We start from the raw sequence: 1153433 nt of genomic DNA, 5'->3' as shown, positions 1-1153433 counted from the left end.
ATCTAGGTTTAAATCTTAAACTCGTGGATGAACTTTGATCGCGTGTCCGAATCGCTTTCCTCCTTTTTTTGAATTGTAAAATTATATAAGCATATCTAACGGCAGATTCTTTGGTGAAATTACAGAAAAATGACGACGCACAAAGGGATTTCCACGTCGTGTGAGGACGGTCTCGATGTCTCCGATAATGAGAAAAAAGCGAACGAGAATAAAGAAGAGGAGACACCGATAAAAAGGTCGAGGTGCAAACTCGACGCGAACGGTCGACTAAACCTTAAAGATATTCTACTGTCTTTCAATGGACCGATCAGCCAAGAGCAAGCATGGGCCTTGTGTTATCAAACCGCCAAGAGTTTGTCACGTTTGTCAGAAAACAATTTCTACGAACTTTCGGAGTTATCACAGATCGTCCTTCACAAGGATGGCGATGTTTGGCTTGGCGATCTAATCGGTGAGCTGATATAATCATTTGGTTTCTTCAAAGAAACACTCAACTATCTTTTATCGTGGAATATCTTATCGATGTATTGTTTTGTAATCAGTAACAGAACAGATATAGAATGATGATACGATATATATGTACATATACATATATATATGTAAATTAATTCAAATCGATAAAAATGATAGTAAACATGGAATGCATTATATAGTAATTCTCCGTACAATATGTTGTTTAATATATATATAATATAATATATAGTTGTATAATATATATATTACACGCGTCAATTATAATATAATAATTATTGCCTAATAATTGTGCTTCTACTGAGTAGGAAAGGGTTGCACCAAGGTTCACTGTATTGCCGAATGTAGTTGCAATATAGTTATCGCATTATATGTCTATGTATAATTATTGTATAGTTGGCATATTTTACGATTTATAGTATAAATATCATACAATTATTATATAGTCATGTGCTATAAATTATAATATGATATATGTATATAGTATGGTATGTGGTATATAATCTTCTGTTATACATATAGCATTCTTTTGTACAGTTATGTGTATAGTAATATATTTAAGTACAATATGTATCTATAGATATTAGTTATGTTAATGTAATATAATATTTTAGTATATATTATAATATACCAGTAGACGGTAAGTAATTGTATAGTAAATTATACAGTATACGTTTACAAACGCTTATAATTCAAAATATTTCAAATGTTACATAATTTCTAACATTCGTTTGTAAATCAAGTGCAAAATTTACGAATGACTCAGGGTGTTTGTATCGTAAGCTTGTAGGCTGATTAGCAATACTAATTAATTGTGTCTGTGAGCAGTTTTCTCGATAAGACTATTAATATACGTGATCGCAAAAAAGAGACGATCGAAAGTTATTGAACTTCGTATGGAAATAATCAATCATCGTTTCTGATCATGTACAAAGCATTTTATAATTTTAGAATCCACTTTTTTTTTTTATCTATTTCCTGATGTGTTTGTTACAGAATCGGAAAAACCACGCGTATCCGAGAAAAAGGTAAGCAATTTTAAATATTATTTTTTAATGAAAAAGCTATGATATTTTATATTATTTCGTTAATATGAAATATATATAATATATATAAAATAAAAGTATATTTTCATTTTTTGCAGGCAATGTTCTCACTAGGCATGATGATATTCAAAACGCTTGATTTCGGCCTAGATGAACAAGAAGAAAGGCCTTTATCACCGGATTTAGAAGCCCTTATAACATTAATGACAAGCGCCGATCAAGGTACAATTAATTTATAAAAAATAAAATTCAGTAAAAACATACACAGGAGTCATGTAAAATTAATTATTTTTCTTGTTGCACAGAAATTGAAGGAGAAACGGAAGAACGTCCGCAGGAAACGGACGACGAGGGTATTGAACGTGATTCCAGTGATGCCGATGTAGATGAATTTTCATCGCAAAAAAGTAACGATATGTATGAGGAAAGATCATCGGTGTATTCATTAAAAAATGTAATGCAAGTAAGTAAAATAAGCAAATATATTTTTTATTTACTTTATCACATATGCAAATAATACATATGATATGAAGATAATATAAACAAAAATTCGAAATTTGTATAATAAACTCTATGAAAATATATAAACAAATGTATATATAGTTATGTACCAGGCATATGCAAACTTCTATGGAATCTGCTGAAATTCATTATAAGGCTGTAATACGGGCTTTGGTAGCAGAGGCTTTGGAACTGTCGCACTTTTTGGATACAGTAGCGGCTGATAAAGTACATGCTAGTCAAAGGGAATCTGTTACTGATGTCAATAAGCAAACCTCGATGTCTGTTCAAAACCTTGATACGTTAGATTTTATTGATTGGGTAAGATTTCACAATGGATCAACCACGAAAAATATATTATATGATTCATGTTGCGAGCTTATGCAAATGTAGCATTGTTTCTTGTTTTACGAAATTGAGATAGAGCGTTTCGAGATACGAATATTACGTGTTAAAATTTCACGTGAATTAAACGTGTTCACGTAGTCTGTAAAAATATTTTTGTTGTACTGTAATACAGAAACATCTTGTTAATAATATCTATGTATATCGTATATCAAGTTTGTTCGATATTTCTTGATATTTTCTTAATAAGAATGAGTAAATTTCAAAATATAATAAAATAATGAAATAGTCGCATTTGAATTGTGTTATAAAACCACGCATAAATACGTGCTATAACTCGCGTAAAATAGAACAGTTGACATTGCTGTGTCGCATAAAGTTATTTGTCACTTTGCAGAGATAAGATATTTGCGATTTATTGACTTGACTCTCTATCGTTATAGACTGACATTAGGATTTGGAGGGCTATACAAGTACGTGATTGTTAATAATACTTGCGCATGTGAAAGCGATATGTTAGAGCGATATGTTATGTACTTAATTATTGAGCATGTAGCATGATTAGTCTCACTATTATCAAGCATTGTTTTCTACATAGTTAGAACAATATTATCGGTCATTATATTTTAAATGCATGTGCTGATTTGATTTCAAATTTATCTATGCAAAATATTTCAAAAGTTAGTCAATTTTTATGTTTCTAGTCTATTTTACAAATTCAAGTATTTAATGGCTTTTTGAATACTCTGTGTTATATAAGTAGCATTGGTAACATATAATATATTTATAAGTAAAAACAACAAAAAGGTACTTAGTAAAATTTAGAAAAAATGTTCATCTAATATATATGTATGTTCTCTTTTTAAAGCTTCAATTGCACTTACGAGATCGGAAGAATTAAAATAACTATTTTAATAGGCAAGATTTTGGGTGCAAGTTATCCAGGAATTAAGGAAAGGTGTAAAGCTAAAAAAAGTGGAAGCTAATTTGGGTTCAAAGAATACTACACGTGGACGTGGAAAGGGAGCTGAGTTTGAATTAACTCCGTATGAAATTTTGATGGACGACATACGAAAAAGGAGGTATCGTTTGAGGAAGACACCATCCCCGACGCCACATTTGCGAAAAGACGCGCATGCTGTTATTCTTGAATTTATTCGGAGTAGACCGCCTTTAAAAAAGGTAACATGCTATTGAAAACAATGCTCTATTCAGACTTCATTAATGAGATTCCAATATAAGAATGGTAAAAATTGCAGTTTTTTAAAGTTTTACTAGATTTTAGAGACATAATTTTATACAGGCATCTGAAAGGCAGCTGCCACCCTTGCAAAAGGAATGGACTCTCCGGGAATTACTTATGGAAAGTATAAAGAAGCCGCCAAATTTAAGGTCGTCGCGCAATAGATACGTTCCTAAGACCGAAAGAATATCTCTTCAGAGTGGTAAGTTGTATTTCATATTTACATACACAACGATAACTTTGTGCATGTCATACTGCTTTATAAGATATATTTCCTCTGTTCGTGTACAATTATATAATAAATTCATGAAACCAACGCATTCAGTTCATATTTCGTACACCAATAATTGCGACATTACATATCAATCAATCGTACTGGTTATCGGTTTTTGTGGTACCTCAATAAATCTTCGCTGAACTATAAAATGAGCGAAAATTTCAAAATGTGTAGTGATATATTTCTTCTGCCTAGAATGACGATTAAAACTAAGAACCACAATACATATGTGAGCCATATTTTATTCTGTGTCTTCTTTCAATTTCTAAACAAAACTTTTAACTTCATTCCTCGTATAGAAAATAGATAATAGTATGTAGTGTTTGAAGTAAACAACTTTCGTATTCCTGTAGAAGCATGCATAAAGAGAAGAGATATATGCTTATATATCGATCATAAGCAGAAACATTTTAACCGAGATGCATCAATACCGTTGCATCCGTATGCTTGGAATTTTATGGACCAACATGGTGTGCATACACAGCCACGCGTTGCACACGTGCGATTGCATTTTTATAGAAATATATTCAACCGAGAATACACATGCGCGAGGAGATGAGCGCGAGCGCAGTGCCCATACAGGGTCGCACATCTCTCAGCCTTAACATACTCTTGCGGGATAGGATTTGACAATTGCACCGCAGTGCGGCCAGGGCAGTGGTATCTGTGTCTTCATTTTTTTCCAATAATAATAATCATAATAATAACAAGAATAATGATAATCATTTAATGTTCGTATCCCAATTCTTGAGAGTAGAATTTGACAACTCGAACGCAGTGCGACCAGTACAGTGGTATCTGTGTCTTCACATTTTTCCAATAATAATAATAATACAAACAATAATGATAATCATTTAATGCTCGTATCCCAACGATACTTTGATATTTCGATATATGTATTATTAAATATTCTCTAAATTAAACACATTGGCTACTTTGCAATAAAGAGACCAGTGTAATGATTTTGGTCAACAGAATATTAGGAAGATAATAATTTTCGTGTTTAGTCATCGTCCGTTGGGGGTGGTACGGATCGTGACGAATATTTTTTATCGCGATAAAGAAGGGTCGATCTGTATGAATCATGATTGGCGACGGTAGGCCGGCTTAAAGCATCGCAAGCCCCAGACCGTTTGTGCGATCAATAACCGAAAGCGCACAAGAGGGCGAGAGCTGACGTCGCCCGAAACGTCATCGTACAACGCGACCGCTAAATCTTTGCTTGATTTCTCGCGTGTCGCTCGCTCATACTGTTGGCCTCGCTCATTCGTTTCTTCGCTTCAACCGTATTTCCTTGTTTCTCGTTCTGTCTCGTTCGCGCGTTTCCGGGGAAAAAGTAAAAGGTGCAGCTCGAGCGTGAAATTCAATCGGGTTGCGTCTAAACGTGTACGAGTAAGTCAAGTGCAAAGGAGGATAGGCACACTAACGAGCACGTGTGCTTGATGTACAGTCCCTACCAGTGGATCTGCAAGCATCACGGTGGGCCAAGGATTTGACAGGATGGATAAAACGAACAGATGAACAAGGAGAACAGCTTGGACGCTGGTAATCCAATATTTCTGATTGTTTATCGAACGAAGAGAAACAATGGATTTATGAGATCTTAACTGGAACGTTTCAAATTGATGAACGTCTTGATTCACAGGCTGTGAGATCGTCAAGTCGAGCCAAAAGATTGTAGAAGAATCAACAGAACTAGTAACTTCCGGTTGGACGTCGCGATCGTCGCAAGTAGAGCCATTGTAAAGAATTATGTTGACACGCAGTATGTTCGGTTTAAATGTGCACAGCCATTTTGTTACTAAACTGTTTAACATGCAAAACACGTTTAAAATCGTTAATAATTCTTCTGGAGTGAATACTTCGTTTAATTCTGCAATCCTTTTAATCCTGTACTGGGGAAAAATAAGTAAAGGTAGAGAAAAGTATAATTTTAACGATATAATCTCCACTTTAAACAAATTTAAACCTGCGTCTAAATAATCTTGGCCTTTCTATATTAAAAGACTTATCAGAAAGTATAAATAAAAAGAAAGCATCAGCTGTTAGAAATAGTAGACAAAAATGAAGGAAAACATCGAGGAATGTAGTATTCCACTCTAATATTCTAGAATTCAAATCATGATACTTTGTTTGACGTGGGATTGTTTGGATCATTGTTTATGTTGAAACATTAAAACACTGATTGCCATACGTGAGACAGGCCAGAATGAGGAAGATTAAACCGGACATACTGTATATATTAGCAGAAGAAAAGAGTAAATATAGAAAAGAGGAATAATATTACCGATCGTAGGCGGTGAGTCCCGCATGATAGTCCTGGGTGAAGTTCCACCGTCGCAACCGGAGCAGGAACAGGAACCCGCGCAGGATGTGGCGGCACAGTGGTTGCAGGCAGAGAATCAGACGAATGCCGCGGTCACGACTACAGTTGGCTCGGTTACGACCAACGTACCGACTACCGCGAGTCGGAACAGAACGAACGTACCACCGGTTCCGCAGCCGAGGCAGAGAATCGGCAAGCCAGAAATTAGGGTTCCGGGAAACAGGAATCGTAAGTCGCGTAGAAGGCGCATTACGGTCGCAGGTAATCATACCATTCATCTTTTTTTCGGCCAGTAACATAACAACGGGTAATATATATAGAAATGTTTTTGGGCTGCAGACGATGAATTCATTTTAGCTATATTTCAATTGATGCAACAGCTACTTAAAACAAATTTCACGGATTGTTAGCCTGATTGCGTTTTGCATAATAACTTGCATAATATCATAATACTTGAAATGTAGCGATCAGAATTTACTATGAACATTGATCTGAGTTTTATTGAATTATAGGAGCATTAGTTATTTCTGATACTGAAAGATCTAAGATATTTTTCTCTTTTATAAATATTTCTATGTAATTTTAATGAGTGTATTTATAATCTTATGCGTCCGCGCAGGAGGCAATTATGTATGTATTTAGGATTTACTGAGGTACCACAACTTTGTGAATATTTAACCATATTTTTTTTGTACAATTTTACGGTCACGTGTCATGTTCATTAGTCATCAACATACACGCAACTATTCTTCCGATAACAATGATTGATGTATATTTTGGGATCCATCTCTATGAATGACGTTTTTTAGATCAAATCCAAAGTACTGCTGATATCAAGGATAGTGAATCACCTACAGTACCGAAACCTCCTCGAAGGGATTTGGACAACACGAATTCTACGACAAATAAAAGAAAAGTAATACCTGTAGATTTTGATTTAAAGGTAGATTATAATCCTTCATTTCTTGTATCTTCGTTTCGAATTCTTTTTACTTAAGTTAGTATATATTTTGAAAATAGCTCGATGCAGAAGACGAAGATGATGACGAAGATTACAACGATGAATTGGCAGTAACAAGATTTGAAGAAGAGGATGAAGGATCAAATTACTGGCAACTAAAAGAAGATTACACATTTGTAGATAGGGGTAATGCTCGCAGTAGGCATAAAGATCAAAGGGATGACGACGAAGCAAGTTCTGCTAATCCTTGGCGAAAAACTGGTGGTTTACGTTTGACGAGGAATGAATATCATCGATTTTGTGATGCGCAACTTGAATGTAATTATCGTAATTATTATGTGTTTTAATTCATAATGAATGAAACCGGATATTGGAAAATATATATATCCAAAAATAATTACTTTTAGCATATGATCTCGCAACACAGTGTCCATCTAGAAGAGCATCGGCTCGAAAACACGCAGCAAGACGTAGTATAGCACTTACAGCGTTAACTGGTACCACGTCTCTTCCTCACTCAAGGCCACAGAGTCGTACTCAATGTACAGGTGCAACAGAATCATCGTTAAGTCAAGGTCCGAGTCCCAATATCAGCGTAAACCCTAGTCCGAGTTTGAGTCCTCAGCCGAGAGCAAGACAACCACGACGATCGCAAACCATTGTCGAAGGTACAAAGGATAGAGAAGATCAAAATGAAGACTGGCAAGATGATAAAGGACAGGTATTATGTTACAGAAATCAGTCTACTATTGGAACAATATATTTCAAGAATAGAGAAACCGTCGTTTATATAAAATACATTTTAGAAATTTTACTGAACGTAAATTGTTTAATAACAAATACATTTTTTTTTTGTAGAAGCCTACATTGGGTGACATGTTCCTGGATGAAAGACTTTCTTTAACCCTAGAAGAGATTGTGCATATTCGTAGTGTATTAACTAAAGCAGAACTGGAATCTCTGCCCGTAGAAGGTCGCGTAAAGGAAGATGTAGAAAAGAGACGCGTTTGTTTCCTTTGCCTAAAAACTAGGTTCGGACTGTTAGGACCATGGGGGCAACGTTGTCGCTTATGTGAGAGGACAGTATGTGTAAAATGTTATTCCAAAGTAAGTTACCGAGATTTTTGTTAATTTAGTCTTGATTAATAAATTTCGATTAAAATATTACTCTTGTTATAGATGCGAATTCCAACAGAACATTTCGCCCACGTTCCGGTAGTTTTATTATCCCCTGGTCTTCTTCTTTCTCCATCATCTTCAGAGCCAGATACTAGCAAAAGTTCATGGCTAAGAGGCACTGGCGCAGCTGGATCTGCACCGGCATCACCGGCTTCTAGACGCAAGGATTCATCATTGAAAAGTGTGACACCTTCATCTACGCCTACTACTACACCTGTTTTGATACTTACACCGACTTCCACACCGCCTTCCCATGCTCGTCGCGAAACAGAGAATCAAGATAAAAGGTTTACTTTTTACTTGCGGTTTTTACTTTAAAAATGTTTGCTCTTTATGTTAACATTAGAGATACCTATTTTTTTATAATTTGCTATTTTCCATAACAAAATTTGATCATACAGGAGTTATAAAAGCACTGGCAGTCCAGCCAATGTGCCATCACTGAAGGCATTCTCCAGTTTCACTAGTCAAAGCTCGGAACAACGATTGGCCGCGGAAAGATTGAGAGGCGTCTCTATGGTAGTCTGTCATGACTGCCGCATTATGGTGATACAGATAATTAAGAGTTCAAGAACAACACGAGCTACGATACGTAACAATGTCATTTCGCGACTTACTTTGAACCTTTCGCCAGCCTATGTTTGAATTTTCTCTGAAAAAACGAAGTTCCATGCACGAGATTTCTGTTGGATACAATGGCGCATCTCATTTTCTATTTAACTAATGCGTAACATGCTATTTATGCCAATAAGTGAGGCACGTAGATTAGATTTCTTCTTCTTGTACCGGTGTCTTCTTGTGCTCCTTATGCCATTAATCTCCTATGAATAGTCATGGATATCTCTAAAAAAGCGAGCCCATCAGATGCTACATATTGTGATTGCATTACACGAGATTGAGTACTCAGTACTGTATTGGTTCTAAAATTTATCATTTGATAGTGATGGAATTATTCTATTATTGTCATGTAACTTTGTTTCGAGAAATGAAGTTCTTTCTAAATAAGTTTGTTCATTTTTTTATGTAGGAACATATTAAACAAAGTAAGTGATTATTTATACAAACTGATTAAAAATTTTGTTTGGAGTCTACAAAGTACGATTTTTTTAATTAAAGTATACAAAGGAAATTAAATCTATGATATATTTGAGCATGAATGGTGGAATTTAAAGGATGAGTCTAGTACGAAATCGGCACAGAGTGGCATTTAATATAGTCTACGTACCTACATTCAGGCTTACATCTAAGTAGATCGTTAATGCATGCAAATTTGAAAATGATATGATTAGAGTCAAGTATTTAATTACGACGGCTAAGGTTCCGTTTGGTTTTCAATAACGGTGAACTATTTTTCGCTTCCCATTTCAATAATTACTAATAATAATAACTGTATTAATAAAAAAAGATAACAAGCTATTGTGCGATTGCATTGCGCATTATGTGCGTTCTCAGTTCATAAAAACTGAGAATCCATGTTTAACCCGATCAGTTATCTCGGGATTTTGAGAATGTGTACATATATGTTCCTTTTGCTCCCACATTGTTGTGAACACTAAATCTAAAAATAATATCACATTTACCGTAAAATTTAGTTGAGAGAAAGAAAATTATCATAAGCGAAAATCAGCGAAGAAAAAGTAAAAATGTTGAGATATTAAATGTAATCTACGTATATGTGCCAGAAACATTGTTTCACGCAATAGTGATCGAATTATAATTAATTCTGATCTATCAAGCTGTGCGATAGTTTCGATTATGCGACTACTAATTCGAATCATTGAAAAATTCTAATTTTCTTCATTATTCGATTCGCTAATGTATTCATGTAACACATAGTTCTTGCGCGATTATAGATTTTATATTTCATATATTGATGATGATTGTGTTTGAAATTCCAAGTGTCTTTACTTTTGTCAGTAATTTTTGTTAATAATCTAATTAAGGCGAGAGGTACGCATACATAAGCACACACATATTATAAACTAGCGAGAGAATCAAATACTCTGACAACCCCGAAGGAAAAGAATGTTATTTTTTTGCGTCCGCGTGACATTAGTTTATTTTAAGAGAATATATTTAATTCGTAGAGTGAGTCAAAGTCGGAGCACAATTGTACTATAAATCCGTTTTAATGGAATTCATTAATTTAAATTCTTTTGTATGATGTTTGTGATATTAATTTATTGCTTTCTATGTCTACTATTTATTATATTTATTTAATTCTGCGAATTAATTAATAGCTGTGTTCCTTTATAATTGTATATATAATTATACACCTATATGTTATATATTTCATATGAACATGCTGTGCAATTTTCATATTTTGTTGCATATTATTATTCGTTGAAATATTTTTTTATTTATATTATTTATATTTATATTATTATTGGTATCAAAACTATGAAGTTTACATTTTCGTTTGCGTTTTAATCTCACGTAAATTAATTATATTGCGACACAAGTTAATAAGCGGAGAAGAGAAAATGAATTTAAAAAATAAAAGAAGAAAATAGTGGCTCTTGTTACGGCCACGTTTATAGAAAATTAGTACAATTAAGTGGCTGTTCGCTTGCACTGGTTAAAGGTGTGCTATTAACGAGGAAATGTACAAATGTAAACCTATGATGGTTCAGAGTACAAACAAAGAATGCGAATTGCACTATGACGATTAAAATGCTGGTACAACGTCTGGCACCGGGTTATATACATAAAAACAGCGTGGTTATAAATTTATTCATACGTGTAAAGTGCATTGGTGGATTTTACAAACGGGTGAATTAGTTTGATTGAGGATGAAGTTTATTTATTTTTTTAATCACACAAGTACTTAGATTTCCCAATAATTTCCAAGCAAAAATCAAAATAAATATAGTTCGTATAGTACTTCAAGAAAAGCAATGTACAATAAACAGATTTTTTCGAAAACCATGTAAAAAAACACCACGACACTTTATGAACAATACGAACATAAAATTCTATTTGTAGAAAATTATTACAATAAAACTAAGCTGAGAAAAACTGCTAAATAACAGAGTCACAATGGTATGACATTATAAGACATAAACGACTTACGTGATGGCAATTGAAAAAGATCGTTTATTATATTAATTTATTGTTTTTTATGTACGATGTATATGTATACCTATAAATAATTAGAAATCTTGTTTTTATGATGAAAGCGACCAAAATACATTCTATTCCGATTCATTACTTAAACCGTTATCTTTCTGAACAAAAGCATTTCTCTTATTTTCTACTTTTATACCAACAATAAGAAATTTTTATTTACATAAATTATATATTACTGAAATATTTTTCATATATAACGACACACCTTGTAAAAAATATAATTTCTTTTAAATATTTTTTATTCGTATTATATATTAATTAATACTAAAATGTAAAATTTTTTAGTTAAAGTGATATTTAAAAAATATAACGGAAATTATTGTATAGATGCTAATTCGTATAATAATATTAATATTTTGGCATTAATTCCTCAAATGATTAAGGTCCCTAAATATTTGAATTAATTATTTAGAATTTTTCACACAAAAATTTTCGTTTGGAAATAAACAAAAGTTGAAACGTAAATAAATGAACCAAAAATATTAATGAAGAAAATCTAAAATATAGACAAAAGAGATCTAAACGTAAACGGTTTTTACTATCTTTACAATAAAATTTACCAAATCTTTTATGTTATCTTAAGACATCTATTTACATATTAATTGATGCAATATATGTTTATGCTTGTACATATGATACAGAAATAAGGTAATATATACATACGAGTACAAAGTTTACAATGAATTTATTTAAAAAAATGAAATTCGCGTTAAAAAATGAAATACAATATGGCGAAAATTCCAAGGAAAAATATCATCACAGCCGTTGATTCTATTAATTGCTAGAAATGTAAAATCGTGCAATTATAAAATATCAAAACATTTGTTTAAAACATTAAAATGATTCAAATATATATGAATAAGATATTCCATGCACGATAATAATGTGTTAAAAGATAATACAAATTTTTTAGTATCCGTGCCAAATTTGAATGCCAAAACTTATATCTTAGAAATAACAGAATCCTTTATCTTCAGTATTATGTTGTAACTTCCGTGATGAACTTAAAAAGAAAAGATAAAAATAATCTCATGGTTTGAAAGAAATACTCTTTTATCTGACTTAATACTACTTTTTTAATTTCAGCATTCTTAAATATAGAATACCTTTGTACATACATGTTAAGTAGCTATTGCTGTTTCCGACAGGTAATGCGTTATCGTATAAAGTACGAATTCAGCGTACGTTGCATTGTGACGAAGTATACTTTGCAGATATTTGAAGATGGTTCTGGGTCTCGTAACCGCATCAGAAACTTAAAATTGCTCTGCTCCATCATACCGCTTAGGTGTTGTTTTCCCACAACGCTCACGATCGCCAAATCCGCACTTTAGTCATCACGTACACTGCGCATATTAAACGAATATGATTTTATTTACATTTGAGCGACAAATACACAATGGTTGTTCTATCGAATCGCAATAATACTACATACTCTTATCTATGATTTCAAAGAAACATATCAGTACGAAAATTTATCTTTATATACCTATATGATAAACACAATTTGTATGTTCGATCAAAGTCGATGACACATACTTTTTTTAGCGAAACATGAATCATGTTATTGTACTTATACACAGACGCAACGATCGTAAAATATTTGGCTACAATTGCATAAGAAAATAATATGATAGTAGCTCTTAATTTTTCGAAAATCTATTTCGTGGTAAAATAAGAATCATATTCTTCGTAAAGATTCAAAAACATATATAAAAACTTGGACATCTGTAAAATGCGAATTATGTACACAATGTAAAATGTTGGTTGTGGAACTATGGTTTTTACTTTTATGCGTTTTCTTGTTCCATACTTCGTTTCATGATATTTAATTTCATGTTAACGTGAAGCAAATAACATATCCGATATTTATTCTAGAAAATCGTTTACAACGAAGTAAGAGATAAAGCTAAAATATGTAAATTCTACCATTTATCTAATTAGATTTCATCACTGCAATAGATTAATAATATTAATCATCAATAGTTATCCTTAAACAACATTCCTGTACAAGATGTTCCATTATAGTAAGTGTCCCATGATGAATGAAAACTTTGTCCTTGCACTTAAAAAACTATGTTAACAGAAATGAGTACGAGAGAGCATATAAGAATAAGTTTCTGACTTTCTTTAATAAAAGTTGAGATCAGCATGTACAGGAATATCTTCTAGGTAATAAGAATAAACTCAAAGTTCTACTAATAAATAAATAGTACAGACGTATGTTGAAAAATGTGATGCTTACTGGAAGACGGTATTAGAGTCTGACTATAAGAGATTTATTTTTTTTCACTCTCTTTGATGAGAATTACAAGAATACAGTTGTAATATTTCAATCATTCAAATCATCAATTATACATTATATACAATCACCAATTAAAGACATAAAAACCAATCAAATTATTTTACAAAAATTTATTTTATTAAAATTTTGGCAAAAACCATTCATTGTCATGAAACAAAATAAAATATATTAAAATACAGGGCAACATAAAGAGAAGATTTTACGCACAAGCAACCGCAAATTAATACTGAAAAAATAATCACAGAGAATACAAAATTACAGATTCAGAAATGTTTGCAACTGTATTCATTGATTCTCTCTGCTACATGAATTACCACTTACATTAAAGTGCTGAACAACAAATTCGGTTGCCCGTACGAGGTCTTCCAGCTTTATTTTCAAATTCATGCAATATATCATTTTTGATAAAGACTCCATCCAAAATAATATGTTTATTCGTAATTTGATACTCAGCACTCTGCACGGCCTCTTTTTAATTTATACAGAAACAATTGTTAAACAATGATTAACGTATCAGACAGGTAGCACAGATACGTTGAGGCCCGATGCAGTCATCGTGACAAAACGCGCCACACTGTCGACATATTACCATAGCACCTCGCATATTACATTCGCAGGGAGGTGGTGGATCTCCACCCATGATCATACCAGGTGCTCCGGGTTCGGCGCCACCGCCTCCTCTACCATCGGTGCCCCTTGCTTTCAACGTTACGGCCTGATGCGAACCTTCTCCTGCACTGGCTGGTCTACCACGTACTAGATGCACCCCGACTCCCATTCCCGCGATCTGAGGAGGTAGAGGTGGTGCAGAAGATGCTCTTGGTGCACTGTCTCCAACTCCTGTTCTCTGTACTAGTATATATTGACCTAATCCGCCTGTTGTAGTGGATCCTAATTGTGCTACGGTATTGCTTTCTGGAACCTAAAATGTTGTTTAACAATTAAACTTTTTAACAATTTTTTTTATTTTAAAGCAGTAATTTAAATTTATATCCTTCTCTCATAGGAGGTATAATTGCAATTGGTTGGTCACGAGTAAAAATATATGACGCCCAAGTATTTTTATTAATATATGTAATTTCTTTTATCCTTGTTCTGTTTATTTTCAAACAAGAATCGTTCTGTAAAATAGATCACTTTGATATTTCATTTTGATTGTTGCTCATTTTAAAAATATCGCGATATTGTTTCTACTACTTTTAGAAACTCAAAACTAGTAAGTAGATTTATTTATTTAGGTACCTGTATGATACAGTGATCATCACAAACCACCCGCAAGATTAGCACTGTACACACAGAAAAATATGAAATAATATATGATGCAATCTTGAGTTTCTACTTTATGTGTGAATATTCCAAACATAGATTGCAAGATTAAATAAACTTTTGAAACATTTAAATTATAATGATACCCCTAATATTTTTCTGTTCTATTTTATTTGTATTTATAAATAAGATTTTGTATTTCCTTTTAATATACTTAGGACCTAAATAAAACTAAATTAGACAAACAATGCACCCTTGTTTTCAGAATAAAATAGGAAAAAAATGTAACATGTAACATGCTACTATCATATAATTTCTACAAGAGGTATGTCATACCTCTGTGGAAGTAGCTTGGCGTGCTGTTGCAAACACGTGTCTTAACATAACTGCTTGCGTTTTATTTTGAGCTTGTTTATTTTGTATCGTCTGTGATGGTTTCTGAGTTTTGACAGTCGTAATTGTACGGCCACCAGATTTATTCGTCGTAAACGCTCCATCACCTCTGGCAAGTAAACTAGGCGGAGGTTTCAAATGAGCCTTCAATTGATCTCTATTTGGTGAACTTTGTATGACCTACAATAGCACAAATACATCTTATTTCACATAAAACAAAAATTAAATTCCAAACTCTTCTAACAAAAGTTAATTTGTTAAAATTACCGCTTGACATATTTGATAGCTGCGTTCTAAGTTAACTGCACCAGGAGGTTCTTTTGTAGTACTACGAGATCGACCTCCTCCTTGTTCTTTATTACTATTCCTGGAACCTCTTTGACTACCTTGATTATTAGAACGCGAAGATCTTGAGGATACAGCGACCGCCGTACCAGGATATTGTTGTTGCTGTATGGTTGCTACAACTTGTCGTGGTTGCGTAGGAGCCGACGCTTGATGTTGAATAACAATAGTATTTTGTGCACGATTTTGTGGTTGTACACCAATCGCGGCCGTTACGGTATTCGGAACTTGATTTTGAGTTACGGTGTTTCTAATATTCCGTGTGGTGCTATTTTGAGTATTTAATTGAACGACTTCTTCTTGCGTTCTCATTATATTCACTTGCGAGGTTGTATTCTGTTGATTCTGAATTTGAGCAGTAATTGGAGATGTGCTATTCAAAGTCGATGTAGTGTTTTGGTCAGAAAAATTTGTTTGTACAAATCTGATGGATTGCAGTTGTGGAAAGGTAATAATAGGTGGGCTTTGAGACTGAAAATTCTTCATTATACAACTCGTTCCTGGTGTACCGATTGCGAGACCTTCTGACTGAAACGGAGTTCCCTGAACAACTGGTAGTTGAATACAGTTGACTGATTCTACATTAGAATCTGCATTAATAAATTGCTGTGGTGGGTTAGCTGAATCAGTCGAAGTAGGTGTCTCGTTGCATTCGTCCTGAGTGGTTACCGTAATGTTAGCGGCCACAGATCCATCAAGAGCTGCAGCTACTAGTGGCCATGGAACTTGAAGCTCTTCCTGAGTCTTCATAAAATAAAATTAACTTTTTTCAATATAAAGATACATTGTTGATGATTATACATTAAAAAAAAAAGGAGATACGAAATTATTTGAAGTTTTTATCAGTACACTTACCCTGTTATTATTGTTAATATTATTAACTGTGGGGTCTACCGACCAACTACATTCTAACATTTCAGAACAAACGTAGTTATTTGCTTCTCGAAGAGCTTCATCTTCGTTTCCACTATTTACATCTTGCTGCTCTCTAGTAACTTCCGACTGCCCCGAGACCACTTGCGTTTCAGTTTCTTCGGCATTATTCGACCCCATTTCCATTCCATCAAGAATAGGGTATATTATTTCTTCAGAACATCCCGAAATCTCTTCGTACACTTCGCGCATTTCTCCCCTTACCTGAAAGAGGTGTATCATATTTGTTTTTTAACAGAACTTGATAATTTTATGTTGTAAATCTTTACAAACAGTATAAATTATCACCTCCAATTCGTGAATACGTTGCAACGTTTCACTGTCGATTTCCATTCCTTCAGGAATTTGCGATTCACCGTCCGTTGGATTCTCATGAGAAACCTGTGTTGCTTCAGTTTGATTGTTATTAATTAACGTAGAATCATCCATAACGATTTCGGTCGGTCTAACTTGCTCGTGCGATGGTGAAGTCTCGAGTATAGTTGTAGTCTCACAGTCAGACATTGGATAAATTTGTTCTTCCGACATTTGAGATATTTCCTGTTTCGAAATTTGCGGTACTTGATCTATGGAAGTTTGAGACGTACATTCTGTTGATAATTGGGACGATGTCTCCCTGGTTGTATGAGGGATTTGTTCTGTTTGTTCACTGGATCTTGGTGAAGTATTCTCTTCAGGTAAGAGTATTCTATTTTCCTCGGATACTTCGAGGATGTGGTTCTCCATTGATTGAAGATTCTTTTCATCTTGAGGTAAATGAATTTCTTCGTCATAATTCGTCGTGTTTGAAATACTTTCTTGACAAACCTGAGTTACTACTTCATTCTCTTCAATTATATCTTGTTTTTCTGGAAGATCAATAATTTTCTCGTCTTCCTCTAATTTATCCTGATGCATTTCAGTATCAGCTATCGTTTCTACAGAATTTATGTTTACAGATTCTATATGTTTTTCATCGATTAATGTATGCGTTGTTTCGTTATATTCTGCTGGTAATAATTCTTGTATTTCTGTTGTTTCGTTCAATTCGTCTGAATTATTTATACTAGTTTCAACTTTACAATTATCTTCTTCGACTTTATCTTCAGACATAATAGGACAGGGAGTATCTGATACAGGTGTATCTACATTAGATTCTAAACGAAGTCTTAAACTTGAACGCGTTACAGCTCCGCCAGATCTTGTTTCAGTAATACAGTGAAGACCTGATCTAAGTTTAGGTTCACGTTTCTCACCCCATATGGGTTCAAAATGTTTAACTTTCCATGGATCCAATTTATTCTTATCTCTCTCTGCCTCCATCTTCAATCTTTGTTGATTCTCTGGAGTAAACTCTCCTTCTGCCAAACGTTTACGCCATTCTAAGCAAGCTCGTGCAAAGAATTCATTATTTAATCCAGATGTAGCAGCATCCTGGTAGCAACAGATAAAATAAAAAGTTTTATAAAACAGACATAATTTTAAATATTTCAAAAAAATAAATAAGTAAGATAATAAAGCATTATAAGTTAAGCATTATTAATAAACACATTGTTAAAATTACCTGTCTATCTACAGCCGGTAAAAGTTGTGCAAGTTTCCTTTGATATAAAGGTGGTAAACCTTGAAAGGTATGCCTATTTAAAAGAGCACGTAAACTCGTACTTGCTAAGATACTTGCTGGAGACTCAAGATCTACAAGACCAGCCTCTAGTTGTGCAGTTGCTGATAATCGTTTTGTTGATCGTCTACGTCCAGATTTTAAACTAAATCCTGGCAAGCTTGCTAGGACTTCTCTCATTGTGGCAGCAGGCTCCTCAGTTGCTATATTTGAATAACGTTATACTAACATATATAACAATAAACTAGTAAATCAATGTATATTGAAATTATTAAAATGTTATATCATTTTATTTATTTATTTATTTAAGCTTATGTAAACATAAATTAATAAATATATCTGACTTACTAGTATTAATATGTTGTACATTATTAACAGGAGAAGGAGGATCATTCGGTGGAGGTGGAGGTAGTGGTTTAACGACAATCCTTGGAAGAGTACGAGAATTGCCAGCTGCAATTGTAGTATTTTTTCTACGCCTCTTAGCCTGCTGACGTAGTGCATGTTTAATAACTTTTTTACTGTGCACCATGCTAGAATAGCCAGAGCAACCTGGACTAGTTTCACACCCTTCACCTTTGGCAAGTTCTACATCTGTGTCCATGACAGTACCTATACTGTGAACATCGTTGATTGAAATGCCGGCTAATCGAACATGAACTCACAATAACACTGTGTTCGACCAAAAGCGGATTTTTCACGTTTTATTTCATATTGTAGGAAAAAATTAAAAAAAGCGATTACTCTGATTGGAGAGAAATAAACATTCTTTAGTAGTAGCGCCTTACTGACATTTCGATATAATCAAGGAAACTTGAACGATTTATACAGTATCGTTTAATCCGTGTCATTTAAAGATTTGTGCACGTAGAAAATTCGAATGAATTTACAAATTTCACAGCTTCTTAATCCATTGGCAAAATGCCACTCGGAAAAACTCGCAAAGTTCCGCTTCTATCGGCCATATTGTATTTACATATTTATACCATGAAAGCGCTATCGACATAGAGAGCGCTTCTTAGTTCCAGCAGGTTTCATAAATATCTGTCTATACGTCGTCTATACTAAATTTAATAAATACCACACAATTTTTTCTGATGAATCATAAATTTAAACTTTGACAGATTTTGAAAACACAAATATAAGTACAAGCGAAGTTATCATATGATACCTATATTTAACATGTATGGTTTAAAATAAACGAAAAAAAAATAGATATTTTCAACGATGTAACATAAATAAGAATAACAGAAAGATGAATGTGCTAAAAGCATCTTGCTTTCCACCAAATACTTTTTCACAGGTAATGCAAGTGCACAAATATTTACACACATATATATATATATATATCACTATAGAAGACCAATAAGAACACATCATTTTAAATTACAAAGAGTAAGATTTTGACTTTTGATTGGATAATATGTAGTATCTTAATAAAAATTTCGTGGATTCTATTAATGAATAATTTAACACATAAATTAATCTTAATCAATTTATTATTTATACGTATGATAACATTTATAAATAACAAACAATACGTTATACTCCTCTAAAATTAAAAAAATATTGTCCGAAAATTTTACCGCCCATTTTGGTTTCATTGTTTCAAAGATTGTAAAAACTACCAATTCGTATTTAATGTTTAGGAATTTTTTAAACGGACATTTTCTCATTCTTCCTGTAATCCAAGATATATTGCATAAAATACATTATTTTGAAAATAAGTCAGTTGCGGAATATATTAAATTTTCGTGCAAAATCGACCTAAGGATTTTTTTCTTATAATTGCTATTCTACATTTCCCGCCAACATGGCAAATATGGCGGAGCTCGTGTCGTTTCCCGCCAAGCCCTCACGGAGCTCTCGTATGGCGCACCTCACTTATATATCAGTATAAATTAATCGTGTTTTTTTGTGGCTTTTCTCAAGTTTTTAGATAAAAATGGGGCAGTCAGATGATGTAGAAGACTCTACTTACAGTAGACATCAAGATTTGTGTCAGAAATTGAATATGGATGCGACTGCTGCATCTGAAGCTTGGAAATCTTATGAGACTATTCGACAAAATTATACTCTTGAGGTATTTTTTGAATTACTCATTATCTTAATCATTTCACATTCTATTCATTGTTTCAGATTAATTACCGTAGTTTCTTCATCTTTGAACTATAAATCGAAAATATGTTTCTTTTACTGTTTATCTACAATATACAAATCGTTTAACTCCCCTGCTCAATGTTTAACGTTATTGAATTCGCGGTTTGTTTTACTCAACCGATTAAAGCGCACCAATTTAAAACAATAAGACTAAATGTTAGTTGCTTATATAAAGTATTTTTATTCAAACACAATAGTTAATTTATAAAAGAACCTGATGTAGAACTACCATAATTTGATCCTCTACTATTTAAAAATTGACACTGATTTTAAATATTATTGCATTCATCAATGTTTTACAATGTAATTTACTTTTGTCTACTGTTATTTACAAAATTCTATATCAGATTTATGTGTATATTTTTTAAAAGCAATATGTATACATGTATCTGTGTAATCATACACGCATAGAAATTCCTGTCTGTTTTTTCAGGGTGATCAGTTACATTGGATAGGGTGTGCATTATATGTAGCTTGCCGTAAGTCATCTATACCTACTGTTGGGAAGACTGGTACTAATGTGGAAGGAAATTGTGTTTCATTGACACGTTTATTACAATTGTGTAATCTTCCTTTGATACAGTTTTTTACAAAAAGTAAATCTTGGGCTGACATGGCCAATATGTCGCAAGATTTTCGTTCAAAGATTGAAAAACTTGAAGGAAACTTTGCTGTGTCAATGGTTATATTCAAAAAGTATCAGCCAATCTTTACTGACATATTTAAAGATCCTGTAGATGATATTTCACGGCCACCAAGATCAAGGAGACACAAAGCAATGCCATGTACACCTGCAAGAGTATTTGAATTTTGTTGGACATTATTTATTTGTATAAAGGGTGCATTTCCAGATATCTCTGATGATTTAGTTAATTCTTACCATCTTCTCCTAGTGTGTTGTGATCTTATATATAGCAATGCTTTGTTGGCTAACAGGAAGGACCTATTAAATCCTAATTTTCCTGGTAAATATATGCTGGTTATGTATGCAAGAAGAAATAGATTTTTACTTATATATTTTTTGACAGGTTTACCATCAAATTTTAATGATGAAAATTATATTCCACCACAGACAGCAAATTGTATTGTTAGCTTATTATGTGAACGTCATGAAGCTATTGCTGTTGAAGCTAAAGTAATTAAGGAATATTATCTGAAAAATCATATTAATAAATTGTTCAATGAAAGAGTTCTGCGTGGTGATCAGACAAATTTCTCTGGTATTTTAGAAGCTTTATATTTTGATGGAAATAGCAAAGCTATTAACAGAGTGTATGAACAACATGTACTAAGTGTTGGAGACTTTGATGAAAGGATTTTCTTAGGTAATTTTTTTTTGTTGTTACTCTATATTAACCTTTTTTATAGCTTTTAAACTCGCTTACTACTAAGGAAACAATGCTTGTAAATAAAATAGTGCTCTTAACTGTATGCCTGTATGCTTGTTGTTATACATTTTTGCTTTCATAAACATAGGTTGCTTGTAAATCATAAATTTGAGTAAGATATGGATCTTATTATTTATTTTATCCTATATTAATTAATATAACTTATCATATATGTATGAAATTACAAATTCAGATAAAATGATATACTATTATTTCTATTTTTGTTTAGAATGTTCATAAATAGCAAATTTTCTTATTTGTATATACAATAATGCTTAAAGCGCAAGCGTGTTTTCTTATGAGTTGAAAAGAACAAGAAATGAAAGAGAATGAGAAGCAAATTCATTCAGTTGATTCTTTTAGTCACTAAATAATAGCTTATTACTTTGACTTATAAAATAATGAAATCAATATACTTATCCTTTTATCACAACATGTAGATTCTTAATGAATCTGTGAAAATTCTCTGGGACATTACTGTAATTATTTGTATAAAACCAGTAAGGTTATTTTATAGATTTGCTTATGTTTTTTTGATTTGCATTTTTTAATAAAGGACAGTTAAGGAAAGTTAATGAGTTAACAATCTTTATTTTGTCTTTTTGAATAATTTTCATTTCTTGCTGTTAATCAATTTGTGTCTGCTTTATCTTGATTGTGGTATAGCTGATTGGAGAAGAGTGAGATTAAATGGAATATCAAGTTTGGAAATTGTTGGAGAAGATATAACTTATCATGCTAAATTATCTAAACGTATTTTCATGAAAGGTAGGTTTATAGTACACCGAAAGCTGCTATAAGAAAGTAATAAGCTTGGTAGTAAATAGCATAAGGCTCTGGCATGAATGCATATAAATTCTAAATTGTTTATAAGACAGCTGTATATAATTTATCCTAAAATACTCGAAAAATGGAATATTAATATGTTACAAATATTATACATAATTTTATTTCATTTCAGGTCATGATGCCAGTAATAACATCGGTTCACCTACACAGATGATGAATGTTGGTGATCTTCATGAACAGTTTCAAATGAAGAAAGAACAATATAGCGGAGTAAGTATTAAAATAATTATATATATGCATTTATCATTTTTATAAACCTTGCAATTTTAAATAAATTTTTATTGTAAAAAAATTGATGTATATTTAATGTTTATAGCAGATACAACACTTAGCTCCGCCCACTCCATTAACTGGACGCAGTTACCTCAGACCAAAAGATATTACCAATGTGACACCAGTATCCACTGCAACGCAGAGTGTAATTCGACTCCAAGCTATGTTAGCAGGTCAAACATCACCGAGCGAAAATTTGTTGCAAATCTTAAATAGTTGCTCTCAAGACGTAAAGACGCTCGTCGAGACGAAAGTCAAAGAGCTCGGAGAACTATTTTGCGCCAACTACAACAAAAGTACAAACGCGAATGATACCACGTCAGATTTTGGAAAGATGAGACTTTATTTGGGTCAAACCCTTTTCTATAGACTTCTAGAAATGATTTTAAATGACGAGAAACGCAAGAAACCAAATTATGACGTTACGGTATGTTGATTAGCGATTTAAAATTTTAATAAACTAAATCAGTAGATGAATAATATCTTATCTTGGTATGTTGTAGAATCTTCTCACGAAAGAAATCTTTATTCAGTGCTTATTTGCTTGTTGCTTAGAGATAGTCATTTACTCGTATAAAAGCAACGACAAAATCTTCCCTTGGATTTTGAATGCCTTGAGTTTAGATGCCTACTATTTCTATAAAGTGATAGAAATTATAGTTAGAGCAGAAAATCAATTATCACGCGATGTTGTAAAGCATTTGAATCAAATAGAGGAAAAGATATTAGAATCGCTTGCATGGCAAAGTGATAGTCCTTTGTGGAGTGCCATTCAATCCACGCCTGAAGGTGTACCAAGCTGCGAAGAAGTTTCTTTACCAGGCATGTTGGAAACTGTTGACCCAAATATTCCAGGACAACCCGTATTGAGAAGAATCGCTTTGGACCGTGGTACTCATCACGATGTTCAACAAAGCCCTATTTCCTCTGCTTCAGAAAGATTTCAGTCTCCTGTTGCAGCATCTGGTGTAGCTAAGAAACGTCTATTTCCTGACACTAGAATTGGTGGACAAAGCGTCTTACGAGTGACAGGTCAAAGTGTTTTACCATCAAAAGTTTTGACCATTGATGGCAATTCAAGAATACTTCTCTTACCTGAACAAATTACAGTTCCAAGATCATCTAGTGTACAATCTACAGGTACTCCGATGCAAACTGTAGCAGTTAACAGAGAGCCAGCAAAACCAAAACGAACCGGTTCTGTCGCACTATTTTTCAGGAAATTCTATAATCTAGCTAGTGTACGCATGCTAGATTTATGCGGTTCGTTAGAAATAATGGACATCGATTTAAAGAAGAAGATATGGACAATCTTTGAGTACTCTATTAAGGAACGAACAGAATTAATGAAGGACCGTCACTTAGATCAAATTTTAATGTGTGCAATTTACGTCATATGCAAGTTGGCAAAGATGGAGAAGAATTCGTTCACTGAAATCATGCGATGTTACCGATTACAACCACAAGCAGAATCTCACATATATAGATCAGTACTTATAGCTAAAACACCGTCCGGCGAATTACAGAAGAATAATGAAGAGATCGGGCAGAAAGATGTATCCGATAAAGAAACCAATGCGGCACCTCCTACACCTACAAACATGGCTGGGACTTCGCAGAACTTCGGAGAAGAAACACGTGGGGATTTAATTAAATTTTACAATACAGTATACGTACCACAGGTGAAAGAAGTGGCGAATAAGTTGGGACTAGCACGCGGAAGCGTAATGAATCTATCATTAAGTCCACTACCGAAAGGGAAACCTCCCGCGAGTTCACCGGTGAGACGTGTCACCAGTAGTATTATGACACGTACATTAGATCCGAAAGCTATTTCTGCTTCTCCAGCACCACAACTTAGTTATTGCTTTAGTCGTAGTCCTGCTAAGGTAAATTAAAATCGCATATTTCTTATGTAAAATTTTATTGTTAAATCATGTATTATACGTATTTTGTTCTTATTTATAGGATTTGGAGGCTATTAATAAAATGATGATTTCTGTCGACCCGAAAAGATCTGTGGGCAAGCGACTTTTAACGGATGAAACTGACGTGGAGATGTCAGATGGAGGACCATCTCCGATCAAAAAAACAACTACATTTGTTGCGCGTAAATTGGAAAACATAATTGGCGAACGACGTACGCAAAATCAATAAGAGAATTTAATTGAACGTTAAAATAACTTATTGAAAATATGGGTAATGAAAGGAAAACTATTTTTTTGAGACGTCGTTCTCATTGAATAAAAAAAAATTAATTAAAAAATCAAACAAATAGGAACAATCATTTTGAAGTCGAATTTTTGTTTCTTGGCTGTGTGGCTTAAAATAAATGAAATGTTCGCTCGAAATGTTCTCAGGTATGATCATGTTAGAAACAGAGAAAAAGGCCGTGTAATAACTGATCGTACGTAGAAATAGTATAATGTCATATTAGGTAAAGACAGAATTTTATTTCCAGTGCGCTTTTTTAATTATTTCAATGAATTTAATTGAAAGAAAGTTATTTTAAGCATTGTTTCAAAGGCAATAATTCCGGGATGTAAAAAAGTTAATTTGGGCATTAGATGTAGTTTAATTTTAAATATTATATTTTTGTTGTGTAAGTATTCTATATCACATGTTAATAGAGAAGATACGAAAAACATACAAGGTGGTTGGTAACTGGTGGTACAAGCGGAAAGGGGGTGATTCTACGCAAAAAAAGAAGTCGAAAATATAGAATAAAAAATTTTTTTTTTAATTTTTTTAAAAATCTACAGTGAGATCCATTATAACGAGACGTGATAAAGTGTACGCGTACCGTACCGCAAACGAAAAATTTTTTATTCTATATTTTCGACTTCTTTTTTCGCGTAGAATCACCCCCTTTCCGCTTGTATCACCAGTTACCAACCACCCTGTATATTACGTGTCTATCAATTGATGATTATGAATGAATTGTTCGATTTTCGTATTATACTGGAAATGATTCTGACTTTTATTGATATCGCTGATCAGTGATATTTTAATCAAGCTATGTACTATCTTTACAATTATATATATTAACTTATATATAATATATGATGAATTTGTAAGAGTTACGGTCATAGACGTTAAAGAAATTTTATTTTACCAGTAGATTTAAACATGCTACAAAAGCAGTCGAGTGCTCGAAGCATGCAAATACGATCTGGGTGATATTTAATTAAATGTATGATCATTTAATGTATACATATATATATTGTTTGATCTTTCGATTATAATAAGTTATTCGCGTGTCTCGGAGATTTCGTTTGTTTCGTGAACTGAGACTTTTCAATTTCCGATCACACCTAACTAGGTGCGTAATGTTAGGATGTAAGCGTTCTTTTTTCTTTTTCTTTTTCTTTTTTCAAATTTTACATTTGATCTCATTAAATTTGTCTTTTTATTGTCAAACAATACATATTAAATTACAGATAATATTATTATTAAGATTAGATCGATATTTAAATGACTTAGGGTTTAAAGGAAAGCTCTCATTTGTCCAAGAAATTTTGCATAAATGCGGAACAAAAAAAAATTTTGTAAAAAATTTGTAAGTAAAAAAACGAGTCGATTATCTCGAAGAGAAGTCGTAACGCGATTGTAATAACAATATTTTCAGTATCGTTATTACGCATGATAGTTTACAGCACAAATAGTGTACTTGAAAAGTTTTCGAACTAGAACAATATAGTTCAGTGAGGAAGAGATCTTGCTTCTCATACACATACGGCAGTTCCTCTAATGACTTCTTTTAGATAAAAAAGAAATTGTAAAGAGTTTTATTGGCATATAATAATTATTAAATAGTTTATGTGTACATAGTATTGTAATTCGAAAGTAAATTAGAAAAATAAAAGGCGAAAATTTTATATGTTACATCTGCTCTAATATTACTGTGAATCTTTATGCAAATTCATATCTTTATAAACACGACTAAGGGGATGGAATTTAATTGGAGATGTGTTTCACCCTCAAAATATTATAACAAATATTTTGAATATTTTACACATTTTTACATATATCGTACATTCTGCAATTTAATTATTTTATTAAAAATTTTTGCATATCAAAAGTATTTTTAAAAATATAAAGAAATTTATAATAATTATTACATTTTTCCTTTTTATTTACAATATTTTTAATCTAATATAATGAACATTAATGACAATTAAAGGTGACTCGATTATGTAAAAGCAAATTAATATTCAGAGATTTATAGGTTAGAAAATTGAAAGATTGATTGCATGACTTTTCTCTAACCTTAGTAATACAAAACAAAAGGTGATTTCACACTAAATCGATTGCTTTTTTCTTTCTCGATATCTGGACTTTTATTCCAAATGGGATATGATGTAGTTCACATGAAATTAGAGGTTTAACTCATCATTTTAAAAATCATTTAAGAAATACAACCTTTTGAATTTTGCGATCTTTACTCATCTTTGAAAAACTTATATATTTATATTTTTAAAACTTATTTTTTAGTTGGAACATCGAAAACTATGACATTGTAAGCAAAAGAAGTCAATAATTTTGTGTTCCCTAAAATAAAACATAGCCATAAAACTGTGTTAAAAAAGTAGGTTATATTTAAATAATAAAGACATCAATTTATTTTTACTGAATTAATTAACAGTTAAAGGATACATAAATGAAATACATAACCTCAATACATTCATAGTAAGTATACAAAGTTTGTTGTAACGGCAATTTGTAATAAATCTAATAATTTTATATTATTTTCATAAAAAGAGTGCTTTTGTATTATATTTAAATTACTTATGTGAAATAATATGTAAATCAATGTTTTAAATACAATATCGTATTGTGTCACGAAAAATACATCTCCACAACAAAATACAAAATATGGAAATATCAACAGTAAAACAAATTTTTCGACGCATTTTTACTGACAGCACAAAATATGATATAGTGAAACAAGCAAAAGTTATGAATAAAATTATGAACAAAAACAAACCAAAAAGGTAGTACACTCTACATTTTCTAAGCAGATGTAGATTTTATTTATTATTTCTTAATCTCCTTTTAACTAAATGGTGATTGTTTTATTTGTAAACAGGGAGTCAATCAATGATAACATAAATCCTTATGCACATGCAACTTCAACAAGTAAACTTTCTATATATACAGTGCGAAGGATGATTGTTCTAAATAAGGTTTTTATGAAGTATATTACAGATTTAATGTCAACTGGAGAGATAGTTCCTGAGATTCTAAATAAGAATATAGAGATTTCTCATGTTAAAGTAACTGCAGATTTTAAATTCATTAATGTATATTGGATAGACAATAATACTGAGAATACTGATATAGTGGAACTTTTGCAAAAATGTGCCTCTCAATTGAGGCATGAATTGTCTCAACTCCGTGTTATAGGGGTTGTACCTCCTATTAAATTTGTCAAATGTAAAGGTACAAGTATTTTAAGGGAAGTAGAACAAAAATTGAAGATTATGGACTTTGGGGAAGATCATGTATCTAGTCCATATCCAGATGCTATACAACAGATCATTACTGCTTCTGAAACTTCTGATGTTAATCAAAATGTTGAGAATGTTGAAAATAATAACTTTAGTATTACTTTGCCAGTAATGAGACATGATGTATTTGGATTAGATCATTTTCGAATTATGTCTCAGGTATATTATGTACATATGTATAATAGCTATGATTATTAATATAATATTTAAGAATATTTCTCTTTTTTGCAGATAAAATCCTCATTAAATAAATCAAAAAAAGTTACGATAAGACAAATAGAAAACATGCCATCCTCGAATTCATATTCTACATCAAATATAAAAAATAGCCCAAATTTTGTAACTAATAGGGAAGAACAGAATGAGTTTAAGCAATTTTTATATCACAGACGAAAAGAACAGAGAAAGAAAATGAAGAAATATCGAGTAGATAATTCTATTTATGATTCTGAAGAACAAAGTGACAATGATGATCTTGGAAACGATTATAATGATTTCACTGAAGACAATTATGATGAAAACATTGATTATTACAAAAAACAGTAAGGACATGATAAACAATAGGGAATTGATAGCATATAAACAGTTAGTATAGCAAATTTGTTTTATACAAACATTAATAAACTAATGTTAATGATATTTATTTTCCCACAGTTCATTTTATTTTATGTTACATTTGTGCATAATGTACAATTCAACTTCCCTCTGTAAGACCCATGTAAGTAACATGACATATTTGCAATATTTGTCCAAATTATTGATCCCATTGACTCGATTTGATTCTGATGATTTATTATATGTTTTGTTTGTGATCAATCTCAAGTATTTAAATAATTCCGCACATGTACTGTTATTCCCTTTTTCAATATTTATTATTTATTTTATCATATCTATAATCATGGCAAGAAATTGAAATTTGTACAAAAATCCAATACTCCAACATTCAACTAGTTTTCGGAAACGTAGGTGGTGGGATAATAAACTTAAACTAAGAATTGAGTACTGTCGTCCTTGAAACAATTCAAGAAATTATAAATTATAAAATTAACAAAGTAAAACATAAATTAGAAATTAAATTGTACAATAATATTAATCAACACGTGATTCTTGTTTGGTATACTGCAGTACATGTATACCTAATCTAAATCACATAAATCATCCAATTCGTCCGAATGGATATTAAAGTCAATAGAGTATGATTTAACAATAAAATTTTATACTAAATTTCAACTAGATCGCGTTTGTGGCGTGTTCAATTCCTGTTCCTGAACGGTTTTAGAGTCAACTTCCTCGTTAGTTAAAATAAGTGGAATTTGTTGTTCATTTATATTTTTAATGTTTGAACGAATATCTGATACTGTTAAATGGGATATCGAATCACTTAGATTGCATGCTTCTAATACATATTTATTGAAAATTTCACTTTTATCAGCATAAACATGATGTCCTGCTCCTGTTATGGCCTATAATCAATCAAAATATACCATTGAAATAACTTAAAATTCATAATTCGTTCTCGAAATTCTTTCTAGATCTTTATATCTTCTTTTTTATGTTCTTACCTGAACATTAATGTACGACAATGCTCTAGCTTGTTTAAGTGTTTCCCAAGATGAATTATCGACCCAAGATCGACTACCATATAATAGAGTTATGGGAATATCTGGACTTAGTTTATCCATTCTCCTAACAATAGGATTTTTGGCCCAACCAAAATGTTGCATCATCGCATGAAATGCACTCTCACCACTTTTCATTGGACATGTGAAAATGTAACTTTTACATTTTATATTTAAAAACTCATATATGAAAAATTCGTTCAATGAAGTTAAGAACGTAAGACTTCAAAATCTGTGTGAATTCAAAAATTTTTATTCTATATTTAAAGATTTTAAATACTTACGATGGTGTTTGGGCATTACATTGATGCAAATACTGTGAAATCACAGCAGTGTCATCCTTTAATACAGGTGCAAATTTTTTTACTATATCTGGCCTTGTTTTTTCAATTAACCACTGCCCTAAAAGAAATAACATTTTATATACTATGAAATACTACATATTTTATATAAACATGAATACATATTATATACTACTATATATACCAATAGTACAAAATTTTACATCTCAAAAATTGGCACATGAAAATGTGATAGAATAAGAACTAACCAAATGGACCAGCTACTCTCACTGGCCATAGTGGGTTTAATGGTTCCATTATATATGCTATAACTTTTACCCACATAGGAGCTCTGGAAATTCGTTCTACAGGTCTTTCAGGGAATCCCCAAGGATCAGCAAGAATTAGATGTTTTATTCTTTCAGGGTATTGCATACTATATGATGCTGCAAGGAAACCGCCCATTGAATGACCTAACAGCACAAATTTCTCTAACTGCATCTCCCTGCGCCACTCCTCTATGGAACGAACTAGTTGACTCTCAGCTACTTGTGCTTCATTGCTAAAAACAGGACGACTACTTCTACCAAAACCTGGATAACAAGAATTAATTGTTTTACATAAAACATCAAATACACAAAAACATAATTGTACATTATAGATCAACAAATCAATTTAATACTAATTTGTGATTATATGATCTTATAGGTAAATAAATACAGTGATACCAACTGTCACTCTTTGAAAAATATGCAACATCATTTGTTTCACAAATTATATATAATTCCAAAGTTCAATCTCAGTCATCTATGAGTCATGCATGATAGCTACTGTATTAAAGAACAAAGTATATATCTGAACAGCTTACTTTGAAAAATAATTGGATAAAATTGAAGATTTATATCTATTATATGTAATAAGACTTTTAAGAGATCTATAATTTCCTTCTATTTTTACCTAATATATCAATGGCATACACTGGTCTCTGTGAAGCCAAAGCATCAAGATTTAAACACCATAATGCTACACCTGCCCCTAAACCATGCAACAGAACAATTGGTGTGTTTGGTGATTCTTCATTTAAAGAAATGGTCCATATTTTATCTGACGTTCCTACAACTGGTCCTATGTCCACATACCATCCTCGATATGCAGTTTTCAAACCTACATTGTCAAAATATAGTAATTGTTAAATCAAATAATCATTACCCTATTTGAAATTATCCTGTTAAGTTGTAAATCTACTTTACCGTATAAACATTAAATGGGAAATAAATAATTTAAGTAACTTACAAGAAAGAATTTTTTTCTCAACAGAACGTAACATAGCTGAAGATGAGCCAGACCAGCTAAACCATTCCCAAAACCAGCTAGTGAATAAAAAAAGATTTATTATTCATGAATAAAAAATGTTTTTCATAAATAAACAATAAACTTTACTAAACCTTTCATAAATTTTACATTATATCATGCATTACATATTTATAAAATTACATTTTTATAACAGTATTTTTTACATAAAAACAATATTAATTATTAAAAATAGAATAATAACAAGAAGGATTTTTAATTTAACGAAATTTTTCATGGTACATACCATTGATCACGTATCATTGTATTTTGTTTTTTTTCGATACTGTTACAATGTAGTTTTACAAATGTCATGTTGCAATTTATATGACACTGAACTTGAAAAATTGCCTCATGTTATATAATAAATCCTGACAAGCATGTTAAACGTGAGATCTGTGTAGTTTCAATTTTGAAGACTTGTAATGCGTAAATTACGAAATAAATTACCTACGTGCTTGTACGTAAAATATAACTTGAAATCGGATTAACTACATATTTCTTTGGTTATGATTCTTCGTGCTAAAATTGTTTGGCGCGTGACCTTGAAATGCAACCCAACATAATATAGTTAATTCTTTGACTTCCATATTCATTTTTCTTTCTATACATCTATGTAATGTTTCAAAATACTTCTATGTGTGCGGTTATCTATAATATAAATCTATTAATTACAACGATAATTTCTATTGCCAACATTGAAACGCGCGTCGAAATTTTTTAACTTAAATCTTGAACACGAAAGATGATGCAATCGTGATAATGAAATTATAATAAATTCTGAACGACGCTGTGTGTTTGATGTCGCCGAAACACATGGAAAAACCAATCAGTTTGAACTAAGAAAAAAATAATAATGTGATTGACAGTCATGAAGGAGGAGATATTTAAAATCGTTTGATTCGTACCTTTTCGATCTGACAATTTCATGATTTGCCATTAGCTTTTACGGTGCTGTCGTTGTTCGAATACGATGATTTCTTTGTAGACAATGTTAGAAAAACAGTGCGTCGACGTAGCCAATTCTATTATCTAGTCTGTGTCGATTCGAGTATACTGTCTGTTGAAGAGCGAAAGAGTGGGAGAATCAGCTGATGTACATATGTGCTGATGTGCTGAAGAATTTGTGGAGTTTCTTCTTTCATGAAATACAAAATACAAGTTTTATCGTTTATTGTTATATGTATATATATAAATTTTTTTTCAAACTACGCAATAATTACTTTATTATCAGCACATTAGTTTTCGAAAGTTCTATTACGATAATAAACAAAGTGTTGCATCTAGCGAATGTAATTTAACCTAAAAACTTTCACGATAACCAACATTAACATGTAGATGTATATATTGTATATTATGAATATTTTAGTTTTTTTTAAAGGAAGAAAGAAACTGATTGTTTGTTTACTAGCATTCGTATTATTCTAGCGTAGTTTATATTATTCGTTATCTTGTAAGTTAGAGAAGTTCATGGCGATTTGATATGAACGATAATTCAATTTTATAATTCCCATTAGATAATATTATATCTATATTACTTACAGTTTCTTTTTAACATATATCGTTTTATATTTAAATTCTGGCATATAAATTAATGTGAAACTTACAGAGAATAAAATATATTGGAAATGATAGAATATATCGATTTGTGAAAGACAGCGATTAAAGATAAAAAAAGAATGTCGTATATTGTTGTCGGAAAAGGTATAGAAATAGGTGTTTTATACATTGATAAGAGGAAAAACAGGTTAACATCGATTACATCGATTACACAAAATTAATGGTTAAGATCTTATTTTTGTTTCCAATTAATAATTTAAAATATTTTCAACTTTTGAATAATTAAATTATCCGCATGATTAACATTGGTCTTTATAGTCTCATAAAGTAAATGAAACTAATACTTTATCTTTGTAACACGCAACAAAGTGTAAGCGTAGTACAATGAAGAATACCAGACAAGGCATTTTATAATGATCAGAGAGCTTCTATACACAGGCTCCTGGGTGCTTTTGGCTCTCCCGACAATATGAGCTATTCATCCCAATCAGCACATCCTCATTGCACCCATGCACAATTCTCATTACTCGGTCCTATTGTTTCGGGAATTCAGACTTATACGATAAGTATAGTTTTATACTTGCACTTCTATTAGAAGTAGTATCTATAAAAACATGATAAAACTGGATTAACAAAGTTAAGCGATAAAAAATAATAATTAAAAAAAGAGATATATATGTATATTTGTCGTCCTTTTGTTAACGAAAGATACAACCGATAATATACAATAAGAAAGTCATAAATGATAATGGAAAACGAAGGGAACTGTAAAACACGTTCAATACCACCAGAGCTAGAAATCGATAACTTTGTTAACTGAACTGTAGACCATTATAAATATTTTTCTTAATTGATGTTTATACAGTATTCAAAATATAATTTCATTTTAGGTACAGTAATGTATGTTTCTTGATAATATGTAAACATAGGAAAAAGATTGGTTAGTGAAGGAAAAAAATGAAATGCTCTCGTATAATATCCCCACCCATTTAAAAGAGTAGATCATATTGTTTTCATTTCATTAGATATAGTAAAAGAAATATATAAAGGACATAAGAAAGGTAACAAGTATTTACATTTCGATAAACGTATTCAAAGAAAAATGATTGTGCCTATATCTATATTCGATGTAATGCATAGCGTACGTGGCGCAAGGATACAAGTACAATTCGGGCGTCGTCTGCTGGCACTACTTTCTTGTCTGCCAGTCAGAAAGGAGAATCTCGAATGAAACGAATAATAATTTCCATGCGTAAGACTGCATATTGCATTGAATTGCCATTTCATTAATCCTGAATAAATTATGTCAACTCTAACCCATAGGTAATTTATCTTTAAAATCATAATAGATAATTCATCTTTTGTTCAAGTAAAGACAGTTTTTATTTCCTGAATAAAAATTTTCTACATAATTATATAATAATTCTTACTTTTCATGCTTTTTAAATGTTAATTCTAACCTATTGTAATGGCAAATAATAAAGTAAAAACTTACTTTCATTTTTATTGTTTTTATGTTTATGGTAAAAATGTATCTTTATACTTCATTTTTGTGGGACAATGGCATATGCTTCAAACTAATCGATAATTCACGAATACAATTCGAAGCTTGTTTTCAAATATCGTGAATATATATGCATCGCTCATTCTCCATTGTTCTTTGACGACGCAATTAGCTATCAACGTGAAAGAAACCACTTTTCTTCGACGTATCTGCGTTAGTGATTCACGATACAAAGGCGTACCCCTCAAACTTTATGCCTTTCTGTACTATCGAATTAATTTCCACGCGTAACTCTCTCTCTCTCTCTCTCTCTCTCTGTCTAACGTTTCAATCGCATTTTCTATTCGAGAAGCGTTCGTTTAATCCTGAATCCGTTATTGGAATAATTAATTGAAATATTTAATTCGCATAATTCCATTTTTAACGATATAGCTCAATTATGCAGATAATTGATTTTATTCATTTTAGCCATCTTCATGTTATATCTACGTTTACATATCTACTAATATTAATCATCGATCTCGTACAGAGTAAGTTATTCGTGACTTTATTGCGAACAGTATAAAAAAAAGCAATCATTTAGATGCCTTATAATCAGGCATAATATACAATATTTCTTAGTAATGACCTCGATACCATGATCAATGAGAACACGAATTTGTTCGTATTTTTTCTTCTGTTCGCATGCAACATTATACTACAACAATCTATGATAGATGTGGAGTCTCATAATCAAACATTAGTCATTGTTAGATTATGGTAAATGATATCATGTTGTTTTGTAAAACAGGTTTCGAGTACAATACATAGTTAATGCAAAACGAGGAAGTTCACCTAGAAGATAAAAACATTTATTCAATCTTATCGTTAAAGATCGTTTGTTTAATATGGTTCAATCTTGTCAACTTATTATCATCCATTTATCATTTATCACTGAGCGTTGACTGCCACTCGAATTATATATATTTTGTCCTGTTGGTGTCACAATAAATTGAAATATACTATACCATAAGATTTAATTTTTGAAAAATATTATGTCACATTTGCGCACTTTCTTCTGTCAATGTTACTTGAGTCATTCACATTGTTGACAATTTGCTAGTCCAGAAAATTTATTTTATTTTAATGATTCCAAAAAATTTAGTAACATGGCTCACCAATGACTAGAATACGAATTTTTATACATTTATGGGAAACTTGAAGATGCAAAAATGCACAAATTGCATATAACGTATATAAAATATTCCATAAAACATGTATTATGACGTGCAATAAATCTCTATTTAAATACCATTTTTTTCGTTGTATTCATAAAAATTTGGATTTGCATAAGCATCCTTAGTCTATCGATAACCACCATGGCAGCTAACATGTTAAAAAGGATGCATGACAAGCATTGAATCGATCGATTCGAAAATCGTAGTCGAAGATGCGTGGGTTAATGCAAATTTACCCAGAGGAGGGGAACTACTTTTTAATCGCGAACACCAATGTTCCACGACTCGCGGCACCTGTCATACTATGCGCAATGTAGTTTAACGTAGCGGTGAACGGTGGGACGCGCAGCTATATTCTGATTGGTGGGTTGTAAGGGGCGCGCGGTTGCTAAGCAACGGCAACACCGCGCGCGTCACCGGCCGGCGTAGCCGGCACCAAACGTTCCCTGCCACTGTGGCGGAAAATTGCGCAGAACAACGTTAGCTCTCGTCGGGTGCAAACGTGCTAGCGGTCTTGATTAACGCGGTAGGGATACAGAGAGAAAGAGACAGGACTCATTGAGGCATTTTCCTTCTTTCTTGCTCCTGTCAATTTTTTCATTAATTATTAATACAAAGGCAAAAGAACCCTTCGTGGTCGTTCTATTGAAAAAGAAGTTACGCGCTTCTAGCGAGAAAAAGGAGCGATAGAGCTACGTTTTTGAGTAGAGCGAAAGAAATCGAGAGGAAAGATGGCAGAGGACAAGAACGAGACAAGCCCGAGCGCCGAGGGTGAAAAGCCACCTCAGGAAGCGACGCCGTCTAAGCAAGAGAAAGAAGAGCCAAAGGAAAGCAAAGAAGAAGAAAAGAAAGTCGAAGAGAATGGCGACGGTGATAATAAACCGAAGGAGAACGGCGAGGAGAAATCCACGCCAGAGCCGAAGGACATGCGGGCTATTGTACTGAATGGTTTCGGCGGATTGAAAAGTGTCAAGGCTTTGAGGAAGCCCGAGCCCACCCTCGCGGAGGGAGAGGTCCTCATCAGAGTCAAAGCATGGTAAGTTTTATTTTAATCTGTATGCACGTATTTTCGTATTATCTATATATAGTACTAGAATGCGGATTTCATATTTTTGAGAATATCATTAAAAAGGTGGAACGTTAGTGGGAAATTGTTTTATTTATAAAGAGCACTATGCTTTGGATATTTTATATAGTTTTATATTATTTTATATATTGTTCATATTACGTACATTCTGTGCAAATTTGTGCCCTCAAATTTCTTATAAACGCATAAAAATCCGCAGTTTATTTGCTACCAATTGATCGAATAGTTTAATAGTCAATTGGTCGAACAGTTTAATGATCCGTACAGTAGTGCTTCTCTAAGTGATAATAGTTGACACTATCTGGCCAATTATTGGATATATTGAGAATATATTTCTTGGAAATTCACCAGAAAGAACACTTGATATATTTGTCTATTCTACATACGTAATACAAAAGGGCTACTCCAAAAAATCACCAATGGTAGACATAATGACGGTTAGCCAATAAAGCAGAATCTTGGTTGGTTAATGTAGTACTACTATATAAAATATGCAATAAAATACGAATAACGCGTCAGTTAATGCTAAAAGTTCTAATCTGACTAAAATTTCATAATTCATAATTCTTCATAGAAGTTGATAGATTTATAGCAGTAGATTTTTTGCATCGCTTGAATGATTCTTTTTATAAAGTATATAGCAAAGAGGTTTGATTTCTTCCTTCTATTTTTTTATGTACTTTTTATTTTTATTCCCTTGGTACAAGTTTACTTTAGTCGTAGATAGTTCCGATGTAAAATCAATAGTCGTATTAACAATTTTTTCATTTTATCGATAAATTCGTGTGAATCGGATGAAAAGTAAAGGAAGTTAATTAAGATTAATGTGACGTTAACGGAATCAAGCGACATTTTGATAGCGTCTCTTATCCTGTTTGAATATAAAGCAGTTAAAGGCCGCTAAATATGGTTGGTTTTACTAACCAGAGACCCGTATTAACACGTATAGAATATCTTTCCTTTATTTCTTTAGTTTTATACCAGTGACTGATAATAATTGTTCGTTATCGAAAAATTTTCAAGTAAACCTAAAGTTTATAATTCATAATACGTATATTATGTAGATACAACTCGCATTACGTTTCGGTAGTTTGTTATTCGTTTCAATCAAGGTGAATCGCCGGGAAGAAAACAAAATAGAAAATATAGTGTCGAGGTTCCGATCTCCTAGCGAACAGACCGTTACAATACCACTGCATCTTTGAAATTTAAGGCGTGGTATCTGCTCCCCGAGACGTTGGTAATTAGAATTTCATTGCTACGTTACGAAGCGGATGAGTAATTTTATAACGGATACGAAGGAATTTTAATAAAAACATTTAATGGTTTTGCATGCGTACATGTTCCACTCGTTTAGTTTAAAATTATGTCCTAAGTATTTCTCGGCACAAGGTCACTTTAATATACAATCAATTTCTAAACAAGATTTATTCCTTATTCCGATACTAGTTGAATTTCGTTTAATATTTTATACAATATATTATTTATAATTTATTATATGTAAATGAAAAATTAAATAATATTTGGTAAATTTTTTAATGAACATTTTTTAAAAATATAATTCACTTCTAAAATTATTTCTTTCTGTTTTAAAAGCAAGAATGTAAAGAATGAGTAATTGAAGAATATTTCCGGATTAAGAATAAAATTCATTCGAAAGAAATCCAATACGGTATAAAGAAATCACTATTTTCTCGAGAAAACAACGTACCTGCATCTAATGAACCGATGTATTGAAAATTTTGCATCATAGAATATTGTGCACTGAATATTATTAGCAACAATTGTCAGTCGTCAGAACACGATGCAGTCTGTAGGCTAAACAGGCAGTTACATTTATAGAATACTTATCCATGTGTTTAATGTCCGTGTATGCGTCCGCAATATACGAAACGGAGTTTGATAAGCCGTTTAACTGCAACTTTGTTGAGTATCCGGGGGTACAGTTTTGTCTTGTCCATCTATCTTTACAATTCACATTGAGAAGTTCAATCGTGTTGCTATGTACATGTTCGTATGTAAGTGTGCACACATTTTAGTATATATATATATATACGTACATATGAAAATGAATCGAATAAAATTAAAATGTTATTATGGTTATGGCTATGTATTACATCGGAAGTAGCCAGCCTTTGGAAAACCGCGTCTGATAGCTCTATGTACGATCCATTAATTCGGACGTGGGAAAAAGGATTATTAGATAGGTAACCATGCCATTAATGCATGTACTTAACTACGACATACAAGGGATATTCGGGAATATTTAGTTCCTGCATTACGTTTATACATTATGTGATACATAGCATTGGTTTGTTCTAGGGAATTGATATACTACAAAAATCATCAATTTTGAAATATTTACAAGAATAATTATTGTGAAAGTAAGTTATTTATTAAGATAATTATTGAACAAAATACTATTTAATAAGAACGATATTATAATTCGGAGCAGGATTGTTTTTAATTATTTTGTAATTATGTAGATTTTATTAGAGATTTCCAAAATCTAAAGAATATTGACTTAATTGTAAAAGAAAACAGATTTTTCTTTCACTAAATAGTTGAATAATTGATAATTTTCTGTTTCAAATCAATTCCTTAAAATATGTTTTTTTCTTATCTGTGTCACTCTTCTAACCGATATTATTCACATAAGTGAATTACAATTGCAAAAATCCAAGATTTCGACCACTTTTAATACCCTATTTTTTTCTAATAAATTTCACTTTCTTCGTTACTTACATTTTGAACTCTTTTTTCATTCTCCGCGATCGTACTCGTGTCACCGTAGCGTTACAAATGGCGTGCGGATATTACGACTAATTTTCAAGCGATAAACCAGCGCTATCTCCCGTACCTTACGATGTATGCTGTAAGGTATTTCAATATTTTTACGATTATGAAAAGACAAAAATGTTTCTATTTTCCTTTCTTTTGTGCAATTATATAAAACACTGAGTTCGTTCGCGAAACTTCGTCTTTTAGAAAGCGTTATATGTTCGTAAAATTCGCACGACCATTTGCGCAGTACTCTAATCAATGATGATGTTATGGAGATGCAAAAGATCTGTTCAACATTTCGAATCCTACTTTCTTTGCTTTCTTTGATTTATTATTACATATTGTATTTTACGTAAAGCTCTATTCTTAGCCTATAAAGCCTATTTCTCGCAAGAGAGCTTATAATATTAACAGTCCACTCGAAACAAGTTTGCTTAAATAATTCAAACGTCAATGTTATTGCCACTTGTCGATATTCGTAAGATTGCTGCTCTGTCAATAGGGAAATTCTGATAACATCCGATGACAATACTTTTTCTTTGCCGAACAATTGAGTAATAAATACTTTACAAACGGATTTTCTGAAAAATTTACTTTTCGTAATTTCGTCGTTCTTTTATTCGACATTATGTGTTTCTCCAATACAAAGTCGCATCCGCTTCTGCACCATGGTAACGGGGTTAATGATATTGGGGCTGCTAACGCCTGAAACTCACTGTTCGCTAAATAGTGAAGGTTAGGTATCCAGAATTCTTGACCATGAAAAAATCAGTTCTGAGTATATACGGCTCTTTTTCCTATTTGCAGATAGCTCTAGCTCGTGAAGCGTGTTTTTTTTTCTCTTCTCGAAGTGACCATAGTATGTACATAATATGTAACAGAAAGAGAGAGTAGTAGAGAAGGATAGCGAATATAGGGGGAGAATCGGATTCGCCAAAGGCGTGCGGACCTTTTCACGCGTGAGTCACGTTTCATAAAAGCGATTGGGATTGATGAGAAAATAGCCCCCATAGAAAGATATCACGCTGCCAATGCTTGCTCGAATGAATTTGTCTGCACGACTACAGACGTTCGTTACACGCTGCTGCTGGCACCCCTGCGTATGCGCGCGACGCGCCCAGAGAAGAGTGCCTCGCTTGAAATCGCTGGGAGAGAAATCCGGGCCACTCTAGGTAATTCGATTGTCTTTAGAAAATGTTTGTCAATGAGTATTATCGAAAGTACTCTTGATTATTTCTTAATGAGCAAATGGATACTCCTTTTGGAGGAACTATAACGAGAACTTATAATACTACGTAATATAAATATATATGTAACAATAATTTCACTCTCCGAGGTAATAAATTAAAAATTGCTTTCGATTAGAGGTTAGAATAAAACACAACGGAAACTGACAAACTTTTCAGTATGAAACAAATTTTCATTTATACGATGCTGACTATAAGAAGAGTTGTTGTTCACATATGCAGCGATTTGGCAAAAGTTTCGTGTTTTAACGATCGTTAAGAATTGTCTAGAAAAATTGAATACACTAAAGTAATTTGAAAGGGGATGAAAATTGAAAGCGTTCCAAGCGTTGGTCATCAGGTTGGCATGCCTGCGTAGAGAAACGTCTCGTCTCTGACGCGTAGACATTAGTGATTGAGACTCCGGACAATTCAGCTCTCATTTGAAAATTTCCCATCTCCGCAAGCGCCAATGATCGTTAGCTGGCAGCCAACGAGAGAAATTGAAATGCGTATTTGTTGCAGCACCACGAGTATTTGTTAGGAATAATACGAATAATATAAAAGTAAATGTAAATGAAAAAATTATCTACAGGCTAGATTATCGGTATTGGTGATTCACTCTCATCATCAACAGTCTATTCGTTAATAAATTTTAAAAACTATATGTAAATATAGTCATGAGTATTGTTATTGTCTATATTTGAATGATGCTCTATCTATAATATTATAAATTACATTCTTTGTTTCATAATTATCTGTTCATTTATTTTTAGCAACAAAATTCTGAAAGAACATAGAAAACGATTTATGTTATATAAAGTTGCGGTATTTAATTTTTAACAATATACATGAAATAATTTACGAGTGGTTCATTAGATGCGGGAAGGGTAAAAATTAGACAGGGTACCCTTCTCGAGAGAAAATGAACAGTTTCATTTTTCCAATTCTTTTTATTTCTTTCAATTACAAGAAACGAAAAATTTGATAGATTAAGGTTAGACGCTTCAAAGAAAAATGTATAGAATCATGAAAGAGGTCAGTTTGGAAGAGATTCTAAGAAATAGACTCAATAAATTTTACGACCGTTCTTTCCGTAAATTGTACACGTGAGACTGTCAACAGATAAAGGGGAATAAAACTATGAGAAATTATGATACGGGGATAGTGATCCCCACTTGCACGTATGAGTCACCGCTATGAAGTTGGGAAATGACTGATTGGCAGTTGATCGGATTTATCCAAATTTCACGGTATTATGTAGAGTATACTTCTAATAACATATATAGCGCCATTTTAAGCCTAGTAATTTTTCTATTTCATAATTTTTTTAATTTATAGCCAATTAAGATTATAGATCTCTTCCTTTTATTTTTCAAAAGTTCTACCCAAATAATTTCACCTAAAACTAGTCTAAAACATTCCTTAAGCTAGCATTTCGAAGAATCGATAACGACATGAAAGAAACTTTTGTCGGTTGTTGTGTTGATCAGTTTTCTACGTTTTTTATTCCACTGCGCTTTCTAAGTACACCAAGTTTCTCTCCGTTGTAAATCGCGATAAAAACGAATTTTACCAATCGTGGGCCGGTATTGCGCTCGATTATGCCAGCGAAAGTTCTAGCGAATCAGTTGAATCAGCGATAAGATAAATTTTATTTACACGCGGCAATTTTTAATGTTTCGATTCGTTCCCTCTTTTCTATATAGAATCCATAGAAGGATTTGTTTTATCTTCTAAATTCTAAGTATTATAATCGGTATCTCAAATACTTGATATAATTTTACATATTACGTGTAACTTGCACAATTTTGCATATGTAAATTTACTATAAACGCATAAACATGTGTAATCTACTACAATTCGACCTGAACGCATTTCCACGCCTACAATCGTTGCTTTCTCTCAAACTCCGTCAAACATGCTCTCATAATCACGAAAAAGAAAAGCAGAGGGGGAGAGGGAGGGGGGGAGCAAACTTACAAGCACATACGTAAAGGAAATATCCTACTACGTTTGCATTATGCGCGGAAACACGAATAGCAAATAACGTCGTAAATTTCATTAGAGCAGTACTCGAGGTATACAAACTGGTATCGTTCCGCATGAAACTTTTTCTCGCTTTCATCCGTGCTATTTTCCGGTTGAAAATGTTAACACGGTGGATGAACCACGTTTCTGGAGGTGTATACTCTGCATGCGCAAAGCATCGTCGGACAGTGAATTAGTATAACACGATAATTCATCCGCGTGCTTTTCTAAGATGCAATTTTCCACGGTGTGACCGTGCGTGCGCATACCTACGTTACCTATCGTGTTCCAGCCCAAGTTGTGTGTCACAAGTGAAGCGTGTGATTCAGACAGCAATCTCTGTGATCCTCAGTTACACTGCGTATATGCTCATAACCGTTTCACGCGATGAAATGGGGATGATATAGACGTTTTGTCGATACATATTTTAATATCGTTACTTCGTCTTCTATTTTGTGGATTTTCGATAAAGAAAATTCAATACAAATGACAGTATATTGTTTCGAATCCGAAGAACGTTTTATCATATTCTTTGTGCCATCCTGCATTCAATTTCAAATACTTTAGTCGTTATATCATTATTAACAGGCTGTATAATACAACTATGCTTGAAAGGTAAATGATAGGGGTAACTTCCAATATTTCAATGTATCTCGGAAAATGGGAAATTTCTACGGTTTCGTCATCTAATTAATATTCACACGAAGCGTTGATCCTGACAAACCTTCGCGGAAGAAATCGATCCGTAGCTAGTGCGCCTGGTAAATCAGTTTGAAATTGCGCTTGCTCGCTCTCACGAGTGGATTACAATAAGCAGATTAGAGCGTGTAGTTTCCCCGTGTATAAACCTATTGTTTAAAGTTCGTTACGAGAGAACTCGTGAATCGCTGCTGGACTCGTTCCAGGGTAACCGATTCTTGAAATCGCGTTTTCTTTTTCAAAAAATATTCTCGCCGATATCCAGCCGATCCATAGAGACAACATTCTAAAGACATGAAATTAAAATTGTTTCTAACGTCACGGGCCAGGAATTTCTTATTTTATTCGTAGAATAAAAGTTTTGTAATCAATGTTAAGTTAATTATGACAGGTTCTCATGAAATCACAAATTGTTTTCTAATTCTACTCTTTGATTTTGGATTTCTTTTTCTACATGATATTCTATATATATATATATATATATAGTCTGCGTAATTAATATTATGGTTAATACATACATTTTAATAAAAGTAAATTTTCTTTCATAAAGTGTACCTACACGGAGACTTTTGTGTGTGATAAGTTACAATGACCTGAAATTGTGGGTCAGTGTACGCCTTTTACGCGAATAAGCAGCAGTATACCCAATATTTGTCGATCTAATATTTGAATACCAGTTGAGCAAACGCTACTCGACCTTCCTAATTCCGGCTTTGTGACAGCGTGTTTCCTTTACCATAATTTCTTCTGTTGCTATCGCAAAAGTATTTTAGATTTATTGGAAAATTAGTCCCCTTTCACTCTTACGCGATTGCGTTGTGTAACAATTAAGCATAATAAAAGGAAGAAAAATGGGATTAGGATTGTATGCGTTTAATGATAAAACTAAACATATACAATCTTTGATAATTGAGAAATGTTAGAATGTTAGGTTGACTTAGTAAGATAAAGCCCTCAAATGTTTAAGTAAAGAAAACTTTTATAACCTTTATGTATATATACATATTATGATATATGTATAAAATAGTGAAAGAAAGTTATGCCAATGTGTACTCGCCTTAATACGTTTAAGTACTTATAGGAACACTTAATTTTGCTGTTCAAACGAAACCTCGAAATTAGTCGTGGGCATAACTCACTTTATGTCTCACAATACACAAGACAAAACGTATATTAGATTACACGATAGGAATATATGTATATTCGGTATTTGTACACCAACTTTACCAAGCAACCTTTCAACGTGCTTAATGAAAGGCGCCATTATATCTGACTAACCGGCTTTATCACATTAACGAGGTCTTAATATCGGGGCTATGGGAAACTGAACGGATACCATTCAACAGTCGATATACCGTAATCTCTTCTCCGTGCAAGCCTCATTTCCGTCGGGTTTTACTGACGATTTTTCTGCGCGAGACCCACACAAACACGTCCTATAGGTTAGGTTTAAAAATAACTCTGTCGAACATCTGTTCGTTACATTTCTTCCTTTGTAATAATAAAGTTGTTGATCATTTCTAGAATGTAATAAATACGATCATAATCATAATATATAGGTTTCGAACACTTTATGATATCTTAACCTCAAAATTTATTACCTTCCTCTATTACAATATATAATACAATATATAATACAATACAATATATAATAGCTACAATAATTATTAGAAAAATTGACTTCTGTCAATATTATTACTATTATCAGTATTTGAGTATAGCAGGTATTGAGCGTTGCAACTTTATCTTAAAGATTTGTTAACTCTCGAAGATATATATTTTACGTAATGATAAGGAGTTAAAGGTAGGATTTTAAACTGAAATAACTTTTATAGACGGTCACAATTTGAGGTGAATCACCTCAAACAAACGTGTATACCTGAGTGAGGCACGCACCGATGGATCCATGGGATGTTCGTATTGATCGAACCACACCCGTATTTTCTACATCCCCTCCCACACACACACAAACGCACAAACACGTACAGACGCAATGCACACGGATTACGGATGCATGCGCACAAAATTCATGGAACACCATGAACCCCCTACCCCTATTACAGCTGAACCCCACTCTTCAGACTGAACTTCGGGATTCAGCAAATGCTCTTTCAGTCGGATATAAATTATTTTCTACAATATCGATCCGTTTGTATTTTTTTAAAATATTGTCGACAAAAATCATTACTTATTGTCAAAAATAAATTAAAAATTGTACGTTACAATTTCAATTTAAAGCTTTCGTCGAACAATAGGTTATGTCATTTCTACCTTTCCTATCTTTCGAATTCATATCTTTCTTCTCCTCTCAATAATTTCTTAACTTGTAGGGGGATTTGTATTTCGCAGAACATGTAGCTCTTTACTGTCTACTATAGATATTACTGATCGGCAATATACTGCGAAATAATGGTTCTTCTTAAAGGCTGTCAAACACAGTTGCTTTGAAAGTACGTCGGAAAATAGTTCGCAGTTGAACAGAAGCGACACTTCTGTTGACATTCCGTTATTGCCACTCATGAGTCAGAAAAACAATAACAGCTCGCGTTTGGAACCGCAGCTGTTCTTACCGTTTCAATTCTTCTCGTCTACATCTGGTCAGTCATGTACCGGGTGTTCTAATAGATTATACCTATGAAATATTTATAAACGTGCCAATAATAGAAACATTTTTTTAATTTACTACTTTTATTATCCCCTATACAATTAACCTCAAAACAAATATTTTATATTAAATATAGTCAATAATAATTCCCTATACAATATTCCCTATACGATTAACCTCAAAACAAATATTTTATATTAAATATAGTCAATAATAATACAAAAATTAGTAATTTATTTACATTATTCTCGGTAGTTAACCTTCGAATAATCTTTAATGTTATGTAGCCGATAATAGTAAGAAGATTAATAATTTATTTCGGATATCTTTAAAATAAATATCTTTTAAACATCTAGCTGTCCTTGTTTAATTATGAAAATGTTTAATGGTACTATTAATTTTTGACATTAACTCGTGCATTTCTCATGTTCAGGATCAGAGGAAAGTAAGTGTCCCGTGTAATTAGACGTGATGCAGCGTATTCACGGATGATTTGCGCGGTGGCACATGATTTCCGCTTTTCCCTTTGTTCGTAATCTTCTATCGCTGGTGGACCATGTCCATTCGTTGTCTATTTAAGCTGGACACATATTGTTCGGATAGAATTTGTTAATCCACTCTCTTATTAAACGTCAGCACACATATATTTCCATTGAATAGATGTTCTTTATAATACGTGCTACCATATGTTAACATATTAGCATTAATGTAATATACAGCTGTTTATAATTAAACTTCCAAAGTATGTAGCATATTGTAGCTTTTGGCTCAAAAACAGGACGTTGAACTTTATCTTCTCTCTTTTTAACCGTCGTTATAAACTGATTTTGTAACATGTAGAGGTCACCAGTTGCAGAAGAAATGATACATACAGTATGCGACGAATTAACCGAACCCCTGGATGCAAACCCGGATCTTTCGTTTCCCGGTGGGCTACTCTAATCAATTGGCCTATTCAGGTCGTGACAAATTCTTTCTCCCTGTCTTTAGTATTCGAAAATGACTATCACCTACAATAGACCTAACTACGTAATTAACCTCGTTCGAATCGTGGACTGGAAACTAAAGTAACCTAAAAAGGTAGATTACCTAATCTAGAAGCAAAAAGTATTCAAGAACAAACGTTACATCCGAAGACTGTAAAGCGAAACGGAAGTGGCTTATCGAATTACTATGTTGGAATTCTTTTGTTTGCCCGACGACTACTCTAATCAATATTCTCGTCGAAAGATGGCCACCACTTGCGGATCAGCACTAACAATAATCCTGTATCAAATTCGAAGAAGTACTTAACAGCAGCGGCAATGGCGGAAATAGAAAAGGAAACAGTAGGGAGTAAAAATTTTGTTCCCCAGTTTCCTGTGTCCTTTGAAAGCAAAGACACATTTGGTGTTAGAATGAAGGATCTATTTTCAGTCCTGTGCCCAAGCTATGCCTGGCAGCAAATTAACCTTCCCCTCTTATGGTCTGGAATAGTATGTATACGCTACTAGTGATATACCACGTTGTATAGTCGAATACAAATGCAGTAAGGCATGCAGAGGGGAGATGACGAACCACGTGAGGGTTTCAATTGTGGACAGGATTGATCTATTTGAAGGAATCGATGGTTAGGCAGGAACTCGTGGGAATGAGGATTGATGGGTGTCCCTCTGATAGCCAGAGTAGAGCTCATGGAAATTGACATTAAGGGCATGAAGGACAAACCATGTTTTTAGAAATTGCGCTTTAAATATATGCTACTAGGTTTTAATTTATCATGTCAGTGCTTACGGAAGTATTTGAACACTTATAGAAATAAATCTAACTAAATCCATATAAATTTAATAATCCAATAAATTCTTATGAATCTAATATACTGGATAATCGACTATTTAAATAATTTTGGGATCTCTGCGAAACGTATGCTTCTTCTGTAAATACATATCTCGTACATTTTGTCTTCGTACATTTTGTTTTGTTTCGAACTTTACCGATTTAATCTTGGCAGTCATATTTTATTGAAATTTCAAAATAGTTTCTATAATACATGTAATATATTCGTAAATATTTTCTATATGTATTGATTTTCATGACTCAAATTGCATATGTGTATTGTATCATACAAGAAAGCGTGACTGACAATTGTGATAGTTTTCTAGAGTTTTCTCGTAAAGGTCAATTTATTATCCGTTCATTTTATCTTGGCTTCAATTAATTCCCTTCAGAAATGTGGCACATGTTATCGCGGGCTTCAACATTCATCGAGGTCAATGCCTGGTGCATAGAAAAAGCTAGGGAAACCACCCTTTACGAAGCGATTCGTCTTGATCGGGACTCGCGCACATATGGTGGTTGCAACGAAGACGATAAAAAATAACAAAGAGCTTCTGTATCAGTATTCTCGCCCAGTTTGAAAACAATTGATAACTCCATGATGACGGCGGGGTCATCTATCGTGCAAAATAATTATTGCTTGCTGATATGTTTTCCATGCTGTTTCTGTGCCTCGTGTTTTTCCATTCTTTCAACGCGCGATGGTGACCTACAAGAAATCATGACATCTCGTGGGTCGTTCAATTTCAAAAATTTCTTTTCCACTACGCTTATAACTGTTAAAATATTTTCTAACTAATATCATTGAAATGTCGATGGAACATTGAATTACAGATTGTTTTGTGCATATTAATTCGAATGTTAAATTACTATTTTTGTATATACGTATGCTAGAAGAATTATCTAGAATAATACTCGTTCATCGTTCGCTGTAGAGAACCCGTAGATGGGTATCATGGTTCATGATCGTTTCGTCGTAATTTAATCGGTTGATATATACAAACGTTGAGGATAGTTCCTCGATTTGCACTCAACACAACAACGAAAACAAAGAGTTCCGATTGGAGAGTGACTCGTAAACAAATCGTTGGACGCCTCATACGTCATGAAGACGTCTGATGTATGCTTCATTTAGCCGAAGATTGCCGCAGCCTGTTCTGCGACTAGGTGCGTGTATCCCACTCCTTAAATACTAGTCGTATTTTGACCCTTTGTACCAATAATTATACTACCTACAACGACGCCCCACTATGCCTACCGCACGTCACGTGACCAGCAATATCTTATTCCAGATCTTATTAAGAAGTTGAAATTTACTTCTATTTTGCATAGAAAGTGATGGTTAATTAAAATATTTTTTTTTTTATAAAATCAATGTAGCAGAACGTTTTCAGTTATAGTTTATAGTTCGTTGCTGATGACGAGTATAGAGTAGACTGGAAATAATCGTCGCTATATTTCTTATAAACGCTTAAGGAAGCTGCATGGAAGTCTTAGCAGCGATAATTGGGGGTAATGCGTTCCTACTTAGAAGCATATTAATTGTTATGGGTTAACGTCATACTGACCGTAAGTCCCACGGTGATGACTTAAGAGCAAGAGGACGTCGGTCAATTTTAATTTAATGAGAAGTATTAAAAAGAGTTTCTGAAATTCTATAATGTAACTTACATTGGATCCAATGAAAGTTATCAATGGGCATTGGTAATGAAGGTCATCTCCGATGTAATTGGTAATTTATTTCAATTATTCATCATATTAATGTTTCAGAAAATCGGAAAAATTGGGTAATGTTTTGAAGTATAAAGTCATTAATAGTATTGCATCGATGTTTGATTGGGCATTTATTTATAGCAGATGCAAACGCGTGACCAGATAAACGGCTCACATCTCTCCGTGCGGGAAGATAAATGACGTTCGTTGGAAAGAAATTAGAGGAGTAGGATATGTCGAATCGATTCGAACATGCTGTTTTAATTCCCACCCGATGCCACGATGTTGGCTGCTCCTATGAAAGCCAACGCACTACCACCGCTGAGTCTTTTTTAGACTCACGCTTTGTAATTCTAATATTTATTATTATTTATGCAATTACGCTCATGTTAAGCTATCGATGGACTTTCGTTTTCTATTTCTCTATAATCTCCGTTGATTGCTAGCTTTAACGACAAACCTTTGCATTCTTGGATCGATATTCATATTAACGATTTCAGTAAGAAAGAAAGTCTCTTCAAAAATTTCGTCTTGACACTTGTATACACTTAATCGGATTTCGACTGCATACACATGTATACGTATTTACATAAATTAATCTGTCTTATCTGCTAATCCGGATCTTATCTTGAAATTCAAGTCAATGGAATGTAATTATTCACAAAAGATTTAAAGAAACCAGAAATCTTAAAGTCTTGTAAACTAATTTCTGGGTCTAAAGTTTAAAAGGATTCATTGCTAGACGTGCGAGTATTAACCTAACCAAAACCTGTACGCAGAAATTGCGGTACGAACATGAACATCGTCAGACAGCCGGACTGCACTTTCGCTGCGTGTTGAATCAACTTCACTTTGATATATATATATATATATGTGTGTATATATCAAGTCACGCGAGATTCGTGCATGCGATTTTGCTTGGAGGTTATGGTTTCGCAGGCGCCTTGATGTCTTCCCTGTCGATCGATTGAACGACCGACGACCACGCTCCTCCTGCAGGTAAACCTATCCGACTGCCATCTATCACGTAACAATACGTAATAGCAATTGAAATGACTGGGCGATACTGCTTCGCATAAACGATATCCAGTCATTTCTTTTTTCTTCTACGTATTTTTTTATACGGGTTCATCCATGTTCATGCGATCTCTTGTTAATACACGGGTCTTGTCACTACGTATATAAATCTCTTACGCTCTTCGTCGTACTTACTCTCTTTTATATTTTCGCTTCTCTTTTATACTTGTCCCTTCACGCACACTTACGCGTGCTTCCTCCCGGTTCAGTGCGTTCTCTCACGGTCTGGTTTGTAGAGGGATCGCGGCGTTCAGAGGACTCGATGGTCGAAAGTCGAGTTGAACTACAGTTCGAGGAACAAAGGTTTAATAACATCAATGATTAATAATACTGATTTAATTAATCAATGGCGATCTATCAATTTTTATTTTGTGAAACTATTTTTACTATATACTTGATAATACGATGGTTAGTATTATCAGTTTTCTCAAGTGCTCGAACAGCTATATGCTTCTTCTCTTTCCAACTTTCTCTCAGTTTCTGCCCTCTCTATTTTCTTCGACTTCTTTGTTTTATGTTTTTACTTCATCGCTCCCTTTTCGTTCGTCCTCCTCGCACTCTCCATCCCTTTCGCTTTCTGTTCCCCTTCGTCCTATGGTCTCCCTTTCTCTGGGTCCTCTAACTGTCTTCTTTTATTCGCGCACATGGTGTGCGTGACCCTGGGGTGCGTTGTTGCATGTCGTCGTCCACGATGGTCGCCGTTCTTCCTCCCGTACAATTGGTCGGTGCCAAGAATGGAGAAAATTATTCCCCTCAATTCCATGCAATTTAGAGGAATTAAGCGATCGCGAATCGTGCCTCACGTAGTAGTCCCGTAACTCCTGGAACCTTTCCCTTTCGCCCTTTGCTGGGAACTCGTTTCATGCTCGATTTTAATATCAGAACGGAACAAATCCGTTTCTGATGGTTAACTGTGTAACATTCATGCAAATGACGCAATCATTGATAATCGAAGCTTTGTAAACTGTCATAACGAGAATTTGAAAATTATAATACATGATTCTATCGTAATATATGATAGACTATTCTGATAATATATATGATGTAATATATATATTATGTTATTCTACTATTCGTTATGATTTAATGTAAACTAAAATAATTGATTATATATAGGCATCACGAACTAGGTTCTGATATAGAGGCTTGTTTCTATCGATTATAAGAATCTCAAAAGCATTCTGAAAGAATTAACATACTAGTTCACTGATCACGAGTTTCTTGAACTGAATCATGCAACAACTAAAATGCAGGGTACTCTCGTATCTTATCATCCAGTAACTATATTTGGTATTTTGATATTCCCGTTCGATTTAGCGCTGAATTCCATCTTCGGTTGAATTCCGGTATGCGATTCGTGTTACGCTCCAGAAATTGTCTGGCAATTATACAAAAAGCGAAGGAAAATAACTGTTCCTCGTTATGAAATGCAGGGAGGAAATCGTTGGATTGCAAAATTTTATAACTCCTACAAAATTGTCTACGCCTGTACAGCTTTCTAGCGTAATTAATACTTCCGCGCTGAAACAAACGAATATTTGTCAAAACGTATAAACGTGTTACGTACGCACACGTGTAAACGATAAAACGCATTGTTCGAATTAATTTTGAATTATGATGATTATAATTTGCGACTTGCGCAAATATTTGAACATACACAGCAGCCTTTTGTCAATATATTATGTGTATTGTACGAAATATTTTGAAATTTCATTAGTACCATAATGAGACTCGATTATTATGATTATATCGGTAAAGTTTCCTGGAATTGTTTATTATATATATTCAAGACAACTTCATACAACAATTCGTGCTTTATATTAATATTTTTTATCAAGTTCATGTTTGCTGCGTATGCCTTGTAACTTTTATGTACATTTTCGGATTGATTCCAAATTTTACCAATATAATCATGATAATGGTTTCGTCACAATGTTTAATAAAATCTTAACATGTATCGTATAGCTCAGATAATATACGTATACATGATAGCTTTCTACGATAAGCTCACTATATCAAATACCTTCGTGAGTCAATGTATCGAATCAGCATATTTCAAATCTGAATCGTCGAACGATTGAGAACAACAAGCGATAAATCATATGGAATGTAATGGAAGATTAAGCGCCTTTCAGTGAATGAAAATGTTTTGTGTCACGCGATCGGCTTTGAATCACGTACAATTTGTCCGGTTGTCGGTAATAATGACGCATTAAGCAGCATTTTCATTGTACAGAATCAAAAACTATATCATTAGATGTAACTATATATATTCAAAAAGATAATTAGAAGATCACGCATCATAGTCGTCGTGTATAAGTCTTTCCTTAATAATTGACTTCAACTAAATCTTCCTTTTGTTCACTTCATTAGAATAAAATTGTTCGTAGTAGCGATTCTCCTATTACTACAAACGGTGCAGTTTCGTACTATCTTTTTCTCGTACCATTTCCTTTGTTCCTTTCTTTTAACTTTGTAATATTGACGGGTCAAGTTACACGGAGAAATAAGAGGGAAGATTTTGTTCGTTCAAGCGCGTATATTCGTTTCTTTGCGACGAGACGTTAGTGGATCCGCCATGTTTGTTCTACTCGATAGAATATTTACCCATGATGTCTTTCTGTGTATATGTTCGCCGAAGGATTAACTTGTATCGTTCTGTTTACATAGAAGTATCCACATTGGTTAACGGAAACGGTGCTGCCACTTGTGACGTGGATGTATACTTTTATTTCCAATATTCCTTCGTATCGGATGAGAATCGAAGCATGAAATATAAAATTTATGACTTTTTTTATCGGTTACAGTTCGTTCAATTCATAAATTGAGAAAATGAAGTTGGTCTGGTGAAATCCATTAAATCCGCAACAAAGTGAAACGTAACTCGATGCTATTTCCTTGCTGTCGATAACTTTAGCGGGTGAAATTATTGCGTTTCATGATTCGTTGCGATCAGGCCGCTTTCATCTTGAATGCTGCTTTCATCATAGACGTGAGGCTTTTATCAAATGACATGGAAATAACGTGTATCGATAGAATGAATTCTTCCAAGCAGAAAGGATGTTTCGTTATTGAAGAAACTTCCAAGAATTTAATTGAAATGTCCGATGACTGGTCATGTCAGAATTAGTCGTGAATCTAGTAGAACATAAAATGTACTTTTACTTTTTTTTACATAGAAGGCAAACTCCGACGTAATTTCGACGTGGTCGAGACAAACAAAGAAACGTTTTAGTGACCATTTTTTGTATACATAATCGTATATATAATTACGTATAGAATTGTTGTACGAGATCTGCTTGTATGTTGCGCTTGATAATTCGACCAACAGATTCGTGACTCACTGCAAATTGCAGGAGCATAATACATACATACTATATATGTATAATATACAACATATGTTATTTTGAGGACATGTATTACATTTTGCTACATCGTAATCGACGACCTGTGCGATTCGTTAGTGTCGACAGTGTAATTTGGAGAGTAATTATTTGATTTTAATTATTACGTTTAACTGAAATAATGGAAAATTACTAACTACCAGTTACTAAACTATTGTTACTTTTAGTTCGTTCGATTCTGAATAATTATCTGACAAAAGTAAATTTTTACGCACAATTTTTTAGCAGAATAACATTGAACGATATGATTATTCGACAGAAATTTCCTGGCCCGTTGTTTTAAATATTTTTTATTGAGATAACAATGACAATTTTCTCGTCTATTATCGCTCTTGCGTGATATTTCTCGATTCAAGCACAATGATTCATCGCGCTGGTCATTCCCAGGAAATTATGTGACACACACAGGTCATCGATAAAGCTTTATCATACATCTCGCAATCAGAGAACTCGCTGAAAATTCGTTTCCAGACCAATGACGTCCTAGAAAATAGAGAATGGATGACGAGAAAATGGTAGCGGAGGATTCGATGTTCCCGCGCAATTTGACTCGATTTTTCTCCTACAATTACTTACTTTGGAATTATGTATTTTGGAAATCGACCCAACATCACACTAACATAAAACTTTATAATTCTTTCTTCTCGATCAATCTATATTTTGGAATTTTTTGACATATAATGGTTTCGACAGAAAGTTTCGATGATTTTCTCCATATCATTTTCGCCGCATTAGATTAGTATTAACTCTAACAATAAGTAACAGCCGAAGCTATGAAAGGCGAGACATGCGCAAGTGTACTGTTCGCATGCTTAAAATTCCTGTATCCCCGAGTGTATTTGTAGAGAACTGAGTAATCCCCCGCTGATAGGAGGGACAATTGCATTATCCCATTTCCGTTCCAGACAACTGTACAGCAGACCTCTACCACTTCCCATCACTTCCCTTTCTGTATGAACATTCTCCAATCTCTTTCTCCGCGTTACTAAGTGCCATTTCTAATTTTGGCTTTTTCCGAGGCCAAGGACAGCTACGTCTGCGAGGTCAGTCTACCTGGAGATAGTACCAGCTATGTCAAATATTAACCTAAGCTAGGGAGAAGTATTGCTTTTTTCGCTCGCTCCTAAGTCTCTTGAACTACATTTTAACACGAAATTAATATATATAATAGCAAATGTTATCGGAGATCTTGACAAAGAGAAATCAAAGGAATCTTTCGCTCTTATTAAAATGTACATGGCCGCAGTTTCGTAACAAACGAGAGAAACATTCATATTCGAATCCAGTCACGCCAACCGAGTCGATACCAATTCTTTTGCCGCGTACGCTCGTAAAGGATAAAAATAGAGACTGTTCGGAGGGAGAGAGAATTTTTCCAGTTCCGGAGTTCCGGGGAATGATAGTCTCGAGTACGAGTCCCGAGGAGGCGACAGAGCCGCACGTGAATGCACGCGCGTGAGGTGTAATACTACGCCGCCTCTGTCTCTGTGTGAGTGTTGCGCGTCATTAAGCCGCGATCGCATGAACGTTCGAAACAGAAATTATTAGAAACAAACGTCATTCTCGACGGATATTGTTACGGGGAGAGTTAACGAGGAAGAAGTCTCGGCGAGGACTCTGTTGAAAGAATCACGTAAAAGACGAGGAAAAATGTAAAGATCGTCTGAAACGATTCGTAGAGAAGTTTCACCATTTGCTTAATACGACTCAACATGAACTGAGAATAAGTAATAAAGTTGATGTAAAAAAGAGGTAAAGGTAACGTAAAAAAAAAAAATAAATGCAGCCGCGTACGAATACTTTTTGTAGCCACTGTACACGCAGAATAAAGAACAACGTGACTAATATGAACGCGGCTTAAGGGATTTTAAAAGCGGCTGAAATAGAACATTTCAGATGCGTGTGCAGTCCCACGCGACTTGTGCCTCCGTTTCGCCTCGTATAAATACACGTGTGCGGTTACCTTCGAGCTTCTGTTTAACCCTACCGTGGCGACTGACAGACGGGGAGGGTAAGTCGAGGCGCCACGACGCCTAGACCGACGCCTGGCGTCGCACGCAACGCACAACCGGTGTCTCTCTCGTGGCGACCACGTCGGGGACCGTGAAACAACGCCGGTACATGCTTTATCAGTGCTTCCTATAGTACTGACGCCGCTCGTTCAGGTTGCTTCCTGGAAAAGCGGCGCGAATACTGCCCACGAATATTTTATCTGCATCGATTGCCGCCTTTCCGACGTTATTACGTGAGAAGCGGACAGGCACGCGTGTCTACGGTACCCGTTACTGCATAATGCGATAAGCTTTGCTAAGTGGTACAGTACTTTTATTCTTTTGTCCCGATGCTATCACAGAATATAACGGCAATGCAGGACAATTGCAGAGAATTTTAGCGACGATGCAGGACTATCGTCTCTTCTTCGGGCGTAATCGTTCGGAATATCGAGGATAAATTTACTATGGTATATAACTATATCTACTAAATATACTTGTCGCGATAAGACAATGATACCTATGAGGAGCTGCACTAAAAATAGATTTACCAAATTAGCCCTCGTTTCTTTTCTTTTCTTTTTTTTTTTTTTTTTTTTTTTTGACTATAGCGTCGGTTTGTCGGAAAGTACTAAAAACTTATACCTACGTCATACGGTTAATCCATATCATCGATCGTACTCGCGGTTCGTGTTTGCAGAATTGGTTGTTTCACGGAGTCGTAAAAAGAAATGTACAGTGCTAACCATAAGTATTAGGACACTTAGACTGAGGTAGTTTGTTAATGCGTTGAATTATCTTCAACATTGTACCTGTATTAATGCGTACATAGAGTGTTTACATTAATAGCAGGTTTTTTTTAATAAAATGTATTTCTATGTCTTTTCAGTGGATTGAATTTCCAAGATCTGATGGCCAGACAGGGCGCTATCGATTCCCCACCAAAAACTCCTTTCATTATGGGATCCGAGTGCGCAGGTGACATCGAGCAAGTTGGCGAGGGCGTGGAGAACTTTAAAGTAAGTGAACCAAGGAACATCCCAGGCAGAAAACTTTACATCCAGCTTTGTCGGTTGTTTTATCGGCGAACAGTCTTTAAAAAGCAGTTATCTTTAACTTATTCTCAACTCTCAGCGCTCTATCCAAATTCTGCGAACCATCAAATTCAAATCTTCAACGAAGTATCATCACCTTTGCTTATCAACGTCAAACGAAGAATTTCAAACGATTCATCGAAATAATTTCTAAAAATCTTCACGAAGAATTATTTTATCTTATTTTATTTATTTATTTTTCCATAGTCTCTCCCCTTCGAATTCTCACGCACTTCTAATTGCATTTTTCTTTGATTTACGCCCATGGTGTACTTCCAACCACCAACCTTGGAACATCTTTCATGCTTTGAACAAAAGTTTTTTAATAGGTAAATGTTTATCAGCGATTTAATGCTAACCTTATCACACCCGGTCAAGTGACCGTTTGGAAAATTTAATGTAAAATTGCACATTTGTTATTATCGTTGTTCGTCTAACTTTATGTAAATTCTTATATTATCTGATTAATCGATTTCTCAATTTTTGTTAACAGCAGGATTTACATAAAGTTAGACGAACAATAGAAATAACAATAAATGTACAATTTGAAATTAAATGTCGAAACCGTTCATGTGACCCAGGTCTGGTAAGGTCAGTGTTAAAACGATATATTTATCTGTGTGTAGCTCTTTTATTCGTGGCATAACAGCGTATAATCTGCATCAACAATCCCCTAAAATATGTATGAAAGGGTGGCTCAAGAATCGCTTGATATGATAATAAATGCAAATTTGTGTTAAGGGGAAAAAAAGAGGCGTGTACTTTCGTTCTTTTCACCTGCAACGTAATATACTCTAGTCTCGATAGTTATTCCTTTGAGCTGGCTCGATTCCTATCGATTTTTCCATGGTTGCCTCCGGACAGAAACGACGTCTAATATTTCCCAGCGACATATCGAGCCAACGCAACGTTGTGTCATGGAAAATATTGTGTCCACTGAGGAAAAAGCGACGCCACGCTTAGGAACGTTATTATACTGTCGAATCATCTTTCTCCCGTTTTGCCCCGGACGCCACGTGGTTATCCGTGAAATATCAACCGTTTCAGTTTTTGATTGTCGTATTTAGCGAGACGGAGAGAAATTTCTTCCGATAAAGATAACTAGAAGTAGATTGTGGTGACTCGATTGATAGACTGCGGCTGTTGATGTACTTTTGAGAAATTTAAGATTCCAAAAATCTATGTACAACATGCAACGATATATACGATATTTAAAGTACTTGAACGCTCGTTATACTTAGCAGGCAAAACAAATTTCTATCGATATTCCATTTCTGTAATTACGTTCGTAAAGATATAGAGCAGCATAGACATTTACGATCTATCGATTAAGATACACACGAAGGATTGAGAATTCTAACGCCATAAATTAGCTCACTGATATTTCTCATAAAATGATATTCCGCGTTTATCGTTACCCACGAATCGTTACACTCCTTTAAATTGTAGAAACGTACTCCGACAGAGAATAGAATTGTAATTTAATGGACCGTGAGATTAGAGGGCGATACCTTGACGAGTTGAAACACGCGACTCCCAGACTCCAGATTTGAGAAGCTAGATTCTCAAAAGCTTGACTCAAACCAATATGATTTTCAACCGTTCGATTGTCACTCGGAACGTAAGAAAATGCGTATGTACGTATTTATTCCTGTTTTACTCGCTTTATGATAAATACACGCAAAGTTACAGTCACTCATAATTTATATTTTCGTTCTCGTAAGCAAACAGAATTCTTTCTACGAGCTCAACCATTCCTTCGAGTCGGTGAAAAAAGTCAAGAAAAAAAGCCGTCAAAGGAAAAAGGTTTCTCAACGAAAAACGCGTCCGGTGCTCATTATGAAGCAAGAAAAAGCGATCGTTTCACTCTCAGACAGAAAACGTCTGGCGGCAAAGCGGTAGCCCGCCCGAAGGAAAATTCGTTCTCGAAATAGTCGTTCCGCGTTCAGTCCATCGCGTCGTCCTTGAATTTTTCACCCACTAATCTTTCCGCAAGGGTGGAGTCCCACGGTACTCTTCGAGCTGGGTACTCTGGTAGACGCCAGAGGAAAACGCTTCTTTCTCCAAACTCTATTCTTCCTCCTTTCTCTCTGTCTCTCGCATCTTGGGGTGGTCTATTTTCGCGACTCGCGAAACTGCTCGAGGTCACGAGGGGGAGAACCGAGGAGAAGATGCCAGGTTTAAGGCTTTAGGGTCAAATATCCGAGCAGCGCGTGTAAACGACCGGCCAGCCTATACGGCATATACAGGATGTTTCAGAAATATTACCTTGCAATAGGAATAATCTAAATAACGCGTAATACGAGTCAAACTGATCACTTCTCCGCTTCTTTAGAAATTTCCGGTTTCGTTGTTTGGATACGTGGCTGGAATCGAATTTCCACCTTTTGAAACCGGCACAGTTTTGGAGAAATAAATTACACGCGTAAAGTTGTTTGTTATCGAGAAACGAATAAATAAAGCAAACAACGCCAATAAAGTTTCGTTAGTTAGCGCTTTTCTAACGTTCTAATTTTGAAATTGACCGTGCAAAATGTTTTGCGTAATAAATTACGGTATATGTATAGAAATTTCGTATGGTAAATGTTTGGATATTTTCACGAGCCGTCGTTATGCGTAACAGTATACGCACGTAAAATTTCGAAACAAACAAGGAGTATTTATATCTCGAAGAGGAAGATTTTCCAGAGACTAATGTTTATGTAACATTTTCCCTTCCTGAGGGAGAGTAGAATACAGTACCGAAGATTGGCCACCTATTTTTGAAACATCCTGTATAGAGAGTATATACGCGAAAGTGGGAAGCTTTTCGAGATGGAATATTCGAGCACGCAGCGCCCTCTAACCCAGACCTTTCCTTCCCCTCTGGCTCGCTTCCTCGAGTTCTTGGCATTGTTGGGTTTATATGTGGCGATCTTCCCTCTCTCTGTTTTATTCATTTACTCGCTTCTTTATGGGATAATCTGCCTTGCCGCAGGGGTTCTCATTTGAAGATGGTTAATCGCTGTTTGAAGGAATTATCGGGATGCGTTATATCACGCTGTTGCTGCAACGATGGCGGCAAGCGTTATGCTCCTGTGTACAGATATTTGAAGATCGACGACGAAGCGACGCGACCATAATAATTTGTAATACTTGTTTGATCGTGATAGGTTCGTAAAAAGATTTGGAAAATTTAGGAAATATGCTTTGGGGTGCGGATACGACGGAGGGTGTAAATAGAGGGAGTTGGAAGTCGATACCTTTTAAATTCGGGGATACGAAGTGGATCCCTATTTCGTTCTGCTGGGGAACAGGGATAACGCGCAATTTTTCGAATCTGAAATTTTTATCAGATCGAATGGAATTGGTTTTCAAATTCAATTGCCGAATTGTTACATAATCTATACGTGTTATGTGCCCTGGGCTTCATACCAATCATTGTAAGAACGTTACATCATTGAAAATCGCGTGAAAGTATCTATAGTATCTATAACCTTCGTTCGTTTTATACGTGTTAATGTATAACTGAATACGATGTATAACCTAACCTGAACCTAACATAAAATCTAACTCTAACTTCAAATTTGTCACAAATGATAGTCACAAACGAGAAATTTTTAAAATATTATGAGATTACCAAACAGTCGTCGGAAGCATATGTATTAAACATACGTATTAAGCCTGCTGTATCTTTTACGTTATTTAGAACAGAATTGTATTTTTCTACCGTTAGAAAATTTCACAGATTTTTGGAAAATATAAGAGAATCGTTATTGGTACATGTTTAATTTCTTCTGCCAATGCTACAGTTTCGAAAAAAAAATTGAAAATCTTTCTTCGGATTGAAAGCAAAGCGAGAGTGAGACGTACATGTTCAAGGACTGCGGCAGGGTCAATAAAATCGATTTAGAAAAGCGTACGAAGACAGTACTAATTTTAAAGATGAAAAAAAAGAGAGATGGTAATAAAGTTAATGTACAGGAAACATTTGACTACTTATTTTCAGGTGGGCGATCGAGTGGTCGCACTTCCTGATCACAAGGCGTGGGCAGAGCTCGTCTCCGTGCCGGCCACCTCCGTTTTCGCGCTACCAGCCGGGATGAGTTACCTCGATGCAGCGGCAATCACGATGAACTACACTGTTGCTTACATACTGCTGTTCGAACTGGCCAATTTGACGCCTGGAAAGAGTCTCGTGCTTCACAGCGCCGGCGGTGGTGTGGTAAGTCATCTCTTCTCTTTGATGTAGCGATAAAAAGCGCCGCAATTATCTAACGTGAAAAATATTCCAAGAGACAACCGCACTGTGCGTCAAAGACGGAGACGACAGAAGAAAATGATATAAAGAAACATTGTAAAATCTTGCTCTGGAGAATTGAAGATGATCGAATTAATTGTTAGGCTGTTAAAACGTTTTATGCAACCGTTAAGTGATCGTTTGCTACTCGTTAATCATATAGATTGATATAGTTGATACGCGATTATTTGTTGCGCGGTTTACTTGCTTATTTGTACTTAGGTTCCGTTACGTAAAAAGATCGAAGAGAATTATTCACATTTTCTTTCATTGTTAACGAACTATGTTTGGTTAAACGGTTCAAAAGCTCCTAGTTATCAAATATTTACAGTACTTTTTCAAAGAGAGAGAAAAGAGGGAAAATGTTCTAACGCGTTAGTAAGAATAGCATATGTTTCACCTTTTTTCCTATCTTCTTTCGATAACACGATCTGAATTACGAATTAAATTTAGCTAGAATTTTAACCAATTAAAAATATCCCTAGACTAGTTACCAAAGCCTTGCGAATACTGCGACTACCACGATAAAACAAGGGAAATGTAATCGCAACTAACGCTTATGCAAAATCAAAGCTTCTCTTAGAAATGAAATATACAAGTACCTATCACAGCCCTTACCACCAAAGTCAGAACCATCAGACATCTCGTGTCCCCCAACGAAAATCACGAGATACTTCTATCCGAAAATTAAAAGCGTCCTTCCATTGTAAACGTCCCATCTTCAACGTGGTGAAAGGTTTATCCAAAAAATCATTCACCGTGTCTCGTCGTTACTCCTGGGGAGGGAAAATCGCATTTTAGAAAAGCGGAAAGAAGAGGGATAGGATCGCGCGGCAATTACGACCCATCGAGATAGATAGATAGATAGATAGATAGAGAGAGAGAGAGAGAGAGAGAGAGAGAGAGAGAGAGAGAGAGAGACCGCTACACGATGCAAGGTTACTGCCCCTTTCGCGAAGTCTGCTCGAGTCACATCCGTGCAACGCTTTCTCTCTCAATGTCGTCGAAGGAGAAGGCGGGAGCAGCCGACTAGGTACGTCGGGATCAATACGGCTCAACAGGTTACATTCGAAGCTAACTACATCGCCCCCGCGACTCCTACCTCCCCCTCTCCGCATCCCCTCTCTCTCCTAGTCTACTCTACTTCACCCCCCTCTACTCTGCCCTCCACCCCGCGCCACTCATTGGTCTATACGCGTCGCGTAGCATCGTTGGAAGTTGAGACGACGAAAATCTACGGGGGATGCTGCCGCCGCTGGTGCACGGAACGACAGGGGTGTGAGGGTTGCCAAGCAACCCTTCGTTCTCTCATCGACCACCGTGACGGGCCGCGCCCGTCTGAGACCACACCACCACAACTGTTACCACTACCGTCATGCTATCACCGTCAGTACGTGTTGTACGCTGGCTCTTAAGCCCCGTTTGCACGAACGAGTACTGTGGCCAGTTCGATTTTTAGTTGATCGCATTATGAAGGATCATTATTAATGTTATTAACTTTCAGATTCCAAAGGAAAGGAATATCGAGCTGAATCGGTGGCCCTAACTAATTGTAATGTATCTGAGTCTGACGTACATCGCACCGCGGTCTTTCAGTTGTGAGAATTTTTTTACATATTTTGAATACGTAAAATGATTCTGGAAAAACTCAGTGAAATACATGATATGTACAATAGTTGAAATACTTGGTATGTAGTTTCAGAGTATTCAGAGTTCAAACGTGCGTAGAAACGTTAAGGAATTTTTCCACTTGCAATTAGTTTGCAATGCAGTAACCAAAACCGGTATCCTGTTACGATTATGAAAGGCCTCCGTGTGCCAACTTCAGGGTTAATATCGTGGTTTTATTAAAGAACGAACGAATAGATGTAAGTGACAGCGATGTAAATAGAAATTATTGTCTAATAACGTTTAAGGGTGTAAATGTAGAATGTATGATTTGATAAGTGTGGTTCTTTTCTGGCTGTATCGGGAGGATTCTTGGATAAACCGATTTCGGACTTATCTTTCGATGACCCTATCCTGATTACCTAATCCCGTCAAACTATCGCATCTCGATTTTAAGTATTTATGTAATGCCGTTTTAATCAGGCAAGAAATTCACTTCTGATAACCAGTTTGAACTCGAATCCCTGCGCGCGTCTTTGTTACGTCATTCTTCGGTTTATCGAAAAATAAAACCCACCGAAACAAAGATTCTTATATCGCTTTAAAGACACAGAAAAATTATTTGTCTTATTGGGTAAATGTTATTTGTTCTTTTACATAGAAAATTCAAACAGCTTAAGGTCATCTGACAAAGAAAAAGCGAAAGAAGAGAGACAGAAATCTGTTCAGATTCGTTATTTCATTAAAACTTGAGATTGTCGACGCGTGCCTCAAATACGCTTTTCCGCGTGTATCATCGTCGGAGAAGGATTTAGGCGAGTCACGTAGACGAGAAAAGCTAGAAAAAGCACTTGACTTGAGAGATTGCATTTCCCGATCACGTCGGACTTTTCCTCTTTCTTCGAACTCGCTGGCGCTACCACACCATATCAGCTCATATTTTCCTTTGCCCTGTATTGCCATCCCCTAGTTACGTATATTCTTGTCGAACTAACTGGTTTCGTATACTCGCGGCGTTTCGTTCGACTTAACCGCATGAAATATGTTCGTTGCTGTCAATGATGCGTGGAGAATTTCACAGTAGTGGTGGTGGTGGTGGTGGTGGTGGTTTGAGGAAATGTCGTTTGGAACAGATGTGTATTGCGATAACATCGAGAAACTTCTAGAAAGTTTGATCTTCGGGAATCTTTCGATATTATTAGGATGTTTTTACGAGGGGAAATTGATCGATCTGATATTTATACATGATATATTATACAAATTTTGAACACATTTTGTTTGTTTTTTAATCTGCTTACATAAAACTTTTACGACAGCCTTTACTCTAAGAGATTGATTCGTATAAACTACCGGAATCTGTTGTGCATTGTTAGCTAGGGAACGAAATATTATTTATTATAAATAGACTGTGGATTTTTATGCATTTAGATGAAAATCTAAAGGCGCCACAAAGCAATATGCAAAAATATGTAAAGTATCCAAAACACTGGTTGTAACGTTTAATACGTGAAATACGATCGTCTTTATTTTTAGTTATATTTATAAAAATATGAAATTGTATAAATATCCGCAGTCTAATTATGAATAATATGATGATAGAAAACGAGATTCCTTCTAAACGGTTGGCAATGTGTTACGTTATGACGTACAATGTAGAGTGGCTTCTTAACATTCTGGCCCTCGTCCGCGCTCTTTCCCTTTTTGCTACCTCTTTTCTTCGATTTTTTCGTTTTCTTAAATTCTTGCTTCTCTTCCCTTCGAACCTATCGTCCTGTCTCTGTTCCTTTCGCCGCGCCACTCGAGGCTCTGGGATTGGTCAACGTTATTGGGTATCGAATTCTCGACAGAACGGTCAGAGTGGAGAGACAAGGAGAAGAGAAGAGAGAAGGGCGGTCAGCTCTCTTGATTCTCGGAAATAATGAATGCTGCTTCTGTTGAGAAAATCTCCAGCAGCTCCGCTTCAATTTTTTCTTCCTCATCGTGTGTCCTGCCCCGGCTGTTCTTTCGCGGTCGCGCAATGAAAAGACTTCAGAAGACGCTTTTTCTGCCTTCTGCCACCATAATGGGATTACGAGTTTGGTGAACACGATACGAACAGCCGGGCAACTAAAAATAATTTAAGCGCGCCCCTGGCCGCCGCTTCTGAAGTTTTTAAAAGATATAACTCGCCGCTATATCCTTTACACCGTGAAAAATTCTCGTACCACGGAGTTAACGAGTTTTGTTCAAGCATGTTAACAGAAAATAAAATTTCCTTTAATGAGAGAAAAGAGGCGATAAGAGATCTCTAAAAGATTAGTGAAACACGATGGCTACGGAATTTAGATGTGAACATTAGAATCGAGAACTTTTAGTCTTGAATAAGGAATGTTGCATTTGAATAATTCTTCGAATCATACGCGGTTTCTGTGTACTTTAGAAAGCTGAAATTTACGCGTATTTGCTATATCCAATCTCAAATTTATCATTTGAACGTACTAATAAAGGATAGTTCCTTTTTCCTATCTTCAGTTATTAGTATTCATTTAATGAATTCTGTTTTAGGGTCAGGCAGTGGTCCAGCTGGCCAAGACCGTGAAAGACGTGACCATCTTTGGTGTGTGCAGTAAATCAAAGCACGAAGCCCTGAAAGCAGCTGGCACCATCGACCACCTCTTGGAACGAGGCACAGACTATAGCAACGAAGTCAGGAAGTGTGTAACGAACTCTATAATTTATCGTTTTTTCCCTTCATGGTGTGTTTATATATCATAGGATTCTTTATCGGCCGTTTCGATTCTCTTTTGTTCTACAGGATCTCCCCAGAGGGCGTAGACATCGTTCTGGATTGCCTTTGCGGCGAAGAATGCAACAAGGGTTACGCTTTGTTGAAACCAATGGGGAAATATATCCTTTATGGATCGAGTAATGTGGTCACCGGAGAGACTAAAAGCTTCTTCTCGGCAGCGCGATCAGTACGTCACAGAAATTTAACTTTATTATTTTTTATTATTTTTTTCTTCCTCTCTCCGCATCGTTGTACAAGGAGTTATTTCCTCCTTGTAATAGCGGTAACTAATTTATGAATAGGACCAGTAGTTTAATCAGTAAACGCGCTTAATCCAAGAGGTACGAAGTCAAGGAAATTAAGTACTTTTATAAGGATGAGAGGCTTTTTAGAGATCCATTAGGTAATTTAAATATAAATTAGAGAATGAATATTTCAAAATCATTTACTTTTCTCTTTAATAAACCACGATATATACATGTATACTAATAAATGAAATTATTTTAACACAATAATCTCATCCTTATAAAATGTTTGGAAATGCATTTAATCGCAAAACAGACTTGGGCTATCTTATGTATGACAATATATTACATCAATGTTCAAAATCTTTCATGTTTATCATTTTACAGTGGTGGCAAGTAGACAAGGTATCCCCCATCAAACTGTTTGACGAGAATAAAACTCTGTCTGGGTTGAATCTGCGCCACTTGATGTATCAACATGGTAGCCACGCGTTCGTGCGACGAGCAGTAGAACGAGTGTTCGCCTTATGGAACGATGGTCAAATAAAGCCTATGGTAGATTCTACGTGGGCTTTGGAGGACGTCCCGGAAGCCATGCAGAAGATGCATGACCGTAAGAACATTGGTAAGATCGTGCTGGATCCGAGTCTCGAGCCAAAACCGAAGCCAGCCACCCCAGCCAAAGGAAAGACGAAGGATAAAAAGGCGGCCAGCCAAGAAAGCCAAGAGAAAAAAGCGACGAGCGTTGAATCTGAGGAGGGGGAGAAGAAGAAAGAGCCTGAACTGACAAATGGAACATCCGAAGACAAATCCGATAGCGGTAAATAAAAACAGAAAAAAAACGTTCTCTAGCTTGTATCGTTCCTGGAAAAAAAATTATTTGTCGTTGCGCGCTTTGTTACCCGCAAACGGTAACGAAATATTCAATTGCCCAGTCAAATATTTCGCGCGTCCTTTCGATTGACCGAGCCTCCTTTGTTTGCTTTCAGATTCTAAAGAAAAAGAATCGAGCTGAATTAGCGGCGCTAGCTAATTTTAATATACGTATATACATAAAAATACATATATATATAAAAAATGTAAAACACTGATATCTCCCGTGAAGATCAAGAATTTTGCAGATAAGTACTCTATTATTCCTCACTATCCAGAGATCTACTACGTTTGTTGCGCTATACGACGCTTGATTATTATGTGACGAATATCCGTAAAGTATCATCGTGCTATGCAGATGACGAATTAATTTGGAAAAAGAAAACAAAAAAAGCAAGACAACAAAAACAGAAACGAAAAATAAGGATTTCGAAATATTTAGTTTGTCAAATTCAACCAAAAAAAGAGAAAAGAAGGCTCGTTTCCCCAGAATTCATCTGCATGCCTCTCTCCTTCCGTCTGTTTGCGCTGAAAGAATTCTTCAGTGGAATTCACGAGTGAAAGAGTGGGCGTGAAAATACACGTACAGGTTCATTCATGTATGTGAACCAGAGGGAAACAAAAGTAAAAACAAAACATACAACCAAATATAAGGAAACAATATCAATCTTGACGTGGTCCACAGTAGTTTGCAGAATATAAGAATTATTATTTTTATTTTTTCACACTGACCAAAACATAAGATTCATTTTCATATATGATAGACTAAATGAATCTGGTAGATGCTAGACTTATTGGACGATCTCTTAATAATTTCATACTTCCTTTTTTATTTTTTATTTTTTAAACATCATATTTCGTACTTATCGAATATAAAATGAAATTATACATACGATAAAAAAGACGGGTCGTCTAATGATTCTGCATTGACCAGCAAATTGCTACTTTTATCTACTTACATCGAGAACTATTACTGCTGCAATACATATATACAATATAGGTACATATTATATATATGCAGTGACATTTTACACACTAAAATAGTACCATTTACTGTAATTTAAATAGAGTACGATGGCAATGATAATCTAATCAGCTTTATAAAGAAGGGAAGAAAAATTTATTAGATGAAACCCTGAATATCAAAAGGCTGAAAGAAAACAAACGACTGTGTTACTTTTTACGTGTATCTCCTTCTTATCGAGAACGTGTCTTTTTTTTATTATTGATTGTATGTAACTTAAAGACCACTTTAACAGTAGCCAGCCTAAACGATATAGTTGGATAATAAGCTTGTTGTACACTCTGTGTACCAGGATTCGCTGTATTATTTTAGATAAGTAATTTTTTTTTTAATTTTAACCACTGAAAGTACTGAATCGCCTAACTGCCTAAAAAAAAAAAGGAAAAAGAAAATTATTGGTGAATAGCTCAAGAGAAGAAAAAATTAATAACTTTTGCAACGATTCACCAACGATATGCTATCTTTTTTTGTTGTCATGATTTTAATGTTAGAGCTACGATATAAAAAAAAGAATATAGCGTAGTTTTCAATAGACTTTTTATATATGTATAAACAATGAAATTTTGCTTTAAGCGAATAATTATTTAAATCGATATTTAGAGTTGAACTTTAATGCTCTGTAAAAATGTTTTTAAATTTTTATTGAAATTATCAATTTCTTTTATTTTGTAACGAGATATATTCCATTTTAATTGTGCTTAGGGGAATGAATGACGGTGTGAAACTAATACTTCATTTTCTATGCGTGAATTCTGTGAGAAATTGAGTATCAGTATATTTTAAATAGAAAATTCACAATCGAGATCGAATTTTTCTAGATCTTTAATTATTGTATAATTTAATGTAAGAGATACACGACCGATCTGTCGAATCAAAGACAAATGAATTTCCTAATGGATAATGATGATAATGATGATGAAGATCATGACGATGACGTGAAAACGAGGTTTTTAATAATGTCATGAGGTTGAGCTAATTTATCTAGAATGATGAAACAAACAAGAAAAGAAGTCTAAGAGCAAAAGGTACATTAAACGAAAAGAAAAGAGAAGAAAATGACTCTGAAAAGAACGAGTAGATGCAGAGTGAAATGCATATCTCTCCGAAACGGTTGGAACAATTTTTACATAGCATCGATTCTGTTAGAATTTGATACTAGCTCTGTATACCGATATATCTATATATGATTAAAAAAAAGATCGCTATTAACGAAAAAAAAGTTACGGACACGGGCGAACTATACATATTATATATATATATAAATATAAATATAAATAAATGAATAAATAATTAATAAAGTAAGTCGATAACATTCTTCGAGTCTATCGGTACGAAGAAGTGTAAGAATTTATAAGAATTATTATTATATTATTATTATTATTAATTATTATTATTAATTATTATTATTACTATTACTACTATTACTGCCGTATCGAGTCTCAGTCCAAGAGTACACTGAATACTGTATCTCAATTTCAAGGACATATACCAATCTCCGCTCTATTAACGAAAAGAAAAAAAGGGAAAAAGATAGAAATAATAATAAAAAAACGAAAAAAAATGATCGTAAAAAGAACGTGGCTGCATATTTTGAGACGTCTTTTGAACACGTATAATAAATATATATATATACATGCTCTCTGATAAAGTTCGACGTGTAACGTAATTATTCTCTATACGAGAAAAACGAATGATATAAAACCACATACACACATAACACACATACACAGGTACCACACGATTTTATCATACATGCGTGACGATACACATCATACTGTATATTTTATGTAAGGCTTTAAATGTTTCATCAAATAACTATTATAATATACCTATATATTTGTATCGATCGTTTTCCCTATCCTGGTCATAATTTAGGTCCGAAATTGTATCTGCGTCTGAAAGTAATTTGTAATTAATGTCCGACGATATTTAACGAAGATCCTTGAAAAAAATTTTTTTTTTAAATGATCCTATTCGTAGTTAGAACTTTACTAGCTAATCTCTACACGGTTCTCACTATGACGATATTCCTTGTTAAAACGCGCAACCAACACACCGTGTTTTCTATTATTGTGCTGATAATACTAAGGAGGGGAAAGTTAGTCTGTTTTCTCATAAAGTAATCCGTCACTGGGATTTATATCATTACGTATCTGCGTAAGTAAGGAAAGAAATATGTATTGGATAATCATAAAACAGCAATTTATGGAAAATAATTCATGGAATTACGTCGTTAGAAGCCTCGATAGTCGGGCCTTAATTACAGGGACATCCCCTCGGATCTCTGCTTTTCAATTTTGTTCAAAGTCGACTTTTTCTTGCACCGTTTGATGTATTTTGAACGCACGTATCTCTGCGAACGCGTACGACTCTTTCTCATGCGCTTTAAAATCCAGAAAACTGGAACTTCTTGTGATAGAGTTTCAGCGTTCGCCTCCGCCATTGAGAATGGAGTGGATAGAGGAGAATCGGCGTCGTGGAGATCGGACGGTTCATTTGTGATGAAACTCGTGACGCATTCAGCTCAGAAATGTGTACTCGAAACAAACCCTCGTCTCACTGACATCTTTTCAACGGACATTTACCATACCCAAAATGTTTCATTCGTTTAAACTATCTTCTTTCGGATATAACGTTTACAAATTGGCTTATTAACGAATAGATGGCGAATGTTTGTACAGATCCACGTTTTTATGTCTTAACTTAAGCGAAGATTTGTTTCGTCCATTAAATGTTACAACTAATGCTTTACATTAGATATTTTATATGTTTTTATATTACATTATGTACGTTTTCGCATTTCTTTTAAATTTCTCGTAAGAGTATAAATGTTCGCAGTCTATTAATGAAATATACATTTTTTCCTCATTTTCAGTTTTATAAATAATGAAGTTGCCGATAGAGTGGTCAGATGGAAAATATTTCAACGGCATAATGACACATTTCTGCGCTCGTTGTTAGATTGCAATTTTTCAGCTATTGATTCAATGAAGGGTTCACCGAAAGTAGGACCAACAAAATATCATTCCGTTGCCGCGGCGAAGAGAACGCGGTCCATATACATTCTTTTCTCCCTTAACGTTCTTTCGTTTGTCGACACCTGCATCGTGGGAGAAACAGGACCTACAGTTTTGCAACGTGATACATCATATAATTATATGTAAAATTGTAAAATTCGTCTCAAGAGTTCGGGCGAAATGGTCACGTGTTTTCCTTCTCTGCCGCGAGATGCGGCCTTTCTTCGATCCTTTTCGGTCCTACAATTCGTTTCACGAAGGAAAACAGAAATCATTTTTCGCCCGTTCTCCAGAAGCTCGATATATAGATTGTATTTTTGGCTTATTATTGTAAGACTGACTATGTTGCTATATTAAAGATTGCTTCGAAAATAATTACAGCTGTTTCGAATAATCCAAATCCAAATTTCCACCCAAAACTAACATAGATTTATTCCAGACGTCAGAAGTAAAAAATACAGTATTGAAAGTATGTTATTAAAACAGAGCTGTTACATGTGCAAAATTATTAAAAGCATGGACTTTAACAATATATTTCGGGATCATTGAAATTTTGTAAACAATAATTGAAGGATCTTTTGTAAAATAAAAGATGATGAGTGAAATATCTTTTTACAGTTTTATTTGTATAAAGATTATAAAACTTAAAAATACGTTCAACGCATGTTAAGTGCTATTTTCTTTTCGCTATTGTATAAATATACTTTCGGACGGATTATATGTTTTCGAGCAACCAGTTTCATAAAAAATTGATTTACAAATAATTTAATATGTATTATAATATGTTATCCTTAAATAAAAAGTTATAACTTCATTTAATATGAGAACTTCATGATAAAATACATTCGATAGCTGTATACGCTCGCATGTTAAAACAAGTTAATTAATATTTTATTGTGTTTTATTATAAAGCAGACTTTTTATATACGGTATTAGTAACGTTATATGCGTTATCATATTATTTGAAAATTTGCGACGATACTTTTAAAGATCTTTCATCGTTCAGTAACTCCATTTGTTCTTTTTATTTTATCGAAGCGACTGTTTTACTTAATTACACGAAAAAAAGCAAATACGAATATTAGATTATTGCTTCGTACATGAATAAATTATTAACTAAGTAATTAGGTCGCACATTTTCAAAGTATTAACGATATAACATTTCCTTTTAAAAGACTTACAAATTATTGTATTACCTTATTGTAAGTGCTATATTACTAAAAATAGATCTTTGATGTTCGAACAGACAATTAACTATACAAAAGAATATAAAGTTTCTTTGCAGAGGCAAAATACCTTATTTGAACGAATGCCTTACATATTTTCACATTTCTTCTTTCATGTGAAAAAGTACACGAGCATGTGTTAGAATGACATCCGTATTCATAGATCTTTTTCTCTAGCCTACTATTTACAAATTGCCAACCAATAGCAACTTTTCTTAACCGGAATGTAAATCTTTGATTCATAAATTGATAGTGTTCAAGGGGCATTGCGAAGGCACAATTTATGAGCACGATTTTCAAATTATAATTGTAGAATTTAAATAAAAACTCTTTATAGAAATAGCGATACTTATGATTTCTCTAGTAATAACTTAATGCTAGCACAATTGAAGCTTCACATGTAAGTGGAACAGAAACGTTGCAGCATACTTTTTAAATAGATCTAGTCAGAAGAGAGAAAGAGGGAGAGAGAAAGAGAGAGCGAAATTCAAGCATAAAATTGTAAAGAGGTAAATTTAAAAATCTGAATTTTTTAAATTGATTAGAATAAGAAGAAATCATGAATTTTTAATATCCATTTAACTAGACATTATTACTAGAACATGTATAAAGATGTTTTTTTGGTGTATCATACTTACAAAAATTCGATCTCGACTAATTGTAAGTTTCATTTGTACTTAAAAATTCTTTGCCTCCTAGAACACATTGCTCTAACTACGGTTTTAAATTGTTAAACTATACAGAATGAGTCGCGTAAAACAAAACACCTAAATATCTCTGTTAATATTGAAGGTAGAGATGTCAGAAAGGACAGATATACTGTTCAAGGAGAAAAATATGATGAAACTAAAAGGTCTGTTGATTGACGTTTCTTTCAAGATCTGGAAAATATTCAGGTGTTCTATTTTTACATGATGCACCCTGTACATGGAATGTTGAAAACATTCGAATAAATTGACATTCATCGATTAACAACGTGAATAAAAACACACGATATGTTTTAAATTATATAACATATCAAATATTGTAAAGTTAAAAAATGTATAAAAATATGTGTTTTATTAAAATTTCTATACTTCCACGCTAAATATAAATTTCCGACATATGTTAACAAATCACAAATGGACGGTTTCTTTTTCGTAAGTAACTTGATGTAATGTTACAGTAAAAAAAAGAGAAAGTATAATTGCAAATAAGGATAACTGGAACTTCATCTTATAAATTAATTATTTTTACTCCCGTGTACCTGTATTTTCAGGTACTGTTCCAGTTGTGCACCAGACTTAAGGACGGATATAAGAATAAAAGTCGAGAAAAGATGACAATATAACGTAAAATATAAAATCGAGAATATTCACCTTTCTCTTTCCGTTTTTCTGTTAAATCATCATATGTTATATATGAGAATTAACCCACACTAAACTCCTGTGTTCGAAAATATCTTGTTACAACAACGAGAACAGAAATTGCAAGCAGACAACCTGTTGGTGTGGCCAACATCGTGGCGGTATTATAAATCGGACAGTAAGGACACTGGGAACTACCGCAAACTTCGCAAATATTTAGCGTATAAGTCGGTAGAGCATCAAATATAGTTTCGTTGAAACGCTCTAAAAAATATAATGAGTAACGAATAAAAAACGATTGCTTCTTGTAAAAACATTAATATTATTTAATTATGTGTATTTACCTGGAGCATAATAGTCGTAAATTCTGATAGGAAGATACCGTGACATATTTGCAACCGGGAACCATCTTTCTATCGTGAAATTTACGCACGTTTCTTCTTGGTCCAAATAATCGAAATAAAAGAGCACTTTCTTTTCATGGAATCGTGCTCTCTGAAGATTTCTTACTTGTTTCGATTGAATATACCTATCCAAAGTTTGTTGTTGTATTATATAACCTGTTGGAATAGCTACATCCAACACTGCCATTCCAGAACGAGAAGATTCGTTCGTATTTATCCACCTGCGAAAAAGAGCTGGTAAATTTTATGTAAAGACTAAAAGAATAAATTACAGTATTTATATATCAATATTATACCTCTGACAACTGAGATATGATATGTGAGACTGATTTCTGCCATGGAAATTTGCTCTCGTTACCAGATCGAAAGATTTAACAGGCGGCTGTGTTTGGAATTTTGCGATATCCACATTGTATTGTACTGACATTTGAAGAATTGCATATCCAGCACCTTTTGCTTGTACTTTTACTGTTCCCCATGCTTCAGGTATCTACGATAATGTAATAGAAATTAAATAGAATAAGAAATATATTAATTTTTCAAATATGGACCTACCTCTATAGTCTGAAGCCTTGCAAGATTATTGTCATTGACAAATAGTGTTTTAGTCTGTCCTGGAAGAGCTGTGGCTTCTACAGTAACAGCCAATGAACTAACATCTCGAATTCTCGATCTGACCGTATAATCCATTAACGCTTTCATCGCCCAGGCAGTGTCTTGTGTCGAGGCCCAACCACCGTCGGTTAATCTCTGAGAATTCAACCATTTTACTATGGGTTCTAACATTATCTCTTGTCGAGCAACGTGCACCAAAAGAGCATACGCAGTGGTTTCGATATTTTCTGAGTCGTACATGTATGGTAAACGTGGAAGGAGGAATGGTTTCTGATTTTCCAGTTTGTAAGGAGGAAGAGGTACTGATTCTCTGCCCCAATAAGTTAATCCTCCTTCTCTACGGGCGTGTCTAGATAAAATATTAAAAGCTTGTCCTGCAGTAGAAGCTTTTGCCAATAGCAGAGCATACGATACTATCGCTATCTCGTAAGGCTTCCCTCGTACTTCTAATAATTTCAAATTTCTCTCCAACCACTTGATTGCACCAGCAGCACTTACAGCAACTTGAGTTCCTAGACCCTCAGGCAAATCTTTCACACTTTGTAATGTGATTAGAACGTGAGCTGTAAGACTGATATTTCTATGTGTTATTATATCATCGTCGTAATTTAGAGAGCTGTTCATCTTGCGATCAGGCATCCATGTAACTTCATAGAACGATCCTTCAGGTGTTTGATATTTCAATAACCAAGACACAGCCTGTGCTATTACTTCAGGGTCAATGTAAAGATAATTTTCCCACTCGTAGAAGCGTGCTTCTTGTAAAACACGAGCACAATATGCTGTTAACCAAACGCTTGGTGACGATTGGTTCCAATCGCTACGGAATAAGCTGAACGATCCATCGGGATTCATAAACGAAAGTTGTCTCTGATAGCCAATATTCATGTAATAGAAACTTTGTTTCTCTTGCGTTCTATTACGTTGATTAAGTAAACGCATATACATTGTCGTGTATAAATTAGCAGCGAAACTGAACATATTTTGTTCCGCACAATCCATAGGGAGATTCATGAGACTTGTGGCGTTAACAGGCATCGTCGGAAAAATTGGTCCAACGACATCTCCGACCAAACTTATCACAGCCTTGTTTGATCCAAATACGTAGTAACGATTTTCGTCGTAGGGTATGATAGGTGTTTCCGTAATGTTCACGTGCATGTATTGGAACACATATGCACGATTACTAAGATCGAGCAGGATAGATTGATGTCTGTGCTGAGGAAGGCCATCAGCTTCTACGTGCAACGTACGCGTAACCGAATCCCTTCCGATTACGGTAGTGGCATAGATGTGTACTTTGATATCTCCAAGCCTTATCGGTACAATAGGTAGATAAACAATAGAAGCATCTTGAGCAGGGATCCAAATAAAGAACTGGTGTTCACCAAAAGATGTACGAGGCTTGTACGATTGTACAATACCATTATCTTCAACGTGAACGAATTTATAATCCTTGGAACCAGTTAAAACTACTACAGCTTCTATATTATTGCGTAGGTAATTGAAAACGGAGACGCGGATACCAATTTGTTCTCCTTGTTTACTATGAGTAGGCATTTCCACATTAATATAGAATGGCAAGATACCCATATATGCAATGGCTTTTGGCAGCATTCCAAAGCCCATACTTGGAGACATACCGAACGCTGTAACCATCCACAGAACTGGTCTTCTTGGAACGTCTATATTGAAAATGTATCTACCATGAGGACCAATATTGATATCTTTCCATAACCATACGTTTTCGTATTGTCTCTGTAACCTGTTAAACCGCCACTTTCTAAACTGTACAATGTCTGTGACATTTCTGCGCTCGCAGCCTACTTCATCAGTGCCATCATCGCAATCGTATACACCATCGCATTTTTTGTCTAGTCTATAACATCTTCCAGAGAGGCATTCCCCATATCCTTGAGTTGTGTTACAGTTATCAGGTCTTCGGTAAATAATGGCGTCTGTGAAGGCTACTAATCCAATGTATTCGAACGTTCTATTGACGTCTATACCAAAGGTTGAAGAAGGGAAGTAAACAACTTCATCCGGATCACCTTCATGGTACAACCAAGTGTGGGCATGAGTTCCATTCGTCTCTTCGTCGAAATGTGCCATTTTTGATATAACATTGGCGTAAGTCAATTCATTTCCTGCTTGCATCGTGAAGAAAGATCTATCTATACCTGAAAGAGCGACGTACGCTCCTGGTTCTCCGTAAATGGCTACTTCGACATTCTCACCTGTTCTAGATTTTTTATTGTTGATGAATACAGTGAAATTATTGCGTGAAATGCCATTTACAGAGAAGGTTAAAGAGTCTGCTACTACATTGCCATATTGCCCAACATGATATACGACTGCAGTTGCAACGGGAGCCATTTCCGCACTTAAAGGAACGGCGATCGTTTTTATGTTATGTTGCATATTGTCTTGTCCAGTTAAAAGTATTGTACCTTTTGCCATAATGAGATAGTTGAAAGTATCAATATAGAAATTAGTTTGAACATGGAATATCATGTATTCTCCAACTTTAGGTTTTTCTGTGGACGTTGAGATTTTTATGTGCTGTTGATTCGGCGATTCGTGAGCCAATAACAATAATTCAGTTTGCGTTCTGTAGCCTTCTCCATCGGTAAGATAAGCAAACACTTTCATAGAAGAGATATCATTGAGAATTTGCTGTGCTTGATTCGAATTATGGTCAAGTCCAAGTTGTTTTCTTAAATCGATTCTGGTAGACCAAATACCTTCATTGTCTGCCGAATGTTTTAGATATTGAGTTTCTAGCGTTCTATGACCACCTGTTCTCATTTCGATATCCGCGCGAATTTCCATTACAGCCCCTTTTAATTGCGTTGGTCTCAATACTGAATTATCATGAAACGACGCCACTAAATTCAAGGTAAATGGCATTGCTGGCTTAAAAACTTGCGGTGATCCGCCCAAAAATCGAACTTTTGAGGTAGAGTTATATATTCGGGCTGTGGAGTAACCTGTAATTATTTCGTCTAGAAATCTTTCACCGACCGTTGCAGTCACAGTGATCTCCACTCCGCTCGCAGTAGGTACAAAACTTAGCAATTCTGACATTGGATATCGGAAGTGATAAGTTCCATTAAAAAATCTCAATACAGGAACCTTATTATTCAAATAATTTGAAACTTTCAACCACGCTGGATAATACTCATCAAAATAAAAATATCTTTCTGCAGATTCAGAATCAGATTCTGTATATGCTCTATCTAGTGATCTAATGCGTGCTTTTAGAGTTAAGTTTCCCCTCACTGGTGCACCACTAGTATAATTTGCTTGGACTATACCATTTATATATTGATCATTATCAAAAAAGAATGCAGGCATTGTTACATTAACTTCGAAACGTGTTTGATAGTATTCCTCAACTAGGAAAGTTTTCTCTTCTACCTGGCTTTGTGCTATCACTTGTATAATCCATTCTCCAAAAACTGGTTGATCAGAAAGCTGGTATGATAAAGATACTGTTCCCAAATTGCTCTGTCTGCTTAACCATCTTCTCATTACTCTCCTATATGGATCTAACATGTACACATCTATAGGATTATTAAATGCTTTGAGTTCAGTATCTATGGGTATAGTTCTAAATCGCACAGTTTCTCCTTGCATATATACAGGTTTGTCCAATTGAATAAATATAGTCATTGATCTTTGTGAAAATGTAAGTTTGGTCTCATTTAAAAATGCTTGGCCACCAGTTAGACTATTATATGTTCCTTCTACTCTCAATCTGTATTCCCCATTAACAGACGTAGATGGCAATCCCATCATTAGAGTTTCTGGTATGCCTTCCTTTACTTCTTGAAAATCTGCAGCTACCTCCACTCCATTTCTTTGAATGGACGAACGTACTATGATTGGAATTGGGCTATATAAGACATTTACATCTACACGGTAGATCTGTCCTGGTCTAACCATTCGAGATGCGACCACAAAGTAGGTACTGCCAAAAAAAAAGAGTTTCAGAATTGTTATTTTGTTGTTACATTTCTGATTCATTTTGCTCTTATATATTCAATTTTTATACTTTGAATTATATTGAACATTACTGATATTAAAAAGTATCATTTATGATACACCACATGCATATTGTTTATCTCCAATCATATATATTTTATTGCCTAATTATTATATGTAAAACTTACGCCTCTTTTATTATAATACTGTCAGTTGGATTTCCAGAACCTCGTAAACCAAATCCAGCCTGATCTCTATCATCGAATCGATTCCAAGGAGAGCGCGTCGATTCAGTCGATTCTTGCGAGAACTGACTATTCCCGTAAGCGAAGGTTAATATCAAAATCCAGATCCACATTTTCTACAATATACGACAATTAACGATATATGACAATTTACAACAATTGATACAGTTTACTTCATGAAAAAAACGGAGCTAAGAAAGAAAATGTTGTGTTATGTATCATGATTAAAACTAGCGGTCAACGCCCAAAATACACATTTAAGATAACTGGTATTTCATTTTAATTTACCTTGGATGAATAATTTTTTCTAATCAAATCCAACCGTCACTGACACACATCTACGCAAAATTTCAAAAACCTTCTTTTTAAATATTAAACTTATCGTGTGTTTGAAAAAATTTCATGATTAGGAGTGGTCACTTATACTATTACATATACCTCACAAACACTGAATGTATTTGGTTGGGCACTCGGCACTCGACACTCAACACTCGGCACAGAAAGTAAGTTACTCACTTATACCTTACCCCTTACTCCGTCATGAAACTGTGGTAGTCCACAGAGTGGGGATAGAACAGTGGGGAGCAAAGTCACCAACGCGCGGCAGTTGAATTGGCGCCATACTAATGGAGGGGCTCCAAAGCATACCGAGAGGATCAACAGGGAAAAATATATTTTTCTGTCTTTACTGTGGCCATGTGGCCATATATTTGTAACTTATGTGATCCGATAATCTTGTTGCATTTTATTCTTTAAAGCACTAAAAATTATTAAAATCTCCTTTGATCATTTATTTAAATTTGTTGTATAATTAACAAAATATATAATAATAATACTAAAAAATTTTTCATCAATCCTTTTACAATATTTATTTTCTTTTTACATTTTTTTCTATAAAATATGTACCTAGTTTTAGTTACATTTTGTTAATTTAGTCCCCTCATTTTTATTAAATAAAATGATTGCTACTTTTGTCCAGAACAAATATTACCAGCGCATCCAATATTGATACACGCTCTATGTTTTGCAGCAAATTTCGTATTGACGAAGACATCAGGCTCTTCTTCGACTAGTTTTTTGAACCCTCTCCGTCTTGCTCTATCGGCATCAAACGGAATTTCTTCAACGTATATATCCGGTATTTTCAACGGATAATTCGGGGGAATTATATTTAGAGGATATCCGTCTCTTTGTGATAATTCTTTACAAACTAATACTAAAGCAGCTATATTTACTGGTCTCGGAGGAGTATCCAATTCACTTTCCTCGAATATTTTTTCAGGCAAACAGAATTTCGTGCCCGTCTCTGCGGCTCTTCTTTCACTTTCATCCGGATATGGTACTTTTGTACATAAAAATTCATTAAACGAACCCGTATTCTTAAATAATAATTTCTTCTCAACAATAGAAAATGGATTGATCGTATATGTCCCGAAACATATCATTCTGAAGAAAATACTTATGTAACCAGTTGGTTTGTATTCCTCGTCCACGAGACCAAAAGTGTTTTTTATTTCATATGCTTTTGGTAAGTGAAATAGGTCGTTGTCTGGCATCATCACGTGGTCACAAAGGCAACCTGGTATTGGGATTACTGAATTTCCTAATGGATCCTTTAATACTTCCTCGGGGCAAATAACGATCTCTCTAATTTTGTATACATCCAGTAACAATGGTTTCGATCGCATTTTTTCAACCAGTTCGCCAGGATTCCTTGTGAACAGGTATACTTTACCGACGTTGAAGTTCACAGTATGCATCCCCTGCCCGCGAATTATTTCCTTCGGTCTATCCGGTTTGGTCAAGAGGAAGTTACTTTGAAAGATTCGAAACAATGGCATGTCGATAAATTGTAGATCGACGCCTAATTCATTCGGCGAAATTTTCTGCAATTTCTCGGCGTACAAGGTAACAGAATCGACGAAGACTTCTAGGATGTATAGCTTCTTATCTTTTACAGAAATGCAGGCTTTGAGATTCGCGTTCATGTTAAATTTGGAAAATATTTTATTTTCATGAAAGAAGTAGCACGAAAGTTAATTAACGGGATAGTTTCGAATTTATTTAAAATTTTCTACATAAAATCAGCTAAAATGTTTGCTTGTGTGTTAATGTTTCGATTAAAAAATGATGAAAACAATTGAACTGAAAAATTGATAATTCGCCACGTTTTATGTTATATTTCCATGATTAACACAAGCACATTCAGTTATTATGTACAATCATTATAAACATAATCGGTGATAATATATTTTACATCAAACTGATATTTGTCATAATTATTTTCATGCAATGCTTTATATTTATCCTTCTCTATCTATTGGTTCCTTGATTTCGAATGGATTGTTGTGTATTTTAATATGGAAAATATATAACACGTGTATAAAACATGTATATATTATATGATATGATATGATATGATTACATTATGCATATGTATATAATATGTATATAACATGTGTTAAATTTCTACCCACTTCACTCAAATTCTGATACTTGCAATGATAATACATGAAATGAAATATATTGTTATCATTTCATGAATTATTATACATTAATGCATTTTTGCATCCATGCGTAAAAAAATATGTTGTAGATGATACCAGGTAATGAAAAATTAAAAATTATATTATTATATATTAAAATTTTTACATTATAAATTTTAACTAAGAAACAAAACATATTGACATAATAAAGTAAGATTTTAAATATGAGCAATACAAATGATAATACTATCTTTGATTGTATATGAAAAATTGTGTCTTAAATTTTTCCTAAGCATTTGAGCAGGTTATTTTTTCTAATTTCATTATCAAAAATAAAAAATATTCTTGGATTATATATTTTTGCCATATAAAAAATATTTATCTAAAATATATGGGTATCCCTTTCCCTATTTGATCGTGATGGAGTAGAACTAAATATATTTTTCATGTTCTCTCTCCACTCGGGTAGACGAAGTTCATCGTCACTCATTAAAATTCGATCTCCCCAGTAAGCCTTTTGCTTAGTCGGAGTAGTGCTACAACTATCAGTAACATTCGCTGTATTGCTCATACTGCAAGTTTGATAACCAGTGTCTTGTATAGAATTCGAAACGCTCTGCTGACCAGAAATACCTAGCATCGCGTTAGTCTGTTGGATCATACAACTTTCGTTTGTACTCGTCTTGTACAATTTAAACGTGTTGGTAGCATTACTGTATTTAACATCAAATTCTGTAGTTTTGTTTTCGCAATTATGCTCAACGTGAATTGAGTTCTTTGCTAGGACTTTTATTTCTGTATGGGTATCATCTTGAGTACTCGCAGATTCGCTTTGTAAATTTAAAAGATCACCTGCCTTTTTGTCTGCATTTATTTTGCTAAGAGATTCATCTAAAAGATATATCATGTAAGTATTATAAACAATAACATTATTTTAGTAATATTTTAGTAAAGGATAATTAAATATTAAATATTATTGATGTGGGTGAAATAATTACCTAAAGAGTAATTGTTTGATAGATCTTTAAGTTGCGTATTTGATCTATCTATACTCATGTCCATACTGAAGTTCAGTCGAGCAACCGAACGAGATCGAGATTCCCCGCTTTCATACGACATGTTATTTACTGTACTGTGTATGGGAGATATACTAGGATGCGATAAATTTCCTGTGTCTATTTGCGACGCGTTGTAATGACAATTTTCATTTGGCGAGCACTAGAAGGAAAGAATTTGATAATTTTTGGCTTCAAAACTCACATGTGTAATGTGTGTAAGATAGATAAAGATAATTAAAAAAGCTGTAATTTACCTTCAATGATGTACCATGAATTAACATTCCACTTTGTGGAGGACTGGAAGATAATACTAAAGATCCATCCATTTTTACTGGCGACGATAAAGAGATTGAAGAATCTTCTTCATTATCTACACAATCATCAAGATTAGAGAATAACTTCCGTCTTAAAGAGTTGTTACTCGAATTTGCATCGTCACTCTCAACATTTTGCTCCTAAAACAAAATAAGAGACGTTTAAAGGCGGAGATTTAATATTTAAGTAGTTTAAATGATGACTTTAGCTTTGTATTTACTCGAATGAATGTAAGGTAAGGTTTTAACATTTCCATAACATGAGCTGGCAATTCAGATGGAAATGTTAATACTGTTTGACTCCATCCTAAAGCAATTAAAATCAAAATTAAACTATGAAAAATATTCCTTGATTAATTATAATAAATACCATCTTTTTTCAATTTGGAAGATTCTGAATTCAGTTCACTTGAACCCTTTATATGAGTATCTACATTAACTATTGTTCTATTCTCTTTCTTCTTTATCTCCCATGGGCTTGGAATTATTTCATTTTTATTAAAAAATTGATCAATAGCTGCTTGAGCTTTTATTTCAATCTCTGGGTCTACACAATGTATTTGTTGCATAGGAAATTCTTCTATTTTCGCTGGCTGTATTAATGCCAACTCATCCACACTCCATGCAAAGTCTGGTGATTGATGAGATGGATTTGAAACCTAAGAATGTTATTAGCAGTTACACATAATCATTAGGAAATAATATAAAAAATGATTCTATTAAATCATTTTATAAAGAAACTAAATCTTTGGTTTTAATAAAAAATTTAGAAAATTACCTTACTGAACACAGTTGGACTAATCACAGATAAATGCAGTCTATTAGTTAAATCAGTCTCAAATGGATTCCTTGCTATAAATTTTGTTAAACCTGAAGGGGGTGTAATGTGATTTGGAAGCACATTAAAGGAATTTATATTACTTCGATATGTTGTGTGCTTTGAACTTGTATTATACTGCTTTACAGGAGTTTTATAAATCACAGGACTCTTGGTTGACAAATTTTCACATTCGTTTCCATTCTTAATTGGTGTTGTCCACTTTAGATGCTCCATTCCAATATACCTATAATTATCCATTAAATTCAATTTGTACTTAAATTATTTATCACTATTATGAAATTATTGTTACGAAACATGTTTTTTTTTATAATACGTATAATACGGAAACAATATTTTTATTTATAAAAGACATTTAGAAATTATTTGATAAACTTACTTATGTTAGTCTCTATCTTTTAACGTCTTTTTCAAGCTCGTTCTTCTAATTTCTGACTACAAGAACGTACAAATGGTACAAATATTTTATAGACTTCTCTTGTCGAAATATTAGATTTAATTTACGTATTCCGATTTTTACATTATAATAATATTACCATAATTCGTAAACTTGTATACAGTTTGAATTATTTTAAAACGAACATAATCAACAGTCATGGATAATGTAAGTATATACTAGAAGATAACCGAAGTATAAACGTTGAATTCCAAGAATAGTTTGATAATTTCAATTAAATTACTATGCTCTGTCCATGGACTTATCTGAAGACACGTAATCCCTACCTAACCCCAATCTAGGGGAAATAGGTTACATTCATAAGTCAGATTATTCTTGACATCGTTGCAGGAATTCTGTTAGTCTGCATTGTGTTAAATCACCTTCGTGAAATACGTATATATACAAATTTGAAGATTTTTTATTGTATTTAATTAAAGTGTTTTAATTTGTGTTAAATCCCTAGAATATTTATCACCAAACTAGTGAAATAAATTTGGGAACCATCATCTTAAAGAAATTACAATGGTTTGTTCTATTTCATGTTTAAATGTTCTGTACAAATCATTTAATAATAATAATAATAGTAATATTAATGTAATAATAATATGTTAACATATTTTATTTCGTATTGTATTTGTGATACATATAATGAAATTAATTAGTACTTGAAAAAATTATACATAATAAACAAACGTAACCTATAGAACTACAGACTTTGTTGATTGTTTGACAAATGATCAACTACAATATTGAAAAAATCCTGATTTTAATATTAGCAAATATTAGTAATGAATGTGAAGTGATATAATCGTTGATGTCAATATTTATCTGGTAAACTTGTTGTAAGTCTCACACTACATGCTATAATGCTATTAATGTAATTTGCAATTAGTAGAAGTAGAATATTAGATAAAGATTTGTATTAAAAAGGTCTCAATACATAATTATTGTGAAATAAATTTTACTATTTTAAACGTATCAAAGATAAAAATTTTGTTATAAACATATTATTTATTTCTAATGTGATGTTTGAAATAGTTATAATTTATGCATTATTTTTAAGTTAAAAATAATATATCACTTATTATATTCTTTTGTATATACTTTTTCTGATATTTTAAAGAGTGGAGTAAAAATGGTTGCTGGCCCTACAGAACATGGCATACAAGCTGATGTAATATTTGTGATTGAAGGAACAGCTGTTAATGGAGCTTATCTTAATGATTTGAAAACAAATTATCTTACTCCTACACTTGAGTAAGTTATGTTTTCTATATTAGATCATATTGAGTATTTTTTATTTTGTTTATAGATGCTTATTAATTTAAGACATTATATTATATAGGTATTTCAGTCAAGGTGGTATTGAAGATAGAGAATATGTTTCTGAGGTAAAATAATGATATTAACCATTTTTATAATATTTCTTACCTTTTTAATTTCTTTGTTCTTATATTTAATAATAAAAATCATTTTTTAGCAAAATAGTACAACGTTATATGGAATAGTAGTATATCATGCTGCTGATTGTTTACCAGCACCATGTACAGAGACTTTTGGACCATATGCAAATCCTCATAAATTACTCCTTGTATTAGAAAAACTAGAGTATGTAAAAAATGTATCAGATTTTTAATTAATGAACTTTTAATCTTATTAATGAACATTGCTGATATTCTTGTTTGAATAGAATGGTTGGAGGGAAGGGGGAATGTTTTGCCAATATTGGAGAAGGACTTGCAACTGGACTTCAATGTTTTGAAGATCTACAATTAAGACGTGAACCAAATACAGCATCGCAGAAGCATTGTATTTTGATTTGCAATTCTCCTCCATATCAAACAGTCATACAAGAATCATATAAATTTGCTGGACACACTATAGAACAGTTGGCTTCCCTCTATCAAGAAGTATATTGCAATTAATTGTGTGAATAGAAGTCGTCATTTAAGCCTATATAAAAAAATCATTTTTTTTCTTTCAGAGGAATATTAATCTTTCCATATTATCACCTAGAAAAATACCTGCCTTATTTAAATTATTTGAAAAAGCGGGAGGAGATTTACAATCGTCACAAACCAAAAATTACGCTAAAGATCCGCGACATTTGGTCCTCTTACGTAATTATAATTTAAAAGAAAGACCTGTCAGTCCAACAATTGGTGGAGCTGTTCATACTACACCAGGTACTGCTGCACAGATTCCATTGAGCCCATTGCAGAGTAATGACAGTCCAAATACAAATCAAGTGCAACAGAATATTGCACAACCAACTCAACCTCAAGGTCCTCCATTTAGAGGTCAAACTCCTCAAAATATCGCTTCAGTTCATCAAACAGTAGTACCAATGGCTGCTGCGATGAACGCTGGTCGACCTCCTTATAATCCCCCAATATCCGCTCCGCCAACTTATCATCCTAATGTAACAAGAGCAGGTCACCCTAGATGGAGACCTTTCGTGACACCAGGGGCAACAGGTCCAACAAATACGCAAAGTAGTGCTTTAATAGCGCAATTAAATCAACCACCTCCTTCAATTGGGCTCAATGTAACTCCATTTGGACAAAGAATGGATGGTAAAAGTGATAGTACTTTGTAAAGTTTTATTACTTATCCTTGTTTCAAAAGTTAATGTGTTAATGTATATTTTATATCTTTAGTGACAAATAGCAATGTTATGGCTGCAAATGCACAACAGCAACAGCAGCAGCAACAACAACAGCAGCAGCAGCAATTAACTCAACAACAGCTAAGATTAACAATGCAATTACAACAACAACAGCAAAATGTCCAGCAACAGGCTCAAATGCCAATAACAGCTCAACCAACGCACGGACAAGCAGGACCGCAACTCACGGTATCCTGCGTGAGCCAATCTATGCCAACTCAAGTACCACAAACAGTTACAGCTTCGCAGACACAGGCACCTGTATCGTCGGTTACTCAACAACAGCAAGTAACGCACTCTCAGACACAGGTATTTTAAGTTGCTTAAATTATTTATAAGGAGAGACTGTTTTAATGTTGTAATGTTCGAATGTTGATTTTGAAACGAAAGGAAAAGATATGAATCACATTAATATAACTGTTTTAAAGGGTAATGTAACAGGTGGTACAGTAGGACCAGGACCACAAATTAGTACACCACGTGAGAGACAAACGATATGGCAAGGTATTATTGAATGGGTTGAAAAAGCTAAAACAACTCCAGATGCACCAAAACAAACTAGGCATCTTCCATGTCAAGTTTCCGCAAATTCCAAAGATGGAGATCCAGAATTGTAAGTTTTTGTGGATGTTAATAATCATAAATTGTTATAAATCAATACATTAATATATTATAGGAAAGCTGATACGTGGCCTCAGAAATTAATTATGCAGTTGATGCCCAAGCAATTAATAGGAAATATTGGTGGAACATATTTGAAAAATTCCAAGTCCGTTTTGTTTCATCCTACACCTTGCGAAGCGTTAGAATCGTTAACAAAAGTTATGAATTCGGGATTTGTTAGTATATTACACTATATCTTTTCAGTACAATAAAATGAAAAAAATATCTTTAATTACTGATAAAAAAATATTTCAGGCAGGTTGTGTTCATTTCACATTCTTGCAAGCAGCTTGTGATATAAAAGTACTTATCCTCCTCTACACGGCTGAAAGAAGAACCTATTTGGGATTTATTCCAAATGATCAAACAGGTTTCGTAGATCGTCTTCGAAAAGTGATTCAGCAACAAAAAACATCGCATGCTTCTATGAGACAAGGACAAGTAAGTAAAAATTTATACTCTAAGGTATATTAAATGTTTCTTAATATATTTACAAATATAATTACTATATCAGGCTGGAGCTGCTCAAGGAAACGCAATAGCTGGCACAATGCCTACTACAGGTACTTCTCAAGGAGGTATACTTATGTCACAAACAAATACTATAGCTATGGGAGGAGGCCAAATAACTCAGAACGTAGTTTCTACAAATGCTCCACAACAAACATTAACTTCATCTGCTGGCCCTCAGAATCAAATAAACATGCAGGTAAGGTTTACCACATGTATACAATGAAGTAAAATGGATTTAAAACATATATAATTAGCTTTATATATAGATAATATATTTAAAGAATTATGAGTTAGAAACAAATGCTATCTATATAGATATACACAGATATCAAAATGAAAATAAACCATTCTTTTTATTGATACGCTGATAGAGTGGTGGTATTACTGGTCCCCAAGTGGCTCCAGCTTCTGGTACGATGATAGGACAACAAAGACCACCATTTGATGACATAGAAATAGCTAGGCAACAAAATTTATTAAAAATTCAACAACTACGGCAAACGTTAGAAGCTGCGCAGCAACAGGAGGCGCAATATAAGTCACAACTGGAAGTAAATGTAAGCCAATAAATATAACAACAAAATACGAAAAAAAACAAAACACATATTAAAATAAATTTCACAGAATTCATATAATATAATTAACTTTATAGATTCAACAGAATCTAGAAGTAGCACAGCAACAGGAAATGCAATATAAACAACAGTTGGAGGTGAACTGTTTTTTAGAAGTTATCATACATTCTGTTGTATAGCTTCGCACAAATAGGGAAACGAAATAAATGAATAAAATTTGTTACAGGCTCAACAAGCCCAAAGAGCACTAAATCCTGCCGCTATGACGAATCAGCAAGCAAATGCTCCAAGGTTGATGAGGCCTGTCCCGAATATAGGTCTTAGGCATTTATTGCAACAAGTATGGATTATCATGTTCATTATCATAATTATGAATTGGTAATTGTATATCAGAGTTAAATTATATCTGCAATTAAAAATAATTTGGATTTTGTAGCCACAACCGCCATATAGACAGGTACTTGGATTACAGCAACAAATGGTTCCTAGAGGGCAAATGGCGACAAGAGCTATGGCTCCTGGTAATCCACAAAATCAGCAATTCGAGGACGTCTCTAATTATGATTTCCTTGGATAGATAATTTAAATAAATATTTTTTTTATGGAAATTCTACTGTAAATATTCGATTAGAATAAATTACACATCGAAAAATACAAGAGCATTTTAATGGTCTTTACTTCCAATATAAATTTTATAATATTTATGTATCTCTAAATATATACACGCATATAACAAAACAATTTATAAAATATACATATTCATCTTTATACGAAAAAGAGAAGTTACTACATATATATTAGGATCGATAAATTAAATTAAAATATTGAAATATTCTTTTATTACTTTAAAATTTTTATCTATATCAAAATTTTTAAAAGCATGTGGTAAGAAACAGCAAGGTTATGCATCGTTTCATTAATTCCATAACACGTGGAAACCTGTTGCTTGAAAGATCAGAAAATAAAATACACACTATTTGTATATATTGTATATATTGTATATATGTTGTAAATGAAATATCGTTAATAGCAAGTAACTTTACTTTCAACTATTATTTCGACGATATTTAATACTACATAATTTAACTTAAAATTCTATTGTGCAATTCGATTATTTTATTTGCGTTTAAAATATTTTTGACAATAATATTCTTCCATAGAACTTTATACCCTTGTTTCCTTTTGTTACATGTTTACGAAAATGTATTTTTCTTTTTGTTTATAGCTAGTACGATAACGTCTGTTTTGTAAAACATGACGTAAATATAATCCAAATATTATTATTAGTTTCGTTTAAAGATTTTAAATGGTATCAATATCTATATTTCATAATCGAAAATATTCAAAAGTATTTAATTTTAATTTATTTTTAACAATAAAAAATACAATTGAAATATATAATTTCAGTAAAAACAGAGAATACTATATTGAGTAACATGCTCTTTTGACCTCAACTCATATTTTTGATATTATTGTTATGATACAAGCATACTATTTTGCAATTATTACACTGATAAATTGAGATAATTCAGTGACTCGCTTGCCAGTTCACTCTAGGGGGTCTTAATAATTGTAATTAATTATCAGTTTAATATATCATATTATATTGTCACGTTTACTACTCTTATCCTTTTGTATTGTGTTTTTTAATTCTTTTATGTACTTTATCATTTTGTAATTCTCAGTTTTTAGATCATGGATATTATAAGGTTCTACAAAGTACCTGGTTTAAAGTCAGGTCAATTTAAAAGCAAATTTAACAGTCTTGTTCAAATAACAAATCTGATTAGTGGTTTGGAAACTGAATTGTGTTACTATATTGAAGTTAAAGAACCTCTGAGTGAAGAAGAATTGGCAATCTTAAAATGGATTTTAACTCCTCCTTTGGAATCACAAAGTTTGAAGAATTCCAGTGCATTTGATAAAAAATTAAATAACTGCTTTATTATTGAAATTGGACCAAGGTAAGATAAATGATAAAAAACTAACTATTTAACAATAATATTTAAAATTGAAATTAATTAATTTTTATGTTGTTACAGATTGAATTTTTCTACAGCATTTTGTAGCAATGCTGTATCAATTTGTAGATCTGTGTATTTAGACAAAGTAACAAGAATTGAAGCAGCAACTAGATACTGTATTAAATACAATGGAGTAATTGATAAAGAAATTGAAGATGCTGTGTGTAAATAGAATAGTATTTATTGAATATAAGAAATATACATCTCTTACATTTGTTTCTTTATTTAGATAACAGATGTACTGCATGACAAGATGACTGAATGTAGATATATGAAACCAATAGAAACTTTTGATCATGGATTTAGACCAGAAAATTGGTTTGAAGTTAATGTCTTGGGAGATGGAAGAATAGCATTAGAAAAAGTAAATTCGAAACTGGGTATGTATTCAAAATGAAATATAATAAAAGATAATAGGTAACTTAAATATCATTTTCAATATTATTTGAACATTTTATTTAGGTTTAGCATTTGACAATTGGGACTTAGATTTTTACACAGATCTATTTCTTAATAAATTAAAGCGCAATCCAACTAGTGTGGAGTGCTTTGATTTAGCACAATCTAATAGTGAACACAGTCGTCACTGGTTTTTCAAAGGTCAAATGATTGTTGATGGTGAAAAGATGAAACAATCTTTAATCGATATGATTATGGAGACACAAAAATATTCCAATCCAAACAATACGATTAAATTTAGTGATAATAGTAGCGCAATTAAGGGCTTTCAAACAAAAGTTCTACGGCCAATGAAGACTTACACATGTAGTCCTTTCTGTTTGGAAAATGTAGATCAAGATTTGATATTCACTGCAGAGACTCATAATTTCCCAACTGGGGTTGCTCCATTTAGGTAAATAATTTAGAAATTTCATATAATGTACTTCACTCTATGATATGTTTCATAAATATTATTTCAATTTACAGTGGAGCTACAACTGGAACTGGAGGAAGATTGAGAGATATTCAAGGAATTGGTAGGGGAGGATATTACATTGCTGGAACGGCCGGTTATTCCGTTGGTAATTTGCATATTCCAGGTTTGTACTTTATATAGCTTATTTACTTTTATAAAAATAGAAAAACGTCTTCATTAAATTGTCAATCTCTTTCTTAGGCTATAATTTACCATGGGAGGAAAAGAATCTACAATATCCCAACAATATGGCTTCTCCATTAGAAATTATAATTGAAGCCAGCAATGGAGCATCCGATTATGGCAATAAATTTGGAGAACCAGTCATATCTGGTTTTACTCGTTCATTCGGTATGACAGATGAAGTTGGTGTGCGACGTGAATGGATTAAACCCATAATGTTTAGTGGAGGATTGGGTACCATGGATGCCAATATGTCTCAAAAAATTTTGCCACAGAAGGGTGAGTAGAAAATAAAATTTAAATGGTTTTTTTGTACAATGACATTAAAAGAAAAATTAAAAATTTTTGTATATCAGGTATGGAAGTCATTAAAATTGGTGGTCCTGTTTATAGAATAGGCGTAGGAGGTGGTTCAGCTAGTTCTATTGAGGTAATTTTATATTCCAAAGAATAATGTAACTGATTGATATACATTCTTAATGATCCATTAAAAATTACGAAATCTATTATTTTGTTAGGTGCAAGGTGATAATAAATCAGAATTAGATTTCGGAGCCGTACAAAGAGGTGATCCTGAGATGGAACAAAAATTGAATAGAGTTGTTCGTGCTTGCACTGAGATGGGACAGCAAAACCCAATACTTAGTATACATGATCAAGGAGCTGGAGGCAATGGTAAATAAACATTCTTAGAAGATCAGGATATAATTAGATCGTATATTATAATGTTGAATCATTAACTGTTTGAAATTACATTAGGCAACGTTCTAAAAGAATTAGTAGAACCAACGGGTGCAGTAATCTTCACAAAGAAATTTGACTTAGGCGATCCAAGCATTAGTACATTGGAATTATGGGGTGCCGAATATCAAGAAAACGACGCAATTCTTTGCAAATCAGAAAGCAGTAATTTACTTAACGAAATAGCAGCGCGAGAAAAATGTCCCATAAATTTTGTAGGGATTGTCACAGGAAATGGGAAAATCATTCTTTCAGAAGAGGATAATTGTGATTCATCGAAATATCTAAATGAGAATTACGAATATAAATCGAGGCACCCAGTCGAGTTAGATTTAGAATTAGTACTTGGAAAAATGCCTCAAAAGGTGAACATGGAAATATAATAAAATAAATTAAATATAATAATGTTTAAGTAATAATCTTTTTGTACTTTTATAGTCTTTTAATCTGCAAAGACAAGTAACTCAGTTACCTGCTATCAAGTTGCCCGTAAATCTAACTGTACAAGGTATCTTAGAAAGAGTCCTACGATTGCCTTCAGTAGCAAGCAAACGATATTTAACTAACAAAGTTGATCGTTGTGTTACTGGACTAATTGCACAACAGCAATGTGTTGGTCCTCTGCATACTCCCCTTGCCAATGTTGCTGTGACAGCAATATCTCATTTCTCTACGGTAAAAAATATAAAAAATAAACAAATAAGAAAAATAAAATCAATCAAAGTTAAACAAAAATGCAGCAAACGTAATATTATGTGTTTTATCCTACAGGTTGGTATAGCAACTTCTATCGGAGAACAACCGATAAAAGGCCTCGTAAATCCAGCAGCTGGAGCCCGTATGACTGTAGCAGAAGCGTTGAGTAACTTAGTTTTTGCACAGATTTCAAATATACAGGTAATTTATGAGTATGTATTAATTTAATAAATTTGTATTCTTAGTATAACTTATTTTTATATATTTAGGACGTTAAATGCAGCGGAAATTGGATGTGGGCTGCTAAATTACCCGGAGAAGGTGCAGCTTTATATGATACATGTTCTGCTATGTGTTCAATTATGAATGAATTAGGAATCGCAATTGATGGAGGAAAGGATTCTCTTAGCATGGCTGCACGAATTGGGGAGGATGTCGTCAAAGCGCCTGGTACACTTGTGATTTCTTGCTATGCTCCTTGTCCCGACATACGACAAGTAAGTTGAAATTACTTTTACTTTTCTATTTAATGTTATTTTCTATTATATTTTTATTATAGGTTGTAACACCCGATTTAAAAGCTCCTGCAGCTGGAAAAAATGGTTACATATTATTTTTAGATTTATCAAATGGAAAAAGTCGAATTGGTGGCACAGCTTTGGCTCAGGTTTATAAATCCCTCGGAAACGAAGTTCCAGATGTACAACGCGTTGACATGTTAAAGAATGCTTTCAAAGCTATTCAACAATTAATTGCAGGTGACTTAATAACTAAAGTAATTTATGAAATTTATTCTTTTATTTCAATGGAGGAAATTACTAGTATTTGAAATATTTTTCACTACAACAGAGGGAAAAGTACTAGCAGGTCATGATATTAGCGATGGTGGACTTATTACATGCCTGCTTGAAATGTGCTTTGCTGGTATATCTGGAATGAACGTGAATATTTCTCATAAATCAGGATCTCCTATTGAAATTTTATTCACCGAAGAAGTAGGATGGATACTAGAAATTGATTCAATAAATTACAATTATGTTTTGGAAGTATTTAACCAGTTTGATGTTCCTGTATATTTAATTGGACGATCGGAAGGATTTGGATTGTCATCGAAAGCATGTATTTTATACATTGCGTAAATTTACAAAATTATGTTTATGTAATAGATATTTTATGTCCTTAGATAAAAGTTCAAGTACAAGAGAAGATTTTTCTGGAATCAACAGTATTACCGCTAATGAGTCTATGGGAAGAGACGAGTTATCAATTAGAATGTCGACAAACGAATGTTGAATGTGCACTTCAAGAATTCAGTGGATTACAAGATAGAACTGCACCATGCTATAAATTAACATTTAATCCTGACGTTAGATCTACGGCAATTTACAAACATTTATCTTGTTAGTAAAGATTTAATTCGATGTAAAATCTAAAAATTGCTGGATCGTATTTATATTTGTTTGCCATTTTTTCAGCAAACATTCCAGTTGCTGTAATAAGAGAGGAAGGCATAAATGGTGATAGAGAAATGGCAGCATCTTTGATAGATGCGGGTTTCGAAGTTTGGGATGTTACAATGCAAGACTTGTTAAAAGATAAAGTCACATTCGATAGATTCAGAGGAGTTGTATTCCCTGGTGGTTTTAGCTATGCAGGTAAATTATTAATAGATTAATTTTTGTTTTACAAAATGGAAACGAATAAAAATTAATTTAAATTTATTTCAGATGTTTTGGGTTCTGCTAAAGGATGGGCTGCGAGTCTTTTATTCCATCCATCTCTTCAAAAACAATTAAAATCATTTATTTCTCGAAAAGATACGTTTAGTTTAGGAGTTTGCAATGGATGCCAATTAATGTCTTTGTTAGGATTGATAGGAAATGAAGACGGTACTATTGCATCATTAAAAGAACATGTTTATAAAATTATTAAATACAATTAACGTTTTTAATTGCTTTTTTATGTTGCAGATGATACTAAAGAATCAGATATTTTTCTAAGTCATAATGTATCGGAAAGATTCGAATGTCGGTGGAGTACTGTTAGAATTGATAAATCGCCATCGATTATGTTAAATGGAATGGAAAATAGTGTCTTAGGTGTATGGGTCGCTCACGGTGAAGGAAGGTTTACGTTTAGAAATAATGAGGTTTTACAGAAACTAAAGGAAAGTCATTGCTTGGCTATTAAATATACTGATGATTATGGTAATCCAACCGAACGATATCCACTTAATCCTAATGGAAGTACAGGTATTATTTGATTAAATACTTCTCTTAGATTATATAATATTAAAAATAGGGGTTAGCTACATAACATGATTCGTCTTTAAAATCTTTCATGGAGTTTGTCTTTTTATAAATCTACAAAGATACTTTAATTTTGCCTTATATACAACTATTCATTTGCAAATAATACAAAGGAATAATAATAACGAAATTTTATCTGGTTATATACAATTAATCCTGTGATCTATATAATATTTATGATTAATTACAGAGGGTATTGCTGGTATCTGCTCTGCGAATGGACGACACTTAGCAATGATGCCACATCCTGAACGCTGTTCACAAATATGGCAATGGCCTTGGAAACCCTCTAATTGGGAATATACTATTTCGCCATGGCAACGCATTTTCGACAATGCATACGCGTGGTGTGTAACAAAAGATTGAGACAATAACTTTTTTTTATAATATCTTGCATTAATGCAGTCATTGTGTAAATAATGTAATCATATATTTTCTAAATAATCTATATCACGTTGTTTAACAAATCATAGAGTATTACAGATTACAAAATTCTTTATTTCCTACTTTCTTAACAAAGTATGGTAACGTTCTTTTATCAAATATTACAAAAAGAGAAGTAAATTACAGATTAAATTCGTTAACGCTTAGTTCGTATTATTTAAATGAGTTCTGTCTAACCTTGAACAATTGATTTGATGGCGTAAATTGCGAAAATTGATTTGTGGAGAAAATATCCTCTAAGTGTAAATCGCACCGTAATATCACAACTCCAGAAGGATTAACTTTGACTTTTATTTTTGTTTGCGGCGTTAAAATGCCATAATTCACATCTTCATATAGATCCTACAAATATGAATGGTTACCTTTAACATTTTATTACAAACGGTCAAGCGAAAATTTGTATTAAGTTTTTGTAATTACATACCTCTACATTGTATCCTCCAGGATATTGTAATCCGAGTTCTTTTAATGTAACGGACACATCAGACGGGGTACCATCCGTTCTTCTGTTTACGAACGCTATGGCGTAAGAGTAGTAATTCTGATAAACGGGAGTTATAGGTCTTGCCCAAATTTCAATACCTTTGTGCTGAAATTATAATAAAGTTCACATACATTCGAGTTTGGTGTCAATTATTCACATAAGAAATGAATTTACTAACTTTATAAATTCGTCGACCCTGTATACCTAACGGGTCTTGATCTACAGCAATGATTTTCCTATTTTGTAAAATAGCTTTGTACTCGGGCCTAATTGTTCGTAGATCAACGGACATTAATAGAGGCGCCGCTAATATTGCCCATAACGCCATTTGCGTTTTGCTCTGCTCATAACTTAGTCCAAAATTTCCAATAATTAACATATCAGGATCATTCCAATGGCCAGGACCAGCATTTGGTACAATTGCATCTTGATTATTTCCATAATAATCTATTATGGTCTCTAAACTATTCCACGAATCTTGTATATCATCAAAATTTCTCCATAAATTACAATGTTCTGTTATAGCAGTGAAATTTGGCTAAAATTTTGTGCAACTTAGAATTTTATAGCTTTCAGTCTACGATGATATTATATCAGTACCAACCTGCATGCCAGCATAAATTTGATAAACTGGCCAACTGCAGGAATATACCATTGGCCGACCAGTTTGGTTTAAATAGAATCCAAATTCAGGATATCCTATAATTTTTCATGAATTATAAAGTTAGATCTCTTTCAATAAACATGTAATTATTGATGTTTTAATTATACCTCTATCCATTTCTGAAGGATGTGAATAACATCCATCTAATTTTACATAATCAACATCCCATGATGCAAAAGTAAGAGCATCAGTTTCTAAGTACCCCAATATTCCAGGATATCCAGCACACGTGTAGTTACCAAAATCCTCATAAATTCCAAACTTAAGACCTTTTGAATGAATCTATATAACAGAAATACATAATAATAAGTTTGTAATTCTTGTGGCAAAAAGTTGAATGGTATATTAAAACTTACATAATTTGCAAGATTTTTCATACCATACGGGAATCTTTGCCTATCTGGCACCAGCTGACCATTAACACTTCTATCTTTTTCCAGCCAGCAATCATCAACATTGATATATTCATATCCAACTTCTGCATAGCCTTCTGCTACAACAATGTCTGCCATTGTACGAAAGAGCCGATCACTATAAAGTATAAAAATATATTCCTCAAAATTTTAAACAGATTCATTTCTGTTAAATTGTAATTTGCAATTCATTATATCTTAAAATATGCTTCACTTGTAATATATTAATCTTTTGTTACTAATAAAACTCCTTGGACTAAGATACAGATTTATATAATGGCTATAACATAGCTCTAAGTTAAGTTATTAAGAATCATTCTTAAGGTCAGATAACGATGAATCATATTTAATATCTTGCAATTTATTCTAATTGGTATCTTGTGAATTGAATAACTATAATTTCATGATTTCAGTATTTCCACCTTTGAATATTTTCAATATGATATTTATCTTTTTTTAAATGTTCTATTATTATTGATGTTGAATAGTTTAATAATGAATATAATAATAAACAAATTACTATAGATTTGAGAAAAAATATACAACTTTGAAAGTGTATTTGATATTATAAATAAACACATTACACAACAAAACAATTTAAATGTATATTAAATTAAAAATTCTTCATATGTATGTCTATAAATACAAAGAAGCTAAAAATTCCAATAAAATATTTTTGACATACGTTTTTTGTGACCAAAAGCATTTCAAAATGCAAAAGTATTATTGCATTATATTTACATAAATAATGAATAATATTTTATATTCAAAACAACATTAAAACAAAAAGAAAAGTTTCAATGTTTGTATATTTACAATCCAAAAAGAATTCATAAGACACTTATAGATCATATTTCATATTTTTTCTTGCTACCATTAACAATTAGAGTTTGTAATATTAATCTGTAGACATAAAGCTATATAACAAAGATGCTAATGAAGTTTCACTTTATCTTTAAGAATCACATTATAATGTTAAATATCATTCAGATAGAGAGTAGATAATGCTCCAGTGTATAACATACTCACAAATATTAATTGAAATAGGCTTGCGAAATTCAATTAAAAAAAATGTGCAGAAATAAACAAAAAAGAGCAACGCTTACCTGATACAATTATCTGGATCATTTTTGCAGTCTGTGTTACACCTGAATCGTTCCCAGGCAAGCCAGCCCATGGGCGGTGTTTTCACCAGACCATTTTCAAGGGCCAATGTCAAATCTGCCACTGACACAATCAAACACCATATCCATATAATCTGCGACATTCTGCAAAAACGAACACGTTTCTTTCTAACTATTTGAAAAGAAAAACTTTCCACCAATTTTTATAAAACACCAAACACTAAATTATCACTGATTTTATGACTCCGGTAGCATAATGCTTGGAAAATCTCGAATAATTTAACAAAAAGAAGAAACACCGTCGGAGTCTAAGTAGCAAAAAGATCTGATCATTAGGAGCAAAGCAGCATCGCCATCCACATCCTGCACGGCTGTTTGCAGACTGATCTGATATAAGACCTCCAAGCCAGGAGTACTTTCACCCAATGCCCCATTTCATTTTTACACACAATCACCGCGTGCTTCAGTAGTGTGAACATTGATTTCCTTTCGTACACATAACGAGGCGGCTTCGTATACTAACACATTAAATCGCCGTTGTAACTATTACAGTGCAATTACGCCTAGCAAAGACAATCGTAGCTATTTTACGTCGCGAATCTCCTTCATTTTTGATTACCTCGAGCGATCGTTGTACTTTGCAAGTGCTATATGTAAGTTTCATGAGGATGAACTACATGATGCTGTTACGACTTTACAGTGGGGACACTATGATTCGGCACTCGGCAGCTTTATAGTTTTAACACGTTCCATGCCGCCATGAACGGCTGTCAGACGTCAATATTTCTAGCGCATGTAAAACAATTGACGGAATGTATCTTCGATGGTACACGTGGATTAATTTGAATAGTGCGACATTCAACATATTTAATAACAGAATTGTGTGAATGCGTGTACTGTATCCTTAAAAATATGTATGATGAAGTTATCAAATTATATCGCATAGCATTGTTGTTGCAATAAGATTGCCTCGCTTGTTTGTACCAGTCTTTAATCTTTCGGTGCACATATTCTATAAATTCTTTTCAACTGAAAATATTTGATTTTCAATTACAAATTATTGTTATATTGAATTGAAGGATGTATTTTTCGAGATATTTTAATGGGAAAAATCTATTTTGTGGAAACATGATAAGAAGTAAAGAGAAAAATAGTTGTTACGTAATAATCTGGTGATTAAACGGATGAATGGTTATTAACTTCGAGCCTCGAAGTTCGAGGAAGCTGACAAACGTTCATTCGAGAATTACAGCGGTTTACGACACTAGGAATGTTCGTATACGAGTTGCATACGCGAATATAAACTTGACATTTCAGTGACTGAGAGGGATAACGAGTAACGAGACATATTGGATTCCAATATAAGGCGGACGCTTGGAACGTGCAACTTTAAGATTCGAGATTATTAGCTTGGAGAATATGTGAAAAAGTTACAAAAATGAAACATAAAGAGATGTTGTAAAGATTATATAAAAAAAATTGTTTGCCTTGTATGTATCTACAAAGAAATGTCATGTAGTTTTTTATCTATTATTTATTTTTTAATCATCGTGCAAGATAGTCTTTTATGAAAAGCAAAAATGTGTTTAAAAAGTGATGGAGGCGTTATTTGGAGCCCAATTCTTAGTATCCACCGGTTTTACGGCAACTGGCAACGTAACTTTCCATACTTTCATTTTGATTATTTAATCGAATGGAAAAATCAATAGTAATAAGATGAATTCAGATATCCTTTTATCGACTGATGATATTGTAGTGATATCAATTTAAAAATATTTTCTAATTAAAATTCTGTAAACAAGAATATGAAGTAAAATAATGATCCTAAAAATTGTAATATTGCGAACGAAAAGAAAATTGCAAATAAAAAAATTATATGAAAATATGGATGCTTTTACAATCGTAATAAATCGATAACAGGATTGATTTTTAATACATATTCAAATGATAATCAGTTTATAAATCTTTTTAAAAGATTTTGATGATATATTAAATTTCTTCTTATTAAGTAAATAGTTGGATTGTTATTATATAACCATTATTATATGTGATCTAAATAAACTCGATTTAATAAACTCAATCAATAAAATCTTTGGCGTTTACTTATGATACTTATTATGTCATTTATATTATGTGTATCTTTGAAATCCATAGGATTACTGAATAACGATCTCAAAAGGAGCTTTTAATATTCGCCTTGGTATCTTTCACTTCACACACTTACTCGTTATAGCACAATGATTTTGACACAAAACGCATGTTTAGACACCGCGTGTCGTTTATATACCTGGGAATTTGTATCGATAAGACAAATTCACACAAACAATTGTTTCGCTATCGCATAATTTGTCATATTTTGTAGATAACAAATTTTTCTATCGTGCTGCTATTTATTTCTTACAAAACGATAACGATAAGAATAATATTTGAATTTGTTTTGTTTCATTCATATAGCAAATAAATTATATTTATTTTTAAACTTTTCTAAATATATATCGAGAGGTTGATAAATCATTGCAAACACAATACGCGGTAGTTTATCAAAGTGAGAAAAATAATACCATAGATGTTAAAAAAATAAAACTTCGCATACTACATTCTTTTGCGTATTATACACATTCCGTATATTTTTGCTTTTTTAAGTTCCCCATAAATGTGTAAAAATCCGTAGTCTAACAATAATATTTTTCAAATTATTGGATGATTACGCGAGCGAGATTCGAATGTGGCGCCGCGGCGCGTCACACCCCCAAATTATTTATTGTCCATCTCACTCGCGCTATGCCTTTCTTTGTTTAACCTCTTCCTTGTTCCCGTTCGGTCGTTCCCAACCCCCAACAATCCCGCAGCCACCGTCTAACGCGGGGCTGCTGGAGGGACAGTCGGTTTTACCTTGTAAACGAAAACGTGCTCGCCGCACTCCGGTCGCGCAAATTTTTCTCGTGTCGCGTGTCGAACGTCAATCGAACCGCTTATCAAACGGTTCATCGGTTTAATCCTGCCGATGCGACATGTCATGTGAGTAACTCGTCGCGCGTTTCTGACGTGTTATGGCGTGGAAGTGGTGGCGAACCATTGCAGTGGCATCGTTCTCGTCCGACGACACCGGGATATATTACCGCATTGACGATCAACTGTGTTGAGCCTCCATGGGAACATGAAGATACCACCCCTGTCATGACCCAGGTACGCGTACATCTTCTGATTTTTCATCCTTTGTCAATGTATGCCGTTGCTTGCCAGATTTCGTAACAAGGGTTGCGTTTTATTTCGTTAGGTGCTTTTCTTTTTTGCGATTCGATGCTACATTGCAAATATATCAGGTATACAAGCTTCATTAAACGATTAATAGAATGTTTCGATATCTAAGATCGACGTTGATTAATTTGGTTTTCGATGGATGTCACAGTGACGTTTCAAATGTCATGTTGACAGATTTAACGAAGAAATGTGTTTTAAAAAGGTATTCAGTTAATCTTTAGATTATACAAATTCATGGTATTTTAGGTTAGCTAATTTAAAGAAACTTTTTATGGTTAGTAATTATATGTAGATCGTGTGGTAGGATGCATCTGCAATCTGTTGGTGCATCACATAGCGTATAGGGGCATCTAGGAAGTGTTTCACGAGATCAGTGACTCAGGGATGGTGTGTTTCTGTCTATTATTTTCGTTGAATTCGAGCAGTAGTCGGAGCTCGATGTTGTGCGTTATCGTAAAGGGGCTGGGCGTTCTTTTGAATGGTAGATTTCGGTGCCATTGACGCGCAAGGAACTCGGACAAATCGCATGAATGGGTAATGGCGGCACCCCAGGACAATAATTTTAGGTAGTGACATAAGTACGTATAGCGCTGCGATCGTTCCATTGATCTGTGTTACATCGAAGTTCACATTTCCTGAGTCTAGTAAAACGTTTTGCAAATTTCCATTTCGCTTTACAATCTATGTATGGTTCGACTTTATGCTCGATTAAAATAATGCAAACTTTTTTACGATTTTATAAAGTTATACCGACAGTATATCAATATCGAAGTAAGAATAAAATAGTTACTGTTTCAGGTTATATTTGTGCTTTTCCATCGTCCAAAGATTTCTTAAGTTTGGAAGAATTATGAAAAAGTTGTTAATGCACAAGAATTTTCCGTTTCAATTGCTTTGCCGAAGTTTCTCTTGAATTTTTTCGTTTGTTGAAACGAGAGCGAGATTGGGACGTGAAAATTCGTAGCCGGTTTAACAATTACTATCGGTCAATTTGTCAACTGCGTAAAAGTTGGTCGCATTTGCTTGCAGTCATGAGCGTCCACCTTGAATTACTTTTTATTGCAGTGCTGCGCGTGTGTGATGTACGTAGCACACGTATGACGTATGACTTTAACGTGGTACGTAATTCCTGTGTACTACGCGAACCATGCAAATTATTCAGAAGTAAAAGTAGCTTAAATATGGACGTATCGTTCATACTGGCAGAGTAATAGCGACCGTTCAACATGAATCGAACGATATTCTTTTACGCAGTAATTCAACAATTATATAAAATTCTTCTTCGTATCCGTATACTAGCAATCTATTTAACTTGCGGAATATGCATTAAGAGGTTCGCCCTGAGTATTCTTGCAAAAGAATCTGCTATTCATTTTTTTCTATCATGATCCGGTTCTGTTCTACACTTTTTCCATGGATGATTTTGCTATGTTCGTATGTATGATACGTATTAAAATTCGAACTGTGGCGTTTCTGTATAATCGAATATGGAGAAAAATACTTGATAGCTGGACAAATAAGTGGCGTTATGCGCGATGACGTTCTTCGTTCGTAGCCCATTTCGGCTCACTATTTACCATATTTTATCTAGGGCGGCGCGGGTAAATCGATACGCGCTACTTTCATTCATGGCTGCTTCCCCTCACACGGTTAGCACGTTGCCTCTGCGTACCACCACTGACGAGCAACCTCCACAACCCCTTATCCCCACTATCGGTGCCACCACCACTATTTTGCCCATTAGTGGCTATCTCTGTTGCAGTGATTCTCAAATTCCTTCTCCTTTCTTGGTAGAATTCCTTCTCCTTGGCGCTTGATGACGTCATGGAATTTAGTCCTACGCTGTACTTATATATACGTATATATTCATGTATAGAAAGACCAACGTATTGAAATCGACGATTATAAGTATACAGAAAAGTTGATAATTTTTTTTATAAATAAACTAATCTATTGTATATGTTATTATTCAATTAATTTATATACTGTCGTGCATTTATAAGAAAACTATCAGCTTCTTTATATTACTCGTAGCTCATCATAATTATAAATTAACGAATTTCTAAGAGATAATTATACATTTCAAAATCGGATTTAAAACGATTTTTAAAATTTGAATGCTTAAACATTTGAATGATCATTTGAAGATTCAAAAATGGAATAATTATTATGGAAAGTGAATTTAAAAGTTGTTTCGTGGAAATGAAATTGAAAAACAAAGGCACATCGTCTCTTCAGAATTTAATGGAAATGTCTTATGATTTTCACGAAGCCGATTCGGTCGGTTTGAAAATGCAACTTTGTTAACAAGCTGTTAGAGCGAAGCCAGCGAATCGGGTCATTACCGCGCGGTAATTTGTCAAATTACCTTTACGAACCAGGCGTGCTATGGATCGTAACGTTTCGCACATAAACTTTTAGTCTTTGCTATGTTAAGTGCACGTAATTCGTAGATTTTCACGGGCAATTTTCTTCAAGAAGAAATTAGAAACAAACCTCCGAGTCGACTAGAAATTAGATTAACTTTGAAAGTTCGAGCAATCGGAGATTCAGATGTTCGATTACTTGGGAATTCCAAAAATTTGATAATTCGTGAACCGAAAATTTGTGAAACCAAAAATTTCCGAGATTTAAGAGCTAAAAGATCTCAAGATTCAACGATTGAGATTATCCAAATTTTGTTGAAGTAAAAAATTTGAAAATTTGCGAATTGAAAAATTTAGTAATTTGAAAGTTAAAGAATTTGAGATTTGAATGTCTCTCTAATTTCTGTAACCTTCTTCTAGACAGAAATTCTCTATACATAAATTCTGTGAATAAATTGTCTTTAAGCAATAATTCTCTGTCAATGGAAATTTTCTTTGGTAGCGTCCCATCGTGACGATTCCTAGTCACGAGCCTGTTTAATATTATTCGAAGGTATTCAGAGAATCAGACGGGCGGACAGTGCGACCGAGATTATAGATTACATTTGCAGATTCTATTTGCATACTAGGTTAAGAAGGGCTTCTGTTAGTCTGTGTTCAATATCGTATCACGACTGAAAAGAATTATCCTTCGGTAGGAAATCTCGTTCTCTTCGATTGTCTCTTCTCTTACTTTTTTTCTTTGCGTTTATCGTTTATCCGAACGATATACGTAACAGGTAGCTTTCAATAGGGCTAGGCATTTAAACATCAGCTTTCAACTGAAACGTAGCGCAGAGAAATAAGAGGTACTTATGATGCTAATGGAATAATCCGATGCTTCTTCGCGAATTAGATTAAATCCGAGATTCCAAGTATTTCGAGTGTTCTCGTTAATCCCTTATTCTCTGTATCGATGTTCGAATAATTTAGTAGGTCGTTTACGAGCCAAATTATAAATAATTCTTGGCGATCAATATTTAACAATATTAATTATTTACTCTAATCGATCATATATTAACTTAATGATTATAATATAATTAGTAAGCGTGTAAATTAACTTTTTAATTCACTCTAGTTTTAGTAATTATTTGTAGTTCAAATATCGTTTCGTCTTATTTTTAGTTTCGCTTGCATAATTTCACGCGAGATAGCCGAATATAATAGAGATTATTTTTTTAATTAAGTTTATATTACCTGACTTATAAAAGGAATTTCATTTCGTTTAAAATTAGTAAATTGCTAGTTTTTCACCAATTCGTATAGTAACGTAATGAGTAATAAAAGTGAATTGATAGTTGTATCCGTTCGGTAAACTACAAAGTAGCAAGTTGAGAATCAACGTTCTGCTACCATGTTGATATCACTACCACGTTCACCACCTACGGGATCATCCTCGTTGGCGCATGGTTGCAAGAACTTTCCAGCACCACCTCCGCTACCATCGCTACTAACGATGAAGGTGATGATCTCGTGATTTCGAAGCTTGATTCTCTCGTATACAATTTTCAATCGCTTCCAACAGTTTATTAACGATAAAAACACATTATTCAAACGTGTAGCATATTTTAGTCGGATTATAGGTAAAATATATCAATAGAAAAATTAATCCAGAAAATCAGATTATCATCTAGTATTATTTATCGATACAGTAAAATTATAGAACGCTACCAAACTCTCAACGACGAATTCGTCAAGCTGCCTTACTACTCACTCTTCGCGATATTATTTTCGAATGATTAGAAAGTCTGTAATATCCGCACATCGTACTGACACATGTATATTATAAAACGAATAACAGACATAGTTCCAGATATAGCGAAAGAAATACGAAGAAAGACAGTGTTTCATTTCCATCTGAATAAACCTTTTGAGACTTATACATATGCATCGAGCTTTTGTTTAACCGAGGCCACGTACGTGTACGATATTTCTCTCGCAGATATCAAAACATTTTCCAATATCATCTGTCTTCTCCGACGCTTATAAAATACACTCTGAACAGATAAAAACGAAACATAAGAGAAATAATTATTCCTTGCCTTGATCCTCCTATATTTCTCATATTTCATATCTGCCAATTACGCGTTTAATAACTTTTTCTTCTACTTCTCGTCTCGTATTGAACAACGATAAGACGTCTAATTTCACTTGTGTCTAACGTTATTACGCTTTTTAATCGTCACATTTTTAAGAGATATTGACATTTAAGAGATCGCTGCGGTCAGTTTGATGCTCCTTCAAAGAGTTCAAATAAATAATATGGTTACGTATGGACGAACAACGTGTTTTCTGTAACGAACGTAATCTTCTCTAGGGATTGATATGAGTCATGCCAGGAAGTTGGCTCGAAGCCATCGCTATACACCATATCGCATCGCCGGGCTACCCCCACTATTCGCTATCGTCACCACGTCACTGCTGACGCCCCTTTACACCCTCGCAGCCGAGTATTTCAATCGTTCGTGGCTGGCTGAGTCTTCCACCCACCCATTCTCCCACCCTTCGCTCACCCTTGCCCTGACCCTTCTTCGTCTCTGTTTCCTCGTCATCGGATTACCACCCTCTATTTCCCTCTCTCTCTCTCTCTCTCTCTCTTATACGTTAGCTATCCCCTTCTCTGACTCAGTCGTACACGCGATTCACCAACGCTCTCTGTCTTCCTATTTTTAGAACAGTCCCCATAACCACCCTGTTCTCGCTGGCTGCACGGGGGTAGAATCGACCGTTGAAACTTTGATTTTACTTCTACGGAAGTTTAGTAGTTGAATTATTGGGGCGGATCAGTTAAGCGAGGGGAAAAAGCAACGATCGAGATATAACGAACTTGAACTACTTAGGGTAGAATTCCAGTTACAGCGGAATCCGCTTATTACGATCGCTCTGGCATTTCTTGCAACTCTCGATAAGAGCAACCGGCTGATAACATAGAAATACACGGAATACACAGAGGATGGAAAGTTTCCATTGTCGAGTTCGATTTATTACCAACGATTACGATATCTGTACAATTTGTATCTTTCGCGAAAATAATATAAGAAATTTATTTGAGAAAGATATTAAATCGCAACTCCTACGCGTTGTAACTGCTGAATGTAATTCAGCAATGTAATGTCACAACGCATTTCGAAGTTCGTCGCTCCGTGTAACGTGTGAAAGTTACGAGATAAGATAAGAAAGGTACGAATTTGCTGCGAACTCTTGTCCTTTCTCTCTTATCTATTGCTCAAGTGTCATGCTCGATATCAGCAGCCGTAGTTTGATTACAACAGGCGGATTGTTTTTAACTGTTTTCACTTCTAATTTCGCTTTCACCTAATTTTAACTAATTTCCTTTTGGGATCCACTCATTATCATAATAATAGGCGATTAACGACGTTATCCGTGATTATCACAACCAGATGACCAGTTCACTGATTCTTCCCACTGTCTGTAATTTGTTGTTGTTGTTATAGCAAACGATAAGCCAAGTTTCGTTTCAACAAATAGAATTCGTGTCTTTCGTGTTGGTATCTTGGAGTTCGTATTTTGTGAATGAACGACGCGTGGGAAAGGTGTTCCGTTAAGGTTGGTCAGGTTTCTTTAATCTGATCTCCTGGTTTCCGTAAGAGCAAGAACCACGTGCGAGGGCAAGATACGGTCAGATTATAGCAATTAGCAATATAGCAATATGAATCGAATATTCAAACTCCAGAACGAGATGACGTTATCAAACAATTTTCGTATTTCGCTTGTTAATTGTGATTCGTTTCTACCGAAGTGATAACGATTTATTATAATATTACTGGAAATAAGAATCCCTGGCTGAAAAATATCTTACCGAAAGAAATCGCACGCAGAAAGACAAATTTGTTTCTCAGTGCGCATCACGCATACTTTTGAACTAACTTCTTCATGAAAGCAATCGTATCGAGCGTTGCATCTTGTTACTCGCACATCTGTATTTACATTGGAAGGGGGGCGGATCTGGTGGGTAGTTTGCAATTCCGAATCGATTTTATCGTATCGCTATAATAACAGTACGTGCGTGCGTGAATCAGTTATAAATATAGAGTTGCCGTGTTCAAAGATTTCTCGAATGACCCTCGTGTTATATGTTAACTGCGTTCCTCCTTCTTTTCCTTTTTCTATTCTCGTAGGGCCATTGCGTGGGTGTAACATTCGAGGGCGTAATACGTTCGTAATATATCGCAGAGGGGGTGTTGGAAAAGAAAGACACGATAGAACACGAAATTAAGGATAATAAATGTGAAACGATCCGTTTATCAAATTTATCAAGTTTAGTCAACTATACATGATTCGCAGGATTTGTCTGACTTAAAGAAAAAAAAAAAAGAAAAATGTATTGCCATTCACCACGAAAAAGAAAAGAAAGAAACCAACCTTTCCATCCAGGATGTACTTCCGTTTACAGGAGATAGGTTTTATAAAGCTACAATATTTCATTTTTTCGGTCGTTTATTCAGTCGCGATCACGAGTCGAACCCAGTTGCAGACTTTAATCTCGTCTTGAAACGCTCTCCTATTGTGCCTGGTGGGTCCGATTAGAAAGGATACTAGACTTTTTTCCTGTCGATTCAATATGCTCGCGGCCACGATGAAAATCTGATTGCGAGGCTCACCGTGTATCTAGTTGCAGCAGTGTCACCGCTTCCGTCTTTTCATACTTTCTATCGTATCATCTCGTTTCGTGGTTTTCGTCTACAGCTTGGAACAAGTACGCCGTGATGTCGAATCGAACGTAAAATTAACCATCGTCGGTTGGAACTGGGTAATTTTGGGGAGGAAAAGGGGACCATTAAGGAGGATGATCATCGTTAATGATTGGATTTACCAGACAGGAAATTGAGATTATCGGGAATAGATTAGATTGCTTTGTCGAATTGTTCCTCGATCACTTTCTACTTTACAGTCTCCGTTGGTTGAAATTGAAGTTACCGATCGATTTAGTCAATTAATTAATTTAATTAGCCACCGATCAAGTTATCGATGTAGTTCCCGTTGCCTTTCCGTATTTCCATTATTATTATATTATTTTATTTTTCATTCTCAGCTAGCGAAGCATTCATGCAGAAACTCGTAGATCAACGAGTGATTAAATATAGATATTTTTATTTTTTATTCTACCAGCTCGGAGAATTATTTTTTAATACTCAGTTTTACATCTCGCATATTTTTGAATTTTTGATTAAGCGTCCAGACAAATGAAATTCGATCAAAAATCGTGGAAATTCGTTTCTAAAGCAAATCGGCGAGTAATAAAATTGATAAACAAGCTGAGTGGAAAGTACTTAAGAGTAAAATTTCCAATTCCACGGTACGATCTCTCGTTCCTGCCTCGCAATTAATTTTCTACCGAGCATCCAGACTAATTAAATTTAATTATTAATCGTGGGAAATGAGTTTCAAAATTCGTTTCTAAATAAATTCGACGATCAGATAGTCGCTATTCGTGAACTAGGAGAGATAGAGGGAGAACGATCGGACTATATCGTAACTACGGTCTGAGAGTGGAGAACAGTAGAACACGAGCGTTCGTGATCAGCCACATTGAAAGTGCCTCGCCTATAAAGGTCAATTCTCCTGCTTTGAAATTAATATCTTGAGCGAAGAAACGTAGCTCGTTGGCTCATAAAGCCAGCCTTTTTTCGAGCAATTTCAACATTCAGTCAAAGGCAACCTACATACCTCTGTACAATTTCAAAGTGAAATTTTCTTGTTTCGCTTGTTTGTCGCTTGACTCGGCTATACAGAGTTTCACGATTTCAAAGTGGCTTCGAGGAACAAAGTGAAGGAAGACAATGGGCACTGCCATATTTGGGACGTTGAATATCTGAAAAATCTGGTCGGAGAAAGACGTATAGATTGCTAGAAATTTTGTTACGCAACGAACATATCGGATCGTGAATTAATTTTGTATTATGATTTGCTACCAAATCTCGACTCTTTAGTACGTATAGTAATGTATAAGTAATGCCAGATTTGATTAGATAGGCGATCATTAGGCAATTTAACTAGATAGAAAATTATTCGTTTATTTCCTATGAAAGTATTGGTATTTATTTTGTACGAAAGATCGAAGCCACGTTATTTTTATTCGACACTGAAAATACAGCAAAATTGTTCTTTAAATCGGTCGGTTTATATTCTTTGTTATTTTATTACACCATCAGAAAATTAAATAACATTATCTGTTAATACTGATAAAATCGCTTCGACGTCAAAGCTTACACGTTGAATCGGAACGAACGAATTGGCAGGAATTTAAGATAGCGAGCGTCTAAAATTTCAGTCACATCGCGTGAGTCATTAGTCGTTCTTGTAAAATGTACAATCTTCAATTCACCTCGCTATTTTATGCTGTAATTTACCATCTCGCTATACGTACATAGTATGAACCACTATAGAATATGAAGTCTCATTAGTTAGTTTCATCGCTCGTTTACCAATGGAGAAAGTGATGTTACGAGCGATTACTCTTCTTTATGCCATCGAACCGTACAAGACAGGGTTTGCTACAATCTGCCAGTTAACGCACGTTAAAGACGATAATTAAGATCGTTCGAGTAACAGCTTCTCGAGTTGTACGAAGACGAGGTTCATCCTTTGCGAGGAATACAAATTGTACTGCAATCGTTCCAACGTTTCAATAGATATGTTTTATGAACGAAAGCAAATCCGATGTTACAAATATGGGAAATTACGCGTATAAGAATCGTATAATCTGCTCATATAATCCAAAATGCTGGAAGTTATCACTCGAGCGTTATTAAAATCGTTGTACAATATTTTAGATTTTAGATCGAGGTCGAACGCGTTGCGTTACATTCGTGATTGTCTCGTAATTGGAGGAGTTTTCAACATTTGAAGGTCGTCATTATGCTTCATTTCTCTTTTTTCATTTAATATGGAATCGCGTGATTTTCTGTACGTGCAACGGCAGGAAAGACAAAAACAAGGCCCGTGCAATCAAGGTTATTCTGCCAATTAAGTAATTGCTCGTGATTTCGTTAAGCTTAATCTGTCCCTCGTACGATTATCAGCAAACAATCTTGGCTGGATAGTGCAGAAACTCCACACCGTATTTGTGCATTTATATTTCCAAATACAGACAAGATATTAATCTTAAAAATGAAATCGCAACCAGATATTTAACATTTAAAAGTGCAACAGTTCGAAAAAGTTAAAGGGAGTCGTTAACGATTTTCCATTATATTTATCTCAGGCACGCGTGCTTCACTTTTCTAAATTACCTTTTACAGTTCATTTTTCTAAATAAAAACATAAATAAATAAATAAGAAAAAGATAAATCGGTCGACAATGTTCTTTGATCCTACTTTATCTGTACACGTGTACGTTTAAAGTTCCCGAGTCTCCTCCCACAGTTCTCTTTCACAAGCAACGTAAGACAAAGAAAATCAGAAAATATCGCGACGATACCAACGCTATATAACATCGTGTACGCCTAATATTCCCGAAGAAGCAGAATCGATCCCAAAACATCGATCCTTGAACGTTATATAGGCCGAGGACATTCTTTTCCGAGAACGAAAGCAGTTTTTAGAGAGCGATCTATTCTTGCGCGTGAGCCGAATAGCGCCAGAGAAATTGTAATAATCTGCCGCCAAGTGTACCAACTGAAACAAAAAGGAGGCTCTACATCAATCGTGCAACGTTAAAGCAACTGCGTTTCAACGTTAGAAATAGCAGCGGGTATTTTTCAAGGTTCAAAACCGTTCCTCGTTGTTCCATTGATAAACGCCAACTAAATTAATTCGAGTGACTCTCATCCTACGCGGTTTTTATTTTTCCTTCTTTTTTTTTTTTAACATAACGAGTTATGACACGTGGAAAATGTCATGATCGAAATGTCCACCGGTATTTTTTTTCTGCCCCACGGTCGGTTAAGATCATTTTTCTGAGAAATTCCATCCTTTGTCCTTCGTCCAACGTGTTTTCGCGTTTCTTCGCCGCGGTTTATTAATAGTTGTAACGTCCACCGTGAAGTTTTTGTCGCACCATTCACGCAGACGACGTTGAAAAACATAGCGGACGTGGATCTCCTTTGGTGCATCGATGCATTCTTGAAGATTTGAGGGGGCAGCCTGACGCGTACAGTTCATCTTGACATTGAATTTCAATCAGTCTGGATCGTTGGCGAATTTGGAAATTTCAATTTCAATGTTTTGCCTCGCGTGTGCTTATTTGGATATTTTTGCTGAAATATTTAACATCGAACGTGTAAATCGGAGGATTTCGACTCTTTAAACTTTGCATTTTAAACGTCGATTAATCGAAATAAATGAGACTTGTTTCTCCATTCGACTGTATATTTCGTAAAATGTGCCAATGTAACGTACGTTTATTCTAACGTTGCCAAATTTTAACAGAATTCCAGACGAGTCGCGCGTTACGTAAGAAATGGAAAGAGGGGAAGCTTTAATGAAGATTTCGTCTTATCTATCTATCGTGTTTTGAAATTTATTGCAAAAGATTAAACGAGATTTAGTACGGATTTTACAAGTCTGTTTTTAATGCAAATGAGAGAAAAAGATGTTACGACCTGACGAAAGAAACGGCTACTCACAGGCACGTGTTTCTCTTTTCCATATTTAAGTTGATGCTGTTAAATAACGATCAACCGTCTGCAGGATTCTGTATCAATGTTTGCAACACGCCTTAAAAATTCCAATGTATATCGTAATTTAGAAATTCAAAGTCGAAGATTTGAATTTAATTCCGATTCGTTCGAATTGTAAAAAGTTATGTTTCCAGCCAACGTATACTATTTTCAATAAGAAGATATTTTCTAGAGAGCTGTCTCTTTCTAATTAATTCTGTTACTAGTCATTAGACGAAATACGAAGGAGCAAGAATGCACAGAATCTGCAGAAATATATGAAATACCCGAGATAAATCACTCGTTACAATATCTACACACAATAAGTGACAAAAACTTGTATCTATGTTCGATCTCTTTAGCTACGTTTATGAAAATATAAAATTGCATAAACATTTGTAATCTCCTAATCCACGATATCCAGCACTTAGATTAACATTCACGTATCGAAGCTTCAGAGGCTATAGTTTATATAAACAGAAAGAAATAATCAAGCTTCTTACGAAATTATTTTCTCCAGCGTAAAAAGATTAGATACTGTATCTAGCATATTGCAAATTAGAAACGATCCACGAAGTATACCGTCATCTTTAGCAAATCTCATCTTCGTCGCCAGCCTTCGAAGTCAGCCGTAAATACACCGTTGTCAACCATAAAAATCCTACAAAGGAGGACGAAAACATCAGCGTCCGATCTTTTGTGACCCACTTGGTGGTGTCCTTGCACCTGCGATGGAATGTGGGTCGAGTCGAGCGCCTCGTCTGGATCCCTTCGAAATTCAATTGCCATTCGTTATTCCTCGGCTAATAACTATCCTACACGATGATTTCTTGTAGCCTCACCTCAGACGAAACCAAGATCGAGGAAACGAAACGAAAAAAAAAAAAGGAAAAAGGGAGGATCAGGCTATCACTTCCCGCTGGGCCACCGCTTTACACCACGTTCACGGGTTCAACATACGTACTAATAATTTGTCGTCCTCTCAGAATTTTCAATTCTGCGTTCGTGCCTCGAAAAGAAGAAAATTTATTTATTTATTTTTTCGACCTGACAGCCTGGAAAAAGGAATTGGCTTACGTATACGTGTACGTAACTGCCATTCATTTCCATGTGGATCTTAGCGGGTGCAAACATCTATCCACACTCTTACCCCATACATATATATCCTCTCTTACACCTGGTGCTACAAGTTAAATATATATCCTTATTTCTGTTCATCTATATACGTTATTTTTTCACCTAATCTGTCGTATACTATCATACATCTACCTTCGGCTTACAATTAGTTCCTTGCCTATCTGCAGAATCTTCTTCCAGAATCCTGGCATTCTCGTAACGATAATAAAAGTAAGTGATTTCTATGATTTCTTTTTCAGGCTGACTACTAGTTACGCGGGGTCATTGGACTTTCTTGGGACGTAGATAGTGCCGAATACAAATCAAATTTTTTTATTTCACTCGTTTATTTCGTTTATCGTATGTTATACAACTTCTGTGATCATCTTTGACGATGTAATCATCGTTGGTGCGCTGCACAGCATCTGCCACGTCAGAGGCATCGGAATACAAAATTTAAGAAATTTCACGAAGATGTTTACGTCCCGAAAAAGTTCTACTCCCATGTAACCAGTAGCTGATGCAAAAAAAAAGGTCTAGAAAAATCTCTCGCTGTTGTTACGCGAGAATTCCCTCTTTGAGCAGCCTCTTATCATCGTTTCAATTTTTTACAAGCATAACGCGTGCACGCGTTCCGAGATGCTAACATTCCTGAAAGGGTTCACTTGCTGTTTACCGTTTGTTCAGCTGCTCGTTCAGGTTTCTAGAACTGGAATCTGATTCCACGTTTCTCGCGTTTCGATGCAATTATTCCATCTGCCGATACACTGGGTGACCGTGCTTACAAGCGAAAGTCCAGTCCATTCTTCGCTTGTAGTTCGTTCGAGACGCTCCACCGCCCTCGTCATTCTCGTTCTCTCCTTTCCCACACCTCGCATTCGCCTTGCCTGCGGTGCATGTTTGTTTATTTAAACGAAAAGCAGAATAAATGCCTTTGCTGTATGAGACGACAAAGCAGGAGAAAGTTACTGTTAACATATGCACATATGTTACATATGGGTTTAAAGATACGGATACAGGCATAAGAATAAGTTAAGGTATACTTCCAGCGAGTGTTTTAAGGCTTCTAAGTGGACTAAGGTTCGTCCAGGTAGATTTACCGTCGCGTGGGAGGAGTTGGTACGATTTAGCACACGATTAGAGCAATTAAAATAACTATAAGTTGCGCGGCCTTGATTACATATAATTAGACAATGGATTGTTACGCATTCTTAGGTAATTTAAAGATGTAAATATGTAAATTCGCGTGATTGTGACTATAGAAATTATTAGAGTTGCGCCTCCGACCAGTAGAATAACAATTAGTCTGTGGACATTTATAGGAAATAAAAGGTAATAAGGATACCAAACAAAGCACGGAATATGCAAAAATACGTGAGACATTGAAAATAAATTGGTGCTTATAATATCTATATAAATGCATTTATGTAAATTTTACAAAATATCTACAGTCTAATGATTGTATGTATTTCTTTTTATTATTTTGAAATATGTACAGTGCTGTCTTGTTAGTAAATGGCCACGGGACGTGACCTTATCTGGCCAATTATAGAGGGAGATATTTCTAGGAAATTCCAAGTATTTCTCTCTTCTGGTGCGGTTCACGGTATACCTTCACCCTCTTGCACGTTAATTTACAAACCAATATCAGAATATTAACAAGCTGATAAATTACACAACTACGTTTCTCTTAAATTTTATAATTTCATTTCAAACCTTCTCGACCAGGTAACTCGTAAAAATCACTATCCCTGTCAGTAAATTTGATAGCGTCTTAATAGAGAATCTGCTAATAACAATGAAATATTGCTATTATTAAATCGATCGTGCAAAGAAGCTCCGATATATCTTTTCATTCGACGTACATAATTTCGAAGGACGCTTTCACAAAATTTATTTCAAGAACAGACGGGGATAGAGACAGACAAAATCTTGGCCAATGTTTAACTCAGCGTTAACGTACTATGCTGTGTATCCAGTGTGGACGAATCCTTAATGGAACGGAGGTCCTTCGATTTTGCACCATGCAAACTCAATTTGTTCGCCATATACCGGCTGACCTAGTTCAATGGTTACTCGGATTATGCGATATGATATGTACATGCGTATAACAGTTCGTAGAAGTATACGCCCAGTTTGAAGAGAATGAGAATATCGAGCCAGAGAGAGAGAGAGAGAGAGAGAGAAAGAGAAAGAAAGAGAGAGAGAGAGAGAAAGAAAGAGAGAGAGAGAAAGAGAAAACTTGCAATTTCTAATTAAGATTTTCGACGAAAAGATAGGCTAACGACGAGCCAAGGATGTCCTTGAAGATTCCTCTTGATCTTGTTAATCCTGTTACGATTTATTAATCTCTGTAATATATATATATTTCGACTTATCTGTGATCAGTAAACAAGAAAGCTTTGTAATATTTTAAGAAGACGTCTAACATCTACGTTGAGACGCGAGATCATGCGTGTCAATAGAAAAAGATAATTGGATCGAAATCGTAATAAAATTTCTGTTTTAAGAGAGAAGAGAATTTCCTGTAACTTCATGGTGATACTTAATACCTTAGGTGTTCTAATAAAAAGAAGCGAGATCGAGACAAAAGAAAGACTTTGCAGAGCTACATACAGCGTACAGCTTAACATAGTTTAACAGTTTAGTACTGTATCTGCTATAGAAAGTATTCGAGCTGGAAGAAATTGATCAGAGTTGTTGATTGATATTTAAAGAAAGGTATAGCGATTAAATTGAAGGATATCGTTTCATTTTACTGTGGCGTTGTAATTAACCGCGTCTCGTGAAACTGAAAGAAATCGCAAGATCGTGGGTGAAAGTGGCGTCGATTCTTGCGACTGTTGCGTGAACAAGCGGCCGATCGGTGAGGACAGGTCTGCTGCTCTCAAAGGTTCCTTCGTTGCATAACTTTGTAACGATCGTTTACGATTACGTTTATAGTTGGACGAACGAAATCGTCCATATTTCGTTACGATTTATTTTCACGTACGCTTTCGCTTGCCGCGTATAAATCTTCTCTCTTTTTTTTTTTTTTTTTATTCAATCTAACTCTTTCACTTTGTTCCATTAACTTAAATTTTCATCCAGTTTTTTTTTTATTTCGTTTTATAAATCCAATACATAATGTAACGTATGTTGTTTCATATTGTCTGATCTATTGTTTTATTTTATTAACCTAACGGTTAATCTCCATTTTATGCGACCATTTCGATTTTCAATTCGGTTCTTTCATTCTATATCGTTGATTCAATTTCTGATCTAGTTCCATCGGTTTGTTTTATATTATATTCACAGGCGCTCACGTACAATTACGTCTTCTCATGACCTATATCTGGTTGACGTAAAATTACGTCATTCTATAAGACAGTAGAAAGATGTAAGGCAGGCAATGGGCAATTGGTAACCCGTACGAGCAATAAGATCCTCATCATGAACAATGGTATCGTAGTGGGGCAATCTGTGAGTGTAGAAACCACAGATCCCGTTGAAATAACAAGATGGCCCAGAAATGGAACGCGATGAGATGACAAACGTCAAACCTATAGAGATATTACAGATTCCTCGATATTTTTCGTTTTTCCTACAAGAATGCAACGTTGTAGATCGATGCAGATCGTAAAGATCGATGAAAGGTAAATTGATGATGATTTATGAAAATTCAAAAAAAAAAAAAGAACAGGTATACTTACACAAGTAATAAATTTGAAGAAAATACTTGTCTACGACGAGGAATTAATTTACATAAATTATGACGAAATGATTTAGTGGTGATATTTGAACTAAACTACACATAGATAGGAACCGATTCGAAAATACACAGTTTAGATAGAAATACATTAGAATTAGATAATCTTTTTTTCTTTTTCTTTTTTCAATTTGAAACAATAGCTAGTTACGATAACGTTTGTGATTTGTATCCCTTTGTTAATAAGACTCGGTTAAAGACGACATAAAGTGAAACTTATTTCTCGAAGCATTCTAGTTGTCAACTATTTTGGCGCCGTAAAATGGTAGCGTCTTCGAGGGTAGTGGCGTTACGACGCTTTAACGCTGCTAATAAAGTAAACTTAACGATTCCATAGCGCTTTAACGCCTGTACACTGTGATTCACTTAGAACGCGCATAATTCAGCCGCCGTGAAGGAATATTTTACTATCGCTTAATCGCGTCGAGTGTGTCGTGATTTATCGTCTGTTAAAATTGTTGCCGCTTCGCTCGACCGAGGAAAAAAGTCTAAACACGAAGAATATTAATTTTGGTCACCTTGAATCAGCGTCGATTCAAAGGCGGCAGAAAAAGCAGAAGAAAAAATGAAACAAGGAGCGACGAATCGATTCGTTTACAGGGTGACTCAGGAGATGAAAACCTTTCGAGAAAATTAGTTTGTTTTTTCAGAAAAATAATCTCGAATTGTAAATTATTTCAGCAATAATTTAGTATCGTTAAACGGACAATTTGTAAATATTTATACAAATTCGCATTAAAGAGACGAAGCTTGAACAGAGATTCCTTGGAAGATTTCTTCCTGTGAATTTTTTGGAACGTTTCTGTCGTAGATATAATTTCAGAATCAGCTGCATGATCTTTTTGCTAATAGAAAACACCGGAAGGTTCTCGCGTTTTGAGTGTTTTGCGAACTTCGAACGATCTTGAAATGTTCATTAATTTGATCACAAAGAATGTGCTATGTACTTTGAAACGTCTTGTATAGCTAAAAATATTCTTCCGACTGCAGCAGACTGTTAGCCAAACATCAACGTCTCGTCTGTCCAATTAACGAAAGGAAGGAACAGAAAAAAGTTGACAGAATCGATCTCTGAAAGAATAAATTTACACAATACATAGAAACACATTACCGGTTAAATTATTTAATTGCCAAATCACGTTGATCCAATAGTTTTTTTCCAGTCGGTAAATAATACCTCTAGTCACAAAATTGAAAATTAAATACCGTGAGTCAATATTAGGCTGATCCTTATTCTTGCGCATGCAAATATGGCGCAAAGTATTCTGAATACAGATATTACGATTTACAAAATCCAGAAATAGCGAATAAATTATCACGAATAAGATATTGGCAACGCTAGTAATAAGACGTATCTTATTATATTCTACATGGATTGCTATGCATATAATATGCACAGAGAAGCACAGAACAAGCAAGCAAACTCGAACGAACTAATAATATTCCATACGATCGTTGGAAACCACTTTAACGTTAGCTACGAATGTTTAGTCAAGAAACAGTTAATTATCTGAACCGTATTCGTTCTAATTGCACGAAAGATTTTGAATTATCGTATAAATATCATTGATAAGAAAAATTCGAATTAAATCGTTGAAGCATCGATTGAAAAATTGCCGAACGACTGAAAAAGTGATCGGAGTAAAACGATAAATGGAAAACCGTAGGAAGGAGAAGAAAATCGGTCTCGACGTTGTGTAAATTGTAATTAGGTTAAAGTTGCAAGTCGGAGGCGTCTATTGCGTTGGAACTGGGACTCGATCGACGAAGGACGTCTATAGAAAAACGGGTAAAAAGGACCTCGATACAACTCCGTCGCGTAAATAGGTGACAAACTTGAAACTCGTCGGTGAAATCGTTCGGAAGAGACATACCATCTCGAAACGGATCTCCGCGAGATTTCATCGATCATTTTACCGCCCTATATTTTTCTACAATTTCTACAATTTCTCACGATCGTTAACATTCGCAGAATCTTTCAACTTTATCTCTTCGTGGACGTTGAATCGTCGAGAAACCCGAGAGACTCTGTTTCCGCGATGTGAATTATGGATTATGCTATAGTTACTTCTTCGTCGTAATAATTGTTAAGAATCGTAATCGATTCTCTCTCGTTCTGAAGTTTAAATTTCTCTGAGGAAATTTCGAATGTCCTACTTCTATTCTTCGCTTAATTTGATTGATTTATTTAACCGCGGCAGGAAAAACCACTTTGCTATCTTCGATGCAGAGGACAAAAGTATAAGTTTCAAGACAAATCAAACGCAAAAATTCAGTAAGCGTGTTACAGAGTGTTTTAACGAACCGATGGATTGATCAAATAGATGAGTCGTCGTATGTACAGCGTTAGAAGGAATAGCTGTGCGATTTACGCAATTAAAATAGCCATATGTTATACGGTGTTGTTCAGAATGAAGCAAATTGTAATTCCTTGGACTTCTACAAGCAGCGTTTAGAGGAAACAGCTGAATCACGTCAGGTCAAGGTATTACGCCCTTGAATATCTTACAATCGAGCAAGATATCAAACATCATCCTTCTACTGCTCAGTGGCTGAAGGTTCAAGTTGCTAAGAACAACGTCATAAATGTGAGAAAAAGGAGGCGCGGGACAGCCACGATGTTCAGCAGTGTGTCTCAGGAATTTATATATTACATTATTATAATATAATATAAATATAATACATTTATATTAATATATAGATATTTAATTATTTTATTTATCAATTATTATTTATTAATATTAATTATTTATATTATATAATATAACTATAATAAAACTTCTTTGTTTCGACAGCTTTTAAGAATCTCGATAATTGCAATTTTTGTGCGAAATCCAATTACTTCAAGTGAAATAAATATTCGAATAATTTTATTTATCATAGGAAATTCATCTTATTTAACCGTGTTCCGACGTACAAACAGATTCGTTCTCTATAAAGAAAATAATCGGAGAATTACACCGTCGATCTTGAAATCGTGTTTCAACGTGGAGCGCGTGCCTGAAACGTTTTCCGCGCTATCTTGCTCCTATCTTCTCCTTTCTCCTCGACACTTTCACTATCACTTGCAACAGCTGCGAATTCTAGCTTACCCTAGGTATTTCTATTCACTGCCTCCGGACGTAATACGCGTCGTCGTTGCCGACGAGCCATTACGCACGCCTTTTGTCACAAGGAAACTTTTCAACGCGTTGCTTCTCCACAGCTGATCGACGTATAGAAACCTTACAATTATTGGCTTGGCAATTAAGTGATTGCGGATTTTGTCATTATCATCCAGTGACAAAGGCCGCAATCACTTAGTTGCCAACTCAATACATATCTCCGCTAAGATTGCTCGTGAATTTCATTCGAAGATTACTTACGTCACGTTTAATATATAAATCCCGTTATGGAATTATTTAAGTAGGTTACATTTACGTGAAATTCACGTGGAATTTACGTGGAATTACGTGGTCTCATCGGCGAGTTGTAATTTATTTCACGAACAACGTCCGTCCAGAAATCATTTCGTCGTATCGTGACGGTGAAAGCGTAAATGGAGTAAAAGCGGTTTTTCTTTCAAACGCTCGGGCTATCGTAGTGAGGATCGAAGCTCGAAGCGGATTGAAGGATCGTGCATGGAAATTGCGTGCGTGTTTCGGCCGAGAGTGGCCAATACAGCGTGCGACGTTGGTCCAACGTGCGTCGTTAAATTAGTTAAACTAGCGCACCAAAATTAACCCGGTTATGTGAAAGAGGATATCGAATAAATTCAACGCGCAGCCGCGTATTGGTGGCGTCAGTATATGCGCGTATGTGTGTGTGATAGGATGTATCAGTATACGTGCGTTAGTGACACAGAGCGGTGAGGAAGAGAGGAGAAGAGGAAGAATATCATGAATGAAGAACGGAGAAAGGCACACGATCACAGGCGAGTTAAACAAAAAGTAGAGGGGAAATAATCGAGAAATAAGATTAAGAAAAGGAAACGACCGAGTGGAAGCTAGTTAATAAAGCTAGCTGATAAAAAATAATAGAAGATTTTACGGCGAAAGACGCGAAATCGATAAGAAAAAGAGAGTGAAATGGGAGCGACTAGGATAAAAGGAAATGTTAAGGTAAAGATCCTATGGTAACCGGTTATGTTTTGTAATAAAGCCATAATTTAGTAGAGTACTGGCAGAACAAGCCCCGGAGATTGAAACAAAAAGGGCGTCGCAAGATGAAATGGACAAAAACGAGAACGAATAAAAAGTGTAATAGAGAAGCGGACACGCGTAAGGCGAGACAGGGAGTTTAGTTGATGAAATGGACAGAAGTAAGAGAGATTCATAACGCGTAATGGTGGAACAACCGCGCAGGGTGGGAGAGGAAAATTCTGTTGATTGGATAGGTCACGGAAATATAAGATTACAAGCAGTGGCTGAAACCGGGGACGGTTGAACCCCAAGGTACTGTATTTGCTGGAATAAACTGGAATGAGAAGGAAGGTGACATACAGAGAATAGCAGAGTAATATTTTACTTGATAGAGCAGAGTGTGAGCTAGGAAAAGCTGCCCATAGAGGATAACAAAGAACTAGGAGCACCAGAAAGGAAGTTCGTGTACCAGAATCAGAAGAACTGTAGAGAGTAACAAGTAATCGCAGAAGCTGGAAGAAGATTTCGAAAAAGAGAATTTCCTTACTGGTATACGTTTCTCGCAAAGGCTAACAAGAAATCGACAAGACGAAGAAGAAAGAAATTTTGTAACAATTGACAGAATTTCGGTGCTGGAAACAGACAGTTCGACCACTGCATTATATGCTTGAAAATAAGAAAGAAAATCGCGTAGACGTGTCAAGACGAAGAACGAAAGATTCTATTTCTACGGACGGCTTGAAAAAGACAGTTCGATTACTGCTGTATGTTTCAGAGTAAGAAGAAAAATCGCATAGATGTCAAGACGAAGGAAGAAGGATTTTATATCTAGAGAAACACAGTTTCGATTACTACTGCGTCCTGCAAAGTGAGAACGGTCTGTATAAAGAGTAACGTACGGAAAATCAGGAAAACTGAAAAAAAGGAAGATCTTGATATAACATATTGTTGGTGCAACGAGAGATTCATTGTTGGTACAACAGAGAATCGTTCAGCTCTGTTCCATGCGAAGCTCCATTTTTCAGCATGTGTCTGCACAGGACCACGATGTCTCCGATAAAGAGGGGCAGAGACGCGTAAAGCAGAAGCTGGCCGTGGGTTGGAAAGAGATCGAGTATAGGCGGCAGTGAGAGAGACGGAGAGAGCAGATAGATAGAGGGAGAGAGAGAGAGAGAGAGTGAATAGCGCGGTCGAAGCGAGGGAGCGACAGAAAAGCAGAGAAACGAGGCCTCCTCCGTTCCCTTTGAAGGCTTGCTACCACCTGCTACCACCGCCGCCTCTATCGGTGGCTGTCTGTACAGAGAACAAGCGGGGGCGGCGGTGCAGCGTCACGAATGGAGAGCAGTGACGCTGTTCACGGTTCCACGGATTGATCCTGCCGTTCCCTGTTCTTGGAAACGGGCAAGTCGAGGAGAACTCGAGGAGAAGCAAAGTGTGTACCGTTTACCTTTCACGGCGGATTTTTGTGATCCGTGCACTCGTGGTGCGCCGCTGCATCGATTCCGGGGATCTGCCTCTCTGATTACACGCCGACAGTGTAACCGGCGGTTTCGCCAACCACCGATAACGTTTCCGTACGTCAGAGATCCGATCTGCCCGTTATTTCGTGCAGAGTATGAGCAAAGGAACGATTCGTTGGACGAGGCAGCCTCCTTTCGATCGGTTTGTCGTTGACGTCGAAACAGGAAGATAGGCGACCGTGAAATCAAAGACGGACGATTCTGGAGCGTGAAGTTGTAAAATATATTTCCATATATGGTAGCGGATAGGAGCAAATAGTAGCAAGGGGAAACAGATTCCAAGGAAGAGTCGTAGAAACGAGAAACTGGAAGGATTAAATAGACGCTGAGATGATAAGAAGAAACAATAGCTACGGTGAGAGACAAGTATAAAAAGAATGATAAAAGACAAAAGATTGTAGGGTGAGGATGAGTTATAAAAAGAAGGAAATATGAAAAGATTAAGTAGAAGCAACCGTAGTAAAAATAAGTGGATTCTAGAGGGAAAAGATGCTGTGAAAAGAAGGAGACAATTGTAATAGAAGATAAAAGATCGTAGAGGAGCCGTGGCAAACTTATGATTTAGTAGAATACTAGAAGAAACGCGAAGATTGAAATAAAAGGGGACTTCGAAGATGAAACGGAGCAAAATGAGAAGGGAATCCATAAAGTGTAATAAAGAAGCGCGGGGATTAAAGAGAAGAGTTTTTAGTTGATGAAATGATATCATACGTGTTCAATAAGGACACCGTTGAGTTGGATAAAAATCGGATTAGATTTTTTACTTGCTTGGATAAGAATTTATCTCTGTTCGATTTTAGAATCGAGAAGTTGTTTGATGTTTAATGACATCTGTTCGTCGAACTGTCGACCGAATCAGCGGATGGGTCTGTTTGAACGTTCCACAGACTTTGATCGATGTGCAGACAGTAAAATGCGAATTTATCGGTACGCGATAAGGAGATGAAAATACTCGATGTTGATCAAATATCGGGATGTTTGTATCGAACTTTTGTAAATAGTGGATTCTTACGATGATTACATTAGGTTAGCGACGAACCTCTGACGAAGATTTTACTGAACATTTAAAATATTGGATGAATGGAAACGCAGACCAATTAAAAATCGTCTGAAAGATGGTTGTCTTTTAATTTAAACCTTAACTTTAAAAAAAAAAAGAATTGTTAGGATCATGAATTTAGTATCAACTATGAAACAATTACGAACTATTTCATTTATAAAAAGCCTTTAACGAAGATTCCATTAAACGTTTAAAAGATCAAAGGACGCGATATCAGCATTTTCTCTAAAGCGCATGAAAAGGAAAGAAAAATTCACGAAATTTATAAAGAGTTAACTGAACATTCGTAACACCAAAGCCCCTTTAAAAATCAATTCAAAGTCGTGAAAAATCTATTAAAGAAAGGTCGCTAATTCCAAGCGATCATTCGTTGCAGGTGCTAAAACATAGGATAAAAGAAAAGAAGAAAATACGCGAGATTAAGAACAATAGAATTTTTCGAAGAAAGAAGATTTTCAAAACGATCGCCTACTCATCGATGGGGAAGAGCGTCGTCGACCTGATGATGTTCCTGGACGTCTGCCAGCTGTACCTTCAAACGAAACGGAAGTCGCGGAACTTGTGCACGCTTTGGGCCATCGTCACGTTCATTCGCACGGAAGACACCGGTGAATTTCTACGTTGGTGCCGAGCGTACACAGTTCCTTATCTACGTTACAGGGACAACTATGTCAGTTCTAGCGCCAAAGAAAAGCAGAGGGTCGATAAACTGATTCTGAAGGTTCTGCAAGAGTTGTTCTATTGCGGATGCATACCACCATCCGATATCGGTCTATGAATGAAATTTTCTCACACATATTTATAAAAATGTTCTACCGTACATGGTGGATTATTTTAACGAAGATTTTCCTGCTCGGTATCTTCTTCTTGGAGATGTAAGTGTGTACGTTTGCTAATAGCCATTTTCCCCGAATTTTTCTGTTTTACGAATTTTACCAATGATCAAACTCTAAATAAGAATCGCGAATCCAGAGAAAAAGAGAGAGAGAGAATGAACAGGTAAAATGTTCACGAAGGAATCGTTACACGATGATTATTATTTTATTGGTGGTAGTTTGCAACGTCTTTGTATCGCATCGTCGACGATAGACTCATTTAGACCCTTTTTGATTAAACTGTGAATGGAATTATTTCATATCGGTTACTTAAGATCACTCCTTTTTTTAATCAATGTACGCTTACGAATTTTCCTAAGTATAATTATTCAAAGACTACTACGTATCTTAACAAATATATACATAGATGCATAATCGTTTCATAATATTTCATAAATGAGAAACGTAGTGCTCAAGAAGGCACGATAGTTGAGATTGTGTTCGATGCACGGAGAGCGTCGAAGAGCAGCGTCGCTCTCGATTTTAATCCCTCTGGAGGATCGATCTACCTGTGGATTGCTCTTTCAATTCGACGTTTCTCCCTTCTCAGCTGTTATTCTTTTCTTGCGTCGTTCTTCACGTGCTCGTGGCTCGTACAGCCACGAGCGGACGCGTCTTGCAGAATTCCTCTTTCGTTAATGGAAAGACCACTCGACCTGTTTGTGTCGTCCATGTTGACAACGAACGTCGACGACGGCCATTTCGACGAGGGTCCTCCACCGTTGCCAGGAACAGAAGCTTTAGAAACGTTGCTCGAAGGAGAAGAAGTTATTGTTCGATGGTCGAGCGTGGTAAGTTTTCACTAGTGGCGCATTCACGCGAAATACGAGAGGAACAGGCTTAGCATGTCTTGTGCAATTATGCGGTATTTCTGGCTCATAAATGGCCACAACGATTTCAATTAGGTTTATTATATCAGATTTATATTAGATTCGGCTATTGGATTCTGAAATACTTGGTCCTTTCGTAGTTCTATATTTTACCTGATAAATATCATCAATGTGACGTTTACGATACTCGATTACATTTATTACAAGCACCGTATCGGTATCGATAGAAATACCAATAACGATTAAATATTATAATTCGCAATTATATATATAATTAATTAACAATTATATATACATAATTATAAGTTGAGATTTTATATCTCGGAATAGAGAGACCAAACGCGTGGATGAATGTATTATAGAAATTCTTTATTCAGAAATGTTAGAACTTAGAATTTCCAGTGGTTTCTATCCTATGTGATAATACATTGATAGATGGATTTATTACAGTGGATTAAACAGAAAACGATGATTGTTTAACTTGGACTTAATACAGTAGCGTGATATGACAACTCTCGGTTAACGATTCTTGACTCTTGTCTCTTCCGGTGGCTAAGTGAACGATCAACGGCTGCGTTGCCGAAATATATCGATTGAAGTTTTCCCTATTGAAGTTTTCCGACCCTTTCGGTTTGTCGCCATTTGCGCTTTATCGTCGATATTGTCTGTATGTCGGCGATCTTTCCGCGGTACTATTGGGTTGGCAACTAAGTGATCGCGGATTTTGTCAACACCACCTAATGACAAAATCCTCAATCGCTTAGTTGCCGACCCAATACAACGGAGGAACAGCTGCAAAGAGAATCGTCGTGCCAAAAACTAAACACTAGAGAAGACGTAGAGTTTCCCTAGAAGTGAGACCCACTTGAACAGATACGATTCACGAATAACGTTCAGGTATAAAGTATTTGAACTATAACCGAGTTATTAGAGTCTCGAAGAATCTTTGGAAGCTATTAATTATTGTTACGAGTATTACGTTAATTGCTCGCCTTTCGTCAAACGAAGTACTCTAATTGCCTCGTATTCCTCTTTTCTTCGAATTCAAACACCTCTATATAAACTTGATTGAACGTTCGCCTAAAGTTTACATGGCCGTTTATTCGAAAGAAAGTACAATTAATCTCCACTGCGATCTAATCTTCACAATGAGATCTGCTACGTTATTTCTATGTAGCTGTCGTAATAAATTTAGCTGTTTTGTTGTCCGATTCGCGATCGCAGAAAATGTTACCACGCTAAGATATTTAGATGGAGACATTGCTGCAATTACGAAATCTAGAATACAGTTTCACGATCGTTCCAATCGTCGTCCTTCCTTTGGACAAACTAATATTGCACGCCTGGGGAAACTCATAGGAAAAAACAGCGTTGATTGATCGATGGATTGACGTATATGGAGCATTTCTCTTTGGACGCGATAAAACCCGTTCGTATTCACAGGCAGATATACTCTCGGTATCTCGGTTTCCCTCCCGTACCTTTTGTTCGGTTTGTCAAACAGCCAATTATAGATAGTCCGATCGATTTTTCAAATCAACACTCTGACGCGTTGATGATGATTCCGTTCGACGAAGTTGATTGGTAGAGAGCCGAAGAGTAAGACGATTTTATCGCCTGTCTTCTCTCCTCTTCTCTTCCCTCTTTTCCTCTACACATTTACGGAAAATTTAAAACCACGAAAGAACACGTAATACCGTTTATCGTTGCATCGATTATTAGTAATTTTCTCGATTCTTGATTTACGACTAGACAGGAATTGAATAAAGTTCCATCCATCGGTAGCGGCGCTATGGAACGCGTAACTAAGCAAAGTCCTTGCCATACGATTCATCGATTCTCGACCATCGTCAAACCGAGGAAACTAAGGAGGAAAATAAATAAAAAAGCAGAAAATAATACACGAGGCGATAGTAACAGGCGCAATGTCGCACGTAGCGAAGAACCTCACTGCACGCGATCACGTGGCAATATCAATTTCGAGCGTGGATATCAGTTTGGAACGTACGTTTAGTCGAACATCTCCTCTTCTCTTTTTCAATGTCCAAAGCTATTGTTTCGAACTGGTTTCGCGACAGCTGTCGACCGATAATCTCGTGCGTGCAGCTCAGTTGCACTGGTCAATACGCGATTCATTAGGATGTAGGCCAACCAGCGACGATTAATTAGGTCGAACATGCTACCTGTAGATTCTGGCCCGGTGTGTTCCGCCAAAACGCTCCACGGACTATTCCCAATTTCACGGTTTTCAATTTTTGCGAAGCGACGATCGGAATAGAATCGCTTTTTAACACGGTTGCAACAGTCGAAAAGTTTAACGACCATAATGGCCGTATTTTTATTCTCGTTTCGTCATTCTATGATTTATGTGAATATTTCGTTGCAGTTCGTTGGAAAGGTGAACGCGTTTTGGTTACATCAAAAAGTAAGATCGATTAGGCTTTGACCGTGGAGGTGAACGAAAGTCGAGGACAGATATGTTCACGGATGATTTTCCTTGAATTCGATGAAAGAGCTTGGAGGCTCAGCGTTTAAAAATATCTTAGGTCCTCTTAAGGATGAACCTCCGGTGAAACATACACGGAATACGGAAGTATTTGGAGCTGTTATTTTAGCGTTAACGGAAGTACTTGCAGACGACTATTTTTAACCCTCCTTTGCGTCGTTCTTTTTAAAAAAACGCGCCTCTAGACTCTTGCTGGCATTTTTAAACTTTAAAGCCTTTTAAACTTTAACCTTTCCGCCGGCTCTGCCGCTTCACCGCGGAATATTTTATACGTTACGTTGCGTTTCTGTATTACGTTTTAATCGGCAATCTATCGGAAATTTCAATTGTACGTAATAGGAAGCGTTTAATTTGATAAAAAAAAAAAAAGAAGAATTTAATCGTCCTTGGATTCTCATGTGAAACGATTTCCATGCAGAAAGATTATACGAATATTTTACGAAGATTATACGAACATATTTTTTCATATGTTCAATTGTTTTAAAGACACGGTAAACTCCAGTAAAATCGCGTTTTCCGAAAGTAACGTGTTCCAAGCGATCGTCGCTATGTCGACTTTTATTTTCTACGTTTTATCAAATAGGACAATATTTTAAAAACAAATAACGTATATACGAAGTTGATTAAAAAAAACATGTTATTCATGTATGTAAAGAATGTTGTATTTCATTGAAATTTAATAAAAATGTAATTATACAAATCCACGTATTGTGTTCTTGAAGATTCTTTTTAATTGAAAAATACTTTTACGATCTTCGTTATCAGTCATCGTCGGAATCGTCGCAAATCGCGTTGCAACGTCTTCGTTTTCATGCAAGTAAATATTCATTTTCAATCGTTGAATCACGTTCCATCTTTTCAACGAATCTGTTGCTTTGTTACGCGTATTTGCCGCGTTATATCATATTCGCGTTGCAAAAACTCGCGTTACACGACGGTTTACTGTATTTGCAATAAATTCCTTACGAGATATTCCTTGTACAGCACCGACGATCTACGATACGCGACTAAGTAATCAAGTTTAAGCGGATTAATAATTCATTTCCATGCGATTCAATTATCAATTGAACCTTTCTAAACATAACTTGAAACGATGATGTTGATATCACGATTGTTTGCAAGTCTATCGGTATATCAAAGAGAGAAATATTCGCCACGAAATCACGAGGGGAAAGACGTAAGATACGAGAATTTATTGGGAATAAGAGTGGTCAAAGGATGTTAATAAACATCAACGATTTCCTCACAACTTATCGAGGTGGAACCGTGTAGGGAGCGCTTGGTAAATGAAAGTGACGAGAAAGTACGAAACCGGTACCTTTGAAAACCGGAATCCATCGTCGGCCGCCGATTATGGAATATCAATGGATGACCAAATAAAATTAAAGCCGTGCAGCACTGAAAACGAAAGCGATTCCACTCGGAGGATTCGAAAAAACTGGCAGATTCGTAGCTGGATAGCAGAGGAATGTTTATTATAACTTAACAGAAAAGACAGTACGATAAACACAATATTGCAACACTCTCATAAAATCGAATATAATATCGCGCTTCACGAATTCGCTTATCGCTATTTCTACGTCAGAGCAACACGATGAACTTCTCTCGACCACGATTAATTCAACTCTGACAGCATTACCACGCTCATTTTTCCTTTAACAAACCTTGGTAACGCTCACAACACTCCTTGACAACATTAACATACCTTAACAACGTTTATAAACAATCAGCCACGTCTTTCACTAACGTCACACCATCGCAAAATTGTATCTTCTTTGTTCCGGTCGAAAAAATTGATAGGAATTTGACGAATGTTCGGGACGAAAATTCCGACGAAACGTTCGATCAACGAGATCAAACTTCATTTCTTTTCCTAAACAAAAATTCCCGTGGAAAATATCCGTAGAATATTTAGAGGCGTGGCGAGATACGCGTAGCTGTCCTGCGCTCGAATAATTTAAACCGATCCTTTGTTTCCATTCATCGTAGATGATAAGACGGAAGACAATGCGACGCGGAGGATAGTTTTGGCGAATAAACGGAACGAGCAAGTGAAAATGCACCGTGACACGAGTCGAGAAACCCGCTGCGCGGAGTTTCCGAGCTTCCGTGTTATGAGAAACCGTCGCGTTATTGTTAACGTGGGACGACAATGATAAATTTCGAACAGAATCGTCGCGTGACCTTGCGTAGGTGTTTTATCAGATTAAAAAAAAAACGCAGAGGATTAGCGAGGTAAAATTAGTTGCAGCGGTTTTGGGTTGTGTAATTCAAGTTCCATCGTAATTAGAAATCAGGATCAGTTTTATTTACCGGCGGTTATCCGGTCGCTGCCAGTGACTGTACAGACCGTTTCAAAATAAGCGTAACGTGAAACGACAAGTAGAAAACCACGGCAAGAGCAAACAGTCCCTCGCCTTTTGCTGTGTCCTTCACTCTGTCTCGTTTAATATCGATCTACATATTTTTTCAATTTGAATTCACAGCTTATAAATTGTTGAGGTTATTCGATGTGTAAACACGTGGATAAATTGCAAGGCAGAAAATATATTTAAATAGAAGCGTAATTATAAGTGATGATACAATTTGAGCTGGTCCAGATCCGCAGGCTAGCGTCGCGTAATTTTTAGGGTTGGTTGATGAAAATAAAAATAGCTGAGTCGTAACACAACTATTAACTTTGTTTTAATTAAACTTTATTATGAATTCAGCAATCACAATGTAACACACACTGAATTAACATAAATCACAATTCACTCCAACCACGTTATGTAAGACTTAGTTACAACGATACGTTAAGTACGCCACTTATAAGGGTAGAGACCGGTATAGATATGTTGACTATTCTAAGGATATAGAATAAGTGAGCTTTTCTGGCAATACTATGTCTGAGGAAGGCTAGGGGTGGGTGTGTCTAAGGACACGGGACTATCGGATTTGTTGATGACAATTTTGGTTAAGGAAGTGAGGGCAGTAGACACCGTCTCCGATTGGATAATAAGACGGTTGGTGGACCAGGAAGGGTTTTAGCCGCCCTCGCGAGAAAGTTGCTAACGGAACATACCAGATGTGAAGAAAATCAACTTTCTAAGCTAACACGTGGTAGACAATAAACGTAAAGGGAAATCTAAGACAGGAAATACTCGCTTGGTCCGAAGGACCTTAACTATGAAAATGCCAAGACCCCTGGTGGGTAATTAAGACTATTGAGGGTGCGCACCAAGGGGTCATCTGGGTGCCATCCTGTCCGTGGTGTGTGGCCTGATGTCTGATGTGAATTGACGTTACACTAGCTGTGTTACCCGATAACTAAAAACCCCGAAGCCAACGTCGCCTGTCTACCGTTTATGGTCTGACTTCGTCGCAGTCTTTTGTCTACGCGCTGTCGATGGCTTCGGTGCTTGAGAAAACTAAAAAGACCAGACGTAGAGTTTTCTTATAAGTGGTGTGACCACTTCAACATAAATAATATAATTGTAATAATATAATAATCTCGCTATAATAATAAATAAATAAATACTCGCCCTATATACAGATTTCAAGTAGAAGCGTTGTAGGTTTAGTCTCAATTTAGTCTTTTCGTACAACGACGAAATTCCTTGCACTCTGTCAAGTTCAAGTAAAGATATTTTACTGTGAAATTTATGTTCGCCCTTATGGATCGATAACGAGTGACGATTTTGTTTGCAGTTTCGCGGACACGCGTGTGGATGAGGGTAAACCATCTTAGCGAGAGGGATGTCTGAAAGCGACGGAGAGCAAGTAGCTCGGTCGGTGGCCTTGGAGCAAGCCTACGTCCACGAAGTTTACGAGCAATGCGCCGAAAAAACGGTCCAGAGTCGACACTGGCCACGAATCTATCAATTTCTCGAAGAATTGGAGCCGGGAGCCCTTGTTTGCGATATTGGTAACTTTACCGACTTTTCACACATCGTATAGTCTCCTTTGAACTAAGATATTAACATTTACCATGTACAGGGTGTCCTACAGCTTTGTCGGTATAGTCTATGTACACGATAGAAGAAAAAATGTTATTATCGTAATCGCTGTGGTCGCTTAAACGTGTCGCTCAAAGATTCATTGAATGGTCGTATTTAGTAAACGAAGCAGGTTACAAGGAGCTCGGAGAAAAGTGAATAGAGAACGGTATATGGAAATAAACCGTTCGATTGAATTAAAATGAGGTTCTGGCACAGACAAAATCGGTAGGAAGAAAAGAATGGGAAGTCAAATAAAAGAAGTAGCACGATGTACAAACGAAGAGGAACTGTGTCAGGTACGTGAGAGAAAAAAGTCAGGATCCTTCGAGCACATGCTAAAAGACTGCTCGATGTACGGTGAATCAAGGCCAGAGGTACCCAGGAATAAAAACAACAGGCGAATCACGAAAGCGAGCATCGAAGAGGATGTAAGAAGATTCCATTGCTTCGTACAAAGCGCAACGAGAATTTTTATTTCTAAACTTTCATTTAGGACAATGTGATATTAATTACGCTGTACCAAAGAAAGATTGTTACCTATACATTTTTTCTTTTCTTTTTTTTTTAGGAAGATTGTATAATTTGAATAACAAGTACAAGCATAACACGCACGAGGTGTTTCCTTATGAAAAGATAAGAACAAAACATGGAAGAAAATTTGTTCGTTTAAGCCTTAGTTCGAATATTTATCAAGTATACTTGACTGTGGCAAAATACGAAAGGAAAAGCAGCGAACTTGTGGTTACCACGCTATAAGACAATACTGGGACACCCTGTACAATTTACATATATAATTTAATGAAAATATTCTGAGATTTTTGTATCGGAAACGAACAATTTAATCTAGCTGCTCGTTGATCTCACGAGTCGATTCGCAGATTTTTCAGTCTTACCATAGCCGCGCCCCATGGAACATACACATACACACACGCGCGTGCACAGCCCATTTATAGACGCGTGTCTTTATTCCTTCCTTTGGCCGCTTTTTCCCCGCCTCTTAACTCCGGCTACTTGCGCTTTCACATGATCAATTGACCTCCGCACGGATGTATCAAGGCGAGTTCGTGTAAATCACGTACAGGTAACGCGTACGCTTGTCTAAGTTCAAATGCAATGTGGTCGAACGATATGTCGCGTAGCCACCTTTGAAATACCGTGGGATACGTTCTCCTTGGATTACACAAACTCATCGACCAGCGAACTTTGAGGCCGGGTTCGCGTACCGTGTTCCGCTTCTGAACCGCTTTTCGTTCATCGTTTCAACTACCGGTTTCACCCGTCGAATTAGTCATCGGTTTTCCGGTCTGTTTCTTACAGGCCGATCAGCTGATCGCATTACCAAACCGGAATTCCTAGCAAAACCTTTGATTTCGCTGGTAACTATATTGCGGATTTTCCTGCAATTTCGTATTTTTCTTAATTAAAGAAACTAGCGCGTAGATTCATTTCGCTGATCATATAGATTCGCAGAGAACGTAGTTCACTCTGAATATTTTCCCTGTCTTTGCATGGTACGCGTATTTTTTTACGTTCTCAAATCTGCCGTTTTACGTACGTTTTTACGTTCTCAAATCTGTCGTAAATGCAGTAAAATCCCCGCGGTTCACTCGTGATCAATTTAATTTTATTTTCTTGCTGCCGCGCTCCTAGAATCTGTACGTTCCGAATCTTATTTCCGTTTCAGCGAGCGGCAAGACTCGATACTTTGAGGGAAACTTCGTGTAAAGCTTGCCATAAAATTGATACACGCGTGTCGATAATGACCCGTTCCATTTGTGTTCCATGTTAGGAAATTTCGTAGCGATAAAAACACACGTTTAATCGCAAACGACTGAAAGAACGCAGCTGCAGATACGTTTATTTGTGAAACTTTGTTAGACATCGTTAGCTAACGAGTCGATCGCTCTTATTCAGGTTGTGGCAACGGGAAGTACCTGAACGTTAATCACAGCATCTTTAAGGTAGGAGTGGACCGGTGCAAGCGTTTCACGGATATCGCGCGTGAGAAGGAAAATGAGGTGAATATATCACTTTAGAAAATATAAATATCGAGAGTACATAAAATGGAACTGCAGTCTAATACCGGAAACAAACTCTTGTATCCGTATCCTGCCTCTAACGACCTGATTAAGCTCTAATCATAACGAACGTTATTAATTGTATCCGGGATAGGTCATCTCGCGATTATTATAATGTCTTTCTAATTAAATTCTATCTTACAACTGTACGTAATAATATTGACAACAAGCGAGACCGAAACTAATATCATTGTCGCTAATAGGCTGTGTCTATGAGGCATTTGAATTTTCGCAGAAATGTAAAAGAGAACGCGCGTAGTGTTTAGAAAATAGGCGAGATATTAATTCGTCGTTTACATTGCAGGTATTGATCTGCGATAATCTAGCTCTGCCGTTTCGAGATGAGAGTTTCGACGCGGTCCTCTCGATCGCCGTGGTGCATCACTTTGCCACAACAGAGAGGCGGGTTCACGCGTTGAAAGAACTCGCAAGAGTATTGCGGATCGGCGGTCGACTGGTTATATCGGTATGGGCTATGGAACAAAAACACAGGAGGGTAAATAAAACGTAACAAATCAAATATTTGTATTGTGTTGTGTTCGTTTATCGTATCGAGGCATACGTACCTATTACAATCTCTTGTGTACGCTTCCTGCATCTTGCTCCTATTAGGTTGACCCAAACAACTGTTGTATTACTACGAAATGGATCATATGTGATTCAATAAAATAATATAATTTGAATAGTAAGAGAACATTTTGTTCTATTACTACAAAATGGATAATACATAATTGAATAAAATAATGTAAAAGAAAGAATGTCGTGCATCTATTATTTCCTTGTAAAAGGAAAGAAACTTTGGGACACCCTAATATATTAGTTTATTCCTTAGAGCCAACTCTTAACTCGTTACGCTATTTATCCAAATGTATATCTATATTCTGTGTTTTAATTTACTATACAGATTAGTATGTGTCTTCTACGTGGTCAGTCTTTGGTATTTCATCCCTGTTCATCCCCCTTTTGGTTTCTCTATTCGTTCATGCAGTGAACTGGTAACTTCGTGTAATGAATAAAATATTGCTTCTAAAATAAATAAAATAACGAAGATAGAAAATCAAACGAAACATTGGACGTAGGAAGGTAAATAATTCTTAACTATTTCTCATTAAAAAAAAAAAAAAAGAGAAAGATTACAAAGGGGCAAAATAATGCGATGCTATAATATTCCATATGTAAATCTTATTTTATGTTATTTCTTCGTATTTTTATTTTCATTTCAAAGTCCCGTATACCATCTGTTTCAATTTATTTTTTGTTTTACGTTTCAAGTTAAAAGCAGATATTTAGTGACACAAAAAGCTTCAAATGTATGGAATTGTGTATAGCACGTGGAGCGTGTAAACGCGCTTAAACTTCGGATTACAAGCTATTCGAAGGATTTGCGGATATATAGGCTATTCGATTCAGCTTAAAAATGTCGTCATCCGATACGATTGAATTCAAACGGTATTCGAACATGCCTATGAAATACACCCACGCCAAGCATGACGGTCAATCGATACGATTATTCCAATGCACATAGTCAAGGTAAACCGTTCGAATCTATCGCTATTAAATCTATTTTCCAGTCCAATCTTTCGTGCACGTACTTTGTTCATTTGGTTATGAAGCTTTTTAATTACCAACGCTGGATATCCTTTTATAATTACTTCTATCTTTATTAATATCCCTTATCCCTATTAATACTTTTACAGAGTGACCATATTAGCAATTTCTAATAAATTTAACCTTTAAAGGCTAGCCATGGGTAAAACTTCGCCCCAAGTAAATTTTATCTCAACCACTGCAAGTAATAACTTTCTCTACTTTTGACCTACAATATAAAAGAAACGTATCAGGTTGAAATTTCACTTATAATAGCGTAAACGCGATTTCCTTTGACGATAACTTTCAAGGTGAAAGATACGTATCTTAATAAATAGTAGCGAGTAAAAAATATGAATATTAATAAAAAAAAAATTCGTTCTTTTTGTTTGCAGTTCGAGTCTCAAGACGTGTTGGTACCATGGCCGAAAGCTTACTGCATGAACTCGGTGACAAATAGGTCGAAACGTTCGAGCGCGCCACACGCCACTGAATTATATTACAATCAGAACGCTCAAAAATTCCCATCTTCCAAAAGGTATCTAATCGATTCAACGATCCAAAGAGGCTAAAGGAAGAACGCGCATTGCGCTCAACTTAATTCGTCTCTTCATATTTTAGTACTTCTGTGCACAAGCTGAGTCGTTTACGTCACGTTGATCGCTGTTTTACGCTTCCGAAATATCCGCCAAAATTACTCTGACATATTCGTCCAATCCGTTGTACAATCGATCTTAAGTCAGAAGATGTAAAAGATCTTTGAGGAAAAATAAAAATTCCTAGAATCGAGAAAATTCACGAGCGAAGGTTCGCTCGGAATGTAAACGATCCAGGTTGCCACGAGTTAATTATTCGAAAACTTTGACAGTGCTGCCAGATTGGTAATTTACGAAAATTGCATCTCCATCGTCTACCCTAGTCTTCCTCTCTTCTTCCGCTTTCCAGAGCCAACATGGTAACCTCGATAATTACTGCTAATGGGATTCTTGTTTCAGGAACAGCCAACGAAAATGCAAAAGCAAGAGCTATTGGATCGACCCGATATTCAGCCCATCACCGTCAACCAGCAGCCTATCCAGCCCGAACGAGACCTGCTACAGTTTTTTCCGTCGCGCTTTGCAGGTAACATAATCTACGTACCACGTTCGTGGCTGGAAACTTGGCTGCCGGAAGAGATATAAATTTCGTTGATTAGAACAGACTGCAAGATGTTCGTGCAAATTCATATTTTTATAAGTACAATCAAAGCAACAAAATATACGGCAAAGAGTAATTCGTCTATTATTGTAACGAATATGTTCTATATTTGGAATATTTCTTGTATTAGATAAAAGCCACGAGGCGCAACTTGTCTACTACTACTATACCGAGAACCTGTGAAAAGATGAAACGAAAGAAAAATGTATATTTCGCAGAAGAGCATCAAAGATGATGGGGTCCAACTTTCCAGCCACGCATTACGCTCACGTTTCCTTGAACAGTTCCCAGTTGTCACGTGTTATACAATCGCGTGCAAACGCTGAGATTGTTTCTCCTTCTCGTTTTCTGTATTCCTTTTTCGCCTGTTTTTTTTTTCTTTAAACTTTCCGCCTGCATGTTGTTGCGACACGATAATTTCTAGTAATAGGTGGCTAAATTGTTGCCAGGCCTTATCGATTCCGCGCGCAACCGTAACGATGCTCGGTACCGAAAAAAGTAGGCTAACTGCTTGCAGAATACGCTTCGAATGTAATTGGAACGGGCAAAATGCAGCGAAGATCGTTTGTCAGCGGGATGCCCGAGTAATTTTGCCTCTCGTTGTTTCCTCGTGGATGTTGGATAATCGATTGAACGAGATCTTAGGAAGGAATCTTTAAGGCGACTGTCTTCTTGTAATTTGGAAACCTCGAGCATTCCTGTTTCCTTGTTTTTTGAAAATCAGACGAACGATTCAGAATTGTAAATTTAATTAGTATCTCGTTTATTGAGATACGACGTTTCATGACATCTTTTCTCTTTTTATAGATAAGTCATTTCTGAGTGACCTGGGAAAGCCACTGACTTGAGAAACGCTATATTGAACGCTTTACAAACGGCTTTGTCTAATATACGCATCTGCTCATAAATATTAGAACATCATCGTACAAGACTCGATAGCCGAGCTAAATTGCTAACTGGAATTTCTGTTTTTTTTTTTAGAAATTAGCAGGAAGTAGACGTGGATCTGGCAATCGACCTTGGTTTCTTGACAGTTGGCAGAGTGGCAGTGGGAAGAATCGCAAAGACTACGAGCAAGAAGAACCACCGGACGTGGACGAACTGCCCATCGAGTTACGCCGCGTAGAGGATGTTAACGTGACATTGAACAAACAGTCAGACTCTCTGAGTATTAAATCTAAGAGTCTGGGTGATATTTTGGAGATTCAGCGACTGGACCTTGTACGATCTAGATCCAGTATTCCTGGTTTGTGCTCCGTGTTGACGTCCGAATTGAATTTGGACGGGGAATCGAGGACGTCATCGTCGATGAGTGGCTCGAAGCCACGGCTAGTCAAGCAGAAGACTCACCTCGTGGACGACACCGGTTTGGAACATCCTGATAACACTGCCATTCAAGAAATATCTAAGGACATTCCAGACTTTCAGGTTCTAACCTATTTTTAGTTCTTATCGTATCAAGCTTTGATATTTTAATTTAAATTATATAGAAAAAGTACAATTACGCAAATTTAGCTTAGCTATAAATTAATTTTTGTAGATTTCGAATTTTAACTACTGGCTAGAACATTAATATCTTTGTTTCGTTCGACACTCAGATAACACCTGGTCATAATTCGAAGCGGGGAAGCATCCTGAAACAGAGCTCGATGAACGAGGAACTAATGTCTATCGATAGGCTAGAAGAGAAAGAAAGGGTACGAAGGAACATAATGAAACAGGCGTCCCTGAACGAGGACATTATCTGCAAAGGGAAAACCTTCGAATCCCTTAGAGACTCTCTCTATTCCGTAAACGCGACAAAGAGATTTCAACTATTGAAAAGTGGCCTTACGAACAAGATTAAACAATCCACGACTAACATCGAGGTATCCGGTATATCGATCAAGAACGGATTCGTGAAGATCTTACAAGGATGGAAATCCACGGAAAATGAAACGAGTACAACTAATACGTCGACCGACGAAGCGTCTAAGATGATGTACAATGACTCGAAGGTTCAGTCTGTAACTGTGCCGAAAAGAGAGACAGAAGTGATCGAAAGGCGTTTGTCTCGCGAGGACGGTTCGGATTCGTCGAAAGACAGTAGTTTGCAAAGCGACACAAGCGTCGATTCCGAGGACAGTTTCGCATCCGTGATTTACGTGCCAAAGCAGGACGCACAGCCAACGATAGAGGCTATTATTCCAGCCTCCAGTGGTCATCAGCTGGGAAGCATCTCAGCGCCCCCTTCACCACGCGTCAAACATCCTCCTGATACATCTAACTCAAGATTGAAGGTCATTACCATATCCCCATTGCTCAAACAGTTCTCAGCTACTAGCAAGTCTCTACCTCCACCTAGTCCACCTGGCCTATCCCCTTGTACTTTAAACCCCGTATTTAGCAGGCCATTCTTTGGTTCAACCACAGTCGCCAACCAGCAACAGGTATCTGGAGACAATACTGTTAACACAAAGAGGACGGAGGTTTTGAACAATGGTTGTCATCAAACAATCAATGGAGACTTGCAGGGTAATAAAAGGAATATCGAAAGTGAGATTTGTGGCAGGACTAATTTCTGCGAAGAGAAGAAACCTAGCTTGCAGTCTATACGCGCTTATAGATCTATGACTGAGAGTGTGGAGATTGAGGAACCGAAAACTGACAAGGACACTGCTCCACTTTTACCTACTGTGGATGATAGTCCTGATGTGTCGTTGCACGAGAAAAGTACCTTTGAAGTCAATAAGGAGGAAGAGAATCGTAAGGCCAGACTAAATCAGATCAAGGAATTGCTGAAACAGAAGCCTGGTTTTGCAACTCGAACCAAACCGTCGTTTCCTCTGGTTAGAAGAGCTTCGACGACAGCTAGTGGTCGTTTGGAGGCTGTTACCAAAGTTCTACCACGGTTGCTTTCGTTGGAATTATTCAATCCTGAGACTGATGATCTGGATAGCGATTCCAGTGGAGTGTCGTCGCCGGATTCGGTAGGTTCTGTGATTAGCGTAATCTCTGATGAGAAATACATGGCTAAGAAGGATAATACTAAGTCAGAGTGTACCGAATCCGAAGTGCTAGATAGCTCGGCTGAAAACGTGTCTGATCCCAGTGATGCGACAGCTGACGAATCATCAGGGTACGTGGCTGATTCCAAGGAGGATGAAACGAAGACAACAGGAGACAGTAGTTCGTCTCAGTCTTCTAGACTTCTAGAAGCTGCAGCTAACGTCGCCAATTCTCTGGAGGATACTGTGGAGACGGTCATCACAAAAACGCACACTAAATCGTACTCGACGCAAATAGCACAACAGGAAAGCGTTGAAAGTTCAGCTAGTAACGAAACAAGAGTCAGAACGAAGTCGGATATTCAATTGCCAAAAGTGGAGGATACGTGGAACGAAGAATGTCGCAAGCATCTGATAGACTTTACCGAAAAGCTTAGTGAAAACTTGATGCATGAGTTGGACGAAAACAAGAACGATCAGAAGATTTTAGATAAACCATTCCTATCGAGGAAAGACTTGGACAAACGCAACTTTGAACACCTACCTCCTTACGACATTCCATCGTCGATATCTACCAAGTCGAAATACAACGATTTATCCAACACGATCGCATGGCTGAGTAACACCAATAATGGTTTCCATGAAGAAATGCATAGGAGCACTTCAGACGACATAATGGATTTCGTGATGGTCTCCAATACCGGGGAATTCATGAACGAGAAAGACACATCCTCTTTGGACAAACAATCTTCGGAGAAACCTTATCTAAGAAGCGCAAACTCCATAGAGTCTAGCGATATTGGCGAGTCCATCGATAATACGATCAGTTTCAGCGACGGAAGCCACGCGGAGTCCACTGGACGATTGTGCAGCAGCATGATGTCGCTATTATCAAACACCAACGAATACCCTAAATCATACGCTGAGAAACGAAGACTCCAATTACAAAGGAGGTCCGCCTCCGAGGAGACGCCGCCTAGGTATCCAGACAATAGCAAACGCAGCACCGATTGTCTGGTAACCACGACAGGAAGTAACGATTCCCTGACCGGATCATCGTCCCAGGAATCTTTACCGTCCGATCGCGGAGGTGGCGCCATTACTTATCATCAGTACTATCACGTGTTCAGGGAGGGCGAGCTGGACCAACTGATCAACAAATACGTGGAGAACTTGCATATTATCTCGTCTTACTATGATCACGCGAGCTGGTGTATCGTCGCGGAAAAGGTGCAGGTCTGGACTATATGACTCGAGGCGGACGCCCCTGTCCCGTTTTCACGCGGAGCGTCGCGCCTCGTGCGTCGCCACGCCGCCGGTTAGATCGCTTATCGGGCAAGGATAATCAGTTCGTGAAGCTCGCTGGAACTTCGTGAAATGCTTCTCGATTCATTTTACGCGGGCACACGCGTTACGATGAAGAGTAGGCTAATTTCTTTATTATTAAAAGCAAGAGGTATGGTTGGTAGCTAATGAAAATACGTATACAATACTTAAATGAATTTATTATCGCTTTTCTTATTGTTTAGGTCGAAAGTGGTTACATTAGCTAGACATGAGTTATGGTCGAGTCCAGATAAGCGAGTCAGAAGTATATTAGAATTTTAAAATTGATTTGGAAGACTATGAGAAGACTGGATTTTAACCAAAAGAAACGAAGTATAACTTCTAAGCACAGATTTTTGTTTCGGCCAGTTAATCTATTTTTCATCTCAAATCTTACTCCTATCGAAGCATTGTGTATAACTTACATTGAAGAAGAGTATTTTGCTATTTCGAAGTTAAAGTTAATTATATGATGAATTCTATTGATCTGCAATTGATACCATTAGCTATCTACCAGAAACAAGAGAGGTTAGGGCAAGATGTTAGATAAAGCGAGTTATAAAAGATTTGGAACGAGGTGTAAATATGTAAAATAAAAAGAAAAAAAGATACGTTTCCGACGTAAGCGCACAGATCGGTAAACAAAGGATAATTCATCAGATAAGCAACACTACTAGAATAGCGATTTGTATCATTCGTCTAAGTGCTTGACCAAATGTTTCTTCTTTACTTGTTGGTTCATTGTTTTATCATTGGAAAAAAAGTCTCCATTCTAGTCTCGAGTTTCGATTACGTGATAATATGTAGCTTTAGTTTAAGAGTTAGATCTGTGGTTCCTAATCTTTTCATCGTTCAACTCGTCGGCCACTTGTGATCATTCTCCCATAAAAACGGACGCTATCTTTTCCGTTGCATTCTATCTCTATAGTTCGACTATAATTCCATTGTAGGCAGCAGCGTTGCTGTTATCTCTTGATTTATCTCTGATCATCCTTCTCTCTATTCAGTATTTTTTGTTTTTAGTATGATTTTATTTAATTTTTTGTATAAGTTCTTTTTCCTATAATATTATGTTAATAAAAGATTCTATTTATTTCTTTTTATAAATAAATTAAGTGTAACGTGTTTAGAGTTTTTTTAATGCTATTATTTATTGTCATGTCAATATAAAAAGAGAAAGGTGAAACAACGGCGGTAGGGAGAACTGCCCGACCTTGAACATACCAAGAACTGTTCTCTAGTACAGTCATTTAATTTTCGTCACTCTTTCAGACGTGTAATGTTATCAGGAAGTCTTTCGCTGAATTTCATCTGTCTACAATTTCATAGTTCGGCTATTCTTTTTCCCCTAAGAATGGCATAAAAGATACTTCTGTGACGGAACATTTAATTATAGAATGTAATAATAAGTAGGCGCGTTCTAGTAAGGTTAGGAAAATGAAATACAATTATTCCGCCACGATAGTAATTCTTATATGTCGTTCTTAATTTAAAAATAAACAAAAAAAAAAAAAAGAAAAAAAGATATGCGACAATTGCAACAATCATGGGAGACTTTCTTTTTACAATAACGTAAATAATGTAAATAACGACGATTCTCGTTTGACAAGTATTTAAGTATTCACTTCCAGGTATAAGAAACGACGCTTCAATAACGTTCATTTGCCACGCATGTCTCGTAGATAGCGACAAGTTCGTATTATGAAAACCGAGAGTTTAGGGTAATAAATTGTATAGGAACTGCTGTTCCAAAGTAAACGGATGTTATTGCGTTATTACCACGAGGAAATTCAGCTGACGAAACAGGAAGATACGCTGCTTAAAGTTATTGGAGAGTCATCCACTTTGATGCTTAGAAAGCTATTGGACGTTTAGTGAAAATCTGCGACTATTATGGGAACGGTATTATAATTTCGTTGTCGACATTTACTTTATTTTTGACACATTAGAGAAGCCTAACTCTGTTTAAGACTGTTCTCGGGAACAAATTAATACCTTCATTTTTGAATTTATATAAAATCATATAATTTATGTAAATTATTTTCAGGAATGCTATTACATATGATATTAATGGTATTACAGTGAATTAATTAGTTGTTTCAAACATTTAAAATATGAATATATCGATCATCGTGATATTTAATATCTTAAATATTACAAAATGTAAATATTTAAAACGCATGGTAAAAGTGAGACACCCTGTATATAGAAGCTAGTTCAAGATCTTTTTGTGGATAGGATTGCTCCAATTACTTCAAGCAGAATGTTTACTCTTTAAAGTAACAGACTATACAGAAAAGATACGGTTTGTAAGTTTCAATTGTAAACAAATGAGAACAAATTGGATGAATATATTCGAAAGTGAAATTAAAGGAGAAACACGTACAACAGATGGTTCCGGTTCACTACAATTTGATATCAAGAAAGTCTAAGAATTTCGATAAAATTACGAGAATTTATCGCGAATGAGATGCTAATTATTAGAAAGTTACACAAAATACATACGTAGTTACTCATCGAGATTGAAATCGAATTTCGCTATGGTGAAATCTACTTTATCGACAGAAGATGTAAAAAAATTGTATAAAACAGGACCAAAGTTCAAAATATAGAATACGTTTGTTATTGGCATCGTAAATCGGAGTACAAAGTATTGTATGTTCAACAAATAGAAGACTCTCCGACGACTTCGAATTCACTAGATTCAAAAGGGTAAAAAAAAATGGGAAGCGAGAAACATCTCGGAATTCTGTGCATTTGTAATACCGCAATAACTATCGGACCATTCGAAAAAGAATATACCACGAGATAGCAGAACAACAGTTGACCCTTTATTTAGGAAAATTAGCGAAATCTAACCTTCATGATTCCTTGCTTTTTCAAGGATATTCACGACGGGACACGACTTCTAGAAACCAAAAGATTTTTCGCGACTTTTAGGGAAAAGTGTCGCGAAAGTTCATCCATAGATGCGTTACATTACGGAACAATTAGTAAGGAACAAATAAACGGGTTAAAATATCTCGACCCTACGATACGACCGGACTGTATATTCCATATATGCATATATTAAAAAAAAACAGTACTGACTGCGAAAACCTTATAGCTAAAAGGAACAAAAAAAAAAAAAGAAGAGAAGAAAGAAAAAATATACATATACATACACGTAGTTCGTGAAGTTGTTGACTTAACGTCAAACCAATTTACAAAAACGTTAAAAACCGTAGATATCATATAGTGGTATATATGATCGCGCACGTACGAAAAGGATTAAATAATTCTTAAAAAAAAAGTAAAGTTTTACGGATCCAGTGATATTATATTTCACATGTTATGACGAGCATACTTTGCTACACTTTTTTTTGTAAATATCTTACTGAAAATACAAAACCAATACATATATACATAAATACGTGTATACATATATATATCGGCAATCTTCTTACAATTTTGTGAATGTTATCGTGAAAGGTACTGTCTTTAAATGTTAAACAATGATCAGTCATTCTTTTATTAAATATATTCTTCTCTTTGTTAGGAAACCATTTCATCGATAGGTTCACTTTGATTGTTCCTTGTATAAAGTTTGTATAATTGTAAATTGCCTTTTATTAACTATATTAAAACTGAATTTTATTGTCACAGTTAATGTTACGATTCTCAATACTTAAATGAAAAAAAGAAGCGTACAAAGATATTGTTTTGAAAGATGCGACATTTGGTGACACTAGCGCCATCACGGATCATAACTAGTGAAGCACAATCGATAAAATCGGAATTCTACGTAATTCGCGATTTTAATCGAAAGCCTAATTGTTGCTCACCTATGTTACGAACGTTCACGTTCATTTCCAGCAGTTATATGACGCGTTCTTTTTTGTTCTTCTTTTCCACAATATCGTTGTAATATTTTATTTGTAAGTTTAACCAACATAATGTACGATCCATATAGAAATGATATGCAAAAATAGATCTCGAAAGCGAATGGTCAAGTACATGAAGTAAGGTTGTAAAAAGGGACAGTTAAATCAATAATTGAAATGCGGATATGCAAATTCTAAAGAAAAATGAAGTTTCTTTTTCATCCATTAAATATTATGGCAAGTATTTTATTTTGAATGTTTTATATATTTTTGCAACTTTAAATTTTCCATAAATGTATAAACATTCGTAATTTAATAGTAATAGCTATTATAGATTGAACATGTGCGAATTATTGTTTCTAACTTATCGAAAGAGAATTCTATATACAAAATATTCGTATTTACCACGATCTTTAGTTAATATTTTCATATGTGCGTATAGTCTTCCTCAATATTATTATTATGTTATTATGCTCGAGCGATCAATTTCCGTAACGGAAATTTCTTCGGTTCGATCGAATCAAAAATATCGATATATTCGCACATGTCTACCAGTAGATAAGAAATGATTTTAGGTTTTCTATTTGTAATTCCAGCGCAGATTAAAGAACGAACAAAAAAGAATACGAAGAAAACTGTCAGATTATAATGCTGCATCTAGAGAAGGCTGTGTTTGACATAGCTTAAATCTGTATATATGTTACGTGCATGTATATGATATACATACACGCATACCAGTGCGTACACAAAAAGAACATTGCGTACAAAGGAGAAAAACATACATAATGCACAGATTACACACCGTATATAAGGTCTAATAATCCCACACTTATATAGTGAATATTTAAAAGGAAAAAATGAATTGTTCTTCGCGCATATTTATTCCCCTTCCATCCAACGAGAAGTGTATAATTATTATTGCGATAATAACATGAGGTTCAGTGTTGCATACAACTTTCTATTACATTATAGCATCTGGCGCATTATTCCAGTAAATACTACGAATCAGTCTGAAAACTTTCCTTTGGTATCCTGGAAACAAGGAACAAATATGTATTTTCTATTGATACGATTTTCTTTTCAATTTGTTCATTTCTTTTTTACTTCCTTTGTTTTATTTTTTATTATAAGATCAGTGCAAGATATACCATATTAAATCGTACTTTTAAGACAAAGAGCAGTTTGTTTCTTGTATCCTTGTTCCATTTGAAGCTTCTCAGATCGATTCTGATTAATACGCATTATAAAATTGTACTCGATGAAAATGATAACTATAGAAATGATGTTATTTACGACAGATCCGTAATTGCGTACCATGAAAGAACCACAGTTAGTAGTAGATGTACTCAAAGCGAATTAAAATTCCTGTTTTGTTTCCTCTCGATCATTTCCGTTTATCTGCACGAATATCAGGGTAATAACCTCACTACGTGAATTTTTCAACGGACGTCGATGAATATAATGGCAATGAATAATTTCTCGATTACATCCTCTCGCATGATTCAATGTAATGTTGCTTGTGGAAAATAGTTTTTCCGCCAAAAGTTACTGATGTTTAACCAACAAACATTTTAAGCTCATGTAAGACATTCAACTATATATAAGCGAAACAGATCCATCCCCGATATTACGAACTTGCAAATGTTTTATTTTATTTAATACTTACTATCATCTTATTATTAAACACCTATTATCTAATTACAATACTTCATGTGACTATCGAAGTGTTAACGATGGGTGCGAATTTTTGAAAGCGTTTAATTCTAAGTGAACATAACGGGGAACGTTACAAGACATTTCTTCGGTAATTACGATTCTAGCTTGGGGTACGTTATGTTTGGGCGGTACCTCTGAGATGTTTAAAAAGATATTGACAATATATATACATGTGATTGACAGAAGGTTCCATCACAATTTTGTAAACTACATCGTATTTCTATAGGGTTTACCATTTGGAGAATGTAGGAAGTATAAAAGGGCGCGCGAATTTAATTAATTGCATCGAATTTAATCATTGAATCAGAGAAAGAGAAAAACGATAAATTAACAGTTTTAATAACACGAATAATAAGCTAACAGTTTATTGTAACTGTTTTAATTTTCAAAATGATTAATAATTGGGAAAGCTGTATGTAACTCGAAAAATTCGCGTGCCCACGAAATGTCCTTGTTCTTCCGCTTTAGTAATATCGTATAAAATAGCGTTTTCCTTTCTTTTCTCTTTTTTCTTTTGTCTCTCAATAACACCGTAAGTACATGCGGTCCAGTTACACGTTACATAAATACGTTTATTGAAACTTTCTATAACGATACCGAATTATCGATTCAGTGCACTTCGATCAATTAATTAAACGTTCGTATTCATTTTGAACGTCTAGCTAAGCCATGTTCGAAACCAGACCAGACTACTATTTTATACCTGTATTTCACGATCAAGATATTAAAATCATTATCCAATGCGCATTATTATGTGTATGTACATTTTGTTTAATAGAGATAATATTTCATATTTCTCACAGAATTATTGACTATGATACCCTTTGGAAATGAATACTACTCCAGGCGATTTTGAAAAATATTAATCCGTTTTGTGAGTTTTTAAATATTTTCAATAGTAATACAGAAAAATTATTTTAATTGCTTTAATTTAGTTTAATTTGCCAAATTGTTTTAATTTATTTAAAATGGACTGTTTTCAATCTCTCTGACCGGTTGTTTTTAATAGTAGTTTTTAGAGGTAAGTTATAATATGTTTAATTACTTATATCAGCAAGGTATTAAAGAATACATTTTAATTATGTCTTTCGTTTATTTATAATTACCAATAGTTTTAATTGTTGTTAATATTTTCATTATTAAGCGATTTACTGTATGTATATATATATATATATATATGCGTGTATGTGTGTGTGTTATCCACATATTTAATACATCATTGCACAATCTTGTTTCACTGCATTTCTATCAACAAATTTGTTAATACATAATACAGATTACGTTGTTGTAGTTAATACAATTTATAAATAAATTTTATTAATACGGTTATTATGCCTGTGAACAATATATAATTTTTACTATTACATAATTATCAAAAGTAGATATATTATGAGGCACTGAAAGATTAAGTTTTGATAAAAGCAGTGAACGAACTTATTTATTGTACTCCTTTTGAATATGCGAGCATATAATTTATATGCTGTTTTTTTTTCATATAAAAACTGCTAACATATTTCCTTTATTTACTTTTACGGTAAGTGTACAATATTTCCTAAAAAAATGAAAGCGTATATGTACATGTACGTAAATTACAAATTTCTCAAGTAAATCTATGTACATGCATTTATCAAAATATAATAAGTAAGTATCTTATCATAATATATTTGATAAGCATTTTAAGTATAAGTTATCCACTTTACAAAATTATCCTGTGCAAATAAAATATGCACAGAAACTTCAAGATACCATCTTAAAGTCCTTTCATTTTTCTTTCTTTTTTTATAAAAAAAGTAACAATACAGATTAATACATAACGAAGTTATATGCCTCTGTTTCTTCATCATTCATATTTCATGAATTCATAATTGTTTTAAGCGATAGAAATATAACATTCTTCTTATTTTTTATAAATCGATTATTTAAGTGAACGGATTGAAAAACAAGTGCTATGATGAAACATTCATATCTCTAACTAAAATCGTAAAGCAATCCTAAAATTAATGCTTATAAAACCAATTCTTTCCTTTACATCCTTTATACATTTGTCATCTATATAGAAGTGTGTTCTTATTCACGTCTTAAATTTTCAAGCCTAGCTTGCAGATCTGCATCCGCATCTGTCAAATTTCCACCTTCGTCATTCCCTGTCGCAGTCGCAACTGGTTGCTTGGAATTTGATACATTTAATGAACCGGATGCTTGAGGTAAACCTGACAATTGATCTGTCAATTGGAGACCCAATTCGTCCAAAACTTGCGACACAATGGCATCACTGTATAAACAGTATAAATACAATTGAAATATTCAACGAACAAAAGTCAATACTTTTTAGAGATACAAATATTTTTATTTAGAAATTGCAAAAATACCTTTCCTCTTCATCACCCTCATCTTCCATCGCGTCATCAATAGCATCATTCATAATTTCCTCTTTCATATCCATTATTTCTGACTGCTTTTCAAACTCTTGTAATATTTTTTGTATTTGAGGAAGATTTAATTGTCTGTACAATCATATAATTTTCATGTATAGCAAGCAATAAAAAATTCTTTCTAATTCTAATTTTAAATGAACAGGACAAGTACTCACTTGTTCATATTTTGCATGGCTCTTGTGACTCCCTTCATTGCTTGTGCCATTGTATTTTGTGAACGCAATGTTTGAATCTTTAAAGAAACTGCTTGGATATTTGCTTTCATCAACATAAATTTTTTCACATAACGTCTAGTTCTTACAAGATCTTTAGCCATAATCTTTACTGCATCCTATCAAAAAGTAAATAAATATCACCCAATAGTATACAAAACAAATTCAAACAAGATCAGATTACCATTTGCCCATCTTTAGCAAGTTTCTTTATATCCACAATGATCTTTTTTTCTTGTTGTTCCATCCTCATTCTCTCTCTGTCAAGATCTCGCATAGCTTTGTTTAAAGCTCTCTGATTTTTCCTGAGCATCTCCTCAGGAGTAATACGTTTCCCAAATAACCATTCCATGATTACAGTAGAAATACTATTGCAACTTCACCTATTAAAATTAATATTGATGTATAAATCATAATGAAAGGTTATGATTACCTTTGAGCAAAAATAAGAATAATTAATATTTGAGAAAAAAAGACATAATTATAGGAATAATTGATAGAAGATGATTAACTTTCAAAGAATCGATTATATATAGACATACAGAGAAAATATATTAATATTTATCTTATAAGACAACAGCTTTTAATGCAAAAATTACCTAATTATATTAGAGACTATCTCGGGAGATATGAATAAAGAAAATTATAATAGAATGCTTGATCGTTTGAAAATGACGTTTTATAGGTTAGGAAGTTTATATCAAGATCAGGAGTTTGATTTGACAGACTGAATGAGTCACAAAATAATAAGTCACAGGTCAAATATTGTTACAAGTACTACTGCATATAACTGTGTATTACAGATCATTTTGACTCTGACATTTTAGTTTTTCTTAAAGTATAAGAGATAATATAACGTTATCATGATATATCGCACGAATATCGTATGAATATGGTTATATGGAATTTACGCATCACTTCCCTTCGTAACGATACCATAGAATTACAAATATATGTAAACAATCTACGTATATTAAAATATAACCGCATGCAACTTACAAGACTGACTTTAGAATGTTAATTTGACAATTATTAATGTTATCATAAAGAAATTTTTTATTTTTATCCTTGCATTTTACTAATAATACTGTAAATTGTAAATTAATTTTTTTTAATCAAAAATAAAATATATGGTATTTAAAGACTGTGCAAAATTAAAAATTTATTTAGGAAAAATTGTGGAATTTTCCTTGGTACTTTAATAGTTTTAAAATTGTTTTAAGTAGTTTTAATCTAATTCGTGAAACATAATGTATCAATATAATTATGTGAAAGAAATAAAATTCCAAGTTTATAATTAATCGAGTTAAACTGTTTCATAAACTAATGAAGTTGAAAAATATACAGGATGGCGCAGCTAAATGAGATCATACCTGATCTGTGATCATGTACATATTGCGTTGATAACTTCACTTTACATTATAAAAAAAGTATTATTATGTGTCTGCTTATACTCTTTATCTTAATTATTGTTTAGAAACCGCAACTTTATTTCTAACTGAAAAGAAACGAAGTTATAAAATAAAAATAGTTAATTTAAAACATAATGTAACAATTATCAAAATACTTTGAAATGAATATCATGTCATGCGTACAGTGTCGCATATTAAGCATCTCCAAATGTATGATGTTAGATCTCTTAGTTAAAGTTAATAATATTTTCTTGTAGAAACAAGTATAGAGATAAAATATTCTACAAAAATGAAGACGGCTTTAATGGTGGCTGAAAAACCATCTTTGGCAGCTTCGTTAGCCAATATTTTAAGTAATGGTCGGTGTACAACTCGAAAAGGTAGGTTATGTTTTTTTGAAATTTAATACATAGTTATAATTTTATGATAAATATTATAAATTAAAAAGATAAAATTTACAATACCATGATTCATAGATACCTGTATTTCATAATGCACATTTTAATAAAAAAAAAATTTAGGTTTAAATGGATCTTGTTCAATACACGAATGGATAGGTCAATTCAGGTCTGAAAATATAAATTTTAAAATGACCTCTGTCTTTGGTCATGTTATGACATTAGATTTTATTGGCAAATATAATAACTGGGACAAGGTTGATCCTGTAAGTAAAAAATGTTTAGTCTTGCCATTATATTTCATTATATTATTTTATTGTATTAGTAACATACTACTTGTTATGTTTAAGGCAGAGTTATTTTCATGCCCAACTGAAAAGAAGGAAGCAGTTCCTAGATTGAAAATTCCTTTCCTTTTAGCTAAAGAAGGAGCTCATTGTGATTATTTAATATTATGGCTAGATTGTGACAAAGAAGGTGAAAACATCTGTTTTGAAGTTATACATGCAGTTCAGCAAGGAATGAATAGGAGACTAAATCCAAATGTAAGTTTGCTTAATTTTAATCTAATTGTTCATATTAATTTAATGAAACTTTATAAATTTTATATTTGTCACAGGATATTTGGAGAGCAAGATTTTCTGCTATTACGGAGAAGGACATAAAAGCTGCATTGGCAAACCTGGTAAGGCCAAATGAAAATGAAGCAAAGAGTGTTGATGCTCGACAAGAAATAGATCTACGAATTGGTTGTGCTTTTACAAGGTTCCAGACAAAATTTTTTCAGGTAGAATGATATTAAAGCAGTTTTTACTGTTCATATTATATATTAATTTAATATTTCCTTTTTTTTTCATAGGGTAAATATGGAGATTTAGATGTGTCTCTTATTTCCTATGGTCCTTGTCAAACACCAACGTTAGGATTTTGTGTGCAAAGGCATGATGAAATTCAAACATTCAAGCCAGATCCTTACTGGGTTCTACAGGTATAGTATTAAAATAAGTGTCTTATATTGGCTTATAACTTTCCCTTATATGTCAGAATATAATTCCTCTGAGGAAGAAGATAAACTTGAATGTATTGAAGGTTACAGTTAAATCATCCGATGGTCAAGACATTATTTTGAGTTGGAGCCGCGTGCGATCTTTTGACAAGGAGATAGCAAATATGTTTCTGAGTCACGTGAAAGAGTATGATCAAGCAACGTAAGTTTTAGATATTTGTATGTACGAATATTTCGTGTTAATATTAAAATAATGTAACAATGTTTATCCAATTAATTATTATAGGGTTATAAGCGTAGAAAGTACAGAAAAGACGAAATCGCGCCCTATAGCTTTAAATACAGTAGAGTTAATGAGAATAGCAAGTTCGGGTTTAGGAATGGGTCCCCATCACGCTATGCAGATTGCAGAACGTCTTTATACTCAAGGATACATAAGTTATCCTCGAACTGAGACAACATTATACCCAGAAAATTTCGATTTGCTGTAAGTCAAAAGCAACTTCAAAATTTATTTATATTTTACTTATATGTATGCAAAAGTATCTATATTTAGTGCAGCATTGAAGCAACAGCAGAACAATCCCGATTGGGGCGATCAGGTTCGTAAAATATTAGCAACGGGTATTAATAGACCGAAAAAAGGGCTCAATGTTGGAGACCATCCTCCTATTACTCCAATGAAACATGCTACTCGAAACGATCTCGATGGTGATACATGGAGATTATATGATTATATAACTCGACATTTTATAGCCACGGTAAATATGTATTGCTAATTGTATATCTTATATATAAATTTTTATTTACTTTAGAGACCTTAAAGATTTAATATCTTGCAGCTGGCTCACGATTGTAAATATTTGAGTACCACGGTTAAATTCGAAATAGGAATGGAAGTATTTACGGCGAATGGTCATAGTTCAATAGATCCTGGATATACTAACATACTTACATGGCAAGCACTTGGAAGCAACGATACTTTACCCAGATTTACACCGGGTGAAAAAGTTAATATACAAGAGGTAGTAAATGTAGAAAATGAAGAGTGAAAATACTTTAATCAAATAATTTATAACTGTGTTTTATAATTTTTGTAGATGAAGTTAGTCGAATGTTATACACAACCCCCAGATTATTTGACAGAATCTGAATTAATATCACTTATGGAAAAACACGGTATTGGAACTGATGCCTCTATTCCAGTACATATAAACAATATATGTATGCGAAATTATGTTAATGTAACAACTGGTAGAAAATTAGTACCGACATCTTTAGGAATTGTGTTAGTTCACGGATATCAAAAAGTATGTAGCTTTTTACATATATAAGGAATAATAAGTTACTTCTAGTAATATGTTTGTATTAATATTAGATAGATCCTGAGCTAGTTCTACCTACGATGAGATCCGCGGTAGAGGAGCAATTAAATCTAATAGCTTTAGGTAGAGCAGATTTTCACGCTGTGTTACAACATACCGTTGAAATTTTCAAGCAAAAATTTCATTATTTTGTAAAAAGTATCGAAGCGATGGATCAGTTGTTTGAAGTTTCATTTTCTCCTCTTTCTGCGTCAGGAAAAGCTCATTCCAGGTATATTTTACATTTCAGTAAATATATATGATTACTTAAATATTTATTTTTTCTTTTATTGACAATACTTTCTTATATTCAGATGTGGAAAGTGTCGACGTTACATGAAATATATACAAACAAAACCGTCGAGAATGCACTGCGCACATTGCAACGAAACGTACAATCTCCCACAAAACGGGAATATTCGAATTTATAAAGAATTAAAGTGTCCATTAGACGACTTCGAATTGCTCTCATGGTCCACTGGTGCACGGGGAAAAAGTTATACATTTTGTCCATATTGTTACAATAATCCCCCATTTAGGTAATTTTATTCTTGCGAACAAATAGGATATAGAGAACACATTCAATCTCGTATTATTTAAATACGTACTAACTATTGCATGAATCATGAATTCCAGAGATATGAAAAAGGGAATGAGTGGTTGCAATTCTTGCACACACCCGACCTGTCCACATGGCATGAATTCTAATGGTTTATCGAGTTGTTTAGAGTGTAATGCCGGTATACTCGTCCTCGATCCTTCGGCTGCACCAAAATGGAAACTTGTGTGCAATCGTTGTGACGTTATTATTCATTTATTCGAAAATGCTCACAAAGTGACGGTTGATACGGAGGTGTGCGACTGTGGGGCTCAATTAGTTACCGTAGAGTATAAGCAGGTAAAGAATAATCAACCTTAAACGTTACATTCTAATTGGAAAAGACATTTATATTCGAAGAATATTAAAATGAATTTTTCTTTTGTTTAAATGATAGGAAAAAAGCAAGCTTCCCAATGAAGCTACGGAGATGACTGGTTGCGTTTTTTGCACACCAGCTTTCATGGCTCTTGTGGAAAAGCATCGTGCAGTCGCCTCAAAACCGGTTACAACTCGTGGCCGTGGTCACGCTAAAGGTCGTAGTCGGGGTAAACCCCGTCCACCGAAAGATAAGATGGCACAATTGGCTGCGTATTTTGTATAACTGATTCCATTTGTAAATGAAGTACATAGATGACACTAATCCCTCCCTATTCACACTTTGACACCTTCAATATATCCCGAAAATAAATCGAACTCTATTTACTACCTCAACGACTCATACATTATGTTACTTTTTTTTTTATAATCTTTATGCATTTTACAAATACGACATGATTTACATTATCACACAACAGTATTATGTTTTGGATAACAGATATTACGAAAGTAAAAATTTATGTTCTTATGAAAAAAAATATATATATTCGTGTTATTGAGTGTTGAAAACTTTTTAGACATTTTATTTATCCATGGAGGGAAACTAATTGAAATTATCGATTGCTACCGCTGCATGTTTTGATGTATAACGTAGAGAGGGCATACCATACATTTTTTATGAGTCTTCAGTAAAAAATCAAAAACAAAATAAATTATTATATAGAAAATACAAAAATAATGTATAAGAAGTACGTAAAGATTATTAAACAAGCATTGAACAAAATTATGCTTTCATCTATAAACATTTTCAAATTTCGCAATTTATGGTATCTATTGCCTATACTCACATATTGTATCTTATCTTTTGATAGCAGTTAACCCTTTTATATTTGATTTTATTCGGTTGTATATAATTTAAATTTCATTCCTTGAACATTATTTACTATATTCGGCAGAAAGAAATACGTACAACGTAACTACTTGTTTTCCTTTAAATCTATTAAATCCACTTATGAATACTTTTTACGTATTTAATAAAATCTTTAACGCGTTGAGTACGCTTTTATATATAAATGTATACAAATCCTCGACCTATTAATTATATATTCTCCGAAGAAATACCACGCGGTATACGATCTTCCTCTTTCTATTCTGCCATCACCAGGTCAACATCCGACCATCGAGACATTCTCAATCGCCTACTCAATCACCCTGAATCTAAAAGAGACGAAATAAAAGAAGAAAATCGATCGGATCTCTATATACGGGAGATCACGAAGTGCCGATTGCCGCGAGTCTATTACAACTCGAACAGTATCGGTAGCGGCATTTTACGGAGAAAGTTGATTGGCTCGAGGCGGCGAACGCGGTGATGGTGGGGGAAGCGCTTCCAACAAGAGGGCGGATTGGTTCAGTTACGCACGTACCCGCGCTGTCAGTCGGTAAACGTACGCCGTGCTGTACGGTTTATTCGTTTGTAATTCGGTCCTGGGGCAAGTGTTCGCGCGTGTTATCCGTTTCGCGAGCTTAAACACAACTAACGTAAGCTCCTCAACACGCCGCGCGTACTTACGCTTCTCTGTATGCCGTGTCGTTGTGTCCGTCTTTTCGCGCGTTGAGGGGATCGTGGTCCCAATGTGATAAATGTAATAATGCAGTCTGACAAATATAATGCAGTGAAGTGAAACGTGTCCTGGGCGCGGCGACTCCGGCAGAAGGAAGGAAGAGAAGCCTAGTAGAAGCTGGCCGGCATGTGCACGCAGTCCAGCCGCGGCATCACCACTGCTGCTGTCATATTGGCGATGTTCCTCTGCCGGATTTGCTCCGCCGAGGAACAGCCAGGTTCCTCTAGTGGACCCGGTCTCCTGGAATCTTGCAACGTCACTGCCGACGGACGGGAGTTCTCCTGCCGCGGGGCTGGATTCCTGTCCATCCTGGAGCCTCTCGATGTCACTGTACTTCCATCCACAGTCAATCTTACTAAACTGTGAGTATATACATAATACACATGGCATATGAACAAAAGAAATATAAGAGTTTTGCGAAGGGACAATTTTAAAATTCGGTACCTTGTCAACCACTTTCAGATCAAGACTGCATTGCCATTTGACTTTGAGACTGGTTAGTGAAAGTATTTGAACACTTAATCATAGAGAACTGTTATGCGTATATTGCGTGTGTTATACTGGACAAATCTGAAACAAATTTGAAAATCTACATAGAAACTATAAGATATTTAGTGCAAGCATATATTTTGCAACGGTCATAAAAGTATTTATATAACACACGTAATACATATATGAAAGTTTTACTATGGCAAATGTTTATACACTTTCGTAAGTTACTGTACGGGTATTTGCATTGAAAAGTTGAAAGAAATTTTTTTTACGTAAATCACATTTAGGTTATTATTTCGCCGTAAAATAACTATAATAGATGATGCAATTATTCGTACAATTCTTTTTGAAATCAGTTTATAATTTATAAACATTTATATGTTTAATTTGTTAACCGAAGAGGGCGAATTAAGTCGTTATTCTAATTGTAAATAAATAATCTCCTTTGTTCAGACAAATCTACGAAGGAAGCAATATTGTATAAAATCTGCTCTTAACCAGGTTTTCGATGCAAATACGCTATTGCGGCATGTCTTCTCGCGTATCATTATTTTGACAACGATATATTTCGAAGCGTATCGAACTCGAACGATGCTTCCAAGATCGTGTTTCGCTGTTGTTTCCTTTTTCGTTGCGTCTCTTTCGTTCGCGCGGCTTTTCGAGTAGTGTGGTCGCGCGGTTGCACGGAGGTCCTTCGAACTTTTGCCTTGAGAGTTTGAAAGGTTTGACATCGGATGAGGCGCTGAGACCTTGACGCGTTAACATTTTGAGTAATTGCCAGGAGCGGTTTAAGGACTTTAATTTAAAATTCACGTTTAGAAACTGATATTAATTGATATCATTGGGTCCTTTGGAATCGTAACAATTTAGTATTACATCAATTTTAGAATTTCCAACTTCACGCAATTATATAATTAATATCTATCACGGAGAATGTAAGGTATAAAATTAAATTAAATACACCAAACTTCAGTAATCTAATACGATAAGTTGAATTACGATAAATTGAAATAAATTAAATGAAAATATAGGTTATGCGAATGTACTTTGAAACAATTACCACGTGACTGGTCAAGAAGCGCGCAATTATTCAAATGTCCAAACTATCTGTCAAAACTAAAACGTTTCTTTCCAACTCCACTCTCTTCTCGACTTCCACTCCCTTTATTCACGTGTTTTCGTGCAGCTAGTATCAAGTTTCAAAACAACAATTTGCCAACCGTCACGTGTCGTTATTAATTTTTCCTTTTTACTCTCGGCGCTTAAAATAGAGATGTCGCCATTGTCGTCGCATCTAGTATTTATCTGCACTTTACTTGTACTGTGCATACAACATATTCTTATAATTTTATATTAACCTGTTAATCTGAAATGACACGTTTCTATATGAGGCATAATCGAGAAAATTAATCGCATCTTTGAATACGGATGGGATTCGTACAAGGCGATCAGAAACGAAAGAATGAAAAAAGTGACATTTGCAGTTTGGTTGCGCGCAGGAAGCGAGAGAAAAACGAACAACGTGGTAATTGGAACTTTTTTCTGGCCTGGATTCCATCCGAAAGTATTCTTCGGGACAAGTTGGCCGTAGTTTTCCGTGTGTACAGTCGGAAACGTCTGTTCGTCTGACTTGCTACGCTGCATACTACTACGCGAGTCTATTTCCGTTTCGTCTGTTCGATCGTTATTGCTTCCATACTTTCATATTACAATTATTACTTCCATTATTGAAACTGTTCATTTAAGATTCCTTTGAGACATTTACCAAAGTAGTATTTTCGTAGACTGAATCTAATTGTAGCTATTGAGTATTATCGAAATGTTCGTGGAAGATATTTCTGGGAAAGATAAGTAAATTAAAATTGTAATGGAACTGGCTGCAAGCTGACCTAGAACGCCACCGGAAGTGGAAGAAAATATAACTGTGCAGGAAATAGCGCACTAAAATGTCGATTTTATAGAGTGCATCGTAAATTACGTTACCATCAAAATAACCGACTCTTATCTACTATGTGTTTACTAAATCTTTGATCCAACAACTAAAAATTATTATTTACTGCCGACCAAGATAACTTAAAATTCTAGTGTCGCATAATTCTTGTCCTATATTTTCCTTCTCTACTCTTTGTAAATTATTAACGAATTCTTAACATTTAACCTCTAATTGATCGATCAAGTAACCTCTTCTACTCTATCCTTATATATTGTGTTTTGTAATTTGTTTTCTAGGTAAATCGTGTATAGAATAAAATTAAGTTGAATTCAGAGATTTCATCAAACTTTTAAGATACGGTAGAAGATAAAATAATAAAAATGGAACTGTGCAGAAGTAAAGATGCAAGGAAAATCAGGACAAGGTAAATGCACTTCGTCAGAAATCTAATATAAAATTCCCGGTACGGTAAACTACTTTGCAGAAAATCACTGTCAGGATGAAAACCTGCGAGAATAAGAATTCCCGGCAACGAACATCGGGATGACGTTAAGTCTCCAATCAACACGATCGAGGGAAAGGGCTTTCAACAGGCTTGTAGTGATTATGTTATTCAGAGATAATATTGGTCGATCGAAAAAGTGGAAAGTGAAGCGGTTCAGGGAAGTTTCTTAATCGGGCAGTTGCGTTAGCTAAATTAAAGCTTCATGCCGTGCATGCTTCTCATCGGTCACGCGAAGTTAGGCTCGCGTGTTGCGTGTGACCGCGGAATAACTTAGACGGGTACACGGCAAACAAATAAGGCTACAATAATTTCAATCTATTATGGAATCTCGGCGAAAATGAATTATAACGTTATTAAATCATCGTGATGCTTAATGTTCTTAAACAAAAACATATCTTATACTATATTTACTATATATACTATACTATATTTAGTATATTTTATCACAGGAGGATGATTCTTTGATACTCGTTTTGTTAAAAGCTCTTTTAATATTCTAATAATTTTATGATCTAAATTTAGTTAAATCGTAAATATTAAGCTACGTAGAGAGTTTGTTTACGTTTTCTTGAAAGGACAACTGTTACCACTAGACTGCAGATTCTCATGCGTTCATGGACAATTTGGAGATACACAAATGCACAGAATATACATAACATACAGACACGTAAAAAATGTTAGTACGTATAGCGTTCTTCATATATATATATATTTAATGGATAAAACAATTTTTTATCCATATTACAGTTTTTCAATGATATCCGTAAAGATGTGAATATAGAATTTGCACAAATATCTGCAGCCTGGTCGTTACTTTTATACGTAGACCACGAAGCAGGAACATGATAACTTATCATTGATAAGTCACGTTTCTTATTTCTTTATTCTACATACATACATATACATATATGTATATATATATATATATATAGATTTTGAGAAATGTTTCAAATTGTATACCTAATCAGCATCTTCGTGCCTCGTTATAGGATCGGTGAAATCTCAAAGCGTTTTATACAATATGTACATCAAGATTTTCTTTGGCTAAATGTTGCAATACCTTGGCGAGTCACCGCAGATGTGACATAACGACGTTTGATGATCTTGTGAAAAAAAGCTAGTAAAACTTTAGTAAAGGTATAAATTCAACCTAATTATATAGCTGAATACACCGTGCATCGTATACTTGTCGTCATAATGCATCGAGGCAACGAGTGCTCTAGCCATAAAAGTCTGTCTTTAGGAGGTAAGATAAAACGAAGGAGAAATATAAACGAGAGAGAGAGAGAGAGAGAGAAAAGGGAAAGAGAGGAGAGGAGGAAAAGCAGCAGCGTGGAGCATTAAAAACGTCGTCCCGGTGGAGAGCCATAAAAATGAAATCGCACGGTACAATGACGAACGCTTCCAAGAATACAGGAACGTGGCATCAAAGGCGCGGGATAGCATCTTCTAAAGGCAAAAGGTATGAAGTATAATCCGTACAAGTACGGCTGATGATCGCCGACCTACATAGCTAGACGTTGATCCTTCTCGACTCGAAGACAGTCGATATTTTATAGATCGTGGTTTAGGATCAAGGAAACGGCGAGGAATCGAGGAAATGAGGAGTCGAAGCAACCGAACTCGGCATTCACCGAGTGCCAATTCTTGCAGAAACTAAGGGATATTCTACGGTTCGTCCACGTTCGTTCGATCAACATTTTCGTTTGTGTGCTCTTCAAGGAGGAAGTCGTGGCCAAATTAAAAAAGGGGCTGCGAAATTCGCATTCTTCTCCAAATGCGAATTTTTTCGAGAACCAAACGGTATACGTTCGTCTACGATTTGTTCTCTCGTCTATCTGTTCGCGTTTGTCCAAAATTTTCGAAAATTACGTGTATTACACAATGAAAGAAACTTTTGGGACGATCTAATGTTAGCCCCCGCTATTATATTACATAGCATCACCGTATAGTATCGTTGTAGAGGGTTCTAACATTTATTTTCTTATTTGTACTAAACGTCGTGTATCTTAGGTTCGAATGTCTATTGATAGACCATGATTAACAGATTTTCATACATTTATGGGAAATTTGACAGTGCGTCACTTTAGAAAATCTACACAGCGTGAGGAAATATATGAGATGTCGGAAGTACGACGCTTTCTGTATTAATTGATCGATGAAACAATTTTCTACCGAGTTTCTATCTGTTTAATTATATTCTCAAAAACGCAAATTTGCATAAAAATCCGCTGTCGAGTTAGAAATTCGATAGATTCAAGATAGAGTCCTGAAGAATATTTTCCTATTCTTCGCTTTCTTCGAGATGTATATTCCTGTTTCCTCGAAGTTCTTCTCGCGGAACATAGTGTACCATTATATCTGTTTTCAACTTTCGTTTTTTCTCTAGCGGAGTAGAATTTCCCATGCGACTTTCCACGATGAGATCTTCGTTTTAGACAGAGTCTCGGCGAATCTCTCTCTTTCTCTCTTTGGTTTTGTTTAAGACCGTTTTTATAAAAGTTTTCTCTACAAAGGTAAAAAGCGAAAGAAGTTTTCTCCAGGCACAGCGTTACCGGAGAGACAGGATTAGTTCATTAGGAGTTTTCCCGCGGGCGAAACGAGTGTCTAAAGTCACTTTTTTCCTCCACGACTTTTTATCGCGTCTCCTCTTTTCACGAACAGCGACGAGGAATTTTCTAAAATAAAATTTCTAAGCAACCTTCTTGCCATCGTCTTTCGGCTCCTTTCCTTTCCTATTTTCTTTCTTTGTCGTTTTAACGAAACGACTTTCCTTCTCTAAAAAGTTTTCGAAGGTTCCTTCCTTTCGCCGTGATTTTTTCTTCCACCGCGATCTTCTTACCACGACCGTAACTTTCTTCACAATGATTTGATCTTCTTTCAATTTCGCGATATTCTTCTTTTCCTTCCCCCTCCCCCGCCCCCCTTTTTTTCTTTTCACCAAGGAAGTCGGTTGCAGGAAAAGGCCAGAGGAATAGAAGGCGATAGCGCGGAGAAGAGGCCACTTGAAAAGCGAAGCAATTTATCTTCCTTCGTCTGTGGAATCGCAGTTGATTAATCGACGCAGGTCGTCGAGATTAATTCGCGCTCTACCCAGGAAACCGGAGCTGGAAATTATCGCCAATTATTGATTGTCAGCAGTCGGTAAATCGACGGAGAAACAATGCCATAGCTATTTCTGTATCTAGCTCTGATATAGCGATTCTATAGCTGCAGTTGTCATAAAGAAAATACAAAGATCACGTCTTTTAACCGTGCATCGTATTTTTGTATTATGACCAGATGTATCGTGACCAATAATATTCAGAATTTTTTCATTTTCCTCGTATTCTTCTTTAAATCTCGTTTCGTCTAAATGTTAAAAAATCTTAAAAAATCAAGTAACGCGTAATGTTAAAAATTGCTCCATAGCGATATCATCTAACGACGAATTCAACGTATTTTCAGACATTTTTTTAAACAGTAAAAAATATAAAAAAGACTGCATGCACTCGAAGCTTAAGAAGCTTGCATTTTGAAGAGGAAAAATTTATATTATAATATATACAAATAAACAAACACGTGTACTAAGTATCCTTTACTCGGATAATACGACAGTATTTCGCTTGCGAGGACTTTGTGGCTCCAGTGGCGTCTGCGGATTACCAGTTAAGGATCGTTGCATTAACTTCGTATCCTCTAGTTTATTTCGTTTCGTTATCCTAAAATTTATCAGCCAAGGCGTCTGTAAGTTTGTACGCTATAGCACTGTGCGCGAGTATACGTTCCCTTGTTAATAATTCCTTGTTCTTATGCCAGTCTTTGGCACTACGTTCCAGTTGCTGGCAAAGTTCTAATTAATTCGTAAAGTTCTTTAAAGTTCTCTAATTTACGCGTTCTTTAAGAAATCTATCAATCGAACCATCTTTTGTGGAACTTCCATGGATAATCAGAGGAGTTAGAAGTTGATAGAGCAGAAATTCCTCAAAGTGCACGTTAAGAGCGTAGTCTTTACTTTCACATAAAATCGACCTGATCAACGTCGATCGTCGTTTCTTCGTGCCATTTCTCTGAATCTGTGTCCTTCAACTACGAACCTTTAGAATCCAGTCCTTAAGCGACTTTTACGCTCTTCCGTACACCGAACAGAGTCGAACAAACTCGTCGCTCGATCCAATAAAATTTCACTGTCCACGGTATCTTTCCCCATCCTTCGTCCCCGTGGAAACTCCAAATGCAAAATCTCCACTGTGTAAGCACCGACCAGCCAAACGTTTCTCTTAAATTTTCGAATAATCGATTTCGCAATTTGTCACCGGAATAACTGGTAACTGTGAAGATCAAGAAAAACTCGCAAAAAAAAAGAGAGAGAGAGAGAGAAAAGTGTTACATAAATTTCCAACGAGGGAAAAACCCCCTGGCTGGCAATCGTTCCGCGATCAACAGTTGCTCCATTTATTACGTAAAGACGGTTCTACATCGGCTCTTTCAACGACCGATATCTCGGCGTGCAGTTAGGCGCCGATTAATCTCGTTCGCGCTGCACGAAAAATAAATCAGCGCCGTTTTTAAAAGAAAGAAAGAGAGAGAGCGCGCTCGGTATACGCCGCCGCAGTGCACGCTTTTACATCGATGAGAATTATTTATAGAAAATGAGAAGCAGGTTCGAAAAGCACAGCGTCGAAGGCAATGCCGTTTCATTCATCCTTTCGTCGAACGGACGTGAATCTTTTGCTCCGTTAATTACTCCCATTTAGTAGGGCTGTTCGTTCTAATTATAACGCGCTCCTCTTCCTTCTTTTCACTTTTCCTCTTCCTCTTTCTCTTTCTCTTTCCGCTTCCGTTCTTCTTTCTCTCTTCCTTTTTTCTTCTTTTTCTTTGGTCAACTAATGGAAGGTAAATAAGAAGCTCGAACGAGTTACGAAAGCGGAGAGACATTTGTGCGGATCGTCTCGTTCGTAATGCAACTGTTACGCATTTCGTTATTTATTTTTCTTATTAGAACAGCGCAAATACGCTTGCCACGATCGCTCCGGCAATTGCAATTTCTCGTAAGGAAAATCGGCTGAGAACGTTGCACAGAGGATGAGAAATCTTCATCGTCGGTTCATCGCAAACCATTCTCATGTTTGCGCGTTTCTTGCGAACTTTTCTAAACTATGCGATATCTGTTTGGCAAACTTGTCGAGCGTTATCCGTCGTTCGCTTGGCGCTTATTAGCTGCTGAATACAATTCTCGTAGTTACGATGCTTGTCGAAATTCGCTGGTCTATGTAACGCGCGATAGATGAAGCATACGCTTCCACCAAGTCGCTAGGGATTCTTGTGTTTGTGTAAAATTTCATATTGTTTGTTTAAAGTTAAAACTGTACTCTTCGTTCTCTTCCTTTCGTTCGAATTATTGGATTGGCAACTAAGCGATTGCGGATTTTGTCATTAGGTGGTATTGCCAACACATACTTACCTTCTTCTTGCTGATTACGTATTCTGAAACATCGTGTATGTACGTTATACAGGGTGGTTGGTAACTGGTGGTACAAGCGGAAAGGGTGAAGGGGTGATTCTACGCGAAAAAAGAAGTGGAAAATATAGAATAAAAATTTTTCCTTCGAGGCTTTGTTTTCGAGAAAATCGACTTTGAATTTTCGGTCGGTACGCGTGCACTTCATCGCGTCTCGTTGTAACGGATCTCACTGTAGATCGTTGTCTCGATTGACGTTATTTTTTTAATTTTTTAATTTTTATTCTATATTTTCGACTTCTTTCGGCTACCACCAGTTACCAACCACCCTGTATATAGTTTTATTTATTTATATTTATTGTTGTTTTGCAGTTGTTTGGGAAATAAATGCGCTCTTACTTGTCAACGACTGAGATCCGAAGTAACAGTTGCTTTAAATACTTTTTGAGCGAGTGGTTGAGCAGAAATTCAGTCTCATTTAAATGGAAACCAGTTATCGATGAATCCGAAAGAAACTTTCCAAAAAATAGTAATTTTCGATTGTTCCGATTGCGGATAACCATTATGAAGGATTAAAATGTTTTTTGGCTACCAATAAACGTTATCGACGACAGGAATTTCATTTCGGTTGCCAGTAATCGATATAAATGACCGGGATTTTTTCTGCTTCCTGGTGACCATTATCGATGGCCCGAATTTTGTTTTCGTTACCGATAACCATTATCGATGGCGAAGAATTTGTCTCTGGTTACCGCTGACCAATATCGACGACAACCATTTTTTTCTGACTATGTTCGATCGTCGTTAACGGTACTGATAATTGATATTCGTCGACAACACAGGAAAACTTGTATATTTTATTGAGCAAAAAATCGCCATGAAGATATAAAAAAAAAAGGATAAAATCCAAAATATAGTTTAGTTCAATATTTTTACTACGAACGACTATACGACAATATTTTTCACTTATAAATTATACCTATCTATAACAAGTATTAACTTATTGTAAATAAACAGCCATGTCACTGCGCCACGCCAGAAAAATTACTGAAAATTCTCAACGCGAGAATTGATTGTAATTTCAACAAATAAATAAAAAAAAAAAAATTCCTCTTTTCATACATTTTCATAGCATCTGCTCGATAACATATACAAGTTTCATAGTTAATTCTTTTTATATCGTAAATAAGTATATATGCTAATTCTAAGTAACGTTAACAACAATCGACAATATGCAGGAAAAATGTTTATCACCGATAACGGTTACCGGCAACGAAAAAATACAAAATTCGTTTATATCGGTTACAGTACGGTAACTAAAATCAAATTTCCCTCGTCGATAACGATTATCCGTAATCGTTTTGAAAAATTGTAATCGTTCGTAAAGACTATCACGAGTAACCAAAATTGTTTGATCAACCATACTAACTCTCGTACCGTAACATTGAGCATTTCTCTTGCAACAGCTATCTAGGTATCCGGACAATAAAATACTCGGATTAAAGGACTTGTACAAGCAGATACGAGGTTCCCTAGTAGAAACGAACGAAGAACACGGTTCTCTATCAGTCGATCAATCTCCAAAATTCGCTCTGCACATCCAGCAACTTGTAACTTTGGAAAATCTCACGCGTAATATTTATCGAGTTACGACAATAGGAACAACGATATTCAGTCGATGGTCGAGCTGATATTAAGAGCGTGAGCGAACGTTAAAGGAAAACGTTAAAGGAATACGGAAAAAATGGAAGAACGAAAGTAGGAAAAATGGTACTCGCCGTTTCCGCTTAGTTGGTCGTTAGGATTCTCGCGTTGCACATGTATTTTCACGCCGGCGACAACTTTTTATTCGCCAACGACTTTCACGCTCAAGTGGCTGCTCCAGGTCGTGGAGTTCGCGTCGATTCACGACGCGGAAACGAATCTCGTGCAACGTTTCGGGTCAACAGCTCGTTCGCCTAAAATTGGACCTGAAGACGGAGACCCGTTTCCTCGATAGGAAGCTGCGAGGGTTCGTTAATTGGCCGAACGTGTTCGTTTGCGACAACACGCAATCCCACGGATAATCCGGGGTAGTTTCTCAATTCTTTCGTCGTTGAATATTCATCGAGTTTGTAGGAAACAATTCGTTGTTCGACGATCGTCCACGATGAAGGTACATTTCTGCTGACTTTTCGTTAATTGCGAATAATCGCCACATTCGACGTTGATAGATGAAGATCGTAGCGTCGTAGAATTAGGAGAAGTTTAGCGAAAAGCGAAGACCGCGGAGGAGAGACGCGATAAGTCAGATTCTCTGTTCTTTACAGGGCAGTGGTCCTGAAATACGAAATTACCATTTTTAGCTATTTTACGCGAGAATGTGTTTCGGCCCGCAGTGGAACGTCGCGCGGATTTTTCACATTATTATTAGCTCGCTCTGTACTTGTGTAAGCGAAATACGAAAATATGTAAATCGAACAGGCGTACGTGCATCTCGTATTAGTAGGAATCGTCCTGTTCCAAAGTCGCGTTACCGTTAGCTTCGTGGTAATCGATTAAATGTATATTCGCAGAGAGCGCAACGTTAGCCGCGGAAACGATGGGAAAAAGAAAAAAAGATCGCTCGACCGAAGCATCCAATTTACAAATACAATTTACAAAAGTCTCGAAATTAAACATCGCAAAATTTTCGCAAACACCGGAAGATGGGATAAGAGTGAGAAAAATTTCGCCAAAACTCCCCCGCAACTTCTTCTCGACCTCTTCTCGAATCTTCTCCGATCGAAGACTTGGAACATCCTCTTAAATACGACGATACGCGAAAAATAAAGGAGGAAATTTTCCAAAGTTCATTCAGCCGATAGTTTCCAAGAATATCCGGGAGAAAATAATGTTTATGAATAGCGGCAGCGATCGAACGAAAAACACTGACACCGGTGGGCAATCATCGGGGAGAAGTGGCGTTTCGAGCGCAGCGAGCGTGACCCAAGAAAAGTGATGTATCCGGTACAGATGTGACACGAATATTTCCGGATTACCGGCTCTCGATCGTCCGAGAGTCGGTCGACACGCCGAGATTCTTTCTCGTCGGGATCGATCCCTCTCTCCCCGACCATTTTATCAAGGGTGACAAGCCTCAAAGCGAAACGAAAATTCATTTGGCAAACGTCTGCGCGCGTTTCTCGCGGTCTTGCAATTTTTCCTTCTCTCTCTCTCTCTCCCCTCTTTGTTCCTCTTCGTCTCTTTCTTTCTTCTGGTTTCTTTTTTTCCTTCGCTTTTACCCCGTTTTTCTCTCGTGCACGATGGAATCTCGATAACCAGAGACGACGTTCGCTCTGACCTATATCGCGACTCGTCACCCCGATGGAATCTGGCGCAGAACGCTCGATTTCGAAGGAAATTCACTCTCGTAGGATCGCGTTCATTCATTAAGGTATTTGTAGCGCGACAATATCAAAAGTAAAACGTCGAGGGGCAGAGAAAGAGAGAGAGAGAGAGCGCAGAATTCCTCTAAGAAAAAATTCCTTGGCCGTTCGTATTTCCTACTGACAAACACGTCGCGTTACAACGTGCACGTCGCTGCTTGGCATTGATAGCGTTACGAATAATTTCGAATTTGCTTCTACCGAATCAAGAGGCAGGTCTACGTTACGTTTCCATTCTTACCTGTTGAAATTTGCTGTATTTATAATTCCGTGGGTTTTGCGTCACATGGCCAAATTACCACTCACACCGCTATCAAGCTGGCCTTAGTTCTCCACCAACGTTCGCTCATCCTTGGTTGTATCGCTACAAGTAGAAGGTTTCGTAGCGCTTTGGCGAATAGCGGTCGAACCTCTGCTATAAAATTTACGTGGCCACTGTCAATGCCAAGCAGCGACGTGCGATCGCGAGAAGCAGATACGGTAACGAAATTTTCGTTAGACTGCGTTCTTCGACGTTGGTTCCTTTGCGCTGAGAATGAAGAATCGTGTCCAGAAATGGCGTAAAGATAATCATTCTCGAATATCTGGTAAAAATATCTTCTTGTAGTTACATGCGCCTCTTCAAGATAGTTTAACTCTGAGAAGCTGAGAAGATTTCTTTTCGTACGATCGTAAATACGTTGTTTCGTTGTATGACACCTTGTATTCAAAATTTTGCTATCTCTTCGTACTCAGACTTTCGTTATTTAGTTTCGTTGGTCGGTTTTATGCGATATCTCCAACTTGGTTCAACAGGAATGTCTATAAGTATGCATGGTAGTACATGTCTCAGGGTATATTGAGTTCCCAGCCTTATGTCGCCTGACATTTGAGTTCTGGAATTTGTTATATAGGTCAATACTGTCCACGTACGCTGTACGTACGTGATATTTAATTTAGCTACGAGTAGGTATCGGCGTGGACGTACGTGATCTTTACTTGATTGGTAAATAACGTATCGTCGAGCAAGTGTTTCGACGAATTTAGTCGCTACGTTACCGAACGACTCGAGGTTTGAATATAATCGACGAATGAGAAATCTCTGTCCGATCTTAGGAATTGCGTAACTTTCTGAGAAATTTACAGTTAATGTAACTCGAAGCAATTTTACTTATCATAGTTTTACATAATCTCTACTCCACTTACGGTTGACCTAATTTCATCACCATCTTTGCGATTAAATACTTGTTACGTAAACCTGCTGAATTTCTTTAAATAACATTCTAGATAAATAGTTAAGAATAACAAACAGAATAAAAATACATGCAATTACGATACACAATTGTAAATATAATTCAAAACGCAGCTGTTAATTAATCGTCTAAAAGACACTAGCCTCTAACGGGAACGATAAATTCTTCGGTATGAAGAATCGTTAAGAGAAAATCATAAGAATTTAAATCAGAAGAACGCGTACGCTATCGGATACGAGACTTGTAATGAAAAGAAAAGAGATTGGATCGCGTAAAAGAAGAAGGAAAGTTGCGAGTACAACGTAACGAAAGTTTCGTATCTAATAAAATGAAATAAAATGAAATGGAAGGAAATAAAATGAAAGAACACGTTGTAATAGAATATAAAAGACGTCGTTCGTTTGACGAACTGCTTCTCCGATCAAACAACGAATAAAATATCCTTCCAGTTCGTTGGAGTGTCGATCGCGCAAACTCTCGTTCTCCGCTTGCCCAACGAAGCGCGCGAGTGACTGTAATCGAAGAAACAATAATCTCGAGACTCGGCTTTTACTTTCCCCTCACGATATACGTAGTCGTGCTGCTTTACAATATGAGCAATGGAGATGAGAGCAGAGAATAAAAAAAATCGTATCTCGTTGTAGCCGAGAGGCGAAATTTATACGGGGGATCGTAATAAAATTTCTTCAAAAAATATTCCTTTTCCGTGGAGGTAAATGGGTCGAATTTGGCAACGGTCGCTGGAATTACTTTCACAATAACGTCATGTACACGCGATCCACGTCATGGACGTGACCGGCGTGATTAATAGTCCTTCACCGTTCCTTTTAGATGTTTACGCTCGTCTATCGACCATCTGGCCATAATAATAAATAATCTGAATATCAGTGAGCATTTTTTTTATTTATTTCGATTGATCGACGAGCCGATTCACGAACGATTAGCCCTTTCGTTGTGATCGATATACAGGGTGGTTGGTAACTGGTGGTTGGTAACAAGCTGGAAGGGGGTGATTCTACGCGAAAAAAGAAGTCGAAAATATGGAATAAAAATTGAAAAAATTTAAAAAATAACGTCAATCGAGACAACGATCCACAGTGAGATCCGTTATAACGAGACGCGATAAAGTGCACGCGTACCGACCGAAAATTCAAAGTCGATTTTCTCGAAAACAAAGCCTCGAAGGAAAAATTTTTATTCTATATTTTCCACTTCTTTTTTCGCGTAGAATCACCCCCCTTTCCGCTCGTACCACCAGTTACCAACCACCCTGTATATTCAGAAATATTTAGACACGTAGCGCAGTGACTATAATAGACTTTTACATACAATGAAAGTACAAAGTTGGGTGACTATAGTCACCTCTGTAGTATATCACGAATCGTCCGTATTAAATGATTACTGTCATCTCCGTTGTACAACAACCACTGGACACCGAACGACTATAACGATATTTTTATGCAGCGAAAGCACGCGGTCGAACGACAATAGTCAGCTCCGATATATTACGAATCGACTGTGTTAAATGATTACGATCATCTTTATTGTACAAGACACACTCGAGACTGAATGCCTTTAATCATCTTTTTATGCAGTGAAAGCACCTGGTTGAATAAGAATAGTCAGCTCCGCTATAATACGAATCGACTGTGTTAAATGATTACGGTCATCTTTATTATACAAGATACACTCGAGACTGAATGTACAATCTATAATCATTTTTTTATGCAGAGAAAGAGCGTGGTTTAATAACAATAGTCAGCTGCAGTATATTACGAATCGTGCACGTTAAATGGAAGTTGATCGACTATAGTCACCTTTAGCAATAAAAGGGTTAAAAATGAGACAGCGTTTCTTTCTCTCTAATAAGAGGGCGAAGTGGCATGCTTATTTAAAGGTATCGGATTGAAACTTTCTCGGACAGTAACAAAGTGATTCAAATACCAGCGGTGAGGGCGTGACTGGAATATCAAACGATAGTTTGCACTCTCCTCTTTTCACTAGGGTCGTCCGGGATGAAACGTAAGATCCTTAGAGTTTGAATCGGGTTTGAGTTAAACGATTTTTTATTTTCTATTCCGAGCTATCGCTCCCCTTCTTTCTTTCAATTTTTCCTCCCCTGCTCTTTTGTTAGAGCAGATTGGCAACGTTCGTAAGTATCGTTTGGTCGTAGCACGTTCGATGCAGTTTGAGAGTTTGCTGAGAGTTCGATAAGCAGGGGAAAAAAGAATTTTCTTCCTCCCTTTTCCTTTCTCTCGGTCAAATTAATGGGACTTTTAAGTATTTCCCTCTGCCGTGGTACGTTTGACATTGAGTTTGAAATTAATCGGCGAGGGAGAAGAAAAACGATCGTCGATCCTGCGTTCACGAAAGAGACGTATCGATCGATGCCTATCAACTGTCGTCGACGAAAAATTAACGCGAGGCGACGTTAATGAGTTTTGGCTTTCGCCCGTGAAAACTTCCAATGCCACGTCACTGCTACTTACCTGGCCACATGATTCATCCACATCGTATAAATAATCTTCTTACAAGGTTGTAACGTCTCTCTTCGCAGACAAGCGAATAATAATTAACGCAATTTTCTGTCCGCTTGCAAATATCGGAAACTTTAAAGGCACACGGTACGAGCAAGTTAGCGTTAGGAGATCAGCCTCGAAGATTCGTCAAGCGACGAATGGTATCGTTACGATTAGACGTTAGACGATTAAACATTAAAACTCGAAATTCGACCAAAATTGCTTTTCTTCCGTAATCGTCGACCTCGTTTTGTACAATTTTTTACGAATTTTTACGTATCGTTCTATACAACGGTGTCGATCATCAGGAAAATTCCGGATCGATCGCGATGCTGACGCTACAACTACCGCACCAGTGAAAATGACCGGTTCTACGATTTTATAAACGTGCCAAGCCTCCTTCAGCGATCACTGTGCCAGATGTATAATACATTTCGTCTAATAAAAACGTACCACGTACCGTGGAATTCCTTTTGCAAGAAAGTAATAAATCGACAAATATGAAAGTATTATTACGTATTTTCTAAACACCGGTGGTTCTTACCGATTTTGGAAGAAATAGCCTCGTCTCGACAGTCGGTAGTTCAGGTGTTAACCTGTCCATTCAAGAAGAAAGTACCAGTGCGTTTCGAGTATCTGTGATATTATCGCGAAATTGTAAATTATCGTAAAATTCAACTTTTCATCGTGCACAGATCGTCCCACTGGCCACTGCGACCAGCCCAATACGCGTCTACGAAGCCACGCGACGCGTCGTGGATCCTCTAATTCGTCCATCCGACGCGAAACCGATCTCCAGTAGATAGAGGAACTCCTGGTCAGACCCATCGCTCGTTGTCATACGGTAGCTTTTATATCACCGCGAAAGTTTTCGAGTATTGTCGTGAAAAACGACCGGTCATAAACAGAAGACGGATCACTCGGTCCCTGTCCTGGTGAATTCTATCCTCCTCCTCCTCCTCCTCCTCCTCCTCCTCCTCTTCTCGGACATTTTCCAACTGCTGTTACGCGTTTTTCTCTCTTGCACGATACGCGTAATCTAATATCTTGATCGTATGGCGTAATACGGAGGACCAGAATGGTTCTACCCGGTGTAATATAAGGGTCGTTATCGAGCGAACGTTGACAGTAAATTTAGAAGTCGGAACAGAATGGCGCATTAATTCTCGTGAGTAGGTTTTTTTTTTTTAATTGTTCGATCCAGACACGCGCTTTCTCTGCACGCGGGTTTATTTCTCCTTAGATCCATATCGTAAATCACGCGATACTAAATTTACAGCGGGCTAACCCGAAACACGATAAATTCACAGTTAGATAAATCACAGACTTAAGAATCTAATATTAAATGCCTGGTCGATTTCGTAGAAATACTCGTTAAATCGCCGGGCTATGAATCGAATCGTTCGAGCTTCGTCGTTATTCCACACATTTTCATTAACGTTCATACTCGTTGTTTGGGAATATAATATCTCGCGCGAACGAGACGATCGTTGTTAGAAAAGTTATTCCACGTTCCGCAGAATATATTGCGTCTGTTTACGAGTACGCGCGAATTATCCTTCGTCGAGATTGTCCAGAAGATTTATTTTATTTATAGGATAGTGTAGATCTGACGTAAAACACTTCTTAGATAGAACAGCGTAGATTTTCCTTCGTTCTACGTAAAACTCTTTTTTTTTTCTTTTAAATAGATTGGTAGAAATCCTCGTTCATTTTGTATGAAACTTTTCTTAGATAGAATAGTATAGATTTCCATTCGTGTTACGCAAGACTATTGTTTTTAAATAAAATAGCGTACAATTGTTCGTTCGTTTTGCGTACAACTTTTTCGATAGAATAGCGTAGATGTTCATTCATGGCACAATAGCGTACGTTGAAACGAGTTCAGTGATCAGCCACGTAAGGTCATTCGAACGTAACACATCGTCTTAAATTAGCGAGATCTCGAGTAGTTGTGTCATGCAAATCGCGGGTCATTCACTAGCGAAACCCGCGTGATTCTCGTACACGCTGGAACTAGATCGCTCGTTTATTGACCGTGAATCGTTCTATCATATTGACGAAGATAATAATAATAATATTTCAAAGCATCGAGGATAAATAATAACGTAATAAATAAATAACGTACGACGAACCGAAGGATGGTTCTCCTGATAAATCATGAAACTAACGTAACATTTGCATTAACGAATTAAAGTAACGTCGTATTAAAATCCAGCCAAGAAACACGACCAAAATTTATGAAACGATCTATTCTCTAAAGCCTTTCAACAGTCAAAGCGACGAACTTGTGTTAATTCTCTTTATTTTATTAGATACAGTCGGATTAGGAATAGATGATTCACTCGCGTGATTTTCCTTACAGTCTTCGTATTGATCTCTGTAAGTTTGAATTTTCTATTTGAATCTTAATCGATTCATATAGAAGAAAAAAAACATATTTTTCAACAAGGAATCGATTTTGAATTTCACGGAGTTGTTGGCCGTGTACAGGATGAATTCGACGATCTACTACACTGTGACTTCGGGACGACCTGGAATTCAGAAATTTCGCTTCCACCAAACGAAACAACATCGAGAAAGTTTATCGATACAGCGTGTTTACCTATAGGTTTTCCACGGTGTCGACAAATATTAAACTAAAAGGGAACGAGTAAAGCGAATGTCTTTCAAAAATGATAGCCGACTACGCAAGAATAAAAGAGCAAAAAAAGAAAAGATACACGCGTTCTGCTAATTGTCGGAGATACGAGGTACTATACACGTTCAGATATTTTCAAGTAACTGATATCCTTGCCGAATTTACAGATATGTAACGTTTAAAAATAACGTAGCCGCGCCGATTAAAAATTCTCTCAATGGCGATTATTATACGTTCTGTAAGTACCGTGAACGTTCGATTACGGCACTTTTAAACGTCGCTTGTCGCCGCAAGTTCGATAACTATATCGGTTGCTTGAAATTATCCGAACGTGTACCTCGTATCTTGCTGAATGAAACTAAAGCATAAAGTTTATGTCCTGCTTTTTTTTTTTATCTTCCGAGGTTAGCGTGATCGGGTATCGTTTTCTTTTAAATTCTTGTTTCATTCAATTTACGGCGACGATCAGTCCGTGAATGGTTTAAATATCACTTGATACAGAAATATTATACCGACAATGGGCTTTCTGCTCGTGTCTTTTCTCCCTTCGCAGAAAATCATCGCCCCGTTCGACTCAAGCTACGATAACATAATGAAAAGCGGATGGAAAATCGGTATAGTCCTCGAGCCGGATAAACTACCCTCCAGCGATCGATCGTTCGAACACAGTAGGGGGATCATTTCCCTTTTACTGCAGTAAGCTCGTAAAAAAGACGGTGGCTGCATTATTTGTGGAACAACGCGACATACGGGAGAGAGAAAGAGCCAAAAAAGACCGAGATAAACCTATGATGAAAAGTAGCGAGACGACTACGATTGGAATAACGATGACACCCGCCTCCGTTCCGCCTCCGAATGACCGATCCCTCGTCGTTCCCGGCTCCTCTTGTTCCTCGCTGTTCTCCTCTTTTTTTATTTTCGACCCAGTCGGAAAAAATTGCGATCGATAAAAGCCATTTTTCGAGAACGTTGTATCTAACGTACCGTTTTTATTGCCAAGCGTAGCAGTTACCATTTTCGTGGAAATATTGCCGCTCAACGTAAAAATTCTTCTAGGATTATCCGACAACGATTCCACGTTTATTTCGATTATTTTCCACATTGTCCGCGAAGTATTTCGTCGAAGTACTTCGACGACGTAGCGTTATCATAGCGTTTTTTGAAATTCAATTAACTGCTGAAGCAGGCGTTTAAAGAGATGACGAGGAAGATAAATTGTCAGAGAAAGGGCAGCTAGTTCCGCGTAAACGCGTCTCTCGTTACGATAAACTCCTATCCGTGGCTCACCGCTGCTCCACGCTACACGAGACGCGCGAAAGAAAACTTCTCCGAGCATTCGCCATCCATTTCTCTCCCCCGATCCGAGAAACTAGGATTCTCTCTTGCAAACGATCCCCTCCGCGAAACTTCCTCTTGAAAAAGTCATCGAACATTCCCATTGAACGCAAACAGCCTTCCTGTCCTCTTCGTGAAACTCCGCGAAACCTTTTCTTGGGAGCTAAAAAACTTTCATTACCGAGGCAAAGATGCTGGAAGAAAGGCAAACCTCGCAAAGAGTTCACGTTCTTTCTTCTCTCTTCCTTTTTCTTTCTTTCTTCTTCTTTATTCGAGCGACGTTCAGTCGGCGCGAAAAATCAATGCATCCTTTTCGTTCTGCTTCGTTTTCGACGAGTCTCATCTCGAGCTTGCGTCGGATGGATCGATGTTTGCTTAGCCGAGCGTGAAACAGGTCGGATAAGAAGAGCCGACAGAATGATTAATTGGCGGCGATTATGAAAACGTACGATCATGGGGGCCGAGTCTTTTGAAATTCATAAACGTCGTTGTTCTTCGTGTCTGGCCATCGTCCGAACGAAAAACAGCCGTTGACGAGGAAGCATTACGAAGGAAAGTTTTCGGATCGGGCAATCGCTGGCTGCGTGTTACGCGAAATATTCGTCTTTTGCCTTTCTTTCTTCTCTCGCGAGCCCTGTCAGTAATAACATTCGCAAATAAAACAGTCATTTCGTTGCAACTTGATTCTATATTATAACAGCCACGCGTACTCCGTGTTCGACGAGTATACTCGTCATCGCTTACTTCTTGCGACACGTTTTAGGTACACGTTTCTCAAAGTTCTCAAAGAGCTCGCGACAAACAACTGGTTAAACCGTGGAATCGCGTACATATCGTAGTATCGTAGACAAATGGCTAGGAGATATTGGGTGGACCATAAACAATGTCGCGAGAAAGGCGAAGTGCCGACTGGTCCATCAATTTGTCGTCGGTCCTTCAGTCGAACAGTTACTCTGAGAAAGGACCTACGTGACCCTGGCCTTTGAAAAGACAAAGGGATGCTAAGCTAAGGGAAGACAAAGGGAGAAAGACGAATTAACGATCAGTGTGAGTTGAGAAGTCAAAGTGTTGTGAGCGTTGGAACCGTGATGACGAGAGTTGTAAATTAACTATTTACTTGTCTTACTTATAGCACATTACTGTATTTAGTCCACGTTAAATAACCATCGTTTCCTGTTCAACCAACGCCTGTTTAATCCACCATAAATAAATAAATAATAAAATCCTACAATATGAATTCCCAACCAAGTGTATACGTCAGAGTTGCGCTCGGTTACGATTCGTTGAACAAAAGGATTCGGAGAGTGTACCCGGCTTATTTCGCAAGTTTTTCTCGTCGATTAGCATAAAGATCCGATAAAACTCGATACTGCTCGATTCTTTGCATTCCATCTAACCTAGATTCGGCTTCGTGCTTGATTTTGGGCACGTTGTTTCCAGCGGAGGTAGCTTTTCCGTTCTACCATCTTAGCGTAATGAGCGTGACGAACGGGGTTAATCGCGCTATTAAACGCCAGGCAGCGAAACAACGTGCAAAAGTGGCGTAAATGTATGTTATTGTTTTGTCAAGCTACGAGACCGTATTAGAATAGATAGAGGAAGTGCAGCGCATTTGGAACACTGTTGGTAATTTCGAATACCAAACTACCTAAAAGGCTACTAACTTTATCCAACTCGTGACACCGCAAACGATAAGAGCGAACGATCTGTTAACCAAAGACATTGTTAACCGACGAATCGTAACTTTGATATTTCTTGAACTGAATCTGCAGCAAAAGGCCAATTTATGGTAAATTAAAAATAAAAGAAAATAACGATTTCGTTAGGGTAACGCAGATGTAATTCGGAACAGCGATGTTCCAATTTACCTTCGCTGTATAAGTTCAACCAGTTAACTGCGGAAATTAGTTTCAGAAATTTCTCATGTAAATAAATATAAACAACGACCTGTATACTCGTCAAACGTTAACTGATTAAAAAACGAGATGATAATAAAATTACTTTCTCCTACGATTTAATCGGGCACAAAAATCGCACAACGTAGGAACTAGACTTGATAAGTATCAGTTCTAGGTCTTCAAATTTACTTGCGGTAGATACAGGTGTAACTTTTGCGCTCATTAACCAGTACATTCACAGTGTACTCACGAATTTCACAAGAAACACTGCACTCTTCGTCCCTTCTGTCCTCGTAATTTTTTTTTTTTTTTTTATTTATTTATTTAAATTTTACAATTTGTCCAGTAGGACATTTCCTCGTAATTCGCATCGCGAAAGAGGCCTACAACATCCTCCTCGGTAGGTTTCTCTTCGGAATTCCGAATTCGTAACGTTAAAACGAAACATTAAAAGCCTACAATTTCACGTCACAGTTTGTACTCTCGAGAGTAGTAGGAAAAAATTGTTCACGAAGCCGTAGAATTAATGCACGAACGGGTAGATTATGCGATTTATTAACTTTGTAGTACTGACAATTATCTTAATCAGTTAACTATTTTTGACGAGTATATTCGTCATGAAGAAACGGCAATATTTTGTAATTTTTCAATCGGACCAGAGTTTCATATACTTTTTGCTTTTCGTTGTTACCGAAAGTTTGAAACGTCCAAGTTTATTCATTTCCCTTATAATATAAATAAATATAAATAAAACGCGGTTTTATTCGTTCTTCCATCCTCTGCCATAATTTTTTACTCGTCTTAAGCAAGCTGATATTCCAAATATGCAGCACTTGCTCCATTATCGTAGAAGACTGCTTCGTAAATCAGAAGCACAGAGGGAAGCTTCATAATTCGAAGGAGAAGAATGGTTTATCATACTCGAATTCCTTCGAAGTTTTCGCTTTTGCTACTGAAAAGTTCTGTGAAATATTTTTCCATTAAACATACCGACCAACTATGGGGAACAGCGAGTAATTCCAACATAGAAATTCTTCGACGATTCCAATCAAAAACTCTAAGATCCTTGATAGATGCACCTTGGGACCATCGGATTTGTTGGTGACGATTTTGGCTAAGAGACTGAGGGAAATAGGCTTCGTTGTTAATTGGTTAAACGAAGGTTGGTGGACTAGGAAGGGTCTTAGCCGCCCTCGAGAGAAAGTGGTTAGTGGGAGGAAAGTTGCATCGTGCCTGAGAAAAACTAACTTTCCCTTGTCAAGCCGTAGTAGACAATGGTCTTTAGAAATGATTCGGAAAACAGATGTTTGTTGGGTCTGAAGGACCTTAGCTCGCAAGTTACTGGCATTTATGACGGGTCCTTAAGAATATTGAGGTACGCAGCGAGGATGAGCGGACATCTGGTTCCCGTCTGGCCCGCGGTGTGTGACCTGGTCTAGGTAGAGTGTCGCCCCACGTAACAATTGATAATCTGATAATCGGTAACGCGTGTGTGTATGAAGTCATCGGATTTGTATCGCCTGGGATAAAATTCGATTCGTTTGAAATCCGACGTTATGGGATTTCTATTCACTTCGTTGGGCTCCAGCAACCATTCACGATATCCCTCTTTTTCTCCGCGCTCTCGTAAAACATCACTTTTGTTCCACTTCCATCTAAGATTTCGTACGATCGATCCAGCTTAACCAACGGGAATTCGTCTCACGATTTAAGCAATTTTCATATTATCCGTGCGATCTCCCCGATCTAATAAAACTTCGCTCCGCTTTCGGTTTTTCAGCAATTTCGACGGCAGACGCCTTGCTCGGCGCAGACACGCGTGTACGCTTCGAAAAGATTCGTATCGCGAACACAGAATCGACGAAATCGAATTCTCTGGAATGCCGGAAATGAAGTAAAGAAACGGATCAAGGGATCCGCAGGAAGTTTCATCCTGTTAAATAATATCTTTGTCTTGCATAAGTTTGGCAGAATTCGCGGATGCGCCTGCGTAAGTTAACTCGATCGATGTGTGGAAACACGCAGGCCACACGGAAACCACACGGAACAACGGAGCTTCGCTTTCTTTTGCGTTTCTTTTTCTTTTTTTTTTTTTTTCTTTTTAATATTCGCTTTTTAATTGGTGCTTTTCAACGTTGTTCTTCGTTCGACGTTCGATTAAGAAATAGAGAAAATGGAAGAAGAAGGCACATAGCGTTTTAAATTCGTAAAAACATTTGAGCATTTGCAAACATCCTTTACGAATATATCACAAGCGTTATATGGAACATTTTGAAATTTTCTTAGCACCGCAACGAGATCCGGCTGTCGTGATTGTATCGATAAAGTTTGGGACAAATCTGAAAATGTACTTAGGAGGTGTGCAACAAGATATTTATATATTGCACGAGTGTAGCAAGTATACAGTATGTTTCCAGCGACTGGGACGAGCCATATAGCGTTAAAACGGTAGAACATAGGCATTTTCATTAGGAAAACTCGAACGGTTTCGAGTGATACGTCACGTGGCGCACGTGTTTTTTCCGAAAGTGGAGGCGTTTCAAAGATTTCGAAATCATCTCTGTTTTCTTATACGTTATTTTACATACCATTCGACGCATTTCTTCGTTCTCTGCCAAAATCTATCGACTTCAGTCGGTGGTCAAAGTATCGATGAAAAAAACCATCGGAGATTTGCTCGTTCTTTTGCTTCGTTTTGGAGAAAATCGGGGGAAAAGAAACAAAAATCTTGTCTTAGCTTATTTATTTACATCTATTTATTCGTCTTGCCATCGATTATTACTATTATTTATAATAATATATTATTAATTATAAAATAGTCGTCTAGAGCAGTCATTGTTAGACGTAACGCTCGCATTGCTGCGACAAATCAGAATTTCGAACGACGATAAGACGAATAATTCGCGATTCTCTTCAAAATTTATCAAAAACCAGCAAATCTCTCCCTGTTTATTTTTCTATTTCTCTCTCTCTCTCTTCTTAGTTTATCGCCTTCACACGCGGTTCTAAAGTTCCGACATTTAAATCAGAGACACCCTGTATATACTTTCAGATAGAGCTGAAATTTTTCCAAGAGCAGTAGTCGCGTCTCGTTGCGTAGCGCCGATAAAATTTCAAGATGCTTCACCTAGCGAGCACGATATTATCCACGTTGTATTTCATTTTCTGTATCTTCCTCACGTTGTGTCTTCCATGGTAACCATTGGAGAATATTTTCGCCAGATACCGTCAAGCTTCGAATACGATGGAAATTAGCGAAAATACCGGTGTTGCTTCTAGCAGCCAGGACACTAAGCGCATAAATCGTCGAGTCACGCGTCAGCCATTTAAACAGACGGATACACTCGAACAGTCATTCTATATCCGTGGTGTTCAAGTGGCTGCGTGCTCGATATCGGCGAATTTATGCGGCCGTTAAGGGGTAACCAGCACGTAATTGATACTATACCGAGGATAATATGACCACCGTTCGTTGGAAAATCACTTTACGGCCGTGTAAAACGAACGATATTTAAAACGACGAGCGACAGAATTTTCGCAGATTTGCTGTTGCCGCGCGAGAGGCTTACGCTTCGCCGAATTGTATCCAGCTTGCAGGTCGCCGTAAAACACGGTGATTGGATACGCAACGAGGGGGATGGCGTACAAACGTAATTGTATGGAAATTTCTGCGAATTCTTATTTTTCCTACCCTATGCTCGCCATACGATTTTCACGCTTACTCTACGATATCTCTTTCGAGCAACGATTACGTTAGGTTGTCCCAAAGCTTTCTTTCGTTTTGTAAAGGAAATGTTAGTTGCATAACATTTTCTCTTTTGTTGAATTTATTATTATTATTATTTTAAAATTTATTATCATTTCATTGAATCATGCGGTGACCATTTTCTTCTATTACCCTGTTCCGTTTACGTTTCACAGATTAGGTTGTCGGATGAAGCAACTGCGCGCAGATATAAATTATATTCGTACAATTTTCATTACGATTGACAGTAGCAGCGCGCGAGTTTTGGTAAAGTGACTCTAAATCGACGAGATACTAATAGCCAAATTGCAGATGTTTACACGTATTTTTGACCCGGGGGTTTTTTTAATTCCCAGTTCCAAAAATCTGCAAAACGCGTGTTATGATATAATACGTAGAAGCGTGTGAAATAATCAAAGTAGAGCAAACTTATATTTAGTGGATAGAAGGAAATTTGTATCCTTATTTTATCCTAAATTTTAATCCTTCGAGAAATCCGCATCGAACGCGTTGAACATTTCCTCGTATCGTTGAAGGTAACGAAGATATCGTTCTCTGACAGAAAACCGAAATTTCTATCGAAATTGCTGCACGCTCGTGCGTCACGACGTATCGTACGACGATGCGACGTACAAACGACGAGATACGTAAAAATTCGTTGGACCGACAATTGGCACGACGAAACGACAAAATACAACTGGTTTTGAGACACCCGGTATGTAGAGGGTGTCTAGAGGAGCGCACCGAAGTAGAATTGGTCTGTCGTAAACTCGGCGCGTCTGTCCTGTCTCGTGAGGTGGGTGTGAAATTGGGAAGGCAGCTAAGCAGAGGAGAGGATTCGTCAGGAACGTTTGACGACGGTTCACGCTTGAAAATACAGAACGTACTTGACGGCGGCTAATAAATTTTCAGTTTTACGGGTCCGTACTATTTGCATTTCTTTCTTCGTTCCATTACCCGTCTTCTCCTTCCTCTTTATTTTTCTGACTTTATATCTACGTTATATAACAGGGCCGGGATAAACGACACTAAGGACAAAAAGAAAAATTACAAACAATTCCCCTTATCGTTATCGAATATCTCGGCTAATCCGACCATCGAATTGCCATACATACGCTTTGTGTTATGCAAGTTCCATTTTTGTCGCGGATAACAGACCAACGAATAACGCGTTGGACGTAACTTCGTTAGATTTTCTGTTACTTATGTCGCTCGTAATCCGGCTGTTGTGTAATAATTGCAAAAAGCAGGGAACAAACACGACAAACAGTTCTACTCTTCTATTCCTCTGCTTGAAACGACAGGCTAACACGATCATTTCACTTCACTCGTCACTTTAACAATATATTTAATAGTATGTATCGATACAGGTGTTTGTATTCATTGTACCATTCGTTGGATTGTTGCAGAGATCTAACGAGCAACAACATAACAGACATTCCAGCCCGTGCCTTCCATCGAATTTTCAATCTTGAAGTGTTGTAAGTACAGAGAGGAAATGATAGATTTCCCTTATACATATGTATATATATCTGATACATATTATTAGACACGTGCACTATTGCAATATATATATTTGTTGAAAATGACAAGGTGAGCTCGTGCTCGCCATCCAAATGCAGATGCGCTAGTTACAATAAATAGTAACTAGAAGCTAGTTCCAGATACAATCGACAGATTTAATCGATAGGTTCGAGATGTTCTTTCGATTTTATCCCTAGTCCATGTAAGAAAGTGCGATAAAGGTTTTTCGACTCAGAACGGTGTGATAGATTTATCCAAAGAATAAAATAATAGCTATTGTGATCCTACCTCTGAATACAGAAATAACAACAATATTTATACCTTAATTGCAATAATCTTGTCCTAATTGCAATAGTGTACGTATCTAATACTATGTATCAGACTGCCCCAAAAGTGTCTTTCTTTTACAAATATGTCTTTTACAACAATGCACCTTTCTACAAACGAAGCCTAATCTATCAAATGCTGTGATTTTTGTCTTATTGGGTTGGCAACTAAGTGATTGCGGATTTTGTCATTAGCTAGCAATGGGTTGGGTTGGGTTGCCAACCCAATAAAAGAACAAATGTGGTGCATCTATTATTTCTTTACGAAAGGAAAGAAACTTTTGGATGAACATAGTATACCGAAAACTATCAAGCGCCAATAATTATCTAATTATTATTTTATTCGATAAGTTACGATAATCAGCAAATACGTGCATCATCATACGAACAATAAATGTAACGCCTAATTTCTTCGAAACGCTGAAACAACGCAGACATTGTCCATTTACGATTGTTAGAACGATAGAACAAATCTATTTAATGGGAATGCAACGATCGATATACAACGCTTCTAGAATAGAGTCGTTACAATCAAACGTATCCGCTAGAGTAAGTGAACTCTACTGGACTGGTGCGCGTCGTTAGACAAAAGAAACGAAAGTTCACGTAAGAACGATAATAAAAGAACAATTCGCTAGATAGGTCAAGAATACGAATATATCCACCGTTTACCCGACAACAATTTTGTCGCTTGTTTTTTTCACACATTTTTAAACGTATTTTACTGTCTTTTCCAGATTACTTCGACGAAATCATTTGCACACGATCGCCGACGATGCATTTACGAACTTAACGAGCCTTCGAGTATTGTGAGTGTTCCACAAATCGCACCAAAAATTCTTGCAAAAAAAGAAAAAGAAAGAGAGAAAAAGCAAAACGAAAAAGAAAGATTACTCTGTGTTCGTAAGAGAATTTATCGCTCGAATAATAAAAAGAAAAAAGACGGAGACCGGATGATCCGTTATGTGCTAAAAAAAAAAAAAAAAAAGAGAAAAGAAAAAAAGATAAAAAGGGATCACGTGTAGTGTCCGCGGATCTTTTTTAAAGTTGTAATTCTCTGTCTGCTTTGTAGGGAGCTCGATGACAATTATTTAACAAAAATTCCGACCGCGATCGTTAAGCTCTCTGGCCTTGAAGACCTGTAAGTGTGCATCGATTAAGTAAAATGTAATTTGACAACTTTTTTTTACATTCTATGAATACTACTTCCTTATCGAGCCGCGTCTCCTTCGATCGGATAGTTATATCATCGCGATTTTATCTCCATAATGAGAGATTTCCCGTTTTCTTAACGAAAATTGTTCGCCTAATCGTACCAACCATTATCACTCTGCATTGCTGGGAAATCTTATCGGGGCCGCACCTTGAGATTTAAATTGAACAATAAAAAGACTTCTAAACTTTTTCATCTAACTTCCTGCTTTATCTTTTGTCTCGTTTTTTAACTGAAAGTTTGTTACTGCGGCGAACAAACTTCCCTTCGCAAAGGAAAATAGGACAAAGAAGATGTCGTGTTTTAATAAAAGAAGAGAGGAAAAAGCGAATCAACGAAACTCGTTTCTCATCGGTAAAAAGAAAATAAAGAATCGTAATTTATCTGGAAGTCAGAACCGAAGAATGCTGGAACAAAAATTCAATGTATGTACTATCGGTAATGTCACGCGCAAAATTTCCAAAATTCATTCGAAACTAAAAAACCGATCAAAGCGATTTATGCAGAGTGATCATGATCGTTATGATTCCGTGGAATATCCTTTTCCTCGATCTTTCTGCTTTTCTATTGCCGATGTATGGTTAAGAAGATAATGACAAAATTTTAAAAATTGCTGAAACAAGCGAAACCGCGAAAGAGAGATCGACGCCGGTCCTTTTGTTTTCCGTTTTCACCGAAGGGAAGGAAGCCAAGAAAGTCGTATTCGTGTATGTTCCGTCGGTTCCGTAGGTCCCTGTCAAACAACCGGATCGAAACACTGGAGGAACACGTTTTTCAGCGTGTCACTAATCTATTGTCGCTCGATCTACGCGGAAATCCGATCAAGGAAATACACGGCAACACTTTCCGCAATCTATACAAGCTCCGTAAATTGTGAGTATAGATCTTTCTCGAGACGATTTGTCAGTTGTTAACCAGTTAGCCGTTGCGACTACTTTGGAAACTTTGAAAAGCATGCACCTAAAACGTGTCGCAAAAAATAAACGATGACAAGTATACTCGTTATAATATAGAATTAAGATGTTTTATTCTTTAATTTTATTACCGACAGAGCTCGTCATAACACAAAATATTGCCGTTTCTTCACGACGAGTATACTCGTCAAAAACAGCTAACTGTACTTAAAAGTAAATAAATCTTATAGCGATTCTTGTGGTCAGACACGAAGATCGGACTTTTTTCCATCAGAGATCTCATAATTATAATAATAGATTCGGGGAATAATTGGACTATTGATATACAAGAAAATAAGTATCTATATTTTAAAAAACATCCGCGTATTGTCGGTAAAGAAGATAATTAAACTTGTTTCTCGAAGGGGAAGGACAATGAAAGAGAAAGAATTAAATGAATTTAAAAAATTAAATTTGGTATACGTGTGGGACAACGTGTTTGAGAAATAAATACAGATACAAATTTAGAAAACAAAATTTGCTCGAACTTCAACTTTCGACCATGTATTATAAAAGAAAGTTAGAAATTTGATATACTTCAAAACGAAGTTAAGTCGAAAGCTTTTATATTACGCTTTAACAATGTAAATAGAAAATATTTCCTTTGGATCAATATCATGCAAATTTCCAAGTCGAGAATAACTAAGGTCTAAATCTGCCAGTTTATCGCTAAATAGAATCCAAGTCTATTAAAAGAAATGTAACGTAGAAATTATTTTCTAGGATTCTTTCGAATCTGAAAGAATTACGGATATTCCCGAATCTAAATGGGACAAAATCGCTGGAGGTATTGAGGTTAGATCGAGCACAAGTGACGAGCGTTCCAACAAGTCTGTGCGAGCAGTGTCCAAAATTGAAAAGTCTGTAAGTGGATTTCGATTGTAACGCGAATGATTAATGCAAATAAACGTACGACAGGATGTAGAATATCAAAGACTGAAGTATAAATTCACCGTGGTAGTTTAATGCGGTTGAGGCAGCATTCTATTATAACGAATTAATTGCACGTCGATATAACTTGATTAATGGCAAATTAAATTATAATACGATGAGAAATTGATGAAGTTAAACTGGCGTATAAATTCGTTGTGCCGCATCAAACTGTCTGATACGCATACATCGATATGGAAGAAATTACCATAACATAAAGTTATAATAATAAATTATAATAAAATTGTGTTATGGTAATTTATTTCATATCGATTTAGTCCGAGGTATCTTAAACGAGATTCCACTATAATGGATTGCCGTACTAATGTAAAGTGGGTAGAATTTCAATCGATTCAAAATAAAATCAGATTCTATGGATAATTAATTCGTAATTCGACCTTGCACCGAATTCTCCCTTTATAAAAATCGTTCGATTGTTTATTTCAAAAATGTTATTTCTTCCCCTATCGAGATTGTTTATTTATTGACATTTATTTTGACCGTTTCCAGCGACATGAAATCGAATTTTCTAACGGAGATGCCAAATTTACGAAATTGCAGCGAACTGAGGGTTCTGTAAGTATTGAGAAAGCAATAATTAAGTAGTTGGGTAAATACGAGGTTCGCAAAATTAAATATTTATTTTATACATAAAAAGGAAACATCTCTCTTTCCAGGGATTTGGCCAGTAACGTGATTCCTTCATTGCCAGATGAGCCGTTTAAAGGTCTGAACATGTTACACGACCTGCTTCTGTCGAACAACAAGCTGCAAGTGATCCCAAGCGACGCGTTCGTCGGGTTGTCAAGGTTGCAGGTGTTGTAAGTGTCGTCTCTCGCAATTAATCCCGTGTAGGTAGTTCACCGTTATCGTCTTGAAAAAGAGGACTTTATGTTTCAGGGATCTAGAGAGCAATTACATCGAATATATTCATCCCGATGCGTTTAAAGAGACGAAACATTTAGAGGATTTGTGAGTGTCGAAGGAAACCGCATTTTTACTTTAAAAACCATGACTGTATTCTATCTTCTATATACAATTCTATGTATAATTATATAGAGTAAATAGTAATCGAAGAGCAGAGTAAAAATTTTGTTAAATTTATCCTTTCTTTCGTGATTTATTATATGAAAAAGAAAATTAAACTAAACGTAGGAAATTTCAAGTAAAAGCAGGGTTTTTAATTTTCTATAATTTTATTCTTTTTTAACACATTTCCTTAGTAGTATTTATTGGCTTGTTATTACACGTTATACATTTATTTTGTATTTTTTAAATTTCAGAAATCTCGGGAATAACGTATTTCCAGCACTGCCAACATTGGGACTGTCAGGTCTGTTACATCTTAAGACGTTCAACAACCCAGCATTAAGAGAATTCCCGGCTCCCGAAAGGTTTCCACGTGTGCAAACGATGGTACTGTCGTACGCTTATCACTGTTGCTCGTTCTTGTCGGTTGAAGTGGAGGATCCGGTGACCAAGTCCTCCGTTCAAGAGTCGATCCTGTTCCCAACTGACAACGATTTTGATATGATCCTCTGGAACTCGAGCTTTACCGATATCTGGCCACAGCTTAGTAAGTAGCTCAATCGACTGATTCCCCGGTTGAGATCCTTCAAGCTTTCATAGTCTGGATCCTTCAAGTTGATACTGTTCGACATTTCCTTTTGTTCTATATTTATCATTATTCTTTCAAGAAATCCTTTTATCTTTATATCGAGATTTCAATCTTTTTTTAAGATATTCGACAGAAAAATTATAAATACAAATCTATATAAATAGATTATATTTACCGTTCTTTTTTAAAACTTATATAAGTTTATAATTGAATTAAAAATCTATTTTTTTCTATTTTCTAGTTCCTTCTTGCCCCTTTTTGTCATCTCTGTATTTTTTATCACGGTTGCAATCTGTGTATTTTTGCACCTTCAAATATAAACACATATAAATATGTTTGAACTGCATCAATTGAAGATTCCTTTGATTATTTTACTCATTGCCACTAATCATCTTATCATGACACCTCTCACAACAGTATCAAAATACTTCACTAACAGATGAAGAAAGTAACAAGTTTTCGGAGATCGCTACCGTATTAGAACATTGTAACGGAAATGATGAAGATATCTACATCAATCTTGTAGTAATAAATGAATCGTAACAGCGAAACAATTCTATCCTGTTAAAAACTTAGCTTGTTACATTTTAGTTTATGAGTCGACCGACACTGAAATGCTGCAAAGCGCAAGCCGCATAAATTCATTTACGTTGTTTAAGACTGTTTCAGTGAAAATTCAAGCTGTACAAGTTTTGAGAACATTCCCAACAATCCACATGCGAACACCGTTTTTCCACATGGATAAACAAATTTCGACATTCGAGAATTAAACACTTCAAAGATAGAAATAAAGTATTCCACTTGAAACAAATTACATGATGTTTCGACTATCATCTATGGCGAATCTAAAATTCATTTTACAATTAACAAGGTTAAAATTGATGGACAAATTTTCCATTTTTCTGTGCTTCCTCTTTTTAACTCTTTGATATCAATCTTTCTATTGCTCAGAAATATTAATAAGAAACATAAATAATTATTATGTAATAAACTTTCCACCTATAATTAACTGCTATTAATACAGCGTATTTCTTTGTACATATTATTAACATTTTGTTTCAATGAACGTAAGAATATCTTGTAAAGCTCAAAAACATATACTCAAGCGAAAATACAATATACTCTATTTTAAATTCGCCATTAATTGAAGGTTCTCAGAGAATCGTTAAAAAAGGCATAAGTTCACGACAACACACATTCTGCTACGCGAGAAATCATCCAAATATCTCTCTTCGATCATCGATTCGTTCAAATCAAATAAAAAAAAAAAAAAAAAAATGAAAAAAACGACTTTGCAGCACTGAAGTGATGACGTGTTCTAGATAACATGACCGACAAATTTGGCTCGCAAATAAATGAACTTTGGGCTAACTTTGGTTCAGATTTTACGTACCCTGGTAACCTGCCCTCATACGTTGAGGATTATTTTGAAGAGCAGAACAGCCGAGCTACCCAACCAGCTCGAACACTGCCTTCTCACGTACAGTGCCTACCTCAACCTGGTAATTCTATCACAAGCTCCTTTTCAGACATTCGAGAACTTTTTAATCACAGTATTACAAAAAGTCTGAAATATTTCGCGATTTACAGGTCCTTTTCTACCCTGCCAGGATCTCTTCGACTGGTGGACTCTACGTTGTGGTGTATGGGTAGTATTTCTGCTCGCCATGCTTGGGAATGGAACTGTAGCGTTCGTGTTAATATTCTCCAGGAGCAAGATGGATGTCCCACGATTTCTCGTTTGCAACCTTGCAGCAGCAGACCTTTTTATGGGCATTTATCTAGGTTCGATTAAAAAAAAAAATACTGTAAAGAATGTAAAAATATCGTTCTATGACGTAAAATCATTTTCTACTTAAGATCACTGTGTATAGTATCTCTTCACTACGCCATCTGTGTAGCTTATTATTTCTACGCTATCTTCTTTTTCAATTCAAATTTATAGTTTCAAATATATATGTTACGATTTTAGGTCTTTTGGCGGTGGTGGACGCTTCTACCCTAGGAGAATTCCGGATGTATGCCATACCATGGCAAACTTCCGCTGGATGCCAGTTAGCCGGCTTTCTAGGTGTTTTCAGTTCTGAGTTAAGCGTGTATACGTTAGCAGTTATTACTCTAGAAAGGCACTACGCCATAACACATGCCATGCACCTGAACAAGAGACTTTCTCTCAAACACGCTGGTTATGTAATGATTGCTGGCTGGGGTTTTGCTTTGTCGATGGCAAGTTTACCCCTAGTCGGTGTATCAGATTACAGAAAGTTCGCTATATGCTTACCATTCGAGACCAATGGAAACGCGGCGTTGGTGTACGTGACCTTTCTCATGCTGATCAATGGCGTTGCGTTTCTCATATTAATGGGATGCTATCTGAAGATGTATTGCGCGATCAGAGGCTCCCAAGCGTGGAACTCAAATGATTCTCGAATTGCTAAGCGGATGGCTCTGCTGGTGTTCACCGACTTCGTCTGCTGGGCCCCCATAGCGTTCTTCTCGCTGACTGCCACGTTTGGGTTGCAGCTGGTGTCACTCGAACATGCGAAAATATTCGCCGTGTTCGTACTGCCATTAAACTCCTGTTGTAACCCGTTTTTATACGCCATCTTGACCAAACAGTTCAAGAAAGATTGCGTACTTATTTGCAAGGCGATCGAGGAGTCCAGGGTGACCAGGGGGATCGGCAGATGCCGGCATAGCTCCAACTTCAGCAACAGGCAGACCCCTGTAAATACGAATAGCCTGGTAGATAGGTCGTCGCGAGAGAATCAGGCACCGTGCGCCTGTAATTCAAGACTACTTGAAACTAGCCAGTGTTCTGGTTATCGACGATGGGGCACCAGGATACTGTGGCCATGTGCCAGGGACACCAGGCCTAGACACGCACGTAGCGACCAGTACGCTTATCAAATCGCGGAGATCCAACAGAAGCAACATAAACGAGCCTCGTCGGTGTCCTCCAGTGAAAATTTCTCTTCGTCTAGATCGGATTCCTGGAGACAAACTCATCATTGCGGTATTCCATTGAGGTTATTGGATCCTAAACGAAGAGCTTCTTCGTGGTTGATCACCAGGAAACCGTCGCAAGAATCGAACCTCAGTTCCTCCAGGAACGATTCCTCCGGTTCTGCTACTACTGCCAGCACCAGCACCTGGAGAATTTCAAGGTCTAGTGCATCTTTAGAGATTAATGCGAGGAACACGCCTAGGCCAACTAGGTCAAAGCCACGACTTACCCGTCAGCTGGCCATCCAGGAGCCTGAACCACCCGGATCACCAAGCAGATTAGCCGTCAGGCTCCTCGCAACCATACCCTCCGCGGCAGAAACCAGTGACCAGCAAGATGACGACAATACGCCGCAAAATTGAACGATCTTGCACACACTTCAGTTTGTTAGAGATTATAGTCGGTTGTAATAGAGTAAAGACATGGGTCACGTTGCTCCCGAACGGTTTCAGTATTAAGTGTTCTCTAAGAGGTATGTGAGGAAGGAGAGAATCACTCCGTACATTGACGATTCTCGTTGTTGCATGTTTGAGGTGATTTGAGCGAAGAAAAAATTGACAATTTAGTAGATTCTTCTTTCAACGTTTGTGATTAAATACGGTGTTTGTAATATACGTATATATATAATATTGTTTAAAAATATTACGTCTTTATTTTTTGTTTTCTTCTGGATTGTTTCTTTGGTAAGGAGTCTTTTATATTGAAAGATCTGCAAGACGTTGAAAGAGGAAGAATATAACTATACTTTTATTCTCTTTATACAATTATTTATGCTAATTTCAGTAGAAGAGCGAACGATGTCGTAGATCGTTTGGACTAGTGGAAGAAACAGGATCAATCTACCTTTATTGACCGTCCGTTACACGTGCACGTAGGCAATTGCACCAAGTGCAACCGGTGAATACAATAGTCATATTCGTTAGATACTGCCAAGGATTTTTAACATGTTGACTGTCAAAGGAATTTTATACTTTTTACGAACATTGCATAAAATGATATTTCGTTTATACCAATATAAAAAGAAAGTAAAGATACAACAGCATTTTTCATATGTAATATTTATTTCTATGTATAAGTGTAATCTGAAAATTTATCACGTATTATAAAGTTTCACCAAAAAAAATTTCCAAGACAGGCAACGTGTTTATTTAATAGTATAACATACTAATTTAATTTGACAGAAGAATTCAAACATATGGAGAAACGTGTCAATTTCATTGGGTTTTCTACCATAAGAAGAGTTGTAACTTCAAATCCATGACGATGAACTCAACGTTCTACTATAGTTTTCAATTAAAATTAGAGCGTTGAACTATTTATTGATAACTTAAAAATAGGGCACACAGTATTCTTTCTTCTTCTCTTTTTTCTTTTTTTTTTTTTTGTGGAAAATTATTCGACTCAATAGGAACTCGAATGCTTCTTTATTCGTTGTTCAAAAGAAAATCTGTTTATCGCGAAATCAGTATTTCAAATCCATTGTTCGATTGTTAATAAGTATGCTTGTGTTTTCATAAGACTGATGGTTTATACAATTTGTCCTATAATTCTGGATTTCTAGTTGAAAATCTGAACACGTAATACGATTTCTAATCAAGTATCATGATACCAGTGACGAAATATCTAACGATTAATTTATTTGTTAATATCCAAGTTGGTCGATAAATTCTCAAATAAGTTGGATTACATTGAAATTTGAATGTACTCAATGAATAAATCCTTTTTATGTAAAAACATCTTTGTAGGGCAGGAAAATTGATCTTAGCCTGAGTCATGTAGCAGTATACAATTATTTGAGAATTTATAGACTAACTTGAAGCCAATGTATCCATTGCTGTGATCGTTAATCACAAAGATGAACGACCATAGATTTGTGCAGTTATAGTTAGTTGATCGTTAGGTCACAGTTAGACCATTCTAGCCTAAAGACTATTATAAGATCGTTACGGCGTGTGCAGATGTTTATACATGGTTTTAAATTAATGACAAAGATATTCGCTAGTATTAGTTACCGGACTTAATTGTTGATGAGTGTGTTATTTCGTTCTTCGCGCGATTGTTTCCATGTTTAATGCCGTTTGAGACCTTCAGATTGTATTTCTTGCCTTTTTGGGAGGATATTCTATAGTTACATCCAGTTTTATCAAATAGGCAGTACCTTTTAGACTTTTAATAAAACTTAGGAAAGAGAGAATAGAAATTAATAAAGAAATTATAAAATAATCTTATATATATTGTATTATACATTATATATAAAATAATTATTCGTAAGAAAAAAAAACAACACACTTGATCACTGCAACCTGATAAAACTATTTGGACTATAGACTTTAACATATTGTTTCAGAGAAAAACTAGAATTTACATCTGAAAATCTTGAACTGTATAAACTGTATGAACCTAAGCCACAGAAGGCTACAAATTCTAATTTGCTGCAACCATGTCTAATTTTGTCGGCAGTCAACATTGGTGTAACACCGATGGAAAACATGTTTTGCGTGTGTGTCCGGTCCAAACTATTTAATAACGTTTTTCTAATAAAATAGCGCATTACGACCAACTGAGTTGTTGCATTGTGTTACCCTGGAAAAAGAGAGAGAGAGGGATAGAGAGAAGATTCAATAAGACTAAAAAAAGAAAAGAAGAAACAGAAATTAGCTGGGAGCTTCAGGCTTTTATGAAATTTCTTTATTTTTGATCAATTTCTCTATCACGTTACAAGGAAGACCTATCTCGCCATTAAAACAGGCGAACAATATAATAGTAACATAGTAGGAATAATTTACATGTTTATGTAAAATAAATCCAAGTTCGAATAGCCCGCGCTTCCCGCGCCGGCGCGTAAATACCTCGCCAGCTGGAAACATGTGACTTTAAGTCGAATTATTGTTAAATCGAATTATTGTCATACTTTATGGTACAAGGATAAAAATGAAACGTCACATCAATTAATATCCTAAATATTAACCTTTAATGAACATTTAATTATTGCTTTATAACGGCAAATTAGCTTGGTATACATTTCAGGTACTTTATTTAAATATTGAAAACGTTAAAATATGTGTTCTAATGGGATCTTTTAATATGTAAAAAGTAGTTACTTCTCAGAATTATATTTTATAAATATTTTAAAATCCATTAGGACCAAGAAGTGTTTGATTTATAAAATTACGAAGAAGCAGATCAAGAATTCTAAAGCAGTTGCAGGTCATTCCCTTTCGAAAGATTATGTCATTGAAGACAGGATATAGAGGCTAAGCATAATGTACAGTTCGAGTCTCATATTTTCAACTGGTAGTATATGTAACTTATGAAGTAACGCGTACCTTTGAACTATACACGTATTCTTCCTTTTCGCATCTCTTGCATTCTATCGTTCACTCTTCGTCTCTACCAATAATTAGTAAACTGGAGTCAGATTTCAGTATCAAGCGATATAACATATAACAAGATATACACAATCTTAAAAACTGTCCTTTATAAACATCACTCGTAATTATAAAATACATTTTGATCTGAAGTGTCCTAAGAAATTCTACGCACTGTGACGACCTTTTAACGGGTCCATTAAGTACCAGCATTTGTATGTGTTATGTTGCTTGAAACCTCCGTTTTCCCTAGAGTTTTGACAACGACTTCGTCACGTTTCATCACGCTTGTTTCAAAATTCTTCCTCGTTTTCTTTCTCTTTCTAAATTCGATCGTTCCAGAATTTATATGTTTTTTTGGATAATTTCGACTCTTATACCACGATGAGAAGCTCCTTAGCTTTTTTACAACTTCTATCGCCATAATTCGGTGCTAATGACAAATGTAACGTCTCAAACGATTCGTTTGATATCAAGAATATTAAACACAGGAAAAGGGGACAAACGAAATTAATTATTACGGAACACCAGGGGAACAGATAACATAACGTTCCTGAGAAACTTATATCAAATTATTTTTTAAACGCTCGCTTTCCGACATATTGTTGCTGGGCTATCATATGAGGTAAGAAAGATTGCAGATTACCACTTGTATCATAGTACACACGCATACCACGTACGTCAGAAGAATTGACGAAAAATCGAAGAGAGAAAAACAGCCAGACTCTCTACCACTCAAGCTAACAATAAGTCAGTGTATACAACATACTTTTATTTTCAACTATAAAGTACACATATTCACAGTACTTCGCTTTTAAGAATGTTCTAAGATATTCTCATCGTTTTAATCGCTACTATCTTCCCAACAAGTTATTACGAATTCTCAACAGCTATTAATTATTTGTAGGAATGGTTAACGTTATATTACGTTCGCTTAAGAACTACATAGAACAGTCCGAAGAGAACGAGAAGACTATTGAAAGGGGCACATATGATACATAGAATATTCACAACCTGGCAAACCATCTTAAAGCTGGTACTTAATGGGTCGATCACGAAGTAACACGTTAAAACGAAGCTGACACATTTTATTCTCACAGAAATTGTTAGTGATCGATGATGTATCTGCATAGTTCTCGACGACTCTGCGTTCGTCCGGGTCTCTTGGAACGGAAACGTTGGAAGGAGAAGCCAACGAACTTAGTCGTATTACATCTTTCAATTATCATTTTATAAATTCATGCGAATAAATCGTTCTACGATCGCGTAAATCGTGCTCGATATTGCAACAGACGAGAAGAGAATCACGCCTTACAAGGACGGTACACGATTTTTCGGACGGCCTGTGATTTCTTTTCCCAGTCGAGAAAGGTTCCCAGGTTTCACGCAGGGAATACAATTTATAGTTTGCACGAGAAGAACGTCGCAAAGAGCTAGTTAAAATTGACCTTTGCTTTTATTCCGTATGTCAGCTCTTACGATAAATCATACAACCATAAAGATGTCACGCGGTTTGATCAACGACTTAAATCGTGGGAGTGAGCTTCTTTCTTGTTTCTTTTCATTTGGAGAACATAGCATCCCCGACAAAGGGAAACATGATTTATACATCAGATATTAACAATATTTCTTTTTCAGTTCTGCTGGGGAACACGAGTGTCACACGTGTTACATATTGCTATTGCAAGATTTTCTCACTTATTAATTCATTGCAGTCTTAAGTTTTTAATCGAACGTAATGCATCGTATACCTATAGGAAAATTGATTTCATTCGAAGATGAAACCTTTTCGCGGAACAATCGGATACAAGCTAAAGAAGAAAGATATCTTTGAAAAAACTTTTCTGCTGTAGAAGACTGCAGATGAATCAACGGATACACACTTTCTCAAATTTAACGCAACGTTTACCTAGCAGTTTCGTTATCTACATCTTTAAATATCGAAAAAGTGTGCCCTGAATAGAGTTTGGACCATTTACTCTCAAGCATTTTAACAACGATACTACTGTAATGATAAAGTTGGCAGATTTGTATAATTGGTAAACAGTGTGTTACGATAAAATTGATACAATTATACGGCTGTATTTTTACATATACGGAAGCCCTCGCAAGCTGTGATATCTCGTTCGAGATAAAAGTTTGTTTAAATACTTAACTACGACAATCTTCCCTGATGCTACTATTCTATAATACTATGATTGAGCCTAGAAGAACGTTCCAACTATCGATGCTTGCAACTATACCTCTTCTTATTTTTCACGTAACGCTACATAACGTTAATCGAACTTGGTCCATTGAACGTCAGATCGCTTCGCCTATTGCTCTCTTATAATACGTCCCTAAGTAACTCGTCCAGAGGGTCGCGCGATGTCTATTCAAACGTGTGTATCTCTACAGATAGAGAGATGCCCCCGAAAAACACACTCGTGATCGTACTCATAATTAGTACGTTGTCGTGATCAGAAAAAGAAACTGAGACTAACCCTGAGATACAAATGTGTCAGTTTGCCAGTTAGGAGAGGAGCGAAATAAGCGTCATCTGGAACAATAAGCTGGCAAGAGGAATGCGCGTCGCGTGAAAGGGAAAAGGAATAAGGGCGAAACAAAAGGAAGATTTTCCAGGATACACGTAGAAAAACCGCAAAATAGCGAACGAAATCCACTGCTCTTGAGTCAGGGTAAAGGTGCACAACAAAATAAATATTAAAAACATCGGGTGGCACAAGAGAGAAGATCAAGCGAAAGTGGTCGATTAATCGTGCAGGCATTTTGGAAGAACAAGTGAAACAAAAAGGACAATAAGCGTTTATTCAAACTCTCCGTGGTCTAGGTTCTCTCGAATTTTCATCTTCCTCAATTTCTAGACGTTCGCGTATTTCAATGACCTTCAAATTGTTAAGCTTCCAAGTTTTCAGCTTCTCGAACCTCCTAACTCTCGAATTTTCCGATTTCACGTGCCAATTACGAACGTAACTTTTGCTAATTAGAATTCGAGTCGAGCGCATCATTAAATTTCCAAGATAGAATTCCTCTTCGATTATGGAGAAACCGGCGCACGGAAAGTTAATCGACGCGAGGGCGATGACACTTATCAAAATTGTCTGTAACAGTAGCTTCGCATATTCATGTGATAATGGTCGATTTAATACTCGAGTTTAAATCTTATCGCACTATCCTTCTTTACATGGTATAAGTTTCAGAGAGTTCCAGCCTCACCGCTTTTAAGCTTCTACGTTTATATGTACACGGACATACTTGTGTGTGCATGTGTGTGTGTGTACATAATGTATATACGTACATATACAGTGTATATACATAAAATGAGAAAAATATGATAAGAAAGGAAGAAACCACTTCGTCCTGTATTGTATGTTCGTTGCCACGCGCGACAACTGTAGAGAATTATGCGTAATACGAGGAAGCGATAATAAGTTAATTCTACAGTCTGACCAAAAACAGTCAGTCACTTAAGGTCACTTTCTTAATTATAAATCATCGTACCCTTTCCTCCTTGCTAAACCTCCATCTCGATAATTTTTCAACGCTGTTACAAAGGGAGTTAAATAGTGCTTTCCATTCCGTACTAATAATATTCTAAGCTTTCAGATTTCTAGATAATCCGTGTAATAGCGTTCTCCACTATTATAATGATGAACGTAAATTTAGCGATGAACGAAATTCTAAAGTATATGAAACAATAGAGATTATTCGATGGCCTTGAACGACTAATTGATTTCAGGCAGACCATAATCGTTTAAACATTAGAAGGTGTCGCAATATTATGAACGAGTCGTTTGAAAAAAGAAGGAGAAAAGAAGAATAAACGGCGCACAAATTGAATAAAAAACGCGACGATAAAATATCACGATTTATGTACTCTTTTATGATTCATGGAAGACTGCAAATAATTTGAACTAGAGATTCTCTATATGGTACAAGGCAAGCACAAAAGTCGGTTTTTATGCTAGTTCCCTTCCTCTCTCTCCTTTGAGATTCGTGAGCTTTATTCGTAGTGTTAAACCTAGTAATACTTGCAAACATTATCGTGTAAAGTCACGTATAGGAAGAAAAACAGAGATGTCTTAATGATTATTGCTTTTCAACGATATTCTATTTACAAATCTTCATGAACCTCGAAGGATGAGTGTCCTAAATCTCTTTATGATTATTTGTTATTATGTCATTCCACAAGTATGAATTTTATCAAACAAGGAACTAATATTATGGTTGACTGCGGTTAGGTGAACAATTTTAATTCTAAAAAATGAGAATTACCCAAAATTCACATACTTTGGAAAATACTTGAAATCTGATCAACTGTAAATCCTCTTTCAATTGTTATTTGTGTTTTTATTGTGTTTATTTGTATTTAATTGTGTTCTTAAGAAGATAATATTAAAAACGCTACCTCACTCGTGGGATGACTTAATAGTTAAAGATATTTTAGGTATTCTCTTATCTTATTATCGCCTATTTCAGAACAGAGCTCTGCTCCTTACAGATATACAAAATTCAACAATGGAATCTGATATTCGTGCTATTTAACCGAACGCGATTAAATGGAAGATATCGTCATTAAATTTCGCAAGTTTTTCAAGAAATGAAGACACATTCGGATAAAGAAGAATATAATAACTCAGCGTAATACGAAGAAAGGTAGAGGGCAATTGTAATTTGCAAAAAGCAAAGCAAAGATAAAAAATGATAAAGTGTGTGAGATCGCGATATTTAAGTGTATATTAAGAAATCAAATAGGAAGGCGAAGAGGAAGAATTTGTGCTGGACCTGTACTGTAGGGGCCAAAAAAACAATGAATACGAAAAATAAAAGGGAGAAAAGACAAAAGAAAACAGAAAGAAGATTTACATTTAACGACTACCACTAGTTCATCGATTGAAAAAGAAACAAAAAAAAAAGGAACGAAAGCTTCAGTACGCTAGAATTTCGTGTTTTTGCGCAAGAGAAACAAGTCACGATGGATCTAGGAATGAGCGATCGCTTTTCTTTTTCTTTAAATAAAAATCTATGTTGGAATTGTAATACCGGACTCGTGAATTATAGTCAAGAAATGAAGAACTTGTTAAAGCAGATACGACAGAAACTTCTTTCTTAGTAGATTTCGCTTAATGATTACTTAGGCCGAGTATCGTCATGGAGAAACATCGGAGGAACATACATTTTTATAAATTGTAATCGATTATGAAATCATCCTAGAACTTCATTCATTGTTTTACTGGCGTTCGAAATAACTTTAAGAATGAAAATGCACGAAAGAATAGGAATGGACCAAGTAAAGTATTTCCACTGCTTCAAAGAAGAGGTCAATACGTTGTTAGAGATTGTAAAATATCGTGTTCATTGTAGCTGTTCAAAGATCAATTTTCACTATCATAACTTACTACAAAACTTAATCCAAAGACAATTTATATTTATTATAAATATTTACAATTGAGATTCTTTTATTTCAGAGAGACTAATCGAAAAGTGAACAGCTGCTGGATACTATTCAGTGAAGTACAAAGGCGAAATTAAAGGAACGTTCCAGCGAAAAAGAAGCTCAATTTAAATTACAATGAATGAGACAGAGAGCTGTCGGTATACAATTCTACCTGAAATTGAAAAGGAGGTACACGGGTATAGAGAAAAGATCGCCCATCCCTGAGCCAAAATATTGTCGTGATTAAAGAATTTCGCGAGTTTAAAAATCTAGCTGTCTAAATTGGACGTCGCTTGATGATGTCTGGTTGCGAACAGAACGAAGATTTGGCAAAACAGGAGACACAGCAGGGCACCAAAAACATTCTACACGACAGTAGCAGAGCGGAACATCGCTTCTAACTCTCAGAATTATCTATCTCTCCATCGTTGGCCGTTAGGTATGTTTTTCTCGTTTTCTTAGACTTACTTAACTAACGCTTCTTTAAACCGTGACACTACTATTATTGTATAATTAATCAGACACTGGCATAATCAATTTCGTTATGCGTCAAGCTCATACTGTACAATTCCTTAACAAAATCCCTTCCTTATGCTTGTATCATACATTAATGTACAGATTGCAAAGAGGCAGCTACGTTTCTCAAAATCTAATAAGATTTGAACGTTCGTAGCTGCGTTTGTTTGCGATATTTATATTACAAGGAGCTTCGACACCAATTACATACAGTACCTAGAAACTACCGAAACTGGATTGACTAAGTAACTAACCCCTAAGTCGTATTTGAATGCTCTCCCATCGAGAGTTTACTGAAGAGTAAGTACCATTTCCATAATTCATACGATACTTTCTAATTTCCCCTGTTTTTCTACGTGCCTTCTGCAATACAGCAATACACGATGGAAGCTCTCAAACTCGTACAATCAATTTCAATAGCATTGGGCTTGTATAGAAGCGAGATTAAATGCCAACGTCCGATTTGATGCAGACCAAAGGGTCAACGAAGGGAAGTCATCGATGTTCCGCCAAACTATACCTGTCCCTCTATTTGCGTGTACAGATAATGTGTGTCTGTATGTACGTATACGTATATGTACCGGCTGTATCTAATCGCTAATTAATGATCAACCGGTTCGCAGAGACAAGTCGTTTTCATCATGTTTTAAGTGCACGTTGCGGCTCGTAATGACACAATTAATCGATCGCAGGTGAGTTAGCGTTAAGTAAGAACGTTACAACACAGATATATAGTGTATGTTATGTTGACTAGCGGGCTTCATAACGTGACCTTGGTCTTGTTCCTCCTGAACGTGAACAGCATCTTCCGGCGTCGTTTTTTCGACTCGTCGTTGTCCGTGGTCGAGTTCGAGTCCGTCGATAACGTTTCGTCGTCCACCGTTGACTGTTGTTGCGGCTCCTTCAGCGCTTTCCTGCTACTGCTCGATATGCTCGTCGTTGTCGTGGAGTTGATGCTGGTGGTACTCGCGGTCGTCGCGAACGTTGGACCAATTTTTTGCTGCCCTGATCGATCTTGGCTCGACGAATCCAACGAATTCTCTGAATAAGACGACTTCGACAGGAATGGTGAGGTAGTCTTGTTCTCGACGGCAAGAGGCATGCTCGTGTCTTGACTGTGGGAACGCATGATTTTGGACTTCTCTTTGCTGGATGCTCTGACGGGCTCGACGGGCCCATCGCCGACGGTGAAATGTACAACGTTACTCTCTGGTGGTGTATCCTTCCCGGTTTCACTGCTGGACGAGTCTGGAGGAACCGACGACTCCTTCCATATTAGGCTGTCTAATGTACCTGTAGATTAAGATTGAACTTTGTTATGCTTTGTATGTATCTGCGGTGGCTTTTCATTTTATGATAGCCTTTTATTTCTGCAAGGGATTGTAGTACGAGTGATTGATACATTAGAATCACAGATTCTTGAAGATTATAAAAATTTGTTTGAAAATATGTAAGGTTTTAGGAATCTATTTGCTCGGTATTGGAATTGAGTTCATCAAAGTTGATGGAGAATGGATGGGCTAACCTGAAAGTGTATTTGAATCTTTAGTAAAACTGATTGGAAATTGGAATAGAACTAATTGTTATATGTATGAATAGATTAACGTTAATGTAGGTCAGGAACCAAAGAAACTGAGATTTTCTTGGAAAAATGTATTCCAATATCAGTTTCTTTGGTGCCTGTGGGATATTGATTTACTGATACCATTGCTATTTCGATAAAGATATATTGAAATAACTGTAGATACTATTTTTATTCGGTCAATTGTAATTTTCATGCACTAATTAGTTAGAACTGCTTTCGACAAACAGTGTCAGAGGTCAGTTCCATGCAGAATCCAGTTTGTGGAAGGAAGAAGAGAAACAAACAACACAATGGATGATACTCTTTTATATTCCACAGTAAATAATATAAATTTTGTCGCGATGCTTTACTGTCTCGCAAACATTAGTAGAATAACGAAGAAATGGTTATTTAAAAAGCGCAATGCATGAAAATTCACGATCTATGCGATAAAATTTATGTTTGTTCCTAAGAAGACTCTTCAAATTCGTGTCACATCAATTCTGAGAAAACTTTACATGCTCCTCAGATGCCATACTTTACCAGAGAACGCAGCTTGGTCCCTTGTTCTAGCGAAAACAAAACACACAAAATCCTTCATAAATTTTTTTTTACAGACAATCAAACATTTTATGAGTTTCTTGTTGAAAATTCTATTTTCATAGTGTTCCATATAAAAACGACGAAGTCAGAAGAATACAATAAATAGAGAAAAACGTCAATTCTTTATTGCTTCAACTGGGAAAGATATCTTTGTGTTCCTGTTTAAAGAAAATATTCTCTAATGACTTCTCTAGACTCAGTTATTTTAACAGCAATAATTCATAAATCTCATTGGTACATTTTTGGCGCATTTCAATAGGTATGTATAGCATTTAAGACTTACAAACTACTAAGGAGTTAACATACTAAAGCGTCTAACTTGAAACTTCGGTTTGCAGGTAACAAAGACAATCATATACAGACTGTTGTACAGATTGCAGTACAGCGTATCATTGTGCCAAATATGTAATTTTAATTCAAGTGAGTCACTCGTGAGTCGTACAATGTTAACTAGATTATTTGAAAGACAAAATAGACAAAAATAGGAACTTGAAACATTCATAGAAACACGGCAAAATTTATACGAGTCCAGGAACGGATCATTTAATTTCAGGAACTAGCGTAGTTAACGTCGCTCGGCAAGAAGATTGAAATTAAAATTACATACTCGGTTAAGTAATTGGTCATCTTGAAACGTCTCATCGCAACTTAGATCATACAAACGAGGCTTGTACACGTCGGTTTCTCGCAAGTTGCTTGATTTATTAATTACGACCTTTGAATCGCACACAATAAAATGTCGAGAGGGAGACGTAACGTATGCATTGCAACAATCAGACAAACAATGTACAGATCCTCCGCTTCTCGTCTCTTAATGTACAATAATGCACACGTTTGCCTATGTGCATTATATGCGGATACATATACGTATATAGCTCAATGCCGTTGATATGCTCGAGTTTATAATAGAAGGAAGAAAAGAGCCGTTTCGATTGTCACGTCTTTCGCATGAAATCAAACCGATTCGAGAATATATTTATTACGCGTCGTGGTGTAAATACGTGTATTGCACCTACGAGTTAAGTCCTCGGACGTATATAATCGCATCTAATTTTAATTGATTCTAATCTTAACCATGACGCGGATCTCCCAGGAAATAAAATTTATTTCTTGGCATCATATTAGGAACCAGGAATCCTCGATCATTCGAGCTTTTCCTAGTCCCTAGCCGCAGCCAAAGGTTTCCACGCTTAAGGCCACACTACTCCCACCAATTGATATAACACGATGATCTCTGCGTTTATTCTTCAACTATTTACCTCTTTAATCTCTAAAGAGGTTCCAAGACACCAATACTAGTAACATACGCCCAAACAATTATCCAACTCTTAAAAAATACACTGTAACATACAATTACGCAATTACCCAAAATTTTAGAGAATGTTTACTCCAAGATTTCGGATAATTGATTGCTTAATCATTAAGCGTGCTCCACAAAAAGATCTGAGGACTTATAGGTACTACAGTTTCAGGTATAATTATAGTTCAGAAGTTGATGGAAGTTCATCTTTTGCTACAAGAAATATCTGTATAACGGACAGTCGAGTATCAAGAAAACAATTTTGCTCTTTCTTAGATCTTAAAGAGCTGAACAGAAACGAGAAATCAGACGAAGGAAGTAGCGACGCCACCTCGTGGTAAAGTGATCTTGAACGACCGAAATCTTCCGCTCGGATTATAGTACAGCATAGATATGATGTATTTAATCGCCGGTTATAGCTTCAGCTAGCGAGCGATAATCGCGACGGGAAAAAAATTTGAAATTGCACACGACACGTAAGAAAATGGCACTTCCAGCGATGTAAACACGATCGTCGAATTCAGATAGGATGCTGTGCTAGCTTCTAATTCGAACTATTAATACGAAGATTGTTGTGCAACGCATTACTGCGGGACCTGGCAAAATTGAAACGTGCTCTTGGCGAAATAAGAAAACGCATCGACGATCGGTCGATTCTCATGAAATAACCGGGAAATCGTAAATGAAAAATTTCTACTTTGGTTTAACGTTTTAATAGGATTAAGCGATATATTATATTTTCGTATAGTAATATAATAGGTGATCGATCATCGAAATTTATTAAATAAAGTGATAATTAGATAGTTATCACGCTTGGCACTTGGTCGTCTTCGATATATTGCTACTAGATACGAAGGAACGAACTAGAAGGCTTATTATACTTGATGGAGCTTGGATCGTTAGACTGCGGATATATACACACGTATAGGAAATTTAAAGCTGCGAGAATATACAGAACATATGGAAATATACATAACATATATTTGGAGTACTCGTTATGATATTTAGTAGGTGATTAGAATTTAAATGAAACATTCGATACGACTTGTTAATTTTGTTCATAAATACATTCCCAGTCCAACGATCGTATGCCTTGGATAGACGAAGAATCGAAGTCGTAGTTGCGACACAAATTAACCTTTGCAAAATGACCATTAAGCGAATTAATCATTGCTGTCATTGAGTAGATGTTCCCTAGTTTTTCAAGGAAGAAACTTACATATTACACAGAATAGCGTCTCAAGAAACGTATAAAATTCTTTCCTGAATTTTTTCAAAGTAAATTAATATTTATTTTCTGACCTCTTCGATTTTCTTCATGGCTCAGATTTTCATTTCCTTTATACTTGAATAAAAATTTCTTACGAGAAAAGAAAAAACTAAAAAATTTGTATTTTGTATGTGGAAGAAAAATGACATTATTCGTAAAAATATCACATGCTTCTGATGTTTTCACATACACATCTTTGTAAAGATTCTGGCCTTGTTCGTTCATTCGACACATCATGAAAATTTTTGTACAAAAATATGTCATGTTCTTTCATCAAATTGTTATCCTAACGTTTCATAATCTGTACGAGCAGGTAGTTGTAAAAAAACAACTCCATATAATTGTACTGACAATACACTGTTCTTTGAATTATACTACAATATAATGTGTGTATGTGAGAATATGTGAGTGTATGTTCGCGTGTGTGTGCGCGTGTGTGTGTCTGTAAACTTACGCGTTAACAATAAGTTAAGAAACTTGTCATTATTTAAATAATTAACACGCCGTTATAACTTGACAAATCTCGATTAGGAAAGGGGAACATTCCAATTTTCAATCCTCCCTTTTCCTGCACATAAATCCTTTCATTAAAAATTTTTACCAGATTTCACTGAAAGATCTGCTGATGCTCTTTTAACGCTACTTGCATTGTCACATGTCAGAGATAATCAAATTTCGTTCGTAAGCATTTTTTTGGTACAATGTACTTTTAATTACGAACATATTATTCATGTCACACATTACTTGATAAAATATATAAATAAATAATTTTTTACATTGATATGTAACTACTCGATAAATAACAATAACAATTTTTTCAACAACTATGACTTTTTTAAACTTTAAGTAAGTCTCTATACAATGTGCAGGATCAATAATATACATAAAAACGTGTTAGAAAGGTTTGATTATGTTGCTTCTTTAATCTTTTTTGGAACCATTAAGTATAGTTTCTTCCACCCCTAGAATCAAATGATAACACAACATAAACAAACAATAACCTAAGAGAAACAAAGAATATCAAGAAATATTGTATCTTATCACAAGAAGAGCAGCTAAAATTGTTAATTCAATAATTCAAACATATAAAAATATATATACACTTTCTTTGTACTTTCTTTGAACAAAGTTTTATAAAATCGGGAATTAGTTTGAAAAAAGCACAAAAAATGATATAAGCAATAATAAACAATTTGAGCAAATTTTTCAACAAAAACAACGAGACAACAACATTTATAGCATGATTTAAACAACACTTTATGTAAAAGACACAAGACAATAACGTAATCAAACTTCACAATGTACAAAAATATATTTAAAACAAAATGACCATAAAAAAAGTCGCTAATGTTTTTAATGTTTTAATGTAAAGCTTTTTTTAAACATAAATCTTTTATAAGATTTTTGTATTCTTCAAATATTTTCTAACATTTGTAGAAACATGACATTAGAACATCTTCGTAATGTGTGACATTAGCCATCTGCTTTCCTAGAACCAGTAACATCTTTCATAGAAATCATAGATGCATACGTTCGTATTTACGATTTGCAAAAACTACTTTTTTGTATCAAAATGAATCTTAAGGCATCGCGTGAATTTTTTAAATTTATATTTTAGTAAAAATTTGATTTCAAAATCTTTGATAAGAAATTCTTACGAAGAATAACTTATCCGTAATTTCATTACAAACTTCTTAAACAGTTAGCAAAGTACATATCGTAATTTAGTTTTCACGAGTACCTACGCTGGAAACCCGAAGGTTTGATTAAGAGAAATTAATGTCACAAAAAGAACCCAAACTACTACTATTAGGACGACAAAAAAGTTAGTAAATTATTGATCTCGAAAATATATCTACGTGCGTAAAAAAGAGAGAATAGAAGATATTTAGATATTGTAAGTATCATATCAAAGTTACAATAGTATTTACAAATTGAGCATTGTTACTATCAATCTAAATGCTCGTGGAAGTCCGTTTCCAGCTTACCTGCGGCACCACATGTTGAAGGCGAGTAAACTGAACTTGCTTCGTCGTCTAAGTCATCTTGGCTACTGAGTCGACCTGTAAACATGAATCGCACGCATGATAAATTATTCGCGTTAATTTATTGTATCCAAATTTTTAAAACTGAAACTTTATACGAATATCAATCATCAATTAAACCAAGATTCACAAATAAAATACAAAAATCATTTTTAAATTATTAAATATTTAAAAGGTCTAAGCACTAATCACTAAACAATTTTGTATCGTCATAAACGTAAATACCTCTGAGTCCAAGACCTCGACCGTTAGGAGTTCCTCTGTATAGAACAGTTTCTAAATAACTTAGACCATTATTATTTATTATATTAAAACCACATAGCAGCTCAATTTGCTTCCAACGATGTACTCTTTCTTGCAATTCTACGGTGACTTCGTTTAGAGCAGTTCTTGCCTCAACTATACTTTTGTCAACTTCATCAATCGATTTTCCATGAGTTGAAACAAACGCTCCTACTAAACTCGATCGTTTTTTTCGCAGTTTCTCGCACTAGAAATAACATTACGTACAATTAAATAATAAATAATGAAATTGTAATGATATACAAAAGTAATTTAATTGAGAAAAAATGTATCACTTACTGCTTCTCGTGCTTGTTGCAACTGTTTCTCTGCAGATATCTTTTTCTTGGTATATGCTTTATTTTCAATTTCGTGAGTTAATTGTAACCAATGTTGCAATCCAGAAGGAGGAGACCAACATCTGTCTTCGAGTTCGCCCTCTGCACGTTGCAATTCAACTTTTAACATCTGTAAAGTCCAAATTAATTACACTTTGAAGGAACCTAATCCTTAAATTTTAAATGTAAAAATTTATGGAATATTTACTTCGATTTCTGCCTTTAATTGAGAAACTTCGAGATCGGAGTAAGAAGCGTGCAATCCCACACTTTCGTCTTGTAAACGTTTCTCTAAGTTTTGTTTCTCAGTAGTTACACTTTCTTGTTCCATTCGTGCCCTCTCCAATTCTTTCTGTAAATTGTAAAACATAACATTAACGAAGATTTAATGCGTTGCTAAGACTTTAAGAAGAGTAAAACATACTTGCAAGTCCTCCAATGCCAATTCTGCTTTATGTAAACTCTCCATATCCTTCATCATTCTGTGGAGATGTTTCTTTGAGTCTTGCCTCTGCCGATATGCATACCAACATCCTATACACACTCCGAAAAACAATGTTATTAATACCGTATCTTTGATGCCATGTCCAGTATCTATAACAAGATATTAAATAATTATGGTAAACCAGTCAAAAAATTTTTAACAGAAAAATGATCTTTTAATAATTGTTTACCCTTTGGTGGCCCAAAAAGAACTACATCCATAGCTTTTAAGGCAATTTTTTGTTTATGAATGGGATCCTTGATGCCTAACACATTACTTAGGTATTGCATATTGTTCACAGCCAATCTATACATAAAGTAATAAATATTTTGTTATTAAAACAATTGTTACAGTATCAAGATGATGTACTGTTTAAAGAAAGTGACCTTGGAAGTGTAGCACCAGTTACACGGTGTTGTATAAAAGTAGGAACATATTGTGGAAGATCTACACTAGAAGCTAACCATTCTGATGTTTGTTCTATAGTCCAATTATGAACCTATAAAGAAATTATTAATATAGTAAGATATCAAAAAAAATAAAAGTTATTTAAAGAAACAATTATATTTTAGACAATACCTCTGACCTTAACCAGGCTTCCCAAAGTTCTCGAACACTAATATGCATATCATCATTATGATGGAAAGCCCTCTGTCTCCTTTCATACCCAGCTTCATATTGTAACTCTTCTCTTAAAAACTAAAAGGAATACAAATTGCTTTTTATATCTCATAATGTAGAAGGAATTATAAGTAAAAATTTATTTACATCATCTGACTCTGTAAGATCCACATTTCCATTGGCATCATCGTCTAGTTGACTGTGGAGTGATTTGATAGCTTCTAAACCTAGTCGATCATGAGAAGCCAGTGTAAGACAAGCTAGGTCATCGTTACAAGTATCGGAACCTGTAATAAATTAAACAGCCTACGTTTGATTGTATGTGTTTATGATTACATGTAGTTTGTTTACAAGTGCCTTTTTTCTTTAGGGCTATGATTATCCTGTTAACCACGTGTAAGAAGCTTTTTGTCCAATTATTATTAATGTAGAAATGTCAATTAGAAAGAAGTATCTTGTTAATAAACATAGAATAAGTTTACAATAACAGTTCGTTACTATTGAGTCAAGACTAATCTTTGAATGATTAGATCATTTGTGAAATTTATCATCTGCAATATGAGCTTTTATCATAAACACATTTGTATCTCTTTTACAACAAAATCATCAAATTAAAGAAGAAGGCCTATTTTTTTAAGTAAGCTTTGTAAATGTAAATACCTTTAAATAAAATGATATAGCAGACAAAACTTATTTTCTTTTTTTTTTTTCTAAAATTAAATATTAGTCATGCATATACATGCTGCCTATTTACACATACATACAAAAGATTAAAACAAAATATTAATGAAACAAAACAATAAATAATGGTATAAACTAATGGTTTAATTTCAAAGCAATTTGGAGTATCTTATAACTAATCATTAATTAACCCTCCAATTATCATAGCTCAGATTATAATGCAATATGAGAAATTTTTAATTTCTATCTTCATTAATAAACAATAACAGAAGAAAAAGAAGAAGAACAAACATATTTCTCAAAAATATATTTTGAAATACATGTAAAAATTACTTTTGATTTCATAATAAAAAAATGGACATGATAATACAAATAGCAGTATATTACATCAGTATATAATTTCAAATACATATAAAAACTCAAATATCAGAAAAATATTACTAAACACTACATGGACCATATATAAAATGTAAACTGTACACATAATTCTTCTTGACATTATAAAGACAAGACTATGCAAGAAAGCAATTATACAACTAACAATATTATGACTGAACATATTAAAATAAATATTAAACTTGTCACCAGAATACAACAGGAACTATAAGCTGTCAATGCATTTACAGTGGCTCATAAAATATCTTGTAGCTTCTATATATATTTTCAGATTTATTTCAAACTTTAGCAGTATAATTATGATAGTGTGACCACATTGCTAATGAAATCTTTAAGTGTTTCAGTATAATAGCACATCTAATATATTCATAAAAAATTTTTACAAATATTTGAATACTTTTGTGAGCTACTATAAGTTACAGAATAAATGAAGGATATTTTTCATGGGCTATGCATATTGGAGGGTTCAGACAACAAGAAAAAAACAGATAGCGGATTTTTATGGACGTAATTAAAGAAATAAAAGCTAATAGGAATTTATATTACCCGTTAAAAATTATAACGAATATTTCACTCTAGGTATATCATACATTTTTGTGTATTACACACATTATGTGCATTTTTACATTTTCAAGTTTTTCATGAATGTATAAAAATCCGCAGTCTAGTTTAAATAATAGAAATAAAACTTACCAGCTTCGTGAGCAACGGCTTGCGCTAATCCATCGGTAAGTGTCGCGGAGAATGCCGTAACTTTGGAATGTGAACTTCCAGTTGAACCAGATTGAAAGTTCGAGCTCGTGTCGAGTGCCCCGCCGCTGGCATCTACCGTGTTCCAACACCAATACGACAAATGCAGTCCAAACAGTACAATCACATTGGTTATCACGGATGATCGCATTTTAAGGTTAGATACACCTTGTCACTGACACCTCGCGCCACCCTTGCGCAGTTGCTACGAGTCAAATTAAAAACCGTGTAGCTTTTGGCTCGTTGTCACCTTTGACGTAGACCCGCAATAGTGAATATAACCAAGGTTACAGTTATCAAAACCGGGATAGCAATGGAATTTGTCGAGTGCATAACACGCGTGACCGATTATGATGTTACAGCGGGCTTAGTAACTGAGTGATACACTGTCGTTATTTGCCCCATCAAGGCGTCGGTCAACGTCCGAGATCTCTTTAAAATAAATCAATTGATTTATTAATTAAGTACACTACGCTCCTCTTCTCTGTGCCTCGGGTTTTCCTATCAAGGCCACCGTCCACGAACAACATCATGGAAAATCGTTCATTTAGATTGGACACAGCAATGCACTTTTCTGCACGCAAAAAACTGAAAAATTCAATTGGTCCCGTGTGCGGTTATTCGCGTGACTTTATTGGTTAGACGTTGCACTTATGATACGAATTATTCCCAGCGCCAGCGCAGCGCGAAAATCATTTGTAAAATGTCTTTGACCAAAACGAGATGATTTATATGATATTAGCGATATTAATGGGCGTTTCAATCTCGATTTCGAATATTTTCGTAGCGATTCGATATTTTTTTAATACTGTCGAAATTCGAATTTCTTCGACTAAATGATTTGATATTTCAAATACTTGAATCTTGATAAGTCTTGTGAATCTCGATAGGATTCGTAATCTTCATAAAAGAATGAATATCTTATATGTCATACTTTATATCTTATATGTTATATATTATATATTTTATATATATTATGTTTTAGATCTTAAATGACTGTCAAGTTTTTTAAAAGTTTTAAGTACCGAGTCATGTCTAAAGCAATTCAAATTTTTCACTACATGCAAATATGTAAGTACTTACATATTGTCAATACATGACAAGACAAATTTTTCGAAGTTCTCCCGACACGAGTTGATTAATTATTTTAATTAAATATAATTCTTTCGATGATTTTACTATATATATCTTTATAACAATGTAGTTAAATATTTCTTAATTTTTAGATGTTAAGTGCAGTAGATTTAAATATCCAATTTGCTCGAAAACTCGCTTAGAATTGTGTAGTTTGGAAGTAAGCACAGTGTGTGCATCTATCGTGTTTGTTGAGCTAAATATCGTTAGATTTTCATAATTACGTAATTTTTGCAATTACATTGCGTTTATGTTTACAGAAAAATTAAATCCTTCTTAATCACATTAATCAGCGTCGGAGAAGCTCGTGTTTACGTTCGAGCGTAAGTACGAAGATAATTACGTTTTAACGTGATTTAAACACATTAATAAATCACCATTACGTTTGTTTCTCGATAGCCTAATTATGTTAAAATACAATTTTTATAGGATTTCTCGACGGAGTTATGTTATTAACATCATAAATCGAAACGGAAATATTTTCGTCCGTAAATCTACTTCGATTTACCGATGTGCTACCTGTTCTAATGAGTTGTAAAATTCGTACTATCTAAGCGCCTCGAAACTGGTTAAGGTTGTTACCTAAAATTTGTCTCGTGAGAACGTTAAAATGGAAAATAACGCGAAAAATGAAGATTGTGAAATTCAGGGGATTAATATAGTGAGCAAGAAAGAAGACAGTTCATCCCAAACTGTACAAAATTCTTCAGACGCAAAAGTTCCCGTGGATTCTAAGAATACTCAAGTTCGTGTCGTCCGAGGAACAAAAAAGATAAAATTAGACGTTGGTGATGGTAATAACTTGGAAAAAAAAGGTTTGTATTTGTATAATCAATTGATGATATAAATATAGTAATCGAAAGAAATATTAACAGCTGTATAACTTCTTAATTAAACTCCAATATGTTATATAGTTACAAAGATTTGTTTGTAATTTAATAGATTCCAAGGATGAAGAAAACAATACAGAGGTGAAAGTAAAATCTTTGAAAAGATCTTGCGAATTATGGTCCATGGAGGATAAAAATACCTTTTTCAAAGCTTTAAACGAGTATGGGAAAGACTTTGATGCTTTACAAAGTTATTTCTTGAGTCAGGGAAAGAAAAAAGGTTTACCAGATGTTGTGATAAAAAATAAGGAACAGATTAGGCATTTTTATTACAGAACTTGGCTAAAAATATCGAAGCACCTAAAATTTTCAGAAGGTAATTGTTTAATGTATTTTTACACTTTAGTTTTTATTTTAATAATATAATTGTTTTGTTGTACAGATGTAAAAAAAACTTCGCAGGAATTGTATGGATTAATTAATTATGGTGAACTTAGAAGAAAGTTACCACGAATATATGAAAAGGTACAGTTGAAATTAAATGAGTTGGTTTATTGGGGTTCAACACAAGTCAGACTTAGAGGAAGAACTATGAGAATTAAAACACCTATATGTAGAGCACTGAGAAAACTGAATCAATTAGAAGGTATACTTAATCAATAAAATGTAAAATATAGTTCATGAAATTTAATAATATTTCATATAACAATTATAATATTTCTATAGATTGGCAAGAAGAAATTAAACTTCCCCCTAGGATAACAATAGAATTAAGGCCCCGTAATAATATGGCATGGTGGCAAGTGCAAGCATCTTCGATGAATCCAAGAGTACGCACTCTATTACCTATACAGAGACGTTTGTCTAGTTTATTAATATTTCTGCAACAAAGATGGAGACCTGCAAAGTATAACACAGTATCCTTACTTCAAAATAGATTACCAATATTAATGTATCTTGTTTTGTATCGAATAAGAAGAAAAGTATTGAGAAAATTCCTATACATTTAATGTAGTTCCCCAATCTAGAAAATGCAGTTGCTAATGAAATGAAAGATAATCGGTTATTACGAGTAGCACCACCTGAAGGGAGCAAAATTGCTTTGCCAATGGTGAACCTTGGAGAGTATCTAACCAGCAACAGTGTCAGTTTAAATTCTTATGAAAAACGTCTAGGATTGAAAAGTTCCAGAATGGACCTATTAGGCTCAGAACAATACATAAAAGGAGTTGGAAAGAAAGGAATTAAGAAAAACAAAGTAGACAAAAAATGCATGAGCCGTACAGAGGATAACTGTACCATGCCAGACAATAATAGTGATATAGATGCAATAGAATCTAGCAGTAATGTTGCAGAAAGGCCGTCGACTGTTAGTAACACCGAAAAAGCTAATCCAGAGCAAAAAACAGAATTTAACAGATTTCCGGGAAGGGAAACTATTGAAAGAATTCGGAAGGGATGGAACATCGAGGAAGCAAACACCATTACTGTGGGGGACCTCTTTTTGATGGTACACGTGTTAACTTTTATCCGAGTTAGCTTTAAATAAAAGTTGAATACTCCGAGTTGTCCTACATTTTTAAAATTTTTCAGTTTGGTCGCGAATCGAAAGTTACGCTGGAATATTGGTGGGACTGGAATCATCGGGAACAACACGTTGGAGAGTCTACATCAACAACTTTACGCGATGATAATTTGTGTCTTACCTTGCAAAAGTTATTATCTATAGCAAAACATAGTTATGGCACGAGTAAAGTATATGATAATACTTCTGGAAGTAATGAAACTGTGATTTCCTCTCGAATACTTTCGACAAAAGCATCGACCTTTAAAAGACCTTTAATTCCACAAACTTATCAAAAGATTGGAACACCAGATGCTTTCAAAACGCAGTTAGATGTTCGTTATCGTTTCAAATTCAATATTTCTTTAAGGAATTCAAAAACATTTATTATAAAAATGTGATTTTGTTTTTTTAAATGCAGAAGTTTACAACACGTTTCAGTAAACGAGGTAGAACCGTGCGGCAAAAAAGTCTTATTGTACAAAGAGTATTGCCAATAATATCTACTACAAGCAATACACCAGAAGACGTAACTTCTAATAATCAAGAAGCAAATAAAATAAATGACCCTCCTATAAATAATGATGATCAACAAAATGATAAATCGCCATCCATAATTATAAATGTACCACAGGAAAAAAGTTTTTTGGATGAACTTGAAGCGGCAAGAGTTCCGAAACCTACGAATTCCATTATAACAAGCGCAACGCAAATACTTAAAGAGGGAGAACATCAATGGTTGAATAGTGAGGTAAATTTCTAAGGTTGATTTCTAGAATTTTAAGCAAGAAATATTTTTTCTTTTACTAATATTGAAATTAAATTACAGGTAGCAGATTTTTCATTAAGTAGTTTCCTAGGTCAATTAGAGTCCCCCATGAAAATCTCACAGAGAAGTCAAAATGAAAATAATATAGAAGATAGTCGGCCATCGTCCGATGTAAGTATATATAATAAAATTTAAAAAAGATTGATCTATTAATATTTTAATCTATATTAAGAATGTATTACAGGTCGTTTCACATATGCAATGCTTGATGGGGGAGAGTAGTGTTGATTATATGGCGAAATTTGCAAACCTTGCATCACAGATAGCATCTGACGATAACAAAAAATAAAAGTATAAATAATCGACTAGTTTTGTACTAATTTTCATATGAGCAACTATCTAAAATTATGTAAATGTGATGATACATGCGAGCATGTAATGATATTTAGACTGATTAATTTATCTCTTTGATATTGGCTTTTACAGTCGACTGTTATAATAATATTAATACTAATAATAATGATAACGAAAATAATAATATATGGAAAATAAAGTAATTCATATACATATACAAACTTCCTGTATGATTTCACTTTTCTATGATTAGCAATTTATAAAGTATGTATTATATATATATTATTTAACACTTTGTTCAGCATAAAATGCTTAGGCATATCTATTCTGAATATTCATTAATTTTTTATTGTATTTTTTTCTATGATACAGAATGCAAAATTAATTTATATAGCAAGTTCAAGTTCTTAATCTTGCTTCAATAATTCATGAATGTTCATAAATATTTCATCCTACGTTTGATGCTAAAGATTTATTGAAAACTGCACAAATGCGGGAGGAATACGTTTATAGGTGATATTTAGTATCCTTATTTAACCCACAAAGATGACGCGGCATCTGTTTATGGAATCATTTAGGCTAGTTCTCGTGTATGACTATCACTATTGCGTTGCAATCTCATGTAACTAATTAAGTATGTTGAAAGAAAAAAACAAATCCCCGTTTATAACTTCCTTAACTGAAAGAAGTAACAAAATCCAGGTATATATAAACTCCTCCTATTTTTCTCGTATCATAAGTTCCACTAATTACGTATATATAGAATGTGAGAAAGATGAATATGAGTACTTACATACTATTGGAATTTGTTTAACACCGCCTATTATTACGAACGGACAGCGTTAACCTTATACAGATTTTCCATTATTAGAAGTACTTTGAAATACTTAAAAATTTTTTAAATATAAATTTCTTTAACGAAAACAATATCCGCAAGTACTTACAACTTGCATTACAGAACTGTGATCAAACACTGTCTAAGCTTATGACTTAACAATGGAAAAAGAATCTTTATCTGATGATGATGTAGGAAATAACGGTCATTATAATACTACTACAATCATTGTGATATTCTGAAATATGTACGAAAACGCTCATCAGCTGTATATTTGAATACCAAAATTTTAATTAAAGATTAAAGAGAAAGAATAGAGTATAGATCTATTATGATCGTTTATTAAAGCAATTTTCAATTAAATTGAGCATGCTTGAAAATATTGCAAATACGCGCCTAGGAAATGATGGGAACGATAATGAGCCGAACACCCCAAGGAGACACATATTCTTGGAAACGAAGCTTATAGTGTTTTCGACGGCGTATTGCGAAACAGACATTGTGAATGATTCATAGTGCCCGCGTCCACGTGATCTTATGCGCACGCACCTATCAAGTATTTGTTATTTGCAGATGTGATTTTCCCTGGACGTAAGCACCTTCTTTGAGTGAACTGAAGTGGTTTCACTCATCTCATCGATCACAGAAGAATAAATCGTTAACTATCTATGCTTTCTTTCCAGAAAAAAATGTAACATACAATTACACATAAAAATTCGCACACAAATAATATTTGTTATCTTTTCCTTTAAAGTCATAAACATAATTATATGAATGATTGGTATTGATAAACTTTAATTTTAAAAACGAGTTTAACCCAACTGAATTTCCTATTGGTTTTTCTTTTATCTTTTTTTTTGTCGTACAACGTACGACAACATACGTAATATTTTTTATTTTGTAACTTGCACGTAGTCAATGACGTTAGTTAAGTACTTTTGATTTTTATCGACGTTAAAAAATTATGAACCTGTTTGACAGTCCGGAATGACCTTTCCCGTTTCAAAACACATTCAATTACGCAGAAGTACGAGTTATTACGCTCTACAGATTAAAAAGTTTACTATAAGACGTGAAAAAAAAGAAAGAGAAACGATCATGTTTGGCTTTCAATCTTCTTTGTCCTTTTCATTGCGTGTATTTACGTCTATTGAATTACTGTAATTGTCATTGATATATGTTTTGTTTACTAAACGTAGCATTTGTTTAAGCCAATTTGCATTTTCATATCAAGTACAGATAATTATAAATATACATATTCAACATCATTTATATTCAAAGTCGAATAATGCATAAAGTTCACGTGTTTTCTTATAAAATTTCTTTTCGTGACAAAAACTTTGGAAAATGTTTTTATTCGCAATGATTGATCATATTGGGACGTTTGTACTTTTGTATGTTTGTTTTGTATGTTAAATTTGTAATTCAGAATAGGTATAATATATCGATATACATAAATATATTATTTAACGTTAGACTGTTTGGTGAATTTTTCGTATAATGATAACAAAAATTTTATATTTACAGGGCAGTGAGTATTTTCATTGAATTTGATATCTTAATACCTTCAAAAGATATTAATTTAACAGGACGTGAACTTTCGATAAGTGTTCACATATCGATGCTATTAAATATTTCCCAGTTGTGATCGTATGTATTGTACGTGACTTGAAATTTGCATACAACTACTATATTCAAACAAGTAGATTATTTCTTTTTCGACATCCAATCATTTCTGATCCTAATATTCCGATAAATGGATGGACGACAGAATTTTTGCGTTTGCCGGTTAAGGATAACCATTAACGTGTAATATAATCATTTATAATTTCATTTTGTGATTTTATATAAACGCGGTGCGATGCATTACGATCTTCAATGAATCCTGCGCAAAAGCTAATCGCATAGAATTTCTACATATTTAATGAGATTGCATCAAAGTATAAAAACAACAATCAATTTTATTTTAATAAATAATCTTACTCTTAAAAGACTTCGTTCAGACGATTTCAATGACGTCTAATACAATCTCATTCGACAATAAACGAAGGGGCAAAAGAACGAGAGATGCCCAAAATATTGACCATTTATATCAATACAATATTGCAACAGATGTAAATTTGAAATATCTGAAAATCTTTCGTTTATAAAGAAATGATTATTTATGTTATCTTTACGTGTCATGGACTTCTTTGTAATATAATAATTAAAAAATAATTGTAAAATTTTTAAATATCCAAGCTTTGTAAATGACCTTACATCACATTTCTAAAAATAACAAAGATTATCAAAGGATTATTGGGACACCTTATAGGTCTTCCTGATGTTAATCAACATCTATCTGGATAGTGGAGCAAATCGAGATACACAAAAACTGTAACCTAGTAAATGTGATCAGGGATGCTTTAACCTGGACAACCAACGAAACGACCATTTCTTATATTTCAGCAACAACTGCGAAGTAAGTATATACGTGTGTAGTATAAGTATATACCAACATCGACAAGATCGCAGTTTAACAAAATTATTAGAATTTAAAGAAGGACTTTACCAAGTAATACAAAGGATGGGAATCTCTGAGACCTTAGAAATTATATTCAGGTTTTCCTTAAGAAAATTCCATTTGTTATTCCGATTGAGTCTTTATCACAATTCTTATGATAGGTCAGTGATTCATCTTACGAGTACTATAGGCTATATTCGAGCTAAAAAACAAAGTGACTCGCAATTGGAAGAACAAGTTCGGAAGTTACTGGGGAATTTTTCAACTCTTCGGCATAAAAAATGAAAGAACGATTAAAGTGAACCACAGATATGTAATCCTTACATTTTTCGTCTAAATTTATGAAATAGGCTGATTAAAATACCACAACTTCCTTAATTAACATCAGAACCGAAATAATCTTTGTTCTTTATCATTGTTGCCTTTTTCCTTCTTCGTTTACTTTATTCGTTGATTTTTCAATTTCTCTACAGGAAACAGAATGTTTCGAAAGAGCCGATATAAAATCAAAGCTCGGCGAGGTTTGCGCGATCACAGTTCCTCGAATCAGTTATTAGTAATCCCCAGGAGTTTCACGGATTGCGGTTATGATAAAAAGCGCGTTCTTCCCAGTGTAGAGACGTAATTGAAAGGAAAAGAAAAAAAGAAGGCGCATGAGAGAAAAAAGGAGAGAAAAGTACATCGTAAAATAAAATGAAGTCCATGGTAGTACCGACATGTTTACACTCCGATGTCGAGACATCGTGGCGTACTATAAATAAACGAGTCCATAGGCGCCGCCAATGTGAAAAGCTTTTTCGAATATTGCATTTTGTCTGGACGAATGCGATGGAAACATTATATGTATACAGGGTAGAACGTACGAATTGGACACATTAGTGGATCCATTGAAAATATTTCTGAAATGTATAGTACATGATACATACAAAGTTTAAAAATATAATTTCTGTATTATTGACAATCTATTTACCTCTACTATATGTAAACGTATTCCAACATTCCAGGAAAATTTGGTATACGTGCACATTATTGCAGAGTATCATTTTCTTTTTTTCTCACACTGGTTCTAGCTAGTCAATCTATTGAGAATTATGCGACGAACAACTTGTGTCTATTAATAACGCTGTAAGAGAGAAAAAAAATGGAATCTTCGTAGAGATCTTCAAACGCCTCAATGTCACGGGAATACCGACGAAGTCTTGTCGTACAGACGAATTTTTGTTCCTGGTTATTTCGTAACTGTTTCGTACGTTGAATCGTTGCTGATTTGCAATAAATGTTTTTTTTTTTTAAAAAAAGATACTTCCAGGAAAAAATCGAAGCCCGATAGCGATTTCCATTTTATGGAAATTAGATTAACCGCAAGACTCTGGCTTCGCGCAACAGCATATCGATCGACTGGAAATATTTGAAGACATTAATATAATGATATCTGTAAATACAGCATATAAGTCGCATGCATTTTTATAAAAGATTGGAAAGAGTGAGAATGATTTTATAAGATAATTAAAGCAGTCGAATTTAAATATTTCATGAAATTAAAATATATTTAACTAAATAGATTAATTATATGCTTCTATAACTGCATATTATTCACTAGAAAAATTTACCTTACTGACCCAAATTAGTATTATTATAAATCATTACATTAAATCATTGAATGAAATTCCATCTATGACAACATATTTATATCCGATAACTCTTTCATGCGTTGTTTAGTTAATGAAAGTATAAAGTATATTTAAGATATTTGTACACAGACATGCACACTTAATTACATTCGATCATTTCTTATCTGTTATTTGTTTTTGCAGAATCATTTTATATACAACCGATTGGACGTACAACCTTTTAACCTTAAAAAAGATTGATATCGTTTGGTTGATTTAGTAATTTGAACTGCGAAAACTCGAATCTTCGCAACACGTGTTCCTACTTGGCGGCAAACAACCTATGTATTTGTTTGGAAAAAACGTATTTTAAACGCCACATATGAATTTTTCATAACATATATTTGCCCAAATATATATTTAAAAAACTCTCTTTTTATATAAACCAGAGGATCTATTTTACATGTCAGAATTTTGAATAGTACACTATAACCCCTTATGATGCAACCCTCTTCTCTTCTACTTTAAGCCAGATATGCATTTTGTGTTTAAACGCTTGAGGTTCTTCTTAAAAATTTTCTTGATTCGACGAAAGTCTGCAAGATATTCCGTTTCTTTTTCTAAACTTTCGCTCTTGCATTATATCGCAAATTGATTCCGCATTATCAAATTAATTCCAAATGATTCTAGTGGTTTAAAAAATACGTAACATTATTATCATTTCTACTTACAATAGCTAAAGAAATTCAATTCGAGCGATTATACTATAAGCGTAACAAAGCATTCTTTACAATTAATTTTTTTTACAAAAATTGGGACGTATCCTGAAATATAACAGGATGATATTTTAAGTGATACATGACATTCTTAAAAAACATGAATAAATTATAGTCCATTTTAAAATATTGTTTATCATAAAAGAGTAGTTGATACAACAATAAAAAATACGGTATATAAGGGCTGAGGAGACCATTATCAAAATTTAGCTTTATTTATTACACGTATGTATCACTTCAAAGGTGCAGAAATAAAATTTGTAAATATAATATTCCTGCTTTGGTTTTTCCTAAGAATGAAAATTTCACAGTTGAGGAAAAATTAAAGAAGATGAATTTTCGGCCAGATTTTCGATGATACGGATACCCCAGTGCACCGTCCGGTCGACCTCGTTGGATCGCAAAATAATGAAGCCACTCGGGGAATAACCGTCGCGTTAGCTATATTTTCGGTTGCGTTTTCGTCTCGAATTCTCCGGATCTCGGCAACCGCCGCCAATGGTGTGTATCCGCAATTATTGCGTCAGCTATCGTGAAGCACGTCGCCGATGATTGGTCAATTCCAAAGAGCGGGAAATCCCCGTTGAAACCTGCTCTTCCGCGCTATCCGTCCCCGTGATACTCCCGCTGACGTCTTTCGCGTCACCACATCGCCTGGCGTCTTCGTCAGAGACATTTCGGCGACCGGCGATCAGTATCGCGTTGCGGGACAACACCGCGACCTCGTGTTTAGTTTGAAGTATAATTGTTTTCGATCTGTTTTCCAACAGACAGTGATGCGACTTGTTCACGCCGCGCTGTGACATACATTTACCTTCGCGTAAATCGTGACACTTCTCTGTAACGAACATATTGTTACGTTTGTACGACAGTCTTTGTATTTGCTTAGTTGAAGAATCGAATGAACTTAATAATGGATCCGTTCAGTAGTTACGATAGAACCGACTTAGTGGAGGTGAGTTACGATTACCTAAAAAAGTTGTAAAGTTGTTGTTTGGATTATTTGAATTGGTTTTAGTGGATTGTACGGTGTTTTTTGATTATTTTATATGAGTTTTACTTGTTTACCTGTTCTGTAATCTTTCTGGAGAAGGAACGCATGTGTGAGCCTTACGTGCTAGAGAGAAAAAGGTTTGTTAGTACTGCACCGCGTGAAGCGCTAGTGTGCTATAATGAACTTTCTAAAAAAGTACTGTGTTTTTCTCGAATTCCAGACTGATATTTGAGTATGAAAAACGGAGAGCTATAAAACGTTTGGGAAAACTATTTCGTTTAATTCATATGTGCATATCGTAAGAAATGCCATTAATGTACTTTAGACTAAGGTAAAGTGGAATAGAGAGATGAACAATTACAGTGTTAACTTCTAATGATTAATCGAAGATTTTTGTAAATTTAATGTAACGAATAAAAAGAATTAGAAGAAGTTATAAATAGAAAAACTGTTCGAAGTTTTTGACAACCGATTTACGAGGTACCAAATGATGTTTCATTTCTTTCTTTAGATACAATAAAAATTTTAAACATATTTCTATCAAGTTAGTACGAGAGTTTATCGTTCTGTTTGGAAAAGAGTTGAAAGATTGTAAAAATTGCGTTTCTACGAAAAGTGATGATGATCGGCGACGCGATAACTCGAGCGTCTATATCGTACGAGTATTCGCACCTAAGTGCGAAACAAGTGCATTTGTAGATTTAGTGAAATGATTTGTGAGAGCAATAAAATGTTGTCAATTCTACGAAACAGAACAATATTTCTGACAATGCTGTATCAATTGTATTGATACAGAAAATTATTGCGCAAATATTGACACAGATGCTAGTTGGAATTTTTTAATCGAAAAAAAGGCTATATGACTATCTACTGACCGTCGTTGTATCAAATGCTTTTATGGCAAACTATATATGCTGCATTTATATATATTATTAAAAAAAAAAAAAGAAAATATATCAAAAGATATCAATAGCACTCATTACAGCGTCCAAATAAGTTTACACGGATTAACATGCATCCATACAAAATTTAATAATAACTTAAAGACTAAAAATTAAAATATGATACTTTCTCTATTGAATATTTGGAAATTATGAAGAAAAAACTACTACAAAGAGATGAAACACGACAAAAATAATTATAAAAATATGATACTTGGAACAATAATGTTACATATCAGTTAATTGCGGCTAAGCAACACTTATATGCACACTAATTTACTAATATAAGATATTATTATCATTTACCGCATGCTTGACTTTGCATAAAGCGTTCGAAGCCACGTAATACAAAATAAATAACATTTGAAACAACGATTTGCGGTTATTTATTGCAAATTACCGATATCCGTTTTATGTAGATGCTTTGCCCAGAATCGAGACGTAAATACATACATATATGTATATATCTTTGTCGTACGTATAAAAGCCAGTCCAAGGAAACGAGATTGTAGTGATCTCGTTTTTCTCAGTCTCTAGCGATAAAAAGAGACAAGACGGTTGAAGACGCCAACAAGGTCATTAACGTAGAAACCCGATTTCGTTTCGGATTTGTTTGTCATGCGATATGTTCTGTTTGCAGGTGTGCCCTTCGTTTCCTAATCTAAATGACGACGATGATCATTTCGTACTGGACATGGACTCATTGGTCACATTGAAAACTAATGCCCTGACCACGCGTAGTTACGAACCTCCCCGAAAAAAGTGTTACTTTGGTAATTCACCTATATTTTCATTTATATTAATAATGATTATATCTATACTTTCAAACGTTACTATTATAATTAGTATTATATTAATTCTATTAATATATCATTAACATTTTATTAATATACATTTTACAATATAAAATATTATTATTATTTATTTATATATTTATATATAGAATCATATAGAACCAGCTATTATGTAGTAATTATATTTTCCAAACAATTTGTTCTAAAAGATAATCTTGTTTTATGATGTTATAAAAGTACGTTTCATTTTATCTTGATATATTTTTCATTTTCGACTTATATCAATTTTTTCAATTCAACAGGTGATGAAAATAATGAAATTGATGGTACCGGTTGGTCTGATAAACCTATTAGAAACTGGTGTCAAGAAGAAACAATAAACTGGTTGATGTCTGCGGCATCTTATATCGGACAACCGTATAGTCTGATACAACATAGTCTTGCGGTACCAGGAAACGAGTTGGTCACCTTTACCAGAGACGATTTTATCAACCATGATCCTATGTACGGAGATCGACTCTATGACCTACTCCACTCTCAGCATATCTCGAATATACGTATGTAATTGTGATTACGCGTGAATGTTGATAACAAAAAATAATAGTGTAATAAACTACCATAATATTATTTCGCTGTATCTCATTGATAGTTTTTATTTAAGAATCAGTCGTCATTAGTAGTTAGTAAAAACAAAACGATGTAATTACAGTTCCGCCATTTAATACCATCCATCCTCATTCCGAAGACGAATATGCGCGAATTAATTCCAACAGTACATCAGGTAATATAAATCCTTCGAATTTTTTAATACGAGATGATTATCTTTTTTTATAATAAAGTACGTAAATATTGTTTTTATTTTTGTAGATGCAGAATCAGATAATAATAGTATTGATTACCAAACTACCAAACGGCCACCAGGGAGACCAAGGGTATTAAAACCAAAAAAAAGTTGTAAGCATTTTTACTTTGAATTAAAGTATATATTTCTTAATTCAATGATGTAATGATACCAATATAATGTTATATAGCTACTAGCCAGGGAAAGCTTTGGGAGTTCATCAGGGACCTCTTACGTAATCGAGAAACGTGTCCAAGTTTAATCTGTTGGGAAGATTATTCTCAAGCGAAATTTCGGTTCGTTAAAAGCGATGAGGTCGCGAAACGATGGGGTTCAAGAAAAGGAAACACAAAAATGACGTACGAGAAACTGAGTCGAGCAATGAGGTAATTTTTCATTCACTTTTTGTTTAAATTATGTTTGGTGATTCTGCAATATTTTTATATAAAAAATATTCTTTCAGGTACTATTATAAAAGCAAAATTTTTCAACCTGTACTCGGTAGAAGATTAGTTTATCAATTTGGACCAAATGCAAAGGGTTGGCAAACTGATAATCCAAACTTCCGATATTAAAAATTTAGGATTGCATTTGTTATAAAAATTGTACAAAAAAGTAAAAGTAACGTTTGTGACCTATTGTGAATTTCGCTCACAGGATGTATCTTAAAATTGCTTTAAAAGGATAACGTTTCTACAATTAGAGATTTGTCAATGTATATTTTGATATTGAAAAAGGAAGTGAAAGTATTTTGTTAATTGAATCGAAACGTTTGAGCATCAACTTGCAATCAATAATCTAAATAAAAGACTAAGAAGAAAAGATCTAGTATTATAGATGATACATACTGACTAGATTTAAATAACGTAAAAAGCAGTATAAATGAATAAAAATGTCGAGGTTTTTATATGTATGACTGAATTTATAGAAATACGTGATAGCAAAATGTGAATACGAAATAATTTAAACTTGTAAGATTTTTTCAATTTATTTGATTTTAAGTATTAGCGTAATAGATTACTTATGTAAAAGTACACATATTATAATCAAGGAAGGCATTAATTCCTTCTGACTTACAATCAAATAAATTTACTATTACTTATTTTTTTATATCACAGAGTTGTATTACATACCTTAATCTGGAAGCATAAGTACTTTTTAAATTGACCCTGGGTTACGAATAACATGCCAGGCAATTTCAAAAGAGGGAACTAAATTTTTATAGGTTCGTAACCAATACAATTCCACCATAAATTCTTTTCCTAGAATAGTCTTAAAGGAAATCGAGAAGAAGTATAATCACATTATTTTTTTTTATAAATTATATTAGATGAAATATTGGATTTATAATTGGTGTTAATTCATTTTCGTTTCATTAACGGTTAATTATTAAATGTGGATACTTATTCTACAATAGCACATGCAAGAAAGCTGACAAAAATATTTGTATTTTTAAATAAATTCTGGACGATTCGATTAGTCATTAACAAGTATGAAATATTGAAATTCAAGATACATAGTATCGTGGCGGAAGAAGATATGCTGGTAAAAATGATGCATATCCCCTTTTTAATTCATTTGTTGAAGTTATTTATAGGATTCTTGGATTAAATTTAACTCGAGCGAACTCGAAATCGTTGTTTGTGTAATAAAAGCGTAAAATAATCCCGACTGCACTAATTAAATTTGATCATTTTTTTTAAAATGCATTTTTCAAATACAAAATATTATTATTTAAAATGATCATTAAGAAATATTTAAAAAATTTGGAACTATCATTATTTGAATCAATAGAATATTTGTGCAACCGGGTATGTACTTAAATATCTTTTTTAACACCATCGTAAAATTTTTTACATAATTCGACAGAACTGTAAAATGAAACGCTATCATATCGTTTTTCTCGGAACTACTTAACCTTCCAAAATGTTAACTTTATGGTCAATTATAAATGTTTAAGTTTATCGACTATCAAAAAGGCACGAATCGTAAATAATCTCTACCGTAAAGTTCGCATTAATTGCGACGATATCCTGTAGAAAGCATGTGCGTTGTGATTATGTAAGATAATTTACGGAAACAATCAACGTATAATCTTTGGTTATATATATTAAAAAAAAAGTATATAATAAAGTAAAAAAATCTTATATATATAGATTGATAGATTGATAGATAGATTATATCTATCTTCATCATTGCAGGAGTCAAACCTTTCGATCTATACGAGATTATATGATTTCTACAGTTTTACAGGGACTCAAAATGTAAATCACAATCCTATAAAAAATACGGATACTGAACGATTTTTCCTACGCTTTTTAAACCATATTTCATCTATTATTTAATTGTTAATGATAGTCATCAACAATTTTATAGCCAGCAAGCTGTTATGGACCCTATGTTATTTGTTTTTTCTTTTTCTTTTTTTTTCCTTTTTGGCACTTACGTCTATTAAGTAGACTTCAAAGCGAATATCATTAGATTATTCTAAGTAATAAACCTGGCTAGTATTCTTAATATGAATTGTAACCATGAGTCCTCGAATATCTCTAACATGTCTACGACAGACTAATTTACCACGTAAAATTTCCCCTATAAAAAATTCTTATATTTATTTTCTTGTATTTGACAATCAATAATTTTTATTTCAACTTTTATTTAACTTACCTTCGGTAATGCTAATAGGTTCGTTCAATGAAAATACTGTTTGCTTCCAATGTGTTGGAGGCGAATAAGGTCCCGTACTAAAATAAATTGGATTGTCCAAGTCAAAGAAGATATCAAAATAGCCAACAATCGCAGTTAACGATCCAGTCTTTTTTACTTTAAATTCGAAAGGCGATGAAAAATTTACGCAATCTTTCGTTACTTTGTATAAATCGAATGCTTGTATCTCAACGGTGCTAGTTATTAATTCGTCGGCGTTACAAATCTCTATACTCGGTTCGCGTAAAACCTCCGCTTTCATACAGCTCATTTTAAAACCATACACGTTCGACCAATAATCAATGAGTTCGACATATCTCCCTACAAAAATTGATAAGATAAAAATAATAAAATAGAAAGAGTAAATTTAAAAATATTATATAATTCTATTATTTCAAAGATACATACTAGTATCTCCACTTCCCACAATACTGAGTGTGCATCTATTAGGAAGAAGTATTCCACCAGGAGTCAAATAGTTATCTCTCGCATATATCACTGTATCTAACATACCCTCGAATAGAAGGAAATATCCCATCCACTCAGACACAATCGCATCTACTTTATCTTCATCGAGATTAATGTCTTCCAGCCGACCTTTTTTTAAAGTGATAATGTCGCTTAAATTATTTTCTCTATGATATATTAAAAAAGATCATGTTAGATAAGAAAAACCAAATATTGAAAGTGCTACTTATTATATTCTATTTACCTCACTATATCGATTGCATGATATATTACATTTGATTGATCAACACTAATTACTTTGCGGCATCCAGTTTTTGCTGCAAACATAGACAGAATTCCAGTTCCACAACCAACATCTAATATCACACAATTACCAAATCTGTTAGCATTTGTTAAGAATGCATCTCTATAACTTTCAGTTCGTACTTTGTCCTGTAAAAATACTTGTACTCATTATTAAAGAATCATACTCATTATTAAAAAAATATACATATACATACTGTTAACATCTCATGGTGTATAGCAAAATGGCTGTAAATATTAAAGTAACCCTTATCAACATTACAATTAGAATTACCAGAAGAGCTGAGAGTATTGTTTTCATCTAAATCACCATCTAAGATCAATTTTTGTGCTTTTTCTGCCATTTCATCTATTTGCTAGAATTGAATGTTTTAATATCTGTTTTATTTTGTATATAGACATTAAGTTTTTTGTGTGAATACCTGTATTGCCAAAAGACATGCTGATTCACGTTGTTCCAATTGTGCTCTAAGTGTTTGTATTGTTCTTTGTAATTCGGCAAAATGTGCCTCAGATAATGTGACACACCCATTTTCTGAATTCACAGTATATGCAATAGGCTTCGTTGTCTTTTCTTCTAAATCTTCAATATCTTTGTGTGCAGAAATAATAAAGAAAAATCAAATATAATTTAAGAAACACTAATTTGTAATGAATTTAATTGTATTCATACTTACCAAACATTAACCAAGGGTCATCTTCTATAACAGGTCTTAAGTATTCCTCACTTTCCCATGTTTTTATGTTCAATGCATTTAGCTGATCAGGTAAAACATTTTTATGTCTAATAAAATTAATCAATTTAATATAGGAATATGTATCTAAAGAATGTTTGATTATAAAGTTTTTTAAATCAAATCTATGTGAAGCTATTAGATGCTCTAGTGCTATAGAAAAGTTATTGGCAACTTCATTACAAAAAAGGCACGGTATAGATTCAAAATCTTCTGTCACTTCTTCCCAATCATCTCCGCTATCATCATCACTTGTTCCATCCATTTCATATTCATAATTATCTTTTGAAGAAATAGCTAAGGAATGAAAAACATTAAAAACAATCAACAATAATATTAAGTGTTATCAATAATATTAAAATTTAATATCAATAGAAAAATGCAACAGTTTGGTAATTCAGAAAATTACTGAATAAATTTTAAAATATTTATAAAATTTTTTAAATTATTATTATATTAGATATACAATATCAAAAATTTTCCAAATAATCAAAATGTAATATGTGATTGCTAGCTATAAATGTTTATTCTTAATTTGTATTATATATAAGTATATAAATGACAAAATATTATATATACCTTGATCTGTCATTTTGCAATTAATTATATAATGAATGAAGTAAATTTGCTACAGTTATTCTTATAGAGACGAGATTGTTTAAAATTTTCAAGGTTAGAGATTCCACTCATCCGTACACGTGCAGAACCTGGTAAAAGCTCTGGCTTAATGTCAAATCAATATTTTCTATGTCACATCACGTTCCTAGCCAATACAAACTTTTTGGCGTAGATGGTCCTCTTTAAACTATAATTTAATATTTATTGATTCGACTCAACATCAAATGCTCTTGACCTTTTTAAGCTTTTTTTATCCTCTTGATGAATCTTGCACTGAAACTGGAACACTTTCTCCGATATGTAACATACAACGGAACTTCGACCTACCCTATAAATTCTATAACTTCTATGTAGTTCTTGACATATGATGAAATAAAATGATTCTTCTTATAAACATTAAGCATTTTATGTAAAAGCTCTCAAATAGATTTAATCATACTTCTTCAACAATTATTAAATTTAGTAACATAAATGGAGTCACTCATCGGACAAATTTTGCGCCGGTGATTATGAAAGTTACTGAGTAGAAAATTAAAAAATCTCATTTATCATTTAGTACATATTACATCGATTTATGTTACAGTAACATAAAATATTGTCGTGAATTTGTTCAGCAGTTAAAAATCTTGTAATTAATTAAAAATTTTATCTAAAAAAGAATGTGTACTATAAAATTAAGAATTTGTCGTGAAATATTTTGTTTTATCATGAGAAAGTACTTTTACCCAAATGTAAAAGTCTAGATATCTAAATATCTTGAAAAAAAGAATATAAAACTTACTCCACTTTCATAATCATCAACGCAATTATGAATGGAAATTTCAGGAATTTTCAAAATTGTTTCGAACGCAACACGCAACAACATTGCGATGAAAGTCGATAACAATCGATAAAAACTTTACATACATTTATAGCATAGAACGTAGCAAGCAGCTAACAGGAAATACATATGTGATAGCTGAAAATCTTGAACATTTTTCATTTAGTTACGTTTAATTTGTTTGATTTATAATACGACAATGATTTTCCCTCCCGATATATGGGAACATATATTTTTGTACGTCGATCCACTAACACTTATAAATTTGAAAATAATTTGTAAATGTTGGAAGGAAATTATCGATAAAGTATTGCAGGTAAATAATTATAATTTTTACTACAAAGCTTGTGTGCTTTTAACAGAATGAGTATGTATACTCACATAATACATTATTATTAATACATATTCGTATTTAATCTCCCAATTATTTTTCTGACTTATTCGTTATAGCAAAGTACCCTGTGGCATAAATTGTGCAAAGATAAAATTCCTGAACATTTTTGGACCACTTTATGCGAAACATTGAGTCCAAAGAAATATACTAATTTTTATGAGAAACATGATGTTAAATTTTGGGTAGCTATGTACAAATTATGGATTAAATGCAAAAACATGAAAAAATGTAATGCACAAAGTAAATGTATTAAGCCATTAAAAGACCATCATTCAGAATATATTACTTGTATAGATACTTCAGGTAATACATTAAAGATACAAAATTGTATTTAGTATTCATAACAAATGTTTTTTCTAGGAAATCTATTAGCAATGGGGACATCTGCAGGATTCGTTTATTTTTACAATATACCTAATTTACGTACAAGCAAACATATAGTTGATCATATGGAATATATAGAAAGTGTAAAGCTTCTCAGAGATGGTATTTATAAATTTTACTAAACAAAAATCTGATAAGAAGGCTTCTAATTAATTATTTATATTTTATAGGAACAAGTATTATTTGTATATCTAGTTCTATAAATAATCACATATGCTTTTGGGATGTGAGTACATTGAAGCCAATTGATAGAACCCATGGAAAGTTAATTTGGTATGATTTAAAGGACACACTATAATCAAAACAACTATAATCAAAACAATCAATGTGATCATTACTAAATATTAAATATTTAATAGTACAAGTTACAGTTATTGCTATATCGCCATGCATAATATAATAAGTATTGTGGGATCAATACCAAAAACTGTGTATGAACTTGATTCAGATAATATTATTGCTATTGGTGCAGACAATAATAAAGTAATAATAATGGAGTAACTATATAAAGAAATTATAATTTCTTGATTTATTATTTAAATTAAATTGTGACTTAGGTACTTTTATATACAAAAGGAGGGTGCTGTGTAGATTTGACTTTGAATGCAAATCAAAAGGATTATACACTTATACATGTCAACTCTTATACACGTGTTCAACCACTAAATATAAGAATTCGTCGTTATTATGTATTTAAACCAAATATAATTGCCTGTATTGCAGGTAAGAAATTATATACACTAAATAGATATATAAAATAGTCATATAAAATTAATAAAATATTTCAATAATGCAATTATTATAGAATATGGATATGTGGGTTTTTTGGTACAAGGAAAAGAATGGAAGATGTATAATTTATTTCCTATTTTACATGGAACACCTACTGCAATTTTAATATATGCGCATGTACTCATTTTGGGATTGGACTCAGGTAATCTTTCTATTTAATATAAGATTATTTACAATTGTATTAAGTAATTACTTCTGTGCAGGAAATGTTCATATATATTATATAAACGATTTTGGAGCAATTGATTTTAATGCTATTAATTCAAACAAATTGTGTCCTGACTCCTCAACTGTTATTTCATTAAATATAATGGTTAATATTGAGGAATATTTAATTATTGGTTACCACAAAAAGTTCTATATTGTTAAGTTTATGTAATATACTCTTTAAGCAAACCAAAATGTAATTATAAGACTAATGTAAAATTTTTTATAAATTAAGTTTTGTTTATAATATAATAATAAATTTGAGTTTTTGATTGTAATTATTAAGAAGTTGTTCACTATAGCTCAAAAATATTTTTATTATAAAAATTTGTACTGTACAAAAATACACTGTAATACTAGTATAAAAATGGTAAAAGTATGTGTTATGCTTTATAATTCTGTGCTGTTCCAGTTCCATATATAGCATCCCATTCAACGTAAGTTATTAGACTTGATTCTGATACACTAGGACGTACATGTACCAGTGCTTCCTTGAAATCATCGACTGTTACTTGTCTGACATCTTCTTTTCTAATATTCTCTAATTGACTAAGTGGAATACTTCTAATTGGTCCCATGCTAGCTTCTTTACATAAATTCGACATATCGGCTCCGGAATATCCTTTTGTCTGTCCAGCTACATTATTTATATCTTCTTCAGTAAGATTATGTGGAACAGTTATTAATAGATTATTTATGATCTGTTTACGAGCTTGGAATTCAGGTAAAGGAACATACAATCTTTTAACCAGTCGTCTACGTGCTGCCTCGTCTAGTTCGTGTGGTCTATTTGTTGCTCCTACAATTAAAATGCGATCTTCATCTGCAGTTGTAGCTCCATCTAATTGCACCAAAAATTCAGTTTTTAATCTCCTAGAACTTTCGTGCTCAGTTTCAGATCTTTGAGTGAGCAGCGAATCTATTTCATCAACAAAAATCACTGATGGCTGATAAACCTTAGCAACAGCGAATAACGCTCTGACCATTTTTTCTCCTTCACCTATCCATTTTGAAGTTAAAGAGCTTGCAGATATTGAAAAAAACGTTGATTTGCTTTGCGATGCTATACATTTTCCTATAAGTGTTTTCCCTGTTCCTGGTGGACCAAATAATAAAATTCCTTTAGGTGGTCGACGTAAACCAGTGAAAATATCAGGTCTCAACATAGGATACACAACTACTTCCTTTATAATCTTTTTCGCGTATTCTAAACCAGCTATATCATCCCAACAAATAGTTGTCTTTGAATCCATTATTTCATTCTTGATTAGTTCAACCATTTTTGATTCTACATTTTTTAATCTCTCATCTTCCATTGTGTCACTTTCATTATTGTACGTGTTTTCCTGAGTTTTCTCTTTTTCCCTTTTAAATGGACAAACAAATTTAGAATTAACAGATCCCTTCCCTCCTAGAGTCTTTTTTTGCATTGGCTTATTAGCTTTCATTTGCTGCACATTTAGTTCATCTCTAGCAGTTTTGAAAAAACTCATTTTAGATTTAACAGTGTTAGGATCTTCTTCATTATGCTGAACAGAAACTTGTGTTTTTAATTTCATATTATTTCTGTGGTAATTCGATTGGTCCTGATTATTTTTAGATGCTTTAAATGAATCTTCTCTTGTAAATTTAAAGTTTGATCTAGATTCAAACTTGACAGGCCTTTGTCGCGCATAAATTTGATTTTCTTGATTGACAGAATATGTCTTAGATTGTTTACTATAACTCATTTGTGTGCTAATACTTTCATCTGTAGAGCTATTGGATGAAAATAACGATTTATCAATTTCACATTGCATGTTATTTTCAACTTCTTTTTTACTACTTGCATTTGAACTCTGACTAAGATTTGGTTTTGCTTGAGTACTTATCTTTCTATTTCTTGATTCAGTTTCTTTATTTTTCCATATATTAATAATATTCTCCACGTGTCTGTCATTAAATAATCTTGTATGACATGGCATGGTATTATTATCTTGGCAAGGTAAAGATTTCACAAAATTTAATGCCATATTTATATCGCATAAACCCGACTTCCATTTCTGTGGATTACTACTGATCTTTGGTATTTGTAACTTACATTGTTTCCAATAATTATTTATCCCATCTCTATTTTCCATTAAGTTTTGATAATCTTCCAAACTTCTTTGAAGTAGACAAGCTGCTACATCTTCTGATTCACTAAATGAAATAATTTATGTACGTATTTGATATATTGCATAAATTACTTATATCTGAATAGAGGAAAAAATTATACAACTTACCATTGTTTTGCTGTTAAATATTTCATAGCAAAACATCTACGTTCAATGTCTACAACTTCTGTATCATCTTTATCATTTTTTGAAAATTTTAGGATGTGATATGCAGCTAAGAAATTATTCTTCTCCTTATTAATTTCTGCATCAATAGTAGCCATATTTGTCTCTCAAAAATATTGTATTAACATAAATTTTATTTAATCTTCTATTATAATGTAGCATAAATAAAGAGTCAGCTGTTAATTACTTTTTCAATTCGTCAATTAGACAGGAAGAATTAACAAAACATATGTAACTACTATCGATGATAATAAAATTTATAATGTAATTATTTATACAAATGTATAATTTCGAATTTCAAATCAACAACATTCACATTCATAATTTGGGATTTGGACTTTTCTGTCTCACGTTCTGAAATACCGATCGTGAAAAAAATCACGGAGATTTTTACGCCCCCTGTACCTTGACTGTCAATAACAAGATCTCTGTTTATTTAACGGTCGGTACTGCTACTTGACTATTGCTGAATCGGTAACGTTGAAAACATCAAAGTGATAACATTATTTGTGAACCTAAACTGTGCTACAAAAATATATATTGAATAATGCCCTTATCCTGTTGTTCACTTCTGGTTTGATTTGTATACATGTTATTTTTATTCTTAATTTATAAATAAAAGATCAATCTTAACATAAAAATGGCAAATGTACTTAAATAGTGTATTAATATTTTATAAATTGTGTATGTTTTTTTTAAATTGTTAGTTTATGGTATCACACCGTATCACTTAAATTTTTACATTTTTAAGTTTTCTATACTAAGCCTTGCTAATATTAAAATAATACAAATTAATGATGAAACATCAATATTCATTTTTATTCCATAATTATTCATGCTAGTGGGAAGTAAATTCTGCATTTGGTATCCCTGCGAAAAGGCATGCTGTCTCAAAACGGCAATAAAATGAAATAAAGCTGAGCTGCAAAAAATTTTATTTAACCGTACAGCGTTTAGGTAGTACAAAATATCCAAATTAATAAATTACTTAAATATTTGATGACGCTGGCACTATGTTTGATATTATTTTTATAGACTAAACTACAAAGCAAGTTTTATATTGATGTTGACTTTTGACTCTGAGAAATACATTTCTGGTACAATTGTTCTAGTGGTTCATTCAACAAGGTAGGGAGGGTCTTTTCAATTTATTATACATTTATATATTTCATTATAATGTGATAATCATTGATTCATCTTTCTGCAAGCATTTGGTATTACGATACGACTCATGTCGCAGCAGAAAATAATTTGCATATATAAGCTCTGTAACTATTTAACTGGATACTTCTTTTTCTACATTAAAAACATAATTCAAGATTAGTGTGTCTGAAAATATATATTAATAACTCTTAGGTATTTATTTGCAACATCACATGTACAAAGCGGTTAAAGCTAAAGTAAAAAACATTGAAAATTACGATATACTGCAATTAATTGCCGAACCTAACCTCAAACTCGATCTTTTAAGACTGAAAGGAAATGTCAGTTTAGCCAGTATAAACCAGCTATATTACGGATCCTTTAAATCTTCTTAATCTTTTATATTACTTACATTGTTGCTGCGTGGTAAGTAATTTATTTATACTACTTCTTTTTATACTATTTCAATATATAGACAAATTAGTTATATGCCTCTTTTGATATTGACTTATTGTTGTTTTGTCAATTCATATTTTTTATTCTCATAATGAAGGAAAATTGAGAGTATCTTTATAAATATATATATTACATATTTAGTTACTGAATTAAAAAATCAAAATTTATATAAATTAGATATAACAGTCTATTGTAATTAATGTCAGTTGAAAATATTTATAAATTATTAATATGTTATTAAGAATTTCATTAATAATATATTTACTTTTGAGAATTATATACATATACATTATATTAGGAATTTTAATATACTAGTTATTACATATTAATTAATAGGTAAGGACTGTGTATAATAAGTAAATAAATATATCAATTAGCTAATATATTTTATGGTAATTCATGTAAACATTAAATTATTTTTTTTTAGTTAAAAGAGGGATGCCACGCAGCAAGCGTAGAGCGCCCTCTAGCACAAATCATCATACGCCTATTGAAATGTCACCTAGTGCTCATGAAGAGGGTATATCGAGGCATCCTTCAAAAAGACTTAGACATACATCTAGGTAAATTGTGTTACAACAAATTTAAACTTATGTTATATATGTCGGAGATGAAAGAACACCGGAGTCTGTAATTGAACAATTGTAGTTATTCAATCCGATTGTAATTGTTCGAGAGTTGTGATAATGAGCTTGGGCTCGAGGCGACAGTCAGTCGCCGAACGTAGCCGCGGTCACGGGATTTGCCTAGCAAAGGTATGGAGTAATTCTATAGCTCTCCTTAAAGGAAATATTCGTGGCGACACGCGACAGTAAACATTCCAACGGTTTCTGTCCCGTGGCTCGTCACACGCAGACCCTATTCTTCGAGTAAGATGATTGCCAGATGTCGATGCGTCTCCGCAGTACGTGTTCGGCTAGCCCGAGGGCCCGTTATAAATCTTAAGGTTTAGTTAACTAAAGTCCTTCAAACAGACAAACAGTCTTTGTCCCAACTACGGGAAGATAGGGGAGACATATTTTTCAACGAGCGCGGTCTCCCACTAGCAACTTTCCCTCGAGGGCGGCTAGCATCTTTTTCTAACCACCGATATGGAGATTGACCAATTAGCAGCAACGTCAATTTCCCTTACTTTCTGAACGAAGGCTTTTCTCGACGAATCCGATGATCTCGTATCCTTAGACACACCCCATTATAGTTTTCCTCTGTGGCATCATCGGGACGGGAAAGGCATTCTCGTTCGCGATCTCACTGATGAAAGGAGTACCCCTTTACGACCAGTGATTATCACGCATCCGACTTAGATTTTGTGAGTACGTTCATCTGTCATCCCGTCGACCGCGGATTCGTTATTGAACCTAGGATCATTGTCATTAGTTTCTCGAGTGCCTAACTACCACGGTTACTTGTCCGGCTCTATAATAATCGTATTTGCACTAGTCAATGTCTTCTCTATTGCACAACGACAACGTGTAACCCAAACGAAGATTCGTTTCACGCCCCTAACCCTAATTCTAATGTCCTCTCCGACATATATATAAACCAATAACGATTTGAAGTTAAACTTTATAACTGTGTCACATTGTTGGATCCTTTTATGTTAAATACAATAAACATGTTACTTCCTTCCAGTGCAAGACGTTATTCAAAAACAGAAGATGTTCCAACTGCTTCATCTTTTTCCCAAAAACGTTGTATCACATGGTTTAGAGAATATACAACACCTGATGATTCAGATACTCTTGGGCCTGAAGGGATGGAAAAGTTTTGTGAGGATATTGGTGTAGAACCTGAAAATGTAGTAATGCTTGTTCTTGCATACAAAATGAATGCCCGACAAATGGGTTTCTTTACACTAAGCGAATGGTTAAAAGGTCTTTCGGACTTACAGTGTGATTCTATTAGTAAAATACAACAGAAACTTGAGTACCTAAGGAATCAATTAAATGATCCACATACATTTAAGGGAATATACAGATATGCTTATGATTTTGCTAGAGTAAGCATTATATTTTGTATGTATTAAAACTTTTGCAGACATGTGTATGTATTATACACCATATTTTAGGACAAAGATCAAAGAAGTATGGATATGGAAACAGCAAGAGTTATGTTACAATTACTTTTGGGAAAACATTGGCCATTGTTTACACAATTCGCTCAGTTCCTAGATCAATCGAAGTACAAAGTGATCAATAAAGATCAGTGGTGCAACATTTTAGAATTTTCTCGTACAATCAATCATGATTTAGCTAATTATGATTTAGATGGAGCATGTGCGTAATCGCATAATGTCACTGACAAATATATTTTAATTATGTGCATACTTTACATTTAGTGCATGCATTTTTTACAGGGCCAGTAATGCTTGATGAATTTGTTGAATGGTTAAAAATACAACGTGGTGAAGAAGCATCTTCAACAGAAGCTAGGGGCAGCTGAAACATTCAATAATAATAGTCTACTAAAATAAAAAGAACTCATCTTTTCTATCACCATATTTTGTTAATAACGAAATTTCTGTTTCTATCATAACCTCGCAACATTTCAATTATCATCATTCGTACTACCTTTTTTATTAATCAATGATAATGTAAGTAGTCTATCTTAATATGATTTTACACGGTTCTAAGTGGACTCTGGTTACAAATTTTCTAGATTATTCTTAATTACTTATCACCATTCATTGCTAGTCCAAGGTTCGTCGCGGAAATTCTTGTGATTAAAAATAAATATATTTTCATATAAGATTTACTTGTGCAATTTATAAAATATAATTTCTATTATAAAATGGAAAAAGTAGAACACAGTGTATATTACCTATATAACTAAGCTTTGTATAAAAGAGATAAATTTTCTATTGCAGTTTTCAATCTTATTTTCATAAATTAATAAAATTGTAATAGCTTTATATTTTAGATATTAATAAGTATAACGAATTTTTATTTTGATTTACTATAAGTTATACAGTATAAAATTACAAGCGAAGTTATTCATAAATATATATCCAAAATTCTTTTTACAGTGTTTAAGTATGTTTCATATAAAAATGTTTACAAAATTTAGACATATGTGTATAACTATTATCACGAAATATTTAATAGTCACAAATGTTATTAAGTAGGTTCATAAATAAAATAACATGTATAGTATGTAAGTGCTATTACAATGTTTAATATCTAAAATACAATAGAACACATTGGTACATATTACTTAGCTCATATAAAATAATTCCTATACATGCCATAAATATCGATGTACATTAGAATATCGAATTTCTTATTAAATCAATATAACACTTATGCAATATTGGAATTAAATTTATTTCGAAATATTCGGTAAGATAATACACTATTATGTTTTTATTTAATGCAAGAAATTTAAACAGGATTGAGTATATTTTTGTAATAAAAATCAAGTATATGTATATTTTTAATCGATTTTTAATAATTTAGAGAGGTACAGTACGATCTTTTTTAAATATGTTTCTTGTCATAAAAATTTTTGCGACAACTAAAATGGATTAAATGTATGGTGATTGTTCAAATAATTTGTATTATATTTTAGCTCAATCAATTGCCAATTTTTATCAGATTTAATCGCGAGTAGTTGGACATACATCGTGATTCTGAATTTTATTTAATAAAGAAATTTGTCTAGTAATAATAACATAGGAAATTATTGCGGTAATATTATAAATTAGTTCAATTATTACATCAAAGTTGCTTAATTATGTGTATGTGTATATTTTTTCCTGCATGAGCACTTCTATTACAACTAATGTTATCATTAATGATATAATATAAAATTAAATTTAAAATTCCGCTCATAACTTCCAAATTAATAGTAATCTTAATTCACAAATGAAAAAGTATCTAATGGAAAATTATAAACCCATACATCATAATGAAGAAATTAGAAACAAGAATTAAAAATCATCGTATATCGCTGCAATACAATTGCGATGTGGAGAATGTAATGTAATGACGAAGGTAAAATAAATAAAATACTTTTTTCAATAAATGTATATTTTCTTTATTTAAATAATGATGTTCTTTTTCTTTCTCTATCTCTCTCCGTGTGTATGTGTGTATTTCTCCATCCACACATTATAGTTTTTGAATATAATCAATTGTCTTAGATTTTAAACCTAAGTTAGTCTTCAATCCTAAATATAAAATCTAGGATTATAACCGATAAATAGATAGCTAGTGGTAATAATGTTAATGATGTTCTCTAATTGTTATATAAAAGTCTAAAATTATACTTTTCAATTTCTACATAAACAATTTCATATATCTAGTGAATGTATCAATGCTTTCATAATATTAAGTGCTAGTGTCTAGCGTATTTAAAAAACGCGCCAATATTTATAAGCGCACAAACATATTTATATATATTTGTACATACATGCTACACGTATTTGTATTTCAATTTAAATAGAAAATATGAAGTATTATAAACAAACATTGATGATTTAATACATTTAAACATGTTTTATATAGATATAATTTTTCATTTTTGTAAAAAGAAAATTCAATTAATATAGCAAAGATGTAGGTAGCATGATAACATTACTAACGGGTTTGAAAATTATTTTAACCCGGCAGTTTTATTTTTATTCGATTGTGGGACGAACACAGTTTAAAATAAACATGCAATAGTCTAGTGACGTCTGGATAGATCTGTTCCCTTTTTAATACGATGCAGAAGCAGTGCCAGTCTCAGTATTGCATTAGACTTTCAAAAGAGATATCGGCAACCAAACTTTTAACATTTAAATTTCTAATATTTCAAAGAAAATCATATAATATTTAGTTCTTGGTACGTATTATAGTGTTTTACATATATGTGTATCGGTATTATTCATAATTTCTTCTTGACATAGCAATTGTGCATTAAGTATTATTTATTTAAAATTTAAACGTATGCTATGTAAATAATATACTATAATTTATTTAAATAATTGTTATGTTAAACTGTTTTATAACATGGACATTTTTCTGAAGCAATGTATAATTAATTTTTTTTATTAAAAAACGTTTAGTTAAACAACATGACAAAAACAACAAATTTGACTGCACATGAATGGAAGGAGGAGGGCAATGTGGAATTCAATAAAGGAAATTGGTCAGAAGCTTTAAGTTGTTATACAAATGCATTGAAACTTACAAATGAAGATAATTCAGAGAAAGCTATATATTATAAGAATCGTGCTGCTACATATTTAAAACAAGAAGAATATAATAAAGCAATTGAAGATTGTGATGAAGCTCTTAAAATATCTCCAAATGATCCAAAAGCATTGTTTCGTCGATGTCAAGCATTAGAAGCATTGGAAAGATACGAAGAAGCATATCGTGATGCAAGATACATTATTTCTGCAGATCCTGGCAATAAAGCAATTCAACCTATTGCTGCAAAGTTACATGAAATTGTCCAAGAAAGATATAGACAAAATTCTCGTGTTAGTGTAAAGGTTTGTATATTAGCATTCATTATATAACATGATAGATCAATTACAAAGTGTATTTTAAAACTTTTGCATAGTTGAAACTATAAAAATATCTTTTTCTATAATACACAAAGCAGTACATGAATATGTTCTTTTAAAGGTATCACAAATGATAGATATAGCTTTCGAAATAAAAGGAGATAGTGAAAAACGAGAAACAGCAATGAACAATTTACTTGTTCTTGCTCGGGAAAGAGCAGGAGCAGAAATAATGTTTAATGATGGAGTAATCTCTAAAATAATAAAGATGCTTAAACTTGAGAAAAGTGAGGAAATAATAACAATTGGTGTTCGAATTATTGCAGAATTATGTAAAGATAACATTAATAGAACTGAAACTATTATAAAGCAAATTGGTATACCTTGGTGTTTAGAGATGATCAACAGTATAATTGCAGAAAGAGTAAATGCTGCTCAATATTGCTTACAGGTTAGTAAATTTAATAAATATGAAAAATTGTTATTTTCAATGTTAAAATGTATGTTCATTTTAATATCTTTTTGAAATTATGTTTGCAGACAATACTAAACACATATAGTGGAATGACTAACAAACCAGATTCAAAACCAAACAAAGAATTGTGTGATAAATACAACAAGGAGATAGATACTATTTTATCTTGTTTACTGTACAGTGTAACAAGCAGAACAATTTCTGGACTAGCTAGAGATGCAATTATAGAACTTATTATGCGTAACATCCACTATACTACATTAAATTGGGCAGAACGATTAGTTGAACTTCATGGTTTAAAACGTTTAATGGAAGTAGCTAGTGAGCTTGAAGAATATAAATATGAATCCTCAATGCACATTACATCATCTACTAGAACTATAACAAGTGTGTGCTTGGCAAGAATTTATGAAAATATGTATTATGATGCAGCAAAGGAAAAATTTAGAAATGCTATTGATGAATATATAAAAGATAAACTACTAACACCAGATATAGAATCTAAGGTAAATAATATATTTGTTTAATCTTTGGTGAAAGCTATATTATGAAAAATATAAATATATAACATATTTATTCATGTCATATTATTCTTTTAAACAGGTTCGTGTTGTAGTTGCAATAACAACTTTATTGCTTGGTCCACTAGATGTTGGAAATACAATAATTGCTAAGGGAGGTATTTTAGAAATGATACTTGTTATGGCAGGAACAGAAGATCTATTACAACAAAAAGTTGCTTGCGAATGTATTATTGCCGCTGCATCCAAAAAAGACAAAGCTACCACAATTATCAATCAAGGCGTGAATATATTAAAGAAGTTGTACCAATCTAAAGATGATTCTATTAGAGTACGTGCTTTAGTAGGATTGTGTAAATTAGGTAGTTCAGGTGGTACAGATGCTACAATAAGACCATTTGCTGATGGAGCAACGAAAAAATTGGCTGAAGCTTGTAGAAGGTTTTTAATTAATCCTAAAAAACAAAAAGATATGAGAAAATGGGCAGTGGAAGGATTATCATATCTTACTTTTGATGCTGAAGTCAAAGAAAAATTAATTGAAGATGTGCAAGCAGTTCAAGCAATGATAGAACTGGCCAAAACTGGAGATCAGTCTGTAATTTATGGCGTCGTTACTACATTAGTGAATTTATGTAATGCATATGATAAACAAGAACTTATACCAGAAATGATTGAATTAGCGAAATTTGCAAAACATCATATACCAGAAGAACATGAGTTAGATGATATAGATTTTGTAAATAAAAGAGTAATTGCATTAGCTAACGCCGGTGTAACATATGCATTAGTCGCACTTTCTAAAACAGAAAGCCAAAATAGCAAAGAACTAATAGCACGTGTATTTAATGCAATTTGTAGTCAACCGGATGTACGAGGAATTGTTGTTCAACAAGGTGGAGGAAAAGCACTTTTACCATTAGCTCTAGATGGCACAGATAAAGGAAAAAAACAAGCATCACAAGCTCTCGCGCGATTAGGAATTACAATAAATCCAGAAGTTGCATTTCCTGGACAAAGAATAATGGAGGTAGTTCGACCATTTTTAAATCTTTTAAATCCAGAATGCTCTGCACTTGAAAACTTTGAAGCTTTAATGGCCTTATGCAACTTAGCTGGTGTTAATGATAGTATTCGAAAACGAATTTTAAAAGAAGGAGGCTTCCAAAAAGTTGAAGCTTATATGTATGAAGATCATGAAATGTTAAAACGTGCATCCACGCAGGTTATAAATAATTTAATGATGTGTGAAGACACTATTAAGTATTATGAACAAGAAAACGATAGAGTTAAATATCTAGTCATTCTTTGTGAAGATGAAGATGTAGATACAAGCATGGCGGCAGCAGGGGCCTTAGCAATGTTAACATCAGTTAGCATAAAGTCTTGCATAAAAATATTTGATTCAAAGGATTGGTTAGAATCACTACATTATTTACTTGCTAATCCAAATTCTGATTTACAACATAGGGGGATTATAATAGTTTTAAATATGATGAAAAGTACAAAAGATGTAGCAAGTAGAATGATTGAAACTGATGTAATGGAAATTTTAATGGCTTTGACAAAGAGTGACACAGTGGAAAACAAAAAAATTAAAGAATTAGCAGCTAAAGCATTAGAAGCTGCCGCAGAATGGAAACTTATTAGGAAGAGTGAAAATGAAGAACAAGTACCGCAAAATACAAATAATTTGGAAAATATTGAATAAATATATACAGTATGCACTTAACTTAATTTTGGTGTGTAAAGAATATCTAATAATGAATATTTATCATAATACCGCAAAGTGCCTAAAGAAAGATTATCAATTTCATCTTTCATAGCAAACAACACAATAAAATATTTAAGTAATACGTAAGTATTTTTAGACATAGTTAAATTGTAAAAATATTGCATTTATTAATATTCTAATATTATACATATAATATAATTATATAAAAAATATAAAACTATTTATTTAATGCCTAAAAATCCAAATTATTTAATTTAATATAAATAATAATATACTATATATTTGTATACATTTATGTATATGTACAAGTTTCATAGTGTGCAATATTTTCAGTATAACATTAAATGTAGTATTATTTAGCTATTCTTATGATATTGACTGACTTATAATATACTGTTTTACATCTGCCAAAAATAGATTCAAAAATTTTTAAGATGAAAATATACACTATAATTTAAAAAATGGATGATTTAAAGCTTGATCTGCAGTAAGACGTGTTTTATAATCTAAATCCAATAACCTTAGTAGAAGATGATAAGCTTCTTTTGGAAACTGAGTGTCCAATGATACCTTAAAATATAAATACTTTTTAACATAAAATCTTTAGTACATCACATTACATATTATTTAAAAACAAAAATGTTATACTTAAATTCTTAATTATATTTATGAATAAATGTTAAATTATAGAAGATACCTTTTCACATGTGTTATGATCTTTATTATTTAATAAACCTTTATTTCTTTTTTGTAATTTCTGACATAAAGATACAATATCAACCCCTGGTATATCTTCACTAAAGATAACTTTTTTTCCTGAATTGTCAAAGAAAGGTTTAAAATATATAAAGTAAGCAAAATGATAAATTAGAACAAACCAAAGAAAGTAAAAGACTACAATATAAATTGTATTTAAAAAAATGATTTTTTTCAAACCTAATTTGCGTGCACACTGTTGCATTTTATTTGATCCAAATATAGTTGTTATTTCTGCTAAAGCTGTACAATCATCTGGTGAAAGAAAAAATGGTTGAGTACCACTAAGAATACAGAGCATCATTACTCCACTTGCCCAAATATCAATTGCTGGTGTTTGTGAAGGATGCTTTAGTAAAACTTCCGGAGCACGGAAACCTGGTGTACCAGCTCTTGGGGCTGTCTGTTCTGGTCTTGATATACATAATGAACAAACTTTTGCTTTACCAAAGCAGTAACACTTCTCTTCTGTACCTTTCCTTCTTCTATCGAGAGAAAGATTTAAACTGTTCTGTAAAAATATTAGAGAGTAACAACATACGTTTTTTAAAGAAAATTCTTCTACAATTGTAAATAATTGATACATTACTTCATCCGTTCTTTTCCTTTTAACAACTTGTGTTTCAGAATTAAGTAATTTAAGATTGTTAGATTTTTTCTCTGCTATATATTCTTGTGCTAATCCAAAATCAACTAACAAGTATCTATTAAGAAATACAAAATTAAGATAATATATTCATATGAATATAATTTATGTTGTTATACCTTTTGTTGCATCTATCATATAAAAAATTACTGGGTTTGACATCTCTATGTATAATATTAAATTTATGAACCCTTCTTAATGCAGTTAATAACGCAATCATATAATCTTTTGTTTCCTTTACAGTCATATCTTGTACATATTCCTATTTAATATTATTAAATTTTAAGATTATTAAACTCTTATTTATAATATTATGAAATTAAGATTAATTGAGATATAAGAAGTCAAGTATTTTACCGAAAATTTATCATGCCTCATATATGGCATTACAAATATTACTGTTTCAAAATTTCGTAAACATAATTCTAATCCAACTACATAATCTTTTCCTCTGAAAAAGAAATTACAAATATATATTTATATACATATTGTTTGCATTTCAATCAAGCTTAAAATATCAATTACCCTATCTGTTGCATACATTGTAATTCTCGTTCAATTTTTTCAGGATGTCTAGTAGGAACTAAATGTTTCAATGCAAATTTTTTAGAGCCATCAGATAGTTTTAAAGTAGCTAAGTACACAGAACTGAAAGTTCCTTCTCCAACTTTTCCATGTACATGAAATAAATCTTTTATTAGTGGAATTGTATTTTTAACAGCAACATTATTTTCTGAAATTGTATATTTTTAAGTTTTGATTTTTTTCTATAATTTCAACAAATTTTTGTAAATAAAATCTTTTACCATCATCATTATCTTCCTCCATTTGAGTTTTTTCTTCCATGACTTCAATATATCATTTAGTTTACTTAATCGAATAATCAAACAATTATTTTAAAATTACTTAGTGTAAGAAATTAATAATTTCACCATTTAACATTAAGAATTTAGCTGTCACGTATATGATAACCTATTAAATATTAGACATTGGCGCCATTCTAAATATTGAAACATGCACATATTAATGGTGTTTAAATAATAAAGTAAAATATCACATTAATAAAAAATGTATAGATTTAGAATCTAATTATTGTATAATGATAGTAATTATTGTATAATGATGAATTTTTAGTAAAATCTAAATTTTTATAATTGCGATAAATATTATTTGCAATTTTATTTCTCAAATAAGTTTTTACGCTTAATATGTAAAAATGTAATAATTATTTCAAATTTATATACCTATGCAGATTTATAATGTGTATAAATTTCTTCCAAAGTACATATTTTTTAGAATTAACACTTTTAGGTAATATGTGTATATACATACTTAGAAATTTTTATGTGTATATATATGTACCAAGCAGCAAGCTGGTGTATTTATCGTTACAAAAAATTTCTGTTATATTTATTATTCTAAATGTAATATTGTTATATATAGTTAAACAGCAATAATAATTAATATTTTGAAAATATAAAAATTATCTTTTAATACATTTTAATACATAATTTAAAAAGAACTTTCTAAGTTCTTTCAAATAGAGGTTAAGGTAAGAAACATATTAATATTTTGATTGAATTGTATTAATATATTTCTATTTTGATTATATTTATATAAAGTTTTTTATTATAGGTCGCATAAATATAGAATTATTTTGCAGTTTAAAGATATAGAATTGAATTCAAAACAATTGGGACATTTCCTAATCTATCTGTTATAAGAAGTAAGAAATATGGAGAAAAATTTGTTTAATATCAATTCATCCAAATCATCATCACAGTCATTAGAAATAAGTGAAAACAGAATGGGAAATGACATGAATTTGGATAACATAGCGCTTTATCTTATTGGTACTAAAGAAAGGTTTAGAGAAAATATTATAATTCCAAGAACTGTGGGACCTGTACAACTTAAAACTGATCTTCAAGAAGTAATGGACAGTTGCATCGGGAAAAGTATTATTTCTTCTGTTATAGGTATATTTATATTGTATACTATAAAGTAACTATTATTTATATCAGTATAATTAAAAAAAAATTAGATTCGTAGGATATGGCATAGGAGCTGCAATGGGTTTATTCACATTTAGTTTATTTCCAAGTATGGCAAGCATTGAAAAACAGCAAACTGTTCGTGAAGTTTTTATAGAAATGAAAACTACAACACTAAGTCATGCAAAAAGTTTTGCTGTATTTGGTTTTGCATGTGCAGCAATTGGATGTGCGATAGAATCGGTAATAATTCTTTAAATTTAATATAAAGTTGTAGGTTAATTTACATTTATCTATTTATCATAATATTTTACAATTCCCTTTAGTATACAGGAAAATCTAATTTGAAGATTGAGGCATGTGCTGGTGGTTTAGCAGGTGGAATAATAGGTCTAAGAGGTACTATTTTATGTTAAATTTAAATATAACTTTATATATTTATACTTGAATTTAATCTTGTGTTTTAGCTGGTGCGAAAGCAGGTTTATTTGGAGCAGCAAGTGGTGCAGCATTTTTAACAGTGGCAACCTACTATATGCATAAATATTAAACAATGTTATAAGTTACAGTAGATATATATTTCTATAAAAAAAGTATAAAACACTTCGAATATGCCTGTACAATACATATAAAAAGCACAAGAACATTCTTAGTATAAAAATGCATACACATAAGTACAATAGTTAAAAAAATTAAGTAAATTCACATAATACGTCAGTATTCATTGTACCTACATTCTTACAAATCTCCGCTTTTCAACATAATGTATTAATTGATCTTTTTTAAGATACAAATTATAAAATGAATTAAATGGCTACTAGTATATATTATTAATTAAAAATAAAATTGATGTTATTTGAACATAATACTTTACATATTGCGAATATGTATGTAAACATGTAAATCTACATTTTATATTTAACACTGTTTATCACGGCAAAAAGTAAATGCTGTAGTGTTTGCATATATTGAATGATTATTGACAATTTAATATTGGCAGTCTTAAAAATTTGTTATATAAAAAAATATACATAGAATGTTGGACGATATGCAAATTGTATACCTTTACTAATATTTTTGTCAATTGTGTAAAATATCAATCTTCATAAAATGTCATTATATATATTTATCTATACAACAAATATTACTTCTTTATTATTAAATTCACATTGTACCTCATGAATCTTCTTTACCTGTTTTAAAATGTGATTTTCTATATTTTCTATATTACTTAAAAAGACTACGTCTGCTTATCTTTATGTATTATAATATATCAATACTATATGATATTTTACCGAATATTAGCTGTATTACATTCGTTATTTCAAGAAGTACAAATTGTTTTATAATAGCTTTATTTTATAAAAGGATTATATACTATTTTTGATATTTGTATTTTAATAATTAAAATTATAAGTTGTTTTATTAAAGAAAAATATGCAAGGCACTTATTACGCATTCTGTGTTGTGTAATTATGAAATTATAGTTACTTTATCTATAATTAGCTTTCTGTACTTTGAATTTACTTTACTTGTCGATTTTGTTAACACGTTCGATTTTATGTCTAGTTAATTACCCATAGTTTTCTGAATCAAAAATATTCAATAAAAAACGTATATTTCTTGATTAAGATTGTCAAAAATAAATTCTTGAAAATTGTAAATTTATGTTTAAATTGTCTTGAATAGCATTAATTAATTAATTAATTAATCATTTAATACAACTTTTTGGCACCTGTAATGGCGAAGAATTAATTTTTCTTCACACATTTGTGCAGAAAGCATATATAATTAAGGTTGTTGTTGTTGCATTTGCGCCTGCATTACAGCCACTAGCTCCTGCATTCGTCGTAATTCAGCTTCTTTTTCTTGTAAAATACGATCCTTCTCAGATACAGAATTGCTTCTTTCAGATTCTGCAATCCTATTAGTAAAAGGATTGAATTAAAAAGTATGGTCCAAATATTTTCTTATAATTATAACATCATATTTACGTTTGTCTCCGAGGTGGTACAGGAGCTCCTTTTGCTAGTCTTTCACTGCGATAATTTTCATAATGTACCTCTTGAGTTACTTCTTGTAAATCTTGCATATGTGTGCTATAAATATAAAAAAACAATAAATAATGAAAATTTCCTTCAACACTTATATATATCCTTTTAAATAAATACCACATACATTAACATTGTCCTTAGTTTTATAAAATCACAATGATCTGGATTTTCAACTTCTACTACACCCCATGGATACAATCGTCCACGTACTTTTCGTCCTTTTACTTCTAATAAGGTATTTGCTCCACATACAGCAAATGGAACTGCTTCTTTTAGTTGTCTAACTTGTTCTTTGTAATCTTCATCTTCATCGCTATCACAATCTGGTAAAGGATAAATCTTTATACCACTACCTTCAATTTCTTCCATAACTCGTTTTTTTAAACGCAGTACTTCTTTTTTTGTAAGTACATCAGCTTTTGCAATCACTGGCACAATATTAACTTTATTATGAAGTTGTTTCATAAATTCTATATCCAAAGGTTTTAGTCTGGTAAAGATAAAAAGATATATAAAGGCATCGATATTTTATAAAGCAATAAAAAAAGCATGTAATTAATATATCTTACCCATGTCCGAATGGAGAAATAAAATAAAAACAACAGTGTATTCTATTATCTACTATATTCCTTCTATTTAAACCACTTTCATCACGTAAAAATCTTTCAAATTGATCATCTATATATTGTATGATAGCTCTAAAACTATCTGTATTATCAATTGCATCTCCATAACCTGGGGTGTCAACAACAGTTAATCTAAGTTTGACACCTCTTTCCTCAATCTCCACAGTTGAAGCATCAAGTTTAACAGTTTGATTAGTTTTCTCTGTTTAGATTATATTAATATATTGACTATAATATATGTGAGACATATATATAGTTGAAAATATATAAACAAAGATTAATTTACCTATGGCATCAGGAATTATACGTTCTGGATATAAATCAGTAAGGAACAAACTATTTACTAATGTAGATTTTCCAAGACCAGATTCTCCAACAACCATCAATGTAAATTCAAATCCTTTTTTTACTGATTTTCTATGGACTTGATTAGGTAAATTTGCAAATCCCACATATCCAGGTGTTTCAAGACTAGCAAACTATCAAAAACAAGGTAGAAGTTGACAAATCAAAATCGTATTTCAAATGCATATTTCGTAAAAAATTTCAGATTTAGTAAATAATACAAACAACTTCTTTTTCATAATAAAAAAGTATGCAAAAATATAAAAAAAAGTTTACGTTTCAATTATATTATACCCACCGTTTTTACGCTTTCACTAGACATTTTTTCGTATTAATTCGATCTGACGGTAAGAAGACGTTAATATCGTTGCGTGCTGTCTTTAAATATTATCGAGAAGGATCAGAAACTGAATTTCAAGTTAACAGGCGCCGTATTGTGACAGAAGGCAAGATACCCGAAATATACGCACATATATCATGAATAAGATGAATAATAGGTTATTTGAACTTAAAATTTCCTGTTTTAATTGACATCACTTTCCTATTATCTGCATGCATTGAATAAACAAACAATATTATATTTAACAGAATTAAACACTTCTATTATAGATTCATTGAATATGAAACAAAGATATTGCACCGACTGTACAGGAAATGTTACGGTACATAGGAATATTGTATATCTGTGTTAGGAATAAGGAGGGGTACCCTTAATAAGGGAGAAGTTTAGGCGTGGCTACCGAAATAAACATTGGTATTCCATAAAACGTACTATGATTATAATTTTGTTTTTAAGTTACAAAATTCCTTAACATAAATTAATGTTAAGTATTTAGTTTTAAGTATAATAATTGATCTTAATTAATTATAATCGTATATTCGCTTAATATTTAAAAGTTATATTAAAATTGAATATTAAATTATTTAATAATACAACTTACAAAATATTAAGAATGTTATACATTATTCGCAGTTCAAATTATACATAAATTTTATTTTCTGTTTCTTAATTTTCTAAAGATACATTACACAAATACAAGGCAAACGACTACTTTATTCAGGAAATAATATCATATACAAGCATAGTTTTATATAATATTTGTCATTAATTCAAGTTTTTCTTTACTTATTATCTCATAATCATCGATACCTTCTTAAATGATCAATATTTATTACTAGCATAATTAATTAATTCGTTACACAATAGTAATGCGTAATAATCAACACATTATCCTCATACCATTCAGTGATGTATAATTTTTTCAATCACTCAATTTTTTATTCTTTATAAATATTTGTTATTTCACAAGCGCGTAAATAATTGCTTAATATTTTTGATCATATATGACTTTTTATATTAAACAATTATTTATAAATCATCTGAATATGCTCATACAATGATTGGTGTTAAAGTGAAACATAAAAATTATAAGGAGGGAAATGAAAAGAGGGACAATGTTTCTTGTACTCCTTCAAACAAAGATTATTAGAGTACGATACTATTAGAGAAGATCAGTTTTTATATGGAATCAAATGTATGTATGGTGATAGTATATATTTGTAATAGTTTGTACACATACCATCAATATTATTATAATCTGATACAAATACCCAACATGAAATTGACGTGAATATTAAAATGTACTTTCCATATCACATCATTATTCACGTGTATACACATATATATACACACATATAATTCAAGTGTTTGTGTGTGCGCGCACACGTGTGTACATATATATATATATATATATATATATATATATATATATATATATTATTATACATACATACATACACATATATATATTTATATATATTATACATATATATATATATATATATATATATATATATATACACGCACGCACGCACACGCACATACACATATATATATATACATACATATGTGATACGAGTGACCATATGCATATATATATATAATTACACATAACCAATATTACTCAGCATGCATGGTGCACACAATTTTTACTTCACATTTCCAATTTATTATTATATTTTTTTAAAACTAAGAAGTTAGTGTAAAGAGAGGGGGGCACTCGATGAAAAATTTTTATTTTTAATTAAAAATGTCAAATACGTCGAACTTAAGAATCTCATGAAATCACTTTTCATTATTATTGTGGGGAAGACTCCCCTTAGGGATAAATAAAAATTATTCCAATTTCATCTCAGAAGAGATTTTCCCCACTACATTGGAGGAAATTAGAGGATCTTGATTTTTGTTTTCAAATATTTTTGTTGGGAAAGTTCCTTTCCCTGAAATTTAGGGAATCAGAAACTAATAATGATAATGTGTTTACTTGTCATCAGTATTAATTTTTTCCTCCCGAGGTTTTGCACCACCATAAATTGAGCTTGATTTACTTGATTCAGCAATTGCATTTATCGGATCTTGAATTGTTCTTGGTGCTAGTACCAGACGTTTTCTTCCACTTGTATCAGCTGTAATAACAATATTAGGAATTATTTTTATCATTTTAAAGATAAAATTTCAGAAAAATATTTATATACAGACAAACCTGGAGGTGGATCTTTGTGAAATGGTTCATCATGAAATGGTTTTCGTTCAGGTCCAGTTCCACGAGGAGGTGGTCTATTGCCATATGATTTAGATGATGCATTACGTGGCCATTCTCGACTTCCACCTCCTGTATCATCATTAAACTGACTATAGTTACCCCGGTTACCCCTCATGTCCCATGTACTACCTTGTCTACCAGCATGACCTTGGCCTTGGCCTTGACCTACATAGCCTCCTGCACAGTTATTATATAAAGTTTAATTTCTAATAACAATATGCCTTTGTGTATATATATACTTTGAGTATATGTGTATGCATACACAATATAAGAATTTATTTTAAAACAGTTATTTAAAATAAAATTTGAAATCTTGCATTGGAACTTTAACTACTGCTGAGTCTATCAAATTAGTTTATGAAGTCAAACTTAAAATATTTATGATATACGTTATGCAAAGCATAACGCTTACTAGAATACATAGATTTGCTTCCAAAATCATCACCATATCCACCACGGCCACCATCTCTCCCTCTAAAGCCTCCTCCACTACCACCGCCACTGCGACCTCTTCTGTCAAATCCACCTCCTCGATCATTTCTTTTACCCTCTGCTACATCTATTTTGATGACACTTTTATCTACTTCTACTGCTCCATCCATTTCCAATGCAGCTTCTAAGTCTGCCAACTCTTCGAATTCAACATAACAAAAGCCCTTAAACCTATAAAAACAAAATAAGATAATAAGTAAGACAGTGATAAGATAACAACTTTCACATTACAGAAGATGTATAATATAATCATATCAAAATTAACTTACCTATCAGTTTCTTTATCTTTCACCAATCTGATTCCTTTAACATTAAGTTTTTTGAAAATTTTATCAACATCTCCTTGTACAATTCCATTTGGCAAATTTCCCACAAATGCGGTATATGGTGGTTCGGTTGGCAATGGTTTTCTGCCACTTCGATATCCACCCCCATAATCTCTGCATAAAAGCAATTTACATTTATACACAGAAATTTTGTCAAATTAAATATTGTTTTATAAAAACATTTTATACACTGAACTTTGTACAAATTTTATACAATTAATATTCGTAAAAGAATGTAGCACCACTTTTACGTTTCACTACTTTTTAACCTCATTTAATAAAAAATAACATTGAACACTTCAGAATTGATACATAGTAATTTAATATTTCAAAAAATTACACAAAGTTTTGTATTCACTTTCAAGTATTAACTAAAGAATAGCAGAAGTATGTGGAATTTTATAATTCTGGCACTCATTTAGGCACTAACTTTCTTAAGCACATATTCTAACAAACTATGTAGAGTTAATTACTTTTGTGTATTGTATTAAATAGTATTTCTAAACAAATGGGTTGTGTATATCGCACGAATTCTAAGTTAACATCTTCGTTACTAATGCTATGACTAAGATAGACTATTGTTTGGCCGGCCAAAATAAAGCCGCGTGTCGAAGGTACCATATCTGCAAGGTGCTGCGCTGCACTCTAATCGAAACTCACTTAACCTTAAAATCGCAAAATTATTAAAGAACAAAAACATTTTTTTACTGATTCGATGTAATGGTTAAATATCACCCTTGCTCTATATCGAAAAATCTCAATAACTATCGTACACGAAAGAAATTTTACCCTATACTTGCCTTAAATCTTCGTAACCACCTCGACCAGCCATATTGCATACACGAAACTGACCGGGACCGCGCGGGTCGAGTACAATACTATGTTCAAGATGGCACTTCTCTAATCACTAAAGAATTTGAAATCGTGAATCTATGCAAACTTACTTAGTTCAGGTACCGTTTCACCTATTAGTATATTTTGACAATATTTTATGAAACGATTAAGAATTTGTAGTGGGGGATACAATCGCTGCTGCTTTTGATATGAATTTGTCGACTATTATAGATTATGATAAGTCCTTTTTAGAAAATAATTTATTTATGTAGTTGAGTTGCATAATATTACTAAAAAATTTTATTTATAGCAATTCGACAGTTTTAGAAAGGTACGAAATTTTTAACGAAAACGATTGACAGTCTATGTAATTAAAAAATGAAACGTACATTTTTAATTTCATATTCTATTCATTATGTGTTTCATTTAAATAACGATTATTGCAAGATTGTTAAAATATTAATTTGTTCGACTGTTTTGATATTTTTCTCATCTAGGTACTTATTAGATTAACATAGTTCTAGTTGAACTAAAGCAAGATGGCAGACGAGACTATGCACGTGGCAGAGGTTGTTTCAAATAAATTTGAAATGAAAGATATAAGTAAAGTAGATTGTAAAATGCTTGATTGTTTTACTAAACTTATAAATGAAGTAGAATCAGAAAGAATACATGGTGGGATTGCCTTATTGAAATATTTAATTCAAAAAAATTCAGTAAGTGTTTATTTAAAGATAACCTTAAAATAAATCGTTTTTGTATAGGTTGAAAAATAATCAGTGTTTTAATCGATAAATTATTTATAAATATAATGTCTTAGGAACACAATGATAGTCAAGAATTTAAGTATGCTATGAAAAGGCTTATTCGAAGCCTAGGCTCTTCAAAAACGAGTTCACGTATAGGTTTTTATACGACTTTAACAGGCTTTCTAACAATGAATCCTGATACGTCTATAGAAAACTTTTTATCTATAGTAGACAATGAATTACAACCAGTAAACAGCAATAGCAAAAGTGTAAGAAAATCAATTTGTTTTATGTTATCATAGTAAGTATTTTGTATTTAGTATCAACTATATCATTTCAGGAAAATGGTGACATTTATATGGGACGCATATTGGGATATGGAGCATTAATAAGGTCTAAAATACTCTCAAAAAGCTCTAGTGCAATACAATTACAAACTATTCAAAATCTTATCAGTGCAGGCAAACAACGTAGTTATTTATCATTTGTTTCTGTTTCATTTCTTGTTGAATTTGTGAATCAAGTTGATACTAATTGTATTAAAAGATCAATTTGGCCAATTATTGAAAAAGAATTTGGCAAGCCATGGGCAGAACAAACATTAGATTCATTTTATGTTTTGTTAGTAATAAAGAATAAATGTCCATCACTTGTAAATGATAAATTTTCAAAAACACATTTTGGTACAGAACATATTGTTACTAAAGAATCCATGAATGATATAGTAAAAGTACTACTGGTAAGTATAATCTATAATTTGATTTATGCACATTATTTGTAAAAGGTATATTAATTAATGCATTATTAATGCTTAGGGCTTATCCAGAATTATATCATGTCATCATCCAGTATTCAAATTATTTTGTGAGAATTTAAAATCAACTGAACTAATTATCGATTTTTGGACTCGTATAGATCAGAAATTTGCAAAGCCATCTAAAACTGATGAATATTTAGTTATACAAATCCTGAAATTGATATTGTCAAATATCGTAGATAAATCTATACTTCCATCATTATTGTCACCAAACTATGTGCAGCATATGTTAAAAAAATGTTCTGGATCTAAAAATCATAACAAAGATGAAGTACTTCTTGGATTTAAAGAAGTCTTAAATTTGTTAATATCAGCTACAAACAGTGATGATACTAAACTAAAAATACAAATTGCTGTATTAAAGAAATTAATATTGTATCCAGGTGATTTAATGATCGAAAAAAAAACAGGCACAAAAATAATTCAAATGCTTACTGGAAATTTGAACTTAGATGGTATAAAGAAAGTATCAAAAATATACAGAGGTATAATTGAAAATACAATATCTAGGGATAAATCAAATGTCCAAGCAGAATCTTTTTGGACAAATGCTGAAAGAATTTATGCTGCTCATTTATTAACAAGGTATTTGATATTTCGAGAGGTGGCATCTAATATGTTTTATCTTTGGTGCAGTAATTTACGTATATTTCTGAATATATCTGATTTATTTATTATGTTTTACTAGATTAATAGGACATCCTAAAACGCTTATGGATAGAGAATGGAGATTAGATCAGTTGAAGTTTTTATTTACTTATGGATTATGTGAAGTGCCTAATGTTGGGGTAGATCTAGCTCGTAAATATTATTTATATATTTAATATTATAATATACGCATATATTTTTCCTTGTTTCTGTAAATTGTACCCTTTTTGTTTATAGCTCAATTTAAGGAAACATTTTATCATGCACTAGATCATAAATTACCAAGGTTGAATGATCTACGAAGTATATTAAGTGAATTAGTTCATTTTGTGAATATTAATTTGAAAGAGCAAACATTGAAATTAAGGAATCCACTAACGAATGAAGTAAAAAATTCGTGGGAGAAAGTTATATATTCAATAAAAAATTTAGAAAATAATACGAAAAAGACAGAAGCTGTACCAGTATTTCATACAATGAATTTACACATGGGTTTACAATTATTCTCAGACCCACAAATGGCAATTATGGCTATTGATGAACTACAAAGTTGTTATGAAAGAGTATTAAAACAGACTAGAAAGCATAAAACTGGTAGTAATAAAAAGCTAAATGATGAGCCAGAGTGGGTAGAAGTAGTTGTTGATTTGTTATTGTCTTTTTATTCTAAAAATAGCCATTTGTTACGATCATTAGTGGGATGTGTGTTCCCACATATTTGTTCCTATGTGACGCCAACAGCTATACATCAAATATTAGCAGTATGTAATTGTTATAAATGTAGTTAAAAAATTAGTGACTCTTATATTTCGAATTTTCTATTTCTAGGTATTAGATGTAACAAATGAGAAAGGACCACTTGTAACAAGAAATAGTAATGATAATGAAGAAGAAATTTCATCAGATGTAGAATCGGATTCTGACAGTGAAGAGGATAATAAAAGTGATGGAGAAAATACTAATGATGAAATGGAGACTTCGTCGGATAATGACTCTGATTCAAATGAAGAATCAATGAGTGAAAATGAAGATGAGACATTAACTGATAGATTACGAATGGCAGTAAGTCAAGCATTAGGTGATGTTTCCGTTCAAATGGATGATGATGATATAAATGTAGATAACATCGGCGAGGAAGAAGGAAAACGATTAGATGAATCATTAGCAGCAGCATTTAGAATTCTTCGAGAAAATCGTCAATCGCGATCCAAAAAACAAGAAAAATCAGCCCAAGCTTTAACCCATTTCAGAATTCGAGTCATAGATTTACTAGAAACTTATTTAGAATGTGCCCCATCAATGGCAATTGTACTTGATATGTTACTTCCTCTCTTTGCCTTATTAGAATATTGCATAAAAGATCCGTATCAAAAACCTCTTTATAATCGAGTTCGATCTTGTTTAAAAATATTATCAATGGTAAAAAAATTTAAAGATACAGAAAATATTGATGAAGAATTATTAATAGTAATATTAAAGGTAATTATATAATACTTCATATCAACTTACTTGAAATTATACTTTATATCAACATATAATTAGAAAAAAAAATTGTACGTTTTAAGGCTTTAATAGAGAAAGGAGAAAGAACCACATCAATTTATCACGAAATGAGTGATAAATTAGCCGAATGTTGTACATTCCTTGTAAGATGTGCCCAGCAAGCTATTTTATCTACAGACACAATAATTAAAATTTACAAGGAAAATTTAACAGCATTTTTTAAAAAAAGGGATTGTGTACTATCCCCGCAACTATTTAAGAGCGTATTACAGTTACAATGGGAGGGTAACTGGGAGTTAGCTCTTTTATTGGTAAATTTTTGGTTTTTATTTTAGTAGATTAATTAAGTTTTAAATAATAAATAATTTTAATATTTATTTTTATAGGTTGACTTTGCGTTTGATAGTACTGTAAGGTCTTTTCGTAGAGGATATGCTCTAGAATTTTTAATAACTTTTTATAGTAATAGTCGATTAGTATATTTAGACACCAGACATTCTGATGTAAGAATGAAACTGGAAAAAACATTATGCAGCTGTACTATGACTACACTTCAAGGAATAATTAATATGCACAAAATTGAAAATGAACAAGTTGTTACATCTAATGGCACTGCAATAGGGAAAGAGGTCAGACAAAGATATATTTTTCTTCTGTTAACATTATTGCGAAGCATCTACATGCATCATTTAAAACAAGCATGGAATTGGAACGACATTGGGAATATACTCACAACATACAGAGCTCACGTATCACTTGCGAAAGATACGAAAGTAGCATACAATAGATTAGCAGTGCAGATTGGAATTCCAGTGAATATGTAAGTATACTAATTGACAAAAGTATAACGTTAATTTTATTGTTATATAAAATTAAATAATAATATTCGTTTTATTATCTTAGGTCACAGAAAAAAGCTAAAAATAAACAAAATGCTATAGTAAATGGGGAGATCAAAAATGCTACAAATAATGTAGAGCAGTTAAATAATACACAAGAAAATGGAAGTATAAAAAGCGATTCAAATACTTCTACATCACAGAGGCACGAATTCAAAAAGAAGAAAAAAAATAAAAGTGAACTGAGAGATAAACAATTATTGAAAAAGGAAGCTCGGATGTTGCGTCAAAAAGTAACGTCTGAAGGTTTTGAATCTTTTAACTTCAGTTCTTTTGTTTTTGATGACCAACCAGATAAAGATGTATCACTCTTTGAGAATGGAAATTCTCAAATTGGACAGACTAGTTCTAATTCTTCCCAAAAGAGGATGCTTGAAAGTATATCAAGTGGTAATAAAGCAAAAAAAAGAAAAAGTATGCAAACTGCTTGATATATGAAGTAAAAATGAATTGTTATTTTTATATAAGCATTTATAAAAGTATGTATTAAAGAGTCTTTTTTGTACAGCTTTAAAATATATAAATAAACCTTTTACATAAGCTATTAACGTTATATTAATGTATTAAATTATATTAATGAATAAGTTTCCTCCACATCTTTTATTGTAAATTTTCATTTCGTGAAAAATATAAATTTTAAAATATAAATTTATTGTAAGGAATGGGAATGTATGTTAAAGAGTATATGAAATCATTTTTAACGTTACGTTTCATGGTATTTTAATGGTAGAAGAATTGCTTATTAACTGTGACTAATAATGTTACAAAATCATTCGCATGAATCCAAAGGTACGGTCTTAAACATAAATGTGACAATGAGGGATTCTATAGAGGGGGATCATCATTTTAATTTTAATACCATCAGTAACGTGTACTTTTGGAAATTTCATATGGTGCCGTTATGTGAGGAAATTAAAATACTGCGAGGGAATACTAGTAAGGGAATTAAAATACATCAAAATAATAACATCAATAACAACAATAATAATCAAAAGTTTAAGTCGTGGGACTTGTACGTTATTGTCGAGACCTATTTATATACACGTGTATGACTGTAGCTATAGTCAAAACTTTCGAATTAGTGGATTTCTTGCCCCTTATACTTTCTGATTCTACATGTCGTAAACTATAAGATTGTAAAAAAGTTAACAATTTTTGGTTCTCTAAAATAACATTAATTGATATTTGTGTAGTAAATATTCTTTATTATCGTGAAAATATAACCTAACTAAAATTAAAATTAATATACTCATCATATTGAGGTTAACCACGAGATAAGAATATTCCCCTACAAAGTATATATTGTTCATTTAATATTTCTAAATATATTTTTACGTAAATACTTGAATTTTCATCTGTAATAAGATGAAAAAGGGACTTAAAGAAGTGAACACAAAGAGTGCTAAGTGGTATGAAGAATATCCTAAAGAAGAGGAACCATGTAAACATTCAAAATCTGAAATAGAAATATCGAATTTAAAAAATGAAGCAAAAAGATATTTAGATGCAGAAACTTCTGTTTACCAATTAAAAGAATCAAAATGTACTGATTCAGAAACAGCATGGTTAAGAACAGCATTAACACAGGGTACAACCTCAGATAAAGTAGCAGCTGCTATCGTATTAGTGCAAGACAATCCAAAATACAATTTAACTCGACTTACAAAGCTTATAAATCAAGTACGAGTTGCAAAACATAATCAATGCAATATGGTGATAAAATCTTTAAAAGATCTGTTTTTATCAGATCTACTTCATCCTAAATTTAAATTACTGAAATTCGAGGAACAAAATTTAGATGAACTTGACAAATTTAGTTCTGGAGATGCACTTATTAAATTAGGTTTATCAAGAAAAAAACTAATGGCTCATTGGTATTTTGAAGATCAATTACATGAACAGTATGAACATTTTGTAATGTCTTTAGCTACTATTGCATCTGATACCGTGGATGCAAATCGTGAAATAGCAATATCAACAATGAAAGATTTATTAATAGGAAATGTTGAACAAGAACATAAGTTATTAGAATTGATTGTTAACAAAATAGGAGATCCAAGTGGTAAAATAGGATCTAAAGTTATATTTTGTCTAAATAAGTTATTATATGAACATCCCAACATGAAACTTGTTGTATTACGAGAAGTTCAAAAATTATTATTTAGAAAAAATGTAGCACAACGTGCTCAATACTATGCAATATGCTTATTGACGCAATTTCTTCTAACTAAGAAGGATGAAAAGCTTGCTTCTACACTCATTGAAGTTTATTTTGCCTTTTTTAAAGCTTGTTTAAAAAAGGGAGAGCCAGATTCTAGAATGATGGGAGCAATTTTAGCTGGTGTAAATAGAGCATATCCATTTGCAAACATGGATTCAAATATATTGAATGATTATATAGACTCTGTATACAAAGTTGTACATATTGGATCTTTTAATGTTTCTTTAAATGCACTTAACTTATTATATCAGGTAAGTATGTAAATTATAATATATTAATTATAAGAGGTCCAACGTTTTTATTTTTTTTTTTGTTCCTGTAGATTACAGGTAAAGATGAAGCCCAATCAAACAGATTTTATTCAACCTTTTATCGGAAATTATTAGATCCACAAATTGGGGTGGCAAACAAACGTGCACTGTTTCTTAATCTATTATTCAGAGTTCTCAAAAATGATCGTAACAAACAACGTTCATATGCTTTTGTCAAAAGAACTTTACAAATCATATTATATTTTCCTGCAAATATGGCATGTGCTACTTTATATGTGATATCCAAAGTTTTACAGACAAATAAGGAATTAAAAACTTTATTATTAAAACCTCGAGATTTTATCAAAATTGAAAATGAAGATCTTGAATCTAAAGATAGTTCATTAAGTCCAGAAAATAAAAATATCTCTTATCCTTCTGATGATAGATTCAAATTAGAAGACTCCATTTTATTAACGAATGTTATATCTGAACACAATATTGATAAGGAAATTAATTCTGAAAATAAAACAGGAAATAACATAAAAATTGATTTCGATTCACATAAGGAATATGACCCCTTTTGTCGCAATCCCCTTTATGCTGGAATAACTAGAGGTCTAAATATAGAGTTCATAACATTATCTAAGCATTATCATCCAAGTGTTGCATTATTTGCAAATACTATTCTTGAAGGTACTTCACAGTACAATTATTTTCACATGTATTACTTGCATATAAAATCAATTTAACATATTAAAATTGTAACATATAATTTTTATAATTATAGGGAAACCAATCGATTACACAGGAGACCCGTTAGAAGATTTATCCTTAATGCGTTTTCTAGATCGTTATGTTTTTAAAAATCCAAAAAAGTTAGAAGATAAAAAAGTGCAGAGAAGGAATGACCCTTTAGCACAACGTGCAGGGTATACACCTAAAGGTATTAGATGTGTTCCAATTGATAGTATGTCATATCTCAATGAAAGAGAAGAACGCATTCCAGTTGATGAATTATATTTATACCGATATTTAAAAAAGAAAAAAGAATGTAAACACGAACTTAAAGTTGAAGATGATGATATAGAGAGTGTTAATAGCGAAGAATTTGACAACATGTTAGACAGATTAACAGATAATAAAGACTTTGGAGATTTAGATATTGCAGCTGATATTCAAAGTGGAAGAAAGAAGAAAGGTATGTATCTATTTTTTGTAATTTACTTTTAATCCAGAAATTATTTTTAAGATATTTCATATTATATGAAAACTAAAAATAAACATTTATTATATTTGTAGATATTGAGGAAGAAGATGAATATTTTGATGATAATAAAAGTGAAGATAGTAATAATTCTCACGATGTACATGAGTTAGAAGAAAATATAGATAATGATAATACTGATGATGAATTACAGAATTTAAGTGATATTGATCTAGATGACGATGATGCTAGTGATTTGGAGTTTGATGAAGATATTGATGAAGCTTTGGATGATAGTATTCAATCAAATATAAAGAAGCAAAATAAAAATTCAAAAGGAATTGATAGCAACATATTCGTATCAGCGGAAAAATTTGCAGAAATGTTAGAAGAACATAGTAAACAAAAAGGTAAAACTGGTGGCACAAATGCATTTAATACTTTGGATGGTGCAAGTTCGAAACAAATAGATTGGGAGATTAAACGACATCAGAAACTCAGAAATTCTTTAAATAGAAATAAACGGAAAGGTTCCAAAATTTTTAAAAGAAATGTAAAAAGGGTTAAACATTAATTATAAAATAAATATATTTTAAAAGCTTTTATATAGCATGCATTTCTTGCCGTGTTCGCTGCCACCAGAAAAATTGTGTATGTTATACGTTAACAATCTTTCAATAGTAACAAACGTATTAAAGATTTAAAGCATTTATAAATTACAAAAAATGGATGCTTTAATTGATACGTTATACAAATTAAGGAACTACACATATACCTATATACTAAAACATCTTTTTACTTTACTTTCATAATTACTAGACACAAAAACATTAATCTACATTACATTGTTGATACTGAATGTTGTAAAAAAGATAATTTAAATCGTTAATAGACAGTTAACATATTTTCAATTTGATGCATTATGTAAAAGATTAATTTACAAAAACAGTAAAAAGATTTATTTTTTTTTTTTGACAGAAATATTCGATACTTCCACTATAATAACACTATTATCTTATGTAAAAGTATTTTTATCATCAAAAAGGTTTTTACAAATTAAAAGATTATTTTCATTCATATTTTTGTACTTACTGTACACTGTCACGTTGTATTTGAATAAAAATAATCAAGCTTTCAACTTCTTTAGCAACAACCACAACTATCGTATAATCACGCTCATCTACTTAAAAGTTAATTGCAAATTAAGCAATCAGAGGAAAAATTACATAAAAAAACACGTTACATTCGAAATACATACTGTTCTAATTTACATTGGACATACTAAACTTTACATTTAAATTAACAATGAAAAATAAACTTTTTATTGATCCTTATACAAAAATGTAACAGTTGCAAAAGAAGTTGCGAGTATAGATTTTATGGAAGTATATTTCCTGTTTTTAAGTTTAAGAGTAATTATATTTTGACTAACAATAACATAATAAGGATGGCCTATCTCTTAATTTTTAAGTTATCAATAATCGTAAAAAAAACATTAAAATTTATAGTATGACTGTGCAATGATCAATAAATCTTCATATTTTTCATTTTGTACACGCTATTTTTTATATACGACATATTCTAAAGCGTGCTGTATATGTATATCGGAAGGCTGAACGCTACTCTGCATCAGCTTTTACTGAACTTTCTTCGTCATGAGCAGGGCTATGCCATGTCAATCGTTCTTCATAAAACTTTATCACAATTTGCGGACATTTCTCATTGGCAATTCGAGCAGGAACTAAATCTGCATCATCTGTTCCTTTCCATTTCATTAAAAACATCAATTCTCCACTTGAATCTGTTGCACCAATAATTCGTTCAGGTTCCAAATTTCTGTCAAAACCTATGTGCAATTAAAGCGAAGTAATTAAAAACATGTTATATGTATATTATTTAAATATATTGTTTAAGGAGCTAAAAATAAATTTTACCTTCAGGTTTCTTATCTTCAGTCATTTTTTTCTTAGTATGAGTAAGTACAGGACCACCTGATGAACTTTTTCGTTTCTTTTGTTCTTTATCTTCATGCCGTTTACCAGTGGCAGCTGCTTCTTTCTTTTTGCGTTGTTCTTCAAATTGTGCAATTAGATCTGGACAATCAAGATTTTCTTCTGGTTCCCATGTATTTTCTTCATTGGAATATCCTTTCCATTTTAGAAAATATTCAACCTAACAATATGTAGTTAACAAACAGTAATCTTAACAAATATACAAGAAATATATATGTATAATATATATTCAAAATCACATACTTTTCCTTTAACCACTCTCCTATCTAAAACTTTTTCAACGCTGAATTCCTCTCCTCCTGCACTTTCTCCAGGGGATGATTCCTTCCCTTTGCTCATTCTGTTTTAATACTGCAAATATATTTTATATATAACAAAGGATATTAAAATAAAAATTATACACCATATAACTAAAAAAAAATATTGACATTGAATATACAGTCATAGTCAAAATAATTCGTTGTATATAAATAATAAATTCATACAAAAAATAACTTTGGAAAAATTATTTCAGTATAAAATAACAATACATTCAACAATTTTGTAAGAAAAAGGTTTAAAGATGCTAAGAGAAACGACCATGATGCAAAATGGCGGTACGACAGCCGGGAAGCAATCAAAGATTTTTCTTGTGAACTTACGGTAAAAGCTAATCGCTAATGAATAATATAAACTAATATTAATATTAATTATGATTACATCTATAACTGTCTGGCCACTATTTTTAATTATGATACTTACTTAGAGAATAGATACAAATTGAGCAAAGATGCAACTACGAATGATGCGGCGGGCTTTCTGGCGCTTTAGCGTCTTATTACCGCGTTGCCGCGAAAAATGACAGTGTGACCAACATATCATTCGCAAATGATTTTACAAATTTATTGTTCATTGAGGTAAAAAAATATTTTATGTCATTGACATTTCTTTATAAATATCTATTAATTTAAAACGCAAAACATCATAATTATTACAAAAATGGCATTAAAATATAATACATTTTTACTATAAATAATGGTTTTTGTTGAAGTGTTAAACATTAAATTCATTATACATTAAACTTTTCTTAAAGAATATCATTTGTTTGGTAATTTTTATATAAAAGTTGTTAGTAAAACAAAATATGAAACTTTTTGATTTGCAATACAATAAATATTTTGCTGATGTATTGCAATCATTTCTAAAATTAATTTTTCTAACAAATAATTTAGCCAAATAATTAATATTTTAAATCTTTTATAAAAATTATAATATATAATGTTATAACATGACGCATTATATACAGAATAGTATTAAAAAATATTTAACGTTATATAAAGTTTGTACTGTGCATGGTATTAAAGATTATTTTTGTAGATGGCACTATTATTTAAAATTTTAATATTGATCTTCCACTCTTTATAAAAGTTATGGATTAAACGGCGTTGGAAGTTTGGAATTTGGAGTTGGCATTGTTGGCATTGTTGGCAAGGACTTTCAAGGTATTGTTAAAATAGAATTTGTAAAGTAATAGTATGTGATCAAACCATGTAGTTTATTGATATTAAATAATTAATATTAAAATTTAATTATATTTTATAATTAATTCGCAGAATAATACTCAAAATGGCTGCCCGATCAGTTATTAAGTATTTACGTCCAAAAACTGTTGTATCTCAAATTCATAGATGTGCTTCACTCTCTGCATTTGAAATACAACATAAAACTCCATCTATTAAAAAGGTAATGCCTATACCAAAAGCTCACTATGGAGGACGACACACAGTTACTGTTTTGCCTGGTGCTGGAATTGGTCCAGAGTTGATGACCTATGTAAAAGAGGTACGACAAAATTTGTATATACCTTTAGTAAAAAATGATCTTTTAGGTATATGTCATTACTTCTATATTCTTTAAATTATTACATTAAATGTCCTGTTAAATTTTTAAACAATATGTTAAAGCAGAAAGTCTTATATAATCTTTTTATATATTTTTTATAGGTTTTCAGTTATGCAGGTGTACCAGTAGATTTTGAAGATGTAGATATTGATCCAAATGCAGATGACAATGTTGATTTACATTATGCTATTACATCAATTCGTAGAAATGGTGTAGCACTAAAAGGGAACATTGAAACTCGTAGTACAGAAGCTGGTGTACTTTCCCGAAATGTTGCTCTTCGAAATGAGTTAGATCTTTATGTAAATGTCTTACATTGTGTATCATATCCTGGGGTAAATTCACGGCATAAAAATATTGATATTGTTATTGTGAGACAAAATACAGAGGGGGAATATGCTATGTTAGAGCATGAAAGTGTACAGGGTGTTGTGGAAAGTATGAAGGTTATTACAACTACTAATTCTGAACGTGTTGCAAGATATGCATTTGAATACGCTAAGCGAAATGGAAGAAAAAAAGTTACCACAGTTCATAAGGCAAATATAATGAAGCTTTCTGATGGGTTGTTTTTAGAAACATCAAAAAGAGTTGCAAAAGATTATCCAGATATTACTCATAATGATATGATTATTGATAATACTTGTATGCAATTGGTCTCCAATCCACATCAGTTTGATATAGTGTTAACAACCAATTTATATGGGGCAATTGTATCAAATGTAGTATGTGGTTTATTAGGTGGTGCTGGATTATTATCAGGTAAAAATTATGGTGACCATTATACAGTGTTTGAACCAGGTACTCGTAATACTGGTACAGGCATTGCTGGGAAAAATATTGCCAATCCTATTGCAATGTTAAATGCTGCTGTTGATATGTTACGTCATCTTGGACATAAGCATCATGCTACGTTAATTCAAAATGCTATCAATAGAACTATTAACCAAGGTATACATACTCGTGATCTTGGTGGACAAGCTACCAGTAGAGAAGTTGTTGATGCTATAATGAAATATATTAAAACAGCATCTGATTAAGACTGATACAGTGTATCTTGGTAAACCTAATATGAGAGGGAGAGTTAAAAAGTAAGTAGTATTTGTATTAAAAAAATGAAGTATTCAGTATTTGAAGTTAGTTTTTATTTGATTAGTATTTATTTGAAAATAGAATCTAAGTACTACTTTTTTACATAATCCCAATGTTTATTGAGACACTTATCATATCACGATACCAGTTCTTCTATTGCATCGTTGAAGAATTGTCTCTCAACTTGCGATAACCATTTTCACGTCGCACTTCGACCTTTTTCATCAGAGCAGTATCACTTTGGAACATCTTTTTTTATTGGCCTGAAGACATCAAAGTCATAAGGGGAAAGGTCTGGGTCTGGACTGTACGGAAGTTGCTATACGTTTCACTTGAATTTTTCTAGTATATCTTCGTGGATCGTGCCGAGTGTGAATGTCCGATCCGACGAACGCGATATGTTTCACGATTGATAACAAATGAAAGGCAATCGTTATGTCGAAAATATCAATATAACCTTAGAACACAAGTATTGAGAAATGTTGTCACTTTGCTGCCAAGTTTCCTCAAGATATTTTTAATATACAAAAAGTTATAGACGAATGCAACTTACTTTTTGACTCACCCTCGTAATAATGTAGAACCATATATATTTAATTTTGCTTTTTAGAAAGAATATTCATTGTGTTTGGTATAATGTTAAAATATCATTGCAGTTGACAGTAGTAAATGTATTCTCTACTTAAAAGGAATACTATACAATTGTGTAAATCGCACAAAATTATAACAATTTTTAAGTAAAATGACAAATTTGATACCTGTATTATAGTGATATTTCATGTAATATAAAGATATTGTAATATACTGAATTATTAATATTCAAAATTTGTAAAATATATGCTATAAGTACTAATATCAATAGAAATTAAATATTGTAATTATTCTTATAAGACGTGTTTGAGATGTAAATTTTTTTATTTACATCTGAAAATATTTCAGATGTAAATAAAAATATTTTCTTGTAATTATGTAATATTTATACATGTCTTTAATAATTTTATGCTAATGATAATTCACTGAACAAATGATTTCGAGTACAATATATCCGAGGACTTAATTTAGTTTATTTCATTTACAAAATGTTTAGATAGTGAAAAATATTTAGTATTAACAATATTGTATTATAGAATATATAAAAATTATTAAAATCTTGATCAGTGAAAATCCTAATATAATAATTCAATTTTGTAGAAGTTGTAATGCTAATTCCTCATCTACTTTTAAATCTGTATTATCTATTTCATGACATGTTCTTTGTTTCTTTTTTTTCTTTTTATATTCATCTTGTGTTATGAGTTTTCTTTTAGATGATCTGTAAATGATAAAAAAATATGTGTACCAAATATAAAATTAATATTAGAAATAAAACAAATAAAACAAATATATTTTTGTAGACATAATGATTTAATACAAGTTGTTAAAATGCAAACCTATGTATGCTGCTTTCTTCTTCACTTTCCTGTGTTTCTGGAACATTCATAATTTCTTCATAATTTTCTTGCTGCTTGCCATAAATTTTATCTGGATCTGGTAACCAGGATAAATCTAAATCACTGTCTGCTTCCTCACTAGCATAGTCGTTTATAGTATTCTCAGTTTCATCTCGATCATCTTCATCATTTTTATCATTTATTTTCTTCTTGCTAGCTTTTAGTTTCCTTTTTTCTTCTCTATGTTTTTCTTTTATTTTTTCCCTAAAGCGTTGCTTATCAAATTTATCTTCTTCGTGTAATATCCGTTTAGCTATTTCTATGTTAATTCCAGAACCTTCTTCATTTTCATATTGTCTAGCTAATTCAGAAACTTTATCTTTAGAGGGATTTAGTAATTCCTGTAAAGTGAAATATGTTATGATTGCACATTTGAGAGATTTATATTTATAATTAATGGAAAAAGCAAGAAAAAATAAATCAAACCTCTCCCCTATCATCAAAAGTAATTTTTTTATTTGGTACTATTTTTTTTCGAAGAATTTTTTTAGCTATTGCGGCTTTTGTAACGGCTTTCTTTTTGTTTACATTTTCGTCCTGTTTATCATTGATTTCAATTGGTATATCATCAAGGTTTATATTTTTTCGTTTCACAGTTAATATATCATCATCATCGCTATCATCTGTATAAGAAAATAAATATATTCATATAAAAAAAAAATACATAATTTGATAAATTTTGACATTTATTTTTATACCAAGTGCAAAGTTATTTGGACTTATTGTCGGAGATCTAATTTCTTCTTCTTCTTTATTTTCTTTATAGTCACTTATTTGCCCATCTACATTGCAGTTTAATTTATCATTAGCAGTAAATTGTTTCATTTTTTCACTATTTTTATCAGATGGTTGTCGTTTTTGTTCCATTCTTTGAAGGAATCGAATTCTTGGAGGTATGGCTAAACCTAAAGATCTAAAACAAAAAAATTAATTGCAAAACAATAAATCAAAAGTTGCTTATGTCATTAAAATTATTATTACGTGTATTTATATATATACTATACCTTGCAAATAAATCGGTATTTAATGCACGGACATTAAAGACTTCTTTATCTTTCATCAAGAAGACTGATTTTATATATGATACAAATCCTCTTTGAGCACTTTCTTTTAACAAAACATCTCTTGCTAATAGTGCTTCTATTTTACGTTGTGGAGATTGCAATTTATTTGGGTTAATTCTATATATATATATATATATATATATATTATTTGAATATATAAACATTATGAGTTGTTTAATTATTTATTTAAGAAAGACTTTTAACTCACTGTATCATGGATATTGGAATTTTGCGCTCTTTAAGTTTTTCAATCATTTTTTCTTCAGATGGTAATAAAACCAGCAAGCATTCACCATTTCGTTGAAATCTAGCTGTTCTACCAGCACGATGTATATAAGCATTTACATCTTCAGGACAGTCCATTTGTACAACCCAATCCACAGCAGGGAAATCTAAAATTTATCTAGATTATGAATAGCGATATTCAGGCTAATTTAGAACCACGTGAAGAATCATTCTTTTTCCTTACCTAACCCACGAGCAGCAATATCAGTTGCAAACAAAACTGCAGATTGTTTTTTACAAAAAGTTTCGTAAATTTCCATTCTTCTAAGTTGATGTAAGGTACCATAAAGTGCTAACAAACTTATACCAGGTCTCAATCGACAAAGTACTTCAAATATATATTTTACCTTAAAGATAATAGATACCATAACATTATTCTTCATATTTAGTTGAAATAAATTATAACAAATATTGCTATACCTGTTTACAACTGGAGAAAAAAACAATAATTTTTTGTTTTAAATGATTACGTATGAATGACCACAACATTGAAACTTTGTCTTCTAAAGCGCAAACAACATAACTTTGTTCAAGTGCTTCAGGTGTGGTATGTGTAGCATGTTCATGGACAGACACATACATAGGATCTTTCAAACTCAATCTGGCCAAGTCTCTTACGGACCTGTTAAAAAATTAAATAAACATAATCTAATAAGTATAAAGAATGATTATATTTTACTTCTTTTTTAATATGCATACTTTGTTTGTGTTGCAGAAAATAAAAGGGTTTGCCGTTTTGGAGGTAGATTCTCAATAATAGAATTCATGGTTTGCTCAAAACCCATATCTAAACATCTATCAGCTTCATCTAATACCAGTACCTACAATTGTGATAGATAAAAGATATAGGTAAATAAAAATACATTGTTATTATTTAATTATTATTTATCTGTTTAATGATGATTAAGCTAATTAACATTTTCACATCAAATGATCCACTTATATTCCTATATCTATTTACCTGCATATTTATACAATCAAATAGTGGATTTTCATCCATATGTTGTAACAAACGACCAGGAGTACATATAACAATATTGCATTGATCCATACGTCTTTTTTCAAATTTTAGATCTTTTCCACCAATGATAAGACCAGCAGAAATATCATGATGTCGACCAACTTTTCTTAGTGTTTCATATATTTGATAAGCAAGTTCTCTGGTTGGTGTAATAACAAGTGCACCAAGTCCATCTAATCTTGTCCATTGTTTGCAATATAATATCTCTAAGACCTTATACAATTTAAGACCTTTATTATAAATTTTTGTTACAAATTTCTTTATTAAAGTACTACATAAATTTAATAAAATCTCTTACTGGAATAAGAAACGCCAAAGTTTTCCCACTGCCAGTTTTTGCTGCTCCTAATATATCATTTCCACGCAATGCTAATCCAATACTTTGTCTTTGAATATCTGTCATTGCAATATAATTATTTTCTGTCAGACCCTTTAAAGTTTTCGGTGAGAGTGGAAGATCTGTAAATTTTGTTATTTTCGTTTCATCGATCTGTAAACATATAAATCTTATAAAATCTTATAAATTTTACAGACTTGAAAAAAGAAATTAGAACTTACAGTATCATATTTAGATTGTAGATTAGTAATTATTTTTGTTTCAGGAAATGGTTTTTTCTTCGTATTGTAAATTTTCACTTTTTGTTTCTTTGGCATTGTATATTAGATTTATCTAAGGAACGTTGTATATAACCTATTTATAAGGTTATGTGAACAACTGATGCATATAATTACAACGCCACTGTACAACTAGGCGCCAACTGCAACAGTATTGCTTGACTTACTACAGATATGTGCATATCAAGAATACATATTTGAATATTTAAATAGAACAGCGAAGTACATTAATATTCGTATTTAAACTATATGCAACGAATACATTATATGTATTAATAATTTTCTTTAAAAGCGAAGAGGTATACGAAATATAAAATAAATAAAAATAATTATTTGAATTATTAATTTTCTTAGTAAAGTATATGTATGTATATATATCTGCTTTCAAGCTTTTAACAGATAGTACATATCATCGGTAATTTATCGATAGAATTAATTAAATGTTTAAGATATTAATTGGCCTTATATTATAATATAAAAGTTGTAGTATCCTATAAGTACATATATGGTATTAATTGCTGCACAAATAATTTGAACGAATTTATTTATAGATTAATTAATTTTTAGCAGTGTGATAAACTGACAGAAATATCATAATTTAAAATAATTATTTCCCAAAATATTCTTAGCTTATATTATTGATTAATACATTATATTAATTAGCACATTAGGTTCGATCAGTGACCAATACGATTATTTTCGAAAGATTAAAAATAGATGAATCAATCTATCAATGAACAAATATACTTGTGCATCACGTAAAAAAAAATTACCTTTTACTCGTTCAAATGCGTTGCGACTAATACTCTTTAACGTGATAAATATTGATTTTCATTCGGTCCGAATAGAGAACTCTTATAAAGTAACTTAAGTCGGGAAGTAGTTAATCAAAAGTATCGAGGAAGTAATTAATTGAAAGTTTCATAGTTAAACGATGACCACATTCGTTGGAGGAACAATTTCTTTTTTTTTTTTTCGAACGAACTTTTGTAAGTATATATAATGTAACAGTACGACAGTCAAGATAGAATTTCGCTTGTATTCTCATAAGAAAAATTTCGATGATGAAAAGATTCCTACCCTGGGTAGATCATAATGCACCACATTTTCGATGTGCCACGTGTTATCTGAATCAGTGTCAACAGAAGAAACGCGGGATTGTAATTAAAATACACATGTGTGGAATGCATGTGGATCGTTGCATCGGCGTTTACGTGAAAGAGAAGCGGGGAGATAGAATATTAGAAAGGAGGGATCGAAGTAGAAGAAGAGGAAACGCGTGGGGAAGGGCGACTGCATTGTGACAACGATTATATTCAGATAAATTTCTCGGGCTTTCTCGACTTCACATCCGATCGGTTCGTTAGTGGCTTTACCGATAGTGCGCGTTCTTTTTACGGTGATTGGTATCAGAAAAAGTTCCCTGTGAAAAACATGATTTGACGAAGAAAGGGTAGCATGCGGCGGGACCACGTGAAACAGCAATGGAGAACACTGCGACTGCCTCGCAATATCCACTCCGTTTCTTGGGCATTTTGTCTTCTCGTAGCATTAGGACTGTATCCGGTGCTAGCCGATATTATCTTGCAAGACATGGGTAAATGTGCAACAATTCCTTTTAAATCACAATTTGACCAACTTAACAATCAGTTTGACTTTGTGTCCTGACGAATAAGTATACGATTTAGAACAGTAAAACGACAAGCCAAAATGAATACGCTATTTCAAAGCAGATTTTATGATCGTATGTCTGCATTTCGTAATTTGTAATAATATCTATATCGAACAAACCTGAATGAGTATGTATATCTAAAAAGAAATAATTCTTTAAAATATAAGATTCCAGTTATATAGGTTAAATGATCACCGTGTGATATGTACAAGTACACGAGTTGAAATAATCATTCTGTGAACTATGTAATAGCAAGTCCATTTGCTAGTGAATGTCTTTTTAAGTGATCTCTATTGCATTAATTGAGCCACTGTTCGTAGCATGCAAAACTGTGTGTTCCACTCAGGAAAAGAGGACTTGTTAATGAAACTGGTTTAAACGCGATGAGTTACGTCTTTCGAGATCAGGGGTTATTGGGTTTCTAGGGGTTATTGGGTTGTTCGTCGTGCCGTCATCGTACTATTATGCTTGTTTAATCGCATCTTTCCCTTTCCATGTAAAATCATAAGTTTCGGCTAAAACAGGTTCATTGCTAGTTAAGAAATTACATATGCTATATATATATGCTATCGCTATATCTATCTATGAAATGTATCTATGTGAAATTTTATTGCGATGCAAGTATGTTTTCGACGATATTCTGGTCGCTGAAAACTTTAACATTGAAGAAAGTATACGTAAATTTTATTTATAGAAACATTTTCAAAATATCTTTTTTATGAAAACATGTCTAGAATTGTGTATGCAAGAACTTTGTTAAATAAGAAATTCTAGAAAAATCATAGTTTTGATGTTATTTAGGCATATGTTAGTAATCATTTAAAGTGAACGCGAATCACGATATTTCACAATTTCAGAAAAGAATATCGTAGACCTGATGGATGGTACGGGAATACACCAAGAGCCCGTTGGAGTGATCGTAACCGAAAATCGTTGCCACAGAAATGATACAATAGCATATGACATTACGGAAAGCGCGCTACTGACGATCAATACGAACACTTTGTTTCCGACTGGTATACCGCGTGATTTTTCCATTTTAGTCGTCGCGAAGCCAAAAATCGGTTAGTACTCTCTTTAATTGATTTACATTTATCCTGATCGTACTTTTACGTATCATAGATTATAATCACATAGATAAGATAATAACCGATACAATTTAACGATTACAAAATTAGGATCCTCGGCTGCCACGTTGTTTGCGATCTACAGCGACAGTGGTGAGGAACAGTTGGTACTATCATTGGGCAATGATGTCACTCTTTACTACAGTACAACTCCGGATGATGAGGATAAACCAATTTCGTTTGGTATTGATATATCCGATGGAAAATGGCATCGTCTAGGAATCAGCATCAAAGGCGATACTGTCACGCTAATTTTCGATTGTACTCAACAAATTTCCAAAGAATTAAGTAGAAATCTTGACGAAACGATTAGCGTCAGCGGCATCATAATTATCGGCCAACAGATCGTCGATGGTAACATGTATATGGTCAGTGGAGAATATTCAAATTAATTGTGCTTGATTACAACATACGAGTTTAATTCTACACGAAATCTAAGACGGAATTCAGTTTAACGGTTTGTTCGTTTGTTTCGAATTATTCATAGGGTGGTCTGGAAATGTTGAAGATTGCACCGATACCAGACGCAGCTTACGAAATTTGCACGATTTTCGCGCCAAATTGTAGAAGTCAATCGAGACAAAGTGGTCGTTCGAATATGCGGAATTATAATTCCGTCGTGCGTACAACCTCGTCTACTTATTACGAGGGTACAAATATTGGCGACAGTCAGACAGACCCAAGTTCTAGTTCTCCGGTCAAACCCTTCTCAACCGCTGGATCGTATTATGAAACGAATTACGACAATCTGCACCCGCCTCGAAGTTATGGCAGAACATCTGAGAGATCTGGACCAAATGCTTCGTATAATGAGCAGGATGAAAATCTTGTAAAAGGAACGGAGGATGATTATGAGAACGGGAGTGAAGAAGGGAACGAGGATACCGAAGACAGCGACAACTACAAGTTGGCTTATAGGCCAGTGAATGCAACATATGCAACAAGACCAACTGTGGAGACGTTCCTTCACAATCAAAGTGCCGTGAGTTAATCGTTATAATAATAGACAATAAAACGTGTTTTTCATTTGCTTAAAAACATAACATATTGAACTTGAGAAAAATATTGGTTAAAGGAATATAAATAATGTTTTATCATTTATTAAATAAATGTTTATGTAGGTTTTCAACAACATCGATTCAGTCGAAGTAGATCGCTATCAAACGACAACGCCAGAAATTTCTAAAACTTCCGACAATTTATCTAGAGAAGTTCAAGGAGGTTTGAAATATTCGGAATCGTTGGAAGGATCGTATTACAATCCAGCTTATTATAGTAGTAGGGGTTCGCCTGGGCCACGGGGATTTCCGGGGCCACCAGGGGTGCCCGGGCCACCTGGTAAAAAAGGAGAACCAGGAAGAGATGGGTTAGCAGGTTTGCAAGGCACGGCTGGCCCACCGGGAAACGTGTTCATAATTCCAGCACTTAACCAGCAAGGAAACGAGAAAGGACCGGATACTCAAGCGGAAGCTCTGAGACAAATGCTTTCACAGCATATGTTGGCTATGAGAGGTGCCGAAGGTCCTATGGGTCTTACAGGTATTGCTGGGCCCGAAGGACCACCTGGACCTCAAGGTCAGAAGGGAGAACCTGGAGAAGTTGGCGAATCTGGACCTCGTGGCGAAAGAGGTCAGTTTTATAAATTCTTTTCTGTATACAGTCCTGAAGTTCCATTAATTTGTTAAGTTGGATATTTAAATGTTATAACAGGATAATTTGGACAAAACAAACATTGGAACATTTAATAAATTCATACAGGTATTCCTGGAAATACTGGCAGGGAGGGTAGACGTGGTCGACCTGGGAGAGACGGAGAAAGAGGTTTAAGTGGACCACCAGGAATGAAAGGAGAACAGGGTGTGCCTGGACTGCCTGGATTACCAGGAGATAAAGGCGAACGAGGATTTGTAGGTGCCACCGGTGAACAAGGTTTACCAGGTCATGAAGGAATGCAGGGTGATGATGGTCCTCCAGGTTTACCAGGCTTACCGGGTGAAATGGTGAATAACGAAAATATTATACAACAATATACTTGTCTTCATATAAAAACGGAAGATCGTATTTTTGAAATTACTTTAGGGACCTAGAGGATTCATAGGCCCACGAGGTTTCCCTGGATTACCAGGGAATCCAGGTATTCCTGGAAGCGAAGGTCCACCAGGAGCAAAAGGCAATACTGGTCCACCGGGCCCTCCAGGTGTGCCAGGTTCTCCGGGTCCAATTGGACCTGTAGGACCACCCGGACCTCAAGGTCTTTTGGGTCCAACTGGTCTAGTGGTAAATTACTTAGATACAATTTTTTTAAAAAGTATTTGCTTTTTATTAAATCTTCTACGAAGTTATTTAACAATTTTATCAGGGTCCACAAGGGAAGCCTGGAATTCCTGGTCTGTCGGGAGCAGATGGATCTCCTGGTCATCCGGGAAATCCAGGCGTTCCTGGGATGAAAGGTGAACAAGGGCCTCAAGGACCGCAAGGTCCGATAGGCTTCCCGGGAGTCCGTGGCATGAAAGGCGACGAAGGCAAACGTGGATCGCCTGGTGAACGCGGAGAAAAGGGAGAGAGAGGTCCAGAAGGAGAGAAAGGTGACATTGGCGCGAAGGGAGAACCTGGATTATCAGGTCCACAAGGAATTCCTGGATTGGAAGGTTTAGAAGGACCAAAAGGTTTCGAAGGGCCACGTGGTGAAACCGGTTTAGTTGGACTACCTGGTGAAAAAGGTAAAACTGGTCCTCCAGGTTTTGTTGGATATCCTGGAAATGTTGGTGAAAAAGGTGATAAAGGTCAACCAGGAAGAGAAGGCCCTAGTGGAGATAAAGGAGAAAGGGTAAAAGGAGCCTATCAAGTAAAATTTAATACAATGAGATTTATCATTTCGTTATTTTAGGGTAACAATGGCGCGTCAGGAGAACGTGGTGAACCAGGGCCTAGGGTACGTAAGGAAATACATAATAATATTAGCGATGATATTGTCACATAAAAGAATTAATAGAATATCTTTTACAAAGGGATTTAGAGGTGCTCGTGGAAGAAGAGGTGCCGAAGGATTGCCAGGACCGAAAGGTGATACTGGCCAGCCAGGCCCTCCGGGATTACAAGGAGAATCTGGTACGCCAGGAGTCGAGGGACCTCGTGGATTTGTGGGATCTCCTGGGCAAGCTGGTCTCAATGGTAAAGATGGAATCCCTGGACCTTCTGGTGAACGTGGACCAGTGGGTGATTCTGGGCCGCCAGGTCCACCAGGTGCGCCTGGTGTTATCGGACCGCAAGGTCCAGCTGGTGAACCTGGACAACCAGGAGAACCTGGAAGTCCAGGAAATCCAGGAGCTCCCGGAGAATCAGGTTCCCCAGGAGAGCAAGGCAAAGAAGGACCACAAGGACCACCTGGTTTACAAGGAAAAGAAGGTTCGCCAGGTCCTGGTGGTCTACCAGGATTTCCTGGTGAACGGGGTGCAAATGGTTTACCGGTTTGTATTTGTCTGTCTTTCTAATAATATAATAACTAAAGTTTCCAAGGTAACGTGTTTTTATTAATTGAACTCTTCTCTATAAAACAGGGAATGCCAGGTGCAAAGGGAGAGATAGGACCACCTGGGCTTCAAGGTCCATCAGGCGATAAAGGTGCTCAAGGAGAATCTGGGAAAGATGGCGAATCTGGACCTCAAGGAAAGCAAGGACCTAAAGGACCACCTGGTCCAGTCGGATTGAAAGGCGACAGGGTAATAATAACATACAAGTATAAAAATAAATGACTAAAATGATAATAAAGCGATACCGAAATTATGAATCATATTAAATAATACATATTCTTATCAGGGCGAGCCTGGACCAGTCGGTCCTACCGGGCGAGATGGTTTACCAGGGCAACGTGGTTTACCAGGAGCTCCTGGCCCTGTTGGAGTGCCAGGAGAAGATGGAGACAAAGGAGATATTGGACCACCTGGTGAAAAAGGCTTTAAAGGATCTCAAGCGGAAACAGTAAGCGTAATGTAATTGCAATCATACGACAGCATAATAGTAAAATGTAAATTATGATTTACTTTTCACAGGGACCTCCAGGAGCACCTGGCGCACAAGGACTTCGAGGTGAACCTGGTGCTATCGGCTTACCAGGAGAAAAGGGACCACCTGGAGAAATCGGGAGGCGAGGACCAAAAGGCGAAGATGGTCCCGTTGGTGCATCAGGTCCTCCTGGTCCCGTAGGGCCACAAGGATTGCCTGGCCCATCAGGATTAAAAGGAGAAGTGGGGGATACTGGCATAGTTGGTCCTGTAGGACCGGCAGGAAATCCAGGTGAACAAGGTCCAAGGGGCCCTAAAGGGTCTGAAGGTTTACAAGGTCCTCCGGGAGTAGAAGGTCGTCAAGGAGCAAAAGGAGAATCTGGAGCGGTAGGACTTCCAGGTTTAATAGGTCCAGAAGGAAAACAAGTAAGGAATGATACTATAATTATTTCAATAAAAATTTATGGAAATAAATTTTACGTTATTATAATTTAACTAAACGTGTATCGTAGGGCGAAAGAGGCCCTCCAGGACCAAAGGGAGAAGAAGGTAAGAGTGGACCTCCAGGACCGCCTGGAAGTCGTGGTATAAATGGTCCGGAAGGACCAAAAGGTAATGCAGGACCACCTGGTTTTCCTGGACCTCCAGGAGAACCAGGTTTAGTCGGCCCAAAAGGGGAACCTGGTAAGAATGGTGAAGATGGAAAACCAGGAGATCCTGGCGCACCAGGAGAGATTGGACCCCCGGGAAAGGAAGGATTACCTGGCCTTGCTGGAAAACGAGTATACATTATTATAGTCTTGACGATGATAAATCTTAAGGATTTGTTTTAAACAAATAACAGTATTGAATTAGTAATGAAAATTAATTTATTATTTAGGGATCCGAAGGTCCAGCGGGAGTGCAAGGTAGTCCAGGTTTACCTGGTGAAAAAGGAGACGTGGGGCCGCCTGGAGCGCAGGGACCTCCAGGTTCCATAGGATCTCAGGGTCTTCCAGGACCATCAGGTTTGCCAGGTGTAAGAGGATTGCCAGGACTTGCTGGAGAAAATGGTCCACCAGGGATGTCAGGAGCTGTTGGTGCTCCAGGAAAAGTTGGACCGGTTGGACCAAAAGGTCCAAAGGGTGACAGAGGTAAACGAGGAATCAAAGGGCATCGAGGTGAATTGGGACACGTTGGAGTCAAAGGAGAACAGGGTGAGAAGGGAGAACAAGGACCACGAGGTGCTCTAGGACTCGAAGGACCCAAGGGTAACCAAGGGCCACCAGGTTTATTGGGTTTCAAAGGAAACGATGGACCTCCAGGACTTCCAGGAATAGAAGGAGCAATAGGACCCAAAGGTAATGCTGGAAACGATGGACCAAAAGGCGAACTCGGCCCTCCGGGACCTCCAGGTCCTCCTGGACCACCTGCAGAGCAACCTATGATTCCTCCGGAGTTGTTATTCACGAGAGAACAAATTCTTCGAAGGAAGCGCGATATTTCGACAAATACGTAAGACCTTTTAGGCCTTGTATGTTTGACTTTCATGTCTGTAAATGTACTACTACTGATGATGATACTATTATTCGCAGCGCGGAAGACGAGAAAGAGAAAGATTCAGAAACGTTGGACAAGGATGATCAAATCGAAGAGGAATTTGGCCCAAAATTCTTGGACATGTACAGTTCTATATACGCCATGAGACAAGAATTGGATCGAATACGCAAACCGATTGGAAGCAGAGAAAATCCTGTAAGGACTTGCAAGGATTTATTTTACGGCCATCCTCATTTTCACGATGGTCAGTAATTCTATTTGCTTCGTTCGGAGGTTACTGATTTTGTCAGTTATTTGAAAACTTACGAAATAACGGTTATCAAAACAGGTTGGTACTGGATCGATCCAAATTTAGGAATGGCTGACGACTCTGTATATGTTTATTGCAATATGACGAATATGGGCGAAACTTGCGTATACCCTGATATTCACACGAGTCAAATGCCCAATATACCATGGAGGAAAGAAAATAATAAAACGGATTGGTACTCGAATTTGCGCGGAGGATTTAAAGTGAGTTTACATTCATCTAACGAAATACATGTCTATAAGAAACAACAAGTCCTGTATGACATATTGAAATATAAAATATAAAAATCTCTTATCCATCGTATGTTATGTTATAGATTACATACGAAGCTATTGGGGTAGTGCAATTAAATTTTCTGCGTTTATTGAGCCAAGAAGCTTATCAAAATTTCACTTATACCTGCATTAATAGCGTTGCTTGGTACAATGTTTTGAATTTTAATTATAATTCATCTTTACGACTGCTTGGTGCTAACGAGGATGAATTTTCATATGCCGGTATCAAGCCACAGATCGTTACGGACAATTGTAAAATGCGTAAAAGCAAAGGAGATACAGTGTTCTTGGTTTACAGTAAAAAGCTTCAACAGTTACCATTGGTGGATTTTTACCCAGTCGATTATGGATCGCCGCATCAAGCGTTTGGTTTTACAGTTGGACCCATTTGTTTCAAGTAAATCAAATTATCAAATCTCTATTGGCAAGACTGAAGTATAATTGTAAATTATTCGATAATTATTTTCTATCATTTTTTCCTTGACACTGTAATATCAATCAGCAGATAATAATTTATTAATCATCTAAATTTCTCTTACTAAGACGTACAATAGTGAGGACTATTATATTTTTCCGTGTACTTATATCAATTATCATTATCTTTTCGGATTTAAACGTTCGAAAGAATAAAAAAGTGCCATTCAGAACTTAAGTAGAATGTAAAAGGTGCAATACAATGTATTAACACTGTTATTTATATATATGTATATTATTAATATTGTAACCACTGCCATAAGTATGTGATCTACATTAATTCTGTGCGATGTACGCCGAATTTTCACATGTTTATAAATAAAATGCAATAATACATAAAATTGCTTTCACTTTATAACGTTATTCCCGCCTTGAAATATAATTTTAATTGATTCTAAATACGTACAAATCTCAATTGAATTTAATCCTTCATACTTATATACAATTTTTATCAGTTTTTATCTTAAACCCTGGTCTTGTTATTATCTAAATTGAGTGTTTTTTTCGTATTGTGCAATTAAATGTACTATTAGATATAATTAGTAGAATAACTTTTGTGAATATAAATAGAAATAAAGATTGTATATTATGAATAATATGAAAAATATGAAAAGAGCTTCAGACATGTCGGTTCCGTGGTGTAGCGGTTATCACGTCTGCTTTACACGCAGAAGGTCGCCGGTTCGATCCCGGTCGGAACCATTTATTTTTACTATTTTTTTATGTCAATTTCCATTTGCTTTTTAATTGCTTATCTAATAATTTGATAAACGACCACAATCGACCATAAAACAAGTGTCTATCTATCTTTTTTATACATATTTTCTTCTAAACCAGCACGAAATAATAATATCAGAATGCGAATCTATCACTGACTACGAGGATGACATATAAAATTGTCAACAATGCGGAGATATAGACATCAAGAAAGACAGATTGATTGATAAGATTCATAGCTGCTCGACAACGGATAGAACGTGGTTAAAAATGACGTCCTTAAGTCACACGGTGTTTCCATTGAGTCTCCATGCATCATTTGCTCGGAACGAGTAGAGAGTGAATTAACTTGTCAGTCGAGGCTTACCACGAACAGAACTCCGTAGGAGTTGGCTGGATAGTTACGCGAACCATATCGATTCGCATCTGGGAAGGGCTGAAGAAAGTGAGAAGTGATTCAGGCCAGAAGGGATCGAAGGAATTCGCGAGAATGGCGCTATATGCGTGGGCGAACCGTGAGAAAGGGCAGGTGGTATCTTGTCGTGGTGGTCGGCGGTTCACACTTCCAGCTCGTTCTCTTCTCGCGACAAGAAAACCAAAGTGACGGTGCAGGGCCGCTTTTATCGCGACCTTCTTCGCGTCGTATCGGATTCAACTTGGAAGGATTTAGCTCGCTGCGCGTCGCAAATCAGTGATGGTACTTCTTCAAATACGTTCGTACCTACTTCTACTATTGAATATTTCGAACATCTGTGAAATATTTTAACGTATCTTGGCAGAGAGTATATTTCCGATCGAGTAAGGCGAACAGAGAAGCAGTTGCATAATTAATCGACCCATTAGAGGGAAAGATTCTGAAATATTTGTATTTTAGTTCAACGAGTAAAAATGTCTGTTCATTCAAAACATAAATAAGGCCGTCAATTGGTAATCGATGTTTAGAGAAAAAATAAAGTACGTAAATACGTTTAATGAAACTCGTGGCGTGCAGAGGGTAACTACTACGAGGGTGGATGGAAGCCGAGTTCTTTTGAAACGTAGCCGTCCCTGTTCCCGAGCGCTCGTCCAAGAAATGGTATGAGGGATAAAAGGTTTCCTTGTTTAACAAAATATCGTCTCCGAACCATTAGCCCGACCGTTACCACTTCAACGCGATTTTCTGCTCCTGCCACGTCGAGGAGGTGCTTCAGAATCCTACGGATCCTTCGACCTATCAAGTGCAGACCGCTTACTTTGCCCCGACAGAATCGCATCGACGCGCGACGCGTTGAAAATTAAGTTCCCTTTTTCTTTCTTTTTTTTCTTCTTTGATTCCTCCGTTATCGCGATTGTTCAATTTTATTGTATCTCACTCGGGAAAAATGTTCGTTTAAGCAGAAAAATAATTCTTCTCTTCGAGACTATCAAGTTGAAACCAATGTTCTAAAAATAATCTTTTTCAGTTATTTATCAAATGGACTATCAAACACGAAAGATAATGTAATCTGTTAGAAGGTCGAAAAATGTGTTCACAGACTTGGAATACATCGTGAAACTACGATATTTTAGCAATGAAACGCTCCACGAAGAATTAAAAACCTTTGACACTAGTAGCGTAACTTTATCTCCACTTGCTTTAATTTACAGTACAAATCGTTTCCAATTCTGTTCTCGATAATTCGGATGTTCATTTTTCTCGTTATTCGCGCGTACTGTTACTATTTTTGATATTTTAGAAATGTTCAGAGACATAAAGTAGCCCAATTATGCAAATTAACGATCAGTAGATATAGCTATATAATACATGCAGGAGAAACGACGGTCATTGATTTTCAAGCAATAATAAATAAAATATTCAACGATGGCGATGGTTATTACGACCATCTCTCGTAACGTTGCCCGTACCGTGCGAAGCATACAGGTGTCTTTCACTAACGTTTCACCGCTGTCACTTTCCTGAAAACTGTATGAACCGGAGCTCTAGCTCGCTGGAAATTTATTCACAGCTCATTGTTAGAATCATTTGTTAGAGTCTCCGCTCAAGCTAACTTAACGCGATTTTGAATTTCCATTCGTAGATAACGAGTATGAACCATTTGAATCTCGAGTGGTACGATTGGCAGCATCGTTCAAATCAATAATGCGACCAAAAGAAAAAAATCTTCGTAAATTTCGAGATCACCTTTGAACATTTCATTAACAAGAAATAGAGCCCAGACATCGTAACCGTTATAAGGCAGATTTTAAAAATTGCGGTGTGAGAGTTAATGTAAGAAAAGAAGTAAATATCCTGGTTAAGGATGTAAAGGACTTGTAGACGATTGTAATGTAGAATAACGAGAACTTGCTGTTGCAACCCGTCCAATATATTTAAATTAAATAAATTAATAAATATAAATAATGTCGAGAGACGCTCGTACAAACACATTCGCTAAGACAGTGTATAATTGCTCGCTGATAACTCGGTATATACTGATTTGCTCGCGATCGCGTCTGTTTATTTATACCGGTCTGCAGACAGTCGGAAAATTCAAATTCGTCTTTGTTGCACGTAGCGGTGACATTGTTTTACCTGGAGATCATTTATTATCACATCATGTAAGTCCTAACGATATTGATACTCCGAGGCGAAACAACAACACGATTTGATTTTTCCTCTAGCTCGTGTGCCGCTACAAGGATAACCATTTTAAACGATGAAAATTTTGTCGACTACCGGTGATCATTATCGACGAGAGAAATTTTATTTCGATTACGAACAGCTACTCGGTAACAAAGACAGAATTCGCGCCATGGAGAATAGTTACGGAGGAGCAAGCAAAATTTCGCGCATATACATTGATTCTTGGTAAACAAAATTAAATGGCCGTCATCGGTAATGGTCCTTTGAGATTTATCGATAACCGAGTTTAAATGAAAAGTTCATTTTCGCTCGATCGGTCTGTTCACAGCACGTCCAGACAGTACCTGTGTTACTTCGTATCTCTGAAAGATAGCAAATGTCACACCCATCGTGCCATTAAATACCCGAAAAGTTATGGAAAAGCGAGAAACGAGGTACATGGAAATATGTTCTTGAATCGCCGCGAACCATTTCATCCCCTCGTGCTCCACGATCGCATCCCCCGTCAGATACACCTTACCCGTGACACCGAGTCGTCGAAGAAGCCGGGGGCGGGAGGGCAACGACAACGAGTCGAAGCTGATGGAGTTTCCTCGCGGCCACACGGGCCTCCGCCGATCCTCCGCTTCGAACAGACTTCGCGATTACGGGGGAAAACGCACGACGAGTTGACTTTCGCGCTTCCGGCGGCGGAGCTTACCCTCCGCCAAGGGGTTGCGACCCTCCGTGTTCGTACAACCACCGTGAGCTTCGTACGGTACGCCCCGCCTGTCGACCAATCGTCTGCGATTCCTGGCTACCCCCGATCGCGCGATTTCTCGATTGGCCGTGTACCGACGCGAACCCGATCAAAGGCGACGCGTCCTGGCCAGCTCACCCACATCCGGCCACCCCTGTAGCCGCGAACAGAGGCCAGGAACCGCGAGCCATAGATCACGCGTATACGTCGCGCATCTGCGGCGCCGTTAGTCATCGGCGACGAGGAACCCGTCCGGTTCGATTTCACGCGCGTTTCGTCGGCTCCGGTCGCTTCGACTTCGCTCCGATCTCGCTCTTCGGTTTTGCGCTTCGAGCTGCGACCAAAACGCTTCGCGAGTACGGAGAACCGTTGACAAGCAACGTGGACGAGCAAGAGGTTCGAGTGATTATTATTTCGCACGGTGGTTGGTAAACTGGTTCTCGTTGATTACCGGTTTCATAGGGATGATCGGTTCGAAGATCGAGCAATTGATTATTTTGGCCCGTTGCTTGGGAGCTTTGGTACGAGTTTACCGTGTGGTTTGGAAAAAAGTGTAGAAATTTCCGGCCGTATCGTAGTTTTCCAATCGAGTGAAAGAAAGAGTTTTGGCGATACGCATTTGTCCTTTAATCGTCAATTTATATGCATACGATTTTCTGTTCCGTTCGCATTCCTCTTTCGTTAAATGTTCGCGTTTTCGTTGGATATCTCGAGCGAGGAATGATCGTTGTATTAGCAATCTTATTTGTTTCCCTTAGCTTTAGTTCTTAACGTAGAACCGGAGTGACAGACTGATCGAACGTCATCGACGTTTCTCTTCCTTTTTCAAAATTGAATCGCTAAAAGTGCGCGATACATGTTACTAAATATTTATGGTAAAATCGAGGATCGAATAGCGCAGAAATACTTCGTTTAAACGGTAAATCAAGAAACTGCACCGTTTCCATGAAATATGTACGTATCTTGTTTACTTTTGGAACAAGATGGCTACCATCACTCGTTTCGGAATCTTAAGAGACGATGAAACGTTATCGAAGATTCGACTGTAAATTTCCACGACGTATTTAAGCCAGATCTGTACCGTCGATCAACTTTTAAGATCGGAGGAAATCCGCGATTCGCCAGTAAAAATCAGACGGATTATCTCGCAGGTAAGGAATCACTATTGATCGTATTTTCCAAAATGTTGCGTAGAGTGCGAAATTTTCTAGTGGACAAATAAGTAACTGTCGATAAAAATACGAATTTGTCGATAAAAATATTAAGAATGTGACAATATTAAAATATTCACTATTCTACGATGTTCGAATTACGTTGCCAAATTCTTTCGATCCGGTGTCACTGTTATTACTGCGAACAGCAGCTACTTGGAAACTCAGTATGGTTTGCATGATCCAATGGGACAACCGAGATTCGTGAAACAATTTCGACGACCGAGGGTTTGACTTGGATCAAACGACTTGAGTTTTCTTGAGAAGTTCAAAGAATTAGTTTATTGGACGACGTGTCAAAGAAATTGCAACTGGCCAGAATCGCGAAGAAAATAGTAAAGGTCGCTTTTTACGATGAAAAGTATCGCTGACATTTTCGTTACAAGCTCGGATAAAAAAAGTCGTAAAAAGTGACTCTTACTACTTTCTTCGAGATTCCGAACAATTCCAATTTCTTGCCAAATTTTGTTACGCTTCGTCAAGTAAACTAATGCCTTTGTCTTCTCTGAAGGCTCCAACTCGTTTGCTTCAATTGTGAAAAGTTACTCTGTTGTAAATGGCGTCCGAATATTAACTGTATTAACAATAAAATAAAATCAATGTTTCCTTCAGAACAGCGATACGTAGTAACAGCGCTTGAAAGTCATTCAACGAGAATACACTAAATTTGCATTTTGTCAATGAATATTTTACGACCACGATCCACCCATCAATTTTCGCCCCTCCTTTTCGTTCTTTCGTACAAATTTTACTTGTTTATTAATTATCCTAGAATTCGTTGATCGTCCTTTATGCTGTTTTATAACGTAAGAGAATTTCAATAACTTCAATTCCTTACCAAAAGACTATGCTCTTACTGAGAGACTACCACATATCGTGCGCTTAACATTCCCTTCCATTTAGTTCCTCATGGAAAGTTCGGCTTCTTACCGCTTACACCTAACTTTATAGTTAGTTATTTATAGTTAACTAATAATCATACCATAGTTTACTAAATATTCCCTCCATTTTCCCCTTTCTCCTAATGTCTACGTTATATCTACGCCCTCCGCATCGATTACTTCCTCGTAGCCCTTTGGAGGCGACGATAAAACGACCGAAACTCTAGAGAATTCGCGAATTTCTCGTCGGGAGTTCACAGAGCGACTAGCCGTGGCATGTGCCGCTGTCCGACAGTTCGTCGATTACCCTGCGTAAACGCACCTGTAAACCCGGTTTTCCGTCGCTGAGCCGTGTAATTGCCCGTCCACGGCTCGCCTCTGTCGCCTATAATAGCTGCTGTTGCGCCAGGTCCACGCATATGCTAAAAACGCTTTGGCAAATGTGAAACCCTGTGTGGCGCCGGGAGCACGATGTTTTTTTGACCGGCGATATCTCGTAGTAAGCGACGCACCCTCGAAAACCATCGTGTCCATTCAGCAAAAATGCAACGTATTTCCATTCGCGTCGCTTACTTTGACGCTTTTATATTTATACCATAACCATAGGTATTACAAGTTTACCAGACTCGACCATACTTGGCCGTTCATCGTGTTCTCTTCCTTCCATGTATCTTTGTAACTAGCGTTATTTTATTCGGAATCGTCGCCATTCGTTCGATCGACACCGAACAAAGTTCAACGCGATTCGAATTGGCCAGGCGTTAAGTCCCTGATGGCTCGATATCATCCGTAGTTCGCGAGATATATTTGAACAGAAGGTGGAAAATGATCGTCAACGAGGTAGTTTTGGAACGACCATATCGGACGTCGTTCGCAAGCGAAACGTCTTTTCTTTTGTTTGATTCTTCCAGGAGATAGCGAACGACCTACGACGATGATCATATGCGATTTATGCATATAGCGATATCGTTACGGAAACTTTTAATTACCGACGCGTGACTATCGTCCCGTACGAGATCGAACTCGTTGCCCCGTGTTCATATAAATGTTAAGCAATAGCGCTGCAGATACGGGAAGAATCGGAATAAAATAGCGAGCAGGGAACAGACGCGCACCAGTTGTTGGGCCGGTATCACGAAAAGCAGAAAAGTATCTGTTACGTGAAATCACGGGTCTCCTGGAACCACTACACGTTGTAGCACAAGCGTCGTGCACGGCATGTACAACCGAATCACGCAATCACTGTCAATCGTGTGAAGCGGGGCACGTGCACGACCGAAACTAATCCTACGCGCCGTTAAATGAATTTAACAGTCGGATCCGACCTCCCGTTGGCTCTTTCCAACAATCGTTTGCCGATGGAACGCGCGTCGTCTAAAAATATCGCTTCATGCAAATAGATCAGACAGATCAAACGATCCACGTTGTACCACACTTGCACGGTCTTGTCACTATCGCATTACGAAAAACAATTACGTTGCAACATCGAAGCGACGTACAAAAATATATCGCGTCGCAACGACACGATAAGAGAAATGTCGCGATAATTGCGTGGATCATGGACTACACAGACTAGCGTAAAAAAAAAAGAAAAAAAGAAAATGACGCGGTAGCGGTAATTGGATCTTCAACCAGCAATTGTATCGTTAATGTCGCTTCTAACGCGCGTAGGATATCGTTGCGTGCCGAAGGAACACACGACATACAATCTATCGCGAACTGACGAAATTGTTTAAATAGGCAAATGAGGCGACGTAACACGAGCCACGCTATCATTACGATTGCGATGCAACGATTAATTATTCAGAGGCTTCTAATTGCAGTCGACCCTTTCGGACAACAAAAGTCACGTCAGGGGTGGCATAGGCTAACGACACTGTTTACGCGGAACTCCTTAAAAATTGACGACAACCTCGACAGGGTGGAAGAAAAATGTTTCGCTACACCGACGAACTTACCGGTGAGCTTCTATAATTAAACGCTCGTTCGAAATACCGGAACGCCGCGGGAACCGTTGATATCGTCTTTTCGTTTTAAAAAAATCACAGTTTCCGACGCGCCACGGTTCAGGGGAAAAGGATATCGACGATTTCGTAGACACGAGCGGAAGGTCCAGGTGGAAGTTAGTCAGCAAGGTGTGACAGGCCACGTGCTTTTTTTCTCAATGAACCCCAGACCTTGCATCGTGCTTGGACAATGAAAGATATCGACGTGAGATTATCTGAACGAAATGACTGGAAGAGTCGTTAAAAGTCTTCGCCTTAGTAATAATGAAAATTTGGAATTGAAAATTAAAATCGCGTCTTAACGATGAAAGCAGATACTAACTTGCGGAACGACTTTAAATGAAATACGTAGCACAGCTGCAAGTTAAACGGATAACTCGCTGCATAACTTTCAGCGCGAAGCTGTTCGAAAAGCTATTTTCGTTAACTTCTTTCTAATAAATAGCCGATAAAGATCGACGTCTACGTAAAAATTCTACGTAGAATCGAGAACAAAGATTTACGCGACAGAATTTCTAAGGAAATTATACAAATTATTTGCAAGTAAATATATACTAAAAATTGATAAAACTTGCATCAATGGAAAAAAGAAGAGAAAACCAGCAGGTAAAGGGGAAATGTTATATCATGAGCAGAGAAAATCATATTCCAGATTCGAATTTGATGAAACGCGATGCGAGAGAACGGTGTCGTCTGTTCGTGCTCGATCCATCAGCATTTTTTATGCGAAAGGACGCATATGACGTGACGAGGAAAAAAATTTGCATAGGAGCTTGTCGAATTTTCAACCGACCGCAACCAACTTTCGTCGCCTTGCACCGGGCACAACTATCGAAAAGTCATCGAGCTGACATTAACCCAGGTTGCAGCGCAACTGTGACGAGCTTATCAAAGTTCCAGTGATCGATGGGTTTGCATTAAATTGCTTCTAAAAATAACCCATCCTCCTCCTCATTGCCTCCAACTTTCAATTGTTTCGATCGTCCTAGACCCGATCTTGTCTTTTCTAACTTATTTCCTGTCCAAGGGTACCCACTTGCATATTAGATAAAAATACGTTCGCCATAAACTAGCGTGATATCTTGGAAAATTATAATTTCGTAGTCGTAACCGTAGCCTTTCTCCTTTACAAGAATATTATTAATTTAATTAACGTTCTAACGATTAACGATTTAACAACACGATTTACAGATATTGCTCGTTGTCGTTGATATAGCATGCAAAGTTAGCTGTCTTAAGACTCGTTATTGATCAACCCATTAATTAAGGGCCAACGTTAAGGGCCTTACGCAACATTCCATTTGCGATATCTTTTGTCGGTCAATGTACGCGGTTCGGTTCTGCCTTTTGTTACTCGTCAAAGTTGTCGAAATTTTTGGTCCGCGTCTCTGGCGTACCTTCTCTGTCCCCTTTTTTTTTTTCAAAGCGCGTAATTTTCCACGGTTACTTAGCTTCCCCTATCCTGACGAGGAATGACAAAGTTTGACTTTCCGTAGGAGTACCAGATTGCTCGTGTTCAAGCAATGGTCGACATATGTTACCTGCGTGCGTAAACGCGATGGGTGTTCGTGCAAGCAAGGGTTAAATAATCCGCCCACGTGTAACAGCACACCGGCGAACCGATAGTTCCACTACGATATTCGAACTTTCGGTCGCGTGACAAATTTCATCGCGACGAGCTTCAGGACGTTTTAAAATATCTGGCCGTAGGCGGCTGAGTATCCAAAAATCTACTCTCGCACGTTTGTCGGCTACAGTTACGAGTCAAAGTACTTCGATTCAGAAACTCTGCTAGTCGGTAACGTAGCGGAACAAATCACGACGACCATCGATAACTCCGTTTCGCCAATTGACGAGAAAAGTTGGCAAACGAAGCATGGTGAATCGGCTACCATTAAAAATTGAGATTCGTCCGCGTATCGTGCAACTATGAAACGCTTCCGTCATGTGCGTCGCGAAAGTAGTCATCGGGCGATAAAAATATTATGGCAAGTTAACGCTCGCATGCGACGGCCAGCGTTCCTCCTGCCTGTCTATGGCCAGACTATTAAGAAGTCAGGCCACTGCACTGGCAGCAGATCTCTTTGAGGGTTGATGGCGGCAACGATAATGACGGTGTCGGTGAAACTGGTCTTCGGGACGAAGGGTGCGGCGAACCATGGCATCATCCACCAGGACTCTCTCGGTGGTTTACCATCGACGAGCCTGAGCGATGCTCCACGTCACCGATGCATTATTGAGCCTGGGAACCCTACAGGTGGCCGGGCGTCCTGTTAGAACGAGAAAGACCGTGGCAGAGCCAGGCCGAGGCCCTCGACAAAGAGGGAAGTCTCGCCGGCGAAAGGGACATGGAGAACGAAGAGGTGGAGAACAGCCGTGAGCAACGCCGGGAAAGGGGTTGCAAAAGTCAACGGAAGCGTTAGGGATATTTTACGACGTCGGACTTTCCCCCCCGACTTTCTGACTTTTGTACCGTTTCGTTTCTTCATCGCGCAAGCGATTTTCTTCCTTAAGAGTCATTATCAGAGCTCGGACGTTTGCGTGAGTTTACGGGTAATCTACGATCGCTGGTCGAAAGAATAAGAAACATCGCGTAAATAATGTGACGAGACGTTATCTCGGTGTAATATCGGTGAACTTGAGAGGTGGATAAGTCGCGAGCATTGAGAGAATCGAGCGACGTTCGACCATCGTTCAACATTTCATTAGGTGTTGCAGTATGCAAGGAGCCGTGACTATATCTTCCTTCGTTGAACGAGACATCGCGTGGAGAGCGGCGATGGTCGCAACGAAAATCGGATCGCAACGCTAAAAAGCAACGCTATCGCTGTTTATTGACGATAAGAACCAACGAACATCGTCGAATCTTAGGAAATAAATTTATAATCGAATAACGAGAAAGAAAAGTGTAATTCGCGATATCGGTTTCGAACAGTTTCAAATCTGACAACTTAATTGCATTTTCACGACTAAGTTTCAGGAAAGCATGGAGGAGAGTAGCCGGGGTGAGAGTTTGTGCAAAGTTTGCGGCGACAAAGCATCCGGCAAGCATTACGGAGTACCGAGTTGCGACGGATGCCGTGGCTTCTTTAAGCGGTCGATCCGCAGGTATGCGAGGTAATTAACTTGCTGTGGTTTTCGATGTAACCGCGTCGCTAGCAAACACGAGGCGTATGCTAATATTTATTTCGCTATTAACTGTTGGTTTAAATTTAACGAAATCTAGTTGTGCAATTAAGTTCTATTAATATTCAATTCCATCGTGCAGAAACCTGGATTACGTCTGTAAGGAGAACGGTCGCTGTATCGTGGACGTTTCTCGTCGTAATCAGTGCCAGGCATGTCGGTTTACCAAGTGCCTTCAGGTCAACATGAAACGAGATGGTACGCTTCGTTTCTACGGTGATTACGTTTTTATTCTTTACTTGTAACAAATTCGACTCGGCGCTCTTTCATAAGGCTCTCTTCGTACGAAATATGCTGCAAATGTCAGACTGCCAAGCGCGCCGAAAACTCGAATAGCTTTTCGTTCGTGTGCAAACGTAAGGCATAATTTAATCTCGAAGAATCACCTCGGTCCAAAGTGATTCGCTATTTCCGCGTAATACCATACGAGGTTTACGTTCAGTTTCGAAACGTATCCGCTATTTTCGATACTCGTTCTAAAAGCGTCGTTGAAATACATCACACGTGGAACGAGAAGAAACTTACTGGAAAGTTAGCTTCGCCTTAACATACCCGAGATTCGACGTCGACACGTTCGTCAAAAGGTTTGCGGATGACAGGCGCCGATACGTCCCCCGTTATTGCGGCCGCGTACCCGCGCGAATGCACGAACATTCGTAGCCAACATCCAAAATATTACAATGCATGGTGACGTTCCGTTCGCCAACAAAGAAATAGGGAAGTTGCTCGAAGGGCTGGCGAGTAGAGAGAGAGAGAGAGAGAGGAAAAAAAAGGGTGCTCGCACCCACATGAAATTCTATATTCGTGCTTGCTCACGCCAGAATCCGGAAAGTTAGCCATGCCGCGAGCAGTGTCACAAGCAGCCTGACGTTCACAGGTTTTGTAAACACTTCTAGCCCGACCCGATAATCCAAACACTTGATTGCGCGGGGATATCAATTAGCGAAGGAGGGCAGGAAAGGTACCATTAGTGGTCTCCACACTCATGGTTTTGATTATATCCTTGCCGATGCTATAAAAAAAGCATGAAATCGATCGCAGGGTGAAGCGGGATTTTGCTTTCGTATAGCAACATATGTGGGTAAGGGATGTTTGATTTTAAACGGGGGATAATTCGTTGGGGTAATTTATAATTCTATTTCGTGCCAGATAAGACTTTAATACGAGCATTAAATTGGTAGAATTTAATCGTGAAGCTTACGATATATATTTCGTACGCGTGTACTCGAAATACTTGACGACTTAAAAAACAATTTATGCCTACCGAGGTACTACTTGATATTAAAAACTAAAATATTACAGTTAGGATTGTTTCGACGCCAATAGAATAAATTGTCTGTCTGGCCACAAATGCATAACTGAATATGACATACTAAGGAATTATGATACTCACAGCGGTGCAGCACGAAAGAGCTCCACGAAATACCTCGTCCCTGGTCGCAGCCGCGAGAAGAGGTCCGTCGGTATTATATCCTGGAATCCCACACGTTTACCACGCAGCGAGCAACCCTTACCATCCCCTTTTGTATCCTGCGCTATTTCCCTTCAAGCCGACAATGTCGGCTTTTACACCATCGGTCGGTAAGCGAAACAATCTACTCTATTGTAAATATTAATCCTAAATTATTTCATCTTTAATGTTCCATATAAAAACGTATGGGAAATTATTTCACGTTGTACAAACAGTTACTACGATACTTTTCTCATTTGTAGCACATTTTTTGCCACGTTCACCGACAGAGCCGTTAACAGTGAACACAGCTAAAGAGGACGAGGTGACGAGTTCCGAGGAGGCTGGACCGATCGAAACGAGAATCGAACCAAAGGGTAAGAATTTTCTCGTAGAAATTTCGCTAGTTTATCGAAATACGTTTGTTTGTTCGAACGACGAATATTTATGAATTTTGCAGAGGAACTCGCAAGCGCTCGACTAGCACCGTCCGTTACGAACTCTGGAGCAACGGATTATATATCTAGCTTCTCTATTTTACCCACGGAGAACATCTACGAATTTGCCGCGAAATTACTCTTCTTTGCTGTCAGATGGGCGAGAAGCATCCATTCGTTCTTACAAGTAATCCGCGTGCTCACGCGTGATCTTTATATAAATGTAAAGACGAATTAGCATCGTGTTAATAAAGATCGTTTGGCGTTTCTTTCAAGCTGCCCTACAGGGACCAAACTATTCTACTGGAAGAATCGTGGAGCGAGCTTTTCGTGTTGACCGCCGCGCAGTGGAACTTTCCAGTCGAAGAATCCACTTTGGTACCGAACGATTTATCATCCGAAAGAAAAGAGACGCTCGTCGACGAAGTAAGGAAGCTGCGAGAGTTATTGGCAAAATGTGCTCTCCTCAGGGTCGATCATTCGGAATACGCCTGCTTGAAGGCCATAGTTCTCTTCAAAGGAGGTAAAAGAACTTTGCACAAATGTTAAAATTAATCGCACAAATGTTAATTAGAGAAATCGTGCGATAAGAATGTGAACATTTATTTAGAATCGCGAGGACTATGTGAACCAGGGCGGATAACAGCGTTACAAGAACAAACGGTAGCTGTATTCTGTGAGAGGGATGCACGGAGGGTTGGACGACTTTTGCTGCTGTTGCCGCCCGCACGCGCGCTTTGTCGATCTATCTTGCAAGAATTGTTGTTCAAGCCGACGGTAGGGGATGTCAGCGTGGAACGATTATTGGGCGACATGGTCAGTGCTCTCAGGCCGACATAACGCCAATTCGACTCGGTCGGTACGATACTCTTGGGGCAAGCCACCAATTTATATCAACAATTGCTTCAAAGACAATTGCAACATTTTTGGAGGAACGATCGTTTCCAATGATCGTGAAATTTCGGCGTTTTATCGTTCGCTATTTCTTTTCAAATCACGAGGAGACAAGAAGTAATAGTACCGATGCATCGACCGTTTTCACGTCGATAAAGAAGGTTTTTCAAAGAAATCGAAAGTCGACGGAATAATTCGAGAAGTATTAAGCGTTTACGTAAAATCTAGTCAATTCTTTCCTATGCGTATTGTAAATTACAATGTGACACTATTGAGTCTAATTGCGACCTGTACATATACGTATTAGAAGTAAGTGTTCCATAATATATTAGCGAAGTGAAACGTTGCTCTTTTATTACAAAATTGTATTTTTTCTTTTCTCCTTCTTTTTTCTTTTATTCATCTTTATCGATAAATTAAAAATATCTCGTTCGTTAATTTCCTGAACCATTTTCGACATATACAGGTAGATTCGTGAACATGTCGAAGATTGCGGGAAGACGTGGGACAGGCGGAGTTCATTCACGAACGAAGAAAATGTGTGAAATCGAAAGACATTGACAGATTGTAGGCGACGCGATTGTTCGGTTTATTTCAGCAAAACCCTCAGAATTTTTGAAACGTTTATTTCCACATCACAACAATAAAATTCGTTTACAGAGTGTATGGGCATTCGCGACGTTAAATAAAAGTTACTCTTATGGATGATCATCGGGAAGATTGGCATCAAAGAAAAAAAAGAGACACTAACGCACACCGTAATTTTTTTTTTTTTTTTATTAACTAGAATAATTTATTTTTTTTTTCATTGTAGAAAAAGGAGAATGTATCTTAACTCATGGACTGCATTGTACTCATATATATATATACATATATATACAATTACATACAATCCTCAATTAAATGTTACACATAAATTCATTATAGATTGATTTCTCATTACTTTTTCGTCCTTGTGTGGCTTGCGTGTGTGTTCGTGTATGTAAAAAATATTCAACCCGAAAGCGACAACTGTCGCTTCTTTCCCATTTTCTTTTCCTGTTGTTTCATTGCCCGGAATACGTACGACGATAAAAAAAAAAAATTTCCCTCGGTTATCTTCTTAGATGTAGCTTGTAGAGTGGAAAAAAGTAGCTCCGAGTGCTATGAATTCGTTCGTTCTTTTTTTTTCAGTTCTTTTGCCTTTTTTTATCCGTGGACTAAGACAAGGACGGAGAGATAGCGAAATTGGAAGGATGGACAGACAAGGGAAGACGAAAACAAGAAGTACAAGGTGGAAGGTAACGTTGAAGGTAACGGTAACGATGGAAGATCTCGTACAAATCGATCGAAGAACGATGTCGACGAACGAATAAAAATGGGAAAAAGTTTCGGATGTGCAGAAATAGAAATGGAAAAAAAGCATCGGTGATTAGGAACTTCTTTGTTTTCCCTTTCTCTTTTTTCCTTTTCTTTCTCTGGATATTATTCCGAGATCGATAGAAGATGCAAGATCGTGCAAGATGCAAAGGTACGAAAGAGAATTTCGAAAAAGTACGATCGTGGTGTTTCCGTTCTTTTCTTTCTGCGAATTCGAGATACGAGCTCGGATATAAAAAAAAAAAAAAAAAAGGGAAAATTTTACACTGGCTACTCTTCGCTCTTTTTTTTCCACCTCCTTTCTCTTTCTTTTCTGACCGTCGCGTGAAACACGTTTGAACTATTTTTCCTGAACTCGGAGGGCATATCATCCCCCCCTCCTAACACGTTCCTTAGTTTTTCTTCGGCTTTTGTTTGCGGCTACTAAAAACGCGTAATTATTACGCGCGTTTACGATGAAACTGGGGGACAAAAAAAAAAAAAAGAAAGAAAAAACGAATGAAGAAAGTCCTTTTGCCTGCGTTGAAATCTATCTATTTTATGAAGTGTGTCCAGCTTTTCGTTTTCCTTTTCTTTTTTTTTTTTCTATAGTTTACTCGTTTTAGGAATAACTGATAATATTTATTAGTAATACCGTTCTCCTTTCCTCTCTTGCGTAACGCGCTTACATTCAAATAGACTTTTATTTTCAGAGTTACACACAGTTAATAAAATTTCGCGATTAAGCAAATCGGTCTCGCTGCGTTTGTCGTTCGTTTGCGTGTGGGTGTGTTCTTTTTTCCCTCAATTCACCATTACTACTCCCTTTTTCTCTCATCTATAATATTACTTTATTTATCTTTATTTTTAATTACGTTTTATCATCTTTATTTGTGAGGAATTGTTCTCGTCGAGCGTATCGCTCGCTGATGATCACGGTGCATCTTCGCTCACGCGCGCGCTTCAACATCGATTTCTCTCGCTCTTCGTTCTCCGTAATTTTCTTAATTAATAATAGAATAAGAATAATAACAATACGAATAATAATGGTAATAGTAGTAGTAGTAGTAGTAGTAGTAGTAGTAGTAGTAGCGTAGTAGTAGTAGTAAGTAGTAGTATCGTAGTAGTAGTAGTAATGTAGTAGTAATGTAGTAGTAGTAATAATGATAATAATTAAAAAGCGATAAATTTTGTGGAGATACGAAGGGAAGGAAGCATACACGAATTTTCCCTTTTTTTTTTCTTCCGCGAAAAGCAAACACACGAAAAGTGATTTCTCTCGTTCTCTTGCGAACTTTCGAATTTCGATGGCACGAACAAAACGGCAGCTTTGTCCGCGCGTTTAGCCAAAAGAAAGAAAAGCGACGTTAGCTGGCGCATGAGCGTTACAAAATGAAAAAGACGCGCGTACATCGGCGTCTCGCCCGATTTTTCCTGTATCTTTTCAACCAGTAGCGCGAATCGAATTCACATAATATGCCCATTATTAATGTCGTTTCGTTTAATTTTCATTACCTTTTCAAAATCCATTTTCGTTTCTTTATCTTCTTCTTTTTTCTTTTTTTTTTTTTTCATCTTTCTATTCGTTTGTTCTCCCGTGTTCGCGATATCGTCTGCGTTTATATTATACCCACGATGACAAAAATCGTCGATTCGTAATTACATTTACTTTTTCTTTTTTATCTTCATCGTTCTCTTTAAAAAAAAAAAAGAAAAAAAAAAGAAAAGAGACAAAAAAACAACACAACGGCATTTCTACTATTCCCATTCTATTTTAACGCTAATATGTAGGACAAAAAACTAACAGATTTCGGTATAATAACAAATCATCGTCCACCGAGCCCGAGACGAGTCCGCGAGTCGCCGAGCAACCGATCGATCCATAATACCCGTTTTCTTCTCTTTTTCTCTCTATCTCCCTCTCTCTCTCTCTCGCGCGCTCTTTTGTCTGCAAACTTTCGCGCGCCTAAAATCCACCTTCTCAGCGATTCTCTCTCTCTCCCTCTCTCTCTACCCTGTGTCTTGTTCTCGGCGGTTCTCTGGACGCTCTCGGGCAATTCGGCGCGACGAAATATAACAGGTTGTTTGCTCTGACGACCGTAGAGTGCCTCGTTTCTCGTCCATCTCTTCCGCTTCGACGATGGACACAACAGAGAAGAAAAAAAAAAAAGAAGTTAGAAATCTGTCGAAGCCTACGCCTCCCTATCGACGTTCCGACTCTCGTTGTTTTCTCTTCCTCTACGCCCGTAATCGATAATCACGCATTTACAATAATCCTGTCTTTACAGTTCTATATTATAGAATTATTAATATCTTTACTTCGCAGAAGTCGTATTACGAGAACCCCCGCTGGCTACCGGATACGGGACGACACTTTTTTATTGCTGTCGAGATGGTTTTTCGAAGGTTGGCAGTGACGCGTGCTAGTTAACGATTCCGTCAACTATTCCAACGGATACAGTTTCCATGCCCGATACTTTCGTTACGTCTCGTTCGTTTGAACGAATAAAGACGAGCATCGAACGATCGAACGATAGGATCCGTTTTGTTCGGCTCGCGCATCCGATCGGCAGGTTCTCGAGGCACGATGTATCAGGATATATTTCTTAACTGTGTACGATTATTTCGGTTTTCTACGGTTTGTTGATAAAAAACGGCGAAGGGCGGAGGGGGCGACGGCGTAAGAAGAGAAACAGGCAACGTTCAACGAGACTCGGGCATCTTCGTATCGATACGAGGCAAATCGTGGTTCGAACGCGTGGAGGGGATCGTACGAGAAACGAGAAACTCTAGCTACTTCACACTATGTACATTCAGAAAGGAGAGCCTCCGGCGAGCAGCAACGAGCGAGAATCGCGAAAAAATAAAAATGGAGGTCTCGCGCGTTGTTTCGACGAAGAGGCCCTCCGCCTCGACAGAGCTCGCGAATACAATAATTCTATTTCATAATTGTTTTATCATCGCTATTTCACGTTCAACTATTTCCTATTGTAGAAAGGGGGAGGGGGTCTGTGGATAGGGTTGGGGACATTTCTCTTGCTGGATTATTCCTTACTGCTTGCGATCGTTCTCTCTCTCTCTCTCTCTCTCTTTCTTTCTCTCTCTCTCTCTCTCTCGCGCGCACGACTTACTTCTCCTTTTCTTTTTTTATTATTATTATTATTAACCATCGAGTATATGTATAATATTATATATCTATATATATCTCTCCTATCTGCGCTGTTGCTTTCGAACTCGTCCACGTCCCATGCGAAACGAGCGAAGGAAACGAAACAGATCGAACAAAGACCGTAGAACTTGGGATTCGTCCGATCGAATCGATCGACGAGGATTTTTTATATATATATGTAGAGCGACTGTACATGTTTACGATGCTATCTGTTTGCGAGACGTAAGAATCGAAATATCCACGGTTGAAATTCTCCGAATAAAGATCAGTGACTACAACGTGGTAACGTTGTAACTGCGGTCTCCTCGTTCGCGTCGATTACGATCGTGCAAAATCTCCATGCGCGTATCAAACGTCAACGACACGATGCAACAGTTATATATCGTCGTGCGGATCATCGTTTTACACGCATGATTATCGGAAGAAAGAAATCTCTAACTGGGTTTTCCCTATGCGTGTGTGTACATCACAATGGTGTTGTAAGATGGCGCAACAAAAAAAAAAAAAAAAAAAAAAAAAGAAAGACACAAAAGATAAAAGAAAGAGATATATATCCGACAACTGAAACGTGGCTTATCGTCTATATATTCTTCCCTATATACGATTGTTCTTCATCCTTTATCATATCGATCGTTTCGTTATCTCGTATTTATCTGTTTCATTATCTTCCTTCCCTATGTTCCTGTCGCTGGCTAGTTTCATTTTTCTCTGCGTTCTCTATCGTATATGCGTGTAATTGAGGTACGGTAATATCTGCTTTGTAGCTCTGAAATTTGCGAGGTAGTAGTGTGTTGAGACGTGGCGCGACGGCCACCCCCGTCGCGGGCGTCGAGCGTCCAACGGCGTCGCTTTCCTTTCCGTTTAAAAACGTTTCGTAAGGCCCAAATCTCTCGCGTCCTTCCAGACGGCTCAAGGAAGCGTTAGATGGACGAACAAGATAGGAATGAAAAGGAATAAAAAAAAAAAAAAAAAGAAAAAAAAAATAGAGAAACAAAGGAGGAAACAACAACGAGATCAGGTGGTGGACACGAGAACGAAGAAGGATCGCGAGACGATAAAGTAATAAATATGTGTGGTGAGGGGAAGCGACGGCGAACGTTGCCTCGACGCCCTGTGACGTCGACGAGATCGGCCGGCACGGCGACGCCTTTCTAAAAATCCCATGGGTTCTATTGTAACAACTATTGCACTTATGATTTGTATATCAATGTCACGCTTTCACAGATGCGGCATACGTGTCAAATGTAAGAAGAGTACTGTGTTTAACAAATTCGTCCGATAACGGTGTTTAACTTTACAGAAAGAAAAGAAAAGAGAAAAAAAAAAAAGATAGTATGGAAAAAAGAAACGGTATCGGAGAAAAAGGTCGGAGAAAGACTCTTGTTGCATGGACACTCTTGCGTTAGAACGTTTTGCGTTAAACCTTACTATTATTAATAATAATTGTTATTTAATTAATAGGTACCTTTAAATGCCATCCGGTTTCCATTATTATTATTATACTATTATTATTTGCGATCTCTATCCCCGTTTTATCACCGCTCTTTGCAAGCTTCCTCCACGCTACTCTTATTCTCGCGTCTTTCGCCTCTATTTTAAAACGTCTTAAACTCTCTCCCTCTCTTTTTCTCGTATTATCTATTTATCTCTTTTTCTTTTTTCCCCTCTGCGAATATTCCCTCTTATATAGCTTACAAAAAAAAAAAAACAAAGAAAAAACTGACAAAATATATATGACGTTATTACGGTGTAGATATATAGAATAATCTATATATATATATATGTATCCGATATATATAATATAGCTTTTCCATGGTAAATCTGGTACGATAATAAACTCTTAAACGCTTATTACAGGCGGAGAGAATAGGTTCTCTTTGTTTCCTTTCTTCTTCTTCTTCTTCTTCTTCTTCTTTTTTCGTCATATTCTTCGTTATTCTCATCTGTGTATATACGTTTTCCCGTTTTTCTTCTTTCTTTCGGTATTTGCATTTGCATGCGCGACGGTTCTATTTGCGTGTATTCGTATGCACGTGTACGTGCGTTTTCCAACGCACACTGTTTGTCATCTAACCGTATGCAAGTGTGTGTGTGTATGCTGACGAAATATTCGATCGGAAAAAAGATGCGCGGTTTCGTTAGGAAAATTCTGACCTGTGCTAAGAAAACTGAATCTCAGCTTTCCTTTCGTCTATTCTGTTTACACGCACGGCTAATCCCACTGTTACTGTGCTCGTAAGAAAAAAAAAAATATTACCTTCGATTCCCTTTTTCCCAAATGTGATTTCCCTCTTCTCCACTTTCTTTCGTTCGTTTTTCGTTCACTTCGTCGAATTTGTAGTCCGGTTATGGTTTTCGAATCGTCTTTCTTTACGTTTTCAACGATACAGGGCAATTCCTCACGTTCACCTACTAATTTTTAAACCAAACTCGCTAGCGGATGCTCTCCCTCCAGAAAAGAAACGAGAAACGCAGCTACTTCCTCTTCTTCTCTAGCTTTTCATCAGCCTCTTCGTCGAAAGCGAATTTCGTTTATTCAATTTCGTTGTCCTTTCAGGTCGAATACAAGTTTCCTGGAGTGGAAAGTTTTTTCCCTTCCTTCGTTCCTCGATCGTTGGCTCGATCTTTCGAAAAGCAAGACACACGACTTTCTTCTCTCGATGTTTCTCTTCCTTCCCACACGATCGTCGGACTATCACCGAAGCAGAAATTTTGCATCCGGAGGGGAGCAGCCCGCTTAAATATATGTTTTTTTCCTGCCTTAATGTCTATGTACTTTAACCTCTATGCTTGATGTACTTAATGATTATCCATATAGTATTTAAATATTATCCACTAAAAACACCATAGATTTTATTTCCTTCGAATGATCGGAAAATGTTTTCTCTTAACGCGTTTCCTATGCGTGCATTGTTTCCGTGTGTGTGTGTGTGATGGCGCGTGCACGCGCCTGTGTGTGTACGTATGTATGCGTGTAAGAGTGTGAGTTCGAAAGTGAGTACGCGATTTCCAATGATTTATAAAAAAACCATAAAAAGAAAATAACAGAATTTGTCGATTCTACCAAAGACCATAATAAGTAAAAGAAAAATCAAAGAAATTCGGGGAAAAAGGAGCTTAAAAAAATAGTAGGGCGACGATAATAATAATAATAATGATAAAACATAGAACAATACCACAAAAAAAAAAGGAGGATCAACCCGAGGATTAGAACTGAAACGTGACGATGGAGAAAAAAAAAATTTGATAATCGAAAAACAGAAAGAAGAAACGCGCGTTTATTCCCATTGGTCGAGAAAACGCGCGCCCGCCTGTCAATCGTATTTCCGTTTCACTTTTTTTTTTCTTTTTTCCTTCCTTTTCTCCGCGTTTTTAATTATCGAATTTCTTCTCGATTGAACAGGCCGTCTCTGCCTCTCGTTTTATCCTGACTTCGACAAATCGTTTCTCTCACTCCAAACGCGGCGCGCTCACGGGTCTCTGTCAACTGCGTCAACAATTTCGTACTTGCGATCAGTTTTTTCTTTATCGTTACCATTAGAATTAGCATTATTATTATTACTATTATTATTAGCATTAAGATTATTATTATACGCCATATCTTATGAGTCCATTCCCTCGTTTTTTTCTTCCTTCTTAGATCTCTCGTCCGTCGTCAAATCAAAATTTTACCAGCAATCCCTTTACGTCCCATCTAATGTCTAATTCCTTCCCGTTTTCGAATTTAAAAGAAACCAAAAGAAAAGAAAAAAAAATAAAGGTGTGTGTGTATATATATATATATACGCACACACATATATATACATGTGTATATATATATGTATATAGTGATAAAGAAAAAACATACACCATGTGCCTCGACGATACTACGTGATCATTTCAAATGAAAGGGAAAAAAACCTAGTAAACGGAAAAATAGTTATGAAATCTTGATATCCTGGCAGGCATTGCCGGAACGAGCTTCTCGGACCAAGAAAAAAGAGCGAGTTTTCTTTTTCTCTTATGGGGCCTTACGCGGAATTCACGAAAGTAGCAAAAAAATTCATCAAATCATTCAAGACGCAAAAATATATAGGCGGTAATAGTAAACCGTAGATAGTAGTAATAGCGTAGTAGTAGTAGTAGTAGTAGTAGTAGTAGTAGTAGTAGCATAGTAATAGTAGTAGTAGTAGTAGTAGCAGTAGCAGTAGTAGAAATAGTAGTAATAGTAGTAGTAGTAGTAGTAGCAGTAGTAGTAGTAGTAGTAGAAATAGTAGTAGTAGTAGTAATAGTAGTAGTAGTAGTACTAGTAGCAGCAGCAATGCTAGTAGTAGTAATAGTAGTAGTAGTTAATAGTAAAGTATTCCATAGTGGTAAATGATTATATAGTAGAAGTTTTTTTTATAGTAGAATAGTAGCAATTAAAGTAAACTAAAGTAGACAAAAAAATGAATTAATTACGGTGAAATTATCGTAACAGCAGGGCTTGCGTTCGTCGCACCTCGTCCATTGATTATTTCTCTTTCTCTCTTCTCTTTTCTTTTCACTAGATTTCTATCACATCCTTTAAATGTACGTCATTATCGGTCAACGATCGAAAATACAGATCGAGGCGATCGGAGTGACGAGGATCGACAAGCCCTGCGGTGGCGCAAATATTAAAACAAAAAAAATAAAAACCATGATTATATCCAAATTAGCAAGCACGATGCAAAAAAATGCATGCGCGGAGGTTGTCTCCGTCGGCAATGCGCAACTTCTGTATTATTTTATTTTTCGTCAAGAAAATAGCGTTCTCTCTTTTTCTTTCCAAGCACGTGTTAACTTCCAAGTAACATCTTTTCCGCTTGTCTCTTATTATTCAGCGATACTTTGCCTTGTTCCCTTCCCGCTCAAGAATCATCCTTCTCTCTCGATCTTCTGCGAATTATTCGGTGAATCGGAGATCGTACTTCTTCCTTGGGATCGGTTTGGCGACGAAAAAACAAAAAAGAAAAGATGAAACGGCGCGTGTTGCCGCTCTATTTTCATTTATGGATGAGCTATCCGTTTTGGTTATTTAGTTCGTTATGCATGCAACCATCGTTCGGAAAAATACATGGATATCTCTCCTCTCTTTGCTTTGCCCACATCGTCTTTCGTCGGATCCTTTTCCACGTTCTTCTATTTCTCGCTTTCTCCTCCGTTCAAAGATCCCACATACCATCCTAGACGTGCGTATAATAATGTACGTATATTTATATATATCTATATATCCATATATATATAATGTACGTATATATAGTATGCGTGTGTGTGTTGAAGTATGCGTAGATCGTTAAATCCGTTTCCCTTTTTCTTTTGCGTTTGATGCATTTCGGTAAATTGAAGTAGAGTATCTTTACTTATTTTTTTCTTTTTTTTTTTTTATTTTCATTTTTGTACAGCCGCCCTGGCGTCGTGCCGAGGGTCGCGCCGGTTTTCCCCCCTTCCATTTCCATCTCGTAATTCTTTGTTTTTTTACTTTTTTATTTTTTGTAATTTCACACAGTCCACTTTTTCCCTATATTCTACAATATAGAATATATGTATATAATATATATGTGTATATAAAACGAAAAGCTGTCCTCCTCCCTTTGCTGTCAATGTGATGATGATCCGTTATTTTCGGCTCTATTTTCTATCATTGCCTGTCCAGTTTGTCGTCCAGCCCTTCTCGTTCGATCGTCGTCCGCCCGCGCACCTATACTTTTCGCCCGTTACGTAACAGCACGTTCTGCAGCACCGTGTCGAAACGGCGTCCCGGAGTCACTTTTGCATTTTACTATCTGCTTTTCTTCCATTTCTCCTGTCCAAACAAATTTATTCCTTTTGCTTCTCTTTCGCGAGCAGGCGACCACGCCGATCCGGCGTAGGCTTCTCTCGCCCGATCGTTCGTCCATCGAGCCTGGCTCGTTGTGCGTCCAAATGTACTCTGTACGTTCTATCGTAATTTTCTTTGTCGTGAAAATCTTTTGAAGTTGGTTCGCGTCGATACGTGTGTAAATTCTTCCCCCTTTTCCCGATGATTTAGAGCTCGATAGGCCACGAGTTCGCGCAAATGCATACTGGTAAATACCGAAATTCTATCGATCGGCGATTTTCGTTCGTTTGCCAGCAGTGGCGAGCAAGAAGGGTCGAATAATATTCTCGTTGTCGAAAGATCGATCTCGCCCTTTTTTCCATCGTTCCTCTCACTCCCTCTCTCTCTTTCGCTCTCTCTCTCTCTCTCTTCGCGCATTCTTCTTTTCTCGCCATTTCTGGGCTGCTCCGACTGTTTGCTGTTTCGATATCGAATTTGCTTGTTATTTTGCGTTTCTACGCGTATCTATCGTCCTTTGACAAGTCGATGTTTCCACCAGCACCGAGTACCGAGTACCAACAGTTTCGAGCAAATTAAAAACAATTACACGCGAATCGTCAACGTCGTTAAAGGAATTATTAATCGATCGGAGATTTTCGTTGATCGAGTTTCGGCGAGTGCTAGAAACATTCGCTACGTTGCTATATAAGAATGATAGTCTTCTCGTCAATTTGGTTAATTAATATGGTCCCGCGATCGCCTGCATACTCGCAACGGTATTTTCTACGCGTTCGAACGTCTAGCGCCATCGTCGAAACGATTTTTCTAAAAAAGAAAAAAAAAGACACCCGGAAAAGGAAGAAAAGAGGAAAAAGGAATTCGTAACTCGTACTTTTTTTTCGGTCGTCCAATCTGACGAAACTGTTTCGACTCGGACACTTTGGGTGCTTCGGTGCCTACGATATGCAGAGTACGCGTAGAACGTACATGTACAGCCCTGTGTATCGGTTTGTCGCGAATGTTGACCTGACCGAAAAGCGTTCGTAGTGCCTTTCTTCTGGCCGCGATCTATCGTTAAACGAATGAAAACGTGCGGCGACATATGTAAGCGTCGATCGGTAAACCAATTCGAATCTCGCGATCGAACGGTTCTCCACTTTCGAGTTTGTTGGAATTTCTCTGCAACGTACGATTGGCACGAGGCTTGGCATGTGTATTACGTGTTTGTGTGTAGTTTGCGCGTATTCGTTTGTAACAACGGAAAAATAAGATATAAATGCGTTAAATATCTATATATATCTATATATATATATATATATATGTATGTATAAAAAAGAAGTTATAAAATGTATCGGCAAACGGGTTAACAGAACAACATTCACGAACGTGGCAATCGTGCGAAACAAACGCGTAAACCGAACAGGAAAAACGAAGAACGTGTATAAATATTTCTTGCGATCAAAGAATTAAATGGTAAACGGTCGCGTCGAACGAAAGAACGCGAGACGAATCAACGGAGATAAAGAAGAACCAGAAAAACCAAGGATTGGTGTAAAAAAAACAAAATCGCAAGAAAACACTCGCCAACGTTACTTATACTCTAACGGCGCGTTGTCGTTCAGCGACGCGTACTCCCACGCAAAACGATTCCGCTTGATAAAATTGCTCGATAATAAAAGAATAAAAGAGAAAAAAAAAAAAAAATTGTGGAAAACGCGAACAACTATATGTATACGAGTCTATTTTCTTTGTACGCTTTGCAGCGTCGTGTCTTTGTATTTTCTTCGTTCTTGCTTTCTTTCCTCCATCTCTCCGCTTTGCGGTGCCTTTATTTCCCGCCAAATTAGAAAAGATACACGGTAGTTAACCCATGAGGTAGCGAATGAATGAAAAACAAGCTCTTCCTTCTCGTTAACATCGTTGTTCCCTTCCTCTCTTCTTAGCTTCTCGCTCTCTCTCTCTCTCTCTCTCCTAACGTGCCTTTTCTCTCCGTCTCTAGTGCGACTTCCTTCGATCGGTCCAACTGCCGGAAACAGCTATTTTGGGTTTTAGTATTACTCATCTCGTCTCGATTAGCGACGACCGATCGCGTGCTTTCTTTCGATTTCACGCGATCCTCGATCGTCGCACGAGTTCGCTGGAGAGAGCATCGATATGAACGACGGCACACCCTGACAACTATACGATATTTTATCCTTCGCTCGTGCTTTGCGGTCGTCCTTGTTTAAAGTGTCGCGTGAATGTTTCAACGTTTAGGAGAATGTTGTACGTTTCGTCGAGCCGCTGTCTCGTCTCGTTTGGCAGTGACGACACCACTAACTGGTGTAATTTCGTTACGTATATTATTGGCGATCGGCGTTGTTCAACGAGACAGATCAAAGAGATCCAGTCATTGGGGAATCGATCTCTTCGAGGAATCTTGGTCCTTCGATATGAGAAACACGATCGATGATGCGTCTCGACCGATCGTGTCGTATCGTTCGTCGGAACGCTGTCTCGTTCTTCTATCTTATTTCCTGTTTATCGCGTTTCTGGCAAAATAACTTTCTCTTATGTACAGCATTGATCGGGCAGTGTGTGTGCATGTTTCGTCCGGTCTCGGACGAGCATCGTTCGAACCAAGCTCTAATTACATATGTATATATTAATATATTTGTATATAATATCCGATCGGTTCTCGGTATAACGATGATCGATGTTAGAAAGTTGGCGTGCGCCTACCTGCGCACGGATAATTAATCGTTGAAGTTTCTGCATCGAAGTACGAGACGAGAGCGACGACGGTGGAACGGTAGTGACAGGGTCACGCGTTACCCGTATAACATGCGGCACCATGTGTAAACACTTTCGCTTATATTTAAAATGAAAGAAAAACAAAAGCGCGGCATCGTGATGGCGCTCGTCTCAAAGAAGGAAAGAAAAAAAATAGAAAAGAAAAGAAAAATACTTCATTCGCTCTTTTCACCCATACGCGACGAAACGGCTATTTTTCACGGGTTGCATAATTCCTCTTCTATCCGTTACACATCGACTAAATCTGTTTCGTTAATAAGTTTAAGCTTTACATATAATATATATCTATGTACAACAAGTGTATAGTGTATAATGTGTGTTTACTATATATGCATACAAGGTCTTCTTGGGGAAATTCGGGGGAGTGTAAATGCAGTGTAGAGAATAAGTTACATACCCGCGCGGTTTTCTTCATAATGCCCATTATTGGCAACAATAGGATTAATAATAGATAATATATTAAGACTTCTTTGAAAAAAAAAAAAAAGACGCGTCTTCACTCTTAAACTTGTCTCTCTCACTCTATTCAGAATCCTAGCTCTGCTTAAAGATTATGTTTCTGCGTGTTTCATCATCCGATCAAGCAGCTCTCACGCTCTCTCACACGTTCGCTCTAGTTTCCCTTTCGCTCCGCTTCTTTCTCACCAAATTTTTTCATCCCTCTTTACGCGCCCAATTCGCGCGTGCCACACGTCTTAAACAAAAGAAACCTTATCCGATATATTATCTCTTACCGATATCACTTGAACCTGTTACATTAACAACAATGCCCAAATTGTATACAATAAGGCCCTCGTTTACCACCGCGTATTCGGTTCGCAACCGTTTCTCGACCCGGAATTATACGATTCAGCAGCCCTGATTCCATCTCGCGTTCTCGGCGTTTCCCGGCCAAAGCGTTCGTGCCGCGTCTCGTTCGAAGGGCAAAATTAAAAAAAAAAAAGAAAAAAAAAGAAGAAGAACGGCAACCTTGTTCGATCGATGCCAGTCGATGGACCGCGAGCGAACTTCGCCCGCCAAACGAAACGCCGACACGAACGACGACCACCGGCAAACGAAATTTCCCTCGTAATCCTCGTTTTCCTGCGCCACTGCTTCCATTAACTCTTTGCGTTAACATACCGGCGGTCTATTTCGCGATCTTACGAAAATCTGAACTGCCACACTTGACTCCGGCTATCTCGAAATACTAATACTAAAGCCCAAAATAATCTTCCACACCCTTTTCTCACAAGGGTTTGTCGGTGTATGTTTTCGTCTTTCTATTTTCCCCTGTCCTCTCTTATACGCGCGCGCGATCTCGTCTTCACGGTGAAACGATGATAACGGTAACTCGCAACGAATTACCGTTCGAGTCGTTTCCCCGATAAACTCTATATCCCTTACCACTATTACTATTCATTTATCACTATTATTATTATCGTTATCAATAAAGAAATACCAAGTGCTGTAACGTTGATCGGTTGTTGGCAACGACGGGTCGGGCGAATGATCGCCTCTCGATATTACCATTGTCTTCTCGTATTTCTATCCCCAAAGTAGCGTCGTATAATAACCCATACGTTACTATTGTAAAAATCTCTGCGCGGAACACGAACCGCGTGCACGAATCGTTTGAACGTATATATATATTCTATAATATATATATAAATATATCATATTCTTGCGTGTTTAGTATTAGGATCGTGTAAGTCGATGACGAATCGAACCGATCGCGATCCCTTCGGTTTCTCTCTCTCTTTTTTTTTTCTTTTTATTTTTCCTCTTCTTCTTCGTCGTAATGCGTAATAATATGTATATTGTAAGGTGACATCGGCGTAAACAACCACCCTGATATTATGTTCTGTCTCGTTTGTATAACGGTATGCATCGAAGACAGCCGAGCAATGCCCGCGAAGGAGAATGACGGATATCGTACAGCCTTGCTGTCTTTTTGCCGATTCGTTCGTTTTCATTTTCTTTTCTCTTTGAAAGGTTGTTGGTCTCGGGTCTACGAGCGAGTGAAGAGAATGCGCGATATACGATGGATGTTACGTTGCGTAGACATCGACGACGGTAAAGCATTGAAAAGCAAAACTGGAAGGATCGAGCTGTGATTGTCTGAAGACCGATTAAAGATCGTCAAGCGTCACGCTGTTGATCGTTTGCGATCGAGAACGTTTTGCGACAGCGCGGATCTTATTCGTACACGAGTGGTGGGATATAGTCGATGGGAGCTTCACCTCGGCAACCTGATCCGTTCAAAATTGTGTAACGTGGACTCTATTCGTATTCTCCTCGATTTCTTCAAGCTTTTCATCGCAACGGTAGAGGATGGGTCGCCGGAAACCTGTGTGCCTTTTGCGTTTCATCGGTCGAGAGTACGCGTGTACGTACGCGTCTTCTTTCTATCTTCTCCGAACGATTTTTGTCGGCTCGTTCGGCGTCGAGCGGATACGCTGATCCTTCGACTATGTGGTAGATCCAACTGTAAGAAAGGTGATGTGCGTCGTTGCTATATGTACGATGATGTATCTAAAACGTGCGCGGAAATGGAAGATTTTGTTTGAAATTTTGGCCACCGTGTCGTACGTGGCGAATCGTCTATTTCATCGAGTCTCTTTCGGAGTTCTTTCTCCTTTCTATTCTCTTTTTTCTTTTTGTCTCTTTTTCGTTTTATTTTATTTTTTTTTTTTTTTTTGTATCTTATGCCGTTTCATCGAAAGTTTGCTCGCGAATCGCGTAGCTGTTACGCGTTAGACGCGTCCTTCGCCTCTTCTGTGCGCTGCTTCTGGATTTCTCTTTTTGTTTCGCTGTCCACTTTCTTTCTAATACCGCGACGGTAAGCGTAGCTTCGCTAAAAGTTCTCGTCGTTTGTCCATCGTCGTGCCGGTTTTCTCATGCGAATTTTCATCTCGTGTATTTCGTCTGCTACTGTATGTTATTATGCGTGGGCGTGCTTTCTACGACTGCACCAGCGTGCGCAGTTTCTTCCTCGCGGAGGAGCACTTTTCTGTTTTTCTTCTTTTTTTCTTTTTCTTCAAAAAATGTTCGATAAAAAACTACACAAAATGACCGTTGTTCCGTCGTACAAATAGTCTATACGAAGAAAGTGATAAAAATTTGATAAAGCTTAAGAAGAGTCGTCGGTGATAGGTCGACGACGACATTGGACGTTCGTACAAAAAAGAAAGAATCTTTCTCCCTTTCTTCTGTTTCTTCTTCTTCTTCCTCTTTCCCGTATCTTTTTTTTCCATTTTCTCGTTTTTTTTTTATATTTCCTGCTTCTTATCTTCGTTTCGTCGAGGCTCGCATACGATAGTTGAAGTTACGCACGTTTCACGCTTCGATTGAAGGAATTGTTCTCGTTTTCTTCGTCGACAAAGTTACTTTGTTAGCTGATGCATGATACGATCTTTTATTTGTTTATACTTTTCCGTTCCTGGTGTTGTATCTTAAACTTGTCTCGCTGGATATATGGAAAATCTTAACTTAAGCGTCGAGCTTACTTTATATTTCCCCAATTCTAAATCGATAAGTGCGATTTCTCACGGTAAAATATTCTAGAATACTAACATTTAAATTTACCGATAATTCGATTTTGTACATTCGTTTTCTTGGTATTCTTAACCAATAGTAGATTAATTTACTTCTCGCCTCTTAATTCACGCGCGTAATAATTTATAACGTTAAAAATCTTTTCTCTTTTCTTTAAGTTATTACTATTTATATTAATAATTTCTATTCAATCTTCATATTCATTTTTTTTCCATTTTTTCTCTTTTTTTTTTGTGTTTAAGTTTTGTTACTTTGATTTGTACATTCTCCCGAGCGTGCGAACGGGCTTTTGACACGTTCTCTCCAAATCTCTCTATCCCTTTCCTTTCTCTTCCTACGTGGCGTTTGAGAAGTGCTATGCTGAGGAATCGTCCGGAAAATTAACTTTCATCTCCGTGTTATCGCGATGCTTGTTGTGGTGTGCTTTCTCCTTTTCAATGTTTCATCAAGTTGTTGCGTGTATATGATTTTTGCATTTATCGTGTTCGCGCGGTATATTACCATAAATTCTCTCGAATTCTCGTTACTTGTCATTTCTTTTTTCATCGTCGAAACAGAGTGCAAGTACTGTGGACGAGCAACGAAGTTAAACAATGTCGTCTTTTTCACTTTCTACGCTACTGAATCCTCAAGTTTCTCGTTTTTGTTGTCGTTACGGTAGCTTTCTTCCTTCGTCTTGTCGTGGAAATTTCGTTTTTCGAAAATTAGCGCAACGAAAAAATGAATCAAAGATCGATGAACGAGTTAAAGGTGTAAAAATTCACGTGCGGGGCAGATTGTGCGGATCACGAACTTTCGTTCTTGTTCTCTTCTGTTCTTTTTTTTTTTTTCTTTTTTTGTATTCGTACTTTTTCTCTTTCTTTTTTTTTTACTTTTTTTTATTTTTTTTTTATTTTTTTTACAAAGAGATATTCCGAAAAGGGGTAGGGGCGATGGATTTCGTTGTTGCCGCCAAGTGTCTTCACTCGCGCCGCGCAACAACGAAATTCTGTGAAAAGAGCGATAGTAACTCTTACTAGCGTCGTGCTTCTCTATACATTTTGCGTTTCTGTCGTTTTTTTTTTTCTGGCACGCTTTTCGCGTGCGATCGACCGTGGAAAAATACGTGAAAAATTTGGATTCGTTGTTTTGGCCGAAAAAATCAATGAATTCCGAACGTGTTCCCTCGATGTGTATCGTCGTTTCAGGAAAAAGGAGTGTCAAGTGATTTCGAATTGGCGTAAATGATTTTTTTTGGTCGGTAAAGCGAATCTTTCCGTTTAATTCGACGTTGTTGCCGATGATTATGAAACCGTTGCGTATCTTCGTTTTGTCGCGTGTTGCATCTTCCCTTTGTTCTATGGATTTCTATCTGGCGGATTTACGTTTATCGTTTATCGTTCTATGGTTTCGTGGTTATTCTATAAAACGATGTCTGTTCCGTTATTCTCTTACTGCTGTGTGCATATTCATTTTAGTCTCTTGGCACTTTCCTCGTTTTTCTTTCCGTTCTTTCTATTCTTTTTTTTCTTCTTTTTTTTTTATTCTTCTTCGTTTTAATCCTCTTTTATTCTTACTTTACAAAACGTTAATCACTCTCGTCTCTTTAAATATTTACGTTTCATAAATAAGTACGGAAGCGAAGGCCTGCGGGCGAGGAAGCATTTCCAGGAAGCGACAACGACGAAAATCGCGTCACATAAAACTGCGAGCCCGATCGCCTTTGTCGCTCGCCGTTGAAACGACGTTCGCTTGCCGAGCGGACCTTGCGCCGCCGTTCTCTCCAAATATATTAAATATATTATACAATTTACCCGACTAAAGTTTCCTTTATCCCCCCCTCCCCTGATGAGCTACAGACGCGCACAGCGCAAAAAGCTGCGCGCCGTGCCCTTTTAAACCTTGCTTTATCTTATCTCTTCCATCTCTTACGCCCATCTCTCTTTCTTCTTCTTCTTCTTCTTTTTTTTTTTCTCTTTCTTTTAAATCTTTAAGTTACATATTCTTTTACGAAAAACACTCCGCTTCGCTTCTTCTACACCACCTTCCACCTTATAATCTCCTTATAACTCTATTTAAAAAACATTTCAGACTTTCTTTGTCGCACTTCGCTTTTTTATTTTTATTAATATCGTTAAAATTCATTAAGTTATTAAAAACGTCTAACAAAAAAATTGAAAAAGAAAGATTCACTTAGATCTCCCCAACAAGGTATCAAAAATAAACTTATTACTCTTAGATTCATTTCGCTTTTTTTCACGTTGCGATCTCGCTTCTCTCATCACGTAGTTCTTCCCTTTCTATCCGCTTTGTCTCTTTTTCCTTTTCCACTCAAATCCGGCGTCGTTAACTCTTTTTTCCTTCTGTCCTCGCTCGAGTTCGCTTCTTTCGTTATACCGCCCTCCTTTTCTCTCTCTCTCTCTCTCTTCCTCTCCTTCTCTCTCTCTCTCTCTCTCTCTCTATCTATCTCTCTGCATCGTCGTGTCTTCTTTCTCATTTTCTTTCCTTATGCTTCTAATCCTTCCGGCGCTACTCCTCCTCCTCTTCGAGATGCAGCGAAAAAGAGAAAAAGCCAAGAGAGCGGAGAGCATTGGCGCACCGAGCTTCCACCGCTCGCGTTCGTCTCTTTATTTTTTCCTCTGCATACCTTCTCTCCATCGTTCAATTTTCCATTATCCGCCGATAGTAGTAGTATTGCTACGCACACTCAACAGAAGTTCGTTTCTCTGTAATCCGTTTGCCTTCTCACCCGATAAACAAAAATCCTAACACGCGATATAACAATTCCCTTCCATTCAACGTACACGTTTTCTCTTTCGTAAAACTGGATTCCCTCCTACCTACCTTAAACTCGTGTATTTTTGTACTAAACGCATACCAAATGCCATGAGGTGAACCGACGGTCGACGACCCTGTCTTCCGATCAATTCCGTGAACCGGAAGGGATTACCGTCTTCGTCGCTATGCGCGAATGCCGGCCACCAGGTTCAACGTACTAATTGAGCATCGATCACGCGCCACGAAATTTCAAGGAAATCTGGCTAACGCTAGGTGATTTACAATCTCTGCCGGTAGCGAAACTTTCTGTTATCGATAGGAGAAATTAAAACGTACGAAACGATGACAGGGTTCCTATAATAGAATCAAAATGAAACTTGGATGGCGGAGAGATTCAACGAACTTGCGAATACTCTTCTCGTGGCACGCGATGATGCGTCTGTCAGTCCGTTAATTTATCTTCTCTCCTTTTTTTTTCTTTTTTCTTTTTTTTTTTTCTTTTTTTATCCTCTGTCACGTTTATAAATCACTGAAACGGATCTAGCCCGTCGAACAGTTCCTCGAGTCTCTTTCGATAAATTAGTGCAAATTCACTTCACCGTTTTAAATAGTCCTGAAACGTTTAGCTTTCTTTTCACCGTGTTTTTCATCTTTCATCTACCTCTTCAACTCTCCCTCCCACTCTCCGTTTTTTCCCATAAAATCTCTTACACGATCGATCTTCCCGTTTCGAGCGAAAACGTTTCCTGCCCGTACGATGCATGTGCGAACCATCGTATCCTTCAACTTGTTAGACTCATGCCTTCTTTTTTTTTTTTTTTGCTTCTGCTTTCATAAATCAAAACTTAAGACTTTTAGGAGTTACGCGCAATCGGTCACGAATATTCTTCGTTAATGGAAAACGTTATCTTTCCATCGCGTCCACCTATCGTCTCTTCAACGTTAAAAACACTCGATCTTTGAACTCTTCTCGAATTTTGTATTATCTCTTTCGCTGATGATATACAAGCAATTGCCGCAGAAAGAATCGTAAGAATTATCGTGATCGATAGTACGCGCCGTGCCGGAAACGCGATATCGCTGCGAGTTTCTAACGCTTTTATTAAATTTTTTAACGTATTCGTAATAGTATTTGCTATCCTAATAGTGATACGACTATATAATATATATATATCTATATATATATAATTAAAACAAGAGAAAAATAGAGAAAAAAAAGAAATAATTACAGAATTTACAAAGATCGTTGAGGACCGGAATTTCCTAAAAATTCGCAGACGTACCATCTTCGTTTATTCGATGACTCGCTGGCGATATCCACGCTCGCATCACGAGGCGAAGAGCGACATCAAGTACATAATCACGATGCCTTTTTCTCGTCAAATATCACTCTTCCACCTCCAGCACTTTTCCCACATTTCCCCTTTCTGCGGTTCTTTCCTCTCGATTATCCTAATCTATCTTCCTTGTATTTCTTTGCCATATAAGCCTAACCAGTAATTAATTACTTATCAATTAATAGTAGTATTCAACACACGCACACTCACACATTATTACATTCATTTATAAAGTAAAAATCCCTGAAAAGGTTTCATAGTTAGTAGCAACCGTCTTATCATTTTGCTCTTCTTTCGGTCTCTGAAACTTCTTACATTTGTCCTCTCCTCGAAAGCGATTGATTCTCGCTTTCTCGTGCGTACCAACGGTCGCTTTTTCATTCTCCCTTCCTCTCTCTTTGCGGAACATCCTTCTCGTAGCACGAAACAACGTCCGTTCCATGTACAACGTCGAACAATTCCTCGGTATTCATCCTCTCGTTTATACTCTTTTCTTGCAAGCGTCTTTGCTTCGTAGTTGACTCAGTTTCTTCATTCCGATCACTTTTGCAAAAAAGCGACTCGACGACGAAGGATGTTGTTCTCGTCGGTATCTCCTTCCATTTGCTGTTTTCGACGCCAATAACCACTCGTCGATTCCCAGCAGACGCGACCCGTCTACGTTGTGTCTTTCGCCCCTCCCGCTGCTCTTCTTGACTCTTGCAAGGAACTTGAGGCGAGTAGAGCGTTCAACGCGCCATACGCATGTCACGCATTTTCACTTCACTAATACGCAAAAACTCGTAATCGCTTCTTTGGTATTACAGGCGCGAGAGGGGCGGGGATGAGGGAATCTGCCATGAAAACTTTCCGGCTTACGTCTAACCGTAGAACGAGTCACGTTTCGTTCACATTTTCTTCGATAATTAAGTCTCGTTAATTAATGTCTCTCTGTGTTGTGATATAAAAAAAACTGTACCTAGAGTAGTTCTTTTCTTTTCTTTAAAAAAAAAAAAAAAAAAAAACCGCTTTCCTGTATAGTGTACTTAGTAGAAGTAAGTAGATAGTTAATAGCAGTAGTAATAGTACTAGTAATAATAGTAGTTGTAGTAGTAACATGTATAACGTAATTGTGTAATCGTTACTTAACTTCTCTGTATATTATTATAACTTTAATATTATGTAGACTTCTTTTTTTAGATTAGTTGGTTTTTATCCTTTCTCTCGTTTCACTTTTCATTATCATATTAAATCTTTAACGGTAATGAATGAGGTAATAAGGTTGTGTATGCTTTTTTTCTTATCATCGTATCCTATTTCATCGACGAGGTGGTTTCGTTAACGTTGCGTAATCGATTCGTTCGAGTGCCACTCGTCGCTTCAACTTCTGAATTAAGCAAACTCGCAACGAAACGTGCTGTAACGCGCGTAGAAGAAGTGAGCGAACAATCTGTATATCTCTTCGACGGACGAATCGATTATAACTTATCATCCCCGCTTCGAATGGGCAGGAAGCAAATTTTTCGTCTCACTTCGTCTCGCATGATGCGTATTCGTTGGCTAACGTGCACACTTCCGTCTGATTCAACGCGGTGCTCTGCATCGCTTTCGTTTCACAGAGCTGTGTATCCTGAGCCACGAGGCTCGTTGTTGAACACGACGTAGGCCGAGTGTCACGATCGATGGCAATCGGTCAACAATAACGTAATTTACCATTCGTTCTGTTGCAAAAATCTGTCTAAAAAATAAAACGCTCTATATCTATTGCGTTCTCGGTGACGCGCGACAAAATGTACTTACGACAAATGAACTCGCGTACAAGACGAACTACGGTATAAAAGGGAGCTGGGGGAGGAAACAAGACAAGAACAGCCATCGATCATGTCACATCTTACCGTTCCGAATCAAACCTATATATTATGATTTTAAATATTATTCGATCCTATTGCATGCGTGTGTGCGTGTGTGTGTGTGCGCGCGCGCGCGCGGGTACTGTACGTGACATTTTGAACCGATAGCTTTCGCGAAGTACCGTTCGTATCATGCACATCGAAGGATACATAGCCCGCGAGAAGGAGGTCGCACGTAGCCTTTTACGAGAGAATGTCAAAGCGACGAAGGCCACCCCGGCGATTCAAACGGATTTTCTGAGGCGTTGGTCGGCGTCATGTAAGTTTCAGTGACGTTACTGATTTTGTGATTGCTGTTGATTAGAAGGCGAAGTACTAGATTGTTGTTGAGCTGAGTGCTGCGACGCTGTGCCACCTTGTTGGGACGTGGCACTGCCATCTCTTCGAGTACGAGAACCACCTTCTTGGCTGCTACCACGACCAGCGCGTGAGCCTGCGACACCTGCTCCAGGTGCACCAGATGACTGTAGAACCATAGCGCGAATTCTTCTCTGTGCCGACTGTGAATCAGAGAACAAGCAAAAATATCAATCGATATATTTTATTTGTCGGGTTTTAACGATCGTAAAACGTTGAAGTATTGTTAACGGTAACGCGCGTAATACCTGAACAGAGAAGAAAGGGCCAATTATTTGGACGGTTGCTTCTTCATCGGCAGAAGGAGATGTGGATTGTTGTTCCGATAACTTTATGATACTTCCGGTTACACGTTGCAATTCTCTAACGTTTTGTCCACCTTTGCCAATGATTCGGCCAACTTGAGTACTTGGTACGAGAATCTCGATTGTCAATCGGACGTCCTCGGTTCCGCCCACGAATCCTTCCTCGCGCATTTTCTCGAAAATTAAGTATTGAGCCTAAAAGCGAATATTATTGGTGTCGTATAATCGTTACAGGAGAACCATACGAATAACATTTACTTGAACAGAAAAAAAAGGAATGTCGAAGGTTGTAACGGGACCAACTGTACATGCATAGTGCAACATGTCATTGGTACGGGTAACTCTTCATATTTTAATTTCCCTGTTCTTTCAAGACGATGCATAGAAAAACCGCATCTTCTCAAACGAGACCAGGTTAATCGAGTACTAGCCGTTTCTACGCGTTTATCGACGATAAAAACCAGTTAGAAACAATTGTCAAGATATTGGGATTCGAACACGGAACCCTGACGTTTGCAAACCAACCTGTTACTTACTAAGCCACGAAGTAACTACACGCTATCTAACCGATTATTTAGTTCCTTCTTTACATTCGTTAAATCTATGTAAAACTTGTGCTTCTCTTTACGTAGAATATCTTACATATATATATATTTTTTTTCTTATACATATATTATAAAATTTATACCTATCATTATCTTTATATAATTCAAAACGTTTATGACAATCGAAATTTTAGCGATACGTCGATTTCTAGATCTTTCATCTGCCAGTAACGTGCACTTTTCCACTCTTTAAGCCCGAGCCTCGACTTTTAGCGTTAAAAATCATTAGATTTTACTTGATAAGGAATTAAACGTATTACTATCATCTGCGCAAAACTTACTTTCCACTGTGATTCTGGTGATCCGACGATAGTTACTTTTCTGTCATTTTGTTGTTCTACAGGCTTGTCCTGCTCGATTGGCGCGATTTTCACACTGGCGCCAGAGAATCTGATAATGTTTCTGATGTGTGAACCCTTGCTTCCTATGATTGCCCCTACACTCGTATTCGGAATGTAGAGGAACGCAGTTTCTTGCGTATCGCCTATTGGAATACCTTGCTGCGTAGGCAAACTGGTTTGATAAGGATATGGGGCTGGTCCAGTGCCATACAAGCCCGGACCACGTGAGCTGTATCCCATACCAGCAGTGGACATCATAGCCATTGGATGTAGACCAGGAAACATCAAGCTTTGAGGCTGTAACGATCATGTGATTTCGTTATTACACAAGCTCGATCGTAACTTGGCATAATATTTGAAACGATTCGTTCGCTATGACTTCGCGTAACTTCTAACACTTACAGCCATTGCTTGCAAGTCATTTTCGTAGCTTTGGCGTAATTTGCTGGAAATCATAGATTCAGCTTTGCTCATGTTATCGATGCTGCCTTTCACCGTGATAATGCGCTCGAGATTGAAGTTGTTGATGTCATTGATACTGCTTACGGTGATCTTCGTATCTGTATCCTGCATGATTTTCTTAATGGTGGTACCACCCTTTCCGATAATTCGTCCAATCAAATTGTTGTGCGCAAGAATCCTCAATGAGATCTCGCTGTTGACAAACGGTTACGGCGCGTTAATAAACACACATGCATCCATTATACGAACGCGTATAGCAAATTTCATACGTAACATCGTTTGCAAAATAATTTCGAAAGCGGATAGAGTTTCAAGCTTCTTACCCTTTACTCAAACCGTAAGCCTCTTGCTGCGTCACCTCCATAATTTTCTTGCAAGCATTCGTACAATTCTCTGGGTTACCGTAGATGGTAATAGCTTTTTCAGCAGCACCGAGGCTGTCCTTACGGTGAACATCGACTCGCGCGCGCGTCATCTGAGTGATCTGACGTATGGTAGAGCCCTGGCGACCGATTATGGCTCCCACCATCTCTGATTGTACAAGAATACGGAGCGGGAAGTCTGCCTGCCGTCCGGAGCCCGAAACCCCGGAATAAGCTACGCCGCTGCGCTGGCTGCGGCCTCTACGTCGGTTCTCCACCGTAGACATTTCCACTTTTAGCGGGCTACCCTCGTACTCGTGACCATTTAACTGGTTCACAGCCCTGTAAAACGGCGAAAAGACGATCGTCAGACCGCAACAATTACGATTAAGCACGTCGACTATGAAAAATGCCTATGGACCGGATGATACGTGGGTTTATCTCCGCGGCAAACAACGTCGAAACTTACTGCTGTGCTTGTTCTTGCGTCTCATAGCTGATGAGGACGGTTTGTAAATTAGGATCGCGCGAGGACAATTTCTCCACAGACTGCACTTGACCGCAGTTCGAGAACAGGGCCTCTATATCTTCTATTCTGATCTGAGCTGGCAAGTTGTTTACGATAACCTTGGATCCGGCACCGCTGTAAAAAAAAAGAAATTCAGAAACGTCAATTAGCAAACGTTACACCTGGTCTCGTTACGTTAAGGGTCGATCGTGAGGATGGCGCGTGTACGATTCGTGTAGACAAGAAGGAGAGAGAAACTTGTTTTTCAGTTACGCTCGTATTAAAATTATCGCGGTTAAAACGCTTGGGAATCGATGTAATTTTACTAACTCGTGCGAGCAAAGAGTTCTTGAATAAAAAACGAGACCTAGTTCGCAGGCTAGTACATTTAAAAGCGAGAAGCAAATCGATCGTTAAAGTTAAACGGTTGTTTTTCTAGTTAAAAAAAAAAAAAAAATGCAAAAAGCAGGAAAATCATCGATCGTCAATAATTTCTTGAAATGAGAATATATGGTTGGTCGTGCACAACGTATGTAAGTATAACGCAGCATTTGGGTCAAGAATTTCTCGGTATCGGCTTGAGATCGTCAAAGAGGACGGTGCCTGCTAAACAAAAATCAACTCGACGAGGAAAGAGCATACGGCGAGTCAACACGAACGTACTCGGACGGTTACCAATCGAAATTGCAAGGCCGGTTCGTTACAACAGCTTCTTCAAACTTTTTTACCGCATTTGAGTAAACATTTCGTAAAAGTCGAGAAAATATCGTTACAATATAAAAAACATCGATACAGCGTAAAAGAATAAAATGTTAGGAATTCGTCACGAATGGAACACCAACGCGTTACAATTTCCATGATAGTTTCTACGAAGAAGAATTAAAAATACCAGGATCGCTGATCGCTAGTTACGAGAAAATCGCTATTATATCGTGTTATTGCGATTATCTGTAAGTTCAGTTTCGGTTTTGTTTTGCGTTTGTAAATACGATACGATCGCTAATTACGTAAAATAAAGAAACTAATTACGCGAAATAAAGAGAGCGAACAGCGATGATATCGTTGAAAAAAGTTCGATAGCGAAAAGTTTATCGCGCGCAATAGTTAGAAATTTACTCGCAACGAGGGGCCGTTCGATTCGCGACGATACACGGTGATCTATAAATTAACGCGAGTCTACCATATCCCAGAGGCTCGACGATGTTCTCGCCAAGAGCGTCATCGGCAAAGATCGCATATGCGCGGATGCCCCTGTTGACATTTTCTCTTTCTTTCTTTCGTTCGACATCTCCACGTCGAATTTATCCTGCTCCTCGGCCCTTGCGAGGGAGACGGCGCAACATGAAAGGCATCGCGAATCAAAAACAAACTCCACCCGTACCCTATCTAAATACCAAATGCGCCTTCGATTCGTCTGTGCGTCTCTCTTCGAACATAATTCGCCGCAAAATTGGCAATGTGAAACAGCCCGTAGTAATTTCGTTTCGCGTTCATTACGTCGGTATATTCCTACGGTTCCTCTTTTCGCGGATATACTCGCGTCCACGTTAATCGAATTTCAAGGGGTGAAGAATCGCGAAATTGGACGCAGCCACGGCACTGGGCGCGACGCAACATGAATGAACCAAATGGCAAGTAAGAAGAGGACGCGGAACGTGAAGAAGGAAAAGGAGGGTGAAACGGCTGAGACTCTCACTTTCGTACGTATCGATTTTTCAGCTCACCGACCCACTCAGCGTCAGGGCTTTCGACTAACCTTGAAGAAAACGTACCGACCGACCTAGCTCGTGCTCGGCCAATTATTACGGCCCGATGAGGACGCGGATAATCGCGTATTCGGTCGGTTCCATCGAAAAAGTAAAACAATCGCCGTCTTTTTTCTCACGGAAGCAGTGCACGTGGGCATTAAACGCGCGTATAGGCGTGCTGCATCGCGGGGCGAAAAGATCGTCGTGAAATTCAAATTTTTCCCGCTGCTAATTACTCTCCCATTCCGCGGACAATTTGCAAAGATAACGGATATTACTTAATCATATAGCTACGCGTCGGCTCGTGCTCGCGATAATATCGCGTCTTGTACCCGTCCTGTTCGCGTCTGAACGAAACTAACGACGAGCGAAAATTCTACCGTCGAAGAAGGTCGAGGGGCAACCGAGATATCCGATATAAATACGCGTGAAAATACGGAATACCGCTGGGCGGTGGTTGGCGCCAATCGAAAGGATCGTCGAACGACGATTCCGGAGATAGGCGTAAAATCTTGCACGACGAATAAAACGGCGTCGAACGGCGGTACGGCACAAAAGGTGAGAGGGCGACGCGCGTGTTACGTGTGTGTGATGGAACTAATTCCAACCCCCCGGAAAACCTTAACCGAACAACTACCGTGGAGCACAACGCGTTCCTGGGTGGCCGATAGAGACTCCTCTCTCTGTCCATCGTCGGGGGCTGCAGGTTCGAGGCTCGTCGAACCGAACTCTTGGACGTGCACGTGCTCGCGCCTGTAGAGAGACAACACGTTCGACCGAGAAAAGTCGATATTATGTCTCTGTTCGTACACAGAAGGTTCGTTTGCACGCGTGTATCGGTACGGGTTACGGGGCTACAGTGAGAACCGTGCAAAGGGTGGAGGACGGCAGTTTGGTGGCAGGATGGAATCGCGGGGGTGGCAGCGAGGGTGAGAGCGGAGGCAGGCCTTTGTTTCGTGTGCTTTTGGGGATTTTCGGCGGCACCCGGTGTGGTGTGAGGTATATATGCAGGAGTGCGCAAGGGAACGTTGATATCGTCGGTTTCGTCTGGCACGCGGGTCCGTCTCCTCCACCGGCACGAACCCCCCACCCCCACCAACCTATCTCCACGAGGAACCAGCTAGAGCAGTAACCCACCAACGCACACCAACATCGCCAACCACCACCACGTCACCTCCAACCTCAACCCTTTTTGCGCCTCTTTCCCTCGCTACCCTTCCTGACCACCGGCCTGCTCTGTCTCTCCTATTCTCCCCCGTCCTGCACACCCGCCGACGCATCACCCTTGCCGGATCTTGCACGCACGTGTAACTCGCGATTTCGTCCGTTCACCTTTAACGAAAGGCGGTATTTTCGTACGCCCACCACAGCGACGGAGGAAGCGAAAGAGACGCGCGGCAAGAGCACAAGAGCAAACCGATAGATAGAGAAGGGAAGACGGGGAGAGAGTGAGAGAGAGAGAGAGCCTTTTCCGAGCCCGAGGCACATACCGACAGGGATGGACGCGCGACGACCGCAGACCACGGGTCACCCCCGTGGAAGAGCTTTTGATCTCGCCTAAGACACGTTTTTTCGGACTCTCTTTTTCTTCTCTACTTTGCTCCTTTTTTTTTCGTTTAACGAGCCAATGGACTCGGACGGCCGCTTCTGGAGGAAGCGACGGTCGGAAGCGGGTCGCGGGAGGGATGGAGATCGGGGAAACAGGGGGAGGGGGCAGTTGACGAAAAGTTCGAGGGTCGTAATGCGGTGCAGTTAATTGTGAAGGGAATTGGGACTCGTTACGCGCCGCTAGTCGCGTAAAAATGGAGCACATTTACGCAGGGGTAATTAGCGCGCGAGCCACGCGTGTGGCGATTTTTTTCTTGCTTTTTAGAGATGCACCGGGAATTACGCCGTGTAATCATCCCCTGTGAGTTTTATGGTCCCGTTGCTCGTATTTATACGTTTTACCGGACCGTACTTGCAATCTACGAAGTAGTAGCGCGTTTGTCGCTTTTAATCGCGTTTTACCGTCCACATGGTGCGCGTGATTTTTTCGCCAACGTTCGTCTCTTATTAACTCGTCGTTAAGTCGTTGCCGTAGCCGCTGTTGTCTTTCCCACGTTAACATCACAAGTCTACACAAGTTGAAAGATAACGCCAGGTAAAACGTTCGTCCTACGACCAGATCCAATCGAAACGCACGCTTCCGTTCCATCGATTTGACAAAACGGTACTTGCACTTACGAAACATCTGCACACGCTATTTTCGCGCTAAAACGCGTACGATCGACGAATAAATATTAGCCGAAAAAGAAACTGGGCGACAGAGTGGCGCTCGATGGAACGTGTACGGTCCTGGCCGGAGAAGCGTCGACGTCGTTGACTGAACCGGCGGGGCGCACGGCGCCAAAATCGATTTTGAAAAGGGAAAGTGGCATGTACGTGCCAGCAGCGTGGCTTTACATATACAGTATGCGCACGATTCGCGACAAAAACGTGTAGGAGGTAAAACTGCAGCCGCGCCGAATAAAGGTTGCAGCACACACCGCGTACGTTGCAGATGCGCGCGGCAGCCAACACACGTACACTACGCGTCCGCGACACACAGGTAACGCGCGTGCAACGCGACTCGAGCGCGCAGATACGCCACACAGCCAACATTTACATATACACGCGCGAGGTCTGGTTGATGCCTCTTTTTTCTGGCCACGAGTACCTCTTTCCCATTCACGTGTGAGCGTTAGAAGGGAAGTTGGCGTCTCAATTCGGTGTAACGTGCATGTACCTGTACGGGTGCGTGGCACGTGTACTCCGCTTGCCTGTTACGCGTGCGTGTGCATGCCACGCACGTGTATACGATGTGCTGGGCTCTGTGAATGGGCGCCACATGATGACAATTTCGGTGATTTTTCCCGGTGTTCGAGCCGGAAGCGACGCGCTCGCCCGATGGAGCTTCGTCGGACTCACTTTCCACGGATTTGATAAATCGGATATAACCGAAGACAGCGAAACGGTTATTAAATTGTTAATTTTCACCGATTGAACCGCTTGATGGGACAGACAACCATTTGACCACGTTTAAAGGATAAAAGATATGGAAAGAGTAGAGAAGGGATATTAGAAGACAGCCGAATTTTGTATCCGACCGTAATTTAAATATATCAAGTTTCGAGAAAAAGAAGATTCGCGTGTAATAAGTTGATACTTTGACGGATTAGCTCACGGATGGCTTAACTTTTGTGGGTTAACGCTCCAGCACGAGTTATTTTTAACCGTTTTACGTGTATCAATGAGATCCAATAGATATCGGCCATAATGTAGCAGATAAGACGAATATTCGACAGCACCGGTAGAAAGATTCACTATGCTTCTGAAAGTTTTTCAGCGTCGAGACGTACGAAGCGAACCAAGTAGATAACGCGTTGTATTGAAAAGCGATACGCGACCGATGCGTTTCGTTGTCGACGAAAAAGATAAGATTCCCGCGGAAGCTTGTTAATATTGACACACCTTGGGTGTGAACGTTCATGCACCGCGTTCGGTATCTCCCGAACCATGATAAATACATATTACCTAGCACTCGTTAACGTTCGAAATAGAGTAGCGTAAGATCATTCTGGCACCGTTGTTTAATATCGCTGGTATCCGCAATACGCTATCTACGATACTCGCTACTGAAATGGACTCCGACATGGGTTGTACGAGATATTCAAACACGCGACCAGTATTGTGCGCGATAAAAATTTATACCTAGTCACGGCATAATTTTCCAGATAACAATTTTTTTTTAATTATCGCCACACGCGATTGCTATTGCAGTTACTACGATAAGAAACAATATATCGATATTTTAAATATTCCGCTTATCGACGATAGCCAACGTTACAACGCAGATTAACGTTCGGATGAAATATCCAAGACGGTTCGTAGACGAGAGAAGATTCGAATCGACGAGTATAAACAAATTCTGGCATTTAAAAAAGGATGTAAGAGGCAAAGGGTAGGCGTACTTATAGCTCGGTTGATAAGCGCCGTTCAAACACCGTTTTCCTTCTATTTCGGTCTTCTGCATCGAGCGCAAATTATTGAAAGCAGCCTCGATACCTTATCGATACAGCGACCGTATAATACGAGCGAGTACCTCGAAGAGTCACAACGCGATACGATAGCGACGTTTCAAGTGCGTGGCGGTCCGGTTGCGAATCGCAGGTTTCAACGATGCGGTGGCCGCGTGCAACCGTAGCAACCGACTAGCCGAGAAAGTTTAGTGCCACATTGTTTGGCGCCTGTAAAACCGTCGTCGAATCGAGGTCGCGATCGTCGCCACTGCAACCAAGGGTCAACGAGTTAGAGGAAAAAGACGGCCACGACGATAACACGTTCCTGAACGACGGAAAAACTGTTCGATAAAAACTACTGGCCGAGTTATCGGCCGGAAACGGTGTAATCGGTACGGTTACACGATAGTTGTAAATTTCAGCCTGTTACACGTTCGCCAGAACACTTATCTACTCTTCCATGGGTTTCGGGAAGGTGTACGCGTATCATGAGAGTCGGAACAGCTGTAACGCGCGTTCGCCGTTTCCAACCACGTTATATTCGTTGTACTAGCGCGACGAGAGAAGAAATGGAAGCGACGTCACCGATCGACCTATGCGTCTAATACGAAACGCAACGTGGTCGTGGCGCGCATATCGAAAGTTATGACTCACGGCGCTCTGGATCTACGAACTCTGCCTTCGTGACAGAGTCGGTGTTCGCGTCCATTGACAACGACACGTCGCGTACAAAAACGACGATGCTACACCTTCCTATTCCCGTAACTAAACCACACCGCCTATACGGTTTACGGCGTGTTCCGCTTATGCCTTCGAATTATCCCATTTAATCCAATGCCCACGTAAAGAGTAAAACAGATTACGCGTTATAAATGGACGATGCGATCTAGATTTGCGAGTAGCGCCGCGTCGACTATAGCGCGCCCGTTTATATAGCGTTCCAGTAGTTTTCTCTATAATAGCAGAATCGTTTATATCAGCCAGAGCTTTCAACGCGACCCGAGCAACTTTTTTCTGTTCTCGCCACGCATACAGATCGAACTAGTTAGATTGCAGCGTTCGTGCGTGTACGTATCTACCTATGCGCATCAATAATGCAACAATCCTCGATGAACGTTAAAGATCGTGCAGAAATTACGTTCGATGCTTCGTGATTATACGATCGGACCGAGTGATTTTCAGCGTACAGTTATGAACGGTACAATTTCATGAAAAGTTCAGCCTCCGATCTGCCGGAGCAAGAACTCGTCGTCCCAATTTTCATGATTACACTCGCGCTTCTCGTTCGATCGTAACGAAGTATACTATAGAGAGCTCGTGTTGCTCTATTTAAATCTTTGCGTGGAATGTTGCCGTGTTAATACAAACTGGACTGTGTCCGATCGAACGATGGTTTCGAGAAAAATGACTTTCGATATTCAACGATCGGCCATCGAATTCCTATTACGTCGCCGATGTAAACCGTTGTGTCTTCGGTTTCGACGCGGATATACGGTTTTCTTACTCAATGTATATATAGATAATTTGTGTACCGTCTGCAAGCGATGACTCGATTCAAGCGAAAGTCGCAGATACGCCCATTTGAGTTTTACGCGGCTGAAATTCTGCTCGCCGCTTTGCCTTCTACCACCCGTTCCGAACCATTCGGATTTTTACTGCTTTGTACCATATGCTTTCCCGTAATTTTCCAATCTCTCCAGTGTCGTATTCGACTAGTAGTTACGCTCGTATCGTATCGCGTTGGCAACTAAGTTCTTTTCGTGGTCAATAGCATCTAATGACAAAATCCGCGATCGCTTAGTCGCTACCCCCGTAAGAAACGCGCCGTCTCGAACGCGAAACGCGTTCAGTGGACACTTGGAGTATTATCGGTAACATTCGTGATTCGTCTAAACGTTTCTATCTATAAAGAATCCGTGCTTAACGCGCAAAGATTATGAGGAAGAAACGGCAAAGAAGATGGACAATTAAGAGGACGTAGGAACATTTTCTGTATGAATATGACCCAACTCCGACCTGACTCGATTAGACCGATTACGTGCTGCAACTTACGTCGACTTTGTTCGAAAGACGTCGAAAGTCTTGCTTTAAATCACGTAATATCATTAACCAGGGCGTTGCAAGTTCGATCGACGATAACTTACTCGTAAACTTTGCTCGTTTAACGAAGATGTTGCAGCATCGCTGACAGCCCAGCGAGCCTTTCTCAAATGCAAACTTGATATTTTTTTCAACTCCACCTTCAACTATACCTGCGGATCGATGAAAAATAATATGGTGCCCTGAGAGGAAGAGGAAGTTTAGCAAGAGGAAGAGAGCATGGCGAGCGAAAGAATTTCACGCGCGGAGAAAATTTCGCGTATACCGAGGCAGAGAAATCCGTGGATGTTGCACAACTGACATAGAAATTCGCAAGCGCGATGGAGAGAGAGGGAGAGAAAGAGAGAGCGCGCGAAACGATTGAAACGGGCCAGGAGGAATTAAACAAAAACGAATCGACGGTTCGAGTATTATGCGGCAGAATTTCAATTGACTTTGTCCCGGTTAATGCCGGAATCCCTATTCCGGCACGCGGTTGTCGCTATTATAGCGACTGGCCTCGATATACAAACTGCTAAACGGTCATTTTATTTTTAACTTTACATTCAAGTTCCGCGCGGCCACCGACTGAAACAAAAGGAGGCTTTTATTTGAACTCAATAATATCGAGTTGTCACGAAGGTTGGACTCGAGTTAGCGCACGCTAATACCCCGCCCGTTCCGTTCAGTCATAACCTCGTTACATTCGAACTCTTTAAACACCTGTCCAAGCTCGATGGACGCGTCGCTAATTGTAAGTACCATTGTTCCACCTTTCGTCGTTTTTCATTTTCCCCTTTCGTTAAATATTTACTAGGCTTTCCTACGAATTGCGATCGTCCCAGGCGGTCGGCTCGTTAACATTTTTCATTCGACGTCGTTGACCGATTCGACGATCGCTATTGGGGCGCGTATCGCGCTTGTAAACATCGTGAAAGCGGGGCAGAAAAACGAGTGGACGCAACGTAATACGCCGGTGTGCACAGGGTGAGCGCCACACGATGATTAAATAGCGGCGCGATCTTGTAACGCGATACGTTCGGATATTTTTGTATTCGAAAAGTTATTACACTCGATAAAAGCCAAGGGGATTCGTTAACGCCACCGGGGTTTCATCGGCGCGGACTCTTTCTCACTCTCGAGATGCCGGGCGCTTCGAGCAATGCCAGCGATTTCATAGCTGGGCGAGAAAATAATCCTTGGAAGATAGCGGAGAAAAGGAAAAGAAACGGAAAGATCGTGGAGAGAAGAGGAACGAGGCTGCTGGAGTGCGATCTCCGGATCAACGCTTTCCGTGTTTATGATTGGGAAAGATCATTGAGTGGCGCACGCTCGAAAAACAACTTTTGCGATTCACGATCACGCGTCACACGGTGCCCGGAGAAACGTAGAAGGCGATAGAGACGCGAGCGAGAGAAAACCGGCCTATATACGTGAATTCCTTCTCGGGAGAAAAAAGGGGGCCAGGGGGGTGTAACCTCGACTCGCACACACTGGGTGCCCGCGAAAGACGAGGTAGGTATCGATAAATTGTCCAGAGCATCAATTACAATCGTATACAATTACGAGCGCTACCTTTCACCGAGCGCGAAAGCGCAAGAGCGCGAACGGCCAGGCACACGTGGCGCTCTTAACGGCGTCGACAACCGCGCGCGCGCTCGGGAACGCGACAACGATTTCCGGCCGGTTCGTGGAAGAAGAAGACGATAAAAAAGGACAAAGAACCATACGCGGCGGGAAGGGGTTCGCGTCAGTCAGAAGACGAGGAACATGAGGAGAGGAGAAGAAGGACGAGAAACGGGGAGAGAGAGAGAGAGAGAGAGAGAGGAGGGAGGGAATAGAAGGAACTGGAAGTTAGAGAGAAGAAGCACGGAGAAAAGGATAGGAAAGGTGCGATGAGTCAACGCGCGGGAACGGCGACGAATCATCGTCAATTTCACCGCGGAGCTATGCAGACCGGCGACCACTGACGTAATCATAGCACGGAGGCACCATTGGCCCTTTTATCGTGGCGTTGTTACCAGAACGATCTGCTTTTCTGCAATGCAAAAGAAGGGGAGGAATAACGATCCTCGGGGGGATTTCCCACATACGCAACGAGTCACTGCCACTTCCAGGTAGCCACTGATAATTTCCTCTTTGCATATCCGCCGACGTTCTACGAGCGTATGTCAATGTCTTCGTTTCTTGGAAGAAAGCCGGCTCTCCGTCGCTTCCTGGCTCTTTCTTTGTCGCGTTCACGATCACGGTTATCGATTTCAACATGACTAAAATTATCGTCCAATTCGGTTCGGTCAGCGTGCACACGGACGTTGAATGTTTAACGATACAATGATCGAAGGTGAAACGGTGGCCATAGATGAAACGAACGTCGAATCGGGATCCTCTTCCGGTCATTTAGATTAATCTCGAATCCCGATGCTCTCCGTTTTAAAACGATTCCTTCGTAAACGATCGCGTTTCATAGACGAGCACTAAATCCAATCGTATTATCGTCGAGAGTAATCGCGATATAATTTAAAAGACGTTCTATCTTGCGAACGACTCGCCTATGTATTTAGATATTTATTGGAAATAAACGCAGAACCGATAGAATGCATCGTGGAAACGTTACGATAGTACAGTGAATTTTTGCAGGAGCGATTATCGCGTCTCGTGTTACGAGGTGAAGCATAACTGCGAGTTACACCGGGAGGCGAAGGCGCGCGCGAGCGCGCGTTTCGACGCGGCTAGGCGTGCGTATAATAAAATTTGGGCTGGTCGAATTCATTCAACCGCCGCTTCAATAATTCTGAACGAAACAAGGCGAACCGGCGGTTAAAAGAGACGCTAATACGGACATTGAAAAGCCGACAGTCGAAAAAGGGAGGAGAGTAGGCGGGAGAAGCGCGGTAGTGGAAGAGCAGAGGACACGCACGTCGCCGTCGCGACGCTCTCTTTTCTTCGTTCGGTCCAGCGCTAAGCCGACAGAGAAGTTTATTCTAGGACGACGAAATTCACAATAACGATCCGAGAGGAGAGACGCGGCCGCAGACGGGCTCGAGATATTTCTGCGCGACGAATTAGCAAGTTGGTCTGCAACTTACATGTACCAGCCGTCGGAGAACGCGACCGAGAGACGAGAAGGAGGAGGAGGAGGAGGAGGAGGAGGAGGAGGAGGAAGGTTCGATGTGAGCGTGGAAAATGCGAAACAAACGGGCGAATATGAGGCGAGCCGGTGACTCGAGCGAGAAAAGGACGAATCGAGAGAAACCGAGGACGCGCGAACGACGTCCAAGGAAACCGCCAAGAGGAAAAGCTCGTGGAAAACGCTAACGGGAGGAGGAAATCTCGATCGAGAGGAAGAAAACGGAGATACCGTAGATCGCGCGATAACGAGTCGAGCGACGATCTATTCTATCGTTGATCTCGGTGGATCGATTCTCGAAGAGTTGCGTGTATTCGTGTGATATTCGCCTAGGATGCGTAATGACACGCCGACGACCGTAACTGCATCGATTTCTCTCGAGATTATGTCGTGGATCGTTCGAAAGCGACAGCTACCAACGAACGCGAAATACGGAATTGTCGAGTTGCCTTGCAGCTAAAGGCGCAGCAGCAATCGCGTTCCGTGCTCGTTCCGGCCGCTTTGCCTTGGTGACAGGTTTTCCTTGGATCGCGTAATAGTTTTCAAGACGATCGCGCACCGGAGTACGTTTATCGAGCGATACTCGCGATTAAAGCGGATTAATGAATCACTCTGTTACCAAGCGCAGGAATGCACGGAAGCATTGCACGCCTCGATATCGTAAACGAGGTGTGCTTGAAACGTGCGTTTGATCGCGATACACAGGTTTAGAGCTAGATATCGCAACGAGCACCTTTGCAAACGCGACTTCCCCCCAGCAACAAGTGTCCCTTAAAATCAATTGTCAATGGTAAAAGGGAGACGAGATGCTGACGAGATGTTTGCTCGTATCGGTACATCGGGCTATTTTAACATTTATGCGATGCAAAGTGGAAGAGATCTTTCCGAATGCCTCGCAGGGCGTGAGTTTTACAACAAAGGTGATTCCTTTTATATATTCGTACGAGATTCTCTTTTTGCGTGTTCTTGTGAAACCTAGCACTATCGCCGCGGGAGAGGTTTCTATTTTAAAAGTTTCGATTAACCTATTTCGAGCGCATAAATGATAAACGCGAATGATAAATGAAAGAATATCGTGTAAGGGGCAACAAAGAGGAAAGAACAAGAGGTATTTTACGAGATACGTGATAAACGTGATCCTCGTGTAGGCTCTCAAATTTTCGAGGTTTCGATGAAAAATTGATGTCATAGGTGTGCGAAAGCTGGATACACACACTAGGCCAAAGTATCTAGTTATCCGACTCGACGAATACGAGACTCGCAAAAGTGACCCAAATCCTAGGATAGGGGCACCGATACCTTACAGACGTTTAGAACGACCCGAAGATAGCGGCGAATGGTCAGTGGCGTCGCCGAACATCGATTCGTAATTTCATTTCGCATCGCCTGGGCCGTTAACATTGGCGCGGCTAAGACCGGCGACGTGATTTCCGGTTGGTTCGCGATTAAAACGGCATTCGGGTTACGGAATGGGAGAAAGTTGCGCAATCTGAAAAACAACAGACTGAACAAGACGAATTTACCGCTATTTCCACGAGATTCTTCGATACGCCTAAACACAGAGATCCGAGCGTAAACATATTTCTCGCGTTGAAATTTCTTCCTGTCTATAGAGAGTTAATCGTCTACGATAAATTTGTCCTAAGAAAAAAGTGCGATTATCGAAAGGAACGTCTGAAAGCTACCCCGTTACCCTGCTATATCGACATGTACGCGATTCCAACGATGCCGCGAACGCGCGTTTAACTTCAACCAGCATGATGAAGCATGCAACGATTCGGTATATGTATAGTCGCGTGTATAAAGAGTAACGATACGGATGTAAACAAGACGAACACTTACACGAACAATGATCCTGTGAATTCGCAGATATGGCGACGTTCGTCGTTGACTTATTGGTAGTCAGCCAATAGAATTGTCCTCGTTCGTTAGCGACGCAACAACGATGCTCGTTGGCATCAACATACCGAAAAAGCGCACTGAATTTCCCTCTCCTGTTTTGTAGATGCTCGTTCCTTCGACGGTTAACCTTACTTTCCGCGCTTTCGACAGCCACGATAGATGCACGAAGTTCGCGTATAACACGATTTCACGTAAAGACACACACACACGCATTCATGGACAAGGTTAGAAGAGCCTGTCGAAAGCACGTTGGCGAACGTTCCGAACCGAGTTCGAACGAAACAGATTAATCCGAAAGCGAGTTTCCGTGTAATCAAGAAGCACCGCGTGCGTAAACTACAGGCGGCTGGGCTAGAGTACGGGTAGTGTGTTCGAGAAATTGTTCTCGCGCTTGTCTTGTATCGGCGAAATTGAACCTAAGTTTCGCCGGATGACGGAGATGGAGAACACACCGGTCACGCGAGCATCGACTTTGTCCGCGGGCCGAGAAATTTCGTCGGGGCCGCGTGACTTTTGGTATCGAGTTACCACCACGAAAATTACGAACTGTTCGAAAACGATACGGCGGAAAATATGTAAAGGTAGTCGGCGACCCGGATCGATCGACGGCATCCAAAGATCGAAATGGAACGACTATTCCACACACTTTCGATTCACAGCGATCGAACTCGCGGATTAATCGTCGACGGCGTGGTACAAGCTGGTTCCATATGACGTAGAAGAAAAATCGTTGGCGTTTTGAAATTCGCTTCGTCACTTATACACACACGTATAGGTTGAACGCACAAAAATTTCGTACAGTGGCCCTGCGTGGTCGAAACGTAATCGAGACACGTTGATAAATTGAAGCGACGAATAAAATCCATCCAACTCACACCGTACTGTATATACGTGATTTTAGTGATACCACGTGTCCGTGATACGATGAAGATAGTAGCAAACTCTGGAACCACTTTTGCCAGCAGTCCCGTTAAATTTCGACGCGCTGTCGCGCGCTGAACGGAAAGGGCGTTGACGCGCAACACGTACACAAATCGGAACAACGATACAAAGACGAAAATCACGGACGTTACCTATTCGCGAGAGATTTAGCGAACAAAAAAAATTCTTCACGACACACTGGCTCACGTCCCGCCGCGAACTGCGAACGCGAGAAGAGCCGGTCGACCCGAGCGCCACGCTCAATCAGCGCGGAAATCGAACTTGCACGAAGATATACGGAGAGACACGAACCGCGTTAAGGCGAGAGATTACAATGCACGCGAATTCATAGCGCGGCGAGTTTGCAGAATTCGCTTCCTTCTGTGAAACTAATATTATCTCTACGCGATCTTAATAGACGCATATTTTTATCCTTGTCAATAATCTCGATGCTGGACGAAACTGTAGAAATCGAAGGACGTTCGCCTATTTAGAATAATCGAGTAACGGATCAACCGGACATTTTCTAATTGTAGCGTTTTCAATCGTTCGTTTTCTTTGATATTTATTCGCGATCGAAACGAAGAATTTTCTTGGAACCAATCGACCAACAACGATTCCCCATCTAAATAAGTCGATGTAAAATCTCCGTACACTCGAGACATCCTTCTTCTTCCCATTCAGGAAAAAATCTCGCTGTATTTCGAGTTGTTTCGCGGAGAGCTGAATTTGAGTACATAATGATGGTGATTTTTAGACAGGCGAGCGTTTCAACCGCCTTGAAGAGCAAGACGAACGAAGAAAGAACACCCTAAAGAGATCTTACCCCGTCTGTATCGATAATTCGCCGTTATCGAAACTTGAAGAGGTCTAGCGTAATCGTCAACAATTTGAAAGTAAAATCACGCGGGAGGAATCGGTCGGACAGAGTCAGTGGTTGGAAGCGTGCCACTAGGAACAACAAAACGCTCACGATCCAACCGATCGAACACAAAAATAATCCCATGATTTTATCGTAATCTTATGCCACACCTATTCGTTCTGCATCGAATAACGCGAACCTATTACGTTTACGCTGGATTTTAAAAAACGTTGCGTCAACGAATCCACCGTGAGTTCAAGTTCGTTCGATAATCCGACAGTCACGCGTCTTCTTTTTTCCACGCGGTATTCGTACGAGAAGATATTCAAATTCCATGCACGTACAGATAAATAAATTATCTTCTGCATCGTGCCTCGCGCGACGCTTGTATATATATATATATATATATATATATATATATATATAGATCTAAATATGCTGAAAAATATTCTACGGGCGAAAAAAGGGCGGTGGCCGAAAGAGAATCGGGAAGCCCGCTCCAATACTGTCGTGTGTAAATATTCGATGAATTCATCGAAAAACCGGCAACATCTGAATAGGCCCTTCATCCGCGTGCGAATTTTTTTTTTTTCATTCTTTTACTTCCATTTTACAAGTTGACGGACCATTCAACGTGAATTTTTCCTAATTAATCAATATCCCGGACCGGTGCTGGCTCGACCATGCGTACGGCTCTCCCCGGCGAAGAAACGGGAAAAACGTGGACAGAAAAACACTCGTTGCGCGAACAATTTTGTTTGTACGTAAAAACGACTGGCCAGCGAACACGCGGCAGCCACGGACACTCGTCGAGAATTCTCCTATAATTAATTTCCCGATTGTATTGAGCACGCGTTCCGGGAAGTACGCGCGCGTACTCCACGTTTCGCTAACCCTATTTTAATTCATTTATTACTGCGTAATGTCGATCGCGTTATCCCGGAATCTCTTCCTCTTTTTTTTTTTTTATTCATCCTCGCTTCGCTCGCGAATAGAACAGACCGCGTTAAAAACGATTAAAAATTTTTTTAACGCGCCGTGAAAAAAGTCCGCGAACCGAGCTTTCCCCGTCAAAAATATTCAAATTTTTAGACTTTCGGATTTACCAGCGAACCTGCTGCGGACGATTCTTACGATTTCGACTACGATCCGTTTCACACGTTTTCCGAAAACTTTTATCGATCGTTCTTCGCGTTCATATAGACGAGCGTACGTATACGTCGGATCAAGGAATGTCCGTTGCCTGGACCAAACAACGAGGATTAATCGAGTACGACGATGTTGCAAGAAAGGATTAACAATTTTAGCGGAGGCTGTTGTTAGAGCGCGTGGTGGTACGTACGGTTTCGTAGCTGTCAATCGGTGTAAGAACTGTGAATGAAGATGAACAGGAGAGATAATTTGGTCGGAAAGGCTGGCGCTTTTGGCAACAGCGGTGTCTTCCTTTTTGCGACGGGGTAGAGAGCGTGCACGCGAGCACCGAGCCGCGTTCCGCGCATGATATCGCGACATTAAAAATCAGCACCAAGAAGAAAAAAACTGGCGCACCTTCTGATGCATCGGGGTGGTAACAGCTGTTGAAGCAGCTGCCACGTGGCCGACAGACACCTATGATTGTCGGATCGTTTCAACATTTTTTCTCCTCCTGTTTACAATCGATATGGCTTTCCATGTATTATCGGCGATTTTACTCCGGCGAAACGGAAGCGAAAGTCGCACACGCAGCCTGCCTCAGCCTCGATTCCATGGATTGTTCGAGTTTACGGTGTACGCGAGATGCGATTGTATTATTTTATTGCTTCTCGGAAACTGTCGCGTTTCTTGCGCTCCTTTTTTCTTACCCGGTTACGGGCTACGAGGTCAATTAATGCTAATTTCTTTCTCCGGCTTCTTCGTGCGGTTTTATTTTCGTTTTTAAACGACGCAGGAGCGTGCGACGCCGAAACCAGTAACCGCGTTAAGTATCACTCGGTGGTGAGCGGAACAGTATCAAGATTAGTCTACGCTGGGTACGTATACGGGTGTACGATAATACGATAAAGAACAAACTGTTGGCGAGTATGCCCATCGCGCTATCCAACCGGCAGGTGAGTCGAGGAATCGGTTGGCGAAACCACGCGATTACTTTTTGCTTTTTTTTTACCTGTCACAACGGCCCGTTCACATTCGGCTCGCAATACGCAGCACGAGCCAGCTTAGGAAAATAACGACACCGCGCCGACACATGACGCGCTTTCGATACAAACGAAACACGACGAACGCACAAAACCCTGCCACGCTTTCAATCACCTACCAACGATTCACTTTCTATACATCCAGCAGTCCCGTCAACCACTCCTTCGTCCCTTTCAAGAATTTCCATGCATAAGAACGCCGCCAGCGTCCTAAATGTCTCTCAGTGCATGACAAAAGGAAGAAGAAGAAAAGAAATGACTCGCAAGTGTCGTAATTCTGGCCAACCCCTTGCTAATACGCCTGTCTCTTCACTCGCGTAGGTGGAACGAGGGGTAAGAAGAAGAGAGAGAGAGGATGAGAGAGAGGATGAGAGAGAGAGAGAGAGAGAGGAGAAGGAGGCAAAAAGGAGTCCCGCGTGCAGATTTGAAAAGGCATCATGCGTCGATCCTGTTAAATTTTTAGAGATGAGAAAACAATGGGGGTAAATGCTGTTTCTACAGGGGAGAAGAGAACCAGGGTGCGTTAATCTCTGTCGCTCTCGTGACTGGCGCCCCTGTTCCTTCGTCCAGACTTTTCTTCTTGCTCCTTCCCTCTTGCCGCTGCAACAGGGAGGAGGCGAAGGGTCTGACATCGACAATAGGCATCGAGGAAGTCGAACTCGGGGATCTATGCGGCGAATGAAAAAGAACCGACCAACCGAGCGGAGGAAAGAGAGAGACGGTAGAGATTCGGGCCATACAGAAAGGAGAGACACAGACATAGAGATAGAGATAGATAGATGAGAGAAAGAGAGAGAGAGAGAGAGAGAGAGAGAGAGAGAGAGCTCGTCGCTGTGGAAAGGCAGCGTCGGTCCTAAGCCCAATTAGCAATTTAAGGCAATAAGCGGGTGCACTCCCTTGGTTACGTTCCTGCGTTCGGTATACTCGACATTATTTCAGAAGGGAGACGATTCTTCCAGGCCTCATCCCCTTCCATCCCGTCTATGGTTCCCGGTTCTCTTACTTCTCCTCCTTCTCCACCTTTGCATCGGTGAATCGCATAAACATCGCCAAGGCATCAAGCGTGGGTAGACAAATGCCAAGTGCATATATATTGGAGAGGATGGAAGGAGGATCCGCTCGTTCCTTTCCGGAAGTGCTCGTACCGCGTTCAACCGGACTCCCTTAAATATGGAAGTAACCCCTGGCGGCTCGAAATTTGTGACCGTTTGCGGAGAAATCGATGGGACGCGCAAGAAGAAAGAAAAAGAAAAAAGAAAAACAGCGTTCGGGTATCGTGCGAAGATGAACGCTCGTTAAGACATCGAGTACGCGGTACGGCGATTCTCGCACGTTTGATCGTCGACGCGCTGAAATATACAGCGGAGAATATTTTGGTGGCGTGGAAAGGAAAAATACGAAACGCTCGACCGTAAAACAGCGAAGAAGCGCGTAAGAAGCGATCGTGCGAAAATAGCACGGTTCGACTCGCGTAGTATAAATCGATACGCGTTTCGATGAATTTGAACGCGCGATAAAACCGCCGAGAAAAAGATGGTCCTGCTCTTTTAATAACTCTCTCTATTGGCTTTGCGTTTAATCGCTGTGTATACGAAGAGAAGCCGTGGGCAGACGAACGCGAAATGCATTCTTAACTCGCTGCCCCTTCCTTCCCTCCTGCCGACAATGGTAGGTTTGCCGAGCGGATGAGCGAAGGAATGGTACACACAGAGGGTGATAAATAAGAGAGAACGAGAGTTTATGGCGATCCTACCCTACACAGAGACTTGTTTCTTCCCCGGGCATTCGCGAATTATGCGTCATGGCGAAGCGAATGCATTCAAATTGACACGATACCGGAAGGAAGACAGAATTGCGACGACGAATCCCTAACGTCACGAAACGCAAGACAAATTTACCAAAGCGGTACAATAGCATTCTTTTCGTTGTTTTGGCTCGGCTGGATTTACCGTGCAGATCGCTATACACAGCGACCAAACACCGAAACTACTCCGGTACAACGCACAGCGCCGAAGAGAAATCTCGCAGCATCGTTTCTTTTATGCGACGTCACATTCTTTCGACCAAATGCCGTGCCCGTTGCCGTGCTATACGCGCCACTCCACCAAGGTTTAATCCTGATTTTCCTTTAACGCGGCGTATCGGCGCGCGCCAGAGAACGACGGAATCGCAGGCCGGTGTCAAAGAATGGAGCGCTACTTTTACGAGGGCCTGCACCGCTGCCAAAACTCCCGTTTTATTGCTCACGAGTGAAACGGAGGTGGCGGCGATGCAATTTTTGGGGTAACAACGTTTTATGGTTTCCGTCAAGAAATTTCATCCCGGCTGCGCAACCTTATCGGGCGTTACTCCGCTGCTGTCGGCAGAGGTCTGCCAACTTGACGCAAAATATCCCGTCCCCCACGTACGAATGTTACGACGATGTCTCGAGTAACCATCGAGTATGTATCTCGTGCGAGTAATCGCGCATAGTCAACGACCGCGTAACACGTGCTACCTGTTCGAAGCAGTTACAATCTCTCGATTAAGGGAATGAACTCGTCGGTGGAAACGTTCGTTCGTGGGAAACTACGGAAAACGGAAATCGGTTGGCGCTCGTAAAAATTGGAAACACGCGAAACATGGGTATACGGTGTCCCGTACGGAACAACCTCGATAGTCGAGCGGGACACGTCTACGGCATCGAACGTCGTCTGAATTACTCATGGTTTTCGCTCGTGGAACGTCTCTCGCACGAAAGCGACAACGCGATTGCTCGTGTGCTCGGGTGGCGTGTTTCGTGATCGATAACGCGTTCTTTCTCTCTCCTCCTTTTTCGTTAACGCGGAAACGAAAATTACACGACGATAAACCGCGAAACGAAGAAACGAGACGAGATGGCGATTTGAAGGGTTCCTGGACGAAGACGCGGGGATTTACGTGGAATTTTAAACGACGAGGATTCGCGAGGAAAATTGCGCGCGTCTTGGCGACAGCGGCATCGGCAATTTTTATTTCAACGTCCGAGGCGTAGCCCTGATTGGCCGATGAAAGGCGCGGAAGTATCGGTCTGTGCACAAGGATCGATAAAAAGAGTTGCAGCCGAGGCAAGCCCGGGGTAAACGCCCAGGGCCAGTGGGAGTACATTCAGGATCACGAGTGGTCTTCCATCAGATTAATGAATCGCAAAGTGCATTCATGCACGTCATATGCATTTGTTGATAAAAGTCAGCCGGACCTGGTGCACGCGAATTTAATAATCCCCGCCGCCTAACGAGACAGCCCGTCGTCGACAGAGAGCTTAGCCCGGGGAACGAGAGGTCCTCCACGCACCGCCAACGTTTCTCAGCTCCGTCAGAATTGGCCACGGCTGACGGAGAAACGGACGGCTGCTTTCATACCGATTCGATTTCCTAGCTGATCGTAACGAGCCCGGCCTGCGTACGCGCCTACGCGAGGAAGAGAGCAGATGCTTCTCGTTTGCAACGTGTCTCGAGAGTACGGAAAATACTCGGACGAGAAAACGAACGATCGTCGAGTGGCACGAGGGTGGAAACGAGAAACGAGATTCGCCGGTCAACCGATCGAATCTGCTGCGAGGATAACCTTGACCCAGGTATACAAGGGGACCCACCACCGACCGACAAGGTGGCAGAAGGAAACGGCAAAGTTTCGACGGAGTAAGAAACCCGGGCGAAACAATCGCCGAAGAGTTGGCCGAAAGGTGCTAGGGAGAAAAAGCAAAATAAGGATCGATGGTGGCTGTGCAACCGCGATGCTGAGGGTAAATGGCACGATGCTGGTAGTCGCGAGGGTGAGGTCCGCGAGGAGGGTAACCTTGACCCGGGGATGAACGACCCTCTCCCGTAGCACGTGGCGCCCCTTTCGTCGCTCCTCCAACCCTATTCTGGACTTTCACGACTTCCATTCCAACCCTCTTACTCGTCCAACGCCGCTACCACCCCCCGGCCCACTCCCACTACGAAGGTTCCGCCGAAGCCGGCGTCGCGGTGATTCTGCCCCTCTGCCCCTGCCAACCCCCACGACCCAAACCACCGCTCTATCCTCCGCATACACGAGCCGCTGTTCCCTTTCTCCCTTCTCTTCTTCGCCCTTCGACCGTACACCCTCCGAACCTCCTTTCTCTTTCCCTTTCCATAGCGAACCGTTTCTGCTTTCTCTTTCTACGCACTCTCGCTCTCTGTGCAAACTTATCGCGAGCAGGGTCGCACTCGCTGGGCACTGCTATCTTCTCTCTCGACCCGTCTCTCTTCCTCCACGGTTCCCTCGCGCGTTTCTGCTTCGTCTCTCGGCTCCGCCGCGAGCTCCATCTCTCTCGCTCTTTCTCCTATCTCCACCACCGGCCTTGCTTATTTTCTCCATGAGGCGACGCGAGAGGCACGAGGGTGGAGACCGAGAGGGAAATTTCAAGGCCAGGGTACAAGCCGGCTAAAACGCTCTCTCTCTCTGTCTCTCTCTCTCTCTTCTCCAGGTTCCTCGGCATCGATACACCACCGCGATCCTACCCTGCACACGCACGCTCTTCGCCGTTTAGCCGATGAAATCTTACAGGTTCGGCCGATGGCGTTTAAGGTTGCGTGACGATCGATGCGTTCGACGGTCGCACATGCCGATTTACCCGACACGCGGACAACGCGCTCCGACGAAATATCACTGGGCGGGACGACAACGAAGGGATTTTGGTAGGCGCGTTGGAACGCGCGATCGAAACACGGAAGCGGGAAATTCGCGGACGGCGGACCGGCGTCGAGTACCCGTAACACGCTTCTCCGTTTCCCCTCGTCGACTTTGCTTCTTTCCAGGAAAAGGAGAGAAACTTTCGTCCAACCACGCTCGTTTCATGCAAATTACGTCGCGCAAAGTTGCCTGGCCTCGATGTTTCCACTTTTACGTTCGCATCTCTCGCGCGATCTTTCCACCGCTCTATTATTCTGCCATTTCGTTACCCTTTGCACGCCAACTTTTCCAACTTTCACGCGCGATCGGTCACGATCAGCGTCCCGGCTTTCCGATCGAACGAACGGATAACGAGACGCAAAAACGGACGTTCGCGTTTCCAAAAAGAAAAGAGAAAGAAACGAGAAGAGAAAGGAAAAGGTCGGCCGCAAGAGTTTTCGCGACAACTTTTGCCCCGGACTGTACTTAAATACTCGAAAAAAACTGAATCGAACCAGGAGAGCTCGACCGGATGGCTACGTTTAATCTCAAAGGGAGGACGATAGCGAAGAGGCCACGATTGAAAGAATTTGTTTGCTCTGCCATAATAAAAGAGGACTTGGTTTTGAAAGACACGCCCGATGCTTCTTTCCGCACCCCTCCAAGCCTTATCCTGTCGAGGCCGCGCAAATACCGCTTGTTCATCCGCGGCTTTTAACTCGCCGAGTAGCCACGTGGATCCGCAGCAACCGTATCCGATCGTAATCGAAGTCGATTCCCTGCGAGAGACGTTGCGATCCAGCGAATCTACGTCCACCGAACTTTTTATTCGCCGCTCGATTATAAAATCTAACGATGATAGCGTTTGCTTCCGAGTATCCGTTTTCTCTCTCTCGTGTCCTCGCGAAAAATCTAGCACGCTAGAACTTGATTTATACGAAACTGTCGGAAGACGCGAGTTGGTTCGTATAACCGGGTCCGTTCGTGTAACAGGAGTCCACCTACTTCTGCCCGCCATCTACGATTTTTCGTTCGGTTAATAGGAGTTCCTGCTCGTATAACAGGATTCCGCGAAACATTTGCTCCACGAACAGCTACGTAACAACGTTGCAAACTCGCATAGACGGCGAAGCGTGAGAGCGTGTCGCGTAACGCGTGCCTCTACACCGTTTACGTCTTACTGTTAGACGTTCGTACAGGCTCGCTCAGCGATAGTTGGAACAATAGCAACTCCGCTGAAGTTCGCTTAATCGGGCAACGTTAAAATTTCACCGGTGTAAACCGAGTTTTCGTACAACTGGCGTTCCACCGCGTAATTTCGCGATTGCCTTCGATGCCAGACATCGTCAACGTGGGATGGATCCCAACGATACGATCGCGACGATAAGCGAAAGGGGCTGCGCGACGAGCCACGTTCTCCTTAGCGAGGAGCGCGAGAGTAGACGAATAGCGAAACAGAGGTATAGGGGAGGCGAAAGTTTCGAATGGTTGGAAACTGGTCGAAAGCAACTATCGAAATAGCGCGACAGGTGGGAAGCGGTGGCCGGGCATCGTCGTAGCGCGCTGCCAGTTTCGAAAAACGTTGCCCGGTCTAAGATCCATCGTGTCCCAGTCGATCGATTAATAAACTCGCGAGCCGTTTCTCTTTTCCTATTCCGGGAATAATGCCCGTTACAGCTGGCAATCTTACCTCGATCGACCATAATGCCCGGCTCTTTCAACCGAATAAAGGCTATAAAAGACAGAGTAGGACGACGCTGCGCGATCATCGCTCACCGCTCTGTATCCCTTGGAAACTGTTGCTGGAAACCGAGCAAAAGCCCGTCTCCGTCTTTCTTCCATACCTTTTTGTTTTCCCTTTCTTTTCTCTCTCCTTCCTATAATAACCCATCGACAAATTCAATTTTCAGATTTCAAATATACACCGATTACGAGAAAAATCTCTGTCCGACGTTAAACACCGATACTTTGGCCCGCGTAATTTGCCGATAATACAACGGAGAAACGGAGAATCTGTCAACGGGTTGATCGGAGAGAGTCACGCGAGTCTCTCGAGCCGGCTACAGACTCTCGGACGCGATCTTTCCGAGAGATCCAAGGGCGTGAAATCGCTGCGAACGCGTCTTACCTGAAACAAAGAAAGAGAAGGTGGATCGTTAGAGACGTCCGTTGGGAGATTTGGTCGCGCTTCGAGATACGAAGCGGTGGGAGGAGAACGCGCGCGGTTACGGCGTACGTCGGATAGCCGGTGCCGGTACCGGTGCCATGCCGGTTCGTTGAAACCGACCGAACACGGATCGATTCGGCGAGACTACGAAAGTTAGTACTACGCGAAGCGATTACACGGCTGCCCGATCCGCGCCTACGAAAATTGACGGCGTGTACACTGATAACGAAGATGGGTCCGTCATTCCGTGCCAGTCCGCGCGCGTCTGTCCGCGCTTTACGCTTCTTCCTTTCTCTCGGTGAAAATATTTTCACGCGGTTTCACCATCGCCGGTCGACGATAAATACCGATCTTCGTCTTCTCGAGGATCTCTGGATCCTACGAAGCTAAAAACCCACGAAGGCCGGTCGAACAAAGCGTTCTTTGTCTTTCCGACTAGGTGCGAGTATATAGACGGATCGATAAATTATCGCCGAATTCGCTGGTCAAAGTGGAAGAAAATGGGCGAAAAATGGCGAACCGTAGACGCAACGTCGTTACGATCTCTCGTAAGATCGCCAGATGAAGAAGAAGAAGCGCGATACGGTTTGCAGCTTTGCAGTTTGGAAAATCGCGAAATATTTGACGACCATATATATCGGACGCGGTTATATTCGATCGTAATCGACCGATTCGGTATCCGTGTCAGCAGATCTTGTCTATTATGCACGTGTGCCGGATTTGGGAAAGTCGCAGGAGAGTTCAAAAGCAAATGGACCCAGATCCGCCGTGGTATCTTTAGCGATCGCGTATACCGTGGCAACGGTCTCTCTCTTCTAACGAGTCGCGTCGATCGACGTTCACTTTTGACCTACATTTCCACGGACGATTTATCCCCCTGCCCCTCGGATCGGATTAGACATTCCATCGTTAATAATTCCAGTTTAGACGTTCGAGCGAACGCTCCGAACGTTTACCGCAACCGGCATCTCTTTCGTAATAATTAGTCGCACTTTCGGCGATTTATGCCGATCGCCGGATGCGCCGATCATCGCCGAGAAGTTGCACGTTTTACGCCGAATCTTCCTCGAAGATTTCAACAACAAACGTTCTACGTTTCTAATCTGTCGACCATTCTCGGGCGTGTTAGTTCGGGATCGCTGTATGAAGTTGGATCGGCCGAGGAAGAACGGCGTAGCCGATCGCGACGATCTATAGGCGAACGAAAATGGCAGCGCGTATGATACATGTCAAGTTATGCGGTCGAGACGGAGGAGGTGTTGTCGGCGTCTGGAAAGAGCAAGGCCTGCTTCCAGGAAAGCCACGGGTCTGCGGTCAAATTATTTATGGCGATGCGAAATTAAAGAGTTTCGCCCCGTTTGAAAAGCAGCGGCGATCCCGGGCCCCGACGACTCCGATTTACGTCCTTGGCTGTGGTCGGCCGGTCGATCGACTCTCCTTACATCCTGCCCGGGAATCGTTCGAGTTACGGCCGGCTACGAGATCCACCGCGAACCATCGTACAGACCGGCCACGAGCACCACGATACGTCCCCGTTTTCTCGATCGGATCGCGCCTATCCTCCGTCTCGATCGATCCGAGCGAAGCGTAACGTTTCGAGAAATTATCTCCGATTGTGCCCGGTTGGCGTAAAAATTCTACTCGGTGCTCGAGCATCGAGTCGCTTGGTCGTCGGAATAATTAAAATACGATGATCTTGTTGGACGTTCGACGTGGTCGATTATTCGCCTGGCGGTGGCGACGAATTCCCGTGAGAATAGCTGCAACGATTTTTCGTCGCCGCGTCTCTATCGAGATTCGCGTTTCGACGACGCGTACAACGAAGAGAGGAGAGCCGGGACGAGCGACCAATCAAGACATTTTCCCATGAAAAACAATCGATTTCGCGCGATCGCCGCAATCCTCTCGACCGGCTCTTCCTAACGAGTTCGGATACGAGAGCCACGCGTTTCTGTCCGAGTAGATGGGTCGCCGGTGTCGATGGTAGTAGCTCCTGGCGAAATGAAAGGACGAACGAAGGCGAGAGCGAGATGATCCGTGAAAGCGGCGGCGAAAAGAAGAAGGCGCGGTTCTCGGATAGGAGCAGAAGCGAGGTAACGAAGAGGGAGAGAAGCGGAGAAACGAGCGCGAGACTACGAAAGGATACGTGCGAGCGAGTGAAACGCGCGTCTGTGCGTGCGTGTGTGTGTGTGTGTGTGTGAAAGAGAGGGTGAGTGGCAGGCAGGGCGGGCAGGGGGAAGGAACGAGGGAGGAAGAGAGAGACAGAACCCCTTCTACTCCGATTCTACTCCCTCCGACCTTCTCCATCTCCTCTACCGCTTCCTCTTCCTTCTCCTCTCTGCCGCCCCACGTTCCCGTCCCTTCCTTCTCACAGGCAGAAAGTAATCAATACTTTGGGAAGGTGCGTGGGCGAAGCATACGCGCCTGTAGGTCGCGGCATCGTCCAAGTTTCGCGCAAATTTCACGCGAATCTGCCACCAACGACCAAAGACCGATCAGCGAGGATCGACGATGGTCCTGCAGCAGCAGCCGTTTCGACGGACCGAGCCAAAAGTCCGCGATACTAAATCGCGAGCCTACGCGTGCAACGCGATATCCTCGGTGGTATCGTGGCTTCGCGAGACTTCCAAGCGGAAGAGTCCAGATTCTACCTGGATCGAAGGCGATCGGAGGAAGAAAGCGGGCACGAGGTCGTCGCGCTTCTTCCTCCAGGGTGTTTAATCGAACGTGACGACGATAATAAGGAACGCTATGAAAGACGTTGGCGATGGAAGGCCGGTAACGTTTCCGGCCAACTTCGATCGGACACGTGTGAAAAGTCGGTGGAAAAACGAGTGGAAGGTAGGCGCGTCTTGTCGACGTCGTTCGATGCTGCGGCGAAATTTAAAAAAATCACCCTCGATACGTGCACGTTAGCCGCGTCGACTTCATTTCCCGAATCGGTCGACAGCCTGGGAAAATCGGGAAAAATCCATTAAACGTAAAATTCAATTTCTACCGAAGCAGAGAAAAAGATAATAGCCACGCACTTGATGCAAAATAACCAGCGAGCAGGCAGGAGGGAAAAAAAGAGCGAGACATAAATGAGAACTGTTTCCTGCATCGCGATCTCTTCGCTCGATCCTCCCATTCTCCTTTCAATCTCCTTTTATCCAGCGGCATTGCGCCGATTATAGTTTTAATCGAATTTACGGAATGCGGCTATTTTAGCCAAGGGCGAGGGGGAGGCAGGTTGAGGTGGGGCGCGCGAGGGTGGGAAAAAACGGCGTCTCGGCGTCGCCGGTAGACCAGCCAGGGATTAATTAAACGTACTACACGCCGGTACATTCGTTCCGCGATGCTGCACAGAGCGGGAAAGAGGCGAGTGCGCGACATCGACGCGTTCCGCGGCGGAGAAAAGCAAAGAAACACGAGGACGACGAAGACGATTTCACGGGGCTCCACCGCGACAGAAGCGCGTTAGAACGCGCGGGACAGTCTCGGTCGCGGATTACGAAATTTAATGAAAATTTCGTACGGGGCCCGACTCGCGCTTCCTTCTCTTCTCTCGCTGTCCTCTCCGCTTTTCTCTTTTCCCAGCGCGCGTATTATTTCATCGAGCGTCTCTCGATCGCCCCCCATCGTCTTGACCGGTGGTGATCGGACAGCGGCTGTCGACATTGGATTTCGAACGCGAAAGCGTAGAAGAGCTTTGGCGAATCGATAAGCTAACCGATTTAGAGACGATTTTTTCCTATTTGTATACCGTCCGGCAGCTAAAAGCGGCAGGTAGAATGCTTTTAAGGGTTCGCGGTTTCATCGGGGATAACGGAATTATGGCGACCCTGTCTCTCGTAAGCTCGACGACGAACTACAACGGTAGCCTTAAACGCGACAGCTTCGACGCGGTTGCGGCTCTGGCGATTCTACAAAAGTCGTTTCGAATTCGACCCGAAGAGAAGTTTCATTTCCTCCGGCCAGTTTACCATTAATCTTGAATCGGACAACGAGACCACGATAAAGCCACCCACGCGAACGCGAGCCTATAGGACACGACGCACCAGATAGCCGGCTATACGACGTAGCTTCTTCTTTGTTGTTTTTCGTCGCTGTATACCGGTGTTTCCTTCTTTACGACGTCCCGAGACGCGCACGTAAACCAACCAAAGACTGAACGTGGAAGCGGTAACGTTGAATAAGTGATGCTCCCGCCTCGATCCTGCAAGGTAGATACGCGCGGCTCTGTACGTAAGTTCGCGTGACCTTCGTTCACGAGCACCAGAACGAGAAACGAAAAAGACGAGACCAATCAAAACGTAAACGCCGCGTTGGTCTAACCAACGACTGGCCGGTGCGGCGACTCGTTGCGTGTTACCCGCGGACTCGCGGAAAAACGTATCGTGCGGCGTGTACGTCGCTGACAAATACCACTTGATACACGCTCCAGGTTCTGCTATTCCATTGGCTTTTTTTCTTTTTTTTTTTTCTTTTCTTTCTTTCTTTTTCCTACTTCCGAACAATTACGGGGCAAACGGTGTATCGAGAATTACGGTGGTAACGTTTGTGTCGGCTAACGGTTCGGTTTCATCGACGACGCGATATTTTCGACGAAGCAGCGTCGCGGTGAGTAGTCGATCAACGTACCATCCGGCTGCAAAACACTTACGCCGATACGTTGCTCGAGTAAAAAGGAATAACAGTACGACGAGAGATCTTAATTTCGGCGTATTAAGTATAATCGCGTTAAGAAAGAGTCTGGATGGCATGTAAATGAATTTTGTATTACACGTTATGCGCGTACGAGGAGTGTGTCGTAATTACGCGTTATTACTTCGTATCGCGACACCCTTATCTCGGCTGTTTCACGGCAATTATAATTTTCACGTGGATGCTCTGGCTCGCCAAGCCTCCGGGACCTTAACCTTTTCGATCGTCGACTTTCTTCTTAAGAAGATTCCGAATTTTATTTAGTTTATTTAACGCAATGTCGACGCCAGCGTCAACGTCTCGATCAATCGACGACAGTGGCACGTTGTAGCTTCGCGTGCGTAAGAAACTACGTCGACGCGGATCTGTGGCAGTGCCGGCGAAGCTAGTTAAAACTCGCGATAGTTAAAATCCACACGGTGGAAACGTGGTGGTTTTAACGCGCAGTGAGAATTAAGTGCATCCTTCGTCGTTTATTCACGTCGAGGTGAGATAAGAGGACCATTAACACCGGAAGAAACCGCTGACTCTGGTACGAGCAGCTTCTTTACGGATTCGTTTGCTGTTCTCGGAACGAACGCGATGACGAAAGACGAAAGACTAGCCCGAAGAAACGACGCGACCTACCGATCGCTCCTCTTTCTTCCTCTTCTCCTCTTCTTTTTCTTTTTTTTTTTTTCTTTTTCTCTTCAACGACGTTTCACGAGGTGTACGAACGTTCGGCGAGCTCGCGACGCACACCAAGAGAAAGTGCAAACAACTGCGAACGAGCTGACCCGGGAGAATTCCACAATTATCGCGAGGCTAACGCGCGCTACTCCGATTCGTAGTCGGCGAACGCGTCTTCCTAAACGAGGACACCGCTCGCGAAATAAATTCTCCGCGCTTTAAGATAATACGTGGAACCGACTCGTTACCTCACTTACGTAAGTACGTACCTGTTATTATGTAATTCTTTGGAAAATAATAAACGCATCGATCACATCGATCGGAGAACGCTATTTAAAGGCGAGCGCGATGCTCCAATTTCGAATTAGCGGATGTGCTTCGGCGAGAGCGTACCGCCTTCTTTTTCCTGCCGATCGATAACGCTTGAATTTTCACGGTAAACATTTTACAATATCGCGATATCGAGCGAGATAAAATCGCGAACTCGTCGCGTATTCGTTTACGGCTACTAAATTTCTCGGCGCTCTTTATCGCCGCGCGAAATTCCTTCGACTTTTCAAATGACACGAGGAAAGAAAGAAAGAAAGGCAACGACGACACGTCGAACCAGCTGGCTGCCGAAGCGAGTGAAACTCTCGTTGAAAGAAGACCAAAGAGAAAACACCCAACTGACCTCGCTGAGGAAACGAGATAGTCAAATTGGAAGATGGCATCCCGCTGCGAGTAACCATCCACGTGTTATTTAGCGATTAAGTTAGAAAAATGTAGCAAGCAAATGTCCAGCTGGACAAATTGTAAAGTACGAATTAAATAATAAAAGAGACATTTTTAAGCAACTTCCTCTCCTGTAATTAGGCGACGTATTCAGCGGTGTTACCATTTTTCTACCATAAATACCATAAATTGTCCAGCGAAACACACGAATCGTTTTTATTCGGTTCGACGAATCGTAATCTACGCCTTAAGTTTAGCTGATATTAAATTCTTCCCTTTTTTTTCTTTTTTTTTTTTTTTTATAGATAACCGAGACCATAAGCGAAATTTTCTGAAATTCCACGTAACGTAGAGCTGAGGAGAAAAAGGAAAAAAAAATAGAAGAGAGAAAGAAATAGCCGAAGCAGCGAGAAAGCGCGAACCTTAAAATCTACGTTAAAATCCGTTAATGGAGAAAATAAACGTTGTCGAACGTGGTGAAAGATGTCGTAATATTATGGTGGTTCAACTGGTATCAACTTGTATGCTAATGAATGTGCGTGGCAGTGAAGGCTGGTTTGCAAATGGCGGCCGTCTACCCTATGGAAACCGCCAGCCATTTCTACGCTACGATTTCTTCGTCTCGGCTCTTCCTTCCAGTACGAAACCCGAGGTTCTACCGATTTTTCGTCTAACGTTGGCAAATTGTTCTCCCGTTGAAGGAAACGAACGAGTCGCGCGAAAACCAGGCGTACGATTTATCGCGCGTTTCATTTACCAATTTCGTTCGCTGGCGAATCTCGCGGCGTTTCGTTGCTCGAACAAGAGATGTCCGCGATAAAAACGCTACACCATTTCGCTATTGCAACGTGGTGTTTTACGTGCAGAGAATCGACGAAACGAAGCTCGTCGATCGAACTATTTCGCGTGGCGATTTTAAATTAGATCGCACACGGGATACTTTCGATAATTAGCTCGAAATTTTATTTCTTCGATGCAGTTTCGCGCAGCAAATTGCAGATTCGACGAGTTCCTATTTGCTTACGTATTTCGGTTATTAAAATTTTCTAAGATTCGTTGAAATTCAAAATAGTCGGTAAGAAACGCCGAATTTTCTTTGCTGGGAAGCATCGTTCGTTAAGGCGAACACGCATTGCCATCGTTAAAAAGGAAGGTGGACTTGTGAATTTTCTTCCGTCATTTTCTTCCAACGTGGTACGCAACGCGGGAACGGGGATTTTTTTTTTTTTTTTTTTGGAAATGCAGGCAGAGATTTGGGAAAGAAAGGAAGGAACAGATGGAAACTACGAAGAAGGAAATAACATCTGGGAATAGGAAAAAATATTCTTTGAAAAGGGCTGACACTGCAACACTGATCAATAGGTGGAATACTCGTCTTTGAGCGTATTCAAGGACTTAAAACTCAGGTAGAGAAAAGTATTAAGGAACTAATTTCAACCTTCCTAGAAATCGGCCCGGACCTTTCGAAACACGATCAAACGGACGCAGATGTGGCCCTAACAATGCGGACAAGATATACCTGAACCTTTTGTTCGAGATTTCCCGAACAGAAATTTTGACGTAGACAAATGAAAACCTTTGAGAAATCGACGGATGGCTGACCCAAACGCGATCCTATCGCCAGGGTTCCTGTATTTGTCCATTGTAAACGCACGAAAAGAAGGGAAAAACTTTTATGGACCCTGGCAAACGTTTTGTGTAAATATTCCTTTGCAACTTTCTTGAAAATTACTTTACGGTAAATTATTGCCATTTATTTTTATTGCACTTTTCTCTGCAAGTACGTCCTTCGAAATTGTATAGTTTTGTTCGATAGTTGTCAGATTAATCGTTAAACGAAATAGAAATTAAAATCGCATTTAGATAAACTTCTCTTTACGACGTATCGTTCGATCCGTTCGAGTTTTCCGCTCAAACTTCGCATATATAGACACCTACGTTACCGATGTGGAAAAAGCTTGATGCGCGTTTCCACCAAAAGATAGAGCCACGTACAACGCTCACGCGCGTTTCGTGGGGACACGCAATATCGTTTATCAAAGTGTCGAACGTTTCCTCTTACACGCTTCGATCTATTCGTCGACTCGTCGATAGATCGTATTCCCCTGTCGTTGTTAAGCATCGATTCTCGTTATATTTGTATATCGTACATTAAACTATATTGATATCAAAATTGCCAACTCCGTGTAATAAGTTATTCCATGAATTCGTTGCTCGTCGCTACTCTCTACAAATTCTATCTATTTACGTCTAATTATATCCGAATTGGAATCACCACTTAATTATTTAGAACATTTGGCAAAATCCGCGGCGATCGTCCACAGATTTCGTACGATTTCGTTTGAAAATGAATCGATCGTGTCGAAGAGCAACGTTGTCTAGTAGGTTACAATTAAGCTACGAACGTCGGTATAACGTGTTTATGGCGTGTAGCATGTCACGGCAATGCTGCCAACGTTAAAACACACGATCGAAGATCCTAAAGAGAATTTTACTAAAATTCGATCACAGACCATCGAAGATTGGCTAAACGAGCGAAAGATGTTTAGAACAAATACAAAACGAACATTTACTTTTCTTTCGGGAAATTATTCCATCTCGAAGATTCTCGTAGAATTAAAAAGTATCTGGAAGAGTGGTACAAACCAATTACGGAAAAAGTACGAACAGCCAAAGACAAAACGATTTTACCGCAATTATATTCCTAACGACACACCGATGACGACGATGATCGCCGTTGTGGGTACGAGGTCGAGAAATGGCAGAAGCACGAAGTAACACGAAACTCAGCCACCTCTCGCTCTGTGTGTGGAAAGTTTCAAGTACAAATCGAATGCTGGAATTCCACGTGTCTTCGAGAATATGCCGGTGTATTAACGTGTCCTGCATCGCTACAGCGAAATTCGAGTTTGGCGTCTTCCACGCAAATTCTGTTCCACGCAATATGTAAATCGTCTCCGTAACTTCGTAACTATCACCGAATATCCAACAAGCCAAATATTACTTTGCTACACCTAACCTCTACGTTTCCATTATCGATAATATCGCATCGTTACCGTATCGTGAAATAAACATTTTTTTCGCAAAATACAATTTTCTACTTTGATCCCTACGTATAATCGATGATGCTACCTTCCTAAAATATTTTCAATTCTCCGGATTTAGTTTTAGTCGTGAAAGCGGACGGGGGCCATTGCTCGAACTATCTCGACTCCCTTCGTGGGTCACATTTTCATACTGTTTGCATTGACCTCGAAAAAAAGAACTAGTCGCAACACGGTCATATATACTTTTATTCCGGATTATTTACGATGCCAGAAGAAAATCTCTGGGTTCCGATATGTAATTGATCATAACAGTGTCTGGTCGTTTCGCGTAAAATATCTTTGCCGGTGGCCACTCTCTATTTTTACGCCACCGTACGTTGGCATTACCGTGACACGTAAACGCCTGTATCTACTACGAGTGCCCACGTGGACATTTTTTTCGGCCGACCTTTATCGTGCGCCTCTTTCCAGTGAATCACTATTATAACATTGCGTTTCGTTTCGGCCATCGTATCTTCGAGCTCGCGTCCACGATTCATTTATTAGGGATTATCGAGTCTCGAATTTCCGCTGGATCGCCGATTTAATTAAAGTTCGATAAAAATCTGATTCTTCGCGTAACATAATCTTCCCGTTGTAACGTCACGCGTGCTTGGCGTAATTTTTTAATTGATTTTTCGTCGCGCGATCGAATACTTCTCGGCGAAATACGCAAACCGAGAATTCTCGAATCGTCGTCGAGATGCGTTTTAAACGGTGCAACACGTTTCGCCTCTGTGGCGAATATTTCGGAATTGCGAGAAAACGGAATCGCTATTACCGTGCGACAAACGTTGTGGCATATCGTCACTGGTGTAACGCGGACAAGCGAGTGAATTAATTACAACGGCTGAGACGTTTCTCGGCCAAGTTAAACAAGCGTTAACGTAGAATTTTCATTTCCCGCCTTGTTGACGCCGAAACCAGCCGAATTTCAGGGACGATCGCAAAGCTGCGCCACGTGCGATATCAAGGCCACGACCAACTTACCAAAAGGAAAAAACAAAAGTACCACAGTTACACAACGTGTAACCAGGAAGTTAAATAAGTAATAAAGAAAAGCGTATTCTGTTCTGTTAAGGACAAAGAATCGAGCATATTCACGGCCTATTAACATGCGTTTCGGCTACTTGAAAAGTTATTACTCGGCCCGCTGGTATCGTTCCACATAAAGTTCTAGAAAAACAACTGGCTGGACAGAATGGTTAGCTTCTAACGACACGTACCACCACCAATGCCGAGAGATTTCACGAAATGAATCAGCTATTACGAAAGCTTCGACTTTGATAAAACTAACACGGCGAGCGAGCGCCGAATTTCCGTTTTAAAATCCTCACTTCCAAGAACCTAACAGAAATCTACATTTTCTTTTTATTCATGGCCAATGGACTTGCCAAACGAATTCACGTAATTTTATACTTGTCACGCGCGAAATAAAGTATATACCGGAAGTCAATGTTCGATGTTTAGTTAGTCAGTGGGATTACGATACGGTGAACCAATGGCTCGGATGGATCACGAAGCAAATATCTGCGACGAATTACATGGTTATCTACGGGACGATCAGACTAGAAAAGAGTAACGCAAATTAGACGATCGAACAAACTTAAAGAAAAAAATGCCCATTACGTAATTTAATTACCAAAGCATTAAACGTGATTTTCAAATCTTATGTAACAACGACACGCAGTGGAATAAATGAAAAATTTCTCGCGTCAGACACGATAAATTTCGTGGAACACAGTATCCATGTAATACCGTTAATATTTCATCGTCTTTGAAAAGTTACTTTCGTCGCGTGCTTGTGTGCCTGCGTATGTATATATCGAGTGTTTGTGGATGATCTGTTGATACAGAGAACCGTTAGGTGAGCCCTAATATCGTTTCATGTTTGTTATTATCAACCTATTCCCAAAAGCAAGCTAGTAACATCATCAGCGTACCCGTAAATTTTCCCATATAGCGAACGAAAATCTTTTCCAACGATGCACGGCTGTTTCGTGTTATTGCAGCAGTTCCAACGATACGTACGTGCGTTTGTAAGTAATGTACGCTAAAGAAAGATCGTTGTTGATTGGATAGGTATATATCATGTGTATACGGAGAAAGACGTTAAAACATATCGAAGGAATAACGTTGTTAAACGTATAGCGTATAGTAAAGCGTAACGTATAGGGAAAAAACGAAAGGTAAAAATAAATGGAAAAAATTGGCGAATCGCAGGGAGAAGAAAAGGCGCGAAATGGTTGGATACGCGGTGTGATCGGCGAATGGTATCGGTGAATTTCTAACCTCACCGGAAACACGATACAAGCATCGGAGATTCGTAAATAGAGGATGACTAATTTACCTCGTGGCATCGCCGTTTTTCTCCTCCATTTCTAAACGCTCCATTTCCTTCTGCAACACACCACCGTCTGCAAACTTATCCAGGGACATGATTTTTTGTTGTTGTTAATGTTCGTTGCCAATTTCACACAAAAACCGACGAATTATTTACAACAATACCGGAAGTTGTATTTAGCACTGTTCAATATAATATATATTATATTATATTATATATTATGTATATATATATAAATTTATCTTTTCTTCTAAATATCTTTTATAATGCAGCTTTTCGCCGTTAGCTACCGCTAATCGACTGAGGTAGACAAACACTGGCACTAAACACTGGCTGATTTCTCGTTCGCGCGACAGAACGAGCACGAATGAAAGAGAGAAGAGCAAGAAAAAGGATGAAAATAGGACGCACGACGACGTATACACGACCAAGACACCGCGTATAAACTCTTTCTCTCGGTTCTCCGTACAGTAGCGTCCTCTCTCGCCTCCTTAATTTCGTACTCCTCCACGCGTGTTCCTTCTCCCTCTTTTTTTCCTGATTCTCCGGCACACGCTTCGTCTCTTTCGTTGAACACACGATATCGGTCTTTCTTCCTTCACCCTTTTCACAACGATGACACACGACGACCACGCGTGGCACACGGTAATCGGTAGCGATTATTAAAGGCCTCGCGAGACAGCGTGGCAAACAAAAAGAAAAAACGAAATAACGAGTTAAGGACGATCCACGCGGCACACTATTCCCAGTAACTTCCTTCCAAATGATAGAAAGATAGCGTCTCGTCGTTCGTCTCTTGTTCTCTCAACGACTGCCGAAAAGAAACTCTTGCGGGTGGAGTAGTTTCCGTACTTTCCTCCTTGCCTCCTTGCTCCGGCGGCTTTCTACTACCGTACCCCTTCCCCTCGATTCCCTTACCACCGCTTTCTCCTTCTTCCCTGCGCACGCTGCCGCCTCTCCTTCTCTCTTTCTAACTAACGGAGAAATCCCTCCACGTATCGAAGACGCGCGAGCACTTTTACCAACTAAACTGAACAGACAGTCTAGTGCTCGTACGTGATTGGTTGATCAGTACGATCTCGGGACTGTGCGTTATCCGGTTCCCGCTACTGCTCTCTCGAAGAAGAAGAAGAAGAACAAGAAGAATGATGGACACCGTTTTACGCGATGACACAACGGGTTAGTAACGCCGGTAGAAAAAAAAAGATACGTCCTCCTCTCGCAATTACGTTGGTCCTCTCTTTGTACGTAACACTTATATACATGTACATATACGTCGAAAACGCACGTGGATCAATCGGTCGTGTTACAAAGGTGGTGTACCGATGCGCCGTTTTACTCTACCGAATACGAAGTGACACGACACCCGGCCTCTTTACCGTGCGACTGCGTTTTAGTATATTCGTAAATGACACTGGCCTTAACTCAGTGCACGTATACGTGGGTGCGTCGTCCTTTCTCTGTTCTCCGCTGATTCTTTCTTTCTCTCTCTCTCTCTCTCTCTCTCTCTCTCTCTCTCTCTCTCTTTCTCTTACTCTATCTTTCCCTCCCTTTCGTTCTCTACTACCCCTTTCTCCGTTTTTGCCGAGCGTTTCGATCAGCGCTGCTTGCGATCACGACGAATACGCGACGATCAATGGGGTATAAATGCGCGTCGAGACAGGCAGATTCTCGTCCGAGTTTTACGCACACCTATCCGGAAGCGCGAACGCACACGGGTGTCGAATCGGAAGAAAAACACACACACGACTAACAGCAGCGTGCTACGCTGACGGCGGTTATATTGGCAGGGATATCTAGCGAGAAAGCGCGCTGGTACACTGATATTATTTTTATAACAACGCGGTGCGCGGCCGTCCTAGGCCGCGCCCAATATACCCCCACCCTTTACCGGCTTTCCTCCCCTCCACTAACTGTTCCTCCCTCTCCCGATCAAGGGGAAGCCTTACTGTTCGTCCCCACCAAAGACATAGACCATCGTACCGGCGTGTGAGACTCGACAGAGAAGGGTGAATAGGAAAACGTTCTCCTCGACTATCCTGCGTGGGTATATCAAAGCTGGAACATTTTCTTCGCACGAATGCCATCTTGCTCCTCGTCGTTTTTCCATCGTCGCGTTCAACGTACCTTTCTCTTCGCTTTCGACAAGAAACAATACTCGCGATAGAGATTTCATTCAACTATCTATTAAACACGTACACGTTTCTCGTATTTTGGCGTACCACGTTGCTCGTGTACAGAGTCGCCATCTGATGGATGCCGGTAAACACTAAAAGTTGTTTTTCCATTTCTCGCTCCATTCTCCTGCTACGTAATTTATGGCACTTCTGCGAAGTGTGCTGCGAACGTGAACGATGTAAAGGTGTCGGATGATAGATAGAAATCGAGTCATCGCGTATACCGAGTTTCCACGACTTTCCTCCGGTTTTGAATTATCCATACTTCTAAATACGTACTCCACGGTCTATCGTATCGTGCAAATACAATTTTTCCTGTTTCATGGAAAACCTGAGCGATCGTAACGTAGACAGTTGGTAACATAGAAACATAAATTTAATAATAAATTATCGTGCTAGATTTCGAAAAATTTTCATTTGAAATATATCGTTTCGTACCATCGACTTGCCAGATAAATAAGAAACGTAACGCTTCACCCTTTGCCTCTACAAAGTCAAGAGTGCTTCTCTGATCAACTTGTGAGTCGAAAAGGGGGAGATTACAAGTGCCCAACCACCGCCAAGTTCTAAAAGACACCGCTCTGTACGTTATTTCACGTGCATTTCACTCACGATTCATTAACCTTCGATTCGGCAAAGTACAGTCGTCCAGCCTTCGACTCTATGCATAGAGTTTTACCGAACGTTGGAAGTACGGATTCCTGGTTCTCCGTAGAACTACAGGATTGATTCCGTTACGGAGGTCTCGCTTTGTTCGGCCAGGTAGGAAGGAAGGATTCGCCTTTCTTTTGTGCATGCCTGCAGGTATATGGGTGCAGGTCGACCACGGATATTCCTGGCTTTTCTGCGCTCACGTTTCATCCTCATTATCTTTGGCAATGACGAGGGTGTTATCCTTGAACTAGATTTATCATTCACAGAACTCTGTGGCCGGATGGCACTTGAATTTCTGATGCGTTCAAACACGTACCGTAATTGAGTTTCGTTACGCTCTGTCAGAATCGAAAGCAATCCTCGTACGTCCCTCGTACGTTATAAAATACGATTTGTAAAAAAAAAAAAATGTCCGTTTAGAACCACTCGGTTTCTTCTACATCTAGATCACGTCAAACTAAATGTCAATCTATGGTCTTTCGTTTCGTACATTCCTGGCAACGATAAAAGGAAGTTTAAATTCGGTCATTCCGCGGCCAATGCCGTGTAGAATATCGGGACGAGTTCTACTGGCATTTGATCTGAATGGCACACCTGTACAACTTGCGTCATGTTCTTCCGGAAGAAAACAAACGATGATTACGAATCACCGAATTACGCCAAGGGGGTTCGAAGAAAGAGAGAAAAGAAAAAAAAAGAAAAAAGAGAAGGGAACACCGCGAGGGGAGTGGTCACATAACCGAAGAAACGTTGATCCATTATAAACAAGTGGACAGCCAGTTAGAACACCGGGTCGAACTTGAATTTTGAGCGTGCTATGTGGTCGCGTGGTTTCACTATGAATTTTTATTACAGAGGGTAACTTAACGAGCGATAGAAATACCGTTCTTTTCGACGCAACAAATAAAAATCCAATCGTTCGTGTATGCTTAGACGAAACGACTTTTTCGATGTTCGCCGTCGAATAAGGTTTCACACAAACGGGAAAAAGTATAATTTGATTTATCGATTTAATAAGAATACTCGTTGTTCTTCGATAATATCGATGTTCGAATCAAAATAATATAAAAATAATGCACATAGAAGCGAATAATCTGCCGGAACGTAGGCAATTCTCGCGAATTAATAATAAAACCCGTAACATGTATTTTCCATAATACATCGTCGAGAGTCACATGATCGGGTCAGCACGTAAAAGCTCTAGCGTCGTTTGTCGCACACTTTTTCTTCCCTCTTAGCCTCCATCGACTAATTCGTTAAATGATCAATCGATTATCCTCTTCATCGAGCATAAATCCACATCAGCTTCCTGGAACCGTCTTCCACAGTTTGCGACTTATTTTCCCTTTACCAGACAAAGAAATCGTCACACCTAGCTTACTAGCTTATTACTCGCGGACTCGATAAAAATATATCAATCGACACGACGCAAATCGGACGAACCGACGAAGAAACGAAATATTCACGAGAACCTGATCGTAGAATCGTAGTAGAATTTACTCGTAGACCGACTGCAGTAATTCGAAAATTATATATCGTCGTCCTATCGTGCAAGTACGAAATAGCGTCGAATTCAGTTGGTCATTCATGCCCAGACGAAAGTGTGGAGTTGCGAGCGTGGCGGCTCTTTGTTCCACGCGGTAATGACGGTTGGGGTAGGTTAAGGCAGTGTTTAAAGATAATTAATAGTTGCACGGCTCGTAAATATCGGTATCAATGAAGCGTGGCCAAGATCTGGCGTGGGATCGGTAAATGGTTTCCGGGCGTATAAAAATTAATGGATCTGTTGTCGACCTTGGTGGAAACTATCTTCGTTCCGTTGTATCGTTCAAGGTTAAGAGCGGGTCGCTCTTAGGAAAACGATATTTCCAAGAACGTCGAACGACGCCTTTGAATTTACGCGCGTCTCTAACGCCGCGTGTTGTTCCCTAAAGCCGGTTAGGTTTTTTAAACGATTACGTAAACCGGATCGCAAGCGTACGAATGCGACCGAATATAATTACTTGGCCGCTGTTATCAACGTAATTTCGAATGGCAATGCGATCCACGTGATTCCATAAAATCGTGGAGTGGGTAGTTTAATAACTGGGACGGCCGTGGAAACGAGCGATCCGAGACGAAGGGAACGAACGAGAGCTGCTTTTACCCCTCCAGGGTGGATCAGCCGATGGAAGGAAAGCAAGGAGGAGCGACGTAATTCGGGCCAGGAGGAAAGGGTCCTCCAAGGGGAATATAGAAGACGTCGGTGTACAAGGGGAAAAGGGAGAATTTAGGCGGGGACAGAGAGGGTAACGGGGGAAAAGAGAGAGGGAAAGAGAAATGCGAGGGTGCGTAAGGGTGGCGGATCCCTGGAATCAATAGTGGCCACGCACCCTTGAAGAATTTTCGCACCAGGAGTCCGGATGTCTCAGGACAGGCTGGGAAAGCTTTCTCCGCTGCTATCCAATACTGCTTTATTCGGTAACGAAAATCCCATCGAAAAAATGGTATTTTTCAAGAAAGTTGGTGCAGTGATTTATCCCCTTTATCTTATCTTACAATGGATGAGAAGTATGTTTTAAACGTAATTGGACGTTGACCGGAACGTCGACCGATCGATGACGAATAAAATACACGTTACAACCGTATTAAGCGAATAAACGAATTTTCCAATTTGCGCGGTTATAAGCGAATTAATCGTAAATTTGCAAGAAATTGAAGGCATTCGTGCATTTGGTATTCGATAAACGTCTAGTCTCAGATATTTATCAAAGCTTTTCTTTCAAGAGAACCTACAGAATCGAAATAGACCTGGTTACTTAACGGTAAGACGTGGATTCTCCACAAAAAGTGCATTGTGTTTTGTATTTGAATCGTCAACTCGTACGAATAACAATCGACTCGTGCTTCTCGCTCGATACTTTATCGTAAACCAACCGAAATTGAATTGTTTTACGGTAATTCAATAAAAAAAAAAAAAAAACAAGAACGTGGTCTCGTTCATCTCGTGCGAATCGTTTGATCGCGAGACTGTTTTTCGCGATATCGTAGAACGTTTAGTGGCAGGAAATATGTGTCTTACAGGTCAGTGAGTAAAGCGGAAAGGCTGGGAAAAATGACTCACCTCCAAACACTGCCAACTTGGCCAACTGAAGATTCCGGTAGGGCGTCGCCGCTACCCCTAAAACAAGGAAATGGGAAGCTGTAAGATAGGTAAGGATACAGGAGTTTAAGGATATCGGGATAAGATATTTAGGATTGGGATAATCTTACTCTTCCTTGATACGTTTTCCACGATGAACAAAAAATATAATAAAAATATATATATGTATACACATCATAGTTAAAAGAGTATTTTCTTTCACGCCAAACCATTATACGAATTTTCGAACGACCAAAGTAACTTCGAAATCGAACGCTCGTTATTCGATTCTTTACGCGCGACTCACGTTTTAAGTCGCGTTCGCTTTCGTAATTGTATCGTGATTTCGCTTTTACTCTCGAGTGGATGTTTTTACCTCTTTGAGTAGCGAAACTTTTGTCAACTCGATCCGTCTTTCCATCGTACGCGTCCTTTGTAGATGAAAAGACGAGAAACTATGACGTAAGAAAGGAGAAGCGTCCGCGACACTCGGCAAGAAGAAAAAGTTTCGTACAGCGGATAATTGGAGGCCTCCGCGACATGCATATTAATCGCAGTCTATCTGTGAGAGGACAAAAAAGAATTAATAATAACCGCGTCGCCAAGATACCGATCTGACCGGTTGGTTGGCCAGGTGCAGCGCGTCTTCCGTGATCCGTGCATATTCTTGCGGGTTTCTTTTTCACGGCATCCTTTTGCGTCGGTCACGCCAATTAACAGGCATCGCCGTTAAAATCACCTTTACGCTATCGTACCAGCTACTGTGCAAAGTTTCAATTTGTCAAAAGTGAAACCTCTCGATACAACGTTTCCGAGAGTTTCGCTTTCGTTGTTCCCGGACATGGTCGCAACGCGTACATCGTCCGATCCTCTTTAAACTACGCTTATATTCTTACAGCATTCGTTCGATTCTATTCGCTCGCCTCGTTACGGCCATCAGATTCCGGGAAATCGATTCCTACGTACGCGATTTTGGCAAATTTCCCTTGCCGTTCGATCAAAACGAATCCGAGTCGATTACGAAAATCGATCCGCGTTCTTGGCTGCACCCCTTATAAAGACGCGATCCGGGCCACGGCATAATAAAACTAAATCGTTCCGGTAGAACAATTCAAAATTAAGGCATCGAGCGTGACTTTGGCCGGCAGCTGCGTTCAGCAACAAAAATCGCGTCTTCCCTAACACCGTCCAAGATTTTACGATCCGCCGTTCTGCTTGTAACGCCTTAAAGCGGAACCATTGACGTTACAACGGCGAGAAAGTGCATGGACGCACGGGGGAAGTGAAAACAGCGAGCCCGGGGAACACGAGGCGCATACACCAGAGGGGTGAGGGTACATAACGCTTATTGCACGTCAGCGTGCCTCAATTTCGAGATAATTAAGCGAGGCCCTTTACACCTGCGGATTGTGCCAAGTCTGTACACGCGCATACCCGTGTAATTTTCTTTTTTACCGTGACGATCTCTGCTCATCTGTGGATCTACGCGTGATAAGGAATCATGCGATGAAAACGGCCGGGTAGAAAAAACAAAAAGCAAGCCAAACCACCTCCACTTTTTGCTGCAAAAGAAAGCTATCGTCATCTTGACTTAATGTTCTTACGTGCCCTTTCCTTCGCCAATGATTAATAGCTATTAACAAGGGGAACGACCTGCGCCAACATTCATGATAAAACCGTGCAAGATTTAATATCCTGAAAAAACATAATTCACACACACATTGGCTGCAGCCAAGCTGTTTTAATCGCGGCATTACAGCTTTTATACGTTCCTCCATTCCACTTTGGGAATATTAATTACGCCCGAAACCAGCTGTTTTACTTCGCTCAATAAACTGCCGGTTATTTCGGAAATACCGTGGCTATTTCGGAACTTTTCCAGAGTACGGCCACGATCTATTTCGAACATTTCAAATCGTCCGCTAATCGATTCCGCTATTCGGAAAAATCGACCAATCGTCTCCTACTCACAGACTGACTACTGACTTCGAAGGCTGTAAATTGACAATTTACGCTGGACGAGCAATTGGATCATTAATCAGCTCGTAAGAGGTCTAGGTGATAATTACATTTTCGTTTCCGGCGCATTACTTAAGAGCGTAAATTACTTTCCGCGACTGACAGCCCGGAGCAGCTGATCGGTAATTTCGATCGAAGCTTCTTGGCTTACGTTCAAAGGCTCCCTCGCGTTAGTTGGCTACGCTACGGTATACGTACGCGATTCTTTGCACCGAAATAATCTCGTTGCTTAAATTTCTATCATAAGCGTCGTATCGAAACAGCAAAGTTTGCAGGATCTTAAAGATCCAGGTATTCCACGAGTTCGGAATTAAAGGCAATGACACGGAATAAAGAGAAATGAAAAAGATCGGGGTTAGGTAGCAAGGATAGGCAAAGCATGGTAGCCAGGCAAAAATGGTCGTTTCTGAGAAACAAAATTAATTCAAGCCAAATTCTCTCGCGAGGGTCGACCTATCGGTCAATGAAATTTTCGAAAGACGATTCTAAAGGAGCCACGTTAGCCTGTTGTGTGAACGCAGCTGCACGAAGACGCGTATCGAGCTCCTCCTCGTCAGGATATCGTCCCTCGAGGCTCGTAGGAAGATACTTTGAGCAAACATCGGAAGGAGCGATCCTACCGGGCGGGTCCCGTTGTATCGTTTTGTTTTCGCTCTGCCGACATACGAAGCCACTGGTAGCAGTTGCTTCTCGCAGAAAAAAGAATCGCGCCAGCCGTACCGAAGAAAAGGAAAAGTGTACGAAAGTATAGCAAGGACAAACGACCCAGCCTTGTGTTTATCTAGGCCGGCTTTATACGCGAGAATTTGCTAAGAGTCGTCGCACGAAGGATTACTCGAGAATTCTAGTCGAAAGTCAGGCGTGAAAACACCGTTTATTATATTGAAATCGCGTTTCAACAGGTGACAAGTCGACGAGTACGAGGAGATTTCCGAAAGGAGAAATTTCTTCGCTAACTCGGTAACACCGCGTATTTCACAGTGTTTGAAAAAGTTGGAACAAAGTAAACACTTGAAAGTTCAGGAACGAGGTACACGGCTGGAAAAAAGTTAATTTATGGAATGCCATCGGGCAGGAAGAAAATTCGTAAAGTTAGCATTGGCAAACGGCGCTTGCGTGGAGCACCAGTGCATTCGACATAGATGCAACAAGTGCAGCCAGGGTATTACAAATCCACCCTATATTTGTAACGAGCGTAATTCACCGCAGGATGGCCTACTACTTTCGCCGTTAGTTCCGCCTTTTACGAGCGTCCTTCAACCCTAAACTTGCGGATGCTTCGTATTAACGATTGTGCTCGTAGGCAAAATATTTACTGGATATCGTAACGATCGTTATATCGGCAATTTCTGAGATATACGCAATGTTCTCTGTATGAAAGTTTCAAAGTTGAAAAGAATTTATTGCTCTTACTAATGTCGATTGGAACGAGAAACAAACAAACGAAAGAGCTGCTTTAATATATATGGCGAAAAATGGAAAGATCAATCCGCGCATTGAGACAGGAAAATAAGCGAAACAGCAAAAGTAACGAACACTGTCGAGATATAACGCGAGAGACGCGGCTATGTGTTACGCGTTTACGACGTTACGTTATGTTACGCGATATCTCGTTTCCACATTCACGTCCATCTCCTTTAACGAGGAGAAATCGCACGTGCGAATAAACTGCACCGCGCCGGCATCTCCGTAATTCAATGAACGTATTACTTTCGGTATCCTGATGGTCTTTCGCGTTGATCCGCGCTAACTGTCTCTCGTAGTAATCCTATCGCGTTTGAAACGCATCGCACACGCACCACCGTTCCCTTCGCTCCGATAAAAAAAAGTATCAACAACATCGAGAAATTCGAGTTGCGCCTGCGCTGCGTGCCGAAGCAGCCGGCTGTGCATTGACGCAACAAGTGCATGCAAGATGCACCACGACTCAGGGGGGTGGGGTGGAGTGGGTTGTTGGTTGACGGGGGGAGAGGGAGAGAGAAAAGCAGAGAAAGAGAGAGAGAGAGCGAGGGAGAAGGGTAACGGGGTTGGGTGGGGTAGGCCGAGAAAAGTAGGGAGTCGAAAGGGGTGGAGGACGAAGAGAGGCAGAATTAAATGCAAGGCGAGGGAGGGGGTACACCACCGGAGAAGGGCACGAGGTTGGCACGCGCCGAGTGCAACGATTCGCTGGAAGAAAAGAGAAAGACAGGAAGGACAAGGAGAAAGATAGGCGGAACGGTGGAGAAAGAAGGAGAGAGAGAACGTGTGCATCGCATCGAACGGAAAGATGCATCCTCGGCAGCTCTCGTGGCAGTTTTTTGATTCGTTTTCCCCCGCATCAACGATGCGAACATTTGTTTGCGGTTTATGAAGCCGAGGGGACAAGTGATATAGACAAACGGCGGCACTTCGGTGCAGGAAATGCAAACAAAGTGCATTCAGTCAGCCGGGTGACCACCGGCTGCAGGGGTCTAACTTACCCCCATGCACCCTTCCTATCGTACGACCTGAATGACCTGATACGCGCTGCGAGGTGCAGCGGCGTTGTTATGCAAATGGGAAAAGTGCAGACCCGCGTGTGCAAGTGGAAAAACATGCGGTTCGCGTGCACTTCGTATTATGAGATATCCACTTGACACCTGAACGTGGAAGCTTGTCAAGTGGTGTGTATTTGGTCCGTTCGATCGTAGATCCAGACGGTAGATCGCTGTTATTTATACGCTTGGTAAATAAATACCGATAATCTTCGTGCGCTTATTAGGAAAAAGAGGAAGCAAAGTTTCGATCGGACGTCGATACGTTTTCCATGTAAATATTACGCGCGTCTGCGTTTCGATTTGCATTTCGTACAAGCCGGTTTGCCACAATTCCAACGTACGATACGCGTGCCTGTGTTACGTGGATGCACCACAAAGCGGTGCTGTCTTTCGGCGAGTCTAAAGCAGTCTTTGCGGTCATCGCATTAAATTGATTAAGCATGTGCATGACTTCGAAAGTTTGGAAGAAGCATCGACCGCGCAGCGCGCAGTCTCTGAATTATGTATGTCTGCGTGAAAACCACAGAAGTGAGAACGAAGCGATCTAAATCGTACGGGAACCGAATGTATTCTCCGACCGCGCTACGTCACAAAACCCTGAAAACATCCAACGTTCCCATCAAAAATTTCTATTGACATTTAAAGTAACTCATCGATCACGGCAACATCTTCGAATCTTTAACTCTCTATTAACTGCCTGCACTTTTGAAGATGCGTACACGGGAAAGAAAGGAAGGCAAGGCATATATTTAGCATATGAAAATAAACGTGCTGATAATAGCATGGATAGAGTCGCACGATGATATAATTGTCACCATTCGTTACGAATTTTCCGTTCGGTTCTCACACTCGCGAAGCTAGAATAACGTCACACATTGGCGGACTTAACACAAAGAGGCCGATAGAGCCAGTTAAAGGAAATAGAATCAGAAACGCGGTGGATCCCATGGAATCATTGTAAGGATTCTTGAGGGGTGAGACCCTCGGACCTTAAACTAGTTTTCGCTCGTACCAGTCCGTTTCTCTTGGACATCTTCCTTTTTCTTTCTCCATCTATTCTCGTCTTTTCTTCTTCATCACTGTAACCACCGTACGAGAGTACTTTACATTTGAAACATATCGGCTTATATGGAAATGAATGTTTAGCCATGCGTCGGTCCTAAACATTAAAAATGGAAGAGCAACACTCGCTGCAGGAAGCTGATACGCGAGTTTCCGAGCTACGCAAAGAGGACAACTCGGAAGTGATACTCGTCCCTCTGAATTGTCGATCTGTCTATTGTCGACCGACGACCTCCCCGCCTAATCTCCTTGCTAGCTACCTTGACAAAAAATTTCATTTACAATCTACGGTACAACGGTTACGTTCGTTGCCCTAATTTAACCCTTTCGCTATGGCAAGGTCCAAAACAACGCACGTCACGTGTCGCATGTTAAGCATCGAGATACAGAAGAAAAATTGCATTTACCACGTTACGATGGAAAATGATACTTTATATATTTGACATGGTCGATGCAATCGGACAACCGAATTAAAACCGATAGCATGTACGGCTCGTTTTACCCTGCTTTCATTGCACGTTGCATTTAATTGCTCTTATCTGCTGTCGAGTATCATTACGACCGGCAACAAATCCCCGGTTTATACCTTTGCACGTTCCTATCGTCGATAAGGTTTCTTGTGGCAACAGGAATCGGTGGTATGAATAACCGAGAAGAGAAACGGAGAAAGGAACGAGGTTGGGGGATGGTGAAATAACAGATTGCAGTTGTGGCACGAGCGAGCAGCCTGGACTCAGCTCGGGGCTCGTAAGGAGAAGGCAGGTGCCACATTTTTTTCGAACGCCTGCTCACCGTCGAGGAGGAGGCTGCCTCGATGCGCAGAGGCTCCCAAACGTTTCTACTAGGAAGCAGCTCTGAGTAGAAAGTTTTCGATCAAAACAATAATATCGATCGAAGCAAACGGTAATTAATGATCGATCAAATGCCACTTTCCATCAATTTTATATCCTCCATTTACGAAGCATAAATCGATATCGACGTAAAAATTTCTTGATTAAAAGATGGTCATCGAACAACGTCAAAGTCCTTCGTAATAGAAATTCAGCCAGGACAAAGACACAAGGACGATTTAATTTCAAAGAAGTAGCGCTAGTAACGATCGACTAGGATCGGTAGGTTTTCAGCGAAGAAATTAACGTTAACGCCCGTTGACAGATACGATCGACGGATAATAGTGGCAATAGATACGTACCAGCGATCCATGTGTGCGTAATATATGTGGCAGCATGCAAAAAAAATGGTGCAAATGTAATTCATATTCTACAAATTTCCATGCATAAATATAGAACGATACCATTTAACGAAGCTAGGAATTGTAACATCGTTTATCCCATTACGGCACCTATGCTCCTATCGACGGAAGCAATCGCGATAAAAGAACACCGCGGAAATTTGCATAACAATAGATAACGAAGTTTTCGAGGAAGTTCGCTTCGGTCGAACCTCGAGCGAAGCGTGTAATTGGCCATCTTTGTTTTGTAGAGCTAACCGTACGATTCCTTTGATGGTATCCGACAATTATTCAAAATTCTATGACGCGGATGAGTTCCACTGCGGATAATCCTCGACGATTTTTGCTTGGACACGTTCGGCACGAGTTCAAACTCTCGTGTATGCGCGCTCGCGCGCATTTACTCGCGTGCGGCCAATTATGCACCTCGTTATGCCGGCATTACGCGTGATCTCTCTTTTGATCGAGAAATTGCCTAAGGTTAATAACCGCAGTTGAAGTTTGTGTAAGCGATTACATAAAATTTTTCGAAGACAAATGGACTATTAGCACGTAAGGACAAGTCGGTTCGGCGCTATCCGCACGGTAGCAGAACCTGAGAAGTTGAGCAACTTTCTGGAAATACTTAATGTATAATATAAGTGTAATTCGACCAGGCGTTTCCTGCACGCTCGCCAAATTTACGACCGTTTAAAGGACAGCGGTTAACGATATTCGTTGGCCGAATAAATTTTGATTACAACCACGGTAAGACGATTCATGACTAATTTATTTAATACGTGCATATTTGCATACGAAGTAACGCAATGTGTAAAGCAAAGCGTTTTATCGTAAAGGCGTTTTAGTCGAGAATATCGCCGATCAACCGAGTAACGCACGTATTAGCTAGTAGAGCAGTAGATACACACGCTTGGTTTCTAATCACAATACGATACCGTGGTACGAAATTCAGACACGATTTTACGCGAAGTACGTTATGAAAAAATTCAAAACTTACCGTTTCTTCGGTCCACTAGCAACGGATGGCTCCACGACAAGCACTGATCCGAGATAGGTATATCCTGAAACAAGAAAAGAACACAATTTTAAAGCATATTTATAAACAATACTATGGATATCAAATATGTTTCTACTATTATTCGAAAAGTTATATTTAAATAAATATAACCTGTTATATAGGTTATATAAAGGAGAAAAAAACCAAAGGCAAGATAACCGAATAAATACGAAACGCTTGAATTTTCTCAGAGCATCTAGGAAATAGGAGAATTGGTTTATTGGGTCAGTTTGGACAACCTGTTTGAACCAATGGTATATTTGACCTCTGACCCTGGTCAGAGCTACCGATGGGATATTTTCTCATGGAAAAATATGCTGTACACCGGTTTCGAGAAGTAGAACTTGGCGGTTGCTTCCGGGTTTTGATTTGCACATATACAACGTCTAACGGCATAAAAATCACTGCACTGATTTGAAACTATCGCGTACGTTACTCATATTCTAATCAGGATCAAGAGGTTATGTGAACGTATCCGTGATCATAGTCTCGGGCTAGCGAATTTTTCGACACGGTCCGAGGGTCACAACGTATATATACATAAATGTATGTATACACGAGTATTTCCTTTCCTAGGCACCAGGTGTCTTCTGCCAGTTAGACCCATCTAATTTTCTCTAACCAGTTCCTCTTTCTAAATGTAATGCCAAAAAAATCTACGAAACCACTTTTGTCGACCACCGAAAGTGACCCTTTTCGCTCGTCGTATACAAAATAAAACTTGGTTACATGAAAAATAACTATTTTATCCGTTATATGATTGGCAATTAGACTGTGATTGTTTCTTACGCGCATCCTGTTCGCGACAAGAGGATGCGCGCGCATGTGTTTTGAAATCAGTCAGTTACGGTGATTAACACGACGTGCACAAGAGTCAATTACGTGATAGATTATAAACGTTTAACTCGTCGATTCCGGGAAAAAACCATTCAACTCTGAGATTGTTCGAAAGGACGTGTGTTTTTTTTTTGTATTCTAGTCGATTAAACGTGAACAGAAATACGCTTCGATTACTTCGCAAGACAAGGCCATCGTAAGAATGTAAACATAGCTCGGTCGGCAGCAAATGGCGCGATTTCTACTCACGATCTATGATCAAAACAATCTTGTTCGCAATACCGGCAAAACAAAGTATTAGAATACTTTATTTAATCTCTCCTTTTCAATTCGTATAACCTTTGGTAACGAAATATTATTCGTTTAAACTACAAATTGGCAATCGAAAGGCGTCACCTCTACTAAACGATTTTTATGATTACAAATGGATGAATGTACAAATATCGACTAGCGAAGTTCGAAAAACTATTTCAAAGAAAACTTACGAAGAAAACGTTCTTTTACTTGTAATTCGTGATCCTCGGACATACGTAGATAAAAACGATGTGTGCTTGATGTATACTCAATGTAAAAAAAAAACGAAGAACGTGTAAGATGTTTCTGAACAAACGGGGCAGCAAGACGTCAAATATGGCAGCCAACGATGTCAGAATGCAGTGGATTGATCGTTAAGACGAGCTTCTAATAAAGGTCGGTAGAAATGAGATATTCGCATTTAATCGTAATAATTTTGCCTAAAATTTATACAGAAATACACATACGCATAATAGTAGATGTATCTGTATCGTTTTCTTAGATGTTTTGCATAGCTTTATAAGTTAGGAGGAATTGTTCGATTCAATAATAAGTTATTTAGAAGTGGTTCGGCGAAAAGGAGATCCGTGTTCGCATGAATTAGTTACAGTCGGTTTGCGCCATAAGTAAGTGGGCACGCAGGCTTGTTGATGATCGTGGCAGACCGTCGCAGATCGTCGTCGTCGTTGTCGTTGAACATCGATAACGATCTCGGCGCTTCTCATTTTCGTGCGCGGAGTGGTATTTTTTTGAATGAGCCGAGTCCGCTTCAGAAAAACCGGGTAGATCTCTCTTGCGGGGTACAATGGCGTGTGGCGAGTGGCGGAATTGTGTTCGCGAGGAGTCTATTAAATGCAGCAGAATGCTTGGTACAATGAGGGTATATAATATAACCTACCGGGCGGACTAGCTTGGAAATTCGAATGAATTAAAAATGCGCGTATTAAACATAAAACGACGAGGAGAAGATGGCGTTACGGTATCTTCTGTAAGTACTCGAAAGTGAAAAGAGGCAGAAAGAGATGGGGAAAAAAGAAAAGGAGGAAGTAGCGCTTAAATGGCTACTTAGTATGGTCCCGTGTCGAGTCTCCCCTCGAATGGTTCATCTCACCCTGTAGCAATAATATTCGTAAGTGTTTCCATGCACGAGTGCTCAGCCTGAGTACCAACAGGTTTCATGCGAAAGCCAATTCGCGACAAGGTGAGAAAAAAAAAGGAGGGAAGGTAGAACTTGACGAGGTTTTAATTTGATTCTTATGCTGCGTTAAATTCGACGTGTGCTTTTACGCTTGATTTCACGTGTTTGCCATTTAGTAGGCTATTACGATAGGTTACAACGTCGTCTTCCAGCGAATATAATTTTCAACTAAGCAGGAGCTGTTTGATCGCGATGATCCCGTTCGTGTCAAAATTTACGACGGTCACACGCTCGATTATTTTTTCGAACGAGCTTAATATTTGCACTACCCGCGTTGTCTTCTTTAAGCACTCGTTATTTACAAATCGAGTCAAATAGATTATTTTTGAGGTTTGAACTTTTACCCTGCTAGTTATTACCACATCGTATCATACTATATCCTTGCTGTTGTATCGTAAACGAACTCGACATGCTTTACGAGAAAAGAGTCTCATCCACAAGACGATCCGCCGCTCCTGTTTCGAATACCGAGTTACGAAATCGGAAAAATTCCTACGACGAAGTAAAACTTCGATATGGATTAGCTGGCGTTGGTGATACGAAGTTACAATTACAGGACGTGTTATCGGGTAACCGCGAGAGACGCACGATCCGCGAAGAGAAGCGTAGGCATCTGTTTCGAAAACGGGACACCCGTTATATGCCTAAAATATACCGGCATCTCGCATGGGGCGCGCTGCTAAGAAATGCAGAAACAGCAGTTGCTATGCTAGGTGGTACTCCCTACAAACACAGGCATACTTACACACGATACACGCTCGAATCTCTCTCCTTCTTTCTAAGCATCGGTGAAATTCGTGCATAAGAGAGACACACGCAACAAGCACTCGTATACGTAGAGAAGGGTACGCGCGTCTTACCCAGTCACACAGAGATTTTTCGGGGGTTCGCTCCGCGTGTATACCGTATGCCTCGTGTACGCGGCCGTGTGTTCGTGTAACGTACACACTCGCGTACGAGGGAGTAGAGAGAGCGAACTAGAAAAAAAAAGAGAAAGAGAAGGAGCGAGAGGAAGCGAAATAGCGAGAACTCGAGGGGTGTAGCCGTGGTGGTATTAGAACGGCAGCGAGAAGGGAGCAGAAAAAAGGGAGTGGAAATGAGATAGGGAAGGCAGCGTACGAGGGACGACAAAGTGAACGGGATAGAGACGGAGAGCACGGGTGAAAAAGGAGAGAAACCAGCGAGATAGAGGGAGGGAGGGAGAAAGAAGCTGTTTGAGCTAAGCGCAGCCAGGGTCTAGAAGCGAGTTTTCGGATCGAGTCGGTGTATGTGGGCAAGAGAGTAGGTTAGCAGGCTCTCCCGAGGGAGAGAGTAATAGTAGATTGTCCTGTTGAACGAGCAGGATGGCAAGTGCCTTTATAGTGGGTCAGTACTAACCGGCACCCGGCTAGCAAGCCTTCAAGGTCTCCTTAGTGCTCCTACCTCCTCCCTCCCTACCCACCATCTTCCCTGCTGATGCCTACAACGAAAACTGCCAGGTAGGTGAGTCGAGAGCGAGCGAGACCGAGCTTAGGAGAGCTATCCGGAGGTCGTCGCGCAATCTATCTAATATATATTCATTTTTTCTCTCGCTCTTTCCTTCCACCTCTTTCTCTCGCTTCACCGCGCCTTCCCTTTTCATTTCGCTTCTCCTCTTTGTCCCTCTTTCTCGATACGTTTTACCGGTTCCTAACTTAAATTTCGTCAATTTCTGCTTGACGGTGAGACGCGATCGAACGGGCTTTCATGCCTCGAAACCCGGTTACGTTCGAATTTGTAAAACGACGCGAACTTGGCCGACGATTATATCTACGTAATTAGCAATCGTTCGAACATGCAACGTAACGGAATAAAGACGAAAAAATACGTAATTAGCGAGTTGCACGAGAAGTCGTGAATCATCTTTAATTATGTATCTCGAGCTTGATCGGTTATCAACGTTTATTTATAACGCGTGTATTATTAATAGAAAGCGTTCGCTTCGATACCCGATAGCTTCACCAACGTAGGTAACGTAAACCTCGCGTATCTCAGCTGCCAGTACAGCGTTTTTCATATCTCGGCACTTGATACACCGAGACGATTCTTCGGCCAAGCACCGGTGGCGAAATACTCGTTCGTAACCTCGGATATTCAATACGTAATTATTAGCAGAAGCAAAATTAGACGACTATTGATTCCTCGAACATCTACGAAATCTCGAGACGTATTCGGAGTGTTTGAAATATCGCTACAACGATAAGGCGAGCCTTACAGGATGACATAACAGCGAGGAGTTTCTTGCGTCGGTCAAGGAGCAAGGGAGAAAGAAAAAAAGGGAAGAGAGGTAGAGATAAAGAGAGCTAGAGAGAGCACCGGCTCCACGGGGAAGTAATAAAATATTTGGGTAGCGCTGCGCGGGAATGGGAATGAGAACAGGTTCCTGTTGCGCATTCCAGGCCGATGCTGAATACCGATGCCTTGGACACGGCGGTTGGCACGGCTAGGTACATAAATTACTATTGAGTTACAACTCGCTAGTTCAGTCCCACGGAAATCGTTTGCGAATCGTGAATCACGGGTCGAAATCGCGTGAATCTACCCAGCAATTTGCCGATTAATATTTTCAAACGAGTTCGCGTATATCGATTTTTTTTGAAAGATCGATCAGCCATCGGACGTTGCTCGCCGAACCTAATTTTTCCAGTTTACTTGATAAACAAGGACGTCGATGTTGGTAACGATGTCATTTGAAACATCGGAAGACAAATAACGCGTTTCCCTGACAAATATCGCTTCTGGTACGGGGACACGCGATCCAGATACAAAACGACCGCGAATATAACAGCATCTAAAGGAAAAATGTTCGGGAATAAAATTATATAAACATTCGCGTGATTCGATATATAGGTAAAGATTTGCGTGTGGCTAGAATATTCGGTAACGAACCACACGAGGCGTTTCGTTCTAGAAGCGCAGATAAGGAAGGGCACGTGTTTCTATTCGGGGAAACGTAACGTTTCGTTGAAGAAAATACACTGGAACGTTGGGTAAAATTTAACGTACCTACATCGGAACCGTTTTTAATGGGACGGTAATTAAACGTACGGTGTACGCTGGCTTCGTATTAATCTCAATTCCGCGTCGGAAGCCAAGAAACGAAAACGAACCGAACGAAATAGCGAAAGGAAGCAATGAAAACTTTTTCCCCCGAACGGACGAAAGAAAAATATCGCCTTCCCATCCAACTAATAGTTGGATGGATGGTTCCTTTTAATAAACGAAGATAAATACGGTTGGAGGACAATCGCGCTATCTTCCCGCGAAGTTTGTTTACGCGGTAAAAAAGATTCGAAAAGAAATTTGAGAAGCAGAGAAGAAACAGGAATGATCGTACGAGGCCGCGGGATATCGCGAAAAGACAAAAGGACGAAGAGACGTCGCGTCGATCGGGTTTGACACGATGCGGTAAATAAAATTGGAGCAGTTAGTCGGTCGGATCCACGCTCGTTTTCGGCCTGGCAAAGAATAAAGCAAAAATTGCTTCGGTCTCGGTTGGCCTTGTGGCATACTTCTCTCTCTGTTTCGCCCTCTGTTCCACCCCCTTTCTCTGTCCTGCTCGTTCCTTTGCCGCTTCTTTCTCGCGCCAAGGACTCTCCTTTCTTGCTCCTTCTCGCACACCCTTGTGCCGCGCTCGCAGCGTGAGAGCGGCCACACAAAGAGAGCACGAGAAGCACAATGGATTACTTAGACGGGTAGGTTAGTTTGCCGAATGAAGCGAATGGGCCCACGCACGTTAAGATAGGTCCTGACTGAGAATCCGCAGAAAGCGCGCCAAACGCAAAATCTCACTCTCCATTCGATTTTCACACCACGATACCTTCGTATCTAGACTCGTCCGTTTCGTCGTGTTTACGATATCCTTATCGACATCCCCGAATTCTCATCTCTGTCGAAGTACCAAGCTCTCCTAAGTCTGTCCCTCGATGAAACTGTCGTTTCATCTAGAAACGTTGTGCGAATTACAACGACTCTGAATTTCTGTTAAATTACGCATGATCCAATGTACTTGTTGCATGTACGTATTATGACGATCGAACGGCAGATGTCGACGAGAAATTTGTCGAGTCGATCAAGTACGTGTTTCCTCGAAAATTCGCATGGTTCGCGGCTACACATATTTTGTTGCGTGCAAGATGAGATAGCGATTCGTAAGACGATGAAAAATTCGCCTATGTGTATTGTAAGGTGGCGTGTCGATCAATTTTAAATCTCGTTGCGATCGACTACGCCGAGTTAACCAGCGCGTGTGCTCGATTTCGCCCGAGCGATATACGTACGATACGATATGAATGGCGAAAGTTTCTTCCTGAAAGTGTACGATACTGAAAACGAAAGAAACGGAGCGGCACTTGTCGAGATTGTCGTGAAGTTACTTGTACGGCGTACATCGCTAATAGCGTGAACGTCGTAGCGCGGCAGCGCACGATAACGACTTTTATCTGACAAATGGACAAAGTTCAGAATTTCACGTTTGTATAAAGTGGCCGAATATTTCATGAATCTCCGTGTAAGATGAACACGCGTCAACGCCCCTATCTCTTGACGTCTCTGTTTTCAACATAGTAAGCCAATGTCTCGAGCACTCGTATGTAACTTCGCGTTATCCAACAACGATTGACCAAATCGCTATCATCACGCCACGATGATCGAACCATTAATATCTGTAAGATTTGTCTGGTTACCTTGATCCAGACATTTGTCAAATAATATCCAAAAATATACGTTTACGGTAAACCGGTTATTATTCCGTGGCAATTGTTCTACGAATTGGTATCGGTAGAATTTGTTGTTTTATTCCTGTTCGCCTATCTTAAATACGGAACTCGTGGAGCCGACGAATCGTGATTTCGGCGCGATTTTCTTCCAGCAATGCTCACGATGCGAACCGTTGAATTCGACCATACATAGGCTTCGATAGACAAAAAAGAAACGCGCCAATGAAAAGAAAAGAAGAGGCATAGGGAACAGCGAGAAGCAGAAAGAGTCCAGGGTCTCCGTTCGTTCGTAGATTAAATCACTCGGTCACTTTTCTTTCGTGGAGCCGACCGGGACAAAGGGCGGCGTTTCTCGGAAGAGACTCGGTCCGAGGTTTGAGAATTAAAATAATATCCGCTCGTTCGGAGATTAATGGCGCCATGCCGATGCAATTTTTCTACGATGAGTTCCCTCTCTTTCGCTGCCTGCGTTATTTCGATATTCCTCGTTGCCACGTACGCCAGTTATTCCACGACTCTTCTTCCTATCGTTTCGATTGAAACTCCCCATACTTCGAATTTCGACTCGGCGATAGAAGCTCGAAACAAATTAAGTCGCCGCCTCGACCCTCGACTGCTACCTACGTTCCTAGAGTATTTCAGACGTCGTAAACATTGTCACGATTTCGCGGTATTTCGATGATCTTCGATCAGATTACGTCCCATAAAATGTAACTTATTAATTTACATGTTGCAGATCGTCTCTTGGGTTACCTTAGAATTTTATCAGAAAGTCATTCCTTTTAACGTAGCAATTAGCGGGTTAATTAAGATACCGGAGAAACGTACACGTAATCTTAAAGAAAAATTCGAAATGTATTTTCAACGAGATTCGATTCCCATTCGATTTCCACTCGATCGTACTTTGCGCGCAACTGCGAGATTGTTCTTAATTCGTGGAAGGGAATCAGTTTCACCGAGTCGCGTTGACGAAATGCGAAATCACCGTGAGCCCTGTGTAGGATACGACGGAGGCAGGTGCGAACGAGCTGTTCGTGCCTTTCCTTCCTCTCTCTCTCGACCCGCCGATCCTCCCTTCCTTCTATCTTCCTCGCTTATCCTTCGATGGATACGTCGTTGCCCAGTTCATTGACACCTGTCGAAAGATTCGGATTTCTCTCTTCGTACCTGACAATTACGCGCACGTGGGCCCAAGAGGACTCACTGCCGCCACAACTGGCAGACGCTTTAATCGTCTTTCTCCTTTTTCTTTTTCCCCGTTCTGACATAAAGATTCCGTTCATGGGCAGAAGGGAAGGACGAAAGTCGGTAGTCTGGATAAGATGCGTTTTAAAGAAACGTTTTCGTCGCGATTTCCCTCGTTCGTCCTTTTTTGTCAGATGGCTGCTGCGCGTCGAATCTTTTTTCACGAATTTACGACGAACGAAGCGTGAACGTTACTCGTTGAAAATACAGATTACGTAAGCGGATTAGCTACGGTAATCGTAGAGAAAAACTCGGTAGCAGATAACGATAGGATACGGTGAACGATAAGGAGTGATCCTATTTTTTTCCACTGGGAAGATATAAGGGAAAGCGTTGAACGGGCAATGCTGGGAGTAAGAAGATAGCTGATGCCACTGTTACAATAAGAAAGATCTCGTTGAAAACGGTTTGGTTTCGGGGTAACAGTGGTAACACGGTTATTCGCCGGCAAGTCAACGGCCGGGTATCTAAAACAAACACGTGTCTTCAAAGGTTTCTCGAGCGAACAGAGGCCACGAAAGACGAAGACAATGTAGATAGAAAAGAGAAAAAAAGTCGCCGCGTGGGAGGCCTAAGGAAGAAATAGAGAATTGTCGACGAAGCCAATATAGAAACACTCAAAATAGAAACTGCTCCGGGGATAATATCATACAGACGTCTCAACGTTATCAGCATTTTACGGTTCGATGTAACCTCGTTAATTTCGTTCCAATATCGCGGAACGAAATGCGTGGATTTCCCTCGAAAACCTAATGCTGTATGCTTTTAATTTTAACGAGTTCTTTTTTTTTCTTTCTTTCTTTTTTTCTTCTTCTTCCTCCGACGATATAAATTAGTGGTTTTAACGATTCCTCAAAATTCTTTAAACGATATCTTTAAAGACCGAATAAAAAATTACGATCGCTTAATTTCGGTGCAACGAGAGAATTTTATCGGTCGTTAAAAGCCACGGCTAATTAAGCCACTGATTTGCGGTTGCGAAATCGCGTGACTGATAGGGAAGTTCGGTGCGAAGAATCATTACGTTTCATTCATTTCGAGGTATCGAGTATGTTGAAATTTCACAATGGCTTTCTCGCCCCCTGGTCCCAAGACCATTCAGTTAATGAAAGCGGATGGCTAGACGAAAAAGAAGACGAGAAGACACCGCACACTCTCTTTTCGCCGCTCTAAAGATAGCACTTCCTCCTTGCAGACGCGCAAGCACTTTTTGCGCTTAAGCCGTACATTCGTGTCGGTGTTAAATCGAGTTCTTTTCACCGTTGTTCTCAACCTAATACTCGGTTAATCAAATTACCGTTTTATACGCCGAAACCAAGTAATTTTCATCCGCGCGTGTACAACGAACGCAATTTACCCGGACGTCGTTGTAAGACCCGATCGCGACTATAAAGGAATTCTTTCGAGCCGAAGAAAGAAACATTTAACCGCTCTACTAGAAGATAAAATATTGGACTTCGCAGTCATCGTGAAGTAGAAACAGATTCCCGCTAATAATAGCTGGTGTAAGATTCGTTTTATATTATCGACACGTACAACAACGTTTGGGTTGAACGTTCGTGAGAAACATGGAACCATTACTTCGATCGAACATTGGTTATGTCGCAAAGAGCGCGAATAATGGTTGTAATTAAGTTTAATCGTTTTTATTAAACACGTGTTATCTGTGTGTGCGCGTATCATTTTGCGCGTCACGTAGATCGATAAGACGCGGTTTGGACGCGTAGCAATAACGTTTGACACGATCTGCAGAAATTTTCTTTATCGTAATAGGATCGTGCATGTTAACATAGGATTATTCTTTTTGTTTTTAATTTGCGTCGATGTTATTATGAATCCCGAGGTTCGCTATGTCCGAGGAGAAACCGAATCGTCAAGTTCCATCAGTGTCGGTTACCGGTGCACTGTTAACAGGTAACTTTTTTCGAGAGCAGGTGGTCTCGAGCAGGCACGCGACAAATCAAGCTGACCGAACCACGAACAACTGGAAACTTGCGATTAAAAATATACATTCTTTTCCTCTCTTTTAACCAGCTAAACGGCCATTGAATACGGACGTTTCGTCAAACTCGAACACGAAGAACGATATTCCCACGAAATCACGATGCCTCTACGTTCTAAAAATCGTTGTACCTTGATATTTTTATGATAAATTCTAACGCGAAACAGAATTTTTTGATACGGTTTCCTATAATAAAAGTTTTCTATAGCTGTTAAGGTACTATAAGATATTTCGTTTAATTATAATTCTACGTTGGAAAATAGTGACAACATTTTAGTCGGTACGATGTTCTCATGACTCGAACAAAATGAAGACATTAAATGGCGGCGAAGCTATAGTCCTCGGTGAATTAATATCGATGTTTGTAGTCTGATGTAGTTTAACCGCGACTAGCCTTAGTTTAGTTGGTCTAAAACGTAACACAACCCACCAAACTAGTTCTGTACTAAGCGGTAACGTTCTCCGCACACGGTATTGTATCCAAGGATCAGCCCCGCATACATATGTACCGCTGCTGCAGAGCAACGACTGAGCCTTCTGTATTGCTAACGAAATAGAGGGAGAGACTATTCCCTATGAATCGTTCCAATGTTCGTACCGCGCCTCTTTCTTGCAACCCGGCTTCTAAGCAAGCCGACCGTTCTCGTGGTATTCTTTGCTACATTTTTGCCTACCATTATACTCCAAATTTTCTCAACTGCTTACGTCCCGTACTTCCTGGGAATTCAAATACTTGCAGTAATTTATACCGTGTCCAAAGTATCTAACCTTTATTTTAATTATACGAGATAGAATTACTTTATCGTATAGACATAGGATATTCGTCGCATCGAATCTTTACCGTAAATCGGTTTATCATGGCGAAGCAAGTATTGCGCGTCGATTAGCATCTCGTACTTACGAGACTGTCACGAGCGTGACAGTGATTTATCTTATATACGTACGACACGAAAATGATTGTTTCGCGATTACAGATACAAACGATCTTGTTATACGATATATAGGCAAGATGGTTTAAAAACGATCCTCGGGAAATATCAACGCGTACTCTACATACTCTTCCATCCCGTTAACCTTATCAAGCTCTAAAAACAATCGCAAGTGTATCGATCAACGTAGGTAGAAATGCGCGTACGTTGCTTACGAAGTCGTCGACAAAATTTACGATCTGGATTTACTCGATTAGCATGGCCATCGTGCATGACGAGTGTGACTAACCAATTTCTACGGACGCGTCGAGATGAAGTTGGCGGTATTTCACGATGTAAATTTTAACCTCGCGTCAAGCCAGTGGGGGAACCATACGTCACGCGTACAGACGCGACCTTGACCACGTTTTTTGGGCGGGAGAATCACCGACGTACAGGCGTGAGTGGTTTCTAGTCAAGTATCGATCTAACTTTTCGAGACAAAGTTGAAATTCAGTACGGATGGTCAGGATTTATAGGCGTGCGATCGTTTTACGAAAAATATGAAAGACGCGTCGACCATGTCGGTAACCGTTTCTTCGTCTACGACTATCGTCAAGCTACTAACGGATTATGAGAAAAAGAGTAGCTGCATCGATTTACGTAGTCTTTAGCGATTTTAATCGATCTTTCGCTTTCGCAGTGTTCCTACGCCTTTGACAAACAAGGCTATCGATAGACTATGAAATTTATTTTACGCACCGTTACCCTTGGTAACGCATGGTCGGAATGAAATTTCAGTATTCTTTCGCGATAATTGGATTCTAATCATTTACGATTAAACAACCGCTTATCAGTCGCCCGATTATATCGTAATTTTCGTTCAATGCCGGAATCACCATTGCCATGTTAGGCGAAGCTGGCAATCGTATCGATCAACAACAGTATGTTGGCCACGACGCGAATGATTATCAGAAACTTATCTCAAAGGCGAAACCCACACGCGTGACCTTGCCGGTATAACCGGCTCCGCCATCTTGCTGATGCGTGCGCCTCTCCACCACGTGGATAAGTTTTCCACACGACCCGAGCATTCGTAAAGTAGTTTCTATATCTCGCGCCGTTTTTAAGGGGAATTTCAAAGGTACGATTCGCTCGGACGAAAACCTTCGAACGATTACGCAGGCGAAGGAGGCATAGAATGTTAGCCTGTACGATGTAAAAATATTTAAAGTCGTAGACTGTATCGTGGTATTCGCAACGTACAAAGTACATATTCGGCGAAAATGGAAAAATAAATGTTTTCGATGAATACGTTTTCGAGATCCCATACAGGGGCTCTCAATCCGATAGAAAATGTACAGTGGTTATTCGTCTAAAGCGGTCACCGATTCCTCGAGGTAACTCGCGTAAATAGATCGTATTCAATTTGTTTTCACGGTATTTTCACGGTTAGAGCGACCGAAGTGAATATAAAAATTAAGGAATCAGCAACGAGTCGCGATTGTCCTTTCGCCAATGAATATAATTGACGATCGATTTACCCGAATAACACGGTGAAGTTGTCTGTTATTTGCACGTAGGTATAGTAAAAAAATATATTCTAATACACGAATACATGTGTATATAAATAAAATATACGTGTATATATACATATCTGTAATTGCGTTGATGGGCTTGGATAGGGTTGACTATATACAGGATACCGATCGTTCGATCGAGGTAGGAAAGTAAATGTAAGCAGAAAATCGTGTGAAGCATATGTACAAGCGTGCAAATGTTCATATATTTCTACTTAGAATATCTTACAAACTAGTTGAAAAAGCATGTAAAAGCGTGACAATGTTAATGTACAGGTAGACGGAACTTGTTGCACACGTAATATACAAAAAAACTTTATAGAAAACAAGTTGACTTCCCTGGTTGCAGAGTGTATAGGCCGTACCTAGAGAGTAATATCATGTAAAGCGATAAAAACATTTTGCAATGTCTAAATTAATCACGAAGGCCCCATGTCCCGTGCATTGCCCCTTGCGAAGGTTCTTCTTCGTTCAGTCATGAAACGTGACAGCAGACCCTGTGTGATAATAGCGACAACAGCAGTAAACGTAGCGATATATTGCCATAGTAAAAGCAGTATACATAGGTATGTACATATATTTTACAAGAGGTTCGGTATCAGCGTAGCAACAGCCGATAAGAACATAAAGTATAGCGACATAGCGAAGCGATCTATCCAACATTATCTCATCTGTTGATTCTGAACTCACCGTTAAGTTTGTCGATTGCACGATCCGCTACAGATTGATCGGTACAGTCAACGAACGCATAGCCGCCTCGTTTCACCAGGATCGTCGTACACGACAAATTATGATCCTGAAAGAGTTGCCTGAGGGCACTCTCGTTACAATCCGACGGTAGATTGCCCACGTAGAGCTTCGACATGGTGGTTGGCTCGCTCTTGGACGTTATGGTGGCGGCTTTTCCGAGATGCGTCTCGGTCACGTGGCTTGAAAAATTTGCAGCCTAGTGGCACGCGGCTAGACGATGCGATCGCTGACGATGTTGTCCACAACACGCCAACGAGGATGTACGATCACGTCGCGATAACGATGGAAAACCGAGTATTTCGCACAAGGAGACCCGAAGTGAGATACACCGATGAAAGTCGCGGACGAACTCGACGATGACACGACCACGGCACGTTTACGACACGTCCAGGATCGCAACTATCCCCGATACGAGACGAATACACGTACGGGATGCAGACGATGACGACGACGACGGCGACGACGACGACTACGACAACGATGACGATCTTGAAAATCCTGTTATCACGCAGGAAGAAACGAACACGAGAGCGCGCTTTCGTCAGGGTCTTTCTCGTCGCCTTTTTCTCCTTTCCTACTATCTTAACGTCTCGACGAACACGATTGTCTTTCTCGCGTGATACTCGGCCTGATTTTTCGCGCTTGCACACCAAAAAACGAAAGGGACACAGGAGGTTTATCGTAACTTCTTGAACGATCTTCCAAGCGTTCCTGGCTCTACTGTCTTTTGTTTTCTCCTTTCTTCCTTTCCTCTGGAACCGCTGTCTATTTCCCGCTCGCTTCGAGGTACAACGACTCTCTGTCACGTCGAGTCGACACCGGTAGTACACAGACTTGGCGTGTTTCCGGTAGCAATGGATGTCTCTCGAGCCAGCTCGATCATACAAACCGACGAGGATGACTGCGACGACCGATCGGCGGACTATGACGACGACCGTGTCTTCTCAGAAATGACTCTTCAACTTTTTTAAGGTTAAGGGACGCGCGTTGACCGTTCTCTTGACGATTCACCGTGTGTCCAGCTACTTCTCTCTCCTCTCTCTCTTTCTTTCTTTCTTTCTTTCCTCTCCTCTCGTTGCGACGACGACGACGACGCACCTTCCTACCAGTCTCTTGTCTCTTTGGCTAGACCACGACACGACGTCCGAGGGGCTCTCTCATTCCGTGTTTTCCCTCTCTCTCTCCTTCTCGTCGCTTCACCCTTTCTCGTTCCCTCTTTCTCTTTCCTCTCATTTGCTCTTTCGCGTGTCCTGGGGGGCAATACGATGCAAACTCGTCACTCTTCTCTTTTTTTTTCCGCTCCTTCTTCCTTGCTCCTTTTTACCAACCGTACAACCTTCTTGTCTCTCCTTGCTCGTGCGTGCACTTTCTCACTCTTTTTTTCCCTCTTACAGTCTGTCTTATTCTAGCAACTAGAAGCTCGCGAGCGCTAAGCGGGAAACCGACTCGAAATTCGCGAACACATCGCCTTCTATTGGCTCGTATGGGACCACGTGGCTACCCCACCGACTCCCGCCTCTGTTTCTCATTGGACAATTTTCGCACGCCGGTTTTCGCAGCCGGCAACGTGTCTGTGTCTGCGTGCATGTTCGCTCTCGCGTGCATGCGTGCTCGCTTGCTCGCTCGCTCGCTCGCTCGCTCGCTCGTTCGTTCAGGTTGCGTGCACGCACACGAGCATGCGTGTACGCGAGTAGAAAATGTACGTACGCGTGGCCGGTACACGCGTGTGAGCGGCGACCCGCGCGAACGCGTCCACGTTTCTCTTTCTCGCGCCTTCCCATCGTCGTTTCCTTACTCTTTCTCACCGTAGCGCGTGTTCGGTTCCTGCAGAAATCTACCGGGTGTTTTCGGCGAACGGTAGCATGGTTAACGAGTTCCTTGCTCCTGCTTCGTCGTTGGTATTCATATTGAAAGATCGTTGTACGAATCTATCAGCCTTTTTCTTTTTTTTGCTAAGCGCCGCTGGAAACGATGAGACCAGCGAATGAATCGAAGATGCGTATCTTCGTGCCCGATTTACATTTATATAGGCGACTAGATGATTTCTGTACAACTATTTCGTAACCTTCGTTACGTTGCTCTATTGCAGCAACAGTAGGGTAGAATCTATTCTTCTGACTCGTTACAAATGTTTAGGTACTTGCTTAATGTGCAAGCATCATAAACATTTCAATGAACGATGCTAAAATTAAATGCAAATTTTGTGCGAACTGTTTCTGATGTATACGCGTACGTGAAACGATTATGAAACCTTTACACGTAATTTTACTATAATTTTACTAAAATACCAATAACTTTTTCTAAATTATTAAAACCATTTACGTACGTGAAATTTAAATGATCATGTTTTAGTGTATTTCGATCATTTTTCGAATCGGTCTAATTCGTAAAAGATAGAAACGAAATATATCGAGTCGATAAGCGAGAGATTCTATTAATCGAGGAAATGGATGATAAAATTTTACGCAGATGATTTTCGATAGCCTTGCGATGCACTATTTTGCGCACCGTGCAGGCATAGACAAATCCGCTCTTACGTTAGAGCAGTGCCATGTCCACAAAGGGGTGGAGTGAGACAGCTGCCTATGTGGCCAGGGTCAGGGTGCTCAGGGTAAGAGGTTGGAAAAGGAAGAAACTGCGTCCATGTTGTTTCTATTCACCTGCCTTCCACGAGTAACGATTAATTAGCTAAAATTGCTTTTCTCGTGATTATCGAACGTAGAACGTAAACTGCAAGGACATACGTACGTATTAAATCAGTAGATAATCGTTTGTTCTTTGTAGACGAATGAAATCATGCTATATATTTTTCCCTAAAAGTTATTTATGTACAAGTTGGAATACGCGACACAAATAGAATATATACAAATATTTTATTTCCAAGTTGGAATTTTCGGTTCGTTTAATTAACCGAACGATGCAAGGATATGATAAATTAACCGATAAATTTATTAGATTCTTTGCTATAAAAAAATATATCAACGAGAATAGGGTATTTTCACCGAAATAAAAATTATGTTTCGAAATGGAGGATGAATTCAGAATATAGTCGACTACGTTTCGTCGTGCCATCCGGTTTTCCTGTTCCCCTACGTACCCCTCCCAATTTTAGAACGCCTATTCCGACCCTCCGGTAGCTTAGAACTATTCGATTACCCCTGTCCACCGTTTAATGGGGGCGTCCTTAGAGACGTATGCAAAGGAAACTTAGCCACAGGATATTATAAACGCTTCTCTAGCTTGCGTAGAAAAAGCACAGAAATCACAAATATTTGTCACATTTTTATAGCTATTAGAATTAGCTTATCGTTACGTTTGTCTGTATTCTGTTAGGTATATCTGTATCTGTATATCCTAACCATTCGAAACATACTACACTGTTAAGTAATCTAATCACGATTCGTGTAATTTGAATATACTTTCGGTATTACCAACGTAATCCTGTTAAAGCCATAACACGATGCTTAGTAGGTACATTAGCCAGGAACACGCTTTTTTAAACTTCCTCTGTGGCTTCCCTCGGTAATGCTATATACCGTGATATATTATATTTCATAGTTTACCTCCTCTCAGATATAACAAATTACGTAGCGCCATTTTAAAATTGCATCGTAGTTTCTCGTTTTATTCGTGTGCTTCGTACGATCATATTGATATATATGATATTTTATATATTTTGTTTCACCATCCACATACGCTACATCTGTGTATGAATATACGTAAAACTTATTTGTAACTTACAAACTTGTCTACACCCGTTACAACCGGTGTAATTAAATCATTAAAATGTATTTATTACCAAAGAAATACGCGATCCTATTTCAACGAAATAGAAAAGTATAGAGAAGAGAATAAAAGACATATGAATAATTACGAATAACATGGGAGAATGGTAAATACTACGAACGGTTCTTTGTTGACGATAATTTGTTTCTTCGGTGTTTATGGTTTTAATCGTTATTCGTGTCTTTCTCCGACATCTATTGTACGGTATATTTCATTGCTTTCCTTAATCACTCGCGAATAAAAGGAAAGGGAGGAGGGAAAATCCGAGTAACGGAAAATGAATTGGAAAGCTGCTGTGGCATTCTCTTGGGTTCGCAGCTGCTACGTGGTGTACATATTATGTGATTTTGCTTCGGTCGAGTCGAAAGTACAATCTACATCTGTAACTTGCCATATGTTTCCACGCGATGCATCAAAAAATAGAACACATTTTTCCTGAAAAAGATTCAAGAAAACATAAAAATCATGAAGTTCTCCGTGAGTTTAAATTAACCTATATCTTACGTTCGACACACCATAATATTGAAAATACAAATATTTAAGATATACCGATTTGTCGATCCTTACATAACACGCATATTGTCTCATCGTTATTCTAACACGATTAAAGTGATTCTAAGGGTAGAAATACCGATCGGTAACGCGTCCCGTTCTTTAATACGATTTTTCCTTTACAGTGGAACATAGTTTGCGCGAAAGCTGTTCTTTCTACTTTACGTTAAAAGGACTTTTATTTTTTTAATTATTATTCTGATAGAAACACAAAGTTATAAATAGAGTCAAAGTAAACATTTAGAAAGACGTGATTGCATAAGCGCAATAATTACGTATAGAGTAACAGAGTTTCTCAGTTATAATTATGACGATCGCTACGAAAGGCAATTAATTAATAAATTTCGAATCTGTGTTATAGATAGCTTTGGGCGGAGTTTAGAATAAATTACCATCGTACCATGACGGTCGATAAGTTAGGATTTAGGAGATTCCTAACTTGCCAATGCAGCAGCTGCGGTTTCCAACGAGTGAAATTTCGCCCCGTATTTGTCGCTAGAGGGTTTTTGGGCACCAAGAGAAAACGTTAGATGGATTCATAGTGAGTTTGTTTGCACTTTACCGAATAAACTTTAGCTTCTTCCCTTCAATTTCGTTTAAATCCTTCCGAATTTATCAGAAAGATGTTAGTTTGTAGTACGTGCACACAACGCTCTGCATCTTTGGATAACCTCTTAGTACGTAAGAAATTTCTTCTTACATCCTGATGAAAAATACGATCAAATCTCTAAAATAACTCATCGTGTGTACAAATAGAGAATTTCTCGTACGTACTTCGTATGACATTAGAATCGGTTGCTACCAAATATCAAATAATTACATGCTAAAAATTGTCGAATTTCGATGCCTTTCTATTCTATAAGATACCGAAAACAACGTTATTGCATTTATTTAACCAGGTGCAATTTTCGTAAGACACAAATCCATTTCCATGATATTTTTCGTATATAACCGATTCTCGTGCGTTGAGCAGGATTTCAGAAGATGTTCAGTTTTCGTCCGGGCGAGATCTAATCTCTCAGTGCTGGCTACACCCTCGCAGTAAGTTCTTCTCGTAGATAATTTGGAGCAGCCTGTACCAACAGCCTAATGAACAGTTGGTTCCTATTGGTAGAAGGCGCCCGCGTTTAGGCCTCGTTATGTTACGGTAGCGCAGCTGGCATTGCCCCGGATGGCCTCCCCCCGTTTCCCTCTACGTCCCCTTCCCCATTTTCGAAACGATCCTCGTGCCCCTTCTTATTTCTCTAGCGACTCTAGCTTGTTGGCCTAGAAAACTATTCTCCGAGCAATAAATCGCCCTGCACGTACGAATAATCGGATGAAATACGAGCTGTACATGGTCATTATATGGGTTTCGTGGCTAAAATCTAGTGTCTTTTTTCTCCATTTATCTTTTCACCGAATCAAATTTTCGAAAAATTCGTGCCTAATACGGGAAACAGGGAATTACCCCGTGAATAGCGGCAAATAAGTATTACGCGCAGTAAGATTTATACGAAGGTAGAGAAATAGGAAAGGCTCGACTCGGCTTCGCTCGACGGGCTAAAATTCGTTGTAAAAATTAGTCACAGTTACGCGAACAATACTGGCTAGCTATTTTTTTGCCTTTTTCTTTTCTTTTTCCTTTCTTTTTTTTTTTTTTTTTTTTGAACAGTACCGCGTGTTGCCTGTTGGAATTAAAAAAGTAAAATTGAATAAGAGGTTAGAGACATTTAAGTCGCGAGTTTCCTCGGATAAGCAATCTGTTCGATCGATATTCTACAGAGAGAACATAGGATCGAGAACGAAATAACCTCGGATAGTTGTAGGAGGGTTGGAATGTCGAAATTCCAAATATTCAGATTTTACAAATAGGCCAAATTTTTAAATTGTTACATGGGAAATTTGTATTCTTTGGTTTGTGTACACACAAATTTCAAATAGCAACTTTTCAACCGTTTCAGACAAAGAATGTTTATCTCGATCGTTTGAAATCATCTTTCATTCGTTCGCTTGTATTTTTATTCTAGTATCTCCTAATACTATATCTAGCTAATAACAACAACAACAATAATAATAATATCTCCTCTTTACTTTTAATCTTCTCAGGGACAAATCAATTCACTGTGCGATTTAGAAACGAATTTTATTTTTCAATAGTAGATTTAAACATCAGATTCAGCTAAAATCAAACATACAAACAGAATAATTTACTTATAATTCTCAATGAGAATTGATTGTAAAATTCTTCCAAATAAAAAAAAGAAAAAAAGAATTTTTCAATAGAATATGCATCTCGATAGAAACGTTATTTCGTTTTGTTATTCCTCTTCTATGTTGTCATGTTCTTGGCTGACTTTCTACGGACTAATCAGCGGCAAAGAAAATCTGTTAGCTGAGAAATGCTAAAAGGGCGTACTTCCGCTTTCGAGCGCTTCTCATTCCTGCTCTGGTAGATTTTTGTTTTCTTATTTTGATTTCCCTGGTCTAGTCGCAGGCAAGATTTTCTAGTTATCAGGGTCTCTAGCCTGGCAGCTGCAGCTGTTTCGAAATGCCGTTGTAACGAGCGTATCCAAAGGATCGAGGAATCCATTATCCCGGCGTGAAATCGTAGGGAAAAAGATGACGTTCCACAAAAAGAGCTGATCTCACGGATGGATCCCGTGATGACAATATCCAGGGGTTGCTATGAGTAGCTTTTCTTTTTCACGCAAATCCCTTTTTTTATCTTTGACATAACTCTTTCGGTTCTTCTTACGGTTCGTCCTTTCTCATAATGCTCGTATTCAAGAATCGTTGCCATTGGTCTATTCGACACGAAGATATTCCAAGGGTAAGTTGCCGAAGAAATTCAAATTTTCTTCCACGTGGACTGTATATGATCTTGAATTTTCAAAGATAAATTATCAATTCACCACGGTTGTTGTCGTGGAACGTATATCGCGTTAACGTTGGATTGCTAAAATTGTCGATTAAAGAAATATCGTATAAAAGCGTATCGTAAAGTTGAGTAAAAAGTTTTCCTCTTTTGCTGACTACGAGTCATGGGCAAAGGGACTTTTGCTTTTGGATGCACCGCGCTATTTCGCTGTGTCTTTTATGGCCAACAACCGAAAGTGTTTATTGCCATAATATAATCCCTTCGTGAATTTAACTGCAGCGTACCGTTATTGTCTTGGACGGTTACCTGTCCCTAAGATTAGCATGCAGTTGTTCCAGCAGATGGAGAATAGGAAAGTATAGCAACGATGTCTCTTGCGGTTACGCTACGTTAAAATAGGACAATCGTTTGATGTGCCGGAATTAGGATTCTAACGGTCACCAAACCATGTTACTCCTTTCCCAGCATGTTTTTGCTCGAATAGAACGACACAGCGACAAAGGATAATGCAACGTTCCCAACCGCATCTCTAATCTTCTATAATTTTCTTTTGCGTATTCCTGACATTTAATAACGTTACGTCCGCACGTAAAATGATTTGTTCGATGTTACGGCAGAAATTATTTATATATGTGTGTATATATATACGTATAATTAGAAATATACACAACAATAATATGGAGAATCTGAATATCCCTTAACGTATACGTAACAAGTATTAAGAGTCGATCGAGAGTAATTATTCGAGGAAATAAAAATGGCGTGCACTATAAACACACGGATCCAACCATGTTGCTCATGTACACGCGTACCTATATGTAGGTAGACGCGTACATGCACATATGGTAGCTGAAGGGGCAGGTTCGAGCACCAACGTTGGCAAAAGGGCCCAGCGTATAAATGGCGGCTGAAAATTCGCAAACTCGCGAACTTTGTACAGATACGTTGATCTCTTTTCGTTACTATGCATTTAGGACAATGAAATTTTCACTCGGAACATCGAATAAATAATGTATTATCCAAGCCACGCTACGTTAGGTTGTCAAATATTCGTTCTATTTGGTTCTAACGAATAGGAATATTAAAATATTTAGGATACACCGGAGGAAGATTTAATATTTTACAGTGAAATCTACCAACTACACGATTTTTTCCACGATGTTACCTTTAATGCGCATTGCCCTGTTAACGCAATGTTCCATTTAAAGTTGCATACGATTATTTCCTACGAAAATTTAACGTTTCTCGTTGAGAAGCAATGCAGTTTGCGTCGTTATGCGCGTTGTGGTTCCTTCTCAAATGTTGCTTCTTCTTGTCGCGTGCCTGATAGATTTCCTGTTTATCCTTGGAACGAATAAATTATATTGCAAATACAGCGCGGCAAAATTGCGATAAAAGTCATTCCTTTCCTCTTATTTGTCTTACGTTCTGTTAAAATGATAAAAATTCAATTTCTGAGGTTACTGATATTCTAATACGACTTGTAGCTTCGATACGACCAGAAGGAACGGAAGTCTACAATAGGAAAAAGTATATACTGTTGTACAGAATTTCTTATTTTCCACTATCGAAGCTACGCCATCGAATCGACCGGCCATCGTAAAGAACAGATTGATATTACTCGCTTTAATACTCGACAAGCTTTTAGCAACGTCTATCAGGTTCTTCCAAAAGTTTCTTCTCTTCCATAAGGAAATAATAGGTGCGCAACATCTTTTCTTTTACATTATCGCCAGTAGATTCAACTGAAATCAAACGTACTATAAACTCTTATAATCCAAGTTACAGTACCACGCCAAAATAATTTACTTATAATTCTCAATGAAAATTGATTGTAAATAGCATTCGATCAATTATCAATCGATCATGTTCCAATAGAACAAACTGGATCCTACGTAATTCACTAAAATAATATAAAACAAACCGAAAGTTGCGCGTTTATTATTTCCCCATCGAACGAAAGAAACCTTTGGGACAATCTAATATGTTCCACATACCTAGTATAGACTTTTATTACCCAAAACCTACTCCTCTATTCTTCTGTCGCTGATAAAAAGGTCAACTTTGATGGATAAAATCTATCACGTCCATAGATAGCTGCAGATACAGTTGTAGCATCTGGCTCGGTGAAAAAGATTCTCGGTTGCGGACGTAGGAGGTGCGGCCACAGATGTAACCCCTCTCCCGTGTTTCCTTTTGAATTTTCATTCGGAAATGGTTCGACGAAGAGGGGACAGGCGGCTTGTAGTTGCATCCCCCCTATTGTCCTCGAATTCACAGTGTGCATCGTTGCATCGCTTTATTCTATGCAACTCGTGGCGACGAGGGAAGCCGACAACGAACATCCTCTGCATGGCGGTGGCTTCTTCTGGAGGGGGAAAATCGGTGGAGGGGTAATGCATGCAGGTGGGGGGTAATGCACTTTGCAGGCTGGAGAACTGCAGCTTCCAGCCGCCATAAGACATTCGTACGGTATTTTCGGATACGGCTGGAAATCGTACTTTCCAGCTGGATCTGTTTATTTCTTCGAATTTGCCATACAAATTTTCGATAAAGAATCGGGAAAAGTTTGGAGAAAATCGTTGCAGCCTATCTCTACCCTGTAGAAAGTCGACAGACTATTGTTTCCTGCAAAATTCCACTAGTATCGGTAGAATTAAAGTAAGTCATTTTTGAATTATCGATACGCATTTTAGACTCTTCTAAGCGCGTCTTTTGTTTCTCGTAGAACTATTTTAAACGAGAATAAATGTAGCAACGTTTAGATAGCAAATTTATCTGTGTTTTTTTCACCAGTCGTAATTAATTCATAGAAATTGTTACGAACAATCTAATTAGATGGGTACTATGCGATAAAATTTGTTTTCCCATGCGCGAACTTTCTAGATACAAATTACAGTTGCAATCGCGATACGAATTTCCTTCAAAATATTTTGAGTAAATCTTAAAAAGAAACAATGGGATATTGGATTAAAGTATTTCAAACGGAGCTGTTATAAATATCTTGAAAAACGATTCGCATAGAATATATAGCGCGTTACACATATTTTTTATTATTTTTTATTATTCATCACGAACTTTCGATGGCTTTCGGCTTTCCTTGCAAACGTCATATACCTATCTATACATACATCGGCGGATGAAAGAAAGTTTTAAAGTAAACGAATTTTCTACTAAAATTGGAAAAATCAAGGTAGTTTTCGTAGAAATTTCTTCCATTTTGATAACGGTCGTCTATCCTACGCTGCATAGAGTGTTGCATTTCATTCGTCGCTCTTATCAAACACGCAAAATTATGGCGTCTTTCTACGCTTTTTATCTTATAAACCACTTTTTGTCCGCCACCGTACGCATTATTTGTGCGTCTGTACACTGGCAATAATTTGCAACGTATATTTTTCTGTAATAATTTCACAAAGACGATGCAGGCTTATATCATTGGTATTACGAGGAGCCCTTGCTATAACTGCGATCCATTTACTTAAGGAGGTGTTCTGAATTAGAATATTCTAAAACGGCGTTCTTTTGTGATTTTTTTTAGAATGGAAAGAAAGAAACGAAGTTATCGAATTTTGAGGTATGGTTTTATATATATTTAACGAATACAAGGAAATTTTTTTTAAAGTAAAAAAAGAAATTATAACAGATTTCTAAGCCTATTTCATAGGCTGCGGTTTTCAATCGGCGGGAAAGATCCACCTCGTAATTCTTGATTGAAACAAAAAACCAAAAAAGGATTAAATTATTATATATTTTTCTTCTCGATGAACTAAACAAGTTCGTGAAAAAGTTTATTTAAATAATTGTTATAGCACCTTAAAGTTTATTTGTTCTTTTTATAAAACACATTTTTTCTATAAATCCGACAAAATTTTTAATTTTACACCAGTTCCTGTCTTTTTTTTTTTTTTAGTTCATCGAGAAGAAAAATATAAAATAATTTAATCCTCTTTTGAGAAGAATTACGAGGTGGATCTTTCCCACCGATCGAAAACTGCAGCCCATGAAATAGGCTTAGAAATCCGTTATAATTATCTTTCTTTTACTTCAAAAAAAATTTCTTTGTATTCGTTAAATATATATAAAACCCTACCTCAAAATTCGATAACCTCGTTTCTTTCTTTCCCTTCTAAAAAAAATCAGAAAAAGACGCTGTTTTAGAACGTTCTAATTCAGAACACCCTCTTAATGTTTGTCGTTAAAATAATTATCGTGGAAAGTGAGGCTCTGCCGATCAGCCGACTTCATTACAGATCCATGGCAGACGTCTATTGGCGGAACTGCTTATGGTGGGGCAATGGCAATGCACATTTACGCATGCCGTACGCCGAGTCTTGCATCGTGCATCGCATATTTGACGCCGTGTGGGAGAGACACTGCACGATGGTGGGATACCACATGCGGCGTTAACTGGCAGAGGGGTAATGCATTTTACCAACGGTGCAGCCAGAACTGCAACCGACATTGATACGCCATTCGCTTGCATACTAACGCCGAAACTTTGAACCGGCGATATTTTCGGCAACCACACGATTTTCGAGGCGTCGTTTCTTACGACACCGAAAGGAGATTTCCGACTTACGAACGTAACGAACGTTTGAGAATATCCACCAAAATTGAAGAGATACGCGAAAGGATATTCAGGTTTCTTCGTTCTGCTTAACGTCGTCTTTTACTCGTCACAATCCCGTTTACCTTTTGTTACGAAATGTCGTACATTTAAAAAAAGAAAGAAGAAGTTGTTAGTTGGAAATTTGTTTCTACGAAACCGAGAGTTTCAACGACGAGACGCGATAGCGTAATTTTGATTGGAAAAATCGGACGATCGTAGCGTGGAAAAATATTTGCCAGCCATTATATCCGTGTGAAAATGTACAGGAATAATCGTAATTGAACGGAGGCTAAGAGCTCCAAAACTATCGTATTCCACGGCTTTTTCCACGTGCGTCGTAACTGAAAACGCAGTATCGAGAGACGCATGACGTGTTCGACGTTGTGTTACATTCGCTGATCTTGTTAAAATTAAATTCAGTATCGTGCATATCACGATTAAAAGGAATACGAGATAGAAAAGAAAAATTTCTCTCGTCCAGTCACGACGCGGAAGTGAAAAAGAATTTCGATCGAAGTTCCGCCTCTCGAATAATTTATTTCGAACGATCGTACGTTTGATTCATAGCCTACCGAGTATTAGCGTTTCTTCGATATTCTAAACGTACTGTGAAACATAAATATTTCAAAAAGGGCGTTAGTTGTTCCTTAGGTCGTATTTGCCATTGTTTAAGCGACAAACTTGTAGAGAAGAAGTTGTCCTCTTTAATAGGAGGAAAAGAAGAATAAGAATAAGAAGATAGATCGGTGCAGTTTAAGATCCTGGAGAAACAAAGGCTGGGATAACGGTGAAAGTAAAAGTTGTCTTTTCTGGAGGCAGCAGCCTGGCTCGTCGGAGCGTGCGTGGTCGAGGCCGCGTCGGGAACACGCCGGACCTGGAAATAGCCTGGGACGTATCTCGTCTTCTCGTCCTCGTGCACGCCGTAAACCTGGAAAAGGAAAGTTGTTCCGGGTATCATCTGCCTTGAAGGCCCTTGCGGCCGATCAGGGTCGCGTCGATGGTTAGACGTGGTAAGGGCTGCTAGCACCGTAAAACTTTTAGGAGGGTGAACTGGGAAAGCGTCGAAGGGGCGTCGAGATATCGGGCGTAAAAATAGAAAGGGACGAAGGCATAGCTAGTAGACGGAAGCGGATAGATAGAGGGGAAAGCTGATTGCGAATGGAGAAGGACATAGCGCGAAGGGGAATGATGGCGGGAGCTGCGAGTCAGCGGGATGGAAGGAGAAAGATAAAGAGAAAGTACGTGACAGGGAGGAGAAGGTAAATAGGGGCGAGAAGGAAAACGCACGAGGGTTGAGAAGAGAAGGAAGATCGTGCAGAGAGAAAGAAAAGGGTAAACGTAGGGTCGCGGCGCGGAGAGGGAAGCGGGAAGTTAAGGGAGAAGGTTAGTGGACGGGAGGCATAGGCCTTCCTGCAGGCAGGGGTGAGTCACCCTGTATTAACGAGCGGCTACGCCCATTCAAAAGATGGCTGTTTCCCGATTGACCAATTAGATTTCGCGATGTGGCCCGTGTCGAAAAAGCGCGGCAAACGTGACCCTCTTGGCCACCCTGTGGCGCGAGACCTCCGCTGGAGGGATGCTTTTATTTATGTGTCCTTTCTCCCTTCTTTCCCTTCGCAGCGCTGGGGGAAAAAAGTGTTCTCCCTTCCGCCGCACCGCTCCCTCAGCGCTCTTACAATTTCTCCCCCTTTCTTTTTGCTCCACGAAAATTCAACGCGGAAAATGATAATCCGCTTCCGGTAGCGCGCATCTCGCACAGCCAGCTTTCGCCATCTCCTGTTTGCGAGCATCTTGCGCGAGACTATCTTAGCCGTCAGATTCCCACGCTTTTTATTTAATCCTCTATATCGGTTGTATAATCGGTTCGACAATCGTGATCGATGGAAATTTGTAAGACCGTTCAGAAAATATGGCCACACTTTGTTTTTACAAATTAGGCGAACGCTTGTTTCCCGAACGAAAGATGGACTAACTGCGAACAGACGGTAATTTTCCGTTGGGAAAAGATAACAGAGCTAAGATCTTTCCGTTCTTTCGTTATTTTCGTTTTTACTCGTTTGCCGCTGAGACGAGATAGGAAATTGTATGTAATTGTTATTGGCAGTCGAGACTCGGAAAATTTTATAAAGCTTCAATTTCAGTGAATCGAGACACGATCTCCGACGAACCAGTGTTTATTGGAGAATATTTGTATTAATTGGTATTAATTTATGGATTTATCAAAGCCTTTGCCGCTCGATGAATATTATACAACTAGGGAAAATTAATAAATGTTTCGCGATATCAGTCGTTCAGCGGCAAAGTTTTATCTAGCATTCCAGCATTTTTAATTTTTCTATCGCAATTTTTTGACGCATTCCGATATACCGTTGACTACGATAAAAATGCAAATGTTATCATAGTCGATAAAACTTTATAGAAATTATTATTTACGATTTGTTTCACAAAATTACCACCTTATACGTTTTCTGTGCTTTCAACGTGAGAAGGAAATTTGTCGCCGATATCGCGTCGATTCGCGTCACGAAAACTTTCTCAACGTTTTTCGTACAACTTCCACACGTTAGCAATAAAATATATCAGAAACGACAATGCTCGATAAAAGCAACGCGTTTTAAAATATTATCTCCAACGACGTATATCCCTAACGGTATTTTCTAACCGCCGTTTCTTATCGAGTGCAAAGAAAAGTGATCTAACGTAAATATAAAATACGCGAAACAATTGTAATAAATAACGTCAAAATGTAATTAGTATTTATCGTTCAATTAAAAAAACGCACAAGCTCGTGTTTTTTCCGAATTTTACATTGCTGAAAATTTTCTACCATTTTGCCTTTCACCACTTACTTCGTGGAAGATTTTATTTTCCAATTCTCTATGAAATAAGAGAAAATTCCAATTTTTAACGAATAGCAGGTACCGACCAAGGATATTTCGCAGGGCGACGATTGGTCATCGAGTAGTTTGACGATTTGCAAATGGCAGGAACGAGAATTATTTACTCGAACAGCAGTTTTTCACGATAATTCTTACAGAGCGGCAGACCTTAGCTAGGCGAGCTAATCCTACGCCTATGGATTCCTAGAAGCCGGCATGTTCAGGGCTCATTGGGCGTGTATAGACGCTTGTGCGTCGACCTAACAGCACTCTAGGGTGGCGTCGTAGATATACGTTAGCCTGGTACAGAATTTTTAAACCTTCGGCAGGCAAGCGAGGAATTTTCTGACCAAAGTTTGCTTTCTGCCGGGAAATCTGACCTGAAAATCTCCCGTACCTGGAACGTCCGTTTCTGCGTACAAAGCTACAGTGCCATCCCTTCACCCACATCAAACTGTTGACAACGTACAATTTTACATTCGCCACGTACAACGGTGGAACGATTTTGAAGTAAATCTTCCACTTCTCCGATCCGTTTGTCGTTCGAACGATCTTACAACATAGATGGATATAATTGCAACTGGCATTTCCTTGTATCGAAAGATATCAGCGCGTTTCGTTGTTTTTCCGAGCCTCGTCGTGCTGGGTTAAGAGTAAATGGAATCTAAGTTATTTTTAATACCACGTTACAGCGGAACAGTGTGTTCGATGGTTTCTGAAACTTCGAATCGAGTTTCTCTTCCGGCACGAAATAAAAAGGTCGAAAAATATAGGGAGGTTCTACTTGAAAGTGCGGGACGTTTGAAACTAAAAATAAAACATCGTACTTTCGTTCGATATTTATTACCTAGCTTGATTTACCGAGCAGACAGTACGTAGAAACGGCCTAAGTGTTATTCATCGCTCGAAATGGTTCGACATGTTAGTTTCCACCCGGAAGTAGCCTTCATAGGCGACGAAGAATTTTTTTACTCGTCGTATCGGTAAGGGGGTTGAATGGACGTGTGAAGCAAAGCTGAATGGCTAACGAGATCTTCTCTCGTTTCATAGGCATTAGGTACTTGCACGTGTATACCACCATTCATACGATGGAAACGCTCCAATACACGCATCTTTCCGCTCCATCCAGGAGCGTATCGACGCATGCTCGCTCGATTTTCCACGAGACACGAACCACCAGTCAATTTTTTCCTTCCATCTTCGACGAATCTTCGCGAAATCGTTCAACGATCGAGGACGCGACAACGCGTATGATACGGCGTCGGGCAACTTGGAAAATTCTCTTCGTCCAGCTACGAGGCTTTCGCGATCATTTTCGTATTTCGGTAGAGGCATACGTACGTGTACGCAGGGAAAATCGATTTCGACGGCTATCCTCCCGTTAAGTAACGCACAGAGGCATCCGCACTGCCAACTCTCGAAACGCGTGGCTCGCGAGCACGCACGTGTGTATTTTTGAGGGAAGCAGAGGGAGGACGTTGCAGTCCCTTCGTATAATTAGCGTACGGCCCTGGATACACACTTAGACACACATATCGCAGGTAAAAAGCACGGCGGAGTATGGAACAGAGAAGGTTGCACGTGCTTCGTTCACCGGTCGAGGTTGGTACACGGCTTCGCAAGGACAGCGGCCCGGTTTCCACTGGCCGCGCGCATAGACGCGCACGAAGCGAGAAAGAGAGAGAGAGAGAGAGACTGAGAGAGAGGGAGGGAGAGAGAGGGAGAGAGAGACAGTCGACATTCAAAGAGCGGTCGCCATTTGCAATCGAAAACAAAAAAAAAAAAGAAAGAAAAAAGAAAAATAGAGAGAAAAAAAGGAGAGAAATAGAGAAGGAACGGGGAACAAACGGATTCGACCAGGGGGCGATTGCCGGCTCTCTCGGGGTCGTTACCCCCTTTCGGATTTGGGTCACTGCTCCGAGGGAGCTTTGATTCGCCATCGATGAGAAAATTTATTTCACCGTACCAATATAGAGAAGCTTGTTTCGTCCAACTTCCCCGTATACGTGGTCCCGTGAGAAAAAAAAATATTGAAAAGCGACGATGCTCGGCCGATGCTGTCCCCGTGAGAACATCGGAATAACGATTAATTAGGACCGCACGTGTCCTTCGAAAATGATATATCGATACGATTTTCTAGCAGATCGCCGTAACGTTGTTTCATCCGTTTATTGAAGTCGGACGATTAGGCGATTTCGTTCGAAGCAAACGTTTGATCGACTAAATACGAAGAGGTGTACGCACGCTTTTAAACGTACAGGAATTTGCAGTAAGAAACGATGTGAAAATACGAAACGTTCGATGCAACGTTTATTCGAATACTTGGACGTATCGACGTTCTCGATTTCCATGGCGTCGTGCCTCCTGGAAAACTCATGGAACGCATTAGGGCTTTTCGGGGGACGTTCCCCTCTTTTCACGTTCCTCGTGTTCTCAATATCGACCTCGCTTATATTTTCTCGACCCAATGCGAAGGGTCGTTGGCCCCCCCTCCTTCTCGCTCCCGGAAATCGTGGCTCATGTCTCTCAAAAGCGGCCTCGAACAATGGATTTTATTTCCATTGCAGTTCGTGACCTTCTTCGTCTAGTTCTTGCAGAAAACTTTTCCACTCGTATTCCGTGTATTTTTTTACCAAATTTACATATTTCTATGAGACGTCTTCTGACACGGTAACAGGTTATCATTTTACGAAGAAAAAATAGGTACAGATCCACCGATATCTAATGTTATCTACATCGCGTTTCCATTGTAATGATCGTCAACGGAATATCGTATTGCATCTATGGAATATTCTACAGAACGATAGAAACAACATTTCAGTCGCTTAATTTCTTCTCAACGAGAAGGAAACGTAACGTTTAATCGCAAAACGCTCCCAACTCTGAACCTTCTTGCGCGGTATCACGTAAATATTTAACGAGTAAAATAAATTACACGTAGAGCTGGCATTTTCGAGTATTTAGACGCTACTTGTTACGATATCGTTATAAGTTAATTTCCATTTGGATTGGAAGATTTATCGCGTTGAAGGAAAGTGTGTCTCGCCTGGAAAGAAAAATTACGCAGTTTCACGCGGCAGATGCTCTTTCGTCGATATTTCACGCGAAATTCTACGTTCAGAGAATTTTCCTTCGAATCGATGTTGTCCAAAAACATGGTGTAATTGCTCGGAACCTTGACGATTCTCACAATGAAATTACGAGAACGATTTACGAACGACGTTCGGCGAATCAAGGTTCGATAGGTTGTTTTTTCTTCAACGATTTCTCCTAACGAGCTTGTCGAAAAATAAGTGATACGATCGGCAAAAATTCCAGCAAAGTTTCGTCGAAAAGGGATCAAGAGGGTCTTCTACAATTTTCTTACGTGTCTTGTACAATCGGTTGCCAGTGGCAACGCCTCCAGTTACCTCTATAGGTTCGGACCAATTTTTACGCGTTTGCTTCTTCAAAGCGCTAAAGAAAGACCGATCCCGGAGTAAGGACGAAAACGTAGACGTTGTGGGTTAGACTTAAAAGCGAAAGAACGACCCTTCTATCGATAGAAGCGAGCCTGACAGTTTTCACCTGCGAAAAGGAGAGAAGAAGGAAATTACGCGACGTGAAATCTGACGAGAACGTACACAGTGGAAAAGGAGGAAGTGCGTGTTCGTTTGATGTAACATCCTTTTAATGTTTCTCGTCTCTCCTTGTAGCTTCTTCCTGTAAATTGCCATCGAAAGTGCAAATGGACGAAAGCCAGAGGAATTTTTTTACGCCTAACACGTTTCATTGGGATCGAATATCGAAAATTCCATAGCCTATCTGTTTGAAAATGTTGGAAAATAGACGCGCGTACGTCTGTATTGCAAGAGCGAGGAGTGAAAGAGAGGAAGACAAAAGGAAAACGCCATGAGACGAGCGCATCGCGTATGTGTCGAACGAACGAATGTGCAATAAAACAAATTTATTTCTCTTCGAGATACGCAAGAGAATAGAGCGCTGTTCGTCAATACTTCGAGTTATTATGTTACGTGTAAAATTGTCATGTTGTTCTATATAAATTTTGTATTTAATAAAACGTTAGATATCGTGGGTCGGCAACCGAGTGATTGCCGATTTTGTCATTAGGTGGTGATGATAATAATAATAATAATAATAATAGTAATAATAATATTATTTCAACAGAAAAGTAGCGATATTTTTTTAAAGAAGCAAAGAATTACAGGAAGTTTCACAGTTTATCGTAGATTGTATCTTGCACGAAAGCGAACAGAGAAACGCTTAGTTGTCGTACGACAATTTTCAATTATTAGAAACTTTCTATCGTATCGTACGTACAATCGGCGAAATTTCCACGAAGCCATCCATATCTTTCGATAAAATCTTACGATTGCTCCCTTCCAGTGACAATTTTCTATAAAATCTGAAATAAAGCCGAATAAAATAGAGATCAACGACAATTTCTTCGCTGTTTTCATATCGATAGCTCGAGTAGCTGTCATTTTTTCGATTTACGTGGAAAATGCTATTTGCCTTTGACGAAATCAAATTTTCCAACAAATTTTTTTGTCAAGGTTTCCTATCGATAGACGTCCACGTTTCGTTTACCGCGTTCGATAATTCGCTAATTTAATTTCATTGCCCGCAAATGACAAACTTTTTTATTTATTTTCCATGGAATCTGGCAAACGACCTGGCCATGTTAAAACATTGCAATTATTTTGGCGCAACCACCGTTTTTCGTGTCTGGACGTGCGAACCGAAGCGTTTTCGTGTCGATAAATAAAATTATTATCTTCGATTCCTTCTGCGAACGATATCAACACCATTTTTACACACACGTTTCTCTTCTAGTTTTTCCAAAATAATACGTAGGAATAACTGTAAGATTTTAAAAATATGAGAAATGCCCGTAGAAAAATCTGTAAGTACAAAGAAACTAGCTTTTCAAGAGGAAAAGGAACCTTATGCGTCAGTATTTTTTTTTTTTATTTAGTTGTTTACATTCACAATTTGTCCAATTTGGACATTTGGTAGAATTTTTTGGCTGTGCGCGTCAGTACGGTGGAAACTCGTGAAAAAGTAAAGCGCGTTTATAGAAAATCCTGTGTCGCTTCTCTCGTTTTTTTTTTTTTATTTTTTAAAATTTACAATCGATTCTCGCATTGAGAATTTTCAGTAATTTTTTGTGGCGTGGGGCAGTGACATGGCTAATTACTTATAATAAATTAATACTTATTATAGATAAGTATAATTTGTAAGTATTATAAATAAGTAAATATTACTTAATTTAAATAACTAATTGAATCTAGCGTTTAGGTCTCTCGTTACGAAGAAAACTGCATCTTTCGTTCGTTTAGACAGACGACATAGATACAAGTCAAAAAGCAATCAACCAACGTTTATTGGAACCTACATTTTTTTTCTATAGAGGCGATGTTACCATTTTCTGGCGTTGTTAATAACTATTTATAAAGGGAAGTGGCATGTGAGTATTATTCCACGATATTATCATCAGTATGTACGATAGAACATTTAGCAATAAAAAAAATCGACGTTTTTCGATTTTGCCATTTGCAGCGTATCCTACAAATACCCTTCGAACGTGTTACTGAAAATTCTCAATGCGAGAATTGATTGTAAATTTTAATAAATAAAAAATAAAAAAAAAAAACGTGTATAGCGACTTTATTGAAATTTCGGGCACCGTACGGTAACAATGAAATTTTGTATTTTTAGCCAACTGTAATCGACTAATAAACAAACGATATACGTCTTTTCAAAGATTTTACCACGTGGAATCTTTGCTTTTACGACGATCGCGCGACCGAAAGAATTTTCAGCGAACAGTCGTTAGAATGTTATTCGAACGAGTCTTAATAACCGAACACTACGAGCCCTTAGTTAACCTTCGTTGTCGATCGGAATCGCGTTCTTTCCTCGAGCCTAAGTGTCGCATTCTCTCTGGAATGTTTTACTAAATCGAGTAGAACGCCCGACAATTATTCGTACGTCGTTCGTTTCGTCTTTGTTCTCGCGTAATTGCTTTTCTACGATACCGCGAACGCCGTAAATTTTCTCACGATTAAATTCATGGGAAAAAATTAAATCGGATATCCGACAGGCGCGCCGTCTGGTGGGAAAAACATTTCCTGATATTTGTTGGTAATTTAGTGGGAAAAATTCGAAAGAGATTAATCGCGTGGCAAAAGAAAATGGCGGTAAGGAAAGCGCGATTCGCAAACTTCGCGAACTGCAGATGGCGCCACTGAATGGGACGTGGAAATACGAACAACGAAATTCACAATTGCACGTTTCGCACGAATACTTGACAAATATATCGGTATATATCAGGTTTCATGGCGCGTATTTAATTTTACGTCGTATACGCACGAAAAAACCGATGCTATTCGATCGATGCAATTTTTCGTACGACGATATACAATTTTAATTATATAAAGTTTACTTCTAGCTGCTGTTTGTCGATCTTATTTTTGTAAATTGTCCTTTAGGTTTCTAACCATATTATATTTACGTTGCTATGCGTTAAACTCGTTTATCGTATTATAAATTTTCCGCGACTAGTCTGCAACGAAGGAAAGATTCATCGACAATTTTGCTCGATAGATCCAGTTAGAATTTCGTTCGAGATAAAGCAAGATTATAACGTTACCGATAAGAAAACACTGTAAAAGTGGGTGATAATAGTAAATCGAATCTTCGTATTACGTAAGCGACCTGCTACAAAATATTCGTATAATAGCGAAGAATAGTTAGATAAGCGTGTCTGAAAATAGGAAGATAAGTATTTCGTCAGAAACCGGATCGTTTATTTCGTGATTTCGCTAAAAATCATATTCTTTCCATTTCTACTCGTAATTCCTTAAAAAAAGGTGGCAATTTTCTTTTTCTTTAATACTAGAAACAGGCTAAGGCGACGATCTGTAACGACCAACGCATATATTTCGAAAGTACCACAAATTTCGTATCCACTGGTGTTTCGTTTCATGGAAGACCGAGAGACGTTGAATACGTCGATGGTTGAGTCAAAATTCGAACAGATACGATCGTAAAGCTATGCGCGAAAAGTTGTAAAATAATATAAGCGAGGAGCGCGAAAAACGAGAGAGAAGACGACGATGAAACTTTGAATTTCTTCCTAACCGATGGAAATCTATTTACCAAAGTTTTATCGTACGCCTCGGCTAAAGATTCTGCCAAACAGGGTGACGTATCGTTAAACGAAATATTACGACTTGTAAGGATGATTTGCAAACGTAGAAAACGACTGACTGGCGACGCAGGCGCGACGATCGTAGTTTGGACTTGGAATCGGCGTTAAACACAGTTTCGCCGTTCTCGCAAATTTTGATTACGAATAGAATTAATCGAACGTTACGAAAGATATGGTGGAAAATATTCTGGAAAGCCGAGAATTTTCATCGTGTCCCTTTGGTCCTTTGATTTACAAAATGGCGCGGCTTTGCCTGGGCGGCATTATGGTTTCCCCATCCTATAGGGTGAAACTCCATTCCACAAAGCTACCCTTCACGTGGGGTGAACTCTCGATCCCTCGCATACTGAATTCGAAACTAACGTAAGGGAGGGGATAAAGGGAGAAAGGGTGTCCAAAAGACACTCCCGGGAAATTCCCGGAAAATGGTGTCGGTGCAGCTGGGTTCGCTGGTACCGCCATCTCAGAATCCTTGTTCATAGTCGTTTAATGAAAATGAACATTGATCGTTGGTAATGTAGGTTTCCTATTTCGAGAACGCGAATCCCGTATTTGGTCAATAGCCGAACACCGCGTCCTGGTTCACGAGATTACAATCGTGATCATCGAAATTATTTTTTTTTTTATTTGGATGAATTTTACGATCGATTCTCATTGAGAATTATAAGTAAATTTTTCTAGCGTGGTACTATGTCGTGTTTAATAAGTGTTTATCGTTATTCGATTCTAGTAGAATCTAGTGCTTAAATCTAAAGGGTAATGTCTTTTTAGCCCGCGGATCTGATTCGACGTGTCAAAAAATTGAGTAACCAGTGAGTTGTGGCGATTGTTAACTCTTACGTTATATCTATTACTGAATTTGGATATTTCTTCTTTGATCGTGGGTATCTTGAGGTCGCGATGTATTCGTTGGTAACATATCAAGGTGCATCTATTAAGGATCTTGGAGTTTTCGATTGAAATCGTTGAAGAATTTCTATGTTGGAATTAATTGCTGTTCTCCATAGATGACGGTCGAAATGGAAACTAAATTTGACCAGAAAATTAGGAAGAAAACATGGCTACGAAATACGAACGAAATAATCTCCTTTACATTTTTCCATTGAAACAACGATTTTCTTTTGCGAATGAACATCCATTCTTAATCGTTTATACGTACACGAGTCTACTTTTACGTTAGAATTTTGCTTCAGCAAGTACGATAACAATTCTACTTGCAGCCAAGCGAGTTTCTTTGTTTCGACGTTGTATCGACGGACGATACCTCGCCTTCTTTCGAATCCTCCGATTCTTCTTCCGGCGCTATCAACTTGCCCATCATAGCGGCCGAGTAATTTCCCCTTCCTGGATCGTCGAAGACGATTCGATCGTCGAGAATCCATAAACTGTAACGAATCTCGGAAAGAAGTTGGAAGCCCACGCTGCGCGCCCATGCTTGACTGGCACCGCACGTGAAAAGGCCACCGATCGCCCGTATTCTCAAAGACACCGCAACTTGCACGCAAGCGTTCAGCAACGCGATCTCCACGCCTTTCTCTCGATAAGACGGATGTACACAGAGAACGTATACGCAGTAATACTCCTGCTGACCGAACGTTTTGTGCGCGTTCGTTTGCTTGATCAACGTATTCAGCAGATGCATGATCTTGCGCAGACTCTCTCCTTGCAGGATCTACGCGATAGAAACGCATCCCCGTTAGAATCCTTAGACTAAAATTTCTTCTTGCAGTATAAAAAAAATCGCGTGGAATCTTTGACAGGAATTTTCGAGTTTTGCAAAATTTCTTTCGCTCTTTTCACAATTTCCGCAGCTACCGCGTTGCGTTTCGTCGTTGATCGCGGCGTGGCACTCGTTAAAAACGCGTTAAGTAAGAGGATTCGTTCTCGAGGTTTTTGCCCCGTCGAAGCTTCGCTGGAAGGCTATCGCCAACGCGTTCGCCTTTCGCGGCGCAAATCGCGATCGTACCTGCACACGATGGTAAGTGTCGGTTTTCTCAGGGTCGCTGTTAATTCGCGCGACAACCGCTCCAACCACACGCCCAGATTTCATACTGGTAGCGATCAGGCTTGTCGTGTCCTTCATCCACGTTCTTACGAGCTCCAGGTAACCGTTCACCGACGTTTCATCTCGGAGCAACGAGGACGCCTTGCACATAGGCTCGTCGCGAAAGAAGTGGCGCTGTGGAAATCGGACGACGCTACAACCTCTCAGACCAGACACTTACGACCGGATACGAAGGTGGTAAAAAAGGTTGCGCGACAAATCTGCACGGCTTCGTACGCTGCATGATTTCGTTTCGTAGCTAAACTTTGATCAGACGCAGAGCTTCGTCGTACTGCGACTCCCTCAAGTCCGATATTCTACATTCGGCCGACGAGTGCCATTCGAGAGGAGCTTTCATCCGAGTCTCCACTGCCAACGCGAATTCGTCTTTTTCCTCGGTCGCGTCCATTTCCATAGGTAGCCGATATCCTGCAGATTCGGTACACGACGAGCGTACTACGGTTAACTTAAACTCGCATTTCGCAGAGAAAAGAAACGAAGATCGCGTAACGCGTTAATATAGAAATTCCGAATGTGTCTACGAACGAATGCGTCGAGCCGAGGATTCGATAAGGGAACAACTTCAAAGTCGAGAATCGTCGGGAAGTTTGAAAGCAGCGTTAGGTGAAATTCGTGCGTGCGAAACGGTTGAAAATTTCCAATTGAAATTCCTTTATCAGAGATATCCTTCGGACAGTTTCTTTCAGTTTCATCGTAATATGTTTGCCAAGAGACAAAGCGCGAGAGACAATTCGATCGAGTCTCGCAGGCGCAGCTCGATCAAGGAAAGCGATTTCTTTTCGCTGAATCTTCGTATCCTGGCGATCAGAAAGTTACAGGAGAAGGACGATCCGTACACGGCGGACGCGTCTATGGTGTGGCAGAGACTGTCGGCGGGCTATCGGATCGTCGACCTTCGGTTAAACAGATTCATGCAAACGCTCCACTTTGTACTAGTACATCGCCGCCCGAAGTACAGTTTATTACGCTTAAAAGATCACCCTATGCTATGTCGTACGCTCGTTATTCCAAATGGAAATAATTTCCCTTGCTCTTGTGCACCTTAAAACACCGATATTTCAAAGAAATTGCACGAATATGGCGAATGCTTCGGATTAGAGCGAATCAGATTAGAATTACGCGTGTTTCAGGCCTATTTCTGTCGAGCGGAACCGCTGCTTAAGGCCGTCGGTTTGTTCGACGACGCCGTCTCCATGAAAATGTTCATGACCGGGGTGTTCAAGCATATGGAAAGTATGATTAGCTTCTGTGCAATTAAAGAGGGAACCAACGATCTCGTAGGTGTACTCGTCGCCTCGATGTTCGAAAAATCTCAATGGTACATCAAGAAGGAACTGTACAGCATCGTGAAACATGTCTTAGTAAGCATAGAAATCGTCGATGAACGATTAACCGTAATTAACGTCGCGTTTCAGCAAACCTACGAATATCGTCGTTCGAGCTTACCAAAGAACCGATGGGTTCGATCTCGGTTTAAACAGAGATTTAACATTTACCAATTTATCGTTTAGCTGTTAGATTTACCATGTTCTTTTTTTTTTTTTTTTTTTTGTAGAAAACGTAGCGATAAATAGTTTTCCGTTTGTAGCTAGGAGAGACGTTGCGTCAGGTAATGACGTTGAAAGGCTACGTCACTACCAAGGCTCGGACGCACGAAATAATGAACGTGGACGGACTCGTATGGATCGACATCCTCTGTGTAAAACCCGAGCATCAGAATAATGGCATCGGTACCGCGTTGGTACGTTCTTGCATGGCTCGAGCGAGTTACCTCGCGACCGCTTGCGCCGGACAATTCACTTCCGGAGCTGCCCAGACCATCGGTACGTTTCGTTTCGTCGGCCGTTTCGCGACGACGACCAAGCGGTTCGCGTCGTCTTTCAGATAACGCGTCAACGCGATCCGATACTTTCAGCCAGGAGGTTAAATTTCCAAACGCTCTATGAAATACCGTACGAACATTTACACAAGGAGAAGAGCAAATTCAAAGTTTTCGGACACTGTCATCCGGAAAATTATTCTATAGCTTGTATGGCTGTTCGAGTGTCACGACCAAAGTTGCAGTTACCAATGGCGCTTAGTCCCACGTACGAGGAGAAACGAGCAAACGATCGAGCCAAGGCCAACAAGAAGCGAAAGAAAGCGAAAAAGAAAGAGTAGGACATATACCGCTACGCGTCCAGTGTATTTTCCTTCCAACGAGCCACGTTTCTAACGTTGACTCTCGCCGTTTGTTTTTCTCGTTGTTTCACTCCGCTGAAAATCTTCCAACTCGAACGCGATTATATTTATTTTCTAAAATGGAAAACACTGGTCTGCAGATAGAACGTCGACGGACGAAACGTCGTAGCGGAGATGCAACGTAGCTGCAGAGTTACGTATTAAAAAAGTGTATAGCGATAGCAATCACGAATGTTTCTACGATCATGTACGTATACTTTTTTGTACAACCATGAATATTAAAAGCATATATTGTACGTAAAATCGTTGGTTGTATGCTGAAGCAAGATCGTTCCCGATGGTAGAGTATCGACCATCGACAATTTTGCGTGACTCCGATGCAAATACGATCGTGCGATACGATCGCGCCCGTGATTTTTAAAAGTACCTGAGAACAGAAATACAATTTACGTCGTACTGCATCCGGTGGGGCGTTCAACTTTACGATTCTTCGCGACACGTACTTTTTTCTTTTACAATTCGTCTTTCCATTGACGTTGGGTGTCAAAATCCGCTCGTACCGGTAAAGTTTGCCAGAAGTCTATTCTCTCCCGCAGAAGATTCTCCGACATCCGAATGTCGTCTTGTCCTATGTGAAGATACTCGAGATTCTGCGTTCTAACCGGCTTCCATTTGATCGGTATCTGCTCCGACACTTCCGGCGTAGGATTGCTGCAATATTAATTAGTCTCTCAGCGCTCGATATCGCATCTTCCAAACAACGATCTAACGGATAGCCGACAAATTATTTCTATCGCGCGATCGTATCGGAAATACTTACCCGGAGTTCGCAAAGTTGTACCAAAGGCTCGTGAGAACGTCCACCATCTCGAGGTCCTTCTCGCTCAGCGGTATATCCTTGAATAATTGTTCTCCGACAGGAAACAGGTACTGAAGTTCGTCCGCGTGAGATACTCCGTAATTATTGTTAGCATCGCCAAATATCCTGCTGAAGGACGCGCTTCCTCTGTACGACAGATAGTAATAATACACGGGAGAAGACTGCTTCTCCAGATAGTTGCGCACCGAAGTGCGAGCCGCGTGAGTGAACCAAGCGTCGCTGAACATCTGTTAAAAATATTCGAACGATTACGACGAGCAGGAACGACTTATCGCTTGCCCCGAAATTAATCGCAGGACGTTACAAACGTATCGGTCGAAAGATTTGCTAAATCTACTTTGACTCGAACAAAGATCGTAGCTGGCACGATATCTGCATCTTCGTACCACGACGTATCCAGCGGTCTTCGTTGCGGCAGTAAAAAATTCGCTGCAACGTAGCTGTATACGTCGATGATTTCGGAGCAGCGAATATATCAAAAGACGAGTTAATTGCCAGAACCGATGGAAAAATAGCAACTTCGATAGAGTTGGCGAATAACGTCGAATAACATCGGTCGCCGAATTCTGAACAACTTTTTCTACTTTATACAAAGTCGAAGATTAAATGTTGCGATTCGTCTGCGTGCGCGCGTGTGTGCGTCAAAATTGTAGGTACGTCGATGTAGTCGTATCGTCATCGACAAGTATTTACGCGAGTCACTACCTACTTCTTCGTATTTGAAATTCAATGACTGAACTTTTTATCGCCTTTTTTCATAATTTATACAGATGCAAATATTTAAAAGAACGTTGTCAAAATTCACGAGTACACAACACGTTGACAGCTGCGCACGGCCGCTATGATATCCAACACGTTCGTTCTCGTGTAACTTTGAAAGTAAAATCGACCACTCGTTATACGTCTAGGAAAAACTTGTTCAGAACGACGACGCGTTTGTTCGACGACCTTCGTCGCAAATTCTACTTTATTCGAACGCGTAAGTTTCGCGGCGAACTCACGTTGATCAGCTGGAATCGCGTGGAATTGTCAATGGCAGCCTGATCGAAATAGAACTTGCGGATTTCGGCGGCCACGCGTTTCTCTTCGCCTTTACGACACGTTTCGTCGAACACCAACGTCATCGGAGCGAGATCCAAGAAATTCTCGTCCAGCTTCTTAACCAATTCTCCGTTGTCTCGTCCGTACAATCCTAATGAAAAAAGAAAAAGAAAAGAGAAAGAGCAATTATATCGGTCGTAAAGTTTCACGAAGAGAGATAACGTTAAAGATCTAACGTGGAACGAGAGAAAACGAGTCGTGCGCTTAGCCCGAAAGTACCTGGTACTATGAGCGATCCCTCCTCGGACATAATTCCTGTCATCCACGGAATGTCTGATAAGCGGCCGTTCCTCGACGTAACTGCGGGATCTTCCGTTAAGAATGCACCAGGGTGAACAGGTTCGATCGCAGGTTTGAAGTATATCACCGGACAGTAAGAAAATTCCTAACAGAGAAATAGAAACAGTCGACTTTTACAATGTCCGTATATCGATTCCCGAAATTCGGTTCCCAAAATTCTCTTACAACGTTATTCTAGATTTCGTGACACGGATGCTATACATAGATTTTGTTGGATCCTCGCTTTCACCGTTCTCCGTATAACTCGATATCGCCGCGATAACTCGAGCGGAGCTGTAGAAACGCCGCCTATCCCTTGATTTCCATGATTTTTGGGTAATCGTAGAATATCTTGAACTTTCTCGTCTACGTTTTCTTGTACGCAACCGGTGGATTCGTTTGGTTTGCGAGATACGCGCGAGAACCTCGCCGCACTATGCATTGAATTCCACTTATATCGAGTTGGCAACTAAGCGATCGCGGATTTTGTCATTGGGTGGTATTGACAAAATCTGCAATCGCTTAGTCGCCAACTCGATAGAAGCGGGCATGCGTCGATATTGGCTGCCGGTCGTTTATCTTCTGTTTACGAGCAACGTTTGCGTGAAATAGTAACGAATTAATCAGAAATATAATGGAACGACTGATCGATACTATTTTACGAAATAGAGCGATCGCTGTTATTTCGCGCAAGACGCCTCGCAGCGTCCGCATCGAAAAATCTGAAAAATCGATGATATTCGTTCGTGTTACAAGTTACGACACGCGTTTTTTTGCAACCTCGCGCACACACGCTGTGCATAGAGTCTTTAAACTCGCCCGCGGCTCTCGTTTACAAACAGAGAAGACAAGCGGCCGGCAACCAAACCTGACGCATCCGCTGTCGTAAAAGTACGCTGTGTGATATCCCCAGTTTTTTCATCGATATCTTGAAAATTAAACGAAATCTGCTGTTATACGTCGTGGAGTGATTTGAAATGTTAATTTCTAGAATGTATGCAAAAGTCAGGGAGAACGGAATGTTCGTACGAGTTCATCGAAGTTTCAAGCGAAGCTCGAGCGTTGTTCGAATCCCCGAGAAACCCGTTTAGACGTTTCCTCAAGATAGAAACTTTCTTCTCTCTTCCGAGAAGGTAAAACAACGCAGTCGATTTGTCGCTTCGTTCCGAATCGCCTTTCTCTTCCTGTCGTGTCATAGCGCGTATTTTCCGACTTATATTTGATATTCTTAGATGTTTTCGATCCAAGTTTTCCTGCTACCTTTCGTATTTACTCAACGCGAGTAAACATATCGACCAAGAATTTACACGGGATATTGATTTTCGTTGCTATTCTGAAATGTTGCCGCGAGTGGTTACGTTAGCAAACGCAGGAACTGGTTTTCCAGAAGTTAAAACTGTCACGTTCAATATGTAATACGACGTACGTTTCTTTTCTATCTCGCAGCATATTTCTCAATTTCCCGACGTAACCAGTTCTCGTCGTGTTGCTCGATTTCGTAACCGATTTACATCGATAACGACGAAAACAAATTTCAAATGGAAGAATTCGTTCGAGATTTGCAAACATAAACGCGATTGTATTCAGAAGATTGATTTGCGGCGCATAAACATCTAGCGGGAAGCACGGTAGCGCGATGTATCGTATCGCAAAGGTACCGGTACACGCTATGAAATCACGCGGTTGCCTTTTTACCTTGTTTCGCTTAGCTAGCTGCAAATATTAATTGCGCGAATAACGTAAACTTATATAATGGAAGTCAATCTACGAACATGTTTCTCTTTGTATAGAATTTTAAACGCTCGATGTTAAATTCCAGCGTTAAGACTTCGTTTCTCGTGCGATGGTCTCGTTAATCGTAGAAAAAAAGTGATTGGTCACGAAACGTAATCTATAATTTACGAAATTATATATCAGACGTATTTCCCTTTGTTGCTTTCTTCGTCTTATGACTCGACATTCCTACTGAATCGTCCTACGTTGCTACTTCGTCGAAAACCTCAACTCGAAACGATCGTCCAAACGATCTCCACTATATTAACCCCTTAACCTACAACTACGGGCACAGCCCGTAGTACGATGATCGGACCAAACGTAGATCGGCCGAAAATTCTCGAATTTAAATCGTATGTTAAGTGGTTAAATGACCTGCAGTTTTACTATTTTCTCGAAAGTCGATAGCGAACCGTAATCGTCTCCAATATTTCAGCTTCGCGTAATCTCGTTTCTAGAATTTTATTATTCTACGCAATCTATGGGTTTACCGGTTATACGCGTCTGATATTAACGAACATCGTCGTATAGTCCTTCTTTCTCTCCTCCTAGAAAGACGGAATCTCCCAAAGTAGCGGGGAACAAGATAATATTACTTACTTGAAAAGATCGATCGGTTGCAATAAGCTCAGTGGCTTCTTTCGTACGCAGGCAATCGACGAGCTGCTTCGAATCTTTCGAAGGACAAGCCAGAAGTTTGGCCAGCTTCGTGGCCTTCTTTCTCGCCGAACCGGGTTTTGCCACGGCCCAGCGACAGTCGGCGGTACCACTTTGCGAGATAGCACGATGGAAAAGTCCTGTTTCGTACAAATGTTATATATATGTTTTGCCTAAGTATCGACAATGCCTTTTACGAATAAATCAAATTACACAATCTTCATCGTTAACCGAGAACGTGACGTTGAATGAATAATAGGATTACTTTACAGCGTGTAAATAATCCGATACCTTTTTCTATCGATTCTCTGTCCTTGAGCATTGTTCCTAGGATATCTGTTCTTCTTTATAAAGTAATGTGATATTCAAGATGACATTTGACTTTTAATTATTAAGGTTTAAAGAATTTTGACTTTTAATTATGCGCGACGGCCGCTACTTTTTTTATGAAACTTCGTATTCGCTACTTGTTCGAACGAGAGAATTGCATACGACGAACAACGCATCAGAGATCAGAACGCTTTGCACGCGTTACTTCTTTTCAGCTTGTCGTGCATCATTCGTTGCGCAATTTCGGAACTTGTCGTGAGTTTTACTACTATCGCGTGGTAATGGTATGTTTCAATCGTTCGTCACCTTTACGCAGCCTAACTCGCGACTTGCAATAGGTCACGGTAGTACCCCGTACGTACACTTCTTCCTTTCCTACCAGTTTCATCCGTATATTTTACAATTTATCGAAGGACGATATAATCTCTCTGAGGACTAAAACGTACGTAACCGCTAAATTGGCGAAAGGGCGAATGTATCGAATTCGAAATGTACCTATACCGAGCAAGGCAGAATGAAGGATATAGGCTCACCTTTCGACAAATCGCTCATCATGTGGTAATGGGCACTTGCACCACCCGCGCTTTCCCCGAAAATGGTCACGCGATTTGGATCACCACCGAAGACGGCTATATTCTCGTGTACCCAACGAATGGACATTGCCTGATCCTTTAATCCGTTATTTCCAGGACATACTAGATCCTCCGTGCTCAGGAATCCTATTGGCCCGAGCCTATAGCAGATTTTCATAAGTTTAACGAACGTTGACAAACACGTTGGCATCGTTCAACACCGACGAATCGATTCACCTGTAATTTACGGCGACGAGAATCACGTCGTGATCCAATAAGAATTTAGGATGATAATAGTCGGAATGACCGGCGCCACAGACCCATCCGCCACCATGCAGCCAAATCATAACCGGATATCCTCCCTTTAATTTGTCATCCGCAGTGGGCACTTTCGGTGTGTAGACATTCAGATAAAGACAATCCTCGTCACCGACGATCGCATCGTCGTAGGTGAAGATATTTCTTTGAACACATATGTTGGCATCGTCTTTAGCCGATCGTACTCCATCCCAGGCAGCTGCCGGTTTCGGAGCCTACAGACCAAACAAACAAACGCACGTTGTTGTTACAGTACGCTACCCCTAGCTGTTATAGTTATCCTTCTTTACTACAAGAGATGAAAAAATTCTCAACTTGTCGAGCTTTATTATCGTTGATAACGTCTATTGATAGTTTAACGGTAGCGTATCTACGTGTATAACAATAGAACTTGTTTTCTAAATAAATTACGACGTAAACCTTAACCGTTTCAGGCGTGATGTAAATCCGTGAATTTGATTTGCATTAATAAATATTGAACTAAGGTGTCGAAAGTTCGTAAAAACTAGCGGAAATGTTTTATTTAAATTAAATTGCCTATTTAAATATATAATTACAAGGTTGGATATATAAATAGAAATAGATTTGTAGTTTATGGATAACGAAAAAAAAAGAAACTATATCTTTGCTCGACGCGTTACAGTCGAATGTCGAGAATTCTTTGAATTTCCGCTCCAACGCTTGGCTCTGACGAGCAGAATTCTCGTATTATTATTTATCGCAGACACATTTCATCGAATTATGCTATCAAGGAAAATATCGCGGTATTAGGAAATCCTTTATATAATTCGATGGTACGTGCGGCTACACGTACCGGGAAAATCTTTTCAAGTTCATGACTAATTTGTGGATTCGCGTTTGAGAGGTAAAGCATAAGATACTAAAATGTATAGCACGATTTTCTACAATACGTGGTTCTTCTAATTGAAAAACCGTAATAATCGTCGAACTAAATTCGCTAACAAGACTCTCAAATAAGATTCAAGATCATCGTGAGAAGATCTGACGGAAAGTTTCGCCTTTAGAGATATAGCAACTTACCTCGAATCTGAGTTCTCGAACAGGTGGAAGCGCATACGGTATGCCCCGAAATCCGGCGAATTCCCTGCCCTTCCTTGTTCTCATAAACAGACCCGACAACGTTCCATTCTTTACTTTTACCAGCGGTGCGTTGGCTGCGATAAACTCGAACAAGCAAACGCACACCAAACAGAATTTCAACAGGTTTCTCAGATGTCTCGTCATCTCAAAACTGACCGAAAGAATCGCGCGAACACCGTGTGTGCCACCGCTTTTGTATCAAACTCTTCCTATCGGTGTGCTGTAAAAAAAAAAAAAAGAAAAAAAAGGAGAAGGGGAAAGTAGAAGCAATTACGAATCAACGATTATACGTATAGATGATAATAACCGTGATGAATATAATGACTTCTGTAATAGTCGGCAATTTTTACTTCTAATTATACCCTGGAAAATACTGGATCAAACGTAGCGAAAGCAACTGTCCCATGGATATAGTCGCTGCGAGAAGGCTACTCGATTAATCTAATTAATAATTAACGATACGACGGACGGCTAATGACTCGAGCGAAGCAATGACACACGATAATTGGCGCGAAGCGAATATGCCGAACGAATCGCTCTATCATTAGTCGAACAGATTTCTTATTAACGAGTCGCGTTGTTCTTTTATTTCGAAAATGCTTCTAAATACTGGACAAAAAATTGTATACGTACGATCGTAAATAGGTGATTTTTCGTTCGTTGTGTAAGCAACGGAATAAATTTTAACGTTACATACGATCGGAGTGAAACGCGTGTACGATTCACGAAGGCAAAATTACGACTGTTTCAGGTGAGAGTCGTTCCTCTGCTCGTTAGTTCGATCATGTTGGGACGCACTCTTCAACACTCACACGGTCACACGTATCTTAGTCATTATAGGTATTTCCGGTTGTTTCGCTGGAATCGGTAATAGTTGTTTCTTGAACAGTTACAGTTACTGCGCGGTACGACCTTTTCGTTAAGATACGGTACTAACATCGGAGGTAATATATACGGACTATCTACAAAACCATAACGTGAAAATGATAAACGGGATGGCACAGAGGCAAGAGGACGCCTCCCCTCCTTTACGCCTTGCATAACACTTTCAGACGATATCTGCGTTTATTTGCACGATTGCATTGGGTCTATCGAAAAGTAACAATAAGTATATTCAAATTGTTCAGTATTTTACTTTTTAATTACTAGTTGTATCTTTTTCAAAGTTAATTATCCTCTTTCGTTAAGGTTTGTACGTAACTGTGCGTACAAGGAAAGAACGGACGAAAAAAATCCTAAAGAAACAAGAAGCTATAAATTATAGCTTGGTATTAACGACGATAAATATAACGCAGCTAAAGAAGCGTTGCATATTAACATCGAATAAAAATCGTAAGGACGTTATTTAGAGAATCGTTTTATAATTGTATGTACAAAGTATTACATAGAAACAGGGATTTAACAATAGTCCCATTTTGTAACATATTTGTTTATAGCTTTGTATTTGTAATATTAAAAATAAAAAGTTTCTAATACAGAACATCGGCTTTTATGGGATTAATCTATCGATACGTAACACGCGTATAATCGATCTAGTGGGAATAGCTTATCCTACAGAAGAAATAATTAACTCGGCAACGTCTGCATCTTGACACAATACGGTAAGTTGCATTGTTACTTGACTGTCCGATATCGCTAATCTTGCTCGAGCAAGGACTTCTTTCCCTCCTCTGAAAATGCCATTCAGTAGTAAATTATGCGTGGCAGCACCAGCCTGTACTCGATTGGTTCGCTCTACGGCATCCAAGCCCAAAAATCCCGTGAGACTTTGAATCGCTCCTTCCAAACTGTTCACCGATGAGCCTAAAGCAAACGTTTCTTCCAACTTGGTGAATCCTCCCGCAGCCGCTGCTTCCCACGCAGCACCGAAATCTAATCCTCTGTTTCCGATTCCTCGAATTTGATCAGCCAACGTCACCTCCAAATCCTCTAACTAGAAATCGCAATTGTTTTTCTTTAATAAATAAGTATAAGCCAGACTTATCGTATAAAGAGCAAATAGAATTTAATACAACGTTAATAAGAATGCCCTTGGTTTTGCCGTATTAATTGTAATTATAGATAAAGAGAAACTATGCACCATGTATTCATCGTTGTATCCTTGATCGGCATCTGGAACACCCGTCGCAGGGTCGCAATCACGAGCTACGAATCGCAGGGTTGTTGGAATAGTAGCAACAGTGGCGTAAATGTCTTCTGGATATTTTAATACTGTATATGTTGTACCAAGCTCGTTGTAAGGTAGACGAGGGCATGGAACTTCGCTCACGATCGTATAGCTAAAAGCAGAGAAAATATCGTCCTTCGGAAAATGAGATATCTCAAAAAAGAATATACTCCGATATAATTACCCTTCGGGTGCTTCGACAGCTACTCTTACATCCTCGAGTAATTGATCGGAAAGAGTATTTACGCAATCGAATTGCAAAATAAGGAATTCCGTGAACGTGTGCTTAATGCACTTAACGTTATATTCCGTTTCCGACTCTGTTAATTCAGAGACAGGCGAAGACTTAAGCAACGAAGAGTCGCGAATAATGTTAGCCAAATGTGGTATTTGTGACAATTTTTCCATGAAGCTCTCCTCACGCGTTAATCGAGATTGTTGTTTCACAGTAGTATGTAGTTCTACTTGTGCTGGTTCTTCGACAGTTTGCGCTGGTGGAATCTGTAACGCGAATATCGACCGATTAGACTAGAAAGCTTCTGAATTTCGGAAATTTCAAAGTTTGGATTAATTACCTGCGAGATGTCGAATGGTTCGTCCATCGATGTTTGCATATAATTTCGCAAAGCTCTCTCCAAACTGGGTACGGAGAGAAGAGGAGGCTGTATCAAAGGCAAAATAGTTGGTTCGTTTTGTTCCTGTAGAATAGCGCAATAATAAGCTGCACGATCGCGAACTTCGTCGTCCGAATCCAATTGACAGCGGGACAGAAGAACTAGCACGTTTGGTAGTAACGGAGGACATGCTGCTGCAAAACGTGCCAACGCGGTAACTGCGGCTGCGCGAACGCTGGCACTTTCCAGAATCACACGATTGTAAATGAAGCGAATATATCGGGATGGTTGTTTCGAAGTTGGCCCTTCCTGACCAAGTAAGTGAAGAATGCGAACGGCGAGCGAGTTATGCTCGCAATCTTCGATAAATTCGCAGAGATGAGCTAAACCGGCTTCCTTCGCCTCGGCATTTACTTCCATAACAGCTATTATCGTATCTGCAATTGCTGCTTTGTATTCCAGTCCTCCCTCGTCTCTTAGCATAGCAGAGAGAAAGTTCATCAAAACTGTATGTTTCCTAGGGAATTTTTGACATAGAGCTCTATCGAAAGAATGAAACAACTATGTAATATAATATTTGTCTATACAGGTGAAACTAATGGAAACCTATAACGTTACCTTATTGCTTGTACAACTACAACCTTAAATTCATCTGAAATTTCAGATACGAAGGTAGCAATTTGTTTCATCAATCGATCAACCGAACTTTCCGCCCCAGTTTTTAATAAGGTGGTGATTGCCAACGTAGCGATAGATCTGTTCGAATCGGTAATTAAGTTCTCTAAATCTAAGTTGCACGCGGTAACTGCCGTTGGATGAGACATGGCAACTTTATTCAAGGTTCTAACAGCGGCGAATCTCAATGCTGGTTTCTGAGATCCGCAGAATAATTGGAGGACGCTAATAGCAGGCGCTATCTCTTTCGTGCAACTTCTTCCAAGATTGATCAAGGCATGCGCCGCTTCGTATACCACCATCTCTGACTTATGACGTAAACAAGATTCTATAAATCCCAATAGTTCTTCTCCTTTGTCGACTTCGTCCAATAATTTACACGCCATTCTAATCAACATACAGGCTGCGTAAGGGCTTTTTGGACTTGTTCTCATAAGCTTGGCGACGAGCTTAATCACAGCATGTTTATCTGCTTTACGTGCTTGATACAAGACACCAAGGGCATGGTACTGAACCATCACGTTATTAGAATTTAATGCTTCCTGAGCTTCGTTCGCCCATCTACGTGCTACGTCTCCAGAGACGTTGGTCAAGTGTAAAGACGAAACTAAAGCCGCGCTGGAAACAGCAGGAGAACGATCTACTATAGCTTGTTTCATATAACGTTCGATAGCTGCTATCATTCCACTGTCAGTGATGGTACATAACGCTCTTATAGCGGCAGCTCTGTACAAATCTTCTTTCCCGGTCATATCCTTGGTTAAACTCGAAGTAACTATAATTACATCTTCTGCCAGAGAACTCAGTTCCTTGATACCTAGATAGACCAATCTTCTCAGGACAACGTCCCTGGACTGAAATAACTTGGTCATGGCAAAAAATGCTTCTGTCGCTTCCATCGTACCCAACTGTTCTCCTTGATTCAGTAGGTATAAGATTTTGGTTAGAATGTGCGCGCATTTTCTTGGGTTAACTGGAGTGTCGTTGAAGGTACGAGCCTCCTGAAGAACGGTTGTCTTTTCTAGGTTTTGGAAAGGATTTCCCCCACCTATTAACACAAGAATCGCATAAGCAGGTATACAGACACGTTTATCGTACATGCATTACTCGTTCGAAAAGTACGTATAAACGTCTATTTCAAAAGAATAAAAATCACGTTACGTGAAACAAAAGGATTCATCGAAGGAAAATTATCTTCCACGACGAGCGGTAGTCTAAATCTGTTTACAAGGAAATGTCACAAGAATGAGATCGATCCGTTTAATTTCGCATAGAAACTTAAACTTATAATAGTACGAAGGGAACGATGTTTATTTATGATTACCATCTTCTTCCTCCTTCTTATCGCGTTTAAAAGCGTTCATTTTGTAAAGCCACTGTCAGGAAATTGGAAAATAGAAGACACGTCAGCTCGGTTCTTTCACATGGGAGCCATAAGAATGACCTCCGCCATATTGCAACGTCGAAAAGTCGAAGCTAGACGTGTAATTTAGACGTCGCAGTTACACGGCAAGTAATATCTACCGTCGATAAGATCGTACTCCCTCAAGATAAAACAGGCGGAAATCGCTGTACAAAATCAAGAACCAAGCGAATTATACGACGCGTTCAAAAATGTAAAACGAATCTGTTACCATAAGATTCGATTTGCAAAAAATAAAGTTAAGAAGATAAATTGAAACAAAAGCTCTCGAAGGAGGTCAAGAAGCAGCGATCGAATCGATTTTAAAGGAAAGAAATAAAATAACTCAAAACGCAAATAGTATTTCACTCTGTTTTTTAACACAATTTCATAGAGCGGTATACAAATAACGATTTCGTATATAAAATCTTATTCTCTATGCAACAACCACAACTTAAAATTTCGTCGAATCGGCGCAAGACCGAACGCATAGAAGGCGTTACCCGTAGCCATATTCTTATTTGTACAGCAAAGTCGCGTCCCGTCGGTATTTCTATATTACCACATCATTCGTCGGAAGAACAAAAACTTCTACGGTTTAACACGCTTTCCCTACAACTGATAATAGCAAGTCCAATGTTCTTTGGCACGTTAAAAACCATATTCTTCAATTTAGTCCTCTTCCCCGCATCATTACTTTCACCGTATATATATATATATAGCTAACGAACGATCTATCTACAAAATCCACGACGAACGTACCTTACTAACGATTAACGTATTACGATTAGGTAATTCTCTTCTCTATCTCCGTATCACTCTGCGATTTGTACAATTGTTTCAAGTCGGAAATCGTATTTCTCTTGTCATTCGATTGCGAACTTTGTCTTATCCTTTGTACGGTTTGAATTTTCGCGGGCGTCGACACGTTCTTCTCAACCGAAACGTCTTCCGTAGACGATCGATCCTCTGACGACTTGCCCATATCCTTGCTCCACTTGGTTAGCCATTCGCTGGCGACAGTCTGATAGAAACGAAAAAAAAAAAAAAAAAACGGTCGTTACATTTTATTTTCATATTTCTGCGAAAGATAACGACCGAGTTGCATCGCGGTCGACAAGAACAAGCAATTAGCTAAAATTACGTTTTTGTCGTCGTTTGCTGGCGTAGCCACTGCATTCGACTTCTTCTCCGTCTTCTTCAATCTATCCAATTCCTTCTGTAATTTGCGCTCCAACTGGTACTTGGCCACTGCCTGAGCCAGCGATCCGAGCTCTCCTCTCATCGCCGCGCTGAACATCGCCTGTTTAGAACGCATCAACATCATCGCGACGCACGTTCGGCAAAGAAAACGCCGACTACGCGATTAGAAGATCGTTTCTACCAAGATACTCACGTCTCGACGTCTCTTCGAGTCGGCATTGCTAATGGGCTCGGTTTCCGTTTGCGGTCCCAACTCAAACAGCATCTGGAAGTCCGCGTGTTCGCCAAGCCGGAAACCAACGCCTATCCTCGAGTCGGTACCTGTCGCGAGAATCGACACAAGAAGAACAATTCCGGTTAATCGGGCGTACGATTCGGTTCGAACCGGTCGCGCACAGGCGCGTCTCGAAAAGGCGAAACACGCGCGACCAGTGAAAGTACCTCGCGCGTTCGCGTCACGCGACAAAACTTTTATTTTTTCATGCGTATCGAAGCATTGGATTTTGCCGTGGTATTTCGGTAAACTCTGACACGGACAATTACACGTTTACCGTTTTTACGCAATCACCGGTTGATTACCTTTCTTTATCGGTGGGATGTTGGAGTAGATGAGCGAAAGTATGGTGGGCAATTCCTCCGGAATAACGAGGCACGTTGCGTCTGAAAAGCAGTAACAACCGCGTTATCGCACAATTTCTTCCTTTACCCCAGCCTCGCAATCCAATTATTCTATAAGAATCCTTTCATAGCCGACCGTCTCGCTCGTAAAGACGTTTTTGCGCCAGTCAAGCGGACTATGATCGAGGATGTTTGCGACATTCGGGGCAATTGGACGTAAGTAGGAGAAGGACGCGGTACGTACGACACGCGTATACGTAGGAATCGACACTTACGTTCGCAAAGAAACAGCAGGATACACAGCTTCGCTAGGATGTCCTTCGTACTCCACATCGTTTACATCAAAAAAACAGATCTTCCTCTCGTATACTCGCAGTGCGCGCGTAATCCTTGTTCGAGGGTGCGGATATCGATCGACTTCGCTGCCGTCGATCTTCTGTAATTAAAATCGTCGATCACGAACCATCCTGCCGATCTTCTTCGTCGCGCTTTGTATTCTTTACGCGACGAGACAAAACGCCAACAGCGCGCGAACAAACGTTAAACGTCGAGCGACGGCGTTGCACGGATCTTCCCAGGCAAATCGAACGAGTTCGATATTCTTGTCGGAATACGCGTAATTGGAAATCGAAGAGAATCGAAGCAGCGGGGAAGAACGCGAAGACGTTGGCCGATTCAACGGTTCTCGAAGACCGCGAAAACGTTGTCCGACTAGACGCGCGATCGATGGTACTTACATGAAAGTGAAATCTAAACGTCGGTCTGGCAGGTAACACGACGTCGAGCCTGCGTACTCCAGCGAACGCGATAGAATGCAATCACGTTCCTTGGCAGCGCCGGTGCGAGAAAGAGCTCTCGAAAGAAGTGCTCGAGTGAAAGGAGACGTCGGATCGAGGATCGAGGTCACCGTGTCCGAACGACCGTCGATCGATCGGGGATGAACTCTCTCTCCGTTTCCTCGTTGTTTGCCCCTTCCTCCACGGGAGCGCGCCCGTTTGACTTTTCGGCGCGACGCGTCTCGTTTGTACCGAATTTTCTTACTCTTTTCGAGCACCGACCGATTCGACGAACGCCATTTTCCCAACTCGAACTTCACTTTACGGAAATACGATGGATTTTTCAAGTTCGTTCGAACGGAAGGTAAAGTATGGAGTTCTCGAAACGGGTGCCTTTTTATTCAAATACCACGTTGCTCGGCCTTTTGCGCTACTCGCACGAGCTTCGTTACCGAGTAGCGACTACTCGCTTCTCCGATCCGCGAAACCTCCACCGACTCCGCGTGGCGTTACGCAAAATTATGTGAAAGATTCTCGCGAAATTGTCGTATCGCGTTAAACGGTAATTTTCGACGCGAAACGACGACGCGATAGATTCTCCAGAGGCAGGCGAAAGCCCGCAGCGACTCGAGATTCCCCATCGTTCGAGAATTTACCCGGAAAAGCATGGAAATTATATATTCGCTGGAAAGTGAAACTACCTGGTGGATCGGTGTCATTTTCAATGGCAGCTATAGAAACGACCATCCTGTTCCTCGTATTCGCTCGACCACCTTTTCGTCGAATACCATCCGAAATAGCGAACCACCGTCCCCCTACCTTTTTCACCTTATCCGTCGTGTCACACGGTCCGGCATTCTCTCGTCGAGCGAGATATCGATGAATTTTACGCAATCCGATTGCGCAATGCGCCAGCGGTACGTTTCATCGAAGAACAGCGACATTGAGACTGGCGCGCAATAATCTCGTAATATCGATCCGTACGTACGATTGTCGTACGTTTTTGGTTTTCTCGAAATCGACAGCGTATAGACGAAAGACTTGGACAAAGGCAGACCGTAAACAGCAGACAGGCGACGTTGGCTTCGGGGTTTTCAGTTATAGGGTAACACTGCTAGCGCGCGGATCTGCACCAGCTCGAACTATATTCCTACTCGTACTTACACTTCTGTATTAAAATATATTTTCTACCTTACGATTTATCCACGCGTTTCTCTCTTTATACATCCAATAACCTCGACAATACGAATATCCGTGTGCGCGGGAAAAAGCATCGCTTCGGTGTAGCGACGCAACCGGTTGAACTTTACTCGACGATCGTATACACGGGACAAGAGTAAAGAATCGTTTGGAAAAACTTTGAGAAAAGAAGAATCTTCGTCTCTTCGGGCGACGTTGCTCTCGACGATTTGTCGTATTTCGATGGTCGGCGAGGTAAACGAGCGATCGTTGCGCAGCCCGTAACGATCGAGCGACGTACCTGTGAAACTTTCTGTTCCACTATATACAGGTGTTTTAAGTCGCTCGTACCATTACCACGAGCCACTCGTTATCACGGAGAACAGTTTGTCAAACAGCGGATAATTTGTTGTCAGAAGGGAACGCGCGTGCGAGAACGATCTATCAACGTTCCTTCCGTCGCAATTTACGTGGCGCGTAAATCGATTTATTCGACGCGGCGTTCGAATCAGTGGATCGAGTTCTAATTTTTCAGGAGACCGTGAACGCTCGTTCGAGCTTACCGTACAATGTAAACGCGTACGTACGACGTAATACGTACGTAACGGACGACGTTCTGTTGAAAAATATGCACGATCGCATTGTCTATGGGCGCGCTCTATCATCGGTCCTGTTGATAGGCAAGGCGAACACAGGCGCGATAGCGCGCGCGTTATCAGTCGTAACCCACAGTTTCCTCGTTGAGCGTTCAGGTTTGCCCGCGCATAACGGCGTGTTACGGTAAAATGCCAACCAAGAATCGAATTCTTTCCGTGCTTTTCGCACGATCGAGTCTTATTTAGAAAACTGTGGCGAGAAAATCTGGACAGGACGGTTCGTATAGTGTTCGTAAATTCATTGGTTCCGAGCGATTCGTAAGGACGCGTAACGATTATGTAAATCGTGTATTTAAACGAAAAATTAGCCGGTGAGTCCGTGAAATCGTCTTGGTGACTCGGACGTTGGCGCGTTTAAAACCGTTCGACTTGAAGGAACTCGCACGAGGATCGCGTACAGCGCCGAGAGTCGACCAGCGATCGACTGGTCGATCGAATCGAGATCGAATCGATCGTTTTCCCATTGCTCGTACATTTTGTATGCGTTAACGTAAGTCGCGCACCGGCGGCTACCGGCCGCGGTCGCGGCGGAGGTAGGTAGAGTAGAGTCGTCGAAGCTGGGGAGAGGGGCGCGTAGATAGCGCGTTACTCGTTCTTCCTTCTATGCAGCCGCGTACTTACGTTCGTCGTTCACCGGTAGTTGACGATCGCGCACCAAGTCACCGCGATCGATCCGTTCTTTCCGTCTGTTTCGTCGTCGTTTCGTCGACGACTCGCGAATGCCGTCCGATCGCGCGAAACCGCGAAACATCCTCTCGTCGTGGCACGCTGTCTTGGCCGAGTGAGTATCGTCCCGAGGAATTTGTCGAGAAACTCGGCGATTTTAACTTTTATCGCGATGACGCTCGAACGTTCGGCTTCGTTTCGATCGAGCGTCTTACGTTCGACGGGAAGGATACGTAATATCCGGGAGGAAGGAGAACATGGAACCGCCGATAACGTTCCTCGCGACGTTGCTCGGCTGAAACGTCGACTCGAGACAAACGCTCAATTCGCCCGGTATACGCCATGTACCTGTACGCGGTTTTCTCGCACGGTGCGCTCGGTGTGCGTGAGTTTCCTCCGACCGGCGCTTTATCCCGGCACGCGAGTGCAACTCGAATAAAGAGGAAAAAGATCGAAGCGACGGTGGCTGCATTCGGCTCGACGTGCTCCTCCACGTCGGAAGCTTCCTCTCGTTTTTCTGCAGCGGTTAGAAACGAGCGCGAAAAGCACAAGTGTTCTCTGCGCGCATTTAACGCGACTTCTTTCTCCTCTTTCCACCGACGCGAGAATTGCGCGACAGATGTACGCAACGTGACGCGACACGCGAGTAATTTTCCTGCTCTCCGCGTCCACCGCCAGAAACACACCGTCTCGGATAAACGTTTGGGAATAATTTCGGTAACGTAGTGAACCGCATCGGGACCAAGTAAACCGTAAAACGGTGAAACTAGAAAGCCGACTAACCGGCGTTTCCGATCGATCGTCGATCGTTTCCTTTTGACATCGATCCGTAGTAATCTTGCAACGTTTCTAGTGAATGGTGCACGGTGACCTTTTTGGCCCATGGGGCCGAATTCTTATCGTCGTAGTGGCAGCGCTGGCCATCGTCCTTCTCTTGCTCGTGATCGCCTGTTTTCTCACGCCAGGATGCCTTGGATACGAATGCGTGAAAAGAAGTAAGCCCTGCCGTTTACGGCCACACACGTATCGCGTTATCATCACAAGCATTGCCATTCGTACGAGCTTTTGAGAACGTTCGCTCGATCCATACGCTCGAGTATCGCGCTCCCGATTAAAGCGACGAGTCGCAAAGTTTCTTAAATTCCACTTAAGGGCTGCTCGTTTGGAAGTTGCGACGAAAAGTTTGCGTCGACGATTGCTCGCTTCGTCGCTGCGGTGGAGCTACTCGAATACCGACCACTATACCGAATATTCGTTCGTCGAAATTTATCAGTTTATTAGAGCGTATTTTATTTTCGCCACGCGTTCCATCTGCGATCGGAACGTCGATCTACGGAAGCGACGTGGCCGTCCGTGGCCGGCTGATCGTTTACTTTGTCGCACGAATACGTCGAGTTTACGAAACGAGGATGTAGCGCGACACAGCGCGTCGTTTCGTCGGCTGTCCGAACTCGCGGCCAGGCAATTGGTGTCGGTGCTTAGCGTTGATTAAACGTCTGGCGACTAAGCCAAGCCACTGGTATTTCATTTTCTCGGCACGTCCGCGAGCTCTGCTTCCGCGCACACGTGCTTGTACATGAAACGCGTGCCGGGAAAAATAATCGCGCGTACGCCTCGCTTTTGATACCTTTCGAGCCAAAGGGCCTTCGAGCCTCGGCTCGATGATACGCCGACGATCGCTCGGTTTACCGGATGCTCGCGTTTGTCCACTCGCGGAACGCTGCTCGACGCGTTTCAATTGCTATGTGGAACGGAGATTCTTCGCACGCGTTTACGTAAAAACTGAAATGACAAGAACGCACGGATCGGTCGCGAAACTTGTCGTAGATCGTTTCTCTTGCGTTCGTTTTTATTACAGCGTTCGCTTCAGCTCGTACGTGTCGCCACGCCGATTATAAAATTATTCGTCTGTATGCGGAGCGCGATTCCTTTATTCCAAGCGACATTTGTCCAACGAAGAACAGGCTATTTGGCTGAAAGGAAGGAAGCTTAAATTCCTGCATGGTGAATCGCGAATCTTGTGTGTACGCGGCGGTTGATACATTACGCCATTGTTCGCACAGTTATATTTATACACACATGCAAACGACGACGTTTCCTTCGTTTCCTCCGCGACGTTACGTAATTAGGTATGTCATCCTGCAAACTAACTGCACACGGGTCTTCGATAGCGCCGCTACAAAAACGCCCATCCGCCAGGCAACGCAAGAATTCGATAAATTCCGTTATCGGACGAGTATCTTTTTCTCCTCCGACAAAGAGTGTCGCGTCACCTAAATCGTGGTTACAAGTTCGATGAACTTGCCAATTAAAAATGTCGATTACTCCGCTTTTTAATCGCAAAATTAACCAGCTTTTACCTTTCACACGCGTTTATTCACCATGTTAAACGTTTCGAATCCTAGAATGCCGGTTGTTCAAACGTTTTAGAAATCGGCACTCGGCTCGCTACGTGTACCAAAGCGCAATTAGCGGCGAGCAATCGCGGCTGTTTACAAATTGCATAATCAAAGCCGAGAATAATTCTTTTCAGAGAGAGAAGCAAAAAGTGTGCCGTTGCGTGTCAAGAGCAAACAGAATGAAAACGTCAAGTTGAACGACGTCAGCTACAGGTCATGGAGATTGGGTAGCCTGTACGAAGGCAGCAGCAACGGTACCTTTCGATCGCTTTTCTTATCCGTTTCCTCCATCAGTCTGTTGTGTCCGATTCTTGCCTCCTCTTCGTCTTCTTTTTCCTTCAAACTGGCTAACAACGAGTTGATCGATTTTCGCGCAGGTACGATCGACGAGAACGCCAGCCCGATCGAGGGCAATTCCTGGAATTCCAACAACGCTCAATTCGGTTGCACCGATACCTCGTCCACCCTGGTGAGCTCCGTTAACCGTGCCGATTTTCATTTTAATTGGCCGAGATCGTGCTGCCTTGTTGATCCATTGGCGCGTGTTACGTTGCAGAATTTGGTGCAAAAGGACAAGCAGAAAGCCGAGAGGAAGCAAAAGGAATTCCCGACGGAACTGACGATAAGCCTGCAGTACTTGCCGCCCTGCGACGAAACTATCACCGGGAAACTCGTTATTGGTATCGAGGTATTAAACGCTTTCCTTTCATCCGATCCTCCTTTGTGCCTACTTTCTCGTCAGAATGGAAATCGAGTTACGAATCTCTAAGGACTCGCGACGTTCAACGGCCTCGGGTTCGTTTCGTTTCACTTCGCCAACGTTGCTCGATATTTCGTCAGCTGTGCCTATACGTACAGTTCTCAAGGCCGCGTTAACAACGAACGACGTAACGAATTTCTAGCGCGACAGACAAAACGCACGGTAGCTCGATTCGTATCGAAAGAAAGGCGGGTAATCGCGAGATCGATCGACTCGCAACATCTTCTCGAACGAAAGAAGAAATTATTTAAGCGTTGCACTGCGTGCAGGCGTTATCCGGCCTTCCTCCGAAGCAATACAACTGCACCTTGGAACCGTACGTGGCTCTGAACATAACGAAACAATCGTGGAATCACAGGAACCGACAGAAATTACACAGTTTCCGCACGAGGGGTGTCAGGCACACGGCGAGCCCCGTTTTCAAGGAAACGTTCGTCGTGGCGAACGTAAAGCCTCACGAAGTTAAGGTACGTACGTTTTTATCGCGCCAATCCTATCGTTGTTTTAACTCAAGGTTAAAAAACACGTCACTCGTCAAACGCATCTACCGTGAAACTCGCTCGAACAAAGTATATTTTACATAACGAACGAACGTTTAAACAAACGTATCGACGTCGAATACGTAATTTTGCGCGAAGAAAACGGGCTACGAAGATCGAACGCGTTTCTCTATTTCTCTGGAAGTGATCGCTGCGTTCGCCGCGTAACACGATCGTTTTTTCCTTTTTAGGAATGGATTCTCGATTTTGCGGCGTACGATCGCGACAGATACGCCAACGACACGGAGCTGAGCACGCTGAGGGTGTCGCTGAAGGAGGCGAAGCACGTTCTACAGAGTCCAGAGATTCACATGTTCAACTTCAGAATGAAGCAGTCCAATTTGGTACTGGCGTAAAATATATCAAACGTTGCGATTCTACCTCCTTCGATTCCTCTTCGCTTACACCACGTTCTTTGTTACATGTTGCAGGCGCTTGGGAACATTTTATTAGCTATTAGTTATTTACCCACAGCGCAGAGACTGACTATAAACGTAATGAAAGTACGCGACGTGAAGTTTACGCCACCGGTGTCGTGTTTAAACGACTTTAGTAAGCGCCGCACGTAAACTTACTCGCATCTTCGTTTTTCTTCGTGCTTTGTTATCGCTGCTCGTTGTTTCCAGGTTTTTACGTCAGGATATTGATGCTCAATGGAAGGACAGGCCAACGAATGAAAAAGAAGAAGACCCGATTCGTCGTTGCGAATTCGCACTCGGAGTTCAACGAAACACTGACGTTCGACGTATCGTACAATCAATTGGACATAGTGCAGTTTCTCGTGGTATTGCGCGGCAAAGTGCGTATCAATTTTGATACATTTTACGAATGAAATGTCGCGTGACTGGGAAATATTTTAGGCTGCGCCTGCCGAACCTGTTGCCAGCACCGTAGAGCATCCGAGCGACAGCGAGGATTCGATAACGTCGGTTCAAAAGTCGAAGGACACTTCCATCGGTAAAGTTGCGCTTGGAAAGGGAGTCAGAGGGTCGACAGAAAGGCTACACTGGTTCTCCGTACTTCAAAATCCTAGAAAGCTAGTTACCGTATGGCACGTATTGAAATAACGACCGAGGGACAACAACGGTAATACGGAAAGTAGATAATCCAACGTTATTGCTCAAACTGTCTATAAACGTGCATACTGCTGTTACTATTTCAAGAAATTTGATAACGCGATACGAAAGTATATTTGCACGACCGTTCTATGCGTTTACCTTCAAGTGACGCAAAGGGACGATGTTCTGATATCGTATCTTCCCCCAAGTCAGAGACAAAGACGCTTGCGTTAAATAGTTAAACGGTTAAGCAGTGCCATAGTCGGTAGACGACTAAAGTTTGCAGATTTATGTCGAAAACAAGAATCACGTAGAGATACTTTGTTCAATCAGTTTATTCGAAACTACCTGAATTTTCGATCTTTTATTATCTCCTTTTTGTTTTTCGGAGATGTAAATTCTTAGCGCTCGAGTAATATTCATCGGTTTCCGTAGATATAGTATATTTTGGGCAATAACGTTATATCGTACGTTATACGTATACACGTAAACGCGTAAAACATACTTCTATATTTATTTTGCAATTTCATAATATATACGACAAATACATATACGTTTTAAAAGTGCAACCAAAGATCGCGAAAATTGTAAATGTTATAAATATTTGTTAATATATCGAATCTTATTTAAAATGTAACGAAATAAATAGTACTAGATATGTTCATAACCGTTACACGTTTTCCGTGATTATCGGTTAAACCGTCTTTTTCGATTTCCACTTAATCGCGTAAGAAAATAGAAAAAGAAAAGAACGCGTTTGAAATATGGCGGGTTTGGAGAGCGAGCGTTGCAAAGTTCCGGTGTCGCCGACAGAGGGCGGTAGCGTCGCTTCGGTCTCGTAGCAACGTCGAAGAGAGGGGTGCCCGGCCAGTCAGCTTCAGTCTGTTTCGTGACTTGTGAGTGTGTTGTGTTCGTCCTCGTCGTATTCACATTATTCGGTTATCCCTTTATACGTCGCGAGTTTAGTTACATTACCTGAGAGAAGTGTGTCGTGTACGAGGAGACGGACGTTCGCCGAACGGTGAGTAACCGATTTGTTCTATCGACATCCTGCTCGATTTCCTGCGAGTCAGAGAGCGTTACGTTGGAAATGTAACCTCCAAAGGCGCTCCCGGGGTCCTTCCACGTAGAACGATATTTAACGCGGCTATCTTTCTCGGATCGTATTGTACGCGTCGCTATCGTACGAAACACGGTATCGACGATTTAACGCCGCGATTGGAAAACGAGCAGCCGGCTTCGCCAGTCGCGAAATCCATGTTTGAAAAGAACGAAGTATCGAAACCGCTTCTCGCGGTAATGTCAACCGTTTTTGAATATCGTCCAATAGCAACGCTCGGATTCTCCGTTCGAGATGCTTGAAAACTCCTCGAAGGCCACCGATTTCCCGAAAGCCGAAGCCTCTCGCGATCGAGTCGTCGACGCAACATTTTGATAACATCGTTTGCGAGTAAATTGCGCAAAGATTTCCATAGTTCCGTTGAAATCATCCGGTGTTGGAATTCTCCGTTCACGTGCTCTGCTGTCAAGCTACACAGAAAAAACGAACATGTCGACTACCTGTGCACTTCGATCCCCAACGAATCGAGTTTGTTCCGAGCGTCCGTTGGCCACGTCGCCACCCCTCTCTGTCCGTTTCGCTCCGACCAAAATGATTTTAACGACTCGCCCCGAGCTTAAGGTATCTCCGTTCAGTTCTCTTCGAAATCTGTCCTCTCTTACCTACCTGCTGCTCGCCATTACGTTAGGTTAAGTCGCGATTCTCCCTTCTTTTGAAAAGAGGTTTCATGGCGCAGCCTTTCGCATCGCGATATCCCGTATACTTTCGCGGTAATCTCGATCAAGCATCTAAGATCGCTGTCGGTAATGAGACAATACAGTGGCAAGGAAAGTTACAAAATAATCGGATGCCGTTATCGAGAATGCGTGGGCAATTAACGCGTTTCCGAACGGTTAGTACGTAACGTGCGCCAGGTTGTCGCAACGGTTCACGCGTATGGTGTCGCAGATGCGTTATACGTTCGATTACGCGGGAGGTCCGTCAGCCGATCACCGCTTCCAAATTATGCGTCTACGCACATACGTGTATATCTGTAAGTAAATAGCCACGAGCGTTCTCTCATATATCCTGTCATCGGCGAATAGAACATCGTACGTTGTTTTTTCGAGCGCACCACGATACGGCTGAAAGTATTATCGATCATCGAGAGGAAAATTCAGTTGAAAAACAAAAGACGCGCACGCACCCGTGCCTTGATTGCTCGTAAATTTCGATCGCCGGTATAGCGAGATTGGAATTTAATTCGATTCCGTTTCTTTCTGTATTTTTTTCTCCCTCCGAGACGAACAGAACGTTGGTTTTTGCGTTCTGCTCTTGTTTATTTACCTCGGGACGCTATCTGCCGCCGGCTTCGGTTCGTTTCTTCGGAAGCAAATTCGAGACGACGGCGATCGCGTGCGATCGGTCATTTCGTATCGTGCCTTTCGGTTACGTTACGCGAAAACGACGTAAACGCGTCGCATGGCAACGGTACGCGGGACACTTTTGACAGGTTAGCGGTTCTTCCATCTCCTCGAAAGACCGTCGTTGGCTTTGTTGACGTATCACGCGAAGGACGTCCCGCGGCTGTAGCAAAAAAAGAGCAGAAGGAAAAAAAGGTAGCGTGTAGCTTCCCGTGCATCCTGCAAATACGTACGTATCGGTAGGAGTCGCGGTGTCCGACGAGGATCGTCTATGATTCGATTTAACGACGCGACGCCTGGTGTACCGGCTATTATCGGCGCCGAGGAATGTCGACTAGGTAACTCGATCTTGCGCTTATTATCGATATCCCAACGTGGTACATGTTCGAACGACTATACCTACATCGTGCACCGTTTGACGACACCGCGGCAAATTTGTACTCGTCGCGGGTGCCACACATGCAACCTGTAAATTGCAGGAAGCAAGTATGTACATTTAGCGCGGCGAGTAAGCGCGAAGAAATATCGTATCAACGCGCGTTTCGCTAACGTTGCCGTCGGTATACCGGTTTACCCGTCGCATTTAGAAGCTCCTGCGGAACAATATATTTATCATCGTGCTTTCGTCAACGCGCGTCTCCTAATCAATTCTCGCACCTAACGACATTGTATAACAAGTAAACGAATGCGCAGCTGTTAGCGTTAATAACGAAGCTGTTCTCGTCAAATTTATTCGAAACACTCGCCACCCGCAATAAGCACGCTTCGCGGTTAAACGTACGTACGATATATGTAGAGATATCGTTCCTGTACTTCGTTTGCCGCGCTTGCCATGTTTTTATCATCGAACCGTCCATTTCTAAGTCGGATTTCCGTCCATTTTCTGTACAGTTTAAAACACGAAACCAGTTCGTTAGCAAGCTTTTTTTTTACGCAACCATCGACGAATTAACGGTAACGAACTTTCTAAGAAATTGCCGAGCTGACTGCAGCTTGTTCCAGAAACAAAACCAAACGAAACGAAACTTTGTTACTGGAAGAAGGGGGTCGGGAAAAAACTGGTCGGCGGGCAGTTTGATAGAGCGAACCGTAGCGAGAGACGCGCGTTGCCCGGCGGTGCGGGCTGCTCGATTTCCCACAGGTTTTTTTTAGAGTCGATGCGCATTTTTTTTTTTCGACCGACGAGCTACGCCATGCGACACGCGGCCCTGACTCATTGTCATGCAAATGATTTTTGCGCAACGACGAAAGAGGCTAGCGACGTGGACGTGCTCGATCTACGTACACGTGCATGGGAAAAAGATTCCGGAACGTCCACGCGTCTCTCCCAACCCTTTCTCCGCGTATTTGGGTTCTTGTCTTCTCGCCTGTTCCTCGCCGCTTTCCTTTTCCTATCGCCGCTCGTATCCCGACTCTTCCTCGTCTCTTCTCTCGCGTCGCTGTCTCGATATTTTAGTTGGTATTTTTTTAGTAATTTCCACGAGTCAAACGCCCTCGTCTTTTACAATAGTATCACGGAAAACTGCGATATAAAGAAAACTCTCTTTCCACGCGAAAAGCTTTCGCAGGATATTTCAAGCGGCATCGGGTAATTGTCGCGTTTACTCGATCGATGGTGTATTTTCGATCAGTCGCGGAGGGGACGCGATCGCGAGGAAGCTCGTCAACGGGAGTCGTAAATTTCAGTTACGATTATAATAATCGACACCACGAACAGATCGATCCCCTTATTTCTTTTGGGATAATTGGGGTGATTGATGTGGTATAACACTGCGATTAACAGGTTGTAAATTCTACAGGGGGGTTGGTACAAGCGGAAAGGGAAGTGGAAAATATAGAATAAAAATTTGTCGTTCGAGGCTTTGTTTTCGAGAAAATCGACTTCTTTTTTCGCGTAGAATCACCCCCTTTCCGCTTGTACCACCAGTTACCGACCACCCTGTATATTTCCAACAACTTAATACAACGATGAGTTTCGCCGTTACGTGTGATACAAATATCGCAGACGATTGTTTGACGGACGAAGACCCGATAGAATACGTTGACTGATCTGTAGGCGAGATCAAGCACGAGTAGATACGTCGATGACTTGGCAGTTGTCGACTCGATGCCAGAGTATTGACTGAACTAATCTCGTAGAAACAGTCGAGTAAACTCTCCTTGTGTCGTAGAAGAAGAAGTTGACTTTTCTAGCGTAGTAGAAGAAGAAGTTGGCTCTCCTGGTGTAATAGAAGAAGCGAAGTCCGTTATTACGGAGGAAAACTCGGTGTGGCTGTGCCTTTTCAAATAAGAACGCGTCAGGAAAGTGAGGGTAACGATCCGCGATGGCCATTGGTTATGACCCACGCTATCGACGTGGCTCGTGGGTGACCTTGTTCATGGGAAAAACCTGCTTTTCCTTTAGACAAATATCCGCTTTCTCCGTAATTTCTAAGAACGTGCGATAAACCCAAGGGCTATTTTAAGGACCATCCGAAAATACTCGCAGGATTGGAGTTTAAGTTAAAAGGATTCTGTTTATGGTGGTTCCTTAGGTTTATCGAGGGTCTGCGTAACGACACGCGGACCCTTGACGGCCAAGGACGTCGCATGGACCGTCTCACGCGACGTAACAGATGGTGTTACGATCTATCGGCTTGGCAACTAAGTGATTGCGAATTTTGTCATTAGGTGGTATTGGCAAAATCCGCAGTCACTTAGTTGCCAACGCGATATTTTACCATTCGATTATAGTCACGCGTTATCGAAATATCGCGAGTCTCTTTTATACCTGCGACCGTGGAAACGCGTATCTTAAACTCGTAGCCAATTGCGCGGCAATTACTCGCGACGAATAAATCGATGCAAAGTGCAACGACGCTTATAGCGGAGCTCGAAGGAAGAGAAGAGAAAGACGAGAAACGAAATCGAGTCGCCTCGCTACTACGATTCCTTGATTCGACAGACGAGGTGGAAGTTGGAAAATCGGGAAGGAAAAGTTTCCAACGTGGACGAAAATCCGTCGAATCGAAAAGTTCGACTCGAAGCGAAGCGTAACTTTTCAATTTCTATGTGAAAGTTGCCGGATCCTCCGCCGCTGCCGCAACAAAGTCGCAGCTTGTTGAATTAAAAAAGTTGTCGCTTGCCATTATCCTACGCGTTGTCTCGAACGTTTATCGAACGCGTGCCACGAAGAAACTCGAACGCAGAGAACGCAGCTTCCACGAGGATATCGTTCGTTTCCTCTTTTCGTACGCGAACGTCGTCGGATTGCTCGCGATTTTTCGATCGACCTCGCTTACGTTCGAGTCTGATCGTATCGTAGATCCGTCGCCATGTTTCGGAATAGCTCGAGAACCGCGTACACGTTTTTAAACAATAGCAACCGGCGCGATACCGTTGTTCGCACGCACGGCCATACCCGAAAACCCGTAAACAAATAAGCGTACGAGCCGTGTCCGTAAACTCGGCAATTATTCGTAATTTCTAGTGGAGAATGCAGCAGCTGGTCCGTGCTCGTTAATTAAACGCAGATTCCATAGAAAATCGAACTCGTTGCCGGGCCGACCCTGACGCTGATCGATCTAGCCCTTGCCAGCTGCGAGTATCTCTGCGATATCTGGATACGGCGACGCGCAGAACCGAAACGGCGCTGGAAAATTAATAACTGCAAGCTTTCGAACGATAAATGGAATAATGGGTCGTTTGATCGTACGTACACATATACGTGTATGGTTTAGAATGGCGTCCCGATTAGGAAAGCGGATAGTAAGGTGCTAGAGTCGCGTGACTGTTCGGTGATGCATCGGGATTCGCGTGTGCCTGCGGTTGGCAGAGGTTTGCAAACGTCGCGAAAGCCATTTAAAACAAAAATAGTGGTCTGAAAATAGGCGGTCTCCTAAATACCATCGAACAATGATTGGCGCGATCGTCGTTCACGGATCAAGAGCGTCATCGTTACTATTTCGGTGGACGTTCGGTGGCACGAAAAAAATAATGTTTATTTGGGTTACTTAAAGGAAGAACAAAAAGCGGGGCTCTGGTCCACGGTCCGGCTTGATCGTCGGTGTGTCAACCGCATCCGGTACATCGATGTAATTCGTTTCTCCGGTTAAACGCTGCTTGCCCGGGGAAAAAGTAACGCGAGTCCGGTGCAAGCGGTTTCATCGCGGCTACAAAATCCAGCGGGACTGCGTCTATTATGCTACAAATATTCGATGCGAGAAATACGCCAGTTTTTCTTCTCGCGATCGTTTCGATTCGATTCGCTCGCCAACGAAAAAAGCCGGGTAAACTCGCGATCGTTACGTTCGTATACAGGTTTTCTCCTATTTAAATTCGAATTCAAAGCGCAGACGTATTTTATGTCGCTTAGTTACCGATCGTCGTTTACGCGTTACAAGAACAAAGATACGTTGGACGCAACGGGACGGTCGCTACCGCGCGTTCGTCTTTCGAGTGGCACGTCCGTTCGAGCAACGACGATGACGCGTTGGCGATCGTAACAGCCAACGGTCAACGTGTTACGTACGCTGTTCCCTCGTAAAAGCCCCGTAAAATTACGAAGCAGCTGTGTCGTTTCGTTCCGCCAAAAAACGGTGCATCGGAACGCGGTGGTTGGTCGCTTGGCTCGCGCGGGGGGTGAAACTTTGGAAAGGCTGGCTGGAAGCCCACGAGGTTCTTTGCATTCGCGGCGTCTGATGACGGTTCCCGTTGCACGAGCAGCAACGCGCACGAACACGCGCGTTGACCATTTTACCGTACTTTCCGCTCGAGGATAATTCTCGCGCCCGGTTCCCAGGCCATTAAGCTAAATCCACGCTCGTCTCGCGTCTCTCGTCCCTGGAATCGTAACGAACGCTGGCTCGTCGCGAGGAACAGGGCACCTCGCGTTTACCAGGGCATCGGCGGAACGAGAATCCACTCGAAGAAAAAATTTGGGTCGCGGAAGTTGAACGTCGCGAGTCTCGTAATCTCCGATTTAAAGCGATTTAAGTTTTCCAGACCGAGCGTATCGAATTTCAGCACGTAAAAACGCTTTCACGCATTGCTTGGTTTACGCGATTCCAATCGTTTCGCACGCGATACGCGACACTCGAGAGGAGAAGCACGCGCATAGGGGGTCGCTTGTGTCTGGAATACCGAGAAATCGTTCCAACCGACGATCCGTCGCGTTTACGAGCGTTTCGGAGTTCGTCGTTTCATCGATACGCGGACAGCGTACGACGACGGACGTCTCGAAGTGGAAATTCGAGAACGCCGATGCATAACTGGGTCGCCGTCGGCGGGCAGGTTGGCTAGAATGCAGTTTTCGATGTAGGCAGTCATTCCGCATTCTGTGCATCTATAAATATACACGTTCGATGGTATTACCCCGTAACAACGGTTTCATCGAACAACCGTCTTGCGTTTTGCCGCGCTGACAAAAAATCCGTCTTGCGAAATTATTTCCAGCGGACGAGACGTTGCGTCGTTTTCAACGCGGCCTTTGTCTCTCGTTCGGAGAACGACGAAGTTTCGGTTTCGTTTGGGAATCGCGCGTGTTCCTTCGATACGTGGTATCTTTGTTGTGTTTTCGTTCGTTACGCGTAAGCGGCGAAGACATTAATTAAGTCGCGATTGACGTTGACGTCGGTAAGGTGACGTACGTCGTCGCCGAGAACTTGCGTTCTTGCGCGTAATCGATTCGATGGGAACGTAAGACCAACGAGAAAACTCGTTTCCTCCGAAGAGTTACTCGAGCGCGGCTAACTTTTCGATCCCACGAGACCTGCCGCGGCCGCGAAGTCCTTGAATTTTCTTCGCGTTGTTAAAACACTCTCGATGGAAGGAGCCAGTAATAGTAGAGCGGTTGAAAGTTGGGAGAACGGTCGGGAAATATCTGGCCGCGGTAATTCCGTATCTACTGGCTCGGGGCTAAAGTCGATAGCGAGACTTCTTTCTCCTTCTTCCTTTCTTTCTGTTCGAATTTCACGGCAGTTCCCACTTCGTACGCGGCTCGTTCCGTTTTAACGAGAAAACGCGTTCGCTGTATCGGCGCGGGTCTATCGGTAGACGCTCGCCTGGAAATTTCTGTACGCGCCCGCTGTTTCGCTTTTTACGCAAATGCGCCGACGTCTCCGCGAGGTTGGTTCGGTTTAAGAATAGCGGACAATCGATACAAAGATGGAAGACGCAAAGTCCACGCGTTTAACTCGTTTCGTATCTGTAGAGAATTGGATCGCGCGTAGATAAACAGTGATTTCCCGAGACAATTAGTCGATCGATGGCTCAATGTCGCGCGATAACGATAAGTTAACGAGCTGGACGCAACGATGAATCACGCGACGCTTCTTGGTTCGTCAGAGCGGAGAGAAGCGCGGTGTTCTCGAGTTGTGCACGCGTGCTAAAATTCCAGTTACTTCGTTTCCATCGAGTATAAACGCGCGTCCGTGTTACCGGCGGAGATAACGCGAGTCGGTGTCTTCAAAGCGGTCCGATGCAACGGCAACAATTGCCTCTGTTTAAATTTGCCTAGCGATTATCGGCGCCCGTTGTCGATCGTCGAACGCGCACGCCTTCTTACCTAAACCGTATTGCGGATTTATCAATCGTATCGCGATTCCAGACGATCGCGAAGTAGCCAAAGTACACGCGCGTATCTCGACGCGAGTGTGTACGCGCGTTACCTCGCGTTAGAAAGAGCGCTCCCTAAGAGAAGCTAACGATCGGAACGTCGGCTAACGTAAGTGAAAGGAGAGCAAACAGAGACGATTCGTCGCTGCTGGCAAATAAATCTCAGCTGTGATATCGACGTGGATTCCGGGACAAAGGAGACCGAATTCTAGGGCAGAAGAAACGGCTGGCTTTCTTCTCGGACGCCAGTCGATCGATCGTCTTTTCTGCAATTAGAAATCCCGTGCTAATCCTTATAGAGCGAACCGCGCGAGCGTGATCGCGTTCGCGTTTCTCGGTGCATTTGTGCAGACGCGCAGCCATATGCGACAATGTGGGAAACCGCGCGCATCCACGCGGCTCTCGCGGTGTTAATGAAAAAGCCGAGGAAAAAGACACGAAGACCAGTTAGTTCCTTATATCGAGATCGAGCGACCGCGCGGTCGATTCGCGTCCAACTCTTTTACGAATACTCGCTTTATCGCCGTAAAAGGCGAATCTCTAGCCGGCCATGTTTCAGCCTTTTTCTCCGACTCGTCTTCGTCTTTTGCGTTTATTCGGTCGATCCTCGTTCTTAGCGCGAATCTTCGCTCCGTAGCGCGATTCGTTGGCGCGGTCCGCAGACTTACGGAACCGCGGTACGCTCCATCGGTCGCGGATCGATCCGATTAAACTGCACGCGGTATATTCCGACAACGTAACAATCCTGTGGAGTAACGTTACGTTCGTAGGTAGAACGCGACGAAAGTCGTTTACGTCGATTTCACAGTCGTAAGAAACGTTTTGTTCGCGAGCGAGGCGCTGCAAAGGAATAAAAGAGCGAGGTAAATCTTGGCAAAGCGCGTTTCGCCGAAGAAACAACGAGCGACCGTCAACCGGAAGAAACGGGAAAGCCCGAGAATTCTTTTATTGCGCGATGACTCGTCCATGCGTGAAGCGACATGCAAAAATTTCTGCGCCGATCGTTCGCTCCGCCGCTCTTCCCGTGCATCAACTCGCGGTTTCTTCGCACCACGAACACTCGTCTTCTCGCGAACGAGACTGACGCCAGAGTACTTTTCTCGTTTCAGCGAAATTAATCGTAACATCGTTTCGATTTCTCGCGATATATCGTCGGGAAGCTGCAAAGTCGACGCGGTTAAAATCCGTTGTTCGTTTTCGTTAGAATCGTGCACGCTTCGCCGATAGGTCTTCGCTGGCGAAATTATTTCATTTCTCCGTGAAAGTTTTCGTCGTCCCTTTTTCCTCGACGTCCTTGCTATTTGTTCGTACGTCTCGTCTCCGCTCCGCGCGACAGCAGCACCGAAATCGCTCGAGTAGTCGTCGAGGCGATAAATCCGCTGCGTCCTTGTTCGTTCCTCGTTTTTGCGCCAATAAATCGCTCTTCGTCGTACGCACTGTGCACAGCGGACAGCGCGAGTATTTCGATTTTGAGTTACGATTTGATCCTTTCCCCGGTGGAATCGAACTCCACCTCCGACGCTTCGAAATACTCGTACGCAGTCTTTTCTCTTTGCTTTGCCAGCGACGAACGAATCGCTCCCCTCTACTGGCAGCTTTTCTAGCGGCGTGCACATTCCGCTGACTCGCGGATCGTCCCATCGGCATCGTCGACGGGCGAGCGAAACGGCCAGACGATTTTTCACGCAGCTCGTACGTTTTCCGCGGGACGTTTAAAGCTTGGGGTGCATTATTTTTAATCCGGCGACTGGCAGAAAGCGGCGTATAGCGCGTCGCCGAGAAGCGTCGCGCGAAGAAACAGCAGGTTGCGTTCGATATTTCGCGAAACTCGGTGATCCGCGACGGCCGCGAGGCGAAGCTATCGGTTCGTCGAGGTGAATAACCGTGAACACACGCGTGCTCGTCGTAAAACGTTCGCCGCTGCGTCGCAGCGTGCCGGCCGTAAAAACGCAGCGGGTTGACGCGTAACGTTAACGCGCGTTTCTCCGTGCGACCTGCAACGAAAGGGATGGGAGACGAAACGCGACGAGAGGCACAGGACGAGGAAAACAGAAAACGGGGAATCGCGGAATCGTGAAACGACCCGCGTTGCAGCAGCGCTTCCAGGTTCACCGTGCGTGCGCCGCATAGGTGTGTACACACGCTCCCGTATAAACAGGCCGCGTATTTTTAGCGTGGGTCCGTGTCAGATTTCTCGACACTCGCGATACGCTGTAAACTGGATGGCTCGAGCGTACGCTCGCCAGGGGGATGGATGGATGGATGGATGGATGGTTGGCTGGTTGGTTGGTGATGTGGTTGCCATGCCTACGTCTCCCTCGACCCTCGTTTCTTCTCTCTCGATCCATTCACCCTTTCTATTCGCCCGTCTGTCCGTCGATACCGTCCGTCCACGTCGTTCGATATCCGGTCACCTCTTCGCTTCCTCCGCGCGCGCTCTTATCGTCATTTATGGTTTCTCGGTTATGCTGAGTCGGCGAACCCGACGATCTTGTCAAAGTCGAGTCGACCCCCCTCCTCCTCGAGCCGCTCGATGGGATTCAGCGTTTAAGACGCCAGCGAGCCGAAACGGTGACACGACCGCCTCGCTTTGTACCGTCGCTCGAAGCGCTGAATTTTTTTACGTTTAGCGATTCGTCCTCCGGGACCAACGAGCGAAACCTTTCGCGTTTCCTACTCTCGCTGCTAAACGCCTCGTCCGCTGTACGACACGTGACACTACTACACAGTCGCTCCAACACGGTGCGAGACGTGGCGTCGCGAGACCTCGGCCTGTCGTTGTTTCGTCTAAAGTCTAAAGTTACGCGTCAGCGTCCAGAAAACGGAAACTTTAGTCGGCCGATACGTTTCGTTTGGGCAGTCGGCCCATAAAAATCGTGTTTCACGCGCCGCAGAACTTACTTAGCGAGGGGTCGCGCGATCACGCGCGTCGAAAGAATACGAAAGCTTTTTAACGGTTTTCGACCTATCGAGCGCGACGTATCGACGGACGACGAGGAACGCTCGACACGCACGTCTCGATTTTCTGCGTACTCTTCGGCGACGCGTCCTGGCTAAGCAATGCTGGCCCTAACGCACACTTTTTACGCGCGTCCAGCAACAACCGCGCGACGTACGCAGCGCAGGAAAACGTAAATCGGGACGAAACGATCGACACGAAAGAGGACGTCCGAAATATCCGCGCTTCCATCGATAGGTCGTACGTTTCTCGATAAATGCACGCATTTTACGGATACGAGCATCTTCGTACGTATCTTCGCGCGAGAGACGAGTACCTCGTTACTCTGGCAGCGGTAAATGTTATTGGTCAGATTTTTGCGGAATGGTTAGTTTCGAACCGCGTAAACCGTCCCGTCGACTCGTTTATACGTTCAAAGTCTGGCGTAATCCTCCCGCTCCTTGCTCCCCACTGTTTGTAGATTTATTCCGTAAGACGCGGGTTCGCGTGGACTCTGATCGAAAATAGCTGGCATCGCGCGTCGAGGAAAAACTCGCGCTCGTTTCCACTCCGTTTTTCTTTCGTTTCGATAATTGGAACGCGATCGAGCGCGACTAATCGCTGTTTCGTCGCGTATGCGCGTGTCTCGTTCCGACACCTTCGTCCTGAATGCACGCGAGCCACGTTTCCACGAGCGATTCCACTGCGATATTTCTTTGTCGTTGCGATAACTCTTTGTTGTTCGTAATAGGAAAGACGCACGGTCGCAGCGAGATCGTCCGCTGAGATACACGCGTGCGTTTACGTTTACGCGGAAACGATCGTCGATCAAGGATTTCCGAACCATTTCCAACGTTTCTACGTTTGCGTTGCACGTTCGATGGTTGGAGGCACGCGATTTACGCGACCAACGTTAATTAACGCAGATGCAGGCGATAAAGCTGTAAGTCGTAACTTAGACGTTGGACGAAACGTCGATGGAATCGAAAACAGAGATGGAAATTCGTAAACAAATTTGGTCGGTTTAACCGGGGCTGTCGTCCCCCGGGGAACACAGACGGCCCAGGTTGCTGTGCTATTTCGAGGAAACAGCAACGGGTTGATGGCGTGTAAAAAAAAAGGGGTGACGTTAATTAAAGGCTCGACGTAAATCACGGCGAACGTTTAAACGTCTTTCTCCCTTTACGCCTTTCGTCGTTTCGACGCTGCGTTTTCAGTTCCGATGCAAGCCAGGACACCTTTTCGAGGCGACCAGGACCTTCGTTTGCGTACGAACGAATACGATCCGCTTATCGATTAACGGACGAACGAATAACAAACGTATAATCTTGTATGGATGTCGGCATTCGTTCGAGCGAGAATCTCGGACAAAGCGGCATTTTCGAATCTGTCAGCGACGCGATACCGAGCGGCAATATCGCATAACGTTGAAGGAATTTTGTATCTCGCGAGCGAAACAAAGGATTGCATTCTATATTTGGCGAGATTTGCACAACGAACCAGACGCTTCGAATCGTCGAGATCCGAGCGCGACCGGTCTTGGGCACAACGGAATCGTCTTCGGTCGCTGGAAACGGGTCAGCTAATTCCACTACTATGCACTATTTATGTACTATGTAGTTGTATCTTACCGTCGTACTGTTTTCTTCTGTCTCGCGAGAAAGAACGAAAGGACGTACGAAGAGGAGAGAGGCGGCTGGAAAATAGACGACGAACCTGTCGAAGCGAAAAGATCGTATCGGAAATAAAATGGAAAGAAAAGGAGAAGCGGCCGAGATCGGATGGTTGGGTCAGGACGTTGGAGACAACGTGTGCGTACGGGCACGTGTAGCGAGCAAACGGTGTTATTTAACGCTGCAGCTATTTCCAGGTGCGTACGTCGCCGGTGTCGAGTGCTACTCACCGCCACGAACTACGACGGCACTCGTGCCAGCCTTTATACCGCTTAATCTCCTTTCACCCAGCCCGTCGAAACGAGTCATTTTTAGTGGCACTCCTTTTACTGCCATTTTCGACGTCCGTTTAGCGCAGTCACGCAGAATTTTCAGTTTAATCCCGGTGCTGCATCTAGAGCGAAACCGGTTCACGACGCGCCGATAGTCAAACGTTTCGCAATATCAAAGGATGCGAGCGAGGTTTTGCTTTTCCCCTGGCGACCTCGGCCTCGCCGTAACGCAAACTCCCGGCACACGTATCGTGATCGTCGACCGTTGGCGCTGTCGCGGAGTTTAGTAGCATTTACCGTGAAACGAAGGATACGCGAGCAGAGTCGACGCAGACCAGCTCGAGACGGTTCTCGGGATTTACCTTCGTCGAATCCTCTACCGTGTTACGCTAGACGCGGTAGTAGCAGCAGCGTGGTCGCTCGATCGTGGCGTAACTGCCGCGTCGGAGATTCCATTAGAAGCTAAAAACTTCGTTTGCAAGGGACGGGGCGCTAACTCGACGCGCGAGACGAGCAAAACGAAGAAACGAAGGGCAAAAAAGGGAACACGGCCAAGATCGTAATCTCGCGCGGCAAGAAATCGCGAGCGAGTTAATGGCAGTGGGAACACGACAGTGGCCGTTAAACGGCGCGTGCAATCTCTTCGGGCGAATCGTTGCTTGTTTTCTTAGCGTTCGGCTTACCGTAAGCGACGTTGTCGGAAAGAAAAAATCCCGACGAGATCGCGCGATTCGATAAAAACCGTCTCATCATCGCGTAACGCGCCATCCTTCCTCTATAATTCTTCGTGAACTTGGCTCGGCCGTTTAGTCGCGTAATTCGCTCGGATACCTAGTTCTCTTCGCCGCTTTTTTAATAGCCGATTCTCCGGTCGTCGATCCATCCACCGCCGGAGTTTCCGTTTCATTCACGTTTCTCACGCACGCTCGAACCAGTACACGCACGAGCGAACGAAAAAGGAACGTAACGAGATAATTCAGCGTATCGTCGATCTCCGGTTACCTAACAGGACGAACACTTGCAGCAAAGTTGCGGATCGAACGTCGATCGGTCGTACGATACGCCGCCCGTTACATCGCGCAGATCGCTACCAGCGAGACGCGTCGTTGTATTTACAAATTGCCGGCCAACGATCGCGTCGAACTTTCCTTAGCCGCGGCACGAAACGTGACCGAACGTTACGCGATAATTGCGCGACGTTCGTTCGGCCTGAAACCGGTATATCCGTTCTTTATCTAAAGTAGAGCGAACGTTTACGTCGATAAGTCCGCTCTTTTGTTCCATTTCGAGCCGCGCGTGTTCCTTCTGGTCGTTTCTTGCCGCAGGTAAAAGGATAGAGAGCGTCGTGTAGAATGGCTCCGACGCGTAGAGAAAGACGAAACGACCGCGATCGGAAGAAAAAGTCACGTTTTTTCGTCCCGTGGAAGATTTTGCAACGCCAACGCGACGCGGCTCGTAGGCTCGCGTCCGATACGCCAAGAGGAAACAGCACAACGAAACCATTCTCTGGACGAGCAAGGTCGACCGAATACGCGCGTTTCACCGTATACGTTTCTTCGCGATTCCCTGAAAGGCTTGCCGCGCGCGATATCTCGATAAAACTTTGATAACTCGTCCCGCGGTCTCCTGCCGTGCAACTCGATAGCAGATTTCTATATTCGCAAGTTTCTCCTACCTCGCGGCTCGTCCGTTAAAATCCGAAGCTTTATCAACGTTGAGATTCCGCTTTAGGCCAGTCCTGACCTGCTTCTCTAACGGATTAATCCAACGCCGCTTGGATTTTAAACCGTGTGTGTGGCTTACGACTATATACGTTTGGCTGGATAACCTTTGCGTTCTCGTTGGTCTGTCACGCGAATTACAGCTGCATCAACTCGTATTCACGACGTACGAACGACCTCGTAAACTGCTCGGAAGTTGGGCTGCGACAAGACGGTGTTCCCGATGACGTTTAACCGCTAGAGGCGCGAACGATTCATCGATGTGGTCACTCGTTTCTCGCTCGTTTTCGAGTCATCGATTCCGAAAATCTCGATCGTCGAGCGATTAATACGAATTCGGATTCGTAATCGGTGGTACGCGAGAGATTTCGTCTGTCGCGAGTCCTTCCTTCCGAGAAGCTTGCCGTCAGTTTTCAAGAATGCGCCGCTGCTCTAAGTATTTCTTGCAAGGTGAACAGGAAATCCGAATCCGCGACACGTTACGCGCGTCGATCTCGATACACCGAGTTCCTCGCGGATTCGCGACTTCTCGCCAACGATTGTCCCGTCGTCTCGAAGTTTTCTCCTTCGACCAGTTAAATGGAGCGTGCCCGCGAGGCAATCGAAAGAGCTCATTTCGCGATAATAATTTTTCTTTGTAACTAACTGCAGGGAGAATTCTTCTGTACGCGTGATGGACACGTATTACGAGAGAGTACCGTAAAAGCCGGAGTTGGAAAAGAAAACGGAAATTACGATATTAGATAACAAGTGGTATTAGATAGTTGGGAAAGGAGAAAGAGAAAATCGTAAGATGATATTTACGACTGGCGTTTAACGCTTTGACTGTCACGCCAAAATTACATGTTTCGCTCGGCACGCCACGGCAGTATTTTTATCATTCAAAGCGTATAATTTTTTCTTTTTATTTGGAAGTAGTTTACAATCGATTCTCATTGAGAATTACAAGTAAATTTATCGAGAATCTTGGATCTCAATAGCCGAAATAACGGTATAGGAACGCTAAATTTACGCTTGGGATTTATATTAGAATGGTTATATATTTATTTGATAAACGATTTCAAAGATATTCATCGATACACACTTGCACGCGTCTCGGCACTTTCTTCCATAGCCGACTGTTAACCGACCGAACAGTTTACGTTCGTTCGTTTTCGAGACACCGCGCACACGCATACTTCCACACACTGACCTGGTCTAGCACATAAAATTATACATATCTCAATAAAATTATTCTGGCGTGGTACTATACCGTGAATAATAAATGATCATCGTATGTTTGGTGCTAGCTGAATCTAATGTTTAAATCTACAGGATAATGTCTTTTTAGCCTGCGGATCTGATCCGTCGTATCAAGTAATCGAGTAACTGGTCGTTTTGGTGGTTGTTAATTCTTATGTCGTATCTACTGCTGAATTTGAATATTTTTTCTTTAACTGTAGGTATCTTGAGGTCGCGATTTATCGTTTCGTTGGTAACATACCAAGGTGCATCTATTAAGGATCTTAGACTTTTCGATTGGAATAGTTGAAGAATTTCTATGTTGGAATTACTCGCTGTTCCCCATAGTTGGATCCCGTAGGTCCAAGCAGGTTTTAATATGGCTTTATGTAGCATCATTTTACTCTGCACGCTCAAGTTGGAACGTCTGCCAATGAGCAAAATGATAATAAATCGACGATGTAAGACGACATTTTTCTCCAATGGACCGTTTATTTTATGGATGGTCACGGGTGACCACACTGGCGCCTTGGTAGCAGTTGATAGCGACATATTATAACAAGGCGTCGTTTATTTCAACAAACCATACGCATTCGGTATTTTGTCGCAAGCAAAACGTGCATAATATATTGCTGTAACGTGTAGAAGATATTAGCGAACGGTATTTGCTCGTTCTATATATAACAGTAAGGTATGTGCACACTTCTAACTTCAATTATACAGGGTGGTTGGTAACAGGTGGTACAAGCGGAAAGGGGGTGATTCTACGCGAAAAAAGAAGTCGAAAATATAGAATAAAAATTTGTCGTTCGAGGCTTTGTTTGCGAGAAAATCGACTTTGAATTTTCGGTCGGTACGCGTGCACTTTATCGCGTCTCGTTGTAACGGATCTCACTGTAGATCGTTGTCTCGATTGACGTTATTTTTAAAATTTTTAAAATTTTTAAAATTTTTAAATTTTTAAATTTTTAAATTTTTAAATTTTTAAAGTTTCAAATTTTTATTCCATATTTTCGACTTCTTCTTTCGCGTAGAATCACCCCCTTTACGCTTGTACCACCAGTTACCAACCACCCTGTATAACAGCAAGGTATGTGCACATTTCTAACTTCAATTATATGATTATAAAGCGGCATTCACGATTATCTTCTAAGCTGTGTTTATAATAATATTCGTAGATTATTCCTCAAAGGTAGCTGCAAGATTTGTTCTCATTTCTTTTTTTTTGTCGATGTTCTAATAAAAATATTTAATTGCTCAATGGAGCACTTTTTGTTTCAAAGTATCTTTTATTTATCGGTTATATTCGAAATTCCCTAATCGTTAATTTTCATAAAATTTTTGCAATTGCAAGAAGTTCAAGCGCTCCGGTCACCAATGACCAAACGTGGCAGTCAAAGTTTGGATAAACGAGAAAGGAGAAAAAGAATATCGCAAGATGACTGACGTTTAACGATTGCGGATCGTGTTGCAAGTCGATAGTTTGAACGAAGCTAAACATTTAGAGAAGAAGTCGGTTGATAGTACGAAACTGCTTATCAGTTGTTAACATTACAACCTACAAAGACAATTGGTTGGATGATAGTCGGGTTTAAAGAGAGTAGAATTTCTAGGAAGACGAGTAACGATGTAAAAATCGAATTTGCGTAGGATATTAAACGAGTCTGTCAGCCGATCGATAGCCTTACATTTAAGAGATAGATGATAGATTCGTTATACCGGGACGATGTTCGGGAGTCGATAATTATATTTGCAAGGGAATCGCGTTTTCGCGTCGACCGCGCGAAGGTCTATCGAATTAATCGAAAAACCGATGTTATCGTTCGACGTGTCTCGTTGGAACGAACGTCTGGCAAGGTTCGTGCGTCTCGTTTCTCTCGAGATGAATTTTCTAAAACGATGCCCCGAGCTACAGATCGGTATCGACGATTCTATCTGTTCGTGCTTATCTCACTATCTTTAAGATCGATTAAGATTATCGCGATTCCTTATCTCGCGACTCGTGACTCATTGCATCCCTTATCTAAATTTCGTAACGACCTGTTGTTTTGCATGGGATTTGTCATCCCCGGATTTGTCATCCCCGGATTTGTTTGACGAGAGCGAGTCATACGGAATAGGAGGATCGATATCTGGGCATTTTATGCGCGTCGCGTTAACGAGACCTTTTAAAACGCCCATTAAAAACGTATTTCTACGCGCGCATTGACGATAAGGTTGAACGAAAGACCAGGAGGAGGCCGTTAAGTAAAGGTCGCGCGCGAAGTTAATAGGCGAGAAAACGTAAAGTTTAAAGATCGGACTGTCGCCTGTAAACGTTGTTCCGGTGCGGTTTAATTAAAAAAAGAAAATACGATCGATCCGCGAACGACCTCGCTTCGGAGACAACGTAACGGATGGCGTAAGGAGATGGGACGGTTGAAAGGCCGAGCCGGGGCGGCGGAAAGAGGAGCGAGAGGGGTACGAGGAAGCGAGGAAAATGCAGGAAGGAAAGATGGAAGGGTCGGAGAAAACTGGTCGATAATTCGTTGGTTTATATTCCTCCGCAGTGGCTGGTCGCGTCCGCTCGTGAAAAATTTATTTGTCTGCTCAGGCTCGTAACATTTTTACAGCAGGACCAAATAATTCGTCTCGCGTTTAAATAATATATCGCGATTCCAGCTTCGCCCTTTCGTTGCTGCGCGCCTATCTTTTCGCAGACGGCAACCCCCAGACATCGTAAAGTGCCAATTTTCTTATGGTTTTCCCCAGACGATCGAGTACTCCCGGAGATCATTTTTTCATGAAAAATATTTTCCCACGAATATACGCGCGTACATCTTCTCCTGGATATTCAACTTGTATTACGAACTATTTACTTGTCTATTTATTTGTTAGTTTCACGGGAAAAGAGAAATTCTTTTAGAGACGAATAAAAGATAGAACGTAAGGGAAAGATGGTAAAAATAGAAAAAGAAATAACAGTAGCAACTTGGAAAAGGAAGCCAAGGTATGAAATTAAGAGTCAGAATAGAAAAGTTATGAAAATCTGCTTTTAAAGAGAATCCGTGGATGTTCCGTAAGTTGACTAAATGTATCAGCTTGCGATGGGCGGAGTTGGCGAAATTTATCGCCCTATTAAAACAGCTGTGATAGCCATAAGCCGTTTGCTTATGTTGCTCGGCGTTTAACAGCAAGTAATTTCGCATTCTTCTCGAGGGCACGATTTATGGGGACTAAATGCACGATCGACGTGCAAGTTACGAAAGCTCTAAGAATTTTATGTACCAACGCGATGTCGCGCGTGATTCGTCCATGCAGTATGATATCCTAATAATATCGTCGTAAGCGCGGGAATTAAACCTAACTACGATATCTACCGTGGCTGCCACTATTAGAAATTCCTGCCGAATATCCTCGACGTCTGTAACGAGAGATTTACAGAAATAGGACCAGCTAATATCACCATAATTATCTTACTCGTTGTCTGCCGAAAATTTATCGCACCTCGTCCCTTCCTCTTATTATCCTTCGTCCTTCGCGCGAATAGAAATTAGGCGATTCTCGCGTCGCGTATCGATAGGATCGTTGGAACGTTTGTTCAGGCCGTGCCGCCCTCTAATTTACTTATCGTCGTCAGCGACGAGGCAGAGCGCTATCGCGTTTAACTCGTTAGCCGAGAACTGAAAAGAAGCGCGCTGGTTCGGTGCAACGGGGCAACGTCAACATTTTACCGAGTTGCTTCAACTCCGTCGGCTTTATCGTAATCTTTGCTCAGCAAACACTTCTCGGCGAGATACGAAAGATCGCGTCTCCGCTCGATGAAAAGGAAGACCGAGTTTGGTCGGCAAGCACAGTTTTTTTGAAAGCTGTCTTTAGACGGACTCGCGCGATTCACCGGCACTGGCTCGGAGATCCGACCCAGGTTCCCCCTACTCTGTTTGGTTTTCCATCAACGGGAAGTTTGAACGCGCCTCGTGAAAATTAACTCTTTCTACCCCTATATATATATGTTGGCGTTTCCGACTGGTTTATTTGAACGGTAGAATTTTAAGCGGTTCCCAAGCAGATGGTAAAATTCCAATTTCTCGTTCGGTCAAAGCGTGGCAGAGGTTCGACGCTGACCTCGTTCGAGACGAAGCGATCGTGGAAATTCGGCCGATCGGGAATATCCGTGGCGTGTGTGTAATCGTAGTTTGGATCAGAAGCAGCGTAGGAACAGCTACGTGGACGCGCTGCGCTGAAGCGTTAAGCATTTCTACGTGACTTTTGTTCCAGATGGAAGCACGTTTTCTTGTATTCTCTTGTTTCTCTCCTTATTAGGTCTTAGAGGTTGTGCCTTATCTTTCCAACTACGTTACTGCAGCCGTGTACGTCCTTGATTCTTTAACGACACGCGTCATTATTATTAGTCAGAATTATCGATATCGCGATGAAAAATATCTTGGTGGAATCTGCTCGCGGAACGGTCGTCGAGCGATTCGTCGAACGTCGTTGAAACGCCAGGCTAGTCGAGAAAAAAAGAAAAAAAGAAGGCAGAAAATATAGCAAACACCCTGGAAGAGGAATCGAAAGGAAGGTGATCGTTTCGGAACGAAGCAAAAGCCGTCTATCATTTTCCTATTAATCAGAGCGTTAACCGATTGTACGCGCCAAGGTAAAGGAAGTATGCTAATGAGCGCGAATCGTTGAAAAGCATATTTTCACTGAAAGCTACGTTACATTCTAGGAATATACATACGTATGTACTTACACGTACATGTACGTACGTACTGGTGTAATTGATGCAGACCATAGAAATTAATCGTTTCTTTAAAAGACGGCACGCAGAGGAGATTGCTACGGTAATGCGTCTTCAATTAGAAATTTAATTTACTTTTTAATCTAATTTAATTTATTCGAAAAAACGGGGAAATCCGTTTAACGCTGAGAATATACGAAAACATAAGCAGACAAATAGCCTCGCGGAAATGTTTTAAAACGCGATACGAGATAATACAAAAAAAAAAAAAAAAGAAACGCTAAGAAGATCCAACAGTCGAGATCGCGATTTTTCCATGCGTAAAGTACAGCTTTTTAGGTCAAAGACCTAAATCCTTGGATAGCAGAGGACCAAAGAAAAAAGTCTCTACCTCATTGTCATTGCTTACTTCGCCTATCCTATTTATTATATCGATGTGGTCGAAACTGAAAAGGAGAGTGTTTCGTAAAAGAGTTTCGATGATCTGTAAAAAAAAAGAAAAAAAAAAGCGGTGAAATACGAAATATAAAAATTCACGGGATTCGAGAGCTTAGTGCAGTTCAAGTAACTATTTAAAACTTCGTATGAAAATTTGATGAAATTTTATAATCCTGCCCTTTTACATTTAACGGTCGCCCAATCGTGTAAGTTAATTATCGTAGAAATCGATGTGTTGGAGTTGACCGCGATGCTTGACCAAACGAGATTGCCAACGATTATCGTCGATTATCGTCGTATTTATCAAGCTTTAGCCGAACAACGTACAACGAAGCAATTGGTTCTTAAAATATCCGAGCGAGATCAAATCGATATAGATCGTCGTAATAGCGAGCAATAAAGCCGATCGAAAGGTCGTTGCGTCTCGAGGATAGGACGCAGAGAGCGTAGTCTGGAGTGACGGCTGCCTGCGAATGCCTACTCGTCGCTCGCATAATGATCGAAACGCGACCTCTCGATCGTCGAGCTGTTCGCTCGTATCTCTGGCGCACTCGTCGATGAAACCGCGGTGCGAACCGCTTAGCGTACGGATCGCCGTTTTCTTCAAGATTCCTCCTCCGTGTAAACGTATTCGCTGTTTCTCGACCGTCGTCGTCCTCCGTGACTCAACCGGTCGAGTCTGTCACGGTACGCGGAACGATAACAGAGAGCTCGGTCGAGGTCGCAGCAGCCGCGCGATGAAATCGCGCGTAGGATTCTATCGGTGGACGGTCCGTACTCGTCGAAGCTGTTCGCTACTTTTCACCTCGCGGTTATTTTAACCGCGAGATGGTCGAGACGAAGAGGTAGGCGCAGAGTGGCACAGCGGATGGTTGGCTCGCGGGTCACGTTCCTCGTCTCGTCCCGCCTCTGACAATGCGGCCGCTCGGCGCAACACCGACCGGTCATCGTCGAGGCAGCGACGAACGGGTGCGCTTGGTCGGCTAACCGGATAGCTTGTGCTACCGTCGCTACCGCCACCGCTTCGCTCGCCGTGCATCCTGCGGGACCTTGGCAGTGACAAACTGTGCGACCGTCGTACGCATCTACGTCTCGTTTTTCCGAAGCTCGAGCCATCGCGCCCGCCACTCTCCCGCGATTCTTTGTTCCGCGTTCACTCGCATTCACTCGCGTCCGCGCGCGCTCCTCTCGTCGCACGGGTCAACGAACCGGCCGAGCAAAACCGTCCGTGTTTGCTCGCAGATAGTGGTATCGATCATCGTCGACGGTAGCGGAACGCGCGATTACCTTCGCACCTTTGCTGCCGCGTTATCGCCGCGTTTATTCTTCGAACGATACCACCGAGGCGTCCAAGTATACTCGATGTATCTCGAACGTTCGGAATCTTTTTGAAAGACCACGACGACGACGACGCAAGTAGGTAGATCCGTTTCGACGATTCTCTTCCGATTAGTTTACTTCTATTTCTCGAGGTACAAATTACGCGGCTGCGTAGGAACGCTGGAAATTTCACTAGCGAATAAACGCACGGACGTCGTACAAATTAGAGCAGAGTAGAGTGGCGGATCAAAGGCCCGAGTTAACCGAGTAGTTTAGCCACTGGACTGGCAATCGGTCTCCCCTATGAGACCTTGGCAGTGACAGTCAGCCATGCGAATGGCTACCTTTTTGTAGCACGGTAGTTTCTTCGCCAATGCCGCGTTCGCTAATTTGTTACGTATTACGCGGCGGACCTTTAAACAAACCCAGTTTCCGAATCGACGGCAAAAACGTTACTCCAACGCGTAAAATTGGTAGCAAAGAAAGAAGAAGAAAAAAGACGACCATGGAAGCGTGGAAAATGTCGCGTCAGGCGATTAGTCCGCGGGAGCAAAGAACGCAGTGAAACGCAGAAAAGGGAGAGGACGTTGGATATCGCACGTGCGCGATCACGCGTGTATTTAATATTTATCGCCGGTGACAATGCGTGACAGAAAGATACATCGACTTGGCCGGATAAACGGACAGCCGAGAAATACCTCGAATCTTTTTCTCGTGCCAGTTTTTCGCCAATTTCGATTCTCTTCTTCGCTTCGAGCGGAAAACCGCGTGGCCCGCCGGGCCGTCTGACCGAAAATAAAACGTCGCGAAACGACTTCTCGTCGACGAACGGAATCGTCCGGGTGTTCCGTAGTTCAGCCCAAGCGCAAAACCGCTATCGTTTTCCCCTAAATGTTCTCCGTTGCGAAACCGTAGCCCGTAAAAGGTCGCTGGAAACGGCTTATCGATTATGGAATCGGCCCAGGATACGATGCTTGATCGATGGGAAACATTATCCAATTAATTATACGATGGATCAACGGGCAACAAATTAATTCAACGCGCGACGTAATTTATTTCGCATTGTCCCGTAATTGGTGGGCTGAATGAAAGTGAAAGCTTTCCGTGAATCGCTGCTCGGCGAAAAGGGAATGCAGATTATTCTCGGATCCTTCGCCTTATTCGTCACGTTGCCGATAGATTCGGCCTCGGACACGGATCTAAATATTCCGAATAACAACCATCGGCAACGCCGATCGTACGACCATCGAATGTTACGTTACGCGCGTTCCTCTACGTGTTTCTCGTGGGAAATAGAAAAGCGGTCGTTTCTCGGGCAATGGCTGGCTCGCGTTTCGGGCAAATGTCGTGGAACGAAGTGGAATCGGGCGAGTAGACGCGCCGCTCGGCCGTTCAAGAGCACCGACGATTAAAATTTAACCAAACGTGGGTGTTCACTGGGTTGCAGTCGCGTCGTAAATTGCCACGACGGATTACCAGCTCGTAAAATTTCCAGTTCAAGGCCGGACGAAGGATGCTCGCTCGACGCAACGTGGTAGCGAGATCGAATCACGATTTTCTCACGAATCGCGCTAAACCAGCGCGCGTCTTCGGTGTCGTACGACGTTTTTCTCTTTCCCTGTTCTCCATCGACGCGCGACTTCCTCTATGGGAAAAGCATACTCGCGTAAAAGTACACGGAAACGGTTGTCGCGAACGAGCAAGAGCCCTACTTGGACTCTCCGCTCCGTCGTACGTGACACGAGCTCGTAAAGTGACTCGAACAGGTTGTCGACGGATTAAAACGTTTCTTATCTTATTGTCAGGTACAACGAACGAAAGATAGACGGCACGTTATCTCAGACGTGCCAGCGGTGATAGCGCGTCGCTCGATATCTCGGAATTGTTATGTAAAGCACGTTTTTCGTGCTTCTGTCGGCAGGGCGCGGGCGAGACGCGCTCGATTTCAGCGCGATATCTTCAACGCGCGTAATAAAACGCGGTTAAATCGTTGAAAAGTCGCTGGATTCCGTTTCGTCCGGATTCTTTGGCGGCGCGGCTAAGTCGATTTCCGATTCGTTTACTCTTTTTTCCTGGTGCTTCGCGAAGTCTTTTCCAGCCAACGCCGAAAAGATACCCCGCGATCGAACGACGGTGGACCTACCTTCCGGCTGTGACCTATTTCCCGTGAACTCTTCATTTCCTCGAATTTTTCCCCCGGACGAAAGATAGACCGGTAAATGGGCAGCCCATTCCGATTGCCCCGTTCCTTCTCTCGAGTTCGAAAAGCAACTGGAAACTTCTCGAAGAGATCTGGAAGCCGACCTCCACGGCAAACACTTCGATTATATCGAGAGTCGCGTAGGTTGGGTAATTTTCCTAGTCATCGACGACTCGACTCGATACCACGCACGTACGCGAGACGACCTGGCATTCCGTAATTCATCGTACCTTCCCTGGCTCTAGGTCATTACGATTCCCACGCTTGCATCGCGACGTTCAACCGTACGTACGTACCGCTGACAGCAGAAGAGCTGGATAGTGAGTTTAGTGAGTTTGCGACGTTGCACGAAATCCACGATGCGATGGTAAATCGTGCTCGACCGAGATTCACGCTTCGTTTCTCTACGGTTTATCCGCTCGAAAACCATCCACAGAGATATCGTAAATCGAACCGAAACGAGAGGGAGGTCGCTCGAAATACGACGTTACTGCCGCGCGATACCAAAGTGGTTGAACGCGTGACATCGAAAACGATCCGCGGGGGAGACACGGACGTCGGTTTGAACGCTAGACGAGACTCGGAGACGAGCCAGGTTCGTTCTACTCGAATTGACCGCGTTTAGACGATGTTTCGTCGCTCACGCAACCGATAAGAAGACCCGCGCGCGGGCGAATTAGGTTAGCTGCTTCCGGTTCCGGAGAACGGTGAAAGCCTCCACGAGTGATCTCCCGCACCCATGCACCGCAGCATTCGCAGCAGTTCCTCTGCCGTCAGTACCTCGGCGTTCTTCGAAACTCGTTCCGTGAAAATACGCTCGTCGCCGGGACGCGGAAGATCGGAGCCGAGACGAAGCTGGCTCGTCGTCGATCGTTAACCATTCAGCGGGAGCGAAGGCGACGAGATACCACGGTTACCGCACGCTGCCCCTTCGCCGTCTCGTTCGTGTGCCGTCTTTCTTACGTAAATGCACGCAAGAAATACTCCGTGCGCTCGCCGCGTTACCTCTATATTTAGCTAAAGTTATGTCACGTTATCGTACGCGCGACGAGTAACTTTCTTTTTCGATAAAACTCATTCAAAGTGCGTGCTCGCGTCGGCTATTTTTGCACCCGTGGAATCTCGCGCGGCTTCTGCTTATCCGCAGCGAGAATCTTTTAAAGCAGATCCCTTTGAATACGCGCGTAGGGGCTTGGAAATAGGCGGACGGACCTCGGCCGGTTGCGCGAAATATCTGGCCGAGGGTGAAGAACGTTTCGAGCGACGAAACTTTTCTCACTCGGGTCGCAGCTTTTCTCCGCGGACACGATTTTTCCGGTTTTACGTCTCCATCGAAGCAACTTCTCGTCGACGTTCCCGTTTCTCGAAAGAGTCTCCTCTTGTTCCCGAGGAGCGATGCTCCAGCGACGAAATCTTTCCTCAAGTTGCTGTTCGTTGGGCATATCTTTTCACGAACACGCAGCAACCGGAGGTGACGAAAAGAACGGAGCCTCGAAGAGCGTGGAGTACGTCGATCTACCGACGACGCGTACGACGTCCTCTTCGGGAAAAGCGACTCGAGGCAATCTCGCGACGCTATGAATGGGATTAACGGGCCGGAAAAATGTATCTCGTGTTGCCTACGTTCGTTTCTTCGCGTACAATGGCGAACATCATTGTACGCAACGTTTAACGCGAAATTAATGCGTGCAGCGGTTAATTACCATTTGACGTTCCGATATCTTTACATGGCATCGCGTTTCGAGTTTCGCTCGCGATTCGATTTACATCTCGATGCAACGGAAATCGGCAAGCGATAGCCAGACAATTTCGCCGGATCGAGAGTTCGATTCCGCGTAAGACGAATGTTTCTTGGTCGTTGGTCGTGTAACGGTGCTGGTTCGAAAGGCTTCGCAAAGCGGTCGACCGACTAGCCGTAGCGCTAATGGAAACTTGCCAAAACCCGTGCTAATGCGGGACCGATTGGCGAATTAGGCCGACGAACATTGTCTTTGGTAATTAAAATCGCCGCAATACTACGCTCTTCTCGTCCTACGTTTCGAAGAGGTCGACGATCAAGTCGAGTGGCGGTACAAATTTTACCGCTTTATTTCGCGCAAAACGAGAAAAATCGTTAATCACCTCCGTGAAAAAGAAAAATCTCTTCGATCCGCGACGACGTCGTTGGATTTGCTTGGTCCTATGCCGGTGGAGGAACGCGATTTCTCGCCGGTGAAAACGCAAACGAAACGTAACCACTTTCCTGAGATATCTACGGTTCCGGATCGTGAAGTAATCTTACCAGTTGTGCGTCTGCCGCGTTAACTAAGCGTCGTGGGACTCGTAACGAGGAGTCGCGCGGACTCCTTCATTGCGAAATAATCTCTGGGCTCGTGGAACCGGGGCGCGTCCGTTTCTCGTTTCGAATCTGTTGGTCGTTCCACGCTGTTGCGCGCGTCTGTTCGCCACGGTCGCCTACTATTTTACATAATTCGCCACGTACGAACGGCTAGAAACGGGTTTCGCCGATCTTTTTCGTTATCGATGATAGCGCGTAATCGATAGAAGAAGGCGGATGGATGACGGTGAAACGGAAGTGGCATCGTCCTTCTCGCGCGCTAAACGTTATGCGTGCCGCTACCATCGAAATTAATAGACCGCCATTACTTGAGCTAGTGAATCGAGTAAGTATTAGGTTCGTTCGTATCTAGTACAAGAGCCTGTCTTGCGAACGAAAAGAATAGATACTCGGGTGATGCACCATTTACCACGTGGAACGCATTTCAATGACGGCGGATTTCGATGACGTTAGAAGACGAGGGTCGCGTCGGTGCTTCCTCGTTAGCTGCTCCACCCTGAATTCGTGGACAACAAGGGCAACCGGAAGCCATCCGTTTACGTTATTGCTTATGATTGGAACGTTGGCATTTTAAGAGGCAATGAGAAACGAAGCGTGAAACGTTTCAGCGACTCGCCGTATCTTCCCTATTACGTTCTAGTTTCGTAACGCGCGTTTCGTGCTGCTTTGCAGCATACGGGGCGTGCAATTTGTATACCGTGAGACGAGCGCGTGTCTCGTATATCCTCGCGCGGGTCGCGATAGAAGCCGCCCAGTCTCCTCTCGGCTTTTCGCTCGTCCGGCAAACGGAGATTTTTTGACTCGCTGCCAAACGTACGAATAAAATAGCGGGTTCGTAACTCGTTATCTCTGGGATATACAGCCGCGCCAAGTCTTACCCTTGGACCGTGGACTCGCGAGAAAGAGAGAGAGAAAAAAAGATCGTGCGATGGGGCATCGAGGGGAAAAAGGGAACACAGTTAGGACGATCGAATGGGGAAAAATCGGCGATTCTTGGAGGAAGCGGTGGTTTCGTGGAGTGTGCGCGCGAGTAACGGAGTGGAGAGTTTGACGGGGCGTGACTTTCATCGAACCGACGATACCCGATCCCGGCGAAATACCGCAGGCTCCTCGTCTCCTCGATTTTCGAATATTTGGCCGCGGGCCAAGTCCTTCTCATCGGTCGAGCAGCATCCCCAGTCACGACATCGGATACGTATTAATGGACAAACCTCATCAGCGGTCTGTTAAAGACGCGTTTAACGATGCCCGGACCCGACATCGGCTCCCGTCTTCTCGCAGCCTGCCTTTGCAGCTCATAAATCCTTGCGACAACGAAGCCGGCTACGCGTACCTCGGGACACCGCCGGTAATTGCCTCGGTACGAGCCGACACGTTATCACGCGCTTTTTATTACCTTCTTCTACTCTTTCCATCTCGTATTTCGGCCATCGTACGTCTCCCATCTTATATTCGCTCCGCCAACCTTCTTTTCGCTGATTCGTCCAGTTCTACTTAATTTTTTCCGATCGCGTTACCGGACGTTCAAACGAAATTTAAGCGACCCGCTTTACGAACGGACGATTCGCGTTCGGAGAATTCTTGGTCGGTCGGTGATCGCCGAGTACCTGGCGACGCTGCTCCGAGAAAAGGCAGATTAGTATCGCGCTTTATCGATTTCGTGTCACGATAAACTGCTTTCTGTCGTCGGTGGAAGCCATACTCGCGTGCCTTCTGCCAATCTCTGTACGCTGGAACGTTCCTTGCGGTTCACGGTCGACGCTATCGCGCCGGAAAAATCGATCGATCGGATCGACGGGCCTGGAGATCGGAAGGCCGTGTCGTCGTCGTCGTCGTAGACGAACGTCGGAGAGCCGTGCGTGGCAAGGCGATCGCCGACTCGGCGGAGGCGTTACCGAGGGAAATGGAGAGAGGCGAGGTCGATATTCGAGGAATCCCTCCGACGAGCTAGCTCCTTATACCTGCTCGTGCATTATCTTCCGTTAACTGCGGCGCATACCGTTATCCATTCCTCGCGTTTGCAACCACCAGCTGTACCGGTCGAGCTGGAATTCGCGTAGGTCTCGATCTGCCACGATCGAGAGACGCGAGCGCGCGTCGTCCACCTTTACTCTTACTTTCGCCCAACGACCGGCCGTTTATCGCCGATCGACTAGCAGATGGTGACACCGATTTTTCACGCGACGCAAATTCCTATCTTTGCATCGGCGTTTGGCAATCTTCCATCGCGTGTCTCTCTCTCTTGCTTGCAGAACATGGAATGAGAGAATCGAGTTTCCTTCAGGGATGAACTCCTGACGAGAGAGCAACGCCTGCCACCATGATGGAACCACCAGTTACGAGCAAGGTCCTGCGGGCTCCTAACCTGAAGAGAGGTCAGGAAAACGTCAGGATTCAGGACAGGGTGAGTAGAAGGAAAATTCGTTCGTCTCACTCGTGTTGGGTTGGCAACCAAATGATCGCGGATTTTGTCGTTAGGCGTGGTATTGACAAAAACCGCGATCGCTTAGTTGCCAACCCAATAGAATACGCGCATGTTGCGAACAACTTCCGGCGTTCGTCAGAGTTAGCGCGAACTAGCTTTTACTCTCTTGTCGCCTACTTTGACTTGCATCAGATCGTCCGAAAAGTGTCTTTCGTTTACAGACGCGTCTTTTACAACGATGCATCTTTATACGAAACCTAATCTGTCGAACGTTGTGATCTGTATTTTGATAGAACAAAATGGATCGTACGTAATTCGGTGAAACGGAAAATGTGCGTCCATTATTTCCTTATGAAACGAAAGAAACTTTTCGGACGACCTACTAACATCTTCTCCAGGTAACCCTGCAAAGACGATCGCCTTTTCTCTGTTCGTTTCTGCGCGAATCTACTAGCAAGCTACTCGCAACGCATTTACGAAAACGCTGCTCCGTAATCGCACGATCTGGAAAATTAGAACCGCGTTGCGTTAAAGAGGAAAGCGTGCTTTGATTAATCGGCGTATCTAACGCCTGTACAGAGCAGTAAGCGGTTAAACGAGCGATGGCTCAGTCGATGTCACCGGTTTTTGCCGCGCTTTGCACGTTCGCGCAGCTTAACAAGCTTCCCCCTGCTTCGATCGTCCGTCGGTAGCGTTAGTCGGATCTCGCGTGGCATATTTAGAAATTTGGGAAAAATTCGCCACCCTTGCAGCGCGGATTTTTATCGGAAATTCGAAAGTGCAAAAATCCATGGAACGCGTATGTCGTTCTATTTTCTACGAACGTTGTCCCGATAGCGATGCAACGCTATTTCGAACGTAAAGTTCGAGCAGCCCTCGTTCAACGTTTCATCCGTCGAGATGGAAAACGCGAACGATTGGCGCGACGAACTTGCCGCGATAGAAGCGGCTTCCACACAAAGCGGCGTGACGTACGACTGACACCGGCCAAGACAATAGTCGCAGTCCAACCGTGTGGATTTCTCGATACGCGCCGGATGCGCGTTATTATTATGCATCCCTGTCCATGCAGCAGCCCCGGATTGACGTCACCGCGATTCTCCATTTTTCGAGAGCTCGCCTCGCCTCGTCTCGGACGCGGCTGCGGCCACGCCGCGCCGGTGTGTCAAGTATGCGCGAACGTGGGCGACGCGCTGCCGTGCACAACGCGCGTTGCACTTGCAGCTCGCATTCCGTGGCCGGTCGTTCCTCGAGGCCTCGGAGTCTTCCGCGACGAGTCGCCGCTCTCTGCGGAAAATCTCAGCGCTCGTTTCCATGCCACTTTCCCTCTCGAACAAGTGGATCGGATTACACGACTCTCGAGACGCGACGCGACGCGACGCGACGCGTGCGCCTGCACACGCTGCCTTCGTTACATCAACCGTCGCGTAACACTCTGCTATTTTGTTGTCTCGCCACCGAGCGTCGCGTTATCGCGATCAACGTGGATGTCTTCGTCTTGCGGCTGTAGCATCGTACGAATCGAACAGAGGCTATCGGTAGTCCTCTATCGACGCGTCGAACGACAAACGGTACGACCCTGTTCGGGAAGAAAAATCTTTGGCAATGGAATTGAAAGCTCGAGGCGTCTCGAAGCGGCGTGAGTCGCTGGCTCGGCGCTCGTTCGAACAAGTGGTCGTCGATAACCGGATAATCTTCTTTACCCTGTGAACCGTGCTTCGAAGCGATTACGACGATAGGCGCCTCCTGTCACTAGAGTCGCGTACTAGAAGATGTACGAACGTTCGATCGACGTTCGCGTCGTGGTCGAAACGACCGAACTTTTAAACCATTTTCACGTTTGTTCTTAACTTTGGAAGTTAAACTTACTGCTGTAGAGAGAGCGATCGATGGTTTGAAGAAAAAGCGTGTCCGTTCGTTCGCTCGGCTGTTTAACGCGATCTTTCGACGTTTGCTCTGCGACTCAGCGAAACCGATCGTCGACGTTTCCAGATCGCAGAATGTTTAGATTATCGACGCTCGGTTCGCCGCGAACGCCGATGACTGACGCGGTTTCCACGTTTCATCGTCCACGTTTCTTTCACTTCGCCCGCTTTGTCCCTTTTTCCGACCAGTCGAACTTTCGCCGATCGCGCAGATTGCATTTGCGATTTTTCCGTTAAAAGGGACGTGTAGATTTCTCTTTGAAATTTCAACTTCGAAGCTTTGCTCGCGAACGAAAAACGTCGTACGCCCGCGCGAGCTCCGAAATCGCGATTGTATGTAAACGAACGCGTGGGTGGGCGGCGGAGAATCGGTTCTACGCTCTGCCCTCGCCAGTTTTTCGCAGCGACAGCGCTGCTTCGTCGCTGCCGCCTGTCCCAGCGATCGAGCTTAAAATTTTAATTGCTCGCGTTTGGCAGAGACCTTCGGAATCTTCAATCGGTTTTCTCCGACGATTTTGCAAATATCGGGATTTCGTCGTTGCCATTGACTTCCAAATGATCGCGGTCCAGAAGTGCGAATCTGGTCTTGAATTCGAAACTCGTTTCCGTCTGACCAAGACCTCGACAAATTCGTCGGGGATGCAGTCGCGAAACAGGTGTATGCCGTTCGCAGCTGGTGCGGATCGTTGACCTAGTCGACACACTTTACCCGGCGAACCGCCTGCTTTTACTTTTTCTTCGAAGGACCAATGTCGTCCGTTTCGTCATTCGTAAATCCGTGTGCCCCTCCACTAATCGTCAACAACTCGGTCCACGGTTGTACCACGCGACGTAAACTTCCAAAATTTCCGATCCGGCGAATTCCGTTGAAAGTTACGTCAACTTTGGCGTCGAAGAAATTTCAAACGTAATTCCCCATCGATTCTTCTCCCTCTTCTTCTCTCGAAACACCGATCAGACAGGTGTGACAGGTGGAAAGTCACATGCCCGTGGCTGGATGCGATTTCCTGTTTCGTCTAACGGTGCGACACAACGCCGGTTCTTCCTCTGCGTTCTCAGCGACCGATCTTTTCATTTACACGCCGACTTTGAATCGATCGATCCGATATCTCTGAAATTCCAAAGAATTTTCTCCGTTTCCTCTCGCTCTTTCGACTTTCGTCGACGATGCGCCAGCTAAAAGAATACAGGAATTAATATACGAGGTGAAGATGAAACGCGCGTTCTGCGACCTGGGTGTCTAACGCTTTGACCGCCACGTTGGTCGTATATGACCCACCACCGTTTCTCCTGCCACGCCACGGTGGTCATTGTCGATGACTCCAACTTCTTACAATTGTAAAAATTGAACGAAAAATCGACAGTTAGGGAATTTTGAATGTAACCGATAAATAGAAGATACTTTGAAGTAAAAGTTGCCCCATTGAGCAATTAAACATTTTTACTAGAAAATCGATAAAAAAAATGAGGACAAATCTTGCACTGTGTTAACACTAGAATTACCACACCAGTCAAATTGACCGGGTTTACAATTTATTTTAAAATTCCTACTTCGTGTTATATTTTGCATCTAAGGGTGCACCGTGTTAAAACAGTGTGGCTTCCTGAGCGAAACATGTGGTCTCGTGCCAACGACCTGGGAAAACCTTTTACACTTTATTACATCGGATGTTAATGTCCAATAAGGGACACACCTTTGTCTGCCATCACAGCCCTTTCGCCACCATTTTCATCCTCTCGCGTGTCACGGGCTTTTATCACTCGCTTGTAGTCGGCTTTTAATAAAATTGCTTCTTATCACGCGACCAGCTCCTCCTCCTTTCTTTGCTTTTTACCTACGGACTTTACTTTTCGGACGTTACCCGAACGCTTATAATTCTCGATTCCAAGCAAAAGCGAATTCGTGTACTACGCGAATGGTTAAAAGTGGCACGGTCGAACTTGCACGAACCGGGACAAAGCGAGCTGGAACATTTCCGAGCGAGAAATGCGACCAAGCGATCTTCTTTAATCGTACCGTTTCAGGTTTTTGCTCTTCGCGTTTAGCAAACAAAACAGTTTACGGCAACCTGGGTTCTTCGTCAACGTCCGGCTTTTTATTACGAAGCGCGTAAAAGGAAGAAACGTGGTCGACTGCGCAAGAATCCCGGCGAACTGCCATTACGTTCTCTTTTTTTTTTTTTTTGCCGAGTCTTAATCAACGAGCTTTCGCGTCGCATTAACACGTGGCATTGGTCGTTAAAGCGTGCCATTAGATAATTCGCGCCGGCCGTTCGATCGTTTCGATAGAAGCTTCCATTGGGAAAGGGGAGAAACGTATCGAGCGAATTTCGACCGATAGCGAATCTCCGAGGAATGAATTTCTCATGGCGGAAGCGGAAGGGACGTTGCCTCCGCACGACGGATACGGAGATCAGCGTTTGAATTAATTATTCGGTCGTTCCATTCTAGTCGCGCGAGTTCCATCCTCGATTTGCACGAGTTCGTCCCCTTTCGCGTTTCAAGTTCGTTGCCCGGCCGAATACGCGTTCACGCGAACGAAAATAGATGGCCGATTCTTCCGTTCTCCGTAAAAGAAATAGCGTAACGTATCGAGATTTTTATCTTCGAATAACTTCGTTCCGAAAGCTAAGAGACCGCGTTCGGTCGCTTCCTTTCCAACGACGAGACGCGCGATTCCCTTGCAAAACGTCGACCGTATGACGCGCGCTAATACGACGTTCTCGTGTCGCCGATTAATAACGTACGTCGATCGACCGTCGATTCTCTGGCGGCTTACCGAGTTCCTATGTAAATTTCGACGAACGTACGAAGTACACGGTTTTGGCGGTTCATCGAATCGACGAGCAGCTCGATTACATCATCGGGCTAAATAACTCGACGTCGTTTCTCTGCGATTACGTGTGTGCATATGCGTATTTGCGTTGCTCCATGTCCGACTGTTCGCCGATTGAATTTATCAACGATACCGGCAACTCCCACATTTCCCTACGACCTCGATGGAGCTTGGTCCGAATTACTTGGCGCAACTTTCCTAAAGTAGCGTTTATTCCGTCGATCGTATAACAGGTACTTGCGAAGTTAAATTGCAACGGTGGTTCCCGTTTGGCTTTCTCTTCCACTTCCGAAAGAAGTTTTCCACTTCTCTTTTCCATTGCTGAAACTTTACTTAAATGGTTCTCGAGTAACAAACCACGTCCGTTTCACGCGTACAAGCTATGGCCGGGTAACGCATATCCAGTAGCACACAGCATGCGATTCCCTGTGGAAGAATAAGAGGCGAACACGGCAATGATATTTTCTCTACGCTTCGTTTTCGAGTAAATCGAGTTTCGAAGATTTATCAAGTATGCTGGAACGTGGCTACACGTGCCACGTATATCGAACGTATAGGATACGTTTGCACGATACCACTGGGACTACCACACCAGTCGAATTCGCTGGTTTTACAATTTTATTTTACAATTCCTACTTCGTGTTATATTTTTCCCCGCAATGATGTAATGACTTTCGCAACGATAACTGAAAGACTAATATAATGAATTTTATTTTCTTCTTTATGTATTCAAGCTGAAAATAATTTTATATCGAGGTTACTTATATCAATACCAGTCAAAATGACTGACACCTTTCAAAGTGTAAAAGGACCCTGCAATCTGTTTATCGAACCCTAATTAACCAGTTTCCTCGTTTTCTACGACTTCCCACACGGTTTTCAAACTTTTACCGAGTATCGTTCGATATGACGATATCAGTTATCAGGAAAATTCCTAGATGCCAACACTAAAAACACCACAGCAGTCAAAATGACTGGCTCTACAATTTTATAAACGTGTCAACCCTCGTTTAGGGATCCCAGATGGATTAATGATACCAAGAATCTGCTACGTAACATGGAATTGCTTCTGTAAGAAAGTAATAAGTCGATAAATATACAAATATTCTTTTATTAGGTGCTTTTTAAAGACCAGTGATTTTCACTGGTTTTGGTAGAAATAGCTTCGTGTTTTGTCTATCGGTAGTCGTAGCGATAACGCGCGCTGTGGCTGTGTCCCGTGTAGTCGAAAGTAAACGCTACGCGACCAGCTCGTGGCGCACGTAGCCGCCTACTTTCGGCGCCAGAAATCCAGAAATTGCAGATTCGCTTTCGTCCGGCGGGAGAAGATTTTTCGGGCATACATATTCAGCGTTCCGGTTTTCGTTCGCGATCCGCTGGTTGCATAGACCGTTTCAATCTAAAGCCGCGATCTCGCTTTCGGAGTTTTACTTTCTTCCTTTGAATCGATAGCCTACAATTGCACGGCAATAACCAGGCCAAATTCGAGTTACGCGGTCGGTCAATTTCAGCCGACGTTTCCACGCCGCGATTTTAGTCCGCGACTCGTCAACGCCGGTTCAATACCGATCGAACTTTCCCTTTCGATGCTTGGTCGCGTTACAAAACGCCAGACGCGGAGGTGGAGGTGCGAGAGCAGAATTACGCTTCGCAGCCGACTGTGGGAGGCCGAAAATCGTTTCACTAACGTGGGTGGAAATTTCGTATTCGCCGTCCTTAACGAGCGAGGACAGACGAGCCAAGTGCCCACGTAGGATCCTAGAGTAAACACGATTTCAGAAACACGATTTCGTTACGTGGACCGTCTCGAAAGCCTGAAAGGACGCGAGAAAGCACGTTTCTTCGGTGTGGTTCCTCACGCGCGAGAATGGTTGACCGAAGATCGTCGCATGTCGCGATGAAACATCGTCGTTGAATTGCAAGCAGCAAGGACGAAGAAGAAGAAGAAAGCACGATCGAGTAGCGAAGCTCTTCGTCGAGGATTGTCGTCTAGGCGCGAATTTCAAGACGCACGAAACACGCAACTCGATCTTTGACTCTGCTCATCTTGTGGAAGCGTCCTCGTCGGTTTTCGCATCGGTCGACTATCGGAAACGACCATGTACGTCGAAATAGGAGAAAAATGTGGCGAGAGGAAAGTAGGGAGAGAGAGAGGAGGGAGGGAAAATCGAACGGACATCGTCGGGTAAAGGCTTGGCAAGTGGCAGATATACGTTACAGTCGCGGTCTCGGGGTGGGGTTACGATCGTCGGTCGGAGCGGTAGCCTGGAGAACACCTCAGTTCGGAGTCGGACGTCCTCCGTCGCTCTTCTTCCTCCTGCTTTTCCTTCCATCTCCGGTCGCCCCGTTCGTTTTCCTCTTTCTCTGTGCGACCGGCTCGTTAGCGGTCACGCGATCGCCGCTGCGAGCAATTACCAGCGATTATAAATCGACTCGTTGCGCAACTAACCCGGTCCTCTGAAACGCACGTCGCGTTCGATTTTTCGTTCGGCCGGTGTTTTCCTCTGTTCGATGCGACCAGTGATCGTGGAAGTCTGGCGCAGGCCAGTGTCGTGAATTCGTGAAACGATTTTGGCCAGTGAGAAGGTCGCTGAAACCGAAGAAGGTGGTGATGCTCGAGCGGAAGGAAACGGCTCTCCCGACACCTCTAGCATCGAAGATGCTTTGAGCGACGTTCGTGCTGTTTACGGCGACGCTGCGAGTCTCGGAAGCACGCCAGTGCGTCGACACGTCTCGGTTAATTTACACGCGTGCGAAGCACCGCGCCGACGCTTCAAGCTACGATCGTTCGCCGTGTCTGGCAAACGCACGCGATCTACACGCTGATAAACGTACAGACGAACATAGAGGGAGTAGCAAATTGAATGGGAGGAAGATGGAATGAGATTTAAGATGCGTGCGCTGGCAAGCCACCGGAGGATCGTTGCCCGAACCTCTCGATCCGAAACGAAGGTCAAAGTCGCGTCGTAGCGACGATTCGCGGCGAAACGAGAGAAACGACTTCGCGTGCCACTTCGCCAGCAAGGATACGGATAATTTTGATGTTCCATCGCGGTGCCGCGACTCGACGGGGAAAGCCAGGCTCGTCGAGGAAAACGGCGAGATGAGAAACCGGGGACACGCGGTGACCGAGAAACACGACACGCGAACACACCCTGCACGGACCCGTGGAGGAAAATTGCACGGGAGAAATGGCTCTGATAGCTCCGAGGAACAGCTCGCCCGTGGTACGGGACAAGGAGAGCATACCAGCCTACGACGTACGTATGCACGCACTCGCGATTATCTTCTTTTAACGCCTGCCGATCTCCTGCTACGTCTGCTCGGTGTTCTGCGATCGTTCGTTCTTTCCCGGTGCCTTGCGTCCTTCTCGGACGTCGAGGAGCTCGTCGCGTTGTTCGACAGACGCGCGAGGACAGCGTATGCGCATAACGATAATTTCCTCGTCATTCCAGCGATCGTTCATCGAGTAAAGTTTACTCGAATGTCGACGATTCCGCCGTAATTGCACTTCCGTGGTAGATGCCGTTAGTCGGATGGATGTCGCGTGGAAGGATAAATACGGGACGAATAGAACGATAGTTTGGGAAATTTTGGAGAAGCAGCTGCGATGTAACTCGCAGCAGAAGTCGAAAGATCAGAAAATTCATCGCGGCGATGTTATCGATTCGCTGAAATATCAACGACCGTGATATTGAAAAATAATACGGTTGCAACACGGTGTTGCGATCTCGTTATATCACGAACGCGTATCGAAATAGCCGCATTTTCACGTGGAAACATCGCGGCATTACGTAAACGCGTTAACTTCCGATATCGTTCCGGCCTCGTGTCCATTCATACGTCTGAAAGAACGCGCTTTCCTCGCGTTAACCGACTCTCGGAGGAAACGATTCGCTTTGCTTTCCTCGCGGACGTTGTCTAGTCTGTGTCAGCTGGCGGTCGTAACGTATAGTCGACGGTGGAAAGTGTATCGTCGATTAGCGAAATCGAATCGCGGTTAACGCTCTGCAAGCAATTAATCGATCTTTTTCTCCTTCCATAATTCGTATATATTTACATACTTGGCGCCACGCGTTATTACCTTATTTCGTCCAACGTGAATGGAGTTATTACGCGGTCGTTGATCTCCGATGTACGTTTTCGTATTACGTTTCGATAAATTACCGTTGCTTCTACCTCGATGTCGTAATGTTGGCGGAACAGTCCGGCTGGCTGGATGCAAAACTGACTTGGTCGACGAGTTTGTTCAAGAAGAGTGTCGAAAGTACCATAATATCGTCGTTAAATCTTATTTCCGTGATTCGACTCGTCGCATCTCGGATTCTTTTACCGCAAGCCGGTTCTTCCTTTTCGAGATATCGACGAGTTACCGAATCCGGCGAGAATTACCGGCGACAACTTGCAGTCGCCCGAAATATCGAAGCAAGTAAAACGAAAATAAACGCCCGCCACTGTGCAGAAAGATGAGTTCGTTTTACGACGTTGCAGTTTACTACCGCGCAATAATCCACGGGTTTAATTATTCCGCGAGATTGATAAGAAAAGACCGGTTTCGAAGCGTAAAGCCGAACCGTGTACCTGCGCGTGCGTTGCCTTCTGCGTTAACTGCTACATTGTTACCGCGAACAATCGCGTTACAGCGCTCGCTCGAGCAACGCGATTTCGTTTGTACGCGGATGTTTTTTTTTCCACAAATTTTCGTTATATAATTTTCTTTGTCACGGCGAATAAAAAGGACGAGGCGAAGTTAACCGCACGAGCTACAGTTAGTCGACGGTTTGAATTCCACGCTGCTGCTCGATGCGCGCACGACACAGTGATTTCACAGAGACAGTTCGCATCGAATCGTCTTCTAGCGAAGAATCTAACGAGTGAATATAACAAGCGTATATTCTGAATAGAAAATGTTACGATGCACGTGCACTGGAAAAATATAAATGCGTGTACGTATGCATATGTACGAGTACGTTCTTCAGTTTCTGTGGGAGAAAGGGGGCTTCGCAATTACGCCGATTTCACTGAACGCGGTCAGTCGGTATCCTTAGGGATATCCTCAGGTTACTAATATATCGTCAATATTTCAATCGTCGGTACGATATCGTCCACATTTATCGACAGACCGCATTTTCGTTGAGAAAGTATTGGCGATATTATTGATAGACCTCGTTGCAAGAAATTCTCGATTTTGAACAGCCATATTTTACCGCTTTTGTCCCCTAACTTTAATCGACCCACCGTCGAACCATCGAGTTGTTTCGTTCGAAGACCGATGGCAAAAGTTTCGCCGTAAAAGCTGGCGAGGAAAATCGTCGCCGCGATAAACGTTGCCCTCTGTGCACGCCGAAGCGATATTGCCGTTTGATCTAACGTTAAAAGCGCGCCCGTTGAAAAGCCTGGCGATAGCGCGTTAATAACAGCCAAGCTTCGATGATTCGCATTCATTCGCACGCGGTGAAAAATACCAAATCGCGCCAACCGATTCACCGATGCGATCGTTGCTTCCACCTTGGGAAAACAGAGCCATTCACGCGTCTCTCCCGCGGCCAGTTTATCGAAACCGAATTGAAATCGACGTGGAATAAGTACAAAGCCGCGTCGGTTCGTTGCACATCGGTGTTCGCGTCGATTCGTCGATCGATCGTTCAACGTCGGATCTCTTTTCGCGATTTCCTTGCAACTTTCGAGCGCGAATCGCGAGTCTAACTCTGCACATGATTTTCACCCGACCGGTAGAGAGCAGGCAGCCAGCCCGTCAAAAATGCACGGAAAGGCAGCGCGTGGCACACTTTCCGCGATAGTCCTTTTCCCCGGCATGCGAGAACGCTGCATCAGACTCGGCAACCACCTGCCTTCTTTCTACTCGCAGTTTATCTTCGGTACCGTTGCCACGCACCAGCATCGTTTCCAACTTTATCTCTGTCCTAGCTCGCCCGGTGCTACCGACCAATCGAGCGTTGCTCGGCCCGACGAATTACGCTTTTAATATGCCACCGCTTGCAAATCGAAAGAAGATACGCGACGTAACTCCTGTTTCTTCTCTTTTTTCTTTTTTTTGTTTGATCTTAACAATTTACCGACCGCTAGCGGTTCGACAGCATCGACAGCGTCCGACCGCCAGCTCAGGCACAGATTCTCCCTGGCGCCGGCTCTGTTTCGGTTTAAACTCTCCAATAGCGTTCTTTCGTTCGTTGAAAATGGTAAGTTTTTCAAACTGTGGGAGCTTACGAAGCAACGCAACTGAGCAAGGTACCTTGGTACTAAGTAACAAATTACTGCTCAACAAATGAGAAAGATTCTTGGCGACAAAGATCGATTAACTGGCTATTGGTCGGTAAGCGTCGGCGACAGAAAACCGAATATTAGGCTATCGGTCGATAGTGTCGAGCTGTGATTGACTGCCCTGTCCGTTGCTCGACGCGATCAATTTCCACGTACCTTCTAAGAACACGAGGAGAAATAATATGTTTTACGTCGATGTATCTGAAAGGTAGGCTGTCGTTAACTGTACTGCGTTGCTAATGTCCTCCGCTGTCGGAGCAACGTTAAACATATTTATATACAGGGTGGTTGGTAACTGGCGGTACAAGCGGAAAGGGGGTGATTCTACGCGAAAAAAGAAGTGGAAAATATAGAATAAAAATGTGTCGTTCGAGGCTTTGTTCGCGAGAAAATCGACTTTGAATTTTCGGTCGGTACGCGTGCACTTTATCGCGTCTCGTTGTAACGGATCTCACTGTAGATCGTTGTTAAATTTTTAAATTTTTATTCCATATTTTCGACTTCTTCTTTCGCGTAGAATCACCCCCTTTCCGCTTGTACCACCAGTTACCAACCACCCTGTATATATAAATGTACGTTTAAGGTACGGTTGTTGGACTCGTCGTACCGTATCTTTAATTGTGCCAATCGCTACGCCGACCGCCTCGACCTTTTTGCTGCGAATACCGCTTCGTTGAAACGCAAGCCTTGTATAGGCTTGTGGATGACGATTCGATATTGCGTATGTCTTTTTCGTCTGTCTGATATTCGTGTATCTCTGTACGCGAGATATTTACCTTTTGGATTGAACATTTCCCCCGCTATTTTTCAGAGAATACTTGCGAACATTCTTAGAAGCAACGGACTGGCAGAGTTTTGCGTAAACTACATTGACGACGTTTTAGTTTTCTCCGAAACATTCGATCAACGTATCAAGGATACAGAGATGTTGACGAGAGCTGTTAAGAAAGAAGGCTTCCGATTGAAACTGGCCGAATGTAATTTTGCAAAAAGTTCAGTAAAATATCTTGGTCACATCATGGAAAAAAACGGAAGAAATAATCTCAGAGCAATACGCGAATTTGAAAGCTCAAAGAACAAAAAAAAATGTAAGACAATTACCGGGGAAAATGAATTTTTATTATAAATTTATAGAAGATGTCTGCAAACTCCTGCAACCACTTCGTAACTTATTGAAAAAAAAATGTCCTATGGCCAAATACGTTCCTTTAATAAATGGTACGGTACGATACGATTGAGCGAACCTGAAACAAGTTCCTTCGAACCACTTTCAGCGAAGAACGTTCGGAGTCCCTTCGATAGGGCGCGTGTCGCGTTCAATTATCATCGCCTCGTAAAATGCGTCGTTTCCAGCTAAACCATTAGCGTTAACATTTAGCCTTCTAACCCGGCTCATAAACATACATTTCCAACGCGAAATGGCTAGCTCGACCTCGCTGTAAACAATGCGCGATTACAGATTACAACTACGATATCCATTGGAGGGTCTTTAACGGAGTTATTTAGCGAATAAGAAGCGCGCAAGTGGCGTGGTGGCCGAGCGAACGAATTCGGGAAGTGAAAGAAAATACGTGTTTGCGAGGCAACCGACTTTTTGTCGCGGTCGGCGAGACTACCGCGTCGTATAGGGTTCCTTAGCGTAAATTAAAGCCATTGCTGCACCAACGCGGCCATTATCCTCAACCGGGGCATGCGTTTCACAGCAAAGTAGATGTACGTTCCCTTTTTTACCGCTGAATTTCGTTGTTTCGCGAGATGCTTTTCCCCGAGGTCGGAACGAAGCTTCGAGCCATGGCGAAACGAAGGAGAGTAGAGATACGCGTCCATTTGATGGTGGAAGTTTCGCGAGCTACCCTCGAGAGTATTTCTCGCGAGTGGACACCGCATCGAGAGTGGCTGTCTTGTTTGATCGATTGAGTCGCATAGTCGCTATGAACGCCCACCTGCGAGAAATACTCGGCAGAATGAGTCAGGAATAGCTTTATTCTCGGGTGGACACGCGGCTTAAATCACGAGGTCCATGGCGCTGATCGGCAAACCGGTCGATAAATAGACGAATAAATAGGTACGTAGAATACATGGCGGAAGCGAGCTAGTCGATGGGTCCCGATTAGATCTGTTCTCACGACTGCGTCGATGCATAATACGAAAACGTATAGGAACACGTCGTGGAAAGTTCATCGAAGGAGTTTCGACTCTCGAATGCTAATTATAGTTCAAATGGCACACGACTTTTCCCTACGCGAACAGAAACGTACGCGCTCTATCGGTCAACCGGTTGATAACCGATCCAACGCGTTCTCCTCGACTCTGTTTTCTCCGCGAGGATGATGCGGGCTGTACGGGCGATTAATCGCCTGGCGGTGGTCGGGAAACGTCGCGGACATTAACGCGGTAATCAGCGAGATCGAAAGATGGGAAGAATCGCCGGTGCACGTGCCCGAGTTCCATTCGATCGGCCCGGTTAGCGGTCGAATAAATCGATCGATACGGCGCGATAAGCCGCGTTTATCGTCGAAGCACGCGTAAATTTCCGTGTCTGGCGTTCGCTTAACAACCGTTGTACGCGCTTGTCGGCCGTGTCTGCCGTAGTAGCCTTCTCACTCGCGTACGAGCTTATTCTTATTCTTCGCCGATGCGGTATAACTGTACCAGGGTGTGGCTTACACGCCGCGACTCGACGCGCCGCACGCGGGGAAAAACGGTCTTGCACGAAACTCCTAATGGCCCGTTAGATCGATCTGCTATGGTAACGCGAATACGTATACGTGCATGCGACTTTCCTCCAGCCCTCGTGCGAGTCGCACCCTCCGCCATCCGGTTCGCTTTCACCCACGTCGTTTTTGTCGTACTTTTTAGAAGGAGAGAAATCTCGCTCGATGATTTTGTACGCGATCGATCGTAGCACGTGGCAACGAACGGAAGCCCATCTTGTTGCAAACAAATTTCTTCGGTCGATTCTATTCCACGACACGAAGTTATCGTACTTGGCTTGTTAGCGGCGATCGCTCACGGCCGAGATTCGTTCCATCGCGAGAAAACGACACGATGAAAAAGGCGGAAAAAATGCGGTGAACAGGCACGGCACATTCGCGGAAAGAACGCGATGCGATAGATGCGGCGGCGAGGTAAAATATCCGACGGCGATCGGTTCCCTCAGTTTTCCAGACGCTTTGGTGTGAACTTAGCTTTATCCGTCGACGATCTTCCCGCGTTTGCCGATTCCTCTCCAAGTTTTACCTCTTTCATCCGACAGATATCGCGTTCATCGCACGCGTTCGACGGATCTGTCGGCTGGGATATTCCTGACGAAGGCTGGAGAAAAATTCCGCTCGATACCGATCAAGCACGCGTTTCAGCGAGTACCGTTTTACACGCTCCCGTTGGCAAAGGGCGTGCGAACGTTGCTCAGTTTTTCCTACAAGAACTGCGACTGCCGGTCGGACCTCGCAGACGCTACGAAAGAAGAAATGGACGCGTCATTGACCCGTGAAGCAATCGCGTTAAGCTCGAAGGCATCGTTTTCTTCCTTTTGTGTTCGCTAAAATATGCTACTCGAACGTCGTGGAACGCATCGCGCAATTTCGAAGCGCCAAGGAGATGAATTATTTGAAGCGCTGTCTCGTGGAGTTGGCTACGCACGTAGCAGTTTAATTAGCCTTCTCTGCCTCGGCCGTTTCAAACGAGTTTAGCGATAAATATTTATCGCGAATAAAGCTACGCTCTTGAAACCGTTCTTCGTCGCGTATTCCTCCGCGAGAACACGCTGCACGCCCCCTGTACTTTTCACACCTCGCGACACCCGCTTCGAAGATTTACGAATTTCTCGCCAAAGTTGAACTTTTGCGCGCATTTCCTCGGTTTTGGTCGAAACAACGGAGTTTGTATCTTTTTTCGCGAACTATCCGTTCAATCGTACTTCTCACCTTCGTCTTTCCCTTTCTGCTCGATGAAGTAAGATGCGGCGCGATTCCGCTCGCAGCTAAATATTTATCGTCGGCTGCGATTAGCTACGTCCTTCGAAAGATTCATCGTCGCGAGTTGTGTTTTGCGTATGCACAGGCATTATCCCTTCCACGATGCTGCGTGTTCCGTGCAAAATTACGCATGCCGAGTCACGCGTCGTCGTGGAAAACGTTCCTCGAATACTCGACTGGAATATCGTGGAATCGTTAAATATGTTTTTCTATTAAAACGTCTTCTGGCTGGACGGCGTTCTCGCTGGCAGAAGAAAACAAAAAATAGGATTTCCGTTAGCGGAGAATTCTTTCCGAATGCCCCGTTGCAATCTCCGTCGAAGTCGGCCAGCCGACCGGTGCAATTTGCATTACGAGCGACTATTCCGGCGCACCGTAGATGGAAATTGCGATCGTCGAGACCGAAATTTGCATTATGCCACGGCGAAACTGTTTCCGTATCTCGAGTACCGGCACAACTAGAAGCAGTTTGCAAAGTAAACTGTACCATTAACGAACTTTGCGCAAACGAAATCGCAACCGTTGAGAAGCTCGGGGCGTTCGTTTCTCGGAGCCGCGGCTCGTCGTCGACCATCGACTTGGAGAGGAGAGTGCACGACGCGTGCACGGCATCGTTGATCGAGGCGCGAATTTGTCGGCTCTTTTCATTGAGTCGCGTCGAACCCTGGCTCGTGTTGCGTAATGTTTCGTATTATACGAAGGAGACCTTGTCTTCCGTCGGTCGTAGATTACGTCACCGTACGGTGTATCGCGATGCAGCGACTATAGCCGCTTTCAGCGCATTAGTCTCGCAGATTACGTCTTGTCCGTACGTGCGTTCTTTTCTTCTCAGTCAGTTGGTCCCTCGGTGCTTCTGCGATTGGTCGCGTCTCCCGATGGAACCTCCCGTGAACTGAAGACGCTTCGTCGATTCGAAGAAAGTTCCGTGGGAACGCGAATCATGCTGAGTCGTGTAAGAGACGTTTTTCTTTTTTTGGCTATTGATTGCGTCACGTAGAATTAAGACCGGGGAGCGCAGCAGAGAAAATTACGGTGATTGGGTGTTAATCGGGCGGCGGCGATCGGACGAAAGTACGTGATTTGGCGTTGATAACGACCGCCTTCGTCGACCATGCTGCTTAGTGGATCGATCTCCGGCACTGGCGATACCGGCGTTTCACATCGGAAGCAACAGAGCGAAAGACGAAGAAGAGGATAGAACACGTCGCGTAACGCGTAGCAACGTGCACGGTGATTCGCGATAACGTCGGAATCGGTCACACGATTGCAGCAGATTTTTCATTGGAAACGGATCTGGGTCGGTCTCGTTATCTCGATCGGTGTACGCCGGAACAGACTTCCCCTACAACTTTTCCATTCGAATCGACGATTCCTGCGAATTTTCGGCTATCGATCGCGTAAAGCCAATTTTCTTGCCAACCATACGATTTCCGGATCAACGAGCTGGCATCCGGCCTCGACTCTTTCCTGGACGAACTTCAAAAGAAATTTAAGAGAGAAATGAACGCGGTTTCTCGATCGTTTCGGCATCGACGGCCAACGAACGCCGTCTCCACGCTGTTCGACGTTTTCGCGGATGGAACGAAGCCCGATTAAGCAAAAAGAAAATTAAACGAAGACTGTCGTCGTCCGCTTAGCGACGAAAACCTTTCGTCGACGATTTCGTTGGTACTTGGTGTCGACGAAAGGAGCACACGAATTTACGACGAATTTGCGAAACGAGTGGAATCGGTACGGTTCTCGAGCTTGGAACGCGATCGCGCCGATATCGGTCGCGTCAAGTGGGCGACACCTTTACGCAGCAACGACGCTCATTTGCATACACAGCCGCGGTCCGCGAACCAGTCGTTTATTCGTCGTCCTTGCGTGGAGCGTGCACAAATACCGCGTTTTGCAACGGACTTTAACGCAACCTACATACGAACAAAGCCGCGCGCTTAACCAAACAGGAAATCTCCAACTCGCTTATTTACTTTGCGGGACGCGCTCGCTCGTTCGTTCGGAGGATCGAGCCTTTCGGCTAATCGCGATCCGCCGCCATGAAAAAATTAACGACGCGGATCTCCTGCGCGAGTTTCCCTTTCGTTTGGACGTTACGAGGCGTTACAAGCGTGCAGTCGCGACCCCGAGAAGTGGAGGCACGCGACGAAAGACGACTGTACGAGGAAACGCGCAAAAAAAGTCGGCTAATGTGTACGTTAACGTGTCGGTAGCTCTCGCGCAAGGACGCCGACTGGATCATCGCTAAAAGCGTCGCAACCGGTTCCACCAGAAGCGCGCGTTATTCGATCGTTAATCGACCGGTCGAGATAACGAGCCTCATGCATCGAACCCGTCGCGATATCGTCGACCTCGATATCCGGTCAGCGAGCGATCAATCACCGGCGGACGCTGTTTTTGCGTGTTTTTCGTTCGCAGCGGGAAACTGGTTCTGGTTTCGCGACAAGTTACGCGTTCGCGCCGATGATACCGCGCTTCTGAAACGACTTTCGTCGTTCGAGGAAATTGCCCGAACGATCGCTTCGATCGGCCGACGAGGATCCATCGCGCGCTGACGCGAAGTCGTCGCGACTCCGGAAATCAGATAACCGTCTCGCGACGGCCGATGACAAACGACAAAGGTGAAATTTATAGCCAGTGCCTGGCGGCTGTTTCATGGCATTCGTATGCACAGCCGGTCTCTCGCGCACCTTGCGACTTACGACACCGGTACATTTTCCAGCGCGTGTTCCGCGAAACAACGACGACCACGGCAACTGCTACGGTGGTCGTTGCGAAACCTTCCGTCCAACGACCATAGATGTACATAGACAGAAGTCCGTGGCACGCGCGTTCTCGTGCCCACATCCGCCGCGTTACGATTTCCATGGTCCCGTGCTGGTGCTGAACGCAATCGGTGTACGTCGCCAGCGAACCTCTCGATCGACGAGCGTAGGTCGACACCACTAGCGCGTTCGTTTCCGAACGAAACCACCGTATTTCTATCCCAATAAGCCAACTCTCGGCCTTGTTCGCCGACTTTTCGTTCAAGGTCTCCCTCCGAGCTGCCCAACGGAGATTTCGTCGTCTCGTCTTCGTAGGTTGGTCGCGGATTGTCGAAGAATTTAGTGTAGCTTCGATACGCCGCTACCGATCGAACGCGTTCGACCGAGAGAAAGTTGGGACTCGTCGTAGATGGACGAGGACCAAATAGACGTTGTACGGTGTAGGTTGGCGATCGGTCTCGAAATCGACGATTCAAGCTCGAGTTTTCTAGCCGTGAAAAAATCCATCGAGAGAATCTCTACGTTCGAGAGAGACGCTATCGTCCGAGTCGAGCTATCCGTGAACGCGACCGTTAAAATCGTTAGACTGGCAGTAACGATTGGAGAGTTTGTTAAATTACGGAGAACACGCGGCCAGATATTCGTACGCCACGCGCGACACAGTTCTTCGTTTAATCGCACACAACGATGCTCCGATCTTCCCTTTCTACCTGTCGTGGTTTTCTCTGGTCATTGCGGCGATCGATCAGCTGCTCGCTCATAGATGGAAGGTTTCACCCCGCGAGAAATTACTTATACTTTCTCCGAAGCTCGAATCGTTTCGCGTGTCGCGCTCCCCTCCTCCGACACTCGTTTCCTTTAACGAGGCGAATTAATTCCTCGAGATTCTCGGATCACTCTACTTACCCGCGACGCGAACGAGTCTACTCGCCGGGACACGAACGAATACCGAACGAGAAACTTTGGTCGCATTCGAATCGGATTACTGCCAGCTGTAAGAATTCATTTTTCCTCATTTTTACGTAGTCCGTCGGAAAGAACTTTTCTCTGCGTTTGTTGTTGTTATTAACCCATGTTTGCATCCAAGCGCGGATTATTACGCAATCGGACGACTGTGTTCTATCACGAAGCGCGGATTATTACACGCGCTGCCACTGCTTTTTATTTCAGTCGCTAAGTATTCTTCAGATGTGAGAGATCACGTTTGACCCGTTTGTCAGCATCTCGTTTATATCAATTTATTATTTTCTAAACGAGTCTTACTTTTGTTGTGAAATTCTTTTTAATTGTCACTATGAGTAAGTGTACCGTCGATCTTGATTAAATTTGACAAATTCAAATTGAAAAAATATTCCAATTTTATAATGTAAACTACAATTTAGTTGCCCCAATGGATCTTGATGATTCGGATCAAAGTATACAAATAGGACATACTCGAAAACGTATCCGTAGGATCTCATCGAGCGAAGACAGCGAAGTTGATCAGTGTGGCAGTTTTAAATTCTAAATAATTTATTTTTTCATCGTTTTGAGCAGTAAATTTTCGGTAAACTCTGTGAACAAGTGATGGGACCAGTCGTCAGTTGAACGCCGCTGATGCCTTCAACTGTCCTCTTAACGGGATAGACCCTTTCGTACAAAGATACGACGCGAGAAGAGGTAAATTACACGCGCAAATATACGCAAAAGAGGGAAAAGAGTAGGAGAAAGGCGTACGAACGGAGGTTTGAAAATCGCGATGAATATAGCAACTACAGTGTACGTTGCAAGAAGCTTCTCGAGGACGATGCGATTGTCGAAAAAGATGGGCGTCACGGTGTACAGAGTCAACGAGATGGACAGTTCCATTAATACTAGAACTATAGTTAACACGAAGCTATTTCTACCAAAACCAGTGAAAATGACTGGTCTTTAAAAAACACCTAATAAAAGGATATTTGTATATTTATTGATTTATTACTTTCTTACAGAAGTAACACCATGTTACGTAGTAGATTTTTGCTATTATTAATCCATCTGGGATCCCTAAACGAGGGTTGACACGTTTATAAAATTGTAGATCCAGTCATTTTGACTGCTGTGGTGTTTCTAGTGTTGGCATCTAAGAATCTTCCTGATAACTGATATCGTCATATCGAACGATACGCGGTAAAAATTTGAAAAACGTGTGGGAAGTTGTAGAAAACGAGGAAGCTGGTTAATCAGGGTTCGATAAACAGATTACAGCACTTTTACACTTTGAAAAGTACCAGTCATTTTGGCTGAACAAAATAAAATTCATTATATTATTCTTTTAGTTCTCGTTGCGAAAGTCGTTACATCATTGCGGAAAAAAATATAACACGAGGTAGGAATTTAAAAATAAAATTGTAAAACCAATCAATTTGACTGGCGTGATAGTTCTAGTGTTAGTACGGTGAAAATGGTTATGGGTAGTGCAGGTTATCCTTTATCATTGCATCCGCGATTTTTTCCACCAAACATTTGCGAATAATATCGTTCGGCCTCCCACGCGAACCGAGCTAGTCATTCGCGTGACGAACCAATGTCGCGGTAGCGTTCTCCTCTCTACCTACGCCGATCTCGATCGTCCACGGAGCGGAGTATGAGACAAACGTAAGTGTCCCTGGGTGTCGCGTAACCTGCGCCGACTTCGTTCGATGGAATTCTTCGACGAACCTGCGGATATCGCGCGGAGATCGCATCGAACCGCTATAACGCGATCGCCGCTTCTAGAACGTCGATTTGCTCGTTCAGCCGTTCGATTTACGATCGTTGGACGCGCTGGTCGTTCATCGTGAAAGTCGACGGAAAAGGGAGCAGGTTTTTGCCTGCAAAGAAACATAAAACGCGGACGGAGCGTTCTCGAATCGCGGAAGTTGTTACGCGTAACCACCCTTAATTATACCGTTACGAGTCATCTTCGACGAGGACTTTGCGATTACGCAACGATCGCGCAACCGCGACGAATCGCCCTGTCGTTTGGCGCGTATCCCGACGGCTCGGGCGATCTCTGCGTTGGCAATTTTATTCTCTTCGATAGATCGTCGATGATTCGTTAAGTGGTAAGCGGTAAGACGTTTGTCGGTTTCTCGAGTTCCGATTCGCGCCAGTCGCCCGACTTTACGTAGAACGTGAACAACAACGACCAATTGAGAATCGTTCGAGTATCGACTGTTAGTCCCAGATACGGTTCGCGAGATTAGAACACTCGTTAGGACGAACTCGTCGCTAGGTTTCCTAAGTTAACGACGACACGGTACGATGGTTGGCGAAAAATTTGACTCGATGGAACTTAATTGCGACGAACGATCGACAGACGGATGGCCGTTAGAGAGAGAAGGTGCGAGTAGCTTTTCGTCGGAGCCCGAAGGAAAGTCGCGAACCATCTACCAAGTTGTTGCGGCTAAGACGCGCTGCTGCTTTCTAAAACCTCGTTTACTATGTTCAGCCACTTTTCGTCCATCGATTTTAAATTGTTCGAATTTGCCCGTGTAGACACCCGGGGTCGGTCGAGTTGAAACGACTCGTAGTCGTTCGACCAGAAATAGCCCGTTCTTCTATCTTTGAACTGATCGCTTCGACCGAGACCTAGTCGCTTCGAGTATAGTTGCGTGATGCAAATGGGACTTAACCGACGAATATTTTCGCTGAAACAGCGGACCTTTTCGGAGTCGGAGATACGATCGAGTCCGTCGACGTAGCTGGTTAAACGCCGATGATTCGCCAGAGTCGGCACGCGCTGGCAACCGAAAGTCACGAAACGAGTCTTACGACGAAACAATTTCATGGTCTAAAGTTCCAGTGTGCTTCTCCTTTCAAACGTCGTTTCGCGCGATGCGTTCGTTCGTCGCCGACGAAATCGCGCGATGCTAAGAAGCCAACCATGACAGGCTGGCGTTTTCCTAGCGAAAAAAGACCAGCGGCCTGACGAATGAAACGCGCCACGTATTCGTTAAGACGATGAAAGGGGGCGGCGTTTGTCTCCCGGGGACGACTTGGACGGCGCTAGTCCGAAGTGTAGAAGTCTAGAGAAACCGGCCACACGCTGTGAATCTCGGCTTCGAACGAGATTCCCGATGGGGAACGTGGAACGTAAGATTCTCGTTACGCCGCGGTACAGCGGGTTGCTGATATCGATCGGACGAGTTTCTCTGAACTTTTGCCGACAGCCGTGAAAAAAAACGGAAGTACGCTGTATTAACAAACTCCGCCTTCGCGAGCCATTCCAGATCAATGCCCCAGTGGCGTATCGAGCGAATTTTCCACGCTGGCGTCGCGTATCCACTTGCCCTGGCTTTTCTCTTCCCCTGCCATTCTCTGTCTTCCGGATAACTTCCTCCATAAATAACACGGTGTCTGTCTCTTTGTCGCAGTATCTTCGCGCAACTCGATGATCAGCCGCTCGAAAGGCTCGACGAGAGAGCCTCGAGGCCGGTCAGAGGCAATGACAGAGTCCTCGGTTATCGATTATGCAGCCGGTCGAAAATAGCAGCTGCCGTTTACGATTCTCGGATCGCGGATCATAGAGAAACAATTAGACGACACTGAGACGACGTGGAAAATCGCCGACGGTGATTTATTATCGCAGTGATGGCAGAGTCACGATCGCGACAGCGACGTAACCTTATTCGCGATCGTGACACTTTTTTTATTCGCGAGTGAATTCGCTCGCTGTGATCGTAATTCTTTTATTTCGCTCTGAATTATTTCGCCTGCAATATTTCGAGATACAGCGTGCAGAAAGGCATCCGCGTATAACCTTAGTTTACTTTATTTAATGTTAAAAATGAAGAACAGTTGAATTTTCTTTTCCTTGTCTTATATCGGTATCTTAACACCTTACCGACCGCTACAGATTCAACAGAATACGCACGTCCGACCGGCAGCTCAGGCGCAGATTCTCCCTGGCCACGGCTCTGTTTCGGTTTAGACTCTCCAATACCCCATTCTCTTCGTCCATCGCGAACGGTACGTTTTTCAAACTGGTGTAAAATTGTGGGGGCTCACAAAGCGACGCAACTGACGCAACTGAACGAGGTACCTTACTACTAAATAACAAATTACTGCTCAAATAACGAGAAAGATTGTCGCTAGCGAAAAGCCGATTAATAGGCTATCGATCGGCGAAGTGTTAAAAATGAAAAACAGTTGAATTTCCTTTTCTTTATCTTACATCGGCATCTTAAAGACATTCCGTCTCGAAGATATTTGTTGTTCCTGTCGATTTCAAGACCGTAATGTATTAATTTGATATCGTCGATGTAAAGGTGATAAGGTTACGCGATGTACAGTTATATCTCTCCTCCGGTCAGAAGCGATCAGGAAAAATCGCAGATCATCGCGAGGTATCACCGTGATTGAGAACGAACGTGATCGTAATTCACAAATAGCAGTTTGCGCTGTCTCTAATTAGATACATCGTACGTCATTCGCGCAGATGCATGCGAACGAACACACTCGCGTAAGTAAATAAGTGGTAAATTCGTTACGTATGACGTTAATCCTTTGCTGCAAGGTACTTACGCGTTAACCAGCAGCACACAGAGAGTTTAATCGTCGCGCATCGAGCGATTCATCGGTGACGTAACGCGCCTTTCGAGATTAAAATTAATTCCTTTAGAAAGACGAGCAGCAGGAGGCGAGGAGAATCTACGATTCTGCAGTTTCGTCATGAAAGCTTGTTATTACTTTCACGGGCGAAAGAAAAATCCATTCGGCGGGAAAGACGGTAAAACGCGAGACAATAGAAATAGAAAAGAAATAATAAGCGAGAATTTGGAAGAAGTAGCTGAGGTATAGAATAAAAAATCATTGAAAAATCTGTCTTAAAACGTTGACTGCTGCGACAACTTATTGTCCAAATTGTCCCGACCAACCTCAGCTTTGTATACAATGCTTTAAAGTTTTACATCCTAAATGATTTTCTTAATAAACCATTTTCCTATTATTTTTGTAACCATACAATAGTTCTATTACTTCCTGTGAAATATCTTTTCAAATGCCTACGACGATTCTTCGCAAGTAGTCAAATAAGCGTCTCCCGAATACCGATCAGAAACTTTGCTGTCGCCCGAATATGGGTGACGCGGCAGTAAACGCGTTAAGGGGGAGAATCTCAGAGATTCCATAGGTTCACCGAGTATATCAACCTTGTGATAGACGCTGTTAGCGAAATTCATCGTCCTATTGAGACAGTTACGGTAGTCGTGCTTACGTTATGCATAAACGCTGCGACGTCGTGTAATTTCGCGTTATTCCGGATAGGCATATTACATGAAATGCACGAGTTACGAGACCTCTAAGAACGTGCAGGATTCAAACTCCTAACAACACCGTCGCAATTGTGGGAATTAAACTACACTTAAACTGTATAGGGGCACTGTACAGCTGCTGTCCAAGTAATTCTTAAAAATTAGCGTCGAACGTCCCCGATATCCTCGATGTGAGATTTATATAATAAAGAGTCCGGATAACGTTGTCATGTTCTGAGATAGGTTTGATCGATCGACTGTAGCGGCGTAAGCGTCTTAGGACGTTTCGATACGAAGATTCCTCACATAGTTGTTTTGCCGCAGATGATTGACACTGTACGACGCGCATAACGTAATAAACTAACTCTGGAGAAAGCAATTTCGCTGCTACGTGCAACCTACAACCTGCGACAAGTTCAAACCTTTCGGTACCTCCCCTTGACAAGTATAAATAGACGACCATGTTCTTCAGAAGTCAGTCAGTCGAACGAATAAGTATAACGAATCGGTCTAGCGAATCAGCGTAACAATTAGTATCAGCACCGCAGTATCGCGCAGTCTTATAACGAATATCATCGATTGCGATTAACTTTGTATTCTACATTTCAAAATATCTGTGGCGGCACTCGACAACAAATACCGCCACTCGACACTAACTTCTACCGGACGACGGTAGCGCAGTGGTTAGCACCTTGGGTTACGAACGTTCGGGACCCGGTGCCCGTAGTCCTATTTTTCTTCCACGCATCTAAGTTAGAAGAAAAATAGCAGTACCCCAGCAGCCGATATCTACAGCCAGCATCTCAAGTATCACGGACAACACTCACACCTCATATCTGTAAATATAGCTAATTAAATTAACTCGTCCCATAATTAATTTAAACGACTACACGTCACACCGTGCATCACACGACAATAGGAAATGTCCGAGGGCGAATCGCGTCTCTTACGAGTTTAGATACCCTACGAATTTGACGTGCAGATTTATAGCGACGAGAAATAATATTTCTGTAGTATGTCGCAAAGTGGCAGGAAAAGGTAACGTCAACATCTTTAACGCAAAGGTAACCTGGTATTTAATTTGTTTCAGATCAAGCTAGAACGCGTTCTCGGAGTAACCGTATCGAGCAATGCAGCCCTGGATTGCGACGCGACCAGCGAGTTGGTCGCTTATCCTGCCGGGTAAGTTCGAGTCCGGTCTCTTGCTTTTCTTCCATCGATTCCTCTTCCATTGTATGTACGTCGATGCAACTCTGTTACGCGTACCATCCGCACCCGTGTCCTCTTTCCTAACCCTATTCTAATCTCGCGATTCCTCCTACGACCCTATTTCTCGCCGATTTTCAGCCTGGTTTCCTATATCGGTAGGGAAAGTGGCGATTCGGGCCCGACCTTTTCAATCTTGTAGTCACTCGTAGCGTTTACTCGGTTTGGCGATTAGAATTCCGGACGCCGCGGTACTTTGGAGGCTACGTGGTTGCGCTGATACTCTCGTTGGAGACGCGACGCTTGGAAACATCGTGGTCGATCGGCTCGGTCGCGACGTTAGTAGTCTGGTCGTTGCAGCCTCGAAATTATTGCCATCGTCCGTCGAGCTCTAAATCGTTCGCCGATAATAGCCGGTATCGATTGCGGAATTAAAGTAATTGGTGGGTTAAGGGGCCGCAAGAACCGGGCAAAAGGGAGAGTGGCGCTCGTCGACGATCGCGCTCGCATCGCGTATCGCCTTGAACGAGATCGAAACTTTTGCTACGGTTTATTTCTACGCGAAGGAAATTGCTCGCGTGAACGGGAGCGGTGAACTCCGTGGCTATTTAACCGTAATCGGAAAGTAGAAGTAGCAAGGTCGACTTTTAAAAATCGTTTCGCTTTTCGCAACTTTCGACAGACCCAATGAACGACGATCGACGGAGAACTTGGTCGACTCCGGGTCGTGATCGGAATGAAAGAGGAAGGAGGTCGTATTACAAATCCGACAAGTTGTTAGAAGTCGGTCGATATTCGTGGGAACGAGCATGCAGAAGAAAGAAGAGATCCTTTGCACAACGCGCGGCACACGGAAGCGCGGCTTTATCTCGATCGGCGATATCGGATCGCGATATTTCGATAAAGATGCTCGCTGGTCGGTGGAAGCTTGCGAAACGTCGATAGGCTTGGTCGCGCGCGTGTCCCAGATCCGTTGTTTCTCGCCGTTCGACTTTTCGCTTTTTCGACCGCGATATCCTTCGCCTCAACATCCTCTCAACGATCGATCGAGTCGTCGGGCTAAAAGTCGAAGACGAACCGCTGCTGGTTGGCTACGTCGTTCCGATTCGCCGATCGAGGCGACTCTTTCTCCCTGAAACTCGCACGGAACACGTTTTGAACATCGTCGCACTCGCCTGTGCGATATTTCGAACTCGCGTTCCGAACTTTTGTCAGACGCCGGCCGTGAAGGAAGAAGGCGACCGTGAAAGAAAGTTCATCTTCGTTAGCGCTTTGTTCGGCGCTGTAAAAAAGTGCACGTGCGATTCTACCGGTCACGGATAAACGCGGACGGTAGAAAAGAAGGCTCGCGCCATGAATGGAAGAATGGCGAAAGTGCGATCGGAAGATTGTGGACTAAGACACTGAGGTATCGCGTGTCAAGAAACAAGCATTTCGACCGCGCTACGTGGTGCCGCTCCTCTGCGGTTCTCCCAGGCTTTTTCCTCGAAATTCGCTTCGTAGCTGGATCTCGCCTGCGATGGACGTTCGCTTCTTCGCTTTTCCATTTGTTTCGCGTTTTCTCCGCGATCGATCGACGATCGGGACTGAATTATCGCGTGCAGTACGCGACTGTACGTAACGGATACGCAACTCGTCGTCTCGCGGAACTTGGGAAAAGACAGTTGACTCGACGAAAAGAAACGTTTCGGTTCGACGACGTTAATGCAACAACGGAACTTTTTTATTCTCAATGCTCGTTGAATAAAAGTTTCGGCAAAGTAATTCCTCTATCGAATATACGCGTGAAAGTGCGCGTCAATTAAATCGCGTTTGGTCTCGTTTAAAGAAGGTTAATTAAAAAGATATCAGAACTAAAAAAGTTTCGTTCGTTTCATTCTCGTGGACAATTTAGCGTTGCTTCGTGGACACATTTGGCTTCCGATCGGGTTAAGCTAGTCAGCCGTCAAACTTCACGGTGTGTCATAAGGAATATTAGGGTGTCCTTGGGGGAGACTCCCCTCTGTAGCTCGGGGATGACGACCGATCAATTAGAAGGAACACGATGGAACAAGATGGCCTGCTCGCTTAGAGAGAAAAAGCGTATTCGCCGAGCGACGCGCGCTCGTTAACCCATTGTATCGCTAATTACGATCGCGATAGAGAAAAACGGCGGAGTAGGATGACGCGTTAACTCGGCGCGTAATCAAGCGTCGCTTGACAGAAAGCACGGCGACGAGCGAGAACTCGTGATTTTCGCACGTGCTACTTGAGTCGCCTAAATCCGCGGCGCCATCGAGCCGGACGTCGAGAACGTACATGTCGCGGATACGTCGGGTGCAAGCGAACGAGCAAACAGCTATGTACGGTACTCGGAAATCGGGTCAAGAGAGCGGTGAATGGACCAAAAGATTCTGTGTCGGAGATCCACCTCGAACGATAAGCGTCGGCGACAATTAAATCGTTCGATCGACCTGGCAACCTCTGCACCCGTTGGCTGTTGTGTACGCGTTTTTTGCCGCGTCAAGCCACGCCGATTCTTTCCTCTCGTTTCGTCGACGACTCGATCGGCCTGGTTTACAGGCCGATACGAGACGTTCGTTAGCATCGATGCCGCGATGTTACCAGCTCGAGCGGAATTATGATTCTTCGGTCACGTAATGTAGCGTAATTACGAGCACGAGCATGGTAACGAGCTCGGCGAGATTCCTCGCGCATACGCGTGTTTACGCGTGCGTGAACAAAGCTTCCCCGAGTCGAAAGTAGCCGTTAGCATGCGAGTACTTGCCAGCACCGCGCTCGATTTTCCTCGATGCATCTGGCTACCGTTCGAGTCGCTGCTCCGGCCGATCTCGTTATGTCATCGCGGTTAGTAGCAGTTAGAATTCGCCGCTTCCTCGTCAAATTCTCCTTCTGGTAATAAATCCAGCGTTGGAGATATCAAAGCGCGTTAACGTATCTCGCCAACCATCGATTTTCGTCCTGTTTTAATCGCGTAGGAAACGCCAGATCGGTTACGCGATGATACCGGTTGTACGCGCTAAAGACAACCGTAATAGCGGCTACTCGATACGTTATCCGATAGCGTGCCGCTACTTTCACGAACACGTTGATACAAAGTCGATGGCGTTACACCAATTACGACCAGCAGCTGTCCGGCGATCGTAGCTCGGCTCGCTGTTGCTCGCGATTTAACAAACCGCCTCGAACGATCACGCGAAACCTTTTAAATTTGACGACGTTTACCGCTTGTCGATTTTTCGCGTTCGATCGAACGGAACGGCCACGCGTCCTTGAACGTATCGAGGTCTGTTCGTCGGTGACGAGAGACGACGGTTGGACGTATTGGAGCGGTGGATCGCGTATCTGGCAACGACATCGTCGAGAGCTCGACTTCAAGGTTAGAAAGTGCTTGACATTGCGTGTATCGTGTTACGAAGGAAAGTTCCGCTTTCCCGGTTTCTCGATCTACTCTGTTTCCCAGTTTCGAGGTTCCAGATGCGCTGCGAGTTTAATCGACAGAGCCGATAGAGGAATAAACGCGCTAGTCCATTAATTGCCGGAGAAAATCGTGCGCAAAGAAAAGTAATTGCTCCTCTCGTAAATTTCACCTACGGAGAACGCAAGACACGAACTGCGGTTTGCTTAGCGTCGGCTATAGACAACGCGAGACCCATATTCCTCGCGCGATCGTGATCGCCTCGGGACTTTCCAAATTCGATAGCATCGAGAGCCGTTCCGTTCCTAGAAAACGAAAACTCGACCGGACTGTGTTTTCCAACGTCGACATCGGCGAGGCAAAGATAGCGCGCCACCGGTATTTCGAGACGCGATCGCGTACAAGGTAAGTAGATCTTCGAGGCGAGGAAAGTTGGTTCGCATGCCTGGAGAAGGCTGGAAACGAAGAAAGTCCCTTATTAATAATTAGGCGGAGCAGCCGAGCGCTGCCGTCTTGTGTTCCGACGACACACTGCCGGAATTAGTCACTGTGGGACAATCTTTTCCGGCTAGCGAGCAAACGTGTTACGCGTTCGAACGGCACGAGCAAGAAAACGAGAGTTTCTTTCTTTCTACGAATACGGTTGCGTACGAAACGCGAAACACGGTCCTTAAAATCGTACCGCGTTTCCTACCTCTGCACTGAGTCGTCGAGTACGTTTCGTGCTCGTTCCCTTTTCATATCGTCTCCTACGATCGCTCTTATCCGATACGAAAAAGTCCTGTGCCGATTAAATAAATAAATAAATAAGTAAATCCGTTCCAGAATATAAAGAAAGTAAGTCGTTCGACGAAGCGATTTCGAAAATCTCTAAAGCGGTAAAGAGCGGTAAAGCAAAGAGCGTAATCGCTCGCCGAATCGGATTTACCATCCCGACGTCGTAAACGAGTTTCGGTTCGTCACGGGACTCGTATCGTGACCTGTCGTTCCGTCATCGAGATGCAAAGGAACGTCGCGATCGGTCGTTTTAAATCAGCCAGTTCCATCGACTAAGTTATTAGAACGCCGTCGACCGGTTTCCATGCTCGATAATCGACCTAGTGACCTTTATACCAGCGACCTTACGTGTTTCTCCGCACGCAACCCGTGGCTAGAAATTACAGTTACAGGCTTCCTGGTGCATCGCACGGGCTCTCGCGAGACTTTCGTGCGAAGCTTTTGCCATGACGGTAACGTTGCCTTAACGGTACGCTTCTGCACTCGCAGCGCTCGACCACGCGACAGGCGACGAGACTTTTTTCCTTCCGATGGAGTAGCTTGTTCGAAGAAGACTCGAACGTTCGCGGCGGATGTCGCTTTGCTGGCATATGAACTAGAAAAGTAACGGTGGAGCAGATAGGAAGGTGGTTAGAAAAAGTTGCAACGGGCAAACGCACGGCATTCGATTACGAGGCAAGCAATATCGCTGGAACATCCAGTTACGTTTCTTTCGATTTGAGGCATCTTCTGACTTTAGCTGTCGAGGTGCGGCAATCGTTGATATCCTACATCGCCCAGCGTGTGTCAGCTTTTGGTAGGTCGTAGATACAGCGATCTTGTTGCGTCGATGGATCGTTGTCAGGGAAATTTCGCGCGCACAGGAGACGCAAGAAGAGTCCATGACACGTTTACAGTCTCGTCCGAAGTTTATTTGGTCTCGATCTCACCCCTTCTCGTTCGACCCTAATCTTCTTGATCGATTCGCCTCTGATTTGGAAACGGTCGAGCGCTCTAGAAACGCGCGTCAACGATTCTTCTCTGGAATCGAGTAAAAAGAGTGCGACGCAACCGTTGGAATTTCCTTCTCGAAACAATCTTCGAAAACGAAGGTCCGAGGAAGGTAGACGGTTTGCGCGGGAAAAGTAGATTTTCAGGTTAATCAAATGAGAAGTTCGTATCGGCCCCGAGCCCGGCTTTACGCGCCGCTTGTTTCTCTCTCGCGTTCGACGAGGAAGAAGAACTAGCATCCAGCTACGATTTCTCTACGGTTTCCACGTGTTCCTTTCAGACGCGTCTGACGCGATTCCAGTGCGACTCGAATACAGCTGGAGTCGCGTTCCCACGCCAACCTTTCAGCAACGTTAAAGTAGACCACGCGGCGATTCGACCGACCTACGATCAACGAGGAACGTAGCGGTCGCGAGATTTTCATTTCGATGAAAACCATCCAGACGATACGGGTCAAGCCCGAGCCGAGCCGCTTCCTCCTCGTAAATGGCCCTTTTTCCTGTCCCACGCTCGTCGTTTCACAGTCGCTGTATCGATCGCCACGCGCGATTTTCCCCGCATTCTACCACGTAATAGCCAGCTTCGTAGTTAGCCAATTCCTTCTGCGCTAAAATTCTGCAAGGAAAAATGCTCGACCATTCCGACGGACGTTTATCCGGCCGTCGATTTGGAAGATCACGTTCATTCGTTACGGTAACGAACTCAGCGAGCGGAAAGTGTTTTAATCGGAGGCTAGCAGCCGTATACTCGTTTTGGCGAACCGAAAGCGAAGCAACCGGAAACGCGGCGGACGTGCATGGCGGCTAGCTCGACGAACGCCGTTCGCAAACGGAAACGAACCGTATGCTCGAACGAAAGAGACACGCTTAGTCGATCCGCGATGCAAACTGCTCGCGATTATCGACCGGAGAGAACCGCGCAACTATCTATCCTTGCTTCCACCTTGCCATCCTGCGATCTTCTCTCTCCTCTGACGGAGAATCCTTGGCGCAGTTGCTTCTCGGCGCCGATCTTCTCGTCCTGAGAAGATATCTCGTATGGACGAGCAGCGATAAACGTGAAAATAAGTCAACCCTTTGCGCTGGACAACCTTTTCGTAGCAGCTACTTTGGATGATTTAGCGTATACCTGACGCGCGTCTTACAGCTAGTAAAATGTTTCATATACAAATGAACATTATATTCTAATAATTTCTCTATATTTGCATCTTTGAAAATATGATTTTGTAATATTAATTTCTGTATTCTTTCGTATGATAATTTATAAAGCATTAGACGTAGCGTCGATGAAAAGTATAAGAAGCATAAGATGAAGGTGAGAACCTGGAGGAACGCCAGAAGTAACCTTGACCTCGCTTGAGAATGTGTTACTAAAACGGAATATTTGCTTTCTGTCGGATAGAAAGTTGGTTAACCACGAGAGCACACACCGCCGTTCGTTTCAAGAGACTTCAACTCGCCGATCAAAACAGAACGACCGATAGTATCGAAAGCTTTACGAAAATCCGTATATATATATATATATATATAGCTTCAGCCTGAAACCCATTTTCGATACAATCGGAAAGATAGAGACGGAATTTCATAAGATCAGTTGCAGCAGAGCGTCCAGCGGATAAAACCGTGTCGTTCCAACGACGATGTTAGTAAAAAGAAAGGATCTTCGCGTATCTAAAGAGCACGAAACGTAATTGCGATATAACCGCGTCCCGGTTAGATCTTCCGACGATCGGTTCGCCAAACGATCCGATCACGATCCACCTGGTTGTCCGGACCCATTTCGACGAGAAACACCGTTCGTGTTCGTTCCATAGAGCGTCGCCGTCGGTCTAAACGCGTTCGTCAACCAGACCGAGTCCGATCGACAGCGTCGAGAGTCTGTTCGCTTCTGCCGCGTCTCGACTTGACCGGTCCAACCCTCTCGCCTTCCGTCGGTGTCGAGCGATCAAGAACGACGATCGTTAACCAATGGAGAGCGCACAGAGACATCGGCGCTAGAACGCGCCGGTATAGACGGTGACTTTTTGCAAGACTGTAAACAGTTATAGACGACGGACGACGAGAAAGTAGCACATATTTTTAGCAGCGTAATCGTAGCTTAGGTCAGCAGCGGTGCAACGACCTGCGACAACTTGACTTTTCACCGTTGGTGCTGCGCGCTTTGCTAATTTGTCGCTTCGCCGTCGGGAAATTATTCGGTAAGCTTTTTCGTCTAGCGTCACCACGTGCAATCGCCACGCGTTCACGACGACAACGAACACTACGTCAGCGAAGAAGTTTTCCAGTGCGGTCGGTTTGGCGAAAGAGAGTGGACGGAGCAGAGTTGCGGCGAGATTACGTTACGTCGGTGCTTTGCTAACGTAATGTCGGGACAAACGGTAGCGCGTAAAAGAAACGGCCGGTTGACATCGAGTTTATTGACACGTTGCGGTTTAGGTTGGTAGGCGAAATAAATCGCCTCGGTGGACAACGAGATTCAACGAGTCGCACGAGTCGCGTTTCGTGTTACCGCGAACGACCGCGTGCCTCGCAGCTTTACACTTGCCCAGTGGTGCTCGTTGACGCTTTCGGAGACCGCGGTCACGCGATCCGTTTTTGGTTCGTCGTTCGCACTTTCCGGGTTGTTTTTCGTCTCGCCTCTGGTCGTTCGGCGCCGGCCTCTGGAATCCGGAAGTGGAACGTCAACCGCAGCTGCTTTAAGAGCACTCGTATCCTTTTACTCGCTTTAAATTCTTCTCTTTCCATCTCTTTTATCCTCCGGTCGATCGACCATCGCACGATGTACATTCAAATTTCCTTCGCTTCCAGTTTTGGTCCAGTAAATCGATATCAACTTGACTAAACGTTACACCAGCAGGTTCGCTCGTGCTAGAAACCGTGTGTACTGCAAGTATTCTAATGTTGCCGCGGTTAGCAGGGTGAGAGACCTCCGTGTGATCGTAATTATCGACTTCAACTCCTAATTTATAGACCACTTGGCACGCGTCGCCTCTGCTTCTTCTAGAATACCAGATTTTATTAAGCGTAGCCGTGACCATTTCAACAGCCCTTGTACCTTAATCGGACTTTACTGCTTCCTTATACTCCTTTGTCTCGATTATGGGTCGATCGTACGGCAACCTCGTGTTCAACCTGATAAAAAAGCCAGCAATTTTTTCCAAGGTTTCTCGGTTGTAAATCTGGCCGGCCGATGAATGTGCCCGTGACCATGATTACGCTTCTATCTTGATAGAATATATATTCTGTTCGCTGGTAACCAGGCCACTGGCTGATGAGAGGCTATTTTTCTTTTAAAAGCCTTAAATAGGTTTAATCTGTTCATAACAATTCAGCCTTATCAATTTTCACACACGAACCTGTCTTTTCAGCTCTCCCTCCTTATTCTACCCTCCGTCCTTTTCATCCTGACTTGCTCGCATAAACGCTATTGCCCGCATATGTGAGTGACGCAACGCTTTAAGCGATAGTATCAATTCTTCTTCCACGTCAACCAAGAATTTCAGACAGAAGGTCTTACAGAGTCTATGTTTCTCTTATTTTCTCTCACATCGGCGATAGCACTTTCGACGTTCGTCCTTCTCTTATCGCGTAGCACCTTCTCGTAAACGGCATAGTTTCCCGTTTAACGCGTTCAGAATAAAACAGTAGGAATAATATTCAGGCTAAGTAACAATATTCGAAGAGTCGTTTATGGAATTCTTGCAAACGTATGAGAATAGCTGACAAAACTGAGTGTCACTGAGTCGAAACTGCCGCGCCCATGCGTCTGCAGCGCGTTATCAAATGGACCAAGAAACGCGTAACACGTGCCGCAGCATTTGCAAGCGAGCGTGACTAACTGTCGCGATATGCACATTCATCCGTGTAACCCGTGCGAGTAAATCCGTTACGAATCATCGATCGAGTCCGCGGAGAGTCATCGAATCGTATCGATTTCGCAGGAAACGACGACCCGGACAAAGTGGCAAAAATTCGGTGCAATCGCAGGCGTCGTATCGCTGCGGCGAATTTGCAGCAACCTCTTGCTCGTAATCGTTCGCGTCGCTTTCTCCGGCTGCCGACCAGCGGCAGATCGAAGACGAAGTTATCGTTCGTTCACCCGACAATTCTCCAATTTCGCGTGTCACGGAGCTTGCCTTCGCTGCTCGTAATGAACGTGTTTCGCGCGAATCGCTCGGTTGTTCGTCTGTTTTTCGCTAATTACGATGGCAGATACATATGTATGTTGCAGTCACGATTCAGGCAACGTTTCGTGAGACGCGTTACGACCACGGAATCGATATAAAGGTAGAAACAACGGACCTAACGGTCGAATTTCTGTCGAATGCCAAGGCAGTTGCGCTTACAGAGAATAACGATTCGAAGCTTCGGATGTCGTTCCGTGGTCCGTCGAAGTCGATTGCCTCTGGCATTCGTGAAAATACCCCGTCGATAAACATTTACAGTACAATGCATTAGCGTTAGACGACTACGGTTGAAACGACGAGAAAGAATAGCCAAAAATAGAAGAAAAAATAGGGCTGTTTCTGGTCGGAACGACTCCCAAGTCGTTTCAACTTGATCGACACTGTGTTTACAGCGACGAGTTGGAGCAACCAGTGCCGGTGGTCGACTCGATCGTTCGATCTGGAAGTTGCCTAACGCGAGCTAGGTTCAAATATTTGTTCCGTCTTCTCGTTTCCTCGACCCGATTCGTCGGAACGACAAAGTACCCGTTACAAAACGGTGTCGCAGCTCGCGTCTGGTATATCGAGCTCGAGCAACCGTGACGAAAGCCCGTGGTCCAATCGCGGTTTATCTTATCGCGAACGATTTTGAAAAAAGAAACTTCTTTTTCTACGGTGTTTGCACAAGAACCGCTACTTGAAATCGATCTTCGATGGAGCGGAGGATAGCGAAATTCAACGATCGATCCTTCCTTTGTGTTTCAGCTGTACCGTCGTTTTGTTCAACCCACGAAAGAACACGCAGGCCCACGTGTTGAACGCTTGTCGCAAAACGGTAACTTCTTTGGCCCTCGCTGGCGATGGAAGGTTCCTGGCCACCGGAGAATGCGGCCACATGCCGAACGTTCGAGTTTGGGACATCTCCGATCCGTACAATGCCGTGCAGTTCGCCGAATTTTCCGGACACAAGTACGGCATCAACTGCGTGGTGAGTAGCAAGCGGGGAAAACCTGCAACCTGTTCGCAAAAATCGATCGCAATCGATTACGCCCGAATCGTGAAAACGAAACCGGAGAAGCTTCGGAGTGGCGAGTGCAGCGAACGCATCGACGAGTCGTTTTTCCTTTTAATAGATCGTTTAATTAACCATATCTGCATTAGCTTCGCGATATCACTGACGGTATCCGCCAGCGCGTATTCGATTGTCAATCAGATTCTCTCTCTCTCTCTCTCTCTTTCTGCCTCGACAATTCTACGGCAGAAATTACGCCGAACATCGTTGGAAACTTTTGTTTCTCTGATCGATACGTCGGGTCTGGCAGTGCAAGCTGCCTGTCGGTCACTCGAATCTGCATCACGCGCCAAGGAAATAAAGCGCTTAATTCGAGGGTACGTTTTGTTTCGCCGAGAGGAATTTAATTTCGAGGGTCTTTGTCGCGCCGCTTTTGTTCGCGTTTACCTCGGCGCGAACCGCCGGTTTCCACGTGAAATTACTTTCCGCAAGCAGAGAAACCAGCTTTTCGAGTCCTATTGCGACGAACACCGAAAGTACCGCGATGAATGCTCGCCACGAAGAAAGGGTCGCCGCCGCGTCGAACGCGCCTTTACGAACTCACGACTTTACCTCTGTTACGTCACCGCTCGCATGTTAATTAAGATCCACGGCTTTTATCTCGGCATCCGCTTACCAAAGACTCCGTTTCAAGCTGCTTCCGCGGCCGTGCGGTCGCCCCTAACACAACTACGTGTCGTTGCAGATATATAGAGTTGTAATCATCAAGATCGCGCGCTATCTCTTTCTTCGTTTCGTCGCTCTGCGGATGAAACGCCATCGTGTAAAAGTATAATTTCCATGGTCGTTCGACCTCGAATAAATATAATTGAAATATTCTCGGGTCAACGACGATTCCGTCTCGCTGGAGACAATTTTCGCGATAGACTGCTAACGAGAAACAAGCAAGCGGTTGCAGGAGGGACGCGCGTCTCATCGAAGAACATTGCATTCGCGCCACATACACGCGAGACGCGTCGACGTCGGACAAAGTGCGTGAATACGAGATCGCATTCTCAGCGAATGGACAACGGTATCCTTTCCTTTTTTCTCTTTTTCCTCTTTTTTCTTTTTTTTTTTTTGTTATCGCTAGCCGTTGCATTCTCTCGACATCCGTCGAGTACGATGATCTTTGGTCGAAAACGTGCGAGGCTCGGATTCTCTCGTTTCTTTTCCTGCTTCGGTCGATCGTAATCGAGACGACAAACTAGAGAACGTTTTTACACGCGTGTTCGTACGATGGTTTTTTTCTCAAGGCATTTTCACCGAGCAACAAGTACGTGGTATCCGTGGGCTCTCAACACGATATGATCGTCAACGTCTGGGACTGGAGGAACAATGTTAAAGTGGCGTCGAACAAAGTGTCGAGCAAAGTGAAGGCCGTCTGCTTCGCGGAAAACGGCAATTACTTCGTTACCGTCGGCAACAGACACGTCAAGTTTTGGTATCTCGAATACTCGCGCAGTGCCAAGGTAAGTCAGACGTTAACGTGCCGTCTTTGTCCGAAACGAACGCGGTCTCTCTTTTCTACCGTACCCTGATCGATCGAAAAGTAATTTTGCACGGACGAGTCGTAAGGGAAGTAGAAAAGAAAGAAAAGAGGATGATCGGAGGAGGAGGAGGCAGGTGGTGAGGTAGAAGAACGGTAACGCGAAGGTGGTGATAGTGGGAACTTTGTTGCGCAGTATAAGGAACCTGTGCCTTTGATGGGTCGGTCTGCCATATTAGGAGAACAGAGAAACAACGATTTCGTGGACGTAGCCTGCGGCCGAGGGGATATGGCGGATTCGACGTACGCGATCACCAAAACGGGGCTTCTATGCGAATTTAATAACAGGAGGCTGTTGGACAAATGGGTGGAGCTTCGTGTAAGTAACGACTTTGCTCGTAATGGCTTTGCCGGATGCTGTGTTTTTAAGGATATTACGTGACCATGAACCGACGAGGCTCGTCACGACACGCTGCTCTCGTCGAGGAATTTGTTTTAACGCGATTTGCATGGAAACGCGGTGCCAACTTGTCTCTTGGAATCGTCGAGCGTATACGCGGCACCGTGCAACGCACGATGTACCTTGTCCGTAGCTCGTTTCAAGGAGCGGCTGTTTTCAGACGAGCAGTGCCAATTGCATGGCCGTTGGAGACAAATACATCTTCATCGGCTGCGCGGAGGGAATCGTGAGGTGTTTCAGTCCCAGCACGCTTCAGTTCATCACCACGTTACCGAGAACCCATTACCTAGGCGTGGACGTCGCTCAGGGATTGTCCATTAGGTGCGAGAATCTAAACGTCTCCTTAGATAAATTTAATCCGACGACGATCCATCGGTGTGTCCCTTCGTCAAGCCTATCGTCTGTCAATTGCAGTCACATGTCTCAGCATCCGACGAACGCGAGGTATCCGGACGCGATCGCGCTGGCGTTCGACGAACGGAACAACAAGCTGACCTGCGTCTACAACGACCACAGCATCTACGTGTGGGACGTGCGGGACATCAGGCGGGTCGGCAAGTCCCATTCGTTTCTCTACCACTCGGCGTGTATCTGGGGCGTCGAGATGTATCCCACAGGATCGGATTCCATGACCAGTATGCCGGCTGGCAGTTTTATCACCTGTTCCAGCGACGACACCATCCGCGTGTGGAACCTCGAGAAGGACATCTCTCCGGACGACACGCTCTACAAGCGAAACATCTATAGCAACGAGTTGCTCAAAGTGCTCTACATAGATCCGGAGCTGACTTACTTGAAAGATCTGGATCTGGCCGCTGCCGGGTCGAGCGAAAAGAGCGACGCATCGTACGACGGACGAAACGGAGTCAGATCGATTCGGGTGAGCCCGGACGGGAAACATTTGGCGTCCGGTGATCGATCTGGCAATATTCGAATTCACGATCTCTCCTCGTTGGAGGAACTGTGCTTGATCGAGGCGCACGACGCCGAAGTACTCTGCCTGGAGTATTCCAAGTTCTCCCGATACTCGGCGGAGCCACCGAGGCTGCTCGCCAGTGCCTCCAGGGATAGGCTGATCCACGTGTTCAGCGTCGATCAAGGATACAACTTTTTGCAAACGCTCGACGATCATAGTTCGTCCATCACTGCCGTTAGGTTCTTCAATCAGAGTAATCAGAGCAATCAGATACAAATGGTCTCCTGCGGTGCCGACAAGAGTATTATCTTCAGGCAGCTGCAATCGGTAAGTCGGTCACCGTTGCCTCGTAGCGTCGTTTCGCGAGCGTAGTCGAAGATTTCGATCGTTTCAGACACCGGGAGGAATGCCGCAATTCGCCAGGGGTCACAACGCCCAGGGCAAGACCACTCTGTACGATATGGAGGTCGATTCTGGACAGAAACACGTCTTGACCGCCTGCCAGGACAGGAACATAAGGGTTTACAACGTAGCCACGGGTAAACACAGTAAAACGTTCAAGGGGTCTGTCGGCGAAGACGGATCGCTCATCAAAGTGGTTCTAGGTAAGGCAAAGTATAACGGCAATGCAAACATTTACGCTTGGTCGGAGCTACTCTGGTGGAACGATCGATAGACGGTGGTAAACCGCGTAACTTGCACGTTTCAGACGCATCGGGAATCTACGTAGCTACCTCGTGTACGGATAAGACGTTGTGCGTGTACGATTACTATAGCGGCGAATGCATGGCCACTATGCTCGGTCACTCGGAGTTGGTGACAGGGCTGCGCTTCAGTCCCGACTGTCGCAACCTCGTGTCCGCTAGCGGAGACGGTTGTATATTCGTGTGGCGCGTTCCACGCGACATGGTCGTCACTATGCAGGCGCGTCTCGCTCAGCAAGCGATGCGAGCTGGAAAGTAAGAGAACCTTACGTTGTTTGCCTCTTATAGTTTCGAACGAAGGAAAAACGCGATCGATGACACGATATGGATGGAAATGCGATGTTACAGAAGGCCGTCACAAGTGAACGGCACAGGGATCGACATACAGCTGGACAACGAAACTTTCGGCTCGCCACCGCCGGAATTCCTCGATCCGAACGCGAACCCAACGTCGCAGAACGTAGGCGTGGACTACAGATTCAGCGTGGGCCAGCTACCCCTCTGGGCGAAGAAGCAGATAAACACGACGAACGCGGACGAAGGTGCTGTCCTCGGTTCGAACGTGAGACCCCTCGGCGTGGACCTGCCGAAGGGCAGATGGGCGCAAAGGGTTCAGCAAGGAGACGGTATAACGGTCAAGTCCGTGTACGACAGCGACGAAGTTATACCGTTTCCTCCGCCTCGTGGCGCTATCGATTCCGATGGCGGTGGCGGAGGCGGCGGTTCGAAAGATAGTTCGATCGACAGCGGAACCGAGACCAAGTGCAGCAGCGATTATCGCAGGGAAACGATCGTCATCAAAAGGGTAAGGTCGTTTTCTGAAACGCGTTACCCGTGGGCAAAGATCGCGCGCTAATCTCTTATCGTTTCCGAGATCATCCTCGGCATCGATCCGCGCTAAAACGAACCTCATAATGGGATCAATGAATCGTTCCTTTTCTTTTCTTTTTCTTCGAATGGTGCTCACGATACGCTAACGATCGATAACTGGTTCTAGGAAGAGGACGAAACTGTATTTCAACCTTGCCCAGATAGTTACAGAGAATTAGCAGATGAAACGAAACAGGTACTAACTGATTCCCAGTAACACAATAATTGTAATAATTTCTCCGTATCCAGTGAGTGTTATTAGTGTGCATTTGCGAATCGCGGGCAGCTCGCGAGAGAAACGGACCAACCATACTTGCGTTTGTCGTTTACTTTGTCCAGTCAGCTTTCACACTGCTCGATTTCTTTTATTTTATTTTATTTCTTCCATCGTAACGTCAAATTATCTGTTCGCGATTGTTTTGTGTTCATTCTATTTTGTTTCAACCGATGACATATAGGTGATCGGTGGTAACGTGACTGTAACTAGAGGTAGCAATATCACGGAATTGACACGACAATCAAGGAGTCGTCATCATACCGACGATAGCAGTCTTGGCAGCTTTAAATTTGAGGTATAATCTCACTAACGCCTCCGACACACTTATAGCAAAGTATCGCCAATCAGTAACGCAGTCAAACAAAAAAAAAAACATCCAAAATGCGTATATCGAGTTTAAGAACGATCATTGTACATGTCTTCCTATACTTGTAGCTTTTCAGTTACTCGTGTTGGTTGCTTTAATTTCTCGTAATAAGTACATATATATATATATATATATACCTAACCTTAGAGTCTCGAAACAGCCGAAACTCACGCTTCATCAAGTAACAATAGCTCGTAGGTAAAACGACGTTTGGAAAGAGGAACGTTCGCGTCTAAAATATTTTAATTATGTATCGTATAGGATCACGAGAGTACCGAGCACGACGGAGACGTGGAAGATTATTCAGAGGGAGAGAATGGTACAACCGGTTCGGAGAAATCTCATCACAGGTTGATGTATTATCCTGCTCCGGAAGATACGGTGTCGAATCAATTCACCGTAAACGCGATGGACGTCGAAGAACTTCGAAGGTTGGAGACGTCGCCTTCTCGCGTTTATCGTTCTACGAATTTTCTACAGCCAAGTTATCCGAAAAAGTAATTACCGAAAATGTTTCACAGGTCTCAGAGGAGACAGAAGAAGCCTAGAAACGGAGAGAGCGGTCGAACGAGCGAATTAACCGCTTCTGGTAGTCAAGACGACTCGGACTCCGAGGGCGGCGCTTCAACGCCCAGTGCCGAGCGAAATCCTCTGTCTATGTTGTCGGAAGCTAGTTCAGAGGGATTCGACCAACTAGCCAAGCAGAGTCACCGTGAAAAGTTCCTTAAGAACGCTTTTGAATCTCTCAGCGGTGCCGAAGAGCCTACGAATAGAAGCGTTAAAACGACTAGCATCAGTTCCCAGTTTCACGGAAGGTAATTGCTTATCGTTTATCGTTGCGAATAGATTTCTTCGAGAGTCGACGAAATGAACGCGCGCGATTGCAGACTCAGCGGTAACGGCGATAACGGCGGCAACAACAAGATTCGCAACGCAGCGGTAGTGAACGCAACGAAGCAAGCGAGAGGTGACTCGGACGTCGTGAAGAAGCGCGAAGAGTTGCAAAGGAGAATAGAGGAAACCAGAAGAAAATTGCAAAGCGTAAGTACCGCGAAACGAAACGTTATCGGCACCGCGTGATTCATAGGCGATATTGCAGTTTGATCGTTGGTTTTTCAGGTTGGCTATAAATCGTCGTTAAAAACCAGTCAAAGCATATCCGACTTAAGCAGCCATATACCGGAGAAACATCATCGTTCGAATAGATTGAGCACAGGTAACAAATCCGGTCAGCAAACCCAATACTCGAAACCGATCAATCCCTGCAAACCTATACCGAATCCAAAGCCCCCGTTAAAACCTCAACAACTCGTTAACAAAATATCGGTTGTGGGTAATGCGCCACTTAAGCTAGATATTCCGAACGATAACTGCTTATCCAAAAGTCCGACTACGTCGTGCGTAAATGACAAGACAAAACCGTCTCTTAGTCGACCGTTAACGTTAACCTTAAAGAAAACTGAAAAGTATAAGCTATCGCTGAATAAACCGAATCAATCTTTGCCGGAATCGCCCGTCTGTGAAGAGCTAAAGCTCTTAAAGGAACAGTGTAAAAAGAACGTTAGCCGATTCGCGAGATTCGCTCAGAAAAGGAGATCGTGTAGTTACTTTATCGGACTCGATGACAACGAGGAAGACATGGAAAATATAGCCAAGTCTTTCGAGAGTTTGCCCGCGATGAACGAGCGCAATATAGAAAACTTGAACGACCCGATGGACGACGGGGACGAAGGGAACGGAAACTTCAGCGACGACTCCCTGGAAGGTGACTTTAAGAATCCACCTCGACGATGCGTCAGCGATTATCAGATAAACATGCATATCGACCATCAACAAGGCACTCAGAGAAACTATTCCACGTATCAGACTTTCTCGAAACGAATTCTAACCGGCTCTCAAGAAAGCATCCTTTCGGACGCCTCGGTCGAGTCTTTCTCGAAAGGGAGCGCTGAAATTCTGGATTATAGCCACTACGACAACGACAGGCATTCGAGCGCGAGCTTCTTCTTGTCCCGCCGAAAGATGCAAGCTGGTCGAAGTCACGAAAGCATTCTCACGGATGAATCCGATTATCAGATGTTCCCGTTGCACGAGAACATCGATCACCGAAGCACCGAAAGCGTGTTGACCGACGACTCGGACTCTTTAGTGAAATCCGCGCCGTTGGAGATGCTGTTCGATTCCCACTATAAACGAAAAAGGCAAAATTCGGAAACGTACAGCGGTAATCCCAACAACGCCGTGATACCATCGAGTAATACCGAAAATTCTGCTAACGATCCAACGTCTTGTCGGGCTGTATTCAGATCGAAATCGCTGCAGGACACGCGAATAAGCCAAGCCAGAAACGAGAATAGCTATTCGGAGGATAACGCGCAGCCGGCAACCTGCATCTACTACGAATTCAATTTCAACGATCAGAACGACACGAACGTCGAAATGAGAATCGGAACTAAATCGGACACGATGTCGCGAAGCAATAGCCTGAAAGTTGCAAAGGAGCCGCAATCGATGTTGATCCTGAACGATTTCGTGGCTCACAAACCACCGAAACCTAAACGCAACTCGGCTCGAACGCAGAGTATGCGGAACAGAGCACGCCCCGCCTGGAACAAGTACGTAGACTCGGCGTCTCAGTCTTCCTGCGTGAAGCCCGCCGATTCCGACAACTATCCGAACAAGTCTCACGGGGAGGAACGAGCAGCCAGAAACGGTGCCGAAGCGAAGTCCGATACGAACGAGTCTTTGCACGCTTCCAAGAGGATGGAGCAGTTGTTGCAACCCTCCAGCTATTCTTTGCAGCCAAGCGACGATAAAGATTCGAAGACCAAGTTTTACAGCCTGCAGACTCGTCGGGCCGACAAAGGTATCGCGTACGACGCGGGTGGACCGATGGACAACTTTGCCTTCGATCCAAACGATTCCTCTTGTCAAACGAAGAGCTATGGAGCCCACGACGTGGACGAGGATCAAATAGATTCTTCCCACGCGGAGAGAAATCGACATCGTTGCTTCGAGAATCAGATACCAACGAAAGACACGCAGGAGACCTACGACTCTCTGGAACCTCCCACAGCCGTCTCCTGCGACTTGCAAGCGACCGGCATGCAAAACGCTTCGAATCTGTTGACGACGAACGAACGCATCGACAATTTGGACGCTAGCGTCGATCTCAGAATCACTCGAGCCATCGAAGGGACCGTTAAGTTGCTTTCCAAGGAATTCGAAAACTTGGTGAGAAGGGAGCAATACCTTATGAAGGAGAAGTGTCTGCGAATGTCGCATTGTCAGGAGACGAGCGAGAACTTCGCCAAGCTGGAGGCGGAAAGGGACGGCAGATTTTGTTCGCTGAGGCGAGACATAAGATTCCATTCCGGGGGCGAAGATAGCGATTGCGCGGACACGTCTGCGATGGACAAGTCGATGATGGAAAGCGGTTCCTCCACGTCCGCTTCGAGCTGCACGAACTCGCCAAAGCGAATGTGGCCGCCAGCCTCGCGCTGCCAAAGTCACACGAAGTGGACTAAAACGTTGCCCACCATTAATCAAGCAATTCTACCATCCAAGCATCTGTACGCAGGTACTTCGCCTGAAAGAAAATTGTCCTATCATTCTGTTCGTTTCGTTCGCTGCAGTAGTAGTACAGTTTTTCTTATCTGGATGCCGAGAAACCGTGCCATTCTGTCGTGATCATTTTCGCTGCTCGATTATCGATCTCGATCGATGCCCACGGGGCAACGTAGCCACCGCAACACGAGAAAACAAGGGTTTTCTCAACGAAAAACATGAGAAATCGCGGAAAGGAGAAAACCAATAGCGACGTTCTCGGATAGTCGAACGTGTCGGGCAAGAAAATCGAGGAACGAGTCGTTAAATGTTTGCCCGAGTGTGTAACGACAACCGCAAATCGTGTAAATACCGTCGTTCGACACTCGGCACAGCACGATCACAAAAGTTTCTCATCGTTTATTGCGTCTAAGATAATTTTCTTTTCCGCATCCTAAATGTGAATGTGTTATTCTTTATAGTTTTGTTATATCTGTCGATATAGTATCACTACCATCCGACCGAAAATATATTTCGCTTCTTTCATTTTAGTTAGCGACGATAGCGATCGCGTACTTTTCAGTTTGAACATTTACGAATATTTTTTCGAATTTTTCGTTTGGCATGACACGTGATCGACAGCATGTTTTGTCTTCACGATGTAGTTTAATCCCGCTTCCTTGTCCCACTATCGATCATTTTTATCTTATTTAATTAATTATACTCGTGTGCCAAAGTCGATCGCGTTGACCGTGTGCACGCACTACCAAGCGTCTACACTATTTCTCATAGTTTGCATTCGCGGAGTGCGAAGTTACGTCGATCGGCTTTGGACTGGAATTTCTCTTTTTTATTTATCTCACGCACTCCACATACATTTTGCATCTTTGTTTTCCTACGAAAGTCATGATTTTTCGAATTTTTATATTTGCTATAATTCATTAACCAGACGGTCAATCGTACGTTGATCTACCGTCTCGCGATTAATTCGTTGCTTCCGCGATGTGCATGAATGAGAGAGAAAGCAGCTTGCCTTTCAACGTTCTGAAAATTCCTAAACCGTACGTTTCGTTGTTTGAAATTTAAAAGACGTAAAGCCCAGCTAAAACAAAAAAAAAAAAAAAAAGAAAAGAAAGAGAAAGAACAGTCAGAGGTAAGTGTAACTCTATAGAAAAGAGACACGATCATTATAAATACACATTAAACATCTTTGAGCTAAGGGAAAAAGTAGCTTAGTGCATGTGTGTGCGTGTTGTTGTCGACAGTTGGCAGTAGTGGGGGGCGAATCTCGTCAAAAGTTTTTGACAGCGAAGAAGAGGGGGGTGGCATGCGACGTGCCTGCTCGCTGAGTGATCTTTCCGTCAGCCCGCCAAATAGGTTACTGCATGGCCCGATACAAGGTACCCTTTCATTGTGTGCCACGTCTATGAGGGTCTTTCCAACGACAATTATCTAAATTGCACCGGGAGAACGTCGACGGGCAACTTGGTCTTGCCCTTTCAAAGTTGTTCCTCGTTTTTGCCATTCTTCTTCATCATACGTTCGATACAGCCCTCTACTAGTTGTCAAAGTCACGGTACAAGGTCGTATGATTTTACTAGAAGTTACTTTGGAACGACCCCCTTTTATAATATAGAAACTTTGAATCGATCGTTCGATATTTTGTCTACGCCGATGTCGATGGCATCGTAAACCTCCGCGGTGATTAAATTTCAGATCGTTTGAATTGGAAAAGCGTTAACGTTGCCGGATATGATCATCGATATCGCAGTTTTATACAAAGTATCGAACAGTTTCGCTCTTACTTCTCTCTAAGATAGAAATTTGCTCTCTGCAGTGTTGCATTTTATCGCTAAAGATAGATAGACGATGGCTTTACGTAAGGTGAATTTGTTGCTAATTGGTGCTAATAGTTTCAGGAAAAGTAGGTAATAAGAACGCGAACGCTTCGGCGAGAAGTGGACTAGGAAGTGCAAATAGCGGGAATCAGTCGCGGCACGGTTCCACGAAGAATCATTCTTCTCACATGACAAGGAGCAGCAGCGTTGGCGTCCTAAATCAGGTATGCATCAATTTTAGTAAATTGTCAAAGCGCGTCAAATTGTAGGAAATGCGTTCTCTGTTTTAACGATATTGTTGCAGAGTGACTCGGAATCGGACGTTGGAGCTGGAAACAACAGGGGTTGGAACAATCAGACAGGCAGCAACAGAATCAGCGGCTTAATGAGGCCGACGATCAGCTCGCAAAACAAAATCAATCATCAGGCGAAGTCGAACTCCTCTTCTAACAGCAATTTGCCTTCCGTTCTCAGAAGAAGAGGAATGCAGGGAGCATATTCAAGTGGTAATTATCGTCACGGATATTAACCAAAACTTGAGCAACCGAGTTACCTGCCGATACATTGGCTTCAACCGTGTTACGCGTATTCTTTTGCAGTAAATCTAAGTCAAGTGGGTAATCAGGAAGATTCAAGTTCGGAAGATACCTCCTCTAATGGAAACGGTGGAAAACCGGCGCTTCCACCGAGACCTCGAAGCATCAGTATCGACCACTCCACGACTAGGTACGTTAAATAAAATTGAAACCTATTTTTCTGCTTTTTTATACGCGTTAATCGGAATTCCATCATCGATGTATCTCGCTTCCTTTTACAGCTTAAGTCTACCCGGTACAACGGTAAGAAGATCGGGATCGACGACGATTATAACTAACGGTCGTAACGGAAATAACACGATGGGACAGAATGCAAGTCGGATGTCGACAACAAATCGCAATCAATTAGATCCCAGCCCACAGGAACTTCCAGTTAAAGATACCGATCGTGCCATCGATGTAGCCAGTGCCGAATGTAAGTGCCGCGATTATCTTCATTTTCCTTTATTTGGTCTATGTGCGTGTCCTTTACACGCACGCGTATTTCTCACAACTCACGATCATCTTGTCGTTTTTCAAAGTGTAAGCATGCAAGATTGCAAGAAGCTGTAATACGATATACGATTATAGATAAACGTACTCGAACGTTCTATCGATTGGGATATTAAGTTTTTATTATTTAATTTTCGTCTGAGAAAATATAATCTAACAAGGATTTTACTCTTGCAGTAGGCACGGACAAAACATTAGGTAAACTAAAGACACCTATTGAGAATGCTGTCCTGTGAAAATAATAAATCTTTCAGTCTGTTAAAAATTTGTAAGTGATCATGCTATGACAAGGCGAAAACCATTCAAACAGAATCGTTTCACGCGAATCTTAGTACAGACTAGGACATAATAGTCTGTAGGTCGCTGTATATAATATATGTGCTATACATGTGACGTTCAGAGTTTTCAGAGAGAACGCGTAGCATCGTTTTCGTCGTGAAACGAAAATAATGCAGCTTTTAGTTGAGACTATAAAACGCGTCAAACTGTCATTGCATCTTCGAGTCCAAGATATCGCATTATTTTCCACGTTCCTTCTGCTTTGTATGTGTTTAATTAATCGTGGAGAAAATTCCCTTCGCCTTCGGTGATTCGATCGCTTTTCCAATTCAACTCTATCCAATTTAACTCGTCTATAAGTTCTACAAGTATGTAAATACTGCACATAAATGTTGTACATAAATATTCACGGAAGAAGTTCGGGACATTTCGCGTCATGTCAATCATAAGAAAATCACTCGAGGAAGCTAGCCACGAAGATATTGTTATTTAGCTCATTGCATAGACCTGGAAAATTTAGCTCTCATCGTTAGAATTCTACCCGAGTCTCTAGGTCTCGATCACAATAGCATGGTCTCATTACGGATTTTAGAACTGATGTAACCTGCACGCTGCACGATTTCATTCAACCTTTTTTCATGTTGCGAAGCGGGTACTACATGCTGTACATTGAAAATATAAATCATGTAACATCCGCTTGTGTCTGACGTGCATCGTTAAAAATGTAAATGTTCGGTCGAATCGAACCTCTTTTTCTTCACGCGTACCGGAACGTTTGCATTTTTAAGCACGTATTCTTAACGGTAAACCTTTGCGAGCAGCGTATTAAAGAAACTGTCGCTTTTTGCAGTGTCAACGCAACTGTGCAATACAATCGCAGACGAATTAACACGAACAGCAGACAATGTCGTGCAACTGTACAAACGTTTAACGATAGATAACGAGGATGATCCGTCTCGAGCGAGCATCGACAGGGACACGATGTTGCGCGGCCTCGAATCGTCCGTAAACGAGACGATGCGCACATTGCGACTGGTGGTTTCAGGTGGCGAGGGCCACGAAGGTTCCGCCAATCCCGAAAACGTTACAATGAACGAAGCCACCGCCAAATTCCAAGAACTGCTTGCTGGCCAAGACCAAGGAAAAGTGGTTAACATGATGCAGCAATACTCCGAGTTGCTACTAAACATGATGCAACAGAGAATGGGAGGGACGCAATCAAGCCATACGTAAAATCCGTCCATTCGCTAGTTCTCTAAGAAGAAAACGAACGATCAGGACACCAGCTACTACGCCACACGGTCCTCAGGTACCGTATACACGAGCACATAAAGCTACGCCTCTCAATCTCTGTAAACTCTTCCTAAAAGCGTATCGAGACACGGTAGATAGTATTTAAGATCCAGGTTCTGAATTCTTATCCTCGATCTCTCGTTGTTTCTGAGAGTGGTTTTACTAGTGCGCAGGATCAAAAGTTTAAGCATGAACTGTTTTTTTTTTTTTTTAATACGCGGTACGGTTGTTTCATTGTAAACGTTGCTGTTAGAAGGTTGGCGATTCAACGAAAAGAATTGGTCGTTTGAAAGTCAATATCGGCTTCTGTTTTTTTTCTTCTTTTTTTTTTTGAAAGTAAAGGATCTTTATGTTTTCGATTGAACGAGTTTGAATGAATTTTGTCCTTGATCGTAAGTCGTGTCGTGCACTGAATGGTGTTTCTAGCCAAAGTTAATAGAATATTTATCAACGATTTCGTGCGACCAAATATACAAGATTCGTGAAAGTTTGAACGGGCTAATTTAGAAACAACTAGAAATGTGACGCGACAATTTTCAAGTTTCTAGAAATGTTGCGTCTGGAGATCTTTCCTGTCCAATTTGGAAGGGAAAGCGGGAAATGAAAAATTACTCGTATCTTGAGGCCATACGCCGATAAATGCCAATTAACTAAAGACTCTTAGATTAGTTTTCAAACAAATATATATATATATTATATATATATATATTTATCGATCATTGCGCGATATATTATAATATTAGTCCTCTTGTTATGTAACCAAAGGTTGTTTGTACCTATGGTCTAAAAAGCAGTCTCCCTTCCTTCCCCCGATATTTGCAAAAGCTTCGAAAAACTGTAATGAACGTATGCAGTGAGCGATGTAAACTTGCCAGTTCGAGTAAAAGAAAAAAAAAAGAAAGAGTAACTAGTTTCTAATTAACGCATTTAGATGAAAGAAGAATGTGTATCGGCTTTGTAGACTTACCCGTGTGTCTGTCAGGGATAGGAGACGGATATGTGATTTTATATCTTTAAAACGAATATAATCGCCGAATAGAACGGAAGTATCGCCTACTAATTTTACTTCGCAAAGAAAAGATAAACAAGTAACTGTCGAGATAAGCGAAAACAGTAACAGCGAGAAGTTTCATTTTTCGTCGACGAATTGATTTGAACCGAGCCTACGATGGATACACGGAAACTGTGCTACGTTAGTAACTGCATATTTTGTCATAGAAATTATAAATATTTTTACACGCGAATAACGTCGAGAGACAAACAAAGCAAAAGTTCCACAAAGTACCGTAAACTTTCGTTGAAAGGTTATACTGGAATTCGAGGGCTAAACGGGCTTTACAAGTTTCAAAGGAAGGAATTGCATCGAGGAATCAAAGTATTACGAACACGTATTATTAACGATTTTAACGTTTATTACAAAATACGCGCGATTCGTTTCTCCGTTTAATAAATTGTAATTACATTTGTCCTCTGTGTAAAGTTTCCATATTGTATGTAATGTATAAAACGTGCCATTTAGGTTAACCAGTATCACTCGCTTGTACTCTCTACGAGAACGTTTTATTGCTTCTTTAGGCGTGTATCATTAATCTCTTTGTTGATAAACGTGTAACATATCTTTAGTATCATTCACGGGGACATAGGCCTAAAGTTGTTTTCATTCGATTACATAATTTATCAGATACTGGGTTAAGAAAGACGATCCTTACAACAAATTGCAATTCAGTATTGCTTTACTTTATATAATATCGCCTCTTTTTCTTTTCATCGATGACTCGATTGGGAAAATATTATTTTTCATTGTTTAATCGTGTAATTTTTGCTAGTGAAAAAAGCGACTTTTTACGGTGGTGACTATTATTCTTGAATGATACGGATCAATACCTTCGCTATTCGTTGGTTCCATATTTTCCAGCGAACATGTCTCGACACAGGTAACGTTGGAATTAACCCGCGTATCATTTGCGGACAGAAGTCGATTCGCTGAAAATCAAAAGTACCTTTTGTCGCTTATAGCGATTAGAATCTGAAATATCTCTACTATCATGTATCACAACTGCCTATCGTGGTAGATCTTATCGTTTTAGAAAATCGATGTAAATCACTGATTTCGGCGGTGAAGGTGTTGATTTCGTCTAAATATATCATTATGTATTATAGAAACTAGGAATATTTTATATTCAATGTCAGCATTTTTGTAATACATGAACGTTAGCGTATAAAATCATGGAAGCGGACGTGAAAGGTGGAAAATGTGTCGAATCTCGTCTCATACATCTCCTCGTATATTTACCCAGCTTTATGTGGTAATGAACCATTCCAAAATTTCACTCTCTCAGTGTAATAATCATCAAAGACATTTAAATACTTTTAATTGATCGCAAAGATGATTAACGGCTTTGTATATTGTTGTATTTGTTATATTAAGACGTATTGTTATGTAATATGTTACTACTCGTTTCTTTAATGTGTACATATTTATTTCAAAGTTTTTGCAGGAAACAAGACAGTTTGGTAATCGCGAATGCCAAATGTAATAATTTCGTCGTGAAAGAATGTAACTTTTTAGCACTTTGTTTTGTATATTATGTTGATAATTAATAATATAATAATTCTTACAAACTGGAGAAATTTTAGCACTCTTGCCAAAAAATAGAAAACCGATTAAAATATACGTCCAAAGCTTTATTTTCAGAAAACATTGTATTAACAAGAACGAACATCACAGGATGATGGAAAATATTGCTCATCCTGGCGACTCGATGACTAAAAATGTTAAAGAACTTTTATTCTTGTTCTAATTCTCATAAAAATATATAACCGTCTCTATACAATAGGAACACACTCGCTAAATATACGGATATACTTAACATTAAATATAATTTTTAAAAGATAACAATCTCATCGATAGATCAGTGGAACATTACGTGCGAATAAGATTCGTGGAAGACTTGTTTCTGATGATTTTGCATGTCGTGTAATGTAAATACTGTTGTAATATACTGTTATGTTGTCATGATCATATTTCTTATACGGTGTGAAAGGAGTAAGAGTATATGATGAGTAATTGTAAAAGTAAAAAGTATGATGAACCGTCTTATATAATTTAATAATTCTCTTCATGGGAGACTATATTAAACAAATTATTGGTACTACTATCGTAAAGTCTCCACGTATTCATCTAATATACACAATTATTCGCCACTAATTTTTCCATATCTTTTTACCATTTATGTGCCAGTTGTTTGGCGTAATTCCGCTAGCTGTAATAAAGCGTAATAGTTTCAATCAGAGGTTTTAAATTTAAAAATTCGAAGTAGGAGATTGATAGAACATTACAAACCTCCTTCTCTTCGTCTACTTCGTCTTCTTCGTCGGATCCGTGAACCGACGCAGCAGGAGTAGTGTGTCTCGAAGAGGAAGGCGACGGTGGTTCACTAATAGGTCTAGGATAACTGAAACGTCCTACTCCACTTTCAGCATATTCAGAAGCGAGTTCTGGATAAACGATTGTCAAAGCTTTGATTCTGGCCTGGCGGTAGTACTATTAAAACAATCGTGTATTTAGTCGATTTACTTAGAAAGCTAGAAACGTGAAAATAGTAAATGAAAATTTAAGTAATAAATACACTTACGATGCCAAGGTTTCTCCAGTCAAGGAGATCACTAAGACGCTCGGTGCGATTTCTTTGAATAATACGTTGTCGACGACTCAGTCGTGCAAAATCAAACATATAATGAGCAAGCTGTTGAACAGTGTTCTCCAGGCCAATGAATCGTCTGTCCACGATATAAATACCATAACTCATTGGATCAGCTATGTGTTCTTGCATGAAACATCCGAAACCAGATAGATTTGTGGTTATACTGGGAATACCCATAACTGTACATTCTGCAGGCGTGTACCCCCAAGGTTCATAATACGACGGAAAGACACCTAAGTGACATCCTCTGACAAATTCTTCGTAATCAAGCCCAAATAATGGATTCGTCGATGATAAAAATTCTGGATGAAATACTATCTAGGATATGAAATTAATACCAGTTACGTATAATTATAGTGGGGATAATAACGTTTTAATCACATTGCCGCATAATTACCACGAATCATAATCGATTACCTTCACTCGATCATTGACTGTATTGAAAAGATTGCATCTTCTGATGGCGTTTAATACCGGATCGTTCCAGTCGTCTACGACATTGTGCGTGGTAACCGGAGGCAATCCATTTCTCTGTAGGGCATATAAACACCTGAAACGATAGAAATAATTTTAACATGTTTTTTTTAACTCTAATTGAAATCATTGTAATTTCAATCAAATATTACCGTTTAATTTTGATGGTATCTTCTTTCTGTAAAAGATCTTGCGTGTCAGGCATACGACCAGAAAGACACAATTCGTACATTCGCTTTCCTATTTTCTGTTGTATGTCGTTAATTGCATCTCTTAAAGATTTGGTAACCTTCAACGAAAAAGCAAATTCTCATATTGACAATCGATATAGTTCTTCGTTGATTTAAGATTATTTCACTTACAGCATGACCACGCAACGACTCTACATTAAAATTATTAGTTCGCGCTGGAAAAATAAGGAAAGCCACGACGGTCATATCAGGTCTAGATGTTTTTAAGTAATGATTCAATCTAGCTAAAGCCTCGATAAATATATCGGCGCCCTTGTTTCCAAACTCGTAACGTCCAGCAATAAAAAAGTATAAGGTTTTATCCAGATCGAAATCATAGTGCCTGAAATGGTGATTTAATGCAGATATTTTATGACACAGAAAACGAATGTTACGTGAATCATGTATTACAATTTACATACCCGTAAAAGTGACCCCTCACAAATTCGTGTATTTTTTCTTTACTAACGGCATGTAAATTTTGAAATTCATGAATTGCTGCAAATTTCTTCACGTTGAGCCCATTTGGTGTGATTATATCAGGTTTTCGTCTCAGTAAATGCTCCGCTTCGAAACCTGTTATGTCCGAAACAGTTGTGAATATATGCGCTAAATGCGTAGCCGCACGTTCCATACAGTATCTATGATAAATTTGACGCTTTCCTGCTTCTTCGTCCACGTTGAACTACAGATAAATTAAAGAAATTAATACGTCCAAATAATATTGACAAAAGAGATTAAATTCAAGTAGGCAGCCACGATACCTTATCTAAATTATTATAGAAATCAATCTTTCCCGCGCATAAGTATCTTCCTAGAAGAGTGGCATGAGTAGTAAAAACTGTAGCAACGTCTACGTGTCTGGTTCTTAACGCGATTATACCAACACCGGCTTGCCATTCGTGACAATGAACCACGATTCGAGGAGGAACATCGCAATACCCTTCGGCAGCTTGTCTAAGATATAAAAATTTATTTTTAAGGGAGTAATGAATCAGACAAAATTGATTTTTGTGTTATGTAAAATTCACCTGAATTCAGAAATAAATTGACACACAAGATAACCAAGAATAACTGCATCATTAGCTTCTATATCCAAATGAGGAATGCCAAGATTACAAGTATTCCATAATTCCTGCTTATATTCATCCAACTTCCATGCTGCACTTCCAATATCGAACAGAATGATCTGTGGGTTTCCATCCACTAGCCAGGTCCCTGTTATCACCTCAATAAGAACTCTTTACTTTATGGCAAAATAGATCTCATTTGCTTTTAATTTTCATAGGTTTTATTGAAAATAAGGAAAAACAGGGAGTAACCACATCATTTACTTGCAGGGGCAACTGACCTTGAATTAATTTTGGCTTTGTACCTGGACTTTAGCCAAATTGCTATTTTTAGTATATAATGAAATATTACAGTAACTGCAAGTGTATATTTGTGTCAAAACAACAAACTTTTGTCTGATTAATCTGTTCATGCTCCATTACATACTCTCTTCTATCACTTTATCTTTACACAATTGAAGTTTTAATTAAATACAGTACTCGGAGTACTTTATAGAGAATGTTATTTAAACTTACTTTAAATCCTTGATCACGCAAAGCTTGTACAGCTAAATGCAGTGGATTATTATGTGGAAAATCAGCTTCCTCTACTTCAGTACGTGCTGAGGTTTCTTTGTATGGGCCAATAAGACAATATTGATCTCCCATTTCTTCTGTTGATACAAAAGCTTTGGAACGTATTACAGTGTATATACCACCAACTAAAAATGCAATAGTGAAGAGTAATCAATACAAATTAATAAATTAACGTTTTGCTTTAGTATATTATGCATACCCTTATTGGCAGCCTCCCATGCAACTTCAAAATTCCATCGATTTTCATGCTGTGCTGAATATCCACGATCCATAAATTCTAATAAGTCATTACTGCTGTCCATACGGTAAAATCTTCTAGATACACGTTCTCTTGACATTTTGTTGGCTCTTTTGCACCCTTAAATTTGTACAAATTTAAACCTTTAATTCAGGATGATAGAATATTATCTTTAGAGGAATTATGATGTACAAAAGGATTTGAATCATTTAATAACAATATATTAGTAAAATTATTTCAATGGTCTTTTTTTCACCTGCTTTTTGTGAAATTTTTTAAATGTATTTTACAATTTTTCTGACATTTTTAATTTAATAACAATTATACAAGTAATATTTTATATTTTATTTCTGAAAACGTATTAAAAAAAATAAGATACAAAATCGACTAAAAAACTAAGGATATAGCAATAAAGATAACTCAATATTAATGTAAAAAACGAATACTTCATTCCATTCTTAAATGAATTGAATTATTGAAATAACTTCCCGAAAATCAAGATCTACGCGAGCAAGTGGAATTTTACGAGCGTTAAGTATTTTCCTACGTATTTAACTGGCCAACGTTGTAGTTATATTATACTCGAAAGAAACACGTTGCCCCTTGAAAGAATCTATCGAAGGTCAATGACAGCACTAACGTAAGTATTGCCAGATTGCTACTACTGTAAGGGTTTGCCGGTTCCATTAAACCATGTGGAGTTTATTGTTCCTTAAGAATAGTAAACGAAAACAAGATATAAAAAGTAATGTTTAAATTCGAACAACTCACTTACTTCCGCTCGAAACGATGTACCACAACAGGAAAGGAAATAGATGAAGAACAAGTAGATTGTGGACGGACGAATAGTTCCACGGGCAACCTCCCGTGAAGGTCACCACAAACTACGAAAGGTCACAAGGACTTAACGGGGCTCGAGTCAGCCCCAGTATCTCGGTCTACTTTAAACACGACGAACCTTGCTCGATTCACTGATAACCACATTGCCTCGTGTTTCTTTCGTAACAACAGATGGCACGAGATATCTCGAAGAAACCGTCCTTGGCTTATGATCAACCTCGTCAATTCCTTTTGCCGATATATATGTACCTAAATATGCCCCATTCAAGTGCATACTCGCAAAGTGCATACATACATCCCTATGCAACTGTTGATATTATATTACTTTTTGTTACAACATATACATATATACAAATTGACAAATTCTTACATTTACAAGGAAATTTATCTGAATCTCCAGACAAGATTTGTACTCTTGGATTACTCAATACTCTTGGATTACATTTATAATTTATGTTACAGATTTTTCTCTCTTTGACATTCCTTTTACATGTAAATAAAACACATTATGAACATACGTATAAATCAGAGAACGATTATTCACACTAGAAAGGAAACGTGACATATATTGTTCTTAATTTGTAATTATTTATCAAAGTTTTAATTTATTTTTTTCATGTCGAGAAATAGAACATAAAACGCAATTAAAATTTCATGTACCACGAAGATTATATTAAATAATTAGTACAATTCAATGTTTGAAAGTAATTCTCTCAATTTCAACTAGATTTATTCGAAACGACTAAAAATAATAAGCAACAAAGATTTATCGATTTACGTTTCTTTGCTTCGTTTAAATTAAATTTTTACCGTTTAGTTTCCATAACAACCGTCATTTTTACATCGAATTTATTAGTTTAAGACGTATTCTACAGATGGCGGTTTTAACCACTATATCCTATGTAACTACAAGTTTCCTTCCTAGTACGTTTACATAGTTATGAAATTATAAATAGCATTATTTTTTGGAGCCACAGTCATGTAAACGGATTTGAACTGAACAATAGTATTGTTGTTATTGACGTAATATATACTCCTATGAGACATTTCTTCCTATGTCCATGAGACATTTTTACGCGTGAATGCATTAAGGAAACTATCCCGTCCATTGAGTCGAAAAAGATCAAGATGGAAAGCAATGGAAGTTCTTGTTCCGCGCATGCGTTATACATATACATGTATACTATGAATGTTGAGACAGAGCAGAACATGCTATTCATCTCTGTGTACCCCGTAGAACAAGACCTTTTTTGTTCTCCATCTTAGTTCTTTTCGACTCAAAAGACGGATCATTACCCCTAGCGAATATCTAGACCTATTTATATAACCATTGCCGTCACAGATTGCACCAATTAACGCATTCTTTCGGGCTACGTCACTGGTGACGAATGCGCATACGCACGCTTTTGGGATTTTTGTGGTAGCGCCGCTATTGGCAATCCTCGCATGCAGGACTGTTTAAAAAGGTTCTGTTTTATTGTTAAGGAATAAACACGTGGAAAATCTGCAAACATGGCGGTAAATATTCATTATGAATTAATATTATAATTAGCTAATTTTTGTACTTTTTACGTTATATTCGACAAACATATTCATATTACCATGTTTTTGTCTTGTTTAGTCAATTAACCTATTTGGAATACATTTATTTTTCTAAGCGCTTGAAAATATAAAGAACGTTTTTGTTTATCGTATTATTTTTACGGTAGGATGTATCGTATCAATTTTGAATAGTATAATGCTTTATATTTTTATATTTCATCTTTAATGGAATTGAAGGAAAACAAGTTGGCATAGCAACTGTTGTTTGATCGATATGCTTTTGTAATATTTGGAGAGATATAAAGATAGAAAGATAGCAAGAGCGATATAAGAATAGAAAGAGAATGTTGCATAGAGACCCTTTATGTTTTGATCTTATAATGCGTGTACATCGATGTAATAAATATGTAAACATAAAATTCATCAAGCATCAGTGTAAACAATGGATTAAATAAGGACAGGAGAGGTCTTTATACAGCTTTCTGTTTCTATTCCCACTCTTGTATTATATCTCTCTGTCTCTATGTAGGATACTGTATGTAGGATATATTAGCACTATATTAATACAATTACTTCCTTTATTTTAGGCTGTCGCAGCTGCAAAAGTTCAAGAAGTTCGTGAAATCACAAGGATAGAGAGAATTGGTGCACATTCTCATATTAGAGGTTTAGGCTTGGATGATAGTTTAGAACCTCGCCATGTAATATATATTAGTCTTTTGTACATTGCGACTTCAATAGCTACTTTTATTAACTTTGTGTATGATTATTTAGGTGTCGCAAGGCATGGTTGGTCAGCTTATGGCACGAAGAGCCGCAGGTGTTGTGCTTGAAATGATTAAGGATGGTAAAATAGCAGGCAGAGCTATACTGTTGGCAGGCCAGCCTGGAACTGGAAAAACTGCCATTGCCATGGGAATGGCGCAAGCTCTAGGAATGGATACTCCATTTACTTCAATGGCAGGTTCCGAAATATATTCTTTGGAAATGAGTAAAACAGAAGCTCTTACTCAAGCTATTAGAAAATCTATCGGTGTCAGAATCAAAGAGGAAACAGAAATTATAGAAGGTGAAGTAGTCGAAATACAAGTGGATAGACCTGCTACAGGTATAGGTGCTAAAGTTGGTAAACTAACACTGAAAACAACGGAGATGGAAACGATCTACGATCTAGGAAACAAAATGATCGACAGTTTGATGAAAGAAAAAGTTAGTAAAGACAAGCAGTGAACATTTATTCTTTCGTAACATTGTTTATCGGGTTCCTTACAATTATGATTCGCTTAAGGTACAAGCTGGAGACGTGATTACAATCGACAAAGCCACAGGAAAAATAAATAGACTGGGAAGGTCATTTACTAGAGCTCGTGACTATGATGCAACTGGTTCTCAAACTCGCTTCGTACAATGTCCCGAGGGTGAATTACAAAAACGCAAAGAGGTCGTACACACAGTAACTTTACACGAAGTCGATGTTATTAACAGCAGAACCCACGGATTTTTGGCGCTGTTCTCTGGCGATACAGGAGAAATTAAATCAGAAGTACGAGACCAAATAAATGCGAAAGTCGCTGAATGGCGCGAAGAAGGAAAAGCAGAAATCGTTCCAGGCGTTTTGTTCATCGACGAGGTTCACATGCTCGACATCGAATGCTTCTCGTTTCTTAATCGAGCACTTGAAAATGAAATGGCACCGGTCGTTATTATGGCTACAAATAGAGGTGCCTTATACTCGTGCATATATGTTGTTTTAATTGATAAAAAATTAATCGTTGAATCTTACAGGTATTACTAGGATTAGAGGAACGAATTACAAAAGTCCGCATGGTATTCCAATAGATCTATTGGATCGTATGATTATCGTTCCAACGAGTCCGTATCAAGAAAAGGAATTGAAAGAAATTCTAAAGATAAGGTGCGAAGAAGAAGATTGCGAAATGGCGGATGATGCTCTAACCGTCCTTACCAGAATCGCATTAGAAACTTCATTGAGATACGCGATTCAATTGATTACTACTGCTTCTCTCGTTAGCAGGCGAAGGAAGAGTACGGAAGTAAGTATCGTATTATACGTGCTGTTAGTCGTATACGTACTTCTTATACTGTTACAAGAACATAAAGATAATATGTAAATACAGGTCAATATCGATGACGTGAAGCGTGTTTACCAGCTATTCCTCGATGAAAGTAGATCTACACAGTTTCTCAAAGAATATCAAGATGATTTTATGTTCAATGAAATGCGTAAGTAAATTCTGTAGAGAAGAATGAAAGAATTAGTAGAATCTTTACGTTTCTCAAATTTCATTCGTGTAATTGTTTCTGTTACAGCGGAAGAACCGATGGAAATATCGTAACGATAGGTAAATAAATAAATTTAAACGCGAATGTTGTTCAATAAAAGTTTATAATTTTCTACTTATTAATTCCTTTCAATATTTCATCAAAATGTTGGGCAGATATACATAAACGTAATGTATAAACATTATAATAGCAGAAACGACGTACTATAGCTCAAATTAAATATAAAAACTTAACAGATTCTCTCTTCATACTCGCTACAGTTTGGTTTTACAGCGTTTGATTTTTCTTACGATTATTAATAAATTCATAACGACAGAGTTAATTAACTCTAACATTAATCGTCGAGGTAAATTAGTTTTTGGCGTAAACTCTCTGTTACTTTTGAAATCTGTCGTACATTTCAAATAAATCTGAGATTTGCTTACAATCTATAACTTTGATATATATATATATATATACATCACCGTACGATGTTAATGAGTATATACCGCTTCATCGATGACAGACTACGATACGAATAAAGTCAATCTGCAACTAGTACGTATATTTTGTACCTTTACGTTTTCTTCTCTTGGCTCTTCTTAACTGTAAGAAACGATATTTATTGTTCCTTTCATCGGATATACATGTATACAAATACATACATAGTTTCGCATAAATTTTGCTTACTCGTTATCAATTTTATTCCACCCTCCGGTTTCAAGGACGACTGAGCCTTCTTATCTTTCGATATGAATCCCAAACCATATTCCATTTTGTAGACGGGGAGAGGAATCACCGTAGACGAGACTGGTATCATCACTGAAACAATCGATAGCGAAATTTCGCATTAAATATCACCAGGTTTCGTTCAAGAGTTGCGCTTTAAAGTTTACGCGCCTTAAGGATACAGAAGATAAGTTCATTACGTTTCAGAGTATCGCAATTTCTCTCGCATTTCGCTCTACGAATACTCGTAGGCAGAATCGTTTCTCATCAAGTAGGAAAAGGAACGTAGGTAACGTGGCGAGGCGCTAAACATTTATTCGCAGTATCCTTAACGAGGAATATTTGCTTATCGGTTTTAATCGAATATCGATTCGGTAAGTAGGCGACTGTCAGCGTCGACTTCGACGTCCATTCGACGAGTTGCAGCCGAGATAGCGAGCTACTCGTGCAAATCTTTGCTATTACGATTGCTGTTGTCCATCGCCGCGAAATTTTGATTAAATTCTCACTGACGAATTCGCTACTGAATTATCTTATTATTTCTTTGGAATATTTCGTTAAATCGAATCAAGGTACTTCGTCCACGTTAAAGCAAAGTGAAAGGAGAAATTTCACGGGGATCGTATTTGAAAATTAGTAGCTTTCGAGTAACGATAAATTTTCGTAGCGAAAGTAAAAGAATATTCCATTTACGTAACTCGAGAGAGATTCTTTGCGAAGCGATACTCGAGAAGCGTGGATTTTCGCTACGAATCACGTGAACGGTGAACGCATTGAAACGTTTCAAATCACGCGACTACACGGCCAATCTGCGTGCCATACTCCACTGCAGTTGACATTTACGCCGATTAATTATCATATTTAACATTCTCCCTCTCTGTTTCTCTCTAATAGTCCAACGAAGGTCGAGTCGTACAGGTTCTACTATCGTTTTGCGCGACACGCGTCTCCTTGCTGTACAGGGTGTCAGAACGAGCGCAATTAGGTGTGTTCGGACGACTCTTAGTAGCTGCGGCTGCGAGCTCTTCAGTTTCCTAACAGAATCTTAATTGCATATTAATCGTTGGCTCGTACCTTCGTATTAATAGCGATCGAACTGTTCGGTGTTATTAAGAAGCCGATAACTCGATAACGCTAATAACCCAATAAACTCGACGTTACTAATGAACCGATAACTCAATTTTCCTAACAGCCTAACTAATTCAATGGTATTAGCTTTTCCGCTCGCCCATTCCCGCTATAACTCTATCTGGTCTTTCGATCTTCGATCAATTGCCCAGTTTCTTTGCATCATGCGTTCCGAGCCAAAGTTCTCTTAGGCTGAAAGGGACGACGAGAAGCAGCTTCGACGTTGCAAACGACGACGAACAGATAAAGATCGGTACGCAACTTGGCGAGCAGAAACGGGCACGCCGGCGCACCTTTCAATCGTCACGATTCTTCCAACGAAAGGAAACGCGGATCAACAGCGGTGGTGCGCGTACTCGTCCAGCGAGTATCCTGCTATCCTAGAAACCAGCCGACAACACGAAACAGCAGACACAACGCTACTCTCCGCTCCAACAGTTGCACCGGGGATACGATCTACTCGAGATATCGCGGCCTCGCTATAATCGAAGCCTACGCTGAACGTGGACTGACGTCATCGGCCCGTTATTCCCACCTGTCAAACGTGGCCCGAAGGAAATTCGGGCTCGAAGAAATCGCTCTTTATTTGGCCAACAACCGTTCCGGACACAGACGTCGGCGGATACCGACCGATCGTCGGTTTTGTCCTCGCCTTGTTGATGCGCTTATTGACTGTAATTTATGCTACTCTCCGGTCTCTCGCGGTTAGGCAACGAGAAGACAGATAACGAGCAATAGCGACGGTGTAGCGGAGTTTGATCGAGTTGTCCGAAGTTCCATCGATACCGGCTCGGTCCTATCGAGACGTCGATAAAACGCCACGCCAAATGACGATGCATTTGTCAACCTGTGGTTTGTCGTCGCCGTTTACCATGTACGATCAACAAGGTAAACAAGCCTCGAGAATCGATCGTCGATCCAAAGACCTGCACGAATTAGTCATCGCTAGTTAGATCACAGTTTATATCTGTTTGGCGAGGTTCGCGTAAGCGCTTACACATAAAGCAGGAAACGAGACGTCACGCGACTCGATGCTTTCCAAATTGTCGGAAGAATGAAACGAAGCGAGTAGAGGCGGCGGAGGCGCAACGCGATGGAAAAGCGAAGAAAAGAAGATTCGGTCGTAAGGAGAGAGAGGTCAAGGCGCGTCTTCGTATCGATATGGCACGAGCGGCAACAATTAAGGTGAAAGCTTTTCCGCGGTCAGACGTTCCCGCGCGACCAAGACCTCCAAGATCCAAGTTAGGATCTCCGTGCAGATCGGAGAAAGAAGCATCGAGACTTTCGATTCTTTAAGAAGCGCCACGAACGCCTCGTTACCTCGCTCATCTCGCGCTTCGATATTCATCCAGGCAAACGATAAAGACATCAGTTTCGCGAAACAAAGGAAGTCTCGTTGCGGAGTCGATCGAGGTTTCTTCGACGTGTTACGCAGCCAGCGAAGACGAGTCCGAATCGCGTAAAACTCGTTGCACGGGCAAAATCCCGAACGATTTTTCGTCCCGTTTGACTGGAAGATGTACGAGAAAGTGAAAAGAAAGCGAGTCACTTTTTCACGGCGCAGCATGGACACAGCTGAGGGAAAACGGAAGAGACACCATTCGCACTAGCGTTACAAATTTGTTCCTAATCGAACGTTAAGCGGCAACAGTAGCGTAGGTATTATCGCGGATTATCGTCGCTTAGATTTCAATTTCTTGTTAATTTATTTCGTGTTAATTAATCAGAGACACGTCTTACCTGGCTCGAACACGTTGTCGTGGTTCCTTTTGTAGATGGTCGGTTTCGCGTACGTCGTCGCGATCGTCACGAGGAAACAAACGAAAAGGAAGGTCGGAAGAAACGACATGGTTCGCGGGAGGAAGGATCGTGTTTCCGGTGCGATCGTGGGCCGATCGAAGAGAACGAAGTCGCGAGGTTGCTACTCTTGGCGATGTTTGGGCCGGCACTACGCGGAGCAAAGACTAAAGAGGTGAAAACACTTGCCACGAGTGGGGAAAGCTGCGAATAAACAACAGAATTGCCACTCTCCGGCAACTCGCAGCTTCGGATTTCTAGCGCAGCCAAGTACCGCGACACAGTCAAATTTCTTCAACCGCGAAAGGAAAGTAGATTTTCTGTTTCGAGTCCTTCGTTCGAGTTTCGCACGAGAAAAGGTTCCCACGATCGATTCCGGTTTCGTTCCGATTCAAAAATTTCCATTTCTACGTTCCACTGGTTCGACGTTCTCTATTTCTAAATGTCACGCGTGGAACGCGACGCATATAGTTTTACATCGCCTCTTTCCCAACCGGCTGGGACATGGAAATATCCAAAGGCTAGCAGAATTTTCATATTTCTCGTCGATGCTCGGCAAAAGATATCGCACAGGCGAGAAAAAGAGTCGCAAGACGAATCGTATGAGTCGATGACGAGTCGCGTCGATGATGGAACGGCAAAGGGAAGGAGACAAGAAAGAGGAGGAAAACGTTTCAGACGAACAACGAAGGAGCGTCAAGGATTCGTATTAATCATTGACGATATTCGTCATTCGTCGATTTATCTCACGCGTTCTCGTTTAACGACTAAAGAGCACGACGAGCGGCGGCAGACTCGCGGCTCGTGTCGCGCTGGGAAACGACGCAGAGATGGCCAACGCGGTATTTCACGCATTTAACGCGCGTTTAATCGCCTAGCATTTTCCTTTCTGGTTTGTTCGCGATCGCGCAACCGTGTTCAAGTTGCGCAACGCGTAACCACGCTGCGTAAAAAAGATGCCAGGGAAAGCGAGAGATTTCGCGAGGAAACGAATCGTCGGACGCGTTTCCGCAAAGGGATGACAGCAGCGAGGAAGAAAGCGGCGGAACAGTTGAATATTGCGGTAGTTAATTATACGGTGGATCGGATCGGTCTAGTTGGGTCCGGTAGTCGAGTCGGGTGTGACAGCAACGACCTGCCGCTGGCCTAACAATGGAAACTGGGTTAAAAAGTGAAAGGATCCAGAGATCGAAGAAGGAACGACCGTGGCTCCTATTCGGCTCGCTATTCGCTATTCTGTATTCGCGTGGCGATAGAGCTAGTCGCACTGTTCCGGTCCGTATAATCGGCTTTCCGGGTTCAGTGGTTTCCAAATTGGCAGAAATTTCGCTCGGTCGATTTCGTGTCTAAAACAACTTCGCTTTTTATCTGTTCAAAAATCTCGAATTACCTCGAGAATAACTGTCTTTCTATACTACGAGCTATATGTATAAATAGCGAGCAACGAAGCAGAGTTTTCTGTTTTGTCCTATTTTTTTTTCCACCTCTCCGACGGAGAAATCCCTCCTTTCTCTGCTTGTTCCCTCGCTGTTCTTTCGCGTTAATCACCCCATTAATTACCCGCTGTTTGTTCATTCTTTCAGCCGTTCGTCGATCGGCAAACGGAAACACGCAAGTCGGCGAAAGTCGTCGCGACTCTCGTTTCATCGTTTCGCGTTCACGTGCGCGCGTTTCTCGTTCTCGAAATTTGCTCACCTCGGCCGATTAACTTTATTCGCAACGACGCAAAGCTATCTGTGTTTCTACCCTCGAAAGACCCGTTATCGCTAAAACATCGTTTACCGGACGTATAAAGCTTCTTCGTTTTGTCTCGCAGCACATTTTGCGCAGTCTAGATGTTATTCGGAAACCTTGTTAAACCTCCTATTTGCGAAAGATGCCGTTCCGACGCCTGTAGGTAGCTGTTATCGCGTAACCGGGCCAAGTACGATAGATTTACATAGTCGTTAGCGTTTAAGAATAGTCAGCCTGGTGATCTAACTTGCAGCGTAAACTACCGAAAGGATACAAAATCGCGATACAGAAATTGGAAAATACGTTGGACGTATCGAGCTCACGTTCGAAGCGCCATACGTAGGGATCATCGGTAATCGGTAGATCGGTCGGTAGATGGAAAACCAAAACGACGGCAGCTTGAATCGATTAGAAGGAGTTGCACGAAACGAGCAAAGGCATGCACGGCTGACACATCCGGGTCTTGCCGCGCATAATCTAGCCATTCTGTCGTGGCAGTCTGTTCTTGTATCGGTCGGGATACACGAGCCGAAATTATTTCATCCACCCCCGCGGCTTTATGGAGATGTCAGCGACGGATCGGAGGAGTGCGCGCGACAGGAACGTCACCAACGACCAGGCAAATGGTCTATAAAAACGTGACGTCATGTTCTCTTTTAGATAGACACCTGCCTCGAAATAGAAAAGATACAGGCATTATGATTTTCAATCAGGGAGGCTACTTACTTTGCGCCCGATTTGACACGAGTCGTACGAGCGTTCTACGTGACGCTCGAAAACCTTGATTTCTCGGCACTCGAGGTATTTTTAAAACGAAAGTTGTTTCAAGTGTCAAGCGTAACCGGGGCGTCCTTAGACGTTGATAATTAATAGCATTAGGGATCGTCGATGCACCGACCCTTGATCGAGAAAAACGTATCGCCTCGAATAGAAATTCGATAGGGAAGCACACATAAGCGTACGGTTTGGGCAAACAGACGTTCCATTTCGGACAGCGTCGTCCCCTGAATCTCCGCTTTCCCCCATTAAGGAGAAAACGAGGGGAATCAAGCGGAATCGAGAGGAGTGACTCATTCGGTAAGTGCATCAACGTACGAACGATGCGCGCGTTAAACGACACAAATCCCCTGTTTTCGGCTGAAAATACCCGCCACTGTCGAGAAATTCGACGGAGATAAATTTTTTTGAAAAAGAAAGAAACCTCCGTTTGACGGGGGAATTTCGCGTGCCACCTCCCAATTTTGACCCGAAGATTTCCACCGGTTTCCGAGAAATATGGATCTCAAAAATTGTTTGAAAAAGCGTCGTTCCTCTCGAGTAGGTTTCTTCCTTTCGCGAGTATCGTCCGACAGAGTTTGCGAATTGGAAGCCTCGTGTCGTTTATGGAAGACAGAGCGTTTCCTGTTTGCGTTATAAGCGCGGTCTCTGCTACTGGCAGTTTTCGTGCAATGTCTCTGCTATAAAGCGATCGGTCGTAAAGAGAGCACGATAGCGAACTCCGGACGAGATTTATTACTATTTTTACGATCTTGAAGGCAATCGTGCATTTTATCGCGTATCCTCGGTGCGCGCACTTGCAACGAACTGCGATAAGTCGAGGCGGAAGTAGAAACAACGTAGATAAGAGAGTCGGATCGCTTCGACTCTTATCGACGATGATCCTCCGTGGAACCTTGGAAATCGCCGTTTGCCCGCGAAACGGTCAATCGATCTGAACCGACGAAGAAAGCATCGAAGAAACGCCAGGCATCGGAAGAGCCTTCGGCAGACTCGTTCGGCTTCTCGTTTCTCCTCTTTTTCACTTTCCACGGCTGTACTCTTTTTTATTAACTCCGCAGCCCAGGCCGTGGTTGACTCGACAGATACGAGGAGAACAGGAGTAGAGAATGGAAGAAGAAGACTCGTCCGAGTTTTTACTAATTACCAATTATAAAAACTGCTAATCGTTACTTGCATGCTTGGTATCTCCTCTTTGTTTCCCCTTGGTCTTTTTACTCCTTTTCTTTGTACGATTTTCCACGCGATCATGTTTGTCCCAGCAAAGGCTACTCACCAGCCGTTTGATAATAAATTAAATTAAACTAGGTCAAATACAACTGGCATAATCGTTTCGCCAGGTGCGGTTGGTCGGTCGAATAAGCGGGAAATTTCGTTACAGATATTTTTCAAGGTAAGTAGAATCGGAGTAGAATCGTAGCTATCAGTACGTTTCTACCTCTGTCAAGCAACGATCCTGATATCTCTGTATCGTCTTTTGGTCCACCGAGGTATCTTAAAGCGTCGTGAAAGAAAGAAAAGACAGTAGCGATGGAAGAGAACGATACGCGGAACGTACGCTGCGAGCCAGCCTTTCCACCGAAACTGTTAATCGATCGAAAACCACAGTCCCACCAAGCAAGCTTCGTATCGCGATTCATACAAACCGGATGTCGCACCGTATATCGCAATCGAAGATAATTCCGTTTCCTTAATTCGAAACGAGAACACGCAAACCTCGTCGTCTCGGACATAGACACCATAGACGCTATTCGGAATATCGAGCTTCGGGAGACAGAATTTGGCCGGAACGTCGCTCGTTCTCGAGATTTTGCCGACGTTCGTCTTTTTTCCTCCAGCGTTCCGCGAACTGACTCTTTCAGCCGACGGACTGTATCCCGAAACGTTCATCCCTTATCGATGGTTGCGCAGAAAATCGAGCCAAATAGCCCAGAGACGGCGTACATTTCGCTCGGGTTTTCAAATTTTCTGGTAACGAGCGCCGGGAATTCGCGAAACACGGCAAGCTGCCGGCTGCTGGCTAAACCCGGCAACTTGGCCGCTCGTAGGAGATATAAAACATCTCGATATTGATTTTAGGCAGTCGCGCGAGACTTCGGAGTTCGGTAGCGACGACGTCTAGCCGCGTTTGGCTAGAGCCGCGAATCACGCGACCGACTACAGAAATTCACGGTGGACCGAGCGAGCCTGATATTCGGGAAAAATCGGCTGACACCCGTCAAACCGTATTGACGGCTGTGCGGTCTCCGCCCCGATAGGAAAAGAGCAGTGGCACGCGAAGCGACCTTTCACGGGACGATGGTTCTAAACCGATGGATAAAACCGACGCACTCCGTCGTTCGCCACGAATACTAATTACGAAAAATTGCTCGATACTCGACAGACAGCAGATTCCGTCCTTCCGCAAGGAATTAACGAACGCGAATCGGCGAACTGCGGAGGGACGCCGACTCCGACCCATCGATCGCTAGATTGTCGCGCGATTACTTTCGAATCGATAATCATAGCCGCGTAACTCGTGACCGAGATAGCGCAAACAATCGCTGGTAACTGGCGCGAGATTCATTCGACGTTCAGGTTTGCTCGTAAGGTCCCTTCTTTATTAATCGCGTTCGTCCGATAGTGTCTTTCGGTTTCGTCGGTTCCGCGAGTCGTTCGACAGCGACTTTGTAAGTAAAGCGATCGTTTATCGACTATTTCGATGGTTTTCACGAAGCCGGGCTATCGGTCGATATCGTTTGCACCGGACAACGGCAGATAAAATATACATAAAGCGAAACGCTTGGCACTGCCACGTTTTAAACACGGCTAAGAAGATTCGATGGCCGGTATCTTCGATCGTAAAGAATCGATGGATGGATTAGCAGAGCAACTGAAACCGCGGTTTATGACGCGGAGAGAACGCGTGTCCGTTGTGGTGCGACGTACGCGAATCAATCGAAACGACGTTTACGGGTCGTGCACCTTTGAAACCTACCTACGGATAACGACTTGGCGCGACACGTCCAGCCACGAGGTATCTAGACTCGGTACGACAGTTCCTTATGGATTTTACACGACTGTGCACTCGGCGAGGCACAATAGCCGCCCCGGTGACTAAGCCGCATTTCCGGGATACGAGAGAGATCTCTTATTTTCCCCATCGGTTCGGCTGCTACTTTCGCGTTGCCACTCCGTTTTCTCGACAACCGCGTGATTAACGAACCTCGGTAAAAATCCTCCGGGTCCTTGTAATCTACTAGTTCCAGGTAGAATGCAGCAATCGACGAGTTCTTAGCCGATATTCTTCCGCTATTCTTCGCTTCCCTGGGCTTTCCCGGTGAAGCACGTTTCGACTGGAACTTCGAAACTCGGATGTCTCGATGTGCTCGATTTAACATCCTCGGTATTACAGCGAAGTACTAAATAGAAGGAATACGATGCCTTTCGAAGCGAGCGAACCCTCGCGTCTGCAAATTACGTTACACGCGATCCTGTGACAAATGCAGAGACGACGTTGTCTTTTCATCCGTGAATATGGCAATACAGCGGGTTATACAGTAGACTATTTAGCTTTACGCTGGCACGCTGGCAACAGTCATTTCGCGCAAATCTCTCGCATTCGGATTACGAGCGCACAATGGAGAGCCGTTATCGCGTACGCCATCGGTCTTGCATGCATGCATAATTTTCCGCAGATAAGCCTGGAAACGAGTTAAAATCGAAATCCGTGAACGAGATGCTTCGCTCGAGCGATCTCCACCCGCAGCTTGAGACTTACGAATTTGTTCTATTCTCCGCTGTAATTTCTCGCCACTCTTTTTCTTCGCGTTGCAGCCGATACGTTTCGCTACACGCGTTTGCGTTTATCAAAAAACGTACGACTTTTTCCGTCGAATTTTTTCCTCCCCAACGTCTGTCGACGCGTAAAGCAGCCGATTGCGTTAACGTTATATGCTCAGGAAGCTGTTACTCGCGTGACGCACGGTCACGCGTGGCCGTCAAACGGAAAATCAATCGCCCCAGTCCGCTGGTTTGCGTAATCATCCGGACGAAAACCTGACCGAAATCGATCGGTGATCGCCAATGGGAAAACGAAAGTCGCCGACGCGTCCGTCCGACGATTAGATCGTTCCAAATTACCCGATTTCCAGTTTATATTCGACTCGATATATGGTCGTACGTAGGGTCGATAACTCGCCTAATCGCAATCTGTTGCATCGGGAGGCGCGTGAGTCTGGAGGAAAGGTCGGAACCGTCGGAAGGGTGGTTAAAAAAGAAGGAACGCGCGTATCGTGGCGAGGCAAATTCATGAAGAGGATGAGAGAGAGAGAGTGAGAGAGAATGAGAGAGAGGGAGCAAGGCGTGGAGATTTTCACGAGGCTAGAAGCACGCGTGCGCGCGATTACGCGTATCCCTGACAAATAACCGAACACAGCCATTCTGGCGTCCCCTATGAGTACGAGCGCTCGAGAAGCTCGTAGGGAATGGTTTGACGGAGATGGACGCAGAGGAGCCGCGTACTCCACCACCGGGCGAACGAGCGAAAAAGAGAGAAAATGTATGGTGTGTGTGTGTGTGTGTGTGTGTGTGTGGGAGAGAGAGAAAGAGAAAGAGGGGCGAAGGGCAGCATGCGATAGGTGTACAAACGAAGAGAACAGAGAATCGAGGAGAAACGAGGAGCGAACGAGCAGGGACGAAGGGTGGTTACCGGTAAGAAGGGTGTACTACCCCTCGCTAGAGCCGAGTCTTACCGCGTTAATTGCAAGTACTTCCCTCGGGGTACCGCAACGGGTATACAGTTCCACCCACCTTGCAGGTTCCACCCCATCCAGTAGGGTTTAAGGGTACGCAGGGATGATTCGTGCACCCCTTTTTCCCTTTTCATGCTCACCCGGGTCCTTTCATTCCTCGCCAGTGGTTAAAATATTAGGATTTCCTCGAGGTCTTGTGCGTTCGTGTTGGGGCTATCGCACTATCCCTCTCCTCCACCCTCTTTCCTCGCGTTTTCTCTCGCTCTCGCCGAGATTCCCTCTCTTCTCTTCCACCGCTGACTCGTCAACGGCTCGACGCGACGCTGCTCCAGCCGATTCTACTCTCGAAAACTCTTCTTACTGCTTGACACCCTCGTTCGAAGCAACGGGCCAAGATTCGAATCAAAGGCGAGCTGCCGTTTCCACCACTGTCGGTCCCAATATGCCCTTGCGCGTGTATTTCTTTCGCCGTAGCAAATTGTTTTTCGGAATATCCGATTTCCTTTGGATGCCTCGAACGATTTCGAAACGGGAACAACCGTTTCCGTGTTTCGGAATACGACGTTCGTTCTACCGCCGTATCTGGTCGAGTAAGTGGTTTTCGCGGGAGAGACAGTCTCGAAAACAAATTTCCGTCCTCTTCGTCTGCGAGTATTCCTTTTCTTCTTGACAAAGCACGAGCCGATATAAAGCAGAAGAGGAAAAGAAGGGTAGTTACGCGATGGTAGATACCGGAATGTAAAACGTACTGAATCGCGTACTTTCATCTCGAGTACTCGCGGTCTTCTTCCTTGCATTCCCACTCGCTTGTTACGCTCGCACGCCTCTAATTATCGAGTCATCGCACAACGAGCGTAATTGCCGCTGTCAAAGAGCATAGCGTTTCGCTCGTCGCCTTTGTCGTCGTTCCTTCGAGTTGCCAACACCGCCTCGCTACCACGAAATAAGACTTACGTGGACTACGCGGAGAGAGCTACAATGGTTTCTACTTCTTTTCTCGGTTTGAGGAAGCTCGGCGCTTCAGTTTGTCAAGATCGTGGAGCTTTTGTCGTTCATCGTGGAGAAATTCGCCGAGACGCGGAGAAAAAAGAGTTATCTCGCTCCTTACATTTTGAGTTAACGAGCAGATCGGAGGATTAAACGCTTCCAACTCTTTTCTCTTGCTAATTCACCGGCCCGGCTCCCTTTGACCGTCTCCTATAAAACGAGCAGCGATAAAATTTATCTGGAAAATTTAGGAACGCGTCGCGTAGGCAAAGCGTCCCGCTTTCCTTTAGATCCTTAGAGTAAAAAACGTTGCGTGGTAACTTTAGCAGAGGTTCCTGCCGTGTTTTTATTTCCGTATGCCGTAAAAACTTCTCGTTCGTCCGTGGGTTACGTGGATTTCAATTTCGGTAGACCCTGAAAAGCTGCAGGCTTACGATGAATTTCTCGAACTACGTTTTTCTTTTATCTTCTACCTCTTATTAAATCTCTCGAGCAGTCGTCGCGACCACTGAACGACTTAACGAAAGTTTTCGTACTTCTCCAAAGAAAGTTCGGAGTATTTGCGTCCGAAAACCAACTACCTCGATCGAACGAGTTGACGTAGCTGCACTTTTGTGAAAAACGATGGCGAACCAACGTCCCTTCCTTCGGCAAACTAAGGTCTTTGTCTAGAACGCTTACCAGGTGCTTTAATTCGAATAATCCTTCGTATCTCGAAGTATAAGAGAACTTTTCTCCGAGCCACGAGCCACGTAATTCGAGCCGAATAATCGCTGATCTCAGCGTTAATCCGCGGAAGAAAAAAGTTGGCTGAAGGCGTCGTTTCGCAAAAGGTAGGTAGCTTTCATTGTCGCAAGCAGAATCACGGCGGTAATTTATACGTAAACTTCTGATACGGCAACGTGCCGCGTTACGAACCAGAGGTAGCACTCGAAGAAGCTTGTATCGCGCCTCGTGGGAGCAGACCACCCGACCCTCGTCGTTTACCATCCATCTTCCGAACGTCCATGTGTGGAATACATGTTTAATAGAGATCGTATTTACAGCGACGTAAATCAAACTACGGTGTGGACATCGAACGTATGCAAGCCACGCACGAATGTCACCGTCGCCTTGCCTCGCCTCGCTACGTGTCGCATCGCTTCGTGTCGCGTACCATCGTCGTTGTATCGCATTTGACCACTACGTATTATGTATATTCACGCGTCCACGTGCGACAACGCTACGTTCTGCCGCTCTGTGTCGCGACTACCAATCGAGTCCCTCGGCCTTTTCTGCTTTTCGACCAATTTGCTCGGCCTCTCCGACCTCGTTTCTGTTCGTCCCGGCAAATCGGTTACTTCTCGACGTTTCAAGACGTTACGGTTGCCAAATCGTCCAATTCTTTCAACGGCGAAGAGAGACAAAGAGAGAGAAGGTAATTTTGCACAACGTTCCGGGCAAATGAACGCACCCTCGCAGATGCGCGGATCTTCGTCTTGCTTTGACGAAGATTTCTCTTAAAGGAGATGGCAGGGACGGCTGATCTTTGAGGAAGCTTCGTTTCCTCAAGAGAAAGAGATACATTAGAAAAGGTACGAAGCGACGGTTTGGGAAACGGTGGAAAAATGGATGGACAAGCAAAAACTGACGAGGACGAAGCGTCAAAGAGTTTGAAGGTAACGATGGTGGAGAGGGCGAAAGCAGGCAGGGAAAAAGGAAGACCGGCAGCAGAGGATAGGAAGAGGGGTGTTTCGAGTGTCTGCTGCTGTTCTGGCCTGTGTTAACACTTTACGCCTCCCTTTTACGTATTACCGTCTCCACTTAAACGCTTTCGTACGAACTTGGACGGTCTGACTCGTAAAATACAGCCGTAACTACTTTCATGCGATACGCCGTGCACACCGAGCGAAAACAGCTCGAGACTCTGCACCCGCTTGAAATTTCTGCATCGCGAATCGAATCGCTCTTTCGCGAAACATTTTTTTCTACGACGATTTACCGACCGACGTAATCGACCTACCATCGAGTAATCGAGTTTCGTGATTTTACAAATAGGAAATGTACGAAAGAAACAGATTCACCGAAGCGAGTTCTCGGAACGATGTACGAAACAAATTTCCAAAGTTTGCTGGCGAAAAGTGGTCGGATATTCGGTAATCATCGCCGAGAGAAAATCGTTGCCGAGGAACGAGCGGTCTGTCGAGAGGAATTTGTCGAAACTTCGCCACTTTGATTGCCTCTATATCTTTACACGACTGATCGACGCGTCGACGGTCTTCTGCACTGCGGACGTTTCTATGGATCATTCGCGAACTTCGAAAAAGCTGGTTGGGGTCGTTGCGCAACACACGGCAATCGCGTCAACGAAAAAACTTCGAGATCGGATCTGCGTGATCCAAAAATCTACGAAAGAAAAGGACGAAGATCTTCGATTACGTCGAAATGGCTGAAAGTAGCTAGAAGCAGAGGCGTGACAGCTACCCGAAGAACGTAAATTGAAAACGTCGACGACTGGCTTAGGCAGGTAACGATCGAGCTAATTCGAACGATCGAAAGTCGTTGAAAGAATCGATTCGTGTTATTAAATCGGCAGAGCCGGCAGCCTGTACATTTCACCGGGTAAACAATGTGCGTTCCGAGAAGTTGGTAGGTTGCAGAATGCTTCAGACTGCATTCGGTTTCCGGCGTCCGGGAGTGGAGCAGGGGCGAGCGCGGTATGCGAGCGACCGTGTCGTCTGCGGTGCGGTGAATAGGCGAAGTGCCAGCTTCGAACTTTGTTGACTCGTTCCACCGCGTAACTTGCATCGTGCTCGATAGAGACAAGTACACAAGTACGACCTACGAGTGGACCGGATTCTAGCTTTTCCCTCTCGGTGCAACACGTTGCATCCCGTACACTCCGATTTACATCCGAGAAAACCTCACGAAAAAAATACATTTTTCGCGTTATTTTCTTCGGTGTTGATCGATCAGATGTACAGTCCCGTGTATTCCTGTCAACTTGGCAAGATCAAGAAATAAATATATATATCGGAGGAAAGCTCTGACGGGAATTGAAAAGTGGCGATACGGATGGTCGGAGTGACGTAGGATTGTCGATGGGACGGACGAGCGTACTTATCTATCGGATGGATAGGAACGAATAACGCGGCTAGCGATTTCAATGAGCAAACCCTACCGGAATAGTGTAAACACGAACGAGAGACGGACACTATCTAGGTAGGAACGAATATGTGTGACTTGTCTGTAGAGATATGCGTAAATCAGCGGTGCATCGACCTTTAACAGGTTGACTGTCGCGCGAATTTTATATCTTTTGTCCGAAATATATTACGCCATAACGTTCAATTTTTCCAGAATAATTATATGGTATTTGATAATTAGACAGCGATTTTGTATGCATTTACAGGAGAAATTTAAAGTCGAATAATTACACAGAATGTGTACATGATATGAAAACGTATATGAAAGTATAATGCGTTCTATGATACGTCGTAGCTACAACAATTGCTGTTTTTTTACTTCTATTAAACTCTGCAGTTTAGCGATAATATTATCTCAAATTCATTCGCATCGTTGAACATTTTTTCAACGATATTTATCTTATTTTCATCGCTCTAAAATATTTATAGCGAGGCGTGGGCCACCGATGGCCACAGCGGCAATTAACGCGTTAACGACAATCGCTCGTATTTTTTATCGGAAAGATCGTATTTTCTTCTCGCTGTAATGGATAGAAATTCGTTTCGCGATCCTCCGAGGATCGTTAATACGTCAAAAAGAAGGTCGCGCGATTTAAAAGACTATTTGCGGCAATTTCTATCGTTCGGTGATTTAGCGATTGCGCCAACGGCACCGAGAACTTTCCCGTATTTATGGCAATTACGTAGATCTATGCTGCAGAGGACAGGGCAGAGATTACCAAGAGCCAATTAATCGTATGCGGTTGAACAGTCCGAACCCGAAGGGAAGTCTCCTATTTGTTAGTCTCAAATCCCACTCCACCCACGCTCCTAACGCTGCCAAATAGGAACACGAGCGATCCTAGAACCGGACAACGTTAAAACACCGATAAGTACACCAAGAGGAGCGGAGCAGTCGCGTATCTCCATAAAGGAAACTCGGATCGCTGTTCTCTCCCTTCCTCGAGGGATTCGCGAAAAGATCAAAGGCAAAGGTCGTTAATTTACGTACGATTAATCTAACTGCCGCATATTTTAGATACACGTACGTCGACAAATTTTCTATTCCATTTTCCGAACGATCGTTGATCGTCCCGCGTGTGTTGCAAAGACCGCGGATAGCGTCGAACAAACATTGGACCGCCGTAGACGCGATTCCGTAGATTTTGACGTTGTTTTATTTAAGAACCAAGGGTTTTATCGAATTTACGACACGACAAGTGGCAGGCAGTTGGTTTGGTAAAATCGCTCGCTTTCTTTTCCTTCTATGCTAAATTCGCGCAAAATTGTCAAAAATTCCAACGGTTCGATCGGCGTTCGTCGATGACTCGCGTTTGCCTATTAGCAAAAGCTAATTTCGGATTTGATTTTACGAATCGTATACGGAACTATCCTCACTTTAGATATTTCTATCGTTACGGACTTAAACAGGTCATCATTCGAGTTGCGCTGTTGTCTACTCGTTGTCCCTAGATGCGACGTCGGCATGCGATGCGATTTACGGCGACCTGGCGTCGGTATAAAAGTTTTTACGATCGCGTGAAAGAAACGTCGTTTCGATTCATCGTTCCTCGATGGCAAATTTAGCGTCGAACGGATAAAAATAAAGCCGGAGTCGGCCAACGAGTAGGACGAAGATGGTAAAAATATGAAGAAGGGAGGCGGAGAAGGAAGAAAGACGGGAAGAAACAGTAGAAAACGGGTTGTCAGTCGGTCAGAACTAGCTCGTAAGAAGCCATCCCCCAGGAGCTTTCCGGTGTCAGACGCTTCCTGTGTTCCTATCTGCCTCTATATACCTATCGATCCTCGACCTGCACCCTCCTCTTTGTGCCATCCGACTGTCGTCCCTCTCTTTTCCACCGCCCTTTCGACCTCCTCGTCCCTCCAGGCTCGATCTATATCGTATTCGTACCCCTCTCTACACGAGGTGTCCTCGCTCGTAGCTCGCGCCATAACGCTCAGGGTAATTTACCTTGCATATTTATACGCACGTCTCATCGAGAAAAGTGCCTCCGTTAAATGCTGCTCTTCTTTTCTCTTCCATTCTTTCTTCTCCTCTCTTCTTCTCTTTTCTCCTCTTCGCCCTTCTACTTCTTCTCCATTCTTCATCTCTGCTCCTTCACCCCGTGTATCTGTCGTTTTCTCTCTTTGCTCGGGGTTAACAACGTTTAATAGATTCTCGCTAGCGGAGCTTCGATATTCTAGAATCGCGATTTTCTTCAACCGCGAGCGATCAAGGGTGAGTCGATGTCGTCTCGTATAGAAATCTCGCGACTCGTCTTTCCAGGTTCGCTCGTCTCTTCGTAGTCAATATCATTTTTCAATCGAAGGAAGCGTTTCGTCTCTTGCAAAGAGAATTCAAGCTGAAATGGAATCGCCTCGAGCGCCGTTTCTATTCCGCACAGGGGCGTTTTCAGAACCTTTTCTCGTTTTCTACGCCCGCGACTCGAACGAATCGATCATTTAACGCGAATACCTCGCCGAACGGTTCTCGACTCGATCGTTTAACAGCATCTACGGCTACGATTAGCCGGATGCGATCGCCAGGCGAAAATATGTTCAGTGACGATTAGAACGCACGAACGTAGACACCGGTTGAATATGTAAGCAGACAAGGGCCGGGACGACGATACCGGCTTTCGTTAATAATTAATCCGTTAAATGATTAACCGGTGTTCGGCCGGCAAAACCGTCTGACTTAACCTGTCTAATTCCATCGTAAATCATTCATCGTGTCGATGTCACTTCGAAGTTTATTTCGATCGTAATAGTCGACACTGTCCTATGAAATAAAGTTTTCTCGCTTTTATGGAATTTACGCGTTAAAATTGGTATCCGTTACATCTAGCGAACGAGATCGAAGGCTGCCGGCAATCAATTTGCAATTACGCGACCCGATTTTCCGTGATCCCTTTCGAACAATTTCTTTTCAGAGACGATCGCTACCAAACGGCGAGTTCTTCTTCGTAAATTGATTCTCCATTTCTATCGGAAGAAAAGACGGTACGCTCTGTTCGATCTCTCGCGAGTCCAATTTATACTCGCTGCTTCGGCTCATCCGATGGAAATCTGTTTCGAGGCAAACGCTTATGTAAATAAATTCTCGACACGGTGAGAAATACTTTGAAATTCTATAAGAGCGCTTCGGTTCGCGGAAATTCAGCAAACGTCGTAATCCTACAAATAATATAGAAGAATTTCACGTTGATCGGAAGTTGTGGAAGGTATACGCGATGCCCGAGGTAAAAATCATTCGACACCGATCGTGTCGGATGGTCTACGCCTATCTTTTAAACCGAAGGAAACTGGCCGAGACAACGAGAATCGCATTTGCGCGTAAAAGTTCGAAAACTAGGGATTTTCGCTGTCGCACGCTACAAATCGCACGTCTTTCAATGGAAAAACGTGGATGCAACGATTACCGGTCGAAGGACGCGAGATCGATCGAAAATCTCGCTTGTTTCTTACCTCGGACACAAACCACGAGTAGTTAGCCTGGTACCGACGAGAACACACCGAGCCATGCCCCACCGTGCACGCTAAAACGAGAGAATCAAAGTCTCCCTAGCTCCGACTCCCTCGCTTTCAGCGATGGCTCCGATCGTTCTCTGTCGCGTTCGCTCGCGCTCTGTAAGAAACAACTACGTGTCCTGAAATAATCACGAAATGACCACGTCGACTCCTCTAAGCTCACCGCAAAAACATATCTGGCTGACGTGACTCGAGTTTGCCTTGGCAGATCGGCGTATCGTAGAAGCGGCGTGTGAAATCGAGGAGATAAAGCGCGAGAATTCGCTCGAAGAGTGTGGACGATGTCGACGCTCGGTGAACGTCGTCTACTCGATTCGAATCGAAAGTGGAATCGGAGAGACGAAGTTGCAACGAGAACGTATCCGAAACGATTTGTTCATCGGACGGGACAGTTTCGAAGAGACTCGAAGCGGTCGCTACGCACCACCGATTCAGCCAGAGTGAAGGAAGGGGTGGCCGCAGGGGTGGCGACGAGTTTGGAAGTGCGCGCGCAACTTACCCCCTCTGTTGGTGCCCGTGTAACACGTAATCGAACTAGGAGCGCCGCGGTTCGTCGTCAGCTCCGTCATCCGCGAACGACAGGGGCCAAATCGTTGACCACACACGGCTGGATAAATCGACTATCCGTCGAAACGAAAAGAAAATCCAAGCCTGGCGGATGTTTCGTTGGAATCGATCCGGTCCTCGGACAAGTTTCTAGCGAATCTAGTGAAATATCGGTGGCGGTGGCAGTGGCGGTGATGGTGACGGTGGTGGTGGTGGTGGTGGTGGTGCATGAGTCCGCGTAGGGTGGAGGTACTGGGGGAGTAAAGGGACAGTCGGTGAGCTTCGTAGTCTCCTCCCGTGTTGGCTGGACGTGGATTCGAAAAGGGCGATCCGAAGGTCGAAAACGATCGGAAAAAGGAAAATCGTTTCGATTGGTGCGGAGCGAAGGTTCGGTGGTTGCGAGCGAACGGCGAAGGGCGAGAAAGCACCGTCGTAGGTAGAAGAGGGTACACCGCGAGCGTTTCGCGAACCGAAACAGCGGATCGTCGCGGTGACTCGCGAACGGTCAAACCGTAAGTCGGAGTGCGTCGGTTACGTCGCAATGGCGCCGAACGCGGCTCCGTCGAGGAGCGACTCGGTTTCCGACGGAGCCGCCGGTGATGGAGCGACCGTGAGCCGTTCACGTGAGCCCACCCCATGTTACTAGAACCGCCGCCGTGGCCCGTGCTCGTGCCACCTCGTGATCCAACCGATTCCGGACTCGTACGAGTTCCCCGTTTCCTCATTTGCCCCCGTTCGGTGAACGCGAATCGGCCAACCACCATGAAAAGGATCCGCAAGAGGCAGCCGCGCAAGATGAAAGGCCGGTCGCGCGAGTGACAGTGCGTGTGCATGTGTCAGAGCCGAGTGGTGGGCAAGTTTTCGGGTGATCGTTCGGTTCGTCGATTTTTCGATTTGTCGTGGCCGTCGCCACCCGTGTCCTCTCGCTCGTCGTCGAAAGGAACGGGGGTATCTCCCTTCGACGATCCGGCAGAACGATCTGCCAGCGGTCGTCGTCTACTGGCCGATCGCCATGCCGTGGATTATCGCGAACACGAAACACCGCTCCGTCACGGAGTGATCCTGCGAGGACGGGCAGCACGCGAAACAGAGAGGACCAATCGTAGGAAGAAAAACCGGAGGAGAGTCTAGCGGAGAAAGGAGGAACGGAGCGAAAGGAGGAAGCGAAAGAGGGAAAGAAAGGAGCGGAAGAGGCCGGTACGCTGGCTGGGTGGGTGGTAAAAGGAAGTTTGCAGGAGGTTCGTTACCGGCAAGCCAGGGTTTCTAGGATAATCTAGCCAACCTGGCGGACCAGGAGGAAGGTGGCTCGACGATGCAGGGCAAGGAGAGCCCCGTCGGGTCCAACACCCAGGAGACCCATCAGTACGTTGGTCCTTATCGACTGGAGAAGACCTTGGGAAAAGGCCAGACAGGTAAGTGCAGCGGATCCCTCGCGCATTTTCTACCTCAAAGATCTCACGACTCGTACGATACGTTGTTTGCGAAGCTTCCACGCTCGTCCGATCGAGACTCTTTTCGATCTTTGACGCCAAGAATCCGCATCGACGAGTTTACGGGAAGAACAATGTCTCGAGACGAGACGAACGACTTTTCCTCTTAAGCTACTCGTCTTGGAACGAGAGACAGTCTTTGGACGAATAAATTCGAATTAACCGTTATGTCGGAATCTATAGGTTGTTACTTTAGTAAACCGCATGGCTACGGTATAAATAGAGCTCGATGCGTGTTTCGGTTTGCACATTGTTGTATCACCCCCAACGTGATGCAACGTCGGTCACGCGAGATATCATAGCACGCAGTCGCATCGAGCCTTCGACGAAATTCGTACGACCCCTCTCGTTCTATTTACGTTACGAAATATAGCTAACGCGCGCTATTAACTTTTCACGAAACGATAATTTACCGGCTGATTACGTGACTTCCATTGACGATCTCGTAGCTTTCCTTTTCGGTCGGTACATCGATCGATTCGAAGGAGAAAGGATCTTCGGGGCTGCTTGTTACGCTTCGTTCGATCGTCCACGGTCCAAGGACGTGCCTCTGGTTTTCCACAGAGTATCCAGCGGCATAATCGCGTTCCGTGGAAAATATAACCGGGTTGCATAGGAAACGAATTTCGTTACACGGTTATAGAACGATTCTGGATCGGAAAGAGAGAAGAGGATGGAGCTACCCCACCTCTTGGACGGGTTGCCGCGAGCGCTTTTAACGTGGCGTCTTTTAACGCGTTGCGTTACCCCCAAAGCGACCAGAATCGCGAAGAAACGGGTTCCCTGAGGAAGAAGAATGCGCTTTTCATTCGCCGCGTATACAGTTTTCCGTGCTACGAGCCGGCGACTGTTTCTGTGAACTCGGCCGCGTAAACAAAAGCCCGTCGAGACAATCGTTGAAACAATCGTCGTGTTACACAGTAATCAGGTCGACCGATTAACCCTCGGACGACCGCGACCAGATTATCCTGACTCAGTGCGATATTTTCCAACGTGGCATACGTAAAAATCACTGTATTCGTTTCAAGCGAGACTATGTTACAACTGTGCGATTTATTCCTATCCGTGATCTATCGAGAAATAACGTAAAACAATGTCCATCTCTATTTCTATATATTTTCTCAAGAAAGTGATTGCTAGAATTGGAAATATTGGATTACTCGGCTAGAGAATCACGTACGAAAGTGCTGCAAAAACGGGCAAACTGAATTGAGAACGAGATCCAATACGGAATTCCGCGTCGGTAGTTGGTGAGTTAAACGAAGATTCAGCTTTGAAACGGACGTCGTCTTTTCTTCTCTCGCGTAATTTTGCTTATGGAAACCTTGTATCGACCTGTACGGAACGAAGACAAAGCCAGGACTTTGAGAAAACGCGAACTCGTCATGTTTTGCCGATTAAAGCCGATTACGTTTCATGACGAAGTTACAAAGGAGCTAAGGTAGTGGTTTCGCGAGAAACGCAACCGTTCAACGTGATTCTTTGCGGCTACGTCGTACAACGAACAGAGGAGAGGACAACCAGGAACAGGTTTCGATGGAGAAGCGTGCGTCACCCCCGCGAGAGTGAACGATAATGTTACAAAGCGCGCTTCAGACTCTGTTCTTGCTCCGACTTCGTCTCTACTCGACTCGACTTCGCGTCGAACGACGATTTCTATTGCGACCAAACGCACGAGCACGAAGTTCGTTCGAGTAGAAAATCGTGCTGTTTCGCGGGGATTTACATCACGCGACACGGCACACTCCCACGCTGCCAACTAACGCTAGAAGCTATATCTACCAAAAGCAACGAAAACGACCGGTCTTTGAAAAATACTCTATCGAATATTTGTACATTTATTACTCTCTTACAAAAGAAATTCCACGCTGTGCAGTACATTTTTGATATTATCAACCGATCCGGGACCATAATCCCTAAACGAAGGCTTGGCACGTTTATAAAATCGTAAAACCAGTTATTTTCACTGGTGTGGTAGTTCCAGCGTCGGCATCGTGATCGATCCGGAACTTTCCTCGTAATTGACAGCGTCGTATTGAACGGTACGCGGCAGAAATTTGAAAAACGCGTGGGAAGTCGTAGGAAACGAGGCAACTGGTTAATTCGGCTTCGGTAAACAGATTGAAGGACCCTCTTACACTTTGACAAGTGCCAGTCATTTTCACTGGCATTGGTATAAGTAACCACAAAATTGCTTTGATTTTGAATAGAAGCAAAGAGAAAAAGGGAAAATAAAATTCGTTATATCGTTTCTTCGGTTATCGTTGCAAAAGTCATTACATCATGACGGGAAAAAACGTAACACGAAGTAGAAATTTTCAAATAAAATTGTAAAACCAGTCGTTCTGACCGGCGTGGTAGTTCCAGTGCTGATATCCCGGCGGATTCTGTATCCAGGAACGGAATTCCACGAGAGACGAAGTAAAGTGGAATCTAATGAAATTGCGAGTCGCGTACCGAATGGCAATTTTCGTTTGTGGTCGAAGCACAGGTACGCGTGCACGCGATACACCGCGACAATCGATGAAGACGTCCCGCGAGCGAAGGTTACCGTTGTCGTTATTGCTATAGTTAGCCCGTGTCGTGTAAGAAACTTTCGAGTCCAGAGACCGCGCTTCAAGATGAACGAGTTCGAGAGCTCGCAGGGCGTGACGCGACAAATCGATGCGATCGAACGTTATGCGGCAAAACAAATTCTTCCTCGTACTCGTGTCAACTTTCATCGTCTTCTTTTTACGATCGGGCCGGCCACTCTCGTCGATTTATTGGTCCGAATTAAACGAAATTCGAATAGCAAACGGTTGAAAATAAAAATTACTCGGCGGTTAGAACAGACGGGAAAAGCGTCCGTTTCGCGGTCGACGCAGGAGAATTAGACGAGCGAGGGCGACCGAATATCACGCGGTTAAAATTATAAAACTGTAGCAAACGGTGCTTCTTTCAAAGTTGCAAAGTGTTGGCTGCTATTAAACGAATTGCAAAGGCGAATTCGTATCGCGCAAAGAGGAAATGAGAAAGGAACGTTATTAAATCTGCCAAGCAGCCAACTGCTTCCCATAGGGACGATTTAACCTGATTTGCTTGCCAAATATCCTTGAGAGATCGCGCGTTTCGATCATCAAATAGCCACGTCACGTCGCGTTGGAACAAGGTAAACCGGAAAATTGGACTACTGCGGAATCCGCTTGTCTTTCTTCCTCGCGAAATCGTCCCACGCGATAATTTACCTACGCGTTGCACTTATACGCGCAAACCTTGAACTATTCGGACAACAACGACAAGCCGGAATGATGCCAAGGCGAAAGGAACAGAGTAGAGATTTGACGATCAGCTTCCATCGAATGCGAAATTCGTCCTCGAGCGAAGGATCGCGCGCTCTTGTTCGTCGTGTCGCGGATTCTCGTTCATCGAACGCGTTATTTCGCAGAAGGGAAGTAACGAAGAAGTCTTTTGGAATTAATATACGCCTGGATTGATAATAGTTTGCCGATAAGGCCGTGACAGACGCACGGCGGACGTTCGTGCATTGGCGAACTCAAGAGAATTCGATGAAGCGTGCAATCCGTGAAACATCGAGATATAATTCGATTTGGTTGGCGAACGCGGTCCTGTCGAATACGAAAAGGGGATGCCGGTAAATACATTTGCGTGTTGCGTCGTGGGTCATCGGCCGAGCGAATCGTCGACGATAGCGTTTAAAATAAATTCTTCCGTTCTCGTTTCGAGAATCTCGCGACCATATTTGACGCTTCGTAGACGCTTTGTCTTTCGCTCGTGCATATCGTCCGCGTATCCGCCAGCTTTATTTATTTCGTTTATACCTTTGAACCATCGAAAGGAAAACTCGCCGCGCGTTTTGTTCTTCATTTTGAATCGACGTTGATTGACAACTCTGTGGATCAGATTAGAGATTTGACGCCACGCTAGATTTGCAATTTTCGTTGCATCGAAACGAGAAAAGACTCGACGATAAGCAGCGATACAAGATTACCAGACTGATAACCAGCATGGAAAGTGGACACGGATGGTCTGACACAGATTCGACGAATTAGTCGCGAACAGTACCTTGACGGATGTAGGCTCGGATCGACACGTCGTCGTCCCCGACGTATCCTCGGCACGAGCAGGGCTTCTCTGCTCTATACCATAAAACGGCCGATTATACGTACTTAGCTTCGTGTACGCGCGCATTTGCCTACGCGAGGACTATATTTAAAATATCGTAGCGCAATTACTAGCCGATATTTAAATATTCCATCAGCTAGACACTCGATAATGAAGCGGCTAGAAAATAGAACGACCTTGAGGTGAAAACGCGCTGGTATCGCAGCCTCCCGTTTATCGCGTTTTATCGCGAGAGCAACGTAACGATCGGAGAACGAGAGATCGACGATGCGTACATAGAACGTGTTCCCATCGTCATCGCGTTATCGAATTATCGTCGACGCAACGTACACTCGTGCACCGTAAGAATATCGAGGAAACAGCGACGCGTTATCGACAGTTGCGTGTCGTAGGTACGGCACCAATTGCGTTACAAAACGGTCGAAATGTAAATTTCGGAGAGATTGATTTCCACGAGGGAAAATGGCTGGCATCGATGTCGGTAAATCGTGCGTGATGCAAGTCGTTAGGGAAAGTGCACTTTAACGCCCTATAGCGACGCTAATGCAATTCTCGTCGATTTGTTGGCGAGCGCGACCAGTCCACGTCCCTCGCCAAATTTTCATCCGATTTACCGGCACGTGGATCGCGGTTGCGATCGCTTAAACGCGCTGTTCGAAACGTACCGGCGACCTTCTTCCGTTGTCCGTTCGCAACGAAACGCGATACGAAACGATGGTTGATTGGAGCGCGTCGATCGCCAACGATTTTTCCGTCATCCGGTTCGATACAAAATTCCGATTCGTTAGCGTCGAATGTGTGGCCGTAACGAGGATAGGTCGTGTTTAATAGGGACAAAGAAAAATCGTCTGGAGCGTTATGAAATGCTCGATAAATTGGAAGAGGAATTATAATCAGCAGGAAAATCGTAAAAGCGGACTCGCAGAAAGGCCATTCGATTAATTAATTGACGAAGGTCGTTCGATTCTTCTAAGCCGTCGCCGACGCTTCTTTGCATCGTTTTCTTTCTTTTCTTTTTTTCTTTTTTTTTTTTTGCCCTTCTACTTAAAGAACAAAAGGAGGGAGGAGCCTACAGCCGGCTGCTTTTAAACGGATAAAGACATCGCGTCGCTGTGGTCTTCGGAGACGGTTTAAGCCAATTTAGCTGGTCCTATAAATCTTCCTTTCCGCGTTATTCCCTCCTATCTGTTCCATCATATTTTCCCTTTCTCCGTCTATCTTTCATTTTCCTTGTCGTCGCAAATACCTAAGCCCTAGAGCCGTAATTCTTGGCCGTACGAACAGCTCGTTTCCACGTATTCAGCTTCCCAATAATTTCCCAATAAATCATAGCTGATTTGCAATTCGATTTCGCCAACGTCAAAGTTGCCTTCCGTTCTAAAACGTTGGAGCGATTCGTTGACGTTAACGGCAGTCGAATAATCCGATGCTCTCCTTCTTACAGACTCTCCGCGTAATCGTGGAACGCTCGTAAACGCTTTTGACCAGTGGAGCGCGCGCGGATACAACGAAGAACAGAGATCAAGTTTGGAAAACGTGTGCTTCACTCCGCTGACGAGTGTCTGTATCGGTATCTTTAGGCTGAAAAGTAATTTCACGAACGAGGGTGCATTCGCGAATTAATTACGAGCCCCGTAAACCGGTCCATGGGCTGTCGTTTGATATTTGGAGTAGGGTTGCGGTGGTCGAAACGTTTCAAACGTTTAGCTACCCGGCCAGATTTCCGCTCCAAACGTCTCGTCGTCGTCCGTGTACATCTTCGGCGTAGCTTTCGCGATTACTCGATTCGAAACTGCCGTTCACCGTACAACCCTTCGCCCGCAGTCGACTACTTATCGTGGCGAAATAATTGGACGAGAGGGTCTCACGGAAACAACGAAGCAAAAGACGGCAGAATTGCAATCGTAGAAGGAAAAGTAACCGCTTCAACGACGTTATCGTTGCACGATGACAGAGCAGTGGCGCGGCACGACACGATGTTGCACGCTTGGAACGATAAGCACGAGTCGATCGTCCGTTGGCGGCAGAACGGAAATATTCCAGAATTTACCCTAAATACGTCGAATCGTTTAAGTTTGCGCGTTTCCGCGCGCAGAATGCTCGCGATCCAATTTAAACTTGTCATTCGATTTACTCGAAGCACAAAATGTATGTTTTCGATTAAAGTTGACAACGACAAAAGCGTATCCTATTCCGTTCTTCTTTGTCACGATTTTAACTACTTTTTCCCCCTGCCGCTCTTAAACTCCGTAATTCAACTTCCAGCAAAGAATCACAGTCGTTGCGTTGCTCTACGATTTCCAATCTCGTGGTCGCGTTTCTCGCGTTCAAAGCGCTTGGCTGGCGTGCGTGTGAAATTAGCGAAATTACCAATCGAATTATGGCGCGTAACGTAAGCCAGGCTCGACGCAAAGTCCTCGCTGGAAAACTTTCCGTGATTTAGCAAATGGAAGCAACTGGAAACCACTCGGCTGAAACCTCTCTGTTTGCTTACCGAGGTAGAAAAGTGTGCACACATAGGATCATGCAGAAGGTTCTCGAACACTGACTCGAATCTCGAAAAAAATACGTCACGCGTTGTACATCGTATCCATTTTTCCACTGTTATTGTCGTACGGAACGTGTTTTACGAACTTGCTCGTAGCTTTAAAAGAGCAGTAGACTCAATGGCGACACAACGTCACCGGTATGAATTGCCTTTTGCCCTGGCGATACAACGCGGATCGAGAGAAAGCCGCGCTCAACGGCGACTAAAACGAACAAAGTAGATGCGACTAACGGAACAAACGGTTTTTACGGCTAACATCGAGCCGTTCGTTCTTTTCGCTTCCCAAAAGATTCGTCGAGTAAGAAAAAAAAGGCGAAACGGACAAAGAAGGACGATCGCGCTGATCCAGGCCGAATACAACGAGCCACTCTTTGCACAAGGAGCTCTACTTGCCGCGACCCTACTCAGCAGCTTTTCAGATTTTCTCTCGCGAGATTGTCCGACTAAAAACGACTGTACCACTCGAGCCGGGCTACTTCGTTCGCAGTGATACGACGTTTCGAAGCAACGACGCAACGCGACGCGGCGTCGCGCCATCCGAGACAGAATCCGAAACAGAATTCAAGTTTTAGTTTCTTCCGAAAACGATCGTCGACGAAAGCGTATCGGTCGAATTAAGGAAACAGCTAATCGCGAACACGTTTGCTTCAGGATTGGTCAAACTCGGGGTCCACTGTGTGTTGGGCAAGAAGGTGGCGATCAAGATCATCAACAGGGAAAAATTGTCAGAGTCGGTGCTGATGAAGGTGGAACGGGAGATCGCGATTATGAAACTGATCGATCATCCGCACGTGCTCGGCCTCTCTGACGTATACGAGAACAAGAAATATCTGTGAGTACCTAGAAAGAGACTGAATTTTTCCGCGAATTTTCCCGCTTTGAGCGAGTCGAGGAAAAACCGAGACCCGCCCGAGATTCATCAAGCTGCACAAGTCGTTGAACTTTAATTCGGCCGTTTGAAAAAGAGAGTATTCGGTGACTCGGACAAACTCAGAGAGCGAGAGAGAGAGAGAGAGAGAGAGAGAGAGTGAGTGAGTGGGAAAACAGGAAAATCTACGGACTAGACAAAAGTGTTTTACTCACGGGACCTATTACTCACGGTGGCAGAGAAGAGAATACACGCTCGGAAAAGTCGGAGTGTACCAGCACTGAAATTGCGCTTGTTCGTTTCAGATATCTTGTTCTGGAACACGTTTCGGGCGGGGAGCTTTTCGACTATTTAGTGAAAAAGGGTAGACTAACGCCGAAGGAAGCGAGGAGATTTTTTCGACAAATCATTTCTGCTTTAGATTTTTGTCATAGTCATAGTATTTGGTGAGTAATGTGAAATTCTCTTCTATTCGAATATATAAAAACGTTGCTTTGAAAAGAATCGGGTCGAAGAGAGATATTTCGTGGAAATACGCAAGCGAAAAACACTTGGTAAATCTATCGCCAAAGCGTATCCAAAGAAATCTCGGTCAGTTGGTTCGACGCAAAAACCATATCGTTCGAAGGACGATGCGAAATTTCTCTCCATTAATTTCGTATGTAACGACGACTCGATAACAGAGTTTTATTCAGACTAGAAGGGTCCCCCAAGTTCTAGATAACATCGGGGATACCTACCACGATCGAATAAATCTAGAAACGGACCTAATTTCTCGCAGGAACACCGTATAACATCGGTTTCGATCGATCGGACATTTAAATTACGTGACCCTAAACCGGGCCACCATTTAGGGTAAGGGCGGCCACGGACGGCTTCATCGGCTAGAAATTCTAGTAAGTCGCTGTACGTGAACGGAAAAATTGACTCGACTAGTCGACTCGACCGACTGTAGTCGAGTTATTTGGGAAGACCCGTGTCTGTAGCCGCCCTAACGCTGTAGTATTAGCTTGTCCGAAAAGTTTCCTTCGTTTTATGAGGAAATAATAGACTCACAACGTTTATTGGTTTATATCATTTTGTCGAATTACATACTATACTATACTATCGAGATAAACACCGCGATATTTCACAGACTTGGTTTCACGTTTGTAAGAGGCTGCACTGTTGTAAAAAACATGTTTGAAAGAAAGACACTTTCCGGACAACCTAATAATTGGTATCGCGTGGAGCGTACCACTCGATATAACCGGGTCGCGGGTTTCTCCTTTTCAGTCACAGAGACTTGAAGCCTGAAAATTTGTTGTTGGACGAGAAGAATAATATCAAGATAGCGGATTTCGGAATGGCGTCGTTGCAACCTGCCGGCTCCATGCTGGAAACCAGCTGCGGTTCTCCTCATTACGCCTGTCCCGAAGTGATTCGAGTAAGTTTCGTCTCTAGCCTGCGCGAGTATTCGCTTCGCCTGCCTAACTTTAATAATTCTGTCGTTAGCCGTAGAAAAGGAGGAAAAGATTGATAACGAAACGGTAATCACGGTCTTTTAAAATACACATTCTGCTTTCTTGCGTTTCCCTTTTGCCGCCCGCCGACAAAACCATCGAGACGAGTTACTACTATTTTATCGTTAGTCGAGTTCCCGTTTGTCGGGAATTTAATTAAAAGGGGGGAAAAACACGGAATAATTGCGCGTTTGCAGGGTGAGAAATACGACGGAAGGAAGGCAGACGTTTGGTCGTGCGGGGTGATACTTTACGCGCTTCTGGTAGGTGCGTTGCCCTTCGACGACGACAACTTAAGAAAATTATTAGAAAAAGTGAAACGAGGCGTGTTCTACATACCGCACTTCGTGCCGCCCGAATGTCAGAATCTGCTGAAGGGGATGATCGAAGTCGATCCGGACAAGAGACTAACGGTAAGTTAGTTTCGCTTTAATATCTCGTTGTTGGTCCGTTAAACGGTTGGTCTGATTGGTCGAAAAGGATTCCAAGTGGAAAGAAGGGTCCATCGGTTGCATCGATCATGCAACTGTCACAAAACAAGCCGACTACTCGGCGCCCACGTTTAACGGGCTAAATTCGAGAGAAATGGTGCGGCAGGCAACGGATCCTAATTTCGAATTTCCTCAGCTGGCGGAGATAAACAGGCACGTGTGGGTGACGGCGGCGGGCAAAGGCGAGTTAGAATTAGAGCTGTCGATGATGGACGTGGTGCAGACGCACGTTATTCCGTCCGTGGAGGCGATCGACCCGGACGTATTGCAAGCGATCGCGAGCTTAGGTTGCTTCAAGGAACGGGACAAACTGATTCAAGAACTCCTCAGCCCGAAGTAAGCGTGGTGGCATGAACGAAAAGACAAAGTTAGCAATTTGCCTCGAGATTAGTTGTCCCCATTCGATTTCTTGGTCCCATTGCCGCGCGTTTCTCTAAAAATCAAAGGAGATATCTTCCTATTGAGCGTTGACAAATAAAAAGTTGTCAATCGCTAAAGAATCTGAATCTCAATTTTCTGTACGTATTCTCCGAACAGTTTCGGTCGTTTTTAACGTTCTACGGTTTTCTCGGTGCAGCCATAACACGGAGAAGGTGATCTATTTTCTACTGTTGGAGCGAAAACGGAGAAGACCAGCGTGCGAGGACGAGTTGGAAGTAATGAGAGGAGGCATGAGAGGATCCGCCGGACAATTGGAAGCGGATCCACCGAGAAAGCGAGTGGACACGTGTCGAGTAAACGGTAGCACGGCCCTGAATCTCGGCGAAATCAGTCACGGTTCTCCTTTAACGCCTCGAAGGCAGTCGAGGTAAGTAGAATAGAAAACGATCGTTCCTGTCGCGTATCACGAATCGGATCGACCACTGTGTGAAAAGCTGCTAGGCTAGGCGACACGCTCGATCGTTTCGCGAATTACTATCTCCGGGCTTCGTCGAAGTTCACGATCGCGTGACCACCGCGATTGGTCTCTCGACGCGAATGCATCGCGTGTACGATTTCACGTGTATTCCCTTTAGGTACCTTTCTTCCGTTCTCTTTGCTTTCTCCCCTCGTGACGTGTCACGTGCGAGCTTCGTTCGCACGATTAGCTTTCGTTCGATTAGAATCGTGTCTCGAGCATCCTGCGACGAACCGATGTCGTGAACGAATCGATGGAACGCCAAACTCGCGAAACAACGCACAATCTGGTCCGAGTCGCGGCTTCCAAATATCCCGAATATCGTTCTCTAAAGTCTAGACGCTTGCGCCAGATCGTTCAAGGGCGGATCAGGACCGACGCTAATACCACTTGTCGCTATAATCCCGTCTAATGCCAACGTTATTCGCAACAAATACCCTTTAGCGGTCGCTCGAGTCATCTGTCTATCTCTGGTCACAATCTTTGTCTCAAACGTGCTCAAACCTGTCGCGAATTAGACTGACGAAACGTTCTTTCCTTTTTTTCCAGCACTAGGCATCATGCGCGTCGTTCGCCAAGTACGGGATGCCACACACACGCGTCGCATTCGCACGCATCGACGCCAGGTAGTTCGCCGTTGCACGGCTCGAACGCTGTCGCAGGATTGCTAAGTCCTCACAGGGCACCACCGACCTCGCATCTAGGCCAGACGATGAGTCCTCATCGGCTGTCGGCGGTAACAACTGCAGCGGGCAACGGAAACACCAGCACACCGCCTGTCGTGGCCCCTGTTCCGGTTCTACCCAACGTGGGAATAGAAATAAACGACGTCCAGCAGGGTGAGCGTTCGCATTATTTTCTCCCTTGTTCTCTTTCTGGTTTTACTCGGCGTTATAAAAATCGATCGGGTCGTTTTACGAGACTTTGCCTAAAGGAACCTCCTCGTTGTCATTCGCGATAGTCCAACGCGAAGAAACGGATGATCGTTCGCCTAGAAAACGCTAATAATCGAATTTCTTGTTCGGGGCAAACCCCGATTATTCTACGGGTCTTTGGTCCCGTTGCTCGACGAGGATTCGATCGAGCAAGACGCGCGAAAACAAAGGATAAGTGAAATTACCGCTTTACGGTATGTAACACCACAGCTTGACCGATTCGAGGATCTAATAGCAGTTTACGAAACACTTTGCAGAAATAACGTCGAGATTTTAATGGCGTTATCTAACCAAGCGTTAGATCGCTGAACAAGAAACTATCCGATGTCCTTCTACACAATCGATACACCTCGCCAGGTTACGTTATTTCGATGAATAATCCATTCTTCCGAAGTGCCCTGCAGATTGTGTTTCGCGAATTAATCGACTGTAAATCCTCGTAAAACTAGTTAGCTGGCTCAAAGCTCGAAGATGCATTTATACGTTACGAAGCGTACCAAAATACATTAGGTCGTCCGAAAAGCGTCTTTCTTTTACAAACGTGTCTTTTACAACGATGCATCTTTATACGAACGTGAAACCTAATCTGTCAAATGTCGTGGTCTTCGTCTTCATAGAACGAAATGGATCATACGTAATTCAATAAAATAATAGGAATGCGCATCTATTGTTCCCTTATAAAACGAAAGAAACTTTTGGAGCTACCTGATGTATCTGCTAAAAAACGCGATCCACCAACGACGGTATATAGGAATTCGTTTGCTTTCTCGTAAACTTCGATCGGAGATGTGGCGGCACTCGACAACAAATACCGCCACTCCACACTAACTACCACGGGACGACGGCAGCGCAGTGGTTAGCGCGCGCCTTAGGTTACGAACGTTCGGGACCCGAGTTCAAATCCCGGCGACCTTAGACCCGAAGGAAGGGCCATTCCGTGTTCGTCGTAGCCGTAGATCCAGATTGCCACAGTCTTAGATTCGCGATGATCGAAGTCTCGGTAGCCCTATCACGGTCACACCTCTTTTCGCTGTCGATCACGTCGGGGTCACCAGTTTGAGGTGATGTGTCGTGATAGGTACTGAAGAAACACTCGAATATATTTAACAATAAATATTAATTAACAATATATTCTATGTGTACACGTGGCGTAAAACTCGCGGTTACTAATTTCGGTTCGCGGTTCGCGATTACAAGTTCGAACTCGGGTCGATGCGTTTCGATATGCGATACAAGTTCGGACAATGATTGCCTAAGATGTCGAGCAACTCGGATCAGCGATTGCTGCCAACTACCAACTATCAATTCGGACAGGCGTCCAACGACTAACTTTCCGTCACGATGATGCTGCATAGGAAAACTATCATGGCGTGTGTTCGGAAAGTGCAGGAAATGGACGTCGCTGTTAATTGGCTAACTTTGTGTTGGTGGTTGAAAAAGGATGCTAACCGCCCCTGAGAGAAAATTGCTAGCGGCAAGCGTCGTACGTGAGAAAAGCAGATTTCCAGCATCTTCCCGTAGTGGGTATAGGGACTGTTAAGACAAAGACTATTTGTCCCTTTGGAGGACCTCAAGTTAAATAAATCCTAAGGTCTATAGCGGGTCCTTAGGCTAGCTGAAAATATTCTGTAAGAATGTATCGACATCTGGCAATCGTCTTGTCCGAAGGATAGGGTCTTTGTGTAGCGAGCCACGGGACAGAACCGTTGGAAAGTTTACTGTCGAGTGTCGCTACAGAGAGTAGAGTCATTGGCATAAATAAACATCCAATTAGAGAAGAACGTTTGATCTGCAACCTGGTAAAACGGGTAAAAGTAGCTGAAACGAGGCGCAGGTGTCCAGAGTGTTTGTACGGGGCAAATGGCGAAAGCCTTGTCTGAGTGCGCGTGTTTTATCTTGCCAGAAAGAGCTAATAGCTGGAACGATTTTAAAAAATGCAAGTGACCGTGCTTACGCCGCATAACGAGCACACACCGCGTACGACGTATCATTGTTAAAGACTGGATACGCGTCGTCATCGTGGCTCATCGTCGACGAGCCTCTATGTGGCTCACTCGCTTCTTCTTTTTCTTTTCTCCCTCTTTTCAACACCGTGATCGGCCGAAACACGGAAGAAGCATCCTTTCTTCCAGACGATGCTACGCGTTCTTTTGCTCTTTAACCGCCTTCGCGTACAACGCAAACATCCGATTCTGCGTTTATCGCGCGCAATTAAAAATACACGTAATATTCGATTAAACCCGTTTACCTTCTGTCCGACAAAATAATTTGTTATCGTCGTGGCGAAGATCATGGCCGCTCGTTGTAACTTGGCGTTCGCTTCGAAACGCAAAGGATACGCGATGGTACAGGTAAAGAATAGTCCGTTTCGCAGTAGTCGCGGTCGGCGTTACACCGCCAGGCTCGCCGCACACCGGCGCCGGATCTAGCGCTCATCACTGGCGATCGAGGTTGACGACCATCAAGAACTCGTTCCTTGGCAGTCCCCGATTTCATCGACGCAAGTTGCTCACAAGCGCCGAGGAGGTAGGCTCTCTTGATTTTTCACCTTTTTCAACGAAACGGAGAAAGCAAAGAATAGAAATTAAACGTGCTTCGCTTTGTTCCGCGAAGGTACATCTCACGCCGGATTCCTCCCCGGAACTTACGAAGAAATCATGGTTCGGTAGTCTGATGACCACGGAGAAAGACGAAACGTTCACCATTCTGGTAAAAGGGAAGGCTCTAGCCAGCGTCAAAGCCGACCTGATTCACGCCTTTTTATCGGTAAGTTTACATCGAAACGTCGTACGCTCGTGTACGCTGTTTACACGGGCCCACGTTAATGGCAAGTTTCGTTCAACAGATAGCGGAGTTGTCTCACAGCGTAAGCTCGCCGATGTCCTTCAAAGTGGAATACAAAAGGGGAAGTACGGCGCCGGCAATGTTCCAAAGACAAGTCCGTTTTCAAGTGGACATTAGCGCCATATCGAAACAGCCGAGCGAACCATTGTTCGCTATTACTTTTACTCTGCTAAGCGGTAAGTGAATTCTCTGATTTTCCATCGCAACGCCAACCTTCTTCATTTCCGATAGTAAAGAGCTTTCGCGTTTTTTCGCCTCCTGGATAATTGCAGAATTTCGCGCGCGACTTTAATTTGCGAAATATCGAGTTGGCGATACGAAAGGACGGCCGAGGGTACGAAGCACCCTCGGAAACAAACCACGGACAAGGGTAGATCGGTAAGGTGGTGGCGTTTGGCAATCGTCCAAGCGCAACTAGATCGATGTTACCTTGGCCAGTGGAATTTTGCCGTCTTGTCGACGTATGTGCGCGTGTATAATTACAAGTCACAAGTCGCAGTGCTCTCGGGTTTTTCTCTTACGGTTTGTCGCTCGTTCGCGCGCCGTTTGATTTACACCGCGCGCGTCTACTCGACGAGGTAATCCCGTTGCATCCCGATTTCGACGACTCAATTTTCCATCGATGTTTTATCTTTCAGGAAACATCCGAAGATTTCGAAGGGTCTGCGAGCACATTCAGTCGCAGGTCTGCTCGAGAAGCGTAGGAATAAATTTGGGAGGGCAAAGCCGCGCGGCACCGCCTAGTCCGCGAGCATCTCGAAAATTTACCACGGAGATGAGCGAAAGTTCCAGCTGCGGTAGCGACACCAGCGAACGGTTATTTCTCAGCCCGCACCCAGCTACCAGACAGGTAGTCTGTTTCAACAAGGTAGTGCATCGTCATCTTCCTCCTCCCTCGCATCATTGTCGCGATAATTCTTTCCTTATCTCGCAAAAATCATTCTTCGTGGAAAGCAATTACGACAGGTGATAGCCTTCTATTTAATTTTGAACGTCGAGCCAATTTTCGATGTACTCGTCGTATCGATATCGACAAATTCCTGCTCGTGCGATTCACGACCTTCGTAGTCCCTTCTCGTAGTATATGGCACGCGTAGAAAATAACGCGTCTGTTGTTCGCGCTGTGCACCGGAAACTACGTTAGATGCAAATAGCCAAGTAGCCGCTGGCACGCTAGCAAACCCATTGACGAGACAAGCCATTAGACGAAACGAAATGATTTTTCTCGTTAAAAAGTAACCGTGTTCCGCTACCATTATCAGTCGTATAGTAGCCAATTACGCATTAGTCGTAGCTAGTCCCACGCAATAACAATATCGAGATTTGGGAAACATGGTGAATCGAGAACTACTGTTTTCAGATCGACTCGGACATCGAATCGGACACCTCCGTGTTTGACGTGAAATCGCCGACCCGCGAGAACGGTCGCAGGAGTTCCACGTCAACGAACAACAACAACCCGTTACCAGGCGACGCGACGCCGACTCCTGGAAGTCCGACAAAGGCGGTGCGTAGTAATTCGGAGAGTCAAAACACGCCGGAGAAAAAATGCGTAACAACGATGAGCGGCAATAACATAGCGTGATACTACCAGAACTTCCGTTTCGAGTTTCGATCAAGCTTGAAGAACTTGTGGGACAGTGCCCAGAGATTCTGGTGACCCTCGTACGAGCAGCTCGCTCTATCTCCGATCGAGAAACGATCCAACGCCGGGGAGGCAGCAACGATCCTGAGACGAAGCTTCGGCCGAGGACGAAATAGACTTCAAGGAGGCATTACCGATCCGAAAGGAGAGATCGACATTTAACCGAAAAACCGAATAAAAATACCTCGACACGACTTCCTTACGTCGCGAGCAAACGAACGAGAGATTGTAACGGATAAATTCGGAGCGTCGAAAGCGATCGAGGAGAGACGATCCTGAGGAAAAGTTCGACAATAGTCGTCGTTCTGAGAGACGAAGACCAGAGAAACGAGACATCCGTGTGAAAGGAGAGTAAATCAGATTCGGATGAAAAATATGAAGGAAATGCTCGACGTCCAACTCTCGGATCGTTCGGCGACGCATCTCGTGCACAAAGCATATTCGACTGGCAAAAACGACGGAGGAAATTTGTGCCGCAACGCGAATCCTTCTCTTTTGATGTTTCGTTTGCATAGTGATCGTGTGATCGTGTGATCGTTTTGTCAAATCGTAGCACGGTTTTACCTGAAAGTGAAGTGCAATAGTGACATCGTACCGGTATACGTCGGATCGTGCCGTTGTAAGAATGGTTTACCGGTACGTATATCTTGTTGTGTATCGTCAATTAGCGATTTCGTTTTACCTTTTCGTTTGTTTCGAAGAAAAAGCTGGAGAAGTTAAGCGAAAATCGACTGTCGTACGGACAGGTTTCAAGTTACACGAACTTCTCGTCGAGTCGAACTCAATGGAAATCGATTTTCTGTTAACCTCTCCGGCTTTTTCCATTTTAAACATCGTTGAGACGGTTGCGTTCATCGTAGACGCTAATTAGTTGCATCTTTAGGCGATTCTTTAAACGACTTTGTTGCATATTGCTATTGCGTCGACCATTAGATACGACGAAGCTATTCGATTTTCTTATTGTTCGACAAGTCGAAACATTATACAACGTCGATTATCCGAAAGTCGAGTTTCGAAACTTTCGCCCAAACGTTCTACGCGCTTCTCGCCATAAGTATGCGCTATTCTCTTTCTTCCTTTGTTTCCAACAGTCGATAGTTTTTCTTGAGCAATCTAACGGATCAACTACTCGTGAATTCGCGGACACCGAGTCTTTCTTACTCGCTTCAGGCAATCGATGTTTTATCGGAAACAACAAAGAGTCGGATATATGCCTTATACGCAAAAATACCCTAATATTGATTCCAAGCCGCCTTAATCAAATATAAAGTAATGCAACTAATGTTCCACTAATGGGAGTAAATATTAAAGTTTTGTGAAACGAAACTTCTCGAGTTAAGTGGGAAAATGGAAACTCTGGAGAAGAGACGCTTGTTCGGTCGACGTTTCACATTAACGCTATTTTTACATTGCGCGATAAAGACGATACTTTCTAATTTGTTTAGTGCTTCGAAGAATCTAGTGTAAACTGATAGGCGTATTTTTGCGCGGAGATAAAGACGAAAAACAGGAAGATTCTGACGTTCGTCGGCATTTTCCATCTTCGCTCTCGTGAAATTTTCGAACAGCGGACAAGCCACGTTTTCGATCGCGCATCGTTTCGCATGCTGACAATTTCGAATCTGGAATTTTTGAATCCTCGATCGTCTTATCAGCGACTCGCCGTTACAGCCAGCTCCTATTTCTCGGTACACGATCGCGAACCAGCAAACTTTACGAACGAGTCGCTGAAATTGTCTCGCGATGTTTCTATAACTTTTACGGGACGCGCGTAGTAGAGAGAAAAAGGGAAACGCAGGATCAACGGGGAAAGTAGGAAAAAGAAACGCGTTAAGGGAGAAAGAAAAGAAGAAAATCCACTCGCGACGCAACGATCGCGTCGAGAGATTTATTTTTTGCACGCACGAGAAAACATTTCAAAAAGACTAATATATAAATATATAAATACGAATATAAATATATAAATAAATGAATAAATAAATAAATATACATATATATATATATATATAAATATCAACAATTTATATATATATATAAATACACACACACACACACGTACATATATGTATAAGTAGATTTCACTTACGAGCGACGCGTTGCAACGCGTACGGCTTCTTGTCTGCTACTTATGCGAAAATAGACGACGAAAATGAGAAACGGAGGGAAAGAGAAGGGACGAGAGAACGCAGCAAGATGAAATCTAGCGTTTCTAATCATAGACTAATAGAGATAAGTGATTTCAAAAGAAAAGAAAAAAAATGTTATAATTAAATATCGTACACGTTTTTCTCAATACACAGAAACATATCTCGAAAATAATCCTGGCTTCTTAGTGGAACGACGAATGCATCGTGAACGTGATTATAGAAAGAAAAGATGAGCACCGTTTTTAATCGAAGGCTCGCTATAGACGTAACCAAAGTCGAATCCTGCCGAACGTAGAAGTCTCGACGAACCGAACGAAACGCCCGTGTACCCCTGGTCGACGCGACCCACGTGGTTACAAACGGATCGACTCTAGAATGTTAAACGGTCATATCGAATCGTGCAAAATCGCCTAGCGTTTATATTTTTGTTAAATATTTCGAGGAAAACAACTGCGCGTTCGCGAACCACTACGCTCCGTGCGTTAAAATCGATCGGACGGGAGATTAGCCAGAGTATGTTGTAACGTAATTTTCGACGAGAAGCAAGACACGTTCGAGACGGTCGGAGTGGTAGTACTCGACAACGAAAGAAGCGTTGCAAGTGTCGTCGGAAAGGAGGGAATGGTTTTCAGTTTCCGTAATTCGATCGTCGGTCGATACACGGCGCAGCAATCGGAGATGGATCCCGTGAAAGTTTGCCATTCTAGTAGATGCTCGATCGATAAATCTTAACGGCAGACGAGTCGAGACGAGGCGTTAGTGATATTAAAGTTTTCGCGATTAGATAGACATAGGCAAGAGAATTCGAACCTTAGATGTTCGCTCGAATCAAAAATATTGCAATGTCGAAGCCCTTAACGATCCCCGATAGCTCTCTCGCTTTAGATATTTAAATTGTACATTGTACGGCGTACGACGACTCGTTCCTACATAAACAGCTACGTACGAATTATATCGAGAGAAAGGAGTATGCGGATCGTTGTTCCGACCAACGCTTCGAAAACGGAGAAATTCTTTTTGCCAAGAAAAACGACATAGTCGTAGTCTTCACTAGGTAAAAATTCGTTGCGATCCTATGGACGACGCAACGACGTTTTGTTATATCACGGGACGCGGATCAAAATTATAGGGTAACGTTTGCTCGTAAGAGATTCGAATTATTTTCTCTCCGTATCATCGCTGCGTTTTTCCCTCGTGAAAATCGACTGCAACAAAAGGAAACGTTTCGGGTTTTCTTCTCGAGGTATGACACCCGGTTTCGACGATGGCGAGATGGACGAACAAAGAGAGTCGTAACAACAGAAAAGCGAAAAATAGTCGGACGTAAGCCTGGTTTAATTGATAGGCGATTAGATTACTCGTTCTTACCGATTCCCCTATTTGTACCACAACATTCCATTAAGAAGCTTGCAGATAGAAAATAAAAAGATGCTGTAATCGTTTGACGTACGGCACCTTCTATGCTTCTGATCCAGAGGGAGAATGGAAGCAGCAAAGAAACAGAGAGGAAGAATGCGTACGAGCGTGAACGACGGATCGTTTGTTGCGTGTCGAGGAAATAAAACGGGCTTTGCAATACGCGAAATCGCAAGTAAACTAATAAAATGGTAAAGAGAGAAAGGGAGGGGAAGCAAGAGAGCGTGTATGTGTGTGAGTATGTTATGCGTGAGCGAGGTGAGATTGCTGTTGGATAGCTGAAGCGACTCGTTGATATTTTATGCGTCATACAACATAACACACACCACTAATTCGTAAATTCAACTTAGACGTAAGCTTGCGGTTATCTATTTACTAATTGCGGATTAATGTAAAACCATTCGTAAGACGTAAGTAACATAGACGTAACTAAAGAAAGGGGGAAAACTCGTAGGATGATTACGGGAATGGGAAAAAGAGACAGATGCGAGGCAGGGGGTGTGAGAGGGAGGGAGACGAGGAAACAAGGAGAAACAAATTACCGGCCATACTAAGCTAGGATTTTATATCGTGCGAATTTAAGAATGGAGAAAAATACTAAAGTACTTCGGTGAATACTCGAGTGAATGGATTAGGTGTCGAGCATGAAATAGCTCGGCATCATTTTCTGTCTGCTGCTTTTTCTTTGCAATTGGGCGTGCCGCGTGGCGCACGCGCTTGCCTCACCTGTCACGCGTATCGCACGACGGACAATTAATAATACTCGCTATCCCTCATGTGTCTCCGATTTATTTTTCGATTCGCTTTTGCCTCACGTGACTCTGTGCCGACGCGCGGCGATTCCTTTCGATCACCTGTCTCGATCCGATAAAAACGCTGCCACCGTTCTCTGATGTACGTTTCTACTCGTTTCGTTTATCGAATCTGCACACCTTTTCGATCAACTCTGTTAAAATAATACTCGAATCGTTCTAACGTGTATCTCGTAAACGATCAGGATCATCATCGATCGTCGTCGCTCTGTCTACTTTCTGTTACCGTTCTCTTACCTCTATTTTATTCGTTTCCCGAAATACACAACCGTAAATCGTTCGCGTATCTACGTTTATCACATATACTTTGAATACCAAAATCCACTTTCCGTTATATACGTACGTATAGGATACTACTGTTCGGATGTATTTGCAAAAGTCTGGCGACTCGTTTGATGGAAGAAGAAGTCTGAATGAGATTCACCGTGCTTGTCGCTCAGCGCACAGAGGGCATGCGTGCTTTTCCTGGTATATAGAGACGAGATTGCCGAGCAGAAATAATAAATGCAACAGCGTCTCTTCGACTGGACATAAACCTGTAGGAATTATACAAATTCCCAATACCGTATCCTTAAGGCATTAAGCTAGGCAAATAGAGATTTTTATACAATTTATAAGGCGATTTGCAATCGATTGATTTATCGCACGTTTACTTGTTGACGTTTTGTTATATACACACGGGCGCACTATGCTTTCGAACCTGCATCGTGGCAGCCTTGTTTAAGGAATCCGATTAAACGGATTATAGCGTTGTATCATTGAAATACCGTTGTCAGATCGTACGGAAATCCAATCAACCAATTTGTTTTTTCATAGAAATCCGTACGAACAAGAATCATCCTCGTGTTACTTGCTTCTTTTTTGAATAAAAAAAAAAAAAAAAAAAGAAAAGGAAGAGACGACTAACTCGCGTTCGTAGCTTCTTTCAGCCTCGTGAACCGATCCGATCACTTTCGCTGTACTTTTTCGGAGATATAAAGTTCCGTAGAAATAATGGAAAATAAACGATTGATAATAAAAAAAAAAAACCATTGAAAACACTCTATCCACTGTTTGCGTTGGATTTGTCGAGCGAATGGTACGGTAGGAAGGTTGCTGCGATGCACGCATCGTAGCGCCTAGATGAACGCATTACCTATTGTAAGATATTCTCTCTCGTCGCTCGAGGTTTAAAACTAATCGATTATTATCGTGCTTCTGACACATTCGTATAATTATCGTGTGTATTTACGAATCTCTGTACGGGCGTGATGTGGTGCACAACGGATAGATGAGCAAGAGAGATAAAACGAAGAACGAAGCTCGAAGGTTGCCCACGTACGTTGACCATCAACGATTCCGTTTACGAACAATGTTCGCTTTGACGCGCAAATCAGATTCTTTCCGCTGGAACGAGGCTGATTGCCGCACGGGAACGTCGGTAACGTCGTTCCGTTACTCTCTGCACGAAACTGAAACCTCCGCCAACCTCTCGAGCTCGCCAACCGCTCCAATTAGCTTATCGACTAGAACGAAACACTTCGTTCCCCTATCATTACCAGCTTCGTCTTCGAATTCACCTTCGGATTTACTTACTGACGCGTTTCCAAGCGAAAGCGTTTATCGCGAACACGACACCGTAACTCGATTCCTCTCGCAGAACGAATGCCAAATCTTATCGAACCGTCGCCTCTTTTTTCATATACCACGAATCATGCTCTATCGTTCTCACAGATTGTCTCTTCGTTTAGGTTTCATTGATCGTAACCGGTCGCAAAAAAAAAAGAGAATATGTTGGCAATGCGTCAAATTTTCATCGTTCAAATGCGAATGACTGGGTTCACACCGAGGAAGCCTTCAAAGATTCGTCTCAAACGGTTCCATCTATAGAGGGAGAAGCGTGAAATTTTGAAACGAACGGTAAACTCGTAAAGAGGCAGAAGCGGAAAAGAGGAAAGGGAGCATTGTCCTAAGATAGAAGCGTTGCCTGGCACGGTAGGTCGGCGCACCTTCGGCCAATTCGATCTTGCACGGTCGCGAATTAACGCCGCGACCAACGACGTCCGACTAGTTAGTAAAGTTTAGTAAAGGCGTGAATCTGTAGTTCCACTGTGTTGATCGCTGTATTGTAAGCAAAATCGACTAGAAACACACCCGGAGACGCTTCTTTTCACGCTATACTGTTCGCTGGGTTACCGACTTCTTCACCGTTTACGCGTAGACGCCACCGTGCACCGATTTTTAGTATTTCAATGCTTTTCACGTTAACACGCAACACGCGTTTAGTTTTCTTCCTATGGTTGGCAACAACTTTCTACCCTTTGCACTTGTACCGGTATTATTCTTCGTGCCGTACCGTGTTCACGAAACTTGGATACAATCGATGCTAAATAATCTGGTACTTTTATAAATATGGCTACGCCATTACGTATTTTAATTGAAAAAATGGGAAAGTATGTTTGATAGAAAGTTTGACGCGATAGCGCGTTACGTCAAAATTTACGCAAAGTGCAAAGGGACGAACGATAATTTTCTTATACAGCCGATTCGACGAAAACAACTGACGAAGATATTGTTATGTCGTAGGAACGCAAAAAAAAATGGTACGAACGCGAAATAACGTTGCTCAGGGCTGTCGGAAAATTATTGGCCAAGATTACTATGCGATCGTTGCTACTAAAAAGAAAGAAAAAATCAAAACGCCTTTTCAATAGGGAAACCCTTAGTGCTGAATTATCCATATTCATAGCCGTAGCAACGAAGATATTGCTTTCACGATTGATTTAGCAATCTCACGACACACCTTTAATACAGGCATATCTCAACGATAAAAAGTTTCAAAATCGAAATGTCGTACACGAGGGATCCACGAGTCGTATCTCGTGCAAACGAGCTTCGATTTCTATTGTGAGTATCGATTATATGTATTTCGTGTGAAGTCTTTCACTATTGTAGCAGTATACTAATCTGTTAAACGATAAAGAAAATCATATTGACGTACGAAGTGGATGGTAGTGATAAGTTACGGGCGCTTTCAAACGTTATTCAAAGTTCAAATTGTCTAGAAATTTAAAATTCTCGAATAACGGCCATCTGTAAATGATCGTTTGAATAAAAATTTTGACGTTTCGAACTAACGAATTCCTAATTTCAATTTATCGAATACCGATTGGATAACTGAGTAACTTCCGACGTTTGTTACGATAAGATTTTGTATAAAGTTCCAAAAATGAAATAGCACGTTTATTATCGATTGTTATGCGTGTATCGAAACAAAACGATTGTTACCTGAGAATTTCGTGTGAAACAGTTCATATCAAAGATACATAATCAATATTCTATTTAGAGGATCCCAGAGGTACAGCGATTCGATTTGCCAATTACGCGTTGTATGTACCGAGTATTTAGTAACGTCCATGACAACTGACAATAACGGCTGTGAGTCCGAAGATGTGTTTTCTGAAAAGTATTCCTTATTGTAAACCATTTCGCTTGACTTGCCTGCGTGAATTTAAACTTCCGTCGAAATTCTAGTGGGAACCGATCGTACAACGCTATATTCACACAATAGAAACAATTCGATAGACAGGCTTCGATTATACATTCGGTTATTCGATGTGTACCGAATAACATAAAAAGTAACTATGGTTCGTAACTTTAACAATAGCATTACCTTGCTATGCTATTATTTCAAGAAGATGAAAGCTCGAAATTTGTTCATTTCTAATAGAGCGTTAGAGCAGGTGCAAATATGTTTGAGTATTAAACTTTTGGTCGGTTTTCACAAAAGAAATTTCAAAAAACGGGACGACGATCTATCTAATCGATGCATGAGTACAACAATGATATACATACATACATACATAGGTACTCACCATATGCAGCCGATTACGACGAAGTTACAAAATACTTGTCGCTTATTTTGCAAATAAAGAGCACTCCTAACAAAAAGTGGTTACATCGATTTGAGAGTTGTTAATCTGCATCACAGAATTAATCAATGACCGCGTCACACAAACGGTCGCAGGAGATATACAAACAATGGATCTTTAGGCCGGTTTCAACGATATATGAAACACCGATGAAATATATTGACAATTTTGAGTATGTGATAAAATAAAATCGTTCGAAATTTTGAAAAAGTACAACTTTATGAAAGAAGACACAAACGTGTTCGAAGACTCGAAAACTTCCACGCCGGAAACACGAGAAAGGAATATGGCTTCGAGTTGCTTTACAAGTTGATGCAATTATCGATCGTGAAATCGATTAACCACTTTTGAAATGCCCGCGTTTAGCGGCAAACTGACTCCATAAAATTTGAACGATCGTGTTCAGAGGGATTAGGGATTTGCGCTAAATTCAATGCACTTGCAGTAAACTATTTTTTTACGAAGAGAAAAGAAACAATCCTGCCCTGAAACCCTTGTTCCGCATAACGAAGAACTAGTTTCTTTTTTTAAACGTTCAATTCCTGAAACCACGGCAACGGTGTACGCATATTGTGATTCGAGTGTCTCACGGTCCCACGAATCGATTAAATAGTTTCTTTCTTGTCGACCTTAAATGGGTATGTATATATCACCTTGTTTTGGAGAAAAAAAAAACGATCATTACACCACCAGATGTAACCAACATTGATATCACAATTGTTTTATTTTATTTCACTTTATCGAATAACAATTCATTCGATTATTCAATTACTTTTTTTATAGTTTACTTGTGAAGCAAACTACAAATACAGTGTACAGTTATTGTACTAACGAATACTACTGGTACTTGTCACGCAATGACTATGAATTATTATGTATTATTATAAAATAATATCGTTAGTTTTCAAGCAAACGAATAAACACGAGAATGTGGGGAGATAAAAATTGTAACATATTTGTTGATGGCCAATATCAAATATGTATAAAAGTAATAATAATGCAACATTACTAATAAACAAATATTACTAATTCCGTTGTAAACTTAATTCCTAAATTATAATATAAATATCACCTCTATACACTTTATATATGCAACACAATATAGCAAATAGTTAAACTCTAATGGTTAAATATGTATTTATTTTTTATTGCATCCATTTATATACATATACACACACATATGCTTGTTAAGAGATCTATGTACATAGTAATCTCCTATTTATATGTATAAGAAAATTCTTTACGTTATGAAAACAATTATAAAAACAACTTAAATAATTGCAAGTAATTTCATATTAAAAACTTTATAATCTAACGACAGATGTATTTAACTTTGTTTTTGTTTTGAATTTGTAATTTAAGCATAAGGTAGAAAGGTGGAAAGAGTGCGACACTACATCAAACTACGCGACTACATATATATAAACTTCTGTATGAGCTATATGGTTGGTTGCTCTGTCGAGTCAACTTTTCCGTGGTACGATATTATGAAAATTTTAATCTGCATTTGTTTATTGAACTGCTGTTAATTAAGTTAAATTAAGTTAAAGAATGCCGAAACGTCCATGTCCTTTTGAAGATAATTTACTACCCCAATTAAAAGTACACGTAGGCCAGAAGCAAATAGACAACGGCGTCTGTCAAGAGGAACGAATGAAGAATGTTTATGGTACGGAGGTTATAATATACGAATATCAACCGATATTATAATAATATACACTCTGTTTATTCTATTTCATATAGACAAAACAATGGATTTATTGAAAGAAGGTGTAAAAGTACTGTCGCGAAGATTAAATACTTCTATAGAATTGAATTCTATCGATGTACCATCATCGAAAACTCCTTCTTCGTGCAAATCCAAAAATGAACGTATCTCAAAACAAATGGTGTTGAATAGTAAACTAGAATTATTAGGAGCGGATAAAGTTATAAAGGTAAGTTATTTACACTTATTAACAATAGTAAAATCTATCTATCATAAATTTATTGTTACTATCGATATTACAAAGATTTATCATTAATCCAATATAATCCAACCTATATGTATAGAGATTTTTAAATATGATAAAATTAACACCTTTCTCTTTTCCTTTATATCCTGTAAGGATGTTCGACCAAAGTATGATCTTTGTGAATGCAGTCGAGTGATAGATCAAAGCATGTTCAGCAAATGTTCATATTGTGATCAAATTTTATGTAATTCTTGTCTCTTTGAGTGTATTAGTTGCTCAGAACTATTTTGTCAAAACTGTTCCCTGCCTACGTAAGTTAGCTTAATCTTGGAATATATATATATATATAAATATTTGGAGGATTTCATTTTTCTTTATTTTCTTTTTTTTTTGCAGATATGATTACGAAGAACAAATTAAATGCCTTAATTGTTATAAATAGGGCTTAAATATATGTATATTTTTTATACTCATTTTGTAAGTTACATATTTCTACTCACATTGGCTAATATAAAGGATCTTAAATTAATTACAAAAATTAATTATAATACAATATATACAATGTAGTATTAAGTGTATTAAATGAAAGAATTACCTGTTATCCTTCCCGCATCCTATTCTTGTCATTCAAAAAAATATGTACTATTTGATGTGAACTTACTTTTGCATATGTAATAAATGTTATGTTTGTTGTTCATCACGAAGAAAATTGGGCAGAAATTCATTACAATTATGACATTGCTTCATTGGAAGTTAGAAATGTACAAATTAAAACTAATAGGGAAAAACAAAAGACTATCATTCAGATAATACCCCATAAAAAAGAGAAATTCACTAAAATACGTATGATAAAACGTTACTATAATTTCGACCAATTCAGAATGATTTAAGAAATCAGTAATCGTTGATTTATAATACATGATATATTGTAAATGATCAGTTGTATTGAATAATTTAAATTTCGTAAATGAATAAGAAAATTAACAAAACATTTCAAATAAAATAAATACTTAGAGCGGGAACGTATTTGTATTTCTGTATACATATATACGTACCGTTATCGCATATTCACGTGGGTTCTCTAAGAAATCTGAGTGACAGTAAGTAAGCCGCCTTTCAAACGAAAGATTTTAAATTTAGTCCAGCAACGGTAGGAGATATTAATATCTACATTACTTTCAGTTATTATATTGCATTTACATGTATCACAAAATTACATTTCCATATAATATGTATTTATATCGTTCATTTTAATATAAAAATTATTTTCAGAATACAATTCTAATAATTAGTGTGAGATGGATTTCTCATTTTATTTTTAAATCGACGTGATAAAGTTAGATTAATTATTATATTATAAATTTCTTTTTATATCTTTATATATTATATATATATATTTTAGATACTGATATGATTAAAAGAAGGAAAGCATCAAAGTTACCGGTACAAATCAATGAAGATGGAGATACTAATAACATATCAAAAAACAATATTTTGGTAAGATATTTACATTATCTTAAAATTTTATTACTAGCGATAGAAATTAAAACTAACAGTAGATCGTGTACTTATAGAATGTTAAAGAGAAAACAGAATACGATTTATCCCAAAAAATGAATATGAAACAAAAGGTAAATCAGAAGGGCACAAAAAAGTGTCAGAAAGTTAGTAAACAAATAAGTGTTTCAAACATGATTCTCAAATATAATGCGAAAGCATATAAATATCAAATTCAGCAGTTAAATCTATTGTTCAAAAAATCTTTAAAATATTCAATGCTTACACAAGATGAATTATATATGTTATTTGCAAAATATAAATCCGATGGACATTATAAAATTAATAAGAACTTACCACCATTTACGAGCCTTCTTGTTAATACACGTGATATGTTTAAAGAAAATCATTGTTATGATCAGTTTTCTGATATACAAAAAGCAAAGCCTGAAAACAGTGGGGAAACAATTGCAAATTCATATTCTAACACCTTTGATAAAAATCAACATGTAGAAGAAAATCCAAAGGTGTATGAAATTCTGCAATCAAATGTAAAACAGGATGTACTGAAATGTACAGAAACCCCTCAAGTAAATAATATAGACAGCAGAATACAAAATAAATATCTTTATAATGATCAGAACTTTTTACACAGTAGCAATTATAATCATTTATATATGAACCATAATATGCAATCACATAATAACTTAGATATATTAAATGATATACAACATTGTGCTCAATCCAAAGTAGATGCTAAGAAAGTTTCTGATGCAGAAAAGAAACAGTTTTCATGCAATTTAATAAAGTCACAAGATATTACCTCTGAACAACATCAAAATTGCAGATATATGAATAAGAATTTACTTTGTAACATACCTGATACACAATATGAAAATTTAACCAACAGTGAAATTCCACAACAAAATGATATACACCATTCGTTGCAGTATAACAATTTTTCGTTGAATCCAAACTTTTACAATGATTGCTATTTAAATAAATGCAATAATGTGGTTCCTATCAATAATAACAATAATTATCAATCCAAAAATGTACAATCAATTTGTATTCCTCACATCAATAATTTAGAATCATGTCTTGATATGAAAAATTTGGTTGCTCCTCATCAGTTGACAAGAAATCATTTAGAAGAACAAGGTAATTTAAACTTACCTATTCGTACAGAGACATATTCTGTGTTGAGCAACAAAAATTTGCCATATGTTTCCAACGAGGATGTCAGTAATATTCAGGGAGATTCTAATGCTTACAATACAAATTCAACTGTGATCTCGGATGATATTCTGTCACAAACAAATGCATTTATTCCATTGCATACTAATATGGCCAATCAGTACAACTAAAATATTATAATATTTAAATATTACTCTTTAAATTTATACAAGATTTTATATATTTTTTTACTATAAATATTTGAAGATATATATATATACATACTTAACAATATATAGTATAAATCTCGAAAATGTATTTAATATACATAGTTTAGTTTTAAATACAGAGAAAACATAATATATTAACGTACAAGTTATACTACACAATTATTTCTCGTTTCATTTTCTAGAGATATATCAATTTGAGTTTTTATAAATAAACATATTTAAAAATTTATAATAGGTAAAAAACACAACTGCGCGTGAATATAATTATATAAGTTGAGGTATTATAGTTTATTAAGCAATATTCGAGTTGAGAATTTTAATTACAATTTATATAATCTATAAGTTGTAAAAATTCATTATGTTTTTGTAACAAATAAAACATATACTATGATAAAATTTAAAGCGTTTTAAGTTTGTACTTAATTAAATTAAAACATGGTCCCAATAAACCTTTTAAGTATCACTTTCATAATACTCAGTATTGAAATATATTGATGATTTTCATACAAAACCTCTTTTGATTTCTTACAAGCAAATGATTGCATCTTTTTATATAAAAAATGTTAAGTACAAAATACATATAATGCAATACAAAAAGTTATTAATAATTTCATTTGAAATAAAAAACGTAAAAATGATGATACTATTCATGAACTTAATGTAAAAGAAGACAATGAATTTATGAAAGCACTATTAAGGTTCTTCGCATTTTGCTTGCTTTCGTTTCCTTTTGTAAAACCTATTAAAAATTTAACAGTTAATTACAAAATATATTCTGAAACTGAAAACTTCGTGATTATATTGAGAATAAGATATTATGACAAAAATTTGATTAAATGTCAGTTTATTATATTATTGGCAAAAAAATGTCCGTGCGCGCGCGCACACACACACATGCACAGAATAAGAAATAATATGAATTATATAAAAAAGATCCTTACAAGTCATAAGGGTGTTATGTTTGTATGGTCCTTTATATTTTTTCGATATCCAGAAAAATCTGTTACCAAATCAATTTCATCAATATCTTCACCTAGGAGACGACCCTCTACATTGTCCTTAGATCTCCTAAATAGCCTGCAATTGAACAAGCAATTTGTTTGAACAAGGCAAACAAATTATTAAATTTATTCCAGAAACGTTGAAATATCAATGTATAAATTAAAACTTGTATTACCTTATCTTATACTTAAAGATGAGACTGTATCTTATAACTATTTGTCACATTTTTCTATGTTAAGCTACAGATACAGTAAAATATTATACAAGCGATCTAAATGTCATATTGTTAATGAATAATTTTGCAGTAATATAAGCATTTGAAGAAAGTTAAATTTTCAAGTATTATATGAAATATAAATTCAATAACCAAATTAGTTACAACATACTTTATACGTCACTGCTATTTGCTGTAAGCAAATTAACTGGATACACAGCCAAATTAGCCCAAGAAAAAAGGTGCTATAATTTATTCCTCTTGCAATCAATCAAAAATATTGTTGCAATATTATAAACCTTCAACACAGTTTCCAATTAATATGCAGATCATAAAAAGTAATTACGGTAAAAGCGTGCAGAAGAATATATGTACAAAAATTGAAAACCAATCCTGAGGATCAAATAATATTATTATTATTATTATTATTTAATAGATAACATATACATGTTTAAAAGATATGAATATTTATTTACAAAATATATATATATATATATGTATTTTTTTTCTTACAATAACTGGAATCGATGTACAGTAAGAAATAGCTTATTTAGTATCAGTTATTTACGTTTAATACAATATTTACAGTTTAGTATAGCAAAATTGCTCCTGTATCAATTGTTGTTTTAGCACATTATTTACAACAGGAAGCGACATGTTTCACCAAGTTTTTGTTTGATAAAGTTCCTTTTCAGTCAGTCTTATATTGTTTTAAATGTAGTTAACAGTAAGTCTCCATTTGATTAGAAAGATAATTTCATAAGTTTAATTTAAAGTTCACAGCCTGTTTTACTCATTCACAATGCAATTAAAATGTTGAGATATCAATAGAAAATTTGCTACTTAAGTTATGAAACATATTACAACTAGGATAGTAGTTTTACTATAATCACTAGTTAGTTAAATTAAATATTTTTAATATCTTTGTTAATTTAATATATTAACAATATAAATGATAAATAACAAGCACATAAAATTTAATAGAACTACCACCTTGATATTAGTATGATACAATTAAGAAGGCAACACGAATGTATGATGTCAGTTTTGCCGTAATTCTATTAGGCAGTAGGATTATTAAAGTTCTGCACAAATTTCGAGAGCGTAGAAGGGGTTTGGGCATACCTGGACAATGTCGATGTTGATCTATGCATAATAGGCATTACAGTATCATCTAAACCACGATGAAGAGATATTGTATCTAAATCAATCATTCTTGCAGTAGAATGAGCATGCATCGCTGATAAATATTCTGATGTTTCTAAAGTGGTCTTCGTCGGTTTACGATACCTGTGAAAATAAAATAAACAACATTGAAATTTACAAATACTGTATTCCTTGAATGCAAAACTATTTCTTTTTTATGTGGTACTTACAATTTTAGTAACAAAGAACTACCAACTACAGATGCTGAGCTTAAAGCCATCGCCGCTGACGACATCCAAGGTTGAAGGAAGAATCCGAAAGAACTAAATATTCCAGCAGCAATAGGAATACCCAACAAATTATAGATACTAGCAAATAAAAAATTCAACCTTATTCGACGAACTGTTTTTCTCGATAGATCCAGACACGCGATAACATCTAGAAGATCATTCTAAAAAATTATTATTAATAGAGTATTTGTTGTATAAATATAAAATATCGAAATTTTTTCATTTAATTTTTAACCCACTCGCATGAGGACTACATCGGCAGCTTCCACAGCAACATCCGTACCAGAAGATATTGCAATGCCAACATCTGATTGTGCAAGGGCAGGACTATCATTAACACCATCTCCTACCATTGCAACTCTTAAGCCTTGATCTTGTAAACGCTGAATTTTAGCAACTTTGTGCGAAGGTAACACTTCTGCAAATACTCTAGTAATACCAACCTACATGAATAATACATATTATGAATCGATAAAAAGTCATAAGCGAACTCATCGAGTGAAAGAAAGCTTACTTGTCTAGCGATAGAAACAGCAGTCTTTCTATTATCTCCTGTTAAAAGAATGACTTCTAAACCCATCTTTTTCAAAGTATAGATTGCCAGATGGGCTTCTGGTTTAACCGTATCTGCTACGCTGATCATAGCCACCAGTACATTATTCACTGCTGCTAAAACAGCAGTATGTCCTAGATCTTCTTCAATAACCATTTTCAACTCTACTTCTTGTGGTATATTAATAGCATTTCTTCGCATCCACTCTCTGTTACCAACGCAAATTTCATATACATCGTCAGGATTAGTCTGGTCACCATGGGAATCCGGACTTAGCAACAATTCCAAATTTTGTCTCGTGCTCGAAATTGGCGTAACATCGATCGACACATTATTTAAGTTATGCGTTCCAGAAGGTAATTTTTTTACCTCGTTAATATAGTTAAGAATCTTATCAGATTTTAATGCATCGGCCAACGTAGTTGAAATATGTGATACTTTACATTTAAGTCCACAACCAGCAACTGCTTGAAAATTCATGCACTGTCCAGTTGTTTCAGAGCCTATTGTTTCCTTCACGTACCGCACAATTGCTTAAGAAAAAAAGCAGTTTATTGAAAATTGTACGCTAGACATAATATATAAAAATATAAGTATTTTCAATGTTTTACCTGATGCGATCGGATGTTCGCTATTTGTTTCAGCTGTACAGATAATGACTAAGAACTTTGCTAGTGAATAAGCTGTTTCATTTACAAAGAGATTTATCTTTGTTACCATTGGTATACCATGTGTTATTGTTCCGGTCTTATCAAATACAATACATTTAACTTTGTGAGCATTTTCCAAAGGTTCAGCACCTTTTATTAAGATACCATTTAATGCTCCGACTCCGGTACCAACCATAACAGCAGTTGGCGTAGCCAATCCTAACGCGCATGGACAAGCTATCGCTAATACGCAAAGCGCGCTTCGAAAAGCATATTGAAATATAATTTCTTCTCTATTCAATCCGTGTTTTTTGATTTGATCGTTGTGCGAGATTGGTAAACTGTTTACATTTACATATCCCACTATTATCCAAACGAATAAAGTTACTATAGAAACAACTATAACAAGAGGTATGAAATAACCAGCTATCTTATCGGCTAAATGTTGGATAGGTGCCTTATTCGTTTGTGCCTCTTCTACTAATCGTACAATTTGTGCCAATGTCGTGTGTTCTCCTGTATGCGTGGCAGTAATTAGAAGCGGACCATTTTGATTTATCGAGCCACCTATTACAACCGATCCTTTCTTTTTCGGTACCGGCATACTTTCCCCGGTAATTAGGCTCTCGTCGCAAGTAGAATTGCCTGATAAAACTCTACCATCGACGGGAACTTTGGCACCTTGCACTACTTTTAGGACATCGCCCCGTTGTACTAAATCTATACTGATCAAACGTTCAGATAGTAGTTCATTGTTAGGGCCCAAAGTAACCAGGACCGCGTCCGTTGCTTTCAAAGACAATAATTTCGATAACGCCTCCGATGTTTTACCCTGAAAAAATTAATTGCTTTTTATTAATTTTTGTGACAGTTATATCAACGTAAGCACAGTGTTTGATAAAAGATTGAAAACCTTTGCGACATGTTCTAACCATCTTCCTAAACTGATGAACACTAACAACATGGGAGGAGTATCAAAAAATGTCTGAGGACTAACGTGTTCCTGCATTATCATAGCTGCTGCAAGTACGGCGACTGAGTACAAATAAGATATCGTAGTAGTCATAGAAATTAAAACATCCATATTAGTTGTACCGTGTTTCAAAGCTTTGTACGCTTGAACGTAAAAATGCCAGCCACCAAAAAACTATAAATATCAGTTTGTCAAGATTTCTACTTAATTTCTTAATTTATAAAGAAATATTCGGAATTACCTGGACTGGTGTAGAAAATATGAAAAGGATTAAATTTTCCCAGGAAAGACCAGGAACTACGCAACACATATCTTCATGCGTTTTTTCACCAATAGACATAATTACCATGAAGTATGTCATGGCTAACATACACGGTATGCCAAAAATTAAGGACACTAAAAACGCTGTCCGCCACTTGTTTATTTCTTCCCTACATAAAAACGAAAGATATACTTATTTCTATTTATTTGGAAACTCGTGAAATAAATTTACCTCTGATCCAAGTAGTCTCTGTTCTCTTTATCTTTATTACTAAATAACATTGCGGTGAAACCTAATTTGTTAATGCATTCGATAATGTCCCTGACGCCAATTTTTTCTACATCGTATTTGAATTTGCCACGTTGAGTTGCCAACGCAACAGCGGCAGAACGGACGCCCGGTAATTTCCTCACAGTCGATTCTATCTTATTCACGCAAGATGCACATGTCATACCTGTGATCTATAAAATCAATATTCAGAACGATGTTGTCAACTTCGTGTCGCCAACTTGGGAAGTTAATAACCAGCTTACTTTTAATTCGATATCTCCCTCTCCAGTGCCAGGTTCCTCGATCAAAGTAGTAGGGAAGCCCAATTCCGATATGCTAGAAGCGATGTCAATCGCCCTTATCTTATTCGGATCAAAGGCAACTTCTGCCTTGGCCGCCATCAATGCTACCAAGATATTATTTACACCGTATAATTTTTTGCAATGTTTTTCTATGGCAGCGACGCAGGAAGCACAGGTCATCCCCTTTGAGGAATACACCGATTCATAACGTCAAAGCAGTAACGCGAAGACGAATCAGGATTATTTTCACGCGTAATATTTACCGTTATATGTAAAAAGCATTTTGCTGTTTCGTTTTGAGTCTTTACATCACCTCCCCCATTCATTTGCAACGGAAGTTCCTCTTGAGCAGAATTGTTTTTTAACGATAAATTCATTGGTGTTTCCTCTCCTAGAACTTTACCGTTTACTTCTTTAACAAACGAATTAAAACCCATTTCCTCGACGAACCCTGATATTTGTTCAGCCGTTAGGTCCTTGTCGTTGTAGGAAACCGTAGCTTCCTTCTTCTCTAAACTAACGTTCGCCTGTTTTATTCCTGCTTTCTGCGATAAACTGTCTGCAACAGAAATAGCAAAGAAACGCGATAACTTGACTATACGAACAAGAATCGGTTTAACAAAATTCGGTACTCACCAATGATAGTTTTAACACAAGACGCGCAAGTCATTCCATCGATATGTACGGTACAAGTACTGATAGTTAATTGTAACGAATCACTTCTTTGTATCTTTTCGGTAGAGCTACTTTCGTCGCTGCATAGGGAAGCGGTGAAACCCATATCCTCTATCGCTTCGACCAATTCGTTCGGCGTAATTTCTTCCGCTTTAAATTCGATGTAGCCGAGCTTCTCTTCTAGGATTACTTTAACGCTTAAAACCTCCGGTCGGCTTCCTATGGTTCTCTCGATGTTCTTCACACAGCTCTGGCATCTCATACCGTCGATATTAACCTTCATAGTAGAAATATTCGTGGAATCTTTCATTTTCTGCGACCGAGGAACGTACACCATCTGTACCGTGCCTTCGTAATCGGTATCGCCCTCCCCATCGCTAAACAGTCAGAAAGAATCGATCATTTCAGTTTCACCCGCCTTTGAAAGACGTCCAACTGCACGAAGATAATACGCAATACAGATTGCGTCCAGTCATTAGAATTAATTATAGCGATAAGCATTTGTAACATTAAAGTACATCAATAAATAACAAGGAACGTCATCGAAATATCGTAGCAGTTATCGTGGTCACATTAGTGTACCTACTTGCATTATGCAACCGAAGCAGTTTAGCTATCGTTCATTTTATAAACAATAAAAGAAAGTAATCGTTATCGGTCGACTTCGAAGCGAGTTATTCGTTTAAATGTTAGAATACGATCGAGGGCACGTATTTCTTTCCGATTACACTGATTTTCCTCCAAATCGAACGTTAATGATCAAAACGACGAGTAGCGTGACCTTCTCGTCATCGATTCGAATTTCAAACGAGTAATTAGCAAAATTACTCTTATTAAAAACGCGATATTATCGTTAACGACCCGAAACGTAAATAAGCTACGTTCCTCCCTCTTATCTTAAGGAAATACTTTCTGTTTTATGTAACTTGCACGTTTGTCCGTTAATGTGAGAATTGTAAAGAAAAATAACGCGCTCGATTCAGAATCTCTCGTGATACGACTGTTTCCATTGTTCGGTAATCTCTTCTTTGTTCTTTAAAGCAGATTATACCGAGATCTGAATATCGCTATCGATTAACGCGGAAGCTACGAAAGAACTTGCCGTAAGCGCGACGAAACTGGCGATCGCTATTATGTATTCGAAAGATAACGAGATACGTAACGAAAATACGATCTTGCGTTTACAGGATTCGAAAAATCTTACCAAAACGAGCTCGTTGAGTCATATCTTTTTCGAATTAACGGCTGCCTATCGTCGTCCATCTTTCTAATTGCAAGTATGATCACGTTTCCGTTTCTGCGGTTTTACAGATCTTTCAAGAACGAACGACCGTTATAGCCGTGGAATTACTCGCGTAATCACGATCCCATTGCGTCAAGATATTAGACGGAACCATTCTAACGAGCTCTTAGAAGCCGATAAGCATTGCTCGCGAGACGATAAAACTGAGCCGAGTCTCGCGACAAGTCCGCACTTTCTCGAAAAGGGGGAGAAGAATAAGAAGGAAAAAGGAAAAAAGTAGACGAAAGCTGGGATGATCGAAATTTTTGACCGCGTTAAAAATATTCATCAAAGCAAAGTGGATATTCGTAATGAAAAATGTCCTGACTTGGGTCGATTGAAATTTTGCGGAAGAGCGCGGTAAGAAGAGTAGGCAGTTTAGCGAAGTTAAATATTTCAAAAGAAATTGAAAAAAAAAAAAAAAGAAAAAGAAACGTAGATTGGAAAAATTGACCGGACGACGAACACTAAAGTATCAACGAGATAATCTATCGGATCGCTCACAAAGACGCGATCATTGGCTCCTTTGTCGTGTAGCCGTGATCGTTTTATAAGATCAGCCCAAGGATTTCCGGAATTGTACGTGCAATGGATACAATTAGCCAGTGTTGTGGCCAGATCGAGATCACACATTCCTTGAAAGCGAACACGTCCCAGTAACGACGAGTGGGGCGCGAACCAAACGCGTTCGTGTGTTTGACTGGAATTGATATCACAGACCGACTGATAACTCCTCTAATCGCCATGCTACGCGATCCCGTCTTTTTGCTCACGGCACTTATTCGATCGCTCGTTACTCCTCTCTACAAGGACAGTTGCGCACGACCTTTTCTCACTTCGTTCGTACGATACTCGAGTTTAGAAATTCCCTTCTACTCGTGTTCCAACGATACTGTAACAGTAGCCGCATTGAAATTGTTCGGAATAGACGCGATACAGACGCTCGCTTTGGATGCATACCGATATATACACGCAGAAAGGAAGAAAGGAAAGAGATGAAACATCGAAAGAGAAATGTCTCGTCACACTTTCTGCGCGCGGTTTTCTAACCTTCGTCAAATATCCACAGATCAAACGAATGTTGCCAACGTCGTCTCTCGATTTAAATTAAGTTCGTACTATTACACCGTAGCAACGAATTACCTATTAAGCTATGGTTACAGCGTGCTCTCTCTCTCTCTCTCTCTCTCTCTCTCACTGACTAACGAAACGTGAAGACCAAAATGCACAAACATACTAATAAACTCGTAAGAATCTATTCGTCGTTTGATTCGTCGGAACACGCATCCGCTGTAAGCATAGCCTTAATTGCATTGTACGCAATATACATTTTGCAAACAAATTAGCAAGAGAAGGAGGAAAACCTTCTGTCGCTCTATCGCGTTTCAAGCGTTGAGTTTTTTGAAACAATTTACGAAACAAGTAAGAGAAAAGGTACTGACCCAAGTAGTTTCGTATTGTCATCGATCATATTGTCGTCGTAAAACTGCAAGCAAGGAAACGACTGATAGTGGAAATTTGACCGATTCGCTACTAATTTCTTGTGTACCTTGCACAAAGGTAAAGGATATTTCATCATCCTAGATGGAATTTCAGCTTCCCCAAGATCATATACATATGTGTATATATATATCCTATAACGATCTTGTTCGTCATGTATCGAACAAATCCACTTCGTAAGAAAATGACCGTAACGAATGGAAATACCGATGATGTATTCTTCGTTATCAGTTCTTTTATATAGAGTATCGAAACAAGGAAATCAGCTGCAGTGTTTGCTTCGCTGCTCTTTATTTGAATTTAAGCTTTATTTACAAGACTCTATAGAAACTATAGAAGACTCTGGTAAAGCACGTTTCGTCTAACGTTGCCCTTTCTTCCACTTTCTCTATGCTATTTTAATTTCCTATTCGATAGTTGTACAGCAGCTGATACTGATAACGACGCACTCTTCCTACTTTCCCCGATTTATACATTAATAAACGCTTCGTTCTATCGTTCTTCGTTAATTCAGTTTCGACGCTCAAACGATTCGTTTAGTGTTGTCTAACTGTAAAAGACGTTCGTTCGTCTTTGAGCCGCAATGTGTACTTATACGAAGCAAAGCATGGTATCTAAACCGATGTCGCTTTTCCGCGTCGTTATCCTCGTCGCACAAGTAAATATATAAGTATACGCATCGGATCGTTTCTCTTCTTTTTAACTTCACGGTTCTATTACTTGTCGCTGCTGAACTATTTTTCGATGCTTGATGGCTTTACGACCGTGGTATAATTGCGGGGAACACGTAAAACCGCAAGCCTTTATCTTGTTTCCTTTTCTTCGACTGCTTTGTAAAAGCACTGTCTTTCAAAATAAAACTCGTGTCGAAAACTCGGTGACAACTAAACTGACCGGAGAATAGATCGAAGGAAGTCGAAGAACGCGTTTAATTATTTTCAGTGAATCTACGTTTGAACGATGCCACGTTCTCGATGATATTTATACGCAAACAGACGAACGACGGAGTCATGAAAAATTCGAAACTATGTTGAAAAGAGTTCGATGAAAAACGAAATTAATTCGATCGAATGAAAGAGCGAATATGGTACACTGGCCAAAGAACGGAACGCGTTGAACAGTTGGAAGCGAATGCATGATCTCGTTGTGACTAGGTGTACATATACCTGAAAATGGATCGAATAAGAATGGCATGAACAAGAGAGAAAGTGGTGTTCCAGATCCACGTAGCGAAAGATGGAATGGACAGATCTCTCGGCTGTATAATTGCCTTGTACGTCTATTTTTTTCATTTATCGAATCGTATCATATTTAATATTATATTTCGATTGTTGGTAAAAAGATAAGTCTTTATCGCTTCTTTGATAAGTGAAATACGGATTAAAAGACCAGAAATAGATATGCTATTCATAATATTGATTGATTTAACGAATGACTTACCCCAAGTATTTTGTAGAATTCAGTAATTTATACCGCCACGTTTTTGCGAACTTCCGCATTACGATACGATTGCATAAAATAAATCGAAATAGTAATCGTTAAAATGTAAAGAACGTCACGATAGCATAATGTTTTACGAATTGACTGGCGATAAAATTGGGGTTATTCGATAGGCAAAGCGAAGGAAATACGTTCGTTACACACTTATAGGTTTGAACGATCAACAGATCACGATCAAATTTCGAATCCATCTATCCCTCTGTGTCGATTAGAAAATAAAACTACTGCGAGTCACCAAGTGCTTTTTGAAATACGAGCACTCAATAACATTCTTCTGTTCTTCGCGTTTCGTCATCAAAGCATTGTCGTTTAATTTTCAAAACTATCGCGCGTTATTTTCGTCTTCGATACGACCAACTTATATGTATTACTTTTTTAACAAAGTTACGTTTCCTTTATATACGCGTTTCCTCTTACCAATTACCAATACGAGTTTAACAGAACGAAAAATAATTTGCCCTTGGACAATTGGCAATATTTAAATAATTAAAGTTAAGCGATAATACTATCAACAATAATTATCCATGCCACATATTTACTCTGTAGAAAGCAACCATTTTTGTTCTATTCTTCTCTGCTAATTAACCTGTTTGATTAGCATTATAAAAGATACGCAAACGTATGTATAAAATTAAATACAAAATTAATCGTAAAATAATAAAATATTTCATAATCTTTAATATAAAAATATGTTATATTTTGTGTAAATATTCATAGTACGAACAAATCACTTACTCTTTTTTTGTTACTGTCAGCTCTGCATTTGCCGCATCTTCCCTGTCAGCCTGTTCTGTAAAGTCAATGATTAAACATTGATTTCAAATATGATACAATTATTTAATGCAAATGCATTGTGAAAATTATGTCAAGCAATAACTTGTAACAGATACATAATATTACCTGTACTGATTTTATTAAGCTGATGATTGTCATCTATTAATGTCTTTGTATTAATTTCTGATTCCATTTCTTCTGTAAAATAACATTCCAAATAAATAAATATATAAGAGTATAATTAAAATGATTGATCAATACCATTTTCAAATATATCCAAATTCAAAAACACCAAAATCAAAATAATTGATAACAATTGATAAGAATAAATAAGTAACTACGATATTTTTTAGTCGTTACGAGAAAAATCTAAGAAAAGAGTTAAAAATGAATAAATACTGTTGTTAAATGGAATAGTCGATAAAATGAATGAAATCATCAGCTAATATTTATTCGCTCTATTATTCACCACTATGCATATGTAACTGTCATATCCGATAAATAAGATTACTATATACATTTTTAACATTATTACGCATGATTAAGAAAATATGAAAAAATAGAATACATACCAATAATATCAAATTTGAAAATAAAATGTTTTCATCAAAGTGAACAGTTTAATTTATGATTCACTTTTTTCACTATCTTACACACATAATGCACCATCAGAGAGGAATACATTACTGGCAAAATCTTATTTACCGATTACAATTGTGAACATACACTTTACTTTTGATAAATTAATAAAAAAAACAAAAAAATATATATATAAACATGCGATCTAAAATAAGTTTACAAAACTTATTAGGTTAAACGGATTCTTGTTCTATACACTGTTCTAACTGGATACTATCAGAATTGCTTAATAAATGTAATCCAACCTATAAAAAATTCATAGTTAAACCGAAATTAATGGATTCGATTAGTAATAAACTATGTAAATATCAGCACAGGCAATAGATAGACAATAGGTTTCTATTCACATTTATCACACTGAATTGTTAGTACTTCGGCATCAGCAGCAGCAGCAGCAGCAGCAGCAACACCTTTCCTATTAGATTATAGCGCTCTATGGCTAGCGGCCGATTTGCAAAGCACACCTTACGACTTTACAACCTTATCCCCACCACGGGAGTTATCAGATCTGTGTAATTAAGTTAGTATATGACTGTGGCCGGCATACGGGTAGTATGTCGAAATTAAAATGTTTGTCAATTTTGACATTTCAAATGTTTTTAGTAAAAGGTATAGATGGTTCGATAGGTGATAGATCTCAGTTTTACAATTTGTGCCTTGAAAAATGTCATAATGATAATTGCGATAATGGTACGTATTTTCAATAATGTATCAGGGAAAAACTGAGTGACATAGTAAATTGTGACAAAAGCTTAAAAAAATTATGATTAATAATGTTATTACAAATTTAGTATTTTCCAACTAGAAAGTTAAGATAACAATAAAGAAAATATTTTTTTAGTGGTTTATCATGTATTATTATATGTACAGTATGTATATGTATATACCGATGTTAACTGATCATTTTACAGATCATAGATTTAAGGTACTACCTTCCTTATCATTAAGGTTATTATTTTGGTCTTGTAAGGAAGATTGTAGTTACAACTGTACTTGGAAGACAGTGGATCATTTTACATCTCACGGTTTAGAAGTTCCTCAATTTCATGGGAAGGTATATGACATTTAATAATAATAACATACATAAATATAGAGTAAAATATAAATTTTATAAACAACTGATTTTTATTTTAGTGGCCATTTATTCGTATTTTTGGCTGTCAAGAACCTGCTTCTGTCGTATTTTCCATATTAAATTTTTATGCTCATATTACTATGTATTGGAAATTTAAAAGAAAATATGGATGTACTTATCCTATGTTTTACATATGGACTTATTTTAGTCTGGTATATATCTGTTATTTATATAAATATAATTCCCTTATTATATAATTTATATAAATATAAATATTTCTTATGTAAATTTTAAAAAATTTAATTCCAGGTATGCATGCACGGGTGGTTTTGGTCATTTATTTTTCATGCAAGAGATACTCCATTCACAGAAGTAATGGATTATTCCTGTGCATTTATTATGGTGCTTACATTACTGTATTGTATGCTACTAAGGTAATTTATACTGTTGTTAGATAGAATAGAATATTAATAAAAACATTTTAAAGATATCTCTTTATACATTTTAGAATAACTTATAAAAATAAGAGGTTATTTACTGTGATTACATGTGGATACCTTAGCACACTATATTCACATTTATCCCATTTATGGTCTGGTTACATTAACTATGACTATAATATGAAATTTAATATAGTTATAGGTAATTTAATGAAGTATTTGTATTTCTTTCAATAATCAGACGTTTTTTAATTAAAAATTATGACTAATCGTCGTAATGTTACAGGTTTTTTAACATTTGTTATAACAATGATATGGTGGCACCGTAATCGCAAAAAATTATCTTATATTTATCTAATTGGTTGGTTTAATATATTAACAGTTTTTGTTACTATATTAGAAGTAGCAGATTTTGCACCAATCTTTTGGATACTTGATGCTCATTCTTTGTGGCATGCCAGCACAGTTCCTCTTACAATTTTGTTGTATAGGTCAGTATAATTTATTTAGTACAATGTTAATACATTCTAAATATATTCTTATATAAAATTTTTAGGTTCATGATGGCAGATTGTTCTTATTTGAGTAAATGTTATAGTAAATTAATATTAAATATTAATCATCATATACATTAGTAATGTCATTACTAGTCATATATTTCTTTTGAGGTACTAAAGTGTTATTTCATTGTTACTTTACATAATAGTAAATATTATTCCGTATTTTTTTGTTAATTATAAAATACTATTTTTTTATTAACATTAAATGAAATTTACAAAACAGAAATATATCTCTTTCATGTACTACTTAATATATCAGTAGTATATATATTTTATTACTTTTTTTGAAGATATTGTTTATACACACACATACATATATATATATATATATATATATCCAAGTTATATATATACATATCCAAGTTATAATTTATAATAAAGTGAAATTTAAAATATAATGATAAATACAATGAATTTGTAATACACATTTTTTTTAAATTGATATGAATGATTATCTGTTAAAAGATCATTGAACACATTTCTTCAATCTACTTCTTGTTTTTGTAAATATTAATGTGTAACATGGCAGGATTAGCTGTCATTGGCAATGTAATTAATACTAAATATTAGACATTTTAGTGTTAACATATGAATTTAGAGCAAGGTATTAGTTCTGACTTAATACAGCCAGAGCTCATTGCATTTATTACTTAATACAGGAAAACATATAAATACTTTGGGGAATGTATTGTAATATGAAGATATAATTGCATAATGTTTATATTAATTAAACCATTGACCGATTGATAGAACAATAGGTTTTAAGTACCCGGTATACATTTAAATTATTCGTATACCTTAATATGTAACAAGTAGTATACATATAATATAACAATCAATAAGATGTATACAATATTTTAAAGGCACGTTACATTAAACATTCTTTAGCTTTAATAGTACATATGCATATGTATATTGCTGACATTTAATATAAAAATGTAATAATGTACCTAATAATTTTGTACACTACTTCTAAAGAAATAAGTTCCCATTATGGGTACAAATTAAAACCTCTAAAAATTGTTATATTATTAATTAAAGATTAAAGAATTTAATCCTTCTTATGTAAATGTAATATAATTAAATATATTACTCATATATTTTAAGTCACAGTGTAAAGACAATGTGAGTCTGTTTTTTTCATTAGCATTGAACTCTAGAGTTAAGTATCTTTGTTCTAATAATCTTATGTTACAAAATTAATGGCAAGTTTGCATTTATTATGACTTTTTTAGTTTGCAATTGTCAATTTTTTAATAAAAAAGAAATTGTACAAATTTTGCAAAACAAAAAGTGCATTTTATATAAAGTCAGTCTTATTATAAAATGTATCAAATGATTCCTGTATAGCTTACAGAAATATTTAATATTAAATAAATGCATCTTTCATATCTAAAACTGAAAGTAATTTTATACCATGTTTCTATTTAGTTGTAATAGATATTGTTTCATTATATGAATGTAAAATTGTATAAAATTTAGAATTAAATTGTATAGTTTTCCTTACATATTTTTTTCTTCTATACTTCAATTGTGCGCTTGTATAAATGTGCAAATTAAATAACATTATTGTCGCAAAGTAACCTTTATATTTTTTAATGTTCTTACGATTAATATTTTGAATAATTTCATAAAGATTTTTGATAATAGTATATAGTTAAAAAAAGATTTATAAAAAGTCAATGGCCTAAATATTATTGAAAAATATAACTACTGATGTAGTTATTAAATAGATAGTAAGTACATATAAAACATTATAAATTTTTGTGCTTTTCTAAAAAAATTATATGGATAAATACGTCAATATATCACAATATGGATACCAAATGTTTTGCATTAATCTACTTTTTCTTCTCCTTCTTTTTTAAAGAATTAATTTTTGCTGTAATTTTCATTGTAAGTACTTTATATGTAAGTATATAAGATAGTATATATCAATCAATAATCTGTAATGTTTCTGTTATAAATGTTTAGCGCTTAAATAATGCCTCACTTTCTGGATTATCTTCTCTATGTTTCTCGAGATTTCCTGACAAAGTAGGATCTGGCCGCCGTCTTTTAAAGAACCCGAGTTTTCGGAGAAGCAAAGTAATTAAGACAAATAATAACAAACCTGTTGCAACCGCTATTATGATTATCCATGTTGGTACTGGTTCACCATCTTGGTGATCAAGAAGATTCGGATATACAATTATTTCAGCCTAGATATTAAAATATAATTATGAAGTTAAAAATGCCAAATACATGACATTAAAGTATAATTACAATTATACTCACAATTGCATAATCATCTTTTAAATTTTCTTGTTGTATTACAACATTTGGTGGTATAACAATTTTTGCATTAGAACCAATTTTTACTTCGTCTACTTTTGGATAATCTTCTACAAGAGTAGAATTCCACAATCTAAACATATGAAAAAGTTCATTTAGCAAATAAAGAATTCATTTAAAAAACATGTTTGTATAATTAAAAAATATTAAACATTACCTTGCTTTAACAGTAATAATTGCCTCCTGTTTTCGTTGCAAATTGTATATAAAGCATGTAATATCAAAGCATTTTGCAGTCCCAGCCTTACAATTCTATAATATTTAATGATAGTTTTTAAATGTTTATTATATTTCCAAGATAAGATATCTTTTAAATTGATAAATTACTCACCATTGAAACTACTTGACGTCTGTGACCATCTTTATCAATGATCGTTCGTGTATTAACAACTTTTTCTGTATCTCGTCTAGTCCTCATGTGGTTAGTATGATTGTGTGGCAAGGGAGGAGGAGTAGATTGGAATACATCAATATCATCGTAGCTTATACTATCTTGCAATTTTAGTGGATTAACTACTTGCCCTGATGGTAATATACATTCACCATCACCTAAAGCTACAAAGTTATAGAGTAAGTAAATATACTGCATATATTTCAATATTAAATAAGATATAAAAACACGTTAAATTAGTATAGAAAGAAATTTTACCTTGTACAGTTGGTAGCTCTTCTAAATACAAAAGCCATTTACCATGGGCTTTGTCATTCGCAACCTCATAAGGCCACGAAATGTGAACTTCTAAACTACTTACTCTCCATGGACCCTCGTTGAACACTTCGTACACATGCGATACTTTCGGTCCTACTTCATTTAAATGTTTTATGGCAGATTCACCTATAACTGGACCACCATAAAAGGCCCACTGAATTTTCGCACTCCTATAATTTTAATCATTTGTTTATAATTAATGTGTGATTTGATTTTGTATTACATTATCATTCTTTCTTGATATATAATTGTAAATAAATGTTACCCTTTAATTGATAATTCTGCTTGTTTCAATACTGTAGCTTGTAATCTTATAGGTTCTTTTTCTTTTATTTCTTTTGAAGTGGAATTTGCAAATATTACAAATTCCAATTGTGATTTATTATCTTCTAGTTCTTTTGGATCAAATCTTACTTGTATATTTACTAGTTTGTCTTTTTTAAAAGGATTTCCAATAGAACAGCCTACTATAGTCGCATTATATAAATTACAGATTGCAGAATCATTGCTTTTACTAGCGATATAATTTAAACTTTGAGAATGAACAATAAATAATTGTGCTTCATATGCAGATTCCCCAATATTAGACACGTTCACATCAACCACAACTTCGTCTCTTTCACCAAGAAGAAGTTCGTAGAAATTTGGTTTCACCGAAGAAGCTAATAATTGAGTACATTAATAATTTCCATAAATGTTTTTTAATTTAATATTTCAGTAATTTTAGTTATTCAGAAATATACCTGATAGATTTAATCGAGCCTTTACTTGCAGATCACTTTCACAAATATCATTATTACCACAATCTTTTTGAAAGGTGGCTTCAAATACACGAGCAGCTTCTTGTTGGTTTAATATAGGGTAATTCTTTATATCAGGTAAAGGTTCTCCTTCAGCTGGCATAATTGGTTCTTCTTGTATTAATGAGTAATTTAAGCGGAATTTAATAGGTGATTGAATATCACGTGTATTTTCCTAAAGATTATTAATAAACATATTTATAATGAAGACATTGAGTCTCTGGTAAAAATATTATTTATAATATATAAAATATACCTTCAAATAAACTATTTCTTTTTGACAATGCTTCAATTTTGTTGTATCTAAATGAACAGTACGATTAACGTAATGTAAATGAGAATACCCAGTTCCAAACCAAACTCTAGAAAATTTTTTAACTCCAGTATAAGTTTCAGCTTCAATATAATAATTTAATTTTAGATTTTGCATATCTTCTTCTTTTACTAAAGATTTTGTCTCACAACAAGCTTCAAATGAGAAACTGTAACAAATTAATTACAATTTTATATGAAAATAATCTTACTTCTAAATTTTATTAAATTATACTTACCAGGTATGGTTTGAATCTGGATCTTCTGGACACCCAACTTTATTAGGATCTATAGGCTCAATTTTTTCTTGAAATGTACCATCTTTTTTTAAATAATGAATAGAAGTCGTAATATCAATGATTTTTTTCGAACGAAGAAGTGCTACAGCGTCGTTTTCATAAGCTCCTACTAATAAATCGAAATATCCATTTTGATCCATATCAATTCCACCACTTAGTGAATAGCCAAATGTTTGTAATGGTTCTGGCATATCTTCTGCATGTATAACCTAAAGTTAACAAATCTCCGCAATATAAAAAAGTATATTACATAAATATAGAAAATTAGTTTATTTCCATAATATTGTAGATAATAATGTAACAGTACCTGTGATGGTACTGTGATTATTCCATTCTTTGAACCAAGATATATGTATACTGTTCCTTTTTTTTCATATGGGGCTCCAATAGCAATGTCGTCATATCCATCTTTATTTAAATCTTTCAGATTTGTCAGAGCAAATCCAAATCTATAATTAAATTATATTTATTTAATGTTGTATATTCAATTCTATGGAGTGTTCCGGTCTTATCCAGTCATACGTAGTCGGCATATTTTATACATCAAAATAAAACAAAAGTGTCATATAAACATATGTTATCAAAAGTATTATGATATTTTCTGACTGCTACTAAACGTAAATATTCCTAAGCTACGAATACTTTGAGCCATAGTAATTCACGTTCGTTACCGCTCATTTCGTATACTGTTTTTCTTCTGTTATAACTATTTAACAATGCATACAATGTCATATGTTTATATGACATTCTTTCCTTATCTATTTTGAGTTATAAAATATACTGGGACATCTTATATATGCGAAGTTAAAAGGAAATAAAACCTTGATTCTTCACGCCCAACAAGTTTAATAGGTTTACTTTTTTCACGTTTCTTGTAAGTTTTCTGTAATTCAGTATACACATATACTGCACCCCCTTCTGCCTTATTGAAGTAAAAAGGTGCAGCTACAATAAGATCATCAACTCTAAGAGCAAAAAAGTGAAAAAGTGTAATTATGCAATTAAAAAAGATATATGCTTATTATGTGCTTAGAAACAATATATAAAGAATTATACTTGTCTCCATTAACATCTGCAGAAGTAATTTCGTATCCAAAACTTGAAGCAAATTGTTCACCATCCAAAATAAGAGCAACATCCATATCTGGCTTAAAATCGCGTCGCGTAAGTAGAACAACTTGACCTGTACCATTTGAACGCGGAGCTCCAGCAGCATAAGCTAATCCAGTACCAAAGAAATCACCCACAGTAACAGACATCCCTGTAAATTGATTTGTTCTGTTTTTCTTACTTGTACAATAACTTAATAAACTAACTTTATTATCATCAAATACCATACTACCATATGAAATATTTACCTAAATAACTATATTTGTTAACAGGAGAAGAATCTTGCATTGGAGCATTATAAACTGTATTATCCCTAGTTAAAAATTCATCTGAAACGGTAAAGAGATATAAAGTCCCTCTCCAAGTATGTGGGCCGGGAGTACCAATAACGACACGATTTTCCGAAGTAAGGACACCACTGGTTCCTGCTTGACAATATCCAAACTGTTCATGTGCTCTGAAATAGAATCATAACTTTTGATTGATTCCTTCAAAAACGTTAATTGTAAAAATTATTAAATGAATTTACTTGTTGGTAGGTTTTCCAGAGCAAGGTTTTTTTAAATCTTGATATTTCAAATCTTGTGTCAATATATAACATTGCCCTTGACCCCATTGAGAATCTGCTGTTTTTACAATATGTCTATGAGCACAAACCTAGAAATTTATTATACTAAATTATATTCAATTTAATAGTATTAATAGGTAAAATATGATGAAATTTATACCATTACTTTGCCACCAGAGCCTTGACTGCGTACTGTTACTCCTAACCATTGATTATCTTTAATTTCATCATTACCTGGTGGTATTAGATCATCAGATTCAAGATCTAAAATGCAGAAAACAATTTATTAAACGATTGGTAATGATAATAAATAATTGTATAATATACATGGTATTCCTTTTAGAACATAAATGTTTCCTGTCAGAAACTTCATACAGTAAAGTTATTGTCATTTATGTCTTCAAATTACCTAGTAATCTTTTCTTGTTTCATATTATATAATAACTTTGTGTCATTGTGAAAGAAGTAAAGGAAAGGAAGATGGGTAAATATTTGAATGTATTATAAAATAAAAATATTCTGCCTAATTTGGAAAGAAAATAAAATAAAAATAAAAGCTGAATAATATAAACAATTATCTATGAAATTTCATGCTATAGCAAAAAAAGAATAGATATCAGAAAGATTATTAAGAAGCAACAATAATTAAATATATTATTCGTAAAACACATGAGAACATACATAATTTTATTCTTTTGTGTTATCTATAAATTGTGTACTTCTAAAATGCAGATGTGTAGTTAGTAAGAATATAGTTGCAAATATCAGAAAATGTTAATAGTGCATTTGGTAGAAAATATTCTTTGAATCACAAAATACAAATAATGCAATAAAATAATTTTTATATCATAACTTAAAATGCCATGCTGACATAAAAATGAGCATATCAATATAAATATATATATATACAAAATCACAATAAAATAATTCATAATAATAAATTAAATGACTGCTCATTCAAATAACACCATTCAATAACTTACTTGTGTCATACAGACTCCCTTCTGCTGCTCGTTAACCAACACATAATTTAACAAAAAAATAATCTTATTATATGTATAACATAAAATAAAGCACAATAACTTAATGACTTTATGAAATAATAACATAAAAAAATGACATGCACAATGACTACACCAAAATCATATATAAACATAAGATGACACTTAGACAATACTATAGCATAGAAATAAAAAATATGTGTATAATTTTACTGATAAAATATAAATTAGCTTAGATAACAATACGTTATTTAGTTAAATTTTGACTTGTTTCAAATATAACAAGTTTTAACATACTTCTATTAATGTAACATTAGTATAGTAAATACAATATGCTTATGAAAATTAAATGTTTTAATACAATGTAGAATTAAATTTTATAACCAATAAATAAGATGTTTATATCAGTATTTCTGAAGAACTTTTTTAAATTAAAAAACATACTTAATCGTCCATCTGTAATCACTTGAGTGCAATCTGTTTTATATGTTGTTAAAGGACATTGCCACAATGCACCGGATCTATTAGTTTCTGGTTGCCTATTTTGATCTAAAGGAGCTCCAATTAACATCCTGTAACAGATATTATCCTTAAAGCTTTCTTAATGCATGCTTCTTGTTTATCTAAGCCTTATCTTACCATCATATATTATATCAGTGATGTAATTAGTAGATAAAAGTATAAATTAATAAAATATTAACAATACAATATTTTGTACATAATACATATAAGTATGTATTGTTATCTATATTATACATATATATGTATACATTCTCTTGATTATTTTAATTACAACAAAGTATTATAAGTAGCACATACCAGCTTTTTGATATTGTTCCATCGTCGGAAGTTTCTTGATGTTCGGCTACAGAGTAACCGAAATAAGATCCATTTAATCCTTTTTTGATAACAGGTATTCTTGGTTCTAAATTAAATGTGTGCACTAAGCATACGTTCAAAACGATCAGAACCAGTTGATAACATTTCATTTTGTGGTTAACTTTAATCGTTCTTGCACATATAATATGATAAAGGTAAAAAGGTATAAATAATATCTGACCTCGTACAAGCTCTTATCGTTACAACTATTTTTATATACTTTTCCTGATTTTATTACTATAACATTCATCTGCACCTTTTAAACACGCATAGGATCTAGCAGATCCACCCACGCAATCTATACACAAGCTTTTTCGATGGCAGTGACAACTATATTTTATAATTTTATAGAAGGCAATATTTAATGGAAAAATATTACCAATTATATTTTATTAAAATTTTTATTGTTTAAAATTCTATGAAATGTCTATATGTATAAATATATGCTAAAAGTTTCTTATTTATGCATAGATAATTAAGCAAGATTAGTATAAAATAGTTTACTTTCTTAAGTACATTTCTGTTGTATTTTATTTTTATCATTGTAATTAATATTAAAAAATCATTAAAAATGCTTTGAATGTACATACATTTATGTGATTTAATTAATTAATATATATATTTATGTGATTTAAAGACCGATTAATAGTAGAACGATTCAGATTAGATTCGATTATAAAATATCGATAACTAACGATATCAAATAGCAGAATTGCACTATAGTTGCGTGTTGCATTACGAGTTACGAATTGTTTGTCAAATCAAGCGTATTTACTTATATGTTAAAAGGATGAAGTAATATTTATGACAGACAGATTTTTAATATTTAGTAAAAATGTATTATTTTAGACATAAAAAATTGGTTATGACCTTCAATATAGTAAGAAATATGGGTAAAGATACATCTTTCTAAATTATAAAGCCTTCTGCATTTTTTAACCTATTTTGACATATCGGTATCATAAGCTCCTAAACATGAAAGGGAGAATAATTTTATGAATGAAATTAAATAATGTGCTTTTATAAAATATTTTAGCCACCCTTAGAAGATTTTATCGAAAAACAAATATATTATTGTGTGATGGAAAATTTGAAATTACACTTGATCAAAGGAAGCTCAAAACACCACAAGGAAAGATATTACAAGTGGAAAGCAAACCTTTAGCTTTAGCTATAGCAACAGAATGGGATATGCAGAAAAACATTATTGATAGAAGTAGTATGCATCTAGTAAGTTTATCTTCAAAATTATAAGTATAAGTATAGTACATAATTTAGTAAACAAGATCTAATATATTTATACATTCGATTTTACAGACAGCCCTGTGTAATACTGTAATAGATAATCCTAACAATCATACAAAGCAAGATATGGCAAATTACATTGTGAATTGTTTGGAAATGGATACAGTACTATTTCACTCATACGTAAATATGTTATATTGTGTAATGTTGTTTATATGATGTAAGACATTTATTAAACAGAGAATAATTATAGGAAAATGAAGAATTATACAAAATACAAACTGAAAATTGGGATCCACTAGTACAATGGTTTTGTGACAAATATGGGGTGAATTTGGTTAAAACTCAGAGTATAGAAGCTCCTACTGTATCTTCAGAAACTAAAACAATATTGACAAGACACTTAATGTCCTACAATTATAGTGCAGTTTATGGTAAATGATTTTCTTATTAATATATACAAATATGCAATCAATGTTACCAAACTATTATATTTGTAGGTTTTATGTATGGAGTCGATGCTCTCAAATCTGTAATCCTTACTCTAGCTGCAGCAGAAAGAGTAATTAGTATAGAGGAAGCAGTAAGGCAATCACGCTTGGAGGAAAATTATCAAGTGTGTATAACAATTTTTGTACTAAAAAGTTTACAGCCAACATATGTTTCTCTGCTGAATGCTACTTTACTTTTTATTGTAGATTTCTCATTGGGGTTCTGTAGAATGGTTCCATGATCAAAATAAATATGACTTACAAGCTCGTTTAGCTGCAGCTATCTTATTTGTGCATTTGAACTCTTATTCTGTGTCATGTCAACCAAAAATAGATAACAAGAATGTTGATTAATTTATAAAAATTAATTGAATAAATTTTGTACAAAACTCGTACATATGGCGTATTGGAATGAAATGAAACAGTAACAATATTTTTACTAGTTTGAAGTACGACAAGAAGATGGGTCAACAGAAGATAATGCCTCTACTGGTATGGAACAGTCAGATCCCATCCATTCTTTTGTACAAATACAACTGAAATAATTAATTGATATTTTATGTAGATATTAAAGATTATATACTAGCTATAAGTTAACTTACCTGTATGTAGCTCCATGATTTAAACATACTGCACCATTTTTGCATAAATGACGAATGCATTCATTTCTATGACATTCACCAACACCACGACCTGTTGCAGGACTTGAATTGGTTATTGGATAAATAGCAGTTTCTGTGCGTAATTCAATGTCAAATATACAACCAGAAAATCCAGTATGAAGGGGCAAATCGTGAGGTAAAGACTCAAAATTTTTTGATTTGTGTCCACCTGAACAGGAATAATTTTTACAAATAATGTTGCATCTATCTTCTAATATAAACTTTTTAAACAAAATTATCAAATAATAAAAAGCGAACCGATATAAAGTATTGGTGATACATCGAGTCGTGTCATGGTTCCAACCACTCGCCCAGTTATATTGCCTATACCATCCACTGCAAGCCATGCATCCCTACCCTTTCTTCCAATTCTAATCGTATATGCTATATGACTTTTACTTGCTGTTGCTGCCATTGTTGCAGCACTCAAGGGAACGTTTGTAAATATTCTACGAACGCCTAGAGAATATTTTCACGAAATTCAACAGGGCTAAAAAATCTGTAAATATCTAAGATATTAAGATGTATTACCTGCTCCTAAATCCCAGGTTAACATAATATAACCACGAACATATGTTATGGAAAGATGATCGGATAGATCTTGGCGTGATCCACTTTGTCCTAAATAAGCTATCAAAGATATTTGTTCGTAAGTACGCGGTATGACCTTCAATTTCAATTCCATTGCATCTTTTATAGAATTTGAAATGCCGTAAGCAATGTATGATGAGAATCCAGGTACAAGTACAGAAAATGATGGTCGCATTATAACAGTATCTAGAAGTGTAGGATAAAAAATAATTATATTTTATTTTCGAGATACATATGTATATTTATAACAATATTACCTTCTTCGCATAAGAGCCCATGAGTTCCAAGTGGGCAAACGCAAACGAAACCCGTACCCGGTGAACTAATACAAGTTGCACCCAAAGCACAAGGATTTTCATCGCACGTTGAACGTTCACAAAATGGGCCTGTATATCTATTCAATTAAATAATATCCTATTTGACGATATTTTTTAATACCAAATTTTGTTGAATAAATTGCAAATTATCTTACCCAGCTATGCATCTACAACGTATTGCACCATTTATTTCTTCGCACGCACCGAAATTTTGACATGGATTTGATAAGCACAGAAACGATGTGCAATCTTCAATTTGAAACGTTTCTGTGGAATCACGGATGAAATGACGTGGTATATCGTTTATCTATATTAATAAAACATGCTTTTTAATTTTCCGAATGCTTTCAAATATACATATACATATGTAAGAAAGACGAACTTTCAATGAGTTCATACAGCCAGTAAATCCCATAGAGACATGAGCGAAATAGTGAGAAAATACCAATGGTATACCACCTAAATGTAGATTGGCATGTCGTGGAAGACTTCCACGTAATGGTAAAGTTTGTTCTCCACTGACTGCCGTTGTTCCATTTACTAGCAAACGAGCCGAACATTTGTTAGTTTCATTTTTCATGAAATATTGAAACCTGCATATATGAAGTAAGCGAATACAATGCATGGATATAATAAGCAATATATTATCGTCTTTGTATTATTTTACCTCGTATCAATATCCGCTTCATACCCGTTATCGATAGGCGAATCTATTTCACCTAATAACATAGTTTCAAGTCCGCAGGAGAATTGAAACTTTAAAGAACCATATTCCAAATATACCAACGCGTATTTTTCATCGTCGAAATAAACATGTAATATAATGCCATCCTTATAACGTGTTCGAAGCCTGACAAAAATTTTTAACGTTGCGTTATTGTCGTTTGAAATTTCTACATCAACGTGTTGTCTCGCGTAAGATTTTCCATTAAACGCCGCCCGTATTATACTTGGTCCAGGTTTACAATCTTCACGACGTGAACAGTTACACTAGAAAAAGATAATGTCTCTATTGTAAACATCGTAACAAAAAATGTATTTCTAAGTAAGAAAGAAAAAAATGTAATACTCGCATCGCTATCATTGCGCGTAGGTGATATTGTGGAACTTGGACACAAAATTCCATGGCATTCAGGAATTATGGTACTTTTTGAAGTTGTTGGTGATTCAGTTTTAGTTGAAAATTGTTCATGGTCGCTATCGGTAGTATTCTCATCGTATATCGGTTTTACAGAGCTACTAGTTGTTACAGATGAAGAGATATTGTTAGCGAAGGCGGACGTAGAACTTTCCACTTCTGTACTTGAAGATTTTGTTAATTCTGTAGAGGTCCACTTATCCGTAAATGTCTGAGGTATAGTTCTTGGCACTTCTATTATTGGCGTACTCGAGTCAGAGCTTTTATTTTGCCAAAACTCTGTAAAATTGGAGGAGGATGCAACGGTAGGGAATGAACCATTATTTCTTTCACTTTCTGTCGTCGTAAATTCCTCTGTCGTTCTTCCAACAGATGCAGTTACATCTGGATAATTCCTAATTGACATAAAATAGAATAGATCGTTCATTTTAGCATACTATTATTTTTATACAATTACTCGTGATTTATGGATTATTGTTACCCTGTACTTGGAACATATCTCGTCGTGCTACTAGTTTCAGGAGTCGTATTGCCAGTGGACGTGAACAACCTGTCACCGTTCTCTTGATAAATAATTTCAGTCGTAGTCGTTTCATTGTGAATCGATTTCTGTGTCAAATATTCCGTCTCAACTTTTATCGGCGACGTTACCGAATAGACTTCACTTGAAACACTGGGAAATGTTCGAGGTTCTAACGAGACTGTTTCAGTTTGAGATATCTCCTTACTTGTAACAGAATACACAGCCGAGACATCGGTAACAAACGGAGTACTTTCTGTGGTACTACCACCAATGTTGCTACTAATGGTGGTACCGCTACTGCTACTAAGAAAGTTGAAACTGTTATCAGTCGAAGACGTTGTTTCTATAAAAGGGTACCATATTGTGTAGAGACGACTAGTGCTTTTAAGAGAAGTCGAAGACTGTACTGTCGTGGAAGCAGTAATTGACGATGATGTCTCGATTTCTGGCAGTGTCGATGATTTTGGTGTAAAAGAAGTAAGAGTAATACTCCTTTGATCGTTATCAGTCTCGAGTGTTTCTTCGATAGTAGAGAAAGTCGATGGAAGATCGTAGACATTGCAAAATGGTCCACTGTAGAACGTTGGGCAAGCACAAGTGAAGCTATTGATACCGTCGATACAAGTGCCTCCGTTCTCACAATTTGCAAATTTCGACTCACAGTCGTCGTATTTTAGTTCGCATAACGCACCATGATAATCTGGTACACAGTAACAGACTGGTCGCTCGTCTTCAAATAAGCATACTGCATCATTTTCGCAAGGATTCTCTTCGCACGGTACGATGGCTTTATCGCAATCTTTACCAGTATATCCTTGTGAAGAAGGTTTAATATTAACATTTTACAATACGACAAAGTTAACTCTTTATAAATTATGAATTCAGTTTCTACATCATCACTGATAATAAATAATTACAACTTACCAAATAAACAAGCACAAGTGTACGAAGCAGGAATGTTAATGCAAAGACCACCGTTCTTACACGGTGATGTGATGCATTCATCAATATCTTCGTCGCACAATCGACCTGTCCAACCTTCGCAATAAAAAGAATTAATCTTCGGTATATTTAAATACTCGAATTAAAATGTAAATTGCCTAGATTATTCAATAAAATATTACACCTTCCGAACAGCGACAAAAAAAAGAGAATCCAGGTCCTTCCACGCATTCACCTCCATTTTTACATATTGTATCGTTGCAAACCGAAGCATCGATTTCGCAATAGTCTCCTTAAAAAGAAACAAATTGTAAGATCGAATAGAACAACTTTTGGCGTACCAATTTTTACGCTTCTATACCTGAATATCCATCAGGACATTGACATGTAATACCATCGTAATCTAGGCAAGTCCCGTTATTCAGGCATGGTTGATTCGAACATTCGCTATATCTTTGTTCACAATTTATACCTAAAAATGCACACCGTAATATAATGTACAATAGTAAAATATTTGATTATCTGTGTGATCATACGAACATAAAAAATTGATTTCAATTTTACAATTTTTCTGTAAGGAAATCGAAGCACGAACATCATTTAATTTCACCCTCTGTGCTAACACGTCAACGCGTCGTTTTCGAAACATGCCATGAAAAGTAAACGAAGGAATCATGAATTACCTACAAACCCTTCAGTACAGGTGCAATTATAAGCTGCAACAGCATCGTTGCATGTCCCTCCGTTGAGGCAAGGATTCGACCAACAATCATTCCAATTGATCTCGCAATTGATTCCAGTGTAACCGTCGATACAGTAGCAAGAATAAGTGCTGTATTATATGCACGGGACGAATGACTAATATATTAATTTTAAAAACTTATACAGAGTCGCCTTTTATTTATAATCTTTTTTTTGTTTTTTTGTTTTTTTAAATTAAATATAAAGAGTGAGAAGTATTTATTTTATTTTGAATTATTTATGTACCTGTTCGCGTCTTCTAAACAAATTCCGTACATGCAGGGATCACCACTGCAATTTATACCTCGTGAAAAACCAATCATTAAGAGAAAAAATGTTGCCAGAAGAAGAATCTTCTCTTTCGTAAACCTTTCAGTAAGCACCCTTCTATAATGCATTCTGAATAAAAATAGCGTAACTTTCACATAGATGTTTGCTATAGGTCATTCCAAACTTTTTATGTGATACGAAAACCCGTAAAAGATTTAGATTTATGAAATTATATGTATACAATTATTTTAATATAGATGGCAAAATCAATTAATTTCTTGTATCTCAATGCTTTAATTAATTTATCAAAAGGATCAAAGAAACGTGAATCGCAAATGATGCGCCACTTCCATCGGTTTACACTTTCTCAATGATATAACTATCCGAATGCGATATAGATATGCTTTATACTTTACTAGTATTTGTAGCAGGTAGTTGACCACTTGGTAGTCTTAGCAACGCTTAGGACTATACAAACGATAATACCTATCGGATACGCTTGCGTGAAAATTTGATTCATCAATAATAACTTTTATTCAATTTTGAAACATGTAATAACTAATTTATCTAATGATTGATCGAAAAAATCTCAGTTCATTAACGAAAGATTAATTTTATTTCTATTTCATTATACTCATATTTATATGAAATATATGGCAAACGAAAATATTATTACTTTACATCGTGACTTTTATTTCTTCCTTTCTGATTGACGATTAAACATGATACGTACGAAGTAATGGATATCGAAATACGAGCGTTACTTACAAAATTCCAACTCTATTTTGGACCGAAACTGGATACACTGGCGAGAAATGCGATAGCACTACATGCTTGCATAATAATAATACAACCAACCATGTGAAACGCCGATCCTTCATATATACATAAGCGAGTATGTTCTACAGTAACTTTTCCTTTTAGACGTAGGGAAAAATCAGAAGCTGTCTGGCGATCGAGGGGTTTAATCGAATCTCGAATTTCTGGAAATTAAATTCTGCAAATGAAATTATAATTTCGGCTCGTCGAATAACGTTCTAACCTACCGTAATGAATATCCTAGGTGTACTTCAAAAGTTCCGAGAAGATAAACAAGAAAAAATTAAATTGAAAAATGTTGTGGATATATATTTCCAATCCTTCCGCAACTTTTTGCCCAGCCTGTATGAATGCATTACATAATGAACGTATTCTTGAACGTATATATACTCTGAAGTATATGTGAAGTATATGTGAAGTATATGAAGTACTGGTTACAGTACCACCACCCTCTGGGATCAGTCGTCAGAATCTTTCAAGCGAGTCACTCTAGAGTATCATTATTTAACATGAGTTTTCAGGATATTATAGAACCAGAGAAAGTAGAGGAGGTGTTATTGTCTCATTTAAAGGAAAATAAGATCTTCCTGAAAGGACCAAAACCGTGGACTATTCGTTCTTCACTATTGGGTGGTCGTGGCGTGTTCGCCACCCGAGACATCAAACAAAATGAATTAATATTCATTGATTCGCCTCTATTAGTCGGACCTAAATACATAGGCAAATATTTTGAAATGTGCGTATCATGTTACAAGAACGAATGCGCATTATTTCCGTGCGATAGAGGTTGTGGCTTGCCAGTTTGCTCGACTCAATGTGAAAATTCGCCAAAGCATGTGAATTATGAATGTGAATATCTTAAATCATTGGTACCGACTTGCGGCACCGATTGGTCCCCAAACTTATTACTGGCTGTGGTACCCATCCGTGCGCTCTTTCTAACGGAACAACAGCGTAAATGCTTGGCAACGCTTCAGTCTGATAAAAATCTGACTTGTTATCCCGAGGTACGACTTCGTTATATTATTAGCTTTTTGAAGATTTCTCTAATGATGAGAAAGATACTTTTTTAAAGAAATTTTCTTGCGTAGGTGGGATGTATAAATATGTCTGTTTCAGTGCTTAAAGAATAAGCAATGACCTTATGACTAAATTTAAGTACTACTAAACTTCATTATATACTTATATTTCTATAATAATGAATATTATCAGATTTAATGAAGAGTATTAGGGAAATAAAGTATGAAAAATTGCGTATCGTATTTTAAATCTTAATACGCATAAAACAGTTTCTAAAAATATTAATGTTACTAACATGATAATTATTATTGGTATTAATATTTGCTTAGTGATCAAAATTACGTAAAATATTTATGATATTTTTCATTTTTATCTCCTGTTATTATAAAAATAATTTCTGTGAAAAGATCGAACAATTGAAAAAGAATGTGACCAATTCTCCAAGCGAGGAAGATATGGAATTGATGAAGCATGTGTGCAGAATACTTAATACGAATTCGTTTGAAACGATTATGGTCCACGACAAGGAGCATTCTGTGAGTTTACGAGGACTTTATTCTATCGCCTCGTTCCAAAATCACTGTTGCGTACCGAATACAAGACATCACTTCGATGGAGAATTTCGGATGTATGTTAGCGCTGCCCTTCCGATTGCTGCTGGAGAGGAGATCACTAGCACTTATACGAGTTTATTTTGGGATACAACATTACGGCGGAAATTTTTAAGTATAACTAAACACTTCTCCTGCATGTGCAAAAGATGCAGTGATCCTACGGCAAGTTTACATCTAATGATTACTTTTAAATGTATAAACATATGCATTAAAGATTAAAATATAAAAATGTATGATTTTAAACGGTACATATTAGGAATTTAAATCTAGGCTAGGTGCACTGTTATGCGCATCTGACAAATGTTCCGGAGAGTTATTACCCCTAGATCCTCTTAATATGACTACTCCTTGGATTTGTAATAAATGTGCCATAACCCTAAATCATCGGCAGGTATTTATATAAATTATTTAAAATTTAATAATTTCAAAAATATTCCATAGATATGGTTAATAACCATATTTATTTATTTCACTTGTTGTATGATTAATAATTTGTTCTAGTCTTCCTAGATAATTTTTTAATGTATTTTCGTCTTTACGAATTTTTCTAATTTCCAGATTAGAATTAAATAACGTTAACGTTTAATAACAAGTTTTGTATTTGTAATTTTTTCATTTAAGCGCATTGATTTAATTTTATTATTAACTATTAATTACTAACTTTAATTAATAACTAAAATGTTTTCGACCTCGGTAACTTTCTGTCAATTCTAGGTAAATACTTCATTTTTTTCCTTTTTACTAGATATGTTCGATTCGTTCGGGTATAGCGGGAATCATAAAGGAAGTTTTATGCAAAACACCACGTGAGATCTATAAATTTTTGCAGAAGGAGCTTTCACTTTTGACTCCATGGAGTAATTACTGTATTGTAGATATGAAGTTTCGAATTGTTTCGTATTATGGCAGGAGTGATGGCGCCAAATGGGAAGGTGCGAATAATATACAAATATATTTTGTTAAAAATATATTACTTTGTATATTATATGATATTTTTTCAAACATTATGTTAGATTTAAGTGATACTGAGCTGAATCTAAAAGCGAAATTCTGCAATGATTTACTTTCTGTACTGGATGATTTAAATTGTGGTGATTGTAGGAAAAGAGGTAAATTCATTTAAAACGAGGTCTAGAATTTTGCTATCTTTCTATTAATATTAATATTATATATAAAATATTAAATGTATCCTGATTTAATATTTCAGGTCTTATTTTATATGAACTATATTGCACAAATCTTGAGAAAATAAAACGATTTAAACAACAACCAAATATTGAGGAAGTATGTCTAAATTTCGTTGTTATACTTGTATTGTTCATTTATTGATGTTGTCTTGATATGTTTTATCTTTACATTGAATATCTTTTTTAGGTTGATGAAAATCAACGTATATTAGAAAAGGCAATCACTATACTACAAAACGATATTATTTCAGCTGTTACATTTGAACATGATAAAAACTATTTTAAACAACCAATTGCTGTATAAAAGATATCGACGAATAGAACATAAAATATACTTATAACCGTGTAACAAAATAACTTACAGAACAATAAGAAAAACGTGTAATTCTTTTAAAATAAAATTGTATCGTTTAGAAAATTGTCATATTTTTTAAAAATAATGTCCAATTTTAGTAACTACAATTTCCATAAAGGAGACATAAAGATTGAATAATATACAAAAAGACATTTAGTTATGGAAAATTAAAGAACTAGATATTAAGAAAAACGTATCAATTTAATCTCTTTTTACATTGCACCCCAGATGGCTAAATTGACAGCAAGAAATAGCTAAATAGCTGTATCAGACTAGCAGGTAATAAAGTGATGCACTTGTACCCTATGCTTTATCGTATATGGTATAATAGCAAAGTGCAATTTTGTTGTTTTATACTGCCTGTTGTAATAAACATTTTGCTTCTTCATATAAAGCTGTACAAGGTCTTAAAACTTCTAAATCGTAATCCACGTCCTCATCAATATTTACATTACCATTCCTATAACATAATAATATTATGCATTGTTATTCTGTTAAAGCTATGTCATTCTACTAAAAAAATAAAATATTTACCTGTACAGAAAATCATCCACTGTAGGTAGCATATCATTGTTTAAGTCATGTAGCAAACGATTTCGTGCAAGTGCTGTATGCATAAATGCAACATTATGGAAAAACAATTCTGAATGATCTGAAAATAATCATTTAGTTAAATAAATACGATTAAAGTAACTGTTACTAAATAAAAATTAATCGGATAACAAACCGTCTTTTCCATATTTTTTTGTCAGTTTCTTCATTACATCTTCGCCTGCGTATTTCGCAGAGACGCCAACTCTATGCAGAATTGCTTTGCACTGCCAGCGATTTTCTGAATTCTGATTGCATGATATAGATTTGCGAGGTTGTGTTTCTTTAACAAGACTTTCCCAGTCAACTCCTAAAGCATCGCCTAAACCTTTACCACTCGTTTTAATGTCCTCTTCTAATTCACCGTCAGAAATTTCTTCAAAGTCCATAGTTTCCATATTTTCGTCTTCCATATTTCTGTGAACAATTTTAGTTATTAACCCACCGATTATTGTATATTACATATAGTAATAGTAAATGAACTTTAGAAATTAAAAATATTACCTAAAGGACATTGCATCGGTATTATCTTTCCCTTTTGTGTTAAAGACTGTTTCCTCTATAGTTTCTTTTGGAGATGAGAGGTCTGCTTCTTGAGTTGTTAACTGACCATCTCGTTGTATAGTATCAGGAGTTTTCTTTGTTACTCGTGTTTTATTTGCATCCATATCCTGTAGATGTTAATATTAAATAATAATGTAAGCTTACAAAGCAATAATCACCTAGCTTAGTTATACATAAATAAATGGAACATACTGTGATATCTTCCATATTTAATATGTCATCTGGATCATCACTAATATCACTGAGATCGCTTTCAGTATGAAGTGTCTGCAAAGACTCATCAATGCAAGTACGTTTTGATTCAGAGGTAATAGTTTCTTTCGTTTCGGATTTTTCTTTTGATACAGCCTTCTTTTGAAAAGTATCTGTAGATTTCTCTCGAGTTGTAGATAATTTACCTTCTGCAAGCTCCATTAACTTTTTATTAATAGGTTCTTCTTTCATACTACCATATAAAGATGCTTGTTTAGAACTATGAACTGTACATTCATCTCTAGTTTCAGAACTGTTATAAGTTCGTCTTTTACTAAAAAGGGAACAAATTAACTTGTTATAAAAGTAATTAAATAAACAAGAGTTACATCTCATGGCATACTTATGTGATGTGGATTCTGCTATTTCTAATTCCTTAGATCGATCGTTTCTATAATGGCCTCGAATATGCACTGATTGATTATCCCATTTTCGAGAATCACTTGATTTCCAATCTGACACAGAATTATCATATCGAGAATTCCAATCATCATCATGCACTTCTGACCGAGGAAGGCTATCTCTGCTGTCCCATAATCCTCTTACTCGCCATTCTCTTTCTTCCCAATCAACAGGTCCGTAAGCTCGTTCTCTGCCATGTTCTACATCACGATGATGACTATCCCAATCATCGTTAGGAACATTTTCATCCCTAGTATAAACATACAAATTTAAATACTTTCGTTACTAGTCATAAGGATAAATAACTACAGCTATCAACATACCGTATGGAGGTGTTACTCCTTAACTTTTCTCCAGGATAAAGCGGATGTCTGTGATGATGATGATGATGTCGATGATCATCAAATGAAGTTCTATCAGTAGTTTGAACGACATATCTAGATTCCCGGGATCTTTCTTCACGAATTCCGCGTCTTTCATCAAACGGACTATCATATCTCCTTCCGTCAACAGTTTTTCTTCTATCATCTTCATGAATATGGTGATCACGATAATCTAAATGTGAAGACGCTTCGTCCTGTTCGTCCCAATGTTCTGATAAACGCCCGTAGTTTCTATTATAGTTTCTGTCTATTTCAATTGTTCGTCGTGGACTAGTCTCGCGTCTTTCGATTAAACGATCAACTTTGGTTGGTGTAACGCGTGATTGATCGTGTTCAGATGTATGATTTCGATCATATCTTGTACTAAATCGTCTGTGTCTTTCGCGATCATAGTGCCCGATATCTATTCTGTCAATTAAATTATCTCGCGAACTTGACAACGTAGGCGGTGCGGATGAAGACGATGAAGATGCTATAGAAGACTGAACGGCTGGTAAAGAAGGAGCTTGTGACAATGGTGGAGCATTGTGCACACCTTTATCGAGCAACGATGTTCTATCCAAAGATCTTTCTCGCGGAAAGCGATCAACACGATCCCTAGGTGAATTTACGCCAGCTTTACGAGCTGGTGTATCTTTATCTACAGTATTTCTATCGTATCTATTATCAATACGCTGAGATGTTCTATCCCTATCAGAAAGAGCTTTCGTTTCGGATCGTTCTCTTTCTCTATCGCTTCTACGTTCTCGAGTTCCATTTTTCTCAAAGGCATTATCCTTCACCACTATTCGTTCTTTATCCCGACTATAACGTGAACTTTTATCCGTTGTTAAACTTAACGACGTTGTAACTAAAGGTGGTACATCTCTATCTCTTGCTTTTATTGGTTCTTTTTCTCTGTCACGGTCTCGATCTCGATCGCGATCGCGATCCCTATCACGATCCCGATCTCTATCACGATCGCGATCTCTATCTCTATCTCTCTCTCGCTCACGATCACGTTCTCGATCTCTATCTCGATCACGATCTCTTTCCCGTGGTCGTTCACGACAACGTTCTTGTAGATCTTCTTTGTCTTTATCACGAGCATCTCGTTGATCTCGAGCAAGCCTCGAATGCCCACGTTCATCCCTCGTATGCTCTTTATCACGCCGTTCTCTGCTCTTTTGGCGGGTCTTTTCTCCTAAATAAGTTTTATCATCAAACTCTTTGCCAATCCTTCTATGGCTTTCTTCTTGATTCGATACTTGTCTAGTTTTATTATTTTGTTCATTTTTTCTTATGTCCTCCCTGTCTTTAGTTTTATCACTTTTATGTGATTCGCGATCTTTTTTTTCCGTATCTCGAGATCTGTTTGTAGAAAGCTGTCTATCTTGAGCTTTTGGCGGCGTGAGTTCTCTTTTGGATCTAGATGACTTTTCAGGTGTACGACTACGGCGAGTTTTCGTTGAAATCGTTTCTTTTGAATGTTGATGTTTCGATCTTTCGGATGTCGGAGGTGTTCTAGAACGTATATCTTTATCCTTACATTTCGTCTTTAATCTTTCGTTTGTTTTTATTTTTTCGTCTATTGCACGACTTTTTTCTTTGTCCTGTTCTTTGACTTTATCAAAAGGTTTATTCTTAGCATTATCTTTAGATAATTCATCTACATCTCTCACTTTTTTGTAATGTCTATCTTCTTTATCCATATCTCTAGCTTTTACTGCTTTGGGGGATTCGCTTCTATTTCTCTCTCTAACTTTACTAGATGTTCCATGATGAGGCACAGATACAGAGGAACCTAATACTGCAGTTGTCGTTGATGTTACTGCTGTAGAAGCTTGTATTGCTGGTGACCTTGTACGAGGTGTGGAAGAATGTTTCTTTGATGTTGTAGATGAACTGTATTTCTTCGCAGATCTAGCACTAATCTCCTTTTTTGTGGAACTATTTTCAAACTTACGTTTTTTCTTCACTGATGGTTTTTCATTTTTTGTTCCAAGCCTTTTCAATTTTAATCTGTCAAGGTTATTAAATTATAATAGATATTAAAAGGTTGATATATTTAAATCAAATATATTAATTATTAGCTTGTCATTTTGTAACGCTTATACTATAAATAATACATTTATAAGAAAATTGACTATTGATTTATAAAAAAAACATTATCTTAATCTAGTGTTTTATTTCAAAAACGAAAAAGCATGGTAACATATATATTATGACTTACTTCCTTCTTCTTTCTTTATCTTCATCATAGTCAGTAGATCCACTATGATGCCGTTTAGATTTAATCTTTTTAATTTTTTTACGTGAATCAGATGTTGAACTAGAAGATGAATCTTCACTGCTAGAACTACTACTACTGCTAGATGTACTTGAAGTATGAGAACTAGAAGAAGAAGTCATAGCCTTTTTTTTTTGTCTCACTTTATCTTTCCCATGAACCTCTTTATCTTTCTTCATTTGTAGCTCTAGTTCACGCTGTAACAACTGTCTACGTCTTTCTAAGACTTTTTCGTCCTCGTATTCCAAATCTGTTTGATTCCACTCTTCCAAATTTAAATCAGGGCTATGAGATGGCTTTTTTATGATCTTAGAAGTAAGCCTTTTAAACGGATCCTCAATAAGCTATATATTATAAACATATATGTAAATATCCATCTTCAAATAAGATAATATGCTTGTAATTTTTCTAAATAAACTTTCTATACTAAAAGTATTATAATACAGATTATGCACTTACTCCTGCTGTACTTGCAATAGCATTATCCTTTTTGGCACGCTTGGACGGACTTATTAATGTGTGAGTATTTGCATATCTAGTTGCAATATCAAGAAAAGAAAATGGTGATCATCTTAAATAAAATGAGAGTGATAATTCTTACTGTATTATTTAAATAATAACTTTAACAATTTCACTGTTTATTACTATAAAAGATAGATGCATATTTAATTTACTATGCAAAAGTAAATCAACTTCAAAATTATACTTGCTTGCAATTCTTTCCATACGAACAGCTGCCGTTTAGTGCCCAGTTTCTACAATAATCCGACGAATTTTGGCCGGCAGTAACTGCTGGTTTGGTCCCCAACCTCTCAAATACACTTGGTCGACGAGAGTCTGTATTACATTTCGTAGGGTCAACCGTTATCTTCCTTATGTTTGATTTTGACATATTATCACCATAAAACAATTATGTTTTCACAATGGAAGCACATAACTGCAGCATGCAAATATTCATTTGCTATGGAATCACCATTAATCAATTAAGCATTCACGAATACAGTAATGGTTTTCGAAGAATTGGTAAAGCATTTATAAGCTAAGAAACATAAGCAGCTCTTTACGTTTTGTATAATAATTCTTTTTATGAACGGTAATATCTCAATATTTACATATATAATTCGTTTTTACATATTTTTAAAGGCTAACTCCAGATACGTAATCTACTGCATACGACTGAAGTACCGAACTGTACAGAAAACAATAGTGCTAACTCAATGAAGTTGTGTATAAAATGTGGTTCAATATTGCCAACCGATAGCGATAAATATTATAAGTAGATTTAAATATTTTTAATCTATAATATTTTATTAAATGTAAAAAAAAGGAGAAATTAAGAAATTGCTATGTGTATATAAAATTATTTATATACATTTTAATAGTATTTCTCGCGTTATATATAATGCATTTATTAGCACAGTAGGAAAGATATATTATTAATTGAATACATTTATTGCTATAACGGAAATAAAATTTTTAGAACATATATAAACAGTTCAAATGTATTAAAAATCAATTCAGAATGAATAACCAGAATGTGAAATGTTGAACTCCAAAAATATTTATCACGATGTTTGTTTCAAAATAGAATTATTCATATAAAAATATAATAATTTTTTTAGATTATCTTGTGATACGAATCTAAAATTGAAACGAAACTATAATTCCTTACCTAATTTTATTTTTAATCTATCATTAATAATATCAATTGTAACATACAAATAATTGTAGTTATCTATAATTTATTTCCATATTTCTAATAAATAGTAATATATGTATATAAAAGCTTTGTATTTAAACTTTAAAATTTATGCGTAACTCCGACTATTACTTCCAGTACCATAAACGTTTTATGACGTTGAAGACTGAGGGAGTTAGTTTTCATTGATATATTATTTATTCCTTCTCTTTAAGGTTAAAATATCGTTATATTCTACTTTTGTTTATTGGATAACAATTTTGTTTACTGGATAACAATTTTGTTTACTTTAATTATTTATATAGTTCATATTAAATGTTAATACAAATGTTTTACAGATTGTTTTACAATGCCTCACCAATGTAATTGTGGTGTTACACACAATGATGCAGAATTAGGTGTACAATATAATTTATATCAAAAAATTGATGTAGAAAATATAGAATGTTTAAATGAATTTGAAGAAGCTACCGGAGCTACTGTATTTAAACCATGGGAAAATAGACTGGACAGAAATAAAGTAATTATTTGTTTATATATTTAAACATTTAATACAAATATTTTTCAAAATATAATTATAATTTTATATTAAAATTTACCTTTCTTTTTCAGTATGTTGAAAGTGATATGGATAATGAACTTCTATTTAACATTCCGTATGTTTTTTATTTGAACATACTATTTGTAAGGATACATAGATATTGTCATCTTTTTTCAGGTTTACAGGAAATATAAAATTAAAAGGCCTCATTATTATTGGAGGAGAAGATGATTTGCATCCAAATAAAGTAAAATTGTAAATACCCCTGAGTTTGAATGTCTAGAAACAAAGTTTAACCTATACAAATATAAAATATGTTTTATTAATATTGAAAAAAATATTTTATTCTTTTAGGTATAAAAATAGACCACATATGACATTTGATGATGTAGCTACAGAACCTGAACAAGAATTTGAATTATGTGTAGACACAATGGGAGTACATGAATATTCTCTTAAGTATGTATGTTTTATTATGTTACTAAGCATTATATAAAGCATTATAATAATATAAAAATATAATACAATTTTTACTGTAGGGTGGTTAAATTCTCATCTGTACATCATTTAAGTTTGTACTTTACTGGTACTGAAAGAACAGATAAAATAAAACTTTATTATATCGGATTAAAAGGTGAATGGACACCTTCACATCATCATGGTGTTACAATTTGTACCTATGAATTACGTCCTCAAATGAGTGATCACCCAAAAGGACATAACGAAGATATTAATAGAACAGTTAGTTGATTTTATAACAGAAAATTGATAGAAGATGTACTCTGCATTAATAAAGAAACTAATTTCAAAATCTAATAAATGTTTATATTCAATTCATGTTTTACTTGTTAATCTTATTTTGAAATTCAATTAAATTTTTGTATATTAAATATTATTATTTTTAATCAACAAAGAACTCTATCGCACGAAGCTGTATGTATACTTTCCCGACAAAGACTGTGATATTCGGTAAATATATTCGGAAACAAATTAAGTCAAAAATTAGTATGTACTAGTAACGTCGCAATCAGTTATTAATTAGACATTTTTTAGTATTAAATTCGTTTCTTCTAACATTTTGTAGAATAATAAAAGGAAAAATAATTTAAAAAATTCGTAACATGATTATTCGTTAAATCGCTTTCTAAATTCGTTTAATCGTTTTAAATCGCTATATTTAATGATATATTTGAGAAACAGAACAATTATACTGCGTTGTTCCGTGACAAAAATAATTCTTCGTTTCATTCATGAAATTTTCTGTACTATCAAAAGTAACGCGTTCCTCGAGGTTTGCTTTGATCACCCCTTCTCTTCTCTGTTCCCTTCCACTGTATGAGCACCAACTTAAAACTTTGATACATACATACATATGTACTTGATATCGCGAGAAACAACGTTCACTAAGTTCAACAATAGCAGCTCATGGCACACGCGACTGTCAGCTCCTCCGCTGAGGCAAATAGGCAAGATAAAAAAAATGCAAGTGAAAATATCGCCTGTACCTCAATGGATTATTCAGTGCCATCAGCTACGAAGCAACCCTTACCACCGGACGGAGGATGGGGCTACATCGTAGTTCTAGCATCCTTTTTAATCCATGTAATTGGTAAGCTACCGATTTTTCCTCGTTTCATTATACTTTCTTAAAACTTCATTTTAAGTTTAGTTTAAAATTTATATCGAAGAAACATGCCAAGTTCCTTTTTTCATTTTTAATTTCAAATTTTATGTTGCCGTTAAACGTATATGTATTTAAAATATTATAAATTTAATATGAATACCGTAAAGTAGATTTTATATACTAAAAAACCACATAACTTTTATCTCCAATTTTTTATCTTTATCTAAAATATAATTATTATACTCCTACTTATAATAAGCATTTCAATGAAAGTATACTTATTCCTCTTTTTCGAGAGATTTATCGTTTACACTGTTACCATTACGGCCACGTTTTAGATATATTAATCGAATAAATGATATCTTTATTAATTTAGAATAAAAAAAAACATTCTGAGATAAAGCAATAAAAAGAAAAGACTTCACGGAATTGTAAAATTTTCGTTTAGATTCCGCTTCGTATTTACACTATATCAAAAACAATTTTTAATCTTTATGAGAAACTCATTTAAGTTAATTTACGATTTATACATTAACAAATCGATTTTTTTAATCTCATAAAAATGTCATAAAAAGAAGTTTTATTCTCTTTACTTTGTTAATTCTATATTATCATTCCTTTTATTCAATAGGTATTACGTTAATTGAATAAAATAACGAAGAGAAGCAAAACAAGTTAAAACCATTCTCAATTTCTTAAATCTCCTATCTCGTGTTCAAAGCATGACTTATGAAAGAGCGATACTTAAGAACACACACATTTTCTCTTGTACGAGAACAGATTTGTAACATGTGTTTATTATTATGTACTTATTACAAAACAGAATATTACCAAACACAGTAAATTAAGCGTGCTCTACATTATACACAAATCATGCACATGTACCATTATGTGCGTGATGGTTCGAAAAAAGGAAAATGACCTTGCAAGCATGTTTACTGGTGCATCCTCGATTTCTTGCTGGTTTTAACTTTCCCAAGGATGCACATATCTTGACGAAATCGATAAAAGATAATCATTGTGTCCTTTCTTTTATAAGTACATATACTTATATAATTCGGAAAAAATTTATAGATATCTATATTTGCTTAATATAGCTGTTTATAATGAAACGATCAATTTTTAGATCAATCAGATTTATAACAGATTTTAATTGATAATTAGCACATTATAAGATGACACAAAATTTTCACGCATCCCAAAAATAGAAAAGACAGATTAAAAAAAGCGCTGGCCTTGGCATTATAGAAACATTAAAATGATATATTACATATATCTATGCGTCTTTTTAACTTCTTATCTTGACACATAAAAATATTTCTATTAGATGTTTTCTTACATTATTAGCTTGTTTTCTCCTCGCTGTAAGCATCGTATTGGATGTATTAAAATTTAAAGGCGATGATTGTATCTATGACGAAAAAGTTATGATGGTAACAAGGTTATCGATACCAATACATATAAGAGGAGGATTAGAACGACCTTTGAAATTATTTCCATTTGAAAAATGACAAATATCAATACGCTATGCGATGAGAGAATTTTAACGAAGATTATTTCGTTACAAAGACAATGCCAGCGATCGAACTGTATTATTGTTGAGTTATTGCACTTTGTTCGTCACTTACCATATGTATGGAAATATACTCATACAGAGAAACTTTGATTACGCATAACAGTAATTTCACGATACGTGAAATCAGAATATGATACGAAAAACATATTTTTTGTATGGTAGTGACTAAGAATTGCGTTATACCACCTTTGAGGTGATACTGAATATGCGTCTGTTGAAAAATATTAAATTCATGTTATACCATTCGTTTAATATTACGTTAAATACCATGATTGCTCTTAAATATCGTAATAGTTGATTACATTTATTGTAACTACGATTGAAAATAAAATAAAATAAAACAAGAACAGTTTCACAAGAAGGAAAGTAATAATGAAGCGATAACTTAAAGATGAATAGTATAATGCTACTTCCTATTGACGAATTAGGTTAAATAGATTACTCATTTTGTTATCAATTAATTCCTTTATTTCTCGTAACACTGACGTTAATTTCATTAACAAAAATAAAAGTTATTAGAATAACAAGTATAAGGTATCGTTCGTTTATTTCTCTTCCCAAAGAAGAGGTTACTTACTATATATATTATTTAGTTCTTTAACCATCATCTACTAAACATTATTTTACATCAAAAACTCTATATGAAAGAACAATATATTTTTGTTGCAGCGGATGGAGTGACATATTCGTTCGGTGTTTTTTATTTAGAACTTCTGTATTATTTCGAGGAGGGAAAAGGTGCAACTGCATGGATTGCGTCGATATTAGTCGGTGTTACTTTGTGCTCAGGTAAACTTTTCATCCACGATAATTTCGATTTCTCAAAAACATAACGGAAGATTGATTAAAGGTCCGATATCAAGTTTATTCGTAAATAAATTTGGATGCCGGGCTGTAACTATAGCTGGTTCGATATTGGCCAGTGCATGTTTATTGGCGAGTATGTGGGCTCGAAATATTATAACATTATACTTTACGATCGGCATTGGAACAGGTGAAAATATTTGTATTACTTTATATAGAAACTTTTAATGCCAGCGTATAAGTTCATAAACAATTTGTTCTTATTGCAGGACTAGGTTTTGGATTGATCTATTTACCTGCGATTGTCAGCGTGACATACTACTTTGAAAAGTATCGGTCCCTTGCAACGGGAATCGCAGTATGCGGTTCTGGTTTAGGCACATTAATTTTTGCACCTTGCTTAGATTACTTTATAGCGACATACGGATGGCGAGGAGCGATTTTAATTTGTTCTGGAATCGTTCTAAACTGCACCGTTCTTGGAGCGCTTTTTAGGCCCCTTAAAATGAATAAACGAAAAAAGAGAAGTTCTACAGAGGTACAGGATTCTTGTATGTATTATTATAAGAATTTAATAACAGCATTTACATCGCATAATAAATAGTATCAAACTATACATGAAATCGAATTATAAAAGATAAAGAAGAACGAAAGCGCAATTTATACGAACGCGTATATTATATATATGTATATTATATGTATGTGAGATCAGATGCGTTGAATAAGATATATAAACATTTCATGTTTTTAAACCAACGGTACCGTATCGTCATAGATCTAGGTTTCAATTTTCAGAAATCTTCACGGAACATGAAAAATAATCCTGAAGAATATTCGAATAATTTATCTAATGAGGAACAAAGTAAAAAGATATACAGTGTGAGTTTTCGAAAGGAAAATAATCATGCTGGTTTAAAGTCCCTGAGTCAACCTGTTTTGATCTCAAATAATGTGATACAAGACAGTTTAGAGAATATTCATAAAGAGCAGTCAGTATTTATTCTATATATATATATATATATATATATATATATATATATATATATATCTATTCGATATTAATATTTTAAGCATTAACATCTATTACCATTATTATTATTGTAAAAGTGCAGAGAGATAAACACAGACATCTTTTTCAATATATAAAATATAAAATTTTGTAATTTTCTAATACAATTATTATTAACACGTAGTTTTTATTTGCAGCCCTAATTTAATGCAAGGATATAGCGAAGAAACCTTTCATATTCATAAGTCCTCTACAAGTTTACCTAATAAAATAGATTATATAAAAGCTGGTAATAAAGAATTTAAAATTAGTATTGACAGAAAGCTCAATGCCTTTCAAGAAGATGTAACCATTTCTCTGTTAAAAGATCCAGTATTTATATTATTTACTTTCTCTAATTTCTGCACCAGTATTGGATTTTATGTACCATATATCTATGTATTGGTATATATACTTGCTTTTATTAAAAATGTTCTTAATTTTTTGATAACAGAAACTATTTAATTTGTTTATAAACGACTTTTGTTTAACATATTTTTACAAAAACTGTGTATTGTAAAAGTTATAATTCTTAATATATTTATGATTATGCTATATTTCATGAAAATATTGATTATAGCCTCAAGCTGAAGAACGAGGGATTAATAAAAAGGATGCAAGTTATCTTCTTGCAATAATCGGAATTGCTAATACAGTTGGTCGTATAATCTTAGGATATGTTTCAGACAAGCCATGGGTTAATCGACTATTAATATATAATTTATGTCTTACTATATGTGGCATTTGTAAGTATTACTTTTGTTATTATTTATAAAATTTAATCAAACCTCTTAAATTATATTAAGAGATTAATATCTAATTGAAAATCGTGCATGATGTTTAATCTTTGTGTATTTTTCCAGCTACAACTCTTAGTGCATTCTGCACATCTTTTGCCTCATTCACACTTTATTCCTCTATATTTGGATTCACGTCTGGCGCTTATGTTGGTCTTACATCTGTGATTTTAGTAGATTTATTGGGTTTAAATCGTCTCACCAATGCTTTTGGACAGCTTTTACTATTTCAAGGTTTCGCATCACTTTTAGGACCACCCATTGCAGGTGTGTCTACAATGTTTTAAGTCATAAGTTTTATTTTCTTAACCTTTTTATAATTCATAATTTTAGGATGGTTATATGATGTACTTCAATCTTATGATCCTGGATTTTTCACTGCTGGTGGTATGATAACTATTAGTGGATTAATTTTATTTTTTATACCTACAATTCAACAAAAAATTCATAAAAATGTAAATACTCAAAGAACTAAAAATATAATAAATAATTAATTTGTCCAAAATAATTATTGCTTTCTTATAATTATTAATAAATGTTTTGCCATTTAATTTATCTATACTTCTAACTACAGAATGAATACTATGATGCAAATATATGATCTAATAAACTTGAAATTTATTAAATATAAAATTGCTGGGTAATTTCACATCACTTTATTTTGTTAAACTTTGAAGAACTTGCAGTACATCATCTGTTATTTGTGCATGTAAAAATTCACGTATTTTTCCTACTGTTTCAGTCTTTAAGCTAACATTGTTATTTACCAGCTGATTTATTACCTAAAAAGATAATACAACAAAATTGTAATTATTAAGTTATTACTTATGTTTTTTATTACATATATTCCACTACTGTAATTATGCAATTATAAAAAAATACATTTCAAACAACATAATATATGTAACTTTTATTCTAACTTATTAAAAATAACTCAAAAAAAAAGATTTGTGACATAATAATCTGTATAAAATTTGTAATTTATAAAATTAAAATTACATACCCTTATCAACCACATTTTATGAGATGGAAAATCAATCATAAAATCATGTAACTGTTTGTCCATAGGCACAAATGTTACATTATTTGATTTGTTATTTAACATCAATATTGAATCTGAATCAGTGCTTTCTATTAGGTTCTTACTGATGTTTACAAAATTATATGTATCTCTTTTAAGTACTGCAGCTAGTCTGAGATCAGAAGCAATAATTTTATAAAAATATTCACCTTTGAAATATCGCACTATAAAAAAAATGTAAGTATTGTTAGTCTAAATATATTTATTCTATATATGTCTTAAAGTTTTGGACTTACTATATATAGCAGCTTCTATTATCTTTTTTTTCCTCAATAGTAATAATACATAAGCATTATCAATCATTGTTTCACTTATATTATGTTTTATTAATAAATTTCTTGTGTGAGATACATTTCCAAAAGTAAATGGTAAAACGTAATCAGTAACTGTATCAATGCAAGGTAATATATTAAAGTCATTGATCATAATTTTAAGAATATCTAAAATACCTAAAAGCATATACTTATTGACACAACCAATATTAATGAAATATTGACAGTATTAATAAATTTTATTAATACTTTAAAAATTAATAAGTTATATACCTTGTAAATCATACTTAGTTGCCTGTCTCAGTAAAAGTGGCCAAAAATAATGTGGCTTTATCAGATAATGACTTTTAAATATTCTAAGCAAAGGAATAGATAAATGGTCATTTTTCATTAACGAATAATGTAATAATATTAAAAAACATTTCTTGAACACTGTTTCGTCTTCAGAAATCGTACATAGCTTAATAATATCATTAATTAACTAAAATAAATATATTAGAAGTAACTATTAAAATATAAAAAAAGTGACAACAAAAAAGGATATTGTTCTTACCATTCTGTTATTAACTACATGTTTTAAAATTAATCTCAGAATATTTTCAAATTGAGGGTGTTTATCATGTAAACCTATACATGATAGTGCCTTTATAGCTAAGTGTATGTGATCAATACTTATTAACTTCAATATAATTTCTATTTCAGTATTTAGAATGGTGTTCCTTTTTTTTAAATATTGATACATCTAAAACAAAATATTCCATTATTAACTTTCATGGTACACATTAATGGTACTTTATCAGAAAGTTTTTAGAAATTCTTACAATATGAACATCATTGATGTTATTATTCCCTATTAATATATAAATCACATTTAAAATATTTTTGTTAGAGAAGTATATGTTGTTTAAATTGCAATGCTGAATTATTTCTTTGATTTTAGCAACATTATTCAATTTAGCATAAGTATATATAAGAGCAGCATATGTTTCACTTGTTAATTTTAATTTCTGTTGTCTCATATAGTTTAGCATTCTATTTGCATTCTCTATATCTCTGAAAAATATACACTCATGTTAGTTATTAAAAAATTAAATATCGTACTAATTATTAAAATATTGTAATGTTTATTAAATAAATCTTGTATATTTACCCAGATTGAGAATATCCCAATATTAATGAATTGAAGACAGATTCCGATATAGGAAACTGTAACTTCCGTATATTTTCAACAAACATTAATGCCATGTCAATATTTCCCTTCATACAACAATATTCAATACATATCTTATACGTGATATCATTTGGATAAATTTGTTTACATTTCATGTGCATTAGTAATTCCATAATTGAAAAATCATATTCATTTCTTGTATATAATTTTAAAAGCTCATTATAATGGGCTGTGGACATCTTAAAATCTTCAAATTCAATGTAAAAAAAATACGTTAAATTATGTTGTTTTTATTACTTTTAAGTTATAGAATAAATATGTAATACTGAGAACATACTGCAGGTATCCAAAATCAACCATAAAGATCTTCCAAATTTTACTTTGTCTACTGGTAAACAGTCGATTAAATTATTACACCAGGAAAGTAACAAGAGTATCTTATCAGTATCTATAACATCTGCAATATGTATACCATCTTTTTAAAGAAAAAAGTTTTCTATAAATATATATATCTCTATATGCATATATATATATATATATATATATAATAATATTGCAATAATACGTGTTTGTTTATACTTACGCACTGAATTTATAAGATGTATAATACTTGCCATTTGTGTTCTCTGTACACATTTGTGTATTTGCATGTGTTTATGTATGCTATTAAATTTTTCATTTATTAGCTGTTTTCTATAATTCTCAGCAGTACCCAATATCGGCATTGTATCCCTATTAATATAAAACTGCTTATAAACTACATTAATAAATATATAATACATTTAAAAAACTAACCTTTCTAACATTTCGAATGTTTTATTACGTAGACGAGGTACAAAATGTATCATTTTCTTGTTTTCGTTTAGTATCATAATTTTTAAGTGATTTTGAAAATGATTTACACATTTTAATAAAATATTTACCATGATAAGTTGACACTCGTTAATAAAATTGATGCAGCGTTTTTCACATGCAATACTTGAATTACCTAACCCTATAACCTACAATGATAAATTCTTCCCAATAAAACAATATACACAACGTATTAAAAATATAATTATTCGTTTGTTTCATTAATGAGTTGGCAATAACTAATTTAACATCAATTATTTATTAGAGACTTATAATATAAACGGATTATAAAAAACAGTACTGTCAACATTCGCCACTAATTTTATGTAGTCGTCTTAAGATTCAATAGATTAATATACTCATATCAGAGGTAAAATATTATTACATTTTATTGTATATATGTGCAATATTTCTGTATATATAACTGTTTGTATAAATTTGTATATACTAAAATATTTGAATTATTAGATATATCCAAAAATATATTTTCAAATTAGATCTTGCACTTCTAACAATTTTGTACAAGAATTATCAAAATTTTGTTACAGTTATAAGTAAAATATCCACACATTGAACAGTTTACATGTTGTTTTATATGCAAAAATGTAAAAAATAGTTTAAAAGGTATATCGGTATCAGAAAATAAATAAGATGTAATGAAAAATTAACATTAATACATAAAATAATGTATCTTACTATTATCTAGTATAAACATTAAATAAGATTACAAACTTCCATATCATGTTACATTTATGTCAAACTTTAAAGTACCTTTGAAGATATTTGTTTTCATTATACTATAGTAAGTTTATCTAAAATTATCTTGAAGTCACGAAAATGAAACAGTTTTTACATTTTGCATTACAATATTACAATACATACTTTGCTATATTAAAAATCTCATTTTTGTAATATCAACATTAAATTTTATAATTATCTTACAAAAATTCTTCACACCAGTCAGAGAGGCATTGATAACAATCGCTAGATTGTTTTGCATTAGCAGAACACAAATCTTTCATCCATTCTTGGAACAGTTCTCTGTTCTTTTTTAAAACCAAATATTGTCCAAGTACTACATATGCCTGTAAGTATATTAATAAGTATTAATATATTAATATTAAATTAAATGAATGTTTCAATCCTTTACCAAGTTATTGGTACATATAAAAAGTATTATTTACTCAATATTACTCAATATTACTTAAATTTTAACATTGTTTATATTTGCCTTAGTTATTCTTAGATACTTCTAATAATTCGCTCTTTCATTTCATTATAAAGAAATATTAATAAAATACAAATTATTAATTAGATTCAGATAAAAGTATGTTATACTTTGTCAAAACCAGCTGCTTCCAATCTACGACCTAGAACTTCTCCAACTCCAGCAAGATCTGTAACAGGTTTATCACCCATTGGTTCAGCAACAAAGTTTTTGTGTTTCTGTGATGTGCTCGACATGTTTCTGAAAATGAAAATAAATCTTTGTTCTGTACGACAAGCACAATAATTAAACGCAGTACTCTTTTATTGTTATATTAAATGAAAGGTCAAGACAAAACATAACTAACATAAAATAAATATGATTTAATTATTTTATTAAAATTTACTTTTATATACCTTTAGATACAATAACTAAATAATATACCTATTTTTATAAAATACATACCTTAAATAACTTTTTATGAACTAAGTTTAAATTATTTCTATTAATTACTGTGTTTATATAGTTATTTTTTTTTTTATTGCAAATTTATGGCAGTCTGAATATTAAATTTGTAACTAATTGTTCACTTTAGGATTACAATATCTTCTTCTTTAATAAAATATACGCCTTTAAAAAAATTAAACACAACACTATCAAAGCAACTTACATTTATATAAATTTATATAAAATTGTAGAACGGAAATCTATGTAAAATTTTATGCACATGATAGCTGATTTCTATGTAACTAAATAAGTGTATTTTTACTACTATATTTCACGGTATTAAACTTAATTACCATTAAACTAAAGTTATTATTAACTATAAGACGCTAAAATGTGTTTCAAAATATAATTTTTTAAGTATTTATAAATATATATACGACTTTAAGTTTAAAAACGTACATATACAATATATAAAAAAATTCTTCTAAAAAATCTTATTTCTTAGCATTAAAAGGAAAACAATAAAGTTATTAAAACATAAATCATATAAGTACATATGCACGTATATATTCCGCTATAGAAAAATTAATTAATAAATAAAGATACTACAAATAGGTTTCATACAGTGTACTTTAATAAATATTTTTAAAGTACATTCAAAAAACAATGCGATTATTTTATTATATAAAATAATATAGAATAATCTTGTAAAACGTACATAAATTAAATTCAATAAATTATGACTTCTTATATTTAATAAATTCAATGTGTCATAAAGTAAAGTGTCGACACCATCGGTGTGTTTGTAAGCAGAAAACGTTTCGTTTCTTGTCTATTCGTTTACGAAATTGGGTTATCGTCGAAAAGATGAAGCGGTCAATATGTGAAATATAAATAGAAATATATAATGTTGTTAAAACATTTTAAATTTCATTTTAATTTGTTACAGTGATGTTGTAAAGTTCGAATTTATGTGATTACTTATAAAACTGTTAAAAACACTAGAATTTCTGACATATATTGCGCTCCAATCACGGAAGAACCATTATGTTGTGTCAACGTAATCGACGGCAGCACTGACGCCTCTTCAGTAATTAACCAAACAAAATGGACACCAAGATAACGATTAAGCGAACAATCGTGCAGTAGATTTACATGGAATGTCCAGGAGAATGGGATTAACGTGTACACTACAGTGAGTCTTATTTAATTATTGCAAAATCCTGGTTTTTCATAATAATAACTCGTAAGTTTGTATAAATTGCTTATATATTTCTTAATTTTAACAATATTGAAACTTAATTTTGACACTTCAAACCAGAATAAAACTGTATAATGTTATATTACATTCATAGATGTTTAGTATGCGAAATAAAAATATAACGTTTCTATAATATTTCAATATTTTTCATTGATCTCTTATAGTTTTGCGTTATAGTTTTTCTATGCTGTGAGTACTCTGTTTTATTTCTGTTATGGAAAAATATAAATTCTCAATATTTTTAGTTTGTATCCCACTTTTCATAATAATTCATGGTTTGATTGTAGATTGCGTAGGGATGTGTAAGACCATTGTTAGTTTGACTATGTTTCACGTGATAGGTATTTAATTTTTGTCCTTTTGTGTTATTCTTTTTTTGTCAATCGATTATAAAAATGTATTTAGCAAAATTACCCACTATTATGTAGTATAATAAAATTCATAATCACTGAATGTTACTGAAATTACATAAAGTCTATTCTTTTTAATATACTTGTATAAATTTATTGAATTATATTACGTGACGATGTTTCATTGATATAGCTGTGAAACATTTACAAATTTAAAATGAAATAAGTATTTCTTTCAAAATAGTAATCTTGAAACTACGAAAATTGATTTATTAACTATATATTTATTTTAAGGTCTATATCTTTAAGGTCTTTATTATCTATAAATATTCAGTAATTGCTAATACTTTTAATTTATACATTATAGTAAAACTATTAAAGGTAGATTCTCTTTCTCTCTCTCTCTCTCTCTCTCTCTCTCTCTCTCTCTCTCTCTCTCTCTCACTTCAAAACAATAAGCTTTCTGTACATTTTCCTATTAAATAAAAAATGTTTATTTTTTACTTTTTGATAGTAAATAAATCAATAATTGTAACATTTACAACTTCGTCATTTAAAATTGAAAAATAATTGATAGAATTATTAGAATTAGAATTAGAATTGATAGAATTGGTTTGTGTATAACTAGTCATAAAAAACAAAATCTTGTCACAAATTTTTTAAAATTTGTATTTCTCTAGTCATTAGCGATTCATTATTCGACGGATTATGTGATTTGATTTCTTTATTACAATAAGTATGTGTGTGTGCGCGCGCGCGTGTGTGTATGCATTCAATCAAATAAAATGAAATATAATGTTAAATACACTCGTGATTCATTAAAGATGTTGTATATACTTACACATTCAAGCTGATACCTAAAGGACAGGATTGGTTAATCGAATATCCTGCCCTGGTATCCTACTTTATAAGGTAAAATCTGATTGGTTCTCTTTGTGGTATAATTCGGACTCCGCCTTACTACCGCCAATTGCGTTGTGTGTTTTTACCATGATGCCAAATACTTTATGTGCTAGGAGTGTAATTCTTGGAAGGTTGCAGCGTCCAATCTCTTTTCTTCTTCCCGTTGTTTTCTGTTTTCATTCAGTGAATGTACTATATTCACGCATTAAACTTATGCATTTACACATATGTTGATACATATGCATATATATATGCATTTATATACGCAATACGCAAATTTTATTATACATCATATTTGAAAAGTATTTAAAATATACTTACTTTCTCAGATGTAAATAAAAATGTAATATTTAATTGGTTGAAATGCATATACAAACATATGATCCACAATTTTCACTGATTTTTTTGTTTTTATAGTAAATCACGTTCCTATTTTACTTTCGATCTTAAATAACTATGTTCCTATTGTACATTTTACAAATTAATTTTGTTCATTTATATATCACAATCATCGCACGTTGTGTATCATAATGTCATTTATCGAAATCTAAGTATTTATATCCATATTCATATCCAAAATATTCATATTTACATGGTGATTTGATTAATTTCTTTCTGGCAAAAGATTAAATAGATTTTCTAATAGTAATTTTCGATAGAAAATACACTGAAATATATGTATATAGGTTTATATAACTATTTAAATATTAATTCAGTTTTATATAAAATCGATTATATAAAATTATTTAAATGTAATTGATAAGTAATTCGAATTCATTCCAGTATTTCAATCGTATTTTGAGCTCTATGTTTCGTGTTTCAATTGTATGATCATGATTAAAGTAGATTCCAAGTTTTTATTCTTTTAATCGATAATATGAATTTGTTCATAGTTTTAGATGTCTACGGAACAATATACATGCAAATAAATTTATTTTTTATTTGCATTAGTTTCTATTGATTCAAGTAATGACTCTATGAAGAAATAAAAGATTTGGAAAAAAAGATACAAACATTTCGGAAATTAAAAAAAATTGTGATTTCTTATTCTTTAGAGAAAAAGATTAATCAAATTAACATTCGTTCAATTGAATATAAATATCCGATTAGTACAGGAGTTATGGAATAAATATATCTAGTCATTTAAATGCTTTATTTTCTAACATAAATATTTTTCCGTTTTTATTTCATTAATGATCTTTTTTTCAAATTACTAACAGCCATTAAAGATGTTAAGATATACAATGGCTACAAAAAGTACTTGCAAGTACATACCCTTATTTTTCGATGAAGCGTTTTTTTTGGCAGGTATCACGTTCCATTTTCATAGTATTAAATTTTTGCAGTTATATGAATATAACAGCAATATGATATGAAAATTAACAGTTGAACTTAATTAATTAGTATGTAATTGCTATAATAAACATTTCTTGTAGTCATTGTGTAAATACAATAAATTTGATAATTTCTTGATATTTCGATTTTTTCAGTTGCATATGAACCAAATAAATAGTTGTTTTTACAATGATAAATTGAAAAAATCCGTGACTAATTCAAATGCATTATTTCTTTTTTTTTTCATGTTCATTACATACGCGTGTCTATACATGCACAGAGGTTTTTAAGTGGCAAAGAGAGATGCGCGCGCCACCAGGTGGTGCAGTGAGTGAGTGTGCGCGCATGACGTGAAAGGTAGCTGTATAAGTTTCTACAGATGTTACGATTTCTAACTAGTGTGTGTAACGGCCTCCGTTGTATAGGAGGACAGGATAGGATAGGGTAGGGTAAGAGAGAAGAGTAGTCCTTCGTTGTGAACTGTACTAAAGGAGGAAAGCGGCGCGGGGAAGACAGGGGCTGGGTGAGAGAGAGAGAGAGAGAGGGGCGGGAGGGGGGGTGAGAGAGGGCAGAGAGATGTGTAGAATGATTCGGGCCTATGGACACGCTTGCACCTCGACGGTTCGCGCCGCAGCCGCAGCCGCAGCCACCGTCGATGAAAATCTTGTATACGCGCGCGCAAACAAGGGTGGTTTTTCGATAAAACATTAACATATAACTACATCCATCAAGTAATATATGTTTCGAGACGCGTTTTCTACGAAATATAGAAAGAAATAGTGAATTGTGCGAAGTGAAGTGACGCTTTGGTGCTTGAATATCGAGCGTCGCGGTGGCCGCTACGAGAGTTCTCTTGGAAGCCCAAACGGAAATCTCTCACGATAATGGCGTACTTTCCGACGATCCGTGCTTTTTTTTCACCGAGTCGCTTCGATTCCCCCTGATATTATTACTATACTCGTATTTAACTCGGCGTGCGTTCAAATTCCACGAATTTGAAAGAGAAATTTTGTCGATAATAAAATTACGCTCGCAATAAAGTGTGAGAACTTTCTATACCTATCTTAACAGTTTCTTCTTGTTCACCCTTGTAATATACTTAATGTGTGCGTTTTTAGTTCGTATCCTAATAAGAGCAAGAATTTCCTTTCGTATATTATAGTGCCGCTGTCAGTGCATCAGGTTTGTAAGGTGTTTTCTCTTCTTTTTTTTTTCGAGTTTCTTTTTCGCTTTGTGTTCATGTGCATGTATCAATATTTGAAGATTTTTACATATCGGTTTTGCAATTTTACCAGCGTGTCAGCAATGTGCAATAATACCATATTGTTACTTAAAAAAAAAATGTTCCTTTTATTGTCTGTACTGGTTAACAGCATGCTTGAATCTTTTATTATTCGTTTTAAATGAAAAAAGTACCAGATCTATAACTTTTTAATAAACAATAATATACATTATTTTTTTGCAATTTATATCCATTTTTTATATTTTTTAAATGGTTTTAAGTAGCCCTATTATATATTTTCGATATGCTGACAGATTTCATCATTTTAACATAAAATAATTATTTTCTATTGGTTTTAGCAAATCTGTAAAATTATCTTGAAATTACTTTTAATTTTTGTATGTATAATTTATATACATTTTGTTATGCTCATATTGTAATTATCATATCTCTTTTTAGTGTTAGGTTATGTTAATTTGATCATATTAATGAATATATACAAGCATATATAAGTAGGTATGTCCAATGTGTAATATAACAATTTAAATCTAGGTTGATAAAAAGTGTACAAATGAAACTGTATATAATGTAATGCTTGTATTTTTAGAAAAAATAAATACAGTAATTATTAAATTATAGCAATTATGACTTTTATATTAATTATTATAAATAAAAATATTATTTTTGTGGTAAATTTAAATCAACAAGAGATTACAAGTTCTATAAAAATATATATTGCAAATACTAATCAATATATTGATTATTAAAATGTAATAATTATAAATGTAAAACTAGTTAAAATTATTAAATCATACTTTTATTGTGATTGACATAAAATGATATTCTATATAGTTTTGTGTTATTTTTTTGTAAGTGACTAAAATTTGTAATTAAGTATATAATATATAATATATAATATTTTAATATTACATAAGTATCAACATGAAGATGTTTATAAATAATAATTTTTATATATATCTATATTCTACAAAAATGTGGACTTTATTTGTGTTTCTATTTCCTGTATCTGGAAATCATATTAGGACATATTCCAAGGGGAAAAGGTTATAGCGATTATGAGAAATTAAGCCATAAGCGTATAGCTTTTTCCCTTTGGCATTTGTCAATGTCATCATATAATATCTAATACTGAAAATTATAAAAATAATCTAAATATTGTAGAAATGAATTATAACATTAAATTTTATATACATAAAAATAAAATAAATATTTAATGCAATTTTAATAAACATTGTTTCAGGCAAAAAAAACGTGGATTAACAATGGGCACGTTAATGTCTGAAAGAGAGACTATAAGATATTCTCTTGAGCCTGAAATAGAGGCGAAGAGTCCTGCAGCATAGACATGGACTCGTACGATTTGTTTGGTGAAGATGTTAGTGGCTCGATGCTTGATGCTCTTCCTGACCTCGGGGGGAACGATCATTTTGACCCTGCAGGCACAACTAATTCTGTGGTAGTATCTAGAGATGGTCCAAACACTGGTGTTAATGGAGGAGGGAGTTATATTAGTCAATCTTATATATCTCAAGAATCTCCACTTCAAAAATTAACTTCGTTTGGTGGATCTGATTTTGGAAGTGCTAATCAATTGCAAAATCCATCGCAACGCAACATGTTTAATCAAAATCTTGGTACGTTTGACAATGGTGCACCACAGCGTGCTATGGTGCCTGGAGCATTTCAAAATCAAGCTCGAAATATGGCACCACAACATAGAGGGCCTCATCCTGGTAGTGGAGGACAATATCCTAATTATAATGATAACATGTATTCAATGGAGCAACAGCATTCAATGACTAGAGCGAATATGTCTATAGATCCAAGTATGCAAGGTTGGCCAGGTAGTGGAGGCGCTTATCCACAAATGCAGAGACATTATAATCAGATGGCACCACAACCTGGTACTTTCCGACAACATATACCTCCACAGTATTCTCATCAACAAGATCAAAGTGGAGTGATGAATCAAAAATTACAGCAACAACAACATTTTAGTAATCAGCAAAGTATGATAGGAAATATGGGTGTGCCACATCAAGCAATGCAAGCTGGTGGAACAGGTGGTGTTTATCAACATATGGTTGGACAACAGCAGCATTACCAGCAAGGAAGTTCTGTTACAATGTATCAAACATCTCCTGGGTATCCAGGCTTTGCCTCAGCTATTCATCAGCAGCAACAACAGCAGCAGCAGCAGCAACAACAAACTCAACAACCACCACAAAGGATGCCACATCATCATCCGTCTCATCCAACTCATCAAACACATCCTTCACATCCTCAACAGTATCCTCAACATTCACAACATCCTAATACACAACAGCAACAACCAATAGACTCTCAATATTCTCATCATGCAACTTCAATGTTCAATCAGCCTCAACATTCTGGACCTACAACGCAATTTGGCACAGCCAAACATGCCACAAGTCCCCAATATCGTGCAGCTTTTCCACAGTTGTCACCTCAAATGTCACCTAGACCTCAGATGTCGCCGCGACCACCTGCAGTACAACAGCAAATGTCTCCTAGACCTATTATGTCACCAGCTAAACCTAATACATTATCTCCACATCCACATGTTCAACTTCCACATCAACAGTCAAACCAACCTGGTACAATGTCTGTGTCACCTTGTCCTCCAACTTCAATGCAGATGAATCCAACATCGCAACAAACTACTCTCCAAGCACTGGAGCAGATGGTGATTCCAGGTGCTTCTGTAACAAATTCGAACGTTTCAAGTCAAGATTATAATCAGTTTCAGACACGTCCATCAATGTCGCAAACACCAAATGTTTTATCTCAGTCTACCGCACAAAATTCTATGTCACCAATAACAGGTCCTAGAATGCCAATGCCAACTCAGTGGTCACATCCACAACAACAGCAGCAACAAATAAGGCCAAATGTGAATGAAGATAGAAGTATAGTAGAAACTCAACCTCCAGTATCTGAACAAAGCCCATCAATGTTTCCAGTAACTGGAACAGAAACTATTCATAATGTTGCAGAAACTACAGTTAGAGATCCTACGGATTCTGTTCATAACACAATAGAACCTTCAAAGTCAGAGACTGAAACATTACATCAAAATGTTCAAGAACAACAAGATATGCTTAACCAACAAGCTGATACTTTGATGCAAAATAGTTCACAAAATAATTCGCCTTTAGAGCATACATCTGGGAAAATATCTCAGGAAACTGTACAATCATTACCAGCTTCTAGTACAAATGGAAATGTTGATTGTTCAAGTATTTCAACAATATCTCAACAACAATTGACACAAAATCAAGTTCAGACTCCTGTTTCTACTATTGAGAATCAGAATACATGTGATAAGAAACCAAATGATCAACATTTAGAGCTGACTCCAGTAAATTGTCCAACCAATAGTAATGCAACTGCACACCCTCAACAACCTGCAGTTAGCAATCAAGCAGTGCAGCAGCAGCAGCAGCAGCAGCACAATCAACAGCAACCTATCAATTGTCCACAACAACCAGTACAACTTCATATGAATCAGCCACAAGTAGTATCAGCACAACAATCTCCAGTACAGCCTCAACAGTCACTGCAATCTTCACAACAGCCACAAATAAGCCAAGTACAACAACCTCAAACAGCTCAACAATCATCTCCCCAACAACAATTGCAACAAATAAATACTTCTCAACAGCAACCATCGATTACTCAGTCTCAACAATCTTCAATATCACAGCCACAAATTTCACAACCTCAATTGGTACAGCCACCACCACCACCTCAACCAGCTTCAAGTTGTATAAGTCAGGTTCAATCAACACAGCAACCTCAACCACATATAACTTCGCAAGTCGGTATAATTCCTCAGAATGCATCAGTAGTTTCATCTCAGTTGTCACAGGTACAGGCACCTTTACAAAATTCAGCTCCTCAAATACAAAACCAGCCTAATCAAGTTCAACCTACACACCAACAACAAATTCCTACAGTTAATCAAAGCAATAATATAGTATTACCATCTCATCAAACTGCAGTATCAGTGCCAAATTCACAAACTCCTCACCAAGTGCAACAAAATTTCACAGAATACACAAATATTCAAAAAAATAACATTTATTCAAATGAAATGCTAGTGGGTTCTGGTCAACAGTATCCCTCTGGTGGTGATATTGTTAGTGGTAGCACTATGCCAAATATGTATAACATGCCACAAAATCCAACATCAACAGCAGTTACATCTGCTGGTTTTGGTAATTCATGTGCTCCAGTTACACATCACCAAGAAAAAGCTGCACTGCAACAGCAACTGCAAGAATTATATTGTATGCCCCCAGCAAGTGAGAATCAAGAAAAAATTGTTTCTATACAAGAAAAATTGCAAGCTCTGCAACAACATGAGACTAACGATCAGTGTAATGGTGGACCACAATGCATATTGCAAACCCCAATGTTTACAGCAACAGCTGTTGTTGATAGTCCACAGGTAAATTATTATATTTTATTTTTGTTATATATAAACAATATATTATTATAAATAAGGGGAATCTTTTTAATGAATTTGCTTTAATCCTTTTATAAATAGGTTTCAAGTACTACTGGTCGTGGTCGTAGTAAAGGCACACCTAGGGCTAAAAAGAGTAGGAAAAAGGCTGATAAAGAAGCAATTACTCCAGCAGCAGTTACTCAGCAACAGCCAGAACAACCATTATCGGATAATCAAGTAACTCCTGGAGACAGTAGCAATATTGTTGATAGTGCAGCAGATTCTGAGGATATTAAACCATCTTCTGGCGATATAGAAGAAGAATGGAGTAAAGGCAGGAAGTCGCGGCCGCCTACCAGAAAACCGCGTAAGCCAAAGGAGCCAAAGGAGCCAAAAGAACCAAAAGAGCCAAAAGAGCCGAAAGTTAAGAAAGAACCAAAACCACCAAAGGAAGCAAAATCCCCAAAAGTACCAAGAAAGAGAAATAAAGACAAAGATTCAACAAAACGTAATAGAAAGTAAGTTATTTTGTAAATATTACCTCTTAATTTTCATGTGTTAGAACAGTAATTATTTCTTTGAATACTTTCTATCTTTACAGAAAAACTAATCATTCTGAATCAGCTGATGATGAAGTTATTCAAGAAAATGAAGAAACTGCAGTCTCTGATTCAAGTGCGATTAAAGAGTCAGATACAAAACCACCTGAACCATCCATCCAAAGTGATCAGGAACAAGTACACTCTTCAACTACTGAGCCATTAGTAACTGAAACAAAAGATCAAAATAAACAAAAAGGAGACTCAGAGGATAGTCCAGCAGATGAAAAGAAAGAAGAAAATTCAGATGTCGGCACAGTTACAGAAACTGCTACACCTAATAAGAAAAAGGCTGCTGCTCGTAAAAGATCGGTTGGGAAGGTTTCGTTAGGGAAATCACCTAGAAGTTCGAAGTATGTTATTTTAAAATATTGAATATTGATAAGTAATTGTATTTCTTATTTGTAATTTCTTTTTTAATACATTCTTCTTTATTTCATTAATTTGCCAAATTTTATTAGAAAACGAAAAAGTCGAATTGCGCCCGATTCTGACGGTGAAGAATTAGCTGCAACGCCTCCGCCATCACCAGAAGCTGGAGATGATAATAAAAGGCGTTCAGCAAGAAATACGCATCGTAAGAAATATGTGGACGATGTAATGCTTAGATTTTCAGATGATGATGTACCTCTTCAGGATGCTCAGCTTTCTAAAAAAGTAGAGGGTACAAATACCGCAAAACCTGTTTCTGTCAAAAAAGATAATGAAGGTGGTGAAGTTGGGCCCAATAAACCTAACTTTGTGTATATTGTATGTATTATGTTAATATCATATTCTTCATATATTAAAATTGTATTCGCAAAAATTTTAAAGTAGTAATTTTTATGCATTATAGAATACAACAGATGAAGATTCCATGGTTGTGCAACATATATTGTGTTCTCGCATAGGTAAAAGAGAAGTCAAACCTACTGTTCCAGAAGTGAAAACTGAGACATCTGCTGAAAAAAATGATAATAGTGCTCCTGATACAAAAAATAAAGAAGGGGAAAATGAGTCAAAAGAAGAAACATCTGAAAAAGAATCAGTCTCAGAAACGAGTAATAAGGATGAAGATGATACTGAGACTTCCGAAGACAAAAGTATCAATGATGTAAAAGATAAAAGTAAAAGTGAAGGAACAATTACAGAATCTAAACAAGAAAATGCAGTAGCAGATGTGAAGCCTCAAATAGTAGAAGTTGAGGAGTATTTTGTTAAATATAGAAATTTTTCTTATTTGCATTGTGAATGGAGGACTGAAGAAGAATTATACAAGGGCGATAAAAGAATTCAAGCCAAGCTGAAAAGATTCAAGCAAAAACAACAACAAAACACTAATATCTTCGAAAATGTAATTATTTTGTACCTGTATATTTTACAACAGTTTTGATATTTTATTTCTTAATATTAGATAGGTAGATATGAATAATCAAAGTTATGGTTCTTTTTTTAGACCGAGGATGATCCATTTAATCCAGATTTTGTAGAAGTAGATAGAGTGCTTGATGAAGCAACACATACTGATCCAACAACTGGAGAAACTTTAAAACACTATTTAGTCAAATGGCGATCTCTTCAATATGAAGATTCCACATGGGAATTAGAAGAAGATGTTGATCCAGAAAAAATAGCTCAATTTATAAAGTTTAATAAAGTACCTCCTAAGGATCAATGGAAGGTAATATGTTATTATATTAGTATATTATAATATTATAATTATATAATATAATGTTTAACATCAAAATAATTATTAATATCTATTTAGCCCAAAAAGAAACCAAATGCGTCAGCGTGGGTAAAATTAGAGGAATCACCAATTTATAAAAATAATAACAGTTTGCGACCGTATCAATTAGAAGGCCTTAATTGGTTGCTTTTCTCGTGGTATAATGGACATAATTGCATTCTTGCCGATGAAATGGGTTTAGGAAAAACAATTCAGTCTTTGACATTTGTGGATGCAGTATACAAATATGGTATTCGTGGACCATTTTTAATAATAGCTCCACTCTCAACCATTCCAAATTGGCAACGTGAATTTGAAAGTTGGACGGACATGAATGTTGTAGTATATCACGGATCGTAAGTACAATTTTTTTGCAGTTTCATATTTGAAAATAAAATACATTTTACTATGAAGTCTTTTACTTACAGTGCAGCAAGTCGAACTATGCTTCAAGAATATGAAGTTTATTATAAAAATGAAAAAGGACAGCAAATTAAAGATTTAATCAAATTTAATGTACTGATAACTACGTTTGAAATAATTATAACAGATTTTAACGAATTACGGGGCTATAATTGGAGACTCTGTGTTATAGACGAAGCTCATAGGCTAAAAAATAGAAATTGCAAATTACTTGAAGGTCTTAGACAATTAAATTTAGAACATAGAGTCCTTTTATCTGGTACACCTTTACAAAATAATGTCAATGAGCTTTTTTCATTATTGAATTTTCTCGAACCAGTGCAGTTTTCTAGTAGTGAAGCATTCCTTAAAGAATTTGGTAATTTGAGTAGTGAAAGTGAAGTCCATAAGCTACAACTTCTCTTGAAGCCAATGATGCTACGTCGACTTAAGGAAGATGTAGAGAAATCGTTAGCTCCAAAGGAAGAAACAGTAGTTGAGGTGACTAATATTATTAACACAAGTTTGTTTATGTATATTTGAAAATTAATAAATAATTTATAATAAATTATGCCCTTTCATCGTTCAGGTGGAATTAACAAATATACAAAAAAAATATTATCGTGGCATTCTTGAAAGGAATTTCTCTTTCCTCGCAAAAGGAACCACATCAGCTAACATTCCGAATCTCATGAATACAATGATGGAATTAAGAAAGTGCTGTATCCATCCATTCCTACTTAATGGTGCAGAAGATCAAATACAATTGGATTACAAAACTGGTGAAAAGGAAGATTCAGAAGCTTATTACCATGCACTAGTAAATAGCTCTGGAAAAATGGTATTAATCGATAAGTTACTGCCAAAACTCAAAGCCAGTGGTCATAGAGTGTTAATATTTAGTCAGATGGTGAAATGTTTAGATCTATTGGAAGATTATTTATTATATAAAAAGTAAGAATTATTGATTTTTACTTTATTGTAAATATTCTTTTACGATATTTATACCTTTATCAAAAATATTTGTTTAGGTATCCGTATGAAAGAATTGATGGTCGAATTCGGGGAAATTTAAGACAAGCTGCAATTGATCGTTATAGTAAACCTGACTCCGACAGATTCGTTTTTCTTCTTTGTACTAAAGCAGGAGGTCTTGGAATTAATCTTACAGCAGCAGATACTGTTATTATATATGATAGTGATTGGAATCCACAAAATGATTTACAGGTTTTAATTGAATTTACTCTATTTTAGTAAAACTATTGAATTTTTGTACTTATACGTGAAACAATAACTAGAATATTGTATGCGTTGTTAAATTACAAATACATATATTAAATTTGTATGCAGGCTCAAGCTCGATGTCATAGAATTGGTCAACAAAAAATGGTGAAAGTATATCGATTACTTTGCCGAAATACTTATGAAAGGGAAATGTTTGATAAAGCTTCTTTGAAACTTGGATTAGATAAAGCAATTTTGCAATCTATGAATACAAGTCAAGGGGGTAAAGATCCAAGTAATAAACAGTTGACTAAAAAGGAGATAGAAGATTTATTAAAAAAGGGTGCTTATGGTGCTATTATGGATGACGATAATGCAGGAGATAAATTTTGTGAGGAAGATATAGAACAAATACTTGAACGAAGAACACAAGTAAGTGAACTATTGTTTCGTTAGCTAAAAGTTCTTCATTTTTATGTGTGTTTACTAATTTAGAAAAATTCAATTATATAGATTATTACGATAGAAGCAGAGAAAGGATCGACATTTTCAAAAGCTAGTTTTGCATGCTCATCTAATAGATCGGATATAAATATTGATGACCCAGATTTTTGGAAGAAATGGGCAAAGAAAGCTGAGATTGATACAACAGAGAAAAAAGAAGAAGACGAATTAGTGATATCAGAACCAAGGCGAAGAACACAAATCAAACGATATGGCCATGACGAATCTGTCGTTATGTCAGATCTTGATAGTTCTGATGATAATAGCGACGATGAAACAAGTAGTGGGTTAACAGGTAGAGGTATGTTCATTCTTAGTGCATGTTAAAAGACAATACCGTTCTTAACTTCATCAAATTAACGTGATACCTGGAATGGAATTATCCTACGATAATTACAAAGGTATTGGGTCACATTTAAATATCCTGTTTCAAATATTTCATGCCTTTTATCCTTATAAAACTAGCAAAACAGTTATTCGTTTTAATATCTTTTTATTTGTAAAAGTTCCTTAATTTTTGTATAGTAGAACATATTAAAATATTGGTATAAATATTGAATTATCAAACTTTGTAGATACTAACTTCACTGTGTTGTGTTCAACATATAATTGTAAATATATAATTTATTTTTAGTAGCAGAATATATATATATATATATTTATATTCATCAAGTGATATTTTGTTGTATTAAGATCCTTTTTCTATTTACGTTCATGTTTATGAGAAACTCAGGATTTATTAAAGGATTTTAGAATAGTTTTAAAAAGTGAAATAATCTCAGTTTTTTTTAGTTTTCCAACAAAACAAATTAACAACATAACACAAAAATTTTATGGTATACATTCTCAATTAATTTCTTTGCTTTTGAAGTTTTCACAAATAAATTTCCATAAAAACGTTAAATACGCTAGATATATGTACATACTTTTCTATTATTTTTATTCAGTGAATGTCACATACACATATAAGCATAATCACGTGCATGTATGCCTACACCATTAATATTATCATAATAATGTTTAAAATATGTTATTCCTGTTCTATAAGCTGTTTTTATTGGTGTGTTTGCCAAAAATTAAAATGTTTAAATATATTTCATTCTTACATATTATAAAAAAATCCTTGTTGTAACATAAGTTTAGGACATTGTATTTGTGTAATGCATGGCAAATTGAATAGGTGTTTCTTTACATAATTTATACAACATTCATGAACATAGATTATTCACTAGATACAAGTAACATAAACTATCATGATAAGAATCTAATGCAGTTAATTTTATTATTTAATTAATGTAGATATTGTTTTATTGTTTAATAATTGTTTATTAATATTTTTAATACATCTTTTAGCATATTAATTAAGTAAAAGTTTCTTAATGTTTATTCAATATTTTATCCTCCATTTCTTAATTTACTAATTCAATTTATTTCTCATTTTTCAAAATAAGTAATTGTTTCTACATATGTATATTTGTAAATTTCGAAAGAATATCAACTTCTGTCTCGTGAACTCACAACATAAATACTATCTTCCTTCGAGCTATATTTGTAATGTTGCTTGCCATTACTACAGAATTATTTATATTTACATTATAAAGAATTGAACTTCCACACATCTATATTTTATCTTAATATTAAGTTTATAATAAGGTATGTAGTAATATGTTTTTTTATCATTATAAGGTAAAAAGCGAAGAGATAAATTTGGTAAGAAGACACGGAAATTCTGCGATGAATATGTTCCTCGGGAAGGTGAGGTGGTATATGGAAGTTGGGCACGAAGCGAATGTTTTAAGGTCGAACGAGGCTTACTAACGTTTGGATGGGGTCGATGGGAAGAGATTCTTCAACACAGTCAGTTTCGTCGAGGATGGCGTGAAGTTGATGTTGAAGATTGTGCACGAGTCATTTTACTCTATTGTCTCCGTTACTATCGCGGCGATGAAAAAATTCGTAACTTCATCTGTGATCTTATTACGCCTGTAGAAAATGGAGAAAAGATCAAGACTGTGTGTGTTAATACTAGTGGACGAAATAATAGACAAAAGAAAAAAGGGCGAGTTAGAGAAGGTAGAGAAACACGGGGATCAATGATCAATGGAGGTCCAAATGATCCTAATCATTGGAGTAACGCTGAAAAGTATGACGGAGACATATTTCTTGAAAGTAATTACAGGAAACACTTGAGTCGTCATGCAAATAAGTACGTACATCAAACACAACAATCTTTTTTATGATAAAATTTGTTAAAAAATATTTTTAGTTGAAAGTACTGCTTAATTTTATTAAAATTTTGTAAATAATTTTTGTATTGTGTACAGAGTACTGTTACGCGTGCGAATGCTTTACTATATCAAACATGAGATTATTGGAGACTTAGTCCAGCATATATCTGATGGCGTCCATGTCAGGTTAGTGATTTTATATGTATATATTATATATATGTATATATATATAAACACGCGCGCGCGCGCGTATACACATACACTTATAAACTTATATATATTTACTTACTTTTAAATCTCCATTATTCTACGCTCTACTGACTATCATAGAATATCATGCACTTACTTACACGCTTATACGGAGCTTCATAGTTGCATGCGCAATGTATTTGTTTATCCTGGGAGCTGTAATTGTATGAGGAATGCTCATAGAGCTAAACCATGTTTATTTTGTAGCTCTATAAATAGCTATTAATCGCTGATCCTATATTACTAATATAAAAATTTTCCCATCCTATTTTATAAACATGTATATGAATATATACACGATTTTTAAATTACTGTAAACACTTTGTACGGCTTACTATGGTCAAAGATGGTCAACTCAGCAACATCATGGTAAGAGACAGCTATAAAGCAGTGCACTGTATTAAAGGGGCAAACAGAATAGGAAGTTTGAAAAGTTTACTTACGTTTATACTTAATTGAGAGCGAAAGGGACGAGAAAAATAAATAACGATTCCTTAAATATTATCTAATATAATATGCCTCTTTTCTATGTTTATTTAACAACAAACATTGTAATTTACGATTCTATTAAAATTCATGAAAATATAAATCTTTTATAATCTAAACGATTGGCATACATAAATTGGCAAATTGTAAATGAAACCGCCCTACAGTGCGTTGCGGATAAACCCTCCACAGTTGACGGAACGGCCAGCGAAGTGGTGGGACTCCCAAGCAGACAAATCCTTAATAGTTGGCTGCTACAAACACGGCTACGAGAATTACGACCAGATGAGGATTGATCCCGCGCTTTCTTTCATTACAAGCTGCCCTCCCCCTTCCCAGTCTCAGACCACACAAAATAAGTAAGTAACTATTCTTTTTACGTTGTTTTATATATATATATATATATATATCTATGTGCCACTGCTGTTTCATTCTAACATATATGGCTTGCATGCTGTTTAAATTTGCTTAAGATAATGCCTCTGCTAGAATTAGTGTATAAATTTTCCTTTTCATTTTATTCATACTTTTATTCGTACCTTAACAGTGAAGGAATTTCGTATTTTTACCTGTTTTAAGATATTACTTTCTACTAGCTTTTATTTACAGTGGAGACGGATGATGCATATAATATACCAATATACAATGATTATTTAAGTGTTTCTTATAAACAGTCAATACATTATTGTTATATATACTTAATAACTTCTGTTTATAACGTAAATTTTTAGTATCCGCAGCATTTTAAAGTGGTAATCATGAAAATCTTTTTAGTTTTGATATTATACACTTTTAAATTATAGTTTCAAAATAACTGTTACATTTATAATTGGTTAAGTATATGTATGTTTTCACAATTAAATACGTACTAGAAAGATTTGTTTAGTAAAAATTAAAAAGATTAAAGATATACTATGTAAAATATGTGATGTAAAATTAAGTTTTAACTTAAAATATTTAAAAATTTCAGCAGCAGCAGCAGAGACGATACTAGTTTAGAGAATGACATTGAAGATGTTGAATCTCTTGGAATGATAAAAGATTCAAAAGATTCTGATAAATTTAATCGAGAAACACCTACTGATTCACCTGCTTTACCTAATAAGGCAGATACACCTGGACCTGAACCTAGTAGTAGCCATGAAGGAAATGATGGCTTATTAGACGACGAAAAGACTTGGCCGTCCGTGGTCGATCTTAATACTCGTTTACGTCGAGTAATTTCTTCCTATCAGCGAAGTGTGAAAAAGGAAGATGTAAAAGTATTACAAAAATCAAAGACAGGGTTGGAAAATGATACAACTGTAAATCATGCTACTTCAATGAATGAGCCACCTTTAAATATGCAAGGATGGGACTTACAACAACTTGCTATGTATCTTTTGGTAAGTTATTATATTCAAAATATTTAATGTAAAAAACAAAAGTGTTATCTAGAACATATCAACTCTTTTATTTTACATAGAAAATGGAAAGAAGAGAAAAGATGGAGGCTATGATAAAGGAAAGAGAACGAACTCGTATTGAAGAACAAAAGACAAAATGGTCCCGTCGTGAAGAAAGTGAATTTTTAAGAGTTGTATCGACATACGGTGTTAATTATGATAGAAAGAAAGCACAGTATGATTGGACAAAATTTAAAAGTATAGCTAGATTTGATAAGAAAACAGATAATGATCTCACAGATTATTATATGTCTTTTAGAGCAATGTGTAAAAAAGTATGTAACGCTAAATTGAATGACGAAGATGGTATGTTTATAATTATATTTATATACAATTAAAAACTGTAATATTATGACTCAATCATTGATATTATATATACAATATTATTCAGCATATTTTATGCTTTAATCTGAAAATATAAAATTTGTTTACGTATTTGATATTTATTATAAATATCAAAGTACTAAATACGATATATATATCTCAGATTTTTCAGACGTTCCTGTTGATCATCTCAGTCCAGCAAAAGCGAGACAAATATTAGATCGCGTAGATCTTTTGAGCAAAATACGCGAAGAAATTTTATCTCATCCTCATTTGGAGGAACGACTTTCATTATGTCAACCATCAGGTGATACACCTGATTGGTGGCAACCTGGAAAACACGATAAAGAATTATTACTTGGTGCGGCAAAACATGGTTTGGGAAGAACTGATATAACTATTTTGAATGACCCTGATTTTTCATTTCATAAACTTCTAAATAAAAATATGTATGGTAATATCCAAACGTCTAAAGTCTCAGATAAATCTGAGAAAGCAATCAAAATTGAAAACAGAGAAGACATATTAAAATTCGATAAAGATGAAATACTTGTAAAATTGGAAAAAGGTGAAGGTACTTTGAAAATTGAAAAAGTGGGTGCAAAAAAAGATAAGGATATAAATATCGTGGAAAAGCGAACAGAACATACGGATCTGGAGAAAAGCCAAGTAGAATTAACTATTATAAAGGCTGAAAATAAAACTGAAGAAAAACCTATCAGTAATGCATTAACTATTACAACTGTTGCAAGAAATATATCATCAGACAAGGAGTACGCTACGAAAATAAAAACTGAAGAAAAGAATGAAGTAGTGATAGAATCAGTAAAAAATGAAATTTTTAAAACTGATCAAATATCAGGAATTAACAAAACAGATGAAACAAAAACGAGTAATGTCACGACGAATATCGAAGAAGCGACACCTATAAAAATAGAGAAAGAAAATCAAAGCAAGGAAAAAGAAATACCAGCAGAGACTGACAAAGAAGTTCAAGAAGAAAAACCAAAAGAGTCTCAAACTCAAGAAATAAATGAAAAAAATTCATTGGAACAAAAAGAGTCTGTAGAAATAGTAGAAAAATCAACGGAAAATAATGAAAATATAACGGCGGAAAGTGATAAAGTAAGTGTGAAAATAGATGCCCCAGTTGTTAAAGAGGAGTTAGAAGTACCAGAAAGTAAACCAGGGGATACAAGCAAAGATAAAGCAAAGGTGTGCAAAATCGAGGATAAGTGTAATGTTCAAGCAGCAGAACTTAAAGCAATGTTTCCCGATTTGGAAGTTATTCAACCGTTGTCACGATTAACGCAAATTGATACATTTGTTCTCCGTGACAAAACAGTAGATTATAACGAACCAACAGTTGTGCAACTTCTATCGCACAATAGTAACAGTACTATCAAATGGCCAAAGGTAAATTGAATCCTATATTTTTATGTACATTTAGAATTGACTTGGGGAATTTTTTTAGGAACATGCAATTGAAGCTCGTTTGATGCATATCGTACATGCAATTGAACACAAAGAATGGCCTGTATCTATAAATTTTAGTGCTGGTGATGAATCAGATGTACCTTCAAATGAAAAAGAATGTTCAGAGGTGATAACTATAACTACAGATCATGGAATATCACGCAATACAACAACTGGGAACAATATCTCACAATCTAAAAAACGAAAAAGGCATATTGCTATTGATGTAGAAACTGAAAGGGGTAAAATTAATAAAAATCGAACTAATGATCTCTTTTAATTTTCTTTAAAAGGATTAATAACTATATAGTTTTTGTATTTTTAGCAAAACTTCATGCATTATTAAATAGTAGTAGCCACACGGTTACTCAGTCTCCTGCGACTTTAAGTAAACCTACTGTATTATCTGGATCTAATACATGGGAAATAAATGATGAATCACAATCGGAAGAATCGAGGCGTTCAACACCGGTTCAACCACCTCCAGCGCATCAGCAAACACGAACACAAAATATACCCTTTGATTTAAAATATACAGTTCCTGGAAAACCAACTGTAATTCCTGGGACTTCGAGTACTTTGACTCCTATAGATTTATCTGCTGGGTATAATTTTTCATAAATATAATATTTATAATTTTAATATAAAACATGTTTTTAATTAAATATTTATACAATGTTTACATTTTAGATATCCAAAAACAAGTACAGATAATAATAAAGATATTATGAACGAGGTTCAAGACTTTTCAATGCCAAATAAAAACAAACAAATTAGTAGTAATAAAGGGAAATTAGATAGTATGTTAGACAAATTGATGAAGAGAAAGAACTGTGTATGTATAAATATATGAACTATTTATTCAATTATTTATATAAACATCTAAAACATAAATATGAATAATAACCAAAAATTTATTATATTTTTATGAAGCCAACAGATGAACCTATAATTGGAAAGGAGAAAAAACGGAGAAAACTTGACGAAATAGTACTAGGATTAAGTGCAGCAAAAGAACAACAAAGTAGTCACTATCCTGAACATAGTAAAAAGAGTACAATTACACCAAATGTAACTGTTACTCCAACTTCAGCGCCGATTGGGCTTCCAAATCCTCCAACAAGTACTCAGAAACCGTTTTCCATTACTGTTACCTCGATCCCGTCTTCACGAGCATCAAATTCTACTTCTGGCTTACCGCCTCCATCATTACATTCACATAAAGATAGTTTTTCTGCCTTACTTGTTCAAGCAGAGCAACAAAATCGCGAATTTAAAAAGCAGCAGCAGCACCAACAACAAACTCAACAGCAACAACAACAGCAGCAACAGCAACAACCAAATTTCAATTCAACGCATTCGTCATCAGCAAGCGGACACAAAAAGAGTTATGAAGCGATGATTGCAGACATTAATAAAGTCGCTGAATATTCCTCTAAAATCGGATCCTATTCTCATGAGGCTAAAGTGAATAAATGGTTAGCTGAGCAAACTGCTATGTCTGAACAATTAGGTGCAGAATATTTAAACGCACCAAGACGACGGCGACCGCGTGTTGATCCTTCTTTATTAGATTGGAAAAAATTGACTGGAGAAGAGAATGTCGCTGTAATTAATAGATTAACAGGCAAAAAGGTTTGAATACAAAATTTTATTTTTTCCTATGTTATATATGTATTTATATTAATTATGTAAGTGCAATTAATTATGTATATTTTTATTTACTTATCACTGACTACATACCTTATTTTGTATATATGTTAATTTACGTACATCTATTTTAGGTTACAGGCAGTAAAGCACCACAATTAAAGCGCTTAGGTCAATGGTTGATCGAGAACCCAATGTTTGATGTTGACCCAAAATGGGCCGAACTTGTGAAAGAACGAGGAAATCTTCCACACGATTTACAAAAAAGATTGTCAGGAAATGATAGAAGTTATGTTAATAAGGGTAAAAGCCCAGGAAGACCTCCCATGATGCCAAGTCCTACTAGTCAGCAATCCGCAAATCAAGCTAATTTAGCAGCTACATCAATGGCTTCAGGTTTAAACTTTCCTTCGCTGGGTAATTTGAATAACTCTCTTCTATCAGGCCTCTCTCTTGGCAATTTTGATCCAAAGAACAATCCTCTTTTAATGCCATTTGGTGGTTTACCCAATCTGGGTGCATTGAGTGGACTGGGCAATTTGAGTAACCTGAGTAATATGAGTTTGACGAATTCTTTATTTGCGAACCTTGCTGGTCTTGGTTTACCATCTTTAGCAGGTATGGAAGCTGCTTTAGGTGCGACAGCAACTAGTACAGCAGCTGAGACCAATCCTGTTGTCAGTTCTGTCAGCAGCAAAAATACAGGTTCTGCTAATATTAGCAATGTTAATAAGTCATCTCGTAATAAATTGGAGCCTCCTACAAGTAAATCTTCGGTGCCTTCAACTTCATCAGCATCGTCTACGATATCAACAACGACACCATTCCCCTTCTTTTTCCCAAACCCCAGTCTTTTATACACACCGTTGGGTTTGGGTGGTTTGAATCCATTCTCAATGCAACCTGGTGGAGTATCGTCGGCCTACGAAAGTCTTGCCCAATGTGGGCTTCTAAATCCATCCACTTCGAGTGCCTCAGCAGTGCGTAAACCAGCGTCTTCAGCAAGTAACTCGAGGCAACGTGATACAATTACCGAATCAACGACTAAACGAAAGGATACAGAGAAGAAATCCAGATATTCTATCGATCCTACGATAACATTACAACAGTACACCGATATGACGTTACATAATGAAGAAAGACGTAGAATAGAACCAGAAAAACGAGAAACCTTGGAACAAAATGATGCGGCAGATCTTTCGGAAAGACGAACCGACAGGAAAAACAAAGAACAAGAAATGAAAGAAGCCCTGGAGCATTTAAGTAGAACTAGTGCAGAACTTTTAACAAGAAATCTAGAAGATCAACGACTGAGTGACAAAAGGAATCATAATCAAAGTTCAGAGCAACAAACTCCAAGTATGCTTGAAGTAACTCTTGAACCTGTCAATAAGAAGACAAGAATTGAAATTGAAGTTAGCACACGACCTGTGACAACTGCTGTAACAACTACTGTAACTTCAGCAGATGTAACAACAGTTGATGTAGAACATGGAACACGACCATCAAGTACAACAACTAAACAAAGTTCCGTAGAAGAGAATAATGTATTCAGTGAAACATCTTTAAGTACTAATAATAAAAAGGAAATTGATGAAACAGCTGCTACAGTAACAACAAGTATCTCGACTACAGTTACAGTTACAGTTGCATCTACTGTTACGCCTACATCAACACCCACACGTACACCAACGCCCACACTTACGCCTACATCTACGCCTACATCTACGCCTACATCTACACCCACACCTACACCTACACCTACATCCATAACTGCACCTACATCTACAACATCAATAACAACAGCCCTGGAAGATGCAACTACATCACAACAAAGTACTACAAATACTAAGAGCGATGCGTCGAAACTTCCATCAGAAATAGAAGAAGATAACAAAGGTACTAAAGGCAAGAAAGTACGAAGTGGAAAACGATTAAGTGTAGAACCTCCTCCAGAAAGAAAAAATCTTCGTTCTAGTGCAGGAAGACAAGCGAGAGCAGCAGCAGAACGGCAAGCAAGAATGGAAGGTGAATTGCAATCAGATCAACAAGACACTCACACAACGAGCGAGTGAAGTGAATTTTTTTAAGTGGGTTTTAAATAATACTAGTGTTGTTAATGATCTTACGTTGTTGCGATTATTTTTGTTGCAAACTTCTGCAGTGTATTCGCACAACGATTCACAAAAAATCATCGATTCATAAACATTTATATACATGAATGAATCAATGAAACGACAATTCTTAATTAAACAGAGCACAAGTGCATTCAAAGAACTTGAAAGAACGAAAAGAAAATTTGATTTTTCCTTCCAATTTATATGGAAATAATGGGAGAAATACAAGTAAACCACGTACACATTACCATTACTATCATTGTGAATGTATAACATTGAAGCTGTTAAGTACGAAGGCTGGCAATAGTATTTTATCATTCGATATATTGTGTGGTAATTAACTTTTAATTATATAACATTACAATAACAAATTATAATTTTGTTAAATTTATTATTCTTTACAATCTTTATTGGTTTTGACGAGGGACTGTTATACAATAACTGCTATCTCATTATTGCGTAAACGCGCAACGGATCATTCAAATATAAGATATAATCATACTGTAGTAAAGTAAAGTTAGTAATAACTTAATAAAAAAAAAACAATGTAAATATTATATAATTATGCCTAGAGACTATAAGTGATTGTGTACTTGGAAAAATGTATATAACACAGTGTACTTTTAATTACATTAGGTGATACAATAAACAGCTTTTTTTGTTGTTTGCAAATGCCAACATTAGAATCTTTGTTTTGATAATTATGTACACCTTTAATGATGAACATATAAAAAATAAGTTATGTATTGTATTAATAGAATCAGTGAAGAATGTGCATGGATAATAATATGACCAATGAAAGCCTAAAAGTACATAAAACTTTTTTAAGTATATTTTAGCGAATTGTTTCTAATTATTTTTATCGTGAATTATTAATAAGAAATTTTAAATAAAAATTGTTCGTTTCTATTAGATTTTCTTTGGAATCATAAACTGTCATATACCGATATTATGGCACTAAAGGGATACGCTTATTTATAAACTGTATTTCAAGGAATGACATAATATTGAACAGAATTTAATATATATATTATCAAATATGTGTATTTTAATTTTTACAAACATACATTTTGATCATTTAAAAGAATACATTGTAAAATAATAGTTTCTCATCTTGCAAAGTATTATTTTTTACAGCGGTTGCGACACAACGCGCACGTAAGGTTTGCCCGATGGTAATGGTACGATTTTAATATTGTTGTACAATGTTTTCGCTTCTTCGTCGGAAACAGTAGGCTGAATCATTACTTGATCACCTGCCTAAAGATCATTATACAAAATTAATAATTTTTTTAATAGATGTAGTGATGTTTTAATTAATAAATAAGATCATAGATAAAAACCTTCCAATCAACTGGAGTTGCTACTTTATGCTTCTCAGTTAATTGTAGCGATTCGATAACTCTCAAAATTTCACTGTGTTCAAAAGTTATGTTAATGAATAATATATTAATAAAAATAAATTTTAACCATTAAAGATATAAGAATAATGTTACTCGAAATTTCTTCCAGTTGTTGCAGGGTATAAAATTGATAATCGCATGTTTTTAGCAGGATCAATAATAAATACTGCTCTAGCAGTCACCGGTATGCCACGATCATCAACTTCTGCAGGATCTAACATTCCCAATAACGTTGCGAGTTTTCGCGTTTCATCTTCTATTATTGGGTATGGGAATTCTTTATCAGTCATTTCAGCATAGGCCTTTATATCCTGAAAAATAATTGTGCTTTGTAAACTTGTAATAATTTCGTTTCCATTTTTTCTATTAACAATTACTTTTATTTCTAATGAAAAAACTATAATAAAAGCACTTACTTCTATCCATTTCCGGTGAGAATCTACCGAATTACACGATAATGCAATAACTTTAACTCCTAGCTTTTCAAATTCGGGCATCAATTTTAATACCCGAGCCAACTCTGTTGTACATACTGGTGTAAAATCATTTGGATGAGAAAACAAAATTCCCCACCTGTGTGAAACATAAATTAATTTTTCTAAGTTTAATATAATCTTACATGTCAAGAAAATCATATTTATGCATGATTTTGTATCACTGAATGATTTGAAATTATATGAATAGTAAATAATACATTCAAATATAAATATAAAGACTAGTTATATAAATTTACAATAAAAAATATACAATAAACATTTACATATATATATACATTAAATATATACATTACAAACATATATATATATACATTACAAACATATATATATACATTAAAAAATGTAACAGAAAATATTAAAGGTTATGTTTCTTAAAGAAAATATTGTCTCACGAATCATCAAGCCATTCATGCAAGTTAATTGAGCCCATTTGAGTGTCCGCTACAAAATTTGGAAACGTTTCACCTAACAAGACCATTTTTACATGTAAAAAGTACTTTCAAAATTAACTACTATTACGATTTTGATATAGAACACAGTAAGTTGGTATCCAGGTACACAGATTTAGAAATATGACTATCTCCGATGATAAAAGCGTTGTTAAGGTGACCATACAACTATATAAATTCAAACACAATTAGAAGATACACGATATTTCAACATAATATTTTTTTTAATTAATTCATGTAATATAAAAATAAATATTTGTAATGTATAAATATTTATTATAATATCTAATATCTAATAAATATTTATTATAAAAAATAATATAATATTTAGTATAATAAAAAAATTTAAGTATTATATTTCATTCGAATCTTAAATTTAAATTTGTACTATTACGAGATTATTTATGTACATCAAATACAAGATTTATAAAATTTAAAAATTCCCGTTAAACAAATATTACGATGCATGTATTACATAAAACCGTAGAGGGCATAATGAAACCTCAGTACATACATTATAATATTTAGTTGGCGGAGGTTTTTAAATTTTAAAGTAGCGAAGAAGTGTAATAAGTTCAAATATCGATTAAACCAAATATAAAAATATATCATACCGTACTATTATATTAAGAATTAAATACAGATAGTGTATTACTATAAAATTTTACATTATGTTTACGATTATAAAATACTACTTCCTCTCTGGTATTACTAATATTGTCTACTCATATTAAATTGATATCCTAGCATGATCGTATTAGATTATATCACGATTGTAGTCGTATACTTAGGCCTGGCAATTCCCGTCGTGGTAGGCTTTATAAATTTTATAAATCAGTTTTATAAATCAGCCCCTAGCCGTACATCGCTGCGATCGCTGGATACGTGAAACAAATGTGTGTTTATATACGTACAGTAAGACATATATGTATGTACATTTCCGTAGTACGTACAGTGTGTTTTATGCAAAGTGATAATTCAGTTACACAATTTTCAAAAATGTGTCGTCGACTCCCTTCAAAGTTTATTACTATCGTAAATAAATTTTATTCCATCGTTTTTATTCAACCGAGTCATAAATTTACGGTCTTGCAACCTAAGTATCCTGTACGAACGCATGTATTAATAACACGGAGTTATAGTACGCAAAACCCATCTGAAAAAGTAAGTCAACATTATAGAAAACTGTACGCAGAAGAATTAAACTCTCTCCTAAAAGATCCGAAATACAAAGCTTTGTATGATAAATACGAGTTAGAAATACAGTACACGAAATATGAGACAAACAGAGTACCTAAAAATTTAACCGCATATAATTGGTTATATTTACTACGAACAACAACAAGAAATGAAAGAAGGTTGTGCTTAATATCTATTTTAATATAAAAATGATCTTAATGTTTAAAAGGTTCATTCATATATTAATTTTTGTCCTTTATCATAAATATTTAGATCATATATAGAATTTCTTTGGAAATTGGACATGAAAAACGAAAACGAAAAGGAGAAAAAGTTATTAAAGATGAAAGAAAAAGCAGAGAATTTTAATGGAGATAATATATATGGATTAAATAGAATTACAATGTTTCACAGGATACGTGCACAAACAATAAATGAATTTTATAATGGCAGATTAATAAGTGCTATGTTACATGAACCAATAATGGTATTTGACATTGGATATGAACAATATATGACACCAAAAGAGATATCGAATTGTGCAAAACAACTATCATATTCATTCGCAATGAATCGATTACACGATAGTCCCTTTAATCTATATTTTTGTAATGCTGACAAGGATAGTATTGTTATGAAGAGGTTACATTCAATAATACCGCCTTTGTACGATCTAGAATTTCCATTAAATATCACATCAAAATGCTATTTAGAAACATTTGATAGAGATAAATTAGTATATCTTACCCCTCATACTGACACAGTTTTAAAAAACTATGATGATAACTTAATATATATAATTGGTGCAATGGTAGATAAGGTAATTAATATTATATTTTTATATAGTTTATGCTACAAATGAAATATTAGTTATAAATATTTATTGAACATTAATCCATAAAATTGACGTGAACAAAAAGATTTATTAAAAAAGTTAATAATATTTTCAGAAATGTAGTAAACCAATTTCATATCATAAAGCTAAGAAACAAGGTATTAAAATGATGAAGTTGCCTTTAAGTGAAAGATTAGAATGGGGTTCAGGATCTTCAAAAAATCTTCCTCTCAATCAAGTTCTTTCCATCATGTTAGATTTGAAACATACTAAGAATTGGAACGTGGCAATGGAAAATATACCTAAACGAAAATTACAAAAAAAAAGGGTACATTTACAGGAAAAAAGAATGTTAAGAAATGCAAGAATGTTGCAATGCTTTTATAGAAATGAAACTTCAAACTTAGCAGATAAAGAGTAATGTTTCCTACATGTTTGAAACCAAATAAAGTTATAAATATAAATTATTGTATATAATTATCAATTTTAACCTATACTTTAGTTTTTAATATAATTTCTTTAGTCGATCTTTAAATTGCATGTATTAGTTTTATATCAGAAGCAAATAATATTTTATGATTGAAATTTATGCTTCTGTTTCACAAAAATAAGACTTTTAAATGTAATACGAATAATGTATATGGAAATGTATATATAATTAATGATATATTACTCTATGGCATACATACATACAATATGTATACGGATAATACAGATGTACATATGTACGTTATCTATGTATATCCTCAATACTAATAATATAATAAAAGAAATTTGTTGTTATTAATAACCATATTATTATAATGTAATATTATTTGCTGGTATTAAAATTATGAGATAAACATTTTAATGTCACCTATTCTATATTGAAAGTAATATTATAAAAACATATTATTTTATATATAACAATGCACTCATAAAAAATAATTATGTTCTTGAATAATACATTTGCGTTTTTAATATTTCTAGCTTTTTAATCGATTGACTGGGATTTATTTAGTATAATTTATTTATACAGTTCATTATGTTAAATATAATTAAATATGTATAATGATCACTTTTATAAAGATCTTATAAAGATCTAAATCTAAAATTTATTGATAGTTAATCTTTATTTTGCACTTTTTGATTTCAGTGTTTACGAATAAATTTTTTTAATTCAATAATTACGAGATTAATTTATGAAAGGTATTCATATGTAGTAATTTTTTACTGTCTTTTTAATGCGAGTAATACTGACATTACTGACGCATGAATGGTTAGTGTGTTCAAAAAATGGAGATTAAAAGTAAGACATGTATCATACATTTTTTGTACTAAAACGAGGGTAAAAGACATAAAAAATTACCTTTTCTTGTATGTGATTATGTATTAAAACCTCTAATGTCTACAAGATTTGTTATGCAGATAATATGTATAAATTATAACAATAACAAACCTTAAAGCGATTAACCTATATTAATTGAACTTTGAAGTTAAAACTTTCTGATTAATTGTAAATGACATGATATCTCATGACGAGATAAAAGTTGAAGTAGTTCCGATAAATGGAGAAAAAATTGGAGGAAAAGAAGAAACTGTTGTTTTTGTTGAACAGTTTGTTAAAGACGTGTGTGATTTTAGTTCCCAGTATGGAAGTAATATTAGTATTTCCTATACAGCCTATAATATTGCTGGGAATCCAAGTAAATTTCCTGATTATGGAGATTTTCCACAAGCTTTTGTTATGGTATGTTAATTTTGTAAAAAATCAAAACTGTTAAATAAACAATTGTAAACAATGCATGAAAGTAAAAGAATCAAACAGTTTTTCGTGGACTAGAATAAGCCATTTGGATTGGTTTTGTACATTATCAAAATGTTAATGACATTTTAGTTTTAATCAATGCTTTAATATTTTATTGTATAATAGCCGGCCAAGAGTATATGGTGTCGACTTTAATAATATTGTATTTTGTGCCTGAAAATTTTGGAAACTATTAATTATATATTCTTAGAACCCTAGAGTTAAAATTCTATGAAAAAATGATTTGTAAAGTATTATTTCGGCTGTATGAAATTAATGACAAAAATGTTTTATGCCTTTTTATTCATGCTACATCATATCTAATAGATTATAATTTTAGAGAACATATGGACGTTGGTGGGATAAAGCACCTTCAAGATTAATGGATTATATGCCACAGAATAACATAGACGTTACAAGTCAGGATTATATAGGTATATAGCTCTTAATTTAAAAATTAAATACTTTCTAGCATTTAATGTTTATATTGCAATATTTCAATTATTTGTAGTAATATTTTATGTTTTTATTCTTAAAGATATTTTTAACTTATTGGAATATTATACTGATACCATTAATGCTTATGATATATGAAAAACGGAAATAAATTACAATATTTTTTATATTATCAAGATCTAGAATATTATCAAGAGGTATATCCAATTAGAGTATCAATATATGAAACTTACAATCCTGGAAGTGTAATTGGAATTTGGGCACAAAACTCTGAGGGCAAATGGTATCAATTATGGAATGGATTTCCTCAAGTCGTGCCGCACAAGCCAAGAATATTTTCTCCATACTTGCAGCTATGTAATTTTAAGACAAAAATGATAAGACTGGAATTTAATCATAGTTTATTAGACTATTATACAGAGTTAGATGCTGTATTACTTATTGGTACATCAGAATTAATTGTACCTAATAATTTGCATAATCAAAATCTGAATGACCTTTCTAAAGAATTGGGTTACCTTAAACAAAGTGATGATGATATATATAATTTAACACCAGATTATTTAAAGGCAAATCAGGATTTAACAGTTCTTAAAAAGACACTTTCTGAACACTGTAAGCTTTTTAAAAGGTATGTTGATATACAACCATTGATATTTTAAATTTATATTTATTTCTAATAAATCAATGAATATTGCCTGCACGTTATTACAGCAAAGGAATAGATAATATATCCAAGGGAAAATTAGTATCTAAGATAGGACAACATTATCAGTCTGTTCCTCCTATAGAGGAAGCATTCAAAAGTTTACAACAATTTTTACAAGAAGATTTTCCAAAACTTATTAGAGATATTCATCATTCGATACCAAATACCATAAATGAACAAGACAATTCTCTTCAAGAAAGATTTTCAGTAGCTTCAACTGATTTTGAAAATCAACCATGTGGCACTTTCTCAGCACTTCCAGTAAAATATGATATCATGATTTGTTATATCTTATTATATCTATTATTAACAATGCATTTTTACAGGATGAGACGGTACTAAAAATTTTGAAGAATTTAGATTTAAGATCATTATGCTGTTTATGCAGAGTAAATAAACACTTTAACAATATTGCAAGAGATGCTTTGTTATATACAAGTCTCAATTTAAAACCTTACTGGCATTGTTTAGACACATCTGCATTAAATAGTTTAGCACCTAGGTGTCATTATTTACAACAATTAGATCTTTCATGGTGTGGAAATTATAATATGATTAAGTATCAAGATTTTATAAATTTTCTTCACATATCTGGCAGTGTTCTGACTCATTTAAGACTAAACTGTTGTCAATTTGTAAATGATGCTATTATCTTTGAAATTTCAAAAGTATGTAAGAATTTGAAAGGTAAATATTATTGAAATATTTTTTATTAAACATTTAAAAGTTGTCTGTTGAAAATGTAATATATTATTTTTAGAACTATGTTTATGTAACTGTATGGGTGTAACAAACGAAGGATTTTCGAAACTCGAAAACTTGAAGTTCCTTGAACGTTTGGAGCTTTACAGAACAACTATCGAAACTTCTACATTATGTTCTATTTTAAAGAAGAATACTCAAATGCGACATTTAAATTTGGCAGGAATGCATGATCGTTTAAATATAGACGAAGTTGCTGTTGAATTAGGAAGTTCTTGTCCATATTTGGAAAGTGTAGACTTTTGGAAAGCACAAACTTTAACTCCATATGGAGTTAGAGCTTTGTCTCACTGTACTAAACTTCGAGAAGTGGATTTTGGATGGTGGTATGTTCTCGGAAAAATATTGTATCATTTATATAATTAACGAATTTCAATGTATTTATCATTCGTTTTATCATTTTCTTCATAGCGGTGGAATGGGCGCTCCTGGTGACTCTCTACGAGCATTATTGTTTTCCTGTCGTTATTTAGAAAAAGTATTTTTAGCAGCACTTAGAGGATTAACAGATCGCGACTTGGAGCCACTTTTATTATGTCAACGACTGCAACAACTAGACCTATTAGGGGCTCGTTCTCTTACTCCTGATATATGTTATGGAATTTTATTGTTTTGTCCAAAATTAGAAATGATTGATCTTAGTTTCTGTGAAGGTATTAATGATTTTATAGTGCAGGAATGGCGTCAGCAATATCCTCATGTTTCTATTAAAAGAAGTTTTCAAGTAACCAACTCTAATATGATATAACAAACATTCCATGATATTTATTACATCGATTGTAATTTAAAGTATCTTAAGTATAAATAGGTTTGTTAAATTTTATAACTTTGATTAATACTATAAAGGATGTAATATTGTTGTATATAATTACATAAAAAATGTTATTACTAAAGTATCTGTACATATGTATCCATTTTTTCATAAGAATATACATATGTGTACTTGTATATTTGAAATTGCAGTTTAATATATGTATAGTATAACAAAATATCCATACGTGTAAAAGCAATAGTACGATTAAAAATATCCAAGTTGCATAATATATATTATATTTAATACGAAATGAATAATTTGATATGATAAGTTGTGAATTTCTATAAAAATTTATATATAACAATTCTTATAATTAAAACTTTTATAATCTTTGCATTTGTTTAATTGATATTTTAATTTAAAATAATATTTTCATAATTTAAAATCATTTACAACACATGATGTAATGATTGATTTAAAAAGATACAGCCGTGTGTGAGATAAAATAGTGATTTGTTATAACAGGTCATAACAGGTTATGACGTAGTAATAATACTAATAATAAGTGGAGAGGGACGAATGCTTAATGTATATATACGTACGCACGTGGTTTCTTTTTGGTATAGGTTATATAAATTATTTAGTGAAAGAATCACGTTTCAGACAATGAAAAATGTAAAAAATGTGATTTTTTAAAATCAAGGTACATACATATATATATATATATGTATTTAATTTGATATATTGAAAATAATGAATACCGATTTCCAAAGTAAGAAATCATATAATACCAGAAGTGATATCAAAGAAAAGGAGAGAGGAGGTAGGAAATGTTATTTTCTAAGTTTTTCTGTGAAATTTTATCGTGTAGTAGTATTTCTATATTTCCACATTACTATATTATGTTTATTTTTATAATATTAAAATTTTTATTTAATAAATTTCATTCACAATTTGACAAAATTATTAATTGCAGAAGGCAATTATATAGATGTTGAACATATTAATGATAATATGCAAATAGTTGATAAATACGATGATACAAATATGTTGAAAAGGAAGCTGGTTTGTGATGAAACTAAACTAGGCAAAAAACAGAAAAAGAGAAATATCATAGATTCATCTATAAATGATACGAGTTATGAAGAATATGTAGCAAAACATAAGGAAACATTCCAAGAATTTCAAGGTGATATATAGATCGAATATTTAAATATAATTAATGATTTTATATATGTTTTTCTACATTATATATATTTGTATAAACATATTTTCTTACAAATGTAGAAACTAACAACAGAAGCGAAGAAAATAAGGAAGATGAAAGAGATATAGATACAGAAACAGAATATTTGGATGGAAAATATTTTAGAAGAAGTTTCAACTCTACAAATGGTTTGGATATGCTAAAAAAATTTGTAAAAATTTGCAATGAAAACAAAGAGAGGGATTTGGCTGCAGAATATTTAAATGCAGGTGGCAATATTTTGGAAATATTAAAATTTTTAGCTGCAGAAAAGAAAGGAATTAGTAATGCTATCACCGTATTTTCTGCATTAAGGATATTATTAATAAAGTAAGTATTCTATAAGTTTAAATGTTTCTTAATAAACTGCAGTTTCTCAATTTAACTATTAATTTCTTTTATATTTAGAATATTAGCGCAGTATCCACAATATCAATCTAGTGCAGAAAGTGCATGTCGCCATTTGATTAATTCGCATTTATCAATAATTCACTCGATGTTGTCTATACAAAGTAATACAAAACAACAAAAAGTAGTTTTACAATTATTTGCTGCAATAGTCTCATTAGGTGGAAATATTCCACGTGAATTACTTACCCACTTGTCTTTACCAATGGGAGTTGTTAAATCTCTTGTGCAACATACAAAACCTACAGATAATCAAAATATAAGGAGCTGTTTTATTCATTTTATCCTGGCTTTCTTAGTAGAAGGAAATGTATCAATTATTAGAACTCTTCTAGATAAACGTGATTTGTTTTATAGTATATTTCCTGATTTAATATATGATTCTAAAGACATTGTTGCTTTGGTTTTAACTACTCTTAAAACTTATATTCTTCAAAATCCAAAAATTAGTAAAACAATGAAGTTACAGTTATTTTCAACATCAATTATTCAAAATCTTGTGTGTCTTTATAATTGGAAAGGTCCAAATAATTGCCCAAAACTAAAAAATCGGAGTTCTATTCCATATTCGCAATATTTTGAAGAAAAAGAGGTATTATTAAACAACTAAATAACAAGTTAATAATATATTGTATGTATACATATTAATAATTATAAAATATATTTTGATTTAGGTAGTTACAGGAATTATACATGATTTTTTAATTTTATTGTTAACGTCACATCGGTATGGTATTGTTTTTCATGATTATATGCTTGGTGCTTCACATATAAAACATAATCATGTGATAAATACAGTACTTCAGAGTTTAGACCGACCTTGGGAACATGAAAAACCATTAGATCTAGTAGTTAAGATACTGACAGCGTGTCCTGATTTAATTAAATCACAACTTACTCTTCTGGAACCATATATTGAACCAAGGGTTTCATTGAAGTGGATTACAGCAATAAAATTTGTAAGAGAGGTAAACAGTTTAGTTTATTCCTTATTTTAGATATTGACATTAATGAATGTTCATATTAACCATATTAAAGGTTTCTTAAATGTTCGTATTAATCAATCTTATTGCAGATAATACAGTCAGTGGATATGAGTATCTGCGTAAAGACATGTTCATTAGAATTAAATATATTACAATTAGCGAGTGCAGTAGTATCTTTAATCTTACCAGGAGTAATTTTGAAGCAAGCAATTATGCCATCCTTATCCCATTCTAATGTAATAATACGGCATGAGGCAGTACTTACACTTACATCTATGTTTCATCAGACACAGAAGTGTTTATCAATATCAAAAGCAGTTTATAAGGAAGATAATGATTACTGTACTTTTAAGGATTATATAACAGAATATATGGTGAAGGTAAACGTACATTTTGGTAAAGCACAAATTAAAGATTTAAAAATTAATCCCTGAGTAAATTATAAAATGCAACAAAATAATAACTTTCTCTTTAGAATGTACCAAATTTAAATATGATATTGAATGTGTGGAGTGGTGCTTTCACATCAAATCAAATTGAAGATAACGGTAATGACATGGAATACATTGTAGAACCAAAGAAATATGAACACCTGACAGCTGTTCTACATTTATTGCATGTGTATATTGAAGTGTGTCCGAAATTGTTAGATACATTATGTGATATGTCATCCGATACATTTTTAAATACATTGAACAAATTGGAAGATATCAGTGTCGTGGAATTTAATGTTATAAAAGTAAAAGCTATTCAATTTCTTGTTATAGTGCAGCCTTATGAATTTTCACCAGACAAGGTGTGTAAAATATTATAATTCGTGTTAAATAATTAATAACGAATATTTTGTATTTTTTGTATTGATAAATAAACGTTTCTTTTCAGAAAATATTTAACGATGCACTATCATTTCTAATATCTGCTTTAAATGAAGAAACATCTTCAGTTACATTATGTACAAAAGCAACAATAAGAACTTTATTAAATGCTACTGGAATGTTTGAGGGATGTAATGATCATTTGGATATTTGGATTAATGGTTTCATAAATTTAGATGATAGAAAGAAAGTAATAAAATGGTTTGTTCGTATTGTAAAAAAAGCTGCTGAAGATATAGAAAAATATGTAAATGAAATAATTAAAGCTGAAGAAATTATTAATCATGAAGTAATACATATTGGCAAATTACAGGACATATTTGACGGTAAACTTTAATTTTATTCTTAAACGCATTGATATAATATGCGATGTCATCTTTTTTTGCACTTTGCAGAACTGACAGAAAAATCTGCTATTCATAAAAATTTGGAAAATAATATTTTACATATGCAACATCTGACCTCAATATCACCTCTCTTATGTTGCATGTTACATAAAACAAAGGAAGATTCACATCCTTCGATTTTATCTTATTTGTCTTACGTTTTAATACATACGTTGCATTATCAAGTAATACCTCAATGTTTAATATATTTAACTAAAGATATGCCAATATTACCAGTAAAGGAGTATTTATTGAGTTGGCTAGAAGGCAATCAACTCGTTTATATTAAAAATATAATTCCCACAATGACTTTATTATGTAAATTAAATTTAGTGCTTTTGTCTGATACTAAATTACAGATGGATCAAATATTTAATGGTAGCAATATAATTACTTTTCAGTACAATGAGGAAAGTATAACAATTCATCATTCCTTGTCTACATATGAAGTTGTATATTTGTTTAAAATGACTACATTCTATTTAGTACAACATACCAAAAAGAGTGTTTTAACAAAAGTGCAATATGACAATTATAGATGTTTATTAATGTCGCTATTGTATATTGCAAAGGATAGTGTAGATAGCGTTATTTTTTTGGAAGAATGTGCAAAATCGATCTTTACTCATCCTATTATTCTGCATTATTTTTCTCCAATTTATCAAAAGAATAAAAATATTGTAAGAAGTATGATAACTCTTACAGTTACCGACGTTTGTATTATGTTAAACAATTTGCATAAAAAATGTAATACTAGAAATTTATTTATTCATTTCAAAAATAAGTTACTTACGCAACTATGTAAAATGATAGACAAAAGACAAAAAGATGAAAAGATAAATAATCCTGATAAGATTATCACCTTGTTAGAGGTATTGCAACCAACACCAAAAGATGTTGTATATTTATTAAAGAGGCTAGTGAAATTAGAGGATACTATGTTTATTTCAAACGATAAGAAAAGTTTATCAGTACACGGGCATTTAATTTCTAAACTTTTAGAAATTATTAATGCTAATGAGATAAAATCTGAGCGAAATGTATTTTTTGAGCTTGATACAGAATTTGTTAGAGATTTGTGTTTACACTTACTTTTCTTAAAATCGAACTCAATTACCAATTTTGAAATATGGGAAACAGTTTTACATGGATATCTTTCAAATTTTTCATTCAATATTGGTGGCATTGATGCAAGTAAGTTGTTTTCACAAAATTTTACGTTAATGCGTTATTTCATAACCACATTATTACGTTTTATTATATTTGTGTAATTGCAGATATTTTTACGTCATTATTATCAACAGAAATTACGGATACGACTGTAAATTTAATTTCATTTTTAATTAGAAAAAATATAAGATTTATACCTATTTTTGTGGAATGTGTAAAAAAGTCGAAAAATATGGAAAAGGGTAACATTATATTGCCAATAGTTGCAAGTAATTTAAATTTTAATTGGGATCAGGACTTTCTGCAAGATTTGAAGAAACATTATGAAACTGAAATTACATGTTATCTATGTGATCCTAAAGATGTAAAACCTTGGATAGAAGAAAATGTTATTGCAATTTCTTATTTAATTAAAACTACATTTAATCTTAAAATATGTAATGATATATGTAATATGATTTTACAAACTGGTGATAAATTGGATATGGTATCTATACATTACATAAAAATTCTTCAAAGTATGTACAATAAATTTGCTGCCTTAGAAACAGAGAGTGAAAAGCTTATCATGAATTTGATACAAATTTTTCTTTACATCGTTACTGTAACTTTAAAGAAAGAGTCCAAGAATGTACAAAAACTTCATATCCTTTGTGAAATATTGAGCGATGCTGTTAAACATTTAAGAGAAAAAGGGAAAGTTTTTGAATTTGAGGCCTTAAGTACCAATCATTCGTGGTTACAATTTACACGATTTTCTTTAAAATTTGGTCTTAAAGGATTAAAAAGTAATAAGAAAGAATTGCCAATATTAAGAACTTTAAGCATTTTATGTGATATTGCATATAAAAATGGTAGTAACAATGAATATGTCAAAACTTTGTTTGAAATGGCAACTTCTCATTCTGAATTTATTAATATTATGCTAGGCTCATCAGAGACTAAAAGTACGTATATAATAATAATAGCGGGTAATTATAATAGCTGTAATGTATTTAATTATTTTATTTTTTAGGAGATTTAGTAGAGTTATTATGGATTCTTATGCGAAAAAATAAAGAAGTTATGGGATCAACACACATACCTGTTTATTTAGCGGCGTACAATGCTACTTTAAACGAAGCCGATCAATATATTTTATTCGTAAGAATAAATAAAATTAATACCAGCAAAATTTATACTAGTTTTTAGAAAAATATTAATGTATAGATTTATTTCAGATTTTGCAGTATTATGAAAATAATAATGTTAATATTTATGAATATCGGCCATATGTGTGGGGTAATGTGGCCACAACATATTACAGCGTGAAAGGTGAAATACACACGACTTTGTGGAGGCAACCATCTGTTACGCAAGTCCTTAACTTATTCGAAGAAGATATTGTAAACAATACTATAAAAGAATACCCTGTGGATAGATCTCTGAAGGTGGTTTACATTGACTTTCATCAAATATTAAAAAATGTATTGAACTTTATTGAACTTTAATTTAAACCATTTGTTTTTTTAAATTTTATACTTTATAGGATAGTGAATTATATAGAGCAAATAATATATACGATCCAGCATTTTATTTACCGTTATTATATTTTTTACTATCAGAAAATAATGTTGTATCATGTCATAAAGTTGCTCAAAGTGGTGCACTAGCATTAACATTTGCTGCATGTAGCAGCAAGCATTCTGACGTTCGAATGATAGCTTATACTATTATTACAAGATATTATACTCATTTGGAAGCTTCTAGGTATATTTTATAAAAAAATAATAATTTAATTATATATATTGTCATATGTGATGGTGTAATATATATATATAAATTTTTTCCTATTTATAGCTCCAAAACAAAGTTATTATGGATGCGATTAATAGATGCATTGCGTTACGGTATTATATCACAGCAATTAGAACTGAATAATATACGTATAAACTGTTTAGTTTCCACGTTTTTAGCAAGAACGTCTTTGATCGCTACACAACCATTGCACCCCCTTTATTCAGTCTTACAAATATTTCTGGTAGCTAAACCAGCATTAGATATAAACACAATACCCGAGTTGTTACAGCTTTTGCACAGTTCTGATGTGGAATATAAAGCACACAGATGTTGGATTTTGGAGAATATTCGTGATAGTATGAAAACAGAGGTTGAATTGGACATAGCCTTTAAATGTGTTTTGTTTAAAATGCTCCTAGACTTTTATATTTCTAATTTATCAGACTCAAATACGAAGGTATGATTTAAAAACATTGAATCACTAATTTCTTTCTTTAAACTGATCTAATGTATTTTTATTTCAGAAACTTATATTAGAAATCATTGATGCTACATTAAAAATAACGAAAGCCTCTATACTTTTTATAGAATGTTATGGAATACTTCCCTGGTTATTAGAAGTTGCAAGGAGTTTGCCTAAACGCGAAATACAACATTTCGAGCTCGTAGTGAAAATGACGGACAAACTTCTAAATACCGTATTGAATATGAAAGGGGACATTGTTCACTACAAATTAATGGTTTTAAGTATTGCATTATCTTTGAAATCACATTTAACTAAAGATATCAGGATTGAGATTTTTACATTATATATCAACATTTTGCAAAAATTACTACTCTCGAAGCATATGAAAATAATTGTTACTAAAGAACAGATATTAGAAATTCTTGAATTTTCGACAAAAATATTAGATAATACAGGGGAATGCGACGATATGTTACGTTTCGGTTGTGAATACGTAACCAAAATAGATTGTTTAGAAGATGACGATGAAGTTCAGATAGCGAGAAATAGTTTGAGAACATTAGTGTGGACATGGTGTATCCATGAAACAAATTGATTTTTAATTTTTGTATACTCTATAAATACTATAATTATATTATATTTAATAATAAGGAATTTTTCAGTATATCTTTATGGTATATCTATCTAGTATATTTCAAATTTGTTCTATATTGTAGCAAGTATCAACAATAATGTTTTGGATAAAATGTATGTACAAAAACGTCTGCATCGGGATCTCTATATTTTCCTATATGATGTCTCAGTACTATTATAACACAATTAGTGTTTAATTCCTCGGAATCCGCCGTACCATTGTAGAATTCCTTCATTCGAGGTAGAATAAAATGATTTGTTTGTAAATCTCTACGCGACAACTCTACCGCTATGGATGTCGCGCCAGTATTTAATTCCTCCATTGCTCGCCTCGCTTTTGCATGACTTAAGACGAGATGGGCGACATTGTTTTGATCCGTTCTACTCAAAAAACCAGATTTCCTTGAATGCGTCGTTCGAGAATAGTTCTCGACGCTATCCTCTGGGCCTGTAGCGAATCTGTCGGATGCGTGCCCTCTTGGATGACCAAGTGCTCTACAATCGTGACACAAAACATTTTGCGACCTGTCGAGAATAATACCCGCTGCTCTAGGTGATGTACCGATATATCGAGCACCGCCGATCATTAGCTGTTTTGCATTATTATTCGAAGATAAAAATTTATCGATTTGATCGATTAAACGTTTGGAATTATTTGTTAAAAAATCAATAGTATTGTTTCTTAAATCGTCAGTGCTTTCTCCACTTTGAGCAGCTATTACTGCAAATAGACACGCGTTTAAATCCAGCTCGACATTAATAGGATCTATATTATTTAATAGCGTCCAATGTCCTGTTAAATTTGACTGTTTGTGATATTCTACGTCGATGAAATCCTTGGTCGATCTTTGATTCGTTGGATCATCTATCGTTTCACATAAGCTATCTTTCGATCTCCATATTCGAATAGATTTCCCTGTTATAGTACTTAGCGCGTATACGTGAAGCAAATTACCCGGCCCGTAATTTTTTAGATCATTAACAATGTATTTAGCTAATTTGATTTTGCATAATTGTTTGTTTTTTATGTTCTGGTATTTATCGTTCGATCTTTTGCGATTTTCGCGCATTTTTCTGTCCCGCTGTATTTGATTTTGTGAATCATCGTTATCCGAAAAACTTTTGATTTTCCTAATATTAGGCATTACGTTTTGTTTCTATCGTTATGCTCTTTTAAATTTTTAATGCATTTTGCTTGCTTTTTACGTGTACATCCATCCCTTTTCTTATTTCACTGTATTATCTTTATTTTATAAGTTGGCACGAGTAATTTACATTTTCTAATGAAACAACGATTAATAACATTAATTACAGTGTTAAATAATCGAAGGGGAGAGAAAGATACGCGTCGTTAGAAAAATATTTGCCATTTATTGATAAGGATGATTATCGAAGGAAATTTAATGTGAAATCAAATATGTAAGAGGATTGATTATTGGAACGATAACATATGCAAAAGTACCTTAATACAAAGATAATACATCTCGAAGGTTTACATTTCCCATAATTTCGTTAATTAAGTACCAAAATTTCGAATATCCTGCCAAATGTTTGTGGTTGCAGTTACATTTTAAATTTTCAGTTCAATCTTCATCTTTAACATTTTATACAGACGTTTCCGTTACGTTCATTTTTTTTTTTTTTCTTTATATTTTGCATATTTCATTCGACAAACGAAATTCATCGTCCAAGCATATCGAACAACGACGCGAAACTGATAAAAGAAAATATCACGAGTCAATATTTATCGACTTTTTGATTTTGATATCAGTTAGCGGCTAAGACAGTACAATTTCTGAAAGTTTCGTAGAGATATAACTTTCTTAAAAATAGGTGACGTATCTACGAAACCTTATAACAGACTAACAGCTAAGAATACAATTTAAGGATCGACATTTTTTAAACATTTACTAGAAATCAAAACATCCAATGATATGTATAATATGGAGTTTACGGAGCCGTATGGAACCGATCGCGAAATCCCGCAATCGCTTGCTTTCCCTCGTGTTTCTCGTTTCTATCCTAAGCGAAATTACATCAACCGTTGATCCAGCGAAATATAACACGTGCCTTTTTTTTTTCCTTACTCAATTTTTCTCCATCTGCAAGACGATCTAGCGGTCGGACGATCTCCATCGCGATGATAAACGCGAGTTTTTCAAGTCGGAAACTCGAGTGGAAGCTTGCCGTAAGCATGGCCGTAAAGCACGATGGCAGAAGCGGAAAGTACGAGAGGATCGGTTCCCGGTTTGCATTTATTGCGGCGAACGTCTCGCTCGGTAGGCGTGCTCGAGAGAGAGATCGTTCGCTGGCCGAAGAGAAAAAGAGGGTTTAAGGGCCAGGAGAAAAAGGGAAGCGTTCGTGGCGGTTGGAAATGAGCGGGGAATCGAAAGGCAGAAGGGGGTGAACCACGAAGAGACATGGTGGGGATCCTCTGGATGCTCGCTCGATCCACGGCTTTCGTTGCTCCGTGCCACGATCCATGGATCAGTCTTGGTGCAACCGTCCCTTCGAACTGGTTGCCGCCAACGCGATTTAACGCGTCGTCTTCCATCGATTTAAATGTTTCGTGCGAGTACCTGTCCGTCTCCACCTTCGAACGAAACGGTATGAGCTGGTTTTTGCTCGAGTGCTCGTGTTTTTCCGTCGCTCCGCCGGAGGAGACTGCGTTTACGCGCACAAACCTTTTGGTAACGGTTCTTGTCGTAAATAGCGCACCACACGAGAAATTTATCCGTTGCTGAAGCAACGACGAAATGCTCGATCGAGAGCGATGCGTGTTCGAGCGTCTGTTGCGCCTTATTCCGTTCGGACGTTCGGTGATTTGAACGCTCGGGCGAGCGATGTTCTTGTTCGGCCTGTAGAACCTGTAAGAGTTTCGCAGCAGTGAGACGTTTGACGTTAGTTCTGTACGAGTATCCTTTGATCTGCAGATTGGATACGACAGAAAAAGTATAAATTAATCAGGATTATTTATCAGGATTATAATCAGATAAATTAATCAGCAACAAGGATATTTTTAATAGCCCTTTGTAGCGAGTAATTGATTTTAAATTCGCGAGTTGTTCGCCACGAACGCGCCTTTGTAAGTATATCGGAGAATTTGAAGCACAAGTTCTACTCGAATTAATTTCATTACGGACCGTATAGATTCCGTTTTATCATTTTAAAAGATCAGTCCGATTTTATGTTTCTTTGAAACTCAGATATCGTTAAATTCGCGAATTCCGCTCGGAAGATGAAATGAATTCTGATTTCGGTGTTCGAGTTTTGTTAGCTTCTATCGCGCAAGTATATTCGTGCCATTTCGCTTGTCGTTTCGAGCCAATATACGGCGGCATTGATGCCGCGAAGAACGTGTTCGATGGTGATATCAACGCCCGCATGAGAAAGTCGTGCGACCATCGATTCGCGATTACTTTACTTTAAACGGACTTCTGGCCTCTTCGCCTTTGTATCTCGAGCATTTTCACACGATGCGTATAATATACGTAAATCGTTGGATCGATTGACTCGAACGTAGATCGCGTGACGCGTTAAAATCCATTGGAAGATTTGTATTATCACGTGCGAAGAAAAAGGAAAAAGTGACGTGTCCGTATGTGGAGTACCTGAAACGAGCGTCGTTTTGTGAAATATTCGTTTGGAAATCGGTGTCTGTGACGACAAAGAGTGAAGAAGAGGAAGAAAAGGAAGAAGAAGAAGAGGAAAGAAGAGGCAAAGCGATCGATACAATCGTCGAGAGCAAAATAAATATTTCTCTCAGTGTGGCTAGAGTGGTTCTATCGACGAGTGATCGTGATGTGTTTTCCAATCTATATAATTGACGCAGTTTGTTAGTAATATGGTGTGAAACAGGTGATCGCGTTTGGATTACGAGTATCTGGAAACTCACTTTCGACCAATCATGTATGGCTGGTGAGTAAACATTATTACGTCTATTAACAATATTTCCCTGAAACCTTTTCAACTCGCCTTTCCTCCCACGTACTTACGATGGCTACAACAAGTATTCGACGAAGCATCTTTTGTCTGTTTCTACGTTTCATTCGCGTCGTATCGAGCTTTTCCTAGTCGTACGAAGCTAGTTTTAACGAGATTCAATATACTTGAACTTCGATCAACTAGCGTGCCAATGTCACCGATGAAAATACTTTCCTTAGCCATTGCGTGCGATGGATCCACTAGAAAAAAAAAAAAAAGAAAAAGAAAAAGAAAAATGCAGAAAAAATGACGTAGACTTTAACGTTCGGTGGTTCTCCGAACCGTTCTATTCCATTTTGACTGCATAATATAATAGTCGAACAAAATTCAAGCGTTCTTTTCGTGGAAGCACCTATCAACGAAACACAGGACGTTGTTCCGAACGAAAGGCGGCGTGGTTTCGTGGAAGTCGTGAGTTTAACGTTCGCGTTCATGCTGAAAGGGACTGACGAGCCGCGAAACGTGCACGCACCGCCTAACGAACGTATGCCTTGAATGTCCAGTGGAGTCCGCGTACGCATAAACCCGGCACGTGTATATATTTATTGTGTTCTTTATTCAGTATGCATCCGGTGGGCTGCGTGGCACAGGTAATAATGCGTTCGTCGTTGGTAACGCAACAGCGACTACCTGTTAAACTTTTCCGGCGACGATCCCTAGGTTCGTGGTATCCGTGGCGCGACGCCCTCGTCACGCGTCTGACGCATCGCGTTGACAAATCCGCCCTCTTTCGCGTTACGTTACCGCGTTTCGCGTTCTAGAAACGATGAAGATCGCCTGTTATCGGTATCGTTAACGATGATCGGTGTTATCGGACCAATTAGTAAAATCTTCGCCAAAGATCGTAGAATTCGGCGGCGACCGTCGACGCCACCTCTTTCTTCTCTTGCTTGCTTCTCGTAATTCGTAAAATCTTGCGAATTTGGCTGGCAGAACGTCTGCAAAGAAGAAGCAAGAGAGACAACGTGCCGCGAAAGGTTGGCCATTGCGACGAGTATCACGTGAGAAAGGTAAACCGTCCGCGCGTATAGCAGGAAATGCAGTGGAAAGATAGCGAACGAGCACCTGCTGCGGCGAGCTGTTCGATGCATAGGTAATATAAACGCAATAATTCCGTATTGGACAGCGACGAGGCTTTAACTTGGCAGAAAATACGAATTCTACGTTGGTAAGTCGACTCCGTTCGGTTAAAAAACGTTCGAGAGCAACGAAACGTTCTTCCTCGAGGATCTAAGTTACAGCGTTTCCGAACGAGATGGCTGTATAAATATCGATAGTAAAATTAATTGAGTTCTGTTAGCACAGATGATATCGCATACCGGTTTTCCAGGAATGTAACGCGGTTCATTCATGTTTTACATCGTACGCGAATACATTATGGCGTTCTTTGCGCGTTATTTCCACCGATTCAATGGCGGATCGGCATCGCAGATAGAAGCCGACTCGAACATTTTTCCCCATTAAGCGCGAAAAATAAAAAGGATCTTCTTCCTTTGGAAATCTTCGCTCCACCGTTTTTCTTATCTTCGTTTCTTAGAAGCTTTCGTCGTTTCCTTTATTTTACATCATTCGCGTTTCCACGATTCCAATCGTACACATCCGACGTGGAGATGACGATCTTCGCGCAAACGGAGATTTATTTGCAGAAGAAGAAAAAGAAGGAGAAAGTGTGGAAGAAGATGGGAGCGACAAATCGCTGTATTAGGATCGAATTTATGACGTTCGATACGTAAATTATTCTATTCGCCCAGACTGTCTTGCAGGATAAATAAATTCTAGCAAATTCCACACGGTTAGCATCGTAAGCCGCAACGGAGCGTAACGTTCGCTACGTACAAAGATATATTAACGCGATTGTATCGGTGAATACGACGCAGGGGTCTTACAAATTTCACTGCAATTCGTCGGAAGCGGTGTGCGAGTAACTAGTTTGCGATTTTTCTTATTCCTCTCACGCTGTAGCCGATAATTCGCGTTAATTGAGTTAGCGATCAACGTTACTAAGAGGCAATTTCTTTCAGATTATCGTAATCGTAAATATTCTAAGTATACTTTATCCTTTCGACGATCAGACGTATCTCGAAAGGCGTTTGATCGAAATTTTCATCGAGTACCGGATACTACGACGAGACTGCGGATTCGTTCGCAAATTCCGAGTAATTCGCCTGAATTTCACATTCGATGGAAGAAAAGGATAAATTATTATCGAAGTTAATGGTGCAGCGTTTACGGAAGGTATCGTTAACTCGTATTATCTTTGAAAACAACGTGTATTGTTAATACGAAGGTAAGGCACGTAGTTCTTTTTTAACACGGCCAAACTACCACAATCTTTGAAAGTACAGTGTGTAACAGGGTTAATTAAGCGTTGCCGATGACTCAATTTCCAAGTTGATCGGTCACTTCGATCCGGACGGGCCGTAGGACAGACCGTAAGAGATTTCAGTGAAATGTGACTCCTCCGACGAAAACCTGTCATTAACGGCACCCTTTTTACACGCGCAAGTAAAAGACCTACACCATCAAAAGTCTGTCCCAGTTGAGTTTCAGCGACCAAAATATCGTACGAGTACGATTTCACCGATACATTCTGTCGAACAGTTTCTCATTTTTATTCGACATGCCGCGTTTATTCGCTTCGTTCGAACATCCCATTTGCTGTTTCCGAGCTTTCGAAAGCTATCGATCAATTTATTTCACGAGATCTTTTTTCGCTATATTCCGAAATAGTTTCGGCTCTCCCCTGAGGAAGCAGACCGCGGTGTCTACGAATCGTCGGGTCAAAATGCAAGTGCCAAGTGCGATTGCGAAATCAAAATTCTTCGCTCGTCGTTCAAATATCGTCGATGTTCGTACGGTTGACAGAAATCTTGAGTTTGAAGATCTCGGAAGGAGTTTCAGCTTCAAAATCGAACAAGTTTCGATAAGAACGTGATTGGAGATTTTTACGCAGTTCTATGCGTATTCTCACGCAAGGCAGAATATTATTAGCGTTCGGCAAAGGGACAACCGGTAATTAAACTTTGCTCTTTCATTATCTGTTTGCCTCTGGGATGAACGTGATAACGATGAAGGTTCGTGGTATCTCTGAGTTATTGCCATCGCAACGATAATTCGGTATTGCAAAACACGATGAAGGACATGCAAAGTTCGTGCGTGCGGATTGATAAACAGTTTAATACCGAGCCGCTGTGCCGTATTTTATGCGTCTGCAAATATGTTTAACGTTATCGACGGTCTGTAATCGACGTAACGTGGTACTTGGTACTTGCGTCGTTTCAAGTTCCCTTTGAAACGCGGCTGCGAAATGGACTTTGTCTGCTTCTTCCCGGTGGTTTTTCGACGGAGATTAAAGAACTAGTAAATCTGGAATTAATCGACGTAAGCATAAATATTTGTCGAAATTATGTACGTATGTTGGTCTGCTTGACACGAGCGATATAATTTACGACCGCGATTCCCAGTTTCCGTATTTGGCTCTCAACGAGTTACGGACGAGATTGTGGATTCCTTTAAACCGATTCACAGAATCAAATCAACCGAACGATGGAAATACGTGAAATCCACATTGAAATTCGCTTCCTCGTACGAATCTAAGCATCGCCAAGGAACATCGTCACTGTTATTCGCGAAATTGTCCGATCGAATTTCCAACGAGACAAATAGACGCGATTATTCCCTAACGACGATTGGCTCTTAATGGATTAACCATAACCATAATTCAAAGTACGATGTAACACGAGAGAGAACGTAGATCATGGCGTTGCTACCGATATCTACGATAACAAACTGCTGGTAATTACGCTGCGTCTATAAATAATAAGAACGTTAACATTATATTCGACACTTGGATCTAACTCGGAAGAACGTAGATCATATGCAGGCAAAATTTATTCCCCAGTTAATAACTGACACACGCGTCATGTTTTCTTTATTCGGAATTAATCTCACCACCATGTGCATAAATGAATTCGTCGTCGATCAAACGATATAAACTAGTCGCGATATAAAAGCCGTGTAAATTATTCCGCGCGCCGTACTAATAAATTATTTACAAGTGATAATAGGCGTTCGCTTTAACGCCACGTAGCCTCGCATCGAGGTAACAAGACTCGCTCTTACGACCACACGCTTTCTCTGTTCGACGTTTTCGAATCGACGTTTTTCCACGACCGATCTTGCTCGATCCCTCTCGATCTTTCGTATCTACGTTAGAAAATCGTGGATCGGTCGAACGCCTGGAAAGGTACTCGAGCGTAAAATTTCCTGGTAGCGGAACCCGATCCATTTATCTAATATCTCGTCACGCGTGCGTATACATTCTTGTCCTATGCATTAATTAGCCTAATCGTGGCGGCACAATCGTTCCACCGAGATGCGCTTGTTCGCAGAATCCCGGAATAGACGGTATAAGCGACGCGGTGCCGCATAATTAGACAGGATACGAGAGCCGTAGATGTAATCGTCGCAGGCTGCATCAAAAGCGAGATCGTTGTATCGCTGTTTGCTGGAATATCGTCGCTTTTGAAACGAGTTTCAAAACCTACGACGCGACTACCAAGTTCAATGAATATCGCTGTCGATTGCATCTTGTTACGTATTATGCGTTTTTAGCGGCGCAGCGAGTTGCTCGGATAAGCTTGTGGACAGGTTCGTGAAACTTGGATTCGCGCGATATTCACCGACTCCACGAGGCGAACCAAGAGAATCTGTTTCCAAGTGTTTCGTTCTCCGTGGAAGGCTGTATCGTATTTGAAAGTATTTGGTTGTTCGCGATTTTGCCGCGATTCCAGAGGATTAGGCGTTCGGTGTTTAAAATGGTGCAGCGAGTTTAGTTCGCGAGAGCGTTTAACCGTCGAAGTGACTCCCACTTCAAGGAAAACTCCACGTCTTTTCTAGAGTTTAATTTTCCTAGTGCTCGAAGCCATCGAGTATCGTTTAGCACTAAATCAATTTAAAGGACCTCTCATAGTTTTCTAGGAACATGCCTCGCACGGATGATGCAACGCGGTACAGACAGGCCAGTTTTCCGTAATTATATAAATACCCATAGACCCATGGCTTCCTCTCCGTCTCTTACAAGATAAAACCTTAACATCAACCCTCGGTGTTTCTATGGCAGACTCCACCCTTACTCTGCCATATTTTGCCAATTTTAGCGTAGGAGATATCGTAGTTTCGTTTGACGTAAATTCGTCGATAGTCGATAGGGAAATTATAATAATACGAATAAATTACGAAGCGCCATCGAACGAACCGAGACACTGCGCATCGATCGGTGTAAAACGCGACAAATAACGGGCGAGGTTTTCGTTTTCGAGAGCAATGTCTCGAGTTCTCGGGACTTTCAGCGGACCGGTCTGCCCACTACGATCGCAAGAGGATCAACGAACGAAAAAAAAAGAGTGGAAAAAGAAAGAGCAAGGTAAGAAAAAGGAAGAATTCTACCGTAGGAAACGGCGCATTACACGTCTTGGTGAACAGCGTAGTCTTTGCGAGCCGATAGCAGGACCTTAAATCCTCGTTGCGGTCTTTCGTATCTACGATACACGGTGACATTGGACGTTTCTTTGGCGTGTTCGGTATCACCGACTTCTTAATCTCGGACGTGACAAATTACTTCGTCGTGTCGAGGAACGCGTATGCTTCTTCCCCGCCTCTTTGCCGCTGTTCCGTTTTATTTGCATCTTTATGCCAGCCGGCGCAGCCCGTGATCCGAAAAGCGTATTCGGAGAGAGAAGTTGAAAAATATGTCGGATATATCGGCCCGCAACGACAACTCTGTCCGCGTTCTCAAATACGAACGCTCTCAGTCGAGAATCGATTATTTGTTGCCTCGCTCCTTTTTCCCATCGGATCCTATCTCGTACGAGTCGAGTGATTAATTCAGGAATCGACGAATAACCGTATGGAAGCGAAAATTATAAGGCGATTAGGACCTCGTGGAAGGACCAACGAAGAAATATCTCGCGTTTTGTCATTCGCATCTCGAGAAGAATACATAGGCGAGCGACGATAAGCGAGAAGTTATTTTTTAAATGAATTATACGTCGACACGGATACCAAGTGGAGTTCTATTTTCGTGACACGAGTTCTCTCGAAATATTTAGGCAGAATTTATTGGATCGAAATTCAGGTTTGCTGGAGCTACAAAAATCGTAAAAACGTCTGACATAAATTTCATAATGGAAAGGAAAAGACACGAGCTCTTATTATTTGAAAATTTATCGGTTGGTTATTATTCGCCGCAACAATTTTATCGTGGCGATCCTTCGTTTTCCTTTTGCTAGCAAAAATAATTATTACCCCACAGTTGTATCGATTTTCTTCGCCGGTTCGTAAAAATCAAAATTCAATTACCCCGTACATTACGCCAGACCGCGTTTCAAGCACGAACGATATTCGCATAAAGCCAATTAATCCAATCACGGGGAACAAGAAACTTCCTCTTATCCCGATCGAACATCGAAATCCGACGAGTCAACGAGGAGGGTGGATTATCCTTTGTCGAACTTTACGATTCGTCGTTCGTTACTTTGCTACGTTGTACGGGCAGGGTTGTAAGCGTTATATCTACGCGCATGTAGCGCGGTGAATTTCGAAGGAACGCACGAAACCGACGATAATTTATTCCGCGGCCGTAAACTTCGCGGCGGACAGCCTTCCTACGCTTGTTTCCTCTCGAGCCAAAAGTGCTAAGCAAACACGTATACAGGGGGTCTGTTCTCCCGGTGCGAGTATACGTTTTCTCCTTTTTTCCCTTTCTCTCTCTCCATCTTCGCCGCGTGATTTTTTCCTTTCCCTTTTCCCTTTCCGTTTCCCTTTCACCTACGCTTCTCTATCTCCGTATCTCCGCGTTTTACCTCAGCCTTTGCACGCGCATGTACGCGGAGTTTCCTCCTTTTCTCCACAAACTTTGTTCTCCTCGGCACACAAAGATTTTATACGACGTTTCTCGATGCAAATGTTTGATTAAGCGGTTGTAGGCGAACGTCGAACGTGCTTTGAAATACGTATGCACGTACGATCTTATTGAAAAGCGTAAGAGCACATATTTAAAGTTTTCAGGAATTTTGTCACTTTGTCGCCAAGTCATAGATCGCGTTCCGTATCTTCTTGTCATTTTTGCAAAGGGATATTCGCAGAAAAATTTGACGCAATATCTCTCGTCTCGTTCGTTTCGACGAGAAAAGTAGGAAACAGCCTGCGTATACTTTGGCCTCTCGCCCGTTGCCTTCCCGTACGCGTATTTCCGCGTGAAATCGAAATGAATATTCCTGCGCCGTGGTTTTTACGCCACAGACCCGCGGCTTTCGTGTTCCTTTGACAAGAATTCGCCGATCGCCGCTTCTCCGTTCGGGGAATTTAACACGGTGGCCATTGTGCTTTCGGTATCGCAGGCTCCTTAGGACAAAAGAATTTCGAAATGTATTTTTCTTGCTTTTAACACGGTGACAAGGGACAAAAGTCGAGTTGCGAATTTCAACTTTTCAAGCGGTTCACGTGGTTTCATCGCGTACGTGCAATAAAGATCACTGGGCTGCGAACAAGTACACACTTTGCGACGCTCCTGGCGCAACAACTGCACGCACGCTTCTCCAGAACGTTCTCAAAGACGCCCCTGTTCTCCTGCGAGAGGCAGAATCGTTGTAAGGACGACCTCGAGCAACGATTATCTTCGTTGCTCGAGTTAATCAGGGGTCGCGATCTAAGCGAAAATTCAAATTACTCTAATCGCCGGCAGAGATTGTAGCGGTTGTCCCGTGTACGAAGAAACCACGATCCCGTTGCTGTAATTAATAGAACACGGAGAGTGCAGATTTATTGTGCTCGCCCTGTTGTGCCAGCCGAGGGATCGGACCTTCGAATTATCGAATTATCTAATCGCGCTTGTTAACGCCGTGTTTCCATGCTAAGAGGTAGGACAGATTTATTGGAGCGAGGATCGATGGACGCGTTCGTCGACGATCTGCAGCTTTTCCATTGGCATTCTCGATGAAATTGCTGGCAAAGGGTATGTGCTATGCCGCAGGATCGCGCGGACACGCGAGATCGTCGGCCGCGCAAAACGCCAAAGGCGCTAATCGAACCGCAGATCGTAAGGGTTTCTCCTGGTTGCTGCAACGCTTCCACGTTCTCAACGCGATAAACCGAACGATGCGTGATAACGACGCGTCTCTGCTATTTGTTCGACACGCGGATCATACGGAACACGGATGTTTTCTTTAGCGAATAACGATGAGAATGCGAGTAGCGTGAGTTCCGACTCGTAGATTTTATCGTAGGATGCTGCGGATACGTATTTTCAGGATTGGCTATTGTCTTATTTTTGCTTTATAAACCGGCGGAAAGTTACTATCCGCATGTACGTACGTTCTTTAAACGTTGTACCATCCACGCGCCATTTACTCGATTCACTTTTCTCGCCAATAAATAACAACATCCGTATAAATCAAACTGGAGATCGCGTGTACCGCGTTCTCCCATAAATAAGCTGTTGCATAACGCGATCCCGTTGTCTCGGTATCTGAACCACATTCCGCAGCGACAAAAAAAAAAAAAAAAAAAAAAAAAAGAGAAGAACGCGATCGAATCCACCATTCTGGCGCTTCGCAAACGAGTTTTACATATTGGCCGATTCGTAGGAAACGCGCATCGATTTGCATACGAGATCCTGCTTAATTCACGCGGCCACGTTAACGAGCCTGGTTAAACCAGTAGATAAATTCGAGATCGAGGCATTTCTACACGCGTAATGGTAAATCCTGAGATCGATCTTAAACATCGCGAATCGACGAAGAGATTCTGCAAACGCGAATAATAAGGATATTGTTTTTTTTTCCTCGGTCGTTCGTGTTTTCACGAGGCTCGTTCCTTTGCCTGTTTACCGCCAGACTTGGCGTGCATCTTCGCTGAAGCTTCTTGCCATTTCTGTTTGCGAGTAAAGAACAGCATGATCCAAAAATTCCATCGTTGAAAGAAAGGTGTAATCAAGACGAAGATATCGTCCGTTATCCTGGAAAAACGAAATACGCAGCGACATTCGTATTGCCTCGAGCAATCGTTGTTACATCGCTGATTCTTGTATTCGAAGCTAATACGAGATCTTCTTGTGCAACGACACGCTACTTCTGCCTTCATTCTTATCTTTGATAAAAACGCGTGCTATAGGGAAAAAGAGGATAACGACGAATGATCGAGAGCGAAGCATCGTCAGATTTAAAGCGATTATTTAAAGCGATTATTTAAGGCGATTCGCATGGTATAAATATCCAATTTAAATTATACAGGGTGGTTGGTAACTGGTGGTACGAGCGGAAAGGGGGTGATTCTACGCGAAAAAAGAAGTCGAAAGTATGGAATAAAAATGTTTCGTTTGAGGCTTTGTTTTCGAGAAAATCGACTTTGAATTACGCGTGCGGTACGTTACAACGGATCTCACTGTTGATCGTTGTCTCGATGGAAAAAAGAAAATTAAAAAAAATTTTTATTCTATATTTTCGACTTCTTTCTTCGCGTAGAATCACCCCCTTTCTGCTTGTTCCACCAGTTACCAGTAACCACCCTGTATTATATCGAACAAACACATTATTTTTCTCGGTAAACAGCTACGTCTGAATACGTTTCTTATTTGTTCGTTTATTCGCTCCGATATCTCCTTATATTCTTTCTTCGTTTACCTTCTCAGCTTGTTTACATTTCTGGCTTATTTATATTCCCCATTCGTCTGTTTACATTCTCATAAAAGCGTATACACGTCGAAGTGGGTATTAACTTGTAGTAGAATGAAATCGCTTCTTACGGTACAAGCGTAACGTTGCGTATCACGGTTGATACAGTCGTCGGGCCTGATACTTTCTTCGTTTTGATACGATCAAACGTTACATGGAGCACGATCGCAGGTATAAAACAGCGTGAGTTTCCTCGCCGCAGCTCCTGTGCCGTTAATCGTCGCGCGTTACGATAATACGAGCTCCGACGATCGGCGTACCATTAAACCTAATAACAGCTAGGTTTGTACAAATAAACAAAAGACGTGGAAACATCGCGGAATCCTGTACGCTCGTTTGCTCAACCAAATACGTCCACCTTCGTCCTAAATCGTCCCTATAATTCATACCAGTTTCGTTTATCGAGAAATCTACTGCAACGATTTCACTTCTTAATATGTCGTTTCCATCACGATAGATATTATCGCTACCGGATATAAATGAATAATATTACGTCCTATCCTTTTCAAAACTACGATTCCCTTATTTTTTTTTTTACAAGAATAAAGTTCCTCCTCGCGTATTCGTTATCCGCTGGTTAATCGTAACGTAGAAGGTGCTGCTAAAGAGCAACCGGTCAGGTCAAACCGATCTGTCGATATCGCGTACCTCGAATGACTCAACGCTCAAGGTGGAGGAGGTTTAATAGATCGAGCGTTAGGGTAATCTAGCACTGAATTTGCGCTTGTTGTATGAACACGGTGGTGGTAAGATCTCGTTGGGAGTGAAGTATTCAACCCGCACGGTACGATGTCTGACGACGAAGTGTCCTAGTACGTTGCTGGTTCTCTTCTCCAGCCGTTGGGTCTCGTTCGTCCTTCCCGACCGGGGTTTCTCCCTGACCTTTGAGTCCTTAGGTTTACAGTTCGGGGAGGACAGGTAATTCGGAATTTCTCAAAGAAGGGAATGGGCTTGTCCGTGCCATAAATGGACGGCCACTGAAAATTCCGAGCAGAAGGAGAAACAAATTTTTTTTGCGAGTTGTGAATGATCGAGGGGAGGCAGGCGGTCGTAACGATCGACGGTGAATCTCGATGGTGAAGAGAGCGAAAAACAAAAGCAGACTTAAAACGTTACCAAAGATAGCAATATCCTGCCTTGTTCGCCGATGCTCATTAGGATCTGTCAGTACTTTCACGCCGATCGCATTCTCGATCGATCGGCTGGTCTGGTGTGTGAGAATCGTGTTGTTCGATTACTCGTCCGGCAACGACAATTATACAGCGCCGCGGCTGCCTTTCTATCACGACTCGCGTGTTTTCCGCGCGCTCGTAAGGGCGGATCCGATTCCTTTAACAAGAACCATCCGTCGAATCGTTTATTCCCCTTTCGAACGTACGTGATTCTCTCAGTTGGAAGAAATATCACGAGGAAATGGGAATTTAATGAAGCGGCCATAGAGGCTACTCGCGCCGGCTAAGGATTCATTAATAATTCGCCGCGGCGCGGCGGTTCAGCTAACAAATGCGAAACTGCAATTCCATTACTCGTATTTCAGTTATAGATCTGGTAAGAGATAGTCGTTATTGGCATTATTGAATTATTTCGTATCGATTATTTCAATTGCACTGGTTAAGCGAACCGGTCTCAGGGTAATCAGATCAATGGACAGTCCATGTTCTTCGCTTGTTTCTTCTCTTTGCGGAAAAATACACGCTAATAGGTCCAGCTAAAGGGCCGAGTATCAGTCGTGGCTAAGTCAGTCAATCGCTATCTTTATCTTCCAGAAGATGGTCTTCCAGCTCTGTGGCTACAAAACATTCGTCATACTTCTCCAAACGATGAGTCGCAGTAAGGAATAAAATTGTGAGACTCAAGGGACGATGTTTTCAAAAGTTGGAATGTGCGATTAAATCGAAACTCTGAAAACCAGAACTCGCGTCACTGCGGTTTTTAACTCGTCGAACGAGATGTGTCACCGAAACGCGAATGGACCCGTGGCGTCAGCTTCGGAAGTTTCGATCGCAACGAAAGCACATTTTCTGATAGAAACGGCAACGACACCGCGTCCAGATCGTCGCTGTTGCTGGCTGCGGCTAGCGGATTCTACGTACGAGACTGGCTTAGGTACGATATCGATTCAGTGCTGAGAAAAACTCGTCGAGCGTCTGGTCTTGCAGGATTTTCAAGAAAGCTACGGCTCGGTCGCGTATCTGCTCGTAGGTTGGATCTTCCAAGACGAGTCCGTTGCTTTCTCGATATTATTCCACGCTGGTGACGCACACGCTTTACGGAAACAGCGTCGTTTAATAAAACTGCAGGAGATTCTCCGTGGAATGAAGTTTGCAGGACGCGTGATCGGAATCGTATCTGGTCGAACTATTCCCGAGGCGTTTTGTTTTTGACCTTCTGGTCTGAATAGATGCGAGATGTTCGGTAACGAGCGGATCGGTAACACGAATGGCAGGGGAGTCGTGTGCGTTTTCTTGGAGATAATCCTGTAGAATACGGTTGAAAGTGTCGTATAAACGGACGCTATACGGAGACAGGAATTAGAAGCGTCGAATAAGATTGTGTCATTGAAAGATCCGCAGAAATGGAAATATTTACATTCTCGGGATTTCTTAATTTTTAAAACGACTTAATAAATAGTAGTTAACTATATAAACTATATTTACATAATCCCGACGTTTGTCCTGATATTTACGTGATATTTATAATATAATACTTTAAGATTTAAACCGAACGAATCGATAATATCCTGATTGAAAACGTAGATATTATGCTAATAGCGATTCAGAGTTCAGAGATCCGGTACCGTTACGTCCGATCGAACGGATTAAATCGCGGATCGATCGACTGCGTACTTATTACCGATTATTTATTATTAATTGAATTATAATTTATCCAAAACCAAGCGAAATTATTCGATTCTGCGACGAATACGTATCGGACCTGCTTTATGTAAAATTTCCATTCGTTTGTTGCCTTCGTCCGAACTTTTATTTTCACCATGTTGCGAGCATACTTCCACCGTGGCACATCTTCTCGTAAACAATCTCCAATTAAAATTTCTTTTCTCGCGTTCCCTCGTTTCCACCACATTTCCATATTTCGCTGGAGGATGTATACGCGCGCATAAATATCGTCGGCGACTCTGTATCGCTTTGCGGAATCGCTCGCGCGGTTCAAAGAACGAACCGGATAAGCGTGCGATTAATGGATGGGTCGTAGAATTCATAAATGTTGAGGGCTTAGAGAAATTCGCCGTGATTCACAGCTGGATACATGGTCGTGATAAATCTGCTATAATTTGCCATGTGCCGACAGCACGGTAATTGAATTAATTCTAGTTGAAATCGAACACCGTGGACGTCGATAGCTTTTTCCTGGGGCGATTAGAAGCCGAGCAACAGTAGTGTCGAGACACGTTGCGGCTCGTGACCGACGTTTACATTGGGCAACTCTCGATCCATCGGCCGATCGACTTTAAAAATTCAAAATCGACCGTGTAAATAAAATTTCAATCGCGTGGAAAGGACTTGCGATCGTTCAACTACGTGTTATCTATCTTTGCTTTGGATTAAGTCCTTCTGCACTGTAATTTGCTAACTGGTAATATCGGTAAATGATAAGTTACATAATCGTATCGATCATGCGCTCGTTTCTTTGTGATTTTCCAATTTTAATAAACGAATCGCGTAGACTCGTAATCTGTATATATTCGCTACTGGAATTTTATTTCTTCTGCTATATCCCTGGCGTATTTTCTGATTATACGTATAGTAGCCTTCACAAGCGGTAGTCAGAGAAACCTGTAGGTTTTCTTTTTTCTCGAAAGCAAACTCCGATCGTTACGATTTCGTTGTTGACAGCCGTAGGCGGACTGCACGCATTTCCTTGATAATTACACCGATACGTACTACAAGCGACGTTAACCAAGACTTTTTGCTTCGTGTTCTCCTAGCAGGAAGTACTCGCGGAACGGCAGCGATACGATCCATAATTTGCCGCAATTATGTCAATTTAGACTTTCACTGGACTCGCGCGATCTTTATTCCATTGAATTTCTGCTCGGAATTAATAAACTTGTAGTCGAGGCGATATTTGTGCCGGTACTGTAATTGTTGTGCAATTATTGGCACAGAAATGAAGATAGATAACGATATAACGTACCTGTATGCATCGTTTTGCTATCAGTAATTCGTCGAGTAATTTCCTCGAACGACAGATAAGAAATTACGTTAACAATTTCAAGCCGACTAACTTCATCCTTGAACGCGTGATATAACGCAGAGAATCTATCATGCCTGTATCCGTAGTAATATATAATTATTTAAACATCGAATCTCTGCAATTATTTTCCCCTGTTTATCGTACTTGCAGAAGTCAGCAACACGTTGTTCGCCAAAAACGGTAACATTCTTGCTACCATCTAACTGGCGCATGAAATTAACGTTTCTTCTTTCTAACTCGAACTCTAACGCGCGTCCGCGAGAATGAAATTCCTCGACTATGTTCCTCGAAAACGTTCCCTCAACCAAATTGTTGTTCCATCAATGCCAAAGTGGTAAATTCGTTAAGATAGCTCCGTGGCAGCCTTTCCAGTCGAACGATCGCGCAATCCAATTTACTCTCATTATTCGTAATTGGTCGCGAGGGAAACGATGTTACGGCCGTACTGGACAACCGGCAATTCTTGCACGGCCATTGTTGCTTGGCATCTGGTTGCATGCGGAATACGCCATAGCGGAGGAGGAAGCGTAGTTACCGTGCCTAGCTACCATGGCCCGGCATCGTTAGAATTTCAAAAATCATTGCCCTCATGACCATAACGCGTACCGTTAGAAAAACTGTTAATAACGCTCGGTTCCGACCATTACAGTGTTCAATGACTGTTGCGAGTATAATAATGACGTAACGCGGCCAACGGGTCTGGTTAACGCACCCGCAGCCGCGTCAATTTTTTACCATCGAAAGTCTCCGGCCAAAGCAAGACGATTCGCTACGTTATCGGCTACTGATCGTTCCGTGTTTTCTTTGATCACGGAATTATTCAACGGAGTTGCTCGCACGGTTTCTGCGCTTTTTCCAGATAGAGGAAGCCGAGGTTGCGTTTTTTAAAGGAAATTCATCTCGATAGCGAATCGCGGCGATTTATTTCCCGTAATTTGCGCAAACGAGGATGTCGAATCGCAGAAGCAGATAATTCGACGAACGCTTGCCATAGAGATATTCGTTCGCTGAGAAGGAAATCGAAGAAGTTGCAACGAAAAGAGATTCGAAAGGCCGGCATCTTTGATCTTCGTTCGATCGCGTACCAATTTTTCCGTGCGAAGTATTTATTTATCGTATCGTACTAATTGCTATCTCCAATCCATCAGACGCTACAACGTCTTTTTATTTATGCGAAGTAGGGGACGTCTCGTTTCCGGCACCCCTTTGCAAATGCTAATGGCGACAAGGTGGTTTGTTTTCGCGAAACTACATTAGCCCATCGCGGCGATAAAATATCTGAATGTTCGCAACTGCGAAGAACGAGATAACCGACGTTCCGTGTAATACATTACGTCTCACCTTCTAAAGTACCACGTCGTATGTACAATACGCTTATAAGTGCATGTTGCCTTTAACTATACGCTTTGTACACCTTGTACCGATCGTGATGCGTGCGTGTTATATCTTTCCCAGTACACCTTGCTGTCGATGTAGAAATTTACGCATTTCTCACTCGCGCCTACGCGAATGGATCGTGGACACCGTGTAACGAACTGTGTATTTGCGTTTGTTAGCAGATACGCTCATAGATCTAGACACTCGTCGTTCGTTCTTCGGGCAGACTAATGGCAAATTGACCATGAGATTTTCCTTGTAATCTCCTATCAACTTTCTTCCAGTAATTTACGTTTTTTTATCACTTTCGTTTATTTTTCAATCGTACGGTTCGTGTCTTAATTTCGCGTGTCTTCTGCGTAGCTACGTAACGAAATACGCATAAAGGTAACGAGTCAACAGAAGATTCGGATCGGAAGAGTCTCATATTGTTGTGCCTTGGAGCGTCAACGTCGTTTTGGTTTGCTAGGTTCAAAGGTGAACGAACTGCGAACAAAATATTATCGCTGTTATTTATAATCGTCAGCCGGAGTTACATTCGAACACTTTTTATAACAACAACTGTAGTTGTAAACAGACGAACGTGCTCTCTAGGACAGTCGTTGTAGCGAGTCATCGAGTCGAATAGCGAGCGACGATTACGACCGGCGTACAATATCTCTGTACTTGTATTTAAAGTGATTTTAATATACACCGACTATTGCAATTTTATCGCTCGTCTCTTTGATAAACTAACACGTTTAATCAACCACCTCGGTAATTTTATAGAATAGTCCGCGATGATATTGGCGATCGTCTAAGCTTGCAGAGTGCGTTCAGCGTTTCTCCCGAGATAAAAATATTTTTATAGACGGTGTGTTTATTCCGTTCGCTACGAAATATTGTTTACATCATTTTTTTTATTTTATGGCCTTTCTCAATGGTTTATGGTCTGTGTCGGTTTATTGTTCATTGTTAGGATACCGAAGAAGGGTGCGCGTTTGACTAAAAGATTCGAATGTTTCTTATTTTGTAAGTAAATAAAGAATTTTTTTACGAATGTACGTTTCTTCCTGTAACTTTTTATAAGAACCACGTATCCTATCGCTTACAAATATCAAAGAGGAATTAATCGAAAGGAAATGTTCGCGATATTAGGAACGCCGTGCTTTTTTACCTTTCTCTTTTTCGACGTTCAGAATCGTATTCCTTCGGGAGAGTCGTTGCCCTCGATCGGATACCTCGACCAAATAATCCAACAAAACGTGCCTGATGAGTTTTTCTAGTGGCGGTCGTAACGTAAGGTGGTCGTTTCGAGGATCGTCGTACGATTTCCATTCATCATTTTAAACGAGCACGGTTTTAACTGGCCTTGCTGCGTGTAAGCTACCCGTAACATCGCGATAAGATTGGCCGATCGAAAAGAAAAACAGTAACGCGTTCGTTATTTATTTCCAGCTTTCTTTATCGTCTTTAGGTTCCTCTCTTACCTCGTAATCTCGCGTTAGACTCAACGATATATCGTAATTCGAGTCCACGAGAATTGCCATGCTAAGACGAACTGTTCACGTTCTATGCTAATCTTGTACTAAATATATGTTGCACGGCAATTATCTTGTAACTTCTATGTACCTATGTACGCTACGTATGTATTGTAACGTCTATACAATTATAACTGCTACAGTGTCGACGAAGTTTGAAAATCTGTTGCTTGTGAAAAACTTTGAAAAGCTTTCTATTGCAAGCGTTCGAATACTTTCGTCAGCCGCTGTAGCTTACGTTGCCAGAATCGGTTCCCCAACTGGTAGTTGGAATGAAAGACGCTGCTCCATGTACGGATCGGGCTCGTCGTCTTACCCTTGGGACCGACCTCGAACGAATCATTAGCAGTACCGTGCATTAACGTGGGCGTAACCGTAGACCCGATCTCTAGATCGAGTCATCGCCATCGTCAAAACGATAACGGTCTGCGGCGAATTAATAGTATCGGAGATAAATGGCCGGTGTTGGTGCTAGGCCGAATTATTGCATGGTGAAAAAACGGAGCAGCTGTCGGAAGGCGAAACGCCACGAATACTCAACTACCGGCCTTGCGTTGGAAACAGTTTTTTTAGGTCGATCGAGCATTTCGCTTGGAAGCAAAGCGACCTCGTGTTGCGATTAGCGGATTATAACGGCGCGGCTGCCTGAAAGCTTCGTTCGCGATAACGTGCCAGTTGGGATTAAGTTGTTCGCGTTTGTTGGAATTAAGCGTTTAGCGCTCGGTTATGAGAGAACAGTCGAAAGAAACGCGTAAACGAACGTAAATTGGATGATACGTGGATTTGTTTTAACGAGATACGCTAATTAGCAGCGACCGATTTAACGAACGAGGGATTAACAAGTTCGAGGGATTTGAATTTTTCACGCCTGTTATCTCGATAACTTAGAGTTATCTCGAATTTGGCAAAATCGATGGCGCAGGTTTTATTTAGATCTACGCTGTTCATGTGGCGAGTTAGCTTAGAAATTTCTATGAATTTAGGAGAGTCGATGGAATAAATCAGTTACCAAGAGTTTCTTATGTAACGAATCTTTGAAACTAAAATTACGTTTCTTTTTCAATATTCTTTTAAAATAACTTTAACTTACTCGAAAGCTTCTCTTCAAACCAGTTCGCGTTTTTCCAATTGCGAAAAGTTTTTGCTTTCGTCCGAGCGAGCTTGACCGCGCAAAAGATCAGTAGCATTTCCCGGAATTCATGTAAAATTACGCTCGTATTCCTTCGTTATTATTGTCCCTTGAACTGAGAAAGAACTGGCGTAAATGGCACTACCGTCTGATTTATAAAGTGTTTCTGTTTAAAGGTGGAACATGTTTATTTCCATCTTCGTTTCTCTCGATACGGTTCTGCAGAAGTAACGTTCATGAATCGCAATTGAAACAATAACGAGCAGAGGCATCGGATACAAAAAACGAGAATGTGGTAACAAACCAGCGATTAGCAGCTCGGCAACTGCACTTTCCCTCTAATATGATCGCTCGGTGCAGTTTCATCGAGATCCATGATAAAAAGGGGCTCGGGGCGGGCTGTTACCGTCCCTCTGGTGAATCGTAAGAAACGCGACGAAAAAAAAAATACTCTTGTTCTGTCTGGTTCTTCGTAGCGTGCATATCGACGGTTGTCGGACACGATACCGGTTTTACGAAGCGACGTTGATCTCGTTCCGCCGTATCTTCGGAGAATTACGCAATGCGTTCTCGCAAGATGAGGCGAGTCTCGCGTACATCGTCGTTCGTCATAGATCTTCGATCATTTTGTCTGAAGATTTGACGGGGAATGACTGGAACTTTGATACGAATTCTCGACGAAAATAAATATTTAAGTACACTCTTAATCACGATCGGTATCTACGTGATTTTATCACCCACCGGGCGGTCTCCCTTTCTCTCTCTCTCTCTCTTTCTACCTGAAATACTTTACTGGATATTAAGGACATTTCCGAGCTATCAGCGCAAACTTAACCGGTTAAAAACAACTGGTTAGAAGAATGGAAAAACTCTTAATACGTGTACACAGGCTCGTTTCCACCTATATTTAGTTTTTTAGTTAGCGACTTAATGGTGTAGAGGATTGATCTTATCAAGTAGCACGAATAACAGACTATCTGTTTGTGAGTAATTTATTAAAGATATTAATTCGACACAAAGCACAAGTCCAGGTATAATAACTTTCGCGAAATAAATACGCGCAGTCTCAAGAAACTCCGTATATACGTCTGATGCGTCTGTATGCTTATACTGCGATCGCTGAACTACCTCGTTCGTCATTTCGTTTGTTTATTTATACTGGTCGGGGGACAATCGGAAAGTTTGAACTCGACTGCGTTCGACGATTGCAAGTAGCGGTGACATTGTTTTGCTCGGAGTTCATTACTCCTCTTCATACTCCGAAACAAAACAACAACAGGATTTGAATTTGTCCTGCTCGTTGAATTTGTTCGTTAGGGTGACTCGTACTTTATAGCGTGGAAATTCGTCTACTTTTGTTTCCTCACGACTGAAGTTAAACATAGGACATTTAGTATTCTTTACATGTTCGATAATGGTAAATAAAGTTGTATTATACAGGCTGTTATGGAATAATGACTAAATATATTAAGTCAAAGGAAGCGAAGCGAGGATAAAAGGAACGACGAAAGTCGATCTTGAACGAGAAACGACTTGTATACGACTGTACAAGAAACGAAATAAAATAGACAACACGATCGTATCGCATACGTTTCTTTCAAAGAAACCGATCCAATAGTCTTGTATATTGTACGTTCCATTCTTTCGAACTCGAGCGATCATAACAGTTTCGATAATTGGTTTCGATTATCACCGATTATTAGCAGATACCAACTCGAAGACGAATGGCCAAGAAAGAGCCATTACTATCGACCATTCTAATCGGGATATCGATGATCTTAACGAAGGTGAATCCGCTAATTACACGAGTCACGATCGTTCAACGATTTACGATCGCAACGAAAAGTAGAACTCGAGAGATCGATCGCGATGTTTCGCGCCGGTTGCCACCGGATCGCCACTCCTTTTTATTCGATCGGCATCTTTACTCAACCTTGGTAATTTGTACGCATTATCGTAACGCGATACAAAATTGTCGGCCAACTTTTGCTTATCGCTGGAACAGCTCGCGCGAACGTGGGACGATCGGTTTACGGATAACAGAGCGACACCGAAGTGCGCTTTAATCGGATTTTTTGGAAACGTTTAATCAACCAGCGTTGAACGCGTAGCAAGACTAACGATGAACTTGTACCGTAGACATTCCACAATTATCGCGTTTATATCGAACTAACGACACGATTGGTTACTCGAATATTTTGAAGTTCAAAGACGCTTGAAATTTCTCAGTATATTTCAATTTCGCTCTCGTTTTAGCAAGTTGAAATTTCTTTCATTTGTTACTTCTTAAGAGAATGCTCGACGCGCAATGAGATCTTTTTTCATATTTCGTTGAAACCGAAGATATTATTTAACGTTAGAAAAATATGATCGAATCGAAGATGACGAAGAGAACGTGACCGGAGCGTCTCGTGTCACTCAGTGACCAGCAACGTTTCTCAATGTTCTTAATGTACTACAACGTTTTATTGAAATTCTAAACGATTGGTACTCGCCGAACCAGTAGCTGCGAAAGTTCGTGCGACGAACGAACGAAAAAGAGTCGAGGCATAACGAAGACGTGGCCGTATAAGAAATGCGTGCCAGGAATCCAATTAAACCGCTTTAATTCCCTTGCTATCTTAATCGTCGACTATTAAATTTAGCCCGCTACCTCGATAAAATGGCAAACGATGCCGCGATCATAACGAACCGGTCCAGGCTTCTAACACGGAAACCACGAGCGTCGAAAGAAGGAACGCTCGTGCGCTGGATCATCGACAACTTTCGAGTGGAACGTGTACGTCATAATGCAACTTACAATCGAAAATTAAGCAATAATCGCGTGGACGTGGCCGCCGTGAAACCAAGAGCTGATTGATGGAATTGGCGATGTCGTCTGTAATTAAGTGCCGCGAAAACGGTATAAGTGAGACGTATATCAGCGGACAGGAGTAAGTTAATGAGGCGTATGCATACATATAAGTGAAGTAAATGGGGAGAGACGCGTATTCAATCAACGTTCACGTTAAATTGCAAACGAACGCGAAATGTCCGCTTGGCCAAAGCGATCGCGGTTAATTGGTAATTACCTGGATAGAGATCTGCGAGATTATCTCGCTATTATGCCAGAAATGCTTTGGTCTGTTCTTTTTATTGAAATTTAAGATTAAGATCGGAGATGGGATTGCTGATTAGAATGGAAAGTAATTGGTATTAAAGATAAAATAAAATAAAATAAAATGAAACGAAATAAAATAAAATAAAACGAAATAAAGTAAAATGAAGAAAAAAAGAGAATGAAATATAGTTAGTCGAATCGACCAAACCGTTATCAATCTGTAAGTAGTATAGTCATTTTACTACACAGACGGATGGTTTCAACGCTCGTTTTCCATCGCAAAAATAAAAATTCTTAGGGTTTCGTCGATTCCTATCGGTTGTAGGTTAAGAAAAGAAAATACGATACAAGTACATTTGCACAAAAGCAAGTACATTTATACTTCTCTGTAACCGAAGCATGAACGTTATCGCGAACAAGTATCCCTGAACGTACGGCATTCGTCAACGATCAATGACCATACACGTTACGTTAATGTTTCAGAAGAACAAAGAGTAATTAAATTCTACCGGCTCTAAGAAATTTTTCTCCGAAGAAGGGAAACGTAACGAGAACATTGAAAGCGAGAAGAGCAATTTTTCTCCGCCATAAAGACATCATCGAACACCGCGTTCCTCGAGTTGGCCTGGCGGTTTTTCCGCGTCGAAAGGGAAAATGGTTTGTTCCGCGGCCATTCTGCCGTTAATTGGGAAAATGATTTTATCCGGAGGTCTTTACGCGAGCGCATAAGAGCGGATTGAAAGCGCGCGGAATCTGCGCGGCGTTGATCTTGCCACAGCCGAAAGAAATAGCGGACAATTATCTACTCATCCCTTTTACTACCGCGGGAACGAAACACGCTGGTTCACTCTGCTACGCATTCCTTTGCACTCCTGCAGTTAGCATCGCGCCGAGAATCGCCGATTCCCATGATACCCGATTCCCCGGTGGTGAGGTTTATTCGGTGAATTAAGCGGGCAAATTACGGCCGATCCTCCTCGTAAAACATATCACGCTCTCTAATATATCGGCCGGGATATTAATATGTTTACCGAACGGTTCGAAGAATCCTTCTCGGCTTAATCGAAAGGATTTACAAGTTGGTAGAAGCCAGGAGTTACCTCTTTTTATCTACAGGTTAAGTGAAATGATCCATACGGTTAATCGAGTCCGGTGTAACCGGCACGGAACGGCGTTACTCTGGGATTTCGATCACTCGATAAGTAGAAGCAACTATATTAGTCAGACCGGCGTGTAATTTCTGTATCTAATCTGCCTTAATGTAGAAACGATTAGTTTCCTTTCGAATAGTCGATTTATTTCAGCCATAGATTCATCGAGGACAGTAAAATAACGTTGCTGAGTAACCAATACAACTTCTATCTTGCTTCTTTAAAGCGTCTTGTCTGACGTTTGTTCGTTTTTCAAGATATGTCGAGGTATATTTGAAATTGCTCGTGTTCTCGAAGCAAACTTATACCACGCAGTCTACCGTCGTTAAATGTTTCAAACGAAACGAAGAGAAAGAAATGGCAGGAAGAAACAATTTCGTTTGGAAACGACAGATAGGACGTTTCAATCGCGCGATATAAAACGTAGACTAAAATCGAGCAACCGAATTCAAATCTAACTCGAACTATCCCAGCCACGGCGACCATTCGACGACGCTCAGTTCGAAAGTCAATTCCTCTTTCCTCTTCTTTATCCCTTACTGCGAAGCCAGACTCGTTACCACTTCGAAGTAACCTCGAACTCGTCCCCAGGTATATACGAAACTGTTTCCATTAGCACTAAACCATCGGATTTAATGCGAGCTTGGTCGTGTTCGTGTGGTGCGTTCCAGTTCTAAGAACTCCGTGTCCATTCTTACGACGCGGTGGCGAGAGAGAGAAGCAGAGATTCCGTTTGCCTTGCTTTTGTTCTCCGTTTTGTACGTATGGTACACACGTGATAACGTGGCTATCAATATATTTTACCAGCGCACGTGCGTTGCTCCAGTGTTTGCCACGTGTTCCCATATACGGTCGTCCGGAGGAACCACTCCCATAGGAGGCGCAATTAAACTATCCATCGAAGGTATCGGCGGCACAAAGACACACGGAGAAATCCGCAGTCTTCGTCGCGAGAAAAATCGTAAAATTAATCGCTAATCGGTCAACCGTGTGCATGATAATTCGAATCGAAGGTTGGACGCTTATTAAAAGTGACGCGAGGCGATGGAACACGATTCGAATTTGTCCGTTTTCTGGTTTCAACGGTTAATACGACGATCGGTGATTCAACGAACAGCACGATGATTAATGAACGAGTTATCAGTCGTATGGATTATCAACGTATCATAGCAGCCGCCTGATCGATGATTTTGACAGGTGAATTTATTAAATATAGGAATTTAGCGTGAAATTGGATATCAACTTCTTAGAGATTAGAATATTACGCGGGAAAATATTTGATAATTTACATTTATCAATTTCTAGGTGCGATAGTCGTCTACGACGTCGATCATTTCTGTCTTCAGAAGACTTTAGAAAAATTTTCGGTTCTAAAAAAAGACAAGATTATATCATCGCTGGAAACAAATTTTCTTACACGTTTTTGTAGAATGACAGGAGTGGAACTCACGGAACGTGGACAGCAGCGTTTAAGATCGCGTATATCCAATTTAACTGTTCAATTTCAATGTGAGCACGCGAGATTCGTCTTTCCTACGTGATATCTCTCTAAATAAATACCGTACGAGGTTTATACCGATTTTTCTTGTTGAAGCAGAGATAGCATCGCGATTTTTCATTTCGTTTTTCCTACGTCGACGACCCTGGTAGATGGTGGACATCGATCACCGTCAATTCATCGCCAGCGTACAATTTATCCTCCTGCGAGCCCAGAGATTATAGGAGTTGGGCGCCGCGTGCAGATTCTTCATCAGGATCGTTCTTTGACGTATAGTTAGGCTTGGCCGTGCGAGTTCCCTCCGCTTTTAATGACACTCGAAAACAATATGGCTTTACGACCGATAAAATTCGCCTCGGCGAAATGTTCCGCGCGGTTTTTCCATTTCTCTCTTAACCCGCGTATTTCCGTGTACCTTTCGTCTCCGGTTATCGCAAGCCATTAATTCCGAAGAAAAGATTGTAATTTCAAGCGAAAAATAAGCGAAATAAGATAAATAAGTGAAATATCTTTTCGTTTGTGAAATAAACCTTCTTTCAAATAAATTAATTCTTTCCCATTTTTATTCTGTTAGATGTACCTTTTATGTCGATTCTCTCGTTCTATTATACCAGAAATAACGTGAATATCTATCTAGTTGTAGTTTTATAATTAGAGAAATGAAGATATTCTTAGAGAAAATTCTAGAAGAAGGAGTAGATCTAGCCTTTTACTTTGCAAAGAAGCGACACAGTAGGCAACGTTTTACGTCTAAAAGCAGCGTTTAAAATCAACTCTTCTCATGTATCATGATTCGTGCGTACGTATAGTCTATTTGCTGCATTCGCATCCTTTACATTCAGCATCTCTGGTATTACAAACGTGGTTATACACGAATCACGACGTAAGCGCGCCTTCTTGCCAGCTGTGATGACCTGTTTTGAGGTTTCGAATGGTTAACAATGGTTCCGCGAGGGATCGATATTGCGATCTCACCGAGTCATGAAGCATACGCTGGTAAGATGACACGAAAAGATCAGCTTAAAGGATGCTTTTAGCCGGTTCGTTATTCAGTTTGTAATCAGATTTGATCGAACGTGTCCGCCTTGCTTAGCATTGAAAACGTATAACGAAGGTATCGGAAGCATCGACTGACATTCTCACAGGAGTATAAAACGTGAAAAGTCAGATCCAGTTTCTTTTACGTTCGTTTAACGGTTCCTTAACTCTTCGAGGAATATTCGTGAAATAATTGCTGTTGAATTTCATCGTACTTCTTCGTTATAGACAAGGCGGTCGTATAAAGAATAAGAAAACAATGGATACGATCGGATAAGATTTGAAATGTTACATAAATTAGAATTGCAAAACGGCGAGATAAGTGGTAGAATAAATTCGTTCGTTAATTAAATGCTTCGACGCGTTAGTCGGTGGGTGTACGTAATGCGATCAAATATTCGTGCCAGTCATCGTTCGAATACAATGGATTTTCATGGCCGATGAACTTGAACATAAAACGATTACGCGCACTAAATTTTTGTCTTCTCCTACCTTACACGAACATACTTTTCCTATTTTTTCTACGTCGCCACATATTTATGAAGATTTTCTTCGAGACACGGAACGTTTTTCTCCATTTCTTATTTCCAAAAGAATAATTGTAAATATTGGCTTGGCAACTAAGTGATTGCGGATTTTGTCAATTTCACCTAATGACAAAATCCGCAGTCACTTGGTTGCCAAGCCGATAGTTCCATCGATCCGGCTTTCGGAAGTCTCCAACGTTAAGAATCACGTGGAATCGATATTTTTGTAGAACCGTCGCGGACTGTCGCGCGATTTTAAAGAAAGCACAAAGACAATACCGTTCTCGAACAATAAGATCGATACTGGTTCCGCGTGTCCACCTATGCTACGCGAATCCTATGCCAGGCCCTTTCTTTTTCTTCCGTGTCTCTGGCAGCGTATCGCCACTTGTTATCTGCCTGTACACCTCTTGCAGTCTCATCGTTCTCGACGTTGTACAATTGGCATACAATAGTGCGTATAGAATTAGAATCGCCGATATGCCGCTTTGTACTCGTTAGGAATCGACTTACGAGCCCGACGATGCAGCCCGGTTCTATATTGATGTACCTTGTACAGAACGATCGCGATGTCTATCGTAACTTTCGATGTTCGATGCTTATTCTCTATCTGCTTCGACTTCCACTCACCGTCGCTTTTTTCTTAGTTCGTACCAAAATTTTTCCAATTCTCCAGATCACGATTTATCGTCTGCAGCGTAGAATTCCTATGACCATTCGTGTACGTCGCATTGTTCCGTGTTATACCGTTCCACCCTCGCACGAATCACGTTTCAAAGCTCAAGGGTAATGTTTCCAGCCAAAACATTACAGGCGGTAGAGCCTATAGCATTCAAAACGAATTTGAAGAACATAGCGAAGAAGAGATTGCATTTTACTCGGATCTAAAGATAAGCTTGATCTTCCAAATTTATTTCGTTAGCGTTTGAAAATTGTACACGGTATAAATCGCGTAATATCCCTACGAATGGCTTGGCAAGATAGAACTCGTCGAAATAATCGACGATAAGGTTAAAAACATACGACGATACAGAAATCCAGAAGCAGTGGATCGAAAATCAATTACGAATTAATATTACCCAATATGGTTCACCGTCCTGTCTTTACGTCTATCAATAGGCCATTGGAAACAAGTTTTCCAGCGATTACTCGCCGAAATACATCCATCGAGGGCTGATTTACCCGGCATTGGTCAATTACGGAGAAGAATCCGGCGAGTTGGCCGCGATCTTGCCTCCGATAACGCGTGACAGAGTTGTTCGTTTCTCCGCCGGGGTATATTATGCCGGACCGTGGCTAATAATTAATAAAGACCTTCATATGGGCCAGCGTGGCATTAAGTCGTTAGAACCGGTGAAATCGATTGGAAAATACTTACAACGGCAATTTTGTTAAGCTGGTGCCGATAACGTTTGATGGCGAGGCAAAACCTGAATGTAACCGATCATATTGCAGCTGGTATCGATCGCCAACCACTATGATCCGTTCTCCACTGTGGTTTGCGATCATCGATATCGCGGTTAAAATAAATAGACTGGAATCCTGAGCCGCGGCTCGATCCTCTACGGACAACCACGAGAACACGAAACGTGTAGGACAGTGTCGGTCCAAGGATCGTTGTTTGTTTCGTGACGTCGCGTCAAATATCGGCTCGTGTCGCTTCAACGTATCGTTGGATAGCGTCGTTTTTTATCGTCTCGGCAAATGCCTGACACACTCGTCGAACGTTACAATTAAATATCGATCTATTCGCCAACGTGCAGACGAGAAGTTGGAAATCGGAATGGTCGAGTCTTCTTTCGAACTGGAATTACCGTTGCCGAGATCTCGCGTGATCTCGAGCGATGCTGATCTATCGATGGTAACGATTCTGCGAATAACGTAATCTTCAATAACAATAATAATACTCTTGTGACTATAATATAATAAACGACGACGGTTATGGTCCGCATCGCATTCATGGTCAGCACGCACGATGGTGATCCAGACACTAATTAAGAAACCGGTAATGCCGGGTTACCACGGCTATTTAATAACTCAATATATGTAATTATCGATGGATTATTTAATTTCAGTCGCAATTGCCTGCAGATGGTACCACGTCGCCACGAGCCTCTGCATTGTTCTTGCCTCGCGATGCGTTCATGCGTGCACGCGTTTTCGCGACGTTACCTAGGCGTGGCTGCTTCCTTTTAATTGCGTTTCATGACGCGTTACTCGATCCACAAGATTAATATCGCCATCCATATAGTCGAAGATTTATAGCCGTTATAAATAGATATACAAAATCAGTCGTTGTAAGACAGTTATCAGATGTTGTAAAATCATGCTATTGGCGTTTCTGTTAGACAGACAGCACCGCGCAACACTGGTCGTAGCGTCATTCGGTAACAGAAACGAAACCTGCATCCAGACAAGCCGCAGTCTCGTATGGCTGGCGTATAAACGTGGACTCGATAAAGGGATGCTAGGTAACCGCGGATAATTCAGGTAGCGAGGGAGAGAGAGTCCATTGAAGCGTCTCGCTTGTATTCAAATTCGACGTTCACGAGCGTGACCGTGTCACGTAATCGATAGGTGAGCACCGACACGCCGGATGGGGTGCGTCGTCCTTTTAAAGGCAGGACGTAATCTCGCCTGGCCACGTCAGTCATTGCCTGTGCGTTATCTCGGCCGCATCTCGTTGACTCTATTTCCCATCGCCGTTTAACCCTGCGGCATCGCGATAGACGCGTGTTTTAAACGCGTGCTTCGATGCACACCTGCCTATAAATCCGCTACCCGGTTACTACAAGCACCGTGTGTTCCCTCGATTCACCTGTTGATTCCACGAACGACCATGTTTTGCGCGTTACGTGTGTATGAAGTTACACGGTGAAGCGACTGAAGTGCAACCATCGAGTTTTCATGGGATGTGGGACGATTGAGGCGTACACGTGGTCGAATATCCGTGGAATCGTGGAAGGAAAGTTTCTTTCAGGTGAAAGTCATCGCGAAGACGATCTTCTCCCGTTACACGTATAATTTGAATCGTAAATCATCTAATTACCGATCGTATTAATTTTACTTCTGAGATTCGTATCTCCAAGGTTGTAATAACGGACGTAATTAGTGCGTGTTTATAAATTTCAGCAAGTAATACAGCAAGTAATTTATTCTTTCGAGAAATCGTTCAACAATTCGTTCGACACACGTATTCGCGATGGAAGTATAATAATACTTTATCCATCTTCTTTTTGGCTATTTAATCGCATCTCTTTAATACGGAGTTCAATGCGAAACGCAAGGCCATCGTGACACGATTGAACGCTCCTACTACGGTAACCCAGTTTTATGGAACTTGCAGAAGAAATTATATCTCGTTACATATTCCTCGTTCCTTCTCAATCCCATTCCTGTCGTTCCCGTTTAATTACGATGTCTTTCTTTCTGTTTTTCGTATTTCCATTTAATGAGTATTACGTGGCAAAATTTCTCCTTCGTGTCGAACTTGATCCACTTTTTATCGAAACTAATTAAGATTTCTTTTTGCTCGCTTGAAATTTCATCTCTTTTTAAGTAACCGCTATACCGTTATAAGCTTCGTCTCTCCTATTTCTTAACTTCCTTCAGCCAACGAATAGACAGACGAACCCTGTTACTTTCAATTGACAAATTATAGTTAAAACGAACAAACGTGATAAACTTCAACGCCATCCATAGATCGAATATATCAATATGTTTAGAGGCTGAAGTTCGTTCAACTAATAACGAAGCATCTTATGCAATCACAAGGAACGCGGGAGCTGAAAGTATAAAAAATGCGAAAGCATCTACAAAGACTTCCGCGTTTCCATGAATATTCATTAATCAACGGCGATCATCAATTCTCCGCACGAAAAATTTACATACTTAGATCTTCCATCGACCTTGCAGAGAAATTACAAAACTGTGAAAAAGAAACGTATAAACCGCAACGTTTAACTAGTCGACTCGCTGTTATCGTTACTCGACAAATCATTACGCAACAGGACCAAGCTGTTGTCTTAAAACTTACGATCGTACGATGTACAACCATAGAATTTGTAGAATTTCGAAGGAATCCACGAGACGATAAGGACGAACAAATCGTTTCAATTTTCCCCGTTGAATGTCCCCTGGTTTACAAGCTCGCTCGAACGTCGAACGAATCGACATGATCGGCGACGGGTTGGCGTCGATACGCGGAAAGAACGAGACGCCTGTGCATAGTGTGCACGCGGCTGCTATGCAAATATGTTACAAATAGTACCGGGAACAGCGTATTTGAAATGCCAGCCGGTATCTGGGCTCGTGGATCGGTTTTGACTGAATACCTCATTAGAGCGGGACACCGGTTCTCGGTAAAACGTCGTTAGGCGTATCCTACGTTCGGTTCGTTGGCGGACTTCGCTTTCCCTCCGTTGAAATTCCGTCACGGCCGTTTTTGCCATGCTGCCGTTTAAGGTAAATAAATTAAGCACGGTTGTCCGATCGTGTAAAAACGCGTCGAGTTCGTTTCTTCGTATTACCCTTGCCGCTATAACGGCTGCATAATGGATTGGTCACGAATTTTTAACGCCAGAAGTAAACCATTTGTTGGACGCGATGGAAGCTTAAAGTTGTTGATTTTAGTAATTATTAGGTTACGTGAAATAATTGATGGAGTAATCGTGAAATAATTGATGGAAACTATCGAATATCGATTCGACAATGGAATATCCTTTTGCTTTAGCGAAGAAAAACAGACGCGGATAAGGGTAATTTTCGTTGGAAACTCGTGTTATCTATCGTGGTGGAAGATATTTCGTTTTCATCTACACCTTTAGAACCTCGGTAGAACCGAACGTGATATTCGAGCAATCTCATCGAAGACTTTACGGCGCACCGGTAAAGCTATTCGAACCATAATGGTTTTCTGTTTCGTTCGAATAGGGAAACGATCGTAAAACCGTCCCGTTTGCATGGCATTCGTGTATATCTTCATTTTCATTCGTTTCCATTGGAAGTTCAATCGCGATTTCAGTCGTATCGCGGAGGTTTTCACGGTAATACTTAAAGGCGCCTAACGATACCGAACATGGTTGTAAATAAATATTGCGATTATAACGAACGCGACCCAGGGTATTGCTCCTTTTGGTTACAATAGCGAGCTGATAGCCCTTTTCTTGGCGATGGAGCGAGAAGAACCGGTTTGCGTACGCGTCGACAACCTTGGGAGTAGAACAATCGAAATTACTTGCAGCCTGCCATTAACGTCTCGCGAACAGATCAATTTTTTCTTAATCCAGTATTTTTGCCACTCTAAAAGACTCGTTATTTCCTTATGTTCGTAGGTAATAACAATTTACGTTAGGTTTAACCTACGGCGCTGTGCACAAGGTTCTGGTCAGATAGGTCGTTCGCTTCGTAGTCAAAAAAGAATTTTCGCTCGTACTGGCTACAAGGACGTGGAAGATGAACGAAAATACAATATTTAACTACGTAATATTAATAAGATTCTCTTAAATATCGTTTCTTGCCAGTTCTTCTACGTAAACTGACAAGATCCATCTGTCTATCGACACGAACGAAATCGAACAGCGTCTAAAATTAAGAAACCTAACTCCTATCGACTCCTATCAATTGCCTACGATCTAGCGATACTAATCGAACGTCGAGACTTACAAGGCTCGGCAACCGTTCGCAATTTCTACCACCCTGGCCGTCTTTTACGCGATTGAAACTAAACACGCAGCCGTAGCACGCGTTCCACCAAAAAGCGCGATTCTCCAAACAACGCTGACCGCGAGAATACACGGCGTCCCGAAGAATTCAATTTCACGAACAATTCGAAACATTCAGAAAATCACGGGTGGAACACGCTCGAAACAACTTGGCTTGTTTCTTGCCAGCGGCTCGGTTGATCCCGTGGTCGTGGATCGGCGTCAAGTTGATTTCTCAGTCGTAGCCTGGCCAGTCGAGGATGAGCATTTAATTGAACGCTTTGTTCTCGATGGTTTTTGCCGCTGTAGCCTCCGTCTGATTGGTCCACCCTGATCACGGAAGGAATGTTCTCCTCGTTCGAGTTTCTGTCTTGGTAGACGGATAACGCAGGGTAGACATTCTTATCTCGCGGGATCTCTAATTAAAAGATTTCTCATTGCCGCCTTCGCCTTCGGGTAGACAACGAGAAACGGGGCGTTCGATCGTCGGGATGCCGACGACGGATGCCGATGCCAGCCGTTAATCGACGCCGATTCCGGTTAATCGGTAATTAGCGATGCGGATGCGGTATCCAATCGCCGCTCGAATGATTGAAAACGATGGATCGTTGCTTGTTCGGTTGGAATAGACGAGGGTGCCTCGCATCCGCGATTCGACATTGTTAATTGAAATCTGATAGAGATTGACTGGTAGCTTCGTCTGCATCGGTAATTTTGTCGTTTGCGATTTCACCGCCTGGTTTAACTCTTCGCATTCGATATTTTATACTATGTAATCTGCGTCGAAGTTTCTGAACGCAGATATTAAGTTCTATAGCTCGGCAGTATATAGGAGAAGAATCTGAAATAATAAGAAAAAGTCCAGTTTGAGATATTACGTAACTTTTAATAAAGAACGCTAGTCAAAGAAGAGGTGGCAAACGATGGTTAAACGTACGTCGTTAAAGACTTGCATTGAGAGAAATCGCCACTGGATTTCACTGTTTCAAAGGAACCTCTTGAAGTAAAGTCAAGATAAATTGAAGGTTCAGCTTGTAAATTTCATACTTAGCTCTTTTATTGCGATATCAGGATCCTAAAGGGCAACTCGTTTGCAACCGAAACGATCGCGCATTTCGCGCGCATTCTTCGCTTTATTCGACCACTTGGCAAATTAATTACGACCTGGTCGGGCAACAGGGCGGTATTATCTAAATCATAATTTGCCACCACCATTGATATCACGTCGATTAATAACATTACCGCGTTTAATCATTTCGCGAGTTATATCCGAAAGAAACAAGCTTCGTTCCCGTTTTGCATATTCCACGGTGTTCGGAGTATTTTAATTAGCGTAATGTATGGCTGACGATTTCTTTCGGCTACGCGGTGTTTTACCTGTGGAAACAGGGTCAGAGATGCCGCGAACGAGGGCCGAGGTCCTGTTGGATATGTACGGACACGCAGAAGGAGGGATTTCTCGTGCGTACGTGATGTAAGTCCACTGTAATTAAGAATTCCATTTTACTTGGTAAACGAGAAGAGAAATCGGCTACGTGTACGGTCGCCAGAAAACGTTCGAGTGTAGGAAACTAGTGACTTTGATACGTGGAAGATAGTCTCGTCTATCAAAAATATATTTTAATATCTATAACTTTGTCAATTTCCAGAGTTTACACGTATATTTCTATAAGATTCTGCGCGTATACTTTTGAAACTATATTTTTGAAGAAATTGCAAAGGATCAGTTTTATTAAGATCCGTAACGGAATATTTTCTCAAACGATCTGTGATCTTTGTCGCAACTCTATTCTACGATCTATCAGTTAGAATCTCGTGCACATGGCATGCAAATAAATGACGGAGAAATGTTCCACGATGAAATTAGACCATTTGGAACTTTCCTCGATGTAACAGGTGCTGCGAGGTCCCTACAGAGACGATAATTTTCTGTGCGTTCCACGACCGTTCCCCGTGTAATTATTAACCAAAGACAAGCGAGCCAAGAAAGTATGCTTTATGACCCTGTCTTTCGAGCAACTGCCGCTGATTACGGGTACATCGGTTGATCGTTTGCGGTCGTGATTCAAGGCTTCTTGCGTCGATTTCTAGCAAACCGTCGCTTTTCCGTTATTCCTCGCGTCGATCCACCGTTGATTGAATGTTTATCCGGTTTACGGCCATTGCGATTAAATTTTGTTACCTTACCTGGCGATTTTTTTCTTAACTCGGTCGATGTCTTTGCTCAAAGTTGTTCTTTAATTGCGAAATGTTCGAAATTATCAAAGTCGAATAGTAACATAGTTTCCGTAGAAAAGTTACTTTCTATCGATCATCGTAAAATATTTTTATTCGTTTAGAAGCGAATTGTTGGCATAATTTACTTAAAAAAAAAAAAAAAAGAACGAAAGACGCTATTTGACTAATCTTACGATAATGGACCGTGTCAATTGTAATTTTTAGTTACGATTACAATTCATTTATTAACGCAGGTTTGCCATAAACATCCATTTTTACTTTTTACTTCAAACTCTGGAAACATTTTCCTTCCTCGATGAGTTTCTTATTTTCATTTAAGCTATGGAATGCGCACGTTAATAAAAACGTTGGTAGTTAGACAAAAGAGAATGTTCTGCGAAGGAAGATAAGCTGTAATTAGATTCTTCGAAAAGCTAATTGGAAGAAAGGATGATTTATGAGGTTGTTTTCGACGAAGTTCCTTATTGATAGCATTCTTGATTTAGATCGTTGCTCGATATTCACGTCGTTTTTCCGATGAAACGATAGCGTAATCGAATAAAGTCAGGCATAGAAGACGTCTATTTATATCGATCGTATCATCGTTTGAATTTCCTTCGTCTTAATTCCGTCTCGAATTTAGCGCCACATCGCTGTTTAGTTTACCTCGTTTCTCCTCGCTTCTTCTTCGTGTTTGTATCTCTTCGAATATCTTCTTTTTAAAATACTTTGTTCGTAAGATGTGTGAAAGGCGTGAAAAATGTTAACATCATATTGAATACCAAAACCAATTATTTAAAAATAGTATGGTTAATTTAAAGTTAAATTACAGTCTAGACAAAATTATTGCATCAGGTGTTTATATGAACAATTGGAAACAGCGTAGTGGAAATAGCACATTTGCGTTCTGGAAACACAAACACACACGTTTGGAAACACAGACACGAACACATCTTCTGCTTTGGAAAGATTACTGGACATTTCGTTTTGATTTTCGCGCCCTGTTACCTCAGATCGCAGCGCCACGCGCGGTATAACATTGCACAAGTTTACAACGCGCGTTTCGACACATGTGAGGTACAATAACGTTAAGATTAACAAATATTATATTCTCAATTCGCTTTCTAACAAGAATAGTGCTAGGATATTCGTCACGATTGTTAGTGCTGTCGGAAGTTTGGTAAGTTACTGTTTAAATGACGAGTTATTGCTTTTCCACCGTATTTTGGTACAGTTGATAACGAGCTCGAAAGGTTGTGTTATATATTACGTTCTTTTTTGTTCTCAAGTTATTAAGCTATGTTGCCGGATACGGTGGTTGGTTCGATGAAAGACGCTTCTCCTTTACTGATCACGATGACGAAGGATGGATACGCGATAATTAAATCGCCGCTGGATCGGGAGAATAAGGTGGACTCGTTGATTGCACAGGTCGCTTGATTTATATTCGATCGAAAGAAAAATTAAACGGGCGGTTTCGCGATAAGTGGAGTATGGAGGATACAAGTTACTTTATGGTAAGTGTTCAAATTCTTTCGCGAATCGCTATAAATATTTGAGTAAAGAGAACAGATTGAATGGTCATTTGAATTGTTCACTTGTTGGATATTAATATAATTCAATTTAATTTAACCGTCATTTTTCCAGCATAGTAATTTGTCCCGTGGTGTTACATTGACATAACTCTTCGTACATTGATAAATGACCCAATCAACAGGTTAATATTTAAGCTTAACTTCACGATGCCGATATAATTAAGGGAAATATTATATACTATATATTATCTTGAATTTTTTACGTACGTAGTTTTAATCGAAAGTAGCCGGAAGCAAAAAGAGCAAGATTCGTTTCGTAAGTAGAGTCTGATGTGGGAGAATTATCATCGATTTCTCAAATATCGTTTAACGAGGTGTGATTGATCGATCGTCGATATCGGGTTACGATACGTTTCGTATAAATTGCGTACAGGAAATTTAATTATTCCGATGAATGCGTGATCGTCTAAACGAATCGAGTATCCGCCTATTAATTTACTATAATTTTAGAACACAGTTGTATACACGTTCGGAGAGCAGATACTATTCTTTGCCTAGTATTGTAGATCTCCACTTAGCGTGGTCGGGTCGTCGAGAGAAACCGCGGTATCATTAATCAACGTCGCCCCTTGAAAGTTTCGTATTATATCGATGCACTTGCTCGCAACTGTATATACGTGTGTCTACGAGACGTTTCACTTCGATTCACGATGAACGGTACTGAGAATTTAATAGATTATGGCATGGATTGTCATTGCGAAATAATCTATCACGACGCAAGAAGGTTCATTGTGAATATACAGCGAGTCAAGCGAATTAAGTAAGAGTATCTTCGACGGGTTAATATACGAAAATTCTAAAGAATATTATAGCAGAGGAAAGGGTGGAATCTAAGGTTATTACCACCAAGTATCTTAAGACTAATTAAACTTCCGAAGCAAGCCTTCATCTACATCGTTAATTTTACAAAGATCGTTTACGACGTTAATGAACCGAAGCACATACATGCAAATATAACCGTATTCCCTATCCGAATTACACGACTGGTATACCGAATAAACGTGTTTGCATCGCTTTCAACGCCATTCGCCACTTTCTGATAGGCTAATGATTTTCGCTTATCGTAGGAAAACCGAATATTATATAATTTTGCGTTTTACGAGATGGCTCGCTCGATAATAAGAAAATGAGAGTAGGGGAAAAAGCGCGTAATCTGTTGTATCAATCAGTTTGTTTAATATCCTATTTTCTTTTTCTATCATTTCTTTCTCCTAGGTTCTTCGAAGGACGTGTGGTCGAGGGGCGGAGGTCTTAATAAATACCGTTCAACTCGACATCTCTTTATTAAAGAAAAACGAGAAAATTGTAACGCACTTGCGTCGAGGATACTAGCATTTAATGTTCCAGGTGGTCGTTTAATATTATATGTTAATCATCCTTTTCATTTTAATGGAATAGCGTGGCAGCGAACTATAACTTGCGCAACGAAGGTAAAGCAAACGCTTATTTCGTCAGATCATCTCATCGTACGAAGGCCGGAAGCTTAAATATTTTACAAGATAAAGCTAAATTAACGTAACAATTAAATTAATATTATTTCTTATAAAACATCGTGACTAAATCAACAAAAGTGGACTATTATGTTTTCCACAGCGATTTTTATAAATGCGTCTGATTCGAGTTTGGAAAATTAGTTGGGAAAAATTAAAGGATACGTCTACGAGCCATTTAATATCGTTATAACGAGTGACTCAGAAACACAGGGATCATTCAGCAAGTATTTTTCCTCTCGACTCACGAATCCATCGCGTCCATTGTCTCCGAAAACAATGGTGGCCTGTATCATTGTTCCCTTTATAGAGGATGCGCGTCGTTTTCTTCGTTGTCACGCCCTTTCCTTCCTTCTAATGAAGATCTGACCGCTTGGATTATGAATGCGATTCTATGTGTAATATTAATTTGATCAGAGGCGTGCATATCTTCCAACCGTGTCGAAAATAATGTGCTTGGAATGCATTAATGCAGGGCTTTTGTTATTTATTATACAATGTGTTTGTTTTATCCGAACTATATGTATGATGGAATATCTCATAATTGTTATTAATAATGGAACGTGTTGAGCTAGGGCTTTTGTTATTTAACATACAATGTGTTTATTTTATCCGAATTATACTTATGATGGAATATTTCACAAGAGGCTGAAAGTATCGATAAAATATTTATTTATACATCTTCTATTACAATTCACAATCAGTAGGTTGTTGAGAGTTTCGGTGTAGTATGTTTCATCGCGAATTATTACCTTCTCAAGATGTAAATTGCTATCATAGCTGGGTTTATAAGATTTATTTTGAGTCTCTGGATGATTCCAGACATTCGACTTCCTGTTGCTTAATTGCCGCAATGAATATGCTATGGATTTTTGCATCCGTAAATACGGAGAGCCTCGAATTCGCAGAAATTCACCTGTTGGTTTTGTTCCCTTTCTATATAGCATGTGCGTAATGTCCTTAACCGGTTGACATCCGGCGGAAACCTGAATTCCCAGCTTTATCTGTTACAAGTTTCGAATCGTGCATAGTGATAAAACCTCGTAAGGAAAAGGTTACTAAGAAATCATCCATGAATGTTACGAATGTAATGTAGCGATAATTGACTTCGGATGCCAATTCATTAACTAACAGACTACTTCATTATGTTAACGATGTTTCCAATAGCTCACGATAGTATTTGAAGAACACTCGTCATAGAAAGCTGTTACGCGTACGCCGCGTTTCGAGTAAATATCTTGTAACTTTTGTGTACATTTTCAGATTTATTTCAAAATTCACGAATGCAACGACAACAGCGGCCAGCTCATTCCAATGCTAATAAAATTTCAAAATCTTTCGTATAACACGCGTAGTATATTTATCTATGAAAGATTTCCACGAGCGTTGGAATGCCTTGGCGAGCTATTTTATAATTTCTGTCAATTTCTTTGCTCGAGAAAAATGTAAAAATCGTCGTTGAAAGGTAGTAAAAGTTGCTCTTTAAATATCTATCTCTCGTTTCCTTTTTTGTCGTATCGTCGCTGTCGTTGACTCTAGAGGAAAAGGGAATCGTTTCGAAGGAATCCGATTCGATGAAACATAGAAAAACCGAGATCGTTCGCCGATTCGATGATCTTGTTCCGAAAGAAACTCGCGATACCGGCGTATTTGACGTAATAATCTGCACTGGTTGCACGAAAAGCAGCCGTTTTAGATCGAATTCCTCTAATGACAGTCCATTTCCTTTTCTTTTGCAGATGCGTGGCTGGAATGGCAGAAAAGTTACGCGAGGCGGCCGCACGTGGCGACGTAGCGCGAGTTGCGCGACTCCTCGACGAAGATATTAAACCACTGCCGGACGAAGTGAGTCTCCTTCTCCGTTTTTTCCTTTATCATCGACCAGATCTTATTTTTTTTATCGTGTTGTCGCGACGAAGCTGTTGCGGTAAATGACTTAGAAGCCACATTGATCGAACTCCATAATATGAAAGATACAGAGAATCGACCATGTTACGAACGCTGTTGCTTAAATTTATCTGAGAATTTACTATCATCTTCTTGCGATAAATGAACTTGTGGAAGTAAGCAACTTCTTTCTCGCGTGTTTCTCATTATAAAATTCAACACGAACAATCACGATTATGTAAAGGTTGGATAACGATAGATCAAACTAACGAAATTATTTGGAATCGATAGATTTGGCATCTGAGCAGCTCGTCTCGTGCGAAAGGATCCTCAAAAGGAGAAGTTGATCGTTTGCAAAAGAGATTTCTAGAGATGCGAGTTTGGATGACCGTTCGGCCCACTTCTAATTATAGCACGCCAAGTCATAGATTGATCGAGCCTGAGTTTCATTAGAGGTATACGGGCCTGAGAATGTAGTATATTAATTACATTACATATTTACATCTGGGGTTGTGACAGTCGCCGTCGGTGGGAATGTAGATAAGCGTGTTCGGTGTGCATTTGTCAAAAGATTGTCTGGAAGCCTGCGGGGAAACGTTGCCCGATTATCCACGCATTCATTACAATTACTTCTTCCTTAATTGCGCCGATGAAATTAATCGTCGTGCGGTTTTTTTCCACTTTAGCCAGCGGCTAACTTCGAGCTAAAGTGCTTTATTATGCGAGAAGCCGACACGTTCATCGCGATTCATCGTCGTCGGCCAATGCACCGAATAATTGAAATTATATCGATCGATGTTTCAGATCGAACTCGCAGCAAAATGGCTTTCCTTCCTGATAAAATCACATTCGTTGGATTCTTCGAATCTTTTTTCCCGATAATCCATTTTATTCTTTATCGTACGCGGAGAGAACGAGGGAATTTAAAAATAAGGATATTTATCTTGAAAAATTCCTTATTTTTTTATCCAAAGAATACTCTGTTTATTTTTTTCTCCTCGATAATATACATATGCTCTCTATGTGTGTTTCGTATTAGTAATTCTTCTTTCTCAACGATATATTCCATTTTTCAAATTCTTATTTTCTATATCAATTCTATACCGTTTTGCTCGTTTCTCTCCTCATCTGTTAGGATAATTCCGTTTTCTAAATATTCCATTCATTTCTCTAATCTCTATATCATATTGGTTTTATCTACATGTAATATTTTCTACTAAACTTGTAAAGAACGCTCTAACTTCAAACTTTATGGCTTTACTTACCATCTCACACGTGGCAAGCGTTTCTCCAGTGATTCTTAGTCGAGACGAACGAATCGTACGGTTTCATAGGATCGCGATATTGGTTGAAACAGAATTTATGGTGGCTACACGTCCACCGCCGTTGATTCATATACGCAACTATTTACTATTTGATATATTACACTTTCTGCATCTAAGGTTGCATGGATAAGATATACTTCTTCATTAACACACGGAGTTAGTGCGCTCTTATTACCCGAGGCAACGAGCCACAACCTTACAGGAAATCTGAACATACATAGGTTACTCGCCGTGTCAAAATGATGTATACTCTCATTTGTTAAATTTGCGTAACCTATGTCTTTAACATCGGACAGGAAGAGGCGTATAGTAGTACTAATGTGTCTAGTATTTAAGTCTAGCATTAAACAGTATTTAGTATCTAACAGAGATTAAAATTCCAATTTCGATCTAATTCTTCTACGCCGCCTTACGTTGCATCGTCTCTGTTCAAAGAAAAATTGACTTCGCTCTGGTTTTCCAATCTTTCTCTCGTCCGACGAGTGGAAAGGCTTCGAACGTTCTAAGAAAATCTGCCATAAAATGGTAAGGAGAAATTACGCGTGTCAGTAACGTTTCCTACATATTTTTCGCAAATTTAAGAAATCTTTCAAGGATAGAAAAGTATTATTCGATCAAATGTGGATGGAAAAATGCAAAGATTGACGAGAAATTTATGTAAATAATGAGATCAGGGGGAACTCGGCTATGTTAGTTGCAAAGATGCATCGGGTAGCGTTGCTTGAGCCCCTGTTCGGCTAATTAAGCCTGCGTCCTGTCTGATCGCAGCGGCTAATTCGACACGAGAAATGCGTGTGTTACAAACTGAAATGCGGGTACCTATTAATTACGTTGCTAATTGATCCTCTCGTGAATCACGAGCGTCGAGCAATGCTTAGGGAAACTTAATTCGCCGATAAAGTTCGCACTTTCCTTTTCCGCTCTTCTCTCGAAATAGTCTTTTAATTTTGTCTATAAATTTGAAAGCTTCGCTGATCCTCGATTTCTCAGGTCCCTTAGTTCGTTGATTTCTTCGTTTCTTCGTTCATCGACTCGTCGTTGGACGTTCGATTCTTTAAATAATTATTTTTAACTATTTTATCTTGTAATATTTATCAGAGTATCGGACTTTGTATTAACGATTAAAATCTAATTCGAGTATTTTATATTTCGAGTATGTTTATCCACGATATTGATCGAAAATATATTTTCATTTACAGAATGGCAGAAGTCCTCTTTTATTGGCTGCGGCAGGCGGCCACGTGGATGTCTGCGAAACGTTACTTCTTCGTGAAATCGACGTCAACGCTGCGGACAATGTGAGTGAATATTTATTAACTCGTTTACTTGCGCAAAGTTGTATGACAAATTTCGTTTTATGAAAGCTTCGTTCGTACTGTAGTATCGTAAATAATTATAATTAGTTTATTAATGATAAATGGATTAAACAGATGATAATTAAACAGAAAACAATGGTTATTAAACATGAAATAATTGCAACAAACAAAATAATAATTAAAACAACTAGATAATTAATTAACAATTCTCGTCAGCGTAAATTTAACTCTCTCTTAACAACGCTAACAACACTATCTCGACAACGCAATCCGCGCTCTCTGACTTCTCAACTCATGCCGCTGTTAATTCGTTTATCGTCCCCTAGCAACCCCTTGTCTTTTGTCTTAGCCTCGTATCTCTTGTCTTAGCCCCACTACGCACATGCTCAGCAACCGCTTGTTTACAATCCGCGCGACAACCCCAAGCCCCTCGTCTACGATACCACAATACAGATAGATACAGTCTCGTAAATTCCAATAACTTTCTATTAAAGATAATTTTAAGAGACTGCTCTATTTAAGTCCGGTTCCGAGTTAAAAGTAAAATAGAAAGAGATTTTATAGAAAGAGAGTATATAATTCGCATCTCAGCAACCGCTTGTTTACAATCCGCACGACACCCCCAGGCCCCTCGTCCACGATACTACAATACAGACAGATACAGTCGTAAATTCCAATAACTTTCTATTAAAGATAATTTTAAGAGACTGTTCTATTTAAGTCCGGTTAAAAGTGAAATAGAAAGAGATAGAAAAATATTGTGAAAAATCATGGCGTGTAATTCGAGGGATAAAGGGCCTAAATTCTGAGCTGCGGGCAACTCGGGCTTCGCTAATAATTCACGAGCTTAGGTGGGTTGGTCCACGCGTCAGTCGCCCAATATATCAATACACCGTCTAATGAAGGGTGTAGGGATAATTACGCTCGTAATTGCTGGTTTACGTACTTGTCTTGCAGCTCATGCTCGTATCGCGTAAGTAGAAAGTCGTCGATGATATTTAATCGAATCCTTAATTCGATTTACAAAGAATAATTATCTATCGATTCTGTACAACCCACGGGCAACCATAAAACATTGCCGCGACACGGATATTAAACAGAAAATTACATGCGTGGACTGTAATACGCAGAAAATTGAGCGATGCTTACAGAATCGATTCTAGACACGAAGAGGATAAAAATGTAATACTAAAAGAATATTCCTAAATAAATTCCTATATATTACAAATCAAATCGACAGAAATGTACCATCCGCCTCTTAACCGTTTGAGTCGCAGAGATCGTTGAAAAAACAGAGTCGAAAAATCCTGAACAGCGCGAACAGCGACTTCATGAAATACATCTATTATTATTAGTTAATAAATATTTCAAGCTTTGTTCGATAAAAATTATTGGGAAGACAACGATGAAATACAAAATACCGTCAGTCGTCCAAATGTACTTGGACTTTTCGACACAGAAATTGAACAGCGCGATCATGCTGCTTGGGACTCAAACGGTTAAGAAAGAAAACAAAAAGAGAAAGGAGAGAAGAAGAAAAGGATAAAAAGAAAAGAGCTTAACGAGCCGAAAAATCTTATCGCTAACATGATCGAATTCCGTTGCTCTTAAAAAAGAGCACAGCATCCCTTCTCTCGACATATTATACCACTTTCTAAGCGATCCTAAGACACTTCGTATATAGAACGCTAGGGTATCAAGCGAAGACAATGATTCATTTGAAAGAACGGAAAAAGCAATCGGGATCGTCTGGAGTCTCGGTTATCGCGCAAGAAGATCCGGCTGGCTTCCAGATCGGCCACAATGCTTCCATTGCCGCGTTGACTGACGGCCAATCTTCTCTCGCCATTGGCCGCAGAACACGTTTGGCTAGATCCTACCAGCAAGGGGTATTGCGAGGTGGCTGTATTTAGAATCGGTGTGCACACCGCTGGTGGCCACCAGATATTCGCACTAAATTCCCGTGAATATCTTCTTGCATCTCGTACGAACACGGTATTGCTCGCTTTCTCTTCGCTTTTTCATTATTTTCCGTTTATCACGAATTTCTAGTCGTGCACCGGTACAAGAGTTAATCGACAAAGCTGGAACGTGCGTGCTGAAAGATCGTATCTCGTGGGATTTAAATCGAACCGCGAACGTTCAACCCCTTAAACGATGTCGCTTTAATCACGACGAACGCGTTGATTAATTTCGACTGCAGCGGATTCGAGGAATTTATTTTTATGGCTTTCGATTAATTTTCCAGTTGCTTGCCGCCGTTACGGTAGCTGTCTTGACGACTAAATTTTTGTAGCGTGCGCAGTAAAATGATGAGAATCGTGATACGAAATTCTATGTTTGTCATACGCGGTTAAACCTGAATGGCAAACATCTTCCGGATCCTCTTCGATATTCTTCCTTCTCAATTCTTCGCTTCTTCCATCCCAAACACATCTCCGAAGCCACGACCTTTAAAAAAAATATATATAATATTTTCTAAAAAACAGAAAAAAGGAAAAAAAGACTCGTAATTTCTCTGTACTCGCACCTCTTACTCCAATCTTCGCGTCTCTCCTCGCCCTTCCATTGTGCTCACGAAAATATGAAACAACGATATGCAAACGCGAATAACATCGATCGAAAGGTTAATTGGTTTCATGGTTAAACGGCTTAAAGAGGGGATCTTTCCGGCATCGAACCACGACTTTGGCCGTTTTTTCGCAACTGGCTATGGCGGATGGTAGCTACGGGGCCGTTATGTACACGTATCTTTTGTCTGCATAAGGCAATCCGGTAAGGAACGTTGCTACGGAGAGGACGTTGTCCGTGTATCTGCAAATGAAAGATCGATATTTATTGGTGTCCGATCGTAGAAATCTACAGCGGCCCCCTATCTATGCCCTTTTCCAATCGATTGCCTATCGAGGCTTATGGAAACGCGCGCGGGCAATTATGCGCGCTTTCAAAGAAGCTCGAGCAAGTTTTTCTACCGATGGATTTCCACTTGGAAAGACGAAATGCGAACTTTCTTTCGAACGGTCGATCGAGAGTCGTGGAACTGTTCTTCCAATCGAGTAAATTAGCGTATTTTCTCTGACATATAATCGACAAGTTGACATTTTTACGTTCTTTGGATATTCAATTCTCAATAAAATTCTCTTTCTATTCTCTAACTTTTTGATTGTATTTTCCTCTGCTTTTGAATCAAAATGATCAACGTTGAATAATTGGACGAACAAATGTGAATTATGAGAAATCCCTCGAGAAATATTACATCGTAGAATTTTTTAATATATTCACGGAGATGGAAGATTTGGCGAATATAAACATTAGAGATTCAAGAGTACGTTATGTTTCGAGAATGTTCGATTCTGTTACAATTGATCGAAGGTGGAATTATAAAACGTTTAGAAGCACATCACGATGCAGTATCGTGACGAAAGAATTCTGTAAGTTATCGACGTGCACCGCATGCAAAAGGCGCACCGAAGGAAGTATAAAAGGAGATGCTTGAATGGCATTTACAACCATGAAATTTACGACGATTTACCGACATTCTCGTGCTGCTTTTATTTGTACCACATAGTTGCGTTGCTACCTCGCTCGGATACGACGAATCGCGTCGAGTATTCTAAATCGCACGTTAGATTTACCGCGCAACTGTAAGCGCGGCAATTTGAAGGATCACGTTCGAGTCGTGCGCCAAACTCGAAAGAATCAGAAGTTACGTAAAATAGTTGATATTCTAAGAAAAAAAAAAAAATTCACGAGGCTTTCGAAACATCCTATCGATCCACTTCGTTATTTTTACTCAAAACTTCACGGCATCTTTTTTGCAAATGTATATTTCATTTCCATTTCCAATTTCTACTTACGGTGACTGTAAAAACTACTCGACAGACAAATTGTTAGTTACCATAGAAAAGTATATGCTTGCGATGTCATTTTTTATTACAACGTTGGCGAGGCTTCAGAATGTTTTCTACGACACACATACACGAACACGCACGATATGTTCCTAAATATTTTCTAAAAACTTTTACAAGTAGCTATAAATAGCGAAATTTCCCGAGCTTCTTGCCTCTGTGTATAATATTTTTATTTATTCGTCCGTGAATCACCGAACAAGCCAACATTTTCCAATTATAAAACGATGAGTTGAACTGAGAACGAGCCTGCTTTATCGTGGCATCGAACAAGCATACCACCGTTATCGTTAAAAACATCTAATCCAACAATTTACTGTAACCTTAATAGCGTAATATAATGGTTATTGGGACAGGCAAGAAAGCTGTCGGTTGGTAACGTCGTTTAAAAACGAGTCTAAAGCCGGATTCACAGTTAACCGTGTCCTACGGGGTTGGTGTTTGCATTCGTTTAGACTCGTAACTCTTCTAAAATATCGAGGAAGGTGAATGGAAAGAAATCTCCGACACTCTCCGACGAATAAATCCGATAAATTTCGATGCTATAGCGTTCCAAAAGCTACAGCCTGTTAGATAAACTCCAGCTGCGTTCGTGTTTCAAAAGATTTCTATGGAGCTGTTCCTCCCTCTTTCCGTCATTCTTTTTCTTCTTCCGACAAGATTTATACGGCGTTGGGTTTACGGGTCGTGCGTTTTTTCCCGAGATTCTGCCGCGAGGAATTTGGCACACATTCTTCTTGCCTCGCTATGGCCGAAGATGCACAAGGTCTATAATTATGGTAGGTCTGAAAATAGCGTTTTAGAGGAACATAGGCGGTGTTGGAGCGATTGCTCCTTTTTCAAACCGGATTTCGACCATGATCCGTCTGTCGGACGTCTTTGGGCTATCTTTTGGTCTCAGACTCGATTATCATACGTCCTTGAGGGGATTTTTCTTCCTTTCGTGTTCTTCTATCTTTTCTTTTTTTCTCGTTTCTTTTTTTTCCTTTTCGACGTCGGTGCCTTGGATCGATGAATCGCCGAGACTTGCAGATCGCCGTACAGCTTCGAGGCGCAAGCGGAGCTAACCGAAGGCGGTTTCGAATAGTTCACGGGCGATTCTAATCGAGAAAGAAGTTTGGAATGTGTTACGTGCGCCAAGGTTTCAGATTGTTTCTAAGAATTTTTCCACAGACATTGACCCTTAATTGGCGATAAATTGGCGATAAATGAATAATTTATAGATCGTAATTTACGATACTGTATCCTGAATTCTAAAAGGTATTTCTGTTCGGCGTGCATTTCCTCTCACGGTGATTACATACAGTTTTTGCGCGTACCCTCGTTTTTCCATTTAATCGCGTTCCACGAATTGTATCTTTACTCAGATTTTTATAATCGCAAGAAAACTATGTACCGCTAAATGATACGAAATTCGATTTAATCGAGTCCGATCGATCGGTATATAAATAAATGCAGGCGAGCACATGGAAAGTAGAAACTACGAAAATCCTATTTCCGGTATCGTGCTCTGGCTTCCTTCGATCGTTGCCACGTTGGTTGCAATTCGAACGGGTCAAACCGTAGCACCGTTTAACGAGACTCGATTCAATTACAACGTAATTCGAGCGATTCGTCTTGGCGGTGCGTGGACGTGCTGACTAATGGATTTCCATGTTCATTCATCTAAACGGAAAAGTATATTTTACCGCATTAAGCATACACGATGTCGTGCGTTCATCCATCTAGCAGGCCATAAAATCAAGCTGCATGGTCGCGGAGTTGCGCAATACGAGGATGCGTTGCACGATGAGCCGACAGAGATCGACCGTGCGTCCTGTACTTTCTCCGTAATTATACGTAAGCAACGATCAGACGAATAATCTGGGAAACACGATGGCAGACCGGTAGCCGCCATTGCAACGTCATCCTCGTAGAACCGGTGTTGGCCAGCCGTTATCGCGAAGGTTGATTCGCGTATTTGTACTTGTAAATCTCTCTGTACCGTATCAATCATCGAACCACTGGTCTAAGGTCTAATTACCAGCCGCGTTGCCGATCATTTATAACGAATACGATGTTATTAACTAATCACGAGGCCTGGTGATGTATGATTTCGTATTACATCTGCCTGTACGTGTTTTGCAAGTGTCTAGCGGTCCTTTTTCACGATTTTTTTTTTTTTTACGACGTCCTAATAATCTGCGAGGAACACGACACGACGCGATACTGGAGAAGTGAAAATATCGGCTGTAAGCCCGTGACTCTCTTCTGCTTTCACTTTTCCATTCTGAGAATGCTCTGGACCGTCTTCGTGGTTTTTGCGGTCTTTGAGATTTATGGAGTTATGGTTGGTCGAATTCTGAGATTGCATTCGTGTTGATGAGCGCGATCGAGTTCGAAGGTTCGCACGTTGAACGAGGATCTGTGGATTTTTCATTTACGTGCCTGCTACTGTCTATATATTTGCCGCACTTGGTGCAATTCCGTAAAAAAAAAAAAAATTCTCGTGCAATCGACGTCTACGGTCGTTTAACCGTAGCGTAGCATCGATTTGCATCAAATCTCAAATATTACTTCTTCGTGCGTACCAATTAATATCTACTATCGTTCTGGTTGATATCTACCAGCTGTATATTATTATCGTTTGCCTGCTGACGATATCGTTTCGTTGAGCGAACATTACGAGTGCGTATTTATCGAGATTTATTGGTACAGTTGTATCGCAACGGTCGTACGAATGGATTTTCACGAGGGACCATTTATTCGCGGCGAATTTAAACACGTTATCGGGCTGTTTTATGGCCTCGTTATCTCTAGCTTTTTAAATTCACCGAGCTCTGGCCACTTTTGCTGCGGCAAGGGCGTCGTTTACCATTTTCCAGGTGCCATTCGTTGCGGAACGAGGCAAAATTAGTCAATCCAGTCCTAAGTGGAACGAACACTTAAGGGTAAACAGGAGTTCTTACGCCGAGATTTACGTTGCCTGGAAGCTGCTGAAGCCTCTGATTAAGATTCTATCGTTATTTAATACCGGTTGCCGTACTACGAAGTCAACATACGGTCATCTTCTCGGTTCTCTCTTTAGTGGCGAAGTAATAATCTACTAACAAATTTAAGTTCGAAAGCAACTTCGGACACACACGGATTAATTGCATCTTGAAAGAGAGAGCAGATTAATCTCTCGTTCTTATTTGCATAATAATGTATTTACAGTGGGTCTCGGAGAGCTTCCGATCAGACTGGCCTTTTAAATTATTAAAAATAGTTTTTTTGAAAATCGAATGACGTTATAATCTGCAAGACACAGCGAGTATACGTATTTTACACGCGCAACAGCTTTGTATCTTTTACAGATTGTTTATTTTCGAGAACTTTTAGCAGCCATCGTGATCGAATATTAATTACGGACGAACATTCATCGAAAATTCCTTTTTCTTTCACGAAAGAATATATTATTTTAAATTATCGAACGAAAACGAGCAATAATTACTCCGCGCGGTCACACGGTAATAATTACTCTGTCGCTGGAATTAACAGCGATAATTACTAGAAGATGAAAAGTGGCTGTGTCGACAACAAGATATACAAAATTGTTCACTGTGGTGCGTTTGGTGCACTCGAACATGCAACCTGGAACTGTTTGACCGTTGCATCGGTTCCAGCCCTATGCGTCGTTGCGCGCCAGGAACAATGATACCAGTTTGACTGGTGTACTTCTCCCACTCTGTGAAACCAGCATACGCTGTATGTATCGCGATCCGATGGCCCTGCTTCGTTTTATGCAACGCTCTCGAGGACGATATCGCGATCGTTCGATGTTACGACGCTGAAGAAATTGATAAGGACCTCGTGACAGCAGTGGCCTCGTGACAGCCTTCGATAGACTCCACCTTCCAAATAAACGATTCGAAAGAAAGCCAAGTGAAAGCCGAGCAACTGTGTCGATATCTCGCGTCAACAATGGCCATATCGAGGATATAGAGATGCGAGTGGTATTCGTCGATAATTGAACAGAATATCGCGCGAATCGACCACCACGCACGTACTGGCAGCTGGTTTTTCCTTTGTATTCGTTGGCTTTTACGATTCTATCGGCTCCAGCGAACCTGAAAATTAATTCACCTCGTAGCAACGAATCTGACGTTTATGCGCTGTTCGCGCTTCTATTTAATCCTTCGACGAATGAAGAAGTTACGATTCGATGGCTACGTAAAATCGAGAATGCAAATTCATAGCTCTCCATTTTATTCGATTTTATGCGTTGCTATTTTTTTTTCTTTTTTTACGAAGGATTCTAGAAAAAGCGAAGTATTTTTGTTATTTTTCTGCAAGTGGGTTTTTATGGCTAACAAAGTTGCCACACTATGTCGTAAAGCTGTCACGCTTTCGATTTTCGTGGATCGAACGACGGCGTGAAGGATATGGATGTTTTAATTAGGAGAAAGTGCAAAGGCCTCGCGAAATAGGTCTCTCGGGCATCGACTTCCATTTTAACGCGCTCTAAGACACTTTGTGCAACGAAAAATCGAAGCAATAATTTCTTTAAAAGATATACACCGACTTTCTGCTTTCCCGGTAACAAGACTGAAGAAATGGAAGTCGAGTAGAGATTTTTGTCGCCTTCTAAACACTCCGTAGTACCGTATTTTCGCTATTTTATATATTTTCCCATGTTTCTCTTTAAGTTTCTCATAAAAATCCCACCGTCGATACCAACGATACGACGAAACATCTCGTTGGAATCAACGTCGGGCCACACGAAACGCCCAAGACGAGCAACTTGAAATCGCCAGATATCTCGTTCGAAGAATCCCCTAAATAAATAAAAATCAGATTCGCGAGATCGTGGCCCGTAGATGCAACAGGTTTAAACAATTTCACGCTACATCAGGCGCGGCATACGCGCGTTCTGGACAAAAAACCTTGCTTTACAAACGCGTTGAATCGTCGTTGAAAATTACAGCTATCTCGAACCTCAGGCATACATTCTCCGGTATATCGCACGTAAGTAGTTGCCTAAGAACGGCACGAGAGATCGATCGTTCTTTATGTGGAGCATCGTTGCAACGATCTTCGTGCGCCATCGCGTCGGTCGCCTATTGTGCATCGAACCGATGTAATGGCGGATAAGACCACGGCCAGAGAAAACTCGCGTAAAAACGGCACGCTATGTGCGATTCGTAATTGAAGATTGGATACGGAGTAGCAGGTTAATCGCGGCTCTATATCTTCGTATTGTTGCCGTGTTCTTGCATTAATTTCTTTGACAATTCGCGTGGAAGTTCCGCGACGCGGACTCCTCGGGACTTGCCACTACGGCGTTCACTTTTTGGCCGTACTTTCTCCCCTCGACGTTATTCTTAAAGAGCCTGGAAAAGAAAAGAGAAGAAAAGAAAACGATTCGTTCGTGTCATATACTTTCCGGTCTATCGGAACGGAAAGTTCGTACTAAATTGTCGCATAAATCGAAAGGGAAACGAGCCGTTGCCCGATCATTTCTCATTAACAACGTCTTCAAGGTGTACGTAATAAATAACGCGTTATGCCGTGTTATTGGTGGTTTTTGGTGCGACGGTTGTTTGGCCCGGTTGCTTGTTACTTGTCAGTGGGGACGGTAAAAAAGTGCCACGTTGTTCGCAAAATTTATTCCTTGCCTGTTGCACCGAAGGAAGGTAGCGCGATGGTTGTCGGTGGAGAGAGGTTGGAACTCGTTATGTTTCGGCCACGTCGAGGGGATTTCAAGTCGAAAGACCGTGTACGTCTGCTAAGGGAATCAACACGGGCTGGCCGTGCGTCGAGAAAGGTAGACACCTGTACACTTTGCTGCGAAACCAAAAAAGAAAAGAGAAAAGAGGAAGAGGAAAGAGAGGAAAAAGAATACAGCGAAGACGACGTTAATTAACAACTGGCCTTTACGTCTTTCAGGCGGTCGTCTGATCATTAAATACGGAACCTCTAGTTCGCGTCCCGAACCACTGTAATAATTATAAACCGCGATTCATATCATAATAGATGGAAAAATTCAGTTTCACTCGTCGGCTGATTTCTACCGCTTTTTCTTCAAGCAGGACTTATTAGGTTTTAGCGGAGTTGGCACGAGGATGGTAGCTTGTTCGAAACTTGTATTACATATTTTTTTTACCAGTTAGTCGTATTTTACGTAGTCGCGAATCTCTATACTTTAGAATTTCTTTTCTTTAACGTGTTTCGAGATTTTTACATCGTTCGAATCGCGATCGTTCTACGAACCTGAATAAATTTTTCTACGCTATGAAAATTGTTAAGGTATAATAAATTAATAACTTTATTTGCACACAACATCCATACATATATATTACACTCTGAAGACCTCGATAACCTTCTTACACGCACGCTTGTTGTCAAACAGACTATTCTAGAAGCTTCTAACATCTAACAACAGTCTTTTGTCTCAACTAAGACCTGCACGTCCTCTGACGCTTACACACACACTCCCATGTACAGTGTAAATGTATCATCTACATAAACAAAAATAATAACTTCGCCACGTTTTCAATTATCTTCTTTCAGGCGTTGTGTCGCTTGTATCGTACGACTTGCTCGTATTATACAACATGTAAAGAACTCTCAGGATCTTAACAATAAAAACATCCCTAAAAATAATTCCTTCCTCGACCAAATGAAACGTACCGTTATATAATTACAGCCTGTCTGTTTAACGAATTTATTCGTTAAATTGGGAAGGATATGCGACGCGTAAGATCCATAAGACGAAGAAAGAAACACAAAGAGGCGGTAGAGCTTGGAAAAAAATCTCCATTCGCTTCTCGTACCGCGCAAGAATTTTCTAATCATCGTCGTTCGATGGTATTCGGCGGAACGGTGAAAGTTTCGTTGGCGATTTAACGTAAATACGCGCACGTGATTATCCGCGAATGCAACGTGTCGGTATTCTCGTTATGAATTTCAAGATCTACCATTGGTACCGGTTGATGATTGGAAAAAGTAGTCGCGAGCTGGTCGATTGGCATGCTGGTTTTTACTTGGCCGGTACGCGGTGCATCCCGATCCAGGCTGTTGCTTTTCCTTTACATCGACAGCCTTGTTTTATGGTAGAAATTGTTCGGGTAATCGTGGAATCGATGGCTACTCGACTGCCGTGCAACGTAGACAAGTGGATACTTTGAAGATGGAAGTTTTTTCTCCGTCCCTTAACAACCTTCGATTTAACATAAAAAATGTAGGAAAATTGGTCGTCCGCATTGAGAAATTATCAAGGATGATGTTATTTTCGGAAAGTCGATACTTTATCAGGCAATTTGCTAACATTATCCCGGCGATGATGGGAACTGAGAAAGAAATTAATTAACAAATTGAAAATACGAAAAGGATAATATCGCGATAATAAAGGAAAATAACATTTATCATTTTATTTTAATGCCAGGTAAATTACACGCCGGTTAACGGCAGGGAGAGAATTAATCATTTCTCAAATTACGATAGAAGTGGAATAAAAACGAACGAGGCCTGGTGCTTCTCGGTCTACCAGTTGCCGGTTAATTCGCTTTCAAACTTAATTAATCTGAAATCGTTTGTCCGTTTATATACAGAAATTTGATTCCAATGGAAATTTTTATTCAAGACCAGCCTTATTCCCAATCGATCGAAGCTACGCGAGAATCTACGTTGTTTCTCTCGTTTCCTTCGAAAATTCTATAGTCGAAACTGTAGTCTAAACGTTGGTCGATGTAAATGGAGAAGCCCTGACTTACTTTAATCGCGACTTAACGGCGGTTTAATAATCCTGAAACAGGGAGGCCCCGTTTCTTCGCGGAGGCTTCCTCTGCATCAGCTGCCGGCATAATGCGAATACTTAACGCGCTTGCATCGAAAATAAGGATCGTTAAAGCGTCCAAGAAAATGAGCTTCGCAGGGTAATTACGTTTTCCACGGCCCGATGTGTACAAGGAAGCGACGCTTAATTATACAACGTTACGCGTATCGTTTCGTTTTATTCGGATGCGTTGTCGGGTTAAAAAAAGGATCGATATCTGTCGAGTTTCTCTGGCCGATCGAATCGTTTCGTACGATAAAACGATTATTAAACCAGATTCAAAGGGGAAAGGAGAAACGCGGAATAACAGGAAGCACGTGTAATCGACGGGCTAACGAAAAAGATAGCGATAACTGTGAAGAGGATATTTAGGTGCGTTATTAAATCGCGGACTGCATCTCGGAAAACGAATGATTTATTTTTATTACCTTGATAATACGCGTTATACTACGGTTAATTACGAGAGAAACTAAACAATCCTTGTTTGGTAATTTCAAAATCACCAGCAGTGACTTTTAAAGTCCTTTTTTCACAACTTAATGTACTTGTTGAGAATTGTGCGTCTTAATTTGCCGAAATAAAAGTAAAGGAACACTAAGGTTACACTTAGAATTCGTATTAAAATAATTTTAGATTTTTTTAATAAACGATTTCCAGGATCATCGTCGATATACATTTGCACGCGTCTCAGCACTCTCTTTGTCTCACAATCTTCCATACCACACTGCCAACGTAACAGTTACATTCGTCTGTTTTTCGAGACGTCGCGCACGCATATACTTGCACACATTCGCATTCACATACGTGTGTTACTACTACGCGGCCAATCTAGTCTAGCACAGAAAATTATACATATCTCAATAGTACTAAATATGCTTATCGTTCGAGGAAGATACCCGTTGCAAATTCATCCGTGGAAATGTCAAAGAAGCATCAACGTACGTCGGCATTTGCAATTTCGTTCTACGATTCAACCTACAAATTGTCTTATCTCCCGTCTTTTATCCCTCTTCGTTCGATCAATCGGCAAAATTCATTCGCGAAAGTTCAACGCGTTATTACTTGCTCCTCGAACGAGTTTCTTACGAAATAGAAGACGTGTTAAGGTTTCGTTTCTCCCGTATCGTCGATGTTTACCACGATGCACGACGTTCTCGATGTCCTGTAGGAATTTTTATTCTCGCAAGAAAGAAAACCGAGAAAAGACAGAAAACACGACACTGTATCTTTTCAACTATGTTTCTAAAAGCGTCCTTATAAACACGATATTACGCACACAGAAGTAAGAACTTTTACAAATATCGTCGCAGACGTAAAAGGCGTGTACGAGTGTTGCAAAGTAACGAGCAAGTAATCCACGTGATCAGAGAGCCGTTCTATCGGCCATTTACCATTCAAGAGCAAAACGAAGCGGTTCACAGCATTGACTCGTCGTAGACTTTGAAGTTCACTCGGTTCTCATTGCCCATTCTTGCTGTGCTTTAACGCGCCGCGTTTCCGGCCCGCTCCAAATGCCAGTTGAGATTTCATAACGCACGGTAACGACAGAGCTGCACGTTGACGGGTTCTCGGTTAGCTGCAGCAGTCAAATACGAACACGTCGGTCTTTTCGCGCGTCTATTATGCGCTTGATGAGATCGCAGCGTGAGACGCAACGACGAAGATACTCGCGGCCGTAGCATCGTCGCGGTGGAAGACGCGCGAAACGGTAACTGCGTGGATGGTACGAGCTGGTTGCAGCCGTTTAAGGGAACGCCAGCACGATGCTATCGTGGTAAAAATGATAATGGTCCGTGCCGCGTTGACAAAGTGCGACTAGTTGTACGGAACGGCGGAATGTTGAAAAATCGAGAAGGGGGAAGCTTGGAATACGAGTAAATGCCACGTATTGCGCGTGTGTACTCGCGAGCTATGCTATTTCGCGACAAACCGTGTGCCTGAATTATTCCCAGACCGCATCGTTGTCTGGGAGATTGCGTTTATTTTTTGTAAATTACAGTTACTCCCCTTGTTGCGAGTGAAAAGCGCGTTGAATAATCGTTTGGAAGGTTTTGTTCGTTTTCCGCGAATTACGGTTGTTACCTCGTAACAAACGGGAGAGTTCGTCAAATCGATCGAAAGTTAATCGGATTTTGCATCGCGAAACGAAAGTGCGCTCCAGCTTCCGTCGCTGTGAACGCTCCTTTAAATTCCATGCAATTCTTCACGGAGGATGAATTTTGTTTTCGTAACGCACCAACCGTAAGCTACGTTCCATTAAGGATCCCTCGCAGATGACAGAATATTAGCGTGCATAATGCTGGAAGAAACGTATCCAGATTGTAAACCTGTTTAGTTAACGCGTACCTGTTACTCGAGAATGACTTTCCTTCCTTCGGTCTTACCATGGGCCGCGCGTCAAATTTTTCTTCTTCCTTTCTTCCCACACATCTTGGAATATTACCGAAACGTTATAAAATTATTACAGTCTTTAGAATCGTCAAATTTATTAAGGTAATTTGCAATCGATAAGCTTGACGATTAATCGTACGAACAAAATTCTACGAGCAACAAGTAGAAATCAAGCTGTTCGGATTCCCCACTGAGACACTCTTAGCTCGTAGCTCGCCGAAGCAGTCGGGTTACTCTTACCCAATATCATCCACCATCTACGTCTTAATGAAACGCGTGTTTGGATTCTAGAACGGATTTCTCCGGATAATTCACTCTAATGCTCGAAAAAAAAAAGAAGAAGAAGAAACAAAAAAAAAAAAAGAGAAATTTACAGACAGAGTTTCGTACGACTGAGAGAATTACTCGAGAGATCGTAGATCAACATCAAATGTTTTCGTTATACAGCCACGTGTATTCACGAGTACGACGCTTCACGCTGTAGCCATTAATTTACAACAAATTCTTAATATCCGACCTTTGTGCTTCTTGGAATTTTCAGGAGACTCGTATTTCCTTCTACTTTATTTAATTATCCATCCTTAAAAATTCATTCTCCGCTTCTCGCGTTTCTCTGATATACAGCGACGCACAACGGAAAGAAGCTTAAAATTCAGACTTGTGTGTGTACGAGCGCAACTTGCGTTACAACGTTTCCAGTAACGTTACGTTAAACGCTTTTGTTCTACCACGTTGATAACGATTTTAATCCTAAACGAAATTTAATCCTGTTAATTCGATTACCATCCAATTAGAATCTATTCTCGCAAAATGGATCTGTTTTCTGGAATCGACTTGCCTCTTCTGTCGCCCCATCCTTTAAGCTTCCTTTCGTCCACCGCTACGCAAACGTAGTTGAGTCCACCTACACGTGGTCACTGTCAGCGAGAAACTTCGATTCTCCACGGCGCCCTGGTTGCCAAACACGATTTCACGTGTTGTCGAGCGGTCGATCGAACGTGTCTTTTGTCGACAGAGGTATTCCTCGGGGCGACAGCAACTGCCGCTAACGTCCGAGTTAATCGGCCCGCCAAACGCTCCTATAACGCGTCGATGGCGGATGACTTATCGCGGAAATAAAGACTGGCCGCGCGCCGATCGAACCTCAGATTACGCGTACGGTTACCTGTCTACCTTTCGATGTTTTATTTATCTCGATTCGCGCACAGACAGCCAGCCCCGCTCTGTACGAACCGTCCTTCGATCACGATCGATTTCTTGCTTCGTCTCGCCGTGTGTACGCGATGTTGAGTTAGTCGCAGACAAAGCTGCGGAATGGAAAATTCAACGATACGTCTCGTAAGTTTATTGCCCGTGGGTCTGTTGGGAATTTTACGACCAAAGGAGTTTCTATATCCACCAGGTAGGTTTATTTGATTTTTGTCGTTTCAATCGTACGTGGAGTGATACCTTTTAATTATCGCACGACGAAGGAATTTACGATAAAATCACGTAACAGCGGATAAACGTGAGTTGGCGATAAACGCGAGGGAAAGCGCTTAGTCGAGGTTCCGTAATGGCCGCTACTTGGTTTGCGGTGGTTTGATGAAAGGGCGAGAGTCCGTGGCATTATTTGCGGCTTTTCACTCGCGGCTGCGGGTTAAAGGTGCGACTTTGACTGTCGTGCAATTGCCCTGGCGTCGATTGTAGCCTCGAACGTGTAATGTTCTCGCCGGAACACTATCGTTAGCGTGTCTAGGATAACGCGTGAGAATCGTTGCAGTAGGCCTTTCGAGCGTTGGCATCGTGTCGCGCGTCGAACAGCTTTTCTCCCGATTTATTACGATTCTTAAATCGCTCGCTGAAAGGTCGCTTCTCTGATCGTAGCTCGGCTACGATTCGTGCTGCGATCATCGTGATTTTTAAGAAACTTGGGACGTAGAATGTTACGTAACGCGCGAGCAAGCGTTGAACGATTTCGGATCCAAATCATCCGAAATCGTGCGAGTTCTCCGTAAATTTCTTTATCCATTTCGTGGCAACCATCTGCTCGGATATTTTTCTTTTAGACTTTGTCAGGTATATGATACATTTACACCGTACATGGGAGTGTGTATGTAAGCGTCAGAGGACGTGCAGGTCTTAGTTGAGACAAAAGACTGTTGTTAGATGTTAGAAGCTTCTAGAATAGTCTGTTTGACAACAAGCGTGCGTGTAAGAAGGTTATCGAGGTGTTCAGAGTGTAATATATATGTATCGATGCTGTGTGCTAATAAAGTTATTCATTTATTATACCTTAACAGACTTACAGTTAGTTCGTCTATTATCTCGAGATTCTGACAAGAAAAAGTACATAGCAATACAAAAAGGTTATAAGTCGAAGTTGCGTAAATTGTGAGAGCTTGGAACTCGTAAAACCAGTCCATTAAGGGCGAAGGCTACACGTCGAAGAATCTTCCCTTGGGAAGATAGAGCATCGAATAAAGCTGCCTATCAACGGTATGTCGGTCAAGCTGGAACAAGCGTCGAAACACGGCCCTCGAAGCGACGCGTAACAGTTAAACGATAAATCAGCTCGTCTTTATCGCGAGCAGGCTGTCGGTAATATATTCCGGTTAGGAGCGGGAAAAATCGTTTTGGAGGCGGTTCCTTCGTCTAGGAAACTCTGCTAAATTTTCTATTCCACCGTCGTAAATAATAATTATTTACAGACCGATTACGCCATAGAGTACGTGGTCTGTTCGTTAAAGCAGCCTAACCCAATACTTGACAACCTACTAGGTTTTCAATAGCAACACTATTATTAATAAAATTAATAGACTAGTTTTAAATAGCGAGATTAATTATTTTCCAAGCTCCGCGACGCTAGATGATCGACGTTAGTAAATCTTCCACACGAACGTTCGTTCCTATAAATAAATTCGTAAGGTACGAAAGAACGTTTTTCACAGATCGGAGTTGATCGAGCTATTGAGATAAATGTCAGGTTGGTATGATCACTAGAGTTCCTACACGCAGATTTGGCACGACGATTTTCTTCTGTTTTCCCGTTCGCCGTGTGTTTTTTATCCGAGTATGCGTCGTGTTGTAAACGGCTGTGGTGAAATACAGAGCATACAAAACTGATCTGTGTGAATCAATTAAATATAAGACCCCAAACCTATTTAATAACACGAGCATCGACTCGAAGCCTGATTATCTGAAAATTAACTGAATCTTCGTGCAAATAAATAGATAAGTTGCGTTCCATTGTACGTGAAACTAATTAACCAGGAAGTCGCGCGTTTCTTCGAGCCAAGGAGAATCGTTTCGTCGAAGGATAGAACGCATTTCGAACGCGCGCCTCGCTCGCGATAGCGTCGCCTTAAACGAGAATCGCTAATCCGCTTGGTTCGCGGACGAACAGAGACTATTCTCTCATCGACGCGGTGCAATTTCGATCTACGTACTCGTACACTATGCGGCTATGCGATTTCCGTATAGTCACGAACGCGGCTTTCGTATTATCCTGATACCGCGCAACCCTCTGCTCACCTCGAAGCCTTCGTCGTCGTTCGACCCGCATCGATTCCAGGATTTCGAAGGTTTTCAAACGCGCGATCTCGAGAGTAAATTGTCCGTAATTTAGGGCTGTAGCGGCACGCGAGCAGGACAAATTCAAATCCTGTTGTTGTTTTATTTCGGAGTATCATGACCGTTAGGAGGTCACAGGTATTGCAAGGAGTAATGAATTCCGAGCAAAACAATGTCGCCGCTACTTTCAATCGTCAAACGCAGTCGAGTTCAAACTTTCCGACTGTCCCCCGACCAGTATAAATAAACAAACGAAATGACGAGCGTGGAAGTTCAGCGATCGTAGTATAAGCATACAGACGCATCAGACGTGTATACGGAGTTTCTTGAGACTGCGCGTATTTATTTCGCGAAAGTTATTATATCTGAACTTGTGCTTAGTATGTCAAATCAATTTTATAAACAATATATTTATCTCAAATAAATTGCTCACAAACATTAATCTGTATTTCGTGATATCTGATAAGATCATTCCTCTACAGGGCTGATAAACGATTCGATGTGTCGGAGAAGGTTTTTTTTTAAGTATTTTTAATGTACCATCGATGACACTGGAAACTGTAGTTGATACGACGCGAAAAATGTCTCGTTCGAACAATCAATACCGCCATTTCGAACATCGATATCGTACGGAAGAATCCTTTTATTCTTTGACGGTTCCTCGACCCGAAGCGATTCAGAAAAATTCGGAATCATCGTTTCGACACGGCATTCGTTCGCGAGGCTGCGAACAATGGCATCTTAACTCGCCACGCTGTTTCAAGCGGCCAGCTCGACCAATTAGTTGCTATTGTAGCAGCGAATGCGAGTAAAGCTCGTAGAAGAATCGCGTGGTTGCATCGTGTATGCGTCGAGGATACTCGGCGCTCGACCACGTGCGTTCTCCGGACGCATCAGAGGCGTTAAGAATACCTCGAGTTATTCTAATGATAAATCAGCATAGGTATGAACGTCTTCGTTAACAAATGGCTGTGCTACCTACGTCGTCCTTGTTAATCGGAATCGATTATCGTAGGCTCAGGCTGCGATTACAATATCGTTGGTTCGTTAGGGTCGCTTGATGCAATCGCGGTAGGAAAAGTGACATTTTCAGGAAATCACGACGTTACGCGAAACAGAATTCGTAATTCTGATAAGATAACGTAAATTGTTTTGAAAAAAAAAAAAATGCTACAAACGAGGTGTGTCTCGCGTTAACGCGACCCTGGTCTTTAATGGATTAACGTCGATCTTTTCGTGCAATTTGCCATTTCAATTCGAAATGGTAGAACGCTCGTGTGCATAATTGTGTATAGCTATGTGTAAATGTGCGATATAAATCCTCGTTGAGAAATACGCAAGCGACTTTTAATAAGCAACCGGTTCTAACAAAGTTCGTTTAATAAAACGTAACCGCTCGTTATCGGCTATTTAACGACTGTTTTGAACGCGCTATGCCGATTAGAAGTATCCATAAGATAAACGACATTAATTTACTAAGTACTCGAGCGAGGATAATTAAACGTTCTCGCATCAACGAGTAGAAGATAAGAAGATTGTAGCGAGACCTTGGCCGGGGTGAGAAAACGACGATGGATCGGATGTTTTTTCGTGGATTCTCGCGTTCGGCCGTGTCGAACGAAATGAGTTTCGTACACGGAAACCGCTTGGTTCGATCTTAGTACCTTATCCAATGGTGAAATACAGGCATTGGCGTAATGAAATTGCATCGTTTACGCTGGAACGCGGCGATCTCGCGCTGTGAAATGGTATAGCTTAATTAAGGTTCGTCTAGATGCCGACGCTCGGCTGAAATATCGCGATCGTTGCTTTATTTTTCTAATAACCGTCCCTAATTGCACCTTGATCCTAGTATCGCGACACGCCCCTGGCTGAATCGCGGCACGAGTAATTGTTTTCTTACAAAAACCGACTTTAAACCGCGAACCAGTAACTTTCGCAACGTCCTTCCATTCAGAAGCTTCGACGCTTAACGTTTTCCCGAATTCTTCTTGAGATCGTCGCGATCTCTGTTCTCACGATTACGGAAATTGATCCATTCGTTTTGTTATCAAACTTGCATCGAATCACTCTTTCGTAATCTACGTTCTTACCACGCTTCCTACTATTACTGGAATATTATTTGCTTATAAGAGGGCTTTTTACTACGATTTAGAACGTAGCACTTGATTGCTGTAGAAAAAGGTAGTTTGGCCGCAGCATGGATAATGATACACTAATAAAGTACAATAAATCGGTAAGGAGTGAAATAAAATTGCAGGGACATAGATACGAGGCTACGTAATTCCCAAGTCACGTGGCGCATACAGAAGATTATATTAACAGCCTTACCGTAGCGAGCTGCAAAAACTCCAAGCAATCGTTCAATTTCACGAAAGTCTTGCTGAGAAATTATACTCGAGGAATAACCCCTCTTTATTTCATACATCGCTCGACAGCGTTCTTAATCCTCGTTAGATCTGCCTACTTTCGTAGTTCCGCTCCGATACTCGTCGTTAAAACATCGGACAACCTTTTAACGTAAACTGTAGGCTTAGTACGTATTAATTTTGCGGCTAAACGGAAAAAAGTCCATCACTTTCTCTGGATTCTCGTGTTTTCAGAAACACACGGGCGTCACGCGAGGCCGCGCGTGCACTCTTCGACACGAAGAGCCTGCGAGCATAAATTGGTTGGTGAAAAATACGCGTGTCGCGCGATAAATCCCTGCTTCCTTCTGCCTTTTTTTTATTTTCCCGTGGCGCCATCGGCATGCACCCCGGACGACCGTTAATTTGCACGTAAATAAGCGTCGGACGCTAGATGGGCCGAGCTCGTAAAATTATTCATCTCTCTGTAATTTATAAATACCCTTGACCCAAGCGTTCGCGTTACTTTTCTTATAGCGGTGTAAATATCGTAAGAGTTTCTCCGGAGCTCTCCGTTTCGCTTATACGCGTAATATATTCGCATCTGCTTGTAATCCAGGTTTTACGGTCGCCCCGTGGCTCGTGAAATCAATAATTTTCAATTTAATTGCGATCAACACCGGTTCCTGCGGACAGTCGATTTTTCTGATCGTCGCGACGGGTCCAATTAACGATCCTTCGTGAATGATTATGCATTTCGGAAGTAGCTGCTTATCCCCGTATCAATTTGTATAACTTGGATGTTTATCATTTTGTGTTTTTAATTGCACGACTCGTACGCTGTCCCACGTAGATTCGTAGCATTCTCATTCTTTTTTCTCTGTTTTCTTTTTTTCTATCAAATTAAATAAATTTTCTATTTTATCCTGCTACTCACGAGGATTGACCTACTTATTGTACTTACGGTCGGCAATATTTTTCGATCTTCCATAGTGTTATTCTTCCATCTATCCAAAAGATCCCATGTTCAGATGTAAATCTACGTTAGCTGGAATACAAGGTATTTCTAGGTATCGACCTCGTTAACCGGACGCTGGGTGGTTTTAATAAGCAATTATAAGCGCGACCTGTTGACCCACGGAAACGAAATCATGAGTTCCGAGAAGAACTCGTGCCGATCCCTTGCAGGATCTCTCAGACAACATCTCCGAAGTCACGACTTGGTACATTTTGTACCGGTATCTTTCCAGGAAGGTAATCCTCGGGCGAATTGCTCTTTCTTTCGGCCGAAAGATCTATGCGAGCTACGTATACGAGGTCAGGATCAAAGATTACTTTGAAAACACCGAGCCGATTTTCAACGTTCTCTTTTCAGCCTAAGTCCTCTGCTTTTCAAAAGCGGATGCTTTTAGGCGCTAGAACCTGCAAGGTTACTCGACACGTTCCCCGTGCAATGGGTAACAAGCGGTTAAACGATGTCTGAAGAATTTTTCCGATTAGAAATCAGTCGTCCATACGACTGTACTTGATACGATGTCGATATCCACCTAAAAAGAAGAGACAACATGACGTACGAACGTGGAATGCTATACTTAAAACGTAATAATAATAATAATAATACTAATAAATACTCGCTATTAGTTAGACAATAATAAGCTATTAGAGTAGGATGATTTTCTTAATCTCTTAACTACCAGTTGCAACAAATAACTTTAATCGGCCAACACGAGCGACGAGAAATATGCATAAGCTACTTTTGCATAAACGAACGAGAAGGATGCGTCGGACGTGCAGGTATAATTGATCCACGCGAAGAATTATGAATTACTATTGCAGACGATCGCGGAAACCGCCATCTAATAGAATAGTAATTACAAGAGTGTTAGGATCTTTTAGATCGTCACGGTAATGGATTGAAGCTCTGATTAGATGTATCAAGATGATCGTAATGAGGAATCGTGTACGTTAATTGATGCGAAACGGCAAGCAATCGTTGCGAGATTACGTTGCATGCGATGAAAATAAACGCGAAAGAGAATTTGAAAAAAGGAAAAGGGAAAAAGGTCGAGTCGCTTGGACGTTTCTGTTTCTTTTTCTCTTTCCTGCGAATTTCTTATTATTTACACGTGCACACGTGCAAGGTGAGCAGAGAGCCGAGGTATTAATCGCCAGGGGGACAGTGATTTATGTCGGCTGCATCAGGAACTCATTAGGCCAAGTAGCGGATGACGTGTAACGGCGCGAAATTTAATTTCATCTTTTCCGAGCTACCGCCATTTTGCCTATTTCTCGCCGCCGCGAAATTAATGGAAATTTTAGAAACGCGTACGTTGTCCATCGGCGTTTCCAATACCTGCTTTTTCACATCGATTCTTCTAATTTCGCAGGTATTCACGGAAACGCCAATAACGCGCGAGGAACTGACGAATTCTTGAAACCTTGACACGTTAAGTTACGATATTTTGTTATATTTTATTGTATTTATATCTTTTTATTATAAAATATCGAACAGATAGTTTAATCGCCTCTTAACCTTCGTTTAATTTTTAATTCCAACGAAATTACAAAGAGGAATCGGTCTCGTTGTTTTCGAACGATCAATGGAAAAACATCGCCATTGTTAGCTAGGAAAAAGTACTTCCCAAGAACGACGATGAATTGAAAAGAAAAAGCAGCTCGTTCGGAATAATATTTCATGAATCTACTTCGCCCCTTTGAGAAACTTACATTTCTTCTCGAGGAATTTAAATTAAAGGAAACGCGCGTTCCGTTATAAACGTACGCCGGTAATTTATCGAAATTGCCATGAAACGATTCGATCATCATCACGGCAGCACGATAATCGCGTTTTCCAAAAACGTTCGTACCTCGATGGTTTACCGCGTGTTCCGCTGATGAAGATCGATGTAAATTAGAGCGTAGGACGTTTTAGTCGTGCCTTTTTTACTTTGTACTAACGACTGTGCTCTAATGGCACGTTAATCGAACAGAGGGGTCCCGCTAAATGGCCATCGTAGCACCGCGGTGCAAAATTGTCGTGCAGTGATCGACGGCGATCAAATTCGTAGATCCTTTCGGTCGTAAACTGAAACGGGACAACCAGGTGAAACGCAGGAAGCGGAGATAGTGGAGGCTGCAGGTACGCATTTTATTAGCAGCTATTAATCTTTCGCCGACAGAGTATTACTGCACACGGGTATTTAACACCGCGGGTTATGAAAATTCACTCTTCTCTGAAAAAAAGGTACATCATCTAGTTACCGCTGATATCATCGGCACAGATATCTCACGTTTTATGCTCGTCGTTTCTTACTAGGCTCGTACTCGTTTTACGTAATTCATACTACTTTTTCCGTCTCTTTTTCATCTGGCTATACCTGCTATTTATTATTTCCAACTTCGAACACCGTACGTTCCTGCGAGAAGAGATACAGCCGAGAATCGAGTTTCGTTGAACCGAATCGTATAGCGCTTAACGTCCATTGGAAATAACGAACGTTCTTTTCTTTCGAACAAGGAAATTCTATCGGGTTGGCAACTAAGTGATCGCGGGTTTTGCCATTAGGTGGTAATGACAAAAACCGCGATCGTTTAGTCGCCAACCCAATACGTCTTCGTCGTCGATTCACCTAACCGACGAACAATATGAAATCTTCCTTCCAAGGCGATTACAAAATATCACGTCATTTACTTATCCGTCCAAATATAACGTAACCTGTTCCATTATCTTGCATTGCGAAACGCAACCAATTATTATACTTTGTGGAAAAAAGGATTAGAAACCCATCCGAGTGAAGAGTGCCTGCAGGCGTCTCGTTTCCTCGTTGTTATTATTATTTCTATCGCGTTATTATTCATCGCCTCCATTAATCTTCCATTAAGTCGACAAAAAGCGCGGTAATTCGAAAAGAGCCTAAGGAAATCGACGAGACTCGTAGTTTCCGTAGATTTCGTGTTCGTTGATCGTCGAATTTTCCGCAGGCGAATATTTTCACGACGCGAAATGTCTCATTTCGCGTATAAAATCGTTCGCCACGCGAATAAAGAGACATCGGCGAAAGAAACGACAGAAACTGGGCGTAATTTGTCGAGATGATCGTAATTTGTAAGAAGGACAGGCTGGATGGGTGTTCTCTAGTGTTCAACTAAATGCTCCTCATCGGGATAATGAGAGGATTTGCTCGTCCCGGCTGCATTAGAGCAAATGATCCGGTAGATGCGCTCCATCACTTCTCGCGCGTTCCTTGTTCCGACGATACACGTCCTTGTTCGTTCCTTGACTGTACAGTTACGCGGATGGGAAACTCGGCCAATGACTCCGAGGAACAGCAGCGAAATAGCAGCCGAACAGGTGACGTTAGTTTTGGATACGTTAAGCTCGTTGATTTTACCTTCGACCTGCGATAAACGCGCGATTGAAAAGCTCGGTTGAAAAGTGGCAGAAGCGCGATTTCTTCCACGAAGCGGATCGGCATAGAAACGACGCGCAACGTTCGTACGTATTTACCTAGAAAAATGGTACGAACGTTCTCTAACGCTAGGTTGATACAGTTATACGGAATGAAATGGGAAACTCGGCCGATGACTCCGTGAAACAGCAATGACATAGTGGCGGAAGTGTCGACCTTGGTTTTAGACGCGACACGCAAGTTTCAAGCTTAAATCGATGATTTGCTCGTTAAGCTAACGAGGTTTTATCGTAAATCTCTCGAAACTTGTACCAGCTTCTTTCATCCCACTTTCACTTACAAGCTTGTTGTACGAAACCGCGTGAAAAAACAGTCGATCCATTCATTAAATCTTACGAACGAGTTGACGTTAAACCTGTTTCGACAACCCCGATACCCGCGAACCCGTTAACGAATACGCTTCTCTACGGTTCCGTGTGTGCAATAATTGCCATTATCGGGAATTAAGCAAAGAAGAGAAAACGCGTGGTGGAAAAGCCAGTCGCGCGGAATTCTTATTCGTCGCTGGCAACGCAAGAAACGTTCGAAGGATTCTTGAATTAATCTTATTGCGATTCGAATATAATTGGGTTTGCAATAAATTCACTTCTCTCCGATACTTTCTAAGTGAAATGAAATACACGTGATACGCGTCTCTATATCACAGTCATAGTTTCACAGTTTCACAGTTTTGGAATTTTATTACGAGATTTTAGCGATCGTGGAGTCTGCGCGATATTTTGATCGAAGGAGTTGACCCATTGTCCAAGATATCGACGAGATCTCTGTCGTCTTTAACGACGACGACAGGGCTCGACTTCGCTTCTAGATATTTCGCAGAGGCGGCACGGCGGTGAGAACCTGTGGGATTCTTTATCGATGCCTGTCACTTCTTACCATTCCTGATGAAACGTATTTATTAAGAGCTCGACGTGCCTGCGTATGTTTCTTCAGGCGTCGTACGGTCGCGTTACAGTTATCGAAGAACACCGTAAAAACCGCTAAGAAACCTGGCGAACTTTCAAGATAGGATCGCGCGTTCGACTATCTCTGAAAATGATTATGCGCTATATATGTACGTTAAACCACGAACGAACTTCCTTTAACGTAACGCTTTTTCTCAGTTACGAATTCATAGTAAAATTGAAAGATCCACGAACCATAAATTATCGCGTGGATCTCGTGTGATTCTCGTGTGATGCACGATCGAAATTAAACTATGTCTAAGATCTATAGCCGTATACTTTCCAATTTTATCTTATTTCTCTACGTCATCCGTCTATCTATCCCTCGGTGCAGCTCGTTAATATTCAACCTTCCATCGAACAACTTGATCGATCTTAGTTTCTCATAAAACCGCACACTGGCCTGTCCGATGTATCTGAATATCGTAACGGGCGAAGATAAGAAAGGGGAGAAGGGAAAGATAAGAAATACTGGAAAAGATCGTAGAACCGTTGGATTCGCGATAGAAAGTGGCAGCGGCGATTTACGGAAAATCAAAAAATTGCTGGAAGGCGTGCAGCCGCGAACGAGGAAGTCCATATTCACCGGGTGAAGAAGCTCGAACGTGATCTGAAGAGGAAATGGGACCACTGGGTGGGAGTGAGCCAAAGAGACGCTCGCAGACGATGAGTTGGCGGAAAAAACTCGCGAGACTCGCCGCGACTCGTTTCGTCTCTCATCTACCAACGAGGAAATGCTTGATGATGGACGAAGCGTCTTGATTACGTCTCCGAGTCATCTGGTCGCGCGATAATTACGACGTGAAGCTATTCGCTTCTGTATATGTACGTGTCATTCTACGTATTATATATGTCTTGTACTTGGTACTTGGTATAGATGTACCTTATTTTTAATGCATAATACGTATTTTCATACGACATTGCCGAAGCCGTAAGTATCGCGCGGAGATGAGACGAGGTTGTTTGGCGTTAGTGGAGCTTTTATTTTGGCGAGGAGGGGAAAATGCAATTACGTATACCCAGTGACCCGTGTCACAGGGTCATGTGGGACTCGGCAGGTGGTACGCCACTATAAACCCCTCCTCTATCCGCGCCACCCCCGGAACCGCAAACGGTGTTAGTGGACCTAAGTCGAACAAAGTCTACCTTTGCGATTAAAGTCGATTTTGTGTCCTCGAAGCGCCTCAAATACGTCACAATATACGTAAATCAATACATAACGTCAGAAAATATTACGTATATAACGAATTCGATTTATACGTGATTCTGGAAAAAACGATCACTGACAGGATTATGAAACGAGCGTCAAATCATGTAAATAATATTCGAACACCTTAGAATCGTAATATGTGTTTGTTTGGAAGAGAAATAAAAGAGCTTCTCTAAAGGTATAGAAATATACGGGTGTATAATAATGTTGTTAACGGCGAAGTTATTAATCGTTGGGGGGGGGGCGAGGCTGATATATCGACTGTCATGGATGCGACAACCGATCATTCTAATCTACGACACGAAAGCGGCTGGGAAAAGCAAAAGCCTTTTACACGGTAAATCAATTCGTAATCGTGGCCTTCCAGTACGATCTTACTAACCCAACGGACACGAGGCAACACGAGGCGATCTGTACGCCGATGATTCTTCGACGTTGAATGATTTAACTCCGCGAATAGATCGGGCGATTAAACGTTAAATACTTTAAAATGAGAGAAAATATACATCAGCCACCTGCCATTCAAACCATCGGCCAGATAAACGTTTTCATATTAACCTTCGGGTAATACGACAACTGGTACACGAATTTAGTTCACTTTCGAGTTTCCTGCCTTTCCGTTTCGTTTATTCGGCCATGCACCTTTTTCTACAACATCGACACCACCGTTCTCTTTCGTCTCTTTCTTCCCTTTGTCCCTATATCTTCCTTCGTCATGCACGTGCATCGAACCGCCTACCTAACGCGAATAATTTTATTTTCTCGCCAGCCGGCGAGCGTGGCCAGTCGTGAAAGCAACAAATTAACCGACGACGCTATCGTAGGTCGATACCGGCTATGTAAGCACAGTGAGTTATAGAGTGTTCGCTGCAACCTTTGCCGTGCACGACCCGCTACCTAACGCCAGTCCCGTTTCCACGTGTAACAAACGTAATTACGCGTGGTAATTGCCTCGCTTTGTCGTTCTCGACGATCGTACATAGCGTTATTGTCGAACGTTAGAAAAATTCCGCAATTGCTTGCTTACTTTTACAGATGACTCTATTCGAACGATAGGTCCAGTGCTACTTTTCACGAAATGATATTTTGCGTTCGTCGCTACATAAGATACGATACATTTTTTTAAACGGTAAAAACGTATCGAGGCAGGGAATAAGGTAGAACTTCAATTAATTTTGGAACTAACGGGATAATGCAAGGATTTTAAGAACCGAAGGTGATTGTCGTTTGCGCGAAGCTTTTCGATGATTGTTATCTTTTCAGCGGAAGATCGGAGGATACGAAGATCGGTGGATGTTTTAATTCGTAGCTGAAGCGTGTACATGATGTAATAATCACGCGGATCAGGGATAAAATAAATGGAGATTAGAAATTTTTCCATAATTTCACGCTCTTTTTATGATCGCAATGATTTTATGATGTTAATTACATCAGTCACGATAAAACTTCTGAAAGACCGGACGGAAACGTTTCTCTTATCACCTACAACTTAATTCGTTGTAACTGAGATTAGTAGACCGAAATAAAGTCTATTTCATTAGATAAGGTAACTATCAACCTCATTCGTTGTAATGAAATAACATGCACAGAAAAATATTATCGCAAACAGTCTGCGAGTCTCTTGAAACGATTTGGTATCGATTAAAGCGTAAGAAAAATTGACGAATAAATAGGTATTAATTTATGGATAATTAACACAAATTTACGATTCGTATTGCGTTTAGAAATATTCATTAAATAAAATAAATAATTAAAGACAGAGGCGTAAGAAGAAGAAGAAGAATATTTCGCGTAAATAAAATTTTAACGATCTTAGTTTATTCGAATGTTTTCTACGATGCGATAAGAGTATTTTTTTGTGGAAAAAAAAAGAAAAAGTGACGTCGACCGTGACAGGATTCGAACCTGCAATCTTCGGATCCGAAGTCCGACGCCTTATCCGTTAGGCCACACGGTCATCTAGGGGTGGTTACCCCGTTCATGAAAACCTTCATCCTATCCGACTTTGAATTTCATTAAAAACCTATAAATAAACTTTGATTTTACATATTACATATCTTACATTGATTTTCGAGATCTATTACTACCATAGAATTAATAAAATACGAAATTTATGCTAATTATATAATATGCCTACTGAGCGGTATAATTGAGTCATTTCGCCTGTTTTGGTGGAATACGATGTTCACGTGCTAACAAAAAGTATGATTAACAGACATAAATATATATATTCAATTTTATACTTGAATTTATATCTTTAAATGTCTATATTTCTTAAATTCTAGGTAACATAGTATATATATTTTCAATACGTATTTCTAATAGAGATAAAATATCTCGATAAGATTGCTAAAAGCGTAGTTCGACATTTTACTTGATTTTTATCATTTTTCGCTCAATTGATCGTTCTAATAATAACAAAGTGGCAAACTTTATTACAAATAAAATTCAGTAATATCCTTCCAATTATAACAATATGTTCCACCTTAGGACTTCTACCGGTACTTCTTTGAGCGATATAATGCTCAAAAGAATCCCCAATCTGCAAGAAAAAAAGAACGGAAGCAGAAAAAATACCAAACACGCATCTACTGTAAAATTCGCCACTAAATCTCACCCTACGCCCCAACGTCCGATTCCCACTCGTTCGACGCTGTGCACGATACTCTCAACGTTCGAAATAAAAATCGCAAAAATCAAAAATCAAAGGAAGAGCAGAAACCTATTTTATCTGCAGCGAGGCCCCATTGTTCCTCTTGTTATTACATACATACATACACGTACAGACACGCAGACACGTCGAAGAGGGAACTGGGACGTGCGAGATAGGGTTTTCCGTGCTTCGCCATAAATTCTCTACCCAAACGCCATCACGCTCCGCTCGGTTCGAGGCCGAACAGGCTTAATGAAACCGACGATGAGGCGGTAGACACGCGGCAATTATCGAGCCGAGTGTTCGAGACTGTTCGGTGCTCGGGGCGACCGTACCTTCGGAAATACAATCGTGGAAAAACAATTTTGCATAAAGGGAAGATAACAGCGAGGGTTTTGATCGACGATAAACATGGAGGCCCCACGGCTCGTCGCGATTTCTTTTCGTTGCCGATCCACGCGAAACATAGAGGATCCTCTTCTTCTTCGTTTCCTTTTTATTCGTCGTCGTCTTCTTCTTCATCCTCTTCTTCATCTCCTCGTTCTTTTTCTTCATCTTCATGGATGCAAGCGAGATAAATCAAGGCCGTGCAATAAATTCAAAAGACTCGGACGTTTTATCCTTCGGTAAATACGCTGATACAGAGGATGATTTAACAGTTCCCGCCTCGCGGTGTAGCTTGTTAGTTAGACAAATGTAGCGTTGTCGTTGTGACTCTCTTCCTCTCTCTCTCTCTCTCTCTCTCTCTGTTTGCCTCTGTCTCTGTCTCTCTCTCTCTGTTTCGCATGCGAAGCTTGGTGATGGTGTAGCGGCTCTTGGGAACTTGGCTTTATTTGGACGATAAAAGCCGAGGCCGGTTTCATTCGAACAAATGCCAGCGTGTCCTTCGAATTTCGCTTCGTATGGCTCCTCGTTGCCCATTGCAACGTGTTTCATGCTTCATGCTGTTCCATCGTGGAGACGGGTGTTAAGGTTCCATAGCTACTGCTACCTTTTACGAATAAAGGTTTGATAGTGCTAGTTTACGAAAATTGCATCTGAACATGAAGACTTGTTTAAACGTATCACTGTAAGAGTTTGAGATAGTAAGAGACAAAAGTGAGAGCGCGTTCCTTCTCTATTTACTTGCCGATTATTCTTTTTTAAATATTCGTTGAATCTTCCACGGCGCAAGGCCTACTTGCTCCTTGTTCCATGCGAAGCTCCAGTTAAATGGTAATACCGTTTCATTGATCGCGTTGTGCGACGCGACATTGCGTCATGGTGAAATTTCGAATATTTCGCTGTCTTCGCCGTAGAAGATTCATAATTCGTTTATGTACCCCGCGCTTCGCCATTTAATACGCGATACCGTTTAATGCACAACTTTAATAAACTTTGAATAGTAAAAAAGCTTATTGCTATTTACGTTTGTGTATCTTATGAGATAAAAATATTTCTGCGGAAAATTAAACGGTAATAATAAAAAGATGAACAGTCGTGGCAATGGCGGACAGCTGAAATCGAACGAAATTATTCTTGATGTAAGGTGGAACGTGCCCAGAGAATCGCATGCCAACATGGTATCCCACTATTGTCCAAAAGGCAATTAGCATGCCTCTGCTGACTCTTCTAGAAAAGAGGGGTGAATACATTAAACACTCCTCCGGATACTCGTCGATCGTGCGTGGGAGAACGTATTTCTGTGAACGTGGTACACGTAACGTGCAACATATTTATTTCATAGACACCCGTTACCTAAAAGTTCCCGGATATACAGCAACTAGCAACCACTTTCGTCACTTACCAAAAAATTACCAAGGACTATCGTCCGAAGATTTTCATGTACGCAACCGATGAATATTTTCGAAAACTTACTTCAACGTTCTGCCTTTTACTTTCGTTGACGGTATATTACGTTAATATTAATTTGTCGTGTTTGTAGTTTAAAAGTTTCATTAGATATTAAAAAGTATTCCACTTGAAGAATTCACGTTTCAATTACGATATTACGAGCTTCTAAGTTTAAGACGAACTTCCAACATTTAAGCATTCCAAACCACAAGCCAGCGTCTAAACGGGGAAAAATAGAAGAAAAATGAACGCGGACGTAACTGACAATGGACGGTAGACTAAAGTATATTAAGCGTTGTGGAGACGAGGGCCTGAGTAAAGCGGGCTGAATGGCCGAGTTAATTTAGATTCCTCGGTGTACCTCTTGCGGCGTAAAAGACGTCGAAACGTCCGGGCGCGTTTCAATGTTACGTGATGGAAGCCCGGAGCCCGTTCTACGGACTAAAGCGCGTAATTGACGTAACAACGTACATCATGAACTTTCGCATAGCCGCTGCCCGTTCCCATTTATGGCGTTAACTAACGACGGGTGGCCATAACGCGACCACGAAGGGCTACCATAGCGATATACCGGCACGATTGCCCCGGTGAAAGCCTGACCATTGTCTCTGTTCGCGGTCGTTTCGACCGAACAAGTGTTTCCGCGGCTCCCTGCCATGCATCCGCTCTTTTTCTGATTTATCTGCGCTTTGTACAGAAGCTACTCTCCTCTGACGTACATCTTCCAACCTGTTAGCTTGTCTATGCGAATCTATGGTACCCAGTTTTAACAGTAAAATGTCACGTTTCAAAGGTTGAAGCAGGAAGCACTATATACATCCTCGCTTAAGATTTTTTAAACGATTTTTATTTGTGCGTTAGCGCAATCCTACGCTACGTATGTTTTCCAGTTCTTGATCCGCTGAACCGTATATGTACCGCTGCGAATTCGCTCAGCACAGCTTTGGACTTTTTCGTATGCAACGCTGATCATTTAGAGATTCCGTTGTGCAATTTCTTCGAGTTCTATAACACGCGTGTAGTATCTAAATAGTTTAGAGTAAGGACAAGAAAGGATGTTCTATTTGAAGCGAAGTTTAGTTTTATTTTAACAAGCAATACCCAATGCAAAAACTGATTACAATATCTTCGTACGTCTTATTCTAACACTCGGCTCACGACTTCTGTCTTCCCAGGTCAAAAGATGCTGACCCTCGACCCTCGCACCCTTCTCCCACTCCTTTACTCATTTAGCTTTAACGTCACCAAGGCATGTACTCTTAATTAACACTCTTTCTCTCTCTCTCTTTCTCTCTTCCCCAGCACACTTTCGATTCTTAGTTTATACCTTAAATTTACAACTTATACTATCCCGAGAGAACTCGAACTTAAATATATGATAGACCAAGCGTATATTTTTTATATTACACGCGTTTCCTCTGCTTGCTACTGATTCTTGTAGTTTACTCGCATCCTAGTAATTATCGAAGATAAACGAAACGTTTACTCGATACACGTGTAATTTATGTACATAGCTGCTGAGTAATTTATTACGCGATTTTGTAAAACTTCCTTTTGACAAAAACCATCGACACATCTTATATACGTTGATTTTTATTTTTCGTTGTTCCGCGATTCTCAGGATCTTGAGGCAATAAATATTGTCATTGGGTTTGGCATCGTTACGACCAGTTGTTTGGTCGTTTTTCGGGCCTGCAGGATTTATACGCTTCCTCGAACATCGAACAACCTTTAATCATTCATGGATAGAACAACGTGCAATGTTAATTATCGGTGGAAGCGCTGCAAGTTTCGTTCTGCTTGTCAATAGCGATTAAAGTATTATAAACACGCAGGAGAACAGCGGCTTTCAAACATGGATTACGGGATCATGGGCCGGTTTGGCCGACTAAAGGGCGTGTTACATCGCATACCAACGTGCCTCGTATTGGGCCTCTGCGCGGTGCGTGCGCAAAATTCATGGAACGGTCCAAAAAAAATCTCCGTTGCCGTTCTTGCAACTTCCCTTGCGCCTATAATCTTCCAAGACCGTTCACAGGAACAGAATTTCTCATCAAACATAGCTCCATTTCGATTTCCGAAGCATTCGTCTAACAATCTCATCAATTTCATGACCTTTCGCTGGATTTTAAAGTCTAACGATGTCTATATTTGTTGGAATATTAACTGGAAGAAAATTCGAATGAAATTTAGAAAATTGTAAGTTAATTGCAGTAATAATTATCCGTCACAAAAACAGAAATTTAAGCGAACTATGACGCTACGAGTACATGGAAAGAGAAGGTAATAATAGGAAGTTACGACAAGATTACGATAATAATGAATCAAGTTACGCCCTTGTTACGAGATTAAACAGATCACGCTTGTACTCCATCATCTAGCTCGTATCTTTTATTTTTCAACATTAGCAAATTCATCTATTATATAACAAATCCCTATAATGAAATAACTATCATAAGAACTGTTATACAAGCTTGAAGAAGTCCAAGCATCGCTGACATCAATTTTACGGTCGTCATACGAGACTAATCTGGCTGATTAAAATTAACACACTCGATGCGTATCGTTTAATTATGTCTCCTGCTTTACCGACGCAATAATTTACTTAGCCTTGTAAATGTTGTTCGATGCGTAAAAAAACGAGCATATTCTTCATCCGTGTACGTGGTGTTAGGTACTTAAAGATTATTCGATCGGTAATAGCTCTTCGTCGTTAAGTAACTTAATTAGCGATTAACAGGAATGGTCGACGCGCACTGTGGTTAGTCTAATCCCTGGATTATAGGTTGAACGAAGTACAGCTGACACGAGAAGACCACGAGTACTTCCGGTAAAAGGGGAGGGACAAGGTATAGCGTATCATTATCGAATATACGGTTCGTGTATTTCCTGCAGGTGGACGATGATCTTCGAAACGTTACATTCGTGTAAAAAACCAAGGTCTTTAATTTAAATTTTTTACTACGAAATTTGTCTTTATGTTGCGATACGTTCGTTAAGAATCTTCGAACGAAGTTGATTTCTAGACCAAGAAATACGACAAGAATATAAATACAATGGCAATGTATATCTCGTAAGAATGGAATAATTTCTCTCTTACAACGATCGTTTCAAAACGAATGCATATAATGCAACCGATTTCTCACTAGCACCGCGGTTTCCCTTCTCACGATAAATTCTTTACAATATAATAATATTAATTGCAATTATAGTAATTCTTCTTCAGTTAGCCATAACAGTCTAGGAATAAGTTCCCTTGTTTGTTTCCAATTTAGCCAGTCAAACGAGACGCGTTCGTATTTCAAATGCTCGATGAGATAAGAAATGTACATTAAATGTTTGCAAGGCCCCTACATGCATGAGAAAGACTATGATTAACTGCATCATGGTTGTGTACGGAATACATTGTTCTCGGTTGACGAGGCAGCGAGAAAACACAAGTTTCTGTTAACACTAAACAACGACGTTATGAAAAACTTGGCAGTAGTCAGGTAATTAAGACAGGATTGTTAATCCGGGTTGTCTCGCGGAAGGTAAAGGGTCGCTGTAAGTGTTTCAGCAGATACATTAACACGGTTTTCATTCGACGATCGCACCTTGTTAGGCTGTTACTCGCTTTAACGTGCCGTGAAATCGACGTCCACGCGAAATTATTTTGGTTTCTTTCTGTTAACGAGACTACGTGCCCTAGGAAATGGAAAAGAATTGCCTGAAAAAGGTGCCAGCGGCTCGACTATTTCGTTCTTGAAAAATTGCTAACGTTAAAAATTGCTAAGACGTTAGTTCGTTTTCCATTGGTTCGTTGAAATTTGTCGCTTTTTCTGCCTCGATAAAATTACTGCGAACATCGAGGCACGGACGATGAAACTAAAAAGAGAAGAATTAGAAAGTCTTCGTTCTACGTGTCTCAACTTCTCAAGTTTCTAAAATAATCTCTGCAATTAAATCTTCGTAAAAGCACGCGTAAAGCTATAAAAGCAGAACTTCCATTCGCCCGTTTTAGTAAACGTTGACTTTTAAATAATTGAAATCCAACACCTGGTTTCGTATTAACATTAACGAAACTTGAAAGCAATAAACCTGATCCTCGAGATATTATAATATATTCCTAGCTACCCTATAAATTGAATCAAAATTACGATCGAACCGTCGATCATATAGTATCGGATAACAAAAATTAGATAACAAGCTGCTACGATAAATAAGCGAACAAGCTCGTCTGGAATGGAAGAACGATCGTATTTCATGCACGAGCCTGTTAAAATTAAGGAATGGCGCGAAAGCTGGTTGATTTCTTTGTACAGAAAAGGAAAGGGCGCGAGTTTTCTCGGTTGTCGAAGAAAGACGACCGCTCTCAAGCTGCAGTTCCATCACTCACAAGCAATTTGAATGATTCATGAGTGCACGCGTCCGTCGTCCGCATGAGAAGGGGGAAAAAATAACTAACTTTCCCGTTTACAACCGTAGGAGATTTTCATGTAGGACTCGTCGATGATCCCTAGTCGCTCGTTGAAAATCTTGCAGCCACACCGCGAAGGGGGTGAAGTTTCGCTCGGAGGGATAGCTTCATGATTTATGGAAGATGCGTCGAGTACCTACCGCGTTGGAATTATTGGCAAGATCCTGATATGTCTTCGTCGCAATTGTCATCCTGATTGTAGGACGGTAGTATCTTGCCACGTCAAATGGCCACGTTGGTCATTTGTCCATTTGCGATCTCGTCCGGACACGGTTTTCAGCGGACAATTTCAGCCTATTGATTTCCATTTGAAGAGGATACGTATTTCGTTTGGCGAGTGCGCTGAAAATTAGTAGCACGCGTGAGAACGGGTCTTTGGAGTTCCGATTTTTAAAGACTAATTTAGCAACGTTAAACGATTTTTGGTCGGTCTTTATCTCACGTCTCGAGACTTTGCAGTTTCCAATGTTCAAACAGTCCGTCGAATAGTCGAATTTTCAAATTGCAGGATTTCAATGTTTCCAATTACGTCGCTAATGGCAGTAATCGTTGTAATCGTAAAGTAGATGTAAAATAGGTTTAATTTCGTTAATCGCTTTAGAGGTGTCGTTCACGTTTGAGTTAAGCTACGGATAGATATAAAAATAATATTCGTGGATGTATGTGTCAAAGATCTTGACCTGGGCTAATAGATTAAGAGATGCATCTCGGAAGGCCAATATTATTCGATAAAAAGAAAACACCCAGTTTCCACACTTGTACCATACTATATAGGTATCTATGTGCGAATTTACGTTTAAATTCAAGCATTATTAACGCGCCGAGGCAGCGAACCCTAACGAGAATAGAACCTCTTTTATTATAATCGATTGACCAGCGAATAATGTGGATTCATCGATGGACACATCGATAGATTTGATAATACGTTCGCGGTATCTGTTGAGAAATCTAACAGGAGGTACTCGTGTTTCGCATCTACGAATTTTTCCAGCATGTAATTGCGTACTGAAACGATCGTGCATCACGTGTGCGATAAGTTAATCGCGATATTCGATCGTACGATAAGAGGGTTAACGCGTTTCGAGCAACAGATGCAGGAAACATGTTTTCTCTGCTGTTGGCGTTTATACGTGCTTTTTGAAATCTTAATTTCTGTACTACAATAAAACTTCTGTAGAAAATAGAACAAGTTATTGATCAGCTCTCTGCGCTTTCTTACGTATCGAAATAGATTCTCTGTACGGCAAAATACGTTCGTTCGAATTTTCGTTCATCTTTTGCGAAGGATAACGTTTATACGTGTAGAGCTGGTTCGACTAAATAAAAAGGAAAATTCCGTTGAAATAATCGTTTGCCCCAAGACAAACAATTATCGGTTTAACGCTTCACACCTTTCTAAATGTATTTAGCATAGATATCGTTTTCTACGCCCACGACAAAGTGACTTTTTCTTCCATTTTCTACTTAACGGTACCAAGTTACGTGGAACGCCTTGAGCTCGAGCCACCTTTAAAAATTTATACGTGACAGTTTCTCGGAGGTAGACAGTTGGTCTGTGAACTACTTAGGGATTTCTCTATCTTTTTAGTGAGCCATTCCCTCGTCCAGTCGTACATGTACGATCGTCCAGACCCTTTCGACTACCAGCACGAGATAAGACGATCGTTCGACCGTGGAATTTTTTAATTTATGACCACACGAAAACTCCGTGGACAACGAGTTTTTGACTCTATTAGCTTTTAACAAGATTGAAACGTTTACGTCAAACACTTTATTACTTTCTCTCCTTTTTACGTCTTCTTCTTGTTAAAGCAACGGAGTTCGGTTACGCGTCTATGAGTAGATCGATCGTCGACAAGATCGTATTCGTTCGTTGCTCTGCGTGCTTTTTTATACCGAAATTCTATTCGATTTTATTCGAATAAGGAAAAATTTGAGTTTACGTTAATTTAGATTCTTTATAGTTCGTATCGTATTACAGTCTGTCACTTCCATCTGGAAAATAAATGCTCGTACAAGGCCATATTTTTGTAAACCGAAGAAACGATATACGATGGTATAGAGAGTTAAGGATCTATTTGATGTACGGACGCTTCTAAAGTCGTTTCATATTTATAGCGGAATAAATCAGAAGGCAAAAAGAATTTCTGATACAGAGAATTTTTAATGTACTTTCTAGCGGACGTTGGCAAAACACGGAATGCCATCCATCATAATCATCTTGGTAAAAGTGTATCATGGAATGAACGACGTTGCTCGATGCCAGCGAAAACTGGAATGAAACGAATCTCGAGTTTAGGCACGTTCCACCAGGGATACAAGATTTCAAAGGCAAACATAATATATTAACGTTTGCAAACGTTACAAGCGAAAGAAAACGCGCTGATAAATCTTTCATAACTTATAATGTCACTGGAACGCTTTAGAATTCCGCTACAAGACATTCGCGTGTATCAAATCTGAAATTAGTAAAAACGTTCGTTAAAACGTATCTGTTGAACGTTAATAATTTTTTATTTTCATTTGCTTTCAGACTGGTGTCACGGCACTGCAGAGGACTGCTACCGAGGGTCATTTGGAGGTAGTGGAATTATTGCTGAAACACGGCGGCGACGTTGCTCGTCAGGATAACGTGGTGAGTCAGAATTTTGTTTCATCGTATACTCTTTTCCTATTGTGTTTTTACTACGACGACAGATCGTTACATCGCGACCGGGAAACTACGTTACTTGGAAATCTACGCACTCGTTTACGAAAATTTCCTTCCATTTGCTTCTCAAAATAATTTCACCGTACATCGACTTCGGTGACTTTAACGCACGGTTAGACAAGAAGCGCTACCTTTTGCGCAATCTTCCTTCCCTACAGTATATTACAGTATAAACGTAAGTAACTATATATACACACATATTTCCATTTTCCAAAATTCCGATGTTTTATCGGACTTTTTCGTTCGACTTTTAAACTTCATTTTATTCGTCGCTGTAAATCGTTGCAATCGGTCGAGCTATGCAAAATCTGAGTTGGCGTACGGCTAACTCCAAACCGTATATAAACCACGATTATTTCTGTCTATTTCCAAAGAAGATACAAAATACAAAGAGAACCATATCGAAAGCAAGGGAAGATGCATTCACGAGGAAAACTCGTTTGGCGCGTCAGAAACGCATAAACGTATGTTTCTTTAGTTATTTACCAGCCCTTTGGGCGAACAAATTCAAGAGCTGTGCAGTATACTCTTACGTTGATACGCGTATGTTGGTTGGGCGAGCCTTTGGGCGCACAGCACCCGGTCCACGAGCAGAAAAACGAGAGGAAAAAGCCGGCGCGGAGAAATCGCTACCGGGAAGAGCGACACGGAGGATCGCGATAATTTCGTGTTTTTTCTTTTTCGTTCTTCTTTCTTTAGAAGAAACAATTTACGGGGATTTTTGTTGCTACGCATTGGCAGCGGTCTTTTATCACTTTCTCGAAGTCGATCCCTCGAGGCGTGGATTTTTATCGTTTTGCCACGGCAGTTTCGTAACGCCCCGGCGGAACGTGTCCCCCTTTACCGTGGTTAACGAGAACGCGACACTCGCCATGGATAATAAATCCACGGCTGTACCGTGTCCATGTCGCTTGATAGATGCGATTACAGCCGAGAGGATATGGTATATCGCCGAAGCGACTCCGTTGTAAATCGGCGAAAGTAAATTGGGAAATGGCGACGATGCGGAGATTTCTGTTTTCTGCGGAGGAACATCGCGAATTCTTGGGATCGCGAGCGTACGTACTCGGGCAGATAAATTTACGGCGAAATTGCGTACAAGAGGAACGCAATGTACGTATCGTGGAATATCGTCGGCGAAGGTGGCATTATTTCGGGGCCACTAAAAATTTTTCGTTTGAGGCTTTGTTTTCGAGAAAATCGACTTTGAATTTTTGCTCGGTACATGTGCACTTTATCGCGTCTCGTTATAACGGATCTCACTGTTGGAAAAATCTCTCGATGGAAAAAATTAAAAAACAAATTTCATTCTATATTTTCGACTTCTTTTTTCGCGTAGAATCATCCCCTTTCCGCTTGTACCACCAGTTACCAACCACCCTATATATTATATTTGGCCCGATCATCGTACTACGGGCTATGCTCGTAATATTTACGTTTGGTCCCGTCATACACTACAGGATATGTCCGTGACATTTACGTTCGGTCCGATCATCGTACTACGGGCCATGCTCGTAGTTGTAGGTTAAGGGGTTAAAGCTGGAAATAGTTACACCGCCGGTATTAAGAAACTCGTTGACGTTTTGCACGAATTACCCGCTGTTCCCTGGCTTGGAAAAGTACTTAAGTGATTTCTGTCATTGAGCACGATGGTAGTAATTATCGAAGGAAGAAAAACGCATCTGCGAACGTTCGATCAACATTCGGCTACCGAAAGTCTCGTTAATATCGTATGCAAATCGAATGCAGCATGTTGCTGGCGACTGTTCGCAGGTGCGAACGTAGCACGAAACTCTTGATCGATGATTATCTCGTCGGCCACGACGATACACGCTGCTGTCATCAAAGGTCAGAGTATGATAGGATCGATATCGACGCCGTCATTAAGTCGTAAACCGTTTAATGGCTGTCATTACCGATATCGTATCGCGTTTATCCTGGTTTCGCGTTAAAGAGCCGCGTTCTCGCCGACCGGGGATAGCGATTTCGACATTTTTACAAGGCAGCAATTTCGCGGATGGTACCAGAGCCGCTTCGCGAAACCAACGACAAGAAAATCACGGTAGGCGTGTATATTTTACGTCTTAATGATGGCCTCTTATTGATCCCCGAATCTTGCCACGATCGGCCACGAAACACCACGGAAGGCTCCTTAAATGATATTTATAATATCGTCAGAGAAACGTGGTGCGGTAAAGTGATGCGTTTAAACAACGTAATCGCGCGTACTTTGCTACTGAGACACGATCACGTCTACGTTATTTTTGTTGAGAATTTTGGATCTTAATAGACGAAATAATGGTATAGGAACGCTAAATTTACACTTGGAATTTATGTTAGAATAGTTATATATTTATTTGATAAACGATTTCAAAGATATTCATCGATGCACACTTACACGCGTCTCACCTTCTTCCAGATCAGACTGTTAACCGACTGAACAGTTTACATTTCTTTATTTTCTAGACGCCGCGCACACACATGCTTCCACACACTGATATTTACATACAAGTATCGCTACTACGCAGCTAACCTGGTCTAGCACATAAAATTATACATATGTCAATAATTTTCATTTCTGATTTGAACCGTTCAGAAGCCAGATTCTTCGACTATATTATCCTTCGTCGTAAACTTATTTATTGCAAGAACGTAAATAACAATAGATTGCGAGGTAAATTTCAAAAATGCTATTTACAACATCGCCGCTCTTCTCTGAATTTTAATTTACGTAATTGCACGTTTCTTGATGTACGGCCAGGAGTTCGCGAACGTCGTTTATTTCAACGAAATTCTACCTAGCGTTCGATTAAATAAACTTCAGCCGGATGAATTCACGTAACTCGTACGCGCCCGAGATCTCTTCGTTACTCCGTACTTCCTGCACTGTTAAATTTCATAAAACGTCGAATAAAGAATTAAGCTTGCCTTACCCGTGCCGCGTTTGATCGAAGTGAAATTCGAGCGATACCTCGAAGAGAAATAGCATTACGGTTACTATAAGCGACTTAACGTTTGACGTATTACGATCTGCCCTGAGTAGAAGCGATTGGAAAACGATTAATCCGTGGCGCGGCGCGCGGCCAAACATTTTCGATTGATTATTATCGCGCCGATAATCGTGGTTGGTACCGATGGGATCGTTTAATGAGCAACAGACACGTACTTAAGTCGGGAGGAGCGGCCATGCTGGTCCCGTAATGCGTGGTATTAAGCGCGCAGAAAATATTTATCTTCTGCGTTGTTCGAGTAGTTTCGCGGAATTCCACGCTGCTCGGATGTACGGGGCTGCTCCTTAAACTCGCTTGCCGGCCAAGAAGATACGAATATATTATTTCTATGGGAGTCGGTGAGACTTCATCGACGATCGTTTGATGAAATTATGGAAATTTATGTATCAAGAAATTGTAAATTCCTGCTGCTGGCCACAATTATCGCTGGATCTACGTATGCTACCTTTTCGCCATATTTCGCGTGGAAACATCGCTATATGGATATGATGAACGTAACGCTTTTAATTAATTATTGCTTCTATACCTGTTTTTTTATGCGAATCGATATGATTCTAGCTTTCATCAGAATATGGTCAACGAGATTAGGTACATACAGCTTATCGATCTGTTGACGCTGGAGAGTCGTTTACTAGATGGTTTATACGAGGATAAATGGATAATTTGACGCAGACAAATAATATGCAGATTACGATTATTTTTATTTTATTTTACATAACCTTTCGCTCGACGATAAATTTTCCTATTGAGAAACTCGCTTCTCTCTTAACTGTGTGCCAATCTTTTACCAAGACTTTAAGCCACTTAACACTTCGACTGCCACGATGGTCATATGTGACGGGCCACGGTTTCTCCTGTGACGCCATCATCCGGGGTCATTGGCGACCGGAGCGCTTGAACTTCTTACAATTGTAAAAATTGAATGAAAATCGACAGTTAGGGCATTTTGAATACAACCGATAAATAGAAGATACTTTGTGATAAAAAGTGCCCCGTTGAACAATTCAACATTTTTACTAGAAAATCGATAAAAAAAAATGGGGACAAATCTTGCACTGTGTTAACACTAGAACTACCACACCAGTCAAATCGACTGGGTTTATTTTAAAATTCCTACTTCATGTTGTATTTTTTCCACAATGATGTAATCACTTCCGCAACGATAACTAAAAGAATAATATAATGAATTTTATTTTGTTCTTTATGTATTCAGGCTGAAAATAATTTTGTATCGAGGCTACTTATACCAACACCAGTCTCAAAACGACTGGTACTTGTCCAAGCGTAAAAGGGTCCTGCAATCTGTTCATCGAACCCCAATTGACCAGTTTCCTCGTTTTCTACAACTTCGCACACGTTTTTTAAATTTTTACCGCGTATCGTTCGATATGACGATATCAGATATCAAGAAAATACCCAGATGCTAACACTAGAAATACCACAGCAGTCAAAATGACTAGTTCTACAATTTTATAAACGTGTCAACCTTCGTTTAAGGATCCCAGATGGATTAATAATACCAAAAATCTACTACGTAACATGGAATTGCTTCTGTAAGAAAGTAATAAATCGATAAATATACAAATATTCTATTATTACGTATTTTTTAAAGACCAGTGATTTTCACTGGTTTTGGTCGAAATATCTTCGTGTTAACTATCTGTAGTTCTAGTGTTAAAACACTGTGGCGTCCTGAGCTTAACACGTGATTTCAGCGTGGCAGTTAAACTGTCAAGCTACCATTTCCTTTCTACTTCGAACGTAAAATTTCTTCGATCTTCGTTCAGACGTTACCATTCAGCTCCACGAAACAACGAACCATCTTCCACGAATTCTTCCATCGTACGATATATACAGAACAGGATTTTAACAAGGTTCGTGGTAGAATTTTGCACGGCGGGGAGTCCCCGAAGCGCATTCCCCTTTTTCAATCGGCGCGATTCGCAATTCCCGATGTTATCCGGGTTCGAGTGACAGCTCGGCGATATCTCGCCGCGTATATTCGCGGCAACCAGGATGCAAATGTCGAAAGACTCGAGATCGGCCAAGAACAAAACGGTGAACGAGTCGCGGAGGGCTATCGACGCTCGTGAATCGATTCTCGATAGGAAAGAGAAAGAAACGCGTTGGTGCGAAAGAATGCGCTACCACGGGCGTCTCTTTCTCGCGAAATTCCATTCTTTGTATCTTGCATTCTCTGGATACGCCACGTATGTTAAGTCCCTGCTTTCGTTCTTGGCTGTTAACGATTTTTAGTTGGCCGAATATTTATACAGGTACGACATAATCGACGAGTTTCGTCGATAAGATACACGTCCGAACGTTGTTTTCATCGAACTCACGATATCCTCAACTTTGGCTGATCTTCGCTTAGTATTTAGAAAATTCGAAAATTATAGCACCGCTTATCGATAATATTATTAGGTTGTCCGAAAAGTTTCTTCTGTTCTATAAGGAAATAATAGACGCACAATGTTTCTTGTTTTATATTAGTTTATCGAATTATGCACGAACATAATAATAGAAATAGAACGAAACGGACGATACCTAATTCAATAAAATAATACAAAACAGAAATTGTTGTTCATCTATTATCGCTTTATGAAACGAAAGTAACTTTTCGGGCATGCTAATAATTTTAGACAGTCTTCTCCTCGAACTATCGCCTCCTCGCATCTCCCACGACCTTTTTACATCGCTTTTATGCGCGCGTTTCACGAAACGTCGAACGAGACGCGGAACGAAAGAGCGGATTTTTCGACGTCAATAGGAAGAAAAGAGGATCGAATACGCATTGGAAGATTCGAAGAAGCGATACATGGATCCTCGAAGCGTCGATCGACAGTTGGTTGTGCGGTGTTCGTGCTTCTTTTTCACCGATTTTCACGTCCGACATGGTTGCTCGTTTTCTACCTTTGCCGTTGTGCTGCATCGCAATCGAGAATCGCGATCTATTCCCTCGAGGCGATTCTGCTACGTCGATAATTGCTTCATTTGGATACGAGGCCGCGGATAGGTTAATTGTAAGTTTCAAGTGGATGTGATTGAAGAAGCGATTACGAGCGTTACTTTGTAACATGGCCGCACACTGATGGATATAACGTTGTTTTTCAATGAAATTAATAACAGGGTATGTTCCGATATTAAATATTAAATTACCGGGCTATTGGATACTTTCAATAAGAAAAAAGCGAACAAATAACATCAACTTTACCGTATCGTTACAGGGATTATGGGAAATAAAAAAGCTTCGTAAAAATTCGAACAGCTTCCTCGCCATACCTTTAACATGCTTTTAGCGTTTAATATTTCTTCACCGCGGTTGATTAATTGTTACGTAATAATTTCTCTTTCGCGCTGTAGACACGATCGTTTCTTATTTTTAATACTCGTTTTGCGATATAGTCGAATACAGAAGATCGACAAATCCAAAGGAATCCACGTATTTCCCCAAGTTTAGTTCTGACTAGTAACAATATTAATAATATTAACCGAAAAGTAATAATAAATTTATACCTATGTTATACGTGCTGTGTACTGTAGCATCGTGGACGAGGGGCCTGGGGGTGTCGTGCGAATTATAAACAAACGATTGCGAAACATGTGCGTGGTGAGGCTAAGACAAAAGACATTAAGAATTAACAGACAAGACGAAAGACAAAGACAAAACGAATTAACAGTCATTGCGAGTTGTGACGTCAGACAGTGCGAATTGCGTTATCGAGAGTTGCAAATTAACTATCTAATTATCTTAATTATAATACGTCACCGTGATTAGTTCACGTTAAACGTCCATCGTTTCCTGTTTAATCAACATCGGTTTAATCCATTTATTCTAAATAAACTAATTGTAGTAAAGATCCTACAATAATATTAACTAAAGAGTAATAATGAATTTCTACTTGTGTTATACGTGTTGTGTACGTTCCTTACGTGTATTAATTGCTCTTTTCTTTTACTCGCTAAAATCCTAGGAGGATACCTTAACGTAGCGAATTCTTCGAATATTCGAATATCATAAACGTTTCGTACCGCGAATAGCATTCGAACAAATCGCATTTCCATAAGGATAAATCAGTTTCTGGAGTACAAGAGAAAGTACTCTAAGCTAATCGTTGGGTCGTGCTCGTTAGAGGCACGCTAACCGCTTCGATGCGACCCCGTGGAAGGATTCGGTAATTGCTATTAAACCGGACTAACTATAATTCCCTTTCTTATTTCGTCGAAGAATTTACGCGTACGATCGTCTCGGTGACACCGGCCTTTTGTCACGTTCTCTCGCGGCAATTTCTTTCGCCTCGCCAGAGTTTCCTGAATGCATCCGGATAGGATTCTCCTTCTAGATATTTTATTTGCCCCGGCAACCGCATTCCACCGGTCAAAACCTGGCAGATGCTCGTTTCTCTTCGCGTAAGGCCAGAGCAAACGGAAAAATAAAAATAAAGACGAGTTCCTAAATTCTTTCATTATTTGGAAAAAACAAATTTTCGGTAAACTGCAAGAATACAGTGTTACGTCCGATGACTCTTTACGTTCGAGGCGACCACCAGCTGTGCACGTAGAATTAAGCGGGCCGCAATAATCCTACGGAACTGTCGTAAAACGAGTCTTTTCGATCTACCGTTAAGGCCGTCAATTGGCATAAAGCGTCTTTGAGTCAAGAGGTTCCTTATGGTTATTGCTCCATCGGATAGAAATTGGGGATTTTCCAATGCTCCCCGGGATTCCACCCACACGCGAGCAGTGGTGGAGCGATCACCATCGAGTAAGAGTTTTCCTTTGCAACAGCATCGTCACCGGACTTCACCGGTTCATCATCTTTGGAACAGTCAACATCTCTTTATCGGGTTTCCACCCTTCAATTATTCACCTACTTAACTTATACCTTACGCACCAGCGTAACTATATTTTCTACAAAGTTGTTGGAAATATATACTATGTGTTAATCGAGCATTCTACTCATTAAACTACCTTTATTATCCTAATCGAAATAGGGGATCGATCGGTTTCGTGGCGTCGATCGTCTAATCGTAACGGGAATTTCGACTCCCGTTGACGCGCTTCCTCGCGATCGCGTCTCTCCGCGAAAAAACATAGAGTTTTGCAACTCCGTCGACGGTGTCGCACGCCGAAGAAGACCACCCGCTCGGAAGCAGTAATAGGATAGGCTAGACACCCTGCATGCCACAGCCATCGAAACAATAACCAAATGGTAACGAAATAGGCACCTCTGAGATACACCAGACGACAACCCTTTCAGAGGGACTATGACCTCGGTATAAAAACCCTGCAAAATAAGCGCTCGCCCCAGTCTGTTCAAACATTTTGACCCTGTCTCTTCGATTCAAGTTCAATTTCTTCAGCGTATTCGTGAAACGTTCGAAGTGCGACGCGAGCAGATCACCGGCGATCTATCGGTTTCGTGATTTCTTGTGTCTCCGACGTGACAACAACCTCGTCGAAGTTCGAATCTCGCACCATACGACGATGGGCGAGGGTTCTGCGTAGCTCGTTTCCTCTCGTCGAAATTCCAAGGTGCCCGTTAAACCGAGCTCCGATAAACACGCTAAAGCCAGATCGATTATCGAATGAAATTTGCAACTAGAAAGCGAGCACCAGGATGCATCTTGGTTCGTCGCGTTCCCATATCTTCGTTGCCATATACACGCGAACCGGGTGCACCGTGGACGCCGATTATGGCAAGGAAACGCCACGTCGAACAGATCGTGCCTCTTGGACTTGCACTTTCGCTACTATGTGAAAACGATCGAGCGCACGCTAGATACAACAATTTCTCCGAACCCCTATTTACAGAGGCAATTTATGAGGGTAGACCTACGATCAATAAAGAATTCACGATGCTGCGAGAGCCAGTCGCGTGTTCGCGTACAGACCTCGCGATTTATATGGTATCGGCACCGTTTCGTTTCGCATTAGTTAACGATTACACATCGTTTAGATCGTGTTTCTTATCGGTCCGTGGTTTCGTGTTCTTCAAGCCGGAACCAACCTGTTATACGCTTATTCTTCTTCGTCTTTTTATCCTCTCTTTCGTTCGCAACGAAGGAGAAGCCAGCAGTCGAATCAGGTTTTTAGTTATACACGTCCGTGTTCGTTTGTCATCTCGTACGTGCATCTTTTTGGATGTTTGTTTACAAACGAGGATCGCGAGAGAAAAAACATAATAAGTTATCTAACTAACCGTTGAGAATTTTGCATCTTAATGGCCGAAATAATGGTACAGGAACGCTAAATTTACACTTGGAATTTATATTAGAATAGTTATATATTTATTTGATGAACGATTTCAAAGATATTCATCGATATACACTTGCACGCGTCTCACCTTCTTCCATACCAGACTGTTAACTCAACAGTCTACATTTCTTTATTTTCTGGACGCCGCGCACACACACACACACTTCCACACACTGATATTCACATACATGTATCGCTACTACGCAGCTAATCTAGTCTAGCACATAAAATCATACATATCTCAATGCTAACAAGTATCTTTCATGTTTCGCGAAGGAATCATTTCCTAATCTCATTCTGTTTCATTAATTTTCCTATTACATGTTTCTATACGCAGTCTTCGTCGGTTTCCTGAATGTTGTTTTCATTGGGAAATATTCGAACACGAAGTTGCGTATTTTAGGCCACAGAACGTCTACGAAGGATATTCTCAAGAGTTCGACGTTTTCTCAAATGGTTAAATTTAAAGAAAATTGCGTTACACAGATACGTAGCAAGTTATTCGCGGTGTTAGAAGATAAGAGCTGCAGATTTTGCAGCCACGTTCGCCATACGAACGAAGAAGAAACTTTCCATCTGCCATCGAGGTATCGGCGCAAAAAAGCGGATGGTTCGTAAGCATGCGCTTGCACGGGCACAATGTAACCGTTCGTCTAAGTGAATTTAGAGCGTCTCGGAGCTTGTAGCAAGCGTAGTGCCACATAACTTTTACGATCTAGTAATTTCAGGCCGCGGCACGGATCGCCAATTTCCCAGTTACCGTGCTACGTGTCGTGACGAACGATCGCGTGCTCCTCCGTTCTCGCTTTACATGCGTGGCTCACGTGTCGCGAGGCGTGTCGACTTCTGCACGAGATGGTCGCGGATATATTCAATCCATGGAACAGGTTTAAGGGAAAACGCGCAAGAAGAAGACGTTAAAGCCTCCCCATGCCGGAATAGAACCGCAGGATACGCGTTTTACGCGATCAACTGTTTTTTGTCATGACGGATCGTTTGCTAGGAGGCTCGATTGCCAACATCGTGCAAGCTTCTACAAGCGGACACCTCTCTGCTACTGTTCGCCTGCTTCGATAATAGTCTAACGCGGTGAGCTTGGAATTTAACGTAGCGGCGATGCGATCGTTTGATTAATCGCAGGTTGACTGTTGAAAGTGAAGCAGGTTAAAAGCGGAATATTCAGAAGTAGTCGGGAATTTCAGACGATTACGCGCGTAATTTTCGTCGTGTAATTTCAGCTGCGATCATTTCACTTTCTCTTCTGTTGAAAAAAATCTCCATTCTAATTTTTCCGACGATCTTCATCCAGCTACATAGTTGGTCGGGAATTCTTATCAACGAGAGAAAGTTAAAAGCGCCGCGCATCTCGATTCCTCCATCAAAGAAGATTATCTTTATTAGCATATTGCGTGTTTAAATTTTACCGTCGATGCATATATATTTATATACTTATACACGGTGTTTCGATCTTGAAAGTCGGAACGTATTTCGTAGAAGGTTTAGGAATCTCGATGATACAGAGTGGAAAAAAAAGTGCCGAGCCCTGTACCGTAGCCTTTCGGCTCGTTTCCACGGGCGTGTCGGAAAAACAACGACAGAGGCGATCCTTTTAATTAGACAGCGCCGCGCGAGTCCTGTGAACCGGCGTCGTTATAAGTGGCACCGAGAGAACACGGACACAGCAAAAACTAAAGTGGATCATGCGGCGTATCCTACAAAGAAAATCTCTGTCGCGAACATGGAAACCCGGCATCGACGTGGACCGCGCCGATCGACTTTCACGGTCAAGTATACGCCGCCATATGAGATTGTAAATGTGACAAATGAGTGGAACGGGACCTCTAAACGTTCCACGCGATCGAGAAATCGCGGTTCACGCGGCATTCGGCTAATACAGATAAACCAAAACACTTGTATTAGGTCGTCCAAGAAGTTTCTTTCGTTTTATGAGGAAATAATGGGCGCATAATGTTTTTCGTTTTATATTATTTTATCGAATTACGTATGATCGATTTTGTTCTATCAAGATAAACGTCACAACGTTTGACAGATTAGATTTCGTGTTTGTACAAAGATGCGTCGTTGTAAAAGACGTGTCTATAAAAGGAATACACTTTTCGGACGACCTAATAGATCGAAATACGTTAAATACGATGGCTCGTTTTTAGACAAATTTTATCGAGATTTCGTACTATCAGGATTTTACCGTAACGCGTGATCGAATTGTTACGACGTAGACTATTTCGCATAATAGTGGCGATACAGCTAATGTCGTTAGTTAATAAACTTGTGTGCAGGAAGATAATATCAAACGACGATATTTCTCGAATTAAATTAATTAACTTTAGATTTTTAAGCGGCCGTTACGCGTTATTAAACCCTTTTGCGTTAAAAACATGGAATAAAAATACTAAACGTATTTTAATTCCATTCTTCCTCAAACTCGAAACAAGCGATCATCTCGAAGCGATTATTATAATTTGGGGCCCCTGTACGAGCAATTTTTCAGTATTTTTTTAATTCACCAAGGAGAGGGTATTTTCGAAGCGAGTTAATTGAGCCATCAGACAAGCGAAATGGACTTTTAATTTTGATTTCATTGTGAAGGGTGCCGAGGAAAGTCGTAAAGAACCTTTAATGTCGGTAGATTAATAAGTACGGTGGCAAAAAGGGTTATTTAATTGCGGCCCATTGGTGCGAAATTATTGGATTATTACGGTTCTAAAATTGAATGCAATACAATCACGGCAATTAATCCGTCGTTGATTGCAAAGATGTTTAAAATCTGAAGCAAATGGCTGATGGCACAAAAGCGAGTACGAAAGTTTCTTTCCCCTATGTTTCCTGTGATTTCCAATTACTCGACTTTATTATTAAAGAACGTTATTATAAAAAAAAACTCAAAGATATCGCTGTTTAAATTGTAAAATATCTTTATTTTCGCTTAATCGCGTTTTATACGAGACCCTATCGTACAATACGAAACGTACTAAACGATATTCTAACGAGAAGGAAGTTCCTCATAGTTCCGTGTTTTAATTACGATTTTCCAAAGATACGAGGAAGCGATCTTTTCTAAAATAATAGCTCGATCTTTCTCATGTAATTTACTGTCAGTTATCGAGCAATTATCGTTGGAATATGCAGCGCATACGTAACCTTATCTTAATCATCGATCGTACAACGATGGGATTCCGCGGATGATCGGTTTTCACGCGAAAAGAGTATTCCATTAGCATAACCTAATTAATCGATAATGCGCTGAATGGGCGAGAAAATCGAGGATAGAAGACGCACGAGTCGTTTAATTAACGCTACCATGGAAACGCGGCTACCCCATTACGCGAATTATTTCGTATCTTTATATGGAACGAATTAACTATTCTGTATTGCACGTTCACGCCGTTGTGAAAGCTTCCTTTTAACCAACGATCATCGCGAAACACGATGCAACATTCGCCAGCTGAAACGTCTTACCATAATTTATGCAATTAAAATACCATAGAATCTTTATGGTAGGTTGGGCGGTGAAATGACGCGTTTCCTGCAAAATATTCATTCGCTATCCATTTACGCGACAGCAAAGCAAGTGAGTTTCCAGTCTTTCATAATTCGGAATAAAATTGGTGAAAAATGCAGTTCTCAAGTGGGAAGAACGTTTAGATGGAAAGTGGGCACGTTAAAAAGCTATGGAAAAAAGTGGTCTTTATTCTATGACCGTTTTGACGCTTTGTTTTGGCGAACCAGTTTCCCTTAATTTCGTTTGCTCGATTTACCGCAATCTTCTGTCTACATCGGCGGCGATTTCAATTGTGGTTTCGCAGAAATCGCTCGCATTTATGGTTCGGCAAACAAACGTGTTCCTTCGAGCATTAGAAACGATTATACGTTAGTTTCCACGATAGGTATCCTGTAGTGGAAATATTATTTAAAACACAAATATTTTCTATATATTATATCAACTAAGAACATCGACTGACAACTTATAATTAATAACTTGACACGTTCGTTTATCCGCGTATAAGAAAAATTTCAATTTCCTCCGTTTAATTAACAACTCGATCGTAATATTTTCCTAAACAAAAGTGAAGAAACGAGATCGAAATAAAATGCTCGTTCAGCCTTTAAATATTACAACGAGCGAGTAGTGGAGCTTCAATTTCGCGCGCAAATCATCTCGGCCTATATAGTTATTAGCCACGGTTCTTGCGAACAAAACCTCGCCATCCCCCTTTAGCTCGTCCAGCAATTCCAATTAAGCGAGTGCTCAATTAGTCGAACGGGCGCCCATGATCTCGCACACCGTAGGACGCAACAAACGATGCTAACAGTATCAGTGTCGGGCCAGAAACTGGTCTCTAACAACGAGGTGTCGCCGAAAAGCAAAAACCGCCTGAACTCGTACGCGGTTGTAACTCTTCCCCTAATGATACGTTGTCCGTCTAATTACCAGAGCCAAGGAATTAGAAGGGAAAGGTAAATGGCACCGGGTGATGCTGGTTTCGCGAGGATAGGCCATTGCCTGTAGCTCTCTGGCTATCGTTGCTCTTTTCAGTAAACGTCGATCCGGCATCAATCAGAAGCAGCATGGTGCTCGTTAGTCGTGAACGCATGCCACGTGAAACAAAGTCCAGGAAAGTCGAGTCATAAGTCACTGGGCCGAATGACGTTTCGCTTTTAATCTAGGTCGATAACGTGACCATAAGATCGGCCTCTTTCTCTATCTTTCTGTCTGCTGTTCAAGATGTATCGATTAGGCGACTCTGTTCCGTTTCTTCTTCTCGTCCCGGTCAATGGATGATGGACGAGCTTGCTTTGACTTAGAACGTAGGAGTGGCACGGTTGATCGGCATAGTCCGTGGACGTCGATATCTGATACGAGTCGGTTAAGTTGCTTTTTTCAGACCGTCGTCGACGTAGGTAGTTTTGCAAGATTTAACGATGGTCGCTGAAACATCCGTTGATTCGGTCGAAGAAAGGTTAACGATTTTGAGTTAGCAGTCGAGGACCCAAGGAAATCTGATTAATAGCTTTGGATAATGGTATCCAGAAATAATCATTCTAGCGAACAATACCTGAACGATCGGTCCTAACGAGGTTGTATATGTGTGACTTGTGTATATGTAATAATGAAAATTTAACGATCGACCTAGCATCGTACATTCGAAAGTCTAATAGTTACTGCGTTGAATTCTTGTAGCGATTTTGAAGGATACTAAAATAGCACACATCCCACTTCCTACGTACGTGTAATTGGAAATCCAGTGTTTGCGCGTTTCACGGTTCTATCTAGAATGGGACAAGGAACGGTACATCGGCAAGGAAATCGATTGCATCGATAGTAAATTTCATTAAGTGACAGGAGACAGATAACGCGGCCCATATGCCAATTCGTTTCGCGTATTCGAAATGCCACTCTTGCCTCTGTTTAAGGGCATTATTACAGGATAACCGTATGTTCGCGAACTCATTGTGCAGGTCGTGGCTATTGTGTCACGGTGCTCGTACGTAACTACACGATGGCAATCCGGTGTGGGAAACAACGGAAAAAATAGACTCGCCTAAAATAGACTGAACGGTAAAACGACAGAGAACACACTGGATCTGCACTCGTGATGTTAATCGTTGCATTATCTTGGAAACAGGAGAGATTTCGTAAGAAAGATCGTGAATCGAGCATTACGTAACACGAACTACCTACCAAGATAGCGGTTAAATATGTGTAGTTAAGTCGTTACATAATAAAAATGTGGTTTTGATTCTTGACACGATTTAATTTAAGAAATAGAGCTCGTTCTTCGTATTGTAGTCATTTGTTCGTATAATTATACATACGTATACTCTGTAATACGAGATAATATTCCAGATAATTTTGGTAATCGCAATATATTTTCGTTAACAAGAAATCGTTTAATGCTTATCAATTTACAAAGTAATAGCGATTATATCTGGGCGTATGAGATAAAAATAGAAATTAAAAAAAAAAAAAAAGAAAGTTTGGCAGCAGTAGGATTCGAACTCGCGACGAACTGGTCGCGCAAATATCGCCGTGTTTGAGTATAACGTAGTCTAAAATAATCGATAATTATAACGATGTAATTGCATTCGAATGTTTGTTATTGCATTTAAAAAATGCAAAAGAATTTGTCAGAAGTGGGATTCGAACCCACGCCCTCAGAGAGGACCAGAACGCCCAGAACTCAGTTTTGAACTGAGAAGGTGAGAACCTTGAGTCTGGCGCCTTAGACCGCTCGGCCATCCTGACATGTACGAGCATTCGTTCGCTTTATGGATTATACTGACTTGAAATGAATCGATCGCTATGGTTATACGAATAATTATTTTACGAAATCTACGCAATATTAATTTACTCTAAATGCAAATCTTAATTGAATAAATTTTTTAGTCGATGTAATCTTATACAACATGAGTAACCTCGGATCGTTCGATTTTCAGTGTCGACTGCGTAGTCGGTGTAGGTAGTCGCTTGTTCCACGTACTTCGTACAATTATTCGACGCATCGAATAACGAATAAAGCAAAAGAATAATTTTTACAAATAATTACTTACAAATAAACGTTGGGATTTTACACGCTATTTTTTATTCCTTATTCGAAATAAAATTTGCCCAACTCTGGCCTAAACCCATCACTACCAGTACCGTACATATAACATAAAGCATTAATAATATTATATTGACGTATACAATACGATATGAATAACGTTAAATCATACAATCGTCAGTCTCGATCTATCGCTACCAATATCATACGATAATAGTAAAAAAGAAAATAATATATCCGTCTGTACAATATAAGTGCATTAATTCGAGACCGCTGAATCGTCAGCTTCAACCCATCGCTACCGATACCACTCGTTCTCATTCGTTCTTATCTGAGTGCAAAGACCCAAACGCGGTGCCTCTTCCGTCCCAAAAAAGAGAAGAAGCCGAACGTTACAGACGAAGCGAAACGATACAGGAGGAGGGCACACGGTGGTTACGATTCATCGTGCACGTTCCTGCGGATCTCTGGCGGCCGAACCACCCACAACTCCGACAATGGCGTGGGAGCAAAGGAGGTGTCAGTGGCCGTGGCATATCTCGAGTTTATTATACGGGCCGACCCATCTCGCTGGTTAGAATGGCCGTATCGAAGACGCGCTCGTCATTACGACCTCGCAAGAGAAGGGTTTCTCGGATGGAGCCTATTTTACGAGCCACGAAGAATCGTCGCCTGGAAGAAGTTTCGTTGGTATCCGGCCGTATTACTCAACGTCTTATGGGATCGTACGGGGGGCTCGTAAATCTCGCCGAATGATTGAGCGAACTATTAATCCGATATACCTAATCCAACGAAAAAAAAAAAAAAAAAAATATGGTAACTCGTAGAAAGTTAAGGAAAGATATAACGCGATAGATGATGCTGCGAGTGGAATTCAAAGGAGAGATGAATGTGTAGACTCTTGAGACGGTAGCTTCTGGAATTTTTAATTCTTGGGTTTTTCAAATTATGCTACTTGGAATTTCGGAAATTTTGTGATACATTCGGTCGAAATTTCTTTACGAGTATCGATGCTTCGTTTACGAATTTTAATGATTCAATCGCGGTGTTTACGATTCCTAAAGAAAACGATCGCCATACGCTCTCATACGTAAGAGGCAATTGAAAATAAATTCATATCTACAGAAGGAAATTGAGGGAATTAATCGTCGTTTGTTTTTATCACTGCGAAAAACAGGTTTTATGAAACGATCGAATCAATTGGAATTTAATTAGGGACGCTTTAGAGGCAAGCGACGATAGTCTCGAGTGAAAGTGCGACGACAGAAAAGAAAAACCGTCGCCCTGGCGTACATGGAATTACAAGCGCGATAATTAATCGTGAAAGTGTACCGGTAAAAAGTGTCTCATAAGAGAGGAATGTCTTTTCGCGCAATTATTCTCGGAAGATAAGAAAGGACGAAAGAAGAAGGACGTCGGTGGATATTTCCTCGTTTATTCTTCATCATAATCATGTTATCAATCTTCTGACTGCTATACGATCGGGAGAAATCGCTGTGACATGAACGCTGGAAAAACTGTGTCTAACCGCGTCGATACTCGATACGTACCGTAAACTCGCGTCGCACTTTTATCCAATTAACTTGACGCGTATCTCACGTTGTCTCCGAGGCACCGGTGTTATTTTACACCAGCCACTGGCCCAGATTTCTCTGCGTTCTATACGGACACACTTTAAAACCCTATTCCGTAGGGTTAAAACCACCAAACCGTGCCACGTGTATTTCTATGCTCAAAACAATTCTGATCTCTGTCCATATCTGTCGTACCAAAAAAAAAAAAAAAAAAAGAAAAAAGAGAAAAAAGAAAAGAAACATAAATCGTGTCATGAGATTTCCATCGGAGCAGCCAGTAGTTGCCTTCTCCGTTATTTCATCGCACGGGTCCTGCTCTTCAGTTTCGACTTTTCGCCACGGTTCCCTTGAAAGCGAAAGAGGAACGCGTGGATTTATACCAGCGGGAAACACGGAAAAAATATCTGTTCCTATAGCGTGACCGACGTGGAATGCCGAGATCTGGCTGGTTCGCGATCAAACGGATGAGAGAATCTGCAGCCTGGAGCTGCGACTAGACGCAACGTATGCAAAGATTTTATGCATCAGGCTATATCCAGCTGGCTACTTGCGCGTTGCGAGGTGAACAAACTCTCGCTGCTTTTATTCCTCTTCTTTCCATATACCTGTCTCTTTTAATATTGCAATACTTATATTCATCTGTAGCGAGCTACGCTTATTTTATCACAAATAAACGGCAAACTAATAGAGTTTGCCTTCTTCTTTCTCCCGTGTTCTCCCAGTTAGATTGTAAAAACTGAATGACGGAATACGCTTGGAAATTGTTGTCGTGCTCCGTGTAGCTATATGAGCTGTCATTTTCATTTACGGAATTAAATTGCAGATGCTAGGTACACAGGGCTGAGAGATCGATCGTGGGAAAGGTTGCGAGGGTAATTTGGGTTTGTATATGTAATGTTGTATATGTAATGCGATAGAAGGTTGATAGAAAGATTGTGAAATTAGTAAAAAAGATATAATGTAATCATTTTTTACAGCTGGAGTAGAAGTATTTTCTATATGAAATAATACAAAAGATCTTTTTTTATTTAATATGATTTTCCACGTTTACTTGTTATAATTTAATTTTCTCTCTAATAGACTTGGAAGCATAGAAACTCGAAGAAAGAATAAATCATAACTCTTGCGTAGACTTGCACGTAGAAGTCCACGTAAATAACAATATAACGCTATTCGTGAAAATAATCAGACACGCCAAAGTAGAATACGTATAAACCTCTCTCTCGAAGAAACAGCTTGTGCAACAAGAGCTTTGTATTCGATTTCACGGGACGACTATCTTTCGTAGAAGCTACACTAGTTAACTATTCATAGATACAATTATTAATCCAACTGGAACGTTTATTCAAGCTCTCTAAATATATCGTCGATATTATATTATGCTATAGAGGACGCGTACACGTTCGCGTACACGTAGGTATATTCAAAGCAGGATCATTTTCAAAGACGATAACCACTTATCAGGCTGGAAGTCCTGCGGGGTGGACGTGGCCATCTTACGGCGTGTACGTGAGATAATGGCGAAGCTGCTGGCAACTTCTGACGTTGATTCTCTTTTTGGCCGTAAATCGGCGGCCCCTTAGAAGCCGCGATAAATTACTTTACGCCTGAATCGGGGCTAACGCCATGGAATCCCGTGGAAATGCGCGGCGTACAGAGTTCCTGTATAGCGTTCGTTTTGTTCGCGGGTATCGTTCCAAGTGGCTTAATGACTGTGGCACAGGGATCGGTAACGAGACCCAAGTTATGGTTGATAACGCGATTCTTCGAAAATTTTACGAGCCATCTTACGTTTCTACGAGGTTTCTACAAGTGTTCGAATACATTCGTGAACAACCGTGCCTAATACGATCTAACTACCTGTCAATTACATTGTTATCAGGATAGAAATACTCGAGGGAATGATGAGAATCGAACGAATGTGCATTACGGTGTTGCTAGATCCGTCTAAACGGATACGCGTTGGAACTGGTTTCAACCTCGCACGGAACGTTTCGTACGCGGTTCCTCGAGCCCTTAATCCGACATGCAGATGCGTTATCCGGTAAAAGGGATCTTTATACCACTAGGGGTTCGTCGCATTATGCGCTGCGTATTCGCTACCGTAAATCTGCCAACAAGGCTCACCGGTTGTCAATTATTTCGTTATCAGCGTGATAAATCGACACTGTTCGCCGGGACAATTGTCGATTGGCTGGTTATCGCGCTGGCTCCATCTGCCACTTGTCAGTTGTTCGCTCGACTTCGTTATCAGGTTAACCCATATTGATAACGAGCAGCGAAGAAGAAGAAGAACGCGTCGACACGTACACTTTCGCTGCTACAGAAATTATTAGACTTTTGATTATCGATTAATTAAATTCCTCAACGAAACTTCGTTACTCATCGTCGATCACGAACACGTCATATTCGATTTGATGCTCTTCGAATCTTCGCTAGCGATGTTCCGGTAAACATGCTTCGAACATAACTTGCATTCTCATTGCAATTATGAAACAAACGCGGACGTACGATCACTCGACGGAATGCTTGCCACGCGTGAAACGATTTCGCGAATTCGAAAGGACACGATGGCAGTGTGCCAGGACCCCCTCGATTCTAATCTCCGGTACCAAGCAATCGCCAATTACCTCGTTATCAGACCGAGTGTCAGCCACGTAATACGAATAATAGTAGAAGCATCGGCCGAGATAAATCTGTATCAGTTTACCCCGGCAATGCCGCGCATTCGAACGGATGCGGTGGAACTGGTTTTCTTCGTGGCGATAAAAGTTCCTCCGCGGATCCGTTGAACGGAAGAGGGACTGTTGTTTTGGTCGAGGTGCAACCGCTATGAAAAGCCTTCAACACTTTTATAAGAACGCTAAGCGTTTAAATACCGTGGAACGCTATTGAAGCCCGACACGAAACGAACAGACTTTAGAGACGACTTGCGTTTCACGGTGTCCATTTATTTCGCGATGACAGACGATTAAAGGATTTGACGAGGGGCGTGGATATGTGGAACGATCTTTCCGCGTATAACGTACGTTTTCGTTAATAACGATCAGAAAGTACAGAGTAGGAATAACAATGGAGACGCGTATGACATTCGAGACGGAGATTATCGTAAGATAATTTCAATTTATCTCGGAAATAAATCTTTCGGCTTTTATTTTTTAACTCTTCCTTCTCTCGTTCCCTCTAATAAATTATATTAACTTGAAGCGTCCTCTGTGTAATCCTGTTCCCAAGATTTTAATCGGACTTCCTCGAGTTTCCTCGTTGATGAGTCTAAACGATAGTAAAAAAAAATGAAAAAGTGAATTTTTGAATTTTTTTAGCGGTCAACTAATTACACCTTGTTCTACGAATTCTTGAAATTACTTTTCCACGAGCGTTTCAAAATGTTTAATTGATTATTGTTTGAATTAATGTTTAATCAAAATGTTCAATTCAACATGGTTGAAAAATTCATGCGATCAATGGCCAAACAAATGCTTCGTACACGATGAATTTTATTGGGCAATGGTCTGATTTAAGGGGGAACGATACGAGGAATAAACAACGTCGCGAGTAAAGGTAGTAGCTCGATAATGTCTTCACGGTGAAGCATGACGGTGCCAGGGATGTTAATGTAACTACGAAGACCAAGAACGACGAGGACGCCGACTAACTTGTGATCCCTGGTCGGGTCGTCGTGACCCGGCTTACATTAACTTCTGACTCCTTCTCTGCTACTTCGCGTCTCTGTTCTCCTCTTAAAGTCAGTTCACACTGCTCTGATAAGATCGACGCGCCAGAATGTCACGCGTCATAAATATTCCAATAAAACGTCGCAGCTGCGAAGAGACCAAGCGAAGCAATTTGGTCGTATGCATTCGAGAAAATTGAATTTCGACGCGAGATAAATGGAACTGCATGAACGTTCAACCGTGGAATAGAAACAGTGAAATAATCGTAATGAATGTTGCTCGAGGAATATCGATTCGAGCGAATAATAGATTAAGTCGAATCGAAGAAAGATTAGAAACTTAAAAAATTAGATTAATGGGCTGATTTATCAGCATCGGGGCTTCCGGGTGTGTGCAATGTCTTTACCGGTGTTCCGCGAGCATTCCGATTGGATAAAAATATTCTTCGAGGCAATGGGGTAATTTTTCTTCCGCTGTCTTTTCAAATCGATTGCTTTGATTCTGTTAAGAAGATAATGCGCACAGATCTAGTGATTTATCCAGTAATTTCCTAGGATTTTTGAACAAGGTCGCCTAGCATGGTAGACGACTGCCATTCTCCATTCGAAATCTTTCTCCGCCTTCTCCGTGGTAAGACGGTTTCTCCGTTATTCTATCAGCGCATAAATTCTTTCCATTTAAACAAAACAAGGAAACTATCTATAAAATATATGAATAGACGAAGGAAAGGAAGGAATTGGTATTTAATATTCCTAGCAACCTGCAATTTATCTCAAAGCGTACTCGCGCGTGAGTAGATTGAATATAAACTAAACTTGTTTCTTGAACATACATATTTATATTTTGCATAATAAAAAGTCGAACCCCTCGTATGGCAAACATGGCGAATATGGAAGATTGAATTTTTTAATATGCAAAATAATAAATCTTACGACGATACGAATGTGTTTCTATTCCTTTCACGTGTGGGTAGAACTTTAAGATCTATAAAAGGGTTCTGTTGCTCCGTTGGCATGAAACGCACGCATGCATCAGCGGACACTCGACGCGAGTTCACGTGCGTGTCTTCACTTCCTTGATCTCCATCGAGTCTCTTGCTACGCTCCTTGCTTAGGGCTGACAGTTATTATACGCTTAATCATTGTTTATCATTCCATGGTGTTTACAGTGCACATAATCCTGCCGTAAGAACCGTGATACGAATCGCGTTAATGGTGTTTCTAACGGGAAGACGATCTTCATTCATATTTTTATATCTTTTATGATTAGAATGACAATGCCTCTCTTCTCTTCCATTATATTTATCGTAGTATTTTTACGGACGAGAAATCCTACTCGTTGTCCTGTTTGTCGACGCAAGTTCAAGTTCTCTATGGAAAAAGACACCTTTCGATGTTCTTTTTTATTTTTTTTTATTTCATATCTTCATATTTCAGTGTTTCGTATTTTCTCGGAAAATAAACGAACACGTACTACCCATATCATCTAAAACAATCTGCGATCAAATTCTTACACCAGTCGCAAACATCCCAAATATTAAACGTCTCTGTGACTCGTTGCCAATCAGCAGATAGGATAAAGTCACTGTCGGGCATCAACGACCTGGACAAGAATCCTGTTCAAATTAAATTCCGCATAAAAAGTCTCTCCGCCAGTCCGAAACATTCCAGATCGTAATATAAACGCGTGAAACATAAAACGTCGAGGGGCGATTCTCAAATGAAATTCTCGGTTGGTTCGCGGATAAATTCCTTACGCCACGCTGCCGCACCGTACTTCGGCGTGAACACCGTCTTAATCCCCCGTGAGATTGGCCAGCCGGTGAGACGAGAGTAAATCGTTGACATTGCGATTGACCTTTGGCAATCAACCGGGTGACCATTGCGCAGCCGACGATACTCGCGGTTGTTTCATTATAAAGACACCGCTAATCAAGTACGTCCGATCGCGAGATGAGATGCAAGCTGGTCTTCTATTAGCTGTGCCAGAGCCAGGGTGGAGATACGTCGTAAATTGAATGCTCGTTCGCGAGGAAAAAATTCAATCTGGTAATCGAGGGTAATATTCTGGGTAATTGGATACAGAGTAGGTATTTAATTGACTGCCTGTTCCATACGAGGATTTGGTATCGGCGTGTTACGTGCTTCTTCCATAATTAACAATTTTTCTCTTTGTTTTTCTATCTTTTTCTTTTCTTTTTTTTTTTTGAAATTACGGTGACCAGTTTCTCGTCAATTTCGACTCAACGATAATTCGAGACATCGGAGCGAATAATTTAAGCGAAAGAGTAGAATTTTCTAGGGTTAACCGGTGAACGTGGAAATTGCGTAGACTTTAAGAAAAACATGGAATTGCTGTAAAGGACTAACGACTTCATTAGTAGAGTTCTTCGAAATATTTACTCTTATTCGCTTTGTATTCCTTAAACGACGTCGTGCGAAATTTTGCTGCTCCTTTTCCACCAGAAGGTTTCCAATTTATCGCATTCGCTTACTTCGAAGACTACTCGTTAGCGTGTAAGTTACCGGGACAGAATTTTTTTATGACGATAGAGACGTTGCCCTAAAGCATTCCATAACCACATGTTGCAGTGCTTAATTTTTAATTCTTTAGCACGAGGCGAAGCGAAACGCGATCGTCTGCATCGAACAGCTAGCATCTTCTAACGGTAACGGCACCCGTTAAGCTGCGGTTACGGTTGACGGTCCCCAAGACCGGCATCGAGTTATGGTAATGCTCGCCGCGTAATCAACATGCGAAAAGGCTACTTACAGTGGCCAGACTGATGTACAGGCGGCTTCCTGCAGAATCTACGACTACTTTCAATAATTGAAGCAAAGTGAATTCAGGAATTTGGAGAATATTAAGCCGTTGCATAGGTCCTAATCGTTGTTTCGAAGAGAAACGATATTATTATTTCAAAACGAAAATTTTAATAACAATAAAAGCCGTAAAAATCAGTCCAGTGAAAGTAAGGATTCTCGTTTTTTTTTCTATGATTATTCAATTTAGATTGTAATTTTTAACGATTCGTAAATCGCTGAATCTGAGAAAGAACGGTAAATGTTAAAAAAAAGAAGACACGTGGGTGTTGTTGGAAAGATTTTCGTGACCTGACGACGAATCGAATGGAGTCGAGTTCGATATAAAATAGCCAGAGGAGATACGCAAACCAGTGAAATTGCTGTTTCATGGATTTTAGGTTCTTCTCTACGTGGGTGTTTGTTTAGAACCGCGTGGATAATAGAATTGGATGTCGGATGTGAGTCAGCAAAAGAGCACTGAGAATAGGAATGGGCTATAAAGATCCTTAGATTGTTTTTTTCTTTTTTTTACGACTTTTAGGTTTCGTAAATGTCAATAAGACGAGGGTAACCATTTGGGTGGCTACGTACAAGGTGGTCTATGAACCTGCCTGTATAATACGAGTATTTGACTTAAGTGTCAAATGCGTACCAAATGAGAAATTTCTCCATAAAAGTCTCTGATCGTCTTATGTTTCTCAAATAAGTAGTATACCTTTCCATTTTCATATTTCTTTTACCACTTTTACGGCAACTATCCGAATACTTTTACGCGTCGCGTATTATTATTAAGTTGTCCGAAAGCTGTTTCTCTTTTATAGACTTTTACAACAACGCATCGTTATACAAACATGAAACCTAATCCGTCGAACGTTGTAATCTTTATCTTGATAGAACAAAATCCATCGTACGTAATTCGATAAAATAATATAAAACGGAAAATGTTTCCATTATTTCCATACAAAACGAAAGAAACTTTTCGGACGACCTAATACATAGGATCTATGCGAAGAATCGGACACAATCGTAATATTTCGTATTTAATTCCACAAAATTATTTCACGAAACTGACGATTAACGAGCATTGGAAACACACAAAATCTTCTATGTATTAGATTAAATTGCCTGGGAACGTTATTGGAGCGAGATTTCAGTGAGAAGATTGTTTGCCTCGTGTATTAACGACGGGCGCAGCTGGTTGCAATTACTTCGGTTTCAGGGCAACGCGTTTCATTACCGCAAGATTGATCGAAACGAAGCTCCGTTTATTATTATAAACGTAGCTTATGTGGCTACGTAGGCATCGTGTAATTTGCATCGAGCGTACACATTTTCTTGGCCTCTGCGTGTAACAACCCGTGGATTTCGCGAAAGTGTGTCAATAATGAATGCGGCGTGAAGAATTACGAGAAGGATGAGACCGGTCCACGCTGAATAAATTAACCGGCTCGTAGCAGTTTCGATATAGTAAATGTTTTTTCATGATACCGGAATTAATTGCACCGGTTGTAAGAACATGGATCTTTGGCTTTCTTTAACGCGAGCCAGCGGCGTCGATTAAATCTCGACTTTGGTCGTTCCACCGCTCGGATTACAAAATCTTCATTGTAATCACCTATATTTCCATGAAAATTTTCGTTCACCCCGCCTTTTCGACAGGCGATGAAACGATCATAACTTTTGCAATATTTTCAGGTCGACTTTCCACTTGATTACAATGTAACGTGCAACGGAGAATGTAAAATGCTGATAGGAAATAATAACGAATCGATCAATAACCGATAGATGCCATTAGTTTTTTTTATCTTTCGTAGTCTCTTCGAGGTGTTCCTCGGCTAATCCAATTGTAATTGCATATTTTTCAACTGCACAAGGTATTTCGTATTTGTTACATATGGCACCCACTTTAGACATACCTTTTTTACAGTCGATTTTTATACTTTATACAACTGTTTACCTGTACGAGAAATGCTCGAATTAGAGTCAACTTCGACCTGGATGCATGGTCGTAAAGTTTCTGAATTTTTCAAACGATTGAAAATCAGTTATACCATCGCTACTTGGGCATAATAAGAAAGAAGGATTGCTTACCATTTATCATTACAGCTTTCTCAGTGTTGAAATTCCTTCAGCTTGTACCAACTTATAGGCTGTACGTCAATTACGTTTGATGCTCGATTAGATCAAACAGATAAACGAACGAAGTTATTCGAGAGACGTAACATCTCGTATCATCTCTCGTTGTGTCATTTCAGGTGGCAGTTGTTCTTACTGATCATGCGAATGATATCTTCGACTTTTTATCGAAAAATCAACTCCTCACACCTCGTTTCATTTTATTAGGTTGACAAGTTTATTTACGTTTCACTAACGTAGACATTTCCAGGCACGTTCTAAAAGTTATTTCAAGAACAAAAAGATACGTATGTGTACCTGAATGCTTGAACGAAAGACAGCCATATATTTTACAAGTTACTTGTTAATTACATAACTTTTATACAAAAAGTAATAACACTATCAAATTTATTGCTCGATCTATGAAATATCCGTGCAAGAAAAATTTCTTCCACAAAATGAGATTCCGAATTATATGCTAATCGCATCAACCACAGAGATGATTATTATTAGTACGTAAAAATTCTCGATGTATATTTATCTCGTAATATATTTCACTGGTTCTGCCGATCTAACGTGGGTAACGTGAAAAATCGTGGCTACGTTTGTCACGTTTGAAATACACCGGGTGATATTCGAGTTAATCGATTCCAAAATACACGTTAATTGCTCTGGAAACCAGTTTGGAATTTTTAATGAAACCGCTGCTAGGTACATACCGTTAGATTAATCGGTCGTTCGTTTCTCAAATAAGTTTAATTCCAACCCTTGAACATCGTCCTGCCGGTTTTTACCGCGTCGATGAGAGGCTGGTGTCCGGCGGCGAGCGACAAATTTAATTGTAAAATCGACGGAAAACTCGCGCGAAACCGTGTCCAGTTCGAAGATGATTAATCATCGTAATGGTCGCGTGAAGTAGATTGAAGTTTCTACCTCGTTTTATCTCGTTCAGCGATGTTGCACGTCGTTGGAGAAAATATAGCGCGATGGCCGTGCGTCGTCGAGCTATGTGGGACAGAAAACGCGTTGCTCGTTAGAAATGCAAAATGATGGATGAGAAGCTCGAGATCGGTGACGATTGATACAAAATTACTTTCGTTCCATATGCAATGTCCCTCGAGATTTATTATTTTTCTTTTTACGTACACATCCTCGAGACACTGTTCTGTAATTCCTTAAAGAATTATAGGTACGAATTAATGTGACAGTTTCGAATGTAAAAGGAAAAATAAATTAACTGGATGGGAATTGAATGTAGGGACATACGTGTTAAATTGACAGCTGTGATTACGGCGCGTCTCTTCGTTATTAATAACGTCTCGATATTTAATCAATAAGCATAATCGAATTCATCGACTTCTTGTTTCTATTCATTCCACGGTAGTTTCTCTCTTCCTTAAGACGTGTCTTAATTTCGCTTCGAAAGCCATGCGACTCGAGAAACGTTTCATTAATGAAATTTATTAGCCGTGAAAAATAATTCGTATTCGCAAGACAGAATTAAGTTTTGTCGGTTTCGATTTATAACACTAAAAACACGTTAAAGAAGTTCCTTAAAAAATGGAACTAAAGAACAGATAATAAAAAATCGCTTTCATATTCGGAATACTATGTACCGGCATAAGCAATTCATATAAATTATACTACCCTAATAATTCATTCTGAGACTATAAAATTGTCTCATAATCGTATAAAACAGCATTTTCACTAACTCTCCTCTATTCGTTCCTCGGCGTATCGTCAAACCGTGCGACTGGTCATCATCATCTCTGGAAATAAAAATCGACAAATCGAAATAGAAATCGAAATTCTTGAAATCCTATAAGAAGTACAAAATATCCTGGGACAAGTTGGCTTATTCCAGACGCAGACACGCGTGTACGATTGAAATCTTGGTGGTGATAGTTAATGATAGAAGATAGGCGTGCGAGTGCACGAGTCACGTTTATTCGCTGAGGAACCAGTGTGGAAGTCGGCATGTAATCGCGATGCTCGACGAGCTAAATACGTCGACAACGGCAGGCAAATAAAACGCGTCGACAACCAGGTGACTCGTACAGGAATGTGGATCGACCGATTAGAAAATTGAAAGGAGCGGAAGCGTCGTGGGAAGTGTCTCGTTTCAGACAGATCTTCCACCGTGACAGGAATAAATTTCATTTAAATAGATCGAAAACGACATCAACTTCGTTAATTAATAATTAAGTCTCGCTTTTTGACAGGCGTTTCACCGGCAAAATGCTGTACGTGCTTTCGCATAGGAAAGTGTATTTTAATCAGTCGACGGCCGTGAAACCGAGATTTTTACCGGCAGCCGTAAATTATTGTGTAAAAAAACCGCAGTTGAATGATTTGTAGTTAGAACTGTAGTATCGATGTAACGGGAGACAGATACTTCGTGAAGTGTAATTGGTATCTGTGATACAGGATGTTAGATGTAAACGATACGTACAATTAGCGTGGTAATAAGCGGTAGGTTGTATGTTGAATTAACTGACTTTTATTGTTACAAAAAGCGTTCGTTGCCTTGCAAGCGGCATAATCTTTTCACCATTATTGAAAAACTACATTAGCTGAAGCTGAAAAACAACAGCCATGCCGTTTCCGTTAAAGAATCAACTCGAAATAATTTCACTTTCGTCTATCTCGTGAAGTTGAAGAGTATCCAAGGAAATCTCAAACGTTTCTTTCAGGCTATTTCAAGAACATTTAACATTTCGTTAACATCTATTAATGTCCATTACGGCGATGAAAGTGGCCAGCCACAGTCGTAATGGCGAACGACGTCCGGAAGAGACTTTCGTGTCAGTTCTTGAAAAAGAAACGAAGGAGAGAAACCACAGCATGACTAGAAGGACGTTGTACAACGTGAACGTCCGTCGTTCAGGATGGAGTGTCGTTACGTCGTTTATTAAAATGTTTTCCCAAAATGTTGCTGCGAGAAGGAAGGAAGGAAGGAAGGAAATGAGCGTGGAAGATCGTACTTTGGGGAATCAAAGCGGATTTTAAAAGCGTCATTTCGTAATTTATCTCGAGGTTCTCCGTGGTTACTCGTTTCGTAGCTGTTACTCACAGGAAAAGCTCGGAAGCTAATCTAAATCTTTTTCCTTAAACCTTCAAAAGTTAATCGCAAATAATAACTGTAACTCTATTCGTATTTGTTGAGATGCTAATATCTTGTCGTAATTCTATACGAGTACTAAAATTACCGTAAAAAGCCTACTATCAAATTCTTATTGCTGCTAAATTGCTATTAAAAGCGTCGCTATTAAAGTCACGTATCGATTCAAGCCAACGTCGTTAAAAGGTTAATTAAATCTCTTTGGAATTACACAATTCCGCGCAAGTACTTCCTACGAGCGAATTTTCCAACGTAACAACCACGATAGGGATCTCTTTGTACTTTCGTAATAAGGGTCGCATTATCAAGATTACAAAAGATCTTGGACGATGGGCAGTTTGAAAATCAACGGTGGGTCGACGCCATCGCTGCCCGCAGCGAGAATAGACGCTGATGGCGTTAGCCTTGATAATCTCGACTATCTCGGACAAAGTGTCTTGCATGGTGCCCCTGCGTTCATGCAGTATCATTACTATAGTAGATCAACGGAAGTGTAGTCGCCAGTCTTCTCCAAGCTGTCACGTAACAAGTATAACCCGACACTTGGCGTCGTTCTACGGTACGTCAGACTTTTTTGCCCTTCGATATTAGCATTCAGCGACCGGACGTCGAAGCGCCAACCGCGTTCAGAATTTCATTTATTTACGTCCGATGAATCGTTACCATGTTCATTCAGTGGGAAACATTTAAAAGCTGGAATTTGTATCTTTCTTTCGTTAATCCGCTATCGTGCGATGTCGCGTGCCCTTCCATTCTCACTGAATTTTTCTTCTTCCTTTCTTAAACCCTGCCATCTCTTCGCCACCACCGAGCCAATCAACTATTTTATCTACTCGATTTAATTTCCACTATTCGCCGAACGGGATTTCTTTGCTGGCGAAGCTTTTTCGGAGAATGTTTGCAGCTGCGCGATGATTCGTTCGACCAGTTTAAAACTACACTTTCTTGCGTGTACTCGTTTACTCGGTTGATGCAAGTGGGCGGGCGTATTCTGAAACGCGTGTAACAACAAGAAACCAGCTACAACATAATGCAACTATTTTCCATCATTACGGAATCGCAGCGCGTACGCTGTGCCCGAGCTGCGTGGCCGTTTTATGCCATTTTTAGAACGTATCGTCTGCCACGTCTCGAAAGAGAGAGTATACCATCCGATAGCTTCTTGTCTACGTCGCGCGGCGTGCCTCAACTCGCGCTTCGATTCTTCTTCGCGGAATACAACCTCTCGTTATCCGAAGCTTTTACGACCTCTACACGCCTGCATTGAGTTATTTCTTCTTTATATGGCGTCGTTTTAAGATTTATCGAAACTTGCACGAATTAACGGAGTAATTGATACGGAGTATCAACGAATAGAGAAATCACTATGTTTCCGATGCTATCGAGCTTGATTATTGTTTCAGATTCTCCAACGAGCCCTGACAGCATAAATATTAGTCGCGATGAAAGGTCAGGCGACTTCGAGTCAGCACAGTCAACGCGTTTAAAGTTCAACTGTTCTGTTCTTTATAGTTTCCTCGCATTAAACGTCTTCTCGTTTATAGCAGCTTGAAATTAAAATTAGACTGGCAGATGCGGTCTTAATTAACTCCTCCGCAGAGGCAACGATTGGAAACATCGAAGACCGGATGAAACTACATCGATTTCAATTTCGATGAATCGAACCGTGTAAACGGCTCTTACAAGAAGCGTAACGAACCGGATACTCGATGTTACTGCTAACAGCAGACGGTCAATTCCCTCGTGCAACGCGCCATGCAAACGTTTCTTGTACAATTCTCGATAACTTGCAATAATTGTCGCGGTAAATTGTTGCATCCACGGTATCGGTTTTCTTTAACTCGCACCAGGCCACGAGGCAAACATAGTCGGACAAATTTACATTTCTTGCCAGGTCGTTGGAAGGTTCTACGACGGTGCGTGTCGTACGCGTATTTCGCTCGTAATAGTGGCGTGAAAGAGCGACGAAAGAGGAGGGAAAAGGCTGCTCCAAATAAAATGGCAACGCTAAGGGAAAATAACACGTAAGTTGCACGCAACGAACGTATCGCGCACGATGTCCCGGAGGAACGGGCATAGCCGTGGAATCGAAGCTGGAAAATCGTGCGTGAAATTTATAACTAGCGAACACCTTTTTCTTTTACGTGGTCGGTTCGTTGCGTACGGTCCACAGGTGTTCGTTAAGGGAGGAAGCGAAGGCAGCGTGTAACTGATTCTTGATTTCAGACCGGTCGTTTCATTCCCCGCGTTCGCCTCTCTTTCCAAGGGGAATTCTAATTCGTGACTAGATTCAAGATAGAGCAAATGATCTTTCATGGGAAACTGTCACGTCGATACGTGTCATTCTTTCTCTTATACGAACGAGTCGGTAACATTTGCTATTTGAGGGAAGATTTCGTTCGGAAATTGTAACTCTTAACTTGTTCTACGTTCGAAACATATCTTTGGAGAGCAACCGACCGCTCCATATTATTTCTGCATAAACGTAATTAGTTAGAAATGACACTTTGGTACTTCGTGTTTCTTATCCGTAAATCTTTTTACTAACCCTAGGCCAACCATAATTTCACCACTGGTAAGCAATACGCTCGATCGCCAATTAACCCAAGCACAATCTCGGCAAACCCGTTCGTCCTCGAAAACCCTCATCAAGAGAAGCGAACCCCCAAACCCAGGAACCTAACCACTTAGATCTCTCACGAAGTCCATAAAAGCCTCAAAAATCGAGCTCGTAATCGCAAATCGGTTGGTCGATCGCACGGTCGCCGGTCGGTTTCATGTTTCATAATCAAACCGTAAAACGGAGAGCGAGTATATACCGGCGGATCACGCCGGCTGAAAAGGCTCTGGCGGCGTGCAACCATGTTCCCGAACACAATAAAGCATCCGCTTTACGACGATGCTACATAGGATTTTATTATAATGCCAGATCTCCCATGCTCATGGCATGTAAAGATCAAATCCTCCATTAATACTCGTAGCAGTTAACTAATTCTTTGATCGTCTTCTTTTTCATACGATACTTCTCTCTCGTCGATAGCCGCTACTCTTCTGATATTTGTACATTTTTCCGTACACGTACAGGGCGTTACAGATTTCTGTCGACAAATTTGTCCAACACGTTTGGCAGGCTACTTGGAGCGAAAGATGTAGCAAAAACCATGGGCCTATTCGTCTTCGTTCTCGAGATACGATAGGGAAAGTAGTATAAACAAGCTGCTTAACTTCCAACGCGACTGACTATTTTTACCGCCTGTTTCCCTCTTGTAATGTTCTAACTCGACAACGATCGTACCTCGGAAACGAGGACAGACCAAGCCACGGCGCGTGTAACGTTTCCTGCCCGAAACGACCTCCCGAGCCAACACGTTGGCAAAAATCTCGTGGATTGAGATCTAGAACACCCTGTAGACGTTATTAGGATATTTCACCGTTTCGAAGTTGCCGACGGCGAGTCGGTATCGTGATACTCGATTCGCCTCGCGCGAGACCCGGACTGTGCAGACACTCTTCGAGATAGGTCTCGTCGTGTAGCTGCCGTTTAACGTACGAGACGAGCGGCAACGAAAGCAGAGAACCCTTCGATCCTTCGCTTCCTGCATCTGGCTATGCCAGATAACCGGCCACAATTGACTCGTAATTCATTTGCGTTGCCGCGTATCCTGTGTAATCGATGCAGCGCAGCCAGCCTCTCGTCGTTCAACCTCCACCGACAATGAGTCGCGCTGTGTCGAACGAGGAAGAAGGGCGAAGCATTTGCATGGCGGGACGATTATATCGTGCGTAGCCGGGGAACAGGGATAGAAGAACAGGGAAGAAAAAAGAACACGGACGAACGAGGACGCGAAATCGATTAAGACCCTCTTAATGCTCCCTTCCACCTCGATCCGGCGCGGTCATTTTTCATCCAGGCCGTCCTTCCAGCTTCTTCCTCTCTTCTTCCAGCCTCTGTTTACCTTGCACTCCGCCGGGATGGATCGATCTCGGCGAGTTCGACGTGCGCACGATCAAATGAGTTGAAAATCACCGCCCCGGACCGTTATAGTTCCACATGCGCTGGACAACGTGCTTGGTACCGCGCGATCCGAGTGCAAGGCGTTCTCCGCGTACATAGTTGCGCGCAATTGCATTCGCAGAAGGCTCACGGATTAGTAGGAAGTTCGTTACGAGGATTATCATTTAGTGTTTCGCGTTTGTGAGTGTTGATAGCAACGAAGGAACGTTCGGCGAGTGATGTGTTGAAGTTTGTGGTGTTGGACAGGTTTCAGTATCGCGGAACAGGTAATTAATCCATTAAGGATCGAGATGGTCTATGGTAAAGTTTCATAAAGTTGTGGAATTTGAATGGAGGGAACAGCGACGAACAAGATATTAAACGAATTCTTGCAATTTCTTCTAGTTCCTTTTCATAGCCACGGCGTTGAAAAGCGGAATTGGAGAACGTAAATTGAACGATAAAATTAGGAAGGTTGACGCAACTTAATAGGAAATTCATAACCATCGAATCGATAATTGTGGAAAAATGTAGAGAAAATAAAATGAAGATTTAAGAGGAAAGATCTGCATCAGCCTGGCACGGCTTCCGTACAGAACGGTGCTTGGGATAAAAAGGGCGATAGAATAAAGTAAGGAATGCGCTTGACCTTGAACCTTTAGGTCTTGGGGTTATAACCGAGTCCCTCGCGTCCTGTTTACACGGTAAAACGTTTCCTTCAGGAAGATATCTTCTTTGATAATAACGTAACAACATCCCCTGCTTTCCATACTAAACTCTCATTGCGCAACCATTATATCGCTAATTAATAGTCGCTCGTGTTTTTCCATAACATCAATTTCCAATTTCTTCGTAATTGATCTCAAATTTAAATTTGTTCTACCCCATTGTGAAATCAATGAATATTCCTCATTAAGGGAATATGGGATACAGACGAAAATAATTTACCACGTGAAATCTCACTCATAATTAAAACCGAGAGAAATTTCACAAAATCGTACAGTGCCAAGAAACGAACCGACGATTCTATCGAGCCACAAATTTTTTTCCATTCGTCGTATTACACGTTTGAAATAACAATAAAATTATTTTATCCCGCAACGATAGAACTAATTCTGCGAGAAAAACGAATTGCTGGATCAAGGAACACTCGGTCAGAAGTGGACCGAACCTTTAACCAAAAGCTTTGATCAAAAACTTGACGATTCTTGGGGAAAAAAGAATGCGAGGATGTGGCTGCAGCAAGCGGTTGATCTCATCCGAGGAAGCAGATCGCGGCAGCTGCGTCTGGCCCGCTGAGCGCGTATATGGAAATATAGCGTGTACCAGCCATACCGAGCAGGTGATCCGGCTCTTCTTGCCGGCCACGATTAATGCGGGGCATTTTTCCCTCGGCTCCTGTGAATAATACCGGCGAATTCTCCGCGGTATTTCGCATTCTTTCCGCCGGACAAACACCGATTTCTGTGCGCGTCCGCCTCACAGAGGAAAAGAAACGGCCGAGCGGATGCCTGGCGCGTGTAATGTATCTTCCTGAGAGAAAGGAACATCTACATACCGCGAATTCAACGAATGTGCCAGAGACTACTTCCAGGGAGTAGCTAATGGCCGCTGGTGGTTCGACCGATCGTTCGAAATCGAAGAAAATTCTTTCTTCGAAGAAGTTTCTTTCTTCGTCTAAAACGAATGGAAAACAAAGCACGCGTAATTGGAATATCTTAGTTTTCAGAGAAAATAGGAGACGCGTGACAGTTGGAACAATACTCCTCGCTGAGAAGTTGATCGCATTTCTTCCTCTTTCTGGTTAAACGTAACGAGCGTTTTATATTTGGAAGAAAAGCGGAAGATGAAAGACGAAAGTCTGCCTTAAGCGGATAATGACCACGCGTTTCCAACGATCATCGAGCATTCAGACAAACTCTGGATCTGTTCGTTTGTTCGGTGAAAATTACAGGTTACCTTACGAAAGTAACAGCCTATAGTTATATATAGAGTGATCATTAAAAAAGTCGAAAGCTCTCCTAGTATATTCTTTGCTTCGTCAAATACGAATAACTGAATTCTTTGATTGCAAAAGGAGGAGGGAAACTCTATTAAATATACGTTCTATTAAACTGCATGAACAATCTTATTTCTTAGTAAAGCGAGTATATTATTACGTAGAGATAAGAAGCAGTTTCGTCGCGTTTCCTTCATCTCGCTCGTTATTCCTACGAAATAAACGTTCAACGGTCATAATAAAAATGAACCGATTGCCACGGAACGATGGTTACAAGCAGAAACGCGAGATTTAGAGCGTCATTTCGATTTCTACGATCGAAAGATCGAACGCTCCGATTTAGCTGACTGTCCACGCGATCGTCATCGTTATACCGGTGACTGGAACGACGTGTAGGTCGTGTAGCGAGTGTCGCGGCGACGCGACACCGAGGCAAAGCACACGGTTTCCGCGAACAGATCTGGATGCCGATTAAAGCCTCGGTCTTTGATATAGACTGCGCTGTCCGTTGTCGTCCTCCGCCTCGTCTCGCGAGAGATCGTCGGCCGCGCACCTCTCCCGTCTTACTTTTCTTTTCACCTCGTTAGAAGCTTTCTCGCGAAATCGTTAGGCCTGGAGAGTCGTACAGCGCCGTTTCCGGATCAGAATTTATAGTTTAATTAGCGTGGCGGCTGCAACGCGTATTTCAGACGTTTAACGCGGCGACAGGGGTAAGGCACCGAACAACGGTACACCAAAGCCTCGTCTGGAAACGCGAAACGCGAAGGAAGAAGATGGCTTCCGTGAAACTTCCGTCAGGATTATCTGCCTGTCGTTTACCAAACTCTCTCGCACGATAATTTGCTTACCAATAACGTTAATAAGCGCGTAAGTAGACCGCGGATCTTTTTGCGTTCATGGAGAATTTCAGAATATAAAGATCCTCGTATAGATCACAGAAATATGAAAAATATTTCAAGCAAAGTACTAGCGAATTTAAATGAAATTCGCGGGGAAAGAGAAAGTTGGGGGAAATAAAATTTCGTGGAGCAATCTGACTGGCAGAATGAGAAACGTTTAAAATAATTAGTAGAAGGTGTACTGTGACTCGAGGGTACGAACATAGACGTTCGTACGATTTAACGATTCGCATAATTAACGGCGATTGAATGGCGAGACTGGCGGAGAAAGTTGCAGTATCGAGAGTAATAATAATTAATAACGGTGATCTTACGGAAGGTGAAAGTTTGCTACTTGTTTCTAGGAAGTAGTTTAAATAAATTGTAGAATACTCGAACGAGAGTCAATACGAAAATGGATATCGTAATTTTACGATATGCTTGAACGTTAAGTAATATGTGTATCTAGTATTACGTTACGCTTTTATTTTGTTATTATCGACGAAACGATAATATTATAATTCGAGAGTCGTACAGGAATCGACCGATGGGAAACATCGGTTCGGAGGTGCGGATTAGTCGTGCCTAACCGCATCATAGCGTAACGCGAGTCTAATTTACGTACAATAGGAAGGAAAAACCGGGACAATGGTTTATCAAGATGTCTATCTATCGACACGCAACGGGTGGAACCGGTATTTCTGCGATTATTGTCCTGACGTGAATGAATGAATCTAATTGCGATGCAGCAGGTTGAAAAAAGGATGTTGCGAAGTTTTCTGTGGTCGCACTACTGTGTTCGAGTAGTAACAATGAATTAGCGGAGATCGTAGATAGCCGATAAATTATTCCTTTTAATTCCCTGAAAATATTCATTTTTCTACTTTGCATGACAAACTGTTCCGTCCTTACGTATCGAATATTGTTGAAGTAATCACTTCGAGAAAAACTCTACATCTTTTCCTTTTTAAAGGAAAGAAAAGAATAGAATTTAGTGAACAAAATTCAAAATAAGGACAGGTCCATAATGTTATGCTCTTGAATATAAATTTTGCTTTGGATTACAAGGTGTAAAAACAAAAGAGTATAAGTAGATTTCTATCGCTGTTTCTTGCAGCCTTCGGCTAGGGCTACACACCAAGGTTAACTTTTTGGTAACGTCCTTTGCTATAAATATATGAACATGCTCCCTATCATATTCTTATCGTATCGTAACACTGAAAGAGCGAGGATCTGCATCGGCATACACTACCTGTACTTATTTCGATATATTTTTCTATTACGAATTCATCCACTCGTCCCTCTATCGGTCATCCTCGACAAATATCAAAGAGTTTCTATCGGATTGGAATTCCTTGCACGAAGGTAATTAAAGTAAATGAAATACCTTCATCGCTTCAACGTTTTCGATTGAAATAAAACCCTAACCTGCATCCGACCGCATTGTTGTCAGCTACGATGATGAAGAGTAACGCACAAAGATACCAATGTGTGTGATCAAAGTAATTAAAACAACGTTCGATAAATAGCTCGTAGCGTCATTGGTTTTAAAACGAAGCGATCGGATCTCGATAAACGACGTGGCCCGATCTCGACGTAATTATACGAACGAGAGATTTGATTTCAACGGTTGGAGGTTTTCTTTGTCGATAGAGGTTCGAATGGTGGCGCGTTTTCAGCCTTCGATCCTGGCATATCTCTCTTTTTCCCCTCTGATTTGACTTACGCAAGAAGAGAAAAAGGAAGAAGGCGGAGGCAGCGATGTGAGAACGTAATGATCCTTCGCAGAGGAGAGACGATCGCGGCCGCCTCGACTCCTCTAATGACTCGGGACTGATAGATAGCCTCCGCGACGATCGACAACTTCGACTCGGTACCGTGGACCTTGAATAATAAGTTACATAAATTACTCGCTTACCCTGCCCAGGTCTCGACGACACGAGAGAGGGATAATGGCGGACCTCTCGGGGTAAGAACGTTACGAGTATCGAGAATCCAGGGTGATCTTATTAATTCTAAACAACCCAGAGAATCTTGGAATCCTGACAATTTCGAATTTTCGATGTCTCGAAGAATTTCAAACATTACAATTTTGAAACTTTCAAGCCTAATGTCCGCGTTTCTAAGGAATTTCTGCGAATCTTCTCACAGCATCCACTATTCTCATCACTACCACCACCACCTTCGCATTTCCAATCCTCTTCCTGCCACTATTTCCACGCAAACTCCGGTAACCACAGTTCCCGAGAACGGTGTACAAAAACCACAAAACAATGCTTCGTAAAGTTCCATCTTTCCCCAATGGCCATCATGTTCATCTGAGAAACTCGTTCTTCGATAATCATTCCGAAGTAGTTTCGTCTCTCCTCTCTTCTCTCTCTCTCTCTCTCTCACTCACTCTCGGCTCTCATTTCGAAACACCTTGCAGTACTAGCAGCTGTCGCCTGGTAGTAGCCGACGCAACGTTTCCACGGCTAAACGGCCAGAAAACGGCGTTCGTGCATTTTGCGTAAACAGATAACTCGTGTCGGCTGATGCATTGCGACCAGTGGAAATGTCAGAAGTTAACAATGCCAGCTTTTACTGGTGATTTAGAACCGCGTGGCTGCCGCTTCGTGGGCGTGCGCGCATTTGTCCTTACTCGCGTGCACGTCTCTTCCAAGCTGATACAAAGCAGCCACGTACAGATGGAGAACAAGACCGTCACAGATTTTTCTCTTCGGGCAACTCTCTTGCTTCCTTTTATTTTCCTTTCTTCTTTCTCTGGTTAAAGAATTCCACCGAACATCCTCTTTCTTCTCTGTTTCGAAACGCATGTCGCTTGAATGATAATGCACGAGCTTCGTTACGCTTCGAGTTTCGTTGCGTGCACAGAAACGTTATGGCGCTACGTATGTGTATTTCCGAGCAGATGGGAGTCCTCGAAGGAAATATTATTTATATATATTTATATATCAGCGCGTAAAAGTCACAGGGCAACTACTGTAATTATTTGGAATTAACAATTCATCGGGCTTACTGGTTTAGTTAGTTTCGCTATTGGCAAAAAGAATCTTCGAAAATAATCTTCCATTTACCGTCGCTTTTTAAACCACCCAAGTGATTTTGTTTCTATTTAATAAGTCGACGATACTTTCCACTTAATTGTATCCATTTATATGATAAATAACGTTACGTCAACCAACGACGTAACTATCAATTAGGTAAAAAGAAAGGAACATAAGGGAGGTCTGGTAAACCTTGGTAATTTTGTACTTAGTGTTTTGCGCGCAGTATCCTTTTACAGACGGACAAACAAAAAGAAGAAGAAAAGAGAAGAAACGGAGACGAAGAAAAAGAAGAGTACAGCTATGATCTCGGTAGGAGAACGGCGTGCTCGGTTTTTCGCGATTCTTGCCGCGGAGAAGATACGAGATGCGCGCTTAGAAACCGGAATCGGTTTCCGTAATTTTCAGCGTGCCTGGACGGACAGCGATGATCAATCTTACGGTGATTCGACGCAGCTGCCTCGGAAAGAAGCGGTCTCGGACGTCCTTCGAAAGGAAATGCAAGTAAAAGGGAATCGATTATGTCCGATCGGCCACTAAATCAAACTCTTTCGTTGAGAAACGTTTCAAAAATGTCTTAAATGTGTTATAGATCTGTTGCAGCAATAACAATTTTCTTCCACAGACTTTTAACGTCTTTTCTCTAATACGAGAACGCAATTACAATTCTGTTGTTTTTAATTCAATTTTCATGTGTCAACGTCGCATCGATCAAATCTTCTTCCGTGTGTTCGTCGATTTGATCAATTTCACGAGGTTTTCTCCACTTTCTTCCGAACTAAATACTCCCTTGAGTTCCCTAGGGATTTGGAACGCGTCGCGAGGTTCGTCCAATTTTCTGCAAAAGTAGGACGCTTTTTCCACCAAAAATTGCCTCTTGCAAAAAGTTATGTAAGTTCTTAAAATAGCTGTTTACCAGTACAGTTACAAGCAATAACCGTCCTTCTGTCGTTGTGGTCACATCGAGGACCATTGTTCCAGTTTAGCTCGAACAAACAGAGGCGAAGCGTCTTGTAGTAAAGCTTGTCAGATCGGCGAGGCGTTGTTCTTGGATCATTGAAGGAGAACCAAACGACGAATAAACATCGACGTTGAAAACGATCTCTGAATTCCCTCGGTGGATGTAAAACCGCGAACGAGTTGCGGTTGCGAAAACACAGCGTGTACTTTAAATCTTGCCACCGATCAGATATCGCACCTACTGGATTCAGCGACTTCGCATTCTCCATTATTCTTTCTGCTCCTTTAAATTCTTTCTTTTTCTCTTCTTTTAAGTGGCGTTGAATCTCCACACGTTCATCTATAAACCAATAACACAGTCACGATATTGTACGTAATATGTACAGTGGTGGTACATCTAAGAATCACTTTGCTCTTTTCTGTTCTTTCTTTTCTTCGACGTTGCTGAAATTTTGGAAGAAGCAAGAGCAAAGGTAAATTTATATCGATTACGTTATGATATATTTTAGAATCGTTTCTTTCCTCCCTTTTCTTCCTTCTGTTCCCTTATAATTCTTCTCCATCCCCTTTTCCTGTTCGCTTCTTGCCTACTCTTTGTCTTTCCAAAACAACTAAACAACCGAATGAGAGAAATTTTGACGAGAATCTCCGATCGAAATTTATGACTGTAAGAGGGAAGTTTTCAATTCGCGGCGGAAATTTTTGATCAAAAATGACACTTTGTGCCTGAAGAAAATGATTCGCGAACAGGTGGCGCACAAAATTTTAGGTACAGCTCTTTAAACTTTAACTTCTTCGATACCAACGCGGTGCCAAAGTATCCTTAAACAACTAACGAATCAACGATCAACGTAACACGGATGATTCGTCGAAGTTTCGCTTAGTTGCAATATTTTTGGTTACTTTCGTTCGAACTGCTTTATAAAAAGCCACGCGACTTGTATAACAGAAAATATTTAAAAAAGAAAACTATTATTAATAATACATTTCACAAAGCCACGCAAAAGTTGAATTCAATTTATACTCAAAGGACTCGTATAAGCACATATATGTACAAATAGCGTAAAATACTACTTGTATAAAAGATAACATTATTACGGAAATACAAATCGTAAACGCGATACAGACGGTTATTAAGCAACCGTGGCTCTCCAATAATAATCGAAGAAAAATGCTTTGGTACGCGAAGCGAAAAGAAATGCGACTTGCGGCGCGAGTTGGTATAATGGCCGACGTATATTATGCACATGCAACAATGCCTGGAGCAAGCATCTTCTTTACAAAGCCACCGATCGGCTTTCCAAGTGGTACGTGTCAGGGACGCATCAAGAAATCTGCCCTTTGCATTCGTCAGATCCTGTTCCTGCGTCTCAATGTCGATGAACGGAAACCACCGGTCATTGTGACATCCTATTGATCTCGCTGCACTTACGCTTACAATTTCTACTTAATCCTTTCGACATTATATACCAGATTCAGCTTTTCACTTTGTATAATAAGACGTGTTCGCTTCGGAGTGGTTTAATGGAATAGTTCGATCTGCGAGAGAAACGAAGCCAGAGGAAAGGAGATGAAGCGATAGGTGCGTGGATTTGTCGCGAAGGGACGATATTTTGCTTTTCTCCGCGTTTTCGATAAACGTGGATGTTAAACGTAAACGTAGACTTGTATGGTGAAATGTGGAACGTAAATTAAATCACATGTAGGTGTGAAAATATGAAAGTTGAAATAGAATCTCTTTGGTGGAACACGGAGGACCATTATTAAGCAAGCATAAATTAAGCAACAATTTTCACCGGCTCGATCTGATCACGAAACGCAGGATTTCCAGGTGACTGTTTATACATGTCAGATGCTTATCGGACAGCGTCCGTTAACCACCTATTCTTACGATGAATTAAACCTACAACCTGCTCGTTTGCTCCTATAAATTTTCCACCCGTATCTTCCCTTGACACAGCTGCCATTTCTTCCAACTTACTGATCGGATTCTTCTTTTCTTCGCTGAAACAAGTTATATTACAACTTTATATCGCGACGACTACACGATATCGTTGATACATACGTGAGTCGAAAATATAGAACAAAATTTTGTCGCGTCGTACAATTTGAGAGGCTGAAATTACCGAACTAAGGTGTGAAAAACGAGATATGGCAGGTAGAAAACGAAGCGTGTCGAACGAGCGAAGGAAGAAAGCAGCGATACGAGGCGAGGAGTCGGCTCAACGCGCGTTTCTTTAATTCGCTTCTTTAAAATATCTATCCTCGACATCGGAGGCTACATTCACAGCAACTTGCAAACGATTCGAGTAAATATCGTTTAGGAAGACAAACAGATGTAACGGTACCGCTAAACTTCGGAAGCTATAAAAAGTGACGTCGACAGCTTCGACTTTCAAGCGTCTGAAACAACCGAAGCAACCAACCTGTAACCGGTTCGCTGCGAGCCAAAAGATCCTGCACTTCCTTCGTTTGACGAAAGAGGACGACGAAAGGGGTGCGCGTTAAAATTAGAAGAATGTCAGCTCTGCGGAGCGATGATTTCGCGCCTTGTCCGCCCCTGGCCCGCTACATTGTGGTTTATGCTGTCGGGCAAACCGCACACACGCTCGTTTTACCTGAGAAAGACTCCTGCTTACCCGAGAGTGTGTTCCCTCGGTTGCGCGCGCAACAAAGGGGAAAAAAGCTGGAACCGTGGTGGAAGGAGGAAGAAGAAGAAGAAGAAGAAGAAGAAGAAGAAGACGAAGAAGAAGAAGAAGCCGGCATTCGATGCGAGCTCAGAGCTAGGGAGAAGAGGAACCTGGCCGTAGGAACCTTCGCCGTAGCTGGCGAACGCCTCGATGGTCAATGAACCATGGCACACGCGACTCTCGCGCGCGCAACACGCTCGTCGTAGCGCGAACACACGCGTCCTCCGCTGCTATCTCGTCTCGTTATTACGCACGATACGACCCACTGATGGATCGATCGAATCGATGCGCGGCCGGAATAAAGGCGTGATCGCCGGACTTCTTTTTCTTCGCCTTGATTTTCCTTGACCAACCATGGGTAGACGGTTTGTGCGCCGTTTCTTCTCGTCCGCGCGTGAACCGCAAAGCATATAGGTAGAGAAAGACGAACAGGAAATGGGACCAGAAGAGCGTTTCAGAGATGGGATGGGCATCTGCCTCGTGGCGATTGCTCGCAACTTGTTTTTCTTTTGCCGGCCAACCATGGGATTAGAATGTGTGAACGGTGGTAGTCGGACGAGGATGATGTCGGTGATCGAAGTTGATGACGCCGGCCGTGAATGGGCAGGATGCAGGTTCGTTTCGATTTCGAGAAACGAGAAGAAACGGGAGAATCTGATTGTGAGAAAATTTGGGAAACGGGGAAAGTCTCGCAGCGGCTGTAAATTCGCGTGCCATTGTATTCGCTGTAATATACTTATACGCTGGTTAATTTGGTCGACAGATACGTATGTATATATAGTTTTTGTTTAATGGTACTCTCGCACGACTACGAGTATTTGATGCGAATGAAACGTGCAAGTGTGACGACCACGCGCGAGACAAATTGCATCTAAGATTTTAATTACGTTAAGTCGTTATCACGCGCAGTGAGTTCTACCGAATAGATGGAATCGACGTAGCATAACGCGCAACACGGAGTCTCATGGCAATTTATACGTTCTTTTAAATAGATACTTTTACCTCGAAGGTCGAACCAGTGATTAGTCTTCTTTGAGTTTCATTCAAGCGTGGTATAAATGAAACGCGATTCCTTACGGTAATCTGTTAACTTTTTTAAACGAGTACGCTTCTAGTTTTATAATATAAACGGCGATTACTTTTCATACTGCCCAAAGCTATCAAACCAACTTATCGATTAACTTGATTAATCTACGAATATTTATCAAATTCTGAACAACCGAGATTAAAAGAAATCTGATAAGTATCATTTATAAAAATGACTAAAGTTATTAAAATTCTCTCTCTCTCCCTCCACTTGTTGGTGCTTAGCAATGAAAATTGGTTCGCCACTTCTCCCTAAAGCAAAAAAAGGCATTACATAATTGGTCCACTTTCTCTTGCCATCTTATACGTACAATTCCCTGTTGTTAGTGATCGATAATTTCGAGGATAAAATATAAAATTTAGCATTTGAAACATATTCTCTGACCGATACGCCTAACACGATCGATAGAATCGATAAAATCGACGAGCCTCCTGATCGACGCCATAACGTCCCAACAAGAACACCGACGATCTAACAAGCAGGAAACGAGAACTGGCTTGAAACTGTTTAGTCGATGGCACTGAAGGCCTCGTGGCGATTGTTAAGGATTTTCCAGGCGGACATGCACGCTTCGAGGACCTCACTTTGGCGATTAGTCTTCTTGAAGTTTCTTAATCGTTCGGCGGGGAAGCCTGCAGCGAGTCGATCAGAGATTTTGATGAAGTTCGCTGGTTGTTACGCATAACATGTCCTGATAGATGGATGGTCTTGACGGAATAAAGGTGTAATGTTCTAAGGAACATAGGAACTGACGAGCAGGTAATAGGATACTGCTCGAGACCGTTGATGACACCAGCCCGGTAATAGATGCCGATGCCTTTTGAATTCATCTTCTTTCTAAAAAAAAAATGCGCGCCAATCTCGAAGAAAAATGAAACGTAATCGATGATCACGACGTCGATTAATTACGCCGACCGTTGAAAAATACTTTCTATTCCGGTCTTTGAGAAAGATACCAAATCCTATTCCACGAATCTCTCATATACAGGTATGTTCCTGATGGAAAAGATACCGAAGAGTCGCGTGAAAGAGTCTGCTTGGAAGAATCATAGATAAATGTACGAGATAATTCTATGAACGATGTCCTAGTATTCAGACGATATGGATACGCTTTCGAGGGTGCAGCATAAAATTCGAGAGAAACTCGAGCGAGATTCGTTGTTACGTAGGTGTTGGCGAAATTCTCTTCGCTTACATCAACGTGAACACGCTCCTCGATAATCATCGCCAACGGTACAGGAAATTCTTACAGGTTACATTCCGACACGATCTGGATGCTCTGGATGCAGTCACCATGACAATACATTATGCATGTGTTCCTCGGAGCTGTTCCACTCGTATGACGCGAAAATGACAATGGTCTTACAAACTGCTCTACGCAACGTCTATCAGCTTGTCGTATTCCAAACAATTTTTCGTCGGACGACTCGACGCTTTACGGAGAATCGTTCAAATTCCAAAGGACGCGTCGTTGCAGATCCACGAAATTTCTCTAAAAAAAAAAAAAAAAAAAACTGTTTCTGAAGAAACAGTTGCGGCAATCTAATTAGTCCGAATCTACAAGAGCCGCCCAACTAACAAAATCCACCTACTTCTCTCTCTGACGAGAAACTCGCCGATCCACCCCGAACTAACGAACCCTCGATTCTCCTCGAGAACCACCCTGACGCGAAGAGAAGACAATGCACGAGGTAGGATCCGCGAGAGGAAAAAATAGGATGATGCATGGCGGTTCTGGCGGCGACTTCCGAGTCCTCCGGAGGTCCGTGAGCGTGCACGTACGTCCACGCGCTTCGACGAACAACGTTCTCTTCCTCCGGTTGAGCGATAGCATCGTGATGACCCTTGGAGCAGTCGCCTCGAAAGGCCACGCTTGACCCATCCTACTCGCGTCGTTGTCCACCAGGTATATAGCTATCGACGTTGGCTTGGCCGACGAGACGCGTCGTGATCGCGCCTTTCAGGGTCAACGAAGGCCTAGAACAGCGAAAGCAAGAAGAAGACACCGGGCTAGCTAGGGAGCGCGGAGAAATCGTCTGCGAGAGGGTTCAACAGCCTGGATAAATATATAATAAATCATACGAAGCTATGGAGTCAACCATCGGCTATTATTATCACGTAGCTCGGTGCTGTTTCTTCCGATGAAAACAGGAGGAAATTCATTTTCTTCGAGTATCGTTCGCTGTGTACGATTGAATACGATTGTGAGATGACGTGAATGAGGAAGCCGCGCTAAGTGTACATATCCATCGGTGAACAGAGACGTTCGCTTACGCGCTGTCTTCTGTCGTAGTGATTTAGAACCTGATGCGTTTAACGAACTCCTGTCCGTAGTTGGAATTAGCTGTACGGTTATTGGCGGATTCTCGTCGGTGTTTCACGGTAGCGAGCTGTCTCGCTACCGTGTTTTAGCTTCGTGTTTCGTACGAGTAGCGTTGCTTTTCTTTCTTTTTCGTAATTGTATTTTTCCAACTCGTTTCCAATCGGCTGTACGATTCAATTTGTTTGGAAGAAAGAGCAACGCGTATTTGTGTTTAAATTCCGATGGCTGAAATCTCGAAATTACCAAGTGCTATTTATATTTGCCAATCGCTACGTCTGTACCTGTCGTGGGAGTATCCCTTAATCATTTAACAAGTTAATTCCAATATTTTTACGATAATAGCCGCGTACAGTTACCTGTCGATTAACGCGCCATCGTTCTCTTTGCGACTTTTACCCGCAGCCTGCTGCATTTCTCTAAATCGTTTACCGCGCAGTACACGCGAACGCATCGCGTGTGAGCCAGTCATCGGTAAATATGGTATCAGAAGGTTCAACTTTAACCCAGCGAGAGGCGAACAAGCACGAGAAACGGTCGTTGGTCGACGCGTGAGATTCATCCTCGAAGACCTCGCGGAAATTTCTTTCTCTTGTATTCGTGGAAACGCGGAGAAAAACGTGATGGCGAGACGGCGGTGTTACGATCATTGACGTCACTGCGTGAAACCGATACGTGGGCTGGGTGTTTCGCCGCGGGACACCAGCGGCAAATTGTCCGTGCAAAAGCAGAAAATCGAGGCCGGCGATACCGCGAGGTGTGCACGCCGCACGAGTTTCGCGCAAAGAATTTAACAACGTAGTTATAGGCCATTTCGTTTCTACATACGTACGTACATGATAATTAGAAGCAAATTACATATACATAGGTTTTCTGATAAAAAACACCGTCCACAGCAAGATTATTTACGTTAATGTTTTCCTCGAAACGGTAAAGATATTTTTATTTCGCGGGATAACCGTTAAGGTTGCGTAGTTTTTGCAGATTTTTCCTCTTTTCGCGTGGAAGAAAAAGAACGACTGGAGTTTTTTCTACGTCGATCCGATGTACGTATCTTCAACCCTGCCTAACAAGATTTTGCTTGGCTAATGAGAAAAAAAGTTACGATAGATTGCAGTTTTTCATTCTAATGAAGGTACCAAGGGCTAATGACTGCTATAAATTGATCGCACGATGGCGAAGCAACGGAACAATGATAAAACGAGAAGTAGTGGGAAACGGGTACGGTAACTGGCGAGTCGCGTGCTATCGCAAAGGGTCGCAAGAGAGACATTTAGCGTTTATATCAAAATTATCGAGCGTAAATGATTAAATATACAGCGACGAGAGAGTATCTCGATAAAAAACGATATAATTTTCGCATCGCGCCGATGAAATTAAATTCGTTATCTCGTTTTAACGAACCAGAAGGACAGACAACAAATCTAGATTCTCAGATTCGTACGAATTAATTTTCCTTACGGAGAAAAGAAAGCCCTTGAAAGTTCCAATTTTTTCGCTCTTACTCTTCGTCCAGACCATCCTGTTTGTTTTATAGATTTCAATCTTCTCGTTTCAGATGAAAGTAGAATTAAAGCCGAGCTATAACGTCTACCATTAAATCGAGGAAGACAGCCGCGTTTAACTTTCTCATCAACCACTAACGGTATTCGTTCGCGTCTTTGCCATAATATCGAGCCACTCGTAACACGGATTATGACACTCGATTCGACGAAATCTAATTTGAACTCGAATTCCAATCTCGATCCCTCGGTCCAAAGATTACCAAATATAAAATACGCTCGAGGATTACCAAAAACGTATGGAAAGTAAGTACATCTCGTTCTTCATGCAACGATTTTAACAGCGGTAAATGCCTAGTCTCGGCCGAAACTGCTACTAAAAAGATTGTAAAACGCAGGATCAAAAGACTGTAAAATACGATTACGCGATTAAAATACGATTACGTGACCTTCTTGTCGCGAGATTATTCTTTTTTTTTTACAATATTCTTCGTTGTAGATTTTAATACATCGTTTAAGAACGGGGGAAACGATGCGACACGGCGTCGTTTCGATACGCGAATTCGCAAAATGGCATATCTTGGACGTTTATCCGAACGAGTGGCGAACGGAACGTAGCGCGTACAGAGCTGATCTAAATTGAATAGGCATTTTGTGACGCAGCGCGCGACACTACCCACCCTGAAGGGAACCGCCCACGATAAACTTGGCCGGATTGCTCGAGCCACGCTCGAGATTTCACGTCTCCATTTAGCTGGTTTTCCCTTCTGCGCGTTTACGTGTTCCTACGCGCTTTAACTCGGCGATTGACATGTTTACCAGCTTGCAAATATAGTTTTATCGCGCAGAATAGAGTGAAACGGCGAAGGGAAATGACCAGGTTGTAAAGTATGTGCCGATCCTTCGAAGCTTGTAAGGAAATAACTGGACCTGTAAATCGAGTCGTTAGTTTAAAGCATTCACAGTCAACGCGATATTTTATACGCGATCTTTTCCATTCAATTGCGTTATCGAATTCTGTCTCGTCTAAAAACGAAACAGTTTCCATCGATACTGGTTTTCCTACGCTTTCGTGTAATTGATCGTTAAGATTCGATGGAGCATCGCGTTAAGGCAAATCGATCGGTTCGTAAATTCATCGTTGTCCGTAAACTTCTGTTCGCGATACTCCTAAAAATCGACGCGCTTAAATCGCTGGCAGATGCTGATTCACCGAACCAGTCGCGCATTATCGATACGTCGAAAACAGAGCTAAACGACTGCGAATAAATTATGCCGGGATATATCTCTGTAGAATAAATAAGAAGAAGATACGATGTACGCGTTGCACCCGAGCTTCGTCAAGCTCTCTGACCGTCGGTTCCAGCGTTTCTCGGCAAAGTAAATCAATTAATCGTCATTACCAGTGGTCGGACAGATAGCTACGAATCGCTGAGGAACACAGTTGGAACGGTGATTAACGATCTGTCGTCGTTTTGCCCGATTTCGTATCCGATACGACGAAGAGACCGCCGCGCCTGTCTGTATCAACAGTAAGTAATCCTTTGCTTCTTTTTTCCCCTTTTCCCGGCTCGTATCCCCTCGTCCTGTTGATCCAGTTCGACCGACAAGCGCGGACAAGCTTTGATCGATCGGTATCATCTTCGAGCCACGTTTGTACTTCGTTCGACTTCGTCAATCGATCGGCGCGTGTTTCAGCATGGAAATTCAGCGTTGCACGAGGCGTCGTGGCGCGGATACAGCAGGACGGTTGCCGCCCTGGCGAAGGCCCTTGGCACCCAACGAGCGCCTCTACACGCGAGAAATCTGGCCGGATTCGCGCCGCTCCACCTCGCCTGCCAAAATGGCCACAACCAAAGCTGCCGCGAACTCCTGCTGGCCGGATGCAATCCCGACCTTCAAAACAACGTGAGTAACAGCTTCGATCTCTTCCCTTTGTCTCCTCTTCGTCGCTTTCTTCCGTACGTACCTCCTCCTTTCGGCCTTTCGAAGTTTGCTAACTTTAACGCGCCTTCAAATACGCTCGATGCGCTTTCGTCGTGCTTCGTTTCGCGCGTGTACGGAAATTAATTGGTGACGTGGTTGATTCAAAAAGGTTTCGAATTGAATTGAATATGAGATAGTTAGGTTTTTAGCCGGTTGAGGCTTGTCTGAAAAACGCGTGCCTAAAACGTGTCGCGGAGAGTAAGCTACGACGAGTGTACTCGTGGGAACCAGCTAAAACCACACCGTACGTGTTTGTTGAAAACGTTGCTCGATTCTGGAATTCTGTTAGAGCGAGTGTAGCGAAACTTGCAGGTGATTTTAACAGGCTTGCGATTTTTCAGTACGGGGACACACCGTTGCATACGTCTGCCAGGTACGGACACGCCGGAGTGACGAGGATTTTGATCTCTGCGCTTTGTCGAGTATCGGATCAGAATAAAGTAAGTAACAATTTGAAACACTTGCCACGTCGTCGTAAGTTCCTCTTTTCTCGCGTAGCCTAAAGCGAGGAGGTTGTACGTGTGGTCGTACTTTCCTCCCGTACTCTTCCATTGTTCCCAGAATTTTCTTTAATTTTATAAATACCCAAGGTCAAGCTTTCGCGCAATACCCTTCTTATCCCATAGATTTCTATCTGCCCCTTCCCACTTGGATATTCCGCGATCAAAGTCCATCCAAGAAACATGAACAAGAAAAGTCTGTGTCGAACGATCATCCTCGTATCTGCGCGCATCGATCGTGCGAGTCTCTGGTATCTGAGAGAACCGTCCGCCGATAAAGCGGCTAAAACACGAGTAAAAACCCCATGCTCGTGGTAAAGGACGGCTTGTGCGAGGACTAACGATCGTTTCTAAACGCAGAACGGCGACACGGCGCTGCACATCGCGGCGGCCATGGGACGTCGGAAGCTGACGAGGATCCTGCTGGAGGCTGGCTGCGACCGTAGCCTGCGGAACAAGCAGGGGGAGACCGCGAAGGACATCGCCAGGCGCAAGAACCTGCAAGAGATATTGGAGATAATCGGTAAAGCGCGAAGCAAGAGCAGAACGCGGAGCAAGAGTCGCGAGGAGGAGAGTACGCCGGCGACTCTGGACAAGGTCGACGGGAAGAGCAGCAGCAAGAACGAGAAGAAGCGAGAGAAGACCGGTAGTGGGACCAGCGGCAGCAGGGATAGTTGCACGAAGAAGGAGAAAAAGAAGCACAAATCGTCCGCCAAGCAGAACAAGGTGCACTTCGAGAAGGCCGTGATGGGCAGACAGTGGTCACCGTACGGTTGCCACTATTATCCCGATCCGGAAGCGTTTCCTCAGCCGCGTTTGGATTCCCTGCCACCGGATCCACTAGGCCGTGGCGAACAGTACTATTTGGACCTGGCTGGAAACATCAGGAAGGGTCCGGTGGGAGTGGGATACACGTGCTACTGTGCCCCGTTCTTCAGGCACATGGAGGCCAAGTTGGAGAGGGACAAGGCTGAGTTGAAGGCTCACATAGATCAAGCGCACGAGAGATTGGACTTGAAAGTGGCCAATCTGGAGAGGAGGACCAGAGGGCAAATCTCGGAATTGACGAGATGCGTGGCGGCGGAAAGGTCTAGGTGCGACGAGAGGCACATGCATCTTCAGCAACGTCTTTCCAGAGGTGGGAAGGGAAGACACAGCGAAAGACCGGCTAAAGCCACGTTCAACAACGATCAACAGTTCCCACCTGCTCGTGCCAGGTCTCTGGAGGATCTGCTGGACGACAGACCTCACGATAGAAGCTTCGAGATCCCCGGAGAGACACCGATTCATCGAGGTAGCCTCGACGATCTTGATATTCCTGCTATACCGCGACTCAGCAAGTCCATGAGGGACCTACCTTCCGGTTCTGGTGTCTCGAGGTCAACGCTGAGGGTACTCGACGTGCCTGCCAGATTGAACGAAACCTTCGACGGCGTAATCAAACAGGATCGTAGCTCGCCGCTAGGCGCCGCCTCTTCGCCGTCGATCGGATCCAGGCAACAGGTCCATCAGCAACGCGTGAGTGTGTAACCGGTGGTTCTTTTTATTAACTACGTTAAGCGTTCACGAAGGTGTTGATTAAGCTGCAAGACACTAATGACACGTTGCGGATGGTACATGGGTCCCGTTTACGACCAGAAGATAGGATCGAACCCTCTGGTGTTTAGATTCCTTCTGAGAGTTTTAACGGCGCGATGTATGTATTACAGGCAGAGCTAATTGTTTTATCTACCTTCTTTTTTCATCGAGTCGTTCAGATTACGAACGTGGTAAGATGGAAGATAAAATGGTAATAAAGCGGATTGGTGATGTAACGTAACCAATGCCTTTATGTAACGTTTGATCGAGGGCTGCGAAAAATATTGGCACACGCGCGCTTATTTCCCAACCAAGTGGTTTTTATCAGATTCTACGCTTCGTCTTCGTGGTATGAAATGTTTGTATTCGATACGGAAGTGCTGTTACGTACAAATATTGTGCAAATATTTTTTGTAATCTCTGTAAGCGATATCTTCGTATTTATACGCTTGTTTTAAACTAAGAAACTGTCAGCAGGATCTTTCGTCTCGAGATCATGGCATAAATTCGTGCCAGGACGAAAGTAGCGCGACGCGAAAGAACGAGGACACGTCGAACGAGTGGAAATCTTCAGGGCGACGCAGCGTGCACGAGATGATTAAGCGATTTCAACAAGTACCTGGCATGCATAACGGTTGGAGGGGCCCGCGTTCCGGAAGCAGCGAACCCACCAGTCCAGAGCACAGTCAGTGTTCTCAAAATCAAAGAGTCCAACCACAAGGTGGTGTAGGAAACAGCTGGCGTGGCGAAGGTAAAGCTACTTTACATGCACTTTGAATCGATAGCAGACACTTCAACGAATTTTTTGTAAGGTCCTTAAGAAACTAGTTAAACTCAATTTTTGTTACCTTTGTCTATAACATTTCTATGTATGTGACCGATTTGACGAATAAACTTGTCGACAAGAAGTTAGTCGACGATAGAGGTAAATTGTTTTTACAGTAATTTACCATGTTAAAATGTAGGCAATGACAGCGAGAGTAGCGAGGGAGACGAGGACGAGCAACCGGAAGCATTAAGCGGCGGAATTTCTGGAAAAGGAGTGATATCAGAGCACGTGCATTACGACAGTATCGCCAGAATGCCATATAGGTCCCGTAATGCGGTTTATAGCCCAACACCGCCTTTGCATGACGCACATAATGATTCTGGATATAGCACTCGTATGTACGGTTCTAGCAAAGGTGCTTCACCTTCGTTATCAGGTAAAGATATATTAACCATCGTGTGATTTTAACATATTACATATCTTGTTATACTTTTTTACATTTTATTTTGTACTCCATTTCTTAGAACTTCTTCCGTTATTTGCTCTTTTAGGTCAATTAGAGTGCGATGTAATTCTTCCGACCACACCAAACGCATTCTCCAGTGGTGAACAACTGGCTGCACTGTTAGAACAACCGAGGAACCATGATCTTACGGTCTACGAGCGCGGTGCCGATAATTGCGTTATTAATATCGGAACAGCCAGTCTTGTTTAACATGTATCATTTCGGTCAACGTATTATTTGGAAACGAATTCTGTACTTCCAAAGACATCGATATTTTGTATAAGTTGATGATACCTACTCAGGTGTTAATATAATTTTTTTTTTTTTAAAGATACGTGTAGATTTAAATTGGTTATTTTGTTAATAGATTCTTTTGTACAAAATGATTCTTGTTTCAAAGAATAGGATATTGTCGTTATGTAAATAATTTATAAACCTACTTTGAACGGTAACGCGTTGAAACTTACCGAATCTCCGTCTAGATTTATTGTCGCAAATCGAACGTATTTATTGTCGCGAAAAGTTTTATCAAGTGCTGTTGAAATTATGAAAAGATGAGAGAAAATAAAGTATTAAAGAATTCTCTACAAACGGAGTAGAATAAGCATAGATAAATCTTTTTTAATCAGTATGTAACGTTCTGTTAAAAATTATTAATATCATCCTCGTAAGAGGAAAGATTACGTACCTATAAACCGCCATGTGTGTACCATAATAATAGATTGAACTATATCTATTTATTATGTAAATGCTTTTTTCTTCATTCACAATACTGTTATATCACTAGTAAATACGTCGATTTAATTTTGTACGATTGTAATTAAAGACTATGTGTCTCGTTCAAAAATTGAATGTATTATGGAACAATAAGCGTGATTAAATAACAAATGAAATCTCCGAATATTATATTCTACATTTATTTATAACACAGACGGAAATGCATATTCTGTTATCGACGAATGATACAGAGGCGTGCCTGTTAATGAATGCGAATTAGCAGTCTCAATTTTTACAACAACGTAATCGCCAATTTTTATTGATCTCGTGTCATTTGAATATTTTCCAGTAGGTATAGTCATGGAGGGAATTACTACTCGCGTGTTACCATCGTTCCTTGCTTGAAAATTTTCATCTGACCGCTTACTGGGCTAAAATTAATTATTACATATTTTACTGATATATCATCATTCTACAACATAGTTGAATTACAATAAATTGTAAAATCTTACTTGCTCTACAAGCACAAGCTGTAATTGTCCGATCTGTAATTTATTTACATTTTCTATCTCCGTTCTATATGTTGAAATCATTCTTTCGAGCCTACTTTGTTTAACACTCGGTGGTACGTCATCCTTGTAACGACGATGTGCAGTCGTTTTCTACGATTAATAATAAAAGGTTTCCATTTTTCAAATATAATATACTATATGAATTTTATAAAATGTGTATTACCTCCCGCATGCTGTAAGAGAAAAGAAAGGCTTTATTATATTTCACTAGTTCTATCAATGATAATGTATCTTGAAATTCCTCTTCCGTTTCTCCACAAAATCCGGTAATAAAGTCACTAGAAAAACACATGTTCGGAATAGTTTCACGTATATGATGCACCAAATCTATATATGCTTCGCGCGTGTATCCTCTTCTCATTCTTTCCAAAACCGCGGAATTACCGCTTTGAGCAGGTAAATGAATTTGTTTACAAATATTCGGCCTTTCCGCTATCAATTGTAAAACTTCATCTGGGAAATCTTTCGGATGAGGCGATGTGAATCTGAAAATGATTTATAATGATATTCAATAATAATAGCTATTTTCAAACGTGAAAATATTTTTAGTACCTGATCCTCATTTCTGGATTGATACGAGACACTTCATCTAGTAACTCAACGAAACGACGTCCTCCTTTTTTGTTTTTATATACTGTTTTGAAACCTTTTGCTAAATGTGTTTCTATATTATTATTAACATAGAATTCCGATTGAGATGTATCTCTATAACTATTTACATTCTGCCCAAGAAGTATCACTTCCTTTACACCTTCATCAGATAAAGATTGAACCTCTTTCACTATGCTGTCGATTGGTCTTGATCTTTCCCTTCCTCTTGTGAACGGTACGATACAGTATGTGCACATATTATCGCATCCACGCATTATTGTGCTAACAAAATATGAAGAAAACACATATAAAGATAGTTATAATAATTATAAATTATACAACAATGACAAGGATAACAGATTACACATATGCACTGGTGGAACTTGGATCTAATCGCACTGGTGTAACATCTGCATATGTTTCATCAAATGACAAAACAACATTAATAGCAGTTTCATTGTCTGGTACAGACAATAGCCTCGGTAAATCCTTGTAACTGTCTGGTCCAGCTATGACGTCAACAAGTTTGCCCTTTTCTAATATTTTATCCTTTAATCGTTCTGCCATACATCCTATTACAATAAGATAGTATATATAGTATCGTAATATTAATATATTATAAATCTATTACCTATGCATATGAAATTATAGTTATACCTAACAAACCGATTTTCACAGGAAATCTTTTATTCTTTTTCCTTACATTATTTAAATCAGTTAACTTGTTCCATACTTTCTGTTCTGCATTATCTCTAATAGAACATGTGATTAGTAGAATTATATTAGCTTCTATTATATCATTCACTTTTCTGTAACCATGAGATTTTAGAATAGACCAGATTACCTCTGTGTCATTTACATTCATTTGACAGCCATAAACTTCAAAGTAAACTAAAAGGAATATAATTTGTTGAATACAAAAATTAACGCCATACGTGAGATTTACAGTTTCTTTTAATATTACTAACTTAAAACATTTTGTCTTTATTTACCCTTTTGATCAGAGCCATCAATATTTTGTATATAAGGAATATTTGGTACGCTAATAGTTTCACTAGAAACTTCAATTTTTGGTGTCAAGAAATCTTTGAGCGATGGTCCAGTTTTTGACAAATCTCTAAAGTGTTTCAAATCAGAAGATTTTCTTTCAATTTCTTTATTTCTTTCAATTTCCAATCGAGTAAAAGTCGTATACACTGTTTGACATTGTTGAAGATTATAAATTGCTACATTGTTATATCGTGCGAATTTTTTAATAAACCTCTTCATTGTTAGTACACAATTTGTTTCAGAAGCTTTAATTTGTTTTAATGAACTTAACATAACTGTACCAATCATTTTTAATATGGGATGACACTGAACTAATAACGTAAACACTGTACATATATAACCTACTTAGAAATAGGTTATGTAACATAAAACTCTTATGGAATCATCATGGAAAATAATTATTTTATAGTTTGTTAAGTTTTTTGAACATTAATTACAAAAGCAACGTTAACTAGATACGTCACTTTGATTTCTCTGAATTATTATAGTAACTACATTTGAATCATATTGACAATAAGACACCCTAAACATGTCTGAATATCAGTGGCTCCCAACTTAAATTGTTACGCTTTTATTTAACTTACAACATTAAATTAGTCTAGTAAATTTAAGAATATAAAGGGAATATGAAATACAAAGTAATAATTTTTCATATACATATATTTTTATGGATTTATTATACAAATTTAATGCATTATTTAATGATGTGCAGCTGCTTTCCTCATCTGGACAAGTATGTTTCCAAGTTCTTCGCGCTTCCTCTTAGCTCTGATGTGTGTGCCCAACTATAAAATATAAGAATAGAATATAATATTCATTTGGAATATATAACACTTCAAGTGACAAAATTTATTGACATCCTTACCCTCCTCTTCAAGAATTTTAAGGCACGCTTATCCTTAGAAACTTTCAACAATTCCATAGCACGTTTCTCATATGGTGCATGTCCAGTTACCTCACGGATTAAATCTCTAACAAACTTACTGTGTTTAGTTTGTCTCTAGAATTGAAAGATTTATGAGCACATAATACTAATCTTTATAATTAATGAATTATTTTTACTTTGTATTGTTCTTTGTTTTATAAATGGTTTAATTATGAAATGTAAACAGAAATAATATAGTACAGAAGTATCATCATAAAACAGGAATGTTTATCACTGTTGCGTACTAACCCCTTTTAGTCTTGCGGGCAAAATGCATACTGTCTTTTTCCGTTCATTTTTATTCTTTGCTACACGAATCTTAGTCGTTTTATGGCCCCTGTTAAGACCAACTGCCAATTCGTATTTCAGAGCCATCCTACAATATTAAAACGCCGTGACTTTTATAGGTTAGATCATCAAACGTAACAATACAACATTACTTAATAATATTATACTTATTACACTGCAATTACTTATGAAAGTACTTATTATTATACAAACGTAATTGATTTCACAAGATTATATAGATATTTTGAGATTCAATTTAACACAAACCTTCACGTCAGAAATACAATGGTAAAAAGGAATACAATCTTGTTTTCAATGAAAGATATTTTATGATTTTTTGTGCGCATGCGCTATGAAATCATCTTGTCTGATTTTCAAGTATGCGACAGAATTTTTTATACTTCAAAAATTTCATATATCTAGATAAATTTTTAAATGTGTTAATTATATGTGTGTTCAATTCAACTGCAAATACATAATAAAATTTTAAATTTTGTAACATACATTTATTATGTAATTGATATAAATTCCCTATGAAATATTTTGTTCTTTTTGAAATACTATCTTTTTTAAAATGATATAATAAGAATATTTATGTTTTGTATGTTTTAGTCTATAATAATAATAATTTAATAACACATATGTATATATATATGTCTGTTTTAAAACTTTTGATCCTGTAATATAGATTTTAATATTTCATACAGTGGACATCTTGCGCCATAGTCGATAAATCTTTATCAACTTCACGATTGTGATTCGTGATTGCTGCGGTGTCAGATTTTTGAAGGGAATTTTTTAATTTATATTACAGAACGGTATGAGCGTCATATACGCGACCATACCGCTTTTCTTAAAAACGTCTACCTCGTAACATTTATTTTCACTGACAAGAAACCATGTCGAAGATGAAAAACATTCCAAATAACTTAACCAAGTGGGATCTGTCAGAGGATTCTCTGGCACCGTTAACCGATTACCAAAAAGAATGTTTATTGAATTTAGAAGAAGAATTGTTCCCTGACAGCAATTTGAAAACTGAGGAGACAGGTGATACCGTATGCGCAAGCGAAGAAACTAAGAAATCAGTACAAATAGAACGATGCCAAGATCTATTAGAACATTATGCCAAGTTAGAGAAAGAGTGTATGGACAGGAAAGATATGAAATATGTGTTGTACCTTAATGAACTACAATCTCGACGACAAGAGTGTCATGAACTTTGTCTTCAAATAGAAGAAGCATTAGAAGATTTTACTCTGTTATATAAACAATTTTCAGAGGTTTCTGATAAAACGATATCACTTTATGATGCTAGCGAACAGCTTGATTCAGATCAAAGAAAATTAAATTCTACCATAGAAAACATCACAGAATATGTGAAATATTTTAAAGATATTGATATGATGATGGAAAAACTAGAAGCACCTACGTTATCAGTGAATAGTGAAATGTTTTTTAATATTCTAGATAAAATTGATACTAACATAGACTTTGTGCAGAATAATCTTTCGTTTAAGGAAAGCAATACTTATTTAATCAAATATAAACACTGTCAATCTAAGGCAATATCGATGATGCAAAATTATATTTTTAATCTATTTAGCAAGACCACGGAAAGTATATTGAATTTAAAAGATAATGATGATTCCCAAGATAATGCAGACGCAGCTTTAGCTCTTTTCTATGGAAGATTTCAAACTATTTTGTCAAAAGCTAGACCAGTTATAGAACAAATTGAAGCAAAATCTTATAAGAGACAAGAATATGACAGCTTATTGTCGGAGTGCCATCAATGTTATTGGAGTCAAAGAGGATTAGTATTAGGCAGTAGTGTACAAAAGTCTCTAATGTCTGTAAAGGAGAAATACAATGGTGATCATTGTAGCCTGGTACGAAATTCATGCGCATTACTGTTACATGCATCGATGGATGAGTATAAATTATTTTATGAATTTTTTTCTAAACCATCCAGTGGATTAACAGCATATCTTGAAAGCTTATGTACATCTTTGTATGATACACTTAGACCATTCATAATTCATATTAATCATTTGGAGACATTAGCTGAAATTTGTTGCATTTTGAGGATTGAAATGTTAGATGAACATGTTCAAAACAATTTTGAACCATTAGAAGGTTTTGGTAACATTTGTCTGCAATTATTGCATGATGTACAGGAGAGACTGGTTTTCCGTGCACATCTCTACTTGCAGTCTGATGTTTTGAATTATAACCCATCACCAGGTGATTTGGCATATCCAGAAAAGTTAAAGATGATGGAAGATATAGCAGAATCAATAAGAGAAGAATCCAGACAGACAAAAATGAAAAAAATATCTATTTCATCTAATGATGATAATAATCTAGAACCAATATCTAGGAATCATATAGAAATAGATTCTATCTACCAAAAGACACATATGGGGAATTCACCAGCAGATCTTCATGGAATGTGGTATCCTACTGTTCGTAGGACATTAGTATGTTTATCAAGATTATATAGATGCGTGGACAGATCTGTATTCCAATCTTTGAGTCAGGAAGCAATATCTCTTTGTGTACAGAGTATAGAAAATGCAAGGCATGAAATAGAGAAAAGAGCATCATCCTTAGATGCAGAACTTTTTCAAATAAAACATTTGCTTATTTTAAGAGAACAAATTGCACCATTTCAAGTAGACTTCACCATAAAAGAATATAGCCTGGATTTTTCTAAAGTTAAGACAGCAGCATTTGGTTTATTAGAAAAGAGTTCAAGATTTTTTACTTTGTCAAATAATGCATTACTAGAATTTTTATTGGAGGGAGCACCTCAAATGAAGGAGCAACTAATAGACTCAAGGAAGCATGTGGATAATAAATTGAAATACACTTGTCAATGTCTCATACAGCATGCAACATTTTTATTGATACATCCAATTTTGAAACTGTTAGAAAGGGAGAAGTTATATACCAATACTCCAGATGCATCTCCAGAACATGCTCTTGGAAGTCCTCAAGATGTTGCAGCAGCAATTAGCGAGGTATTACGGATAATTAAGTTTAAATGTCCTGAAATTCAACAACTGATGCAACTATATCTCTCTAATAAGGAAACAGAGTTTATTTTGTTTAGACCGGTAAAAAATAATGTCTGTGCTGCATTTACACAACTATATCAAATACTGAGTAAATATTATAATTCAGAAGAACTTTTATTAATTGCATGTCCATTACCAGAACAAATCTCTGTTATGCTAAGCTCATCCAGTCTTACTCATGGAAAAAATACACAAAGCACTGCAAAAAAAACGTAGCAAAAATGAATTAGCAAGTTTTTATAATTAGATACTGTATATTAACGCTATCTGCGATCCGTAATCAAATTACGAATTTATTTTAATATTTCTTTTGAAAAAATAAATATTAATATATAATGAATATTTTATATTTTTAAGTAAATTATGTAAAATCTGTATAAATAATTCATAATTCCATATACAATAGCTCAGATATTCAAGTAAAATTACAAAAGCTATTGCAATTTATAACGCCCTGTATTAAAGAATATTACACGATATTTTAATTCTTTGTAATGTACTTTAAGAACACGTAATTTTTATATTACGAACATGTACATATTTAAAATCTTAAATTAAATTAACACACCACGAAATTTGTACATCCCCTTAAGTGGGATTTATGGTCTTAAATAAATTTTTACAGAAATTGTTATGAGTTTAAAACAAGAAAAGGTGTATATTTTTGTAGCAAACAGTACTATAGTGTGTCATATTGCGATGATACTAGGGATTTAATTTTTCCAATTGTACTTGAAAACATGATTAATTGCTAATATATATAAGTGATAATGATATACATTACATATTGTCTATTTATTTTGATCTTACAAAACTACTTTCCTATACCCTTTTCTCTTACAGAAAAGAACACAATAATCAATAAGCAATTAATTGCATTGGATAAACACCAGAACAAAATAACTTACTTGCTTACGATTTTAATTTATAAATTTATTTATTATACTTAATACGTGGATTTCCATATATTTAAATAAGTACTAGTATCAAAACTTTGTGCTACAGCTTGTTGTAAAGTATATAAAATTATGGCGTTATTATAACTTATATCTTTCAGACAATTCACACACGCTGTACCACAGGATGTAATATATTAGAAATTGGACTATATTCCTCTTCAGATTTACTTTCGTGTGATTTCAGGGGAAAATGTTTAATGAATTCTTCAATAATATTCGTTGTTGGTGGATGTAAATAATCTTGTACAGAGACGTATTTCGGGCCGCCAAATGTATCTAATACTACCACTGAAATTATTTTCAATTTTGCGAAATAGAAATGATGATCTGTAACAATTAACACAATATTTTTAAACGTATATTTCATAGTAATATTTTTGATTAATTGACTTCATTTATTAAAAAAATTCTTACCTGCTGGCATATTAATTAGACCTGGATGACGCGTGAAAACTGCTTTTTTAGCTACTTCGATTTCCGCACTTTCATTTTTTAACTGTAAAAGATATAATAATACTTGTTAATTATGCCATTAATTTAAATATTCTGTAAATAAAAAATCTACTAACTGGTTTGATCTTGCCGGTTAGAAGAACCCTGGCACAACGTGGATCCATAGGATCCCACCGCTTGTTTCTACAGTATTCCCCTTGGGCTAATGACATCATCATCGAGGCCCGATTATCTTTCTGTAATTAAATCGAAATTGATTTTCAATAAAATAGGTAATAAAGATAAGAAAATAAAAAAAGTTATAGTGATTAGGGTTTTAATGAAAATAATCGAATATTCAATATAATACGTATTGATATTGCTCACTATCTTATCAGACGATGGTAATATTAAACATACGACGTATTTTTGCGACTGCGATACATATTAATAATAGTGTTACGAAAATGCTTACTGCAAGATCTTTAGCTGGAAAATCCAGGGTAGTAAGGTAAAGATATGGAATCCCTGATCCATTCCCTAAAAGCCCATCGCTGTAGGAAACTAAATTTACAGCTGGAAACGATTCGATATCCTTTCTTGCGCTGATTGTCGCCACGGATACCCAATCTGTATATGTACATAAAATTATTGGTAATTACATTTACATTATAATTAGTTGTTATTATATGATAAAAAAGCTAATTAACATAGTGAAGAATACTACTTACATATTTACTTGTTAACATAGTTACCATTAACAACGATATTAATAATAAATAAGATATTTAAGCAACTAAAGTTATATACGCGATTACAGCGTATACAATGAAAATGATGTCATACATATGTATACAATATACATATATATTCCCAGATTATTAAAAAACAATAAATTTACATAATAAAACAAATAAACAAATAATTTTACTTCGAAGGTAATTGAATTTAATAAGAGTAAGTACGTAAATAATTCGTATGTTAAATATGTTATTTGTTTGAATAAACAACTTTTCAATGGCTAGATTAGACAAAATATCTTCCGTGATAATAATTATTTGACTAGTCACGACTTGACTCATCGTGACTTCTTCGATATTGAATTTTGAATGATTTCGTATTACCAAAAGTAATATTTATTCAACTTAGGCAATATTCATCTATAATATTCATTTATAATAGTTCATCGAAAAACTGGAAAGCCGCCAAGACAAAGCGTTGAAAGTCCTAATATTAACTTTTACCTAACTCGGTACGGATAACCGCATATCTACATTATGTATGCAGATATTCATTCTACTCGTTTTATTAATTTCCGAATGATTCGTAATTTTGCACTGAAATGTGACGCTTTTGTTTGAGAAGTAGCTATTTACGCAATTTGAATGTCAAAATAAAGAAGAACCGTAATAACGTTTTATTAGCTTTAAAAACGTTGTTACTATGAAAAAAAAAATGTATCTTTTTACCAGCTTGATTGACAATGTATCTTGCCATTAAAGCTGCCTGATCGATAGGTGGTGGATTATTGACAGGAAGTTGTCGATCTCTTTCAGACGATTTGTACATATTATGATGATCTTCGTGATGATGTTTTTCATATTTAATTTCTCCCGGACCATTCTCACTCATTTCCTTCGCTTTCTTCCATTTCAAAAACTCCTCGAATTCTTGCCAATGTTCAGCCTCCGAAAAATGTGAATACTTCTTCGCTTCGATCGTGAAGATCAAAAAAGATAAGAAGACTGCGAATCGAAAAATCATGGTTTATGTCCACGACTGTTTCACTCTGATGGTAAACGTTTACTAAAACGGAACAAAAGTACACTATCGTTTTGCAATCCTCTTTTAGATTTCTCACTTATATAGCTTGCTACAAGTATGAGAGCGATGAGCACGAGCTCCAATGACTGTTTAGCACATTCGTACTGACACTGCTGACTCAAGGTCAATATATTAAATGTTAAAGTTGTACATCATGCTATGTGAGAATTAGTGAAACTGATAAACATAACCTAAAGTTTGGAAAACTTCAAGTGTTTCGTTTGCATCTGTTTTATTAATTAATTGACAGACAAAGTTTTAAATTAGTGAATCATTATTACATCGATGATAAATAGTGGTGTTCTAGATTTAAATGGAGCTCCGAAAATTTTTTAATTTTAATTTTTGGAGATAACGAATTGATTATTTTTCATAAAGGTGATTTTATAGCTAATTTCAGTTTATATCTTAAATGAGCGTTTTAAAAAGCATCGACAATTAGTATAGTGAAGTATAAGGAAAGTAATTTCATGAGAAAGAGGTTATTATTAACCTTACTATTAACCTCTTTATTAACCTTATAAGGTAGCCACTGAACATTGTCGAGCAACGTAATTTATCATTTTATTTTCTTTATTTCTAGGTTCTGCGACCTTTCTCTTATAATGAAAAGTATGATTATTATAATATAAAACGACAAAAATATGTAATTGTTATTCAATATAGTATGTCGGTTGCTCCATTTTTGGTAAAAGTAATTTTTAAAATTTTATGTTTTAAAATATCATTCTTTTCAGCATAATAAGTAACATTTGATTTGGGCATTAAAGACAGGAAGCTAAAATTTATTAGAATTTGAATGAAAACTGATAGCTTTCATAATAATTTATGTCAATCCGCTGTAACTTTATCTTTAAATTATATCATGAATTTCTAAATGAGGAATAATATAAATACCTAGAGATATTTATATCCAATTTAATTCGAAGCTAACCATTATCTCAGCAATAAAATAGAACAAGTAAATTTACTATTAGTCTTGTAATTCTTATGTATGATTTTAGTTTCTTATACATTTTTGAAGAATAATTTAACTTAAGGGATGTTTTTGTATGTACTGCATTTGTGTATTCATAGACTTCGGCAATTAATGTAAGTATTTTCTCTATACAAAATGCTTTCGCACATATTTAATTTTTTGGCATTTACATGTGCAACATCGGTATTTGGTGGAAGCTGATTTACATCCAATTTTAAGTAGTTCTTATCTCTCTGGTAGATGGATGTTAATAGATATTATGCCTTATTTAAGTATTAGAATTTGTTGATAAGATTTCAAACATACGTAGATTAATCTGAATTAGTCAGGTAAATATTAATTATAAAGGATAAAATGAAATTTACAAATAATACAATAATAATAAAATAATATAACTTATATGTATTTCAAACTTAAATTGTGAATAAAAATAGAAACAAGAAATGTTTATAATTTGTTGTGTATTGTATTCCGATGAAAGATGTGGAGTGATAAATTTGTTTAATTTTGTAAAGCATTAAAAAGCACAATATTGTAAATTTGCTAATCGTGAGTGGAGATATTATTTTTTGAAGAATATTGTAGAATTATGACGAAAAGAAAATTCAATCTTTCATCATTTTAAAATTATATTATAATTTTTTAATCCCAAGGGTGAAAGCTGTACTGAATCACAAGTTTTTGTTTTACCAAGATGGAGACGTTATGCATATATTTTAATGCTTAAGTCACTGCCTTACAATTTTCTTTCAACGAAAATAAATTCCGTAGAAATATTCCGAAAAATTATGAATAGAAATATTCAACAGGTGGATCTTACAGCACATAAAATTGTATTTACATGTGTACTCGTCAAAAAACAATTCATCAATTTACAACAAAACATAATAATCTCTTTGAAAGAATTCGCTACCTCTAGCAACATGTATGTCCATGCTTAGTAACTTTTACTTCAACAAAAAAGATTCGTTGCACATTCGCATAGCTTTTTTTTTTAAAGGTAAGCGCTTTTTACATTTATATATCCATATGCAATTGGTAAGGCAGTGATTTATCGTTATCGGACAAATCGATATGTATTAACGTTTACGTTGTCAAGATTCGAACAATCAAATTTAATACGTGACTTTTGTTGACAACGATTAATAAATGTAACTGATAGATTGATAAAATTGATAGAACGTTAAAATAATTTTCTATATTAATAGAGATAGCGATTTCCTTCGTAGTGTTACATACTCTCTTTCTTTCTTTCTATCACACTCACACTCTCTCCTTTCTCTCGCACAGAAACAACGCTTCTTTTCATTTATAAGCAAAAAGGTAAACATTATTCTTCTCTATCCGATCCTCTTAAATTAACGCTAAAAAACGTGTAACGATTGCACTGTTGACTTTACTAAAGTCATCGTATTTACGCAACAAAATGTTACAAGTATAAAAAATTTACGACAAGTACGGCTTCTCGAGTAAATTTATCGCTAACAACCACGCCAGCGTTTCTTCTTTTTCTCTCTTTTTCTTTTTTTTACAGCAATAACGCTGGTAAATCTCTGTCTTCGTTCCTCCGTTGTTCCTTCTTTCATGCGTTATTCTCGTGTTCACGTGGGACTATATTAAATTAATTGGTCACCGCGTTTCGAGATTCACCGTTTTGCCCCTTGAGCGTCGCATCAAAACATATTCTTCTCCTCTGTGTTTCAAATTTATTCCTTCCCTTTTTTGTGTTTCTCTTTCTTTTTCTTTTTTTTTTTTTTAAGAAACTCCTATCCTCCGTTTTGCTTTCGCGAATATCTCCGAAAATGTCAACATACATAATAATTTATTTCTATTATATTACAATAAGTCGTTCTACATAGTCAAGAATAGAGAGCAGCGATTTTTTACAGTTCAATTGGCACATTGTATGCGCGCGTATGATCGCTTGGGTGATGGGAAAAGACGCGGGGATAAAAAATGAAAACTAGCTTAGGGGAAGACAGAAACGATGAGCTTGTGGCGAAAGTGAAGAACAGATAAAGCGAAAATAGGAGACAACCGAAAGGGAAAGATGAACAAATGTATGGAAGGAGAGAGGGGAAACGAGAGGGAAATCGGTGTACAGAGATGCCGAGGTGAATATGATATCACTGATATGCATGTGGGGACTTTGGGCTCAGAATTTTCAGTTACTTAAGTACACGTCTCTCGCGTGCCGGCGCACGCCACTAGGATGTCGAACTGTACCAACCGTTCGTCGTCGACTTGTTCGTCGGATGGTAAATGTGGAAACCAGCTCCGGCAGCCGGGTGATGATAAAATTGCGCTTGCTCGCTTAAACCGGCCGAGGCATACGCTGCAGCAGCGTCCAACGCGCTCGGATGAACAGCAGCCGAATACACTTGTGGTTTTAAAGGCAATGGTTGCGCTGGCTCGTATTGGTGTCGTAACACGGGATCGCTATAAGCCGACGAGCCTTCGTAGCTGCTTATCACGTTTACCGGATGCAGCTGTTGCTGTTGTTGTTGTTGTTGCTTGTCTCTCGGTGAAACGGATGACGGCGGAGTCATCGCCGAGTGATAATCGACCGTGTAACCGCTGGCGGTAGAATACGAGGAAACCAGGCTGGTAAACGCATCGGCGCAACTTGTTCCGGTGGAATTTTTCTGATTGTGTGTTGCCAACACAAATTGATGTTCGCCGTAGGTGCTGGATCCTTCGGAGCCAGGTGGAGTGGGTAGAGGACCACTGGGTGTCGTGTCCCCGGCGTAATAGGTTCCACCGGAAGAAGAGGTTCTTGTAGTACTACTGGACGTGATTCCGTGAACGTTAGCTCGTATCACGCTCTCTCTGTTGGCGTATAATTGTCGTAGAAGAGCGGACGCTGGCAATGGCGCGGTAGTCGACTGTTGCGGACTTAGGTGTCCCAGATGATGATGAGCTCCGATCCATTGTATCGTACTCCTTTGCTGTTGCTGCTTGAGCAACGCGTCCGTGCTGAAATCCGTAGGCTGATGCAGCGTCGGTGAATGAGATTTATTGAGATTCTGAACTGGCAGATGCTTGGACATCGCCTGCTCTAGATCTTTCACGGAGGTGCCGGTACTGTCGGCGTTGCTCGTTCTATCTTCCACGCGTCTCGATTTAGGACTGGCCGAGCACAGTACTTGCTCACCTCCTGAAATGGAATGGTTTGATGGAGCTGGACTTAGAGCGTGGCTTCTCTCGTTATTCGTGACTTTCACCGTTGAGTCGTCCTCCTCGTCCTCCTCCTCGATCGAGCTGCTATCGTCCTCGTGCAGCTTTCGCTTGTGTCCACGTAATTTCACTACGAGCGTGTTAATGTTTCCTACCGCTGTCTGCGGCTCTTGCTGTAACTGAGCTATGTTGTCGTGATGCCGGCTGCCTCGTTTCTCGCTCTCCGACCCGCGAGTATCTTCGCGATCTTCAGGCGGCGACCTGTGAGGATGTTCTTGATGCTGGTTCGGTGGTCCACCGTGATTTCTTCCTTCTGAAACGCGTTACGATGCTATCTTAGCGATTAGAAAGTTTCGGACTATCGACGAAGATCAAGTAGCTATATTCGGTCATTTTTTTGGGAAGAATAGCGGAAAGAAAGAAGTCGCAATTTATACCTCCTCTATCGATTTATACCTCCTCTATCGGCATCCGGTGATCCATTTTCTGGATCGTTTCCAGCTGCGTCCTCGCGTTTAACGCCCATCACGCCTTCTTCCAGTTGACAACAGTCCATGATTAAATTTTCGAACTCTCGACCACTGAAACAATTTGTTCGATCCGAGAATTTCAACGTAATGTTATGCTTGATCTCAGACGAATATCTTACACCATGAAATTTACCTTATAACATAATTGACACAGATGATGTTTTGCTCTTCCGCGTTTTTTGAATTGCACACTACCGTGGCGCACGTCTGTAACCATGTGTATCCTCCGCTTTTATTCATTAATCTATAATAATGTGTTAGCACTTGCCCCTTGTGAATCACTGAAACAAACGAGATCATTCTGATGTAACTAACCGGCTAAAATAACGAGCAAAGAGTCAAGTGAAGTAGCTGATTCAATTTGTATTCCATAATGATTCGACAAAGCACGGATTAAGTGGATAAACGAGGTAAACGAAGATCTATGGAAATACTTACAGTCGATGTGAGATTTTCGAAGACGATTCGCATCTTCCCCATGGCACAACGTATAAAGATTCTTCCCCGTTAATTCGTCGGCTGTATAATCTAATAATTCGGACACCCTATAGATCAACATAAAAACGGGACATTACGTTGTTCGTAATCACAGAAGCTAATTATCTAATTATAGCTAATTAGCTAATTATTATAATAAAATGAGATAAACTTATCGAGAATTAATTACAACGAGATACGTGGAAAATAGAGGAAGACAGAGGAATGGAATTTTCCAGAAAATTTCCTATAACGCTCACCTTGGTTCACAATGCGCTATCCGAAAGTCGAAACTGATCCGCGTGACGAACATGTCGGCTTCCAGGCGAATTTCGTGCACACTTGGCGGAGGAAGTGCGATCGCCAGGCCAACCATGCCTATCAATGGTGGTGCAGACTTTCTTGAATGGCCAAACGTATACTGCGGTCTCAAACGGCACAGTAATAACACGACCTGAATTCGTAATTGCTTATTAACATCCATGGTTTCGTTAACTAAACGCAATTGATTCGCGATTCGTTAAATCGATTAAATCAGGAATTCACAGAATCCCATCGATGGTAAATTACGATAGATCGACGATAGATAAGTAAATCATGATTGCTATCAATTAGAATATTTTATTTCGTCATGTTTAGTGGAAAGTTACGGTTCGAAGAATCCTTGGAACACAGAATGAAAATGTTTAAGCATCGGAACGAAAGAAGATGAGAGGGTGGTGATCTTTGAAAATATAGGATTTCTGAGGAAACAGTGTACTCACCCTATAACCAGACGACTTAAAATGGCACCCCCTTTTCGTCAAAGTGGATTTCATCCTCACACAGAACGCACGATCGTATCCCTTGTAAAGATTATTTGCCGATAACGACATCACCGACGACACTATAATTAGATTAAAAACAACGCATAAATATTCGTTACTTACATGTGCGTGTACAGAAGAATACCGATTTTCTTCTTCGAATTATACTTCAAACCATCAATATTCAATTGGAAACTTCAAAAATTCAGAAGGAAACAAGATCTTGGTTCATAAATTACGACAAAGTCCCACAAGCAATGAATAAAAAATGAGACATTTTTCGACATGGATAAAAAGCGAAACAAAAATCGGATCAAACGAACGAATATTTCTTAGATGGAACGATAAAACTACGTTCAAGCAAAGAGAAAAAGTTAGTCGCTGCTTCGTCGAGATTTATCAACGACGCATCTATTCACGATCCTTTAGCGGCTACTGAAAGTTTATCAACTTCGTAATCTCGACGCGAATGATGTCATCACGGCTCGTTCAGTCGACGAGAGACGAGTCGTTCAAAAAAAATACACGTCACGGCAGAAACTTACCGTCGGGATTCGCGGTGGAAGATGAACCGTGTTCTTCGGACGCCGCGCTACTCGGCGACGCTAAACCGGAGCTCGACGAGTGTGGACCGGAAGAGGTGCTCGATGTCAGTCCCAGGCCTAATTGTTCTGCGACTTCCGCGTGGTCTTGCTGATGAACGTAATCGAAAACGCTTGATCCCGTCATCTCTACCTAAAATTCACAAAAATGTCGTCCTCTCTCGTGTCTTTCGATATTTTCTCAATTTTGGAATTTTGAAATTTTATCGTAAGTCCCAATAAGTAAATTAGTCCAATAAGAACTTTCGATCGGAGACAAGCTATTATGTTGACTTTTCCTTCAAGAATTCGAAGTATGAGACAAATGCGAGTCTAGTGGAAGAACACGTGTTTAAACATCGTAATTTCCTTGACAAGTCGCAGAAAGGTGACTTAATTAGAGGAAAAACTGCAGTCGAGGACAGCTTTCTCGAGGTGGTCTCATTACAGGGAAACTCTGCGGGCCTTAATACGATAGTTTCCACGAAAAACTGCTTCGACGTGACCGACGGCTTCCTCTCGTTCGATGGCAATGGCTATCTGTTTTTGCGTAAAAGAATTTACGAAAACCCGTGTTTCGGAGAGCGAAATATTTTTTAAAGGATCCCTTCCACCAACAAATGCGAGTAATTCCATTGTTCGTCAAAGTGGTATTTTTCAAGCGAATCCTAAAACGTAGTAAAAACACGGGACACGTTTGAAACCGAAATTTTATTATTAAAACTTTGCGGAACGGCGTGAGGGTGGAATATCGATAAATACCGACAACAACGGAAAGCAAAACAATTTGTATTTTTCGCTGGAATAACACGCCCGTTATTTAATTACAAGTATCTCTACCAATAAAAGGACTTCGTTCGATAGATATCCGAAGGAAAAACGATTCGGTATCGTCTATCTATGGATAAAGTCGGTGTTTTAATTATTCAGTGGTTAATAAATTCTCTGAATATTCTCAGCCACGTAATTATTATCATTTTTAATATACCTTCTTCTTGATCTGGCGCAATTACTTAAACACTCAGGCAACCCTAACACGTCGATTTACCCTTCGATCCGAAGATTCCGGGAACTTGCTCAAAGACAAAGCACGTAAGAGTATGTAAATCCCGCGAAGTAGATTACTAGCTCAGAGGGGTACGGTTTCCCATCGGGGGAGGCTTCGACGATCGACGGAGGAAGAGAGCGAGAAAGAGAGAGAGAGAGAGAGAGAGAGAGAGAGAGAGCGGGAGGCAGTCAATTTCATCGGGCACGGAAACTTTAATTTCAATCGAACTTGCCGACAGAATAATAATAATACTAAAACCAGTACCCTCGTAACCCACCAAACAGCGAAGGGAGAACCATTAAAAATCAACCACGCCAACGAGACTTGGAAATCGTTAACGTACCGGAACGCCATGGAACTATATCGCGTTCCTCGCTAGAGGGTGCAGACTCCGAATGGAGGAAAGAAGTAGGAGCCTTGAGGAACGATACGATTGCAATACGGGGCGAGCGAAAGAACAGCTTCCACTCGACTCGATTTCCATGTCTGCGCTGGAACATCTACCTACGGCCACGCATTCCGTTGGCCGGTTCACTCTCGCAAAGAAGAAATACCTCCGGAACACAGGGGCTGCCGGCGGCCATGTTTGTGGCAACGTCGGCGCCGGTTTCCCGAATCCCCGAAACACCCTATTGATTGCTCCACGAGTCTCGCAGAACCGAGCTGGTACACCGGTCACCTCCCGTTCACCTCCTGTTCCTCCCGCTATAGCGCTCTATCCGTCTCTGTTCCTCCGTTTCTCCGTTCCACGCTCCCTTCCCAGTCTAGCTGTTCCTCTCTGTCTGTCTGTCTGTCTGTCTCTCTCTGTCTCTCTCTCTCTTTTCTCCATCTACCTTCACGGGCGGCATTAGGAATGGCGAACACGCCGCCGTGCAGAGGCTACGTGAGCCGCATGCGACCACCCCCGCCCCCAACCACCACCCATCCTTCCCTCGTCTATGTCATGCTTGGTGCCAGCCAGTATGGCCGCCAACTCGTACAACCTTCTCCTCTTTTCCTCCCTTGACCTCTCTCTCTCTCTCTTCTTCCCTCTCTTTCGTCCTTATCCACCTCCTCTTTTTCCCGAGCCATGCTACCTCGCGTCGTTGCTTCTTTTCCCTCTTCTCCTCGTCTCTTCCCTTCTTTTTCATCGTTCGCCGTGGCCACCTCCGCCACCGCCTTCGTCTCTTACCCTTCGTTCCTCTTCATCGAGCTTCTCCTTTTTCCACGGGCCGTGTTCCCTCGGTGTGCTGCTATCTTTGCCCTTCCGGCTCGCGCATACGTGCCAGCCTCACGTGCATGCCTGTGTCTTATATGTCTTCCGCTTCATTTCACCCACCCCGCCGCCACCACCTATCTCTTCTACGCCCTGGCTTCGTTCGTTCGTTCGTTCGTCTTTTACTTCCTCCCCCCTTCGTGCTCAAACCCTCTCTCTCTTTCTCTCTCTCTTTCTTTCTCTGTTTAGCTTCATCCCTATACTATACTCGTTTAGTCTAGGTTCCATCAACATCCCCGCGAACAAGTCACGCTTACAACGACGATTCGTAAGGGAATGGACAAGCTAGCTACACACTCACCTGTGAGAGTCCAAGGTAAATTGAGACGGTCTCGGATATGTACAGGAACCGTCCATCAGCGGCGACCGCCATCGCGAACCCGTCCAACGACTGAAACGGAAAATATGAGTGCAATCGCTCTTCAGCCTCTTTCTATCTCCTTTTTCTTTCGTTTGCCCTTTCACTTATTTTCTTTTTTCTACCGGTACCAACGTGGCATCCCGGTTATCTCGCGATCACTCCCAGCCCCCTTCTGTCAGCTCCTGGGATACCGGCGTCCGAATCTTTGTCGCAATTTTCGCTTACGATTATTTCGTTAGTATCTCTTTTCCATTTTAATTTTGTCACGTTACTCGTTACTCCAGACCGCGGATTTTTACGCGATCATAAGAATTTCCAGGGTGCAGAAATACACATAACGATTCACATAACGTACCAAGATACGTGAAATATTCAGAGGCAAGAAAAAATATTTATATACAAGCGAAACAAATCTTCGATTCGATGAAAATCTATGAAAATACGAACTCGTATGAAAATCCGCAGTTGATTAAGTCGAGTAAATAATTTACGGTAACTTTATTATTCACAGGATATTGAAAGGGGTTGGAAGTAATTTTCCGAGCTTCGTTTTCACTATTTTTTCTATACTGAAACGGTGAACAAATTTCTTTCGAACAAACGATTTCTTCAAAGTCGTTTCGAAACCGATTGCTTTGCATCGATGTAAGATTCGTTATTATTAGAGGTATTTTTTAACTTCGATGCGTGCTTCGAATGCAAGGAAAAATGCAGAATTACGCTTACTTGAAGTATGTGGGTACCCTGATGTACATCGAAGTGCTCCATCGTAGCGGATGCTGATGACCTCACACGATTCGCACCTGGAATCAGAAACATTCGCGGCGTGTACGTGGATTCTGCGTTATTGAACGCGATGATGAATGTCCGAGTTTCCATTTGAATCGGCACGGTTCAAAGCAATTTAGCATTCCTCTGTTTTTCCTACAGTCAAGTTTAGACGCTTCCGTAAAGAATATGACGGATCCATAGTGATCGTGTAACGATATGTATGTTAAAGATAAATTTGTATTCGACAGCTAGCATCAAATTGCATATTGCCGTGCATATAGCCAACGATGAATAATAATGAACAAACGGAACTCGATAAATCAACATTCCGCGGTTGTTTCTCTCGATCATCAATTTCTGACATAAATCTCGTTTAAAAAAGAAGATCACGGTTTATAATAAACAATTGTCTCACTCGGAACATTCTACGAAGATTCTATTATTCTACAGCTTCTTTAACGACTCTAGAATATCACGAATCCCGCCAATGCAATTAACTTCCACGATCTTTTCTACAGTTTTTTATAGTTCAGTTTGACAAACTCTCCGTCGCTGATTATTTTCCTTCGTATAGATTAGAGATTTGTTCCTTTCGGGATTAAGAAATTCTCCGAGCAAACGAAAAGCTCAACCCTAGAACTAACAGCAACTAAACCTATTAAATTTCCCGTATAATAAATTACGAGTTATTTGTTTTCACCATTCCGGTATTTCCACCGTTAAACACGGCGGAGCATGGAAATTTCCATATTATGTTAATCTCGTGCCCAAAGCACTGTGATTCTAACCACCCAAAATCTCTTTCAACATCCCCAACGTAGAGTCCCAGTGGACGGGTCAGCAAAGAGTTAATAAAGACGTTTGCTCGATCGAATTGATTGACGTCCACCGAACCTACGCTACCTCCACTTTATTCCGACCATTGTGACTCACTGCCGAGTTCAACCCCCGAAGATAGCATCCTAACCACGCGGTGACCCCTTTGCGTCTTCTTCTCTCCCCTCGTTTAACAAACAAGACGTTCCTGCTTCTTGCCCGTAATAATAAACTCCACCCACGCTCTCGGGGACGTCGTAATGAAAGACTTAGAAGACTCGATCAAACTCGACGCGAACCGCTTAATCTGTTAAGCTCCACGGAGCAGGAACGAGTCGAAGTGGCTGGCTAACTGGTCGAATTGATCAGCGTCTGGCTTTCGCTATCCGGTCGACAAGTTCGTTCTGATATTTCGGACCCGGATCCCCGAATAATCCAACCGGACTTTCGCCCATCCGACCAACGCGTTTCCTACAGCCACGACAACCGTTCGTTTCGTTTCGTTTCGACGACGATTCGTGAATACCGATTAAACTTTTACCGATCGAGGTCTCTTTCGCGCAGGATCGTTCATTGTACGTTCGTTTACACGGAATAGTGGAGCTGGTAATTCTTTGAGAGGTTCGATCGCTTGATGAGAAGCGAATGGATCGTTGCAGCGAAACGTTGTTGTGCGATCGATAGTTGGTTCGTCGATGAAAGAAATAGAGCGGATTTTTATCGTAGTTCTAAGTAAATGTAGAGTGTAATTAAACAGAGAATTTTAATTCTTGACCGATTGATGCTTTTGGAGTTTCGTTATTTCAATTTGAATTATATGTTATATATTGTGTTGTAACAATACACGTAAAAATTACTTTTCGAATTAAACTGTATGTAGAATATGTAAAATACAAAGTAAAATTACGTAATGTAATCTTCAAACAGGTTGTAATTATTTATGATTCGTCGAGACGAAGCGAAAGAATATTTTCCAATTGTGAAGTTACCTATTAAAGTAGATTATTATTTTGGTTAAAAGGAGCTGTATAAAATATAGAAGCTGTAAATAATAATCGTACCATAAATACGACGTTAGATGGAGAAAACTTAATTTAGACCTGTAGTGGAAGCTACCTGGCCGTCATAATATTTTGACAAGTATCTAAGGGAACGTTTTGCTCGTCTGTCCGGTGGCTCGCAGATATTTCCTTGGGGATGATGGAAAAATATCCGTGCTGCCGGCGTGATCAATTTAGCAAAGATCGAGCTTGGTAATAGGTTATTTTTTCGCGACGAGTGTTGAAGGAATAATGTGCAGATCGACGTTTGTTATTACAGAAATTCTGTTCCTTCGGTACAAGGTCTGACGAAGTGGAGGATAAGAGAATTTCCATGTAATACGGTTTATGAGAACAAAAAAACACGGGAAAGCTGAACAGGATTGAAAGATAAGGAACGTAAAAGAATCAATTTAAAACTGCATCAGACACTGTGTACTATCTGAACACCGTAAAACGCACGCTGTTTGGAATGCACTCCGCCAATTTAGATTGCTTTGCCAACTTCTGGGTGCTTTTACGGGAAACGATGGACTCGTTTCAAGTTTGTTAAGTGAAATTACCATCCACAGGTTTTCTCTTGTTTCCGTATTATCGTTCAAAATTGCCGGAGACATCGAATTTTGAAGTAAAGTACGAAAAAGCAGTTTCACATTATCGCGAGCAACTTTGCATCGAGGCAATGAAAGAAATCCTACAATTGTCCAGACGTTTTCATAAAATTACCATTAATTTCTACAAAAACAGATTTCCCATCGTCGCAGTTCAACGACGAATCTTCGACAACGAACGTCCAATCTCTAAAACTAAACGCTCTTCGATTTTCTGAATCAATCTCGCGTTTCAAGCTCGCGTTTGCTGGAAAACGTAGCTGCGCGCATCGAAACCAGCCTTTTCACCTTCGAGCGATACACGAAAAGGAAAAAGAGGGACTAACCTGACGATAAAAAGATAAAAAAACAACCGAAGCAAAAATAAAACCAAGACTACACCCACGGAAGAGGAAGACGCGGTAGGCAGAGAAGAAAGAAAATAAATCAACCGACGTGTCTGGAAATCTTTAACGCATTTTACTTCGTTAAGTCGAGAGGTCTCTTGTTCCAGTTGTGGCAGTGACATGCGGCGAGGGTGAACCGGCCGCGGTGGATTTAGTTTGACGAGGAGCTGTGGCTGCGATGTGCGGACGGTGCCTAACTCAATTTCGTTAGTTTAGTTACATTGGCGGTTGGTAACGCGAGGCCCATGCAGGGGTTGCCGTGATTAGATTTCCATGTAGGTAGTGGTGCAGCTACCTAAGCCTTTATACGTACCGCTTTACATGTACGCGCAGACAGCCTCTGTCCCACCCTCTCTCCTTCCTTTCGTCTCTGTCTTTCCACGACCACACGACAAATATTAACTCAACTCAAAGCCATCAGCCCTTCGATTCACGAAAGTAACGCCGATGAATAAGCGAATTCTCTCGACGACCTTATTTCCTGTGTTCTGCCTCGTTGCAGCGTGGATTCTTTCGAGTAGGTGGAACCTTCCGGAGAACCGAGGGCGCGCGTAACGAGTAGACGACAGGGTTGATAGAAAGGGGATGCATGTTTTTGTGGAAGATCGTGGATTACGATCGACGACCAGGTTTTTTGGGGGAGAATTGTGGAATTGGACGATTGTTGGGCCGATCGAAAGGGAAAAGGGGTGAATTGATGGAATATTAGGCTAGTTGTTATCGTTGGTTATTGTTTCTTTCAAAAACGTATCCTTTGAAGAAATTGGAAAGGATTAAATAAGATATACGTTTATATAATTGTCTAGATGTTTCATTAACCTGCTGATTTATAATATTAGTAACAGGGCTCAGGTTGATCTCTAACTTCAATCTCTATTCGTCTTGGATCGAAAATGAAATTCCAATTACATATAATATATATCAGATAAATGATCAAACTTCATCCCTTGTTCCTACTACGTTCTTTACGTAAAACACACAATAAATTTCTTGAATCTATCAAGTATCAGAAAACGATCCTGATAAATTTCTTTATGTTTGAAGCCTGCTTGACCCATGCAACTTCACTGACAGGGATGAACAACGGTCCTTTGGCATTTCAATGTTTCTCGAACCAAGGCGAAGAGATGTCCACGGCTTTCCTATTTCCGTTAAATGAACCACGAAAATGAAGAAGGCCAATGGCGATGGTATCGCTCGATTATACCCGACAATTCTCTATTACTATGTATCTGCGAATCTTGTGCCGGTTGCTTGGTCACTCTCCAGTTATAAACGATATCGCGAGGTTCGATCTATTGCCGGTTCGCTTGCGCGAATTCTTAAGAAGACCTTTGTCCGGTTAATTCGATACCGGTGTACCGTGAATTTCCATCGAAATTCAACGCTCTAACCCTCACCCCTTTATCGCGATCGACCAACGATACCGCTCGATTCGAGCAACGCGATACCATTGCAATTAATTTGCGACGATGCGAAGCCAAGATTCCCCCATTTCTCTGATTAGACGCGTAAATTTTGGGAAAATTGTTCTATTCGTTTGTTCGCGATCTTATTTTACAGACGAACAATTGCGCGACGTTCACTCTTTAGGTAAAAATTCTGCCTCGATTCTCTGAGAAGATAATTCTTTTATCCATCGAACGATCGATCTTTAAGATAACGTATCTGCATTTTCGATTCGTCGTCTTAACGATTGCCTGATTTTGCAACGAGTTTCACTTTCTCCCGTGCTTTCACCCTGAAAGACACGTTTTGCCGCGCGACTACACGCTCGTCGATCTTCAACAGCGAAACGACTCCCCTACCGGGGTTAAATACTGATCCATCAACAGATATCACCAGCAGATACACTTTCTAATAAGCGGGGGTTCCAATCATCTGTGTTGTTTCCACTTCGAAGCTACGATAGCTCTTTCACCAAAGAGGGTTGAGAGAATATCTCTTTTCTCGGACAGAACGACCGCGTTCTTCCTCTTCGTTGAACAGTCGATAATATTTAATCAAACGTTGGTTTCGTGACGTGAATTTTCAACTATTTATCATATGATATCATAAATATAATTTATCATGCATCGTCAATAAAATACTCAAATTATAATATCTACTGGTTATTTAACGAGTTTAGTTTTCATCTCTTTAGTAGCGTCGATGTAAGTACGAATCTGCATGAACATCCGCAGTCCAACAATAGCATTTAGCGTAACAATTCGTTAGCAAGTTACATCCACTGGATTTGTCTTTCTCGCGTTGATATTTTTCTAATATCGACGATTATGAACAATAGGTGCAGTATCAATAGGTTTAATAACGAGGTCCTTACCTTTGCCAGATTTATTTGGCGGTGGCCCATCCCGATTCCATGGCGGGTCTCCGTGACCCGAGAACTCCCGAAGTTTGAGGTACGAGATGGTTAGCCTTATTATAGAGGCTTTGTCCAACTGGGAGGTAATAGCCGCCGGTAATGGCAGCATTTTCGCTAACTCGTAGAACTCGAAGTTCTCCTTCCCCCTTCGAGACCTGGCAGCGTCTCTGCTTTTTTCCTTGCGCAGCTCGAGGATGCTGTAACAGACAGAAAAGAGAAACGGGAGAAGGTTAGACGAGCAGGAATATCGTGGCACGGATAAATCAAATTCTTTTTGCTTCCTTCGTCTTTTTTCTCTCGCAACTTCGATCATGTCAAAATGTTCCCTTTCATACGACGTAGAACGGAAGGGATCTATTTTAATTTCGTAACGAGATATTCGTGACAGTCGCCGAGCATGGTTCATCGTTAGATGAATTTTATTTTCCAGATATTTCGATGTTTAACGAAGTATATTTGCGTTGTTCGGAATATTTAATTAATTGTTTGAAAAAAATATAGGAAATGTATCGCACAATATGTAAAGCTTCTAAAATAATTTATCAATTTCATTCGACATTAATAAGTTACACTTTTATAAATTTGATACCAAAGTGTCGGCGACAGGTTCGTATTTAGGTAACTATTTTATATTTTACTCTCATGGTGGTTTTACTCTCTTGTTTAATAAAACATCTTTCCGTTTATTCAGCTTTCGTTTTCTTTTATAGCTGATCAACGATGCCATAAGATTCGCTATATTCCAGACAATGTTGGCGCGGATGTTTTTACAAGTTTACGACAAATCGAAGCGCGTGTAACCGTTCACGCATCCAGAATAGAAAGAATGTCCGATTCCTGTCCGAAATTCAATTACATATTTGCTGATATCATAAGGTATTCGTTTCGCGTAGTCCTTCCGCAAGGACTCTCGTACTTGATATGCTGACAACGAATTAACCATCTCTATTGGAATCGCGTTACAGCTATTGACCTAGAGTGCGTAGTACCCCAGGGTGACTGTTTCTTTAACGATCCATTACGGTCATACGTTGGAAATCTGGACTTAGTTCCAAAGATAATTAATTATATTCTAATAAATTATAGTACGATCGTCTAAGAATCATAATGGTTTAAGTCACTTCACACACGTTGATCATAAAATAACGTTAATCTCTACGTCCATTACGTAGTAGCAGGTTTAAAACGTACCATGAAAAGGGACAAAGTTACGACTGAATTAACGATGAAGCTAAAGCAACCATAGAAAGATCGAAATACGAGATCGTGAATTTAAACACTTCAAAGTTTCGATTCACGCCACTACCACGTTCTGCTCGATTTTAATCGAACTCGCGAAATAACGTTCGTCAACCCTTTCGCAAAACTACCCCATTCTTCCTCCGCTAGAATTAAAAGGCATGCACACGTCGATTTATCGAATCGTGCGGACGAAACGTCCTATATTAGCTAATTTTAAACGAAACAACCGATCGAACTAATACCGTGGACGATGTATCGACAATTTGCAGACGGATAGGAGAGTATAGGCGTGGCGGCGCGAGCGGCTACGATCGTAGAGCAAACGCGCGGCAAAGGCGGCCACCCGCTCGGCCAGCATACATTATTCAAACGCTATCATGCCTGTGTTTGCTGACATGCCAGCCGAATGTATCTGGGTGAATGTCGACGTAACATTAACCACGCCCCGTGGACGGCCCCTCGATTCCGGTTTTGCATTTAAACATTAAACGCTGACCAATGGGAAGGTAATCCGCATTATTCGAAACCCGTTCCTCCCTCTACTCGTCACGGTCATTAACCTTTTGTTAACCAGGGAGCAATCGGTCCCCATGTTCCCGGACGATCCACTCGTTCTATCCAAATGTTCGATTATCGCGGGCCTACGCCTATGATGACCAGCGACGTATATTTTCGCGCGGTAGTGAAAAAGGGTGAAAATAAGTTCCGGTCCAACGGGCGTGAAATTATGGCCGAAACGAGAAATTATTGCTCGGGTTCATCCATTTGATCGCGGCTTTTGGAATTTTTATAGCGTTTTAACCTGTTCAGGGATGGATCTTCTACAGGCAAGATAGTGACATCTTTTTTTTCTTTTTTGCTATATTTTTATTTTATATTATACGTTCGACGAACAATTGATACCGATGATTAGAATCGTGGTTAATAACGTGGTAGAAATTACATGAAAGACTTGTATCGTATATTTTGATATTGAAGAGTTGTCGCAGCTAAATTATAGATTCATAATTTTATGAGGTGCTGGGGCGGTTAAATGAATTAAACATGGGGCGTTAATCCAGTTCCAGCCTTGAATGATCCTTAACAAACACCTTGACACACATAAAACTGAATATTTTCACGCGTATTATCAATTTCTATTACGTAATCGATCGGGTCTATACAAACTCCCGGAATTCCATGTGCATTGATACAAGAAACGTCTCAAAAATTTGGAACAACCTAAAGCCGTGTCGTGTACGTTTCCATGAAATTTTTGACGAGACGTAAGACGATTTCTCTCCAAATTGAACGGCCCTTAATTGCAAATATTCTCAACTAGCGAAAGAAACGAATATCACCAAGATTTATCCCTGGCGATTAACGAAGAACGCGGCATCGACAGTTTGAAAAAAAAAAGAAAAAAAAGAAGAAAACTCGCAGCAATTAAACGCGCCATTTAGCCAAGGCGGAAGGGTTACGAACAAGATGGGATTTTTATTAGGCTGCTATCGCGCTTAACGGCTGTAAAACGAGGATCCCATGGTCGCCCCTTTTCGTTGATCGCGCGAACGCCATCCGGAACACGACGTTGCCTCATTACAATGGTCTCTCCGCGTCGCTGAAAAGTCGTAAAGACTGAAAGAAGGGGGTGGAAAGACCAGGCCGCCATTCGGTCACCGTCTTGTTTCCGCATTTTACAAGCGTCCCGCTACTTTCCATCGTCTCTCCGCACCCCCGAGACAAACGCGGCAAGAAGCTCCTTCTATTCTTGCTCCCACAGGGACAATCACCGGCACCATCCCCATTTCCTTTTCTCTGTCTTAGCGTTCGGTCGTAGCACGCGACGGATGAGAACACGAATTCGAAAACACGGTCGCGGTAGAAATTTCATTTGCCAACGATGCCACCGACGCAATTCTTTCTGCCCGTTAAAGGAACCTCCATTGGTAATTTAAAGTTTCACCGGAGGGTGGAAGTTTCTTTTCGACGTTCTTTCGAGAATGCGGCTGTAATTTGTAGTTGGAGCATCGAAGGATTGGGCTCGGTAAAGTACGGCGAAATGACAGTTAAAGAGCGTTAAAGTGGTTCTTTAGGCGAGAACCGATTGGATTTGTTTGGATTGGCTGAAAGGAGGTGGTTGATTTTTACCGGTGGTTTGCGGTCGCGTAGAGAAGAATTGTGAAAGCTCGTGGAGGCTGGGATCGAGTTACGCAATTTGCGATCGTTGGCGTCGAGAGGAAGATAGAGAAAACGGAGAAGATGCGTGCTTTTCAATTTCGTGCAGTTGATTATTGAGTTATCAGTTGAATGTGGTTCCGGATGCTTGTTCGATTATTGTTCGCGTCTATGTAGCGGAATAATATAGCGAAATGATACAATACAATTTTAGGGCTTCGATGAATTTTTAACGAGATCGACGTTTGGCCAGCATTTTAACGCGAATACGTGGGCGAGTGGTGCACCGTATCATTCGTTAATGCGGAATCCCATCGTTTTACCGTTGAACCAGCCTGTCGGACGAGCAATAAGCGAACGCAAAATTTTTTTACCGCTCGTATCGGTTCAAGGGTTCCGTTGGAATTTGGGATAGGAACACGGTCGCGCGCACTGACTTTTTACGACGGCGAATGCAGAAACGAGCGTGCTACGTGCATCGCATACGGGACCGTATGCAACGATGCTTACTAAAATGCGGGCACTCTGTCGTGAGTTACGTCAAACAGTCGCTCCTCCACGGGTCTGATCGCTTTCTTCTTGAATTTCCACCTGAGAAAAAAATCGTTCACCTATGTTTTCCACGTGTAAATTTCGACGAATGTCGAATAAATGCTTCCGATTTTTACTCTTATTTTCGACGAAATTTTAGTTACGCTTAGAGACGTTGAATTGCGCGAGTATCTATTTATCGAGAGAATTTTGGTGTCTTCTCGTTCGTAAAACGATAATTCTAGATCAATGAAAGGATCGTGAACGTTTTCTGAAATACTAGACACGTTAATGACAAACACGAAGAAATTACATTAACGATATCGTGTCTTAATCTACGACACAAAATTCTTGAATGGAAGAGATGAATTGTCGTGGGTCTATAAATAAAAATATAGGGTACTTTTCCGTCGTTTCTAGGTGAAACCGCTATAATATATCATCGGACGTTTGTATCGTAGACGGCTGCACGCGTTGCATAGCAATCGTGTAGTAGTCGCATAGTAATTGTACGCCTAATTGCGTATAGAGGAGAAATTCCGTATAATTTTAATAAGCAATTGGAAAGTGGAAATGAGAAAGGCTGGTAGTCCTATGCGGGCTATTTCTTTTTTCTTCGTTGTCGAATCTGTAACGGTTTTAGGGAACAAAAAAACGGTCGAACTGAAACGATAGCGTTAAAAGTACCATAATATTCGTACGATATAACGATAAAATAAATTGGCAAGTGAAATTTGTTAAAAAACTTTCACGGTACGTCTATTGGATCTTCGAGCAGTCTCTTAATGCTTTCGATAAAACATTATTTTTGATAAATGTTTTCAACGATTCTATTCGTCATGCAAATCGCGATATCAATTGCGATGCGTTTGTTGTTGTTCGTGAGAATGCCGCGTCAGTGTTAACCGTGAATCATCTTTGAAAACTGCGTACTTATTTTATTTGAAACTCATTTTAAACGTAGTTTATTTCTAACACCTTGCAAGGCAAGACTGTTGCCTGCATTCGAATTGCAAAAAAATCTGCAGCCTTAATCGCTGCTCGTTGTATGTTAATGCAACGAAATGAACGATACCTTTTCAGAACGAGACGCCTCAGGCTTTGATCGATACCTACATACCGAGAAAACATAAACGGAAAAATATTTTTCTCCTCCCATCTAGGATCTTACATTCCTTCGTGTTGCAATCGACATTGAAATTTAACGCGGAACATATTAGAATCGAAGATTAAACTAAATTCAAGTAATAACCTGTTATTTATCTTATCGACTTGTAAAACATCTTCGCGATCTTATATCAAAGTGTGTGATCAACTCTGGAAAAAATCAAACGCTACGCGACAAGTTTAAATTATCAACTAGCTTAGATCTAACTCTTGGAAAAACTATATTATTTGTAGAATGTTCCGATATAACACTTTCCCTAAAACAATGTGACTGTTATAAAAGATCAATAACCTTTGAAAATCCAAGAGATCAAATCCCACTGCTCGCTATCGCGTATTTTTATCCTATCCCATTCTAAGTTAGCCCGGGATCAAGAATTAACTTCGATATTATCAGGAAGAATTCCGCTGAAATTCCGAGAATCAAAGAGGTCGAAGAACACGAATAACGCTGCCAACGTGGAAGAGGAATTCCGACGCGATCGTCGAAGAGCTTGGTCACGGAACGCGGGCCAAAGTGCGATTAGAGGCGGCTTCCGCTGCTGATTGTGCAAAGATAAAGGAAAGGGAGGCGCGAAGGATGGGTGGCTAAGGTTGCTGCGTCCGTTTTTCCCCAGAGGTATTCCCTAGAAGCTGGCCAGCCTCGAACGAGAAGCACCGACGTGTCTGCAGAAGTGCGAAAATAAAATTACGCGGAACTTTCGGTCAAATTTGTTGAAATTGGGCGGCAGACTGGTCGAACGGGCCAAGGCAAGGGCTCCTCGCGGTTCCCATGGGACACGGGATAGAACGCTGGCGTGTTTCACCCCCGTGAGCCACGGCATAGCTATATCCGTAGCCATATCGTTGAAGGGTGGCAAACTCGCCTTGGACACATAAGGATCCTCGTGTTCTCGGCCGTGCTAAGTGCCGGCCATCAATAATTCAGCAGAGGATCCTGACGAGGTTATCGAGACGATCCTTTCGATCGAGGTGCCGCGCCGTTGGATTTTTCATCCGCCGATTTCTAGTTGCCCCAGAATTATTGATGATAGCCTCGAGAAGGTGGGGGCTAATTCTTCTTAATCCCGACGTTCTCCCTCGGTCTGCATAAACCGAAATGGATGTCGCATCTCGATAGATATTATTTAAACAACGTTTGAAACGTTCGAGTATTTTGCGTTTGGAACGGTTGAAAATATTCGCTATATAACGAGATTAAACATAAACGGGTGCTTGCATATGCATTTCACAGCTAACGTAGGCGACAGTTGCGAGTACGCTTGCTTTAAGTAGAATAGGGCATCTTTGGTCAGACGCCAAATATGCGAAAACTGAATGGCTTATGGAAGTTTGACGCACCGAAGAATCATTCGTTTGATCGAATGTCGATAGTATGTTAAACCATTGTACGTTTCTGTAGTACGTCGATGATCGTTCTATCTAATAAAATTTCAAGAATCAACGAAGCTTGTTCTAGCAGAAACGCTATCATCATTTGTGAAGATTGTTCGATCTCGAATCTAGAAAATTTATAGATTCGTCGATATCACTCCGAGTGATCGTTTTGCCTAACGAAATTTTCAGAATCTACGAAACTACGACGTGTCCTATTACAGGTGTATCTGTTATCCGTGAAAAGCGTTTCGCCTCAAATCTAACAAATTTATACATCCACCAAACTCACTCTCGACGATTTTTCTTCTCGATAGAGTTTCAATAGCCAATAAAACTAAAGCGCAGAATGATTCCATACGTAATAATTTTAATTTTATTTTATTCACAGGTTTGTGCCCTTTACGTGTTCAAAAAGCTACAGTACAAAATAACACTGATGTTGAGAATAATACTAAATACCGCTATACAAAGTTTAGACAAGTGTACGCACAAACATATTATACATATAGTCTATTCGTTATAATTAAATCATATTCAATGAGATTTTCGTACATAGCAGCAGAGAATCGAAGAATAAGTCTACTTGGATCGCGTATTTATTCGCAGCACTACAAATTCTGGCATCCGTATCGGTGTGACCGAATCTCGACCTAGAAGCCGGCGTATGAAACAAGGGCACGTGCTTGGTGAAATGGAAATGCACATTCGAAGTTAACCGAGCCTAACAAACGAAGGCTATTGGTTTTATTATTTATAGTATCGTGCAGCAAGAAAACGGGGAAAAGAGCGGGCAATTAGCAAGCATCGAGGGAATTATGATGGCCGGGCGCGGTAGGCCGACTACTCGGGCTAATTCAATTAAACAATTCATTTGCCGGTCCGAAGCACCACCTGAGGGCACGTCCCATTCCCGTCGACGCTTCTCTCCGCGTCCGCGTCCGTGTGTTCCGGTCCAAGTGTGCGCCGATATGGAGGAGCGAACGTGAGCTGGAGAAGGACCAAACCTCCCTACCCGTTCCCGTGGGAGTCGTAGCCTCGCGCTACAATACAATGCTCCTAATGTTACGGCTCCAGTTTCGACATAATTTTCTTTCGCGGCCCTTTTGGCTATCGGATGCCCGGCCTTTTGTACCACTTCGACAAAGAAAATGTCATTTCCGGTGGCCGGCTCGATAACGAGGGAAAATTCGCAGGTCTCCAACGTTGCTGTGAACGTTAGCCGTTTCTTACGCTCCCAGGAACCTTTGATACATCGTCTTGTTGATAGACGAAATCTTTTTAATCGAAAGATTCCCGCGTTGTTTCCGAACAGAGAACTGTATAATCGTATTTGCTCTAAATTAACGTTTGAATATTTAGCAGCAAATGGTGGGAAATAATCCAATCGTATCGCTACGTGCGATGCAGACTGCATCCAGAGTTCTCGAATCTTATCAAACTCAAAGAGAAACCATTCTAGAACGCAGTCTAAAGCACGCAAAACCATGCGCAACGTTTGCAAAGCATCCTTTAGCCGCTTCTAACGTATCTACCTGGCAAAATCAGCGACGAGCCGAATTCGAGCCTATTCGAGTGAAACGTGGACGCAAAAGGGCCCGCTGTTGGAAAAATATTTCGTCCACGGCTTGGCGGTGTCTCAATGAAATCCCATCCAGCATGGACACGAAGAAAACGAGCGAGTCGCGGCGAGTGGTGGAAAAAGAGATGGTGGAAGCAAGGAGGAGGGAAAAAGAGACAATACGATAACCACTAAATTATCCCAGCACATCCGGCGATGTAAATCACGAGGTAGTCGCGCGCATCAGCGTACGCTGCACCGACTAGGGGAAAGGAGGAGAAGAAATGAAAAAAAAAGAAGAAAAAGAAAAGAAAAAAGAATTAGGAAAAGGAGAAACAAACGGAGATGAAGAAAGAAATCGGGAAGACGGTATGAAAGACAGAAAAAGCGTGGACCTCCGAGGTATACGCGTATAAAGGCACGTATATAGAGAGGTACACGCGTATATAGACACAGGGAAGAGGGAAACGGAGGGAAAAAGAGACAGAGAGAGGCCGGATAGAGAGACAGAGGGAAGTTGGTTCTTGATGACGCGCAGATAAGGGAGGGCTTAAAGTCTACGTGATGTGGTTCCCGATGCGTCCGGGCGGAGGTCGAGCCTGAGAACTTTCGGTAAACGTACTCGGAGACTCGGACGAAACGTAGCTTCTCCCTCTGCCGGAAGAACCCCTTTTGCATTTTCGATAGTGGCCACGTTACGACCCGACACACGCTCGATATACTTGATCGTGCTCCCCGGTACTGACCTCCGAAAACTAGACGCCGAGGTGACGCGCTTGATTCATCCCCTTTCACTCGGGATATCTATCGGTCTTTGGGGTTGTTACTTGGGGGTTTTTGCTACATGCGTTGATTCCACCGATGGTGGTGTCTTGAATTTTCGAACGAGACGCGACAGTGAATGAGCAAGAGGGAAACTCTGAATCGCGGTTCAGCTGTAATTTTAGGGATCTTTTTAAATGTTCAAAGTCTTTCTTTAAAGACGTTTTTCGTCTCGAATTTCGCAGCCAGGGATAAGAGTAAATGATCGTAAGAAAATTTTAATATGCAGTCGAGTTGTAAGAATCGTAAGAATTCTTGTTTCGAGTAATTTTATGTTACGTCAACGATTTCAACGCGTGAAATCTGGCGTAAATTTAGAAACGATTCAAAGTGTCGTACTGCATACGAAAAAAAATCCTGTTTGACTTCCTGTCTCGAATAATCATCGACAGTTTGACGCATGAGGAAAGCTGGAGTCTAGTCTCCTAGGGGTCTCACGTTCACAACTTGCATCCGGACATTCTCATGTCCCTACTTCCGGGAACGTGAGGCCCGTAACGGCAACACCCTCGCCAAACTCAGGCAGAACTTGCGGTCACTGCTCTTTGTCCTAGTATGCTTTTATTTGATAACGATAAGCATGTCGGTAAGATGTTATCTTGAGATCGAGCAATATTTGAAAAATAGCAGAACGAAATATTAGATAGCTGCGTTTAACGAAAAAGCACAAGGAAACATACTATACAGTGATTAATCGTAATTATACACCGAGCATTCTGGAAACGTCGAGTATGAAAGTGAAACGTGACTGTACGTAGTCAGACGAAATATTAAGCTTGATATTATCAATCTAGTCATTAACTCGCTGAGCTATAATTATAGCAACATATTACTCGAAAATTTCTGTCATCCACTTACTCCATTAGTCGAATAACAACTTTTAACTTATCGTTTCTATCTATCTTTAATTTAGTCGGACAATTTCAATCCTATTCTACTTTCAATATACCTACCACGTGTCGGAGTAAATTTTCCCACGATATTTTCCATAAATTATTCAATTATTCTCGTTAGACGAACGCTGTGGAATTCTTATAAAACACAACTAAGGAAGATTGGATCAAACACTACAACCGGTCAAATTTGTAAAACAAATCAATTACTCTGCGAACAATCATAAAATTCAGTCAATGAAGCCAACTGATACAGTTATTAATAAGCTGTTACAGTGGTTGACACGACTGTAAACGATCAACCGAACGATCAAGCAAAGAGTTGAAATAAACCGATCTTCTAGATTCCAAACAGATCTTCAAGAATTCTGCCTATGTAGAACTGAAATTGTCAACAACTTCTCCAAACGTGACTGATGCTGCCTTCCAAACGAACAGTTTGAAAGAAATTCGACCGTATGTATCTGCGTCAAGCACAAAAATAAAAAATCAAACGAAAGCTCGCCGGAGCTGCAACCTCGGTTCCAATCAACCACCGTCGGTTTCTCGGCATCTCAAGGACCGATCCTGCGATTCGTCCTGCATTAAGGCACTTTCATCCCTCCTATGGCTACCACGGTATGTCTAACTATGAGCGCAATAACGGGGCTGAAGTCGAGAGTGGTGATCGGATCCGTAGAACGAACAGCGAGGAATAATGGAAAGAGGGCGGGGTTGAAAATACGAAGGTAGTGTTGACGGCTCCCCGGGATGCCCCGTCAGCATCAGCGTTCCTCTCTAATCGTATCGGGTTTACTGCCGTGGCGTGACGTACTCATCTGTACCATCGGTTTACCAGCCTTCAGCCCTCTGTACCCACCAACGCCACCCATCACAATTCCCATTATCCACTCGCTGTGACAGAGCTCTCTTGGGACCAGCTACCGGCGACGCTATTTCACCGAGGGATCCGACGAATTCTTCTACGGCAGCGTAGATACCTGACCGACCACCCTGTCCACTTTGACGAGGATGCGTCAAAATAGAGACTCCTCGTCTGCTTTCGACGTCCAAGTGATTCAACGGTTTACGGAGTAAAACTAATCCGAATCGAAGCGGTAGAATCGTAAAAACTCGAGCGAGAAGCGAGATACAGAGATTTTCGTTTGAAAGATGATTGTTTAAGGGACGGTTTTTGGAAGATTGGAAGTTTCGTCGTAGAAAGTATCCGATCGCCTCTAATCTAGGTAGAATTTTGCCAAGCGTTGTTTCTCAGCAACAACGCTGTTTTACTACGATCATTATCGACAGTGTGTCCTCCATGGATATTATAGTGGTCTTGATATATCGTTCGCTATACGATTTGGTATAAGATTCGATAGTCATATATTCAATAGAACAGATGTTCGCATTTTATGGACGAAGAACGAGTTCGTGTCTTTTGTGTTTTATCGATGCGGATGAAGAAAGAATCCAGACAAACGAAGAACGTAATTTTTCCAAATTCCAGACCAGGAAGAAACGGATGAATAACGGGACGAATGGAAATACCGTATCAATCATTATTCAGTCTTAAATGGATTCAAGCTGAGAAAAACAATTAAACGCATATACAGCGAGCGAGGTTTGTAGTTCGTTAAAATTCTACAAATGAACGAGCCTTTCGGGAAACTAGGCGCAAACGGAAACGGCTTTTTTCCGCTTGTCAGAGGTTGAATTATTAGGTTGATAATAGCAGCGCGGAAAGAACACAAGGGGAACGATATTACCCTATAAAATCATATCTCGACCGGCAAAAAACTCGGGTGGATGATATTTTCGGCCACTTTACAGGCTCGTAAAGCTTCATTACAATCGTTCGTACGCACGAAACATAATCGAGATCTTCTCTTTTGCCAAGCTGAAATTCGCGCTATTCGCTATATGGAAGAGAAAAAGGAATAAAAGAAATAAACAGGAGCAGAGGATTCTCTCTACCGTTTGATTTTAATTAATCATCGCCATTCCTTTAATAGCTCGTGACCTGTAATTTACGGATATTTGAACATCGTGTTTCACAGTGCAAAAGAATGTCGAGGAAGCAAGAAACACGTTATTTCCACGCGTAAAAGATATCATTACGCCATTTATACGGAGATCGTGCCAATTATCAGGGAAAAAGAATGGCTGGTCCTGCTCCTAATAACTGGCCAATTACGTAACTGCGTTTGTATCGGTAATCGTGCGCCACTTTTATATATTGCCGAAATTGTTAACCCTCGTAACACGACCACTTTCCTTCCGGATCCTCGTTGAATTTTATTTTTGTCTTCTTTTTTTGGGGGGGGGGATCACGCGGTTGAATTTGACAATTTGAAAATTGGACGAATTCACAGACAACGTTAGTACAACGTTACGGAAAATGAGGATTACTCGCGTGGCAAATAAAATGAAAATTACAATAGAATAATAAGTAACAGAATCAGTGCTATTCTGTGTAAGGAGGATGCGTGTTCTGAAGAACTGGACCGACAAACGAAACACGTGAAAACCGAAATACATACTGTCATAAGAATCTACGTATATACGAAACTACCTACATATCTAATCGTTTTGATGTTCAAATCCGTCAGAACACGTATCCGCTATAACTATAAATTTTCGAATCAAAATGATCTGCGATTGTCGTTTCATCGATTTCAACCGAATCTACACGAAATTAGTTTCACACCAGGGAACGAAGATCAAGCTCTCGCGGATCGATGATCCACGGGAAGATCGAATCCATGGGATACATCGTGGACGTCCAGAACCATTTGGACGCAGTCGTTCGTTTGCGGCGCGACGAACGAATGGCAGAGCCGCGTTATACTATTTCGTTTATAAATCGAAGTGAAAACTGGATTTACTGGTACTCCTTTGTTCCGTGGGTTTCGCGCGACCGCCATTAAAAACTCGTGGTTCACGTATGCCAGTGAAAAAAGAGGAAGCAGAGGATACGTATGCAAATTGATGGATGAAGCAACGAAACCGCGGATATTCGATTCTCGTTGCAAAATTCACCTTCGTTACCATTTTTTTTTCCCTCCGCAGTTCTACGTCGTTTCATTATTCAATCAGTGTTCGACTGATTTCTTTTCTCGATTTCTCCTTCGACGAGAATAAAGAATAGAAGAAAGATAGATGGAACGTTCGATCGAAGTAGGAAAAAAATAAAGGAATATTCGAACGCTATCACACCGTTGGTGCGAGCTCTCCAACGAAGACGGTGATTGATAGCCTGATAAAAATTCGACATCCTGCGCGCGAGGAATGATTTACAGTTAGAACATCAACTTTATAGCGCACTATTTACAGCATAGCCTCAAGTGACGTCATTGTCGCTCTACGTATGTCACATATTAATGTCTATCGTTGTCTGAATCGTAACGTCGAGACGACGGACGAAGACGACGTTGGTTGAATCGACGGGGAAATCGATTGCTCGAAGAAGACATTACTCGCGCGCTGGCTGGACACCAGTGGAAATTTGTTCGACCTGATTCTTGATGCACGCAGTGTTTCTAGCTTGGATATTTAGAATGCTTAAAAATGTACGAGAACGAAGAAAATCAAAAGAAAGAAACAGAGAAGGATGAAGCATAGGAGGAAATATAAATTATAGAGTTATTACACAGTTTTTCCAACGAATCGATACGATGGATATTATTAATTCAGGTTTTCAGAAGTCGCATATAAACTGGCAATTTCATTGCTTGGATACACGATTCGAATCCAATTTCTCAAGAAATAAATTATTTACATACGTAAGATTACTTGTTACAGAGAAACGGCATAAATAATCGTTTCAAGGTTGATCGGTATAGGTTTTGAGCGATTGGATTATCAGACGATTGAGAAAAATTTCCAGTTTGAACGAAATACTCAGAAATACTCTGTGCATCGATTGAAGTTTGATACTTTTTAATAAGGAAGTTCTGTATATGTAAAAATGTATCGATTGGGAACTATCGTGTCTTTCCTTAACAGATAAAAGTCGTGTTGAAGTATTTTATGGTTTATGGTTAAGTGATCGAGTAAATCGTCGCGATCTACCTCGAGAGAGCAGTTTGCTACGCATCTCTAGCCCTTTCGCTGCTAGAAACCGATAAGTGGCACAATTTATTGATGAATTAATGAAATGTCATCTTAGTCCAACCTGTTTTCTCATACGAGCGTAAAATGCGATAAAATATGACCTTGTATAATGTACGCTGTACCCGATCATCCGTCATACGACTTTCACGAAATCATTTGTTAAACGCATCGTTATAGAAAGCTCTAGAAACTTTGTTTCATGTGACATACTGCACTTGATTTCACGATACCAACATCCTTGAAAAATATCCAATAATATAATAATTTATCGCATACTTCCACAATGATTGCTATATTACGAACCAATGCTACTTTAGATTTGACAAATATCTTGGTAATCGTGTATTAACCACACAAAGAATCGAAGAATCCCGATTGGCAGTTCTATTAAAAAATTAACTATCAAACCATACACGGCAACCATTTATCCTTCTCTTAAATAAAAGTAATTAGACAAAGATATATAGGCGTATGTGATAATCGAAGTTTCCTTGATTATTTCTATGAAATCTTGACAAAATCCTCTCGCAACCCTTTACGAAATTCAAGGACCAGTATTCATAAGACGAGTGACAAATTACCGCGAACATCTTCGTCGACGGCGGGAAAGGGTTGGACCTGTGTGAAAAGGGTCGCGCCTCCTCCACGAACGCAGACACGCGTTTCACCCCTCTCGCGATTAACGCTCTCGTCAGTTGCGAGGCGACAAATCGAAAACAACGTTTCCCCTCTTGTTCGCCAAAGCTACCAACCGTTCGTCGATGGATCCTGTCGTCGCGACCCTTTCGTTTGCCCGGAAAACAATGGCGATTACGGGATCTAAACGACGACCCCGTCACCCGTTTGAAGTATCGTTTTCCAAAGGGTCGTCAACCGGCAGGAATTCAACCCCTGTTGGTTTGTTCGATCCCACCCCTACCGTCGCATCGAAAGGGCTAGGTAGATCGTAACGTCGGAATAAGATTATTAACGTTAACTACCAATAATTGTAAGACGTCTATTAAAATATACGATAGTAAGAAAAATAAGTATAAGAGAAACAACATGCCCTGGCTCGAGGAGAGGACCCTGACTCTGTTTGTACGGGACACAGAGGTCCGCCGGTACGAACCAGGAGTGCGTGAACGCGGGGTTGATGTTGAGCGCCCCAGCGGCCCCTTGATGGGGTCCGCCGACATCGACGCCGACACCGACACCGACCCCGACCGGGCTTTGTCGTTGAAAGCCCCCATAATCCATGGCCATCTGATACGGCAACATTTCTCTTTCTTTTTCTATCCTCTCTTTTTCCTTGGTGCGTTTCTCTTTTCCTTCCTATCCCTCTTTCTTTCCTTCTCTTTCCCTCTTCCTTCTTTCGTTTCTTCCTTCTTCTCTTCTCTTCGAGATTATCGTAGGTCACTGTTTGTCACACTGCCGCGCGTCGTCTGTCGAGTACACCACCAGGCAGACAACAACAAGTTCGCGTTTCAAACGCAACAACACCAAACAACAAGCGGTCACACCAAACGAAACGATAGTCACATTCTATCGCGCATCATCGTCCATCGCGTGTCCCGTCCTCTTCCCGCGTCATCGTCGTCGAACCACCGGAACGTCGTCGGCATCGAGGGTTGTTGGCACGCGGTTGTTCGAGCCCCGAAAACCGATATACCGTATAGAAGAGAAACGAAAGGAACACCACCGGGTCGAATACGCGAGTACGTGTATCGTTGTCCGTGTCTATATGTGATACGACGTGAGAGCTCACGCGCGCGCACGTGCGTGTCAACAACTCTAAGCTCTCGGACTCTCGCGTCGTGGACCAGCTGTTACGGGTCCTCGTCGACGGGACGGTCCCTTCGATCGCTCGAATCACGCGCCCGATGTACGCCACGGACGTGGGGGTCGCAGACAGCTAAACGGCTGCTTCGTGACCGAACGACAGACTAGACCGGACTGTACCGGCTGTGTAACGTGAGCCGTGTCGCGAGCCCTGTCGGGGCAAGCGAGACAGACCTCGTTGGCGAGAAAAAGAGCGAGAAAGAGGGCGCGAGAGCGTGCGCCGAGTGGCGGGCGGTTCGACTCCGCCCACGACAGGGTGGTTCGACAAATCGCGTGCCGCGGTCACGCTCTGTTACCACGCCTACCACCGCCGCCGCCGCCGCCGCGACACCGACACGGCGCACTCTCTCTCGACCTGCTTGCGTCACTGCACCCTTTGTTGACAGACAGAGCGGCCGTGCGGCGAGCGCCGCACACAGTCGCGGTCGCGGTTACCTCGGTCGCCGCGTAGGCCCCGCCCACCGCCACTAATGACATTTGCCGGATGGTTAAGAGGTCGGCTCGTATACCTACGAACCTGGGAGAGACTACCTTGTCGCGAGCCAAGGGCGACGTTCCCCGGAAGTGGCCCGTAAGCGAGCCACGTGCGCGCCTGCCGATTCTTAACCCTTGCCGTGTCATGCAGTTTTCACCGCTTTCGCCGACGAGCTATCGTCCGTTGCTGCCCGGTTTTTCCCTTTTTTCCTCTTTTTCTCCTCTCCGTCCTGCTTTAGTTCAGAAAGTGCTTCGAATCGACGAGAATAATCGAATTCGCGTTATTCGGCAGCGGCATAGTGCGCTTCGTATCGATCTTCCGAGGAATGAATGGACGCGTTAGGATACCTGTTTTCGTTCTTTTCTCTCCTTTTTTCAGCCGCTTGTTGTGACGCTGTCTTTCTTTTTTGCCTTTTACCAAAATCACGTGTTTTTTAGAGCACGCTAGTTCCTTCTCCCTTTTTCTTTTTTCGTCGCAGTCTTTAGCTGCCATTGCTAAAACGGTCACGTGGCAGTTGTTCGACGCTCAAATTGCATCACGGACGGGCTTTCTTTTTGTTTTCGAAGCGTCCGCCGATATTGATGCGTCGAATTCCTTCTATCACAGAGATCGTGGATCTAGTTATATCGCGTTGATTTTTAAGAAAATAAGCGAGATCATTTTCTTCCATATCTGCGATCGAAGCTGATCATAATGTAAATTACGTTTAAAACGTAAATCGTGATTTTAGTACATGCAACAGTTTAAAGTCACTTCGCTCTCTATAAATAGCATTTCTATAACATCGTATTGGATAAATTTTCAAACACCATACACGCTCGTTCCACTGAATAGAAATCGCAAGGTTGCGCTAATAGAAAATAGGAAGCGTATTCGATACGGCAGAAATAACGTGCGTTGTTATTTCCGTTTAACTTGGGAGCAACGGCGAAACGACACAAGACACGGCGAATCGGCCCTGTCTCATGGTTATTCATAAACCGCGACTTTTTCTGTTACTCAATCGCCGATTCGATCGTCGATTTATCTCACGCAACGTCTTTATGCAATTATGCCGGAGAATGCACGACACGTAATAAAATAGCCGAGAAATCGATACGAAATGCGACACGAACGGCGAGCAAAATCGCCTCGTCAGACACCGGTGAAAATAACCACTACGCTGCGTTATTTCGCGTTTCTGCCCGCAAGGTGGGAGTCTTGCTACACGTGTAATTGACTGCGGCACCCACACCCTTCCTTGACGCCATCTTTCATTTTCATTAGTTGCGTAGTGCTATATGCTGTTCGATACGCTTCTTCCGTAACTTAATGGTAGAATTATACTATAAATACGTAGTATAGTATACGTAGTACAGTAGTTCACGAGAAAATATATTTATCTAAAGTGTTAAAAATTATTCAAGTACCTAGCAGAGTTTAGGTGATCGAGGAACAAATCAGAACAGTAAAACAGACTAGGGGTGTTTATGCAGACACGATTAAAAAGATTAAATCAATTGAATACACTATAACGTGTGCATACACCGATCACATCCGCAGTCTAATCATAATGCTTACAGACGACATTTACATACCGTGATTGGCCTTTGTCCATCACTAAGGCTACGATGACTAAGACAAATTTTAAACCGTTGATAAATAACACACTTGGTAGATTTTTCTAGTTCTACACTGCGGAATGCCAACTTCTCCATACACGTTCGTTAGTGCCTTACAATTATCTATCCTCAAACTTTCGAACGCATTTTTCTACCACCCTGCACGTATCTACCTATAATCTCCCAAGAAACACAAATTCGTATCTACGATCCTCGACAGCCGCTTCCCCTTCGCGATATCCAAGATACGGGCGAGTTAATCCGACAAGGGTCAACGTTGCGTTAACAGCAATATTTGCTTTTAACATCGTGACTATGAGTTGCACGAAAATTCGCTCGATATTCTTCTGGTCGCAATCCTTTCTACCTAGATTGCTGTAATTTTATGAAATTTCAAAATCTCGAAGCACCTGTAACACCTCGATAAATGATCGCTTGACTCGTAACGGGTTAACGATCAGGCAAACAACGAAATACCTTTCAGCTGTAGTTTTTCCCTGAAAGTGGAATTCGTGGACAAGAAGATTCGCGACGTGTCGAAGTTAATTCGTCGAATATCTAGTCAGGTTTCTCTCGACCCTACACCCGAAGCTAAGCGACAAAAGATTTCTCAACTGCTATTTTTCTCTCGAAGCGGAATTCAATCGTGAGCAACAAGCGTCGCGTCGTTAAGGGACTCGAGCCGGCCGGGAATTAATTCATCGAACATCCAATCAGGCTTTTCCCGGGAACGCGAGGCGCGACGATCGCGGCCTGTGCACGAGAAAGAATCGTGCGGCTGAGGATCCGTCCGTGGCTGGGTGCAACGAGCGACCGGTACTTAGCATGCATCCCCCGATACGAAGGATTCCTTATTGTATCGTTGCACGTGAGCGTAATGCACAAATATGAACTTAGCTGCGGGCTCGTTCCTCGTTCGAGTCTCTCTCCTCCGCGTTCGGTGATAACTCCCGTCCTCATAATCATACATATGGATGTCCCGTGTACGTTGGCTGTTCGTCTCTCTCGTCTGACCAACGCGCCGTGTGTCTGTTTACGCGACGAACAATACGAACGAGGCATTGTTCCTGGCCGGTCGAGTCTAGGCGATCGGTAACGAGGCAAAACGGGGCGATTTCTAAGCATCGTAGACGCGATCGTTAATCGGTATGCGAGAAAGAAAGAGATAAGCGGGAGCTGTTCCGACGAAGTTCGGGAAGAACGGCTTCCAGGAAAACGTTTTCTAAATTGTCTATCGTCTACGTGGCTTATTGTGTTTCAGAGGTAGCGTTCATCGTTATGGACGAGACAATGGTGTTTTCTCTAGCTTTTCCTATTCTTTGCGCAGGTATGAGTAAGTATGATTCGAAGTTGAGGTTCGTAAGCGTAGTTCGATGGCTGATTGATTTCACGATTTTACTATGCATTTACTGTAATTCCACGTATTTTATAACGACTTGCTTGCAGAAGTATCGAGACGGATCCTTATCTTCCAACGAACCGCTTTTCTATCGAACTCCACGTTTCGCGTTTTCCGCTCTGCTAAAAATCTAAAGATCTATACGAAATAAACTAGCTCTAAAAATCGATAGGAAGCGCGAAAGCGAAGCGAAACGACGAAATAACTAACGCGACGCGTAACTCGAACCACCCACGTACCGTACGTCTATTCGTCTAACTTGGATCCGTTTTACGGGAACGATGGCTAGCCGCGACCTGGAACAGTCGCTTCTTGAATCTCGGATAATATCACTTTTATGCGCGTAGCGATCGGTATCTAACCCTTTCGAGGGCCATGCATCAGCGCGAGCATAAACGTCGGCCGGGGGGTAAAGAAGGGCCCATAAAATCCGCCCTCGCGGACGCGATAAGAGTTATCTCCGTCCTCTAATTGAAAGTTAATTGGTCCGGCGGTTTAGTCGGCCGCGATGGAAGCCGACCGTTTGCCAACTAGAGACGCTCGAACCCCAAAGCCTAGGGGCGGCAATTTAGCGAATTGCGCCGCAGCTACAATAATGAGACCCTATCTTATGGTGTTCCACGGCCACACAGCAGCCCGGGACCATACACCACGCGTTCAACCACGCCATACACACCGCCGACGAGCAACTCCGGGGCGGCACTCTCCAGCCACGAGTAACACGTATTACCTACCGCGTTACGTGCCGCGCCGAGTCCTCCCACGTGCTCGTAATAAACCGGCCCTCTTCCTTCGCGTAATCGAGAATTTCCGACAAACACGTACCGCGAACCTGGCCTGGTACGCCGCCACGGTAGGTAGGTACATCGCATCATCGCTGAGATTGCGATCGGCCCATCGGAGCAAATGCTCCGCTTCCTCGCACGTGTCCTCCGGGTTCGATATGAAAATTCGGCTTTCGCTAGCTGGCGAAGAGGTTCCAGGTGAACGTGCTTTTGTATCTTTTCTTCTTTATTCGGAGAGTTTCGGCGTGTTTGTTGTTTTGGGTTTTGGGATTGGCTAAACGAAGATGGGAGCTCGTGTAGTTTTGCAACGAAGGCATTAGCTTTGAGTGAAATTTTCGTGTGTCTTTTTTTGTTTTGCGAGAATGTTAGTAGGGCTTGCGTTTGGAGATTTGGAATTGGTTAAAAAGAGGCGAAAGTTTTTGTAGCTTTGTGGCGGAAGGCTTTGGTTCGAGTTAGACGACGTCGAAGAAAGAGGTGAGTGGGAGTATTTGATCTTTGCTGTTTATCCATTTGGTGGATATTTGATAATATTCGAGTAATGGTAGAATCGCAAGCAGAAACAAGCAGAGAGCGTTTTGTATAAAAAAATCTCGCTTTCAGTGGTTTCGTTGGTTGTAATAGAAATTCGTCCTGTTCTTCCTTATAAAAGGAGGAACGAGATTAATCGTTTCAGTAAAGATCCACCTGTTTAGCATTAAACTTACGTTAAACGAAACGTTTTATTACACGTAAGAGAATTATGATCGAGAAATGATAGAAAATAGAAGTATCTGGTTGAAAGAAATATTATATTTGTTGGTAGAGAAAGATTTTATCGGAATATTTCGAATCGGTATAAATTAAACTGATTAATCGACGATGTTTCCTAACACGAGTTCCAGAAACCAGTTTTTCACGATTCTTTTAGGAAAGTTGCTTCTGTACGGAAAACCGCACAAATTTATGGCGTGTTTCCATGAAGACTGGAGTAAAAGTTTCGTGGTAGAGTATGATATAGTCTTGTTGCTCGGGCAAGATCGGACAGAAGATAATAATTGCTACGAAATGTCAAGTGTATCAACGAGAATCTTGCTTGTATCTACCTTAGGCTAACAGATGAAAAGATCTTTTCGAATCTTTTTAACGAGAATCAGTAAATTTATTAACGTATAGAAAATTTCATCAAAGTATAAATTTTGACGTTCGTATTTGGATAGTTAAATAAATCTCATCTATTCGGAAATAATATTTCTGGCTATTTTCTAAAAAGAGTATTCATCTTTTTATCGTTAACACGAATAATCTTAAAGTTTCGTTAAACAAAAATTTGGTATTTAAAAATTTAAAAATTCGGTAATAGAAAAATGTATTTATTTCGTATGCAGAAATTTCATACGTCGTCTGGAATGTCGATTTTCAAATGATGAAAGTATAATGTAGGCGTACGTAAGCCAAACGCATTAAGAAATGTATCCGTAGACATTTTACGAGGGTCGCCAGGGATATTCAAATAAAGTTATCGACAAAACAAACAAGAATCAGAGACAAGCGATCTCGGGAAAATAACCGGATCGTCGCGTCTTATTCGACTAACAAATTAATCCGATTAAACGGATTGATTATACGAGGGTTGCGTGGCGTGTTGAGTTGATCGGGGATTGCCCGTAAAATTACAGTTGGGGTACAACGCTCGACACGGTTCCGTCACTGGAGAATACCATCGACACCTGTAGTAAAATAAGCAACACGCGATCGAATGAATTAACTTAACTAATTTCATTGCAGCAGTCACCGGATTTTATCTTTTCTGGTCGATCTTTCACGCTCCATAAAAGAAACACAAATAATCGTACGTTTTAAAATATACATGTTCGTAACGTTTTTCTTTTACTCTATTTTGTACGGTTTACGTAGTTGATCACTAAACTGCGAATATTTATACATTCAGATCTAACGCTTCAAAAGTGCACATAACGAGAAAAAATATATAGAACGTCAGAAGCGTAGTACTCGTCGTACATATTTAACGTGTCAATAAAAATATCAATTTGCGTAAGCGTTCGCAGTCTGTTAATTCCCGTGACTTCTAACCTTATGACTAAATTCTAAAAACTTGGACCAACTTGCACGATTCGCAGGAACCTGTGAATCATCATAGATCGCCAGATTAGCTTTCATTTTTCGCAACGTTCGCCTGCAGGCGACGAAAAATGCAAAAGATCGGGGAATGTGTGGGCGAGTTGGCAGGGTGGTGGTTGGTCGGTGGCTGTAATTTTTCAAATTGCAACGCAGTCGTTCACCCCCGACTTCTGCCCCGCGGACGGAAACGGCGATCCCCCACTTCACCCTCGCCACCCCCTTCCCGCCCACGGATCCTCCCTACGTTTCCACTGGTACAAGGGGTGGCAGCCGGCTACTAACGAGAAACGAAGTTATTTGAGGGTTCTGCAGAAAGGAGTCGAACAATCATAATAATCAAGTGCGATTCGCGTTTATTGTCGGCGATTATTGCTTGCCACCCTCTTGGAAATTAAGCGCGTCGCTCTTCTTTAGCCGGAGGGTAGCTGGCGCTCGCGGATCCGTAGATAAATAATAACAACGAAGCGAAAGGAACAGAGTTAAAGAGATACGAGGTGGTGAGAGAGTTTGGAGGAGGAATTTTTAATTGGGCTGAGTACTTGTTCTCGACGAGGTCTAAATTTCCAGAGATGGTTGGTTCAACTCATTAAGAATCGACGTTGCATTAATGTAACATTCTGTTCGCAATTGTTTCAATTCTCAGACTCGGCGAGTTTTCCGGATTTGCTTAATATTTTTTCCACTTACGATGATATTACTTTTTCCCCAATTATTTATGAATTACAAAATCTTCCTATATTTTCGATCGAACGAATATTTAAGGGATGTTTAAATAAAGGAGAAACAATGGCGTGAACGAGGCAGGAAGCTAGAAATACAAGAATAGATATGCCTTTACGTAGGGGAATGTAAGGTAGATTTAATGCTGGACTATCGCGCAGATAGGTCACGTTATTAGCATACTTGCCCCCGCATCCCTTTCGCATTTACATTTTCCAGGCATCATTTGATGTAATTGTACAAAGTAAATTCGCAGCGGCAAAGGAGTACCCGCCTGTTTTCGAGTTTACGCTAAACGAAATCAAGCTACAGTCTTGACAGCCTTTCCTTTACACTCGGCTAATTCGGAAAACTAATTTGTCAAGCCAGACTCGTCGAACTTTACTCACAGAAAGAATTTACGTTACAACTATCCTCTCAAAATTGTTACCAATTGAGACTATTCAACGATAAAAGTTACAATTTTTACCATTTCAAAGTTGTCTAGTGGCGAAGATTAACGACGAAGATAGATCGATTCAAACGAGAAAATAATGAAAAAGATTATCTTATCTACATAAATGTACGCGAACATGCTCTCTCCTCTCTCATACAGTCTTTTTCTCCACAAAAACACACGAATCACGTGACAAATCACGCGTCGATATTACATCATCTAACAAATTATAATGTCGAAACTTGTACAAGAAGATCCATCGGTGCATGCGGATGTGACACGATCTTCGATCACCGCAACGATCTTCCTCCGACCGCAACAACCATACTTTGTCCCTCGTGCTCTCTTTCCAATTACGCTTGTCGCCGAAACAGATTAGCAAGATGAATTCTTCGTCCCCTTCCGTTCTCGCCGCGATATACATATCGTGTAATATTTTTTCCGCGTCGTCGGTGGAAAGAGAAGAAAGAAAAAAGCTTGGAGAAGACGGGGGCGTCTCGTGGTCGCGTCTCTACGAGAGCTACCCCCCAACGAGCCACCCTTCTGCGTTACTTAATTATCCTTCGCCGGGTCTGTTCACCCCGCAAGAAGCCGATCGGTCTAACTTCGTTTCGCGACGACCCCAACGTCGAAATTATCGTCGGCCCGGTATTTGTCTAGGACCCTGGATTTTGTTAACGTCGTCGACGACTCTAGAAAAAGCTGACGGCCGAATTTTGGCCGATATTGTTGTAGCTTTTTTCGTTTTTACTCCGCTGCATTTTTCTCTAATCGTTTCATTGAACGTGCGTCGTTTTAAGATTAGAAAATTACTTTAGACAGTTTTCTATTGTTTTCGACTTGCTTGGAAATTATTTTGAAAAATCGCCTCGAAGGATACACGTACTTTGCGAATTGTTCTTTACAAAATGCTTTCTTTTTAACAAATATTAAACCTACCCAATTCTTACTTTTTCATACTCGTCTCTTTCTTCGTTTCTTTCTCTTAGCTTGTCTTTCGTGATCGGCTATTCTCTAAGTATTTCCAAAAGGATTATTAATCTCACGCTATATCGATCCCTCGTCTCGAGAAGTATGCAAACTATCCTTAACTTCTCGTTCAATTGACTCGGCAATTAATAGCTTTTAATAACAAGATACGAACTGTTAATGCTCGATATATTTGCACCCATTTCTTCTTTTTTCGTCTTTGAAACGTGCCCGATAAGAAGTGGCAAGTTCTAGAGGAAAGAGAAAGTTGCGCAGTGCCGTTATTTAACAAAGTAGGCGAAGCAGTGGAAATAGGAGCGCGTGGAGTGTACGAATGCGGTACAATGGGGCCATTTTAGGTTGAAATCTGGTCGATCGGCCAAGGCCCGCAGTTGATTAGACTCTATTTACAGGAGGCGAGTTTAGCGGCTCAACCCCTCTTCCCTTTAGTCTATTTCGTCCCCTTTGCGGCAAATCAACCGGCATACAGAAGCACGGCCTTCTTCCAGCGGATTTTCCTAGCACAACGCTAATTTCGACCGAAATACGGCTACGTTCGATCGACCGAAATACCCTTTGATGAGAAAAAGGAAACGAAAGGGGAAAGACTAACGAGTCACGAAACAAACAACTGTTTTCTACAGATTCTTTTCGAGATAAATAATATAAATTCTTTTTTTGCGACACGAATAAAATATAGAAAAACGTACAAAGATTTGATACTCGTCCTTTGTAAAGTTTCAAAGATATTTCAGACACTTGTGAAAAATGTCAAGGGACACGAGTTCTTTCGTTACAGCTAAGATCAAATAGATTTACAGCAGTCATCATCAGACGTATGGTCACTTTAGGGTTGACAACTTTTAGATTTTGGAAAGCAGGTAAAATACGTATTGTAACATTGCAACGGAAAATCTATAACTAAAGGAATATATAATATATTATCGTAATATGTAAGCAAATGTGTGTACGAAAAATCTTGATGATTTTTAAGTCGTGCAATTAAAAACGAGTGAAACGAGTTCATATTCGCTTCTACTCTTTCCCACGCTAAATTTTGTCTAGAAGTTATATAATTCTCGGTATTGAGTTTTCATAGTAGACTCTGCCACGTAATATCTAATAGGTTTGTCTCCTTTCTTTGACGAGTTCAGCGTCTCTAATTAGTTTACCTGAATGTTTCTTTTCCCTATACTTTTTCCTTTTAAATACCACGCTTTGACAATGAAATGTTTCCGCGAAACGATAAAGTCATCTTCAAACAGAATTTGGTTCTCTTTCTTCCAACGAACGAATTACTTGTTTTAGTTTCTCCTAAGAAATTAATAAAAATTGAAAGTGATCGGTTTGGCTTCTCAGGAGATCGAACTAATCAAACATACGAATCTGATATCTGATCGTATTCTGACAACGGCGCACTTCCAAACAGAATTCCATCGCACTTTCGATCCACATGAACTAATTTCAATTTCACAGCCGACAATTTATTTTTCACTTTGAAAGCCGAACGAAACGCACGAAGCTAGGTCGCTTCGTAAGGAACGATTCGGACGAAAGTCCCTCCTCGATGGAGAGGCATCGACGTTCCTTCCGGCGGGATAAAAGAAAAGTAGCCGTTTCAGAATGTGCGAACGCGTCGTCCGTACGAGGCCCCGTCGCTGTCACGAAATAGGGATTGGAGAACGAAAATAATAGGGTTCGACCCTTATCGGCGAAGCAATCAAATCCCCCTTCAGCAACACACTGGCATTCACTGAACTTTAAAATCAAATAATGCCTATTAAAATAACAATACGCATCCTACGTCGACCAGGTTAAACATTCTCTCGCCTACGTTAACCCGGTTTTCGTAGCGCGCCGAATACGCATTACCATACGGGATCGGGTTACGAAAATCGAGTTACGAATGCCGACGCGACTTTCATGCGTATCCAGCGCCGTTCCCGAGCTCGAAACCCTTTAATACACGAATCCGAGACGGCCGCTAATACAATTATTTGCGTTGCCAGAGTAATGTCTCGTCGGTTCTCGTTCGCGGCCAATTCCAACATTTGCAGCTTGGATTTTTCGACGATTCGATCGGAAAATGTTCTTTAGCCCTCTGCGATCACGATATTTTTTATTTATTTAGAAATATCCTGCTATTCGCATTTATGAAATTTCTATAACAATCCTGAACAGCTTGATCGCACTCTTTTCCTAATTAGGAAAGAACGAGACAGATCGTGGAGATTTTTAGAAACGTTGTCAACGCAGATATCGCGAACTTGCGTTTATCGAATTTCTATAAAAATTCTACGAGTTAAACGTTTCGGTTCAATTTCATTTTCTTTTTTCTTTTTCTATCAAATTTTTGCCGCGACGAGATTCGATCGCCTTTTTTTTCAAAAAGCCTTGAAAATTACGAACGCTTACCAGATTTCCGTAATACGCTTCGAACGGTGGAGATCCAATTCTTTTTTCTTCTTTCGATTAAATCTCCGAAGCATAGAAATTTGCCGAAGGGGCGAGCTTCGCACGTTCTGCTCGCGCAATAAATCGGATAAAAAGGCGCGAGGATGATCGCAGAAAATTACAGATTGCGTTGGAGAAGTGCGGATTGACATACGGCGGTATGGCAGTTTTCCGCTTTATTTAAACGTTTGCAATATTTAGAGGAGAACGAGCCTCGTAGAATGTTCCCTTGAGACGGGGGAGGCCTGGTTTATCTGTGCCGTTCGCTCGGGGAGGATTCACGACGGCTATTAGGACAACAGCTGATCGTACCGATCGATGCTTATTACCATATACATTCTTTATTGGCACGTTAACCATTCTCACGATTTCTGTAATTTCTAAACGTGCGTTACATTTATGTTTTCCACGAAGCAACTCCTTCAAATCCACTTAATTCCAGTTAATTACAAGATTTTTCCAATTTCTTTGTTTAGGTATGGATCCTTTTCGCCTGTCGCATTTCTGATAAAAATAGACAAAATGAGGGACGATCACGTTAATTCATTCACCGTCACTGACGTATACGTTGCATCGATTCGATTATTTAACACATTCGAGGTCGACGACTTTTGAACAGAACTCTCGCAGATGACCAGAAACCTTATTGCATTTATAATAAAAAATAGGTGAAATTACTCGATGTAGGAACAGAAAAAACACGACATCCAACATCATATTTAAACAACACATTCCTAATCAAAATTTTAAGAAGATAAACAAGCAAAAAGTAATGATATTTATTTCAAGAGCGAGAAAATGATATAATATGTATATAATAGGTATAGTAAATGTTATTTATACTTGTAATTGTCTGAGAATTGCCTGAAAATACTGACGACATACACGCGTTGTTTGTCGTTGCGGCGAGATACCGCTCGGTATATACGCTATGCTATCGGTCTCGAATATGTTAAGTAACGTCAACGACACAATTCTGGTATTTTACTCTCCTTGCGTTTGGACGAAATAGAGCAACGGCCTGTGTATTCGAATAAGCATTATTACTTAACCAGTTAGCTGTTTCGACGAGTATACTCGTCACGAAGAAACGGCAATATCTTGCGTTACGACGAGCCCTGTCAGTAATAAAATTAAAAAATAAAACAGTCGTTTCGTTACAACTCAATTCCATATTATAACAGCCACACGTACTCTATGTTCGACGAGTATACTCGTCGTCGCTTTTGCGACACATTCTAGGTACTACGCTTTCCGAAGCTTTCCAAAAAATATCGCAACAGCTAACTGGTTAATATAAAGACGTCTTCACCGAAAATAGCATGCAACTATGGCAATCGTTAGTCGTATAATGTTAGCAACAACAAACGTGTTCACAGATTATACGATACCCATCACCCACCAATAATGATCAAAAAAAAAAAAAAAAAAATTCTGTAATCAGACTTTGAAACGTATCCGGAGTAGAATAGAAAATGTGGATCTAATCATGTTACATATAAAACAACTTCGAAATATACGTATACACATACGTCTGTCTGACTCTCTCGAAGCGGACGCTTACTTTCACCCCTTCCCCCGTCTTTCCACGTTTCCCACGAGGTCCGACGGTACTTTTCCACGCGACGTTCGTCGGTCGAAACGCGGGAGATTTTCGAAATCGACATGGTTTCGATCGGAAGTGGGTCGGTCGCGTTCGGTACCGTCCGATTTCCGTCGCCCTCAGCTCGTTGCCAATCACGGAAAAGGGAAGGTCCGCGAAGCCGAAGGCAAAGAGCTAAACATAGAATGGAAAGGTGATGTTCGTATCGAGTCGCCGCGCCGGTGGCGCCGGTGATCTAACGACCGGTGCTGACAACCGGATGCGAGAACAGAGACCGATACACGGCCTAGCCGGCCTCCCCGCCCTCCGGCCATTAACATGCAGCCCGCGACCGTACATATTTTGGGGAGTCCCCGCGAAGAATACCAATATTCCTGCTTTGACATTCCAATAAAACGCGGCCGTTTTGTTTATGAGCTTGTACGGCCGCGTCGGTGTGCGCGACGTGCGCTACGCTTATTTGCATGTGGCGCGAGTGCGCGCGCGCACAGACGCGTACCAACCCTTTTCACCCTTCCTCTGCTCGCCATCCCTTTCGAATTTTCCATTTTTCCCTGGATTTTTTCTTTAGCTCTGTAATTGCTTCATTTGCAATCGCGTCGATCGACGCACGAGTACGATGCCTCGTTATTTGTCGATTTTTCGAATTTTTTTTCCCGATCTGGGAGATTCCGACGCGTTATTTTGTAGCGGCGATTCCGTTGGTTCTATTTTGGATTATTCTTTATTCGTCCGGTAGATTTTAGTTTCGGTTTCAACAATTTTCGACGAGTCTTTTTCGATAATCTAGGAGATTTTGATTAATTTTCAGGCGTTATTTCGTAGTTGCGTTTTCGCGGGATATATCGAAAGTACGCGACTCCGGATCTTTACGATCCCGTTTTATCGTAGATTTTAAACGATCGTTTTGTTTATTCGGTGGGTTTTAGTTTCGGTTCGGATGCTTGTTTAACGAAGCTTTCCTTCTTCGAGTTGTTGTTCCTTTTTTATGCCCGATGCTCGTCACGTCTTTCTCCGTTCTTCTTCCTCCTCCACGTATCCCCCTCTCTTCTGTTTCTCCTCGTCGCTTTTTTATATTCTCCGATTCGTTGATCCCGCTCGTAGAAATTATCTTCGGGCACCGGGAGCGAATTCAGACGTGGCTAAACGAATGACAATCCACGCTGACGGTACAAACGAAGACAAATGGATCTATGCGCGGTAAAAAGAGGAAATTCATAGAACTCATCGGGGGAATCAGAACGAATCGTGTAAAGGGTATCTAGTTATCGCGGAAAATCCAATTTTTGTTCGTTCTTTGTACGCGTTGATGTGCTATTTGCCATTGCGTCGTTTGTTCATTCACCGATTCGATGAAAAAATGGCAGAAAATATAAGTTACTGTTACAACTGTTATTAAACGAAAGTTATGCAGTTCTCTTTCACTGTTTCATCGTATCTGCCGGTACCTAATGTTAACCGCTGCGCATCGAATATTTTACATATTTTGATATGTTACACCGTCCGAAGAACTTATCGTTGCTTGTGGAATACGTGCGCTAAATTCAATACGTCAGGGATTTAGTCACTCGCACCTACCACTTTCCCTTCAGACCTTTCATTCGTGATTTCATTTGCATTCATCGATTATTACGATTACGCTGGAGAAGAAAGAAGAGCTAAATAGAAACACGTGCAAATGGAAATGTCAGAGAGCGTAATTAACGTGCCGACGATCGAAATTCATTTCGTGTCGGCCCCCTGCGCCACCCTCGAACAGTTTACCGCCTAATGGCGAACCGCGATACTTTCAGCGTTCTTAAATTACGACGTTTTATCGTTCGTGTACAAGGAAGTTATCTGCGAGACCCGGTGCATATTTCTTTCGCTTGAAAATAACGGAATGCCAGGGAAACGGCGGAGAGATCGCAGATAATCGTTAAATTATTATTTTCGCGGAGTTGGCGGGGATGAGACTGGTCGTGACTAATCTGCCGACGGAAGAAAACCGCCCTGGAACGTGGTCGAAGAGCCAGCAACGGATTCGTGCGATTTTACGATCTGTATTCTTGCTCTTCGCGAAGTTTCTTCGTCGTGCGACAGAATACGGTTTACTATCGACGATAAAGATCTTTCTAATTTACTCAACGATCGGTTCTATCAACGAGAACGTCGTATTTGGTGTTCGTGGCAACTTTTATGCAAAGACGTTGACGCGACTTTAGAGATTCGATGACTTTTTTCGAGGAGAAGAGAGTCGATAACGAAGAAATAGTTATGGGAGAACTTTTAGCGGTGACGGTAGCTCGAGAGATTTATGGACGTTGATTTTTTTTATGGAAATTCTATCGTGCATCGGTGTTGTACGTTAAATAATTCGCGGCAGCAGACGCGTTTTAATATATTATTTAAATTTATGATAGTTATCGTAATTGCTTGTTGTATTTGTTACTAATCTGAATTACTGGTTTCGTTTTATATGAAAATTATTTCATCGATTTCCTCCTGAAATAAAAATTGCTGATTTATTAGCTGTAATATGTATTCATCTCGAAAATAGAAGGGATATACGTTACGATCTAGTAAAGCTGTATTTTTTCTTTCAAAAAATAATAATAATAAATAATAAAAAAGATTAATTCACTGCCAATGGACGGTACAATGTACAAGAATCTAAGCAATAACGTTATATCTTTTTAACATCATCTTTGCGTTTTTCAACCCTTCGTTACCTTTGTCTTTTCATGCTGTAGATATATACTACGACATACAAAAAAAAAAAAGGAAAAAAAAGAAAAGCGAAGAGAAAAATATCTTTTCTATGCACCATAGAATACCAAAATCAAGGAACAATAAATCCTAGAAGAAACCATTATCGCGTACTATCAAATCCATCTCTCCCCCCCCCCCTCCCATGTTCCTGCACTTTAACGTAACACGTCTCAACCACTGAAACCCACTCAAAGGCCACACAACGAATCGCGTGACACGAGCGACAAACAACGTTCGAGAAATTTTCAATCGCGGTATGAAAAAAGGTTTGGTGGAAAAAAAGTGACAAGGGGATCGTATCGGCGGCGAAGACGGCGATAATAGGTCGAAGAGGGTCGATTCCAGGAGCGCGAGCATTCAACGGCAGGAAATGGAGAATTACAAAGCACACTAGAATATACATGGCCTCGCATCGGTGTCCGGCTCGCGGTCGCCGCTACTCGCGCGTTATTCTCGTTGGTATGTGGCTTCAAATTACGGCCGCTCCCTCGTTACATCGCTCATCGGACCATCCAGCCGCAAACCGCACAGTGGTGCTTTGCGCCACGGCCTCGCATCTATATATTAAGATTATTGCTGACCGCCTCTATTTACCACTCGTATTCATTCTTTATCCATCGCTTGTCTCCATCAAATATCAACTATCAAGTGACAAGGGTAACCTTTGCGTGAAATCTCTCGAAACCCGGAGAAATCCTGCTGATTATTCCTTTTTTTTTTTTTTTTACATTATCGGTGAAACTATCTGTCGTCCTCGGTTCCTCGAGTTTACCATCTCGTTGCGCTCGTAAGAGTGCCGAGATCCTACTATTCCTCGCATATATTGGGTTGTTAGAGAAGAAGTATTTTTATTACGAAGTAGAAGCACCGAATCGAGTTTCAAAGTTTTATATATGAAACGAATGGTAAAAACTGGAGCGCAGATGTTTCTCGGTGATATTTTTATCGATACGATTAAAAAAATGAAAGCCAAATAGAGATTCGTGGCATCTACTGAAAATATTATAAGTTGTGCTTTTGATATATTTCACATATTCTTACGTATTGTCCTAAATTTTCCCATAAATGCAATGTGATAACAAACGCCGAAAATACTCCTCAACCCCCGACGATAAACCGACCTATGCAACGATTACGATCGAGTCGAATCGATCGACGCGTGGACGAGTGTTCGAAATGAAACGATTCAACTTCTGGTTGGCATTCGAGTCGTGGGACAAGTTTCTTCTGCACAGATTTCCGGTATGCAAATCGAGCCGTGGGTCTTGGAAAAATGTCGCGGAATCTAAGATGCACGACGGGTTCTTGTGGGTGGTGCGCGATTGTCGTTCTTTCGTTCGCGCCTCTGCGTATTGTAAATAACGACGTTAGCGGTTCGATTCGTCTTGCCGAGTTTTTCGATTCACCGCTGCCAGTATCGTCGTGGTTAATTGAAACGGTGGTCGAGGGAACGACTGCGTGTAATTGCAGCTTCCGAGAAACCAAAGTTCTCCCTTGTTTTTGCGGACGATGACGGGAACCGTGGTTTTCGGTCACTTCGATCGCCAACGTTTTTTTTTATTCCCAATCGTTTCTTAGTTCGTTGCACCGATGTTTGACGTCGATTGTGTTTATCGAAATTTGATGACGGTCTCTTTTTCTGCAATACGTGGATGATTGATCGAGAGTACTTTTTGTCGTGTGATAATCTTTCTATGATAGAATAAAGCGGTTTTATAAGAAGAAGAGGGCAGATTTATTTCAAACATTCTATCATTCTCATTGTCCCAGTTATTGGCTGACTACGGATTTTTATTTTTTTTTAGGCAAATTTATATTTTTACAATTTATACCTACATATTATATAGATATATATATATATAAACGAAGTAAATTACACGTGGTAAATAAACTTCTTCGAATGAAGAGATCCACGAAAGCGTCGCCACTGAACGGCTGTAAACACGAATTGGCGGATGAAGACGCACCTGTGACGCTTCCGTGATCGTGCGTCGAAACGTGCACATGCTCGGTGTTGTTGGAAGGATAAGGGCTTTCCGAAGGAGTTGCCATCGAAGGATAGGAAGAATCAGAGAATTCAGGAAGCTGCCGCCGGGGTAACAGGTTGAAGTGGCAGAGGGTACCGTTATGCGGACATAGAAGGGGTGGGAGGGTGAATCTCTGTCCCGATCTTCGGTCGCGCCTAACAGAGACGTTAGGTTCATCGCGCGGAGTCACCGGTGTAATATATTGCCGGACACGGGTTACCGTTAGTTCGCCCTGCACCGGCTGCCCGAAAAATCCAGATCGAGCCATAGATTTCGCTGGAACCGTCCGACCAGGCGACGCTCGATTTCCAAGATATCCTCTCTCCCACCTTCGACTGCACGAGTCAAGAAAAAGACATACAGTGTCCGGTGTTGCTGTCGTGGCTCTCTTTACACGGTTAGCTCGATGAAAGATAGGGGGCGAGAAATGGTGAATCGCTTATCGAAGGCAGTCCCGAGAATTTGCGACGCGTGACGACAGCGCTTTTAACGGGACTCGAGCTGGTGCCGTTCCTGTTTCGGGGCTTGTCGTGCGGAGAATATTTTTCGATCACGAGTCTCGTTTAGGGGTGTTGAATGGGGATGAGACAGGTAGACGGGCGCACCAGCTGTAGCGTGGATGGTTTATAGTCGAAAGATCCGATGTCTGGTTCTAGCGATATACCGTTTTCTGCTTGATTTTGAAATCTTTTATTTGTACAGGGTATTGCGGTGGCTGTTGCTTTCTTGTTTGATTTTTAAATCGTTGATTTATCTCGGTGTGTCTCTTGTCGCGGGCTACTTCTTACGGTAGCAAGAAGATGCAATTTGCTTGATTTTTAGCGCGCAAACAGCCTATTGCGGGGTTGTTTGTTCTTTATGATTGGAAAACCGATCGATTTATTGGCTGCGATATCGAAACGGTTGATTCTACTCGATTTTATTGGATGACGTTATGTAACATACCTTTGACTTGGAAGGAGAAGAAAATATTCAAGGACTCTCCATTTGACCTTCTTACGATCCACCTCTGATAGATCGTGTGCTCGATGCGAAGATATTTGGTCGGAGTTGCCACTGGCAGGGCAGCGGTCCCCGTTTAGAAGGAAGCTACAGACCGGCGGCAACATACGTATCTCGCGCCAGCAATATGCACGCGGACCAACAGTATATTTATCATGTAAGCAAGCAATTTAGGGGCGATCATTTTTCACGGGTCGCCGTCGACTTTGGATCCCGGGGGTTCCGGCTACCGAGAAGCAGAGGGGGGAAAAACGACGCTGGCGTTATTGGCCGGCGGCCGAAGACCAAACGGACATCACCCTCCCGAAGACCTTCGACCTGACTAATGGTTCTTGCTTTTTGCTCCATACGAACTCTTCTCTATCTTTCTTTTGCTAGATGTATGCTGATGAACCGTCGATACGATAGCTATTCTTCCTCCCTGACGCGTTATTTCGATAGGTAAACGCATCTAAATACATAGTGGGTTGGCTGTCAATTCGACACGGATCCGATGCGTGTCGTTCGGTTTTGAAATTTGGACCAATAAATAAGCTAGAGAAAAGTGGAAGCGATCGAATTCGCGATCAAACGACACAGATAATATAACTTTCTTCCCACAAAGTTTTCATTTCTCTCGCAAGAATATTGGATTTTTCGTTAGCTACCTTTCATATCCTTACGCACCTTCGCTAATTATAATCTTTTACTTTCTAGCTGTACGCATAGTATAGAAACAAGCAATTTTGAAATATAATTTTAGGGAGGAATAGATGGGATGAATAATTTAGTAGGATATCGCGGGTGATCCCGTTTGAAGTTGCTAGAACGACAATCTAGATTGCGCGAAGCTTCGAACGTCGAACGCCGGGCAACTAATTTCACCTCTATGCGATTTCGCCTTGCTTATAATCCTATATTTCACGTTCCGTAATCAAACTTCGCTTCTTCCAAGAAGGAAATCGTGATAAAACTTCGAACGAAACATTGTTCTACCGGGGTATTAGTGAAAATTCACTACCACCACATTTTAATCGCTTTAATTCCAGAAACTCGTTTCCTCGCTATTACAGCGCTAATTCGCAACTCCAATCGTATCGGAACTATAAATCTACGTTAACGAATGGTTTGTTCGAAAAATTATCCCATACGACGTACGACATTTGCGTTTCGTTCTTTGCAAAAATATTTCTCCTCCGACGTCTCTTGCCTGAATGAAAGAGATCGGTCTCTCGTACAGTAGAAAACATAGAGAAGAATTCTTCGGCGATAACAAGCACACCTTCCATACGTCCATCTCTGCGAATATCCCAAAATGATTTTCCATTTCTTTTAACCTCCATGAAATTGAAAATTATCTAGAAATTACCCGTGGCTCGTGAGATAATATTCTTCCGTGGAAAAAGTAACGGGTTTCCAGCTCTACTCTGACAGATGAAAAAAAAAGAAAAAAAAAAGGAAAGAGTATCGAGAAGCAAGGCACGGAACTGTAACGGCCTGTTAAAGATAAGGAAATGAGGTGTCGCAGGCAGCGATCTCGGAGAAGAAGCCGGAAGGGTCCTTTCGCGTCTTCGTCGAGCACCCCTTGGGGGATTTTTCGTGCGCCGTTTCCAGCCGTGGAGCGTTCCGCTTGCGTTTCGAATACCTTTACACTCGGACGCCCTGCTGGCCAGCCCTTTCTCCCCCGGCGCGAATCGACCCCAACAGTTTCCTCCCTTTTTCGAATAACTAAGGACCAACCGTCCGTCCAATCGTAATTCCACTCGATCGATCGATCGTGTTTCGATTTCGTTGGAATTCGAAAGAAATAGATATCGTTCTGCTTGGAAATTTTGTTAATATCTTGGGATAAATCTGTCGATTAATCTACGAACGATGGATGATATTTCATTTGAAATTGTTTACGGCCAGATATTGGCAAATTATTCATCGCCGTGTAGGCGCGCGTCTTAAATTCGTGAAATTTGTCCTCGGGAAGGGTTACAGCGAGGCGAAATTCTGCGAGTTAGTCGTGGTCACCACGGACGAGGGACAATCGCGATAAATCAGATAAAACGGCGTTATGTACAATAATATTCGCTCTTTCATCTTCTCTTTTTCATTCTCTATTTGTGGAATATTCATGGGGCTTTTAGAACCTATTTTTCTTTTTCTGTTTTTAATTATACTTTGGTGATGGAACCGCGTCTAAATGTATTATGCGTTATCAATATGCAAAATGTACGCGATATGTATATAACGCGTTAAATCTGAAAGAAAGTAAACTCAGATTTTCAATGAGACGTCAATTGTTTACTTCGTTTGTTGCAAAGAAAAATACATACTTCGTGAATTTTCTATAATCCATTTCGTATGTTTATTACTTTAACGATCGCTTAACATCGAATTTAATTCGATCTCGTATAAATAAATATGCTTAGATAATACGTAAGATAAAGAATCGTACATGTTTATCGGAAAGCCATGAAAACTTGCCCGTAATTTACGTATTTACCCCTGTATTTCTCCCTTAGTTGTGTCTTGCCGGTGCACTTGTAAGTCAGTTGCAAATTCGATGTTAGCCAGAGAATTCTTATCTTAATGTAGCAAATAACTGGAGGGACCGACGGAGAGTGCGGTAGATAACAGTACCTACCGATCTAATCTCACAGTTGATTTAACTCGCTTCATAATTCTTCAAGCTAATCTCAATCCACGTAGGTATAAGCATTACTTCTCCCTTATATGCTCCACGAACATCTACATACGCATTTAATTAAGTGAACTAGGGAGATCACCGTAACGCCATCCTTTGTCTCGTTGTTTTTTCAATTACCTTTTTCGCCAACTCCGTCCACTGTGTCTGCCACCCATTTTTTTTTCTCTTCTAAAGACATATTCCTTTGGAAAATTTGGACTTTCCACTGTATATTTCTTCCATTTATTTATTTCTGCATATTCGATGGAAATACCCTCCTCTAAGAGGTAATTAATGAAAGTGCTGAAACTGGAGGCAGTCTCAAACTCCGGCATTCGTCGATAAAAATATCCAAACTAAAAATACTCGCGTTCAACGTTTATTCAACAACTAATTCATTCTAAAAAAAAAAAGGAAAAGAAAAGAAGAAGGAAACAGTGTAATTCCTGAAACCAAGGAACTTTAACACTAGAACTACCGATAGTTAACACGAAGCTATTTCTATTTCTACCAAAGTCAGTGAAAATGACCGGTCTTTAAAAAATACGTAATAATAGAATATTTTAATATTTATTGATTTATTACTTTCTTACAGAAGCAATTCCATGTTATGTAGTAGATTTTTGGTATTATTAATCCATCGGGGACCATGATCCCTAAAAGAGGGTTGACACATTTATAAAATTGTAGAGCCAGTCATTTTGACTGCTGCGGCATTTCTAGCGTTAGTATCTAGCGATCTAGCGAATTTTCCTGATATCTGATATCATCATATCGAATGACACGCGGTAAAAATGTTCAAAACGCGTGGGAAGTTGTCGAAAACGAGGAAACTCGTTGATTGGGAATCGATAAACAGATTAAAGCAGCCTTTTACGCTCTGACAAGTACCAATCATTTTTACCGGTATTGGTATAAATAGCCTTGATACGAAATTATTTTCGCTTTGAATACATAAAAAACAAAACGAAGTTCATTATATTATTCTTTTAGTTATCGTTGCGAAAGTCATTACATCACCGCGGAAAAAAAGATAACACGAAGTAGGAATTTTAAAATAAAATTGTAAAACCAATCAATTTGACTGGTGCGGTAGTTCTAGTGTTAACGCAAGCTCGTTCTCGAGTCCAAGTTCAACAGTCACGAACCCTCGATACCCACTCCCACGTCGATATAAGCTGTTCAGATATAAATAACTAAAAATTAGTAGTACGTAAATGTACGACACGTACGGTTGGCTTCGATTGACCGGAAAGGGGGAGCGATAGCAGACGACGGACAGGCGAAAGAAGAAGAAGAAGAAGAAGAGGCAGAAGAAGAAGAAGAAGAAGAAGAAGAAGAAGGGGGTCGTGAACGAAGGAGTGAACTCGGGGGAGCGGGAAACGAAGAGAGACAACGAATGGATCGTAACAATCGCGCACCCACACCGTTGCAGCTCGTCGAGTCGGTGAATGAGACTTGCCCAATAAAGTGTGCACACTGTTGGAAGCGTAACGAGGAGAATGCATACCAGGATTGTGCAACGTGTTACGCAGTCAGCGATTTGTCTTGGTTATTAATGACGGGGTGGGACAGGGCGTATGCATTATTTAGTATACCATTACCCCTTTATTTGGCGACCGATCGATCAAGTAGATTCGACCGATCACGACGAGCGTAAGTGGAAAAAGATTTACCGATACGTCACGGTGCAGCGATGTCGTGGGCAGCGAAGAGTCTAACCTTTGTTTTGAAAGTTGCAAAGAACAATGGGAATTCGAAGGTCTACGAAGTTTCTATGAATCGATAGAAGGTTAGGTGGAAATTATTTATTGGAGAGTTTGACGTATGAATATTCTATGAATCGGTAGAAGGTTGGCCGAAGATCGCTGCTCATCCGAGAGTTTCGTGTAGTTTGCTTTGGTTTGATTCAGTCGAAGATTGGTATGGATAGCAGGTTTAGCGTAGCTTTAGGCGACGAGGATCAGCGCGATTACGTATTCTAATCTAAACTCGAATCGACATTTCCTATTGATCTTTGCGTAAAAATATGTCGATCGAAGGTCTAAATATAAGACGAAGGATATGTGCGTCCTTGGAGAATTTTTCTCTTTAGCCTGCCTGCTCGTCTTCTCTGCCCACTTAATTACCCCATAATGGATACATGATTCTTACACGACGTCGAGTCCACCCCAGCGTCGTTTTAAAGCCAGCAATCACGCCGCATAATACTGCCATTAGATAACATAATCGAAAGTGGATTTATGGTAGGCAACGGATGAAGCGGGATAGAAAGTTTCGAAGAACAGAGAGTGTAACGACCCGATGAATTTTAAGGGTGAGCCGGATGCTTTCGTCACGGATGGTTCTCGACGGTGAACGACTTTGAAAACTTTCTTCCAACGACTTCCGCAAACAAATGAAATTTTACCAATTTTACGAAACAAATTTTACGCTTATCAGTTGCTCGATTTCGCTATATTTGACGTAAAATTGTAAATAAAAGATTGCAACCTGTGAATTCGTTGATATTATCAACTGGTAAATTATCCCGCACGGCAGCCCTGAAATTCCACATCGACTTCGCCGAAGATTCAGGATTTCAAAAGAATTTTCCACCGGATTTACACCACGCGATTTCTCACCCCGTCCGAAAGATCCCCCTTCGATTCCCCTGAATTTTAGACTTCTGCCTCAATTACCCTGGATTCGAGCGTGGAAAGACGATTGTCGCGTGCAACGAGAGCTTGTCTCTGGCATTTCGTATCTCCGCGTACACGCAAACACAAGCACGCGCCTATCCATGCTCATTGTAAAACCAATGATCTTCAGGGTGAAGCTGAGGGTTACGCGAGCCCTTAAACGACTGACAAGTCCTCCCCCGAGGCCTGTCCCGTGTCTCTTTAAAATCGTGAGATTTTCAAAACAGATGCACCCCGACCGCCGTGAAATGGCTTTTTAAACTGCTCGACCAATGTAACGCGCCAGGGGATACCCTCCTCGCTCTGATCCTGCCAGTAACAATCTTGAAACGACCGTCTCGTGTTTTCCAACCGATATCTTCCCGCGGGGAGCATCGTGATTTCATGTACTTCCGCTTAGAATTGCCGAATATTTATGAACGCATAAATACACGTTCGAACGGGTGTAAAATTTTGTCTGCCGGTGCTTTAGCGAATGTTATCTGGAGAAGTTGCAGGGGTGGTTTTGTTAAAGGGGAAATTATCGCGAGAATTTCTGTGTTATCTGCGATTATTTAAGATGTTTGTATTTTAAATGCAAAAGATTTTCAGGCGACTTTGTGTCAATGGTGGATTATTTCAAAACTATGCACTTTAAATGAAAAAAAGTGTCGTAGTAAATTTTGTCACGGTTGCTTATAGTACAAAATTTACTGAAGCTACGTGTACAAATTTCTTAGCGTATCGCGAGGAAATTAAATGTCAAAGTTTCTTTCTTACCTCTATCTTTGTTTTTATTCCAACTTAGAAAAAATGGAAATGAGATAATATTCAATATTATTCGATATATTAATATCGATATAACGTATTTCACGTGCAGTATTTCCTGTCACAGTTACACGACATTTACCAAGAGAGATCATGCTACTGGGAAAGATAATAAAGCCTGCCAAATAGAGATCTACGCGAGCGTGTCGTCCCGCAAATTATCCACAATCATTTATTACATTGTTCCGCTAATTCCAGAATCATATGCCGGACCTTACCGAGCAAATACAGCTTATATTGCGCGTCTGTCAGCTCCTAACGGGATTTACGAAGATCTTAATGAAGCGTGGGGTGCTAGGTAAGAAATAGTCATAAATACGTCGCTACCCCTGCGTATCGGGCTCTGGCGTTAATATCAGAAACGTGTGTCGTTGAATTAATGACTTCTGTGACACCAAATCGAAACTTTTCGCAATCCTGTTATTTTACATTTACGTTCCCTTCTCTACTATTCTGTACATTTTTCCTCGCACCTCCAAACGATGCAAATGCAACAAGATCAAAGATATTACTTTTTCAAATGGAAAATGACGCGAGTGTTATGTCGAATATTATTATAAATACAGTAGGCGATAAAATAATTTAAAAAAGTTTAGAAGAGATGTGAAGTTGCAAGCGTAAAAGCTATATATATGTCGAGTTCTCATTGGGCTTAGGGGCGTGTAACGAATCTTCGTTTGGATTAGCCATTGGTGTTATACGATATAGACGATATTTACTGGTACCAATATGATTATTACAGAGTTTGACAAGTACAAGTAAGGCGATTAGATACGCGAGATGCTAATGACGACGATCTTAGGTTCAATAACGAATCCACGGTCAACGGGATAGCAAATGCGTTTTTCTTCCAAAGTCTAAGTCGAACTGAACTTACTGGTCCACAATTCAAGCGTAATTCAACTTACTTGTCCACAGTACAAGTAGAACTCAACTTACTTGTCCACAGTACAAGGAGAACTCAACTTACTTGTCCACAGTACAAGTAGAACTCAACTTACTTGTCCACAGTACAAGTAGAACTGAACTTACTTGTCCATAGTACAAGTAGAATTCAATTTACTTGTCCACAGTACAAGTAGAACTCAACTTACTTGTCCACAGTACAAGTAGAACTGAACTTACTTGTCCATAGTACAAGTAGAATTCAATTTACTTGTCCACAGTACAAGTAGAACTCAACTTACTTGTCCACAGTACAAGTAGAACTGAACTTACTTGTCCATAGTACAAGTAGAATTCAATTTACTTGTCCACAGTACAAGTAGAACTCAACTTACTTGTCCACAGTACAAGTAGAACTGAACTTACTTGTCCATAGTACAAGTAGAATTCAATTTACTTGTCCACAGTACAAGTAGAACTCAACTTACTTGTCCACAGTACAAGTAGAACTCAACTTACTTGTTCACAGTACAAGTAGAATTCAATTTACTTGTCCACAGTACAAGTAGAACTGAACTTACTTGTCCACAGTACAAGTAGAATTCAATTTACTTGTCCACAGTACAAGTAGGACTCAACTAATTCCCTCAGTCCGAGTGGAACTGCACTTATATACTCTTTTCCTCCCTGTACCCCTCGGGTCAACTATATTTTTAAGGAGAGCTATACAATCACCTCATACCTCTGTTAGGTAAAAACGTCCATCCCGTAACCGTGGCTACGTTTAGCGACCCGTTGTGTCACTTCGAGCCCAAGCCTATTGTCATAAATCTCGTGCACACATAATCGGATTAAATCATAAACAATTACTTCTAAGTTTTATTATTTAAGTACAGCTATAATGAAAAGTCTAGACTAAAGTATTGGGGTCTTCCCAAAAATTCCAAAAGTAAAGCCCCGATGTCCTTTCATCTCCGACATATATATATACATATTTATATGTAACTTTTGTTTATATTAAAAATCTTCAATTCCGACATTTACACCATTTACCAATCCAACTCTTCGACTGAAGAAGATTTAATCTCTTGAATAGCCGGGAACCAGAATGAACTGAATCACGCGTGATCCTTATATCGTACAAATTAATAAAACAACAGGTATTCCAGAGGAAGCTTAGCTCGCTGGTAAACATCGTCACGCTGGTAATCATCTTGGCGTAAAGATACTAATTTTCATGTTTTTTCAATTACGCGAATTTATTTACGCGATCTTGAGAATCATGGCAATGGAAAATATAAATTCGACTGTAACTCGGTTGTAAACGTGGCACGTCGACAAGTTACAACAAAAGAAAGAAGATGAAGAGAAGAGAACCTCGTGCCCAGGTAGCGTGACACTTTGATAGCGATTCATCACGGTTTACTACTTTTTCATGCGCATTCCGCAGGTAACTTCGTCACTCGACAGCCTGGACATCGGATCATCGATTTATCGCTTCGGTTGCTGGCTTCGCACGCACCGTTTATGGTTTGGGAATCGATCGATTTTTTCCACAGTTTTTAAGGAAATTAAGCGTCTAGAACCGCGGCGTCACGTTTCGCACGATTCTGCCAGATCACGTGAAACTTTGCCGGAATTCGATTCCAGTTCATTCCTCGTCGAAATACAAATATATCGTAGTAATATTATTTTTTAATTGTTTCTTTCTGCATAGTTTTGTCCTTTTTTTTTTTTAACAATTCGTTGGCTTAATTTTTCGCGAATCTGTTCTCGTCTGTATGTATTTTTTATTCAAAGTAGCGATTTGTTAATTTTTGAAAAATACTAAGTGTATACCGTTTCTTTCGATCGATGTTTGTTGGGTTTAGCAAGCTCGTAGTAAACCTTTTGATAATATCTAAGCAACGTAAGCGAAGATCAGTGAATTAATCGTTAAATAAATCCGTTGTTCGAATAAATTATCAACGAAAATATTCGTTTTTATTTTACGAAAAGTTACGTTCCCTTTCACTTCGATGAAAAATTTTCTTTATTAAAATCTCAAGTTATTGTGTGAGTGGGGCACCGAACAGTCTCTAGGGATCTGTAATACCGACAGAACCGTGACTCTCAGGCTCATTAGTACCGATTCCCTCCGTGCGATGGCACACGGTTCTACGGTCCAATCGCTCCGCACCTTTTTCAAATGCGTTTATGCAATTTGATATTTTAAATTAACAAAACAACACCAGTTTTGCTAATCGTCGAGTACAAATGATAAAACTTACATACATTTTTCATTCTTCATGAAATATAACGATAATAATCTCAACCAAACAAAAACACTTATCCCATATTAATATCTACACAAACCTTGCTATCTTTCCATCTCATAGGTACATACCTTCATCGTCAGAAGATTCCTAAAAAGTAACTTCTATTTCTATCTCAATTTTTCTTATAATTTGCCGATCCTCGACTTTCATCCCGAAATTCCACCACTGATATATCCACCGAAACGGAATAATACCATAAAAGTACGATCAATCGTCCCCCCCCCCTCAAAAAGAATTACAAATTCATTTCGCCAAAATTGTACCAAATTGTCCACAACTTCCTTTCCCTTTAATTGCACTCCGATCGAAAATACGCTCGAAAAAACGTATTCGCTTTCGCCAATACTCAAATAAGAAAATCTGTCCCAATCGCACGGGCGCGTCTCGGAAATGACGCCCGCGTTGTTCATTGAACGCGTTCTCCCCTGAATATCGTCTTTTGACGCGTATATCTCGTGCAACTCGAGTGAAACATCCAGCAAGAAGCATCTCGGAACGTTTCAACGAACGGTAACTTTTATAAAAGCCGAATCTCGGAAGTGTCGCGCAATTACACCCCTGGCGGGCCGTGGTGGTTGATGTCGCGACGGGATATTCCCGACGATGAAAGGAGGGAACATGTAATCACGTTAATTGAGTGCAGATAGGCCTCGTTGACGACTCCTTCATTACGCCGCAAGAGGGTTCCTAACCGCACAATTACCCGCTAACTTCGCCACTGTCGTTTCTCACCGCTCTGAGCCTTTCGATGCCCACGATAACGTTCAAACGTCGCGTGACACTTTTGCAACCTCGTTTACCCGTTCTGTATCTGGTCCCATAGTCTGCATGGTGTTTCCATCGCTCGGTACGACTATGGTGAACCGAATAAACGAATAAACCCGATAAACGTAACGTGGCATTTCAGCTATCTTCCATTTGGAAGATTTTCCTAGTTCGTTGTCATGGTGCGCGATTAGTTGGTTCTGCTAGTTTGGTAATGGGATGGTGGAACGGAAGGAGTTGTTGGGAGCAACGTTTCGACGCTTTTCGATCGCATCGTCTAGTTTTTTGAGATAACGTCGATGAAAGAATCGAGCGTCGTACCAATACGTTTACGTGGAAGTAGCGACTGGATTGCAAAACGATATAAGACCATAGAAACTGTTGAGCCTATTCGATGTGTAAACAGACAAAACACGTGGATAAATTGCAAGGCAGAAAATATATTTAAATAGAAGCGTAATTATAAGTAAGAATACAATTTGAGTTGGTCCAGATCCGCACGCTAGCTGTGTTACCCGATAACTGAAAACCGCGAAGCCAACGTCGCCTGTTTACCGTTTATGGTCTGACTTTGTCGCAGTCTTTTGTCTACGCGCTGTCGATGGCTTCGGTGCTTGAGAAAACTAAAAAGACCAGATGTAGAGTTTTTTTATAAGTGGCGACCACTTCAACAGAAACTAAAATTCATTCGCAACGATCAACGTAGATACAATGGCAATAATTTTCTCGCGAATCGCAAACGTTCGTTTCGTGCTTTCTCAAACAGCGTGAAAGTGCCGATTACCAGAATATTCTCTTAGCTCGTTAATCTCGTCGCCGTAGCGGAAATCCTTCGTCCGCAAACTTGAGAACCTCGCGTTAACGAAAATCGATCTCCCTTCGATATGGAAAAATAGCAAGAAATCCCTAGGATCCGTCCTTGGACCCCCGCAGGCGTAAGAAAGATCCTGATGGCTGTCGCAACGAAGCTTCGTGAAAGAGGGCCGGGGCAGGTCGGCGGAGCACAGCGAAAGCCATCCGGCTTTTCTTATTAACTTCGAATTTTTTCGCAAAGTGCCGCGAGACCACGATCTTCCTGGAATACCAATGAGGAGGTGGCATTATGCTCCGCGGTAAACGAGAAAGGTACGAATCGAGTAACTCAAGGGTGACCAATGGAGGGTGAGTGTCGGTGGCGCTTAAGAGTTTAGGGGATGGCGAGGAACAAGATGACGAGAAGGTTGGGACCAAACGACAAACCGTGTCCCTTCCTCGGTGATCGATCGGAAAGAGAGTGACAGAGAGAGAGAGAGAGAAAGTCTCGTCATTCCTGTCAATTAAGCTTTCAGTGGTGTCAGTCGGTGTTCGGGAACGGGACAAAATCTAATTCACCTGTGCCTTGCGATTCTCGATCGATCGATGCTTGATCGACGTGCAGGGATTACCGTTTAGGTTGTACGTGGTTGTACGAAGTAGTACGACAGGCGTAAATCGAGAATGAAATTGGTCAACGTTGTAGGTAACCAGATGCGATAAAAGTTTGGCGAAGGTAAGTGCTAGTTACGGAGGATAAAATTGCGTAACCAACAGGAGTAAAGAAAATGAAGCAAAGAACATGAAACGCGTACGTACAATGTATAAGAAACAAATCATAGCGCGATTAGACTAGCAACGTAATTTTAACAACAGCCAAAAATCAATCATCGAACCTCTGCATTTATCATCAAAGTCTGTCAAATTCCCAAATACTCGGCTCTAGTCAATAAACGAGAAGAACGTTCTAATGGAGATTGGTCGTGCAATAGGTCGAATAGGAGGAGGAAGATCGTAAGGTTTAGCGACGGGGTAAAGGTTGGACAACGTTTGTACGATAGGAAAGGCGATAGTGTAAGAGTCCGAGAGCCGATAGGGGTGACGTAGTGGGTGGGTGGCCCCGCCAATATGCCGTCGTCCATACATCACGCGAGGGCGACCCGACAAACTGGGGAAACCTGACCAGAAATATGATGTCATTTATATGGTAATACATCGGAATCCCGTCATTTAGATACTTCGATGATTAATGCCCCCGACAAGACAGCGCCAGCTGCTTCCTTCGCTTCCCGGTTTCGGGCCACCTTCTTTTCAGGACTGCGCCCGATTTTTCGGGCAAATCTCGACGCTTGGATAAAATGTAGCGGGTACTGGGACGCGTGTGAACATTTGGTCACGCCATTGTTGAGGGGACGAGGGAGAAAGAGTTTGGCGGATAAATTTACTACCGTGACTCTTGCCTTCTTCTTCTAGTTAGAGTTTGCAACAGTTGCGAAGGAATTTTCAGAGGTTTGCTTCGACGTTTCTTCGAGGGTTAATCGAAGTTGGTTTCGATCGAAAATGCAAAGATTCTGTTGTATCGTAGTACCATTTTATGGCGTTAGCGAGTTAGCGAGGTGTTAGAAATTAGATGACCGACATGTTGATACGATGTTTTCACCAGCGGTGTCAATCGAAGGATTTCTCGTAGTAAGTAAGAAAGTGACTCTTGTTTGAGAGAAGGAAAAACAGCGAACCATTCTTCGTAAATTTGCAATTTTCGAAAAGTCTGCCGAGATATCCTCCTCTTCTACTCGAAAACAAAAGAGTAGAAGAAGCAAGGGACAGGAAGGCGAATCTCGAGAGGTGTCCAAGTCGCTCTCTTCTCGCAGGTTTTGAAGTCGGCAGAGGAGCAAAAGCGAGGACGGAAACGGCGAAGGCGGAGCGCGGTGCTTACATCCTCTGCTCTTTTTGCACGGGGGACGAAATCGAAATTGGTTTTGGACTTGATAGTGCGCGCAATTATGTATCAACCCATACGCATACACCGCAAACTGGACCCGGGCAAGCGGTCTGGCGGGCACATTTCAATTATTAGAGGGAATTACTCGCAGAGAGCGTCCATCATCTTCTATACTTATTTTCTGCTCGCAACCACCACACATACGCACACGCTCGTGCATACACGTCTATACCATGCCCCGTTACAAACACTAAACTCGTCTCTCCACTCTACTACTCCCGTCTCTCCGTCTTTTTCTTTCTCTATGCTCAGCCATGGAGATGATCCTATGAGGTTATATGCGAGAGGTAGGCATCATCAGAGTGCATCATCAGAGCGGTGAGAAAATAGCCTTCAATTGTGATTACAGGGGCGGCTCGGGTTCGCCTTGGCATGGCATCGCTCGCTCACTGAATCTGTCTACTTGTACGTTCGTCCTGTCCATTGGTTCGCCTCGCCGCCGACCAGGAACCGCGTGTGTGTGCGAAGGCATCGTGATTTAAGTAATACGAACGAGCTAGTATTGTCACTGATAGCGACTCGTAACCACCGGTTCTATGGTTATCCCTTTGGCGTACCGCCAGATTTCATATTCGTTCGATCGGGGGTTGTTTCGAGATTGTTAAGAAACTTCGAGGTGTTTCGCGGCGTTTTCGCTCGCACGACGCAACGTCTCTCCGAATTCTTCGCCTTTTCACAAATTGTCAGTCGTTAATCGTTAGTTTGTCTACTAGTCGCGAGCATGCACCGATCCCAGAAGACGTAACCGTGGAATGACTTACCAAACTGGTGGAATGATACGCTAACGAAGGGAAGTGGATCCGAGAGACTTACCTAAAAATTAAAAACACAAGAATATTATCTATCTCGTGGCATACGTTTCGTAAACGATTAAAATTGAAATTTAAATTAGATACAATTTCTCTAGCTTTCTCAACATGGTCAAAGATTAAAAAACGAATCCCTTCGAAACCTATTTATCGACTCCTACACACTGCCCTCTTCTCTAAAAAATCTCTTCGACCAGTCGCGAGAATCTCAACTATCCAAAGACGATATACCGGAAGCGGCTGATGTCCAAGCGCGATTCACGGTGCTCGAGTTACGTAGATGATGGAACTTACGAGGAGCTTATAAGTGAAACGAAGAGCGTGCGTGCTGTGTGTGCAGGTTCCTTTGGGACGAAGGTGCAGAACAATAAAACAAGAAAGTTATAAGTATGACTAAGCAAGAAGGTGGAAAGACGCGACGCGATGATTCCCATTGGAGTGATTCCACGATGAAGGCCCCCTTTTCCGGGATGCCTGGACACGCTTTCTTGTCCCTAGGCGTGTCGCATTACTAGATTAGATGGAGAGCGACCCTTAGATAGTGCAACGTTCCCTTCGTCCCAATGATACCTTCGAAATTACGCGACATATCCAGAAACCCTGCTTGCCTTTCCTCTAAAACCACCTTTTCTCAACCTTCCTCTTCGAAATACACGTTTGCCTCGCTTTCTACGGCTACGCGTTCTATGTCATGCGGACGGCACGTGGTGAACCATGCCGAAGAAAATACATTTTTTTCTTTTTACTTATTCGTTACGATAGTCGATTTTCAATAGCTTTTTAACTTTTCAACTTTTAATTCCGTGTTTCTTTTTATTCTATATTTCTATATCTTCCTCGGCAATTTTTTATTCTGCAATACGCGTGATAAAGCAACCACGTTGCTCCACTTTTCGCATATTTTTTTCGCTGAAATTTGCTCGAACGTTTGTCAGATGTTAAAGCTTCGAACTGATTTATGTACGCACTGGCTTGGTGGCTTAACAAAGATCAACCCTGCTGTTCTCCTTTCCGCTCTTTATGACTCGAGATAAAGATGCATATTCAACGACAAGTTTCTAGAACTGTTTGAACAACAAGGCTGGCACGCGAGTTTTAGAGAGCGCAACAGAAGCCACGAAACGAAGCAGGGCACGAGAGAGGTAGAGCCGCGTTAAATGGCAAGTTTTCACTAATGTTTCTTGTTTCTGGAACTTTAATACGCTCTTTAAGCCGGCCGAGACTTTCATGCTTAACGCTTGGATTTGGTTAACGAGCGGCGCGGACGCCTCGTCTGCAACTTCGTAATATAAGAATGGCTTGTAATGCGGTCATTTAGCTTACAAGCCGGATACTTCGTTAATAGCTCGTGACTAATCGTCGCTTGACTCTGTTTCGCGTTACGTGCGACCCGCGCCCGTGAAATTTCGCTTCGATATGGAAAACAAGGAGCGGCGAATGGAAAAGAGAAATCGTGGGAACGCTGGAAAATTGGAGACTAGAGAAAATACATCCAGAATCCAGTCGATACCCGATACGAACGTTTTATCGTCGTATTTCAATCAATTTATATTTTTATCACGATTCGAAAAGGCTTCTCTCTTTTTTTTTTTTTTTTTAATAAAAGTATATGTGTACCGTTTCGAAGAATTTTTATGGAGATTATTTTTCAACAATTTCATCGATTGTGTTCTTCGCAAGTAAAATTTTGTTGATAGAAAATTTGCAGCATTACGTAGAGCGTACAACGATATTGTACAATGTACGATCCACGTTATACGTATTTTACGTGGCTACCAACGATCCGACGAGAGAGGAAAGGCAGAATATCCAGAAAGAAGAGAAAAAAGTATAGAGGGAAAACGGTGAAAAAGAAGAGGACGAGGAGAAAGAAAGAGGAAAGTAGGTTCTTGCCTAATTGCGGACTTCATCAACGGGCAGCACAGTGGGCGCTCTTGATTAAGAATTTAATTGCGGCTGATTTACATCCGCCTCTCAAAACGAACATCTATTTTCGGGGCGCAAACTATGCTTGGCCGCTAATTGGCTTTCTGATTTTTCCTCGAAAGGGTTCGCTCTCGAGCCGAGCTCACCCGGTTGGGTTGCGCGCGTGTTCATACTTCACCTGTCGGACGCTGATAGTCCCCGTTAATAGTTTCTTTCTTGGTAAGGAGCGAAAGGGCAGATAAATTCGCGTAAGAGGCAGTGCATCATCGTAAGTCAGATACGAGAGAGAGTTGATCAACGGTTTGCATCTCGCGCGAAATTCTCTACGCGCGCGCTCCATCTCCCTTCGCTCGCTCGTTTCGTCCGTTGAAGAGAGCAATAGACAGAAATGCGCTGGTTAAATTAATTACAGAGGCAAGATCGCGAGCAAACCACGGCCATAAACAAAGCGGGACGATCGGCTGATCATTACCTCGATAGGCTTGATAATAACATGCAACGCGCTGCTCTTTCGCGGTGAACACGTGCACACACGCCGACGCTTTTTCGATGCAACGCGGCTCGATCATCGTTCCGGCTGCGGGAGACCTTAAATTTCACGCTCAAACGTTTATTCTATTTCTGGAGTTAATGACCAAGGTGGCTGAGGGTGGAAAGGAGTGTTAAGCACCGTGTAAGTGTTTTGTAACGTGGTCTCGAGAAGCGGTTGGAAAAGAAAATTAGTGCTTGCCAGTATTTTTGTGGATTTTAGGTTTGATGAATGGTTCGAAGCTCGGTTTTAGAACAATCGGGAAAGGAAGAGGAAAAATAAGAAGATTTGCGTGTACGAAAGCTTTGATAACGAGATCTTTTCTCTGTATCTCGAGAGTCGAAGGCAAGAACAATTTTCTTTCTTTTTTTTTTCAAAAAGGAAATAAACGAAATTTGTATCAAAGTAGATTAAAAATTGAAAGTATCAGGGATTCGAATTGAAATTTATATCGAAACACGAATTTTCTAATTTAAATTCGTCAATTCTGATCGTCGAAGTTCGTATCCTTCCCAGGAATTTTCGAATCTCTTCAGAGTTGAACACCGCAGAGCAGATTGCCGTGTCGCTACAATGTGTCATTCGAAGTATACGCCTCGACGGCTGTGCCAACTCGTAAAACTCATCTGCGGTCATCGTTCGATGTGTAATATTAAGCTCTAAATCACGTACAACTGGCTCCGCCCTTTATACGGCACACGCACACACGGTTACAAAGATACGTTAATTGGCATATACGAAGCAAAGTTTAAATCATCTCTTGCATATTCTTCATTTTATACAGAATAATGGTAATACAGTGTAACAGAACTTTCAATAAATTCCATGCTTTTGTCTAGAGCGTGGTACTTCGTACATTTAACGGGCCAACACTCTCCAATTGCAAATCCAATAATTTCGATATCACGACAATATCGATGAACGTGCATACGCTTTTCAAAAAACGCGACTCTTTTCATCGCTGTTGAACGAAAGTAACCGTCGAAACGTCGTGCGAGTTTTCGATCGATCATTCGTGAGGCTCATTAACAGCGAGTTCGATTCGTATCAATGACATCACAGGAGCCGTGAAAACGCTGCGGAAGTCGTATCACGTTCCGGCCAGTTCATTCTTCACTCGTAGGTAGGTAGACTGGCCGATGTGGTGACGCCCCTTTTACAAAGCTTGTCCCACTGCTACCTGTGTGTACCTGTACAGTTGGTAAGAAGAGAGCCGCTGCCATAACAGGGTCTGCTGGTACCTCGGCCACAACTATTCCGATGGTCATTCACCAATCTCGTCTCTCATCTTCATCTTTTTATATCATCTCCTCCACGCTGACTAGGTTTCTTCCTAGCTCCCCCTTTACCTCTTTGGCTTCACATCGGATTATCCTCTTTTTCTTCGCCTCTTTTTCTTTCCACGATCTTCCCGATCTTGCCCCATGTCCTTCCCGATAGATCGTCTCGTTTCTCTTTTGCTTCCTGTTTCGAGATCTCGAGTGGAGGTCTGTATTTAACGAGTACGTGCGTCCATGCTTTCCAAGGGTTGTTACGAGTAGATTTATGCAAACTTGTACTTTCATCGAAATGCAAGTACAACGATTGAATCGAAATTTTCTATCGCACGTTGAATGCTTCGATGAACGATTCGGTGATTTTTCATGAATTCTTCACTCGGTGTCTTCTGCATAGCTGTTAAAACGCGTCATTTGTTCGAGCTTCCAATGACCGTATGCGATTATCACTCGCGCAACTTTGCTATATTCGCGGTAGGAACGGATTTCAATGGAAAGACAAGCGAGTATCGCGCGGATCGGAAGACGAATTAGTTGGATAAAAATTCGTGTGACGCCGCAGGGAGGAAAGTAAAAGTACAGGGGTCTGGTTTGTGACGAAACACGGCCCCAATGACCCGGCAACATGCGGTGCAGAGGTAACCTGAGACTTTAACGCACGGCAGATGATATCGTCGCTGACATCTACGTTAGCACGGCGAAGAAATACCGGTTCGTCTGAGGCTTTCGTCTGCACCGACTCTTATCACGACCTCGTCAAGTGTCCTTATGAAAGGGACAGCACGTGCGAGCAAATGGAGCAAAGTCACATTTCAGGGTTGTTTCCAATGTCATCTTAATCGCGTCCGAGCTTCGAATTATCGGAACATCGAACGAACATGAAAATGGGCTAGACGCGATCAAACGCTCTTATTTCTATTTATCAGAATGTTAATTTCGAAAGACCGAGGGATGGAAAGTACAAAACGGAGAGAGACAAAGGATCGTTTACACGTAATACGACATATTGAGAATTTACGAGCAACGCGCAAATCAAAAGAAGACAGACGCGCGTAATATAACGCGTGATGCATGATCGCGGTGGGATAGAAACACGATGTTCGTAATAAAAGAATAAACTCGTTGGTATATGGGATCGTAAAGTCGGAAGCGATTTACGCGCAGAGGGATGCATGGTGGAACGCGACAGGATGAGCAGGGTGAGAATGTGGAATATGCAATATCGTTCTACTTTTTTCCTACGTTCGTCTTTCCCCTTCCCATTTTTATCCAAAGTCATACGTTTCTAGATCAAGAATCGGACATATTTAAAAAAGAAAACGAGAACGAAGCGTCGAAATCGTTGATCTCGCTCAAGGTTTCGGTAATAAATAAAGATACTAAAAAATAAGATCATCCGGCGAATTAAACGATCTAATTTATCTTTTCTACTAAAAGTTAACATTAAATCGCAATTATGCAAATGTAATTAACCCTAATAAACGCGTACCTTGTTTCAAGAAATTGCTAATTAAAACTGACAAACTGGAAAATCTAGACGAATTACGTAAGATCGACCGTGCATTTAAATCTTAATTACTTTTGCCGCGGGCTTTCGATCGATCAATCGTAAGAAACGCCGCGAACGTAATATTTAAGTTCTCTCGTTTTACTCTTCTTATAAATAAATGCTTTCTTCAAATATATGGACGACAGACGTAAAATGGCGAAACTACCTTGAACGATAACTTATTGAAAGGCTCGATATGAGCCATCATGGTTCGTTAAATTTTCCATTGCACTCGGAGACGAGGCTGCATTTCACTTTATGCCAAGTCTCCAGGCAGCGATGTCGCCTGAAGGTAAACATAGGTTGAAATGCTCCCTCAGGGACAAATGAAGTAGGCAAAATACGTGCGTGACAAAGGAAAGAAAGCAAGCAAATAGAATTGAAATTCTTATTGTCATCGTGCCGATCTACGTACACATTTTAACCTTGAAATTCGACCACGCTGTTAAATATATTTGTTAGCTGAATGTTAACTCTTCAATGGCGGAGCACGCTAATTGACGCCTTGTGTGAAATAATCACACAGGAAGGTATAATCACGAGGATGAGCCGTATAATATATAATTTGAATAATGTTAAATAAATATCGTGCAGTGTGTGCTATCTTTAAATTTTCATATTAATAGGTTGATCAACCTAAATTATACAATCCGAAGGAAATTACTGTTCACAGCAGAAGCACTCCGTAGATCAAATATTATACATTAACACCTTCTTATGCTAATTTCATCGCGGGCATCGAACAATTAAAAATTTTTTACTACGCCATAATTGAAAGTATCGTAAAATATAATAGAAACGTTAATTCGCGTAATGTTCTTGTTAGTGTGTTATTAGACTTCCTTATGTGGCGATGTCAAATATAGATTTTTAGTTTCCAACGAAACGAGTCAGGATTCGTGTTTTACTTACGATTACCGAAGTACAGCGGATTCTCAGGTACTCTAACGCCACCAAGACACGTAATACCCTCACCCATTTTCGCGACATGTGTGCGAAGCGCTCTGGAGCAATACAAATATTGAACTTGTCGGCGCAGTGTTCGACGAACGACTCCCGGCTGGAACGAACGATCACGCATGATCGAAAATTAAAACACGAACTGCTCGATCCCATTGCGCAATTTCCTCGTCTATTAATCGTCTATCAAGACGAATCTTCTCCCTCTTGCGAACGATACGATAGCAATTTGATTGGGATATTTCGTTAACTTTTATCCGACTATTCTATAGCGCAGAAAGTTTTATTTCAATTTCTTGAATATTATTTTACTTCGACTTATCACTTAAGATTTGATCGCATTAGAGATACTCTGTAATTTTTATCCGATCCGAACGTAATTGTTAAATAGAAGAGTATAGAACGTGAAATTTAAATGGACTGAAAGGTATATTTAGCGTCTGAAGGATTACCTCGTAGGAGAACTTGATTCTATTCCGATATTTTGTACGCGATTTATCAAATATAAGAGTATAGATCGCGCATGAAATTCGTGAGTTATGGTACGGTAATTATGATTATAAGAGAAAATTGATCGAGTTGAGGTTGAACTGACGAGACGGAGTCATTAACGTCCATAGCTGGCAGCTAATGAACTAGCCATTTCTCGAGAGCGAACTACTCTTTCTTTATAGTTATAATGTTGTCTAAAGGCAGGGTATTAAAAGTGAATGAATTAACACCAGCATAGCAGAACTACTACTAATTTAAGTGAGTCTTTGATTAACGCAGTTACAAGGTTGCATTCGTGATACAAGTTATTATAATATAAATTAAAGCACATCCTCGGGGCGTGATCCACCACGTACAGATTTAACGTTAATAATTACATGCTTGATTTTAATTATTCGCGATTACAAAATTACACGATCCAGTTTACGAATTGTATGTGCAACGTGCGACGCCTATCTAATATTTTAATTAAAACTTTCAATTGCTTCGATGAGTTCCATCTAATCTACATACGTTACACCATATTTAATAATAATTGAAATATATTCCTTTCTGAATTCGTTGCTGAAAATTGATGATTTTAATAAATTATCAATTATTTTAATTAATATGTTCCATTTTACAGCACTGAATGTCGAACGCCTGCGAATTCAATGTAATGTTACGTGTCCGTGTAAAATTCACTCGTGTAATTTGGTTTGCGTAATAAGAAATTAACGAAAATCTCGCGTGTCTTGGTCTGGTCCGATGTCATCTCTATTTTCACGGGCAGGTTCGCGTCTCTTTTTGTCCCTGACCGAGGACAGTGCGCTTACCGGACCGACAGCGTTTCTTAGAACGTGGCAGAAGTGTCCATCACTGGCTCTGGAAACTTTGCTCGGAGAAGAAAGTGGCGAGCCCGTTGTCTTTGTCGCTACCGCTTCTCAGAAACCATCGAGCGAAATTCAGAAATCATATTTCATAGAAGACGCATGCTCGCTTCACTGTGGATTACATTTTTTGGGCTCATCCTCGTCCGTGATCTTTCTAACATCGTTCGCAAAATGGTATTTGCTTCGTTTTGTCTTTCAAAGATCTAAAAACGCGTATCCATGTCGTACTACGACATACACAACCTGTGCCATCAAACTACTTTTGATTTAAGCTTCGCTCTAAATTATTCGCGACTTTGCGTTTCGCGATATCAAAAATTCGTCCGAACGAACTTCAAGAAAACGTTGAGGAAAAGCTTCAAAGAATCTCGTCGTGTTTCTTGTCACGGAAGCTTCGCAAAAACCGTCTCATAAAACGTATCCAAGAAATTCACCCCATCCGGTAGACACTTAACGGATGATTTTTCCTCGCGTCACTACCACGGCCAATTTGTCACGAATAATTTGCATAGGTATGGACAAACTCGTGGTACATCGACAGGAACGATTCGCTCACGGGGGTAATGGCTCGAAGCTTGGCCGATCGGGCAAACACATTGGCGTATCGTGGTCGAGAACGCATGACCTCTGAACACCGCTAAATCAACACCACCGATCTGACTCTCGCGGAACGAACCCAGGCAATTATTTGCACCGAGATTTATGAGTTTGTACGGAACGGACAGCATCGGCTTCTTCTTCTTCTTCTTCTTCTTCTCCTTCTTCTCCTTCTTCTCCTTTTCTTCTTTCTCCTCTTCGTGTGCACGTAAACGCACACGATCTATCTTTCTTCGTTGAACCGTGTGTCTCGAAGGGAACACTCAGCTCTCGCACGGTTTTCTTTTCCCCGCGCTCTTTGACTTCATTTATCTCGGACGCACTTGTTCACCCGGCCAGGAATCACTTTTCGCATCGTAATTACACGTGGCCGCGCAATCTCTCAATAATTCAATCGCGCGGATGATCGCGCGCGCGCGTGCGCTCCGTAGGAAGAAGAAGAAGAGAGAGAACGAACGCGTTCGAGTTGCATTTTTAATTCGGTACAGCTTGTAAACTTGGTCTTTTTCTATTCGCTAGAACCACGATATCGTAGAGTAGTAATTGCGAGAGTGAATTTTTCCCGACGTTTCCGCGAAACGCGATAGTTTGATGAACGATTTCTTGGCTCGACCGGTGGGAAAATGGAGTAATTGTTCGAAATCGTTGGTGAGACGTGTGCGTGCAGAAAGACAGGCTTCCTTCTTGTCCTTTTATTTCTTTTCGTACGTGTTCACGGACAATGCTTTTTGTTTCTTGACCTTCCGATGATTCTTTTTAATGTCACTTTAATTTTTACGATTGTTCAGGGCAACTTGATAGTAGCGATATTCTGATCGTTTTGAACGGTATATATTGAAGATTGGTCTCGATGTTGCTACGATATTCGTAAAGATAAATTTCTTATTCTCAAATTAGCTGTCAAGATTTTTAATAAAAATCGTTTGGCATGAATTCAATATGGCCAAAGTGAAGAAAGTTTCGCACGGTCTGTTCAGATATGAGGATCGGAACAGTGGAAGCGGAGGAGGAATGAATATAAGCTCGAGTTACGAGCAAGGAAGTTTTTTATCGCGCTTTTACGTCGCATATGCTTGGCCCTGGGGCGCCAAACGATACTTCTAAGGGACGACCAGGATCAACCCCCTCGCCCATCGACTTACTTGCAGTGTAAACAAATTAAGGAATCGTCCACGGTCCCGGTTTACGACCACCTTCACCTACAATACATGCAGTGAATCTTTTATGACGCAGCTACGAACAAGCAGGCAAACGCTTTCTGCCATTATGAGCTACTTCGTCGGTGTAGATCAATTTTCATTAAAAAGGAAAGAAAAAAAAGGAGACAAATTCTAGAGAACGTTCTTTAAAATAGCAGAGAAAGTATTAAACTATAGAAGTCACTTTGAAAAGTTTCTGGCATTTTTTCAACAGAGAGGTCTCTTCGTATATAAAGTTTGTCAATTTCGAAACTGATTCCATCTGATCCCAAGATATATCTTGAAACTTTTTTCACTGAACGTTATTTGTTTGGAAGAAACTGGGTTTTGCTTACTTCAGAAGTTTCTCCATCGAATTTTATTAATTTCTAAACTTCTCCTGCTATATTTTATTTTGTTTGGAATATTCTTTCGATGTTTCGTTTTCTTTCTTAATATGCTCTCTGTGTAGTTTCACCAGATTCCAAATATATCATACAGATATTTTATGAACCCTTTGTTCCGTCTCTCTTTTACCGATACTTAAAAAACAATACGATTCTTCGCTAAATGCAAATTCAATAATAATTTCTAAATTCTTTATTCAACCCTAGTTCTGAAATTATCAATTTGATCCGCTAACAATTTCGAACTGCCACTGAATCAAAATTCTCTCACAAGTAAAACAACATTCCTAGAACATCCTTCGATCCTGCGCAGCCCGAGTTTCTACGTTTCCTGCTGGAAGCCAAAGACTAATACAAGAGGATAAAAACCGCAAATCATCGTCGAGTCAACTAATTCCCACTCCATTTCCTATTTTTAACCCAGAACCACTCGCCTTCTCAACTTATCCACGAAACCCTCTTCAGGAACCCCTTCGAAGCCCTCGAAACAACTTTCCAAAAGACTTCCCCTAGTTCTAAACGATCTCGACCTGTTGGCCTTCGAGCAGAAGCCTCGATCCATGGTCGTCGAAGTGAAACGAGGGCGTTCGAGTAATTATGACGCGATCGTGGCGGATGGGTCCGTCGTTTCGCGGTAGAAATGGGATTCAAAGGGAGACAGGGCTGAGTCGTCGCCGGTCGGAAGGTACGAGACCTTCGGGGCCAGAGTTTTAGGGGCGAGCCGGCCTCTTATTGCTCCCCGAGTGGCCGCAAAACGAACTTTGATCAAATTCTACTGCGGTCGCATAAAACTGACCGGTTCGCCGGCCGTCCCGGGTTATGGTCCCGATAAATGATTCATCCATACGTTAGATACGACTCGATACCGGCATGTGTCTTTCCGGAGATGTGCTTTCGATCCTGTTCAACGTCCAATGGTTCCTTCGATGCGCGAACGTCGATCATCGTCCAGATCTTTTACGACTTGCGCTAAGTCCACGCTGGCGTTTCTCTATCGGTACTTTGGCTAAGCCGCTAAATCCGATCGATGGAGGCTTCGACAGTGGACGAAGATGTTCGTTCGACGCGTTTGTGCACAGTGAGATATTTAATGGCGTTGTTCGAGATGGTTTCTTTACGTTTCGTGGACCGATACCGACATTACGTTGGGGTTTAGATGCTTGGTTTATTGCGTTTACACGAGATAATGCGATTTGCTTTACAATACACGAATACATACAGTATGGTATACTAATAAAATGTCGAGTTTCAGATTTTTGCGTTGTGATATGCGTTATTGATCGATTATTCCAAGTCGTAGAATAATTGAACGAGATCTTCTACCATTTTCTTAATACGAGGTTGCCAGATCCGGTATACGCGTACTATCGATAGATTTCTTAAAAATATCTAACCAATTTAGCACTTGATGAACGCAACTTTAGCACTTGAACCAAACGCAATCGAAGATCTCTAAACGCAATCTACATTTTTAAAAACCACGATCCAAGGAACGCAAAACAAATTTCGAAGTCATATACTATCAACCCAAAATTAAGAAACTACCCTCTTACGAACAATCCACACGGAAATACCTTGGAAAAATCTTCGTGTCCCTTCTCACGCTACATTGTCCCCTGAAACATATCAATCCCACCGAAACCCCGTACGTTTCACCCTGTACAGACACGGATACGAGGAAGAACCATGGTCCGTGAGGCAGAAGTGGAGCCCATTACGGGCAGCTAGATAGTTCACGTGACATATTTCTTTCAATATAGCGGAACATCCGTCAGACTTTGGCCATGGACGATCCTAGCGGTTCTGTTGCGGACAATCTTGCAGAAACAATTCCGCAGGATGTCTGGAATGCGACGACCTTTGGCCATCGGGATCCTCGGATCACCGATACTGACCATCTCCTTTGCATAACGACGCCGTGCTCCATCCCCGAGCTAAGTCGCCAGGCCACGTTTCGACCCTGCGTCGAAAAGCACGCGTCCACCCAACGAAAAGGCCGATACGCAAGGCCACCCTACCAGCACACACCGCTCTTACACGCTGCAATAACAATAATATCCATATACGATGGTGGGCAACGTCGCGTCGCATCATCCCCGAAGCTTCTTCGTCTACGGTGCACGTGGATTTCATACATAGGAATGGGCCACTATGATGTGGATCAGCATTCAATTGTATCGAAATTTCGCCAGGAGAAATCCAACTTCAATTCGATGCGGCATGTTTTTCTCAAACGAGTATGGGTGCATGCGTGTGGGTTGGCTCGGTTCGGGTTTGGTTGGTTTTTTGGATTTTTGCGAACATGCGGGTCTTCCGGGGTGAAGCCGATCGTAACGCGCGAATAGGAATCTATTTGGGTAAAACGATGTTGTACATGGGAAATTGTGGGATTAATTTATACGTAGAGTAGAATTTTATTTATGCAAATTCATGGAGGGACGAGTGGTTCGTATTTCGTAATGTGAATTTTTTAACGGAAGCTCGTTAACTCAGCCAATTACCTATGGTTTTTCATTTATGCGATGGGAGGTGACGTTCGGACAAGCGGATGCAGCTGTTAGTATTAGATCGAAGTTCGCTCGATCTACAGCGATGAACGTTTAATTCAAGTAGACAGAATTCTTATTCGCTTCTGTGTGACGCTTCGATTTGACCAGCGTCTTAGTAGCCAACGAAACGAAAGGGAATAAAATGCAAATGAGAAATTACGTTCGGTTAGTTGGCGTGTTTGAAAATTAGAGAGAGGCCCGGCGACATTTCGCGTACACCCGCCGCTTTTCTTTTCGCTAATTTAAATGTCAAAGCAAATTATTTGATTATTTGCTATGCAAATGAAATTGTTTAAGGCGGAGAAGCGGAGGTGAATCCTGTTGGCGAAACTGTACCTGGGCTGACATCTACGAAACCCAGGGATAATTCGGTCGCGTTAATTGGATCAAGGAGCCGGATTGAGGAGCGATCCTCCTTAGCCGTATAGAGGGAGACTCGACCCTAGTTTAATTATGCTTCTCGAGTTTCGAGCATGTCGCAATAATAGCGATACAATCCGCGAGACCCCGCTCCAATTATTATCCATTTTGCTTTCGGGAAAGCCGGAGATCGAACCGCTGTGATAAGGAATTTTATTTCAATGATTAACGTAATTTCGAATGTATTACGACTAGCTCGATGGTTGACGTAAACGAACGAAACTTTCCAATTTCTCCCCGTCTTCTCTTTAATCTTCCCCATGTTAAATTTAATAATTCTTTCCTAAAGTACGTAAAATTTGTATTGCGTTGACACTTCGATTCCATATCTTTTTTTATTCTGACGATGTCTCGTATACACTTGCATTTATTCATCAAGTTTTTCAGAAATCAAATGGTTCCTTTTCATTTTTCCTCTCCGTTGGATTACTAGTCTTGTGATTAATACGCATTAAAATTCGCGTTTTCCGTTATTTCCAATTTAACCGCCCTGCCTCTATCCGGCGACATACTCATAATAATGTTAATCATAGCGGCAAATAACCATGTTTCCACCGTGAAGATTGAATGAGCTTTCCTAAGGAAAAAAAAAAAGAAAAAAAGACACGATCGTCGCATTAACGAAATTGGCGTTTTTAACATTGTACGCCGCTCGTCGCATCCCGATTTGCATAATTATCGTGCGTGGCCTAAAACGGTCAAGATATTTTCCCTTTCCACTCGTTCTCTTTTCCTTTTTTCCCTTTTTCCCCCCGCCCCTTATTAATTTTATTCGTCTTAATGGTCGTCTATCTTTTCCCGGGATAAGAGAAACGACCACGCTGTGCTGGTCGGAAAAATCGTATACCGCCAACGAGTATTATAATAAATTTCACGGATAAGAATCGGGCGTAAACTTCGCAACGACAATTTTAGGAGGCTATGATCGCCGCATGAATATTCATGCCAAGGAGAGCGACCTCGTGCTTCCCCCACGCCTTTGTAATTAGTAATCGAAACCGACGTAAACGAGAGAAAAGATTGCCAGAAAATTATCGGTACGATATCGGCAAGTCTTCGATCAATGACGATTCGGGATCATCGATCTTATACTTTACTTTGTCGCATCTTTCAGGTAAAACTTAATTATTCTCGGAGAAAATCCTAACGTGATACGTATATGTTGCATTCTGCGTAGTGAAATTCAGTGGAATAAATAAAAATGTTAAAAAAATAACGAAGAATCCGTCGAAGTTTCAAACTCGATTTTATCGAAAACCAGTCCTCGAATGAAAAAATTGTATTCCTGAATTCTAGCGCCTAATCCTGAACGATTGGCGACTAGTGTTCAGAGTATTCTGCAAAGTTCATTCGTCATAGTGCTTCTGGTGTTTGCAACAGATAGTTACGTGTGTGTTACAATTGTGACACAATATGTCGCGAGAATCTGGTACGTAATAAAAATTCGAAACTTTGTATCGTGTAATTTGTTATACGACATTTTTCAAAGATAAAAAACAGCGTGTGTAATTTATCGAAGGCTAATTAATCATAGCTAAAAGCTTTCTTATCTCGAATGATTTATTGCTTCCTACTATTCACGCTTGCAGTCCGAGTCAATGAATGCTGATAGCTACGCGACAAATGTAAACTTTGCATTATTAACAGGATCTCCGGTTCGTTCATTAAAACGGGAGATACGGTGTGAATATCTTAGAAAACGCGCTCGAAATTTACATATCTTTCGTGGATCATTATTCAACGTCACGCGGTATTAACGTTAATGTTACGAACATGTCCAGTGCTTCGTTATTCCTTTCATCATTTTACTTCGATATTATCTCTGTACGACGTTGGCCAGTTTTTGCAATAATTAATTCTGAATCCTATTCATCGACTAGAAAATATTATTTCGTGAAATTCCAAACGATACTTCTTGCCAAGCGAACGTTCGATACGAGATTAGTTGAAATAAAAAGATTCAAGTACTTAAAATAAGAAAATGGGTTGTTCAACGTGATATCTGTTACGTAGCAAATCCAGACAAGAAGATCAGATATTAGTCAGCAAAAATTTGTTCGTGAAATTGAAGGCTCAGTTTGAAACGGAATGCAAGGACTTAGAAGGGCTAGCGGAGCTCGTCATTGGAAACTGGAGAAGTAGTGGTGAGAAGGGCGACGGGAGTCACCCTTTCGACCGCTTTCCACGGCCACTAGCTATTTCTCTCACTCGAGAGAGCACTCCGCGCAATCTGCCGCCCCGCATTTGCATACATAAGCTATTAAGCAGCTCTTTTCATTTCCTCCCGTTTATGACAGTTTAGTTAGAATAATGTTTTACAAGATTGCCGCGCGAACACTGCTTCGCCTAATGACATTTCTCCATCTGATTAATGCCCCTCCGCGTTATCGTTCACCATGCCATGCCACCGTTTAAACGACCTTTCGAAATCGATCGAGTCCAGCCGAACTGAACCACTTCGTACTCAGCGATCGAAAAGAAATGCCTTCTGTCGTTGAATCAGAATTTTAGAAAATATTACAGTCGCCTATCTTCTTATCGTTATTCCCACAGACTTTATCGTACGAAACTTGATTTCCTTACAAACATTGATCGAACGAAATCTTTAAAGGTCTGTACAAATTTCCATTCTTCTGTTTTAACTTTGCGCAAGGAATTCTCGCAAGCAAGTTTGATGATAATCTGTTTGAAGTTAATAAAAACCACGGGAGAAATTTTTAATGAAAATTCTTGCTCCGTACATAAGTTTTTACGAGGCACTTGTATTACGATGGTTTTGCAGAAGATATTAAATAATCGGTGAAACAATACATCTGGTAATATGTCGGTCTGTGATGCGCGAGAGACTGGCTGCTCGTTTTTATTGTCCTCTTTATGGACACGGGACGAGCCGTTTTGAAGGCGCGTGTCATTATTTACGACGTTGCCTCTATTTTAAGATGATACCGCGGCTTAAGACACGAAATTTATAACCGCGAACGCGCCATATGCGTTCCTTTGTGAACCAACAGCAATGTTTCGAGATATCCGTAACGAATACGCGGCACTTGTAATTCATGAGTCCCCGTAACATTATGTGCTAAATATCCCTCGTTACTCTTGTCCGCCGTAACCAAGGAAAGTTACACCATTTTCGATGTAATATCGCGATTACGCAACACGTGTAGAAAAATCGAGAAATGTGAAATCGAGATTAACGGAAAGATACGAAGATGCGAACAAGGCGTATAAGATAAATTAAAACGAATTGCTATGGCTCGTGTGACTATACGAAATGGAAATATTTGGATCCTCTTCTTCCACTTAGAAAAGAGAAAATGTAATGGAATTTTCGACAATGAAAGTACGAGAGGAGATAGCCGCAGAAGGCAGATAACAAGTATGCAGATTCCCCCTTCGACCGATACAATATTTACAAGACTTTCAATGTTTCAGAGGCGCAGTAGCCTACTGTATTATTTATACTCCATTGCTTATGAATAACTGCTTCTATCCGAAACGCATACGTATCTGCGCTTAAAGTAGAATTTATATCGCGGCCGTTTCTCTTTTTCCGCCAACGTTTTCGATTATTTGTATTCATAGCCCAGGAATCGGGCAAATGTGGGAATTTCTGTCATTCGGAAGAATATTAGCAGACAAAACTGAATACTCGTTATCGTTCCGTAAAAATTAGTTAAACTTTCAGAAGTTCAACTAACTGTTCTAAATAATTTCAATCGAAAATAAAATCAGAATCACTTTTCGAAACGTGTTGTAAATTCATAATCAACTGATATTCGTGGTAGTAAACTCTCTCTCTCTCTCAATAAATATATTTTAAACTGAAATATCGCAGCTGCCTTCTTATCGCTGCATATCGAAACCATCGATTCGTTCGATCCACGTATAGAGACAGTGTTTTCATTTATGAGTTAACAACGTTGCGAAAGCAGGATCAAGCTCTCTTGTCCGTGGCGTGGCCTCGCCGGTGAGATTTCATTAGAGGGCCGGTGATATCGCGGCAGAAGAAGAATAATAAGTTGAAGCGCAATTAATAAACGCTCTCGATCGGCGTCGTATATCAGGATGGGTAATTAAGCGCGTAACTATAGAATCTCGAGGCGTGGCCATCCCTGGCTAACCTGTTGTACGCCGCGACGAGGGAGGGCGGTATTATTAGTCGCAAGACGCTATAAATATAAGCCGTTACGAATTAAAAGAACCTTCCCTGCCTTTATTACAACATTTTTAATTACTGTGAAATGGCCTGAAATTTTTTTCATCCCTCCTCTACTTCATCTACTTCGTCTACTTGCTCCGTTTACGAGCTGCGAGAAAACGCACTGCTGCTAATTAAACGGAACGCTTCAAATGCCGAACACCGAGCGCGTTAGATCGGCCCCCTTTCGCAAGCCTCCATATCCGCCCCCCTCACCAGTTCTTCTTTCTTTCTTTTCTTCGATTCCAATTCGAGGGGTGTATCTCGTGAACTATGTCCTATGTTGGAAATAATCGATTTTAAGCAAATAGCAATTCTATCGAATCGCTCTGCGTTGTGGAGTACGAGGATCGACCTAAGCGTCAGAAACAAGAATTCTAACCAGCCTGCGAATTTTTACGTAATTTCATACATTTACGGAGATAATTATAGAAATGAAATTTAAACAGAGATTTATTCGACTTGTCAAACATCGCTATACTGTAACCTTTTGTAGCTTTAAATTTACATCACGCAACAGCCATAACCGAAGTTGAGAAAGTTACAGCGTAAGAATGTACGCTTTCGACTGATCGCTACTTCCATTTTCCAACTGAAAGATTTTCTGTGCGGTGGAACTTTTCAGCAATTCGTATATCCACGAAGCAACATTTTTCGAAAGAAAAATTTTCCGTGACAAAGTAGCTTTTCAACGATGCAAACGCGGATTCTGGTCGAAAGGAAGCCACGTTAGCGTTCGCATCGTTTGCATATCCTTTTGAAGCTGGCCTCCACGGAGGAAGAGTGTAATCCGTTTCAGTCGCTCAGTTTATTCTGCATTGTGTTAATACACATACAATGGCCGGTCGCATAAGATACGGTGTGTGCATGTAGACCAGACGCGCGACCTATTCAAAAGGTGAGTATGCAATTGAAGAAAAATGCATGTCCTCTCGTCGGACCGTTCAAAAGCTCGGGAAAGCATTTCCATACATTTACAATTCTATTATGCATTTCTTTATGACGCCGTCGTTATAATAAGCGCGGCCCGAACGCAGAGGCTTATTAGCAGTTATCGGTCAACGTTCTGCTAACAATGCTTCTCCTTCTCCTTTTTCTTCCTTTTTGGTTTTCCTCTTCTTCTTCTTCTTCTTCTTCTTTTGTTATTTTCACCATTGACGACATTGTTTGTTAAACGTAGATTCTGTACAATGAAATTTCAAATTCTGTTAAATTCTTTTATTACTGTTTGTTTCATACTCTTCCAGATCTTATTTTTGCTTGCGTTATTTACGAGACTATGTCGTCTGAAGAAACATAAGCACAATTTTGTTCATTTTCTAATCATTAGGATTCCTTTCCATTTGATACAAATCATTCGAAGGATTCCTTTCCACTTTATACTTGAAATAATATCGTATTTTTATCCAATCGCCAACGCGACGCAAAACCATTCCATTTTCAAAATTCCACGCATCGAATCATCGAAAAACACGACGATCTTGCTTGCCAATCTTCCATTTAATTCCGAAAACAAACTGAACCATCCATCCCAAATCGTACATCAACAATTTCCTTGGAACCAGCCTACCCGGTACATTGTCATGCAAACTGGCGTTGGAGAAAGAAAGAAATAAAGAGGGGACAGAGGAAGAAATTTCAGCAGGCATGAAAACGTTCAATTTCGACTGGGTCGATTCGCTGATTCCTAAATAGAAGGTAGAGCGTCGTCGTCGAGCACCACAGGTCTTCGATGTTTAATCGTCTGTCAAATTCACGGTACGCAAGCTCGCTATCAATTCGCTTCAGGGGGTAGAAGAACGCGTAAGAAGGGGGGAAAACGACTTGTATCGGAAGACTAGTACGTGAAAAGTTACAATCGGCACGGAAGGTACGATTTTAATAACCATTCGTTTCGAATCGCAGTTAGGTCGCAGTCCAAGCACGAGAAAACGAGTTTCGTCCTTCTGTCCCTCTTCTTTTTCCAATTTTCTTTCATTTTGAGGCTCCTTTTACCATCTTCTTTCGCCATTCGTGTATTTTTAAATAATTATTCACGTTCCTTTTTTATTCGCGAATCTCCGTTATCTCTTCCCTCGCTCCTTTATTTCACATTTTCCTTACCTTCTATTTCTATCCTCTCTTTTATCGTTTATTCTTCCTTTCGTTCCAGACTTCGCGTCTTTCCCATAACACACATAGTCGGTTTGATTAGAACGACACGAGCGATAGAACGCGCCTCGCGAGGAGGAATACGATCGTCCTATGTATTCATTTGCTGAACACGTTCACCGCGTGTAAACTAATTTACTCGAGAGAATCGGCTAGCTACCGTTACGTACATTATAATGTATACACGCATGTTCGATACTCGCTGCTTATTTCTTCCTCTCCTTTTCTCTCCCAATTTTTCTTTTTTTTCTAAGATCACTATGCTATCTATAATTGATATCTATGAAGAATCGATGTATCTTTGGTAATATAGTGTGATTACGGAGTAAGGAAATTAAAGACAACGTATCGCCGATGAACTTGATTCCCCGATACGTATAGCGCTTCAGACGCGTTTATTCTATAGGTTAGTTTGTTTGTTTTGGTAGCAATGCGTTAATTACATTTCCCGTGAATAGCTGCACGTTCTTTTTTGGTTTCTATGCAATTATAGCACTGTCACTGCGTGATATATGTATGCTCCGTTTCTATGTCAAGTACTTGGTTTATTTTACTCAGCTCGTTTCTTTGCCGTTAAGAACATATCGTCGATTCGCTGGATGTCCTAGTCTCGGCAGCGCTGTACTCTTCAGTTTTACGATTAACTAACTATCTGGCCTCGTGAGGTTTAAATTAAAAAAAGAGAGAGAGAAAAAGAGATAGATATGCTTAAGATTAAGAGTTAAGGATATAATCGTACGCGATATTGCTTATACAGAATATCGAGCGTGAAAGATTTAACGGTCGAATGACATTTATTGCCACGAAGCTCGTCACAGTATAAATTTTCCTCAAGTTTGATGGCAAGATCGCGGCAAGTTGACGCCTTAAATGTCGTCCCTCGACGAAGAAGATTCAACGTGATCGTTATTATCAACGTAGCGGCTCTCGTCCGGGGAACTCTTCTCAATTAAAACCGCCTTAATGTATGCATCGAGTTCTATGCTCTGTAGCGGAAGCCGCGAGAGGGACTCTAAGGTGTTTGGCCGTGAGAGACGGTTTGATTTAAGATGAGACGTCAAGTGTAGCCAACTTCGAAGGGCGAGGCAAAATCCTCCGTGTCAATTCTCAGAGCAATCTGCCGATGCAGATTAGGATAGTCTCTGTTCGTCCTTTGCTCGCGCACGATTCAACCGCCGACTCTTCTCTTCTCGTGGTCTCGCGTGTCGAGATTAATTGGGTCGAATTGTCCTGACGGAATTAATGTCGCGAGTTCGATTCGCCGCGAACGTTTTGCAAACTAACGAGCTACCGCGATCTCGTTCCCCGCCCGTTTCCATTAATTGTACCGCGTTCATCGCTGATTTACGAGTTACTCTCTTAATATACGAGTTTCTTGCTTCTTCGTTTACGGACGAGAACCGTCTAATGAGATTTTAATGAAATGAATGGAGTTGGAAGCTGATTTTGTTGAATTTGTTAAAGATCAGTGGCTAAAGCGATAGACGCAATGGCAACTTTTTAAACTTTCACAGAAAGATAAACGAAGGAAAATGGAAGACGTCGAGCAGTTTGCACATCCTATTACATACACATATTTCCCCTTTATAAGCCGACGAAAATTAATGCGTGCAATTTAACGCTTTTTACGAGGAATCGTTTAGACGTTAGCGTAATAGCCGCGTAACAGGTATACGCAAAGAGCCTGCTATAAACGCCATGACAACGTGTATGTATGAAAATGAGGTACAAATTCAAAGTTCCATATCTGTCGTCTTCGCTGCTACGTATAATCATTTTCAAACCGAACTAGCGCTATTCTTCCACGATATCCTCGTAAAAAAAAAAAAAAGTGAAACAAAAAATCAGGCGTATCGGTAAAGATTACTTTGTCTCTGCTTGAAATTTAAGAAATTTCACGAGGATAGAAAAGTACGATTGGGGTGAAAAGGATGGAAAGAACGAAGCTGAATTAAAGACTAACGACAGTCGTGGATGCACAAGGTGCATTACGACGAGTAGGTCCAGAAGTTACGTAACGAGCAGCTATTTGACATGGGACGTGTGTTAGCCAAGGGCTGTGAGCTTTCTCTCCTCCCGTTGCTTGCACTTAGCTGAGGGGTGAGTGTCCTGGGGATGCGAGCCTCCAACTGTTATGGTCAGGATTACCCCCGGGGTCGATGCGTTGGGGTCTCTCCATTCCCCCCGCTGACCGACACACTTAGAACAACAATAACTCAGTAATCCACGCGGACCTGCGTCTGGGCGCCGATGAAAAATGTAAAAATCCGGAAAACCGCTGCCCCGTGACAGTTCAATACATTTTAAATGCGTTCCGGCGCATTTGTGGGATACGATAAGCATCCACGGTATCCAACACCCCCAATATGTCCGTTATTTATTGTCAGATTTATGGAATAAACGAGTAGCGTGTCACAGCAGGCTTAAACCATGTGGTTTCTTCGATTATGTGCGTGTATGTGTAGTTTTGTTCTATTATTAATGCTTCTGGATACGGATGATGCAGTGTGTGTATGAATATTTTTGTAGCAAGTTTAAACAGGCTAAGGGTGATTTTATAAATATTCTATCGATCGCTAAGAGAAGAAATTAATTTGCGTGGTGTCGAGAAGTTAATTTTGTATTACGTTTCTGTATATTTTTTAAATTACTTTCTTCATATCGTTCGCTTCGTTTCGATCCTATTATCGAATTAATTTATTAAGATTTTCAAGGCATTCGCTCGATTTGGAATATTCGCGGCTCTCTCTTCAGCCACGTACAATTCGCAACATGGAAATATAGTTAGAGGGATACCTTTTGAAAAGAGTGGCCTAACAGGGTGCGGAGTTTACGCTGGCGGCGTTGAGTGGATCCTAATAAAAGACTATAGTCGGCTTATCGAATCTCGGATTTGCGGTGGCGGAGAGTGTTCATAGCCTGTAGCCATATTCACCCCTCTGTCAACCTTCAACCTCCGGCTCCATTATCCTAGCTTTCCGTCGCGATATCATTTACCGACACTTCCAGTATCTTGAGGAACGTTTGGTCTTATGGCGCGCGAAATCTCCGCGCTGGAGATTTGAATGTCTCGGAACCGAGACGCGAGGTGTTATAAACCAAGGAAGGACCTGCGACAGTACGCGTCGATAATCGTTAAATTTTCTATGCATAGTAGCTACTCGATAAATTTTTAAACGTTTTAAAATATCAATAGTACGACGTACGACGTTTGTCTGTTTTACATTTTTCTCGAAACTAAACAAATAAGGGCGATATCTTCGAGTGACTTGTAACGAATTAGAAAATACTTGGTCATAACAACGAGGAAAGAATGGAGCGAAGGAAGCTCTCTCGATGATGATCGAAACGATGAACGGTTAAAGGAGACAAAAGAAAAGAAAAAGAAAAAAGAAAAAGATGAGAAAGAAGAGAGGAAAGAATAGGAGGGTTGGTGGAATGCCTTTATACGGCGCATCTCTATGAGATTCTTTCACGACACGCCGATTTAAAATGCCTTTTAAGAAGCTAGGTAGGGATTGGTGGAATTGTGCCGGGCTGAATCGAACGTTCAACGTCTGTACCCTCTGATGCTCCGTAAGTTGCATTCCTACTTTCTACCTTAATAAGAACGTCGACGTGTTCGTGTCTATACTTATGCAACGAACCGTGCTCGATTAGACGCCGTGGAAAGGAGCAATATTCGATTTGCCCCTTCGATGAAACGTTCGATCTTCTTGCACCGTTCTTAATTCGGCGCAACGCTTGTTATTAGAATTATAGCTAGAGGATGAGTTGTTTCTTTTCATATTTCCTAATGTTAATGTTATTTCGTAATATTATTATTGGGATACTATTAGTGGGAAGCGTAACGTTGGAGAATCTTTATAGTTTTACGAAATATACAGATTCTAAGCTAAGAGGCGATATCAAATTAAACACATAATGCTCTTCTGTAATTTCGTGCCAAACTTTCGATAGACAAAACTTACGAAACGATCTGATATCACGGTTTTTTATGATCTTCGTATATTATAGAAATTACATTGATTTCTAACCAGTCTCCTAATATGTAGCGATAAATGAAAAAATCAAGAATTAAGAAGTGGAGAAGATTCGAAAGGAGGAGGATTTAGAGGAAGCGGGAGGGGATGAAGCATCGCGCGAGCATAGAAGACGAACAAGGGAGTCCAAGCGGTCCTTCGGGAAACAAAAGCGCTCGTTTGGCCGCATTATAATACAACGACAGTGAACATATCCCGCAACTTAAAATCGCGCTGCTTTGCAATTCCGCTCTCCATCTCGAATTTTTACATAATCGCGTTTCAAAGCCGGATAATATTTATACGATAATTGAGCTGGCCACGTCGGCGCACGATAATGCACGCACATTATGGAAATGTGTAAACGCGGTGCTTTGATCATTTTCTCCATTCGTCGGATTACATTGCCTCTACTCTTTCTTCTTCTTCTTCTTCTTTTCTTCTCGTTCTTTACTTCTTAAAGTTCCTTCTCCGAGACGATTTTTTCTTATAAAGCAACGATCATATTATGTGCTTCTTTTTAAGTTTTACGCTTGATGTTTTTAATAACGAGATCGCGTAATTAGAGGTCTCTGCGTTATAACAGTTACTTGTAGATTGGAAGCTATTGTTCCGAAAATTGTAATATTCTTCGATCGTATATTGAAATTAGTTTTTTTTTAATATATTGTCCGATACAATGATGACAATCGCATCTCGTTACGGTGCTAATGAGATTCCAAGATGTTTTGTACGAAACATACAATCTATGTATATATAAAAGATTTGTATGCAAAGTGTTGAAATAATTTCGTGAGGCTATGCGACACTCAACCTAATAAAACACACGTGGACGACGCAATCACCGATGATCGACGTCGTCGACATCGTCGATGTGGACGAGGGCCATGGTGTTCGTTGCGTAAGCTTATATATATAGAGAGGATCGCAGGCCCGCGAGACGACTTTGAACCGGCCATTATGGAGATTCATAGGAAGCATATTATGCGTTATATTATGCGTATGCAAACGGAATTACGTGTTCGAGGTCGCGGCTGAGGGGATAAAACGCGAGCAAGGCGAAAACTTTTGGTAATGGGGATTATTACCTACGGGTACGAGGCGCGATTACGGTTCGACTCGCGTCCCGCCGCAGTTTAGTCCCATTTACATTGTTAATAGAATCATTATTAGGTTATCGTGGCGATTTATTCGACTAATTGGGACCCGGACCATTCGTGGACCCAAAGGAAAAATGCTCGGCTCGATCAGAACGCTCGGCTGTGGCGGCTTCGAGTGCCGGTTAACGCCGATCCGACGTTCCGTTCTTGCCACGAATATTCGAACGTTATTATCCTGCTGATACAGGCTGCGAAATCATAGAGCAGCGAGCGGGCGCGCGAGGGCCTGGCTCTGAAAAAAAGTTAATCGTCGAGTAGCGCAATAATTACTTTCGCCCGGCTCTGCCCTACCAGCTTCACCGCGAATACGCTTGCTCCTCGTCTCGCGCGTTTCCATCCTTCACCTGCGTATTCGCCAATCATTACGTTTTTAATGGAAATTTATCGTTTTCTTTTTTGCCTCGTTGGTTCGCTGTTTGGCTTCGCGTTTTTGTGATGTTGATTTTTGCTTGAAAGGAATACAAGGATGCGATGTGTGACAAATGAGTTTCTTGGAATACGACGGGCTTGTGAATTGAACGAATTTGAGAAGTCGAAATCGCAAGAAGTAAGAGAGGATTATATTTTAACGGGAATAAGGAAGAACTATGGTATTGAAAGAAGAGCCAGATAACGATTTAACATGACAATGTCTGGCAATTCGAGAAAATTCGTCAGATTCGCGATTCCGCGATCTTCTAACACCGTAGAAAGGTAACTATCACCTTGCGGAGAATCGCGTATACGTTCGGCTGCCAGGTAATTTACATCACAAGAAAAAAGTCCTCGATACCTTAAAAATTCTCAACGTCGTTTACTCCTCATTTTCGAGCTATCCAACCACATCGATTCACACGGCAGCTGCCTCGAAATTTCGTCGGACCCCTTGAATCGCGCGATTTGCATCCTTCGGCCTTTAGCGAGTCGCTCAATTGCTAGCAAATATCATTTGTAAATAGAAATAAATTCTTTTTGAATAATAGCAAACAGAGCATTAGTACCGGCGCTTACAACTACAATCAAGTATAAAGAAACGTTGAATCCCAAATAAATATTTTTATTTTTCGACAAAAGTGATTTCCTCAATAAAAAAAAAAAAAAAAAAAAAGAAAACACATCAATCTCTTTCCTAAATTCAAGTAAATAGCTATACTCAAAAAACGATCTACTTCCAATAAGAAGCATTCTGCCTGTAGAAGAAGTAGAATAAAAAGAGCCAAAGCAAAGGAAAGAAAGGATTAGAAGAAAGACTCCAATATCAAAGGAAACAAACCAACAGATAAAAAGGAAATGAACGCACATAAAAAAGAAACGAAGGCAAATAGAAGAATCGAACTCGGCATGCATTCTGACTAAGTGCTAGCATACCTTTCGAAAGCGTAGTGTCTCTCGTCAAATCTGTAACACATAAACAAGCATACGTCACTACAACAGCATTGGTAGAGGATCCGGCGCTGGGGTCATTGGATCAGAATAAAAGCCAGTGTGTGCTAGCCCGACCCGTTTTATAAACTAGTTTCGTGCAGCCTTTTCAGAGCGAGGGAGAACGAGAGAAGAAACCGCGTGGATAGAGGGAAGGGAAAAACGAAGGAAGAAAGAAGGCAGGGGATGGAGGATAAAAGTGAAGGGTGGCTGGACGAAGATTCAGGTGGGTAAAAAGTGAAAGAGAAAGAAAGAAAATGGGGAGAAGAACCGCGAATATTATTTGAGCCGGTAGACGGGTAGTTTGGTGCACATAAGTAGTTATACCTATAAGTAGACATAATCATCACCAGCGTAGGTAGGCAGACGGACGGGTAAGGTTAATTTCCAAACCCCGTATTATGGTCCCCGAATCAAGTTTTCCATAGTATAATAAGCAATTTTATGACGTGCACTCGTAATTATATTGAGATTAGATAAGACCGGACCCGTTTAGTTTTTGCAGCCCCTAACCTGCACGGGCATTGTCCAAGTGGAAAAATTTGGACCCGCGACAATGTTTGTGTGCATCCGTGTGTGCGATTCGATACGTCTTCGTAGAACGTCTATACGTTCACGTGACTTTGATGATACGTCTGTGCCTCTCGGGAACATCGTTAAGGATGAAATCGATCAGCTTCATTTTGATAATGAAAGCTGCAACATGTCGATGACTATCCAGTTGGTAATCATTTGAAATAATATTTAAATAGGTGAAGTGTGCGTTTCGTGGATTCGTTCCAGAGTCTTTAAACTATTTACTGTCGGCGAATTTAGAAAAGTTACGAGAAGAACTGACTTAACTTCCGAATATTAAAATCGCACCGTGGTTATTCAAATTCTCTGTTTTCAGTAACGATTCCATTTTCTGAGATCTGTAAATCCAAAAACCACGGTCGTATGCTCCTGAACGATCCGAAATCGATTTGCAAAGAAGAATGGAGAAGAAGCAAGCGTACCGGGAGCGATGGTTTTTGTTTGGCGCGAAACTCGAACCGACAACAAACAAGCCCCGCGACACGTTGCATTTACAATGCTATTTTTCTCCTAAATGGAACTTCTTCTGATATCGCGATCGAGAAGATCGGCAGAGGCCGGCGTTTTTCCGATAGGCCGTGATCGAGGGTGCGCGGGCCCGCGGCTCGGAATGTCGGACGAACCGATAAAAACCGAATCAAATATCCTACCGTTCGGTCTTCGTGGGCCTCGGCCCCGACTAATGAAAATACCCATTGTTAACCGGCCGGTTTTGCGCCGAGAAATTTTCGGCCCCAGTATCTCGATCTCGTGCGGCATTTCACTGCCGGACGTATTAGGCTGAACACGTAATTACTGCGAGTTTCTTTCCGCCCTTCCTCTCCAACGACGTACACGTTCTCCTATTTTGGACGCGCCGATCGTTTGAATTGACTCGATGGATAGGAAAAAGTCGCGAGAAGATGCTCTTGGTTGCTCTTGGAAATCGGCGAGAATGTTCTTTCGGTTAGTGGCGATGGGAGGAATTTTTTATTCGATGGAGCCACAGGGAAAACGATGGTTGAAAGCGTTGCTTATATGAGAATCCTTTTGATTCAGACGTTATTTCTTTCAGTTTCGATCTTTTACTGTAAGAGATCTGTTTTATTCGTTAAACGTGATAATTCACGTCTTTCTTTGGGTATATATTTTCGTATGCTACGTATATAGGTAACACGCGGTCTGTACATTTTTTCGTTCTTAAATTGAAATCTAATTCATTCTTAATAAAGAGCGAGTGCAATTTCGTTTGACGAACAAATTTTCGAGACGTCTTGGCTATCGAAGAAAACACGAAGTCTCAATGCGGAAGACGAGTCGTGGCCTCCGTTGGGAACGTCGATGGCCACACGACAATCGCAGTCAATTGCCATTACGGGAAATTAAATCAGTCGTGCTTCTATTTACGCGGACCCCAGCGTCGTGTAAATTGACCGACCACCGAGAGATAACACCGAGACACTCGATGGTGGAACTGAAAGACGGAATCGAAATCGAAACTTTCCAACGATCTACGAGATCGAACCTCCGACGAGGTTTCACATTATAATATAAATGTATATTCGCAAATGCGATGGAAATTCAAAGAAAGAATCAATCTACTTGACTTCGTAAGAAGAACTTAAATTCACAATAAAAGAAGATCGAACTGACAAGGAGAAAAGATTTTATCGTAAAATCATATAAGTATACGCTATCGTCGCTGCAACGTTAAAAATTCTCTACTACTAAACAAACGAAACGTGATCAGAAATTCTCTAGCAAAATACACTGTCGACAGCACCATCGAATTAAACGCCACGTTAACATTTTCTTAGTACACGCACAACCAAGTCAGCGAGGCACTTCTAGACACGATCGAAGATACTATTTATCGAAAACGCTCTACCAAAATACGCTATCAGCGAATCGAACACTACGATACGAGTTGCCTGGTACTAAGCAAAGTCTGTAAAGCCGCGGTAACGTAATGGTATCTCTCGTTTGGTCCGCGACGTCGACTCAAGACTCGAGGCATCGAGAAGATGTCGAAGCGGTGTATCGAGCTATTGACCTCGAAAAAGGAGGAGAAGAAGCCTCGGAGCTTCATTGAACGAGTCGAGAGGGTCGATACCGCGGGCGAACGGAAGAACGTGAAAACAATTTGAATCGCGGCCGGTTGCATTCATTTGGGGATCGGTTTTGGAACGGTTTCTCCCTGATCCGCATTTAAGTTAGCCTCACGTTCGGCCGCAGCACGTGATCCAGCTGCTCGAGAGGAATCCCACGTATCCGTGACGTCACTCCTATCTCGGCCCTCTTGGTCGAACACCAAGCTGCACGAGCCGATACCGGGCGCGAGCGCGAGACTTCTGTCTAGTCGCCTGACTTATTAGGAATTCCGCTCGTCCCACGTGCAGAAATTCGGCTGCGCCACGTGCATTCGCCGGACGCACGTTCTTATAATTTGCGAGACGTCGCTGGACTGCTTAAACCGACGCACAGCCCTCTTTCTACACCCGGTTCTCCGATCCTTGTCGACCGAATCGGTTCACCGTTCACGGCTCTTGTTAGCCCTGTCGATGCACGTACACAGACTCGCGGAAGTATTCAGAAGCTTGTAAACAAATACCTTTTACGAGCGTATTACGCGTTACATTTTCATTAGCGCTGTTAGCGATATCCCGATGTCTTCGTCCTTAGAAAGTATTCGTGCGATTGCTACGTTGTATCGATACTTACTGACTTTTGGCAGTGCTTTGAAGCTAGCTAGGAGCTAGGTTACAAACTAGGATTCGAAATAAGAAGAATTAGGTTATATTTTTGAGAAAATTTATGCGACGAGTATTTGAATTTTCTAAACGTCTCTGGTATCTCTTCCTACCTCATCGATATCTTATCGATATTTATCAAAAGTTGCTCTTACTTCGTGTGTTTGTATCGGTGATTTTTAACGTTTAACACGTACTGTAAATTTATGTAAATACTTCTACGTATTAATCTTTTTAATCTACGTCAAAAATAATCGAGCCTCGCCGAAATTTCTCTCGATTCAAGCTCGCTCTTTGAATCGCTAACAAACTCGTCTGTTTATTTATAATGGAAACAGGAGATATCGTAACAATCGTGTTTCAACTAAAAATGACGAATGTTCTCCGAAATCTACCGACTACCCTCCGATTTGATTTTTTCGCCGAGATATCATCGATCTCGTAAACGTTAGTTTCGTGGCAGAGGTGCCTTTTTGCGAAACGAACGATCAGCAGCCCGCATCATTCCTATTAATCACCACATTATCATTTAATTGATACTCTCGCGGCATGGCGTATAATGCCAGAAAAATATGCGGAGGCAGCGTATTCTTTCGGCCGTGCAGGAACTTTTTTAGCTCCCCTAAATCATGTCAGATAATAAGTCTCCGCGAATGTCCTAACGTACGGCGTGATAATTCACGATGATAGATATCGTAGCCGAATATTCGCATAATCCTTTCTTTATATTGGTCGATCAAGGGAATAAGATTTGTGGTGAAGCATCGGCGCCCCGTGGATACGCGCATGCCCCCTTCGTAGCTCTCTAAATCTTGCGCCATTTTGGACCATATTCGGTCACGCGACTTTTCCTTTCTTCTTTTCTTTTCTAAGAAGAACGCAGACCTTGACAATTTTAGACGCTCCTAACGTTAAATAAAATAATCGAAGATCACAGGAGAAAAACCTGGCAAGTATACTTTCGATTCTGCGATACTTAGCAGAAAAACAGACGAAAGGAAAAGAGGACGATGAGATAGGACCTACGCGAAGGATATTCCACAGAAAAGGAAGAAAAATCTTTACGATTATGTGTTTCTTATGTACGTGATACAAAAGAAAGTCTGTAAATCTGACAGGCAGGCTGTAAACAAGTATGTAGTAGTTGGAAGAAACATCAAAGAACCACGCTAAGGCGGTCGTCGGAAGAAAAGAAGAACACTCGTATATCGTAAACTTCTTGTATGAATTAAACAAACTGAGTATCCGATATAAGCAAAACATTAACAAACTGACCGAACATCGAACAACACATCCATCGTCCACCATAGCCTCCAAATCATTCACTCCCTTCTCAAACCTCTCCGCACTTCCATAGAACTTTAGAAGCCTCTACAGAACCTTTCGTCATTTGAACAAAAAAAAAAAAAAAAAAAAAAAAGAAAGAAAAAGAAAAAAAGAAAAAAGATAGAGAGAAAGGGAGAAAAAGAAAGAAACGGTAAAAAAAGTTGGAAAACAAAGGGGGAGGAAAAAAAGGAGTAGAGGCACGGAGTCGCGGTTCAAGCCGGTAACACGGGACACGGTGAAGAGAGAAGAATGCTCGGTATAGATCACCGGTCCAGAGCGTAACGCGGGGCATTGGTTACGGTAGGCGAGAGCGTGTAGAAACGCGCATTGTCGAGCTCTCATAAGACCAGGAGGAAATCGCGCGCGACAATAGAAGGAGAGTCGGGGCACTCTTCGTGGCAATAGAGGCCGAACGAGTCGGCTGGAAGAAGAGGTGTTGCGCGCGTTCGTCGCATAAGAAAAGTACCAAGCCGATGTCTCGACGCGGCCGTCCCAACCAACTCGGGGAAAAATCTTCCTTCGTCATTGTTTCGCTCGTTTCTCTTCCTTTCAACGTTATTTATCGGCCGGTTGAATATTCAGCCAGCACCGGGCACAAAACCGTCGGGACACAATCAGAGGAGCCATTTGGACCTGTGAGAGGCCAAGAAAGTTGGGAACACACGAGCTGCCACACGGTGTTCTGTGAGACGCGAGTACCCGACGACGACGACGACGACGACGACGACGCGAACGCGTATAAACGTAAGAGTCTCGGTCGTGCTCGCACACGCGCGTTCCGCGTGGATATTGTTGGGGAACGAGGTTGGACGTTGGACGAGCAGCACCGTCAACGCGAGTACAATGCCGCAAGAACGGCGGAATGCATTAATATTAATAGTGGCACCGAAGGAGTCTCCCGTAACGGTGGCTGGAGTCAGGTGAGGCCGTTCCTGCATGAGACCTTTCTGATGTTCACCGGCGAAATCTCTGAATGTCGTCTCTCGCGAGAAGATTCTTCTTTTTCTTTGTCTTTTTCACGTTGTTTTTGCTCCTTCTTTTTCGGGTTTGTTCAGTTGTTACGTTTTTTAAGGTAGTTTTAACGAGGTTGGACGAGTTGATTCAGTTTGTCGGAGTTGATGCCGGTTGATGTATCTTATTTGGCGAGATTTTGATACGCTCGATCTAATAGATTTTCCGGAGACGCAACTTTTTCTACGATCGGAGGTATTTTATCTTGGAGAGGTCGACTTGTTTGATAATTAATAAATTTCCTTCAAATTAATTCCCAATGCAATATTCTCAACGACAGAATCTTCTTGTAGACGAACTTCATCGATCGTTAATCAATCATAATCTATCTTTAAAGTTAAGAGATCTTCGAATATCGGAGTCCATCGACTTGGCTTTTTACCGGCTCGAATAACCGAGTGAACGTTCGATCGCTAGAATCTTTTTACCAGTAGCGCAATTTTTTCTCGAATGGTCGTGTTTCCACGCGTACAAAGGATTCGGCCGACCGCTTGTTAGGTTGGCAGCCCAAGCAGAGGCATACTTGCCATTCGATAAGGTTGTCGCCTGGAGCATTGGTTACGCCTCCGAGGTCGCCACCCGTTTACGCCCACGTAGGTACCTTTTCTTTATCATCACACCTTCACGGTTACTCGCCGTTCCGCCGTGTTACACGAACCTCTGCAGTTTAACTGTTAAACCGTACCTGCCCCGCCATTAGTACGTGCGAACGTTCAATTATATCATCGAGATATTTTAATCTTTGTCCGAACGGACAGCGAAATGCGATCAAATAGTCTTCTAGACGAAGAACGACGAAGAACTACTGCTTGCGGCGGTTATTGTTCTATGTAGATTTTGTATTTTTTAAATAGATTTTGATTTACTGGGTCGAAAAAATATTTAGGAAACTTCCTGGTCTTTTGTAGAAAGGGAAGTATTTTGCATGAATCAACGACTCTCTCCAAATTTAATCTTCAGCATTAATGCCATTAACCGAGATTCCGGTTAACGCTACACACTAGAGACAATGATCTACAAGCGAAAAACAGAGGTCGGAAATTTTGACGAAATCTCTGTGAAGATAAGAGAAACCGCGTCGTCCCTCTGGTCTCACCAGCCGTACAACAATACGGGCTGATGAATTATTGTCAACATCAGAATGGGTTAGGACCTTCTGCAGAAATTTCATACATACATGTATATGTATATATATATACATATATATATATCTGCAAGGCGGCATCTTCATAACGCGAGCAAAGGATTTTGATAGTCTTGTAGGTTCAGTCCTAAAGAACGTGGCGAGATGGAGAACGAGATACACCGTGGCAGATGCTTTGTTACGCACTGTGGTGCATAGGTGTATGAGTCATCGTTGTATTAATTAAACAAATCCCGAGGGCGCATAATTCCTTCAAGTACAAGATGCATGATTTTTTTTTAAATTCAGTTCCTCTTACTCGCGAAATGCATAATTTTTACATTCGACTTTCTCACATTTGCAACTCTAAGAGTAACATCTTCTTTTAATTTTACCTCGCCTCTCGACCTCTTTTTTATTCTTTCATTTATTCTCGACGGATTATTAAAATTAATATCATCATTAACGAAAGAAATATAGAAAATATTCTTTACTAATAAGTGACAGATTTGGAACAACAGGAATTTGAACGATAGGTTATCAGCGTTTGAGCTTAAGAGGGTACGCGTACGAGGGTATGCTAATTTCGTGAGTTAAACGCGCATAGGGTAGATTAGGCTTACAATGATACTTGCAGGGGTTATAACGTAATTTAAATTAATGAGAGAACGAAACACGAGCATCTCATTACGTATCGTTAAGTTAAACCTACCGGACAAATCTTTCCCTTTTACTTTCACACTCATATTCTACTAAACTTAATGTTTCGATATTTCATATTTAATGTCAACTACATATACATATATATATATATATACATATATAAAATTACTAAGCTGAAAGTATATTGGAAGTTCAATCCACAAATGAACTCTAACCATCTCAGTTACGTTCAAACACACTCCAGCGTGTTTAAAGAAAACAGTAAAGACGACACAATTTGACGAAGTAAGAAAGGGAAGTAGAAGGATTCGACTGAAGGACCGAACAAAGAGTGGCGACGGGGAACGTGTGTGCGTGGACGCCGGGGGAGAAATAACACAGCTCGTGAAATGGCTTAGGAGAAGAGCTGATCCGACTTCGGATCGGGCCAAGGCGTTTCGTTGGTCGCTTGACCTCGTCGGGTAATAAGAATAAATGTGATTCTATTACGGGTTCAATTGTTACTGCGGCAGATAGGCCGTCCTCGAAGCCTCCGACGAAAGAGGGTAGATGATCGCGACCGATAGCACGGTCCAGGATGATTTTACCTGTACCGACGCCGCTTTTTCGCTCCCGATTGCCACCGATATCGATATTTCGATGGTCCGAACGATTGTTCGTGGCTACTGAATTAGAATTGCGTATTGGAAATAGTTCGCCCTAATCAAATTTGTCCGTCAAAGTGTTGATTGCTATTTTGCAATTGCAAACGATTGTAGATGCGTCGACGACTAAGTCGACAATTGATCGAGTTGGTTTGTGGTTTATCTGATCGTAGGAACTTGAAATGCGATTTTTACAGACAAATTGTAGTTTCATTCGTAGATGTTAACGGTAAGTATTTTACACCGTTAGAAAATTTCGCTTGTAGTTCATAAAAAAAGAAAAGAATGCTGTTATATATTTTTGAAAAAGTTTTATAGGGTGCTGCTTCATACGTTGGATTATTAAAAGCTAGAAGCACATGTTTATACAATAAGTTGGCATTTTCTATACTTTTGAAACACGATTGATATTTACAATGTCCAATCATCGAAGAAAAATCACAGAAATATCAGGGATTCGAAGCAACACCGAAAACTCAAGCACTCGCGAGAAATTACTCAACAGGATAAAACGTACTCACCGTGCGTTGACAGAGGTAGGATTTCCAACGTCGTCCATGGACGGTTTCCTAGAATGAAACCACGAATGAAATTCGTTATTGTTCGCCTGCAGCTGCATTAGAGCGGGGTATTTATACGTGCTGTACAGATTAGGCGTTTGCCACATTCTGCTGTACATTTCCGCGTCCATCGTTCTTTTACTGTCTCTCTGTTCAATCCCGAAGAGACCAACCCTCAGAATCCCACCCCATTGTGTCTATTCATAACCCACTACTTCAAAGTACCCTTCCGATCACTTCAAATAACCCAAATATCCATCGAACAAATCAGATCCTCTCAAGTTGACAAATCACCAAACAATTTCTCTCTAACAACGTTTCTTTGCCCAAATGACACCAGCAAGAAAAAAACGTTCATCCCGTCAGTGTTCACCAAAAGATCACCGAAAGTCAGTGAAATCGAATGGAAAATCAAAGTTATAGTACGATAACGAAAATTTGTCCTCCTCTTCGCGATACAACTTCGTTCACAAGTCTGTTTTGTCAAATTTTCACGATCACAAAGCGTCACTGAAACCGTGTCCGACAAGAAAGTTCCATCGTTAAATCCTCCTCTTCTTTCCAAATTCGTATCCAAGCGAGTAACACGTGGTTGAGCAACGACTCGACGCGAGTGGACGTTGCGAAGTACAACCCCCGATGACGAAGAGGAATAGAAAGGGAGGAAGAAGAGGACGAGCGCGCGAGTACCGCGACCGAGGACAAGACTTTTGACAGGCGCAACACGCACGCGGTCTGAGGGCGTGTGCATAAGTGTCATCGAGTAGAGGCGCGTGTCGGTCTCATGCTCGGCCTTGCCCGAGCCACCCCCGTCAAACGTCACCCCCACCAGTTGGTTGTCGCTCACTGCGCGCGCCCCTAGCACGACTTTCTCGCGCCACACGCGCTCTTACCCCTCGATCAGGGATGTTTAACCCCTGGGCGAGTCTGCACGGTTGCTCGAGAACTCGTTACGTCGCTGTTAATTGCGAACGACGTGGATCTCACTGGTGGTTTTCAGGTAAGCGATGGTTTTTTGGAACAGTTTAGTATCGTAGTTCGCTGAAAAATGCTCGATACCCGTACGTTATAGTATAATGATACTGATCGTTATAAGAATGCCCGATACCGATACTTTTAACGATCATTTTCGTTTATTTATACTGGTGCTCTATTTATACGCAAGGGCGACATTGTTTTGCCCGGAGTTTGTTTATCGTTATGTTTTGTACGTCCAGACGGTGTCAATATCCCGAGGCAAAACAACAACATGAGTCGCTCTCGATTCGCATCGTCCTCTGACTCATGTACCGCTACATATTGTTTCGAGTATCATATTTCCAAGAATATATCGAAAAAACAAAATTTCAGATCACAATTGCTACGTCTTCCGGGGCAAAGTTACGCGATCATGTTTTTTTGATCACGACACGCAAGAAGTCGGTGCTCCATCTTCATTTGCCTGAGATCAGAAGGGCTACGATGCCAATAAAACGGGCTATCTCGATGGTGGATTGCGTATCTGTGTCTATGCCACAACGTCACCCCTCTTTCGATCCGAAAGTTTCTCTCGAAGGGAAGATCACCTATTAAAACCCAATGGGATTATATTCTTAGAATGTATTAATGTTGCCAGGATACAAACTGATATCACACCGATATATGTATATATTTTTCCCCTTTTCCAATAGATAAAAGAGATAAAAATTGAACTCTGACTTTCTTTAAACAATATCTTTATTCGTTGGAATTTTAAAACGCGTCATAAATCGAAATACTGAATTATTTTCTTGCAGAAAGAGCCACAAACATCTATATTTTTATCGATACGTATTACGAGAAAGACTTCCGATTGTTATGTTAAGGGATTTTGTCAGGAAATATGGGAAACTTTCACCGGCTTAATTATGAAGCACAACCAAGCAACCTCTCATTAGCAAACGCACGATACTTTTCCTACGAAAGAAAAAGTGAAGCGTAGCCTGGTTACGCTAGATTTTATAACGCCTTAACCGGTAACTAGTCCGGCTGGTGCACGTCTACAGAGAAGCTCGGAGCCTAACCGCTGGACGTTCCTTTTACGAAGACGTTTCCTATGCTGAACTGTTACGACACGATGATGCTCATTGCCACCGACGATGTAGACGCTACATAAGTGCTAATGAGCGCTTCTTCTACCAGATTTCCATCCTTCTCTACCTTTCTCATCGATTACCGATCCAATCGTACGCGTAGAATGTTAACGAAGAATTTTTTATCAATTTCAACGAGTGCTAATAATATTTCTGATATGGTCAGAAGAAAGAGCTGTTAATACGAAGCTTAAAAATATGTAATTAGAAGAAACGAATTCAACAGCGAATTAGTTTCGCGCATGAGTAAAAAATAAAGTTGATTGGAAATTTATGATGACTAATAATTACCAGAAATAGATTATTATCGAGTTATAAATATGTATAGGGTTATAGATTTGCAAGCGTAGATATTAAATACCAATAAATATAGAAGGGTAGAAATATCTCTGGGTATTAAATTCATCTTTGACACGATGCGGCATTAATCATCTGTAATTGAATTACATGCACGTGGAAATTGTTCTGATCAACGTGTAGCCACGATAGATATGTTGGAATAAATTCTGGAATGTAGACACAGTGTTCCGTGTTTTGTCTCGAATCGATTAAAGCATGTGTGTAATATGTAATTACCGGTTACACGTTTTATGGCAGGCTAAATGGTTTCCTGGTTTCTTTTAATACTCGATAATCGATTCACGAGGTGATAAATAAGGTGATACCTTCAAATGGGAATATTAGAAGACTCAAGTTATCGACATCTTTAATACAGCTCTCTGTAAGCTCTCTGCCAGCTTTACAAAGAATTCTCTTATTTATCAAAACCTTTTTAAAAAAGACGGTCGAAAGATATTCGCAAATTCTTCGCAAATATATCTTCCTACCGTATAAGAGGAATCTCATGGATTTTTTATACTTTTTACACCAAACATACATAGCAACAGAATTAACAACATCGATATCTTTAAACGTCTTCTACGCGGAAGTATCAAAGATCTCTGCACTGCCTCGAACAACCCCTCTCGCACGAATCACGCACGAAAGAACCAAGTAACATTCTCTCTAAGCTCGGCACGGAGTAAAAATGGATTTGGAGCTGGTCGGTGTGTCCGTGGCAAAAAGCACCTCTCGCGGGGTTCACGAAGGTTGGTCGAGCGCGGCGTGTGTGTGCACGGAATGGAAGGGAGGACGCAAAGAAAAGGCTTAAGCCGAGGGTTTCAACGGAGGGCAGAAGTAAGTATCCGATACCAAATTAAATGATAGGACGGCGTGCGCGCCGCTACCGGAGACCTGTCCTCATTCCAGCGCCATTTTCGGAAAACAGCATTTCATTGCCGCTGCAGCCCGACCAGGGTATAAGGAGGGTGGTATAAGGAAAAAAACTGAAAAAATCGAAAGAAATAGAAAGAGAGAGACAGAGAGAAGAAAAGCTCTCTCACGCGCGCAGAGACGTACATAATCGCGGACAATGCGACCCGTATACGGGTCCAGCGATCGCGGTAAAAAGTTATTTGTCAATTAATACACGCGTACCGCGTAGTTAGTCGCCATGAATACGCATGGAGGATACACGAAGACGAGGAAGCAACGGTGGCCACCGGTTAATGTTGTCGCATTACGCTGATGAGAAGAAGCCAATCATAGGGGGATCTTTACCACGGCGGCGGCAGATGGCGAAAAACACCACGAATCCGAGCGGATCGGTGGAATCGTTTCTAGAAGAGCACGGCCACTACAATGGAATGCTTTGACCGGATCCGATGCCCGTTCAAGATCCTACGGGACAGGATGGATCTTGAAGCTGCCCCGTCAGCCTGTGATCCTCGCTGTCGATTCGCCACGCATTTTTAGCAGCGTGCCGCACAAAGCGCTCTCGAAATTGGCTTCACCGCGATACGCGTGTCCCCCCAACGGCCGTGCTCCCGATCCTCCTTCTTCCTCTTACGTCAGCTCTCTGTTTTCTGCCTTTCATTCGCGCGTCTTCCATTCTAACCTGTTAACTCGAGAAAGACGAGTGCGAACTCGCGAGTTGAAACGAAATCGTTACAGCTTTCTTTTTAATAATCCGTGGATAAGAAAATTACTCAGCTGGATTACTATGTTTCGATGTGCTCGTCACGAAGCTTCTTAATACCGTAGATGCGTGGTTTACGTCAAATCCCCTTTTCCCTGATATACTTGTTAATTGAAGATAAAATTTAACAGATGCCATTGATGCACCTCGATAGAGAACATTTCATACGAACCAACCTAACGTTTATCCATCTCGCATCATCGACACATCGTTACAGTCATATTCGTAATACGAAATACAAGATTTATATCCGTAGAATCTAAAATCATCTGGAATAAGATTAACTCGCGTTCCATACCAAAACCGACAGATGCGTTGATATCTGTGAACGTGAGTAATTTCCAAGTTGTAGAGCGTTACAGAGGATTAACGTAGAAGACCTGGTTTCGCTATTGGCATCGAGAAGATGAAAACGATGTCCTCGAGTGGTTGCGCGCCACACATTTTCCATTAAAGGCGGACGAGCAAGAAGAGCAACGAGCGGCGCGCGATTATATTAATTAGCGAATACCGTGAAACCCGCGTAGGCCGAAAAGAAAATCCGCCACGTAGCAAATATATATCGATGACGGGGCGAAAAAAGCCGGAATGCAAAAGGCCGAGGGTGAGGGAAGCGGTTTGGCACATTTTTTGAATCGCAGGAATGCCGATACAAGCTATTAGAGGGAGAGTCTGGGGCTTCTTACGTGGAATCGTTAACCTCGGACGGTAGCCACCCGATAAAAGACATCGCGGACGAGCTCTGAATTAATGAATCGAACGGATGTAAAACTGTCGCCCCGGCTAACTGTCAGAAGAAACGGAAACTGTACCGGGACGATCCTTGTAACGATAGTTTCGCGGCCAGCTGGACACGACCGCTCTTACGCCCGTTAAGGATTTTTTCGTTTACGCGTAAACGTAAGTACGTCTACGTGAATAGACTATGTGGTTACACGTTCAAATCGTTTTCGAGTTTAACTAGGGAAGTACACGCTGTGTACAATGTTTTGCGAGCATTAAGAAGTTGTACTTGATTTACGCAGAATGCTAAATTTCCGAGTTTTTGGCGCGCGTCGTTGGAGTCTGCCTTCTTTGAAATACAATTTGTTTCCCTTCCTTTTCTTGTAACATCGACGATCTATCGCATAGATATTAGATCGCGTGTAAAAGGAGAACTCAGCTGATTAATCGATACATCGAAATATCTTATAGTTTTAAAATATCATCAAGTCGAAGCTATCTGTAAGTTTTCCAAAAGGATCACATTCTCATTTATCGATCGCATCAAAGAAGAAAATTATAAATCACGTTAGTCGATGTTAAGAAGATGTATAATGCGAATGACCATTCGCTTATCTCATATCGATTGCAACAGGGAGACGAATCGAAGAAGACACCGCGACACACCGTGAAAGCTCCAAGGTGGATGGCGTCGAACGATTTCATCGGATTCTCGCCGCAAGGGTCAAGTATACGAAGAGAACCGTACGATAGAGAGAAAAGGAAGGCGCGGCGGCGAAACGTACGGAGAAACAGAGACGGAGAGACGGAGAGCGTGCAAAAGAACGAAAGAAAGAAAGAGAGATGTTTGTACGCGCGCGTGTGCCTTGTGGTCACCCGTGGGCCTTCCATTCAACCGGTGGCTCGACTCGCCCACTCATTCCTTCATTCATACACGCTGCACGCGATTTGAATCGATAAGCAAACCACGGAAGCGAATCTTTCCTATTGGCTTGGCCACTGCCTCGTTATCCGCGTTTCTACACGGAGTTCTCCCTGTTCCCTTCTTTCTCGTCAATCTTTCAGTCCAGCATATTGCATCGAACGAAGTTACTACATTGTTTTCTCGAGAAAACAATTTTTCTTATATCTTTGTGAATTCTCGCGCTTTTTCAAAATCCTATTATTACGTAGTATTGAAATCGAAGAAGAAGCTGGTGTTCTTTGATGTCGTTAGAAATTGATTATTTAATAATTTCCTGGTAATTTTCAAGAGCGAGAGAATTATTCATCCTTCCTTTGGGGATCGTATTACCGATAAGAAAAAAAAGGGAGATTCGGATTTAGGTTCTCGGATATTAGCGCGATTCGATGAAAATCGCTATCGAGATTCGACTCGATATCGCTTATAATTCCTTCGAGATCAGTCGGGAACTCGAGACTATTAACGACTACCTTCTTATTATACTATACCGTATAACTATTCCGATATCAACGTGTGCCACGCATAGTACGTACATTACATGGTGTGGAAGTTTCTGAAATAAAACACCAATATCTCGAATGATATTGCAATAATTCCGAGCGAATCTAAGCCCGGATTCTCTTAGCGAACAGGGGCAGGCCAACGAACGCGTTTCCCGTAAAGCTGCGATGATCGTCGATCCCCGATGCTCGAGGAGGATCCAGAAGCCACCGATCCGGAGTAGCAACCAGCAGCAGCAGCAACAACACGCGGAGAAGAAGAGGCAGAAGCAAAAGTAGAAGAATAAGGAGAAGAGAACGTGAGAAAGAAGAAGAGCTACGATCTTGAAAGGCGGAGGAGTTCGAGCGAGAAAGACGAAGAAGCCGAAGAGGGCGAGGAACGTGGAGGCGGAGGAGGCCAAGGTGGAGGTGGAGGCGGTGGAAGGGTGAAAGGGTGAGCGAGGGGGGCTACGACCGGTCGGCTGGACAGACGCATGGACGGACGGGATGGAAAGACAGACAGGACTGGAGACCGCTCATTACGGGCGGCGCATGCGCGAGGAATGCGGCGGCTCTGGTCTTCTCGATACAATAAATATAGGATCGGATCGGATCGGCAGGCCAGGCCGAACGAAGACCAACTTATCGGCCATGGTAATGGAGGAAAAGAGATAGAACGATGGATAAAGAGGAGGTACGGAGCAGAGGATGGACAGACACACGTAGAAGCAACGTTCAGCGGGAAAGTAAGGATGAATCGATGAACGAATCGGCGGACAACAATGCCGAGCGTAGTAACGACATCCAGTTAAATCGAACGCCAGCAAAAAAATACGCGGTTGTTTAAGAGACCAGGCTTATACCAGGCCGGGACGCGTATCCTTGGCTCGAGCCGATCACGGCTTCCGGCAAACGACCCGTCGTTCCTCTGTTATTACGATAGCGGGCCGACCTTATCGCGATCGGTGCGCGATCGATCACCGATGAATTAGTTTTTTTTTTATGTAAGGTCGAGTTGTGTTTGGTTAATGGAGATAGTCCTTTGGATCCGAGAGTACAGTTGCCAGAACTCCATTTATTCGAATTTGTCAGGGGACAAAGAGTTACGAATGGATATAATCGGTATCCATTGAATGAAAATATTTTCCTGGATAAATAATAATCGACGTTGTATCGCAAGGAAACAGATATTAGAGGATTAGAAAGAGGATAAGAGATAAGAAAGAAGATAACGAATGACATCGCATCACGATGGTTTATGACATAAATATATCTAAATAACACCGCGGTTAAATGGAACGTAATTTAATTCAACGGTCGTAAAACCGAGTAATTGCACAATTAGAAAATTGAGATAAAAAAGCAACGGCGGCATTTATCCGTCCTTAGTTCGTAAAAATTTGATTATCGGTATCGCTTAAGAGTCGACGAGAGTAACATTAATTAAAATCATTAGAGGGACAAGATGAATGAAAGAGGAAAAGCACAAACAGCCTGTAATCCGGACACGTTTTTCATTCATTATCGATAATTTCTGGCGAACAACGCCATTAAGCTCGGTAGAAGAAGCGACTCACACGCGAACGCGATCGGCAGTACGCGCTCGTTCAAAGTTAGAGGGTCGCGATGCACTTGAAAGATGAGCACCCGGTTTAAAATTGTAGGGAGCGGACGTGGCCGATGTATTCGCGATATAAACGCTGATCAATCAGCTCGCCGGTGCATTTAATCGATAGTTCAATAATTATTAACCTGGCTGAGGGAACAGGGCCTCCGCAAGATTGCCCGCTTTACGAATTCCCATCCTGATAGTTTTGTTTCGCGACTTATAAATTGCCTGTCTCTAACGATCTCTTCCAGATGAACAGCTCATTAACGACGCGTATAAATTATTCCAACGATATTTCAACGATATCGTCCAATCGCCGATGTATTCACCTATATCGATCGATGCATCCACCTCGTAAACGAACCATTTTCGTCGAGCTTCGATTTATCGACGATACGTTCCATTCTATATCACAGAAGATCGTTGTTCGCCTATAATAATGTATCAATTTCCACTGTTTCTATGTAAATCCAGCTAGTTTCTTACATGGTGTTAACCTTCGTGCAGATGTATTTTATTTGATCGTTTTATGTTCGATTTTTTCATATAGACCGTAGTATAATTACGAAAGAAACTCCATGGTTCGTGATATTTTTTTATTTGAAACAAAGCGTGTTTTGAGAGAATTCGAACTTGAAGGGAAACTTTCCATTGAAATATTTCAAGAAAGGTAATATACCAAATCGTAGAGCGATATTTCAAGAAACACGTCAAATAAATTATATTGCGAAAGATTCGATTCAAGTCTTGTCGATGATCTTTTTTCGCTTCGCTGTATATTTCGGTGACAAAAAATGCAATTGGATGAACGATAAATTAAATAAAAGCTGGCCGATCGACTGGTAATATGTGTTCTTCTTACCGATGAGACCTGGTGGACCAATTACGCCATATTCCTTGCACGTGGTCCCCAGGCGTCTTATAAAAAGACAAAAAAGATGGAAAGACGTCGTATGCCGGTCGTATGCCGATAACGTCGTGCGAGCGTTATTAATTATCGTGGTTCGGCTGTTCGCAATTAGCGCTGGATCAGTTTCGGCTAATTACATCGAACCAAGTGTCGTCATTAATTACTTCCCATCGTCCGTTGAATTCATTTACAATAGCTTTCCCTGAAAAGCTGTGCCGGATCCTTCTACGATCTTGCAAATTACGCTCACGACCCTGCCTAGTTCGTTAAAGTACTCTTTGCGACGATGCGTCCAGCTTCGTCTTTGTGACTCTGCTGCATTTATTAGAACAATTTGTCAGAACACGCATTCGCTATAACTGTAGCTTATGTGCACTGGAACAGCTGCGTCGAAATTGCTACAAAGAGAGATGATTATAGAATCTAATGAAAGATTAGATCTTGGATCGCACATACTTAAACGCTTGTCACGGAAAACTTCTATGCACGTATTACGTGTGTTATATTATACGAAGTTTGAAATTTCGTTAACGCTATAAATAAAACACAACTATCACGATTATGCGTAATACATTCGCATGATACATTCGTACGAGATTTCTACGCATAATATTCAGATACTTTCTTGCGCATCGTTCAAGATCGAGTTGCCCGTAATAGTACACATTACGATACCAGCAAATAGTTTTCCTATTTGAAACCTCATCACACGCAAATAAGCGGAACGGCGCAGAACGTGGACCATCCGCTGGAAAAAGTGGATTTGAAGCGGCGTGCGAATAGTCAGAGCGGAGAGAAAGTATTCGTGGAAGGGCAAAAAGCCGGCATCGACATGTCGATCGAAAGAAGTGTCGCTAATTTGATGTAGCCGGTGTATACGGCGGATCGTATGGCGGAGTGGTTTGGTCACTCGCGAGTTGATTTATACCAGTGGGCAAGAACCTCGTGGCAAAGCTCGTTGCCTTGCTCATTGCTTCCACCGCTTGTCTCCGTTCTCTCTCTCTTTCCGTGCTCACTTTAAACAATGGAATTGCGTAGCGACGTCAATCTCTCTGTATTATTCACCTCGCCCCTTCGCTCCTCTATATCCCTAGTTGTTCCCTGTTTTCGCTACCTTTTCTGTCTTTCTCCGTCACGTTTTTTTCCTTTTTCGATCTTTGTTCCTTCGTTTTTCTCCTTCCTCTCGTTTTTTCCAAGAGTTTCTCTTTTTCTGCATCTGTCGGTCCTCGCGGGAGGGAATACATCGAGAGTCGAAGGATCGTTTAAAACGGTGTTACCAACGCCTAACGCCTCACCGGGTGTGTCTTTCGACTCTCGAGTCTTCGTCACGGATCTTTTCTAATTTCACGGATATCAGTTCAAGGTTTGCATGGAATACGCGTGATCGATAGATAGGTACGTGTTTTTCGCGGTAATTCGAATAATATTTTCTGATGGTATTTGTGGCTTTGTTGGAAGCGATTTGAGACAGGAAATCGTAAAGTTGGTTGGACAGTTTCGGAGAAAGTGAAAGAAAGCAGGAACGAGTGGCGAATAACTCGAGTTGAGAAAGAGTAGATTGAGTTTGATAATATTTGAGGAACGTGTTCTGTGTAACACGTTTGAAACGTGTTCGTCTGGGTTAATATTATGTTTGTAGCACCTGTCACGAATGAAAAATAGAAAAACAAAGATGTCCTAACGAGCAATTCCTACCGGAAATATTACATATACGTATGGAAAAATATTTGCCAATCATAGCATTTTATAAATACAGATAATCCTAGAAAGGAGAATTGTTTCTTGTACTAACTGCAAGTCATCTTACCTGTCTGTCCAACAGAGAGCGTCATCTCGATACCTAGAACAAGCGAACACAAAAACTTTGTTAATCTCGTATATTATCAAAAATCCTAATAATAATGCATTTAATGATAACAGACAATAAAGTGCTTGCATTATTTCCATAAAGATTGAGACAATTGCGATTGATTATAAGCTGCTGGACATTTAAATAGCTCAGGATCTTAATAAATCAATGTTATACGTGTGAGATAAAAATATAATAAAAAAAACTATACTAAGTCGTATCAGAAATCTATCTTGAAGAATATTTCATTCAAGATAAACGAGTGTCCCGTATGAATTACGGGTAAGATGTTACGTACGTAATTATAAGTTACCTATAAGTCATCCGACATGATTTCTGTAATTACGAGCATACTGTATAATATCTCATAAATATCTGATCTGCATATAGCAATTCAAGAAGCTTCAAAATAAAATCCATATAAATAGCGATTTAAAATCGTACTTTCCTCGACGAATGCAACAATATCGATTATATTAATTTGTTATGGTGTACGATCTTTGCCCGGTCCCCTATACGCCAGTCTCAAGACCCGAGAGAACGTATCACAGCTTACAGGAAAAAGCTTTTATATGAAAGCCTAGCTGTGAATAAGATCGCCGTCGTAAATTGTGCGCGAGGCTAATCTCACGGTTGAGCGCGGCCATAGACTTCACTTCGTTTGACTTCGACGAGTAGCGAGACCCTCAAAAAAACTCTCTGTCGAACGAATTCGCAAGCTTTTCAATTCGTTCGTTCCTTGCAGTTTGCTTTTATTGGAAGCTAATGCTTTGGTTTAGGAAACAGCTAACAATAACCAAGACGTTTCGTAAAATACGTTTTCAACCCCAACTTTGTAGCTATTTTCACCTATTTCAGTAGCGAGATAGGTTTATGCCACGATACGCCATTAATCTCGAAGTCGCATAGAATAAATTTTAAAAACTTTACGTTAACAAAAATATCTATATCGCAATTTTTTCTACCATCGATTCCACTCGCCCAACGTAACTCCTACAACAACGCTAAAATTCACCCCAAAAGTAAAAAAAAAAGACACCTAAAAGGCGTCCCCTTTCTCCATTCTTATCGCCGTGAAACTGAAGCTGGAAAATCGTGAAACTATGTTAAAGAGAGAAAACCCTGGCAAAGTGAGAGAGAGAGAAAGAGAGAGAACGAGACAAGGAACGAAATAAATGAGAGAATCGAGATCAGAAGTTGGTGCGCGTGGTGTCGCGGATGAATCAGAAGGTGCGAAGAAAGTGGGGCCTGTCAGCGGGACATGATTTAAAGCCAAATATTACGACAGAGAGCACATTTCTCGAGCGTCCCGGCCCGGTTTCACCCTAGCGCGGCGTCGCGGCACGGGGGTGGCTGCGACGCGAAGGGATGAACCGTAAGTCGTGCAGATATGTTCGCCACGGTTTATTACCGGGATGCCGGAATGGCCCAAGCCCGTAGGAACATTGATTTAATGCGGGAGTAATTGGGCGACCGGACGTCTCTATGAGCACGCCACCTTCCACCGCTAATGTGTTCCCGCCCTTCTAACCTTTCGGTTAACCACCATGCAAGCGAGCCACGCTTCAACCCCCTCTTTCTACCTTTTACTTTCTCTGTCTGACGTTGTACAACCTCCACCCACGGGACGTGAGAAAGGCGAACGCTTTATTGCCGCTTTTATTGCTCGACGAGTTTTAGCCGCAGTTCGGATCGGCTTATGGCGCTTATTAAACTTTGATGTCACCAAATCGCTCTCGCGCGCCTCTATCTATACCATCCGCCTCGCTCGTGGCGTGCATGCTTATCTGTTGGGAATAATATGGGAGAAGGAGAAGAGTTGGCAGGTCGGAACAAGAGGAAATTTAGAGTTGGTATCTGTTCTTTTTTTTATCCTGATTTTGAGAAACGATACGACATCGTAGAGGGTGGTTCGGAGTTTCGACGTTGGTTAAGATTTCAGTCAATGGTTTTGTTAGAATTGGTCGAATAGCAAAGCTGTATAGTAAAATATTGGAGATCTGATCTTTCTATCAGATACGCTGGAGAAATATATACTTCGTAATCGTAATATTTTTACAACCGAAAGGCGTAATATATTTATCCGTATCTTCTGAATTTTTCTATCTTTTAGATAGCTTTAGATGATTGGTCTAAGTAACGATTTTCGAAATTTTGTTCCATAATAGTTTTTCGAAAACTCGCGAGTATCGAATCGCAACTTTTCCTCTTACGAATTATTCTTTCGCTCGTTCTATCAAAAGTACAGACGCTGTTACGCTTTATTTTTATTACTTTTATTATCTGCAGAACCAATCTTCGGCAAGTGAATGTTAACTTCAGAAGCACGATCGTCGTTAATGTTAGGACGTTACCGCTTGCAGTTTGGCAGATCGGACACCCCTAAAACATCATACGATACGCATAACAGCCCATGATTCTCACCTTGGACGATATCGTCGTATATTCAGACACTTGACGACAATGTGTCTTTACGAGTCCATAGAAGGGTAAAGTTTCTTACTTTCCCGTAAAATTTTGTTGCCTCGACGGAGAGATTCCCGTTAAACGGGCAAACGGTATTACCGGAATTCACACTGATGATCGGCATCGCGTGCAGCAAATTGAAGGTTGCGCGTAGATTTGCGTGCGATATCGATGATGAAGTCTTCGAGCTGCTCAAATTTTATTAGCCACGAACTCCGTAATCGCCGTGAAGTAAATGCAAATGATTTCAGGCTGAAATAGGCGGTTGAGTCTTATTTTTCCCGCTTCACGTAACACGAATTAACCAGTTGGGGTAATGCCCGAAAATTACCGAGCATTTAGTCCCCCGAAGAATGCGCGAACCTGGACACAGGCCTCTTCTCTCGTCATATGCCATCTATCGAACGTGTTTACGCAGTTATAGTATACTGAAAAGTATTTCAAAATTCATATGGTTGATTCTGTAAACATCCGTATAAACGATTCTATATATACGACGATTTTAACGCCAATCTATAAATTTATACAAAAAGTCCTCTTCCTTCTTTCTAAACTAATCGCTGCGCTTCTATTCGAACTAACAGTTCTATTAATTTGATCGATTTCGTCAATTCTATTATACCACTGTGAATCGACTTTTCAACAAAATTGCTCCCCTCGCCCGAAAAAACAGAAACCGACAGAGTCGACTCTGAAAATTACCATTGTCGTATCAACGGTAGAAAATCACCATTTCGCGACACGTGTCGATAAGACGAAACAGATCAGAAGACGTAGGCGTACCGCAAACGTGCCTTACGAGCAGTCATAATACGGGGGGCAGAGGTTTGCATCCACACATGGTGCGACCACGTGTTTCAAGCCGAGCCGGCAGCCGAACGGTGTAAACTTTAACTTTGCCTAACACCGGCTGCGCGGAATGTCCGTCCCGAGGACGAGCTGCCTTTCGATCCCGGCGTTGCTCTACAGAGGGTGAGAGTTCGCGCGGGGATAAACGCAGAAACACGGCGAGCTGAAGCAGAACGCTCAAACGCGGCGGGGGAAACGCGACATGTATGTAATAACTAAGTGATGTGTCGGCATAGTAAGTGGCATTTTCGTTTGCCACACCTTGTGTAAAGAGGAACGTCGGAGGGTAGGAGAGTTTTAGGGTCGTTTCCCTTTCTTTTCAGTCGTTGACGATCGTGTTTGGTTTCCAGTTGTCTGATGTGAATTTATAAAATTTGACAAAACATTTGTGGAAAATCACCGGATACAAGAACACTATGGAAACGCGTGATATACGAAGATACACTTTTCGCGATATTAATCGTGTTCTCGTGTTTAAACTCTAAACTTCCTTAAACGCATCTCAAATCCCTTTTCCAAAGCCTCCCCTATCGAAGAACCAATTGCCAGAACTCCGCTTAAATCTCCTATCACTAACGTCGCTATCGATTCTTCCTGTCGAACTAGGTTCAACCTTCAACGCGCGTCACATCTTTTTCAACCCGTTTCCCACACTCATCCCCTTCAAAATTACTTCATAGAAATGCAATCTGAAAAATCACTTCCATACTGGCAAACCATTACTCGAAATCGCTTGGCGTTAGCGTCCAACGAGACCGATTCCCTGAAATCTTTTTCCATCCGTAATCCGTATGGTATTGTACCGGCGTTAATTGTAAGTTGAGAGAAAGGGAGAGAGAGAGACAGACAGCCAGAAAGAGAGAGACACTCACGAACGATCGGGTGGCCGGATAAGAAACGCATTCCGGTTTTCGTCCGAAGAGACATCGGCGGAACTGGGCCTGGGTCTCTGACGGTATTGGAAGAGAGGGTTTTTCAGTGGTGCCGCCTCGTGTCTCTTCTCCCGACATCCGTGCGAATGTAGGAGCGTCGGGTGTGGTGTTCCAGAAGAGAGGCAAGCCTGCTACTGGTTCTCGAGGCTGTATATGCGGCCGCAAGAATGTTCGCCGTGTTGGTTCGATTAATCAGTCGTTTTTCGTGGCCTCGCTCTGGGCCAATAGAGGTAGAAAAACTTAACGTATGTGATAATGCGCCAGCTATGCCTCTGCCCTCTGTTCTTTCACTACTTCTCTCTTCTTCCCTTCTCCTTTCGTTCTTCCATTCTCTCCCTCTCCCGTTTTACCGTTGCTCTTGCTCTCTTTCTACTCGATACGCGTTTCGTCACAAGCTGGAACGTGGACCGCGCGCCCATGCTGAATATATACCTACAGCGAAACGGCCACGGCCGAGCCGACGCCAGGATCACTGACCGGCAGGATGCTGTCTTGCAAGGGACTCAAACTTTTTTCACGGCGACAGCCACGAGGACACGTAACCAGAGGTCCGGCTCAAATATACTCGAACGCACCGGGGATGCGATATTTCAGCTGTGATCTTTAACGAGCGCGTCGCGGTTCGCTCGCGCGACCCACACCGCTACGGCGGATCAACAAGAGAGAGATAGAGAATTTGCTCCTCGACCGGCTCCGTGATCATTTTCCGATCGGATAAATTGATATGGATCGTTTCTTTCCTGGTCTCCTGGTTTTTGCCCTCGTTGTCGTTATCGTTGTTCACCGGTGATACCAGTGCCGTGTTTTCTTCCGTCGTTTCTTCGCTGCCTTCTAGTTTCATTGCCTGGGGTAATGGATGAGATACAAAGGATGCTGTTCGTAGCATGTTTAGAAACGTTTAATTTCTTGTTAGTAGTTGCCTGTAGTTTGTTGGTTGTTCGACGGCTTGATATTAATTTTAACGCTGGTAAGTTTTCTTTCTTCACGATACATACAGGTAAACTTCAAGCGTATTTGGCCTTAAAGTTGAGCGCGTTATATATTTTCGACCAACAAGTCGGAATAAGAAGAATTATCCATACATCTTTAAAAAAAGAATCGATGATCGAGGAACGCGTGATAAACAAAGCCTCGTCTGCTGCGTCTTCTAATTCGATTGCAACCTCAAACACAATCCTATTATACTTTCATCATACGTTCGTCGCTTCTCGTTAAAACCGCAAGAACGCAAACACAACATGCAAAACGATGCACAAGATCGCAGATATCTACGTTAGAAACAAGGAATCGTTCGTGCAACGATACTCGGCTCTTCCAGACGATACAATTTCGCGTAGGGAGCGTAATGGCACGCTTCTATCACGTTTTCCCTGTACGAACGTAGCGTTGCTGGAGAAAACGTTTTGCTGTTAATCCAATACCGCAAAATCATCCAATTCCACGGCGAATTGTCACGGTTGCGTGTTTTTCCGCCGCGGAAAAACGTCCGTAGTTCGGTGATTAGTCTTTTTACGTTAACCTGGTTAAGATTACGCTTGGCTGGCTACGTACAAAAAGCATCGGTCTCGCTCGAACGCAGCTTTCGTGACGAAGAAAACGTCCGATTGACACGCGTTATGACATTCTGGTCTCGTGGCGTTGCGAAACACACGTCTACCGATCGAAATCGACGTATAGAAAAATGGATGGAATCGAGATCGACGGTTCGACGGAGATCGAGGGAATAGGTTGACGTCGAGTTCCGTTCGACAATGCTCGCTTTCCCCTTCCGACTTGCGTCACGTCGCACCTTCACGCTCTGATCGAACACGCTTTTTTACTTTGCAACGTTCCTCGGAAAAATGGATACGCGTATGATTCCTTTGGTTTCGTTCGATCGAGCGCCGTGTATGGGGCAAAGATTCGGGCGATTGGATATTTGTTGCAATAAGCGAGGTAATTAGTGGAACGAGGTGAGATTGGGTCTTAATTGGGTTTGGTGAAGTGTTTCGTGCTTTTCGAGCTAAAAAGTCGGCTAAAAATAGTCCTCTTTGTACCTTCATAGAAGAAGATTCTTTGTTATATCTACGATAAGAAGTAACTGGTTAAAAATACGTAATACGATGTATACGAATCACTCTCGATCTCGTTAAACGTTTTATCATGACGCGCGAATTGTCATTTATAGACCTCCCGATCAGAAATCCATTAACATCGACCACTTTCCAAAGTTAATAAATGCATGTACTATTTCTGCGATACCCGTTAAAGTTTCGCAATATCATTAACTCTGTCGACTCACACTTCTGCGAATCGCAAGCACAAAACCGAGAACGTTTCTTCTATAAGGACAATTTCTTAAAGGCGTAGACAATTCCAGGACATTCCCACGCCACGAACGAGTCCGTTCCACGACCATTGTCGATCGCCAGCTATCGGCAAGAAATCCATCCACCTTTGATACTCTCGTCCACGCTAACCTCGGTAGAACATTCGATGTCTCAGTCTTAGGTTTTATTGAAAAACGCGAGGCCAGGACGTGACGAAGCGATTAGGCGGAGCGGCGATGAAACGGATCACGGAACGTACGCGGATCGAACGAGACGCATAAATCCTTTCTGGATACCGGCAGCAGACGACAAGAGGAGGAACAAGACCACTAGGAACGAAGAAACGGCGAAGGACGGTTCTCTGGATCTCGGTAGTGGAACGGGTGAGAAGATATCGTTGGCCGCGAGGTGTCTCCTCGCTTTCACAGTTTTATAATAAAATCGCCGTGTGCGAAGGGTAGAGAGTAAGAGAAAAAAGGAGAGAGAAGTTCTCGCGGAGATCGACAAAAAGGAGGCGTGCGTTTGGAAAAACACGAGATTTCAATTAAAGAGACAAGCTTAGTAATGAGGCAGCGTGGATTTATTGGCTCTCGATTCACGGCGTGGCGCCAAAACGTCTGCGTGTGTTGCTCTGCGGCCTGTGTGCCGATCCGCTTCGGGTCTCCCTCTGGTCCGCTCGAGCGCTCCGTCAGCAGCCAGCACGCGCGTGTTAATGTATGCGTGCGTGCACGTGCCCTACGGGCCACTCGGACCCTTGCAACCGGCCCTTTATTCGCCCCGACGCACACACCACAACCGTACGTTCTCCACCAGCCCGTATAAAACGGCCACCTTCTCGATCGACCGCGTTACTTCGACCTACCTACCATATTCCCCTGGAATTAGCTCATTTGCATCCGATCGAGATTCATTACCGTATTGCCGGGTAATAGGACAGTCTCATTCGACCAAGATCTTTTTCTCCCCGTCTCCTTCTATCTTTGCTCCTGCAACTGTCTCTCCTTGCTCCCTTATCTATCCTGGCCCCGATATTTCCACTACCGACGGCCTTCCACGGACACGACCGCTCTTAATGCGTTTCTCGTCGGTCTCTTGAGGCGGATCGGTAAGAGGCGGTGGGGTATTTTATGTATGCGAGAGAACGCACGTGAAATTCAGGTGAAAAATTGACATTTAATCGTGATTGTTGAAAACATTCGAACGATATCTTTTATTATTTGAATTCGAAAATAAAAGTAAGTAATATACCTGACAGATACATCGTGGTAGCTTAGCGAGAGACGTTTCAATAGCAAATAAACAAATTTTCCTCCAAGTGAAATAGCTATTTTAGCAGTAACGTGAGTTTGCAGTAACGTGAGCAGTAACGAGATTGATCGTACAGATAGCGTCGACATCGCGTTACTTGCAAGTTTTTCTATGGAATGGGAAGTAGACTTTTGAGTCTTTTTTAAACAAACTGTTAAATATATATCAAATGGCTACGATGGTTATATTGGAAGATGTTTGAGCAATAGGTGCGCTCGTATTTTACTCCAAGTGAAATGCATATGTATCAAGCAGTAGGATGCGAGATGTTTGAGAAATTGAAAATCGAGGTTGGTGATAGCGAGGCAGCATCGATATTCCTTTTTGTAAAATAAAGAAGCAGATTGTTGAGCTTTGTTTGGTCGGAAATTGCTTACTAAAGCGTGAAAGGTGAAAGATATATAAAATACTCGATAAAAATGATATCGCTGATAAACGTAACTTTGCTCGCGAGTAAAGTGGTATAAATTTCTTAAATAAACATCGTAATCTTTGTATCGTAACACAGCTTTCCTCGATGAAGCGTTACGAGTTAAACGAGTAAAAACGAAATTAACTTTGAGCAAACAAAATCGCCGAAGGTTTAAACGCGAGGAAGATAAGCGCCGAGAAGGCTGGCTGTTTTAAGTATCTTGTAACAGCGACAATCGATGTCGTTAAGTTATCAGACCGGACAGTGGTCTCGACACTTTGCATAATTGCCGAAGCCTAATTAACTTCTTTCGGCTCGAGGTGGAACTTAACGCACAGATAACATTATTTTCGCAGTAATAAACGAGCTACGCTCGTGACTGCTTCTGATAAGAAACTATTTCCTTTCTGCTTTCACTATACCTTTCGAATACTTTTTCTTCTTTCTTCCTCCACCTTTTTTTATAGATTTTTAGTATCCACACTTCCACAGATTTAATTAACGTCGATAATCTTACTTGTTGCAAAAATAGATTTTGAATAATCACAGATAAACATTCCGTGATCATTTTGTAAGTTTTATATCAATTCGCTATTTAATAAAAGAGAGATAATATCTGAAATATCCCGTTTCGTATCTTTTATTTTTCTATCCGCGAATCATCGTTCTATTTGTTGTATACGTTTACGTAGTTTTATCGAGTAAATTCCTTATGTACTTCTTGCTAGGTTCATTTGCTACGAGCAACGAGATTGCGTAAACTGTTTGCAGTTTAAAGGAAACTCCGGCTGAAAAATACTTAACAAGCGTGTACATATAATAAAATTACTCTCTCAATATATTTTCTGACATCGAACCAAAACGCATTCGTCATTAACGCAAAAAGAACGCGAGATCCGATCTTTTCCGCCGTTAGTATTAAAGACATTTTCTGCCGATAATTTTCAATCAATGGCGTAACTAAATGCAAGAATGTTCCTACAGATTGTTCAGGATCGTATAAAATGCTTCGCGCGGTAATCTCAGTACGCTAACAACACTGACGAAAACATAATTATAGTTTGTGTACTCTACATCCATTACTTTCTTGTCGATATCGAACAAGCTACGCGAACTCGTAATTTTATGAGAAAAGACTTGTATAAGCGTATAAAATATCGTTAATTAAAATTCAAAAACATATAAAACAATTTTTATACGATATTTAGAAATACAAGGTGATTCTTATTTTAGATTAAATCCTATAACCTGGAAAACTATTTCATCTTGATTGCTTCCATTATAGTACATCAAGAATGTACGATTCGATTTGCAATTCGTATTTTTTCAACGATAAAGAATATAGAATGGTTAATACCCATCGCGATAGCTATAATTTGAAGCAAGTACAAATTAAAGCCAATTGCCCAGGCGAATCGGTGAACTGTGTTTCATATTGTATCTATTTCAGCTTTTTGTTACCTAACTTTGCTAAAACATTTTATCAAGTACGCATCTACCGTGATACTCAATCGTATTTTCTACCAGCGAAATCAATTTTTCAAAAGAAAATACTTTATTCTCCCAGCAAATCCTCGTTCACGCTACTGTATTGTCAAATTGCGAGAGAGCCGCGTGGCAAGAAACGGTCGGACAATTCTGTCGCGGTCTCGCGGTTCTTGGCGTTCGTTTGGTGCGGTCACAATCGAACTGGCCTTTTCCATTCGGAGCTGCGTATAGATCGTTCGTTCACGGTGTATCGATTAACAAGGCTCTTATCTCGTTTAAGGATTTTTATGGAGAACGTTATAGGCCTGGGCAAGGAGCGCGGTCGTCGTGTCCACGGGGGAGAAAACATCGTCGGCACCGCGACTTAAAGACATGATCCGGCGCGTAATCGTGTTTCGTGGCCGGAGCCCCGATAAAAACGCCACGATACGAATCGACGGCCGATTAGCCGTGGGCTACGAATCGCCCAACGTCCTACATTATATCATGTAATTTTTATCGGATCTCAAGTACGATCTCTCGGTACTGAACGGCGGAAATTATGCATAAGACTGATCATCATTTGCCCGGGATAGTTTATATCGGAACGAAGAACAGCCCTTTAAGCTCGGTCTCTCGGACATCGGTGCCTGACGAAATTGCTAATTCCTTCGTCTTCCCTATTACGCTTGGGACGTTTCGAGAGGAGGCACGCTTTAAGAGGCAACCTGGTGGCCAAGTTGCCCATCCAGACGATCGCTTAACGATCGCTGACAAAACCTTTTAACGTCACGAGGTGTGTACAGGGCCGTTTCGACGTGAATTCATCCCTGCAACCGGATGCAAAGTGTCGGTAGCATCATTTGTTCCGGAGCAGCTTATGGCCATATGCGTACATACTCGTATCGAGGCAAGCCGCCGCTGGTGGTACGCGAAAAGATTTCAATATAACCAACCGCGAGGCCACGCCATGATACATTTTTCAACGCTGTAATCCCCCGTTTCGGATGTTAAACCGGTGTTCCGCGTGTGTTATTAGGGACGATTATCATACAGCCGAATCGCGGCGCGCGAACCGTCCGTATTTCGGAATCGTTATCCACGATATACGAGGCCGCGGTTGTTATTAATAACTATTGCACCGCGTGGCATCCCGATGCTTTTTCCAGAGTCTCGCTCGTAAAATCACGCCCTTTCTGGGTTGTGAAGCCTGCCTTTCGATACAGGTGGACGCCGATGGTCCGGGGCCACGAAACATGCCGCAGATGCAGATAGAGCAGTATCATTTCCCAAAGAGCATGGATTGTGAATACAATTATTGGTTGGAATCTAAAAAAGATCATACGGAACGGAACGTACTTTAACAAATTCGCTATTAAAATCTACAGGACTACATTACCAGTGAATTTATCTTAACGAATGTACGCAGACGCTTGTGGAAAAATTGAAATACGTTTTCAACTCAGACAGAAATTGTACTTATAAATTAATAAAATAATATTAATAAAATAAATGTAAATTGTACTTATATTATGTATACGTATTTGCTTTCGTCATACTGTTCCATATTCCTATACGTTTTCGTCGTATTACTTGTATCACTTAACTAACGACTACCGATTGAAACTTCAGTTTCTTCGATGCAAGTGACCAAAAATATAAAATTTCTTCATCGAAAACGCCCAGTCCTGAAAAACCATTTATTCCATCCAACTGCCTATTTATCCGCGAGAAACAAAAAGCGTGCTGCATTATATTCCTCGATACCCCCCATGTCTGTCGATTCAACAAATTTCCGACGGGATTAAGGGAAACCCCACAGATAGAGTAGCAAAAACAAAAACAATTACAGCGGAGCCGAAAACGTTGACTCGCGGTAAGAACGCGGCAGCAGAAGGAAAGCCGGCCTTTTTCTCGGACAAGCGCCGTATTCGGCGTCTGTTCCGCGCTGGATAAAAACCGCGGGACCGCGTACGGTACTCGAGTACGGTACTCGATCCGCAACACGAGGTGTACCGAAGCTGTGGCCCCGCCGGATCCAATGAATAATACAGCCGCGGCACAATTAGCCCCGCCGTTTTCAATTTAATCGGCGAATTATCAACCCTTCAGGGAACGGGCGACTGGTTCGCCGCAAGAAAGGATCGGCGCGCACCACCACGGCATCCGGTACACATCGTGATACCAAGGCATCACGGTGGAAGTCGGCTTTCGCACAGCGGGTAGCGAGACGCGCAAAGAAGCTGCGCGGTTACCACGCGTTACCGAGCTCCCGTTCGACGTTTGTTAACATCTCTTAAGTAACATGGTGCAACGTACGTAGTTTGTATGCGAAATTGCTGAAAGAGATGGAACAGTGTTCGCTTAGTTGCTGTAAGTCGGCTCTTTGTCGGTGAATCTATTCAGGAAAATATATATTGTAGGAATTTCTTTTCTGGCTTAATCAATTGAAAGTTAGTGGTGTGTTTATGCAGTGGAATAACGTTGACGAATAGTGGTATGCTTTTGTAGCAAAGCGATGTTGATGGTAAAACGTGCGTGTTCGGATAGTAGAGTAGAATATAGTAAGAGTAGAGCATTGAAAATGGTAGAAAAATGTTTATGTATTATAGTACAGAGTGATGTGTTTATGTGGCAAAACAGCGATGATGGCAAGAGCAGAGTTATAGCGATGATATGTTTGAGTAGTAGAATATAGTGTAATAATAGCGGAATGATGAAAGTGGTAGAAAATAATATGCTCTATGTGGTAAAATAGTAACGAGACTGAACGAAATGTGTGCAGAGTAAAGTGGTATGTTGTTAAAGGATCGTGAAGGTAGAAAGTAGTGTGTTCTTACGTGATAGAGTATAGGTGGTAGATTCTGATAAACGAATCGCATAAATGTTGAAAGAATCTGTGTAAATCTCTTTTCATATCTTTCAAGTGTATACTTTGTATATATATATCTTTCCTATAATTTAATTTTCATAGCTGTTTGTAAAATCGAAGCTGAATATCTGTAGTTCGAATCGAATATTGGGACATTCAGGTGTACAATTTTTCCTACTATGAAACTGATATGTATCGTGAAATACAGATGATTTATGAAAGGAGGAAAGAGGTAAATTTCGAATTCTGTAGCTTGAATTAAGCATCGCGAGCAAGAAAAACAGATTGAATAAAGATGAACGAAGAGAAAAAAAGATTGATCGCTGTAGTTCGATTATCGGAATGAAAACAAGTTCTTCCACGTTACGATTCACTGACTTACTACGACTAGTCGTAGGATGAAGAAACGTTCCACTACCGGAGAGAATCATCGATAAATCGGAACATCCACGAGTCGATTCTCTTCCTTTCTCATTCAATCGTTCTTTAAAAACGAGAAAAAAGCGGAACGGTAACTTAATAGAACGATGGTCTGTGCCACGAAAAATATTACGATGCAATACCTCGTGCCTCAATGGCTACATAAACGATCTATAAACGATGTACGAACTCTTGAAACGCTTAGTATTCATTGAACACGATATTTACCAGACTACTGTCGTTAATCAACCTAAGTACAATAGGTATTCTGATTACTTAATGGCTTCATATACGAATACTACTGACCTACTGATTGTATAGTAGCGTCGACGTTCGACGAGACAAGCATTTCCGATTTACGATCGAGGGATACGGATCGTAAAGATATTCGTTCGATATCTTCTCGGGTAAACACAATGAACGTTTGGTTAAATAAGGAAATGTCATTTTTGAACGGAGAATTGCCAAGTGGATATGCTGAGAACCCTTGTTCAACTCGGTCACAGTCATCCTTTCAATTGGCGCTGCTTGTTTGAGATTGTTCGCGATTAAGTCGCGTTCACACCAAAACGCACGTCGTGTTCAGAATATAAGCGGCAGATGATGATGATTCATTTTTAATACCTCTGGAGAATATTGCGTTAACGAGAAATATATAAAATATCGAAAAAGATCTAAACAATATACATTATACTACTTGGATTTAAAGGGTCAGCATACCTATATATAGACCAAGATGCCTAGTAGGGTAATTATGCATCCGATGATCGCATCTATGCATTCCTGACCTCTTGCCTGACGATATTAACCCTCGTTAATGATATCGGATTTACGATTATCAGCAAATTACGATTTTTTCGTTCAAATTGAATAAATCAAACGTTATAAAAAATTCACGTGTACAGTCTATGCATGGAATATCAGCGAAATAAATTGTACCTAAAAATACGTTCAATACACAGCCGAATCTAGCATCAAAAATTACAATTAATAATTCTAACTTTAAAGCATATCTCTGCACCTAAATTGCGTTTTAAGTCTTTCATATGTTAACAATAATCAAACACGTGATCTATCAATTTTTTACATCGCAAACAACACAAACTAATCTAATTTTAAGAATGAAAGTTCTACATTACGAACGAAGAACGTTCAAACGTTCACCTCTTACGGTCCAATTCTCAAAAATATACGGCATAGGTGCAACAAGACTAAGGAAGAGTGTAAATGCGTTCTCGGGACAGTTTAATCAGAAGTTCAGTCTAATCAGAGGTTCGCGCTCCCGCCGAAAGGCGCGTTTACACGGACGCACGTATACGGGCGTACACGACGTTAATCGCGGCGGTATGTGGCGACGACGAACAGTACCGCCTACACAATCACTTGACCTCCCTACGCCCCCGTATCTCTCAGTTAACCTTATCAACTCGATTCAACTCGACCTAACCGGTGTCGGACCGATGCGGCTCGAAAGCAGACGCGCCGCTTACCTACATTCACGTTCCTCCGTTTCGCCACGGGGCACCGTAATATCTTGCTTTACGCGCTCTGAATAAATATCGAACGACTATCGATCCGGTCTCTAGCCCACCTCTAGCCGGGTCAATCGTAAAGAGCTGCCTCGAAACGTTCAATTTGCAACTATTGTTTCACGCGTTTATGGTTCTGAATTATCGTTTTATTAGTACACTGCAAATGCTTATGCATACACGAGAAATTAAAAAATACTTATCTTTGTGTAAATTAACGTAGTTGCTAATGACCGCAATAGATAGATGCAAGAGATAGATTTAAATAAAGAAAGAAGTACACAGAGTGCATAGGATGCGTAAGAATGTAATATTACGCTAATTTAATGCATTTTGTTTCAAAACAGATTTGATTGAAATCTTTCGTAAAATTTATCGAGGAAAACGGGAAATAAAAATGGAGCCAACTAATAGGAAACGAGAAATTGGCAACGAAGGAATATTTCAGGTTTAAATCGCGTTTTAACGAAGAAATTCGCGCCCCCTTGTTTGTACGTCACGTGAAATATCGCGATAACTCCTGCAGGGAGCTGCTACTCGGATTTGTATGCGTTCGAGGCAACGTCGAACGGGGCCCGACTGTCTCATTATTATCTCGTTTCGCGCGAGTAATTCATTTTTATGTATGTCGAAGTTCTGTTCGGTGATTCACGGGCGTCTCACGCGGTGCACCCGAGCATATTTGAAATTCCCAACTCGTCTAATTGTGCCGATTCTACCTGCACGACTGTATCTTTTGATCGAGCCAGGAGAACTTTTCATATTTTGTTGATTATTCGTTTTTGATTTCTTTTCCTTTTGCTTCTCCTATCGAATCATGAAAATGTTATCCCATGAAAATTTCCATTTAATAGAAGCTAGAAATTTCTTCTCAATATATTATATAACGATAAATTATTTACGATGTTATTATCTATTTATTATAATTAAGCGATCGTCGTAATCCTTGATCGACTATTTCACTTTATCTAAATTTATTCATCTTGATTACGTTATTAGCGACTGACACATTTTAGTCAATACTGCTTAAGATTCCTAACCTATACGAATGTTATCGACGAAGTAATCGATCCATAATTACCGACTCTGGCTTAACAAATAGAATCATTGGCTGAATACGTAAGAAGAACAAGTGTCATAGTACGTGAGTAAAGTAACAGTTTGAAAGATCGCAGAAGTATCGTTATTATGTGTTACAATTAATTTCAACGTGTAATTATAGAAATCAGACGAATTAAGAAAAAAGGAAAAACCTTACCAAAAAAGTTGAAGTTCATTCGATAGATGCAATAAAGGTGGACTGCAAATTCGATGGTATATACAACTTAAAAATACCAAAAGAACTAAACTTTCGGAACATATCACTAATATATCACTCATAACACTTTCACGATTGAAAATTCAAACGATATTTGATAGATTAACTGCATAATTCGACGATCGGATTCTGACACAAACTGTACGGGTTTATTACCGACGGCCATTTTTGTTTACTAGTTACTTCGAAGTCAAAACAATGTTAAATATTTAGACGCATATAGATAAATTGTTTTAAATTTCATTTATACTGTTAAATACTTGTGAAAGAAAAATATGGTTATACATTTCACGGGAAGTATTTCAATTTACTTAACAAATATTTTGATATAGTATGAAATATGGAAAGAAAATGTGAGACGAGAAATGTCGCGAAGAAAATGTTCTTGAATAATCAATGAAAACAAAAAAAGAAAAAAAAACGCAATAACCTCAAAACATGAGAGTCTCGGTGTTACTCGCAGCTATTAACTTTTTTATGCTTAAAGTTGTTAAAGCAAAGTGTTTTAGATATTATGATATTCAGTCAGTTCAAGCAATTTCTTGCACGTTTGCAATGGTTAGTTTACAGTATTTTTATATGTATTCTACGTACGTAGTCGTCCGGATTAACTTCCTCTTCTCAAATGAAATATCTTACTACATTTAAAAAAAATTATCTGATTACAAACATTTATCATCACAAGCTAAACCATGTCGTCACGAATCGTCTATTTAAAAATTATACACAAACACAAATTATACAAAAACAAAGACACGCTTCAAAGATTATATGGAAGGTTCGGGCCAAACAGAAACGAGGGTGTATAGAGGAACCATAAGGATGGGGATGGCGAGTATCAATCTAATAGTAATGAGCAGTGATGCCGAGCGGAAGACTTTGAAATATACATTATGCGGGGATTATGTTTATGCATGCGGGAAAGGCGGCGAGAGCATTTTTCTTTTGATATGCCTTCCGCGACTCCCGCGAGGAGCATCTCTGCGCGGTGGCTGTGAGATTTGAATAAAAGTATCTGGCCGAGTCACTCTGCCGGGGAGCAATTCGCCAGCTGCTTTTTACAACTGCGTGCTCTCATTAAATATGTATAGATTCGCGCCCCGAGCATGTTCCCCCGGATTCGGCCGCCCCCCTTCGCCCCTCACCAGCTCCTTATATCCCTGGCCCGATAATAGAACCGCGCGAACGATTACCAAAAACATATGTTTTAAAGATTGCACGCCGCGGGACAGATATATCGTGGCCGCTATCATTTTTTCCAGAGAGCCTAACCGCGATTCCGCGCGTACGACGCACGGTAAATCACTCGAAAATAGAAGGATTGGAAGGGAGTAATTTTTTATCTCAAGTGATCGATACGACAAACTTGAACATCTTATCCTATGTAACGAGGTTATTTGATTTGTCAAAGCTTCGACATCAAGAAATTGACGGAAGGTGAAGTTGATCACCTTGGCTTCTAGGAGGTTGAATAGTAGTAGGTATAATCTTATGCTACATGGTAGCAATAATTTTAATATAGCAAAGATGGAATTTAATCATACCAATTTTCTACCAATAATAATTTGTATAAACAATACTATTAAGAGTATATAAAGTTAGCCGTGGTAATTCGAAGACTTTTTCAGAGAATAAAGAAGATGACAACAAGAGAATGCGCGTAGAATTGGGAGGCTGAGAAAAGAACTTCTTCGTCCCAGGAGCGATTTATTCATAAACTCTAACAACCATGATAATGCGTATCCTGTATTCAGAAATTACCTGTCGAATAAAAGTAGAAGAGAAAGAAGATAAAGAGGCGGAAGAAGCACAATGAAATTCACCGGTCACTCTGTCTACGTACAGGTAATCCTGGCGATATCCACTTGAATTGCGAATAATTACGATGAATGTACCGTATGATTTAACTTTTTAACGCGGTCTCCCGACATTTCCAGGTCGATTAACTTCGGCTCGCTGGCAGTCAGTCAGTCAATCATTAGGTAATGAGGCCGTGTTTGGAGGCCGGTGTAACTGGACGTCGATAGTCCGTATAAACGTATCGCCGTCCGCATAGAATAGGTCTCGTGATCTTATCGTCACGGTTTCATGTAATGCTAATGGACACATGGTAGCCCAATATGTACCTTAAACGAAAGGGTTAATATGATAGCGGGATAATGCGCGGACATTAAGGAGCCGGACGAGGCACGCCGGACAAATTATGAAGAGAACCATCCGGACGAAACGAGATCTCGTTTGTTGCTGCCTCCTTGAAGGTAAGCAAAGAAAACGGATCGCGTAGCAAATTGTCATTCGTCGGACTTCGAACGGAATCACCTGTTTCCTTCTTAAGGATCAGCAACTTGTTACCAAAGACTTAGCTTCTTGTTACAATTTTTTCAGGGTGATTATTAGATACAAGGATCGTGATTATGTTGCGAGCTTGTTATTGTTTGAAGAAAAAATTTTGCTACAATTTCTCGTGCAATTATTAAGAAGATGGATCGCGGTCGTGTTGCTAGTTGCGAGTAAATTCGTTGCGAGCTTGTTACGCTAAGTATATACTTAACAGACGAGATACTTTCTGAGTAGTTAATGAGGATTAAAAACGAAGTATTGGAAAATAATGAAACTATCCTGACATTCAAGGCCACGATCATTTTTCATCCAGATCTCGAATGAAAAAGCACGTTGTAAGTCTTGCAATTTAGCAAGCAAAGTCGCGTTACATTCTTTATTAAGATGCAACGTCGCCGGCGGTTTCATTTCTCCTAGGAACAAATGGGCCGCAAGTTATCACCCCGAGAGAGCGCGACCCTTCCATTTAAAAAATGTAAATTTGTTAATGCAACAGTAGTGGGAGAGCGTGAAAATTCGCTCGACAACCCTGCCATTTCTCCGGCTTGGTTCGCAGCCACCCTATTACCTGAGACTATTATCCAATACAAAAAATCAAATAAAGTATGCTAAGTTACGCTTCGAAGACTTAGGGAGTCAGCGAGAACTGTCGAGGGGTTGTAGGAACATTTTTTCTTACGCCCTTCCCCACCCTTTAGCAGCGTGCCCAGCTACGTCTGGCAACACCCATCGGCCACTTACACGCTTTCTTCGTCGCTTCCTATTAACTTTCAACAGGGTGTAAGAATTAAACGAGTCTTAAAGCCCGCGCGCGATTTATAGGCGAACAAACGCGAAAATTACATCGACGATGCTGATAAAATTTTACTCCAAATTATCTGTAAATATCGAAGACGAGACAATTGTAGATACATACAAAGTAATTCCATTGTTTTATATCGTTCGTGGATATTATCTCGAATATATCGTTTGCAACTAAGAACTAAGATTTTTGAATCACTGGAAGAATCAAATCTTGTCAAGGCTATCGTCTCGGCAAAGATGAAATTTTATGGACTGGAAAGTCATCGAACGAAATATTTGTTAAAATAAGACACGCAAGATAAGATGGTCGTATTCTGTCTAATAGATAAATATAGAAGTCGCGTCTGATACCGTTGGAAGAAGCAGACGAGCATCGATTGTATCACGGAAATCACCGTTCTTAACCGTACAAAATGTTCATGGCTATGACTCGTGATTCTCGAAGCTATTCTCATATCACGTAAATGGATATAACTTTCTACTAACGACCAGCTACGCACCGCGATATCGAGCTACGATTTTCTATCGTTGCATAAGCTGTAATAAGGTTGACGTAATGTGATCAGAAAAAGGTATTGGTCCAAACACCGCGCCGCGAAGCACAGCGCGAAAGTTTCATAAAAACTTACATTTTACGCTTCGATAGGTTTCATTACTCGGTTGATACATATCATTCGATGTTCTTCTACGCTATAAAAAGTAGGAAAAAACCGCGGAATTCTACGATCAGGGTGATGTTGTCATCGCGATGTTTACCGTAGAAAAGCGAAATGATAAGCGTCTACTACGCCACAATACCGACAGGTTATAATTTGCGAAAATAGATAAATTTCGAAATTAAGATGCGATTTTAATATTACTGCAAAAACTGTCGAGTGACGTACGTCAAATGTGCTCGACAACGTTTAACGCAGATTACAAAAACGACGACTCGATAAACCTTAAATAGTATTCCAAGAGCAGAGACACTGAGCCATTAAAATACGCACTTGTTCTCCGAACAAGCACACGGCCACTTTTACTGCTTTCCAGAAAATAATGACAAATATGGTACTTTGTGGCTCAAACTTAATACCCGGTCGTTTGCGAAATACGCGGCGCTTTACTGCATTCCACGTCGTCGGACCTTGACTTCGTCCAAGATATAGTTCCCGATTTATGAGAAATATCAGGCGCCGTGGCAACGATCGCCACTGAACACTGTTGGAATTCTACCGAGAATTTAGTTGCCATTAAAAAAAAAAGTCTATGCAGTTACATGTCCGCTTTCTTGTCCGCGTTACGTATAAACAGCCGTGGAATACCAGTAGGCTCGATTCAAACAATCCAGTTTCTTGGAAGTTCTTTCAGGAACGTTTCAGGGGTGGAACGATTGCCTCGAATCGATGAAGAACCAGATGGGAGATCTTTCCTTTGAAATAAAACGAAGAATGACGTCCAGCAATATTTAGAGAAAAACGACGTTCATAGCTAAGCTACAACTATCGAAAAATATTTTCGTGATTGCACGAAAGTGTGAAGATTAACAAATGAATTAACAAATCGAATATTTTATGAGAAATTTGTGATGATCAAAGTAGAATTGTTCGTAGGAATATCCATTCTTGAAACAACAGGTTGAACGGTGAACTTTAAACCGCACGCGGCCTTGATAGCCAAGTGCATCGAAATAAAACGTAGCAAAGTAGCGTGCAAGGCGTAGGGCTCTCTTTTTCTCAATGGGCGTTTTTCAAACTAATTAAAGCGGATATTAAATCACTTCTGCGGTACACACCCTTCGGTTTCACTGATGTACGACCTATTAATTAACGTTTCCGATGCTGCAGAATATTACTTGCCTCCGTACCATCCTGAAGATTGCCGAGATATTTGTCTGATTGGATACCGAGTAAACGAAACTTTGCAAGAAGCTTGCAGAGCTGACACTTTATGGCTTTCGTATAAAATACAGTTTTGTATATTATAAAAGTTGCCAGTCGTAATAACGTATACGTAACTCTAACCAGGCGCATATTTTTGCACAAAACTATCGCAAATTGCGATCCAACTATTACGTTCTGGCGTACATTGCAACATCAGAGACATAAGTCAACATCGCACAAAGTCACCACTGCAAAATTACCAACTAGCTACACGTTTCTACGTATATTCTTTCTGTAGCAAAATTATCACTCAACGAGAAAATACTCGAATTCTCATCCTTCGCATATGGTTACAAAGTATCTATATTGATTCTAATTGCGATATTAAAGTTTAGTACTTTTTCGTACACTCGTTGGATTAAACTTCTTCTCCAAAATCATCACTTAACTTCCAGACACACAGCCTTTATCGGCATTTTCCTCGCAAAGCGCCGTTTTCAGGACTGTATGGAGCGACATGGTCTCGAAATTCGGGAAAAAGGAAGCGCAGGGGTAGCCGGCCGGTCCGACAAAGGACGAGAGAATCCCTCGGGAGGCACGGCACGAGTGGGTCAGTGACGTCGGGCACGGGACAGCGTGCATATCGAAGGAGGGACGACGGGAGGGAAGAAGCCAGCGGCCCTCCTCGAATGATCTTGACTCGAGGGGGAGACGGCGTGCGAGCGAGCGAGAGACGCGGCTGAGCCGCGGGCGAGTTGTATAATATGAACGCGCCGGACCGCGGCGCAGTTTCGGCAGGCTATAATCAATTCTGATTGCAGTCCAGCATCGCAGCGCGATCCACCGGGCCGATAGCTGAGAAAAAAGTTCGCGCTTCCAACTACCGGGCTGCCCATGGTACTACGGCCCGTTCAAGGGACCGAGGGGAACCAGCTACCAGGGTGTACTAGCGACTGCGACTTTGGCTGAGGATACAAAGTGGAAAAAGGAAAATATTGGAAGAAAGATTAGAAAAGGGTACGAAGGAGAAAAGTTCAGGAGCGAAGAAGATGGCAAAAAGGTGGCGAAGAATGGGAATATTTTATAGAATCCTATATAGCCATAAAAACATCAGCGACCTTTCGACAAATATAACTGGCAAAGATAAAAAGACTTTCTTCCAATAAGGGGGGTGTTATACCAGAGTAGGCCATTCGCCAAATTCACGTGTTCTAACGTTTAGAACCTCGAAACAGAAATTGCGTACTCGAAAGAGTAAAAGAGGGACGATGCAGCATCGACTGGATAAAAACGGAATCGAGTTATTTTATTTATCGGTTGGTCAGCAGCCAGCCTGGCTACGCCTTCGAAGTCTCGCGAGCTATCGTTGGACACGCGGGAGGGAAAGAGAGAAGCGAGGAGAAGTCGGGTCCAGGCGAGGCCAGACTGCAGTCTCTCGGTTCTTCGGTTCTCCTCTGCCATCGAATGGTTCGGGGAACGACGGAAGAATGCATCCATCGGTTGTGCATCGGTGCAATAGCAACAAGAGAGCGCGCGCGCGAGCGCACTCTTCTTAGGAGACAACCCTTTTTTCCTCGCCCCTTCTTCCTTCCTCTCTCGCGACGTACGTTCGGTTCGTACGTTCTTTTCCATCCCATTCGAAGAGACAGATTCTTCTTCTCTTTCTCTGCGATGTGTCGCGCGAGCGTCCGGCCCCATTAGCAGTTGGACGAGCCATCATTCAATAACGCTCTCAATGCCTGTGCGACCGTGTCTCCCGCGTGCACACTGTCCGTGTGCAGCCGACACGCGTGTCGTCGTACGACTGATCATCGTGCACCAGTTTCTCTCAACTGGCTGCCTCGCGATCGAATTCGACTACCGTGAAGAACGACTGCAATACTCGTCGAAACTTAGGGTTCACTCGTTTTATATGACCCAGTCAAAAGCCAAATTCACCAACTCTACTTTCTATAAGCTTCGTAATTTAGCGATAGATTTAGTAACATCGACGAGATAGCATTTAATTTCAGATTCGGTCAATGTGCTCTATTAACAGAATTCTAGATACTGTTACGAAATAACAATGAAAGAGATATAGCAGAAACTTGATCGAAGATCGTAAAACGAACGCGTCGTCGCTTGGTTAATTAGCAGCACGTTGTCATCAATTTTGTTCCGTCACGAGAGAGCTTAAAGCTCGATGATGCATCGCGGAGATATTAAACGCAGCCATCTCTGGTTTGTCCGTCAATCTCCAGACAAACTGTCAGCAGATCCGTATGTACACATCGAAGGCCTGCAATTTAAGTCGGCCAGACTCGACTGACAATGCTGGTGCGCGATCGACACCGGTATTATGTGCGTCAGATTACAATTTACATTTCGTATCTTAATTTCAAGCGGATCAAGATTAAACATATGGTATGATCGTGATTTCGTTATTTACTCGACGATGCGCAAAATAATTTTAATTGAATGTTTATAGTCTGACCAACGGAATTAATAGCTATACTCCTTTTACATTTGTTTTGGTAGTACATGTAGCATTTGTAAATTATTTATTTCTTTTTTTATAGAAAAAAATCATGTACATAACGGAATGTTGAAGTTTATTGACATTATCGGTCTCTTAGTTATCATTATTTATAGTGTTACATTCGAGATTATTATACTTGCAAATGGCGAGCAAAGCGATTAATTTTCGTTCGAACAAAGCGACGATGGTTTTGCGGTCATTCCCTCTTATTGCGGATTCAATATCGCGCGTGCACACGTATGATTTATAATACTGATTAAATCCTTCGTATTTATCATTTTGCCACTGTCGGCACGTGTGTAACCGGTTCTCGCTCACGTAGCTTTTCGACAAATTTCGCGAAATCAACTACGTCCGATTTCGCTGAATCACAATGCGCTAATTAAGTATATTATTAGACGCGGTTTTTACCTATCTCTGCCAATTATATCGACTACGAAATTTCTACAGTAATCCATTAAGGCTATCACAATTTTAATCTACTAAAATTGATTTACAAAATATTCACCTGTCGATGTTTTTTTTATAACATTCTGTTTATTATTAAATTTAAGCAAAAAGTAGCGACTCTACATCGGAAATGTGCTCTTCTGAATTGTATTTCATATAACCAATTATTACCGTAATTATTTTCCTAGAAAAACATTTTTTTCGATTACTTGTTATATCAATTACGAAAATGTAACGCGAAGCACGAGTCACGGTCGTTTTTCTCGTTGCTTAATCGAATTTATTTAAAATGGTCGGCTTACATTACAGTCGCGGCACATTTCGACATCCGGCCACGCTTCTGAGTAACATCATTATCGATAAGATCAAAGAAACCCGGTCTACTCGAGTTTTCAGTGGAAAGTAACCTGTCAAGTCGGTCAGTAGCTCTACACGTTTCTACGACAATGAGGTGTCAGACGTGTGTAACTTTAGAGGTACTCTTAAACCTCCGATGAACGTAGAAAACAGGTGAGTATGCTTAATGTCAATAATTTTCGAGTAAAGACACGTATAAGTTTCATAGAACTGTGTAATTTTAAAATAAATATAAGTATTCCGCTCTGGGCTGTTTAAATATCATCTTAAACGTTAGAAAAATTTAAAACCTGTTTTTAAGGAAAATTCGTTTCAACGAGTAACGTAGCAACAATATAGCTTTTAATACATTGACAATAAAATTGAAGAGATTTAGACAATTTTCCAAATATATTTTAATATCGTTTGCAGATTATGTCTATATATATTTTTTTTTTTTGACATTTCTACGAATACGTGTCGGAGCTAGATCCCCTGAGATTATAACAGCGTGTTAAAGGGCTGTACATTAGGATATTACAATTAGCTTTAACGAACTTCATCATATGTTGACCTACTTACATCTTACCAGCAGCACAAGTAAAACGATGATTAACGATCTCGAATGGAGTATAATAATACTCCTTCTGATACTTAATCGCACTATTTCTCACTTGCAACGTGTTAAATAACCCGAAGTCTAAACGAGGTGTCTGCCTAAAGTACCGTCTGTCAGTCTAGTTACTAATTCCACTGATCGTGTTCATCTTCAGTTAAAATACAACTTCATATCGCACTACAAGTGCCCCGTAATCTCTTTACCAAATTAAGCTACTCAAATAACATTTTAGGCCTGCATTTTAATCTCGAAAAATTCAAATATTGAAATTTTCAAATATTTAAACATTCGAAGAATCAAATACTCAAAGATTTGAATACGTACATTCAAACGTTCAAATATTTAAATATTTCAAACTTTCCAAGTCTCAGGCAACCAGAAATTCAAATACCACGCTTCTCAAACTTCTAGATATTCAGACGTTTCAAAATTTCAAATACACCAAGGTTTTGAAGCTATTCCTTCAATTCCATATGTTCGGGGTATTTCCTAAACGCGATTAATCGAAAAAGTCGAATATTTTTCGCAATTCTCGAACAATTGATCTCAGTTTGATAAAGCTTTTATTATTAACAAATACGGCGATACAGCGATCGTTGGTCCAGCTGTGAGCGAAACATCGGTACGCGCACGTACACAACGGGACACGATAAATCCAATTAGGACGAGCACGAGCAGCAACGATTATCGGAACTGTTTAATCTAATGCAAATACCGGACGATTGCATCTGTCAATAGAGGTTCGAGGCCGTCTTGAGTAGCGGCAGCTTCGAGTATACTGACAGAAGTACCCGAGGCACGACACGGCAACAAGTGGTGCTCGACGCACCGCTAGGTCAACACGTCGTCCGCGTACTCTCGTTCTCGTACGTCGAAGACGGAGTTCTTTTCACCGGACAACTTCTGTGACATTATACTTCGAGCACCACTTCAATCTATCCGTCAAACATCGCCGCGGAGCACACAACGAGAAAGGCAAATGTTGTCCGAGTTCTCCTCTGGGAACGTTTTACCTCGAATCAAGTGAAATAGATGAGTTTTAGGGATTGAGATTTAAACATCTAGGATTCATGATTCACGGTTGTGTTATTTCTCAAAAAGATGTAATATGCGCGATGTTCGTTCACGCTCATCGCCATAATGCAAACTCCTCTTCGTCTGAAAGTACAGCTGTTCTTCACAATAACGTTTCAGTGGAATGATAAAAGGTGAAATAAATTTTGTAATCGATTAATATCAGCGAAGCGTTTCGAGCGATTAAACAGCACGATTATTCCGGCGATGAAAAGAAAGGAGACGCATGATGGGCAGAGAATGGAAGAGAACGGAGCAACGCTCGTTATTTCGAGCGCCTGGGCTGCCGGATAATTGATAGCGGAATGCTAATAACCTGGACGAGCCACGGATTATAATAAGTTTCTTGCGTGCCGCTTCTTGCGTTCGATCGCTGTTCTCGCTAACGCTGTCACAGCCGGCTCTGTCAGCTTATCACGCCGATGCTAATTAATCGGCCGGGGGAATCTGCCTGAACGGAGACAAATCGGGAATAGTTTTTCATGATGTCGTCAAAACATAAGTAGGATAGGATTAAGGAATGATTAAAACAGGAATTAATCTCGAGAGTCAATATTTTTCTGGCTGCAAAGATGTGTTGTGGTTTAAGAGAATTTAATATGAAAGATGAATAGCTTCAGAATTATTTCAGTATGTAATTTTGCGAGTGAATTAAAACGAGGTCAAATGAGATCAAAGGAAAGGTGGGGTTAATCCGAGAAAACTGTAGGAAAATTTAATCGACGAAATGTTTCGAAAGGAATTCTATAAAATTATACGATTTGAATTTCATTTCACTTAAAAATTCAGATTTATATTCGAAACTTAAACATGACATGCAGTTTAACCAATCAAGCGAATTCTCTTGCAACGTTTCAAAAATAATTCTGGAGGTCGGCTATTTTCAAAGTTATTCGATTTAAGATTTTTCCAAGCTCGACGTGGATATGGTATATTAAGTGCATATTAGAGAGATTCGATGGCGAGATAAGACGATGGAAAAGGCAAACGTGTACAAATACTAGTTAGCTATCCTATAATTGAATGGTGAAATATATTTTTTGAACTAACAAATTACGAGCTGCACTGTATATCTTAGAGAATGTCAATCAGAAATTAATATCGGTCTTTGTTGTTTAGAGGCTGCAATTAACCGCGTGTTTGTCTAATGAACAAGCATACATTAAAATCCGTAAAAAGACTAACCTAAATTTCACAATCTATAAATAGATTGCAACTTTTCATAGAAATTTTCATTGTTCGCGCGCAAATTTGTTTCGATTTTTAAAGAAATGAACTTAAATCTCCCAATGAAAGCAAATTGCTTACTTCACAGAAATTTCATATAATTCATAGTTTGTTACGTCTCTGTAAATCTATTTATTATATCACTCCTACTACATTCTCCGACTGTAACTATGTACACGATATCATCCAACTCCGAAATTGTCGCGACAATCGCAAGTTACACAAGCAACAGCTCCCTTCGTTCCAAAAGAATCAATCGACAACGACGAAGGAGAAAAACGGGAATGAAAACGCGAGAAGGGGAATGATACATAGAAACGATTAATCGAAGCCTATTGAAAATGGGCGATGCCCATTTACCGTACACGTATCCTATTCGGCCGGCGAATAGATTTACGACACAACGTGCGAAAATTCGTAAAAAATCTTAATACAATTTGCTAGAAGATTAAACTACGGCGAGTGTATAATTACACGAATGGTTCGTACACTTCCTTTTCAGACCCTGGCCGAGATTACGTATCGCCGTGTACTGCATTATGGAGTGTGAATAATTATAGTACACGAGTGGAACCGATGAACGAGTGTGTGCTCGCGCGCGCGCGCGCGCCCGCGACCACATCCATGCCATCGCGACGATTAACAAAGAACAACCGTGGCAGCTTTTCGAAAGGCTTCCTCGAAACCCTGAAGGGGGCAGAAACCGGGTGGAGAACCAGAAGAAGAAGAAGAAGGAGGAGGAGGAGGAGGAGGAGGAGGACACAAAAAAGTCGTATCGAAGCGGCTATCTCGATTAGATCTCTGTATCGGATCCATCGATCGTCTTGTCAATTACACGGAATCGTATATCGAGCCGCGTAAATTACGGAACACGCGTCTCACGTGAAATAATATTGTACGTTACGCGACGTTCGGTCGCCGTAAATGTGTGTGCGCGGGCGCACGTTCGCAAGGGAAAAATGTAATTGCCATCGGTGGGATGAGAATCGGCAAAGCCCGATATCGTTCGCGTGCTTCGCTCCTAGAGCAATTTAGGAAATTGATAACGAACACCAAAGTGGCGCCGCTGCAACTGTGCATTAAGGACGGGAAAATTGAAACCCGCGTTTCAATGCTAGACATTGTTTCGCTGTCGGGGTCAACGTTTTTGCTGGAGTGATTCTTGAAATTGTTGCCGTGTGGTAATTATCAGAGTTGGTTTTTCTCGACGTTTTCCTGAGGGACATTAATTAGGAAGTTTATGCCGTTGAAGAAGCAGCGAACGAGGTTCTGTTAGAATTTTACGTTCGGATATCCTGTTTTTGATTTACTGTAAATAAGTAAATATTGTTATTGGAAAAGAAATTAGAAGAAGCTACGCTAGAACGTATAGTAACGTGCGAATATTTCTCTGCTTTTGGAAAGTAGTGATTTATTGTACGTCTGAATCGCTTCTTTCTGTCTGACTATGAATAAGTAGATTCTACTGCAGCAAAGTTATTGCATCAGATCATCAGATATGTAACGCGAGTGTTCTTCTTTGTCGAGAGGAATATAGCAATAATTTATTAGCAATGAAATAAAGCTTAATGTATGTTTGTACATCTTCTTTCGTTATGTTAAATAAATAAATGTTGCAGTTGGAAAAGAAATTGTTCAGTCCAAATATAGATACAAATGACTTATTCGCAATCATCGCTCACAAACTACTTAAATATTCATGCGCGTATCTTCTCCGTATTGGCAGAAACAGTTTCGACCTCTATACCAAAGACTCTTTCATCTGCCAGTATAGCGTAGAGGAAAGAGTTAAAGGGTTAAACGAAACACACTGCCATCAAAGACTCGATCAGAAAAAAACACGAGACGATCTCTAACTTAGTTTCTTATTTCCACGCACGTCCACGGTTCGAATTCACGTTCGAATCCAGAGTTGTCATAACTAATTGAATCTTCACGCGTGTACGTACACCGCGCGAGGCAGGATAAACGCTCGAGCCGATAGAATCGCTCAGCACGAGATAAACTTGTCCGTGGCTGAAGTTTATTAACGCGCGCACACGGCCCGGTTACATGTCGAGGAAAAGAAATCGACTTTATAAATATTATACGAGAGACACGCGTGTGCAACGGCGAACTGGTTTTCGCTGTGAGCGTTGCGTTATCAGCGAACCAGTTACAGCACTTCCACAACCCGCCTCTCGCCGATCCCGAAAATTTCAAAACTTCACGCACGTCTCACCGATGAAACCGACGTTTCTACTTCCTTGAAATATCTTGTCACCACGTGTCGAGAACACTACCGCGCGAGTTACGTGTAAATTACCGCTTCGAGCCTGTTTTTCGGCAAGGAAAACGTTTCTGTATATAACGTGGTTCACTTACTTCTTACGGATATCTAACAGTTAGAAATTTTACGAGCGCTGTAACGAAACGCGGCAATCAAGATTATATAGAAACCAGAAGATGTGTAAAGAACTTACAAGATATCTGTCGTTAGCAGACACTTCGCAGAGATCGTCAGAACAGTTGATCAGTCAAAGTATCGTTAACGACCAACTTCTCTCGCGCCATAATTGCAAACCATCTGCCTAATCGTTTTCCAGCCAGTTATAAACTCGATACACCAAAAAAAAAAAAAAAAAAAAAGAAAAACAAGTCAAGAACGAAGAAGAAATAAATAATAGAACGTTCGATGGATTCTCGACGTTTCAGTCATTTCTGGTAGCAAGTTCGTTCGTGCAGGCCACGTTCGTCCACCGCGTGCCAAATTACATTAAAACCCTGTACGTGTCGAGCATGCTCGGCTAGATACGAACAACGAGATGTGTACAGTGTATTCGCGAAATAAAACCCTTAGACAGAAAGTTAGCTCGCATGTCCCTCGTAATTTACGCATGAACAAGCGACATATTATTTCGCGTAATCACGCTCCAACCATATGAAAAGTTACTTTATGCGGTTTATGTGGCGTTATACCGCTACCAAGAGCAAAAGCGAATAGGGGATGAAGAGGGAAAAAGAGGAAAATAGATAGAAGCATGGTTACACATCGAACTACATAACCAGCTATTGGTCATTTAATTATTATATCCTGTCTCATAAATTATTCAGTTCTGTAACGTTTGCCGATCTTCGGGAATTATTTATTGCGCGCACGTGAAGGGGGTAACAAACGCGTCTAATTATTCGCGAGGAATGCCGATATTTTTGCGCGATTTACAACCAGTGATCATCGATAGTTGCGGCATCGTTCGCGGATCTTCGGATTTTTCGTGTCGTCTACCGTGTAACCATGTGTGTTCTAACAGTGCGTTTACGGTACTGATAACAGAATTCGTAATGTTTGGAAGTGATTTTAGTTAAGTTGCGGAACTTTGGAGGAGTATCTATGTGTGGAAGGAAATTTAGGAAAAAGTGGGCAAATATTAGCCAGATTAATGATAATCTCATACATTATATAACTTTAATTTCGAATTTCGAATAAACTATTTGTTTTTGGTTGAAGAGGATCAAGAGAATCACGAAGTGGAAGGCTGAAGACTGGTATGAGAGAAACGTCAACGAACTTGATTGTCTAATAGGAACTAAGGTAAAGAGAGTATTTAAGCAAGGTGTTTGCTCGAAATGGGTAAACACGAGAGTATTCGTTTAGCAGAGAAATATTTACAAGGTAAATTTCGAAGGCTGACATTGCCTACCTATACGCTCGACGGTGCATCGAATCTGATATGGAAAAAAGTAACTCGATCGTAAAGGCAATAATATCGGTAAGAAAAGAAGGAACCAACCATACAGATTTACGTAAAAGTATATACGTTAAAGATTCACATCAGACTAGAGAACTAACCGAACGCTGAACAATTTGTAATCGGATCGAAAGCAAAATATTGTACATTAAAACGAATAACTCGATACCAATTGGTATTCAAATATTTGTATCTTGATACGTATAATTTCCAAGGCATCTGTACGATACTTAAAATAATAGCCGTGGCTACAGCAAATTTTTATTATGTATTACAGGGAACAAAAATCAGAGAATCTTAATCCTAGATATTCCCTTAAACAATATTTACTTGGAACTTCTATTGGTAAATTGCCAATGCATCAATCATAAACCTCATGCTCAATCATGCTAAATAAGATACATGTACCTGTATCCTAAGGAACTTTAAACCACGTTATTCGACAAAGCTAGTGCTATTCTCGATGGATCCTAAACAACAACTAAAGTTATCTTAGATACTCTCTGAAACAAAACCTTTGTGATGAAATCACCAATGGTGCGACCAATCGTAATCTTTTCTAAATAAGCCATATATATATATATACCCTAGGAAGAGTTTAACTACCATGATAACCAACACGGTACCTGGCTACCACTGCTTTCAACGAAAGGAATCCTAACGAAAGGTTTAAAGGCAAAAAGGCAACCCCCAAGTGGAATCGATATAGAACACGAATCGGTCGATGGACTAACCTGTAGTAAGGGAATCCCTGGTGAACGTGAAGGTCCATAGGCATGGCAGGATGAGTAGGGCCATGGTGTGCCGGTGCGGGGGTGTACTCACCGGCCGCGGACAGGGGTGGCTGCATCATGCTCGCCGCGGCAGCCGCATGGTGGCCGGCGAGCATCGCCCCCCAATGAAAACCCGGGGCACCGGGCATCGCCGACGGATGTTCCAGTTCGAGGCCGCGGTGACTCGTCGAGGGTAACGCACCACTTCCGGCAGATCCTCCGGCGATACCGGCGGCTCCACCAGCACCGCTTCCGGCGACACCGCCGCCGCGGTGCATTAGCCAGCCCTCCACCACGAACGTCAATCTTGTCCGTCCGTTGAAACACCGTGAATCACACCCAACAATAATGTTACCTCGTACGAAAAAAAAACCACACACCCACCGATCAAAACAACGGACACTTCCGTGTCTTTTTTTCCACGCGAAACCTCTCTATATCTCTTCTACTCTACTAGCAACAAGCTTCCCCCTTTACGTACATATACCTCCACCAAGAACGAGAAAACAAACCCCCGACCAATAATAGCAATCACTTGACACACTGTCGACACATGATCGGTCCCATGCACGACGCGAGCCGGCGGCCTATCCGCGAGCCTGCCACCGGCTCCGGAACACGGCTCACCGGACACTCTCGCGATCCACTATCGAGGAGGATGCGGACGTTGAAGCGCGTAGTAGCACTTGGCGGCGGTCGCGGTGATAGCGCGGTGGTCTCCCTGGTGCCGATCGGCGTCGTCGTCGTCGGCGGCGCGGTCCTCGCCGGATGTTCACGGTTACGCGGGGGAGACAGGTGTTCCCGTAAGTTCCTCTCGCGAGCCGCTGCAGCTGGACGGACCCGGAGAGTGGCGCAGCCTTTAGCTCGGCCATGAATGACGCGCCGTACCTCGAGCTACTTCGCGGAGGCGGGGCCTACTCGCGCCCACGTGACACCTACCGCCTCCATCCTCTCCCCCAACACCGTGTCGCTGCCCAACCCTCCCCTACCTAACCGCGACCCGCGTTCTCTCCCTCCCGACACCGTTCCGGCCCCGCTCTCTCCACGCCAGCTGTGCCACTACCACCACCATCACCACCACCAAAGTCGATACCGCGTCCTCCGCCGTCCACCGACGAACCTTGCACCCGGACGGTACCATCGACGATTCCAACGCAAATCTACCACCACCGTGGATCATCCTCTCGACGAAGACTCTGCTTCAATAGCTTCCCCACGGAGAGTTCCTGTCGTACGGTTTCCTGCGTTTTTGGGACAGGATTCAGACTATTGTTGCAGCGGATACGTATTTCGACGAATTCAGATTCTTGTCATTTGTTTGAAAAAATTTGTTTCAAATTTGTTTGAATGTCATGAATGAAAATCATGTAAAAAGGATTGTAAAAATCATTGTATCTAAGTAACGTTCGTTTTTGCGAATTTTATTACTCGCTTCGGAAAGTTTGCAAGCAGTAACTAGTTTAACTATAGCTCTTTCAAAGTTCGTAGAGAACCATAAACTCTAACTACACGTTAATTAGGGCATAACGAGTAAACGTAAAAGATAATAACGTTAATTGTTTTTTATGGTTCGGATTATCGATACTGTATAATAGTATACGAAGTCTGTTTTATATAAGGAGCGATAAATAAAATAAAGTTGACAAAAACTTCCACGCATAAACGAGGTGAAACTTCTTACGGAAATTCGCCCTTTCACTCGGCGCGTACGGTGTTTTATTGCATTCCAACGGTAATGATCTATCAGCGGATAACATTTTGCGCCATTATTGTATTCATTATCAAATTATCTTCCATATTGTTTGACCATATGGAGTGCTCGTTCTCTGTCTTGTCTCGACTTCTTGACACGAATTTTCTTCCGTTCTTTTCTTTTTCTCTTTTTTCTATTCTTTGTAACGAGCTATTAAAAATTTTAGTGAAAGCGCGGTCGATCGATTCAGTTTCTGGTAATATTTTATGTAAGTCGCGCTCGAACGAAAACAAATGCATCGCACGGGTCGAAACAACAAAACCTGCGAGGTACCGCCTCCGATTATGAGACGTGGAACGAGAGAGCACGTCGACACCCTCGCGAATCGACCGAACCGTAGACGCAAGCTCGTTCTGACGTAACACTTGTTGAGCCGATTCACCCCCGCGGCCATCCCTCGATGGACATTTAGTAAACGACCGAGGGATGTGCGATGGAATTTCTGTTATCAGCGGCTGGACCTGATCGCGGACGAGACAAGTTCACCACGAACGATTTTCATCCTCTCAATTGTAATTTCTCGTGACAAAGATCGAACAGAGGATCGTGGTCGACGACCCAACGAGGACAGAAAATGAATCTTTTAACTCGAAATTAATCGGAAACGTCTATACGTAATCAGGAAGTTTGAATAGCTAATTTGACAAATAGCAAACGTGATTGCTTCTCTCTCAATTTTTTCAAAGATTAACGTTTCTGGGAAAAGATTCGTAATTTTGCTGGAAGCTCGTAGCTCGTCCGTTTGCAATGATTTCTTGGAGGCGAATAAAGAAATTTGACTCTCTTAGATGCATATTAAGATGTGACGAGGAGTATGGTATAAAGTAATTGATATTTATTAGGATTATAGTTTTATTTATAGGATAACAGATATTCCGATGTTTGTTCTACTTTAACGCTTTGATAACACATAGGAGACCGAACAGGGCACGATAAATATTACAGCACGCAGTCGGAATTATTGGGAACAATATATAAAATATGTGAGGCCAGGCACGTCCTCATAATTCTATCCTACTACCCCAAAGTGTCGGAAATATATCGTTTCTTCGACAGTCTTGACAATTCGTTTGATCCTTAACAGAATCGTGAGTAGAATCGGTCGAGAGCGTACGAGAATTATCCAAAACCATTCCCGATCGTATTCTGTCACGCAAGTATGTAAAATTACCAAATTTTCTACCCTGTCTAATTTCTCCATCCAATACCATTTCTTTAGAATCTACGATAACTTATAACAAAATATAAAATAAGGTATAACAAAAATAAAAGAAAATAGGGACCAAAGAGAAAATATCGAATTAAAGCAACGCGAACACACTCTGACACAACGCTCTTCTCCCGTTGCTTTTCATTTTCGCGAACCACGCTCGCCAGCGTCGAATTATTACTTCTAATCAGAGATTCAGGTACGCGAATGGAAAATAAAAGCACCGGAGTCGCGCGGACAGGGTTAAATCAGCCGACCGTCGGCATCAGGGCCCTCCGGCTGTAACCGGGCTGCCACAATAAAAAATTTAATCAAAATGCCCTCTTGGTAATTTACAGCTCGACCAGTCTCAACCCTTTGGCCGGCGAGGGTGGAAAGAAGCCAGGAAGAATGGGTGGAAGAAGAAGGGTTGGTCGGACGATAGAGAGAAGAAGAACCCCGTAGGAGTCATAGACGAGCACGACACAGGCCATTTCATCGCGAAGGGGCTCGTCCCTGTAAAAAATAATACTTGTCTTCGCTCATTTGCTCCTGTTAAGCCCGCGACTCTCTCTCTTACCTCGATCCCCGCTGTCATCTCGTAAATTACAAATTAGAAACGTCAACGTGCTGTTGTAAACGCTTGGAGCAAGGGGTGTGTACGTCTTTTACGTGATACGGGAAGCATCTGTGGCGAATTCGTACGTTCTAGAACTTTCTTTAGCAACGATTAACAAATAAATAGAATTTGTCTTATTCGTCTTCCGAAAAATTATTCAATTACGATCGTGTCGTTGTTCTCCGCAAATTACAACGACTCTGCGATATTTGAACGAATCACGTTTCACAATACTAGCCTCAAATGGGGTAAAAGAAACGAATAAAGAAAACGAAATTATAATCGACAGTTCCTCGGAAGATCGTTCTATCGTAGTTGTTGGATATTTCGCGAGAAATCGTATTAGAATGGTACGAACGGCTTAATGGCGTAATCCCGTTCCGAAAATTGCAACGCGTTACTCGTCGCATGATTAAAGGGCATATCTATGCACGTCCGATTAAAGACCGCCGCGGTCGCAGCAATAATTTATTTACAGCTCCAACTTACGATATCCTGGAACCATTAAAGTAGATTCCCGGAGAAAAGTTTCGGCCGTGGTTGCCTACCTGGTGGGTACAGGTGTGAGTCGTAATAACATAGCGGCCGCGCCCTTTAACCTCTAATATCCCTACCTTCGTACTGACTTCACTAACGCCGCCAACAATCGGCCCCGGGTACACCGCAATCATCCTCTACCTCTGTATCAATCGCCAGCGGATCATTATTGCGAATACACTTAGCATTGCGCTTTCTCCACCGTTACTTTTGGCACTGTACACGTGTACGCGCCGCTCGCAAATGTTCTATCGTGCTATTCCCTTTTTCAGCCGGCGCTTATCCAATTTTTCGCCTCTTTGAAGATTCCGTCTTTCCAATCGTCGTATTTCTGAAGATTCGTTGTGGTTTTAGAAATATTGTCGAGGGATCAGAGCAATTGAGGAATTACAAATGTATTAAGAATTTAGGTTTACGAAAAGTTCGGAAGGTTTGGAAAGTTTAAAAATCATATCGATCTTTTTGTCGGATGTGTCTCTTTATTTTCTTATACTTTTGATCGAGCATTCTTCTCTTAAGGTTATTTAACGCTAATGTCGACAACCGAGTAGGTATGTGGCAAGTATGTAGGTATCTGGGTAACAAATTCGTTCTCGTCGTTTTGTACGATCCTTCGAGTAGCGTAACTTCATTCTTGCGAAGTATTTGATGCAATGACAAACGACGAAGATACTAAATGCCCTGTTTCTCGTGATTCATCCTCTATATCTCTTTAACAAGATCTCTTTTTCTCTTTTCTCTGTGTCGGCAGTGGAAGGTGGAGAGGTTGGAGATACGACGGAATGAAGAGACGTGAAATGTTGTCCAAAACTGTAATTTATTTCTCCATGGTGCCAAAATACACTAGAATACTCCGTAATCGTAGAAAATATTATTGATATTGTTCGGGTATAAGTATATAACACGTTAAACGCAATGACATGTGAATGATGATTGAAATGGCATGAAATTTTCATACGAATGGGGTGTACACTTGAGATGGGATATATGATATGAATGGCAAAGTCGCACAAGTCTGAGCAAATAAAATTAACGATACGTATATGTAGCGAAAGAAGTAAGAAACCGTAAGAACACTAAAAAAAAAAAAACACGTTCGTTCGATAAAATTTCATACGTAAATCGTATTCAGAGTATGTTCGATCAAAATACAATTTCGATAGAGACAAATTTGTTCGACGCATTTTAAAAATCGATAAAAATACTGTTCGATTAAAAAATAAAATAAAATAAAAGAAATACTGACAACGAACGTGTTTCCTTATAATTAAAAGATCGATCTATTCGGCGCTGTAATCGGCAAAATTGACAGAAATTAATCTACAGAACGAATAAAGGAATTTTTCGACAAAAAGAACATTCAAGAAATAAATCAAAAGATTGATCAAAGGCCATGCAGTAGGTTCATGCCTGACATTACGGCGCCAAACTACAGAGCGTTGTAAGAAGTACGCGATACTTGAATTCGATCGCGTTCTCGAGGAATTCAAATGAAATCTTACTGATACGATCAAATTCAATCCTCCATGAACCAAGTCGTTCTCATTAAACGCGATATTCAGGAAGAAAAAGTAGAGAAAAGTATACCCAACAATCGATAGAAGATAAAAATTATACCGATCCATAATACTATAAAGGAATAAAAGAGATCAAGGTTCGTGGAGGGTTAATGTCGCATGTATTCTGAAGATACGATACAAACAGGCATCGTACTCTCGAAAGTACACATTCGATAGCTTTGTCGCAAAATAGTCCGCGGTTTCCTTTTTACAAAATTTTGCATCGCGTCTAGAAGTATTCAGAAAAAGTACAAAGTAAAATTTGTCGAATTTCGCATAAAAAATTTCGATCACAGTAATAACAATGACCTTGATAGAAATAGAAACCGCAGGCCGCCGTTAAAAATATCGATTATCGTAATACAATTTGCAAACGAATCACTTTCGATTCTGCAATTAAACGCGTAATTAATTCCTTTCTTTCCTGCTTCCTTTTTTTTTTTTTTTTTTTAGATTTTTCCCCAATATACAGCAACACGTTCGAGCGTTGCCCTATATCATAATTTTCGTTTAAAAGTAAAACCGCATGCAATTTATAATCTAAGTAGCCGCTACAGCAACGCAAAGGTGAATACATTTTCGCGACAAATCAAAGCTGTACAAAGCACGACACGATTCGTTTTTTCCATCAATTCTTTTCCTTTTATTTTTTCATTTTGCGAGCAGACGCTCGCCTGATGCGGTGATGATACGAATGAAACGGAGGAAAAACAAGATGCTTCTCGTTAATCCTATATATTTATATATAAGTAATATTTTGATTTCTCAGGTACTTTATACACGTTGTGATAGGTAGAGTAGGCAGGTGAGGCAGACCTCGCGTTCGTCGACTTCAGGTTTTCCGTTCAAAAGTTTCCGCCATCGACGTGCTTTCAGACGACGTCGACGTTGAACGTAAAACACGAATTCGATGACCAAGGACTTGTAACCGTGGAACTTGTCTCCTAATGTACTGTTTAAAGGATCGAATTAAGTTGTTCGATCAGAAGAATCGTTGTTTCTTTAAGTAGTACAGTCTAAGACAGTTTCCCTAGGGTGCAGGATAACGCTCTAGCATTATGATTGCGTTAACAGAGCAATTTTCATCCTCAGATGGCTGAATCATGAAACAGAAACTTGAAAATAAATTTGAAAGTTGACGAAATTCGTTTAAGCAATACTTTATATTATATTACCAACTCGAACGATAAATTTTCCTCTATCGTAACTTTCTGCGTATATTTTTAACGAAGGGAATGTTTAACGAAGGATAGAGTCAAAGTATAGCAGGAGCAATGATGCTTACAATTTTCTAAAGCAATTAATTCTCAAAAATTATGACGAATTACATCTCGTTGGGTGAAAATCGCTCTGCCCTCGCGTTAAGCTTTTCTCTTCGACATCGAACGACCCCTGAGGGTGTCGTCATCTTGCAGATCTCAATGAAAAGTTCTACTCGATCCCGTAGGACAATCTGTTTAATAAAAAATCAAGTATTCAGAGAATACAAGAGGCTCTTTTTAAGCTCTGTGCCCTGTGTATGGATACTAATTGCGTGCGTGTGTATATGTATGTGTGTATGTGTACACGTATGATGTCACCATTTGTCGTCGCCGTCGTGAACACGTAAGTACAGCATTTCAAACTTTGGATCGTCAATGGTATATTCTTTGAAACATTGGAAGAATTATACATCGATCCATCGGTTACTGTTACCTTTTCCCCTTTTTTCTCTTCTCGCTCATTTATTTTTTTTTTTCCTCTTTTCTCTTCTGTATCTTACTAAGTTATCTCTCACGTTCCTTTATCTTATTATAACGTAGCATGCTTATGAATATACAGTTTTACTTCGATCAATGCTTGATCCGCCTGATTCCAAACTCTATTCTCCTGTGTCACATTCTCTGACACAAACACAACGCACAAACAGTGCTCAAACTCAATCACGCTGGATAACGCTCAAAGACGTCATAATCTTAGTCTGCTATGTGCAGTGAAAAAATATAAGTCTGCGAGACATTTTGCAAACTTCTTCTTTCTCGGGGACCCTTGTTATCTTTCGTTTCGCATGTTTCTTTCGCGATAACGACTGGTCCTGCGCGAAAAGTTAGCGTCTCGACAGAAGTGTATCATCCATCTACCGTTAGATGCGAACACATTCGTTCAATCTCTTTTACACGCATGCACGCTTACACGGTAAGCATCGTGCACAAACTGTTCAAACCTATCAAATCGATCTAATCATCCTCTTAACGATAAGTTCGATCTGTTCTGTAAAAGAAGCTCTAATACGATCGCTCTAATTTCCAACGAGTAACGCGTTTTACTTTGACGTATACAAATTTATACATATTCTTTACGTATATTGATTATATTTGATTATAGTTGATTATATTTGATTTTTTGTTGCCTCACTCGTTGGAAAATTGGGCGATCCTAACGATTCACGTCGAAGCACAATATTAATCGCATTACGCTCTAACGAAGCTGAAATTGAAACATCCTATCGCCTACGGACCCCTTTCCCCTCACAAAATATTTCACAAAATATACCACTTTAATTTTCGTTCGCCTCTACGAAAAATCAATAGTTATACGTGTATGTTTTCTTTTTTAAAAATTTTTTAATACAAAAAATATCGTTTGATCTTAAAGTGCGATCGATTCTTTTTACAGGCGCGCTATTTACATTAATTCTACTCCTTTATTTTCATTTTGTTTAATCTACCAATTTTGATCGATCTAAAATATGTAAGATCGCGTTTCGCGTAAATTGGCCAAAGTATCGTACGAAATGTAGAACTGTGCTTGTGCAAATGAAAAATGTAGCACGAAAGATAAAACGCAAAAAATGTTTGAGCTCGAAAAGATTCAGTCGATTGAACGAAACGTCGTGAACGTTCGTTACTGTAAATTTGTGTCCTACAAAACTGTCCTCTATATTTTACCGCGTAGAAAACTGTGACGAAATATTTTCCATCCATATTATCAAATAATAATTATCACTACGATGTACAAAAATAAAATTCGAAACTTTTTTTTTTTTTTTTTGTTTTAGATGCTTTTATTTTCGCTATCTATTACTCCGTGTCACGCAAGTTTTCGAGCGATCGTGCTGAAATAAATTGATCGAATTAAAGGTTGCGTGACGGAACTGTAATCTTATTACTCCCTATCGAAGATCAGTTCGCTTGGAAAACCATGTGGATAATCACAGCGTTTAATATTCAGCATGTATCAATGATTATAATATGAAAACCTTTGGTAAAGGTTTTATAGAAGCTCGCGTACAGGGTGTTTCATTTCAAGCGAGCCATGCGCATTTCAACGTCGAATAAGTTTTTGAACGAAAATCGAAACGTGGAAAATTTCCAAGCAAGTATTGCCCGATATTTATTGTATTCGTATACATTGTCTTCCAATTGAGTCTTATCGCGTCTAAGTATTTGTACCTTTAAGGATTAACAAATATAGTTGAATCCTTCAACAAAAATATTTTTATTTTTAATTTCCGATAATTGGACGTGTTTCGATATTTTGTAATCTATAGGAGTATATTTTGGAAGATAAAACTTATTTCTGCTTGTAATGCAACTTCTTTTATAGAATCTCCTAATTTTCATCCGACATATTTTATATCGCTAACACATGATTCAGTTAAAATGAAACACCGTATACAAGAAACGTTACTAAACACCCTAACATTAGTACCGTTGCAAGTTATCGAAACGATCTACTCGATACAAGTAAAGTGACCCTTCATGCGACAACTACAAGCGATGAGGATATGTGTATAAAAACCCAGGCATTCGTAATGTACCCTAATGTACCATGTTAACATTTCGTTAGTTCGACAAATAAATGTCAATGTAAATCGACAGAACTGTCAGATTTCAATTAGTTCCGTTGTTCGTATGGCAAGAACGAATAAAGTTCCCAATAAACAACAGACAGATTCCTAAAGTCCCTTTTCTCATATTCACCTTTGAATTCTCGCTGAAGTCACTCCCCAACTCAAAGACCATTTACTTTCATTATACCATAATATACCTTCACACGTTTCTATCATCATCGTCTTCGTAATCGTTGTCCTCTTACGATCAAACGACGAACAGTTTCATCGTCTAATATATATATATATATATTTTCAAACATTTTTATCATCTATTTTATCATCGTCTTTTATGATTTTTTTTCTTTTCTTTACCTTTTCTCAGTCGTCAAGCAACGAGCAGCAAACACGGCTGTCGATTCAACCACATGATCGCAATATCAGCGAATCGTATCACTTGAGGGTGTGTTTTCGATCAACATTTACCCTTTTATTTATTTATTTATTTATTTATTTGTTACGTATTTTCTTTCATCCTTGTCATTGGATAAATGTTTACCAAACTCGTTCACCACGAGAATTATTGTTCCTCGATAAGATCCTTCGTACGAAGTATATCGATTGGTTAAGTGATGACAAAAAATGCGGACAGAACCGCGAAGTTCGATGGAACTTCAGGAAATAGTGCGTCTCGCGATTCTTCGATATTAGATGTTCCCCGAAGAAGCAAGATGACTTTACTTCACGTAGCACGATCTCGTGACTACGTATGCGGTTTTCAAACACGATATCGCTGGTATTTTAATGAAATTATCACGGAGACGAGTCACGTGAGAGTGTGTGCGTCAGTCAGATGTTAGTTTCATTAAAATTCCAGAAACCTGTGTCTGCAATTCAGATCTCTTTTCGGCGTCGCCGTTTTCCTCCGCTAGACTCAAAGGCAACTTTGGTCCCTTTCTTTCTTTTTATTATCTTTTTTCCTTTTTCTTTATCGGAGCGGTCGAAAAGAGAGTCTGAAAATTTCTACGCGAGAGAAGTTCGTCTATTGAAATTCTGATTTCCAGAATCCTTTCGTTCGTTGGTCGTTTACTTACCGACATAGATTTCTTAAAGAGGAAGATATGGAAATCTTCGTTCTTTTTCTATTTTTTTCTTTATGCGTCTTGTAAACGTCAATTTATTTCGTCGACTGATTCAGAATTTCAGCAAAAGAAGTTCACCCGCATTCTCTACTCTACGGTAGCAGTCGACCATCGGCCAATGCTACCAACTGCTGTAAACAACCATCGTCCACATAAAAAACAGAAACAAAAACAAAATCGTTGAAAACAATCAAACGATACTACCGTCGTTTAACATCGCATGCATCATACTCGTCGAACATCAGCGTTCGCGCATAGAACATCGTTCCCTTTGTTTCCCAATCATTCGGAGAACGCTATAAAATATCTCCTCTCCCGATTCACATTAAATTACAAACAATAATACGTATATGTATATATATATAATTTGCAACATATATATATATATAAATAAATATTTATACTATATAACAAAAAGCGCGCCACTGATTCATCGATCAGTTTCGAAAACCTCGAACTCGATATTATGCGAGAAAAGATTTCATTCATTCGTTAATCGTTATCGTTACTTGTCCTTGCAAATTCTCTGAAATGAAGATAAAGTTATTCTCTTTATAAATATCTGTCAACCTTATCTTTTTTCTTTGTTATTTCTTTCTTTTTTTTTTTTAATTGTTTTGTTATTCACCTGTACCTCTACGTCGTTCCTATATTTCGTTGAATCTTTCGTTCTTCAAGAATTTGCAGAATTATGCTACGAGGTTTCGATTCGTCGTTATATTCGAAGGCTCGAAGATTGTCTACGTAGATCTCGACCCTCTCATTCATTCTCGATTTCGCACGTGGCTAGAGCAGGTATACGAAGTTATACTTACCTCTCGTTTCATACTCGATTCGCACAGTTAAATATCTGATTTTGTAAAAACGTATAAAAAAGTTCTTCCTCATTCGTCGTTCTTTTTTTTTTTCTTTTTCCTGTTTTGACCTAGTGCTCATAGTCTCTACGTCGCGCCTCAGTCACTTTTACATTATTAATCTATACCGTTCTTCACCTTCTTCTATCTTTTTTTTTTTTTTTAATTTTCTATCGTATCACAATCTCAAACGAGCGCAGATCTTCTCTCTATCGTACGTGAAATAAAACAGGGAACCATCACGTTCAACTGAAAAGTATTTTTGTCTTGTGGACGAAGTTGCAGTCTCGTCGTAAGATCGAGCTTTGTGCTTTAAATTGACTCGATTACTGAACACTCGGAATTCTTTATGGCAGTGCAAGCGTAAAGTAAACAAAGTTGGAAGAATTTTCGTAGTGAGATCGAGAATCGAACGTGTCAAGAAAAAAAAAAAAAAACAAATTACAGTTTACGTATTTAAGTCTCAGTGGAAAAATATTAACGCTAAGCGATATTGTATTTTTTCACATTTGTGTAGAGTACTTTTAGTATAAATATAGTTGAAATATAAAAAGTTTAGAGATAAATATAAAACTTCGGTATTTCAGAAACGACGACTGAACGTCAAAAATCTGGACAAAACAATGATAACTCTCACTTTTTATATTGTTCCCAACTTAATTGACGACGTATTGATAATCGATACTACGAATTTGCCGAAAATCGTGCGCTCTTCGTACTATTCTTGGCTGGAAAGTTGTCTGGCGATGAAACGTCGCGAGTCTAATTTTGTCTACGTTAGAACAAAAACCGCCTTTAATGATACAATTTTCGAAATAAATCGCGCGTATCATTATTGGAGCGAGACGTTGGCATCCGCGAATCGACCGTTTATTTCTACAGATGGAGAGAACTTCTGCGAAGAAACAAACAGAATAGCTCTTGCTTCTCTATCATTCTGCTGGCTAAACTCTCCAGCCATGCATAGTATTATTTATCAATCTATTCACCTACTAATTTTATCGTGCATCGCACGACCAACAGAATGGAGCAGATTATGCTCGGTGACTGAGGGTTCGACCGATCTCTCTCATACGAACGATGTCTTCCGTGGAGATTCCATGGAGTACGACGCCGCGTCAGGCTTTTCCAACAGACGATTGGCGTCGTGAAGCTCACACAGGTGGAGGACCCCTAACGTAGCGTAGCTGAGGGGTCAGCGAGAAGTTCAACGTGTTCGTCGCCTCGCAGCAATGCGGCTCGAGGAGACAGGCGGCGCAGAAGAGAGCGACCAGGGCCAACTGGAATGGCAGAGCTGCTCTGAGGATGCGCCAGACCCAACTGTGGGGAAGACCAGGCTCGTTGTCAGGGTCTCCTCCATCCGTGGCGCCGCTTTTCACTGCGTTCGTCGCGATTAGCTCCGCACCTTCCTTCAACATCTCCGTAACACCAGCCTTCTTGCGCTTGCTGCACAGTGGACAGAAGGAACATCCAATTTTTTCTCATTATTCCATGAATTTGAATCATTTTTTAATTCGTGTTCTTGCTTTGTCGAGGAGTCGGGGAGTTTCAAGGAGTTGAGTGTTGGTTTGATAATGACGCTGTGGATGACGTGAATGATAGAAGATACGTTGGCTGCGAGGAGGATGTTATATAACCGGCTGCAAGTATTATCGAAGGAATCTCGTGGATTTTCACGAAGAAAGTAGGAAGGGAACGTTAGTCTTCGGTTTAGTTATACGAATACGCCAAGAACAGCGCATATGAATTCGTTCGAGCAGATATTACTCGATTCTGTATTAGATTCATATTGGAGAAATTGCGGAACACTTTATCAAACACTTTCGTAAGAAACGAAGAAACAGAACGAAACAAGTACCGCTGATTAACTGAATGCACGATGATCAGATTAGTTTCTATGCTGGAGATTAAATTAATTACAAAGTCGACTAACCGCGAACTTCGGTTAGTCGTGAGACTTTAAGGTGTCCGTTTAATCAAGCAAATTAATTTACAGCGTCTCGTGGGAGAAAGTCAGGTCAGGAAATGAGTAAAAGGTAGGTTCTTGGGGAAATCAAATACGATGTACGTTTCCGTATTTTGGGACGTTGGTAAGTGACTTTCAGTGTACTCTCATATTTACAACAACCATACAATAACGATTTAAAAAATTCACACTACTCTGTTTGAACGAAAAGTGTCCTAAATTTTTATGCACACCGAGGGTACATTTTTCGTTCTTCCTTTTTATCGGCTTGCTCCACTTTTTGTTTGCTCGAAAGCGAATAAAACGCTATTAACGTTAGAAGGAATAAAAAATAATGGAAGCAGAGACGTTCCTAGAATCGAAACGAGAAAAAAAGGAAGGAAAAAATACGAGTAGACACGAGGGAGGGAGCTTTTACAACTTTTTTTATGATGCAATATGCCCGGCATTCTATGCTCACGAAAACTAAACCTATTACCGTTGCCACTGTGCAGTGATTAAATGCGACTATAAAAAAAGCATCCTTCAAACAAAGTTAAATAAGGTACCGCGGTGATAATGGGAATTCGGAGTAATTGCGATTGAAAGAGCGGATCACGAAGCCGGTTCGCCAGGGAAACCAAGTAAAACAAGGAAAACACACGTTTTAATGCACTTCGTGTCCCTAAACTTTCTTTCTTCTGACAGCCTAGATATTATTGCCATAACAATAAAATTCAAATATCACTGACTAAATCTTTAATCCTGATAAAAAAAAAATATAGCAAACGTAACGTAAAATTTTATTCGCGTTTATCGATACGACAGTATCGTACAACTTCGAAACCAAGAGTGGTGATTTTCAGTCAGGTATTTCAGAAATTATCGAAGGTTAATTAAAAGAATCTAAAAGAAAGATATTTCACAATTGCGCGGTAGAGAAAATAAGCGTCGAATATTATTAATTCGTTCCGAGCCTTAAAGGTGGTTACCACGAGAAATGTTCATTCACAGCTAACTTCTTATATTCAAATGAGTGGACGCGTTATGGAAACGCCTTTATGAACGAGCAAGTTCTTGTCCCCGCGTCTAAATAGACGCCTTCATTCTTTGCTGCTCATTTTGACGTTATGTAAATGGAATGTGCGTCGAGGAAGTCGTTCTTTATCCCCTCGAAGGTGTTGAAACGCCTGAATAAATTAAAAAAAAAAAAAAAGAAAAGAAAAGAATACACGCGTCCGTGCATTTACCTCGACGGAACTTTCGTTTTAGTACATTAAGACTCATCTTGCAAGAAAATTTTCTAATCAACTTCCTTGCAACTGTATTAACGTAATTAAAGAAGATAATAATAGATAAGAGACAAAGCGTGAAGATACAAGCGCGCGTAAATAGAGAGAATTTGTTCAAAGATGAATGGAGAAATTTCGTTACATCGAATTTCGAAAACAGGCTACGAAAGGTTTCATGACAGATGTCGATTATTAATAATTGCAATTTTATCAAAAACTTTCTAACAGTTCCATTTAATTGGAGCAACGTCACTCGATATCGCTCGATTATAAAATAAAAAGAAACCAGATAAAAACGAAACATAGCCCGAAAGCCAAAGTCTGCTTCGTAAAACGTAGTACAAGATATATCGCAAAATATACGACAAAATTATACGAAAATGAAAAAAAAAAACGGTACTCACTCTATAAAATGATGGACTTGACCGTTCGTCCTTTTCGCAGCTCGCGCCTCGACACTGGCAGCAGTGCGTACGATTAATTCGCGACACTGTTTCTGAAGATCTCGTAGCTCCGTTTCCGCGTCCTCGACACGTTGCAGGAGTTCGACGAGGGCCTCGCTTCCAGGCGCCAGTTGACTCTCCAAACTGCGGGTCAGACGACGAAGGGCGGCCAATCTTCGCTCCCGTTCGCTCAACTCTTGCTCGCTGCCGCTGTCAGAGATGCCACTGTCGGACAACGAGCCACCTTCCTGCGTCAGACTGATCGGTGGCGAGTCACCGAATTTCGCTAACACCCCACTGCCCACTTCCTCCGTGGTCGAGTCTTTTAGCACCGTCCCGTTCTGCAACACGAACCAGTCGAGTATTCGACTTTCATTCCAACGACAGAAGCTTGTCTTTGTCTTTGCTTGCTGCTCTTGTTGGATTCTTTCGAGAGGTGGATAACTGATGGTTTTGCAGGTTTCGTTGCTTTTCGTTTGGGATTATATAACAGGGTTATATCACAGTCTTTTCAGGAAATAACGCGTGCATCGAAGATTTGAGTTACAGAGAGAATAGGAACAAATGAGAAGCTGTATACGAGCTGAAGCATGTAAATTGTTACGATCAAACGATCGTTGTAGCTTTCGAGTGATAGCTCGGAATAGCACGATGTTTACGATGAAACGCGACACTTCGAAATCTCCGTCGATCGATTACAGGGAAAATCACGAAAGGATGTACCACTTAAACCTTGCCACTGATTAGATCGCGGGATGCTGATAGGTATAAATACACCCCGAGAGAATACGATATCGAATATTGCATAATCCAGTGTTGGTTATTGCCGGCGGCTAATCGGAAGGCATATAAGACGATTATATGAAGGAAGAAGGGGATACAAAGATGGGGTGAACGAAAGAAAGGAAGCAAACGGAATCCGCAGGGGCGTATAGTGTCATCTGGAACGTCTGTTCCCAAAATTTTTAGATGTTTAGAAAAACGGAACGTCGTGTATTCGACACAATCGCAACTATAAAAGGAACGCTAGATATTCTTGTCAATACGAGAAATGACAGGTTATGACGGTATTCCTGATATATAGGGGCCGAAGTGAAGAATTTATTGGGGTTGTTATACGTGTTTCTGACCTAGGATCGATAAATCTTAGGAGGGACACGGTTTGCAACCGTTCGTTCGAATTATTCTCTTAACGCTAAGACTGATAGATCGACGAGGACCTACCGATAAAAAGGCTATAAATCGAAGTAGATCAATTTTCTTCTTAGAAAGAACGAATTTGGCAACTATTAGCAATAGTCATAGAAAATTCTCAAATTATCGCACCAGCTATCGAAAAAGATGTCTAAAGGAAACTCGCCTGTAGATCGAGACGAACCTAGTTTTCAATTCTCTCTTCGCCTCGCTCGGCATCTGTAACGTCTTTCAAAGAACACCACTGACAACCCTGCTAGTCTCGACGTGTCACCATCACATGTCCGTCCCTATTTCGATACAAACGTATCATCTCCGGAAAAAACTCTGCCACGAAGCAAACCAAAAATAAAATACCAAAGATAGAAAATAGAAAGAAAATATAACCAGTCACGAAACCTTAATATCAAACAGTAATAATAGTAGTAGTAGTAGTAGTAGTAGTAGTAGTAGTAGTAGTAGTAGTAGTAGTAGTAGTAGTAGTAATAATAATACAAAAAAGAATATGAGAGTGCGGAGGATCGCGAGACAAGGACGAAGAGACGAGAGCGAAAAGGGTGGAGAGGAAGGGGTGGAAAAGGCGAACGCGGGAGAGAAGAGGGTTGGAAGAAAGAGAGGGTTGGTTTAGGCTGTTGCAGCAACGGGGCAGAGGGGGAAGGGTGGGAGAGCCTCCGGTAATGAAAAGCGCGATCCGCATACCAAGTAGCAACCTTCAACCTAACCTATATATAAGTCGGTATACTCTTGTATAACGGATAGTAGGTACGAAGTGAGTCTCGAGTCAGAATCCACGTTGCCCGAAGGACCAATCACGTAGAAGAAAACTGCGAGAATTCCTTATTTCCGGTCTAGTAAGGCGTCCTGGTAACAGCAATACTCTCTCTCTCTCTCTCTCTCTCTCTCTCTCTCTCTCTCACCCTTTCTTTCTCTTTTTTTATTTTCTTTCTTTGATGTTGGAAAGACTAACCTTGGAATAATATATCGCGTGTCATCGTAGCGGATAGAGGGTTTAGATCGAACGTTTTTGGAGTACGAGCTATCGTATCGACGAAACGAGTCGACTTCGTTTGCGAATGTCGATGGAGCTTTTTCCGAGTTTGGAAATAGATGGCGAGCGAAGATCAGTGGAGTCCTTTCGAGGGACTTCTCTATGGCTTCTGAGTTCTTTACAAGATGGAGTTCGTGTTCTTTGAAGTTTAGTCGCGAATGTGACCGTCTTCCAGTTCAATTTGAAGCGAAAATGAAAGCTCGTTAATTCTTCTCCCGTGGATATCTTCTTAACGTTTTCGGATTCTGTCGCAAATACGAATAGAACGCTCGCGATCTCACCAATTCCCTTGATCCTTCGTGAGTTTGTCTCTGAATACCAGAAAAAAAAATGAAAAAAAGAAAAAAGAATAAGATATTTCCGAATTAGAGTATTTAAAACATCGATACAGTTTCGAATTTCCTTACAAACATCGATAAATTATCTTCGATCGCGAAAAATAATATTCAAGCTCGGATCGCAACGATGTAACGAGCGATCGGTCGAAGCTTACGAACTGTTTCCATCGGATCTTATAATTAGACCCATCTAATTCGATCGGCGAGTATAATTAGGACTTGGCGACGAGAATGAAACTAATGTAACGGTCTAAAAGGGCAGGCAGATAGATGAACGATAAAATCGTTGTCGAAGCATCGATGTCCTGGACGAGGCAACGTTACAGCTGAACCTACGTGGAAGGTTCACGCGGTTAAAAGCGAGTCTGAGTTATTGCACGTGAAAAGTAAAACTGGGTATTATGGAGATAATTGGCCGAGGCAACGAGTCCAGCAATTTTTCCTGTCTCCTGTTAATTCGAGATATCGCGTTACATAAATTTGCGGTTACCCTCGGTTTCTCAAGGCAACTTCTCTTTCAATGCTCTCCGTTGCCTTTTTAGACGCTCCGAGTTTTACGACAGACTTTAACGTTAACACACTGGTAATTTGTTTTTGAATACAATTTTTAATCTCCTTTAATCAAAAGCCAAACCGATTGATTACCTGTGTACACGGCCAATATTCGATCTTCCACGACAAATCACTTCCTTAAGTTTATTTAGTCGCAGAAGATGCGCGAATAACGATGAAACACAAAGACCACGTTTTCAAAATAACACGTTAGACATGCCGGAAGATCTGATCGAAAGGCAATGAAAAAGAAAGAAGGAAAATATAATTTCCAAAAAGCAGCTAAGGAAACAATAGGTTGAAATGTCTATGTCGAACGAGCTGCTCGGCCGGAAGTGCTAATCAAGCAGCTCAGCCTCTTAATCTCTAACCCACGTAGAAAGTGGTGCTCGTCGACACCGGTATATCCGGCGGCTACAACTGGTCAGTCGACCGTTCCGGCAGCGATATTAAATTTGTATTTTTACGCTGATTCCACGGGCCATTCTCGTACGTGAGTCGAAAGGGAATCGTTCGGACGATTAACGATCCCAGCTCCCTAGGGAGTCGCTGGTTCTGAGGTAGCCAACTCCAACGTTTCCCAATGGCGATTCTGCTATGTGAACCTAAAACTCGTCCTCGTACCCGTCTCCTGCCACCGTTTTTCCTATTCGCTAATATTTTATTTAACGCCTATCAAAATTTATGGATTTTTCTCGCTCAGCCAACAGTTACTCTAGAATTTAACGCTACCTCCGCGTAGAAGCAACGTTTAGTCTGGTTTGCGGTTAAAAATGCGAAACAATAAGGTCTTGTCTCCGGAGGAAGATTAACTTTTTACATAAAATCAAATGGAAACGAATTACAAAGCAAAAGTATATTCTTTACGTTTTGCAATTTGACTTTCTTATGTCAATTTCTCGTTTCATCGATTTCTCGATTATCTCCTTTCAGTTTCATATTCTTCGATTTCCCAGCGATTTCACAAAGAATTAATCGAAACGTAACTGAAAATCAGAGAAATTCTACGTGTAAGAAAAGAAAGATTCTTGGTACACGTGGAACATGTTCGAAAAATTATAAAAGCGAAGAAAACCAAGGAAAATCTAGAAACAAGAAACAACTATAAAACGTACGATTAATTGTTGCACGCCATTTACCCTCCGAGATAAACACAAGTAAAATCGGTAGTCGCGGTGGAACTATTACCGTTCCATATCTCTAACAGCCTCCGTTGGTTTTATCGCTTCAATCGGAATTCCTTCTTCCATTATCCGTTCTCTCGTCCCATCCTCGCGTCCACGACCAGCTTCTTCTTCTTCTAAGATTCGAAGAAGATGGAGCTCTTAACGCGAAGCACTTTGTCGAGCGGTGAAACGCGTCTGCCTGGTTCGGGCAAAGTATCGTATCGAAAAAAAGGAGAAAAGAAAGATGTAACGTCGCGTGCATGAAATTATCCCCACGAGTGTCGTAGATCGACGAAGCCGAGCGGATTGCTCCGTCTTGACGCGACTTTGAATATTCGCCCGGAAACGGAGTTCATTGGCGGAACAACGACTGCAAGAGTACCGTTAAAACGTTTGCTATAGAGAAACTTGGGGGTTGCTGCCTGGAACGAGGCTCCTTCTCGCTTTTCTTGGGGTAAAAATATCGCGTCGCGAGCCATACGTCTTCCGGACAGGCGAAATAAGCGCGGGGACAATTGCAAGTTGAAAAGGTAACAGCTCGTTTCGCCTTGCTTTTTTCTCGCAGTGGCTGTTGTAGTGTACTTTTATTTTTTTTTTTTTTTTTAAAGAGGGTGGTTGCTGTTTTGTTTCTTTTTTTTCAAGATTTAGTAACGTAAAGATGGAAAAATGCCAATCGGATGGTTTGGAATTTATCGGATGATAAATAATCGTCGTTCCAATTTGTTGAAGAGAAGGGTGAAGAATTGATGGAGATCTTAAAGTGCAGGGACAGAACCAAAATCTAATTGCGGCGCTGTATCGAACACAGTATATTTGCCGTCTCATTTGCCATCGTAGTACATTTGAATGTCGAAAACAAGTTCACAACGACTTGGTTAATAAACCCAAATTGTCGAAGAAGAAGTGGGATACGGTCTATAAATAGTGGTGGTTTCCGAAAGGTGGCGCGAGAAGGGGAAAGACGGGGGTGAGATTAGAAGGGTACGTTTGACAGATGACACTTGTCGATATCGTGTTTCGGTTAAACGCCATCGCATCCCCCTATTTCCACCATATCCGTCTTACATTTGCATATAGAGTAAATCTCTTGGCAAGGTCTTGGCCTCGCGTTTGCCTCCATGCTTTTATGGACTTAAGGAGAAAAGTAGCTCGAGGTGAAGCAGGTGGCAGGTTTGTTATCACGGTTTCCGATTGGCCTGGCCCCGTGTTCCGCTTGTCAGAGAAACGTGCCGCCCGCCACGCGATATTTCCACGTCGACGTTCCTCATTTTTTTCCCTCGCCGCTACGCGATTAGAATAACTGGTTTCGCACGATTGCTCGACTTACTGTGCGGCGCCTAACGTTCGATTCTCGTTCTGTTTCCTCGTTTCTGCTGCTAATTACTCGGTCGAACGGAAAATGTAGAGATTCGAGTAATTGGAACTCGTAATCGAAAGATAATGTTTAGCCAGTTAATCGTATCATTCTTTGACCATAAAATAAACGAAGAAAATAGAATTCACGATGGAAAAAAAATGTTGCGCATACAAAAAAAAATCGCAGCCTGAAACGGGTAGTTTTTCGATCCCTTTGAGAGAAGACCCTTCATCGTGAGATTTTACTTGGAGGAAAAACAGAGAGTCGAGGAAAAGGTTTCTTCTTTTTGCGGAGCAGAAGACGAACCAATAAACATGATTCGCCTTATAATCTCGCCTTCCTTAGGAGAGCCATATCCCCAAAGTTCTTCCGCTCAGGCAATCTACGCGGGGAAATGGTTTTATGCACACAAGTGATACCCACGGGAACCGTTACCCCGTCCAACGACGTTGAATAATTGCTACCAGCTATCCAACCGATTGAAAATCAAGGATACCGTGGGAATATCGTCCAAACGATTTATCAATGATTTCGTTGTTTCCGCAATCGTCGATAAATGGCAATCGCAATATCCATAGTCAAACATTAAAAACAGAAAAGAGAATTGGAACAATACTTAAGACAACTCGGCGTTCTTTTGGTCACCTTCGATTCAATCGTGTTTCTCTGTCGCTAACGAATCCTCCAAGCGTTTTAAATTCTTCAATTTCTTGAAGTCTAGGCAATTCTCGTCCATAAATTTTCTTCGGATGGGAGGAGAGGTCGAAAGAGTAATAGCCGTCATAAGCAGCGAAACAAAGAAGAAGAGACACGATAGAAATAGGAAAAGGATAAAGGACCGAGGCTGGACTGGCAGATGGCCATTATATCCAAGCGCGGATCGGTCGCTGCAAATCGGTCGACGCGCACTTAGTATCGTCCGCCTTTTCTTCTCTTCTTTAGCCGTTTCAATGCCTCTAATCGTCACACGTACAGGCGTACACGTACGTACGGCAATAGAATCCGAACGATATTCGATCCGATCGCGCATCGATGTATCGTACAATAAGACACGATTTTCCAGTCGAATGGAGGATGACTTTCGTCGACACACGCGTTGCGGATGAACGCGCCTTATCGCGTTCTTTGCGTGTAACGTTTCCCAGTTTTTCTATCGTAGCGGCAAAATTTGCGTGAACGTTATCTTTTAAAAATCTACCTTACATTATTATTCACGCGTGGAACATAGAGAAATGATATAAAGCGCGTGGAACTTCTAACAAGAACGCGTTAGCGTAGGACGTAGCATAGACCCAGATGTTCGTGAAATAAAAACGTTACGATATACGAGCATTGCCCGTTTTAGCGAAATCACTTCCGACACTCTTCACGCGGCACTGAAAAACTTTATTGTCCAACCATTTTCCACCATTACTAGCCTCGCTCGTTTCGCTAACCTTCACAACGCTCCATCGAACGATACGAATGGTATTTTAAAAATGGGCATTCACTTTCTTGAGAACGTAAAACGATTCTCCGTATTCGTAAAAATCAAGGATACGTGTAACACCTGATCTTACCTGACAATTCATGTCTTGCTTCTCGGACAGCAATCTGGCGACGTGACGAACAGACGAAGCAACCTCTGAAGTAGCTCCTGCTTGTAGGGCCACGTCCAAAACTGCCAGGGTATCCTTATCCCTCCGTAACACGCACTGAAGCTCCGTCAAACGTATGCTGAACTGCTGGACGGCTTGCAGGGCGCACAATTGTTGATTACCCCTGCAAAATACCGTTTAGAGAAGATTATCATCGATGGGCATATTGGAGGTAACAAATTTGATAAAGCAACCTACTTGGGCTCCGGACTCTGAATTCTTATATTGGGTTGGCAACTAAGTGATCGCGGATTTTGTCAATACCACCTAATGATAAAATCCGCGATCATTTAATTGCTAACGCAATGCATCTGCGATTTCTAACGGGGACGAACGTAACGGGAATCTGGCGAAATTCGAAGAGGGAAATTGTAAAAGGAACGGTGCGCTGATCGTTTGAGGTTTGCTTCAATATTTCTAAGATTTATAGTTGAATTTGAAGGATTTATATGGCGAATATCGTATCGAGTTTCGAGCTGTCGCGTTTCATTAGACATTTAAAGCTAATACTATGCAGCTTAATGAACCATATCCGACGAAATTAACGGAGTCACTGGGGAAGGGAAGGAGCGGCAGACGTGAGGCAGAAGTAAGGGGAGAGACACAGAGACAATTGGTTCGAATTAAGGTAATCAATGCGTGCTAATTTACCAAACTAATATTTCACGAAATATAACTCGCAAATATTAATAAACGCGTAAACAAATATTCCACGGAAAAGTATCACGAGAAAAGAGAACGTTCATTTTTTCGTTCCAATCGCTTTCTAAGCATGAAAGAATTGTAAATATCTTCCAGTTCTCCTAGATCTACCGAACCAACTGAAAATCCGAATCTATTCCCGGACGTGTTCCTTTTCTGGATGCGATCGATCCGCGACGTTCGATAAACAGACGGCTGTTCCAGGTTCTCGGAATCGGTGAAAGCGAGCTACGAAATTGAATGGAAAAATCGCGAGTCGGGTCAACACAATAAAAAGTGGAACGAGGGCAAAGCCTCTTGGCAAACAGTAAGACGTCAAATTATTAGCGGATCTCCCCGATGGCGGTATCGGCAAATAGAAACACTTTAGGTCAATCCTAGCGCCCTAGGCTCGCACGAATGAAACCAGGAAGACTGGTTTTTCGTCTGCTTCCCGCATTGGCGTGTGATTGAAAAAATTCCTTCCACTTCTCGGAAGGATAGCCGCACTGAATAGAAACGAGACCGAAATTCGTAAGTATTCGATCAGTCTGCGATAACTTACGATTTTAACTTGCGTTTGGCGAAATTACTTGACCTACCTATAGAGTAATACACTCGGCTCTACAGGATCCCAACAAAATACCGATTTTACTAGATTTTTAGCGCGTCGCAAAACGAAAAGACGCCTCAACATTTTTCCAACGTTTCGAATTTTATAATCTTGAACTTGTTTTAAACTGCATACGTATTTGCAAGAGTTTCGGTGCTTCATTTGCAGAATTTGTTGCAGAATATTCAAAATGTTGAAAAACGACGACGGATACAACGTGAAAGATGGCACGGCTATGTTCGAAAAATGAAGCGTCAAGTAGCACTGGTCGTTTTGTACGTTGCAGAGAGTGGCGTGTGCTCGTGCAAAGAATAGAAATTCCTGGGGAGCTTGCGAGGGATAGAATTGACCTCTGTAAAAGCCCAGTGGGTCACTGGTAAACCCTTTTGCATGGGTCAGACCCCTATCAGACGGGGGAATCAAGTGCTCATACGGCAATTAAAACGCGAGTTGAGCGGCCGCGACGTGCCTTTCGCTTGGAACACGTATCAATTTCAAGGTCCGTGATTTGCTTGACCTGCCCGAGAAACGCCCCTACGTTTACAGCCGTACCATCATTTTCGTCTAATCTAATATTTGCTTGTACAGGAATTTCACGATAGTTACGTGTATGATTCTGCGATAAATTTCAACAACGCGAAAAAGAAAAACGTTTAAACCGCAGCAACAAATTTCTAGAGAAAAGAGATAGTGCATATATCGTAATATATTTTACGAGATAAATAAGCAAGTTAAAATATTTTTCCCACCAAGCTTCAACGGATTTTTAAATTCTACAGCTTTATATATCCGAAACGTTAAAAATCGCCGAGACAACTATAAAGTTGTTGGCGTTAAACGCGTCTATTTTCCTAAAATTGTTCGTAATAGTATATTATAGAAGACTTTAAACGGATGGTTTAGGAACGACGGTTTAGAAACGTCGAAGATTAAACTGACGATCCCAGCTAAAACTAGTAATCCTTTGACACGGGTCAAAATCCCAAAGATTCGAGCCCTCGTTGCCGGTACCTATGGTGTCTATGGTTCCCGCTGTGTTTGCTTTCGAGGCTTCATTGCCTCTCATAATATTTGCCCAACGTCACACGCCGGCCAGCGAACGGTCAGTCAATGATCCTAAACCAGCTATTCCACGCGCTTCGAAACTCGATAACCTCGTACCCTCTCCGAGGGAAAAGCAAGTCTCCTCGACAAGCAGGAAGACGTCGAGCAATTGTAAATGTCGTTAAACGCCTAATCGGCCGTTTCATGCCACCACCTAGTTCGTCTTGTCGGAGGATTCTTCTTTTACGATACGAAAATGAATAGCAGAGAAACTATCCATCGAATTTTTCAGACTCTAACTTTCACGCTTCCATGAAATTACTTTTCGATTATTCCCAATTTTTTCGCAAGTTTCTCTAATTTTTGAAACCCGTTCAATGATTTTCCCCACTAACGTTCGTGCGTAACTCTCGCTCGAATAAATAACTATTATCCGATACTCACTTTTGAAAGATTTCATCCCAAACGCGATACAAATCGGCCACGCCATCCTTCAGCGCCGTGAAGATCAACGAGCTGGAATTACCAACATCGGTGATCAGTCTGTGACTCTGGACGTTCAACGCCAGCATCGCCGCCTTACGATCCCTCAATGCAGTCAGTTCAGCCTGCAACATTAAATATACATTTTTAGTGGTTGCCTTCTTCCACTAACTCGAACGAATTGCTCCGTTCTTCGCGATTACGACGTAGGGGTTGGCTTTGGGGTTGCGGGTGATGTATAAACTGGTCACAGTAGCAGACCAAAGAAAACTAACTGTACATCTCGCAGCGAGAACAAAGGGTCCATTCTCATTCCCATAGAGAATCATTGCAAGTATTTCTATTACGATACACGTGAGCATCGCTACATGCGATATATTACATATATTCGTAATTTTACATTTACTCAAATATTTATATTTTTCTCTCTTTCTCCCTTAAACTTTAAAAGGGATGTCAGCCAAATAAACTAAGTCCAGCTTCGTGTACGTAACTCGTCCGGAACTCTACTTCGCGAAGGTTATTCGTTCGATACCGAGGACGCGAGATCGGACATTAAGAGCGAAATAAGCAAAGATACGTTTATCAGGAAGAACATAACCGAACTATAAGGGTTGTAAGAGCGCAAGGTAGACACGATGGAGTAACCACGTCACGTTGTCACGTCTCCGTCGTCCTACTGCAGGAGGCGACCGACGAGGGCCGCATAAATAAACCCAGCTTTACGACGGCGACGCAGCCCGTAACAGAACGAAAACGAGAGCCCCTCCGCTTTCTCCGCTTCGTCCACCCACCCTCTCTCTCTCTCTCTCTCTCTCTCTCTCGCTCTCTTTGCCAACCCACAGCGTGTCATTTCTCTCGCGTGACGAGCGGCAGAGTTCGGCAGAGACGCTCGTAAAACCTGCTCCTCTTGCGGTCATCCAGCGTCTCGCGTCTCCTTCTCCGCGTTTCCTTTCCACCTTCGTGTATCATCGAGTAATTTCTGTCCTCGAAACGACGGAGTTTACTACTGTTTCCTACTTGCATTCGTATCGTACGCCGATCTCCTTCGGAATTCCCTGGAATCAGAGAGCTCAGACTCCTCTGCTTCTTTCGGGTTGCCTGGCGGAAATTGAAAGTTTGCCACTTGGACGAGGGGGGAGAGAGAAATTGATTCTCAAAGCTGATTTTTAGAAATTGCTTCTGGGTAACGCTATCGCCGCGATGGACTCGCGTTGCGGAGAATTATCGTTTTGGTAAATTCAATGCGTCGAAGGAATCAAGTCTGAGCTCGTTAAGTCCACTGTGACCATAGCCTAAGTTTCAAGCCTGGAAAAATGTTCGTGTCGAGGGAATAAAATAAAGCAGATAGGAACAGTATCCGTCAGACACAAATAGATACATAGGTATACGTAAAGACGCGCGGTCTGCGTGTGGACGTCTGGATCTACTTGCACTGCCGGCTACACGTATTAGGACATCTACCGACCATTTACTTTCGGCCATTTGATTCTTTTATACCAAAAGTATATTTTCAGTAAAATACACAGCGGTACGAGCGACAAATGGGGCGGTAGATACGGACGTATGGCTGGAACTTTGGTTTCGTTCAAGATTCTCCATCGCCGTCCATCGATCAAAGGATCCCCTTGCTCAACTGCAACGTGTAAGGACCGTAGAACGACATGGTGTCACCGATAGCCTCTGACGTGGAGATTAGCTTCGTATCACGCGTTCGATTTGTTACGGTCAACGTCGTTTATTGTTGCTATTCGTTTCGTGCTTATAAACTTCCGACTTTATAGTCTAATACATATTGCATGTACGGCACCTTTTATCTGCATTCTTTTAAAAAAGATGCGGAGGAACGAATCGATATTCTCGAGAGCTGCGCGGCTAATCGATGCAAATCCGTGCACGAGCAAACGTCGTCTACGTAGCAGCGATTCCAGGCACGCTATCGAAGAGGTCAGACGCGTGAAAAGCGGCGGTTCACGCTTGGCGTGCGTGAGTCCGTGCTGCCTTTCCGCAGAAACCCGCCAGACAGAGGAAAAGAGGCATAGGAGAAGAAAGGAGAAAGAAGAGGCGCGGTAGCACGCTGTCCGACAGCGGTCGCGACGAAAAGTGGCTGGCATTGATATTCCGAGCACATCGCGAACGCAGAAGCAGCAGCTTCGCGGCCGTTCCCCTCCGCGCGGTAACCACCCACCGCATTCGCCTGTTTCCCTCTGGGGCCCAGGTCCAGCCTCCGACAACCCTCTCCGATCCCTCGTTACAAGCTTTCCCTCCAGCCAACGTCCCTTTCCACCGTCGCCAACACGCAGACACGCACATTCCGATCTAATTCAATTTCCAATCAACAGCCAATCAATTGATTCGAATTTGGTATACAGAGCGGTCGACTGGCTGCCGCTGCGGCCTCTGCATGCCTATGAGGCTACCAGATTTCTCTGTCTCGTTCTCGCTCCCCTGTCTTTCTCTGTCTCGCGTTCTTTGGCACGAGGTGTCGTCTCTGTTTAAAGCCACGCGTGCCCCGTCCAACCGGGCAATTAGCTTTTTACCTGGCCTCGTAACGGCGCACTCTGACCGCGATACCGATGATCCAGGAGCAGCGACAGAAGAAAGAGGGGATTCAGAGGACTCTTGGTACTTCGGATTGAAGAAGGGGATCGAGAAAGAGTTTTAGAGAATGCTATAATCAGGATGGCGAGAAATCACGTTTCATGCGTATCGAGTTAACGAAATTCGTGCCGTTCGATATTGTGTACTTCGGAGCTGATCGAGGATGCGAGTCAATCCTCTCGACGCTGCGACGAGATCGGTTCTCGCGTTAAAAGCGAGAAATACGTAGATTATTGTACGTTATGTTTATAGAAAAATCGAATACACCTTCCATCGCGATATGATATCTGGAAGCAACGAACGATTAAAGAGACGCGTAAATAGACAACTGGATAAAACTCGAATTTTCTACGATCTCGAGATACGAGATAGGACTCGCTAAGCAACGCGATTGGTCGCAAGTAGCGACGTTAAACGTACGAAGCGACGTGCTCGAATGCTCGTCGACGAACCCGGTTCCATCGGTGACCGCTGCTTTTTCCCGCCGCCGCTACAGTATTTTAATTGCAGCGTGTCACGAGAGAAGGCGGGATTTTTAAAAAAAGGAGGCCGCCACCGGTCGACGCGACGCAAGAAAAAGCAGCGCGCGGCGTTCGAACGCGATCGAACCGAATAAAGGCACGGCAAAAGCCACTCGAAATAGCTCGTATCGACTTTGCGGCTGGCTAACGAGCTTCCACGTCGTGAAAGCCTTTCGCGATTAACCTCGCGGTCCTCACGGACTCGTCGAATCTGTATACGTTGCTCGTTTACGATCTTAAGCTGCTTGAAAGTTCGTTACCCGTGCACGCGCGCGGAATTCCAACCGAAGATTGCGAACGATCGAACCAAGTCGTTGTCGAAGTTTTTAGTATGTCTGGGGCGTGGCTTTTATAGACACTTCATCGAATCGAATTGATTTTCTCGCGCGATGTGGTGGGACGACGATGGGTTAGGTCAAGGAAGAGCGAGCCTCTCGCAAGCCAAACCGATCAACTCCAATTTTTCTCGATTTCTTAGAATTTGTCCATCCCGATACAAACTGAGTAACTGAAAATTTAGATTTCAAATGACGGATCCACCAAAATCCTACAAAATCCCCCAAACCTGCGCCTGGAACGATTGCTCGATCGTTTGTTTCGTCGTAACTGGCCTACGAACGTCGATACATACGCGAAAGGAGAAAACGCATGGAGCGCACACGACGAGCAAATGTAACGAAAAATATTCACGGTATGGAGCACTCGTTCTAAGCTTGGAACGAACGTCTCCTTATCTGTCTCTACGAAGATACGATTTAATCGTGAAATTGCAAAGGAACAGGGAAGAGAAATAGCGACTCTCGACCGAGACACACTGAACTATCGTACCAAGAACTCCGTCTGTCCGCGTTAAAAATGCCAGACGATTTGTAAGAGTCGAGACTTTTCTCACGGGGTAGACGAGATCGTCCACAGGCGGATCACGCAGTGGAAAGTGCGAACGATCGCTAATGAGCGGAATATCGAGACACGAGACGCGAGCCGTCGTGGAATTACGCAATAACGTTAATCAGCGGTCCGGCGTGTCGCGTACGATCCACAATAGCGTGGCACACAGGCTCGATTCAAGCCTGTTTACGAATGCGTAATACACGAGGAACATTCCATTCGGATTCGCGCGCCACGCCGCCGCTGCACACTCGCTCATTCCATCGCGCTTTCCGCCGTACGTCGTGCATGCGAAATATTCTGCTCGGCTCGGAGAGTCGTATCCGCGAACCAACGCGGCTAATCGATTCCTCGACTGGTTAACGTCGATTCGATTCCCGTCTCAACGAGAATCTGTCTGGCGAACGTGTCGATGCTTCCAACGTTTCCTTCCCCGCCCCCTTTTTATTTTTCAGTCCGTGTATCGTGCGACGTTTCGCGCTGAGAATGTCGCTTACACCGTATAAGTGCACCGAGCAGCAGGTTTACGCAAATTCATATTTTCACGAGCAAGAAATTTACCAAAGAGACGAGAAAGCTAGTCTACGAGTTGCTATGGAAAACATTTCAAAACGAGAATCAACCGATATAAAACCTTTAAAACCTTCTCACGCCGTTTTAACTCCGCTCAAAATCCAGCCAAAAAAAAAAGTAGTCTCGCCCGCAAAACCAGTATGTAACGCGAAGCCCCGCTTTCCACAGCGAGCTAATCCTCGAAGCGCGTGCTTCTCGAACCCCAGTGCACGGCTTACCTCAACGGCGCGTCAACCCTCTCTCGCTAGCCCTAAACCATCGACAGGCTTCGTCGCGTGCGAAACCTCGTGCACACGCTCGGCCCTGTCGTACATCGTCCGTCAGCTCGGTCTGCCACGTTCTAGCACGTGGGACGAAGCAGGCTCTCGAACTTGGACCCAGCGTTTCGTCGTAGCTGGTCGATCGAACCGTTGGATGAGGACCGGTTACGTGGAACGTGGCACGCGAAAACATGTAAAACAAGAAGCACGTGGAGAGAGGAGGGGAGGCGAGGTGAATGTCGGCGGCTAGACAGCCTCGCGCCTGCTGCATAATGCAGCACAGCGACGAGTTCACCCGGCAAATGTTGGACGCTAATACATCTTGATGATAGATAGGGAGCATGTGTTTGGTCTTCGCAATGAGGTTGGTAGGGATGTTAGGGATATTACGAGGAACAGGGGGACGAGGGGCGTGCAGCAGGCTACGAAGAGAGAGCAGGACGGTTTGCGAGCGAGAAAGGGAGAGGAGAAAAAGGGGTGAAGAAGAAAAAGACGGGAAAAAGCGTAAGACCGGGGGAGGATCGAAGAAAGTTGAGGCGAAAATGAGAAGAAGAGCCCCTGGTGTAGCGGAGAATCGTGGAAAGTAAGCGAGACGAAGAGAGAAACAGGAAGGAGGAGGTGGAGACCAGGGTGTTCCAGAGGTTTCCAGAGAGGGGTTCACGGAGGGTAGAGGCAGGCTGGGGATGACTCTCGGGGGGTGGAACTCAGAGGGTTGGCCAGGTTCGTCGGCGTTCGCTCTGGCGAGTTGCGATGCCGGGCACGTCGCCGTCAGACGAGCGTACGTGCGACACGACTACGCTTTTACGCCACTCTCTGCCTCTATCCTTGCCTCCTGACTGGTCTCTCCCTCTCTTTATACTCCTCTTCCTCCGCGACCGCCATCCCCGGTTGTTCCGCGCTCCACCGTGCCCTACACCATCCCCCTTTTCCTCTTTTTCTTACTTCTATTTCGCCTACTTTCATCTCGAGCCCCTCCCCGTCACGGCTCTCTCCAACTTCTCGAGGATGTTTTTAATAATGCCCGAGCTTGTTCCGCTCTGGCGAACGCTCGCGAATACTTTCCCAAATCGAATGTCGCGCGTTAAAACGAGGATCAACGAGATCCGATTTAAGAGACTTAGAAGAACTTCGAAGAAAACGCTTGGTACTGTTCGAAAGATGGCATATTTATTCAAACGTTGTCGAAAAATTGCTTTAAGAACCGAACAACGTCTTTTGCTTGTATCTCTGGTTAGTTTTTGACTATATCGAAGCGGGAGAGGATTACGGAATATTCTTATCGTCGGTGTGTAATTTTATTTCAACGATATAGAGGAAAAGTCGTGATTCTCGATATTTAACTTAACTTATGGGAAAGAATGATTTTGCGCCATCTATAGTCGGCGTTTATTCAGAGAAGATACTATATCAGTCGGTATACGATTCATCTGTAAGATACCGACGAAGGGATTCGATTACCGACCAAGGCAATCTTATCGACGCTTGGTACATCTGTATTAGACACGAACCGGGAGGAACAGCGTCACCGGATCTCGCGATTTAAAAGCATAATTTATATCGAGATCTTTCAAACAATGTTATTACGCATCTCACAGCAAAAGTGATACCGTGAGAAATATAGTTAGAAATACCTCGCGTATAATATCCCATAACGTTACTGCCGATATTATTATACGGTTGCAGCAATAGAAATGCAAAGTTCTTACCGTGATTCGATTAATTCGCTCGTCCAGTACGTGAGGTTGCTCCAGAGTGATCTCGTACGAGAAGAGTCTATCGTGTGCTGCTTTGAATTCCGTACGTAGAGCTATTAACTCACGATGAAGCGCACCGGCCATCTGCGTTTCCTCCATTCTAGCTGTCAGGGACTCCCACTTTTCCAATACACCTGAAATATAAGAAATATTTGTAAAAATCACAATCGAAAAAATGTTAAAAAATTAAAGTAAAAAAAAAGAAAAAGAATAGTCTCAATAAAAGAACCTGTATCGCAAGGGAAATGTAAAAAGTACATAAGTTTGAAAAACCTAAGAATAACTGTAGAACGAAAAGTTATATTTTAGAGTATCAAGCAAGGTTTTATTATACTTCTTTTTCCATAAGAAACAGAGAGTTCTCAACGGAAACAGCTTAGGTAATTACACACAATAACTTCCTTTTGCGTGACGATCCTAACGTTACTCTATTATGTACGTCACTCGTTCCCAGGCATCGTCAACGTTATGTCAGAGAAGATAAGTCACATATTTAAGGTCAAGCAGCTTATATGTGCATGCATGAATATGCAGCAGCTCGCATGGCTTCGATGACCTGTTTCTTCGATACTTTCCTTCGATACTTTCTTCCTCGGGACAACGCTGCGCCCTTAAAAATATGTAGAAACGACTCCGATGGATGATTCAACCGGCCGATACCGTTTTGAACGGTGCGATCCGATTTAAGAACTTTCACTTTTGCGAGCCCACGAACCTTCCACTTATATTTCCATAAATCTCTGTCTAGAAGAGAGGAGAGCGTCCCTCTATATTTACGATATTTCGAATTTGCAATCCGAAGTTTGAAAATTTCAAGTTTCGAGGTGCGGAATTGTAAGATTTCGAGATCTGCAACGGTAAGTTTCAAGTCGAAACTCTCGATGGATACTATACGGCGTTGAAACGATACGAGGTAGAGTTAGAAAAATTAAAAAAAAAAAAAAAAAACAAGTTCTCGTGTTCGTTTTCTCCGGTAAGAATGGATTGAAAAATCGTAAAAATGTCCCGGCATTTATGCTTTCCCCGACATAACGGTAATCAGGGCATTTTCCACTCTCTATAACATCCGGAATGTTTTCCAGTCTAACGCGTGCCATTCGAGCGATTTCGAATGAAATAACAGTCAAGATAGATAATTATCGAACTAATTACATACTTTCTTCTAGATAATTGCGTAGGTACGATTTTTGTATCGCCTCCGTATGACACCACAACAAGTAAAAAAAAAAAAAAAACAAATTCTTGGATTGTACCATTTAGCCATTGTATCGCAATCGCTTAGTTGCCAAGCCAATATCTACAGTTAAGAGACTTCGCTTGTGTCGAGATGAAAGCCAGATCGAGGAAGCCAGCAACTCGTCTAAGAAAATGTTACCGGATTAACATAAATAATAAGTAAATTCGATCGATAAAATAATTTATGGAATTAATTTCCAAAATGGACCGACTGAGTTCCAAAGCCACGCGCTGCAATAAATTCACATCAACGTGTAACGTAAGGATATTCCACAGGGGGAACAAAACAACGTTACGAATGAAAGTCAGTGGGAAATAAAAGACGAGTGAAAAAGAAGCGTAAGACGTGGAAGATCGAGGTCGTGGAAATCGTAAGTTATTAACAACTTAACATCCAGATACGATTCCTTAATTACCGAGTTCTAATCAATTTTTGATGTCACTACGCACGACCTATCATAGCTCAGGTCATGCTTCGTTACACCGTGATCCTTGCTTTCGTTCGATTAAATACGAGTGTCTGTTGTCCGCGAAGTGTCTTTCTATAATACAAAAGTAATAAATTATTCGGTGAAAGCCGATCGAATTCCCCTTTCTGTTCAGCGTGGTAACCGTGACCGAGACACTCGAGTAATTACTGTCCCATAAAAAGAAGCAAGAATTGGAAGAAAGTGAATAGTAAAGGGGAAAGGAGCACGGTGTTAGGAATTACCGTAGACAATTCGCACAACAGGTGTGATCAACGATGATCGATGGCCTAACGACGGTTAACGAGCGACCGAACGAACGTTTTACGGACCACGGCCACCTAAACGTTAAGACAAGATTCAACGAGAAACAAAGTGTTTCGTAGTAACGAGGATTTCTCGAAACGAAAAGAAACCGAGCCGACATTAGAAGAAACAGCGAAGACCGATCGATTCGTCGAAAGTTAACGATTTTCGAAAGATTAATTGCCTGTTTCGCGAACAAAGTTGCGAACGCGTAAAATTATTCTGCGTGCGAACGTGCGAATAAAACGCGTTACAACGCGCTAATCAGACTGTGGATATACAAAATATCTACGGTGCTCGAACGAGAAGTTTCTCTCTATGACCTCGATACCGTTGATTTTTCTAGATACAATAATAACTGTTAGAAATAAAAATTTCAACGGTTATCCTGTGACGTAGCAACAGACTGCGATAGTATAGCGATAAGCGAATGAAAGAAGATTTAAAATCTATAGATAAGATATCTAAACACACATATATAATTATGATAATGGACAAATAGCATATAATTTCGAAGTCACGCTACACGTTACAGAAAGTTGGACATTTAAGAAAACACGAATCTACGTAAGTAGGATAAAAAAATTCAGCCAGAAGAAACCTAACAATTAGTCGGCAAAGTTCCAAGAGCGGAGCGTCTAATTCGCATAATCATCAACAATCCATGACGATGCCAATAAAAATAGCTCGAAGGCCTTTAGGTTTTTCAATGTACGTTCGCGGTATCGTACTACGATCCGCGTACACCACGGGTTCCTACCACGCCCGATAAAAACGTAATGCGATTTCTAGGCTACGAAGGAAAATCTCGAGCCGGCTTTTTCACGGTTTTCTCGGAAAAAACAACTTTCACTTTGTCACGGCTGGTTTACAAAAACAGCTACGCGGTGGACTACAGTTATCAAGTGAAATCTCGAATTCCGAGCGGTCGTCAAAACGGGTCGAGAACTGCTATGTAACCTTTGAAAACGAAGAGAAAAAGTTTCCACTTTTTTAGCGTTTTATGGAATCGTCGCAATTAGTCCGTGAATTTTACGCGACAAATAGAAGAATATGCTACCCCCGAATATAAAGCACAGAATCTAAATTCACAAAAGAAAATGACACTGTCGTTGAAGCGACTTTCGTAGCCGCGATTCCTAGCTACGCGAGGCAAACCGTCGATCATGTTCAGCCAGTAAATCAATCCATTGCATCGAACGACTAAACCGCTTAAAAATTCGAACGAAACGTAATTATTATTTTCATATTGCGCGATATTCGCGGAACTATGGCATCGATCTCCATTAAATTTCTCATTCCCACGAGTGCGCTATAAAAAGGTTCGGATCTCGTTATAAAGAAATTTCGCGTGACCGGCAATCAGCAGGATCCGTGTATCCTGTGTCACGGATATTATTATGGCAACAAGCTCGTTGACAAATGCTGAAAATGGCAGGAAGAGCGTGTCGGTGCGCGTGTGCGCGCTCGCGCGAGGAGCAACGGGGGCGAGACGCTCGGGAAAACATTGTCGATGGAAAGCAATGAATTTCACACTGACCTACAGGAAATGACGGCGAATGTGCGGAATAATTGTGGCCTGCGTGGTATCGCGTATTACACGTAATATACGTGCCGCGTTATCACGGTCGAACGATTGCGTTCAGTAGAGCAGAAATCGGTGGACGAGCGTACGGTACGTCTTTCTTCCTGCGACCGTCTCCTCTCTTTTTTCTTTTCTTTTTTTCGATCGCCTTCGGACCGTCTTTGACAAAGTGGAACGTCAAATTTCGAAGAATCATCGACCAGAGTGCAATCTGCGTAATTTTCTGGCCGTTAGCTGGAATTAGCCTGAAGGAACGATCAGGATGGTCGAACGGATAGCCTTCGGCCAACGTTTCTAAAGGAAGCAATTAATCTTGAGAATCGAACGCTTGCCACATTAGTCCGACATTATTATTATTTCAGAGCCGTACGGCTGATAAGAGCGAACGAATTATCGTGGTAAATGTTCTGCCGCGGGTAAATCTTTCGACGCAGATGTAAATCTAAATGAAAAGTTGGATTTCTTAACTACGTGAATATGTAGCGACAGGTGAAACGCGACGAGTCACGTTTTCTGTTCTTTGCGTAGCTATTTTAACATTCGTAACGCTCTCCACTAGTTCCGTATTATTAAGACCGTGTTTTTATCGAGTTTTAGAATCAAACGCTTTTTTCATCCCTCTTGGAAATTGCGAAGCGAGATACGTTAATTATTTCCGTCGGATTTTTCTTACGACGCTTCGTGGATCGATCGCTCTTTTCCGGTTAACGTTTTTTTTTTCTTTCTCCGAGTAATCGCTTTTTTACTTGAAATACGACTATAAGTTCTCATGACTGACGATCGAACTAAAGAAAAAAAGGATATACCTATAAATTATAAACACTTTAACGTATGTTTATCGTTGAATTTATTGTCCATCGTCTTTCGTAGATAAATAACAAATAAAACGATTAGCTACAGAGTAGCCTACTCATCGAACTATATACCTCACAGGTAAACCATAAGTGATTTTCTCTCAACTACGCAAAACTACGTACTGTAACTAACGTAAAGCCCGTAAAACTACGCCACTGTAACTCGCTGTAAGCAGTACCTGTGCTCATAATCGTTCGCTAAAACCATAAAACGATCGAGCTTATCCATCGAAAATAGCGCAACATAGATCCTTAGCTGTTACATCGGTTTCATGGTCAGCGAGAACGACCATCGCGGAACCTGGTGAATACTAAACGTTCAGACGATTTGTAAGATAGTTTCCAACGAAACACGACCAAGAAAGATACGTATTATTACTACTTTCTCTGATCGTGTTGGCCAATTTATCACGTTAGTTACTGTCGGCATCGCGAATACTTACTCGCGTACGTCTTAATGATTAATTAACGCCCTCTGCCACGAACGATTTCGAAACTCACATAATCCCGACCACACGTCTCAATCTATAGCTCGAGAATAATTTATTCGTAGACCGCTCCTGTAATCTACCGCGAACGCTTTCATTCGAATCTATCGCGCGCACGCTCCGTTTGTAATTTACATAATTCGATCCTTTTAATTGGCTGACAATCGTCTTCCGTGGAAGGTCAAAGTATCGTCAATTCAGCGTAAAAGTTACCTTTTCCCTTCGACAAACGTTGCAAGGTAATTTAAAAAATGTAACGCGACAGTTCTACCGATCATCGTGTTCCTTTCCTTCGGTACAAAATATATTGATAACGCGATCAAGTCGAGCATCGCGCGTACGTCGAGTAACATCCGCGGATACACCCACGTGTGCTCGTGCGAACAGCGTGTTATGAAAGCGACCACGTCGAAACAGGTCAACGTTAACGCGAGAATGAATGCAAGCTCGTTAATCAACTACCTTCTAAAGTTTCTATCGGAATGGGATCTTGGACAACGGAGAAACGGTTGCCGGACGATTGTGTTCCCGGGCTTTCTACTGTAATTCCTCGCTGAGCAACCGTTGCTCCGTGGCTACGTTCCAATAAAATTGAACGTTGCTCCATTAGCTTCCGCGGTTTGGAGCCGAAGATGAAAAAAAAAAAAAAGAAGAGAAACAGAAGAGAACGAAATTATAAAAGAAGCGAACGATAAATTCAGGAACAGAGGGGAATTCCAGATGGAGTATTTGCCGGTCGCTTGGGTGTAATGAAAATACAGATCGATTAAGTTAAGCTATTAATAAGCTTGGCATCAGACGATGACTTTGAATTAGAGACAGATCGCACGACGTACTTCGCTTCTCATCGATTCCGTTCAATTTTCGATAGATTGAAATTATTTTCTCGCCTTTTCAAATTTAGTTCTACGATGCACTCGTAAGAAATTATCTTCGTTCTTTCGTGTTTATCTTATTTAAATTTCTGCGCGTCGAATTCTTGCGAGTTTTAGATCTGGTTAGTGACGAAAATTCAAGGTTGAAATCTTGTTTTGCAGAGGTAGGATTATGTCAGAAGCCCGCGGTAAAATTAACCGTGAATTCAACATCTTCTGGCACGTTTATAAGCATCACGAATTGCGAACTACGTAACGAGTAGAAAATAATCGATATTCACGGGAGAGACGTACGTATGTATCAATACGCCACTCCCGACTTTGGCTTTTCATTTTAATTAATTCGCTGAGCTTTTATTTGGCGAAAATTACTCGAACTTTTGTTGCGAACCTACAAAATGAAAATAAAAAAAAATACAAACTGACCATTTCGACTACTCTGGCAATGTTAGCGTTAAGAAAACGTTCCATACAATTTATATATATAAGAAATATATATAAGATATATGTATTATTATATATATTATTATATATATTATATTATAGATATTATATATATAAGATATATATATATAAGATAAGAAATATATGTAAGAAATATTAAAGTTCTTTGTAAATTTCTCTTTGTGCAGAAATAAGAACACGGAAATGTGAAGACGAAAGGATCAGGCGTTAATAACAAAAACCATGCATGAACATTGAACATAGATACAGATCGATAAATATTCAGAGAGCTCGCGTCTTACGATTCTCGTTTCACGTCATCTCAGCCCGACGTCCGTCCTGACCCGCTTTTACACGTCGATAAAATCGTTGTTAGCGAGGAAGAATCAGATCCAATGAAATTCGTCGTTGGATCACAAAATCGAATAACAGAGTTCGGTTGGTTCTGGCGAGACGACGAAAGGTATACGAGCAACCGATTTGACAGGTAACGGAACGCTGATGAAGAAGAATACCAGGTTATCTTCCGGGATGATGTCAGAGATCGAACGTTTCTACACCGAAACGTGAAAGAGTAGATATGTTTACACGAGAGGACGAAAGAAGACAGACGTTGAAATATACGGTAAAAATTCGGATTAACGGTATATCGGGAAGATTTGAGAGAAGAAACGCGATCAGAGATCGAGTAATGTTTCGTAACGTTCACTGGATAGCGTCTTAAAATTTTGATAAGTAAATTAAGAAGACAGCGCAATACGAATTCTTGCAAGTCGATTTTTGCTACTTTGCGAGACGAAATGATACAACGTTAAAAAAAGATTTACTGATGGAGGCTTCTAAATATACGGGAGATTACGTACAGGTATCATCCGGCTGATCCTCCGCGATAATCTGCTGGTGTGCGTAACAGGTATCCGGTGCGTCTTTCCTGACACTGGTCTCCTCTTTTACAAACACCATGATTTATTTTCCGAACGCGAGTCACGATTTATTTTTCTCGAGAATCGCAGTTTTCTAATTCACCGTGCCAATTATGCTTGAACTGCTAGAATAATCCAGCGTGTCCACGATTTCACTTAAAATTCCGAGACTCTTCTCCTTTTTACAGAGAAACGATCGCTGAAACCTCTAGCTTTTTACTGTTATAGTAAACCGGTACTTGGACTCTCGCAACTTCGTTCCAGCGAATCTGAAAGTAGCAAAGTTATACGCCGAAAATATGCTTCTCTTATTCTCTATCCTAATCTTCAAACTTCCGATCTCTGACTTTCGAGTTGCAATGAAAATTATCGAACGAGCGTACGTATGTATCGATTCTTCGCGATACTAGGAATTTCCAAAGTAGCACAGGAGATGTCGAAACAGTTCGAAAAGCGCGCTGCTTTGCGAAACGTCAAACGCGGCGCGTGGTGGATCAGCTGTTGAGTGGAAGAGAAGGCGAGCCACGAGAAGCGGAACAGACGTCGCGACTCGCGCCAGGAAAACCGAGCTACTGACCGGGTACACGCTGCCGACGATTCTTCGACAACACGAGCACGAGCACGAGCACGAGCAGGGCCGAGTACCGGTTCGTGAAGTTCCGTCGGCTATACAGTGCTTCTTATAAGGTGAGACCCGAAGGTGTACCGATGCACTCGCGTCTTGCAATACTCCTACGCGAGAGCACCCACACGCGGATTATCGCGACCAAACAATCGACCGCGACCGGTCTAATCGTATTTCCCTTCAGGGTCGGTTTGATTCGCCGGTCGCGATAATCGTTTGTTAGCTCGATAGAAGAAGACTCGGCAGAGTTCAACGTTTGTTTAATGGACGGTGAACGGGATGAAGTCGGAGCTCTTCGCACACGTTTCTGGGGTAATACGCTTGGAAAGATCGGTGTCGGTTGAATACATTTTGATTTCAGGTGAGCCGGCTTTAGAACTGATCTTTAAGGTAAAATGGATGAAGTTGTTCCATTTGCGGAGCAAGTTGCGACAGACTTATCGCAACTGTGACGCTGATACGTACGTTTTCGAGTCAATAGGATGTTCCTATCGATAAAACGTTTCTTGAAAAATTGCCAATTGTATTTCATTATATTTAATAAAGCTATTCTCGGAAAATAATACACAAATGAAATTTTATCCATCTATAATAACAAAGAAGATAGATAAAGAAGGTATAGAAGATTGTGTAGAATTGGATGTTTATCGATCCGATTGTAATCTGTATTTATAGATCGAGCATGTTATCACAGATTCAATATTACAAAGCTAGTGCAATCTCAGCGAGATGTTCGCCATTCTAAACGGAAATCGTGTTAAGGCTGTATGCAACGTAATCGAAGTTACTACTTTGCCCCCCCCCCCCCCCCGTTTAAAAGCTACTTGTTCTAGCAATTAAGAAAATTGGTTCCGCTGCTACACGGAATACGTTTTTAGAAGTTTCATGCTGCAAGCAGATACATAAGTGCTGTAAAGACTACTTATTCGTCGATTTAATAGCATTCGATTGTTTGATAATGTAGAGGCTTACTGTAATTAAGAGAAATGTATATATAATCGAGATGATTAAATTCCATAAGATTATTTTATTCGAAATCGTTCATAAATAATAAATGTATTAACGAGGAGGCACCATTTGGCAAATTCATCCTACATATATTTCACGATCTATTAAATCTATTTAATATGCATAAAAAGCTCTATATCTTCGAGGCATTCTATCGTACGAATTAAAGAAACATTATTCAAACTATACAAATACCACCAAACTAGAGATAAGGGCTGATAATCCAAATAATATTTACTGTAGGTGATAAAAGAAACAAAAGGATAATTAGTAGTAGGAAGCCACAACAAAGCAGTGTTTATTACATAATGGTTACAATATGAACGGTATACAAAAGTGAACTAAAAATCAAAATACTCTAAAGGTTTGTTACACTCGTACTTGCGTTCGTTGCAACAAATAAAAAGATAATAAGGAAGGTATTGATTAAAAATTAAATTATATAAACAAGCGAGAAAATTCAATATTCGTGTTGTAAAAAAATAGATACGTACAGTTTGTGTTTCCTCCAGCAATATCCCCCCCCCCCTTTTTTGTTACCGATTCATTTTTAAGTTAAGTAGTAATTGTGACGTAATCCTTTCTTAAAAAAAGATTTCACATTATCGAAAGTTAACTAGTATTAGTATTAACTAATGTATTGCTAGTAATATTATCTCGCATCTTTCTATTATTTCAAAGGTGAAATTTAAAAATACATTTTACATTACGTAAAATGATATTTAAATTATTGTTAATTACTGGGGACACGATCCTCGGTCAAATCGAACATTAATGTGCAAATATAATTCGCTCTTTAGCATGCAGATGATCAACTTATAGTTCAAAAAAATTTACACATGCATTTGTATCTTGATGCCATATAAGGATCGTTGTATCATACATTGCTTCTGTGCGCAAGTCATCGTTTAAATATAATTAATTAATGATCTTTAAAGATCTTAATCTTTTCTATATATACATTTGAGCAAACGTATCACAAGAATTCAAATATTAATTACATTATATTACGAACAGTTTGATTCACTCGTTATTCTTTACAATTTTTATTCCAAAATTAAGTACGAGATTTATCGATCAATTATAGTTACGGTTAGTATCAATAACACTATTTCAAATGCATACACTTCTCAGAAATACGGTTTCGAAGTATGTACATCGAAAGCAAAAATGCACATTTGTAACGTACTATAATACTTGCGTATCAGTCTTTGCAATTGCTTTACAATAATATTTACACAAGCTGCTTTATGAAACAACGCTTAAATCGAGTCGATTTAAAATTCCAATCGTTAAATCCATTCGGATTTTTCTCTTAATTATCACTCTTACGTCGAAAATAAATTTCCTTCGACTATGTTTGAATACTATAAAGATTTGAAAGAACGTATTTTCAAACGTATTCATCAAAAGATTCATCGCATGATATAAGTAAAAATATTTTATATCTTTTCTGCTTCTGTATGTTCCCTCTATGTCTTCGCGTTAGAGAATAAAATAATAAAATTACGAAAGAAGCAAAAATACAAGTCCGCTCAGAGCAGTAACTAATACAGCGGCCATGTACGACAGTGAAATAGAAAATGATCGACGGTGAATTTGATTGTACTCACCACGAATTTGTTTCACGTATTTTTCGCTTCGGAACGAATTGCTGACGGACTCCAATAACGCGTGCAGACACCGCAGATTTTCGCTACACGCACATTCCACTTCGGACTACAACATAAAAACTTACGTCAGTCTACGTATTCCATTGTCTTTAATTGGAAGTAAAAAGAATTACTCTAGCAACATTCCGTGAAATCAAATTCAGCTTTCGTTAACATTTCTACGTATAATCGGATAGTAGCAAAAAAGAAGTGAGAAAGAATCCAAGCACAATGTTTTTACTATGTTCATGCTAAAAATATTGCTTATTGCTCAAAATAATTAAAAACCTGCGTGTAAAAGATAATTCAACAGAGTTTCATGCATAGATAATTTATTAAAGGAATTAAGTATAGTATGAAACAACTCTTCTTTCTTTTAATTATTTTAAGAATTCTTTTGATTATGTTAAGCAATCTACATTGTTTACTCCCATCGCCATAGAAAATTTTATTCTAAATAAATCTTTTCCGATCTTTAAATTACTCAATACTATTACCCACTCGATATAGCAAATCATTTAGAAGTAGTAAAAATGCGACAATATACTTACGGCAAAATTAAAGTAGAAAAAATCTCAAGTACACCTTGCAAATCACCGATCAAAAGCAATTATTCATTCGCAATAACTCTCAGGGAATATACTCTTGCAAAAGACAACGTGAAATCGCTCATGAAGCAATTCAGGGACATGTACAATAACTTGGATATTTGTCAACATGATTTGTGAGTACGGGTTACACAAGCAGGATAAGGATAGAATAGTAAACATGCAAGTGAATAGTATTAGTACAATCTCCTTTTCCTATTTTCCATCATTATTTGAATGATATTTATTATTGTCCGCTTTACTAATTTCATTCATGAGTAAGAATTTCTTATTTACATACTGTATTATTTATTGTTAAATGGTAATAATAGAATAGATCAGATGGACGATCAGAAACACATAAAAAGAAAATTTTTATATTACAATTTTATTTATATTTATACAATGATTGGCAATTTGTCCTTGTATGTCATTGTTTCAAAGCATGTATGTGTCAAGCAATCCTATACAATATGCTAGATATACATATATTTTAACTTTCCTTTAAAAAAATACATATACATTATCTATATGTCATAAATAATAAGAAAAATCAAGTCTATCGAGGGACCTTCGTCAAGTAATAAATTCAAGCAGTAGCGTTTAGAAGTAAAAATAAAACTGTAAAAGAAATACTTAGAAAGCAAAAAGCATCACACAGTATTATCCAAATACACGACATTCCTCATACGCATTAACTAAATTAAACGATTGAAAGATTATCAAAAATACAAGAAAACGAGACGATATAATCTTTTTTCTTGTAACGATTACAAGATGAGGAAGCACACAAAGCACACAAAAAGAGAAATTAATTGTCCTTCTTTTAATTGTGCCATACAGTCATTAAGAAAAAGTATCTTATATGGGACCATAGGCGTAATAAATTGCAATAAAGCCACGAAAAGAAACTTTGTACGCTTCTTTGCAAATATTCCAAAAATTTAGGCCGGCATTGTACTATAAAGTACAAGCTGAATGGGCTACGTACGTTATCTTGCGGTATCGTGCCGTTGCACGACCTCGAGAATAAACTTTCAGCAAGTGATAACTGAGACTGCGACTTCTCGATTACGTTCCGTATATCCTCCACGTCACTGTCGCTGTCTTCCGTGGTATCGGTTATTTCCTGTAACAAATTTCCAATTTTTCTTAATTTTCTTCTATTACTCCTTTATGTGGTGTAATATTGATTTTACTTTAAGATCAATCCATGTTAATTTATTAACGAAAAGAAGTTTATTATTATTACTTTGTAAATAATGGCTGTTATATTAACGAGTTTGGAAATTTTAAGAGCAATGGTAGCGTACTACTGGTCAATATGTATTGAAGTCAAGCATGCTAAGCTAAACATTCTCTTTGTCTGTTCTTGCCAGTGGCACACAAAACCCGTTTGAAGTCAAGGGCAAATTTTTGAAACATAGCTATCGTAGTTATCCGATTTATTGGTCGAGATAACAAACTGATTCTACTGTACACAGAAATGATTTTAACAACGCGATACGTATATCATATATGAAAATTAATTTCAATAGATATCTAATTTGATTTTATTTGCAACTGTTAGTAAATTTTTTTTATCGATTATACAACAGTAGATGTTAATTACTTATTTGTATTAAACTGTAATATACTTTGAGCAATTATTACTGCACATGAGAAATATTTTCAACGTATATAAAAATTCAATAAACGATATATATATAAAATTTCATTCAGAGAAAGTGTAATTCGTAGAAATTTTTACTCGATATTTATCATTAAAATTCTGATCCAGATACCGCCTGCGAGACATTTCTAGCAGTGACTGTATGTGTAATTACATCGTTTATCCTCGTTAAGATATCATCACCGTGAAGACGCGTTCGTCTCAAAGAAGACTTGATAAGACACGGAGAGATTCAACGGAGAAATGTGTTGTGCGAAAGAAAATTTCTTTTCGAGATAATGTTATACGTACATTGAATAGAAAGTACTATCCAATGATCATTATGTTTGAATTACCCTCGAGATGAAAAGAAAGATAACTCATGAATAATTTATGCGTCTAGATGGAGTATATGCAAAAATTGAGTAAAGTATGCTCGAGCATATCTGGTGCAAGGTAATAATTCGGCGTAAGGTCAAGGCAAATATTAAAGTGATTTTGTGGTTGGACAGATAAAATTAAATATTTATTTGCTGCAGAAGAATTACATTCATTCTACGGCAATATACAAATAGTGATTCTTTATTCTTCCTTAAAACGAAACGCTACAACACAGAGGAAGAGCTATGACTAAACTACGACACCGGTATACTTTTTGTTAAACAAAATTCCAGACACGATTTCATTGAGAAATAAAACAATAAATCGTTGTGCATTAAGGCAATTAATTAATCACACTAGGGATATGTAAACTATATTTGGCGACATTTGGCGTGGATAACAGAAATTATTGTTCTATTCTTAATGTAATGATACCAATGTCGATTTTCATTGTACAAATATTGACTCATATGCGATTCCATATACTGGCCCATGTTATATACAAGATAATGGAAATCCGTATGCAAAGATATAGCAGATGTATTGTCACAGAAAGAATATGGACACTTGATCAAGAAAGAGTAATAGAATGGAACGTACATGATCCATACGACTTCTAGGCAGTGGAGAACTAGCGGGCATTGCGCTCATACTGGAGGCACAGTCGGATTGACTATCAAGGAAGTTTCGGTAATCATCTCCAAAGTCCAATAATCTTCGTGCCGTTTCTACGTCTGGCGCTTCACTGTATGGCTCGCTCATATATTTCTCCTATTGAAAAGAGATCAGTTTAAAAATAAGTATTTGCTTATTGAATCCATTAATATGAACATCGACATAATGCTTCTAATTAAATAAATCGTTTCAAAAGAATTCAACGTTAGGAACTTGTCAGGAACTTATTTGTTTGATAAGAGTGTTCATTTCCACCTAATTATTAGTCTCAATTGCATAAGGCAATTTCTCTAGTCCACTCTTTAATACTATCATTATGGTAACAATAATATCAAGCGAAATTTCCAAGAGATAAAAGTTAGATTTCCTAAAACGATCTTACCTATGAACGTACTCCATCCATATCCTCACAATCGATTTCAAAGAATTGCATAAAATTGTTATTTATTCGCTTCTGATCCTAATTACTGCCTGTTACATAACACAACCTAACTTTGTTAAAAGCGATACCAGGAAAAAGAAACACCAAAAAATTAATATCAAAACGAAAACAAAAAGTGAAACAAAAAAGGAGAAGAACAGGAATTTTGTTTCGTAGGATTCCAGTTGAAACCAGTTACCTGATAATTATCCCAAGCTTGATCGGAGATCGAGTTGTTTCCGAGGCTATTCATTTCGATGTCGCTATCGACGTTCAGTTGCTGATTGCACAGCTCCTTGTTGCTTGGAACGGTATCGTAGTAGGCGAAGCAGCCTCGCGTATAGTTACGTTGTTCCTCACCCTCGGTCTCGGATGTGGAAGCCACCGAAGTACAGCAAGGTAACCTGAACGGCGGTGTCGGGTCGCTGACGATCGTCCTCTCCGCCGAGAGTTGCTGATGAGCGGTGCACCCCGAGAAAGAGCCGGATTTTACCAGGGTAGTCAAACGACCGTGACAGTCTCTCGAAATGGTGCGCATCGCGCGATTTCCGCTTACTTTACGCGGTGAACGTTGTTGATTCGACGAGCTGCCATCGCTTCCCGCCGAATGATTCGCGGTCACACCTTCCGAACTGGAGTCACTTTTACGACCCTATGTAAACGGAAAAGCGAGAAAGAATGGAAACACGTGAAAACAATTTTAATAGCTTTGACGCGCTCTTTTCTAGATACGAGCAAGCAGCATCGTCTTACCAGGTTCTTCTTGCGCAACCTGCTCTTTTTCCTGCGCAACGAACTGTTTCGAACCACACGGCCGTCGTGGCAAATGATCGACTCCTCCAATAACGTGGACGTTGAGTTGTTGAACGATTTCCGTGATCCTCTGTAATTCAAATGAGGTGAAATTAAAATGTCTGCCAGTTCGATGAGGCAATAGGGTATCGAGGCAACGCGACGTCGCGGTTGTCGACACGCGATGGATTTGAATAATGCGCTCCCATGCGCATCGATTACACTATAAATCGATGTGTATACCTCGATGGTTCTAATTACACGCGCCGTCTCGAAAGCGAAAGATACTGTAACTTATTCATCGAAGTAAATTGGAAACTTGAAAATTTGGAACGTTCAGATTGAAAAAGATCTAAAAGTGAAAGTCTCGATTCAAAAATTTACATTTCCAATCTTTCTACGATCTATTCGTTCTAATTATAACCGATATTATTTCTACGATACAAATTCGCTTCTAAAACGAGCAAACAAAGATATGTAGAATTATCTACTTACGTTGCATCGAGGGATACGGATTTAGTGGGCGGAGTAGCGATTAACTGGTGGAGCGCAGTTTCGCTTATGGAGAACTGCGAAATCGGGTCATTGGTTTGGTTCAAATTCGAGTTGTTCCCGATCTGTGAGATACAAGATACGCTCCATGGTCTGGGCCCGTTGTGCTTCTGCTTGCAGCGCATCACGACTTTTGGCGTACTCGTGTCCAGCATCGGATGCGCCTCGTTGATCGGCGTTTTCTCAGCGTCGTCGAATATCTCTTGCGACACCGATTGAGACGTGCAACCCAGTGCACCTTCGAATCTGCGATACGTCGCAACGCTACTCTGTAGATCCTCCGATGAAACCGACTGCCTCTCCCCATCGGATTCTTCCGTCGTATACTCGCCACTGGCATCGCAGCTATCCAACGGCTGTAATTCACGCTGATTACAATTGTTACGAAACGTTATAATTCCCCCTTAGACCTCGTTACAACTGGCGCGCATGATCAGACTGACGATTCGGTTCCTTGACCGTTTTATATTCCTTTTATAATTCTTCTTTTCTTTTGCTCTTTACGTACTTTACTTTTCTTTTCGAAATATTATTCTAGCTTTTTATTTAATTATCGCGTTTGCAATGCTTGTTTAACGAACGAACGATAGCGGAGTAAGATATTTCGAAAGCGGATATTATACTTGCGCGTTTTCTTTCCAATCGTTAATGTAACTTGATCGAATCCAAACAAGCATTTTAAACATCGATTAAGTAACTCATCGACGACAAAGAATCGAGATATCACGTGTCCATTCTTTCACATTGTTACGAAATATTCAATTTGCAAAGCGGAGGAAGCTTGGACATTGTGCATGAATCGACAATTCCCAACGAAAAACCAATTACGTTAAATTCAATTACATTAAATTCCAAAGAACGACCTTGTTGCCTTCCGATTAGCACGAAATAATCTTCTTCGCGTTAAATAAACGAACAAAAGAAAAGATCGTAAAAGGCAAACGTCGAGCTATTCACCCCATGACAATAGCAATAATTACAACCTACCTGCGACGTGGATCGTCCGTCGTGGCTTCGTACAGAGTTCAGTTTCAGCCATTCCTTGATCCTCGCGTATTTGGCGCGATGATTATTCGTTATACCCTCCTTATCATCGAGAATGAGCTGAGGGAAAGTCTTCGTTGCACCGTTGCGCCTTTCCTCTCCGACTAATTTCTCTACTTCCTTAATGAGCCTTTGGATGCTCGTCTTGTCGTTTCTCGTTTCGTCGTCACTGTCTTTCTCGCAGCGAGAAGACGCGTCGGTTTCGTTTGAAGTCTCGTTCACACCCTCCATGTTGGAAGTCTCTTTTACGGGCTTCATTTCGCTCGTTTTAGCGTTTCCCTCGCTAGCTCGTGGTTGACTCTGCCCCTCGCCGAAGTCCAGACGCACCAGAACGTTGGTCTTGCGTTGCTCCGTCGTAACGTTATTCACCCGCGATGACGTGTACGTCCACTCTTCCTCCGACGAGTCCTCCGCTACGATCGCCGCCTCCTCGTTCTGCTCAGAGTCGGTGTCCAAGTGGCGGAAGTAGAAGGTCGCGCAATTCTTCGATTTCCTGTCGGACCTAATGCGAAACGACACGGATCAGTGGTGTGAAATTCTGATTATCTCTCGTGGACTCTCATCGTCTAAAAAGCTTAATAAAAGCCTTAACTTTTTACGTATTCTTTATTTCGGTTGCTTCCGAGTACTCCGAACTTTGAGTACTTCGATTATTCCGAATATTTTCAGTATTTTGAAATTTGTATGATTTTACTCGAACATCGTGATTAATTAGAGATAGTAAGTGGTATCTAGGTAAATTTTGATAACGTAGATCTGTGTTTTTTGAAAATACCGTATTTCGTAACTACCGAGTGTTTCATAGAGATACATTGGATTAACCCTCTGCAACCCGTTATTTTCCTTGCAACGAAACTTTTCATTATCGTCGCAGTTTCTTACGGAACTTCGGGAACATTTACTTTCGCATCATCTCTATAAAACACCTTCTTCGAAAAGTTTTCTCCAATTACCATACCGATTACAAAACATCAGCAAGTGTGAACGACGAAGATGAATAAAAATACCAACGTGTTGATCGAACGAAACATTAACACGAACTCTCTGAATACAGCACTAACGTATTCGTGCACGTCAATTAGGCGTACACGCCCACGCGATAAAATCCTGATAAGGTGATCTTACGTGTTAAAAGAGGCGACCTCCTCAGTCGTTCTGCGACGTTTCACTGGCTCGTTAGCGGCTAAATTGCCGCTCGATTGTTCAGAATTCCCTGGCTGGCCGTCGATCTGGTCGCAGCTCTCCTCGATGGCCGTCGAATTTGTCATCGGTACGGTGTCAGGTGTCGGTGGCATGTCGTATTCTTCGTCTTCGCTTACCGCACCTTCCTCGATGTCAGCTTCTTCGCCCTGATCGCCTAACGTGCTCGCGATTCGATTAACTTCTTGGAGATTTTCCACTCCGTCGGACTTTGTGTCCATCACATAAACCGGACATAATTCATCCTGAAATCAGACGTTACGAAGCGTTTCTTCTTTTTTCTGTTTTTCACTATTTCAGTTGAGAAATTCCGTGGTCATTTTAAGATTCAAAACTTTTCAAGATCGCACTATGATAATCGGTGAGATTGCGCTAATCCGGACCATGCCGCGTTGTCGCAAAGACACTTTTTTTTAGTAAAATAGGTTGTGTTTGAAATGTTCGATATCGAAGGAAACATAATCGACAGTGAGAACTGTACGTTCACATCACACCGCTGCGACTGACCGAGCGCGAGGCGCGTGCAGATTATCACGATAATTTTCTACGATAAGGAGTTAATTATCGATCAAGCCGCTAACTGGCGCGCAACAACGCAAACAACTGTCCGATCTCATCAAAATATCACGGCAATAAACGAACAGAATGTTTCTACCTATGCTTGAGAGAAGGGCGACTTTCGAGAGTAATCGTACGGATAGATATATATCGAACGATTAATTTTTCCTTTCTTTCTGAGACATAAAGAAAATAATAAATATCACGCAACCTACATAATTAAACCTACATTTTTTCATTTGTACATCAATCTAATAAATTTTATAATTATCCAGCACAGATCTACCTTTCTTTCGTAATAAGTATACCGTAATAAATTACTGCGAATCGATAAAAGCTTTAAAATATTTGGAACAGAAGATAAACCTTCCGACGCCTCGATCACGTTTCCTACAACAAGTTTTCGAAAAATGTCTTCCGCGTATCAGCATATCGAAACATAATAAAACGCATACGTGTCGAATACGCGTGTGTACGGCCCGCTGTATAATGGCGGCACATATATACGTGCTCGTTTCGCGGCAGATTTCTTTCCACTTAACACACTCAGTGACGGTATGCGAACGCCATTCCGGTCATTATTATTTGTTGCTCGACAAAACGGATTCTCTCTCGTGCTCCATAAAATCGAACGTGATGCAACCGTGAAAATTTCACGCTTCGAAGTGTTTCTCGCGTTACCTCGGCCGATCGTATGCGCGCTTTCGTTCGTCGGTCGATTCCATTCGTATTTGACGAAATGGCAAAAACGTTTCGATCGATCAAAGAAAAACGAGAAACACGCCGACGCCATTAAGATTTCAGGTTACAGCTATTTTCACTACGGCGAGGTTCTTGCTGTGACTATGAAAATAAGACAGGTAATTCGCTTCGTTAACTGATTTGCCTCTTCGTACTTGTCTTTTCCTCTATGCGAGTTGTTTCAGATGCAAACATATGGGGTAAGTACAAGTCGTTTTTGATACATGTCCGGTAACAGGGAAATGGTGGACTAGTTTGAACGAGCAAAAAATATTTTCAAGATCAACTGCATTGGTTCGAGCGAAGAAAATAAAGACAGGCACGGTAACGTGACAAAATAATGGAATGTAATAACGTTCAATGTAACGACCAGGTAAGAAACTGGTTTCTTCTGTGTAGGAAACGCAGATGTTCGAAACGAACGAAAGAAAATAAATATATATGTACATTCGTTTCTGATTAGTCGAGAAGAGGGTTGATGCAATGGAAGCACGTTCCTCGGCGTCACGTACGCGTAATTACTCGTCAATTTCAATTTTATTTTATTTTGCCTCGTGAATATTTCAAAAGGTAAAAGGCCCCGCGTGCACTTTCTCTCGTCGAGTTCTCATTCCGCTCGCGGAGTAACGCGTTTGGAACAAGAAACGCTTTTCGAGCTTCCTCGAGAGAAAAAAATGAAGAAGAGAAAAAAAGAAACGTAAGAGAAAAAAAAGAAATACCGTTCTCTCTTCTTACCGTCCACAAACTTCTCACTGAACAGTTTCTTCGAATTATTCGGAGGACTTTAACGATACCTGTGCCAGTTTCGTGTCACGAGACTCTGTCAATCAATGGAGGAAGGTCTAGTTAAAGAAGCGATGCGAGGCGATAAATCGTCGTGAGTTTGACGCGCTTCGATTTGATTCGGGTGTTAATTAATGTACACGAAAACGAAAAGTTCGGCGTTCCACTCTGCGAGCTATAGTGTTGCCAGGCGTACAAAAAGAGCTTGTTTCAACTGCTATCAAAAAAATGGAACGATATAATTAGCAGAGCAGCCAAAAAAAAGAGAGAATGTTGAACTTATATACACGAAACTTTACTAATTCATTTAATTTTGTTATATCACTTCAACAAAGAGATATAGTCTCAGTTAAAAAACTACAAAGTTATCTACCTCTAGGGAACAATTAATTCACTCGAAACATCCAGATAAATCTTACAAATTGATTTCATCGACTAACAAAGAGACGCAACGAAAGGAACGCGGTGGAACCGCGCTTGAACCCGTGCCACGCACTATAATCACGTTGTGTCGTAGCTCGCGAACGATAGATCATTCACACTGGTAACGCACGTGTGACGAGTAACGTTACACTGTGTACGCTTGATGCACTCGTGATGCCATCCACACACCAGAAAAACATCATCCATTTGTTTTTACACCAACTTTCCCCGATAAACCTGAAAGATACGAGTACAAAAATTGAAATTACGAGAACGTTCAAAATAGAATGTTCGAAATAGACAAGGGGTAGATTGAGACAGAAGTTGCACACAGAGTGCAAGTTGAGGTATACGAGGGACATCGACCACTTTTATTCTGGGAACCAGACAATAGCTGCTAATAAGGATCAGGCTCATCTCCATATTCAGGTATCCGCCGTCTCGTAGATCTAAGCTATTCGATGGTCTTAGAGAGATGTTTCATAGTTCCAGACAACGGATTATAAGACAGAGAGTGTTAGAAAATGACTGGGAAGGAGGATAATGATTCGTAGAAAAGGAAAGTCGAGTGCTACGTTGTAGAGTGGAAATGAAGTTAATACGTTTCCGAGTATGAGACAATTGGAATTATTCTTCGAGATCTGCCGATTTTAATTCTGGAACCGACTGAGGTGACGTTCGAATAATAATTAACGCGAAAGCTGGAGTTTTCTCTTTTGAGGATAATTCAACTTTCTTGTATGGAAAAGATCGTTTGATTGGAAATAAATAAAGAATAACGATTCTATTAATTCGGATATACTCCAGTCCTATCTTACGATGTTTTTCAGAACATCATATTCGAAGCACTATAGAGAAACACGTGTGCATTCAAATCGTTTAAAATCGTTGAATATAGTTGCAGCGCGAAAATGAGTTGAGAGTTCCAAGTAAGAAACGGGATGGAACGTGCCCCGGATTTTATTCGATTCGATCATACGCGGACGTAACGCATGCACCAAGTATGCAAGATAGTTTTTTGTACTCGAAACGAAACAATAGCCGTTAGCTAATAAGGATCAAGTTCACTTCCACAGTCAGGTGTCCATCCTCGAATAACCACGCAGTAACGTCTTCCAAGCCGATGCAATATCGAAGCACAGGAAACCTAGCTCGACAAATATTTCCAATTTTTTAAATTCTCGAGCATCTGCAAAATACTCGAACTGTTTCGTTTTTAAATCTTAGCCGCTAAGCTTCGCATCGATATTCCCTAGTACGAAAAATTACACTGAGAACCGTTTCGTTAATGCTTGAAATATTCTTCTCGATTCGTCGCACGAATCAATTCGAGTTTCACTGAAACACCACAAAGACACCACTAAGTATATCGCCCACGGATCAAAGACTTTCTCGAGCGTAAATCAAAGGCTAATCAACTCGCGACGAACGAGCCGGATCCACCGCTAATCCGCGGGTTCATCTTCGTTAACGAATCCACGAACACATAGGCACACGTGCGATACACCATGGATCGTCAACCGAACAGTCACCTCGCTCTAATCAAGCAAACTTCCTCCCGAAGGCTCGTGCTCCATTGTTCTTCGGCAACAGTTTGGGAAACGTTGCCATACCGGTTTCACGACTCCTCTATACAGTGTATGTTCTCGACCAGCGAATATCCCGCTAAATATTCTTGCTGCAAGAAGAAAATAATTACAAATATATAGATTTTGTGTACGCACCTCGAAATAGGATCCGTCGCTGATCGATCGATTCTCGGAAGACGCGTCGGTATCGGACAGGTCCGCTCTGCTAGTGGCTGGATCCTCGTAGTATCGCGATCTCGTGGCTCTGTGGCGTTTCGAACGCGTCGAACGAGCCGACTGACCCGGGGATTCCCTTCCAGAACCTCGCGAGTGTCTACGGCTGAGTCGAGGCTGCTTCGTGACTGGCTCCTCGTCGCTGTCGCTACTGCAGTGGTAAACCACCAAGTTCTGAAACACGCCGAACAGCCGAATCACTTCATCTGATAATCTTCGTTCGTCCGCCACGCCTGTTACGTACCAGTCTCTGATTCTATCAAAATGTCTAGGTAAATCGGTCTGTCTACCACGCACGTGTTTATGAATCCTTTGTCGGACTCGAGGATGGACTCTTCGAGGGAATTATTGGGTAGTTTAAATCTCTGTCTCGTGATTTTAGTTTTTAGCCTCCTTTTGGTTTCGCGAGTTTGTGTTTTTGTCGGATCAAAGTACAGAGACTACGGATACGTAGATTGTATTATACGATTGCGCGACAAAATTGAATCTTAGAATAGCGATTGAATTTTGATTGACGTACTTTTTGTTACAAATATAGCTCGATGGTATAATCGTGGAGAATAGATTCTGATATAACGTTACCTTTTTATTGTCACTGTATTTACCTAGAATGAAAAGAAAAAAGAAATAGAGAGTCACTGGAACGTCGAATATAAAAGAGAGGAGGCTAAAGGAACAATATGTCCATTTCTATAGCAGTAATTTCTTGTCGACGAGTATCGTGAAAGAGAGCCACGACAACGAGAAACTGGGCGCGGCAAAAATTAGACGAGAAACGTGTATCCACAAAGCTTGGAATAATTTTTCCACGGTTTTATCCTATCCTCGATTCAAACTAATTTTACGCTGGCGCCGATCCAACTCGAGTTTTCTGTGAATTCGTATAAAACATCGTTTCCTCCTTCTTTGCTCTCCAAAATTTCCATCAGCCTTCGAATCTCGCCCGTGCCGAAAGAAATTTCCGCTGATGTCTCGCGTTGTGTGACAATACGAATTAACACGTTTCCTGTCAGGGTGACACACTCGCACACCATAGTGTATTTAGCATTTTTCGCATCAATAATCTTTTTTTGCACTTTGAATATGAAATCTGCACGGCTTTCTTTCTCTTCTTCTGCATACATTTCAAATGTAAATGTTAGATCGAAATTAATTCCAAATGAAAAATTCTAGCATGTGTTCCCGTTTTCCACGATATTAAGCCATAATATATTCCCAAGAATCTCTAGAAATCCATACGCTGTTATTAAACGAAAAACGAAAGTGAAAATCGCGAATCATAATGCGTAGTCGTAGCGAGGCTCGATTATTAGTTTCTTTTCAACAATACAGAAAGGCTGGAAACGATTACGAATACGCGAAGCCCCTTTAATTACAGATCGAAATCACATCGAAATCAATGATTATCCCGACCGTTGAAGGCATTCACTGGCAAGAGCTGTGCCATTGGCAGCGTGGCCAAGCGACACAACGTGACTAACGAAAGACGTTCGATGGACGCGACTGATACAGTCTAGAGAACGTGTGTGTATCAGCCGACGAATAAATGCAAAATTAATGGTCGATTTCACCGTGGTTCGAGTAAATTTAGACACCGGTGATTTATAGGATTAACCGTACACCTCGGGAACCGAGATATTATTCTCGTATCAATTAAACGCACGCGTTAATCGGACCCAAGGCGTTTCAACTTGATTTCCAATTTCGCGTGTGCCATGGCTTACTTAGCGTTAATTATCCATCGAGGGTTTAAAGGACCATTCTTCTTTGCCTACTCTTATCATCTCCAACGTGAAAGTTGTAATTTATTTCTTATTAACGATGAAACGGAATTTATTGGAGAATAAAGAAATTGCAAGAATATCGCGAGTTTTTTCTTGTGGTTCAGTGTACATTGCACATGGAAGGATAAAGTGTCTTCTAATGTAAGTTAGTAGTATAAATATCGGGAAACGTGGTAAGTAGATAATCTCCGGTATACGATTGATAAGAGAAAGAAATAAATGCAAGTGCCCGATAAGATCTGTTATGTCTTCGATATACGATTCGAAATACGTCCAATTCAGTGGAACTTTATTCTTTAATAATCTTGAATAATCGTGACATCATCGCCTATAATAGTATGTAAAATTTCAAGATTCTTTTTATCGAAGAAATATTAAAGAAATAGAATGTTTAGAAATAGAAAGATTTTAGACCAATGGTACTTTTATGTGAACGCTGTAACAAGACGTTTCGCCAACGAGTAAATAATCGCGTTTTACGACTTGATCTTCTTAATGGATTGATTTAATTGTTGGTCAAAGCCGGGTGAAAGGCGTGTCAGTGAAACATCCTGATAATAATCGTTACATCTTAGTTAGATCGTTTCTAAGCAGAGCGATGCTCACAAAAGACCACGCAATTTTCATCTAATTTATTAACTTTCTACGGTCTAGATAAAGGAATTCTTTTCAACAAACGAACTTAATACCAAACACAAAATGACATTAAACAGTCGAAAGCATTTCTAACGTTAATGAAAGGAAATTATGTTATAGAAATATCCAAATTTCAATTTACAATTAGCCACTTGTAAGTAAAATTTAGCAAATGTAGCAACAATGAAATTTTTAATGTACATGCACGGTTAATTAAGTTTCAAACGCTGGCTATTAATTACATATACATATTTTTAATGATAAAAACTTGTTAGATTCCATTTCTCTCAACAGATAAGCTGCTAGCAAATCTAATCTCCGACAAGAATAAATATACAAAATAATCGGAATTTTTCTCGGTTCTTTTTCGTTCTGGCGCAGGAGCCTCTGATAGTTTAGAAAACAAACTATCTAGCGATAGTTTTAATTGAACTAAACGATAACGAATAGCACATCTTTGACAATAAACAATGATTTTTACAATGTTTTAACTACATATAAAATAAGTATAGCAGGAATATCGATTTAATAAATAACTTCTTAAATATTATTCCCACTGCACGAAAAATTCTGCGATAAAGAAACTCACCGCAAGATCGAACAGGCGCAGATCGAATTAGATTTGTAATAAAATTATCGGGTTTTGTATTTCCGATTCTTTCAATTGAAAAATAACCTAATACAGTAAAATATCGGTACTAAGAGGAAAGCGGATAACTAGGGAAGTTTTCCACGGGTACTGGTAATCGAGGAAAACAAAAAACGGGTAGAGAAGCAGATTCACAACTGTCGGCTAGGAACTCGCTCCGCGTTACTTGGAACTTACTAGAAACCGCAATGAAAAAATAAACGAAAAAGCTGTCCTGGGCAGAAGAGAAAGCCGAGAATGCACGCATCTTCTTACTCGTACAATTCTTCCGTAACAAAGGCCGAGAAAAGCCACAACCGTTAATCAACGACCGCCAGAGCTTGTCTGATTTTTGGGCAACCGACAGTTATGCTTGAATCACAGTGACCCCTTTTGAGTCTTTATATTATCCTTACTTTCTTTCCAAACACAACTTGCGAGAGTAGCGCGTGATTTAAAAAAAAATAAACAAATATTTACCATGAAATGTTGAGAATTTAGTTAGCTGAACGGCAGGAAAAAGAATGTGATCAGACATTTAAGCAATTTGCAATTTCTAGAATCTTTGAGAATCCTTCAAAACTCTTCGTTACTTTCACTTCTATTCTAACTATTTACGAAAGGAATGTACACTGTATAAGAAATCTTATAATTAGAAATTTAGTGTTACCAAGGAGAAATATATACACTTATAGTTAATTTGCTAAACGCGGAGAAGAAATCTGCGATTGCAGCAGAATCTTTTCGACTTCAAAGCCTTGAAAACGCTACGTTGCTTTCACTTCAACTATTCGAAACAGGAACACACACTGTACGAAATTTCACAAAATCTTTACCTAACGCATCTTTGAGATCCGGGGTATACAATTAAAATCGAATTTCTTAGTCGCTCGATCAATCCTCTGCAACCTTTTAGATTTACTTCGAGACTCTTCGATCATTCGCCAAAGAATTCCATACATTCCAAGAAATATCAGAAATTTATCACTGACACTTGGCAAGCAAACCTTACCAGATCCAAAGTAAACAAGTAAAAATCGACTCGTTAATAATCCACGCACTTACGCAATTCTTTCGCCTTCGTGTTTCTCAGAATCGTTCGCAATCGACTAGCTAGCTGCGCCCGTAAATACGTAATAAAGTTCAGCAGGATCAACGGGCCAGAACGGCCGATTCAAAGGTGTTGAGCACGAGGAAAAGTAAATCATTCGCTCTTATTTCGACTGGCTAGTCACGGTTTTGCACCGGGTGACGGGCGCCAAATGTCAGAGGGTCTTTGATCCGCGTATCGAACTTGACTGAATATCTAACTAATATCCAAACTAATTACCTGCGATGGACAGAGGGCCATCTTCGCTGTAGCGTGCTTCGTAGAAGACTGACAGGAATGTCGAGTCGATCAACGATCGTTACCGGGGCGACCTGTTGATACGAGCTACCCGAAGGCGTTTCGGGACTGGGATACCTGACCGTAACTTGGATGTAATGAACATCCCCCCTCCCCGGTTCCACGTGTATTAACTGAGGGATAACGCAGGAAAAGCGAGATGCTAGGAGGAATTGAAACGTGTCTTAGTGACGTTTCTCTGTAATAAAAGCGATGGTCCCTCTGGCTTATTAGGAGTACAGTGTATACTGTCTAGGAGTAGGGTACACTCGTAAGTCTCAGGCATATCCCATTCTTAATAATTATCTGCAAAATTTCATGTTTCTAAACAATATGCTTGGGATCGATAACAGCGAAACTACGGATGTTTATGGAAAAATACGCAGGACGTACACGATATGTAAAAGTACATCAAATATTCAAAGTATGGTACTCGCTGAAATATTATTTAATGGGTACAACAAGTTCTTGCTTGTTAAAAATATGGATTTGCATAAACATCCGCGGCCTAGTGTTGTCTATTTCAAGTGACACTCGACGAATCTTAGGGAAACGAATTGCAAAATATTGCGCGTCTGGCCGCTTCGTTCTCTACCTACAGTAAAGATTATAGGAAATTACAAAGGTTTAAGAATGGAAAGTTCCATGTTGTTAACCTTCGAAAGAATGGAAAATATTATTAGGAATAATTGGGTGTTTATATACCTAAGTATAATTCAGATATAAGTGTTGAAGGAAACTTGTCGAATAGACAGGTCTTCAAATGTCTCAAAGTTAAGGACAGAATAGATAGAATAAAAGATTTTAGGAAACCATTACAAACTGTTGAAATATAATACGCTTTTTAGTAGAAAGGTATATGCGTTGGTATATATACAAAGAAGATGAATATGAATAAGACAATAAATTTTACGTTAGAAAGTATACAGTTATTCTACTATCCTTTTATGGTCAACTCTCGTGGATGACTTGATTAATCAATACTTCCGGTTGGTAGGGACCGATAGCCTTTTTCTTCTTTTCCAGCAACGTTATATTCTACGCGAAATCTACTCTGTGTCCGATGACGATTAATATCCTACATCAAGCCTAATATCCAACATCTATCATTGAACGTTTCGTTTAAGTTTGAGTTTATGAACGTTTCCGAGGGAAACATTAAGAGAACCGAGACACGAGCGTTTCGCAAAGTTTCGTCTCGCAGCGTGCGACGCGTCATTGCTTGAATAAATTTGCGTCGAATGGCCACGGTACGGTCCGGCCATGAACTACACCTTGTTCGTCGCTATTTAGAACCACCACTTTCGCCTTTTCAAGCCAGCGTTTCCCCGAGAAAGGGACACGGCACTATGCGTGTCAAAAGATCAACCAACAGAGATAAACGGTAACTCGCTTGGGCACTTTGCACATCAGCGAAACCTCCACCGAGAAAAATGGCTGCGTTCTTTTTAGAAACTGTTCTTCCTTGTATTCGCGGCACGGTGTTTTCTCAACAGGCAGATGGAAGTAAAAAATTCTCGATGATTACGAAACGGACGCAAACGAACGTCAATTTATCTATCCATATTCGTTCGTAAGAATATTTGGATTTTTACCGTGTATAGATATAATATGAAATAGTCGTAGAGAGAAACAGAGTTGTAAAGAGAAATTTCTGAAGCGAGATATTGAAGTAATCTAATAAGTAAGAAACAAGGAACAATATATGACTTTCTAAAAGTTGTAATCGATAGAAATTTCACTTTCCATTGGTCGATTTTAATTAAAACTATGGATTCTGTTCAAAAATGTAATTGCCCCGTAATCCTTTCGATTTTTCTTCCATTTACTTCGAGTTAAATGGCATTAACCCGAGAAATACGACTTTTTCACCGACAAAGATGTTCTTCTAGCCGGTTGATTCGACTGTGCCGCTTATTTATAGCCGCTATAAACGTATGAGAACGAGACACGCGAAACGATGTCGTTAGACACGGGCAAACTCGAGCTGTCATTAATCGAACATGTTAGAATACTTCTTCTCTTTACCCGTCACGATTACCTACTGAATCAGACGTGAACCAAACCGTTGAAAAACGATCGTTCACCCTAGGAAGTCTCATAATGCACAGTGCGGTCATTGAGAAAAATTCGCAGGTTACACCTGCGTTACTACCTGACGTATAAACATTTGCGCCAGCTATGCCAGGTTTGTGCCATTACGATATAAGACGAGGCCAACTTTCGGTATTTTAATTCATCGACGACTGGTGAGAAATTGTTGTACGCCAAAGATATAACGAAACGTCCACCTGTCCCTTTCCTTTTCTACGAAATTCTCGAGCTTTACGCGAAGACGTTAGCTTCGTAATAAAAATGTCCCTTTGAAGAGTCGTAAAAGAGTTGACGACTGACAATGAATGAAAAATTCTTTACTGCTTACTAGATATTTTAAGGATTTCGATAGTTTCACATTGGAACTATAGAATCGAATGTTTTAGTAAAAAACAAAACGGTTAATTTTTTAATGCTCAAAATATCGACCTGTGATAATTATTTTATGACTAAATCGATGTAATAAAAATAGACGTATGTGTATGTATATTAACAAAAGTAGCGTCAACTGAATTGATTTTGTAAAAGGTACTTCCAATTTTTGATACTCGCAGAAAGAAAGCTTTGCTGGTGCTTTTATCTATCAAAAAGCGCGACTAAGTAGCACGAAACAGATGAAAAGTAATTTTAAGAAATCGTATCTAACGATAGGCGCGTTATTAGAAAAATAATTATCCGCTCCAATAAAACAGGTTTCGGATAAAAACACGGTGCAAAATATAGTCTCTCCAAGTAAGTTACAGTTTGCTGTAATCCACGTATAGTAACGTTTAATTATCTTTACTACTCTACGTTTACGGGTTAGCAAGTGGTCGTAAACAATTTCGAGTGCGTGAGTGCATTTTCTACCGAGTGTATGCGAGAACGTAGAGAAAAACAGAAGCGGGAAAGAGGTAGAAAGTTAATCCAAAAATACGGAACAGGACTGCGAGATCCGTACAGGCGGTATAAAATACGCAACACAGTTCTCGCAGAATCAGGACTCGAATATCCTCGCGTACACAAACATTTGTATAAAGGAAAGAAAGGGGGAAAAAATAGAAACGATGTCCGTTGGCGATTATGGCGCATAAACGATAATACAGAAATGGCCATAGTAGCGATCGTTAGACTTGCAAATAAGTAACCACGCGATGCTTAAACGCTGCAATTTAATATCCCCGTATTTCCCTTGGAAAGGTGAAATATATGCGGACACACATGAGTAGATATGCTCCATTATGCGACCCTCGCATGGACTTTCCATTCGTCTTGGGAAGAACGAAAAGTCCGACACGAGATACACTCGAAATCGAAACATGGATCGAATTTCATGTCGGATGAATTTTATTGCTCGGTGCGTACTACGTCTAAACTCGTAAATTGTGCTATTAAAATCTACGAAACTTGTACGAAAACTCGTTGCCAAAAAACGAACGTTCAAAGTGCGATAGAGTAAAAATAGCTAATTAATTAGAATACGATCCGGTAAGATAATTATCAAGAGACAACGGATCGAGGACTTTCGACGATGTCACGCAAGTGAGCCGCTAGCATCCGACCGAAGAGAAGATGTCCTGCCGTCTGTTCGCACGCTTTCCTCTTCGACCGAGCGAACGAGTTACGCGGTTGACATCAACGTTAAATAAACGCAAGCAGGTAAGGATTTATGGGTGTCCTGTAAATTACTTGATCAACTGGCGTGCAAATCATTCGGGAACACGAAAACACGTTCATTCAAATCGACCGGTCGAGGCTGAGTTATCGCGGCCTAGCCCGGTTCCTTGGGAATATCAGTCCTGGTCACGCGACAAGCAATCAAAAATGTATGCAAAACGAGAAACGAGAAACGGAACTCGACCCCGCGTGTCACGTGATATTGCTACATTCATAGCGAGCACGTGGCTCTATCACTTTCACGGAACCGAGTTGTACTTCCGCGAATTGTTACGGCGAACCAAGAAAATAACAAAAGACGATGGAATATTAATTAATTCGTGAAGATGTTTAGTATAGTATCCGGCAGTATTTTTCTTCTCAATGTATCTTTCCGCGTGTATTTTGGGTCGCTGAAGCCGAGAAAGAGGGTCACTTTCACGGAAATGAACAGTTCTAACAATTCGTTCTTACGAACATTTGGCCGACAAGGGTCATAACTTTAGAAATCCGCGCAAGACCGTGATCGTACAAAGAGCGATAAGCGGTAAGCGGCAAAACAAGCGATGACACAACCAATGCCAATGCTCCAAATGCTAATTTTGCAGCCTACCGTTCACTGTATGATCGCGGTCTAACCGGCCGCAACATAAAAAATGACCCAAATTTGACTCAATCCTCGCGATTCAAATGCGTACAGAGTAAGCCGCACAGTAGTTTAAGAGTTCGAAATTTAAGAAAAAAAGGTGTCGTCAACGTCCATGGAGACGTCATACGTTAACGGTTGACCGAAATTTGTCACGCCTTATTTGCATATGAAACGAACCTCATTTTCGGCTTCGAAGACCTCAAAAACCCCTAAAAACTGTCATGCTAGCGGAATATTTCGCAGTCCGGATACTATACTAGAACCGAAAATAAATGTAATATCTTAAATCTCTTACAAGATCTAAATTGAGACCTACATCCGAAAGATTGTTTATGTTTCATTTACTCCGTTAATTCTCTACACGAGTGGTTCGCTACGTGTTAACACCAAGTTCGACATCGATTTCCGTAAGTGAAAATTGTCCTACGGAGAAAACGACGATTTATGGTCACTTGGAGCGCCAACATCGATTAATAGGAATATTTTACGCGATTATGGCGCGTGGGACAAGTTCGACCAGTTATATCGCTTCTCTCCGCTCTTCTCGAGAGACGAAACAACTCCGAAAAGGATAAATGTTTCCAAAGAATCGGCGAGTACGTGATGTTAGCCATATCGGCGAGACTCGCGTTTTTTCAATGATATCGTAACGTTGAGTCGATATTTCGAACGGTGAGTCACCAAGTTCAGCGATGAAATCGTGGCGATACCATTTCTAAAAAGATCCCTAGCAGCGCACGCTGTCTGGGAAGACTTATGTTCCAGGAAATGCGATCTTTCCGCAATTCAAAGTATTTCATTTCACTTTTACCGCTTTTACCGGGCTTAAATATTACTTATTACTTTAGTCGTCGAGTTTCCTTGAAACAAGAGCGAGTCTACCGTGCGAGCAGTTAATCAAATGAAAATTACGGCTTTCCATCTTTTGAAATATTTCGTTTCCTATCGTGTTTCTTATTTTAACAGTATCCATCAACGACAACAGTATCTATGAGAAACGATGGGATAATGAAAATTGGAAATGAATGAGGGGAAAAATACTCTGCAGATAATAATAACTCAATTTTCCGCACCACGATCTGCTTCCCAACATAATTCGACCGATCTATCACAGTCTCTGTCACTCGTTCCTACTACGACATTTACTATAATATCCGATTTTTCGTTTGCGATCGAATTTCACACTCTTCCGTAAATTCGCGCGTACAAGTTTCACGTGCTTCGTGGTAATCGCCACGCGGATATATATCACCGTGGCATCTCGTGCTCCACAGTGAAACTTGCCGCTAAATATTCCACTTTCATGCGCACCCCGCGAGTATCATCGCACGAGTCGTTAAGCATCCCACGAAATGAGGTAATTTTCTACGCGATCGCCGTCAGCCACGAAATCTGCCGCCTCGGCCCGATGAAACAGAAAAATAAAACCACCGTGGAGGCTCGGAGAAATCTCTTGATTAAAAATGAATCAACAAATCGTTGGATAGCTTGGCTAATTCCTTGCAGTGGATCAACCATTAACTCTTTGAGCATGGCCAATTACCTAACGATTAAACTTGGATCGACTACTCGAGCGGCACCGAGGCGCGTGCAAATTACGTTGCTTCGCTCTTACGTGCAACGTACTATCAACACGCCATAGCATTCAACGTAGCCTTCGTGTTCATCAATGAAAACGGAGGCTGATGTCACGTTTCACTCGAAGGCAGACGAAAGTAAAAATCATCCAACGCGAGGTTTCCTTTTACCAAGCGTGTAACGTTGTGCTGCTTCGCGTATAGAAAAAAAAATCGTGGCCAACCCCCTTCTTCCTCGCAGCCACGGTTTCTCTTCGGGAACTTGACGCGTGTGATCCTTCGACATGCTGGCAAACGTGTTTTTCTTGTCTCCTTCACCGAAGAAGGCACTTAGTGGCACTTACCGCGACCCTCTTGGCTACTACGATCTGACAACGAGCTTTTCATCGAGATACAAAAGGAGAAGCACATTTTCGAAGTGTTTCCGGCTAATGAAAACATAGCGATATTATTCGAATCGTTCGAACTCCGTCATCTTCGAATTCGATCTTGACAAGACGAATTAATCGAGCAACCCTGCGTTAGCCTACACTGTGCTTGTTCTTTCTGAAAGCGAACGAAGCGACACAGCGCGAAACGAGCAGAATCAGCGCGGAGGAAGGCGTGAAAAATCCAAATTCAGGACAGACCGGAAAGCCTTGCCGCGTCGGTACGCCTCGCGTGAAAGTTTTAGGCGGACACACGTTGCATCTAGCACGGTCTATGAGCGCGAGTGAAACCGGGCCTTTGTATACACGCGCCAGGCTGATTGCTCGCGTTAATCGAACTTTATGCGCGGGATCGCTTTACCGTGCAAACACGTTCGGCCGATATGAATGGCCGGTTGCTTCGAGCGTTCGTTCGACACGGATAAATTTGCCCGAAAAAGAAAAAGTAAAAAAGGCAGAGAAAAATAGGAAAAGGACGGGAACAGAGAGTAAGAACGTAGTCGCAATCGGTCGATTTATCGTATGTGCTCTCCCCGGATGCAATTCGTCCTAATAATTAACGATTTCCCTGGTTAAGCTGACACTTTTTATTCGATTATAAATTTAGTGCGGACTAGCTCTATCTCGGAGGATGTAGGTTTCGTGGAGGCCGTAAAAACAGGGACACAACGTTCTCGTGCTTCCTGCTTGCTTACGAGGCTGTGTACGATCGGCCCGATTCTCGATACAGGTCGATGATACGCTTTGCCTGTCCCGTGCTGCGATTCAGATAAACTGGCGTTTCTTATAAACGACGTAATTATAGAATAATGGTATTCTAGCGTCGATCGTGTAATTACATATTTAGTATCATAAAATAAAATTTGATCTCGTTTCTTAATGATTCGTGAAAGTATTAAGAGAATGCGAATTATTCGTTACACATACATACAAGTATTAATAGAATATTCGATAGAAAATACATTGGCGTGCAATCTGAAAAATTGTTGTATAATAGGAGACGCAAAAACCAACTGTAATTTCTCGCTGCCTGTTAATCACGTTGAACAAGACACGCTTCAAGCCGCACAAATCTCATCTCATTCGCAAACACCCACTAGTAAGACTGTTCGGCGAACACTCGAGGTATTATCATATTCACTTACAAGCCTCCTACATAGAGGCAAGCAGACTTCCTCGTTGCACTAAAATTACGGAACCTTCGCGAGAGCCAATCATCTCGTTAACATACAAAGCGATCTAAGAAACTCGTCGAAGATTTCAACCGTACACTCGATAATCGTAAAAATAAATACGAAATACTCGCTTAACGAGGATCATCGGAGATACCTAAACTCGTGATAATAGTCGCAAAGTATCCATTGAAACAAGCCTCTTTGGTATAAATTGAAGATCGTTCGACGTTTAAAACGAAAAGAAGCAAAAACAAGGGGGGGAGGGGAAATATGAGGGACGGACGGTAGAGAAATAAAAGCATCTGATTCTTCGCATCGTACTGTAGAATTAATAAATTTTTACGGTCAACGCTGGCTGGACGAACTTTCACGTGGTTTCGAGAGAATGAACGAGCATGAAGAGGAACGCATTCGCTACGCGATCGCGAGTTAATGGCCAAACCGACAACACCGAACATCGTGAAATCTTTTTAACGGCGTGCATTCATTTGTTCTTTCACGTGGACACTCGTTCCACTGGGTGGCACGGGTTTTACGCTGCTACTAAAAGGCTAATAACAAAAGTAGAGAAATTCCTGGCTGAGAAATCCTTGATAGCACTACGAGAAACTAGTAATATAGTTCCGTACAATTAGCGTGTCTTCTTTTATTGCTTACTTTTTACACGTCTGTGTTTGTAGAATATGAATATAGAGGTAGAAAAAATGTTTACGGAAATGTGAGAATTTTATAGCTAAAAAAGAATCACGTCAATGTCGAGATAATTCGCAACTCGATAATTCGGTTAACAGTGCAAAAATCACTTCCATCTGTACAGTTGTTGAAAGTTTCCGGTTATATAGCGTGGTTTTATTAAACTGCTAAGATAACCTGCCTCTGAAAAGACAGGTTTGTTGCATAATTATATACCCTAACTATAACACAATATCATTAAATTTCTTGTAAGAAGAATTTTGTTAATATATAACTTTTACTCAAAATGGAGATACGGTTGGCAGCTGAAAAAATTGTAGTTTTATGTTTTCGAATCTCTAAATTAAAGAGAAGAAGTTAATAAACTAAAAGCACCGTACGCTTAATAATCACATCAAAGACGTCATCCTCTTAACCCATAAATCCCTGTCAATAATTAAGTTACCCAGAGCGCATGTAAACGTGCGCGTAATGAAAACGTGCAACATTCCATTAACCCGGCACACGCACAAAAGTCGAACAGGATAACGTTTAACTAAAACGTTCTCAATCGCGTGCACCGTGAATACGCAAATTCCTCGATAAATACGGTGAAAAGATCGAAGATCATGAAGCATACTGATCTTTGGAGAAACTTTGATGATACGTTCTGATATTGAGCCAGTGATAAAATTCGCTTGAATGACGATTAATTCGAATCAAGTTCTTGCAGTCGCGTGAAAGTACTACTAAATGCTACAAAATTTAATACACCGACTTAATTAAAAGCTAATTAATAAATAATTAGAATACTTTTTAGAAACCGTATCTCAGATAAAATTTCATTATCGATGATATCCTTGTCCGTTTTAACGTTAAATTAATACGAAATTAATACGTTAAATTAATACGAAAAGTGTGATCTGGCAAAGAACTCTTGGAAAAATCATCCATCATCCCACTTTGGTATACTAAGGGTTAATACAAACATGTCCGAACTATGTATTTCTTTTTCAGTTCCCAAGCTAAGAATTCTCCTTTAACATGGAGGTAAATGAGTGTAGTTACACTTAATGCAAATTATCTCCTTTTGTGCTAGAGTTTCTAATTTGAAGCTTGCTCTTCTAACAGATCGTTTCACGAGACCGTTTCCCCTGACATCTGTTTTTGTAATTCTAATCAGTTGCCATTGTGAATGGACTTATCAGGAATGTTGGTAACGTTAGTTAGCTCACTTCAGCGAGTATGGAAAACAAATTGCCGTTTCGTACAATAATTCCGAGTGATAAATCTCGAACAGGTGTACTGTTCGTTGTATTTGATTTGAATAGAAGTAGCGCGGTTAATAGTCGGCATCGGTGAATCTTTATTTGTGATTTAGATGAATTTAGTACTCGTTATTCGCTTAGTCTATTTTATGACAATTATTCGCGAAAGTATAAAATTTAGCAAAAACAAGAATGTACTCACCTTACTGCTTATACGAGACACAAGAGTTTCGATGTGACACTGCCATTCCAAAGCTCGTAGAAACAACAAATGCCATCGGCGTTCCAAAGATCTCGCTGTTCGTAAAGCTTGTGGCGGTTCCCGTTGTTCCCGTTGCTCCTCTTGATCTTGTTCCTGCTCCTTTTGCTGTGCTTGCTGCTGACTGACAACTTTATCTCCTAATTTAACGACCGAACTGACGATTCGACCATGCGCTTCTATGTCTCGTTGGAGTACCTGTAATCATAAAGGATTCATCCTACGGTTACCAAATGTAGAAGTTTATCGTTCAGAAATACCGTGATTGTTATAAACGATGGGGTAAATTTTGCACGAATAGAATGCAAGTGTTTCGTGTATGATACAGTAAAAATACCATAGAAGGTGTCAGTGGCTGTAATATGATTCAAATGCTATCGTTCCACGTTAAATTTCAAGCTACTAATGACAACCACCAACGAGTACATAAATCAGCTAATGTTAAGTATCGAAATTAGTATCATCTTCAGGATTGGAAAGCGTGTTAAGTGAACAGCGAAATGTATGGTTATTAAGTATACGAATATTCGAAAGTACCCGGAAGCCCACGCGAAGATCGATTTATGGGCTTTAAATTGCGTTTCGACCAAGTACCGTTATCAGAGGCGATCTCCCGAAAGTTTTCTTTCACGCCGACCACTGGTAGATTAAGTCATGCATTTACAAGCATGCGCTGCATAATAACACTATTAAAGCAGTACATTAAAATTCCGGTCAGATAAATCGCCGACAAAAAAAAAAGGAAGAAGAAATTAACGACTTTGAATAATTATTTTGCCGACCCAGAATCACCGAACGTATCACGAGCCACCCTGAGGTCATGAAACCTTGATAGCTCGATCCTCAAGGTCTCGTACAGAGTACGTCAAAGCCAGCTGTAGGAAACGTGGATATCGCTAGTTGACACCATCGATGTCAGATTTCAAGTCATCTGACCCAGAAGTTGTGGATCTAGCCACGAACCACCACAGAGTCATCGGACACTGCGCAAACCCTGTAGTCGTGACACTCGCTACGGATCACATCGGGGTCGTGACACTTCCAGCTGCCTGACCCCTGGATCATGAGATCCGCCTTGTATCATTGGAATCCACGTCTTACACCATCTCAAGAAATCCCTAGCAAGTTCCACGACCTCAAGGTCCTTCGCGGTTAGGTGGTGCTCGAGTGATTCAAGGATGGCTCAACGACTCGCGGCTCTGTGGTGATCTTTGCTGGGTTTCACAAGTTCGAACCATAAAACTCAAGATTCGTGAAACCGAAGAATATTTACAGCTAATTGAGCGATCTATAGTCCGTGATAGATCTCACAATCTAGATCTAATTGACCTGTCGTGGTTTACGCTATGGACTAGATCACAATCCGATACTGAGCAACTCGAAATCAGCCATATTAACGTGTCCAACTGATTCGTAGATCATACGATGGTAAATATAGAGCAACGCTGAGTACTAGAATTCGTTTTACGATTCGAGTCTAATGTATCGATATCGAATGCCCGCAGATAGATCAGTAAACGCCAAAATTTCAACTATCCTAAAGTCGTTAGAATCGTGACAAGATATAGTTCTGCGTCCTAAAGCTATAATTATCTCATTTACAATTTGTCTAATCTGAAGATTACGAGTATGAAACTTAACGGACCATTTCCTTTAACATTGCATTCCACGACAACAGCTGTTGACGTTTTTGTTGGCAAAATGATTAAGTACGTGTTGAGTGACAGCGACTATTCGCAACTTTCTCGTCTAAATTTAATCGAGCATCAAATTCAAACAGGTATTTCATCTGTCAATTATACCGTAATAAGCGTAAGTACAAATATAGCACTTCCGATATGCAGCTGAAGTGATACGAAGCTCGTCGCGGCCCAATGCAGACAGCCACACTTTCTCGCTTTTCAGTCCTGTCTTCGGTTTCCTCCTTTCTACGAACGCCTGACCAGGTGAAATTCATCAATTCGAGGCTCGCAGCGAAAAAAAGGAACGAATCACGCCGAATAGGCGGTGCAGCACGAGAAGGAAAGCGATACGATGCCCGCAGAAATACAACGCGGCGAGTTTCCTGCGCGCGGATCATCGTTCGACCATGATATTCCCACTGCGAAGGAAGTATAAAGTAGGATTATGATTTTCCTGCCCACGGCGGGATTTAAATTAGCGATAAGAACAGCCGCGCACGGTCCTCGTTTCCTTTTTGCCTTCCACTCTACTTTCTTATTCCGTGAATAATCGTCCTTTGCACATAATTAACCCGGTGTTTTTCTTCAAATTAGCCGTGTGTCTGCTTTACATCGTCGAGTATGCCGTTATCCCGTACGCGATATTTTACGGAATACGATCCCTCTGTTTCGAGTTTTACGCGCGGGATCACACCTCGCGAGTCGATCGATTAAAACAACTAGTTTGCATCGTCTTACACATACGCATCTGTCAATAAATTTCGATATTTCATACCTACGCGCTCGAAATGGTTATTCAGACTGTATACTAATTTTTTGCCAAATATATTTTTACGGTAAATATCCTAGAAGAATATTAATCACGACAATCGTCGTGTCTCGTTGCAGCGCCAATAAAATTGAAAAATGTTTTATATAACACGCGCCATATGTATCTACGTGGAAGCTTTCTATCGACCTTCGACAGAGCAGCGCGTATCACGATAATCCGTTGCAATGAAATTTCACGTTACCCTGTCGTTGCATCTAGTTTCTTGTTACGTGTAATCAAATACATTGGGCTGGTTATACAGCGTAGAGAGAACGAACGGAGATTTTCACAGAGGAACGAGAGACGTTCTCTCGCAAGCCACCAGTGGAAGCGTAATGAGCACTGCGTCGAAATGCTTGACTTGCTTCGCGGAAGCAATAAAGGCATTTAACTGCTTTCTTTTGTACGCGTGTGCTTAACCTTTGCACCCAAGCGTAGAGTGTCCGCGCTCGCTGTGCGCCGCGATGACCCGAACAGTGATTTATTTCCAACCACAGCAAAATAGAGAAATATAGAGATCCGCCAGGATAACGATCTAATCTGCCCCTTTGTGAAAAAGGAAAATCGCGCGGCATGAATCATCAACGAACAGAATCCGGTAGAACGGTCGGTTGATTGCGATGCGAATCGCAAATTTCGTGCTTTTCCTTGTCACGTGTATCGCCGCCAAATCGATTATACGCGTTTTTCCAACAGCCAACGCAACGTACAGTGGTTTGGAAAGTCGTTTCATCGCCATTTCGTCCGAACCAATGCCAGACACCATTGAAAATCCACGTGTACTAATTCTTCTAACAAAATATTCGCAACAAAGCTAATAACTATAAAATTTAACGACCTGCCACAAGTTCGTGCTAGCCGAAACAATAAAAAAAAACATCATCGAGTCTGACGAAGCTATCCACTTTCCCATCTAACACGAATACTTACTGAAAATTTACGCAATCTTCAACAGCAACGATCGACGCAGCTTCTTCATTTATCTTGACACGTGTACATCACGAAACTCGCAATAAGCAAAGTATTTCAAAGTCGTATCTTTTAAGCCATCCTTTCCAGTACTTTGATCGAACGAGTCATCTTGAACGAAATGTATCGACTCGTTCCACGTACTCGTTACGAACGTATTTAGGCTATACGCACGCTGACGACAATTTGTCGCTTTCGCTCGCATTAATCAAGAGTTCAGTTTCTTCCTCTTTTAAGAACAAGAAAGTCGTACTGAAGTCGCGTCGTCGAATACGCACACAGCTTTAAGCTCGGATCGGCAAAGAAAATGTTAGACCAGCAAACGGGTATTAGAATCATCGAATCAATGAAATTTTAGAGTTCAAGCGCACAGATAACGCTGCTACTACTACCAGTTCGATCGAACTTCGTTCACACCTACTGTATCTGTTCCAGCGACTATACGATCTTTGTCTCCTGCGAAGCGAAGTAGCTGGAATCAGCAGAGAACAAAGACGTTGCGGGTCCCGAGTCTATCCGCAGCTCGCATTAGCCCACTTTCTCCCATAGATTGCGTACGATTACGCGCGATTGTTCCACTTTATCTGTCCGCGGTGCGGACCGTGTTGCTTTCGACTGGCTCGTCGGCTCGTCGGTGAGTTTTTCCCGGCGACTCGGTCTCGTCCGCGCGAGAACAATGCCTGCGGAAGAGGCTCGGTCTTATCTGATATTGAAGATCGACGTTTAGATAAAACATAATTGGCGTTTCGCGGTTAAGACGGTGTTCGGGTATTGAACTGCGGAGAAAGACCACGGCAGGAAATTCGAATCGAGGCGTTCACGGAGAGACACACCTGCCTCGTCTCTTCGAGTGAAAATTGCGTGAAAGCCAAAAGAGAAAAAGACCACTAATTTGTTTCGATCGCTGGATTCGATTTTCTAGCCGGTGTCGGTTAACTTCGATTTCTATAGCCGGGAAAGTACACACCCATCAACCGTGGAAAAGCTAGTGGTTTCGAACGAGATCATCGAAGACGCGCGGCTCTTCATACGATCTCCAACAGATTGACGTATTATAGAAGTTTAGTTTATTCGAGACGCGTCTATTGGAAATTTAGAAATTTCAGATGGCTCATTTAGATTAATTCGGATTTGTTGGAATAAACGACGTTGCCTTACCTTTATTCGAATATCTAAATCGAATCTAATGATTTGATAGATAATTGGTGCCATGAGTCACGGTCAGTTAGACTTTTAACATTTCATATCGCGTATCGCGCTGTTATGAGATTCTTGTAAGCAAATAATAGGGATATATTTAGGACGATACCACGGAGATAAGCGATTACGAACGATAAAGGTATTTGATAGATTTCCTCAAATGCTACACGATACTTCGTACGTGACCGCCCCGACTACTTTTAAAGATAAAGACTTTAAATAATAAAGAATGATTTCTCTGAAAAATGAACGTTATCTTCCAATAGAAGAATAGAACATATATTGCTTTACTCTCAGAGACGTGTAAATATTTACAGGAAGAACTTGAATTTCTGTTTGTTAGCTGTTACCGTAGAAGTCGACATCTACGTTTCTACGCGTACAATTAGCTGACACTTGCGTTCTTTTTCAATTTGTCTACGAGCTTAATTTGTAACCAAAGTCCTACCTTTTCCTTCTAAAATATTACAAGCATTCGAATAAATTAGATATTTATAGAGAAATGAAAAAATTCAGTCGAAAGAAATGCATTTAAAGTACGTTTTACATAACTTATCCTTAAAAGTTACGCTACAAAGTACTACGTTATGCAGCTTGTGCATACTTGGACTCTCTTTACATTCCCGTGAAGTTTACTTTTTCCTGTACACACGACTCTCCCATGGTCACAAACATTCTTCACTGGCCTTCGACTTGACTAGCTGGATATCGTTCTACAGACATTTTCTTTCCTAGATACATACACAGCGCGAAATATTCGTAAAATAGTCTGCTAGTGCAAACTCGATCTGTGTCGTATATTTTTGATCTTCTAATCAGAGAACCAATTTCTTTTCCAAGTATTCGCGGAATAATCTTCCTGCGTTCTATATTCATATCAAAATAGCTACGAAAAAAGAAAAAAGAGAATACGATAACGGTGGAAAGTCCAAGGGAGCACGCCCCATAAAAATGCTATCGAAAGTATCAAGCGTGACGGAATAAATACATATTAGAAAAGTTATCTAAATCTTCAGGCACGAAGTCACATTTCACTAAATTGAAGTCGGCGGGCTGTGCGGAAAACAGGATCGACCACGGAGAAATCGTAAACATTTAACAATTCTGTTAGAACGGATCGATATGTCGGCGAATATTCTTAAAACAAATCGGTAAAATTATTATCGAGATCGATCGTCTAGCGGAAATCGAAAGTTCTCGAAGCGGTAAAATTGAGTGGTTGTCGGTCGGTGATCGAAGCTGTTAAAAAACAACGAGGAAACGCGGCTTATGTTCAACGTCCGTTAACTTCGTAGAAAATGTAACGGTGTTGAGTTTCCGATCTGTTGAACTATCGAGCCACGCATCGAAAAAGATTTTCGAGACGACGTCCGATCGCTCCATCTCGGAGCAGCGCGGCGCGCGGCGTTACGCTGCTTTTATAGTAGAAAGTTTCAAACACGTGCCGATACATCATAGAACAATACGCCACATGCTCTGTTCCTTGTTCCGACTTTACATCGAGTTAGTCGAGTACTTATTTCCTACCCTGCAATCGCGATTCGGTTTTACCGATCGATGGATTTTTGTCCTGGCAAGAACTCTTATATGAAACCGTGGTTATCAGATCGGTGATTCGATTGTAAGCAACTTTGGGACAAATGGACCATTAATCTTGCAAATTATCAATCGCCGTTGATTCTATTTGCGAATCGATAACGTAGCTCGAACGACCGATATTTTAGCGATTCTCGTAAAAACCGAAAGCTAGGATCGCTGTTGGTTTATTGCGAGATTTTACACAACTGGATCGTATTTCCTTTCCATAAAGGCGTTCAATTTTTGCGTACGAGAAATTAATAAAACATTCGTTCTTAATTTCCTGTTGGTCGACTCTTCTTGCAGGAGATTCTGGTAACTGTCTACAGAAAATAAAAACTAATTCTTGGAAACAGGTCAACACCGTTAGTTTGTACAAGTTGTCGGAACTTGTTAAAGGATCCGTGCAATCATCCTCGGTGGTTTTTTCTTCGAACCGCGTAATCATTCGGCTTACGTAAACGTTTAACTAAGCGTGTGGCGATGGATAAGCAGTACCAACTGCGAGATACGTGCGGAAGCTTGGTCAGATTTGAGGTTAGAGTAACAGTTTTCGCAGAATTTACGGAATGCCTTTACTATCCTGAGTGAGCGAACCTCTGCGCTACAACGGGCTACCGACCAAAGAAGATGCTGCGATGGTGGAAATGTAGCGTGCAGAGAGAAGCTATCGTAATGATGCGTTCGATGACGTATCGAGGATGTTTCGCAACGGTATCGGATGATCGATTAGGGATGTAATCGTATGATTATTTCGTGGTACCGTATTTTCAATTATAAAACAGAGTCTGCGAGAAGAAATAAAACCCACGTCCTCTTATTGCGCTTACGTGTTACTTGCTAGTGGAAAATTATTCGTGGGATGGACGATATTGGTTAAGATGCATTTTGTATTTAAATATGAAAATTATGAGGAAAAGATGTAAGTACGATTTTTTTGATCGTTTAAAAATAAGTAGCAGACTGACAATATTCCGAAAGAGACAAACGATATTAAATCTAGTTGTTGCGTTAGTTTAACTTCGTATACTTAAAATCTTCGATATAAAAATTCTCAATATTTAAGATTAACGCGGTGTTAAATACACACGGAGAAAATCATATTCTCTCTATATACGTGAAATAATAATGTTGTTCCGGCGATGACTGTGAAGTAGGTTATAGTGGCAGTAAAGCTCGACTCTGGTGCTATCGCTAATCGCGATCGTTTATGTTCTTCGAGTAAAAGTGATGGATATACTTGACCGATGACGAACATTCCGACAGCTCGTTCAATTTACATGACATTTCTCCAGACTCGATTTATGGTACGCGACAGTATATCGAGTGTCGCGTTATGCAAAGCACGATACTTAACGTCACTCCGTATCCGTGAGACAGTCGACCAATTGCTCTTTTATTGCTACTTTATCATTTCCAGTTACTACCGTTTCAAAATCTACCGCTTGAAATTCTGACGAGTCGCCGTGGCCTCGTGCAAATCGCACGTGAAAATTTCCACGTACGATCTCTGCGCGTCGGTCCATTCGGTACAAAGAATCGTGTCACCACGCCGAAAAACGAAACCACGCCATACTTACCAACGCCATAAATATACCCCTAAATAAGAGCAAAAGTCAGTGGAGAATCAAACAATCGAATTATCGACAATTTCGCGCGAAAAAGTTAGCCACGATTAGCGTGATTCGAGCATGTTTATTTATCACATAACACGTTCAGAACCACTTGAATTATTTCGCTTGGTCCTTAATGGATTAAAATTTATCTCACTTTAGTCCGAAAAATCTTAGTACAAGGCAAGCATCGGGTATATCTCCGATGCATCGATCGTTAACTTTCTCGTGGACAAGCATCTCGCTGTTCACGGAGATTCGGTGCAGCGTGTCAGCAGCTTTTTAGCCGTGGGCACGACCTATTTAGTGGAATACGTCGGTTTATCGCGGGCAAACCGCGTACCCCTCGGCTCGTCAATCGTCTCCATTTTTCGTGTTCGTTCGTGCTGGCGTGCACGCGCGCAAAAGTCCTACCAGCGTTAAGTATCGCGCGACGATATCGTTTTATCTGGCGAATTGATGAAAAATCCGACTCTTAATCTGGCGAACAACCGTGCGTGCTGTCGTGACAGATGGCAGTCGTGGTAAAGGCAACAGTCACGATTCCGTTTTCCTTTTGCACGTTACGCAATGCTTGTTTTATCGGTTCGCGTGGAAATTTCGTTGTGACGCCTGTTATGGCGGCTCTTATGGCCTTCCAGTAATTGCACAGCTACCCACCGGAATTATACATTGATTACGTCGCTGCATGGAATCTTATCGTAGGTCTGCGACTTCTCGTATGCAATTTTTTCAAACGGCGTAGGAACACGTCGGATAATCTCGCCAGTTGACGTTACACGCTTCTGTTGGGCGCGGGAAAACTCGTATGGAAATTTTATTGGCCTCGGGATCGATAACCGTGACCGGAAATGCATTGTTTCTCGTTACGTTAATCGATGGAATTTTATTGTAGGAGCTGGAACTTTCGAAGCGACTCTTGCATGGAAATTCTTTTTATCGGTGCTGGAACAGGTTAACGAATACCGCGAATGGAAACTCCAAACGAAGCATGGCCAAACTATTCGTTCTCCTTGTATATCGTACTTTTATTTTAACGTTTCGAAAAGAAACGTACTATCTAATCTAATATCTATAACGAATCTCGAAGAAATCTCGCCACTAACTTATTTTCATTTAACGAAGAAACTTCCAACTCGCTCTCGTCCAAGCAATTATCTACCATCGATAGGATACACGCTTACCTACTTCCCACAAAAATGTCTTGAACCCGTCCCACAATTTTCCACGCGATTTCCTATCCTCTCCGCTGCTCGTTAAGCCTGCATCGTTTAATTCCGTGTCGAGTTCGAGTCTAAAAACCGCTAGAACGCGGCAACGAGCACATCTATCCATGGGAAAGTTGGAGGATAGGTGTTAGAATGTGACGGAGTAGCGTGTGCTCGGAAGAACCGAGGACAGGGGCGTTCTTGTCCGTGCAACCGGCATAAAGTAGTCCATAATTCACGGTTGAATCCACGCTGAGATTACGGTTACGCTGAAACCGCTGGCAGCTCGCTGTCTCGGTAGCCGTGCGCCAGGTATCGACCGACAGTTATTGACTTTCATGCCAGTCCGCGGATTCCCTGTATCCTCAATGGAAAACAAATCGCGCGATCTACGTGATCTCGATACGATTCTCGCTAGATAGTCGATAGCCATGGATCTCAATGAAATTATTGGATGGAGTCTCGGAGAACTGGATCGGTGAAAGGTTGATGATTCGTTGCGCCGCAGATTGCAAAAGACGATTGCGACGAAGCCCAAAAAATATCGCAATTATAAATACTAAGTGGAAATGAGTTAACGATGTTTTAAATTAATCTCTCGCAGACCGAAAATGGAATTCGCTGGGTCTATCGGCTGTTCTTCTAAAAGCTGTCGGAATATCCGACAAAGTGGAGAAATATAAAGGAAAGACGAATGGATTAAATTATCCTTGGCTTCTGACAGGATGTGTGTGTTGCGGATAATGGTAAAAGATAGCGAATAATAACGATAAGATAAAGGCAGGGGGAATTAGAATATTGTTCAATCCGGAGAGAGTTTAAACGAGGAAAGTTCGTGATGTCGTAATAATAGAGCGGTAATGTTACGATGTTGTAGAGCTATGTTAAGTTTATGGTGATTAGTTTAATGATGCTATGAGATAAAATAACAACGTCTAGCGATTGAATCATCTACCGCAGCGTAGAATTAATAATGTATTTTATAAAACTCGTGTGGTCGGCTTCCTCTTCACGAGCAAGAGGGTGTACATGAAACTGCGAATACATTAAATTCTAATTTTTCTTACGAGATTACTGCTGATATAGACTATGCGTTAATATACCGTACGATCGTTTCTTTTTTTTTCTTTTTTCATTCTTCTCTTCTTATTTCCATCGACGAGAATCTTTTTACTTTAAACGAAAAGAATACCCTCGGATGGTTGGAAATGCAAAATTATAGTTTACACGTAAGTCTGCACTCCGTAAATTATCTTCCAATCGCTTGGAACAAATTGTAACGGAGAAACAGCGTAGAAATTCTAAAGTTAGAAAACTCTAGTTACAAGAAGAATTCAGCAAGAACAGTTCCTACCATCGAAAGGAAGAAGAAACGTTAAAAGAAGTCTTCTAAAATTTTCAAACATTCTATCGAACCAATTTTACAGCAAGAGGTTGGAACGAACCGTTCGGAAAGAAGAAGAAAGGTCTCGCGAGGTGATTCCTCGTGGGTGTACGAAGTCACCATCGTCGACTATAAGAACCTGAAGACACGATTCGCGTTGATGTTCGCCGGCGCGCGTTCGCGAGGCGAATTGAACGGATTCATAGCGTAGGCGTGCAAACACATCCACGCACAGTCAGTCTCTATAATCGTGGCCCGTACCGATTTGAATAGGAAGTCGAGGCCGATTACCTTGGCAGCGTGCTTCAACCGTGTTATCAAGAAAAGTCGGCGTGTTCCTGAAAATCTAAGCAACGGCGTACAACGCATTAGCCTACACGCAGTCAAGAATTATGGACGCGATTACGTTTCTCCGTTTTGCACGATCACTCGAATACGCGGTTCCGAAAGCATTTACCTCCGACGATATATCCGTGATTATTCTCTGCGCGTATACACTGTACGCGCGCCGCTTGTTATTCCTATTAGCAATGCGCTTGGAAGCTTAGGAGAATCATAATGGAGGCTGTTTAATGGAGAAAAATTTTCCAGGCGAGGCGTTCTCTTTTTTTAACTATTTTTCTTCGATCTTTTTCTTTCCTTCCCATTTTTTCTTTTTTAATAGATTTTAACGTCGAATCGTGCACGTACACCGTCAGACACAAGCAGCGGAACAACTAGATACCGTTTGCTTATACTTACTCTAACAAATTCTACTTTATCTAATATTCTGCGTTATAGGAAACGTAAGATACGATTGAAATAATAGATTTGTAGTAAAATAATTTTAAAAAAGAATCAAATCGGCCAGAGGTTGCTTTGAACGAAACGGTGTTGCGTTCGCGAAGAAATACAGAAAATAAAAAGCAACAGTGTAGAACACAAATTCCCAGAACATAGAACAGCGTTCATAGACGGTGCTAATGAAGCTAGTAACCCCTGTGCTAATATTAAAGAACCGTTTCCGCCGTTTGAAAACGGTTCTTCGTTAAATGCCCCGTCAACCGCAATTAAACCGCGCTCGCGTTTACACGCGTAGAGCTTAGTTTAAAACGTTGTTAAAGCCGCGTTTAGAAAACGCTGAAATTAATTCACCGAGCATTTCGCTGGCTTCTAAACTTCTGTATAGCGGGATAGGTGTTGCGTAATAGGTATGCATTTTGCAGAAATTATGTAACGCGAGCGTGATGCAAAATCGATAAAGCTGCCATTGGGAACTAGAACATCGATTGCAAAATAAGATTGTAATATGAAAAAGTACAGAGTGGCGTACTGATGATTAACGATAGCGATTGCGATGAAGAAACTGAATTTTTTAATGCTTATAATCATCGAAAGTTTTGTTCGAAAGTAACACGAAGATAATAAGAGACGTCCGAAACTACCGAACGATATGACAGAAAATTGCTATAAATATCAGGTATATGTCGTACATCATCTATACCGATATTTAGATAACTGCAACACCTCTAATAAGTCAGAGTGCATAGGTAGCATTTATTTAAAGTTAGTGTTGTTTGGGATTTGGAGTGGCCGTCGGTTACGTCCCGTCCAAACTAGATGTCTAAAGACCTTTGTTGCGGACACATAAATCTTAGCATTTCTATAGCTAAGGTCCTTAAGACCGCACAAGTATCTTTCGAGTCGAGGCATTCCGTAGAGTTATTGTTCATTTCGAGAAAACACGGGAAAGCGGATTTTTCCCATGCAATGCCACCCACGAGCGTCTTTCGATCGGGGGCGGCTAGCACCCATCCTTACCCGCCAGTTTTGTCTTATCCAATTAGCAGCGATGGCCGTTGTCGTCACTTTCCTAACGAAACTTGAGCGTTGATAGCGTTCACAATTCGCCGTATCAATCGATCAGTCGGAACCTGACTGATCGCCAATTAGTTGAGAATTCGCATCACGTGTCGTGCCCCAGCAACATCGACGACATTCGTTAATAATAGTTTGTACTTCAGGGCATTAACCAGCAGACGCTGGTTACCACGCAATGTTACCGGTTTTCATTGATTTATCGATCCATTGAAAGGGTGAGATAGCCAGGGTTTGGTCGCACCGATAAAAGGCGTTACTCATCGGCTAATGGGAAGGATCGATGAAAATAGAACACGGCATACGAAAGGAAAGGTATCCTGAAATCATTGTAGTCGGTTCCTAGACTTTGACTGATTTAGTATCTTTTTAACTGCCATCGATAAATCTTGCTCCATTAAGAAAATTGACTTCCACCTTTTTAGACCCGGTTGTCAAACCCGATCGCATAAAACGTTCAGACGCGATTATTACTGGAAATTCGAAACAGCGCTAACGTTTCTAACACTGGGTCGCTTATAATATTCGTTAAATACGAATTCGTTAAATACAAAAGAAAGAAAAGGAAAGGAAGCTGTGACATACAGAAAAATTACTTTAACGTAAAATATGAATATCTACAGAGGACATAATAGTGGAAAATCACAGGTGAAAAATGTAATAAGAGCGTCTTTATCGATTTTCTGACTTTGACGTACGTACTTTTTACACTGACTGAAAAGAAACGCATGACCTTCGATCGGCCTATCGTATTCACCATCCATCCACTTCAATATCTCATTTCTACTTAAATACTCATTCTAATTCAACAGTTACTCAACATCGTTATACAACCTAGAAGCAGAGCGATCAGCTCCGATTTCCCATCACGAACAGACCAAAACGAGGATACCGATCGATGGATCGACAAGGCAGAAACACGTCGAAGCGATCTCTAACTCACGACAGCTTTCCATTTCCGCGAAAAACGCGGATCACTGGAACGAACGGAAGGGGCAGACCGATCCCCGGGCAATTCCGTCAAAATAGGCCGTGACGATTTTGATTAAGTTTCACCTATTCACCGTATCCGACTCGGTGGACCGTGACTACGAGCGTTTATCCAGAGACCGTGCGCTTTCTAAGAGCTTATCGGTACACGAATTGCGGAGAGACGAGCCCGGTGAGTCCGTCGTGACCGGTTCACGCGAATATCTCAACCAGATCCACGGAAAATCGACACGAACGCGAAACGGTAGGCCGATATAAGCGTAGGCGTGGCACTGTTCCTGCCCTCCGAACCTTTTCGGTGAATCCCAAGTCGCTTCTCGTTGAAATCGTTTCGGGGAACGAGCTGGGCTTGGCCAATTTACTTACTTTGTTCCTTCCTACTTCTTTATAGATCATTCGCGGAGATTCGAACGTTTATCGTGAGAATCTCCTCTTCCTTTCTTCGTGTTTCGCGGGTTCGATCGCTTCCGAGCTATCGAGAGATCGATTTGTAATGTCTGGCTGAGTTAAGTTATAGCGGAGGAGTTCGATGATAAATGGAAGTCGAGGTGGAAGGTCCGTATGAGGTTTTAAAGCACGTTCGATGGGTCGCTGTCTAGTTGAATAGAAGGATATATCGAGTGAGTAGGAACGAACAGACTTTCGAGTCTCGCGTCTTTTTTATTTGTCGTAGTTTGGTCGAGAAATATTTAGAAAAATACCAACGGAGAATCGAAACTACGCCTCTTAAATTAGCCATCCGACACCTTAATCGCTTCACTAAGAGCCCTCGCGTATAACTCATACGTTGAAATCCTATCCTGCAAGTAAACTGACAATGAGTTGTAAAATCGTTAAGTTTAAAACAGCAATCTCGCGACTTTATACGAGAATGAGTTATAGAGTGAAGAAAAAGCAGATATTTTGTCTTAACCAAGATATTACGGAATGGTCGTGAAGTACTAACGCGATGCTAAAGTTTCTTGGTATTTCAATTTCTCTGCTAAAATATTACCTTGCAGAAGATTCTTGCTCAGACATTAAACTCTGCCTATGATCATACCGTGCGGTCTTCAAAAGACTATTAAACTATTCAACTATTAAAAACCTGTTAAAAATGATTTAACCTATTTCCGAATCTGAATAACTATATTTACGTTGAATACGCTTATTACGATCCAAACACGGGCAAAAAGAGTTAGTTATGATTTTGATAGTTCGATTCTATCTTTGCTGCCGATCTTTGCGACGTGCGATTAAATTTGCCACGGCCAATCGCTAATTTGCGCGAAAATGGGCCTCGCTGCTTTGCCATCGGATCGATTCTACGATCTCGATACGAGACACCGTGCGATTCACGGTTTTAGTCGGTATATTCAAATGTCTAATCACCGATTTTCCTCGTTCACGTTCCTTTTTCCTTTCCCTTCTCTCTTGAGATGAAAATAAATGGAACGGTGGATGCGTGCATAATTTTCTCCGAGAGTTTCACGACGAATTTGCTATTAAACCGCGATGATTATGCTCGTTGGTTGACTGCAGGCGATCGTAAACCATCCGAAGTAGCCAAGATCGTTTATTGTAAAATACAGCAAGAAGATCGACGAGTTTCGCCTCTTTATCTCACCATGGGATTCTCCAACGGAGAGATAGAGGAGCGAAACGATATCTAAGCACAGGCATCGACCGCGATACGCAACGATTTATGCCTCGCTATTAACAGATGCTTCGTTTTCTGACGATCCAGATATTTTTGCAAATTTAACGCGTTCTACATCGATCTAGCGTAGAAACATACCTACTTAACTATCACTTATATCTGGTTTAATTGAAACGACGATATTGGTAAAAAAAAAAAAAGAAAACAGAAAAGAAGAAAAGAAATTGTCGAGATCAAATCAAAAACTTATTTTCAATCTTCAATTATAAAAAATAATTTCAATTATAAATTTCACCGCGATGGACTCCTTTTTTCCTTCTTCTTCTTCTGTGTTCTAGAGTTCTCCTAGTGTCTAGACAAATAGCAATTAAATCGTTAGATTAAGATTCCAGTCCCGATCTTTGAATTTACTTAAGTTCTCTTCAACCTTGTAAATCCCGGTTATCAGTTACAGAATCGATATCGAATTAGAACACAGAATATACTATCTAATCAAGCACTTTCGAAGATGTTAATTTATAAACGTCAGAAAAGTTATTATCGCTTATCCATACTATGACGAGCATTGTTTTCGGGGGAAAAAATTCTTCGGCTAAAAACAGACAGTAACATTGCTCGATACGACTTCTGATAATTTCTGACGAACAGCAAGCTGAATTTTTGCGTGAGAAGGGAGAACATATTGTTTCGAAAAGAGCATATTGTCTGTTTTCCCTGCCAACGTGTTTCATAGGAGTTCGATACTTCCTGGTGGCGATCATATCGGGCAACATTTTACCGTACTACTTTCGATAACATCTGAAACACAATACGTTCTAATTCCGGGCCACGACGTTCGTTTATGGGCTGTAAAACTAGGCACGTTCTTCTAGGGGTACCATTAACGGCACAGTTTTTGCGGCGCAGCCGGACAAAGTCACGAAACTCTCGTAGCGGTCTCTTTCCATATTTGGCGACTCGAAAAGAAGTATCGCCGATGTCTTTTACGTCGTGTTGATTACCAGCTGAAATACAATTTGCGCCTCCTCGACAGCGTTACCTTCCTCTAGGAGGTTAATCATCTTGAAAGAAGAAACGGTCGAGGACTCGAGACAGCTCCGAGCGCAATTTCATTTAGACTCGATCACGCGATATCATCATAACACTTTCACGTGTTAAATTTAATTTCCATGTATCGATCGTTCTACGCTGGTCGAACGATCTTTCAAATTATTTTGGCGACTCTTGAGAATCGAAGTAACGGATATCTTTCGGTTCGATCTAGATAGCATTTAAATTGTTACGTGATAATTAATTAGGTCACAGAACGATAAATTTCGTGTTATTTGTTGAAAACGACAACGCGAGTTGGCGCTCGCCATTCATACGCAGATGCGCTAGTTACAATAAATAGTAGCTAGAAGATAGTTCTAGATACAATCGATAGATTTAATCGATAGGTTTAAGATGTTCTTTTCTTTCTATCCCTAGTCCATGTAAGAAAGGTTTTTCGGCTCAGGAACGGTGTGATAGATTTATCCAAAGAATAAAATAATAGCTATTGTGGTGCTATCTCTGAATACAGAAATAATAATATTATTCTTGCCGTAATATATTTTTTCAGAGAATTAAACACTCCGAAAATCCTATAAAATCGAGATCTCGCGACGACGTCTAATATTTCGTAAACTAGAAAATCTTTAGAACAGAGAACAGAGAACTTCGAAGCTGATTCAAACAGCTCGTAAATCACAGTTATACGGAGAAACATTATCGACTGTTGCATCGGAAATTCGGTTGCAATTAAAATTACATAATTTCCCGTGTTGTTAGCGACGCGAGGTTAAACACCGAGGCTATGTGCGAGCGAGCGCTCATGGAAGGCAATAATTTAGCAAAACGAGCTCGTGCAGTGGGAAACCGAGTAACGCGGACGTAACCGCTCATAAATACGCGAATGATGCCGTCGCATGACTCATTGACTCGTTTTCTAAAGCGGTTCGCGCATTGACACAGCCGTTCGTCGAGACTGAAAGTCCTCAAAATCACTTTCCATCGGATCCTATTCGGCCACGAAGCTCGGTCTTTATGGGCGTACGGTCGCAGCTAAACGGGAGTGCTGGAGGATTAATCCCGGATAATAAACGAGACGAGTCCCGAATAAAGCAACGATCGTAAATCATCGATTTCTAGGAAAAGTTTCTCGCGATATTGTCGTTTCGAAAGGTTGAACGACCGAGCTATGAAACTCGCCTGATTTAAACGCGATTTTCTTTTATTTAGATCCCCTTTAAAATGCAGAATAGCGGAATTCGATCTCGAAATTTTACGTATACACGTAACGATTTTATAATATCGTCTGTTAAACTATTCGCTGAAATGCATAATACTTAAGAACGTAAAGTTACTCGTAAAACTTTTATGCAAAAGTCGTGCTAAGCTAAATATCTATATATCTATAAAAAAGAGAATGCGATTTTTATTCAAATAAAATTTCATCGTACTAAAGGGATTAAAATTTTGTCTCGGTGACGAAAGAAAGTACATTTCTCGTAACACATAAGCCGCTAATCTTAGCGTGTATCGGTTTTAAGAGCACTTCCGTGTCATCGGAGTTACAGATCGAGTACAGTAGAGTGATAGGAGCGTAGTCAGACACTATGGAGGGTCTGTTTCCTGCGTACAGTGAGGACATCGAATGGATGGATGTACGCAAGTGTTAAGAGGCTGCAGGAATCAAAGTGGCTCTCAAAAATATAAATAGAAACAGCGGTCGTGTGATACTACTATGGATCTTTGATGATCGACGTTTCTTCTTCTTTATACGTTTTGCTTTTCTTCCATAACGGAGGTTCCGCTTGAAGATGACAGCCATTTGGCTGTGAAAATTCTTCCTTTCCTAGAAGCCATATTTCGAATGTCATAATTTCATGGTATTTAAAAGACGAGGTATGGCCTGCCCTTTAGGGTTTCGATGTTTTCCATTACACACATAGTTCACACCCAATGAGCATAAAATGATTTCTTAATGCTTATAAACCGTGAATGGAATTTCAGACATGCAAATTCGCACGCGTATTACGGCGGGTTTAAAATGCACCTGGCTTCGCTACTTTCATCCATTACGCAATCTTCGAGCCTATTAAAAATGAACAATAAAGAGAAAAAAGACTGGAGTTCCTAGAGGTAGCAAGATTTCACCGCTTGCAAAGTTCCTACGATATTAGATAAAATTAAAAAATACAATCGTCAAGATTTTAATCGTCTTAATACACAAGTTCAAGTAAATTGATAAGAGAGGAAATGCGGCAGCTAGATAAACAAAGAATCTTAATTACTACAACGGAAATAATTGCGCGTACTCGCTCTTTGTTACAGTGGAGTGCACCAGGCTTCTACCAACGCGTACCTTAATGCCTCTATCTTTAAAAACCTGTATATCTGGTCTTTAACCTTATCTGATCGTCTAAACTTTTTTGCCATTGGCAAAAGATTCCATCGATGTAACCGACACGAATACCACCAGTACTACCGCGATCAAACATAATTATAAATCACATTCGAAATATAATTTACGACTCGTGTTCCGATCTCTGGAACGACTGAAAAAAGTAATCGAAATCTTCGACGCTGCGCGTTTTAAATTTTAAGAACCATCGTCGAGCAATTACGAACGAATTATCTCCAACGATACAAAGAATAGCTTCTCTCGTAAAGTAAGGATCGAGCAGATCATTCACGAACGAATAAATTACAAAACTTCAACCATCAGCTTCGTAGCGTTTCTTTTTCCCAGCCACTAAGTACAAATATCAGGGAATAACGAAGTAATCAGAGAAGCCCTAAAGCCAAGGAGGGGACTTGTCGCAGTGCAAACCGGCACGAAGGTTTAAAACATCAACTGCCTCTTTCGAAGGCTTCCCTTCACTTTAAAAGGATCAACGGTGGCGACATTGAATCGCTGTTTTTTATCAACCTAGAGGAGAAACTTCCAGCGGGATTCTAGCTAGCCAGTGTGCCCGTGGGAAACGAAACACGCATACAACCTTGTGCGTATTCACCTTGTGCCAGCGTTGCATTAAATCCCGCTGCAAAGCACACGAAGTCGCGATCTGCAAAAACTAGCAGAACAGTCTGTCTTCTCTTTGCGTTTACCCGTTCAAAAGACTAATATTAAATCGATCGTGCACTTTATACGTTGGAACTGACATCACGCTGATACAATTTCTTTATCGTTGGAGCGAGTCTTGGAATTTTCTTGGTTCAACTGGGATTCGTCGTTTCTTTTCCGAGAATTTCCCAGTATAACGAGTCATTTCCGTTCTTTGTCACACGTTTGGAGAAACGTCGCGTTCGATGATCCATTTTATGAACGATATAATAGAAATTCCTCGAACGTAATTAAAAATAAATGTATACTTCTCGTATGGATGTAATTTATCGAGCAACGTAATTAGTTTTCTAAAACTATATAGCTCGTCAAATTGCAAGCAACCTATCACCTCCTTTCCAACAATTAATTCCACAAAACGAAACGCGTCAGTGCCGCCCAACGTTCCATCGATTTTCTATCGCGTATTTACCTCAAACAACGAATAATGTTTATACCTATGTCTGTGTTTATCGGAGAACAAGTAATGGAACAGGAAATACGTGCATAGTAAATTTTACTACATTGAAAATTATCCAAGGTACACTCCATTCTGTTGAATTCACAGACGTTTCACATCGAGTTTGTTAATTTTCATTAAATTAAATATTCTTTACTACGAGTAATAAAATTTATTCCGCCGTATTCTGTTCCGCTCTCAATTATCCGACATACTAAAGAAACACAAAAGTAGTAATATAGTATCCAGTCTTACAAACATACTTAACGCATTATGCGAAACTTTCCAAAAGTTTCATTAACGCTGTTAATAAGATATTTCATTGAAACGCATTAATACGCTCGCAGTAAATATCTTGCAATTTCTAATATCTTCAAATCTCTAATTTTTTCAACATAACCACCGTGTCTCGTTACGTTAGTAGTGAAATTTTAAATTTCGTACAACGCACGCTCCACGTATTCGTAACAGTTTCCTGTGATAACCGTTCGAATATTTTCGTAAGTCGCGAGCGCTGCGCGCACCACTCCGTACAATTAGTCGTGAAATGAACGTTCTTCTGGAATTCCATCGGCGAATCGCGACGTGGGGATACGATACTTTTCGCCGTGCAAGACCTTGCACTCCGCGGCATGTGGCACGATCGCCGCGGGCGCACGCGCTATTCTAAATGCGGCGAGATAGAAAGAGGAGAAAAAAATCAGGGCCCCGGAAAAAATGTTCGATTCCCTTTCACTTACACGCCGCGGCTTGAAAATGACGCAACGGCCACAATGTATCGACGTACCAACAACGGCATTATACACGTATCCTCTCGCGGTTCGTGCACCTAGAGGCGCGAGTTTCTGGAAAACGTGCAGAACCGCGACCTTCTCCAGGGTTCCAGTCACTCTACGCCACTATCCATAAATATTTCTCCGTATTCGATGTAATCGCGATACCTGCAACTCAATTTTCCCTTAGTTTCTATCGTGCACCTGTGCAGCCTGTCCCGCCGCGAGAATCGTGCGTGATCGGCGAATCGTGTCGTGAATTCGACATCAGAATTGTCCAACGATCAACGATCTTCCAGAGATCTTTACGAACGTGAGCAATATCCGAAGGATTTGTGCTAAATCGGAGATAAAATATAAGGAATTGGGTCGGTTCGAAGCTTTCCATGCTTTTGTCGCTTTAGTATTAGGTTGTCCGAAAAGTGTCTTTCTTTTACAGACACGTCTTTTACAACGACTCATCTTTATACAAACATGAAACCTAATCTATTGAACGTCGTAATCTTTATCTTGATAGAACAAAATGGATCATAGGTATTCGATAAAATAATATAAAACGGAAAAGTACATCCATTATTTCCTTATAAAACGAAACAAACTTTTCTGACGACCTAATAAAATTCGGAGAAGTGAGCGAATCTTAATCGATACGCCAACGAAATCGATAAAGATGACGTTGTACGTCGTAAACAGGAAACAAGGGAAAAAGACAGAGAAAAAGTAACGAACGCATTACTTATTAGTTGCCACATCACCCTGTAAAATACACCTTTCCCTCAAACTATTTCAAGCAACGTATAATGCATACCGGTCATCTATATCGCGACTACTTTTTCACACGTCTTCCCGTTCTTTAAACGAATCGAATCAGTTCATTTATCGGAGGTTCGCGCAAAGGAAATTGTCTAAAATAAACGCAACAGGGGCGTTGATATTTTTCTGCGTTCGTGACGTAGCGAGAATCGAACGGGCAAATGCTAGGTAAAAAGTCAAAGTAAACTTTTACTGCGCTGTAATTACAGCGCTCGGAAAATTGCACGACTTTTACACGATTTCCTTGAACACAATGTCCATTATTAAGCTGTTCGAGTTAGTTGAAACAAACAGACACGAAACTAGATAACCAGGGAGAAATCCTTATCGCGAAAAAGTTTCTCAGAAACTTTATTGGCAAGTTAGAAGATTTAATTAAATTATTACCTGTCGAAAAGGAAGCCGACGGTGATACGAGTTTTCCTCCCCGAACGTGTGTTTTCATAATGACGCGGGTTACACGTTACGAGTTAAGAAAGTGCAATAAAACTGAAACGCGATACAAAGATCGCTGTTAACTCGATCCTTACATGAAATTACGATATTCGTTGAAATTACCATCGCTCGTAGTTTCGGTTCCTTTAATTATGACATTTACGCGATCGATTTATGTTGTAGTATAAAGGAAATCGACGTTGGTTCGATAAATGAAACCGAAGTTGCGTTCGTAGCAGATTAGAGTCGGTTCTGACATACACAAATTCGCGAAAGTATTTCATAAAGATCATACAAATATTCAACGACTGGATTATCCATCGTTCTAGTAAGCCTCGATATTCAGTACCATCTTTGATGTAACTACGATGGTTGTTCAGGATATATTGCACATTAACTTTTTATCATTAAATATGTAGAAACAAGCCTACTACGTTGGTGGCGGAACGTTAAAGATAGTGGGCCAAGTTTAGTTTATGCCCGCGGCTTCGATCGCGGAAGAGAGTAGCATTACGCGCATAAATAGTATACGTAGTATTCGTAAGTGGTTGAAATTATTGGGTGCCGCGCGTCCTCTTATTATTAGAAACTGAAGTGCATCAAATGATACACTTGATCGGTTTCATCGGAGCCCCGGTTTCGTTCGCACTTTGAACAGTAAATGATTGGTTCCGTTACAAAATTCACCACGTGGCAACTGTTCGACCAAGTAATGGAAACAGCGGACTCTGGAAGAACATCGCTCGAGTAGCGGATAAAGCAGCTCAAGAGGAATTCCAGTTTACTGATTTTATTCGAATTACATTAATAGAAATTTCTTCTCCTTTTCTCCCTTACATTACACGCGTAAATTTATTAATAACTAGAATTTAATACGTTTCTGTAATATATTATACGATCGATTTGTTTCACTCTTTTTTTTCTCTCGAATATCTAAGTAAATCTAGCGTATCGTAGTAACTGCTTAGCCAACATTCCACGGCAAAGGCTATCTAAATTCGTTGCTCCGAGAAACGCATTTCCAATAACGCTCTCCGTCGTTCGTTGCTCACAACTTCGCCTCGCAATTCCCCTTCGCTCGATTATATCGTTTATCGTCTCTACGGAGCAATATTTGTGCAACTTTCACTGTATTTAATGAAGTATTGCTTCAATTGAACCGTTGTTCGGCTGTGCAACCTTACAGCCTCCAAGATCGCCTCAGCCGAGTGCAATAGATTCTCTTTGTTATTGTGTGCGATTAAATTCTATGGCAGAACGAACGATTTACGAATATTGCGTGGATGAAGACTAAATCACGATCGATTCCGAAGACGTCGAATATTTATACTGAAATGTCGCTGTGATGAAGAATACACGAGGAGATTTTCTTCTCGCGATATACGAATTGACGATATACGCGTGAACGAGTTAAACTATCCCTTTAATCACCGACATGTACGTGTAACACGACATAAGAATCAGAAAATCTTTATCGTATATTTCTCGCATAGAATTCGTAAGTCAACTCGAAATACCTAGCATTCACCGCGTTAAATAACCGAGCGATCTGAAAAGCCGCTTCGCGAGCGACCCGCTTCTGAAGATTAAACGCTGGAATCGCGTAAAATCGCGTAAAATCGAATAACTCGGTTGCCCGACAAACAACCGAAACCCTATCGCGTCTATACTGCACTTAACCTACGTTCATTGAACATCGACGAGCCAACGTTATCGTGGAAAATCTAGCGCAAGAATCTAGTACAACGTCAAACCACTCAACGTACATAGATCACTTCTTCGGCCGCAAAAGGCGCAGCTCTTGCTTTCTGTACGCGATCTTAATAACCGATGATTACGCCCAGCAGAAGAGTAATATTCACAGTGGATTGGAAATGAAACCACATTTAATACGTAGATTAACGGTACCCGAGATGCGGAGGCAGGTGTTCAGAAAGTTCCCTCCCGGAGACGAGAACGGAAAAAACGTACCTTAGCCGTAATCAGACACCATTAGGCAGGTCTGTTCTACTCGCTCACTTTCTGCACGTTGTTTCGTTATTTTCTATCTTCTCTTGTAATTCGAACGGAAGAAATGGAAAAATAAAAACAGGATAAATTACAGACGTACAGTAGCTACATGTATTTCGTCGTATGTCGTACAAAACATTTCATTAGCAATAATTTAAAAACTTCATTAGCATCGATCAGACAGAGTTAACCTGATTACGACTATATTGAACGGCTAGTGACATTTCGAAATCTTTTATACGGCGCATACAATGTACACGTCGTAGTAAGTTTTCTGTCCTAAGTGTCCAAATACTTTCGTGAGCCATCGTAGAAGATCAAAGAGAAACACCGATATCACCAACAAAGGGAAATCCTGCCTCCAATCGAAAGAAAATCAGATTTCCAATGTTGCGTGACCGTTTCGAAGGAGCATAAAGCACAGGCAGAATTTTTCCATTGGCAAAGCTGCCCGTTAAATGACAGTGAAATTAATCGGATTATTAGTCGATGTCGGATTAGACTCGTTAATCGATCGATCAAGGATCGATCTTAGATCGAGTTGGACGGGGTTCAATGCGTAAGTAGAGGAACGGAATGATTTGCGTGGTTTCATCCGGGTCTAACGATCGTCTCACTCGAACGACCGCGTATGATGTCATTGCGAGAGACACGCATTTCTAATTCGAGAAACTCGCAAACCTGCTACGAATGTTTGTCCTAGCGCGTCTCTGCATTTGTTCCGGCACGCGTCACTGAATTCGTCATTTAGTCATTTCGTTCTCGAAAGCAGATGCACGAGCATCGCGTGAACCGTGTCCATCTGTTGCTATCGAGAACCGGTATTAAGACTGCTGGCGATTGTTCGCGTGTTTCTATTTGTGTATTTCGTTACACTTCGTTTCGTTCGAACAAATATCGCGGTGGCAGGTAGCGAAACTCGATGGCATTTTACGTACAGGAAAATTAATAGAATCATTTTATGGAAATTATCCGAGCTTTCGCTGTTATGAATTTCCGTTATGACGCAGGGGAAATAAATTACGGATTATCCGTGTGATGTGCGTTTGACAGATTCATTCGAGTTAAAATCAAGCACTAAAAATAATTCTCTAGCAACGTGTCGCCCACTTTCTGCAAAATTTACGATCGTGCCAATTCGAAAATTCCTTTCGTTCCTTTTTATTTCGTACGCTTTCGAACGTTTTGTATCTTTCGTTGGTATTTGTAAAAACTGTCGCCCGATATTTACCAGGAACGACAGTACTCTATTTATAAATAAACAGGTAAACGCATAAATAGCGTAGCGGTTCTCTTAGCAAAATAAGCATTTCAACACGATCTCGATTGTATTCAAATACGCGAAGAGAAGAAACTGGTCGCCATGTAAGCGTTATATTGTACGAGTTGTTTTATAGAAAGTTTCGTCTTGTTTACACGTTTTTAAGGGGCCGTATAATTACTGGCACCCAATCCGGAAATACTTTCGAACGTTAAGTCGATCAAAATATATGCCGGGAAAGGAACGAGCGCGTACAACGAGACAAAAAAAAGAAAAAAAGAGAGAATACGTCGCTTTTCGAAGGAAAGCAAAACGCGGTTCAGTTAAATCAAGCTGGCGAAATGCAGGAAGAATTCATTATCTAAACCCGTCTCACGCTCGTTTTCGATTATCGAGAGCTCGATTAATTACGTCAGCGCAACACATCGTGATTAAATAACGAGTCAGAGCAAATGCTGTAATAGAATATATTTCGATCGTTTGACGCTACTCGAAGATAGAATGCTCCAGGTACCCAAAAATTTGAATATTTCTAATTGGCGAGAGAAATTGTGGTTTTTAATATTTACGCAATCTCTCTTCCTTCTGCAATTTTATTTCGTGTTCTTCTTTTTCTGGTAAATTAAAGATTTAGGACATAGAACGTACTAAAAGTTTCTTCAGATTCTTTTATCAGCCTAGGGCAGTCTAAAAGCGAAAAGTACGACGGACAAAAGTTTACCTACCGAAAGTTAATTAAAGATCGACGATATTATTGCTCGACACATCGATCTGATAATTACGTTCATCGAATGTTATCGATTGACAGGCGCTTTCGTTTTATCGTACTCGACGCTGTTAGCTGAAAACACGTAAAAGTCGACCGACGTTTCAGCTATTCTTCTATCGTCCATTTTTCTTCCGTCTGACAAGCAGGAATTGCTTTTTTCGATGCTTTCGTAATACGCATTATGTATAAAGAGTGGAGCAAAAATACGTTACGAATTTTATGATATAAATAAAATAGCGTTACAGCACGTTTGTAGACATAAAAGCTGCCATTGCACGCGAGTTTTCTTGGAGAAATTTTCGTTAAAAAGACTATAAGGAACTATAACATCTGACAGTGAAATATTTAATGAAAATTAACGCTAACGCGAATCATTTTATCTTATTACTTTATTTACCAACTTTCTACGCTTGAATCGTCCGCCGCCTGTAATATTCTTAGCATCGAATCGAAACGAATCAAGCTCATCAATTAACGTTTCCCTTCCATAGTATTGAGCGCGAGGACATAAGGATCAATCAAGCAAATTATACAAAGACAGACTTTCATCGCGACAGGCAACGATAAATCGAAACGGTAGGTTCGTCGGACCAGCTTTCAACAGCTTCAACGCGAAAGACAGCCAGAAAATCGAGAAGCAAAAGCGGCATTGAACAAACTAGCCTCGCTTCTATCTCTCATCTTATTCGAACACGTTGTAAGTGTGTAATGCTTTGAGCTATAGTACCGACCAACGATGCGATTTCGCATTGCTGCATCGGTGGCGTTGTGTAATTCGGCAGACTTCGTATTTTCCAATAGACAGATGGCACACCGGTGTGCACCGCACCGTCGGAATTCCCTCTTTAGAAATCGTTAAATAAAAATTCTTCCTGTGGAATCTCTGAATTAAAAAACTTCTCTCGAAAATTTTAGACCAAACAAATAATCCGCTAGAAATTGTTCGATTATAGAATATATTTTACAAAAACATTGCGCTGCTCGCCTGCGTGGAATCTTGAACGCCTCGACGCGGCCTACGGGATGAACAAAAGTTTTTAGCTAGCGAGAGAACGAAAGTTTTTAGCTCGCGACGACAGATTCACGGTCTTTTACGAAGAAGCAAGCGTGGTTGCAGCGCGTCGGTGGACACGCTCGTGAGAGATCTCTGTCGCTGGAAGAGGTCACAAAAAACCGAACAGACATCGGCGATCAAGGTTTCCCGCCGTTTTAACCAACATGTGAAACACAGCCTTCCGGCATACGGAAGAATGGCTCGACCGAGCGAGAGGGATATACGCGTGGCCGGCCACCAGACGTTCAACTCACCGACCATAGAAAAGTATTTTTGGAATCGCACGGTCGCTCGTCACTCCACGGAACTCCATCCCTGCGCGGACGTCAGAATTATTGACCCCTTTCCGTTGCGTCGTAACAAACCGATCCTCCGCTACGAGAATCTCAACCGTACGACTTTTGCCTCCACACACTTTTGTCAAAGACCTTTGTTCGCTTTGAAATATATTTTTCAATGGTTAGCTTGAGAGGGAATATTATGAAAATTAGTCTGATAATATTATTGATTTAATATACATATTTTAATAACTACCATCGTAAAGATCGCCTGCAATTCAAAGCTTGGAAAAGCAATCTATTTTTGCGTAGTTCGTTAGCGACACGGTTCAAACAAATTAAAATTGCTCCCGTTTACTTTCATCGCACCCTGTACATGGCATACCGAGATACAAGAGCGCGTCGTAACACTCACAAGTATGTTCGAGGCTGTGAAAAAAAAAGAAAAAGAAGTGGTTTGATAGCGCAAGAACGATAAACGAAGCTCAACAAGTAGCCGATCTTCGAGAGCTACGATATAACGCGCGAACCGAGCAAAACCGAAGCGAATATAAAAGAAATATTGTCACGGCTTGAGGCTGACATCCATTCGAAAATAGCAGGTGTCGTTAATTCTGGATCGCCACGCAATATTCGGAGCAGCGAACTGTTAAGTCACGTAACTTAATATGCGTACGCGAAGCATCGTACACATCGACCACGAATTCCCGAGTTGGCTCTACTTTTTGGCACCTGCCGATGACGCACCTTGATTCACCGAAACTCGTACCCATTACGTAATTATCCTACGAATTTAGTTCATGAATTTTCTTCATCTTCGATCGATTTTAATCCAATTCCGATCAAACTTGAACAAAACGATCTTCCTCCGTGTTACTATTTTATTACACAAAATAATTGCAATCTAATTTGAACGCATCGCAATCTGTAAAATGTAGTACGTAAATATTTTGAAATGCAGTCTGTACAATGTTTGCAAACATTTGTTCGTCGTTTTTCAAAAGGGTTTCAATCTTGTAACATTCGGAAGGGGAAAAATCGATGGTTCGGACAACGATGAACGATCGGGGGTAATTTCTACGAAAATTATTATGCAGCGTACATCTGTCCACTTTAAATAATGGTAAAGATATGGACGCACAGTTATAACTATACAGCGGAAGAATGAAACGACAATGGAAAGAGGGGTCGGAGTAATTATTCATGCTACGCTGAATTTTGAATGGACGCAGTAAGTACGCTCGCGTCTGCGTTTGTACGATCCTTCTGGCGTTTTAAATCAGATGAAAGTATCTTGAACGAAAATCTTGTTCTTGCGTTACTTTCCCTTGTAAACGAAGGCCTATTAATTTTACAACATGCAGCTGTACTATTTGTTCCGCGATACGAAGGCCAATGTTTATCCTACAAGAGCTAGAAACTTTACAAACAAAGCCTTATCTGATGATTTCTACGATTTACTTAAACAATCTTTACGATCCACTGAAAAAAATGTTTCTAGAGTCATAAACTTCCTATCTTTAAGTAGCCCGCACGAGTAAAACGTACAGCTCGCTACGTCGCTCGGTTCAACGAGGATACAACAAGCGGAGAACTAATAAATCAGCTCGTCATTCTACGAAAGACACGCTCTCGTAATTAACCCGTTCAATGCCACGTGACTCAATCACGATTACATCAATTACCGAACGCTGAACCCAAGAAGACAACTTTCTCGATTCAACACCGAAGGCAAACCAACTAAAAAGGCATCGGTATAATCGATCCGATACTATTCTCGACTAATTGCCTACAATTAAATAATCCGATATAACTCGCAGCGAACTATCAATTTCATAGAAACGCGTTTCATCGGACAAAGTACGGTGGTTGTTCGCAATTGCTCCAGAAGGATGACAAGTCGAGGGAACAGCGGGGCCAGAACGAAAAAAGGGAACGGACGAGCGTAACGACGAAATCCGGTCGACGATAACAATAAATAACCGAGGAAACGGCTAGTACGGATAACTGCATTCTTCCGTAATTCTAAACGCGGCCGGCTTAATTACACAGCTCGCCAGGAACGTCGTCGCGTTGCCATTATCGTCTGCCTGCCGCTGGCGATCCCATAAAAATTCGCTAAGATCTACTTTCTCTTTATATGGACAATTCAACGTGAACTCGCCCGACCTCAAACGACCGACTTCAACGACCGCGAATGTCGTTCATCCGACCGGAGCCTCCACGTGGTTACACAAGGTGTCAGTCGAACGCACCAAGCGTGCCGCGCAGCCTACCGTCCCCTCGACGTTGCATCTTCGTCACACCTGGTCTCACCCTTCCGTAGCTCGCTAAAGAATGCATACAAAAATGTGCAGTTTAATGGTGGAAAACGTACAAATAGTTGTAGTATTCTTTCTTACAGTGCCACTTTTTTAAGTTTGTAGTATCTATCGTAAAAAAACGGAATAGAAGAGCATTAAAATATTACACGATACAGAAGCCTGGATAAGATTTGACATAGTAAGACAGGCGTTTTATAAATTTTACAGCTAATATAAGAATTATTAAAAATTTGAATCAGCTATAGGGACGAAATTTCTTCTGTTTCCTTTGACAATGAGCTTTCTTCCTCCATTTTTATCCACGATTTTAAAAACTCCGACGATCTAATAATTAAAAATATTATCGGAATCGTACTAAACCGGCGTGTTTTACGGCGGTCACCTTCAAAAGCATACTCAGCGAGTCAAGCAGCTATCGGTCATCTCGAAATCATCGCCATAAATAATATTTCAAAGGAGACTGCACTTTGACGAGCTCGTATACCACCCGAAGCAACTCAGTCATCGGATCGATCTTCGTTACTGTGTTATAGCAACGTCGATAGATACCGGCTTATCAGCCGAAGATACGTATTGGTAAACACGATGTATTCCAGCGGCGGTATACTAACATTTCTACCTTTGTTATTCTACGAGAAAAATCAATCGACCACCGGATAAGAAGTTAAAATCTATATCGATGCGAACATACATCCTGCGGCGATTCGACCAACGAACTACTCTTCTTCCGTCTCTTTATCCATATTCTCCATCGTACGAAAGGAATAAATCGATCATGGCAGACGAGGAACGTCCTCGTCTGGCTGCATAGCAGCGGATTACCTGAAGCGGAGCGTCCCTGACGACGAGCAACAAACCGGAGCGGTGCCACGATAAACGGATAGAGGACTCGCGCCATAGCTCGTAGGAAGTCGCTGGCCGCTATTTGCCTCTAGAAATCGATACATCCGCGACGTAACGAGCCGATCCTTCGTGACGATTGCGCGAAACTCGTCGTATCCTGGAGTCCCGAGAAACACGATACAGATAGGTTGGAGCGTGTCTCTTTGGTATCCGCTGGTATCCCAGAACGAACACGAGCGTTGCCGGACGGCCGCGAGTAGCAAGAGAGTAAATACGAGTAGTTGGGAATCGCGAGGCAAGTTACGAGGCGAGTTACGACTCGAGTTTCGAGTAGAGTTTCGAGCGGTAAAGCGCCGCGTCGCACCGGCTATCGAGGGTTCCAGGAAAACGTATTAACCGACGCGGAACGCACAGCCTGATAATCGCTGCTACGGAAATCGTTTGTTTCCATAGGGCTGTGGAAAACAGGAAACAGAGGGGTACCTAAACAGTTTTACGATTGTTTCACCTGAAATCAGCATCGCATCGACCGCGGCTGGATTTTTATTTTAAGACCACGTCGTGACTAGCCACGAACCACCATTTTCGTTTTGTCTTTGTCTTTCTTTATGTTTCGCTATACTCTGCTTCTGTCGTTCTCGATGTTTCTTATTCCGTTTCTGTTAGACTATAGGTTATTTTCTGTCTGATCACCTCGTCGCAGGCACGCGAAAATCGCGGTTCGTGACGTACGCAACGTGTCAAGCGTCCCGAACCTCTCGATCACAACACTATCTAGTCTCTTTGTACGCAAATATAACAATGGAACGGCGATACGTGGAACGAGGCTAACGCGAACGTAGCAGCGGCAACGCTGCCTCGAGGACGAGCAGACGTAATCCTTTCTCACACTCACAGGACAATCGCGTACATAAGACGCTCTGTATCACGTATATTACGTATATTCGAGCAAAGCCTACAAAAGCTGAACTAGCTAAAGAAAATGCAAGAACGAAAACGTTGTCGAGAATACGTTACCGAAATGTATATCCACTCCAACGTCGGTTAAACGACGGTCAGACCAGGGCACACGTGACTCGTAGACGGTCGATCCGGAGAACTGGTCGAGAGAACTGGTCTCGAGGAAGGATCGTGCGATCGATGCACGTCTAGAGGACGGAAAGAGAACAGGAACCGTGCTTTGAAGAATACACGAGGAAACCACCAACCGGCATCGCGAGGCCGCACTACCAGAGCCGTGCTCTGCGAACACTGCAACTGCTTCTTCGTCTTCGGCTTGCCGCTGCTCGCCGGCACATTTCGCGTGGCCGCGTGCGCTCTCTGCTTACTCGCGTGTCACCACGCACCGGTCGGACGGCTGCGCGAACGGTGCGTCCCTCTTCTTCGCTCGTGGCACGCTGGACGGACCACGTTCTTCGGCACCGCGAGCACGACGCACCATTCGGACCCGAACCCTCGATACACAACGACGCTCGCGAAGGTTCAGTATATTCCTTTCTTCTCTTCTTGCGCAGTTTTGTTTCTAAGTCGGTCTGTATTTCGCGGCCACGAGGAAACCGCGTCGGATGAAGCGGACAACTACGATGCAGAGATAGGGAAACAGGGAGAACTCAGGTAGGTAGATAGGTGGGCAGGTAGGTGGCAAGAGGAAGAGGCGTCGATGTACAGGATTTAAGATAAAAGAAGAGCGAGAGAGACTGAACGAGGGAGGTGGAAAAAAGAAAGAGCGCGGGAGAGGGGAAAGGAAGGTAGGGGGAATGAATAAAGAAACGGTTGGAACGGCTATGGACCAACCGGCCGGAGGATGGCACGAGCGTGCCAGAAGGGAAGAAAAGATCGAGAAGAAGAGAAGTCGCCCGGCTGACCCACAGTTCTACACCGGGTGTGCGTGAATGATATCGAGGGCTTGGGACGTGCCAGACGAGGACAAGGAACGGAGACGAGATACGTGACACACGCGCACGCAAGATGTACAGGGAGAAAAAGAGAGGCGACACCTCTCTTCTCTCCTCGGTGAAGAGGTCGACTGGAGATCGAGAAGAAAACGAACGATCCAGGCGAACCAACAACGGAGTGAGAAAAAAAGAAGGCTAAAAGAGAGAAGAGAAGGAGGAACGGGAATCTTGGAACAAGGTGCGCGCCACTGCGTCCGTCTACCGACGGCGACCGTGGAACGGCGAACTCTGTCGGTTCGTGCAGCCGGCGGCCAGCTGGTGCGCTCCAACACGCTACGAAGCCTGTCGTTCGCGGCCGAGCGCTCGCCTTCGGCAAACATCGGCTCCAAACAAAACTACAAACTTTGTCCGACGCCCCTTGCGCCGCGAGTCCCCTCGGAACACCGTAGGTACGCCGCGCCTGTTGCCGCGCTTGATCCCGCGTGCACAACATCACGCACCCGGACCGCCAGGGCCCAGCGTTTCCCTTGATCCAGCACTGTTCTCTCGTCTTCGTAACGTACCGGAGGAGAATGATACGCGGATTCTCTTTCTTAAGAGGTTGATACTTGACTTTGTAGCACGTAGGATGTACGGTCTATAGCTTATTTGATGTGGTTTAATCGTTCCATACTTCGAGAAGTTTGGCGGTAATTGGAAGCTCAACCTTTGCGAGTTTCTGGAACGATCCATGCGATTTCCGGAGCGGACGAACGGAAAGTTCCGCTGTCCCGAATCTTTGCGTTTAAAGCTTCCAAATTAAGATACACAATTCGATAGGTGACGAATTTTTTTGCCTCTTCGTATCGGATCGTCGATTGGTCCGGCGAAGGACACTGTTTTAAAAATTCGTTGCTCCTCCGATCCTAAAGCGTCAGGTTAGCAACACGGCTAGAAACACGGTTACGTAAGCTTTTCTAAAAATCTCGGCGGATGATAGATTCGATTATTTTCGATTCGTTTAGTACACGCGGATTGAAAATAGCAGGCGATAACGAGGTTAACGCGACGAGCAAATAAAGTGGTTACTCTCGAAACCTTGATTGCCAACGTTGAAAAGTATTATAGAACGAGATGGACGACGCGTGCGGTATCTTTGCAAAGAGAGGATATACGATCGAAAGTCAGACCGATAGAGAACGGCCGTTGGTTTCTTCTTTTTCTTCCTCTTTTTCGATCGTTTAATGACGTGATATCATGACTGTTATATCACGAACACCCTGCCGTAATAAGGTGTACGTTTCTACAGGCTGCTTGCAATTACGTTCGAGTTATTCGTGTTAACGCGTGCTCGCTCTGGTGAAATTATTTAAATGCTTGTACCTGTTTGTTACCAGTTTACAATGTAGCGTTATTACAGCGTTATTTCTGGCTGCTACCTTCCAATGTCATACGTCTAGCGTGTCTCGATTATTCGACCAAAGAAATACTACTTATAGGTTTCGTCCGATCGAATCGGAGCAGTGAGTTGCAATTTGTCTAGCTCGCAAATTAATCCGAAAGGAACATTAAAGGAAAAGCTTGTGCACGTGATAAGATAAAGATAATCTAGTTAATTCTATATAACAATATGGCTATAGAATATTTAAAATTCTACTCTTATCATTTATCGTCATCCATTAAACTAGCATCAAACGATGTTACTTTACTATCTATCGCGATTATAAATTCTTAGATGTTAGATCGTTGAAATTGGTCAACCAAGCTCTTATCGCAATGTATTAATATGAATCATAGTAAATAAACATCGATAGAGCTAACACGTGTTTACTTGAAACTAGATTCTTATTCGGGTTTCTGTGTCAAATAATGCGCGCATTTAACTTGCATTTAAACAAATACAATAGCGAAGTTTCTCTCTAAGTTTCCTCGGAACTTGCCGATAGGAGGACCTCCCTCAACGCTTAATCTCCGAGCCTCTCTTTTTTTAGATCATCGTACCCGCAACGTGGCACACGAACAAAGACACCAATAGAATACTCCGTTTCTATTTCATGAATATTAAAACACTTTCCAATTAAATCGAATCGCCTGTTGATTCATCGGTGAACCATCGCAACACCGGGTAGCTGGCTCGATTAGCAAACAATGCGTTACAGTTACCATTCTCGTCCGGCTTGTGGTAGAAACGTTGTTACGGCTCCACTTTCAGGACTAATCAGTCCACCGATTATCCCTGCGAATCGTGTTATTCCGATTCCTTTGGCGAAAGGTTTCGCGAAAACGAATTCGTCCCAAGCTATGCGATTTTACAATGAAGCATTAATCACGTGGCGATAATCTATTTGTCGGGCAAAAGAAGAACTGTCCGATACCGCCGAAAGGAATCCATGGTAAAATCATAAGAATCGAGTGACAAATTGACTGGCTGTGCACGTACGTTCGATAGAGGGAACGTCGGCTGACTTTTGACATTTCACTCGTTAACAACCGCGTGGCTTCCGCGGCATCGTCGGCGATCAATCACTTTGCGGGAGACGCGAAACTTTCGCGGAAAATATTTTTCGCAGATTTTTACTTTTCTTCGCCTTGCGGGAGAAAATTATATCGATTACGCGTGCAACGTAGACGAGTTACAAAAACGAAGTTTCGAAAACGAAATTATAAACGAAATTAGTCCATATTTCTATAGAAGACACATTTCTCGTTGTTGTTTTCTTTTATAGAAGAGCAACGAGTTATCGATCAATTGCGCGTCAAAACTCATCTCTGCGATAAGTTGCAAAACCGTACTGCAAGGATATTACGATGATACTAAAATAATAAAAAAAATCAACATAAGAAGAGCTCGAAGGCACAATCAACGACTGGCGGAAATGAAACCTAAAGACTATTACGCATGACTAAATTGAAAAATAGTTTCATAAATAAATCGAACACCGTGCATATTCTGGTCTCGATATATTATCCAACGATGATCTTTTGACGAAAGAAAATTTTTCAGCGAAACGTTCGAGTCAGTGAAGAGTAGGCGCGCTGAAAAGACTCACGGCGGATACTAATTAAGGAAGTAGACACGCTATGTTGAATGTAGCACGTCTGCGACGATAAAAGGATAGCGGTGCATAAACGCCTCGGCTAATTACTCAAAAAAGATCCATTGTTATAGATTTGATTAGCCGCGCGTTTCTGTAAAACTGTAATACCACGTTGTTCGCTCGAGTAATCCAATTACCGATGCTCACGCCACTCCTGCAACTCATTCCGATTGATTTTTAATACGCGATAAGGATATTCGTAAATCAGGACCGAGACCGCCGATAGAATTAATGGAAGTCGTTTAGAAGAATAAAAAAGATCGTAACCAAAATTTCTCGTATGAAATTCAGATCTTTTTCTATTTGCATGTTCAGCCTTTTGTTTATCGTAACAGCGCACCATTGTTATTTTTGTGTGGGCTTTTACATGGACCCTCGACAAATTTCGTATGCACTCGAAAATGCGTGAAACACCTTTTGCATTATGCATGCACCTTTGTCTTGGTTAAATATTTTGAGCCGGAACGTGCATACGATTTTTAGTATTTTGTACTAACAGAAGGTATTATAATAGAAGCAGATAAAAATAACGTTGTAATAATGCAAATGGGGCGCTATCAAATCGTAAATTTATTGACGTCTTACTCGAGTATAAATTATTCAAACGATAATCTAATTGATCTTTCGAGAGACGTTACGTTGAATTTAACGAACAACCACGAACTTCAGTTCGAGTCCAACTAAATGAATTCTAAACTAATTTTCACTGCTGCATATGTACTGTTTTTCTTAACACCTTAATCCGCAATGCTTCTCTGCAAAATACCTTTTTTACCTTATACGAATTTTTGTCATTTCAGGCGTTTCGTCTTTTTATCACATTCTGTTTTGTACGTAATTAGTATCGTTAGCAAAAAAAAGAAAACAAATAGGAAGCTATGAAAAAACACTTTTTTAGAATTCGTAGAAAATTCCACGCTTACGTAAACTATTATTAAATTTACTTGCTCGAGTCTTCTAAGATAAAAAAATATGAAAAAATAGGGAAGAAAAAAAAGAAAAACGAGCAAATAAACGTATTAAAAGGTATGAATGGTGAGAATCGATATTTTATGGCTCGCCTTTGACCAGATAACCAGGAAGCACGAATAGTCAGCTTGCAGCGTGGAAGTGTTATCTTCGAGCGAATCCCAAGTTTTTCGCAAAGGAGACCACTTGTTTCCAGACAAAAGCTGGCTTCGTGTGAACGTTCGGCACAATGCAATCGACTGGCTGTCGTAAGTCGGAAACAGAATCCCGTAACGCAGAGGAGCGCAGCGAGTCGATGCGAGGTGACTTGGCGCAAAAGCACCTCGTGAACGAACGTGGGAAGTAGCACCCGGAAATGATTAGGGAACAATAATCTGACGTAGCGAATATGACGAAACGACCGTAATTTCGATGATAAAACGCATCGGCTGAAACATATTGCGCTCCATATTAACGCATCAGAGACAAATACCACGAGAATACTGATAATCGAGCCTGCAACAAATTACCCGCGCTAATGAGCGTTCCTTAAGAAGAGTTAAAGAGAAAAAGTTATGGCTTTTCATCGTGGAAACCGCATTAACCCTGGCAAGTAATACAACAGTCGCATGCATTCGCGAAAGAAACTGTGTCAACATTTATTTTCTAAGAAACGAAAAGCGAACAAGATTAATATTCTTCGCCATGTCTGCCGAATAAATTTGCGAAATAGTAATATTCAACTAGGAACAACGTTCATACGTTTAGTCGCGTTGCTCGATACAAGTTCCTAATGAGAACACTACGAATTTTCCAAACGACCTAATATGATTATTACAATTTTCGAGAAGTAAAGGGAAAAAAGAAGGATCGAAGTTCGTCGCACATCGATTCGTACCATTGAGCTATTAGCGAACTACGTAACTCGCTCTAATCTCGGTCACGTGTACTCGCTATTTCCAGAACGAAACGTTCGCAGAACCAACAAGCTTCCCTTACCAGGCCGTGTAAGCAGTGATAACGATAAACAAACTCTCTTTGGCTACTTGCTTCGCCAACAAAAAAAAAAGAATACGCGTACCGCGTTTCATCGCCGTGTCCGCGGCAGAAAGCACCGCGAATTTAACGAGAGCAGAGGAACGAAATCAATTGCGATCAATCTGACGTGCCAGGTGTGAAATTGCGAGAGCTCGGCTTCGGGAGCGGTGGCATTCTGACGTGGCTCGAACAGGAGCAAAACGAGAATGATACGGGAACAAGTTGTGTATTCAATACGCGGTCTTGTTGTACACACCGTTCCATGAGATGCCGCGTGTTGTCGTTAAGCTGGGTTGCGGTGATAAATCAAGCCGCGATAGCAGGCCAGAAACGAACGATAGTCAAATAGTTAACGTGTTAACATAATCTGTGCATATACGTACCAGGCTAGGAAAAGTGTAACGAGAAAGCAGTCCGTTTACCTTAATCGTAGAACGAAATTGATGCTACGAAACGGGCAATTAATTATCGAAGGCTGGTTGGTCCGCATCGTTCGAGATAATTACGTCTACTAATAATTCGCTGTCGATGATAATTTCGTAAGACAAAGTCGTGAGCAACAGACGTTAATAGAAGCTGATTGCTCGCTGGAATAATTACGGAACGTAATTGGATAGAGTTCGAGAATAAAATCATGCGATTTTCTTGATAATCGACTGGTAATCCGTTCGCAATGGCATTACGTGATTTACCGGCTGTTAGCGTGTAACTTATTACGTATCGCCGCAACGGTCGACCAGGGAAGTTTTCCTTGTACGTAAGCTTTACCACGAGTAATTACCCGCACAGCTTCTAGGAAAGGTGCGCGGTGTTTTCGATGCAAAATTTACACGTACATTACGAACACGCCTATCGTTTGTAACGTGGTTGAGAAAAGTGACAAAGTCATTTTCATTATGGCGGGCCAACGTTGAATTCCAGCTTTGGTCTGTAATTTATAACGACAATCCCGACGTGTGATATCGGTGAGAGGGGCAGGCTTGGTACAGGGACGCCGATTAAGCTTTAACGTCAAAATACATGCAAATAGACGCGACATAAATACATATAAACGCGTATTAAGATGTTTTATTGGACAAACAATTTTTTATCGCGCGGATGACAGCGCAAAGACAAGAGTAAAGTGTTAGAATTTCCAGTCGAATAATTACAAGAGGTACTATAAATGTCCAAGCGTACCGAACGAACGACCGTCCACGCGTCTTACCGGTCATTTAGAAACTCTTAAGACGTCTCTTATCGCCTACAACATCCTACATAAATCACCAGGCAAACCGCGGACCTATTTAGATACAGCTAATCGCTGATCCTGAAAAATTCATGGGATACGTCTTCGTACGTACACATCCAAACGATATAGGATAACGTACCTTCCTCGAATACGCGTTTCTTTGTCAACTTTGTTTGCTACAGTCGGAGATACAACTTATTCGCCACGATCAACCAGGAAACCAGAAACGATTCGTTAAGCCATACGCGTAATACTAGTGCATCCAGTCGAAAAATCGTTCTCTGTATACCTGTTATCTTCGGTCACGGAACGAACGTGGGAGAGTTATATGACGATAACGATATCCACCGTACGCTTAGGTACCCTTTACAACGTTCAATACCACAATATATAACGGGTAAATGACAACCCGTCTGGCGGCTTATCGAGCCGCGCAACGATAGTAAACGATATTTGAAGTCGACGCTGATAGTTACTCATTTTCTATTACCTGAGAAATTCTAAGGGATCGATAAGTTTTAGTTCGTTTCGTTCGGTGAAAGTACGATAACGACTTCTTTCGAAGATTCTTTTAAGAGTATTATCTTGATTGCATATCTATACATCTCGGATGGCTTCGGAAAGAAATAGAATTCCCTTTGGAGCATTTGCATATTTTGTCAACATCGATTCTCAATATCTGAATATCTGACGGATACGAATTTCAAATAATTGCATTCTCATCGCTCGTAGATTTAGAAATTGAACCGACATGCAACTAGATCCGTAACTGTAAGCACCGAGTAACAGCGACGAACATCCAATATTATAATGAGATTTCACTGGTTGTTCTAACTAGATCAGTGTGCCGATTATTTTTACGATCCAAACAACCGACAATTTACGACAGACGACTGCGCAATGACTATTAGAATCTCAGTCGAAAGCACTTGCGATTAAAGGAACATTTTACAGCATTAATGTCAACAAAAACCAACTAATGCCTAAAATTACAAAACCATCGGATCGTTAAATTAGACACCCGAAGAAGTCACTTTAACTCTATTATATTACCTTGATATTACCATATCATCTATTAATTCGTATTCTTTATCACGAAAAAACATAATACGCTTCCTTCTAATAAGAAACTCATCGAGGGGAAAAAAGAACAAAAAAGAACTGAAGCCCGTTCGTTCGAAGCCTACGTGTTAATTCAGTTTACTAGCCAAAGTTGCTCTTCGGTGTTTCCCCCGTCGTAAAAAAATGCTCTAATTAAATAAGACAGTTATAATCAGAAGAGGAGGTGAGAAGCAAGGTATATCCGGTCATGGGCGCGTTTAAAACGTAATTACTGACATTACAGGTGCTGTAATAGCGCCTCTTTTTTCACCTTCCGCTTCTACTATTTTATATTTCTATCAGAAAAAGCACACATATACGCGTAATAAACGACCAATTATATTCGGGAGGCGTTACGTAGCAAAGCAATGAAAAAGAAAAGTCGATTAAAACGGCACCTTTCGATTTTACTTCTAAGTTAGTACATATTTGCTCGCTTCGATACTTCCTCGTGAAAATCGAGTTTCAATTTTTTGCTGACGAAAAGAGCCACATAGATTCGTAGAAAAATTAAAATAGAGAAAAGCTCGTTTACGTAAAATCGCACCGCGTCCGATTATAGTAATCTCGGTCCTTTCCCTCGCGCTTCCTGTAGTCGCCAGAAAATACCTTTCTCTTCCGCGAGCCTCGAAAAACAACAAAATCAGTCGCAGGAGCCACGTGTCGTGGCGCGATCTTCCTCTTATGACGATAGTTTCAAACGATTCTTCTAACTCCATCGACCTTCGGCTTATACCATCAACTACCGGTTCGAGCGAGTACAAGAAGAAGAAATAAAAGCATAAGACGAAGGCGAAGACGAAGATGAAGACGAAAACGAAGATGAAGAAGAAGAAGAAGAAGAACAAGACGAAGACGAAGATGAAGATGAAGACGAAGACGAAGACGAGACGAAGACGAAGACGAAGAAGAAGGAGCAGGGGAAGAAGGCGTTGTTTAACGCTTTCTCGTCTAGAACTTTTATGTGTGTTCGACACTGTCGGTCATCTGACTACGAAGTTGTAACGTTTAGGTACAAAACGGTGACTAGGAAACAAGGAAACGCGGAAGAGGCGTTTGAAATGGCCGTTCTAGGAACTCGCGAAGGGATACGTTGAACGATAACCAGTCGACACGGTCGGTTCGATCGAAAAACGATCTCTATGGTAAATCAGGATGATTGATCGAACGTATACCAGACTTCCATGTAAACCGTGCATAATGATGTTCGCATAGGAAACTCGGCGTGTAGTCCTTTGCTGTCTAGTCACTTTCACGCGAGCCACGGATGCGACCTAACTAAAGCTCGCAGGGATTCTCCACTCCCCCATTTCTTTCTCTCTTACTTGCTCGACCGGCGATCACGTTCTAAAAAATTCCTGTCTGTGTGGTTCGTGTGTGGTAGGTAGTTGCGCGGGTGGTGTGGTCGAGCGTCCTTTCGGCGGTGCTTTGTTTCGTCCGGACCGAGGTCGACCAAGACCAGACCCACTTTATTTGTTCGTCGAATCGAAGGACGGGGCATCGGGTTTCTTTAGAACTGCGTTCCACTCGATTGAAAAGAAATTGGAATTTCTTGAATATTTTATACAGCGATTTTCTGTTGTTTCGTAATGGATGAAAGTTATAAACAAATATTTCGAGTAGATTTCGAAAGAAGACATTCGAGTTTTATTTTCCTATAATGCATTTTATCGCCGTCATTGTGTTAACGGAGAACTTTTAAAACAGTTGTTATTTAATTGTAAATCGAATAAACAGTTCAAAATAAAAAGCTCGTTTACATTCACGCTCCATTTGATCGTTAAATTTCACTCTTCCCATCTTATTGATATAGTTCTCCGACGTGAACATGTTCATTCGCGAAAAGATATTTCCTTCTTCGAGACAGGAAACCAATTAGCAAGCGAACGTGTATCTATCATTTTATCTTCTTTTTCTCTTCATTTCAATAGAATCGCGATTAACAGTAACTTTATTGACGTAATAAAAAATGTATCGGGCGATAAACGCTACTCGACATCTGCCAATAAATTTAATCATCCAATTTACATTCCTTTATCTCCATTTTCTAAAAGATGAAAAAAGCCATCTAACGAACAATCATTGTCCGTACTTCCATTTTCCAGTCGTGCTTCGAACGAACACAGTGAAAGGTACAATATTCCGGTAGACGCGTTTTTCGTTCGATTTGCTACGATTCCAGCTGTGCTTGATTACGCTCGGGAAACAACGTACGAACGGCGTGCTCCTGCGAAATTAATTTCTGCGGTACAATTAACGCGTCTCTGTCGTTGGTTAATTAAGGTGCACTAAGGAAACGAGACCGCGAAAACATTCTCACGCGATGAGCAATCTCTTGGAACGTACATAATATTTAAACGAGAAGTCACGAAAACGAACAAATGTTTTCTAAATGTTCCAACGAGTTGTGTTTAGCCAGGATTTCTAACCAACGTTAACGTTTAAAGAATGACAACTAGTTTCATCGGAAAAACGATGATCATCAGCGTGATTAAAGCACCATATCAAGTAGAAAGCGTTCCCTGTCGGTCCGCATCCCACATTTCATTTTTCACAGAGGTCCCTATTCTTTCAGTGGCGACGTAACTCTCTATGACCTACTGTAACATTCAAATAACATTTCACGGTGTGCCGTTGCGAGCACAGAACATCGTGGTTCCGTACGTCGAGTATCTTTTTTTTTCCGAACGGGATGCATACAATCGAGACGAGGAAATTTACGACACCGTGTACCATTCGTCGACGACGTTAGTTTCGTTCCTTTTCGATCCTTTTCGATGATCTCTTCTTCCCTATTGTCACCCACGTAGAGAAACCATTCGCCATCCCAGCTACTTGTTTCTCTCTCTCCTTCTCTCTCTCTCTCTCACTCTCTCTCTCTCTCTCTCTCTCTCTCTCTCTCTCTGTTTCTTCTGTTAGAATTTCTTCGCAACGGGCTCAGGGAAGCGCTTATACTCTCGCGAGCAGAGTTAACGCTGGCATTATAATAATGTGCTGGTACAGGAAGCCGGCACAGTGTCTCTGAACCAACGCCGGTACACTGTTCGCAGCACGGTTTATTATAGCCTCAAATTGTTTCAATTGGTCTTACATGCGGGACTGACTCTTCAACAAATTCCTCTCCGCGGCCATTGTTCCCCTCGTGAGTCACTCTTATCTCTCAACTGTCTCCGTCTGAGTTACCTGATTGAACTTTCACTCGATCATAAGACAGACATCGTTGATAAATTCGCGGGTGCTGTCCTCGTATCGAGGAACCCTTTGTCACACGAATCGACGTATTGTCTAGATCGAGAACGATTCACGTGGTGATAAACAGCGACGATGCGACGGGCAGATTCATCGAGTCATGTTCGAGGGAAACGCGTCTCTTACGATTCTTACGGTTCTTACGGTTCTGCTCTACCGTACAGAGGGATATACAGGCTTTCTTCCAGCTGGGATTCTAGATGGTCGCGCGTTCAGATCTGAATCGTGGATTGTCACGGAGTGATAAGCGAAAAATTGACGAAGCCACGAACGTAATTTTACGGTACGTTTCCGTGTCGCAAGCACCGTGTTGGGAGATCGGAGGACGTCGTTCGACTCGAATCACGCGATTGCGTCGATTTACGTCGAACGATGGTACATCTTACTAAATGTATGTTTAGCAGGCAAAAAAGGATTATTGAAACGTCGAAGAAATATCGACTCTTCGAACGCTCACTTAGGTACGGTAACGCTTACTTAAGTAGCTATTAAAAAATCTTAAGGCGAGAGGTTAAATCGCCGATGTCTATCCAATCGAGAATCAGCATCTAAGAAACTTTCATCAAAATTACGTTCGAACAAGATATCAACGTAATATACATATAGAAGAGTACTTGGACGAATACGAAATAGAGTAGAAGGCGCGCGAAGACCCTCCAACAGTCCTTACGCAATCACCAGACGAGACCGGTCGTCAATCGAGACGAGCCCTAAAACTGCAGTCCCATAGCCAAACATCACCAGCCTATTAACTGCATTTGTACGACTGTCAGTTACTAAAGCTAGCGAAATGGAAGGGGAGGAGCAAGGTTCGTGGACCCAATTGAAGATCCTCCGACCCATTGGAAGACCCCACGATCTTGCATCGTGCCACCTTACAAAACGTTGATTCTAATCGCCTACACACGAGTCACGCCCGAATATGTCTAACAATAAATTCCATTGTCGGCAAACGTTGCCTAACCGAGCATCGCCTATACGCTATGTTTGCGTAAACATTAACCTGCGCATCGGCTGCCGATTATGGCAATGATCGAACGAGAGGCCGGCCATAATTTAAACAAGAAAGAAACATCCCCTGAACGTTCACGGTGAGCTCGTCCAAACACGTGGGCGTTGCAGTTGCATCGATAGGACAACAAGAACATTGCAAGAAGACCTATGTACGTAAACGTGCGGTCAGCTACGGTGAGCATTATACTTCATTAGATACCAGTTTCGTCACGCTTTCACTCGAACTTGTCCAACAATGAGACGCTGAATTCAAAATGCATTTCGCCTGGATGGCGAGAGACATACGAATATACGGCAGGGGGAAAGTTGCAGTCGTGACTCGGTGACTTTCCACGATCTACATTGTCATTCGCTGGTCCAACGTGATAGGGACCGGTGATTCCTGGTGACCCTCTTGATTAGCAAAAGCAACAATTCTTGTCGTGCTTCGTTCTGGACATCGAGTTCGAGCCACTCGAACATGTTACCTCGAGAGAGAGAGAGAGAGAGAGAGAGAGAGAGAGAGAGAGAGAGAGAGAGGGAGAAGGAGGGAATTGAAAATCTTTAAAGGTCGATCGCACTTGGAACTTTTCCTCGCCCCGTTGCAACACAATAGTCGATCGAACAATGGCATGGAGCACGCGACCGTTGTTTCTGCATCGAACGAAGACGGCGAGAAAAGATCGTTGGAAGTAGCTCCCGACTACCGTTATTATCGATACTCGTCGATTATTTTAATGCCAGCGTTATGTAACGTGCCCGTGATTCCTGCCAGCTTCACGTGTTTGCAGACAATGCCATACCGTGACGAATCCAATTAAACTCTGACCCCGGTTGTCTAGCTCGATCGAACGAATGACAAACTTCCCGCGAACGTGAGTAACCCGTTCGATTCGTCGAACCGCGGATGATCGAGCGTTTGAAAACGTTTCAGATCGTTTGATACCGTTTAACATCGTTTGACGGAAGGATCCAAGGATCTGCGATCACGACTTGTCAATCAGCACGGTGATTCTAACCGACGTAGTAGCAGCATTACGGAACGAACAAATTTCCTGAAACATCTCTACGCTTCATCGGTGTTCGCTTTCCGTTTCATCCTCGTTACGCGCTACTGTAAGAAAGTTGTATCAAACGGTGACATTCGTCGACTAGGAGGTCAGTCGGTACGATGGACAGGCTGACGCGCGACTTACGTGGCTGTTAACCAGTAATATTAATGACGCACGCTTCTCCACAACTTGGACGATACGTAGTCCAACGATGTTTCACAACTTCCAGGCTAATTAGAACAGATATCGCACTTTGTCATGGTCGGATCTCGTTTCGAATTAACGAGTACCGTTGTAAATGTTACTTGTTCCGCTAATATCGTAATAATAAAGTAAAGCAGAGCGGATACTTTCTTATTCCCAGCTATTAGTACACTTTCGAGCAGGATGACCAATAAAGGATCGTACAATTAACTAAATTGTATTCGTTGTCTAACTTCATCTGTCTGTCTCTTATCTAGGTCGTGAGAAACTTATCTAACCGTAGCGTTTCTAAAAAAATGCTTTGTATATATTGGATCATCGTGCATATTGTAGATAAACAAGCGAAATTTATGGGAAAAGGCTTAGTCTCGCCATAAACGTTGCGAGAATCAACGGATTTTTGCCTGCTTTCTTACAGGCGTCTTGGCTAATTAAAAGCACAAGAAACGCTTATCCCGCGTTACAAGTTCCCATCGTGAATTTCACTGGATAAGATACGACGAAAAATCTGCGCAATAACGTTTATGAAAACACTGATCGTCGATTAGATTTTGCAATGCAAACGCGTCTATTTATTAAGGTACGCGGATGATTCCACGGAGAAACCGCTACGTGGCACGAAAATCATAGCAGTTACATTTCTGAACGAGCGTAACCTAAATCAAAAAGTCCGTACTCTCATGTTCCATCAGAGAAATCGCGCGAACGAAAAAAGATTCCGTGTGTTCCTTTTAAATACAGCAGTGAAAGCAAAACAGTCATAGACAAATGGAATTTATTGTTAGAGGCAGATTTTAATAACCGCTTTAACATAACGGTGCTACCATGAACACGATGAGAGATTGAAAATAAAATGAGAAGATGAAACGAGGAAAATATAATGAGATTTAGAGCAATATAAACTTTCTATCGGTAACATTCTTTTATACTCAATTTGCGAGTTTTGTAGTGCCTATACTCTTCTGATTCGTACGAAGAATGGTAAGTCACGTTTCTAGTATTTTATGGAAGAGCAAAGTCATAGAATCAACAAAAATGCTATTCTTCTATTTTTCTTCGTCATTTTTATATATAAAAAGAAACCATCATCGATCGAATAGCATTCCTTGTTAGTCAGGAACGTTATAGCGTACTAACTTGAAATAAATCCAGTAGTTCTTCTGTACTTCCCGCGTCATTAAAAACGTCGTGATATTCCACTGAAATCTGTATAAAATCCACGAACTCTCCTCGGTAGTTCAAGCTTGGAACAACATTTGGTGCGATCGCGATAAGGTGGAAGAAACATTCGGTTGGCGAGACTTTGAAAGTCGATGTAGATTAGAGCCGGTGAACAGTGAGGGAGCAGGAAGAATAAATTGAACCGCAAAGGGTTAATTAAACGCATACGTGCATGACGCGCGCGAGCTGAAACTGGTTGATATCGAGCGAACTGGCTACGTTTCGGTGATAGTGACCCAGTAGCTCGGAGCGACGCGACGCGACATAACAATTCTGCTTCCAAAGTAGCGGTACTTATCGATGCTCGATGCTTCACCCTGCGGACACTTCACCGCTTCCCAGTAAACAATTAGACGTGACTTGCTCCAGATCCGTAGCAACTACCGTTGCTCGTCTCTCGATCATCCTTCACGATGCACAAAAATTCCCAGTGACTCGTGCCACCGGTCACCACATTACACGTGGTCGAGAGGTTCACTTGCTCGTTGATTTATCGATACAGAGAAAGAGAAGCTATAACGATTTCAAAAGTAGAAACTAACGAGTCGTTGATAGATGCATAAGTTGTCTTGTCTCGTCTGACTATTGTGGTTTGGAATAAATGCGGGGTGGGGCAGTGTTCGACGTGTGGAAATGATCGATTGGAAAGAATATGGAGATAGTTGAAAGCTTCAAGAACGATAAGCATTGAGATCGATGTTCGATTCTTCGGTATGTAAAATTGCTGATTTTTAAACGTTAATGAGATATATAACGAATCGAATGGAAGAAAAATAAGAAAACGCTAGCTTCGGTTTCTCGTTGCAAAATGCTTATATTCGATCTTTTCTCCATGCATACATGGTACAATGAATCACAGTTCGATGTTACAATTCGTAGATCTTTTTATTTCATTCAAAGTTTCGTATCAATTTCAGGGTGTAAGAAATAACTGGAAGACAAGTATCGCGCGATTCTATGTCGTGGAATGAATATCGCATGGAAATTCAATCCTTCAGATTGCAGTACAAACTCAGCGAAGCATCAATGCTATCTAGGCATTCTAGTTGCATAGCAAAGTAAATAATCCGATCGACTTGCAACATGGTAATTTTTCGTCCAACGTCCCTCATTGTCAAACCGAAAGCGAACAGAACGACGCTTAATCAGATTACAATTACCATCAATTCCTATGCTCTTTCTATATATACTACATCGATATACGTTACGTTATAATGGCTGGAATCGTGAAAAACTTATGAATTTATATCGAAATAATGATGTTAAATTGTAAATTGGGAAATATTTATTTCTTTGCAAATGTTTCTCAATACAGAGTTTTGCACGTTTAAATTTCGCACAAGTGCATAAAAATCCGTCGATTAATCGCCGGTTGATAAAATCTACGTTTCCTTTTGGCCAAGTGTTATTTTAAAAAGGAATTTTTTACCGAAATACAGAAACGAGAAAATATAGTAAAAACTGAGAACATCAGCGAAAGCAAATATTACGTTATATTTTCCTTCGTTGAAGTTCACGTTTATTTAAAAAATGCTGAACAATATTCCGCGGGTTTCGATGATATATCAGTGTGAAATACTTCTGATAACCAATTAATATTCTGGCAAATTAAATTGAGAGAAACGCAAACTTGAAGAAACATATTTCTTAAAGGTAACTCGGCGTAAACGTAAAAGATTAAATACACGGCGTACCCATTGATTTAACGAACTGACGAGCGTATCGTTTCGAGGGAATCGTAGAATGAAGAAATAACGATTTACGATACGTAATTTCAACGGATACAATAATAACGACACTTTCACGTCGTTTAGGCAAGTTACAGGCAAACGAACGTGTAACTTGAAGTTCAATAAAACAAGAATCCTCATTGCGCGTTGCATAAACCTTTCAGCGACGCGTGTAAATAATAATGTAATATTGGTTCTTCCAACCGATACACGCTGTAATTTATGCCAGGCGCGAAAAGGTTAAAAGATCACAGGAGATTTCATTTCGCGCGAGGTCAGCGATCGATTCCGCGGAATCGGAAGAAAGTAAAAGCATTTCTTGTCCTTCCATATACGGGCGAAGAGGAAATAGTATTACAATTTAGTAACTAACAATTTTGAGGATTTTTAATAATAAAGACGTAGTTTTTTAAACAGACGAAGAAAGAAAAATCAAACTTTGTATTCCTTCAATTAGTAAGAAAAGAGTTCCGTTCAAAATATGTATATTCGGATAATAAACCATACAGTTGTTAAAGAAACGGAAGTTTGTCTATGGGATTCTAATTATAAAGGAAGTGGAGTTAAAGCGACATAATAATTATAATCTGAATAAGCCTATGAAAATTTATGCGAACATTATTCAACGGTGTATGTAGGTGCAGAATAATATTAGCAATCGTGCGAACGGATATAGACAATGAATGAAATCGTATGATTAATTACCGGATAATCATTACAATTTGCTGTAAAATTTACATTTGCAGACTTTCTACAACACACAATTCGACAATTAAAAGAAACATATTATTAAACGTATCTACTAAATTTCAATGTACAATATAATTATTACGATATAATTATTCAAATAAGCTACCGCCATCTTAACCCACTTTAATTTTTAAACCTAATAAAAATTCGGTCGCTTCCATCGATTTCTACAGACTGTAGATCCCTCCATGATGAAATTAAATACATACATTCGTTAAATACTTCAACATCCATCAACGTGATAGATATGCTAAAATACACTTTATGTAGACTTCTACTCGTCTTTCAGTCGCTAATATCAACTCGATATCGATCTTCAATTTTACACGATTCACGAGCATCGATGAGCATTCGTAACATATGTCCCCTAGGAGACACTCGAACGAAGAAGACTGGTCGAATAACGTTTACTTGCATCGAGAGGCACAAGTACCGCCGCCATCAATCTTCATCAGCATTCTGAAATTCTATCGATCGAACAATCCGAACGATACACAACGTAAAATAAATTATGCGTTCCCCTTACGTCAGATCCCCCCTTAGATCGTTCCCCTTAGATCATTATCGTACTTGTGGCACGTATTTCTCTTTTCCCTTTTTCCTTCTTTTCGTTCCGTCAATAGTACCTGCTCACGGCCTTAATACCGACTTTCATTTTATTTTCTCCATCGAATCGGAAAATCACGCGTATGATAGATTAATTGCTTTATCTGGAGATTCAATATCCATGTATCGCACCCGTACTACGATAGCCTCAGTGCGTTTAATGAATGACGTATATGAAAGATTGTGAGTCGCGCGATAATTCTCGAAAAAGTCAGCCCCTTCGTCGAGCGTGCACTTGAACAATAAGTTTCTAGAAATTAATTAACCATGAAGGCGCGAGTACTTTCACGATGATAAATGTTCCAGCACTGATTGGTGTTTGCACTCCGAACGAATGTTCGGTGCTTTTATTTGCTAACGTAACGTTTTATTTGCAATTGTAAGGCAAACTAGATACGTGGCAAACTTGAATCCTTTTTCTTTTTTACTCTGATTTTATAAAATTCAATTTAGCTCTATTTAACTTTCGATCGGTACCTAGATAATTCAGAAGGATTTGAAACAAGTTGCTTAATTGCAAAGTACTTCGTTTTAATTTATATTTTGTACGTAATAAGGATCATACATATCATTTATCGCGTAAAATATTGAATATGGATAAAAGTTGAGACTTCACGGTTTACAGAGTTAAAAATTGATCTGGATCTTTGTACTGAACGTAATAGCAGCTTTCACTGTAACACTACGGCCAGAGGATTGCGTAACGCAGAAGCTAGTCAACGTTTGTGAAGCACGTTTCAACCTTGACTATTTTTTACACGCGTGACTCGGAAATAATTTATAGAACGATCGTAAGATACACGATGTTCGAAACAACGAATTTTCTATTTCGTAGCTGAGATTGAAGATTCTATGGAATTTGCTTAAAGTTAACATGGCATGTGGCTTTGATAGGGAGCAACGAACCGGGGCATAAACAAATTTATTCGCGCCAGCTTACAGAGCTAAATTTAAAGTTATTCGATGGACGCTTTCGTTCGATTATATCGATCGAAAGAGTAAAACGAGACAGGATAATCGTGTTAAAATTTCAAAAGCATGATATGCAATCGCTATTATCTACAAATCTAATTAATTATCTTCTAATTTGAAGAAATTCAATTAGAAAGATAATAATTTTAACGATGAAGAAATTCTTGTACTTTTTGCGCAAAACAAATTGCAACATAAAAAGTATACTTGGTCCTCATAAATTAAATTCTTTCGAAACAATTTTAAACATTTTTAAGGATACATAAAAGTACGTGTTTTGAAACAGGAAAAAATGCAATTAAACAGAAGTAACTTTTACTGTTCGTGTTATCAAGATTCTCTTGCATCTGAGAACGAAAGCTACTTCCACGTTGAATTAAGGATTAGTTAGTTAAAAATTCATATCTTATTTTAATTCCGACATTTACAGTATCTTATTATTACAATATCGTAATAAGGTTTCGCATACAATTTCTTGCACTACTCTACAACTTACGTTTAGAATGAAGTAATCTTATTTTGCATCGAATAATATTTAATACTAATCTTGCCTGATTCAAAATATTGCTAATAATTACAACTCATTCTGGAAATAACATAGGTGATTAAACTGAAAAATCGAAAACAGAAAATCATAAATATGTTTGCAATCATGATTGTGAAATACAGCGGGATGAGAATGAAATAAGGCAGATTCGACTATCTTTCTACACAATATGTAGCCAGTAAAAAAATTCAAAAACTCACACACTCGCAGCATCATCACGTTACAGTACATAATACTGCAGTTATGCATACATTCACGAAGTCCAGTACGTATCATGTTTTGTGTTGGGATGCAATTAAGGGGGGAGGAAAGGAACGAAAGAAGAAGATAGAAAACACGGTAGAAAGATACGGAACTAACACGAGTCGAGTTCTCGACGCCCACCTGATCATACAGTACAGAGTCGACAGAGAATCGTGCTGAAACTAAACGTGCGTCGACTATCGTCTCGCCATGACAAAAGTAAAACTTGCTCCATTATTTCTGGCTGAAATTACACAATTACTGACAAGAAATTACAACGAAAATTCCAGGTATTAACCATCGATTAATTTCGTTGTGATCGCTTCAAAAATGGGCTTCGATCGCTTTTTTAAGTTGCTTTTGATATATTCATGCCTGTTACGTATATTTCAAGCATGCCAAGCGTAATTATTTACTATTACCAACGTTTATCCCATACGCCTCTTTAAGTGTGCGTTGTCGACTATTTCCGTTAACAATAAAGAGATATATCCGGCTCACAAACGGAAACGGCATACATATTTGTAATATTGATTTAGCACGTTAATGACTCGTATAATATCTAAACGCGTCGCTCGTATTCGCTTGTCCGGTTATACTAGTATCTCTAATTCAACGGTTTCATCACGGTTTAATAAACTCTATATTTATTCAATTTAGTATACAAAATTTTTATCGACGTTTTCAACGAATATGTATATATTTCATTAAAGATATGTTACTCGTTGCAATGTAACTGCTTTATATGCTATAAAAAATTACTATTTTTATGTCACTCACCATATGCTCCACTGCTTTTTCCTCGAGCTCTGCTAACGTCCAATCTACATGAAAGCTCAAAGGCTGAAGGCGGGATTCCATTTCACGGAGCCATTTCCTTAAACACTTTACTTCATGCTCGAAATCTATAATGCAAATTTTCATTTAAATATTTTGAATTCACAGATGAAAATATAATTAATGAACTTCCTATTTCAACGAGAAAATTACCTGCCGATATATCCTGTTGATTAGATACAGGCCGCTCAACAGGTGCCATAATTTGTTCAACTAATTCCCATTTTGCATTTAAGTGGTCAACACGCCACGCCACTTCATCTTTCAAAGCAGGGGCACGTGACACTAGTTTTCCAGCCTGATCATTAAATAACTTTCTTCTATATGCCCTACGTCGCAGCTCCTCCATGTGAGCCTTAAATTTATATTTTACAATAATTTAATTTTTTAAAAAATAAAAAATTTAGCACAGCATGCTATGCTGAAATGATACATACCGCACGCAGACTTTTATCTAATAAATTTTCTTCTTTGCAATAAACCAATTCTTGAAGAACCCTTAGCCATGAATATAACTCTGAAAATTGACTACTAACTTCTTTCAAACTCCATGACTGCGTAGATACATCAGTCTCGTCCCATGTTAATTCACCATTAGCTTCCTATTAATGACAAATTAAAACATAATATAGCGTAAGTCATATATGGTTTATATCTAATTACATTATAAATATCTAAATCAAGTACATACTCTACAACTATCTATCAAATTAGTATCCATAATATAGTCATAGTTAGAACGTATTGCTGCCCAAAACTCATCTTTGCTATCTTCACGATTTGTCCACAAGCGTTGATTGTGAAGTTGCTTTGGATCTTTCCTGTAATACAAATAAATTATTAAATGTAATATAAAAAAATATAAACTGTATAAAATATTAACTATAGTAAATATGAAAGATTATACAAACCTCTTTTTTGTGAGACTGTTGTATGGCCTTTCTATCGCTACCCCAGCTTGGCCATGTTTTTCTAAGCCATGGCCCAGCGGTTGTAGCGAAGATAAGGAAAAACTTATCTTCATGGCTTTGCAGTGGTCTGTAATTTTCAAACAGAAAGAGCATGTATTCACATTTATTATGCATAAACTATGAAAATTAAAGAATAATAACCATCAAACATAAAATTCTAGAATTACATTTCATTTATGGACACTTTACTATTAAATTGATGCATCTTTAACCTTAAAAATATAAGAAATAAGGTGCATAAAACAAGTTATAACGCATATATTTACAATGTATATTTTATATACATCATAAACATAAGACAAAATCAAGAATACTAAACTTAATAATATATTTCAAATGTCAATAAACATCTACAGTTGTACTTACATGCCTACTTTACTGACACTATTCTAAATCATTATGATACTGGGGAAAGTTTAATGAATGTAATATATCAAATATTTTCATATATTCTCCTTTATTTGTAAATATGAAAATAGTTATGCCCAGTTATAACTAAATTTACAAAGAAACAACGAAAGAATAAAAAATATAACCTTTAGACTATTATTTATAAAGATACTTTTCTCTATTTCAAAACTATCAAATGTCTTTCACATAATTTACCTGCCACGTATAAGATACTACATCTCACATACGCGGAAATATAAAAAATATCTACGTGACCGAATGTTTCATATCATTCTTTGAATTCTCACGTCACAGAAAAGAATTAATCGTACTGAATGCATTAGACGCAACACAACGTAGAGTCTTTCTACCTGAATTATCTTCAACATTGAACACATTAGTCGAACACACGTGTAGATACAACATTTAGAGGTGTTAACGTATACACACCATACATAAGCAATTTGTACAGGTAGAGCGTCCAAGTGTGTACATTTTATCAGAAATACAAGAGTCTCGTATCATATACGCTCCGGCTTACGTTTTACAAGATAAGCACACAAGAATATACAAAGTTGTTGAAACGTTCGCGTATTCCATCGGAATACTCACTCATTCTTATCGTAAGTAGTCATGAAATAAAGTTAGCATTCTTTGAAATGGTTTCTGTTTAAATGTATTATTCAGCACAGTAGAAAAAAAAACGTGATTGAGGAAACCGGAGAACGTTGCAACGAGAACTCGAGTTGGAGGGGCTGCACTCCACTGCATACATTCAAGGCACAGCTTCTTGCCTTGCAAGTAGGTATGCAAACAATATATCGATACACCTGACCCGAGGCATCGGTCCAAATAGATTTCAAATAAAGTTTATTCAACGTTTATTGTAGTCACCGTCAATTCGGTTTCGATGCATCGATCGTAGTATCGTATCGATATTCCCAACCATGGGTTTTTTACATTCTTTCCCAAGGGAAACGTTACTGAAAACTTTTAGTAATATTGCATTCACTCACTCATATTACTCGTCGCAACGCTGAATAGACAAGCGATCCATTTGGGTGAACGTTAATTACTTGTCGATAACATTTGCACAATTTTTATCCCAACGAAACCGCCAATTTTTTTTTAACAAAATACCGCCTTACACACCACTGTGCACACCGACATGCAGCAACGTGCACTGTCGTACTGCGCATGCGTGTTCGCGATAAGTCTAAGGAGCTCGACTCATGGCGGATTCTTAGTAAGATATCTATTCTTGTTATTGGAATAAAGTGAGATGAACCGATGCGTAAGAAACTAAGATGGGATAGAATTAGGAGAGATATTCTCGTATATGCAATAAGAAAGTCTAAATAGACGCGATAAATTATTAGGCAAACTACCATGCGGCATACGTGTCATACTTGCGTATAGGTATTTTTAATATATATTTTAGAACGATTGAACTATCATAGATGACACGTTTAAACTATCCGGATGAAACAGGTTTTGTATAAACAAAATGTAGAAAAAAGGTTTAATGTAAAATTTATTAGTCACTAGACTATAATAGTTAACGATATGAAATAAAAGTAATATTTTCATGACGTTAATTTTCTTATCTTTATCACCTTTAAAGTTTCCATATTGCATACTATTATTGCAAATAATATCATTATTGTCTTATAAATTAAATTGAAATGTTAAAGAGAATCTTCGTGCATCTATTTATTCATTAATAAGTATTGACAATGCGTAGAAACCACAAATTTCCGTGTTCTTATATTTCAACATATCATCCTTTTCTAACATCAATAGTCATATAATCTTTCGACATAAACATATAAATTCATATCACAACACATCTTTAACATAAATAACTTCGTAATCTTTTTTTCTTTACAATTCTTTGCTATTGAAACGATAAAATATCTTATTGAATGCATAAAAATGTCAAATATTCTTTACTACTACATATTCGAATTAGTTTTACTGGTTTTAAATCTTGCAAGAACATGCTTGATTTATTTTTTAACGTAACTTGTAACTTAAATGAACTACTCAACTTCAATTGTTCACGAAAGTTATTGAATAGGTCAGGAAAATACATAAAGGACAGGTAAAATATATGAACAATCACAGCTGCAAATCAATTCGTTTATTTCGAATTGTACGTTATTCAAAAATCTCAACGAGAGTCAGTTTAGTATTCTTCGGCTCCCTCTCCCTCACCCTCTGCGGAATCCATACCAACCTCCTCATAGTCCTTCTCCAAAGCGGCAAGATCTTCACGTGCTTCGGAGAATTCACCTTCCTCCATGCCTTCGCCGACGTACCAATGTACAAATGCTCTCTTGGCGTACATTAAATCGAATTTATGATCAAGTCGGGCCCAAGCTTCTGCGATAGCAGTAGTATTCGACAACATGCAGACAGCTCGTTGCACTTTAGCAAGATCACCACCCGGTACGACGGTAGGTGGTTGATAGTTAATGCCAACTTTGAATCCAGTTGGACACCAGTCGACAAATTGAATAGTGCGCTTAGTCTTGATAGTTGCGATGGCTGCATTAACATCCTTGGGTACAACGTCTCCTCTGTACAGCATACAACACGCCATATACTTTCCGTGTCGAGGATCGCATTTTACCATCTGGTTAGCCGGTTCGAAGCAAGCATTCGTAATTTCCGCTACGGAAAGTTGTTCGTGATACGCCTTTTCAGCGGAGATGACCGGGGCGTAAGTAACCAGAGGGAAGTGAATCCTTGGGTAAGGTACTAAATTAGTTTGGAATTCCGTCAGATCAACGTTAAGAGCGCCATCGAAACGAAGCGAGGCAGTGATCGAAGAAACGATTTGACCAATCAATCGGTTTAGATTCGTGTACGTAGGTCTTTCGATGTCCAAATTACGGCGACAGATATCATAAATAGCCTCATTGTCGACCATAAATGCACAATCGGAATGTTCTAAAGTGGTATGGGTGGTGAGAATTGAGTTATAGGGTTCGACCACAGCAGTGGAAACTTGTGGGGCTGGGTAAATAGCGAATTCCAGCTTCGACTTCTTTCCATAATCCACGGACAAGCGTTCCATCAACAAAGATGTGAAACCAGAGCCAGTGCCACCTCCAAAGGAGTGGAAGATGAGGAAACCTTGGAGTCCAGTACATTGATCTGCGAGTTTACGAATACGATCTAGAACAAGGTCAACAATTTCCTTGCCAATGGTGTAATGCCCACGAGCATAATTGTTCGCTGCATCTTCTTTGCCTGTGATCAGTTGTTCTGGATGGAAGAGCTGACGATAGGTGCCTGTGCGAACCTCGTCTACAACAAAAATTGATATAATGAAGAACTTATCTAATTTATTCTAAAAAATATACAAAAATTATTAATATGGAAATAATAATTACATACCGACTACTGTTGGCTCTAAGTCAATGAAAACCGCTCTGGGAACGTGTTTTCCAGCACCTGTTTCACTGAAGAAAGTATTGAAACTGTCATCACCTCCTCCAATGGTTTTATCTGATGGCATCTGACCATCAGGCTGAATGCCATGTTCCAGACAGTATAACTCCCAACAGGCATTTCCAATTTGAACTCCAGCCTGGCCAACGTGGATTGAGATACATTCACGCTGAAAAAATTTAAATAAATTTAAATTGTGCAGTCTGGATTTATAAAATAATACTAGTATATATTTTTATCATCTTTTTATTGAAGATAATTCCGAATATTTTTTGTTACATCGTGGAGCGTATTGCTTTTAATTTCAATAACATTTAAACCGGTTTCTGTATAAAAGATATTTGACAGACATCATTCACGAAGTATCGATCGCGTCGCTCAAAACGACGCGACGCGCATTTCCCCCGCCGCTCGATAACGTGAAACAAAGAAATGCCTAGTTTTCATTTTTTTTTGTCCTACATACATTCTCCAACCAATTTTACAAATTATGTTTTATGTAAGCATAACTGTTATCCGAGATATAAATGTTTTAACTATTTTAACAGTATTTAGATATTAAATGAGTCGCAACGAAAAGGGCGGAGCCGGCCGGTGCATCAAGTCACTTTTCATGAATAACACCGCTGATACAACTAATCGTTCCCGCGAGCAGAATTTCTCAAAAAATGTTTACTCACCATTTTGAAGTCTAGGGATTTGCTTTACGCTCTTGTAGAAAGTGAATAGTCGATAGTTGGAGCAAGTAATGGAGCTTCTGCTATCAACCACACACAATGCACGGTCGAAAACCAAACGATTAATGCGCGAGGGACGCTTGCCACCGGATCTTATACCCCTGACCCTCTACTCCTTTGGCGCATAATCATTGGTCGCTAGTGACCTCACCCATGTTTCTGATTGGTTGACAGAAGACCGCAGAACGCCACAACGCCTTCACGCATGTTTTCTACGTGCAAAATATAGTACCTAGCCTCCTGTCATGCGACATTTATTTTATTGATTTTACAAATTTCGACGGGCACAGCAAGGAAATTGGTATGTAACGCTCTGTTCATTGACTCGATAACGATTGATTAGCAAGGAAATATTCGTTACGCAGAAAGCTGTTTTATTCAGGTATGGACCGGGTTTATCATGCAATGGAACAAAGTCCAAGCATCTTAACGGTTAGTTTTGAATATTCTAACAAATGTTTGTTAAGTTTCTTAAAAGATTACTAGATCGTATCGAAATTTATTTTTAAGAATGACAATCTCTTGTATTAACTAGTTGTGATAGGAGACATTTTAAATTGCTCAGATGTACGACCTTTGCATTTATTATACATGCATATGAACTAACATACATACGTGCATACATACATACAATGTATGCATAATGTAGTCTTGTCCTCGTTAACAAAAAGTGTCACAGATAGCAGGACGACACGCTGTAACACTATAGGCTGTAATTAATATAAGTCTAGTATTAATTATTAAGTTTTAAAATAGGACAGTTTTTTAGAGTTTCTGTTACAACATTAAGAGATTGAACCTTGTTTGCATATTAATTAATAAAGAATGCATTTCACAAAGTCCTTCGCGCACGGTTGCAGTTGTTGTTTAGAATTTTATTGAGAATTACTTTCTATAAAGATTGATCGGAGGACAATTTCTATTACACGTTGCAAATATTATATAGTTATAAATGGATTTTCTCGATCAGAGTGTGTCACAGAGAGATTGTCATCAGAATTTCGCGATGCACTTGCGGAAAGATACGCGAGAGAAAGTTGCTTCAAAGTAGTACATACTTGTATTACTATTCTGCTAACACAAAATTGCAAATTCTTTTCTTCTACATATTTCATTAAAAAAATATCCAGTATCATAGAAGTTAGTGTTTAAAAATGTTGTTATCGCTATGTATTTCATTTTGTTATCTTTAAATTTGCATTGTCTCGTGAAAAACGGATGTTCTGCAGAGCAATGCAAAAAAACACGACACTTATTCTTAGTTGCAAAACCACTGCGGTTGGATATGGGCGTTGAACTTGTCCATTGGTTAATAATAGACATTGCGTCGCAGAATTTCTATTCAGAAGTTACCTGTATGTGCAAACCCTAGGAAGTTGCGGAATCAACCAAATGAAAATGTTTCATTCTTTGCCAAAATAATTTCTTATTTAAAAATGTATAACATTCATTTTCTCTTTACATATTAGAACAAGCTTTTTATCAATGATTTAAAATGTAAATAAACAAATAATCTCTTCCAATCATACACTTATATCCTTTTTCGTTACATAGACTCAGAAACAAGCAGAAATATTGACCGACTGTGTAATTACGTAAGTGGTCATATTTCGTCAGATTGTATCCATTTCTGAGAATGAATCGATAACCTCGTAAAAGCCAATCTATAAAACCAAAAATCCTCAGAACAAAATAGTAATACAACATATTGGTCGTCACTTTTGTATCTTTTCTGTATTTATTAATATTAGATCATACATATATGTAGATGTTCTTTGACATGCAGAAGTGACAAAGAAGGACGGGACTCGCCGTGAGAGAACGCTTCTGCTACTCGACCGTTCACTTTTTCTAAAATTGGTCACAGACGGTCGGTTCTCGCGTAAGGAAAGCGGTAAATCGTGACGATCCTCTTCTCTAGAGAACTTACAGGGTGGGGCACAGAGTATTCCCTCTGGGAATAACTCCTTTGTATGACGTGCACGCAAAAATTACGTTGTTCCCTGAGAGAACTCTGAACTGATTTTGTTGATGTTTTTAGAGCATAATAGCAATTTTTAAAGCATTATATAAGCATAAAATTTCAAATAACAACGTATAACTCGTGTTGTTTGTAATCAGGGAAATTTTATGCGACTGAAATGTTTGAACAATTAGCGTCTTCATAAATTAATACTCGATGTTATTGATTATTATATGGTATATAAAATGAATCTGTATCTTATAGTAATATTGTTTTTTTTATATATGATCACGGAAATTGATCTTCTACATTAACATAATCGATACCGGTACAACTGCACAATGATGTAACATATCGACCACGCGCTTATTGTCCTTGTATTTGCAGAGATCTTGTTCTCCAAATATAGTAAGCCAGTGATCCAAGGCTTTTTATCTTATACCTCATTTCTATTCACGCAAATAACTGCTTGATCGATTAGTTTTTTAAGATTTCATTTTTTCAAATTTTATATGTTTTTAATATGAAACAATGAAAAAAATAAGTAGAATTATCAAAATTAAGGTTTTCACTTGGAATAAAATTATTAAAGAACACTTACCTGAAATCATTTTGACAGTCAGTATTCTCCATTAATGACCAGAGTTACCATATTTATCGGTGACTAATCCTGAACTTGTGACATTTAATAATAGTCAATTATTGATCATTAAAGTGACATTAGGTTACGAATCAAAATACTTTGGTCGTTAGTCGGGATCGAATAATACCTGATAATCAATAGTTTTTGCGATAGATTCTTTTTTTATTTTCTGACTCGTCAGAATATGTAATACGACAGCAATGCCATTAGCTATCAAATGCTAGCAAAATGAACAAGCGTGATAGAAGGATAGAGGAATTCGTGTAGGTAGAGGATTATTTTTCAATAGAAGAAACGCATATATTAGTTGTATATACTTGCTTAGTAATATATAGAGTGCCTATAACGTGTATTTCTGAGAACAAATAAATCACATATAATTTACAAAAAGGAACTTGACGCGGCGCTTAATATTGCTCTTATCGTCAGATAATAGATAAAGGTATTATTATCTATACTGTGTGTTTTTAGGCATACGAATTGTTCTTTCTTTCTTTTTTGAAAGATCAACATTATGCGCGTACTCGCTCGTACATCATGTACACTTGCAAAAGAAATTCAAAGTTTGTCGTATATCTTGTTGCTTGCATTCACGTACAAGGTATTGCTCGAAATAATATAAGCCATATTCATCGTACGATACATTTAAAAAATAATATCAAAGTAAAAATATATCGTCTTTTTTCTTTTAAATCTCTGTGCACCATCGTGAAAATTGTACACCGGGCAGTGAATCATGTAGAAAAATGACCAAAAGTTTGGAAATTTCAGAATATCGTTACTCGAACAACGTTTTCTTTTTGACAATTACAGAATAATCTTTTGCACAATATCATTTTCCTTAAACAATACACAGTGTACAAAGGATAACGTTTCGTTCTGTCAAAAACACGAGTACTTCGATGAGTTCGATAGGATACGTGCCCGATCTTAAAATACGTTTTCTCGCCATTCAGCTGTAAGTTTAATATGAAGTGTTCAATACTCGTATCGCAACTCCAGTATCGATATCTACGAAAAAATGATTAAAGATATCTAGTTGTTCTAGCTGTACTTTCTTGGGGTACCAATGACATTTGTATCAGATACTATTGTCTAGTTCATTAATTTAACGTACGTCTATAGATCTGTCGATTGGTATCGTCGGAATAATTTCATTCCTCAACAAATTACTGCGTGCATTATTACAATTATTTTTAAATATCTCGTTATGAAACGCAGACGAAAGTACAGAGCCTGAGAACCGTCAGAAATCTATCAATTCACACGATAGCGAGACATTTTATTTTTTGTCGTCGATCCTATGACTACGATATAAAACGGCACGACGTCTACATCTAAACTTTTATCTATGTACAATAAACGCTCGGCGAAATCCTCGCGGAAACGTCGATCAGTTTCAATCGAAACCGGCCGCTCGAGAGATTCGCCGTAAAATTTCTATCGCTGATTTTTCAAGATTGATCAGCGCTATGTCTAAATTTATATCTAGATTATTCCAAGTATTTGCACGAGTTGTATGGAAGGTTTCCATCGAACAGATTCGAGCGAAAAACTTCTCGTCATATTTTCTTTCTTTCGTTCGATTCGAAACACGCTCGGTTTCGTTCGATATTCTTGCGTAGCGACATTAGAACCGTTTATCCGCGTACATTTGAACAAAACGCTTCGAAAAGTATATTTTTTATTTAAAAATAGGGAAACAGTGAAAATGGAAAGAAGAAAATTCGAAAGAATCGTACATAGTCGAGAAAAAAGTGATCTTTCAACGTGATCGAATCGTTTGGTATAGGGCAGTGCTTGAAAGAACAACGTCGACTATAATTCTGGATTACGTTTGTTCCTCTCGTAGACTTTTCCTTTATGCCTCCTTATTGTATTCATATCGATTACTTAGAATAATTCCGAACACCGATAAAGATACTGTTCGATTAAATATTAGAAAATCACTTTGGCAACACTAAATCGCGTGTTGTTTCGCCTTCCTTCTTGAACCTGCTGTTTCTCACTGGGTTTGACAATTCATAGTAGTTAACAGTATAATGCGCTCTACCTAAACATACAATGGCACGATTGGCCTTGACCCTAGGCCGAATTTCAGGGTCGTTACATCGCTACTCCAAATGGTTAAGCCGTTAACTAACGCCATCGCTGACGGAATAAATTATCCTTGATGCGAGACACTTGGGATTAACTCTGGGCAATGTTTTCTTCGTTCACCCGTTAATCGTTAAATACAAATCTTTAAGTCCAAAAGGATCGATACTGTCGGTCGATATTCGATCGATTCGCCTCCTTCGAACGTATAATTCGTCAGAAGAATAAGATTCACGGCCTCGACGATCGAGCAAGATTCACGTTTGACAAGGACTACATGGACTCCATCGAAACGTTTGAAACGTTTACGCACGAGTAATTAGACATTACTCGCCTTCACCTTGTTCGTTATTCTGCAAGAGCGAACCAATGTGGAATCCGTAGCCCAGTCGATTGGCGAGGCCTGTCACGGATCAGAGATTCTCCTCGTCCGCATCTTCGTCCTCCGAACCTCCGTAATTTTCTCCGCTGTCTTGACGATCAACCGCAACGAATAGCGCCATAAAACCTTTGTTCGATATCGTGTCGTCCGTTCTGAACCTTACCAGCAATGCCTCGTTTATCGATATGAAGTCGGTGGTATTCTGAAATAAATGAATTGCATATTAAAATTCAATGTCGATACAAATGGCTGGACTGTGTTCAAGCATCGATACGTAAAAGCGAACTTTACTTTTCATTCGAACCAGAAGATAAGACTTACGCTGTTTCCACAATATCGCCCATACAGAAGACCAGACGTATCTAAACCGGAATAAACTTCGACGAAATCGTAATTGCAGTCGCTCTCTGATTCCAATTGGAACGTGACAAACGTGAGATGTACGTTTTTGCCAGGTGGTGCCTCGATCGCCCAATCGCAATCGGTCCTGTGATCGTAATTGTGGGTGCCGTACTTCGCATGAGAGTACAAATGCTTTACTTCAGTCGTGGCAATCAAGTGGCCACCGCAAGCTGTAGAACGAAATTAGGTGAACGAAATTGTACCTAACATCTTAAATTACTCGATACTATCGCAGACGTAAAATGAATCGCTTCAGATACTTCAGAAAGCACAGTACACCTCGATACTTTCATTTATTGACTTCGATCGATTATTAACACTGACATCTGTCTTTTTCGGAATTTTTAATATAATTCTGTAGATTTGGATTGTTTCTTAATGGAAATATATATCACGCACGCTTGTACATTTTTTTCATTGAAACAGAAAATTCACTCAAGCACAACATTTTTCTGATATTTCTCGTGCGATTCTGATAGTCGGACGAGATTTTATGAAAAATCGCGCGAAGCACGAAAGAGGTCGTGCTTTTAAAGGCAAGATTGATGTTATGGTGGAAATGTTACAGAAGTAAGTCACATTCTTAATAACGAAAGTGCGATTACTTCGTTTAAATTGATGGCACTCTTACCTGTACTGTGAGTCGCAAGGAAACCTTTCCTTTGGACGGAAGCATCGCTCTTAAATACCATATACATTTGATTCCCAGTTGCGAGGATTGGATGCGGCTCTTTGGTACCGCAAAATTTCCCCAGAACGTGACTATCCGGTGAATCGCCGTCGTAAATAGCGATATGATCGTAATTGCATTCTTGATGGGATTCCATCTCGAAGACTTTGAAAACCTGGATGATTTCGAAATCGCATCAAATTTATACATTTTCGCGCAATCAAATAAAATTCTAGTTAGTAAAATTATAAAACGATTCTTAGATACTAACTAATTTAATACGATGTCCTGGTTTGGTAACAAAGTGCCAGACGCAATCCTTAAGGCCGGGATAATAGTCTGGATAGTTTGGCGATGTTATAGTACCCATGGGTGCGACAATTTCATACTTGCAACCGCCCTCCTTGCAGTCATGGCCATTTTCGTGAAGCGTAAAACCATTGTGACACGAACATTGATAAGATCCTATCGTGTTCCTGCACTCGTGTTGACAACCACCGTTGTTGTTCGCGCATTCGTCCATGTCCGTGAAGAAGACGGCGGCGAAACCAGTTTTTTGAATACTGTAATCGCAGAGAGAGAAAGAGAGAGAGAGAGAGAATATCAGAAAAGAATATATTTTGTTAAGTTAGAGTTCCCTTAAAATTTATAAACCAGTTAATAACAAAATTTAAGTGGTTTACCTATTATCAGACGTGAATGTCACTCTTAAAGAGTTTCCCTCCGAGGTAATCAACGACGGTAGTCTGGAACCGCAAAAAATACCATGTTTTCTCAAAAGATCGTCTCCGAGCTTGCTGCTTACTTCCACAGAATCGTATTCGCAATCCTGTTGACGAGCATTATTGCCTTCTAGATCGAAGTGCGTGAAATTCAGCGTGATACGATATTGAGGCGGAGCTATGATTTCCCAGACACAATCCTTGTTTCCCGGGTAAGTTACCGGAAACGAGGGGCTCGTGATAGTTCCGTTACTGTCCTCGAATACTCCGCCACAGGCATCTGACGGACATAAGTGTACATCAACTGGCGTAAAGAGATACACCGGAATTCTAATCTGCTGGCACTCAAATAATTCTAAAGAGAGTAAATAAAAGGAAGAAGAATTTTTCAATATTTTCTACCATATACCTTCACAGTGTTTTCCATCGGAATGTAATTCGTAGCCAGGTTTACAGGAACATTCGAATCCACCCAAAGTATTGATGCAATTATGTTCGCAGCCGTGTTCGATCAAAACACACTCGTCGAATTCTAAAAAAAAAAAAAAAAAAAAATGTACCGAAAGCATCAATTAAACTCTCTTCGATCGATTTGGAAAAATTCGCTCTATTCTATATTCTCTTTAATTCACGCTTCGATGAATCTCTGTCAAAATTCATCTACTACCACGAAGATACCTTAGCCAAAGATTACTGGTATAAGATAAAAGGATAAAGCAAATCCAATCGACAGCCATTGAAACTCGATGGAACGTAAAACTGGAGCGTACCTTTCATGAACGTGGCCGAGAACCCAGCCTTCTGTACGGACCCGTCGCTAACGAACTTCACCAGAAGTTTGTTACCGGTGGACTTAATGTCCGGCGGTATCTTGTAACCGCAGTAAACCCCGATCAATGGCGAGTCCGCGTTATGACCGTCCCGCACCTCCACGTAGTCGTACACGCAGTTGTCGTGGTTTTCGATCTCGAACGATTGAAACTTCAGCGCCACTTGGAAGTTCTGCGGAACGGACAACTTCCAGACGCACTCCTTGCTCGACTGATAGCCCTCCGGGTAGTTAGGCGATTCCAAATGGCCTGTGTCTTCCACCTCGATTTCACCGCCACACACAGCCTCGTAGCTCGCAGTAAACCCACGATGTCCCGTCTGATGGCTCGACGTCACATATGTAACCAGCATTCGACTTCCGGTCGAAACCACCGGTTCGTGGATCTTTCCGCTTCCGCAGTATCGACCTGTGTTGCGATTAAATTGTTGTTACGAGAGTCTCGATGAATATACTCGAGGCATCGACTTGTATTCTGATATTGCGTTCGAATGATTTTTCGATTTTTCGAAATGGAGGGCTGAGAATTACGATGGTTAATCCAGTGCTCTATATTTGTTGTTAGATCTTCGTCAATTTCGTAGAATTCATTGAACTCGATAATAACCACGAGAATAATCGTGTACGATAATATTGAAACATCGGTTATTCCATAAACCTAGTTCTACGATGTGTCTCTCCCTCTGCGAATAGCGGCATATCGGGATCACCTTAAAACTCGAAATCCAATCAAGTAAAATACGATATTCGTATTGACCGTGTGCAGGACCATAAAGGATTATACAAATCTTATATAACGTTGACAAACTAAATCCTTCGATAAATTACTATTTCGAACGAAACCTGCTATCGTATTCTTTGTTCTAAAAACATCATTTTCTGCCCGTTAATCATTGCCATGCAAAAAAGAGAAATAGTGAATATATTCGTAAACAGGATTTTCTATAGAAACGTCGAAATAAGGCCAGCAGGAATTTCCTTAGCCGTGGTGAATGCAATATTCGTGATATATACCCGCGATACAGTCGGACCGGGGATAAGTATAAATTTTGTGTTTTGGCTTCGTTATCACGCGTTCTACTTACCCAGCACGTTGCTTTTGAACCAGTATCCGTCTCTGATCTCCAAGTAGTCGCTACGACAAAAATTGCTCTTAAATATATCGAGCGACGTGATGTTCAAGACTATTCGTTCGCCGTGGGTCGCCGTGATTCTCCATTCGCATCGTTCGCCCTCCACTGGCGGTGACCTGTTCGGATGATCCAAGATCGGTGATCCGAAACTCCCACTGTTTTCTTGAAACGTCCTGCCACATTCTGTGAAAATACAAATTAGAAGATATTTACTCAAAAGCTCATAGCTAATGGTAAATTGTTTCGCTGAAAATACTGGTCTCTGTAATATGCTAAAAAAAAAAAAATATGCTATATCGATAATTACAATCAATGCTGTGGTAAAAGCATCCTGATACGTTTCCAGTAATTGCAAAAATGACTAGTATCTTTATTAACTTACTGTAGCATCTGTAAAGAAGGTTCGTCTGAGCGATATCCCCCTCGCTGAGTCGAAGTCTCTGACCAATCTCAGGCCGCTTCTTGCCATGAATTTCCATTGGTAAAATCGTGTCTAAGTACGTCCCTCTCGAGAACGTGTTCTTCGCGTAGTGCATAATGGAATCGTAATCGTACGGCAAACCAAGTGAATTCACTTCCTCCTCTGTCAGTTTATTGAAGTTGTACTCCTGACCTACAAAGAATTTTTTAAAATTCCATTAAACGATGGTTAATGCAATATACGCACGCAAATCGATACAGACTAATCTCTAACGTTCGTACGCTCTCGCATGTCTGACGTATAATCGCGCATTATATCGTACGTGCACGCAAACATTCGAAATACGAGGTCAGGATCGTCAACCGAGATCCAAATTGACCACTTCGAATCGACAAACATCTGACGCTTACAGCATCGGGAACTAGCGTCAGATAACTGTCTCTGTGTAACAGTAGTTGGTAACTCGACGTGCCATCGAAGAAACAAAGCCGGTCGATTTCATCGACTATCCAGTTGCTTCCAAAGCGGCATTCGACATTGTCAATCGTTTTCGGTATACACAAAGTCTGGCAACGTCGCGCCGACGATATTCCACGTTTCGACGGAGTCTCGAGTGTTATTCGATCGTATAGGCTGCAGTCGGTGTTTCGATCTTTGTTTGATCATCGAAAACGGATCAGTAACCTTAACGAAACCACAACAACGGCACGCGCGTTCCTCGCGCGATTTTGTCGAGCCGAGGCGAGCTTGCGTGACCGAAGGTGTAATTTCACCGCCTAAACAGATGGTGCTGGGTCTCGCTAATTAAACAGCTCGTTACCATTCCTGTTATGAGTATCCATTAATCGGGATGCGATCACCCGTTCAGGGACTGTCACATCGTGTGTAAATATTAGAATACCGTCCCTCGATTAGTTGTCATCGCTAATGATTGGTGAGATTTGCCAGGCACCCCGTTGCCAAATTGGTCCATTAATCTAAAACGGATATCTATTCGCCTATTCGCGAAGGTAAAGCCGCGCCACGGCCATTTCCTAGCTGAAACGGAATCGAGAGTCAAGCACGTACCAAAAAGCCATGCCCCTCGTGCGGGATCCTTCTCACGTTCACCAAACATCGGAGGCTGGTAACGACGTCAGAGTGTTCGCGAAACGACGCTGCTGTGATTCGATATCGTTAAAGTACGTTTATACGTTCCTTTAATGGTTAGAATGAAACATCCTTAGCGTGTATGGGATCTTAGGTAGGTATGAAAATAGAATAGTTTGTTTTTGTAACTTGGCTTTATTTGAACTATACTTTGTTGGAATATATGGAGGAAGAGAGGTGACGGCGGTGGAAAAATTTCACTTACCAGACATGATATTGTCACGGATAATCTGTACATGACGATCGCGATCGGGTCTCGTGTGCTCGTGCCAAAAGCCAACCACGTGGCCCAACTCGTGAACCACTATTCCGAACTTGTCGCAATTCTTCCCGATACTTATCGCCTGCGGACCGTTTCCTCGTTTCCCGACGAACGAGCAACATCTGTGAAGTTATTTCAAAAGCGAAATGAAAGAGATTCTGCAAATGAATCGTAGATCGATATACATCGAAAGATACTATCTTCTCCATCACATTCTCTTGCTACGCAATAAACTATAGAAAAATATGTAATTTTCTGACGAACCGAAACTATTACAACGATAGAATATCAAAGTTGCTACGTGCTATGGAAAATGAGTTTCTTCGGAAAACCAGTATTTAAATATTCTTTCTTTTCTTATCTATGAATGAATAAACTCACCCACACGGCCTTTCCGTGAACAGTATGTAATTAGGATGCTCTTGAGGAAGCCTTTCGACGAATTTGACGCAAGTGAAATTCTCCCAATGCCTCATGGCTTGCTTGAACAGGGCTTTGTGAGCACCGGAAAAATTTCCATCGATCTCGTACGGGATCACTCCGTGATCCCATACACGTTCCTTGCGTGCTGTCGCGGCTCTTCGTGTCCTACTGGAAAATCTATGTCTTGTGGTGCCGCGTTTGTTTGCCGAATACTTTGGTTTATGCTCCATGTCGTAAAATTCTATCGAACGTAGCTGTCGATCGTGCAACGACACTACCTCGTCTGAAGAGTCATCGAAATCTCGCCTGACTAGGGGAATTTTGCGACCACGATGCCTCCTTTTCGTTGCTCTGCAAACGAATATGTTCATTAATTTAGTTTCCCCTGACTTTTGCTGTATTTCTTCTTTTGCTGTATTGCTTCCTTTTTCTTTTTTAAACAATTTGGATATTATTCATTGCGCAATCCTCTAGAGAAATATCGTAAAGATACTTTCCAAAAATTATTTCGATATTTTATTTTTATTATGCGATTTTTCGCTGGAATAATATAACTCTGAGGCAAAGTTCGTTAAATGTTGCTATTGTGACTATACCGTAATACTTTTTGAAGCTCTTATGAAAATTTCTACGCGTGATTGCCAGATTTGTTGAAAATCCACGGCCTATAATCTTCAGAACCAAATACCGCGAAATGAGAATCGCTTAATTTAATCGGATACGCACGGTCGTAAGAGGTTTATATCACTTACTTCCTCCTTGAAACCGCTTAAAGAGAACCACCTAAAACGGTCGTAAAGGGGCCCGTCTAAATTTTCATTCTCGACTCAATTTTCGTCGAATCGCATTCTTTCCCCGCTATTCCATATTCGCCGAAACATCGTTCCCGTCAAGGGTAAGAGATTCCCCAGTTAATCTTCCCGTGTCGTGTTTTTACGATCTCTAGCGTTATTTACGTGACGCGAAGCTGGTCGAGTTTCCCCTACCTTTTTCCTCTTTTTCTCTTGGCGAAAGAAAAAAGCCAGGTTTCGGGGTTGAGGGGCAAAAAGAAACTCGTAAAAAAGAGAAGAAAAAATGGCGAAAGAAAGAGAGAAAAAGGAAACACGAAACACCGGAAAATTTACTCACAAGAGCGGCATCGAAACGTTCAACGCTGGGGTCGTTAAAAAACTGTAAGACCGGAAAATTTACGGCGCAAAGTAGCAGCCATCAAATGTTTAATGCAACCGGAATACCGGGATCGTTAATGTTGAAAGCCTGCTTGCCATTTATTAATATCCTATTAGCGTAATATCGAATATTATTGTCGAAGTTTCGCGAGGTTCGCCCGCGACCTACTCCATTATCGTCTTGTAAATAGCAATTTCCATCGTACGCTCGATCGTGTGCCGCGTCGTAAAACGGTCACACGTGTTTCAAAGGATAATCAACATCGGTCACCGGATGTTTACTGAGTAAATAACCGGACGGATAACGGGGTTGAAGTTGACCGGCTGGTGCAATCCTCTTCTGACTTCGATAACGACCAAATAGTTTATGGACTCGCAGCGAATTGTTATGATTGTATCGCGTCTCGTGAAAGTTAAAAGAACGCACGTTCGTTTATAACGAAACGGTGGAGAGCGACAAGGAGACGAAAAACGAGACGAAACGACGAGAAACGAGGCAAAGCTGCCGCGAAAACAGGTGTTCGCGGTTATAAAAATGGCCGCGAAACACGGCATTAAAGCGAACCGTTGCTTCGCGAATTGAATGTACCGGCAGTTGAGCTTTTTTACGATATCGGATGAAATTGCCACCGGCCTGGAACAAACGCGCTTTTTAGAGGCCCTTCGGCCGCGCGGCCTCCGCGGACACCCCTTTATCGGTCGGAAAAAAGCAATCGTGGCTAACGAACTGACCGGCCAAGTGTCCAATTCCAACTTTGATGAAACGTGTATTTATGTGTTGCGCCGTGTTGGACTTTCGCTCGGGGAAAAGGTACACCGTTTTACACCAAAAATTTCGCTATTTGTAAATACGGATAATTGTGCTGATATGAGATTGATCGACGACGTGCTGAAACCTAAAAGTGTTTCTTCGTCACGAACAGCGAGTGTGTATTCTCCTCCCTGTAATATTTATTTTATCTCGTTCGTTTGCTTCAGAGTGAGAAACACGAAGCGTGTTCGCGACGTACGAAAATATGTACGTGATGCGAGAAGATCACGCGTGATACAGATTCTATTAAGTTTTGTGGGTCGCTGGAATAACTTCACGACGCAACGGATAAAAAATGGATAGCAGAAGACATTCGGTTCTATAAACACGATAAGCCTGGTACGGAGGAACTGGATGCCAAGGATTTTGTGTTACGAAACTCAATACAAAACTTGTCCGTCGTAAGGTTCGATACTGATGACTGTAGGTCGCGAGGATTCTATAAGAACGACATCCAGAATCTCGAGGCCGGCAGGTCTTCGATATCGGCGATTCCGCACTTACGAGGCACGATATCAGCAAGAATTTCAGCTTTAAAGATATGGAACTAGATAGAGGAAAAAATCTTTCCTGCATCGAGGTATACGATATCGGCAACCCTCGAATTCTAGAACTCGGTCAAAACGATTCTCGAATCTGGAACAGTTTCTTGAACGAAGAACATTTTTTAACCGCGTATTCCTATTGAGATATTTTATGCCTCTTGGTCCTAAGGAAATGTTGTGAGAAGACTGGGTCGCTATCTTTCGCTGAATTTTAATGAAACATGCAAAATGAGTTCGCAATTAAATGTAAAAGATTTAAGAGATATCTTTCGTTTTAATGGAAAGGAAAATTAAAACTTTGGCGTAGATTTCTTTTCATACTCTTGGTTACTTTATAACGAAGCGGCAACGTACACTATGTACACTGAAAACGCAAGTGGTGTTTTACACTTTGTCGTACATATTGGAATAACGTAGCCTCTTCAACGGAGTTAAAAAAAAGAATTTTTACGTCTGTACTAGCCGCATTTCTGTTTGCATAATACGAGGAAACGCAATAAAATCTTTCGGCAAATATCTCACGGGCACACGGCGGTGTGCCGCATGCATATTCATTCGTAGAGACGAGGCAAAATCGCGAAAGAACTTTAAGCCACCGATTTGAGATACTTCTCGTATGAGCGGATTAGCACAGGTTTTATCGATAGAAAGCTTGTCTAAAGACCACTGGATAGTTAATCCTTGTTACAGAGTTTCTTATAAAAAATCTTATAGAAAATGTTGCCCCGACAAATGCTTGGTAGAAATTTCAATCTAACGCTTTTTCGTCATTTATCCCGTAACAAACGTTTTCGTACGAAGAGCGATAAGCGAGATTCATTAACGAAATAAATGTTATCATCGAAAGAACAGATTTTAATTCGATCTAGTGAAATGTACGATTATGCCGTTTGAAATATCCAAAGCATCACTCGCGCAACTCACCATCCCAGTCAGAAATTATCAACCGAATTAACAATTAACAAAACAATCTCCGACAAAAATCAAATCATCTCGCTTGCCGGGCTCCAACCCTCGGTTATGTCCAAACTAGTGAATCACCTCATCCCGAAAATTCAATCGCCCTCCCCTCGTAATCCTGTATCAGAGAATCCGCCAAAAAATAAACTCGCTCGCAAAAAGCAGGGACACAATTTATCCTGTCCCCTGCTCGGTTCGAATCCGCGAAAACGAATGGTATCGGGTTAGGGGGTATGAAAACGGAAAGAAGGGGAGAAAAGGTGGAGCACGGGGGTGAGGCTTGCGAGGGGAGTGACACTTTGAAAAATAATTTGCCCCCTTCGCGTAAACATCGGAGCTTGCCGCGGAACGAGGCTCGCACGCGTGTGCCACGGCTCTGCCCCTCGTTTATTAGTACTAATTACCGCGGGGCGTAATTCTCCCCGGATTTCCTATCTCCCCACCCTAGGTTGGTCGCGAGGGGTGAACCACCCTTGCAGCGGCGACTCTCGACCGGCAGCAGTCAAGCTATGCGCTTCTGAATCGGCGCGGCATTACAATTAATTAACGGGGCCTCGAGCGAGCGAGCGAGCGAGCGAGCAGCCTCCATTAAGGGTGCGCTAGCGAGCTTCGTGAACGAACTACCAGAGAAAAAGGGAGAGGAAGAGAGAGGCAGAGAGAGAGGAAGAAGAACGGTGTGGTTCGTGTACGTGTAAATCGTAGAAATTCACGGCTGCTGGTGGAAAACCGACAGAGCGCTTTTCTTTAACAACGTTTACTCGAAGTCTTCGCCGAGGATCTTTCTCTCCCTTTCGTTTTGTTTCTTTGACTTTTACGATCGCAGCCATCGTTATAGAGCAGCGGCATGGTACGAGTTTTACGATTCAGATCCTCGCGACTTGTCCTATGAAATAAATATCTCTTCGGTCTCGATTCGCGCTGAAACACGAAATCCCATTATTACGCTCCCTTACGATCGTGACTCTTTTGTTAACACGACACGAATCGCCAGAGATTGATACGTTATATCGCAGGACAGAGTTGTTCGGAACTTACGACAGTTGATAATGAAACGTTTTATTTTATGGAAAAACGAGGGTTGTTCCAGGAAATTGAGAAATTGAGAAACAGGGGTTTGAAGCAGGTGTTGATTAATGGTGAGGTTACTCGAACTGATTCCAGGAAACTGTTTTAGCCAGTTGGTTCGACACTGGCGCCGCTTGTAATACTTGTCAGTGTCAGTCAACGTTAGCCGTATTAACGAAGGCAAAAGAACGATTATTTGTGTTAAAGCGATTTCCGCTTGACGCGTTTCTAGCGTGAAAATGAAAGATGTACGCTGCCTGTCCTATGAACAAATTGAACAAGGCTTGAGAAACCTTCGGAAACTCCCGGATAATTGCGAAATAATATAGTTTAGAAGGCGAGTTCTTGCCGAATATCTTTCGCTTTTACATATTAAACAAATAAAATATTAACGATAACAAATAATTAACGAATAGAATATATTACACCATTCGTCGGATACAAAATACATACGATGACTCGCAAATATTCGGACATCTTGCACTGTGTTTTTTAAGATTCTTCCTTGCTCTCTGTCTCTGCGTTTATGTATGTTGCTGTCAAGGAAGATATGTTTCGACAAATTAGACGTCGCGTCTGTTTCGTAATTCAGGTCAACTGCTATAGCTTCGAAGATATCCGGGGCTGGAAACAATACGTCTCGCTTAATACCGTGTCTAGCAATACTCGCGCCGCGAGCAACAAAACCTGCAATCCGTTGTTTTCATTGCGGCGATCTTGTCGAGGTTGCGGCAAATGCAGTCCTGGATCTAAAACGTAACGATAATCGCGCGATTCGCTCCAATCTCGGTATCCATTAAATCCCAATGTCGAAACTTCCAACCCTTAGCGGTTTCTAGGGTTGAGTAGGTTTTACCGGCGGTAGCAAACTCAGTGGCTGATACTTTCACGGTAAAAGGAACACGCCACTAAAAGGGAATACATTTCGATGATCTTGGCCGCGATAGCGTTCCTCTTATCTTAGTAAAACAAATATTTTTAAATTGAAACTAAAAATAGGAGAATATTCTTTTTCAGATAAAAGTTAAAAAAATTAAATCATCGGAATTGGCGCTTACAAAAGTGGTAAGTTATGAGGAAGGAAATTTACTTTTCACAATTTGGACGAACGTTCCACGATCACGTTCCCGAACGAGCATATATTCCGGAAGTCTCGTCAGGTTCGATCGAGCCGGCGCTAAATTCATTGAAAAGTCACGCGACTCGGCCGTATGTCATCCTTTTCTCTTTCACGCTGCATTCAGAGAACCATTCGATTCTATCGGAGGAACACCATCGGTTGACCCGACGTGGATTTCAATCAAACGATCGCGAGACGCATAGATCATTCTATTAGCTTTGACGTGTGCTAGTTACCACCCCTTCGAATGTCGATCCATCTCTCTACACTGGCGGTCGAACCCTCCCCTAACCAGCAAGCAATAAACCACAATATAATATATCAGTGTCCCGGCCATACTGAAATAATCCAGCCCGACCCAGCTTAGAATTTAACGAATCACGATTTTTCATCAATCAGCGGAACGACAATGAAAACGCGATTCGCGGTTTTCCCCGTTTCTCGCGTCCCTGATATTTTTCACCCCCCAAGGGTCTGTTTTGTTCGGTCCGTTTTACTGTCATCGTCCTCCGCGTAACTTATCACCACTGAATAAAGCCCGCGTCTAATATATATCAATATTAACGCCGAGCCTGCAACCCTTGTGATTTGTTATGTCGCCTCGAGCGAGTGCTTCGTTGGCAATTAATTAATGAACCGGGTGTTAAATTAATCGTGATTTGTTTCAGCGCGACTTGTTGTACGTTAATGAGAAAAATTAATTTCATCGGTGCAGCTTCTCCGTTCTTCTTAAACAACACGAGACAAATTATTCTTTTAGACATATTATTCATTCGGATTTGATCGAAATTTGTTTTAAGCAATCGATATAAACGAAGCTTTACGTATACAGGAAATTTCAACTTTGTAGAAAATTTAACGAACAGATACTTTAAAACGTAGTATTTAATCTTCTCGTTTGCTGCTTGCGAGCAACGCGAACTATTTAACTATTCGTATTTCCGTTAAATCGATTCCGTGTATCCAATTTTTATATCGTCGTATCAACCTGACACCAAAGAGGAAATTAAATTTCGAAACATCTAAAATGATTAACAAACAAGAGTTAATGAAATTAATATCAGTAACCGTTATATTACCGGTTTGTTAAATTGCTTATTATCAATCCCGTCAAACAAAATGTAGAAATATTTGAAGCGAAGCCAGTTCATCGAGCTTGCGTATTTATCCCAGGAAATCGAATTCACTCGAACGAACGATCCCGTGACGCGTATACGAGAGCGCGGTTTTAATCGAATTCATCGAAACGCGCCTTAAATTCATCCCCTTTCACCCGTCCATTCCACTGTCCATAGTTCAATAGACAACAAGCGCACGATAATCTCGCGGTACTGATAACGCGCAACGAAAAGAGTCAAACGCAGCCGGAGGCGCTAGGACGGAAGTCACGGAGGACAGAGGGAAATGATGAGTTACGGCGACCGATTCACCACCGACGGACCGACGTATTCGCTGAATACGAAATTTTCTCCGACTGATCTCGATAAATCACTCGAATCCCATCTTTCTCCTTTCCAACCATTTTTTTTCCTTTTTTTTTCCATCGGTTTCTATCTACCTCTCCCTCCTTTCTGCTCACCTTTTTGCGTCTTCATTTGCTCGATGGTCGAAATTGGAGCGAAAGAAAAGGGGAGAAGAAATAGAGAGAGCACGATAAGAAGAAGTTATCCCCGTGGCATGATCGTCTTCACGGATCCTTCAATGAAAAACGTTTAAGACCAGATCAGATTGAACCGATGGAGAAATTAATGCGTCTTGAGCTTCGCTCGTTTTTAATCGATACTCGAAGCTGACTGAAATTTACAGCTCGACTCGATCCTCCGCTGGCCGACAAGGGGAAAAAGCGGATTTCAAAACTTCCTTATCGCCCTGTAATTAATGCGTTCGCGCTCGCTTTCTTAATTGGAATTCCTGCGTTCAATAATTACGTGGCAATTCGACGGCCGCTGCGCCTCAATGTAATTGATCGTTTTACGATTCTATCAGGGGATCGGAGAAGGTTATTCGTTCGTTCGTTTATTACGGACATATTTTCATTCATGCGACTTTACTTATACGTATAATAATAAATACGAGCGATTGTTACTCGGTAATTCGTCGAGTATGATTCACCACAAATTTCCTATGCTTTTAAGAACACGTTTTAAATGATTAGTCGTTAAATCTCTGATCTTTCATCTATCTCAGCTGCTGTCGTCATACGTTCTGTTCAGAGTTTAAACGTCCGAAGGTGCATTTTGTAACACGAGTACCTTTCAGAAGAAAATACGTCTAAGGTTTCTTGAATATCGTGGAAATTTTTTGAGTAACAGAAAGTTTCGATATCGAATTTCGAAGAAGAGTTTTTAACGTGCTTTTTAATCGCTTCGCTTAAGAGGTACTCGGTAGAAGAGAGCCACACGGAAATGAAGGTAGAAATTTCTGCGGATACAGGGCTTGACCACGTCAAAGGTATCAGGTTCTTGCTTGATCCTCTCCAGAATTCTCCGTAGCTTCATTGGGAGATCACAGTGAGATCGTGTTTCATGATGTCGAACTCAGGTCGTAAATAAACGCTTTCGTAAGCCTGCCGAGTATCACTGTAAGCGTGAAAAAGGTACGAGGAGAAGCTATAACCGAGAAGTGCTGATTTGCGAGCACAAGAGAGAACGCGCAGGAAATCGAGAAATCAATGTTTGCGGTTCAAAATTTAATATATGTCGGTAGTAAATTTCATCGGAATATTTTAACGGTAATATTAAATATCGTTTAATAATTTTAATACCGGTAGATGTTGTATTCATTACTGGCATCTCCTGTATCCATTACCGGATTTATTTAAGTACGCTTGAAATTCAAATTTTTCGCATGTTCTGTTTTAAATAACGATAAAAAATACGTCGAAAGCGAATGTTATTACGCAACCAACTCGATTTAGAAAATTTTATTCATCGACGTTAATATAAAAGATGCAGTTTTACGGAAGCTACCGGTGAAACTAAAAAACCCGGATTTTCTCGAGTGCATTTTACCGATATCGTCCTTTCTACTCCTTTTTTCGTCTTCATCCCCCGTAGGTTTTCAGAGAGGAGCGCATAATCTATAGACGAACACATCCGCAACCGGTCAGAGACACTAGTGTGCCGATGTTGACAGGTTATTGGCAGTTCAAGGGCTGAAAATGCCCGACCGGCACTATCGGTCCCCATTTTCCAGCTTTACGATGACGACCATTGTTATTGGCATAGTAGCCCTACCAGCGGAAAATTGTTGGTGATAGGGAGGGTGCGAGTTAAAAGAGCGAACTCTATTATCGAACACGGCAATACACTTAATCACTTCTCTATCGGAAATAGAGTATGGTTCTTTTTTTAACTTCCCAATGGGTACTTCAGCTTGGAGGTCTTTTGTTAAAACGTTTCCCACTGGTTTTATTCCAAAAAGTAAAATCCAGTTCTTCCGCTTAATCATTAGATTTTATAGGTCAGTACGTTAGAAATGTCATTATCGAATTCCTAAAATGAAATCGGAAAAATATTAACCAGGAACATGAGCAAGTTGGGTATCTCATATAACATTTTCGTGGTCAAGCAGCGTGGTCAATAAAATACGAGATAGGATGTAATTCGAAAGATATCAATTTATAAATTTCTGACTTGTTTCATATTTCCTGGTACATCGATCGAATATTAACATCTTGTGGGTAATCTAAACGCTATAAATTTCTGTCAGACTCTAAAACCTTTCCAATCGATCCGACGATAACTTTCCTTGACAAATGTGCTTTACACGAAATAAGATGATTTCCTTGTTTTTTTTTTATAAAATTATTTCGCATGCATATCTATTTCTAGAAGCGAATAATATTTTTCTAAACGCGTAAAATCGGAATACGCTGACTTCATCGTATTCTTAAAATTTAAACTACTATTTCTTCGATCAAAGTTATATTTAAAAAGAAAAGTTTTCGAATACAAACGTACGATAAGCGTGAATCATTAAGGGGAAGTAAAGAAATTCTCGTACCTTCTACGGTGATGACGACGATGACGCCGTTTCGATGCGTTCCGTGTGCTGCTTTCCGGTTGAATGGTGAACACTTCCTCGACGTTTTCCACGTTCGTGGTTTTTATTTGATTCACGTTCTCAGTAGTCGTGGGAAACGCGTTCAACTCTTGAGACGTTCTCAAAAATGCTTCCATCGATTTTGTAGCGTTCACGTTCGACGCCGTTTGCGAGGCTTCACGCCCTTGTTTTCGAGCGGAATGTCTTTTCTTGGTTGGTGGGGTGGTTGATTCTAGCCTAAACATTTGATATTTTTGACGAAACCGCTTTAAAATCATCGAAACCTTGGGAATTAAAAACTATAAATTCAATATTTAACTTAGAAATTCAGAAATTCAGTGTTCAAAATTGAAGTTTGTCTGTCGTGAAATTTGTGTTTACTATAAAATTACAATAGAATGCGGAGGAAGATAGTTAAAACCTGTACCATAAACGAGACTCGTGTCATTTATAGAATATTTCCAGCAAAACAGTAAATTAATATACGCGCAACATAATATTGACAAGCATGTAAAGCGGGCACAAGACACATTCTATATCATCCGCTTTTAATTAATACTACTGATACTAAAGGTATCTAAATACTTTTAATTGGCACTCAAACTACAAAAATGTATCGCTTCGTTTCGTAGGTTTTCAGATAAATGTACATATCACCACCTTGTTGTTTATTTTAAATACCCGACCAATTCTCCAACAAAATATTCTACGAATTCGTATACGTAATATCGTCTATTAAAATAATTCGTTCTCTCGAAAACAGAAATCACGAGTACCATTAAAAAAGTTAAATCTGCTCTTACACAACAAAATATACGTTTAAAAATTCATTACGAAAAAGAGTTTAAAAATTACACGAGGATAAAAACAGGTGCAATAATGTAGAAGCATTTCGCATTAAAAAATTCTCTGTGAAGCGAAACTCGCTATTCCTGGCGTTTGAATTAACTTGTCCGAGTCCCATACTCAAAAAAAAAAAAAAAAAAAAAAAGAAATAGGAGAAAATGAGAAAGAAAGGTTACCACCTAAGTGGTGTGACATGGCACGTATTTTGAGTTGAAAATCTCAGATCATCGTCACGCTGGAAGCGTTCGCGTAACTTTCGCGTGAAATTTTCGTGCCGCTCTACCTGAATTCAACGCCTTCGTCCCTCACCCCAGGCCTAGCATCTTCGTTCCTCGCGTTAAAACTGAATCCACCCTCGAGCTCGCCGTCCATGCTGTATTGATTCCGGTCCACCATAATTGGTTCGGATTTCTCTTGAGAAGCCACGATCTCCTCGTTCTCCTGATGCGCCTCGTTAGCGTCATGCTCATTTTTAAATTGAAGGATCTCTGGAACGACACCTGTCGCTAGCATACATCGACCAACCGGCTACCTTAACGGATATACCATCCGAATGATGGAAAAGTTTGCCCGCAGAAAACTTTTTTACCTGTAAGACCCTCTTCTTCGACTTGGAGACCCTCTTTCAGCACCTCGTCCCGATACTTCTCCAGCTCTTCCAGGTAACTCTTGTTGAGTTTTTGCTGTCGCCATTCGGTCTCGTATTTGATATTCGGCAGCGCGATATCGCCCAGAAACCCACCTGGAACGTAAACATATCGACGCACACATTCATGAATCTATCTTGATACGAAGCTTATGACTAGACTACGGATAATTGATTACGCTTGTTTTATCTTATCTCCCGTTTCTCTGCTGTATTTTTCAACTCTTTCTAATCCTAATATCTTCGATTCTTCCCTCTGCGCATCTACCGAGTACTATTACTCTTGCTACAATTATAATTATAATTATCCGTATAACCTTTCGTTACGACAAAACGTCTTTCTAACCAAGTTGTGTTTGTACGTTCGAAATATTTACCCTTCCCTCTTGTGCGTGTAACGATACGCATCTGACATCGAGTTAATGCCATTTAATCGCAAGCAGGCATACTTGGCTGGTAAATCCGACTCGTATTCGGGAATTTCGTTATTTCGTATTTGAGGAGCAGGACGGAAGGAGCTGACGCTTTCGCGATCCACCGTCTCCAACGAATCTCGTGTGTGCGCGTGCTGACAAAGATTGAACATTACCCTCCGGTGGCCACGTAATTCTCGAATTTACATTCCCCCGTCTGCACGTGCTTCGGACTTTCGACGTTCACCGTCCATATGTCTTGTTAGCGATACCAGCTGTGGGATAGCGAGTTTCCAAGACACTCGGCTGCTATAGCATGGCGCATTGCCTTATTATCAACGTTCATAAATCATGGAACGTGGTGTTATCGGTGAAGAGAGAGAGAGTTTGTTCGACTGCAGTTGTTTCGACCGATGTAAACAGCCTCGGTCGCGTTATCAGCTATCAGGAGCGGGTCGAAGATTCGTGACGAGAAAAGGAACGAACCGTTCGAATAGATCGCGCGAGAACAGGAAAGAAGTAAAATAGTTACCGAAGATTCTGAAAAATCACGTAAGGTACCCTTGTAAGGAATGATCGACCACCGTCTTTTATCGTTCTTCCACTCGGTTTTAACGACACGTACCGAGAAAAGATACGTTTACAGAGGACGAAGACCGCTTTGCTGGAAAGAAGGATTATTCAATTCCGTGTCAACCACCTGGTCGATTTCCTATTATTAGTTAGAGAGTCAGATGCTCGATGGAGAAATAATTAAATGATCGAGACGAAAGGGATTGTCATCGTTGCTGTTCCCAATGTTGATTCGATCAAATGGATTCGACTATTCCTGTTTTGGAACGAGGAAATCGCTCGGAAAAGAAAGTGGAATTAAACGAGACGGTTTTATGGAAATCTGTCTAAAATATTGGAAGCTTTGCACAAGTTGCTAGCCTATTATAGGGCATCGATCTTTCTATCGACCTCGTCTCGTCTCGTTCGGATTATAAGTGGCGTAAAGAACCCAACCAGCGGGGTGAACGTGAATGAATCGAATATAAGAAACGAGGAGGACGTTGAACGGAGGACAGTTATCTTTATTGGGAAAGTTAAAGCACCGTTCAAGAAATAGCTGTTAATGTACGATATTTGAATATCAGAAATTCGTGTCAACTATTCATTGATTATTGGCGTTGCAATATCCGCGTAACTGGCCAATATTAGTAAAAGCTGCGTTAGTCATTTCTGTAACTGTTATAGAGAAACAATGCCTATCATAATAAAAATAAATTAGCGAAATCTTGATTATTCGAATTAATCGTGGCACATAGTTGGATAATCGAATTTTTATGTTTACTAACATACTGTTAGTTTTCTTACTGCTCGTAATCAGTTCTGATTACCACATTAATGACGGTACACGCCAAGAGTCGTCTTAATTAACGATAAACACTTGTAATTCACGTGCCGATGTAGCCAATTGAACAATTTTTATGAGAAATAGTTATATTACGATGCATAAATGCCTACCGAACCTGTTTTAGCTCGTAAAACACTTTGGGAAAACCATCGATCTTTCTCCTTATTTTCTGAGAATGCCTCCGGTAACAGGTTGCTCATAGTTGTCGATATGGTTTTAAATACAAATTTCAAACGATCTGCTATCAACTTGCTAAAAATAACACGCTTCTTGACCTCTCGATTCCTTTTCTTCTAAACGTGCGAACGAGCAACAATGAACATCATCGTGGTACATCAACGTTATATCATGTTAAGTGGTAGATCCGTATAATTCGCACGAAACCAGTCGACGCTGCATTTTGGTGAAATGGAAGCGTATAAACGTCTAATTGAGTGGAGTCGGCGCGCGTGATTCCACGATCGTTGTGAGATTGCAGCATTCCACATGTCGTACGCTTCGTTTTTGGCCTTTGACCCCCGGTGGCAGGCGGTTTTGCTCGGTATCGTTGACGAAATACCCTCGCGGTCATGCTTATCGGTGTTTTCATAGCGGAAGGCTATTGTGAAAAATTCAGAATTTTACGCGCAGCCGCACTGACCTGTGCTCATCTGAGTAATAATTTTCTTCCTTACTACGCGGAGCACGAGTGACGTATCTCACTTCCCTTTTTCTATTTACTTTTTCTTTTTTTTCTTTTTTAACCAAATCACGAAGTTATTTGTTTCAGTAAAAATTCATAAACTGTTTTTTTACGAGTTCTTTTAAAAAATCGTACATACTGTTGCTCGCAAAAATAATTGAACGTTTATAGATATTCTTTTAAATATATTACGCGTATCGTACAAAGGATTTTGTATGATACACGTGATTCATGTTCACTTTCGTCAACTACTGCATACTTATCTAATAAAGATTTTCCAAATCCTTTATAGCGTTCTAAAAATGAAACCTTGTTTCGACTCGTTCAGAGGAAACAATTTAATGTATAATTTTTACGGGCAGTCGTTCGTATATTTTCCACCTACAGAAAATTGTTCTCTCGACGATGGCACCTTCCGATCGACCGTCATCGCGAACGTAGAAATGCTTTGAAATATACTGTGTTTTTTCTCTCGTCGATTGTAATTTCGCAAAACGGCGTTAATTGTTTGAAAAATATCGTGCGTTCGAGTTTCGAGAGTCGTGATAAATTTCATGTTCGAAAATTTCCTGCAATTATTCGCGAAGTTCTTTTTCACGCGGCTTCGCATTGAACGGCTCAGGTATTGGCGGAACTTGGCGAGTCGCGAGTATTCGATGACACTCGTCGGCGATTCGTGTCAACGACGCCGTTGTTACTTCGATTCGAGAGCGTTCGTTCTCATTCACAAATTCGGTGAGCCGCGGTAACGATCGTCACGGATAGAACTTGTGCCACTAGAACCATCGAAACCAACGGCGGAGACAATGCTTTCTCTTAAACTTTTCTTCGTACTATGCTCGATATTTCGATAACTTCCTAAATATGAGAAATTAATATTTTTTATAATATCGCGCGTTTTTATCTCTATTTCTATAGATGTTCTTATCGAAATAGACTGATTTGGCTGACCGAGGGTCAATGTCGTATCACTGCAATTTACAGCCTAGTGATTCCACGAAAAGGTAATAAGTGTTGCTTCTAATTACCAGTTCGTCGTTAAATCCTACACTTTGATAAAATGCACATACTGTTACTGCAAAGTCGTCAAGGTATCTGTGTACTTAGAAGTTGTAATGCAAGTAAAGAGGAATATTTAAAGATATCAAAATTTCATTATTCGAAACTTACTCTTTGGAGAATGTCTTCGAAGAAGTGGTATAACGAGCAAATTATAATTTATTATCAAGTTTAACTTATTTTCTCTAACGCTTAATTACTACCTAATTACTTCGTTTTTACTTCAAGAGGTTATCCTTATCGGAGTTCACCTATTGACCGTAGTCGAAATTAATCTATTTACAGCGACTGGAATGTGAATTTTAAAGCATTCGTTTCTATATAGTACGTCTTATTGTTACATTGCCTATTTCTTAATGTGAAAGTGCTTATTGAAGAGAGTTGAAAAAGCAAAGATAAGCGTACAACGTCATTATCTACGTGCAGCGACCAACATCTAACGTATGGTTAACAAAACACGTATTATGTAGCCATGTTGTAATATATTCAACGTAGACTGTGTATCTCAAACAAAGTACATGTTTGATCAGCTGTAGTTCTGTACGACATAATATGACGCGGAATCGCCTACAGCGGGGCAACGAAACATCATTTCGAGGATAAAGATCGATCCCGTTAAACACGAGAAACACTGGGAGATTGTTAGACAGAGAACGAATGTGCAATATACGAAAAACTAATGAAAACCATGAAAAAAAATGTAATGGAAATTGAAAAATCGACTTACATTTATCTTTTATGAAAATACATTCCAAATGAATAGTTAATTCTTAATAAAAATGTTTCCACCTCGGTTCTGGGCAAATTTTCAAGTTTCTCAGCGATGAAGCACTATTTATCAGAGAAAATAAAGCATTGGGAGAAAATAGGCTATTCAAGTATTCTTTCGTTCATTAATCAGTCGAACCGCGTTTACCATTCTCCGCCACAGATGCAAACACGAGTTTAAAAGCGAATCGAGTAAATGTTGACCTGAGATCGCATAAATATTGGTCAAACATCGATGTACCACGCGAGATCAACATTAAATGCGAATGTTTGTCGCGTGTCAATATTAATTGTTCGATAGAAGTTTATACTTCGCTTTTCAGGGCTTCCTTCTTCCTCCTTTTTATTTGTAATCACGGATTGAACAAGTGTTTACCAGGTATTCATTGTATGAAAGTAAACATGACACAGATTTATCGTTGAAGCTGATCGCCAGATATAAACCGAATTATCAATTAAAAGTTACGCAAATGTTATTGAAAGGTTTTCGTATAAAGTCAAGGCTTTTACAGCGAGACTAGCACAGTGTGTGCCGCGCAACGTAAGATTTATGTAGCTCGGTAAATACATTGATCTCGCGTAATATCTAGGTCAATACGAAATCCCGTACATCGCGCAATTGAACGTAAGCCAACAACGAAACAGGCCGACTAAAAAATTATTCCACTGCATAGAAAGGACTGTCATGAATGTCTAATATAATACATCTAGAACCAGTATCGTCCGAATAAAATGGTTATTGTTTAAATATACGAACATATACGTTTCCCCTATAGAATTCTATGTTGTAGAATTTCACTGAAATTTTTCAAACGAACAAAAACATTAAAATTTGCCCAATTTTGAAAGAAATATTCCAGCGTTTCGCTTTGTCAAACATTTTGTACTTTCCAGATACGTTTCTAGATTTGTTTCAAACTCTACCGATAGATATAATCGTGATAGCCGAGTCTCCTAGCAATGCGAATAAAATTTCACGATATTTCGCGTAATACGCATAGTACATTCATAAATGGCGTACTCATAAAAACCTGTGTACATCGATTTCGTCACTTGTACCACATTTTGTGCTCCGAGCTCTCCGTATCTACTACAAAGCCAATACCACTTACAATAAGAACGCTATCTTTTCTTTCTTCGCGTCAGTTCAATACGAAGGGCATCCTGCGAGGAAGAAAAACTGAACGGAACACGAGAGATCGCCATTGTTACCCGGCTATATCTTATCGATAGACCCGATCGATTTCCTTTAATTAATCCAGTCATGGACCGCGTACATCGAACTCATCCCTACGTTGAACGTAATGTTGGCGTGTGTCCTATTAATGGCGGTGAATAATTTGTCTATCTAGAAATTAGCGAACACGATCCTGCCCACCGGGCCGAGTCGACGTCGATATCTCACCCTTCTGTTAACGAGGTCGCAATCGTCGAATTCGCCACCGATGAATTTACCCCGAGTCGTAAATACCGACTGCAATGTCGCCGCGACCGGTAACTCGTGGACAACGCCGGCTCGATTTATTCGATCCAATTAATTCTTTCGCGTTACGAGATACCCACTATGACGCGACTTTTTCTATGCGACATTATCGCGATCGAAAGCGTACATTCGTGAAAGTTAATTGGCAATTTTCGATACCGTAATTCTCGAATTCCCGATACCATAGAGTCGATTTAGGATTTTCAACGGTATGATTCATATTTCAAGCGTATTCAATGCAGTAAGTTTATAGTTTCCGAAGGAGTAACTCACGAAGTGATTATAATTCCATCGAATTGATTCACCGCCTTCCGAGGACTAATTCACGCGCCTGTTACTTTATGGGGTTAATTTAAATTTTTATTGCACCGTCGGTGGTGATGGTTTATACGTCGCTTTTAATCGTCCAGGTGAAAATAATGCGCCGAATATTACGTGATAACGGTGTACTTTATATCCTATGTTTTATGCTGGCATAATTTTCTACAATACATAAAGTTGTCGATTTTTTCAAGATTTCGTCGTTGCGCGACTCGAAGCGCGTAGTAACGTTAAATTTGTTCGACGTCGATTTAAAAGTAAGCGGAACGTGATTAATAATTCGCGATATACGGACGTATCTATGGACGTTAGGGTTTTCGTATATTTTTGATGAAGTTGACTGCAATGCTGATGAAACGGGTTGGCAGGGGTCGGGGGTGGAGAGGAGGGGAGAGGAGGTTCGTTCCAAAAGGACATGGTTTAGAGTTGGAAGGCTGACAATGTCAACTATGCGGATAATTACGTATGATGTGGTTCATAAAGTTCGTCTCGTGTTCCAAAATTCACTTGCCGCGTTCTAATTTACAATCTATAGAATATAATCACACGCGGAAACTAAATTTAATTTCTTAGCACATTAACTTCATATACATACAAATTACGCCACAATAAATTACAATATTCCATCAAAATTCATAATTTGTCAATTGAACGATATTGTTAATTACTAAATTACGATGCAAAGGGACGACGAATGAACTCATCTACGATACAATTTAAAAGGCAAAACACGAAATACATGCGGCGATCCCTTTCCTATTAAATCATGGAAGGATTAAAAGTCACCCCATTGATTCATACGCAACCCGCGAGCATTTAAACGTATCCGCGACAAAATCAGGATAAATAAATAAAATCGGCGAAACCTTTCCGATGGCCGGGATTAAACGCTGCCGCCAGCATTCAGATGTCCGATCCGGTTAATTAATTAGGCGCGTTCACGTACACACCGGGTATTGCCAGTAGTCCCTTGAGGGCTAGGGACGGGGGTCGAAATCGGCAGATTCACGGCGATACAATCGTAAATACGTCGTGGCTGGCAACGAGTATTAGGAACGTACGTATTAGTCAACGGACCGTGCACGCATATCCTTCCCTCCGTTGTGTTGTCCACGATTCATTAATTTATGGTGTTTCACGATCGTTTCGGTAAATCTGCAAGCGTAACGTCCATTTCCCTCGCAGCCCCTATTCACGTGACACCGATATTTTAATTATATCGTTCGCGGGACCGCACACGGCAGAACCAGCGTATTACGACGTCGTGTCGCATTATGCGTACGTCCTATGCATTTGTCCCTAGGCTACTATTCCGTCGCATCGTATACCATCGTTCGTTTAACATTTAAATGAACCTTTTTTCCCTTAGTTTGCCTCGAGCAAGTTCCAGTTCTGTCGGATCTCGCGGTGTGTTTACCTTCTTGCACCTATCTCGTGCAGCTCTCCTTAATTCAGTCTCCTGCAGATATTGCGAAAACTTTCTTCCCAGAGTTTATAGGAGTTTTCTTGCTCGGCTGTTCGTCGTGTCTCACTGTTTACGCAAGTAATTCCCTCGTGAGTAAAGTCACATTCTTTATAGCATATTTTATATATTATTCGAGAGTTATTGGTCGCTATTATTATTTACGAGCTAACTGTGTAATTTGCATAAACACGCTGTAAACGTCGAAACCAGTGACAAGTACACAATGGATGAGAAAAGCACTTCCTAAAGACGCGACGGGAATTTTGTCACTTCCAAAGATTCTTGAAGATTTCCAAGTTTCGAAAATCTCTCGAGAGTCTGATGGCCTGATATACGAAAATATCGAAGTTCCTGAAGTTGAACAATATTTTCGACGCCGTGTAATCAATTCGTGCGCTCTTGAAAGGAATATCAAGTATATATTTTGAATCGCGAACAATAGAGTCGATTCCGAGCAACTACTCGAAACGTTACATGTATAAAAAAGTAAAAAACGAAAGAGAGGGGGAGAGAGAGAGAGGGAGAGAGAGAGGGAGAGAGAGAGAAACATAAACGACAAAAAATAATCTGTAGGATGATTGATCCACTCGAAATAAGTCAAGCGACATTGTCGCTTCTTTTCAATGGCCATCGAGAAGGGTTACGGAATATCGATAGACATTCGAGGGAAAACAAAACGAGAATCGTCAAATTCAATTTTCCATCGCGTCACGTACAGTACACCGTCGCTCTATGAATTTTGTTGCAGAAGCGTACGCACACCGGCGCAATCGGTTACAAACCGCATAATGCCAAACCCCTGTTCGCTTCGAGCCGGTGATTTCGTGCCATTCAGCCCGTGGATTCGCCGGAATATTTGATGCTTGGTTAAAATCGCATTCTAGACCTGCCAGTAATGAACCGGAACGATTAACTCTACTTATCGTCGAACAATTCTCAGTCGAAGCGATCGCAATTTTCGCGCGTACTCCCTTTCCTACGTCGATCCTGCGTAATATCATTCTTTTTACAGACATTCTTTTTTTCTTTGTAGAAAGCACGTATAAATAATTTATCAGGTATGTAATTTCGTTCGAGTTTAATTAATTCAGTTAGCGGAGAAACGCTGAGAAATAATCGCGCGAACGTTCTGCAATTTGAAAACGTTGATTTCAACGTGCAGAAGACGAGATTAGTACGACGCTTTTATTTTTTCGTTGAAATAAAGAGGTGCTTTTTGTGGAATTAGAGAATCGGAATGATTCTTTGGAAGCTATTATCAGGAGTGGCTGCAATTCGCCGGATGATACGGAGAGATTATTTTCGAGCCCCATTTCCTCGATGAAAGCCCCGCGACAACAGAATCGTACCCCTTATCTAACCAAGAAATTTTATCCTATCGTTAACTTTTAACCGCGTTCGAAAGTAGAAGCATAATTTTATCAATTTCTTTCGTCGGAGGCGTGGAACGGAGTCCGGACTGGAAAATCAGTAGAGAGCGTGTAACGAGCAAGATAACGTTCTTTGTGTACCATTCAAGCATTTGCTTCTGAATAACTCTGAAAGAAAATAAATTACAGTTACGCAATTCAATCTGCGTTTTCCATCGAGTCCTCGACTTTGCGAAACCTTCTTCTTACATTCTTTTTGAATTGGAAAAAGTACCGTGGAACTTCTGACTTTAATTTAAAAGAATTCCCTTTGTCTCGCGAAGAAATGGATATTCTTTGTCAATCAATTTCAAGCGAGTCGTACAGCTCAATGAAAATAAGCAGATTTAGCTCGTCAATCTAAATTCTATTATTATTCCGACATCGATGGAACCATTCATCGGTAAGAAAACTAACTTTTCTAAAGTTCTTGGTACGTGCGTCTACGCTATCGTTTCCAGGAAACTCGGATTCACGCGGAGAGCATAATCTGTTCGAATTACGTCGCGATTAATGCTGAAACGTGTAAGGAGGTTAAATAACATTGAAACTGCGATCGGTGCAACCACAGGATTGTGGCTGACAGCCAAACGGAAGGTCGGAAGTGGTTCAATCTCCGAATCGATCTCAGAAGCCTCCTTTTCCATTTCCAGGACATTTGCAAGAGCATTGATGTTATGAGAAGGAGAGGGACAGACGGAACGCTTTACAGACCGGGCCAGACAAGAGCTACTTCCGGTTAGCTGGATAGAACGGGCTTTCCTATCGAACAACTTTCGATAGTTCGTCGAGCAATCGTATCGTCGATTCAATCTCCGTTAAATTTTCTGGGGATCTGCTTGTCTAATCTGTTACGTTTCTTCCTCCTTTTCTCTTTGCTCTTTCTACTTCATCGACGTTACTTTACCGATATTCATAACGCGCATGTTATTTCATTTCTCGATCACTGATCGAGAATAGACAGCGTTTTAAATCGATAAATATTTTGGCGAGTACGAGTGAAAGAATATCTTTGCAATATCGACCGTTTGTTTAAACATAGTTGTTTACCCGCAATGCGAGAACACAGAAGCAAAGATTACATTTCGCGCGCAGGAAAATCACGCGAAAACGAGTTCCACTCATAAACTATGCTACTTCGCGTTGAAACAGTCACTTTTGTCTTCCTAATTCCCTTTGTTTCATCCCCTGCAAGCGTAAAACAACAAGACGAATATGTGGTATATAAATCATAAGATGAGTTATGATGGCATTCCACGGGAAGCTTTCAGCTCTACTAAAATAAATTTCAAGTGTATTTCGGTCCTCGGCCAGGAAGTAACGTAGTATCATCTAATTAATATAATACTCGCCATTTTTTATCATTATTCGATTTGTCTGTCCATTCTTTTTCTTATTATTACACGTAATACACGTAATAAATGAAACCTGCCTATCCGAATCAGAATCTAAAGGAAAATTATTCAAATTGATTCTAACGTCGAAATGTATAATTTCAAAAATTCAAAGTAGAAGTTGCGATCTATTAAACTCTGAAAAAATCTGTAGATTATCTATATTATTCGGCTGTTCACAACTATAATAGCCCATCCATGTAATCTCTCGTTAGATCGCTCTGAATCGAGCGAATAGCAAGTAGCCCGTGTCTCTGGACGTTACTTTCGGGCGCGATGTCTCGGATTTTCAGCGACGAAATCATACGTTTCTTGTACGCGAGAAGAGCGAGAAAGAGAGACAGGCAGAGGAAAAGGGGCACAGCTCACCGACAACTTTTCGTAGCTGGGATTCGACGATAATGCGTCGTGCCGCGTTTCATACAGATATAGAAGCCCGGTGTACGTGTGTCGTATTGATTCGAATGGAGAAGCCTCTCGCATCGCAGCGAACCTCTATCGCGTCGGATTAAACGCTTGCGTATGCTACTGACGTCAACTTTCCGTCCCTTTTTTTCTCCCTCTTGTCCACTTCGCTCTCCCGTCGAACGATCCAGTGCAACTTGCGTCGATACGGAGATCTCTTTCTCTATTTTCTTCCCTTTATTTTCCCCTTCCTCTTCTTTCATTTGCTTTTGCCTCTTTGTGCACCAAAGCTTTTTGCCATTTTTTGGATCTGTTGTTTCCGCACTTGATCTAAGAGCGAAAGGCTCCTCCGAATCGACTAGCAAATGCAAGCGCGACGACTTTACATGTTGATTGTTTGCGTGTAACTGCAGATGAAAACTTCTCACACTTGACACTTTCTTAGTACATCGAGCGATTTTGCGAATTTTTTTCGAGCGTCTGAAGTTATTGCACGTGCGCAAGAAAACGGACCATGCAATACGATGCGAAACTGAATCCTCTATAAACTCTCTAAACACACAGTCCTAAACATTCTATACACATTCGCATGATCTTCTTGCGAGAATCGTTCGCATCGAGAACCATCGTAAACGTACAAGCAACACCTTTGTTCCCATCCATCGCTCTTGCTTTATTCCATCTCGCAGCTCATCCAACCGAATGAAAACGACACCGAAGATGGAAACACTTTTCCTCTTCCTTTTTCGGGCGGATACGATGTACCGGATATCGTCCAAAGAGCATATGTCCGAGGATCAATCGAAGTCGATACAACTTGCGAAGGCGGCACATCCGCCTTTCTCTCTATCCTCCGATCAACCATCCAAGAGATGGCCTATCAACCCGTGACACGCTCATGGCGATCCGTATGGCTTTACCTTTGGCTGCACCCTATACAAAGGAAATGGCAAACCTACGTTTCTTCCTATTTATTCGCCGCGAACTGACAAAGAAGTTTTCGCCTGTACCGTCACCCGAGTCAAGAGTTTCGCTCTCTGGCCGTGAATCTGTTTTCGTGTCTCGCGGAATATGAGATTGACGTTGAATAATGCATCTCTGGCCCCTTCGACGAGCACAACGATCTTCGTTTTACGCTCTCGCGACCGAATCAACCTTTAATTGTATTCCGTTCTTCGTTCTGCGTTCATATTCGCACGCTGCTCGAAATAATTAGAGCTTTGTCCGCTCGCACGATTTTGCTGCTGCTTGGTAGATCGCGTCAGATGTTTGCAGTGACTTTCCTGTTGGGTAAACTATTCAGCTGGACGATTTGGTCAAAGTCGGTAGAACATTAAATACTTCGACGTATCGCGAGAGATAAAAGGAGCTAGATAGGACATTTTAACTAAGCAGGGCAGCGTACGACGTTGATCGTTCATCGAATTAATTAAACCACTATGTCGGTCGTTTGTAAGTGTATCGTACGATTATCAAGAAACGAACAAAATTTATAGAAATTCCGTATGGATATTATTTCGAATTTGAGTGGAAAAGTGGCCGATGGTCATTTCGGTCGAACGTGGAAGACGAGCATTCTGCAGAATCAAAGTCAGGAAGCGCGCTGCTACGCAGAAGCTAGCCGGACGTGATGAAAACTTATCCCTCAGGATTAGGTTGACTTCTCACCTGGGATGAGAGTCGACTCGCGGAAAAGGAAGACCCGAGTAAAAAGGAACGTCTGATGACCTCTGACATCGACCGAATGTTTTTCTTTCTCTTTTCGTTTCCATCTTCAGACTCTTCGCACGATCGGAGGACATCCTTTGTCGCGCCATTTTCCATGCAATCTATTACAAAACGAATTTTCTACCTTTTCCTTTTTACATATCGATAGACAAAAGCAGGAGATTTATGAAAAATTACTTCGAAAATCGCGATTCGTTACTTTCAGAAGTGGACGAAGGATCGAAATAATATAAGGAGCCAAATACCGAAAAAATTACACGCGTTCTTTTCAATTTTTGTTGTTTTCCCTTTCCGATACTACACTGGGAAACTTTATCTTTTCAGTTCCACTTTAACGCGGCAAAGCTGGGATGAACTTTGGATAATACGAAATTGAAATGCGTCGAAAAGAAACAACGTTCGAGAAATGCTTTTTAGATTCGTCGTAAGACTACCCATCCACAGGGCAGAACTGAACGGATAACAATTCGAAAGTTACCAATTTCTAAAGTCTCGATTGTGTCCGAACGATTGAAAAGTTTCTGAAGTTTATATATATTTCGGAGAAGTTTAACTTTCGCTTAAATCCACCTCAAAATTAATCCGCCGATATTCCCGATCTAAACTTTTATCTCAATATCGAACTTTGTTGTTGGAAAATTTTCTTTGAATGATAATATTATCCTTAATCGAGCGACTCGGAAGTTTTAAGTTTTGTTAGTTAAGCCCGATACGAATTAACGTTTAATATTTCGAAAAACGAAGGACCTGTTTTCACAAACTAATTTATTGCAGGCAGATAATCGCCAACTTTAATCCATCGTGGTCAACGTAGCGTTAACGTAACGATTCATTTGCAACTTTTTTAATCAGCGTGCATTACGAAATTCTAGTTTTTAACACGGCGAGTATAAAAGAGCGTAATTCTTCGTCAAAAGAAGCCAACAAACATTGTTCTTCTTTACACCACACGCTTTTCCCAAAAACCTGTCGTTTTTGCCGCTCCGTTAGAAACAGACGCGCGTTAATTCTACCGACCGAATCATGTGTCCGCGCGTTATTATCGTGCAAACGTAAAACGTAGAACTGGTAAAAATTTTCCGGTCGTTTAGACGGGAAAATTATCCGCCTATTCGCGTCGAAGATAAAACGCGAAGAAACTTGGTCGTCACGGTACGGTAAACAGAATCGGATCGGATGTTTGCTCGCGACATCGCGTCGTGGTCGTTCTCGATTCATACGCGTTCGCGGTTGCCACATTCCACCGCGGAATTCCAAGTGAAATTTTGAACCTGCTCGATCGTAGGCGGTGCACACGGACGACCGACACGCTGCTACAGTTACCATAGTATACGCGGTGTCTCTGACCCACATAGTGGGCGAGGTGGGCGTTCAAGCCGGAAACAGGCCGGGGATAACGGTTGGAAGACGAGGATGGAAGAGGGACGTGGTGGACAGTGGTGGGATAGAAAAGTCGGGGAGAACAAAACCCGTACGCGAAGGAAACGGGCCGAGGACAAGACTAAATGAAACGAGGTTGACTGTCGGTCCTCTTGCACCCCCTCACCTTCTTCTCTCGCATCTCTCTTACCCTCTGTTTCTCTCTTGCCAACGTTCTTCCTTGCTCTTTCCCCGGTGAACAAAGCGGAGACACGGTCACGTTACCGAGTAACGTTCGGACGTTCTTGGATACGACGGCGATTCGCGCTGCACAACCTAGCGAGAATTATTTCGACGTTCCGGCGTGCTGCTTCCGCTGCTGAAATTTGAACAAACGACACGGTTGCTTGTTAGCCGCGCATAATGCACGTGGAAATCCGAGTTTATGGCACCCCTTGACGTATGCGTGTAAGTACGTGAGCGGACCTTGGTTCAGCTCGGAAATTTGGGGACGTTTGATTCGCGTCGAACGATCGATCTTGACGGAATCTTTGCGATAGTAGAATGCTACCAAGGATATACTTTGCAGTTAGAAATTCGAGAAGTTCTATCGTCAAAACATCCTGATATTCGAATATTCTGCAACTACAAACAATTACGAACAACTGCAAATAAAGTGTGATCTCGTAATGTTAAGAATGCTATGAACTTATCCGATAAAACTCGCGATATAATCACCGCAACTTTTATTATCGTTTGTTCGCTAGATCGACAGTGTTAAAGCAGATACTATCAACGACAAATCATTCTGTATCGTCGAATCCATTTATCCGTTTCGTTCACAATTTGCTTTCAAAGGTTTTCAATTACTTTGACGCGTGTCCGTCAATGATACGCGTCTATTGTCAACTGCGCGACACACCGGGCAATTTGTTGGCGGCAAAGTCGCAAAAGAATCGAATGCTCGAGGATTCGTTTTTACCTCGTGTCAACCGATGCCTGTTAAACCGATGATCACCGGTATTCTTCGCGTTCGATACGGAGAAAAATTCTCGCAATAAATTGTTGCGGAGATTGATGGGCCGCTATACTATGCTATTACCCGAACTACAATATGGCTTGTGCTCGTTTCCTTCGGTGAAAAATAGCGCTAGCCGCTACTTGGCCGCGTATTTATATTATACGAGACCACCGAATTCCATTGAAAAATGAATATCCGCGTTTATCTCTTTCTACTTCCTAGGATCGCATAACTGAACCAGGTTTCAAGACCTGCGTTTCGTTAACGCAACATTTTATTTATAAACTGTTTTTAGTTAATTCGGTCGATTCGGAAAAAGAAGTGGGAATTTTCTATCGTGGCAACGCGAAGGAAATTTTTGAAGTAGGAAATCTGTCGAGAAACGCATATAATAGTTTAACAAAGAAGTCGCATAGAGCTCGATTAGCGTAATTATGCGTTAATTGTGAACTATTAGGACGCAGGAAGCAGCGGCACGCGTAGAAAGGCGCACCTAATTTCATATCGAGAACGAAAAAAAGAATTGCAGCTACACTTTCGCGGGACGTTAATGAAGTGAGAGTGAATTAAATTTTCTTTGATCTCGTCGTAAAGTACGTTTCACGGAAGGGGTAACTTTCTCGTGAAACGCGTACCAGTTATAGCTTAAAACCGTGAACGATATCCCTTTATCGTAATGCGACGACGTCTTCCTCGAAATAATAATTCCTATTTTAATAACGCGAATTTCATAACGTTAAAAGCTAAAACTTCTCGTGCTGAATAAAATCATCCATGAAACAGCGTATCTTTTAGAGATAAAAATTGCAAAAAATGCAAACAAGAAGTAGACCAAGGAAAATATGCAAAAATCTTCGTCAAGGATGGCCTTAATTTCCCCGTAATTAAACCATCTACGTAGCTATCTCTTCTTCCCGCTCGTGCTACATATGCGCGAGACTAAAAACATCTTGAAGATCGGCCGCGTTCGATAACACGGAATTCTTTTCTCCCGCGAGAATTCGTTTAAAAGAGCTTACGGCGTAGGTCTTACTATACTTACGCGTAGAAACGCGAAGCGTCTTGTATCGAGTCGCAAGTGATTTTTCTTCGGGCATTTAATAACATTTCTGTTGCTTGCATAAGGGTTAGAGTAGAAGGGGGTAAAAATGTAAGAAAGAAACACGCGCAAAAAGGAAACAGTCGTGTACGAGGAGGGCAGACAAGCTGACCAACTGCTCAGCGAAATGAGGAGGAAAACGGTTATCGCGCAACCGGAAAGGGACCGAACGCGATCGTGGACCGTGCTGTTAAGTAGAATGGAATAATTAAAGCGGTATTTGCGGCTGGATTATTTCAACGGCGACGGAAACAGCGGCGCAAAAACTGACTGGCCACCGGTGGAGAAAAATCGTTGGAAAGTGAAGGAGAAGAGAGGAAGAAAGAGAAATGACTGGACAGCTGCCAAGTGCAGTGCAGGGAGAATGCCATCCGCAGAGATCGCCGATGAGGGTCGGACCAACCCTTAATTTCTGTTTACTTCGTATAATGCCTTTCTACCGGGGCAAGGGATTAGAGGGAAGGGGCCGTTTCTCGATGCGTTATTGTAGGTTACTGGATTTCCAAGCGATTATGCTTCTGTTACCATTCCACCAACGAATCAATTTGTTATTTGACCTCTGCCCACTTCCTAGGTTAAGTATTATCGTTTATCGAAGAGATATATCGTGGCTCGCGAAAGTATTTTGACGTTTACCATAGAAAACTTTGATGTATACATTGGATATGATGTACATATACGTACGTGTTATATAAATTGTTTCGAAATTTCATTAGTATTATTACGAGACACAGTGCAACTAACATGATTATACCGATTTTTAAAATCAATCTGAAGATGTATATAGACGTCGCAAGATATTTGTTGCTTCAGCGAAGGTTTGTTTTATCATGTGGAAACTTTTATTTGACTTTAATTCGAAAATATGATAACGCAAGATCTTGGATAGGAATTTTACATCGTTGTGTCTACGATAGTAGATTGAATAATAAGATATCTTATACTTAAAAATTCCAGCTGTTTCGACGCGTGCGTTAGACGCTATCGTCTTTCGATCCTCTTCTTTTTTTTTTTTTTTTTCTACGAAATTAGTGCCAGACGAATCGATAGACCCCTCACTTTTCATGCCCCACACTTTTCGAGCCACTTTAGTCGCTTTGAACTTGCTTCCATTAATGGCGTGAAATGGATCTAATTTCGATACTTAGCTTACTCTAAAACCTTTCAAAAAATTATTGACCGATTTTATATTAACTATCTGCTGGTAATTTCATATCTCGTCAAATGGTAATAATCAGTAGCAATTTTTCGCGCGATGCTCAAAGCTGGGCGTTTCCCCTCGAAATATTTTTTTTTATCGATTTATTTGAATATCATTAACCGGAGCTAATTGAATCGACGCAATTTAATCTCTTGGTATTTTTTCTCTGGCAAAATACTTCGTAAAATATGCTCGAGAACGTTGCAGGCTGGAAATTTCAAAACATAACTGGAAATTTTCATCGAACACCGAAATAATTAATTAATCGCAGTTTTACGCCCGAGCGCGCAACACACTACGAGATCGATGGATTTTGTTCGAAACTGTCAAAAATAATAATTCCCTGGCGCAGACTCTCGAGTTCATTAATTTTCTCCTCACTTAATTATGTTGTTAAGAAACTCGACAACAACTGACCTTAGCGTCGTAGCAAACCCTCGACATTCTGTTACTATTGTCAACGACAGCCAGTGCACAAGTGTATATCTCATTATAACAAGACGTTGAAGGGTTAAAGAGAAAAGAAGAGGAAGCGCGAAGGAAAGAAAAATGGTAACGAGTGGGTAGACAGGAGAAGAACGCGGCGAAACTATGGAAAGGAAGAAAGAAAAAAGAAAGGAAAATCGGGGCGAGGGACGCGTGTGTTGCGTCTCTTCGGAATTAAAGCGGCGGAAGGTAATTCGAGTTGTCGCGTGTCAACGGTGAATGCCGGTGAAAAATATAATATCCGCCGAAGAACAAGGTTCGTTTAATTTCGTGTAATTAATATCTCGATATGGTAAATCGTATATACGATAATTCACGAAAGCATTCGATTTATCACGGAAAATTTCTACGAATATACCTATCATGCACGTTATACGAAACTCTGTAAAATTTCGTTGACGCTGTAGCGAAACACGACTATCGTCGGATAATTGGGCAGATGGAATAAGCATTGTTATTGAAAATCATATCGACGAGTGTACGCGTGGGTGGTTTATAAATCGCGAAGTTACACGAGAGAAAAACATTCAGGAACTAGACGACAGCGTTAATCGAATTACTTGATTACACTCCCGCGGGCGCGGCTTCGTTTATGCCAATTAGCGCGCTCGTTAGCGGTAAACGCCACATCGTGTCACGAGAGAATCGTCCTCGTTGTTATTTCTCTCTATATCTCGTTATCCCGTTTCGTTCGTGGCGTATACGCCGCAGGAACGTTTGATCTGCTTTTTCCATCGATGCGCTCGTTCCCCGTCGCTTGTTTAACAGACTTCATTAAAAGATATGTACATCGAAAACAAACAGGGGAAGGAGGGAAAAGTGGAAGTACAGGGGAGAGCGTTTCCTTCCGGTGAATTTCAATAAATTATTCGTTTAAACGTTGCTCCATTGTGTGCTCTCGCGCGTACATGTTCGTTTGTTCGCTTTTTCCCGCGATTTTAGTCCGGGACCTTTCGCTAATGCAATTACGCGGGGAAAAAACACCCCCTCTATAATATTATCGAGAAACGATTTTAAAGGAACGCTCGCGCCGGTACAGTTTCTTCGTGCAAACAGAGATAGATATCGTACACCGGACGGAATTATATTTTCAATTGCAGAAAGTCAAGAGTTTCTCAGTTTGATCACCGAGCGCCTTTTTTTACGCTTTCTAGGATTAGAATAATTACAATAAGATCTATTGTCGGAGAGGATCACCCTGTATGTTTTCTCCTTACGCGGCACGACGAATCAAATTTCCTGCAAGAAGTACAAAGAAAATTCTAATATCCAATAAAGTCATGTTCCTTTGCGGTCGCTTTATAAATGGCATTCCATATATTCCGCGATATCACGCAGAATGTACGAATGCGCGCTGCATTACAACGCGCGATAGGATTTAATCAAACACAACACTGCTGCGAAATAGCGCGAATAAATTCCACCACCACGAACCTCTATAAATCTTATATCGCGAACATAAGTTATCCGAAATAATATTAGAAAGACGATAAAATTCTTTAACTCGATAACGCCGTAAGACGAGCCCGCAAATACGATGCCATTTTATAGATACGATCCAATTGCCCAACATTTTCGCGAAATGTGGAATGTCTCGAAGAGGCCATCGCATTTGCCCAACTCTCCTAAATACCAATGAAACGTTGCGGCGTACACCATCACCAGTGTAAATCGAGACATACGATGTTCGATTCGAAGAGCGGTCACCCCGTTCCGCGAACGAACTCGAGGCGTTCTCACGTGATGCTTGGAATTCCTGGCGGAGTTGCTCCGAAGGAATATCTATTTCCGGAGCAAAGGCGTGTTCCCAGCGCGTAACCGCGTGATTGCGCGGACGTATCGGAATACTGGGCGACACGTAACTACTACGAGAGGTGTGATATTACATCTGTATTATATCGATGTGCACCATTCAGCCCGGTGGGACTCGTTCGCCCCTCGGAGGATTAAGGTCGTGCGCGGGCCACGCCACGTTACTATGTACAATATGCGAACAGCCTGGTGCTACCTGGACGTTGTCTCGACGAGACCGTCTCAGCTATCTACCGCTCGAATTCGGTATTTAGAACACCGTTAGACAAAGTCAGTTAATTGCCAAATGGACGATCCTAAGGGATTGCTCCCTGATGAGATTTAACTTTATAACGTTGGGTTACGCTGGCTGGATAAATTATGCTCGGTGACAAACGAGCTCTAGATTTGTAACGCCGATTCCACGCGTTATATGCGCGTACAGGCTGCTCTGTAATATTATATGGAACTGGTTTTAGGAATCGGTGACAATGAAAAATATTCGTACGAATATTTACGAGAAACGAGTATCGTATCCTGTCATTTTTCCCCGATTGCTTTTACACGAGATGCTCGAACCATTGTGACGTATTTGAAGATACGCTGGTTCAAGAAAGTTTTCCAACATCCTTTCGTTAATTTGATAAAAGATAGAGTCGATCAGTTTGGCTATCGAGGGGTTTAATTCTTGAAATGGGATCCTACATATTACGGGACACCCTGTGTATATAACTACGCGGTTAAATATAACGTATTACCGAGACGTTATACCGTGTTTGGATTCGTCGGTGTGTGGGAGAAGTTGGCCAGCGACAAGGGCGAAGAGAAGAAGAGTAATTGAGAAAGTTGCAACGTAACGGAATAAGATGATAAGAATTTAGCGGGATCATATTCCGACGACCGAATGAAAAGCGGTCTTCTATGGTTCCTCTTTAGGGGACCAAGTGTAACTTCCAGCTCTTTGAAAGTGAAGCTGAATCGGGCTTCATTGATTTCATGGACAAGTTCCTCAGGGAATCGCAACCAACTCCACGCGAACTCTCAATTACGATCGAGAAGTGAGCTCTGATTTTCGACGACTGATTTATCGGCGTTTACCTTGTTCGAGTTCTTCGACCAAACTGTCTCGCACAGAGTTACGGCACAATAAAGTAGACGTTATAATAGACGTTACAAAATGAAGACGAAGACGTTCCAAAGGAATAAAATGTTAAGGAATTAAAAGGATACGTAGTGACTAGAAAAAGTATTGGCGCACCATAGTAATTTATTATAGCGTTCGCGTATATACCAGACAAATGTGGTCCGACATTCTTTAAATACTTATGTCGATATCGTGCGACTATCATCAGCAGTTTGAAACATTTTTCGCGAGAATAACGAGGGTCGTTCTGTTCTCTTGCTACGTTCATTTCGCGTCCATTTTCGATCAAGTCAGCAATGCATATTGGAATGTTACTCCGTTTCTTCCGTTGCTGTCGTTCCTCGGATGGACCCGAAACGTTAGAACATATAGCGATACGGTAGAAAATTATTCCAGCTATCCGACTGTTCAAGAATTGGATGGAATGCGCGCCACTCGAATAATCTTATGATTCATCCACGTGTTCAGTGTTTTAAACGTCCTAAAATTCTCAGCGAGTTTGTTACAATAGAATAGTTAGCATTCTCGCGTAGAAGATTTATGCTCGTGAGATGTTGAGAAAAATAACGAATTTCAACGATTCCGCGAAATATTTAAGTCGTTCGTAACGAATAATCGTTAATGGTCGAGATTAAAGTCAGAAATGTCCATAAATATATTTAACATCTTTTGCTCCTCATTTTCACTCCTTTCTTACTCCGTTATACATCACTTAGAAGGAAACTTTCGTAACGTTAACATTCTCCGGAGTTAAAAACGAGGCAGAGAAAATTAAATTTTTACATTGTCTCCGACTGGAATTATTCGTAGGTAGCAAAAGTATGAAGCATTTTTAATAAAAATTACGCAAAAGCAGAGAGGAGTTGAAAAGTCTGCATGGAATGTACAAAATTTATTCGAACGTCGAATCCCTTTAAAAAATCCAATAGCGTAGAAACGAAAATACTTTCCTTGATTTTTTACACTCCGAAGTGCCTACGAATTATGCACTAGCCAGTCGATATACGAGAAAACAATGCAACGGGGGTGTAAGAGTGAAACGTCGGCCAAATGGAAAAGAGTGGGAAACTCGGAAAACCTGACCGCATGTTTCGTGGAGATAAAAGTTTAACGAAAAACAAAGTGAGAACGTTGAATGGGACGCGAGAAGAGGAAACGAGAGTGGAGGAAAGAGAGAGAGACGGAAGAGAAAAAAAGAAAGAGAGTACGTACGTACGTACGTCCATCCGTTAGGGGCAGTTCGCGGAACTTTCAAGCTGCCATAGGAAATGTCGAGAATGCTAAAATGCATTAAAATTCATCGCGTAATGACCGTCATAACCGACTCGGCTCCGTTGAAAACCTTCCCCCTGAAGGAGGAATTCTTTTCACCGAGAAGAAACGAGACTCGTGTAAAAATCAGAGAGGACTCGCTGCTTCGTGCTTCGTTAGAATTAACGGGTAGTATTTTACGCAACATCCAAAAGAATAACGTTGACATCTGACCGTAATAGTTTTGACGGATTGGAAATCGCGCGAGTGTTTTGTTAACGAATTTTAACTTTCTCTTCTTACACTTGTATATAATACACTTTGATATCCAACCAGAGATTTCTCATAACATTTCATTATTCCATGGTAGTTTACGATAGAATCGCCACGAACTTTTCGAAGAATTCGTCAACGCTGTTAATAAATTACTTTGCTCGGTTCGAACAACTCTATCTTACCTTACCTATTTACAGGACAAGAGTATATTCCGAAGAATATACGTAAACGCGTAAGCACTCGTGAGACGTATTCGCGCGCTTTCCACGCGCTATCGACGATAGATCAATTTTCGCGCGGAAGCAAAGCGACGGTGGCTGCTAAAACCACGTCGCAATCGCGTGTAATCCACAATAAACAGCTGATAGACCGACGTACGGTGAAATCCTCTGAAACACGCGAAACCTTCGAAGTACACCTTTCGATTCTACCTTTTCCGTCGTGGCCAACGAGAAGCCGCGGTTCTCCCCATACGCGTGCGGATTCTATAAAATCGATATTTATACATCTCGTATCGGGTGCATTCGCGCATCGAGTTTCGCGTTCTGTTGGAGGGAACTTTTTGAACTTTGCCTTCTGCTTCGTTTCCCCTTTTTCACGCTCTTATCGACGATCACGGTGGTCAAGAGGGGATCGGCAAACGTGGAAAGAAACGTAGAAATAAAAAAAAAAAGAAAAAGAAACAAAGTAAAGAGAGGAAAGGGAACGAAGAGAAGGTAAAGAAGGCAAGATCGATCTGGAAAATCCTCGTTCACGTAAGATCCAGCGCGCGGTCACGACGAAGATCGTCCCGAGCTAACGAGCAAAAAGCACGAGGTACCGTTCTGCGTGCTTTAGACTCGGCCCGATGAAAAGACTGACCGCTCGAGTATCGTGCAGCTCGCGTGCGCTATAATGCATCTCGCTGCACGCGACCGATGCACGCTCGACGAACCTGCTTTTCATGTCCCAATTGCGGCTAGACCCGCCTACGTCAACTACGCTCCACGGAACATTTCGTGGCCGTGGCTCGCATCTTCCCGATACCTTTCCTCCTCTCTCTTTCCAATTTTTCCGATATCCCTCTTTCTCTCTTTCTCCAAGCGTAAAAAGTAAGATCTTACGGAGTTTATTGTTGCTTCGTTTCAAGTATCTACAGATATAATTGCTTGACTTAAATATCGCCGTTTGGAAAGTTTTATTTCTACGTTTTGGAACAAGCACGATGCTAACAGAAAGTGTTTCCCTGTCGTTTGCATAAGTGTTTTTTTCCGGGCAATGAGCTCACGTGGACCTCTTAAGAGTCACGCTGTATATTTCGTAATAAGCGCGCTACGCAAGCGGCCGACAAAGATTTTAATTGTAAAGCAGCGTGAGAGGAAAAACTGCAGAAAATTTCCTGGCTAATTAACAGTAGCGTGGATATGATTTAGAGCGGCTGTTTTAATTGATCATCGCTCTACAATTACGTTCCGCTAACACGCACCTTCTTCGGTTAGGTGTATTAAACAGTAACAATTATTCTGATCGTATCCGACACGATATATCGGTGCAATTTTCCAAAGAATCGAAGATTTACACGAAATTTCTCTGGGAATAGGCGGGATTTATCGTTCCCAATTATTCTTCCATATATGCAAAACGCCCATTAGTATCGTAACGCGTGTACATCCTTTCGTGTAGAAACTTCTTTGTTAATAAGAATCTTCGAAGTCGACGCTTTCTAGGATGTGTTTCTTTTTCTTCTTTGACGCAAACATCGGGTATTTTATTTCTTCTCTCTTAATCCTATTGTCTTGAATCAGTTGCGAGGAAGCAACGGGAGAAAATGAAAAGAAACGACGAAGAAAGCTTCATGGACGCAAGGAAGCGGAGTTGGAAAAACCTTAGCGGAGATCGATATGGGGAAATAAAATCTTCCATTTCTCGTCGGGCTGGTAATTTCATGGAAGTTCCACCGAGCCGAGATAGGAAAAAGTCAGTCGCGCCGATAATTGCCTCCATAATGGCCCGTGCAGTTTGACGAGAAGAAAAAATTCACCGCACCGGTGAAAAATCCTACGGCGGAAAGGTCATCTCCGCAAACAAGCGCCTAAATTCCTAGATTTTCGTTCATTTTCGCGCGAAATCTATCTATCTTGATACACATGTTTTATTCCATCGATAATTGGGTAAGTGTAAGGAACGTTCGAATGGCTGAGAATCATAGTGATGAAACTTGCTAACATAAAGAATTTAATTTAGCGAAGTAAGAGTTGATCGATCGTCAATTTAATTTTTTTTTTTTTTTTTGAATAAGATAAATCGTATAAAATGGGAAAAATCGCATTTTAAGAACTAGGTACGAAATAAGTAGTCAGCAGGCGATAAATTTGAATTAGTACAATGCGTTCCTTGATAAATTGACACGATCTTTTAACTCAATGAATATCGCGTTGTTACAATAACATAGAGGTAACAGATTGTATCGAAAAATGAAAATCTTTGGATATGCCGCGACAACTAGCTTACAAGTAGCAATTTGTAATACAACGAGTATCTTTATTTTTGTTGGAATACGTATGCGGCAGATGAAAGATTAATTTGGCGTTGCACAAAATCGCATATTACGGCATCTTTATCATTACCGCGTATTGTGGCGGCTAAACAAATGTTTTTCTGTGTCAGAAAATCAATATGGGTAGTACACTAAAGTAATAAAGTGCCAAGCACTAAGTACTAAAGCACTAAAGCACCAAGTTCTAAAGCACTAAAGTGAAGTTGAAGTTGAAGTTGAAGTTGAAGTACTTCAACTTCACTTCAGTACTTCACAACAGCACTTCAGCACTTCAGCACCTCAGTGCTTCAGCACCTCAGCACCTCAGTGCTTCAGCACTTCAGTACTTCAGTACTTCAGCACTTCAGTACTTCAGTGCCTCAGCACTTCAGCACCTCAGTACTTCAGAACTTCAGTACTTCAGTACTTCAGCACTTCAGCACTTCGGTGCTTCAGCATTTCAACTTCAACTACAACTTCAACTTCAGCACTTTAGTACTTAGTGCTTTAGTACTTGGTACTTCAGTGCTCAGTGCTTTAGTGCTTTAGTACATGGTACTTTAGTACTTGGTACTTAGTGTTTAGTGTTAGGGTTAGTGTTAGTGTTATTGTTAGTGTTAGTGTTAATAGCACGAGACTTAAAGGACAGTGTTGTCCTTTAAGTGCCACTGAATGAACGTTCTATTACTGGAGCCGTTCAACAGTGAGCCACGTCTTTTTTTATTCAAATCAGACGGGGATAAATTGTTTCACTCACGGAATATTTATTAGTAAGTTCTCGCAGTTGCCGACTTAATAAGTTCGCTTCTATCTTCTGCCGCGCGGCTTTCAGTATTATCGTTGTTCTTATTTACATTAAGTACGTTCAACTTATGGCTGATTACACTCTTGAAAATCAATGGGCACTATCGTCCTAACGTGCACGTTATAATTTCCTATATTGTCCACGGTTTCTTCGACAAACGTTTAATCAATCGTCGACGCTTATTACTTATTCAACGTCTCGACTATTCAATCGTAAGCAGCGTGAAAAAGCGGATAAGAGAAGCGGAACGAAAAAGTATATCTTAACGGTTAAGCGTTATGCGTACAAAGAACTTTAAAAATCATGTATACGACCGAGCGTCGAGGAGTTAATAGCGGGCGAGAGAAATTTTTTAAAGAAAGAGAAAATCTTCTAGACGGTTTATGATAAGATTATACCACGTTGTAACGTAACGCACAGTAATAAAGGAAAATCGTCGACTCTCTATCGCTCTCTCGTTTTCAACCAGTCTTTAACAAAATCTCCATTCTCGTGAAGTTAACACATTGTTGGCTACAGCTGATAGGTCGACGAGATTTCCTTGAAATCAAACATATATAATTACCAAACGACCGATATCCTAATATTACGACGAACAAGTAAATAAATTGGGTAAATGAAATCCAACGCGCAATGTACACGAAGAGAAAATTACATGGAGCCTATAAACCATCGGCGGCCACTCGAGCAAACAATCGAGCCGTGAACCACGACGGAAGCGAAAAGGCTTGTTACTCGTCGGAACGAGCGACGCATTTTCCTCCCTTTTCCGTGGGAATCCGTACAATCGAATCGAAAGGCCGTTTCCCAGTGACGCTTAAGAAAGGTAAGTGTAAGCTAGACATAACAAGTTGTTGTTCGGAACAGAGTGCCATCGGCGGTAGGTATTCGAGACATTACCCGGTTGGCTTTTGATCTTAATCTTAATTGCTGAAACTTCTCCGTGAAAGAGGATAATTCAAAGCCGAACCTCGCCCCCTTCGCCCTTTCTGTCCGCCCTTATTCTTCCATATCTCTTTCGCGGGTTCGTCGAGCAAATTTGCAAACGATAAAAACGAATCGGTCCGTTTGTTCGTTGTCGAGCCGCAATTAGCAATAGCTCGAACGATTATAATCGATGACGATTCGTACACAGTACTTTATTATCAACCTTTTCCCATCCCCCTTTTCATCCTTAACGTCTCGTACACCGATGAAGTCGTACATCGATCGGTTATATAATATTTGCGGTTCCGTCGGAAGCAACGGAAGCGAGAAAACTGGAAAATTAATGTTTTCTCGGTAGAATACCGGGTAGCTGGAAGAAACTTCGTTCCACTTCGATCGAAGTTGCCATGTTTTTGCGGTACATAGTTTGAAAGTCCAAGTCTCCGTCGCGTTTTTCCCGCCGAATCGACTTCGTACGATGTTTGTCGGTGTTTACTTTGGCTCGACGCGATACCGATTCGCGTTATTCGCCGGTTTCGCCTCGCGGTTTATTTGGATTAATCGTTAAACGCTCGTAAACCGGGTTTAGTTAAACGGTCCGACAAAGAGGGGTTGAAGGAAAAGAAAAAAAAAGATGCTTTCGAAGAAAACTTGGAAAGTTTCCGATAGAAGGGAGCGCTTCTTGCACACTCGGAGGAGCTCTTGCCGAGGAAGAAATTTTCCAAAGCGAAGAACAGGGAAAAGGAAACCGAGTTGCTGTCAACGGGTATCGATCAAGCTGCTTGTAAAACTCAAAACTTCCCTTGCATATCGCTTACAAACTCGATTAAGAATTACTAAAACTTCCTATTAAATTGAAAAAAGCGTCACGAGAGCGTGTAATCCAATTTGATGTGGAAAAAAAGAAGAGAAAGAGCAACACCAATAACGCGCTACCATTAGGAGCGCAAACAGAAGCGCGTTATTGGTGAGCGTAATTATTCATAAAACAAATTGTAATTCGATATCGAGTTATGCCGATGGCCCCACGAAAATACAAGTGTTGGTCATCGACGTAACGATAACCGAACGTTCAACAAGCACGGCTGACAATACGATAATGCCAGTATAGTAGCATCATCCACTGCTTCTCGTTCTTCTTCGTAAACAGAGATTAGATACCGAGCGAAACGGTGGACGGAGCTCTCTGTTGTACGTTCTATTCGTCCTCGGCCTTCTCTCTTTTTTCCAAACCAACAACCTTCCCAAAGGATCATCGCGTCGGTTTTCATTGTCGTTCACGGTCGTGCCAGTTTTAGAGATCTCGTGTGTATACGCGGTTCTTTCTAGAGGCAGGTCCAGGACGATCACTCGAGAAATATAAAAGGCTCCTTGCGGCAGTCCCTATCCAACGATTCTGGACCCTTCGAGTGTCGAATGCTCGTCTTAGCTATTACAACGAGTATGCTAGACCCTGAGAGAAAGAAAGATTATCGGACCAGGTTCTTCGGCAAGGGTTACTGCCTCTTTTCGTATTATGTTCCCCCTCCATCGAGCAATTTCGCCCTGTCCTCGCGTCTCTGTGGCTTCGCTTCGTTAATTCGGAAAGCATAAGCCTCGATTTATGTCTCGAGACTCGAAGGATCGTCTCTCGTTCGATTTTCGCTCGATCTTGCCCACAAGCTTTATGACACGCCGGGGAAATGGGATCTATGCGCGACAATATAAACGGTAGCTTGGCTTTGATTCAGTTGGCCAAACTCGATCGAACTGCCGACGTTATGGCTGCGAAGGACCAAGAAACGATCGAGACTTTTCCAATGGATGCGCGTTCTTGATTCCAACGTCTTACCTAGGTCTCCGAGTAATAACCTTTCGACGATTATTTGCTTCACACACAAGAATATTCTTCCACTCGATATTCGCACTTAGAGGTGGATAGTTTCAACGCCGAGCTCAGCTGTGTTCTCATCACGTACGTCACGTTACGAGTTATTTAGCGTTTTCGAGCGATCCGAAGATTTAAATGTTCGTACAATTTGGACAGATCTTTTTATAATAATGGAAACATCACGACCAACTACTAGCAAAGATACACAGAGAATATTCGAGCAATGCGCTTGCTTGTGATCGCCGATATGTTGCAATACCATACGGATTCGGTATCAAGCGTAACGATGCTTCTTCGTAATTATATCTCCTACAGTTAACTATTTCGCAACACGTATTACGAAATTAGCGGAAAAAGAGGAAAATTTCTTTCCTATCTATACCACCGTGCTGATAACGTACACATTTTTATCATTTTCATAGCGAATCGAAGATATATGTTTTATATAATTGCATTTACATAGCACCGGAACACTCGTGCTTAATTGAATCTAAATATTTATCGAGCATGTAATTAGAAGTACATTAATTGCACAATTTCTCTCGGTCAACTGCCGGGGGAGGGGATTCCATATTCGACGTAGTGACATTTCCATTAAATTTCTTTATTTACGATTTATATATTTCGTTAATTGCAAATAATAGTCATTTATACGCGAAATATTTTCAGTTTCCCTTTAGGGAACTGAAATTCCCTTTAGGTAGGAAGAGAATCTCGTTGCAGCGATCGGAATCGTTCTAAATATTTTTCGCTCCGCGAAATCCTTCGTTCCTAATCTATATTTCGTTTTATGGCAATGATTTCTATATATAGAAAGAAACACCGCGACACGCCATGTTTCCGATGTTCGCAGCTATCCGCGAGATATCTTTTCTTCGCTTACCCGCCTTACAGATGTCCACATCGACGTCGTCGCTGATGCCACGAGGGAACTTGGTATTCAACAGCTCTTCCACGGTGAATTTATGCCTGTGCCTTCCGACGGTGTTCTCGTTCTCCCCGGGATCGGCGTCGACCGCCCGGCAATCGGCGCATCGACTCGCCAAACAGAGGATGGAAAGCAACGGCAGCAATCTCATCTCGATATCGTCGATATCGGGTCCAAACGACACGAGTGCCTTCTTCCCTCTATGTACCCAGCTAGGCCATAAAAGACCAGTCGTACTACCGCCTACACCAACGCATTTGCCACTACTTCTCTTTCACCCTCTTCTCGTTTCCACCTTTCGACGTGCACGTCTTCCACCGACGACTCGAGACCACCACTCGAAACGCGGGAGAAATTTTCTCGAGTGGGATGCCACCGATCACATGTCCGAACTCAGTCACGCTCGATGGATGCGATCGATACACGTCGTCCTTGCCCTCGCCTCGGTCAGTCGACCAAAAAAGGAGAGAGAAAAAAAAAGAACAAAGAGGATCTATCGGAATGACGTGAAGACCAAAAGCGAAGGAGGAACTACCCTTTGTCGCAGATGCACAACGAAGCACGAACAAACCGGAGAAGACACGTGAGACGAGACGCGATGAAAAACGGTAAAATCGACGATTCGGCCGATACGCGGTCACAGAAGGTAGAAGGAAGACGAAGCAAACGAGTGATACGCGTGTTCACGCGATGAAAACGTAATCGCTACTGAAGAGTTGGGTCGGACGCCGATCGAGGAACATGACGAGCGTACGTCATCGGACAAACGAAGCGATAAGAGACGATCGCGAGGAAGGCGAGCGGGAGCGCGGGTCAAAGTTCGTGTCACAGATTAGAGGGACGGATTGCCAGCGGCGATCGTCCTTGCGTGGAGAACGTGGAGAACAGACTGATCGTCCCTCGCGGCCGACACGACGCGTCGTTCGAAAGCGCGCGCTCGTACTGGCATTAAGTCGAGAGAGGGATAGAGGAGGAGGGGGATATGTATGTATATCTAGAGGGGATGCCGGGAACAAGCAGTCTCCTCCCTCGCAAACCTGCACGGCACGAGGGTGGCCGAGACACTGACCGAGCTTCCGTCGTTCGGCCACCAGCGAACCCTAAAGAATCCTCGGCCCTCCGAAAAACACTTGTACCGCTCGCTCGTACATAGATTCCCGTCGATTCTCGTCGCGTTTGATCGTCCGTCGTTCGATAAAGATACGACGACCACGTACGAGCAAATATCTTGCAACCACATTTATCTTACTAATTTCGAATATATTTTAGATACGCATAATTAAGAAGAATAAAGAAATAATTATCTGCTTCCGGATTTAATAAATATATCCCTGAAAAAAATGTCAGCATTTATTCCGCGCTTTCGAAAAACGAATAGGTCTGGTACACATCAACGCGTAAAAATTTGCAGAAAGATCGCGAACGCGGCATGTGCTCGATCCCTTCGATTCTATATCGAGAAAGATTGTCGATTTTCAAAAAATGATCAGAATACGCATGAGATTATTGAAAGATAAAAAAAAAAAAAACAAAAAATTGTATCGATGGACGTATCGACGTTGTCATTCAGTTTCCTCCTCGTGCTCGATACGTGTAACGATTTCTCACTGAACGTGTCGATGTTTGTGCGACGATAAAAAATAACAGAAGAATCCAAGGGAATCTCGAAACGTATATTTTTCGCTGGTTGGGCAATCAGCATTAATCCAAACAAATACGAATCAAATACCTGGAATATTCGTAGCATAGCGAATCCCATCTATAATTCATCGAACGTCCATGACGATCCTCGTCACGAATTTACATATACCGTCACCGCGACGATTTTCGACGCGCTTTCGTTCGCTAAAAGATCGGACAACCGCCGAATTTCACGGTGGAACGTGTCCCTGGCAAACTATCGCCCGTTGCATTTAAAAATTAACGGTACCGCTTGTGCATAGCAGTGGCGCGAGGCTACTTAAAAGGCGCTATTTCTAGAAGAACGGTGGCGGTGCTGGGGCGTCGCTTTCGGCCACACATATTGATAAATATTCCAAAAGTGGCGGGGCCTGTCGCCCACGGAAACACGTGTTTCATATCCCACGCAACGACCTGTATCGGTCAAGTATCGGATTACTGTCATGGGATCACCCTTTAGGAACCCTGCCTGTCTATCCGAGGGTAAGTGCATGTCGACGCTGCACAGAAACCCTCCACGAGAATAATCTCTGAAGGTACGAGGGAAAAACCGAATTCTCTGTTAACATCACGCACGAACGAACGAAACAGGACTGACGACAGTACGGCGACGAATCAGAGATCAGCCTGAGATACTAGTCAATGTCCTGCGATCATTCCGATACTTCGAATGTGATCCTAACCCGTAGGTTTAGCTTTAGTTTCGTACAAATCCGTTCGTAGGTATCACGACACTTGCGGAAAGCGAGATCCACATCGAGGAAGATTAGGAAATTATTCAAATCTTGAAGAATATCGTCGAGGTGGGTATAGAAAAAAATACGAGATAAATCAAAAATTTGTATATTCGATATTACGATAGAACTCTTTTCTTCGCGTATGATATCATTGTGATTGAGAATCAGCGGAAAACGGTTGACTCGTGCGATTTAAACGGACCGTTAGATTCACGAGTGGCGTTTAATTAAAATCATTAGGGGAAGGAATATTAGGAGCAATAAGTTAGGTGTTCGTGGCCACAGCTGCACGTGAAACGTTACATATAAAGGTAATAATATATTCAGCGGTACAGTAATCGTGGAAGCCTTTGTAGAAGCTTCGGCGATGCTCGATAAAAATTTCATCGCTTCATATCGCACGCTCGACTTCCTACGGTTGAAATTCTTCGCGTAACAACAGTTTTTCCTTCAATTATGTTATCCGTCACGTACGATGCGTCGATGTATCCATCGAAGACAAAAACGCACACGTTACAACGATTAATCGCTCGTAAATTGTCCCACGCAGAATCTCGAAATATCAAACCTGCGAATCATATTGAATCGCAGTGGTTAAACGAACGAAAAAGCGGTGGCAATCCACAACGGAATATCTCTTACGTAACGATACTCTGTGCGAGTGGAAAGTTTGCTACGATTAGCGTGAAATACGTTAAACACCCTTGTTCTTCTGTTCGCTCGGTTTCGTTAGATTCCCAGCCCGTTCGCGAAGAAACGAAAGGAGAAACGGAAACGGCGGTGCAATTAAAGTGGAACCGTTTAAATTTATTCCTGCAGGACGTTTCGGTTGAACGAAACGACGGCCTTTTTGTCGGTGGTTGCAGACTTTCCGAAAATTCGAGCAGTCGGAAGCGATATCCCCTTGCGAACCAGATCCGAAACTTTTCCGCTCGCGCGTGCTTTTCTTCGCTTCGTTTCGTTTCGCGTTCGCTGTCTAATATTCCTGCGCTTCGTTGCGTAACATGGAAAACTCGAAAGTCCACCACCTCCACCAGTTCGGTATGCCGCTGCGCCACCGTGTTCGATGGCGAAATAATTAACGTGGAAACTTTCCACGCGATTGAAAGATCTCGCGTTTACGACAGAGGGGCGCCGCTGTAAAATGGATCGTCGCCGAGCAAGCGACATTAATTAAAATCGTAGAGTTTAAGCCCAACCCGCTTAAACCCGCTTCTCCACTCGTGTGTCGTTCTCTGTCGCTTGGTTCGGCTACCGAGAATCGCGTAAGAATTTTTCGCGCGCGAACAGTGAAATTCGTGGAAATCGAACCCGAGAAGGTTTTTTCCCCACACCTTCGAAGATAGGGATCCGAGCATCGCTGCTCGAGCGACGCGTTTTCGATGTAATTCCCGCAGTAAATTAGCCATAAGCGCATCCGGTCGATTGGTTCTTACGTGGAAGTTGGTCGTTTAATGGTTGTTTGGCTGATAGTTTGGTTAGGAGCCGGAGAATTGATAATTGAATCGTTAATTCAGCGAGAATACGTAATTGCTTCTGTTACTTTGACAAAATTATTTATCTTTGATGGGAGCATGTTTTTGTTCGCAGTAGTTTTAGTTTTAGACGGTGCTTGAATTGATCCTAGTTAAACGGGATTAGATTTTGGTAATAGACTTTCCACTCCACTGAACTAACGATTATCAGTGTTCGTTAGCGATGATAGAACTTTAGTCAGCGAATTAAACGAGACACAGAGGAAAGAGAGCGACAAGATTTCTGATTTAAAAAGATTATGGACAAAGTTGGAAAGATTGATAGAGAAACCTGTATGCCTTCGAACGTTAAAATACTTGGCTACGCGTAGTCATAAAGCCTACCTATGAAACCTACTTACGAACTGTACGTATCGTTTCCTGTACTTATCTCGTTATTAGAAAGACTGTGCACTTGTTCCACTTTTTCGCTGGTCTTCAAATATTCATGAATGATATCATGCTATGATATATGAAAATCACACATATACATAAAGCGTAAGAAATTTCACGAGGGAAGGAATTATAAGAATAAATATACCGCTCTCGAACACTTTTTCTCTCTGCTCGGCTGTAGAACGATCACTTCATTTAGAGACCGGTGGTAGCCGGTGAATCGCTCGTCGGGCAAATACACTCGCCAGCGAAGTCTTACGGGGAAATTGTTCCATTGTGATTTTAATTCATTCGCGGTTGAACGACGCGTCGTAGCGCGGCGAAGTTGTCGACGGTGGCCGAAGAGAAACGGAAGAAAAGGTAAAAACGGTGAAAGAAAAAGGGCGCCATTCGGCAGAGGCAACGAGGAAAGAAGCGAGAAACCTTCTCCGATACGGAGGACGAAAAAGCAGCGCGCGAGCTCGTTTAAACAAGCTGTCAACGAGCAATTAATCAGCGTTAACATGCGCTCTTTACTGCGCGCATAATGAAGCCGATTAGATGCGCGTCGAAGCTTTCATCTCTCCAGACTGCGTCTCTCGTTAGACAGTCTCGTTTCGCCGATATCGCGGAAGAAGAAAGAATCGAGGGACGAGAGGCAGGGGAATCTCGGACGGGGCTAAACATCATTTCTGAGGCCTAACGATATCGTCGTTCGAGATAAGCTTAATATTCGAAACGCGACGTCTGCCGCGACGAGATACTACACGAGGACCTTTCTCGTACGACAGTGTTCTTCAATTTTTAATCGGCGGAAATAGGAAACTACATCGACGTTTATCGTACATTTCGGTGAATTTTAAAAGGAAAAACGATTCATTGGGTTTCTCGTGATTTATCGACGAGCCGTGGAAAATAGAATATAGATCGCGATAGTTTTCGGTGATTTTCGAATTGAAAACGAGGTTGAAGAACACTGACACTGGAAGCAGATTATCTTACCAGCGAGGCGGAAGTATACCGTCGGTATTACCGGTAGCTTCGCGAACTTACGAGGGGATATTCAGATCGATCATTCCGGTTGAATATTTTCTGGTAATGGAACGTGGAGCCAGCGTAACGATGTGCTTCGATGGAATCGTGTATCGCGAATGACTGCTTCTTCTACGATCGTTCGGAATAAAGGAAGGACTTTTCCAACTTTTAATGATCGCGAGAATGAAGGAATTAAATTTTGCTGCAAAGTGTTTTAGTATTCAGAAGGTTAAAATAGCAAAAAAGAAAAGAAAAAAAGCTAAGATCCATTACTATGACCACATTTTTTCTTATTTTTTCTTTATTCTCTAAATAAAAATATATGTATACTTTTTTACGTACGTACGACGTCTTAGAATCGCGAATGATAAAATATATCTGTAATTCCAATTGATATCATAACTTAGTTGGTAACTTATGCACTTTATTTTGGGACACCTTGTACATTCGATTTCGTGCAACTCGATATCGGAACGATTGTTTTTAGCCGTTCGTTACAACGAGCCTTTACATACAGCTGCGTAAACGATACTGAACTCCTCCCAAAAAAATAACAAAACAGAAGGCTAACTTTTTTACGTTGAAATTTTACCCGCAGGCGCACCTTGTCTGATTTCGCAGAAGTACTATGCTCTGCGCGCAAAAAGGGGGAGAGCATCGAGCGTGTTGCATATATGGCCCTATTCATTGACTAACTCATTGCTCGTCGGACCAACGATAAATAGCTTTGTACAGCTTTAATTCCTTGGGTACAAAGAATGCTTGTGCTGCGTTTCGCGAACTACGTATGCTCGAAACAAGGTCATAACGAAAGTACTGGTACTTCTATCTGTGAGTTATCGTGACTACTTTCATCGTCGATGCCATTTCGGCGTAGAAAAGTGAAGAATAAATATGAATTTTAAATGTGTACTCACCTAAGATGCATTTTCGAATTCGTTTTATAACTGATCTTAGTTGAAGTATAACATTAATAATAGCGTGATCAATGAGACGAACGCGTTTTTTTAGATAGACACTAACGTTCGTTACATTTTTCCGTTACATTTTCATCGACTAAATACAGGATAGATCTGACATTATACGGGACTCCGAGTCTCACGTTTCGAAATTACCGACCTCGAAAAAGATCAGTCTTCCTTACGCCCTCTTCGATTTGTTACGGCGAATATAGGAAGTACATATATTTAACTCGGTCGACAAACGCGGAAAGAATGAACCTGGCACCACTGGTCAATGCTGGAATTTTACGGCATATCGCGCCACCACCGAGCACTATGTGGCGTCAAATGTTCTATAATACCGACCATTCAGAGGTTTTATTACGCCCTCTACAATTTATTACATGTCACGGAGTTATTGATTTTTCTATCTTTTTATGTCCATTTGTAATTACATTTTCCCTACTTGAGATTAGAAACTATTTGTACTCTTAGATTGCAGTCATACAATCTCATTTACTCATAACAGAGTCATTGATGAAGGATAGGCATGACATTAAATGGGACCTCCATGGGAATTCTTATCTCACGTTCTGAAATACCGACTTCGAAAGAAGTAAAATGTTTCTCACGCCCTCTGCAATTTATAGCATTTTTATTCTCGACTTTTTGATTCTCGAGCGCATATACATTATTGTAGATAGAATCATATTAAAATCATAAAAAAGAGAGTCAGTATAATATCAATTAAAATATTGGAAATCTATTACTATTTGTAAAGCGATACACATATTAATATTCCGAGTATATTTGAAAAACAATATCAGGTTAAAAATTACTTTAATACAGTCCAGTCTAGATCAGATAGATCCCGAAAAGAATATCGAATCATCCAGACTGGGTTGAACTACCTCCCCGCAGAAAACATAGATACTCATGTTAAAAACCATTACGAGTTCTTTCTATACGACGATGCTTATCTGATTTGAAACGAACTCGGTGTTTGCGGAATCCAGTCGAGGATATGCGGCCCTGACCGATCAGTACTGCGGTACTCGGACGGAGTTTAGACCTGTAATTTGATGTCCTTCATAATTCTGTCCAGTGGGTTCCTCCCACCGGCAGTGGACCCCACTAGTTCAGTTGGGGCATACCTTGGTAATCCTGTTCAATGGTCCCTCCCACCGGGTGCCCCATTTGTTCAGTTGAAGCGTGCCAGATTACAGGCCTGTATGCTCGACCCTTGCCTGGACCATCGCGGCATCGTCGGTCGGTGGTTTCGACCGTAGCGCGTGTAAGTTCCGAACGGCGAGACAGAAATCGAGCGATGGTCAATCGCTCGACCTCCCGCTGAAACTTAGGGTTATCTTGTACACGGGAATGCGTCGCGTATGTTTGATGTTCCTTCCGAGAGATCGCGAGCTCGTTCATTTCAGGCGCGCATATTTTATTTTGTAACTGATCGCGATTTTTTTTTGTCCTGGCATTTTCGAAGGATGTTCCGTTAAGAAATGTTAGGTCGATCAGATAAGTGTTTGATATTTTAAAAGATATTAGTGTCGCGAAGGTAGAGCGTTAGACTTTAACAAAACGTCCCGAATTTCCCTGTTGCCAGACACGAAAGTATAAGTAAAGGGTCAGTAGCTTCGTCTTTTTTCCTCCGTTGCAAGTTAGGCGAATGTACTGAGTGTATTTGATACTGAATGATGCCAGCAGGCTTGCGAATTATTATACGATGTTTGTAAAAGTCGATGTAATCGGTGTGTGGGAAGTGGATGTTGCGTGATTAATTTTAAGCTGGTAAATATCCGTGTAATCGTTCTGTGAAAGATAGATGGTATGTGCACGCTTACTTTTAACGTTTAGGTTTAAGTATTAATTTTAACTCTCAACTTAGACAACTAACATGGCATGCGTTCGTCTTAACTTTAATTAACAGATATACCTTGGTAAATTATTAGTACCTGACGTGGATCGTTTTAATTAATTTTAAGATAGATATGTTCAGGCAAAATCCATTTTGCGCGTCTTTTGTAGAAAAATACATTGTCTAACATAGAGCGAAAAGTTTAAAACTCTTTCATTCTAATCATTTTAAAAATTAAATTATTAAATAGTATAATGGATTTAACAAATTGTTTATAGTTACATTTCTTTTTATTTCGTTTCAAGTTAAAGTTTTTGATGAGAAAGATTGTTAGTAGTATCTATTTAGTATCTATTTTTAATATCTATCTTTAGCTTCACTTTTAAGTAGATTTTAGTTTTAGATTAAGTTGAATTAGTTAATTGACTACGAAAGGCCACAAACAACGAGGGATTTATTCTTGAGTTTAAATCTTTGTTTTAAACGTTACTTTTTAACTTTACTTCTAAATCTTAAATAAAGTTTCGAAGTTAGTTTTAAGCCTTAGTTTTAGTATAATTGTAAAAATCGATAAACTCGATTGATATATTTATCTTTATCGATCTTTGCATCGATCTTTTTATTTCTTTCGTTGTTCTTTTACTTTTTCCATAAGGCGCAATCTGTATGTTTGAATTACCAATAAATTGTATTGTGCATTTTTGAGTCAGTCTTTTTATACTTGATAATATTATTCCGTTAATTTTCAATAATTATGCTATTAATTTATAACTATAGTCTCCTATTAAATAAAAATAATTATGCTCTTAGCATATAACAGTTGCACCTTTTGACTATGATACTACGGTTATTTTCATCATAAACTGGCATTTGATATAAACTAACACAGTTCTAAGAAAAACTAGGTCCACAGAAGTGTAAGTTTAATTTTAGCTTATAAAAAATATCAAAATTATAAAAATGATTATTGTAATAAATTAGTGGAGGTGCCAATTTACAATAAAAATAAAAAGATTAATAAGTTTGATTCTATTATATCGGAAAAACATTGTTGATGTCAGCAAACCGTTACCGTTCGATTGAACTTCCGGCATCTTGACAACAATTTGCGAAAATCTATATAAGGAACATACAACTCGCACGCGATTTCACTTGTGTTTGAACTCCCGTGCCGCGAAGATCGAGAAACAATTTCTACGATTTAAATTATCGACTTATAACATATAAACTATTACTTTACATTTAAACCGTTAATTTACAACATTTAAACTATTAATGTACAACATTTAAACTACTAATTTATAATATTTGAGCCATTAATTTATAACATTTAAACCATTAATTTACAACATTTAAACTATTATTTTATAACATTTAAGCTATTAATTTACAACATTCGAACTATTACATTATAACATTTATGTCATTAATTTTCTGATGTTATTCCTTCATTAAAATAAAATATGTATTAAAGTCTTAATACCGAATTATGAAACAAATGACTGACATATTTTAGAAATCATTGGATTCTTAATTTTTAAATTTTAAACTTTCACATTACAGTTTCAGTTTTTATACTTATCAAAGTTTATTACAAATTCAATCTTTATTATTACTAAAGTTACTTAAGTTAATAAACCTCCATTTTTCAAATAGTCAGTAATCACTCACCGTGTTTTGCCTTGTTACACATTTATCGCAACCTCCATTTCTACCATTGACCTTTCAACGGTTCCTGCCTGATGTTAGTCTTCTTGGTGATATTCGCTGGGGTAGCACACCATCCATGGGTCTCCGCTTCGAACGGTGAGTCGCATGCATTTCTGTTCCTCCGGTCACTCAATCATGTCGTAGGATGAAAGGTCCGAATCGACACGGGTGACCGGTTGTATTACGTAGAATTTTTTGCGAGCATAGTGACCGCGGGTATTTTTTATACCCGTGAGTAGTAACACTTATTATTTCAAATTTATTAGTTTAGGATAGGTCTTCTTGCACATCGCGATTATAATAACTAGTTTTTTAATAATTAGGTTAAACATATACACTTGAGAATATATTCGTGTTATTTATAAATATGCATGTTAACATTCCGTATGAATATTTGCAAATGGCAAAAATATCTACACGAATATATCTGTATGACATACATATACTTGATCTTAAGCAATGAATTAATCGTGACAATATTAAGTCACGTTCGTTTATTTCACTTCGGCTAGATTTTAAAATATGAGTTAAAATTCATTTTTTTCCGTACAAGAATGTGTGAAATTTTACGTGCAAGAAGACACTTCGCGACAGGCAGATTTTTGAATCAAAGCAATAATTTTGAACACTGCTTCTGCATTTTCGAGTATGTGCTTTGATAAAAAGATCGCCTGAGATTATTTCTTTCTTAGTAATATATTTAAAATCAATTATTCCATTTGATCGAGTCTCAGTCTTTTAGAATTAACGCTACCTTTTTTGCAATATTAAAGTTTTGTTCTGATTTATTAAATTAATATAGTAGAGTTACTTTGTTACTATTAAATTAATAAAGTAGAGTTAATCAGAAACGAAGTAGTAAAATATAAAATCAAAGAACGTTAGTCCGTTAAATAAAAATTACACAAAATAATTATCTTTTTAGTTCAGGATTTTCAGGTTTAACCCTTTCCGTGCCCATTGTCAGGACCTCATTCACGTGCCCAGGTGCTACTTGAATGGGAGAAAGACACTGGGCACGATGATTTAGAATTAAGTAATGTAATAATTTGTCAGCGACTGACGATGTGTTAGTGTATCGTGCACGACGTATTTTCCACGTTATGTGTGTGTGTTGTTAGGCCGTGGAACTGCGTCGCTTTTTTTCATTCGTTAAAACATCAAATATTAAAAATGTCGAGACACATATCGGTCCCGCGCTTTTAATATTGCCGTCAATTACAATTATAATTGCAAGTTTATTTACATTTATTTTAACGATATCATTTCCTCAGACGTGTTTTATCACGTTTTACGCAATGGTCACTAGCCTTCGTCAGTCGATTTCAGGAACACGGTACGTACCTTAGGGTGTGCATGGTGTGTGTTAAGCTCGGGTGTCGGAGGCGTCCCGGGACGTCCTCTCTAGTGTAGGACCTTTGCGCCCGAGCGTTTGTGTGAGAACCGTGGAGCGAGTGTGTTGGTGTGCCTGTTTTGCCATTTTTTAAATATAGCGCTAGGTAGGATAGGTAGTATACTTTCTGGTATGTCTGTTAATTATAAGTAGGTAGGGCCGGGCAGGTTGGCACAGTCTCTGGTCGGGTAGGTGCGTTTTCGTGTGACCAACCTGTTTCTGGAAATTTATTTGAATAATCGACGGTGAAACTGGCACGAGTAGAGCATGCTCTCGTCTCTGGTTTTGCCTATCGATTTTTCGAATTTCGCGGTCGCGGTCGCGAGTGGTCTCGAAACGAACGTTTATCGCTCGAGCACGCACATGCGAGTGGGCAACGATAACTGCTGTGATCGTTGGTCAGTCCATGTGCACTTCAATTAGCTTCCGCGGTTTATATTTTTATTTTACCTTTATAAGTTTTTTTGTTTTGTTTGCGATTTAGAAGTCTCGAGCTTAGATTTAAGTTTCAGCGGGCATTGCGCCCGAAGAAAGAAGAGGCTATAAGCCGAAGAGGCCCGGCAAACTGCCACTCAAGAGGGCAACTACTAATGGCTCCCCATCCTCTGGGTCATCCAGAGCATGGGAAGTCATTATTGTTACTACTTTGTCACTATGCTCGCTTTTAGTATTTTTAGTAGTAGTAGTAGTAGTTTTTGTTTTTTTGGCCGATGTATATATCGGTCCATCGTCCCATTGGGCAAATCGCGATTTTTCTTATTAGTGTCGCGACAAATTAATTACGGGTTGTATTAGAGTTGCGAAATAACATCGCGGCATTTCGTTAGTGTTGCGAAAAAATGAATACGGTTTGAATTAGAGTTGCGATAAAATGATAATCGTGTTTGCTTTCGGAATTTATTCTGTTTTCTATTGTTTAAAATGTGATTATAAAAATGTTAGCTTCTAATTAATTTTATAGTATTGCAAGTAGCAATACCAGAATATTTAAAGTAACTTTTTCATATAGTAAATAGCAATCTTCATTGAATTCACTTTAAGAGTTAGCGTTGCGATAATGAATGATCGCGTTTTGTTAAGTAGAGTTGCGTTTACGAAATGCCCAAATGCCCTCCGACTGCATTTGTCGGACATTGTTCCTGGATCACACGTACAGCTATAAGAGCTGTACAAGTGTGATAGTCCATCGGCAACCTCCTAAATGGTTGCACTGCGATATGTCGACCCTCCACTCGCAACTTTTCCTATTAGTGTCGCGAGAAATTGGTTACGGGTTGAATTAGAGTTGCGAAATAACATCGCGGCTTTTTATTAGTGTGGCGAGAGAATGATTACGGTTTGAATTAGAGTTGCGATAGAATGATAATCGCGTTTGCTTTAAAGTTGCGAATTACGATATCGCGATTGTCTTTTGCAATTTTTATTATGAATTTTTAGAACATTTTAGGAAATTATACGTATCATAATTTTTTGCTGTTTTCTTTTGCTTAAAATTAGATTATAAAAATGTTAGTTTTCAATTAATTTTTATAGTATTGCAAGTAGCAATACCAGAATATTTGAAATAGTTTTTTCATATAGTAAACAGTAATTTTCATTGAATTCACTGTAAAAATTAGAGTTGCGATATTATCCCATCGCGAGTTCTACTAATTTTTCCCTTCAGCGTTGCGATAATAAACGATCGCGTTTTGTTAGGTAGAGTTGCGTTTACAAAATGCCCAAATGCCCTCCGACTGCATTTGTCGGACATTGTCCCTGGATCACACGTACAGCTATAAGAGCTGTACAAGTGTGATTGTTCAACCGCCTAAATGGTTACACTGTGATCTCTGGCTATCAGTGTTGCGTATTTTTTTTAAATATGAGTGCATAGATTTATATTTGTTAGCGCTGCGTATCAAATTTCGGGTATTTTCAAACTTTTCTTCTTTTTTTTTAATGGTAGGTTAATTGACATTGCAGATATAACGAAGCACTCTTCGCGTTTGATTTTGAAAATTTTCTGTCTCATAAACAGTAATAGTAAGTTGGCGTTGCGAAACAAGAACATATCATTTAAGCTATTAATTTATGATATTTAAACTGTTTCTCAACAGCATTTAATCTATCACTTTATAACGTTTGTCATTAATTTATAACATTTAAACTATTACTTTATAATATTTAAACTGTTACTTTAAAAGATTTAAACTATTAGTTAACAACATTTGATATATTAATTCCTCACAATTAAATTATTAATTTGTAACAATTAAGCTAATAATTTATAGTAATTGCGATATTCATTTATAACATTTTATTATTAACCTAATACTATTACTCGATTAATTTTTAACAATTATGATTTTAATTTATAACAATATTATAGAATCATCGGAATTACTATAAATTAGAATTTCCAGTGATTTCTATTCTGTATGATAAATTTATTGATAGATGGATTTATTTATAGTGGTTTAAACAGGAAACGATGGTTATTTAATATGTAACTAAGACAACTAAATTGATAATTCGCAACTCACACCTAAAACAATTAACAACTCATAACTACTCGGTAACTAATGATTAAATTTCAATACACGCTACTTCTTTGCTTTAAAATAATTTTACATCGTCTGCTTCCGATGCTTAAAAACTCTTTACGTAAATGGCGCCCGAGCGTAGTTCGCTCTTTGTTGTGGGGCGCGGTAATTGATATCGTTTACCAAATAATAATACACAAAGTACTATTCTGAATGTTAGAAAATTAATGTAACGTTGCATAATGTTAAGTAACTCATGGTCGGGTCTCGTGCGTAGTCACCTCCTCGCGGTGAGACCTGGTAATTGACATCGTTTTCCAAGAATTAATCAGTTGTTTAATCTTTGGAAAACGATACCAAGCCAAGAACTACACAACAGTCCAGTTTGGATCACCAAAAACCTCTAAGAGAATTTTGTTCAAATTAATTGATAGTCGAAAACTAGTATTAAAGAAGTGTGAATTTAGTCTTAGTTTGCAGAAACTATTAAAATGATAAAACTGGATATCGTATTAAATCGTTGAAGTCGCCAATTTACGACAAAAATTAAGAAATCGTTCAATTTGATTTTGTTATAATGGAAAAACCGTTTCCTGCTATGTCAAAAAGTCGTTACCGTTTGATTAACAAACCGACACCTTGTCAAGTTATATAAGGAACACGGAAGTCGCGCGCGAGCTCTTTTGTGCCTGAAATTCCGGAGAGTGAACATCGAAGAACAATTTAAATATAAGGTAAATAAAAAAAAATATCAAATAACAACATTGCAACCAGTAATTTATAACGTCTAAACCATTAATTTACAACACTTAAGCTATTAATTTATAACATTTAAGCCATTAATTTATAACATTTAAGCAATTAATTTATAACGTCTAAACTATTAATTTATAACATTTATGCTATTAATTTATAACATTTAAGCTATTAATTTACAACATCTAAGCCACTAATTTACAGCATCTAAGCCATTAATTTACAACATTTGAACTGTTATTTTATACATTTAAGCCATTAATTTCTAACATTTGAGCCATTAATTTATAACATTTAAGCCATTAATTTATAACATTTAAGCTATTAATTTACAACATCTAAGCCACTAATTTACAGCATCTAAGCCATTAATTTACAACATTTGAACTGTTATTTTATACATTTAAGCCATTAATTTCTAACATTTGAGCCATTAATTTATAACATTTAAGCCATTAATTTATAACATTTAAGCTATTAATTTATAACATTTAAGCTATTAATTTACAACATCTAAGCCACTAATTTACAGCATCTAAGCCATTAATTTACAACATTTGAACTGTTATTTTATACATTTAAGCCATTAATTTCTAACATTTGAGCCATTAATTTATAACATTTAAGCCATTAATTTATAACATTTAAGCTATTAATTTACAATATCTAAGCCACTAATTTACAGCATCTAAGCCATTAATTTACAACATTTGAACTGTTATTTTATACATTTAAGCCATTAATTTCTAACATTTGAGCCATTAATTTATAACATTTAAGCCATTAATTTATAACATTTAAGCTATTAATTTACAACATCTAAGCCACTAATTTACAGCATCTAAGCCATTAATTTACAACATTTGAACTGTTATTTTATACATTTAAGCCATTAATTTCTAACATTTGAGCCATTAATTTATAACATTTAAGCCATTAATTTATAACATTTAAGCTATTAATTTACAATATCTAAGCCACTAATTTACAGCATCTAAGCCATTAATTTACAACATTTGAACTGTTATTTTATACATTTAAGCCATTAATTTCTAACATTTGAGTCATTAATTTATAACATTTAAGCCATTAATTTATAACATTTAAGCTATTAATTTATAACATTTAAGCTATTAATTTACAACATCTAAGCCACTAATTTACAGCATCTAAGCCATTAATTTACAACATTTGAACTGTTATTTTATACATTTAAGCCATTAATTTCTAACATTTGAGCCATTAATTTATAACATTTAAGCCATTAATTTATAACATTTAAGCTATTAATTTATAACATTTAAGCTATTAATTTACAACATCTAAGCCACTAATTTACAGCATCTAAGCCATTAATTTACAACATTTGAACTGTTATTTTATACATTTAAGCTATTAATTTATAGCATTTAAGGTATTAATTTATACATTCAGTGATTTAAATCAATACCATCAATTCATAGTGAGTGAATTAATGATTTATTTTGTTTTATTTTATTAACGAAATCTTTCAAGTCCCTAAAGTGCTATTTTATTTCTATATAGCATTATTTTTTAATTTTAAATACAGTATTTAATTTCTCATTTCACTATTTCGTATAAAACCAATGGTAACACAGAGTGTAATTTTAAGATGTAATTTTCCATGTCTGCTCAAAACCAAGGAAACAACACCATATTCATGGAATCAAGGAAGCAAGTGCAATTTAACCGCAAGTGCAATTTAAAGGCAACCACATCTTATCTGTAGCTGCACATGAGTCAGAGGACATTTCAAATCACGTTGTTGCTTTGCTTCGGAGTATCAAGACCGTTAGATTATAAGTAATCTAAGAACAAATAAACTCCGGGCAAAGCAATGTCGCCGCTACAATGTCGCTTTATTATAAAATAATTTTACATCTCTGCTTCCAATGCTTAAAAACTGTTTATGTAAATGGGACCCGAGCGTAGTTACCTCCTCGTGGTGGGTCCCGGTAATTGGTATCGTTTCCCAAATAATAATACACCAAGTACTATTTTGAATATTAGTATTATTATTTGAGAAACGATATCAAGCTAAAAACTACTTCAATATAGTCTGGTCTTGATCATCCAAAATAGTTTTGGTGATCTAGACCGGACTAAGACCCCCCCGCGGGGGCTCCGTGGGACATCGCGGGACACCGTGGGACATCGCGGGACACCGTGGGATGCGAACGTTTTAGCCTTAATTAATCTTAAGATAGATACCTATGTTATGTGCATTGTAAGCTCATTCTGTACAAAGATACTTATCTATCTTGGAACGAAAAATAAAAATCTCGTCTCTCGTGATGCCCTCGCTTACCACATTGGAAAAATTGTTCCCACGATTTATCGGTTCACGGTCGCTCAGTTCTTTCAAACCGTAGCGTGACGTACTCGCTCGCGCGTATTCCGGGTACGTGCGGGTCAACGTGCACTGGGCAACTCTTTGGATTCGTAAGTCGTCCCAAGCACACCTCTGTCTTAATGACTACTCGACGACTGCTCGTCGTTTGCCTCGAATCACGGGAGTTGTCATCGCACTGGTGATGCCTGCGATTCGCAATACTGTCCGATTGGTACTTCGGTACTCGGGCAGAGACCTGCTTTTCACGTCCTCCGTAATTCTGTTCAAGTGGCGAACCCGCGGGGGTGGACCCCACTGTTCAGTTGGGGCCTTGCCTTTGTAATCCTGTTCAGCGGTCCCTCCCCGGGCCCTCACTTGCTCAGTTGGAGTGTGTTAAATTGCAGGCCTATTTGCTAGATCGCTAGTATCATCGGTAGGTGCCATCGACCGTGATAAGATCCAGACGACGTGACAGGAATCGGGCGAAGGTCAATGCTTGGGCTTTCCGCTGAACCTTAGGGTTATCCGGTGCACGGGGGTACGTCACGTAGGTTTGTTAGTTCTTTCGAGAGATCGTGATTTCGTTCGTTCCGGGCTCGCCGCGGTTTTTCTTTCACCTTCTGATTGGTGGGGCTCCTTTTCCATACTAGCCCCATTTTTTTTCTTTCGTTCCAAGTTAGACAAATGTGTCTTTGATACCGAATGCGGCCAGTAGGGTTGCGAATTATTGTACTGATCGATGTAATCGTTGTGTGGGAGATAGATGGTGTGTTATGTATGTTGGTTTACGTTTGTAAGGATTTATGTAAGCGCTGCGTTCGAGATATGTGTTTCGCGGTTATGCTACGAAATAACTATCTCTTTACGCAGGCCCATGATGTAGAGTCAGAACTCGACATTCTTACCAATAGGTTGAATGTCGAGACCGATGCATAATGTTGAATCACTCATGGGCGGGTCTCGTGCGTAGTCACCTCCTCGTGGTGAGACCTGGTAATTGGCATCGTTTTCCAAAAATTAATCAGTTGATTAATCTTTGGAAAACGATACCAAGCCAAGAACTACGCAACAGTCCAGTTTGGATCACCAAAAGCCTCTAAGAGAATTTTGGATGATCTAGACTGGACTGCACCGTGGGACATCGTTGGACACCGTGGGACATCGTCGGTCCAGTGTGGGTCACCAAATGCCGCCAAAAGAATTTTGGATGATCTACACTGGACTGCAACGTGGGACATCGTCGGTCCAGTGTGGGTCACCAAATGCCGCCAAAAGAATTTTGGATGATCTATACTGGACTGCAACGTGGGACATCGTCGGTCCAGTGTGGGTCACCAAATGCCGCGAAAAGAATTTTGGATGATCTAGACTGGACTGCACCGTGGGACACCGTGGGATACCGTCGGTCTAGTCTGGGTCTCCAAAAGCCACCAACAGAATTTTGGATGATCTAGACTGGACTGCAACGTGGGACATCGTTGGACACCGTTGGACGTCGTTGGACATCGTTGGACACCGTTGGACGTCGTTGGACATCGTTGGACATCGTTGGACATCGTTGGACGTCGTTGGACAACGGTGGACACCGTTGGACAACGTTGGACATCGTTGGACATCGTTGGACACCGTTGGACATCGTTGGACATCGTTGGACATCGTTGGACGTCGTTGGACGTCGTTGGACGCCGTTGGACATCGTTGGACATCGTTGGACACCGTTGGACATCGTTGGACATCGTTGGACATCGTTGGACATCGTTGGACATCGTTGGACATCGTTGGACGTCGTTGGACAACGTTGGACACCGTTGGACAACGTTGGACAACGTTGGACACCGTTGGACACCGTTGGACACCGTTGGACAACGTTGGACATCGTTGGACAACGTTGGACATCGTTGGACGCCGTGGGACATCGTTGGACAACGTTGGACACCGTTGGACGCCGTTGGACGCCGTTGGACGCCGTGGGACACCGTTGGACGCCGTGGGACACCGTGGGATGCGTACATTTTAGTCTTAATTAATCGTAAGGTAGATACCTATGTTAAGTGCATTGTGAGCTCATTCTGTACAACGATATTTATCCACCTTAGAACGAAAAAAAGAAAAATCTCGTCTCCCTTCACCCGCTTACCATACAGTACTTATTGTACTCGCGATTTATCGGTTCGCGATCACTCAGTTCTTTCAAACCGTAGCGTGACGTACTCGCTCGCGCGTATCCCGCGTACGTGCGGGTCAACGTGCACTGGACAACTCTTTGGATTCGTAAGTCGCCCCAAGGACACCTCTGTCTTTGTGACTGCTCGACGACTGCTCGACGTTCGCATCGGATCGCGGGAGTTGTCGTCGCGCCGGTGATGCTAGCGAATCTGTTGGGGATTCAGTCGTGGATCTGCAGTCCTGTCCGATTGGTACTTTGGTACTCGGTCAGGGACCTGCAATTTCACGTCCTCCGTAATTCTGTTCGGGCCCGCGGGTGTGGACCCCACTGTTCAGTTGAGGTCAATGCCTTCGTAATCCTGTTCAGCGGTCCCTCCCCGTGAGTGGACCCCACTGTTCAGTTGAGGCCTCTTGCCTTCGTAATCCTGTTCAGCGGTCCATCCCCGGGTTCCACATGTTCAGTTGGAGTGTGTTAAGTTGCTGGCCTATGTGCTGGATCCACGGCTGAATTACCCGTGGATCACTAGCATCACCGGTCGGCGCCATCGACCGCGACTCGTGTAAGTTTCGAACGGCGAAACAGGAATCGAGTTACGGTCAATTCTTGGGCTTTCCGCTGAACCTCGGGGTTATCTCGTGTACGGGGGTACGTCGCGTAGGTTTGTTAGTTCTTTCGAGAGATCGCGATCTCGTTCGTTACGGGCGCGCCGCGACTTTTTCCTTTATCATCTGATTCATCGGGCATTTTCTTGTTTTCCCATTTTTAAGGGAAACCTATTGAGATCACGTTAGAGTTTATAACTTTTCAGTATCTTCAATATCTTATAGTGTCGCAAAAGTAGAACGTTAAGCAGTTTAGTACAGCGACTCGTATGTCCCTTCTGCAAGACACGAAATGGTATATACAGTGTCAGTAGCTACATTTTCTTCTTTTCATTCCAAGTTAGATAAATGAGTGTTTGATACCGAATGATGCCAGTAGGGATGCGAATTATTGTATGATATTTGTACTGATCGAGGTAATCGTTGTGTGGGAGATAGATTGTGTGTTATGTATGTTGTTTCACGTTTGTAAGGATTTATGTAAGCGCTGCGTTCGAGATATGTGTTTCGCAGTTAGGCTACGAAACAACTATCTCTTTACGCAGGCCCATGAAGTAGAGTCAGAACTCGACATTCTTGCCAGTAGGTTGAATGTCGAGACCGATGCGTAATGTTAAAAAACTCATGGGCGGGTCTCGTGCGTAGTCACCTCCTCGTGGTGAGACCTGGTAATTGGCATCCTTTTCCAAAAATTAATCAGTTGATTAATCTTTGGAAAACGATGCCAAGCTAAGAACTACGCAACAGTCCAGTTTGGATCACCAAAAGCCTCTAAGAGAATTTTGGATGATCTAGACTGGACTGCACCGTGGGACATCGTTGGACACCGTGGGACATCGTCGGTCCAGTGTGGGTCACCAAATGCCGCGAAAAGAATTTTGGATGATCTACACTGGACTGCAACGTGGGACATCGTCGGTCCAGTGTGGGTCACCAAATGCCGCCAAAAGAATTTTGGATGATCTGTACTGGACTGCAACGTGGGACATCGTCGGTCCAGTGTGGGTCACCAAATGCCGCCAAAAGAATTTTGGATGATCTATACTGGACTGCAACGTGGGACATCGTCGGTCCAGTGTGGGTCACCAAATGCCGCGAAAAGAATTTTGGATGATCTATACTGGACTGCAACGTGGGACATCGTCGGTCCAGTGTGGGTCACCAAATGCCGCGAAAAGAATTTTGGATGATCTAGACTGGACTGCACCGTGGGACACCGTGGGATACCGTCGGTCTAGTTTGGGTCTCCAAAAGCCACCAACAGAATTTTGGATGATCTAGACTGGACTGCAACGTGGGACATCGTTGGACGTCGTTGGACGTCGTTGGACGTCGTTGGACGTCGTTGGACATCGTTGGACATCGTTGGACGTCGTTGGACGTCGTTGGACGTCGTTGGACATCGTTGGACACCGTTGCACACCGTTGGACGTCGTTGGACGTCGTTGGACACCGTTGGACGTCGTTGGACACCGTTGGACGTCGTTGGACGTCGTTGGACGTCGTTGGACATCGTTGGACGTCGTTGGACATCGTTGGACATCGTTGGACGTCGTTGGACGTCGTTGGACGTCGTTGGACGTCGTTGGACGTCGTTGGACAACGTTGGACAACGTTGGACAACGTTGGACACCGTTGGACAACGTTGGACACCGTTGGACAACGTTGGACATCGTTGGACGCCGTGGGACATCGTTGGACAACGTTGGACAACGTTGGACACCGTTGGACGCCGTGGGACACCGTGGGACACCGTGGGATGCGTACGTTTTAGTCTTAATTAATCGTAAGGTAGATACCTATGTTAAGTGCATTGTGAGCTCATTCTGTACAACGACATTTATCCACCTTAGAACGAAAAAAAGAAAAATCTCATCTCCCTTCACTCGCTTACCACACAGTACTTATTGTACTCGCGATTTATCGGTTCGCGATCACTCAGTTCTTTCAAACCGTAGCGTGGCGTACTCGCTCGCGCGTATCCCGCGTACGTGCGGGTCAACGTGCACTGGACAACTCTTTGGATTCGTAAGTCGCCCCAAGGACACCTCTGTCTTTGTGACTGCTCGACGACTGCTCGACGTTCGCATCGGATCGCGGGAGTTGTCGTCGCGCCGGTGATGCTAGCGAATCTGTTGGGGATTCAGTCGTGGATCTGCAGTCCTGTCCGATTGGTACTTTGGTACTCGGTCAGGGACCTGCAATTTCACGTCCTCCGTAATTCTGTTCGGGCCCGCGGGAGTGGACCCCACTGTTCAGTTGAGGTCAATGCCTTCGTAATCCTGTTCAGCGGTCCCTCCCCGTGAGTGGACCCCACTGTTCAGTTGAGGCCTCTTGCCTTCGTAATCCTGTTCAGCGGTCCATCCCCGGGTTCCACATGTTCAGTTGGAGTGTGTTAAGTTGCTGGCCTATGTGCTGGATCCACGGCTGAATTACCCGTGGATCACTAGCATCATCGGTCGGCGCCATCGACCGCGACTCGTGTAAGTTTCGAACGGCGAAACAGGAATCGAGTTACGGTCAATTCTTGGGCTTTCCGCTGAACCTCGGGGTTATCTCGTGTACGGGGGTACGTCGCGTAGGTTTGTTAGTTCTTTCGAGAGATCGCGATCTCGTTCGTTACGGGCGCGCCGCGACTTTTTCCTTTATCATCTGATTCATCGGGCATTTTCTTGTTTTCCCATTTTTAAGGGAAACCTATTGAGATCACGTTAGAGTTTATAACTTTTCAATATCTTCAATATCTTATAGTGTCGCAAAAGTAGAACGTTAAGCAGTTTAGTACAGCGACTCGTATGTCCCTTCTGCAAGACACGAAATGGTATATACAGTGTCAGTAGCTACATTTTCTTCTTTTCGTTCCAAGTTAGATAAATGTGTGTTTGATACCGAATGCTGCCAGTAGGGTTGCGAATTAATGTACGATATTTGTACTGATCGGTGTAGTCGTTGTGTAGGAGGTAGATATTGCGTGTATGCGTGTTTTGTTTGATGTTTGGAAAGATTTGTGTAAGCGTTACGTAGAAAATGAATGTTTTTGTAGTTGTATACGTTGTTTGTGTGTAGATCGTTAATTTTGTAACTGCATGTAATCGTTAACTGTGTACCTGTTTGTACCGCCGGCTGGTTCGTCGCCTCTCCCTTCCTCCATTACTTTGTACGTTGCACAGAGAAACTAAGGTGCAATTCAGTCGTTTCATATCGTAGCAATAACATGGATTCTAACGTATTGGTGGCGTTGGTTCTTCATTACTATCATTACTATATTTTTCGTAATATCCATTGCTATATTTTTTACTATCGTTTATATTTCGTTATTAATATCATTCAATTAATACACATTGATTTAGGATTCATTGTACATTAAGATAATGAAATTAAGTGGTTTTCTGAAACCTTTTGTTTTAATTCTTCTTCAGTTGTTTATTTACTAAATGATACTGTTACTATATTAGATTCTAATATTAGCTTCTTTCGTAAACTTCTATAATAAAATTTGAGATTGACTGTGATTTCATTCAATTATTTTATACATCTGTTTTAATTTTTAGTTATTTTTTGTGCAGGTTATTTATCGATAGCAGAGACAATATAAAAATAACAGGAATATTAATATATGAAAGCAAAGAGATTAATGATCAATCCGATGAATATTTATGGTCAATTTAATGATCAATCCAATGAATTTATTTTAATTACGACAGCTTTGCATGAACTATTTTGTTGTCTTTTTATTCGAGCATGGATAACGTTTGATATAGAATTTATATTTATTTTCATTTATTATATTTTATTTCATACATATTTAAAAATAGATTATTTCTTAATTATTTGAAATATTAAGATGAAAGTAAAGACGATTAAATAAATTATTGTTCTATTTCTGATGTATGAAGTCATTCTCTTATTTCAAAAGAATTCCTAACGAATTATCTTTATTGTCTCAAATTGAGTTATATCACTTTAATTCATTTATCGGATTCAATTTTTTTTGCTATATTATGTGAATTTGCTACAGTTAACGCCATAAACTTGCAACTTTGTAACAGTTAGATTCAAACACCTCGAAACAAGGTTTCGCGCGCGTTTGTATTCTTGCAAATATTTTCTAACATTTATAATACGCGACTATAGTGTATTAGTAGAATGTATATTTCGTATTCTAATAACGAAAATTCACAGCATATATTCTAATTGCGAACAGTATAATTTTTGCAAACGATTGCATTGCATTCACGGTATTCGTAAGCATTTGTTCTCTATCGAGAAATATCTCACTATTTTCAACTAAATAATATCTTTCATACTTATTTCAATTTCTTAATAATAATTTTTAAGTATAAAAAATAGCAGTATTTTCTAAATAAACGTTCGATAGGAAAAAGAAGATAATTGTCGAAACGACGTTTCGCTTCTTCCTCTCACCCCGCCCCCCCCCGCCCTTAAACAACCACCATTTCCACCACTGGACTTTACACGGTTCCTGCCTGATGTTAGTCTCCCTGATGATATTCGCTGGGGTGGCGCAGCATCCATGGTACGTCCTCTGTTTCTCCGCATCGAACGGTGAGTCGCATGCATTTTTGTTCCTCCGGTCACTCAATCATGTCGTAGGATGAAAGGTCCGAATCGGCACGGGTGACCGGTTGTATTACGTAGAATTTTGTTGCGAGCATAGTGACCGCGGGTATTTTTTATACCCGTGAGTAGTAACCTTCTTTTTTTAAATTTATTAGTTTAGGATAGGTCTTCTTGCACAGCGCGATTATAATAATTAGTTTAAGTACATACACTTCAGAATATATTCGTGTTATTTATAATATGCATGTTAACATTCCGTATAAATATTTGCAAATGGCAAATATGTACACGAATATACCTGTTTCACATAAACATACTTGATCTTAAGCAATGAATTAATCGTGACAATATTAAGTCACGTTCGTTTATTTCACTTCGGCTAGATTTTAAAATATGAGTTAAAATTCATTTTTTTCCGTACAAGAATGTGTGAAATTTTACGTGCAAGAAGACACTTCGCGACAGGCAGATTTTTGAATCAAAGCAATAATTTTGAACACTGCTTCTGCATTTTCGAGTATGTGCTTTGATAAAAAGATCGCCTGAGATTATTTCTTTCTTAGTAATATATTTAAAGTCAATTATTCCATTTGATCGAGTCTCAGTCATTTAGAATTAACGCTACCTTTTTTGCAATATTAAAGTTTTGTTTTGATTTATTAAATTAATATAGTAGAGTTACTTTGTTACTATTAAATTAATAAAGTAGAGTTAATCAGAAACGAAGTAGTAAAATATAAAATCAAAGAACGTTAGTTCGTTAAATAAAAATTACACAAACTAATCATCTTTTTAGTTCAGGATTTTCAGGTTTAACCCTTTCCGTGCCCATTGTCAGGACCTCATTCACGTGCCCAGGTGCTACTTGAATGGGAGAAAGACACTGGGCACGATGATCTAGAATTAAGTAATGTAATAATTTGTCAGCGACTGACGATGTGTTAGTGTATCGTGCACGACGTATTTTCCACGTTATGTGTGTGTGTTGTTAGGCCGTGGAACTGCGTCGCTTTTTCTCATTCGTTAAAACATCAAATATTAAAAATGTCGAAACATATATCGATTCACTTTACGTCTCGATACAATCACAATTTGTGATAATATCATCCACACGATTAAGTGTAATCACACTCTTGATATTACTATCAATTGCAATAATTCCAAGTCTACTTATATTTATTTAAAAAATATAATTTCTTTAGACGTGTTTTATCACGTTTTACGCAATGGTCACTAGCCTTCGTCAGTCGATTTCAGAAAAAAGGTACGTACCTTAGAGAGTGCATGTTTGCTAAGCTCGGGTGTCGGAGGCGTCCCGGGACGTCCTCTCTAGTGTAGGACCTTTGCGCCCGAGCGTTTGTGTGAGAACCGTGGAGCGAGTGTGTTGGTGTGCCTGTTTTGCCATTTTTTAAATATAGCGCTAGGTAGGATAGGTAGTATACTTTCTGGTATGTCTGTTAATTATAAGTAGGTAGGGCCGGGCAGGTTGGCACAGTCTCTGGTCGGGTAGGCGCGTTTTCGCGTGACCAACCTGTTTCTGGAAATCTGATTTGAAAAATCGACGGTGAAACTGGCACGAGTAGAGCATGCACTCGTCTCTGGTTTTGCCTTTCGATTTTTCGAATTTCGCGGTCGCGGTCGCGAATGGGTCGAAACGAACGTTTATTGCTCGAGCACGCACGTGCGAGTGGGCAACGATCACTACTGTGATCGTTGGTCAGTCCATGTGCACTTCAATTAGCTTCCGCGGTTTATATTTTTATTTTACCTTTATAAGTTTTTTTTTTTGTTTGCGATTTAGAAGTCTCGAGCTTAGATTTAAGTTTCAGCGGGCATTGCGCCCGAAGAAAGAAGAGGCTATAAGCCGAAGAGGCCCGGCAAACTGCCACTCAAGAGGGCAACTACTGATGGCTCCCCATCCTCTGGGTCATCCAGAGCATGGGAAGTCATTATTGTTACTACTTTGTCACTATGCTCGCTTTTAGTATTTTTAGTAGTAGTAGTCTTTGCTCCTGTGGCCGATATATATGTCGGTCCATTATCCCATTGGGCAAATCGCGATTTTTCTTATTAGTGTTGCGACAAATTAATTACGGGTTGTATTAGAGTTGCGAAATAACATCGTGGCTTTTCATTAGTGTGGCGAGAAAATGATTACGGTTTGAATTAGAGTTGCGATAAAATGATAATCGCGTTTGCTTTAGAGTTGCGAATTACGATATCGCGTTTGTTTTTTGCAATTTTTATTATGAATTTTTGGAATTTATCCTGTTTTTTATTATCCAAAATTAGATTATAGAAGTCTTAGTTTTCAATTAATTTATAGTATTGCAAGTAGCAATACCAGAATATTTAAAGTAGCTTTTTTTATACAGTAAATAGTAATTTTTGTTAAGTTCACTTTAAGAGTTAGCGTTGCGATAATGAATGATCGCGTTTTGTTAAGTAGAGTTGCGTTTATAAAATGCCCAAACCCTCCGACTACATTTG

General features: G+C 39.6%; 71 protein-coding genes, 11 long non-coding RNA genes and 3 other non-coding genes across 207 annotated transcripts in view; 44 read left to right on the top strand and 41 right to left on the bottom strand.

Moving 5' to 3' along the window:
* Positions 1-10500, top strand: part of LOC117207415 (protein spire) — an 11234-nt gene extending 734 nt beyond the window's left edge. For 2 of the 3 annotated variants that reach the window (XM_033447614.1, XM_033447615.1), the window contains exons 2-15: positions 126-451; positions 1468-1499; positions 1616-1739; positions 1823-1980; positions 2121-2339; positions 2807-2836; positions 3282-3545; positions 3667-3808; positions 7019-7152; positions 7230-7488; positions 7578-7891; positions 8029-8277; positions 8350-8636; positions 8751-10500. In XM_033447614.1, the coding sequence (XP_033303505.1) occupies positions 130-451; positions 1468-1499; positions 1616-1739; positions 1823-1980; positions 2121-2339; positions 2807-2836; positions 3282-3545; positions 3667-3808; positions 7019-7152; positions 7230-7488; positions 7578-7891; positions 8029-8277; positions 8350-8636; positions 8751-8994 (2778 nt within the window). In that variant the 5' untranslated portion in view covers positions 126-129 and the 3' untranslated portion in view covers positions 8995-10500. The remainder of the gene's footprint in view (positions 1-125; positions 452-1467; positions 1500-1615; positions 1740-1822; positions 1981-2120; positions 2340-2806; positions 2837-3281; positions 3546-3666; positions 3809-7018; positions 7153-7229; positions 7489-7577; positions 7892-8028; positions 8278-8349; positions 8637-8750) is intronic. The other variant, XM_033447616.1, reaches the window with a different exon arrangement.
* On the top strand, positions 6358-6938 carry LOC117207416. Its single transcript, XR_004487512.1, has 2 exons — positions 6358-6470; positions 6829-6938. It is a non-coding gene; the product is annotated as an uncharacterized LOC117207416 (long non-coding RNA).
* A 2034-nt stretch (positions 10501-12534) lies between the features above and the next one.
* LOC117207408 (polycomb protein Asx) lies at positions 12535-19309 on the bottom strand. Of its 5 annotated transcripts, none has more exons than XM_033447595.1 (8): positions 18656-19309; positions 18264-18519; positions 17009-18133; positions 16643-16924; positions 15710-16531; positions 15386-15622; positions 14432-14705; positions 12535-12824 (listed from the first exon to the last, which is right to left on the bottom strand). In XM_033447595.1, exons 1-8 carry the CDS (start codon positions 18922-18924, stop codon positions 12787-12789), a joined length of 3303 nt encoding a protein of 1100 aa, XP_033303486.1. In that variant the 5' UTR covers positions 18925-19309; the 3' UTR covers positions 12535-12786. The 5 variants fall into 5 exon arrangements, 4 of the variants coding, with proteins under 4 accessions (XP_033303486.1, XP_033303484.1, XP_033303485.1 ...); XR_004487508.1 differs by having other exon boundaries at positions 12537-12824; positions 12914-14705; positions 18656-19308; XM_033447596.1 differs by lacking the exon at positions 12535-12824 and adding an exon at positions 15026-15069 and having other exon boundaries at positions 14607-14705.
* An 831-nt stretch (positions 19310-20140) lies between these two features.
* On the top strand, positions 20141-25379 carry LOC117207409 (retinoblastoma-like protein 1). 4 transcript variants are annotated; one of them, XM_033447597.1, is made up of 8 exons: positions 20141-20403; positions 20914-21445; positions 21509-21805; positions 22535-22636; positions 22830-22927; positions 23034-23417; positions 23494-24879; positions 24959-25379. In XM_033447597.1, exons 1-8 carry the CDS (start codon positions 20266-20268, stop codon positions 25145-25147), a joined length of 3126 nt encoding a protein of 1041 aa, XP_033303488.1. In that variant the 5' UTR covers positions 20141-20265; the 3' UTR covers positions 25148-25379. The 4 variants fall into 4 exon arrangements, with proteins under 4 accessions (XP_033303488.1, XP_033303491.1, XP_033303489.1 ...); XM_033447598.1 differs by having other exon boundaries at positions 20266-20403; positions 23037-23417; XM_033447600.1 differs by lacking the exon at positions 22535-22636.
* Positions 25380-27093: 1714 nt separating this feature from the next.
* Positions 27094-31151, top strand: LOC117207412 (putative ribosome-binding factor A, mitochondrial). Of its 2 annotated transcripts, XR_004487509.1 has the most exons (7): positions 27094-27372; positions 27485-27679; positions 27752-27984; positions 28080-28659; positions 28732-29085; positions 29155-29218; positions 30826-31151. XR_004487509.1 is itself a non-coding variant. In XM_033447613.1 (6 exons), exons 3-5 carry the CDS (start codon positions 27866-27868, stop codon positions 29044-29046), a joined length of 1014 nt encoding a protein of 337 aa, XP_033303504.1. In that variant the 5' UTR covers positions 27095-27372; positions 27485-27679; positions 27752-27865; the 3' UTR covers positions 29047-29085; positions 30826-31151. The 2 variants fall into 2 exon arrangements, 1 of the variants encoding a protein (XP_033303504.1); XM_033447613.1 differs by lacking the exon at positions 29155-29218 and having other exon boundaries at positions 27095-27372.
* LOC117207411 ((Lyso)-N-acylphosphatidylethanolamine lipase) lies at positions 29121-32886 on the bottom strand. 9 transcript variants are annotated; one of them, XM_033447604.1, is made up of 9 exons: positions 32659-32852; positions 32201-32401; positions 31998-32121; positions 31694-31770; positions 31358-31564; positions 30670-30993; positions 30404-30521; positions 30063-30249; positions 29121-29963 (listed from the first exon to the last, which is right to left on the bottom strand). In XM_033447604.1, exons 3-9 carry the CDS (start codon positions 32063-32065, stop codon positions 29727-29729), a joined length of 1218 nt encoding a protein of 405 aa, XP_033303495.1. In that variant the 5' UTR covers positions 32066-32121; positions 32201-32401; positions 32659-32852; the 3' UTR covers positions 29121-29726. The 9 variants fall into 9 exon arrangements, with proteins under 9 accessions (XP_033303495.1, XP_033303494.1, XP_033303496.1 ...); XM_033447603.1 differs by having other exon boundaries at positions 32205-32401; positions 32659-32848; XM_033447605.1 differs by having other exon boundaries at positions 32201-32294; positions 32659-32848.
* Positions 32887-36481: 3595 nt separating this feature from the next.
* On the top strand, positions 36482-71519 carry LOC117207410 (synaptic vesicle membrane protein VAT-1 homolog-like). The gene is made up of 7 exons (XM_033447602.1): positions 36482-37067; positions 57353-57482; positions 61546-61761; positions 65989-66137; positions 66239-66398; positions 66844-67276; positions 67446-71519. The coding sequence occupies exons 1-7, from the start codon at positions 36763-36765 to the stop codon at positions 67469-67471; spliced, it is 1419 nt and encodes a 472-aa protein (XP_033303493.1). The 5' UTR covers positions 36482-36762; the 3' UTR covers positions 67472-71519.
* Positions 48197-49624, bottom strand: LOC117207414. The gene is made up of 2 exons (XR_004487511.1): positions 49194-49624; positions 48197-48987 (listed from the first exon to the last, which is right to left on the bottom strand). It is a non-coding gene; the product is annotated as an uncharacterized LOC117207414 (long non-coding RNA).
* LOC117207413 lies at positions 62717-65982 on the top strand. Its single transcript, XR_004487510.1, has 3 exons — positions 62717-63226; positions 63341-63434; positions 63533-65982. It is a non-coding gene; the product is annotated as an uncharacterized LOC117207413 (long non-coding RNA).
* Positions 71520-71970: 451 nt separating the features above from the next.
* LOC117207407 (CD109 antigen) lies at positions 71971-79723 on the bottom strand. The gene is made up of 6 exons (XM_033447592.1): positions 79482-79723; positions 79137-79309; positions 74902-78934; positions 74643-74836; positions 74287-74567; positions 71971-74206 (listed from the first exon to the last, which is right to left on the bottom strand). Exons 2-6 carry the CDS (start codon positions 79304-79306, stop codon positions 74004-74006), a joined length of 4881 nt encoding a protein of 1626 aa, XP_033303483.1. The 5' UTR covers positions 79307-79309; positions 79482-79723; the 3' UTR covers positions 71971-74003.
* Positions 79724-81942: 2219 nt separating this feature from the next.
* LOC117207461 (protein aurora borealis) lies at positions 81943-84526 on the bottom strand. Its single transcript, XM_033447736.1, has 7 exons — positions 84269-84526; positions 83830-84115; positions 83422-83710; positions 83273-83358; positions 82992-83192; positions 82678-82897; positions 81943-82570 (listed from the first exon to the last, which is right to left on the bottom strand). The coding sequence occupies exons 2-7, from the start codon at positions 84103-84105 to the stop codon at positions 82062-82064; spliced, it is 1581 nt and encodes a 526-aa protein (XP_033303627.1). The 5' UTR covers positions 84106-84115; positions 84269-84526; the 3' UTR covers positions 81943-82061.
* A 187-nt stretch (positions 84527-84713) lies between these two features.
* On the top strand, positions 84714-89404 carry LOC117207452 (mediator of RNA polymerase II transcription subunit 25-like). 3 transcript variants are annotated; one of them, XM_033447713.1, is made up of 15 exons: positions 84715-84853; positions 85452-85585; positions 85674-85719; positions 85809-85936; positions 86019-86238; positions 86313-86904; positions 86989-87305; positions 87425-87609; positions 87673-87835; positions 87915-88100; positions 88174-88368; positions 88544-88729; positions 88825-88884; positions 88974-89087; positions 89184-89404. In XM_033447713.1, the coding sequence occupies exons 1-15, from the start codon at positions 84851-84853 to the stop codon at positions 89322-89324; spliced, it is 2670 nt and encodes an 889-aa protein (XP_033303604.1). In that variant the 5' UTR covers positions 84715-84850; the 3' UTR covers positions 89325-89404. The 3 variants fall into 3 exon arrangements, with proteins under 3 accessions (XP_033303606.1, XP_033303604.1, XP_033303605.1); XM_033447714.1 differs by lacking the exon at positions 84715-84853 and adding an exon at positions 84875-85170; XM_033447715.1 differs by lacking the exon at positions 88825-88884 and having other exon boundaries at positions 84714-84853.
* Positions 89405-89759: 355 nt separating this feature from the next.
* On the top strand, positions 89760-96170 carry LOC117207440 (phosphoribosylformylglycinamidine synthase). 3 transcript variants are annotated; one of them, XM_033447685.1, is made up of 20 exons: positions 89760-89780; positions 90433-90711; positions 90790-90931; positions 91001-91151; positions 91234-91624; positions 91699-91811; positions 91889-92149; positions 92227-92300; positions 92389-92545; positions 92630-92976; positions 93050-93286; positions 93383-93508; positions 93577-93804; positions 93867-94065; positions 94157-94422; positions 94491-94707; positions 94783-94962; positions 95035-95196; positions 95278-95559; positions 95807-96170. In XM_033447685.1, the coding sequence occupies exons 2-20, from the start codon at positions 90443-90445 to the stop codon at positions 95980-95982; spliced, it is 3978 nt and encodes a 1325-aa protein (XP_033303576.1). In that variant the 5' UTR covers positions 89760-89780; positions 90433-90442; the 3' UTR covers positions 95983-96170. The 3 variants fall into 3 exon arrangements, with proteins under 3 accessions (XP_033303576.1, XP_033303574.1, XP_033303575.1); XM_033447683.1 differs by lacking the exon at positions 89760-89780 and adding an exon at positions 90162-90319; XM_033447684.1 differs by lacking the exon at positions 89760-89780 and having other exon boundaries at positions 90353-90711.
* On the bottom strand, positions 96026-101020 carry LOC117207441 (alpha-N-acetylgalactosaminidase). 4 transcript variants are annotated; one of them, XM_033447686.1, is made up of 8 exons: positions 100970-101020; positions 98728-98889; positions 97565-97739; positions 97316-97490; positions 97149-97243; positions 96723-97082; positions 96485-96649; positions 96026-96402 (listed from the first exon to the last, which is right to left on the bottom strand). In XM_033447686.1, the coding sequence occupies exons 1-8, from the start codon at positions 101002-101004 to the stop codon at positions 96214-96216; spliced, it is 1356 nt and encodes a 451-aa protein (XP_033303577.1). In that variant the 5' UTR covers positions 101005-101020; the 3' UTR covers positions 96026-96213. The 4 variants fall into 4 exon arrangements, with proteins under 4 accessions (XP_033303577.1, XP_033303581.1, XP_033303578.1 ...); XM_033447690.1 differs by lacking the exon at positions 100970-101020 and adding an exon at positions 99269-99284; XM_033447687.1 differs by lacking the exon at positions 100970-101020 and adding an exon at positions 99365-99503 and having other exon boundaries at positions 96030-96402.
* On the top strand, positions 99504-100314 carry LOC117207442. The gene is made up of 2 exons (XR_004487518.1): positions 99504-99643; positions 99825-100314. It is a non-coding gene; the product is annotated as an uncharacterized LOC117207442 (long non-coding RNA).
* Positions 101021-101509: 489 nt separating the features above from the next.
* LOC117207463 lies at positions 101510-142709 on the top strand. 2 transcript variants are annotated; one of them, XM_033447738.1, is made up of 8 exons: positions 101510-101931; positions 132499-132715; positions 134703-134806; positions 135171-135362; positions 136849-136991; positions 137449-137575; positions 138632-139078; positions 139249-142709. In XM_033447738.1, the coding sequence occupies exons 2-8, from the start codon at positions 132547-132549 to the stop codon at positions 141886-141888; spliced, it is 3822 nt and encodes a 1273-aa protein (XP_033303629.1). In that variant the 5' UTR covers positions 101510-101931; positions 132499-132546; the 3' UTR covers positions 141889-142709. The 2 variants fall into 2 exon arrangements, with proteins under 2 accessions (XP_033303629.1, XP_033303631.1); XM_033447740.1 differs by lacking the exon at positions 101510-101931 and adding an exon at positions 124882-125472.
* Positions 142710-148726: 6017 nt separating this feature from the next.
* LOC117207473 (charged multivesicular body protein 2a) lies at positions 148727-151153 on the bottom strand. The gene is made up of 5 exons (XM_033447771.1): positions 150789-151153; positions 150374-150572; positions 150133-150308; positions 149912-150046; positions 148727-149814 (listed from the first exon to the last, which is right to left on the bottom strand). Exons 2-5 carry the CDS (start codon positions 150539-150541, stop codon positions 149610-149612), a joined length of 684 nt encoding a protein of 227 aa, XP_033303662.1. The 5' UTR covers positions 150542-150572; positions 150789-151153; the 3' UTR covers positions 148727-149609.
* A 737-nt stretch (positions 151154-151890) lies between these two features.
* On the top strand, positions 151891-155824 carry LOC117207465 (DNA topoisomerase 3-beta-1). 2 transcript variants are annotated; one of them, XM_033447747.1, is made up of 14 exons: positions 151891-151981; positions 152123-152265; positions 152350-152544; positions 152619-152786; positions 152859-152987; positions 153089-153207; positions 153292-153492; positions 153562-153766; positions 153848-154030; positions 154106-154315; positions 154384-154601; positions 154684-154908; positions 155006-155267; positions 155365-155824. In XM_033447747.1, the coding sequence occupies exons 1-14, from the start codon at positions 151891-151893 to the stop codon at positions 155569-155571; spliced, it is 2556 nt and encodes an 851-aa protein (XP_033303638.1). In that variant the 3' UTR covers positions 155572-155824. The 2 variants fall into 2 exon arrangements, with proteins under 2 accessions (XP_033303638.1, XP_033303639.1); XM_033447748.1 differs by lacking the exon at positions 151891-151981 and having other exon boundaries at positions 152127-152265; positions 152354-152544; positions 155365-155571.
* Positions 155825-156386: 562 nt separating this feature from the next.
* LOC117207464 (lutropin-choriogonadotropic hormone receptor) lies at positions 156387-194185 on the top strand. Of its 6 annotated transcripts, none has more exons than XM_033447742.1 (13): positions 156387-157272; positions 183467-183538; positions 184645-184716; positions 184980-185048; positions 185850-185993; positions 186797-186937; positions 187514-187579; positions 187681-187824; positions 187904-187975; positions 188287-188579; positions 190004-190123; positions 190212-190406; positions 190594-194185. In XM_033447742.1, the coding sequence occupies exons 1-13, from the start codon at positions 157037-157039 to the stop codon at positions 191988-191990; spliced, it is 3021 nt and encodes a 1006-aa protein (XP_033303633.1). In that variant the 5' UTR covers positions 156387-157036; the 3' UTR covers positions 191991-194185. The 6 variants fall into 6 exon arrangements, with proteins under 6 accessions (XP_033303633.1, XP_033303632.1, XP_033303635.1 ...); XM_033447741.1 differs by having other exon boundaries at positions 157037-157272; positions 189944-190123; XM_033447744.1 differs by lacking the exons at positions 156387-157272; positions 183467-183538 and adding an exon at positions 184181-184513 and having other exon boundaries at positions 185744-185993; positions 189944-190123.
* On the top strand, positions 158337-160201 carry LOC117207475. The gene is made up of 2 exons (XR_004487521.1): positions 158337-159529; positions 159632-160201. It is a non-coding gene; the product is annotated as an uncharacterized LOC117207475 (long non-coding RNA).
* Positions 160834-161667, top strand: LOC117207476. Its single transcript, XR_004487522.1, has 3 exons — positions 160834-160977; positions 161084-161302; positions 161400-161667. It is a non-coding gene; the product is annotated as an uncharacterized LOC117207476 (long non-coding RNA).
* Positions 194186-196430: 2245 nt separating the features above from the next.
* On the bottom strand, positions 196431-216858 carry LOC117207467 (stromal interaction molecule homolog). Of its 6 annotated transcripts, none has more exons than XM_033447754.1 (12): positions 216728-216858; positions 211227-211488; positions 209604-209743; positions 209415-209534; positions 209222-209334; positions 209026-209141; positions 208776-208945; positions 208560-208703; positions 208314-208481; positions 207957-208221; positions 207675-207749; positions 201710-202242 (listed from the first exon to the last, which is right to left on the bottom strand). In XM_033447754.1, the coding sequence occupies exons 2-12, from the start codon at positions 211432-211434 to the stop codon at positions 201710-201712; spliced, it is 2052 nt and encodes a 683-aa protein (XP_033303645.1). In that variant the 5' UTR covers positions 211435-211488; positions 216728-216858. The 6 variants fall into 6 exon arrangements, with proteins under 6 accessions (XP_033303646.1, XP_033303644.1, XP_033303645.1 ...); XM_033447752.1 differs by having other exon boundaries at positions 211227-211871; positions 216728-216844; XM_033447755.1 differs by lacking the exon at positions 216728-216858 and having other exon boundaries at positions 196431-202242; positions 209604-209683; positions 211227-211556.
* On the top strand, positions 211783-216107 carry LOC117207466 (protein cramped). Of its 2 annotated transcripts, XM_033447750.1 has the most exons (12): positions 211783-211920; positions 212269-212354; positions 212678-212740; positions 212847-213232; positions 213360-213623; positions 213690-213893; positions 213974-214164; positions 214263-214757; positions 214841-215146; positions 215233-215562; positions 215641-215751; positions 215825-216107. In XM_033447750.1, the coding sequence occupies exons 4-12, from the start codon at positions 213028-213030 to the stop codon at positions 215927-215929; spliced, it is 2211 nt and encodes a 736-aa protein (XP_033303641.1). In that variant the 5' UTR covers positions 211783-211920; positions 212269-212354; positions 212678-212740; positions 212847-213027; the 3' UTR covers positions 215930-216107. The 2 variants fall into 2 exon arrangements, with proteins under 2 accessions (XP_033303641.1, XP_033303642.1); XM_033447751.1 differs by lacking the exons at positions 211783-211920; positions 212269-212354; positions 212678-212740 and having other exon boundaries at positions 213062-213231; positions 213358-213623.
* Positions 216859-221836: 4978 nt separating the features above from the next.
* On the bottom strand, positions 221837-222822 carry LOC117207474. The gene is made up of 2 exons (XR_004487520.1): positions 222727-222822; positions 221837-222628 (listed from the first exon to the last, which is right to left on the bottom strand). It is a non-coding gene; the product is annotated as an uncharacterized LOC117207474 (long non-coding RNA).
* On the top strand, positions 222039-226340 carry LOC117207471 (ETS-related transcription factor Elf-5-like). Of its 2 annotated transcripts, none has more exons than XM_033447764.1 (7): positions 222039-222613; positions 224234-224366; positions 224690-224944; positions 225097-225168; positions 225255-225341; positions 225419-225614; positions 225692-226340. In XM_033447764.1, the coding sequence occupies exons 1-7, from the start codon at positions 222560-222562 to the stop codon at positions 225801-225803; spliced, it is 909 nt and encodes a 302-aa protein (XP_033303655.1). In that variant the 5' UTR covers positions 222039-222559; the 3' UTR covers positions 225804-226340. The 2 variants fall into 2 exon arrangements, with proteins under 2 accessions (XP_033303655.1, XP_033303656.1); XM_033447765.1 differs by lacking the exon at positions 222039-222613 and adding an exon at positions 224028-224168.
* A 1309-nt stretch (positions 226341-227649) lies between these two features.
* On the bottom strand, positions 227650-230620 carry LOC117207469 (protein arginine N-methyltransferase 3). 2 transcript variants are annotated; one of them, XM_033447762.1, is made up of 9 exons: positions 230218-230620; positions 230019-230146; positions 229383-229736; positions 229128-229297; positions 228903-229061; positions 228647-228834; positions 228343-228569; positions 227896-228255; positions 227650-227820 (listed from the first exon to the last, which is right to left on the bottom strand). In XM_033447762.1, exons 2-9 carry the CDS (start codon positions 230029-230031, stop codon positions 227711-227713), a joined length of 1581 nt encoding a protein of 526 aa, XP_033303653.1. In that variant the 5' UTR covers positions 230032-230146; positions 230218-230620; the 3' UTR covers positions 227650-227710. The 2 variants fall into 2 exon arrangements, with proteins under 2 accessions (XP_033303653.1, XP_033303652.1); XM_033447761.1 differs by having other exon boundaries at positions 230019-230620.
* Positions 230621-230839: 219 nt separating this feature from the next.
* LOC117207470 lies at positions 230840-232949 on the top strand. The gene is made up of 8 exons (XM_033447763.1): positions 230840-231193; positions 231328-231574; positions 231632-231757; positions 231826-231928; positions 232015-232138; positions 232213-232378; positions 232461-232589; positions 232651-232949. The coding sequence occupies exons 1-8, from the start codon at positions 231077-231079 to the stop codon at positions 232824-232826; spliced, it is 1188 nt and encodes a 395-aa protein (XP_033303654.1). The 5' UTR covers positions 230840-231076; the 3' UTR covers positions 232827-232949.
* Positions 232572-235368, bottom strand: LOC117207468 (fidgetin-like protein 1). Of its 2 annotated transcripts, none has more exons than XM_033447759.1 (2): positions 234919-235368; positions 232572-234835 (listed from the first exon to the last, which is right to left on the bottom strand). In XM_033447759.1, exons 1-2 carry the CDS (start codon positions 235071-235073, stop codon positions 233038-233040), a joined length of 1953 nt encoding a protein of 650 aa, XP_033303650.1. In that variant the 5' UTR covers positions 235074-235368; the 3' UTR covers positions 232572-233037. The 2 variants fall into 2 exon arrangements, with proteins under 2 accessions (XP_033303650.1, XP_033303651.1); XM_033447760.1 differs by having other exon boundaries at positions 232572-234827; positions 234919-235031.
* Positions 235369-235768: 400 nt separating this feature from the next.
* LOC117207472 (DCN1-like protein 5) lies at positions 235769-240597 on the top strand. 4 transcript variants are annotated; one of them, XM_033447770.1, is made up of 8 exons: positions 235769-235932; positions 236011-236103; positions 236184-236243; positions 236332-236544; positions 237002-237137; positions 238207-238573; positions 238643-238850; positions 238931-240597. In XM_033447770.1, the coding sequence occupies exons 5-8, from the start codon at positions 237013-237015 to the stop codon at positions 239014-239016; spliced, it is 786 nt and encodes a 261-aa protein (XP_033303661.1). In that variant the 5' UTR covers positions 235769-235932; positions 236011-236103; positions 236184-236243; positions 236332-236544; positions 237002-237012; the 3' UTR covers positions 239017-240597. The 4 variants fall into 4 exon arrangements, with proteins under 4 accessions (XP_033303661.1, XP_033303657.1, XP_033303659.1 ...); XM_033447766.1 differs by lacking the exon at positions 236184-236243; XM_033447768.1 differs by having other exon boundaries at positions 236011-236243.
* A 508-nt stretch (positions 240598-241105) lies between these two features.
* Positions 241106-245495, top strand: LOC117207402 (protein unc-45 homolog B). Of its 3 annotated transcripts, XR_004487507.1 has the most exons (6): positions 241106-241398; positions 241611-242053; positions 242190-242519; positions 242609-243049; positions 243147-244921; positions 245217-245495. XR_004487507.1 is itself a non-coding variant. In XM_033447585.1 (5 exons), the coding sequence occupies exons 2-5, from the start codon at positions 241631-241633 to the stop codon at positions 244773-244775; spliced, it is 2823 nt and encodes a 940-aa protein (XP_033303476.1). In that variant the 5' UTR covers positions 241106-241398; positions 241622-241630; the 3' UTR covers positions 244776-244994. The 3 variants fall into 3 exon arrangements, 2 of the variants coding, with proteins under 2 accessions (XP_033303476.1, XP_033303475.1); XM_033447585.1 differs by lacking the exon at positions 245217-245495 and having other exon boundaries at positions 241622-242053; positions 243147-244994; XM_033447584.1 differs by lacking the exon at positions 245217-245495 and having other exon boundaries at positions 243147-244994.
* LOC117207403 (cell division cycle 7-related protein kinase-like) lies at positions 245079-247537 on the bottom strand. 3 transcript variants are annotated; one of them, XM_033447586.1, is made up of 9 exons: positions 247446-247537; positions 247008-247201; positions 246727-246934; positions 246559-246652; positions 246321-246463; positions 246145-246259; positions 245736-246066; positions 245497-245615; positions 245247-245369 (listed from the first exon to the last, which is right to left on the bottom strand). In XM_033447586.1, the coding sequence occupies exons 2-9, from the start codon at positions 247045-247047 to the stop codon at positions 245247-245249; spliced, it is 1173 nt and encodes a 390-aa protein (XP_033303477.1). In that variant the 5' UTR covers positions 247048-247201; positions 247446-247537. The 3 variants fall into 3 exon arrangements, with proteins under 3 accessions (XP_033303479.1, XP_033303478.1, XP_033303477.1); XM_033447588.1 differs by lacking the exon at positions 245497-245615 and having other exon boundaries at positions 245079-245369; positions 247446-247535; XM_033447587.1 differs by lacking the exon at positions 247446-247537 and having other exon boundaries at positions 245079-245369; positions 247008-247047.
* Position 247538: 1 nt separating this feature from the next.
* Positions 247539-249242, top strand: LOC117207406 (mitochondrial import inner membrane translocase subunit Tim22). Its single transcript, XM_033447591.1, has 5 exons — positions 247539-247753; positions 247837-248180; positions 248254-248438; positions 248522-248594; positions 248663-249242. The coding sequence occupies exons 2-5, from the start codon at positions 247937-247939 to the stop codon at positions 248743-248745; spliced, it is 585 nt and encodes a 194-aa protein (XP_033303482.1). The 5' UTR covers positions 247539-247753; positions 247837-247936; the 3' UTR covers positions 248746-249242.
* Positions 249243-249640: 398 nt separating this feature from the next.
* Positions 249641-251939, bottom strand: LOC117207405 (septin-1). Its single transcript, XM_033447589.1, has 6 exons — positions 251519-251939; positions 251162-251354; positions 250819-251077; positions 250374-250739; positions 250190-250294; positions 249641-250119 (listed from the first exon to the last, which is right to left on the bottom strand). The coding sequence occupies exons 1-6, from the start codon at positions 251540-251542 to the stop codon at positions 249987-249989; spliced, it is 1080 nt and encodes a 359-aa protein (XP_033303480.1). The 5' UTR covers positions 251543-251939; the 3' UTR covers positions 249641-249986.
* A 1340-nt stretch (positions 251940-253279) lies between these two features.
* On the bottom strand, positions 253280-255693 carry LOC117207444 (eukaryotic translation initiation factor 4H-like). 4 transcript variants are annotated; one of them, XM_033447694.1, is made up of 6 exons: positions 255442-255693; positions 254585-254755; positions 254236-254486; positions 253953-254000; positions 253764-253892; positions 253280-253686 (listed from the first exon to the last, which is right to left on the bottom strand). In XM_033447694.1, the coding sequence occupies exons 1-6, from the start codon at positions 255471-255473 to the stop codon at positions 253541-253543; spliced, it is 777 nt and encodes a 258-aa protein (XP_033303585.1). In that variant the 5' UTR covers positions 255474-255693; the 3' UTR covers positions 253280-253540. The 4 variants fall into 4 exon arrangements, with proteins under 4 accessions (XP_033303585.1, XP_033303586.1, XP_033303583.1 ...); XM_033447695.1 differs by having other exon boundaries at positions 254269-254486; positions 255442-255691; XM_033447692.1 differs by having other exon boundaries at positions 253764-254000; positions 255442-255691.
* A 321-nt stretch (positions 255694-256014) lies between these two features.
* LOC117207443 (myb-binding protein 1A) lies at positions 256015-260644 on the top strand. The gene is made up of 10 exons (XM_033447691.1): positions 256015-256191; positions 256296-256493; positions 256565-256963; positions 257040-257626; positions 257730-257842; positions 257927-258450; positions 258518-259168; positions 259255-259503; positions 259579-260012; positions 260096-260644. Exons 1-10 carry the CDS (start codon positions 256015-256017, stop codon positions 260520-260522), a joined length of 3759 nt encoding a protein of 1252 aa, XP_033303582.1. The 3' UTR covers positions 260523-260644.
* A 690-nt stretch (positions 260645-261334) lies between these two features.
* LOC117207399 (isocitrate dehydrogenase [NAD] subunit gamma, mitochondrial) lies at positions 261335-269620 on the top strand. 4 transcript variants are annotated; one of them, XM_033447580.1, is made up of 5 exons: positions 261361-262563; positions 262635-263259; positions 263354-263768; positions 267375-267603; positions 267765-269620. In XM_033447580.1, exons 1-5 carry the CDS (start codon positions 261457-261459, stop codon positions 268701-268703), a joined length of 3315 nt encoding a protein of 1104 aa, XP_033303471.1. In that variant the 5' UTR covers positions 261361-261456; the 3' UTR covers positions 268704-269620. The 4 variants fall into 4 exon arrangements, with proteins under 4 accessions (XP_033303467.1, XP_033303471.1, XP_033303469.1 ...); XM_033447576.1 differs by lacking the exons at positions 267375-267603; positions 267765-269620 and adding an exon at positions 263866-265324 and having other exon boundaries at positions 261335-262563; positions 263354-263764; XM_033447578.1 differs by lacking the exons at positions 261361-262563; positions 262635-263259; positions 263354-263768 and adding an exon at positions 267110-267263 and having other exon boundaries at positions 267765-269604.
* On the bottom strand, positions 264752-266656 carry LOC117207401 (chromobox protein homolog 1-like). The gene is made up of 4 exons (XM_033447583.1): positions 266524-266656; positions 266026-266133; positions 265705-265942; positions 264752-265616 (listed from the first exon to the last, which is right to left on the bottom strand). Exons 2-4 carry the CDS (start codon positions 266119-266121, stop codon positions 265390-265392), a joined length of 561 nt encoding a protein of 186 aa, XP_033303474.1. The 5' UTR covers positions 266122-266133; positions 266524-266656; the 3' UTR covers positions 264752-265389.
* Positions 269621-269932: 312 nt separating the features above from the next.
* On the bottom strand, positions 269933-273383 carry LOC117207400 (probable ATP-dependent RNA helicase DDX10). Its single transcript, XM_033447581.1, has 12 exons — positions 273174-273383; positions 272914-273105; positions 272556-272828; positions 272294-272415; positions 272015-272216; positions 271779-271941; positions 271518-271701; positions 271250-271426; positions 270944-271158; positions 270672-270868; positions 270186-270586; positions 269933-270067 (listed from the first exon to the last, which is right to left on the bottom strand). The coding sequence occupies exons 1-12, from the start codon at positions 273267-273269 to the stop codon at positions 269935-269937; spliced, it is 2355 nt and encodes a 784-aa protein (XP_033303472.1). The 5' UTR covers positions 273270-273383; the 3' UTR covers positions 269933-269934.
* Positions 273384-274333: 950 nt separating this feature from the next.
* On the top strand, positions 274334-282969 carry LOC117207453 (collagen alpha-1(I) chain-like). The gene is made up of 18 exons (XM_033447718.1): positions 274334-274827; positions 275760-275966; positions 276081-276397; positions 276517-277011; positions 277151-277658; positions 277788-278029; positions 278109-278306; positions 278389-278856; positions 278917-278961; positions 279038-279496; positions 279587-279748; positions 279846-280007; positions 280079-280456; positions 280543-280812; positions 280911-281524; positions 281605-281813; positions 281898-282082; positions 282196-282969. Exons 1-18 carry the CDS (start codon positions 274689-274691, stop codon positions 282553-282555), a joined length of 5418 nt encoding a protein of 1805 aa, XP_033303609.1. The 5' UTR covers positions 274334-274688; the 3' UTR covers positions 282556-282969.
* A 288-nt stretch (positions 282970-283257) lies between these two features.
* On the top strand, positions 283258-283330 carry Trnav-uac. Its single transcript has one exon. It is a non-coding gene; the product is annotated as a tRNA-Val (tRNA).
* A 10402-nt stretch (positions 283331-293732) lies between these two features.
* On the top strand, positions 293733-297143 carry LOC117207462 (COUP transcription factor 1-like). The gene is made up of 7 exons (XM_033447737.1): positions 293733-293901; positions 294053-294168; positions 295366-295551; positions 295684-295797; positions 295881-296044; positions 296134-296380; positions 296468-297143. The coding sequence occupies exons 1-7, from the start codon at positions 293771-293773 to the stop codon at positions 296695-296697; spliced, it is 1188 nt and encodes a 395-aa protein (XP_033303628.1). The 5' UTR covers positions 293733-293770; the 3' UTR covers positions 296698-297143.
* Positions 297144-312196: 15053 nt separating this feature from the next.
* Positions 312197-385256, bottom strand: LOC117207429 (insulin-like growth factor 2 mRNA-binding protein 1). Of its 2 annotated transcripts, XM_033447656.1 has the most exons (8): positions 384814-385256; positions 371264-371327; positions 322273-322446; positions 321765-322145; positions 321382-321634; positions 320920-321276; positions 319977-320228; positions 312197-319871 (listed from the first exon to the last, which is right to left on the bottom strand). In XM_033447656.1, the coding sequence occupies exons 1-8, from the start codon at positions 384986-384988 to the stop codon at positions 319647-319649; spliced, it is 1881 nt and encodes a 626-aa protein (XP_033303547.1). In that variant the 5' UTR covers positions 384989-385256; the 3' UTR covers positions 312197-319646. The 2 variants fall into 2 exon arrangements, with proteins under 2 accessions (XP_033303547.1, XP_033303549.1); XM_033447658.1 differs by lacking the exons at positions 371264-371327; positions 384814-385256 and adding an exon at positions 357493-359300.
* A 22591-nt stretch (positions 385257-407847) lies between these two features.
* On the bottom strand, positions 407848-411157 carry LOC117207428. The gene is made up of 3 exons (XM_033447655.1): positions 409088-411157; positions 408745-408957; positions 407848-408450 (listed from the first exon to the last, which is right to left on the bottom strand). The coding sequence occupies exons 1-3, from the start codon at positions 409235-409237 to the stop codon at positions 407989-407991; spliced, it is 825 nt and encodes a 274-aa protein (XP_033303546.1). The 5' UTR covers positions 409238-411157; the 3' UTR covers positions 407848-407988.
* A 139-nt stretch (positions 411158-411296) lies between these two features.
* LOC117207427 (venom carboxylesterase-6) lies at positions 411297-418848 on the bottom strand. Of its 2 annotated transcripts, none has more exons than XM_033447653.1 (9): positions 417976-418179; positions 416854-417149; positions 416578-416777; positions 415658-415854; positions 413225-413390; positions 412906-413096; positions 411845-412131; positions 411528-411735; positions 411297-411451 (listed from the first exon to the last, which is right to left on the bottom strand). In XM_033447653.1, exons 1-8 carry the CDS (start codon positions 418177-418179, stop codon positions 411537-411539), a joined length of 1740 nt encoding a protein of 579 aa, XP_033303544.1. In that variant the 3' UTR covers positions 411297-411451; positions 411528-411536. The 2 variants fall into 2 exon arrangements, with proteins under 2 accessions (XP_033303544.1, XP_033303545.1); XM_033447654.1 differs by lacking the exon at positions 411297-411451 and adding an exon at positions 418669-418848 and having other exon boundaries at positions 411537-411735; positions 417976-418255.
* A 528-nt stretch (positions 418849-419376) lies between these two features.
* LOC117207426 (coatomer subunit gamma) lies at positions 419377-422962 on the bottom strand. Its single transcript, XM_033447652.1, has 6 exons — positions 422816-422962; positions 421435-422539; positions 420778-421357; positions 420387-420703; positions 420116-420314; positions 419377-419968 (listed from the first exon to the last, which is right to left on the bottom strand). The coding sequence occupies exons 1-6, from the start codon at positions 422853-422855 to the stop codon at positions 419582-419584; spliced, it is 2628 nt and encodes an 875-aa protein (XP_033303543.1). The 5' UTR covers positions 422856-422962; the 3' UTR covers positions 419377-419581.
* Positions 422963-423274: 312 nt separating this feature from the next.
* Positions 423275-425768, bottom strand: LOC117207451. Its single transcript, XM_033447712.1, has 6 exons — positions 425452-425768; positions 424990-425150; positions 424676-424756; positions 424290-424417; positions 424038-424196; positions 423275-423917 (listed from the first exon to the last, which is right to left on the bottom strand). Exons 2-6 carry the CDS (start codon positions 425045-425047, stop codon positions 423681-423683), a joined length of 663 nt encoding a protein of 220 aa, XP_033303603.1. The 5' UTR covers positions 425048-425150; positions 425452-425768; the 3' UTR covers positions 423275-423680.
* Positions 425769-427342: 1574 nt separating this feature from the next.
* Positions 427343-433420, top strand: LOC117207450 (synaptotagmin-2-like). Of its 7 annotated transcripts, none has more exons than XM_033447707.1 (10): positions 427343-427449; positions 428845-428986; positions 430525-430644; positions 430768-430859; positions 430947-431078; positions 431420-431617; positions 431881-432033; positions 432121-432241; positions 432316-432488; positions 432550-432756. In XM_033447707.1, the coding sequence occupies exons 2-10, from the start codon at positions 428848-428850 to the stop codon at positions 432754-432756; spliced, it is 1335 nt and encodes a 444-aa protein (XP_033303598.1). In that variant the 5' UTR covers positions 427343-427449; positions 428845-428847. The 7 variants fall into 7 exon arrangements, with proteins under 7 accessions (XP_033303598.1, XP_033303599.1, XP_033303601.1 ...); XM_033447708.1 differs by lacking the exon at positions 427343-427449 and adding an exon at positions 427459-427542; XM_033447705.1 differs by lacking the exon at positions 427343-427449 and adding an exon at positions 427939-428106.
* A 195-nt stretch (positions 433421-433615) lies between these two features.
* Positions 433616-512744, top strand: LOC117207417 (mitogen-activated protein kinase-binding protein 1). 10 transcript variants are annotated; one of them, XM_033447619.1, is made up of 25 exons: positions 439156-439168; positions 455102-455107; positions 462897-463049; positions 488200-488291; positions 498431-498653; positions 499973-500188; positions 500402-500584; positions 500826-500986; positions 501080-501908; positions 501976-502186; positions 502291-502540; positions 502634-503090; positions 503283-503351; positions 503614-503727; positions 504061-504230; positions 504321-504614; positions 504687-504840; positions 504919-507379; positions 508611-508745; positions 509259-509407; positions 509488-509689; positions 509783-509909; positions 510001-510194; positions 510449-510469; positions 511401-512744. In XM_033447619.1, exons 3-25 carry the CDS (start codon positions 462966-462968, stop codon positions 511781-511783), a joined length of 7179 nt encoding a protein of 2392 aa, XP_033303510.1. In that variant the 5' UTR covers positions 439156-439168; positions 455102-455107; positions 462897-462965; the 3' UTR covers positions 511784-512744. The 10 variants fall into 10 exon arrangements, with proteins under 10 accessions (XP_033303509.1, XP_033303518.1, XP_033303513.1 ...); XM_033447618.1 differs by lacking the exons at positions 439156-439168; positions 455102-455107 and adding an exon at positions 433616-433768 and having other exon boundaries at positions 462898-463049; XM_033447627.1 differs by lacking the exons at positions 439156-439168; positions 455102-455107 and adding an exon at positions 433616-433768 and having other exon boundaries at positions 462898-463049; positions 510449-510539; positions 511401-511539.
* Positions 512745-514945: 2201 nt separating this feature from the next.
* Positions 514946-519262, bottom strand: LOC117207420 (glycogen [starch] synthase). Of its 4 annotated transcripts, none has more exons than XM_033447643.1 (12): positions 518907-519262; positions 518097-518255; positions 517838-518022; positions 517283-517479; positions 517016-517208; positions 516674-516936; positions 516384-516594; positions 516174-516310; positions 515965-516097; positions 515479-515865; positions 515187-515387; positions 514946-515106 (listed from the first exon to the last, which is right to left on the bottom strand). In XM_033447643.1, the coding sequence occupies exons 2-12, from the start codon at positions 518233-518235 to the stop codon at positions 515074-515076; spliced, it is 2079 nt and encodes a 692-aa protein (XP_033303534.1). In that variant the 5' UTR covers positions 518236-518255; positions 518907-519262; the 3' UTR covers positions 514946-515073. The 4 variants fall into 4 exon arrangements, with proteins under 4 accessions (XP_033303534.1, XP_033303531.1, XP_033303533.1 ...); XM_033447640.1 differs by having other exon boundaries at positions 518097-518278; positions 518911-519262; XM_033447642.1 differs by having other exon boundaries at positions 518911-519262.
* Positions 519263-520367: 1105 nt separating this feature from the next.
* Positions 520368-522939, top strand: LOC117207421 (ruvB-like 2). The gene is made up of 7 exons (XM_033447644.1): positions 520368-520493; positions 521105-521218; positions 521292-521726; positions 521806-522238; positions 522303-522571; positions 522656-522761; positions 522849-522939. Exons 1-7 carry the CDS (start codon positions 520488-520490, stop codon positions 522872-522874), a joined length of 1389 nt encoding a protein of 462 aa, XP_033303535.1. The 5' UTR covers positions 520368-520487; the 3' UTR covers positions 522875-522939.
* LOC117207424 lies at positions 522906-542692 on the bottom strand. Of its 2 annotated transcripts, none has more exons than XM_033447651.1 (3): positions 541880-542692; positions 523491-523622; positions 522906-523406 (listed from the first exon to the last, which is right to left on the bottom strand). In XM_033447651.1, exons 1-3 carry the CDS (start codon positions 541947-541949, stop codon positions 523378-523380), a joined length of 231 nt encoding a protein of 76 aa, XP_033303542.1. In that variant the 5' UTR covers positions 541950-542692; the 3' UTR covers positions 522906-523377. The 2 variants fall into 2 exon arrangements, with proteins under 2 accessions (XP_033303542.1, XP_033303541.1); XM_033447650.1 differs by lacking the exon at positions 541880-542692 and adding an exon at positions 526398-526676.
* On the bottom strand, positions 540355-541623 carry LOC117207425. Its single transcript, XR_004487514.1, has 3 exons — positions 541544-541623; positions 541318-541477; positions 540355-540918 (listed from the first exon to the last, which is right to left on the bottom strand). It is a non-coding gene; the product is annotated as an uncharacterized LOC117207425 (long non-coding RNA).
* A 546-nt stretch (positions 542693-543238) lies between the features above and the next one.
* Positions 543239-568588, top strand: LOC117207419 (serine/threonine-protein kinase BRSK2). 4 transcript variants are annotated; one of them, XR_004487513.1, is made up of 14 exons: positions 543239-543338; positions 550741-550921; positions 551263-551403; positions 552233-552383; positions 552657-552872; positions 553087-553286; positions 553528-553758; positions 554398-554687; positions 557158-557309; positions 557397-557549; positions 557629-557803; positions 558266-558495; positions 558988-559908; positions 565378-568588. XR_004487513.1 is itself a non-coding variant. In XM_033447637.1 (13 exons), the coding sequence occupies exons 1-13, from the start codon at positions 543239-543241 to the stop codon at positions 559210-559212; spliced, it is 2442 nt and encodes an 813-aa protein (XP_033303528.1). In that variant the 3' UTR covers positions 559213-559714. The 4 variants fall into 4 exon arrangements, 3 of the variants coding, with proteins under 3 accessions (XP_033303528.1, XP_033303529.1, XP_033303530.1); XM_033447637.1 differs by lacking the exon at positions 565378-568588 and having other exon boundaries at positions 557161-557309; positions 558988-559714; XM_033447638.1 differs by lacking the exon at positions 565378-568588 and having other exon boundaries at positions 558266-558477; positions 558988-559714.
* A 377-nt stretch (positions 568589-568965) lies between these two features.
* On the top strand, positions 568966-572465 carry LOC117207422 (apoptosis regulatory protein Siva-like). Of its 2 annotated transcripts, XM_033447647.1 has the most exons (4): positions 568966-569227; positions 569302-569495; positions 569667-569824; positions 569910-570091. In XM_033447647.1, exons 1-4 carry the CDS (start codon positions 569110-569112, stop codon positions 569953-569955), a joined length of 516 nt encoding a protein of 171 aa, XP_033303538.1. In that variant the 5' UTR covers positions 568966-569109; the 3' UTR covers positions 569956-570091. The 2 variants fall into 2 exon arrangements, with proteins under 2 accessions (XP_033303538.1, XP_033303537.1); XM_033447646.1 differs by lacking the exons at positions 568966-569227; positions 569667-569824; positions 569910-570091 and adding exons at positions 570916-571010; positions 571088-572465 and having other exon boundaries at positions 569359-569495.
* Positions 572466-572675: 210 nt separating this feature from the next.
* LOC117207418 (copper-transporting ATPase 1) lies at positions 572676-584567 on the bottom strand. Of its 7 annotated transcripts, none has more exons than XM_033447630.1 (15): positions 584382-584567; positions 583936-584007; positions 583771-583825; positions 578715-579130; positions 578342-578637; positions 578040-578261; positions 577738-577967; positions 577486-577675; positions 577185-577418; positions 576233-577103; positions 575583-576154; positions 575308-575511; positions 575009-575229; positions 574758-574922; positions 573361-573493 (listed from the first exon to the last, which is right to left on the bottom strand). In XM_033447630.1, the coding sequence occupies exons 2-15, from the start codon at positions 584000-584002 to the stop codon at positions 573361-573363; spliced, it is 3876 nt and encodes a 1291-aa protein (XP_033303521.1). In that variant the 5' UTR covers positions 584003-584007; positions 584382-584567. The 7 variants fall into 7 exon arrangements, with proteins under 7 accessions (XP_033303520.1, XP_033303521.1, XP_033303522.1 ...); XM_033447631.1 differs by having other exon boundaries at positions 583936-584004; XM_033447632.1 differs by lacking the exon at positions 584382-584567 and adding an exon at positions 584071-584088.
* A 307-nt stretch (positions 584568-584874) lies between these two features.
* LOC117207423 (post-GPI attachment to proteins factor 3) lies at positions 584875-586656 on the top strand. 2 transcript variants are annotated; one of them, XM_033447648.1, is made up of 7 exons: positions 584952-585138; positions 585360-585502; positions 585583-585735; positions 585833-585957; positions 586032-586165; positions 586250-586454; positions 586520-586656. In XM_033447648.1, exons 1-7 carry the CDS (start codon positions 585003-585005, stop codon positions 586596-586598), a joined length of 975 nt encoding a protein of 324 aa, XP_033303539.1. In that variant the 5' UTR covers positions 584952-585002; the 3' UTR covers positions 586599-586656. The 2 variants fall into 2 exon arrangements, with proteins under 2 accessions (XP_033303540.1, XP_033303539.1); XM_033447649.1 differs by lacking the exon at positions 585583-585735 and having other exon boundaries at positions 584875-585138.
* A 381-nt stretch (positions 586657-587037) lies between these two features.
* LOC117207448 (integrin alpha-PS1) lies at positions 587038-594925 on the bottom strand. 2 transcript variants are annotated; one of them, XM_033447702.1, is made up of 18 exons: positions 594476-594925; positions 594101-594228; positions 593639-593662; positions 592816-592919; positions 592617-592744; positions 592336-592544; positions 592034-592238; positions 591799-591942; positions 591285-591426; positions 590918-591186; positions 590623-590848; positions 590310-590541; positions 589832-590228; positions 589507-589736; positions 589189-589412; positions 589015-589109; positions 588801-588930; positions 587038-588724 (listed from the first exon to the last, which is right to left on the bottom strand). In XM_033447702.1, exons 1-18 carry the CDS (start codon positions 594643-594645, stop codon positions 588494-588496), a joined length of 3288 nt encoding a protein of 1095 aa, XP_033303593.1. In that variant the 5' UTR covers positions 594646-594925; the 3' UTR covers positions 587038-588493. The 2 variants fall into 2 exon arrangements, with proteins under 2 accessions (XP_033303593.1, XP_033303594.1); XM_033447703.1 differs by lacking the exon at positions 593639-593662.
* Positions 589312-589845, top strand: LOC117207449. The gene is made up of 2 exons (XR_004487519.1): positions 589312-589427; positions 589516-589845. It is a non-coding gene; the product is annotated as an uncharacterized LOC117207449 (long non-coding RNA).
* Positions 594926-595251: 326 nt separating the features above from the next.
* Positions 595252-597210, top strand: LOC117207483 (ATP synthase mitochondrial F1 complex assembly factor 2). Its single transcript, XM_033447783.1, has 7 exons — positions 595252-595428; positions 595572-595765; positions 595853-595963; positions 596034-596214; positions 596281-596396; positions 596479-596763; positions 596974-597210. The coding sequence occupies exons 1-6, from the start codon at positions 595371-595373 to the stop codon at positions 596623-596625; spliced, it is 807 nt and encodes a 268-aa protein (XP_033303674.1). The 5' UTR covers positions 595252-595370; the 3' UTR covers positions 596626-596763; positions 596974-597210.
* LOC117207478 (protein eyes shut) lies at positions 596622-601631 on the bottom strand. 2 transcript variants are annotated; one of them, XM_033447773.1, is made up of 15 exons: positions 601432-601631; positions 601128-601276; positions 600806-600916; positions 600629-600736; positions 600427-600540; positions 599461-600316; positions 598915-599374; positions 598509-598831; positions 598224-598434; positions 597997-598148; positions 597782-597918; positions 597465-597710; positions 597192-597392; positions 596874-597102; positions 596622-596807 (listed from the first exon to the last, which is right to left on the bottom strand). In XM_033447773.1, the coding sequence occupies exons 1-15, from the start codon at positions 601581-601583 to the stop codon at positions 596711-596713; spliced, it is 3546 nt and encodes a 1181-aa protein (XP_033303664.1). In that variant the 5' UTR covers positions 601584-601631; the 3' UTR covers positions 596622-596710. The 2 variants fall into 2 exon arrangements, with proteins under 2 accessions (XP_033303664.1, XP_033303666.1); XM_033447775.1 differs by lacking the exon at positions 596622-596807 and having other exon boundaries at positions 596976-597073; positions 597137-597392.
* Positions 601632-602379: 748 nt separating this feature from the next.
* On the top strand, positions 602380-605642 carry LOC117207481 (SET domain-containing protein SmydA-8-like). The gene is made up of 7 exons (XM_033447782.1): positions 602380-603281; positions 603702-604070; positions 604165-604299; positions 604654-604840; positions 604922-605017; positions 605116-605192; positions 605283-605642. The coding sequence occupies exons 1-7, from the start codon at positions 602697-602699 to the stop codon at positions 605397-605399; spliced, it is 1566 nt and encodes a 521-aa protein (XP_033303673.1). The 5' UTR covers positions 602380-602696; the 3' UTR covers positions 605400-605642.
* LOC117207477 (zinc finger CCCH domain-containing protein 13-like) lies at positions 605633-611019 on the bottom strand. The gene is made up of 10 exons (XM_033447772.1): positions 610622-611019; positions 610371-610446; positions 609855-610255; positions 607583-609643; positions 607201-607509; positions 606798-607131; positions 606546-606712; positions 606178-606458; positions 605985-606102; positions 605633-605910 (listed from the first exon to the last, which is right to left on the bottom strand). The coding sequence occupies exons 1-10, from the start codon at positions 610801-610803 to the stop codon at positions 605802-605804; spliced, it is 4038 nt and encodes a 1345-aa protein (XP_033303663.1). The 5' UTR covers positions 610804-611019; the 3' UTR covers positions 605633-605801.
* LOC117207484 (PITH domain-containing protein GA19395) lies at positions 610983-612962 on the top strand. Of its 3 annotated transcripts, none has more exons than XM_033447784.1 (6): positions 610983-611004; positions 611949-612130; positions 612223-612266; positions 612329-612406; positions 612506-612610; positions 612691-612962. In XM_033447784.1, exons 1-6 carry the CDS (start codon positions 610998-611000, stop codon positions 612899-612901), a joined length of 627 nt encoding a protein of 208 aa, XP_033303675.1. In that variant the 5' UTR covers positions 610983-610997; the 3' UTR covers positions 612902-612962. The 3 variants fall into 3 exon arrangements, with proteins under 3 accessions (XP_033303675.1, XP_033303677.1, XP_033303676.1); XM_033447786.1 differs by lacking the exon at positions 610983-611004 and adding an exon at positions 611661-611784 and having other exon boundaries at positions 612691-612961; XM_033447785.1 differs by lacking the exon at positions 610983-611004 and adding an exon at positions 611691-611825 and having other exon boundaries at positions 612691-612961.
* A 564-nt stretch (positions 612963-613526) lies between these two features.
* LOC117207480 (monocarboxylate transporter 12-like) lies at positions 613527-618532 on the top strand. Of its 3 annotated transcripts, none has more exons than XM_033447780.1 (9): positions 613527-613760; positions 616021-616140; positions 616202-616345; positions 616425-616693; positions 616951-617144; positions 617362-617608; positions 617784-617949; positions 618067-618234; positions 618334-618532. In XM_033447780.1, the coding sequence occupies exons 1-9, from the start codon at positions 613577-613579 to the stop codon at positions 618492-618494; spliced, it is 1653 nt and encodes a 550-aa protein (XP_033303671.1). In that variant the 5' UTR covers positions 613527-613576; the 3' UTR covers positions 618495-618532. The 3 variants fall into 3 exon arrangements, with proteins under 3 accessions (XP_033303671.1, XP_033303670.1, XP_033303672.1); XM_033447779.1 differs by having other exon boundaries at positions 613528-613760; positions 618067-618267; XM_033447781.1 differs by lacking the exon at positions 613527-613760 and adding an exon at positions 615619-615779 and having other exon boundaries at positions 618067-618267.
* LOC117207479 (leucine-rich PPR motif-containing protein, mitochondrial) lies at positions 618504-621480 on the bottom strand. 3 transcript variants are annotated; one of them, XM_033447776.1, is made up of 10 exons: positions 621320-621450; positions 621108-621256; positions 620862-620999; positions 620504-620771; positions 620175-620406; positions 619907-620095; positions 619627-619834; positions 619318-619530; positions 619004-619245; positions 618504-618782 (listed from the first exon to the last, which is right to left on the bottom strand). In XM_033447776.1, exons 1-10 carry the CDS (start codon positions 621448-621450, stop codon positions 618657-618659), a joined length of 1896 nt encoding a protein of 631 aa, XP_033303667.1. In that variant the 3' UTR covers positions 618504-618656. The 3 variants fall into 3 exon arrangements, with proteins under 3 accessions (XP_033303667.1, XP_033303668.1, XP_033303669.1); XM_033447777.1 differs by having other exon boundaries at positions 618634-618782; positions 620862-620981; positions 621320-621480; XM_033447778.1 differs by having other exon boundaries at positions 618634-618782; positions 621108-621270; positions 621320-621404.
* A 136-nt stretch (positions 621481-621616) lies between these two features.
* Positions 621617-623240, bottom strand: LOC117207485 (barrier-to-autointegration factor). The gene is made up of 3 exons (XM_033447788.1): positions 623049-623240; positions 622715-622844; positions 621617-622461 (listed from the first exon to the last, which is right to left on the bottom strand). Exons 2-3 carry the CDS (start codon positions 622838-622840, stop codon positions 622315-622317), a joined length of 273 nt encoding a protein of 90 aa, XP_033303679.1. The 5' UTR covers positions 622841-622844; positions 623049-623240; the 3' UTR covers positions 621617-622314.
* Positions 623241-623856: 616 nt separating this feature from the next.
* On the top strand, positions 623857-647694 carry LOC117207454 (chromodomain-helicase-DNA-binding protein 7). Of its 8 annotated transcripts, XM_033447721.1 has the most exons (25): positions 627465-627921; positions 627998-628061; positions 629363-632596; positions 632696-633114; positions 633198-633548; positions 633657-633945; positions 634031-634528; positions 634631-634855; positions 634943-635259; positions 635332-635806; positions 635895-636259; positions 636337-636532; positions 636656-636961; positions 637043-637334; positions 638720-639239; positions 639358-639447; positions 640164-640355; positions 640967-641381; positions 641462-641747; positions 641929-643181; positions 643240-643483; positions 643567-643846; positions 643932-644076; positions 644175-644876; positions 645026-647694. In XM_033447721.1, the coding sequence occupies exons 3-25, from the start codon at positions 629468-629470 to the stop codon at positions 646964-646966; spliced, it is 12930 nt and encodes a 4309-aa protein (XP_033303612.1). In that variant the 5' UTR covers positions 627465-627921; positions 627998-628061; positions 629363-629467; the 3' UTR covers positions 646967-647694. The 8 variants fall into 8 exon arrangements, with proteins under 8 accessions (XP_033303611.1, XP_033303613.1, XP_033303612.1 ...); XM_033447720.1 differs by lacking the exons at positions 627465-627921; positions 627998-628061 and adding an exon at positions 623857-624225; XM_033447722.1 differs by lacking the exons at positions 627465-627921; positions 627998-628061 and adding an exon at positions 624253-624276.
* Positions 647695-648128: 434 nt separating this feature from the next.
* On the bottom strand, positions 648129-649533 carry LOC117207459 (peroxiredoxin-6-like). The gene is made up of 5 exons (XM_033447735.1): positions 649301-649533; positions 648828-648984; positions 648505-648722; positions 648352-648424; positions 648129-648268 (listed from the first exon to the last, which is right to left on the bottom strand). Exons 1-5 carry the CDS (start codon positions 649384-649386, stop codon positions 648140-648142), a joined length of 663 nt encoding a protein of 220 aa, XP_033303626.1. The 5' UTR covers positions 649387-649533; the 3' UTR covers positions 648129-648139.
* Positions 649534-650230: 697 nt separating this feature from the next.
* Positions 650231-651843, top strand: LOC117207457 (mitochondrial ribonuclease P protein 1 homolog). Its single transcript, XM_033447733.1, has 3 exons — positions 650231-650715; positions 650810-651356; positions 651487-651843. Exons 1-3 carry the CDS (start codon positions 650252-650254, stop codon positions 651790-651792), a joined length of 1317 nt encoding a protein of 438 aa, XP_033303624.1. The 5' UTR covers positions 650231-650251; the 3' UTR covers positions 651793-651843.
* Positions 651844-652544: 701 nt separating this feature from the next.
* LOC117207456 (F-box/LRR-repeat protein 4) lies at positions 652545-655980 on the top strand. Of its 2 annotated transcripts, XM_033447731.1 has the most exons (7): positions 652545-653100; positions 653498-653591; positions 653791-654244; positions 654328-654583; positions 654649-655009; positions 655083-655410; positions 655496-655980. In XM_033447731.1, exons 1-7 carry the CDS (start codon positions 652876-652878, stop codon positions 655830-655832), a joined length of 2055 nt encoding a protein of 684 aa, XP_033303622.1. In that variant the 5' UTR covers positions 652545-652875; the 3' UTR covers positions 655833-655980. The 2 variants fall into 2 exon arrangements, with proteins under 2 accessions (XP_033303622.1, XP_033303623.1); XM_033447732.1 differs by lacking the exon at positions 652545-653100 and having other exon boundaries at positions 653696-654244.
* Positions 655981-656453: 473 nt separating this feature from the next.
* LOC117207455 (nucleolar pre-ribosomal-associated protein 1) lies at positions 656454-663918 on the top strand. Of its 3 annotated transcripts, none has more exons than XM_033447730.1 (15): positions 656454-656541; positions 656809-657027; positions 657126-657414; positions 657493-658084; positions 658167-658460; positions 658568-658858; positions 658954-659274; positions 659361-659679; positions 659749-660933; positions 661017-661856; positions 661925-662052; positions 662130-662339; positions 662438-662658; positions 662749-663145; positions 663213-663918. In XM_033447730.1, the coding sequence occupies exons 2-15, from the start codon at positions 656853-656855 to the stop codon at positions 663747-663749; spliced, it is 5799 nt and encodes a 1932-aa protein (XP_033303621.1). In that variant the 5' UTR covers positions 656454-656541; positions 656809-656852; the 3' UTR covers positions 663750-663918. The 3 variants fall into 3 exon arrangements, with proteins under 3 accessions (XP_033303621.1, XP_033303620.1, XP_033303619.1); XM_033447729.1 differs by lacking the exon at positions 656454-656541 and adding an exon at positions 656556-656661 and having other exon boundaries at positions 656815-657027; XM_033447728.1 differs by lacking the exon at positions 656454-656541 and adding an exon at positions 656556-656661.
* Positions 663873-664932, bottom strand: LOC117207458. Its single transcript, XM_033447734.1, has one exon. It carries the CDS (start codon positions 664930-664932, stop codon positions 663877-663879), a length of 1056 nt encoding a protein of 351 aa, XP_033303625.1. The 3' UTR covers positions 663873-663876.
* A 2436-nt stretch (positions 664933-667368) lies between these two features.
* On the top strand, positions 667369-800697 carry LOC117207445 (ankyrin repeat domain-containing protein 6). Of its 3 annotated transcripts, none has more exons than XM_033447699.1 (11): positions 702027-702156; positions 702266-702493; positions 705801-705906; positions 708473-708571; positions 746685-746786; positions 796157-796366; positions 796786-796884; positions 797305-798462; positions 799000-799273; positions 799488-799727; positions 799843-800697. In XM_033447699.1, the coding sequence occupies exons 3-11, from the start codon at positions 705814-705816 to the stop codon at positions 800004-800006; spliced, it is 2439 nt and encodes an 812-aa protein (XP_033303590.1). In that variant the 5' UTR covers positions 702027-702156; positions 702266-702493; positions 705801-705813; the 3' UTR covers positions 800007-800697. The 3 variants fall into 3 exon arrangements, with proteins under 3 accessions (XP_033303588.1, XP_033303590.1, XP_033303587.1); XM_033447696.1 differs by having other exon boundaries at positions 798997-799273; XM_033447697.1 differs by lacking the exons at positions 702027-702156; positions 702266-702493 and adding an exon at positions 667369-667705 and having other exon boundaries at positions 798997-799273.
* On the bottom strand, positions 737091-737163 carry Trnar-ucg. The gene has a single exon. It is a non-coding gene; the product is annotated as a tRNA-Arg (tRNA).
* Trnal-caa lies at positions 762276-762395 on the bottom strand. Its single transcript has 2 exons — positions 762358-762395; positions 762276-762320 (listed from the first exon to the last, which is right to left on the bottom strand). It is a non-coding gene; the product is annotated as a tRNA-Leu (tRNA).
* LOC117207446 (CDK5RAP1-like protein) lies at positions 800631-803265 on the bottom strand. Its single transcript, XM_033447700.1, has 7 exons — positions 802669-803265; positions 802334-802567; positions 802041-802248; positions 801638-801958; positions 801249-801570; positions 801026-801175; positions 800631-800944 (listed from the first exon to the last, which is right to left on the bottom strand). The coding sequence occupies exons 1-7, from the start codon at positions 803012-803014 to the stop codon at positions 800717-800719; spliced, it is 1809 nt and encodes a 602-aa protein (XP_033303591.1). The 5' UTR covers positions 803015-803265; the 3' UTR covers positions 800631-800716.
* A 103-nt stretch (positions 803266-803368) lies between these two features.
* LOC117207447 (60S ribosomal protein L36) lies at positions 803369-804294 on the bottom strand. Its single transcript, XM_033447701.1, has 4 exons — positions 804207-804294; positions 803901-804027; positions 803592-803726; positions 803369-803511 (listed from the first exon to the last, which is right to left on the bottom strand). Exons 2-4 carry the CDS (start codon positions 804024-804026, stop codon positions 803425-803427), a joined length of 348 nt encoding a protein of 115 aa, XP_033303592.1. The 5' UTR covers position 804027; positions 804207-804294; the 3' UTR covers positions 803369-803424.
* A 360-nt stretch (positions 804295-804654) lies between these two features.
* LOC117207435 (conserved oligomeric Golgi complex subunit 3) lies at positions 804655-807805 on the top strand. The gene has a single exon (XM_033447679.1). The coding sequence runs from the start codon at positions 804839-804841 to the stop codon at positions 807236-807238; it is 2400 nt and encodes a 799-aa protein (XP_033303570.1). The 5' UTR covers positions 804655-804838; the 3' UTR covers positions 807239-807805.
* Positions 807806-807940: 135 nt separating this feature from the next.
* Positions 807941-810177, bottom strand: LOC117207437 (protein CREG1). The gene is made up of 5 exons (XM_033447682.1): positions 809883-810177; positions 808889-809043; positions 808551-808670; positions 808396-808477; positions 807941-808308 (listed from the first exon to the last, which is right to left on the bottom strand). The coding sequence occupies exons 1-5, from the start codon at positions 810175-810177 to the stop codon at positions 808085-808087; spliced, it is 876 nt and encodes a 291-aa protein (XP_033303573.1). The 3' UTR covers positions 807941-808084.
* On the top strand, positions 810165-811905 carry LOC117207439. Its single transcript, XR_004487517.1, has 2 exons — positions 810165-810615; positions 810821-811905. It is a non-coding gene; the product is annotated as an uncharacterized LOC117207439 (long non-coding RNA).
* Positions 811906-812212: 307 nt separating this feature from the next.
* On the bottom strand, positions 812213-950661 carry LOC117207432 (protein trachealess). Of its 11 annotated transcripts, none has more exons than XM_033447668.1 (14): positions 949718-950034; positions 918102-918134; positions 907443-907490; positions 898796-898825; positions 825399-825637; positions 820178-820254; positions 819392-819481; positions 816752-816941; positions 816165-816286; positions 815661-815854; positions 815362-815468; positions 815057-815204; positions 814850-814974; positions 812213-814706 (listed from the first exon to the last, which is right to left on the bottom strand). In XM_033447668.1, the coding sequence occupies exons 1-14, from the start codon at positions 950032-950034 to the stop codon at positions 813424-813426; spliced, it is 3003 nt and encodes a 1000-aa protein (XP_033303559.1). In that variant the 3' UTR covers positions 812213-813423. The 11 variants fall into 11 exon arrangements, with proteins under 11 accessions (XP_033303559.1, XP_033303565.1, XP_033303562.1 ...); XM_033447674.1 differs by lacking the exon at positions 949718-950034 and adding an exon at positions 933966-934159 and having other exon boundaries at positions 813424-814706; XM_033447671.1 differs by lacking the exon at positions 907443-907490 and having other exon boundaries at positions 813424-814706; positions 949718-950661.
* LOC117207430 lies at positions 940246-1072924 on the bottom strand. 6 transcript variants are annotated; one of them, XM_033447662.1, is made up of 23 exons: positions 1072027-1072924; positions 1070561-1070687; positions 1070341-1070470; positions 1070087-1070251; positions 1069803-1070004; positions 1069593-1069717; positions 1017819-1018073; positions 1003606-1003857; positions 999302-999621; positions 998120-998678; positions 997076-997500; positions 996542-996671; positions 995988-996440; positions 995293-995463; positions 993652-993789; positions 992035-992140; positions 981563-981744; positions 974975-975138; positions 972115-972316; positions 964862-965241; positions 961838-962666; positions 952827-952829; positions 940246-940256 (listed from the first exon to the last, which is right to left on the bottom strand). In XM_033447662.1, exons 1-21 carry the CDS (start codon positions 1072028-1072030, stop codon positions 962375-962377), a joined length of 4782 nt encoding a protein of 1593 aa, XP_033303553.1. In that variant the 5' UTR covers positions 1072031-1072924; the 3' UTR covers positions 940246-940256; positions 952827-952829; positions 961838-962374. The 6 variants fall into 6 exon arrangements, with proteins under 6 accessions (XP_033303553.1, XP_033303555.1, XP_033303551.1 ...); XM_033447664.1 differs by lacking the exon at positions 1072027-1072924 and adding an exon at positions 1071227-1071906; XM_033447660.1 differs by lacking the exon at positions 1072027-1072924 and adding an exon at positions 1071382-1071906.
* LOC117207438 lies at positions 1071707-1072602 on the top strand. The gene is made up of 2 exons (XR_004487516.1): positions 1071707-1071815; positions 1071901-1072602. It is a non-coding gene; the product is annotated as an uncharacterized LOC117207438 (long non-coding RNA).
* A 214-nt stretch (positions 1072925-1073138) lies between the features above and the next one.
* Positions 1073139-1075301, bottom strand: LOC117207436 (tubulin alpha-1 chain). Its single transcript, XM_033447680.1, has 3 exons — positions 1075150-1075301; positions 1074416-1074638; positions 1073139-1074325 (listed from the first exon to the last, which is right to left on the bottom strand). Exons 1-3 carry the CDS (start codon positions 1075150-1075152, stop codon positions 1073199-1073201), a joined length of 1353 nt encoding a protein of 450 aa, XP_033303571.1. The 5' UTR covers positions 1075153-1075301; the 3' UTR covers positions 1073139-1073198.
* Positions 1075302-1078115: 2814 nt separating this feature from the next.
* On the bottom strand, positions 1078116-1132987 carry LOC117207431 (bone morphogenetic protein 1-like). 2 transcript variants are annotated; one of them, XM_033447666.1, is made up of 15 exons: positions 1132966-1132987; positions 1097452-1097604; positions 1097146-1097350; positions 1095978-1096253; positions 1086261-1086653; positions 1085823-1086001; positions 1084430-1084660; positions 1084000-1084230; positions 1082856-1083323; positions 1082495-1082617; positions 1082047-1082365; positions 1081635-1081926; positions 1081325-1081538; positions 1080613-1080863; positions 1078116-1080493 (listed from the first exon to the last, which is right to left on the bottom strand). In XM_033447666.1, the coding sequence occupies exons 3-15, from the start codon at positions 1097256-1097258 to the stop codon at positions 1080323-1080325; spliced, it is 3261 nt and encodes a 1086-aa protein (XP_033303557.1). In that variant the 5' UTR covers positions 1097259-1097350; positions 1097452-1097604; positions 1132966-1132987; the 3' UTR covers positions 1078116-1080322. The 2 variants fall into 2 exon arrangements, with proteins under 2 accessions (XP_033303557.1, XP_033303556.1); XM_033447665.1 differs by lacking the exon at positions 1132966-1132987 and adding an exon at positions 1126663-1127758.
* Between the last annotated feature and the right edge of the window lie 20446 nt (positions 1132988-1153433).

This window comes from Bombus bifarius, unplaced genomic scaffold, assembly GCF_011952205.1.
Source record: "Bombus bifarius isolate JDL3187 unplaced genomic scaffold, Bbif_JDL3187 scf7180000008030, whole genome shotgun sequence".
Taxonomy (NCBI): domain Eukaryota; kingdom Metazoa; phylum Arthropoda; class Insecta; order Hymenoptera; family Apidae; genus Bombus; species Bombus bifarius.
The sequence above is the reverse complement of the archived record's forward strand: the minus strand, read 5'-3'. Positions and strand labels throughout refer to the sequence as shown.

Coding starts and splice junctions, on each gene's coding strand:
- LOC117207408 (XM_033447593.1), bottom strand. CDS start 18,924: ATGGACACAGATGTAGAACTTGCCAAAGGTGAAGGGTGTGAAACTAGT. Junction 18,520..18,655: donor AATACTAGTAAGTCAGATAT/ATTTATTAATTT, acceptor AAATATAGCAAC/TGAGGAGCCTGCTGCCACAA. Junction 14,706..15,385: donor GCCAAGCTACTTCCACAGAG/GTATGACATACC, acceptor ACAACATTTTAG/GTTCCAGAAAGCAATACCGT.
- LOC117207409 (XM_033447597.1), top strand. CDS start 20,266: ATGGGGCAGTCAGATGATGTAGAAGACTCTACTTACAGTAGACATCAA. Junction 20,404..20,913: donor GACAAAATTATACTCTTGAG/GTATTTTTTGAA, acceptor CTGTTTTTTCAG/GGTGATCAGTTACATTGGAT. Junction 22,928..23,033: donor AGAAAGAACAATATAGCGGA/GTAAGTATTAAA, acceptor TAATGTTTATAG/CAGATACAACACTTAGCTCC.
- LOC117207412 (XM_033447613.1), top strand. CDS start 27,866: ATGGAAATATCAACAGTAAAACAAATTTTTCGACGCATTTTTACTGAC. Junction 27,985..28,079: donor AACAAAAACAAACCAAAAAG/GTAGTACACTCT, acceptor ATTTGTAAACAG/GGAGTCAATCAATGATAACA. Junction 28,660..28,731: donor ATTTTCGAATTATGTCTCAG/GTATATTATGTA, acceptor TCTTTTTTGCAG/ATAAAATCCTCATTAAATAA.
- LOC117207411 (XM_033447604.1), bottom strand. CDS start 32,065: ATGACATTTGTAAAACTACATTGTAACAGTATCGAAAAAAAACAAAAT. Junction 30,994..31,357: donor GTATGCCATTGATATATTAG/GTAAAAATAGAA, acceptor CTTGTTATCCAG/GTTTTGGTAGAAGTAGTCGT. Junction 29,964..30,062: donor TGTCGTACATTAATGTTCAG/GTAAGAACATAA, acceptor GATTGATTATAG/GCCATAACAGGAGCAGGACA.
- LOC117207410 (XM_033447602.1), top strand. CDS start 36,763: ATGGCAGAGGACAAGAACGAGACAAGCCCGAGCGCCGAGGGTGAAAAG. Junction 61,762..65,988: donor ACAGCGCCGGCGGTGGTGTG/GTAAGTCATCTC, acceptor ATTCTGTTTTAG/GGTCAGGCAGTGGTCCAGCT. Junction 66,399..66,843: donor TCTTCTCGGCAGCGCGATCA/GTACGTCACAGA, acceptor ATCATTTTACAG/TGGTGGCAAGTAGACAAGGT.
- LOC117207407 (XM_033447592.1), bottom strand. CDS start 79,306: ATGTGGATCTGGATTTTGATATTAACCTTCGCTTACGGGAATAGTCAG. Junction 74,837..74,901: donor CAAGGCTTCAGACTATAGAG/GTAGGTCCATAT, acceptor ACATTATCGTAG/ATACCTGAAGCATGGGGAAC. Junction 74,207..74,286: donor TTACGACTATTATGCTCCAG/GTAAATACACAT, acceptor TATATTTTTTAG/AGCGTTTCAACGAAACTATA.
- LOC117207461 (XM_033447736.1), bottom strand. CDS start 84,105: ATGGAGCATCTAAAGTGGACAACACCAATTAAGAATGGAAACGAATGT. Junction 83,193..83,272: donor CTTACCTTACATTCATTCGA/GTAAATACAAAG, acceptor ATTTTGTTTTAG/GAGCAAAATGTTGAGAGTGA. Junction 82,571..82,677: donor ATCAAACAATTACTCTTTAG/GTAATTATTTCA, acceptor TATATCTTTTAG/ATGAATCTCTTAGCAAAATA.
- LOC117207452 (XM_033447713.1), top strand. Junction 87,306..87,424: donor TAACGCACTCTCAGACACAG/GTATTTTAAGTT, acceptor ACTGTTTTAAAG/GGTAATGTAACAGGTGGTAC. Junction 88,730..88,824: donor AGTCACAACTGGAAGTAAAT/GTAAGCCAATAA, acceptor TTAACTTTATAG/ATTCAACAGAATCTAGAAGT.
- LOC117207440 (XM_033447685.1), top strand. CDS start 90,443: ATGGATATTATAAGGTTCTACAAAGTACCTGGTTTAAAGTCAGGTCAA. Junction 92,150..92,226: donor AAAAATTTTGCCACAGAAGG/GTGAGTAGAAAA, acceptor TTTGTATATCAG/GTATGGAAGTCATTAAAATT. Junction 93,287..93,382: donor CAATATCTCATTTCTCTACG/GTAAAAAATATA, acceptor TTTATCCTACAG/GTTGGTATAGCAACTTCTAT.
- LOC117207441 (XM_033447686.1), bottom strand. CDS start 101,004: ATGCGTTTTGTGTCAAAATCATTGTGCTATAACGA. Junction 97,083..97,148: donor AAATTTATGCTGGCATGCAG/GTTGGTACTGAT, acceptor ACAAAATTTTAG/CCAAATTTCACTGCTATAAC. Junction 96,650..96,722: donor AGGGTCGACGAATTTATAAA/GTTAGTAAATTC, acceptor TTATAATTTCAG/CACAAAGGTATTGAAATTTG.
- LOC117207463 (XM_033447738.1), top strand. CDS start 132,547: ATGTCTGAAAGCGACGGAGAGCAAGTAGCTCGGTCGGTGGCCTTGGAG. Junction 135,363..136,848: donor TGGAACAAAAACACAGGAGG/GTAAATAAAACG, acceptor TTTTGTTTGCAG/TTCGAGTCTCAAGACGTGTT. Junction 137,576..138,631: donor TTTTCCGTCGCGCTTTGCAG/GTAACATAATCT, acceptor TTTTTTTTTTAG/AAATTAGCAGGAAGTAGACG.
- LOC117207473 (XM_033447771.1), bottom strand. CDS start 150,541: ATGGAATGGTTATTTGGGAAACGTATTACTCCTGAGGAGATGCTCAGG. Junction 150,309..150,373: donor TTGCTAAAGATGGGCAAATG/GTAATCTGATCT, acceptor ACTTTTTGATAG/GATGCAGTAAAGATTATGGC. Junction 149,815..149,911: donor GAGGGTGATGAAGAGGAAAG/GTATTTTTGCAA, acceptor CTGTTTATACAG/TGATGCCATTGTGTCGCAAG.
- LOC117207465 (XM_033447747.1), top strand. CDS start 151,891: ATGAAGACGGCTTTAATGGTGGCTGAAAAACCATCTTTGGCAGCTTCG. Junction 154,316..154,383: donor TAGTTCACGGATATCAAAAA/GTATGTAGCTTT, acceptor TATTAATATTAG/ATAGATCCTGAGCTAGTTCT. Junction 155,268..155,364: donor TTACCGTAGAGTATAAGCAG/GTAAAGAATAAT, acceptor TTTAAATGATAG/GAAAAAAGCAAGCTTCCCAA.
- LOC117207464 (XM_033447741.1), top strand. CDS start 157,037: ATGTGCACGCAGTCCAGCCGCGGCATCACCACTGCTGCTGTCATATTG. Junction 157,273..183,466: donor ACAGTCAATCTTACTAAACT/GTGAGTATATAC, acceptor GGATTGTTGCAG/AGATCTAACGAGCAACAACA. Junction 188,580..189,943: donor CGATATCTGGCCACAGCTTA/GTAAGTAGCTCA, acceptor GACGTGTTCTAG/ATAACATGACCGACAAATTT.
- LOC117207467 (XM_033447754.1), bottom strand. CDS start 211,434: ATGCGATCATCCGTGATAACCAATGTGATTGTACTGTTTGGACTGCAT. Junction 209,142..209,221: donor ACTGGTGCTACACTTCCAAG/GTCACTTTCTTT, acceptor CTTTATGTATAG/ATTGGCTGTGAACAATATGC. Junction 208,946..209,025: donor TCTTTTTGGGCCACCAAAGG/GTAAACAATTAT, acceptor ATCTTGTTATAG/ATACTGGACATGGCATCAAA.
- LOC117207466 (XM_033447750.1), top strand. CDS start 213,028: ATGGAAAATAACGCGAAAAATGAAGATTGTGAAATTCAGGGGATTAAT. Junction 213,233..213,359: donor TAATAACTTGGAAAAAAAAG/GTTTGTATTTGT, acceptor GTAATTTAATAG/ATTCCAAGGATGAAGAAAAC. Junction 214,758..214,840: donor TGGGGGACCTCTTTTTGATG/GTACACGTGTTA, acceptor AAAATTTTTCAG/TTTGGTCGCGAATCGAAAGT.
- LOC117207471 (XM_033447764.1), top strand. CDS start 222,560: ATGAACTTAATAATGGATCCGTTCAGTAGTTACGATAGAACCGACTTA. Junction 224,945..225,096: donor TCAGCATATCTCGAATATAC/GTATGTAATTGT, acceptor ATGTAATTACAG/TTCCGCCATTTAATACCATC. Junction 225,342..225,418: donor ATTAAAACCAAAAAAAAGTT/GTAAGCATTTTT, acceptor AATGTTATATAG/CTACTAGCCAGGGAAAGCTT.
- LOC117207469 (XM_033447761.1), bottom strand. Junction 228,256..228,342: donor TGTGGGAAGTGGAGATACTA/GTATGTATCTTT, acceptor CAATTTTTGTAG/GGAGATATGTCGAACTCATT. Junction 227,821..227,895: donor ACCTATTAGCATTACCGAAG/GTAAGTTAAATA, acceptor AATTTTTTATAG/GGGAAATTTTACGTGGTAAA.
- LOC117207470 (XM_033447763.1), top strand. CDS start 231,077: ATGATTTTCCCTCCCGATATATGGGAACATATATTTTTGTACGTCGAT. Junction 231,194..231,327: donor TTATCGATAAAGTATTGCAG/GTAAATAATTAT, acceptor TATTCGTTATAG/CAAAGTACCCTGTGGCATAA. Junction 232,379..232,460: donor TATAATTGCCTGTATTGCAG/GTAAGAAATTAT, acceptor CAATTATTATAG/AATATGGATATGTGGGTTTT.
- LOC117207468 (XM_033447759.1), bottom strand. CDS start 235,073: ATGGCTACTATTGATGCAGAAATTAATAAGGAGAAGAATAATTTCTTA. Junction 234,836..234,918: donor TATTTAACAGCAAAACAATG/GTAAGTTGTATA, acceptor TATTTCATTTAG/TGAATCAGAAGATGTAGCAG.
- LOC117207472 (XM_033447766.1), top strand. CDS start 237,013: ATGCCACGCAGCAAGCGTAGAGCGCCCTCTAGCACAAATCATCATACG. Junction 238,574..238,642: donor ATGCTTATGATTTTGCTAGA/GTAAGCATTATA, acceptor ACCATATTTTAG/GACAAAGATCAAAGAAGTAT. Junction 238,851..238,930: donor TTATGATTTAGATGGAGCAT/GTGCGTAATCGC, acceptor CATTTTTTACAG/GGCCAGTAATGCTTGATGAA.
- LOC117207402 (XM_033447585.1), top strand. CDS start 241,631: ATGACAAAAACAACAAATTTGACTGCACATGAATGGAAGGAGGAGGGC. Junction 242,520..242,608: donor CTGCTCAATATTGCTTACAG/GTTAGTAAATTT, acceptor TTATGTTTGCAG/ACAATACTAAACACATATAG. Junction 243,050..243,146: donor CACCAGATATAGAATCTAAG/GTAAATAATATA, acceptor TCTTTTAAACAG/GTTCGTGTTGTAGTTGCAAT.
- LOC117207403 (XM_033447586.1), bottom strand. CDS start 247,047: ATGGAAGAAAAAACTCAAATGGAGGAAGATAATGATGATG. Junction 246,260..246,320: donor TATGATAGATGCAACAAAAG/GTATAACAACAT, acceptor ATTTCTTAATAG/ATACTTGTTAGTTGATTTTG. Junction 246,067..246,144: donor AAAGGAAAAGAACGGATGAA/GTAATGTATCAA, acceptor ATATTTTTACAG/AACAGTTTAAATCTTTCTCT.
- LOC117207406 (XM_033447591.1), top strand. CDS start 247,937: ATGGAGAAAAATTTGTTTAATATCAATTCATCCAAATCATCATCACAG. Junction 248,181..248,253: donor TATTATTTCTTCTGTTATAG/GTATATTTATAT, acceptor TTAGATTCGTAG/GATATGGCATAGGAGCTGCA. Junction 248,595..248,662: donor TGGAATAATAGGTCTAAGAG/GTACTATTTTAT, acceptor CTTGTGTTTTAG/CTGGTGCGAAAGCAGGTTTA.
- LOC117207405 (XM_033447589.1), bottom strand. CDS start 251,542: ATGTCTAGTGAAAGCGTAAAAACG. Junction 251,078..251,161: donor TATAATTCCTGATGCCATAG/GTAAATTAATCT, acceptor TAATCTAAACAG/AGAAAACTAATCAAACTGTT. Junction 250,295..250,373: donor AAACTAAGGACAATGTTAAT/GTATGTGGTATT, acceptor TTATATTTATAG/CACACATATGCAAGATTTAC.
- LOC117207444 (XM_033447692.1), bottom strand. CDS start 255,473: ATGGCTGGTCGAGGTGGTTACGAAGATTTAAG. Junction 254,001..254,235: donor AAGCAAATCTATGTATTCTA/GTAAGCGTTATG, acceptor ATAACTGTGCAG/GAGGCTATGTAGGTCAAGGC. Junction 253,687..253,763: donor TCACAAAGATCCACCTCCAG/GTTTGTCTGTAT, acceptor TTGTTATTACAG/CTGATACAAGTGGAAGAAAA.
- LOC117207443 (XM_033447691.1), top strand. CDS start 256,015: ATGGCAGACGAGACTATGCACGTGGCAGAGGTTGTTTCAAATAAATTT. Junction 256,494..256,564: donor TAAACAGCAATAGCAAAAGT/GTAAGAAAATCA, acceptor ATATCATTTCAG/GAAAATGGTGACATTTATAT. Junction 259,169..259,254: donor TATTAATAGTAATATTAAAG/GTAATTATATAA, acceptor GTACGTTTTAAG/GCTTTAATAGAGAAAGGAGA.
- LOC117207399 (XM_033447580.1), top strand. CDS start 261,457: ATGAAAAAGGGACTTAAAGAAGTGAACACAAAGAGTGCTAAGTGGTAT. Junction 263,769..267,374: donor GGAAGAAAGAAGAAAGGTAT/GTATCTATTTTT, acceptor ATTAATTCGCAG/AATAATACTCAAAATGGCTG. Junction 267,604..267,764: donor TGATGACCTATGTAAAAGAG/GTACGACAAAAT, acceptor TATTTTTTATAG/GTTTTCAGTTATGCAGGTGT.
- LOC117207401 (XM_033447583.1), bottom strand. CDS start 266,121: ATGAGCAAAGGGAAGGAATCATCCCCTGGAGAAAGTGCAGGAGGAGAG. Junction 265,943..266,025: donor GGAGAGTGGTTAAAGGAAAA/GTATGTGATTTT, acceptor ACATATTGTTAG/GTTGAATATTTTCTAAAATG. Junction 265,617..265,704: donor TGAAGATAAGAAACCTGAAG/GTAAAATTTATT, acceptor AATTGCACATAG/GTTTTGACAGAAATTTGGAA.
- LOC117207400 (XM_033447581.1), bottom strand. CDS start 273,269: ATGCCAAAGAAACAAAAAGTGAAAATTTACAATACGAAGAAAAAACCA. Junction 272,416..272,555: donor TTGATTGTATAAATATGCAG/GTAAATAGATAT, acceptor TCACAATTGTAG/GTACTGGTATTAGATGAAGC. Junction 271,942..272,014: donor TTTTCTCCAGTTGTAAACAG/GTATAGCAATAT, acceptor ATTATCTTTAAG/GTAAAATATATATTTGAAGT.
- LOC117207453 (XM_033447718.1), top strand. CDS start 274,689: ATGCGGCGGGACCACGTGAAACAGCAATGGAGAACACTGCGACTGCCT. Junction 277,012..277,150: donor TCCTTCACAATCAAAGTGCC/GTGAGTTAATCG, acceptor ATGTTTATGTAG/GTTTTCAACAACATCGATTC. Junction 279,749..279,845: donor TCGGATTGAAAGGCGACAGG/GTAATAATAACA, acceptor TATTCTTATCAG/GGCGAGCCTGGACCAGTCGG.
- LOC117207462 (XM_033447737.1), top strand. CDS start 293,771: ATGGAGGAGAGTAGCCGGGGTGAGAGTTTGTGCAAAGTTTGCGGCGAC. Junction 295,552..295,683: donor GGCTTTTACACCATCGGTCG/GTAAGCGAAACA, acceptor TCTCATTTGTAG/CACATTTTTTGCCACGTTCA. Junction 296,381..296,467: donor CATAGTTCTCTTCAAAGGAG/GTAAAAGAACTT, acceptor ACATTTATTTAG/AATCGCGAGGACTATGTGAA.
- LOC117207429 (XM_033447656.1), bottom strand. CDS start 384,988: ATGTCGAAGCTCTACGTGGGCAATCTACCGTCGGATTGTAACGAGAGT. Junction 322,146..322,272: donor ACGCAAGAACAAGCACAGCA/GTAAGTTTCGAC, acceptor GCCGTTTTACAG/GGCTGTGAACCAGTTAAATG. Junction 320,229..320,919: donor CACCAGAATCACAGTGGAAA/GTAAGTTTTGCG, acceptor ATTCGCTTTTAG/GCTCAATACTTAATTTTCGA.
- LOC117207428 (XM_033447655.1), bottom strand. CDS start 409,237: ATGGAAATGGACGCGACCGAGGAAAAAGACGAATTCGCGTTGGCAGTG. Junction 408,958..409,087: donor AAGCTCTGCGTCTGATCAAA/GTTTAGCTACGA, acceptor CGATTTCCACAG/CGCCACTTCTTTCGCGACGA. Junction 408,451..408,744: donor ACACTTACCATCGTGTGCAG/GTACGATCGCGA, acceptor TCTATCGCGTAG/ATCCTGCAAGGAGAGAGTCT.
- LOC117207427 (XM_033447654.1), bottom strand. CDS start 418,179: ATGACGAGACATCTGAGAAACCTGTTGAAATTCTGTTTGGTGTGCGTT. Junction 413,391..415,657: donor CAACCGATCGATCTTTTCAA/GTAAGTAATATT, acceptor TTTCTCTGTTAG/GAATTTTCTTACTGTCCGGT. Junction 411,736..411,844: donor TACAACTTTGCGAACTCCGG/GTAAGTATTTCC, acceptor TTAATATTGCAG/CAATCCTACGCCGGAAGTGT.
- LOC117207426 (XM_033447652.1), bottom strand. CDS start 422,855: ATGAACGCTTTTAAACGCGATAAGAAGGAGGAAGAAGATG. Junction 420,704..420,777: donor AACCATTCGACATCTCGCAG/GTAATTAATCCA, acceptor TTCGCGTTACAG/ATTCCACCAGCGCAAACTGT. Junction 420,315..420,386: donor GCTGTCGAAGCACCCGAAGG/GTAATTATATCG, acceptor CTCTGCTTTTAG/CTATACGATCGTGAGCGAAG.
- LOC117207451 (XM_033447712.1), bottom strand. CDS start 425,047: ATGTGGAGTACGAAGGACATCCTAGCGAAGCTGTGTATCCTGCTGTTT. Junction 424,757..424,989: donor CCTGCTGTTTCTTTGCGAAC/GTAAGTGTCGAT, acceptor ACTGCTTTTCAG/ACGCAACGTGCCTCGTTATT. Junction 424,418..424,675: donor CATCCCACCGATAAAGAAAG/GTAATCAACCGG, acceptor TTCTCGCGACAG/GTACCGACTCGAGGATAGGC.
- LOC117207450 (XM_033447704.1), top strand. CDS start 427,929: ATGCAGCCGCGTACTTACGTTCGTCGTTCACCGGTAGTTGACGATCGC. Junction 430,860..430,946: donor CCGATACCTCGTCCACCCTG/GTGAGCTCCGTT, acceptor GTTACGTTGCAG/AATTTGGTGCAAAAGGACAA. Junction 432,489..432,549: donor TCGTGGTATTGCGCGGCAAA/GTGCGTATCAAT, acceptor GAAATATTTTAG/GCTGCGCCTGCCGAACCTGT.
- LOC117207417 (XM_033447618.1), top strand. CDS start 462,966: ATGATGGAACCACCAGTTACGAGCAAGGTCCTGCGGGCTCCTAACCTG. Junction 500,189..500,401: donor AATACTCGCGCAGTGCCAAG/GTAAGTCAGACG, acceptor TTTGTTGCGCAG/TATAAGGAACCTGTGCCTTT. Junction 503,728..504,060: donor TTGGCAGCTTTAAATTTGAG/GTATAATCTCAC, acceptor TGTATCGTATAG/GATCACGAGAGTACCGAGCA.
- LOC117207420 (XM_033447643.1), bottom strand. CDS start 518,235: ATGTCAAGAGAACGTGTATCTAGAAGATTTTACCGTATGGACAGCAGT. Junction 518,023..518,096: donor ATGGGAGGCTGCCAATAAGG/GTATGCATAATA, acceptor TTGCATTTTTAG/TTGGTGGTATATACACTGTA. Junction 516,937..517,015: donor TCTATAATAATTTAGATAAG/GTATCGTGGCTG, acceptor ATTTATCTGTAG/TTCAACGTGGACGAAGAAGC.
- LOC117207421 (XM_033447644.1), top strand. Junction 521,727..521,805: donor ACAGTTTGATGAAAGAAAAA/GTTAGTAAAGAC, acceptor GATTCGCTTAAG/GTACAAGCTGGAGACGTGAT. Junction 522,572..522,655: donor GGCGAAGGAAGAGTACGGAA/GTAAGTATCGTA, acceptor ATGTAAATACAG/GTCAATATCGATGACGTGAA.
- LOC117207424 (XM_033447650.1), bottom strand. CDS start 526,506: ATGTCGTTTCTTCCGACCTTCCTTTTCGTTTGTTTCCTCGTGACGATC. Junction 523,623..526,397: donor CGACAACGTGTTCGAGCCAG/GTAAGACGTGTC, acceptor CGATTGTTTCAG/TGATGATACCAGTCTCGTCT. Junction 523,407..523,490: donor TGGAATAAAATTGATAACGA/GTAAGCAAAATT, acceptor CGTTTCTTACAG/TTAAGAAGAGCCAAGAGAAG.
- LOC117207419 (XM_033447637.1), top strand. CDS start 543,239: ATGCAGGGCAAGGAGAGCCCCGTCGGGTCCAACACCCAGGAGACCCAT. Junction 550,922..551,262: donor TACGAGAACAAGAAATATCT/GTGAGTACCTAG, acceptor TGTTCGTTTCAG/ATATCTTGTTCTGGAACACG. Junction 557,310..557,396: donor TGCTCACAAGCGCCGAGGAG/GTAGGCTCTCTT, acceptor TGTTCCGCGAAG/GTACATCTCACGCCGGATTC.
- LOC117207422 (XM_033447646.1), top strand. CDS start 570,924: ATGATTAAAAGAAGGAAAGCATCAAAGTTACCGGTACAAATCAATGAA. Junction 571,011..571,087: donor TATCAAAAAACAATATTTTG/GTAAGATATTTA, acceptor GTGTACTTATAG/AATGTTAAAGAGAAAACAGA.
- LOC117207418 (XM_033447629.1), bottom strand. CDS start 581,614: ATGATGAAATATCCTTTACCTTTGTGCAAGGTACACAAGAAATTAGTA. Junction 577,676..577,737: donor AGAGACTACTTGGATCAGAG/GTAAATTTATTT, acceptor GTTTTTATGTAG/GGAAGAAATAAACAAGTGGC. Junction 576,155..576,232: donor CGAACATCCGATCGCATCAG/GTAAAACATTGA, acceptor TTTTTTCTTAAG/CAATTGTGCGGTACGTGAAG.
- LOC117207423 (XM_033447648.1), top strand. CDS start 585,003: ATGTCGAAATTAAAATGTTTGTCAATTTTGACATTTCAAATGTTTTTA. Junction 585,503..585,582: donor TTCCTCAATTTCATGGGAAG/GTATATGACATT, acceptor TTTTTATTTTAG/TGGCCATTTATTCGTATTTT. Junction 585,736..585,832: donor TATGGACTTATTTTAGTCTG/GTATATATCTGT, acceptor ATTTAATTCCAG/GTATGCATGCACGGGTGGTT.
- LOC117207448 (XM_033447702.1), bottom strand. CDS start 594,645: ATGAAATGTTATCAACTGGTTCTGATCGTTTTGAACGTATGCTTAGTG. Junction 589,737..589,831: donor GCAGAATTATCAATTAAAGG/GTAACATTTATT, acceptor TTAAAATTATAG/GAGTGCGAAAATTCAGTGGG. Junction 588,725..588,800: donor TAAAAGATGATTATGCAATT/GTGAGTATAATT, acceptor TTTAATATCTAG/GCTGAAATAATTGTATATCC.
- LOC117207483 (XM_033447783.1), top strand. CDS start 595,371: ATGTATTATTTTAGACATAAAAAATTGGTTATGACCTTCAATATAGTA. Junction 595,429..595,571: donor CAATATAGTAAGAAATATGG/GTAAAGATACAT, acceptor AAAATATTTTAG/CCACCCTTAGAAGATTTTAT. Junction 595,964..596,033: donor CAGTACTATTTCACTCATAC/GTAAATATGTTA, acceptor GAATAATTATAG/GAAAATGAAGAATTATACAA.
- LOC117207478 (XM_033447773.1), bottom strand. CDS start 601,583: ATGCATTATAGAAGGGTGCTTACTGAAAGGTTTACGAAAGAGAAGATT. Junction 598,832..598,914: donor CTACGCGCAATGATAGCGAT/GCGAGTATTACA, acceptor ATCTTTTTCTAG/TGTAACTGTTCACGTCGTGA. Junction 597,393..597,464: donor AACCTGGGATTTAGGAGCAG/GTAATACATCTT, acceptor AATATTCTCTAG/GCGTTCGTAGAATATTTACA.
- LOC117207481 (XM_033447782.1), top strand. CDS start 602,697: ATGAAGTACTGGTTACAGTACCACCACCCTCTGGGATCAGTCGTCAGA. Junction 603,282..603,701: donor ATCTGACTTGTTATCCCGAG/GTACGACTTCGT, acceptor TTCTGTGAAAAG/ATCGAACAATTGAAAAAGAA. Junction 605,018..605,115: donor TGGTGATTGTAGGAAAAGAG/GTAAATTCATTT, acceptor TTAATATTTCAG/GTCTTATTTTATATGAACTA.
- LOC117207477 (XM_033447772.1), bottom strand. CDS start 610,803: ATGTCAAAATCAAACATAAGGAAGATAACGGTTGACCCTACGAAATGT. Junction 610,256..610,370: donor CTATTGCAAGTACAGCAGGA/GTAAGTGCATAA, acceptor TATAATATATAG/CTTATTGAGGATCCGTTTAA. Junction 606,103..606,177: donor AAAAAAATATGGAAAAGACG/GTTTGTTATCCG, acceptor GATTATTTTCAG/ATCATTCAGAATTGTTTTTC.
- LOC117207484 (XM_033447784.1), top strand. Junction 612,267..612,328: donor GAACTTCTATTTAACATTCC/GTATGTTTTTTA, acceptor ATCTTTTTTCAG/GTTTACAGGAAATATAAAAT. Junction 612,611..612,690: donor GTACATGAATATTCTCTTAA/GTATGTATGTTT, acceptor TTTTTACTGTAG/GGTGGTTAAATTCTCATCTG.
- LOC117207480 (XM_033447779.1), top strand. CDS start 613,577: ATGGCACACGCGACTGTCAGCTCCTCCGCTGAGGCAAATAGGCAAGAT. Junction 613,761..616,020: donor CTTTTTAATCCATGTAATTG/GTAAGCTACCGA, acceptor TTTTTGTTGCAG/CGGATGGAGTGACATATTCG. Junction 616,694..616,950: donor AAAAGAGAAGTTCTACAGAG/GTACAGGATTCT, acceptor TTCAATTTTCAG/AAATCTTCACGGAACATGAA.
- LOC117207479 (XM_033447776.1), bottom strand. CDS start 621,450: ATGGTAAATATTTTATTAAAATGTGTAAATCATTTTCAAAATCACTTA. Junction 620,772..620,861: donor GTTGATTTTGGATACCTGCA/GTATGTTCTCAG, acceptor TTGAATTTGAAG/ATTTTAAGATGTCCACAGCC. Junction 620,407..620,503: donor TTGGGATATTCTCAATCTGG/GTAAATATACAA, acceptor TATATTTTTCAG/AGATATAGAGAATGCAAATA.
- LOC117207485 (XM_033447788.1), bottom strand. CDS start 622,840: ATGTCGAGCACATCACAGAAACACAAAAACTTTGTTGCTGAACCAATG. Junction 622,462..622,714: donor AAGCAGCTGGTTTTGACAAA/GTATAACATACT, acceptor ATATACTTACAG/GCATATGTAGTACTTGGACA.
- LOC117207454 (XM_033447720.1), top strand. CDS start 629,468: ATGGACTCGTACGATTTGTTTGGTGAAGATGTTAGTGGCTCGATGCTT. Junction 633,946..634,030: donor AACCTAACTTTGTGTATATT/GTATGTATTATG, acceptor TATGCATTATAG/AATACAACAGATGAAGATTC. Junction 635,260..635,331: donor GTTGTAGTATATCACGGATC/GTAAGTACAATT, acceptor TTTTACTTACAG/TGCAGCAAGTCGAACTATGC.
- LOC117207459 (XM_033447735.1), bottom strand. CDS start 649,386: ATGGTCTTGTTAGGTGAAACGTTTCCAAATTTTGTAGCGGACACTCAA. Junction 648,425..648,504: donor ACAACTGGAAGAAATTTCGA/GTAACATTATTC, acceptor TTTTGAACACAG/TGAAATTTTGAGAGTTATCG. Junction 648,269..648,351: donor CAACTCCAGTTGATTGGAAG/GTTTTTATCTAT, acceptor AATGATCTTTAG/GCAGGTGATCAAGTAATGAT.
- LOC117207457 (XM_033447733.1), top strand. CDS start 650,252: ATGTGTGTTTATATACGTACAGTAAGACATATATGTATGTACATTTCC. Junction 650,716..650,809: donor ACAACAAGAAATGAAAGAAG/GTTGTGCTTAAT, acceptor ATAAATATTTAG/ATCATATATAGAATTTCTTT. Junction 651,357..651,486: donor TTGGTGCAATGGTAGATAAG/GTAATTAATATT, acceptor TAATATTTTCAG/AAATGTAGTAAACCAATTTC.
- LOC117207456 (XM_033447731.1), top strand. CDS start 652,876: ATGATATCTCATGACGAGATAAAAGTTGAAGTAGTTCCGATAAATGGA. Junction 654,245..654,327: donor CACTGTAAGCTTTTTAAAAG/GTATGTTGATAT, acceptor ACGTTATTACAG/CAAAGGAATAGATAATATAT. Junction 654,584..654,648: donor GCACTTTCTCAGCACTTCCA/GTAAAATATGAT, acceptor GCATTTTTACAG/GATGAGACGGTACTAAAAAT.
- LOC117207455 (XM_033447728.1), top strand. CDS start 656,592: ATGAATACCGATTTCCAAAGTAAGAAATCATATAATACCAGAAGTGAT. Junction 657,415..657,492: donor TTAAGGATATTATTAATAAA/GTAAGTATTCTA, acceptor TTTTATATTTAG/AATATTAGCGCAGTATCCAC. Junction 661,857..661,924: donor AGGCTCATCAGAGACTAAAA/GTACGTATATAA, acceptor TTTATTTTTTAG/GAGATTTAGTAGAGTTATTA.
- LOC117207458 (XM_033447734.1), bottom strand. CDS start 664,932: ATGCCTAATATTAGGAAAATCAAAAGTTTTTCGGATAACGATGATTCA.
- LOC117207445 (XM_033447697.1), top strand. CDS start 705,814: ATGGCAGAAAAGTTACGCGAGGCGGCCGCACGTGGCGACGTAGCGCGA. Junction 705,907..708,472: donor TTAAACCACTGCCGGACGAA/GTGAGTCTCCTT, acceptor TTTCATTTACAG/AATGGCAGAAGTCCTCTTTT. Junction 796,367..796,785: donor ATCCCGACCTTCAAAACAAC/GTGAGTAACAGC, acceptor GCGATTTTTCAG/TACGGGGACACACCGTTGCA.
- LOC117207446 (XM_033447700.1), bottom strand. CDS start 803,014: ATGATTGGTACAGTTATGTTAAGTTCATTAAAACAAATTAAAGCTTCT. Junction 802,249..802,333: donor TGTGAAAATCGGTTTGTTAG/GTATAACTATAA, acceptor TTATTGTAATAG/GATGTATGGCAGAACGATTA. Junction 801,176..801,248: donor TCTCTTACAGCATGCGGGAG/GTAATACACATT, acceptor TATTAATCGTAG/AAAACGACTGCACATCGTCG.
- LOC117207447 (XM_033447701.1), bottom strand. CDS start 804,026: ATGGCTCTGAAATACGAATTGGCAGTTGGTCTTAACAGGGGCCATAAA. Junction 803,727..803,900: donor TGCCCGCAAGACTAAAAGGG/GTTAGTACGCAA, acceptor TTTCAATTCTAG/AGACAAACTAAACACAGTAA. Junction 803,512..803,591: donor TAAAATTCTTGAAGAGGAGG/GTAAGGATGTCA, acceptor TATATTTTATAG/TTGGGCACACACATCAGAGC.
- LOC117207435 (XM_033447679.1), top strand. CDS start 804,839: ATGTCGAAGATGAAAAACATTCCAAATAACTTAACCAAGTGGGATCTG.
- LOC117207437 (XM_033447682.1), bottom strand. CDS start 810,177: ATGATTTTTCGATTCGCAGTCTTCTTATCTTTTTTGATCTTCACGATC. Junction 808,671..808,888: donor TTCCAGCTAAAGATCTTGCA/GTAAGCATTTTC, acceptor ATTTAATTACAG/AAAGATAATCGGGCCTCGAT. Junction 808,478..808,550: donor TAACCGGCAAGATCAAACCA/GTTAGTAGATTT, acceptor TATCTTTTACAG/TTAAAAAATGAAAGTGCGGA.
- LOC117207432 (XM_033447668.1), bottom strand. CDS start 950,034: ATGCACCGCGGCGGCGGTGTCGCCGGAAGCGGTGCTGGTGGAGCCGCC. Junction 820,255..825,398: donor GCCAAATAAATCTGGCAAAG/GTAAGGACCTCG, acceptor TTCTGATTCCAG/GTGCGAATCGTGTGAGGTCA. Junction 819,482..820,177: donor AGGGTACCCACATACTTCAA/GTAAGCGTAATT, acceptor TTTCCGTTTCAG/TCGTTGGACGGGTTCGCGAT.
- LOC117207430 (XM_033447660.1), bottom strand. CDS start 1,071,436: ATGTTGTATCTACACGTGTGTTCGACTAATGTGTTCAATGTTGAAGAT. Junction 1,070,252..1,070,340: donor ATTTGATAGATAGTTGTAGA/GTATGTACTTGA, acceptor TGTCATTAATAG/GAAGCTAATGGTGAATTAAC. Junction 992,141..993,651: donor GCACGATACCGCAAGATAAC/GTACGTAGCCCA, acceptor TTTATGTTGTAG/TCCGAAGTGGAATGTGCGTG.
- LOC117207436 (XM_033447680.1), bottom strand. Junction 1,074,326..1,074,415: donor CTTAGAGCCAACAGTAGTCG/GTATGTAATTAT, acceptor TTTTTGTTGTAG/ACGAGGTTCGCACAGGCACC.
- LOC117207431 (XM_033447665.1), bottom strand. CDS start 1,126,858: ATGAGATTGCTGCCGTTGCTTTCCATCCTCTGTTTGGCGAGTCGATGC. Junction 1,086,002..1,086,260: donor TTCACGGAAAGGCCGTGTGG/GTGAGTTTATTC, acceptor ATAACTTCACAG/ATGTTGCTCGTTCGTCGGGA. Junction 1,082,366..1,082,494: donor CGATGGAAAACACTGTGAAG/GTATATGGTAGA, acceptor TATGTCCGTCAG/ATGCCTGTGGCGGAGTATTC.